Raw genomic sequence first — 887500 nt, 5'->3', positions numbered from 1 at the left:
TCTCTCTCCCTACCATGCACACACACACACACTCTCTCTTTCTATCTCTCTCGCGCACACACTCTCTCTCACACACACACTCTCATACTCTCTCATACTCTCCCTCACTAACACACAAACACAGACAGTCTCTCTCTCTCACAGACGCTCCCTCTGTATCTCTCTGACACACACACTCTCTCTCTCTCTCACACACATACTCTCTCTCTCTCCCTCTCTCACACACACTCTCTCACACACTCACACTCTCTCTCACTCTCTCTCTCACACTCTCTCTCACACTCTCTCTCACACTCTCTCTCTCTCACACACTCCCTCTCTCACACACACTATCTCTCCCTCTCTATCTCTCACACACACTCTCCCTCTATCTCTCACACACTCTCTCTCTCACTCTCCTCCCACACACATACACTCTCACTCTCTCTCTCACACACTCTGACTCTCTCTCCCTCTCTATCTCACACACACGCTCTATCTCTCTCACATGTTCTCTCTCTCTATCTTTCACACACTCTCACTCTCTATCTCTCTCACACACTCTCCCTCTATCTCACACACACACTCTCTATATCTCACGCACACACACACTATCTCTCACACACTCCCTCACTCTCCCTCACTCTCTCACACTCTCTCTCTCACACTCTCTCTCTCACACACTCTCTCACACACTCTCTCACACACTCTCTCTCACACTCTCTCACACACTCTCTCACACTCTCTCTCTCTCACACATTCTCTCTCACACACTCTTTCTAACACACTCTCTTTCTCACACACTCTCTCTCACACACTCTCTCTCTCACGCTCTCTCTCACGCTCTCTCTCACGCTCTCTCTCACACTCTCTCTCACACTCTCTCACACACTCTCTCACACACTCTCCCACACTCTCTCTCTCACACACTCTCTCACACTCTCTCACACACTCTCTTTCTCACACACTCTCTTTCTCACACACTCTCTTTCTCACACACTCTCTCTCATACTCTCTCTCACACACTCTCTCTCACACTCACACACACACTCTCTCTCTCACACATTCACTCTCTCTCTGTCTCACACACACTCTCTCTCTCACACACACTCTCTCCCTACCGTGCACACACACACTATCTCTCTCGCACACACACACTCACTCTCTCACACTCTCTCACATACACTCTCTCTCACATACACACTCTCTCTCACATACACATGCTCTCTCACGCTCTCGCTCACACACACTCTCTCACACACGTTCATACTATCTCTCTCTCACACACACTTACATATACACACACACTCTCTCTCATACTCTCTCTTTCATACTCTCTCTCATATTTTCTCTCTCTCATACTCTCTCTCATACTCTCCCTCACACACACACAGACACAAACTCTCACACTCTCTCACTCACTCACACACAGACTCTCCCTCCGTATCTCTCTGACACACACACTCTCTCATACACACTCACTCTCTCTCCCTACCTTGCACACTCTCTTTCTATCTATCTCACGTGCGTGCGCACACACGCTCTCTCTCTATCTCTCACACACACTCACTCTCACACTCTCTCTCATACTCTCCCTCACTAACACACAAACACAGACACTATCTCTCACATACACACACGCTCCCTCTGTATCTCTCTGAGACACACACTTTCTCTCTCTCTCACACACTCACTCTCTCCCTCTCTCACACACACACACACACACTCTCTGACTCTCTCCCTCTCTATCTCATGCACACACTCTCTATATCTCACGCACACACTCTCTCTCTATCTCTCACACACACTCTCGATCTCTCTCTCACACACTCTCTATCTCTCTCACACGCTCTCTCTAGCACCCACACTCTCTCTCTCTCTCTCACACGCTCTCTAGCACACACACCCTCTATCTCTTACACACTCTCACTCACTCTCACTCTCCTCTCACACACATACACTCTCACTCTCTCTCTCACACACTCTCTGACTCTCTCCCTCTCTATCTCACACACACATGCTCTATCTCTCACACGTTCTCTCTCTCTATCTTGCACTCACTCTCACTCTCTATCTCTCACACAGACACAATCTCTGAGTCTCTCTCCCTCTCTATCTCACGCACACACTCTCTATATCTCATGCACACACACACACTCTCTCTACCACTCACACACTCTCTCACTCTATCCCTCACTCTCCCTCACTCTCCCTCACTCTCCCTCACTCTCTCTCACTCTCCCTCACTCTCTCGCTCTCACTCTCTCACACTCTCTCTCTCACACACTCTCTCTCTCACACACTCTCTCACACACTCTCTCTCTCACACGCACACTCCCTCTCACACACACTCTCTCCCTACCGTGCACACACACACTCTCTATCTCTCTTGCGCACACACACACTCACTCTCTCACACTCCTCCTCACTCTCTCATATACACACGCTCTCTCGCTCACACACACTCTCTCACACACGCTCATACTATCTCTCTCTCACACACACTCTCTCCCTCTCTCTCTCACACACACACACTCTCTCTCATACTCTCTCTATCTCACGTGCGCGCGCGCACACACTCTCTCTCACACACACACTCTCATACTCTCTCATACTCTCCCTCACTAACACACAAACACAGACAGTCTCTCTCTCTCACAGACGCTCCCTCTGTATCTCTCTGACACACACACTCTCTCTCTCTCTCTCTCTCACACACACTCTCTCACACACTCACACTCTCTCTCACACTCTCTCTCACACTCTCTCTCACACTCTCTCTCACACTCTCTCACACTCTCTCTCACACTCTCTCACTCACTCACTCACTGTCTCACACACACTCTCAGACACACACTCACTCTCTCGCTCTTTCTCTCTCACTCTCTCTCGCTTTCTTACTCTCTAACATTCCTTCTCTCTCACACACTCTCTCTCTCCCTACCATGCACACACACACACACTCTCTCTTTCTATCTCTCTCGCGTACACACTCTCTCACACTCTCATGCTCTTTCTCTCACACTCTCTCTCACATACACACTCTCTCTCGCTGTCTCACACTCTCTCGCTCACACACTCTCTCTCTCACACTCACTCTCTCTCTCTCACACTCACTCTCTCTCTCTCTCACACACACTCTCTCTCTCACACGCACACTCCCTCTCACACACACTCTCTCCCTACCGTGCACACACACACTCTCTATCTCTCTTGCGCACACACACACTCACTCTCTCACACTCCTTCTCACTCTCTCATATACACACGCTCTCCCGCTCACACACACTCTCTCACACACGCTCATACTATCTCTCTCTCTCACACACACTCTCTCCCTCTCTCTCTCACACACACACACACTCTCTCTCATACTCTCTCTATCTCACGTGCGCGCGCGCACACACTCTCTCTCTCACACACACACTCTCATACTCTCTCATACTCTCCCTCACTAACACACAAACACAGACAGTCTCTCTCTCTCACAGACGCTCCCTCTGTATCTCTCTGACACACACACTCTCTCTCTCTCTCACACACACACTCTCTCTCTCTCCCTCTCTCACACACACTCTCTCACACACTCACACTCTCTCTCACACTCTCTCTCACACTCTCTCTCACACTCTCTCTCACACTCTCTCACACTCTCTCTCACACTCTCTCTCACTCTCTCTCTTACTCACTCACTGTCTCACACACACTCTCAGACACACACTCACACACTCACTCTCTCGCTCTTTCTCTCTCACTCTCTCTCGCTTTCTTACTCTCTAACATTCCTTCTCTCTCACACACTCTCTCTCTCCCTACCATGCACACACACACACACTCTCTCTTTCTATCTCTCTCGCGTACACACTCTCTCACACTCTCACGCTCTTTCTCTCACACTCTCTCTCACATACACACTCTCTCTCGCTGTCTCACACTCTCGCTCATTCACACACTCATTCTCACACATACACTCTCTCACACACACACTATCTCACACACACACGCTCTCTATGTCTCTCTCACACATACACACATACTGTCTCACACACGCACACATACTCTGTCTCACACATGCACACATACTCTTGTCTCACACACGCACACATACGCTGTCTCACACACGCACACACACTTTGTCTCACACACACGCACACACTTTGTCTCACACACACGCACACCCTCTGTCTCACACACGCGCACACCCTCTGTCTCACACACGTGCACACCCTCTGTCTCACACACGCGCACACCCTCTGTCTCACACACGCGCACACCCTCTGTCTCACACACGCGCACACCCTCTGTCTCACACACGCGCACACCCTCTGTCTCACACACGCGCACACCCTCTGTCTCACACACGCGCACACCCTCTGTCTCACACACGCGCACACCCTCTGTCTCACACACGCGCACACCCTCTGTCTCTCACACGCGCACACCCTCTGTCTCACACACGCGCACACCCTCTGTCTCACACACGCGCACACCCTCTGTCTCACACACGCACCCACCCTCTATCTCACACACGCACCCACCCTCTATCTCACACACGCACCCACCCTCTGTCTCACACACGCACACACCCTCTGTCTCACACACGCACACACCCTCTGTCTCACACACGCACACACCCTCTGTCTCACACACGCACACACCCTCTGTCTCACACACGCACACACCCTCTGTCTCACACACGCACACACCCTCTGTCTCACACACGCACACACCCTCTGTCTCACACACGCACACACCCTCTGTCTCACACACGCACACACCCTCTGTCTCACACACGCACACACCCTCTGTCTCTCACACGCACACACCCTCTGTCTCACACACGCACACACCCTCTGTCTCACACACGCACACACCCTCTGTCTCACACACGCACACACCCTCTGTCTCACACACGCACACACCCTCTGTCTCTCACACGCACACACCCTCTGTCTCTCACACGCACACACACACTCTATCTCTGTCTCACACACACACTATCTTTCTTGCACACACACACTCTCACTCTCACACATGCGTTCTCTCTCTCACACACACTCTATCTCTCTCCCTATCTCTCACACACTCTCCCTCTCTCATTATCTCTCACTCTCTCTCTCACACACAGTCTCTCTCACTCTCTCCTCTCACACACACTCTCACACTCTCACACACACACTCTCACTCTCACACACACACACTCTGACTCTCCCTTTCTCTATCACGCACACTCTGTATCTCTCACACACATGCTCTCTCACACACGCTCTATCTCTCTAACGCACACACTCTATCTCTCACACACGCACTCTCTCTCTCTATCTTGCACACACTCACTCTCTATTTCTCTCTCTCTCACACACTCTCACACACACACACACACACACTCTCTCTATCTCTCATACACACTCACTCTCTCTCACACTCTATCTCTCACACACACACTCGCTCTCTATCACACACACATATTCTCCATCTCTCTCTCTCACACACACATACATGCGCTCTCTCTCTCGCTCACACACATACTCTCACACACAAACACACATACACATTCTCTCACACTCTGTCTCTCTCACTCTCACTCACACACACACACACACACTCTCTCTCTCATAGAATCACACAGTGCAGGAGGCCCTTCGGCCCATCGAGTCTGCACCGACATGTGAGAAACACCTGACCTACCTACCTTATCCCATTTACCAGCACTTGGCCCATAGCCTTGAATGTTATGATGTGCCAAGTGCTCATCCAGGTACTTTTTAAAGGATGTGAGGCAACCCGTGTCCACCACCCCCCCAGGCAGTGCATTCCAGACCGTCATCACCCTCTGGGTAAAAATGTTTTCCTCACATCCCTCCTAAACCTCCTGCCCCTCACTTTGAACTTCTGTCCCCTCGTGACTGACCCTTCAACTAAGGGGAACAGCTCTCCCTATCCACCCCGTCCATGCCCCTCATAATCTTGTACACCTCGATCAGGTTGCCCCTCAGTCTTCTCTGCACCAACAAAAACAACCCAAGTCTATCCAACCTCTCTTCATAACTTATACACACTCTCTATCTATCTCTCTCGTACGCAGACGCTTTCTCTCTCTCTCACACACGCGCTCTCTATTGCTCTCTCTCTCGCACGTGTGCCCACTCTCTATCTCTCTCTCTCGTACGCGCCCGCTCTCTCTCTCCCGCGCGCGCACCCGCTCTCTCGCGCCCACTGTCTCTCTTGCGCCCACTCTCTCTCTCTCTCTCCTGCCCGCTCTCTCTCTCTCCCGCCCGCGCTCTCTCTCTCTCTCCCACCCGCCCACTCTCTCTCTCTCCCGCCCGCTCTCTCTCTCTCTCTCTCCCGCCCGCTCTCTCTCTCTCTCTGCCGCCCGCCCGCTCTCTCTCTCTCTCTCTGCCGCCCGCCCGCTCTCTCTCCCTGCCGCCCGCCCGCTCTCTCTCTCTCTCTCTCTCTGCCGCCCACCCGCTCTCTCTCTCTCTCTGCCGCCCACCCGCTCTCTCTCTCTCTCTCTCTGCCGCCCGCCCGCTCTCTCTCTCTCACGCGCCCGCTCTCTCTCTCTCTCGCGCGCCCGCTCTCTATCTCTCTCGCGCGCCCGCTCTCTCTCTCTCTCTCTGCCGCCCGCCCGCTCTCTCTCTCTCTCTCTGCCGCCCGCCCGCTCTCTCTCTCTCTCTGCCGCCCGCCCGCTCTCTCTCTCTCTCTGCCGCCCGCCCGCTCTCTCTATCTCGCGCGCCCGCTCTCTCTATCTCGCGCGCCCGCTCTCTCTCTCTCGCGCGCCCGCTCTCTCTCTCTCGCGCGCCCGCTCTCTCTCTCTCTCGCGCGCCCGCTCTCTCTCTCTCTCGCGCGCCCGCTCTCTCTCTCGCGCGCCCGCTCTCTCTCTCTCTCGCGCGCCCGCTCCCTCTCTCGCGCGCCCGCTCTCTCTCTCTCTCGCGCTCCCGCTCTCTCTCTCTCTCGCGCGCCCGCTCTCTCTCTCGTGCGCCCGCTCTCTCTCTCTCTGCCGCCCGCCCGCTCTCTCTCTCTCGCGCGCCCGCTCTCTCTCTCTCTCGCGCGCCCGCTCTCTCTCTCTCTCTCGCGCGCCCGCTCTCTCTCTCTCTCGCGCGCCCGCTCTCTCTCTCTCTCGCGCGCCCGCTCTCTCTCTCTCTCGCGCGCCCGCTCTCTCTCTCGCGCGCCCGCTCTCTCTCTCTCTTTCGCGCGCCCGCTCTCTCTCTCTCTCTCTTTCGCGCGCCCGCTCTCTCTCTCTCTCTTTCGCGCGCCCGCTCTCTCTCTCTCTCTTTCGCGCGCCCGCTCTCTCTCTCTCTCTTTCGCGCGCCCGCTCTCTCTCTCTCGCGCGCCCGCTCTCTCTCTCTCGCGCGCCCGCTCTCTCTCTCTCGCGCGCCCGCTGTCTCTCTCGCGCGCGCCCGCTGTCTCTCTCGCGCGCGCCCGCTGTCTCTCTCGCGCGCGCCCGCTGTCTCTCTCGCGCGCGCCCGCTGTCTCTCTCGCGCCCGCTCTCTCTCTCTCTCTCTCGCGCGCCCGCTCTCTCTCTCTCTCTCGCGCGCCCGCTCTCTCTCTCACTCTCTCGCGCGCCCGCTCTCTCTCTCTCTCTCTCTCTCGCGCGCCCGCTCTCTCTCTCTCTCTCTCTCTCGCGCGCCCGCTCTCTCTCTCTCTCTCGCGCGCCCGCTCTCTCTCTCTCTCTCGCGCGCCCGCTCTCTCTCTCTCTCTCGCGCGCCCGCTCTCTCTCTCTCTCACGCGCCCTCTCGCACGAGCGCCCTCTCTCACGAGCGCCCGCTCTTGCTCTCCCTCTCTCTCTCGCGTGCGCGCGCCCGCTCTTTCTCACGTGTGCGTGCCCATGCTCTCTCTGCCGCTGGCGCGACCGCGCTCTCTATCTCTCGCACGCGACCACTCTCTCTATCTCGCTCTCTCGCGTGCACCCAGGCTCTATCTCGCTCGTGCCTGATCTCTTTCTCGCGCACCCGCGCTCAATCTCTCTCCCTCTCTCGCGCGCACCCACACTCTATCTCTCTCTCGCACGCACCCACGCTCTATCTCTCTCTCGCGCGCACCCACGCTCTATCTCTCACGCGCCCGATCTCCCTCTCTCGCGCCCACGCTCTCTCTCTCTGGTTCTCTCTCTCACGCGCGCGCGCTCTCTGTCTCTCGCATGCTTTCTCTCACATGCACCCACGCTCTATGTCTCTCTCTCGCGCACACCCACACTCTATATCTCTTGCGCCCGATCTCTCTCTCTTGCACCCGCGCGCTCTCTCTCTCTCGCGCTCTCTCTCTCTCTCGTGCTCTCTCTCTCTCACGCGCTCTCTCTCGTGTGCACGCACTCCCTCTCTCATGCACAGAGGCTCATGAGTTTACACAGGGATATAGGCAGGTTATGTGAATGGGCAAAAAACTTGGTAGAAGGAATATAACGTGGGAAAATGTGAGGTTATGCACTCTGACAGGAAGAATAGAGGAGCTGAATATTATTTAAATGGAGAAAGACTGGACAAAGCTGCAGCACAGAGGGATTTGAGGGTCCTCATGCATGAATCTCAAAAAGCTAGCATACAAGTTCAGCAGGTAATAGGGAATGCAAATGGAATGTTGGCCTTTATTTCAAAGGGAATGGAGTATAAAAATAGGGAAGTCTTGCTAAAACTATACAAGGCACTATAACTATACAAGTTAGACCACACCTAGAATAATGTGAATAGCTTTGGTCCTCTTATCTAAGGAAAGATACACTGTCATTGGAGGCAGTCCAGAGAAGGTCCACGAGGTTGATCACGGGTATGGAGGGATTTTCTTATGAGGAGAGGTTGAGTAGGTTGGGCCTGTACGCATTGGAGTTTAGAAGAATGAGAGGTAACCTTATTGAAACATAAAATATTCTTAGGGGGGCTTGACAGGGTAGATGCTGGGAGGCTGTTTCCCCTTGTGGGAGAGTCTAGGACCAGAGGGCTTAATCTCAGTATAAGGGGTCACCCATTTAGGCAGAAATGAGGAGGAATTTCTTCTCAGAGGATTGTGAATCTGTGAAATTATTTACCCCAGAGGGCTGTAGAGGCTGGGTCATTAAGCATATTCAAAGCTGAGATAGACAGTAAGGGAATCAAGGGTTATGGGGAAAAGGCAGGAAAGTGGAGTTGAGGATTATCAGATCAGCCATGGCAGAGCAGACTCGATGGGCCAAATGGCCTACTTCTGTTCCTAGGTCTATGGTCAAACACAGGAGACAATCAGTCTCTGATTGGAGGAAGAGATCCTTGCAGATCTTTCATTCAACTTGCCTGTAATTTGCAGAGTGAGTCCACGGGCCAGACACAGAGGCTTCAGGGGCTGGGGGTTGGGCAAGCCTGTTCTAACATATCATCCCTCCTCACAGCTGTAATTTTTCCTTTTACCAAAATTGCCACCCCTCCTTTTTAATCCCCCTCTCTATCTCATCTGAAAACCCTGTAACCAGGAATGTTCAGCTGTCCCTCTTTAAGCCATGTTTCTGTAATAGCTATGATATCATACTCCCACATTTCTATCTGTGCCTTCAGCTCACCTGCTTTATTTGCTATACTCCTTGCATTGAAGTATATACCCTCAAGCACCGCCAAACTCTTTGTTTTTATTTTCTAACCCTTGTTTCCTCTGTCTTCCAGACTTATCCATTAAATTTCTGCCTTCCATTTTCATTTCTGATTTTGTGGCAACTACCCTGAGGTCCCGCCCCCTCTGCCAAACTAGTTTAAACTCTCCCCAACAGCACTGTCAAAACATCCCACAAGGAATGTAGTCTCTTAACAGATCAATGCTCTCTACAAAAACTATATGACTGCATCTGAAATGCTTTATAAAACATTTTGCTTTTTAAAAATCCTATCAGTTATCCTCGTATGTTAAAGAAAGATCCAATTCACTACTGGCTGAAAGCATTGTCTTCTTGTAAGATGAAACGTAATTCAAGTGTGACAGCTTAATGCATGGGTTCTTTAAAAAATGGATTTATCCACAATGAAGTATAATCACCTCCAAAGAGTTATTCAAAATGTGATAGTGATAGTTAAGTTAATAAAAATATATGAATAATAACTGACAGGTAATGACCATACAACCTTTCCCACACAATTGCAATATTTTGTGTATCACCACCCAGAAAATGTGAAGATTTCAATGATCAGTTTTAATCATCATTTCCAATTGCAATACCTTGAAATAATTAAATATAATAAATGGGTATGTAGAATAACAATTACTAGTGGACAGAACAGTTACTCTGTTCTATTAGCACCAAAATACAACAATTTGCAGTTCTACAATACACCCTAGAACATACCTCAAAATGCTTTACACTGAAGCAGGAGGGGGAAATTTAAAAATAAAGATTAGATTGGGAAATGAAAGACAACAGAAGAGAAGTGTTTTAGGGTGCTTTTTTAAAAGCAGAGGAAGAGAAATGTATAGAGAGGGTAGGATTGTAGCTGCTAAACAAGGGACCATTAATAATGAAGTGGAAAAAGGGTCAGAAGCTTGGTGTTCGAGCATGTGAGGAATCTTGCAAGAATTTGAAAATTAGGTCAAAAATTTAAATCAACTCCGTAACACTTGTGTCTGAGCCAAGACGAAGGGAGAAAGGCAGTGCTAGCACTCTAACACCCAGCTCATCTCTCCGCCCTTTCCTCCATGGGATACTTAACTCTTCAAAAAAAGAGCCAGCCACAGCCTCGGCCTTGCAGAGCCGCTCCTCGTGAGACTCCACAGCTCTTGCAAAATTGAGTGAGGCTGGATTTGGCTGAAAAATCTGACTCTAACGATCAATTTGCAAGAGTCAGCATATCTGAGCTATGCAAAGTAACTGATGACCAGGCAGAGCTGCAACTTTAACTCTAATGACATAGATTGCAAGCCTATTTAAATACATGAAAGTCGGGAAGTCTCCCAGCTTTTTAAGCTGGCCTTGGTCAATTGAAAATGTCAAATCAGAGATTGACTAATAGATAAAAGCAAAATACTGCGGATGCTGGAAATCTGAAACAAAAACAAAAATAGCTGGAAAAACTCAGCAGGTCTGACAGCATCTGCGGAGAGGAACACAGTTAACGTTTCGAGTCCGAATGACTCTTCATCAGAACTAAGAAATATAGAAATGAGATGAAATATAAGCTGGTTGAGGGGGTGGGAACAGGTAGAGCTGGATAGAGGACCAGTGATAGGCGGAGGCAAAGAAGAGATTGCCAAAGATGTCATAGACAAACGGACAAAGAGGTGTTGACGGTGGTGATATTAGCTGAGGAATTGATTAATAGATTTTTTTTTGTTAGCTAATGGTTTTAAGGTTTACAAAATGAAAATGAAGTTAAGATACAGATAAAAGCAAAATACTGCGGATGCAGGAAATCTGAAACAAAAACAGACCTGCTGAGTTTTTCGAGCATTTTCTTTTTTTCTTAAGAAAAAGATCAGCCATGACCTAATTGAATGGCAAACAAGCTCAAGGAGCTAAATGCCCTACTCTTGTTCCGATATCCCTGTAAGCAGTTCTATATGTTTAAATGGGCGTGCAGGATGGAACTCTGAAATAAAACTGGAAATGCACAGCAGCTGGATTATTCTCTCCAGTGTAAATCTGAGTGTGGCATGCTTCAAATGGTTCACATTTTAAACAAGGCCAGGGACTGTCATTCCACAAACAGACGCTTGGTGGATCTGCTAACAATTGTCCTGAATTCGCCTGATTTGCCTGAAGAGTGGGACCAGCAAAATTCGGGGCGAGGACTTTCTTCCAGTGCGCCAATATATATTTGTCCACATGAAAATCAATTTTAGAGAGATGAGTATTACATATAAAAAAGGGCATAATTAAGATCTGGTGGATCTATTTGCAATTTCAGCGACGAGTTAACTTGTTATAAAATTGTTGTGCCAATAACCACACTAGAAAGCTCAGCAAATTGACGAAACGAATTGTCCAAAGTGGTACAGAACTGCATTTTAAAAATCCAATACACTCAACAGTAAGTAAAAATGTGCAGTCTCAATTGGTGTTCAAAATAGATTTAAAATGAAATTGCTGGGCCATTCAAAATTGCAACCAGATTCTGAACATTTAAGAGGACTTGCTAAGAGTTTGCTGATGACACACAGTTGTTGAAAAGTTATACTTTTTACCCCTAAGGAAGTTATAGGCCCAGCACGAAATCCGCCCGCGGGGCTGCTGTGGCTTGTGGAAATGCAATAACCACAGAAATGGAACGGGTTGAAGCTCGTTAAAATTACTGACCCATGGGAGGAACTGAAAAGCGAGTCTCTGATTCCATTGCCCACTCTGTCTCGCTCCAGCCCCTCATTTGACTTGATAATAATCGGTAATGTCGGCTTTTTCCCTGCAAATTCCTTCATCAGACCCGTTACAAACGGATCCACGGATCTGGTCTGGTCTGTCCACAGAACTGTTCTGTGTTTCCAGCGGGTTTTTTTAGGATATTTTGTTCCCAGCATCTGTTTTAATCATCATTACTTGAACCTGTTTGCAAAACATTTATAGTTTCTTGCAGAGAGGCAGAGTTAGTTGTGCCATGGTTTTGTTTTGAAAGGGGAGTGTGAAAGTTTAAGATGACATGCCAACACATATGGCATTTCCCATCCCGATCGCCAGCGAGGGAGAGAAAGAGAAACTACAATCTGGGTTCGTGAAGTTAAACGGCGCTTGAAAGAAAGCTGAGTCAGAAAGATAATGTTCATTCGCGTTCTTCTAGTAACTGAATAGTTCCGTTTAGGATGGAGCATTAAGCTCCGTAGCTCTGTCGAACAAGGTAAGTAATACAACCAGGAGGAAGGACATTCTTACCGGAGATAGCTATTGCTGCTGGGGTATTGATGATATTGTTCGGGTTGCGAGTGCCAGAAAAGCATCTTGTGGTGTGATCCGGAGAGTTCAGACGAGTGGTCACTGAAACAAGAGAAGAAAGCTCTTGAGATTCCCGATGAGTTAACCTGTACCTGGCGCTCTCCCTGGGACCCGCTGGCGACTTTATCATCTTTACCTGACGCCAGTTAGAGCAGGCAAACCCAATAGGGCTGGGGAAGAAAAACTGCCCAATCACAAAAGCACTGAGGCGTGTGCTGTAAAGACATAGGCACAAATACCTATATTTAGATATGTTCATACCTATACTATTTTACTTTTTGAAATTTAAACTCCATATCCCTTAGATTCGTCAGTTTTCACTGCTCATCAAAATCGTGCGTTGTAGCTTTCAAACGATACAGCAACTGCGATGCAAAGCAGCTCCGAGCAAACCTGCGATTTGTGATGTACATTTCTCTCTTGGGATCGCCCTTTAGAATCATGGAAGGACACCGTGCAGAAAGAGGCCAATTGGCCAATAGTGCCCGTGGGTGGAGCTCGCCAGTTAATACCAAACCACTGCCCTTTCCCCATTGCCCTGTAAAATGTCCTCCCTTAAATATTTAGACAATTCTCCTTTTGATGTTAATATTGAATCTACTTCCATCACCCTCCCATACATTCCAGATCAATACAACTCACTATTAAAAGGGTTTCCTCGTGTAGCCTCTGGTTCTTTTGCTATTCACAGTAAACCTCTGTTCTCTGACCCCTTTCTGTCACTGAAAACAGTTTCTCCTTATGTACTCCATCAGAACCATTCCTGATATTGAAAACCTTAAAAAAAAAATCTCTTAACCATCGGTCTAACAGCATAGATGCTGTTGGACCTGCTGAGTTTTTCCAACATTTTCTGTTTTTGTTTCAGATTTCCAGCATCCACAGTATTTTGCTTTTATCCTTTTAACCACCTCTGTCCCAAGGAGAACTATCCCAGCTTTTCTACATAACTGAAGTCCCTAATCCCTGGTACCATTCTAGTAAATCTATTTGCAGCCTCTCCAGAGCTTTAACTTCCTTTCCACAGTGTGGTGTCCAGAATTGAACACCTTACTCCAGCTGCGGCCTAGCCAGTATTTTATAAAGGTTTAGCAAAACATCCTTGTTTTTGTACTCTATGCCTCTATTAGAGAAGCAAATGATCCTATATAATTTATAATCCTATATAACCTTCTCAACTAGTCCTGTCACCTTCAAAAATGTGTATATTTACATGTGTGACATTACAGGAAAACAGATGTGATTTGTTGGTTAATATTTTGCTAGTTTACCTTCAAAACTCATGTAATTTATCAGTAAGTGTAAGGTTTTATTAGTTGTAGTAAGGTTTACTAGCAGTAGTAAAGGTTATTGGGAGTAGTAGTGTTTATTAATTATAAATTAATTAAGAAAAATAAATTAATTAACAGTTAATAATGATGGCAGGGCAGATGGTGTGTTGCATCTGCAAAATGTAGGCGCTCCTGGACACTGGCGCAATCCAGGGCAAGCACATCTGCAGTAAGTGTCTGCAGCTTAAGGAGCTTTAGCTCAGAGTCATTGAGCTTGAGGCTGAGCTGCAGACACTGTGATGCATCAGGGAGGGGGATCATTACCTGGACACTACCAGGGGGCAGTCACAACCCTTACACTCTTCTGATTTGGTCAGGGACAGGAGAGTGTGACTTCAACTGGGGCAGGAATGGAGACTCAGAAGGTAGAAGTGGAGGAGCCTCAGTCTTTGCAATTGTCCAACAGGTTCAAGGTTCTTACAGCCTGTATGGGTGAAAGGTGGATGTGCAAACTGACTATGGCATCATGGTACAGGAAGCCATTCAAGTGGGGGGAGTTAATAGGAATGTAGTGGTAGTATGGGACAGTATAGCCAGTGGGATACACACAGTTCTCTGCATCCGAGAGTGGGACTCCAGACAGTTGTGTTACCTGCCCAGTGCCAGGGTTCAGGACATCTGCTCTGGGTTGGAAAGGAACTTGCAATGGGAAGGGGAGGATCCAGTGGCTGTGTTCCATGTAGGCACTAACGACATAGGTAGAGCTAGGAAAGAGGGAGTATGAGCAGCTCGAGGCTAAATTAAAAAACAGAGCCTCAAGGTAATAATCTCTGGATTACTGCCTGAGCCACAAGCAAATTGGCCTAGGGTAAATCAGATTAGAGGGTTAAATGTGTGGTTCAAAGATTGGTGTGGGAGAAATGGTTTTCGATTCATGGGGCACTGGCAGCTGTACTGAGAAAAGTGGCAGCTGTACTGTTGAGATGGCCTTCACATGAACCATGCTGGGACCAGTGTCCTGGCGGGTCACATAACTAGGGCAGGAGGAAGGGCTTTAAACTAAGTAGTGGGGGCAAGGGATCAAGTTTGGGAAGATGTGATAAATTAAAAAGAGAAGACAAGGCAAGAGAGCAAAGTAGGAATAAGGGAAATGATGATCAGAGCGTAGCAGGAAGGGACAAAGTGTACAAACCTAAAAGTGCACCAGCAGATAAGGCTGGAGGTTACAAAAATAGTAAAAAGTCAGAACTAAAGGCTCTGTATCTGAATGCACATAGCATTGGTAACAAAACAGATGAGTTGACAGCACAAATAGAAATAAATATATAAGATCTGATAGCAATTACAGAGACATGGCTGCAGGATGACAAAGACTGTGGCCTGAATGTTAAAGGGTAAGTGACATTTAGGAAGGATAACAAGCTAGGAAAAGGTGGAGGGGTAGCTCTTTTAATTAAGGAAGACATTGGTACCATAGAGAGAGATGACATTAGTTCTGGAGATCAAGATGTAGAATCAGTTTGGATAAAGATGAGAAAGAGTAAAGGTAAGAAGTCACTTGTAGGAGTGGTTTATAGATCCCTTAACAGTAACCACATTGTAGGACAGGGTATACAGAAAGAAATAGTGAGGATTGATGAGAAGGGTAATAATCATGGGTAATTTTAATCTACATATATTGGATGAATCAGATTGGAAAAGGTAGCCTGTATGATGAGTTCATAGAGTGTTTTCGGGACAGTTTCTTAGAGCAGCATGTTCTAGCATCAACCAGAGAGCAGGCTATACTAGATCTGGTAACGTGCAATGAGACAGGATTAATTAATGTGAAGGCGCCCCAAGGTAGCAGTGATCATAATATGATTGAATTTCACATTCAGTTTGAGGGAGAGAGAAGTGGATCTGAGACTAGTGTTTTAAAATTAAATAAGGGCAATTATGATGGCATGAAGACAGAGCTGGCTAAAGTGTACTGGGAAATTAGGTTAAGGGATAGGTCAGTAGAGATGCAGTGGCACACATTTAAGGAGATATTTAAGAATACATAGAAAAGACACTTTCCAGTGAGAAAGAAAGACTCTAAGGGAAGGACACACCATTCAAGGCTAACTAAGAAGTTAAATATAGTATCAAATTGAAAAGAAAAGCGTATAATTCTGCAAAGATGAGTGGCAGATCAGAAGATTGGACCGAATATAAAGAACAGCAAAGAATAACTAAAAGATTAATGAGAGGGAAATTAGAGCATGAGGAAAAATTAGCTAGAAATATAAAAACAGAAAGAAAGAGTTTCTACAGGTATTTAAAAAGGAAAAGAGTAAGTAAAGTGAGCATTGGTCCTCTAGAGAGTGAGTATGGGGAATTAATAATGGAAAGTAAGGAAATGGAGCTTAATTGAATAAGTTTTTTGTGCTTGTCTTCATTGTAGAGAATACAAACAACATCCCAGAAATAATAGTTAACCAGAAGGTGATAGGGAATGAAGAACTTAAAACAATTAAAATCACCAGGGAAAGAGTACTGAGAAATGTATTAAAACTAAAAGCTGACAAGTCCCCAGGTCCTGATTGACTTCATCCTAGAGTCTTAAAGAAGTGGCTGCTGAGATAGCAGATGTATTGGTTTTAATTATCCAAAATTCCCTAGATTCTGGAAAAGTCCCATCAGATTGGAAAATAGCAAATGTGACTCCTCTACTCAAGAAAAGAGGGAGATGGAAAGCTGGAAACTATAGGCCAGTTAGCTTAACATCTGTCATAGGGAAATTGCTGGAATCTATTATTAAGGAGCTTATAGTGGGGCACTTAGAAAATCTCAATGCAATCAGGCAGAGTCAACATGGTTTTGTGAAAGGAAAATCATGTTTGACTAATTTATTGGAGTTTTTGAGGAAGTAACAAGCAATGTAGATAAAGGGGATGTGCTGTATGTAGATTTCTAAAAGGCATTTGACAAAGTACCATATCAAAGGTTACTATGCAAAATAACAGCTCATGGTGTAGGGGGTAACATATTATCACAAATAGAGGATTGGTTAGCTAACAGGAAGCACGGAGTAAGGATAAATGGGTCATTTTTGGGTTGGCAAAATGTGATGAGTAGAGTGTCACAGGGATCAGTGCCAGGGCCTCAATTATTTGCATTTTATATCAATGATTTGGATGAAGGAACTGATTGTATGATTGCTAAACTTGCTCATGACACAACGATAGGAAAGTAAGTTGTGAAAAAGACATAAGGAATGTGAAAAGGGACATTAATAGGTTATGTGAGTGGGCAAAAATCTGGCAGATGGAGTACAATGTGGGAAAATGTGAACTTGTCCACTTTGGCAGGAAGAATAGAAAAGCGGCATATTATTTAGATGGAGAGAGATTGCAGAACTCTGAGGTACAGAGGGATCAGGATGTCCTGGTACATGAATCACCAAAAAGTTAGTATATAGGTACAGCAAGTGGTTAGGAAGGCAAATGGAATGTTGTCATTTATTGCAAGGGGAATTGAATATAAAAGTGGGGATATTTCGCTACAGTTGTGCAAGGTGTTGGTGAGATTACGTCTGGAGTGCTGTGTACAGTTTTGGTCTCTTTATTTAAGAAAGGATATAAGTGCTTTAGAAGCAGTTCAGAGAAGGTTCACTTGACTGATACCTGATTGGGTGTTATGTTATGAGGAAAAGTTGGGCTGGCTGGGCCTGTATCCACTGGAGTTTAGAAGAACAAGAAGTGATCTTGAGGGGACTTGACAGGGTGGATGCTTAAAGGATGTTTCCCCTTGTGGGAGAGACTAGAAGTAGGGGACACAGTTTAAAAATAAGGGGTCTCCCATTTAAGGCAGAGATGAGCAGAAATCTTTTCTCTCAGAGGGTTGTGAGTCTTTGGAACTCTCTTCCCCAGAGAGCAGTGGAGACAGGATATTCTTGTTGGATATTCTTAAGGCAGAGGTGGGTAGTTTCTTGACTTAACAAGGGAGTCAAAGGTTATCAGGGGTAGGCGGGAATGTGGAGTTGAGGTCACAATCAGACCAGCCATGATCTTATTAAATAGCGAAGCAGGCTCAAGGGGCTGAATGGCCTACTGCTGCCCCTAATTCATATGTTTGTACACCCTCGGGTCTTTCTGTTCCTACACCCACTTTAAATTGTATCTTTAAGATTATATTGCTGCTTCTGAATCTTCCAACCAAAGTGTATCACTTCACATTTCTTTGCATTAAATTTAATCTACAATGTGTCTGTCCATTTTACCAGTCCATGTATGATCTCTTGAAGCCTGTTACTATCCTTCTCATTGTTTACTACATTTCCAAGTTTTGTTTCATACGAACGTAGGAACATATCATCTGTAAGCTTTGAAATTAAGCCCTCTATACCCAAGTCTATATTGCCCTCCAATCTGAACAACAACTGTATACACCACTCTCTGCTTTCTATCACTTAGTTAATTCCATATCTACACTGCCACTGTCCCTTTGATTCCGCTAACAATTTAATTTTGCTAACAAGTCTATTATATGATACTTCAGCTAAACTTTTGAATTGTCCCTATTTGCACTGAATGTGGTAGCAGGCGGGTAAAATGACGTTTTACCCTCCGGCCGTGATGGCTGGTTTTCATATCGTATCATCCCAAACCCACCACATTAGTTATGCATTCCCAGGAAACATGCCGTTTCGATGGCAGGCGGGTTCTAATTCGCCCACCCGCCTTCACCTCGCTGCTTCATCACACCGGGCGCCATATTTAAAGTCCAGCCGCGCACACACATCCCAGTGCTTCCAGTCCACGACTGCTGTAGGGAAGATGTCCATGAAAGGCAAGAAGACTGCAGACCCCAGGTTTAGCAATGCGTCACTGGAATGCCTTGTGGATGCCGTGCAGGCCTGCCATGATGTCCTCTACCCCAGCTCTGGCTGCAGGATGGGCAACGACATGACCAACAAGGCTTGGGAGACGGGGCGGGGGGGTGGTGGTCAGTGCCAACACCCTTCAAAAGAGGACAGCCCCCAAGTGCCAAAAGAGGGTGAATGATCTCCTTCGTGCCACCAGGTTAAGTCACTCTTCTCATCACTCTCAACTCACACACTCACAAACCCATCACACGTCCACAGGGCCCTCACTCACTGTCAGTTCAGGGGACATCACCATTCAGTTTCTCACACACACTTTCATTGTCCTCATCCTGTTCATGGGACCACTCACCGCCCACACATGCCAGAAACACTTATTATCTGGCCCGGCAGGCATCCTGCTTACACTCTGTCCATTTCTATTCATGCAGGATAAGCTGGCACACAACAACAGGGAGAAGTCACAGACTGGTGGAGGAATGCTTGAAATCAAGGTTCTCACGGACTTTGAAAACAGAGTCATCCAGCAGGCTGGTGAGGATATGGACCGTTCCTGTGCTGACAGTGAGGTCAGTGGTGCTCTACCAAGTGAGGATCCAGCATTGCAACATCCATCTGACAACCGTGCTGTGAGTGATGTGTCCTGTTTCACAGGCCCCTGCCATGCACTAATTATCTCTCCTTGCTTTTGCAGGCACATCTGGGAAACAGCTAAAGCAGCCCATGACCCAGGACCACCAATCAAGCCCCGAAGAAACCTCTGAAGAGGAATCTGGAGGCACCCTCACTGAAGTCCCATCACAGCTTCACCCACACCCTCCACCAGCAGAGTGACACACACCTCGGTGGGACCTAGCTTTACAGGGATCACAATCTGGTGAGCACATCGTCAAATCTGTCTGATCCACAGCAGGCAGAGGCAGGGACTTCCCTGGTTTCCGGCTCTCAGAGGACTACTGGAGGCCAGAAATTTGCTGAGTCCAAGTCAGATGACGAGCCTCTGGACTCAGTCATGTCACAGTTGCTGGAGCTGCAAAGGCAAGCTCGGGAACATCAGGAAGGGATGTCCACTGCACTCCTCAGATTGCAAGGCACGATGGAGGAGTCTGTCCACCTTCAGTCTGAGCTGATAATGTCAGCATGTCAACACACCGAGGTCAAAACTGGTAGGATGACAGCTGCCATGGAGACCTTGGTCCAGGATGTCGCTCCTGCACTGCTGTGCGGGTTCAACTCCATTGCTGATGCCATAGTTGGCCTCCAACAGTGTCTACACAAGAGGGGTGCTGTGCAGCTTGACCTCATTCAAGCTACCCCTTCTCCTCAAGGAGTCAGCCAGGAGCCCTCGGGCACCCATAGGGAGGAGAATCAGCAGCTGCACACTCCAGGACCATCCATCCAGGTGACTCCAGGAGTGCCGGCCCATCCAACTCCCCTCTCCCTGTGACCTCAGCAGCTCCAGCTCCACAGGCCGAGGAGGGTGCCACTGCCACACAGCAGGACCCTGAAAGCAGGACAGGGCACTTCAGGTCTCGGCCCACCAGAGGACCCCCGCCAAGGTCATCACAGACAGGGCATCACAGTCAACAGGCTGCCTGCACCTCCGCTGTGCATGTCTGGGGAGCACCAAGACGTAGCGGCAGGGTTAGGAAAGTTAAGAAGAATTAGTTGCACAGCCTGGGCACAGGCGTTAATCATTTGTACATAATGTCACTATTGTAAATAAACTCCCAAGAATGTCTCCCCGCCTATGGCTCCTTGTTCTGATGAGCAGCGTCCTTGTCACTCAGATGTGAAACCTTTCTGCAAAAGATACAGGCAGGTGTCTCAGTCCAGGGCCTCTTCCTTGTGCTTTGTGCAGCCTTCAGACCAGTGACAGTCTGGCCTTATACTCCCTGAACACATTGGTGATGCCTGCACCTCGATGGTGCTGGTCATTGCTGCCAGAGTGCTGTGGGCAGGTGTCACAGAGTTCCGTCATTCTCTCTGTGTGCTCCCAACACCTTTAAGGTGGGGCTGGCCCCCATCTCTTCAGCATCTGTGACCAGCGACATTGTGCTCCTGAAGGGCTCAGGTGCTGAAGGTGGACAAAGGATCAGATGTTTCTAAAATTTCATGGCTGTGTCTCTATGATGTGACCCTGGCCAAAGAATGCAAGCGATCTGCCCTCGGCCAGACAGGAGTCAGACATTCTCAGAGGCTATGTGAAGATGTTATGGACGACTGCATGTTGTCATCATCCTCCTGGAATTGAGCGACTATTAGGGTCTCCACTGTGTCTTCATGGCATGAGCATTATTACAAAGGGTATGAGTGCTGCCATAAGCCAGACTGGAGTCAAATGTTCACAGATGCTATGTGAGGATCAATGCGGTCTCCTCACTGCATGTCGTCGTCATCCTGCACAAATCTAGCAGCTATGAGGGCCTTTAGAGTACACCTGCCTCGTCTAGCCACTGTGAAGGCCTCATCTCCATCATAAATGCCTTTGAGGTCCTCCTTACCCTCATCCCCATCAGCGTCTTCCTCATCGGAAGAGACCTCCAACTCCTCCCTCTCCTCCTCAGCCAGCTCCTCTCCCCCTTGTAGCACCAGGTTGTAAAGGGCGCAGCAGATGACAACAATGTGTGACACCCTCTGCAGACTGTATTGCAGGGCTCCACCAGACTGGTCCAGGCACCGGAACCTCATTTTCAGCGTCCCGATGGTTTGCTCCACCAAGATGCTGGTTGCAGCAGGAGCCTCGTTATACCTTTACTCTGCTGCAGTCTGAGGCTGCCGCATGGGTGTCAACAGCCACTGTCTCTGTGGGTAGCCCTTGACCCCAAGCAGCCATCCCTGCAGCTTCTGTGGACCCTGGAAGACTTCAGGGATTTGTGACCGACTGAAGATGTAGGAGTCGTGGACACTCCCTGGAAACCATGCGCAGACCTGCAGGATGCGTTTCTGGTGGTCGCACACCAGCTGCACATTCAGCGAATGGAAGCCCTTGTGGTTGATGTAGTCCATCGTGTGTTACGACGGAGATCTGAGCGCCACGTGAGTGCAGTCAATGGCACCCTGCACCTGTGGGAAACCTGAGATCTGGGCAAATCCAGTCTTGTATCCTGGCTGTCCTGGTCCCAGACGAAATGCACAAAGTTATGTGCCCTCGCAAAGATGGTATATGTGACCTCATGGATGCATTTGTGAGTGGAGGCTTGTGAGATCCCACAGAGGCCATCTGTGGAGCCCTGAAAGGAGCCACTGGCATAGAAATTGAGTGCTGCTGTCACTTTCACGGCCACTGGCCCTCCATGTCCCTGTGGTGCCAAATCCTGCAGCAGCTGGCAGATGTGACAGACCAGTTCCCTAGACATGTGCAGCCTTTAGCGACACTGGTTCTCAGTCAACTTCAGGAATGAAACGCAGAGACCTGTGTCTAGCTAGGCACCAACCAATGTTGGCTCATTGTGGCTCTTCGGCGGCGTGTGCAGGAACCCCAGCTGCCCCTTCTTCCACAGGTTGCTGCTCCTCCCTCTGCGCAGCCAGGAGCCTCAGTCGCTCTCTCCTCCATCGTCTTTGCTTTCTGCAGGCATTCAGGCATACAGCTAGTTCACCAGGCTCCATGCTCCTGATGTACTCCTCCTAAAGGATAAAAGAGAGACACCACTTGGTTGGGCAGAGATTAGTGCACTGCATGGCTGCCTGAGACCCCACCCACCTCCACCCCACTCCAGCCAACCAATTTGTGGCAGCTTTGCCCACTGGACTGCATGCTGCGCTCTCAGCTCGGGCACAGGCATTCTCCTAACTCACAGGGGAGACTGGTCCAAACCAGGATGCTGACATTTCAAGGGGCTGTGAGCACCTCCACTAGTGACTGCTCCATGGCCAGCTTTAATAAGAAGATTGTACAAAGTGTGCAGTCGTACAACTGTTCTGCAGTCCACTAAAATGCTCATGACGTTGCAGACTGTGCCGGAGTGGGGTGAAAGGCTTTGGAGCATTTGGTGGTACTTTGATGCCTCTTCGTTGCTTGAGTGGGCAGATAAGCTGGAAGCCTGACTCTTACCATATCAATTTGGCTGCACTTGAACTGTCTCAGTTGCAGAGGAATGGTCACTTTATATAAAGTGTCCCTAATGCGTGGCTCCTTCCCTTACCCACCCCGAATGCTTGTGCGCTGTATTCAACTGCAAGACAGCCCTTGCACCCCCCACCAACATGCCTCAAGCTTGAACTCCAACAGGTGACCCTGGTGAGTGTTGCACAACGTTACTGTGCACTCACCTCCGAGTTCCCCTCAAAGTGCAGCCTGCCAAGTGCACGCCTTTTATATGCTGTTGTGAAACACGATGGCAGCATGCTTTCCCACCGACATGGATGGAAGATCCAGCCAGGATGAGTGGGGGGATGGGGGGGTGAAGGGGTGAATGATTCTGGCAGGCTGGCCCAATAATAATATTGCAATGAGGTTCCCGATGTCCAATGGTGGGAAACGCGGCCCACCATTGATGGGCTGAGCGGACGATCGCAAACTGGCTTCACGCCTTCATGAAACTGGTCGTGCCATATTGTCCACTCATGCCACCGAACACGCCTGATGCCGGTGGGCATGGAAAATCTGGGCCAAATTATTCATTTAGTACCTCAGCTATGCCCTCTGCCTTTACAAGAATATTTCCTTTTTGGGCCCTAATCACCCACCCTCCTTTTGACAATTGTTTTACTATTTAAGTGTTTATGGAAGACTTTTCAGTCCCCTTTTATGTTAGTCACTAATCTATTTCCATATTCTTTCTTTGTCCCCGTTATTCACTATTTTAGGTCACTTTGTACTTCCCATATTCATCCTTTCTACCATATTGTGAAACTTTTTATTGCCAAATTTTAACATCGAGAACATTAATCATCCAGAGAACTCTAGCTTTGGACGAACTTCCTTTTCCCCTCATAAGAATGCGTCAATTCTGTAGCCAAACCATTTTCTTTTTGAAGGCTTCCCATTGTTCCATTACTGTTTTGCCTAATAATTTTTGATTCCAACCCACTTGGGCCAGATCTATTTTCAAATCACTGAAGTTAATCCTCCTCTAGTTAAGTATTTTTATGTTTGATTGCACCTTGTCCTTTTCCATAACTAATCTCACATATTCCACATGCCCAAATTCATTTCCCAGAACTAGGTCCAGTGCAGCTTCCTTCCTCATTGGGCTGGAAACACACTGATCAAAAAAGTTCTCTTGTATACATTTCAGGAATTCCTCCTGCTTTTTGTCCTTTACACTGTTTCTGTCATAGGTTATATTAGGATCAATAAATTCTGTTATTACAACTATTCTGTAGTTCTTGTGCCTTTCAATGATTTACCTGCAAATTTGTTTCTCTGTCTCTTTCTCACTATTTGATGGCCAAGAATATACACCCAGTATTATAATTGCTTCTCAATTGTTCCTTAGTTCTGATCAAATGGAATCTGTCCTCGATCCCTCAACTACATCATCCTTCATATGTAATATACGGTGTGTCAGCCATGGCTCTGTGGTAGCCCTGTCATCTCTGAGTCAGAAATTTTTGGTTCAACTCCAGGACTTGAGTCTAACAATCAAGGCTGACATTCCAGTGGAGTGCTGAGAGGGTGCTGCACTGTTGGAGGTGCTGTATTTTGGATGAGATGCTGAACTAAGGCCCCATCTGACCTCTCAAGTGTATGTGAAAGATCCCAAATTATTTCAAAGAAGAGCAGGGGAGTTATCTCTGCTGTCCTGCCTAATATTATACCTCAATCAACATCACACAAAAAATAGATTATCTGTCATTGCTATTTGTGTGATCTTGTTGTGTACAAACTAGCTCCTGACTTTCCAACACTTCAACAGTAACTGCACTTCAAAGGTACTTCACTGGCTGTAAAGCATTTTGAGACCAAAGTGTCCACTGGGCATGAGAAGCACGATGCAAACGCCAGTTTCTTTTTGTAACAGTTTCTTTGATCAATATTATCACTCTTTCCTGAATATCTTGTAGTCAGTCCCCAGTCCTCCCTTCTTTGAATCAGGTCTCTATCAGTGTTCTGGATTGATCTCGTCTTACAATTGTTGGAATGCTGCTGCGACAGGGCTGCATGTTTCCTGCTGAATGGACAGCAGGGGGCGGTGTCTGTGCAAGTGGCAAAGAACACTGACCCGAATGGAGCATGAGTCATCAGCACAGTGCTGCCGCCAAATGGTCAATTTCGGCAGTTCTTCTAGTTGGAATTATTTGCTTTTTGCAATGAATTGCGAGGAACCTGACGGTCTTTTCTTTTTGGGCAATTTATAAGAACATTATTCTCTGTGGGAGAAGAAAAACTCTTTTCCTCCACGGACACGAAGTAATGGCAAAATTGCATTGAAAAATATCTGCCTTCAAATGAGCAATGCTGCTATTCCTCCACCATAAATACATTCCCGCACTGAGATGGCGCTCATGTAAAATGTCCCCTAATATACACAACTTGGTTAATTTTCATCCTACTATAAAATTAGTTAATTTAAAAGAAACAGCTTTTCAGCACTGTTGCTCCAGACATTGTAAAATGCAAACATACTGACAAGACTTCCAGGGTCCTATATCTTAAATGTAGAAAACTTTGTTTAGTTGTTATAATATCAGTAAGCCAAACAGAGAAATTCAGAAATCTATTGATAGTCAGAAAGCCGCCCTCTCCCAAAGTCAGAGGGCAAGCAATAGATGCTGCACCCATTCTGCAATAGAACAGAACTCAGTCTGCTTCCTGTTGGGTTTGTCAGAAGGGAGATGTAAGGATATAAAATGTTAACTGGAATACTTTGCCACATTTTATAATAATGTCTTACTGCTGAATTGCATATATCAACATATGTTTAGTGTGCAATATTTAGTTTGCAGTTCAATATTAAATAAAATTTTACTTATAAAAGTGAAATTATACGACCTCAGGGATGCCCATTGCATCCCCTTTAGATTCCCTAAGGTGCAGGGGTTCTAGTTTTGAAAATCTGTGATATGGTGGTATGAGCAACTCTAGGATTTGTTAGTGTTATCAAATGAGAGTAATATATAATGTTTAGACAACTTCAATTTTTTTTCAAAAATATAGTTTATTCATAAAACTTAGAAAAGAGATAAAAGTTCAGATATGATATTACATAAAGTTCATTTATATCAATTCATTATGTGGCACTCTGAGGTAGCTCACTATACATATTACAGATTGTATTTACAGTAAATATTTCAAGTCAAACATAGAGCCTAAGGGATCTTACACAGGTTCTGGCCCCTCAGTATACTATGATGGGAGGGTCTTAGACTCTGGCCTTTCTCCTTTGAGCCTCAGCCCCAAGCTCACAGCATGTAGTCCTGAACCTTGGAATGTGCCAGTGTGCAACACTCAGGGAGGACAGCTTTTTTGCACAGGAGGACCAAAGGGCATCTTTGATGGTCCTCCAGCAACAATTCATGTTTGTCTTAGTGGGCATCAGTAGGAGCAACCCATAGCGCACAGCGTTCTTTGTTATGGAGCTGCTTGTGATAAATTTCGGCAAAAACCACTACATCTCTTTCCAGACCTTCTTTGCAAGGGCACATTCCAGAAGGAAGTGGATGACAGTCTCAACCCTAATGCAGCCACCTTGACGACAATGTGGGGTGGCACTGAAACTCCTAGGGCTTGATTTTCATTTCTGGATCTTCATTTCTGGATCAGGAATCTTGTGCAGCATTTCTGGGTCCCAACTCTGCATCAGCATCACTAACACAATACAATTTTCAAATGTGGATGAGGGCATTCTGAAGGGGGAGGGGGAACAGCCAGAGGTCGTAGTCCATGTTGGGACCAATGACATAGGAAGAAAGAGAAATGAGGTCCTGAAAGCAGACTTTAGGGAGTTAGGTAGGAAATTGAAAAGCAGGACTTCAAAGGTAGTAATCTCCGGATTATTCCTGGTGCCATGCAGTAGTGAGTATAGGAACAGAAGGATGGAGCGAATGAATGTGTGGCTGGAGAGATGGTGCAGGAGGGAGGGCTTTAGATTCCTGGGGCATTGGTACTGTTTCTGGTGGAGGTGGGACCTGTACAAGTTGGACGGGTTACATCTGAACAGGAACAGAACCAACATCCTCGCGGGGAGGTTTACTAATGCTGTTGGGGAGGGTTTACACTAAATTGGCAGGGGGTTAGGATTCTGAAAAACAGTTCAGAGGGGAGAAAAGCTGAGATGGAATTAGAAGTTAAAATGCCAGTAAGTGAGTCTAGAAGGCAGAAGAAACATAGGCTAGATAAGAAAGTCGTGAGTTTAGCAAAGCTAAATGGAATATATTTTAATGCAAAGAGCTTGAGGAATAAGACAGACGAGCTGAGAGCACAAACAGGCACGTGGGATATCATAGCTCTGACAGAGACTTGGCTAAAAGGGCAGGATTGGCAGCTCAACATTCCTGATTATGGGGTATTCAGACGAGATAGAGAGGGGGGTAGAAGAGGAGGCTGGCTCACAATATTGATCAAGGAATCAATTATAGTAGTGAGGATGGATGATATCCTGGAAGGATCATCAAATAAGGCCATATGGGTGGAAGTAAAAAACACAAAAGGGACAAACAAGCTGTTAGGCCCCCAAACAGTCAGGGAGAGATAGAGGATCAAATATGTAATCAAATTTCAGAGACGGGTAGGAATAATAAAGCAGTAATAGTCAGGGATTTTAACTACCCAAATATTAACTGGGATGGTTTTAGTGTGCAAGGTAGGGAGGAAGCAAAATTCTTAAGTTGCATCCAGGAGAACTTTTTTAGCCAGTGCGTAGAAAGCCCAACAAGGGAGGGGGCAGTTCTGGACCTAATATTCGGGAATGAGCCCAGACGAAGGCGTATCAGTAGGGGAGCATTTTAGAGATGTGACCATAACTAAGTTAGATTTAGGATAGTTACGGAAAAGGATAAGGTTGGGCTGGGAATAAAAGTTCTAAACTGGGGAAAGGCTAATTTTACTAAGATGAGATACGATTTGGCCCAAGTGAACTGGGAGCAGCTACTTGCAGATAAAACGGTGTCAGAAAAGTGGGAGGCAGTCAAGGAGGAAATAATGAGAGTACAGGGCAAATATGTTCCCATAAAGACAAAGGGTTGGGGGGGGAAACCAAGTCTGGAGAACCCTGGATGTCAAGGGACATAAAGGTTAGGATTAAGAGAAAAAGAAAAGATTATGGCAGATACTAAGGGCTAAATATGGCAGAGTCCTTAGAGGAGTATAAAAAAGTGCAGAGGGGAACTTAAAAAGGACATTAAGAAAGCTAAGAGAGTGCATGAGAAAGCATTGGTGGGTAGAATAAAGGAAAACCCAAAGGGTTTTTAAATATATAAAGAGCAAGAGAATAACTAGGGAAAGAGTAAGACCAATTATGAACCATAGAGGTAATGTGTGTGTGGACCCGGAAGATGTGGGTACAGTCCACGGTCTTCACAATGGAAAAGGATGACGCAGATTTAGCCATCAGGGTGGAGGACTGTGAAATATTAGAGGCAATCAACATAGAGAGAGAGGAGGTACTAGCGGGTTTAGCGGCCTTAAAAGTGAATAAATCCGCAGGCCCAGTTGAGATGTATCCCAGGCTGTTGAGGGAGGCAAGGGAAGCAATATCAGGGGCCCAAGCAGTAATTTTCAAATCCTCTCTGACCACAGGTGAGGTGCCAGAGGACTGAAGGACTGCTAACGTTGTCCCATTATTAAAAAAGGGAGGAAGGGACAGACCAGGAAATTACAAGCCAGTCAGTCCAACCTTGGTGGTGGGGAAGTTACTAGAAAGAATTCTGAGGGACAGATATATCTGCACCTGGAAAGACACGGATTAATCGGGGATAGTCAGCATGGATTTGTTAAGGGAAGGTTGTGTTTGACAAATTTGATCAATTTTTTGAGAAGGTAACCACGAGTGTTGATGAGGTAAATGCATTTGATGTTGTCTACATGGACTATAGCAAGGCTTTTGATAAGGTCCCTCATGGTAGACTAGTCAAGAAAGTAAGAGCCCATGGAATCCAAGGCAAAGTGGCACGTTGGATCCAAAATTGGCTGAGAGGTAGGAAGCAGAGGGTGATGGTAGAGGGATGTTTGTGTGACTGGAAGTCTGTTTTCAGTGGGGTTCCACAGGGCTCGGTGCTGGTGATGTTTGAGGTGTACATAAATGATTTGAACTTAAAGGTAGGGGGTATGATCAAGAAGTTCGCGGATGACACAAAAATTGGTAGGGTGGTAAATAGTGAGGAGGATAGCCATAAACTGCAGAAGGATATCAATGGACTAGTCAGGTGGGCAGAGCAGTGGCAAATGAAATTCAACCCGGAAAAGTGTGAGGTAATGCACTTGGGGAGGATTAACAGGCAAGGGATTACCCTATGAATGGTAGGACCCTGGAAAGTACTGAAGATCAGAGGGACCTTGGTGTTCATGTCCACAGATCCTTGAGAATAGCAGGGCAGGTAGATAAGGTGGTTAAGAAGGCATATGGGATACTTGCCTTTATTAGCTGAGGCATAGAATACAAGAGCAAGGAGGTTATGCTGGAACTGCATAAAACGCTGGGTAAGGCCACAACTGCACTACTGCGTGCAGTTCTGGTCACCACATTATAGGAAGGATGCGATTGCACTGGAGGTGGTGCAGAGGAGATTTACCAGGATGTTGCCTGGGCTGGAGGGTCTGATCTATGAGGAAAGATTGGATAGGCTGGGGTTGTTTTCCTTGGAGCAGTGAAGGTTGAGAGGGGACCTGATATGGGTGCATATGATTATGAGGAGCAGAGATAGGGTGGATAGGAAGGCACTTTTTCCTTTAGTGGAGGGGTCAATAACCAGGGGGCATAGATTTAAGGTGAGAGGTTGAAAGATAAGAGGGGAGTTGAAGAGAACTTTTTTCACCCAGAGGGTGGCGGGAGTCTGAAACTCACTGCCTGAAAGGGTGGCTGAGTCAGAAACTCTCGTAACATTTAAGAAGTAATTAGATATTCACTTGCGTTGCCAAAACCTCCAGGATTATGGGCCAAGCGCTGGGAAATGGGATTAGTGTCATCAGATCTTTGTTGACCGGCGTGGACATGATGGGCCGAATGGCCTCTTTCCGTGCTGTAGACATCTATGAGTCTATGAGTTGATTGTCCCAGGGGGTAGGTTCAGTGCCAATTGGCAGTGCCTGGAGCAGCCTGAAGGCAGGGCATAATAATGGAGGGACCTTTGAAAAGTCGAAAGGCAGCTTGTTACTCACTGTGGAAATGTCTGCACATGGAGCCAATCAGGATCAGGCCATTCTTGAAGGCATGGGTGGCCTCAAGATTTCTGAATGTCCCTGGAAGTTCTCACTGAGGAAGTGACCTAGCAGAGGGATATCATTTTCCCAGCCTCTGGCCAAAACTCCTCCTCCAGGTGCTGGAGGTGGCTGCCTGCTGGCAGAGGAGATCAGTAATCATGCTGTGACCAAGAGGATGTTGGTCCAGTGTGGCAAGCGCTTCAGTTACTTCATAAGATCTGGGAAGGTGATGGCGAGCAGCACCAGGTAACCAGTCTCTCGCTCTGTACACAGCAGCATGTAAACAAGCTCAGCAGACTGTGTGCCCATAGTGCTCCCTAACATTGTCAGAGCAAGTGCCTAGTTACATCCTGGAACTCCCTAACAGCACTGTGGCTGTACCTCCACCACATGGACTACAACGGTTCAAGAAGGCGGTTCATTACCCACCTTCTCAAGAGCAATTAGGGATGGGCGATAAATGCTGGCCTAGCCAGAGATGCCCACATCCCATGAACAAATAAATTTAAAAAACATCACTGATATATCAGCCATTCTGATATCTGAGACACAACAACTCATGCCAATGCCATACTTTGAGAGCTGCAGGAGAAGAGAGCTCACAATACCCGGGAGATGGCATGGATAGGAGGCAGAATGCCAGACCTGCACCAATTCTCAGACATAGAGGAGGGAGTGCTGGAGAATACCATCATGTCATCATGGCAGGCCGTTGGCAAATGGCAAGGCTGGAAGTTGAGAAGAGTGCATTATTTGATAGCTCTATCCTCAGGTGAAGAGCATGGGGGAAATTCCTGCCAATTGGTCCATGCCAATGCACATTGAGGTGATCAACTGCTGTAATCTATGAGGCTGGTTTTGCTGACGTACTTGCTGAATTGCCCGAGTTCTCATCAACATGTCTCCAGCGAGCCATAGAATGCAACAGCACAAATATTTCCAGCCCCCTCAGTGGGAGCATCACTCCACAAAGCCTGCACTGTCACATCCTACCTCTGCACCAAACATCAGCAGAAACATACTCACCTCAGTGGGGCCATCATCCATCTTAGAACAAAGAGCACAGGATGAGCAGCACATTATGAGTGAGCAGGAGGAGGAGGGTGAGACAGAGTCAAATGTGAGCAGTCCTCATTGGAGGACAGACACAGTGTGCTCCACAGGGTGAAGATGCTGGGCCTCGGGTCTGACAGACAAGGAGGATCTTTCTGGAGCATCAGACACAGATGAGATCCCTATTGTCAGAGATCGCTGCGGCATTGCCGAGCATAGGAAGTCAATGGAGAAATCCATGCGGCACATATGCTCCGTCATGGCTCAGAGATTTGAGCGCATGGGCCCTTCCATTGAGAGAATGGGCCCTTCCATTGAGAGAATACCACTCTCATGGACAGCCATATGCAGCACCACTCAATAAGTGTAGGAGCAGCGTGTGGACATGCACAGAAAGAATGTTACTCATTGTAGCATTGACGCTCAATGCTTCTGGTGGTACAGAGATGTGAGGAGTGGATGCCAGCTTCGTCCCGGCTGGTGGCCTTGTTCAGGATTGAAGAGCACCATGAATGGGTTAAGGCAGTTAAAGAGGCTGATGAGAGGGCCACCCCTCAGGGGGCACTGGTGTCATTCCATGTGTTCTTGACCTCTCTGGCATCCTTGCGTTAATGCCCTGTAATAAAGACTGCCCCTGCAAGAGTGTAGGCACAGCACCCTGCAGAGGAACCCCTTTGGGCAGGTCCAAGACAAGTACAGAACCACAGGTATCTCATCTGAATGCAGGTACAATGGAGCAGGCCATTGTCATTGTCAACCACAGGGAGGAGCACCTTGTAGGAGTGGGTATGAGTGCAAGGTGATATGCACTTGATGGGTCACCTGGGTGAAGTTATCTTTGTTTCTTTTCTCATTAGATTTATTTTCTAATAATAATATTGTTTGATGATGTTGATTAGTCTACTGTGTGTTAATAGAGGTGACGACTGAGGGGGAAGGCAGGGGGCTGGGGCGTTGGCATGACTTTGTTGTGGGTGCCTGTTCTGTGGTATGGGGCGATCGTGGTGGTGAAGAACCCATGCTTAATGTCTTTAGGTGGCAATGGGATTATCCAGATGTGTGTACTGTCTGGATAATTTCTCGATCTGATGGAAGTTTGCGTTTCAGATTATTCACTTTGGCAGAAAGAATAGAAAACAGAAGATTTATAAATGGAGAGACACTGCAGAATGCTTCAGTACAGAAGGATCTGAGTGCCCTTGTACATGAATCACAAAAAGTTAAAGCATGCAGGTACAGCAGGTAATTAGGAAGGCAAATGGAAAGTTGGGCTTTATTGCAAGGGGGATGGAATATAAAAATAGGGAGATCTTGTTACAATATTCAAGACGATAGTGAGGCCACACCTAGAGTACTGTGTACAGTTTTGGTCATCTTACTTGCATTGGAAGCAGTTCAGAGATGGTTCACTAGGCTGATCCCTGGGATGAAGAGTTTGTCTTATGAGGAAAGATTGAGCAGGTTGGGCGGACACACATTGGAGTATGGAAGAATGAAAGGTGATCTTATTGAAAAATACAAAATTCTGAGGGGGATTGACTGGGTAGGTGCTGAAAGGATTTCCCCCCTTGTGGGGAAATCTGGAACTAGTTTAAAAATAAGGGATATCCCATTTAAGACAAAGATGAGGAAGAATTTCTTCCCCTAGAGGGTTGTCAGTCTTTGGAATTCTCTTCCCCAGAAAGCTATGGAGGCTGAGTCACTGAAATATATTCAAGACTGAATTAGATAGGTTTTTGATCTACAAGTGTGATGATATGTGTATATTTTTATATTTCTTTGTTTATGTGTTTACTCTGTGTAGTTAAGGGTAAGCTGTGTGTGTGTTGTTGTGTGTCCAGGGTTAATCAAAGGTGAGGTTGTTGGAGTCAGATTTTCTGTAGAATCTAGGGGACGAAAGATTAAAGATGTTATTATCTTCTTGCATTTTGTGGCCTTATGATGGGTCTTAACTTACAAGGAAACAGAGTAGATCTGAAATTAGTATTTGGGGATAGGTTTTGAAATTGATTTGTATCGGTTGTATTTCAAAGGAGTCTCAAAGGAACTAAAGAGCATTTGCATTTTACAGGAGAATTGTGAGTAAACAGGGGCAGATGTTTTAAATTTTATTGACCTGAAATAGAGGTACAATAGAAACATGAAAGGTTTTGATTTTTGGGAACTGAGTTTTCAAAAAGATATTTAAAGATAATAAGGAATTAAGATGAGAGGGATGAAAAGGTGTTTATGAAAGTGGGGTTTCAGCTGTAGTAGTTGTTGTGGGGGGAGTCCCACTGAAGGCCAACTCCGGTGCTTTGGAGTGTGCTGAAAAGCTGTGAAAGTATTTTAGTTGAAGAAAGCGGCTCAGTTTTGGGCCAAGAGAATACTTGTCCTGAGAAACTGTTTGTTTTAAATCTGCCTTTGGAAAACCCACATCAGCGTGGATTTGTTCTGGGGAGTCATGGATTGTACTTTTGTTTAAAGTGAAAGCAATTTTTTGGTTTGGGTAATATTTCCTGGATTTTATGGTTAAGCATCTATAAGGACTGTTGCCAAAAATATAGTTTTATTGTGTACCTTTGGTGAAGCATTTTGGTGAGTTATTTTTGTAAGATTTTTTTCTGTGTATCTTTTATTTTGTGTGTAGAAGTTTGTTTTCCTTTTCTTTTAATAAACATTTTAATTATTCAAAGCTAAAGCTTTACAAGTTATCACTGGTATCCTGTGCTTTTCTGTTCAGTAGCTATCCCTCCTCATTTCGACAACACAGGAAAAAAAAATTATGATCAGCCAAGATGGATTTCAATCTGAGATCTGGCTTGCTCAGCACTAACATTAGCTGCAGTCATAACACAAGGGAATCAAAGGTTTTGGGTGACAGCCAAGAATGTGCAGTTAGTGCCACAATCACATCAGCAATGACCATATTGAATGATGGAGCAGGTTTGAAGGGCCAAATGGCCTACTCCTGCTCCTATTTTCTATGATCCTATGCCTCTTGACAAAGAGCTCAGCGCACGCATTGGAAAGGCAGCCACCACCTTTGTCCAACTAACGAAACAGGCATGGCAAAAACAAACAAACTGACCCACAGGACCAAGATGCTTATCAACAAGGCCTGTGTTCAGCACATTGCTGTATGACAGCGAAACTGGAACAACTTACTTAAAACTATCTCTAGTTCTTAACAGGTGTAAGTTATATTTGTATTTGTGGGTGTTAGGAATGAAGTTTAATATGTATTTCTGTATTTGTAGGTTATAAGGATGAAACCTGAGTTTTAGTTTCACTTTGGAAGATGCCTGCATTTTAATGAGATTTTATGACTCTTGAAGGGAAGGTAAAACAAACACAAGGTAGAAAGAAAACTGTGCTGTTGCCTAGCAACAGAAGGCCTTCCCGAGACAGAACAGTAGTTTCAGTTCAGTTTGAATGAGGTTGGTCAGTTTGCTCCAAGGTTGAAAGGAGTTGCCAGCAGAAGCAGCATAAGAGAGGGATAATTAGCAAGTCTCAAAGTAAAGTTGGAAGCAGTGGCCAGCAGAGGCAGGACAGGAGAGGGAACTGTAAGGAGCAGGTTCCAAAAACCAAAGAAGTCCCCAAAACTGGGGAGTGGAACAGGAAAGGTCCCAAGAGGACAGCTGTCAAAGGGCAAGGACAGGAACCTGCAAAAGGTCCTGTTAAGTGAAGGTATAAGATAGTTTTTGCAGCTTATGTTATTCTTAGACTAATGTATATATCTGTAAAGGTATAGTTGTGGGTGAAGATGCATTTTAATATAGTTAATCTTTTCTTGTCTAATAAATGTTTTGTACTTTTGTTAAAAATTCATCAGCTGACTCCTTTGTTCAGTAACCACTCTCCATGTATCTAAACAAAACATGAAAGTTAGGATCTACCCTGAGATATATCCTGAGATCAGGCTTGTCCAGTAGTAACATCAGCTGGGATCATAAAACACCTACCAAGAAGAGAAAATCAATGACTTGCATCTCTGGTATCTATGACACATCCTCGGCAACACATGGAAATTTATTGGACAGAATCTTCTGGAGGCAACAGGGGTCTCGGCTGCCAGCTGAAGAGCTAGGGAGACCCCCGCGTCACCTCTTTTTCAGAACACCCACTGAATCTTGTGCTACTCAGGTATTTAGCAGGTCAGCTCCAAAGCTGACTCCAAAGCCTTTAACTAGGATCAAGGACGCCAGAGGTTGAAAGTCCTTGCTGCCAACACCCGCCAGCTAAGCAGAGGCCAGCAGCTCTTCTGCAGTCAACAGCCCCACTGGGAATGCGGTGGCTGCTGCTGGTTCCACATCCACCCAAGACTTTGCAACGGGAAGGGACCCAGGCACAGAGTTGGGGGTGGTGCTATGGGGTGGGGGTCCCAAAGGGGGTGCGGAGGATCGGCAGCAAGGGCAGGGGGGTGGCTTTCAGTAGGTGCACTCCTGCCTAAGGCTGGATCCCTCAAGGGGTGCCCCGGACCTCCCCTAGGAGCCCGCAAGCAAACCCACCTTGCTTGTCATGCTCCCACATGGTCAGCCCCCCCAGCCCCCCATCACTAGGTTAATACCAGCAGCAGTGGGATGAAGCCCTTAACTGGACATTAATTGTCCATTTATGAGCCTCAGTTGGTGGTGGGGCAGAAAGGCCATCCTAGGCCTTCCCACCATGGACTTAATCAGGGTAGAGGCATTGGCAAGGTTCCCACTCGCCACCATCCTGCCGGATTAAACACACCTCCACCACCAAACTTACCATGGGGAAGGGCACAAAATTCTGCCCAAAGTCAGCAATCTTGCAATCCTTTCTAGGGCAAACATGCCATGCATGCTCAGCAAAGGAGGCTTTGCTGGCTTGGGTGTGTGCACAAAATGGAAGATGGCTGCATCCCCAAAGATATGGGAAATGGCAAGGTAGCCCATGGCAAGAGACCAGCAAGATGTCCAAAGCTTGGATTCAAGGATGCTATCAAAGAGACATGAAAGCCCTCAACATCAATCGTGACAAGTGGGAAACTAGCTGACAATCAATGCAAATGGTGACACCAGCTATGGACCGGAATTTGCCACCACAATGACATGTGGTTTCAGAAGCTCCAAAGCAGACACCAGCCCTGCAAACAAGGTGTCAGCAGAGATCACCCTGCACCACCAGCAAGGGACAACTTCATGTGTGACAACGGTGCAAACTTTGTTTTTGCAGACTCAGCTTGTTCAGCAATCAAAAGAAGTGCAGCAGATGATCTCATCTGACCTCACTAAAGTTCTGAAGCTACATTCCCATCATCTCTCGCAGATCAAAGGATGCCAGCCAATCACTGCTTCATGGACTTGTGGTCAAAGCTGTTTTTCTGCACAACCTTCAACCAGGGACAAGTGGTACGGCATGCTCCAACTGAGTGGAGCATTGCATGATAAGGAGGCCAGGCCCATCCTTTGCAACCCCAGATCAGGGGAGACCGGAGGCTGGATGGGAAAGTGAAATTGCTCACTTTGACAATTGGATGCATTGGGATCATTAGGTAGCTCGTTAAGTGTTCACCTTCTGACATTGCGAGATTTTCATGGCAGGCGGCCTTTAGGACTCTCTGAAGCTGACCAGCTGCGACCTAGCAGGAACAGGGGTGGTAGCGCTGAAACAGGCTTATTTAATGCAAAAAAGCGAAAGTTTGGACAAACTACTGAATAGTAATCAAAATTTTACAAACCAACTTTTCCCCACCCTATCCCAGGACCCAGCTCTCCATTTGTCTTGGCCACATTGAAGATGAAGATCCTTTCATTTCTTTAAGACCACACACAGACAACAGCCACAGCAATGACTGCCAATTTGGGCAGAACATGGCCCACTTCCCTGCTGTCGTTCCTCTTTTTTCCCCTCCCTCCCACCCCCAGCTACTAATTGGGTGGGAGACCCATCTCTAGGGTCATTAAGAGCCTGTCCCTGTGAAAATTGCGCTTTATGGCATGATGGAGGCAGGGTCATGACCCAAAATCGAACCCGCCTCTCGATTCCTGCCTCCAACAGGAAGATCCAGCCCTTGGTGTTTGAGTACTGAGGGTCTACGCGCTGCTTGTACAGCTGCACACAAAGGTGGCAATCAGGATGACGGGAACATTGTTTTTTTGCCCCCTTTCTCCAGAGATTTGTACTTGGTGTCCCTGTGGACGTGGTCCATTTTCAATCTCCAGATAAAGTTGAAAGTGGTTTGGGTGACTACTGTGGTGTGGGAGTAGGGTTGGATCAGACCTGTAACATATACAGCCACACCTGAGGGCATCTTGCACCTGATGACCCGGTTCTTACACAAAATCGAGAGCAAGTGTTGTTCCCTCACGCCCAGTTTCTGTTATATGCTCCTCCCAGATTGTGGAACACACTCAGCCCCTTCAAACTCTATCCCCAGCACTCTCAGATAGTCTGACCTGACCATGAAAGGGACAAAGGATCTGTTGGCCTGATTCCCAAAGAACGTGGCCTTGCCATTTAGACAACTTCAATTAATGTTTCTAGAGAATTACATTGATCTATTTTCTGACTTTATCAAAAATTAAAGAAACTGAAGCATTTGCATTTCATTAATCCATTTTTTAAATTGTGCATTTTAAAATAAAGCTATTGAGTGAATAAGACACTTCTCCCAAATGCTTTATTTCATTTAGTTTTTAAAAAAAAAATCAAGTCTGGTGTACTGAGCCATAAAATTAAGCTTTGCAGTTTTCAAAACAATAGGGATTTAAATAACACACTAATTTTATATTATGGTTTTGGTTATAGTCGGGAGGGAGTGCTCCACATTCTGCCAAAGGTTTAACCTCAGGCAACAAATAGACGTAAATTGTTGCATTTTTTTCTCCTTGATACATTAGGGCCAAAATTTTCCGTTTGGTGGGCAGGCAGAGCAGGTGCTGATGTGGGCCGCACTGCCATTTTGGGCAGGCGGGCCAATTAAGGCCCGCCCAGCGCATTTCTGACTCCTGTGGAGAGCGGGAGTCTGAAGTTTGCAGTGGGCGTGTACAGACCACCGGGTCCAATGGCCACCCAGCAGCCTGTTTAAAAAAAGGCCTGGCAGCCTCCTTTAGGCTGTTCACTATGGCCAGCTGCAGGTCGTTCTGCAGGGAGTCTGTGCAGCAGGTAACGTTGAGGGAAGGCCAGAGGAGGAGGGCAGGCTGCAGGGTGTGGCCCAGGAGTAGGGCAGCCAGCAGGGGGCCAATGTGCCCCTTGCTTTTCTGATGATTGCCTTGCTGCCCTTGTCGAGGCGGTGGCAACGCAGCGGGAGGTGCTGTTTCCACAGGATGGGAGGAGGAGGCCCCCCCCACATGACGAAATGTGCCTGGGAGGAGGTGGCGGAGGTGGTGAGTTCCCGCGACGTGGTGCAGCGCACCTGAATCCAGTACCGTAAGCGCTTCAACGATTTGTTGCGCCCTGGAAGGGTGAGTACCATGTTGGTGTTGGGCATTTAACCCAGCAGGTAGCCTTAGCCTTTGAGGCCCCCACTCCCCCTCTCACCCCCCTCTCCCCCCACTCTCCCTCCCCTCCCCCTCCCAAGTCTTACTGTCGTAACTGCATTGACTCATGTTGGGCATTTGTCGTATGCTGGGTGGGCAAGCAGATAGTGACCATGCTTACATCAGCCTCAATGGTTCATGAGAAGATGGGTTCTCCCCGCACCATGTGTTGGTCTTAGTTGTACACAACTTGTCTGGGGCCAACCTGCAGGAGATGCAGCTAGGCGCATACTCAGAACTCCAGCACATGTCCTATTGATGATGATGAGATTGTGGAAGGGGATCCTCTTGGGCTCATGGCCAAGAAGCCATCTGGTGCCCTGGGCGCCACACTTAGTTGCGCCTCCTTGCCATGGGAGCTAAGACCATGTGTTTCTGAAAGTGATGGATGCAGAATGTGTCCAAGGTGGCCTTTGGGGGGAGGGGGGGAGCAGTCGTACTATATTTTTGTGACCGATCAGCAGTAGCGTGGGGAGGAGGCACTGGAGGCCTGAGATGGGCCACTGTGGTTGGGGTGCAGCGTGTGCGTGCTGAGTACATGTGCGATTATCCCCAATGAATGGTCTTCTCTGTTTTGCAGGAGAAGAATGCGCACAAGGCCTCCGAGCGTTTGCGCACTGGAGGCAGCCAGACCCAGCTGGTGATATTGAGCCATTTTGAGTAGGAGAACCTGGAGCTTGAAAGGCGCCATGCGCCCAGGTCCACAGGTGTCAGTGAGGCTGGGGTGGAGCGGCCAGGTATTTGAGGTCCACAGTCACATCCGCTCTGTCTCCCACCATCCAAAGCACTGATGGTTGTTGGAATCATTAATGTAGCAACACTGCTCATTCACAGAGTGATAGAATCAGACGTGTGGGTCATAGGCAAAGGTCCCTCGGCCCTTCGAAGATGCGCGTGTCCAGCACCTTCCAAAGTCGCCTTATCCCATTTCTGACCACTATCCCCATAGCCTTGTATGCCATGGCATCGCAGCTGCACATCCAAATACTTGTTACATCTGAGGAGGGTTTCTGCCTCCATCACCCTTTCAGGCAGTGCGTCCCACATTACTGTGTGCAAAAGTTCCTCATAACCTCACCTGTCAACCTCATGCCCATTACCTTAAACAAATGGCACCAGGTTATTCATCCCTCCGCCAAGGGGAAAAGTTGCTTTCTGTCCACCTTATAATGTTATCAAACTTAATAATGTCACCCCTCAATCTCCTGTGCTCCACGGCAAATATCTCCAGTCTATGCTATGTGTCCTCATAACTCCAACTCTCCAGCCCAGCATGCATCCTGGTCAGCGACCTCTGCACTCTTTCTACTCTAATCACATCCCTTCCATGAAGCGCTAATCACAACTTCATGCAGAAGTATAGCTGTGGCCTTGGCAGTGTTTTCTGCACTTGCTATATGACCTCCCTGTTCCTACATTCTATTCCTCGGCTAATAAAGGCAAGTATGGCATTTATCTTCTTAAACACCTTATGTACCTGTCCCGCTACCTTAACGGGCCTGTCGACATACCCAGCAAGGTCCCTCTGATCGTCCTTACTTTCCATGCTCCTACCATTCCTCGTGTATTCCCGTACCTTGTTTGTCCTGCCCAAGTGCATCACCTCACACTTATCCACATAACATTCCATTTGGCATTCCTTAGGCCATCTGACCAGCCCGTCTGTATCTGCCTGTAATGTTTGGGCCTCCTCCTGACTATTTGCCACCCCATCAATGTTCGTCTCCTTAGGCTCTGGAAGGGTGAGCGCATTATGAGCCGGGGGGTAAAGGGATGAATTGTGTCACTGTGTGCACGCTAACTGATCCACTGTCCTTGCTGTTATTTCCAGCATCATCAGAGGCTGGCGACCAGGCTTAATTACAGATGCCCCCTCTCATACCAGAGGACCCTGAACTGTCACCTGCATCACACCATTTCTGCGAGGCAGGCACAAGCGCAGATAGTAGCACATCAGTGGGAATTATAACATCGGCTAGTGTCCCGGGGCACAGTGGAGAGGGCACTTCACAATCGCTGGAGGAGCTGGCATAGACAGAGAGTGCCGGTGGTGCCAGCAGCCGGAGGACTGCAGGGTACCAGGCATATGCTGAGTCAGGCCGTGATGATGTGCCCCTGGAGTTGTCCGCTATGCAGTAGCTGCAGGAAATGTGGCCGGGTGTGCGAGAGAATCTGGGAGTGTTGCATGAGACGATGCTTCGCTTGGTGTCTGTGGTGGAGGAGTCCACGCGGAGCATGAGTGATGCCATGAGCCTCATGTCAGAGTGTCATGCTTCCTCCATGGAGAGAGTGGCGACTCTCCTGGAGAGGGACTTCCAGGAGAACAAGCAGCTTCTCCTGGGGATAAGCTTGGACTTGCAGGTCCACAGCTGGTCATTGGCAATGTGTGAGATGGTCTAGGCACCAAGTGTCCCAGCTCGGTGCCCATTCATCTACGGTGAGTAGGGAGGTCCGAAGCGACCTCATGTCAGCGCAGCAGCTGCCTGTCGTCTCTGTGGGCACCTCTCAGGGCGCTCTGGATGAAGGTAGCAGCTCCTCCGCCCCTCTGCCTGTGACCGTTGCATCCATTGAGGCTGCGACGACTGGGGAGATGCCAGCTGTGGAACAGGCCACTCCCTCCCAGGCAGGACCAGCACAGGCTCCACGGACCAGAGGGCGTCCGCCAAGGTCATCGAGGCCAACAGGACAGCAGAGTCAGCAGACTGTCTCAGAAGCCACTCCGAGCGATGGGGCAGCACCAAGATGTAGCACCCGTAAATGTAAACATAAGGCACTTTAGGCACACCACGGGTTTCTCACTGGTGCTTTTATGTTGACCCGAGATTAGGGAATTATTATTTTTTGCTGTTGTAAAAACGTGTTGGTTTCATTTTGTTGAACCATATGATGGATCAAAATAAAATCCAGATTGTTACCATGGCTGAGGGTGGCTCCTTTGTGCTGCATTTGTATGTTTTACAAACATGTCATGAGTGTTTGAGTGGACATTGAGGTTTATGTCCAAAGCTCTTAGTTGCAGCTGATGAAGTGGCAGATGTAGCACTTTAGTGCTGTGTATGGAAGCGCCAGGCAACGCTGGTCCTCCAGACCCACTTGTGTGGAGCTAGCTGAAGGTTCATTGGATTAAAGTCTCCCGGGTGTCCCTGCCTCCTTGGTATAGTGCCAGGTCAGCGTTCAGCCCCTCATCATTGCCCTGTGCTTCCTCATCCTCCGAATCAGTGCTGGAGTCATCGTGTGCAGCCGCTTCCACTGCATCAACGTCTTCATCGTCCACTGCGTGCCCTCCTTTTCAGCGCCAGATTGTGGAGAGCGGAGCATGCTACCACTATCACCGAGACACGATCTGGGGGGTACTAGAGTGCGCCCCCTGAGCGGTCCAGGCATCAGAAGCACATCTTGAGAAGACCAATGGCTCTCTCCACCACAGCCCTTGTGGAGGTGTGGCTCCTGTTGTAGCGCTACTCAGCTTCTGTTCTTGGATATCAGAGAGGTGTCATGAGCCACCTTCTGAGGGGATGGCCCTCGTCACCCAGCAGCCATCCATCCAGCCGGGCTGGAGCACTGAAGATCCCTGGCACCTGGGCGTGTCTGAGGATGTAGATGGCGCGGGAGCTGCCTGGGAACCTTGCACCTTGTAGAATCAGCATCCTGTGATCACACACTATCTGCACGTTCATGGAGTGGAAGCCCTTCCTGTTGACAAAGGCACCGGGCTCACCTGCTGGCGCCTTGATGGCCACGTGTGCAGTCTATTGCACCCTGGATGTGGGGGAAGCCAGCAATGGCCGCGAAGCCTCTGGCTCGCTGTGCCTGACTTGCCTGGTCGCAGCGAAAGTGGATGAAGGTCAATGCACGCCTGAACAGAGCGTCTGTAACCAGCTTGACACAAGTGTGGAAAACTGATTGGGAGACACTGCAAAGATCACCCACTGAGCCCTGGAAGGAGCCACAGGCATAGAAGTGGAGGGAAACTGTGAGCTTCAGAGCCGCTGGCATTGGGTGTCCACCCATACAGTTAGGGGAGATCCCAGGGCCAATCATCTGGCAGATATAGTTGACTGTCTCCCTTGACAGTCAGAGCCTCCTTCGGCACTGCACCTCAGTCATATTGAGGTAGCTGCTTCGCCGCCTGTATACCCTGGAAGCAGGATAGTGGCGTCTTCTGCGGCCCCTTCCACCTTGGACTACTTCTTGACCCAGCGCCCCTTGTGCTTATGCTTGTACACCCAAAGGTGGCTCTCCTGGAGGCTGATTGTCCACTCCTGGCCTCCTCCTTATTCTAGCCCTCCCACCCTCCTCAGAGGAGCTGCCTCCAATGGAGATGTCAGAACCCATACCCAGGCTAAAGGGAGGCCTCCGGAAAGCTGCAGGCCCGATAAAGATTCCTGACTGAAGAGTGCTGACCTGAAGGTTCAAAGTACACAGAAAGCTGCTGGAGTTCGTTTTGAACTGTTACAGATCACACAGGCAAGTTTAAAAAATTTTCTGCAATAAATACTTCACAGACCAAATGACAACCCCACTGAGCCCTCATCCTGCCTGTGGATGAGTTTTGTTAAGTCGCTTACCCACCTGCCCATTGCGTTCATGCGCTGAGCCGAAGATTGCACGGGCGCCTGAAAATTGGCATTCATTGCCGATTTAAGGGCCTTAATTAAGGGCGTCATTTTACGCACTGACGTGCAGGGCCCAACCCCCGAACGTCACCCAGGAAATTCTGCTCTAGGAAAAGTAAATCAAAGAACCAGTCTGATTCAACAATAAACTACAAGCAAACTAATAGCAACTCAGTATCATCCAAAATCCTGCTGTTGCTACTTGTAGCTGCTTTTACCAGGAGATCTACTGTCATGTCATGCTCGTCTGTCTTTTTTTTCATTTGTTAATGGGATGTGGGCGTCACTGGCTGGGCCAGCATTTTTTGCCTATCTATCTCTCACTGCCCTTGACAAATGGCTTGCTGGGCCATTTCAGGGGATATTTAAGAGTCAACCACATTGCTGTAGGTTTGGAGTCACATGTAGGCCAGACCAGGTAAGGATGGCAGATTTCCTTCCCTGAAGGACATTAGTGAACCAGAAGGGCTTTTATGACAATGGACAACGGTTTCATGGTCATCATTAGATTTTTAATTCCAGGTTTTTTATTGAATTCAAATTTCACCATTTGCCATGGTGGGATTCAATCACGGGTCCCCAGAGCATTACCCCAGGTATCTGGAATACTAGTCCAGTGACAGTACCACTACGCTACTACCTCCCTGTCTTGTGCTATCCTCATGCATCCCAAATTTGGGATGCAAGCCATCTAGACCAGGTGACTTATCCAGTCTAAGCATAGCCAGCCTTTCTAATACATCCTACCTATTAATTTTCACCCCATCCCTGCTTCTACTGACATTTTGTCAGCATCCTCTCCCTTAGTAAACACAGACATTTGTTACTCATTAAATATCCTAGCCTTGCCCTCAGCCTCCAAGCATATATCACCTTTTCTGTCCTGAATAGGCCCCAGCCCATTTCTTACTATCTGTTTACTATTTATATGCCTGTAGATGATTTTGGGGTTCTCTTTTAAGTCAATTGCCATTCTATTCCCACACTTGTCAGTCTTATTTTCTTCTTTCCTTCCCCTCTTGATTATTGTTTTTTCTCTAGTTCTCACCTAAGATTTAACCTAATATGTATCTCTCATCTCCCTTATCATTTGAGGAGGTTGGTTCTCCTACCTTTCCCTCTTGTTGGAATGTACCTAGCCTGTACCTGAAACATGTCTTCCCTAAAGATCATCATTGTTCCACTAGTTTTTCCTGTGAGTCTTTGGTTCCATTTTGTCCGAACAAGATCTCCTCTTATCCCATTGATACTAGCCCCGCTTCCAAGAAGTTTTACTTTAGATTGTTCCTTGCTCTTCTCCAGGATATGGACTGAATGAATCATAATAATCATACTTCATAAAATTTAGGTTATTTACGGAAAAGGACAAGGAACAATCTACAGTAAAAATATTTAATTGGAGGTGGTCTAATTTCAGGGTAATGAGATGAAATTGTTCAGGGTAAATTGGAATTGAAGATTGACAGGTAAAATGGGAAAAGAACAAGTTTTTCCAAAATAAACCCTTTAAAGATGGTTCTGGGGCATTTGAGCTACATTCCCACATAGGGAAAGGTAGCACAAAGAAAGCCAGAGCTCCCTGAATGACAAAAGATAGAGAGTAAGAGGAAATAGAAAAAGGTTACCTATGACAGATGTCAGATTGATAATACAGGCAGGACCAGGCTGAATATAGAAAGTTCAGAGGGAAATGAAAATGAAAATAAGAGGCAAAGAGAGGGAGTATGAGAAGAGACTGGCAGCTAAAACAAAAGAGAACCCAAAAGTCTTCTATTGGCATATAAATAGTAAAAGGAAGGTAAAAGGAGAAGTGGGGTTGATTAAGGACCAAATAGAAGATCCATGCATGAAGGCAGAGGGCATGGCAGAAGCATTAAAGAGTACATTACATCAGTCTTTACCAATGAAGAGGATGCTGCCAAAGTCATAGTGAAGGAAGGGGTCATGGAGATACTAGATGGGCTAAAAAATTATGAGCTGGAAAATCTGGCTGTAGTCATCAGGGCTGGATGGGATGCATCGGAGGATGCTGAGGGAAGTAAGAGTGGAAATAGCGTAAGTACTGGCCATAATCTTCCAATTCTTCTTAGATTCAGGGGTGATGCCAGAGAACTGGAGAATTCCAAATGTTACACCTTTGTTCAAAAACAATTGTGAGAATAAACACAGAAACTGCAGGCCAGTCAATTTAACTCAGTGATGGGAAAGCTTTTTGAAACAATAAGCTGGGGCAAGAGTCATTTGGACAAGGATGGATTAAGAAAAGCCAGCATGGAGTTGTTAAAAACAAATCATGCTTAACCAACTTGATTGAGTTTTGATGAGGTAACAGAAAAAGTTGATAAGGGTAATGAGATTAATGTGGTGTACATGGACTTTCAAAAGGTGTTTTCTAAAATGTCACAGAATAGGCTTGTCAGCAGATTTAGAGCCCATGAAATAAAAGGGACAATGGAGGCATGATATGAAGTTAGCTGAGTGGGGAGGAAACAGAGATTAGTGGTAAATAGTTGTTTTTCAGACTAGAGATAGGTGAACAACAGTATTCCCCAGGGGTTTGTTCTAGGATCACTGCTTTTCTTGATATATATTGATCTCTTAGACTTAGTTGTACAAGGAACAATTTCAAAACTTGGCAAGGACAAAAATCTTGGAAATATTGTGAACTGTGAGGAGGATTGTGATAGACTTCAAGACGACATAGACAGGCTGGTGGAATGGGGGCAAGTGGCAGATGAAATTTAATGCAGAGCAATGTGAAATGATACATTTTTTGTAGGAAAATTGAGAAAAGGCAGCATAAAGGAAAGAGAACAATTCTACAGGGAGTGCAGGAACACAGAGACCTAGGAGTATAAGTGAACAAATTGTTGAAGGTGGCAGAGCAGTTCCGGTAAGCGGTTAAAAGGTGAGATGGGATCCTGGCTTTATAAATTGAGGCGTTAAGTGCAAAAGTAAGGAAGTTACAATTAACTTTTATAAAACATTGATTCAGCCTCAAATGGAGTACATGGTCCAATTTTGGGCAGCACACCTTAGGAAGGATGTGAAGTCTTTAGAGAGGGTGCAGAAAAGAAGTACAAGAGTGGATATGGAACTCCATCTATGAGGATAGATTGGAGTAGCTGAGGGTGTTCTCAAAGAGAAGGTTGAGAGGAAGTTTAATGAACCTGTTCAAAATCATGAGAAATCTAAATAGAGAAGAAAGAGAGAAACTGTATCCTTTGGCGGAAGGGTTGAGAACCTAAGGATACAGATTTAAGGTGGCTGGCAAAAGAACCAAAGACAACAGGAGAAAAATAGAAAGTGGTTAGGATCTGGATGCACTTCCTGAGATGGTGGTAGAGGCAGATTTAATTGTGACTTTCAAAAAGGAATTGGATATGCACCTGAAGATTAAAATTTTGCAGAATTACATGGAAAGGGAAGGAGAGTGGGACTAATTGAATTGCTTTTGCAGAGAGCTGGTACAGACTCAATCAGGCAGCAGGCCTCTTTCTGTGCTGTAACCATTCTATAGTTCTATGCTTCTATGGTTCTATAAACCTTTTGATATGATGATTACTATTACCAAGTGTTCCCTCATAGACACTTGGGGCGGAATTTTCCGGCCCTGCCCACTGCTGGGATCACCTGGTCCCACCCAAAGTCAATGGACTTTGGCTGGGCTGCTGAATCTCCTGCGCTGGGTCCCAACATGAGGGGGCTGGAAAATCCCAGCCTTGGTCCACTTGGCCCACCTTATTGCCCAATGCCAGATTCAGCAATGCTAATTGGATGGAGAACTGGTGAGGGAAGCTCTCCAAAACACATATCAGAAATTCCTCCCCTTCCTTTTGCTTTACTCTAACATCATTCCAATTGATATTTGGGTAATGAAAGTACCCCAGTATCCCCACTCTGTGGTTCTTGCACATATCTGTGATCCTCCTGCAGGTTTGCTCCTCTCTTTCTCACTATATTTGGAGGCCTATAGAATATCCGAGTAGTGTGATCATAACTTTCTTGTTTTTCAACTTTAATCAAATGGATCCTGTCCTTGTATCCTCAAGGACATCCGCTCTTTCCAAAATAAAAACAAAAAAACCTGGAAAAACTCAGCAGGTCTGACAGCATCTGCGGAGAGGAACACAGTTAACGTTTCAAGTCCGTATGACTCTTCAACAGAACTAAGGAAAAATAGAAAAGAGGTGAAATATAAGCTGGTTTAAGGGGTGGGGGGGTGGGACAGGTAGAGCTGGATAGAGGGCCAGTGATAGGTGGAGATAACCAAAAGATGTTTATGACAAAAGGACAAAGAGGTGTTGAAGCTAGTGGTATTATCTAAGGAATGTGATAATAAAGGTACAGATAGCCCTAGTGGGGGTGGGGTGGGGGGAAGGGATCAAAATAGGCTAAACGACAGAGATAAAACAATGGATGGAAATACATTTTAAAATAATGGAAATAGGTGGGAAAAGAAAAATCTATATAAATTATTGGAAAAAAGAGGGATCGGAAAGGGGGTGGGGATGGAGGAGAGAGTTCACGATCTAAAATTGTTGAACTGAATATTCAGTCCGGAAGGCTGTAAAGTGCCTAGTCGGAAGATGAGATGCTGCTCCTCCAGCTTGCGTTGAGCTTCACTGGAACAATGCAGCAGGCCAAGGACAGACATGTGGGCATGAGAGCAGGGTGGAGTGTTGAAATGGCAAGCGACAGGGAGGTCTGGGTCATGCTTGCAGACAGATCGAAGGTGTTCCGCAAAGCGGTCACCCAGTCTGCGTTTGGTCTCTCCAATATAGAGGAAACCTCATTGGGAGCAACGAATGCAGTAGACTAAATTGAGGGAAGTGCAAGTGAAATGCTGCTTCACTTGAAAGGAGTGTTTGGGCCCTTGGATGGTGAGGAGAGGGGAAGTAAAGGGGCAGGTGTTGCACCTTCTGCGGTTGCATGGGAAGGTGCTGTGGGAGGGGGTTGAGGTGTAGGGGGTGATGGGGGAGTGGACCAGGGTGTCCCGGAGGAAACGATTCCTGCGGAAAGCCGCCAGGGGGGGGGTGAAGGGAAGATGTGTTTGGTGGTGGCATCATGCTGGAGTTGGTGGAAATGGCGGAGGATGATCCTTTGAATGTGGAGGCTGGTGGGGTGATAAGTGAGGACAAGGGGGACCCTTGAGGGCGGATGCGCGGGAGATGGGCCAGACACGATTGAGGGCCAATGCTATAATGTCTTCTCTAATTAGTACTGCCACCCCACCTCACTTTTTCCTTCACTACCATTTCTGAACATTTTGTATTCTTGAATACAGCATTAAGCACCCAGCTCTCACCATTTGTAAGCCATGCTTCCATTATTACTGCTAGATCATAGTCCCACATGGCTATTTGTGCTTGTAACCCACCAATCTTATTCACCACATTTTGTGCATTTACAAACATGCATTCTAAACACTTGCAATCCTCATAGTCCTTCTTAATCTGCTACTTTCTAATTTGGTACTTTCTTTAGTATTATCCAACACCCTTACTCCTTTATGCACTGTGTTCATCTTTTCTACTTATATATGTTGGTGCCCACCCCCTGCCAATTTAATTTAAACCCTCACCAATCACACTAGCAAACCTCTCCATGAGGACATTGGTCCTAGTCCTGTTGAGGTGCAACCCATCCTTTTCAATAGGTGCCTCCTGAACTGGTCCCCATTTTTCAAAAATCTGAAGCCCTCCCTACTGCACGATACCTCAAGCCATGCATTGATCCATGTGTTTAATTGTAAATCCGCCCCTGTACGTGGCACAGATTACTATCATTGCGGTCTACTCTTTAACTTCCTCCCTAGCTCCTGAAAGTCTGACCATAGTACCTTAATACTTGCTCTATGTAATTGGTAACAATAGCCAGGATTTTTAGGATGGCTAAGTTTCTCATCCAGCCATCCGAAGAGTTGATAGCCAACGCATCGCCGCCAATACTGGTTATCCCCCAGCCATTTAATACACCTTGCAGTGTTAATTAGCTGGAGGCAGGACTTCTGCCCCTCAGTTGGGAGGAAGTCCTGTCTCAGTCTGATTGGCTGTCAGCTCTCTAGTTCCAGCAACACCAGAAATTGCAGTGGACAGGACTGGGACTACAAGCAGTCCCCAGAGTCTAAGTTCTGGGAGTCCAGGACCAGAAGTGTGGGGGTCTCAGGGTGGGGAGGGGTGGTGAAGCCCAAGGGGGAGGACAGATGGGGGCAGGAGTGTTTGTGAAGAGGGAGCACTTGTAGGGACTAGACCTTGTGGTGGTGCGGCAGGGTTGGGGGTCCCACCATTTCAGATGGTCATCTATCTATTATCTTGAACTCTTACTGTCAGTGGGATTGCCACCTCCTGGAAGGTACAATCCAAGAAATTCCCAGCCTCCTTGGTGCTTTGCAATGACTCAATCTGCCCCTCAAGCTTAGAAACTCTTGAGCTTGAGGTCAGCAACTGGACACATTTCCTACACATGTGGTCCCCCAAGATACATGAAGTGCCGCAGAAACTGCAAGCAACAGGTCTCAGCTGCCCATCCATGATTAAAAAATACTCTATTCTCCCTTTTAGAATCTAGTTAGTACCTTGTTCATCTATGAATTTTAATTGATGTTAACACTGAGATGCAGATGCAAATTTATGGTTAAATTCTGATTATTGAGCTTATTTATTCAGCTAGTTCACAGAATCATTGAATCATAGACTGGTTACCACACAGAAGGAGGTCATTCAGTCTGTCATGTCTGTGCCAACTCTCTGCAAGAGCAATGCACCTAGTTCCACACCCCAGTTTTTCCCCATGACCCTGCAAATCTTTCATCTTCAGACAATGATCCAAGTCTATACTGAATGTCATGATTGAATCTGCCTCCACCACACTCTCAGAAAGTGCATTCTAGATCCTAAGTGTAAAGATTTTCCCTCATGTCACAGTAGCTTAATTTGCCAATCACCTTAAATTGGTATAATAATGGCAAAACACTACGTATGCTGGAAATCTGAAATAAAAACAGAAAATGCTGGAAAAACACAGCAGGTCTGGCAGCATCTGTGAAGAGAGAAACAGCGTTAATGTTTTATGTCAAATATGACTCTTATTCGAAACTGACGGGAGATAGAAATGTAATGGGATTATTCTGTAGAAAGGGGCGAAGGGGGAGTTACAACATAAATGAAGATCTGGGATAGATTAGAGGGTGGGACAGATTAAATAACAAAGATGTCATAGAACAAAAGGCAAAGGGAGTGGTAATGGTTCTAGTAAAGAAACAAAGCATTGGTCCAGAGTGAGGGTTAATGGCAGAATAAAAACATGCAAACAAGATATAGACTGGCACATGGCAAAAAAAAAAAAGAATCAATATGGAGGACAGAGTTCATGGTCTGAAATTGTTGAACTGTTCCTCCAGCTTATGTTGAGCTTCACTGGAACATTCCGGGAAGGAATGCCACAGAGTAAGAGGTGATATTGCATAAAATATCACTGACCAGTGATGACCAAACATGGCCAGAGTAATGATAATTCATGCATTCCCCATTAGAAGGATCTGCAAAACTGTAATTAATTGTTTTTTCTGTGTCTTTGTCAACACATTAAGGGACTTCTTTGTAAATGTGTAAGGAAAGAGAGATAGAGATATGACTGTGTTAATGAACTGGCCTTCTCCAGTATTGTGGAGTAGTGCCTATAAGTAGTGCCTTATAATGCCTATAAGGATCCAAGGCCTCACAAGAGCTCCTGCTGCTTTAGAATGGAACCTTCCTTTGAGCATTAATTCCTAATTCTTAACACTAATTCAATGAGGATTCAGAAGAGGACATGCCCCATCCTTGTCAATCAGAGGAGGACATGCTCCCATCCCTGTCAATCAGAGGAGGACACACCCCTATCCCTGTCAATCAGAGGAGTGCATACCCCGGTCCCTGACAGAGGACATGCCCCATCCCTGTCAATCAGAGCAGGACACACTCCCAAAGTGGACAGGGGGGTGGGGGGTGGGGGTTGCTGGTGGTGTGGTGTGGTGGGAATAAGGGGTCCAAAACAAGAGAAGCACCAGGGCCTATGATTTATTTCCTTGGCCCTGCATTGAAGTGTGCAGCCAGACCAATTCTGCAGCACCACGGGTGACTCAGCCATACAATGGAGAATAGGAGAAACTTTGGAAAGGAGATTCTACATTAAGAGGAATAGACAGATCATTCTGTGGATGCAGAGGTGGTTTCAGAATTGTATGTTACCTTGTGCCAGGATCAAGGATGTTACTAAGTGGCTGAGAAGGAAGGATGAACAGCCAGAAGTCATGGTCCACATTGGAACCAACAATAAAGGTAAAAAGAGAGATGAGGCTCTGTAGGCAGATATTAGAGAGCGAGGAAGAAAGCTAAGCAGGACTTCAAAAGGTAGTAATCTTCAGATTACTCCCTTGCAACACTTAGTGAGTATAGAAATAGGAGGGTAGAGCAGATTAATCCATGGCTGGAAAGATGATGCACGAGGGGGCTTTAGATTCTTGCAACATTGGGACCATGTGTGGGAAAGATGGGTCTTTTACAGGCTCAACAGAGCTGATACCAATGTCCTCATGGGGGAGTTTGTTAGTTTAAATGCTTCCCAACAGCACTAACTTGGCAGGGGAATGGGAACAGGATGTAGCACTAGGAAGGAGAAATAAGGCCTATGAAGGATTTGGAGAAACAGTTAACATTAGAGTAAGAAATAGCAAGGTGGGGTCAGAGTGAGATGGAATGCAATAGGGTTTAAGTTAGGTTTATTATGAAATGCATGTAAATGCACAAAGCATGGCAAATGAGGTCAGTGAGCTGCAGACACAGATAACCACATGGAAGAATGATGTTATGGCGATAACAGAGACCTGGGTCAAAAAAAGGCAGGGCTGGGTACTAAATAATCCTGATATATGGTGTTCAGGAAATTTAGGTAAGGGAAGAAAGGAAGAGAGGTGGTAATATATGATTAAGGAGATTATTGTAGTACTGGAGAGAGAGAGAATGTCCTACAGGACAAGACAGAAAATAACAAAATCTATTTGGTAGCACAGAATTTGAGTATTGCTAAAAAAGAGACATGCTGATGAAACTTTCGCCTTGCACTCATCAGGACAGAATTGCAAGAGCACCCAATCTCAAATGGAAAAACAATTTATACAGCATGAAAAAGGGGTGCTGATTGGTTGGCAAGTGCCATGGAGAATGCACCAGGGAACAGTTAACTGCCAATCTTTTGTTTAAATTCATACAGGCAAGTCGACACTGATTGGTCAAGGCATTTCCATGGGGCATGAACCAGGGAATGACTGTTCCCCAAGTTTTTGTTTAGTTGAAAAAACTTGTTGGACTCGTGTAAGAGTAATGGCTTACCTGATGGGTCACTGCGTCTATGTATGTATTGGCTGTCCAAGACACACAAAAGTGATGTCTCTTTACCTATGACTGTGTCTGCACAACATAATTGACTAAATGGTTGAGTGACTGAGCAAGTTTTCCACATACATGATGAAGGATTCCTTCACCTTTGCGAAGACCATACAGGACTTGCATATCAATAGCAATGCTGTGTCCATGTGCTCATTCAACATTGCCAGCCTATTCACCAATGTATCATTCAAGGAAGCCATAGACATTTGTACCACTCGCTATTTCATGGCAATTTAGATGCACTGCCGTTGTCTGAATCTGTATTTATTGAACATATGAACTCAACAACTCGTGCAGTTGAGTTCAGTTTTAACAACACCATATGTGCCCAGACAGATGGTGTTTCCATGGGACCCACTTTAGGCTGAGGTCTTGCTAACATCTTTGTCAGTTTCCACGAGAAACGCGTCTTCGATGGAATGACCCCTAACCTCCTACCCCTTGCATATTTCTGAAATGCAGAAGATACGTTTGCTATATTTGAATCTGCAGCTGCATGTAAGAATTTCCTTATGCACCTTATCAGGCTCCATCCTGCGCTCAAATACACCTTTGAAATATAGCAGTCAAATGAGAAATCTGCCAATAGGTTCTTGATGACTGTCTACCACAAGCTCACCTTCACTGGTCTATATACATGTTGGGATTGCTACATTTATTATAAGATTGGCCTTGTCGGCAATCTCGTAAACAAGATCCAAGCCAATTGCTCACTGTGCATCAAAGCTATCCTGCAGGATACTGGCTACCCTGATCAGATCATTGCTCACTCTATATTGTGCAAATTCATGCCAGTTTTGATCCTGCAAAGTGCCCAGTCTACCTCAGATTATCCGGGAAGGGTAGGTATCTCAAAAATGTGAGCAACAGGTGAAGCTAGCCATTTCAGGCTGCTACTGTACAGTAGCAACACAAGTGGTATTCTCTACGAACAGGATGCTACCATCAAGCCAAAAAGAAGTTCTGCCTACCACACAAATGAGCAATGTGATATATGAATTTCAATGCCATTGTGATGCCAGGTATGTAGGCCATACATTCCAATGGCTGGTGGATCACAGCAAACAACATGTCCGTTTGGCTGTTTGCAACAGGCAAAGTACTGATCGTACTCAACCAGCCCATGTTTGCAAAACTCAGAACATGGTGTCCATCACTAGATGTGATTCCACGATTGGACAACACTTACTAAACAGTCCCAATTGTGCAAAAAATTACACCAAAAAACAATTTAAGATTATCAGTTGCGCTTGCTGTATGGCTCACTTACATGTGCTAGAAGCTACATATATTCACACAGAGGGCCTGTCCTTTGCAAACAGAAAGAACATGTCCATGAATCTTTTTCAACTAAATAAAAGCTTAAGGACAGCCATTCCCCCATGGGAATGCCTTGACCAATCAGAGTTGACTTTGTTGGTTTGAATTTAAACAAAAGTTTGGTAATTAATTTTTCCCTGGTGCATTCTCATGGTAATGCCTCTATCAGAGTCCAACCAATCAGCACCCTCTTCTCATGAAGTATAAATTGTTGTTCCCTTTGAGATTTGGTATTCTTGTGATTCTGTCTTGATGAGTACAAGACGAAAAGTTTCAACAGCATTTCTCTTTTTTCAGCAATAATTAAGAATCTACTTGGTACATTAGAGGTACCAGAACACTTCTGGGTGTATTCCGCAGGCCACCAACTGGTGGGAAAGATGTAGAGGAGAAACTTTGCAGGGAAAGCACAGGGCAGCAGGTGCAAAACTATGGAGAGACAATAGTGGACCTAAATTATCCTAATATAAACTGGGCTAGTAATACTGTAAAGGGCAGAGAGGTGGACGAGTTCTTGAAGCGCGTTCAAAAGAATTTTCTTGATGATATGTTTCCACCCCAATGAGGAAAGTGGCATTGTTGAGTCAGTTTCTGGGAATTAGGTGGATCGAGTGGATTAAGCGTCAGAAGGGGAATGTTTAGGAAACAGTGATCATTGTAATTTAAGGTTTAGGTGAGCTGTGGAAAAGGACAAGGAATAATCTAGAATAAAATCAGTTAATTGGAGGAGGGCCAATTCCAGTGGGGTGAGAACAAATCTCGTTCAGGTAAATAAATTGGAATCAGATATTGATAGGCAATGGGAACAAATGCTGCCTTTACAGAGGAGATGGCTTGGCTTCAATCCAGGTACATTCCCACAGGGTTGAAAGGTGGGGTAAGCAAAGCCAGAGCATTCTAGATGACAAAAGGGATTGAGGGTAAAACAAAGCAGAAGAAGTAGGCTATGATAGATGTCAGGGTGATAATACAAGTGAGAACCAGGCTGAATATAGAAAGTTCAGAGTGGAAGTAACAAAGAAATTAGGGCCAAAAAAAAAGAGTTTGAGAAGAGACTGGCAGCCAACATAAAAGGGAATAACAAACATTTTTTACAGGCATATAAATAGTAAAAGAACAAAACGAGGAGGGGTGGGGCTGATTATGGACCCAAAAAAGGGGATCTACAGGTGGAGGCAGAGGGCATGGCTGAGGTACTAAATGAATACTTTGCATCTGTATTTACCAAGGAAGAAGTGGCAATGAAAGGGGAGGTAGTTGAGACACTGGATGGGCTAAAATTGATAAAGAGGAGATTTTAGAGAAGTTGGTTGCACTAGAAGTTGATAAGTCACCAGTTGATGAAATGCATCTGAGGATACTGAGGGAAATAAAGGAGGAAATTGCAGAGGCACTGGCCATAATCTTCCAATTCTCCTTAGTTATGCATATGGGGCCAGAGGACTGGAGAGTTGTAATGTTATACCTTTGTTCAAAAAAGGGTGTAAAGATAAACATAGTAACCACAGGCTGGTTAGTTTAACATTGGTGGTGGAAAAACTTTTAGAAACGATAACCTGCGACAAAATTAACAGTCACTTGGACAAGTGTGGATTTATTAAGGAAAGTCAGCATGCATTTGTTGAAGACAAATTGTATTTAAGTAATTTAATTGAGTTTTTTGATGAGGTAACTTACAAAAACACAGAAAAATATCCAAAAATATAGATTCCCTCACAACATGGCAAAAGAAATTTAATCTAGACAAGTGTGAAGTGATATATTTTGGTAGGAAGAATGAGGAGAGGCAATATAAACTAAAGGATACAGTTCTAAAGGTGATGAAAGGGCAGAGGGACTTGGAGGCAAATAAGCACAAATTATTGAGGGTGCGGAGGAGAATAAGAAAGCAGTTAATAAAGCATACGGATCTTGGGCTTTATAAATGGGGGAAATAGAGTACAAAAGCAAGGAAGTTGTGATGAACCTTTATAATATAAACAGTGTGTCAGCCTCAACTGGAGTATTATGTCCAATTCTGGGCACCATACATTTGGAAGGATTTGAAGGCTTTTTAGAGGGTGCAAAAATGATTTCTAAGAATAGTTCCAGGGATGAGGAACTTCAGTTATATGAATATATTGAGAAGCTGGGGCTGTTCTTCTTAGAGAAGTGAAGGTTGAGAGGGGAATTGTTGGAGGTGTTCAAAATCATGAGAGGTCTGAGTAGATAGGGAGAAACAGTTCCCATTGCGGAAAGGTCAAGAACCAGCAGACACCAATTTAAGGTGAATGACAGAAGAACCAACAGCAATATGAGGAAAAACCTTTTTACACAGCAAGTTGTTAGGATCTAGACTGCCTGGGAATGTGATAGACGCAGATTCAAGTGTGGCTTTCCAATAATTCTGATAACCATCCAAGGAAAAAAAAAAGCGTGGCAATGAAAGTCCCAGCTCAAATACAACAGGCCAAATGGCCTCCTTTTTTGCTCTAACCATTGTATGGTTCTATGATTCTAAGTGGCAAGTAATTTATATTAGACAACAGCCCAAGCTTGAACATGGTCCAGATCTTGCTGTATTTAGGCATGGACTACTCCATTATCTGAGTTACAAACGGAACTGAATGCTGTGCAATCATCAGTGAACATCCCACTTATGAGAGAGGAAAGTTCATTGATGAAGCTGCTGAAAATGGTTGGGCCTAGGACATCCTTCAGAAACACCTTCAGCAATATCCTGCAGCTGAGACTATTGGCCTTCGACAACCATAGCCATCTTCTTTTGTGCTAGGTATTACTCAAGCAAATGGACAGCTTTCCCCGATACTCATTGACTTCAATTTTACTAGGGCTCCTTGATGTCACACTCCGTCAAATGCTGCTTTGATGTCAAGGGCAGACACCCCCTTACCTCCGAATTCAGCTCGAGTCCATGTTTGGAGGAAGGATAAAACAAGGTCTCGAGCCAAATTGTCCTGATGGAGTTCAAACCGGACATTGGTTAGCAGATTATTGATAGCCACTTGATAGCACAGTCATCAGTTCTTTCCATCATTTTGCTGATGATTGAGAGTAGACTGATTGGGCAGTAACTGGCTAGATTGGATTCGTCCTGCTTTTTGTGAACAAGACATATCTGGAAAATTTTCCACTTTGTTGGGTGGATGCCAGTGTTGCAGGTGTATAAAACAGTTTGGTTAGAGGTATAGTTAGTTCCGGAACACAAATCTTGAGTCTCTACAGCTGGAATGTTGGCAGGGCCCACAGCCTTTGATGTATCCAATGCCTTTAGCTGTTTCTTGATATCTGACAGAGTGAATTGAATTGCCTGAAGACTAGCTTCTGTGATGGTGGGGACCTCAGGAGGAGGCTGAAATGGATCAATTCCTCAGAACTTTCAGCTGATGATAGTTGCAAATGCTTCAGCTTTGGACACAAAACTGCATCTGAAGCCCAATCAGTGTTTTATAAGGTTGAACATAACTCCCTTTTTAACTCTATTCCTCTTCTATAAAGCCAAGGAGCCTTATGCCTTTTTACCAGCTTCTCAACTTATCTTGCCATCTTTACAGCTTTGGGTATGCAAATCCCCGAGTCCCTCTGTTCCAGCATCCCCTTTAAAGTTGTATATTTAGTATTGCACCTCCTCATACTTCCTTCCAAAATGTATCACTTCACACTTCTCTGCGTTAAATTTCATTTGCCATATGTCTGCACACTTCTGCAGTCTAAGTCCTCCTGAAGTCTGCTACTGTTCTCTCTTCACTTCATTTGAGCTTTTACTCATCTGTAAACTTTGAAATTATGCCCTTTATACTCAAGTCTGCATCATTAAAAATATATAAAAAGCAGTCTGCGCTCTCTTCTTCTTCACTTCTCTATCCAAAGGCAGGTTGGACCCACAGCGCTGTGATCTCCACCACGGGTAGGACAAGGAGGCAGGTCCCAATCCACTCCAGCTGGAACGGGGATCAAACTCCATGCGGTTGGCACCAATTTGATCCACACCAGGTGTCCAGTCAACTGAGCCAATCGACTCCCTGAGGAGTCTAAGGTGCTGTGGCAACTTACACTTTTACATGCATATTGTAGCTGGAACTATGAACAGTGAGGCTAGAAGCTCCAGTTTCTTTCCATCACATGGCTGACCAGGAATCTCTCTAACTCAATGGCCTGCCATTGGTATTTGGTGGAAGGATTTACAAGTTGATACTCAATCAGTTAGGCCGTTTTATAAAAAGTACCTTTCTTGGCCATCAAATCCTGGAATATGATTTGAACCCAAGAGCTTCTGGTTCAGAGGCAAGGACGCTACCACTGCCCCACAAGACCTCCAAGTCCGCACTGTACATCAATTCTAATATAACTGGACTGTGGAAATTCAGTGCCTATTATGCTGTGCTTTAAATCAGCTGCTCTTTGGGAAGCCACAGTTAATGTTAAATGTTTTGGATTGCACTGTGTATGTAACAACAGATACACCTGCCTCGGCGTATTTTTGTGAGGTACGTGTTATGTACAATACGTTTGAATTGGTTCAACTATAAATATTTCTTCAAAAACAAAGGGGCTGATTTCTAAATTGCAGGCAGGTGACAGTTCCTTGTACCCCTTGAACTGAAATGAAAACCAACACACTCAAATATAATCCAAAATGGAGTAACAATCAATTTAAAACTGATATAGAGGAGGAATAACCTCCACAAATCCTACAAAAAGGGGGAAAGGGGAAGGCATTCACTGGCAGAAATATGAGAAAAGGCAGAAATGAGGGTTTGAGTGAGACCCAGTGGTGGTGGTGGTGGTGGTGGGGGTGAGGGCGGGCAGGGGGGGGGTCGTCAATATTGTAACAATAAGAGGGCAGTCAGAAGAAAAGTGAAACTATAAAAGATGCAAACAAATCCAAAACTGAGGCTGAGCATAAGATGGTTAATATTCTGAATGGTAACACTTTTAAAGTATTCACAAAGAAAATCATGAACGACATGTCCTTCTCAAACAAGGAGAGCCAAAGTAATGCAAATGGAGAGGAAATTCCTTAAGGTCTATCTTCAGGTCTGAAATGAATGCCACAGACTTTAAGCTGGAAGCCCAAGTCTAACCTCAAATTGGGCCTTGTGCCTTGTTAACATTATTTGGGCAAACTGCCTGTTGCACATCCGCAAGTGGCTCATTTGTTTTATAAAGATGAATGTCAGCCCAAAGATAAATCAAAGGAGATGGGATAGAGTGGCAGTGATGGGGTTGATTGTAGGTACTGTGGAGTGTGGGGGCAGGCGGCGAGGAGCACTCCACAGTAACGTTATTTAAAATCATTCTTTAAAAAAGTGATTTTATTTGGCAGCTACTAAAGCATAGAAATATTTATGGTAGAGAAAGAGGCCATTCAGCCCATTGTGTTGTTATGATCCCGTAGAGATTGATAACTTTCAATAAAAGAAATTAAAACTTCCAGTTGAAAGTTAAAAGGATGACATGACAAGATTTCACACTTTAAGATTTTTACTGTAACAGACTAAAGCACTATTGACTAAACAGTTGTTGTAGGCAACTTATATTTTAAATTACAGAACAGAACTTTGCTCTTTTACTTTTGACACAACTGAAAACCCATTTCACAAGTATGCTTTCACTGTCCCTCAAGAAGTCATTGATTTTCCTGTACCAAGTCCAAAGTGATTCTTGGCTCCCGAGGGTTTACTTCCATTCCTTTCCTTTCCCAACCTGGTAACTTGTAACCACATAAGTGTCATTCACAGTGAAGGTTTTTCCTGGCAATTCTTCCTCTAGCGCAAGCTAGGCAACTCTGCCAGCCTCATTGGGAATTCTCAAGAATTTGGTCTTTTCAATCCGAGCGTGATCTCCCACTCACATTCCTGCAGGGTGAACCATAGAGGCTGTTGGGCTCCAGCTGCTTCCTCTCTCCTGGATCCTGGTACACTCTGGTCTATGGGCAGAGTTTTCCAGAGCCTGCAGGTGGTGGGCGTGATAGGTGGCGTACGCGGAAGGCAGGTCATGATCTTCCGCTCAGCCCGCTGACAGCAGGCTGCATTTCCCACCATCGGTCGGCGGGAGGGCTAATTGTAATATATTAGCATATAATTAACACGCCAACGTGTTTCACAGCAGCGTGCAGGCGATGTGCACTTGGCGGCCTTCACTTTGGGGGAACTGAGGTGAGTGAGCAGCAGCGCTCTCCACAGCTTGCCTGTTGTTTACAGGCCTCAGGAGCACCGGGGGACTGGGGCAACTGATGCCTGGCTCCGCAGGCGACTGCTGAGGGGGATGGGTGTCTGGGGGCATGTGCTGGCCAGCGTCGGAGGTGACTGCTGAGGGGGGTGGGGTCAAGTGCTGCCCTGGCGCTGCATTGGGCACACAGGTGGGGGGGGTCAGTGTAAGTGAGGGAAGTGGCCATGCATTAGGGACACCTGTATAAACTGACCATGCCTCAGCAACTGAGGCAGATAATACACAGCCACAGTGATATGATTGGGGTCAGGCTCCTAGCCTGCCCGCCCATGCAAGCAACAGGGAGGCACCAAAGGGCCACCAAGCGCTCCACACCTTATACTCCCCCCACCCCCCTCACCGCCAAACCGCCCCGGCACACACTTCGAGTCCGCCACCACTTTATTGGACTGCAGAGCAGTTGGACTGCATACGTTGTACAATCTCCTCGCCAATGCTGGCCATGTAGCAGTCACTGCTGGAGGCGCTCATAGCCCCTTGCAATCTCAGCATCCTGGTTTGGACCAGTGTCCCCCATGTGCAGGTTGACAGAGCAGCCAAGCAGTGCACTCATCTCTGGCCATCTGAGGGGTGACCAGAACTCTCTGGGAAGCATTAAGGGGCGGTCACACAAGGCCAGGAAAGGTGATAAGTACATCCATGATAACCATGTCTCTTTTTCATGCTGCAGGAGGACCATGTCAGGGTCATGGATCCTGGTGATGTAGCTGTATGCCAGTTGGTCTACAGAGACCATAGAAGACGGAGGAGAGAGCGACTGAGGTACCTGGCTGTGCAAAGGCAGTAGCAGCAACCTCATGAAGGGGCAGCAGGGGGTCCTGCACACGCTGCCCAGGAGCGACAACGAGCCGTGGCTGGTCGGCGCCTAGTGACACCCAGAGTCTATAGACACCGCCTGCCATTCCTGCAGATGACTGAGAACTCGTGTCGCTGATGACTGCGCATGTCTAGGGACTTGGTAGCTCACATCTGCCACTGCAGGACTTGGCACCAAAGGGACATGGAGGGCATCCACTGCCAGTGGTTGTGAAAGTGACTGCGGTGCTCAATTTCTATGCCATTGGCTCCTTTCAGGGCTCCACAGGACCTCTGTGGGATTTCACAATCTGCCACCCACAAATGCATCCACAAAGTCACGGATGCCATCTTCTCCATGGCACACAACTTTGTGCATTTTGCCTGGCACTAGGACAACCAGGATGCAAGGGCCATTGGATTCACCCTGATCTCGGGATTCCCACAGGCGCAGGGTGCGATTAACTGCACTCATGTGGCGCTCAGGTCTCCATTGCCAGACTCAGTGAACTTCATCAAGCGCAAGGGCGTCCACTCACTGAAGGTGCAGCTGGTATGCGACCACCAGAAACGCATCCTGCAGGTATGTGCACGGTTTCCAGGGACTGTGCATGATGCCTACATCCTGAGTCACTCGCAGATCCCTGCAGTCTTCCAGGGTCCACAGAGGCTGCAGGGTTGGCTCCTCGGGGACAAGGGCTACTTGCAGAGGCCGTGGCTGATGACACCCATGCAGCGGTCTCAGACTGCAGCAGAGTGACGCTATAATGAAGTTCACGCAGCAGCTCGCAGCTTGGTGGAACAGACCATCGGGATGCTGAAGATACGGCTCTGGTGCCTGGACCAATCTGGTGGAGCCCTGCACTACAGTCCGCAGAGGGTGTCATGCATCGTCGTCGTCTGCTGTGCCCTTTATAACCTGGCGCTGCAATGGGGTAAGGAGCTGGCTGAGGAGGAGATGGAGGAGCTGCATGTCTCCTCTGATGAGGAGGATGCCGATGGGGATGAGGGGGTCCTCGGTGGTGACGACGACGATGGGTATGAGGCTCTCGCATTGGCTAGACGAGGCACGCGCACTCGGGAGGCCCTCATAGCTGCCAGATTTGTGAAGGATGTTGACAACATGCAGTGAGGTGTCCCCATAGATCTTCACATTGCAGTTGTGAACGTTTGACTCCAGTCTGGCTTATCTCAGCGCCAATACCCTCTGTGAGAATGCTCCTGTCACAGAGATGCAGTGGAGGCCCTAATAGTCGCTTGATCGCAGGAGGATGATGACAACATGCAGTGAGGTCACTCCATAGATCTTTACATCACCTCTGAGAATGTCTGACTCCTGTCTGGCCAAGGGCAGCTTGCTTGCACTCCATGATCAGGGCCATCTCAAAGACACAGCCATGAAACTTTAGACACATCTGATGCTGTGTCCGCCTTCAGCACCTCAGCCGTTCAGGAGCTGGTACACAGCATCACTGGTCGCAGATGCTGGTGTGATGGGGGCCAGCCCCACCTTAAAGGTGCTGAGAGCACACAGAGAGTATGAGAGAACTGCCCACTACATTCTAGCAGCAATGACCAGCACTGCCGAGGTGCAGGCATCAGTAATATTTCCAGAGAGTGTCAGGCTGGACCATCACTGTGGTCTGAAGGCCGCACAGAGCACAGGGAAGAGGCCCTGGACTGAGACACCTGCCTTTTATCTTGTGCAGAAAGGTTTCACATCTGAGTGACAAGAACACTGCTCATCAGAACAAGGAGCCATAGACAGGGAGACATTCTTGGGAATTTATTGACAATAGTGAACATTATGTACAAGTGATTAACACCGGTGCCCAGGCTGTGCAACTAAGTCTCCTCAACTTTCCTAACCCTGTCTTGGTTCTCCCCGGACATCCACAGCGAAGGTGGAGGCAGCCCTGCTGGCTGTGACGCCCTGTCTGTGATGACCTTGGTGGGCGTCCTCTGGTGGGCCCCAGCCTGCTTTCGGGGTCCTGTTGTGTGGCAGTGGCACCCACCCCGGCCTGTGAAGCTGGATCTGCGGAGGTCATAGGAAAAGGGGAGCCAGATGGGCCGGTCACTCCCAGAGTCACCTGGGTGGATGGCCCCAGAGTGCGCACCTGCCGATCCTCCTCCCTATGGGTGCCCGAGGGCCCTTGGCTGACTCAGTGAGCGGAAGGGGTAGCTGGAGTGAGATCGAGCTGCCCAGCACCCCAATCGCGTACACATGTTGGAGGCCAACTAGGGCATCAATGATGGAGTTAAGCCCGTGCAACAGTGCAGGAGTGACGTCCTGGACCAAGGTCCCCAAGGCGGCCGCCATCCTGCCAACGTTGACCTTGGTGCGTTGCAATGCCAGCACTATCACCTCAGCCTGAAGATGGACAGACTCCTCCATCGTGCCTTGCAATCTGAGGAGTGCAGCGGACATCCCTTCCTGATGTTCCCGAGCTTGCCTTTGTAGCTCCCGCAACTGTGACATGACCGAGTCCAGAGGCTCATCATCTGACTCAGACTCAGCAATGTTCTGGCCTCGAGCAGTCCTCCGAGTGCTGGGGCCCTGGGAAGTCCCTACCCCCGCCTGCTGTGGATCAGAAATTACAATGTGCTCATCAGATTGTGATCCCGAGGCTACTCTAAAGCTAGGTCCCACTGAGGTGTGTGTCTCTGCACTGGTGGGGTGTGTGGCTGAGCGCTGTGACGGGACTTCGGAGAAGTTGCCTTCAGATTCCTCTTCAGAGGTTTCTTCGGAGCTTGCTTGGAGGCTCTGGGTCATGGACTCCATTGGCTGCTTCCCAGATGTGCCTGCGAAAGCAAAGAGACAGGACACATCACTCACGGCATGGTTGTCTGATGGATGTTGCACTGCTGGATCCTCACTTGGTAAAGCAGCGCCAACCTCACCGTCAGCACAGGACCAGCCTTGGTCATCGCTGGCCAGCTGGATGGCTCTGTTTTCGAATTCTGTCAGAACATTGAATTCCGGCATCCCTCCACCTGTCTGTGACCTTTCCCTCCTGTTGTGAGCCAGTTTGTCCTGCATGGATGGAGATGGGGAGAGTGTATCAGGATGCCTGCCGGGCCAATGGCCCTTGCATCCTGGATGTCCCGGTCTTGGGCGAAACGCACAAAGTTGTGTGCCGTTGGGAAAATTGCATTTGTAACCTCATGATGCATTTGTGGGTGGCGGATTTGTGAAATCCCACAGAGGGCACCTGTGGAGCCCTGAAAGGAACCACTGGCATAGAAATTGAGCCCCGCAGTGACTTTCACAGCCACTGGCAGTGGATGCCCTCCATGTCCTCTTGGCACCAAGTCCTGCAGTAAGTGGCAGATGTGAACCACCAGGTCCCTAGACATGCGCAGTCATCTGCAACACTGGTTCTCAGTCATCTGCAGGAATGCTAGGCGCTGACCAGCTACAGCTCGCTGTCACTCCTTGGCAGCGTGTGAGGGAGACCCTGCTGCCCCTTCTTCATGAGGTTGCTGCTACTGCCTTTGCGCGGCCAGGTGCCTCAGTCGCTCTCTCCTCCGTCTTCTACGGTCTCTGTAGGCCATCAGGTTAACCAAGATTCATGATCCTGATGTGGTCCTCCTGCAGCATGAAAGAGAGAGAGACGTGGTTATCATGGCTGTACTTAGCACCTTTCCCGGCCCTGTGTGACTGCCCCTTAATGCTTCCCTGAGAGTGCTGGTCACCGCTCAGATGGCCAGAGATGAGCGCGCTGCATGGCTGCCCTGTCAACCTGTGACATGGGGGGCACTGGTCCAAACCAGGATGCTGAGATTGCAAGGGGCTGTGAGCGCCTCCAGCAATGACTGCTACATGGCCAGTGTTGGCGAGGAGATTGTACAACGTGTGCAGCCCAACTGCTCCACAGTCCAATAAAGTGGTGGCAGACTCGCAGTCTGTGCCGGTGTGGAGGTGGGGGGGATGTAAGGTATGGAGCACTTGGTGGCCCTTTGGTGCCTCTGCATTGCTTGCATGGGTGGGCAGGCTAGGAGCCTGACCCCAATCATATCACTGTGGCTGCGCCTGATCTGTCCCAGTTGCAGAGGCATGGTCAGTTTATACAGGTGTCCCTAATGCGTGGGCACTTTCCTTGCTTACCCTGCCCCCTACCTGTGCGCGGGATGCAGCGCCAGGCAGCACTTGACCCCCCCCTCAGCTCCCCTCAGGAGTCGCCTCCGAGGCTGGCTAGCACATGCCCCCAGACACCCATCCCCCTCAGCAGTCGCCTGCGGAGCCAGGCATCAGTTGCCCGCGTCCCCCGGTGCCCGAGGCTTGTAAACAACAGGCGAGCTGTGGAGAACGCTGCTGCTCACTCACCTCAGTTCCCCCAAAGAGAAGGCCACCAAGTGCACATCGCCTGCGTGCTGTTGTGTAACATGTCGGTGTGCTTTCCCGCCAACATGGATGGATGATACAGCGGGTTTCAAGAGCCTGGCGGGTTGGCATTTTAATTATATGCTAATGTATTGCAATTAGCTCCCCACCGACCAATGGTGGGAAACGCAGCCCGCTGTCGGCAGGCTGAGCGGAAGATCGCAACCTGCCTTCACACCGTCGTGAAGTGTGTCCCGCCATCATATTTTCCCCGCATGCCACTTATCACGCCCCTGCCAGCGGGCTCAGAAAATTCTGCCCCTTATCCTCTTTTCATTTCAGATGTCCAAGAACTGGAACCTGCCCAATCAGTGAATGAAGAAAGAAGTGACTTGATCTGTCACAAGCATATTTTAGAAGATAGGATAGAGATAGAATGTGCACATGGTGAGACATTGGGCACAAGTGTGCAGAAACCATGGCCAGGGAAAGGACAGCATAGGTACAGATTGCTGGCGGGCAAGGTCACATTTGAATTCTGTTGCAGAGAACTCAAATGAGAACTTCGATGGGCTAGGTTACAGAAGAAAGCTGATGTGTGTACACACCAAATGCCTGATGCACTGGAAAGCTTGCATTATATATCAAAGAGCATGGAAGAGTTTATCACCAACTTGGCATATAGCTTGTGCAAAGCTTGGGGCCCATACTTTCCAGTATATAACGGGTGGTCACCCCCCATCAGCACACCTATGGAACCCATCATGGTGCAGCGTCTAATGGCCAATGTCGCAAATTTCATAGAAGGTCAGAGTGCTGTAGTGGAAGTTCAGACTGCGGCCCTCATAGATCTGGACACTACTGTTCAAAGGGGCTTTCAAGGTTTCACAGCTGATCATCAATCTGTTCTCCAACAGATCGGTAAGATTGCTGAGGCATTGCCCCAGGATAGTGACATGCAGCATCAACCTGCTGCCCTCTCGGGATAACAGCATTCCTCATCCCCACTATGTCAATTCACCAGCACCCTTGCTGTTGTTCATCATCCTGCCGGTCCACACTGCTGCAGCCCAGGCCAAGCTAGTGCAGTCTGAAGTGGGGCCTTTTGGGCCCAGAGCTGCTCGAGGTGAGCCTCGAAGGCTATTCACAGTCTCCCCAGTTGAAGGTCAACAGCCTTCCACCGCCTCTGCTGTTGCCTATGGGGAAGCACATCATGGGAGTACTAGGATAGCAAAGGCACACAGAGGACAGACACTAAGTGAATGCACAAAGGTGATTAGGTTATTTTTGTTTGTATTTTGCAATGGCTGATTTGATAAATCTGGATTGGAATGTGCATTTTCTGGTGGGTTTTGTGATAAACAGAACAATGTGATGGGCAGTAATAGAAGAAAAGTAAGGAGCTGGTGAATAGGGAGATGTAGTTGAGGTTACTGATCTCACCAATTATTTAATCATGTACAACCTGGGCAGAAAAGAGCTGTCCACATTGTAGCCTCCCTTCTTCCTGTTCTACTTCCTCATTCCCCTGTTCCTCAAACTCCTGGTCCTCAGCTTCTTGCCTGACAGGTGGTGGCGTGGGTTACTCCTTTATAATGGCCACTCTATTTGCATGGTCTATAATGCTCCTTGTCTTCTGCTGTGCACATGCGAGAGAGTTACGGACCAGAATCATGAGCCTTGCCATGAGCATATAATCCTTGTCACCCAGTGACAGCCTTTGATTTGCCATGGTGTTTCATATACATGTGATCCAGAGGACTGCTGCAAAAATAAAGGAATCCTGACTATTTGCAGGATAACAGGTACTGCCTGTGATCACACACCAGCAACACATTGATTGAGTGGAATCACTTTTGGTTCAGGTATGGCAAAGTTTGCGAAGCACACACAAAGCAATTTGCATGCATCTATGGCACCTTACACTATTGGGTAGCCTGCAATCTATGCAGACCCTTGTGCTCACTTTACCTATTTGTCTCTAGCAAGGGACGACGAGATAAAGTTCTCCCGGTCCATAGGGAGCCTTGGTTGACCTCCCTTATGTTACAGTGTATACTGCAAACTACAAGATGTTGTTTACACCTCCAGCAACATCCTGACAGCCACAGGCAATGTGTTCTTTGCCTGCTTTGAGTTTGCAATTCTGCTGCAGCAATTGGCAGTTCTCACACAATCTCTCTAGCGAAGCAAAGACATCTCAAGCATTGGTTATTACTGAAGTTAAAGTAAGAGAATTACTCCTTTGAGGACCTCTGCAGATATGGCCTCCTTGCTCTTCTTGCAGGTTGTCTTACTCTGTGACCTCTTCATTCTCCCAGTCTTGCATAATTACAAGAAGGTGGTCTACCAGGTCACCCATATTTGGAAGGAGCTTAATAAGCTTTTAATTGAACAACTTAATAGCACCAGCCAGGTGACACCCTGTAGATTATTGAGGTATAGACCAGCCATGAATTATCCGAATGGCGGCACATGTGGATGAAAGCAGAGAGGATGAGCAAACTGGCCACAGCACCATGGTACAGGGGCCATTCAAATTGATGGAGTAAAAAGGAATGTGGTATTAGTAGCAGACAGTATAATTAGGGGGATAGATATCGTTCTCTGCCTAGCACGAGCCCTGAAGGCTGTGTTGCCTGCCCAGTGTCAGGGTTAAGGACATGCCCTTGGGCTTGGAGAGGAATATGGAATTGGAGGGAAAAGATCCAATTGTTGTGGTCCACGAGGGTATCAACAACATAGGTAGGACTAAGAAAGAGTCTGCGGGAGTATGAGCATCTATGGGTGAAATTAAAAAGCAGAACAAGGTTATAATGGACATAATTTTCCACTCTCGCCAGCGGTGGGAATTGTGGCAGGCTTGGGTACAAAATTTGGCATGATGGCAAAAGTCAGTTTCCCGCTGGCCGGAAATTAGTTTTGAATTTTGTTCTCCTGATATTGATAGCAGTTTAAAGGTGGCTCGAGTTTCCCGCTGATCTATGCCGGGAACCACATTTGCATCTCATGAATACTGGGAAGCTGGAAATTAAGAAAGGTTGATCTCGGGCGGGAAGTGGGGGGGGGGGCGTCTAGCAGAAGCCCCCTTCGACTGGGGGGGCACCCTGCCCTTAAGGCACGGTGACCTCCAGACTTCCTTCCCCTCCCCACCAAGGCCTATCCACCCAGACCCAAATCGCCCACCTCACGAGCCCCCAGACCTTCCCTACCTCCTCAACCTGGGACCCCTGACACTTACCTGGGCCCCTGGTTCCTGGAACCTAGGCTCTGGCAGCTCCGTGCAGTGCCTCTTTTGGCACTGCAGCACTGTTGCTGGAGGGACTTGAGAGAGCTGCCAGCCAATTTGATTGCCTGGCAGCTCTCCAAGGTGGGACTTCTTCTGACTGAGAGGCGGAAGCCCCGCCTTACGCTAATCAATGCTTGTTAGAGTGTAAAATGGCAGCAGGGCTCTTGTCCCCGCCATCCTAAAAATTCAGCCCTAAGTCACTGATTGTACAATCATGTACTGAATTCCAGATTGATTGGCATTCTGCAACTTCACTGAGGGATTCCATTAAGCACCACTAGGTAGCTATTCAGGAGCAAAGTAACATCTTCACAGGTAGTTGGACGGTTTAATCAGGATAAGGACACATCTCTGAAATCATACTCATTACTGTCTAGCAAGCATTTCAAATGTCACCGAGTGGAACCAACTTCCATTGCTCAGTGTCATGCATGGGGAGAGTAGGGACTAATAAAGGAATAATGTTCAGCCATAAAAGCAGAGATGAAATAACGTGGCAGGGACGCTTGAAAGGCTATAGTGCTTGACAATGAATAATGATTTTAGCAAAACCTCACAGTCATAAAATAAACGACATTGCAAAGCGCACTTGGGTGAAAAGACTCCAACGTGAATCACTATAAACACTTAATAAAAATGTGTGCCTCAGAATCAAGGGTTACATGTGTATTGTTCAGCCATCATTCTCATATAGGAAGTGCCTTTGTTCATGTCGCTGATGTGGAACTAAAGGCGATTGACTGTGATGCGATTGAGTGAGACTTCATGGAACTGAGGGATAAGATGGCAGATAAATTCAGAGGGGTGCGGGGGTGTCATTTGGTACCTTTGAATGAACGCGGGACCTTGCATCATATCGATTAGCCATTCAGTACCTGAGACTTGGAGAGGGATAAAAGTGAAATATATTTACAATAGTGCAGATTATATACAGTGAACGAACACCCATGCCACCATTGTGCATTCAAAACTTAATTTTTCTTACCCTACCGCTACATCTAGGTGCACCTCCTACATCCACAGCAGAGGTGGAGGCAGCATGCTGACTGCTTTGCCCTGTTGTCCGATATGACTTTGGCAGGCACCCTCTGAAGGCCCGAGGCCTGGAGGGCGCCGGCCTGCTAATAGTCTCCTGCTGCAGGGCAGGTGCACCCTCCTTGGCCTGACTGCTGGAGTTGATAAGGTCATAGGCAGAGGGGATTTGGAGCAGTAGGAGACTCCTGGGTGGATGTCCCTGGGGTGTCTGTCTGTCCTCCTCCCTTTGGGTGCCGAAGGGTTCTTCCCTGGCTCCTTGAGGAGAAAATGCACCTGGAGGGAGGTCAAGGTGCCCCAGCCCTCACTCGCTCAGCCGCTGCTGGAGCACATCTGTGGCTAGTGCGATGGTGAGCAGGTCCAAGCGCAAATCTGGCAGAAACTGTGCATTCTGCTGCACCTGGGTCTTCAAGGCAGCCACCACCTTTCCCATGGAGATTTCAATATGTTTGCATGCCGGAGCCACAACGTCAGACGGAACATGGATGGACTCCTCCACCCTTTGTTCGTCTCTCTGACAACCCTGCCTAATGTTCCCCTGTCTGTCTCTACATATCCAACATTTCTCTCAGGGCCGAATGCAGAGGCTTATTACTGGACTCAGACTCTGCAGGGGCCTGGTCGCCAGCAAGCGTCAGAGACCTAGGCTTTCACTGTCTCCGCCTGCTGTGGACATGTGACCATGAGGTGATCACCAGATTGTGAACCTGAGCCTAGTCTAGAACTAGGACCTACCGAGGTACATGTATCTGCACTGGTGGAGGGTGCAGGTGAATGCAGCGACAGGTCTTCATCAGATGGGGCTTCAGCATCCTCATCTGAGGTGGGCTGGGGCTGAGGGGCTTGTTGGAGGTCTTCCTCTGCTTTTTCTTGCTGGTGGCTAGAATAGAGAAAAGAGATTATTAGTGATTGATTAGGCAGGCTCCTGCACTATAGGTCACTACAGGTCATTGTCCGTAAGTTGCCGGAGAATACTAGATGGAACCTCACAGGCTTTTTTGAGGAGTCCGATCTTGCCTTCCGTGCAGGAAAGATCTCAGTCCTCACCAGCCAGCTGTGCAGCCTGCTCCTCATGGGCCATGAGTGCCCTCAACTCTGGGGTACACCCTCTGGTCTTGGCCCTCTCAAACCGATTATGGGCGAGCTTGTCCTGCATAAAGACAGATAGATTGACAGTGAGCACTACGGGTGAAAGTGCAGTTCAGAAGCATGCATGCCTGCTGTGTGCTGATCCCATCGCAGTAAAGGATAAAGATGCCGTTTGTACTGAATCTAACATGAGATGGGGATCTTAGAATGGCTGGCAGGCATGCACTGCTAACGTCCCATTCGCTGGTCGTGTATGACATCTCTGTGGACTCTAATCCTTAGACTACCTGGTGCCCTTACGAGAATGAGAGTTTTGAGTGAGGAGAAGGTTCACTTACCCTGGCGGAGTGCATCAGATCATACATCCTTTGCCTGTATTGCAGGGCCGAATGTTTTTGCTGGCCTTGGGCACTGACCTCCCTGGCAACCTCCTCCCAGGTCACGTTTGTGGACTTCCTGCTGTTGTCATTTGGGAAGAGGACCTCCTGTTTTTCCTGTATGGCCTGGAGGAAAATCCCCAGAGAGACCTGGCTAAATGGTGGTGCAGAGGATTTGTTTCTTTTCGGGGCCATTGGTTAATTTGCCACAACAATGCCTGGCCTGCAGAGAGTGAATGTGTATGTGGGTGCCGTTTAGTTATGGCACCAGGGCCTTTGACCCCATGAGGTAACAGTAGGGCAGACAAATCACTGCCCACCCTGCCATGAGATTCGGTGACCTCTTTGCTGATGTATAATTAATGAGCTGAAAAGTGGAAGATCTGGCACAAAAACCAGCCGAACGGGAATCATGCCGACTTTTCCACCCATCACCGCACTTTGTATCCAGAACAGAAAGTTCTGTCCAAAGTCTGCATTACTATCTGAGCCACAAGCAAATTGGCATCGGGTAAATAAGATAAAAGAACTGAATGTGTGGCTCAGAGATTAGTGTGGGGTTCATGGGGTACTAGCACTTGTGCTGGGGAAAAAGGGAGCTGTACTATTGGGATGCCTTCACATGAACCTTACTAGAATCAGTGTCATAATGAACTGAATAAATAGGGCTGCATAGAAGGCTTTAAGCTAAATAGTTGGGGGGATGGTTCACATCAGGTGAAAGAAGGTAAACAAGAAAGGACAAGGCAATAGTTTATGGTAGTGATTGACAACCAGAGTGTGACAGGAAGGGCCAGAGTATACAAACATAAGAGTGCACCAGCAAATAGGGTCAGAGAAGGGAAAAATGGTAAAAAGACAGAATTAAAGGCTCTATATTTAAATGCACGAGCATTCGGAACAAGGTAGATAAATTGAAATAGATGGGTAAGGTAGCCACCACAGAGATGTGTTTGCAAGGTGATCAAGGATGGGAACCGAATATTCGAAGGTATTTGACATTTTGATAAGATAGGAAGAAAGGAAATGAAGGTGTTGTAGCTTTGTTAATAAACAATGAGATCAATACTGTAGCAAGAAATGATCTTGGCTTGCAAGATCAAGATGTAGAATCAATTTGGGTGGAAATAAATAGCAAGGGAAAGAAGTCACTGATGGGAGTAGTTTATAGCCCCCTAACAGTAGTTGCACTGTAGGACAGGGTATAAATCAAGAAATAATGGGGGCTTGTAAGAAAGGTACTGCAATAATTATGGGTGATTTTAATCTTCCTATAGATTCAATAAATCAAATTGGCAAAGGTAACCTTGAGAATAAATTCATAGAGTGTATTTGGGACAGCTTATTAGAATAATACCTTCTTGAACCAACCAGGGAACAGGCTATTTTAGACTTGGTAATGTGTAATGAGACAGGATTAATTAATGATCTCATAATAAAGGTCCCTCTCGGCAAGAGTGATCATAACATGATAGAATTTTGCATTCAGTTTAAGGGTGAGAAACATGGGTCTGAAACTAGTGTCTTAAACTTAAATAAAGGGAATTAAAAAGGAATGAAGACAGTGTTAATACAGTGGACTCGGAAAATAGCTTAAAAGATAAGATGGTAGAGTAACAGTGGCAGACATTTAAGGAGTTATTTCATAACCTCAACAAAGATATATTCCATTGAGAAAGAAAGACTCTGAGAAGGATGCGCCATGTGTGGCTAACCAAGGAAGTTATGCCAGTAGGATGAGAGAGTAAACTGGCAAGAAATATAAAAACAGACAGCAAGAGCTTCTTCTAAATAAAAAGGAAGAGAGCAGCTAAAGTGAGCATTGTTCCCTTAAAGGATGAGAATTAACAAGGAAATGGCAGTGACTTTGAACAAGTGTTTTGTATCCGTCTTCCTGGTAGAAGACACAAAAAGCATCCCAATAATAATGAGAAAATCAAGGGGCAAAAGGGAGGGAGGAACGTGAAACGATCACTATCACTGGAGGAAAAAGTACTGGGAAAATTAATGTGACTTAAGGCTGACAAGTCACCTCAGCTTGCGTCCTAGAGTCTTACAAGAAGTGGGTGCAGAGATAATGGATACATTGGTTGTAATCTTCTAAAATTCCCTAGATTCTGGAAAGGTTCCAAAGGATTGGAAAACAGCAAGTATAACATCATTATTCAAGAAAGGCAAGAGTAAGAAAGCAGGAAAATATAGGCTGACATCTGTCATTGGGAAAATGCTGCAATTCATCATTAAGGTAGTAGTAGTGGGGGAGGTGGGTGGGTGAGGGAGGGAGGGGGTGGCAGTTCCCTCAGCTGGCTAGCATGTGATTGAGAACAATACTAATAGCATTGGGTTTGATCCCCATTCTGGTTGAGTCAGACTTGGGGTCTGCCTGCTCGCCCTGTCCAACAGTAAAATCATGGCAAAAAGCTGATATTTGGTGACTCTCGAATAATCAAACATGTTACCTGGAGTAGTAATCGTAGCAGGACATTTAGAAAATCATTACACACTCAAGCAGAGTCAATGTGGTTTTATGAAAGGGAAATTGTGTTTGACAAATTTATGAGTTTTTTGAGAATGTAACAAGCAGGGTGGATAAAGGGGAACCAGTAAGTGTATTGTATTTTTATTTCCAAAGGGCATTCGTTCGATAAGGTACCATATAGAAAGACATGGCATTGGGGGTAATATATGAGCATGCATAGAGGATTGGCCAACAAACAGAAAACATAGACCCAGGATAAAGAGATCATTTTCAGTTTGGCTAACTTTAACTAGTGGAGTGCCGTAGGGATCAGTGCTGGAAGGTCAACTATTTAGAATCTACATTAATGACTTGGATGAAGGGACCGAGTGTATTGGAGCCAAATTTGCTGACAATAGAGATAAGTAGGAAAGCAAGTTGTGAGGAGGATACAAAGAGTCTGTAAAAGGATATAGATGGGTTAAGTGAGTGGGCAACAATTTGGCAGATGGAGTATCATGTGGGAAAATGTGAGGATGCCCACTTTGCTGGGAGGTAAACAAACAGAATATTATTTAAATGGAGACTGGAGAATGCTTTGGTACAGAATGGTCTTTGTATGTTAATCACAAAATGTTAGCATGCAGGTACAGCAATAATTAGAAGGACAAATGGAATGTTAGTCTTTATTGCAAGGGGGATGGAGTATAAAAATACAGAAGTCTTGTTACAACTGTGCAGGGCATTAGTGAGACCACATATGAGTACTGCTTGGTTTTGGTCTCCTTACTTAAGGAGGGATAACTTGCATGGGAAGCAGTTCAGGGAAGGTTCACTAGGTTGATTCCTAGGATGAAGGGGTTGTTTTATGAGGAAAGGTTGAGCAGATTGGGTCTATAATCATTGGAGTCTAGAAGAATGAGAGGTGATCTTATTGAAACATAAGACCCTCTGAGGGGGCTTGACAGGGTGGATGCTGAGAGAATGTTTCCTCTTGTGGTGGGTGGGGAGAAATTGAGAACTGGGGGAACAGTTTCAAAATAAGATGGGGATGAGGAGGAATTTCTTCTCACAGAGGGCTGTTATTCTTTGGAATCCTCTACCCCAGACAGTAGTGGAGGCTGAGTTATTGAATATATTCAAGGTTGACTTAAGACAGATTTTTGATCTACAAGGTAGTAAAGGGATATAATGGGCAGGCAAGAAAGTGGAGTTGAGGTCACAATCAGATCAGACATGTTCTTAATGGGTGGCAGGGTGGGCTCAAGGTGCCAAATGGCCTACTCCTGCTCCTATTTTTTATGTTCTTATGGTGGAGTAGGTTTGAGGATATGAATGGCATAGTCCTGTTCCTATTTTTAAGGTCAGGTACTGTGCTGAGTAGAAACTACATCAAAATTCTTAAGTCTCTTGGTCCCTTCTCCCCACAACCCCCATAACTATACATGCACCCAAAAACATAGTGCTCACTTTATCAAAAACAGAAATAAAATTGGTCCCAACTGACTGACCTACATGTTCTATTATTCGACATAAGACTGCCGTAAGTTTTTCAAAACAGTTTTTTTGTCCACTGTGAATTCTACTTATCCAGAGGTTACACAAAACATATTGATGAACCTTACTGGTTAAATCCCAGCAGGGTCTTGAACAATTAATATTAAGATAATTTTCAACATTTTTCTGCTCAATTCTACAGATTAGACAAGAATGGTGTCATACCCGATTTTTTTCCCAAGAAGCTAGTCTTAAAAAGCAGATGTTCACAAATAACCTAAAAATGAGACTCAAGTATGTATAACTGTTGCTGAAAGGAGAGAGACATGTTGTCAAAGCTTTTTGTCTTGCACTCATCAGGACAAATGCAAGACTGCCAAATTTCAAACAATCACAACAATTTATACTACAGTAGAAAAGAGTGCTGATTGATTGGCAAGTCGACTCTGTTGGGTGAGGCGATGACATGGAGAAGGCAACAGGGTCCCAATGCCTCTAGGTAATTCAAAAAAGTTGCAAAGCTTGAACGTATTCCTTTTGTTTGCAGAGAATAGGTCCCTGTGTATGAATGTATGCCATTTCTAGCAAGTGTAAATGAGCCATAAGTTTTTAAAAATTCATTCATGGGGTGTGATATTGCTGGCTAGGCCAGCGTTTATTGCCCATCCCTAATTGCATTCGAGAAGGTGGTGGTGAACTGCCTTCCTGAACCGCTGCAGTCCACATGGTGTAGGTACATCCACAGTGCTGTTAGGGAGGGAGTTTCAGGATTTTGATCCAGTGACAGTAGCCAAGTCAGGACGATGAATGGCTTGGAAGGGAACTTCCAGGTGGTGGTGTTCTCATGTATCTGCTGCCCTTGTCCTTCTAGATGGTAGCAGTCGTGGGTTTGGAAGGTGCTGTCTAAGGAGCCTTCGTGAGTTGCTGCAGTGCATATTGTAGACGGTACACACTGCTGCCACTGTGCATCGGTGATGGAGGGAGTAAATGTTTGTGGACGGGGTGCCAATCGAGCGAGTTGCTTTGTCCTGGATGGCGTCGAGCTTGAGTGTTGTTGGAGCTGTACTCATCCATGTAAGTGGAGAGTATTCCATCACATTCCTGACTTGTGCCTTGTAGAGGGTGGACAAGCTTTGGGGAGTCAGGTGGTGACACAGGATTTCCAGCCTCTGACCTGCTCTTGTAGCTGGAGTATTTATATGGCTAGTCTAGTTCAATTTCTGGTTAATGGTAACCCCCTAGGATGTTGATAGTGGGGGATTCTGCAATGCTAATGCCATTGAATTTCAAGGGGGATGGTTAGATTCTCTCTTGTTGGAGATTGCCTGGCACTTGTGTGGTGCAAATGTTACTTGCTACTTGTCAGCCCAAGCCTGGATATTGTCCAGGTCTTGCTGCATTTGGACATGGACTGTTTTTGTATCTGAGGAGTTGCGAATGGTGCTGAACGTTGTGTGATCATCAGCAAACATCCCCACTTTATGACCTTATGATGGAAGGAAGGTCAATGATGAAGCAGCTGGAGACGGTTGGGCCTAGGACACTACCCTGAAGAACTCCTGCAAAGATGTCTTGGGAACTGAGATGATTGACCTCCAACAAACACAAAACATCTTCCTTTGTGCTAAGAATGAATCCAACCAGCAGAATGTTTTCCTCCTGATTCCCAGTTTTGCTAGGGTTCCTGGTGCCACACTCAATCAAGTCTGCCATGATATCATGGGCGGTCACTCTTACCTCACCTCAGCTTGACTGATTATCTTAAATTCACTTATCTATTCGCACACTCCGGATTGTTCAGCAAGTGCTGCACAATCGTGAATCACATCTAAGAGTATGGGCAGAATCTTCTGTTTGGCGAGTGGGGGATGGGGCCTGCTCGCCGACGCGTTAAATGATGCAGGGTGACGTTGGGCATGCGTGAAAATTTAGATTTTCCGTTCTGCCGAACAGTCAAAGGCCTATTAAGGCTATTAATAAAGTAATTAACATGATTAATTGACCTGCCTGCCCAACCTTAAAGTTTGCGGGCAGGCTGGGAGCCCAGGCGGGCTTTTGAAAAAACATGAAACCTCATCCAAGGGCGGGATGAGGTTTCATGAGGGTATTAAAATTTTTATAAAATGTTTAGAATAAAAGAAATTGACATGTCTCAGCTCATATGACAGTGGCACATGAGTGGACATGTCAGTAATGTTTTTCCCCTTCTTTATTGAAATTTTCAAACCAGAGCTGATCTCCCTGAGGCAGCACTTTGCACCATTCCTGGCTCAGGGAATCCCCCCCCCGCCTGCGCAGGGAGTGCATAGAGGTTCCTGGCCGACTTCTCGCTGGGTGGGCCTTAATTGGCCCACCCACGTAAAATGGCGGCGTGTCCCCAATTGGGGGCGCCAATCAGAAACCCACCCGCTCGGGCCCGCTCCTGCACATCCCCCCGACGGGAGGAAAATGTTCCCCTAGATGTTTTATTTTGGGTTTTGCAAGTGCTGGCTGGTTGAGTGTGGTCTGTACTCTGCCTATTACAAACAGCCAGAGGAGGAACATGTTTGATTCAATCAATTGTGTTTTAGGTAAAACAGGTTAAGAAGCCATTTCACACTACTACTATGCTGTGGTGAAGCAAGTGGTATTTTCCACTAATTGGATACTGCTGTCAGTCCAAAAAGCCATTCTGCCTACCACAGAATTGAGAACGTGGTGTATGAATTTAGGTTCCAGCGCGATGCCAAGTACGTAGGCCATACGTCCCAATGGCTGGCTGAGCCAAACAACATGTTCCTTTGGTTATTAACGAAAGATTTACTGTTAGATGCGATTCCACGATTGAGCAGCATTTGCTGACAATCCTGAGCATGCTAACAGCTACACTAACAACTAATTTAAGATAATCAGCTGAGCTCATAATATGGCTCATTTACACTTGCTAGAACCAACATTCATACGCAGGGGTCTGTCCTCTGCAAGCAAAATGAATATATTCAAACTCCTTACTACCAAACGACTGTATGTATAAATGATTCAGACTTGCACCAAAGTAAAAGTACAGTCAACTGAACCAAAGAACCAGCTGAAGACGTTAAAAGGACATCAAGTAGAAGAACTGAACAATGATAGTATACCACAAACTGCAAGTGTTCCATCATGTTAACAGAACCTTATTGGCATCACCTTTCACTAGGCCACTTAGGATTTCTCTGTTTAACTTTGGTTGTAGTCTTTTTCAAAACTTCACAAAAATGATGACAAAAGAATCAACTTCAGTGACTCAAGAACAAGTTAATAATGTTATATACAGTTTATTGCCAGTGTATGCACATTTGTAAGCACATAATTATAAATACATCAAATAATACAGTGTAAACCAAATAAACATTCACGTGACACTATATCCTTGATGCAGGTGCTAAAAAAGCCAGTAACAGATAGAAGGCTCGCTTAAAATCTTTAAATACATTTCTACAAATTTCTCATTAAACAAAAAAGGGGGACTCCCTAAAAGCAGCAAAACAACAGTCTGATCATGTTTTGCTTTCCCAGTGAGATTCAATTTTACCAGATGCATTCACTTTAGTTTTGGACTTCACATATCCAGCCCCATGAGCATCACCATCACAGAACAACTGGCAACAAAACTATTTCCAGTATCGATTTAGGACATGTCATTAAATGTTAGTCATTATGCAACCAGGTAAAAGTAGTAGACTTTTAAAAAAAAGTGTAAGTTATGTCAGTAGGTTGTAAGAATACCTGTCTGTAAAAGAGGTAGAGAGAACACTAATGCAACGTGCTGACATCTCCATAGTGATCCATCTTATTTGCTTTCCCAAATGGACACTGTCAATATCTTATGACCTTCACATTGTACTGTGCACAAATAGTAGCTATTGATGTTAAGCTTCCTGGAACATTTAAACAAAGCCATCACAGACAAATAGGTCAGTCGCATCATCACCACAATTGTTGTCTACTTATTTAAGGTTACTGCTGAGTCAAAACTTGCCACAAAGGCTTTTCTACCTGATGAACGTATGCATTTTACTAGAAGTTTAGAAACATATACTAAATATAAACAAGTTACATACTGAGTGTGCTTGTGAAGAGCACTCCACTCCGATGCACCCTGCTTGAAGAAGGGGTGATGGCACGTGTCCATTTGGTTATGATACAAGTCTCATGCAACCTGTTCCCATCCACTTAAACCTACTACTAAGAAATAGGACACAGAGATGACTCGCTGCTGCTCAAAAATGTTCAGCTCTTCTAGCTTTCTTCCGTTTAGTTTGCTTTACTTTTATTGAGGGAAGAACAGATTAAATTGGTGAATAGACAAGTGACACTGGCAAAACCAGACAATTCCAGCCGCAGGCCTTGCACAACATTAAGTTACAATCCCTAAAGTTTTGTTATGGCAGCATGCACCCAAAACAAGGCAGTTTGCTACTGCTTCAATCTGGTTCTAGTCTGACTTACTGGAGGCTTATCCTTTACCAATGATTTGTGAAATCTAACCAGAAGTAAATTATGAAATAAAAGGAAATTGTAATACCGCTGGATAGAAGCAAAAAACTTTTCTGAAGCTTAAAGCATTCCTTTTTAATCATAATTAGCATTTTATTTATATAACTGTAACACTGGTAAACATTAATTAGAAGAAACACAGAGGAGTCTGAGTAAGAACTGATTTGAGTTTTATCTGGATTGACTAATACTGTTTCCTCTGATCTGGAATAAATTCTGGTGCAACAGTCACATGCAGGCTGAGGGAAGCCATTTGTTGTATACAGCTGTGATGAATCAAGTTCCAAAGAAGAGTCTAATCTTGAAAAACTGGTTGTTGTCCTGTTCTCAGAAGACCCATTTTAAAATAGCTGCTATCTCTAGCTTTGACCAGTGAGGTCTGACGCTGAGCCACTTGTGCTGGAGCCAGTTTGTGCACGTTTAATGTACAAGTTTAACAATTTCATCTGAAACACAAAACAAATTAAGGAATGTGTTACTTTTTCAATATACTGGATTTAAACAGGGCTGCAAACACTGTACACAACCTAACAGCAAAAATCATGAATTCAGGGAAAAGAACATGAGGCCATAACTGCAAACACAAACAATTTGATGAATAGGTCCTAGTATCACAATCAACAGCAGGAATATGGAGATTGAGGCTTTTAAGTGTGCATAAATATTTCATATTATGCAATTTTTGTTCCAAATGTTGTTAGATAGGGAATAAATATAAGAAAAGAAATTCACAAAAGAAGGATAGAGACTGTTCAGAACAAGAACATTCAAATTATTTCAGCAGGGCACTCCTGTTTCAACAGATATTAAACATTTCATCTAATACACAAATTACAAATACTTCTGATGGCACAGTATTAATAGTTATCTTGTTTGAGTGACACGCAAGGCTATAAATTAACTGGTCAAAGTATTACAATGTTAACATTATACTAATTTCTAACAAAGATTGCATTCTAATCTGCATAACTGGCATCAAATGTGGCCTGTTAATTACCATATCCTGTATGCTCTTGTGAGACATGAGATTATCAAGTGGATTTAAAGTACTATAAGGTCAACAAAAAGGTAAATTATTATGAAGACACAGTAGTCCCTGCTGTATATTACACAAGAATAGTGTTGGTAGACACCAATAGCAACACTATTTAACAAAGACAGACAAAAGATACAGGCTTCAATTTTTATCATAGAGAAAACATACCTCTATTGAACTGTCAACTATCCACTGATAATAAGTGCACTGTGATTCACAGGCTTCATCATACACCTGATGTTATTTAAAGGGTTTTTGGGTCATTTTGAAATTCTAAAATATCAATTTTAACCTACTTTAAAATCAATAGACTAATTTTCTAATTTTTTTGTGGGTAATGTTGGCAAGGCTGGTTGATTCCTAGGATGAAGGGCTTGTCTTACAAGGAAAGATTGCACAGTTAGGCCTATACTCATTGGAGTTTAGAAGAATGAGAGGTGATTGACAGAATAGATGCTGAGAGGATGTTTCCCAGTAAGTGCTGGTAGTGTGCCTGCTGCTGCAAGAAAGCAAGAATAGCCACCAGCCTAGCAGTGAAATTGGATGTTTTAAAATGTCTAGAGGCTGGTGAGAGTTATCTAATTTGAATTCATACAGGATTTATTTTATATTTAGCGATGTATTTTATTTTGCAAGTTATTTCAGCTGGGAATGCACAGTGCTGCACATGTATGGTACAGTGTTTCAACTTGTATATGATTTTTTTCCGGATGGAAGCCTAATTCCAGCTTTAGCATCGATTCCTATGGGAACTCATGATTCAAATGAATGATCTGTCTCTCTCTGAACTTACTGCACTCCGTTCTCTCAGGTCCAACCCCAACATTGTCATCAAACCCGCTGACAAGGGTGGTGCTGTTGTTGTCTGGCGCACTGACCTCTACCTCGCGGAGGCTGAGCGTCAACTCGCAGACTCTTCCTCCTACCTCTCCCTGGACCATGACCCCACCACGGAACATCAAGCCATTGTTTCCAGGACTGTCACTGACCTCATCTCCTCTGGAGATCCTCCTCCCACAGCTTCCAACCTGATAGTTGCCCGACCTCGGACGGCCCGCTTCTACCTCCTACCCAAACTCCACAAACGGAACTGTCCTGGCAGATCAATCGTGTCAGCCTGTTCCTGCCCCACGGAACTCATTTCTCGTTATCTTGACTCCCTTCTCTCTCCCCTTGTCCAGTCCCTTCCCACCTACATCCGTGATTCCTCTGACACCTTACGTCACATCAACAATTTCCAGTTCCCTGGCCCCAACCGCTTCCTCTTCACCATGGATGTCCAATCCCTCTACAACTCCATCCCCCACCAGGATGGTCTGAGGGCCCTTAGCTTCTTCCTTGAACAGAGGCCCCAACAATCCCCATCCACCACTACTCTCCTCCGTCTGGCTGAACTTGTTCTCACACTGAACAATTTCTCCTTTAACTCCTCTCACTTCCTCCAAATAAAAGGTGTGGCTATGGGTACCCGCATGGGCCCCAGCTATGCCTGTCTCTTTATGGGGTATGTGGAACATTCCTTGTTCCAGTCCTACTCCGGCCCCCTCCCACAACTCTTTCTCCAGTACATCGATGATTACTTCGGTGCTGCTTCATGCTCTCGTCGGGACCTGGAAAAATTTATTAATTTTGCTTCCAATCTCCACCCCTCCATCATTTTCACATGGTCCGTCTCTGACACTTCTCTTCCCTTCCTTGACCTCTCTGTCTCAATTTCTGATGATAGACTGTCCACCAATATCCATTACAAGCCTACCGACTCCCACAGCTACCTCGACTACAGCTCCTCACACCCCGCTTCCTGTAAGGACTCCATCCCATTCTCTCAGTTCCTTCGCCTCCGTCGCATCTGTTCTGATGACGCTACCTTCAAAAACAGTTCCTCTGACATGTCCTCCTTCTTCCTTAACCGAGGTTTTCCACCCACGGTCGTTGACAGGGCCCTCAACCGTGTCCGGCCCATCTCCCGCGCATCCACCCTCACGACTTCTCTTCCCTCCCAGAAACATGATAGGGTCCCCCTTGTCCTCACTTATCACCCCACCAGCCTCCACATTCAAAGGATCATCCTCCGCCATTTCCGCCAACTCCAGCATGATGCCACCACCAAACACATCTTCCCTTCACCCCCCCTGGCGGCATTCCATAGGGATCGTTCCCTCCGGGACATCCTGGTCCACTCCTCCATCACCCCCTACTCCTCAACCCCCACCTATGGCACCTCCCCATGCCCACGCAGAAGATGCAACACCTGCCCCTTCACTTCCTCTCTCCTCACCGTCCAAGGGCCCAAACACTCCTTTCAAGTGAAGCTTGCATTTCCCCTAACTTAATCTACTGCATTCGTTGCTCCCAATGCGGTCTCCTCTACATTGGAGAGACCAAACGTAAGCTGGGCGTCCGCTTTGCAGAACACCTGCAGTCTGTCCGCAAGAAAGACCCAAACCTCCCTGTCGCTTGCCATTTTAACACTCCACCCTGCTCTCTTGCCCACATGTCTGTCCTTGGCTTGCTGCATTGTTCCAGTGAAGCCCAACGCAAACTGAAGGAACAGCACCTCATCTTCCGACTAGGCACTTTACAGCATTCCGGGCTGAATATTGAATTCAACAACTTTAGATCTTAAACTCCCCCTCCCCCCATCCCCAGCCCGTTTCCTCCCCCTCCCTTTTGTTTTTTTTCCAATAATTTATATAGATTTTTCTTTTCCCACCTATTTCCATTATTTTTAAATCTACAACTAATGCCTTGTCAATCTTTCCACCCCACCCCCACTAGAGCTGTACCTTGAGTGTCCTGCCATCCATTCTTAATTAGCATTTTTCTTAGATAATATCACCATCTTCAACACCTCTTTGATCCTTCTGTCTGTTACATCTTTTGATTATCTGCTCCTATCACTGCTTGCTTGTCCCTACAACCACCCCACCCTCAACTTCTCTCCCCCCGACCCCCACCTTAAACCGGCTTATATTTCACCCCTCTCCTAACTATACTTCAGTTCTGTTGAAGGGTTGTGCGGACCCGAAACGTCAACTCTTTTCTTCTCCACCGATGCTGCCAGACCTGCTGAGTTTTTCCAGGTAATTCTGTTTTTGTTTTGGATTTCCAGCATCCGCAGTAGTTTTTTGTTTTTATTCAAATGAAGTTGCTTCACTTCAAGTCCAGGAATGCAAACACAACCTAAAATGAGGACTTACTGTACCAGAAACAGGGATTCAGCACTGAGTCCAATGGAACTGCACTAAAAATAGGCTTCCAGTGACAAAAACACTCCTTGCTTCCTGCTTCTGAGCCAATTTTGGATCCAACTTGCTACATTGCCTTGAATCTCATGGGTTTTTGTTTTTGTGACCAGTTTGTCATGTGAGACCTTATCAAATGCCTTGCTAAAATCCATATAGACTACATCAAATGTAGGACTCTCGTAGACCTCTGTATCACCTCAAATATTTCTATCATGTTAATCAGACACAACCTTCCCTTACCAACTCTGTGCTGTCATTGATTAATTGGCCCAGAAACTTCCGATCTTCAGGGAGTCCTATCCTGGAGGTGCCCCAGAACATGCACTGGGGAACTCCCCCAAAGTCTACACACAAGGGCTGCATACGAATTGTCTGGGAATTTTAAACCTCCGATGGCAGTTTACCTGTACTGGGAACCATCTGATACTCTGATTTAAATTGGAGACTTTGGATGATTCCGCCTCTCTTAGTGGAATAGTTACCCAGGAAAAATTTGAAGAATTAAAGCCGCTTCTAACTCATGGGTAACTATAGTACTGACACCCCCCTCGATCCCCACTGTACCCTCTGACTACCGTCCTGACCACCCCCCACCCCCACCACCCCTGACTAACCCCCCCAACCACCCAACAACCCCCACTAGCCTCCCACCCCAACTACCCACCCACACCCCGATGACCCTCCCGACAACCCATCCTCCCACCCTTCTGGACTAGCCCCCAAGCCCAACTACCCTCCCAACTTACGATTACCCTCCCAGCCCCAACTACCCTCCCAGCCCCCCATGACTGCAGCTACAAACCCCCGACTACCCTCTTGACCGCCCCAACAACCACACTAGCTCCAACGCCATACCATCCCTGCCCCCAACACCATACTATCCCTGCGAGCCCCCCTCATCATCCCCCTGCCCACCCCCATACTCCTCACACACCCCGACTACCCCCCTGACTGACCACCCAACCTCCCTCCAACCCACCCCAACCATCCTACGCACTTAACTTATACACTTACCATCTCCCTGGCTTCTCAAAGTGCATTTAAAAAAAGGGACCTTTAAACTTGCCTGGTTTACAGCAGCTATTGCCGTACAAAGCGGGCGTGGCTTCACTTCCCCAATGCTGCTGCCCTGCACTGGAAATGCCTTGGGAACCAGCTACGCTGCACATTTCTCACCAGGCCTGGGATGGAAGAGCGGGCGAGAAATATGCAGCTCCCGACCTGGGTAAGTAAAAAGGAACAGAGTGGCAATCTGACCATGATTGCCACTCCCGGGAAGTTATGGCCTATTCTTCTTTAATGAAGATTTTTCCTGTCCCTCAGAATTTCTTCCAAAAAATTTCCTGCTACTGAGGTTAGGTTGAATGGCCCGTAATGACTTGGTCTGCTGCTTTCCTCATTTTTAAATAATGATACAGCATTGACTGTCCTCCAGTCCTCTGGCACCATGCCTGTAGCCAGAGAGGACTGGAGAATAATAAGCAGAACCTCTGCTATTTCTTCTCTTTCTTTCCTTAGCAGCCCAGGATACATTTCATCTGGGCCTGGGGATTTATCCACTTTCAAGGATATTAAACCCCTTAATACTCCCTCTCTCACTATGTCAATTTCATCTAAAATTTCACACGCCTCCTCTGATTGCAATGTCTTTACTGTCCCTCTCTTGTGTGAAACAGACACAAATTTTCTGCTAAGAACCAAACCTACTCTCTGCCTCCACACACGGGTTACCCTTATGATCCTTAATAGGCCCTTCTCGTCCTTGAGTTATCCTCTTTCTCTTTATGTATTTATGAAGAAATCTTGTTTTACTTGATCTTACTTGCCATATTTTTTCAACACTGAAGCTTCGAAAGTTAGAATTAACTGACGCTACAGTGAAAAAATTGAAGACCTTTGCTACTGGGAGAGCAAATTCAAGACACTGTTTTTGGGAAGAAGAAAAAGGGCCTTATGTGAGACAGTCACATAACTCTTGGAGATATTCAGAATGTGTAGAATGCTTGTGAGGATTCTGCTCAAGTAATTTTACCCAGTTGATGACAGCTCTGTCACAATTAGAAATAGGCTCTTAAACACAGCAAGCATGTAAGAAAAGTTCCATTCACCTACTCTGCCTGACCGTATCCCTTCTCGATTCAAAAATGAGTCTAATTATTTCTTGATCTTATCAATATCAGCTGCTTCAACAGCTGCCCCATAAAATTTGCTTCACAATTCTAAGATTGTTGTGGTTAAACAAATTTGAATTTTGAGACCTCTCCTTTAAAACATAATTATTAGTCTGAAAGGCTACCACATAATTTTAAAGAAAATTATATAAACTATAGTGAGCTTCTTGGCTGGATTTGCTGATGCATGTGCAGCTATATCATTGAGTACAAAAAATTGAAAACTATAGTAACAACAAGTCAAACCCATAAATACTAGACACAAAGTACATTTAAAAAAATACATTTAATTTACCTTACTGCCAGTGAGTTGACCAAGATGGGGTTTAAGATCTTCACCAATAACAGAATAGATGGCTACAAGGCAAAATACACTTGCTTTGCGAACACTGCTCTCTGTATTGTCATAACCCTGAAAAAAATTATGGTTGAGTTAAGCAGATTGTTGTATTCTACTGCAACTGTGAAACGTTACATTAACCTTCTTGGATGATTTGTAATCTCTAGGGAAATATCAGCATTATATCTTTTGTATGTCTGCAGATAATCAGGGTATATGTGTTTTAGAAATAAAAATGGCCTACCAAAGGTCGAAATGCAGATGTTTCTAAACTGAGAGCTTTCCCAACACCATTATCTGTTCATAAGTATCATGCGATGAAGTCAGCAGAGAGGCAAAAGGGCAATGTTGGCTCTGAACAAGCATCAGTTGTGTACATTTAAAAAATGGTGACAATCACACCCAGGACTGGCTGAAACACATCCACGAAATACAGTGAAGGGCGATTCTTGTTGCTGTTTTCAAAGAACAGGAGGAGGCCATTCGGTTTCTCGAGCCTGTTCTGTCATTCAATTATATCATGGCTAATCTCTACCTCAACTTAATTTACTCGCCTTTGTTTCATATCCCTTGATGCCTTCATCCAACAAAAACTCACCCAATATAAAACTATCAATCTCACTCTCGGAATTTTCAGTTGACCCAGTATCTACTGCCTTTTGGGGGAGAAAGTGTCAAATTTCCACTACCCTTTGAGAAAAAAAAACACCTTTTCACTCCTTCATAATCTCTAATGTTAACATTATGCCTTTTGGTTCTGGATTACCCCATCAAAAGGTATAGTTTTTCAGTATCTCCTCTAGCAAATCCCTTTATCATTTTAAATTCCTCGATTAGGTCAAGCCCTCAACTTCCTACATGCAAGGGAATACAAAACAAGCTTATGCAACTTGCCAGGATAATTTAACCTTTTTTAGGTGATCCGATACCACACATTTTAACCCCTATCAAAGTCGAAAGTTTCTCTAGTCTTTATTAGAAAGACCGGGGCTTACATGGTACATGAAGCTAGCAAAGGGGCCAGCTAAAAAAATGTCAGAACCCCTGTTAAAAGGGATAGTACAGCCTAGTTGTCTGGAAGCCCAGGAAAGGTATTATGGTTTGTAGATTAGCCAGAAAACTGAAGTTTGGTTCTAATTCATACTGAAATGAATTTTCCTTTGGAGCACGTTAATTGTGACTGATGAATCTACAATGATTTGTAGATTCATGCCCATCAGTCCCAAAATGGATTCAACTGTTGGTAACAGTCAAAGTTCCTCAGCTTACAAATGAAATTTGTTAACAATATTGGCTGAACCAAAAATGCAACTGTTTTCAGTGGAGTTATGATGGGCACTGTTTCAAAGCAGATGTGGTCTGACAACGAGGGAAAAGATGCAGCAAATTCCATATGGCTTCCTGTAAATTATACCTCTGTTAAGTAGCAACTGTAAGTACTGCTACTGCATCACAGCACATATATGGGTGTGTGTTTCAGTTCAGAGGAGACTTGATCAAGCTTCTGGAGACTGTTTTCTATTTAAACAGGCGACACAGAAAGAGACATGACCAGCCCATATGACCCTGCTGGCTCTGAAAGAGTTACCCAATTAGTCCCATTAACCTTCTCTTTCCACAGAGCCCAGAAAATCTTTCCTTTTCAGTATGTATCCAATTCCCTTTTAAAGTTACTATTAAATCAATTCCACCACCCTTTCCAGATTATCCTAACTTGCTTCATTTATAAAGCTCAGGACCCCATACATATTCTTTAAACAGCCTTCTTAACTTGTTCTGAACCCCAGGTCTCTCGAAAATTAAAACAAAATACTGCGGATGCTGGAGATCTGAAATAAAAACAAGAATCTAGCAGGTTTCAAAGAAGAGTCATATTGGACTCTAAACGGTAACTCTGATTCTCTCTCTCTCCACACAGTTGCTTTTAGGCCTGCTGAGTTTTTTCAATGCTTTCTGGTTTTTGCCCCAGGTCTCTTTGTTCCTGCAGCCGCTTTAAAATTCAATCATGTTGCTTCTTCAGCCTCTCATTCTTCTGACCAAAATATATGACTTCTCACTTCCCTACATTAAATTTCATTTGGCATAAGTCCATTTTAGCAGTTTGTCTGTTGTCCTGAGGTCAGATCACTGTTTACCATATTTCAGTGTTTTATGTTAACTGAGAACTTTGAAATTACACCTGTTATACTTAAGTCCAGGTCATAGTTATATGTTAAAAGAACAATAAGACCATGAGACATAGGAGCAGAAATTAGGCCATTCGGCCCATCGAGCTTGCTCCGCCATTCAATCACGGCTGATAAGTTTCTCAACCCCATTCTCCCGCCTTCTCCCTGTAACCTTTGATCCCCTTACCAATCAAGAACCTATCTATCTCGGTCTTAAATACACTCAATGATCTGGCCTCCACAGCCTTCTGTGGCAATGAATTCCATAGATTCACCACTCTCTGGCTAAAGAAGTTTCTCCTCATCTCTGTTCTAAAAGGTCTTCCCTTTACTCTGAGGCTGTGCCCTCAGGTCCTAGTCTCTCCTACTAATGGAAACATCTTTCCCACGTCCACTCTATCCAGGCCTTTCATTATTCTGTAAGTTTCAATCAGATCCCCCCTCATCCTTCTAAACTCCATCGACTATAGACCCAGAGTCCTCAAACGTTCCTCATATGTTAAGTCTTTCATTCCTGGGATCGTTCTCGTGAACCTCCTCTGGACCATCGCCAGGGCCAGAACATCCTTCCTGAGATACGGGGCCCAAAATTGCTCAAAATATTCTAAATGTGGTCTGACCAGAGCCTTATAAAGCCTCAGCAGCACATCCCTGCTTTTATATTCTAGTCCTCTTGAAATAAATGCCAACATTGCATTTGCCTTCCTAACTACCGACTCAACCTGCAAGTTAACCTTAAGAGAATCCTGGACTAGGACTCCCAAGTCCCTTTGCACTCCAGATTTCTGAATTCTCTCCCCATTTAGAAAATAGTCTATGCCTCTATTCTTCCTACCAAAGTGCATGACCTCACACTTCCCCACGTTGTATTCCAACTGCCACGTCTTTGCCCATTCTCCTAACCTATTCAAATCCTTCTGCAGCCTCCCTGCCTCCTCAATACTACCTGTCCCTCCACCTATCTTTGTATCATCTGCAAACTTAGCCAGGATGCCCTCAGTTCCTTCATCTAGATCATGAATGTATAAAGTGAAAAGTTGTGGTCTCAACACTGACCCTTGCGGAACTCCACTAGTCACCGGCCGCCATCCTGAGAAGGACCCCCTTATCCCCACTCTCTGCCTCCTGCCAGACAGCCAATCTTCTATCCGTGCTAATACCTTGCCTCTAACACCATGGGCTCTTATCTTACTGAGCAGCCTCCTGTGCGGCACCTTGTCAAAGGCCTTCTGGAAGTCCAAGTAGATAACATCCATTGGCTCTCCTTTGTCTAACCTACTCGTTACCTCCTCAAAGAATTCTAACAGATTTGTCAGGCATGACCTCCTCTTGATGAAACCATGCTGACTTTGCCCTATTTTATCATGCACTTCAAAGTATTCTGAAATCTCATCCTTAATAGTGGACTCTAAAATCTTACCAATGATCGCGGTCCTAATACCGACTCTGGCAGGGTGGGGGGCAACACCACTGTATACTTCCCTCCACTGAAAAACAACAGTTCACCACTGCTACTAAAGGGAAAATACTCCGATGCTGGACATTTGAAATATAAACAGAAAACTCTGGAAATACTCAGCAGGTCAGGCAGCATCTGTGGCGTGAGAAACAGAATTAATAGGCAGGATTTTCCCATGAGGCCTCAGGACCCGAACTTTGGCACCAAATGGGGGTAAAGAGCCTGCACTTGCCAGGAGCCAGACCTGGAGAGCTACTTTCCCAGGGGTGAACTCCTAGCTAGTTGCTTCTGTTCTCATTGGGAGAGGCGGGCACTACTGAGGCAGATAGGCGACCTCAAGGCTGCCTCAAAATGGAGATAACTTTGAAGATATAAAATTTAAACAATAAATTCAGGGAGTCAAGCAGGCAGGCCCCTCAGAGTGGAAGGAAGCCCCTCTGGTGGCAGCATTTGGACCGCAAGTTTTGCTTCTGGCGGCCCCCTCCAGGCTGCTGCCATGAAGCTGTCTCCATGGAGCATTTTTCCGGTGGGCCCCTCTACATTGCTCCTAATTAGGGCCTTAATTATTTAAATTGGCTGCCCACCTCCATTCAGTAAGTAGTCTATCTATATTCTGGTCTGCCTTTGGGAAACCTTCCCGATGGCAAGAATGCATGGCGAGCAGTCCTGACACAGCTCCCTGCTATTTTCCCCGCGGCCAACTGGCTGAAATGTGGGTCAGAAACCAGCACTATGCAGGAAGCAGTCACTCATTGTGACTTTCCATTGGGTGGTTAATTAATGGCCAAAGGATGGACATACTGTTCAATTTAGGATGGTGGAGAGCTCTTAAAGCTAGAAGGGCCAGAAGCCTTCCGGTTTGAAAGGAGCAACACGCTGTAATGTAAGGAAGAGAGAGAGCGCCCCAACATGGAGGTGGCCTCCATCCAACTTTTTTAAAGTTTAAATTGAAATTGGTCGGGGAGGGTGTGTGCGTGTGCATGTGCGAATATATAGTATGTATGTATGTCTGCGCACATTAAGGGCTGGGGGAGGGGTGGGAGACAGAGAACCTCTCTACAGGGTGGCCTGTGGCTGCTGCAGCACAGGGAAGGCCTCTATGCCTGCCTGGAGTGTTGGTCCCAGGTCTGCCACTGGGAGGGAGCCTCCAGGCATCTAAACTGGCCCAGGCTGTCTGTGAATCCCTGTCAGCCGCCTTCTGGTGTTAAGTGGCTCCTAACCAGCCGTGTTGGCTACCTGCTGGGTGCAGGTGGGCAGCCATGCCTCTCCCCGTCACCCACTACCTTTTTGCCTCCATGAAAATGGCCCGGGATGGAGCTGGGGGACTAGCATGCCAGCTGGCGGGGCTATTTTTACCTCCCACCTCCGAACCATGTCTCAGCAGGGATTAAAAATCAAGTCCACGTAATGAGCAAGTGTTGCCTGGCCTGCTGACAATTTCCAGTATTTTCAGTTTATATTCATCTCTTGCTTTGATTCTTGTAGTCATAGAAAAGGAAACACTTGGAGGGAAGGGAAATCATATGTTTAGAGGAAGCTTTTCAAATCAAAATAGTAACTTGCTTTGAGCAGTTAAACACCCACCTATGGTAAGATTGTTGTCAATGCTGATTTGGTCAATAGCTATTTGTATTGGATGTGATCTGTGAACTGATTGCCTGGTAACGGCAAACATACTCAATCTTTGACCACACAAAAAACAGACCACTTGGCATGTTCTAGAATGTTACTGGAGTTACACTTTGTTTCTGGTTTGTCTGGTCTGTCTGATCACTATCTCAATCAGTGAAATGATCCTCAAATTGTTAGTCTGAGTAATTACCAGTTTTCTTAAAAACATTATTAAAATACTCTTTACATGCAGCATTTTCATATTATGAGCATTATAATAGTATTATAATTTAGATTGGGAGGCCATGATTACTCAGTTATTTGAAAAGGAGTTCCTCAACCAAAACTGTTTGAGAACCATTACCCTATAGCATTGCACAAGTAGTCAAAACCAAGTGCTGTCTTCAATTCAGGCTGGTTTAGAGGGTGGGAGTATATTGAGACCAAGGTGCAGGAAGTGGAAAAAGGTGTTGGAGAGGGGGAAAAGGGAGAGGAGAAGGGAACAGGGGAAAGATGGCAGGTGGGTAAGAGGAAAGGAGAGGAAGAGGGGAAAAGAAGAGGGGAGGATGATAGAAGAGGATGAAGAGGGAGTTAGCAAAGTGTTTCAGAAAATTAAATCAGCAATCAATTTTAATATATAATGGAGACAATACTGATGGATTAAATTGCACCATATATGCAACAGTTTTCTCAAATTATCCAAATCCCAGTTTACATTCACTCAGTTAAATAGTCATCTAAATGTTCTGATTACATCACTAACAATCTGAAGTCAGTTTTTTTATCCACTACTCAGCTTAACAACTATGACTGATTGACTTTATGCTGATTTAAGTTAAACTGTATAAACTATTTATATTTGCAGCTCAATGGTAGCTACATACCATTAACAGACCAGGAATAATTTCAGGCAACAACTGGTTCAGAGTCTCTTTATGGACTCTTTCTATGATCTTGGTTTGCATTTTGATGGCTGCTAGGTTGATGGGGCATTCTGCAGTCTGGATAATAGGACAAAGCACTTTAATACACTGCTCAGGGTTGATGGACGTAGCCAGGGCTGTAGCAGCTTCTTCGGCAGCTCTTACCACCTAATGAACAATACATAGATGTTAGAATTCCATGATTCTTTTCAGCAAGCACGATATTGCTTTTACCTGCACAGAAAAGGGGGAGGAAATCAGTAATCATTGTGTACAAAGTCTTAAGAATGTTGAGTGTTATTAAAGTATCAGTGACCCTGATTCACAGTAGCACCCACCTGTTCATTTACTATTACTGTTAATGGACAGGATGCTGCCTCCTTGCTTGTACAGATTTTTCCTGTGCCAGGCACTGTTCTCTTGATGAATGAGCAGTTTGCATTATTCCACTGTTAAACTGACAGCCTCTTGCTGTGATAACTGTTTATTTTGCCTCTAGATTCTCCTTTCTCCACTCTGCCTCCATTTGATTCCTCTTTAGATAATTTAACTGAGATTACAGTAATTATGTTAAAGTCTCATACTACCATTCCATTGCTTAGTTTAAGTGGACAGATTCACTGCTCCTTAAAAGAATTATCTTATTTTGTATTTAGATGTGTCCCAATTACACAAAGACCAGAGTAGCATGCCCAGCTGGGTTGATGGACTCCGATAAACTACTCTACAATAGTAAGAAGATTCATAGAGGCCAAATCTTAGTTAGTGTATAATTTTATATTAAATAAGTGAAGAAACATCATATCACATTTCATAATATATTGTTTCTTCAAACTATGTTCCTTGTATCAATATACTGTTGCGACGACCTTTGACCCAGAAGCAGTACATGAAGGAAAATCTGTAATTTATTTAAAATGTCTGTGATATCTGTAATTAGTTCTAAGAATGTTTGAAAAGGACTTTTAAGAGCTTGCATCAATTGTAAAGGGATCATCTGTAATTTTCTTGCATAAGAGGATATTGGTCCATGTGACCTGGTGGCCCTTGACCTGGAAGCAGTACCAACAGGAAGGAAGTTGACATAGGAAAGCCACGTGGCTGGCTGACACATAGGAAGAACAAAGGTGGCCCATTTACTGTGTGTGTAATACAGTTAAAAAGGGCAGAAAACTGAAGACAGGGTTAGAGCAGAGATTGTGAATTGGACAATTCGATGACTATGCTTCAGTTTTGCCAAAGCCAATCAGACCACTTAACCAGGTTTTATTAAGAGAGTCAGATCAAGACTGTCGTGAACTTAGCCAAGGAGGATCTGCAGGAGTGTGTCCTTTATGTGAAGACTGTCTGTGGGGGATTCAGATGGAGTGGAACATTGGATTTAGGAACAGGAATAGGCCATTCAGCCCTTTGAGCCTGTTTGGATTTTGGAATGCAACAGTACTACATGTCCCATCTGGCTTGCCATAATCATGAGACCTCTATCATGAGGCAATCTCTCTGAAAGCTGCCATTTTAGATCAGTTCAATAAAGACTCACACTGAGAAAGACACTAAGAAGTACTGCTGTCTTTGAACATGGTATCAGGAGTGGATTTAAAATAGAGTTTTAAAACCCTGGAACTGCTGCAGAGAAGCCAAAGCCCAGAAATGCATACATAAAGGTTCAAATCTGCTAAAAGGGGCTGAAAAAGGTAAAGCAAACATATAAATGGAAGGCTGCAAGTAAAATACTTGGTGAGTTAACATGGCTGTAAGCTTTCCCCTCCCAGCTCCTTTCGAAAGGAAAGGTAGTATGTGGCAGAACTGGCAGCTTTTCCACTTACAATGGCAAAATTATGAGATTACAACAGATTTAATTAACAAGCCAGAGCTGATAAGTACAGCCACACTTTTAACACTGCTGGGAAGTGACTGCTACAAATTGTATTTCACTCTCAATCTATCTGACAAAGGAAACAGACAACAGAGATTTTGAATACCTGAACCTACATTTTGAACTCCGAGTGAACGTTTCTTATGAATGCTATGTATTCAACACGAAAACTCAAGGTGCAAACGAGCCCACTGAACAGTATGTGACTGCAGTAACACAGCTTGCAGAATCAAGTGAATTTGCGCAGCTAAAAGATGATCCGATAAAAGGTAGAATTCTCTTAGGCTTACGAGACTCCTTAATGAGAGCAAATTTACTGCAAGAGGAGAAACTTATGCTCAAAAAAGCAATAGGTGTGTCTAGAAACGAGGAAGTTGTAAAATGTCAGCTAGAGCACATGTATGTCAGAACATACCAGGAGATACATTGTGCTGAAACACATTCTAGGTCAAAAGAGCAGAACAATTGCAGACAAAGGACAGGATGCAAATACTGCGGACAACATCATACAAAAGAAAAGAAGGATTGCCCAGCATGGGGAAAGCAGTGTTTTCACTGGAAGAAGCTGAATCATTTCACACACAAGTATTTGGCTACAAAGAAGCAAAACAAGCCTATACAGATAGCCACTGGACAGATATCAGCAGAAGAATCTGGTGAAGCACTATACATGATGCAACAGGTTGGTTGCATCAAGTCGATAGGTGATTAATGGTTTGTGATTGTTACAATGATGACCACAGGAGGGTATCAAGCAAATAAGAAGTGTCAGAGATACACTGGTGCGTTATGCAACATCATGACCTTCACAGACCTGTGAGAAGTGGCTCAACATGGAGATCCGAAAATGAAGTCCTCGAAAGTAAGGTTGAGGCTATATGATGGCACGATACTCATACCGAGGGGGCAAATTATTCCGAAATCCCAATGCAATAACAAGAAGGAAGATCTAGAATTACAGATCCTAGATGGAATGTAACAGCCACTCATCTCAGCTGAAGTAAGTCTAAAGCTTGGACTGGTAACCCTGAACGTGCCAACAGAGATTTACAATGTGTCGCAGCACACAAAACCATTGGCTGCCGAACAGATCCTGGAGCGGTACAAAGATGTGTTTACAAAATACAGGGTTGGGATGTCTACCCAGAGAATATAATCCAGAAGTAGATGAGAGTGTAAGACCAATTCAGCATCTACCAAGAAGAGTTCCAGGTGCCTAAAAGACAAGATAGAACATCTAGGAAAGAAGGGAATTATTAAGAAAGTGACAACTCGTACAGACTGGATTAGCAGCATAGTGGCAGTGAAACAACCTGGAAAGCTGACATTATGCTTAGACCCAAAGAATTAAATAAAGCCTGAAGAGATCTCGCTACCCCATGCCAACCATTGAAGGAATTTTGCCACAACTTGCCAAGGCAAAGATCTTTACTATCCTAGATGCAAAGGATGGTTACTGGCAGGTGAAGGTGGATGAAAGCAGTAGCTTTCTAATGACATTCTGGATTCCATTCAGGAGATACAGATGGCATGAACGCAAACAGAATGATGCCACGCTCAGATTGAGAAAGAGTGCCTGGCTATTGTTTTTGCTTGTGAGCATTTTCATCAATACCTGCTTGGGAGAGACAAAGTAACAGTGGAGTCCGACCACAAGCCACTTCAAAGCATTTTTCTCAAACTGCTACTATCTGCTCCAAAGCATCTGCAAAGAATGTTACTTCGTTTACAGAGATATTATCTGGATGTGACATACACGCAAGGGAAACAGATGTACATCGCAGGCATGCTGTCGAGAGCAGTGCTCCCCATGAAGAAAGTTGAGGATGCTACAACAGAATGTGAAATCTTCCAGGTTCAACATGAAGCAGCAGCTCAACATGATCTGGAAGTCATCAATCCAACAGAGACAGTGTATCTGACAGACAAGTGCCTTATTCAAATCAAGAGAACTACCCAACAAGATGCAACTCTCCAAGTGCTACCTGTAGTAGTGATGAATGGATAGCCTGAGAGCATCAAGGACATACCTGTGGTCACAACAGCACATTGGGCATACTGAGATGAATTGACAGTCCAAGATGACATCTTGTACAAAGGAAATAAAATCATCCCTAAGGAGATGAGAGGAAAGATGCTGAAGCACATCCATGTAAGCCATCAAGGAATTGATCTGAGTCTGAGAAAGGGAAGGGAAATGCTTTACTGGCCGAAAATGAACAATGAAATTAAAAACTATATAGGCCAGTGCAGCGCTTGTAATGAGAATCAAGCTAAACCAAGCTAGAGAGCAGTTGATGACTCATGACATCCCAGATAGACCATGGATGAAGCTGGGAGTAGACTTCTTCACTATAGCAGGAACTGACCATTTTGTCACTGTAGACGACTATTCTGACAACTGGGAGTTAGACCAGCTGACTTCAACGATGACAGGAAAAGTAGTAGAATGCCTGAAAGCACACTTCAGTTGTTATGGCATTTCAGACACTGTGATAAGTGACAAAGGCCCTCAGTTCATGATTGAAGGGCTCTTCTGCTTCACAAAGGATTGGGAAATTCAACACCATAATAATCTCTGCACTATCCCCAGTCGAATAGAAAGGCTGAGGCAGCAGTAAAAATCGCCCAAGGAATCATCAAGAAAATGAACAAATCTAGCACAGATATATACAAGGCAATCCGTGTGTGGAGAGACACAGCAACTGAAGGCATGGAATATAGTTTAGTCCAAAGACTAATGTCACGTTGCATCCAAACTACTTTTCCAATAGCAAAAAAGCTACTGAAATCAGAAGTAGTAAAAGGTGTGAGTGAAAAATATCAAGGTGAAATGGCAGAAAGCCAAATTTCATTTTGGCAAGACTGCCAAACTGCTGCCAGGGCTGCGCATTGGAAAGCTAGTCAGGGGGTACAAACCGTCAACACTCGCAGCTGGAGTCAGCCCACGTGGCAACTTGGGACATGTGTACAGAAGTTGTCACCTCGATTGTACATGGTGGAAGTGAATGACGTACCAGCGCAACCGGCGGCATAAATGTACAACTAGTGAAGCTGTTCCTTCACAGGGATGGTCAGGAAGATGGGATCTTACCAGCTGCACAGAGTACAGAACGACCACCACTTTCAGAGGTCCACATGTCCCCAACAATGGAAAAGGAACAACAACAGGTACCACGACAACAATTGCCACAGAAAGGACACTCACTGGACAAGGAACATCACCCAGATGAACAGCCAATGACAACGCGAACATGAAACATTAAAAGACCTGCACGATTTAAAGGCTATGCATGCAATGCAAGCGTAGAGACTGGCGAATAGAACAAACAGTTGTTAATGCGTGAGAACAGTGGGTAACTCTCAGTTACACAGGATTGTGCATGCAATTGTCTTTTCTGTTCGTTAGGAAAAGGGGGATGTTTGGATCTTTCATTTGTTATGAAAAGGGGGGGGGGTGCTTGGCTTTGAAATGCAATAGTGCTACATGTCCTATTTGGCTTGCCCTAGTCATGTGACCTCTGCCATGCGGCACTCTCTCTCTGTAAGCTGCTATTTTAATAAGTTCAATAAAGACTCATGCTGAGAAAGACACTCAAGAAGCACTGCTGTCTTTGAACATTAAACAGAGCCTGCTCCACCATTCAATAAGATTACGGCTGATCTGGTTGTGGTCGCAACTCCACTTCGCTGTCTTCTCCCCATAACCTTCGACTCCCTTGTCTATCAAAACTCCAACTCTGCTTTGAATTAATTGAGTGAGCCAGCCTCCACTGCTTTTTGGAGAAGAGAATTCCACATACTAACGACCCTTTTTGAGATGAAAATTTTTTCCTCCTCTCCTTCTTAGATTGTAGACCTCTTATTCTTAAACGGTGTCTCCTGGTTCTAGTCTCTCCCATAAGTGGTAATATCGTCCCGGTATCTGCCTTATTAAATCCCCTCAGGATCTCATATGCTTCAGTAAGATCATCTCTCGTTTTTCTAAATGCCAATGGGAAAGGTCGAACCTGTTCAACCTTTCCCATTGGCAGGGGCTACCAATGCAGATGGACTAGAGGATTGTATATTTTTGCCTCATAATTTAAACCCTTGGAGTCCTTGGGTGGAATCTTGTATCTTCCCCTGTGGCGAGTTTGGTGGTATCGGGGCATTTAACCAGGAGGGAGGGATATGGGTGGAGACCCCACCTCCTTCCCACCTCCACCCTCATTAAGTCTGTGGTGGGAAGGCTCGTAGACAGCCTATTCGCCCCACTGTCAATTAGTGCCCTCATCCCCCCCAGTTGCTGGTATTCGCCATGTGAGGAACATGACCAGCAAACCCCAATGTTGCTTGCGGGCTCCCACAGGGGCCTCATTCGAGGCACTCAGTGCCTGATCGAGAGACCAGGCATCGGAAAAGGGGGAGGCCTTCAGAAAGCAACATCTCTGCCCTTGCTGCTGCCAGCTCTTCACCATGGCCCTATCCATGACCCCCGCTCCTGCCATCACTCATCTCTAGCCTGGGATCCATGACGGTGTCGGTAAGAGTGACCACTGCATAGTTGTTGTGGAGACTTCACTTTGAGGATACCCTCCATTGTATTGTACGGCACAATGCTAAATGGCATAGATTTCAAACAGATCTAGCTGCTCAAGACTGGGCATCCATGAGGCGCTGTGGGCCATCAGCAGGATTCTACTCAAACACAATCTGTAACTTCATGGCCCGGCATATCCTCCACTCTACCATTACCATCAAGCCAGGGGATCAACCCTAGTTCAACGAAGAGTGCAGAAGGGCATGCCAGGAGCATCACCAGGCATACCTAAAAATGAGGTGTCAACCTGGTGAACACAAGATTAATTGCATGCCAAACAGCATAAGCAGCAAGTGATAGACAGAGCTAAGCAATCCCACAACCAAATGATCAGATCCAAGCTCTGCAGGCCAGCCATATCCAGTCGTGAATGGTGGTGGACAATTAAACAACTCACTGGAGTAGGAGGGTCCACAAATATCCCCATCCTCAGTGATGGGGGAGCCCAGCACATCAGTGCAAAAGATACGGCTGAAGCATTTGCTACAATCTTCAGCCAGAAGTGCCGAGTGGATGATCCGTCTCAGCCTCCTTCGGAGGTCCCAGCATCACAGGTGCCAGTTTTCAGCTAATTCAATTCACTCCAGGTGATATCAAGAAATGGATGAAAGCACTGGATACTGCAAAGGCAATGGGCCTTGATGATATTCCGGCAATTGTACTGAAGACTTCTGCTCCAGAACTTGCCGTACACCTAGCCAAGCTGTTCCAGCACAGCTACAACACTGGCATCTAGCCGGCTATGTGGAAAATTGCCCAGGTATGTCCTGTACACAAAAAGCAGGACAAATCCAACCTGGCAAATTACCGCCCCATCAGTCTACTCTTGATCATCAGGAAAGTAATGGAAGGGGTCATCAACACTGCTATCAAGTGACACTTGCTTAGCAATAACCTACTCACTGACGCCCAGTTTGGGTTCCGCCAAGGCCACTCAGCTCCTAATCTCATTACAGCCTTGGTTCAAACATGGACAAAAGAGCTGAACTCCTGAGATGAGGTGAGAGTGGCTACCCCTGACATCAAGGCCACATTTGACCGAGTGTGGCACCAAGGAGCTCCAGCAAAACTGGAGTCAATGGGAATCAGGGGGAAAACTCTCCATTGGTTGGAGTCATACCTAACACAAAGGAAGATGGTTGTCGGAGGTCAGTCATCTCAGTTCCAAATCACTGCAGGAGTTCCTCAGGGTAGTGTCCTAGGTCGAACCATCTTCAGCTGCTTCAATGATCTTCCTTCCATCATAAGGTCAGAAGTGGGGATTTCACTGATGATTGCACAATGTTCAGCACCATTTGCAACTCCTCAGATACTGAAGCAGTCCATGTCCAAATGCAGCAAGGCCTGGACAATATCCACGCTTGAGCTGACAAGTGGCAAGTTACATTTATGTCAGGCAATGACCATCTCCAACAAGAGAGAACCTAACCATCACCCCACTTGACGTTCAATGGCATTACCATCACTGAATGCCCCACTAACAACATCCTGGGGAGGGTTACCATTGACCAGAAATTGAATTGGACTAGCCATATAAATACTGTGGCTGCAAGAGCAGGTCAGAGGCTAGGAATCCTGCAGCGAGTAACTCACCTCCTGACTCCCCAAAGCCTGTCCACCGTCTACATGGTACAAGTCAGGCGTGTGATGGAATACTCCCCACTTGCCTGGATGAGTGCAGCTCCCACAACTCTCAAGCTTGACACCGTCCAGGACAAAGCAGCCTGCTTGATTGGCACCACATCCACAAACATTCACTTTCTCCACCACCAATGCACAATAGCAACAGTGTGTACCATCTACAAGATGCACTGCAGGAATTCACCAAGGCTCCTTAGACAGCACCTTCCAAACCCTTGATCACTACCATCTAGAAGGACAAGGGCAGCAGATAGATGGGAACACCGCCACCTGGAAGTTCCCCTCCAAGTCACTCACCATCCTGACTTGGAAATATATTGCCTTTCCTTCACTGTCACTGGGGCAAAATCCTGGAACTCCCTTCTGAACAGCACTGTGGGTGTACCTACACCACATGAGTACACTGGTTCAAGAAAGCAACTCACCACCAACTTCTCAAAGGCAACAAATGCTGGCCCAGCCAGCAAAGCCCACATCCCGTGATTGCATAAAAAAAAAGTCATATCTTCAAAAAAAAAAATCACATGAGGATGTGGGTTTTGCTCATCCCTAATTGCCTGAGAAGCTGGTGATCAGCCACCTCCTTATATCAATGCAGTCCATGTGGCACAGGTACAACCCCAGCGCTGTTCGGGAGTACTAAGATTTTGACCCAGCGACAGTAAAGGGACAACGATATAGTTCCAAGTCAGGATGGTGAGTGGCTTGGAGGGGAACTTGCAGGTGGTGGTGTTCCCATGCATCTGCTGTCCTTGTTCTTCAAGGTGGTAGGGATTGCAGGTTTGCAAGGTTCTGTCGAAGGAGCCTTGATGAATTGCTGCATTGCACCTTGTACATGGTACACACTGCTGCCCCTATGCATCAGTGGTGGAGGGAGTGAATGTTTAAGGTGGATGGGGTGCCAATAAAGCAGGTTGCTTTGCTGAAGCTGCACTCATCCAGAGAAGTGCCAAGTATTCCATCACATTCCTGACTCGTGACTTGTAGGTGGTCGTCAGGAGGTGAGTTGCTCGCTGCAGAATTCCCAGCCTCTGACTTGCTCATGTTGTCACAGTATTTGTATGGCTAGTCCAGTTCAGTTTCTGATCAATGTTAACCTCCGGGATGTTGATAGTGGGGAATTCATCGATGGCAATGCCATTGAATGTCAAGGGGAGATGGTTAGGTTCTTGCCTGTTGAAGATGGTAATTGGCTGCCACTCGTGTGGCGCGAATGTTACTTGCCACTTATTAGCCCAAGCCTCAATTTTGCCTAGGTTGTGCCGCATATAGACACAGACTGCTTCAGTATCTGAGGAGTTGTGAATGGTGCTGGATATTGTGCAATCATCAATGAACATCCTGAATGGGCCGTGGCTTGTTCTGGAGCACAAGTCTTCAGTACTACTGCTGGAATGTTGTCAGGTACCAGAGACTTTGCAGTAACCAGATTCTTCAGCTGTTTCTTGATGTGGAGTGAATAACATTGGCTGAAGACTGGTATCCATGATACAGGGGACCTCAGGAGAAGGCAGAGATAGATCATCCATTTGGCATATCTGGCTGAAGATGGTGAAAAATGCTTCAGCCTTGTTGTGCTGGGTTCCCCCATCACTAGGGATGGGGATATTTGTGGATCCTCCTCCCCAGGTTAGTTGTCTAATTGTCCATCACCATTCAGGACTGGATGTGGCAGGACTGCAGAGCTTTGATCTGATTGTTGGTTGTGGAATTGCTTATCGCATACTGCTTCTACCACAAGTAGTCCTGTGTTGTATACTTTTTGGAATGCCTGGTGTTGCTCCTGGCATGCTCTCCTAGACTCTACATTGCAGCAGGGCTGAACTTCCAGCTTGATGGTAATGGTAGAGTTGAGGATAGGCCAGGCCATGAGGTTACATATTGTGGTTTAATACAATTCTGCTGCTGCTGATAGTCCACAGTACCTCATGGATGCCTTGTTTTGAGTTGCCAGATTTGTTCCAAGTCTATACCATTTAGCATGTGGTGCCACACATCATGATGGAGGGTATTCTGAATGTGAAGAAGAGTTTTATGTCTTCACAAGGACCACGTGGTGGTCTCTTTTACCAATGCTGTCATGGAAAGATGCATGTGCGACAAGTCAGTTGGTGGAGGACGAGTAGGTTTCTCCCTCTGTTGGTTCCCTTACTATCTGCTGCAGGCCTTGTCTAGCAGATATGTTCTGTAGGACTCAGCCAACTCAGTCAGTAGTGGTACTACTGAGGCATTCTTTGTGGGGGACATTGATGCCCCCACCCAGAGTACATTCTGTACCATTGTCACCCTCATGTTGAACACTAAATGGAAGGAGTACTGATCCATCAGCTGAGCAGAGTTGGGTTGGGGGTGGCGGGGGTGGGCAGGTAGGTGGTAATGAGCAGATTTCCTTGCCCATGTTTGACCTAATACCACGAGAATTCATGGGGTCTGGAATCAATGTTGAGGATTCCCAGGATAACTCCCTCTCGATTGTATACCATTGTGCCACAACCCCTGGTGGTTCTGTCTTGCTGGTGGGACAGGAAATACCCAGGGATGGTGGTGGTGGTGTTGGGACATTGTCTGTAAGATATGATTCAGAGAGTGTAACTATGTCAGGCTGTTGCTTCATTAGTCTGTGGGACAGCTCTCCCAATTTTGGCACAAACCCTAGATGTTAGTAAGGAGGACTTTGCAGGGTCGACAGGGCTGGCCTGTGCACTGTTGTTTCTGGTGCTTAGGTCGATGTTGGGTGGTTTCATTCCTTTTTGACTTTGTAGCTGTTTGGTCCAACTGAATGGCTTGCTGGGACATTTCAGAGGGTGTTTAAGTGTCAACCACGTTGGTGTGGTCGGGAGTTACATTAGACAGATTTTTGATAGGGAGTTGAGGGTTATGGGAGACAGGCAGCAAAGCAGAGTTAAGGCCATAATCATATCAGCTATGATCTTACTGAATGGCAGTGCAGGGTCAATGGGCTGCATGGCCTTCTGCTACTTCTTATGATCTTAGCATTAATTACAAAGGCATTACTTACACTGTTTTGCGTGCGCTATTTTGAGCAGATATAGCAGTTGTACACACTTGCACACTTCAGCTCTTCAACAGCACAGGTGAAATTGACCAGAATACTATCTCCCTCCCATTTAGATTAGGTTGTGTTTATTTGTGCCACAACATGAGGGAGAGGACTTCCTGCATATACACAGATGCAGTGTCAGTGTCAGGTTGTTTAAAGTGAGAAATGTATATAAGTGTAGCTCTGCTCTTGCTGAGTTTTGCATTTTTTTGCAAGCTAGAGTCTTATAACTCTCTCCTTGACAACAAAATCAGTCAATGGAAAAAAATTGCAACTATTCAGACATCAACCATTTTAACAGTCGGCTTCCTGTAATGGCAAAAATGCTTGCTGAGGGAGGAAACATCTCAGTAGTTTGGGTGAGGGTCAGTCTTGGAAACCAAAACTGCACGCTTTTAACTGGAGTTTCTCCACTGGTAAAAATCAATAAAAAGTATTTTGAATAAAATACTTAAGAAAAAAAAAATCATGACTCAGTGTGGGGCTCTAGACAATGACCCTGGGATGAAGAGTCCCATTACCTCTGAGATGAGCTAACCAGGCTGTGTAGGCACTCCCTGCACCAAGCTTTTCCAACTTGGGTGACAGCTCCACAAGTGACCCCTCTTAAGGAGGCAACACGCATAATTTAGACATACATATATTTTTAAAATATTTCTAAATGTTAGACTCTACACAGATTGGCTTTAATACAAAACTTTTAAAACTTTTGTCCCCCCAACCTCATGTCTCAGTAATTATGATTCTACCAGGTATTAACACTGACACTTCGGAGGGTTTTTAAACTCCACTGATGCTACTGCTGCTGACTGGAAAGGCGTTGGGAACAACTGCGCATGTGCCGGCTGCTGCAGTGCGGGCCGAACTCACACATGTAACCATTCCTGACGCCTTGCTGGTCAGTGGCAGGAGTTACATGGTTTAGGTTACTAGGACGTTTAGAGCAGGATTTTCTGTTTGGGGTTGGGACCCTGACGCCGAGATCAATTATGGATGCCCAACTCTGCACAGTGTTGGGAATAGTCACCCGACAATGATTTTTGCAGGATCGGCCAATAAAGATGGCGTGCGGGTTCCTGAGGCAGAGTTGTGAATAGGAAGCTCTCTAGCAAAGATAAGTCGGCAGGCCCACTGGCCAAGGTATGAGCTGCTGATTATTACAAAAAGAGAGATGGGGCTGCAAGATGCAAGTGCCAGTTGAAGACCAGGCAACAAAGCTTAAGTTAAAGATGTCCACAGCTGCCTGACTGTGATCATGGAGGGGCCATTTCATCCTGGATCCAGCCTTCTCGAAACTGGCAAGGAGACGGGATAGTGCCAGCAAACTGGTATGCTGGCAGGAAATTCCCAGCCCACTTGCCTCCAGTCCCACCCTCATTGGGCCTCAAAAATCCTTCCCTTCAGAGTGAGAAGTGCAGAGATGGGGGATGAAAAGTCCCTCCCCGCTTCTTAAAAATTCCTTGTTTATGCCAGGCACTGCAATAGTTGACACCCAAGCAATTGCTATAAATGGTGGGAACTGTATAAGTGGAAAAATCTTAGTTATCAAACTGAAAGAAGTTCTACATTTTAGTGAAAATTAATTCCCATTCTTTCTTAATGTCCTTCAAAAACATACATTTCCTTTTAGCTTCTCAAATAAGATGGGGATTAGCTTCTGCCGCAAGGGAATTGGTTGGCATCAGAGAACAAGCAGCTGATAGAGCCAATATGATGCTTTATCCACTTCTGGTTATGATGAAAGGTAGCAGTGGTGCCAGTACCTCAAATATCAGTACTAAAACAATGAAATAGGGTGATTAAAGCCCATCTTAAAAAATGCAAATATTCACAATGGCTGAAGATGCAATGCTCAAGATATCCTTTGAAAAACATGAAAGATAGACTAATAGTCAACAACTTATTCTGGCATATGCGTATTGTTAAAATGGTCTGTCAACCAAAAGCAATTACTGGTCTTCTACAATGCATCAGTAATTTCAAATCTGTGCTGAGCTGAGTTAGATGGAACTGGGTACAACAAATAGTTGAATCAAAAGTTTCAATTATTGTTTATAATCTGGATGAAGACACTGTTTATCAATCTATCAGATGATATTGGAGCAACTGAAGAACCCCAAGATGAAATTGGATTGTGAATAATGCTGGAGGAGATTGAGAACCTTAGAGGAATCCAACACCTTTTGTCTGGCCACTCAAGTCAGTGTGCTGGCAAATCTTTCCTAGAATGCTACTGAGAGGCAACACTATATCTGAACCAGTTTCATTTTCTGTCTAGAAGCTAGAGTTCTCTAGAACCTTCAGCCTCTGAGTTTGGAAGACTGAATTTTGTGCTTCTTGTCTATATAGTAAACTTTTAGAAGGCAAAATGGCTACATTGACTTTGAAGTGATTATTGCATTTCTTGACCCTGCATCATATCAAAAGACATTGCATGGAGGTATTGTGGTTACTAACTAGTGGGAAGAGTCCATAACATGTGATATCCCAAGTTGAAACCAGAAATGGAAATGCAAGTTCATCTAACAAGAATTGACGCAATTGTTGAACTAACGCCGAGATACAAAACATAGAAGTGTGTACAGTATTGACAAATTGACAATTTTACATTGGCTAATCTTAAATTTTACTTAGCTTTCATCTAAAATATTTTAGACTTCAAAAAATTTTAATAGGAATAAGTAGTGAAGTACAATTTGCAGAACTGCACTACTTTACCATGTAGAAAATAAATGGAAGTGGGGAAAGAAAACCTTAATTCCCTTTCATATGCATAGGTAACAGATCTGACTGTTGTCAACAATGTAGATTTAAAAAAAACACTAATGATGCAGTCCAGAAAAATGCTTTACTTACAAAGTATGAGGCAACCCAAATAGCAATAGATGTACAAGAGGAAATTACCTAGCTCTTCTGAGACGAGTCATCTCTCGTGTACCCCACAACAAAGAATGGTTGCAAGTCTTAATTGTGTGAGGAGGTGGAAACAACAACAACTTATATTTATTCAGCACCTTTAACATCATAAAACACCCCAAGGTCCATAGGAGCATTATAAAGCACAATTTGACACTGTGCCACAGTCATATTCAGGCAAATGATCAAAAGCTTGGTTAAAAAGGTAGCTTTTAAGGAGCATCTTAAAGGAGGAAAGAGAGGTCGAAAGATGGAGAGGTTTAGAGAATGAATTCCAGTGCTTAGGGTCTTGAAAGCATAGCCATCAATGGTGGAGCAATTAAAATTAGGGATGCTAAAAGGCTAGAATAAGAAAAGCATAGATATCTCAGAGGTTGTGAGGCTGGAAGAGATTAGAGATAAGGAGGAGTGAAGCCACAGAGGAATTTTAAAAACAAGGATGAGAAATTTCGAAATATTAACTCTGTTTCTCTCTCCACAGATGCTGTCAGGCCTGCTGAGTTTTTCCAGCATTTTCTGTTCTTAATTTTATATGAGAAATTTAAAATCTAGGCATCACTTAACTGGGAGACAATGTACGTTAGCAAACACAGGGAATGGGTGAACAAGATTTGGTGCAAATAAGGGCATGGGCTGCAGTTTGGAACAAATAGAAATCACAGTAATTAAACATTTAAACAGAATAAAGGGAGTGAGAATGAATGAACATGAATGGGTTTAGTTGACTCATCTTTTAGCTTCAGTTTCTGATTGTAATATCTCACTAAGAGACATGGTTCCCATTGATTGCTATCCAAGATACTTCCATAAATGGCCTTTTGATTCTGTGATATTGTCAGTGCTTCAAATTAACAGTAATTTTGTTCGCTACGAGGAGAGAAGAAAAGAAAAATGTGGAACAACAGTACCGTGTAGGGGAAGGGGAGCAGGAGGAAAAAAATCAGCACAGTCATACATTTTGGGGGGAAGAGCAAACTGGACAGGTTGTAAAAATCACAGGATAGAGAATTAGGCAGAAAAACTATAATAATAATAGAGCAGAGAAATGCAGAAGCCTCGATAAGAATCAAGATCAACATTTGTTTCCAGTGACTTGGGCAGCTCAATGGATAATAAGGTACAGTTTTCTGCATGTCCTACTGCTATACCATTATTTTCTGTAAATGCAAAACTTTCAGCTATTTTTAAATGTGCAAAGACCAATGAGTCCTCTTAGTGCTAAGTTCTTTCAGGCTGAACTGATAAAACTCCAGAATGGATGTTATAGAAAGTTTCTTCTGTAAACAATGTTTTCATTTTCTGTGCATTCAAAATTGCTGTCAGCTGCAAGGTTTCCACATTTACAGACCTGTACTGAAGGACAGCTTTTTGTTTGGATTAATAAAGAAAACATCGTTCAACCACCTTTACCATAATTTGGTCTGCTGTGCCAAAGAATATCATAAAAAGATAGCAGATAATCAATAGAGTTGTAAACAATTTTTTTGCTTGATGATCAGTTAAAGAGAAATACTTGCACAAAAACAGTAAAACAAATGAAATTTGCTATTCCTTCATTTTCAACACAAAAAAATCAGCGAACAACCAACCTCTTTTTGGGGGTCCTTGTGGGCTTCCAAAGTCCTTATGATAGTGAGTTCTGCATAATTTTTGAATCTTTCTGGCTGGTGTTTTAAAATCTCTTTTAAAACTCGCAGTGCCAATGCTCTGATTGTATGCTGTAATGCCAAGAAAAAGAAAGTCAAAGCTAACAAATTTCTCATTATATAAACTTTGAAGACAATTGCACAAAGGTGAACAGGAAGAAAGTTTTCAGAATGTGAAGTCCCGTCCAACGGCAAAAACTTACCCCCACCCGACTTCCCGCCTCAACCCCCCCTCCCCGACCCATTATGGTTATTTGAAGGACAGGATATGTTCTAGGTATATGCCATTCTCCTAAGAGGGTTAGGATGAATCAAAAGAGGAAAAAATCCAAAATATCTCAACATATGTTCACATCAGGCTCAATCAGCTGATATGTGTTCTCAAGGCAATGCACACAGTGATAACATGCATGTGATTGATACATTTTAAAAAAAAGTCAGCACCAAGACAAGGAGGTTTAATCCATGAAATTCTAGTAACTTACTTATGGCAGTTCAACTGCTTCTTGAATAACCTCAAAGTTTCTGCTTATTATCATGGTTGGTAGATTATTCCAAACATTTATCACTATGAATAACATTTGTCCTAATACTGAGCTAAAGTTGCTTTCTACAAATTTCCATTCTGTTTTCTGGTCCTATTTTCTCAGCACTTAGTAATACTAGGATTGGTCTTTTTGGGTTTGTTTTAACTATGCCATTTAATATGTTGTATATTTCTATGAGGCCACTCTGAACCATCTTTTGATTTGAGTGCAAAATCTAATCTTTTGTAACATATGTTTTCAAGAAGAAGTTTCTATTTTCAAGAAGGAGTTAGATATAGCTCTTGGAGCGAAAGGGATCAAAGGGTATGGGGAGAAAGCAGGAGCAGGCTATTGAGTTGGATGGTCAGCCATGATCATAATGAATGGTGGAGCAGGCTCAAAGGGCCGAATGGCCTACTCCTGCTCCTATTTTCTATGTTTCATAGGTCTTCCATGTTAAATTTGGCAACAGATTGCTATCTTTTCTGTACACACCCCACTTCTATTCCCCTGATGTGACTAAAACTGAACACTGTGGCTCTGATTTTGTGGTCATTAACTTAACAAATGCAGACTTGCATTCTATTGTGCTAACCTTCTGCTGGCTCTTTTAAAAAAAATCCTTCACCACACTTTCTGGATAGTGCAACGGCTATTAGTTCGGATCAGTGGTAGTACTCACACCTCTGAGTCAGAAAGTCATGAGCTCAAGGACTGAAGCACACAACATAAACTCACATTTAAATCCTGTAATTGGGGAGTGAGACATGAAACCGAAGCCCCCTACACCTATTCAGGTGGACATAAAAGATCCTATGGAAATATTCAAAGAAAGAGGAGTTCTCCCAGTTCTGTTTAACATTTATTGTCCTTAGAATCATATAGCACAGAAGGCAGTCATTCAGCCCAGTGTGCCTATTCTGGCTCTTTTTAAGAACTACCTAGCTAGTCCCAGTTCCATGTTCTTTCCCTATTGCCATACAAATTGTTCCTTTCCAAGAGTATAAGCAATTCCCTTCTGAAAGGTGCTATTGAATCTGCTTCCACCACCCTTTCAAACAGTGCATTCCAGATCATAACAACTTGCAGTATTAAAAAAAGTCACTTCCCTTCTGGCTCTTTTGCTAGTTACCTTAAATTAGTGTCTTCTGGTTACCAATCCTCCTGCCAGTCGAAACTGTTTGTTCATATTTATTTGATTAAAGCCCCTCTTAACTTTGAAAACTTCCATTTAAGTTCCATCCAACCATCTCTGCTCTAAAGAGAATGAGCTAGATTTAATGGCCATGGCAGTGAGCCCATCCACCACTGGAGAGCCAGTGGCAACCCCACCACAGCCATTCCCAAGTACCCTGATGCGACATAAAGCTAATCAGGCGGCTTCCTGGTTTTCACTGGAGTTCCCAGGGCCTAAGTGATGAATGTTTCACCTCAGAGCTGCTGGTTAATCAGAGGATGGCAGCTTTTCAGTATTAGCAGCGCCATCGGAAATTGTGGCCACTGCTAGTATTGCAGGGGGCCCAGGAAGAGCAGCATTGTTGGAGGCACTGTAACACAGGTAAGCGAGTGGACCACTGGGCCCAATCAGCTAGGCTCCAGTGAGGGAGGGGAGGCTTGTCATTTTGGGTGGAGGGGGGTGGGGTGGTATCTTCCCATGGGGGTGGCCCATGTTGCCAGTAGCTCCCTCCACTGGGCACAGGGTGCTCACACAGGAGGGACATTCTCACCTTCCGGGCCGCAAGCAGGCCTATTAGGGTATATGGTGGCCTGCCCAAATGGCGTGGTCCCCACTCTCCTGGAATAATATGGCAGCAGGCTGAGGACCTTAAGTGTCCCTTAATTAGTAGTGTCACAGGGATCAATGCTGGGGCCTCAATCTGTATCAGTGACTTGGATGAAGGGATCGAATGTATGGTAGCTAAATTTGCTGATGACACCAAGATAGGTAGGAAAGTAAGTTGTCAAGGGGAGGTGAAAAGGCTACAGGGGGATATAGATAGGTTAAGCGGATGGGCAAAAAATCGGCAGATGGGCTATAAAGTGGGGAAATATGAACTTGTCCGCTTTGGCAGTAAGACTGGAAAAGCAGTATACTATTTAAATGGTGAGAGATTGCAGAACTCAGTGGTACAGAAAGATCTGGGTGTCCTGGTACATGAATTTCAAAAGGTTAGTATGCAGGTACAGCAAGTGAATAGGAAGGCAAATGGAACACTGGCGTTTATTGCAAGGGGAATGGAATACCAAAGTAGAGAAGTTTTACTGCAGCTGCCTTGGTGAGACCATGCCTGGAGTACTGAGAACAGTTTTGGTCTCTTTATTTGAAAAAGGATAAAGTTGGATTAGAAGCAGTTCGGAGAAGGTTCACTTGATTCATTCCTGGAGTGAAGAGCTTATCTTATCAATAAAGGTTGAACAGGTGAAGCATTTATCCGCTGGAGTTCAGAAAACACATTAGATTGTGAGGGTACTTGTTAGGATGGGTACTGGGAAGCTGTTTCCTCTTGTGGGAAAGACTCAAACTAGGGGCAGAGTTCAAAAATAAAAGGTTTCCCTTTTAAGGCAGAGGAGAAATTCTCTCTCTGAGGGCCATCAGTTTGTGGAATTCTCTTCCCCAGAAAGCAGCAGAAGCTGGGTCATTGAATTTATTCAAAGCTGAGTTAAATAGATTTCTGATAGACAAAGGAGTCAAGGGTTATAGGGGGCAGACAGGAAAGGGCAGTTGATATCGCAATCGGATCAGCCACAATCTTATCAAATAGCGAGCAGGCTTGAAGGGCCGAAGGGCCACTCCTGCTCCTAAGTAACTTTGTTCCTATTAATTGGCCACTTAAGGGCTTCAATTGGCCTAGGGGAAGACTTTACAGGGGAAGAGTTGGAAAGGGAACAGGTTCTCCATCCAGCGACTAGGAGGTGTCAGCTGTGGCTCAGTTCATAGTACCCTCGCCTTTGAATCAGAGAGTTGTGGGTTCATGTCCCACTCCCAGAAACCAAGAACTGTGATTGTACTCGAAAAGAGTTGCAATCTGTGACTGTTAATAACTCGAAAGAGTATCCAGCGACTAGGCGTCCAATTAAATGGCCCTTTGCCTCCCAGCCTGCTCCCGGGGTGCATTAAATTCTGCCCAATAGTTCTAGCTTCTCCAGTCTGTACACAAAAATGAAGTCCCTCGATCTGGTACCATTTTAGTAAATTTCCTCCACACTCTTCCCCAAGGTCTTGATACCCTTCATAAAATGTAGTGCGCAGAACTGAACACAACACTCCAGCTGAGGACTAACCTTGTGATTTGTAAAGATTTAGCATAAATCCTTGCTTTCGTATTCTATGCCTCTATTTATAAAACTATTTTCACTGAATATCAAGCAATTTGATATAGATAGGTTAAGTGGATCCTGAGGATATAAAAGGTGCTGGATAAATGCAAGCTCTTTCTTTTCTTCCAATGACTTCTACTGACTCACATAGCACATAAATGAAGACATTGGCATCTTATATGGTGAAATTACTTAAGCACTTGTATGGCTAATAATATGTCACTTAAATTAACCCAGTACTAACTGGTTGACTGCCCAAATGGAAATGTGATGACAGAATTTTAATACGCAAAAATTACATTTAAAAGCAAACTTTTAAAATATTCTTTATGCTGAAGTAAGGTAGTGAAATCAAAAAACCCAAGGGGAGCTCAAGATGCATTTGGCTCCTTAACAAGGGTTAAATGTTGAAGGGTCCAGCTTTTTTATGAATGCCCATTTTTCCTTTTTTTTTCTTATGATTGAATGGAATCCGTCTATCATTAATCTCTGGTCCCTCTCAAAGTATTCCTGTGGTAATTCAATTACTTTCATTATGTCATGCACAATGTGCTGGCAAAGTTCTACTTTGCCTTGGTAGCATTGAATTTGAAGGAGTGAAACAGATTCCTGGCTATGTCTCTGCCAGAAAGCAATTGGGGTTGGAGGGCAGACTGTGTGGGGAGCAATCTGGTCATTCGGGGTGGAATTGTTCTGCATTTCAATTTGAAAATTTTGGCTTGGATCTGAAGACAGGAAACAAAGTTTAGTAGTGGCATATAACATGCTACATTAAATCTGAGAAGGGAAGACTTAAAAGTTAAATGCATTTCCCTCCATTCTCTATTTAAACCCATCAAAGTCCCAGCACAGCAAGTTCACATTCCTCAAACTCAGACTGCTTGTGTAGTGGTTCCTATTTATTGACTGAAAGCTTGGTCAATAATGTGTGACTTGAGAAATTTTTCAAAGGATAAATTTCAGTTTCATCGGTTTAGAGAAAGAATTCTAGTGAGTAGGCCTGAGGCAGCTGAAAGCTCTGCCAATGAAGGTGGCAGTGGAGTGGGCTGGTGTGAGGGGGCATGTACTGTGGTTGGGACGCACAGAAGGCCAGAATCAGAGAACTAATAAGTGTGGGTGGGGGTATTGGGTTAGGAGACATTACTTCCATAGGAAATAAACATATCCGAGAATAGTGGCTTGACTCCTCGCTCCCTCCTGCTTCCCAAGATTGATTTTTATGGCTTTTCTCACTCTGTATTCACTTTTTGTTCTTTTCCCCTTTTTAACTGCTGTTCAAACAATCACCTATTGAGGTCTGATCTCTATAAAGCCAAGGGAGGAAGCATGAGCACCATAATTTGGTGAGAACATAATTTGCAGTAGATATCAGTTCAATAGATTGTGATGCCCAAGCTTGGCATACATATGATAATAGGAGAGGGAAGGCAAACGTATTCTTAACATAATTAAGCTAAATGGTAAAAGCCATTTAAATGAAAAATCTGTGTACAAAAAGAGAGAGTAATTAAATGGGGAAATAAACAAATGTATTTTGGAGCAGGTTGCTGCAGCAAACTGGGAGTAAAGCTGCACCATTCCACACAGAAGGTTTTGGATTTAGGCACATGGTTCCCTATAAGGTGAGCTTCTGATCTTAACTAGAAGCTAGGTGCTTTCCTCAGAGAGGGAAAATAGATGGACAGCATAAACAAGGCTATTCTGCACACCTCAGTGACCAAGTCCAAAATGACAGGATAATGGGACTTGCTGTTTATCTTCTAGGCCAGCAGTATAATCTGAGCAAATGGGAGAACTATACACAGAGTACATAAATAAATATAGACACAGCACACAGAGAAACACACTGAAGTGGTTAATTTGAATAATAAACTTAACTAACCTCTCTGTCTCCAAGTGTCTCGAGGAGCAGCAGCAAAACAGTTTTGAAGTGTTCATCCCATACCCCCAAAGACTCTTCTTGAATTGATTTAAGGAGTTCATACATTGCTGCTTTACGTTCTTCTATTCTCTCATTGTGATTGGAAAGTTCCTTTAGCAGCTCTGCAACCAAATCAGACTGGTCCAAAGGATCTGTTTACAAAAGTTAAAAAACTATTAATGCCTAAAATAATTCTTCAACAAAATTGGTATTTTGAGAACAGAGAAGCTTCAAACAATTTGTTAAAACACAAAATTTTAAAAATGGCCAAACATTTCCCAAAGAATACTCTAAGTTTCTGAATTTATAAAAAAATCAAACGAGAACAAAAACTCTTATTTCAAAACTTTACATTCTAGTGCAATTGAATGTAAAAATCACCCCAACATTACAGCTGCCCAATTTCAGCCAGTTCAAATGTCAGTTGTGAAAAATGTTTCACCATCAGATTTCTGAATTCCAAACATCATAGTGCCGCTAACATGTTAAGGAAATTTATCAACAAACAGGAACAGGCTCATCAGGTGGATTGGAATATAATGTTGACAAATATAAAGTGATGAGATGAGGGTGGGAGACACAACCTAAACAGTGCTTATCCGCAGAATGCAGCATAGGAAAGGGATTTGGAATTTTGAGGACAGTGGGTGGCAGCAGTAAATAAAGCAAGTGGTTCTTAGGCTGGTCAATTCCCGAAGAGGAACACAAATCACTGGATGTTATTTATACACATGGCGTTGGTTCATCCCCATCTGGAGAACTGTGCATGGTTCTGGTTAGCATGTTACAGGAAGGACTTCATGGTAATAGAAAAAGGCCAAATGAGGGCAACTTATCTGATACATGGCATCAGATCTCTAAACTAGAAACTACAGAAGCTGAATTTATTTGCAACAGGGCAGAAAAGACTGTGGTGGTTTTTTAAAACTCATTCATGGAATATAGGCATTGGTGGCTAGGCCAGCATTTATTGCCCATCCCTAATTGTTCTTCAGAAGGTGGTGGCGAACTGCCTTCTTGAACCACTGCAGTCCTTGTGGTGTAGGTACACCCACAGTGCTGTTAGGGAGAGATTTCAAGGATCTTGACACAGTGATAGTGAAGGAATGGTGATATATTTCCAAGTTGGGATGGTGAATGGCTTGGAGGGGAACTTGCAGGTGTTCCCATGTATCTGTTGCCCTTGTCCTTCTGGATGGTAGTGGTCATGGGTTTGGAAGGTGCTGTCTAAGGAGCCTTGATGAGTTCCTGCAGTGCATCTTGTAGATGGTACACTCTGCTGCCACTGTGTGTCGGTGGTGGAGGGAGTGAATGTTTGTGCAAGGGGGTGCCAATAAAGCAGGCTGCTTTGTCCTGGATGGTCTCAAACTTCTTGAATGTTGTTGGAGCTGCACTCATGCAGGCAAGTGGAGAGTATTCTATCACACTCCTGACTTGTGCCTTGTAGATGGTGGACAGGCTTTGGGTGTCAGGAGGTGAGTTACTCGCTGCAGGATTTTTAGCCTCTGACCTACTCTTGTAGCCAGAGTATTTATATGGCAGTCCAATTCAGTTTCAGGTCAATGTTAACCCCCAGGATGTTGGTAGTGGGGGATTTAGCGATGGTAATGCCATTGAGCATCAAGGGGCAAGATGATTGACCTCCAACAACCACAACCATCTTCCTTTGTGCTAGGTATGACTCCAACCCGCGGAGAGTTTTCCCCGATTCTCATTGACTTCAGATTTTCTAAGTCTCCTTGGTGCCACACTCGGTCAAATGCTGATTTGATGTCATGGGCAGTCATTCTCATCTCACCTCAGGAGTTCAGCACTTTTGTCCATGTTTCAACCAAGGCTGTAATGAAGTCAGGAGCTGAGTGGCCCTGGCAGAACCCAAACTGGGCGTCAGTGAGGAGGTTATTGCTAAGCAACTGCCACCTGCCAGCACTGCTGATGACCCCTTCCATCACTTTACTGATGATTGAGAGTAGACTGATGGGGAGGTAATTAGTCGAGTTGGATTTGTCCTGCTTTTTGTGTACAGGACATATCTGGGCAATTTTCTGCATAGCTGGGTAGACGCCAGTGTTGTAGCTATACTGGAATAGTTGGACTTGGGGTGTGGCAAGTTCTGGAGCATAAGTCTTCAGTGCTATTGCCGGAATAGTGTCAGGGCCCAAAGCCTTTGCAGTATCCAGTGCCTCCAGCCATTTCTTGATATCACGTGGAGTGAACTGAATTGGCTGAAGATTGGCATCTGTGATGCTGTGGACCTCCAGAGGAGGCAGAGGTGGAACATCCACTCGGTACTTCTAGCTGAAGATTGTGGCAAATGCTTCAGCCTTATCTTTTGCACTGATGTGCTGGGCTCCCCCAACATTGAGGGTGGGGATATTTGTGGAGCCGCCTCCTCCTCCAGTGAGTTGTTTAATTGTCCACCACCATTCACAACTGGATGTGGCAGGTGGCACTGTAGGCAGTGTGCTTCCATCTGAACTTACAATGCTCTTTGTGCCAATGGCAAATTTAGTTATGTGACTTTCTATCACATCATTAATAAATATGGTGAATAGTTGAGGTCTCAGCCCAGACCCTTGCAGGGCATGACTTGTCATATGTTGCCAATTGGAGGACCTGCCCATTATCCCAACTCTGAGGCCCGAATTTTTGTGGAATCAGGAAGATTCTGCCAGCCTCCAAAAATGGCAGTCGAGACCCAGCTGCTGAAATCCTGCCCCTACTTCCAACAAATCCAATTTTGCTAGTAGGGGAAAGGGTGCAGGGCATGATTCACAAAGGAGGGAACCCAAGCTCAGCAGGGCTACTTGAACTCAGTGATATGTTCAAATGGACCCCATTTTGGCTGTTTTTCAGCACCTTAACCTACAGTGTGGGAATTTATGGAGTAAACATAAACACTTTTGAAGGGCAGGTAAGTTATTTTTAACTGTCATGTTCTCAAGCTATTTAAATCCTCAGCCCTGTCAAAATAAAAAAAACAGGCTGCAGGTATCAGTCAGAGTTAAAAAAACCCCCTCTGATTTCCAAAAACTACAATTGCCTCAGTAAAGTGGGGGGCGGGTCCTGAGTTCACAGCTAAAGGACTTATTAAAGGATTAGCTGTCTCTGATGTGGGGCATGAATATAACTTAGTTATAAGAGATTAAGCACTTGAGATTTTAAAAAGAGCTTTGAATTGGCTTTCCTGAATGTGAGTTTTTTTTAAACTATCAAATCTGTATAATGAAATCTGTATCAGATTTTAGAGCTTCATTTTATCTCAACATAGCTCCTGAGGTCTGTCCTCAGTTCATTTACTGCTGAATCCCTCGTGTGTACCTTTATTACCTCTAGACTGGGCTATTCCAACACACTCCTGGTGGCATCCCATGTTCTACCCTCCGTAAACTTGAGGTCATCTAAAACTTCTTTGCCTGTGTCCCTAATCGCAGTTCATCAACACCTCGACTTTAAAATTTGCATCCTTGTTTTCAAATCCCTCCATGGCCTTGCACCTCCCTTTCTCTGTAATCTTTTCCAACCCCACAATTTTCAGAGATATCAGTGCTCCTCTAATTCTGGCCTTCTGAGCACCCTCATTTTAAATGCCCCACCACTGGTGGCCATGCCTTGAGCTCCCAAAAGCCTATGCTCTGGAATTCCCACCCGAAACCTCTCTGCCTCTTTCCTCCTTTAAGATGCCTACCTTTTTGACCAACTTTTGGTTATCTGCACTCATATCTCCTGACAGAAACACAGAAAGTTTATGGCACAGAAGCAGGCCATTTAGCCCCACTGAGTCTGTTGTGCCAGCTGAAAAGAGCTATCTGGCCTAATCAGACTTTCCAGCTCTTGGCGACTTCAAGTGCAAATTCATGTATTTTTTAAATGTGATAAGGGTTTCTACCTTTACCCCATTTTCAGTCAGCGAGTTCCAGACCCTTCACCACCCTCTGGGTGTAAAATTCTCTCAACTCCTCTCTAATCCTGCTACCAATTATTTTAAAACTATGATCCCTGGTTAGTGACCTCTCTGTGAAGGGAAATAGGTCCTTCTCATTACTCTATCTTCATAATTATATATACTTATGTGGTTCCTTGTCAAATTTTGCTTTATAAATGCCCTTTGAAGTATCTTGGGACATTTTACTATGTTAAAGGCACTGTATAATTATTAGTTTTTGAGAGAGCTCCAACTGATTCATGAAAATACCATACACAAATGGTATGTTGGCACTGGACTAAATGAAAAAGCCATTTCCCAGCCCAGTATTGATGTCTGAGTGAAAGAAAGCAACATGTTCTCTTCTTTTTGAACTAGAAGATCACAAACAACAGCTATTAGCAAGATAGCTGAGCTTTTTAAGTCTGTTAGGAAATGCCATCCTGAACCAGTGTTTATTATGTTGGAAAAAATTTGCAATTATAATGGAACTTGGAGTAGCCACTTCTGATGTGAAAGTTGAGATTGAAACCAGGGTCACATCAGCTCATCAGTTCAGTGCAACTCAGGTTTAGACATAAGTGGAATAGCTGAATCTGCATCCTTTCACTTTGTGGCACTGATCATTAGTGCTCCACAACACCAGCTGAACACCAACACAATGAGAAAGGGCAATTAGTTTAATCAGTGTTTTATAAATGGAAAAATAATGTGAAAAGCACACATTAGCCATGCAAACTGCTCTTTCCTGCAATCAATCTTGACTATGAAAATCTTTTAAATAGATTAAGCTTCTAATTATATAGGAAAAACAAACAGTTCAATGAAACTAATATTATTTCAAATTTTTGGGAATTCTTTTGCTCCAACCATATAGTTATTTTGCAGGTGATGACTTATAGAGGTGTCTAAAGGCGAAAATGCAGTTGATGGTAATAAGAAAACAATAACATTAAAAAATGTCAAAATAAATTAAAAACATGTTAACTTTATGTAATCTTTGCATTCTAGGCACAAAGGACTCCAGAAAGAAAATCACTGAGGCATGATCACAGCTTTCCAGAATGGAGAAAGTTCAAATATTTGCCCCTAACATTTTCCAGAAATGTACAATCATACAACAATCCTTTTTAGGAGCTCCACTGAACGCCAAGTACACTGAAAGTTGTATTAATTCATGCTGTTGTCACATTTTAAAAAGTGCATCCGCTAGATAAAATGTTTTGTCAACCAAGTATTACCTGATTCAATGTTTGTGGTGCTAACATGTCAACATAACAGATATCAAATACAGGTATAGCACTTTTACATGCTGACATAATTTTAATTCTTATGACCTTGGGATGAACCTGGTTAGAACTAGATTTCTGTAGACGTACAACACACCAAGTGCCCTGCTTTGCATTCATGAAGGCAAACCAATTAAATGTTAATTTACTATTCCAAATATTTATTCTCAATGTGTCCCAGGCAGATGTCAATCTACTGAAGCAGTAGAAAAATCTGTCAGTCACCTTGGCACAAAGGTATCACACACTACAAGCAATCTTCCAAGTACAGAACATCAAGATAACCAATTTATCAATTTTCTCTCAATTTGTTCTAACAGCTCTTCCACATTCATAGATATTAATAGTCATTGTCAGTAGCATATTCCAATGACAAGGCATTGATCAGCAAGTCCAAAATCTGTGTCATCATCTTTCACAAGGGAAATGCAATACATCTTTCAGAAACATCACTTTGGGGAAAAAGAAAATCAAAAGAAAATACTTTTGAAAGTAAAGGGTTGAAAGGCCTTTTTGTTGGTCATTTTAAACACTCAACGATTCAAACACAAATCAATGGCCCAGAACATCCAATCTCAGGGGGATTGTACTCCGGAGGTACCAGATGATGCGCTGGGGGACCCCCGGCAGGTCCACATGCAAGGACTGCATGGCAATTAACTGAAAAGTTTAAATGGGCAATTCTCCTGCATTGGGTACCATCCGATACTCCAGTTTAAAGTGGAGTCTTCAGATGGTTCCAACTCTCTTAGCCAAATAATTACCCAGGAAAGGTTAGAAGGATTAAAACCACATCTAATTCCTGAGTAACTGTACTACTGATCCCCCTGACCCCCACTGGATCCCTGAAACCCTGTACATTCGCTGCTGTTAGCATCGGAAAGTCCGGCCCAATTAGATTTAGTGTTTAATAATATGCCACAGCTGGGTATGGGCAAACACTTGGCAAATGTAAAATGTGGAGTTATTGTGAAATTTAGAGATAATAGTATGCTGGTATAGCATTTTAAAAAGGGTCAATTTGCAGAAATGGACAGAGGCTTAGTCGCAGTTAAGTAAGAGAGAACATTCCTTTGTCTACCCCTACAAGCCACTAAACATATCTTTGGGGTGGGTCGGGGGGGGGGGGGACTTGGTGCAGATTTGAGTGGTGGTGAAAGACTCATTGTGCTAGAGAAGTCGAAGTGGAAAGTCGAAGTCGAAAAAGAGCACATGCAAGAGATTACATTAACTGCAAGGGAATGAACTCAGCAAGGCATTTGTTGGGAGAGGGAGATGAGGCAGTTGGAGTTGTTGCAGTGGGAGCTGTCAATGGGTGCTGTGGACAGCATACTTGAACAAGTTAGTTTTTTTATTTCTACTTCTAACTAGGAAATTTGAGCAGGGTCATGAGGAGTACATGTAGAAATCTGAAATAAAAGGAGTGGTCAAGAATCCACCCCCATGTCAAAGTTGAGGTCAGTGTGGTGTTCAGAACCAGGGCATATGTTGCATGGAGAGGGCAAGTGGCATCATATTTTTCCTTTCTACTCTTTATTTTTCCATTGTCTTAATCTTTTCTTAGACATCGCATTCTTGTGAAGAGATTATAATCCACAAGCATCAACAGAACAGTACAAAAAGCACAGAAGTTATTATTCTAGTGACATAGTGTGCACATCAAGTTAATCACCAGTGAAATAAAAATGGAATATTTTTTGCAGTTAAAACTAACATCAAACTTGCCTTGCTCAGATATAGATGCATTTTGATACAATGGTTAATTCTACAATGCTCTGCTCCCAGCAGGAATATGCAGTTCAAAAATACAGCAACAAGATTTTAACCCTGATTCTCTGACCTGTGTTCACTGCAAGCATAGCTCCCTCACTGGCAGTATAAAATTCAACCTATAGGAGAATGTTTTAACTGCTCTGATATTTCGCTTAACCTAGAGGCATGCTCAAATATTTTCCAACAAGCTCAGCTTCCAGGACACATGCTAGTTGAAATTCTGGGCATGACTCTTGGGCAAAAAAAGCTTGCCTTTTCAGCAACATTATCACTTCTTTATTTTGCTCTATTCTTTACTGTCTTCCATTCAGTCTCCATTCCTATGTTTCTTAATTATTTTTGCTTGTTGCTTCTTAACCTGTTTTATTCCATTTTTAGCCCTCTACTTTGCACAAGTCTCTCCGGGTATTCTCAAGTCTGCAGGTCTCATTCTCTCTATCTGCCTCTTTCAAACACATGGTTTACCTGTCAGTATGTTTCTGTATTTTTGCAGCCTGTTTGCCTCAGATATCTTACATTCTTCTCCATCTCTTTTTTTGTTGCATGACTCACATCTCTCCACCTGAGTATTCAAAATTCTGAGAGTAGAAAAACTTAGGGAATTTTGTGGAAACAATGGGGGTCTTGGATGTGGAACGGAGAAATCTGCTGCATCTTGTGCTAATCAGGCACTTGACAGGCCACTAACAGGCCTTCCTCCTAGGGTCAAGAACTCCAGGGGTAAAATCTTGCCACCGAGAGTTGCTGGCCAATCAAAGGCTGGCAGCTCTTCTGTACTCATTGGCACCACTGGGGAGGTGGCGGCTGCTGGTACTACACCCACCTGAGGCCTCAGATCAAGGAGGGACTCAGGCACAGGTGAATGATGATAGGAAGGGGTCGCGAGGCGGTGGGGGGGGGGGGGGTTTGGTTGGCAGCAAGAGCAAGGAAGTAGCTATCCGTGGGCACCCACCTTCCCGATGCCGGGTCTCTGCATCAGGCACTGAGTGCCTTTGAATGAGGGAGCACCCCCGAGAAGCCTGCAAGCAAACATGGAAAAGTTTGCTTGACATGCTCCCTTTACAGTGAACCCCCGCGCACGCTGCTGGGTTAATGGCAGTGGGATGAGGCCTTAAGTGGGCATTAATTGCCACCTTAAGGGCCTCCATTGGCAGTGGGGCAGGAAGGCCATCCATGGGTCTTCCTGTCATGGATTTAATTGGATGGAGGTGGTAAAGGGGTGGGGTCCCCACCTGCCACCCTTCTGCCCAATTAAATGCTACCCGTCACCAAACTCACCTTGGAGGGGGGCACAAAATTTCACCTTTCATCTTTTATTGTGAGCTGAGGAGAAGCATTCCTGACATTCAATTTGGCTAAGGCAGAGGAGGATGGGACAAAAATTTCAAAAGGGCTACTGTGCCAAGTGCAATTGATTGCAGGGTGACATTAACTGACCTCCAACAATTAAGGTAAAGATAAGCAAAGTGTGACAGGAAATGGCAGAGCATACAAACATAAGAGTGCACCAGCAAGTAAGGTCAGAATAGGGAAAAAGGGTGAAAAAAAAGTCAGAATTGATGGCTCTTTATCTGAAAGTATGCAGTATTTGTAACACGATGAATGAATTGACAGCATACATAGAAATAAGTAAGCATAATCCGATAGCCATTACAGAGGCATTGTTGCAAAGAAATCATGGTTGAGACCTGAATATTAAAGGGTATTTGACATTTTGGAAGGACAGGGAGAAAGGAAAAGGAGGTGGGGTAGCTCTGTTAATAAAGGATGAGATCAGTACAGTAGCGAAAAATGATCTTTGTTCAGAGGATCAGGATGTAGAATCAGTTTGGGTGGAGATAAGAAATACCAAGGGAAAGAAGTCACTGGGGAGTAATTTATAGGCCTCCTGACAGTAGCTATGTTGTAGGACAAAGTATAAGTCAAGAAATACTGGGGGCTTGTAAGAAGGTACCGCAATAATTGAAGGGGAGTTTAATCTTCCTATAGCTTGGACGGATCAAATTAACCAGGTAGCCTAGAGGATGAGTTTATAGAATGCATTCAAGACAATTTCTAAGAAGAATATATTCTGGAACCAACCAGTGAACAGGGAATTTTAGACCTTTTCTTTATTTGTTCATGGGATGTGGGCGTCGCTGGCTAGGTCAGCATTTATTGCCGTCCCTAACTGGTCGAGGTGGTGGTGGTGAGCTGTCTTCTTGAACTGCTGCAGGCCATGTGGTGTCGGTACACCCACAGGAGGGAGTTCCAGGATTTTGACCCAGCCACAGTGAAGGAATGGCGGTATAGTTCCAAGTCAGGATGGTGAATGACTCTGAGGGGAACTTGCAGGTGGTGCTGTTCCCATCCATCAGATGCCCTTGACCTTCTAGGCTAGTGTTCTTCATTGCACGGCCTGCAAACCAATGGTGGCTCCCATGGACATGAAGCATGGCTCCCTGACCAGTGGTGCAGTGCTGCTGGAGCAGGGCTTCGGAACCTCCAACCAGGGCCCAGAGAGCAGAGTGCCAGGGTCCCAGGTAGGAGAGGTGGGCTGCAACGTCTGGGCCCCAGGTCGTGGGGAGGGATGGCCGCAGAGAGAGAGCGAGCAAGAGCGAGAGAGAGACAGACACAGAGAGAGAGACAGAGACAGTGACAGTGAGTGAGTGGTAAGAGATCTGTTTGTATCCAGGAAACAGACCCCTCCTTCAGGAGTGAGCTGATCCTGACAGTGGCCTCCACCCAGGCAGGTGCCACCTGGCATTTCGATGCAGTGGGCTACTGGGAGTGTTCAAGGGGCAGCCGCCATCACAGTAGAATCTGGCGTACAGGAGTGCCTCACCACCTCCCAGGGAAAGAGAAGCACATTCTGCAGGTAAATCCCTCACCTTAGCACTGAGGATCCTTTCTTCCTTTGTGTTATCGCAAGCAGGAGCGAATCAGGCAATGGCCTCTTATTATAGTAGTCAAAGTGGCTCTCACATTGCAGGTCTTTGCTAAAGTGGCCCTTGCTTGAAAAATAGTGAAGATCACTGTTCTAGGTGGTAGAGCTTGCAGGTTTGAAGGTGCTCTCAAAGGAGTGTGGGTGAATTGCTGCAATGTATCATGTAGATGGTACACACTGCTGCCACTGTGCGTCGGTGGTGGAGGAAGTGAATGTGGTGGGTGGGGTGCCAATCAAGTGGGTTGCTTTGTTCTGGATGGTGTCGAGCTTCTTGAGTGTTGTTGGAGCTGCACTCATCCGGACAAGTGGAGAGTATTCCATCACACTCGTGATGCCTTCTAGATGGTGGACAGGCTTTGGGGAGTCAGGTGGTGAGTTTCTGACCTGCTGTCGTAATGGTAATGCCATTGAATGTCAAAGGGAGATGAGATGGTTAGATTCTCTCTTGTTGGAGATGGTCATTGTCTGGCACTTGTGTGGCGCAATGTTACTTGGCACTTATTAGCCCAAGCCTGAACTGTTCTAGGTTTTCCTGCATATGGATACGGACTACTTCAGTATCCAAGGAGTTGTGAATAGTGCTGAACACCATAAACATCCCCACTTCTGATCTTATGATGGAGGGAAGGTCATTGTTGAAACAGCAGAAGATGGTTGGGCCTAGGACACTACCCTTAGGAATTCCTGCAGCAATGTCCTAGGACTGAGATGACTGACCTCCAATAACCATAGCCATCCTTCTTTGTGCTAGGTATGATTCCAACCTGGCAATGTGTAATGAGGCAGGATTGATTAATGACCTCATAGTAAAGAATCCTTTTGGACTCGGTTTTCAGTTGCACTTTAACCTCAGAAGAGAAAACTGGACTCTAGGCTAGCAGCCTGCCTCTGTCTGCCATCTTCCATCAACAGAACCAGTGCTTTGTCCGGGTTTAAATTGCCTGGCTCTCATCTACGCTTTTTACTGAAATATCTGAAATCTGTACCAGTGCCTACCACAAGATGAATTCATCGTGGAAGTCAGTGCTACTGGAAAAGTGGATTACCCTGCATCAGCTTCAGCCTGCTAACCTCTGAAGGAATATACCATTGGACTTTTGATTCAGGACTCACGTGAAACAATAACTCCCATTTTTCTGTGGTCTTTGCCCTGTACCTCTTTGTTCCCTTCTCCATCTTTTATTGAGAGACTGTATCAGGGTTACGTAGCGACACCCCCTCCCTGCGTTTTGAGTGCGTGTAAAATAAACTAACCCTCTGATTTTACTCTTTCTTGAGTTTGCTGTGAGGTTATTAATAGAGGATTTGGTCACTCCAAAACTGAGGGGTTGGGAAAAATACACCATCCCTTGTAAAAAGGTGAAATCAAAAAAATCAAAGGCACATTTCTGTTTATGGACAGGTGGTCAGGGGAGAAATCAGGGCTGTTTTGATTAACCCCCTCACGTCTGTAACACAAGAGTAATCATATCATGAAAGAATTTCACATTTGGTTTGCGAGTGAGAAATGTAGGTCTGAAACAAGAGTCTTAAATTTAAATAAAGGCAATTACAAAGGTATGAAGATAGAGTTGGCTAAAGTAAAATGGAAAAATAGGTTAAAAGGTAGGATAGTAGAGAAGCAGTGTCAGACATTTAAGGCGATATTTCGTAACTCTCAACAAAGATATATTCCACTGAGAAAGAAGGACTCTATCAGAAGGATGCAACATTTTGTGTCTAACTAAGGAAGTTAAGGATAGTAAATTGAAAAACAAGACTATAGACCAGAAGATTGGGAAAATTTTAAAAACGAGCAAAGGATGACTAAAAACAAAAAATAAAGAGGGAGAAATTGGAGTATGAGAGAAAACTAGCAAGAATTATAAAATCAGACAATAAAATATTCTACAAGTATATAAAAAGGAAAAAAGTAGCTAAAATGAGGATTGGTTCCTTAGAGGGTGAAACTGGGAAATTAATAATGGGAAACAAGGAACTGGCAGAGATTTTGAACAAGTATTTTGTACCTGTCTTCACAGTAGAAGACACAAAAAGCACGCTAAAAATAATGGAAAATCAGGAGACAAATGGGAGGGAGGAACTTATTCACGATCACTAGCTTCCAACACTTGGAAAACTAATGAGACTAAGGGCTGACAAGTTTCCAGAACCTGATGGCCTCCATCCTAGGGTCTTAAAAGACATGGCCACAGAGATAGTAGATGCATTGGCTGCAATCTTCCAAAATTCCCTAGATTCTGGAAAGGTCCCAGCAAAGGAGGAGACAGAAAGCAGGAAACTATAGGCCAGTTAGCCCAACATTTGTCATTGGGAAAACGCTAGAACCCATTATTAAGGAGGCAGTAGCAGGACATTTAGAAAATCATAATACAATCCAGAGTCAATATGCTTTTGTTAAAGGGAAATCATGTTTGACAAATTTATTAGCATTCTTTGAGGATGTAACAAGCAGGGTGGATAAAGGGGTCCCAGTAGATGTAGCGTATTTGGATTTCCGAAAGGCATTCGGTAAGATGCCACATAAAAGGTGTATAAGATAAGAGCTCATCGTGTTTGGGGTGATATATTAACATGGATAGAGGGTTGACAAACGGAAGCAGAGTCAGGTTAATTGGGCCATTTTCAGTTTGGCAAACTGTATTTAGTGGAGTGCCACAGGGATCAGTGCTGGAACCTCAACTATTTATGATCTACATTAATGACTTGGATGAAGCGACCAACTGTATAGAAGCCAAATTTGTTGACGATATTAAAGATAGGTAGGAAAGCAAGTTTTGAAGATGACACAAAGAGTCTATAAAGGAAAATAGATAGGTTAAGCGAGTAGGCAAAAGTGTGACAGGTGGAGTATAATGTGCGAAAACGTGAGGTTGTTCACTTTGGCAGGATGAATAGAAAAGCAGACTATTATTTAAATGGAGGGACACTGCATGAGGGATCTGGGTGGCCTTAGACATGAACTACAAAAAGTTAGCATGCATGTACAGCAAGTAATCAGGAAGGGAAATTGAACTTTGGCCTTTATTGCAAGAGAGGTGGTGTATAAAAGTAGAGAAGTCTTGCTACAACCGTACCTGGCATTGGTGAGAACACATCTCGTGTACTGTGTACAGTTTTGTCTCCTTCCTTAAGGAGGGACATATTTGCATTGGGAGTAGTTCAGGGAAGATTCACTACGCTGATTCCTGGGATCAAGAGGTTGCCTTATGAGCAAAGGTTGGCAGGTTGGACCTATACTCATTGGAGTTTAGAAGAATGAGAGGTGATTTTATTGAAACATATAAAATTGTGAAGGGGCTTGACAGGGTAGATGCTGAATGCTTCTCCTCGTGGGGGAATCTAGAACTGGGGGCACAGTTTAAAAATAAGGGGTCTCCCATTTAAGACACAGATGTGGAAAAATGTCTTCTTTCAGAGGGTCATTACTCTTTGGAATTCTCTTCCGCAGACAGCAGTGGAGGCTGGGTCATTCAATATACTCCAGGCTGAGTTAGACATATTTTTGATATACAAGGGAATCAAAGGATTTAAGGGACAGGCAGGAAAGTGGAATTAAGGCTACAATCATATCAGCTATGATCTTATTGAATGGCAGAACAGGTTCGATGGGCCGACTGACCTATTCTTGCTCCTATTTCTAACGACTTTAAGAAGTGATTTTTAATCCCATTCATGGAGGATACCCAAACCTGCTCCACAAGGCAGTAAATGAATGCAATTGTACTTAAACACACAACTACAATTCCAACCCATCAAAACAGCATCAACAACCTAAAACATACCCACAGTCAGGATACAATGGGAAAGCACAGTAGTTGCCTTTAACTAGATAAAAAGGAGGCAAAGTTTGGATATTTGCTTGTGTCAGCACTTGGGCTTCTACTACTGCAATATCAACTTCAGTTGATAAATATATAGTCGGAGAGCTGGCATCAAGACATTATTCAGTGTTATAGACATCCTGGTTCATACTCAATATGTTTTACAGGAGCATTGCCATGACACAGATTTGCAATATGTGCTTGTTTAGAACCCACCCCATCACTAGTAGAATTCAGAGTAGGTGAGCAGCTTTCTAGCCCATCGTGGCTACAATGGTACATTTCTAGCTGTAGATCTTTATGAATAATGAGGAAGATCCCTACAGACCTCTTGTACAGAAATGGAGTATGTTTAAGTGAGAGCTCAGTCTGCCTGGACTGACCAATGCTTCCACCAGCAGCCAGTTATAGGGACTGAATCCACTTGTGTTCCCCAACTTGCTCAGGGCCCCATGCGATTCCATGGCCTAATGATGCCCTTGCTGTGAGGGCATCTTCAGAATTAAAAAATTGTTTTATAATGACTTGGCATCTGGTCTAACAGGCTTTAGTAATTGTCCATCTACATGGAGGCTACTAAAGGCTTTGGAATATACGGCATAGACAGAAGGCCTTAATGAATCTGAGAGAAAGTGGACCCCATTTTGTTTCTTCTAACAGTAAAACTACAGTCATAAATTCATGTTAATTTTCTATAAATTGTTCTGCGAGAAAAGAACAGTAATATTCTTGAAAGGTCAGTGACATAACCATAATTTATTGCAGTGTGTCTGCGTGGAGAGAATAAAATACAAAAGGTCTGTCTGAGGACTGGATGTTATAGAAATGTGGCATAAGGCTGGAGATGGCCACAAAAGTAAGGGGGAAGGTCTATTAAGCAGTGGAGTGATTTGTAGGCAAGGACCCATGTTTATCAGCTTAAGGTGTTCCAGCTAACTTGATATTCTAGATATCCAAGTCCAAAGTATCAAGTTTACTCATCCCAAAAAGTTAAACTGGGTCACCATGTAGAGCTTTGGCAAAAAGATGTGATACTAATGTGTAATTCTGATTTATTTTACAGGCGAGAGAGTTGTTATTTGTGCCCAGGTGAACACTGTTTGCTTTGAAGGTTATAGCATTTATAATAAACACTTTTCCATTATACTCAAAATAAGTTGTCAATAGTTAAATGATCATTCAGAAATTTAAAAAGGCAATACAGACAGTACTATGTAACAGTAAACCAACAAATAAAGAGCTTCTGAGAACATCTGTACTACCCCCCAATTAAGGTACTTAACCCTATCGTACGTTTGCTGCTTACCATCAGGAAACTGTTCAGCATCATCATCAAACATGGCTTCCTTTAAGGCAGACTTACTGACAGAAGTATTATCAGAATAATTGTATGGACTATAATCACGTGATCGTGAACTACTGCGTTGGGGTACAGTGCTCAGCAGTGAAGTCTTATTATCCAGAGCAGTTCGTCCTAAGTCAGTGGCATCACCGCCTCCTCGGGTATCGGTAATTCCACCAGTGGCCTAATGAACAGAAGTGGAAAAATAAGTATCATTAGTACAACCACGGTTTCAGGAATTGCAGAAGAAATATTTCTCCCCCTTATCCCCACACTATTTTCTCTCTTTATGTCCTACAAGGAATTGACTTGTTTTGAATAGACATCTGTCCAGCTTGTTGGGGCCTCGTCCAAGTGCCCATTCTAAGGGTGGAATTTTCCATTCTGGAGACTAAGTGTGGTGCCAGGCGGGAAAGTCGGTGTGATTCCCACTGGGTGGCAGGTCAGATTTATTTGCCTAATTTTATGCTTTTCAGCTCATTAATTATGCATCAGCGAGGAGCTAGACGAATCTCGTGGTAGGGCGGGCAGGGATTTGTCTGCCCCCCCCCACCCCCCACCCACCCACCTCGTGGGGTCGAAGGTCCTGTCGCCATATTTAAATGGCTCCCACATAGACATTCACTCACTGCAGGCAAGGTGTGGTGTAGCTTCTGCTTCACCATGACGCCCAAACAGACAAAATCCTCCACTCCACGGTTCAGCGAGGCCTCCAGGGGGATGGGAGCAGTAGGTCCTCCCACCTGACCATGCTGCCTAGGAGGTTGCCAGTGAGGTCAGTGCCCGTGGCCAACAAAAAAGGTCTGCCCTGCAGTGCAGGGCAAAGAATGAATGGTCTGATGAGCTCTGCCAGGGTAAGTGAAACTTTTACTCACTGCAAACTCTCTCTCATTAGGGGATCAGGCAGTCTAAGGGTCAGAGTCCACAGGGATGTCACACATGACCAGCAGATGGGATGTGAGCACTGAATGTCTGCCAGCCACTTTAAGCTCACTATCTCATTTAAGATCCTAGACAAATGGTGACTTAATCCCTTACTGGAGAGGGTTCAGCAGACATAATAGGCATGCACGCTTCTGAAATGTTCTTTCATCCATAGTGTTCAGAGTAAATCCATCTGTCTTTATGCAGGACAAGATCTTCCACAACAGATGGAGAGAGTAAAGACTGGTGGTGGGACCCCTGAGCTGAGGACATTCCCTACCCCAGGAGAAACAGGTGGAAGAGCTAGCTGGAGAGGACAGAGATCGCTTCTGTGGGGACCTGAGATCGACTTCCCCCAAAAAACCTGAGAGGATCCATCCAGTATATATCGACAACATAGGCATAATGACTGTGAGTGACCTATAATGTTGCAGCCTACCTAGTCGATCACTAATTATCTCTTCTCTCTATTCGAACTACCAGCAAGAATAAGCGGAAGACGGCCACCAGCAAGCGCCTCAGCCCCAGGGTGCCTCAGATGAGGAGGTAGGGGAACCATCTGAAGAAGACATGTCACTGTGTTCACCTGTGCCCTCCACCAACACAGATACACCTCGGTGGGTCCTACTTCTTCAGTTGGCTTGGGTTCACAATCTGGTGATCACCTCACCGACACGTGTCCACAGCAGACTGAGGCAGTGGCAGCCAAGGTCTCTGACACTTGGAGGACTGCCGGAGACCAGGCCCCTGCAGAGTTTGAGTCCAGTGATGAGCCTCTGTAAATTGGCCCTAACAGCAATGTTGGAGATGCAAAGACAGGCAGGGGAACATCAGGCAGAGTTGTAAGAGGTTGTCACCAGACTGGAACGAAGGATGGAGGAGTCCATCCACATTCTGTCTGATGTGGCTCTGGCATGCAAGTGCATTAAAGTCTCCATGGGAAGGGTGGCGACTGCCTTGGGGAGACCCAGGTCCAGCAGAATGCAGTTTCTACCGGATTTGTGCTTGGACTTGCTGACCATCGCTCTAGCCACAGGTGTGTTCTAGCAGTGGCAGGGCAAGAGGGGGATGGGGCACCTTGGCCTCCTTCCAGGTGCCCTTTCTCCTCAAGGAGTCTGAGGGGTCATCACGCACCCAAAGGGAGGAGGAATGTCAGCCAGACACACTGGGGAGATCCACCCTGGACACTACAAGGGTGCCTTGCTGCTCCAAATCCCCTCTGCCTGCGACCCCCACCAACTCCAGCAGATCAGACCAAGGAGGGTACACCTGCACCAGAGCAGGAGACCTATAGCAGGCCGGGGCTTTCCAGGCCTTGGGCTACCAGAGGATGCTTGCCAAAGTAATCTCAGACAACGGAATAGCAGCCAATAGGCTGCGTTTGCCTCTGCTGTGGTTCCAGGGCTGCACCTAGATGCAGTGGTTGGGTTAGAAAAATTTAATGCACAATGGTGGCATTGGTGTTCATTCACTGCATATAATCTGCACTATTATAAACATATTTTGCATTTATCCCTCTCCAAGTCTCAGGTATTGAATGACTAATCGATGTCATGCAAGTTCCTGTGTTCATTCAAGGGTACCAAATGACACCCCCCACCTCCCCCCAAATTATTCCCCATCTGGTCCCTCAGTTCCATTAAGTCTCAATCTCATCGCAGTGAATCACCTTGAGCTCCCCATCTGTGACATGAACAAAGGTACTTTGCATGTGAAAATGATGGGTGGACGGTACACCTGTCACCCTTACACCTCAGGCAGACATTATTTGACCTCATGAGAACTGGTCATCATGGTTAGTGATTATCTTGATGCTGTCACACTTAAGCCTGTAGATTGTGGATGTTATAAGTATTGCGATCAATGTTGGGAGTCTTTTCTCTCAAGTGTACTTTGCAATGCTATTTATTTTATAACCGAGCTTTTTAGGGAAAACGAGTACTCCTCGTTGAGCACCATAGCCTTTCATGCCTCCCAGCAGCAGGTTTTCGTCTCCGCGTTTAAGGCTAAACGTTATTTCTTTCTTAGTTTCCACTCTCCCTATGCCATGCATGATGCTGAACAATGGAAGTGGATTCCACTGAATGACAGTGGAAATGTCAGGTAGAGGGGAATGAGTGTACTCATCCTGATGAAATCATCTACTTACCTGTGAGAACTTTGCTCCTGAATGGCTGCCTAGCAGTGCTTTACAGAATCCTTCTGTAAAGTCTCAGTACTCAAATCTTTATGGAATTCATTGTGAGACAACGCACTTTGTTATGATCCTTGACCAGACTCCTTGGGAGAAGACTCCCAACATTGATTGCAACAAATACTTGTAACATCCACAAACTACAGACTTAAGTGCGGCAGCACCAGGATTATCACTAACCATGATGACCAGTTCTCACGAGGTCAAATAATGTCCGCCTGAGGTGCGAGGGTGACAGGTGTACTGTCCAGCCATCATTTTCACATACGAAGTTCATGTCACTCTTATGATCCTTGACCAGACCCCCAATTTTTTGGTAAAATTCATTTAGGGACCAATAACATTTTGTTTAAAGTAGACAAAGTTTGAGATCTAAAGACACCTGCTCAGTAAATAAAGCCACCAGATTCCACAGATTTTGAACAACCAAATGTAAACTTTACAATACAAAGTCAGAAAGATAAAAAAAATTACAATATCTACCTTATACTCTAATATTCAGGGTTAATATGAGGTACAAGTGAATTAACATTGAGGTCCAACAAACCACACTACACATTAAGTGACAAATGACAGATGCGACCAAAACAGAGTCCATGGATTTCTCAACAACGCACCCAGACATCAGTAACAGAGTCAACCAAGCTCTCAAACTCTGTCTCTCTCATGAGGGACTCTAGTCTTCACCTTCGAAAATCTAACCTTGGAATTCACTCAAAGTCACTCCAACTCAGGCGGGCATCAACAAAGAGCCCACCTCTCAAGGTTTCAACCTCATCTCCTGAGACTCTGTTCCCCTGGATTCACAAGTCTGCAGTCAGGCACCAACTTGCAAGCACAATTTCAGCTCTTCGGCTGCTCTGAGTACAATACTATTGCTCCAAAGGGGTGCCTTTGTCCCAGTGGCCCGTAGCACTGAGTCATCAAACTTCGGTTGCCTTCTTAGATCTTCAGGGTTCTTTCTGAGCCCTCTGCAATTACCAGGGCTTCCCTTGAGTCCTCTTCACTTAAGTCTGCTACCTGCAGTCCTTTTCCTATTTGGAGGCTTTTTTCTCTGCTCTTCTCTTTTTAACTGAACTGGGACCTTTGCGTATCTCCTCTCCCTGTCCCCTGCCTGGGACACTAGTCTTCGGTGGTGCTCCACTCCCAGTCACATAACACAGGTTTTTGTGCCGTTTTTCTTAAATGTACAGGGGCACTGGGCCCAAAGAATGTAAAAATGCTAACCTGCACATGTGCAGCCCGCTCCTGGTCTACACACACGCAAAAGCTCCAACGTCTGTTGCAAGTTGAAGTTCCCAACCTCTATTCTCAACACCAAAGAAGTCTAGTTCTCAGAACAACTCACTCATTGATTAGGTAGAAAAGATTGGCCTTTGTGAAATGGACAATGTTGAGGACTGTAATGCTATGAAAGTGATGCTCTGGTACATCTCCTGAATGCTCAGCAGGATCTATGAAAGAAGTAGTTATCATTGACTACTGTATCAAGACTGACTGGGCCATATCTCTTCCAAATCCCAAGTAATTGCAGGACGGAGACTTGGCAGGCTTTCTACGAATGCAGGATAATGCGTGTTTGTCAATCCTGCTGAACCATTCTGTGAGGATAGTGCTAACATAACTCGCAGCTTTGGGTGCATGCTGTAAAGTAACAGATCACTGCGTCCTGATGTCTGATGGCATCTTGGCAAGTTGAGGCCTCTGCATTATCCTTCCATGAGAGCTGGCATCTGGAGATATGGTACTGTCCGGATATAGTTTCTTCTTGCGACGGTCAAGCGCTAACCACTGACAAATGTTCTTCCTGTTAGCACCGCCTTGCTAAACTGTGGTCATACTGGCATGAGTGCATCCATGTGTGCAATGGCGTTTCAGCCTCTTGAAGGATACCATGGCCGCTGGCTTGTTGATGCCATGGTTGAATGGACTGCACTGTGTAGCTGCTTAAGGAGGTGTGCACGTGGACTACTAAGCACGTTATGCAGCAGCCACATGTTCCCTAGGCTACTGCACCTTGCAAGGATGACTCCATCATTGGGGTTGGAGGTTACTTATGCTTCCTCCATGATCATTGAGAGATTGATGACCTTTGGCGATATGTTGAAGCTGACAATAAGGGTTTTGTTGTGTCGCCTGCATCGAAGCCTGATGAGAACTTTGATCGTGAGAATTCATTTTCACCTTATTCCTTCTGAAATCTCGTAGCTATGAAGTTGTCATGGAAGATCTGCCTCATCGTGCCTGTGCAATTGCATTCTCATGTGGCTTGCCTGATTCCTTGTCCTCTTCCGATTCATCCCCTTCCAAGTTCTCATCTGAGGAGACGTCTAGGTCTTCATTGTCTCCCTGTTCATCCCCATTTTGCAGCGCAGAGTTGTGCAGGGTGTAGCAAACAACGATGATGCAGGACACCCTCTATGATGAGTACTGCAGAACCCTGCATGAACAGTCCAAACATCGGAATCGCATCTTTAGGAGGCCAATAGTCTGTTTTATTAAGGACCTTGTGACTGAATGTGCAGCATTGTATCTCTCCTCAGTTGCAATCTGTGGCTGATGAACAGGCATCATTAGCCATGTCTTCTGGGGGGTACTTCTTATCAATGAGCAGCCAACCTCTAAGCGCGAGCTCTCTCAAAAAGCTCTGGCATCTGGCAGTAACTCAAAATTTTTAAGTCATATAAGCTCCCTGGGTACCGAGCACAAACATGCTGGATCTGCTTTCTGTGATCACAAATTAGCTGAACATTCAGAGAATGGAATTCTTTTCTATTAAAGAATCTCAAAGGCTGCTGCCAGGGAGCTCTCAAGGCCACATGTGTGCAGTTGATGGCACCTTGTACTTGCTGGAAGTCAGATCACAGCAAATCCCACAGTCTGGCATGTTTCATACATGCAGAACTGCACATAATGGTGAGCATGACTGAAAAAGAAATCGGACACCTCCCTTATGCATTTATGTGTCGCCGATTGTGAGATTCCGCAAAGGTCCCCAGTTCAGCCCTGGAAGGATCTGCAGGCAAAAGTAGTTCAGTACGATGTTAATTTTCAAAGCAACCAGCATTGGATATCCTCCAAGTCTGTGTGGTGTGAGCTCCTCATGGAGATTGTGGCAAATATGAGCTACCACATCCCAAGACAAGCGAAGGTGACTGCGACACTGCCTTTCGCTCATCTCTATGTTTGGGCTGTGTCTCCTGTAGATCCTTGATGTGCCAAATGTCTTCATGGATTTGGCCCCTCATCAGTATCTGGACTCCCTGGGGTCTTGCTGACTCTTATTCCTCAGGGTGATGGTCTTGTCTGAGCTGTGCCAATTGGCAATGGGCCCCTCTCCTTATTCTGATCAAAGCAATCAAGACTGCGTTGCCTGCAGGCTGCATTCTCCACCACTCCTTCCATCTGTGAATGGATACAATTGAGCAATCAAGGGTAGACACCATTAATTTGTCTTCCTCCATATACAAGGCAGCATTCTCTAAACATTGACTTTCCCTTCATCTGCATATGGCATACCAAGGCCAATCCTTGCAGAATGACAGGAGGGTGACAGGTGGCTGAGTTTTCCCGAGGTCCTTGGTCCCACGTCCTAAGATCCACAGTCAGCTTTGTGTTGGTTGCCCTCCAGTGGCCTTGATAACTACTGATGACCAATCCTTGCACTTATGTCTTGATAACATTGAAGTGCGAGTGCAGGTGGCCTCGAGAAGGGAAGGGATCAGGTTGACAAAGGGCATGGGGACATCAACATTAAAGGGTTGAATATCCACATGGACAATGATGGGGTCATGGGTAATGGGGGAGGCTGGACAGTGATGTAATGGAGGGTAATTAGGAGGCGATGAGTGTGGAGGAGGATGGCAGGAACTTGGTGGGTGATAGGGGGAGGTTGGAAGCTGGTCTCCTGTATGAAGGTCAGCAGCACCATTTTCAATCTAACAATGACACAGTTCGAGAAACGAGCTGGAAAAAAATAGATCAGGTAGGGGTCTCCAAGCATGTGGGAGGATTTTAGCACAGCAGATCTTGGCTGGTGAAGGGCATCCCATAACTAACTTACTCAAACTATGGAGAGCATGGCTCAGCTGATTGCTGGACTCAAGGGTCGAATGCACAACAATTGAGCTTGGTTCCTTGCCTAAGGGTGCGTATTCAGTGAGAATCCATTAAGCTTCAATATTGTGGTACATATGGTTTTATTTGCTTTCTGATCCTTACAGAGGCATGTCAGAATGGGAGGAGGGCCAAAAGGTCAAGGGCCACTTCTGCTGCGCAGAGGTAGCATGGGCCCTATAAGCCCCCATGTTCCCAGTGCACTGGTCATAGCATTCAAGGCACCCACTCCCTGATTGTATTTTTTCTAGCTTGTTTTGTGAACTGTGTCATTGTTAATTGAAATTGGTGCTGCTGACCTTCATACAGGAGACCAGCTTCCAGCCTCCCTCCATCACCCACCAAATTCCTGCCATCCTCCTCCATATTCACCGCCTATTTCTCCGCCATTACATCGCTGTCCAGCCTGCCCTTTACCCATGACCCCATCATTGTCCATGTGAATATTCTTGTTTTGCCCCCTGAACCCTTGAATGTTGATGTCCCCATGCCCTTTGTCAACCTGATCCCTTCCCTTCTCGAGGCCACCTGCATCCTTACTTTTCAGGACCGCCCCCCCGATCACCCATTAGACCATCCAATATCCCCCATGGCTTTTCAGCCATCGACTTATAGGATCCAGATGCCTCTCCTGAATGTTACTATGCCCTCAGCCTCACAATGCCATGAGTGAGGCCCCCAGGACCAAATTCCTTAGGTTACTCACTAGGCCCAGCACGCCATACTATGCACGACTGTCACTGCCCAGAGAGGCCCCCCCCACCCAAGACCTGGACCAAGACACGCGTGCCATGCAGAGCCCTCTGGTCCGTTCAGCCCCAGGGCAGTATCATCATTATGCCCCTGACAGCGTGGCCTCAGCCACAGGACAGTCTGACTCTTTCTTGGACAGTCTTGCCCCAGGATAGTCTTTCACCACTCCACTCCGTTGCTTGATCCTCCCAGTGCTGCACCCCTCCACAACTCTTATTCCGCCCCCCTCCCCACTGGTCTTGCCTCCCATGCCCAGCCTTGGTGTAGCTTGTGAAACAGGCACCCAATATCTCGCAGCAACACTCTTAAAGTTAAGTGAAAACAGCAATTATTGACCTCCAACTTGTTGACGAAGCAAAGATTGTCAATTGTGCGCCACTTATATAGAGTCAGGAAACAGGCTGTTCCAATTATCCACTGGAGGGGCACTTAATTTACAGGGGGAATGCAATTCTGGCAAACGAGCCTTTTAATGAGTATTCATGAGATGCAAAGGAATGCAAATGTGGTTCCCGGTAAAGGCCAGCGGGAAAACTTGACCTGCCTTTAACTCACCAAAGTTGGGAAAACAAAATTCCAAACTAATTTTTTTACATCTTTGATGTTTATCCTTTTCAAATACTTATTCCATTCCTCTCTTAAATGATGATTTTGTCTCTGCCTGAATACTCACTTATGTGGAAACTTTCTATGACTTAATAGCCCTCAGTTCAAAAACCTCCCATCTCCCTGACCCCTGGGTTTTTCCTGTGAGAATCATCTGTCGCCATGCCCTTGTTCCTCATTTGCCCAAAAGTCTTTCAAACTGTTCAATCTTTCACTGTTTACCCCAGTGAAGTTTACAGGTTTCACTCATCAGTTTACTATCTGCACCAGCCCTACTCACCACATTGCTGCTGCTCCTGGTTCTGCAATAAGTGATGGGCTCCATCCTCCGACTCTTATTCTCCAGCATCCTTTTGCTCCTGATTCCCCCATCCCATTTTTCTTGCCTGACTTCCAGTCCACTATCACCCGATTTCCCACTGGCTTCCATATGCCTCAATTAGGGAGAGGAACAAAAATCAGCAAGAATTCCCACTACTGATCCCTCTTTGTTCAGTATTCCTTGTGGTAAATGTGGGTGTTGGGTGAGCACAAGGACTTGAGTGTGATGCCAACCATGTAGAAATTGAGCAAGTCCAGTATTCACCGAGTCTTGTTTTACCACTCTTAAATTAGCCATTAGGTGGTAAGTAAGAGTTATCCACGATTAACACACATTAGGAACATAGGGACAGGAGCAGCCAATTAAGTTTGTTGCTCCACTATTCAATACGATCATGGCTGATCATCCACTTCAATGCCTTTTTCCCCACACTACCCCATATCCCTTTATGTCACTGGTATTTAGAAATCTGTCAATTGATGCTTTAAACATACTCAATTACTGAGCTTCCACAGCCCTCTAGGGTAGAAAATTCTAAAGATTCACAAGCTTTTGAGTTAAAACATTTCTCCTCATCTCAATCCTAAGTGGATTCCCACTTATTGTGAAATTGTCTCCCCTGATTCTAGACTCCCCAACCAGGGGAAACATCTTACCTGCATCTATCCTATCTATCCCTTTAAGTATTTTGAAGATTTCAATGAGATCACATCTCATTCTTCAAAACTCTATAGAATACAGGCCCAGTTTCTCCAATCTCTCTGCATAGGACAGTCCCACCATCCCGGGAACAAGTCTGGTGAACCTTTGTTGTACTCTCTCTATGGCAATAACATCCTTCCTAAGGGCCAAAATTGCACACAGTACTTCAAGTCTAACCAAGGTTCTATACAATCGAAGCAAGACTTCACTACTCCTGTAGTCAAATCCTCGTGATAAAGGTTAACATACCATTAGCCTTCCGAATTGCTTGCTGTACCTGCATGTTAGCTTTCAGTGACTTATTGATGAGGACACCCAGGTCTCTTTGTACATCTATATTTTCTAACCTCTTAACATTTAAGAAATACTCTGCTCAGCTGTTCCTCCTACCAATGTGGATACCCTCACAGGCCAGGGGAAGGTAAGTGTCTAAGGTAAGTAAATAGGATTTGGGGTGTCTGAGGTGGATAGGGATCGGAGTCGGGGATGTGGTCCGGTAGCTGATGATCCGGGGGTTGAGAGGAGTGGTCCGGTCCGATGTCCAGGGGGGGCGGGGGGCGGAGTTCCATGGGGCCTTTACAATAGTTACTTAGAAGTTCGAAGAGGTTTTAATTCTTTTAACTTTTTCTGCGTAACTATTGGTAGAACCCCGCAGAACCATCTGAAGCTTACGATTTAAACCGCATTTTCGGATGGTTCCCAGTGCAGCGCAATTGTCCAGAGGAAGTGTGCACTTCTGGGCAATTGCCGTGCAAACACTTACCTCGGAACTTGCCACAGGGATTCCCCAGTGCATATTTCAGGTACCCCCCAAATCCGACACTGGGGAGAGTGGAAGATACGGGCCATGTGTCCACCAACTTCCCTTTATCAATTCTATCAGTAACATCGTCAAAAAACTCCAAAAGGTTCGTCAAACATGATTTCCTATTCATAAATCCAAGTTGGCTATGCCCATTATTATCCAAGTGTCCATTTATCACATCCTTTAGAACAGATTGTAACATATTGCCTCCTACTGATGGAAGGCGAACAGGTCTGTAGTTCCCTGTTTTCTCTTCTCCCTCCCTTCTTAAACAGTGGGGTGACATTTGTTATCTTCCAATCAGCAGGAACCACTCCAGAATCTGTAGCATTTTGGAAGATGATCACTAATGTTGGGGAAGGAGACAGTCTACTCACAAGGAGTTCAACTGGTAATTATCAGTTAACCAGCTAAATACCCATTTGAATGTGTAAAAGAGAAAACAGGTGAGACAACTGCTCCTTAGAGTTTTATGGACCAAAAATAAAACCCTGTTGGAAGAAGGCAGTCTTAGTCTTTACCTTTATTTCAAGCAGGTATTGTGACTTTATCAGTGGTAGCAGAGGATGATTCCTGCTTATAAATAAAATATTGGAAACTAAGCTTTCTTCAGACAAAAGATTCTATTTGGATTAACTTTGAGAAGAGTCATCTGGATTAACTTTGGAGATTGACTAAATCAAAGTGTTGAGTTTCAGGGGTATGATTACCTACCGACGTTTTCTGAGAGTGAACCCCATGCGCAGTGGAAGAATGAAGTAACGATGTGGACATGGGTCACCGCCCTTGCCGAAGAGAAAAAACAGGGAATGGCCTTGGCACTTTTGTTACCATGCAAAAGCAAAATAAGATGCAAAGTATTTTCGGAGTTGGAGCCTGAGCATTTGAACACGGATGAAGATTTGGAAACTTTTATTAGATTTTATGGATAAAATCTATCAGAAGGATGAATTATTAAGTGCTTACAAAGCATGGTCAGATTTTGACAAATTTAGAAAGTTGGAGGATAGTTCCATAGAAGATTACATAATGGAATTCAGTAGACTATATGCAAGATTGCAAAAGTTCCGTCTAGAAATTCCGCAGTCAGTGCAGGCATTTAAGTTACTAGACTATGCCAAGGTATCGAATATGGAGAAAGTTCTAGTTTTGACAGGAGTTCAATTTACAGAAAGACACACACTGCTAGAACAGATGTCAGAAGCTGAAACAAATTCCTTGGAAAACATTCCTTTCCGGCAGTGTTCATGGCACAAGCGGGTCATTTGGTGGTAAGACAGAAAATGGAGGATACAATGTTAACAGGATGGCGAGATCATCTAGAAACAGGACACAGGCATCAGTACGAAAGGAGATTTGTAACTTGAAACAATGGGGACAGAAAGACCTTTGACAGTTATGGCAGGAGAAAAGAATTGGGGAATTACAACAAAAGGATGAACCCTGGAAATGCCCAGGGTGTGGTCAGTGTTTTAGATGTGATTCAAAATACCTTTATGCAATGAACTGTCCTAAACTACATAAGATGTTCAAAATTAAACACGAGACAGAAGACTCAGAAGATGAAGATGGAGATATTGACTAAAGCGAGGGCATTGTATTAGTTACAAGAAGTTTCAGCCCAGTGATGAATGTCTTGGTTGCAGAGTCCTTCAACTGTGCGGTGCTAGGTAGTGGATGCACATCTACAGTCTGTGGAATCGACTGGTTAAAATGCTACCTGGACTCGTTAAATGACAGGGACTGGAATAAGGTTAAGGAATTTGAGAGTTCTACCAGCTTTAGATTTGGAAATGATAATACCCTAAAATCTTTAAAAAGGGTAGTGATTCCCTGCAAGATAGCTGGAGTAAATCATTTCATCAGTACGGACGTAGCATCTAGCAAAATATCATTCCTGTTGAGCAGGCCATCGATGAAGAATGCGCAAATGAAGCTGGGCAGAGAGAACAACAAGGTTACTGTATTTGGAATGCAAATATGGTTTGCAATTTACACAATCTGGGCACTATTGTATTCCTTTAATGAAACCTAACTTTTCTACTAAGGAGATTAAAGAAGTGTTATTAGCGTCAGAGGATAGGAATTTAGAAGACAAAAAGCTAATTGTGTTAAAATTGCATCGGCAGTTTGCCCACCCTTCTTCGCAAAGATTAAAAGTTTTGCTAGGGGATGCAGGAATAAGGTATGGAAATAACACTAAACTTAGAGGAGATAAGCGGTAGTTGTGATTTACTTAAGAAGTACAGATGGACACCGTCATGGCCCATAATGAGTCTACCCTTAGTGAGGGGTTTCATTGAAGTTGTGGCGATGGATTTAAAGGTGTGGGATAAAGAAAAGAAGATTTTGCATTTTGTGATTTGGCAACAAGGTTTAGCCAGTCGACAATCATACACAGTAAAGAAAAGAAAATAATTGTGGATCAGGTAATGGAGAAGTGGATAGGGTCTGGATTGGGACCACCAGCAAAATTCCTCATTAATAAGGGGGGCTAAATTTGCTAACAATGAGTTTCGGGATATGTGCGAAAACATGAATATAATAGTTATGAATACAGCAGCAGAAAGCCCTTTTAGTAATAGTGTGTGAGAAAGGAATCAAGTGGTGATAGATGAGATGCTTTGTAAAATATTGGCAGATAGACCAAACTGTAAATTATCAGCTCTAGCATGGGCTGTCCATGCCAAGAATTCACTGCAGATGGTTGGGGGATACAGTCCATATCAGTTGGCTTTCCGTAGAAACCCAAAAATTCCATTCCGAGTGATCACCCCCAGCTTGGAAGGGAATTACGATTAGCTCTACCTTTTCTGAGCATTTAAATGCACCACATGCGGGTAGAAGAGCTTTCCTTAAAGCCGAAGTTTCAGAGAGATTCAGCAATCTCTAAGGCACCATGTACGACCATGCAAAACTATTTTTAGTCAGGCAGATACGGTGCACTATAAAAGAGGACTTAATGAGTGTAAAGGCCTGGGAAAGGTCATAGGTAAAGATGGTAAAACAGTCATTTTGCAGCATGGGAACCAGACCAATCAGGTACACTCGAAGTTAGTTGGCGCGGATTACAAATTTGTGGATCTGGAAAAGGTTGCAGGAAGGGATGAGGAACCATGTACTTCTCATACCCATATGTTGCATGATTGACAGGACCAGGTTGTTGAGGTTGACAGGGTATCTGAAGATGTATACAGTAATTCAGACGAACGAGAGGAGGCGATTTGTCCCAGAAGACAACTGCCAAATGCTGGCACTGAAGTTACATACTTGCCAGAAGGGGCTAGCCAACAGAGGGAAGCAACAATTGTAGGTAGAGCAGGGAAGGCCACGGGAAAATTTAAAAACTGGTTAAATGTACAAGATAAAGGGCAGGAGGTTAGGCCTATGGATTGGGAACATGAAGTGCAAAAATAGAAGGCACAGAAACATAGTGTCAGTTTGGAGTGGATCTGGGAGTGAACATGCCTCTAGGAAGAGATCACGAACAGTTGAAAGAACATCCATAAATAGGAAAGAGAGATCAGGCAGCAACAGTCTGGAGAGTGATAGACGGCAGGATAGAGGATGTTGCTTAATAAGGTCAAGGAATATGGCACAGACTAGTAATGCTACAAGGAGCAAAGCCCAAGTGATCGAGAAGTCTTAATAGCTTCAAAATTAGATGATAAATTAATAAAGAATGCCAAATAGCAAGAACTACATAGTTGGAAAGAATTTGGGGTATACACAAAAATGCCAGATAGAGGACAACCATCTCTATCTCAGATGGATATGCACAGAAAAGGTGCTTCCTGATAGGACTTATAAAGCTAAAGCCAGGCTGGTGGTACGAGGGTTTGAAGAAAAATTGGGAGACCAGGATATAAGAGTAGATTGACACATGGCAGGAAAAGCTATTCTGAAGATCTTCTTGGCTCTGTTAGTTACAGATGCTTAGGGAATGCAAGCCAATTGATATTAAAGCTGCCTTCTTGCAGGGACACCAACTTCAAAGGCTAGTTTTTCTCCCCCCACCGAAAGGTGTGCCAAATGCAGAAGGGACACTCTGGAAGCCAAGTAAATGATTACATGGTTTAAATGGCACATCCAGAGTTTGGTATTTCTCAGTGAGGTCAGTTTTGTTAAAGTTGGGCTGTCTTTAGTTGGAAGCAGACCCAGCAATGTTTTATTGGCACCATGGAGGGAAACTTGCAGGCTTCTTTATGATGCATGTAGGCCATTTTTTGTGGGGTGGAAGTAGTGAATTTGAAATGGTTGTCATTAATGGGCTCAGAACGGAGCTTAAAACTGGACATCAGGATTCTGGTGTGTTTAAATACACTGGGTTGGAAATAAGGCAGAGTGGATCACATGTCATTTTACATCAGCAATCCTACTTAGGGAGAACGTCAATCCCATTGCAATTAGTTGTGGTAGGGCCTCCCAGAAAGATACAGCGGCTTCTGAAACAGAAGAGTAACTCAGAAGTTTAATTGGGGAACTCAATTGGCTAGGCAAACAAACAAGGCCGAATGTCAGTTTTGACGTTTTGGAATTGAGCACTAAAATGAATGATCCCAAGGTTGAAGAAATCATTTGAGAAAAGAAAACATTGACAAAATTAAAAATGGAGCTGTGTGTTTTGAAATTCCCATCTTTGGGTGATCTTAGAAAAATAAAACTATTGTGTTTAGTGATGTGTCTTATGCAAATCTATGTGATGGATTTTCATGTGCGGGAGGATTTACAATATTTCTCATGGTGGGGGGGAAAGGTAATGTTGCTCTTTGGCATGGGAAGCAAAAAAAAAATGAAGATTTGTAAAAAGTACGTTGGCAGCAGGGACTCTCATTCTTGTTGAGGTGGTCGATTTGGCATTCTTTAAATCAAAGATGCTGGCAAAAATGTTAAATGATAAGAATATTCACAGACGGTACCTATCGAATGTCTTATAGACAATAAGTCACTTTTGGAAAATGTTCACTCTATGAAGTGCATTAACAAAAAGGGATTGCGAATTGACAAGTTTAAAACAGATGTTAGGGAATTTGATCAAATTTGACTGACAGCAGCTACCAATTGTCCAACTGTTTCACAAAAAGAGGAACAAAACGTTACTGGAGATCCTCAAAGAGGGATGTCTTTTTCTTTAAGGCGACAAAAAGGAATGCTCCTTTTGTGTGGACATTTTTAAACATTTTTTTTTAAAAGGGGGAATAAGGTGGATTTATTGAATGGAAAAATATATTGATGATTGTGTTATGGAAAAGAAGATCCATCTTATTATCTTTTTGATTATAGAAACTAAAGGGTTACTTACCTCTTAAGAAGAGGAAAATCTGTTGGTGAAGGAAAGAGTTAACTCACAAGGAGTTCAATTGGTAATTATCAGTTAACTAGATAAGTACCTATTTGTCAGCTGTGGCTCAGTTCATAGCACCCTCGCCTTTGAATCAGAGGGTTGTGGGTTCATGTCCCACTCCTGGAAAACCAAGAACTGTGATTATACTCGAAAGAGTTGCAATCTGTGACTGTTGATAACTCGAAAGAGTTTGAATGTATAAAAGAAGAAACAGGTGAAACAAGCTCTCTGTAGAGTTTTATGGACCAAAAATAAATATCATGTTAGAAGAAGGCAGTCTTAGTCCTTATTTCAAGCAGGTATTGTGACTATCAACCAATGCATCCAACATCTCCACAGCTACTTCTTTCAACACTCTGGGATGTAGAATATCAGGTCCTGGGGACTTAACCTTGAGACCCGTTAATTTCTCCAATACAACCTTCTTACTAGTATTAATTTCCTTCAATTCCTCATTCTCCCTGGTCCCTTGGATCTCTGGGACATTTCATGTACCTTCCACAATAAGACAGACACAAAGTAATCATTTAGCTTCTCTGTCATTTCTCTGTACCCCATTCCAAATTCTCCTAACTCTGCCTGTGATGGACCCACATTTGTCTTAGCCAATCATTCCCTTTATACGTACCTATAGAAGCTTTTACAGTCCATTTGAATGTTTTTGCTAGTTTACATTCATATTTTAATCTCCCTTTATCAGTTTGTTGGTCCTCCTTTGTTGTATTCTAAAATCCTCCCAATCCTCATGTTTACTGCTATTTTTGGCAACTATACAGGTCTTTTCTTATAATCTTATACAATCCTTAACTTCCTTTGCTAGCCATGGTCGAATGACTTTTCTTTTTGGGTTCGTGTGCCTTGAAGGAATGTATTATTCCTGTAAACTATGTAATAAGTCTTTAAAGACTATCCATTGCCTAAGTATCATACCTCTGAATGTATTTTCCCAATCCACCTCAGCCAAGTTGCCCCATATACCTTCATAATTTTCTTTGTTCAAATTTAACACCGTGACTTCAGATTAAACTGCCTCACTTTCAAACATAATGGAAAATTCTATCATATAATGGTCACTCATCCCTAAAGGTTCTTTTACAACAAGATTATTAATTAGCCCCTTTTCATTACATAATACTAGCTCTAAAATAGCCTGTTCTCTAGTCGAAATAAAAGCAAAATACTGCGGATGCTGGAAATCTGAAACAAAAACAAAGATACCTGGAAAAACTCAGCAGGTCTGACAGCATCTGCAGAGAGGAAGACGGTTGACGTTTCGAGTCTGTATGACTCTTCATCAGAACTAAGGAAATAGAGAAATGAGGTGAAATATAAGCTGGTAGAAGGTAGAGGCAAAGAAGAGATTGCCAAAGATGTCATAGACAAAAGGACAAAGGGGTGTTGACGGTGGTGATATATCTAAGGAATGTGCTAATGGGGACATTAAGGGGGTAGCAAGCAGGACAAGCTAGTGGCAGATGGCCCTAGTGGGGGTGGGGTGGAGGGAAGGGGTCGAAATGAGCCAAAAGGTGGAGATAAAACAATAGATCAAAATAAATTTAAAAATGGGTGGGAAAAGAAAAATATATAATTTTTTTTAAAAATGATAAACTATTGGAAAAAGGGGGATAAGAAAGGGGGTGGGGATAGAGGAGAGTTCATGATCTGAAATTGTCGAACTCAATATTAAGTCCGGAAGACTGTAAAGTGCCTAGTCGGAAGATGAGGTGCTGTTCCTTCAGTTTGCATTGAGCTTCACTGGAACATTGCAGCAGGCCAAGGACGGACATGTGGGCATGAGAGCAGGGTGATGTGTTGAAATGGCAAGCGACAGGGAGGTCTGGGACATGCTTGCGGACAGATCGAAGGTGTTCCTCAAAGTGGTCACCCAGTCTGCGTTTGGTCTTTCCAATGTAGAGGAGACTGCATTGGGAGCAGCGAATGCAGTAGACTAAATTGAGGGAAGTGCAAGTGAAGTGCTGCTTCACTTGAAAGGAGTGTTTGGGCCCTTGGACGGTGAGGAGAGGGGAAGTAAAGGGGCAGGTGTTGCACCTTCTGCGGTTGCATGGGAAGGTGCTGTGGGAGGGGGTTGAGGTGTAGGGGGTGATGGGGGAGTGGACCAGGGTGTCCCGGAGGGAATGATCCCTGCGGAATGCCGCCGGGGGGGGGGGGGGGGGGGTGAAGGAAGAAGTGTTTGATGGTGGCGTCATGCTGGAGTTGGTGGAGGATGATCCTTTGAACGTGGAGGCTGGTGGGGTGATAAGTGAGGACAAAGGGGACCCCATCATGGTCTGGGAGGAAGAGGAAGGTGGGAGGCAGATGCGCGGGAGATGGGCCGGACACGGTTGAAGGCCCTGTCAACCACCGTGGGTGGAAAAACTCGGTTAAGGAAGAAGGAAGACATGTCAGAGGAACTGTTTTGGAAAGTGGCATCATCAGAACAGATGCGATGGAGGCGAAGGAACTGAGAGAATGGGATGGAGTCCTTACAGGAAGCGGGGTGTGAGGAGCTGTAGTCGAGGTAGCTGTGGGAGTCGGTAGGCTTGTAATGAATATTGGTGGACAGTCTATCACCAGAAATTGAGACTGAGTGGCCAAAGAAGGGAAGGGAAGTGTCAGAGATGGTCCACGTGAAAATGATGGAGGGGTGGAAATTGGAAGCAAAATTAATAAATTTTTCCAGATCCAGACGAGAGCATGCAGCGGCACCGAAGCAATCATCGATGTACCGGAGAAAGAGTTGTAGGAGAGGGCCTGAGTAGGACTGGAACAAGGAATGTTCCACAAACCCCATAAAGAGACATTCCCTCTAGTTGGTTCCTCAACATACTGCTCTAGAAAATCACTCCGAAAACACTGCGGAAACTCGTCTTCCATAGCATTAGTGCTCATTAGTTTTACCCAGTCTATATGCAGACTGAAGTCACCCATGATTACTGTGTTACCCATGCTACATGCATCTCTAATCTCTTGATTAATACCATGCCCCACACTACGACTGCTGTTTGATGGCCTATAAACTCTTAGCAATGTTTGCTGCTCCTTGCTGTTTCTTAGTTCCACCCAGATTCCACATTTTGTTCTTCTGATCTGAGATCCTCCTTTACTAATGCATTGATCCCATATTATCAGCGCAGCACCACCTCCTTTTCCTTTTTGCCTGTCCTTCCTAAATGTCTAATATCCTTGAATGTTCAGATCCCAGTCTTGGTCACCCTGCAGCCATGTTTCCGGCATGGCAATTAGATCATACCCATTTACCTCTATTTGTGTCTTTAAATCAAATGCCTTGTTGTGAATGTTGTGTGCATTTAGGTAGAATGGTCTTAACTTATGTCTTTGACATAATTCCAGATTCCAAGCTTAGTTGATGCTCATCTTTATTTCGCCTGCCTTCTAATTTTACTTGCTACTTTTCTACTTCCTGTTACCAGCATTAATTCCTTCCAATTTGAGCTACCCCTCAGGTTCCCATCTCCCTGACAAGTTTAAACCCTCCCCAACGGCACTAGCAAGTCTCCTTGTGAGGATATTAGTCCAGGTCCTGTTAAGATGTAACTCACCCATCTTGTACAGGTCCCACCTGCCCCAGAACCGGTCTCAATGCCTCAGAAATTTGATGTCCTCCCTTATACACCAATTCTCCAGTCACCTGTTCAACTGATCAATCCTCCTATTCCTATGCTCACTAGCACTTGGCACTGGGAGTAATCCTGAGATTGCTACTCTTGAGGTCCTGCTTTTTAATTTCCTTCCTAGCTCCCTAAAATCTGCTTTGAAGACCTCATCCCTCTTCCTACCTATGTCGTTGGTACCAATGTGAACCAAGACCACTAGCTGTTCACCCTCCCTCAGAAGAATGTCCTGCAGCCACTCAGTGACATCCTTGACCTGACAGCGGAGAGACAACACACCATCCTGGAGTCACATTTACTGCCGCAGAAACACCTGACTGATCCCCTATTGAATCCCTTATCACTATTGCTCTTCCACTCTTCTTCCTTCCCTCCTGTGCAGCTGGGCCACCTGTAGTGCCACAGACTTGGCTCTGGCTGCACTCCCCTGAGGAACTATCACCCTCAGCAGTATCCAAAATGGAAAATCGATTAGCAAGATAGATTCAGGGCACTCCTGCACACCTGCCTGGTTGTCTTAGATTACCTGGTGGTCACCCATTCCCTCTCTGCCTGTATGCTCCTAACCTGTGGTGTGACCACCTCCCTAAACATGCTATCCATGTAGTTCTCTGCCTCATGGATGTACAACAGTGACCCCAGGTGCCACTTGAGTTCCCGGAGGCACAAGCTTCTGCAGCCAGTGACACTTCCTGCAGATGTGGTTGTCTAGGACACATGGTGCATCCATGACTTCCCACATACCGCAGGATGTACATTCCACTCGGCTGAGTTGACCTCCCATCCCATAAGTTTAAAAACTATTTATTACAATTAGAATAACTTACCAGTTACTCACCAAACAGTTCCTTCCCCTGTACTGAAATAAGAGACAACTACTGGAGGTTAAAGAAGGTAGAAAAAGAAAGAAGCAACTCACTCATCCAACCAACCAACCAAACTCCTAGCTGGACACTGGCCAAGGCAGCACTGAGGAAGGCCTGTTTTAAAGCTTCCTGAAAAACAACTGATTCAAGCTTCTGAAAACCAGTTTAAGCTAGCTATCTAATTAACAAGCTGCAGCTGCTCTGAGAGAGCTTGCATACCCCTGGTTAAGGCTGGAATAAAACTTAACTTGTCTTAACTTAGAGTCATTTTTAGTTAATTGCTAAATTGGAGAAAAAATGAGACTTTAGACAGAAATTAACCCTTAAAACTCTCTCATTCACGAGCTCTCAGTGCATTCACCAGCTTTAAAAACTGATCCCATTTGTTTTCAGAGTCTCACCCTGACATCAGAATTAAGGCCAAGAACTTATTATATTCCTGATACTGCATGCTACAATATTAATTGCAATGTTCTGTGATTGGGCCATGAATCTCCCAGGGATTACTGCTAACAGCTCTGTACTTAAAAATCCAGGCCACAATAGCAGACATCTTGCTTTGTGATGTCACTGGTTGGTACTGCAAAGCTTCTGGTTCAGTGAGGTCAGCCACCTGCAGAAAGCTGGCCCCGCTTAAGAGTGATTGGAAATGGGTCTGGCTGGCTGCCAGGTGTTGAGAGGTGGGGGAGGGAATGAGACAGAGCAGGGAGAGGTGCAAGGCTAGGTAAACAGGGATAAGGGGGCAGGAATTGGGCACTTAGGGCTCAAGGTTGGAGTTGGATTAACAAAGTGACAGTGAACTTAAGGATGAGGGAGCAAAAGAAGACTGGAGAAGAAAGGTCAGAGGATGGGGACCACTATTTCCCACTGAACCAAGAGCAACAACAGCACAGTGAGTGGGACCGATAGAGAAAGGAACAGCTAGTAAACTGACAATGAAAGCTAGGAACAAAATAAACAATAGAAGGTTGTTTCCATTGGTGAGGAACAAAGCATGGAGATTGAGGATACTCTCTGGAAGACTGATGGGAAGGGTGAATAGAGGGTTTTGAATTGAGGTTTATTAAACCATGGGATGCTTCACCACAGTTCGTTATTGAGCTAGAGACTAGGCCATCATTTAAAAAGGGGTGGGATAAATACCTGAAAAGAACAAACATAAAAGGATCAAGGGGAATGGGGATATGGGAGACAGCATCAGCAATGACACAGGCTGAATGGCCTCTGTCTGCACTTTAATTTCATCCTGTGAAATCTCTCTATTGATCTGAGCTCAGGGATTGGTTTAGAAATGTTGGTACAAAGCTGAGGTACCTGTGCTACATGGGAAGTACCCCAAACACCAAACCTACTGCCCTTTGTATGATTTCTTGGTTTCATTCAGGTGTGGCAGCGAGTTTTAACCTCTGAAGTCCAAATAAATCAGCTCTGACTGCACCTCCCATTTTAGATTTGGTACCTTCCTATAGAACCAGAGTCAAAGGAGATTGGGAGAGAGATTGGGTCTGTCAAAAGTGGCATCAATTGGGGAGCCTGATCACACCTTGTGCATTGGGATTCTAGATGTAGTAACAAGGTGAATACCAAAGGGTTATAGGATTATTACGAGTTACAGGTAGATATTGCAACATTACATCTACAACATATAGACTATCAGTGCGTTACTGTATTGCTGTTGGTTATGAGAAAAATTGCATTGTTAGCAGTATTAGCTTTCAGTGCAATTTCAGTGAGATATTATTAGTTACTGGTGAAATCAAAGATCCTTCCACCTCTGGTTTCCCTGCCGCAAATCCATCTCCCACATTAATTTCCACTCTTCCCTGCCCTTGATTTCAATTCTTCACTTGCTAGTGGGAAGTAACCCGAATCTCAAAACTAAAACACAATTAGTTGTTGGCATGAAAGGAGCAGAGATACTCAATTGCAGGGGACCCAACTGTTATAATGTACATGCTGTGACATTTGGAGGTGTCACATGATCAGACATCACAAGATCAAATTGCAAGGACTACTTCCAGCCAGAATTGGCAACCCTAATGCAAAGCCTGAGCAAACATGATGTGGAAAAGTGGGGTGGTTCATTATTTTCCCTTGTTACGTAAAGACACGTAAATCTGATTGAACTAACTGAACCTGATCAGGACTATTGCTCTGTATGTTCACTCACTGTGAAATGAAGCACCGTATCAATTTGTATCTGGCCTTATCTCCTAAGTATTTTCTCGTTCCAGTTCTGGAGATTGAAGTAGCACATTTGCAAAAAAGTGAATATCTAATTCAGATCTTAACCTGAGTTATGCCATCAGATGGTCAAATACTGAGTGGTATCATCACCCCCAGCTAACCCATAAATATGAAATGCTTGGACCACATATGGGAGTAACTAGTTCTGCTATATTGAAGAAAATATCTTATACCAAGACATTTAACATGTAACAGTGGAAAGCCCGACAAAAACAAATCGGATTTTAATTTGCTAAGGTTAGTCTTCTGAAAATATGCAGAATAATGTTGATCCGTTTAGTTCAAAGTAAACTTCATCAACATTGAGAACGTATTTCGAATAGCTTTCATTGTTACAAATGGAAGGTCTTGCTATTAAAGGTATTTTCGTCGATATAGCAGAACGAGTAACTCCCATAAGTGGTCTGAGTGTCTTAAATATTTAGGAGGTGGATGGGGATGACAATACAGCTCAGTATTTGATCATATGATGGCATAACTCAGGTTATAGCTTAAGATCTGAATCAGACACACTTCTTTGCACATGCGCTACTTGAATCTCCAGAAGTGAGATGAGAAAATACTTAGGGGATAAGGCCAGACACAAATTGATAAGATGCTTCATTTCGCAGTGAGTGAGCATACAGTGGTTCAAATAATGAACCTCCCCACTTTTCCACATCATGTTTGGCTTTAACAAAGTAACTTTTACTCATTCTGCATTCTAACCTTCTTGTAGCCTTTCCTGGACTCAACTGCCTTTGCAGTTTCCTGTTCTTTTTTTAAAAATATGAATACAGATGTTCTTTATTTACAATTTCAGAACAAAAAAAGTGACACTATATTTTTCAGAATAGAAAATTAATACTCTATGATTCTTTACAATACAAACTGCATCTGCTTTCAAAGAACATAAGAAATAGGGGTAGAAGGTCATTTGGCTTCTTGAGCCTGCTCTGCCATTCAATACGATCATGCCTTTGGTCTCAACCCCACTTTCCCACCTGCTTCCCATATCCCTCAATTCTCTGAGACACCAAAAATCTCAGCCTTAAATCTATTCAAGGATGGAGCATCCACAACCCTCTAGGATAGCAAACTCCGAAGATTCACAATCTTCTGAGTGGAAACATTTATCCCCATCTCAGTCCTGAAGTATCGTCTCCTTAACCCAAGGCTCTCCCCCCATGTTCTAGATTCCTCGGCCAGGGGGCAATAACCTCTCAGTGTTTACCATGTCAGGCCCCTTCAGACTTGTGTATATTTCAATGCAATCACCTCTCATTCTTCTAAATTCCAGAGAGTATAACAACAATGATTTCTATTTATATACTCGCTTCACCGTAATATAAAGTTCCAAGGCACTTCACAGAAGCATTATAAAACAAAATATGACACAATATGACATAAGGAGGTCCATGAGGTAGGTTTTAAGGAGTGTAAAAAAGGAGGATAGAGAGATCAAAAGATGGAGGAGTTTAGGTAGGGAATTTTAGAGCTTAGGGCCTAGGCAGCTGTTTGCCTGGTCACAAATGGTGAAGTGATTAACACTGGGGATACTCAAGAGACCAGAATTAGAAGAGTGCAGATATCTCAGTGGGTTGTAGATTGCAAAGACCAGTGGCCACGCCATAGAAAGGAACCTGAAAACAAGGATGAGAATTTTAAAATCAAGTGTTGTTTAACTCGAGCCAGTATAGGTCAATGAGCACAGGTGTGATTGGTGAACAGCATTTAGTGTGAATTAGGACACAGTAGCAGAGTTTTGATGACCTCAAGTCTATGAAGGTTGGAATGGCGACTATGCCAGAGTGAGACGGAAACTGAATGAGTAGCAAATTAGGCTTACATGGGAATTTGGTGCACAGAGGAAAGAGGTGTGGCATACATAAGAATTATTCTAAGTTGGGAACAGGAGCAGCTGAGCAGAAACGGACCTCGGTGTGAGCCTCACCTTTGGAGCAGAATTTGAAAAAAAAATCGAACCGTGACATCACAGGAAAACAGTAAGTTCATTGGTTGGTAAGGAATTGTGGTTAGGGAGTGTCTTTAAATAGCTGTAAATTAGAAAAGCTTATTATTTTTAAAGAAGTAGTTACTTGGATATGGGTATGAAGCACTAGGAATAAAGGGAAGTCAGTGCCAGTAATGCAGGTAATATAAGCAAATAAAAGTAAAATAAAGTTAACCTAAGGGAAGTAAAGTTAAGACATGGCAGAGCAGCTCAGTCATGTGGAATGCATGTTCTGTAATATATGGGAAGTTGTGGACACTACTAGTGACCTAGATAAACACATGTGCGAGAAGTGCTGCTAGCTGCAGAAATATGAGCTCTGGGTTTTGGAGCTCGAGCAGCAGCTGGAGTCACTGTGGCGCATCTGCGGAGTTGACAGCTATGTGGCTAGCACATTCAGAGAGGTGGTTAAACAGCAGGTTAGGAGCATAGAGGCAGAAAGGGCATGGGTGAGCACCAGGCAGCCCAAAAGAACTGGGCAGGTAGTGCAGGAGTCCCCTGGGGTCCTGCTCACTGATTGATTTTTCATTTTGGATACTAGTGAGGGCATTGGTTCCTCAGAGGAGTGCAGTCAGAGCCAAGTTTGTGGCACCACAAGTGGCTCAGCTGTACAGGAGGGGAGGAAGAAGAAACGAAGAGCAATAGTGATAGGGGATTCGTTAGTTAGGGAACAGGCAGGCGTTTATATGGCCGTAGGTGTGACTCTAGGGTGGTATATTGCCTCCCTGGTGCCAGGGTCATGGGTGTCACTGAGCAGCTGCAGGATATTCTTCTGGGGGAGGGTGAACAGCCAGAGATTGCGGTCCACGCTGGTACCAATGACTTAGGCAGGAAGGTGGATGTGGTCCTGCAGACAGATTTTAGGGAGCTCGGTAGAAAATTAGCAAGCAGGAGCTCAAAAGTAGTAATCTCCAGATTACTCCCACTTCCACATGCAAGTGAGTATAGAAATAGGAGGACAAGGCAGATGAATGCGTGGCTGGAAAAATGATGCAGGAGGGAGGGCTTTAGATTCCTGGGACACGGGGACTGGGTTGGGTGAGATGGCATCTGTACAAGCCAGGGCTGAGTTCCTTGTGGGCCATTTTGCTTGAGCTATTTAGGGGGCTTTGAACCAACTTGGCAGGGGTGTGGGAACCAGGAGAGGATAGTAGAGAGTTAAACCAAGCTGCACAATATACTGGGAGAGACAGATAGCACTAGAATAGAGAATAGTAAGTTAATAGGCAGAGTCGGAGTAAGGGAGAAACTAATGAAGTCTAAATCAGGGTTATGCTGCAAGTATGTGAATGCATGGAGTATTGTAAATAAAATTGGGGAGTTACAGGTGCAGATTGTCGTGTGGAATTGTGATATTGTGGTAAAAATAGAGACCTGGCTCAAGGAAGGGCAGGACTGGGCATTAAACATTCCTGGGTGCAAGGTGTTCAGGAAAGATAGGGCAGAAAGAAAAGGAGGAGGGGTGGCTGTATTGGTTAAGGAAAGCATTGCAGTGTTGGAGAAAGAGGATGTCCCAGAGGGTTCAAGGGCAGAATCAATTTGGCTACAGCTAAGGTACAAAGAGGGTGCAATTACATAGCTTGGTAGGATGTAGAGGAACAAATCTGCAGGGAAATTACAGAGAGGCGCAAACATTATAGAGTAGTTATAATGGGAGACTTTAATTACCCAAATATAGACTGGATAGAGGTAGTGTAAAGGGCAGAGAGGAGCAAGAATTCCTAGTGTGCGTTCAGGAGAATTTTTCTGCAGCAGTATGTGTCCAGTCCAACAAGAAAGGAGGCACTGCTGGACTTGGTTCTCGGAAATGAGGTTTGCCAAATAGATCAAGTGTCAGTGGGAGAACATTTAGGAGACAGTGATCATCCTATCATAAGGTTTAGGATGATGGTGGTCTTCTTATCGTGTCCATGGACAGTCTATACATGGCTCAGCCAGAACTGGACACATTTTTGCGCCTTGTTGTTGAATTAGGCAAGATCTGCAACAGTGCAGGGTTCCTCTAGCGATAGACATTGCAGGAGATGTTGCATAGTCTGTGGCTCAGTTCCACATTCACAAGTTGTCGGGCTGGTTGTATATTCCCATTTGCTTAGTCACACCTTTGAACGATCTACACCAGTCCTAAGTCTGTTAAGGCACTTCCAGGTTGCCCAGTTGCAATTAGCTCCTGGGGGAAGGCCTTCATCCAGTAGAATTTCCATTGCTGGGGGTTGTTCGAGACTGGCGAGCCGGTCTTTCCACAAGGCGATGCGGGCTTCAGATGGGGTTGATTGTAATGGAACAACATTGTTCATGAAGCTCCTCCTTGACTTTAGGCGGCTGGGTGTAGGTGTATGACCATGTAGAGGGTGCCTCTTATCTGATGTTTGGCGGAGTCGCTCTTTCTTGCTGGCTACCGTTCTTCTTATATCAGGGGGAGCATTACCCACCAAGATATATAGGCTGTTGGTGTTTGTCGGTTTTAAACAACCTGTGATAAGTCGGCAGCTTGCATTCAGAACGGCATCCATCTTCTTAGCATAAGTAGATCTTTCCCATGCAGGGCAGGTGTATTCGGCAGTGGATGATGATAGAAAAGGACAATGGGTAATCCAGAGTAAGGATAATTAAATTGGGGACTACTGACTTTGATGGGGCAAGAACGGAGCTGGGCCGGATAAACTGGAACCCAAGGTATGTGGGAAAATCTGTAGCTGAACAATGGGTTATCCTCAAAGAAGAAATGGTTCAGGTGTTTTCCTGAAAAGGGAAAGGTAGGGCAAACAAATCCAGAGCTCCTTGGATGAAAAAGAGATAAAAATTAAGATAAAGAAGAAAAAGTATGCTCATGACGTGTCAGGTAGAGAATACAATTGAGAACCAAGCTGAATACAGAAGGTTCAGAAGAGGGGTGAGGAAGCAAATAAGAGAAGTGAAGAGGGATTATGAGAGAAGACTGGCAGCCAACATAAAGAGGAATCCCAAAGTCTTCTTTAGGTACATAAATAGTTAAAAAGGTGGTAAAAGGAGGAGTAGGGCTGATTCAGGATCATAAAAGGGATTTACACATGGAAGCAGGGTGCATGGCTGAGGTGTTAAATGAATACTTTGCATCTGTCTTTAATCAAGGAAGCAGGTGCTACCCAGGCCATGGTGACAGAGGAGGAAACTCTGTCACTAGAAGGGTTCAACATTGATAAGGTGGTATTGGATAACTGTTGGTACTTAAAAGTTGACAAGGCACCGGGACCGGATGAGATGCATCCAAGGATAGTGAAGGAAGTGAGAGTGGAAATTGCAGGGGCATTGGCCATAAACTTTCAGTCTCCCCTCAACTCAGGGGAGGTGCCAGAGGACTGGAGAATTGCAAACATTATGCCCTTGTTCAAAAAAGGTTGTAGGATAAGCCCAGCAATTACAGACCAGTCAGTTTAACTTCGGTGGTGGGAGGATTCTAGAAACAATTATTCGGGATAGGATTAATAGTCACATGGAAAAATGAGTGTTGACTAGGAAGAGCCAGCATGGGTTTCTAAAGGGGAAATCGTGTTTAACTAACTTGCTGGAGTTTTTTTTGAAGAAGTAGCAGAGAGGATTGATGAGGGTAATGCAGTTGATGTGATGCATGGACTTCCAAAAGGCCGCACAACAGACTTATGAGGAAAATTATAGCTCATGGAATAAAAGGGAAGGTAGCAACGTGAATACAAAATTTGTTGAGTGATAGGAAACAGTGAGTAATGGTTAATGGATATTTTTCGGCCTGGAAGGAAGTTTGTAGCGGAGTTCCCCGGGGGTTGATATTGGGATCCTTGTTTTTCCTGATATACATTAATGATCTAGATCTTGGTGTGCAGGGAATAATTTCAATGTTTGTGGATGATACAAAACTTGGAAGCATTATAAACTGTGAGGAGGACAGTGCAGAACTTTAAAAGGACATAGACAAGTTGGTGGAGTGGACAGAAAGGTGGCAGGTGAAGTTCAATGCAGGAAAGTGTGAGGTGATTCATTTTGGTAGGAAGAACATGGAGAGACAACATAAAATAAAGGGTACAACTTTAAAGGGTGTGCAAGAGCAGAAAGACCTGCATGTATTTCTGCACAAGTCATTAAAGGTTGCAGGACAAGTAGAGAGAGCAGTTAATAAAGCATATAGTATCCTAGGCTTTATTAATAGGGCCATACAGTACAAGAGCAAGGAGGTTATGCTAAGCTTGTATAGGACACTAGTTAGACCTCAGTTGGAGTATTATGTACAGTTCTGGGCGTCACACTTTCGGAAAGATGTGAAGACATTGGAGAGAGTGCAGAAGAGGTTTACAAAAATGGTTCCAGTGTTGAGAAACTTCAGTTATGAAGATTGATTGGAGAAGTTGGGACTGTTCTTCTTGGAGAGGAGGAGGCTAAGGGGAGATTTGATAGAGGCATTCAAGATCATGAGAGGGCTGGACAGACTAGATAGGGAGAAACTGTTTCCACTTGTAAAAGGATCAAGAATGAGAGGGCACAGATTTAAAGTGATTTGCAAAAGGAGCAAATGCGATGTGAGAAAAAAACCTTCTCACACAGTGAGTTGTTTGGGTCTGGAATGCACTGCCTGAAAGTGTGGTGAAGGAAGGTTCAATCGATGGCATTAGATGATTATATAAATAGAAACAATGTGCAGAGTTACAATGAAAAGGCAGGAGAGCGGCACTGAGTCATAATGTTCATTTGGACAGCCAGTGCAGACACGATGGGCCAAATGGCCTTCTTTTGCACCATAACAATTCTGTGATTCTGAAGGGGAGGCATGTATTCGAAAAATCAGGTCTCGAGGTAACAAAGCCAAGGAACAGGGTTTCAGCAGCTGAGCTGAGGCAGGGGCAGAGTTGGGCAATGTTAAAGAGGTGAAAATAAGCAGTCTTCATGATGGCACAGATGGAAGAGGGATGAAATTGGTGGCAAAGGTGTAGATTTTGTGGTGGGCTTCAGATTTCCAAATATTTAAATGGAGGACATTTTTGCTCGTCCAGTACTGGATGTTGGATAAGCAGTCTGACAATTTAGAGACAATGGAGGGTTGAGAGAAGTGGTGGTGTGGTGGAACTGGGTATCATCAAGATCCAGGTGAAAACTGATGATGTGTTTTCTAGTTATATCACTGAGGGGCATCTTATAAATGAGAAATTGGAAGGATTCAAGGATTGATCTTTGGAGGACACCAGAGGTAACTCGATAGGAATGGGAAGAGAAGCCATTGAGGCCATTTTCTGGTTACAATTACATCGTTAAGCAAGGACCAACATGAGTGCAATAAAGGCTCAAATTGGTCAGCCTTTCATCATAGGACAACACTCTCATCCCAGGAATCCATCTAATGAACCTTTGCTGTTCAGCCTCCAAGCCAAATTTACCCTTCCTTAGATAAGGGGGAGAATTTTCTCCCCGTCGTGCGGGCTGGGCAGGAGCGGGTGGGCATGCAGCTGATCGCTGCCCACAATTGGCTGCACGTTGCCATTTTACATGGGCGGGCCAATTAAAGCTCAGCGCTCCCTGTGGGGGCATGGTAGGAGGGAAAGTAAAACTCCCTGAGGCATGGAGCTGCTTCAGGGAGATCATTTTCATTATGAGAGCTTGAAAAAAAGAAAACATTTTTCAGACATGGCCCCTCATGTGACAGTGTAACATGAGCTGGGGCATGTCAATGAATTTTAATGAAAAACTTTATTTGATTTATAAATCCTTCACGAAGCCTCATCCTGCCCGTGGATGAGGTTTCATGAGAAATACAAAGGCCGCCTAGACTCTTCGCCAACCTGCCAACCTTAATGTTAGAAAGGCAGCCTAGACAAAGTTTAATTAGTTGTTAAATGGCCTTAAACGGCTTTGACAGTTTGGCGGGCTCGCAGCTGACTCTGGTGTGTGCCCGCCAAACTGATGATCGGAATGACGCGTGGTGACGTTGGGATGCATGCCTGACATCACTACGTGTCATTTTACACGCGGCGAGTGGGGCCTGCCCCCGCATACCTACCAGAAGATTCAGGCCATGGAGACTAAAACTGCATACAGTACTCCAGGTGAGATCTCACCAAAGCCCAACCTCCTTATTCTTGTATTCCTATCCCATTGCAATAAAGCCCAACATGCAATTTGCCTTCTGAATTGCTTGATGTTTCTGCATTCTAACTTCTTGTGTGCTTTGCACGAGCACAGCCCAAGTCTCCCTCGACAGCAAGATTTACAAGTTTCATGCCTTTTGAAAAATATACTTCTGTATCCTTACAACCAAAGTGAATAATCACACACTTCCCCACATTATACTTCATCTGCCACCTTGTTGCCACTCAACCTGTTGAACCTCTATGTCCTTCTCAGTTTCCATTACCACCTAGTTTTATACTACCAGCAAACCTGGGTACATTACTCCCAGTTTCTTGGTCTAAGTCATGAATATAGATTGTAAATAGTTGAGGCCCCAACACCGATTCTTGCTTCACTCACTTGTCACAGCCTGCCAACTTGAAAATGCCGTTTATCCTGATTCTTGCTTCCTGTCTGTTAACCGATCCTCAATCTGTGCTAATAAATGACCCTCAACCCCATGGGCCCTTATCTGTGTATTAATCTTTTGTGTGGCGCCTTATCAAATCCCTTTTGGAACGCCAGGCCTACATCTCCTTTATCTATCCAAATAGTTACATCCTCAATAAATCTTAATAATTTTGTCAAAAATGATTTCCATTTCATAAAACCATGTTGACTCTGTCTGATCACAATATAATTTCTAAGTGCATTGTTGAGTCTTCCTTAATTACAGATTACATCATTTTCCCGATGACAAATGTCAGGTTAACTGGCTTGTATTTCCCAGTTTTCTCTCTCTCGCTTCTTTCTTGAAAGTGGTGTTATATTTGCTAACTTCCAACCAGTTGGGAACTTTGGAACTTGAACCATGGAATTTTAGAAACATCCACTCTCACTGCATCTACCTCTTTTAGAATCCTAGGATGGAAGCCATCAGTTCCTGGGGATTTGTTGGTTTTTAGTCTCTTAAATTTCTCTTAATCCCTTTCCTCTGCTGATATTAATTGCTTTAATTTCCTGATTTTCAACAACCCCTTGGTTACCCTCTATTTCTGGTATGTAATTTGTGTCTTCTACTGTGAAGACGACAAAAATATTTGTTCCATGCTTCTGCCATTTTCTCATTCCCCGTGATAAGTTCTCCTAGCCCTACTCCAAGGGACCAATGTTTACTTTAGCTACTCTCCTTTTTTATATTTTAAAAAAACTCTTAGAATCTTATTATATTCCTGGCTAGTTTACTTACATGTTCTGTTTTTCCCTTTTCATCAACTTTTTGGTCGCCCTTTTCTGGTTTCTAAAACTCTCCCATCCTCAAGCTTACTACTATTCTTTGCAACATAATAAGCCTCTTGTTTTAATTTTATACTGTGCTTAACTTCCCTAGTAGGCCATGGATGGACCTTTCTTGCTTTTTTAATGGAATATAATTTTGTTGAAAATTTTGAATCATTTCTTGAAATGTGCCATACCTTTCAATATATTTACCCAATCAACTTTAGTCAATGCTGTCCTCATCTCTATGTAATTGGCTTTGTTTAAGTTTAAGATTCTTGTTTTGGATATGAATATGTTGTTCTCAACCTAATATGGAATTCACTTGTATTATGCTCACTCTTTACCCAGGGGATTTTTTTTACTATGAAATTACTAATTAACACTGCATCATTACAAAATACCAGATCTAAAATAGTTTTGTCCCTAGTTGGTTCTACAACATATTGTTCTAGGTGCTCCTAGTTGGTTCCACAACATATTGTTGTTATATTTAATTTGGCAGGTTAGAGGTATAGTTAAATGCATCTGTATTTAGGTAACTTTCAATGTTATTGGGATTCAGTGATTTATTTCCAAGTGCATGCATCTTCTGCGGGTGAGAATTAATATAACAGGGAACATAAGCTTATCAATGTACTCGTGCCATAATTCAGTGTTTGGAAACAGAATTTGTTGCATAGTTTGAGAAGATGGCAACTTCATTTTCTGGGTTTTAGCTTACTTCTGATCATCCAACATGATTTATGCACTTGTGTAATTGAACACAAGGTAGCAATATAACAGCTGTACAAACTACAAAGAGTTGGGATTCATGCACTTGAATCATCCATTAAGTCTCAAGAACGAGAACAAGAAGTGAACATAATGAAGTATTCAGTTTTCAGCGACAGGAGGAGGTCATTCAACACCTCAAGCCCATTCATTCATATCGTTTCTGATCTATACTTCAGCTATATTTAACTAGTCTGTGCTCAAGATCCTAATACCCTAAACAAATAAAAATCTGTTGATTTCAGTCTTGAAAATTTCAAATGACCTAGCATCCATGGCCTTTTGGGGTGGGGGATGGTGGGAGAGTGTTCCAGATGTCCGTTATGCTTAGCTTGAAAAAGTGCTATTAGATTTCACTCTTAAATGGTCTAGCTCTAATTTTAACATTATGCCCCCTTGTGTTGGATTCCCCCATTAGAGCAAACAGCTTCTCTGAATCTATTCCATTGAATCCTTTTATCAGTCTTCAAACCGGAGATCTGCTCTGTCGAAATCTCGTTATTTGATAACCATACGGAAACTATTTGAAATAATGAAATATGTACAGAATATGTAAAATAATCAGAGGGAGAGAAGAACATATTGATTATCATTCCTTATTAACTCCAGGAAAACAAAAAACAAAACATACCAACATGCATTTATATGGTTTATGTACGGATTATTGGATTACATAAAAGTCTTTAATAGTGCTTGGCACTATGCACTTTTAAATGTTAGCAACATATCGTCTCCACCAAGATGATGCTCATGGTCATCTAGATATAGTACTTCAGATTTAGTTTGGAGATTGTCAAACCCCCAGCATGTGGGCTAAATCTGGCTTGCTTTGCAGTTGTAAATGGGCTTACAAACAGCTCCTAATTGAAGAAAATTTGTTTTGAACACCTTGCCAGCAGAAACAGCTGACCTACAATTCACATTATTCATAAGTGATATTCACCAAAGATAGCAAGCCATTGTCTTAGTAGGCCACTTAACCACACATACAATATAATTCGAATTCAAAGTATATAAGTAAAATAATTCTTGCATAAGCCAAATTCTAGACTTAAAATTAAAAGTCAAGTTTAAGTAGTTCAAAAATATTCTCCCAACTCCAAGCTAATTTGCAAACTAATTTTTTGAATTTACTGTTCCATTTCAGGAATGTAGCGCAAGATCAAAATTCACTTAGTTTCTCAGATGGATAATGAGGTTGTAGGCCCTGCCATGCTCACAGACCACAGTTTAAGTAGCTTTGAAACAGAATGTAAACTTCAGTGATTATTCAATTTGCTAATGGTTGCCACATTGGCTACATAAATATTATAAAGGAAGATTAACAGCGTGAATTAAGATCAAAAGGGTGAATTAATGGCTAAATTCTCTGTAATACGTCTTAATGTAGATAAGTTGAAAAGCAATTTAAGTATCTATCAACAAAGGTGGGAAATAGAATTTTGGAAGGATTCGGGGTTATTCACCATCATTATATTGTAAATGTTATTTCCAGCAGAACGATACAAGTACTGGAAAACAACTCCGAAACATTTACATTGTGTATGTATTTGGGATCTCTAGGGTAAAAAAGATACCAATGCATTGAAAATTGAAGCAAGGCTATTTCATTGTGAAATTATTATAGCAAAGCCTGATGATATCCTCATCTTAAGTCCACAGATTCACATTTGTCACTGGTCAGATTTCAGGAGTGAGAACCTGGATGATTTTCATGTTCTTAGCAGCAGTGTTGATGCCAACAGTAGCACCTTAGATACTGACTCAGCTCAACTAGCTTAAGACACAGGCTGGAAATTGACCTCATACCCCAATTATTCAATACATTTACAGCCATTTTAAAGGGTAAGGGAAGAGTAAAAGAAGGGCGTTCTACATAATTGTTACATGGTCGAACAAATATCTTCCCCAATTGACATCAACTAAGCTGAAATATCTTTCATAGAAATGCTTAAAATACTCACCAGTTCCCCATCATCATCTTTTTTAGCATCTCGTCGTAAAGGTTCATTCATTTCTTCTTGACTAAGGAGACTAAAGTTCTGGATTGCTTCAGTCATTCCTCGAAGAGAGCAGTATATTTCTTCTGAATTCATGTTCTCTGTGTCATAGTTAAATGCACTGTTCACAGAACAAAAAGTGTGAACTGTCAAAGTTTTATTGCAGAGGTTTTGGTTGATTAAATACTGGTTTGGCCACAACTGGAAGACTGTATCCAATTCTGGACAATGCACTTTAGGAAGGTATCCTCTCTAAGGGTCTCTTGGAGAAGATGCAGAAGAGAGTTACTAGAATAGTTTCAGGAATAAGAAACCTTAGTTACATGGATAGATTGGAGGAGCTGGGCTGTTCTCCTTAAAAGAAGGTTGAGAGGAGATTTGATGGAGATAATCAAAATTATGTGGGATTTGGACAGAGGTAGAAACTGTTCCCATGGGCAAAAGGCCAGGGGACATAGGTTTAAGTTGATTGGCAAAAAACCTAAACGCAATATGAGGAAAAACTTTTATGCAGTATATGGTTATTGATCTGAGGCGAACTGCATGAAAGGATGGTGGAAGCAGATTCAATGGTGGTTTTCAAAACAGAATTGTATAAGTACATGAAGGGAAAAAAATTACAAGGCCATGGTGAAAGGGCGGGAGGGTAGGAAAAGAGATATTCAAACAGGAGGGTCCTAAAAGGGGAACCTAAGATATAGGAGCAGCAACAGACCACGCAGCCCTGTAAGCCTGCTCTGTCATTTAATACAATCATGGTTGATCTTTGGCCTTAACTCCACTTTCCTGCCCACTCCCCACATACCTCAATTCCCTGAGACCCCTAATATCTGTCTGTCTTAGTGTTAGACATATTCAATGATGGAACATCCGTAACCCTCTGTGGTAGAGAATTCCAAAGATTCACAACTCTGAGTGAATTACTGGAAAAGGAAAAATGTGCAGCGTTATGGGGAAAAGGCAGGAGCGTGGCATTAGATGAATTTCTCCTGTAGAGAACTGGCACAAACACAATGAGTCAAATGGCCCCCTTCTGTGCTGTAACGATTCTACAAAGCTCAGTCCTAAACGATTGGCCCCTTATTCTGAGGCTTTGCCCCCATGTTCAAGATTCCCCAGCTGGGGAAACAACCTTGCAGTGTCTACCTTGTCAAGCCCTTCAGAATCTTCTATGTTTCAATGAAATGACCTCTCATACTGCCAAAGTCCATAGAGTAAAGGCTCAATTTTCTCAGTCTCTCATAAGACAACCCTCTCATCTCAAGAACCAATCTAGTGAACCTTTGCTGTACAGCCATCAAGCCTCCTTGTATACGGAGATCAAAACTGTGCACAATTCTCCAGGTATGGTTTTCATCAAAGCCCTGTTCAATCCTTATTCTTGTACTGCTGTGCCTTTGCAATAAAGACCAACATGCAATTTGCCTTCCTAAATGCGTGCTGTATCTGCATGTGCCTTTCAGCCCATCATGTCTGCACCGGCCAAAAAGAAGCTAGCCGCTCATTTTAATCCCACTCTCCAGTACCTGGTCCGTAGCCTTGAAAGTTACAGCACTTCAGACGCAGATCCAGGTACCTTTTAAATGAGTTGAGCGTTTCAGCCTCAACCATCAACTTAGGCAGTGAATTCTAGACACCCACCACCCTCTGGATGAAAAAGTTTTTCCTCATGTCTCCTCTAATCCTTCTACCAATCACCTTAATTCTATGCCCCCTGGTAATTGACCCCTCAGGTGGGGGAAGCAGGTCTTTCCTGTCTACTCTATCTAGGCCCCTCAATTTTGTACACCTCAATTGGGTCACCCCTCAGCCTCCTCTGTTCTAAGGAAAACAACTCTAGCCTATCCAATCTCTCATCATATCTGCAATTTTCAAGCCCTGGCAACATTCTTGTGAATCTCTTCTGCATTCTCTCCACAGCAATTATGTCCTTCCAACTTTGTGTGCCTTGTACGAGTGCACCCAAGTTGCTCTAAACATCAACATTTACAAGTTTCATGCTTTTAAAACATATTCTGTTTTTCTAGTCTTATGACCAAAATGAATAATCTCTCACTTCCCCACATCATACTTCATCTCCCACCTTATTGCCCGCTCAGTTAACCTATCTACATTCCTCGGCAGTCTCTGTCCTCCTCACAACTTGCTTTCCCACCTAGCTTTGGATCATCAGAAAATCTGGCTACAATACACTCTGTCCCTTCATTCAATGCATTTATAGAGATTGTAAATAACAACAGGCCTTTTGTAAACAAAAATAGGCCCCAGCACTGACCCTTGCAACACTTTACTGGTCACAGCCTGCCAACTTGAAAACGGCTCATATATTCCTAACTCTCCAATTTTGGTCTGTTAAGCAATCCTCTATCCATGCTAATATATATCCCCCAACTCCATGGGCCCTTACCTTGTGTGTTAACCATTTGTGTGGCACCTTCCGTCATGTGTGCTGTGCCCAAAGGCAAGGCCTTGGCTCATTACCTGTTGATGCATCATACTGAGCCATTTTCTTGGCAGTTTTTGTCAGAGGTGGTTTGCCATTGCCTTGCACTCTCAGGGGCAGGGCAAAGAGGCAGGTCCCAATCTACCCCAGCCGAAATGAGAATTGAACCCATGCTAATGGTGTTAAACTGAACTGCGTGCTAGCCATCTCGTCAACTCAGCTAACGGGCTCTAATCTAGCACCTTACTGAATGCCTTTTGAAAATCCAAGTATACTACATCTATTGGTTCTGCTTTATCTACCCTACTAGTTAGGTCCTCAAAAAATGCTAACAAATTTGTCAAACAATTTCCCTCACGTAAAACCATGTTGACTTTATCTGATTATACTATGATTTTTGAAGTGCAGAGAGGGAGTGCAGAGAGGCAGAGAGGTTGAAAGGAATGATGTGTTGAATGGGAAAAGGACATTGTTAAAATTACTAATGCACGAAGTTCCTTCAACAGATGGGTAGCAGTAGAACAAAATATGGAGAACAAAATGTATAAACAACGTGATTTTGGTTTTCCTTAAATTTGATTTCAGATGTTAACGATCATTAGTAGACACTGACGTCAATGACTAGAGTGTAATTCCAACAGTGGCTAATAGCCCACCATACCTTCTGCAGGAAGCCATTTTTCATGGCATTCGCTAGAAGGTGTAGCCAGGATGATAAACCCATGAAGGAGAGAAGTGAAGGCAGCACAGTCAAGGATAATCCTATCTGCTAACATTATCCACGTACAATGTAGCAAGTAGATAAACAAGCTGAAGCTGGAACCCTGTCTGATGTTTTCTTCTTTTAATATAGATACACTGGCTATTCTTAGTTCTTCGAGCTGCTGCCTCGTTCAAATCAGCTCACTCAAAAAAAAGAGGGATCAGTTTTTGTAACCTTAAATATATGTAGCCTCCTGTTTCAAAAAAAATCAAATTCTCTGTTCTAAGTACCTGAGCCAAAGAAAAGCAAACATATCGTGGATAATATAAGCTGATTTATGCCAAAATATACTACTTTCTCAAGCATGGCTGTTCACAGATGTGTTGGAAGTGGTAGGACCGATGAACTCACAACCTTCTGGTTTAGAGGCAAGTCCCACTCCAGAAGCTTGAGCACAAAATCTAGGCTAATGCCCAGGTGCATAATTGGGAAATGTTGCACTGTCAAAGGTGCCATCTTTCATATGAAATGTTAGGCTAAGGCCTCATCTGCCCTCTCAGGTGGACATAAAAGATCACACATGACACTATTTCGAAGAAAAGCAGGGACGTTTTTCTCAGTGTCCTGGCCGATATTTATCCCTCAACCAGCATCACTGAAACAGATCATCTGGTCAATCTCACATCACTATTTGTGGAAGCTTATCGTATGCAAGTTGGCTGCTGTGTTTCCTGCATTATAAAATTGACTACACTTTAAAAGTACTTCATTGGCTGTAAAATACTTTGGGATATCCTGAGGTCATGAAAGGCATTATATAAATGCAAGTTCTTTTTCATTGTTTTCTAATCTAAAGAAAGTATTTCACTTACCTCCTCATAAGAAAAATACCTTTGTTCAACAAAAGAGTTGGTGGTTGAGCAATTTTAAAAAAAAAGAGTATGGTAGCTTAGTGGTTATGATATTGGACCAACAATCCAGAGGCCTGAACAAATAATCAGAGCAAAAATAAAAGCAAAGAACTGCGGATGCTGGAAATCCAAAACAAAAACAAAAACAAAAGTACCTGGAAAAACTCAGCAGGTCTGGCAGCATCGGTGGAGAAGAGCACAGTTGACGTCTCGAGTCCTCATGACCCTTCAACAGTTCTGTTGAAGGGTCATGAGGACTCAAAACGTCAACTGTGCTCTTCTCCACCGATGCTGCCAGACCTGCTGAGTTTTTCCAAATAATCAGAGCACGTGAGTTCAAATCCCATCACATCAGTTTGAGAATTTGAATTCAGTTAAAAACATGGAAATAAAAAGCTATATCAGTAAAAGTGACTATAAAGCTGTCAGACTGTTATGAAAAACTCAACTGGTTTATTAATATCCTTTAAAAAAGAAAACCTGCCACCCTCCCAAGGTCTACCTATATATGACCCTAGTTCCACATCAACATGGTTGACCTTCAACTACCCTCTGATGTGGTGTAGAAACCCACCCAGTTCTACCACAAATCATTACATCGTAACAATTACAACACTGCAAAGCACTTTGAGACGTCTGGTGATCATGAAAAGCACTATGTAAGTGCAAATCTTTCTTATTCTTCTTTGATTTTCTCCAAGGGCATCTAGTGATCAGTAATAAATGCTGGCCCTGCCAGTGACGCCCACATCCAGAGAATGGATAAAAAGACAGCTTGACAGTTGGATGACAGAGCTTTATACAAATGATCAATCACAGGTTTTTCCTGTTTGCAAATTTCAGCCTTTTTCTTTCCCTGTTTACAGAAAAGAAGCATTTTCTGAAAGTGAGGCACTTCAGTAGGACAGTAAATAATGGGGGTTCCAACTACCATAGTATTAACTGGGATAGAATTAATGTGAAAGGCACAGAGGGAGCAGAATTCTTAAAATGCATTCATGAGAACTTTCTAAGCCAGTACGTAGCAAGCTCAACAAGAGAGGGAGCGGTTCTGGGTGTGGTTTTAAGGAATGAAGCTGGGCGGGTGGAAGGGATTATCACGTGGCAAGTACTTAGTTGGAAGTGATTATAATTCAGTTAGATTTATGGAAAAGGACAAAGATAGATCAGAACCAAGGTTCTCTACTGGGGTTAAAGCTGAGATGTGGTTTGGTTAAAGTGGACTGGAAACAGCTAGTTAAAGGTAAATCAGTGCCAGGTCAGTGGGAAGCATTCAAGGAAGAAATAGTAAAAGATCAGAACAACTATGTTCCCTTAAGGAAAAGGGGCTAACATATACTGACCCCCTAGATGTCAAAGGGCTTAAAGGAGAGGGTAAAGAAAAAATGGAAAGCTTATGACAGATAGCGAGGGCTCAATACTTTAGGAAACCAAGAGAAGTATAAAAATGTTAGGGATGAAATGGGCTAAAAAGGAAATTAGGAAAGCAAAAGGGGGCATGAACAAATATTGGCAAGTAAAATCAAGGAAAACCCAAAGATGTTTTTAATAAATACATAAGGCCAGAGGATAACTGAAGGAAAAGTAGGGTCTACAGGTTGCAAACATTGATTTAAAAACTAACATTTATCACCTTTGAGACAGAAGAATGTGATGCATATTCCACATGGCCATAGATGTGCTAATGTTTATTTTTGTGGCATATACACTCACACCAGGGCTGCATGTGCAGTTGCAGATTCAAAAGTCTTATGTTATCTAGATTTTATAAGATGACCATGTTTTGGAGCTCTCTCTTTAATTCAAGGTAAAATGGAGGAATGAAGAGGGACGGTCATGTGATCTGCTTCAAATTCTACCTGACAACAAGCCTGGGTGACTTACCATGGGGACAGGGGGGCCCAGGTTGAAACTTACTGGGAGCAAGTTGCAAAATGTTCACACCTGAAAACAAAGGAAGGAGCAGCTGGGCTGACTGGACTGACTTTCGGTCTGAGTTACTGTGCACAGAAAGAGAGAGAGGTTTCTCAGAGACAAAACACTGCAGCTGGTGTGGTCAGCAGAGAGGAGGCAGCTATGACTCCTCAGCGAGCTACCAGGCAGAATGCGGGAGTGAGAATAGTGCCTGGTCAAAGGCATGCATCCTGTGGCAATCTAAAGACTCTCAAAGATTTGCCCTGGAGATGCCAGGAGGGGAAAAAAAAAAAATCACCAGAGCAGACCTTACTGCTGGCAGTCAGTTTGGTAATTCTCCAAAGATGAAGGGTCACCATAAGCAAGGACTCAGCAAAGCAGGGAGATGTAAAGCCATTGGAATCTGGGAATGGCTGTTGATTGTTACCTACAAAGATTGTAATCCTATGGAGAGTGTGTTGTAATCTACACGCATGCCATATGGGGTGGGGTTATTGGTCATGTTAAAGTACTAATACGGGTTATCTTTTCTGTACTTTAGAATATTAGTTGCCTGCTAAGTGATGTTTAGTTGTTGTTGCTTTTAGCCTCTTTGTTTCAGTAGAAGTTTTTAAACTTGAAATATTGTCATGTGATTATTTGAGTTTGTCACTGGGAATTCAATTATCTTTTTAAAAGTTATCGGTTTTCATGGGATTGTGGGACATAATCTGCTATAGAAATTGCTTTTTGATTGTGAATATCAGTTACAAGTGTTGGGAGAGATCCCAAATTCTAACAGTAAGCTTGGGGAAAAAAGACTTAAAATTCCAATTATTGTAATCTACTCTCTAACCAGATATACTCACTATATTGATCAAAGGCAATGCAATGCTTACAAGTCTGTTGTACTGTTTTCAGTAAAGCCAAAGGTGGCTTTGCTTTTCTGCACTGCTTTTTCACATGTTGCTTCACTGAGGTATTTAGGTTATTCCTAAATTGCACAAATTCTAGTGGACTACTAATGTGAGTTTTCAATGCATTTTTTATGTGATTATATTAACTCATGCTTCTAATTAAATCTACCTACATCAACATCTAAATACTTTATGAGAATTTATTTCTGAAGCTGCAAAAATTCTTTGAAATGATGCATAAATTCCAGTTTGCGAGTTTATTTATCAATAACTAACAGTGTCTTGCCTCTCACATTCACATTACCTTGGTGGTAGAGTATTCTGAGTTGTGTTGGTTGGCGAAGTGAGGGGACTGGTCCAACCTGCAGGTGAACGTGGTGTGCTTCGTGTTATAGAACTGTTGCCAGATCCCTGCTTTGTTAAAGGAAAAGTTAAATGCAATTAACATTTAGTAAAGCGATTTCCCAATTCTATCTAAAGCAAAAACCAATAAAATAAGTTAACATCTTGGAAAATGTATTTTTTTAAACAATTCTTTCATTCATGATCTTACAGTTTAGCAGTCTATGTGGCCAATAGATCATCATTTAGTAATGTCCAACATTATTATATCATATACCACGATACATGTATCTCACCTCCCCACAAAATGCCACTGTACTTTAGCCAAAAACACTATATTCAAGGTTATAACTAAAATTAACTGACAATAGCTCGTGTTTGTAATGAGGATGTGTGGTTCCTCCTGTAAAACTTTTCAGTAGAGAGGCCTTTCAACCCATCACGTTTCTTGTTTTTAACTGGGTAAACTAGTCTGATCTAATTCTCTTGCTCCTTCTCCAATATTCCTCTTCTTGCATCTTTCTAATTCCTATTTGAAAATACTTAAGGCTTCATAAACTCCTGTGTGAAGGCATTTTTTGCCAATCTCACTTTTTGTGATTTATCTTACATGTTGCCCCCAACTCATCAATCAGTGGAAACAGTCAAATCCTTACTAATACTGAAGATCTCTACCAGGTTACCCATCAACATTCTCAGCTTCAGTGAAACTATCAAGCCTTTCTTCTGTAACTGTAACCTCTCACCCAACAACAGTCTCAAGATGATGTAGCAGGGAGGATTTCAGTTTGGAGGGACCTGTACAAGTTGGATGCGTTGCGCATCAAGAGGTCCGGAGCAATGTTGTCGTGGGGAGTTCAAATAGTGCTGTTTGGGAGGGCTTCAACTAATTTGGCAGGGAGAGGGGTACCAGGATGAAACATTAGAGAGAAGATGCAAGGTGCACAAAAGACTGTGAGAAACATAGAGTATTAGAATAAGGAGCAGTTCAGAAACAGGAGGGATCAAACAGGGTAAACATAAAGCGCACTAAGATGGGTTTGGAGTGCACATGTGTAAATGCATGGAGTGTAGTGATTAAGGATGGCGAGCTGCAGGCACAAATAGCCACATGGGATTATGATGCAGCAGCAATAACAAAGGCCTGGTTCAAACAAGGGAAGGAATGGGCACCTAATATTCTCGGCTCTTATTTTATTCATTCATAGGTATGGGCATCACTAGCAAGGCCAACATTTGTTGTCTAATCCTAACTGCCCTTTAGAAGGTGGTGACGGTGGCTTTTGAATCGCTGCAGACCATGTGGTGAAGAAAATTCACAGTGCTGTTAGTGAGGGGGTTCACAGTGATGATGAAGGAACAGTGGTATATTTCCAAGTCAGCATTGTATGTAACTTGAAAGGGAACTTGGAAGTGATGGTGTTCCCATACATCTGCTACCCTGTCCTTCCAAGTGGAAGAGATTGCAAGTTTTGGAGGTGCTGCTGAAGAAATTTTGCTAAGTTGTAGTGGATCTTGTGGATGGTATACACTGCAGTCACGGTGCAATAATGGTGAAGCGAGTAAATGCTTAAGTTGGTGGATGGGCCACTGATCAATCAGGTTGCTTTGCGCTGGATGGTGTTGAGCTTCAGGTGTTGTTTGTGGTGCACTCATCCAGGCAAGTTGAGAGTATTTCATCACACTCTTGACTTGTGCCTTGTAGATGGTGGAAAGACTTTGAGGAGTCAGGTGGTGAGTCACTGCAGAATACCAAGCCTCTGGCCTGCTTTTGTAGCCATAGTATTTATGCCACTAGCCCAGTTAAACCTCTGGTCAAAAGTGACCTCATAATACTGACAATGGGAGATTCAATGGTGGTAATGCCAGTGATCATCAAGGGGAGGTAGTTAGACCCTCTCGTGTTGGAGATGGTCATATCCTGGCACTTGCGTGTCGTGAATGCCACTTGCTACTTAATCAGCCCAAGCCTAAATGTTGTTCAGGATGATTGGGCCTAGCACATTATCCTGAGGAAATCAAAGATGGCCTGGGGCTGAGACGATTGGCCTCCAGCAATCACAACCATCATCCTTTGTGCTAGGTATGACTATAGCCAGTGGAGAGTCTTCTCGATTCCCATTAACTTCAATTTTGCTAGGGCTCCTTGCACTGAGTGGCCCTGGTGGAATCCAAAACATGCACCTGTGGAAAGTTATTTGTAAGTGCTGCTTCATTGCACTGTCAAAGACTCCTTCCATCACTTTTCTGATGATTGAGACTAGACAGATGAGGCAATAATTAGCAGGATTGGGTTTGGCTTGCTTTACGCTTTGCAAATTGCTTTGTCAATTTTCCACTTTGTCGAGTAGATGCTAGTGTTATAGCCATATTAAAATAGTTTGGCTAGAGGCACTCTAGTTCTGGAGAACATCTTTTCAGTACGACAGCTAGGATGCTGTTGGGCCCATAGCCTTTTCCATGTCCAGTGCACTAAGCCATTTCTTTGGTATCACGTGGAGTGAACTGACTTGCCTGAAGACTGGGCTCTGTGATGGTTAGGACCTCAGGAGAAGGTTGAGATGCATCATCACTTGGTACATCTGACTGAAGATGGTTGCAAATGCTTCAATCTTGTCTTTTGCACCCAACACTCCCACAACACTCAAGAAGCTTGACACCATCCAAGACAAAGCAGCCAGCTTGATTGGCATCACATCCACAAACATTCACTTCCTCCACCACCGACACACAGTAGCAATAGTGTGTACCATCTACAAGATGCACTGCAGGAATTCACCAAGGCTCCTTAGACAGCCAAGACTACTACCATTTAGAAGGACAAAGGCAGCAGATAGATGGGAATACCACCACCTGGAAGTTCCCCTTCAAGTCACTCACCATCCTGATTTGGAAATATATCGCCGTTCCTTCACTGTCGCTGGGTCAAAATCCTGGAATTCCCTTCCTAACAGCACTGTGGGTGTACCTACACCACATGGACTGTAGTGGTTTAAGAAGGCAGCTCACCACCACCTTCTCAAGGGCAACTAGGGATGGGCAATAAATGCTGGCCCAGCCAGTGAAGCCCACATCCCATGAATGAATTAAAAAAAAAACGTGCTGAGCACCACCATCATTGAGGATAATGTTGTTCATGGACCCTCCTTCTTCCATTAGTTGGTTAACTGTCCACCACCATGCAGGACTGGATGTGACGGGGCATGCAGAGCACTGATCTGACCATTTGGTTGTGGAATCCATTTGGCTCGGAGTACAGCGTGCCATGCCTGCTGCGTAGCATACTTGTAAGTCCAGTCTTGTAGATTCACCAATTTGGCATTTCATTTTAGGCACATCTGGTGCTGTTCCTGGTATGTTCTCATACCTCATTAAGCCAGGGTTGGTTCCCTCGCTTGATGGTAATGGTGGAATGAGGGATATTCTGGGTCATGAGGTGACAGATTACAGGGGAATACAATTATATTACTGCTGAGGGCTCGTAGTGTCTCATGGATGCACAGCTTTGAAGATCTGTTCTGAATCAATCCTATTTAGCATGGTGGTAGGGGCACACAACACAGTGGCGCATTTTCTTTGTGAAAAAGGGATTTTGTCTCTACCAGGACTATGAGTTGGTCACTTCTACCAATCCAGTATTGGATAGATGCATCTGTGACAACTTGAACAATTTACCTGTGGCCTTTGTCTCATGTTGGCTCCCTCAAAACCTGTTACAAGCTATGTCCATCAGGACTTGGCCAGCTTGGCTAGTACCTACTGTGCCATTGCTGCCCTCAGTGCTCCTTCCAAACGGTGATTCACTAGCTGAGGGAAGGCAGTAGCTGGTAATTAGCAGGAGGTTTCCTTGCATATGCTTGATGTGATGCCATGAGACTTTATGACGTCCGGAATCAATGTTGACTCCCAGGGCTGCTCCCTCCCAACTGTATACCCCAGTGCTGCCACCTCTGGTGAGTCTGTTCTGCTGGTGGAACAGGACATCCCTGAGATGGTGACGGAGGAGTTTGGGAAGTTGGATGAAAGGTCTGATTCTGTGAGTATGACTACGGCAGGCTGTTAGTATACTAGTTTGTGAGGCAGCTCTTCCAATTTTGGCACAAGTCCTCAGATGTTAGCAAAGAGGGCTTTGAAAGATCAACTGGCCTAGATGTGTCTTTGTTGTGTCCAGTGCCTAGTTCGTTGCTGTGTGGTCTGTCTGGTTTAATTCTTATTCTGCTTTGTCTTGGCAATTTGGTACTTGGGCTTGCTAGGCCATTACAGAGGACAGGTAAGAGTCGAGCACATTGCTGTGGGTCCAGAGTTACATATTGGCCAGGCAAGGTGAGGATGGCAGATTTTCTTCTCTAAAGGATGTGAGTGAATGAGATGGGTTTTTCTGACAATCTGGTAGTTACATGGTCACCATTATTGATACATTCTACAATGTTTACTGGAAATGGGGTGACAAAGAGGAGGGGGTGGCATCATTGATCAAAGGTAATGTTACAACACTAGAGTTGGTTCATTTAGCTGAGGGCTCAAAGATAGAATCTATTTGATCACAATTGAGGAACAATAGAGGTGTTATTATGCTGCTTGGTTTACTTTATAGACTACCAAATGTTGGGAAGGAGACAAAGGATCAAATTTGCAAGAAAATTTCAGAAAGGTTCAAAAACTTTAGCATAGCAATAATGAGGACATCGATTATCCTAAATTAGACAAAATATGCGAATGTTAAGAGCAAACAATTTTTGCTCATCAGGGAAGGAAGCTGTGCTGGATCTAGTTCGGAGGAATGAAGTGGGGTAAGTGAAGCATATTTCAGTGTAAGTGCACTTGGGGAACAGTGATCAAAATATTAGGTTTATTGCGGTTATGGAAAAAGTCAAGCAAAAATTAAAAGTGAAAATACTCAACTGGAGGAGAGATAATTTCAGTGAGTTGAAAAGGGTTTCACTCTGACAGACCAGAATCAAAGATTGACAGGCAAAATGGCAATTGAACAATGGGAGGCCTTCAAAGAAAAGATAGTTTTGGTACAAACAAGACAGATTCCAAAGAAGGTGAAAGGAAGGAGCCAAAATGAGAGCACCCTGATGACTGAAGATAGAGACTAAACTGAAATAGAAAAGCAGGTTTATGATAAATGCCAGATAGATAATTCAGGAGTGAACCAAGTTGAATACAAATAGTATAGAGGAGAACTGAAAAGGGAAATAATAGGGAAACAAGAATGTATAAGAATAAATTAGAACAGGGGACAACTTCAAAATTTGCAGATGATAGTAAACTTGGAAGTATTGTGATCTGCAAGGAGGATAGTGATAAACTTCAAGAGGACATTGACAAACTGGTGGAACAGGTAGACAAGTGGCAGATGAAATTTAATGCAGAAATGTTAAGTGATTGGTAGGAAGAATGAGGATAGGCAACATGAAATAAAGGGTCCAATTCTAAAGGGGATGCAGGAGCATAGGAGCACTAATCATTGAAGGTGACAGGGCAGGTAGAGAGAGCAGTTAATAAAACATAAAGGTTCCTGGGCTTTATAAAGTAGGGGTATGGAGCACAAAAGCAAGGAAGTTATGATAAACCTGTATAGAAGTGGGGTTCGGCCACAGCTGGAGTATTGTGTCCAGTGTGGCCGAGCTGCCAGTTCCACTCAGCTCCTGACCTCATTACATCCTTATTCCAAACATGAATAAAAGAGCTGAACTCAAGAGGTGAGGTGAGAGTGGCTTCCCTTGACATCAAGGCAGCATTTGGAGCGTGGGATCAAGGAACACTAGCAAAACTGGAGTCAATGGGAATCAGGAGGAAAACGGTCCACTGGTTGAAGTCATGCCCAGCACAAAGGAAGATGGTTATGGTTGTTGGAGGTCAATCATCTCAGTCTCAGGACATCACTGCACGAGTTCCTCAAAATAGTGTCCTAGGCCCAACCACCTCCAGCTGCTACATTATTGACCTTCCTTCCATCATAAGGTCAGAAGTGGGGATGTTCGCTGAAGATTGCACAATGTTTAGCACCATTTGCGACTCCTCAGATGCTGAAGCAGTCCATGCCCATACGCAGCAAGACCAGGACAACATTCAGGCCTGGGCTGAGAAGTGGCAAGTAACATTGCACCACACAAGTGCCAGGCGATGACTATCTCCAACAAGAGAGAACTCACCCAACACCCTTGACATTAAAAGGCTTTACCATCACTGAATCCGCAACTGTCAACATCCTAGAGGTTACCATTGACCAGAAACTGAACCCATACGAAAAGAGTGGCTACAAGAGCAGGTCAGAGGCTGGGAATTTTGCGTAGAGTAACTTATCTCCTGACTCCCAAAAGCCTGTCCACCATCTTCAAGGCACAACTCAGGAGTGTGATGGATGCCTGGATGAATGCAGCTCCAGCAACACTCAAGAAGCTCGACACCATGCAGGACAACGCCCACTTGACTCCTTCGACAGCACCTTCCAAACCCGCAATCTCTACCACCTAGAAGGGCAAGGATAGCATGTGCATGGAAACACCACCACCTGCAAGTTCCCCTCCAAGCTACACACCATCCTGACTTGGAACTATACCACCATTCCTTCATTGTTGCTGCGTCAAAATCCTAGAACTCCCTCCCTAATAGCACTGTGGGTGTACCTACACCACATGGACTGCAGCGCTTCAAGAAGGCAGCTCACCACTACCTCTCAAGGACAATTAGGAATGGGCTATAAAAATGCTGGCCTAGCCAGCGACGCCCACGTCCCGTGAATGAATTAAGAAAAAAAGTTCTGGGCACCACAAGGATGTGAATATATTAGAGAGGGTGCAGAAAAGATTTGCAAGAATGGTTCCAGGGATGAGGAATTTTAATTATGTGGATATTTTGGAGATCTGGGGTTGTTCTCCTTGGAAAAGAGAAGATCAAAGGGATAGATATGTTCAAACTCATGAGGGGTCTGAACAGAGTAGATAGGAAGAAACTGTTCCAGTTTGTAGAAGGATTGAGAACCAGGGGAGACTGTTTTAAGGTGATTGGCAAAAGAAGCAAAGGCAATGAGGAAAAACATTTTTTTTACACAGCAAGTGGTCACAATTTGGAATGCACTACCTGAAAGTGTGGTGGTGGCAGGTTCAGGCAGCTTTCAGAAGAGAATTGGACAGTTATCTGAAGAGAAAAAAAATTACATGTCTACATGGGACATAAGAAATAGGAGCAGGAGTAGCCCATTTGACACCTTGAGCCTGCTTCACCATTCAATAAGATTGTGGCCTCAACTGCACTTCCTTGCTTGGAAAATGCAGGGAGTGGGACAAGGAAAGTTGCTGTTGCAGAGAGCCAGCACAGATACTCCTTCTGTGCTGTAACCATTCTGCAATTCCATAAATCCAGAAATCTTATATAAACAGTAAAAGGAAGTCGAAGGAAGGGTATGGCTGATTAGGGACCAAGAAAATAAGCTCTTCTTGTGGAGATCAATGACATAGCTGAGCAACTAAACAATCACTTTGCATTTGTGATCACTAAAACGATGTTGCCAACATCACAGTAAGAGAAGTAATAGAGATAAATAGGGAAATTGGATTTGGTAAAAATAGATGAAGTGGAGGTACCCCAAAGGTTGGCAGTGCTCAAAGTAGAAAAGTCACCTGGTCCAGATGGGATGCATCCTAGGTTGCTAAGGGAATGAAGAGTGGAAATTAGGAAAACTCTGGCCACAATCTTTCAGTCCTCCTTAGATATGGAAATGGTACCACCCATATTATACCCTTGTTCAAAAAAAAAGGGAGGGATAAACCTGAAAATCAGACGCTAGTAGCCCTTATTTTATTCGTTCATGGGATATGAGCATTGCTGCCAAGGCCTGGCCACAATCTTTCAGTCCTCCTTAGATATGGAAGTGGTGCCACCCGTATTATACCCTTGTTCAAAAAAATAAACCTGAAAATCAGACGCTAGTAGCCCTTTTTTTATTCATTCATGGGATGTGAGCATCGCTGCCAAGGCCAACATTTGTTGCGCATGCCAAATTGCCCTTGAGAAGGTGTGGTGAGTCACCTTCCTGAGCCACTGCAATTCATATAATGTAGGTACACATAAAGTGCTGTTAGGGAGTTACAGGTTTTTGATCCAGCAACAATAAAGGAATGGTGATATTATTCCAAATCAGGATGACGTGTGGCTTGAGGGGAACTTGTAGGTGGTGGTGTTGCTATGTGTATGCTGCTCTTTCATTCTAGGTGGTAGAGATTTTGAAGATGCTAGCACGTTGCTGTGGTGTATCTTGTAGATGGTACACACTGCTGCCACTATGCACTGGTGTTGGAGGGAGTGAATGTTTAAGATGGTGGATGGGGTGCCAATCAAGCAGACTGCTTTGTGCTGGATAATGCTCAGCTTCACGAGAGTTGTTGGAGCTACACCCATCCAGGGAAGTGCAAGTGTTCCATCACACCCCTGACTGGTGCCTTGTAGGTGATGTACAGGCCTTGGGTAGTCAGGAGATGGGCTACTCACCACAGAATTTCCAGCCTGATCTGCTCTTGTAGCTACAGTATTTATATGGCTGATCCAGTTGTTTCTGGTGGGGGATTCAGCAATAGCAAAACCACGGAATATCAAAGGAAGACGGTTAGATTCTCTCTCGCTCAAAATAGCCATTGCCTGACACTTGTGGCACGAATGTTACTTGCCACTTATCAGCCCAAGCCTGAATATTGCCCTAGTGGACATAGACTGCTTCAGTATCGGAGGAGTCGCAATAGTACTGAACACCCTGCAATCATCAGTGAATATCCCCGCTTCTGACCTTATCATGGTGGAAATATCATTGATGAAGCAACTAAAGATAGCTGGGCTGAGGACACTACGCTGAGGAGCTCCTGCAACGATATCCTGGGCCTCAGATTTTGGCCTCCAAAAATCACAACTATCTTCGTTTGTGCTGGGTATGAGTGCGACCATTGAAATTATTTTCCCCTGATTCCTATAAGTTCAATTTTCCTAGGGCTCCTAGACGCCAAACTCAGTCAAATGCTGCCTTGATGTCAAGGGCGGTCACTCACACTTCACCTCTGGAATTCAGTTCTTTTGTCTAGGTTTTGACCAAGGCAGTCATGAGGCCTGGAGCCAAGTGCCTCTGGCAAAATTCAAATGAGCATTAGTGAGGAGGTTGTTGCTGACAAAGTGTTGCTTGACAGCACTGTGAATGACACCCTCCATCAATTTGCTGATGATTGATTGTAGGTTGATGGGGTGGTAATTGGCTGGATTGAATTTGTCTTGCTTTTTATGGACAGGAAATACCTGAACAATTTTCCACGTTGGGCAGATGCCAGTGCTGTTGCTGTACCAGAACAGCTTGGCTAGAGGCGCGACTAGTTCTGGAGGCCTGGACTAGTTCTGGTAGTTCAACATTACGACTGGCATGTTGTCAGGGGCTATAGGCTTTGCCATGTCTATGCCTTTAGCAGTTGCTTGGTATCATTTAACGTGACTCTGATGGGCTGAAGACTGGCATCTCCTTTTTCATCCAGGAAGCTCTGGACTTATTTGCCCTACCCTTTCCCTTTCGATGGAATATACCTTGACTGTGACTGAACCAATTCTTTTTTGAAAGTAGCCCATTGTTCAGCTACAGTTTTTCCCGCCAATCTTTTGTTCCAGTCTATCTGGCCCATCTCCTTTCTTGCCTCATTGAGGTTGACTCTCGTCCAGTTAATTGTAGTGGCTCTTTGGAAAATCAATCATTCTATTGCTCTCTCCCCATAGCCCTGCAGATTTTTCCCCTTCCAACTATTTGCCCAATTCCCTTTGCAAAATTTATTACTGAATCTGCTTCCACCACTCTTTCAGGTAGTGCCTTCCAGATATTAACAACTTACAATATAATATTTTTCTTCCCTCATGATGCCTCTGGTTTTTTTTCCAATTACCTTAAATCTGTATCTTCTGGCAGCCAAACCATATTCCACTGGAATAAGTTTCTCCTTATTTTCTCTATCAAAGTCCTTCATGATCTCGAACACTTCGATCAAATCCCCCCTAAACTTAATCCATCTAAGGAGAACAATCCCAGTTTTTCTAGTCTCACCACCTAACTGAAGTCTTTCATCCCTGGTACTATTCTGGTACATTTCTTCTGCATCCTCCCTAAAGCCTTTACATCTTTTCTAAACTGTAGTGCCCAGAATTAGTCACAATATTCCAGCCATTGTTTTATAAAGGTTCAACATAACTTCTTTGCTTTTGTACTTTATTCCTCTACTTATAAAGTTAAGGGTTTCATTATTTCGAGAACAGCCTTTTCGTCATGTCACCTCTAAAGAGTTATGTCCACTTCCAAGGTCTCTTGGTTCCTGCATTCCTTTTAAAATTGTACCATTCAATTTATATTGCATTTCCTCATTCTTCCTATAAAAATGAATCACTTCACACTTCTATTTTAAATTTCATCTGCCATGTGTCTGCCTCATCAGTCTATGTTCATGTCCTCCTGGAGTCTATTACTATTCTCCTCACTGTTTACAACATTTATGAGTTTTGAAACAACAAGATGGATTTCCATCAGAGCTTGCTGAAAGTTTTGTAATATTCGAAGTATGTAATGAAACAATACCTATATAACGAATAACTGAGTCTGTACGTCTTCTAAAATTTTCCTCAGTCAGAAACAAATGGATTATGAAATATAGTAATATGGTCATTATGTTTGTGCAGCTACTGGTCTCCCCATCAAAGTGTAACTAGAAATATACTGCAAGAAATTGGCCTCAAGAAGTGATTATCTTAATTTTGCAAGATGGGTGTGCTGAGCTCAATAGTTTACAGGAAGAAAAATGAAAACCAATTCAATAAAGCAAAGTTAAAGATGTTCTGCTGGCTACTGGAATATCTCAATGTATAATCAAAGGCCACAAGTCAGCTTTTGTTACAAAATACTAGAGGGTAAAGATATAATATTTCCTGGAACAGTTAAGTGCTTTACATGTGCTGATGCCAAAAATAAGTCACTTGGCAAGTCTACCTCAAATGAGATGACTGAACTACATTAACAACCTGCTTTAATTAAAACAAAGTTTAACAAATAGTCTGGTATATACACAAGGCAGTTGGAAAGAAGTGTGCTTAAATTTGCAGGTAGGAAAATAGCATGAGCTAGATTCTTCAAGTTTTGTTCTTGTAGTTCATGACTGTCCTGGTGCTCCAGTGTTCAATGCTCAGTAACTGACTGAATTATCAATTATTGTAATTATTACCATATAAATTACCTGGGTGGTGCTGGCTAAGCTACGAAGATGGGTTTGAAGAAGTTTGGTGGCTCCATCCTGGAATGTTTTGGGTAGAGCTCCAAGCAGCATGCTGAACTCTGGAGTGTTGAGTTGGAATAGGCATATCAAAACCGCTTGAGCTGCCTAAAACAAGAAAAGCAAATGAGAAGAAAAATTAGTTCCACCCATCATCATACCTAAAACTTCCATAAAATAATCTGTGCAGCGTTTCTCCAGTTTCACATAAATCTATCACTATCAATTATTTAAATATCTTTTTACTTAAAGGAGTAGTCCTTAACTGACATAAGTCATCAAACTTTCGGTACAATGGCATCAACATTTTTCACATTTTAGTCAATTAATCAAATTTTTACCAATTTCAACTGGAATAACACTCTTGATTTGCCATTTGCAGCAGCGTCTCTGTAAACTACTGATGCATATTATTGCTCACTAAGTTGGAAATGTTAAAATTTCACCTAAATGTAGACATTAGAATGATGGGCTAAGGACATTTATAAAGTTTTCTAGATCCTCAATATTTTCTAAAATATCTGTTCTATTGGCTGACACAATGCAACGCAGCATTAAAGTACGACTGCACTATCACTGTCTTCTGAATGAGAGAGTGAACTGAAGCCCTATCAAGGAACTATTTCAAAGTGCAAACGAAATTCTCTCAGTAGCCTATACAATGCTTATAGTTTATTTTGGAGATGATTGAACGATCTCCTGATTTAAAATAAAAACAGAAAATACTGATACACTCAGCAGTTCTGGCTGCGTCTGTGGAAAGAGAAATAGAGTTAAAGACCGGGATTTTCTGGGCATGTCATGGGTGGGACCCTCCGCGGGCGAGGCGGGGCCCCAGCCATAAGTCCATTGACTTGCGGCGGGACCGGAAGATCCCGGCAGCGGGTAGGTGTGGAAAATCCCGCCCAAGTTTCAGGGCAATGACCCTTTGTCAGAACTGGGAGTGCTTACAGATGCAACAGTTTCTAAGCCAAGCAGGGAAAGATGGGAGTGGGAGAAATGTCAGATTGGGTGTAGAGCGAGAATTAAAATGACAGGTGATCATGCTGAACAGTGATTTATTTGTGTTTTCAACTTAGTATTCTGCATTCGCTGCTCATGATGTGGTCTCCTCCAAATTGGGGTGACCAAGAGCAGAGTGGGTGCTTGCTCTGCAGAACACCTTTGTTCAGTCCATAAGTGTGACACTGAGCTTTCGGTTGCCAGGAGATCTCTCGTTGTTCTGGCTAACATTTATCCCTCAATCATCATTACTAAACAAAGATTATCTGGTCCTTTAGTCCACTGCTGGTCGTGGATCCTTTGTGTGTGCAAATTGGCTGCCGTGTTGCCTATATTACAACAGTAACTCCACTTCAAATGCACTATGTAGACCATAATACGCCTTGGAAGCTTGTGAGGTCATGAAAGACATTATATAATTCCGAGGGAATGGCAACGTAGTGGTAATGTTACTGGACTTATAATCCTCAGCTCTGGAGTAACGCTTTGGAAACTTGAGTTTAAATTCCACCACAAGAGCTGAGGAATATAAACCCCATTAACTAAATTGGGAACAAAAAAACTAGTTTCAGTAATGGTGATCATGAAACTACCAGGTTGTTGTTAAAAAACCCATCTGGCTCACTAATGTCCTTTATGAAAGGAAATTTGCTCTTATTACCTGGTCTGACCCACATGCGACTCCAGACCCACAACAATGTGGTTGACCCTTATTGATCTAGCAAGCCACTCAGTTGTATTAAAATATAAAACAGAGCATTAGCCTAGGCATCAAATATGGCAAAGGCACAGAAAGTCCAATCGATTCTGGTAAGTCCACCTCGCAAAATCTGGGGGCTTGCGACAAAATTGGAAGAGCTGTCTCAGAGATGAGGGAAGCAACAACCTGATATACTCATCCTTACCAAATCATACTTCACAGCAAATGCCCCAGCCACCCTTACCACCATCCCTGGGTATATCCTACCCTACCAGCAAGAGAGAGAGAGACTCAGACTCACCAGAGGTGGTGGCATAGTAGTATACAGTCAGGAGGGTGTGTCCCTGGGAGTTCTCAACATTGATTCTGGACTCCATGTGGAGAAGTGCCGTCTTCACATTGAGGACACCCGCCACTTTGTTGTGTGGCACTACCACAGTGCTAAATGTGATAAATTCAGAACAGAACAAGGAGTTCAAAACTGGGCATGCCTGAGATGCCATCAGGAGCAGCAGAATTGTACTCCACACAAATTACAACCTCATGGCCTGGCATATCTCTCACGCTACTATCACGCTAAGGTTCAATGAGTAGTGAAGGAGAGCACACCGGGAGCAGCACTGAACACACCTATAAAATGAGGTACAATGGTGAAGCTACAATACAGGACTACAAACACACTGAACAGTAGGAGCAGCATGCTATCCAATCCTAAAACAAACTGATCAGATAAAAGCTCTGGAGTCTTGTCACATCAAGTCATGAATGGTGGTGGACAATTAAACAACTAACAGGAGGTGGCAGATCCATGAACATCCCCACCCTCAATGATGGTGCAGCTCAGCATTTCAGTGCAAAAGACGGGGCTGAAGCATTTGCCACCATCTTTAGCTAGAAGTGCCAAGAGGAGGATCCATTTCAGCCTCATCCTGCAGTCCCCAAGCATTACAGACACCAGTCTTCAGCCAATTTGCTTCACTCCATGTGGACACACCAATGACAATGGGTCTAGACAGCATCCCGGCTGTAATGCTGAAGGTTTGTGCTCCAGAACAAGCCACCCACCCTAGCCAAGTAGTTCAAGTACAGATATAACACTGGTATCTACCTGGTAATGTGGAAACTTGCCCAGTTATGTCCTGTCCATAAAGAGTAGGATAAATCCAATCCGGTCAATTACTATCCCATCAAGTTACTCTCAATCATAAGTGAAGTGGTGACAGTTGTTTTCAGTAGAACTATCAAACAGCTCTTATTCAGCAAAAACCTGTTCGCTGATGCTCAGTTTGGGTTCTGTCAAGACTACTTGGCTGCAGGCCTCATTACATCTTTAGTGCAAACATGGACAAAAGAGTGGGATTCCAGAAGTGAGGCGAGAGAGACTGCCCTTGACATCAAGGCAGCATTTAACCGGGTGTGGCATCAAGGCGCCATAGCAAAATTGAAGTCAATGGGAATCGGGGGGACCCCTCCAATGGTTGGAGTCATAGCTAGCACAAAGGAAGATAGTAGCTGTTGGAGACCAATCATCTCAGCCCCAGGACACTGCTGCAGGAGTTCTTCAAAGCAGTGTCTTCAGCCCAAACATCTTCAGCTGCTTCATCAACCACCTTCCCTCCATCGCAATGTCAGAAGTGTGGACGCTCGTTGATCATTACGCAGTGTTTCAAATCCATTTGTAACTCCTCAAATAATGCCTGTGTGCAGCAAGACCTGGACAACTTTCAGGCATGGACTAATAAGTGGCAAGTACCATTAGTGCCATAAGTGCCAGGCAATGACCAGCTAAACAAGACAGAATCTAACCATCTCCCTTCTGACATCTGACAGTGTTAGCATTGTTGAATCCCCCTGCATCAACAATCTTAAGGTTCCCATTGACCAGAAACTTCATTCGATCAGCTGCATAAATACCGTGGCTAAAAGAGGTCAGCGATTGGGAATCTTGTGGTGAGATTCTCCCAACTCCACAGTCTATCCACCACCAAAAAGCACACGTCAGACTGTGATGAAATGCTCCCCACTTATCCAGATGAATGCAGCTTCCACAACACCCAAGAAGTTCAATACCATCCAGGAAAAAGCAGCCTGCTTGATCAGCACACTATACACGACCTTAAACATTCACTTCTTCCACACTGGCACATAGTAGCAGCATCTGTTGCTGTTGGTGCCATCTGCAACATGCACTGCAGCAACTCACCAAGATTCCTTTAACAGAATCTCCAAAATCCGTGGTCTCTACTACCTATAAAGAACAAGGGTAGCAGGCACATGGGAATGCGCCAATTGCAGTTCCCCTCCAAGTCGCTCACCATCCTGACTTGCAATTATATCGCCTTTCCTTCACCATTGCTGAGTCAAAATCCTGGAACTTCTTCTCTAGCAGCACTGTGGGTGTACTACACCTCAAAGAATATAACAGCTTAAGAAGGCAGCTCACCACCACCATCTCAAGCACAATTTGGAATGAGCATTAAATGCTGGCCTTTCCAGTGATGCCCACATCCCATGATCGAATAAAAAATCTTTATTTCAACAATGAACAGTTTAAAAAAAAGTTTTAGGCTAATGCAGCTCTGTAGTGGATTTAGACAAATCACCTCAAATTTCTGTGGGATTTCTACTGATCTGCTGAAATTTAAGTGGAAAAGTGGGATCCCCAAAAGTGATTATTGTTAATTAAAGGACGATTGGTTTTCACAAATCTTATGCCGAAGTCACGTTAGTAGATTGGGAGAATTTACATGGAAACTGTCCCTCAATATGTTTGAATAAGCCAAAGAGCTGTAAGATTGTCAGGTGCTCCTGGGCCTAATTTGCAGAATGGAGACATTGAATCTTCCCTCAAGTGCATAAGTACCAAATGATGAATAAAGGTTTAAAGAAAATATTCCCTGACATAAATTTTGGATAACTCTGAGATCTAGTTAAACTCATACAAAATATATGCCCATCCATGTAATCCTGCCATTTTCTGCATTTCTTGGAGGTGGAGGTGTGAAAATCTTTATTTAATATGCTGGATAAAAGCTGCAGCCAACATCTAAATTCCTGCCAATAGCTACCACATGAACCTTAAATAAAAGGTGATAGGCTTAATTGAACAAACAATGAAACTGTCTATTCGAGAAAACAGCTGAGATTTTATACACCATAGATATGTACTCACACTGGTGCTAACGTACAAACCATTTGTTTTATTGCTGGAAGGTGTGTATGTGCTAATACAGTGTAAATGACCGATGGGAAAAAAACACTGTATACCTGGTTGGTTCTCTCAAGAGCAACATCTATCAAGTGGAAAGCCTGCGGGCTACCTTGCTATATATCTAGACAACCATATGAACAGGGAGATCTCACCGCTATAGGATCTGAAACAATTGATCAATTTCAAAGGCTCTGTGAGCTGAACGTTGTTAATTGAATGTAGGGTCAACAATATTGATACCTTGTAAATCCCTAACTTGAGAGTCCTGGATATGAGAAGAAACAAGGATGTGCACATAGAAAAGGTACCTACCCAAGAGATTGAAGAAAAGCTCAAATGTAACATTTGTCTTTTGCAACATAACCACTTTTGACCAAAGGTGGCATCAAGGAGCCCTAGAAAAACTGGAATCGGGGGGAAACTCTCCGCTGTTGGAATCATACCTAACACAAAGGGAGATGGTTGTGATTTTTGGAGGTCAGTCAGCTCCAGGACATCATTGCAGGAGTTCCTCAGGGTAGCGTCCTATACCCAACCATCTTCAGCTGCTTCATCAATGACCTTCCTTCCATCATAAAGTCAGAAGTGGGGATGTTCGCTGATGATTGCACAATGTTCAGCACCATTCACGACTCCTCAGATACTGAAGCGGTCCATGTCCAAATGCAGCAACACCTGGACAATATCCTGGTTTGAGCTGATGAGTAGCAACTAACATTTGTGCTACACAAGTGTCAAACAATGACCATCTCCAACAAGAGAGAATCCATGCATTGCCCCTTGATGTTCAATGGCATTGCCATCACTGAATCCCCCACCATCAACATTCTGGGGATTACCATTGACCATATAAATACTGTGGCTACAAGTGCACGTCAGAGGCTAGGAGTCGTGTGATGAGTAACTCACCTCCTAAATCCCCAAAGCCTGTCCACCATATACAAGGTACAAGTCAGGAGTATGATGGAATACTCCCCACTTACCTGGATGAGCGCAGCTCCAACAACACTCAAGAAACTTGACACTGTCCAGGACAAAGCAGCCCGCTTGATTGGCACCACATCCACAAACATTCACTCCCTCCACCATTGGTGCACAGTAGCAGCAATGTGTACCTTCGACAAGATGCACTGCAGAAATTCACCAAGGCTCCTTTGACAGCACCTTCTAAACCCACGACCACTACCATCTAGAAGGACAAGGGCAGCAGATAGATGGGAACACCAGCACCTGAAAGTTCCCCTCCAAGTCACTCACCATCCAGACTTGGAAATATATCGCCGTTCCTTCACTGTTGCTGGGTCAAAATCTTGGGACTCTGTTCCTAACAGCAATGTGTGTGTACCGAAGCCACAATTACTGCAGTGGTTCAAGAAGGCAGCTCACCACCACCTTCTCAAGGGCAATTAGGGATGGGCAATAAATGCTGGCCCAGCCAGCGAAGCCCACATCCCATGAAATGAATCTAAAAAAAAGCAGAGAGTGGACTTTTTGAGAACTGTTAGACCCATCATAGAAACAAGAGTAGGCCATTCAGTCTCTGGACATGTTCTGCCATCCTATCTTATCTTATGGCTGATCTGCATCTCAACTCCAGTTACCCATCATTGATCCATTTCCCTAAATACCCTTAATTAACAAAATTCTGTCAACCTAGATCTTGAGCATTTTAATTGACCCAGCATGGAGGCTACAGTAGCAAAGTGATTATGTTACTGGACTAGTAATCCAGAGGCTTGGACTAATAAACCAGGAGTTCAAATCACACCACGGCAGCTGGGGAATTTAAATTTAGTTAGTTCAATTAAATTAAAATCTGGAATAAACTGAATTTTTATCAGGAATGATGACTATGAAACTACAGGATTGTTCTAAAAATCATTTGGTTCACTAATGTCCTGTCGGGAAGAAAATCTGCCATACTTATCCGGCCTGGCCTAAATGTGACTCCAGGCCCAAAGTAATGTGGCTGACTCTTAACTGCCCTCTGAAATTGTCTACCAAACACAAGAACACTTTACGGTGGACAATAAATTCTGGCCACGTCATTCAGGCCCACAGCCAGTGAATTAATTTGAAAATAAAATCGCCATTTGGGGGGAAGAGTTTTCTGCAATCCATTGAGCAGAAAGTGTGTCTCCTTCTTTCATCCCCCAATGGCTTAGCTCTGATTTTATGACTGTGCCCCATGCACTGGATTCTCCCACAACAGGCCATAGTTCCTCTGTATCTATCCTATCGAGTCCTTTCATCATTTTCCACACCTTAATTAGATCACCCTGAACCGTATATTAACAACATAAGACAAACTAAGTTTTGTAACCTCACCATATAATTTAACCCATCAAACCCCAGTATTGTTCTGGTGAATCTGCAATATATGCTTCTGCAGGTGCTGTATCCAATGTGTAATTCAGATGGGGTATGACCAAGGATCTATTCAAACTGAAGCATAATTTGTTCCCCTTCATAGTCCAGTTCTCTTGAGATAAAAGCTAACATTCTATTAGCCTTTCTGATTACTTTTGTACCTGTTTAATAGCTTGTAATGATCCACAAACAGAACTGTCCTGGCAGACCGATCGTGTCAGCCTGTTCCTGCCCCACGGAACTCATTTCTCGTTATCTTGACTCCCTTCTCTCTCCCCTTGTCCAGTCCCTTCCCACCTACATCCGTGATTCCTCTGACACCTTACGTCACATCAACAATTTCCAGTTCCCTGGCCCCAACCGCTTCCTCTTCACCATGGATGTCCAATCCCTCTACAACTCCATCCCCCACCAGGATGGTCTGAGGGCCCTTAGCTTCTTCCTTGAACAGAGGCCCCAACAATCCCCATCCACCACTACTCTCCTCCGTCTGGCTGAACTTGTTCTCACACTGAACAATTTCTCCTTTAACTCCTCTCACTTCCTCCAAATAAAAGGTGTGGCTATGGGTACCCGCATGGGCCCCAGCTATGCCTGTCTCTTTATGGGGTATGTGGAACATTCCTTGTTCCAGTCCTACTCCGGCCCCCTCCCACAACTCTTTCTCCGGTACATCGATGATTACTTCGGTGCTGCTTCATGCTCTCGTCGGGACCTGGAAAAATTTATTAATTTTGCTTCCAATCTCCACCCCTCCATCATTTTCACATGGTCCATCTCTGACACTTCTCTTCCCTTACTTGACCTCTCTGTCTCAATTTCTGATGATAGACTGTCCACCAATATCCATTACAAGCCTACCGACTCCCACAGCTACCTCGACTACAGCTCCTCACGCTCCGCTTCCTGTAAGGACTCCATCCCATTCTCTCAGTTCCTTCACCTCCGTCGCATCTGTTCTGATGACGCTACCTTCAAAAACAGCTCCTCTGACATGTCCTCCTTCTTCCTTAATCGAGGTTTTCCACCCACGGTCGTTGACAGGGCCCTCAACCGTGTCCGGCCCATATCCCGCGCATCTGCCCTCACGCCTTCTCCTCCTTCCCAGAAACATGATAGGGTCCCCCTTGTCTTCACTTATCACCCCACCAGCCTCCGCATTCAAAGGGTCATCCTCCGTCATTTCCGCCAACTCCAGCATGATGCCACCACCAAACACATCTTCCCTTCACCCCCCCGGCGGCATTCCGTAGGGATCGTTCCCTCTGGGACATCCTGGTGCACTCCTCCATCACCCCCTACTCCTCAACCCCCACCTATGGCACCTCCCCATGCCCACGCAGAAGATGCAACACCTGCCCCTTCACTTCCTCTCTCCTCACCGTCCAAGGGCCGAAACACTCCTTTCAAGTGAAGCAGCATTTCACTTGCATTTCCCCTAACTTAGTCTACTGCATTCGTTGCTCCCAATGCGGTCTCCTCTACATTGGAGAGACCAAACGCAAACTGGGCGACCGCTTTGCAGAACACCTGCGGTCTGTCCGCAAGAAAGACCCAAACCTCCCTGTCGCTTGCCATTTTAACACTCCACCCTGTTCTCTTGCCCACATGTCTGTCCTTGGCTTGCTGCATTGTTCCAGTGAAGCCCAACGCAAACTGGAGGAACAGCACCTCATCTTCCGACTAGGCACTTTACAGCCTTCCGGGCTGAATATTGAATTCAACAACTTTAGATCTTAAACTCCCCCTCCCCCCATCCCCACCCCGTTTCTCCCCCTCCCCCTTTTTTCCCTCTTTTTTTTTCTTTCAATAATTTATATAGGTTCTTCTTTTCCCACCTATTTCCATTATTTTTAAATCTAAAACTAAAACTTTGTTAGTCTTTCCACCCCACCCCCACTAGAGCTGTACCTTGAGTATCCTGCCTTCCATTCTTAATTAGCACTTCTCTTAAATAATATCACCACCTTCAATACTTCTTTGATCCTTATGTCTGTGACATCTTTTGATTATCTGCTCCTATCACTGCTTGCTTATCCCCACAATCACCCCACCCTCAACTTCTCTCTCCCCCCGCCCCCCACCTTAGACCAGCTTATATTTCACCTCTCTCCTAACTATACTCAGTTCTGCCAAAGGGTCGTGAGGACTCGAAACGTTAACTGATTTCTTCTCCACCGATGCTGCCAGACCTGCTGAGTTTTTCCAGGTAATACTGATTGATTTTTGTTAGCCAAAGTTAATAAGGGATATGAAGCAAAAGTGGAAATGTGGAGTTAGGTCACAGATTAGCCATGAATTGTCTGAATGGCCGAACAGGCATGAGGGGCGAAATGGCCTACTATTGTCCCTGTGTTCCTACGATCTCAGTAACTTCCCCACATCTGACATTAGACCAGTATGTCTATAGTTGCCTGGTTTCCCTTTCCCTCCCTTAAATTCATCAAATTCAAATTGAAAATTCGGCAGAGTAAGAAATATATCACAAATAGAAACAGTTTCACTGTGTCTTTGTAGGATCAAAAGAGAGGTATTGAAACCACCCTAATTATAGTGGTTAGAGTGAGACACCCAGCTTTACAATCATCAACATACCATCTAATTTTTTTTGCAGTGCAAGGGCAATTTGTTTCAAATGCATGGGTCCTTTAAAGTTTTAAGTTAACATGTGTGCGTAACTGTACAAAAAGAACCAACTTACATCTTATAGGAAACATTGCACAGGCATTAGTATTTCTTTAAACCTGTAATACAGTCTGCTTCCGAAACAATAGTCGGCATTTCCAGGAATTTACTCCACTGAATCTTCCTATCTATCCTTTTAGCTCAAGTTAGCTTTTATTATTCGTCTGTGATTTTTATATTAAACCTATGAAAGTGTGAAGTCACCCAAGAAAAATAGATCAGAATAATTTTTTGATGCTGGGAAGTTATGAACTGTCGAGGATCAGAGATTTAGGCACCCCTGTACAAAAATCACTAAAAGCTTGTGGACAAGTACAAATAAATAATTTTAAAAAATGTGATGTTGGCTTTTATCTCAAGGGGGCTTGAATAGAAATTGGAGAAGTTATGTTACAGTTATATAAAGCTCTAGTTATACCCCTTCTGGAATACAGTGTTAAGCTCTGGGCACTGTACCCAAGAAAGGATATACTAGCCTTGAAGGGATGCAGCACAGATTCCACAAATGATATTACGGAGTGAAAGAGGTTTTTTTTCAAGCCACTCTTGCTGACGGATATTGAAGTCCCGAACCTACATCCTGTGTGCTTGTTAAAATAAAAGCAAAATACTGCAGATGCTGGAAATCTGAAATAAAAACAGAAAGTGCTGGAAATACTCAAGGGGTCTGGCAGCACTTGTGGAGAGAGAAACAGAGTTAATGTTTTGAGTTGAATATGACTCTTATTCAAAACTGAAGGAAGGTAGAAATGTGATGGTTTTTATGTCATTGAAAGTGGGAAGAAGGAAGGAAGTACAAAGGGAAGGTCTGGGATAGGGTAGAGGGCAGGAGAGATTAAATGACAAAGATGTCATGGTACAAAAGACAAAGGGAGTGGTAATGATTGTAGTAAAGAAACAAAGCATCCGCAATGACGTGGACAGGGAGTAGCAGACAGATTTGATGATGGGTCAGATTTAACTCCTGGCTTTTATTTGGCAAGGGATATTGACCTAATGCCTAAATTCAGTGAGGAAATAGCTGAAATGAATTTTGTCACGTTTTAAATCATTTCTACAAGTTACATTGGTCAAGAGAAATTTGAACAATTCTGTTATGAGGTGTTTTAGTAGGGAAAGCATTGGTGGTTTATTCAACCCTCTCAGATAAACGGTCTGCAGATTATGATACGGTTAAGACTGCTGTGTTTAGTTCCAAAAACTTGTAGGCAAAAGTTTAGAAACCTGAGGAAGAGACGTAATTAGACATTTGTGGAATTTGCTGGAGAAAAAGAATTGGGGTAGAATCTTGCCCTTGTCGGGCGGGCTCGGCGGGGGCGGGCGGGAAGCCGACCACTGCCCGTGATAGGGGCCAGAAGGTAATTTCATGCTGGCGAGCCAACTAAGGCCCCCCCAGCGTGAAACGCAAGCGATGGCGCTCAGCGCTCCCTGTGCAAACGGTGGGAGGAGGGCGAGGGCAAAATTCGTGCATGTGCGCTCTTGATAATCTCCCTGATAATCGCCCAGCTGCCTCAGGGAGATGAAGTGTTATATAAAAAAATAAGGAAATTAAAAATGTAATAAAACATGTCCCCTCATGTGACTCGGTCACGTGAGCAGGGACATGTTTTAAAATTTTTATTTTATTTTTATTTGCTTTCGGAAACCTCATCTCGCCCGTAAGGTTGGATGAGCAGTGAAAAATTTAACTTAATTGATCATTTAATGGCCTTAACAGACGTCAACGTGCATCATTTCATTCTCGAGTGGATCGGGCACGCGCCCGCCAGCCGAGCTAAAAATTTTGCCCCTGGTGTTTGACAAATGGTTTGTGAAAACTTTAGGGAGATACTGTTAATGGAAGACTTTAAAGGCGACATTCCTTTAGGAATCAGGTCCCACCCAGAAGGCTGTAAGGTTTTTAATTTAAAGAAGGCAGATCCACCAGAACGTTGCCTGGGGTGAAACATTTAAGTAATGAAGAGAGGTTGGATAGACTTAGGTTGTTTTCGTTGGAGCAGAGAAGACTGAGGGGGCGACCTGATCGAGGTGTACAAGATTATGAGGGGCATGGACAGGGTGGATAGGGAGCAGCTGTTCCCCTTAGTTGAAGGGTCAGTCACATGGGGACATAAGTTCAAGGTGAGGGGCAGGAGGTTTAGGGGGGGGATGTGAGGAAAAACTTTTTAACCCAGAGGGTGATGACGGTCTGGAATGCACTGCTTGGGAGGATGGTGGAGGTGGGTTGCCTCACATCCTTTAAAAAGTACCTGGGTGAGCACTTGGAACGTCATAACATTCAAGGCTATGGGCCAAGTGCTGGTAAATGGGATTAGGTAGGTAGGTCAGGTGTTTCTCACGTGTCGGTGCAGACTCGATGGGCCGAAGGGCTTCTTCTGCACTGTGAGATTCTGTAATTATTGTTGATAGTTATGAATTAACCCACAAGAACATAGATGGCAACAAACCTTTGCTTGCAAACCCACAGAAAACCTGGAGAGATAATAGAAGTGGATAGTGAACAGAACACTAATTACCATGAGGGGAAATGAAAAGACAGATGCTTCTTAAGACTAGTAAAAAGGACAATAGGGAGGATAAGTATGATTCGAAGAGACCAACGTGTACTATTGCCATAAAACGGGGCAACAGACTGCTGGAAGTTAAGTTAAGCCTGTAGCTTTTGTGGGCATATTTAGTGTTTCTCCAGAAACTGCTGCACCAATAAGTGAAGCTTGTGACAAACTGATACCACTTAATGTATTTACAGTGGGTGTAAATCAGAATATACAAGATTATGGTGGTGTTATTTTTCAGGATGAAGAAACTCCATTTTTGTCTGATAAAGGCGCCAAAAAGATAGTCATTTTTAGGGATACGGGGTCAGCTCAAATCCTGATGTTAGCAAAAGACGTGAATTTCTCTGCAGAGAGTTCGCTAAATACAAGTATATTGATACAGGGCATTGATGAAAATTCTTTACCTCTTCCATTGTGTTGAGTGAATTTAAACTGTGCTTGAGTCAATGGGTCTTGTTGGAGCGATGTCCAAATTGCCTATTAGCGATGTCAATTTCATACGAAAAAATGACCTCGTTGAAGATTAAGTGCTGCTATTTCCCAGGATGACAGGCAAGTTCATTGAAACTGACAGTGTACCCAAGCAAACAGGGACAATTGTAAAAACAAAAAGCTAAAAGCTACTGCGGATGCTGGAAATCCAAAACAAAAACAGAATTACCTGGAAAAACTCAGCAGGTCTGGCAGCATCGGAGGAGAAGAAATCAGTTAACGTTTCGAGTCTTCATGACCCTTCGGCAGAACTGAAAGATTGTAATCCTGTTGTAGAAAGTACTGCTGCTGTGGCTCAGTTCATAGCACCCTTGCCTTTGAATCAGAGGGTTGTGGGTTCATGTCCCACTCCCAGAAACCAAGAACTGTGATTGTACTCGAAAAGAGTTGCAATCTGTGACTGTTGATAACTCGAAAGAGTTTCAACTAAAGATGTTTCCAAAGAGTCAAAAGCTTCTGAGATTAAAGAGTTTAAACCTCAGACTGACAACAAAGAGTTAAAGGCAACTGGAAATAAATTGACACTGTCTGAATTAAACTTGCCTGCAGAACCTTTGCCACAGGTGTCAAAGTAAAATACAGCAGTAGCATTCCAGGCTAATGACAAACAAAGGGAGACAGTGCTTTCAAACAAAATAACTTGGCTGGAGCAAGAACTGATACTGTGGAATTACGAGGATGTTATTAAAGTTTGGAGTGTAAATTAAAACTTCAGAAAGATGAAGCCATTGCTCTTGCGAGAGAGGAGTTGAACAAAATTTGTGCTAATTGGGGAAAGGAACTTAAAGCAAACTGAACTGGCGAAAAAAAAAGTTTCAGGATTATTTGACTGATCATCGATGTGACCTGATGCGGTTATTAAAGCAGCAAAAGAGAATTGTAATCTTGCAATTCAACAGGAACAAGATGATTCGACTGGCTGAGATTTTTTTCCTTGACCTGGATAATAAAAACAACTTAAAGACCAAAAGGAAATGGAGATTAAGTGTTAGAACCTGGACCAAGTGATTCACAGATCGATTCTAAAGAAAAACAATATGACAAATTGAAGCCACGTGTAGGGGAGTTATGACATAGGATTTTGTTTTGATTTACAGCTTGTGCCAAATGGAATTCAAAAATCACAGGGATTACCTGCAATTAGCAGATTTGACAAAATTCCCTAGGCTGAATTGATTGGGAAAATTTTTAACCTCAGACATGGAAACACTGAAATTCATGCAACAGGACAAAGGAGATTCATTATGACACATACTAGCACTAAAACAAATTCCCATCTAAATGAGAAAGGACTTGAAACATACACAAAAAGTGGACTTGAACTCTTAACTGTTACATGTGTTTACTTGATACAGGTTAAACTGTGCGATGCTCCCAAGGTGGACTGTTTAATGGCAAAATATGACAGCATGGGGAAGAACATTGCCTGCACCGTATAAAGTAAGTTCATTGTTAAAATGTGTAGAATGTTATAAGTTGTTATATTGCGGATAGAGTTTTTGAAAATTCACCACTTCAGTAATGATTTTTCACCTCTCACAGGAGAGGTGTCATAAATATGAGGTTTATGACATTGTTATATCTTGGAAACTGTCTTTAATTTAGAGTAAAATGAAAGGAGTCATATGGCCTGTTCTGAAGTCCCCCTGATAAGATGCCTGGGTGACGTAGCTGTTAAAAATTAAAGAGAGGACTGGGTTGTTTAGCTGGGAAGGTAGTCGATGGTATTCACACTTGGAGACAATGGCAGCAGCATCTATGCTTACAGTAGTTAGACTGGAAGCCCCAGGAAGGTGTTGAAAACGTAAGGTTGTAAACATTCATGCTTTAAACTGTCCACTTACTTCTGAGATAAAAGAGAGTTGGAGACTCAGTGATAGCAAATTAGCATTTCAATCTGGATACAAAGCCCATGTGATTCATGTTGCAGTGGAGGCAGGTTTTGAGAGGGCAAGGGTTTCCTAAAGATATTCCGGAAACTCTCATACAAGTCACTCTGCCAGGATCAGGGAGAGAGGGAATAACTAGAGGCCGAAAGTCTTTATGGTTCACCACACAGGAATGCGGGTGGGAGCTTGTGCTCCAACTGAAAAGATAAGGATTTCGAGTGAGGCTAGAAGATACACCTAGTTTACGCTAGAAGGAGAATTGCAAGGAAAAACCCTCACTGTAAAGATAGTTCTGTGCTTAAAAGTTACCAGGCTGGGAAAGTAATGGAAGTAAACCCTTGAGGGCTTAGAATCACTTTGGACTGGGTCCTGGAAAATCAAATGATTACTTAAGAGACAGTATAAAGTATACTGTGAAGTGGGTTTAGGGGTTGTGTTAAAAGTAAAACTGGAAAATTCTGCTCTGCAGTTTAAAGTACAAGTTGCCTACAAAAATAGTGTTTAGTCATTAGTGCTTTTAGTCTGTTTATTACACTGAAATCGTAAAATGTGAAATCTTTCAGCGATCAACTGGAAGTTAAGATTTCTTTTTTGAAAGTTATTGATCTCTATGGGGATCACAGCATCCTAAGGAAGGATGTCCTTGCTTGAGAGGTGCTGCAAGCAAGGTTCACTAGATTGATTCCTGGGATGAGGATCGTCTATGAGGATAAGTTGAATCAAATGGGTGTATGCTCTTTGGAGCTTAGAAGAATGAAAGGTGATTGCATTGAAATACATAAGATTCTGAGACAGCTTGACAGGGTTGATGCTGAGATGCAGCTTTCCGTGCTGGAGTCTAAAGTTGGAGTTCCTAGTCTCAGGATAAGGGCATGGCTAGTTAGGACTGACATGAGGAAAGATTTGTTCACCCATGGGGGTTGTGAACCTTTAGAATTCTTTACCCACAGGGCTGTGGATATTCAGTTGTTGAGTATATTCAAATCTGAGACAGATTTTTGGACGCTTAAGGAATCAAATGATATGGGGATTGGGTGGAAAGTGGAGTTGAGGTCAAAGATCAGCTACGATGTTATTGAAATGCAGAGCAGGCTTGAGGGGCCACATAGTCTACTTCTGCTTCTAATTTTTATATTATGTTAGTATCCCTTTAGCAGGTTATTAGTCTTACAGCACTTGATTTGCTGTTACCTTATTACCACATTCTTTGGCACTTAAAGATTATGCAAAGTAAAACATTTTGTCTTGGTTCGATTTCCCCAACTATTTTAAAGAGTTAGAAGTCTCAATCGTTCGATCATCATTTTGTCATCTGATATTCCAGTTCACGAATAAACTAACTGATTTCTCATACGCCATTTTTATCTGCTTTGACAATCGTGGCAGGATAACAAATAATGGAATACAGTTTCTTTCAATTATTCAATCTACTGGGTAGTACAAAGCCAAATCACATATGAAAAACCAGCCAAAATAGGTACCTTTCTCACATCAGAGCTTTTTGGCTCAGTTGTCCAGGTAATGATCCGTGATACTGCCAGACGTGTTTCACTAGAATTTACAAAATCTGCAGGGTCCATCTGTAGAGTCAACGTTTCAATGTACTTCAAAATAGCAACTTTCACCTATAGTTCAGACATAAACAGATGGCATTGTGTAAATTATGGCTTCATGTCCAAGAGGAAAGCAAAATTAAAACCAAGAACATGTTACTGTACTATTACTAATAAACATGAATTCAGGAACTATGAAGGGGAGCTCAAAGTTAGTTATAAGAGCAAAACCAAGATGTCCTGACACTTTATTTATCATTGTTAGTTCTCCCTTTCTACTTTATCCACTTTAGACTTAGACTCATGTGTTTACAGCACAGAAGGAGGCCAATCGGCCCATCGTGTCTGCGCTGGTCAAAAAAAGAAAAAGCTCATCCCATTTTACAGTGCTTGGCCCATAGCCCTGGAGGCTATGGAAACACAAGTGAATATCTAAATACTTCTTAAATGTTACAAGAGTTTCTGACTCAACCATCCTTTCAGGCAGAGAGTTTCAGACTCCCACCACCCCCGGGTGAAAAAATTTCTCCCCAACTCCCCTCTTAGCCTTCTACCTCTTACCCTAAAACTATGCCCCCTGGTTATTGATCCCTCTACTAATGGAAAAAGTGCCTTCCCATCCACCCTATCTATGCCCCTCATAATCTTATACACCTCTATTAGGTCCCCTCTCAACCTTCGCTGCTCCAAGGAAAACAACTCCAGCCTATCCAATCTTTCCTCATAGCTCAGACCCTCCAACCTAGGCAGCATGCTGGTAAATCTCCTCTGCACCCTCTCCAGTGTAATCACATCCTTCCTATGTGACCAGAACTGCACACAGTACTCCAGTTGTGGCCTTACCCAGTGTTTTATGCAGTTCCAGCATAACATCCCTGCTCTTGTATTCTATGCATCGGCAATAAAGGCAAGTATCCCATATGCCTTCTTAACCATCTTATCTACCTCCCCTGCTACCTTCAGAGATCCGTGGATATGCACATCAAGGTCCCTCTGACCTTCAGTACTTTACAGTGTCCTACCATTCATAGTGTAATCCCTTGTCTTGTTAGCCCTCCCAAAGTGCATTACCTCACACTTTTCCGATCGAATTCCATTTGCCAATGCTACGCCCACCTGACCAGTCCATCGATATCCTTCTGCAGTTTACGGCTATCCTCCTCACTATTTACCACCCTACCAATTTTGATGTCATCCACGAACTTCTTGAACATCCCCCCTACATTTAAGTCCAAATCATTTATGTACACCACAAACAGCAAGGGCCCAGCACCGTGCCCTGCAGAACCCCATTGGAAACAGACATCCAGTCACAGAAACATTCCTCTACCATCACTCTCTGCTTTCATAAAACCTCTGCTCTCATGAGGCAGTGATGAATCTGCCTTCACTTATTCATGTCTGTACCCTTGCAAAAGCAAATTTTGTTGAGTAATAGTTACAATAAATTTCCAGTTTCATGCACAGAAATAGGAATAGGCTATTCAGCCCCCTGAGCCTGATCCACCATTCAACAAGATCATGGCTAATCCATATGTCAAATCCATTACCTGCTATTAATCTTTTTAGTTTGATAGCCATATGCAATAAAAATCTGTTGATTGTCAACAGATTCAGTTGTTGAAATTAAAACCTCTAATTGTGGTTATAATCTGGCCTATTCAGCTAGTTTGAATGTTGAATGTGTAACAATAGCATCCCTCTTCAAAAGATTCATTGAGGCAGAAGAATTCATTATTTTGCTGGGGAGTGAGGGAGAGTAAGAAAGGAAGAAAAATTTCCAGTGACTTGGTTCTTCAACTTGAGGGGTGCAGCATTTCAAGGAAAACAAACAGGAAGTGGTTTGCCAGCACCATCGAGGTAGTCAATTAAACAGCGTAAACTGACCACAGGCCCAATCTAGCAGCTATGTCCTTCAGGACTCAGCCAGCTTGGTCAGTAGTGGTACTCCTGGGCCATCTTGGTGATAGTTATTGAAGTCATTCTCCTCAAAGTACATTCGGTGCTCTTGCCATCCTTAGTGCTTTTTCCAATTGGTGTTCAACAGAGGAGTACTGATTTATCAGCTGAATGGAGGTGGTAGGTGATAATCAGCAGGAGGTTTCCTTGCCCATGATGCCATCAAACTTCATGGGGTCTGAAGTCAATGGAGTCTGGAGGGCAATTCCCTCTTGGCTGTTCACCACTGTGCAGCCACCTCTGGTGGTTCTGTCTGGTGGGACAGGATGATGGTGGTGGTGTCTGGGACATTGTAAAGTTTGATTTGGTGAGTAATATGTCAGGCTGTTGCTTGACTAGTCTGTGGGACAACTCTCCCAATTTTGGCAAAAACCCCCAGATATTAGTAAGGAGGACTTTACAAGGTTGGGTGTGTGGTTGTCCCTCCCAGTGCCTAGGTCGATGCTGGGTGGTCTGTCCTGTTTCATTCCTTTTTGAATTTGTAGTGATTTGGTACAACTGAATAGCTTGCTAGGCCATTTCAGGGGGCATTTAAGAGTCAACCACATTGTTGTGGGTCTGGATTCCTATGTAGGTCAGACTAGGTAAGGACAAGGGTTTTGATGACTATCATTAATTTTCAATTCCAGATTTATTGAATTTAAATTCCACCAGCTGCTCTGGATTACTAGTCCAGTGACATTGCCAATATGCCACCGCTTCCTCCTGATTACCTTGTTTATCCTTCCAAATGTTGCACCCTCATTCCGATTCCCTGTCCAGGATGAAGCAATTCTTAATTAAGAGTACTTTTTCAAAAATCGCAGGTTCCAGATACATTATTATTTTGTGTCAGAACTAGTGTAACATACTTCATGGTGACACAATTAATAAGTGGATATAGAAACAGATCCATATTTTCAGGAGTGAAAAGGATCAAAATAGGGAGTCTTCTGTTTTTCAATTTAGCTTTGTCAAGATCTGTAAGAGATCAGAAATTGACAGTAAAAGAAAACAAACTGAACACTAAGAGTGGCATTTCCTTTACTGGTGGGTGGGGTGAGAAAGTTCATTCAAATGAAAGGCAGAAAGAACTTGGAAAATTAAAAAAAAATTCCACAAAGTTATCAAAGCATATCCTAAGATTACAGTTGCTAAATATATTGGTTCTGTACGTATACACAACTAACCTTCAAGTTTGGAGTCTGCGTTTGATCAACAGTGAATCTCATTAAAATACTGAACTGCAGGTCATTAGGGAAAGACTCTCTGCAAATTAATTTTTAAAAACATTGTTAGCTCATTGACATTTATCCAACTTTAGTGCTTGTCCATACTGAAACACTTTCCCTAAAATTATCTTGTGTTTTCTGGGGAGGTTGTTGACGACATATTAGGTGATAGCTCCTGTGGCTGCAGTGTAAGCATTTGGCTACAATAGCTCAATTGCATTATATTTTGCCATCTAAAGGCTGGATTTTAACATTTCTATGGAATTCCCAATCTTTTCACTATGGAAATGTACCATTGTGCTGCCAGTCAAGCAGTCTCAAGCTGATAATCATTCCACATTGTAAGAAGCATAGTGTTGGTAACAAGCTGCCATTTGAAATCAATGCAAAAGGAAACTGATAACTTGAATATTGCAGAAAAGAAATACATGTTGCCAAAGCTTTTCATCTTGCACTCATCAGGACAAACGGTAGAATGCCAAATTTCAAGCGATCACAATTTATACCACAGGAGAAAAGTGGTGCTGATTGGTTGGCTGAGGCATTGCCAACGGAGAAAGAAACAGGGAGCTATGGGCTCCCTATTCTTTTGAATAATCTTAAAAAGGTGCAAGGCTTGAACATATTCCTTTTGATGGAGTACGGGTCCTTGTTAATGGCTGTATACCGCTTCCAGCAAGTGCAAATGAACCATGTTACAGATTTGACATTGTCTTAAATTGGTTATTTGTGCAGCTATTAGCGCACTCAGGATTATTCAGCAAGTGCTGCCCAATTGCAATATCACATCTAACAGCAGATATTTTGTTTTGAGTTTTGCAAGCGTAGGCTGGTTGAATAAAGTCTACATTTATACACAGGGACCCGTACTCTGCAAATAAAAGTTATATGTTCAAGCCTTGTACCTTTATTTAAATTACCTGGAAGCATGGGAGCCTCCAGTTCCCAATTGGTTTCCCCCTGGTAATACCTTGGCCAATCAGTCGACTTGCCAACAAATCAGCACCCCTTTTCTCCTGTGGTATAAATTGCTAAGCATTTGAAATTTGGCATGCTTGCATTTGTCCTAATGAGTGCAAGATGAAAAGCTTTAGCAACATGTCTCTCTTTCAGCAATATTCAAGTTCTGTACTACTAAGTAACAAATTGATAACTCTTCACCTTCAAAAATGCAGGGGACTTATCTGTTCAATATGAAACTTCTAGGCAAGATCAGATATATTGCTGATGAGGAATGTTGAAATCTTGGCAACAAGCACAGCTGATATAGAACCATAGAAAAGTTACGGCACAGAAAGAGACCATTCACCCCATTCTGTTGGTGCCGACCAAAAAAGAGAAAATTTCATTTTAATTTAGTTCATTTTAATCCCACTTTCCAGCACCTGGTCCATAGCCTTGCACGTTAAAGCACTTCAGGTGCAGATCAGGTACCTTTTAAATGAGTTGAGCCTTTCAGCCTCAACCACCAATTTGGACAGTGAATTCCAGAAACCCACCACCTTCTGGGTGAAAAAGTTTTCCTCATGTCCCCTCTAATCCTTCTACCAATTACCTTAAATCTATGCCCCTGACAATTGACCCCTCAGCGTGGGGAAACATGTCTTTCCTGTCTATCCTACCTAGGCCCCTCATAATTTTGTACACCTCAATTAGGTTACCCCTCAGCCTCCTCTGTTCGAAGGAAAACAATCCTTTTTTTATCTTTTCCATTGTGATTTAACTCCAGCACCAAAGTGACATTTTGAATTGTCAAACCAGCTACCCACATGTACCAAGTGAAAAATACCAATTTTTGAAGATTTCAGACTAATTTTGAACTAGAAGTCTGTGTTAGGTATAAACTGAGTTGAGAGTGCTCGAGTCAATTTTACTGAGCTGTCAGAGACAAAAGGCCAGAGGTTGTGCATTCATCAACTTGTAATTTTTTCAATGTTTATTTTAATGGATAGGAAAACCAGAGAATGATGAGCACAAAAGAAGAAAACTCCAGCCAAAGACTTAGGCGGAGTCTAAACACAGGCCCTAGAAATGAAAAGACTATGCCACTGTTCTTTGCAGTCCCTAACCAGGAACCACCAGCTTCAAAATTTGAACTTGTCTAATTTTGAGTGTTTGGGTACCTGTGCCTGAATGCTGAGACAGAGTAGTACATACTGTTAGCCCTTGGGCCTCGAGCCCATTGAGCTGTGCAGAGCTGCTGGTGAAGCTTAACTTAAAATTGGGCTGCTGCACCATTTGCAGTGAGAAAGTGGGCTGATTGTGTTGAGAAGAATGAGCGATTGGATTTGGAGTTATCAGATCTGCTAGCATCACATTTAGCTAAATCTATTTTTAAAATTACCTTTAGGTATAGCTGTTTTTCCTGCGTGCAGACCATGCTGGCTGGCTCAGGGCAAATCATTCTTGCAGTGGGGCTCTCAGGCAGCTATCAGAACCTTCAGTCTGTTTCAGGCATGTTGATTATTTGGCCTTTACCAAAATGGCAGCATACTCTGGCTTGTGAAACTCATGAATTTCCTACCTGCCAAATTGGAGGCAATTTCACATCCAAATAAAGAGGTGCCATATGTCTGAATTTCTAAGCCATTGCTGGATATCCTATTCTAGGCAATGTGTTATTTAAATGTTGTTCAAACACAACCAACAAATTGTCATTCTGAATAAATAATTTTGTTCAATGGTGGCAAACTCCTAACGGCACTACCCCTTTTATTAAGGGCCATCAGATGGAGTGATCAAGTGGTGTTGTCCACTCAATTGTATGTAAGGCATGTCATGGACTAGAAGGCAAATGAGTCCAGTAGATATCATTGGAATGAGTCAGTACACACTAGAACTGACAAGTAAATGCAAACATACACACTAATAATTAGAATTGTGAACAGCACACGGTCAGGAAGAGAATTAAAATGTAAGCTGAGAAGAATCTCAAAGTAGCTCAAAAATAAGGAAGTCCAGGCAAACAGGAAATGTTATTTTCCTCATTTGGTGTCACTCTGGAATTTCAATGTGCCACACTGGGAACCTCTTAAACTACTTCTGAATATACTTGCACAATTCTCTGTGGATCTCCAAATGGATGGTCACCCCTTCCTCAATCAGAACTTTCCCATTGATTCACCAGTTCACAGCTAGCTCATCTTCCACCAACTCCATAATCTTCTTTAAAAACTTTAAGCAGCTTGGGCTCATCAAAATATAGCCCCTGAAAATTCACTGCCAGCAATTGGTTAAATGCTCTACAAATTCAAGGTTTATGTCTCACTGCTTTTTCAACAGCATTTGCTGTCCTCACTAAATTCCTGTATTTACACTCAAATAGACTAATAGCCAGAGCCACAACTATTTTTTGCTTAACTTCCAATGACTATGGTGTATACCATTTGATCCAAGTGCCCAATAAACATTTAATTCTTTGCATTGCTTCATGCCAAATCCCTAATTTCTGGCAGCCAATTAGGTCACCTAAATTTGAAACATGAATATAAAGCTGCACAAAGTAGAGAACGAAGTGTATAAAAGACGTTTTCTACTTTACAGAATTGAATAGAAAATAAAGACAAACTCCTAAAACACATATTTACTTTAAATAAGTCCAATTTTATTTAGAAACAAATTATGTGGAGAATAAAACTTGTGACATTTGCCACGAAATGCTGACCTTGCAATATCAAGTGCTTTCTGTACCTTTGCCTGTACAGAACCAAGCAAATCAGCACCCATTTTCTTCAATAGTTGAGTCAATAAAACAAACAACCAGTCTTGAAGGTCTTCTTTATGGACATGAATGAAGTCAACCAGTGTTTCCAAAAACATACTGAAAACCTGAAAATACGGACATAACAATGGTCATGATTTTGCAGCAAGTCTTACACTTAAATAATAATTTCAATGAATTCAGCAGATGCCAATTTTTGAAGACAAGCAGAAAACTAGGAAAATTTGCATGTGTATGAAATAATATATACTTTTTCTTAGATTCTTGCAGATTATTAGACTCAAATTTTCATGCAACTGCAATATTTAGAAGGCTTTATAATTTTAACTGATGCTAAGAACATTGTTTCCCAATTTAAGTCAGTTTAAATTTGAAATTTTCTCTCTCATTTGTGTTGTTAAACAGCCACAATGCAAAGTGATTTTGGGTGAGCAGTGTCATCAGAGTCACAGTCCTTACTTTAGCATGAAAGCCATGCAGATCTGAGGCCACTTCCGAAAGATAGTTGCACGTGTGGGTTGTGTGTTTGTGCATTATAAATACAGCATGGTGCAAAACCAAGTTTAAAAAATATCCAGTCAGCTTATTGCACTTGCAAGGAACTTGTTTTCTATCTTCTAAAAATAAAATCAATTTTCTTCCCTCTCCTCTAAAGACATTGACACCATATTGGAGCACTGTCCCACAGGTACAGGTTCTGATAACTCTCTTTGAAGTAGTCACAATTTAAGTGTGTGCCTTTGACAGTAGGCTATTTGACAGGATGAGGCATCGTGTTTTTTTTCCCACATCCTAGTACCCCTACACATGCATTTTCAGCAGATGTCAACAAGTAATATCCAGGAGCAGGTCTTTGCACTCCTTATCCTGGCATTGCTGAAGTTCTATCAATCTGGACCAGATCACCTAACTCAGCTTAGGCCAGGGAGTGAGTTTAGGATTTTAATTGTCTGTATATCTCACTGACTAAGCCAGAGCACCTGGGAACTTTTTAAACTTAGTTTAGACAAGTTAAACTTAGTATGGCATCTTGTTAAAATTATGAGGGAAGCAAAGCTCACAATTGCTGCAGAGTAACATAGAAAATTAGCCGCCTGGGAAGCATACTTATTCCTAATGTTGGATTATATACCCAAGTATTATCCACTTGGGTCTGTGGAGTGCACATCACGCTACACATTTAATAAATTTTAACAACACTCCAATGGAAGATCTGGCTATATGTTCTTGCAAGGAAAAATCTGAAAGTACGGCCTTCTATGTGGTTGCGTAATACTTCACTACAGCCAATGAATTAAAATTATACAAAAACATTCATAACAGTTGTTACACCAGAATCATGTTGTGACATTTGTAGTGAAATACAATTCCCCCCCCCCACATCTGCTCAGTCATAGTAGATTTTTGCATTTAATCATTAATTTTATTGCATAGGAATAAATTTGAACTGTGTTTATAAATAACGTACATTTTAATACCAAGGTGGAAATGAGATCACACTGCTGACTAGGTGCATTTATTTTATAAATTTGAGAAGGCCCACAGCTGATGGAATAACTGCATGAATGTCTTAAGGTATCATTACTAGCAGAATAATAGCAGTAACACAGAACCAATACAGAATTCTGTCACTGATGATCCAAATACTTAGGTTGTGCTTAAAATAATTTCAGTTATTCACCAACAGGGAGAGCATGTGATAGAGCTTTAAAAATACACAAATGAAAATGAATCTGAAAAGAAAAGTAAATCTAACAGAAAATGGAGGGATAGTGTAAGATATAAAGCAGTGCATGCCATAAACCATTAAAATGAATTGTAAAGAAACAACAGTAACAGCATTGCATGGTTTGTCTTAGAATGCATAAGTCATTGCATTAAGTTCATAGCATAAAACTTCAGGATTTTCAACAGTTCCTACAGGCCAAAAAAAATTCCAACCCCTCATCTTAATAATCCTCAATTTTTCATCATCCTTTCTAAGCAAACCACCAATACATACATGCCCCTGAATGCATAGTTAATACTAAATGTTTACTGAGACTCTAAATGTTTGCCACTGACCCAACACTCAGTAAACACAGAACATTGCAAAGCCAATGTACGCAACTGCTGTGGAATTCAGTACCTCAATTTTACTTACTTACATAAACTCAGTCTATCAAAAAAAAGGGTCCGGATAAAGTCTGAAGAAACTTGAACCCCAGCTCTGTCAAACAGATCTGGCAAAGTGCTCATGCAATAACGTTACATGCCCAACTATTATCCACTTTATATTTTAAAAAGGTGAGCTTTTCATTTTCAGCCATTCTCCAAGAAACCTAATTAGTATTTCCAAAGTGATAATAAATCATTTTTCAAATCTGTTTAAAAAAAACCTAATCAGAGTGTGGTTAAAATTCATGCACTGATTTTCTTTGACAGGAGAGGTAGAGGGTGCAAAGCCGCAAAATTGCTTAGCTGATAAAGTGAATTCTTCCTTAAAAAACAGAACTTTCCACATACTCAGTGAACTGGTAAGGAAAGAGAACATTATCCTTGTCATAAAAGGTTTTTGTGACACTCAATACGATAATATGCCATGAAATCTCTTCCAACTCAACACAAGCTTAGGCAGCCTAAATGTTAACAAAACAGGGAAGGGGAGCATGAGAAAGAGTTCAAGAAGGGGCAACATTGATGATAAGGGAATAAACAGAGAGTTATCGAACAAGTGTCTAATGAGATGGTTAAACATAAAACAAAAGGGAATCCTATTAAAAATGAGTTAAAATGTCTGTACATCAATGCACACAGTGTCTGTAATGAATCTGAGAAGCTGGAGGCAATAATGGTTGGGGGAACCAGACAAAGTAGGAATTACTGAGACACGGCTGCAGAAAAATCAGGACCGGAAATTAAACAGAGCAACTGAAAATATATTTTTAAAAGATGGAGGGGGAAAAGGAGGAGCAGGGGTGGGGGGGGGTAGCTGGACTTATTAGGAATAACATAATGACATCAGAAAAAAGGGACACAGTTATCAGCAAAACAAAAGCAGAAACCACATGGTTGAGATAAAAGAAAATAAAGGATCAATCACATCAACAGGTGTAGTCTACAGACCATCTAATAATGGAAGGGAATGGAGGAAGGAAGTCACATACAAATGAGGGAATTTAGTTAAAAAACCCAGAATAATCGAAAGGGGATCTCAAACCACGCCGATACTGCTTTAGAGGAAGGTGAAGGGGATAAGGGAATGGAGTTCTTGGAATGCATAAAGGATTCCTTCCTAATCCAATATGTAAGAAACCCAACAAGTGAAGATTTGCTGTTTATTAATATGGAATGAACCAGAGCAGATAAGTAGTAAAAGTTAGGGAACATCTAGGAAATAGCAACCATAATATAATTTGCTTTAATATGATAATAGAGAAGGTCCTAAGTATGATGAAAACCAGGTTAATAGATTGGACAAAGCTGATTTTGAGAATCTGAGAATAGAACTTGGCAAAAATAAAATGGACAACAATATTGGCGAACATGGATGTAGAACAACAACGGGAAATAGTTAAAACTGTGTTCAACAGAGTACAGGGTAAATATATTCCGCGAAGAGGAAAAAACAAACTAAACACTAGAGAGACTCCATGGATGAACTAAGACATAGGACAATTGAGGGTTAGGAAAAAGCATACATTTGATACACAGACAACAGTGAATGGCTTGTTTCAGTTCTGTATACCCCATCTAACACTGATCATCACAGGAGGCCGCGTGCAAAAATTTTGGACTACAAATATGAATACAACCACCAAACTATATACTCACGGTCCATAACTGAACACACAAAGACTTACTGGGAGATACACAAATTACAGGAGATGTTTCCATTAGAATAATTAAGACATTCTCTACCAAGCAGATAATTGATCTTCTTCCATTATTTCTATTAGCATACCATAAGGAAACACATCAAGGAAATATTTCTAACTGGGATGAAATTCTTGCTGCAAGGTGTAGACAATAATGGTTGATAGAAGTGAGTCAAGTAGCAGGCTTCCAGACATCAAAAATAATCTTTTACAGATTGGCACAAGGTGTAGGCAATGAATTTGGTAGAAAAATTCCTTCCTTGATGATGTAACAGTTCAAAATGTTTTCAACATCCATTTTTCTCATCTTTAATTGGAAATAGCACATGTTCCAAAAGACACAAATTGTCAGGTCACATACATTTAGTCCATAAATGAAAAGAGAGAATATTTAATGTTTATCTGATATAAATTCCAACTAAGACTAATGCAAAGGTACATAGAAAGGTGTAGTAATTTCCCGTCGCAAATGAAATTGTGTACAACTTGGGGATAAAATTAACACTTCAGGACCACATACATATCATGTAATACCAAGGGGAGGATTTTTCAAATAGCAGGGTTTCCTGCTCCGCCACCTGAGGAATCGACGGGGAACGCATTCCCGCTCATCACAGTAGCCCCTCAGCTAATTAGGAGTGTTAATTTGCTACAAATGGACCTTACACCCCTCACTCAGGTGGAAGACCTGCCTCAGAGCGCTGGCGGTCAATCTAATTCTATATCCCCAGATTCTAAGCCTGAGTCCAGGGCCAGGTAAGTATGGGGGATCTGGTGGCAGGGTGGGGAGCTGGGGATTTGGCAGTGGGACAGGGAGGCGGGGGGTGTTGGGGCACACACACAGGGTGGGGGTCACACCAGGGAACGGGCGTTTTGGTGGAGACACCAGGGGTGAGGGTGCACCAGTGGGAGTTGGGGGTTTGGGGAGGATATTCAATGTGGAAAGGGGAAAGGCGTCCCCCTTCCTGCTCAAGGCCTAAGCAGGGTGACTTGCTGGGCTGCCCCAAACTCAGCTGCCACCAGCCTCAAAGTTGAGGCTGAAGGGAAGCAACCCTTAGGTGGCCAGCTTAGGACCTCAATCTGGTGAGGGAATAGACCTCAAGTACCCCATGTAAAATTGCAGACAGGTTGAAGGCAGGTGGTGGGAAGCCCATTCTGGGAATTTTACAGCCCGACGCGCCCACCCCTGCCCATCTGTAAGAGACCATAAAATTCTGCCCAAATATACGAGCCACACTGACTTGGAAATATATCACCGTTGCTTCACTGTCGCCGGGTCCAAATCCTGGAACTCCCTCCCTAACAGCACTGTGGGTGTACCTACACCACATGGACTGCAGCACTTGAAGAAGGCAGCTCACCACCATCTTTTCAAGGGTCATTAGAGATGGGCAATAAATGCTGGCCTAGCCAGCGACACCCACATTCCATGAATGAACAACAACAAAAAGCTGGTTGACCAGCAAAGGCAGGAATGCAGTTTTTCATATCAAAATCTCCAAATGACAGTCAAATGAAGGATGATGAATTTAGCACAAGTATATTCTTCCACAAAATAAATGGGAAGATGGGAGGCAGTAGCGTAGTGATAATGTCACTGGGCCAGTAATCCAGAGGCCCAGGCTAATGTGATTCAAATTCCACCATGGCAGCTGGTGGAATTCAAATTTAATTAATAAATCTGGGAATTAAAAGCCAGTCTAATGGAGACCATGAAACCATTGTCGATTGTCGTAAAAACCCATTTGGTTCACTAATATCCTTTAGGAAAGGAAATGTGCCATCCTACATGTGACTCCAGACCGACAGCAATGTGGTTGACTCTTAAATGCCCTCTGAAATGGCCTAGCAAGTCATCCAATTCTTTCAAACTGTTACAAAGCCTAAAAGGAATAATGAAACTAGTCAGGCCACATGGCGTCGACCATGGCACGCCAAGCCATGTCGACCCTGCAAAGTCCTCCATACTAATCCGCTGGCCGTGATGGCGGGTTTTCACACCGTATTGTCCCAAGCCTGCCTTATTAGTTATGCATTCCCGGGAAACGCGCCGTTTCCGTGGCAGGCGGGCTCTCATTCGCCCTCCCACCATCACCCTGCCGTTGCATCACACCGGCCACCATGTTTAAAAGGCAGCTGCCAGCTCATCACTATCAGCTCACCACCACTGCTCGGGAGACATGGCCAGCAAAGGGAAAAAGATTGCAGCCGCCCCCCCAGTTTAATGACGGGTCCCTCAAGCAACTGCTGGATGCTGTGGAGGCATGCCAGGATGTCCAGTACCCCTGCTCTGGCCGCAGGGTGGGCAGCAACATGACAATCCAGCTTGGGAGGCGGCGGCAGTGGTGGTCAGCGCCAACACCCTTCAGAAGAGGACAGCCACCCAGTGCTGATAGAGGATGAATGATCTCCTCCGTTGCGCCAAGGTAAGTCACTCTTTTCATCACTCTCAACTCTCACACTCACAAACTCAGCACATATCCACAGGGCCCTCACTCACTGCCAGTTCAAGGGACACCACCATTCACTCTCTCACCCACATCATCATTGTCCTCAGCTTATCCATGGGACCACTCTCCACTGGCACAGGCCAGGCACACCTATCATCTGGCCCCGCAGGCGTCCTTCTTATACTTTCTCCATCTCTATCCATGCAAGACAAGCTGGCACACAACAGGAGAGAGAGGTCGCAGATGGGTGGCAGAATGCCCGAAATCAAGGGCCTCACGGACTTTGAAAACACAGCCATCCAAATGGCTGGCCACGATCTGGACCGTTCCTGTGCTGATGGTGAGGTCGGCGCTGCTCTACCAAGTGAGGACCCAGCAGTGCAACATCAATCAGGCAACCATGCCATGACTGATGTGTCCTCTTACACAGGCCACTGCCATGCACTAATTATCTCTCCTTGCTTTTGCAGGCACATCTGCCAAACAGCTGACAGAGTCCATGAACCAGGGCCTCCAATCAAGCCCCGAAGAAACCTCTGAAGGGGAATCTGAAGGCACCCTCCTCGAAGTCCCGTCACAGCGCTCACCTACACCCTCCACCAGTGCAGAGAGACACAACTCAGTGGGACCTAGCTCTAGAAAAGGCACGGGATCACATACTGGTGAGAACAGTGCACAGTCTGATCCACAGCAGGCAGCGGCAGGGACTTCCTAGGTCCCTGGCATTCGGAGGGCTGCTAGAGGTCAGTAACCTGTTGAAGCCGAGTCAGATGACGAGTCTCTGGACTCAGTCATGTCACAGTTGCTGGAGCTGCAAAGGTAAGCTAGGGAACATCAGGAAGGGATGTCCGCTGCACTCCTCAGATTGTAAGGTACGATGGAGGAGTCCGTCCATCTTCAGGCTGAGGTGATAGCGCCGGCATTGCAATACACCGAGGCCAACACTGGCAAGATGGCAGCTGCCACAGAGACCTTGATCCAGGATCTCGCTCCTGCACTGCTGCGCGGGCTTAACTCCTTCGCTGATGCCATAGATGGCCTCCAACAGTGTGAACACGAGAGGGGTGCCGGGCAGCTCGATCTCGCTCCAGCTACCTCTTCCCCTCATGGAGTCAGCCAGGGGTCCTTGCGCACCCAGAGGGAAGAGGATTAGCATATGTATACCCAGAGTCATCCACCCAGGTGACTTGGGGAGTGTCCGGCCCATCCGAATCCCCTCTTCCTGTCACCTCCGCAGCTCCAGCTTCACAGGCTGAGGAGAGTGCCACTGCCACACAGCAGTATCCCAAAAGCAGGCCGGGGCCCTCCAAGTCTTGATGCTCCAGAGACTACTCACCAAAGTCATCACAGACAGGGTGTCGCAGTCAGCAGGCTGCCTCCACCTTCGCTGTGGATGTCTGGGGAGCACCAGTATGTAGCAGCAGGGTTAGGGCAGCTAAGGAAAAGTGGTTGCACAGCCTGGGCATGGGTGTTGGTCACTTGTACATACTGTTCACTATTGTCAATAAACTCCTAACAATGTCTCCCTGCCTGTGGCTCCTTGTTCTGATGAGCAGTGTTCTTGTCACTCGGATGTGAAACCTTTCTGCACAAGATAAAAGCCAGGTGTCTCAGTCCAGGGCCTCTTTCCTGTGCTCTGTGCTGCCTTCAGACCACAGTGATGGCCCGGCCTCACACTCCCTGGAAACATTACTGATGCCTGCTCCTCTGCGGTGCTGGTCATTGCTGCTAGAAGTGGTGGGCAGGTGCCACTTAGTTCTCGAATTCTCTCTGTGTGCTCTCAGGACTTTTAAGGTGGGGCTGGTCCCCATCGCACCAGCATCTGCAACCACTGATGCTGTGCACCAGCTCCTGAAGAGCTCAGGTGGTGAAGGCGGACACAGCATCAGATGTGTCTGAAGTTTCAAGGCTGCGTCTCTATGAGATGGCTCTGATCATGGAGCGCAGGCAAGCTTCCTTGGCCAGACAGGAGTCAGACATTCACAGAGGTTATGTAAAGATTCGTGGAGTGTCCTCACTGCATGTTGTCATCATCCTCCTGACTATTAGGGCCTCCACTGCGTCTCCATCAGAGGAGCATTCTCAGGGTCTTTTGGTGCTGCCAGAACCCAGACTGGAGTCAAGCATTTGCAACTGCGATGTGAGGATCTATGGGAACACCTCACTGCAGGTCGTCATCATCCTCCACAAATCTAGCAGCAATGGGAGCTTCCCGAGCACGCCTGCCTTGTCTAGCCAGTGCGAGAGCCTCATCCCAGTTATGATCACCACCAAGGACCTCCTCACCCTCATCCCCGCTGCCGTCCTCCTCATTTGAGGAGACCTCCAGCTCCTCCATCACTTCCTCAACCAGCTCGTCTCCCCGTTGGAGTGCCAGGTTGTAAAGGGCACACCAGACATTAATGATGCGTGGCACCCTCTGTGGACTATGTTGCAGGGCACTGCCAGTCTAGGCACTGGAACCACATCTTCAGCATCCCGATGGTCTGCTCCACCAAGGTGCGAGCTGCAGCATGAGCTTCATTACACCGTTGCTCTGCTGCAGTCTGAGGCCGCTGCTTGGGTGTCATCAGCCATGGCATCTGCGGGTAGCCCTTGTCCCAGAGGAGCCAACCCTGCAGCCTCTGTGGGCCCTGGAAGATGTCAGGGATCTGTGACCGACTGAGGATATCGGCATCGTGCACTCCCTAGAAACCGTGCACACACCTACAGGATGTGCCTCTGGTGGTTACATACCAGCTGCAGGTTCAGTGAGTGGCTGATGTAGTCCACCGTGTGTAGCGACAGAGACCTGAGCGCCACATGGGTGCAGTCGATCGCAGCCTGCACCAGTGGGAATCTAGAGATCTGGGTGAATCCAATGGCCTTTGCATCTTGGCTGTCCTGATCCCAGGTGAAGTGCACAAAGAGTGGGCAAAAACTTGGCAGATGGAGTTTAATGTAGGAAAGTGAGAGGTCATGGACTTTGGTAGGAAGAATCAAAAGGCAGGCTATTATTTAAATGAAGAGAGAGACTCCAAAAAAGTGCAGCACAGAGGGATCTGGGTGATCTTGTGCATAAAACACACAAGGAACAACCATCTCCAACAAAGGAGAATCTAACCATTGCCCCTTGACATTCAATGACATTACCATCACCGAATCCCTCACTATCAACATCTTGGGGGTTACCATTGACCAGAACCTGTGACCTCATGGATGCATTTGTGGGTGGCAATTTGTGAGATCCCACAGATGTCACCTGTGGAGCCCTGACAGAAGCCACTAGCATAGAAATTGAGTGCCACAGTCACTTTTACAGCAACTGGCAGTGGATGCCCTCCATGTCCCCTTAGCGCCAAGGCCTGCAGTAAGTGGCAGATATGAACGATCAGGTCCCTAGACATGCGCAGTCTTCGGAGACACTTGTTCTCGGTCATCTGCAAGAATGACAGGCAGTGTCTATAGACCCTAGATGTCACTAGGTGCCGACCAGCTACAGCTCGCTGTTGCTCCTGGGCAGCGTGTGCGGGAGCCAAAACAGCCCCTTCTTCCTGAGGTTGCTGCTCCTGCCTTTGCACGGCCAGGAGCCTCAGTTGCTCTCTCCTCCATCTTCTTCGCTCTCTGTAGGGCATCAGGCATACAGCTAGATCATCCATGATCCTGACATGGTCCTCCTGCAGCATGAAAGAGAGAGATGCGGTTAGCATGGGTGTACTTAGTATCCTTTCCTGGCCCTGTGTGACTGCCCCTAGTGCTTCCCGGGAAATGCTGGCCACCCCTCGGATGGCCATAGATGAGTGTGCTGCATGGCTATCCTGTCAACCTGCGACATGGGGAAAACTGGTCTAATTTGGGATGCTGAGATTGCAAGGGGGTGTGAGCACCTCCAACAGTGACTGCTAGATGTCCAGCATTTCCAAGGAGATTGTACAACTTGTGCAGTCCAACTGCTGAGTGGTCCAGTAAAGTGGTCACAGACTCGCGGTCTGTGCTGGGGCGGTGGGGGGGGTGGTGTAAAGTCTGGGGAGCTTGGTGGCACATTGGTGCCTCCGCATTGCTTACGTGGGCGGGCAGGCTAGGAGTCTGATCCCAATCATATCACTGTGGTTATGCCTGAACTGTCTCAGTTGCAAAGGGATGGTCAGTTTATACAGGTGTCCCTACTGTGTGGCCACTTCCCTCACTTACCCTGCCCCCCACCTCCATTGCTTGTGCGCAGGATCCAACGCCAGGGCAGCAGTTGCCCCTGAACACCCCCAAACCGAGTACAGTCACCTTCAGGGCCAGGCAGCAGTTGCCCCGCACACGACCCCCTGAAAACAGTCACCTCCGAGGCAGGGCGGCACCACCCATCCCAACCCCCGGCGCCCCTGAAGCCTGAAAAGCAACAGGCAATCCTGGCGAGCTGTGGAAAACAATGCTGTTCACTCACCTCAGTTCCCCCAAAGTGAAGGCCGCCAAGTGCACGTTGCCTATGTGCTGTTGTGAAGCACGTTGACATGCTTTCCCGCTGACGTGGACGGACAATCCAGCGGCAGTCCAGAGCCTGGCGGGATGGCCTTTTAATGAGATGCTGATGTGTTACAATGAGCTCCCCGCCAACAGTTGGCAGGAAACACGGCTCGCCGTTGGCGTGCTGAGCAGATGATCGTGACTAGCTTTCTTGGCGTCATTAACCAGATCGCGCCATATTATCCCCACCCGCCACCTATCACACCCGCTGCCAGCGGGCATGGAATGTGTGTGTCTCTGTCTGTGTCTGCGCGCGTGTGCATGTGTTGGAGGAATTTGTCTTAGAAATAGATAAATAGTTATACTTCCAGATTATAATTGTGTGTTAACAAGAATTTGCAACTTGTTAAAAAAAGTAGTTTTGTTTTATAATGAACAATCGTTCTGAGTTTACTGAAGGTGCCTGGATAAAGTCTTTTACTCTGAGTACCAATAGAGCAGGTAAACAATTGGCCATTTTGGTGAGTAAATTAAATTCTTAAATCAATGGTACAGCCTGCAGAGTAATGGGGCTAGATAATACCTACACTCCTCCCATCCCGGTCGTAACACCATCAAGGCGGAAATCAACAACAGTTCCATGAAGAGTGCAGGAGGGCATGCCAGGAGCAGCACCTAAAAATGAGGTGTCAACCTGATGAAGCTACATCATAGGACTACTTGCACGTTAAACAGCAGAAGCAGCAACTGATAGGCAGAGCTAAGTGATCCCACAACCAACGGATCAGATCTAAGTTATGCAATCCTGCCACATCCAATCGTGAATAGTGGTGGACAATTAAACAACTCACTGGAAGAGGGATCTTCACAAATATCCCCATCCTCAATGGCGGGGGAGCCCAATGCATTAGTGCAAAAGACAAAGCTGCAGCACGGGCAGCCATCTTCAGCCATAAGCGCTGAATGGATGTTCCATCTCGGCCTTTTCGAGGTCCCCAGCGTTACAGATGCCAGTCTTCAGCCAAAGTGATTCACTCCATGTTATATCAAAAAACAGCTGAAGGCACTGGATGCAGCAAAGGCTATATGGGCCCAGACAACGGTACTGATGACTTGTGCTCCAGAACTAGCTGTGCCCCTAGCCAAGCTGTTCCATTACAACACTTGCATCTATCTGGCAATGTGGAATATTGCCCAAGTATGCCCTGTCCACAAAAAGGACAAATTCAACCCAGCCAATTCCCACCCCATCAATCTATTTTGGGTTATCAGCAAATCTGTGGAAAGTGTCATCGAATGTGCTATCAAGCAGCGCTCAGTCAGAGATAACCTGCTCACTGAGAGATAACCTGCTCACTGATGCTCAGTTTGGGTTCTGCCAGGGCCGCTCAGCTCCTGAGCTCATTACAGCCTTGGTTCAAACATGGACAAAAGAGCTGAACTCAAGAAGTGAGCTAACAGTGATTGCCCTTGGTATCAAGGAGCCCGAGCAAAACTGAAGTCAGTGGGAATCAGGGTGAAAACTCTCCACTGGTTGGAGTCATACCTCGCACAAAGGAAGGTGGTTGTGGTTGCTGGAGGTCAATCATCTCAGTTCTGGGATATGGCAGCAGGAGTTCCTCAGGCTAGTGTCCTAGGTCCAACCGTCTTCAGCTCTTTCATCAATAACCTTCACTCCATTATAAGGTCAAAAGTGGGGATGTTCATAGATAATTGCACAATGTTCAGCCCATTTGCGGCAACTCAGAAACTGAAGCACTCCATATGCAGCAAGACCTAGACAATGTCCAGGCTTGGACTGACAAGTGGCAAGTAACATTCACGCCACACAAGTGCCAGGCAATGACCACCACTAACAAGAGAGAATCTAACCATCTCTCCTTGACATTCAATGGTATTACCATCGCTGAATTCCCCACTATCAACATCCTCAGGGTTACCATTGACCAGAAACCGACCTGAACCAGCCATATAAATGCTGTGGCTACAAGTGCAGGTCAGGGGCTGGGAATTCTGCAGCAAGTAACTCACGTCCCGACTCCCCAAATCCTGCCCACAAGGCACAAGTCAGGAGTGTGATGGAATACTTTCCACTTGCCTGGATGAGTGCAGCTCCAACAACACTCAAGGGGCTCGACACCATCTAGGATAAAGCAACCAGCTTGATCGGCATCCCACCCACCACCCTAAACATTCACTCCCTCCACCACTGATGCACAATGCCAGCAGTGTGTACCATCTACAAGATGCACTGTAATTCACCAAGGCCCCCTCCACAGAACCTTCTAAACCCGCGACCTCTATCACTTAAAAGTACAAGGACAGCAGATGCATAGGAACACAACAACCTGCAAGTTCCCCTCCAAGTCACACACCATCCTGACTTGGAACTATATTGCCGTTCCTTCACTATCACTGGTTCAAAATCCTGGAACTTCTTTCTTAACAGCACTGTGGGTGTACCTAAACCACATGGACCGCAACGGTTCAAGGCAGCAGCACACCGCCATCTTCTCAACGTCAATTAGGGATGGGCAATAAATGCTGGCCTCACCAGCGACATCCCACGTTCCTTGAATGAATAAAAAATGAAATTCCTGAGCAATTTTCTGAGAGAAACAAGACAAGCAACAAGCAGCAACGAGCACACCCTGAGATAAAAATAATTGTGAAGACTGGAAATCGGACATAAAAATAAAACTTGGAAATGCAATGCAGCTAAATTGGCATCTGCAGGTGCATTGGTATCTTTCATCAGAATAAATGGCTGAGCTGTATTTTAAAATGTCTGTGCACTGAGCTTGAAGATTATGAATGACTTTTCAAGTGAATAGTTTGTTAAATACATTGGAAGACTGTCATAATGTGAAACACACTAAATAAAGGCAAGCCTGCTTTCTTTCTTTGGTGTCCCTTAACTTATTTCAACAATTGAGCCAACTACACTGAATCCTCATAGAGCACTGAAAAAAAACTTCAAAAAAAGATGCTTAATGAAAGGCTTCAAAGCATATCTTAAGTTCAAAGGAACTCATTCAAAATGACTTTTGATTTTTGGAATGCATGTTTAAGGTTGATTCAAGTAGAATTGAGTAACCTGCAATCAAAGAAGTAATCATCAGCAAAATTACAGAATTTTGTTTTAGCCTTAAACAACTTAAATTTGGTCAAATCAAAAGCAGGAATAACATTTTCTTTCTACACAGCCAGGGACTGAAGGAATGGATATATAGTCATTAATTGCAATTAATCTACTCATCAGTGTGGAAGACAGCAAAGTAAGCTCCACTACCAACAAAAGAAATGCAAACTTGCTCCAGAAACACCATTAAAAGCAGGATCAGAAGACCTAATCAAATTCTTAACACATTACTTTCTAAAAAGGAAAGCGTTTCAAGCTAATGTCTCTCACTCTTGAAATAGGGGATGAATAGTGACACCTACGAGCAGCTACTTACAGTTTTGTGGAAATTTAGACCCTGTCATTTCCTTCTACAAAGTTCCAACTTGCAGGAGCTCAGTGCCTTGCTGCTGCTTTTAAAAAAATATATAATACTTAAGATCTTTGCTTTTCTTTGCAAAGATCTGTCACAAAAAAACCAAAAATGGTCGCTTTTGGTGTGTCTGCTTGCACTTCACTGTGGTACAATAGATTCCCAACCAACGACTTCAGTTATATAAGACCATAACTGCCGAGCTCCAGGGCATCGTAGTGGGGGGCTGTCCCAAAAATGCCGGGGGGGGGGGGGGCCTACCCCAAAGATGCGCTAGGGGTTAACCCTTCGGAAGTTCCCAGGTAAGGTTTTTTGCAAAGTTCTAAGCATTTGCTAGACAAAAAGCACCAAATAATGGCTTCACATGAAATATACTGAATTCAACATGCAGCATGTGGCATTAGCATGACATAATATACTTGTGCTGCCTTGTGCAGCAAGGAAAAGTGTAAAGCCAGGTAGAGCACAGTGCCATCTCACGTCACTACTAGGATCCTATGAACAACTGAGAATAATGCGCCTAAAGTAGTGCTCTTGAAAGATAAACTACAAATTGCAAATATGCAACTTACCATAAGCAGCTATTTTAATGTTAGTAACAGATCCTTACCAAGATAAGCATGGACAGCACAGCTCCTACATTTAACAGCATAAATTAATTTCAAGTAACACCTTCAGCAGCAAAGCACAGGAGATCCTGGGAGGTTGAACTTAAGGATGAGAAAGTGATCTCTTCAGAGCATCTCATCTGCTTGAGTTATCTGTGGTCCAAAAATTGGAAGTCGCTGCACGGTGTTGCTAATCACTCCACATAATGTTAAAAGCGCCTCTCTCTTCTATCAAACTGCTCGTTACGACCGGTCCCCAGGCAAGATCCCCCAATTTGTTAATTTCCCGAACGGGACCCCAATTTTGTTATGTTCCCGGGTGAGGAGGAACAAGCTGGCGCCTCTTCTTTATTCAATCCCCTCGGTTGGTCGCAACAAGGTTAATTTAAAAGGGATCCCTTCCCTCCGTGGATACCTTTTCCCAGTCCAAATGTATTTATGTTTTAGAAGGAGCCACTTTAACTAGGCTTTCTTGAGTCAGAGAAAGAGTAAGTTTATTGGTTACTAAAAACCCAAGAAAAATAAAAAATAAAAATGCAACACACATACACACAGGTCAGAAATGAGAAGTTGAGTCCAAATAAAAGTAAAAAAATATGAATTAATCTTTGGCTTGTCCGTGAGGCAGAGGGGAAAGAGAGAGAGGAGAGTTTTTGTTTGTATGTCATTTATAAAAAAAAATAACCACATCTTCCTTAAAAAGTTCAACATGCCTAAAAGTAATTCGGGGCTGTAATCCACTGTCGTGACATGGTACTCAATTAATCACTGCTACTCTTGTATGCCTGTCCTCCATTTGCTGGTCAGACCTCAGCAAGCACTGGCAGTCATCTGTTATCAATGCGCAGAATAAACAGGGCTTGAGCTGTGTATGGGAGGTGTTCCTGCTCATTGGGGGAGGGGGGATCGGAGATTCACGGGGATGGCAGGTTTAAAATTTCTGCTAAGAATACATGTTCCAAATCAAAGATGAGCAGAAGCATACTACTTTGAAGAGAAGCAGAGAACCACATATGAGCTCACAGTGCCCTGCATGAGCTTGCAGATACAAAGGAGGTCAATCACTTTATTGGCCTGGCATAGGTGAACTGTGACAACTGTTGCTTGATGACACTATGTAGAACTTATTTTTAATACTTAGCCATGATACAGTTTTGTCTAGGGCAGACCTCACTTCCAGAAAGGCTGCACTGTTTACAGGAACAGGATCCAGTAAGAAGGAGAATTAAAAACACAAAAGTTGTAGCCACACATGAACACTGATCAAAGAAATTTCTTGGCAGAGTTTCAGGCCAGAAGGTAAAAACTCCTTGGTACTCAGCAAGTTATGTCCCCGGTAAAGTGAATGAGTAGGTGTATGGGTAGAGGTATCATCACAAACATCCAGTCATGGTGTTGGACAATTACACAACTAATAGGAAGCTCCACAAGCATCTTTATCTTCAATGACGGGGGTGTCCAGCACGGCAATGCAAAAGGCAAGGCTGAAACATATGCAATCATCTTCAACCAGAAGTGCTGAATAGATGATCCACCTCGGCCTCTTCCTGGGGTCCCCAGCATCACAAATGCCAGTCTTCAGTCAAGTTGATTCACTCCATGTGATAAGGAAATGGCTGACTGTACCAGATACAGCAAAGGCCGCGGACACTGACAACATCCTGACTGTAGTACTAAAGACTTCTACTCCAGAACTAGCTGGCTCCCTAGCCAAGCAGTTCAGTACAGCTATACTGACCGCATTACCCAAAATGTGGAACATTGCCCCGATATGTCTTGTCCATAAAAGGCAGGACAAATCCAATTTGGCCAAGTCCCACTTCATCTGTCTACTCTTCATCATCAGCCAAGTGCTGGTGATCAAGATGTCATTGCTATCAAGCAGCATTAACTCAGCAATGACCTGCTCAATAATTCTAAGTTTGGATTCCACCAGAGCCACTCAGCTCCAGACGTCCTTACAGCTTTGCTCCAATATGGAAAAAGGAGCTGAACTCAAGAGGTGAGGTGAAGATGGCTGCTCTTGACATCAATGCAGCATTTGACAGAACATGGCATCAAGGAACCCCAGAAAAATCGAACTCAATGAGAAATAGAGGGAAAACTCTCCACTGGTTGGAATCATACCTAACTTAAAGGAAAGTGGTTGTCAGAGGGCAATCTTCTCAGCCTCAGGACATCGCTACAGAGCTCCTCAGAGTGGTGTCCTAGGCCCAACCATCTGCACCTGCTTCATCAAATCTCTCCCCATCATAAGGTCAGAAGTGGGGATGCTTGATGATCAATGCACAGTGTTCAGCATCATTCGCGACACCGTAGATACTGAAGCAGTTTGTGCTCATATGCAGCAAGACCTAAACAGGACATTTGGGTTTGGGTGGATAAGTGGCAAGCAATATTTGCGCCTCACAGGTTCTAGGCAGTGACCATCTCCAACAAGAGAGAGTCTAGCCATCTCCCTTGATGTTCAACGGTATTACTGCCACTGAATCCCCAACCACCGGATTACCATTGATCAGAAACTAAACTGGGCCAGCCATATAAGTACTGTTGTTGTGTCACGAAGCTAGTAATATATATAATATTTCGGAAAATATTTTTCTTTTAAAATAGAGGTTTAGTTTGCGGGTATGTCTTAATTGGGTTAAAGCCAGCTTTAATGTACTAGTTTGAGAAGTAAACAGAGAGATAGTGCGCATTTGCATTTTTTGAATAGAGCATTCAAGAAGTGGGGTGAAAACTTGACGTCTATCTAGCAGATACCAATCCATATGTTTGTATTACTAATAAAATTGGTACAATGAAAGGGATTTCATTGTTAAAAGGTGAAGTTCAAAGAGGCTGTTGATACAATGAGAATTAACATTCAATGGGGCTGGTAGGCATAACTTCAGTAGTTTTTGGGTGTGCAGAGCAGAGGCAATGTAAGATCAAATGGCAGCTGCAAGCCTCCAACTGGCTCCACAGTGGAAAGAACCTCAGTTTGAATTAGCATGGTGAAATTGCTTTGCCTGATGTATGGTTAAGTCTATAGGTTGTTGTTGCCTTAATGGAGATTAGTTTGGGAATTTAAAAGTTATGATAGTAGCAATTTGTAGCCATGTGTACATATATTTTAACCAGTGTAAATTTATAAAATGTTTCATTCAGTTTAATGTAAAACCTCGAGAACTCGTGGTCTGATTCCTGAGTCGCATCTCAAACATGACACTTAAAATTATTGGTTATGACAGCTGTTTAAAGTTTCCCTCTGGGATTTTTAAAAATAACTCCGCTTTAACAACTGCATTGGTCATAACAGGTTGCAAGAGTAGGTTAGAGGCTGGGAATCTTTGGACAGTAACTCATCTCCTGACTCCCCAAAGCCTGTTGACCATCTATAAGGTATAAATCAGGAGTGTAATGGAATACACTCCACTTGCCTGCATAAATGCAGATTAATCAAAACTCAAGTTGTTTGATATCATTCAGAACAAAGCAGCCCGCTTTGATAGGGATCCCATCTATCACCTTAAATATTCACTTTCTCCACCATTGAGGCACAGGAGCAGCAGTGTGTACCATCCTCAAGATGCACTGCAACAACTTACAAAGCTCCTTCAATAGCACCTTCCAAAGCACCACCACTTTGGAGGACAAGGGCAGCAGGCGCATGTGAACACCCACCACCTACAAACTTCCCTCCAAATCATGCATCATTCTGACTTGGAACTATATTGCTATTCCTTCACAGTCGTTGGGTAAAAATCCTGGAACTCCCTCTCTAACAGCATCGTGGGTGTTGCTACACCACGTGGACTACAGCAGATCAGGAAGGTGGCTTATAAATGATGCGTGTTTACTCAAACAACAGCTCAGCCATACCCAATGAGGGATGTGGTGTTACTGACAGAGCAACAGTAAGCAGGGGTGGGCAACTTTGAGGCTGTCCCTCCCCATAGGTGACATAAGCAATAGGCTTCAGCTGCAGATTTCAAGACCAAGGTCTAGATCTCAGAGACCCACGCTGTTAAGGATGGATGATTGAGGATCATTGACATGCAGGTAGTGGATACCGTGGCCCAAACCTTCTGGTATGGGGAGCAGCGAGTTAAACAGTTTAAGTCGCTGGGGTGCCCGAGGAAGTCCTGATGCGCACACATGCACAGTAGGTATGCAGGAAGTTTAAACTTCTAATTGCTGTTCTTACCCAGCACTGATTGCTGTATGATTCACTGCGAAAATGGAATGAGATAGCCAGAACCATGGAGACCATGATTGTATATGCTTATGTTGGTTTTTACACTGATTTACTTAGAACTTTTTTAAACAGGTGCAAAGTTTGCTGAGGAGCATAACTTTAAGCTAATCAGCATTCTCGGGGATGGAGGAAGAGGGCAAGCATCGTTGGGGGAGGTGAGGGAGGGGGTGAGCAGTCATTGAGAGAAGGCTGCTGAGTGTTTGGGGGGGCAAATCCATTTAAAACAGTGTAGGTTGATGAACTGAAGACAAACTGAAGGGGTATGGCTGCACTGCAATTATACTAGCCACTTGGCCTCCTAACTCTGTTCATCACTGAATCCCTGCTGGAGCTGGCATCGGTAGGTACTACAGCGTAAAATGCTAAGTGGGCAGATTAAATCACAGTCAGTGGCAGGCGCACCCTCTCCACTGAACAGGAAATCTGAGGCAATGTCTTTTCTTATGATGCTGACAATGGAAACATTGAACAATTCAATTTCCATATATGCACTGCAACAATAGGGCTGTCGTGGCAACAACTGTGCACAGTTTTGACTGATGCACCGAGCTCCATTTCACCTGCCACTCCACCTACGCCCCATCCAGAAATTGATAGTTTTTGTATGGAAAGTCCGGATCTTTGCATCAGAAGTAGTTTAGATCAAAGTGAACATTCTGCTCCTCAGGCCATATTTCGAGTCCTCTGCGTAATTGTCTGAACTTGGGAGTGTAAGAGTTGCGCTTTGTATGAACACGGGAGTGTTAGAGAGCTCAGCAACATAACGAGCTTCACTGCAGCACAGCTTGACTGTATTAAGTACATATTTCAAGCAGTGTTGGATGAGTTGTGTCCAATTGCACCTTCCGCTTCCCTGCATTATCAATACAGTTCTTCATTTAGCAAAATACTGTGGTCAGCAAACACAACTCTTAAAAAAGGTGACATTTATACATTAGTTGAAATGTAATGAATGTCTAAGAGTGGATAACTTCTCCATAATTTCAACCTGAAATATTCAAAATACATTCATCCACAGATGGATGTATAGATGGAAAATTTACTTTGTACTTTTCAATTCTACCAAATTTCATTTACTTCATGAAAAAACAAAATCTGTAAGAATTCTGATGTTAGTTTGGATGTGATGAGCTGAAAATAAAAATTGTTTCCACTTAGTTCTTTGATGGAATGGAGAAAAGCCAACTGAGAAAGTGGGGCAACACCAGGGATGCCTGCATTCTTTGTAAGGAAGTTCCTTGTTCCAGAAGAGCTAATAGGCTTACCCAGGCCTCCAGGAGCTCAGTGCATAGTCAGTAACGTCTATTCATTCAAACTGAGGCTTGATTGACAGCTTTATAACTACTTTTAGCAGTATCTCAACCTGTCCAAAAGGCAACTCTAGAATAAAAGCAAAATACTGTGCATGCTGGAAATCTGAAAGTAAAACAAAAATTACTGGAAAAACTTAGCAGGTCTGACAGCATCTGTGGAGAAAAAGACAGAGTTAACGTTTCGTGTCTGTATGACTCTTCCTCAGAACTAAAGAGAAGTAAAAATGTGGTGAAATATATACTGTTTAAGGGGGATGGGGCAGGTGAAGCTGGATAGAAGGCCAGTGATAGATGGAGGCAAAGGGGAGATTGCAAAAGATGGCATAAACAAAAGGTTGAAGGGGTGTTGATGGTGGTGATACTAGCTAAAGGAGGTGCTAATGGTGACATTAAGAGTAGAAAGCAGAATGAGCAAGTGACAGATGGCCCTAGTGGGGTTGGAGTGGGGGGAGGGGATGGTGTGCGAGAAAAGATCAAAATAGGCTAAAGGGTTGGGATAAAACAATGGATGGAAATACATTTTAAAAATAATAATAATGGAAATAGGTGTGAAAAATATATTTTAAAATTTTTAAATATTTGGAAAAAGGGGATCAAAAAGGGGTGAGAATCGAGGAGCGAGTTCATGATCTGAAGTTGTTGAACTCAATATTAAGTCCAGAATGCTGTAAAGTGCCGAATTGGAAGATGAGGTGCTGTTCCTCCGGTTTGCGTTGAGCTTCACAGGAAAAACATTGCACCAGGCCAAGGACGGACATGTGGGCATGAGAGCAGGGTGGTGTGTTGAAATAGCAAGCAAGAGGAAGGTCTGGGTCATGCTTGCGGACAGACCGAAGGCATTCCGCAAAGCTGTCGCCCAGTCTGCATTTGGTCTCTCTAATGTAGAGGAGGTCGCATTGGGAGCAGCGAATGCAGTAGGCCAAATTGAGGGAAGTGCAAGTGAAGCGCCGCTTCACTTGAAAGGAGTGTTTGGGCCCTTGGACGGTGAGGAGGGGGGAAGTAAAGGGGTAGGTGTTGCACCTTCTGTGATTGCATGGGAAGGTGCCGTGGGAGGGGGTTGAGGTGTTGGGGGTAATGGAGGAGTGGACCAGGGTGTCCCGGATGGAACGGTCCCTACGGAATACCAACAGGGGGAGTGAAAGGAAGATGCGTTTGGTGGTGGCATCATGCTGGAGTTGGTGGAAATGGCAGAGGATGATCCTTTGAATGTGGGGACTGGTGGGATGAAAAGTGAGGATAAGGGGGATCCTATTGTGGTTCTGGGAGAGAGAGGAAAGTGTGAGGGCAGAGGTGAGGGAGATGGGTCCTGTCAACCCCTGGGTGGGAAACCTCACTTAAGGAAGAAGGAAGACATGCCAGAAGTGCTGTTTTGGAAAGTGGCACCATTGGAACAGAAGTTTGGTCTGGGTTTGGCTAGGAGAGTAGTGATATATACCTAATCATGCTGCTAAATGACAGTATGATGTAAATAAAATGACTGTAAGAAGCAGACCACAGCCCTTGGTCCGGGATGCATCCTCTGCAACACAAGGCTCTCCACCATAAGGAGGCAGATTCCCTTGTCTGGACAATCCTGATAATAGAAGATGTGTAATATTATTTGGTGAGAGAAATCTTTCCAGTGACCATACAGAATCCTGTGAATTACTCTTCAGCCCTTTGTTTGTCAAGCCAACAATTTATTTATCATACTTCTATTGCACTCAGTATGTTCAAGTGGCTACTGGTACAGGGGTGCCGACATCAGCAAGTTCCTTTGATCCTGGAATAAGTACGAAACAAATAGATGTAGCAATGGGAGGAGTGGATGGCTGAAATAGGATCAGCTAAATGGTCTTCCTCTAAGTGTCTCAATGATGCTTGACTGACCACATGCAAGCAATTCAATTTAAATTGTTCAGTTGCATCCTGCCACGCTTCCCTTGTGACGATTTAATACGAGAATGTTAGAAATATCAACATGGATGCCTTTGACAGCTCAAGAACTTAACATGGCATTCAGGCTGTCAGGTCTACTTATAAAAGGAACAAATGCCTTGGCAGAAAGGTTCAGTCTGACTGTCTCAAGTTGCAGCTCAACATTACTTGCATGTTTCCAAACAGCATTTCTGACTTGCAGCATTCAGATATAATGAGGGGCTTGGGCGCAAAGTTTCAAGAGAAACAAAGTCAAAATGTAGGACACAATAAACTGAGCCAAAGTCCTGGGAATTGTCAACAACCAGCCTCATATCAGAAAAGGGTGATCAATACTTCAGCTGAGATGACATGGAAATTTTTGAAATCTGGACCAATCCCCAAGACTGGGGAAGGCAATGCTCGAGTTCACTGGAGCAAAGATGACTGAATCTTATACCAACTAAAAGCTGATGTTGAAGGCTCTTCTGTTAATCAGCAATACTCCATAGCACATTTATAAGGATTTGAGAAACTTTCCATTTTTACATTTAAAAATCTTGACCTGGACAAAACTAAGAATGCTGAAGGCAACGACATGTGATATAGGAAAATGCTGACAAAGCAGCGGCATCAATCCTGAGAAATCTAAAGTTACTCCAGCAGTGCAAAACTTATCAGTTGACACCAAAGAAGTGCTACATATAAAATGCACCATGGTAATATCTTGACAGGCACAATTCCTCAATTGGCCTGAACTTCTGATGAACTGATTTATGTAACATTGTGTTGCACATTACAAAGGGTGAAGCAATATGAAAAGCAGTAGAAACAATTAACATGAATGTTAGAATATTTTCAAGTGGTTTAAATGGTCAAGACAAATGAGGAGAAAAGTTATGAACAGTAACCGATGGTTGTGACCGATTTACAAATGGTAGCTAACCTCATCAAAAGAAATAAGAATGGCACGTGCACTACAGAATGTGTGTTCTACAATCAACGTATTAGTTGAAAAATTATTAGGGTCGTGCACCCTTGACTAAACAGAGAACATAAAGTTCGTTCACACACTACCCAAAGAGAAGCATTTAAAATAGGAAAATGAGAAAACTGTAGTTTGTCCCTGGCAAGAAAAGCAAATTATAAAACTAAAAGAATTAGAAGCAGATAAGTGTTTGCATCGGAAGTTTGATAACCCAAATAGACCAAAACAGGTAAACTGAGAGCGACTGCATCAAAAAATATAAAAATGGGATTAGATTTAAAAAACCAATGAAATTACAACCTTAGTCATATCAGCAGGTCATCTTCAAGTCAAAGGTGGAAGGAAATACACAAAACCAGGAGCATGTAAAGCAAAGGAGAAAGAGCAGGAGGGTTCAAATAAAATGTGAAACAAAAGGTGGAGTTCACTAGTCCCTTAGCGGGGCCCTCAAAACAAATATAGGGGTGGAAGGAACATTTAAAGCAAAAGAAAAAGATGTTGCATGTTGTAACCGTCAACCTCATTTGTTCACAAGATAGTGGACACTGTTCACAAGTGTGAATGCAACTGATAGAGGAAGTAGGAGGACCAGAGTCCGGAACCAGGACTTCCTGAAATTAAAAAAAAACTTGCAGATGGTGATGAGACTTGTACCAGTTGTAAAAAAGGATGTGGCAGACACGGATGTAGGATTCTCTAACTTTCCCTTGGTGTATTTGCAGTGAAAGTGTAAGGGAATGTGTAAAAGTTTGCTGACCTAGAAATGTTTAACAGAGCTACAAGCTGTATGTTTCCAAACACATGTACCTTTCTTTTGAGATGCTTGGAGTTATACTTTTAGTTTTGAACTGATCTTATACTGTAAATCAAACTTTTGGACTTGCAATCTGCGAATATCACGTAAAACTTTTGCGCTTTTTGAGTTCATACATATTACTGGGAGCAATACTTTTACACTGTTGCAAGTGTAAATCTGGTTGTTGAGGATGTACATATTAATTTAAGATTGTGCACCCAGAAGTGGGGAAAAGTTTGTGATTTACACTTTAAGTTAAAGTCAATTGTTTAACGATGAAAAGTAGATGCATTTTCTATAGGTAAAAAGATAAAATTCGCCTTTAAGAATTGCAAGTTACAGTTGCGACACTCAGGTAGTAGATCAATGAGAACTTTTCAGAGGACTTTGTTTTAATTGAATTACAGCTAAAAATTATGATTGCTTTATGCAGTTTAAATTAAAGACATGGGATCTTATTTTATGTCAACCAGAATGTTTGCAAAGTACTGTTTTCTTAATTTGGTTACTGCATATCTGAGATCTGCTTCTAAAAGTGAATACAGTGACATAAGCAGATTGATATTCTATACCACGGTTGAAAGATTACATTGACAAAGTAGGGCAATCAAAATTTATCACAAAGATCGACTTGCTAAAAGGATGTTGGCAAGTACCGTTGTCGGAGAGAGCAAAGGAGATATCAGCTTTTGTAACGCCAAGTGGACTATATCAGTTTAAAATCATGCCATTTGTTATGAAGAATGCACCTGTGACATTTCAAAGACTGACAAAGTAATTGTGGGTCTAAGCAATTGTGCTGTTTATATTGATGATCTAATCGTTTTAAATCAGGCGTGGGAGGAGCATTTACAGCATCTGGAAGAATTATTTACTCGACTACAAGAAGCTAATTTCGTGATGAACTTGGCTAATAGTGCATTTGGAAAAGCGCAAGTTACGTATCTTAAGGCCATACCATTGGACATGGTAAAGTGGCTCCGAGAGATGTGAAAGTCAAGGCTATTGTGGATTTCCAAGGGCCTATAACAAAACGAGAAGTTTTGAGATTTCTGGGCATGAGTGGGTTTTACTGGAAATTTGTACCAAATTTTAGCTGAGTGGTTTCTCCACGAACAGAACTATTAAAAAAGAACAAGAAGTTTCAATGGACACAGGAGTTTTTTTTTTAAAACATTTGTTCATGGGATGTGGGTGTCATTGGCTAGGCCAGCATTTACTGCCCTTGTTCGGAGGGCATTATTTTTTTTAAAGAGTCAACCACATTGCTTTGGGTCTGCAGTCACACGTAGGCCAGACCAGGTAAGGACAGCAAATTTCCTTCTCTAAAGGACATCTGTGAACCAGATGGGTTTTTACGACAATCGACAATGGTTTTGAGGTCATTATTAGACTTTTAATTCCAGATACTTATTGAATTCAAATTCTACTATTTGCTTTGGTAGAATTTGAACCCGGGTCCCCAGAATATTACCATGGGTCTCTGGACTACCAGTTTAGTGACAATGCCACAATGCATTGTAGTCATTCGATAGTTTGAAAACTGTACTAACTACGACACCAGTTTTGGCAATACCCAATTATGCCAAGCAATTTAAGCTGGCTGTTGAAGCAAGCAATATAGGCATTGGGGCTACACTGTTACAAGAAGGTTACACTGGAGTTGAAAAAAACGATAGGGTATTTTTCACAGAAGCTGAATGTACGACAGAGAAGATATTCAATGATCGAAAAAGAGACTTTGGGTTTGGTGTTAGCATTGCAGCATTTTGAAATTTTTGTTGCAAACAATTCATCAGTTTATTACAACCATTTAATATAAGGATTATACATATTGCTGGAAGAGAAAATCTGTTTATATATATTAATCTATACATCTGGTAATATAATAGTGTAATTATATAGGAGATAGTGTGAGATAGGTAATTACAAAATGAAGCTGTCTTTTAGAATTATGATGGTTCATTTTTCGATAGGAAGGGGGATGGCATGAAGCTATTAATGTATATAATGTTATTGGAAATTATTTTTTTAAATAGAGGTTTAGTCTGTGTGTGTGTGTTTTAATTGGATTAAAGCCAGCCAGTCTGGGTGCTTTGATGTATAGTAGTTTTGAGATGTAAACATAGGGGTAGAGGACATTTGCATTTTGTTGACTAGAGCATTCAAAGACTCGGGGTGAAATCTTGCACCTTGCAGCTAGGAGACACCAATCAATGTTTATATCACTAATAAAATTGGTACTATGAAAGGGGTTTTATTGTTAGAAGATGTGGAGTTCAAAGGGCCTGATGATACAATGAGAATTTACATTTAAAGAGAAATGCTGGATACAACAGAAAGCAGTTTTGTGTGTGCAGAGCAGAGGCATGTAACATCAAAGCAGCTGTAAGCCTATCACTGTGTTTGCAAAGGAACCAAAGTGAAAGGAACGTCATTTTGATTTGTAAGGTGAAAATGCTTTGCCTGGTGTCTGCTCAAAGTCTATGGGTTGTTGTTGCCTTAGTGGAGATTAGTTTGGGAATTTGTTAAAAAGTTATGATAGTAGTAATTTGTAGCCATGTGTATATGTTTAACTTGTGTAAATTAATAAATGTCTCATGTGGTTTGATATAAAAACTTCTTGAGAACTAGTGGCCTTATTCCTGAATTTAGAGCTGCATCTCAAACATACCATTTGAAAATATAGGTTATGACAATTGTTTAAAGTTTCCCCCTGGGATTTTAAATAACAGCCTTTACCAAATGCCGTGTCATAACAACAATATGGTACTCTGTACTAGATATGGGGTCATCTGACCTTGGGGTTGTAGATCAGATAGCACATGTTGGAGATGGTCTTGATTGACTTCAGTTACTGCAGAGATGTGTGTTTATGTTAGGAAAATCTGTTATCAATAAAGTTAGCTCAGCTACAATGTCAATAGGCTGTGTGCATCATTGAAATTAAAAACAAGACATGCTGTCAGAAGTAAACTAAATGCAACAATGAGGTTCTGAAACCACCGGCAGAGCTCAGTTTGGAGGGAAATCTCGCCGAAAACCGGAGCAGGTTCCGGCAGCAATTCGAGCTGTACCTCACAGTGACGGGCAGTGATAAAAAAGACCTTCAGGTACAGTCTTCCATCTTTCTTCACGTAGCAGGGGAGGAAGCCCTATAAGTCTATCACACATTCACGTTTGAAAGTGATGAGAAACAAAATGACTTGAAAGAAATAACAGAAAAATTTGAAGCCTGCTGCAGCCCTAAGAAAAACATCACGTATGAAAGATCCCGATTTTTTACGTGCACACAAGGCAGTGACAACATTGATCAATATGTAACTGAGTTGATAAAACGAGCTAAGTTGTGTGAATTTGGAGAGCTTGAAGAATCACTTATCCGAGATAGAATAATTTGTGGGATCGCAAATGACACTCTTGAGAGAACGGCTTTTGAGAGAAGTTGATCTCATGCTGGAGAAAGTAATAAATATCTGCAGAGTAGCAGAGGCAACAAAATGCCAGATTAAATAGATGACAGAAGATGAAAAGCTGCACACAGTCAAGCAGTTAGAAGCAGTTAAACAGAAACAGCCACGGGAAAGAACAAATAGACAGTCTGAACTTAAAAAGAACAAAACTGCTTTTAAAACATTTAAGTGCAGCCAATGTGGAATGGAGCATTTTCCACGTAGTTGTCCAGTTTACGGAAAGCAGTGTAAGAACTGTGATAAACTAAATCACTTTGCTAAGATGTGTAAATCGAAGAAAGTGCACACGATTGACACAGGCACTGAAACTGAACTTTTGTGTTGGTGCAGTAACAACAAATTCCAAAGAAGATGAATGGAAGGTTGATTTAAAAATTGCCAACATGATGGTGAATTTCAAGCTTGACACAGGTGCACAAGCAAATGTCATTCCCATAAGCCTGTATCGTAAGATAAGCAAAGAAAAACAGCTAACTAAAACAAAAGTGAAGCTGTCTACTTATACAAGTGAAAAAATTGTAGTAGAAAGCAAATTTATAGTGAACTACAAAAAAAGTCTCAAGCACTTCAATTCATAGTGGAATCAAAGCTTGTGAAAATCTGAAGCACATCAAGAGAATAATCACTGTCACCATTTTTGACATCCTGAGTGAGTATGAAGTTGTGTTCCAGGGGACTGGTTGCATAAAAGGAGAATGCACCATCAAGATTGACGAAACTGTGACACTCAAAATACACCCACCCGGGAAAATACCAGTAATGCGGAGAGATTGACTGAAAGCAGAGTTGGACAGAATTAAGAGGCTTCACATCACTAAAAAATTGAACAACCAACAAATTGGGCTAATCCAACTGTAACCGTAGAAAAATCAGATGGGAATCTGCGAGTCTGTCTAGATCCCAGAGACCGAAACCAGGCAGAACAAAGAGAGCATTACCAGCTGCCCGCAGTAGAAGAGATCACATGTAAGCTAGCTGATGTTAAATACTATTCAGTCTTGAATGTGAGTTCAGGCTTCTGGCAGGATAAGGTGGGTGAACACAGCTCATATCTCTGTACCTTCAATACACCATACAGGCGGTACAGGTTTTTACGCTTACCTTTGGTATAATTCAGCTCCGGAGGTGTTCCACAGAACAGTGAAGCAGCTGTTTGAAGGATTAGAGGGTGTGGAAACCTATATCAACGATGTAATAGTCTGGGGAGCCTCACAAGAAGAACACGACCACAGACTGAGGCAGGTGCTGCTCACAGCTAGAGAAAGGAACCTCAAGCTAAAGAAGGAAAAGTGCAAAATAGGTTTTCATGAAATCAAGTACTTGGGACATGCTCACAAGTGAGGGACTGAAGCCAGACCTGAGTAAAATTGAAACAGTCGTGAACATGCCACCCCCAGAATGTAAGAAAGGCTTGGAGAGGTTTTTGGGAATGGTGACCTATCTTGGGAAATTCATTCCGAACATGTCAGACCTGAGACAGCGCCTCTCAGAGAACTTCTACAAAATGCTGTGGAATGGCACTGGGAACAATGTCACCAGGAAGCTTTGACCAGTCTGAAGAGTACACTGGCCCAGGCACAAGTGTTAAAGTATTATGATGTCAGTCAGCCAGTCAAGATCTCAATAGACGCTTCAAACACTGGCCTGGGAGCTGTCCTCTTGCAAAATGAGGCACCAGTGGCATATGCTTCAAAGGTAATGATTGAAATACAGCAGTGGTATGCCCAAATAGAGAAAGAAATGCTAGCAATTGTGTTTGGCCTAGAACGCTTCCACCAGTTTGTCTATGGTAAGGATGTGGAAGTACAGTCTGATCATAAGCCTTTGGAAGCTATGCTTAAAAGGTCACTGAACTGTGCACCACCAAGAATCCAAAGATTACTAATGCGTCTGCAGAAGTACTAGCTCAGAGTTAAATACAAACTGGGCAAGGAAATGTAAATCGCAGACACTCTGTCACGGGGATTCCCACCATCATGGAGGAAGAGGATAAAGAAACGGAAGCACAGATTCACATGCTGACAAAGAACTTACCCGTGGCTGTAACCAAGCTGGATGAGATCAGGGAAGTGACCAAGAACGACACTACCCTGAGAAAACTGCAGCAGATTGTACAAACTGGCTGGTCCACACATCGGAGTGGAGCCCCTTCTGCTGTACAAGAGTACTGGAACTTTCGTGAGGAACTTCATGTAGCAGAAGGAATACTTTTCAAGGGAGAAAAGATCATAATTCCTACAGCACTGAGAAAAGAAATGCTGCAGCGCATACATGAAAGTCACCTTGGCGCAGAAACATGCAGGAGAAGAGCTCGAGATGCCTGGGAGTACAAATTGGTGAAATGGTGAATGCTTGTGCAATGTGCCAGAAGTATAGCAAGTCACAACAAAAAGAACCACTTCAACCACACAGTGTTCCAGAGAGGCCCTAGCAGAAAATTGGAGTGCATTTGTTCACATTTGACAACATGGAGTACCTACTAGCAGTAGGCTACTACTCAAAGTTTTTTGAGTCTGTGCTGGTGAGAAATGTTAGTAAGAGCATCATTGTAATAAAGAATTTAAAATCAATTTTTGCTCGCCATGGTATACCTGAAGTGCTCATCTCAGCTAACGGTTCACAATTCTCAGGCAGAGTTTCGCAAATTTGCACAGGACTGGGAGTTTTGCCACACTACGTCAAGTCCCAAATATCTACAATCCAATGGAATGGTGGAACGAACCGTGCAGACTTTAAAAAACCTGTGAAAGGCAGCAACGGAAGATGGAAGAGACCCCTACCTGGCTCACTGGATTTCAGGAATGCTCCACTGGAGGGCATTGGATCATCTCCAGCACAGTTCTGATGGGGAGAAGACTAAGAACTAAGCATCCAACTGTGCTCAACTGTCGTTTCCACAGACAGTGAGCTACAGCATGCAGGGCTTGCTCAAACTGAGACAGCAGGAGCAGCAACAGTATTTTGATCGAGGCGCCTGACCTTTGCTTGACCTGAACATGGGAGAGACACTGAGGATTCAGCATGAAGGGATCTGGAATCCTGCTGTTGTCACAGGAATCACAAGGGAACCAAGGTCTTACATAGTGTAGACTCCAAACAGAAATTCTGAAGAAAAACAAATGAAACGCAACCCTGCTCTGAAGCAGAGAGTGTAGCTGAAAATTAAAACCCAGAATGCACCAGTGAAGCAACAGATAACCAGACAAAGCCTGAGAGTCCTGAGAATTGTCCAAGGGGTGATAGTGACACAGAGCTGGAGAAGGCCCCTTGTCCTTCAAAATCACCTCTGTCACCATTCAGAATATCCAGTGGAAGAATTGTGAAAAAAAACCACAGAGATACAGAGATGAGTAATAGACGAAACAGACTGATCAAAACAGAGAAAGAATGGATGAGACTTTTGTGTACTTGAGTTGTATAAAAGTTATCTTTTTAAAAAAGGGGGAAATGTCATGATAATAGTTGATTGTGGTAGTGGACTCCAGTGTTAGATATTATATGTTAGTCTGTACCAGATATGGGCTCACTTGACCTGGGGGTTGTAAGTCAGATAGCACATGTTGGAGCCTGACTTGATAGAATTCAGTTACTGCAGATATGTGTTTACGTTAGGAAAATCTATTATCAGTAAAGTTAGCTCAGCTACTATGTCGACAGCCTGTGTGCATCATTGAAACAAAAAACAATACAGGCATCAAAAGGGTGTGTCTGAAACAAAGCCTCATGCAGATGTGGCGGCCTTGTATGCAACAGACTACGGGATGCTATAATTTATAACTGCCTCACATTTGCCCAGTATGATCCTGGCTTGGAGTTAAAATGTCCTCTAGTTATGTCAAAGCATCTATGGCCCATGGAGAAAGTAATAGATTGATTGCAGTGACCCATCTCAACCAGTGCTACTTGGCCACAATTGACTGTTCTTCAAAATGGGGCTAAATAGCAATCAGGAATTGTAAATTAATTTGAGAGAAAAAATGCTAAATATGACAGAGTAGAGAAGGAGAAAGGAAAATATTGCATCCCTTTTCCACCATCTCAATTCGCAGGAGTTCTTTTTCAGCATACTGTCTACTTAAAAATCCTGCGTCACTGCTGTCGTTATGAATTCTTTTAAATTTTGTAAGAATGCTACAAAGATTTATTTTGAACACTGATTTTTCATTCAGTTATATTGAGTATTTTTACAGACACTTTCTAAGGGGCTGAAAAACATTGACATAATTTACTGGGTTTATAAGCACACATTCTTTTAATTTTTAAAAATTCATTCATGGGATGTGGGCATCGCTGGCTAGGCAAGCATTTATTGCCCATCCCGAATTGCATTTAAGAGTCAACCACATTGCTGTGGGTCTGGAGTCACATGTAAGCAAGACCAGGTAAGGACAGCAGATTTCCCTCCCAAAAGGATTTTAGTGAACCAGATGGGTTTTTAGAACAATTGGCAATGGTTTCATGGTCATTATTAGGCTTTTAATTCCAGATTTTTACTGAACTCAAATTCCACCATCTGACTTGGCGGGATTCGAACCCACGTCCCCAGAGCATTACCCTGGGTCTCTGGATTACTAGTCTAGCAACAATACCACGATACCATTGCCTCCCCTAAAATAAAATTATCAGTTCTGTTTTGTTAAGAAAATATTGGCTTGAATTAAAGAATTGAAAATATTGGAATTATTGAGCCTTACCTAACTCATTAGATTGTGAAAACCTGATTTATTGTGGCCTCAGTGAAAGTCTGGTTATTGTAAATTATGTGGAGATCTCTTATTCTGGACATGAGACTATTATATATAAGAATTGATAGTTTTTAATTTCTGTAACATTTAATGATTTGATGTGGAAATTACCATCTCTATTACAACAATCTGGAGATATTTTGTAATTGGACTCTACTAACTAACCAAATAACTAATTCCTCAGTAGCTTTGAAGTTACAAAGGCTTTACAATAAAATAAAATGGAGTTTGGTTCTTTTTCCATGGGTAAAGTTTTTTAAAAAATTACATAAAATGGCACATGAAACTGCTGATACCTGTTTTTAATTCACCACAAAACAACTTCTGTATTGCTGAAAATAAATATATCACATTAAATGTTAAGAGTCTTAATTTGAATGATTATTCACCTGCACAGTGACAGTAGGAAATTATGGAGATGAGGAAGAATTTCTTGTCTCCGAATTTGTTCATCATTAAGTTCTCCATCCCAGAGATCAGTGGAGGCTGGGTCATTGAATGTATTCAGGGCTGAGTTGGACAGATTTTTGATCTACAAGTGAGTCAAGGGTTATGGGGGAGCAGGCAGGAAAGTAGAGTTGAGACCATGATCAGGTCAGCTATGATCCTATTGAATGGCTGAGCAGGCTTGAAGGGCTAAATAGCCGACTCCTGCTCTTATTTCTTATGTCCTTATGAACTGACAAATTAACTCCTTAGGCTCTTAATAAGAGCCACAGTGAAATCTCTGTTTCTCTTCTCTTTTAAATAGGGGCTGATGGTTCTTGGACCATATAGATGTTGATAGTGCATCAAGAGATCTAGTAGTTTTAAGAATGTGACACCTTAGCTATGGTATTGGCATCAAAGGTCACAACGTGATAGCAGCTGAATTTAACATTCTGCCTTACAAAGGCTTCGCCTTAACCCATTTAGGGCCATTGCTACCTTTTGAGACAATGCCCAAGTGTAGGGAGATATGAATGTTATATCCCAAAAAGTAATTGCTATTACTTTTGACTTTAAATGTAAACCCACCAAGCCTGGGCATCATTTATCTCTAAAATTGGAATTACTAAGACAAATTGACATTAATTGTTGTTTTTAAATACTTGAGAAGGGAAAATGTATCTGAAGTTTGAGGGAATAATCATACTTTCACTTAAAAGAGAAAAGAGTGCAGTCTATGTAGTTCCTGCCAAACACTGTGCAACAAAGTAGGAAGTTTGGGGAAATAAAGTTAAACACCATCAAATCTTGTGAGTTCAGCAATACTCTTAGGATTTGGGATAATTTTAAATTGTTAAAATGGACTCGGGTCCTCTAAAATAAACAAACAAAATATGTTAACAACTTTGACCAGGTGTGGACATTGAGTCTATGTTTTTTTTACCTATAATATTGTATTGGACAGTAAAGTTCCTTCAGGATTCATGAATAAGAAGAAATGTTAATTATGTTTTAATACTGACCAAAACTAAGTGATTGAGGATATAAGATAGAAACACCATAACCAGGGGGAATCTGCTAACAGTGCATATCCGAGCTGCTAAATCTGAGAGTGAATATCATGCAATGTTTGATTCCAGTTGATTTTTTTTTCAGATGCTTATCACCTCATGCTCATCATGCTTTCCTTAATTATCTGGACAAGAAACAATTGACCACATAACTTTATATGAGAATTTTTCCAATCAAGTAAAACTGGGAGAAGACTGTCATGAATGAATTGAAAATAAATTGTACAGCAGCTGATAGAGGCCTCGCCTGGGCACGGTTCATAGACAAGGCTGTCGTTAGTCCAATGCATAAAAGGCCCACTGCTGATGGCTTTTTAATTCCATAGAAAGGAAATATCACATGAATCTCACCCCAACGTCTCAAACATCAGAAACATCTTCAAAAGAACTCTGCCATCATAATTTTCCCTGTTGAGAACCTGGTCTGATGTTGCACTATCTGGAGGATGCTTGACTCAGAAAATTCTTTAATTAGAAATTGAAGATCATGGCAATAGAATAATCGGAAGCTGTTAAACGCTCAAGCGGTTATTAAAATAACTAAATTATGTATCCATGAGAAAATTAAGTCTTGCTTTATTTTCACTTTGAAGAGGGAAATTACAGTGCATTGAACTGAAATACTACATCTCAGTCTGTAATGAAAAATGAAAAGTTAAAATGCTCACAGTTTAAGGAAATGAGGGGGCATAAGTGCTTTCAATGGAAAATATTTATTATTGAATTTTGTAAAGTAGTTGTAGGTTTGTTTAATGTAAGACAAGTTCTGCTTCTGAAACATGGTGGGTCTTGAAAACGAGTGGGGTTGCGCTTACACAAGTGAAGGTATACTAACTTAATTCAGCACTTTTGATCTGTCAATAGCATAAATTTAAAAAAAATCTTCATTTGTAAGTTCCTTTCTGCTTTTAAAGAAAAAATATACATTGATGTTACTTCTTACTATATGGCTATTCTGAATATAATGGTTGAATAAATTCTAATATTATGAATTAATTTCTTAGTTAGGCAGTTTCTATTGATGCATATGTGACAAGTTTCTTTCCTACAACAAGGCAGTGAAATAATCAATTATTGCTGAACAAATGAGTTTGGTCCCATTTGCTGTACTCGTTTTATAATGATTGAAATTTAACACGTGGCAAACACAACCTGTAAATGTATAATAATTCAAATAAACCAGGTTAAATGTACAATTGTGTGGATTCACTGTAAAAAGTCTGAAGTTTTAAAGAACCTGCTTAAAAGGTATAACTTACAATTTGTCTCAACAGGTATGACAAAGATTAAAAATGCTTTAGGAGGGTGGGACAGAGATTGATCCTTTTTAGACCTCAAGATTCTTGTGCAATTTTATACAATTCAAGCATATATTAATATCCAGTCAAAAAGGAAGTGCTCTAGTCCTGTGCCAAGCATCATAATACAAAGACAATGTAGGTAAAGCACCTGACAAGCAATGTCAGTTCATTAGTAGATCACAGTGCACACTATTTCAGAATTAAATTTACTGCTTCACATTTATGTAACAAATGTTGAATAAACTACGCAAGCTCTCACAACAAAATTTGTGATCAGTAGGGTGCAAAAGGTTAATTTCTGTCATGCAAAGGTTAGGCTTCCAACAAATACTGAACACACTTACTCTCTATTGAGAGTTCCAACACAAGGGTTTGCATGCAAAAGAAAGATAAACAGACTAATTAGTTGCCATCAATAAGAATACCTATGGGGAAGAAAGCATATTTAATATTTTTCTTACCATATCAAAATCTGCAAGTTTGATGCAGGGCTATTCAATTTATACTGTACTGCACTCATATAAAACTTCCTCTTTGCTGATGTTGAAATCCCTTAAATGGCCTCACATCTCCCCAGTGGTGACCTCCATTAGTACTGCAACCACCCCAAACAACACAGCATTTCCTCTGACCATTGCCTCTTGTGTATTCCCTCCTCTTCAGCCACCGAAATCTCCACACTCTGGAAATCCCTGCAAGAATCCCTCTGACTAACAGCCTCTTCCCCCCTCTTTAAAGCCTATTTCTTCGAACAAGCTTTTGGTCACTCATCCTGATAAATCTTTCTTTGGATCTTCACCCTTTTATTCCATACATGTGGAGCATCTTTGAACAATTTCCGATGTTAAAGGCGTTATGTTATTGCAAGTTATTTTATTTTCTTCCTTTCTTGGTCCCACCTTCACCTCACTTCAGTAAATCTACCCCACCAATGGAGTAAATCTACCCCACCAACGTCGACGTCTAAATCTATACTTAAAAACGAAACAGAGATTTAAGTGGTGTAGCGCATTACAGCAACAGTATGCTGTCATCTACGCATCTATACAAACTCCCAATTTTCGTCAAGATATTATTAGGAAGGCCCAAGTAATGGTAGAATGATTACTCCAACACTGATTGCTCAACTGTATTGGAGGCTCTTGGCTTTGATCACACCACTGGATGTAACACCAAGTGGAAGCAAAGCTTCTCTTCACACCTTTTCCTCAAAAATGGGGAAGGAACTAATAGTGATTACCCAAATGCAGAGCTGCATTGATGAATGATATGGGGAATGTTACACCCTAAACAGTCTGAGCTGAAGTGGGCCAATGTTATGGGAACAGCGTATGGCTCTAGCAAGTTGGGTTTTAAAAATACTGAATTTGTTCAATCGAACGTCATTGTTAAACTGTTGTGTGCTATTGTTGACATTCAAGTCTATGGTAAAACAAGTCCACAGAGTGAACTATTTCACATAGCAATTTTTTTAATACTGTAATTCTTTAGCTTAGCTAATATTAACTTATTTGCTGTTTAGCATCATTATGAAGAGATATGCTTCAGATATTGCAATTTTTACAGCTGCACCAATGCAGCCACATGGTAAGAAAGATGATTGAGTGAAGTAACAAGGGGGGCATTGTCAGTAAGACATCAGGGAATTCATGTCACATGGCCCTCCCTTTCCATTAGGTAAAAGGTGCATCAGCTGCAAAGTTCTTGTCCTCCACCACACACCCCAGCCCCACCAAAGAGACAAACAATAACACATACATAATCAATGAATGAAACTAGAGGCATAATTTTATTATTTCTATTCAAAGAAAGGATACACTATCCAACTTGCTTCTTTATTCCAGTACACTCTATATACTGCATGACACTGACTCAGTAATTAATACCTCGAGAGAGGGAATTTTCGTCTAAAACAAACATCTGTAACATCTAACTGAACTGAAATGAGAAAAGTAATGATGCTGGAAAGAGCTATGGGTTTTGCCAAGCTCTAAGACATCATATGAAAAAACTTTCCATTTTAACAAGAGCACATCTGGTTGTGCAGTGACTAAGTAGCTCAGCACACATTGTGGCCCACAACTAAGCCATATATTCCAGGAAGGTTAAAAGTGCTTCAGCCATTTGGACAAGTTAATAAATCTGAGCCAGAATAACAATGGTCCATTATAATGTCCTCAATGCCCTGTACTAGGAAGAGGGAGAAAACAAAAATATCAACATGATTTCCCACCAAATCACTTTCCAGTGATCCCTACCAGAAAAGGCATGTGAATGTTGGATAACATTCCCAGATGATGGCTAGCAGATCTCTCTTCTCCAATAGGTAATTGCGAATTAACGGAAGATTGTTAGAAAATTATAGTGAGCATGAGTCCACTCTAAGAAAATTGTGGGGTGGGATGTGTGTGAAGAAAGAGGAATAAATAACAAACAGTTTACTATGGGTCCTGTTGGGACACTCCTTAACATTTTTCTCACCCGAGTAGCAGAAAACCCACGAGCAACGTAGAGTATATTCAAAAAATCCAATTTAACATGACATAACACATTGGTGGAAGTTGTGAGGTAAAAAAGTAATTTGCTTTTTGACTTAGAGCCAAAGCAAAGATGTTTGTCTTGCTGGTTTCATGTACTTAAAACTTCAGGCTGGTCCATTTTCTTGCTTCATTTAGTAGCAGTGCTTGTTTGTTTCAATTCCAATGTATTCACAATTGGTAGATCATCATCATTGTAATTGTGACTTCAAAAAAAAACTGAAAATGTGTAAAGGTACCATTAAGTCTGTCCAATATCCAAGCAGTCAGAAAGTCTGACATTACCAAACTGCATCCAAAAAGCTGCTGCCTAAAACAAGATAGCTCAGAAATAGAATCTGAGTGCAAGCAAAAGTTCAAACAAGAGCAGTCAAGAAGAGATGGAATTTGGTGTTGAAGGCAGATATTTGGTCATTGAAGTAATTATTCTTAAACTCAATCTCAAGTGGTTGTAATAAATGCTAAGTGACCCATTATAGATAAATATAAATATAACTTGTATAATTAATCAATTTTGTATTTTACATTTATAGTTAAGATAATTGGTTTACTTCATAAAGCAATTTACACAATAATTTATTGTTCTCAACTGGAGTCGTGTTCAATTCTGGGCACCACACTTCAGAAAGGATGTGAAGACATTAGAGAGGGTGCAGAAAAGATTTAGGAGAATGGTTCCAGGGACGTGGGGCTTCAATTACATGGCTATATTGGAGAAGCAAGGGTTTTTCTCCTCAAAGGAGGCTGAGAGGAGATTCCACAGAAGTGTTCAAAGTCATGAGGGGTCTGGATGGAGTAGATAGGGAGAGACCGCTCCAGTTGGTAGATGAGTTGAGAACCAGAGGATACTAATTTAAGGTGACTGGCACAAGAACCGGAGGTAACATGAGGATTTTTTTTAACGCAGTTTGGGGCTAGGATTTGGAATGCACTGCCTAAGAGTGTGGTTGAAGCAGATTCAATCGTGGGCTTTCAAAAGGAAATTGGATAATTATCTGAAGAGAAAAAATTGCAGGGCTACAGCAAAAGGGCAGGGGAGTGACATAGCTGAGTTACTGATGCAGAGAGCCAGCATGGGCACAACAGGCAGAATGGCTTCCTTTTGTGCAGTAACTATTCTATGATTTATTTCATAATAGTCACCATTTCGAAGAAACCTTGGTTATGTAGTGCAAAACTACAATAAATCCAGCTAATGGATTACTTCAGGTGAAGTAGCTGTTGCTTCCCTAGTCTATGTAGCTCTGCAAGAATGGAGTTTAGGAAAGGTACAATCTCTGGCTTGAAAGGGTGAAGGTTCACTTGTAGAAACTGCTGTTAAACAGTTGGGATAGGGCAATCAAAATTGTCAGAATAAATCTATCCTTACTGACAATAGGTAATGTTTTGGAGAAGATATTCTCCTGCAAAATAATTCATGGTCTTGCATCTGATACTACAGAAAGATGCCATTATTTAAAAAAAAAATCAATATAACATACCAAACTATTAACCAGGAACCAACTCACAAAGTTTATGAAACTGGTATGAAACAAGTAATGTCCTTCCCTACTTCCGATCTCGAATTCAAAACTCTGCAAACTCCTGATAGGTTGCTTACCAAGCAGATTTAACAATGTGTTTTGATGAGGCATGTATGCACTGCCCCTTGTGTACATGGGGAAGAGGAAACTGGAAATGGAAACCAGAGAGCAGTATTGAATTTGTATGGGGTAAAGATGTGGAAGATCTTGAAAGCTAGGATCAAGATCTTTGTGAACCAACTTTCCAAGGCACAGGAAGCAGGTGAAATAAGCTGGGATGGGAAAATTGCATGTGCTGTGTCATTTGGAGGAAAGAGGACTTGGGTTGTTGATTGTGAAAGTTTGGGCATGCTAAGATTGAAGAAAGTATTTGGAAAAACAAATCTCAAGGTGGCGAAAGCATGGATGGGGATTTTAGCAAGGAAAGGGGTCAATTCGTAACAATCAAAAAGTTCTAAAAATAGGATATAAAGTCTAGCACAGGTTCAAATCAAGGTGAAGCTACCTACTGCCTGGCACAGCCATAGGACAACTTAGGAGCTTTGAAGGAATTGGAATCGCAGGCACCTAAGCTATGAAGACCCGACCGATTTTATTGATATTGATTTGACGTACATCACAACTCACTCATATCAAACAAGCCATTGGAGAGCAACAGTACAAACATCAGTGATGGCAGACAGAGTTGGGTGGCATTCATATATTTATGTACAATGATTTCACTCAAAGGTAAGAATAATGAAAGAAAAATGTTAAGAACTGTACTCTGCAGAACATCAGAAATGGTTATCTGGGCTTAAGAGAAGAAACAAATGGCAAAAAATATCAGGATTTCACTGGATCAAGTAGTGTGACAAAGGTAGATTATGGAGGAGTGATGGAGAAGGATGGAATTGTCAATGTAGTTGACAGTGCTGTGGATCTACGATTAGCAAATCATAGTTGCAGTCACACAGGATGTCATAGATGACTTGAAGCTGTGGAAACCGTATGTTATAAGCTGGGTGAAAGATAAATTGAACAGCCCTGAACAGGATGTCAGGGAGAGGTTGGCACATATTTAAGTGGCAATGTATTCAAGTATCCAAGAGAACAGGGAAATCAGAAAAAGAAAGTGTTCAGGTACTGGGTTGGAAGGAGGTCGAGGGAGCATGTGGTGAACTTCGGAGGAGAAATGAGATCTGATGAGGGCTGCAGAATGTTAAGGTCCTAACAGCAGAGCAAACAGCCTCAGTTTTGGAAGAAAGTCCGAGAACTCCTCACATAAGGGATCTGTGTGACAGAAATCAAAGGAAAAAGTGGTGTCGAAAAGGAGTTTGGGGTTTCCTTGCGCACCTTGGATGACACTGGATTAATAGGAACATTTTCGACAGAAAGGAAATAATAGGAACATGGTAGTAGTTCCAGCCAGCAGACCACATTGGGTTCATCTAGCCCACCTATCCATGCAATTCTTTTGATGCATTTCTAACAACACAGAATCTCACTTGTTCACAGGTCCTTGTCCATGCCAGCAATCAGTTTCAAATACTTGACATATTTTTCATGAAAAATAATCCTACATTTCCTATTTTCTTTTACTGTCCTTTTTATTTGTAACTACGATTCCTTGTGCTCAAGTATAAACAAGGAAGAAAATTTATTTGGATCCAAGTTGTTCAAACCTTTCATAATTTCTACCTTCTTATGGTCTCTTTTTAAGAGAAAAGTAGCAAAAGGCAATTTTTCCTCATATGCCATTTCCTTAAACTCTGGGGTCAACCATGTAGCCCTTCTTTGTACTCCAATAAGTGAGAATCCTTTTTGAAATGGAGTGATCAAAATTGTACACAACACTTAAATGTGGTGTTGCCATAGTCAAATACCATTTTAAAATGATCGATCTGGATTTTATACCACTTGGTATGGATCCCAATATACCATTCTTAAAAATATAGCCTTAGAATATGATGCTAGCTTAATTTTCTCTGCTCTCTCTCCTCATGCCCTCTCCAAGCCCATCTTGGCGATGAGACGCAACTCCTCTTCTCTTGGCTGCATTCCTAAACTACTGACTACCCAACTTCCCTTCCTGGCTGCCTTGTTAGTTGACATTGTTAATGGTTCTCTCTCCTCAGCTTGTGCCCCTCTCTTCCACATCTGCCATCATCACCCTCTCCTCAAAAAAAAAAATCCTTGACCCTTCCATATGTGCATACGTGCCCATTGTCTACCTCCCTTTCCTCTCGAAATCCTTTAATGTGCTATCACCTCCCAAGTTTGAGTCCATCTTTACCAGAACTCCATCTTTGAATCCCTCCAATCAAGTTCTGCTCTGCTACAGTATTAAAATGGCAGTTATCAGAGTCACAAATGACGTTCTATGTGCCTGTGACAAAAGCACACCATCCCTCCTTGACCTGCCTACAAACTTTGACACAGCTGATCATACAATTTTCCTTCAATACCTATCCACTATTGTCCAGTTGGGTGGGACAGTACTTGCACATCCACCTAACCGTAGCCATCAATGGCTTCTCTTTCCATTCCCACAAAGTTACCTTTGGTGGCGCCACAACACCATCCTGCACACCCCCCAAAAGGATCTATTCCTGACCCCTTCTTATTTCTCATCTGCCCCTCGATGACTTCATCTGAAAGTACGTTAGTTTCCACATGTATACTGAGGGCACCCTGCTCACCACCATCTAGCTCGACCTCTCTAATTTGTCAGGCTCCTTAGCCAACATTCAGTTCTGAATGAGCACAAATTGCCTCCAGTTAAATATTAGGAAGACTGAAGCCATTGTCTTCGGTCTCTTCCACAAACTCAACTCCCTTACCACTGATTCCATCTCTTCTCCCAGCAACTGTTTTAGGCCAAACCAAACTGTTTGCAACTCCTCCCATATTTGACCTGATATGGGCTTTCAACCACATATCTGTGCTGCTACTAAGACAACCTACCTCCACCTCCATAACATCGCCCATCTCCACCCTTTCTTCAGCTCTTCTGATGCTGAAACCCTCATCCAGTCTTTAACTATTCCAACATGCTCCTGGCAGGCCCCGCACATTCTACCCTCCTTTTCCCTTCCTAACATTACTGTGAGTGTTCCAACAACTCATTGACTGCAGCAGTTTAAGAAGGTAGCTCACCACCACATTCTCAAGGGCAATTAGGGATGAGCAATAAATGCTGGCCCAGCCAGCATCGCCCACATCCTATGAACCAATAAAAAAGGAACTTGGTCATCCAAACTCTGCTGTCTGCGTCCTAACTCACATCAAATGCTGTTCACCTATCACACCTTTGCTCATTGGCTCCTGGTTAAACAATGCCTTGATTTTAAAATTCTCATCCTGGTTCTCAAATCCCTCTGAACGTGGCCCCTCCCTGTCACTGTAATCTCCTCCAGCCCTACAACCCTCTGAGAAAATATGCACTCCTCTCATTCCGGCCTCTTTAGGAGCCCTGATTCTAATTGCCCCACCATTGGTGGCTGTGCCTTCAGCTGTCTAAGCCCCAAGCTCTGGATTCACTCCCTAAACTTCTCTGCCTCTCTATCTCGCTTTCCTCCTTTAAAGAACACCTTTAAAATCTACCTCTTTGATCAAGTTCATGTTCATCTGCACAAATATCTCCTTATGTGGCTCAGTATCATGTTGTGATTTATAATGCCTCTGTGAAACGTCTTGAAACATTTTATCACATTAAAGGCACATATAAATACAAGTCCCTTTTCTCAATTTGTCCACGAAAATCAGGAAGTTGCTTTCTTGCGTCAAGTACATTTTTATTAAGCACATAATCCAAAGCAACCTTCTATTTCCCTGCATTAAACTGCATCTGTCATTCCTTTGCCTACTGATTGTGCTTGTCAAGATTCTGTCAACTTTGAGCAGAGTGATATTCTTCATTTATTACTGTGTCCAATTTGGTATTATCTGCAAATCTGAACTCCTTGACACAATTTCTCCCTCTAAATCATTTACAAAAATTATACATGGTCACCTCAGCACTGAATCTTGTGGCATTCCACTGGTAACTGACTGCCAATTGATCACTGCCTATAGGCTAGGTTGTGTCCACCAACCATTTGCCAATACAATTCATACATTTTCAACTATCTCATGGTCTTGGACCTTTATCTCATAGCCCTTTATGTAGAACGCTATTCCGTGAGACAGTGTCAAATGCCTTCTTGAAATTCAGATCAATAACATCCGATCTTTCCCATAATTGCTAGGTCGGTTTTTTCCTCAAAGAAATCCAATAAAACTCGTTGAGCATTATCTGCCACTCCCAAAACAACTCAGACTGCCTTGGGTTAGCTGGTGCCTCTTCACTTTGCTCCTTGATCTTTGATAATACTTGAAAACAGAAACGAAATCAAGGCTTGCAGGGCAATAATTTTTTGGTTTATCACTCCATCGCTTTCTTTAAAGATGGAGTCACATTTGGTACTTTTCCACTCATCCAGGATTTGGCCATTCTTGAGAAGAGGGTGGTACTGACAAGGCTACATTTATTGCCCAACCCATTGCTCTTTATCTTGAGCCACTCTAGCTAGTGTGGTTTATAGCAGCTCAATATAACCGAGTGTCTTGCTAAGCCACTTCAAAGGGCAGTTAAAAGTCTATCAAATTGGTGCAGCACTGACATCACAAATAGGCCAGACCAGGTTTGCAAATTTCCTCCCCTAAAGGATATTATTAATCACCTGAGCCAATTTGTTCCGAACGGGGATGAAAGCTGCCAGAGCGAGGAATTGGTTTTACTCTTTTATTTAGGCCCTAACCAATTTGCAGGGATAAATTTATTACCAGTCTTTAATATTACCTTTTATAAACAATTGCACTTTCCTTCAAGTGTCTCTTCTCATTTTACCATTCCGATTCATTTCACTTGCCCTTAATATCATATTAATTAAAGTTTAGCATTTTTTTTTCACGGGATGTGGGCGGCGTTGGCTAAGCCAGCATTATTGCCCATACCTAATTGCCCTCGAGAATGTGGTGGTGAGTTGCCTTCTTTAACTGCTGCAGTCCATGTGGTGTAGGTACGCCCACAGTGCTGTTAGGGAGGAAGTTCAGGATTTTGACCTAGTGGCAGTGAAGGAATGACGATATAGTTCCAAGTCAGGATGGTGTGTGGCTTGAAGGGGAACTTCCAGGTAGTGGTGTTCCCATGCATCCGCTGCTCTTGTCCTTCTAGGGTAGAGGTCGCATGTTTGGAAGGTGCTGTCGAAGGAGCCTTGGTGAGATGCTGCAGTGCATTTTGTACATGGTACAAGTTGCTGCCACTGTGCGTCAGCAGTGGAGAGAGCGGATGTTGAAGGTGGTGGATGGGGTGTCAAAAAAGCAGGTTGCTTTGTCCTGGATGGTTTCAAGCTTCAAGTGTTGTTGGAACTGCACTCATCCAGTCAAGAGGAGAGTATTCCATCACACTCTTGACTTGTGCCTTGTAGATGGTGCACAGGCTTTGGGGAGTCAGGAGATGAATTACTCTCTGCGGAATTCCCAGTGTCTGGCCTGCTCTTGTAGTCACAGCATTTATATGTCTGGTCCACTTCAGTTTCTGGTAACCCTCAGGATGTTGATAGTGGGGCTTCAGCAATGGTAACGTCGTTGAATGTCAAGGGGAGATTGTTAGATTCTCTCTTGTTGGATATGGTCATTGCCTGGCACTTGTGTGGCACAAATGTAACTTGCCATTTATCAGCCCAAACAAGCCTGGATATTGTTCAGGTCTTGCTGCATATGGACATGGTCTGCTTCAGTATCTGAGGAGTCGTGAATGGTTCTGAACATTGCACAATCATCAGCGAACATCCCCACTTCTGGCCTTATAATGGAAGGTCATTGATGAAGCAGCTGAAGATGATTCAATGAAAAGTGCAGGAAGCCAGGAGTAACACCAGGCATACCTAAAAATGAGGTGTCAACCTGGTGAAGCGACAACACAGGATTACTTGCATCCAAAAGCTAAAGCAGCATGCGATAGGCAGAGCTAAGCGATCCCACAACCAGGGTTGATCCCCCAGCTTGATGGTGATGGTAGTGTGGGGGATAAGCCGGGCCATGAGGTTACAGGTTATGGCTGTATACAATTCTGCTGCTGATGGCTCACAGTACCTCATAGATGCCCAGTTTACTGTTGCTAAATCTGTGCAAAATCTATCCCATTTAGCATGATGGTAGTGCCACACAACACGATGGAGGATATCCTCAATGGGGTGGGGGTGTAGGTGGTAATCAGCAGAAGGTTTCCTTGCCCATGTTTGACCTGATGTCAAAAACAGTAAGTGCTGGAAAAACTCAGCAGGTCTGACAGCATCCGTGGAGACAAAGACAGAGTCAACGTTTTGAGTCCGTATGACTCAAAACGTTGTCTCTGTCTTAATCTCCACAGATGCTGTTAGACCTGCTGAGTTTTTCCAGCACTTTTTGTTTTTGTTTCAGGTTTCCAGCATCGGTAGTATTTTGCCTTTATTTGACCTGATGTCATTTGACTTCATAGGGTTCAAAGTAGATTTTGAGAATTTCCAGGGCAACTCCCTCCCGACTGTATACCATTGTGCAGCCACCTCTGGTGGGTCTGTCCTGTGGTGGGACAAGACATACCCAGGGATGGTGGTATCTTGGACATGGTCTGTAAGGTATGATTCCCTGAGCATGGCTATGTCTGACTGTTGCTTGACTAGTCTGTGGGACAGCTCTCCCAATTTTGGCACAAACCCTCAAATATTAGTCAGGTGGATAGTGCAGGGTCGACAGGACTGGGTTTGCCATTGTCATTTCCAGTGCCTAGGTCAATGCTGGGTGATTTGTTTAGTTTAATTTCTTTTTGTAGACTTTGCAGAGGTTTTGACATGACTGAGTGGCTTGCTTGGCCATTTCAGACCGGATTTAAGGGTCAACCACAATGTTATGTGTCTGGAGTCACATGTAGGCCAGACCAGATAAGGACGGCTGGTTTCCTTCCCTACAGGGCATGAGTGAACCAAATGGGCTTTTACAACAATCAACAATGGTTTCACCAGTTTTCTCTTGTTTAACTGGACTTAAGTTCCACCCATGCTCCCAGAGCACAGACCTCTGGATTGCTAGTCCGGTGGCATTACCATTATGCCACTGCCTCGCCCTTAATCGGCATTCCTTTTGTTCTTTCACCCGTGGGTACCCTTAATTACAGAATTATTACAGTGCAGGAGACCATTCAGCACATCATGTCTGCAATGGCTCTCCAATAAGCAGTTCACCTTGTGCCATTCTCCCATATTCTTCCTGTAACCCTGCAATTTCTTCCCTTTCAGATAACAGTCTAATTCCCTTTAGAATGCCTTAATTGAACCTGGCTTAACCACACTTTCAGGCAGTGCATTCCAGACCTTAACCACTTGCTGTGTGAAAAACCTTTTCCTCAAGTCATTTTTGCTTCTTTTGCCAATTACTTTAAATCTGTGCCCTATAGTTCTTGATCTGTTCATGAGCAGGAACAATTGTTCCCTGTCTGCTCATGATTTTGAATGCCTCTATCAAATCTCCTCTCAGTCTTTTCTTTTCCAAGGAAAACAGACCCAACTTCTCCAATCTATCTTCATAACTGAAACTCCTTATCCCCAGAACCATTTGTGTGAATCTTTTCTGCACTTTCTCCAAAGCCTTTAAACTTTCCTGAAGTGCAGTGTCCAGAAATAGATGCAATACTCCAGCTGAGGCTGAACTAGTGTCTTATATAAGATCAACATAACCTCCTTGCTCTTGTACTCTATTCCCCTATTAATAAATGCTAGAAAACTTATGGGGAGATGGTGATGTAGTGGTAATTTCACTGCACCAGTAATCCAGAGGCCGAGGGATGTGGGTTCAAGTCCCTCTACGGCAGCTGGTAGAATTTAGATTAAATAAATAAATCTGGAATATGAAGCTAGTCTCAGTAATGGTGTCCATTAAACTATCATCGATTGTTGTAAAAGCAAAAGGGCAGGAAATCTGCTGTCCTTACCCAGTCTGGTCCACAAGTAGTTGACTCTGAATTGCCCTCTGAAATGGTCTAGCAAGCCACTCATTTCAAGGGCAATTAGGGATGGCAACAAATGCTTGCCCTGCCAGGGACACCCACATCCCACGAAGGAATAAAAAAATTGTGTGCCTGAATGCCAGAACATTATGGCTACTTGATCTCCAATGTTTTCTCAATTGTGTCCTCTTACTTTGTTTAAATTACAATCATCAATTACCCCTTGCGAGTTCCATAACAATGTTTCAGAAACAAGTTCCTCAGAATTTTAATAAACTCCTGCCCTTTGTGCACTCCAGTCAATAGGAGGAAGATTGAAAGCTCCCAGGATTACCCCAAAAATCATCTTATTGTCGCCAACAAAACTGCATTAGCCTCTCTTAATTACTGGTATGTATTATATTTCCAATTTTTTTTCCTTTTACTATACTTCAATTCTATCCAACAGTCAGTACCAGCATCTAACTCCATTGTAACAAGTCCCTCTGTAACAATGTCATCCCACCTTTTGCGTTAATTTGTGGTACTTCCTAAAATACAAAAATCTACAAGTTACTTTCTGATCATTATTTATTTCAGTTAGGTTTCAGTCACTCTTACAATGTCTAGTTCCTCCTGATGAACAAGTTCTTCAATTTTATTCCTCAAATAATCATCAAAACATTTATGATTAACTTGCTACTTTTAATACAACAGTATTTCTTTAAATAAAGGATTTCTAATTCTTCTTTCACCAAAGGCTTTAATAGAATTAAAACTTCTCACTCTGGAAAAATCTACATAAAGCTGTCCATGAATGAAAACAGGCCCAGGAATACAAAAACAAATTTTGTCAAAAGTCTGGCCTTGGTGACTTGTTTATAGTCATGGAACATGAAAGTCTAATTTGGAACTAAAATCTCTTGAATTGAAAAGGCAAGTTTACATCTGGTGGTCTCAATAATGTTCAAGGAATAGATAGTCGATTTCCTTCAAATCTGCCTGCTATAATTTCAGCATCTATCATAGAAGAAAATACCTCGTTAAATACCAATCAAGTTCCATGATAAAATCCTTGTCTAGGATTCAAGTTTCGTAGCAATGTTATAACCACTTCTTCCTTGAGTTTAAGTTTGCATGGTGGCATGCCCATTGGATTTAGACTGTGTAGAAATTCTGGAAGGTGGAGACTGTTATCATCTTCGTCTATAGAATCAATGCTGATCTTCATTTTTAGCACAAAGAATAGCTTTTGAATAATAATCTGCATTAAATAGTTGTCTCCTTTATTTTGCCACTCTAAACCAATTCCAATATATCATACAATTCTTTTGTTTCTGCTTTACTTGTGTTGGCACAACAGACTAATATCCATATTCCGCCAACATTTACACAGGTAGCACTAGTTAAAATGCCTGCTAAAATGGTGGTCCTGATAATGAAAACTTTTAAATCGAAATAATCTCAAAGTGGGTCTTGAAGATTTCAAGTTATGGGGTTGTGACTATTCCCTTTGGCAGCTTGTTTCATTGTGGAATTGTCCTTGGGAAGAAAGATTGTTGATGCACTGTCTTGGAAACAAATGGTCTTTGTAGCTTGTGTGGATGGCTACCTCGTGTTTCGTCATTGCCGGAGAGCACCAGGTACTTGTTTCTTTCAATTCTCACCATTCCTTTCCATATTTTATGGAACATGGTCTGTCTATTTTTTCCCTTCCTTTGCTGTAGCGATTCCCATTCCAAATCTTTGATCAAGGATGTGACACTGTTGCATTTCTCATACTGATTCATGCAAAATCATGCAGCCATGTCTTTGGATCACTTCAATGTTATTTGTGTATCTCACCATATAAGGATTTCTTGCATCCATACAAGCATAATTGAAGTTATCCATGAATATCTTTACTCCCTCTTCTCTAATTATTCATAAACTACATTTATTCTGCTTTTCCCTCTGCACTGTTATCCCAATTTAAATCCACCCCACCTCTGCTTATCCTTTCAACAATCCTCACTCCTGCATCACCTCTCAAGGCACGCATTAATGGGTTTTAATAACTTTGTCCAACCTGCCCAATGCGTGGCACAGGAAATAGTCCTTTGATAACGCCCCATGAGATCTTGCTCTTCAGCCTTGATCCTAACTTATAATATTGTCGCCAAAGGATCTCCATATTATTATTTTCTGTATCATTGATTCTTACACAGACCAGAACCTCTGACCGCTTTCGCTCCCTTTCCAAAAGTTTTTCCACCTACTCCGTTATTCCCTTTAACCCAACCTTGCTAATAGAATTCAAGCCAGCGAGTGAAACCCAAACCAAGGTACAGAGATTTTCTTTATTGAGAGCTTACTAACTTGTTTGGTCTCTTAGCTCTCCTCCCACAGAACCCAGCATCCCAGCTATCCCCTATTTATATGTGCTCAAAGACAATTACTACCCATCACCTGTTTCTCTTAACCTTGATGAAATTGTCATGATAGTAACAAACCTTAACAATGTAACTGATAAGAGATTAACAACCTCAAGGAGGGGCAATATGGATTTTGGGGCTTAGCCCTGGTTAGAAGGACATGTGTATCCCTCTAAGTGATCAATTTCTGACCACTTCCACTTGCCTGTTCTTGTCTTTCCTTTTCTGGATAACCACTATATTGCCATGGCATTAATTATGCTTATTTTCTGTATCTCAGATGTTATCCTCATCCGTTATGAGTGGATACAGAGAGAATGTTTTCACTTGTAGGGCAAAGCATAGCTAGAAGCTAGACTCTTAAGATAGTCACCTAGGCCAGAAATTTCCCCGTCGGCGATTTGAGGGCGGGGCCCGCTCACCGACAGGAAAATGACGCGGGATGACGTCGGGAGGAACCCCCAACGTCATCCGGTCCATTTCAATTTTTAGGAAGGTGGGCGGACAGCGAAATCAGCTGTTCGCCAGCCGACCTGTCAATGGCCAATTGAGGCCATTGACAGGATCATTAAGCTCATTCAAAGACCTGCCCGTCCAACCTTAAGGCTGGCAGGCAGGCTAGGAGCCCCAGCGGGCTTCTGAAAAAAGATAAAACCTCATCCACTGGCAGGATGAGGTTTCATCTCAGTTTTTAAAAAGTTTATTAAAGTTTCACTCATATTTATTAACATGTCCCATCTCGTGTGACAGTGTCACATGAGGGGGACACGTTAATAATGTTTTTCTTTCTCTATTTTTAAAGTTTTTTAAACATTCAGCACTCTCCTTGAGACAGCACTTAGTCTCAGGGAGCAGTGTGCTCTTTCGTGCGCATGTGCGAAAGAGCGCACTTTGACAGATGGGGAATCTCTCCACCCCCCCACACAGGAAGCGCATGGCGCTTCCCATTGGGTAGACCACTGGGCGGGCCTTAATTGGCCCGCCCACTTAAAATGGCGGCGGGGCCCGCTTCGGCGGCAAAGTTCGGCTGCCCGCCCGCCCATCAAGGTCAAAATTCTGGCCCAAGAAATCCAATTGAGAATTCAGAAGAAACTTCTTTACCGACGGAGTGGTGAGAATGTGGAACTCACTACCATAGGGTGTGGTTGAAGAAAATAGTACAGATGCCTTTCAAGGGAAGCTAGACAAGCATATGAGGGAGAAGGGAACAGAAGGTGTGATAGATTTAGATAAGGAAAGATGGGAGGGGGTTTGAGTGGAGCATAAATACTGGCATGGGCTATTTGAACTGAATGGTCTGTTTCTGTGTCGTACATTCGACATCATCCTATGTAATATCTAACAGTAAACAGCAGTTGGATAGTTTCAGGTTAATAGAGAAACTTACATTTAACAAACTTTTCTTCCTTCCATCTGGTGCATAATGTGGTCAGGCTCATGTTCAACTCAGCATTTTTCTGCTTGAGCAACACAACTTTTAAACAAATTCATCTGTTCATATTGCTCCTAGTATGAAACTGGGAAGTCTCACAAATAATTGGCTTTACAATTGCATTTGCTACTTTTCTGAATATAACATTTCTAACTTAGTTTCTAAAAGTAGAGAAGCTTTTGGTGAGTGGAAAATCAGTTCGCTAAGAAAATAATGCAGTAATATACTGTTGGACTTTTACAACTAAATGGTGATTGATCCAGCTACTAGTGGTGACTTCTAACTCATGATCACATGGAAAAATCCCACCATTTATCCATTTAGAAATTTGATCAGGTTAGATCTGATGGTTGACATTCAAGCCGTATGCTACATGTTGTTATACAAGGAGTTACTGTAGATATAGAAGACCTCCTAGGATATAATGGGAATGCATACAGTAAAGATGGAAGCAAACTACAGTAGTTATTGGGTCCAGTGATGATGCAGAAAAGTAGGTTGAGGAGTATTGGTGTGGAGGTTTCTGAATTTTTTTTTGGGGGCAGAAGTTGGAAGGGGAAGGTTTATTTAGTAAATTGAAAATAAAAAGGCATTTTTGGAGATTATGACCCTGGAGCCTTGTGTGAAAGCAAATTTAAGGGGGTGATTACATAGGTGGTTGGCAGTATTTAACTCCTGGATTGTCAGGTCGTAGGGTTAAAGCAAGGTAAAGAATTTGGAACTGAATAAGGAAGAATTAAGAAAATGAGGGGTTGCTTAATGCAGAGACAGAGAGATGACAGTAGGTAGGAAGCTCTGTCAAATAAGGTTTTGCTTGGGTAATGAAAATTTTGAAGTAAAGGTGAGAGTTCTGTCAGGAAAATGACAGAAGGCTAACTGGTATTACGAACTCAGAAAATAGACAGGCATTTTGTGAACATTGTAGAGGCAACAATAAGATTGCAAAGGAAGAAACTTGCACTGATAGCTCTTTCCCTGTGACAAATCCTCAACATTTCTGACATTGTAGGTGACCAAGTAATATACACCCTTTACTGATGACATCCAGCCAATCTCTCAAGCAGATTGGCTGGATGAATTGAAAAGAGGGACCAGTTTGAATTTCTTCAGCTTAAGCAACTTAAGCTGTTGCATGAGAAGAGAATAGAATTTATTATTTCTGGGTGACCATTTCCTTCCTGTTCTGTAATTGACATGCAGTATATTGCTGATTTCAGTTTCCAGGTAGACAGTTACCGTAGTGATCTTAGTGGACATGCCTGACGAAATTAGACAATTGAAATTCAAAACCTACGAGTTGGATACTCTTGACTGTTTTCCCAACCCAAAAATCTGCACTGATGCCCTTCCATTATGGCCTGTAAATCTTTAAGTATCCCAATCTCACTTCAGCATTTAATGGGTTTGCAGCTGTGATATCAGTATTGAGTGGTTGAGGCAGAACCACCAAAAGGCTTAGGCTTGGACTGAGTACCTCAAGGACCTGCAAAAGGAAATTTAGAAGGATTTCTGATGCCATCTCTGCTTAGGCTTGTAGACTGGGTAACCCTGCTTTCCAAGAATTAGGGTTTCTCTTGGATGCAATCCTTGCGATGGCCTTCAGGTACCGCCAGGACCGCAACCAGCCTTTTGCCAACAAATAACAATTTTGTGAATGCCATATATCTGTAACCAAGGACACCAATAAAAAAGGTACACTGAAGGTTCACACCAGATGTCACCTGCTTAGCTACCAAAACTGAAATAGGACCTTGAAATCCTATTGACATAAGAATTCTGCTCAGCTGACATACTGGGCTATACACCTTTAAAGCACTCACATTCAATAATTATCTTCCTCATGGGTGCAATTGTTTGGAATTTGTGAAGGGGGAAAAGAACAGGGTTCATTCCTGTACTTGTTTATTGACAATAGTCACAGATCTTGGAGGCAGGAACAAATGTTCTGCAGGTAGAAATTGGGCTATATAAAGCTGGTCCTCCTTAGCTGTTCCAAATAACCATTCACCAATAATCTGCCAGATCACTGCCACAGCTATTTCCCATTCCAAGTATAATGCTCAATCTTCCAGACATAAAATACTTGTAATGATGACATTAGTGAAGATTGTCCTGGATTCATTCAGAGTCAAATAGAGTATACTTCAACTCCAAAAGGGATGGAGTTGGTTTATTCTGGTCTGATACTCAAAGATAGACAAGCAGGTTCCTCGAAAACTGAACTTCACACACCCCATTGAGCTTTGGAATGAGGACAATGTCCACATAAATCTTAAGCTAAGCAAACTTCTAGATACAGAACTATCCTCGCTTTGAGTACAAGTGGTTGTAAATGGGATTGTCACTAACCTCAGCAAACAGGGTGTGAATATTTTCATAGCAAGTAGATGTTTACAATCTGACCATCAGTGAAAGTGGCTGAAAGATAATCTCCCGCATTAGCCACTACTGAAGGAGCTGTCAGATTTCATTCTGCTGGGAGTGGGGAATGCAAATGTTAATAGTATCGAGAAGTGTACAACTTCAATTGGTAACAAAGGGTGAAAGCTCTCAATAAGTTAAGACCAGAGTAGCTGCAATGTTTTCTGAAAGAATGGGCTAAGATTCATCAGCAGCAATATCTGTTCTTCTGCATCCAGTGGTTAGTGCCACAGATTTCTGAGGAATGGCTCAGTTGGTGCTAAAAGGTTTAGACAAGGACTTCATCACAAGCCTATGATGTTTCTCAGATAGAATTACAAATTACTTCATCCAGCCAGTACTTTTAGTCAATGACCCTGTTCACATCAGGGACAAATTAGCCCCACTGGAAAGATCCAGTGTTTCCTCACCCATCAACCTATCCCTCTCAACTCACTTTTACAGCACATATTTTCCTGGAGGATGACTGTCCAATGCTGGGGTTGAGACAACACTACCTCAATGAGGGACGATTATCAAATTAACACACATATTTCTAGGTCACACTTAAAATGATTTGAGAGACAGTCAATATATGAATTTCACAAAGGTGGAGGCCAGGAAAAACACATAGTATGGTACTGAAACCTGAGTGCCTTGGGCATCTGGTTACATCTGATTTTGACCGAAAGACCACATAGAATAAAACAGATGAATATCAACTTAGACAAATAAAGAAGAATGACTTTCTACAGTTGAAGACAGCAGCAGCTAGTGTCCACGTGCCAAAAGGAAAAAAATTGAAGGAAAGTGTATCGAGTCTTTCATGACCTCGGGGTGTCCCAAAGCACTTGAAAGCCAATTAAGGAAACACGACAGCCAAATTCCACATAGCAATGTTCCAGAAACAGCAACAAGATAATGACTGTTATTCTTAATTTTAGAGAAGTAGGTTGAGAGATAAACATTGGCCAGGGACCAGGGAGAACTCCCCTGCTCTTCAAATTGTTCATGGGATTGTTTACATCAATCTAAGGCGACAGATGGATGGCATGTTGGTTTAATGCATCTTCCAAAAGATGACACCACCAACAGTACAGTGCATCTTCAACACTGCACTGTGTCAGCCTGGATTATGTGTGGATCAGCCCAGAGTGGGACTTGAACCCACAAGCTTCTGACTCAGAGGTGAGGTTACTATCACAGAGGCAAGGCTGACAACTAAGAAGCAACATAGCAACTCAGATAAAAAAATACAGAATGGAAAGATTATGTGGGTAAATTCCCAATGTCAGTCGGGTCAAATCTTTTAAATGACCTACACATTTTGTCATTTTCCTTGTCAATTTGGTTTGTTCCTGCAATACATAGAGGGTACTGGAATGCAACAATGACATGAAGTGATAGTTCTATTGGGGAATATAATATTTGACCTTTATGACTATATTAGCTCATATTGGAGTGTCATTCTGATGTAAGGAAGTTGCTGGTTAAAAATATAGATCTGTTCATCTTATTTTCAATTATGATGATTATGTTGGTGTTCTGCACACAATGCTTTGTAAGGTCAATAAGATTTAAAAATGTAATTAATTTTCCTTCCTTAAACATCTATACGATAGAAAGAAGAATATCATTTATTTTGTTAAGTGATATTACTTAGAATCTGTAGTCGATTAAAATCCAGGAAAACCAATTAAACCAGGAAAACCATTACATTTGGATAAGTGCAAGAAAGAAAATTATTGGTATCCCAAATAATTATATCAAAACATTCTAGTTTTGTGTTTGATTATAATTTTACATGCTAAATTATCAGAATTTTCTAAAAATTGATATTACATGGTACTTATAAATCAGCCTTGATGTTGATGAAAATTAAAATTGTGGATTCCATCAACATTTAAACTCATCATCCTTAAAATCATCTTTTTAAATCTATATGGAGAAGTCAAAGGGTTACATTTTGCATGTTCAGTGCTTAAGTCCTGTGATTTCAGAAGTACTTTTTACGTGTGATATGAGAAATTTAAACATAGGGAGCTATGTTTAAATTTTTAATACAAATTGCTAGAGTTAAGAAAACTCACTAATTTTAGGCATTGATCGGATTGTGGGATATTGGCTGGAATTTTCCTGTAAATGGGGGTATGTGGTCGAGTGGAAGGTGAAACAATGGTATCTAAAAGCCAAGACACACAATGCAGTTGAAGGATGATTATGTCCACAATGGAGGGGTAAACAACTATCAAAATTACTTCAGGTATGTTAAATGATAATTGACAAGTTGATATCTTTAAAATCACATTTGTAAGAGTCACACTCTCCTTTACAAATAATAGAATTGGCAAAAACTACTACAGTGTGAAATTCCAAAGTATTCCATCGATATTGATGAGCTAACTGTTAAAACATTTTAATCCAAAATACCCTAGCATACCTTGCTATGAGGATCCGCAAACATCCTTGTGAAGATTTCACACAATCTTTTCAATTCAACACGACTGTTGAAAAGAGAATAATTATGGATTAGCTGACAAAACTACACAACTTGAAAACATAATGTAAACTTATTAATCCCCCTACCTTAATGTCCGTTGGTTTTTCAGTAAGCTCTGTAAGCCCAGCAGACCCTCCTTCCTTTCTGAAAAATTGGTGCTTGCACAGCGGTTAAGGACCTCAGCTACATCTTCAGTTTGTCGCATATATGTGGGGATGCTGCCATTTCGAGAACTGTAGGAACGCTCAGAGCAGACACTGGATGCATCACTGTTGGCATCATCGTCGGAATATATGCCATATGATTCATATCTTCTCCTTGCTGGCTTTTTCTGTAATGCAACAGGACTTATTATACACCTTCACTATTTTTATATCAGTTTTTAAACAAAGAAATAAATGATTGAGAATTAATTTCAACCTTCCTTTTATAATAAGATGACATTAAAAGCAATGATTTAGTTCCTTGTTGTTTACATTTGCTTTATTTTTGTGACAATTATTTCACTTGAGTATTCAGTAAAATAGATGCCCATAAATTGGTCTCATTTTATCAAAAGATATAACACCGAAATGATTAAGTTATTTTTTTACTCAAAATAACCTGAGGCTCTTTGTCTGAATGTTCGAAGCATTTGCAATAACATAGATGAACAAATAGCACAAGTAGAGATAAATAATTTTGATCTAATCGTCATGATAGACAAATGGTTACCAGATGACCAAGGCTGGGAAATACATGTTCCAGGGTATTTCAAAAAATACAGTATTTAAAAAAAGACAGGCAGAATAGAAAAGGAGGATGAGTAGTCCTAGGAGTAAAGGATGACATAAACACAGCAGTGAGAAAGGATCTTGGCTCAGATGATCACAAAATAGGATCAGTATGGGTGGAAATTAGGAATAACAAGGGCCAGAAAACACTGGTGGGAGTAGTTTATAGGTCCCCTAACGGTAGTTATACCATTAGACAGAACATAAAACAAAAATAATTGGATCTTGTAACAAAGGCTAAGTAATAATAATGGGGAACTTTAGTCTTCATATAGACTGGACCAATCAAATAAGCAAATGTGCTATGGAAAATGTGTTTGTAAAATGCTTTTGTGACATTCTGCTGGAGCAAATTATTATGGAACGAACTAGGGTTGAAGCTATTTATTTTTATTTGTTCATGGGATGTGGGTGTTGCTGGCTAGGCCATCCTTTATTGCCCATCCCTAACTGGCCTTGTTCAGAGGGCATTTTTTTTAATATAAAAGAGTCAACCACATTGCTGTGTGTCTGGAGTCACATGTAGGCCAGACCAGGTGAGGATGGCAGGTTTCCTTCCCTAAAGGACATTAGTGAACCAAATGGATTTTTACAGCAATTGACAATGGTTTCATGGTCATCATTAGACTTTTAACTCCAGATATTTACCATCTGCCATGGTGGGACTCGAACCCGTGTCCCCAGAGCATTACTCTGGGTCTCTGGAACACTAGTCCAGTGACAATACCACTACGCTACCGCCTCCCCCAAAGCTATTTTATATCTAGTATTGTGCAGAGTTACTTAGCAATCTCATAATAAAAATTCTTTGGGAAAAATGATCATAATATAATTGAATTCCATATTAGCTTTGAAAATGACATACTCCAATCCCAAAGATAAACCTTAAAGCCAATTACAAAGCAATGACGGGAGAGCTGGCTAAATTTGATTGGGTAAATAAACTAAAAGGTATGGTAATAAATAAAGTGGGAAACATTTAAAGAAACAATCCAAATGTTCAACAAAAATCCATTCCATTGAAAAACAAAAACTCAGCAAGAAAGATCCATCTGTGGTGCAAATCATATTAGATTTTTAAAAAGCCTTTATGTGTCAAAGATTGGGAGCATTTTAGAAACCAGCAAAGGGCCACCAAAAAGTTGATAAAAAGGGGAAAAATAGAATACTGGTAGAGTAAACTAGCCAGGTATATGAGAACAGATTCTAAGAGCTTTCACAAATATTTAAAATGTAGAGTAGCAAAACACCTGTTTCTCCCTTAGAGGCTGAGACATGGGAAACTATCATGGGGAATGAGGAAATGTCAGAACAAATATTTTCTGCCTGTCTTCACAACAGATGGGACAAATTACATACCAGGAATTAGCGGGCAACCAAGGGAGTAAGAAGAATGAGGAACTTAAGGTAACTAATATCAGCAGAGATATAAGATTGGAGAAACTTAAGGGACCAAAATCCAACAAATCCCCAGGACATTATGGTCTACATCCCAAGGTTCTAAAAGAGGTTGCTTCAGGGATAGTGGATGTGCTGGTTATGATTTTCCAAAATTCCCTAGATTCTAGAACGGTCTCAGCAGATTGGGAGTTACCAAAATGTAACACCACTATTCAAGAAAGGGAGAGAGCAGAGAACTATGGGCCTGTTAGCCTGATAACAGTCATTGGGAAAAGTGCTGGAATCTCTTGTTAAGAATGCCTTAATAATGCACTTAACAAAATCATAGTCTGATCAGACAAAGTCAACGTGGTTTTTCAAAAGGGAAATCATGTTTGATAAAGTCAAGAGACTTGTTTGAGGATTTAACTAGCAGGGTAGATAAAGGGGAATCAGTAGATGTAATATACTTGGATTTCCAAAAGGCATTTGATAAGGTGCTCATGGAGTTGAGGGTAATAAATTAGCACAGATAGAGGACGAGAAGCTTAATGGACAAGGAGTAGTAGGAATAAGCAGGCAGTCTCAAATTGGCAAATTGTGACTTGTGGCCTGCCACATGGATCAGGGTTAGGGCGTCAGCTATTTACAATCGATATTAATGACTTAGATGCATTACTCTTTCTCTTTGTCTAAATTTGATGACGATACAAAGCTAGATGGAAATCTAAGTTGGGAGGACACAAAGGGGCTGCGAAGAAATATAGACAGATTAAGTGAATGGGTAACAAAGTGGCAGATTGAGTATAATGTTGGGAAATATGAGGTTATTCACTTTGGTGGTAAGAAAAGCAAAACCGTTTTCAAAAAGGCGTGAAATTTGTAAATGCTAATGTTCAGAGAGACTTGGGTGTACTCGTACAAGGAACATAAAAAGATAACATGCAGGTAGAAGCAGCAATTAGGGACGCATATGGTATGTTGGCCTTTATTTCAAGGGGATTGGAGTACAAGTCTAAGGAAGGCTTTCCACAATTGCACAGGACTTTGGTGAGACCCCATATGGCGCAGGATGTGCAGTTTTGGTCTCCATATTTAAGTATGGATATACTTGCATTCGACATGGCGCAGCGAATGTTCAACTCAATTGGTTCCTGGGACAAGAGGGTTGTCCTATGATGAGAGACTGAGTAAATTAAGTCTATGTCCTCTTAAGTCTAGAAGAATGAAAGATGGTCTCAATGAAGCATACATTCTGAAGGGGCTTGAAAGAGTAGATGCTGAAAGCTTGTTTTCCCTGGCTGGGGAATCTAGAACACAGGGTGGGGGTGGGTGGAAAGAGTCTCAGGATAAGGGGCCGATCATTTACGACAGATGAGGAGAAATTACTTGATTCAAAGGGCTCTGAATCTTTGGAACTTTCCAACCCAGAGGATTGTCGATGCTCCATTATTGAATGTACTTTAGGCTGAAATAGACAGGCTTTTCTCTCAGGGAATCAAGGGATTATGGGGAGTGGGTGGGAAAGTGGAATTAAGGCTAATGATCAGCTATGATCATATTGAATGGCAGAGCAGACTGGAAGGGCCGTATTGTTTACCCTACTCCTATTTCTTAAGTTCTTATGATACTTAGCCACCGTAGCTCCATGAGTTCATTTGATCTTCAACTTCAGTGAATTATTTCAGAAATCAGACAAGTCAGTTTGACTTTGTAGAACTTGAAAATACTTTGAAAATTTAGGACAAGACTTTTTTCTGAAAAAAATACTTTCTGTAAATGGAATTCTGTACTACTGCGTTTCACAAATAAATTCAATCCTGCAACAATGGTTATATTCTACCTACAGTGGCGATTTTCATATTCTGGATAATGTTTCTGCCTGGTACTGTTTCACAACAACAGGAATTTATACCACATAACACCCACTGTATTATTCAGTAATTAAGGTGGGGTTCGTTTAACTAGCTTTACTCTTTAAGGTCACAAAGTCTAACTGCTACAAATACATATATCCTGAGATCAATTAAAGGCTAATTGACATTCCCAAAAGAACTCTGCAGATTAATTGCTCCTCATAAAACTTGGGTTCTAAATCAGAAGAAAGCAGCAGGGTATTCTCTTGGTTCATTGTTAAGTTACCTATATGGCAAATTCTAATTTATTGTTGTTTCATCAATATAACCCAATCAGATGCAAGTGTGACACTTTCATGTGATGCAAAATAGAAGCATTTCCAAATTATTATCAATTTATTAGTTAAAAAATGTTAATTACTTCCACAACACAACTTTGCAGAAAGTCATTGTACAGACACAATGATTTGAAAATATGTCAACTTCAGCATTGCAGAAAATGTCCTTGAATATACATGTAGTAAATACCATATATGTTCCAAGTACAAGAGCTGCTTTGGGCAACTGAACCTGACAGACCAGGAAATATTGATCTCTTTTACACACTGGAACAGTATAGCCCATTGGCAGGGTGCAGGATAGACTCCAGCACTTGCATGGCTGAAAATGGCAAGTCAGCATTCTAAGTGAGAAAATATAGATCGTTTTAGGTTCACGCCCAGTTTCAACTCACATTGATAGTGGCAATGAGCAAGATTTACATGAACAATACCTCTTTGCATTTTGTTTTTTTGCTATTTAATTGTGAAAGGATTCTTCTGGTCAGGTTCTGTGTTAAATTTAAGATAAAAGTTTGAAATCCATATAGGAACTAATTATGTGATCTCAAATATGTTACACATATTCATAAAGCTATTAGGTAATGTTGTTGAATTCAATTCTAGGGAAATACAGCTTGGTGCTTATAGCACAACACACAACCCTTCATGGAAAAACAGTCTTGGAAAGAAGAATATCTCTACCTTACTCCGTATGTCTCCTAGGAGCTGATAGCAATTTTTGGAAAGAAAAATTGAGAACAGTCAGACCATATTATGCTAGTATTTATTATTTCAGTTACTGTTATGCAGCATGATAATGAAACCACAAGCAGAAAACAAAATTGAGTGATTGCGCATGGCAATTATCTTTCCACCCGTGGGGAAATGATGCATCTCATGTCCTGCCTAACTCATTGTCAAGATTGCAACATGAATAGCTGCTCAAAGAAGTACAGGCGGGTAATCTGCCACCAGAACTGTACTTCAACAAGGAGTCAGTCCTTCAATAAAGACAGGAAAAGGAGAAAATTGGACAGAACTTTAAAAAATGCTCCATTTAAGATTCTGGTGTACACCACAAATCATAATCCAAGGAATCAAGTACTGGTATCTCACACGTTATCACTTAGTCAGAAACACCTCGTAATCTTTCAGATACTACTTTCAAGTGCAGTGTCTGCTATTATGCGTTCAAACTATGTGCAAAGCAATGGCCACATAAGACCCCACCAAACAGCAACCATTAATTAAATGAATAACTGCTCATAAGGTGGAGGGAAATGTGTTTGTGGGAATTTTAAGATGGCTCCTGAGGGAGCTGCCCTCTTTGGCCATCCACTGTCCCTTCTCTCCCCATCTCCTCTTTTCCACTGTTTCGTTCTCCTGACTGGAACAGCGAGTACACATCTTAACCCAAGTTAATTGCTAGTTTATATTGCTTCTGCCTGATAGTTTAAATCCCCATCCCATGGCCATGCCTGTTCTTTGAAAGCTCTGGATCTTCCCTGAAATTTGGTTTCCAAATTTCTGAACTTCTCTGGATGCCAAGGCTATGCTTCTGCATTGGTCTACACTTTAAGACTCAGCTACAGTCTCTGATCTGCTGCGTATATTTTTTAAACTAACTTAACAGCTATTCCCCACCTCTGATCTAACTGTGGAACTTCAATTTCCTGCTCAGCCTGTGACTGGACTCCAGATTCTGCTGCCTTTTCAGCTTTAGTACAGTCAGTTCCTGGCCAGAGATTCACTCAGCTGGATTGAAGTCCGTTTCTCTGCTGTTCTGGATTTTACAATGACTTTCACCTTTTTTTTTTCAAGCCATCATCTTTCTGCTGTCCAACTAAACCTGTAGAGCTCTTTGATCTTCATTTCCATGGAAATACCTCCATCAGCATGTCCTCTGATAATCTACCCTCAAATTAGTTTCTGGACTTGAATTATCTGCAACACCTACTGCTGAATTTGGACAACAGTTCATTGGTGCTATACCAACTCCACCCCATCTCCATCAACTTTATCCCACTATTGGACCTCTGATTTTAGCTCTGGATTTGCATTTATTGTCTGGAAATGCTCAACAGGTCAGGCAGCAACATTGGAAAGAGAAACAAAGTTAATTGTCAGGTCAATGACCCGATGACAGCTCTGATGAAAGGTCACCGACCTTAAATTTTAACTCTGTTTCTCTCTTGACAAATTTTGTTTGATCTGAGTATTTCTGACATTTTCTGTTATTATTTCACCCAATTTCCCTAACCCTGTCCCCTTCCTCTTTCGCAATTTCATGCTGCCCCTTGGTAACGTCATCCAAAAACAGTGTCAATTTTCACATGTACACCAATGACACCTCACCGCCACCTCTTTCAACTCCTCCACTTGTCTCTAAATTTCCATGCTGCTTATCTGACATCCAATATTGGATGAGCAGAAATTTCCTCCAATTAAATATTGAGATAAAGGCGTTGTCTCCATTCCCTGTCACAGACTACATTCCCTGGTAATTGCCTCAGGCAAAACCAGTCCATTCACAACTTCAGTAATATTTGACGACGAGTTGAACTTCCGACCACATATTTGCATTAGCACAATTTCCATCTCAGTAACAGTGCATGACTCCGCTCCAGCTTCAACTCATTTGCTGCTGAAAGCTACATCCATGTCTTTGTTACCTCTAGACTTGATTATACCAATGCACTCCAGGCTGGACTCGCACATTATACCCTCTGTAAACTTAAGATCACCCAAAACTCTGCTGCACATGTTCTTACTCGTACCAAGTCTCATTCACCCATCACCCCATTACCCCATGTTTGCTGGCCTACATTGGCTCTTTGTTAAGCAATGCATTGCTTTTAAATCATCTTGGTTTTCAAATCTCTCCAAGGCCTCGCCCCTCCCTGTTGCTATTGTCTTCTCCAGCTTCACAACCTGCCCAAACATCTGCACTCCTCTAATTCTTGCCTCAACCATTCCAATTTTAATTACTCCACAATTAATGACTGTGTATTTAGCTGCCTTGGCTCTAAGCTCTGCCCTAACAGCTATTAAAAGTTGTACTTTTAAAAGAAGTACTTCATATAAACAGCCTTGCAGGAACAAAGTTGGAAGTCAACAGCCACACAAAAAAATACACAGGACTCCAAACAGGAAACAGGTCATGTTTTCCAGTTTGAAGTTATGGCCAGAATCTACCCAGCAGCAGAAATGATGAACGGATTGCCACTGCGCTCGAAGATTCCCCCGATTAGGCACTGCTGCACATATCTTCATTGGGGGGGCAGAGGGGCGGTAGTCGGGTCAGGTGGTCAGCAGGTCAGGGAGTTCAGGGTGGTGTGATTGGTGGGTCATTTGTGCCCAGGTGTTAGACTCGGTTTTAAATTTCCTGGATAACTATTCAGGTAAGTAGTATGGAACTCTCTGTAGTCTCCGACTCTAGTTCAAAGTCAGAGGCTTTCGCAGAGGGTCCCAGGGAGCAGGGCAATAGCCCTACGGAAATGGAAACTTTCTGGGCAATTCCAATGTAGGTTCGTGTGGAGTTCCACAGGGACTGGAAGATTCGGCCAATAACAAGCATCTGGTCACAGCACTGCAGAAGAGGAGCAAGGCGAATAATCACTCATGGAGTGAAGCTTGATGTATCAAGTTCTGCATATGGAAGTAAAAAAAACCAAGCGGGCAGTCACAGATTGAGGCCAATGCACAGCAAAGGCTGGATTGGGTAATGCACAAGACTGATGTTAGAAGCTCAGTAAAGAATACTGTTTCTGTTATTTTCCCAATTGAACTGTCTGTAGTATGTGCAGGTTAATTAATGTGTGACGGACTCCATGGTTTGGGGAGTCTGGCAGGGTTCAGCGACTGGCATCAACTGGAAGGGTGCCCACGAACCCGAGGAAAGATGAACAGTTCTACAGAGCAGGAGCGCTGGTCTGCAGTGACGTGGAGGGGGTCGGAGCAGCTCTGCCAATCCCAGCAACAAAATATTAATCCACCTCCCCACCAAAGAAACGCCAGGCAGAGGAGGAGGAAGGATGGAAAGCCATGCACCCATGCGACCAGGGTTGCAGCAAAAAGGGGCCCATGTGGCCTGGTGTGCTGGAGAAGAGGTTGTGACACAGGTGAAAAAGAGTAAACACGAAGGCAGGATCTGGGAGCAAGCAAGGTTACTGTCGTTGCTTCAGGTGTTTTAAAGGACTTGATTGACTAGCACCTGCCATATTGTGCACAGGGTTGTTACTCAAGGTTCAGATAAAGGAGGTTTCTGGTGAATCCATGCCATCAAGACTATGGTGCGCAGACTGAAGTAGGTTCGAAAAAGTTCGCCATTTAGGTGAAGACCATGCCTGTGGAACCCGGGTTGGTTGGGAGCTGTTGTCAGATGAGGATTGGTGGCTAGATCCTCGAAGAAAAGGAGTTGGAATTCTACCTGAGGGAATTCAGAGTTCTGAAGGACTTTGAGGCTGAAATTGGTGCCATACGTGCTGAATGGGCTGCTTAGTAAATAGTAAATTGGTGAGAGCTATCTTTCTTGTAACTGCTATTTAATGTGTAATTCATTGATTGTTAACGTAAAAGTTGTCCATTGGCTTTCTCATTGGGATTGTTCAGTACATTTGGTTCTTTTGGTTTGTTGGTCTCCATGGGTATCACAACAAATGACAGAACATTTTGCATCATAACAATAAACTTTTAAAAGAAAAACTAACGGAATTCAGGTGATTAATGGCAAATCAACAATCATATAACTTAGCTGTATGTACCAAAGCATCTGCAACAGCTTCCTCTACATCAGATCCTGTGTTGAGAACTCGCATGGCACTCACTGATGCAGACAATCTACTGGACTGATTAAATCCATAGCGATCAGACCCTGCTATTTAATCAGCAAGAAACAGAAGTTTAAGCATTTAGCAATAAAATATCACATTTCTAATTAATTTTTAAGGGTTAAAAACGTCAAATGGAGTACCAGTTAGGATCACTGAAAAAAAAGTTCAAACAGAACAAAATGTCACATGCATAATGTCTGTGATGTAAATAAATGCTGTAAGTCAAGGTATCAAACGGAAAAAAACTCATAAGGTTTCTGCCTATCCTATCAGTTTACACAGCACAGTGTTATCCTAAATGATATTTATGCTGCAGAGTTTTGCTTGGAAAAAATCTGTGCAGGGAGATACAGAAAAATATGCTATGACTTTGTTCATTAAATCTACTAATTCACTGATGCAAACAAGAAGAGTTAAAAGCAAAGTTCCATCTGTAACTTCCGCAAAAATTAGTTTTACCTTTTTTTTTCATTCCAATTATTCTAAGTGGGGTGACTTCAATCTCTGCTCAATATGTACATTCTATTGGAGGAACAGAAAGCTGGGTGTACAGATACATAGATCTTGACAGGTAGGACTGCACATAGAAAAGGCCATTAAAAAGACAATGGCCCAAATCTTGCAGTCGCCGGATCATCAGAGACCGGATGTATGACTGGAAACGCATGTCAGGATCCTATGGAAGTCCTGACGGTCTGAGCTATGTGGGAATTGCTCGGGATATTTCAACTTCCGATGGGCAATTTCCCTGCTCCCCTGGGCCCTCCGCAATTGTCTCTTACTTTGAGTTGGCGTCAAAGACTTTGGACACTTCTAATGTACTCACCTGAATAGTTACTTAGGAAATGTCTGACAGTAAAAACCTAGTCTAATTCCTGAGTAATTCCAGGGCTGACAGCCCCATCACCCTCACTGACCCTCCCAACCCTCCAATTACCACCCTGACCCATCATCTACCCTGATATCCGGCTAGTCCCCGACCTCCTGGCTAGCACACCAACCCAATTAGCACTCTGACCACCCAACTGTCACCTCACCCACCCTGCCCATCTACCCACTTATCTCACCCACCCTACCCATTCGCTCATTCATCCATTCACCTGTTCACTAACATTCACTGTGGACTTTCAAACTTATCTTACAGCAGCTAGTGCCTTAAAAAGAGGGTGAGTCCTGTCTTCTCCTCGACCCTGCTGTGCTTAAACAAGGTTCCCCGATGGATGCTGCGCTCAATGTGTCGGGCTCAGAAGACCCGGCATGAAATGCAGAGCCACATGGAGTCGGGGAAAAGTTGGAGCAGAGTGACAATCCATTGATGTTGCTGCTCCTTGGAAGATGCAAGTCAATCGGTTTTATGCACACAGGGAAATGATTATTAGAACAAGAGAGTGATATTGAATTTATACAAGACTTTGTTTTGAGAGGGTAAATAATGAAAGGTTATTTCCATTCGATGGATTCATAAGGGGCATAAACTGAAAATTATTAAAAGAATAAAGGTGAAAGTTAGATGTTTCATATAGTTGGTTATAAGAATGGTGCATTTTATAACACTTGGCAATTGAGGCAGAAACTACAAGGCCATTTAAAAAAGAATTGGATAAAAATTAGAAAAGAGAATACACAACAATATGATCAGAAGGATGAAAATTACAAGTGATATTTTTCATTGATATACGTGATGGCCAGAATATTCTCCTTCTGTGCTGTAATTTCTATGATCCTAAGTGCAAGGTTGTGTAAAGATCCTACTATCTGAGATGATAAGAGAGAAAAACAGATCAAAAACATGAGTATGGGTTGGTGATTCTGTCCAAAAATTAATCAATCTCTTTCTTCAGCATCATCAAAGACTGAGCAACCCCATTCACTGGAGCAGTGAATTCTTCAGATTCACAACTCTTTGATTGAAGAAATTTATCCTCAACTCAGTCCTAAATGGCTGACTCCTTCTTCTGAGATTGTGATCCCTAATTCTAGCCAGGGAAAACATCCCACTGAACAAGGGAAAGAATGAATGACGGAGCAAGATGGGAATCGAGGTGAGGTATATTGAGGGGTGCTTTCATGAGGAAGCACACACAAGGAGAGATAACTGAGGCAGGGGCAAATGACAGTGTGAAATACAAAGCTCATACTGGAAAGAAAGTTATTTTTGTTAAATATTTGACTTTTTTCAACATAAGAGTACAAGCATCTCTGCAGCATTACTCCCATTTAAATAACACTGTAACCAAAATGAGATCTTCAAAAATATAATTATCATTTTGATAAGGAAATAAAGATGACAAAAATCGCTCTTTATGGTTACAGATTTAGGAACATGCCAACCAAAAAGATGCCAAGTTGGAAAGTTTGCACAAACAATGTTGGCATGCTGTTACCCGATTTTTCACCTGTAGCTGAATATGTGTCTGAGGTGTAGAGGGCACCAGTTGATCTGGAGTGATGTCTGGAGGCTGTAAGTATAGGATGACACAGACCCTGTCTATTACCATGGCAGGCCTTCGATTATGTGCAAAATGTTAACTTGAACTTAAAGATTTGTCTCTTAGATAAAAAGAGCACAAATCAACAGAAGTAAGAAAATCAAAATGTTGGCAACACTTACTCTAAAAATAAAGAGATTACACGTAATTCTAAAGACTTGCAATCCTTTTGCTAAAATTTATCCTCATCTTAGTCCTAAATGGCTACCCCCTTACTCTGAGACTGTGATCCTGACTTCTAGAGCTCCCCCAGCTAGGTGGAACAGCCTTCCAGATCTATCCTGTCAAGCTCCTTAAGAATTTCATGTTTCAATGAGATTATCCATTATTCATCTAAACTCCAAGGATATATAGGCTTAGTCAACTCAATGTCTCCCCATAGAACAAGCCCTCAGCCTAGAAATCAGTCTCACAAATTGGCTGAACTCCCCCTCTAAGGTAAATATATCCTTCCGTTGGTAATGAGGCTAAAACTGTACATAGGACTCCAGGTGTCGGTTCACCAAGGTGTTTTATAATTGCACTAAGATTTTTTTACTCTTATACTCCAATTCCTTTGTAATAAAGATTAACCTACCATTTTTTTTTCTTTATATTTCTGTACCTGTTAACTTTCCATCATTCATGTACAATGACACCCAGATCCCTTGGAATACCAACACTTTCCAGTCTGTTACTTTTTCAAAAATATACTGCTTTTCATTCTTTCGATCAAAGTGGTTAATCTTACATCACTCCACAAGATATTCCATTTGCCATGTTCTTGCCCACTCACTTAAACAGTACCGATTGTTTTGCAGCCTCTATGCTTCCTCCTCAGAGCTTACATTTCCACCTACCTTTGCATCGTCAGTAAACTTGGATACATGACACTCAGTCACACCTCATCTAAGTCATTGATATGGACTGTAAAAAGTTGATCCTTGTGGTACCCCACCAGTTACACTCTGCAGCCCAAAAATGACCTGTTTATTCCTACTTTGCTTTCTGTTCATTTACCAATCCTCCATCTATGCTGAATAGACTCCCAATCTGATGAACCCTAGTTTGTGTAATAACCTCTTGTGTGGCACCTTATCAAACGGTTTCTGAAAATCTAATCACACTACATCCATTGGTTCCCCCTTATCTATCTAGCTAGTTATCACAGAATCACATATAACCTCAAAATTATAACCTCAAAAAACTCAGAATTATAAAACACCATTTCCCTTTCATAAAATTTGTGTTGACTCTGTCCAATCATATGGTTTTCTAAGTGCCCTGTTATCACATGCCTAATACACTGTCATCTCTCCAGTCTGGAATGCCTCGGACCAAGTTATTCCTGGATTTCTGCATTTTCTGAATTCTGGAATAATGTTAGAATGCCTAACCACAAGTGTATGAATCGGATATAAATATGTGCCTGAGACTTAAAACAGTGACAAAACTTTATAAAGCAATAATAAAAATTGTTTTATTTATCTAATTACTGTATTTTCCATGTTTTCTAAGTATTGCGCTCTTTAAAATTAGAAAACACATTTATCAGGGGCTGATTACTGTGTATGAAACATTTCTCTGCCCATCTTCAAACTCATCCTTGAAACACCTCTTGGACTGCATTCTCTTCTATCTCCACTCCTCGTCCTGCTTGGATATGTAAGAGGCACTTGTACTTGACAAAGGCTATTAATAGTAGTGCCTGGAAAAGCTCCACAGATTTACCATTAACAACTATTAGGGCCATCCTATGATTCTATAATGTTGGGCAGAATTATCCATTCTGGAGACAATGTCCAGTAGCGGGTGGGATAGTCGGAGCGATTCCTGCTGGGTGGCAGGTTGGCTGAACACGTGCAATCCTATGCTTTTGAGCTTCAAATTATGCATCAGCGGGAGCTCAATGAATCTTGTAGCGGAGCAGGCAAGAATTCGGCCACCCCGCTGTTCCCTCATGGGACGTAGGTCCTGCATTATTTAAATGGCACCCGTATAGAAATCCACTCACTGCAGGACAGGAATTGTTGTGGAAAGGAAAGCAATGACCGCGAAAAGAAACAAATCCTCTGCATCACGATTCAGCGAAGCCTCCCTGGGGATTCTCCTCCAGGCTGTGCAAGGAAGGGAGGTCCTCCTTCTGAGGGATGGGAGTAGGGAGTCCTCCCACTTGAACATGCTGGCCTGAGAGGAGATCACCAGGGATGTTCGCGCCCATGGCACTCAGAAAAAAGCTGCCCTGCAGTGCCGCAAACACATGAATGACCTTCTTCGTTCTGTCAGGCTAAGTGAAACTTCTACTCACTGCAAGCTCACATTCTCATAAGGGCTAAAAACAAAAAACTACTGCGGATGCTGGAAATCCAAAACAAAAACAGAATTACCTGGAAAAACTCAGCAGGTCTGGCAGCATCGGCGGAGAAGAAAAGAGTTGACATTTCGAGTCCTCATGACCCTTCAGCAGAACTGAGTAAAGTTAGGAGAGGGGTGAAATATAAGCTGGTTTATGGTTGGGGGGGGGGTGGTTGTAGGGACAAGCAAGCAATGATAGGAGCAGATAATCAAAAGATGTCACAGACAAAAGGAACAAAGAGGTATTGAAGGTGGTGATATTATCTAAGAAAATGTGCTAATTAGGAATGGATGGCAGGACACTCAAGGTACAGCTCTAGTGGGGGTGGGGTGGAAAGACTGACAGGGTATTACAGTTATAGATTTAAAAATAATGGAAATAGGTGGGAAAAGAAAAATCTATATAAATTATTGGAAAAAACAAAAGGGAGGGGGAAGAAACGGAAAGGGGATGGGGATGGGGGAGGGAGTTTAAGATCTAAAGTTGTTGAATTCAATATTCAGTCCGGAAGGCTGTAAAGTGCCTAGTCGGAAGATGAGGTGCTGTTCCTCCAGTTTGCGTTGGGCTTCACTGGAACAATGCAGCAAGCCAAGGACAGACATGTGGGCAAGAGAGCAGGGTGGAGTGTTAAAATGGCAAGCGACAGGGAGGTTTGGGTCTTTCTTGCGGACAGACCGCAGGTGTTCTGCAAAGCGGTCGCCCAGTTTGCTTTCCGTCTCTCCAATGTAGAGGAGACCGCATGCATGCATGCTTCTGAACTGCTCTTTCATCCATTGTATTCACACAGTTAATCCATCTGTCTTTATGCAGGACAAGGTCTCACATAACAAAAGGGAGAGAGCCCTGGAGTTGCGGACCCTCTCAAGGTTCAAAGAGCTGGTTGACGAGCTGGCTGATATTCCTGCACGGAAAGAGAGATCAGCCTCCCCCAAAAAGCCAGTGAGGGTATATCCAGTGTACATCAACAACATACGGAAAATTACGAAGTGATCTTTAATGTATGACCCTGCTTTGTCAATCACTAATTCTCTCTTCTCTCTATTCCAGGAACCAGTAAGAAAAGGGGGAGGACTTCCTTAATAAGAAAACAGAACCCCAGACCCCTATGAGGAGGAAGCAGACGTATGCTCAGATGAAGAACCATCACTGCATTCATCTGCACCCTCCACAAGCGCAGATACATGCACATCGGTGGGACCTAGTTCTACAGCAGACTAGGGTTCACAATCTGGTGACCATCTCATAGACATGGGTCCACAGCAGGTGGAAGCAGCTACAGCCAAGGCCTCCGACATTCGGAAGGCTACTGGAGACCAGGCGCCTGCTGAGACAGAGTCTGATGATGAGCCTCTGCAATTGGCCCTAAGAGACATGTTGGAGATGCGAACACAGGCAGGGGAACGTCAGGTAGAGTAGGCAAAGGCCATCAGCAGACTGGAACGAAGAATAGGAGAGTCTGTCCACATTCCATCTGATGTCGAGGCTCCAGCAGCGAGCATATCGAAGTTTCCACTAGAAGAGTTCCAGGTCCAGCAACTTCTGTCGAATTTGCGCTTGGGCTTGCACACCATCACTCTAGCCATGGGTGTGTTTCAGCAGTGGCTAGGTGAGAGTGGGATGGGCACCTCAAGCTTCCTGCAGGTGCCTCTTCTCCTCAAGGAATCAGGGAGGGCAGGAGGGAGGAGAAGCGCCAACCAGGCACCCCAGGGGCATCCACCCAGGTCACTCCAAGGGTGCCCTGCCACTCTAACTCCCCTCTGCCAGTGACCCCATCAACTCCAGCAGGTCAGGTCAAGGAGGATGCATCTGCATCAGAACAGGGAACACTTAGCAGGCTGGGGCCCTAAAGGCCTTAGACCACCAGAGGATGCCCGCTGAAGTCATCTCAGACAACAGAGCCTAGCAGTCAGCAGGCTGTCTCCACTCAGCTGCGGGTGTTGGAGCTGCACCTAGGTGTAGTGGTAGGTTAAGAAAAATGAAGAAGTTTTCAATGCACACTGGTGGCATGGGTGATCACTCATTGTTTTGACTTTTCACTTCTGTAAATGTATGTTGGCTTAATCTTCTCCAACTCTCATGAATTTAATTGATATTCAATGCAGTTAAATGTCCCGCATTCATTTAAGGGTCCAAAATGTACCCCCTAAAGAACTCCCATCGTGATATTCAGTTGCCTTAACTCTAACACAACTGCACCACAGTGAGTAGCCTTGATTTCCACATCTGCAACATCAGGAAAGGCAGATCATTTGTGAGACTGATGGCTGGCCAATATACCTGTCAGCCTTAAATATCAGGCAGACATTATCTGGGCTCTGGAGAAGTGCTCATCAAGGTTCGTGATTAACCTGCTGCTGTTGCACTGACGTCTATTGTTTATGGGTGGCACAAGTAGTCGTTGCAACTAACGTTACAATCATTTCTCCAATGTGTAATTAGCGATGGTGCTTAATTTATGAAAGTGGGTTAATGAAAAAAGTAGTGTCAAACTTCAAACCCCATAGGCTTTCATGCCTCTCTGCAGGAAGATTGCGTCTCCACACTTAAGGCTGAACATCATTCCATGCTTAGTTCCCACTCTCCCCATGCATGATGCTGAGCTAGGGAAGTAAGGGTCAATCGGGAACATGACAAGTGTCTGCAAGAGGGGTATCAGTGTGTGATGTCAGAGGTGTGTGCTCATCTTGATGAAGCTGTCTCCTGACCCTGTGATGATCTTACGTTGCTCCTAGATGGTTGCTTACCAGTGAGTTACGTGATGCTTTTGTGAAGGCACATCCTACAACTCGATATGGAATTCATCACATGACAGTGCACTCACTGACTTGGGGTATATGGAAAGGATTGGTCTATGTGAGCTGGATTACGTTGAGGACTGCCATGCCTGAAAGTGATGCATTTGCAAGTCCTAAGCAAGGTCCATGAAGGGAAGATGTTGTCATTGTTTGCTGTGGCAATGCTGACTGGGCCACCTTTCTCCCTAGTGCCAAGGTCATCCAGGACAGAAACCTGGCATGTTTCCGATGATTGCAGGACCCTGAATGTTTGTAACTAATCAAACCACTGTCCTATTGAGGCAGTCTGTGAGGACATTTCAAACATACCTCGCAGATGTAGAGTTAAAGATCACTGCATCCTGATGTGTGAAGGGCAATTGGGGGTCAGTAGCAAGATGATGCCTCTGCATTATAAATTCATGACAGCTGGTAATGGGAGAAATGGAGCTCCCCGGATGCTGTTCTCTCTGGAGATATTTAAGCATAAGCCACCGAAAAATGTTGTGTGCATGCGGGCTGTCTTACTAAGCTGGTGTCACACTGATATGAGTGCATCCATGTGTGAATTGGATTTTCAGCTGCTTGAAAGCTGCCATTCCCACTGATTTGGTGGTGCCACGATTGAAAGGATTGCAGTGTGTGGTGTTGCTTAAGGACGTGCGCTAAGGGAGTGCTAATCACATTCTACAGAAGCCACATGTTGCCAAGGCTACTATGTCTTCAAAGGATGACCTCATTATGAGGACATAAGGCGAGTAATGCTGCTTACATGATCATTGAGAGATTTTTGACCTTTCCTGAGATGTTCAAGCTGAAAATAAAGGTGTTGGTGCATCTTATGCATCAAAGGCTGAAGGAAACTTTTATTGTGAAAATTTGTCATCACCTTATTCCTCCTGGAATCTTGCAGCTATGAGGTTGTCATGGCCATGTCTGCTGCGTCATGCCCATGCAATGGCCTCATGTGGCTTGTCTGAATCGTCGTCCATCCCCTTCAATGTCCTCCTCGTCAGAGGAGACATTTAGCTTCTCAATGACTCCCTCCGGCAATATATCCCCTTGTGCGAGGCACAGCGAACAATGATGACGGGGGACACTCTTTGTGGCGGACACTGGAGAGTTGCACCTGACTGGTCCAAACTTGGGAAATGCATCTTTAGGAGGCCAATAGTTTGCTCTATTAATGACATTGTGAAGGAATGGGAGGCATTGCATCTCTCCTCAGTTGCACCCTATGGCCAACCCACAGGCGTCATTAGCCATGTCTTCTGGGGGTATCCTTTGTCACCAAGGGGCCAACCTTCTAAGCGCCAAGGGCCCTCAAAGGTCCATGGGACCTGTGAGTGGCTCAATAAGTTGTGAGTACTCCCTGGGTACTTAGCACAAACATGTGGGATCTGCATTCTGTGGTCACAAATTCTGGATGTTCAGAGAGTGAAATCCTTTTCTATTTATGAATCTCCCAGTTTGCTTCCAAGGAGCTCTCAAGGCCACGTATGCATTTGAAGGCGCCCTGACACATACGAAACTTGAGATTGCAGCAAAGCCCACAGCTCTTGAAGCCTGGCTTGTGTCATCCATGCAGAACTGCATGTAACAGTGAGCTGTATTGAAATGGGCATGTGTCACCTCCCTTATGCATGTGTGTCGCCTATTGTGAGATTCCACAAAGGTTCCCAGTACAGCCCTGGAAGGATCTGTTGGCAAAAAAGTTCAGTGCCGCGGTCACCTTCAAAGCAACTGGTGTGGAAAGCCCTCCAAGTCCTTGCAGCATTAGTTCCTCATGGAAAAGGTGGAAAATATGAGCTATAACATCCATTGACAAGCGAAGACATCTGTGGAATGTCTTCTGCTCATCTCCATGTTATGAGCAGCATATTCTATTGGCCCTTGATCATGCCAAACGTCTTTGTGGATTTTGCCCCCACCCATCCCTCCTCTTCAGCATCTGGGATTTCCTAGGGCCCTTCTAGCTCTTGCTCCTCAGGCTGATGAGTCTTCTTTGAGCTATGCCAAATCAGCGATATGCCCTTCTTCTCCTCACTCTAATCAAAGCTATCAACAAGGCAGCATTGCCTGCAGCCTGCATTCTCCACTCCTCCTTGTATCTATGAATGGATACAATCATTGATACTTCCCCTTGAATGGTCTCCTGCCATCTTCAAGCCAGGAATCCAGTCTCAAGCCTTTGACCTGCCCTCAGTCTTGACATTGACATCCCCAGGACACCCCTTCCAAGCTAATAACATCCTGGAGGTCCACAGGAGGCTGAGCATGCTCCTCAGATGTGACTGTGTATTCACAACGAGGGTCTTGATTAGGCTCAACAGACCCATGTGCTGTAACTCTCAGGCAGGCTATTACATATGAACATAGGAAATAGGGGCAGAAGTCGTGATTCAACCCCTCAAGCTTGCTCCATTCAAGATCATGGCTGACCTGTTTCTGTTTCGAATTCCACATTCCCATCTACCCTTGATAAGCGTTGATTCCCTTGCCTAACAACAATCTATCTATCTATCTACCTCCGCCTTAAAAATATTCAATGACTCCCCTCCACCGCTTCTGAGGCAGAGTGTTCCAGAGTTGCACAACCCTCAGAAACAAAATCTCATCTCAGTCCTAAAAGGGCGACCCCTAATTTTAAAACAGTGCCTCCCCAGTTCTGAGCTCACCAACAAGAGGAAACATCCTTTCCACGTCCACCTTGTCAAGGTTGTTTAGGATCTGAGATACTTCAATCGAGTCACCCTCCTTCTTCTAAATTCCAGCAGAAACAAGCCCAGTCTGTCTAACCTTTCTTCATAAGACAATCCGCTCATTCCAGGTATCAATCTAGTAAGCCTCCTCTGAATCGCCCTCCTATTCATTTACATCCTTCCTTAAATAAGGAGACCAAAATTGCAGTATTCCAGATGTGGTCTCACCAGTGCCCTGTACAACTGAAGCATAACATCGTTGCTTTTATGTTCAATTCCTCTCATAATAAGACATAGCATTAAATTAGCCTTCTTCATTACATGCTGTACCTGCATATTAACTTTTTGTGACTCATGCACTGGAACACCTAGATCCCTCTGCACCTTAGAATTCTGCAGTCATTCTCCATTTAAGTAGTACTCTGCTTTTTTATTCTTCCTGCCAAAGTGAATAACTTCACATTTTCCCACATTATACTCCATCTGCCAGATTTTTGCCCACTCATTCCACCTATCTTTATCCACCTAACTTCCTTATGCCCTCTCCACAACATACTTTCCTACCTATCTTTCCGTCATCTGCAAATTTAGGTACCATGCCTTCGCTCCCCTCGTCTAAGTCATTGGTATAAATAAATTGTAATTCCAATCATCTATCCATGCTAATATGTTACGCCCTACACCATGAGCTTTTGTTTTCCACAATAATCTTTCATGTGGTACCTAATCAAATGCCTTCTAGAAATCCAAGTACAATACGTCTACAAGCTCCCCTTTATCCACAGCGCATGTTACTCCTTCAAAGAACTCCAATAAACTGGTTAAGCATGATCTTCCTTTCATAAAACCATGCTGACTCTTCCTGATTGGCTTGAGTTTTTCCTAAGTGCCCAGCTACAACCTCCTTAATGATTGATTCTAATACCTTCCCAATGACAGATGTCAAGCTAATTGGCCTTTCATTTCCTGTTTTCTGCCACCCTCCCTTCTTGAAGAGAGGGGTTAGATTTGCTACTTCTAGTCTGATGGAACTTTTCCAGAATCTAGTGATTTTTGGAAAATGAACACCATTGCATCTGCAACCTCATTAGCTAAGACAGATGTTAAGCTAAATGGCTTGTAGCTTCCTTTCTGCCTCCATCCTTTTTGGATAAAGAACTTACATTTGCTATTTTCCAATCTCACGGAGCCTTCCCAGAATCTAGGAAATTTTGGAAAATTAAAACCATTGCATCAACTATTTCACTAGCCACTTCTTTTAAGGCCCTAGGATGAAGTCCAACAGGACCTGGAGATGGACTGCTGCTTCCCTTGTGATTGTAATTTCATCAAGTTCCTTTCTCCATTCCACCTCCTGATTTACAGCTATTACCGGAATGTGTTTTTTAATCTTCTATAGTGAAGACAGAAGCAAAATATTTGTTCATTTCATCCGCCATTTCATTATCTACTATTAAATCCCCATCGTCATTCCATGGAGGATCAACACTCACTTTACTTACTCTTTTCCTTTTTAAATACCTGTAGAAATTCTTGCTATCTATTTTTGCATTTATAGCTAGCTTACTCTCATATTCTAATTTCTTTCTTCTGATTAACCTTTCAGTCATTCTCTGCTGTTCTTTATACTCTGACCAATCATCTGACCTGCGACTCATCTTTGTGCAGTTACATGCTTTTTCCTCAAGTTTTGTGCTTTCCTTAACTTCTTTAGTCAACCATGGATGGTGGGTCCATCCCTTAGAATTTTTCTTGATAGTATGAATATATTTATTCTGAGTAATATGAAATACTATGGGAACATTGAGGCTTGTAGCGTCCATTTAGCTTCTGTGCAGTAGCCATAGCCCTTGATAGTCCCTTTTCACATGCCCGTGATGGTTGTGGTTTGTGGAGGTCAATCATCACTGTAGGAGTTCCTCAGGGTAGTGCCCTAGGCCCGACCATCTTCAGCTGCTTCAATGACCCTCCTTCCTTCATAAGGTGAGGAGTGGGGATGTTCGCTGAAGATTGCACCACTGTTGAGCACCGTTCACAACTCCTCAAATACTGAAACAGTCCATGTCCAAATGCAGCAAGACCTGGACAATAACCAGGCTTGTAACAAGTAACATCCACGCTACACAAGGGTCGAGCAATGACCATCTCCAAGAGAGAATCTAACCATCGTCCCTTGACACTTGATGGCACTGCCATCGCTGAATCTCCCACTATCAACATCCTGGAAGTTACCACTGACCAGAAAGTGAACTGGACTAGCATCTACAAGGCACAAGTCATACTCTCCACTTGCCAGCATGAGTGCAGCTCCAACTACACTCGATAAGCTTGACACCATCCAGAACAAGGCAGCCCACTTAATTGATACCCCAACTACAAACATCCACTCCCTCCACCACTGACGCACAGTGGCAGCAGTGTATACCATCTACAGGATGCAGTACAGGAACTCACGAACGCTCCTCAGATAGCACCTTCCAAATCTTTAACCACTACCATCTAGAAGGACAAGGGCAGCAGGCACATGGCAACATCACCACCTGGAAATTCCCCTCCAAGCCACTCACCATCCTGACTTGGAAATATGTCGCCGTTCCTTCACTTTCGCTGAGTCAAAATCCTGGAACTCACTCCCTAACAGCAGGTTCACTTATGCCCACATGGATTGCAGCGGTTCAAGAAGGCAGCTCACCACCACCTTCTCAAGGGCAACAAATGCTGGCTTGGTCAGCAACACCCACATCCCATGAACAAATAAAAAAACAAACCCCATCCTTGTTGATTGTAATTTTCTTGAGTTCCTCCCTTCCTTCCATTTCCTGATTTACAGCTATATCTGGGATGTTAGTTGCATCCCCTACAGTGAAGACTGATGCAAAATACCTGTTCAATTCAACTGTCATCTCCTTATTTTCCATTATTAATTCCCTAGACTCACTTTCTATAGAACACTCACTTTGTTAACTCTTCTTTTTTTTATCTATAGAAACTGTTGCTATCCTGTTTTTATATCTCTAGCTAGCTTTCTCTTGTACTCTAATTTTTCCCTCCTTATTAATCTTTTAGTCACTCTGCTTTTTTTTATATTCCGTCCAATCTTTTGACCTGCCACCTGTCCTTGCACAATTATATGCTTTTTCTTTAAGTTTGATACTATCTTTAACTTTTTAAGTTAACCATGGTTGATCGGTCCTCCCCTTGGAATTTTTCTCTCGCTGGAATGTATCTATTCTGTGTATTCTGAAATATCCCTTTACATGTTTGCCACTGCATCTCTATTGACGTAACCCATAACTAATTTGCCAGCCCACTTTAGCTAGTTCTGCTTTCATGTCCTCATAATTGCCCTTACTTAAATTTAAAATACTAGTTTTGGACTCACTCTTCTCTCCCGCAAACTGAACATAAAATTCAATCATATTATGATCGCTGCTATCTGCTTTTACACCACTAGCTAGCTTTCTCTCAAACTTTTCTTTCTCCCTCTTTTTTAAAAAATCATTCTTTGCTGGTTCTTAAAAATTTGACCAATCTTCTGACCTACCACTAATTTTTACAGATTTGTAGTGTTTCTTCCAATTTGATACCATCCTTAACTTCCTCGTTCAGCCATGGATGATGCATCGTTCTCAAAGAGTCTTTCTTTCTCAATGTAATAAACCTTTGCTGAGAGTTAATAAATATCTTCTTAAAACTCTGCCAGTGCATCTCTATTGTCCTACCTTTTAATCTAGTTTCCCAATTCACTTTAGCAAGATTTGCTTTCATACCCTTATAATTACCTTTATTTAGGTTTAAAACACTAGTCTTAGACCCACACTTCTCCACTCCAACTTGAACATGAAATTCGATCATGTTATGAAAGCTGTTGCCTTGAGGTTCCTTTACTATGAGGTTGATTAATCCGGTCTATTGCTCATTACCAATCCAGAATAGCCTGCTCCAGGCTGTAGAACGTACTGCACGAAGAAATTGTCTTGAATACACTCTATGAACTCATTTTCCAGGCTACCTTTGCCAATTTACATGTATATTAAAGTCACCCATGATTATTGTGGTACCTTTCTTACACACCCCATTTATTTCTTCCTGCATACTCTTGTCCTGCCATGTAACTACTACAAGTGACCTCTTTTACTATTTCTTATCTCCATTGAAACTAATTGTACATCTTGCTCTTTTGAGCCAAGGTCATCTCTAACTACTGTACTAATGACGACCTTAATTAAAAGAGCTACCCCACCATCTTTTCCTAGCTTCCTATTGTTTTGAAATATCAAATGCCCTTCAAGATTGAGGTGCCACACATTCAGGCACAGACAAGTCACTTTTCTCAGCTGGCTGTCAATGCGGTGCCGGGGCAATGGCTGCCCTGTGGTCAAGGTGAATGGGCGGCGGTTGATGGTAGCGCACAAACATGTGCGGGGAGGGTAGTAGCCACGCATTAGGGAAACCTTGTATTAAGCGGTCATTCCTCCGCAGCTGAGTTCAGGCACAGCTGCATTGATATGCTTGGAGTTGGGCCTCCAGCTTAGCTGCCCACTCAAGCAACACAGAGGCCTGAAAGTACCACCAAATGCTCCAGAGCTCTTCACCCCCTCGGGCAAAGACTGCAAACTAATAGGTGTTTTAGTGGGCTGCAGAACAATTGGACGACCGCACACGTTGTACAATCTCCTTGTGAAAGCTGGCCATGGAGAAATCACTGGTGGAGGTGATCACTGCCCCTTGCAATGTCATCATTCAGGTTTGGACTGGTCTCCCCAATGGTTCAAGCTAACAGCACAGCACTGCAGTGCGGATTAGGAGAATGCCTACGCCTGAGCTGAGCACAGACTGCATTCCAGTCAGTGAGTCTGCCGCCAATCAGTCAGGTGGAGTGGGGTGGAGGTGGATGGGGTTTCACAGTATTCGTTACAGTGCAAAAGGCGGCCATTTGGCCCATTGAGTCTGCACTGGCTCTCTGAAAGAGCATTCTGCATCGTCTCACTCCCCTGCCTTATCCCCATAACTTTGCACATTCTCTCTTTTCAGGTAGCAATCCAATTCCCTTTTGAATACCTCGATCGAACCTACCGAAATTGCCTCCACCACCCTTTCAGGAAGTTTGTTCCAGACTTCAACCACACTTTGGGTGAAAATTTTTTTCCTCACATCACATTTACTCCTTTTGCCAATTATTTTGAGTCTGTGCCCTCGGGTTCTTGATGTTCTCGAGTGGGAACAGTTTCTCGCTATTTACCCTGTCCATACCCCTCAGAGTTTTGAATACCTCTACCAAGTCTCCTCTCAGCCTTTTCTCCAAGGAAAAAAGTCCCAACCTTTCAATCTATTTCATAGCTACAGTTCTTTAGCCCTGGAATCATTCTTGTGAATCTCTTCTGTACTCTCTTCAATGCCTTCACATCCTTCCTCACGTATAGCACCCAGAACTGGAGGCAGTACTCCAGATGAGGCCTAACTAGTGTCTTATACAAGTCCAATATGACCTCCTCACTCTTGTACTCAGTGCCCCTATTAATAAAGTCTAAGATACTATATACTTTATTAACTGCTCTCTCAACATGCCCTGCCATCTTCTGCTATGTATTACCTATGTATGCATACACTGAGGCCCCTCTGTTCCCGCACCTTCTTTAGAGGCTCTCCCTTTATTTTATACTGTCTCACCATATTTTTCCTGCAAAATCAATTACCTCACACTTCTCTGCATTTGACTTCATTAGCCACTTGTCTGCCCAATCCACCAACATGTCTAATGCCCTTTTGAAGTTCAAGACTGTCCCCATCACAGTTGACAACATTTCCAATCTTCATGTCATCTGCAAATTTTGAAATCATGCCTGGCACACCACAGTCTAGGTCATTAATATATATAAATTCCTTCACTGTCGCTGGGTCAAACTCCTGGAACTCCCTCCCTAACAGCACTGTGGGTGTGCCTACACCACTGCGATTGCAGCAGTTCAAGGCAGCAGCAGCTCAGCACCACCTTCTCAAGGACGAAATAAATGCTGGCCCAGCCAGCGAAGCCCACATCCTGTGAATGAATTGAAAAGCAAAATCAGGAAGAGCAAGGGTCCCAACACTGACCCTTGGGGAACTCCACTACAAACCTTCCTCCAATCTGAAAAACAACCATTTATCACTACTCTCTATTTCCTATCACTCGGCCAATTTCTTATCCAAGTGCCTACTTCCTCTTTTATTGCATGACCTAGAATTTTTCACACAAGTCTGTTGTGTGGCATTGTATCAAATGCCTTTTGAAAATCGATATGGACCACAACAACAGTGTTTCCCTCATCAACCTTCTCTGTTACTGCCTCAAAAAGTTCCAGAAAGTTAGTTAAACATGATTTTCCCTTAAAGAATCCATGCTGGCTTTCCTTAATTATCCTGCACTTGTCTAAGTGACTATTAATTTTGTCCCACACTATAGTTCCAGGAGTTTCCCTATCACTGAGGTCAAACTGACTGGTCTGTAGTTGCAGCCATGCAGCGCACTGAACTCTGATAATCCAAGTGGTTGCCAGCACTCTCTACGATGCGTTAAGGGGCCTTCAGGCTAAACCAAGAAGGGTTCTTAGAACGCCCAAGCTAACCCCACACGTCTCTCTCTCTTTCATCCTGCAGGAGTACAACATCAGGAGCATGGAGCCTGGTGAGCTAGCTGTATGCCTCATGGCTTACATACAGCAGAGACAAAGGAGAAGAGAGTGACTGAGGCACCTGGCTGGGCAAAGGGAGGAGCAGCACTCTCAGGAAGGTGGAATGGCTGGGGCTCCCACTCACGCCGCTGAAGAGCCACAGCAAGCAGTTGCTGGTCGGCACCTAGCTAGACTGAGGGTCTATAGATGCCGTCTTTCTTTCCCGCAGATGACCGAGGATCAGTGTCACCAAAGACTGAGCATGTCTGGGGAACTGGTCAGTCACATCTGCCAACTGCTGCAGGATTTCTCTCCTGGGGACATGGAGGGCATTCACTGCCAGTGGCCGTGAGTGACTGTAGTGCTCAGTTTTTATGCCAGTGGCTCCTCTTCATGGCTCCACAGGTAACCTCTGTTGGATATCGGAAGCCTCCACCCACAAATGCATCCATGAGGTCATGGACATCATCGTCGCAAAGGCACACAACTTTGTGCATTGTGTCTGGGAACAGGAAATCTAGGGTGCAACAGTGCTGGGATTTGCTCAGATCTCAGGTTTCCCACAGGTGTAGGGTGCCATCGACTGCACTCATATGGCACTCAGATCTCCATGGCAACATGCGGTCAACTATGTCAACCACAAGGGCTTCCACTCGCTGAATATTCAGCTGGTGTGTGACCCTGCACATAGTTCCCAGCGAGTGTCCACGACTCCTACATCTGTGGCAGGTCTCAGATCCCTGACATCTTCCAGGGTCCACAGAGGCTACATGGCTGGCTCCTCAGGGACAAGGGCTATCCACAGAGGACATGGTTGATGACACCCGTGCTGCAGTCTCAGAGTGCAGCGGAGAAGGTACAGTGAGGCTCATGCTGCAACTTGCACCTTGGTGGAGCAAATCATCAGGATGTTGAAAATGAGGTTCCGGTGCCTGGACCTGTCTGGTGAAGCCCTGCAGTACAGTCCACAGAGGGTGTCATGTATCAGTGCTGCCTGCTGCACCCTTTACAACCCGGTACTGCAACAGGGAGAGGAGCTGGCTGGGGAAGAGATGGAGGAGCTGGGCGTCTCCTCTGAGGAGGGTGAGGAGGCCATCGCATTGGCCAGACAAAGCAGGCATGCTTGGGAGGCCCTCACAGCTGCTAGATTTGTGGAGGATCATGATGACATGCAGTCAGGAGACACTACAGATCCTCACATTGCATCTGTGAGCGTTTGATTCTAGTCTGGCTGAGGGCAGCTCGCTTGCGCTCTGTGATCAGGGTCATATCATGGAAAAGCAGCCGTCAAACTTTAAATGCACCTAATACTTTGTCAGCCTTCAGCACCTAACCCCTTCAGGAGCACCGGTCACAGGTAGTGAAGAGACGGGGGCGGCTAGTCCCACCTCAAAGGTGCTGAGAGAACACAGAGAGAATGAAGAAACTCTGACACCTGCCCATGACACTCTGGCAGCAATGACAAGCACCAATGAGGTGCAGGCATCACTAATGTGTCCAATGAGTGTGAAATTGGGCCATCACTTTGGTCTGAAGGTTACACACCGAAGAGGCCCTGGACTGAGGCACCTGCCTTTATCTTGTACACAAACCACGGTTTCAGTGACATGAACGCTGCTCATCAGAACAAGGAGCCATAGGTAAGGAGACGTTCTTGGGAGTTTATTTACAATAGTGAACATTATGTACATGTGATTAACACCCGTGCCCAGGCTGTGTAACTATGTCTTCTTAACCTTCCTAACCCTGTCACTACGTCTTGGTGCTCCCCGGACATCCACAGCAGAGGTGGGGGCAGCCTGCTGGCTGCTCAGACTCGGCGTCCTCTGGCGGTCCGAAACCTGGAGGACCCAAGCCTGCTTTTGGGGACCTGCTGAGTGGCAGTGGCACCCTCCTCCAGCAGTACTAAGAGTGCCTAAAACCTAGGAAGTCCCTGCCGCTGCCTGCTGTGGATCAGGCATGCAATGTGCTCACCAGACTGTGACCCCGAGGCTACTCTGGAACTCAGCCTCAACGCAGTGTGTGTCTCTGTGCTGGAGGAGGATGTTGGTGAGCACTGTGATGGGTCTTCAATTGGGGTTCTAGCAGATTCCTCTTCCGAGGTATCTTCAGGGCTTGAGTGGAGGACCTGGGTTGCTGGCTCCCTCAGCTGTTTCCCAGATGTGTCTGTGAAAGCAAGGAGAGATAATTAGTGCAAGGCAGAGGCCTGTAAAATAGGACACATCACTCACAGTATGGTTGTCTGATAGATGTTGCACTGCTGATCCTCAATTGGTAGAGCACCACCGACCTCACCGTCAGCACAGGAACAGACCAGATCTTTGCTGGTCAGCTGGATGCCTGGATTTTCAAAGTCTGTCAGAACCTTGATGTCGGGCATTCCTCCACCAGTATGCAACCTCACCCTCTTGTTGTGTGTCAGCTTGTTCTGCATGAACACAGATAGAGTGCATGCAGGACACCTGCCAGGCCAGATGATAAGGATACCTAGCATGCATGTGTGGTGAGTGGTGTCATGGACAGGATGAGGACAATGAAGGTGTGTGAGATAGCCTGAATGGTGATGTCCCTTGAACAGGCAGAGTGAGATCCCTATGGATGTGTGATGGGTTTGAGTGTGTGCGAGTTGAGAGTGATGAGAAGAGTGGCTTACACTGGTGGAACAAAGATCATTCATCCTCTTTTGGCACTGGGAGACTGTCCTCTTTGGCAGGGTGTTGGCACTGTCCACCGCCTCCCAAGCCAGATTGGTGATGTTGCTGCCCCTCCTGTGGCCCAAACGGGGTAGAGGACATCACAGCAGGCCTCCACTGTGTCCAAAAGGCATTCCAGGGATGCCTCACGGAATCAGGGGGCTGCAGTCTTCTTGATTTTTGGAGCTATGTCTTCTGTGCAGCTGTCCTGGGCTAGAAACACAGGCGTGTGCGTGCAGGTGCACTTAAAATATGGCACCCGGTGTGAGGAAGCGGCGAGGTGACAGCGTGGCAGGCGAATGACACCATCTAAACTGTGTGTTTGCTGGGAATGCATGATTAACGAGGTGGGATTTGGACATATGGTGTGAAAAGCCACCAATGCAGCCGGCAGGTAAGACGTACTTTTTCCCACCATCTACTGCACTTAGTGTAAATCTGGGATGATTCTGCCCTCTGTCTTTTTACTGTTTTTGCAATCACTGGCCTTAGATGCTGATGCACTTAAGTTTGTACTCTCTGCCCCTTCCTGTCACACTCTTACCATTGCCCAAATCGCTACCCTGCTCTATTACTTCACTGCTTCCCTTTCATTTAATACATCTCCTCTTGAATGATCCCTTCCCCCATTATTTGCTACCTTCCAATCCACAGGTATCATTCCTGAATCTGGGGAGTTCTAGAGCACCAAAATCAATGGATCCACTATCTCTGAAACAATCTCTTTTAAAACAGTAGGAGTAGGTTGTCATCCAGGAGATTCGTTGCTTTTAGTTTCATGAATTTTGAGAGTACTATTTTTCCCCTAATACAAGAAGGGTAGTAGGGATAAACCAGATAATTACAAGCCAGTGAGTCTAACATCAGTGGTAGGGAAACGATTGGAAAATATTCTGAGGGACAGGATTAATCTCCACTTGGAGAGGCAGGGATTAATCAGGGGAAGTCGGCATGGCTTTTGCCAGAGGGAGATCACATCTAACAATTTGATTGAATTTTTCGAGGAAGTGACTAGCTGTGTAGATGAGGGTAGTGCAGTTGATGTAGTCTACATGGACTTTAATAAGGCTTTGACAAGGTCCCGCATGGGAGAATGGTCAAGAAGATAAGAGCCCATGGGATCCTGGGCAATTTAGCAAATTGGATCCAACATTGGCTTCGTGGCAGGTGGTGATGGTCGAAGGTTGTTTTTGCGATTGGAAGCCTGTGACAAGTGCTGTACCACAGGGATCAGTGCTGGGACTCTTGCTGTTTGTAGTGTACATTAATGATTTAGATGTGAATATAGGAGGTATGATCAGTAAGTTCACAGATGACACAAAAATTGGTGGTGTCGTAAATAGTGAGGAGGAAAGCCTTAGATTACAGGACGATATAGATGGGCAGATCAGTGGCAAATGGAATTTAATCCGGCACAGACATGATGGGCCAAAGGGCCTATTTCTGTGCTGTATAACTCTTTGACTAACAATTCTTAAATTCAGCATTTTCACGAGACCCTTGGTTCCCCACTACTTCTGGAACATTTTTTTGTGTCTTCCACTATGAAGATGGATACAAAGTATTTGCTTCAAGAAGCTGCCAGTTCCTTATTCCCCAATATAATTTCTCCTGCTTTGGTGCCAAAAACCCAGATTTACTCTTGCTAATCTCTTCTTTTTTACATACCTATTAAAGTTTTTACGATCTGTGTTAACTAGTTTACTCTCATCCTATTCTCTCTTTCTTCATCAATTTGTTAGTAATCCTTTGCTGATTTTCAAAAATCTCCCAATCCCCAGGCTTGCTGATCTTTTTGGCAACATTATAAGCCAACTGAAATCAAATAGTTAATACCCAACTAAGGTCAACCATGTTTATTCCACTCAAAAGATAATACATCTTAATGCATATTATGAATATCTGTCTTATGCGCACTACTGAAGACTCCTTGACATTTGTTTGTAACAATTTTTGTTCTTGCTGTTTGGAGAAGGTTTTCTTTTTTCTTCTGTATTAAAAGTCATTGCCAACCAATTACCAGGGTAAGTTCAGGCTGTCAATGGGGACAATCTTGGAAGCAATGTTCCTCTAAATTTCTCAAGTTCATAGGGCTGCCCTGAGTTATCAGTCAGAGATTAAGCCAGCTGCATTCTGTAAAAGACAGACCCTCCTGTACAGTGTTGGTTCTTTCATAAGGATCAAAGAAATACGTTCCAAAGTGATCAAGTATGATAAGAACAATTTTCAAGGAATAAAAATTAATTCTCTATAGATATGGTGATTTGGTAGTGCACAGAGGGATGTTTTTAGTCTGAAGAATGAAGCCAATTTCATGAGGCTACTACCTTATTCACACTAGGAAAACAAATGATAAGATAATTTAGGTACTGTAAGACTATATGCACAGTGATTAAAATAGGGCAGAAAACAAAAATAGTTTGCCTTCCTTGTTGTTACTAAGGAATTTTTCTGAACTGCTTTTGGTTCCCATGCTTCATTTCTGACTAATTTTCTTCAGAGTGTCATATCTCAATGCTTAACATTGAAACTGCTTAACAGATGCAAAGCTAAAACATATATGCAACATAAAAAAATCATAACTCAAAAATCATTTGTGCTAAGGCAGAGGACAAGCCAATCCTTAAGTAACAAGCCCTTGGTGTTCCACTTTTCAATGAATCAAAGCTGATTGGCAACTAATTTGGTTAATGCTTCATGGGCATTATAAAATGGACATCCAGGTAAAAATGAATCTGATTTGTTAAGAATTGCTACAGGTACAGTCTGAACAGTAAAACATAATCTTATAATTGAAAACAATCAGCATTTTCAAATGTTAAATAAAAACGTTGTCTGTAAAACTTTGTCCTGTTTTGTGCAAGGCACCAGCTTGTTTGATTGTTGCAGCTTCTGTAATCTCCACAGACATGACCCCAGAAACGGAGTTTGATTTTCAGTGCCACTGAACCTGCTACAGGCCATCTAATCTTAAGGTAGCCCAGCTACTGTAACAGAGCTGCTCTGTGTTGCTTATATTCTTTGAATTATGAAGTGCCGGAGTGTAACATTTCTCAAAATGTTATCAATAAAACATCAGTTACACGAGACATGCTATGATGCAATGAAACTGGTTAAGTCCCTTCCAGCCCAAAACATCCAATACTAAAAAAAGTCACACTAAAATTTTAAATGATAAGGAAATAGTACTGGAAGGATGGAACTTTAAAAGAATGATTGCCAAGGTATAACAGATTGACCTAGAATTGATTGTGGAAAATAAAAATCAATGAGGTCAACAGTGTTCATCACTACTTATGCAACAATCCAGAAGTTCATGTTCAAGATGCACTACCCCTCTATAAAAGTCGTAAAATTGGCATCATGCCGTCTCACTCACCATTCAAATACATTAAACAATGTGAAGTTTCTTACTGATGTGGTAGTTATGGATTAAGCTCACCACAAAAAGTTAGGACTTTCCATCCATTATGAATTAATACCAAACAATCTCCATGGCACTGAAATTCAACTTTTACAAGTATGCAATCACATTCCTTCAGCTTTTAATTCTCGAAGATTAAAAATAATCACAATATATTTTAACTTTTACTTGGTCTCTTTTTTCTCTCTCCCAATCCTATGTTTCTTTCCTTCTCTTTATTTAACTTTTTGTACCTGATTTGACATTGAATTCATTATTCTAACTTGCACTTCCTGGTTCACTTGCTTATAACTATCCTTCAGTCTGATTAGTTAAGGAGATACACAATGTTGCTTGCCCTGTTCACACAGGTTCTAGATCTCCTGTAGAGCGTACCACGCCATTTCAGTCTGTAACTACCAGCATAAAAGCTCAGGCAAAGTACATGAGCAAGTCTAACAAATGACACGACCGTGCATTTGAAGTTCACAGTAAATTCTGGCCCACAGAGTAGCTATTTTGATGCACTTTACCATGCTAAACAAAATGTGCCCATTTACAAAAAGCAGTAAGCCATTTTGTTTCAGTTTAACTCAATTATCTTATTCAAACAGATTTATGAATTTCTAAATATTAACAGCTGGTTTGTAAATTAGGAATTGATTCTGACAACTCAAAAACAATGACATGAAACAAATGTCAGTACGAAATGCCAGCAATAATTATCGATTTAGGGTTGCTTGTATTAGCTGACCATAATTAGCACTTATAAAAACTTTCCAAAGCACAATAACTTAACATTCAATTAAAAGGAAAGGAATGGCAGTGTTTTTGCTCAACAATTTCAAGAGACTAAAAGTTACTTGGAAATACACGATCTTTCCAATTTTTGGAGCCTATGAAAGCCAGTCCCATTCAGCATTGATAACTTGCATGCTACATTTTTAAAATTGGAAAGATTTTCAGTCCCGTGACTGCTAAACCAATAAGGCTGTCAGTTGTCTGACAAAAGTATCATGCAAAAGTAATGGAGAAATTTTTGGCTGGAAGACATTTAACTTGCATCTCAACAAGCAGATACTAAATTCACCAAAGCATACAGCAAATGCAATCTTGGAACATAGCCATAAAGTAGTTATGATGCTCAATGTTGCAGGTTAAATGACTAGAAGTGAATAAAAAGAGGGTGCTCTAATATGGATACTAAATGGAATAGGACAGTGCAGCAAAAAGAATCACTAAGTGGATGGCAATGGAAGAGGAAATGGGTAGCCATGCATTAAATAATGACTCCTACTTACCAAGTGGAGTAAAGGATCGAACAGGACTGGTGTCCCTGCTGCTTTCACGGCTGGCGTCCCTGCTGCAGCCCTGACTCACACTAGGTCGAGGGATACGGCTGCCTCGAACTAGCAGGGATCAGGATGGGTATAGAGCAGCACAATTATTTAAAAATAGAGATGCTGAAATATTCTTCCCGTAATCATTAAATATCCACTGTCAAAACTGTAGCCCCAAGATTTAAAAACTTAAAGACATGAATGTAAAGTGATGTCACCTTGGTTCATTTTAAAATACTTATGGTCTGCACTTTTATGCAAGTGCAATAATGTTTCCACCAACAGTTAACTCACCAACTCATTATACTGACTTCTTACTAACTGATAGCCATGAACAGATTAAAACACAGAATTTGATTAGCTGATGTTCGGGTTAGAAAAAGGCCAATGCCTTTGGTAAAGTGATAAAACATGCAAAGTGGTGGTGAGATCAGGCTCCAAAAAACAAAAACTACAATTGCACCCTTCTTCTTACCAAAAAAAGACCCCATTTCAGAACATGGTTGGAATATTGCCCAGTCTGGACAGGACTCTAGGCATATCTAAGAAAGAAAAGTTAGTTTCTTCAAATTAGTGTATAGCTTTGGCCACTTTCTAGTTGGTCTTGTCTCCTGGCATTCAACAAATAAAAACAAAACATGGGTTCGAATTACAATTGGTTGCTCCATTTACCTTTATCAGTCCTGCCATGATTCTTACCAAGAGTAATAGCAATCAGAAAATCATTTGGGTAAGTTGTTGCTGCTGTCAAATTAATTACTTTGAAACCTCAAGCAGTAAATTTACAGCCCACAGGAAAGCCTGTGGACAAAATGACTTATTACAATAAGCTTGTTTCAACTTCCAGAAATCTTTGTATACATTTTCAATGGTAATGTAAGTAAAGAGCTAATCAGACTGCCCTGAAGTTTGCTAATGATATACTGCCATTGATTTCTGTTTATATTGTAGTGAGATTAACCTTCAGCCTTTGCCTATTAAATGAGGAAGTATTTAAGTCAACTTCCTGTTCAACTAAACTTGATTTTAATGCAAGAGTCAGTTTAGTTATGACTGTAAACTGAATTAGAAGACATTTCAATGCATATGGACGCATATATTTCAGATAATTTCAGGAAAAACAGTTAGGAAAACATCTCCATATATACATCATTCTTATTAGAAACATGGGATTGGTATAAAATTATGCTGAATCAGAAGCAGATCGCCATTAAAATTTTCACTTGCTGCATATAACTGCTATGCCACCAAGAGTGAAGCTATTGATTAGCTTACAAAGGTAGGACAGGGGTTTGTACCAGTCTATAGAAGAACAACTTGTTTAAATTAAAATTATTACTAAAAGGCAAAGGGAGAGCTTCATTAAAATTCACATTATATGGGAGTTGCAGTTTAACTTTTGTATAATCGTCTGATACAGGAACATGTGGATTGTCCTGTAGAGGGGAGTAAGAAAGAGGTCCAAAAAAAATGTGGGTGTGTGAACAGACACACAGGTTGCAATAAGGCTTGATCACCCTGTATACCAAGCTTGGAACTGTGATGCACTTGAGCTCCTCAACCAAAGCCTCAAGGTTTTATTGTATGTAATATCTTTTAAGTGTATTAACCATGAATTGTATACTTAACAAATCTGCGATACGTGACATTCAATGTTTAAGAGTCCTATTGATTTGAGGAACAGCATAAATAAGAACACATCCTCGAGAGCAGTAATTAAAACCAAGTTAGTTTTATCAAAAGTTAACTGTAAAGCAATCCCACTAGTAATTTACATGAAATATTCAGGTCAGAAAAGACGAAAGCCAAAATAGGTCAGCAGAAATCCAGTAAGCAAGTGATTGCTGAACCTTAAAAATGTGTGAAGTTTCAACAGCCCTTCCAAACAACGAACCTGAAAACCATTTGGGTAGCCTCTCAAGCTGAATTTTCAACAAATAAAGAATTCCAGTCACCATCAGTTGTATCCCAGACCAACAGCTCCAACCCGTGCATAAGTGACAAAACTCAACTTTAGCAAGTGGTTTCACCCAAGTCAAAGTGCATAGCTAAAATAGAGTGCCACCAAGAAATAAAAGATACAGTATGAAGGAATACAGCAAGAATAAAGGGAAAAATTGTCTGTAGGATAAATTAGTTATGATTACTGTCAATGGTCCTGTATTGACGACTAGTCTTTTTAAAAAAAGATAGGGAAATGATTGTGACAATTTGACTGTTTCTGCCATCTCGAATCCAAATTATATATTAGAACGGCAATAAAGTTTTGGCATTCCCAATTTTATTTCAGATCTCAATGATTTGGCATTAGCAAATCATCCTTGAATGCAGATCCATGAACATCTTAGAACAGTCCTAGAGCCTACTCAGCTGATGTTAATCATGCTTGTCCTTTGGAGCCAAACATACGCAAAGCTTTAAAGCTTTTGCCATACAGTAAACAAAAAGCTTGACTATTAGTTACAACTATTACAATTCTACTCATGTGCTCTTCATGCATACTGAGCGATCATTTAAGACATTCTGGTTTTACAAATCTCAATATCTAACCTAAATCTAATTCGATTCTGATTTGTTATATATGGTTCTATAGTTATACTTACATAGGATACTTAATTAAATGTGCTGCAGATGAGTTCAACATCAAAAGTATAAAACTATTCCTACATCTATTCATCAGGATTTACATATTACATAAAAATAGATTGCTCAGCAAATTTCAAAACATAAACTGAGCACAAAAACGTGGTATTGCCTTGGGAACTGGTTTCATCACCAGATCAGTGCAACTACTCTCCTTCCCACTACCCCCTTTTATTTTCACTTGTAATTTGACTGAAGGAATATGTGAAAAGCCAGTGTTAGACAAAAAATGAGACTTGAATTCAAGGACGACTTGCTAAGGTTGAACTCAAGTAGTTCTTAATTTTTGAGGATGGCAAAGTGGCCTTTCTGGAATTAATAGTAAAAGGACAAAAAAGCCAACTGCCATCAGCATACATAGCAAAACTTTTAAGTGTCACTGAGGAGCAGCATGTAAGTAAGAAATAAAAGGAGATGACAAAAAATTAGAGTATGGTGGAAGTGACTGAACAGACAAGAAATAAAATTGCTTACCTAAAGTCAATCGAGATGGGCTTGCTTCTCTGCTGCATCCTTGGCTACGTGGTATTTTACTGCGTTTCTGTCCTGGAGCCCCTGTGGGCATGACCCGCTGAGTTCCAATGCTCACAGTTGAAAGTGCAGTGCTACTCAATACTCTTCCAGGAGAACCAGAGCGACTGGCAGCTGAAACAAAAACATGCAGAAAACAGTCAGCAGCTGGTACTGCTTTGATGGCAAAAGGACAAGTAATTAAAACGAAAGCAGAAAAAGCCAGAAATACTCAAAGTCTGGCTGGCAGTATCTGGGGAGAGAGAAAGTGTGTTAATGTTTCAGGTCATGACCTTCAATTAGTTCTGAAACATTATGACCTGAGGCATAGGCTCTGTTTCTTTCTCCAGCGACACTGCCAAACCTGCTGAGTATTTGCATCTTTTTTCTTTTCATTTCAGATTTCCTGCGTCAGCAGTGTTTGGCATGTGGAGTAACTAGAACCATGTTTGTTCATGTAGTTGATGCATCCAAATGCTCATACTTTACTACAAGAGTTTTTAACTGCTACCATGTACAGAAAAGGTGGCTGAAGCTATAAGCAAAACAAATGAAAATGTGCAGTTTAAGGAAAGCTAACTTGGCTGTGCAACTATCATTCATGTGTAATCATAGTACTGCTAGTTAAGCAAAAACTGTCAAGACTGGTTACTTGAGTCATTTACTCAACTTTTTCTCTAACTGCATACAAGAATCTCCAATTATTCACTGCATCTGGCTTTGCTTCATTAAAGCCACAAAGGTAAAGTTTGCTAATTTTAGAATGTTGCAAATAAAAACTTCACGTCACTTTCAGAATTAGCAACCCTTAACATTTAAGTAATCAAAAAAAATAAGATGCATAACTCACCAAGTAAATGAACACAATGCACTTTAAATGTCTAGCTTAACATTAGGGGTCAAATTTAATGAACTAGATGGTCTTGAAGCAATGGATTAACTAAAATTCAGATCAATACACCTGAAGCAAGTTACATCAACCAAGTTTACTGGAACAGTCAACAATTTCCCAAGGGATTTCTATGCTATTTCATTTCTAAACTGAAACAAAGATGCAGAGGAGTAAGGTAAAATCAATGGTCTTAATTATATAAAGGTGTGCAAAACTTCTAATTGTGTAACATTATTGGCAATATTCACTTCAGATTTCATTTTTACTTATAATCTGCTATAGTACTCTCCCTTTACTCAGTCCTATAAAGGAATTTGGTTATCTTCCAGCTTAGCAAAGGGCCTAAAATCTGAAAAGCACATTTTAGACTTTGCTCCCCCCACACAACCCAAAAGATGCTGATGGACCGACTGCTCATTTCATGCACAGTGTTTTCACATTAGGTTTGCAGTATATATATATATATATCATATATATGATATAGAAACACATATATAATTGATATATATGTAATATACATACATATATAATATATACATAATATAAAACAAAACAAAAACAGAATTACCTGGAAAAACTCAGCAAGTCTGGCAGCATCGGCGGAGAAGAAATCAGTCAACGTTTCGAGCCTCCATGGCCCTTCGGCAGAACTGCAGCATAGTTTCAACAAGGGAGAAATATAAATTGGTTTAAGGTGGGTGGGGGAGAAGAGACACATTGAGGGTGTGGTGTGAGCAGATAATAATCAAAAGATGTCACAGACAAAAGGGTCAAAGAGGTGTTGAAGGTGGTGGTCTTTGTCTGAGAAAAGTGCTAATTAAGAATGGAAAACAGGATATTCAAAGTACAGCTCTAGTGGGGGTGGGGTGGAAAGACTAAAGGTTTTAGTTTTAGATTTAAAAATAATGGAAATAGGTGGGGAAAGAAAAATCTATATAAATTATTGAAAAAAAAGCGGGTGGGGGGGGGTGGAGGGGGAGTTTAAGATCTAAAGTTGTTGAATTCAATATTCAGCCCAGAGGGCTGTAAAGTGCCTAGTCGGAAGATGAGGTGCTGTTCCTCCAGTTTGCGTTGGGCTTCACTGGAACAATGCAGCAAGCCAAGGACAGACATGTTGGCAAGAGAACAGGGTGGAGTGTTAAAATGGCAAGCGACAGGGAGGTTTGGGTCTTTCTTGTGGACAGACCGCAGGTGTGGTCCACACCTGCGGTCTGTCCGCAAGAAAGACCCAAACCTCCCTGTCGCTTGCCATTTTAACACTCCACCCTGTTCTCTTGCCAACATGTCTGTCCTTGGCTTGCTGCATTGTTCCAGTGAAGCCCAACGCAAACTGGAGGAACAGCACCTCATCTTCCGACTAGGCACTTTACAGCCCTCTGGGCTGAATATTGAATTCAACAACTTTAGATCTTAAACTCCCCCTCCCCACCCCCCACCTGCTTTTTTTTCAATAATTTATATAGATTCTTCTTTCCCCACCTATTTCCATTATTTTTAAATCTAAAACTAAAACCTTTAGTCTTTCCACCCCACCCCCACTAGAGCTGTACTTTGAATATCCTGTTTTCCATTCTTAATTAGCACTTTTCTCAGACAAAGACCACCACCTTCAACACCTCTTTGACCCTGAGTTTTTCCAGGTAATTCTGTTTTTGTTTTGTTTTGGATTTCCAGCATCCGCAGTAGCTTTTAGCTTTTTGTTTTTACCTCTTTGACCCTTTTGTCTGTGACATCTTTTGATTATTATCTGCTCACACCACACCCTCAATGTGTCTCTTCCCCCCCCCCCCACCACCCCCGCCCCACCCACCTTAAACCAATTTATATTTCTCCCTTGTTGAAACTATGCTGCAGTTCTGCCGAAGGGCCATGGAGGCTCGAAACGTTGACTGATTTCTTCTCCGCCGATGCTGCCAGACTTGCTGAGTTTTTCCAGGTAATTCTGTTTTTGTTTTGTTTTGGATTTCCAGCATCCGCAGTAGCTTTTAGCTTTTTGTTTTTATACATAATATAGATATAATATAAAAACTATGCATATACACACACACACTTCTAGTTGCAGAAATACATGAAAATGACAAGCATAACACAAGACACCACAACTAAACTCCAGAGAATCTTACCACCATTTGGGTTGGCTGACTGCGATCCTGAACAAGTGTAAAGGCATGATTAGGGTTTTAAAAAATATTTGCTTTGTATTTTGTTGTTCGGAAATCAGTGACAAGCAAAGGAACAAAGTATATTTATAGGAAAGGCAAACTGAGGAAACAAAGCTTTGGTCAGTTTACTACAGAAGTTGTGCCAAAGCAGCATGAAGAACTCTCAAAATCTGACTTATACATAATGCAGATAAAATTAAGAGGCACCAGCAGGTGACACTTGAAGTTAAGTATCACTGCACATTATTCTACTGTAATTAAGAAGATAATAGATGAACGAGAGCGTTTCTCCTATTTCCAGTCAAGGTGCATAGAAACTTGCTGATAGCCATTTATGGATGAACACAGTAAAATAAATTCTTAAAAAAAGCTCAAGACAAGCTGAGAAATAAAAGCTTAAAAAGCAGTAAACAGTAAGCAGCGAGAACTTGTAGAATGAGAATTTTAGTAAGTCTGGACCACTGGTATAAAACTAACAAGCATTGATAAATGGGCTGGCAACTCAAACAACAGTTCAAACATCCAATTCACAATCCTGGCCTCAGGACTTCTTCATGCTTAGATGTATGAAACACACTTGGAATGAGTTTTGTCAGTTCTTGCAGATTCAGGCTATTTTATTGTAACGGACTCTGTTCCCAAAAAGAAGCTGACAGAGTATTGACCACAGTGTGCATTTGCAGTCACTGAGAAGAAAATAGCACTAGCACTACCAGTGCAAAGTAAATTAAAGGATTGTTCTCCAGTTACTCCATGAAAAGAGTCATTGAAAAAAAAGGCATGGAACAAAATTTAAGCACACAATAACTGAATACCAAAATACTAAAATTCATAACACATCAACTGCTGTGGTTTTTGTGATTATGCAAAATGCATGTTTTGAACTGGCACATAAAGCAAATATGAAACAGTCCAAGTCCTATGAGAAGTCGGGTTTTTACACTTCAGGGGTGGATTTTACAGGAGCACTGTATGCCTGAGGTCATAATACCTGGTAAAGTTGTCTTTAACTATACCGATTGAACAATGCAAATAAAATCCCACTCAGATTTCATGCACGTCAAAGAAAATTAAATGTGATGCAGTTCTTCAAATGTGTTCTGAGTACGAAGTGATCAATGGAATGCAAGCTTTATTGCTTAGAACCAAAATCAGTGTGTTAATGTTGTAACACTTCCCCCCCTCCCCACCATTGCAACTGATAAAACTTTGTTTTCCAAGGTGCTTTCCACACAAACTAAAGGTTGCAGCACTCACAAAAGCAAATTCCAAAAAAAAATGTTTTAAAATTATTCAGAAATTAAAGTTATAAGTAGTAGTCAGCGGCTCAAGTAGCAAGCAAATAATTCAGGTATTTACTCATGATTTAAGAAATATACAGTGTTGAGTAATGGAGATGGTAGCTAGCCAAACAATTTGCATCCCTAATACAGTAATAATTAGAAAACATATTCAATATGTTTTTAATCTCAAATTATGCAATTTGCAACTCAAGGTTGTGAAATTGTGTCAATTTTTGCCTGGTTCGAATGGATCTTTGCAGCAAAAATTGAATGATTACAAATTTGAACAGAATTCTATTGAGTCATAAATTTGAACAACTTTCCAAAGTGTTGGGTATTTGTCACAACATGGCTTTCCAACATTTGTGCTCATGGATTATAAATTTAATCTAGTGTGACAGCTATAACACATGTGACAGTTTTCATATGAAGGTGATCACGAACAGACAGGACCCTAATGCTACATACCAGGATGTTGCCAGGAATAGAGAATTTTAGCTATTTGGAAAGATGGATAGGTTGGTGTTATTTTCTTTGAAACAGAAGAGGCAAAGGAGGGGCATAAAATTATGAGGGTCCTGGAAAAAGTGGATAGGAAGGACCTATTTCCATTAACAGATAGGTCAATAACCAGGGGCCAAAGATTTAAAGTAATTGGCAGAAGGATTAGAGGGGATAAAAACAAAAAGCTAAAAGCTACTGCGGATGCTGGAAATCCAAAACAAAATAAAAACAGAATTACCTGGAAAAACTCAGCAAGTCTGGCAGCATCGGCGGAGAAGAAATCAGTCAACGTTTCGAGCCCTCATGGCTCTTCGGCAGAACTGAAGCATAGTTTCAACAAGGGAGAAATATAAATTGGTTTAAGGTGGGTGGGGGGGAAGAGACACATTGAGGGTGTGGTGTGAGCAGATAATCAAAAGATGTCAGAGACAAAAGGGTCAAAGAGGTGTTGAAGGTGGTGGTCTTTGTCTGAGAAAAGTGCTAATTAAGAATGGAAAACAGGATATTCAAAGTACAGCTCTAGTGGGGGTGGGGTGGAAAGACTAAAGGTTTTAGTTTTAGATTTAAAAATAATGCAAATAGGTGGGGAAAGAAGAATCTATATAAATTATTAAAAAAAAAGGCGGGTGGGGGGGGGAAAAGAAACGGGGTGGGGATGGGGGGAGGGGGAGTTTAAGATCTAAAGTTGTTGAATTCAATATTCAGCCCAGAAGGCTGTAAAGTGCCTAGTCGGAAGATGAGGTGGTGTTCCTCCAGTTTGCGTTGGGCTTCACTGGAACAATGCAGCAAGCCAAGGACAGACATGTGGGCAAGAGAACAGGGTGGAGTGTTAAAATGGCAAGCGACAGGGAGGTTTGGGTCTTTCTTGCGGACAGACCGCAGGTGTTCCGCAAAACGGTCGCCCAGTTTGCGTTTGGTCTCTCCAATGTAGAGGAGACCGCATTGGGAGCAATGAATGCAGTAGACTAAGTCGTTAGAGGGGAGTTGAGGAGAAATTTCTTTACCTAGAGGATGGTGAGGGTCTGGAACTCACTGCATGAGCGAGTGGTGGAGGAAAAAGCCCTCATTGTTTTTTTAAAAAAAAACAATTGGATAGGGTTATGAAGAAGAGCTGGAAAGTGGTATCAGGCTGGACAGGGGAAGAGAGAATGTAAAGGAAAAATGCCTTAAGCAAGAAATTAAACATGAAATTTGTGTCTATTTTGAGCTCTTATCATAAGTGTGAAATTTGAACAAATGGAGGGCAATATTTTGAGGGAAGTGGCACAATTCAAAGTTTACATGCAGTTAAGTCAAAATATTAAATTTTATTCAAGAGCTGTAAAATTACATAAAAATGGTGTTCTGAAGGGTCCCATTCATCTAATTCCCTGCTTCTTTCCCCTTCTGATTCTCCACTCACCCTGGTTAGTATACTTTGTTTTCTAAATTCAATTTTCTAACTCAATTCCAATTACAATGGTCATATTCGCTACTTGCTGTGGTATTGTGCCAATACTGACAAGCAAACACTCTGGTTCAATCTCTGGTTTGTGCTGACTAAACCGACCTTGACCAGGGTACAGGTTGTGGAATCAGCATCAGTTTCAGTGCCTCAGGCTAAGGAAGTAGGGTAAAATAGCTCTTCAGAATTGCATCCATAGCTATCAAATTGCCCCATCTTTAAATCAGATATAAGGTAATCAAATAGTTGCATTTGTATGGTTCCTTATCAGAATGAAAGAGAACTTCACGTAACAAATCCAAAAATTGCTGGAAAAACTCAGCAGGTCTGACAGCATCTGTGGAGAGAAAGACAGAGTTAACGTTTCAAGTCTGTATGACTCTTCTCTCCACAGATGCTGTCAGACCTGCTAAGTTTTTCCAGCAATTTTTTTTTTGTTTCAGATTTCCAGCATCTGCAGTATTTTGCTTTTATTCACGTAACAAATGACTACTTGGAGTGCAGTGACCTATGCAGCCACCTTGTACCAGCAACATCGGATAGGCAGTGATGAGATAATTATTGGATTTTTCAGTTGTACTGGTTGAAAGTATATTGATGCTTCAAGAGAACACCCAGTTCAATTGTGACTATTGCCAAGAGATTTTTAACATTGGCCTAAACAGGCAAATGGGGCCTTAATTTAATCTTTCATGTAAACTATGCTTAGGCGTAAATTACAAACTCCATCAATAATCCCATGGATGACAGCAGCCCAGATTATGCAGCCAAAGACAGCACAGAATAAAGAATGGAAGTGACTTACCAACATTTATTCATCACTCAAACCTCACCCATGTTTGACTATTCTAACACACTCCTCACTGGCCTCCCACATTCTACCCTCCACGACTGTGAGGTTATCCAAAACTAAAGGCCTGTGCCCTATTTGCACAAAGTGTCGTTCATCCATCACCCCCGTGTTCACTGGCCTACATTGGCTTCTGGTCAAGCAATGCCTTGAATTTTAAAATTCTCATCCTTGTTTTCAACTCCCTTATAGTTTTGCTCCTCCGTTTCTCTGTAATTTGCTTCAGCCCACAACACTCCGAGATAGTTGCATTCATCTAATTCTAGCCTCTTGAGCATCCCTGATTTTAATTGCTCCACCATTGGTGGCCGTGCCTTCAGCTGCCTAAGCCATAAGTTCTGGAATCCCCTCCCTAAACCTCATTGCTTTTCTATCTCTTGATCCTCATTTAAGACACTACTTAAAACCTACCTCTTTAGCCAAGCTTTTGGCCATCTGCCTTAATATTGCTTTATGTGGATTGCTGTCAAATTTTGCTTAATAACCATCTTAAGTGCCTTGGGATGTTTTATTATATTAATTATGTAAATACACAGTTGATTTGACATTTTGTTTTCTCTTTCTATTGGGAAGCAGCTTGCCTCCATATGGCACTTCTCTCTTAGCAAAACATAGAAACTAAGTTAGCATGAAGTGATATACACGTAGCACATCAGAGAATCATACTACATAATCTATGGAAAAGAATTTTAATATGGCAGACAAACCTCTTGAGCTTAAACACCCAATATTACAAGCATTATTGTAGCTTTTATACCTGTATGAGTACATTTTAAAATTATAATACAAACATAATAACTAATTGTAAAATGCCATTTTTAGTCCACTCTTAAAAGAGACCTTCGTAATTGACTTAAGGCTTAGTTGTCACATGGCCTTCCCTGATTGGTATGTCATATTTGCAGAATTAACCTCGGAGCATCCATGAATAATTCAAAGATTTGTACGTTAAAATGTTTCCAAGATATAAGAAACATAGTTCATAAATAGGCACTTCCCCCTATTGCTGTCTTAAGATAACCATAAAATGTAAAACAATACAATAAGACAAAGATGAAATGTCCAAAGGACAGAAATGGAAGACCATCTTCTTATGGTGGAATCTGTATAAAAGGAGTCAAATACTTCTTTCCTTTTCATACATTTGCAAAGTTCATGGCAAATCTTTAAAAAAAAAATTAATAGTAATATATTTAAATCACATTTGCTGCTCATGGCTGTCTACTACTTTAAGGAAGGAATTTGACAAACTTAATACAACACTTAATTTCACATAAAATCATCAGGACATGCAAAAAAGAAAAACAAACAAAAACAACAACAAGATACCTTTGTTATCTTCAGATGATGTTAAACCTGAGGCATAGAACAGTTGTTCAAAACTTAGAAGATCATTCAACATTTAAAATGGCAAGTACAACACTAATGCATCCTCTCTGCATATAAACCCAACAACAGTATTTGCTATACCCCGACTTAGCAAACGGGATGTGTCCCATCACACTGTTTGGCAACACGTCAGATACATACGTTGGGATTGAGACACCACTTTTGTACGACTTCGTCCTCTAGAATCAGCAGCATCGCCAGCACCAGTGGCAGTTCCCGAGAGTAGTTGCCTATTACGGATACGACCTAGAAAGAGAATAAATAAATTAGAAAAGGAAAGCTATTGACACAAATGATATGTTGCTCCATGCATAAATCAACTTTTATTTTCAATATTTTTTTTGAAGACTATTCACATGAAAAAGGAAAAGTGCAAAAAATAAAAGATCTGGTCAAACACAAAATATTTGCAATAACATACGAATCTTTAAAGGGATGGGTACCTGAACCAAAATTGTATTGGATAATCTAAGCTCCATTGGTCATGATATAGTAGAGGTAAAAATCAGATTTACAATGGATTAGAGTGTGGGAATAACAGGCATTCAAACTTTAGAAAGGTGGATTTGAGAGAACAGCGAAGTACAAATGGATGCTAACTTGATAATGCAGCAAAAACATTGGAGCTTTTGAAAAGACCAAGAATGAAGGAATGCAGTGAATGTAATACTGCATTTTGGTGAAGTTTTTCACAGATACTAGCTCTTAATATTGGAAAGCATGGAATGAAGGCTGAGAGAACTAATTAATAAAGTGGGTTAGAAATTGATTGAACAGGGACACAAAATAAAGTGAAGTTCAGTGAGGGAGAGTAGAAGGGTGAGATTGCATCCTTCTGGAGACAACAAGCAAATGCAAGCAAGATTTGGACAGAATGAAGATTAGACTGATAGGAGAAAAATTTGATTTGTGAAAGGTGGCAAGGCTGAGGAAAAGAAAAGCAGTGCAAAGACAAGAGCAAATGACATTATTCTAAATGACAACACAGAAGAATTGTGAGTATAGGTTGATGGATGACCACGGTGTCTACATAGTGTGCACACAAGAGACTAACAAGATCTTGTGGTAATTAGTTGGAGCGACAAAGAAAAAGTCTGAGTAACTGACAGTATTGCTACAGGGCACTGGTTCAGCCAGCTACCACCCACAGCAACCGGCCCTTTGCCCACCAACCACACACCTACCACCTCCAAACAGCCGGTGTCCACGTACAACTCTGCCGACTGTACTTCAGTAGCAACTTGAAAACAACAAGAGAAGGGAACATATCTAATAACTATGAATGTGAAAACAGAAAGAGGATGAAAATCTAAAGAGAAATCTAATCTAGAGAGTAAAATTAATTAGTAAAGAAAACATATATTTGATTAGGGCTAAGATAGAAAACAGAAATAGAAACCATAAGAGAGGGAAAAGGTGTGAAACAGCTGTATGTTGGGCCACAGAACTCTCCATAAAGCAGACTTAAGTAGAGCACATCATAACCTATCTAAACATAGCCTCATGACCGGTTAGGAAATTATCTGAGAACAAAGCAGTTAAATTGTGCTTTCCGCTGATCCACTAGCAGAATAATTCAAAACAAGATTAAACTTTTGAAAGTTGCTTTCTCAGCAAAGTTGATTTTCAAAATCTCCAGTTCAGTTAGGTTAGTCAGCTGGGCCACAATAACTCAATATGGAATTAGTGATAAAATTGAGAGATGATATGTTAAAAATGCAGAATCCACCTTAAAACTAAGGATGCCCCTCCCCTCCTCTCTCTCCACCTCCAAAAGGAAAAGGTCACATTTTGTTGGAACTGCTAGTTACAACTGAGTAACTTGTTTGATTACACTGGTGTGCGACTGGAGTCACATGCAGGCGGGGCCAGGCAATGGCAGCAAGTTTCCTTTCCAAAAGGATATTAGTGAACTATTTTTCAAAAAATATAACAATTCAACAAATTCATGGTCAGTTTCCCAAGTTTAAAAAAAAAATGAACTCAATTTCTCAGCGCTTACCATCTTCAGATGCAATTCCTAACAAGGAAAAATGTTCCAAAGTGACAGCGTACATAATCTTCATACAAGTTAATATTATGATTATAGTTTTTGACAGTAAAATTACTCGGTGAATTGATGAACGCACCTTTGTTTTCCTTCAGGGATTATTGGTGTACTTGGAAACATTTATGGAAAACAATGATTGAAAAAAAAGTATGATATAACTTGGGACATACAAGATTGCTGGGAAAATGCAGGTAGCTAATTTTGAATTGCATAGATAGGACAAATGTATTAGACACTAGGGATGGCAATAAATGCTGGCCTAGCCAGCGACGTCCACATTCCATAAATGAATAAAAAAAATTATAGCAACTGTTCGTACTGTCTCTTAACTGGGCAATTTTCTAGAAAGCAACCTGCCCCTGCGTTCCACATTTTAGCAAGCTGAAATAAATGACTATACTTCAGGCTTCCAATTAAGAGACATTGCAATTTGTAACGATGAATCTAGCATTTAAACCTATAAGCACATGAAAACACATAAGTTACAGATCTATAACAGGATTATAAAGAAAGACAGGTAGGCAATTTTCTTACCATCTGCCTTGTCAGATGCATCATCTTTGTAACAGTGCAAGCAAAGAACAGGAAAGAGTGATGATGTTAGAATTCACGCACAATAAATAATTAAAACACTAGGCGGAATTTTACAGCCCCTCCCGTCAGCAGTCCCGCCCAAGACAATGGAGTTTTGAACGGCTCGTCACATTTTCCGGCCCCACCCCGCTGCGACAGGGCCGTAAAATTCCGCCCATTAACTTAAGGCATTTGGAAACAGGATAACTAACAATATATATAAATATTTATCTTCATATAAATATATTTAAGAAAGCCAACGTGGATTGGTTAAGGGCAAATCATGTTTAACTTGCTTGAGTTTTTTGGTGAGGTAACAGAGAGGGTTGACGAGGATTTACTGTTGATACAGTGTACATGCACTTAAAAAAAACATTTCATATATTGTTGCAAAACAGACTTGTGAGCAAAGTTAGTGGTCATGGGGTAAAAGGGACAGTAGCAACAAGAATACAAAATTAGCTGAGTGACAGGAAACAAAGAACAGTGGTAAACTGGAGGAGGGTTTATAGTGGAGATCCCCAGGGATTGGTGTTAGGACCTCTGCTCTTCCTGGCATATATTAATGATCTAGACACTGGTCAGCGCACAATTTCAAAATTTGCGGACAATACGAAACTTGGAAGCATTGTGAAACATGAGGAGGATAGCACAACTTCAAAGGGACATAGACAGGTTGGTGGAATGGATGGGCAAGTGGCAGATGAAATTTAATTCAGAGAAGTATGAAGTCATTCATTTTGGTAAGGAGAATCCAAAGAGACAATATAAAATAAAGGGTGCATTTCTAAAGGGGGTGCAGGAACAGAGGGACCTGGGTATAAATGTGCATAAATCACTGAAGGCGGCAGGATAGGTTGAGAGTGCAGTTAACAAAATGTACGGCATCCTGGGCTTTATCAAAAGAGCCATAGAGTGCAAAAATAAGGAAGTTATGTTAAACCTGTAAGAAACAAAGACTTGGCCTCAACTAGAGTATTCTAGCCTGTTCTGGGCACCACGCTTTAGGAAGCATATAAAGGCATTAGAGAGGATGCAGAAGGGATTCACGAGAATGGTTTCCGGGATGAGGAATATCAGTTACATAGAAAGTTTGGAGAAGTTGGGACTGTTCTCCTTGGAGGAAAGAAATTTGAGAGGAGATTCGATAGAGGTATTCAAAATTATGAGGAGTCTGGACAGAATAGGTAGGGAGAAACTGTTCCCTATGGTGGAAGGATTGAGAACCAGAAGGCACAGATTTAAGTTATTTGGCAAAAGAAGCAAAAGCGACACGGGGAAAAGCTTTTTCACCCAGTGGGTGGTTAGAGAGTGCAGTGGAGGCAGGGTCAATTGAGGCTTTGAAAAGAGAATTGGATCATAATCTGAAAAGGAAAAATTTGCAGGACTATGGGGAAAAGGCAGGGGGGTGTAGCACTAAGTGAATTGTTCGTTCAGAGGGCCAGCACAGACATGATGGGCTGAATGACCTCCTTTTGTGCTGTAACCATTTTATGAAAGCAAGGATATGAAATAATACGAAAGTTATTAATTAAGAGACCATATGTGTTGTTCAAAGCACGTATATTACCTGCCACATAATGAAACAAAGCTTGAAACATAATAAATCTTCTCAATCGCTTGTATCATACTACCGAAGTAGTAGTGATGTACTGCTAGGTGTCACCAGTGGAAGAGTACACCAGTTGGAAACAGCAGTGAACAAACTCACCACCATTAAGGGTGAACAGTCCATCAGCTGTACCAATACTTCGGCAGCTCAGCACTCATCCATTTGACGAAGTAAATGGATGACAACAGTGGATTTCAATGAGAGACTTGTAGCTTTCCCTGCCTATCAGCTACTGTTTTTATGTCTGATGATGAATAATAACTCAAAGACATCAGAAAGTCCATCATGGAACACTTTCACACAGTCATGCATCAGGTGATGTTTCACAAAATTAACGTACTACTTATCAAAACATGTATAATGTTGTTGTTTTCTTGAATGCTCTTAATTGCATGACATCCATCGTTAGGTGCTATAAATTAACTTTTTCACCCTCTTGGCAAAAGTTTCAACAAAATAAAAAAGACAATATGTCATCGTGCACTGAAGCCCCAAAACTTGAAAAGTGATGTGATCTGTGATTGTCCATGTACCATATCATTGGTCTCATCTGTGCCAAAAGGGTGAAGTGCTGTTGTAACATAGAAAGCAAAGGGGGAAAATTGTGAAGAGAGCAATCCAGGCTGCTCTCTTATGCCTAGCAGGTAGCACTGGAGGCTGCACCAGGATAAGATAAGCTTTTTTGCTGGCACTCTATGTTGGGGGAAGTTGAGTAACTCTTGGGTAGGAAAAGGGAGAAAATAAAAAATAAGTAAAAAATAGGGATTTAAAAAACATTTGTGCATAGAAACAGGTGTAGGCCATTCAGCCCTTCAAGTCTGTTCCACTATTCAATGAGATCAGCTGATCTGTAGTTTAACTCCCTCCACATGCATTGGTTCCTTATCCTTTTACACCTTTGTCTAGCAAAAACCTGTTGGTCTCAGATGTATTAATTGGGTTGTCATTTAGTGCTTTTTGTGGGATAGTGCTCCACACTTCTACCACCTATTGCATGAATAAACATTGCCAAATTTCTCTCCTGAATGGACCAGCTATGGTTTTAAGATTAAGATCTTCCTCTCGATTCCCCACCTGCAAAAAGATGTTTCTCTACCTACCCTATCAATTCCTTTCAAAATCCTAAAAACCTCAATCAAATCACCCTTTCCCTTCTAAATTCCAGGGAATACAAGCCGCATTTATGTAACCTCGCCTCATAATTTCATTTTTGGAGCCCTGGTAACATTCTGGTGAATCTTCTTCCAATGTCAATATAGCTTTAACAATTGTACATAGTACTCTAGGCATGGTCAGTCCACAGTTTTGTATTGCTGCAGTGTGCTTCCGATCCTCTATATTCTATCTCTCCAGTTATAGAGGCTAACATTCCATCACCCTTTTTGACTCCTATGGAGTTTTTCCATGGGTAGCCTGGGTCTGGAGTGCAGTTTCTGGTGTTCCTCCAGATTCTGCTGCAGGCTAAGTACAACATTGCTATAATACAGCACATTTATTCAAGCAATACTTCACAACTGACTTGAGAGAAAATATAAAATCTTAATAACACAAACACATTGAGTTATATATATGATAGAGAAAGAGAGATTTGAATAGCTAATTCTGCTACATGCATTATATAATAACATTAAAAAATGGATAAAGAAGTTAATTACTCCTGATATTTCTAACCTTGCTAATCTGGATTTTTCTCAAAGGTAAAAACAGCTAAAAATCTACAGAAACTTCCATTAAAAATTAACCCCTGGATCACTTACCCAGAAGGAATGTTGGAGCAGTGACTTTGAAAAAGCAAGGCAGGACAAACACTTCTGTCTCAGCAGCTAAGCATCAAAACTGTACTCCAGATGTCAGAATACCTCTGAGCAATGTCACAGGAGACCCATTTATATTAGCAATACTGTTCATCTCACTTCCAAAATTGGGCAGGCAGGTAGGTTTGTTGTTTCTTCCCTCATCAAAACAAGAGCATTATTTGTGTTACAAAATAGGCTTTTTGCTTTAGCTCTTCAGGTGGATTTTTGATTAAGATATAAATACTTCACTCTTTCCTTATCCCCACAAAACTTTTTCCTTTTATAACCAGTGAAATCACTGAGAAAAGTACATTTTTTCTTTTCCAGGAGAATTTGTATTTCTTTCCCAAGGATCTAGTGTTCCACCAAAGAGATTCCTCCTGCACTGTAAATTCTACATTGGTCAGTACCCTTAATAGGTAATTCTTTCATCCTGACTACATACTCTGGCTGCAATGCAAAGCATCTGGAACATGTCCCTTCAGTTGTGTTTCAAATTCAATGCCTCTCAGTGATGCAGGAAAAAGCCCATCCCAAACAAAAATTAGTGATTTTTTTTTTAAGTTAATGTTTCAGATGTTGTAAAAAGAAAGTTATTTTTCATTGCTTGGGCTTCAAAGTCAGCGGTTAGAAATTTTTGATCTGGTAAATTTTGACTTCAAAGCAGATGAATAAAAATTAGAATTCTATACTGGAATGGAATGGATAGAATTCCATACTGAAAGGTTCAACAGGATGATAGAATTCCACAAAAAGGTTCAACAGTACCCAATGGCCAAGTGAAATTTCTAACCCTGGCAAAACTCATGTTTAATTCACAGAGAGAAAGAGTATCAGACAGACAGGTCTGTGCAGGCAATATCTCGTTCCTAATTGTTGACTTTAGAAAAATTGCAAGGTGGCAGTAGGGGGAGGGGGCTGCGGGGTGGTGGTGGTGGTGAAGTTGTATGGTGATTCTTCTGCAGCATTTACTTTTTTTTTGGAGTTTCTCTAGCTGTTCCAAAGTTAGGGCAGACGATGGAGAAAATCCATAGAAATTTACCCTCAAGTCTTTTGATTAGATGGGGTCTTGTGTTGGCAATAGTTAATTTTACACTGTTATATTAATATAATTTATATGAACGATGTGCTCAAACTTATCAACATTTGATCCAAATCTCATCTTACTTAGTAGCTGAACATTGAAAGTATGTCCCCTTCCTAACCAATACCCCAACTGTTAAAATGTCAGCAATATACAGAAACAGGAACTTTACCGGCTCTCAAGTGGTGGGCTGGGAGGTGGTGGGCTGGCGCACTGATGCGGTCCTTCCTCCAGTGAATTTTCCCAGTGGCGGGCTGCAAGGCAGATTGGCTGCCCACTACAAGGAGGTGGGCAACAGATTTGCAAATTTAAAGGCCCAATTAAGGGCCATTTTATGGAGCTGTCAGTATTTTGCCACCAGCTGAATAGAGGTAGTCTCCCTTCAGCAGCCATCAGACCTGGAGGGTCCATAGCCCAAAGAGGGTGCCGCAGGCAGAGAAGGAAGCCCCCACTGCCCTAAAACTCTTCCCTGAGGATTTTCCCCTCGGACCCTCAGCACACTGAATTTTTAATTTTAATGTACTTACCTGGAGGCGCCACGCAGTTGCCTGCCTTCCTCAGCAGCACCCAACTCTCCCGGGGGCTGTGCTTAGAGCTGCTGGACCTCTGATTGGGCTAATTGCATCAGCAGCTTACCCACTGTCCTTATTTGGATGACAGGTTCACAGGGTGCTGATTAGGAGTCCGTCTGCAATCATCAAGCAACTGAGAGCCTTGGACATGCTTTTTGCACCCAGTGTCAGGAAGTCTCAAAGTCCATGGTAAAGTTCGGCCCTTAGAGCCATTATGGTACAGAAGGAGGCCATTTAGTCCATAAAGTCCATGCTGGCTCTCTGTAGAGAAAGAGACAGCAAGCCCCATTCCCCCACTCTATCCCATAGCCCTGCAAGTTTATTTTCCACAAGTACACATCCTTTTGAAGTCATTGTCTCTGCTTTCAATCCCTCATAAGTATTAAGCTCCATGTCATCACTACCCGCAGCATAAAAAGTCCTTCCTTACATGCCCCCTGTATCATTTACCCAAAACCTTCAATTCCAGTCCCCTGGTCCTCATATGATCAGATAATGGGAACAGCTTTTCTTTGTCGATAATATCTAAACCGGTCATAATCTTGTACACTTCTATCAAATCTCCCCTCAATCGCCTTTGCTCCAATGAGAACTGTAGTAAAAGGGTCTGGTACATAAAGGGCTAATGTGGGACTGAGTACAGTACCGCTCACATAGTGATGCAAGGTGACACCTGACCCACAGCCAGGGTCAGTCTGGAGATGGACACAGTTGGGTTAAAACCTAGAATGGGGTCAGCTCCATACCTGTACCTTCTACTGTAAATATGTACATAGTTGTGAGTTTCTAATGAAGATTTCCTTTTAACATACTCCAGACTCGAAACAGAATCCTTCAAGAATAACCCCAGTGCAGAGTAAAGGGTTATCAGAAGCACATGACGCTGATGTAATGATGATATAACATAACATGATTGAGTAACAAGAGAACTGGAGGGAGAATTTCCAACCTCGTGCAGGGTCCTAATGTGTATATAGTAGCCGAAAATAAAGTGTAATGGTTAGAACAGATTACACAGTCTCAAGCAGCTTTCTTTGGGAGAATAGACAAGCCCCAAAGAACCACGTCTAGACCCCAAACACATGATGGAACATGGTGGCAGCGGACAGTGAGTAAAATACCCAGAAAAATTTAAGAAGCAGGTACAGACCTGATAAGTCAAGAGATCTTTGAAAGGACGGAAGGAACAGATTCAAGACACCCCAAAAAGTTGGGGCACAGTGGGTGCAGCAGATGTAAGCTGAGACACAGAGCCGGAGTCCAGACAACAGTGAGCACAGAACCAAAGCAACAAGCAGCACTAGTGAAGCAGCAACAATTCCAGGGTTCAGTAGATGCATGGAATCCACACTACCAGTTCCAGAATCATTTCGGACTGCTGATGGCTCACACAGGTCCAGAACTGGGACTACTGGAGAGAAAAAGGTTTGCAAGATAGAGAACTGCTTCTGGCTTGCACAAAGAAGATCAACATGATCAAGTCAGTACATTTACTTTATGCAGTTAGATCTATTGCTGTGATAGCAAGGCAGGGAGTTGGTGAGGCTTCAACTTCTTACAAGGACGTCCTACAAGCATTTGATTCAGATTTAAGCATTCACAGAAATTTAACTGTAGAAAGGGCAAAACTTAACAGGAGGAAACAAAGACTAGGTGAAAGAATGGATTCGTTCATCAACAATCTACACATGCTGGCAGGGAACTGTGATAATGGAATCTTAAGAGAGGAACTGATTCATGGTCAAATTGTTGGGGTCTTCGACGAAGCATTATCAGGTCTCTTATTGGCAAGAGAGGGTTTAACATTATCAAAAACCATACAAATCGCAAGGCAAACTGAGCTTAGAAAACAAAATCGGTAGTTTGTTTGCAGAGAAGGTGAGGTCCTGTGGACAAGATCAAGTGAGACTCGCGTGCAGGCCATAAGAAAGAAATTGCAGCAAAGCCTCAGCCTGCCAAAACGGGCAAAAGCACGCCAACCAAAAACCCATCTGGTTCACTAATATCCTTTAGGGAAGGAAATCTGCTGTCCTCTCCTGGTCTGGCCTACATGTGACTCCAGACTCACAGCAATGTGGTTGACTCTTAAAAATGCCCTCTGAACAAGGGCAATTAGGGATGGGCAATAAATGCTGGCCTAGCCAGTGACACCCACATCCCACGAACAAATTAAAAAACCCCGCATCCTGAAATGTCATCGATGTGGCGGGAATAAGCTACACAAGCAAGACAAACATCCAGCAAGGACAGCAGAGTGCCACAACTGTGGAAAAGTAGGCCAGTAGGCCACTTCAAAATTGCTGACAACCTGTAAGAAGAGGGAGAAAATCTTAAACTGGAGCCACATACGAGAAGTGGAAGGACTACAAATAAAGGAAGTAACCCTCCTAGAAGAGGTAAGTGATACTGCAAATAAATTTTGGAATGTTAAACTCGAAGCGGGTGGACACCCCAGAGAGTTTAAATTAGACACAGCAGCAGGGATTTCTGTTTCATCAGACGAAGTACAATGGCTCAAGCAGATTACATTGCAACTCTCATCTATCAAATTTCCAAGTCCTAAAGGGGCCACATTGAAAGTCAAAGGCCAACCCATGGCCAAGTTGAAGTACAAAGATAGGGAAATCTTCAAACCTCCCTATGTCATACAAAATCAAGCATGCTCGCTACTAAACAGAAAGGCATGCTTAAAGTTGAAGCTAATCTATGAATTCAATGAAGTTGCTGATAAGCATCGCAGCACTACATTCACAAATTAATTTCCAAAATTATTTACAGGCCTAGGGAAACTAAAGACTGAGTACCATATCACCCGACAAGCTGACGCTAAACCAATCTGCCTCTTCACACTGAGGAAAGTCCCTCACCCACTGTTGGACAAGGTCAAGGGTGAAATTGAGAACAGGTTACAGCAAGGACTTATCTCACCAGTCACCATACAACAAAATGGTGTTCAGGAATGGTCACGGTCCCAAAGCCAAATGGCTCTAAAAGAACCTACATAGATTTAACTCAATTTAACGAATCAGCGGAACATAAGATCCACCTGATGGTCTCAGTGGATCAGAATCTTGCCAAACTTGCCAAGACTACTTTATTCACCAAGTCAGATGTGATTTTGGCAGGTGCCTCTGGACAAAGAATCCAGATTGCTGACCACATTTATGATGCCATTTGGTCATTATTGTTTCAATAGATTACCATTTGGAATTGTGTCCACTTCTGAAATTTTCCAGAGAACTATGTCTCAAACCCCAGAAGGCATGGAAGAAATAATATGCCATCTGGACAACATACTTGTACATGGCTCCACAAGAAAGAGCATAGCCGCAATTAGAGCGGTCCTAAGAGTCTTATCGGATGCAGGTCTAACATTCAATGAAAAAAGTGAGTTTGCCAAGCCTATAAACAAATTTCTAGGTCACATAAGCCACTGGAATCACAGTTGATCCACAAATAGCAAAAGTAATCAGAGAATTCCCACAGCCCAGGAATGTTACTGAGCTTCGAAGATTCCTCAGGATGGTTAACCAAGTGGGCAAGTTCCTACCAAATTTGGCAGAGGTCAATGAGCCTTTGAGATAGCTGTTGAGACAGGGTCAACAGTGGTGCTGGAATGTCGACCAACAAAATGCTTTTGAAAAGATTAAACAACTTTAACCTCCTCTAAAACTTGGCACATTATGATCCAGAGTTACTGCCCATAGTAGCAGCAGATGCATCGTCAACAGGTCTGGGGGCTGCATTATTTCAAGTGCAGAGAGAGGGCAAACATAAACCAGTTTACTATGCCTCAAGATAATTATCAGAAACAGAACAAAGGTATGCCACAATCAAAAAAGCACTGGCAGCAACAGGGGCGTGCAAAAAATTCTCAGAGTACGTTATGGAATCATGGTCCAAAATTGAAAGGGTCCATAAGTCACTGGTCATTCTTCTGAACATGACAGAAATTGTGAAGATGCCGCCCAGAATCCAGTGGTTCAGATTGAGAGTAATGACCAAGACTCCATAACAGAGTATGTTCAAGGATAGTATCAAATGACAGCAGACACACTGTCGTGGATGCCATCAGAAGGAAACAAGCAAGAGGATTTACATTTCATCGAGGAGATGGAAGCATATACATCCCTAATTACTCGACGAAAAGTTGCAGGAAATAAAACAAGCTCAGCTGCAAGATAACGAGTGACTCCAGATAAGAAGGATGGCCAGACTATATCCTCAGTAATCCAGTACTACACCAATACTTTGAACAGCGCAAACGCCTCACAGACATCGATGATTTACTAGTCTTCAATGAGAGAATTGTCATTCCGAGGGCACTTCTGCTTGATATTCTTCAAGGATTTCACCAAGGTCACCAGGATAGCAAAATATCATGTGAGATCCCAGCAATCAATCTGGTGGCCAGGCATTATTTGTTCCATATAAGAAATTATTTATAATTGTCTTACATGTGCAATACATAGCCAAGAGCAAAAAGAGCCATTATTATCTTCTTTTCCATCAAAGACATCGTAGCGCCTAAGAATGGGTTTATCTGATTTTAAGGTGAAAACATTTCTTATTGCCATTGATTACTACTCAAGGTGGATTTAATTAAACAGATTGCACAGCATCATGGCAGAAGCAGTCATTTAATCACCGAAAAGAATTTATGCAACACATGGCATTCTGGACATTATAGTGTCAGGCAATGGTCCGCAATTTGCTAATTATTCCAAAATTTTACAAAGAACCATGGATTTGTTCACATTACCAGTTCATCACGTTATCGTCAAACTAATGGAGAAGCTGAGAGAGGTGTATGAGCCAAAGATTTGCTAAAGAACAAAGAAAACAGACTACAGCTTCCTATAAGGACCGCCTGTAAGGACCTCAGTTCCTTCACCTCCATCGCATCTGTTCCAATGATGCCACTTTTCTGACATGTCTTCCTTCTTCCTTAACCGGGGTCTTCCCCCCACTGTGGTTGACAGGGCCCTCAGCCGTGTCCGACCTATCTCCCGTGCCTCTGCCCTCACACCTTCCCCTCCATCCCAGAACCATGATAGGGTCCCCTTTGTCCTCACTTTTCACCCCACAAGCCTCCGCATTCAAAAGATCATCCTCTGCTATTTCCACCAACTCGAGCATGATGCCACCGCCAAACATATCGTCCCCTCATCCTCCTTGTCAGCATTCCATTAGGACCATTCCCTCCGGGACACCCTGGCAGTGATTGGTCTGATTCGATTTTTCCTTTTTGTGGACAGGACATACCATTGTCAGGCAGGTGCCTGTGTCGTGTAACAGGTTGAATAAAGGCACAGCTAGTTCTGGAGCACAAATCTTCAGTGCCACAGCCAGGATGCAGTCTGGGCCTACAGCCATTGCTGCTTACAGTGCCTTCAGTCATTTCTTAATATCATGTGGAGCTAAACGACTTGTGCGAAGATTGACATGAAGGATAGTGGGGACTCTGGAGATGTTGCAGCCACTTGGCACTTCTAGCTGAAGATGGTTGCAAATGCTTCAGCCTTATCTTTTGCACTGATGTAGTGGGTTCTGCCATCAATCAGTATGGGGATGTTTGTGGAGCCTCCTTCTCTGCTTAGTTGTTACTTGTCCACCGCCATTCATGAAGGACTGCAGAGCTTTGATCTGATCCATTGGTTGTAGGATCAATTAGCATGCCTATAGCATGCTGATTTTGCTCTTTAGTATGCACGTAGTCCTGTTTTGTAGCTTCATTACACTGGCACCTCATTTTTAAGTATCCCAGCATGCTCTCCTACACTCCGCATTGATTCAGGGTCGGTCTCCTGGCTTGATGGTAATGGTAGAGTGAGGGATATGCCAAGCCATGATGTTACAGATCGAGGTTGAATACAATTCTGCTGCTGTTGATGGCCTGGAGCGCCTCATGGATGCCCAGTTTTGAGTTGCTAGATCTGTTTTAAATCTATCCCATTTGGCACAGTAGTGCCACACAAAATGAGGGAGGGTCTCGTCAGAGTGAATAAGGGACTTCATCTCCACAAGGACTGTGTGATGGTCACTCATACCAATACTGTCATGGACATCTGCATCTGTGACAAGAAGGGTGAGGTCAAGTAGGTTCTCTCACCACCTGCCGCGGGATCTGTCTGCCAGGTATGTTCTTCAGACTCAGTCAGCTTAGTCAGTAATGGTGCTACTGAGCCACTCTTGGTGATGGACACTTAAGTCCGCCACCTAGAGTATATTCTGTGTGCCTTTGCTTCTTTCAAGTGGTGTTCAACATGGAGGAGCATTGATTTATCAGCTGAAGGACAGGGGTAGGTGGTAATCAGCAGGAGGTTTCCTTGCCTATGCTTGGCCTGATACCTGGAGACTGCATAGGGATCTAGGGTCAATGCTGAGAACCATTCCCTCCCAACTGTACTTCACTGCCACTGTATTATCACCTCTGGTGGCTCTGTCCTACCAGTGGGACAGGGCAGAAATGGTGATGAAGTCTGGGGCATTGGCTGTAAGGTATGATTTGGTATGCCAGGCTGCTACTGGATTAGTCTGTGGGACAGCTGTCCCAATTTTGGCCAAGTCCCCAGATGTGAGTGAAAACGACTTTGCAGGATCAACAGGGTTGGATGTGCCATTCCTAACAGTACTGAGGGTGTTTTTACAACACATAGACTGCAGCAGTTTGAGAAGGCAGCACACCAGCACCTTCTCAAGGGCAATTAGGGATTGGCAATAAATGCTGGCCTAGCCAGCGACGCCCACATCCCATGAATATACTAAAACAAATTTTAAAAAAAAATTTGTCTGGTGTTGTTGGCTAATGTTCGCATTTCAAATTTCCAAAAATAAAATGAACCCTGAAGTATTCTCAGTGATAACATTATACTGTATTAGAATGAAGTTCTATGTCACAATTCAAAGGCAAACTATAAATAATCAACTAGCTAAACTGCATACGAGATACTATTATGTAATATTTTACCAGCTGTCCATAAGTCCACTGTTAGTAGAAGGATGTAAAAACAAATCCAATATTTGTCAAAGGTAACAATACACAATTTCAAGCACCTTCAGCCTCATGGCAATGATTCGTCTAATAAACAGAGGCATCGCAGGGCACCTCAGTCCTGTGGAATGCACACCCTGTGCTATGTGAGAACTCCAGGATGCTTCCTGTGTCTTGGTCAACTACAGGCACAGGAACTGTCATCAACTGGAGGAACTTGAGCTTCATGTTTATCAAGGGTAAAAGTTTTAAGTTGGGGAAAGGCCAATTTTATTAAGCTGAATTGTGATTTGACAAAGTTAACTGGAAACAGCTACCTTTAAGTAAATCACTGTTAAAACAGTGGGAGACATTCAAGGAGAAGCCAAAGACAGTTCAGAACAAATATGTCCCCACAAAGAAAAAAGGGTGGGACTCTCAAATCGAGAGCCTCCTTGTTCACCCTACCCCTGGATGTCAAAAAGCATATAGAGTAGGATAGGTGAAAAAAGAAAACTTATGGCAGATGCCAAGAGCTCGATGTGCACAAACGCTTAGGAGAACATAGAAAGCGCAGGGTGAAACTAAAAAGGAGATTACAAAAGCAAAGGGAGGGCATGAAAAAATATTGGTAAATAAAATCAAGGAAAACCCAAAGATGTTTTATTCGTGCATAAATAGCAAAAGGATAACTAAGGAAAGAATAGGGCAAGTTGGAGACCAAAACATGAACATTTTGCGTCTGCTTTCATAGACGGTAAGGACGAAGCAGACACTGTTGTTAAGGAGGAAGAGTATGAAATATTGGATGGGATAAGCATAGTGAGGAAGGAAGTACTAAAAGTGGTAAATCACAAGGCTTGAATGAAATGTATCCCAGACTGCTAAAAGGAGCAAGGAAAGAAACAGCGATGGCTCTGACCATCACTTTCCAATTCTCTCTAGCATGGTGCTGGAAGACAGGAGAACTGCTCAAAGTGAGTAAAGAATAACCAAGAATATTAGAGGCTTTCCCTCGATTGTGGGCAAATTATTGGACAAAAATTCAAAGCAGCAGTATAAATTGTCATTCAGAGAGGCGCTGATCAAGGGCAGTCAGCATGGATTTGTTAAGAGAAGGTTGTGTCTGTCTGACGTGATTGAAGTTTCTGAAGTAGTATCAAGGAGGGTTGATGAGGATAGCACGTTTGTCTAGTCTACATGGACTCGAGCAAGGTTTTGCCAAGGTCCCACAGGTCAGAAAATTACAAGTTCATGGGATCCAAGCAAAAGTGGCAAGTTGGCTCCAAAATGGGCTCATTTGCAGGAAACAAAGGATTATAGCCTTTGGGTGTTTTTGTGACTGGAAGGCTGCTTCCAGTGAGGCTCTACAGGTCTCAGTACTGGAGTTCTTGCTGTTTGTGGTACAACTCAATGATTTAGACTTACATGTAGGGGGCACAAATAAGGAGTTTGCAGATGATATGAAAATTGGCTGTGTGGTTGGAGTGAGGAAGATTGCAAGGAGATATCAATGGACTGGTCAGGTAGGTAGAAAAGTGGCAAATGGAATTCAATTCAGAGAAGTGTGAGGACACATTTGGGGAGGACACATAAGGCAAGGGAATACAAAATAAATGTTAGTATGCTTAGAAGTTTGGAGGAACAGAAGTATCTTGGGGACCCATCAACAATGGCCCTTGGTCTATAGATCCCTGAAGGATGTTAAGGTGTCCAAGAAACGACACAGGATACTTATCTTTATTTGCCAAGGCACAGAATAGTAGAACAGTGAACTTATGATAAAACTGTATAAACACCAGTTAGACAGCAACTAGAGTACCGTGTTCAATTCTGGTCACTGCATTACAGGAAGGGTGTGATCACGTTGTACAGAACAAGATTTACGAGGATGTCGTGGTGTGTAAAATTATGAGGGGCCATGATAGAGGGGATGAGAAGGATCTATTTTGTTAGTGGAGAGGTCAATACCCAGGGGGCACAGATTTCAACTAATTTGATAGAAGGATTAGAGGGGAGTTGAGAAGTAATGGATTCACCCAGAGGGTGGTTGGGGTCTGGAACTCACTGCCTGAAAGGATGGTAGAGACAGAAACCCTCATTGTATTTGAAAAAACTTGGATATACACTTGAGGTGCCATAACCTACAGGACTACAGACAAAAACTAAGATGGGATTAGATTAGATAGCTCCTTCTTGGCTGGCTTGGACAGAATGCACTCAATGGCTTCCTGTGCCATAAATCTTTTGGTGTTCTATATTTCTATCAGTGAGAAAAGGAGATCAAAAGCTTTGGAGAAAAATTTGTATTAATCAATCTTACCGAGTGAAGCATAGGCTCCTGCAGGGATATTAGATGCAGTTAAACGGCTTGCTGCTGTGTGTCCCGTGGTATGCCGTGATTTTGCAGATGCAGCAGCATTCACATCTATGTCACTTCTAGAACGCTGCAAACCACCAGGGGTAGCCACAGACTTAGCACTTGGGCCTGAAACAAACAAGGGAAAGATTCGGAAATTTAGGTGTTATTTGAAAAATGTTCAAATGTAATATTAGACTGAAGCTCTTTAAAAAAAAAGTCAACATCATAAAGTTGACCAAACAAAATTATCAAGGATAGACAGCGAATAAAAATAAAATAATAGGAATGGAATGATCTCAACTATGATTAAATAGCTGTATCACAAAGGAATATCTATCTGCCCATTTCAAAAACAGAATTAACAATCCATATTGTATAACAGAGTGGAAAGGAGAACTAAAATAAAGGGAAAATACTGTGGATGCTGGAAATCAAACAAAAACAAAAAATGCTGGAAAAACTCAGCAGGTCTGACAGCATCTGTGGAGAGAGAGAGACGGAGATAATGTTTCGAGTCCGTATGACTCTTCTTCAGACTTTGTGGCTTGTTGGCTAAGAAATTAAAGGGCTCTTAAAAGAAATCCTGCTTTTCAGAGATACTGCTGTTGAAGGAGACTCATATGGACTCGAAACATTATCTCTGAAACATTATCTCCACAGATGCTGTCAGATCTGCTGAGTTTTTCCAGCATTTTTTGTTTCCATTTCGGAAAGATGAATTACGCTGAAGATTCCAAAGTCTTATTTTCTTACTGTGCTGAGTCAAATAGTTTCAGCCAAGGCAGTGGTTCGGGTGCTACAAAAGAATATAAGCAGCAATGTCATTGGAAGTCCACAACCTTCATGTTCCTCTCCAAGTCACTTACCATCCTGACTTACACAAACATAACTTGCATTATTGTCAATGGATCAAAAACCTGGACTTCCCTACCTAACCACCATTTTAAGCTTTGCAGCTATTCAGGAAGAAGATCCTCTCACCATTATGTCCTTTCAGGGCAACTTGGAATGGACAATGAATGCAGCCTCGCCAGCAACACTCTTAACTGGAGAACAAATACATAAAGGGCCGAGACAAAACTGGGCTTTGTGGCCTGTTGGCTAAGAAATGAAACGGCTCTTAAAAGAAATTCTGCTTTTCAGAGATACTGCTGTTGAAGTACATTTGTTCAACTTATATTACTTTAAAGATTACAGTTCCATTTTCCCCTAAAAATACTTTTACTATCAAAGGATATTTGAACAGCTGATGTAGCCTAAATGCAACCCTAAACGCAATCAAAGCAATCTGTGGAGCAATATATTCATCGGTAATGGATCTTGCTCTCAAATCCATATAAACAGTTGCTTAAGTAAGGCGAGAGAGAGAGAAACCAGGAAATTATAGACCTGCTAGTCTACATCTGTTGTGGAAAAGTTATTGGAATCTATAATTAAGGCCATGGAATAGTGCACTTAAGAGGATTTGAGCTTTTCAGAAAAAGCCAACAAGGATTTGTAAAGAATTGGTCATGTCTAACAAACTTAATTCAATGTTTTGAGGCAGTAACCAAAGTAGCAGATGGCGAATGTCTATAGATGTAGTTCATGTGGGCATCCAGAAGGCATTATATAAGGTTCCACAAAAGAGACTGTTAGCTGAAATTAAAGCTCATGGAATTGAAAACCAGGTTAGGAAATTAGTTAGGTAGTAGAAAACAGAGGGTAGGGATAATGGGTGTGCACTTGAATTGATAGGAAGTGACTAGTGATGTCCTGCAAGGATCTGAGCTGGGACCTTAACTATTCAGTATATTTGTTAGAAATTTAGATAACACAAGAGAGCCATATATTCAAGTATGACAACACAAAAACTGGTGGCATAGCACGTAGTAGAGGTAGGAACTAAAAATTATAAAAGCAACATTGATAGATTGAGTGAGTAAACTTATGGCAGATGGATTTCAACGAAGCTTAGGATGAGATCATCCATTTTGGAGCAAAAAAGGATAATTGGAATGCTTTTCAAATTTTGAAAAGCTAGGGGTCCGTGTACACAGATCTTTAAAATAGAATCTGGTACAAAAAAAAAATAAAAATAATAATGGAATGTTAGCCTTTATAACTAGAGGGCGAGAATATAAAGGGTAAGAAGTTTTGCTACAGCTTTACAAAGCCTTTGTTAAACCCCATCTAGAATATTGTGTACAATTTCTAGGCACCAAACCCTTGGAAGGATATGCATTGGAGGTTCACCAGAATGTTGCCACGGTTCCAAGAATTAGATTATGAGGAGAGATTACATAAAGTAGGTCTGTGTTTCCCTGAATATAGAAGGCTAAGGGGAGCTTTGATTGAAGTTTTCAGGATTTTTAAAAGGGTAGATGGAAGCATTTTCTGCTTGTGTGGGATTCTAGAACAAGAGAACCTAATCTTAAAATCTGAGCCAGGCCATTCAGGAAATAAGTTAGGAAAATGCTTCACGCAAAGGGTGTCAGAGGTGTGAAGCTCAATTAATAATTTTAAATTGGAGATCAACTGACTTTTATTGAAAAGGGTATAATGAATATGAAGCCAAAATAGGTGGATGGAGTTAAGTTACAGGTTAGCCATGATTTCACTGAATGCCAAAACAGGGTGGAGGCCTCAGTGGCCAACAGCTATTCCTATGTTTGTTCCAGTAGAGTATTGTAGGCCTATAATTTACTTTTGGACTGGAGAAGACTTTGTAAAATGGCCAGTTAAATGTGCTGAGAGTGTTACATGTGCTTGATAGCATGCCTTTCAACCAATGTTATATTTGCTGGAAAATTCATTGACCAAGAATATATTTGTCAATGACTCTCATTGTACAGGCTCATGGTTCATTTCTTGAACAGTAGATTTCCCAGTGGAGGAGATGAACTGACAGTCTACACAAGATTTTACAAAGACCCTGTACACCAATTTCAGCATTACATTTTGCCAACTTGTTTTTGTTGATCTAGAAATTTGCAACCATGGTCCATCAGGATGTGGTCATGCCAAATGCATTTGTCTGACAGGGTGTTCTGGACAATGCCCATTCCAAGTTTTGGGACCCCAGGAATAATAATATTAAGACTTCGGGGCAATACTCACATTAAACTTGTGTATTTGGAGCTTTGATCCGACAGCTTTCCCTTGAGCAATATAACAAGTGTTTCTCCTTTGCGGGAAACTTATTTCAAATTATGATGTAGAAGACATCTAAGTTTCAGGTTCATTATTATTTAAATAAATTAGTATTAAGGGCAATAAAGACAATCAGTACTGCTGGTGTTTTGATACCAAGATGCTGGTGAATCCCAGCATCAACTGAAGTCTTGAAGAGATCAGCATCAATATTTTCTTGGCAGCAAGTGATGCCAGCATGAGTTCAGCACCCGGTGACTGGGTATGGCTGAAACTTTGTAGGCTAAGTATGCTGGTGCTTTTCTGGAGAAAGCTTGATCTGAACAACCTGAAAAATGCAAGACAGCTGTCCCTTTAGTGTACCCAAACCAAACTTGATATCGCAGAATCACTTTTTTAAAAATGAGTATTTTAGGTAAAAGTCATAAGGTTCAATAACTGTGAAGCTATCTTGCATAAAATGCACATCATCAAAACCAGAGCACTTCGACAGTTTTTAGGTTTCAGGACACGTGTTAAAACCTGCTACTATCATGACAGTAAATTATGCAACCTATAAATGGTCAATGCTGTGTAATGGATGACAAGACAAGTAACTGGGTCACCTCCAGTAGAGTTAGTGGGCAGAATTGTCGCAGATTTGCACAAAGTGCAGTAGTGGGAGGGAAAAGTGATCATTTACCCACTGGCCGCAATGTCTTCTCACACTGTATCAACCCAATCCCACTGCATTAATTATGCATTCACAGGAAACACGTCGTTTTGATGTTGGGCGGGCTCTCATTCGCCCACCATGCCATAACCTCACCACTTCCTCACGCTGGGCACCATATTTAAAATGCAGTCATACGCATATCTCTCAGTGCTTTCAGCCCAGGACTGCTGCACAGAAGACATGGCCCCGAAAGGCAAGATGACTGCAGCCAGCAGGTTTAATGACGCGTCCCTCAAGCATCTTTTGGATGCAGTGGAAGCCCGCTGTGATGTCCTCTATCCCTGCTCTGGCCACAGGATGGTCAGCAACATCACCAATCCAGCTTGGCAGGCAGTGGCTAGCGTCAACGTCCTACAAAGGAGGACAGCCGCCCAGTGCCGATAAAGGATGAATGGTCATCTCCATTCCGCTAGGGTAAGACACTTTTCTCAGCACTCAACTCACACACTCACAAACACATCACACATCCACAGGGATCTCACACCTCCAGGGACAATACCACTAACTCTCACACACACCCTCACTTCTTCATCAGGTTCATATCCTCTGGAACTCGCATGCTTATCCCAGCCATGGCTCCGCTCACCACACAAACATTTCATGCTGTGCCAAGAGTCCTGCTCACACTCTCTCCATCTGTTTTCATGCAGGAGAAGCTGGCTCACAACAGCAGTGAGAGCTCCTAGACCGGGCTGGAGTGGATAACATTAAACCCCTCACTTAATTTGAGGAGCATGCCAACGCACTGACTGTTGAGGACTGCCTGCAGCGATGGTGAGGTCAGCGGCGAACACCCACCTGAGGATCCAGCACCATATCATCCCTCCCTCGATGCAAATGTGAGTGCTCTCTCTCCTGCTTTTGACTCTGCTGTCATGAACCAATTACCTCTACTTAGGTTCACAGGGAGCTCTGCCAAACAACTGACACCTTCAGCCAGCAAGTCCCTCAGCTCCATCCAGGTCCGCACCTCCAGCCAAGAGGACTCCTCTTCCACTAATGAGCTGGAAGACCTGTCCTACACTTATCTACACCATCCACCAGTGCAGAGAGACACACCTCTGTGGCACCGAGACCTAGAACAGACTCAGGTTCACAATCTGCTGGTCACCGCAAGGACACGTATTAGCAGGAGGAGGAGGCAGGTTCAGCCAAGCTCCCTGGCACTCGAAGGACTGTTGGGGAAGAGGCACCCGTGAGGTCCGAGTCAGATGACAAGCCTCTGGATTTGGCCTTCCAACTCATCCTGGAGAGTCAACAGAAGGCGGGGGAACATCACGCAGAGCTGTTGGAAGCCTTCAACAGAGTGGCACATGAGTCAGAGGAGTGTGTGCGCCTGGTCTCTAATGAACTGGTGCTCACTTTCTCATCCTCTGTCACCACTGAGGGAGCAGCTGGCCCACAGGAGGACAGCAATAGGAAGCTGGGGCCCCCAAAGCTGGTGACCCAAGCCGAAGTCATCAGAGACAACAGGGCCAACCATTGCACAGACTGTCCCCCCGATGCGATGTCAGGGCAACATCTAGAAGGTCTAAGGTGTTCAAAAGTTCAGAAATTCTGATCACAATTGGTTGCACGGGAGAACACATTTTGTCACTTTACAATCTGAAACTATATTCACTTGCACTAAATAATGTGTAATGTTGTCTTTCAGCTTCATTGACAGACTTCATGAGTCCTGTCCCTGCATCCACCCGCCCCACCACGAGCAGTTCAGCTGCACGCAACCAGCACATGGTGATTCTGGAGGGAGAAGTGTGTGGGGCAGGGGCTTTCAAAGCCTCGTGCAAGCACTCTCTCACGCACTTGGATCATTCCCACATCACATTCACCTCAATGTCCTGCGCATTTTCAATGCTGCTTGCTGGGGTTTGCTTTCAGTTGTCCATCTGAGCTGATCTGCATCTCCGCTTACACACTGATCACACTCCAATGCAGCACCTGTTCCTGCCCACGACTCTCGTTTCACTTTCGATTAGCTAGCATGGCGTGGCTAACATTTTTTGTGCGGTCCCCTGCCCTTTCCCATCCCCCAGCCACCCATTTCCTCTCCCTCATCACTGTTGACCCTCCCTGGCATCACCTTCCACTAGCACCTACCAGCCACAACCCTTTTCTTTCGAGAATGTTCAGGTGAAAGTGCACATTCCGTCCTTCCTGAATTTCCCACCCCCATCCACAATAACCTTCTTGACCTCCTCCCTCCCACCCCCAGGGTCCGTGTCTGCCTCCGAGTCCCCGCCAACCACCCTAGCCGTCCCTTCTACTGATACCATCGCACCCTCACCCTCCCACCCTACTGCCTCACTCTGCCCTCAGTCATTCTCACCATTCCCTCCTAGCACGCCCACCTTCAGTTTGCTCCCCAGAAAGCAGTCATGGACTCAACAGACCACTCCCCTGCACGTTCACCTGGACATCAGCCTGCCCCATCTGGACCCCTTCCCTTCTTGGAATCCTTCGCAGCCCACCACCCCCCCCTCACTCTTGGAACTCCTTCCCCAACCCCTCCAGACTCCTCCCTCTGTCCTTACTCCTTCTTTGTTACTGACTCATTGCTTCACCCTTAATTCTTCCTCCCAGTGGACTCCTTCCTCCCCCGGAAGTCCTTCCCTCCTCTGAACTCCTTCCCCGCCTCTGAATTTCCCTTATGCCTTCCTCCCCGCTTACACCTACCTCCCCAGTTGCCATATTCTCCCCCTTCCTCCCCCATACACCTTCTCTACCCTCCCAACCTCACCGCCTCCGACACCTTAGTTCCTCCCTCTCAACCTCACCCTCCCCGACACCTTCGTTTCCCCCCTCCCAACCTCACCCCTCCAAGACACCTTCATTTCCCCCACCCGACACCTTCGCTCCCCCCCTCATCTCACCCCCCACCCCACCCTCGAACACGCCTTTCTCTCCCAGTCGAACCTAGACCTTCCACCCCCACCCCCCGGTACATCTTCCTCTCCCAAACACAGCTGGACCTTCCTCTCCGTCTCCTCGATGATCATCCATTGTGAGCAGACCCTCAACTGTGATTTTCTGTGAGCTGCTTCGCAGCAGAGCCATGTCCATCAGAATCTAACCAGCATGCGATGTACATTCCTCCAGTGTCCTGTTGCTGTCAGGCTCCAGCATATTCTGCTCCTCGAATGCCCGTGATGTGATGGTTAGTCCTGAATTCTGCACGTCACACTTATCAAGATGTGTTCTGCACCAGCATGTTTTCCCACTGTGGGCGGACAATCCAGCGTGGGGGGGTGTGGGGGGGATGATTCCAGCGGGCTGGGCTTATAACGCTATGCAGATGTATTAGAATGAGGTTCCCAATGTACAGCAGTAGAAAACGCTGCCCACCATTGATGGGCAGGGCGGACGATCGCAAACTGGTTTAACAATGTTGTGAAACTGATTTTTGGCCTTCTTACCATATTGTCTGCTCACGCCACCAAACATGCCTGACACCAGCAGGCATGGAAAATTCTGCCCAATGGATTTGGGTGAACGAGCCCCTGGAGAATGGTCATATGACCTTACAGAGAAAATGCCATTAAAAAGTTTGTAAGCTAATCCTTGAATCAGCTAATGGCATCCTGAGTCATGGCGCAGCTGCAACACACAATAAGTCAATGGAAGGGCAACCACAGGCAGCTTGAAGCACTACACCAAGATTCAAGACTTTGCCTTATAAAGTGATGTGGAGGACTCACAGGAGCTCTGATGAAAGCACACCGCTGATAATGAGCAACAGTGTTGGAAGACTTTGTCAGAAATTTGAGCCAACAGTGGTTCAAACATGGAGGCAGGCAGTTAATTTTGATGCAGGTAATTGACTAATACTGAAGGGGGTATTGCATGTTCTCAGTCAAGCTGCGAAATACACTGTTCTGAGGCCATAGCCCTTTGCATGTTACTGGGCTCAATTTTCTGTGCCTGCTGGCATCAAGTATCATGGTGGGCGAGTAGACAATATGGCGGGAAGGCCAAAAATCAGCTTCACAATGCCGTGAAACCAGTTTGCATCATCCGCTCCGCCCGTCAACGGCAGGCTGCGCTTCCCATGGCGTACGTCAGGAATTTCATTGTAATACGTCTGCATATCATTTTAAGCTCGGAGGGCGGGTGGGGGGAGAGAAGAAGCTAAGGGGGCAGGGAAGGATGGCCAGGTGAATGTGCAAGGGAGGGATCTGTGGAGTCGATGACTGCCTCCTGGGGAGTGAAATGGTAGGAGGCAATGGTGCAGACAGGGGGCAGACTGAGCCGGTAGGGTGAGGGTGCAACTGCATTGGTAGAAGGGCTGGCGAGGGTAGTTGGTGGGGACTCAGAGGCAGACATGTAACCCTGGGGGTGGAAATGAGGAAGTTGGAGGCGTCAATGTGGTTGGGGGAGGGATTTTCAGGAAGGTAGGGAACTTGCACGTTCACCTGGACATCCCCAAAAGTAAATGGTTCTGGCTGGTAGGTGACAGTGGGGAGGTGAAAGGTGATGCCAGGGGGCAGTCAATAGTGATGGGGGAAAGGACATGCTGACTGGGGGAGGGGAAAGGATGTGGGGGGTGGAGCTAAAGACAAATGTGACAAGCACCATGCTTCTAAAACCAAAAGTGAAGGGACACTCGTGTTGGGGCAGGAACAGGTGCTGCATGGGAGTGTGATCAGTGGGTGGGTGGAAATGCAGGTCAGGTCAGATGGACAACTGAAAGAGAACCCCAGCAGGCAGCATTGAAAATACTCAGGACATTGAAATGAGTGTGATGGAGGAATGATCTGCGTGCGAGGGAATGCTTGCATGAAACTCCGAAATGTCCTGCCATACACAGACTTCTTCCTCCAGAATCACTCGTGGGCCAGCTGCGTGCAGCTGAACTGGTGGGGGAGGGGTGCAGTGGAAGGACTTGCGAAGCCTGTCAAGGAAGCTGAAAGACACCATTACACATTATTCAGTGAAAGTGAATATATGTTCAGATTATAAAGTGACGAAACGTCTTCACCCATGCAACCAACGGTGCTCAGAATTTCTTAACTTTCTAGGCCTACCACTTCTAGGTGCTGCCCTGACATCTGCAGCAGGGGTGGAGACAGCCTGTGCGATGGTTGGCCCTGTTGCCTTTGGCATGGGTCCTCTGGACAGCTGAGGCCTTGGGGGCCCCGGCTTGCTTTGGCTGTCCTTCTGTGGGCCAGTTGCTCCCTCTGCGGTGACAGAGGACAAGGTTGAGGGGGTCACAGGCAAAGGGGACTCAGAACAAGAGGAGAGCCTCTGAAATTCCTGAGTGGATGACCCAGGAGTGTCCAGCTGTTGCTCCTTCTCCCTTTGTGTGCCCGAATGGCCCTGGCCTTACTCCCTGAGGGGAGGAAGCACCTGCAGGGACGTCGAGGTGCCCCATTTCACTCTGGTGTTGCCACTGCAGGAAGTCACACATGGTTGCCGTGATGGAGTGCAGGTCTGCGCGCATCTCTGCATTCTGCTGGATCACGGTCTCCATGGCGCCTAGCATCCTTCCCACGGAGCCCACATATGGGCAGAGAGCAGGCAGACGCACTCCTCTGTTGAGGGCTTCCAACAGCTCTACATGATGTTCCCCTGCCTTCTGCTGACTCTCCAGAATGTGTCGGAAGGCCGAATGCAGAGGCTTCTCATCTGATTCGGATCTCACAGATACCTCTTCCACAGCAGTCCTCCAAGAGCCAGGGAGCTTGGCTGAACCTGCCTCCCCTGGCTACAGATACATATCCTTGCGGTGACAACCAGATTGTGAATCCAAGCATGCTCTAGATCTAGGTCCAACTGAGCTGTGGGTCTCTGTGCTGGTGCAGGGTATTGGTAAGCACTGTGACAGATCTTCCAGGCTGCTTATTTCCAGCTCAATGGAGGTGGTGTTCTCTTGGCTGGAGGTGAAGACCTGGATGAAGCTGAGGGGCAGGCTGGCTGAAGGTGTCGGTCGCTTGGCAGAGCTCCATGTGAACCAAAGTAGAGATAATTAGCGCACAGCAGCAGAGTCAAAAGCAGGAGAAAGCGCACTCTCAGTTGCTTTGAGAGGGATGACGTGGTGCAGGGTCCTCACAAGGGTGTTTGCCGCCAACCTTACTGTCGTCACAGGCATGGTCCACATCCTCACCAGTCAGCACGTTGGCATGTTTCTCCAAATGAGTGAGGGGTCTAATGTGGGCCACTCCACCTCCAGTCTGGGAATTCTCCCTGGTATTGTCAGCCACCTTCTCCTGCATGAAAACAGATGGAGAGAGTGTGAGCAGGATGCATGGCACTCCGTGGAATGTGTGTGTGGTGGGTGGAGCCGTGGATGGGATGAGGACGTGAGTTCCAGAGGATATGAGCCTGATGGAAATGTGAAGGTGCGAGAGGCTGTTAGTGGTGTTGTCCCTTGAGGTATGAAACCCCTGTGGATGTGTGATGAGTTTGTGTGTGAGAGGGTTGAAAGTGATGAGAAGAGTGACTTACCCTGGCAGAACGGATAAGACCATTCATTCTCTTTCGGCACTGGGTGGCTGTCCTCTTTTACGTTGGCTCTGACCACCGCCTTTTATGCTGGGTTTGTCACCTTGCATCGCCCAGAGCAGGGGTAGAGGACATCATGGCAGGCCTCCACAGATTCTGAAAGGAATTCCAGTTATGTGTCACTGAATCGGGGGGACTGCAGTTTTCTTGCCTTTCAGGTCTTCTGTGCAGCAGTCCTAGTGCACTTTAATATGGCACCTCGCACGAGGAGATGGTGTGGCAGGCGAATCGGAGGCTGCCCGCCAGCAAAATGGAGTGTTTCCCGGGAATGCATGATTAATGAGGCAGATTGGGGTGATACGGCATGAAAAGCCGCCATTGCGGCCAGTGGGTAAAACATTCTTTTTCCTGCCTGCTACTGCACTTAGTGCAAATTTGGGATGATTCCGCCCCTGTTTTAAGGAAGAAGAATATTGTATATAAACGCATATTTATGAATTAAGATATTCCAAAGTACTCCATGGTATATAAATTAATTTTAAGTTTATTTATTGTTGTTTTGTAGGCAAATGCAGCATACAATTTCTGCAAGGTCCGAAAAATAGCAATAAATTGAACACCGGTTAATCAGTTTTTGGTGCTGTTGATTGAGAGATGAATGTTTGTCAGGAAGCCAGAAGAATTTCCCATAACTTCTTGAAATAGGGCATGGGATGCTCTATGTTATCTGAGGAGATGCACAGAATCTTGGTTTCATGTCTCATCCAAATGGTAACACCTCCAACAATGCAGCACAACCTCAGTACTGCAAAGCGTCAGCCTAGGTTATGCAATTGGCTCCTGAAGTGCAGCTTGAAACTATCGTCTTCAAACTCAGGCATCTAGGAGTCTTGGTTTTTGCCTGTTTTATTTTCTCTCCCTATGGCCATTCATGGTGACCCTATTGCTGGCCTACAACATAAAAAGCAAAGGTGGCTTTTCTTTCTTTTATATGCTTGTAATGAAAAGAACTACCTAGCATGTTTTGAAAATCTGGGCATGGCAGACTTGCTAAATATTTAATTTGTATCGGTCTTCACAATAGAGAATGAGGAAACAAGAGAAACTTACCAGATACACATCAGTAAAAAACGGTAATGGAAAAAGAAATGAAAATGAAGATGGATTTATTTTTAATCCTGTGGTTCTCCCCCCCACCCGCCCCAAGAATATTAAAAGTAGTAGGTGGGGGAATTATACATGTTCTTGTCATGATCTTACAAAACTCTTGATTCAGGAATGGTCCCCTTGGATTGGAAATTTGCTAATGCTACTTCATTTTTAAGGAGGAAACGAGATAAATTATGAAATTATAGGCCTATTCTAACATCTGTTGCAAGGAAGTTACTAGAGTTTGTCATTAAGAAGAGTGACTGAGCACTTGGTCAAATAAGAACTGATCAGGAAGTATCAATGGATTTGTAACAGGCACGTCATGTGGAACAAACCTAGCTGAATTTTTTGAGGATGTAACCAACAGGGTGGATAAGTGATGATGAACAAAAATGACATACATGGAATTGGAGACATCCTGTTGGTATGGGTAGGATTTTGATGAAGAGATAAGAAACAGTGAGCAGCGATATGCACTCAACTTGTTAGGATATGACGACTGGTGTCCTCCAAGGATCTGTACTGGGGCCTTAGCTTTTCACCATATTTAGAAGTGACTTGGTTAAAGGAATAGAGAACCCTAAATCTAAGTTTGCTGAAGATACTAAATTAAATTGCACAGTAAATAGGATGGTGAGAGCAGAAAGTTGCTGAGGAGCATTGAGAGGTTAAATGACTGGGCCAAATATGGCGAATGGAGTTCAACACAGGAACATGTGAGGTCATCCACTTTGAACCTTAGAAGGACAGATCAGGATATTTTTGAAAATGCGAACTGTGAAGCAACACAGAGATTTAGCAATTAAGTGCAATAATAACTAAAAGCTTGTGGACAAATCCAAAAATGAAAAAGGCGAATGGAATGTGTTTTTTTTTAATCTCAAGAGGGTTGGAATACAAGGATTGGAAGTTAGACTACATTCGTGTAAAGCACTGGTTGGAACCCATTTAGAATACCGTGCTCAGTATTGGGCAGTGCATCTCAGGAAAGATATACTGACCCTCGATGCGGCGCATCGCAGATTCACAAGGGCTAAGAGAATTAAACGGTAATAACAGATTGCATAGGCTTAACTTGTATTCCTTTTTGGTATGGGAAATTAAAAGGAGATTTCATTGCAGTGTTGAAGATGATTAAAGGATTTGACGGGCTAGAGAGAGAAACTATTTCCTTTGGTGGGGGAGCATAGAATAAAATTTGAGCTAGATTGTTCAGAGGTGACATCAGGAAGCACTTCTTCATGCAAAAGACAGTGGAAATATGGAACTCTCTGTCCTAAAAATCTCTTGAGCTTAGCTCAATTTAAAATTTCATAATTGAGACAGTACCTTTGCCTAACAAAATCTAAGGATTATGAAACTAAGGCAGTTAGATGGAATTAGGGTACACATCAGCCATTATCCAATTAGATAACTGACTAGGCTTGAGGGGATGAATGGCCTACTATTGTTCATATGTTGTGGGAGCTGAAGCTGTTGACAATGTCAGCACCTAAGACTCCTGGAAAAGTTTAATAAATATACCTGGACAGTCAGTATCAAATAACTGCTCATCTAATCTAGCCACACCTGCAGAGAAACTGGAAACTTTTACTCAATGCTTAGCAACACAGGACATTGAATAATAAAGAAATTGTCATTTTTATACATATCTGATACAATGTTATTTCTGACTCAAATATTCAGAGAACCTGGGAAAAAGTAATGGAAGTGATGCAGAGGATGCCAGGTCCACTGCTCACCTGTTATAAGGAACAAAGCAGAGCAATGTCAAACTGGGCTACAGAGAAATAATCTTGACCTTTACATCACGTTTTCAGCACAAATATCAATTTCAAAATGATGCTGGTCCTAATCAGGTTAAACTTAAATTAAGCAAGGAACTTAACTATTTGTTGTGATCATACATAAAACTGTCCTGCTGGTCCTTGTTAACATTTTAATTTAAGTTAACTTAATATTTTTAAAATTTCATTCATGGGATGTGGGCTTCGCTGGCTGGACCAGCATTTATGGCCCTTCCCTAGTTCCCCTTGAGAAGGTGGTGGTGAGCAGCCATCTTGAACCGCTGCAGTCTGGTGCCGGTACACCCACAGTGCTGTTAGGGAGGAAGTTCCAGGATTTTGACCAAGCGACAGTGAAGGAACGGCGATATATTCCCAAGTCAGGATGGTGAGTAACTTGGAGGGGAACTTCCAGGAGGTGGTGTTCCCATCTGTCTGCTGCCCTTGTCCTTCTAAATGGTAGTGGCTGTGGGTTTGGAAGGTGCTGTCTAAGAAGCCTTGGCAAATTCCTGCAGTGCATCTTATAAATAGTTCACACTCCTGCGACTGTGCTTCGGTGGTAGAGGGAGTGAATGTTTGTGGATGTGGTGCCAATCAAGTGGGCTGCTGTGTCCTGGATGGTGTCAAGCTTCTTGAGTGTTGTGGGAGCTGCACTCATCCAGGCAAGTAGGGAGTATTCCAGCACATTCCTGACTTGTGCCTTGTAGATGGTGGACAGGCTTTGGGGAGTCAGAAGGTAAGTTACTCATCGCAGGATTCCTAGCCTCTGAACTGCTCTTGTAGCCACAATATTTATATGGCTAGTCCAGTTCAGTTTCTGGTCAATGGTAACCCCCAGGATGTTGATAGTGGGGGATTCAGTGATGGTAATGCCATTCAATATCAAGGGGCGATGGTTAGATTCTCTCTTGTTGGAGATGGTCATTGCCTTGCACTTGCGTGGCGTGAATGCTACTCGCCACTTGTCAGCCCAAGCAATATGCAAGTTATCAACTTATTCCCACCTAAATATGAACAGATTTTGATAGCATTTTGAAGTTTGCAATGATTTTAGTGATTAGAGAACAAAGTTAATTTATTCCACAACAGACTGGCTACAGACTGAAAATAAGGAACAGAGCATCCAGTCCAAAACCATTTTAAATAGAAAAGTTGAGGTGAGCAGCATAACAAGGACAGCAACAGGAAAATGCACAGCAGAACAGGACAAAGGAAAAGGAAGAAGAAAAATAGAAAAACAGCGAGAGAAAAATAAGTCAGACAAATAAAGGATGGTAAATGAGATTAAAGGATAAAACAAAAGCAGTACTGAGGACAAATGAGTAAGTAAAGGACTTGAAAACAAGTAGAGGATAAATTATTTTTTGTGGGCCACTGGTAGTCCAGTTTATTTCCCCAAGTGCAAATTTGTGGAAGATAGCACATGAAGTACAGTATTGTGGATCAGTAAAGCAAATGTAGTAAATGTTTAACTTATGCTAATAAGAATGTCCCCTTTTTTACTTTTTAAATTAATTTATGGGACGTGGCCAACATTTATTGTCCTTTCCTAATTGTCCTTGAAAAGATGGTGGTGAGCTGCCTTCTTGAACTGCTGCAGTCCATGTGGTGTAGGTACACCCACTGTGCTGTTCGGGAGGGAGCTCCAGGATGTTGACCCAGCAACAGTGAAGGAACGGCGATACATTTCCAAGTCAGGATGGTGAGTGACTTGGAGGGGAGCTTCCAGGTGGTGGTGTTCCCATGTGCCTGCTGCCCTTATCCTTCTAGATGATTGCGGTTGTGGGTTTGGAAGGTACTGCTGAAGGAACTTTGGTGAGTTCCTGCAGTGCATCTTGCAGATGGTACACTCTGCTGCCGATATTCGTCGGCGGTGGAGGGAGTCAATGTTTGTGGATGAGGTACCAATCAAGTGGCCTGCTTTGTCCTGGACAGTGTCAAGCTTCTTGAGTGTTGTTGGGGCTGCACTCATCCAGGCAAGTGGGGAGTATTCCATCGCACTCCCGATTGTGCCTTGTACATGGTGGACAGACTTTGAGGAGTCAGGAGGTGAGTTACTCGCCACAGGATTCCTAGCCTCTGACTTGCTCTTGTAGCCACAGTATTTATATGGCTGGTCCAGTTCAATTTCTGGGCAATGGTAACCCCCAGGGTGTTTGTAGTGGGGTATTCAGTAATGGCGATGTCTTTGAATATCAAGGGGTGATGGTTAGATTCTCTCTTGCTGGAGACAGTCATTGCCTAGAACTTGTGTGTCGCAAATTTTACTTGCCACTTGTCAGCCACAGCCTGAATATTGTTCAGGTCTTGCTGCATTTGGACATGGACTGCTTCAGTATCTGAGGAGTTGCGAATGGTGCTGAAGATTGTTGGGCCCAGGACACTATCCTGAGGAATTCCTCCAGTGATGTCCTGGAACTGAGATGATTGACCTCCAACAACCACAACCATCTTTCTTTGTGCTAGGTATGATTCCAACCAGTGGAGAGTTGTCCCCCTGATTCCCATTGACTCCAGTTTTGCTAGGGCTCCTTGATGCCACACTTGATCAAATGCGGCCTTGATGTCAAGGGCAGTCACTCTCACCTCACCTCTGGAGTTCAGCCCTTTTGTTCATGTTTGAACCAATGCTGTAATGAGGTCAGAAGCTGAGTGACCCTGTCCCCAACCTGGGATCTAAGAGATCAAATTGCACAATATTCATGAATAAAAATGACAAGGGTGGGGGGTTAAACACCGTTCAGAGTCTATATTTCACAGTTTTATTTCTGATATTTTATACACAAAACTAACCTCTTGATGCACCTCCACTTGCGACTGACCATTTAGCAGGAAAGGCACGGCTGAAAAGAAACAAAAATAGCTTACATCAACCTGGACAGGGAACACAAATGAACACAGTGTTTGGCACATGGCCCCTTCACCTCATAATACATATTCTATTAAATGCTTTTATAAAGTAAACCCAAAATAACTCCCATTAGTTAAGCAATATCTTATGGCCTCCATCTTTGACATATTATCAGTGCATGATTTTTCATCATTGACTCTTGGCTTCCAGCACCCTCTGCTAACCACTACTTTAATTGATTTGTGATGGTTGCTAGATTGTCATAAAGCTGGATAGGTTGAATTCTATTTTTATTGCATGAGATTTCAGAATTCCAACTTTTAGGGATTGAATTCTGTGACACTGTTCATTTCTCCATGAACATCACAAATTGGTGTTCCTCAACATTCTGTCATTTGGGTGTCCTGAAGTTCAGGAAGACTAAGGAGGTGGGACAGTGTCTGGTCGTGATGATTATGGGGGATGGACAAAGGAGGAGGAGGGACAGGGAGAGAGTAGGCCATCAAGAACAAAACTGCTGTTGGTCTCTTTTGCATGAAAAGGTCGCATTATTGCCTCCCCATCAGCCTCCAATGTGACCCATCCATAGCTTCTTTAACAACTGCAATACTCCCTGTGCCTAACCTCAGCTAGTTAGGGTCGAGGTAACATTTTCATCTGTTATATTGTTTCTAGACAAACAGCCTATCTCAAAAACTAATGGACAGGTTTCAATGAAACTTGGTATACAGATAGGGTATGGCCCAAGGAAGAACTGATTCGTTTTTGGCAAAGGTGTAGATGTGGATCCTGGAATATTTTAAAGGATGCATTAACATTGGGAGATGAGGAAAACTGGCTCTTTTTTAAAGAATGTTGTGGGTTGTTTTATTTAGAATGTTGCTGATTGCTTTAGAATCTTGCGGATCACCTCAGGTGCTTTGGTGGAATTTGTCACAGCCGTCAAAATGTGAGCAGTTTTCAGAGAAAGTTGTTGAATGTGGACTGGCCTGAAACCTCCTCAATTTTGGAAGCTGTTAAAAATATTTCTCTTTTCTGCTTTGTAGTTACAGAGCATCAACCAGGCAGGGAAAAGCCCCAAGTGACTGTAATAATATTGAGCTAACACAGCTTGGAGGAGCTATGTGCTCTACTGAGTGCCCTCTTCACTTGTTCTTATCTGCATTTTATTGCTTTAAGGCATTTAACCATAAAGTTTCTGTTTATTTTTAAATTAATGGAAATAAATCACTTGTTGGAGCTGTGCAGTTTACTCACATGCATAAGGAGAAAAGAAGCCAAAGATTTAGCACACTATAAGCTAATTTACCAACATACACTGTTTTAACAAACAAATTTCAAGAAGCAAACCAAAATCAACGCAGGAGATACCCAATTATTATTCAGTTTTCAAGTTTTTATAAACAAACATTTCTTTAAACCTCAAAACCGTTCAGGAAATATTACTTTTAAAACAGGGTTTAAAAAGCAATAAACACTGATTCAATTTCCATAAATCCTTTAAATGTGTTTTCTTCTCTAGCCATCAACAATGAAGCCAGTGCAGTTTACCAATGAAACTTAAACAAATGCCAGATAATAAATGAGTGATTGTGCAATTTCACTCAAGACTTTTCAGGAAAAACAAGTGCCCTCAAATCCTCACATAAGGAGACAAACCCTTCTACATTTCCAGGTCCTACTGATCCACAGAGTGCATGCTGGAAAATTCTGCTAACGCATGCCCAAACTGCAAGATTCTAAGTAAGAGCTCTCTCCGTTTATTGTGACATAAAATGTCTCATCAAATGCCAGGCTTTTGAAAGAAATAGAAACAGTAGTCCAGTCAGCCCCTCAAGCATTCTTCTCATTCATTCAGAATATGGCTGATCTGCATCCCACCTCCATTTATCTGTCTTCTTTCCATATAACTTGATACCCTTAACTAATAAAAATCTGTTGCTCTCAGTCTTGAAAACAGCTATTAATTCAGCATCCATAGCCTTTTGGGATCCAAGTTCCAGGTGCCCACTACATTTAACCTGAAAAGGTGTCTCTCGATTTCACTCCTGAATGGCATAACGCTAATTTCAAGCTTATGCTCTCCTCTTCTAGATTCCCCCATCAATGGACATAGTTTGTGTGTATCGACTCCATTGAATTCCAACATCATTTTATACCCCTTGATCGGATCAGCCCTCAACCTTCTAAGCTCAAGCAAACAGAAGCAGAATTTCTTCAATACGTCCAAAACAGTCGAGGCTGCGTTTGTCAACGACAATGTTAGATTAATAAACAAATGCAGTGGCACTGCCAAGTAGTGGAAGGTATATTTTGCGAGCACTCTGCATAGAATGTATAACCTGATCCAGTCATTGGTAGGCAGGCTGCAGAGTGGAGTGGCTTTGCTGTACATTATCTGAGCTCATAAACATTACTGCTATGCCTTGTCTGAAGTCAACAACACAGAGTTTGATAGCACACAATGCGAACACTTTGAGTACAGACAAGGCAAAACATCAACACTCCAGAGTTCGAATAACACACAACGGTAACATTCACCAAGTGATATTACAGAAGGTGGCAACATGCAGTGCTTACAGTAGAGTGGGTAAACTACTCTAGTGTTCATGGGTTAACACATAGCACAGCACTGGCATTCTCGAGTTCAGACAAGGCACAGCATTCAAACTCCTGAGCTCAAATAATGCACAGCACTAATATTCACCAAGTGCTAATACTGAAGGTGGCAATTATGAATTACTAGCAGTATAGCAGCCAAACTGCTCTAATGGCAACGTACAAGTGACCAGCAAAAACATGCATCCAAAGCTGTTGACTGGAACAGGGTGGCATGGTTTCCTATTTCTCTCTTTTATGAGGAAGGAGTTCAGTGAGGTTATGTTGGAATGTGCTAAATTTGGCACTTCAGACAATCACCAGATTGGGCACACTTTTGCACTAAAGCAGAATTTGTTCTAAGGCAGACATAACATTAGATGAAAGGGTTCTGATGAAAGGTCACAGACCTGATACATTAACTGTTTCTTCTCTCCACAGACCTGCGAAATATTTCCAGCATTTTCTGTCTTTATTTCAGATTTCCAGAATCCACAATATTTTGCTTTGGTGCATAACCTGAGTGTTTTTTTTTATTTGTTCACAAGTTGTGGGCATCGCCGGCTAGGTCAGCATTTATTGCCTTTCCCTAATTGCTGTTGAGAAGGTGATGGTGGGCCACCTTCTTGAACTGCTACAGTCCATGTGATGTTGGCAAACCCACAGTGCTGTTAGGCAGGGAGTTCCAGGATTTTGACCCAGTGACAGTGAAGGAATGGCGACATAGTTTCAAGTCAGGGCGGTGAGTGGCTGGGAGAGGAACTCCCAGGTGGTGGTGCAAACATGCCCATTCCTGACCTTATGATGGAGGGATGATCATTGATGAAGCAGCTGAAGATGGTTGGTCTTAGGACAGTACCCTGAGGAACCCCTACAGCAATGTCTTGGGACTGAGATGATTGACCTACAACAACCACAACCATCTTCTATTTCATTTCAGAGACATGGTTGCAAGGTGACCAATGCTGGGAGATAAATATTGAAGGGTAATGGACATTTCGGAAGGACAGGAAGCTGGTGGGGCAATTCTGCTAATTAAGGATGACATTGGTACAGTCGTGAGAGGTGACCTTAATTTAGAAGATCAAGATGTAGGATCAATAGGCACCATTGTGAAGATGGATTTTTTTTTTTTTTAGATATTTTTGGGAATATGGTGGTATTCTGTCAAGAAAGCTGTGTGTGTCCATGATTAATTAAAGCGGGGGAAGGTTAAAAAAGACAGCTTGTCTGTGCGAACTGAGGGACGAAAGGTAAAGATGCTAGATACATGCATTTGTAATGAGAAGCTATGGTGAAGTTGATTATACGAGTAAATAGGTTGGGTTTTAAAATTTGCATTAGCTGAGAGGTAAGGACTTGACTTTTCAGGAGTTAAATTTCAAAGGTTAGTTTAGAGATGACAAGGGATTTTTACAACTTACAAAGGTTTCATAAGTAAACAAGGGAAGGTGATAAAAGTTTTATTTGACCCAAAAGTGGAGGCAATAGGAAGGCATGAAAGATTTTTATATTTTGGAAAAGTTGAGTTCAAAGAGGTGCGGAGGACAATGGAGTCTAAGATGAAAGGAAAAAAAGATATTTAAGGAAGGATGTTTAGTTGAGTTGTGGTTGGCTGTGTGAGGGAGATGTCCTAAGACCAGCTCTGTGTTGAGAAAAGTAATGAATTTGAAACAGCCATCCAATTTCAAGCCAGAAAAGTCTTTGTCTTCAGAAAGCAGCCTGTTTCTGAACTTTCTTTTGGGTTTCCACAGCAGAGTGGAAAAGAGTGAGAAGTCACATGGTATACTTTATTATAGTAACAGCAGTTTTTGCCTTGGGTAATATTACTGGATTTTTATGCTTAAAAATCTATAAGGGAGCTGTTGCTAAGTACTTTACTTGCGTGTTCTGACCAAGTGGGTTTTTTGGGGGGGGGGGGGAATGTTCTGTAGGACATTTTTAACTGTGTAATTTTAATCTTGAGAGCTTAAGATTTTTTTCTTCTTGTTAATAAATCTTTTAATTTTAAAATCCTAAAAGTGTTACTGGGATTCTATGCTCCTGGGATCAGTAATTTTCCCCTCATTTTCAAAATACAAAAAAATAGCTTATGATCAGTAAGACAAGCTTCCCTCCGGGGTTTGGCTTGCTTAGCAAATAACACCAGCTGCAGTTGTAACAACCATCCACGGCTAACTAAGGAAGTTAAACATAGTATCAAATTGAAAGAAAAAAAGTACAATACTGCAAAGATTTGTGGTAGGTTTGAAGATTGGACAGATTTTAGAAACTAACAAAGAATGACTAAAAAATAACGAGGGAGAAATTAGCATGAAAGGAAGTGAGCTAGAAATATAAAAACAGATTGTAAGAGTTTCTACAAGGATGGAAAAAGGAAAAGAGTAACTAAGGTGAATGTTGGTCCCTTAGGTGGTGAGACTAGGGAATTAACAATAGGAAACAAGGAAATGGCCTAAGTGTTGAACAGGTATTTTGTGCCTGTTTTCACTGTAGGAGGCACAAAAAAAATTCCAAGAATTCTTGAAAATCAAGAGGTAAAAGGGAGGGAGGTAGCTAAAACAATCACAATCACTAGGGAAAGGATACTGGGAAAACTATTGGAACTGAAGGCTGACAAGTCCTCTGTACCCTGATGGCCTGCACTCAAGGCTTTAAAAGAAGTGGCTGAAGAGGTGGCAGATGCATTGGTTCTGATCTTCCAAAATTTCCCAGGTTCTGGAAAGGTCCCTGCAGATTGGAAAATTGCAAACGTAACACCTCTATTCAAGAAAGGAGGGAGACAGAAAGCAAGGTGAATAAAGGGGAACTTACAGACCTGGTGTACATAGATTTCCAAAAGGCATTTGTTAAGGTGCTGCATCAAAGATTACCACACAAAATAAGAGCTCATTGTGTAGTGGGTAATATGGATAAGAGGACTGGTTAGTGAACAAGAATGCAGAGAGTAGAGATAAATACGTCATTTCAGGTTGGCACACTGCAACTCGTAGATTGTCACAAGGATCAGTGCTGGGGTTTTAACTATTTACAACCTATATCAATGACTTGGATGAAGGGTCCAAATGTAAGGTAGCTAAATTTGTTGGTGACACCAAGATAGGGAGGAAAATAATTTTCAAGAGGACATGAAGGCTCTATATAAGCATTTGGATAGGTTAAGTGAGCAGGAAAGAAATGGCAGATGCAGTATAATGTGGCAAAATATGAACTTGTCAACTTTGGCAGTCAGAGTAAAAAAAACAGTATATTATTTAAATGGAGAGGGGCTGCAGAACTCTAAAGTACAGAGGAAGCTGGGTGTCCTGGTCCATGAATCACAAAAAGTTAGTATGCAGGTACAGCAAGTGATTAGGAAGGCTTATTGTCAGGGGAATAGAGTGCAAAAGTAGGGAAGTACAGCTACAGCTGTACAGGGCCTTGGGTGAGACTGCATCTGGAGTACTCTGTACAGTTTTTATCTCCTTACTTAAAAAGGATACAATTGCATTCGAAGCAGTTCAGAGAAGGCTCACTCGACAGATTCCTGGGATGAAGGGATTATGGGATGTGACTGTGTTGCTGGCAAGACCAGCATTTGTTGTCCATTCCCTCACTGCCCTTCAGAAGGTAGTGACGAGCTGCCTTCTTGAACTGCTGCAGCCCATTTGATGTAGGCACACCCAGTGCTGTTCCGAAGGGAGTTCCAGGTTTTGACCCAGTGACAGTGAAGGAATGGCAATGTAGGTTCAAGTCAGGATTGTGTGTGGCTTGGGTATTTGCTAAAAGAAATCTGGGACTTGGATGAATGTGAATTATCCAAACCTCTTAATTCTTGTAAAAATAGAGTCTCCTCAGTCATAATTACCCTTACACCACCCACCGACCTACCACTTTGGCATTTTATCTAACTTGCCCATACCTGTTCTTCTTCTAGCAAGTATTTCACAACCGTTTATCCTTCTTGTACTACTTTCCCAACCACCACTATACCACTGGGCAACATTTATTTACCCAGATATGCACCTTGGCTATCCTCCCCCAAATGCAGTACTTATCCTAATTCCACCCACCAGATCACCATTTCCCTTCATACAAAAGCAAAACACTGTGGATGCTGGAAATCTGAAATAAAAACAAAAAAATTCTGGAAAAATTCAAGCACTGTTATGATGAAAGTTCGCTCGACTTGAAAAGTTAGCTCTGTTCTTCTCCACAGATGCTGCTTGACCCATTGAGATTTTTCACTATCTTTTGTTTTTATTCCACCATCTCCCTCCAGTACTAAAATAATTTAATGTCATCTCTTCTTCACTCCCTTTAACCTCCTTGACCATCCCCACCCTATACCCCTCTAATCTTTTACTCCAATTATCTATGCCTAAAGCATTGTTTGGCTTGAAGATAGGGCTTGGTCTTCAGTATTCAGTGTAACTTTAGACAAAAAAAATACATTTTAACAATTTTGCCTGCTCATCTTTTGCCCATCCTGCTCCCCGCACCCGAAACTGTGGTCATTTTGCACCTGATTTTACTTTATATTTGCAATGTTCTCCCCAATAGAAACTATCCCATCATTTTCCTCTTGGATGTTTGCTCTCTGCTCCATTCAGAAATCTTTTACTTTTCCTTTACCGCTTTCATGGAGGTGTAAACATGTTGCAAGGCTGTATTTTCAGCCTATGAAACATCCAGGTTAAGAAGATTAGGGGATAAATCTTGGACATACTTCTATACATCAACTGAAAAAATGCAATAAAGGGCAACGCAAGTGCACATACTGCCAGCCTGCAGAACCACAAAATTCCTGAATGAGCAAATTTATCTGTGGTCAAAAGGTTAATATGCAGTCTGATAAAAGAAATATTTAAGTGTAAAATTTAGAACCTGGAGGGAGGGATTCATAACCACAATCATAATAGAAATAGAAGATAATTATCCAGCAGCATGCATTCTTCAAGTATGAAAGACCTATCATTTTTAAGTGTTAAAAATAAGGAGCTAGAATGGGTAGAATATTCCTACATTACATCAGTTTACTGCTTCCACCGAACAATCTCAGTTTAGTGAGTCTTTAAAGCAGCTGAGCGTCAAAGACAAATTTTTGTTTTGATCAAAGTCACAATCTTTACCCACTACTGGAATTCCTTATAAAATGCAGCTTGAGCAAGTAGGTGTCAAAGTTCCACTGACCACACTTTGCAAGCAATGCAAAACACAGTGGCAGACTCACAACATGCTCCATTTCTGACCTTTATTAGTAATTTTTAGACAACTTAATCTGTTGTCAGAAACCGTTGCGTCTTATATAACTAAAAGGCTATGCAGTAATTTACTTTCAGGAAAAGTGTTTTAAAAATAATCCTTTCATACTTAAGGCTCTCTTGTGAGCTGGAAGAGGACCGATCTGAATGAGGGAGAGATGCAGCGCTAGTGGAACTCTTCAGGTGAGCCTGGAAACCTTTTTGATAGGAAGGCTCCAGGGAGTTGTATAATGCATCAGCTTCTGCAGGAAAATGGTTTCGAAGACTCCAATAAGTTCTGTGCAGAAAAAAATAAACATCACAAGTTTTAATATTTCAAAGGGACATTAGGTACTCATCTGAAAACATGTTATAGATAGCCTCTACCTAACTAATTTCTGGGGAAAAAATTCAATATGAAAAAGCTATATAGCAACAGAAAAGGTGGTTAGATTCAAATCCCTTATTATTTATTGCTCCTATTGATTCCTATAGTTGAGTAAATAAGAAATATGTACAATTTTTAATTGTAATGGCAATTAAAAACTGGAACTCACTGAAAATCATGCAGAAAAACCAATACATCCCCTTCCTCCATTCCTAATGTTCTCAAGATGCAAACTACGTTTAAGTATGATTACACAGGCACTAAAAGCTCTGTAGTACTTCAGTGACATTGCTATTCTAATCCACAAGTCAAAGCAACTGCTGACAAGCTATTTGTTTATGGTGAGAAAACTTGGCTGAGCTAAACATTGTTCTCAGAGAAGCAAACATTAGCACCTTTAAGCAGGAGACACTGGATAATGGAAAACAAAAATAAAAATACCTGGAAAAACTCAGCAGGTCTGACAGCATCTGCGGAGAGGAACACAGTTAACGTTTCGAGTCCGTATGACTCTACGAAAGACTATATGGACTCGAAACGTTAACTGTGTTCCTCTCCGCAGATGCTCAGACCTACTGAGTTTTTCCAGGTGTTTTTATTTTTGTTTTGGATTTCCAGCATCTGCAGTTTTTTGCTTTTATCTTACTGGATAATGGAATCCTGGCTGAATTTTCTTCCCTTAAACTGAGGGGCTGAGGTTAAGAGCCCTAACTACTGCCAGAATGAAATGAATTACCTCAGCACAGACCAGTAACAAAGTTGAGGTCTTCTGTTTTGTGTGATTTAGGACTATGTTATTGTACTTTTTTTTACCACTAAGAGAGCTAAACAGAATTGTCTAAAGTCATATGGGGTTAATAGTTTTGCAGTGGCTTGTGACATAACATTTACTGTGTTCAACGGGCAGAATTCCGATTTATTAAATAGGCTCAGATTTCATTTTAGAAAGTGTGTAATTGAAGATCAATGTAGATTACAGTTCCTTATATCTTGCATTACATATCTACAAGCCGTTACTTTTTAATTCAATACAAGGTTAATGCTAATCTGGAACAGAGTTAATGTATTTTAAAAATTTGAAAAGCTCTGCATTCATTCCATACTTTCTAGCTTCCTGCCTGGCTTCTGCATCCGCATCCGAAATGCCCTTCTTGATGGTCTCCACCAGAACAGTCACATGTCTAAGCAAAATACAGAAAATAATGATACATCTGTTAATATCTTAAACCGCTACATTGTGTATTAAGACACAGGCATTTAAATGGTCTCAGAGTAAAATCTATCTTTTCTGATTGCAGTGACCAACTGGTTTACCAACGCAGTGTACTTCCAAATTATAGCAATTGTTTCTTTTTTTCACTCCCTGACCATATTATCCACCATGCTGTCAAAGTAGGAGTCAAGCAGCAACAGAAGAGGGGTGCGGGGGAAACAACCAGGCAATATGTGACCATGAGCACCCATATTTTCTAGTACCTCATCATAGAGCTGTACTAACCAAGACGTGGAAGTAGATTGCCTTTGACGAGAGGGTATGCAGAATATGATATGAGGAGCTCAAGTGAAGGCCTGGCAAAAAAATCCACATTATTTTTTGTCTCAAAAACAATCTTTTGAGACAGGTGGTTTTCTATCATAGGCTGCATCTGAATATAGTTCAGGGTCAGAAGGTTCACAGTACATGTTTAATCCAGATTAGCTGATTTCTTCAGAAAGATTTATGTCTTAAAAAATTTCACAATCTAAGTACAAATAGATGTTCTCTTACTAAAATACAAAAAGGAAATATTTACAATGTTCAACTTCCATCTTACAATTTTAAGAGGTATATTTTTTTCTTTTGTGCTTCAACCAATGGGGTTGGAAGCTGTGGTAGAACCTAAGACAAGTTTCACACATCAGCTAATCATCTTATTATGTCACTCAGTAAATTAGTGCAGAACAAAGTGAGTGTTTTGCAGCAGAAAAGTGAGATTTGGAAATTTTGTTTGTAACAGATTGCAAAATAGGTCACTAGGGAATTTACTTTTAAGTTAAACTTTATATGCAATTACAAAGTATACAAGTACAATCTATGCTTAGTCTTATGTACGAAATACAACTGGGTTACATAAAATTGCTACAGCCTTGACTTTTGTTTAATTGTGTTTGCAAATGCCAGTTCACCACTAACAGGGCACAGAATGAACTCTAAGTGGAGAACTTCAATATCCACCACCAAGCAAGACAAGGGGAAAGCCGACATGATCTCTCCTTCAACAATCTGTCGCAGATGCAGCTGCCCATCACAGTACTGGAAGGAGTGATGATTGCACAATTCTGGCGAAGATGAAGACCTGTTCTCGCACAAAGAATATCTTCCATCATGTTGTGCGGCACTACTACCTCGCTAAATGGTAAGATTCAGATCAAATCTAGCAGCTCAAAACTGGACATTCATGAGGCACCCCAGCAGGCCATTAGCAGCAGAATTATACTCTATCGCAATCTGTAACTTCATGATCTGGTATATCCCTCACTTGTTCAATGAGGAGTGTAGGGGCAGCATCAGGCATACTCATACAAATGAGGTGCCAAACTGGCAAAGCTACAACACAGGACTACAGGCATGCTAAACAGTAGAAACAGCATGCTAGAGGCAGAGCCAAGTGATCCCATAACCCACATCAGATCAAAGCTCTACAGTTTTGCCACTTCCTGACCTGAATGGTGGTGGACAATTAAACAACTAACGGGAGGAAAAGGATCCACAAACATTCTTATCCTCAATGACGGTGGAGCTCAGTATGACAGTGCAAAAAAAACAACGTTGAAGTGTTTGCAACCATCTTCAGCCAGATGCGCCAAGGTGATCTATCTTGGCCCCCTCCTGTGGACCCCATCACCACAGAAGCCTGTCTTCTACCAATCTGATTCACTCCACATAATATCAAGAAATGGCTGAGTGCACTGGATACAGCAAAGGCTATGGGCTCTTACAACATCCAGTCTATAGTGAAGGTTTGGTACCCCAGAACTAGCTGCGCTCCGAGCCAAGCTACTCCTGTGTGGCTACAACATCGGCATCTACCTGGCAAAAGTAGAAAATTTCCTAGGCAGGCCTGTCCACAGAAAACGAGACAAATACAATCCATTCACAATTGACACTCCCTCAGCTTATCATCCAAGTAACTGAAGGGGTCATTGACAGTGCCATCAAGCGGATTTTCACACCAAATCACTTCTTGACAGGGTGGTAGAGGCACAAATCCTCATGGCACTTGAAAATACTTGGATATCCACTTGAAGAGCCATTACCTACAGGGTTATGGACCAAGAGCTGGAATTAGGCTTGATGGCTCTTTTTTGACAGGACATTCTAGGTGATCCAAATGGCCTCGTCCTGTGCTGCAAATTTCTCACTTTTCAATGTTTCTAATAACCTGCTCACCGGTGCTGTTTGGATTTTGCCAGGATCACTTCCAGGATCCAGACTTTGGTACAAACTTGGGCAAAAGAGCTAGATTTTAGAAGTGAGGTGAGATTGACCGCCCTCAACATAAAGCAGCCCAAATAAAATTGAAGTCAATGGAATCAGGGGAAAGCTCTCCCCTGCTTGGTGTCATACCTAGCACAAAGGAAGATGACTGTGGTTGTTGAAGACCAATCATCTCAGTCCCAGGCCATCACTTCAGAAGTTCCTATGGACAGTGTGCAAAGGCCCAAACATCTTCACCTTCCCTCCATTATAATGTCAGAAATTTAGGATGTTTGCTGATTATTGCAGTGTTCAGTTCTATTCGCAACTTCTCATATAATGAAACAGTTCAAGCCCGCATGCAGGAGGACTGAACAGGATTCAGGTTTGGGCTAATAAGTAACATTCATGTCACATGAGTATCAGGTAATGTTCTTCACCAACAAGAGTGAGTTGAACCACCTCCCTTTTATATTCAATGGCATTACCATTGTCGAATTCCCTGCCATCAACATCCTGGGAGTCCCACTGCCCAGAAGCTCAACTAGACCAGCCATCTAGATAATATAGTTACAAAAGCAGGTCAGAAGCTGGGTATTCACCTCCCCACTACTGAAAGTCTTTCCGCTACCTACAGAGTACATGTCAGGAGTGTGATGGAATATTCTCTGCTTGCCTGGATGAGTGCAGCTCCAACACTGCTCAAGTTCAACACTGTCCAGGACAAAGTAGCCTGGTTGATTGGTCCCCATCAATTTACTCCCACCATCTTGGCTGTAGAGTCTACCTTCTACAAGACACTTTGCAAAAGGCTTCTTCTACAGCACCTCCTAAACTCGCAACCTCCACCAGTTAGAAGGACAAAGGCTGCAGGGAATACACTGTCTCCAGGTTACACAATGTCTTGATGTGCAAGTATATTGCTGTTCCTTCATTATCATTTTGTCAAAATCCTGGAACCCTCTCCCTAACAGAACTGTGGGTGCACATTCGCAACACAGGCTTCAGCCATTCAAGATGCTGGCTCACCACCATCTTTTCAAGGACATTTAGGGATGCATAATAAATGCTGACCTTGCTGGTGAGGTTTACATCCAGCGAAAACATTTTTTAAAAATGAGCACTACAAAGCCCATATGTAGCTTTACCCTCAATTTGCAGGTGTGAAAATAAGCAACTTAAAATTTTCTTCAAATATTTAGCACACCTGTAGTCTCTGTGATTTAACAGTTCTGTAATGCTTTATAATAATCATGACAGGTTTGTAAATAAAAGATACAATGAGCTTTGAAAAAATAATCTACTCAAATGGGGTTAAAAGTATCATTAGATTATTGATCACTTTCATCCATACCTGACTTCTCATTCCTCCCCTAAATCTTTTGAATAAACAGATTTCACTTGTTTTGAATTTCTTCTTTATGAACTTACCTTTCCAAAGAATGTGTTTGCCATTCCTGCAGCAACAAATCTAAAAATTCGTAACAGCGTCTACAAATAATAATATGGAAAAGTCAGTCTAGTACAAATGAAATCAATACTTTACAAGCTGAGCTCAAACTCTTGGTTAACATTGGGAATTTTAAGCTAACAAGACATATTTCTGTGAACAGATTCAGATAATGTAAATAACTTATTCTTGGCTGCTTGGATTATCATGTATTAGATAAACATACACATGGTCAACTGCAAAATATTTCAGGGTTTCTTTACTCAAACTGGGGCAGCAAACAAAAACCCTAAATTAGCTTATTTCTTGGAGATTAGTCTATTTTGTCATTGATCGAGTCTCACAAGTTGGGTTTTTCCAACATCTTTTTCTCATACGAACAGCCCACCTACAGACTATGTCAGTGGCCTTAGAAGCTCAAACCTGTCTCTTGACCTTTTTGCCTTACTGAAACAATGTAGACCTGGCCTAACGAATAAATCTAACAGATAACCCATTGTACTGTTCCGAGTAATGTGGGGAAAAAGAGAAATTGTTGATGTCATTACTATGCACTGCAGCTCAACAGCATTTTGCTTTAATAAAGAAAGATTATTGAAGGCATAGGTCGGATACAAACAAGGTTAAAAAGAAATAAAACCTTCCAGGGCCTTATTAAATTAGTCACACGACTAATTCACCATTTTACTTAAAATGCAAATAAATTTGTTCTTTCCTGGCCAAATACTTCTTGATAGTTGTGAGTTAGTTCACAATCTTGATGAGCTTTTTTTTTCATATTTCCTATTGTTTATCCTAAAGCCGTTACATTTCCCTGCCTTCCCTATTTGTGTAATTTAAGCTTTTCTTTGTTGAGACTAATTTCCTTGCTTCCTCTTCTCTCCGGAATACAAGTCATTTTTCTTTCTAATTTTCCCTTTCCCTGAAACACAAGGCTTTCCTGCTCTTTGGCTCTTTGAAATTGTCTTTCTTTTTCTTCACTTTGGAATTCTACTTTAAATTTTTGCATTTCTCTTTCAAATTCAAGTTTTCTCGCTTCCCTCTCTCCAAGTTTCTGCCTTTTCTGCCTCCAATTCCAGTTGTTTAATGTGCAACTGAATGCTAGCTAACTTATCCTGCCTGCTATCTGGATTACTTTTCTCTTTGTCAAGGTTCAGATGTTGAGCCGACGCCTCAATTTCTGCCCTTTTAGTGCCTACTTTTATATCTATTTCTAATTTTTCTGCCACCATCTTTAAATTAACCTTTGTTAACTGTTGTACGGCATTCACGGACCAGTCCTTTCTTTTGAGAAATGCTTCAACAATAGACAAAGCCATGATAGTTTTTAATAAATAGAGCAAAAGCAACTGTGAAGTCTTATTCGTTTAAAGTCTGGCAAATTCCAGTGTACTCATCTCCAGCTTCTGAATTAGCATCCCACAAGAGCTCCAGATTTGTTATGATCCCTGTAAAGACTGATAACTTTTTAAAAGGTATTTGAATTCCCAGTGACTGTCAAGTTATTTAAATGGCCAGCCCTTTAAAAAATTGAAAGAATTCCCTACCCATGTCTGAGAGTTGAAAAAAGTCTGTTCTAGCAGTTTTAATAGCTCTTTGTTGACATAAGCCTAAGTGCTATCATTATAGCATTATTGATGCATGGCTGCTTTCCACAACCTATCATTATTAAATTGGGGGGATGTTGTAAATTTACGGTTTGATTGACAGCTCAAAGAGATTAAAGGATTAGCTGTATTTGATGTGGGGTTATGAATGCAAGTCTGCTTGTTTTAATTAAGGATTAAGTACTTGAGGGGATTTAAATGTTTTGAATGGGCTTTCATGAATGGGACTGTCTTTTATATAGTGAATACTGTGGTAGATATTTAGGACTTTATTTATATTTCAGCTCAGCATGGCTCCTGCCCATGGTGGATACTGGGAGAGCTGGCATGGAGGGTATGAGGGCAAGGGTGGTGCTGAGGTCATGAGTTGGTACGAGGCTATAAGGGGCCATAGGGGTGGGGGGGGGGGGGGGGCCATGGGTTCGCATGTATGGGCATGGGAAGTGGCTGGGGGGTTGAGTGGCGAGGGCTAGATGGCTTAATGTTAAAAAGAACTGGGACAAAGTCTCAGAGAACCGAGCTTAGCACTCGCCAGCCCCTGTGGCAGGCTCTGATCTGCGTCCGGGGATGGTGAGCCTGACTCCATCTCATACTCTCCACTAAAGAAACCTGACTAGCTTCCTGAATAAAAGACCAAATTCAGTAAATGAACAACTGTATTGTACACTTGGAAAAGTGATACTGTTACAATTTTCTGTTCTTTGTTAGACTCTCAGGTACTGTGTTCTCAGTTACTTCTTTAAGATATCTGGCATGCTTTATAATCTGGGGAATACATTTACCATAATAATAACATCCAGTTACATTATATTTTCATATATGGGTGGCAGACCAATGACCTCCCCAGTGTGAACTGGATATTATGATTTTGCACATGCTTTTCTCGTGTTTCAGAGGGTGAACTGAAGATTATGCTAGTGAAACATGGCTAAATGTAAAGCAACAAATTCTTATTTTACATGAAAATCTTACTTTGACTAAAATACAGTTGTCATGTAAGGTTTTATTCATTTCCTATTGTCCCTCCATATGAAAAATTAACCAAACTCTGTCCTTGATATTATTTATTGCTGATTGTCACTAGCTTAGAAAATGAGACATCTCTGCCTTAAATTCGGTTCTAGCATCAGAATTCTGTGACGAGGATTGATTCAATACAAACAACCATGAAGACGACCATAAACAAAAACTGAAAATGCTTAAAAAACACAGCAGGTCAAGTTGCAACTCTGGAGAGAGAAATAGAGTGAAGGATTCAGGTCACTGACCTTCCATCAGTTCTGAAAGGTCACCATTGAAACATTAGACGGAATCTTGTGCTCTTGCTGGTGGCGAGGTTGGAGGCGTGAAGGGCATGTAATTAGGCAGGATGGTGGTGTACTGGAACACAGCTGCCTTCCCGCCTCGAAGTTTTGGGCGGAACATTTCCACCCCACCGCCTAGCGAGGCCCTTAGATGGCCAATTAATGACCACATAAGGGCCTCATCCTACCACCACTGGCATTAACCCAGTGGCGGGTAAGCCTGTCGCCATGCAGAGTGCACAGCAGGTAAACTGCAGCCAGCTGGTCGCCGCCAGGGAGAGGGGGAGCGGGTCGCTTGATCAAAAGCACTCAAGGCCTGGCCATTGCTGCCAGCCCACTGCACCACCTCCCACCCTTCAAGATACACACTCCACCCCACCACATTACTTACCTGTGGCTTGGGTCGCTCTGGGATCCTGGGTTTCCGTTAAGCGATTTTTCCTCAGCAGCCACTGCCTTCCCTCTGGCGCTGCTGAGCACAAGATGTGCCAGCCTGATTGCGGGCAGCTCTCAGTAGGCAAGCTGTCCACCCCCCAGGGTTTTAATTCCAGAAGAAGGCCCACTGCTGCCTGATTAGTTTGTGCTTTGGCAGGCCTTCCCGAAGAGGAAAGACCCCTGATGCCTCAACAAGATTCAGCCCGTTAACTCTGTTCCTCTCTCCAAAGACACTGCCTGACTTGCTGAATATTTCCAGTATTTTCTATCTTTATTTCAGATTTCTAGCATCTTCACTGTTTTGCTTTAGTTTTAAAGAAAATGGCCATCTTGAATAAGGAACCTTTTTCTTATTGGTGTGGGAGACATGGCATAAATTTTGTCTGTTTAGCTAAGATCTCTGCTGTGTTCAATGAATGCAAGCCATTCTATTACTATGGATGTGAATATCTTGGGGGAGGCAAAGAAATTTCACCTTACAAACTAAGCTGCAAGGCAAATGAGTGCAGCTTTGCAACTGAGTGCATATCTGGGAGTTTGGTGAGTGGGGGAGTTTAAAATGATAATCTTCTCCTTGAAAAATCAATTCTAGTTTGTAATTAGCAATAACTGGAAAGTACTGCGTAACTAGACTAAGTTTCTTTCTTTCTTTCTTTCAGCCTTAGGCAGGGTAAACACACTCTGCTGATAGAGTTGAGTAGTTAATTAGCTAACTGGTTGAATCTGGTTTCTCTAGCTCCAGTTCAGTTTACTAAAAATTCAGGGTTCTTCAGTGCAGCTAAAGCAAATGAGCGCAGCTTTGGAACTGAGTGCAGGCCTGAAAGTTTGGTGAGTGGGGGAGTTTGGTGAGGTGGGAAAGGTGGCACTGAAGAACGCTGAAAGGTGGTGTTGCTTTCCTTTTGCTTTTTCTACCTTGTTCACTCTATAGGAATTGGTTCTTACTCTACTACAGGGAAATGAGCTAGCTGTTTGGTGAGTATCTGCTAAGTGGTTAAGGTCGATTCCAGTCCTAAGATTTGAAGTAGTATCCGAACTGATGGTAAAGTTACTAAAATATATAACAACGGAAAACAAACAAGTGAATAATAGATTAAGTAATTAACTAAAAGACATTAAGGATGGCAGGACAGGTGATGTGCTGCAGCATGAGAGCGCTCCTGGATGCCAGTGAGATCCAGGGCAAACATGTCTGCAGTAACTGTTTGCAACTCGAGAAGCTTCAGCTCAGAATCATTGAGTTGGAGGCTGAGCTGCAGACACTGCGACACATCAGGGAGGGAGAAAGTTACCTGGATGTTTTGCACCAGAAGGCAGTCACTCCACTTCGGGTAAGGTCTTCTGATTTGATCAGTGATCAGGGACCAGAGGGTGTGACTGTGAATGAGGCAGGTAAGGTGACTCAGAGGGCAGGACCCTCAGCCTTTGCAGTTGTCCAATAGGTTTCTCAGCTTGTTTGGATGAGAATGGGGGCTGCAGGGTCAATGAGCAAACAGACCAGGGCACCGTGGTACAAGAAGTTATTCAAATGAGGGGAACAAAAAGGAATGTAGTGGTATGAGGGGACAGTATAGTGAGGGTGTTTGACACTGTTCTCTGTAGTAAAGAGCAAGTCCAAAGGCTGTGTTGCCTGCCCGGGTTCGGGACATCTGCTCAGGGCTGAAGAGGAGCTTGCAATGGGAGGGGGAGGATCCAGTTGTCGTGGTCCATGTAGGTACCAATGACATAAGTAGAACTAGCAAAATTAACAAGCAGAACTTCAAAGGTAATAATGGATTATTACCTGAGCCATGTGCAAATCGGCATAGGGTACATAAAATTAGAGAGATAAATGCGTGGCTCATAGACTAGTGTGGGAGAAGCAGGTTCCAGTTCGTGGGGCACTGGCACCAATACTGGGGAAAGTGGGGGCTGTGCAGTTGGGACGGTCTACACCTGCACAGTGCTGGGACCATTGTTCTAGCTAGCTGCATAACTAGGGAAGTATAGAGGGTTTTAAACTAAACAGTGGGGGCAAGGGATCAAATTTGGGAAGATGTTGTAAATCATAGAGTAGAGAAAAGGCAAGAGAGGAAGTATTAATGTGGGAAATGATCAGCAGACCATGACAGGAAGGGACAGAGAATACAAACCTAAGAGTAAATGAGCATTCAAGGCCAGAGGTTACAAAAATAATAAAAAGGACAAAACCTAACGGCTCTGTATCTGAATACACATAGTGTTTGAAACAAAACAGATGAACTGAGAGCGCAAATAGAAATAAATAAGTACAATCTAATAGCCATGACAGAGACATGGCTGCAGGATGACATGTATTGGAGCCTGAATATCAAAGGGTACATGACATTTAGGAAGGACAGGAAGTTTGGAAAAGTGGGGGGGTAGCTCTGTTAATTACTGATGCTATTAGCACAATAGAGAGGGATGACCCAAGTTCAGGAAACCAGAATGTAGAAATGGTTTGGGTAAATATGAGAAATAAAGGCAATCAGTCACTTGGGAGAGTGGTGTACAGTCACCCTAATAGTGACCATATGGTAGGACAGGATTTAAAGACAGGAATAATGGGAGCTCGTCAGAAAGGTACAGCGATAATCATGGGGATTTTAACCTGCATATAGACTGGTAAAATCAAATGGGAAAAGGTAGCCTAGATGAGAAATTCATAGAATGTTTTTGGGATAGTTTCTTAGAACAGCATGTTCTGGCACCAACTTGAGAGCAGGCTATAATAGACCTGGTATTGTGCAATGAGATAGGATTAATTAATGACCTCATAGTGAAGGTGCCACGAGGTAGCAGCAGTCATAATGCAATTGAATTTTACATTCATTTGAGGGAGTGAAGAGTGGGTCCAAGACTAGTATTTTAAACTTAAGGGCAATTATGAGGGCATGAAAGCACAGCTAGCTAAAGTGAACTGGCAAATTAGGTTAAAGGATAGGTCAGCAGAGATGCAGTGGCGGACATTCAAGGGGATATTTCAGAATACAGAGAATAGAGACATTCCAATGAGAGAAAAACTCCAAGGGGAGGACCCACCACCAGTGGTTAATGAGAAAAATTAAAGATAGTATCAAACTTAAAGAAAAAGCATAATTGTGCAAAGATGGGTGGCAGGCCAGAAGGTTGCACAGAATATAGAAAAAAACAAAGAATGAGCAAAAGATTAATACGGAAGGAAAAATTAGAATACGAGGGGAAGCTAGCTAGAAATATCAAAAGACAGATAGTAAGAGTTTAAAAAAGAAAAGAGTTAACAAAGTGATTGTTGGTCCTATAGAAAGTGAGTCTGGGGAATTAATATTGGAAAATGAGGAGATGGCAGATGAATTGAGCCACTATTTTAAATCAGTCTTCACTACAGAGTATACAAGTTACATCCCAGCAACATCTGTTAATCAGGAAATGGAAGGGAGGGAGGAATTTGGGAAAGTTATAATCCAGGGAAGTGACACAGAGCAAGTTGTTGGAGCTGTGGGCTGACAAGTCCCAGGATCCTGATGGACTTCACCCCAAGGTCTTAAAAGATGTGGCTAGCAAGATAGTTGATGCTTGGTTTTAATTTTCCAAAATGCCCTAGATTCGGAGAAGGTTCCATTAGATTGGAAAACAACGGATGTAACTCCTTTTCCAAAAAGGGAGGAGACAGAAAGCAGAAAACTATGGGCCAGTTAGCTTAATATCCATCATAGGGAAAATGTTAGAAGTTATTATTAAAGTTGCTATAGCAGGGCTCTCGGAATATTTCTGGCTAAACAGGTGGAGTCAACATGGTTTTGTGAAAGCGAAATCATGTTTAACCAAATTATTGGACTTATTTGAAGAGGTAACAAATGCCATGGAAACTGGTGGATGCACTGTATATAGATTTCCAGAGGGCATTTGATAATGTACCACATCAAGGTTTATTGCAAATAAATAAAAGCTCATGGTGTAGAGGGTAACATGTTGGCATGGATAGAAGATTGGCTAGTTAACAGGAAACAGAGAGGTAAGCATAAATGGGTTAGCAAGATGTAATGAGCGGTGTGCCATAAGTATCAGTCCTGGGGCCTCAACGTTTTATAGTTTATATCAACGACTTGGATGAAGAGACCGAAGATATGGTTGCTAAATTTGCCGACGATACAGAAGATAGCTGGGATACTAAGATGTGAAGAGGACATAAGGAGGTTACAAAGGGATATAGATAGGTTAAGTGAGTGGGGAAAGACCTGGCAAATGGAGTATAATGAGGGAAAGTGTGGAATTGTCCATTTTGGCAGGGAAAATAAAAAAAGCATATTATCTAAATGGTGAGAGATTGCAGAGCTCCGAGATGCAGAGGGATCCAGATGTCCTAATGCATGAATCGCAAAAGGCTAGTATGCGGGTACAGCAAGTAATTAGGAAAGCTAATAGAATGTTATCATTTATTGTGAGGGACATTGAAAACAAAAGTAAGGAGGTTATACTTCAGTTATACAGGACATTGGTGAGGCCGCATCTGGAGTACTGTGTACAGAATTGGTTTCCTTATTGAAGGAAGGGTGTAAATGGGTTGGAAGCAGTTCACAGGAGGTTTATTAAACCAATAGCTGGATTGGGCAGTTGTCTTATGAGGAAAGGTTGTACAGGCTAGGCTTGTATCCTCTAGAGTTTAGAAGAGTAAGAGGTGACTTGATTAAATATAAGTTCCTGAAGGGTTTTGACAGGGTCCATGTGGAGAGGATGTTTCCTCTTGTGGGAAAATCTAGTACTCAGGGCTACTGTTTAAAAACAAAGGGTCGCCCATTTCGTGCTTCATGAAGGGGAAATCATGCGTGACAAATTTATTAGAATTCTTTGAGGAGGTAACTAGCAGGATAGATAAAGGGGAACCAGTATATTTGGATTTCCAAAAGGCATTCAATAAGGTATCACATGTAAGGCCACTTAAGATAAGAGCCCACAGTGTTCGAGGTCGTATATAAGCATGGATAGCAGATTGGCTAACAAATAGAAGACAGAGAGTTGGGATAAGGGGGGCATTTTCAGGATGGCATTTTCAGGATGGCAACCTGTAACTAGTGGAGTGCCACAGGGATCATTGCTGGGGCCTCAATTATTTACAAAATATATTAAGGACTTAAATGAGGGAAGTGAATGTACTGTTGCCAAATTTGCAGATGATACAAAATAGTTGGGAAGGCAAGTGGTGAGGATGACACAAGGAGTCTACAGAGGGATATAGATAGGTTAACTGAGTAGGCAAAAAAGCAGCAGATGGAATGCAATGTGGGAAAATGTGTGGTTATGCACTTTGGCAGGAAGAAAACAGGAGCTGAATATTATTTAACTGAAGAATGACTGCAGAAGGCTGCAGCATAGAGGGATTTGGAAGTCCTTGTGCATGAATCCCAAAAAGCTAACATATAAGTTCAACAGATAATAGGGAAGGCAAATGGAATGTTGGCCTTTATTTCAAAGGGGATGAAGTATAAAAATAGGGAAGTCCTGCTAAAACTATACAAGGCACTAGTTAGACCACACCTAGAATACCATGGACAATTTTGGTCCCCTTATCTAAGGAAAGATATACTGGCATTGGAGGCTGTCCAGAGAAGGTTCACTCAGTTGATTCTGGGTATGGAGGGATTTTCTTATGAGGAGAGGCTGAGTAGGTTGGGCCTGTACTCACTGGAGTTTAGAGGAATGAGAGGCGGCCTTATTGAAACATCTAAGATTCTTAGAGGGCTTGACGGGGTAGATGTTGAGATATTTTTTCCCTAGTGGGAGAGTCTGGGTCCAGAGGGCATAATCTCAGAATAAGAGGTTGCCCATTTAAGAGACAAGGAGGAATTTCTTCTCTCAAAGGGCAGTTAATCTGTGGAATTCTTTACTGCAAAGGGCTGTAGAAGCTGGATCATTAAGTGTATTCAAGGCAGAGATAGACAGATTTTTAATCAGTAAAGGAATCAAGGGTTATGGGGAAAAGGCAGGAAAGTGGAGTTGAGGATTATCAGATCAGCCACGATTTCATTGAATGGCGGAGCAGACTCGATGGGCCGAATGGCCTACTTCTGCTCCTATGTCTTATGGACAGAGATGAGGAGACATCTTTTCTCCAAGGGTTGCGAATCTTTGGGACTCTCTTCTTCAAAAGGCGGTGGAGGCAGAGTCTTTGAATATTTTTAAGGCAGAGGTAGATAGATTCTTGATAAGCAAGGGGATGAAAGGTTAGTGGGAGTAGGCAGGAATGTGGAGTTGAGGTTACAAATCAGATCAGCCATGATCTTATTGAATGGTGGAGCAGGCTTGAAGAGCCAAGTGGCCTACTCCTGCTCCTAATTCATATATCTGTATGTACTGTATATATCTGTATGTTCGTATAGGCAATGTGGAGATAGCTGATATTTCAAATAATAATCCTAAAATATCATTCTAGATAATGGGTGCATTTCTGAGAGTTAACACCTTACAAAGTGACTTTAAGTTACTCGTAACATCATGATATAAATTTATCTGAAAAGCTCCTCTTGGCCAAAATAGTAAATCTCATGATACAAGCATTAACGCATTGTGCTTCCACACAGCCTGATGGCAATCTCTTAAATTAGGTAAACCACTCAAAATTCATTTACAAGAACATGTTCTGATATATAATCTGATCAGGCTGCAGCTACAATTTATACACTTACAAACAGGACTGAAAGCTGTTCTCTTGAACTAGAAAAGCATTTAAAATAAAAACATGTCAATCCAATAAGAAAAGGAATCCCCGCATTGAAGGCTACTGATGCCACTGAGAGATGAGCAGCTTAGGTTGGAATTCTAAATATCCATTCGTCTTTACTCAGCCTCCATCCAAGCAAGCAAAATGTGCAATCAAGTTTTGGCACAATAAGAGCAAGAAAAAGGGTAATGGCAGCACACAGGGCTTTAAATGCAATTTTCCAGGGGCTTCAGGAGTTGCATCTTGTTTCCCACATTTACTGCACCCCACAAGAACTGTGTGTAGAAATGAAGAACCACTTATTCCTGATACCAGAAAACTTTTCCATTATTTGCAACCATGGACAAGGCACACTGAGTGCAGTGAATTGCTCGGTATCGTCTCTTCATGCAGCTTCCACCAATGCATCTAATTTAGCCCCAAATAAGGCCTCATTGCCGCACTTCCTGCAGAAGTATCTCTTATCAGTATTGCTACAATCAGATGGGAAGAGGTAGAATGGCTTCCCTTTCTGCCCCCTCCTCATTTGACATCAACAGACTTTTTTTTTCAAAAAAGAAAAGAATATACTTCCAAGTCAGTGAGTGTTTAACAGTTTATGTGCTATGACTGTAAAAGACACACAGAGACAGGTTTTTTCTCTAAGTTTTTAAAGAAAATAGTTTTTATTGTACTTAGCTCACGATCTAAAAAAAATACAAACACACACACTATGTTCAAGGGCTCACACACGCACAAAAGAGGAGGATAGATTAAGTAGTTTTTTTTTAAAAGAAGTCCAATCAAAGTCAATATTATACGGATCTTGTAGATTGATTACTTGGATGGTATCAGGCTGGGCTCAATGGTCCTTCTGGATTCTGCACCAAGGTGATTTCAAAGATGCTGAAGGACGATTTTCTTCTGGAAGCAACAGCTGCTGGATTGGTTCTTAAAACACTGCCTGCGACATGTGGAGCTGGAGCTAGAACTTGCAGGGTGGATGGAGAAATAGAAAGGGTGCGGGGGAGGGGAGAGAGAGCGAGTACCCACTCAGGGTCCCGCTTCCTCTGCATCTGTTGTTCTTCTGTTCTCTGGCCTGAAGAAAAGCAGTTTCTTAAAAGCACAGAGAGGGTTAAGTTGGTTTATCCCTTTCATGATGATCCGTTACCCAAATGTGGTCATAGCGAGTTAGTTCCAGGACCATGTTTTAGATATTATTAGATTATGGCTAGACAAGTTCCCTTCTCAGTCAGAGTCCATTATCCAAAGTGATTATGTCTAATGGCTTGTCCCATACCCAGCTGAATACACAGGTTGTCTGTTTTGTGGATAGGTCAGGAGATGGCCATTTACATTCCTCTCAGGTGACTGGCACTGATAGACTCTTCTATATAGTCTGGCTCCGTTACAATGGCTTTGTAATTTGCAGGGTACAGCTCTGTTAAGTTCGGCCATTTTAGCAGCTGTTGTTTTAAGTAACTCAACCAGTGGTTTCAGCCAAATAAATAAATAGTCATTTTCGATATAAAGCATGGCTTTACAACAGGATGTGGAATCTTTCATGGACGGTGGAGCAGTCCATCCAAGCTTTGAGTTCTGCCATGACTCTAGCATGGTTTCTTCCATGGAGAGGTTGGTGACCACCATGGAGAGCCAGGTCTATCATATAACCCATATGCACAAGAACCTGCATTCCGTCAATCTGGACATGGGCTCAGTACAGCAGTGGCTAGGTGAGAGGGTAACAAGGCATCTGGACCTCCCTCCAAGTGACCCATCTCCTCAAGAATACAGGAGGTACCCACTGTCCACTGAGGAAGGAGCACCAGCGAACTGTTCGGTAGGGGGTCCATATCAAAGCACTCCCAGTGTGAGCTGGTGCTCCTCATCCCCATCCTCATCCGTGTGCTGCATTGTAATGCTCCTCCATGGGGCTGTGGGTCTGATGCACTGGTGTCATGAGCCACGTCTTCAGGTCACCCTAGTCACCAGGATCCAATCCTCTCATGGGTAGTGCCTCCAACAGCTGAGAGAGCTGGGAGTTCCGTAAAACATACGAGCCATGAGAGGTCCATGGGGAATGAGCGCACACGTGCATTATTCTCTTCAGGCTTTTCAGTCACAGGCTACTTGAATATTCGGGGAGAGAGAGAGACACCTTTCCGACTGACAAATGCAGCCGGCTGTTTTCAGGGGGCTCTGCTCTTGTAACCTGGCTATCAGCAACTGTTGTAAATTGAATGAATTTGTTGGGCCTTCTGAACAGGGCACTGGTCACCTCCCTAGGCATCTAAGTGTTGTGGCCTGAAAAATGCCACACGTGTCCCCCATGGAGTCCTCGAATGAGTCGCTGGCATAGAAATTTGGGGACACAGTCATCTTGAGGGTAACCGGCATGGGTTTCCCTCCAAAGCCATGGGGCTGCAGGTCTCATTGAAGGAGTGTGCACAGTCAGTGACCACTTCCCAGGAAAGCCTTACCAGTCTCTGGCGTTGCCCGTCAGACATCTGAAGGTAGTTGGTGCACCTTCTGAACACACTCTGATGCGCCAATTGTTCTTTGATAATGGTGGCCCTGATTGAGTTCCTCTTGACCTCCCTCGCTTCATTTCCAGTTGATGATCTCATGGCCTCTGTTGTGCAACCACAGCCCTTCTATGGTGAATACTCTCCTCCTCTGCCCAAGGTTGCTAAACTATTGGGTGTATAAAACCCACAAAAACCACAAAGTAAACGCTGTGAGCTGGGTGATGGAAGGGTCAAGAGAGATGGTTGAAAACTCAAGGATGAGGAAGGTGGACGTGGACAAGCTGGAGCTGCATGGTCAGTGTGTGTATGCCCATCGAAATGGCCTTCATTCCCAGAGCGGCTGCACTTGACCAATGGCCCTCCCATGTATTTGCATACCATGAATACTCATTAAATGGGAACGTCACCAAATTAAGTCCTACCTTCACAATTAAATCAGCAGCACATGGGAAACCCATGCCTCTTGACCCACTTGACCATAACCCTCCCATGGTCCACACCCAGGACTCCTCCCATCCCACAGTGGCCTCCTCCCACAACCCCCTGATCTGTGAGCTCAAACTTTCTTAGCAGCCATGTCGATGGACACACACACACAGTGACCCTGCAGCTGCACCCTTGAGCTTCCTCCTGTCTCCCTTAATTCTCCCATCAGCCTGCTGCTTTCCGCAATCATCCTAGAGCCACCAACCATCATCCTTGACCAAGGGTCAGTGACCCTCAACCATCACCCTTGGCCTTCCTGCCGCCATCCTAGAGCCTTGATCATTCTTGATCTGCCCGAGGTACCTTTCAACCATCTCTCGCAGGCCATTGAGCCACCCTCCCTCCAGCTGGACCTGTCCTGCTTCAAGCTTGATATCCCTTCCCTGATTGCTAAATTGCCATGTGTGGTACTGCTGCCTCCCTTGGGGACACAGGACCAGAACTCTGCATGGACAGAACCCTCCCTACAGGATGAAAACTGTCTTCCTTCGGAAACCTCCACCCACACTGTCCCACACATGCTTGAGGGCTTGATCACCCCCAGCCTTTTGCCAGACCAACCATTTGAGGACCAAATCACCACCACCCTCTACTGCCACTCCCTCTTCCTTGCTGCTACTGGACTGAGTAGCTTCTCCTGCTCCCCTCCCCTGTCCACTGAGTTAGACAAAGAAAAAACCTAACCAAGATCTGAAGATTGAACAACCTCGCTGAGAAACAGGAGGCATGGGTTTCCCATGTGCTGCTGACTTAATTGTGAAGGTAGGACTTAATTTGGTGACGTTCCCATTTAATGATTATTCATGGCATGCAAATACATGGTAAATAGGTTCCCACCACTATCAGAATGATGCCCACCTCACCAGTGACACGCAGAGTGACTGAATTTCTCTCACTCAATCTAAAGGTGGAAAACAGATTCCGGTTCCCGCCTAACCAAGTCCCTTCACCCGCCTTATTTTCTGTTCTTACAAGCCCCATTAAATGCCACACCATTTTTGACATTTGAAGGCTTACTAAAAACAGATATTAAAAATGTGGCCACTCTCAGTTTTATCTTGGCTTTGATCAGTTACACAATCCTTTAAGAAATGCAATCCTCACTGGGGAAATAAGATTTAAAGCACTTATTTCAATGTCTTACCTCCTTACAGCCACTGACTTTGAAGTACAATTGCTAGTTATTAAGGGGATCAACCTTGGAACATGAGTGTGCTGCATGAAAAAAAATAATATGTTAGTTTCTTTTCCAAACAAACTAACTCATGCTACCAAGATCTATATATATTTAACATGCAATGAAGATTTTTTTACTGAATGAGAAAGGCTGAAGTAGTACTATGCACAGATCACCATTGGCCTGAAAAACAACTTACTAAACATTTATGCTCTCGTGACCTTATTCTTCAAGATAATTTGACACCTTCTAAGGAAAGTTCTTAATATCATTGGAGTAAAAGAAAACATGGATTATTAAGAAGTAAAAATTAAATTAAAAATTTGGTCAATCATGCCAGGTCCTGCCACGGATATTAAAGACTCTAGCCATCCCATCGTGTCCTGAAGAAATTATCTGCCTACCGTATACTATCTTCAAATGGGTTACTGCTAGTCATGTTGCACAATGCTGAAGTTGATTTATAGCTGCATAATATTTTACACTCCCCGGGCCCAAGCTGACTCCAGACAACATCCTACCTTGCAACAGAGGCAATGGTGAAGGAATGGGACCGGTGCCACAACCAAGGTGCGGCTGCTCTGTGATCAAATCCAAAAGATGTCCAAATTATTTCTTAGGACAATGGATGACATGCAAAGCTAGTGACATGCAAGATTGTCCACTCGTACCATTTAAATGAATAGCTTAACAAAAGGCCGAATAAAAAGCCTTCTGCCATGGGCTTATGGCATTGGGGATAATGTCATAGTATGGATTTAAGATTGGTTAATGGACAGAAAATAGAGTGTAGGAATAAATAAGTTATTTTCAGGTTGGCAGATTGTAACTCGTGGAGTGTCGCAAGGATCAGTGCTGGAGCTCAGCTATTTACAATCTGTATTAACTCAGGCGAAGTGGCCTAGAGTAATGAATCTAAGTTTGCTGATTTTTCAAAGCTAGTTGGGAAAGTAAGCTGTGAGGAGGACTCAAAGAAGCCACAATGGGATATAGAAAATTTAAATAAGTGGGCAAAAAGGTTCAGATGGAGTGTAATGTGAGGAAAAGTGAAGTTATCGACTTTAGTAGGCTGAATAGAAAAACATGTAGGTGGTGAGTAAATGTTGGTATTCAGAAAGATATGGCTGAACTTGCACATGCATCATAGGAAGTGAGCATGCAAATAGATCTTGTGGCTCAGTAGGCTGCATCCCTGTCTCTAAATCAGAAGCTCCATGTTGAAGATGCACTCCAGGACTTGTTGGCCACAGAAGGACCATTCATGACTTGGTTCAACTGGTAGATAGTCAGCCTGCTAATCCTTCTAACACTTAGATTTTTCCCTTTGGGGGATATTGGGTATGTGTGAAGTTGCAAAACAAACAAGTAGATACAAGGCATCATGTGTACTAGATTTTAATGCAAAGGGGTTGGAATGCATAAATAAGTAAGTCTAGCAGCAATTATATAGGGCATTGGTGAGACCACACATGGAGTACAATGTATAGTTTTGGTCTCCTCACCGAAGATACAGAGTACATAACAAAGATTAACTAGATTGATTTCTGAGATGATAGTCTTGTCCTATGAGGAAAGATTGTGTAGAATGGGTCTATATTTTCTGGAATTTAGAAGAATGAGAGGTGACCTTGTTTAAACGTCTAAAATTCTTCGATGGCTTGACAAGGTTGAGGCTGAAGAATCATTTGATCCAGAAAGAGTCCAGAATTAGGGGATCAGTGTCTCAGAATAAGGAGTTGGCCCCATATGATTGAGAAGAGGGTAAGTTCCTTCAGTCAGAAGGCTGTGAATCTTAGGAATTTTCTAAGCAGAAGGCTGCTGAGCATATTCAAGGCTGAGATCAATAGATTTTGGATACGAAGAGAGTTAGGGTCATGATGATACGAGGGAAAATTGCAGCTCAGGTGAAAGGTCATTGAATGGCCCAGCAGGTTTGAGGCGTTTTATGGCTTACACCTGCTCCTGTGCCTGATGATCTTATGCCACAAGGCCTATAGATAAAGGTACTGATTGACTGACCTCCACTTGCACTTTTGAACATTATTTTTGGTCACAAACCTATTTTATGGAAGCAAGGTCTTGCATTGGGCACAATTGGAATTTTTCTCAATTGAACATGAATTCCACGCATTCCAGCAGCATTTCCATTTGGTCAAATGCTGGGTCTGCAAATCACCCAGATGTGTACTCTTTGCTACCTAAAAAAAGGCTGTTCATACCTATTGCACTTGATTAAAAACCCTGGCAGTGAAGGTCGATTTAACAACATGTATTGTACTGATGGCAAATTCTGCCAATACGGAATCTCAATTACTTCTTGCAGATAAGTGAAGCCAAAGTGTGGAAGTAAGACTCCTTTCGGTCAGTATTGCTCACCAAAAGTGCAAAAGACCGCAGTAATTCCTCCTTGACTGTCGAGGATGAACGAATAAGAATAAAAAAAAGACTAAATAATCACTAGGACAAGATCAAAGGTAATAAACTTCCAAGATTCCCAGCATTGGATTGAGGGGCTACCTCAAAGAGGTGCTTGGGAATCCCCACCGGAGGTTCCCAGCTAAGGTTTGCACAGCAATTGCCCAGGAGTGCAAACTTCCCCGGGGCATTGGGAACCATACAGAAATGCAATTTAACCCAACTGGGTTACGCCAATAGTTACCCAGAAAAACCTAGGAGGATTAAAACCACTTCTAACTTCTGGGTAACTATTGTACAGACCCAGACCGACCCCACACAGGACTCCCCCACACACCTGAACCCTGTCCACCCCTCCCACCCCGGACAAAGGGTACTCCCACACACTTGCCCCCCACCACCCCAGGGGACTCCCCCCGACTACCACCCCACACCCGATGAGAATCCCACCACGACTACCGCCCCCACACATGACTCCTTCCTCCCCCGAAGGCCCTGACTTTCTCCCCAACTTGCCCAACCCACACCCCCTACCCCAGCAGACCCGACTCTTTCATCTCTCTCCCCGCCACCCCGAGGCCTGCCTCCGACCTCCCACACTCCACGACCTCCAATCACCTCCCCCTGAGCTCCAAATCCTCTCCACTTGCCTTTGACACTTAACTTTAAGGACCTTTTAAATTTCAATGGACTTTTAAACTTAACTTGTTTATGGCAGCTAGTGGCATAAAAAAGGGGGCATGGCCTCCTTCACTTCGATTCTCCTGCACTTCGGTGCTAGGCTCCGTGGACGTGCTGCACTACCTGGATCTCACCTGGCCTGAGTCGGAAGGTCGGGCAAGACAGGCTGGGGAAGAAATCAGATAAGAAACTAGGCATGGGGTGGCAATCTGACGACGTTGATTGCCACTCCGAGGAAGTTCAGGCCCAATATATATAACATAATGTACTCACACGGATGATGCACCTAATCGCTGCGACTCCAGATGTTGCCATCACTTTTGCACAGTTTGGGACGAGGTTAAATAATGTAGGCACAATGGCTTCAGCACTATGATCAAACTTGTTGCCTAGATGTGTTGACAGGTGCCTGTATAACAAAATTCCAACAAATGAACCTTGACCAACACAAAGACAACATATTTTCCAGTTGGATTTAGCTATAGCAAAGGAATAATGATTGGACTTATGCAGTTTGAATGCACAAAAGTAACCCAATTTCTGACTGTCCTGCAAAACTGATTCTTTTTTTACCTAAAAGGAGTTCCCATTTTGGGAAATATGCATTTTAGCCACAATCTTTCTTAATAGCCAATTACAGACAAGACGAGATTTTAAATCATACAGACTCAAATAACCCGCACTTCATTTATCCAATGAAATAACAATGCCAATTCCATGAAGTAAAAATGTTCTTTTGTATGTGTATAGAAAAGCAAATTATTTAAATTTTCATTTTAAAAAATGCTATTTTGGCAATATTTTATAAAATAAAACTGGGCAATGGACAATTCCCTCTATCATGAAATTAAAGTAACCTGCTAAATTCTCAAGCAAAGGGATGCCATGATTTCAATGTTAATTGAGCAAAACTCAATTCATCCATCTTCACCACTGTAAGCTGCTGATGCCCACTAACATCACACAATAGTGGGGTGCGTGGTATATGTGTAGACAGTTTGGTTGATGTATTGGCTGCCTGCCCAAAATAGTAGATTTATCTACCCTAACATCTATTTGTCAATCCTTAACCGGTCTGGACATTTTTTAATGCTACTTGTCTCCCTTATATTTCCAACAAGGTCTTGTACCTTAGTGCAATCAGTAAACTTTATAATGCAACTACTCAAAGTTATTTCTACAGTAACTGAAGGAGTCCCCTCTGTGACATGTCTATTTTCCATGTTTCACATCTCTCTAGCGGCAGAACCATTTTAAAATGAAAGTAGCTAATTCCTTAAGCGTTATCCTACTTTAAAGATCACATCTTTACAGCGGACCCTAAAGGACATTAGTGAACCAGGTGGTTATTTACAACAATCAGCAATGTTTTCATGGTCATCGTTAAGACTTTGATTTCCAGATTTTTATTGAATTCAAATCCTGTGGTGGGATTCGAGCCCGGGTACCCAGAGAAATACCCTGGGTCTCTGGGTTACTGGTCCAGACGACAATACCATTATGCCATCGCCTCCCCTAATGGCATCTACCATTAGTTAGACATGTTCTTCCAGCCTTCAGCTCAAAACAAATTGCCCACAGAGTTGCTGACAGGGTAAGCCGATACTGGTGCAGTGAGGTAAACAGGGCATCTGCGGCCTGAGTGAACAAAGCAACCAACAGGGTCTCTCCTTAACCAATGACATTGCAGAACTGGGAAATAAACAAGGAGGAGAGAAAAAGACAAATTAAAGGGGGACTTAAGGTCAAATTAGGTAAAGAAAGTGAAAAAAAGAGTTTAAGAAAGATGAATTAAGATAGAGAGGTGATAGAGAGGAACACAAGGTGTTCAGGAAAGATATGAAAGGAAGAAAAGGGGGAGGGGTGGTGGTATTGATAAAGGAGAGCATTATAGTGCTAGAGAATAAGGATGCCAGAGAGAGATTAAGGACAGAATCTATTAGGCTAGAACTCAGGAACAAAAATTACATTGCTCGTTGTAGTCTTTAGGCTGCCAACTTGTGGGAAGGATGGAGAGGAATAAATTTGCAAAATTACAGAAAAGTGCAAATAATTTAGAGTATTTATAATGGGGAACTTCAATTATCCAAATATAAACTGCGACAGTGCAAAGGGCGGAGAGGGGCAGGAGGTCTAGGAGTGCTTTCAGGAAAATTTTCTTCAGCAGTATGTTTCCAGTCCAACGAGAAAGGAGGCATTGCTAGACCTGGTTCTTGGAAATGAGGTGGGCCAAGTAGATCAAGTGCTCGTAGAAGAACTGTTTGGGACAGTGATCAGTGTATCATATGTTTTAGGCTGACTATAGAAAAGGACAAAGAACAGTCCGGAGTACGAAAAATTAACTGGGGGAAATCCAACTTCAATGGGGTAGGAACAGATCTGGGTTGAATAAATTGGACTCAAAGGTAAGCAGGCAAAACAGAAGCTGATCAATGGGCTACCTTCAAAAGAACAGATGATTCAGGCATAGTCAAGTCTCTTGAAAGGGAAAGCAAGGGAAAACAAATCCAAAACTGGATGACAAAGGGGATAGAAATTAAGATAAAGACGAAAAAGTGTGCTTATGACAGGTGTCAGATAGAAAATACCATTGAAAATCATGATGAATACAGAAGGTTCAGGGAAGAGGTGAAGAAGTAAATAAGAGAAGCAAAGAGAGAGTATGAAAAGAGACTGGCAGCTGGCATAAAAGAGAATCCCAAAGTCTTCCGTAAGCATATAAATAGGAAATGGACGACGAGGGCCTATTAGGGACAAAAGAGGGGATATACACATGGAGGTGGAGGGCATAGCTGAGGTACTAAATACATACTTTGCATCTGCCTTTACCTAGGCCATGGTAGATGAGGTAATTCAGACACCAGATGTGTTTAAAATTGAAAGGAGGTGGTATTGAATAGGTTATCTGAACTTAAAGTTGATAAGGCACTGGGACTGGATGAGATGCATCCAAAGATACTAAAGGAAGTGAGAGTGGAAATTGCAGAGGCACTGGGCATAATTTTTTAGTCTTCCTTAGACTCAGGGGTGGTGCCAGAGGACTGGAGAATTACAAACGTTACACCTTTATTCAACAAACGGTGCAAAGATAAGCCCAGCAACTACTGGCCAGTCAGATTAACTTCGGTGATGGGGATACTTCTACAGTCAATAATTCAGGACAAAATTAATTGTCACATGGACAAATGAGGGTTAATTAAGGAAAGCCAGCATGGATTTCTTAATTGAAAATTGTATTTGAATAACTTGGAGTTTTTTGAGAATGTAACAGAAAGAGTTGATGAGGGTAATGCTGTTGATGTGGTGTCCATGGACTTTCAAAAGGCGTTTGATACAGAGCCACACAACAGATTTGTGAGCAAAGTTATAGCTCATGGAATAAAAGGGGCAGTGGAAACATGGAGAAACATTTTCTCCCCCGTTGAGGGGGGAAGTGCGGGAGCGGGCGCGCCTCCGATCAGCGCCCCTGATTGGGGGCGCGCCGCCATTTTAAGTAGGCAGGCCAATTAAGGCCCAGTGTGACGTCCGCCAGGAAGCACTATGCGCTCCCTGTGCAGGCAGGGGATTCCCTCAGCTGGGAGTGCGCTCTTTCGTGCGCTCCCTGAGGCTAAGTGCTGCCTCAGGGAGATCAGCTCCGATTTAAAACTTGTAACAAACATGTTTAAAAATTTTCCCTGCCATGTTCCCTTATGTGACACCGTCACATGAGTTGAGACATGTCCATAAGTTTTATTGAAACCTTTCTTAAAAATTTAAATGCCCTCATGAAACCTTATCCCGCCTGTGGATGAGGTTTCATGCTTTTTCCGAAGCCCGCCAGAGCTCCTGGTCTGCCCGCCAACCTTAAGGTTGGATGGGCAGGTCCATTAACGGCCTTAATTAGTTTTTCAATGGCCTCAATAGGCTGTTGACAGGTCGGCGGGCACGCAGCTGACTCGGCTGTGCCCCCACCAACCTGAAAATGGAAATGATGCAGGGTGACGTCGGGAGTTCCACACGATGTCATCGTGTGTTATTTTACGCATCGGTGAGCAAGCCCCACCCCCGCTCACCAACCGGAAGATCCTGCCCATGGATACTAAATTAACTAAACAACAGGGAACATGGTAGTGGTTAATGGATGTTTTTCCTGTGCAAGAAAGTTTGTAGTGGAGTGCCCCAGGGGTCCTGCTTTTCCTGATATATATTAATGACCTAGACCTTCAAGTATAGGGCACTATTTCAAAGCTTGCAGATGATACAAAACTTACAAGTATTGTGAACTGTGAGGAGGATAGTGTAGGACTTCAAAGGCGCGTAGGCAAGTTAATGGAATGAGCAGACAGGTGACAGATGAAATTCAATGCAGAGAAATGTGGGGTGATGCATTTTGGTAGGAAGAACGTAGAGAGGAAATATAAAATCAATGGTACGACTATGAAGGGGCTGGAGGAGCAGAGGGACTGAACTGTATAGGAGCATAAATCATTGAAGGTGGCAGAACAGGTTGAGAGAGCAGTTAATAAAGCATACAGTATCCTGGGCTTTATTAATAGAGGCATAGAGTACAAAAGCAAGGAGGTTATGTTGAATTTGTCTAAATTGCTAGTTTGGCCTCAGAAGGAGTATTGTGTCCAGTTCTGGGTACCACACTTTAGGAAGGATATGAAGGCATTAGAGAGAGTTGAGAAAAGATTCACAAGGATGGTTCTAGGGATGAGGAACTTCAGTGTTGTAGATTGGAGAAGTTTTTTTGAGAAGTAATTGTCAAAACCTCTCTGGCCACAGGTGAGGTGCCAGAGGATGGAGGGCTGCTAATGTTGTCCCATTATTATAAAAGTGGGGAAGGGATAGACCAGGAAATGACAGGCCAGTCAGTCTAACCTCAGTGGTGGGGAAGTTACTAGAAAGAATTCTGAGGGACAGAATATATCTGCACCTGGAGAGACACAGGGATAGTCAGCATGGATTTGTTAAGGGAAGGTCGTGTTTGATTAAGGATGATCAAATTTTTTGAGGTGGTAACCAGGAGTGTTGATGAGGGTAATGCATTTGATGTGGTCAACATGGACTTTAGCAAGGCTCTCATTAAGGTCCCTCATGGGAGAATGGTCAAGAAAGTAAGAGCCCATGGGATCCAAGGCAAAGTGGCACATTGGATCCAAAATTGGCTGAGAGGCAGGAAGCAGAGGGTGATGGTAGAGGGACGATTGTGTGTCTGGAAGTCTGGTTCCAGTGGAGTTCCGCAGGGCTCGGTGCTGGGGCCCTTGCTGTTTGTGGTGTACATAAATGATTTGGGCTTAAATGTAGGGGGTATGATCAAGAAGTTCGCAGATGACACGAAAATTGGTAGAGTGGTAAATAGTGAAGAGGATATCAATGGACTGGTCAGCTGGGCAGAGCAGTGGCAAATGGAATTTAACCCAGAAAAGTGTGAGGTAATGTACTTGGGGACGGCTAACAAGGCAAGGGATTACACTATGAAGGATAGGACCCTGGAAAGTACTGAAGATCAGGGGGAGCTTGGTGTACATATCCACAGATCCCTGAGGATAGCAGGGCAGGTCGGCGGGGTGGTTAAGAAGGCATACGGGAATCTTGCCTCTATTAGCCGAGGCACAGAATACAAGAGCAGGGAGGTTCTGCTGGAACTGTATAAAAAGCTGGTTAGGCCACACCTAGATCACTGTGTGCAGTTCTGGTTAAATTATAGGGAGGATGTGATTGCACTGGAGAGGGTGCAGAGGAGATTTATCAGGATGCTGCATGGGCTGGAGGGTCTGAGCTATGAGGAAAGATTGGATAGGCTGGCGTTGTTTTCCTTGGAGCAGTGAAGGTTGAGAGGGGACCTGATAGAGGTGTATAAGATTGAGAGGCATAGATAGGATGGATAGGAAGGCACTTTTTCCATTAGTAGAGGGGTCAATAACCAGGAGCATAGATTTAAGGTAAGAGGTAGAAGGCTAAAAGGGGAGTTGAGGAGACATTTTTTCACCCAGAGGGTGGTGGAAGTCCGGAACTCACTGCCTGAAAGGGAGCTTGAGTCAGAAACTCTCGTAATATTTAAGGACAACTTAGATATTCACTTGCGCTCCATAGCCACCAGGGGTATTGGCCAAGCGCTGGAAAATGGAATAAGTGTTGTCAGATCTTTGTTGACTGGCAAGGACATGATGGGCTGAATGGCCTCCTTCTGTGTTGTGAAAGTCTATGAGTCTATAAGTTCGGACCATTTTCCTTTAAGAAAAGGAGGTTGAAGGAGATTTGATGGAAGTATTCAAAATCACGAGAGGTCTGGACAGAATAGAATAGGAGAAACTTCCTACTCATGAAAGGATCAAGAATAAGCAGTCACAGATTTAAAGTAATTAGTACAAGAAGAAAAGTGGTATAAGGAGAAACTTTTTTATCAGTGAGTGTTTAGGGTTTGGAATGCACTGCCTAAGCCGGTGGTGGAGGCAAGTTCAATTGAAGCATTCAAAAGGGAATGATGCGATTATCTGAAAAGGAAGAATGTGCAGGGTTACGGGGAATAAGAGGGGAAATGGTACTAGGTGAGTTGCTCATTCGTAGAATCAGTACAGGCATTATGGGACAAATAGCCTCCTTCTGCACAATAACAATTCTGTGGTTCTGTGAGATTAAAAGAGGTCAAAATATACTTCCAACAATACTTACGCTACAGTAATGCAAGCTTCCCTGACAACCTGTGAGCGGAGATCTTTAGCCGACAATTTAAAAGCTCCTTCCAATAATCTTAAATGCTGGAAAAAACAGTCATATTCTGTAGCTCCAGCAATCAGTAGTGATCGAATCTTCTTCAGCTAGGAGAAAAAAAAGAAAAGTCTGCAAATATTTGTGCACTTAGTCTCCTGATGGTTCTGTGTGTTTAACAGTAACTAGCTGATTTGAATAGATCAGGAAGATAATAGATTTAATACTTGGTCTGGCTGAATCAACTGATTATAACTTGTAATGAGCTAAGGGGTGCTACAATTAGTCTTTGATTTGTTGCATAAGGATGCGGATTAAAAACAAATATGGGTTCCCATTTCTGATCAATATCCAGCAAACTTGGTGTACATGCACGAGTATTTCCATTAAGTGAGGCTATCACTACATGCAACTGCGATGGCCACAACAACTAAACAGCCCGTCAATTGCTTTCAGATTCGTAAAAGAATAGTTCACCTTTGGCAATATAAGTAGGTAATTGGCACATTAGCACTTATTGAACAATACTCCCAGCAAAAGCAGCAACACTTGAAGAGAGAAACAAAATTAGTAGTAGAAAACTGGGTGAGGTAGGAACCTATACATTCATGGAGTTAAATTTTCAGCAGTTTCCAATAAAACCAAAACATTTTCCAAGTGAAGGAGAGGGGGACAGAAGGAAACACAAAAGGAAGGAAGAAGTTGAGGGCAGGGAGCATGATACTTGCATCCCGTCATTGTGGGTTAGATTCAAAAGAGGCTAGAGAGGCAAAAGGACGAAGATGTCATTGTACCACTTAATTCTGACATCAATCCTCATTTTTAAAAATAGATATTATATCTTAGCGAACTCGAATTCACAGGCAAAATATGCTTGACAAATGACCAATTCTAAGCAATCTCAAGATCACTAAGATGAATAGTACTGCAAAATAAAATCACACTGATTTCAGGAGATTATGATATCCAGAAGCTGAGTTTAACACAATCGAGAAATTCATCTTGGCCTTTCAACACTGTGTGGCAGGAAAAATAATATTTCCGCAAGTCAGCACAAAAATCATCCTACATATAAATTGACACAACTTACAGCATTGGCACGCTGGTCCCAGTCATGCTTATCATCAGACAGTATTTCTCTTATTTTGTTCAGCGTTTCTTCAAGTTCTCTATTGGAAAAAATCTGAAAGACAAGAGTTGTAACTAAGGAGACCATTTCAGCAAGTACACCATCTTTACTGAGATATTTGTCTTACAAAAAGTCCATTATTTTGCACCAAAACAATTGCTAACAATCACACGGCTTACCACGTCAAAACCACTTACTTAAATTTTTTAAGGGATCACTCAACATTCTGGCTCAGGGAAACCCACTTACATTTCTTGGACCAATTTTCCAAAGGTTTTTTGAATGGAGTCCTCCCCTCAAAGTTGGAAGCTATGAGAGTAGATGGTTAGAACTCAGATTGTTTGGCTCAGAGTGGTGGGGGAAGCAGTTCTGATGGGTCAGAGGCACAGTACTCAGGAAAGAGGGAGTTCTTCCTCTGGGATGGGCTCCACTCAGCAGAATGGGATCAGTGCCCTGGCGAATTGTATACCGAGGGCCTTGGACAGGTTTTAAACTAATGGGGCTGGGGGAGGGTGGGTGGTGTTTAGGTGAAGGGAGATTCTGAGATCTGAAGAGAAAAGTTGAAACAGTAGAACAGGATAGCGATGAGGGTAGAGGGGCAAGTGCAGTGGGACAGGAATGGACATCAGTGAATAAGGTCCATGCAAAGAATAATGGCAAAAAAATTAAGGCTTTTGACCTGAATGTGTCAAATATCCACAATATTTGAAACAGAGAAAATAGGAGCAGGAGTAGGTCAGTCGGCCCTTCAAGCCTGCTCTGCCATTCACTATGACCATGGCTGATCCTCAACACTATACTCCCGCATTCTCCCCGAACCCCTTGACGCCTTTAGAGTCCAGAAATCTACTTTCTTCTTAAATATATTCAGGGACTTGGCCTCCACAGTCTTCTGTGGTAGAGAATTCCAAAGGTTCACCACCCTCATCCTCCTCATCTCGGTCCTAAATTGTCTACCCCGTATCCTGAGACTGTGACCCTTTGTTCCAGATGCCCCAGCCAGAGGAAATATCCTCCCTGCATCCAGTCTGTCCATCCATCAGAATTTTATATGTTTCAATGAGACCTCCTCTCATCCTTCTAAACTCCAGTGAATACAGGCCTAGTGGGCCCAATCGCTCCTCATACGACAATCCTGCCATCCCAGAAATCAGTCTGGTGAACCTTCGCTACACTCCCTCTATGGCAATTATATCCTTTCATAGGTAAGCGGCCAATACTCCAGGTGTGGTCTCACCAAGGCCCTATACAGCTATAGTATGACATCCTTGCTCCTATACTCAAGTCTTCTCGCAATTAAGGCCAACATATTGTTTGGCTTCTTAACTGCTTGCTGCACCTGTATGCTTGCTTTCAGTGACTGGTGTACAAGGACACCCAGATCCCCTTGTATTCAACATTTCCCAATCTATCACCATTTAAATAATACTCTGCCATTCTGTTTTTCCTACCAAAGTGGATAACTTCATACTTATCCACGTTATACTGCATCTGCCATGTATTTGCCCACTCACTCAACCTGTCTAAATCGTCTTGAAGCCTCTTGACACCCTCCTCATCACTCACATTCCCAAGCTTCGTGTCATCAACAAAATTGGAAAAATCACATTTGGTTCCCTCATCCAAATCATTGATATATATTGTGGATGAAACAGACAGATGAAGTAATGACACATATAGAGATAAATGGTTTAAATCCAATTGCCCTTTCAGAGACATTGTTATAAGGGGACCGAGGTTGGGAAATAAATATTCCAAGAAACACAACATTACAAGAATACAAACAGAATGAAAAAGGATGAGTAGCTCTGATAGTTAAAGGTGGTATAAGAACGCTAGAGAGAAAGGATCTTGACTCAGAATATCACCAAGTAGAATCAGTGTGGGTGGAGATTAGACGTAGCACTGGTGAAAATAATTTATTAGGCCCACAAACAGAAGCTAAACAGTTGGACAAGGCGATAAACAAGAAACAAGCAATTATGGCAATGTAATAATTGTGGGTGAATTTAATCTTCATATAGATTAGACAAATCTAATTGGCAAAGGTGGTCTGGAAGATGAGTTTGTAAAAAGCTTTTATGACAATTCTTGGAGAAATGCATCGTAGAACTGATTCAGACAAAAGCTATTTTAGATCCATTATATGCAATGAGGCAGGGTTAATCTCATGGTAAAAGGTCACTGGGAAAAGTGATCATAATAGAATTGAATTCCATATAAAGTTTGAAAGCAACCTACCCCAATTACAAACAGGAATCTTAAAGACATTTAAGACACATCTAAGACAGAGATGAGGAGGATTTTTTTCTCTGAGGATCATGAGTATTTGGAACTCTCTTTCTTAAAAGGCAGTGGAAGCAGAGACTTTAAATATTTTTAAGACAAAGGTAGATAGATTCTTGATAAGGAGATGAATGGTCATCAGGGGTAGGTGGGAATGTGGAGTTCAGGTTACAACCAGATCATCCATGATCCGAATGAATGGTAGAGCAGGCTCGAGGGACCGAGTGGCCAACTCCTGCTCCTAATTCGTATGTTCTTTTGGAAACTTAAGCTCAAAGCCAATTACATAGGAATGGAGGGGAGAACTGGCTAAGGTTGGTGGGCTAAATAGATGAAAAGGTATGGCTGTAAATAAATAAAGGAAGCATTTAAAAGAACAATTCAAAATGTTCAACAAAAATATATTCCATTGTAAAACAAAAACTCAGCAAGAAAGATCCATCAGTGGCATACTAGGGAAGATAAGGATTTTAAATTAAAAAAACGAGGCTTATAACATTGCAAAGAAGTCTGAGGACCGCGAATGCTTTTAGAAATCAGCAATGGGCCACCAAAAACCAGTCAGGAATATAAAAACAGATTTTAAGTGCTTTTATAAGTACGTAAATAGGAGGAGAGTAGCTGAAGTAAACATTGGTCCCTTAAAGGCAGCGACTAGAGAAATTATCATGAGGAATAAGGAAAGACAGCGACATTGAACAAACATTCAGTTTCTTTCTTCACTGTAGAAGATCCAAGTTACATAGCAAAAATGGAGGGTAACCTTGGGGCTAATAAGATTGAGGAAATTAAGGCAATTAATATCAACAGAGTAGTAGTACTGGAGAAACGCAAGGGACTAAAGTTCAATGCATTCCCAGTACTTAATGGCCTACATCCTAGGGTTCTAAAAGAGATAGATGCAGCAACAATGAACGTGCTGGTTATGATTTTCCAAAAGTCATTAGCGAAGAGACAGGCAACTATGCTAGAGTGAGATGGAGACTGAGTGAGTAGCGAATTAGATTCACTTGGGAATTCGGTGCATGGGGAAAGAGGTATGGTATACATAGGAATTATTCTAAGACCATTAAATGAATAATTAAATTAACTAAACTAACATAAGTAACAATGGCAGGACAGGTGTTATGTTGCAGCTGTGGAATGTGGGAACTTTTAGACACCAAGGTGATCCAGGAAAAACACGTTTGCAGAAAGTCTAAGGCAGCGAGAGGAATTCCGCATGAGGATTATTGATCTGGAAGCTGAACTACAGATGCCATGCAACATAAGGGAGGTGGAAAAATACCTTGACACTAGATTCCACAAGATGACCACACCTCTGAGTAGGGTTGACTATTTTGGTCAGCAGTGAGCGACAGGAGAATGTGACCATGAATGAGACAGGTAATGGGACTGAGCAGACAGTAGTGGTGGAGCCTCAGACTTTGCAATTGTCAAACAGGTTTGAGATGCTCACAACCTGTGTGGACGAAAGCGAGGTCTGCAAGGTGGGTGAGCAGGCTGGCCATGGTACAGGAAGCCATGTGGGGGGCGGGGGGGTGGTGGTGGTGGTGGTGTGTAGCAAACAGGAATGCACTGGTAGCAGGAGATAGCATAGTGACGGGGATTTACGCTGTTCTCTGCAGCTAAGAGCAAGAGTCTAGAAGGCTGTGTTGCCCGCCCAGTGCCAGGATCTGGGACATCTTCTCAGGGCTGGAGAGGAACTCACAATGGGAGGGGGATGATCCAGAGCTCATAGTCCATGTATGTACCAACGACATAGGCAGGACAAGGAAAGAGGTTCTGCATCGTCAGTATGAGAAGCTAGGCACCAAATTAAGAATCAGAACCTCAAAGGTAATAACCTCTGGATTATCAATGATCCCCTTAGAGGGGTGAGACTTGGGAATTAATAATGGGAAACAAGGAAATGACGGAAGCATTGTGTCTGTGTCTGTCTTCACCGTGGAAGACACAAAAAACATCCAAAAATACTAGAAAATCAGAAGGTAAAAGGGAGAAGTTAAAACAACATGATCACTAGAAAAATGGTACTGGTAAGACTATTAGAACTGTAGGCTGACAAGCTCCCTGGACATAACGGCCTGCGTCCTAGCTTCTTAAAAGAAGTGGCTGCAGAGAAAGCAGATGCATTGGTTGAGATCTTCCAGAATTCCTTAGATTCTGGAAAAGTCCCCACGGATTGGAAAATCACAGATGTAACACCTCTATTCAAGAAGAGAGGGAGACAGAAAGCAGGAGACTATAGGCCAGTTAGGCTAACATTTGTCATAAGGGAAAATACTAGAATCTATTATTAAGGAGGCAATAGCAGGACGTTTAGAAATCACAAGGCAATCAAGCAGAGTCAACATAGTTTTGTAAATGGGAAATAATGTTTGGCTAATTTAGTAGTACTTTGAAGAAATAATAAGCATGGTGGATAACAGGGAACATGTGGCTGTGGTGTACTTGAATTTCCAAAATGCACCTGATAACGCGCCACATCAAAGGTTACTCAACAAAATAAGAGCTCATTGTGTAGGAGGTAATATATTAGCATGAACAGAGGATTGGTTAGCTAACAGGAAGCAGACAGTAGGGATAAATGGGTCATTTTTGGTTGGCAAGCTGTAACTAGTGGAGTGCCACAAGGATCAGTGGGACCTCAACTATTTATAATCTACAACTTAGATGAAGGGACTGAATGTGTGGTAGCTAAATTTGTTGATGACACCAAGATAAGTAGGAAAGTAAGTTATCAAGAGAACGAAAAGAATGTACAAAGGAATTTAGATAGGTTAAGTGAGCGGGCAAAAATTTAGCAGATGGATATAATGTGGGAAAATATGAACTTGTCCACTTTGGCAGGAAGGATAAAAAACAGGATATTATTTAAGTGGAGAGAGACGGCATAACTCTACAATGCAGAGGGATCTGGGTGTCCTTGTACATGAATCACAAAAAGTTGCAGGTACAGCAAGTGATTCGGAGAGCAAATGGAATGTTGGTCTTTATTGCAAGGGGAATTGAGTATAAAAGTAAGCAAGCGTTGCTGCAGCTGTACAGAGCCTTAGTGAAACTGTATCTGGAGTATCGCGTACAGTTTTAGTCTCCTTACTTAAGAAAGGATATAATTACATTTTTAAGAGAAAGTTCACTCAACTGATTCCTGGGAGGAAGGGGTCACCTTATGAGGAAAGGTCGAGCAGGTTGAGACTCATTGGAATTCAGAAGAATGAGAGGTGATCTTATTGAAACATACAAGATCCTAAGAGGACTTGACAGAGTGGATTCCCTTGTGGGGGAATCTTGAGCTAGGGAACAGAGTTTAAAAATTAGCGGTCTCCCATTGAAGACTGCGATGAAAAGAACATTTTCTTTCAGAAGGTCATTAGTCTGTGGAATTCTCTTCCCCAGAGAGCAGTGGAGGCAGGGTCATTAAATATATTCAAAACTGAATTAGATGGCTTTTTGAACGACAAGGGCATCAAGGGTTATGGGAGGCAGACAGGAAAATGGAGTTGAAGCTACAATCAGAAAAGCCATTACCTATTGAATGGCGGGGCAGACTTGAGGTGCCGAGTGGCCTACTCCTGCTCCTAATTCTTGTGTTCTTGTAAAACATTCAATATTCAGAATATACCTTGAGAGATTGTTTCCACTGGTTGGGGAATATGGAACACAGGGTCACACACTCAGGTAAGGGGCCAAACATTTAGGACTGAGATGGAGAGAAATTTCTTCAAAGGGTTGTAAGTCTTTGGAACTCTCTACCCCAGGAGGTTGTAGATGCTCCATCGTTGAATACATTTAAGGCTGAGATAGACAGGTTTTTGGTCTCTTGGGGAATCAAGGGATGTAGGGAGCGGGCAGGAAAGTGAAGTTGAAACCGAAGATCAGCCATGATAATACTAAATGGTGGAGCAAGCGACAGGTCATGTGGTCTACTCCTGCTCCCAATTTTTTTATTCTTATATGTTCTTAAGGTTGTTACCTGTATAATTTTATACAGATTTACATCATAATTACAACATGACAGCTGTTTCAACCGGTTGTAGTGATGTTCAACTTCTACAAGAGTATTCTCCTTTTTTTTTGTCATCACACAACAAACCCTCAGAATATAGTTATTCCTTTTATTTTTCCAACCAAAATGCATCATTTTATATTTATGGAAATTGAATTCTAACTGGCACCTTTTTAACCCTTTGGCCATTTTCCCATTTCCCCTGGTCCTCAAAATGATTTCCTCTATCTATTATATCATTTGGAGACCACTTCTTCTCGCATCCAACCAAACTACTGATTTACGCAACCAACGGAAGCAGACCCAGGATAGAACTCCATAGGACACCCTTATCCATTTCCAACTACTCTGAGAAGCTGCCTTTAACTCCTAGTCTGGTTCTAACATATTTTTAATCCAATGTGCTGTATAGTACTCTTCTTAGTCTATAACCTTTAATTTCTTCCAATAGTCTCCCGAGTGGTACTTTGTCAAATGCCATCTGAAATTCATTCTATTTGGGGTTTTCATGAGTATGCTGGATACCATTCTAAGGGATAGCCGCAGTATCTTAGGGTCATTTCTGAAAAGAATTCTGCAGATGACACAGCATTGCTGTCGGACACACCAGAGTAATCTTTCTGCAGCAGCTTAGATAACGAGCTAGCCAGCTGGATGGCCGAAAATGTTGTATTGTGACTTTGCACAGCTGAAAAGGGGACCTTTCAAAGTATTGACTGAGGGATATAAGAACTATCAGCAAAAATTGTTGATTCATTTTGGTACTTGGGATGCTGGATTAAACTAATTCAGCCTGATCACGATTCTTTGGGACTATGGCAAGAAGGCATTTGTTCACATTTTTACTCCTTGAGGACCAAGCTCCAATACATATTAAAATGGTGGTTTATAAGATACTTGTCAAGCAAATTGCCCCCACATTTCAAAACTCTGAAATGCAACAGAAAGACTTTCCAAAATAACGTAATTCTGTGGATTTGGTCAACCAGTGGAAATAGTGGCAAAGAAAGAAGGATTTGCCCTCCACCAAGCTGTCACTGAACACTTGAGACACAATGTCAACATATCTTCACTGAAGATCAGTTTCATCTTTTTGACAATGCCCCTCACATAGGATTTGAATTAATCTGTTAGGACAGGTATATTTGGTACATAGCGCTGCAATTGGACATCTAGAACATAACAGGGTTGCTGTGACCCATCAAATCTGCCTTATTTGTTATTGTAGAAATTCACACAATGAGGTAATTTTTTTATATTATAAAACAACCATTGAACAATTGAGAGCATCTGGGTCACTTCAATAGGCTCATGGAAAACAATCCACCTATAATCCAAGCTAGAACATTGCCCTAGTGACATAATGAAAGGAGAGGACTGCCCTTCTCATGGTCAACTAGGGATGGGCAATAAGTGCTGACCCAGCCAGTGAAGTCCACATCCCGTGAATGAATAAAAAAAACAACTCAAATTCAAATCTTCCCATAGATTTTGTGGAGAAAGGGTGCTTGCTCTATTTTGAAATTAGCTAATTCTGGCAAAGGCATTTGAAATCAGGTTCAAGTAGATGGGAATATTCATTCATTAGAATTTCAGAATAAAGCCTTGTGGCATTTGTTTGACTAGGTCTTTACCACGGAATGAAATTCCAAACCAACTGTGAGGGAATGGATTGACTGATAGCTCCATGCTGAGTTAGTGGCATATCTTTTCAGCAACCATCTCCCAACTCATCAGTTCCTTTAAGTTTTCCAAATTAAAGAAACAATTTTAGAGATTGATTAGCCCAGGCTCCATATTCTAAAACTTAACATTGTGTCTTCTGTTTCTGTTACATTCCAAGGTTTAGAAATGAGAAACTCTGTCATCAAGTGAAATGCATTTTAGCTTTACAATGTTGTACAATCTCTAATCTTATACCTTAGTCATACATCCAACAGAGTGACTACATTTCTGTCATCTCAGGATGAGGAGAAGGAGTCACTTCCATTGCAGAAGGCTGTATTACAAAGGATTTCTGCACAACTGCTGGGAAATTCTCACATTGCAAGATATTGTACATACAGTCATACTCCAGCCCTTAGTTAGAATTTGCTTGCAGGCATTGTTTTTTGTGCTGCACATGAAGGAAAATCTGAGTTAAGTCTAAAAATTTAACAACTGGTCTGTTACCAGCTATCCCACATTGATCCTTCCACTACATTGAAGGCTTTTATCCATAGTATTAGCTGATGAGGAAACTCAGATTTGACTAAAGCTGCTGGAACACATTACCTCAAGGTCAGGTTTGTCAGCATGCTCTCATATCCTAGGGCTCAATACTACCATGATTAGATTATAGACAAGCAAATAGATGTTGAAACAATAAACTTTCAATTTCCATTTAATAGGGTAACACAATGACCATGTTTTGATCAGAAGGATGGTGGTGGCAATCACTGAAACTTGATGATGAGTTGTTCTGCTCATCATGATGCCTGTGAGAACTTCATTGGTATTTGCTTTCTGCCACTGAACTGAATTCTGTGCGAGTCAGTTGCCTAATCATTATTAGTGACTGTTTCCCTTGTAGAAGTGAAATATGTAAACTGATCAATGGAGGCAGGAGTTCTTCCCACTCATCTCCAGATAACCTTGAAAGCTAATATCCAAAGTAGGCAGGGTGATCCCTGGCTATACAAACAGTGGGAAGCTTACCATTTTTTTGTGCTATTTACTTATGCTGGTAATATTCCAGCACTAGCCTTTGCACATTTGGAGATCCCCAAGGGTCAGCACTGCTACGCTACATCTAACGTGTTTGTATTTAAATGTTATGCCACACTGGGAAAACGGTAATGTCTGAGCTGTATCGATTTCTCACAAGCTTGCTTTGACAATTCCAAACTGATAAGAACCAGACAACAATTTTTCCAAAACTAAAATTGACTATTTTTTTTTACATTTGTCTCCTTTACAACCCTCGACGTACACATTGGACTAAAAGATTCTGACCTGAAAAAAAATATTATTTGAATGTTTACATGCAGGCTATGCAAAATGTGCTTATCAACAGGCTTCCAGAAACAGACTTGTGACCATTTCCTGATAGTTTCTGTAATGGCATAACAGTGGCTGAACTACTCAAAATAGTCAACAGTACAAGTATACCAGCTGTTAAACAAAAACAGAATCAAAACTAAATGAAGACACCAAACAGAAAGAACAACATCTGTACAAAAATCTCCAGTGCCAATGCTCCTGGAAAAATCAGTTTTATGATGAAGCATTTATATCAAGAAATGCAAAAATACTATTACATTAACAAGGGATGCATTGTGATGCAATACCCCACAACCGAGCACGTAGATTGATCTGTGCCAACTTCTTCACTCACCTCTGCATCAATTTTACCAGCAACAATTTTGAGCGCCCCCCTCAATCCTTGAAAGTAAAGGAAGTGTCTGGCAAATGTAACAACTGCACCTCTGGGTGGAATATCCTCTAACTATCAACAGTGCAATTCAGCTCTTAATTTTAAATGGAGAAGGTGAGTGCTGGCTGACTTTATCATCAACTTTTGAGCAACTTCCTTTAGTGTTCAACAGGTTGAAAGAAGCAAGCATTTTAAAAGATGTTAATGATGAAAAATGAAGTACTAATGAAAGAAATAGCTACCTGGAAAAATGTTTACCACAATCACTTGAAGTATGAGTCAGTGCTCTGCAATTTACATCAATTTCTGCTACACTATTATGGCTAATCTCCTTTGGCTTTCATCATGGATAAAAATTTAAAACAAAATTGTGTCTTATACAATTCCCAGATTAACTCCCTCTAATTTTTGTCCATCTTCATCCTCCTCATTCTCTCCCTCGACACCTCTAAATAATGTCCAGTTTTGCATATGACTATCTCGCTTATTGTAAATCACTCCTTAATTTGATTGTGTTCGCCACTATACAACTCATATGCATTCTCTCGCTCTCTCCATCTGCATGTCGTTTTTTTGATAATGTCTAGTACTCGTCATATATCAAATAGATTATTGCTTTCTCTGTGTATCTTGTGTCCACATACTCACTGTTATGCCCATTCTCTCAAAAAGCTAATTGCCAACTCTCTCAAATTGCAATACTTGCATGTGCATGAGTACACACATACATTCTCCCAGTAAAATGCACTCATTACTCATGCTTGGCCACACATACTTATCTCTTTCACACATATTAATTAAAATAAATGAGTCCTGGAAAAATCATTTTTCTGTCAAAATTTATCTTAAAGCTCTGAGTTCACATTTACCTTGCTTTGATACCTTCAGGAAAAATGGATTGTCATAATAACTTAGCCTTCCTGCCTGCAGATATAAGTAAACAATCTATTCTGGACATCTGCACCAAAGAACTCAATCAGATTGGGATTTATTAATGGAGTAATTGCTCAGTCCTTCCAACTCTAACAATCTCTCAGTGTCCACCATATCAAGCCCCTTCAAATCTTGTATGTTTCAATGAGATAGCCTTTCATTCTTCTAAACTCCAGTGAATATAGGCCCAATTTATTCAGCCTCTCATCACAGGAGGCACCTCATCTCAAAGACCAATTTAGTGTACTTTTGCTGGACCATCTTCAATGCAAGTATATCCTTTCTTAAATGTGAAGTTCAAAACTACACACAGTACTCCAGATGTGGTCTCACCAAAACCCTGTACAATTGTAGCAGCTCATCTTTATTTCTGTACTCCAATCCCCTTGTAATAAAGGCCAACATGCCATTTGCCTTCCTAATTGCTTGCTGTACTTGCATACTAACTTTCTGCGTTCCTTGTACAAGCATACCCAAGTCTCTTTGAACATCAGCATTCAAAAGTTTCTCACCTTTTAAAACGTATTCTGCTTTGTTATTCTTATGACCAGACTTCCCTACATTATAATTAATCTGCCATCTTGTTGCCCACTCACTTAACCTGTCTATATTTCTTCTCAGCCTGTGTCCTCCCTTCAGCTTACCTTTCCACCTAGCTTTGTACCATCAGCAAACTTATTCTGTCTCTTCATCTAAGTCATAGCTGAGACCCCAACACTAATCTTTGCGGCACTCCACCATTCACTGCCTACCAACTTGAAAATGCTTCGTTTATGCTCACTCTCTGCTTCCTGTCCATTAACCAAACCTCTATCCATGCTGATATATTACCCCAACTCCATCTTGCCAATTAACCTTTTGTGTGGCACCTTTCCTTTTGGAAGTCCAGGTGTGCAACATCTACTGGTTCCCCTTTATCTACCCTACTAGTTACATCCTCAAAGAACTCTAATAAATTTGTCAAACAGAATTTCCCTTTCGGAAAATCATGTTGACTAATTCTAATCATACTGTGCTTTTCTAAGTGCATTGATAAGACTTGCTTAATAACAAATTCCAGTATTTTCCTAATAACTGATGTCAGGCGAACTGGCCTGTAGCTCCCCGTTTTCTCTCTCCCTCCTTTCTTGAAAAGCATTGTAACATTTACCAATTTCCAATCTCATGGGATCGTTTCCGAATCCAAGAAATTTTGGAAAATCATAGCTAGCACATCCATCTCTTTTAGAACTTGAGGGTGTAGGTTATCAGATCCCAGGGATCAGTTGGAATTTAGTCCCTTAAGTTTGTCCAATACTTTTTCCTCTGCTGATATTAATTTTCTTAATTTCCTCACTCTTTGTAGCCCCTAGGTTATTGTCAATTTCTGTATGAAACTTGTATCTTCTACTGTGATGACAGACAAAATATTTGTTCAACGTCTCTTGTCATTTCCCCATTCCCCATGATAATTTCTCCTGCCTCTGCTCCTCAGAGATCAATATTTATTTTAGCTACTCTTTCTTTTTATATATAAAAGTTCTTACAATCTGTTTTCATATTTCTGGCTAGTTTACTCTCATATTCTAATTTTTCCCCTATTCATCAACTTTCTGGTGGCCCTTGGCTGGTTTGTAAAATACTCCCAATCCTCACACTTAGTACTTTGTGTTTTGCTAGATTGTAAGCCTCTTCTTTCAATCTAATACTATCCTTAACTTCCGAGTATGCATGAATGGATCTTTCTTGCTGAGTTTTTGCTTTTCAATGGAGTGTATTATGTTGAACATTTTTGAATTGTTTTGTCAAATGTCTCCCACTGTTCATTTGCCTCCAAATCTTTTAGTCTATTTGCCCAATTACCTGAGGAAGTTCTTCCCAAATATTTACCTAATTGGCTTTGTTTAAGATTCTTGTTTGTGATTAGAGTATGTCACTTTCAAACATAAAACAGAATTCAATGGTATTATGATCACTATTTCCCAGTGGATTTTTCACTATAACATTACTAATTAACCCTGCTTCTTTACACAATACCATATCTAGGTCCAGGAAAACTTAATCACTGTCTTGTAACATTTGTAATGTTTTGACTATTAAAATTATGTTACAAAGCTTATTTCCTATGCTAAGTTGCTCAGCTAGTCAGTTCAGGACAGTGGGGAGAAGATTTTTCCAAAAAATCTCTGAGCAACCTCATTTGTCCCTGTCTCTTACTTTTAGAACTTTTGCACAATTAGTTGATTTTTTACATGTCCTTAATAGTACCTCACTGGTGATCTGATCAGCTGTTTTCCTTCTTACCTCCAGCTCTTACCTGTTGCCACTTAATGAAACTGAAATTTGAACCAATAAGTTGAAGAGAGTGTCTGTGTGGGTATGCCTGCAGATTGTGGTCAGTGGCAAATGGATGGTGCTCGCTACTCATTTCATGTACAGTTACAAACACAGACTTGCTGTGGCCTTTTGAATGGCAACTTCTGAAGCAGTGTGCCACCCACCACTGGGGATCTGAGACATATGTGAAAAGGGCAAATAGCAGCATATTTCTTCAACCAACCAGAGTGACTCATGCAAGCCTGATTTTTACCTGGGAGTTAAGTTCCACCTGGAGAGGATAGTACAGTAATGAGGAGGGGAACCTGGAAAAACAGTTTCCTGTATGTCTCCAGCTTCTAAATGCAGGGCTCTTTTAAATGTTTTTCTTTTTGTTTCTCATCCACAAACAACCTGATTGACAGGTAGGAGACCTTGCAAGTGAGGAAGCCTGCTTTACATGGCTGCAGCTGAGGAGATAAAGTAAGTTTAGTAGTGGGAGGCCATTTGTGGAAATGGATGCCTTGGTCAGATGGTGGTTGGGGTGTGACTGCGTCCAATGAATATTGCGGGGGTGGTGGGGTGGTGGAGCAGATAGAGCATGTGGGTGGAGGGTTGGGGTGTTTACTGGGCAGTTGGGCCGTTTACTGGGCAGTTGGGCCTGGAGGAAACAATTCTGCTTCTCCTGGCCCTCAAACAGTGCTGTGAAGACACGTATCTCATGGATTTAGCCATTTTCATATTCTTTCAGCTTCCGTGTTTCCGGAGGCCTGGGATTTTCAGTGGACATGAGTTAAAAATAAAATAACTATGAAAATGTATAACATGAGTATAATATTTAAATGACTAAATGGATTTATGCGACTGGATTGGTTATCTTCCCCTGACCATGACTACGGTAAAACTGAAAATGCATTTTCATTTTTTCCACATTTAACTGCACTTGTGCTGATACCCGAAGTTGCAATCTGACTTACTCTTAAATGAGCGAGTGCTGTTAGCCTTATTGTTATTTCTAACACAAAATCTGTGCCATTTATTTAACAGCCAGTGAATTTAACTGACAAAATTTAACACAAATAAATACTCATAGAATAACAAAATGTTTACAACATAGAAAGAGGCCATTTGGCTCGTCATGTCCCTGCTGTCTCTTTGCAAGAGCGAGTGACCTAGAGCAACCGTACCTCCTTTTCCCATAGCCCTGCAAATGTTTTCTTTTCAGATAATGATCCAATTCCCTTTTGAATGCCATGATTCAATCTGCCTTCATCAGACTCTCAGACAGTGCATTCCAGATCCTAACCAGTCGCTGTACAAAGGCGTTCTTCAGGCCATCATTGCTTCTTTTGCAATTACCTTAAATCCATGTCCTCTCGTTCTCAATATTCCCACCAAGGGAACAATTTCTCCCTATCTACTCTGTCCAGTCTCTCATGATTTTGAATACCTTCAAGTAATCTCCTCTCAACCTCATCTTCTCCAAGGAGCACAGCCCCAACTCCTCCCATCTTTCTATGTAACTGAAGTTCCACATTCCTGGAACTATTCGCAAGAATCCTTACTGCACCCTCTCTAATGCCTTCACATCTTTCCTACAGCATAATGCCCAGAACTGGCCACAATACACCAGTTGAGGCCAAACAAGTGTGGAATACAGGTTAATAATAACTTCCTTGCTTTTGTACTCGATACCCCTTTTTATAAAAGTCCAACATCCCATATGCTTTATTATTTACACTCTCAGCTGTCCAGACACCGTCAATGATTTGTGCACTTGTACCCTTGGTCCCTCTGCTCCTGCACCCCTTTTACAATCGCACCCTTTATTTTATGTTGTCTCTCCATGTTCTTCCTATTAAAATGAATCACTTGCATTAAATTTCATCTGTCACTTGTCTGCCCATTTCACCAATCTATGTTCTTTTGAAGTTTAACATTATCCGTCTCACACTTCAGAATATTTCCAAGTTTCATGAATCGCTTTCTTGTCTATGCTGTTGTTTTCCCAATGCCTATGAATATCCACACAGACAGACAGACAAACATACACATTCTTTAATTTGGTCCCCTTCCACTCATTTCTTTGTTGCTACTGGTCTATTTTTGCTGTCTCTTTTTTTTCCCCCCAATTTGGTCAGCAGATTGCCAATGAAGGGATTAATTTGATCAAGAGTTTCAGACTCTGTCTCAAGTTGCAAGGAGGTATCCAGCAAAGGCTGCAGGCTGGGATCATGGAGGGAAAGTGATGCCGGAAGTGAGAATGATACAAGAGTCAGTTTTAATGATGCATGATAATTTAGCATCCCTCGAACCATTGCTCTTGCTGTTTCATTCAACACATGGATTGCTGCCACATGGATGCTCTCGACCTTTCTCTACAGCAGCATGACTCATTCTCTGAGTTCCACAGTTCCATTTCATCTTTCACCTTACCTGGCACTTTAACAAAAAACTTTATTATGACCATAGCCTGTGTTAATTGCCACGCAAACCAAATTCCAGAGGGAAACTTGGGTTACAGGCCATACCCTTCCAGGCAACACTCCCTTATAGATGTCTACGATGAAACCCAGTAATATTACACAAGCCAAACGGCTGTAACTTTAATAATGGTGTACCACATGACCTTTACCCTCTTCCACTCTACGGCAGAAACAATTTCAGAATAAAACTGCTTGCTACAGCCCAAGACTTTTCTGGCTTGACTCGATGGGTGATTCAAACTGCATCATCTCCCAACCCAGAGCTCCAGCAATCTCAACAGCTCAAACAGCTCCAGCTATCAGCAGCCACTTCTAGCTCAACAGTTATATCCAGCTATCCACTGTAACTCTAATATATCTTTTTTCCCCTTTCATCTCAGTTCCATTGTTTTCACACATCTTTGAAACTCAAACCCTTCCGTCTTTCATGTTTCCATCTTGTCTTTGCTTTTGGGTCAATAAAATATAAAATCCCACTGCTGTTTACCTGTGGAACTCCTGCAAAATGCAAACATTTTTCTTTGCACCTCTGACTCCTCCTTGATATTCAAACAAACTCTCAACCTATCTAAAAATGCAGATATTAGATCTAAGCTATTTACTTGTACCTCAAACTTAACACCTCTATCCCTTTTCATGTTTCAAAAACCCCCAAAAAACCCGACTCCTATCAAACTCTTGCCCAGCTTAATTAAAACACACACACATTTCATCATAGAATAACACAATATTCCACAAAACATTTTTAAAAACATCCATTCTCACAACTTTTCTTTCTTTCAATAATGCCAACAACCTTATAGATCCCTCTCCCCCTTTACTTTCCTTTTACCCCTAAACCCTCACTCCTTCCAATTGCACCCTTTGCTGTGATTTCTTGATCCTCTCTGACCTTCCCCCTCTCTGATGCTGAATGATCAATCCTCAGGAAAGGCCTTAGCTTCATCCCCTCACATCCCACCTCAAGAAATTTTGAGCTCAGTACAATGCTACGTTCTTATTCTGTCAATTTTGTGCCTGCACCCACTTCTTTGGCCAGGAACCACCTCTCCCCACCCCCTCACTAAACCCTTTCTTCCATTTCTAGAATTCTCATTCTACCTGGGCCCCTCCCTCAGTACTCTTACTCTTTCTAGGTCTTTTTATTGAGAGCCGTCAGTGTAATATTGACCGTCTCAATGTTTCTGCTTCCCTCCTCACTCTTACCTACTTCCCTATGAATTTGCAACACAGATGTACAATCCTGAAGTTTGCCATTAAATCTGCTGACAAGGGCAGTGCTCCTTGCAGAGACTGAAAGCCAGTTCTGGCTCCTCCTCCTACCACCCCTTGGACAGTGATCCCACCACCAAATATCAACTCAGATTCTTGTACCGCACTGACCTCATCTCCTCTTGTTATCTTCCCCCATGCCCTTAAACTTCCAAGTCCACCCCCAAGCTTACACAGTCCTCTTTCCTAAGACCCTCTAATAGGGCTGCTCTGGTAGATCTAGTCAGTTCTTCCTGTCTGGCGTTATAAACTGAGAAGACAGGTTAATAGAGTTAGTGTTAGAGAGCGAGCAAGAGAAAAGCAATTTCTGAAGACACATCACATGATTTCCTCTCACCAACTGACCAGTTACCGAAACATGGTCATAGCATGTTGTTTCCAGGTCCATGGCTTAAACCTGATTAGATTATGGCTGGATTAGTTCCTTTCTCAACCAGGTGCCATTGTCCAAAGTGATTCCATCTAATAGCTTGCTCTACACCCAGTTGAATGCACAGGCACTGTCTGGATGTTGTGTGAATGGGTCAGAAAATGGGGTCATTCACATTCCTCTAAGACAATTATCTTTGATGGGTTCTTTTAGATAGCCTGGTTCCATTTTTTATGGCTTTGTAAGCTACAGTTGTGCAAATGTTCAGCCATCTTGGGAGTAGGTCTGACAACATCTGCAGAGAGGATGATAGTTAACGTTTTGAGTCCATATGACTCTTCATCAGAACTAAGGAAAAATAGAAATGAAGTGAAATATAAGCTGGTTGAGGGGGGTGGGACAGGTAGAGGTGGATAGAGGGCCAGTGATAGGTGGAGGCAAAGAAGAGATTGCCAAAGACAAAAGGACAAAGGGGTGTTGACGGTGGTGATATTAGCTAAAGGATGTGCTAATGGTGACATTAAGGGTAGAAAGAAGGACGAGCAAGTGACAGATAGCCCTAGTGGGGGTGGGGTGGGGGGAAGGGATTGAAATAGGCTAAAAGGTGGAGATAAAACAATGGATGGAAATAAATTCAAAAATAATAGAAATAGGTGGGAAAAGAAAAATATGTTAAAAAAATATATTTTAAAAATTAGAAATTATTGGAAGAAGGAGGATCGGAAAGGGAGTGGGGATAGAGGAGAGAGTTCATGATCTGAAGTTCTTGAACTCAATGTTAAGTCCGGAAGGCTGTAAGGTGCCTAATCGGAAGATGAGGTGCTGTTCCTCCAGTTTGCATTAAGCTTCACTGGAACATTGCAGCAGGCCAAGGATGGACATGTGGGCATGAGAGCAGGGTGGTGTGTTTAAATGGCAAGCGACAGGGAGGTCTGGGTCATGCTTGCGGACAGACTGAAGGTGTTCCTCAAAGTGGTCACCCAGTCAGCGTTGGGTCTCTCCAGTGTAGAGGAGACTGCATTGGCAGCGGCGAGTGCAGTAGACTAAATTGAAGCAGCACTTCAGTTGCAAGGAGTGTTTGGGCCCTTGGACGGTGAGGAGGGGGGAAGTAAAGGGGCAGGTGTTACACCTTCTGCGGTTGCATGGGAAGGTGCTGTGGGAGTGGGTTGGGGTGTAGGGGGTGATGGAGGAGTGGACCAGGGTGTCCCAGAAGGAATGATCCCTACGGAATGCCGACGGGGTGGGGGTGGGGGGGGCGGTGAAGGGAAGATATGTTTGGTGGTGGCATCATGCTGGAGTTGGCGGAGGATGATCCTTTGAATGTGGAGGCTGGTGGGGTGATAAGTGAGGACAAGGGGGACCCTATCATAGTTCTGGGAGGGAGAGGAAGGTGTGAGGGCGGATGCGCAGGAAATGGACCGGATACGGTTGAGGGCCCTGTCAACCACCGTGAATGGAAAACCTCAGTTAAGGAAGAAGGAGGACATGTCAGAGGAACTGTTTTGGAAAGTGGCATCATCAGAACAGATGCAACGGAGGCGAAGGAACTGAGAGAATGGGATGGAGTCCTTACAGTAAGCGGGGTGTGAGGAGCTGTAGTCGATGTAGCTGTGGGAGTCGGTAGGCTTGTAATGAATATTGGTGGACAGTCTATCACCAGAAATTGAGACAGAGAGGTCAAGGAAAGGAAGGGAAGTGTCAGTGATGAACCATGTGAAAATGATAGTGGGGTGGAAACTGGAAGCAAAATTAATAAATTTTTCCAGGTCCAGACGAGAGCATGAAGCGGCACTGAAGCAGTCATCGATGTACCGGAGAAAGAATTGTGGGAGGGGGCCGGAGTAGGACTGGAACAAGGAATGTTCCACATACCTCATAAAGAGACAGGCATAACTGGGGCCCATGCGGATACTCATAGCCACACCTTTAATTTGGAGGAAGTGAGACGAGTTTAAGGAGAAATTGTTCAGTGAGAGAACAAGTTCAGCCAGACAGAGAGTGGCGGTGGATGAGGATTGTTCGGGCCTCTGTTCGAGGAAGAAGCTGAGAGCCCTCAAACCATCCCGGTGGGGGATGGAGGTGTAGAGGGGGATTGGATGTCCATGGTGAAGAAGAGGCAGTTGGGGCCAGGGAACTGGAAATTGTTGATATGATGTAGGGCGTCAGAGGAATCGCGGATGTAGGTGGGAAGAGACTGGACAAGGGGAGAGAGAATGGAGTCAAGAGAGCAAGAAATGAGTTCCATGGGGCAGGAACAGGCTGGCACGATCGGTGTGCCAGGACAGTCCTGTTTGTGGATTTTGTGTAGGAGGTAGAAACGGGCCTTCCGAGGTTGGGAGACCATGAGGTTGGAAGCTGTGGAAGGAGGATCTCCAGAGGAGATGAGGTCAGTGACAATCCTGGAAACAATGGCTTGATGTTCAGTGGTGGTGTCGGGTTCCAGGGGGACGTAGGAGCAAGTGTCTGTGAGTTGATGCTCAGCCTCCACGAGGTAGAGGTCAGTGCGCCAGACAACAACAGCACCACCCTTGTCAGTAGGTTTGATGACAACGTCAGGGTTGGACCCGAGAGAACGGAGTACGGCAAGTTCAGAAAGAGACAGGTTAGAGTGGGTGAACGGACTCAAAACGTTAACTGTATTCCTCTCTGCAGATACCGTCAGACCTGCTGAGTTTTTCCAGCTATTTTTGTTTTTGTTTCAGATTTCCAGCATCCGCAGTATTTTGCTTTTATCTTGGAAGTGGTTGTTTTAAGTCACTGAGATGCTTTAAAACTCAATCAGTGGCTTCAGCTCAATAAATAAAGTCATTTTCAATATAAAGCATGGCTACATAACAATAACATAGGAAAAAAGCAAAAAATTGCAGATGCTGGAAATCCAAAACAAAAACAAAAATAAAAATACCTGGAAAAACTCAGCAGGTCTGACAGCATCTGCGGAGAGGAACACAGTTAACATTTTGAGTCCGTATGACTCTTCAACAGAACATAGGAAGCAGTGAGCGTGGTATTATCACATACGTCTGCTGTGATGTAGTTTGTCCACTTTTCACCAACCATCACAATACATGCCTTAAGAACAAGTTGAAATCCTTTATGAATGGCTGACCCACTGTACTTTCGAGTTTGCTGCAGGCCAAATTTCTAGTTCAGTTGTTTAAGTTGCAAGAAGTACTCAAATTATGGGAGAGATTCCTTCAGAAAATCCAGCATACCCACATTCTAAACTTGAAACTTAGGTAATTCTGTGCCATGGGCCAGCTGAAGCACATTATTGCCATTCCCTCAAAATTGGGGCTTTACAATAAAGAAGGAAAATGTCTAACTATTAAAGACTGGACACTTGGAAATTTTACAAAGTGGGCAAAGACTCTACCAAGCTTCTTGCTAGGAGTTTACAGCTGAAATGAGAACCTGATTAAAACAGATGAAAAGCATTAAGCACCAAATCTGCACTTACACAAATCTCCCTACCCTCAGCAAAAAAAAAAGCAAACATCATCCACCACCTGGAGCTCTCAACATCCAAAGTCCATATGTTTTAAACTTTGGGCCGAAGTGCATCTGAAGCTCAGGTCCCGGGAGTGGGGCCATTTTTCTCATCAGTATTTTGTAAGTATTATTTCCTCTTGTTAAACATTAGGACAATGTTCTTCAGCTTCTATGGAAAAAGATCAGTACTCTTGCCACCTTTCCCAGGCCTGTCTCAGGCTAAACCAGGCTATTAGCAACTTCAGCATACTTTTAGATTCTGATGGCATACCCTCTCTTTCACAAAGACTGCATATTTCGACCTCAGCAACATGCCTGTCACCACCTTTCTCAGCCCATCTGCTGCAGAAGCCCTTGCTCTGGCCTTTGTGACTTCTAGAAACCTGTGCTCTTGCCTTTAACACTTCCAGATCCAGATATTCAATGAATTAGTGCTGGGGCATCAACTTTTTACAATTTATCTACATTGAAGGGACCGAAGGTATGGTTGTTAAATTTGCTGATGGCACAAAGATAGGTAAAAAAGTAAGATGTGAAGAGGACGGAAGGAGGTTACAAAGGGCTATCGATAGGTTAAGTGAGTGATCAAAGATATAGCAAATGGGTTATAATGTGGAAAAATGTGAAATTGTTCATTTTTGCAGGAAAAATAAAAAGTACATTACCTAAATGGTGAGAGACTGCAGCACTGAGATGCAGCAGTGCATAAATCGCAAAAGGTTAGTATGCAGGTACAGCAAGTAATTAGGAAAGCTGATAGAACATTATCATTTATTGCGAGGGGAATTTGAAATACAAAAGTGGGAGGTTATGCTTCAGTTATATAGGACATTGGTGAGGCGACATCTGGAGTGCTGTGTACAGTATCGGTCTCCCTATTTAAGGAAGGATGTAAATGCTTTGGAAGCAGTATAGAGAAGGTTTACTAGGCTAACACCTGGAATGAGCTGGTTGTCTTATGAGGAAAGTAGACAAGCTAGGTTTGTATCCACTGGAGTTTAGAAGAGTAAGAAGTGACCTTGATTGAAACATACAAGGTCCTGCAGGGTCTTAGCAGGGTGCATGTGGAATGGCTGTTTCCTCTTGCGGGAGAATCTAGAATGAGGTGTCACTGTTTAAAAATAAGGGGTCGTCCATTTAAGACAGGGATGAGGAGGGGTCAAGAGTCTTCGGAACTCTCTTCCTCAAAAGGCGGTGGAAGCATAATCTTTGAATATTTTTAAGGCAGAGGTAGATAAATTCTTGATAAGCAAACGGATGAAAGGCTATCGGGGGTAAGTGGGAATGTGGAATTCAGTTTACAATCAGATCAACCATAACTTATTAAATGGAGGAGTAGTCTTGAGAGGCCGAGTGGCCTGCTCCTGCTCTTAATTCATACGTTCGTATTCTAAAAGTCGTCTAGTAGGCTTCAACCTAACAAACTTCATAAGCTGCACCTCACCTAAAACTCGGCTGACCATTACCCATGTTCAGCCACCATGGCTCCATGCTCTGGAGTTCTGTCCCCAAACTTCACTGACTCATCACCTCTGTCTCCTCCTTTAAGATCCTCCTTAATATCCATTCTCTGGTTAGGTGTTCACTTTACAGTATTTCCATTCCACCTCAGAAAAGTGTCCCATGGCGCTTCAATGTTAAGGTTCTAAAATAAATGCAAGTTGATGCTACAGTATCCTTTCAGAAAGGCAGCAGTGGCTCATTGTGCTCTTGGACTCAGCAGTTCAGTTGTGCCAAGAACAAATTTGCAGGCAAATATAGATAAACAAATTCAAACAGGAAATAATAAACACACAACAGGTCCACCAGCAGCTTTAAAAGGAAAAAGAGTTCAATATTTTATGTGCAGAAAATTTCTATTGAAGGTATTCCACTGGAACTATTACCCTTTTAGAGATGTATGGTTGCTGATAGAGCTGTTATATATTGCTAGCATTTGTGTCAGATTTTCATCATTTGCAGTTTTTTTTTCAAAAGAATAAAAATACAATTAATTGAAGGGCCAAAATATTGTTCTAAAACATTCCAGGCATTTTAACCACCGCTCTGAATAGTTTTATTTCAGCTCACTGCGGAAATTATGTGAGACCTTCTGGAGCATGCTAGGATCCTGAAAGGAGCATATAAAGATTCCATTTTAATGGAGGGCCCAATGTGGGCAAAAACACAAATGACCCATTAATTTTGTGACCCAGATCATGCAATAGCTCATCCTGCAAAACTGATGTTGAGCTACTAGTTAATGGGATTATAGCAGGAGCAGCACAAGAGCTGTTAATACTCAAGTTGGATCCTGAAGCACAGAAGACACTCAACACATTTTACCAAATCAATAAAGTCAACAATGACACCAATATCGAAGCTTCCCACACAACTTGCATATATTAAACACTTCCAATCACTAACATTATCTGAACCTCTGTTCATTCCATGTACAAGTTTTAATGCTGAATTTAGAATCATTATACCAAGGAGAAATGTATTGCCTTTTTCAAGCCTTCAGAATTTCTCCAAGGGCTGGATTTTCGCTGAGTGGGGAAGGCTAGCGGACATTCAAAAATGACAGGCAGGACCCGGATGCGGAAATCCTGTCCCAATTTCTGACAGATCCAATTCTTGCCAGTAGGGAAAAGGAGCTGGGCATGATTCACACAAGAGCGAAGCCCGAACTCAACAGGGCCACTTGAACTCAGTGCTGACCCTATTTTGGCTGTTGCAAGGGCCTTAACTGCAGCATGGGAGCAACAAATTGATAAAGTAGACGTAAAGGCCCTTGAAGGGCACATAAGGTCTGTATAACTGTCATGATATGAAGTTTATTAAGTCCCCTGCTCTTGAAACTTATGAAACTTAAAAAAACACAGGCTCCTGCCGACACTGAATGCTTATAAAATAAAACCCTTCTGGAATGCTTTGACAGACAGGTCATCTGCTGCAGGTTAGAAAAAAGCAGGAGCATCTGGTCCTGTTGTTTCAATAGAGTTCTTTGTTGACACTTCCCCAAGGGCTATTACAATGTCATTACAAATATTTGGCTGAGTTTCAGAAGTACAATTATCTCAGCAGGGGGTTCTGAGTTCAAAGTATGATTGATAGTTTAATGAGTCCACTGAAGGATTAGCTTTGATGTGGTGTACAAATAGAAGGTTGTTTGTTTTTATAAGAAATTAACCACTTGAGATTTAAAAGCTTTAAATGAATTATATGAATGTGAGTTTTTTTTAATATTCTGTATATGAGTGAGATAAAAGCAGAAAATGTTGGAAAAACTCAGCAGGTCTGACAGCATCCATGGAGAGAGAAACAGAGTTCATGTTTTGAGTCCATATGGCTCTTCTTCAGAGCTAAAGAGTAGAAATGTGATGAAATTTATATTGTTTAAGTGGGGGTGGAGTAGGTGAAGCTGGATAGAAGGCTAGTGATAGGTGGAGGCTAAGGATAGATTCACAAAAATGTCATGGACAAAAAGACAAAGGGAGTCTTAATGGTAGTGTTAAGGGCTAAAGAAGGTGCTGATAGTGGCATAAAGGTAGGAAAGCAGAATGTGTTAACAGCAGAACTCTGAGTGAGAGCTGGATTAGATTGTTAAAACTTCATTTTTTTCATCTCCACATGGCTTCAGAGGTCTGCCACGGTGGATACTGGGTGAATGGCTATGGAGATGGCATGGAGGTATGAGAGGCCATGCAGAGAGGTTGGGGGGCAGGAGTTGGCAAGGAGGGTATGGGGCCATGGTGGTGGGAGCATGAGTTAGCATGGAAGGTATAAGGGACCATACGGGAGTGGGGGGGGGTGGGGTGGTGTGAGGCATGAGGACTGGGGGGCCCAACAGCTTTTGAAACAACTGGGACAAAGTCCCAGAGAACTGGGAAGAGCCTTTGAACCAGCCCACCTCGGCACTCGCCCCAACCCCGTAGCCACCTGAACTCTGCTTCTGGGGTCAGCAGGAGTATTTCCTTCCTGCACCCCTACCTGAATGAAAATCACGCAATTTGGGGTGCTTTTCACTGAGGCAAGTCGGAAAATTACCCAACTCAAGATATTTGCCTCAGTAGCAAAAATCTGGCCCTGAGTCTTCCTTCAGCAGAAACTAACTGGATCAAGTAAAGGGATGTATGTTTAATTCAAGGAATTGTCAACGATATTGACAAAATTAGTAACAAATATGAGAGTCTTCTTTACCATTTGCCCCCTTGAATAGTCTGCTAAGTGATGGTTAACCATACTGGAATTCAATATCCATGAAAGTTCAATATAGAATAAACTTCATGGTACTACAGGTAAATTTCAGAGAAAGTGAAAGTATGGATCAGAATCTTGAAAAATCCAACTTAATTCTAACATTTGGAGAACTATTAGTGGAACGTATTTGAGGACATCTCTAACACAACATTTAGGCTTTGTTAAAAAAAACACTTCTACAAAACAAATAGAAAATTTGCAACTACTGGTCATTTAAACATCTGCAGTTGGTCCCAAAGAACATTACATCTGCAATTCAATGCTGTATTCAATAGCACTGAGCAAAACAAAAAAAAACACAAGCTTTATTGAAGATGGTCTTTCCTAGAACTAACAGTACCTAACAACTCAATCCAAGTAGTGTAAAGAAATACGTTGAACTTCTTTCCTCCCAGTGCTTCTTGGAAGGAAGTTCAAGTAGAATGCTCTGACAACCAGGGAAACAAGGGAACATGGCAGTTCTTTCTTATTGCAACATCTCCCGTGGCATCGCACAGATGCCTTCAAACATGCAACATGCCTAAAGCAACGTATGACACCACAAAAACATTCACACATAGCATAAACACATCATGTTAACAATTATACATGACTGGACTTTGATCTTTTACCACAGAAATCTGAAGAATATTTTGTATAAATGTTCCCCCTTCACTTTGCTATAAGCTTCATTTTTTTTAGGCACAAATGACAACCATGCAACATTACCTTCCAACAATAATTAGAATCCAACAATTTTAAGTTCATTGAGCACTCAAGAAAAAAACTCAAAAACTTGAGATGAAATTTCATTTTGATAAATCATTAATATCATTACAAAAAATGGTCATTACAAAAAACCTATGCACAGAAATATAATTTAGGATAATACACCACATGTAATGAATGCAAAGCAGTGCGTGGCATCCATGACTGCCTTCTGCTGTATTAAAAACAAAGGACTCCCTGGAGAGTTTCAAGTGTGTACATTCAATATTTGACAGCATAATATGACCAAGTTCTGTCATTATGTTTATCAATTTACATCAGTCACAACTAAAAATGGCTTTGATAATCAGAATTTTCTACAAGCACGCTGCCTTCAATAAGCAACCAAGTGCAGCATTTTCTTGCCACCCATGTGTTTATGGGAAAATGGTAAATATTGAAAGACAGTCTTAAAATTAAATCCCACTTTCAGTACTGGATCCTCCTTAATAAGAACATAACTGTGCTCAGCAAAATAAAAAACTGGTCAGTTACTTGCTGAACAGAGATCAGATTATCAAATGCTACAGTATTTAAGACTTAACTTGGCTTCTCAACTCGATTGTCCAAAGCTATAAAATGTCATTTAGAGCAAGCAATTACTGTAATCAAGCTCTAGTGGGATAACAGAAGAGATTCCAATCCTCTCTTGGTCATCAAACACAGCACATACACCTTTACAATGGAAAAAAAAAATGCATGAATCCAATTCTAGCCAATTTTGACCTCAAAATATGACAACTCTATGCATGTCTTCTACACTTAGATATAGAACCTAAACTTTACAAACACAAATTCAGGTCCTTAATCTGGTTACTTGGAATGATTAAGATTTTATATTAGACATCCAATAATAACAATTCAGATACCTGTACAGTAGGCACATCATTAAATGCCCTTGTGAAATCATCTTCATCCAGTGCTCCATCTTTTGATGCCCCTGAATCAGTAAAAAAAAAATTTCTTTCACTATTTCATAACAATCAACTTCAAAGATCTAACATTTTTGACCCAAAGTAAAATCATTTCATGTCAATAAAGCCATCTGCAAAGTACATTGAATTCAGACAGTTTATCATAGCTTTTTAAATAAAAATGCTTTTTATAATGTGACAAATAATAGTGTTATATGCAATCCTCGTGCAAACGTATTAGTTTTGAACTAAATCTTCATTGCAAAATCAATTCTGAAAAAGTGAAAGCATGAGATGTAACTGAATCTGCAATAACATACCTAGTTCAAATGAACATGTTAATTTTTACAATATTGCAACCTCACAAGTCCATTACTTTGTACAAGTACAACAAATCTTGTCAAAGGTAAGTTACACAGATTGGTTTTGAACCTCATTTTTACCACTATATAGAGCAAGTGTGCATCAGCAAATCCAAATTAGCTCCTTCCTTTCACTATTTCTGCTTCCTGGTCCATTTGTAAAATGGATTTAGTTCAGGATAGTAAACACAATTGATGCAGGCAACATTTGTAACCTAATTAGGATGCAGTATATGTTGTGATGGCCTTCGGCCCGGAAGCACTAAGAGTCATGAAAGTTTGTAATTACTTAAAAATGTTTGGGGAATCTGTAAAATGTTTGAATAGGACTTTGAAGAGTTTACATCACTTGTAAAGGGACTAATTATAATTTTTGCTTTGTAAGAAATATTGGTCATGTGACCTGGCAACCCTTGACCTGGAAGCAATACCAACAGAAAGTCTGGCACACAAGACACAAGAACCAAGGAGCGGAGCTGAAAAGGTTCTTTGAAGAAGTCATGGTGGTCTTGTCACTGTGTGGAAGATTGCACAGGTAGAATCTTGTTTACACCGACGCTGCTGCCTCTGGAGGATCAGCCAAGTCCTTGAAGGAAAGGGCCTGGGATTGCGCTTTCAAAAATTGTGTGCTAAAATTGTGGATTGCCTACTACCTCCACGAGATAATCTCTGTTTTGTCTGCTATTCAACGTGTTATTCAGAGTTCATACCGACTTTGATTTGAATGTTAATTTGTGTTGATTCTGATGCATATTACAAAAAGTGAAATTTTGTCAGGTTATTACTTCATTCAGAAGTAGTTTGGTAAATTTGGTTATTTCAGTTTATGGATCCCCAAGGGAATTGTGACAATGTTACATTATTATGAATCCTGTACTGTTAATGTTGCAAATGCTGTGACAATTGAGTGCATGCTATAGTTGTGATTCAGAGCAGTTGATATTAATTGGGAAAAGATAAAAACAAAAAACTACTGCGGATGCTGGAAATCCAAAACAAAACAGAATTACCTGGAAAAACTCAGCAGGTCTGGCAGCATCGGCGGAGAAGAAAAGAGTTGACATTTTGAGTCCTCATGACCCTTCAGCAGAACCCTGCAGTTCTGCTGAAGGGTCATGAGGACTCGAAACATCAACTCTTTTCTTCTCCGCCGATGCTGCCAGACCTGCTGAGTTTTTCCAGTTAATTCTGTTTTTGTTTTTAATTGGGAAAAGGTTGGGCACATATTTAAGAACCAGTTTCTTCCTGTGTTGGTGGGGTAACTACGTGTAAGGGAAAAGTAGTCTGTATTTATGTTATAAGGATAAGCCTATGTTGAAGATAGACTGGCACCAGCTTCTTCCTTTGCTAGATGGATGTTCACTGTAGTAACACCATCAATATCCTGGTGGTTACCATTGATCAGAAACTTAACTGGACTAGCCATATAAATACTGTAGCTACAAGGGCAGGTCAGAGGGATGAATCCTGTGGTGAGTAGCTCACCTCCTGACTCCCCAAGCCTGTGCACCATCTACAAGGCACAATCAGGAGTGTGATAGAATACTTTCCACTTGCCTGAATGAGTACAGCTCCAACACTGCTCTGGAAGCTTGACACTATCCAGGACAAAGCAGTCCACCTGATTGGCACCCTATCCAACCGTCACTTCCTCCAACACCAACGCACAGTGGCTGCAGCGTGTACCATCTACATGATGCACTGCAGCAACTCACCAAGGCTCCTTCCACAGCAACTTCCAAGCCTGCGGGTTCTACCAACTGGAAGGAAAGGACAAGAACAGCAGTTGCATAGGAACACCACCACCTGCAAGTTCCCCTCCAAGCCACACACCATCTTGACTTCAAACTATATCGCTGTTCCTTCATTGTCACTGGGTCAAAATGCTGGAACTTGCTTCTTAACAGCATTGTGGGTGTATATAGACCACGTGGATGGCAGCAGTTCAAGAAGGCGACTCACCACCACCTTCTCAAGGGCAATGAGGGATGGGGAATAAATGCTGGCCCATTCAGTGATGCCCATATACCGTGAACAAAGATATTTTAAAAATGTCTCTCACCTATGTTACAGCTGCTCTATACTCTACCCTACTCTATGAATCTGTAGGTAAAATGCTTATTTCCATGATTTCTTAAAATACACAAGCTCCCTTTATGTTACTCAAATGACATCAATGTCAAGTAGACCATAATGATATGCAATTGTAGTTGAGTGTTGCTAACTAGTAAGCATTTAGGAGGCAGCATATGGAGACAAACATCATTGGGAGGAAAAAGCAGAAGCAGTTGGTCTGAGATAAGAACTTGATTACATTCGCATTAACTTAAAAACCTTTACATAGGATCTATGGCACAGAACCAGGCCATTCAGCCCAATCAGTCCCCAGGATACAGTATACAAAAAAAACAAAACACTATCAGTGCTGGAAATCAGAAATTGAAACAGAAAATGCTGGCAACACTTAATCGGGAAGCATTTGTGCTGATTTCATAAATAGGCCATCACCCTGAAACATTAATCCTTTGTTTCCTGTCCCACCAATGCTGTTGAACCTGCTAGAGGACACAGTACCTGTTTGACTCGAGTCTCATAACCTAGGCTGGGGCAGCATTACAATAATATGAAACTAATAATGTATTTTGTTGCCAGTTTCCTTACCTTCCATCAAAATATTTTTTTAGCATATGCACTTCATTCAGCACATTAAATATTTTCTTTGTAAACAAAATGAGGTTTTACATATTTGCAATTATGATCAACTGTAGCATAATAAAAGAGATGGTGATGTGAACAAACATGGGCCATATTTAAGGACTTTGTCTGTGCTGAAGTTACTTTGTGGTTTTGAAATGTGTATTGCACTCCAGATGTGAAAAACATGTCATCCATAGTAGCTCATATTGTCAACATTTAACTGCCTGAAATAAATGGTCACAAACAGAATCTCCTATCCAATACTGTATGAGTGCAAAAGGTACAAAAAAACTAAGAACAATCGGATTATTCTTCAGTTTTGTACCCAGGGGCAGGTCTAGCCCACAATACTTTGACCTCCACTATGGGTAGGGCAAGGAGCAGGTCCCAAATCCACTCTGCGCTATTGGCACCAATTTGATCCACACTAGCCATCTGAGCCAACTGAGTCAAGCACCAACAACCCCCTCCCCGCCGGGAGGAGTCAGAGTTGCTGTGGCCCACTCTTACTGCCTATTAGTGTATGTCGGAAAGATTTACAAGTTGATACTCAACCTGTTTGCCTGCTTTAAGAACATATCTTCCTTGGCCATCAGGTCCTCGAGTGGGACTTGAACCTGGAGTTTCTGTCTCAGAGGCAGAGATGCTACCCATTGCGCCACAAGACCTCCCTATGATTATTTCCGTTACATATATGAACAAACATTTATACAGCACTTTTAACACAATAAAACAATATTATAAAACAACACTCCCCACAACTTTAAAGGGAAAAATTTCCACTTTTATGGTGCCTTTCTTGATCAGAGGATATCCCAAAGTGCTTTACACCTCACGAAGTCAATTTGTATTTACTGTTGTAATGTGGAGAAACGTGGCAGCAAGTTGCACAGAGCAAGGTTTCACAAATTACAATGAGATACATGACCAGAAATTACGTTTGTTATGTTGGTTGAGGAATAAATAATGACTGCGATACCAGCAGAACTTCCTAGCTCCTCCCCAAATACACCATCTCATCTTGGAAGGTAGTTAGGGTCTCAATTTGATGTCTCTTCAAAACAACAGTTCCTGTGATCCAGCAGCACTCCTTCAGCACTACACTCAAGTGTGAGCCTGGATTATGAGCTCAAGTCTCTGGGATGGAAATTTTGACGCAGAAAATTCTAACAAAGTTGACGGTACTAACAATTTTGACACCTTGGAGGGTATTTTATTTGTAACAAATTACTATGTTGCCAGAAAATAAAGAATTGATGCTGTATTTGAGTTGGAGTTTGTTCATTAACAAAGAACAAAAGTTAACCTCATTAAACTGCTGAGAACCAACTGATACAAAAACAAAATAGTGCCAATGCTAGAAATCTGAAATAAAAACAGAAATGGTTGGAAACACTCAGCAAGTGAGGCATCATTTGCAGAGAGAGAAACCAAAGTTGAATGCTTCAAGTAAATGACCTTACATCAGAACTGAAAATAGATAAAGGTGGGTCAGATTAGTAGTATCTAGCTGGAAAGGGATGGCAGGAATGGAAAGAACAAAAGGGAGGGTCTTTGATAGGTTGCAAGGCAGGAGAGATTAAATGACAAAAAGGGATGCTGCTTCATGGCACTTGGCCAGTTTAATGAAAGGTCATTAACTTGAAATATTAGCATCCCCAGGGGTGCTGCCAGATTTGCCGGGCATTTCGAGCATTTTCTGCCTATTATAAACAGAGATGATAATGGAACACTTCAGATATTGCAAATAGGAATAAGAGCATCTTTACCAACAACTGCCACCTGAAAGAATGGGGGCAGAGGTTATGATCTGAAAGCACGGAGCTCAACGTAAAGTTTGCAAGGTTGTGAAGTGCCTAATTAAAAGGTGAGGTGTTGTGCCTCTTACATTGAACTTTGTGCTACATTGTTCAAACAAGGGTTCCCAAACAGTTGGGGGGGGCGGGGGGGGGGACACAATCATTTGGGGTCACAATCTCCAAGGTAGTAATGGCGGCCGTCGAGCAGTGGGTCTGGTGGGCCAGTCCTAGGATCGACCCTGTGGCTCCATTACGTGCACGAACAGGGTTCTTGGCTTTGAGGCCCCAGAGGCCTCAAAATGAATGCTGATTAAAAAAAACCACTGCCCCCCACTCAATAGCTCTGGCCCTACCTCTCACAATCCGGTTGCACCAGAGGGGAAAATGTTTGGGAAGCACTGGTGTAGGAGGCTAACACTGAGTTAGACAGAGAAATCAGAGTGGGAGTGTGGCAGAGAATTAAAATGACAGGTGACTGGAAGCTTATGGACTTAGTGAATGAAGGTGTTCTGCAAATCAGTTACCCAATCAACATTTGGTATTCCCAATGTAGAGGTTGCATCGTGAGCAGCGAATATAATATACTAAATTGAAAGTACAACAAGTAAATCACTTCTTCACTTGGAAGGAGTGTTTGGGCCCAACTGGTGCTCCATATTTTCAGATGGCAGCTGTTGATGACTCCATTCCCATTTACACCTCCTCCGGATAGTTCTTGTTTCTTTACTTGTCCTGTTACCATCTCCACCTGCCTTGCACTATCATCCCTTTCATCATTTAACCTTCCCTGCCTTTCACTCTATCACAGATAATTCCCTTTTATTCTCCCCCATCCCACCTCCACCTTTCTGCTGCCTCTGTACTTGCTCCAAACCTATTGCAGCTCTGTTTCTAGTTCTGATGAAAGGTCATCGAACTCAAAAGTTAATTGTTCCTCGCCACACAAAAGCTGCCTCATTTGCTGAGTATTTCCAGCATTTTGTTTTAATTTCAGGAAATATTAATGTTGTCCATTCTTTAGGTGTAGCATAATAAAAGTGTCTTATGTACTAACACATGCATATCAGTTCAACTGGTAATACACAGATATGATCATCAGTCAGAGGCCTGTATGATTACAAAATCTTCTATGATTATGAATCTGCATGGTTATTTGCATTTTAGAATAATATTTGCTGTGTAAAACTATCATTACTCTCAACTTGGGCCGTGATGATGAGAAACTATGTTTCATGGGTATAGTTATGTTCAAAGAATCATATTTGACTTCAAATCAGACTGCTAGTTTAAGGTCTCTTGATGTGAAAAAACAAAAAACAAATTTAAACGAAGGACAGATTCTGACAATAATAATTTGGATAGTTTGATATTCATGAATGTCAGTAAAGACCAGAGGTTTGTATTTCATATACTTTTAAGAAAAGGAAAATGCTACAGCAACAATTTTATACATACTTTTACAATCCAGTTTGAAGAGAAAGCCAAACATCTAATTTTAACCAATAGAATAACACCACAAGATTTCACTTTTTTTGAAAACACAGACTTTATGTTAAATAAAAGACCAAAACAAACAAGCACTATTAACTTAACAATATGGTTTATAACTACATGTTATGCATTCAGGTTTACTTCTTGCTTTGCTCTCTTCATTACTTCTGTCGGGACCACCAAAAAGTATGCCATAGTCCTCTGGAGTCTATTTTAATCGTCAGCTTCAGCTATTCTCAGAAGGTAGAACTTTAATTTACCATCTCTTCACTGTGGATGCCTCAGTCCCTTTGTACTGGTTACTTTTCCAATACGTGCAAGCTAATCTGCTGGTTGTTTCTTTTGCCATAAGACACTGTGGGGACTACTGTAGATTCTTCCACAAGTTTCTAACAAGGCAATTTCTAACTAGGCAATCTTCCAATTTCTACTCCCTCACAAAATTCAAACTAAGATTAAGCTCGACCCATATTCCACATGGTGAATGATGAAGTTAGTTTATTTTTAAACTCTGCTTACACTGCAGGTCTATCTAACTGTCATTTACTTTTGTTATCTTCTCTCAGTGAGCTGCAAACTGCACACACCAGTTCCAAGTTGCAACTACCACTTGGATGGCTCTATATCCCTTGATGTAGCCTCAACTAGTTTCTATCTGCCCAAAAATGTTGGTTGTCAAATTTCAGATACAGTTTTTGTTTCCTTACCAACAGGGAGGGTCAGTTTCGTTTCCATTTCCATTTTCAGTTTCTGTATTCAGTTAAGTCATGTGTTGGTTAGGTTTCTCCACCTGCTGCTTTATAGCTCTGTCTTCTATTCTGACTGTATTAATGTAAAAACCTCCCAGCTTATGTTGCATTCACCATTTTCTACAGTGAAAGCTTTATTTCTTAAAACTACGAGTTAAATCCTAAAGCTAAAAAGTATATTCTAAAACACATAAGCTATGAACTAGATATTCGCGACAGTACATATAAAAGGTATGGTTAAGAGCGGGAAACTGTAAAAACAGCATTGAAAGATCATAGGGGAATGGTTTCAACCTAACATGTTAGAAAATAAAAGTTGGGGGAAGCTAAATAAATTTTGAGCCAACTAATCTTTTGAAAGAGCTAAGATACTTTTACTGATTGTGGTTGTTAATGAATTAAATATATTTGTAGATAATAAGCTATCTTAGAAATAAGCGCGAATTTTTATCAAAGTACTTGCATTTTGATACTTACGATGGAATTAAAAAAATGTGCTTCATCTTTTTCCATTAACAATGCAAAAATATTTCAAGACATTGCTTGCTAAGTCTGGTATCTTAAACATTCAGGTCCACAATATAGCACAGATGGACATTATTATTGTGCCTCTTGCCTTCCCCTTCTCGCATCAACAAATTCTGTAAGACCACATCCTTACTTCAATTCATTGTAATCTGTGGTGTGAAAGGAATTCATTTTACCATTATAATTCTCAAACTGTTTGCATAAGTTTAGCTCTCAGCCAATCAGTTCTGAAACCACAGAATTGGACCTAGAGATACAGCTTAGAAAGAAAGAGCTAACAGATCATATTTAAAAGGGAGATGGGTTGGGATCAGGAAACTGTACACCAATTCCCTTAGCATCATTGGTAGGAAAGAAAATGGAATCCTTAAAAGATGTAGTAATAAAGCATCTAGGAACTGAAAGTACAGATTCCAAACAAACTTTGGCAAACCTAATTCAAATCTTTAAAGTGACAGAAAGGGTAGATAAACATTGTACAGTAGATGTAATACATTTGGATTTCCAAAAAGCTTTTGATAAGGTACCATCTATAGGCCCATGATTAAGGTCATGTTGAATCAGGGGACAACTATGGACTGCAAGCTGGCTACAAAACAGAAAACAGATGTAGGGGTTAAAGGTAGTTACTCAGACAGGAAAATGATAGGAAGTGGTGCTCCACAAGTATTAGTATTCAGACTGCTGTTGTTCACGATTTATATAAATTGACTGGACTCTGGAATCACAAGTAAAACTTCAAAATTTGTGAAAAGCGCAAATTGGGGTTCTAGCTAAAAGAAAGGAGGACTGTGGCAAAATACAGAAACTAATTAATAAACTTGTAGTCCATGTGGGTAATTGGCAAATTAACTTTAATATCAATAGGTATAAGAAAATACATTTTGGTGGAAGAGTTATGTGCCCACATACCCCTCGAACAAGTGTCTAGATGAGGTAGTAAAAAGAGGGATGTGGGGGCGGGCAGGTGGGAGAAACAGATTCAAAAATACTAAATGTAGCAAGACTAGTTAAATAAGGTCACAAAAAAGGCATCAGAGCACTGGGGTCAATTTCCAGAGGACTAGAACTGAAATGCTGAGAAATAACATTACCTTATATAGAACCTTGATTAGACTACACTTAGAATACTGCGCACAGTTCTGGTCTTCAGCTTAGAAATTGAATTAGGAGCCATGAGAGAAGGCACAGAAAAGATTTAAGAGAATAATACCAGATTTTAGAGGTTATAGCTATCAAGAAAGATTGACCAGGCTGGGCTCTTTACTCTAGAAAAAGAGAAAACAGAGGGGTAACCCGATAGAGGTCTTCAAGATTATTAAAAGTTTGCTCGGGTAGACATAGAGAAGGCATTTCCAGTTGCGAGGAACATCATAACAATGGGCCATAAATATAAAATGGATACTAGTAAATCCAGTAGGGAATTCAGGAGAAACTTCTTTACCCAGATGGTAATTAGAATGTGGAACTTGCTACCAAAGGGACTAGTTGAGTCAAATAGCAGAAGTGTGTTGAAACTAAATAAGAATATGGAGGAGAAAGGAATAGAAGGATATATTGAGGGGGCTAAATGAAGTGGGGTCAGCAGAGGTTCATGTGGAACTTAAACACAATCATGAACTTGTTGAGATGGGTTGCCTATTTCTATGCTAATATTCTATTCTAATACTAGCAACACTGTGATTTTCCTGAAGGACAGGAGCAGCAAAGGATTTGGTTAGTTAGTGGGATTACACCCTTGTATTATTTTGTTGACTTAAAAAGGATTGTTATAAGTGACTCTGTTTAATATGTAATAAAAAGAAACGATGCTTGCAACACTCAGGTCTGGCAGCATCTGTGGAGACAAAAAATAGGTTCACTTTTCAGGTCTGTGAACTGAGGAAAGTTAGAAATGTGATAGGTTTTGAACAAATGAAAGGGGGAGATGGGAGTGAAGAGGGGGGATGGGGGTGAAGTACAAAAGGAAAGGTCTATGATAGGGTGAAGGCAGGGAGTATTATATGACAAGAAGTTTCATGGTACAAAAAGTCAAATGGAGTGATAATGGGATAAATGAAGAAACAAAAGACCTGTCCATTTGAGCTGTGAATGTCTGCATAGCAGCCATCCAAATACAAAATAAAGGAATGAAGAAGGAAGCAAGAGAAAAAAACAAAATGCAGGCAGAGGTTATGATCTATATTTGTTGAATCCAGAAGTCTCTTGGGGGTCCAGTCGAAAGATGAGGTGCTTTTCCTTGAGCTTCACTGGAACACGGTAGCAGGACAAGGACAGAAAGATCAAAGTGGAGGCAAAATGAAGAATGGAAATAAAAAGTGACAACAGGCTCCGCAAGGCAGTCACCCAGCCTGTGTTTGGTCTCCCCAGTGCAGAGGGGGCCACAACATAAGCTGCAAATACAGTATATAAAGTTGAAAGTAATGCAAGTAAATCACTGTTTCACTTGGAAGGAGTGGTTTGGGCCTTGGATGGCAAAAAGGGAGGAGGTAGAAGGGCAGGTGTTGCATCTCCTGAACTTGCACGGAAAGGTGCCACAGAAAAGAGAGAACATGTTGGGAATGACTGAGGAGTGGACCAGGGTGTCACAGAGAGAACTATCCATTCTGAATACTGAAAGAGGAGGGAGGGGAAGATATATTTGGGTTGGCAGTGGCATCACACTGGAGGTGGCAGAAATGGCAGAGGATAATCTGTTGAAAACGGAAACTGGTGGGTTGGAAGATAAGGACAAGGGGAACCCAATCATGGTCCTGGGAAGGATGGGAAGGGGCTACAGCAGAAATGAGCTAAATAGATCAGACATGGCAGAGGGTCCTGTCAGTCATAGGGGAGTGGGCAGGGGGAGAATTTTTGGCTGAGGAAAATGAAACACATATGGGAATAACTTGGAAGGTTGAAAGAGAAGAAGAAACTGGGAGATTGGAATCAAGTCCTTACAGCAAGTGGAATATGAGGAAGTGTATCCAAGGTAGCTGTGGGAGCCTGTGGGCTTGTAGTGAATAGATAACCTTTCTGCAGAAATGGAGACAGAAGTCAAGGAAGGACTTCTCTAATACTCCCATTGTTTCAGCCTGTTCTTGCTTCACTGAACTGATTTCTTTCTATCTCAACTGTATTTTTTCTCCCATTGCCCAGTCTCTTCCCAACAGTATTTTATGTGGCATCTGGTCAAATGCTTTCTGAAAATCCAAATAGATTACATCCACTGATTCCCCTTTCAACATTCTTCTAGTTATACCCTTATAACAACTCAGATTTGTTGTCTTCAGTCCTATTAATATCACTAAAGATAAAGTCTTGAGAAATTGGGAGGCCAGTCAGCTCAGTTGACTAGATGGCTAGTGTGTGGTTCAGAATAATGGCAACAGCCTGGGGCTTGATCCCCGTTCTGGCAGAGATAGATTTGGGGTCTGCCTCCTCCCCTACCTGAAAATAAAATCATGGCATAAGCCAAGGTTTGGCGACCCTTGAATAATTCAGAACGTTACCTGAAGAAGTAGAGAAATTAATTATATCAAGCTACCCACTTTCAATAGGCCCTTGGTTTCTCACACTTTGGACAGAATCTGTTTGGTTAGAATTAAGAAACAATAGAGGTGTCATTACACTACCAGATGCATTCTACAGGCCAATAAAAACCGGGAAGGATATAGAAAAGCAAATTCGCAGGGAAAATACAGAAAGATACAAGCATTATGGACCAGTGATAATCAGGGACTTGAAATAAAATATCTACTGAGATAATAACAGTTTAAAGAGCAGCAAGTGGGAAAGAGTTTCTCAAGTGCATTCAAGAGAAATTTCATCTTCAGTACGTTCCTGGAGCTAAGTGAAGAGGCATTGCTGGATCTGGTTCTGAGAATTGAGACGTATCAAGTGGCAAAAGGAGAACAGTGATCATGGTATCATAGGTGTAGATTAGCTATAGAAAAGGACAAGGGCAATCTAGAATAAATACTTGGAGGAGGGCCAATTTCAGTGATTGATGACATCTACCCTGGATAAATTGGAATCAAAGGTTTGCAGGTAAAACTATTACGGAAGATAGGTTGCCTTTAAAGATCATATGGTTTGGGTACAGTCAGGGTACAATCCCATGAGGAGAAAAGATAGGGCAACCAAAAGTCAGAGCTCCCTGGATGATGAAAGATATGGCAAGTTAAAGAAGAAAAAGCAAGCCTATGACAGGTGTCAGGTTGATAATACAAGTGAGAACAGGCTGAATATTTAAAGTTCAGAGGGGAACTGAAAAATGAAAGAGAAAGAGTGTGAGGGGAGGAGAGCGGGAGATAGAGAAAAAGAGAGGGAGAAAGAGAAAGAGGACAAAGAGAGAGAGAGACTTGATGGGCCTAATGGCCTACTTCTGCTCCTATGTCTTATGGTCTTATGGGAAGTTCTCCTCGGTAGGTGACCTTGCACACAGCCTCTAGATGGGGAGGGTCGAAGTCCACATGGGGCATGGGCACGTCAGTGGTGATAGGCTCAGGGGAAGGGTAAGAATGATGACAACAACAGTTATAGGATTCAATATTACTGGGGAAGGCTGGAGAATAACAGGAGGGAGCTCTACCTTCATACTGTTAGGTTCCAAGTTGATTTCTGGCATGAGGACAGTGAGAGAGGGAGCATCGAAACTGGTCTCAAAATAACAGAACCACCATCTTATACTATCCAAGTTATGGCACAGTTATAAATCAAAAGTAGAAGAAATTCTGAATGTGAGGCTTCCAAAGCAGTGTGGGAGGAGTGCACTGATGCACTAAGCTCTAGAGATAGAGGTAGTTTTACAATCAATAATTTTAGTGTGACTTGACCATTTTGTAATCTGATTCAATATGTTATTTAACGTAGTAAACTAATCTGGTGAAGAAGCCTTTTTGAACCAATCCAGGAGACATTTTAAAAATTGACCAGATACTGCATGATTAGAGACCAGCCAGAAATGATTGAACAAAGTAGTGAGCCTCAATTGTGTGACAGTTGAAGGATAAGTAATTACTCAATAGTTGTATTGATAAAGGCTGGACATATAACCTGTAACAGAAAGTCTGTAATGTTTTATAATAACATAATTTTAATTTTAAATATACTACTTATACATTATGAGACTGTACAACGTAAAATGATGCTTCTCAAGCCAGTCTAGAAAGATAACGTGTGCTAAGTCAAAGCCTTCATGACCTTGGGGAGTCACAGCAAGATGGGTAAAGAATAAGGTATTACTCAAGTATTATACAAAAATCAGATATTGAAACACTGAGTAGCCCCATTGTATTACTGTATGAGGAGATATTCACATATGTTAGAAACCAATCATAAATAAGCAGACAGTTAAGTTAACCAATTATTGTTTGACAGTTAGGCTAATTTGAGGAAACAAAGTACGAGTTGAGGGAATAAAATGAAGTTCCAAGGAAGCAGACTGGAGGAAGCATCTTTGTTCACATGCCATCCACATATTGCGTGTCCCGGATGGAATTTTGAAAGATCGATTGTTCACAACCAACCAGAGGGTTATCACTTCACACCCTTGGCTTGGTCAACCAAGGAAGCTGTGAGAAGTCTGTTCAGTTAAGTTAAGCTTTTTCCTTTTAGTGTTAATTGAAATTTTGTCTTCTATCTTTTTTAACTTCATCCCTTTCTACCTTTTAATTGTTAAAAAATCTTTTGAATTTACCATCTGAAGTGTTTATCTTGCCTGATGATTGAGTCTAGTGTGAATGGTTTATCTGATAATTCGCAAGTGGGGATTTATTGTACAGTTGAAACATTGGGTCAAACAAGTTGTACCCCATAAATTATCATAACAGCCCTCTAACTTGTTGGTGTCTCAAGAGTAAACTGGAGTCTGATCAGAGAGAAAGGAGGCATATCTCCTTGAGAAGAAAGCCGTTGGAAGTCAAGCCTTTTTCAATGCTCTAACAGGGATATTCAGGAGTCAATAGCTTAATATCACAGTCGCTGCATCTCTATTAACACGCAGGAATGTGAAGTTTGGGAATGCAAGCAACCATTAAGGAGCCACAGATGCAGCATATATGGCATCCCATCAATGGAGGACTCTCATGTGCTTTCCAGAATTGGCATTCATAATGGGCCAAAGGACATCCAATCATTAATCCTGAGCAACTTTTTGTTAATTCATATGCCAGATCTGAGATTGGAGCACTGAGCCAGGTCAGGTTGCACATGTCATTGAAACCTTCTCCAACCACGAAGGGATTAAGATATTAAGTCTCAGGGATGGCATCTTGGTCACCTTGATGCTTCTGTTAGTGCCTCAGATACAAGACTGCATCAACAACAAGCTAGTGGGGCAGAAACCACTGGGCCATTACAGTTGCTATTGGTAACAGGTTGTGAGCTTCACGATGTTGATCCGTTAATCATTAATCTGCTCAATCTTTCATTTCAGAGCGAAGGATAAAGCTATTATGGATCCAGGGCTCAATGCTGCCTTTTTGAGAGTTCTACTTCAATGGAGGAGGAGGAGGAGGAGGGGGGAGAGGCAACACCGAGCACAGCTCTAGAAGGAGGCCCCATCTGAGGTCCAGGGTCAAGGGAAGCCACAGCAAAAACATGAGGATTAGGAGGAGACCCCTAGACAACGAACGTGACTTGACAGAACTAGGGTATACGGAAGAAGACTCTCCTATTTACAAATGAGTGGAAGACAATGCCGCACGTGTCTGTGCTTGTCCCGAGTTCTAGTAGGTCACATCTGCCACATTCTTTGTGAAAACCCAACGGCCCATGGAGTGGGACGCTATCCCCTGCCAGTGGCTTTAAAGATGACTGCCACACTCAATTTCTTTGCTTGAGGGTCATTCCAGGGATCCACAGGGACCTGTGTGCTATCTCACAGTCCACAACACATAGATGCATCAAGGAGGTTACAGATGCGCTCTACAACAAACCACATCACTATGTGAGGTTTGCTCGCAACGAAGATAGACAGGCTGAGAGATTCAATGGCTTTGCAGCTATTTCAGGTTTCCCAAGAGTGCAGGGTGCAATCTACTGTACCCATGTGGCTTTAAGGGCTCCATGGCCGCAGCCCCTAATGTTTATCGATCACAAAGGTTATCATTCCATCAATGTTCAACTGGTGAGAGATCATCGGAAGCGTACAATGCATATTTGTGCCAGGTGTCCTGGGAGTTGCCATGACTCATGCATCCTGAGTCACTCCCAGGTGCCTCAGATTTTCAAAGGTCCTGAACGTCTGCAGGGATAACTGCCAGGGGATAAGTCCACTGAAACACTGGCTGATGACACCGGTGCATCGGGCCGAGAGAAGTTTGGAGGAGAGGTATAACGCAGCTCACAGCTCCATACAGTCCATAATCAAGCAGAGCATTGGCATTCTCAAGGTGCGCTTCAGATGTTTGGACTGCTTAGGTGGCACACCACAGTACACTCTTGATAGGGGTTCCTGCATCATCGCTGTGTGTTGTGCCCTTCACAACCTGGCACTGCATGGAGATGATCCCTTGCCAGAAGGTGAAACAGAACAGGATGAGAGCTCCTTCGGGGATGAAGATCAGGTGGCCCAGAAACCTCAAGAGGGCGATGAGGGTCAGTTTGAATGTGACGATGTTGTAGAGGAAGCAAGACATGGGAGATGTGCCTGTACCACTTCAATTACTACCAGATACCAGGAGGAGTAAAGTGAAGGCAAAGGGAGATGGGCCATATTTCTTCTGGTCCTGAATGCCATTCCATTTCGCTGAAAGGGATGTCCAACCTGTCACATCGAGAACTAGTTCAGCAATCACACTTGCACCTTTATTGGAAGAAGTATTTGGATGTGCACTTGCGATGCCATAGCATGGGCCTAGTGCTGGAAAATGGGATCAGAATAGTTAGATACTTGTTTGACCGGCACAGACTTGATGGGCTGAAGGTCCTTTTTCTGTGCTGTAGATCTCTATGACTCTATGACCTTCTAGCCTCATGAATCACCAGGCTATGATCTCTAAGAAGGACAGCGGTGCCCTCTGTATGTGCTCGCTCTGGGAAGTGAGAGTCCACTCAACAGCAAGAATGCTGCGAAAACTCACTTGAAGCAGTTGCCGCCAGATTAATGAGAAACTACAGCAGCCAGTGAGGTGAGCACATGGTTGGGAATTTCCTCCTCCCGTCCAGGCCTTGTCCTTTGGCACTATCTCTGAGGAGACACAACTGCCACTAATCCTTCAAGGCTGCTGAGCTGCCCTCACATGATGGTGTTTCGTCAGGAAGAAGAGTTACAAGTGCTTTCATCACAAACTTCCAATAAAGATTTAACCAGATCTCCATAACATCATACAAGGATGCGAAAACAATCTTCAGTGAGGTTCACATCACCTGAATGTGAATCTCACAGGGGTACATTATCGCTGAGTGAGAGGATTGCTAAATCTTGAAATAAGAGGATTCAAATGCACATAATCACAGTTGGCCAAGCCATTCACATAGACATCTAATGTATATACAAAAGGGCAATATATTTACACTGGTAGCACACCCATGACCCAAAAGTGATTTCATTATCTCTTAATTTTCCTAACTCTTCCACTGCGCCTGGGTCCAGACCGGACATCCGCAGCAGAGGTGGAGATAACCTGTTGACTGCTACATCCTGATGTCTGTGATGACCTTGGTAAATGTCCTCTGCTGGTCCAAGGCCTGGAGGACCCAGGCCTGATAAGGGTCTCCAGCTCAGGGGCAGATACACCCTCCTCGGCCTGAAACAGCTGGAGTGGATGAGCTCACAGGCAGAGGCTGTGTGGCTAGACACACTTGGAGTGTCCTGAGTGGAGGCCCCAGGGTGTCCGGCTGATGCACATCCTCCCTGTGGGTGCCCGAGGGCCCCGCCCTGACTCCTTGAGAAGGTGCACCTGGAGGGAGGTCAAGGTGCACCGTCCCCCTCTCTCCTATACATTGATGGTGCCCACCAGGTGTGTGGCCATGGAGTCCAGAGCCTAGCACGAATCTGGCAAAACCTGCTGGACCAAGGCGTCCATGCTGGTCGCCAAGCTTCCCACGGTGACCTCGAGGAGCTCGCAGGTCGGAACCACAACATCAGGCAGAACGCGGGTGGACTCCTTCATCCTTTTCTCTCATCTGCTGAGTGACTGCAGAATCTCTGCCTCATGTTCCAACACTTGTTGTTGCATCTCCAGCTTCGAGTTGGGGGCCACTCACAGAGGCTCAACATCTGACTCAGGCTGAGCGGGTGATTGGTCTCCCTCATCGCCACCAACAACGCCCTCAACCCGAGTGCCAGAGACCTGGGCTGTCCCTGCCTTCGACTGCTGCAGAACAAAGCAGTGAGGTGTTCTCCAGTAGATGAGCCCAAGCCTAATCGAGAACTATGCCCCACCAAGGTATGTTTCTCTGCGTTGGTGGAGGGTACTGGTGAGTGCAGTGACAGTTCTTCCTCAGCAGACAGGATCTGGCGGCTCAGACTTATGTTGGCCAGGCTCATGGGCCTCTATTTGCTGGTGCCAGTGAAAGAGGGAAGAGAGTTTTAGTTAATGGGCATGCAGATTACAAGACTGAATGTCACTCACTGAGATTTGTCAGGATGCGATGAACTGATACAGCTGTGATCCATACTAGGTTGCTAAGGCAATCCATCTCCCCTTCCCCACAAGAGGGATCACTGTCCTCCCCAGCAATTTTAGCGGCATCCTCCTCAACTTCTGAGAAGTACCATGTCAGCCGTCCCTCCCTCGGCCTGCGACTTTTCCCACCTGTTGTGGGCAAGCTTGCCCTGGATGAAGACAGAAGAAAGGCATGTGATGAGAGAGGATGGAGCATGGGTTGGGAAAGATGCATGTCCCCTGTGTGTCGTGAGCCCTTCCAAGAAGGGGCTGAGGATGGAGTGTCAACAGTATGATAGATGGATGGTGGTGATGCGAAAGTTTCCGTGAAATAATCAGTGGCGGTCTATGTCCCAGGCTAATGGCTATGTGAGATCAATGAAGAGAGTAGCCCTTTAATTACATGATGCCATGATGAGAGCTTGATATTGGAGGGAATTGAAGGATCACTTACCCTGGAGGAGCAGATGAGATCATTCATCCTCTTGCAACATTTCCAACATTTTGGGTACAGTGGTCGGCTGCACTGACATCCTCTGTGATGGCCTCCCAGGCTGGAGAGGTGAAGCTGGTATGCTTTCAGGAGCTGTCCCTGGGATAGGGCACATCCCTATGCGCCCGTACTCCTCTTATCAAGTCCTGGAGTGCATCGTAGCTGAAGCGGGGTGCTGCCTTCTTTTGGCTTGCAGACATCTTTAATGGTCTGCTGCAGATAGGTGGGCTGGAGAGAGAGGTGTGTGTGCTTGGCTGGTGTTTAAAATATGGCGCCCAGACCTTCAACCCTGCCAGGTAATGGCAGGGCAGACAAATCCGACCCGCCTTGCAATTCAGGGATTACTCGCCTTAGCATAATTAATGAGCTTCCAAACGTGGAATCGGGCACGATTTCCCGCCATTCCGAGCAGCAGGATACGCACCGCGGAACCCACCCGCCACCGCACTTAGTTTCAAAGATGGAAAATTCTGTCCTTTGTCTTTGCCAAGGAAGATGCCGCCAGGCTCACGGTGAAAGCAGAGGTTGTTGAGATGCTGGATGGCTAAAAATTGATAAAAGAGCAGTACTAGAAAGACTGCTACCAGGAACAGATGCTGAGAGAAGTAAAGGGTGGAAATTGTGGAGGTACTGGCCACAATCTTTCAATCCTCCTGAGAAATGGGGGTACAGCCAGAGGCCTGGAGAATTGTAAATGTTACAATCTTTTTTTCAACAAGGGTGAAAGGAAAATCCAGCAACTTTAGGCCAGTTACCGTAACTTCGGTGGTGCAAAGGCATTTAAAAATGAAAATTTGAAACTAAATTAACAGTCACTTGCAGAAGGGATGATTAATTAAGGAAAGATTTTTTGATGAGGTAGCCAAGAGGGTTGATGAGGATAATGCAGTCAATATGGTCTACATGGACATCCAACAGACATTTGATAATGTGCCTCATAATAGGTTTGCCAGCCAGCCCATGGAATAAAAGGGACAGTAGCAGAATGGATACAAAATTGGTTGAGTAACAAAAAACAGTGGCAAATGGCTGTTTTTCAGACTTGAGGGAGATATACAGTGGGGTTCCCCAAGCATTGGTACTAGAACCATTCTTTTTCCTAACATATATTCATGACTTGGACTTGGGTATAGAGGCACCATTTCAAAATTTACAGATGACAGAAAACGTGGAGTCGTTGTAAATTGTGAGGAGGTTAGAGATATATTTCTAAAGGACATAGACAGGTGGAATGGATAGATACGTGGCAGATGAAATTTAATGCCAGGGACTGTGAAGTGACACATTTTAGTAGTGTCATGAACGCTGAACTTTACAAAACAATCATGTTTTAAAATGTTCTCTTGAACTTCAAGTGAAACAGAATAATCTGAAAAAGGGATGACGAATTCTTGATAAAAACTTCAGTTTCAGGAAGAGTCCATATGACTTCAGGTTGCCATAGGGAGAGAAACTCAAATAGAAATTCATGAAAGTGTTGGGCGCCAGTTTTAGCACTTTTCACAGTATCACAGAATAAAGAACAGCTGCTGCTGAGATGCAGGCAGGAGAAGAATTGGAACACTCCGAGGATCAGTTCTTTGCTGTACTATAAGATATAATGGGGAGCAGAAGTAAAGTTCTCAATGGGGAACACAGTTTTACCAAAGCTGACTAAACATTTTAAAGGGGCTGGACACAGGAATCTCTGGAATTTCAGGAGAGGGGAATTTGTGAGCATTGCTATTGATAATCATGTGACAAGATGTATCTTGTTTATGATAATAGTTTCGGGTAAACTTGGACGGAGTGGAACGATTGTCGAAGGACATTGGGAGTTTCGACCTGTCGTGGCGGGGATAGGTGAACATCTGCTGGAGACCTGGGAGTGACTTTGTGTTCCTTAAATGCTACATATCTGCCAGAAGCATGGCATGAAGTAAAAGCTTTTCATAAGACATATTTCACTTGTGTTAGTTAGTTAATAGAAAACTTATCTTCTGCTTTAGGTTGAATATCAATTGCCTGTTAATTAATATTTGATCTAGGCTTACTTTAGTTGTTTTGTTACAGTAAAAGTCTTAAAAAGTGAAATCATGTCCATTGATTTATTTCCATTGGTCATTTAGGAAATTCAAAAATTTAAAAAGTTATCGGTCTCTACGGGGATCATAACAGGAGGAATAACAAGGAGAGGCTATACAAACTAAAGGGTACAATTCTAAATGGGATATAAGAGCAGAGACCTGGGGGTATATATGCATTAAGCACTGAAGGTAGCTGGGCAAGCTGAAAAAGTGGTTAAAAAGGATTATTGGATCCTGGGCTTTATAAAAACAGGCAGAGAGTGTAAATACAAATAAGTTATGAGGAACCTTTATAAAACTCTGGCTCACCCTCAACTGAGTATAGCCTCCAATGCTGGGCAATGCACTTTAGGAGGATGTGAAGGCTTTTAAGAGGGTGCAGAAAATATTTACGAGACTGGTTCCTGGGATGAGGGACTTCAGTTATGTGGATAGGTTGGAGAACCTGGGGTTCTTGGAGAAGGTTGAAAGAAGATTTGGTAGATAAGTTCAAAACCATGAGGGGTCTAAATAGAGAGAAATCATACCCATTAACAGAAAGATCAGGAACCAGAGGGTACAAATTTAAGGTAACTGGGAAAAGAATCAAAGGCGCCTTGAGGAAAAACATTTCTTTTTAAATGCAGGGAGTGGTTATGACATGGAATGCACTGTCTGAAAGCAGGGTGGAGGCAAATTCAATTGCAGCTTTCAAAAAGAAACTAGATGACACTCGAAAGGAAAAAATGTACAGGGCTACGGAGAAATGGTGGGTTGGGGCACTAACTAAACGGCTCTTGCAGAAAGCCAGCATGGGCTCAAATGGCTGAATGGCCTCCTCCTGTGCTATAATCATCCTATTATTCCATGATTCTAATTTCCAGTATCTTCTTTGTATTTTCTACTGTGTAGATAGAAGTAAAATACTTGTTTAATGTCTCTGCCATTTCCTTACTCCCCATCATCATTTCTCCTGCCTTTGCATCCATGGGACCCACAATTAATTTCTCAAATCTCTTCTCTTTTACATACATTTAAAAGCTCTTAGAACATTTTTTATATTCTTGCTAATTTACTCTCGTTTTATTTTCACCCTCTTTAGCAATTCTTGATCACCTTTTGTTTATATTTAAAACCCACCCAATCTTCAGTCTTATTATTGTTTTTGGTAGCATTGTAAGTATGATAACCCTTGTGCTTTGGGGAGAAGCCTGCATTTTCTTTTGGGAATGTCCCTTTAATTCCAAAGTGAAACTGGGGAGCATTCTGAAAGGGGTGCAATTGGACTTCCGAGAAAGCACTTTAGTTCCAAGAAATGTCCATGTGGCCTGAGGTTGCTTTGGGAATGAAAGTCAAAAAAGCAAAGGATGAATTGATAGCTATTTGTGCGATAGAATTACACCTGCTCTCAGAAACTGAGTTCAGAACACAGAACTTGTGAGGGGAAAGCAAGCCAAGCTCTTTAAGAATAGGTCAGTTTTCTGTTTGGCAGTGAAAAGTAATACAACTTCAGGCTCTCAATAAAACAGCGTGCTGAAAGGGGCTGACTCCAGCAAGAGGCGTGAGCAGCTCATGAATGCTAATAATCCGAGTGTATGTATCACAGGACTAGGCTATGAAGCAGGTGTGTTGGTTGGTCAGTTGAAAGGAAACTATGGTAATTAGGAACATAGGACTCAGGAACAGGTGTGGGCCATTCAGCCCTTCGAGCCTGTTCAGCCATTTGATAAGGTCATGGCTGATCTGATTGTGGTCTCAACTCCACCTTCCTGTTGGCCCCCATAATCTTCGAGTGCCTTGTCATTCAAAAATCTAACTCAGCCTTGAACAAATTTGACGACCCAGCCTCCACTGCTATCTGGGGAGAGAATTCCATAGACTAACGACACTCAAAAATCTTTCCCTCATATCCATCTTAAAAGGAGACCTCTTATTTTTAAACTGGATCCCCTAGTTCTCATCTCTCCCACAAAAGGAAACATCTACCCGGTATCCATTCTATCAAGACCCCTCAGCATCTTGTATGTTTCAATAAAATCACCTCTCATTCTTCTAAATTCCAATGAAATAGACCCAATCTGCTCAACCTTTCCTCATAAAATAGGACCTTCATCCCACGAATGAGTAGGGTGAGCCTTCTCTGAACTGCTTCTAACACAGTTATATCCTTTTTCAAATAAGGCGACCAAAACTGTACACAGTGCTCTAGATGTGGTCTCAACAAGGCTCTAGTAGATGGCTCAAGCTGCACAAAAACTTCTGTACTTTTATATTCCATTCCATTTGGAATAAACGCCAGCATTCAATTTGCCATGTTAATCACATGCTGTAGCTACATACGAATTTTTTGTGATCCATGTACCAGGACAAGCAGATCCCTCGGTACTGCCCTCTGAAGTGCCTTCTGTACGTGCAGCTCTGCAGACTCTCTCTATTTAAATAGTATATTGATTTTCTATTCCTCCTGCCAAAGTGAACAAGTTCACATTTTCCTACATTATAGTCCATTTGCTAAATTTGTGCCCACTCATTTAACCTATCTATATCTCTTTGGACTCTATACCTCCTTTTGACAAATTACTCTCTGACCTATCTTGCGTCATCAGTAAATTTAGCTAGCATACATTCCAAGTCATTGATATAGGTTATAAATAGTTGAAACCCCAGCACTGATTCTTGTGGCATTCAACTAGCTACAACTTCCAACCAGAAAAAAACCCATTTATCCGTACTCTTTGCATGACTAGGAGAATCCAGCATATTATGGTGCTGTGTTGGGACTTGTCAGCCTTTAGATCAATAGTTTTCCCAATACCTTCTCCTTGATGGTGATTGTTTTAAATCCCTCCCTCCCTATCACTTGACTTTCAAATATCTTTGAGAAGTTTACTAAGGGGAGAATTTTCCCCATGTCGGATGGGCTGTGCGGTAGCAGGCGCCGGCCCGGTTGCTGCCCGCACCGCCATTTTACGCGGGCGGGCCAATTAAGGCCCGCCCAGCGTAGTTCACAACTCCCATAGATAGCGGGAGTGGGCGGGCGGCGGCGGGCGTGCATAGACTGCCGGGTCCAATGGCAACCTGGCGGCCTGTTTAAATGAAGGTCTGGCAGCTTTTGCAAGGCTGTTCACAATGGCTGGGAGAAGGGCACATCAGAGTGGCAATGTGCCTGACGCAAGTCTGGAGGGCAGGCCATCGGGGCAGTGTGCCCCTTGTTTTTCGGACGAGTGCCTAGCTGCCCTCCTGGAGGAGGTGGTAGCATGGCGGGAGGTCCTTCTTCCGAGGGACGGAAGGTGGAGACCTCCCCATCTGACCAAACGTGCGAGGGAGGAGATGGCCGAGAGCATTAGCCCCCACAATGTGGCGCGACACACATGGGGCCAGTGCCGCAAAAGATTCAACAATCTCCTGCGCTCGGGAAGGGTGAGTACCATGTTGTCTCAAGTTACTTAATGCAGCCGTCGCCCTTTCGCCCCAGCCACACCCCCCCCCCCCCCACCCGACAACTCTGAGTACAGTAACGGCATTGAATCCTTCATGGCATGTATTCCTGGCTGGGTGCACTAGTAGATGTTGCCCATGCCCAGTTCACCCTGATAGGGTTGAGCTAGGATGTGTTCTGCATCTGCATCATGTGTGGCACTGACACCCAGAGTTTAGAATGGGGTTGAAAGTCAAGGGTCTGCACCTAGGCAGAGTGCTGGAACTGGGAAGCATGTCAAAGTCAGGGTGCTAACATGCTGGGAGGGGAGCTTCCAGTTGGCTGGGCACCAATCCATCTGCTGGTCTTAGCACTTCATGTGCTTGCGCCTTCTTGCTTAGCAAAATGACACCTTGTAGTGCCACATGTGAAGGAGGCAGCAGTTGGGCAATGGTGGGGGGGTTGGTGTCAGCCCTGGCTTGTTTGAGTGAGTGTGCGGCAGCTGCGGGGTGACGAAGAACTGGAGTCCTGTAATGTCCCACTCTGGCTGGGGTGGCAGGGATGCGATGGGAATTCAGGTGCAGGCTGGACTAATCAATGCCTTTCTCTCCTTTTCAGGAGGAGACTGCGCACAATTCCAGAGCGGATGTGGACTGGCAGAGGCCAGGCCCAGTTGGTCATCCTAACAGCTCATGAGCAGCAGGCCATGGATCTGGAGAGGTGTCATGCCTCCAAGTCCACCGGTGGCAGTGAGGCTGGGATGCCACGGGGACATATGTTTGTCGAGCACTCAGGTCATCATGTGTTTCCCAGAAGCCATGACATTGCTGAATGCTCAGTGATTGAAGTTAGCAACATGGGTTGACCATTGATTATGGAAGGATGAGCGCATAATGATCTGGGGGAGCAGCATGCGAGTTGACATTGTCTGCACTGTAACTAATCAAATGTCCTTTTTCTTCCTTTCAGCGTCACCAGAGCAGGGCCGGGAGGAGGTGGCAGAGGGCCCATCTCTCATTTCTGAAGCCCCAAAGCAAATCCACTCACCAGCGTCACACCATCTCAGCCAGGCAGGCACCAGCGCAGATACTAGCACCTCGGTGGGAATTAGATATTTGGCTGACGTCCCGGGGCATGGCAGTGAGGGCACTTCACACTCGCTTGAGGTGCGGGCAGAGACAGAGTGCCCAGGGTGCCGGTAGTCAGAGGACTGCTGGGGACCAGGTACATGCTCGGTCGGTGGCTGATGATGTGCCTCTGGAATCATCCGTGAAAGAAGCGAACGCTGGAAATGCAGCAGGGTATGCGGGACGATCTGGCGGAGATCGATGAGGCTATGTGTGGCATGGTACCTGTGCTTGAGGAGTCCACACGGAGCATCACTGATGCAATGAGCATTGGCTGAGTGCCATGCTTCCTCCATGGAGAGAGTGGCAACTCTCGTGGAGAGGCTCCGCCAGGAGACCAATCAGGGCTTCCTAGGGTTGCGCTCAAACCTGCAAGCCCTCACAGCGGTATTGGCCTCAGCTGGTCAGTGCCAGTGTGGGAGATGGTTTGGGCACCAACTATCCCAGCTCGGAGCCCATCCATCTACGGTGAGCAGGGAGGTCCGAAGCGACCTCATGTCGGCGCAGCAGCTGCCTGTCATCTCTGTGGGCTCGTCTCAGGGCGCTCCGGATGAGGTCAGCAGCTCCTCCATCCCTCTGCCAGTGACCGTGGCATCTGATGCAGCTGCAGTGACTGGGGAGAAGCCAGCTGTGGAACTGGCCACTCCCTCCCAGGTGGGACCATCAAATGCTCCACAGGCCAGAGGACATCTGGCAAGGTCATCAAGGCCAACAGAACAGCACAGTGAGCAGGCTGTCTTAGATGCCAGTGCAAGCAAGAGGACAGCACCTAGACGTAGCACCTGTATGCATAAATTTAAAGGCACCTTAGGCACCCCATGGGTTTCTCACTGGTGCTTTTATGTTGGCCCATAGTAGTTTCTGGGAGACTTGGTGTGATGTCCAACACTTTTATTTTGCTTTAAGTTACATTTGTTCCCTCAATAAATTTTGCCATGTTGCCATGCCTCAGGGTGATACCTTATTTCTGCAAGTGGACGGGAAGCCATGATGTCATGAGTGAGTTGTTTGACATTGAGCTTTACTGACAGGGGCCTTAGTTAATTTTAGTATCCAGGCTGATTTAGCACTCAGGTATCGGGTATGGAGCCTGCAGCCCTGGCGTGTGAAGAAGATCCATCTATGGTGGGCTAGCTGAAGGTTCTTTGGATTAAAGCCTCCCGGGTGTTCCTGTCTCCCTGGAGTATGCTCAGGTCAGTGTCTACCCCCTCAGCGTTCTCCTGTGCATGCTCATCCTCGGACTCACTGCGTGCATCCGGAGCAATTGCGTCTACGTCTTCCTGGTCCACTGCGTCGCCTCTTTCCAGTGCCAGATTGTGGAGAGTGCAGCATGCAACCACTATCAGTGACACACGATCTGAGGGGTATTGGAGTGCGCCTCCTGAGTGGTCCAGGCATCGGAAGCGCATCTTGAGAAGACCGATGGTTCTCTCCACCTTGTGGAGGCGTGGCTCCTATTGTACTGCTGCTCAGCTTCTATTCTTGGATGGCAGAGGGGCGTCATGAGCCACCTTCTGAGGGGATGGCCCTCGTCACCCAGCAGCCATCCATCAAGCCGGGCTGGAGCACTGAAGTGCCCAGTCACCTGCGAATGTCTGAGTATCTAAGCGTTGTGGGAGCTACCTGGGTACTTAGCACAGATTTGCAGAATCTGCAGCTTGTGATCACACACTATCTGCACGTTCATGGAGTGGAATCCCTTCCTGTTGAAGAAGGCACCAGGCTCACCTGCTGGTGCCTTGATAGCCACATGTGTGCAGTCTATTGCACCCTGGATGCAGGGGAAGCCAACAAACGCTGCAAAGCCTCTGGCTCTCTCTGTCTGGCAGGACTTGTCCCAGCGGTAGTGGATGAAAGTCAATGCACGCCTGAATAGAGCATCTGTCACCTGCTTCACACAAGTGTGGACAGATGATTGGGAGACACCGCAAAGATCACCCACCGACCCCCGGAAAGAGCCAGAAGCATAGAATTTGGGGGCAGCTGTGATCTTTAGGGACACACTGACAGGAACACAGAGAGAGACAGTAAGATAAACACAGAGAATCACTGACAGAAACATAGAGAGACAGTGACAGAAGCACAGTGAGAGAGGCTGACAGAAACACAGAAGAGAAACTGACAGAAATACAGTGGGATGCACTAGCAGAAACACAGAGAGAGACATTGACAAAAACAGAGGGAGACAGTGTGTCCATCCACACAGTTTGCGGAGATCTCAGGGCCTATCATTCGACAGATGGAGGTGACTGTCTCCCTTGAGAGACGGAGCCTCCTTCAGCACTGGACCTCAGACATATTGAGGTAGCTGCTTCGCCGCCTGTATATCCTGGCAGCAGGATGTTGGCGTCTTCTGCGGCCCCTTCCGCCTTGGACATCCTGTTGGCCCTGTGCCCCTTGTGCCTGCGCTTCTCCTCCCAAAGGTGGCTCCCCTGGAGGCTCCTCCCCCAGGGCCTCCTCCCCCTTCTGGCCCTCCCTTCCTCCTCAGAGCAGGTGCCTCCAGTGGAGAGCACTACTCCCATTCCCAGGCTAAGGGAAGACTTCCTGAAACCTGCAGGCCCCAAAAATGATCTTTACTGTAGAGTCCTGACCAAGGCTTTTATTCCTGTCCAAGCAGCTGGTATGAGTTTTGAAGTATTCCTGCTCAGACAGGCAAGTATAAGTAATTTTGACACTTAAATACATGAAAGATCACATTCGCGACCTCACTCACCCCTCTTATCCCACCCGTTGATGAGGTTTATACAAATGTCTCCTACCCGCCTGCCCATTGCGCCCATGCGACATCCTGAAGATCGCACAGGCTGCGAAAAATCATATTCAATTGCTGCCTCAAGGGCCTTAACTGGCCCATTAAATGATGGCGGGCACGCATCTGAATTTATAGTGCGCCCGCCTTCCCAAATATCGCGACGGCACGCGGTGACATCGGGACGCACGCCTGATGTCATTGCGCGTCATTTTACACGATGCGTACCAACACACACCAACGGAAAAATTCTGCCCTCAGTCTGCTACAGTGAAGACAGACACAAAATACCTATTTTCACCCCTCTCCTAACTATACTTCAGTTCTGATGAAGGGTCACGTGGACCCGAAACGTCAACTCTTTTCTTCTCCGCCGATGCTGCCAGACCTGCTGAGTTTTTCCAGGTAATTCTGTTTTTGTTTTACAAAATACCTATTGAATGCTTACTTCCACCATTTCTAGTTTTCTATTATTAATTCTCCAATCTCACCCTCTTAAGTGACCAACACTCACTTTAGTTACTCTTATGACATTTAAATAGTTGTAGAACCTCTTACAATCTGTTTTGTTATTTCTAGCTAGCTTTCTCTCATAATCCAGTTTCTCCCTATTTGTCTTTTTTTTGTAATTCAGCAGATTTTAAGAACCAGCAAAGAATCTTCTGACCTACCACTAATCTTTGCAGATTTGCAGTGTGCCTTTCAACTTGATGCTATCCTTAACTTCCCTATTTGATGATGAATCCTTCTCCTGGAGTCTTTCTTTCTCAGTGGGATAAATCTTTGCCAAGTTACTAAATGTCTCCTCACAAGTCTGCTATGCATCACCCCTGCCCTACCTTTTAACCTAGTTTCACAATCCATTTCAGCTAACTCCGCCTTCATCCACTTATGACCTATGTTTAGGTTTAAAATACTAGTCTTAAATTACACTTCTCGCCTTCAAACTGATCAATGTTGTTACGATCACTGTTGCCTAGAGGCTCCTTTACTATGAGGTTATTGATTAATCCTGTCTCATTGCACATTACTAGGTCTAGAATAGCCTGCTCCCTGGTTGGCGCTCGAAAATACTGCTTTAAGAAATTGTCCAGAATACACTCTATAAACTCACTTTCCAGGCTACCTTTGCCAATCAGCTTCGCCCAATCTACATGTAGTAGATTAAAGTCATCCAGGATAATTACAGTATCTTTCTGAGATACCCCATTTATTTATTTCTGAGATACCCCATTTATTTCTTCCTATGTACCCTGTACTACAGTGTAACTACTGTTAGGGGGTCTATAAGCTCCTCCTGCAAGTGTCCCCATCTTTCCCATTTCTTATCTCTACTCAACTGATTCTACATATTGCTCTTTCAAGCTATGATCATCTGTCACTACAATATTAATGTTATCCTTAATTAAGAGCTATGCCATCGCTTTTTACTAGCTTCCTGTCTTTCCAAAAATGTCAACTACTCTTTAATATTCATGTCCCAGTATTTATCACCCTGCAAATTCTGAGTTCTTTTTTACATAGAATTTCAATTATCAATGATTAATAGCATATCTCTTAACAACTTTGAGTAGAGTTGGCAGCCTAAATAACTACATGAACTTCAAAAGTAATCTACAGATTACAAAGAGCTTTGAGACATTCTGCAGTCATGACAAGATGTTATATAAATGTGAGTATTTTATTGGCATAGAACATGGAGTAGAGATCCTACTAAGTATACTTAGCTGCTCTGAATTATCTACTTCACTTGTCTTCGACTTATGATTTAGATTTCAGCACCTGCATGACTAGCAGAACCTAGCATATTACGATGTTGTGTATGGGTATATGAAGACGACGTCGAATTTCCCTGTTTTGATTGCCGTGAGAGTAATGTTGGCCTGATATGAGACATAGAACTATGGTTGCCAACAGTAACAAAGCCTTTCCTATCTAGCAATTACCCCAGTAGTTTTGTGTCAGTGTTTGGTGACAGATTACACAGAGTGCTGGCTGGCCAGTCTGCATGAGTCGCAGCACAATTTTCTGCAGTTTCTTTCTGGACATGTGCACAATTACGTGCTGGAGATTGCGCACATGTACAGTCGTTGAATCCTGTGTTATCATAGCATTAGTTAGGCACCTAGCAGCAAATAAGAATCGTTTTGAGATTCAAAAGATTTCAGCAGTGCCAACAAATGGTTGGATGTGGAGATAAAGAGGAGGAACAAGTGGAAAAATTTTACGGTGAATATAATATGGGCCAGGGGAGGTGTCACTACACTGCTTAATACAAAGAAAAAGATTAATCACACTGGGAAGGGAACTTTGGGACAGAAACGAATGCTGAGGTAATCTCAAATATCAAGTCTGTGTACAATCTACGTGGACTTAAAAAAATACTGGAACCCCAATATTATGATTGGGAGTTGTAAAAATATTTTGAATGTCAGTTTTATGGTTTTGCTCTAAGGATGGAGTGACTGTATCAAAAAGTTCCCTTGTAACCTATTGAAAAATGACGTTCTGGACATAAATATTTAATTTTAGTTGTTTATTTCTATTTATTTTGTTTCTATTTCTCAATTAACTTGTTTGTCAATCTTATTTCTGAGAATGCACCAATTCTCAAATTGTGACCTCAATAAGCCATGAATTATCCACAGTCACTTTGGGATTTTTTTTCTTTAAGCACTTTCTGGGCTGTCAGTTTATGTTTGAACTTTCACCAACTTTTCATTAGTTGGCATGTACAATCCAGTCAGAAATAAGCATTCGCAATCAACAGCAAGAATTGAAAAGTCCACAGCAACCACTCGAGCTAAGTTCTTCATGAATTTCTACATCACCCAAAAATACCACACAGCATTGTGATTATTCCAGTCAATTTCCTCATTCATTCCTATATTTATGTTTATTTTGCATTATTCCTTCCCCTCTTACAAAACCATGGTTACTTTCTATTTCCTTATCAGTTATGCTCCTCTTGGATTTTTTTTGCTGACTCCTGTGCTCTGCTTACAGTATGTATCAGAAATATACAGTTATTATAATGTTGATACTTTCTTTCTGCTGTTCATATTCAAGGCTCAATCGGGAACCGGACAGCATTTGATGGGGAGAAAAAGCAAAAAGAGAACACAAAACTGCACATGTCCTAAATACATACATCACCATCAACATCTAAAACAGAAAAAAAGACTGACACTTCATCAATGCACTGTATCAGAATTGGGCAGTGGAAGCTGTTCTGAAAGCCAGACCTAGCTCGTCAGAGAGCCAGGGTGAGGTGGGTGAGGTGGGGGGCGGCGACTCCAAGTCCTGGCAGTCCTTCGGAGTTGGCTGGGAGCGGGCTGCGCATGCACAATTCAGCATTCTAAGTTCCTCGGGCCATGGATGGGCCGAGCGCACCAGCACAAAATGAAAATGGCATGAAAAATCAGGTCATGTGATCCAGAAGTGAGACACTGTATCAGAGGAGCATCCCAAAGAGGGTTCAGGGAGAGGAGACATGTAGGGGAGAGGGAGAGGTCCCAGTGAATTAGAAAGAGGACCAGAGAAAGAGATTCCAAGCAGAAACAGGGCTGTAGTTGGCAGACTTTAAGTGGTGAGGGCTCAGGAGTTAAAGGCAGCAGCAGGGTGTTGGTGACTCCTTGCTGTGAGCTGCTGGGGCAAAGATACCCCTTTGGAGCAGCAGTATTCTGCTTGGGACTGCCAAAGAGCTCAAGTTCTGCTTGTGAGCTGGTGCTTGACTGCATACTTGGGAATCCAAGGAGATGGAATCTCAGGAGATGAAACTGAAACCCTGCAAAGTGGGCCATGGTTGACACCATCTGAGCTGGAGCAACCTTTGGTGAATTCCAAGGTTAGGTCTTTGAAGGTGAAGGCTGGAATCCCTCATGAGAGACAGAGTTTCAACGAGATTGGTTGACATAGTGTTTACTAACATCTGGGCGGGTTGTTGAGAAATCCATGGTATCTGTCTTGGTTGCAATTGCCATTTATTGTGCAGTGTGATGTGTTCAACCAGTTTGCCTGCTGAGTTTTTCCAAATATTTTTGTTTTTGTTCTAGATTTCCAGCATCTGCAGTATTTTGCTTTTATCTGCCTGTTAATTGACATGTACCTCATACTAATCCTGAATGTTAAGAGTGTAAGATAGCTATTGTAAACTGTTTTATCTTTCTGACCTTGTAAAGCTTATTTCTGTTTGCTCAAAACCCATGGAACCTGGTGGCTTTATTCTCTTAGCAAGTATCATTAGTTTAATAACTTTGTCCACTCTAAACAAAACATTATTGGTCCTTTGCTGGACCCATTAATCAGTGCATGTTTTTTTTAATTCATTCATGAGTAGTGGGTGTCGCTGACTGTGCCAGCAGTTATTACCCATCCCTAATTGCTCTCGAGGTGGTGGCACTTACTGCTGAGAGCAGTGTGTCGTCTTCTCAGTTTCAAAATACAAAGAAAATGTTATGGCCCATAACCCAAGTTTCTCTCTGGGATTTGGTTTGCACTGCAATCACCATCAGCTGTGGTCATAACAGTCACCATTACTGATACTGGCTTTTCCATTCCAGATTTATTTGAATAATTGACTTTAAATCCCCAGCTAAAATGGTGGGATTTGAGCCCATGTCTCTGCATCATCAGTTCACGTTTCTGGATTACTCGCCCAGTAACATAGCTATTATGCTACTGTATCTCCACATTTGTGAAGTTATTTTTTTTTAAAAAAGGACAGGCTGACTGCTTCATGGTCATTTGCACTGGTATCAGTTTTATTTCCAAGCTGTGTGTTTTCCTACTTTATTCAAATTTGCCAGCTGGCATCATGGGATATGTACCCAGGTTTTCTAAATTAATCAAGCCCTCTGGGTCACTTGTCCAGCAGCCTTAACCACTAAGCTACCATATCTCAAAAATGTATATAAATGAGACAAAGGAAAAGAGAGTTAAAAGAGAGAAGAACAATTTGAGGAAGGAAAGAGAGGAAAAGAGAAAGAGCATTGGAATAGGTTTTCTTTCTAGACCTACTTGCAACAAACGTCTAGCTAGAGTGATGCAAGAGGCTGGTGGGTCCAGCCTTAAAAAAATTCAGAATCACGGAATCAAAAAACTTTGTTCAGACTTATTGTGAAGGATGACAATTGGTTTAGGTGAACTTGGAACAAAGGTGTGTGGGAAAGGAATGTACATGAGCAAAGTTTGATATCAGTGCTATCAACTTGCCAGTGGCTGGGACCTACTACTGAAAGTGGCGCTGACTCATTAGTATCTTGAAGGTACATGTAGTTATCCTGTTGCCTGACTGTGTGTTCTTAACATCTGTTCACAGATTCAGGCTTGATGAATGAGATGTTACATTAAACTAAAGCAGGGAGACCATTCTTGTCCATTTCTGCATTCTAAACCACACATTTTAAAATATTCACATCATCATCTGGCTATTTTGGCCCAAATACCATCCCGCTTGGGCAGTAAAAACTTGGCTAACATAGTGTTAATAAAACCATGGAGGGGTGGCAGACAGGTAGATGCACCAAAAGCCCAACAGGTGTGGTCTCCATATAGAGTTTGGAAAGCAGGGAATTGTGACAGTGGGAGAGAAGAATGAATTAAGAAGAAAAAAATGTTGCAAGTCATGGCATCTTGAAATCAATTTGATCTCAAACACCTTGTCTCACCTTTCAGTACTCTCTACAGTTAAAGGGACCTCCTGATGAACTCAATAGTTCTTGCATTAGATAAAAATACAAAGCCAAAGTACAGAGACAGGCCATGTTGACTTAAGAGGTTAACAGCTAGACAAAAAAGATCATAAAATGGCAGGTAGGCTTACTTAGCTACTTAGAACTTGAGACATGATGTTTGCAGTTGTTCCAGTAAAAAAAAGTCATTTATGTGGTTTCCCAGAATTAAGGAAAGTTTTGGAATTAAAAGGTAGTTAATCTGCATTTCTACGTGGGAACAGGCCATGTGAGTCACATTAAGCTCTACCCATCTCCATGGTGGTGATATTCTTTGTTTTACATTTGAGTTCAGTTAGGACATAGCCAGCAGGCGACAGGGTGAGGAATAGAAAGTAGAACTGAGTTTATAGCATAAGTCCCTATAAGCTATAGTTTTAAGTTAATAGTGTTTACTTTGTTCAATTTCTCTTTATATATACATTCATGTTTGCTTTTGTTAAACAATATGAAACCTTGTGACATAGTTCTGTCGATTAATTGCTGGGTGATCAGATTTTTTCTTCAAATGTTAACGGTCCCTAACAAGATCACAACATACAAGTTGGCATTGAGTGCATCTGGTACTGCTGTTGTTGTTTTGCCAAAGTGAACTCTACCTTGCAGAGGCTAAATACCAACTCTGCGACATATTCTCCAATCTCCCCCTCGGCCATGACCCCATTGCCAAACATCAAGCCGCTGTTTTCTCAGTCATTGACTTCATCTGCTCTGCAGATCTTTCCACCAAGGCTTCCAGCTTCACAATCCCAAGTACTTGTGCAGCCCACTTCCACCTACACCCCAAGATCAACAAACAAGACTGTCCTGTTCAGCCTGTTCTTGTCTCAGGATTTTATTCTAATCTTTACTTTGTTCTTTCGCCCCTTGTCCAGTTTCTTCTGACCTACCTTCACAATGCTTCCGGCATCCTCCGCCACTTAACTGCTTTCAGTTGTCAACTTTTTGTCATAAATGTCCTAACCATCCCCAATTAAGATGGCCTGTAGACCCTCTGCTTTTTCCTTGAATGGCAGGCCCACCAATCTTAGCCACCACTTGCCTCCTCCGCATGGTTGAGTTTGTTCCTACATTCTCCTTTGAACTCTACCCACATCCTCCAATTAAAGTATGTCGCCAGAGGAACTTGCATGGATCATCGCTATGCCTGCCTTTTCGTATGATTGCGCAATACATGGGAGATTCTTTCTAGCACTACTTACATTCTTTCTCTCACCACTTTCTCTGATGCTTTGATGATTGAATCAGTTCTGTTTCCTGCTTATCCTGAAAAGGGAAAAAGTCAACAACAATGCTTCAAATTTCTACCCCTCCCTTGCAATCACTAAGTCCATCTTCAGCTCTTCCTTTCCCTATCTCTATTTCTGGGGATAGCTGTCCACCAATGTCTACCCTGTAAGAAATCACTGTATAATTATTTTGTAATATTCAGTAAATTTCTCAGGGTTTTATAAGAATAGTTTTCCCTCTCTCTCCCTCAAAGAAAGCTTCCAGAGCAACTTTCTGGGCTGACAAACGTGATAACGAAGGCTGTTATCTCTATCAAGCACATGTCTCTAGTACAAACAGACAGAAACAAGATATTGCTAATCCTGATTTTTTTGTTTTTGGTGGGGTGCTGGTAGGCAGGGCGAGGTGGGTGTTCATTTCATGAGATATATGACCAGCTGTCTGAAGGAAAAACAGGATGTTCTAGAAACCAAAGAGTCACAAGATTACTTCATGCGCTTCTGATAGAAATAGGAGGGATTTACCTTGAATATCTTTCTCTTGCTAAAAGACAATTGAATAAATGATTGCCATAAGCCTCCCAGAAATAAGGTATACTTATTACACAGGCTACTGAGAGGGAAAAAGAATATTTCAGATGGAAGGCAGCTTTTTGTCGTGGACCAATACTGGCTTCAGTCTAACATCTTGGTTAGCTGATGAAGACTTTAGACAGAGGACAGCATTTCAAAGTTGACCATGCTGGCTTTGGCCGAACACTTTGATGAGCTCAAGAAGAATTAAGGAAACAGAAGGATCTGTCACTTCCAGCTCTCGCCGAGGAGAAGACGAAGAGCTTCCTAATAGCTCAGCTGACTCGAGGAGACAAAGAACAAAGAAAGAAGGCAGCTATTAGCAAACAGAAAAGAGGTCATCATGTCCAGTCATGGAGATCAGCTTCATCTGTCTGTTTGTCTGATCCAGGACCAGTAAAGCGTTCTGAGGAGGCTGCAACCATCAGCCATGGAGTTCATCTATCCCCTGCTTCCCCAATTATTCCAATTCAGGACTAGTAAGCTCTTCTCACACCTGAGGGCCCTGAAGTCTCAGACTCACCGGCATCACACCATCTCTGCCGGGCAGGCACCAACGCAGATACTAGCACCTCAGTGGGAATTAGATCATTGGCTAGTGTCCCGGGGTACAGCGGTGAGGGCACTTCACAGTCACTGGAGGAGCTGGTAGAGACAAAGAATGCCCACGGCACCAGCTGTCGGAGGACTGCAGGGGACCAGGCACATGCTCAGTCGGTGGCTGATGATGTGCCTCTGGAGTTGTCCGTGACGCAGCAAACACAGGAAATGTGGCAGGGTGTGCGGGAGCATCTGGCGGAGATACACGAGGCTATGCTTGGCTTGGCGTCCATGGTGGAGGAGTCTACGCAGACCACCGCCAATGCAATGAGCCTGATGGCCAAGCGCCATGCGTCTTCCATGGAGAGTGTGGCCACTCTCATGGAGAGGCTCCTCCAAGAGACCAATCAGGGCTTCCTGGGGATGCGCTCAGACCAGCAAGCCCTCACATCGGCATTGACCTCAGCTGGTCAGTGCCAGTGTGGGAGATGGTCTGGGCACCAAGTTTCCCAGCTCGGTGCCCATCCATCCATGGTGAGCAGGGAGGTCCGAACCGACCTCACGTCGGCGCAGCAGTTGCCTGTTGTCTCTGTGGGCTCCGCTCAAGGCGCTCCCGATGAGGGTGGCAGCTCCTTCGCCCCTCTGCCAGTGACCACTGCATCCGATGAGGCTGCGACAACTGGGGAGATGCCAGCTGTGGAACTGGCAGCTCCCTCCCAGGCACAGGCTCCACAGGCCAGAGGACAGCCGCCAAGGACATTTGAGGGCAACAGGACAGCAGAGTGAGCAGGCTATCTCAAATGCCAGTCCCTGTGAGAGGACATCACCAAGACGTTGCACCCGAAAGCGTAAACATAAGGCATCTTAGGCACACCATGGGTTTATCACTGGTGTTTTTGTGTTGGCCCGCAAGGTGGTCTTTATGAGTCGGTGTGATGTTTAACACCTTTGTCATTTTGTTTCTTAAGTTCCTTTTGTTGTGCCATTAAATTCAGACATGTCACCATGGCTGACGGTGACTCTTTTCTTATGCAGGCGGATGGTCACCAAAAATGTTATGAGTGATTTGTGTGACATTCAGCTTTATTAACAAGGCCCTTAGTTAATGTTCCTATCCAGGCAGATTTAGCACTCAGGAATCAAGTATGGAGCCTGCAGCCCATGCTTGTGCTGGAGGTCCATATGTGGTGTGCTAGCTAAAGGTTCGTTGGATTAAAGCCTCCCGGGTGTCCCTGCCTCCCTGGAGTATGCCCGTGTCAGTGACTACCCCCTCAGCATTTCCCTGTGCATGCTCATCCTTGGACTCACTGCTGGACTCATCGTGTGCAGCCGCAGCCAATGCGTCTACATCTTCTTCGTCCACAGCATCGCCCCTTCCCAACGCAAGATTGTGGAGAGCGCAGCATGCAACCACTATCAGCAACACACGATCTGGGGGGTATTGGAATGCGCCCCCTGAATGGTCCAGACATCGGAAGCACATTTTGAGAAGACCAATGGCTCTCTCCACCACAGCCCTTGTGGAGGCGTGGCTCCTATTGTACCACTGCTCAGCTCCTGTTCTTGGATGGCGGAGAGGCATCATGAGCCACCTTCTGAGGGGATGGCCCTTGTCACCCAGCAGCCATCCATCAAGCCAGGCTGGAGCACTGAAGAGCCCTGGCACCTCAGAGTATCTGAGGATGTAGGCGTCGTGGAGGCTGCCTGGGTACCTTGCACAGGCTTGTAAAATCAGCATCTTGTGATCCCACACCATCTGCACACTTAAGGAGTGGATACCTTCCTGTTGATGAAGGCACCGGGCTCACCTGCTGGTGCCTTGATGGCCACATGTGTGCAGTCGATTGCACCCTGGACGCAGGGGAAGCCAGCAATCGCCGCGAAGCCTCTGGCTCGCTGTGTCTGGCTTGTCTGGTCCCAATGGTCGTGGATGAAGGTCAATGCACACCTGAACAGAGCGTCTGTAACCTGTTTGACATGAGTATGGACAGCTGATTGGAAGACACCGCAAAGATCACCCACCGACCCCTGGAAGGAGCCAGTGGCGTAGAAGTTGAGGGCAGCTGTGACCTTTAGAGCCACTGGCATGGGGTGTCCACCCACACAGTTAGCGGAGGTCTCAGGCCCAATCATCTGACAGATATAGTTGACCGTCTCCCTTGAGAGACGGAGCCTCCTTCGGCACTGCGCCTCAGATATATTGAGCTAGGTGCCTGTATACCCTGGCAGCAGGATATTGGCGTCTTCTGTAGCCCCTTCTGCCTTGGACTGTCTCTTGGCCCTGCAACCCTTGTGTCTGCGCCTCTCCTCCCAAAGGTGGCTCCCCTGGAGGCTGAATGTGCACTGCTGGCCTCCTCCCCCTTCTAGCCCTCCCTTCCTCCTCAGAGGAGGTGCCTCCAGTGGAGAGTTCAACTTCCATTCCCAGGCTAAGGGAAGGCTTCCTGAAACCTGCAGGCCCCAAAACGATTCTTCACGGCAGAGTGCTGACCTGAAGGCTGAGAGTCCAGTCCAAGCAGCTGGTATGCGTTTTGAAGTATTTCAGCTCACACAGGCAAGTATCAGTTACTTTCCAAATCAAATATTTGACAGACCACGCTCGCGACCCCACTGAACCCTCTTATCCCGGCCGTGGATGAGGTTTATACAAATATGTCCTACCTGCCTGCCCGTTGCGGCCGTGCGACGGCCCGAAGATCACACGGGCCCCGTAAAATTGCCATCGATTGGTGCCTCAAGTGGCCCATTAATTAATGGCGGGCTCACATCAGAGATCATTGTGTGCCCGCCCACCAAAATATCACGATGGCGCGCGGTGAAGTCGGGACACTTGCCTGACATCAACACAAGTTGGCGTGCGGGTCCTGCCCAACGGGAAAATTCTGCCGAAAGTTCCGTGCAACATCTTTACTCTGATCCTCCAATCCCCATGCAACAAAGGCCAACATGCCATTTGCCTTCTTAATTGCTTGCTGTACCTGGGTACTAACATTTTGCGTCCTTACAAAAGTACACCCAAGTATCTCTGAACATCAACACTTGCAAATTTCATACCTTTGAAAATGTTGCAGAGTGAAGACCTTACACTATATTTTTATGGAATACATAGATACACCAACATGGCTACTTTCTAAAATTTTAAAAAACTGGACAAAGACTTTTAAAAGGGTGTAGCTATGTCTGCCAGTAACCCTGAACAAAAGGAACTTTCTGGCTGTGACCTTCGAACAATAGGAGCTAAACTAGCAATATCAAAGAAATTTGCACCTTGTTATCTCTGAGGAGACACTAACGACTCTGTGGACTGCAGGGAACAAATTCAAAGAGGATTATGCAAAGGCCATCTACATTTCATATGCCAGACCTGGCCAACGAAGATTACCAGTCTGCGAGGACAAAGGACGCTGCACCTTCCCTTTCCAATTCTTAATGGTTGAAACATCAACAATCTCAAGAATCCAGACGAGGAATATACATCCTTTGTCAAAGCCAAAGTGGGGACCCCCTAGCTAGAAGAACCTGTAACACTGTCTTGCTGCACTGCCAATCAGTCTGCCATTTTCCATCTAGCAAGCAGCAGCTCAGAACAAGAGCTCAGTCCAGGTCGATGACTGTCTCCACCCCCTTCGCCCCCCCAACACTGTTTGTACTGGAACCTCTGAGCTTCTGCACCAGTGCATACAAGGCTAATTCATCCCTATGTGCCTATCCCAATGTAGGAGTAATTTTTGCTGGAAAAGTGAATTATCCAGCATCAGTCTGCAGCCTGCTGACCTCTGTGAAGGAATACACTATTGGATTTTAATTCTGGACTCTGGACTCATGTGAAACAATAATTTTTTGCTCTGTGTTCTTTGCCCTGTAAATCTGTCTTTTCCTATCCCTCTTTTATTGTATGAATCGATCGGGCGTGGTGATGGTTGGGGGGGGGGGGGGGAGGTGTGTGTTGGGTACGTATCGACACCCACCTCCCACGTTTTGAGTGCATACGAATAAACTAACCCTCTGAGGTTACCCTATCTTGAGTCTACTGTGGGGTTATTGGATCACACCAAAACTGAGGGGTTGGGAAATACACCACCGCTTATAAAAGGGAAAATCAAAATGAAAAAAAAAACACCTATTTACGGACAGGAGGTGAGAGAAGAAATCAGGGCCGTTTAAATTAAACCCCCTCCAGTACATAACAAAAAATTTCTGCTTTTCTATTTTTAATGACCAAAGTCAATAACCTCTCATTTCCCCACATTATAATTCAGCTGCCACTTTGTTATCCACTCACTTAACCTGTCTATATCTCTTTGCAGCCTCTTGGGTATCCTCCTCACAGCTTGCATTCCCACCTTGCTTTCTATTGGTAGCATACTACATACATTAAACTCAGTCTCTTCATCTGAGTCATTAATATAGATTGTAAATGGCTGAAGCCCCAGGGCTGGTCCTTGCGTCACTCCACTAGTCACCATCTGCCAGCATGAAAATTTCACATTTGTCTCTACTCTCTGCTTCCTGCTCATTAACTAATCCTCTATCCATGCTATTACCCTAAATTCCATGAGCCCTTATCTTGTGTATTGACCTTTTGTGAGCACTTTATCGGATGCCTTTTGGAAATCTAGTTATACTACATATACTGGTTGCCCTTTGTCTACCCTACCAGGTGCAACCTCAAATATTTGTCAAACATGATTTTTCTTTCATAAAACCATGTTGACCTGTTCTGTTCATACTATTCTTTTCTATGTGTATTGTTAAGACTTCCTTAATATTAGATTCCATGATGACTGGTGTCAGGTGAATTGGCAGCAGTTCCTTTTTTTCTCTCTCCTCCTTTCTTGAACAGCAGTGTTACATTTGCTAACCTCCAATCTGCTGAGACCGTTCCAGAATCAAGGGAATTTTAGAAAATCATGGCCAGCGCATCCATCATCTCTGCAGCTCTCTTGTTTAGAACCAGAATATGTCGGCCATCAGATCATGGGGATTTGTCAGATTTTAGTCCAAGTTTATCCCGTACTTCTTCTCTGCTAATATTAATTATCTTAATATCTTCACTCTTATTAGCCCCAAGTTTATCCTCTATTTCTGCTATGTAACTTGTGTCTTCCTAGTGTGAAGACAGGCAAATTATTTGTTCAATGTCTTTGCCATTTCCTCATTCCTCATGATAATTTATTCTGGTTCTCCTTCAAGGGACCAACATTTACTTTGGCTCCTCTCTCGCTTTTTATGTACTTGTAAAAGCTCTTACACCAAGTTTTAATGTTCCTGGATAGCTTACTTTCACATTCTACCTTTTCCCTTTTATCAGCTTTTTGGTGTTTCTTTGCTGGATTCTAAAACGCTCTCAGTCCTCAGACTTGCCACTAGCCTTTGCAACATGATAAGGCTTTATTATTCTAATGCTGTACTTAACTTCCTTAGTAAGCCATGAATGGATCTTTCTCACTGTGTTTTAGCTTTATAAAGGGATGTATTTTTGTTGAACATTTTGTGTTGTTTCTTTAAATGTTTCCTACTGTTTATTTACCACCATATATTTTATTCGGTTTATGCAATCAACCTAGCCAGCTCTTCCCTCATATCTATGTAATTGGTTTTGTGTAAGTTTAAGATTCTTCTTTGTGATTGGTGTATGTCATTTTCAAACTTCACATGGAATTCAATGGTATTGTGATCACTATTTCCAAGTAGATCTTTTACTATGACATTACTAATTAACCTTCCCTCATTGCATAATACATTTTAATCTTTCATGGGATGTGGGTATAGCTGGCAAGGCCAGCATCTTTTGCCCGTCCCTAATTGCCCTCAAGAAAGTGGTGGAGAGTCACTTTCTTGAAATGCTGCAGTGCATCTGGTGCAGGTGCTTGCACTGTGGTACTGGGAAAGGGAGCTCCAGGATTTTCCACGTCCCAGTCCCACAACATTGAAGGAATGGCAATCTTGTTCCAAGTTAGGATGGTGTGTAGCTTGAAGGGGAACCTGCGGGAGGTGGTGTTCCCATTCACCTGCTGCCTTCGTCCTTCCAGGTAGTCGAGGTTGCGGGTATGGAAGGTGTTGTCGAAAGAGCCTTGGTGAGTTGCTGCAACGTACCTTGTATGTGGTACACACTGCTGTCACTGCATCGGAGGTGGAGGAGTGAACATTTAAGGTGGTGGATTGGGTGCTGATCAAGAGGGTCATTTTGACCTAATGTGGCAAGCTTCTTGAGTGTTGCTGCAGTTATATTCATCCAGGGGGGTGGAGAGTTTTCCAGCACACCCCTGGCTTGTGCCTTGTGCATGGTGGCCAGGCTTTGGGGAATTAGGTGAGTCATAACCTTTCGTATTCCCAGCCTCTGACCTGCTCTTGTAGCCGCAGTATTTATATGGCTGGTCCAGTTCAGTTTCTGGTCAAAGTAAACCCCAGGATGTTGATAGTGAGGATTCAGCAATGGCATTACCATTGAATATCAAGGTGAGATGGTTAGCTATTCTCATGTTGGAGATGGTCCTGACACTTGTGTGACAGGAATGTTACCTGCTACTTAGTATCCCAAGCCTGAATATTGTCCAAGTCTTTGTGCATATTGCCATTGACTGCTTCAGTATCTGAGGAATTATGAATGGTACTGAATATTGTGAATCACTTCTGACCTTATGATGGAAGAAACGTCATTGATAAAGCAGTTGATAATGGTTGGGCCTAGGACACTATCCTGAGGAGCTCCTGCAGCAATGTCCTGTGACTGAGACGATTGGTCTCCAACAACAGGAGGAGCAAGAGTGAGCAAAACCAGTGATACGTAAAACATTGCAAAGAGGAGTGAGTGTGTTAGTGGAGTAAAAGAGATTTAAAACAGTACGAGGAAGAGCAAGAGTGAGTGTTGCCAGCTAGAGCAAGAGTGAGTGTTGCCAGCTGGAGCTCACACTGTGGACCAGCTGCCTTCTGAGAAAAATTCAAAGTGTGGTGTCACAGGGAAACAGGTAAATGATTGGTTGTTGAGTATTTTCTCATTTATCTTTCAAAACTCAGGTAATTTATGAGTAATTGTAAGATTTTATTAGTATTACTAAGATTTACAAGCAGTAGTAAAGCTTATTAGCAGTAGGGTCTAGCTAGGTCTCCAGTTTATAATAAATAGTCTGTAAAGTAAAGTTAAAGCATGACAAGGGAGGTCAGCCGTGTGGAATACCCATCCCGTACCATGTGGAAAGCCATGGATACTTCCTGTGGCCTAGATGACCACATGTACATTCATTGCCACCAGCTGCAGAAACTTGAGCTCCAGGTTTCGGAACTCGAGCGATGGCTAGAGTCACCGTGGTGCATTTGCAAGGCTGACAACTATGTGGAGAGCATGTTTAGGGAGGTGATCACACCACAGTTTGAGAGAGAACAGGCAGAAAGACTAGGAGGACTAGGCAGGTAATGCAGGAGTCTTGAGTGCATCTCATTCATAAACTGGATTTCCGTTTTGGATACTGGTGAGGGTGATGGTTCCTCAGAGGAGAGCAGCCAGAGGCAAGTCCATGGCACCATGGGTGGCTCTGCTGCACAGATGACGAGGACGAAAGGCCGAAGAGCAATAGTGGCTGGGGATTCAATAGTTATGGGAACAAGCAGGCATTTCTGCAGCCAGAGCTTGACTCCAGGGTGGTGTGTTGCCTCCTGGTGCCAGGGTCAAGGATGTTACTGAGCAGCTGCAGGACATTTTTATGGGGAGGGTGAACAGCTAGACGTCGTGACATAGGTAAAAAGGGACGAGGTCCTGAAAACAGATCTGGGAAAGTGAGTAAAGAGATTAGAAAGATGGATTTTAAAGGCAGTAATCTCAGGATTACTCCCAGTGCCATGAGCTAGTGAGTATAGAAATAGGAAGGTAGAGCAAATGAAGGGGTGGAGAAGGGATACGGGGGGGGTGGGTGCTTTAGATTTCTGAGGCGCTGTGACTGGTTCTGGGGCAGTTGGGACATGAACAAGGCGGAGGAGTCACACCTTAGCAGGACTGAGACCAATAACTTCACTGGGAGGTTTTCTCGTGCTGTTGGGGATGATTTAAACTAGCTTGGCAGAGGGATGGGAACCAGAGAGGGAATTCAGATAGGAAAGAAATAAAGCTGGTAATGGTAAGAAGAATAGTAAGTGAAATTGGAAGGAAGCAAAAACAAAGGCCAGTATCAAATAGGGTCAAAACATAGACAAATGTTAAAAAGGCACTCTATCTGGATGCATGCAGCATTCGCAATAAGGTAGATGAATTGACGGCACAAATAGAAGAAAGCGGTATGATCTATTACCATTAGAGACGTGGCTGCAGGATGATCATGCCTGGGAACTGAATATTCCACTGTGTTGTACATTTAGGATGGGTAGGCAAAAAGGGAAAGGAGGTGGGGTCATGCAGCTAACAATGGATGAGATCAGTACATTAGTGGGAGAGGATCATAGATTGCAAGATCAAGATGTAGAATCAGTTGGGGTGGAGCTAAGAAACACAAGGGTCAGCAAACATTGGTGGGAGTTACTCATAGGCCACCAAACAGTAGTGGTAATGTAGGGCATGATATACATCATAAAATTAGAGGTGCATGCAACAACGGAAATACAGTAATCATGGGGCACTTCAATCTACATATAGACTGGGTAAACCAGATTAGCACGAGTGCTGAGGAGGACAAAATACTGGAATGGAAAGAACATGGTTTTCCACAACAATTTGTTGAGGAACCGAGGGATGGGCTATTTTAGATCTAGCATTATGCAATGAGAAAGTGCTAATTAATAATCTCATTGTAAAGGAGCCTTTAGAAAGGAGTGATCATAATATACGCTAGAATTTTACATTAAGTTTGCAAGTGATGTATTCAACGCGAAACTAGGGACTTAAATCTAAACAAAGGAAACTAGGAAGGTATGAGGAGCAAATTGGCTGTGGTAGATTGGGGAGCTACATTAAAAAGTTTGGCAGTAAACAGGCAATGGCTAGCATTTAAAGAATTAAGGAATGTTTTACAACAAATATACATTCCTTTGAGGCATAAAAACCCATAAGGAAAAGTGATCCAACAGTGACTAACAAAAGAAATGAAAGATTGTATTGGACCAAAGAAAGAGGCTTATAAAGTTGCCAGAAAAGTAGTAAGCCTGAGGATTGGGAGCTTTTTAGAATTTAGCAAAGGAGGACCAAGAAACCGATAAAGAAATAGAATATGCACGCTAGCAGGAAATATAAAAATGGACTGTAAAAGCTTCTATAGGTTTGTAGAAAGGAAAAGATTAGCAAAGACAAACGTGGGCCCATTACAGGCAAAGACTGGAGAATTTATAATGGGGAATAAGGAAATGGCACAAAACTGGTTGGGAATGAGTGTTGTGAGGAGGATGCAAAGAGGTTTCAAGGGGATTTAGATAGGCTAAGTGACTGGGCAAGAACATGGCAGGTGGGGTATAATGTGGAAAAATGTGAACCAATCACTTTGTTAGGAAAAGCAGAAATGCAGTTTTTTTTAAATGGAAAGAGGTTGGGAAGTGTTGATATCCAAGGGACCTGGATATTCTTGTTCACGAGTCCACTGAAAGCTAGCATGCAGGTGCAGTCAGCAATTAGGAAGGCTAAATGTTGCAAGAGGATTTGAGTGCTGGAGTAATGATGTCTAGTTGTAATTGTAAAGACCCTTGGAATATTGCATCTAGTTTTGGTCTCCTTACCCAAGGAAGGATATACTTGCCATTGAAGAAGTACAATGAAGGTTCACCAGACTGATTCCTGGGATGGTGGGATTGTCCTGTGAGGAGGGATTAAGGAGTCTGTGTCTCTATTCTCTAGAGTTTAGAAGATTAAGAGGTGATCTTATTGAAAAATACAAAATTTTTTCCAGGGCTTGACAAGGTAGATGTACAAAAGGATGTTCCCCCTGGCTTGGGGATCTAGAACCAGGGGACACACTCTCAGAATAAGAGGTAGGCCATTTAAGACTGAGATGAGGAGAAATTTCTTCACTCAGAGGTAATCTTTGAAATTCTCTATCCCAGAGGGCTGTGGAAGTTCAGTCATTGAGTATGTCCAAGACAGTGATCGACAGGTTTCTAGGTTGTAAAGACACTGAGGGTATGGCGATAGTGCAGGAAAAAGGCATTAATATAGATGATCAGCCATTATCTAATTCAATGGAGAGTAGGCTCGAGGAACCAAATAGCCAACTTCTGCTCCTGTTTCCTAAGTTCCAAACAACAACTATCTTCCTTTGTGCTAGGTAAAACTCCAACTAGTGGAAAGTTTTCCCCATTCCCTTGCCACCCTCAGTGCTTCCTCCAAGTCATGTTCATCATGGAGGAGTACTGATTCATCAGCTGAGGGAGGATGATAGGTGGTAACTGATTGGAGATTTCCTTATCCATGTTTGACCTGATGCCATAAGACTTCATGGAGCCCAAAGTCAATGCTGAGGACTCTCAGAGCAACTCCCTCCCACCACCTCTGTTGGGTCTGTCCTGCTGATGGGACAAGAAATACCCAGGGATGGTGCTGGTGCTGTCTGGGTCATTGCTGTAAGACAGAAGTGAGTATGACTAAGTCTGGCTATTGCTTGACTGATCTGCAGTACAGCTGACCCAATTGTGGCACAAATCCCCACACGTTACCAAGGAGGACTTTGCAGGGTCAGGTGTGCTGCTGTCATTTCCCAATGCCCAAGTCTAAGCCAGGTGGTCCATCCGGTTTTATTCCTTTTTGACATTTCTGTAATGGTTAGGTACAACTGAGTGGTTTGCGAGGCCGTTTCAGAGAACAGTTCAAAGTCAACCACATTGCTGTGGATCTGGAGTCACGTGCATGCAAAGACAACAGATTTCCTTTCCTGAAGGTACCAATGCTGAGGCTAGCTTTCAATTTCAGTTTGTTAAATAAATAAATTGAATTGATTAATTGAATTTAAATGCCACCAGGTACCATGGTGGGATTTGAAACCATGTTAGAAACTTCTGGATTATCTGTTCAGTGACGTTACCACTGCACCACCATCTCCCTGAAAGATCTAAAATAGCTTTATCTTTAGTTGGTTCCGGATAACAGGAAAAATGAAGGCCATGTAGTCTTAAACATTAAACATGTTTAAATAAATATTTCAAAAGATCTGGGAGAAAAAGAGAATTGGCGGATTTGAGTCCCAGGCGTGCGGGTCCCCCCCAACTGTTGGAGAACCATTGGGAGCCCTAGCACTATTTAAGTGTACTCAGGCACTTATCTTCTTATTTCTCACACAATTAAGGCCCCCTTGGTGGCAAAAATCTCTTCCCCGAGAGCTGCCAGCTAACCAGAGACCAGTAGCTCTGCATTACGGCAGGATCAGGTGGTGTGGTGGCTGCTGCCCATAATGCTCTGAGGGCAACCTCAAGGATTGATGCTGGATCCCTCGAGACACTTGAGTGGGGCAAGATGGGAACTAGGGGAGTGGGTCATCAGTTTAGAAGAGGGGCAAGGGAGTTGGATGCAAGGGCAGGTGGGACACGTTCCCAACGCCAGGTCCCTCAATCATACATGAAGTGCTACTCAGCAAGGTCCTCACTTAGGAGGCCGGAGGCAGATCCAGCAAGGTTTGCTGGACAGCCCTTGGGAGCCAATGGAGACCCATGCAAGTCCTGTTAAATCCCTGAGCCGCTATGAAATCCTGATGAACTCAGGGACAATTGGTTTTAAGTGGCTCATTTATGAGCTGCCTCGCAGTTGAGAACAGCACACAAACATTTGGGGTGGGGTGGGCGAGGGAAGTGGCCACGCATTAGGGACACATTGCATATAGTGACCATTCGTCTGCAACTCAGGCAGTTCAAAAGCAGCCATTGACATGATTGGAGTCAAGCTTCTAGCTCATCTGCCCACCCAAGCAACGCAGAACCATCAAAGTCCCACCAAGTGTTCCAGATCTTTTCACCCCTCGAGAACAGACTGCAAGACCATGAGCATTTTAGTGGACTGCAGAACAGTTGTACAACTGCACATGTTGTACAATCTCCTTGCTGAAGCTGGCCATGGAGCAGTCACTGGTGGAAGCACTCATAGCCCCTTGCAATGTCAGCATCCCGGTTTGGAGCAGTCTCCCCACTGATTCAAGCTAACAATGCTGCCTAACAGCGTGGGTTAGGTGAGTGCCTGCACCCAAGCTGACACCACAGCATGCAATCCAATGGGTAAAGCTACAGCCAATCGGTCGGGTGGAGTGGGGCGGAGATGGGTGGGGTCATGGGCAACCATCAGTGCACTAATCTTTGACCATCCAAGTGGTGGCCACCATTCTCCAGGAAGCGTTAATGGGCCTTCAGACTTACCCAGGACAGGTTCTTAGTACACCCATATAAACCCACATGTTCTCTCTTTCATTCTGCAGGGGGAGTACATCAGGAGCATGGAGCCTGGTGAATTAGCTGTAGGCAGTCAGTGAAAACGACAGAGAGTGACTGAGTCTCCTGGCTGCGCAGAGGGAGGAGCTGAACCTTCTGGAAAAAGGGGCAGCTGGGGCTCCTGCACATGCTGCTGAAGAGCCACAGCGAGCCGTTGCTGGTCGGTGCCTAGCGATACCCAGGGTCTCTTGGCACCGCCTTTCATTCCTGCAGATGACCGAGAACCAGTGTTGCCGAAGACTGCGCATGTCTAGGGAAGTGGTCGATCACATCTGCTACCTGCTGCAGGATTTGGCGCCACGGGGACACGGAGGGCATCCACTGCCAGTGGCAATGAAAGTGACAGCGGCGCTCAATTTCTGCGCCAGTGGCTCCTTTCAGGGCTACACAAATGGCCTCTGTGGTATCTCATAAGCCTCCACCCACAAATGCATCCATGAGGTCACGGATGCCATCTTTGCAAGGGCACACAACTTGGTGCATTTCGCCCGGGGCCAGGACAGCCAGGATATGAACATAAGAATGAGGAGCAGGAGTAGGCCACTCGGCCCCCCGAGCATGCTCCGCCATTCAATAGATCATGGCTGACCTGAATGTAATCTCAAACTCTCATTCCTGCCTACCCCAGATAAACTTTCAATCTCTTGTTAATCAAGGATCTGTGTGCCCTGAGGATGCAAGAGCGATTGGGTTCGCCCAGATCTTGGGTTTCCCACAGGTGCAGGGTGTGATCGACTGCACCCACGTGGCGCTCAGGTCTTTGTTGCAACGTGTGGTCAACTACATCAACCGCAAGGGATTCCATTTGCTGAAAGTACAGCTGGTGTGCAAGCACCAGAAATGCATCCTGCACGTGAACACATGGTTTCCAGGGAGCGTGCATGACTCCTACATCCTCAGTCGGTCACAGATCCCTGAAGTCTTCCAGAGTCCACAGAAGCTCCAGGGATGGCTCCTCAGGGACAAGGGCTGCCCACATAGGCCATGGCTGATGATACTGATGTGCAGCAGCCTCAGACTGCAGCAGAGCGAAGGTATAACGAGGCTTATGCTGCAACTCGCAACTTGGAGGAGCAGACCATCGGGATGCTTAAAATGAGGTTCCGGTGCCTGGGCCGGTCTGATGGAACCCCCCAACATAGTCCGCAGAGCGTGTCACACATCATCATTGTCTGCTGCGCCCTTTATGACTTGGTGCTGCAACGGGGAGAGGAGCAGGCTGAGGAGGAGGTCTCCTCCGATGAGGCCCTCACACTGGTTAGGCGAGGCAGGCGCACTCGGGAGGCTCACATAGCTGTTAGGTTTGTGCGGAACGATGATGACATGCAATGAGGGGACCCCATAGACCCTCACATTGCCTCTGTGAACGTTTGACTCCAGTCTGGCTATTGCAGCGCGTATACCCTCTATGATAATGCTACTGTTATGGGGACGCAGTGGAGGCCCTAATAGTCGCTCGATTGCAGAAGGATGATGACAACATGCAGTTAGGACACTTCATAGATCTTCACATAGCCTCTGAGAATGTCTGACTCCTGTCTGGCCGAGGGCAACTCGCTTGGGCTCTGTGATTAGGGTCATATCATAGAGACACAGCCGTGAAACTTTAGAAGCATCTGATGCTTTGCCCATCTTCAGCATCTGACCCCTTCAGGAGAACAGCGTCACTGGTCACAGATGCTGAAGAAATGGGGGCCAACCCCACCTTAAGAACACACAGAGAGGGTGACAGAACTCTGATGCCTGCCCACGACATCCTGGCAGAAATGACAAGCACCGTTGAGGTGTAGGCATCACTAATGCGTCCAGGGAGTGAGAGGCCTGACCATCACTTCATTCCGAAGGCTGCACAAAGCATAGGGAAGAGACCCTGGAATGAGACACCTACCTTTATCTTGTGCAGAAAGGTTTCACATCTGAATGACATGAAAATTCATCAGAACAAGGAGCCATAGGCAGGGAGACATTCTTGGGAGTTTATTGACAATAGTGAACAGTATGTACAAGTGATTAACACCTGTACCCAGGCTGTGCAACTGAGGGAGCAGCGGTGTCAGCCGGCACTGTCAAGGCCTTCCTGCTAATTCTGCCACTACGTCTTGGTGCTCCCCGGATATCCACACCGGAGGTGGAGGCAGCCTGATGACCTTGGCGAGCATCCTCTGGAGGGCCGAGAATTGGAGGGCCCCAGCCTGCTTTCAGAGTCCTGCTTTGTGGCAGTGGCACCCTCCTCGGCCTGTGGAGCTGGAGCTGCTGATGTCACAGGAAGAGGGATTTGGATGGGTCTGACACTCCCGGAGTCACCTGGGTGGATGGCCCTGGGGTGTGCACCTGCTGATCCTCCTCCCTATAGGTACTCGAGGGCGCCAGGCTGACTCCTTGAGAAGGGGTAGCTGGAGTGAGGTCAAGCTGCACAGCACCCCTCTCGTGTACACACTGTCGGAAGCCAACTACGGCATCAGCAATTGAGTTGGGCCTGCGAAGCAGTGACATCCTGGACCAAGGTCTCCATGGCTGCTGCAATCCTGCCAATGCTGACCTTGGTGCATTGGCATGCCGGCGCTATCACCTCAGAGTGAAGGCGGATGGGCTCCTCCATCATGCCTTGCAATCTGAGGCATGCAGCGGACATCCCTTCCTGATGTTCCTGAGCTTGCCTTTGCAGCTCCAGCAATCGTGACCAAGTCCAGAGGCTCGTCATCCGGCTCTGATCCAGCAAATTTTTAGCCTCCAGCAGTCCTACCGGACGCCTGAGAAGTCCCTGCCGCCGCCTGCTGTAGATCAGACAGTATGATGTGCTCACCAGATTGTGATCCTGAGACTATTCTAAAGCTAGCTCCCACTAAGGTGTGTGTCTCTGCACTGATGGAGGATGTGGGTGAGCGTTATGATGGGACTTCAAGGAGGGTGCTTTCGGATTCCTCTTCAGAGGTTTCTTTGGGGCTTGATTGGACGCCCTGGATCATGGGCTCCTCTGGCTGTTTTCCAGGTGTGCCTGCGGAAACAAGGGGAGATAATTAGTGCACGGCAGTGGCCTGTGAAACAGGACACATCACTCTCAGAATGGCTGTCTGATAGATGCTGCACTGCTGGACCCTCACTTGGCAGAGCACTGCTGACCTCACTGTCAGCGCAGGACCTGTCCAGATTGTCACTGGCCAGATGGATGGCTCTGTTTTCAAAGTCCATGATTTCAGGCATTACTCCAACAGTCTGCGACCTCTCCCTCTTGGTGTGTGCCAACCTGTCCTGCATGAATCGAGCTGGAGAGAGTGTAAGCAGGACGCCTGCCAGGCTGGATGATAAGTATGCCTGGCATGTGAGAGTGGTGAGTGGTCCCATGGACGGGATGAGGACAATGAAGACGTGTGTGTGAGAGTGAATGGTGATGTGCCTTGAACAGGCAGTGAGTGAGATCCCTGTGGATGTGTGATGGTTTGAGTGTGTGAGAGTTGAGAGTGATGAGAAGAGTGACTTATCCTGGTGGAATGGAGATGGTCATTCATCATCTTGCAGCACTGGGTGGATGTCCTCTTTTGAATGGCGTTGGTGCTGACTACCGCTGCCACCGCCTCCCAAGCCTGGGTGGCCACACCACTGCCCCTCTTGCTGCCAGAGCAGATGTAGAGGACATCCCGGCAGGCCTCCAGGGCATCCAAAAGGCATTCCAGTGACACATTGCTAAACCTGGGGACTGGAGTCTTTTTGCCTTTCTTGGACCTCTTCCCCGCAGCAGACGTGGGCTAGCAGCACTGAGATGTGGCGCGCACGGCTGGACATGAAAGATGGCGGCGATGAAGTGGGGAGGTGATGGCGGGTGTGCGAATGAGTGCCCCCCCCCCCCACCCCAATCGAAACGATGTGTTTCCCAGGAATGCATAAATAATGTGGTGGGCTTGGGACAATATGACGTGAAAACCAGCCATCGCGGCCGGCAGGTAAAACATCACTTTACTCACCTGCTACCACAGTTAGAGCAAATCTTGGGCGATTCCACCCTTAGATTTCCAGAAGGCATTTAACAAGTACCACACCAAAGGCTACTGTGCAAAATAAGAGCTCCTGCTGTCGGGGGTAACATATTAGCATGGATAGAGGATTCATTAGCTAACAGGAGGCAGAGATTTGGCATAAATGGGTCAGTTTTCGGTTGACAAGATGAGTGTCCCAGGAATCTACAGCCCTCCCTCCTGCATCATATTTCCAGTCACGCATTCATCTGCCTTATCCTACTATTTCTGTACTCACTTGCACATGACACTGGGAGTAATCCAGAAATTACTACATTTGAGGCCCTGCTTGCTAATTTTCAACCCAGCTCCCTAATTCTGATTGCAGGACCACATCCGCCTTCCATGTCACTGACTGATTACCCTCCCTCAGAAGAATGTCCTGCAGCCACTCAGTGACATCCTTGACCCTGGCACCAGGAAGGCAACATACCATCCTGGAGTTACATCTACGGCTGCCGAAACGCTTGTCTGTTCCCCTAAGTAATCTCCTATTGCTACTCCTCTTCCTTTCTTCTTCCTCCCATCCTGTACAGCCAAGCCGCTTGTGGCCACAAACTTAGCTTTGACTACACTCCTCTGAGGAACCAATGGCCTCACCAGTATCCAAAATGAAAAACCAATTAGCGAGCAGGACCCCAGGGGACTCCCGCACTACCTGCCTGGTTCTCTTGGACCTGCCTGCAGGCTCCTAGCCTGTGGTGTGACCACCTCTCTTAATGTAGCTGTCAGCCTCACAGATGCGCCACAGTGACTCCAACCACTGTTCGAGCTTCGACATCCAGATCTCAAGTTTCTGCAGCTGGTGACACTTCCTGCACACGTGGTTGTCTAGGTCACTAGTAGTGTCCGATATTAGAGGATATGCATTCCATATGACCGAGCTGCCCCGCCATGTCTTAACTTTATTTTCCTTACATTAACTTTAACTTACTTTGGTTTACTTATATTACCTTACATTACTGGCCCCGACTTAAATTTATCCCCTCCTATCCCTAGTGTTTCTTACTTAAATTTCTTTTTTCTCTTTAAAAATAATACGCTTTTCTAATTTACAGTTATTTAAAGGCACTCCATAACAGCAGTTATGATGGTTTTCCTGTGATGTCACTTGATTTCTTTTCTTCAAACCTGGCATTCTAGAGCTGAAGCATCCGTCCCCTGTGCATTCTCCAACCAGTTTCGCTCTCTCCCTCTCTCATCTTCCCTTTAAATGTATGCCACTGCTTTTCTATTAATCTATCCCCTTGCCTAGTATCCCAGTTCACTTCAGCTAGCTCAGATTTCATGCCCACATAGTTGCCTTTATTTAAGTTTAAAATTCTAGTCTCAGACCCACTCTTCTCCCCTTCAAACTGGATGTAAAATTCAATCATATTGTCGTCCCTGCTACCTAGTGGTGCCTTTTCTTGGAGGTCATTAATTAATCCTGTCATAATGCACAATACCAAGTCCAATATAACCTGCTCTCTGGTTGGTTCCAAAAATGTGCTGCTCTAATAAAAAACTCTCAAAATCATTCTATGAACTCCTCAACCAGGCTACCACTGCCAGTCTAATTTTTCCAGTTCATATGTAGATTAAAATCACCCATGATTATTGTCATCCCTTTATCACAAGCACCCAATATTTCTTCTTGTTTTCTTTGTTCTACATTGTGGTTACTGTTGGGTGGCCTGTAGGCCATTCCCACTATTCCTCATTGCCTCCAAAACCGATTCTACATTCTGATCTCCTAAACCAAGGTCATCTCTAACTATTGCATCAATGCCATCTGTGATCAACAGTGATACACTTCCACCTTCACCGAGATTCCTATTCTTCTTGAATGTCATATAGCCCTCAACATTCAGGACCCAATCCTGGTCATCCTGCAGCCACGTCTCTGTAATGGCTATCAGATCATATTTGTTTACTTCAATGTCCACTATCAGTTCATTTACTTTGTTATGAATGCTACGCGCATTCAGATACAGAGTATTTAGTTGACTTTTTGTTATCTTTCTAACATCTAGACCTGACTATTGGTGTATTCTTGGGTTTTATCTCTCCACCCCATCCTTCTACTCTATGACCCTCATTTCCCATATGACCCTCATTTCCCATATTAATGTTATGGTCTCCTGCCTTGAATCTCTCTCTTGATTTGCCACATCGACCCAAGCTTGATCCCTCATGCCACTTGTTTAGGTTAAAGCCCTCTCTAATTCCCTAGTTATGCAATTCGCAAGAACACCTCCCAGCATGATTCAGGTAGACTGTCCCAACAGTACAGCCCCCACTTTCTCCAGTACTGGCGTCAGTGCCTCACGAACCGGAACCCACTTCTCCCACACCAGTCTTTGAGCCACACGTTCTCTCTAATCTTATTTGCCCTATGCCAATTTGCACATGGCTCAGGCAATAAACCAGAGATTATTTGAGGTTCTGCTTCTTAACTTGGTACTTAGTTTCTCATACTGGCTATGGAGAACCTCTTTCCTTGTCCTGCCTATATCATTGGTACCTACATGGACCACGATGACTGGATCCTCTCCCTCTCACTGCAAGTTCCTCTCCAGCCCTGCACAGATGTCCCGAACCCTGGCACTGGGCAAGCAACACGGCCTTCTCCACTCTTGCTCCTTGCTGCAAAGAACAGAGTCAATCCCCTTCACAATACTGTCCCCTACTACCACTATATTGCTGTTTGCTCCCCCCCCACTTTGAATGTCTTCCTGTACCATGATGCCATGTCCAGCCTACTCATCCACCTTGCCGACCTTGCTTTCGTCCACACAGGTTGTGAACACCTCAAACCTGTTTGACAATTGCCAAGTCTGAGGCTCCACCACTACTGTCTGCTCGATCCCCTTACCTGCCTGACTCACGGTTACATCCCCCTGTCTCTCACTGCTGACCAAAACAGATAACCCTATTCTAACTGACCATCTTCTGGAATGAAGTGTCCAGGTATTTCTTCCCCTCCGTTATATTGCACAGTGTCTGCAGTTTGGCTTCCAGATCAATAATCCTGATCCAGAATTCCTCCAGCTACTTACACTTGCTGCAGACGCATTTGTAATGGATCGCCTTGGTGTCCAAACGCTCCCATATTCCACAGCTGCAAACTAACACCTGTCCTGCCATTGTTACTTATGTTATTAAGCTGACTCAACTGAATTACTCAATTAACTGAGAATAATTCCTGTGTATGCCACACCTCTTTCCCCAAGCACCAAATTCCCATGTGAACCTAATTCAATATGCACTCCATCTCTGTCTCACTCCGGCGCAGTCGCCCATCTCCTCGCATGCCCCTGTTTACATATATGATTTATATCAATGATTTGGATGAAGAGAACCAATGTGTACGGTTGCTAAATTTGCTGCAGCCACTAAGGTAGGTAGGAAAGTAGCTTGCGAAGGCAAATGGAATGCTGTCATTTATTGTAAAGGGAATGGAATATATAAAAGTAGGGATATTTTGCTACAGTTGAAAAGAGCGTTGGTGAGACCACATCTAGGGTGCAGTTAACAGTTTTGGCCTCCTGATTTAAGAAAGGATATAAATGTGTCAGAAGCATATCAGAGAAGGTTCACTGAACTGATACCTGGGATGGAGATGCGGTGTGAGCGGGTTATCTTATCTTATGGGGGAAGGTTGAACAGGTTCGGCCTGTATCCATTGGAGTTTATTAGAATGAGAGGTGGTCTTATTGAAGTATAAGATCCTGAGGGGACTTGACAGGGTGGATGCTGAAAAAATGTTTCCCGTTGTGGGAGAGACTAGAACTAGGGGACACAGTTTAAAAATAAGGGGCCTTCCATTTAAGATGGTGATTAGTACAAATGTTTTCCTCTGAGGATTGAGTGTCTTTGTAAGTCTCTTCCTTGGAGAATGGTGGCGTGGAGGCAGGGTCAATGATTTTTTTTTAAGGCGGAGGTAGATAGATTCTTGACTAACAAGGGAGTCAATGGTTAACAGGGGTAGGCAGAATCTGGAGTTGATGCCACAATGAGTTCGGCCATGATCTTATTAAATAACAGAGCAGGCTCGAGGGACCGAATGGCTATTCCAGCTCCTAATTTGTATGTTCGTATCTATGAGTGCTGCGCAGTTGGATAAGATGTTAAGCCATAGTCCCATCTGCCCCCTCAGGTGGGGGTAAAAGATCCCACGGCACTATTTTGAAAAAGAACAGAGGAGCTACTCCCATTTCCTGGCCAATATTTATCCTTCAATCAACATCACAAACCAGATTATTTGGACATTATCATATCGGTGTTTGTGGGAGATTGCTGTGCGCAAATTTGCTTGCTTTGTTTTCTACATTACAAGAGAGTTTATACTTCAAAATAGTACTCGATTGGCTGCAAAGTGCTTTGAGATAGTTTGTGATTGGCTAACTAACAGGAAACAGAGAGTATATAGGAGATTTACAAGAATGCTGCCAGGGCTGGAAAATTGCAGGTATGAAGAAAGAATGAATAGGCTAGGGTTTTTTCTCCTTATAATAATAAAGTGAACAATTGAGGTGCACAAAATAATGAGGAACTAGACAGGGGAGACAGCAAAGTCTTGTCTCCTCTAGTTGAGCAGTCAAGTACCAGGGGGCAGAGATTTAAGATGATTGTCAGAAGGATTCAAGGGGACATAAGGTAACAATGTTTCACTCAAGGGTGTGTGGAATTCACTGCCTAAATTGGTAATTGAGGATAAAACACTCAATTCATTTAAAATCTGCACCTGAAGTGCTGTAACCTGCAAGGCTACAGGCCAGGTGCTGGCAAATGGGATTAAAAATGAGCGGCTAGTTTCTTTTTTTCTAGCTGGTGCAGACATGACAGGCTGAATGGCCTCTTTCTGCACCGTAACTTTTCTATGGTTCAAGTTGGTCATTTTCAGACTGGCAAACTAACTACTGGAGTGCCACAGGGATCAGTGCTGGGACCCCAATCATTTACAATATGTTTATGACTTGTTTGAAGGGACTAAGTGCATGGCAGTCAAATTTGCTAACAATATAATGGTAGGTAGGAAAGCTACTTGTGAGGAGGACAAAGAGTCTGCAAAAGGATATGGGTAGGTTAAACAAGTGTGCAAAAACTGGCTGATGGGAGTATAATGTGGCAAAATATGAAGTTGTCCACTTTGGTGGGAAGAATAGCAAAGTAAAATATTAATTGAATGAAGGGAGACTACAGAATTCTGTGGTACAAAATGATCTTGGTATGCTCATACACTACTCACAAGAAGTGAGCATGCAGGTACAGCAGGTGATTAGGAAGACAAATGGAATGTTGACCTTCACTGGAAGGAGAATGGAATATAAAAATAGGGAGGTCTTGCTACAACTGTAAAGGACATTGGTGAAACCACACCTGGAGTCTGAGAACAGGTTAGGTTTCCTTACTTGAGGATGAATATACCTGCATTGGAAGCAGTTCAGAGAGGGTTCACTAGGCTGATTCCTGGGATGAAGGGGTTGTCATTTGAAGAAAGATTGAGCAGGTTGGGCCTACACCCATTGGAGTTTACAAGAATGAGAGGTGGATCTTATGGAAACATCTAATATTCTGAGAGAGCTTGACATGGCAGATGCTGCGAGAATGTTGCCCTCTGTGGGGGCATTAGAAGTACGGGTCATAGTTTCAAAATAAGGGGTCTACCATTTAAGGGAGGTTTTGAGGAAGAATTCCTTCTCTCAGAGGGTCATTCATCTTTGGCATTCTCTACCCCAGAGAGCAGTGGAGGCTGGGTCATTGAACATACTCAAAGCTGATTCCAACAGATTTTTGATACAAGGGGGAACAAAGGTTATGGGGGAAAGGCAGGAAAGTGGACTTATGGCCACAGTCAGATCAGCCATGATCTTATTGAATGACAGAGCAGGCTCAAGGAGCCAAATGGCCTACTCTGTGAAAGGCACCGTGTGAATCCAAGTCTTTCCTGTTTCTGCAGGCAACTAAGACTCAATTTAAAATCTGAGCAGAACGTGCACCACATCCAACCAATACAGTCAACTCCTGTCGTTTGCAAGGATCCTGTTCCCATGAAATCTTGAAGGATGAAATCGCGAAAGGTGAACGCAGAGATGGCACATGCACATTGCGCACTTTTTACATGGGAAGGACGAGGAAAAGGAGAGAGTTTAACATTGCAAATTGCGGATGAGCGAAGTTTTGAGGCCAGGAACCACAATTTGGTATACATACACATTCGAGAAAGTAAATGAATTCACGATAGAGAGAGTCGTGAATGATGGGAATTGACTGTATACATTAAACAGGGTGATCCTAAAGTGATCACGGCCATCCAAGCTTGTGATCAAATGTTGCCTCCACTGTACTTGCACTTTTTACAAAACCTGGGAAGAAGAGGTACTACCTCCCAACTTCCATAATGCCATAATTATTCAAGTTCTCAAGAAGGGTGATAAAACATTTGTGGGAAATATAGAGGCACATTCTTTCTGTCGACTGTGGGGAAGATTCTCACACAAATCCTCCTGAACTGCCTCTTACCTGTTAGCTAAGACATAGCTCCAAAGACCCAGTGTGGCTTCCAAGTATCCCAGGGAATCACACACATGTTTGCAGTCACTCAACAAGTCCAAGATAAGGGTCTGCAATAATGCAAGAGCTCTACGTGACTTCAATTGATCTGTCAGAGGCCTGTGACTCCATCTTTGGAAAGGCCTCCAGAGGCCTGGTTATCAGCTAAAATTTTTAACTATCCTGTGACTCCTGCATGATGGTATGACAGCAATCGTCCTTTGCAATGGATTAGAAACCAAGCCCTTTCGTATCCAGACAGGCATCAAGCAAGGCTGTGTGATAGTGGTGAGAGTTGGCGCAATCCACTGCAGGCTGCTCACAGAACTCATTGGGTGACCAACTTTCACAAAGCATCAAGATTAGAATGCAACTCGACAGGAAGATTTTCAGCCTCAACAGGTAGAGCCAATATGAAGAGGATCCTCCAGCATATTCACAACTTACCATATGCTGACGATTGCGCGATTATGGCCCATGCTGCAAGCAACATTCAGAAACATTCAACCCCTGCAACACTGCATTCAAAATGGTTGGTCTCAAATTCAGCAAGACCAAAATCCTCCACCAGCCCTCCGCCGGACAGATACCCACATCTCCAGCTATTTTTACTGATGGGGAGACTTGGGAAGTTGTTAAATGCTTCCCATATCTCAGCAGCTACCTTTCTTAAAAGGTCACCATTGAAGGGGAGATCCAGCAGAGAATCAGATGTGCAATTGCAGCCTTCCAAAAATTGCACAGCCAGGTCTTCGACAACAGATTCTATAAAAGGACAAAGGCTTTCATCTACAACACTGTTGTCACAACTCTTCTACATGGCAGCGAGACTTGAGTCATCAAGCAAAGGCATCCCCTGGGGCTGGGGAATTTCCACCAGCAGTGTCTCTGCAGGATACTCAAAGTCAAATGGGAAGAGAGGCGAACAAACTCAAACATCCTCACCAAAACCAGTTCCTCCAGCATTGCAATCATGATCACGCAAAATCAGTTCTACTGGTCTGGACACTGTATCCGCATGCCAAGTAATCAGCTTCTGAAGCAAATCCTCTTTTTACAACTTAAGGATCGCGCCCAGTCGCAAGGTGGACAGGAAAAGGGTTTCAAGGATACTCTGAAGGCCTCTTTAATAAGGGGAAAAATTGAAAACCGTGTCATAGAATGTTTTCAGACTAATTTCTTTGAACAGCACTCTCTGGAGCCAACCAGAGAGCAGGCTATACTAGGCCTGACATTGTGCAACGAGATAGGATTAATTAAGGACTTCATAGTGAAGGCGCCCCAAAGTAGCACTGATAATAATATGACTCAATTTTAAATTCAGTTTGAGGGAGTCCAAGATTAGTATTTTTAATTTAAACAAGGGCAATTATAAGGGCATGAAAGCAGAGCTAGCCAAAATGTACTGGCAAATTAGGTTTAAGGATAGGTCAACAGAAGTGCAGTGACAGACATTTAAAGGAATATTTCAGAATACACAGGATAGATAAATTCCAACAAGAAAGAAAAATTCTGAGGAGAGGACCCACTGCCTGTGGTTAACTAAACAAGTTAAAGATAGTATCAAAGTTGAAGAAAAAGCAAGGATGGGTGGCAGGCCAGAAGATTCAATAGAATATAAAAAAACTGCAGAGAATGACTAAAAGATTACTGAGGAGGGAAAATTTAGAGTACGAGAGAAAGCTAGCTGGCAATATAAAAAGATAGTAAGACTTTTGATAGATATTTTAAAAAGTCAAAGTGACCGTCGGTCTTATAGAAAGAGAATATGGCGAATTAATACAGGAAAAAGAGATGGCAGGTGAACTGAACAGGTATTTTACATCAGTCTTCACAATAGAGGATACAAGTAACATGCCAGAAATAGGTGTAAATCAGGAATTGGAAGGAGGGAGGGAGGGACTCGGCAAAATTACAAACAACAGGCAAGTGGTACTGAGCAAATGGAGTTTCGGGCTGACAAGTCCCAGGGTCCTGATGGGCTTCACCTTCTGGTCTTGAAAGAAGGGCCTAGTGACATAGTAGATGCATTGGTTTTAATTTTCCAAAATTCCCTAGATTTGGGCAAGGTTCCATTAGATTAGAAAATAGCAAATATTCAAAAAGGGGAGACAGAAAGCAGGAAACTCCAGGCCAGTTAGCCTAACATCTGTCAAAGGGAAAACCGTTAGAAGCTATTATTAAAGACGTTATAGCAGAGAACTTAGATAAATTCAAGGTAATCAGGCCGAGTCAACATATTTTTGTCAAAGGGAAATCACGTTCAACCAATTTATTGGAGTTCTTAGAAGTAACAACATGTGCTGTGGATAAGGGGGAACTGATGGATGTACTGTACTTAGATTTCGTGAAGGCATTTGATAAGGTACCACATCAAAGGTTACTGCGGAAAATAAAAGCTCACGGTATGGGGGTAACATGTTGCCATGAATAGAAGATTGGCTAGCTAACAGGAAACAGTAGGCACAAATGGGCCTTTTTCTGTTTGGCAGGATGTAACAAGTGATGTGCCACAGGGATCAGTGCTGGGGCCTCAACATTTTACAACTTATGTAAATAATATGGATGGAGGACCAAAGGTATGGTTGCTAAATTTGCAGATGATATAAAGATAGGTAGGAAACTAAGTTGTGAAGAGGGCATAAGGAGGCTACAAACAGATATAGATAGGTTAAGTGAGTGTACAAGGATCCAGCAAATGGAGTATCATGTGGGAAAATGTGAAATTGTCCATTTTGGCAGGAAAAATAAAAAAGCATATTATCTAAATGGTGAGGGATTGCAGAGCTCGGAGATGCAGAGGGATCTGGATGTCCTCGTGCATGAATTGCAAAAGGTTAGTATGCAGGTACAGCAAATAATTAGGAAATCTAACAGAATGTTATTTTTTATTGCGAAGGCAATTGAGTACAAAAGTAGAGGGATTATGCTTCAGTTATTCAGGGCATTGGTGAGACTACATCTGGAGTACTGTGTATTGGTCTCCTTATTTAGGGAAGGGTGTAAATTCGTTGGAAGCAGTTCAGAGAAGGTTTACTAGACTAACACCTGGAATGGGCAGTTGTCTTATGAGGAAAGGTTGGACCGGCCAGGCTTGTATCCACTGGAGTTTAGAAGAGTAAGAGGCGGCTTGATTGAAACATAAGATCCTGAGGGGTCTTGACAGGGTGGATGTGGAAAGAATATTTCCAATTGTGGGTGAGTCTGGAAAGAGGAGTCATGATTTAAAAACAAGGGGTCGCGCATTTAAGACAGAGATGAGGAGAATTTTTTTCTCTGAGGGCAGTGAGTCTTTGGAACTCCATTTCCACCGTCTTTTGAGGATGAGTGTCTTTGAATGTTTTTAAGCCAGAGGTCATTGGGAGTAGGTGGGAATGAGGACTTGAGGTTACAATCAGATCAGCCATGATCTTATTGAATGGCAAAGCAGGTTCGAGGGGCTGAGTGGCCTACTCCTGATCCTAATTCATAGGTTGGTATGTATATTCGTATGCATGGGAGGATCTTGATGCAAACTGTGCCAGGTGGTGACACCTCATCCAACAATCCACAACACAGTTGGAAACTGATCGCATGAACTCTGCTGTGAAGAAACAAGAAAAGCAAAAGGAGAGAGCGCAGAACCCTTGCTCAAGAATCCCCTTTCCTCAGATCAAATCTTTCCTCTCTGCCCAAAGACCTGTGACTCCAGGGTTGGCCTGCTGAGTCATCTGAAGACACACAAATCATGAAGCCTGGCAGATGTCATCCTTATTTTGAGGGACTAACGACAATGGCATTCAATTAATTCTGAACTTATAGTAATAAGATCACGTCATATAGCACAGGCATTACACACCAAGCAATTTGCATCCATTTTGAATACTAACATCCTCATTCCACAATGCAATTCCAGGACAGATTTTGAGCAATGTGGGAAATTGCTTATTTCATAAAAAAGAAAGGAACTGAATCGAAGGGGAAAGGTGGAGTCATTAGATGAGGTAGGGTAGGATGAATGCAAACTTGTTTTTTTTACTATTTTGATTCCATTTAATGTGCTGACCCATGTACTGGGAAAAGCCCGTATTTTCTTTTGTGCGATATCTCTATGAACAAAACATGGTGAGCAATATTTTTAAAGAAGGGTAATTGGTTTCCCGATTATGACATCATTTGGTTTCAAGAAATGCCCATATGATCTGAGGTTTCTCTGAAAAGAGAAAACGAGCAATGCTCTCTCCAGATGGGGTAGTTTTCTGTTTGACAATCTTCAAACAGACCACACCGTTGAGGCAGGTCTCAAAAATACAGCAGAATTTGTGTTACTGTGTGTTATACAGTTGGAAAGGACAGAACACTAAAGACACGAAGCGTGAGGGATTGTGGATCAGACAATATCCTTTGCTGCTGTTGAAATAGTCCCACGGCCCACCAAACCATTTAAAAGGAATGGAGAAGCAAGTCTCTGGGGAGTCTGTGCCATAAGGACTGTCATGATGCAAGTGAAAAGATGGTTCGTAGTCATGTGCCTTGTTGATGGTAACCATGTCCAGGATCTTCAGGTGAAATACACTTGCTGCTAAATGCGACTCAAGACCCAAAGCGACTGGATGGGAAGTGAAAGATTCCACAAAACGAAGGCCCAGTTGGAAAGACTGCAAGATTACACATGATATTACAATTGTGCATGAAGTAATATGAGTGCAGTTGTAACTATGTGAGGTTAATCTATGTTGTATCGACTATTTAAAGTGAAATTTACCTTTTCACCTGTGAATTACTGTTTGAGTTATGTTGATTTTAGCTGGTTTGTTCCAATAAAGCTCTTAGAAGTGAAATCTTACCCTGTGGTTTGCTTTCCATTGTGCCATGGGGACTCCTTTCTTTTTAAAGAGTTATCGGTCTCTACGGGGTTTGTATCATTAGATTTGGAGGTAGAGATATATTGACTTAGCTGTGGCCCAGTTAGTAGGACTCTCACCTCTGAGTCACAAGGTTGTTGGTTCAAATCCCATTCTCACACTTGAGCGCAACGGTCTGGCAGAAACTTCAAATACAGTACTTCAGTGGACGTAAAAGATCCAGTGGCTTTATTTCAAAGAAAAGCAGTAGAGCTATCCCCAGTGTCCCTGCCAATATACAGCCCTCAATAAACATCACAAGAACAGGTTGTGTGGTCATTATGACATTGTTATTTCCTACAGTGACTACACTTCAAAAGTACTTTATTGGCTGAAAGGTGCTTTGGGATGTCCAGTGGTTCTAAAAGGCGTGATATAAATGCAAGTCTTTTTCTTTCTTTCTTTTCACCGTCACTGTACATGAGGTACTAGATTTTAAAATAAAACATCACCAAAAATATACAAAACATCCCATGGTGTTTCAGAGAAATAACAGCTATATGCCAAAAGGGCAGAGTTATGAGATAAATTAAAACACATTTAAAGCGATAGGTTTAATGAGCAATTTTTTAAAATGGGAGCGAAGTGTTATCAAATCGGATGGTTCAGTTGGCATCATGCTCTGTCACAAGAGTAGAGTGGAAGAATAGGGTGCATCGGAGGACAGTCAGTGGAAGCAAAGAATATGGGTTGATGGGTACGGCTGGAGGTGGTTGCAGCAGTACAGCATTGAATGCACCTGTAAATGAGGGCGAAGATTTTTAATTTGATCTGTTGGGAGATTTGGAGCAGATATAAAGGCGAAAAGGACAGGGGTGATAGGTGAGTGGGATTTAATGCATGGCAGGTTATGTGGAATGAAGTTCTGGACAAGTTGAAGATGTGTCAACTACAAAAATATGAATTCGATCTTCATGGAACATGTCACAGTTGGTGTGAAATTTCGTTGGATACACATACACACACACTATATATATATATATATATATATATATATATATATATATATACACACACATATATATATCTCTGCAAATGTCATAGTTTCTCCGACATATTACACAAATTATGCTCATGCATTCACTTCCTGCCATCTATTCACATCCTATCCAGGCCAGACAACTCAATAGAAAAATGAACTTAAGGGGGCAGAAAGAGGAGACAACTTTTTTGCTTCAGATTTTTTTCCATTCTTTCAGTTCTTTCCTTTATTTTCTCTCATCCCCTCACCTTTTCTCTCATGTTTTTTATTTACCTTCTCTCCTCTTTCTTTCATCTTTTGCTCGCTCTCACTTCTTTACTCATTTCAAAGATTAGGTTTCTTCTCCCAGACCTCGATGATGATCTTGTCCTCTCTGCCTTAGTTCAGTTTTGCCTGTGTGAACCTGCTCAGCTCCACTTTAAAAAAAATTATATATCTTATGCCAATTTAGAAACACAAAATTTACAGCTCAGGAGGTCATTCAGCCCATTGTGTGCATATTCAATGAAAAGAGCTGTCCACTAGCATCCCATTTTCCAGCTCATTAGTCCGTAGCCCTACCATTGCACATCCAAGTATTTCTTTTTTTTTTAAAATGTGATGAGGGTATCTGTCTTTAACACTGGTTTAGACACTGAGCTCCAGATCCCCACCACATTCTGGGTGAAAATATTTTCTCTCAACTTCCCTCTAATCCTTCCATCAATTGTTAAAATTGTTAAATTGTTCCTCCTTGTTAAAATGTTCTAATCCTGCCAACATCCTCATAAATCTCCTCTGTACCCTCTCTGTAGTATCCTTCCAGTAATATGCTGACCAGGGCTGTATGCAATATTCTAGCTGTAGTCTAACTGGTATTTTATACAGGTCAAGCATAAACTCCCTGCTCTTATACTTTTTGCCTCAGTCAATAAAGGAAGGTATCCTGATGCCTTCTTCACTACCTTATCTACTTGTCCCACTACTTTCAGAGATCTGTGGACATACAATGCAACATTCCTCTATCGCTCTACACTTCTCAGAACCCAACCATTGATTGCACATTTTCTTGCCTTGTTTGCTCTCACCAAATGCATTACCTCACACTTCTCCAGGTTGAATTCCATTTGCCACTTTTCTGCCCACCTGACTCATCGATGGATATCTTCCTGCAGTCTATAGTTATCTTCCTCACCAAAACTACACAAAATTTTCATTTCATCTGGAAACTTCTTAATCATGTGCTCACATCTAATTTTAAATCATTAATATTTCTCATTAAAAGCAAGGGGCCCAGTAGGGGCCTATGCAGAAGCTAACTGGAAACAGCCTTCCAGTCCCAAAACACCTATCGACCCATTGCTCCCTGCCAGTGAGTTAATTTTGCATCCAACTTGCTACTTTCCTTTAGGTTCCATTAACTTTTACTTTTTGATCAGTCTACCATACTACCATACTGAATTTCATGCAGGCTACAACATCAAATGTGCTACCCTCATCCATCCTCTTTGCTACCTCAAAAAATTCAATCAAGTTCATCAGACATGACCTTCCCTTAACAAATCCAGGTTGAATGTCCTTGATTAATCTGTGCTTTTCTAAATAATGATTTATATAGTCCCAAATAACAGCACTCAGGACCTGAAGATGGTGGCAGTTTGAAAGACCCCGTGCAAACAGGGAGATGGAGCCCCTTGGTCAGTCATGGAGCGGCATGGTTTGGCTTGGCTGCATCAATCGCAACTCCGGGGTGCTGAATGCATTGTATACCCCCCTAATAACCCTTTTCCCAGATCGGTTTGTTGGCTAGCATCAGACCTGCAAGTGCACGGCTTAGGAGATACGAATTGTTGCATCGGAGCTGTTGCCACTCAGCAGGCTTTTGGGCCGCAATAACTCTGTACAGGAGCGGCTTGGGCCAGAAAAAGGAGGTAACCTTCTTGGCCTGAAGCTTTTTGGCAGTGGAAGGATAACAGGATATTAAGGATAAACCAGTGTTTGCCAACCCACTGGGTCTATCTGGGATCAGAGTGCTTCCTAAAACTCTATAATTGCCTCAAATCCATTCTCCTCAATATACTATCAATGCCTGGTACAGAGGATGTCTGGAAAACACAGCACATCACCAATTTAGAGGTAGTCATCAGACGTATCTGTGCTGGGGAGGGAGCATGAAGACATAAAACTCTTTTTTTCTAACTATCTTTTCTACTCTCTCTGGTTGTGATGCTGGTGCTGTGCTGTAGTGACACAGTTTGTTATATTGCTACGTAATTCTTTCTTCCTTTCTTGTTGGTTATGCAGAAGCAATTTTACCCACAGCAAATTTCCACAAGGATAATAAAGCGTATTGAATTGAAATAATATATTGAATTTTTCCAATAATTTGTCTACCACCAAGGTTAGGCTGACAAGTCTCTAATTACTTGCTCTATCCTTTTCTCATTTATGATGCCTGGGTTCCTATGCCGAGTGTGTTTCTTTTTATAAAGCAGTGAAATTAAATACAATGGTTTCAAGTTGGACTCAAAACTTAAGTCAAAGTAAAGATATGAAAGTAAATGTGCAAAGTTCATAACAGGTATGGGAGGAAGTGGAAAAAAGCAGAGAAGAACAAAACCTACAGCCCAAGTTCAGGAAGACTAAAACCAAGAATTGAGTCAAAAGTCAGACCTTCAAACTGTTGCTGCATTGGAAAATATCCAACTGGTCCGTCAGGTCAAAAGATTGACCGTAAATCAATCATATTCCACAGAGAACATAATGGATGGACCAAATTACAAAATAAAATTGCTAAGAGTGCAACACTGTGATATTACAACCAGTAGTTATACACAAAATGCCTGCTTCAAAAATAACTAAGTATACTATATGCTTTTGGGAACAGTATTCCAGCATCTTGGTTGCCATAGAAATGTCAAATCTACAGTAAAGTAGATCTGCACTGAAATCATTTGTAAAACATAGTTGGTGCATGTAATCATGTAAATCAACTGCTACAGTTTGAAAAGTTAATAAAATGGAAGCTATGGTGCACATTTTCCATCAAAAATGATCACTTTCAGCTCTGTCGTGGTCAAAAAGTATCATATTTGAACAGTGAAAGTTACAGTCACAAACAAAGCTCAGCACCTGCATTATCTATTTTATATCCACATATCTCTGAATAAATATACATTAACTACCTCCACGTGACAGCAACATAAACGGACACGGAAAATTCCTTTGCACACTTGCATCAATTTATGTGATATAACAAGTGTACAGGATTTGGGATGCTTTTTTAAGAAGAAAATTATGCTCTCAGTTGGAATTTTCCTTGTAGAACTACAGCAATTTCTCGGTCAAGGTGAAGACACGTACTGTTTCCCTACCCCTTAAAATATTCCAATTATGCTGGCTACAGACAGCATCACTGAGCAGCACTATCACAAGTAAAGGAGCTGCAACTTCATATCAACTGAAGGACACTGGATTTGGTGATCAAGGAAACCATGCACATGTGTACACCTGAAACATGCTTTACCTGGGTGGGCTGGTTTCAGAGTGGCTTCCTAGCCACTGTGAAGCCGAGGTCTGTGTGTCTTGTTATGAAACTACCAAATGCCAGCTAACTCAGGACATAAAGCAAATTTTCCAGCTTGTTTCAGAGCGGCCTGGGTTAGTAGAGTGCAGAGTGGCCCTTAGGCCAGTTTAGAGTTAAGCTTTACATTCCTTACTGTGCAATCACAAGACCCGCAAAGATGCTCTCCGGAACTGAAATCATTGATATGGTCTGGTAGGGAGGGAAACACTGCGCAAGGGTCACAAGAAACAACAGGAAAATACACGTTTAAAAAAATCCAAGAAAAGGACAGTATTTAGAACAAACTATACCCCTGCATTTCTTCTCTCTTTTGGTCAATACTGCACTAGCAATTGATTTAGTACAGGAGATACAATTTAGCAGACAACGCATTTTCTTAAGGTTCAAGAAATTTGCTACTGCTTTGTAAACTGAACAGTTTCTCAACACAACGTTTCCAGCAAGCCCAAAAATAAATATGGTCAAACATCTGCCCATGGGAAAGTCACCTCTAGTTATTTAAAGACCTCATCAAATACAGGGAAAAATTTTCAGAAAAATAAGCTGAACAGGCGATTATTTGCCTTTTCATCTTTTTTCACAAAAACGTAAACTGCCCCTTCAGTAATCACGCTAATTGAATCTGTACTTGCAAGACAAGTCACACTATTAAATGCAATTTTAAAAAAAATCAGTCTCACAGTACCTGATTTAGATCCGGGTACAGAGGCTGATCTTTTGCCGCCCATGCTTGCACTTCCCATTTTCTTCGTAGATGCCTTAAACGTAGAATTGGCTGATGGTCTGTTTCCATCCACAGACTCCTCATCATCAAAGCTTTTGTCTTTAAAAAAAAACACCAAAAATATTAAAGCTACAGTAAACCTTGAATAATCAATTATTATTTCCAGTTCTTACTAAAGAAAAACAAATACCAATCACCATGACTATGATTTTCATTCTCCATGACAATTGTGACTGCAAAGTGAATATGAAAAAATACCCACCCTGGCGAAGTAGCATTAATCTAGCCTTTGATTGTATCATGCGCTTCAACACAGAATGGTAAAAAGCTGCATATCAGTCTATTCTACTGACATTTCAAATCCTGTTTTAAATACCAAAATGCATGTGTGAAGCAAATCCTTGTTTCTGCTGCTTTTGTCTGTGCTCCAGCCTACACATCCTCCCACTTTGTGTCACTAGCTCTCTGCCTTTTCCACCCAGACTCTGCAACTTACAGGCACAGATCCTCTTGCAAATCAGCCGTCTCATTCCTTTTTTAAAAAAATGCTGTCAATTCCTCTCATGCAAGAAGCTCCCAATAGGTCACATGACAAGTTTAAGTCAATTTTCAATAACAATCAATTCAGGTCCCCATCTCAATATACTCGCCATGAATACAACAGAGGCTTATTCCGGCATCTTTACCCTTTCTCCCTTCACTAGGTGCTCAGCAGCCAATCAGCTAAAAGATTACATCATCTCAGACAGCCAGTGCCAGATAGGAGGTGAAAATTCCTCATGCATATAAATCCTGTTCTCATACACAACTGCAATTTCTTTATTGCAGATTCTACTACATTCAACCTGCTCAGTTGACTTCAGTGCTAGATCTTATTTCAAGTATAGAATCTATATCGTTTTCTACATCCTATTTCCTTTAGCCTCTTTCAGCTGCATAGCTAATGTTACTTAAATAATCAATAATAAAACATCTCTCATTCGTTGGGCACCTTTCATTTTGTACATTAAGCTGGAAACAGCTTTTCTTTTTAACCAACTAATAAATATTGCATGACACAAAGTACAATATTGCTGCCTGTGCCTTGGAAAGATTTTTTATTTGTGGGCCTACAGCACAGCTGTGCTGACTTAACTACACAAGCATGTGCTTTGGGTTTTGTGATGCTGAAGCTGAGATTTAATTAATGAATCCAAATGAACAGGGCGTGCCCCAGTGGTGGTGTTTTGCATCCGATCAGTTCTGTAAAGCTCAATACAATGGCACTAACAACTTATCCTTCTATAGCACCTTCAATGTAATAAAACATCCCAAGGCACTTTGCAGGGTTATGACAGAACAAACTATAACACCGAGCCACACCAAGAGATATTGTCAGATGACCAACAGCCTGGCCATAGAGGTAAGTTTTAAGGAGTGTCTGAAAGGAATAAAACGAGCTAGAGGGGCAGAGGGGTGTAGGGAGAGAATTCCAGAGCTTCCAGTCTTTGCAGTTGAAGGCACATCCGCCAATGATGGAGCGACTAAAATCGCTGCTCAAGAGGCCAGGATGAGATGTGTGCAGATAACTCAAGAGTTGAGAGGCTGGAGAAGATTGCAGTGTTAGGGAGGGGCAAGGTCTTGGAGGGATTTGAGACAAGGATGAGAATTTTAAAGTCAAGACGTTGCTTGACCGGGGGACAATACAAGTCATCAAGCACAGAGTGATGGGTGACTAGGATTTGCTGCGAGTTAAAGACACGGGCAGCAGAGTTTTGGATGGTCTCAAGTTTATGCAGGATAGAACACGGGAAACCAGCAAGGATTGGGAATAGTTAATTCTAGAGATAACAAACGTATAACGAGGATTTCAGCAGCAGGTAAACTGAGACATGGGCAAAGTCGGATGATGTTGACATGGTGGAATTGGAGATCTTAGTGAGGTGTGAATAGGCAGTTGGAAGCTCATCTCAGGGGTCAAACATAACAACAATATTGCAAACACAGTAGCTTAGTCTCAGACTATTGCCTGGGAGAGGGATAGAGTCAGCAGCTAGGTAATACAGAGTTTGCAGTGTGGACCGAAAACAATGGCTTCAGTCTTCCAGATATTTAATAGGAGGAAATTTCTGCTCATCCAGTACTGGATGTTGGATAAGCATTCTGATAATTTAGCAACAGTGGAGGAGTCAAGAGAGGTGGTGGTGAGGTAGGGCTGGGTGTCAGCAGCATACATGTAAAAGCTAATGCTGTGCTTTTGAATGATGTTACTAAGGGGCAGCATTTAGATAAGGGATGGCTGGGGTCGCTGCAAGCACAAATCCTTGGTGGGCACCAGAGACAATGCAACATGAGTGGGAAGGGTGGCAATGCAATCTTAATAAGTGTTGAAAGTAGAGGTTTTTAATATGCAATTCTGTATACTTATCCAGTTTCAGTGATGCAAAGGACAATACAGAATAGAAAAATAATATACTATAGTGAAATTAAGAAATACTAGATGTCTTAAGTTCATTCAAATTGTAATAAATTTAGCAATCTATCAGCAAACATTCAACTTTTGTACTTCAGTATTTAAGAATTTAATCGAATGCATAAAATCTAATGCTAATTAAGAAACTATCAAATCGCACTACTTCTCATATACCAACTTCAATACTGCTTAATATATCATTGGTGTGCAGCTGAACTACAACAGACCAGAAAAGAGGAGGCGGTGGTATAGTGGTAATGTCATTGGAGTAGTTACATGGGTTCAAATACCACCACGGCAGACAGTGGAATTTAAATTCAACTAATAAATCTGGAGTTAAAAGGTTAGTCAGTCTCAGTTCAAATGACCATGAAACCATTATTGACTGTCGTGAAAATCCATCATGGTTCACTAATGACCTTTAGTGAAGGAATTAGGTTGTCCTTACCTGGTCTGGCCTCCGTGTGACTCCAGACCCACAGCAATGTAGTTGACTCTTAAATGCCCTCTGAAATGGCCTAGCAAGCCAACGGTAATCGCCTCAAAGACTGCAAACATCTGGGAGCTAGAGCTGTCTTACCAGTCAAGCAACAGCCTAACATAGTCATCCAGGCAGCAGTGTGTTGGAATAGTTGAGACGAGAGATAATGAAGGCATGAATGAGGGTCTCAGCAACAGATGAGTTGAGACAGGGGTGAAGTCAGGTGACGCTAGGGAGTGGAAATCAGTGGGCAAAATCGGCTTCAAGAAAATCTTGGGAATCTGAGTCATCCTTGAGGCTTTCTTCAGCCCACAATTATCAGCATTATAAAATCCTGCCTGAGCTTCGACAGTATTCTCAGGAACAGAATGGAGAGAGAATACATCTATAAAATTCAGTGAGAAACTGTTGAAGCCAGCTCTAGAGTTCCATAACAGAATATTTTAAAGCACTTTCCGTTCATTTTCCTCTTCCTCCTTCAGGTACTGTGACAAGAGGGCATTGGTGACCATGGACTTCCATTAGATTGGTCCATGATTATGCTTGGCAAAGCGCTGCAATGATTTGCCATTGTCTTCTAGAATATGGCTGACCAGTAAACTCTCCCGCTCTTAATTAATTATTTTTTTTATTTGTGTGTTAAGAAGGGTGAAGTTTGGATTTTGATTTCACTTTAGAGTGGAGACAGCAAGTCTGAAGTTCTTTTTGTATACCAACATTTTCCCTTGAAGTGGAAAGCTGCATTACCAATCGGATGAGTAGTTTAGGGAAGTTAAAACAAAGTTGAAAAAACTATGATGTTGCCTAGCAACAGGAGGCCCCCAGACAGACAACAAGAGATAGAAAGCAGTTTTCGTTCAGTTGGAAGAAAGTGCCAGGAGCAGCTGAACACAGGAGGGGGAGCTGCAGGGAGTTGCTGGACAAAAAAGAAATGTCCCAAAACCAGGCAGTGGAACAGGAGACAGGTCCCAAGAAGACAGTCAAGTCAAAGGACAAGGGACAGGAATGGAATAGGTCCTGTTCAGTGGAAGTTAAAGGAAGGAGCAGAGAAAATAACTCTGAATTAAAAACAGAAACCTGTGGGGAGCACAATTAAGGCAAAGTGGGTTTGCAAGAAGCCAGAAGATCCGAGGAGACAGCCAAAGGTGGGTGAGACTCCTTACTATAGGCCTGTGAAGCAATGGTGTTCTGTTGGCATGACTCAGTATCTGAGAGAGTGCATGGAAGGCAAAGCTTGAATGCACGTGGCAATTCAGAGGAGGGGAACATTGGAAAGAGAGATCGAAACCTTGGAGGTGGATCCTTGTGGAAGACACCCGAGAGAAAGCATCGTTTGTGAGAAGATTCCAAAGTGAGTTCTTGGAAAGCACAGGTTGGAAACCATCATGTGAAAGATGGAGTTCAGTGAGACCAGTTGGCTCACAGTATAACAAGCATCTGGGGGGAGTTGATGGGAGATCCAAAGCATCTGATTTGGGTGGCATCTGCCACATGGTTTCAGAGTGTGTTATATCCAACCACAATTCATTTATTAGTTTACATGGACTGTATTGGGAACTTAAGAGTATAAGGTAGATTTTCTAACTTGTGTTATTCTTAAGGATCCGTATATATCTGTAAAGTTGTGAGAGAAGGAGTAGTCTAATATCATTCATCTTTTCTTGTTTAATACATGCTTTATTCTTTTGTTAAAAGTTCATCAGTAGACTCTGTGACTCTGTTCACCAGCTACCCTCCAAGTTTCTGAACAAAAAATAAAAGTTAAGATCCATCAGGCCAGGTTCCATCCTTGGATCTGACTTGACAAGTAGTAACATCAGCTGGGATCATAACAAGTGGGACTGTGGGACAAGTGCACTTGCAGAGAGCTGGCACGGACACAATGGACCAAATGTCTCCTTCTATGTTGAAACCATTCTATAATTCCATGTCTTTTCTCCTGATATGCCCCATAATATTGATTTAGCTCTTCAAGATTTCTAAAGAAAAGGACATGTGAAAAATCTGTTTTATCACCTTCAGACAATGGGAAAATATCAAACACATCAGAAAAGCTAGGACACACTGCAACCACAGAACAATGTTCAAAAAGGAATTTTGATAACCTGGAAATGCAATTTTGAACATCCAAAAAGGCTTATAAAACACAAAATGTAAGTACTAAAATATCTGCGCATCATGGAAGTTTTTCACTCTGCATGTATGTCAGAACTAATCTTACCTACACACACATGAACATTAAAATAAGGTAAGCTGCTTCCAGTTGTGAGACTTTTCTTTCATAAGAATTCCAGACATGGCCAAGAACATGCTAATGAAGAGACTCTCAAAAGGCCTTATAGGTGAATTCAAAATGGAGTTTTTGGCAGCTTTCCCAAAGTCCAAGGGACATAAACTAGATACTCGAATGAAATAGCTGAGTCAGTGCTTTTCTCAGACCTAAATGGCAAGCCTCAACTTGGAGATAGTGGCACAGGTTTTCCTGCAATGGCCCAATCAGGATCATGCTTTGTAAATTCTCATGTCTAGCGCATCAGTCTCACCATGGATAACTTCCTCAGGAGCCACATAATCAATGCATGATTAAAACACAATCGATGTGCAGGCCAGTGACAATTCCAAGTCCTGTTAGAATCTCTGTAATAAAGGAATTGGCTTTACAGAGCTGTCTTTGTTTCTATTGAAAAAAACTACGGATGTGTCCATAAAATGGGTCAATACAATGAAACCCAATTCTCAACCTTACTTTAGATGTTTGAGAGGTCCGGTTAAATGTGTTTTTTAATCACCTAAAACATCCACAAACTTTACATCAATGTGCAGAAAGATGCAACCTATCTCATTTCTCCATTCCTTTGTAATTATCTTTGTCATTAAATTAACAGTAAAATGTCAGTAAACATGAACATTTAATAGGTTTGTGAATTTTAGGAAGATTTGTTTGAATCTATGATTCAGATCTGTATTCCATTAACTGTTGATCAAAATATTTAAACAATTGGATGTCACAACTAGTTTCTTCCATGTCACAAAGCAACTCAAACTTCAAAGTAGGGCAGACAGGTGACTAGGATGGTATTCACGTGTCTGTCAACATTTTGTTGTCAATTCCTTGTAAGGGGTCATTCAAAGAATCAGACTTAAATTAAGTGTTTTTTTTCATGCACAGCTGACAGCTATCAATTGATTTAGACTGCACATGCTATGGGTTTTACCCTGTGTAATAGAACAGTTCTCAACGGATTAGTCAACCAGTTAAAATAAATTCTGTGCATTGCAGGGGTAATTGAAAAAATTAGCAGTGAATATTTCAAGAAGGGCTGGATACCATTAACATATACAGAATACACTTATGAAGCGCTTGTATGACTTACGGATGTACTACGGTATAAGCATGACTACTGGACAACACTATTTTAAAACAATTGAATTCTGACTAAGGCATAATTGCTTGCTAAGAAATGTTGGAATGGAATTGTGCTGTCAATGATAAGTGCCACAGCTGTAGTTTGTACAGGTGAGTCTCTTCATTCAGATTGACTTGACTTTAGCTCCTTGTTGCCCATACTCATATAGAAGCAAGAAATCATGCCACTTAGACCAGTATTTTTCAGCCCAAGTGGCAGTGGCTTGAACATAAGAAAATTGTGATCATCATGGATTTTAATGGAAGTGGGGCAATGATAACCACCCAACTTTTCATGGCAGAGCAACACAAAACAACTCAGAAAAATTTGGAGTGGCAGAATTAATGGTTTAAGTCATGTACTCGACAATTCGCAATCTCTTCTGGGCCATTCAACGTCTGCACTGACTCAAAGTGCTATTGCAATGGAGCAAGCCTCCACCCTCCTGGGAAATCTGAGCAAGAGACAAGATATGCCAAAGTTTCTTTGCTATTGAAAGCTGAGAAGTCACTGGAAGAACATAAACCACCTAACATGTCTTTGTGGCAGGGTGGGGTGTGCTTGTTTCATAGTTTATCTGGAGTCATTAAATCTTCTTGATAGTTTCCATTGCACATTTGTTTCAAAAATAAGTGTAAAAGCATCCCAAAGCTTCCTGAAAAGGATAAGAGAATAAGTGTATGAGAGCAAGTAATTAGTTTAAGGAAATTCACAAGCATCTGGCTCGCAATTGTCTAAGTGTAATACTTGGATGCACATGTTTCTCTGTGAAAAAGGAAAGCACCATTTTATCTAGCTTTTCTCCAAATGTAGCTGCCAACATGCAAGGTGGATCTACCCAGGAAACAGAAGATCCAACAAATAAGAACATCACTGCTCTGGCATCCCAAAGGATATATGGATGAGATCATACAAGCTTAATCTATGACACTAGGAGTTATAAGCAAAGCAATATAAACTGAAATTATAATTTGAATATATACTAAATAAAATCTATACTTGCTAGCTGAAGATGTTAATTTATCAACCAGGTAATGAATCGAGTCACATACTGAGACGAGGTGACATCAAGGCAGCAGTTGGCTGAATGTGGCAAAACTGGAGTCAATGGGAATCAAGGGGAAAACTCTCCGCTGGTTGGAGACATACCTAGCACAAAGAAGGTGGTTGTGGTTGTTGGACGTCAATCATCTCAGTTCCAGGACTCAGTTCCAGGACATCACTGCAGAGTTCCTTAGGGTAGTGTCCTAGGCCCAACCATCTTCAGCTGCTTCATCATTAACCTTCCTTCCATCACAAGGTCAGGAGTGGGGGTGCTCGCTGATGATTACATAATGTTCACCGCCACTTGCGACTCCTCAGGTACTGTACAGTCCATGTCCAAACACACCAAGACCTGGATAATATCCAGGCTCGGGCTAACAAGTGGCAAGAAACATTGGCCCCACACAAGTGCTAGGCAATAACCACCTCCAAGAAGTCATTCAATGGCATTACCGTCGCTGAATCCCCCACTAACATGATCCTGGGGGTTACCATTGACCAGAAATGGAACTGGACTAGTCATGTAAATAATGTAGCGACAAGAGTAGGTCACAGGCGAGGAATCCACCTCCTGGCTCCCAAAAGCCTGTTCACCATCTATAAGGCACAAGTCAGGAGTGTGGTGGAATACTCTCCACTTGCCTGGATGAGTGCAGCTCCAACAACACGCAAGAAGCTTGACACCATCCAGGTCAAAGCAGCCCGCTTGATTGGCAGCCCTTCCAATGACATTTACTCCCTCTACCAGCAACGCACATTGGAAGCAGTGTGTACCAGCTACAAGATGTACCAAAGGGGCTCACCAAGCCTCCTTAGACAGTGCCTTCCAAACCCACCGACCATGACCACTTCGAAGGAAAAGGGCAGCAGGTTCTTGGGAATGCCACAACCTGCAAATTCCCTTCCAAGCCACTCACCATCCTGACTTGCAAATATATCACTGTTCCTTCACTGTTGATGGCTCAAAATCCTGGAACTCCTTCTCTAACAGCACTGTAGGTGTACTGCAGTAATAGAAGGAGGCAACTCATCACCACCTTCTCAAGGTCAGTTAGAGATGGATAATGAATGCTGGCATAGCCATCCCATGAATGAATAAAAAAATACAAATCTCACTGACAATGACCCTGGACATGCAGCTTCATGTCAATTTTGTTAATCAGTTCAGTAATTGCATGTTTCAGTCTTTGTGCCCTCAATTATTCATTCCTTCAGTTAACATCTGCCTAAATAGTCACATAATTTGACTAACAGTTTTATAAAAATGTTAATAAAATGTTAGAGTTCATGATCTGACTTTGAGGCTTGACAAGAGTTCAGTTGATTCACTTAGTCACTTACACATATCCTAATAAGAGGTTGGTAGTGGAAACGTGAATGCAATTTGGACTTCTGATGCAAGATGGCTCCAGAAGACAAAATTTAGGTATCATGTTGATTTAATCTATCACTATTTCACGGTAATTTTTTAAATCTCCATTTACACTGATAATAATGCCATCTATCTGTGTCCTCAACAAATTTGGATACTTGGCTTTCTATTCTATCACCTAAGACATGGGTAAGTGCATTAAATGGTTGAGGCCCCAACACAGATCCTTCTGGGACATGAGCCAAATTCTGCCAATTAGAGTATATGCTCATTGTCCGATTCTCTGTCTGCTGCCACTCAGCCAATTTTCGAACCAGGTTAATAATTTGTCTTCAATTCCATGGACGTCAAACTTTAGCAAACAACCACAGGCATTCTCTGTCCACTATTTTAGTCACCTCTTCAAAAAATTCAATCTGATTGGTCAGGCATGACCTATCCTTTAAAAATCCCTGTCGGCTCTCTCGTCAACTGAAAATTTCCATGTGTTCAGTACCCTATCCTTAGTAAGGGGCCCCAGCAAAATTCCCAAGAGATGTTAGGCTAACTGGTCTGTACCCTGTTTCCGCCCTAACCTTTCTGAAATAGTAGTGTGACATGTGCAATTTCCCAATCTGAAAGGAATGATTCCCTAATCGAGAGAGCCTTTGAAGATTATGGTTAGGGCATTTGCAATATTCTCACCTACTTCCTTTAAAATCCTGGGAAGGAAACAATCTGGTAATGGAGATTTGACACCTTTTAGTGCCTTTTTTACTTCATTTTTGTCATTGTGCTGATGTTAATTTGGATGAATCCCTGTCTCAGATTCAATATGAATTTTCCTGGGATGTCTGGCATGTTGACCTCTTCCTCTATTGTAAATAATGACCAAGTAATTATTCAGCATATCTGTCATTTCCTTACTTCCATTGACAATATTATTAACAGCTTTCAAGGAGCCCACAGGGCTCCTGACCACCCTCACTTTCAAGTATTATTGCAATTTTGTGTGCGCATTTTGATATCCCTTGCTAGTTTTTTAAAAATTCTCCTTTCTTGCAGCTCTTGCTGTTTACCACCCTTTCCTGTTCCTTATATTCCTTCCTATTTGCCAGGATTGGTGCTAAATGTGCATGTTTTTTCGTTTCGTTTCATGTTGTCTCTTCTCTTGGCTCTTACGGTAATAACTTATTTTGGATCACATTAAATATTATTTTTGAATACCTCCCACTGATCTTATTTTGTTTTACTAAAAAAATTCCTCAATTTCTGCAGATATTCTCTCAAGACATTGGAAGTTAGCCCTGCCTAAATCTAGAATCTTAGTAGCTGTTTTATGTTTACATTGAACTTGATCATATTATGATTGCTATTAGATAAATGTTCAAACACATTAGGCTGATTATTAAATCTGACTCATTAATCATTGCTAAACCTAACACTGTATTTCCCCCTTTTTGATTCTAGGAAATAGTGCTGCAGAAAATTTTCCAGGACACACATAAGAAATTCACTACATTTCTGACATGTGCTAGTGCAAGAAGTTAAAGTCTGTAAGGCATTTTGATATCTCTTGTATTTCTGTTATGCTGTACGGCATTTTAAATATCTCTTGTATTTCTGTTTGTATGTAAAATGTAACCAGTCGTGGTGTGGACCAGTATGTGGAGCTCATTGGGTGGTACAAACATGGAGTGCAGAGGACATTGGGATGAACGGAGAAGGACTCTGACCGAAGACATCATCACAGGGGCTCACATTGGACTTTTTAAAAATAAAGAGAGTTTTAACTGAACAGGGAGATACATGCACACAGACATATCGGGGCATTTTATTAAGGGAGTAGCCCAGACTAATTGCACCACCACACACTGTCCACACAATTCTCATACACAATGGCCTCTCTGGATTTGTATAAATGGCTTTCTTCTTGCCTCATCAAGGTGCAGATATTACATCCATTGCTGGTACGCACCTGGAGACGCCTCCCAAACCCACCCTGCTGAGAGCAGGAGACCATATGCAGGTGGTCTTGCATAGCCATGGAGGAGTTGATAAGGCACTGAAACCCAATTGGAGGACCTGATTAGAGGTATTACCTTTTATGTCAAGGGACCAGGGTCAGAAAGGGGTAACATAGCCCACAAGGTCATTGTTGCTGCAGCCATGGAAGCATGAATTAGAAGCAGAAATTGTATCCAAGTTTGTTTTGTGTCATTGATACCTTGTACTAGGTCCGGACCCCAGAAGGAAGTGAGATCCCCTGTTTTAGAGTCTTACAAAATCCACCAATAAAATCACTCTGCCTTTAGTATATGCTTGTATAATATTTGCATTTATATAATCTATCACTTCACAGCTGCCACCAGGGCCCATACAACAGTCCCGCTTGTCTTAAATAATTTTCTATTTCTTAATTCTACCCATTAAGTTTCTACTGCCTGCTTACCTCTCCTTAAAGCCTCACTTATTATTCAAGTGATTTCATCCTTAATCACAAAGGCCATTTACTCCTTCCTCTCTACTATTTTCTCTCATTCCTGTAGCCAAAAGAAGTAGGCAGCCATTTGGACCCTAGAACCTGGTATATATTGTATCCAGTCCTGACTGTCTTGCAACCATGTCTTTGTAATGGCTACCATGTCTTTCCTTTCAAGTTGAATTTGCACCTGAAATTCATTCAGTTTGTTCCTTATAGCCCATGCGTTTATGTAAAAAATGTTCATTTGGATCGCACATTAACTTTTAAAAAAAACTCTCTCTCTTTGCCTCATGCTTTACCCTTACATTTCTTACTTCTCTGTCATTGCTGAATTACTTCACACCTTTTACTTTTCCCCTTACCTCTGGTGCCTAAAGCACAATTTCTATTACTCTCTACCCTTTTCTTTATGAACTATTCAACCATGAAAATTTCTCCAATGATCGTCACCTTGATGTGATGAAGAGGCTTGTGTGCTCCAACGATCCTTTGCGTAACGTCTTCATGAGTTCCTTGCTGCTGGTAAGGCCACTTATGATGGTAAAATTGGGGGGAGGTGCCAGTCCAAGTGTGGTCTGAAAAGTACTCAACAGAAGATAGGCAAAGGAAAACTGTGCATCTCACCGGCTGCAAAGGCAGAAGAAGGCAGCATCAAGGTCCCAGTCATCATGGCTTGACATGTCACTGAAATCTGATCACCAACCAGTCAAGATCGCGTGGATAATGACAGTGTCCTAAGGTTCCCACATCAAGCAAAGTAACACACAGGCTTCTGCCAAGTCCTGGAGCGATGCAGAACAGGTTAACAGGACAGGGCTCTGAACTCCATGGGAGTCCCTAGGCAAGAATCTGCAGAGAGGTGACAGATACATGAAGGTCATTGAACACCTGCGTTGGGACAGAGCCATCTTTGGTCAGCAGCACTGTGACTAAGCAGTCCTCTTCAGATTGCCCTCTGTCTACTCAAAATGGGGAAGCAGCTAGAAGCCCTTAAAATGGGCTGTCCACTTCTTTCCTGGCTGGTGAACCACACCAAGTGAGATCACCTTCTTTCTGGACAAAAATAAAACTCTAAATTTTGAAACTAGGAATGTTAGAGCACTCATAGATAATCTCAAGAGTTATCGTCCAGAAAGAAGAACTGTAATCTTGCAATCCCGTGAGCTATCAAGACTCCAAATTGACATTGGTGTCCTCAGCGAGATCCACCTTCCTGGGGAGGGGCAGTTGAAAGAACAAACAGGAGGATACACCTTCCACTGCAAAGGAAAGGCTGACAGCAACCCTTCTGACCACAGGTAGAAACCTAGAAAATAGGAGGAGTAGGTCATTTGGCCCTGCGATCCTTCTCCGCCTTTCAATATGATCATGGCCGATTTTGATGTGATGATTTTGCCTTCAGGAGTTGGATCTTGGATATGCTGCCAGAACTCCACAATTTTATGAATGTAACTCTTTCGAGTTATCAACAGTCACAGATTGTAACTCTTTCGAGTACATTCACAGTTCTTGGTTTCCGGGAGTGGGACATGAACCCACAACCCTCTGATTCAAAGGCGAGGGTGCTATGAACTGAGCCACAGCTGACACCTCGTCAATTGTATGAATGTAAATGCACGACACTTTATCTAAAGCACAGCTATAACCAATGTGCCACTGTGATTGGTGCTTAAGCCTGACCCTTGACTCTGATGAGATGATTAGGATAAGTTCTCTCGTGACCTTGATGAAATCCTCACTGCCAGCCCAAAAGAAGAAAAGGATCATCTTTTTGGAGGACTTAATGTCAGGGTTAACACTAAAGAGACATCAAACTCTGATGCCTGAAGTGGAAACACTGAGAAAAATGGGGTCGTGAAAAACCAATGCAAATGGCATCCTCCTGCTGACAAAGTCTGCTCATTATAACAGCGCCCTCTCCCAGCAGGAGACTACATGGAGGCATCCTAGATCAAAGTATTGGCACCTCCAGGATGATGTCATTGTCTGTGTCAAAGATCCAAGTGATGTCTGTATCACTCTATCCATGCAGGATGCCTGTTGGACAGATAGTATTCCAGCTGAGGTCTTCAAAGCTCAGACTTAAACGTTTATAGCACAGGAGACCATTTGGCCCATCGTGTCCGCGCTGGTCAACGAAGATCAGGCTACACTAATCCTATTTTCCAGCACTTAGCCCATAGCCCTGGAGGCTATGACAACACAAGTGAAGCTGGCAGACTTTTGTTCACATCAAGACTCTGTGCACTAAATCCATAGATTTGGGAGGATAAAAAATACCCCTTGGACTTCAGGAATGCAACAACTTCAACCATCTTCATGCTGTGAAAACTATCGAATTATTTCCCTTTTGTGCACAGGGGAAACCCTGATATACATTCTCCTGAATGGCCTACTTCCTGTGGCTGAGGAAATCCTCTCAGAGACAGTGTGGCTGTAGACCTTTCCAGAGGAACCTCCAGTCTTGGTTGCCAGACAAATCCAAGAGCAATGTTCAGAACAACACCAGGATCTCTTCATTGTATCTATCAACCTGACCAAAGCATTTGACTCAGGAAATCACAAAGTTCCCTGGATTGTGCTCCATAGATTTGGATATCTAAGAAAGCTCATTGCAAAGCTGCAGTTGTTTCATGATGATATGACTGCAACAGTCTTCAGTGGGATATCTGAAACAGAGCTTCAAAAACAGGACCGAGGTCAAGGAAGGCTGTGTGATAGCCTTCATGCTATTGACAATCTACCTGACAGTGGCTATTCACCTTAAAGATCAACTGCCTCTGGTGTCACTATTAAATAACCTGAGTTGCCTCTTTGCCAAAACTGAACTAACGTCCATAGATAAACATGATTCACAGTTTGCGGATGACGGCAGTGTCGTTCTCCACTCAGCACCAGATTTGCAAGCCACTCTCAATCTCTACAATTCTGCATACAAGAAACTCGGCCTGTCCTTGAATGTCGCCAAAACAAAACTCATTTATCAACCCACACCTGGTCGGTCAAATGTTCCACCTCCCATATATGTTGAAGGCGAGACCCTAGACTATGTTGAGCACTTCCCATACCTTGGCAGCTTCCTCTCTCAAAAGACCACCATCAATGGGGAGATCCAACGCAGGATCAGCTGTGTCCCCTCAGCCTTCTCCCAACTAAGAAATGAGTGCCTGACAACCAAGACCTCTGCAAGTTAACAAAAATCCTAATGTATGGAGTAGTTGTGGTCATCACACTCCTGTGCAGCAGTGAGACATGGACTTCATATCAGTGACACACAGAGCGCTAGAGAAATTCCATCAACAATGCCTCCACTGCAACCTCTGGATTCAATGGGAGGGCAACTGAACATAGGAAATAGAAGCAGAAGGGCAAACGTGAGCATTCTTCTCAAAGTCAGCTCCACAAGCACTCGGGCAAAACTTCTGAAAAATAATGTTCAATGGACTGGTCACTCTGTCCGGATGGCCAAAAAGCATCTCCCCCACTGAGTCTTGCTTTTTTCAACTCAAATGGCCAGCATTCTGGGGAAGACAAAGAAAATAATTCAAAGACACTCTAAAGCTCTCCTTGAAGCGTGGCAGCATTGACATTAATGGCTGGGAGGAGCTGCTACAGATCGATCAGAATGGTGACAACTTGCTCATCGAGCTACAACACGCTTTGAGTCACAACATCTTAACGATGAGGCAGAGCAGTGGCAGATAAAGAAAGAAAAGGAAGCAAATCCTGCACTCCAGATCCCACTACCTCACGGGACGCCCTGCCCACGCACCCAAAGATATGTGGGTCAAGAATTCGCCTGTCACATTAAAACCTATGGCAGAAACTTCGACCCTGAGTATACATCATACTCAAATCAAGGAACAGCCAACAAAAAACTACTGTTAATACTGCCTAGTCCACCTGAGCCCTTCCACCTCCTCTTTGTAGTTTTAAGTCCTTATACCCTATTTATCCTTTCTGCTCAGACCCTGTCCCAGCCCAGTTTAGATGGAGTCCATCCCAATGGTATAGTAGCTTTCAGTGCCAATATCCCATGAAATCTAGTCTTTCCCATACCAGTCCTTCAGCCACATGTTTACTTCCCTAATCTGCTTGTCCTTCTGCCAATTTGCACAAGGTATGGGTAGTAATTCAAAAATTATAACCCTTGAAGACCTGTTATTTAACTTAGCTCCTAGCACTCCCGAAACAGGTTCCCTTGCCTACTCTTCTCAATGTTGTTAGTCGTAACACGTATTACAATGACTAGATCCTCACCCTCCCTTTCCAATATCCTTGGTTAAGTTGGTTCAAAGCGTCCGAAAAAAGTACTTGAAGTCTGTAGGGTTGTTAAGAAAAAAATGCCAATACACCCACAGAATCAGCTCCAGAAAAAGCTCACCTTTTGTGCTATTCACACTGTGTACCATGGAACACATGACATGCTGGAACGAAAGAAATGCAATTTTTCACCAAGCGACAAAGAAAATAATTTTACTTTGGCTTATGGGGCTTAATCAGCAGTCAACGTTTGAGATTGGAGGCTAATTATTACCGATAAATGAAGCAAACTACATAAAACTTGTCTTTTTCCTTTAATGTTGCCAATTTGGCTCAATGGTCGCACTCTCACCTGGAGGTCAGAAGATCATGAGTTCAAGCCCCATTGCAAGATTTGGGGGCATCATCAAAGCTACTAATACTGAGGGGCTTCTGCACTGCTAGAGATGCTGACTTTAAGGTGTCACGTTAAACAAAAATCTGTCTTCCTTCTGACTTGGTAAAATATATGATGGTAATTATCTGTTGCCTAATATCCCTTCAGAAGATATCTATCTAATGTCACTGGACTAGTTAGTAGTCCAGGGGCCCAGGCTAATGCTCTGGGATCATGGGTTTATATCCCACCATGGCAACTGATGAAATTTAAATTCAATTAATAAAATCTGGAAAAGAAAGCTAGTCTCAATAATGGTGGCCATGGCAACTATTATCAAATGTTGTAAAAACCCATCTGGTTCACTGGTGTCCTTGAGGAAAGGAAATCTGCCATCCTTACCAGTCTGGCCTACATGTGACACTTATCTGCCCTCAGCAATGGTCTAACAGGCCAATTTATGGACAAATAGGAACGGGTAATAAATGCTGGTCTTGCCAGTGGTGCTCACATCTCATGAAACAGTAGAAGAATTTGACAATGTGAAATGCACAATACAAATGCAAGTTATTTGTTTTAATGAGCCATGTCATCAAGCAGAGGCTCTGGGATGAATGCAAAATTTGTCTGAGCAAAGTGCATCCTAGCTCATTATCCAATAACTGTTACTTCTGAGCTCCATTAAAACAGTTAATGCATTTGCCAGACATAATTCAGATAGAACCCCATACACATTAACTGATTTGAAATACTGTGTTCTCAATGAGAAACAGGAGCAACTATGATGGTTGACAGTCATTTGGCAGAATGACTCATTGTCAGAGCTTTCAAACAAGCACCAAGATGTAGCTTGGCTGGTGGTGAAAAGGGCACTCTCTGTCAGATCCTTCATGCACACCCAAAGTCTCTATGCCACTACATGCTTCCTTTGAGGTGGCTACAGTGGGGAAGAAACCATTGCCCACCTCCTTCTACAATGTGCCTTCGCAAAGACGGTCTGGAAAGAGATGCAGTGGCTTATGTCAAAGTTCATCCCAAGCAGTTCCGTGACACAGGACTCTGCCTGACTACGTTCTATTGGATGCACAAAAGAACAGCTGCCAGAGGACCACCAACTCATTGAAAGATGCTCTTTGATCCGCCTGAAGCTCGTTAGTCTTCCAGTACAAAGAGTTATCTACAGTTGACTGTTGAAGACTGGCACATTCTATGGTCCAGGACTACATACTGAAGGATGCAGTAAAGCTTGGGGCATCTGTGGCAAAGGCATAATAAGGAAAGGCCACTGTCTAAGGCCTTTCAGCTCCAGCACACCGAGGGTTTGGAAACATTGCAGAGCCCTTCAAGCTGTATGTTGGACAGTAAATGTATACAGTAAATATCACGTGTATTGCAACTGTATTGAGGCACCTGAGTGCAACAAGCTGCATGGAGAAAAGCTTAATTTTATTGCACTTCCTGTAATGTTCCAGTCGAAATGTTTTTGTTATGTGCTTTTACAAATTTTATGAAAAGTATATGTTTGGAAAATATCCGCTGTCAAGGACGCTAAACACCATACTATTTCCTCCCTCAATGTTTATCTCATCCAATATTTCACACTCCTCCTCCTGAACTGCAATGTCTACTTCAACCCTCTCTTTCGTGAAAATAGACGCAAATTATTCATTTCAAGAACCATACTCACATCTTGCACTTCCACATACAGAATACCTTTTTAGGCTCTGATTGGCACTACTCTTTCCTTAGTTATCCATTTGCTTTTTATGTTTTTATGAAATACCTTTGGGTTTTGCTTGATTTAACTGGCCGATATTTTTTCATGTCCTCTGTTTTCTTTCCTATTTCCTTTTGAATTTTACCCCTTCAAATTCTAGTCTTCTAGGTTTTCTGTAGTATTGAGTTCTTAGCATCTGAAGCATGCTAAACCACCAATGCTGATGAAAGCGGCAGGCAAGTTCGGTTGACCTGTGGCACGTTCAATCAAACTTCACATTGAAAGATCGCAAGCGTTCTTGCTTGCGGCTCTGGGTCTTAACTGTTATCTTCAATAATTGGGTGTCTTAGGGTTGCCAATTCTGGCTGGACATATTCCGTGAGAGTTCATGACATGATCTCCGACCTTTAACTGCCCCTTCCCCAGACTCCTACCATTGGTTGTCCAACAGATTAATTATCACAGAGCCCTGCCTTCCGAAGGCTTTTCACTGTGTCCTGGTTTTGGCTTTTGAAAAGTTGGTCACTCTAGTGGTGGTTAAGGTTTTGGAATCCTTGATCAGGGAAAAATAAAATCAACAGGCATTTGGAAAGGTTAATTCAAAAGAGCCAGCACTGATTTCAAAATAGCAGATCGTGCTCCACTAATGTAACTGAATTTTTTGATGCAGGGACAGAGAAATTTAATGAAGGTAATGTGGTGGATTTTGTCAAAATGGGTTTTAAGGAAGCATTTCACAAGGTACCACATAAAAGCCTGGTTAACAGAATTGTAGTTTATGGAATAAGGAAGGCCAGTGTGCAACTGGGGAAAACAAAATTGACTCATTGACATAAAGCAACAAGTCATGGTAGATGGGTATTTTTCAGACTGGAGGGTGGTAGACGGTGGTGTTCCCCTAGGGTCAGTGCTGGGACCACTGCTTTGTTGCTATACATGAATGACTTGGATCTTGGAACGCGAAGCAAATTTTCAAAGTTTGCAGAAAATAAAAAACTTGGACGAGTAACAGTGAGGATGGTATGAATTGCTGTAACAGGACAAGAATGGGCAGACAAGTGGCAGATGGAATTTAATATGGAGGAGAAGTGTGAGATGATGCATCTTGGCAAAAGGAATAAGGAGAGGCCCTATAGACTAGTGGCACAACTCTAAAGTGTGTGCAGAAACAGAGGGGCCTGGGGTGCTTGCTCTTCAATCTTTGAAGTTGGCAGGATATATTCAGAGGGTGGTTAGCAAAGCATATGGGGTCTTGGGCTTCATAAGTAGAGGCATTGAGTACAAAAGCAGGCAAGTTATGCTGAGCTTACATAAAGCTCTGGTTGGGCCCCGACTAGAGGACTGCATCCAGCTCTGGTCACCACACTTAAGGAAAGGTGTGAAGGTCCTCGAGAGGGTGCAGAGGAGACTTACCAAAATGGTTCCAGGAATGGGGGTGGTTTTAGTTACAAAATTATGTTTTCAAAGGCTGGGTTATTCTCCTTGGAGGAAAGGAAATTGAGAAGAGGTTTGATAGAGGCGTACAGGATAATGACTGGCTTCGATAAGGTAGACAAGGAAAATCTCTTCTCATTAGCTGATAATACAAGGACTAGAGGACATAGATTGAAGGTTTTGGGCAAGAGATGCAGGCGGAATGTGAGGAAGAACATGTTTATGCTGCAAGTGGTAACCACCTGAAACTTGCTGCCCATAAGGGTGGTGGGTGCGAAACAATCTGATTTCAAAAGGAAATTGGATGGTCACTTGAAGGAATTAAACTTGCAGAGCTACGAGGACCAAGCAGGGGAGTGGGGCTGACTGGATTCCTCCACAGGAATGGACTCGATGGTGTCATGAAAAGATATTAATGTCTACAACGTTACTGGAAATTATTTTTTAAAACAGAGTTCTAGTGGGGTCTGTGTCTATGTGCATGTCTGCGTGTGTCTTAATTGGATTAAAACCAGCTAGCCTGGGTGCTTTGATGTTTAGTAGTTTTGAGATATTAATTAGATAAACGTAAGGGGGGGTAGGAGGTACAGTGTAAATTTGCATTTGTTAGAAGAAACCATTCAAGACTGCAGGTGAAATCTTACACCTAGCTAAAAGACGCCAAGAAATGTGTTTATGTTTTTCAGTTTACTAATAAAATTGGTGGGATGAAAGGGTGTTATTGTTAGAAGAGGTGAAGTTAAAAGCCTAGTGATACAAGGGAAAATTGACATTCATAGAGAAAGATATATATAAAAGGAGAAAGAAGATTGTGTGTAAGGTAAAGGCATCTTAAGATCCAATAAGTGTGAGAAGCCTCCAGCCTGTAAGCCTCAAGTCTGTGTGCAAGGGCCTAGAGATGAAAGAAACTCATTTTGAATGCGGCTGTCCAAGGTGTGCTTTGCCAGAGGCCTGTTAAATCTATGAGTTTTACTGTTGCCTTACTGGGGGTGTAATTGAGAGTCAGATTAATTAGGGGATTTTTGTAATTATTATAGTGGTCATTTTGTAGACATATGTATCTGTTTACAATCTTTGTATTAATAAATGTTCATTTAGTTTTATAAAAAAACCTCTCAAGACTCAGTGGAATTCAAAGCCTGTATCTCGAAACATACAAATTGCAAAAATGGGTTATGACAGTTGTTTCAAGTTTCCTTCTGGGATTTGAACAACTCAGCCTTTACCATCAGCTGTGTCATAATAATGGGCAGAATGGCCTCCTTCTACACTGTAAATGACTATGACCATCAACATCCTGGGTGATCACCATTGACTAGAAACTTAATTGGACCAGCCAAATAAATGTTAAGACTACAAAAGCAAGTCTGGTGGATTGGGCATTCTGCAGTGAGCAACGTATCTCCCGCCTCCTCAAAATCTACCACCGTCTACAAGGCACAAGTCAGGAGCGTGATGGAATACTCTCCACTTAGCCAGATGAGTGCAGCTCCAACAACACTCAGGAAGTTCGACACCAACAAGGGAAAAACAAGCCTGTTAATTGGTGCCCATCTACCACCTTAAACATTCACTCCCTCTATCACAGGGTCACCATGACAGCAGTGTGTACCATCTACAATGCAATGCAACAACTCACCATGGTTGTGCATGAGAACAAAGCCACCTGCAAGTTCCCCTCCATTTCGCATGTCAGCCTGACCCGGAAATAAATCACCATTCCTTCACTGTCGCCACTTCTAAATCCTCTAACTCCCTTAATAGTAACATGGATGGACATGGACTGCAGCGGTTTAAGGAGGTGGTTCACCATCACCTTCTAGAGGGCAATTGGGGATGGGCAATAAATGCTGCCATTACTAGGGATGCACTAAGCCTTGAATGAATTTAAAAAAAACAAAGCTGTACATTTTTTCTTAAATGGTGGATGTTGTAGATTGCACTCTGCCAGGATACAAACAAGGAAGATCCGCAGGCGTATCAGGGTATTTACCTAAAAACTAGTTCATTTACACTATTCACAATATGCACATAATGAGTTAGTGGGAAGGCACAGCCCTCCCCTCAGGGCTGCCTGTCTGCTCCCTGGAGTACCTCGCACACAACTGCCTGCGTCAGTGCCACATCATCATGTGCCCCATAGATTATTATATCCATTCTGTTAACCCTTTACGCCACAGTGGATACTATGTATGCCACAGTTACCTTCTCCAATCACATTAGAGGCCCAAAATGGGTGGTCAAAGTTGAAGGTCAGACAGCTCAGCTCACTGAATCCTTATGCCATTGGAATGACCAAAATGGGACAAAAAATGGGCAACTTGGTTTGATACACAATAGCGTCTGAAAAGGCATTATCCAAGAGTTGTCTAAGGGAGGGGTCAAGTCATTTAATTCCAATACAAGCATCACAGGATGCAAAAGTTTCTCTTTACAATACTTCACCTTTAACCCTCAAGTCCCCCAGGGGTTTATCCTTGGCCCCTTCCAATTTCTCAGGTATAAGTTGCCCCTTACTGATATCAATCAAAATCACATCAGGTTTCACATGCACGCTGATGATATCCAGTTGTACCTCACCACCACCTCTCTTGACTCCTCCAATTTGTCATGCTGCTTGTCCAACCTCCAGTATTGGATGAACAGAAATTTTCTTCAATTAAATACAGTGAAGCCTTTCCAAAGAACACTTCCAAAAACACTTACGTGGTTACATAATATTTCCAAGTGATGAAACAGGCCATTCAGCTCAACATGGCCTTGCCAGTGTGTATGCTCCACAGCAGCTTCCTTTCAATCTTCTTCATCCAACCCCATCAACATATCCTTCTATTCTTTTCTGCTATGTGGATTCATCTAGCATCCCCTTAAATGAATCTATGCTAGTTGCCTCAACTACTCCTTGTGGTAATGAGTTCCACATTTTAATGCTCTGTGCAGAGATTTCTCCTGAATTCCCAAATGGATTTATTTTTCTTTAGTCTTTCATGGGATGTGGGTGTTGCTGGCAAGGCCAACATTTGTTGCTCATCCCTAATTTCCCTTGAGCTGAGTGGCTTGCTAAGCCATTTCAGAGGGCAGTTAAGAGTCAACCACATTACTATGGATCTGGAGTCACATGTAGGCAGACCAGATAAGAATGACAGATTTCCTTCCCTAAAGCACATTAGTGAACCAGATGGGTTTTTATGACAATTGATTATAGTTTCATGGTCACCATTACTGAGACTAACTTCCAATTCTAGACTTACTGATTGAATTTCAATTCCATCAGCTGCCATAATGGTATTTGAACCCACATCCCCAGAGCATTAGCCTGCGTCTCTGGATTACTAGTTCACTGTTACCACTATGCCACTGTCTCCCCAGTTTTTGGTTTTTTGCAGGCCAGTTGAGTATGGTCTGCACTCTGCCCAATATAAACAACGGTAGCAACATGCCATTTGATCCGATCAGCCAATCTTGGTGACATACAGCATATGTGGCAAAACACTAAGCAAAACGTCTACTGTTAGATGTGCTTCCACAATTTTGCGGCACTTGCTGAACAATCCTGAGGGCACCAATAACTAACAACCAATTTAAGATAATCAAATGTACTCAAAATATGGCTCGTTTACACTTGCCAAAGGTGATATATGTTCATACGTAGGGACTCGTTCTCTGCTAACAAAACAAATATGATCAGGCCTTGTGCCTTTTTCCAATTACTGGGAGCATGGGGCACCACTGTTGCTTTCTTCATGGCAATGCCTTGGCCAATCATTTGCCAACCAATCAGCGCCCTTTTCTCCTCCAATATAAATTGTTTGAAATATGGCATTCTTGCATTTTTCCTGATGAGTGCGAGACAGAAAGCTTTGGTAACATCCCTCTTTTCAGCAATATTATACTATCAAGTGACTGTTCGTTATTTTCTACCTCCTGTGGGCGACTAGCTTAGTTGGTAACTATTGTAAGTTTACAGTGTGTCTTCTATCACCTTCAAAGAATGTGAATAAAACTGCATAGAACCAGTGAGCCTAAATATAGTGACAACGGTTTTCTGCTTAGAAGGACTAACTCACAATAAGTTACAACTGACTTGGGGGGGAATAAAGACACTTGAGGTTAATGGTGAGCAAGGGATTGTCCAGAAGATGTGATCTGAGATACTGAACCAATGTACTGTATCTGGACATATGGCCATTGGCCTTGGAGCAGGCAGTATTTTCCAGTGGACTATTTATCAGTTTATAAAAACAACAAACTTAAGTGATATAACGTTGATTGCTTGCATCATCCAGTTCATTGCTTATTTTCTCATCTACTAATACTAAGTAGTCTAAGCAAACTACTGAAGAAGAATTAGCACACAATTGCTGAAGCAGCTACAGAAATTTGCAATGAGGCTTCAATGAAAACACTCAAAACATTTCTTGAATATGCATTAAAGTGTAATTTTTATTGCAACCCAAGAATAGAGTGAAGGAAGAAATAACTTGCTTTTATTTGGAGCTTTTCACAACCTTCAGACTTTCCCAAGTCCTTACAATTATGTGGTTTAAATAGAGCTGCTGATCAATGTAATGAAATATAGCTGCCAATTTGAATACAAGATCCCACAAACAAGATAAATCATCACAATGTTGTGGTGCTGGTTGAGAGATATAAATTTACCAGAACATCAGGAAAACTCGCCTGCTCTTCAAATAATGCCATAGGATCAATTAAACCAAGATCCTGTCCAGCAGTGTAACACCTCATCCAAATAACAGCTGCTCCAACAGTTCACCAATTGAAGTGTCAGCCTTTAGTTTACACACTGAAGGCTCTGCAGCAGGGACTGAACCCAGGACCTTCTGATTTAAGAGGTAGAATGCTAGCAATCCAAGGTCACCGATTAAAGATAGAGGTCTTGAACTGCCACGGAGTGTTAATCAGAGTCCAATTGCCACTCCATTCCTAACTTTATTAATCGGAAATCTTCTTGATCCTGTCTCACTCGAACTTTTGACTCAGGCCTGGTGAGAACTGTGCAGGGCAGCGTGCTGCTGAGGCCTTCAGTCGAACACTGCAGAATTGAACTGAAGGAGGTGACGCCCCTTTTTTATGGCACTGGGTGCCATAAACCAGCTAAGTATAAGGTCCAGCCACTTTCATGCCAGGGGGAAGGTAGTTTTCTCAGTTAAGTGGCTAGAATTTAGGGATTTTAAGGTGGAGGGGGTCCAGGGAGGGGGGGTCAGGCAGTTGGCAGGGGGTCAGGTCAGGCCTGGTTCATCAGGGGTTGGGGAGTAGTCAGGAGGTCAGGACTACCCGGGGGGGAGACCATAGGGGGGGTTGGTGTGGGTCTGTACAGTAGTTACCCAGAAGCTAAAAGTGGTTTTAATTCTTGTAACTTTTTCTGAGTATCCATTGATGTAACAGTTGGTACCATCCGAAGTTTGCGATACAAATCGCATTTTGGGGTGGTTCCCAGTGCATCGGAAGTTTGCACTTTCCAGGAAATTGCCATGCAATCCTTACCTGGGAACTCCTGTGGGGGGGGGGAGGGGCTCTCCAGCGCATCTTTTAGGTACCCGCCAGTTACACCGCCCTGGAGCTGGAACGTGAAAGTTACAGCCCTAAGATTCCAAATACAACAAACAAACGAAAAGACATTTCACATAAAAAATTGTCCCTCGTCTTTTGGAACTGCAAGACCAATTAGTTTTTTTTTCCCCAGTTGGGTTGACATCAATCCTTTCTCAGCGGACTAGCCTTGAGTTCTGCTCCTTTCCTGAAGCTGGTTTTACTCAGCTCAAACAAGAACTCCCCAATGGTATCAGGCCTCGAAAAATGTGACAACCAAAGGGTTCGTCTTGAAAATTTTGCTGGTTACTCTTAAAAGTTTCCCAACATGTACAGCAGTTACATATCTCTTATATGAATGCATTTCTGAAAGAAGACCATCAGTGGAAAATGAACTGAAAATTTTAGGACATTATGCTCTGATAAAGATGCAAAATAAAAATCTTATACTTCATACCCTACCCTCCTTGCAAATTATCACCCCCATCTCCAAACACCCTTTCCTCTCCAAAGTCCTTGAACATATTGTCACCTCCCAAATCAGCATCCATCTTTCCCAGAACTCCATGCTTGAATCCCTCCAATCAGGTTTCCACCCCTGCCACAGAAACAAAATGGTTCTTAAAGTCACAAATGGCATCCTATGTTACTGTGACAAAGATCAACTACTGCCCTTGATCCTTCTACACCTGTTTGCAGCTTTCGATAGCATTAGCCACACAACCTTCCTCCAATGCCTCTCAGCCATTGTCTACCTGTTGGGACTGCTTATTCTTATTTAATCACAGCCAGACAATCACCTGCAATGGCTTCCATTTCCATTCTTACACCATTACATCAAGGCTCTATCCTTGGCCCCCTCCTAGTTCTCATTTACATGCTGTGCCTTGGCCACATCAGTTGAAAAGATATTAAGTTTTCATATGAACACTGACAACATCCAGCTAAACCTCATGACTCCCTCTCTCGTCTCCTCTACTGCATCTAAATTATCAGACTGCTTTCCAACATCCAATGCAGACTGAAATTCCCTCAAATTAAACATTGTGTTTGGGCCCAGCTAGAAACTTCATTCCCCAGACAGTGACTCAATCCTTCTGTCTCGTCAAGGTCCGAGGCTGAACCAGACAGTTCAGAACGTGGGCGTCCTATATGACCACAAGATTAACTTCCAAACACATGTCTACACCTATTTCCACATCCGTACCTTAAACCAACTCCACCCCAACTTAGTTCACTCATCTGGGACGACTCAAACCCCTATCCATGCCTTTGCTCTCTGTAGATTCCAACCCGCTCCTGACCATCCTCCAACATTTTACCATTTATAAACTTTAGGTTACAGAAAACTCTGCTGTCCAGGTCCTAGCAAGTCCTGTTCACCTATCAATTCTGTACTCGCCTGAATCCTGTTTCAGCAATGTCTCAATTTTAAAATTTTCCATGTTCTTAAATCTTTCCCATGACCTCATCCCTCCCTATCTCTAATCTCCTCCAGTCTTACAACACTCAGATATGTTTTCCTCAAATTTTGTCCTCTTAACAATCTCCAATTTTAATTACTCCATCATATGTGGCCATGCCTTCAGCTGCCAAGGTACAAAACTCTGGAATTCCATCTCTACACGTCTCCAACTCTCCATCTCTCTTTCCTCTTGTAAAACACTCCTTAAAACCCACTTCTTTACGCCAAAGCTTTTGATGATATATCCTAATATTTCCTTATATGACACACTGTCAAATTGTCCTTCAGAACACCCCTGGCTCATGCCTCGGAACGCTTTATGTTTCATGTGGCATATAAATACCAGGCAATGACCATCTCCAACAAGAGAGAATCTAACCATCGCCCCTTGACATTCAATGGCATTACCATCACTGAATCCCCCACTACCAACATCCTGGGGGTTACCATTGACCAGGAACTGAACTCAACTAGCCATATGAATACTGTGGCTACAAGAGCAGGTCAGAGGCTAGGGATCCTGCGACAGGTAACTCACCTTCTGACTCCCCAAAGTTTGTCCACCATCTACAAGGCACAAGTCGCGTGTGATGGAAAACTCCCCACTTGCCTGGATGAATGCAACCCCCCACAATACTCAAGAAACTTGAGACTGTCCAGGACAAAGTAGCCCACTTGATTGGCACCACGTCCACAAACATTCACTCCCTCCACCACCAACGCACAGTAGCAGCAGTGTGTACCATCTACAAGGTATTTATGTACCATCTACAAGATGCACTGCAGGAATTCACCAAGGCTCCTTAGACACCACCTTCCAAACCCACAACCACTACCATCTAGAAGGACAAGAGCAGCAGATACATGGGAACACCATCACCTGGAAGCTCCCCTCCAAGTCACTCACCATCCTGATTTGGAAATATACCGCCGTTCCTTCACTGTTGCTGGGTCAAAATCCTGGAACTCCCTTCCTAACAGTACTGTGGGTGTGTCTACACTACATGGACTGCAGCAGTTCAAAAAGGCAGCTCACCACCAACTTCTCAAGGGCAACTAGGGATGGGCATTAAATGCTGGCCCAGTCAGTGAAGCCACATCCCTTGAATGAATAAAAATACATAAAACAAGTTGTTGTTGTAGAATTTTCAGTTACATTAATTGTTTTTCTGGATTTTTTTTTTACAAGAAATGATGTAATTGAATTCAAACAAAGCTTTTCAAGCCTTGTGATCTAAGTTATGAAAGCTCTCACTTTTTTTCTATTCATTCACAGGATGTGGGCTTCACTGGCTGGGCCAGCATTTATTGCCAATCCCTAGTTGCCCTTGAGAAGATGGTGGTGAGCTGCCTTCTTGAACCACTGCAGTCCATGTGGTGTAGGTACACCCGCAGTGCTATTAGGAAGGGAGTTCAAGGATTTTGACCCAACAACAGTGAAGGAACGGTGATATATTTCCAAGTCAGGATGGTGAGTGACTTGGAGGGGAACTTACAGGTGGTGGTGTTAGTCTGGAGTAAATGTGTTAGTCTGTCTGAAAATATAGGTAATGAGCTGCCATAATCCAGAGCAATTGTGGGACCTGAAAGCATGGAGATGGAGGCCTGCAGTCTAGCAGTACTTTGGAAGATGGCAAGGGACTGAAGAGAGAGATCCTCGACAATGGAATCTGTCCCAGAATGATCTTGGAGGCATTGAAGGAGGTTTCAGTTTTCAGGAGCACTGTGGCAGTTCTAACAGCAGGGAACATTGGGAATCTGGTCCCAGGGAATTCAGAAGAGATCTGAGAGTCTGGAATTTTGGTAAAATGTGGGTCCTGGACTGCAGCAGGAACATGGAAATGGTTTTGGGGCAAAGGGACGGAGACAGCCTGGCAGGATTGAAGTCTGCTTTCTGGGATAATGGGGCCCAGCAAAATGGCAAGCAAACGAACAGATGTAGGCCCCTTTCAGATCATCAGCCCCTAACCTCTACACTGTGTGCCCAGCAATTGGCCCCCTTTCACTGTCTTTACAAACTTTTGGACTCTCTGGTATCTACTTCACAACCTAACTTTGCTCAGCATCAGCTGGTTCAGGTCTTTACAGTTCTGGGTTCAAGCTTTTCAGCATAGCATTTCTGCTAAATATAGAATATCTATATGGAAGACAAGCACTGGTTTCATATCAGGGAACACAAGTTCTTTCTCCTCCTGACTCATGTGCAACCTCCAGGTCTCTGCACAACATACCCCTAGTGCTCACTGGAATGCCAACTCAGCAGCTGGTATTCCATTTGTTTCCCAAGGCCCCATTTCAAGTTGTACGGCTTTAGTTTCTGGATGGCACATGAGAAACTCAAAGTATTTCTGTGAATAATAAAAACATCATGCAAGATTTGGTAGTAACTTGCTTTTCCAATGTTATGACAACAGGGTTAAAAATGACAATTAAAGTCAAATATCTTGTGAAAATAAGTGGAGAAAAGTAAGGTTTTGGAATCAATGTTTGTGGTTTTCAGATGGCCAGCCGAACAAGTACAGCTGGTGAAAAAAATAATTCCACTGGACATTACGGTATTTTATTCAAGTGAACTTGCGAATTCAACGCCAACCCTATTAAGTAGCCATGAAAATTATTTTTTTTATAATTTTGTTTTTTGGAATTTGAGCTTCGCTAGCAAAGTTAGCATTTAATGCCCACCCTAATTGTCCTTGAGAAGGTGGTGGGGAGTAACCTCCTTGAACTGCTGCAGTTCATGTGGTGTAGGTTCACCTGCAATGCTATTAGGCAGGGATTCCAGGATTTTGACCCAGCAACAGCAAAGAAATGGCAAAACAATTCCAAGTCAGAATGGTACATAACACTTGGAGGGTAAATTGCAGGTGGTAGTGTTCCCACGCATCTGCTGTACTTGTCCTTCTAAGGTAGTAAAGGTCATGGGTTTGGAAGGTGCTGTTGAAGGAGGCTTGGCAGGTTGCGGCAGTGCCCCTTGTAGATGGTACACATTGCTGCCACTGCGTCCTGATGATTAGGAGCGGAAGTTTAAGATTGCAATTGGGTGCGCATTAAGTGGACTGCTTTGTCCTGGACGGTATCGAGCTTTAAGACCATTGTTGATGCTGCACTCGGACACGCAAGTGGGGAGTATTCCATCACACTCCTGACTTGTGCCTTGTAAATAATGGATAGGCTTAAGGGAGTCGGATGAGTCAATCACCACAGAACTCCCAGTTTCTGGTCTTGTAGCAATGGTTATATGACTGGGCCAGTTAAGGTTTTGGTCAGCTGTAATCCCTGGGGTTTGATGATGGGGTATTCTGGAACAGTAATATCAAGAGGAGATGGTTAGATACTCCCTTGTCGGAAATGGTCATTGCCTGGCATTTGTGTGGTGTGAATGTTCCTTGTCGTTTATCAGCCCAAGCCAGAAAGTTATCCACGTCTTGCTACATGTGAACAATAAGGACTTCAGTATCTGAGGAGTTACGAATGGTACTGAACACCGTGTAACCAATGAACATCCCCACTTCTAATCTTGCGATGGAGGGAAGGTCATTGATGAAGCAGCTTCAGGTGGCTGGGCCTAGGACACTACCCTGAGTAACTTCTGAAGTAATGTTCTGGGTCTGAGGTAATAGACCTCCAACAACCACAACCATCTTTTTGTGCTCGGTATGACTCCAGCCAGTGGAGAACAGCCCCCACCCACCCCAATTGCCATTGGCTTCAATTTTACAAGGGCTCCTTGATGCCATACATGGTCAAATGCTGCCTTGATGTCAACTCACCTCTGGATTACAGCTGCTTGGAGGAAAGCTGTAATGAGGTCGAAAGTAAAGTGGCCCTGGAGGAACCTGGAACACCAGTGAGCAAGATATTGTTGACTAAATGCCATTTCATAGCGCTGTTGGTGACACCTACTGCATTTTGCTGATGATTGAGATGGGGCGGTAATCGGTTGGATTAGATTTGTTGTGCTTTTTGTGGCCAGGGACAATAACTGGACAATTTTCCACATTGTTGGGTAGGCACCAGTGTTGCAACTGTACTGGATTTTTATTTAAAAAATGATGCTAAATACCAATAGTAAACTGGAAAAGCTATTGAAAATCACAACATATTTTCACTGATTAAAAAGCAGATTTTTTTCAATTCTGACTGGCTAACGTTTGTAGCTGTCATTGAATGCGCCACAGTAAATGTTAAAGGTCAAACAACCATAAAGAAGTTCTGATGAAGAGTCATACGGACTCGAAACGTTAACTGTATTCCTCTCCTCAGATGCTGTCAGACCTGCTGAATTTTTCCAGCTATTTTTGTTTTTGTTTCAGATTTCCAGCATCCGCAGTATTTTGCTTTTATTTTTGCTTTAACCATATAGAAATGTTGACTCAAATTCTTGCAACAAACAAAACAGTTGTATTGTGGAAGGGCAAAAACTGAATGCGCTTAACCTTGAAGCAAGAGCCTACTTAACCTTCAAAACAAGAATCTGTCTTAATAGAAGTCTTGACATTAATATTTTTTTAAAAAGGCAATTAAATTGCAAACAATAATTATCAATGTTCCTTCCTACTCTTGCATCCATTTTAGTCAGTTTTTTTAAACGCTACATTTCATGAATAAGTGTTAATGACAGCATTGAGGATTCTGCCTTAGATTGTTTGCAGAGATGAGAGAGATAAATAAACATGTGATAGTGACTCACCTTCAAGCTTATAAAGTCCTCAAAGATGACACGAACACTTGGGCTCAAACAAATTTAATTTACAGCAGCTAAGATAAACATAAGGATGCTGAACATACTTCTTTGTAACTGTTTTTAATATCAATACTCCATCCTCAGCTTACTAATTTCATTGTTGCAGTGTCAAAAGAACAACAATAAAAACTATTTATGGAAAAAAAAACTGTTTAGTATTCTGATTAGTGAAAAATCAGAAGCAGATAGACTCAAAGCCAGACATAAAATCAGCAATGATCTTGTCATTATTAAAGTGCACTTTCTGAAGTTTTTTTATTCCTTCATGGGATGTGGGCATCATTGGCTAGGCCAGCGTTTATTGCCCATCCCCAAATACCCTCGAGAAGGTAGTGGCAAGACACCTTCTTGAATCACTCCAGTCCTTGTGGTGCTCAATATACACCTGATAATAATGAAACAGAAGTCTTTCACATATAAAATTTTAATATTTAAAAAAATTAATCTAACATTTGCTCAGCTTTTCTCCCAAATAAACCCACACACCCATTTCATAATTAGCAACTCAATAAAATTGCATTTGCTAACATTCAACAAAAATCTACTTGTGTTGTTCCCACAAGTAGCAGAAAGAAAAATTATCTAAGTTATCTTTACTTAGTATTTTGTAATATGACAAGTTGTGTTAACATCTCATTCGAGTGTTTACAGAGCACGCAAACTAGAAAGTTCACATGTTTCAACTCCAGCTTGTGTGTGACATGAGCTCATTCAGCACCACAATTGGAGCAATTGGATGTGCCCAAAATGAGCAGCAAGTCCTTGTGCCAATCCATACTGGCAAGAAGCCCATAACCACTATAATGGCTCAATCCATCAAGGACAGTGGCTGAGGTCTTGAACAAGCGTAAGCTCATCATCATGGATTTGTGAAGGGGAGGTCATGTCCGACTAGTTAAGTTTTTTTGAGGAGGTCACTAACATGACGGATAGGGAAGCATCCCAGGAGGCTATCTATAAGAACTTCCAAAAGTCATGAGAAGATCCCAATAAACACAAAAAAAACACATCTGAACTGCTTACTCATACCCTTCCAAGAGATGGTGTCTTTATTGGGATGGCGTTAGAAATTAATTTCGGGTGTATACAATACTTTTTTGTGGTGGCAGCAAATTAACTCAAGACACAGGGATGCACACAACTCCAGGTAACCGAAGGGGGTGCACTTATGAAAGAATGTTATTCATCAAAAATCCCCTCTGGATTAAATTAATTTGAGAATGTGTGATTTCAAAAAAATTGAAATTCAGACAGCTGAGAAGTCAGGGTCAACATACCAGGAAAAATTGCATTGCCAATAAATCAAAGTATTGCAAACACATTTTAAGCTGATTTGCTGATGCTTTACTCCAGGAACAAATACAAAATTAACTAAACAATCCATGAATAGACCGATCAATTTCTTGCATTAAAAACAAATACCACCTCATTTGTCTCGCCCCAACTCTGCACAATGTACAAAGGTTCAGTATGTAAAAAAAATTCTTACATCTGAAATCTGAAACATAACCTACAACGCCAAAAGGTGGTGAAGCTTAGGATGTCGTGACAAAGAGTTGAAAAAAACGTTCCTTTTCAACAAATTGATCAACATGCAGGGTTGGAAACATTTAGAAACATGTAAAAAGCAACATGTTCAAACCAGATTGTTTTTGCAACCCTGGCACTCAACCTAAAATATTCTCATCTATCAATGTTGGGAAAATTCTTATTATGCTCTCGTTTGATCACTTCAACTTTTTAGCTTAATGTTTCATATAGCTCACTGCCATTTTGATTGCTTCAAAATTTTCACACAGCAAGTCAAGAGTGAATCAGCAGGAAGTGGGTCAGTTAGATGACCAAAAATAGTACTGATAACAAATCAAAGTCTCACGCACCCTCCTTAAAAATGGACATCAGCAGATAATTGATAGTTAGCATAATTTATTCTCAGGAAGTTGCAGTACTAACCCAGTCATAAGAATGAAGACACACAACATACAGTAAGAAGAATTAACCAATTTTTGGGGGCAATGTGGCTGATTTGTCAGACTGGAAACTAATGAACTATAGGAGAACCAACTTGTTGAAACACCTCATCCTCTGGCTCCCATCACCCTCAAAACAATAAATTCAAAATCCTTTGCAAATGGCTCCATGACCTCAAACCTAACCTTTCAACTGCCTCCATTTACCAGAATCTTGGGTCCCCCTGCCATTCTTCCTCACTTGATGGCAGAGGTTTTAGCAGTCTAAGTTCTGCCATTTGGATTTATTCAAAACTGCTTCATATTGATAAATCTCTCTTGACTTTTTAAAAACTTCCTCAAAGTTTATTTCTTTTAAACCTGGTATTTGGTCACCACTCTTAATCATTCAAAAAAAAAGTCACTCTCATCAATGTGAAGTGCTTGATTTGTTACATTAAAATGGACTACAAAAGTGCATATTTCTTTTAAAGTTTACACGTCATATATTCCAAATTTCACCACTATTTTCCAACAATTTGAAAAGCCATTTTGTTGTATATACATTGTCATTTCATAGTCCTTTCTAAAATCATCACCAGTTTACATGTGAGCAGAAGGAAAAACAGCAATTTTTCACAATTTGTACAGGTTGCCTCGTGCACCATCTTAACTTTTGAGATCTTTTTAAAAACTCATTCTTGAGACGTGGACATCAATAGCAAGGTCACATTTATTACACAGTGGCTTTGAAAAAATGCTGGTGAGCCGACTTGAAACACTGCACTCCCACAATGCAGTCAGACAAGGAGTTCATTGGTTTTGATCCAGCAACAATGAAGGAATGGCGATATTTACCCAAGTCAGGATGGTGTGTGACCTGGGGAGGAACTTCGACATAATGGTGTTCCCATGCAATTGCTGTCATCAGCCTTCTTGGTGGGAGAGGTTACTGGTTTGAGAGGTGAAGCCAAAGCAGTTTTGACAAATTGTTGCAATCCATCTTATGGTGTACACTGCAGCCAGTGTGCCAGTGGTGGTGGAAGTGGATGTTTGGTGTGATAGTTGTGCTTCCAATCATGCAAGTTGCTCTGCCCTGGATGGTGCCGAATCCCTTGAATGCTGTTTCATCTGCACCCATCCAGGCAAGAAGACAGTATTCCATCACGCCTCTGATTTGTACCTTGTAAATGGCATAGACCTTTGGTGAGCCATTCGCCTGCTCTTGGAGCCATTTATGTAGCTAGTCCAGTTGAGCATCTGGTCAATGGCAACTCCCAGGATGTTGACAGCAGAGGTAATGATGCCACTGAATGTTAAGGGAAGGTAATTAGATTCTCTCTGGCCCAAATGTTACTTGCCACATGAGTTCATGCCTGGATGCTGGTCCAGTCCTGCAGCTTCAGGTACAGACTGCTTCATTATCTGGGGAATTGTGATTAGAACTCAACACTGTGCTACAGAAAATTAATTTTGATCTTATGATGTACCTATGGTTGAATGATTACTAGGAACATAGTTCACGGAATGCCACAGAAAACAGCAAATCATGGCTTTCTTGTTTTGGCAACTTAGAGCAATTTACACTGCTACATTAATACAACTGAAATGTTACTGCATGCAGGATATCTCTCCCATAGAAGTTAATATAATGAAATGTTATTACCTCTCCAAAACGCCACTTACCCCAGTTAATTCATAAAAACCTTAAACAAAAATTATGGTCTTTGTACAAGTGGTTTCTGGAGTAAATAAATTTGCACTATGTAATTTGATGTGAAGGACACAGACCAAATGGATAACTGCAACATTGTGTACTTCTACTGCTCAGTGATTTTCTTCTGCAATACCATCTTCTAAACAATAAAATATATAAATTAATGCATTAAAAAAATCATGAATACAATTCCAGACCCCCAAAAATTTACTTATTTCCATGTAATCTTATTTTGCATTGCAAAGATACCACTTAAGAATAGACGGGTGAAAGCATCTAAATTTTACACCAAAAGTGTGGATAGCCACAACAGTATCATACTCTTACATCAGCCTTGACCTTTGAATTAATAATTTAATCTTTGCTTGCTTATTTTAATAGATTTGGCTAGAAAAATAGTTGTAATAAAATGTTCAACTGTGCAGACCCAAAAACAACTTTTAAAAAACAGTGCTGGCAAGAAACCAATATCAAAATCTTCTTCAGCTCAGACAAGCTACCATCTGTTTTTTATGGCTGTATACTAATATATACTTCAATTGCACACCAATGCTGCGAGTTATTCCTGGCATCATTTCAGAAAACTCCTGCACGTATCATCTCACCCTCAGAAACGTGCACCTTGTTTTCCCACTTGCATCAATGAATTATGATTTCCCACAAAGTGGAAGGGACCCACAGCCATAATTTAGAACTGCAAATGCTACAAACTCAGTTCTGGGAGAACATAAGAAACTGCAACACGCACCTAGGCTGGAGCCCTCCAGCTCTACGTGGCCTAAATTAGTTACGACAAGATACACAAGTATTGTATATTGTCCAAAGTGCTCTCAGAAATATTAGAATTAAATGGCAATTAGTACCAATTTTTAAAAAAATCAACGTTTTGAGTAACATTTCCATCATGAACTTGGAACATTTTGACCATGAAAACCTTTCTGCAAATTACATAGTCCTTAGCAGATAAATAGGCCCATTTAACCAAAATATCAATTCACTGCACAATCAAAATGATAATTGCTCTACTTATTAGGCATTTTATTTGCAAAGAAAACAAATTCCACATGAACAATTTTGATACATGTTTAAAATTTTCTATTTTATAAATTTTAACAGTCAAATCACCTCTTACTGCAATTAAGGTTACTTGGGTTTTAAATTTTATCACGAAAAATCTGTAACTTCTCCAACCGTGAATCCTTCAAATGAATAGGCAAGAAAATTTAACGCATCTCATGCAGATCAGAAGATTTCAACATGTATATAACCAACAAATAATTAGAAGTACTGCATATACATTCTGAACAGCTTCGCTGATTGTTGTATTCCAAGGGCAAATCTGAAACAATTTAATCAATAAAAATTAAATCAAATAAAGCACAAGCTTTCCTTTCTTCCTCTCATCATATCTAACCAATTTTCATGAACAAAAACTGGGATAGCATAGGCTTTGTCTCCAACATTTATCTTTAAATATTGCAACTCTATATTCTCTGGCTATATTTCTTGTTGGCACTCACCATCACCCATGGCCATGTTTCTACAAAAGCTGACACTTGCAGAATGAAATATTAAATCTGATCCTGAAGCAGCTGAGTAACTGTAGGTGCTTGTGCTGTTATCTCCAACGCACCACAAAGATAAGCAAAACACTGTGACCTAGTCAGATTGCAGCTTCACACTGTAATAGCCAACAGCTGTTGGATGAGTTCAGAATAAAAGTCTCACTGCTTACAGGGTTTTATGTAAAAGTCTCTTGTCATTTGTAAAACAAATACCTGAAATCACATTGGCTCCAGATGACCCACTTGGCACAGGCATGAAGATTTACTACTTTTCTGAAAAACAGCTTCACACAAGCACACAGAGCACCACCTATTGTGCATCAAAATTATGCTCATAATTTGGTCACAAGCTTCCAGTACAGACTCTTAAGAGAACCACAACACAAGACACATGCTCAATAATCAGAGTATCAGTAGTCCCTACAGATGCTCAATGTAATCAGACAGCAGTCATGTGGGCCAAAGAATTAGAGCTCATCTGAATATTCAATATTTTGTATATTAAACTGAAATGTGTATACGTAGATTCGCCCAAAACATGTTAATTCATGCTTCTGAATCAGGCAATGCTTGAGCCTTTGATTTTATAATTGATGTAAGCTATAAATGCAGCACATGAAAACAATACCATCAACGACTTCTGTGTAGGGAAAGCTACATAGCATTTTACGTAGAACGCCCCCATTCGAGACAGCGACACAAACTGACTGGAGACGCAGGTGCAATGAGCCTTTTGTCATGGAAAATTACAAAGCATTCAACTTGCAGGCTTTATCACTAATGACAGCTGAACAAGAACAGAGGAATCTAAGAAACTAAATTAATTCAAATCAGCACAAAACAAAGGGCTGTGTAGCTTTACTAACACAGCCAGAATTTTCTGTTTATTCCAGGCATCCCTTGTGCAAATCAAGTCTAACGTTTCCAGAATAAAAACTCTAAAATTGCCAAAGCTTTAGGTGGAAAACATCTTGCAAGAGTTGGCAATATCTTTTACAAATTAGAAATTCAAAACAGAGTTGCAAAATTGTAAACGTTTGGAAACCACAATTGGCATTACCAGAAGTTATTCTAATTATTCTAAAACCAAATGCAGTCTTTAGGTCAAGCACGATTCGACAGAAGATAATTCAATTAGGGATGTGGAAGGATTGTGATGTTGGAGGCTAGAGAAGATCAAAGGAGGGAGACATTGCTGGGTAACAAGGTGGGATAAATGAAGTGGCATTACAGGGGATGCAGAGCAGAATTAAAAACAGGGGGAATTGGGGAAGACAAAAAAATGATCAGTAGCCAGGGAAAGGGTGGTGTCCATTAAACAGCCAAAGGTTAGAGAACTGAGAAGTAGGGTGCAGGATAAGGGGTGAAAGAATCCAAGACTGCTGGATGACCCCAGGTTATGGTGAAGCTTCAAACAAATATCCACACCATTGCAATGAATGATAACACAGTACACTAAGTCTAACCAGAGAGGAGGGGAAGGAGGGGAGAGCGAGAAGAGAGGTGATCTGGGGATGGCAAGTAGCACGTGTTTGGAGAGAGGGGATTTCTTGCACATTTTATTTTTGAAACACAGGTAATTTACAATTCTAATCCATTTCAAGAATATAAATGTACACTATTTCCAGAAGATGAATTGCAAGCAATTTTATTTTATCAATTATTATCAAACAAGAATCCATTCAAATTGATTTGACAGATTCTAGTGCAAACAAATTGGTTAGTAACTGTTAGGGCAAAACAGAATTGATGGAAATAACCAACAATGATGTACTGAGTAGGAAGAGGGCAACATTGAACCCCAAGTTAAACAAAAAGGTTCAACAGGAGCAGGGCTGAACTTAAAAAGCAACAGTGCAAACGAAGTGAGCTAATTGCACCAGTCATTTTTCTCCCTCCCTGTGAGGGTTCCCACCTGCCCCTTTTATCTCCCTTTCTGGAGTAGGAGAGAGGAAAAGAAAGACTGGATTAAGAAAGAGAAAATAAAGACAGAAAGGAAAAATGAGAAAATAATTTTAAAATGCAACAATTGAATTTTTTTATTGCACCAAAAACAACTTACTACATGCAGCAATGAGAGTTAACAAAAAATAAAAACAAAGTACTGGAAATATTCAGTAGGTCTGGCAGCATCTGTGGAGAGAGAAAGAGTTAATATTTCGAGTTGAATATCTTGCAGATTTGCGCATTAATGGTGATGTATGCTGTGAACTGGCCATTATTTTTCAAGGAAGATTTGGCTCAAAGACAGCCGGCTATGAGATGGGAATAAAGCCAAAGTAAAGGTAAAAAACAGTTTTAAGCCAGTTCAGTATTAATCATCTCCGACGAAGACAAATACATGCTACAAAGATTAGGTTGAAGAAAGGGCAGCTAAGAAGATCATTTTTTTGTACAGCTTTACTCTGGGTAACTAGAGTTGGCAGTGGCCTTGAAGAGGGAAAAAGTACATTTATGTATATATATAAAAAATTAAAAATCTAAAAGCATTGAAAAGTTAATAGGAAATCTAAATAGTTAAAGTTAACTACCATATACCTTTATGATAACATTGTACATATTGTGTGAAATACCAAGCATCTGTATATCTGTGACAAGTAATATGCAACACCCTTCACATTGATAATTTCTATCAATGCCATCTCAGATATAATTAATATAGATACAATAGTGTTTTCCCACATAAACAAGCTCTACATAAAACTCAGGCCCCACATACAGGTTTAAGATTTTATACACTGGCGATGTTGCTCACAGTGAATTGAAGGGTGTAGTTTTAAACAACAGGAGCTAAACGTGGTTAGGAAAGGTATCCAAATCCTCTGCTTTTTATGCTCCATTATTGACACGTTACTTATCTCCTAAAGCAAGCCCATGCCTTAATGGTAGCATTTCCGCCTCAGCCACGAGGGACAGTGTTTGGGCCTTGCTTTACACATTGAAATTATCAATGTGAAGGGCGTTGCGTATTACTTGTCACAGATATACAGATGCCCCAATGATTGGAAACAAGGGCTCCAACTTTTAATTCTGTGTTGACAAACAGTGAGATATTCACACCCTGAGGCTGTGGGTGCCCAATTCCTCACAGTATACGCTGTGGGAGACCCTAAAACATTGCTGTGCATCGGGGCCAACCACAGGAGCATTCACATTACAGTCTTTCAGACTGTTAATCAACATAAGTTTTCTTCCGCTACTTCACGGCTGCTATGCTCCAAGGGATGAGCATGGAAATATAAAAACAACCACTTCTTCCTCTATACACTATTATTATTATACCATAACAACTGGTTCCTATCAAGCTAACCACTGTCTTGTGCTTTGCATTTCAGCCCACATCCACCTTATTACAGACCCTACATCGAACCACTCTTGTTGGCAGCAAGTTCCAGGTCATTACCAGCTGCTGCGTAAAAATTTTCTTCCTCACATGCCCCTGCATCTCTTGTCCAAAATCTTAAATCTGCATCCCCTAGTCCTTGGACTATCAGCTAATGGAAGCCGCTTTTCTTTGCCTACCTTATTTTAACCTGTCATAACTTTCCACACCTCCGTCTTATCACTCCTCAATCTCCTTTGCTCCAGCGAGAACAATCTCAGTTTCTTCAACCTAACCTTGTAGTTAAACTCCCTCATTTCTGGAACCATTCTGGTATATGTCCTCTTCTCCCTCTCAAGGAGCCTCAAACCCTTACTAAAACATGGTGACCAGAACTGCATGCAATACTCTAGTTGTGGCCAGAAGTTTATACAGGTTCAGCAATACTTCCCTGCTTTTGTACTAAATTCCTCATTTATGAAGTCCAAGATCCCATAAGCTTTGCTAACCACTCTCAATATGTTCTGCCACCTTCAAAGATCTATGCACATGGCCCCCAGGTCCCTCTGTCCCAGTACACTCTTCAGAACTGTGCCATTTATTTCCTCTCCGTTTAAGAACTTCTTCGAAAAACAGGTGAAGGAAAACTGATTTTTACCGACTGTGAAAGCAGAAAAAGGCAACAGCAGCGAGGTGATCCCAATTGTTGTGGTTTGACACGTGGCCAGTGACAGTGCCTCAAGGTCCCCATGTTAACCAATATCACATGCAGGCATTAAACAGGGTCCATCTGTCAAGATCTGTGGCAATGGGAGGATTGGTGAAGGGAATAGAGCTGTGAACCTGGGATTTCCTAGTCAAGAATCTGCATGAGTGACAGAGATGAAGATTGTTTGAAATCTATGTTGGGGCAGAGGTGCCTTTGGGAAGCTGCATCTGTGACTGAGCAGTTCTCTTCAGGATATTCTCTACTCACCAAATGGGGAGGGGGCTAGAAAGGGTGCCCTAAAAATAGGCTGTCTCACTTTCTCCTGGCTGGGGAACCACAGCCAGTGGGACAACAACTTTGTGCTCAAAGAAAGCAAACCCTAAATTTTGAAACTTGCTATGTTAGAACATTCATGGATAATCTCAAGAGCCGCGATCCAGAAAGAGAAGACTACAATTATAACATGTGAGCTATCAAGACTCCAAAGTGAAACCCAGCTTCCTGCGGGGAAAGGTGGGTGGCAACTGAAGGAAGCAGCAGGAACATAAACCTTCCACTGGAAATGGAAGGCTAACAGCAACCCTTGTGCCCACGGAGTTGTTTTTTCCACTGGGAACAGAATTTTGGATGCACTGCCAGAACTCTGCAATTTTATAAATGAAAAGACTCATGAAAATTCACCGACATCTTAATCATAACGAAATATGCCACTGTCAGCAGCGCTTATGTCTTGCCCCTCCACTCCGATGAAGATGTTAAGTAAAAGCTCTATTCTGACCTTGGGAGTCATCATTACCATTCCAAATGTTTTAAAAAATCATCCTTCTGGGAAACTTTACACATGAACACAAGAATTAAGAGCATGGGTAGACCATTCAGCTCTTCAAGCCTGCTCCACCATTCAATAAGATCATGGCTGATCTGATTGTGGCATCAACTTCACTTTCCTGTCTGCTGCCCTAACTCTTGACTCCCTTGTCTATCAAAAATCTGACTCAGCCTTAAATACGTTCAATGACCCAGTCTCTATTGCTTGCTACGAAGAGAATTCAACAGCCCTTAGGGAAAAAAACCTTTTCCTTACTTCCATCTTAAATGTGACATGCCGAATTTTCAAATGTGTCCTCTAGTCCTGGACACCCCTACAAGGGGAAACATCCTCTCAGCATCCACCCTGTCAAGTCCCCTCAGGATCTTATATGTTTCAATAAGGTCATCTCTCATTCTTCTAAATTCCAATGGATATATGCCCAACTGCCTCACCCTATCCTCATAAGGAGTCTCAGGAATCAGTCAAGTGAACCTTTTCTGAATGGCTTCGAGTGCAATTATATTCTTTCTGAAGTCAGGAGACCAAACTGTACACAATACTCCAGATGCAGTCTCATGAAGGCCCTGTACAACTGTAGCTACACTTGCCTACTTGTATACTCTATTCCCTTTGCAAGTAACAGCAACACTCCATTTGCCCTCCTAATAACCTGCTGTATCTGCATACTAACTTTGTGATTCATGTATCAGGACACCCAGATCTCGCTGTACTGTAGAGCTCTGCAGATTTTGTCCGTTGAAATAACATACTGCATTTCTATTCTCCCTGCCAATGCGGACAAGCTCACATTTTCCCACATAATACACCACCCTCCAATTTTTTGCCCACTCACAACCTATCTATATTCCTCTGTACACTCTTTGCCTTGACAACTTAATTTCCTATCTATCTTAGTGTTCAGCAAATTTAGCTACCATACATTCGGTCCCTTCATCCAAATCATTAAAGTGATTGTAAATAGTTGAGGCCCCAGCACTGATCCCTATGGCACTCGACGAGTTACAGCTTGCCAACCTGAAAATGACCTATTTATCTATACTCTCTGCTTCCTGCTAGCTAACCAACCCTCTTTCCATGGGGAGGTGATAGCATAGTGGTATTGTTCCAGAGATTCAGGGGACCTGGGCTCGAATCCTGCCATGGCAAATAGTGGAATTGAATTCAATGAAAATCTGCAATTAAAAGTCTCAATGAAACCATTGTCAAGTGTTGTAAAAACCCATCTGGTTTACTAATGCCCTTTAGGGAAGGAAATCTGTTGTTCTTACCTGGCCTGGCCTACATGTGACTCCAGACATGCCCTCTAAAACGGCAATCTCCTCAAAGACTGCAAACTCCTCCCCAGCTAGAGCTGTCTCACTAATCAAGCAACAGCCTAACATAGTCATCCTCATGGAATCATATCTTACAGAAAACATAACCACCATCGCTATCCCTGCAGACCCAGAAGAGGTGGCAGCACAGTGATATACAGCCGGGAGGGAGTTGCCCTGGGAGTGCTCAACATCGACCCCGGACCCCATGAAGTCCCACGGCATCAGGTCAAACATGGGCCAGGAAACCTGCTGATTACCACGTACCGCCCACCCTCAGCTGATGCATCAGTGCTCCTCCATGTTGACCACCACTTGGAGGAAGCGCTAAGGGTAGCAAGGCGCAGAATGTACTCTGGGTGGGGCGTTTTAATATCCATCATCAAGAGTGGCTTGGTAGCACCAATACTAACCCAGATGGCAGAGTCCCAAATGACATAGTTACTAGACTGGGTCTGCAGCAGGTGGTGAGGTAATCAAGAGGGAAAAACATACTTAACCTCATTCTCACCAACCTGCCTGCCGCAGATGCATCTGTCCATGACAGTATTGGTAGGAGTGACCACCGCACACAGTCATTATGGGGGCAAAGACCCACCTTCACATAGAGGTCACACTCTATCGTGTTGTGTGGCACTACCACTGTAAATGGGATAGATTTCAAACAGGCCTAGCAACACAAGACTAGGCATCCGTGAGGCACTGTGGGCCAAAGCAGCAGCAGAACTGTACTCGAACACAATCTGTAACCTCATGGCCCGGCATATCCCCCACTCTACCACTACCATCAAGCCAGGGGATCAACCCTGATTCGATGAAAAGTGCACAAGGGCATGCCAGGAGCAACATCAGGCATACCTAAAAATGAGGTGTCAACCTGGTAAAGCTATAAACACAGGACTACTTGAGTGCCAAACAGCATAAGCAGCAAGTGATAGAAAAGGCTAAGCGATCCTAAAACCAACAGATTAGATCTAAGCTCTGCAGTCCTGCCACACCCAATCGTGAATGGTGGTGGACAATTAAACAACTCATTGGAGGAGGAGGCTCCACAAATATCCCTATCCTCAATGATGGAGGAGCCCAGCACATCAGTGCAAAAGGTAAGTCTAAAGCATTTGCTACAATCTTCAGCCAGAATTGCCAAGTGCATGATCCATCTTGGCCTCCTCCAGAGGTCCCCAGCATCACTGGTGCCAGTCTTCAGCTAATTCGATTCATTTCATATGATGTCAAGATACTGCTGAAGACACTGGATACTGCAAACGCTATGGGCCCTGACAATATTCCGTCGATAGTGCTTGTGTTCCAGAACTTGCCGCACCCCTAGCCAAGCCGCTGGCATCTACCCAGCTATGTGGAAAATTGGCCATGTATGCCCTGTACCTAAAAAGGACAAATTCAACCCGGCCAATTATCACCCCATCAGTCTACTCTCGATCATCAGTAAAGTAATGGGAGGGGTCACCAACAGTGTTATCAAGCGGCACTTACTTAGCAATAACCTGCTCACTGGTGCCCAGTTTGAGTTCTGCCAGGGCCACTCAGCTCCTGACCTCATCGCAGCCTTGGTTGAAACATGGACATAAGAGCTTAACTCCAGAAGTGAGGCAAGAGTGACTGTCCTTGACATCAAGGTCGTATTTGACTGAATGTGGCATCAAGGAGCCCTAGCAAAATTGGAGTCAAGGGGAATCGGGGGAAAACTCTCCGCTGCTTCAAGTCATGCCTTGGAACAAAGGAAGATGGCTCTGGTTGTTGGAGGTCAGTCATCTCAGCTCCAGGACATCACTGCGGTAGTTCCTCAGGATGGTGTCCTGGGCCTAAGTAACTTCAGCTGCATCAAAAATGACCTTCCTTCCATCATAAGGTCAGAAGTGGGGATGTTCGCTGATGAGTACACAATGGTCAGCACTATTCGCGACTCCTCAGGTACTGAAGCAGTCCATGTCCAAATGCAGCAAGACCTGCACAATATCAATCTTGGGTCAACAAGTGGCAAGTAACATTCGTGCCATACGAATGCCAGGAAATGACCATTTCCAACAAGAGAGTGAGTCTAACCATCATCCCTTGACATTCAATGGCATTACCATCACTGAATCCCCCACTAACATCCTGGGGGCTACCATTGACCAGAAACTGAACTGGACCAGTCATAGAAATACTGCGGCTACAAGAGCAGGTAAGAGGTTAGGAGTCCTGCGACGAGTAATTCACGTCCTGACTCCCCAAAGCCTGTCCACCATCTACAAGGCACAAGTCAGGAGTGTGATGGAATACTCCCCACTTGCCTGGATGAGCGCAGCTCCCACAACACTGAAGAAGCTTGACACCATCCAGGACAAAGCAGTCCGCTTAATTGGCACCACGTCCACAAATATTCACTCCCTCCACCAATGCACAGTAACAGCATTGTGTACCATCTACAAGATCCACTGCAGGAATTCACCAAGGCTCCTAAGACAGCATCTTCCAAACCCACAACTACTACCATCTAGAAAGACAAGGGCAGCAGATGGATGTTAACACCACCACCTGGAAGTTACCCTCCAAGTCACTCACCATCCTGATTAGAAATATATTGCCGTTTCTTCACTGTCGCTGGGTCAAAATCCTGGAACTCCCTTCCTAACAGCACTGTGGGTGTGCCTCCACCACATGGACTGCAGCAGTTCAATAAGATAGCTCACCACCACCACCTTCACAAGGGCAACTAGAGATGGGCAATTAATGCTGGCCCAGCCAGTGAAGCCCACATCCCATGAGAGAATTAAAAAAAAAGTACTACAATGTCCTATTATCTCCTTAATAATGGATTCCAGCATTTTCCCTATGTCAGATGTTAAGCTTACTGGCCTACAGTTTAATGCTGTCTCCCTCCTTTCTTGAATTCAACATCAGGGTTGGCTGCAGCTCAGAAGTTTGGAGCAGAGCCATTGGAAAGTATAGAGCAGGAAAAGCCAATGCAAATGGCATCCTCTTTCTGACAAAGTGTGCTCTGCATGACCTTATTATGATAGTCAACCTCCTCCGTCAAAAAGGACAAATACAAAATACAGGACCATCCTAGATCAAACACTGGCCCCTCCTGGATTACATCTTTCTTCAGGTCAAAGATCTAAATGATGTCTGCATCACTTGATTGATGCGGGGGACTAATGCCTGCTGGACAGATCATTGACTTGTTTGATCAGTGAAGAACAGCAACTTAGGACCAAGAAATCACAAGGCCCCAAAGTCCAAGAGGAAGATCATCAATGTGTCAGTCCTGAAACAGCACAAAGAGAGAAACTCCAATTGCTGCTCATGACCAATCTGTATTATCTTCACAATTCCAGAATAGTGGAGTCAATGTTAGCTTTACTAGACTCCTTTTTCCAGACAATTGCATTTGAGCATCGTCAGCACCAGGAGTGGTTCGACAAAAATGATGCTCAAATCTGTGACGTGTTGAATCAAAAACAAACAGCATTGCCTGGGAGAACAATTTGAGGTCACAGCTCAATAAGCCCACATACCAATAGTTCAAGCTTGATGACCAAAGAAAAATTCTAAAGATGAAGGACAGGCGGTGGGAAGAAAAAGCTTAAGGGATCTAACAGTACACTGTTGATGACATGCAAAGCTTTTCTGAAGCCAACAGGGCCATTTGCAGAGGTAAAATGGACAAATCCCCTTCGCTCAGGGTGATAATGCCATCTGCCAACCCTGGAAAGAATGTATTAAACAACTCAACTGCGAATGAATAAAGGCAGTTAATACCCTCCAAGTTTTCCCCCAATGTCCCATGATACAATCCACAGGTGAACCACCATTGACGGGTAAGCTGCAACAAGCAAACAGATGAAAAACAACAAAGCCTGTGGCCAGTATTCCAGCTGAAGTCTTCAAAGCTGGTGGACTTGTGCTCACATGACAACTCCATGCACGTATCCTATGGATTGGAAGTAAAAACTTCGCCCCTCCAACTTCAGAAATGTGACAATTGCAAACTATCTTCAAGGAGGAAGCTAAATCATGCTGTGGAAACTATTGATGTATTTCCCTCTTGTCGACAGTAAGGAAAATCCTAACACGCATTCGCCTGAATCGTCTAATTCCTGCGACTGATGGAATCCTCCCAGAGGCACTATGTGGGCTTTCAGCCTTCCAGAGGAACCTCTGACATGGTCTTTATTGGCAGACAAAACCAACAAAACCTCCGAGAATAACACAAGAACTCTTCATTGCATTCATCAACCTGACCAATGCATTTGATTCAGTAAATCGTCAGGCTCCATGGATTGTGTCCCAAAGATTTGGACAAGTTCCAATGATTTTCCTGCAATTGCTTCATGGTGATATGACTGCAGCAGTCTTAAGTGGCCAAATTGAAACAGATGCCTTCAAAATCCAGACTGGGGTCAAGCAAGGCTGCAATATTCATAATCTGCCTGAGAGTCGTTACTCACCTCAAAAGATCAACTGCCCTCTGGTGTCAGTATTAAATACCATCTAGATGGAAAACTACCTTTGGTTGCCCAAAGCTAAACTGACCACCATAGATATACAAGATCTACAGTTTGGTGATGACTGCAATGTCGTTGTTCACTTGGCCTGTCCTTGAATATTGCCAAACAAAACTCATATCAACCAGCACCTGGGCAGCCAAATATTCCATCTCTCATATGTGTTGAAGGGGAGACTTTGGAATATGTTGAACACTTGCCATATCTTGGCAGCCCCCTCTCTCAAAGGCCACCACTGACAAGGAGATCCAACACCAGATGAGCTGTGCCAGTTAAGCCTTCTACAAACAACAGCAGTGAGTGTCTGACAACAAAGACTTCTGCAAGCCATAAACATCTTTAGTGTACCAAACATCTATTGTCACTATGCTCCTGTAGTGCAGCGAGAACCTGGAGTACGTATCAGTAACACGCAAGACTAGCAGAGAAATTCCATCAACACCAACCCCGCCGTGTCCTTCAGATTCCAAGAGAGGACCATCAAACAAACGCTAGTGTTCTTCTTGAAGCCAGGTGTACAGGCATTCAGGCAAAACTCCTGCAAAATTAACTTCAAAGGACTGGCCATTGTGTTCGCATGGCTCAAAATCGTCTCCACCCCTGACCCAAGGGTCCTTTTCTCTTAACTCGCACATGGCCAGAGGTCCAGAGGTGGACAAAAGAAAATGCTTCAAAGACATTCTGAAGCTCTCCTAAAAACACTACAGCGTTGACCTTAATGACTGGGAGGAGTTCGCTATCAATCATCCAGAATGTTAACAACTTGTCCATGAAGCTTCAGCATAATTTGAGTCCCAACGCCTTAATGATGAGGCAAAGGAACAGCAGAGAAGGAGAGAAAAGGAAGCAAATCCTGCACTCCAGATCCAACTTATGGGAAGTCCTGCCCACATACCCCAAGGTCTTCGATTTGACAATCAGCCTGCTCGGTCACGAGGGCCCACAGTAGAAACTTGTGACTGAGTTGAGGTCATTCTCAAATCGGTGGGCAGCCGATGACGATATTGCCTCTCCCTTCTGCCAGAATGCATCACCTCACATTTCTCTGCATTAAATTCCATCTGCTACTTGTCTTCTCATGCTGCTAGCCTATGTCAAGTTGCAGCAGTCAATTGTTCAGAACCCAAAATAGAGAGAAAATACCAAGGAACTAAGGAAGAACTCTTCATGTAAAAATTACTAAGGAGCCCCTGAAAATCAAAAAATAACCCTCAACAAAATTAAGCCAATCAGTTTTTTTCCTCAAAGAGCCCTCAAGAAAAAAAATATTATTCTGACCGCTCCTTTGGGCAATCCATTCCACTGAGTGTGCCACTCACCTTTCAGGCCATGCAATGTGAAAAACAAATGTTGATTCTGGAACAGTGAAGGTGACCTGGACCATTTTGCTATTTTGCAAATTCTTGCCAGTTTCAATAGAACTACACAATGATTCAGTGTCTTGAGCAGTAGACAGCTCACCTGTAATTTTGCAGGTTTCAGAGACATCTTGAATGTATTGTGGACTTGCCCACATAATAAACATTTTGAGTGGAAACCAGCTTAGTCATTATCTAGCTGCTTTTCCATTGTTAGTCCTATTATTATTTAGCATCTGCTTCTATCACCCTGGTGAATTTCAGAACTTAAGCAGCAGCTAGCATTACTGTAGTGCATCTGTGAGGCTCAGAGCTACATAGGTAGAAGGTGCTCACCCCACAGCTTAAAGTGCGCATACGCAGAGAGGGAATGGGTAGACAAGGATAACCAGGCAGTGTACGAGTCCCTGGAGTGAATTTCACTCCATAAACAATATTCCGTTCTGAATACTGGTGAGGATGATGGTTCAGCTGGGGTGCATCCATACTCTAAAACCAGTGACTAAGGCTAAGGGCAAAGGTAGACATTTGGAAGAATGACATAGTTGTTACTGAAAGGTAGAATAAAGGAGGGTAGGAATGGCCACTCAACCGTGGTTACAGGGCTTTCAATTGACATAGAGAGGGGGATTAAAAGGAGGGGGAAGTCTCAACATTGGTTCAAGAAACAATCACAGCTGTAAGGAGAGAAGAGTATTTGAATTGAAGCCATGTGGGTTGGATTGAACAACAAAAAAGGGGTAGCCATGCTGCTGGGATAATACAATATATCCCAAAATAGTCAGAGTGAAATAGAGGAGCAAAAATGCAGGCAAATTACTGAGAAGTGCAGAAACAATAGGGGAGTATTAGTAGGGAATTTCACGACCCTAAACTAATCTGGAATAAAGTACGGTTCTTAAGGAATACTTGGCATCTATCTTCATAAAAGGACAATGATGCAGTCAGTGTAGCATAGCATAGGATAAGGAAATATGGGACTAACAGTGAAACATGAAATATATTAAGGTATTCAGCATCTTTGAAAGTAGATATTTGGCCAGGCCCAAATAAAATATAGCCAGCATGGATGGACCAGTTGGGATGAATGATCGGTTTCTGTGTCATATTCCCTGTGCGATGTAAAACAAAAGCAAGAGATCAAACAGCAGAGCCTCTGGCTTCATTTTCTCTGGCTACAGGCAAGGTGCCAGAGGACTGCAGGGCTACTCAGGTTATGCCCTTGTTTAAAAAGTGATTAAGGGATAGACCGAGAAATTACAGGCCTTGATTGTGCGAAGATTATTGGAAAAACTCTTAGGGACGGCATCAATAGTGCCATGCTCAGTACAAGCATGAGGACATTGGATATTCTAGACTGCAAGATCATAATTTGTGAAAGTGGCCACAAAACCTTTAAAGATGGCTGCAACTTAACATGTGACTATGGGTAGTATTTGATTCTGCGGTCAATACTTGTAAAACAGGGACCTGAATAAAGGTACTTTGCAACCACCTGTGAAGTTTTTACAACTCATTCTTTAAGGATGAACCAGCGTTTGTGGGACATGGAATCTCCAATCCGAAGGCCTTCGAGTGCCATAATGAATGAAGGAGAATATCTGAGCTCAAATTGAGGCAGAGATAAAACTGAATGACTACTGTCAACTGCCACTGTACCATGGTGGTCTGGACCCCAGAAGTTTTAACCCTGCAGTCATGTGACTGAAACTAACTTTCAGGAACTGCAGTACAATACAACCGGAACAAAGCAAATCTGGCAGGAAAAGAAACATTTGAAACACAAAGAAACTTTCAAAACAACTGAACCATCATAGCTGAAAGTCTTCTAATGCAGCCAGAAGTATTGTTCTTGTTCCAGCTTCAAAGTCCACCTGAAAACCAGCCTCCTAGCTATTTGCCAACAAGAGGCTTCACAGCTTCATGTGAATCCTTGATTTTTAAAAGGCCTTCACTCCAACTAAAGTCAACTAAGATGACATCAAGCCTACATCGAAACTGAAATTACTTCTTCAACTTTATCTGTATCTCATCTTTGCATGTGCAATAGTGAGAGTGAGACAAGGGATTGAGACGTATTTTAAACATCCGAGGCCAGTGTGAGATAATAAATAACCTTTATTTCTAAAAATCACCAAAAAGCCTGCTGCTAGATTTTATTTTAAATCATGAAGAATCACTTCGAGGATAAGGAAATACACACAAACATCATGATACGGACTGGAAGAGCCCACAAAGTGCCCGCAACAATAGGCATTTAGAAAAGCATAGATTAATCAAGGACACTTAGCATGGATTTAAGGGCAGGTTGTAGTTGACCAACTTTACTGAATACTTGTAAGGTAACAAGGAGGGTCAATGAAGGTAGCATGTTTGATGCAGTCTACGTGGTTTTTAGCAAGGCCTTTGACAAGATTCCACACAGGATAATGGTCAGAAAAGTAAGAGCCCACAGGATCATATGGTAAGTGGTAAGATTGATCCAAAACTGTCTCAGTGGCAGAAAGCAAAGAGTAATGGTTGCCAAGTTTTGAGACTGGAAGGTTTTTCCAGTGGAGTTCCGCAGGGCTCAGTCGGTTCCTTGCTTTTCAATATTTCAAAGATTTAGACTTAGGGGGCATAATTAAGAAATTTGTGAATGATATTAAAATTGGTCCACATGATTGATAGTGAGGAAAGAAGCTGTAGACTGCATGAAGGCCAAAATGGGTTGGTCAGGTGGTCAGAAAAGTGGCAAGTGGGATTCAATCTGGATAAGTATGAGGTAATGCATTTAGGAAGTAAAAACAAGGCAAGTGAATACACAATAAATTGTAGCAGTGTTACAATCCACGTTGAGACTGCTAACTTTTTTATTTCAAATAAATATTTAAATTGTCAATTTAGCCTCACGCAGTTAAAAGCACTCACAATGCTTGCTGCACAAAAATGCAACCATGTGCAAACTCACTGACTTTCCAATTCGGCCTCCACTACTTCCCACACAATTGTTTTGGCCTTCGAGTCGCATTCACCAGCACCTGTATTCCATCCAGAGTTCCTGGAATGGTTACCGCCGACAAGACGCACATGTACAAATCCTCGCTCACTCTGGTTACGGCAATCCTGATGGCACAGAGGCTCACTTCTCCAACACTTAAATGAACAGTCTGGTGAGCTCTCACAACACAGAGAGCAGAAATGGGTCTTGTCCAATTTACAACCCCTTACCCTTCCTGTCTTCGGCTCTCTGGTCTTTCCAACTGCTCCATTCTCAGAGACCTCTTTCAACATCAGATCTGTTCGAAGACTGCCAGACAGAAAACTGTTCCATTCTGAGAACACCTTGCTTGTTTCCTCTTTACCTGAATTCTCAGTGTGTTCTGAACTGTCAAAACGGAAGACACAGGCTAACCCAATCCCACTACAATTAACCTTCTATTTACCCTTTGCTTCTTAGCTGTTCATCCCCATGATAACCTGAGATCACATGGCATTTCTTGGAACATGATGTCATAATCAGAAAACCAATTAATCCTCTTTCAGAATACTCTCCAGCCCATTTTGGTCTCAAAGGAACACTGGGCACAAAAAAATATAGGCTTTTCCAAGCACACGGACCATCAGAATACTGAGAAGTATGAAGCAACAGAGGGCCTTGGAGTGCACATCCACATAGCCCTGAAGGAAGCAGGACAGGGAAATAAGGGTGTTTAAGAAGGATAGTGGATACTTAGCTTTATCGGTCAAGGCACTGAGCATAAGAGCAGGGAGGTTATTCCAGGACGATATAAAACACTAGTTAGATCATAGCTGGAGTACGGTGTACAGTTCTGGCCTCCATATTACAGGAAGGATGTCATTAAGGGATTACAGAATTGATTTATGGGGATGTTTCAAGGAATGGAGAATTTAAGCAAGATTGGATAGGCTGGTGTTGCTTTTTTTAAAGATTTATTTGAGGCGTATAAAATTATTAGGAGCCTAGATAGAGTCATTAGGAGGGACCTATTTCCATTAACAGAATTCAAGAACGAGGAGGCAGAGATTGAAGGTAATTGGGAGAAGGGTAAGAGGGGAGTTGGAGAGTAATATTTTTTCACCGCAGGATGGTAGGGCTCTGGAACTCGGTGCCCGAAAAGGGCAGAGAAGAGAACTTCACTGTGCTTAAAATAAAAATACTTGGATGTGCACCTGATGTGCTATAGCCTACAGACCAAGAGCTGAAAGTTGGAATTAGGCTAGATAAATTTTTTCAGCATGATGGGCCAAATTGGCTTCTTCTTTGCAATAAATTGTTAGATGTTTCTCCAAGCAAACTGAGTGCACATCACATTGCCAGAAAGAACGGTGGAACTGTGCCCAATTCCATCTCATTACTGTGCATTAACCTGTTAAAGTGAGGCTTTTGCACATTTTGTGTTCAAGTGCTTGGGCTGCTCAATGGAGTACGTGCATAGTACAATGCACAGAGGTCAAGCCAAATGGATCACCTGGTCGCCAAAACCACTCGAGTGCCACTCTCATATTTCACCATCCCTTAAAGGAGTGGTCTGAGTTTGACCTTAGACCTTTTGATACTGGTTTACATGCTGGGATTCTGTATGTCATGAACATTTTAATCACAGAAAATGGTTCATCTTCAAGGACTAAGGACATTCTGGAAAAATGTGTTTTATAAAAGACACCTTCTCAGAGAGTTAATGCAGGACTCTGATTGCTATTCCTGGGGGAAACATCCTTTTTCACAAAGGTTAATTAAGCAGCTGTTAACAAACAAATTGTAAAACTCTTGAAACAAAAACACCTGGAAAAACTCAGCAGGTCTGACAGCATCTGCGGAGAGGAATACAGTTGACGTTTCGAGTCCATATGACTCTTCATCAGTAAAACTTTTGACCCTGCTGGACTGTGTACAAAAGGGGTCACATGGGTTTTATGGCTCTGAAAAAAAAACATGCCTGTAACTGTTTAAAAAAGAGTTTTGGTTTTGCTTTGGGAGGAGAAGGGCCAATTGCTTGAGAAGGGAGACAGCAGCCTTTTTGCAGTCCAGACCAACCGTACAATCCGGGCGCCATTTCATCTATCTTTGGCCTTTGAACCATTGACTTTTAACCTTGGGCCATTTCTATTTTTATTTCATTGCTTTTGTGAGATTGTGTGCCTGTCTTAGAGTATCTCAAAAGTATAATTAGTATAATTTCATATTCCATACTTTATGTTGCTAAGCTTTGCCTTTCTATTCGAAAAGACTGGTTTTCTAATGAACTAATGAATTTGCTGTTTAGTGAAAGAAGCCTGGTTAAAGGCACGTTTATTCTGGATAACACTAGTGAAAGTAAATAATTGGCCATTTTGGTGAGTGAATTGGACATTTAAATTAATATTGCAACCTGGGATATAGTGGGGCTACATCAATTGCGCACTCCTTCCATCTCAGTCGTAACACTACATTACAATAGTGACCACACTTTCAAAGTAATGCATTCACTATAAAATGCTTTGTGACTTTAAATTTCACTATAAAAGTTCAAGGTGCTCTTTTTCCTTTGTCACAAAAAGATCGAAGGATACTCAGTTAATCAAACCCACTCCATTGGTCAGGTGTTTTAGCAAACTTTGACCATCCTTTGAAAGCCCATATCGCTAGGCCACCACTTCTTTCGGGTCTCGTGCCCAATTAAAGTGAAATTTAAGCGAGTGTTACTTTTCATCAATATATTACACTTTCAAAAGCAATGTACATTTCAAAATGCTTTGAACCAAATCTTGCTTTATCTAATTTGAACAAATGCAAATAATGAAGGATTACTCAATGTACAGCGCCCTCCACCCCTGTGGGGCTGTAAAGTTTAAGGAGTTAGATGCTTAATTTACTTTCCGCAGACTTCTTGTATGTTATTCCATTCTTGGTCTTATTGGTGCACTTTACGGACTACAAATTCCCGGAACTTGGATGTACTATAACTAATATAGAACTGAAGCTTATCTGAAATAAAAACGGCAATAATGGTGCTGAACCATGTTTAAGCTCCCTAACAGTGCGTGGAGCTGCTATAAATAATGCTCAAGTCATCAATTCAGCTGTGGCATGTGCAAAATATTGCACAGCTGGAGAATTGCAGGGCACTGAACAGCCTGTTTCACTGATGCAGCCATGGACAGCATTTTTCCCCTACTGTAAAGCAATGAAAATGACTTCAATGCACAGTAAAGCAAAGCAGAGAGCCCAAGACTAGGAGTCTACATGGAGAATTGAGTAATGTTTTCACTCCAAGTGGTGGGGGGTAGAACTTACTGCCTGAAAGGGAGACAAGGGCAGAAGCCCTCATTGAATTTAAAAAATACTTGAATAGCACTTGAAGTGCCATAATGTGCAGGGCTATGGACTAAGGGCTGGAAAGGGAATTAGATTAAATAGCTTTTTTCTGGCCAACAGACATGGTGGGCCGAATGGCCTCCTCTGTGTCGTAAATTTTACATTGAACAGAGTAAGAGTTTAAGAGGTAATTCTCTGCAGACTTGAGGTCTTTATGTGGTTCAAATTTTGCAACTACTTGGCCTATTTCCACAGCCCTGGTATCTGCACCATCTCCATGCCAAAGTTGAAAATGTCAACTAATTACTTCTAAGCTCTCATCCCGAACTGTAGCAAATAAATATGATCAATTCCATCTCCTTTCCACATTTTAAGTTCTTATGATTTTTTTAGCTCCTCAATGTTGAGCCACTCAGTGCGGACTGGGCTGTCAAGTGACCAAAACTCCGACTCAATTTCTCTGATTTTGTGCTGTGCTTTGTTTTGGATAAATTGAGTGTGACTTGTTTGGGAGAGAATGCAGTGAGGTGTTTTGGCTATTCATCAGTAGCATGGAGATTGCAAGCTTTGTTGTTTTGCTATACAGGAAGGTTTTTTTGTTTCAGAACTTTCCCTCCAACAGTCATGGTGCTCCTTTCTGATTTCTCATTAGTATTTCCTCCAAGTTGAATGGTTTCTTCACCAAAGAGATATAAATCAAAGAATGCTGAAACAGCTATTTTGTTGGCTTGTTTGCTCTTAAAGCCCAAATGAATACAGTACCAAGTCAGATATAGACATGCTGTGGCCCCATTAATACATTTCATTTATTCATCAGATGCGGGCATTTATTTATTGCCTATCCGTAATTACCCTCAATAAAGTAATGATGAGCTCCTCCTTGAACTGCTGAAATCCTTGTGCTGTAGGTACATCCGCAGTGCTGTTAGGTTAGGAGTTTGAGTATTTTGACCCAGTGACGATACATTTCCACATCAGTATGGTCTATGGGCTGGAGGGGAATTTGCATGTAGTTGTGCTCCCATCTGTCTGTTACCCTTGCCCTTCAAGTTGGTAGAGGTCATGGATTTAAATGATGATATTGAAGGAGCCTTGGTGAATTGTTACACACGGGTAAACATTGCGTGCCAGAGGTGGAGACAGTGAATGTTTAGTGTGGTGGAAGGTGGGGTGCTTTATCCTGGATAGTGTCAAGCTTCGAGTGCCATTGCTGCTACACTCTTCTAGGCAAGTACAGAATATCTCATCACACTCCTGGCGTGTGCCTTGTCGATGGTTGGACAGGCTTGGGAAGTCAGGCAGGAAGTTACTTGCTGCAGAATGTCCAGCCTTGGACCTGTTCTTATAGTCACAGTATTTGAAATGGCTGGTTCAGTTCAGGAATGGATGCTGATAGAGAGGGATTCAGCCATGGTAATGCTGCTAAATGTCAAAGTAAAATGGGTAGATTCTATCTTGTTGGAGAGGGTCATTATTTGCCACTTAAGTGACATTTGTGCCACACATCAGTCGATATCTGATTGTTGTTCAGGTCTTGCTGCACGCAGGCAGGGATTGCTTCATTACCTCCGAAGTTTGGAACGGAACTGAAAACTGTGCAATACGAACATACGAGTTAGGAGCAGGAGGAAGCCACTTGACCCTAAGAGTTTGCGCCATCATTCAATAAGGTCATGGCTGATATGACTGTAACCTCATGCTTACCCCAGGTAACCCTTCACCCCCTTGTTTATCAACAATCTACCCACCTCCGTGTTGAAAACATTCAAAGATTCTGCTTCCACTGCCTTTTGAGGAAGTGAGTTCCAAAGACTCACGAACCCGAGAAAAAAATATCTTCTCACCTCTGTCTTAAATGGGTGACCCATTATTTTTAAATGGTGACCCCTAGTTCTAGATTCTTCCACATCCACCCTGTCAAGACCCCTCAGGATCTTGTATGTTTCAATCAAATCGCCTCTTACTCTTCTAAACTGCAGCGGATACAAGCCTAGCCTGTCCAATCTTTCCTCATAAGATAACTCACCCATTCCTGGTATTATTTCAATAAGCCTCTGAACTGCTTCAAATGCATTTACATCCTTCCTTAAATAAGGAGACCAATACTGTACACAGCTCTCCAAATGTGGTCTCACCAATATCCTGTACAACTGCAGCATAACCTCCCAACTTTTGTATTCAATTCCCCTCGCAATATGCAATAACATTCTATTAGCTTTCCTAATTACTTGCTGGACCTGCATATTAGCCTTTTGTGATTCCTGCACTAAGACACACAGATCCCTTGGCATCTCAGGGCTGTGTGAACTGTCACTATTTAGATAATAGGATTCATTTTTATTTTTCCTGCCAAAATGGATAATTTCACATTTGCCCACATTATACTCCATTTGCCAGATCTTTGCGCACTCGCTCAACCTTTGTCCCCTTGCAGCCTACTTATGTTCTCTTCACAACTTATTCTCCTACCTATTTTTGTATAACCAGCAAATTTAGCAACCATACCTTCGGTATCTTCATCCAAGTAATTTATATAAATTGTAAAAAGTTGAGCCCCAACACTGATCCCTACAGGGATCGTTGCATTCTACCAACCAGGAAAAAAACCATTATGGCTATCATCGGTTTCCTCTTAGCTAGCCAATCTTCTAACCATGCCAATATGTTACCCACTATACCAGGAGCTTTTATTTTCTGCAATAACCTGTGCTGTGGCACTTTAACAAATTTTTTTTGGAAATCTAAGTACAGTACATCCTATTTATCAAAGAACTCCAATAATTGGTTAAACACGATTTTCCTTTCACAAAACCATGTTGACTCTGCCTGATTGCCTTCAATTTTTCCAAGTGCCCTGCCATAACATCTTCAATGCCAACATTTTCCCTATGACATGTGTAAAGCTAACTGGCCTGTAGTTTCCTGCTTTGTCTCCCTCCCTTTTTGAATAACGGAGTTAGATTTACCGTTTTCCAATCTCATGGCATGTTTCCCGAATTGAGGGAATTTTGAAAAATTAAAACGAATGCATCAACTATCTCACTAGCCACTTCCTTTAAGGGCAAAGTCCATCAGGACCCAGGGATTTGTCAGCCCGCACCTCCAACAATTTGCTAAGTACCACTTCCCTGGTGATTGTAATTTTCCTGAGTTTCTGCCTTCCAATTCCTGATTTTCAGCTATTTCTGGGATGTTACTTGTATCCTCTAGTGAAGACCGATGCAAATTACCCATTCAATTCATCTGCCATCTCATTTTCCATTATTAATTCCCAAGACTCACTTCCTTTAGGACCAATGCTCACTTCGTTAACTCTTTTCTAAGTATCTGAACTTAAACCTATATTTAAGTATACAGTATTTGATAGAATATTCAGTATATGTTATCCATCTTTATATTTCTAGTTAGCTTTCTCTCGTACTCTAATTTTTCCCTCCTTAGTAAACATTTAGTCATTCATTGCAGTTCTTTACATTCTGTCCAATCTTTTGACCTGCCAGCCATCTTTGAGCAATTATATGCTTTTTCTTTGAGGTTTAGGCTGTTTTTAACTTTTTTTTTGAAACCATGAAAGATGAGTCCTCCCCTTTCTCATTGGAATCTATCGATTCTATGTACTCTGAAATATCCCTTTGAATGTCTGCCTCTGCATCTCTATTGACCTATTCCTTAATCTCATTTGCCAGCTCACTTTAATTAACTCTACTTTGATTCCCACATAATTGCCCTTATTTAAGCTTAAAATAGGAGTCTTGGACCCACTCTTCTCTCCCTCAAACTGATTGCAAAATTCAATCATTATGATCACTGTTACCCAGGGCACCTTTACTATGAGGTATCAGTTAATCCTGTCTTGTTGCACAATACCAGGTCTCGTATAGCCTGCTGTCTGGTTGGCTCCAGAATGTGCTGTTCTGAGAAACTCTCCCAAAAACATCCTATGAACTCATTTAGGCTACCTTTGCCCATCTGATTTTTCCAGTCTATATCTAGATTAAAATCCCCCATGATTATTGCTGTACCTTCCTGGCAAACTCCCATTACCTCTTCTTTTATACTCTGTCCTACTGTGTAGTTCCAATTAGGGGCCTTGTACACCACTCCCACAAGTGACTTGTTGTCTTTATCATTTCTCATCTCAACCCACATCGCATTTATATCCTGGATTTCTGAACCCTAATGCGCTAATACCATCAATAATTAGCAGAGCCACCCCCCAGCTTTTCCGAGCTTCCTGGTCTTCCTATAATCACGTACCCTTCAATATTCAGATCCTAATCTATGTCATCCTGCAGCCATGTCTCTGTAATGGCTACCATACTTATTTATGTCTACTTTGGTGATCAGTTCATCTGTTTTGTTTCAAATGCTACATGCATTGAAATACAGAGCCTTTAAGTTTCGTCCTTTTATTATTTTTGGAACCTTGAGCCTTGAATGCTATTTTACTCTTAGATTTGTATTCTCCATCCCTTCCTGTCACATTCTGTTCATCATTTCCCTTATTAATACCATTCGCTCTTGCCTTGTCTCTACTTTTTGGTCTACCACACCTTCCCAAATTTGATTCCTTGCCCCTGCTAATTAGTTTAAAGCCCTCTCTACTTCCCTAGTTATGCAGTGAGTACAGTTCAGGTGTAGACCGTCACAACGGTGCAGATCCTACTTTACCTAACACTGGTGCCAGTGCCCCAAGAACCAGAATCCACTTCTCCCACACCAGTCTTTGGGCCATACATTCATCTCTCTAATCTTATTTCCCCAATGCCAATTTGCACGTGGCTCAGATCACAGAAACATAGCAACATAGAAAATAGGAACAGGAGTAGGTCATTCAGCCCTTCAAGCCTGCTTTTTGATTCAATGTGATAATGGCTGATCCTCTATCTCAACACCATACTGTACTCCCGCTCTCTCCCCATATCCTTTGACGCCTTTAGAGTCCAAAAATTTATCTATTTCCCTCTTAAAAATATTCAGTGACTTGGCCTCCACAGCCTTCTTTGGTGGAGAATTCCATAGGTTCACCACCCTCTGAGTGAAGAAGTTTTTCCTCATCTCAGTCTTAAATGGCCTACTCGGTATCCTGAGACTGTGACCGCAACCCCCCCCCCCCGCCAACATTCTAGTCATCACCACCCCCCGCCACCCCCAAGAGCCAGAGGAAACATCATCCCAAGTCCAGTCTCTCCATCCCGTCAGAATTTTATACATTTCAATGAGATCCCCTTTCATTTTTCTAAACTCCAGTGAATACAGGCCTAGTCGACCCAATTGTTCCTCATAGGGCAATACTGCAATCCCAGGAATCAGTCTGGTGAACCTTCTCTGCACTCCCTCCATTGTAAGTATATCCTTTCTTAGGAAAGGAGACCAAAACTGCACACAATGCTCCAGGTGTGGTCTCACCTTTGGAGTTCTGCTTTATAATTTAATGCCTAGCTCCTCATCTTCTCTATGCAGAACTTCTTTTCTAGTCATACCAATGTCATCGGTGCCTACGTGGACCACGACAACTGGATCCTCCTCCTCCTCCCACTGCAAGTTCCTCTCCAGTCCTGAGTAGATGCTCCAAGCCCTGGCACCAGGCAGACAACACCACCTTCTGGACTCTCACTCTTTGCTGCAGAGAACAATGTCAATCCTCCTCACTACACTGTCTCCTACTACCACATTGATTTTTGTTTCCCCCCATTTGAATGGCTTCTTGTACCATGGTGCCATGGTCAGTTTGCTAATCCAACCTGCAGCCCCCACTCTCATCCAAATAAGCTGAGAACTTCAAACCTACTGGACAATTGCAAAGACTGAGGGACTTGTGCTCCTGCCCTCTGGGTCCCCTTACCTGCCTCACTCACAGTCACACCCTCCTATCCCTGACCACTGACCAAATCAGAAGACCCCTGTCCTAAGTGGTGTTACTGCCTCCAGTACAAAGAATCCAGCTAACCTTCCCCATCCCTGATGTGTCGCAGAGTTGAGCCGCGAACATTCGCTGCAGACGTCTTTGCCCTGGATCAACGTTATCCAGGAACTCCCATATCCTGCAGCCTTGACACATCACCAGTCCTGCCATTGTTAATGTGTTTTAAATAATTATTTAAATTACTTATGTTGCCTTTTCATATATTTTAATAACTTTACCACTTTAAAACTTGTATACCATTTGTATAAAATTTGTATACCATTTTAAAACTTGGGAATAGAATAGACCTTAACTACTCACCAGATACTCAAACAGCTAGCTCCTTTCTCTGTAGTAGGGCAAGGACCAATTCCTACAGGGTGAGAAAGATAGAAAAAGGAAACAAACACCTCCCTCACCATCCCCTTCAACCTCACTCCCCCTTTCACCAAACTCCAAGTATGCACTCAGCTGCACTCCGTTTACCTTAGCTGCACTAAAAAGGCCTGCATTTATAGCCAACTGAACTGGGGCTGGAGTAACCAGATTCAACCAGTTAGCTAATTAACTGATGTCCCAGACACCACCATCACTATCCCTGTGTGTTTGAGGTGTCAGCTGTGGCTCAGTTCATAGCAGCCTCGCCTTTGAATCAGAGGGTTGTGGGTTCATGTCCCACTCCCGGAAACCAAGAACTGTGATTGTACTCGAAAGAGTTGCAATCTGTGACTGTTGATAACTCGAAAGAGTATCACTATCCCTGTGTATGTTCTGTCACGTCAGCAAGGCAGACCCGCCAGAGATGGCAGCACAGTTGTATAGAGTCGTGAGGGACTTGCTCTGCAAGTTCTCAGCATCAACTCCAGCCCCCATGAAGTCTCGTGGCATCAGGTAGAACATGGGAAAAGAGATCTGCTGCTGATTACCACCTTCTGTCCCCCAGCTTAGCTGATGAGCCAGTGTTCCTCCATGTTGAACACACTGAAGAAGCATGGGGGGCAGCAAGGGCACAGAACGTACTCTGGGTGAGGGACTTCAGTGTTCTACACCAAGATTGGCTCAGTGAACTACTACTTACCAAACTCTAAAGGACTTGGCTGCTAGAATGGGTTTGCAGAAGGCGATGAGGGAACCGACAAGAGGGAAAAAGCTACTTCACCTCGCCCTCACTCATCTGTCACAGATGCATCTGTCCATGACAGTATGCGTGACCACCACACAATCCTTGTGGAGGCAAAGTCCCGTCTTCACATTGAGGATGCCCTCTATCGCATTGCGTGGCATTATCCTCGTGCAAAATGGGATAGATTTTGAACAGATCTAGCAACTCAAAACTGGGCATCCATTAGACGCTGTTGCCCATCGGCAAAAGCAGAATTGTACTCAACCACAACCTGTAACATCATGGCCCGGCATATCCCACTCCACTGTTATGATCAAGCCGGGGGAGCAACCCTGGCTCAATGAAGAGTGCAGGGGGGCATGCTAAGAGCAGCACCAGGAATACCTAAAAATGTGTCAACCTGGTGCTACAACAGAGGACTACTTGCATGCCAAACAATGGAAGCAGCACACGATGGACAAAGCAAAGCAATCTCTCAACCATATCTAAGCTCTGCAGTCCTGGGGGATTGGGGAGCCGAGCACATCAGTGCAAAAGACAAGGTTGAAGTATTTGCAACCATCTCCAGCCAGAACTGTCGAGTGGATGGTCCATATTGGCCTCCTCCTATGATCCCCATCATCACAGGTACCCTTCTTCAGCCAATTTGATTCACCCCACGTGATAAAGAAGTGGCTGAAGGCACTGGATACTGCAAAAGCTATGGACCCTGACAACAATAGTACTGAAGGCCTGTGCTCTAGAACTAGTCGCATCCCAAGCTAAGCTGATCCAGTACAGCTACAACACTGGAATCTACTCAGCAATGTGGAAAATTGCCCAGGTATGTACAAGAGCAGGTCAGAGGCTGGGAATTCTGCAGAGACTAACTCACCTCCTGATTCCCTAAAGCCTGTTCACCATCAGCCAGGCACAAGTCAGGAGTGTGATGGAATACTCTCCACTTGCCTGGATGAGTACAACTCCCACAACACTGAAGAAGGTTGACACTGTCCAGGACAAAACAGCCCGCTTGATTGGCGCCCCATCCATAAACATTCACTCCCTCCACCACTGACGCACTGTGGCAGCAGTGTGCACCATCTACAAGATGCACTACAGCATCCTAATAGCACTGTGGGTGTAGCTACCTCACAAGGACTGCAGGGGTTCAAGGCAACAACTCACCACCACCTTCTCAAGGGCAATTAGCAATGCGCAACAAAATGCTGACTTTGGCAGTAACACCTACATCCCATCAAAGAATAAATAAAAATACATTAATAAGTTGACAAAATTTAAAGCTATACTTTTTCCCTACTTCAGGAAGATAAGACATTACAAAACACGAATGCAAAAACAGTTCTATAATTAGATCGGAACAACTAAATTTGCCTTATCAAAATCAGAACGATTTACCAAGGCTTCTATTTTTCAATTACATTCTTAAAGTTTACTTGACTCTGGTTTGACTTTCTTGCTGTGTATAAGCTTTTAGCAATAAAATTTTACTTTAGTATTTAACTGGGCCCATATTATTTTATTGTAAATATATAAGCATTTGAGTACCAAAACCTGCCATTTCAAAGATTCGGATATAAAAGCACTCGACCACTTGAACTCCACAGGCCAACTCTAAATGGTGTACTTAATAGCCACTTGGGTATGTAGCTCAGTAAAAGCTTCTGAAATGATGGGGTTCCACCCACTTGCAGGAAATTTAACTTCAACCATAGGCAAAAAACCAAGATTTATCACACCCAACTTCAAAACAGCAAATCTTGCAGCATCAATCTTACTTTGCCTAATATATGTCATCTTGCAGTTTCCTTTTGTGAGATTTTCAATGTGATCATTTGCTGATGATCCGATCAAGATTTGAAACTCCTCCAAACTCTTCCCTTATAACCAGGGATTCCATCAGTATGACTGGGACAACAAGAGGCATTCTACTAGAGTCGACTTCCCAATGATAAAATATATGTTGCTCAACAAGCCAGCCTATATGCAAAGCTTGAAAAATTTCATTAAATGCCTGCTTTGCAAACATTCTGCAATGTCTATTCAAAGAATTCAAAGTGGCCTCTTTGTGCAAAATCATCAAAACACTTACAGCATAGGAGGCGGCTATTCGGCCCACTGTGTCTTTGCCTGCTCTCTGCAACAGCAACTCAGCTAGTCCCAATCCTCCACCTTTTCCCCATAGCCTTGCAATGATCTCTCTTTGGGTGTTTATTCAATTCCCTTTGAAAGCCACAAGTGAATCTGCCCCTACAATATCACCAGGTAGTGCATTCCAGATCCTAACCACTCACTGCATAAAAATGTTCTCCTTCATGAAAAAAATCATAAATGACTTCGTAGGGCAAGGAGTCACATGAAGCTTTTAATTGAATCTTAATTAAACTATAAGACTTCAATTAATTAGCATTAAAACTAAAGCCAATTTTACGCTTTATAATATAATTAAAATCAAACAATTAATTCTAAGCAACAAAATAAATAATAGTGGATACTAAGACAAAAGTCTGAATTGTTCACCAAATTAAAATCTAAGGTTTTTAAGATAATTAGAGTTAAGCAAAAACATTTCAGTTTAAACTGCCAATAAAATAAAGCGCAGGGGAAACATCTGATTGGTGAGTAGCTGCTAAGTCCTTATGTACAGAAGTCTGATATTTAATAGTCTAATAAATAAAGACATGACAAGGCAGCTCAGACCCATGGAGTGCATATCGTGTCCCATGTAGGAGCTCCAGATTGCAGGAACATATCTGCAAAAAGTGTCATCTGCTGCAGCGCTCAAAATCCAGGTTCCAGCGCTTCAGCATCAGCTGACATCATTGTGGCACATCTGCAAGGCTGAATGTTTCATGGGTAGTCCATTTATAGATGTGATCACCTCATAGCTAAAGGTGTGTAGGCAAAGGGGTAACTGCCAGGCAGGTAGTGCATTTGTCCCATGAGTAATTTCACTCTCCAATCAGTATTCTGTTCTGAATCCTGACAGTGCAATAGGGTGTGCAGCCAGAGGTCTAATCCTTGAGATCACAGTCAGCTCAGCTTTCTGGTGGAGAGGGTATAGAAGGAGGGAGCAGGAGCATGACTGGAAGGGTCAAAGTGATAGGAGATTGAATACTTTAATGCTACCTCTTGACTGTCCATTGTTAGAAAGGAAAGCCAAGGTGCACAGAGAATTGGGAGAGACAGATAGCACTAGTAGAAAATATTAAAGTATTTGGCGGAGCCAGAAAGAGAGGACATTTAATGAGGTCCAAATTAGATTCACTGTGCAATTATGGGAATGCATAAGTGTAGTAAACAAGGTTGGTGAGCCACGTGGAAATATGATGTTGTGGCAATAATGGAGACCTGGTTCAAAAAAGCGAATAACTGAAACTAAATATTCCTGGATACAAGGTGTTTGGGAAAGACTGGGAAGAAAAGGAATAAGGATAACTATCAATATTGAGTGAGGAGAGCATTACAGTGCTGAAGAGAGAGGATGCCCTTAAGGGGGAAACTATTTGATGATAGCTAAGAAACAGTAGAGGTACTATTACATTGTAGGTGTATTCTTTAGACCACCAACTAATGGTAAAGATATGAAGGAACAAATTTGCAAGAAAATTAAAGTGAGGTGAAAGAACGATAGAGTAGTTATGATGGTGAACTTTAATTACACTATGACTATCTCAGTCTATATTAGGATGTAGGGCAGAGAGGGGCAAGAGTTTCAGGAAAATATTCAACATCAGTATAACTCCAGTCCAACGAGGAAAGAGGCTTTGCTTGAGCTGGTTCTGGGGCATGAAGCAGGTCAAGAGGATCAAGCGTCAGTGGGGGAACATTTAGAGGGTAGTGATCACACTATCAGAAGGTTTAGGTTGACTATGGAAAAGAACAAGGAGCAACCCAAAGTAAAAATAATTAATTGAAGGAGAGCCTAATTCAGTGGGGTGAGAACAAATCTGGCCCAAGTATGCTGAATCAAAGATCAACAGGCAAAACTGTAATGAAACAACAGGCTGCCTTTTAAGAAGGTAGCACAAGTCCAGTCAAGGCACATTCCCGTGAAGGAAAAAAGGTAGGGCAAACAAGTCCAGAGTTCCTTGGATAAAAAAGGAGAGAAAGATTAAACCGAAAAGGGGCATATAAAGCTGATGTCAGATGGATAACACAATTGAGAACCAGGCTGGACATAGAAGGTTCAAATGGGCGTGAAAAAAGAAATTAGAGAAGCAAAGAGTATGAGAAAATAGTGGCAGGTGACATAAAAGGGGATGTAAAAGTCTTCTATAGGCACAAAAATAGTTAAAGGGTGGTCAAAGGAGGAGTGGTGTTGATTAGAGATGACAAAAAGATTTTATGCTTGGAGGCAGAGGTACTAAATAAATGCTTTGCATCTGCCTTTACCAAGTAAGGTGATGCTGCCCAATCTCAGTGAAAGAGGTAGCTAAGACAATAGATAGGATAAAGAGGTATTAGATAGGCTGGCTGTACTTCAAAGTTGATAAGTCACCAGGGCCAGATGAGATATATCCAAGGATTCGGAGGGAAATAAGGGTGTAAACTGTAAAGGCACTGGCCATAATCTTCCAGTCCTCTGTGGATAGGAGCAGTGCCAACGGACTGGAGAATTGCAAATGTTGCAGCCTCGTTCAAAAAGGGGCACAAATGTAAACCCAGCCAGTAAATTTAATCTCAGTGGTGGGAAAGCTTTGAGACACAATCATCCAAGAAACAATTGAGTCACTTGGACAAATGCGGGTTAATTCAGCAAAAGCAGTGCATATTTGTTAAGGGCAGATCCTGTTGAATGAACTTGACTGAGTTTTTTGATGAGGTAACAGAGGGTTGATAAAGATAATGCAGTTGATGTGGTGCACACAGACTTCCACAAGGTGTTTAATAAACTGCCACATAACAGGCTTGTCAGCAAAGTTAGAGCCCATGGAATACAAGGGACAGATGGAGAAGCGAGGGCACAGTTTTAATTGATTTGTGAAAGAAACCAATGTAATGTGAGACAAAAGCTTATTCACACAGCGAGTGGATGAAGTCTGAAATGCACTGCCTGGAAGTGTGCTGGAGGCAGGTCCAATTAAGACATTCGAAAGGGCATTAGATAATTATTTGAATAGAAACAACGTGCAAGAGTACAGGGGAAAGACAGGAAAATGGCACTTAGTCATAATGCTCATTTGGAGAGTCGGTGCAGACACGATTGGCCGAATGACCTCCTTCTGTGCCCTAACAATGCTGAAATTCTGTGATTAACCATGCAAAATTCAAGAAATATGAAGACAGTTACTTGAATTAAAGTTTTACCTGTACTGGAAATGGACATATACCTCATCCGTAAGAACATATGAAATAGGACTAGGAGTAAGCCCTATGGTCCCTCAAGTCTCCTCCTCCATTTCATAAAATTATCGTCAATCTCTATCTCAAATCACTTTTCTGCCCAATCTTCATGTTGCTCGATTCCCCTAGTATCTTAAAATCTATAGGTCTCAGCTTTGAATACACTCAATGATTGCACATCTGCAGCCCTCTGGGGTAGAGAATTCCCAAGAGTCACAACCTTCAGTGAAGTTATTTCTCATCTCCATCCTAAATGGCCATTGCCTTATCCTGAGACTATGCCTCCCTCGCTCTCGCCTCTCTAGATCGTGGGAATAGCTTTTCAGCATCGAACGCAATGTGTAATCTGCACAGGAATACTCTCCAATGAATCTTTGGAACCCTCCAAGTTACAGGGCATTTGCTTGGCAAGGATAAAAAATAGGAAGACAAGCAACACTTCAAGCAAAAGCCTGGCAACTGGTTGACACTAAATAGTAATAAACTACCTCTAATAAACAGCTTGTAGTCTCAGCATTAATGCTGCAGTAAATTGCTAAAGCAAAGAAAAAAGCTTCCGATTACTGAGGAGTCGATAATGCCATGTATCATTGAAATCCAAAGGGCAGTGCTTGGAGAGCAGAAGGCCAGGAGTTGAAAAAAAACGCGTGAAATGACAACAGATTGATTTAATGCCAGAAGACATAACTTTGCACTACTCTGATCAGCTATCTAACCATGACTTTGCTGTACACTTTGATGAATCCACAGATATTTCTAAGATGCCCCATCTACTCACTTATGTTCACTGCGTGTGGAATAAGGTAATAAAAACAGGATATGTTTTGCAAAGGGCTCATGACAACAAAGTCAGTTGATATTTTCAAATTGTTCGATCATTTCAGGATCTGAAGAGAAATCAGCAAGATAAATTACTTTGGGATCTGCACTGATGGGGCTGCAGTAATAACTGTAATGCCTGGAGCAAAAACTAAGGTTCTGCTGCACCTCACTTCTTTGGACACATCGCTTTTTCACCTAGAGGCAGTTCCTGCCAAAGATACTAAGCCAAGTTGTTTGATGTTCTTAAGAGTATGAACATTTCCTAATTTTCTGAAATCCAGAGCAACAAACTCCAGGTGTTTGCTGCACTTTGCCAGGAAGTAGCTGCAGAGCACAATTCTGTGCTCACGTACTCAGTTGAGATAGCTATCTCGATGCAGAATGCTTACCCGTTTGTCTTTTAAGCTGACAAGGAAGTTCAACTTGCTGTGATGTTAAATGATGGCACGTGGCTAGACAAAACTGGGGTTACCTCTCAGACCTATTCAATGAAATGAATAAGCTGAATACAACTATGCAAGGCAGGAGAACTTATTTTTTTCCCCAGCAAGAAAGATCTGATGCAATCAAAATTCTAGGAAGCGGTTGTCTTTTGTGGAGGGGGATGGTGGGGGGGGTTGGGGAAAGAAACTATGAATACGTTTGAACTCTTACATTCTTTTGTTCAAGAAATTAAATGCTAAATTTGACATTATCAAACCACAGCTAGTAGCACAACTTTCTGATGTACGCAACAAATTTAATACTTTTTTTCCAGAATACACAAAGACCTAGGCTACAATCCCTTTACTGAGAACATTGAACAAAAACCGAGACCCTCCACTTCATCAAAACTATAAGAATTCATCAACATTTCCTCCGCTCCCTCAGAAACAAATTCAGTGAAATGCTGCCAGAGACATTTTGGTGTGAATTCTGTCACGAGTGCAGCACTAAAGGTTTTGCTGCCATCTTCTTATACTAATTTGAATTTTCAGCAATGAAAGCAAATTACTGAGTCAGGATGAACATTGGCCATAGCATGCACTTGGCAACGATACCTCCAAATCTTAACACAATTGTTTCTCTGCACCATCAACAAGTTTCACATCAATAAACAGACTATAAAATTGATATACTTAATTATATAATGATACAGAAAACATACTTATGTTATCTTATGGGCATTCATAGAATTTGTATAACTTGGGCAGGGGCCTCCAAACCAAAATGGTTGAGAACCTCTGTACTAAAAATACTCTTGTTAAATGTTAAGTACCACATCCATTCATTGCTGCTTCATAGTTATGGTTGCAGACATCTGAAATTCTGTTTTGCTGTGGAAATAATGATGAACAATTGCATAAACTTTTTAAGCAGCAAACTGACTTATCTGATGAATTTCTTCACCTGTTCAATATTGGCATAATAATCTCCAATAGCAAAATCTGCATCCGCAATTAGTCACTGTTGATTTTTGGAGAACAAGACAGCAGTTTTTCATAGTCACCATCACTAAAGGGTCCCTTCATTCCAACTTTCTATGTGTACTCAGTTCCGAGATATCATTGCTGATAATATTTGTTGGATATGATAAAGTAGACACTTAGAATCCCACGGTTTGTTTTGCTTTGGAGCGCTGTAGCTATGTTGAAAAGCTAGTGTCAATTTTTGACAGATAACTCTTCTGTCAAGAGCTTTGAAATGTTTTTCCAAATTAAAGATGCTATATAAATGCAAATTATTGCTGTAGTTCTTTCAATGGAGAATTCAGTTTCAGGCAATTGTCTTAAATATCATTCGAGGTGATTTCCCCATCATTAAATTCTGGGTTTCAGCCACAATTACTTGCGTTGCACCCACAGCTTCTGGCACAGTCATTCGAATTTCTTCGTAAGTACATGCATATTCTTTACGACGCAGACAAAGAAGGCAATTTTCCCTCCAAGAATCAATGGGAAACTTGAAATTAACACCATTAGCTGATTTGCTTTCTGCACATATTCACCACTTGTGGTTTAAACCTAATTCTTCAAGTTTCTAGTTTCCTCCATGAATGTGGAATTTTCCAATCATTACTAAACAGAAGACTCCAGTTAGGTACAGTCACCTTTAAGAGATTGTCCTTCTTGTACGATTGCACTTAAAATGAAAAGAGCTTGCATTTATTTAGTGCCTTTTCATAACTTCAGAATGCACAAAGCAGTTCACAGCTCATGCAGTACAAACAATCCAGTTATTTGGATTGGAACGTGCAGGAAACCCAAGCATGAGAGTGTGAGAAATGATGTGACAGGACAAAAGCTAGCTGAACGGTTTGAGAGAATTAGTTTTATAACTTAGTTTTTCTGTCCAGCTCGATGGAGTACTGCTAGACAGAATACTTGCATAACTAGGCAAATTTAGTGAGTGAGGGTGTTTGACAGAACAAGGCGTGGTCCAAGAAAGGGATCGAAAAATAGTGAGACCTGACAGTAGAGATCTAAAGGCACTAATTAAGTCAGAAGGTAGGTGGTTGCTTGGTGATTTCTAAGGTTTCTTTTCTCAAAAACCCAGTAGTAGTTGAAACAAAATTGGGGAGATACAAACATTCTATTAAATTTAGAGCTCAACTAGTTCAACTATTTGATATAACCAAACTTGGATTCCTAATTAGTTAAATAAAAGACAATAGAGATGGCAGGGCAGGTGACATATTGCAGCTGTACCATGCTGGAGCTGGTGGACACCAGTGTGACTCACAGCAACTAAATCTGCAACTCGAGGAACTGGGCTCAGAGTTGATGAGTTGGAGTCCAAGCTTTGGACAGTGGTGCACCTGGGAGGGGAAGGTTACCTGGACACTTTGTTTCAGAAGATAGTCACACCCCTTAAGCTAGGTACTTCAGGTTTGGTCCGTGGTCAAGGATAGGAGGGAGTAACTACAACTGAGAAAGCTATGGGGATCCAGAAGGTACACTGGAGGAGCCATAGCCTTTGCACTTGTCCAATAGGTTTGAGGTTCTTCCAGCCTGTGTTGGTGAGAGCAGCAACTGCAGGGAGGACAAGCAAAATAATCACAGCACTGTCTTTATGGGGGCCATTCAAGCGGGGGTACTAAAAGGGAATGTAGCAGTAGTATGGGACAAGAGGTGGAGGGATAAAAATCGTTCTCTGCAGCCGACAGCCGGAGTCCTGAAGGCTGTGTGCCTGATGCCAGGGTTAAGGACTTGTCCTCAGAGTGGGAGAGCTACTTGCAGTGGGACGGGAAGGATCCAATTGTCATGGTCCATGTGGGAACCAATGACATAGGTAGGACTAAGAAATAGTTTCTACTAATGGAATACGGGCTAAGTTAAAAAGCAAATATCTGGATTCCTACCTGAGCGATGAGCAAATTAACAGAGTAATTATGATCAGAGGGTTGAATGAGTGGTTCAAAGATTGGTGTGGGAGAGGTGGGATTCAATTCATAAAGAAATGGCACCAGTAATGGGGAAAGGAAGAGCTGGACAGCTGGGACAGACTTCACTTAAACCATGCTGCGACCAGTATCCTGGCAAATTACATAACTAGGGCTGTAGAAAGGCTTTAAACTAACAGTGGTGGAGGGAAGGGTTCATGTGAGGGGGGATTTAGAAAGTTAAAGAGGAAGTGCGAGACAAGAGTGCAGGACACCCAGTACCAGAGGGTGACTTGCAGCAAGGGATAGAACGAACACACATAAGAGTCCACCAGCAAAGGGAGTCAGAGTTTGGAAAAATGCTAAAAAAGACAATAATCTGAATGCACTCAGCATCCGTAACAAGATGAGTGAATTGACAGCACAAATTGACATAAATCGGTATAATATGATAACCATTACAGAGATGTGGTTGCAAGGTGACCATTGCTGGGAACTAAACATTCAAGGGTATTTGACGCTTCAGAAGGGCAGGAAGAAAGGAAAAAGGAGATGGGGTAGCTCTGTTAATAAAGGATGAGTTCAGTACAATAGTGAGAAATGATCTTAGCTTGGAGGTTAGAACATAGAATCAGTTTGGATGGAAATAAAAAATGGCAAGACTAAGAAGAAATTGTGGAAAGGTCCCAGCGGACTGGAAAACCGCAAATGTTAACAGCTCCATTCAAGAAAGGAGAGACATAGCATGCAGGAAACTATAGTTCAGTTAGCCAAACTTCTATCATGAGGAATTTGCTGGCATTCAATATTAACTAAATAGTAGCAGGATATTTAGAAAAACATAATACAAGCAGGTAGAGTCAACTTGGTTCTGTGAAGTGTGTTTGACAAATTTATTGGAGTTTTTTGAGAATGTAACAAACAGGGTGGATAAAGTCCACCAGTCGATGCAATATATTTGGATTTCGAAAAGGCGGCACATAAAAAGTTACTACACCAACAAAAAACAGGGAGTCAGAATAAATGAGTCACTCTCAGGTTAGGAAATTGTAACCAGTGGAACGCCACAGGAATCAGCTTTGGGGTCACAACTATTTGCAACCTATATTAATGACTTGGATGAAGGGGCCAAGTGTATTGTTGCCAAATTTGCTGACAATACAAAGATAGGTAGGAAAGCAAGTTGCGAGGAAGACACAAAGACGCTGCGAAGGAATATGGATAGGCTAAGTGAGTGGGCAAAAATATGGCAGATGCCATATAATGTGGGAAAATGTGAGGTTGTTTACTTTGATGTGAAGAATAGAACAGCAGATGATGATTTAGATGGAAAGAAACTTCAGAATTCTTTAATAGGGTGTTATAACCAATGCAGTTGGTAAAGTGGAGTTATTTAAAAATTCCAGAGGGAAACTTTAAACAACTGTCATAATCAATAATTTTAAGTGTTATATTTGAGGTGTGACTCTAAACTCAGGAATCAGATCACTAGTTTGAGGTTTTACTTGAAACTAAATGAAACATTTTATTAATTTACACTGGTTAAAATATATGTACACATGGCTACAAATTACTACTATCATAACTTTTAACAAATTCCCATACTAATCTCCATTAAGGCAACAGCAACCCATAGACTTAACCAGGCACCAGGCAAAGCATTTTCACCTTACGAATTCAAAATGAGGTTCTTTCCACTGTGGAGTCAGTTAGAGGCTTGCAGCTGCCATTTGATCTTACATTGTCTCTGCCTGCAGACCCGAAAACTACTGAAGTTATACCTACCAGCCCCAATGAATGTTAATGCTCATTGTATCAACAACCTCTTTGAACTTCACCTTTTAACAATGAAACCCTTTTCATAATACCAATTTTATTAGTAATATAAACATATTGCTCGTCACCCCACTTAGACCATAAGACATAGGAGTAGAAATTAGGCCATTCGGCCCATCGAGTCTGCTCCGCCATTCAATCATGGCTGATAAGTTTCTCAACCCCATTCTCCCGCCTTCTCCCTGTAACCTTTGATCCCCTTACCAATCAAGAACCTATCTATCTCCGTCTTAAATACACTCAATGACCTGGCCTCCACAGCCTTCTGTGGCAATGAATTCCATTGATTCATCACTCTCTGGCTAAAGAAGTTTCTCCTCATCTCTGTTCTAAAAGGTCTTCCCTTTACTCTGAGGCTGTGCCCTCAGGTCCTAGTCTCTCCTACTAATGGAAACATCTTCCCCACGTCCACTCTATCCAGGCCTTTCAGTATTCTGTAAGTTTCAATCAGATCCCCCCTCATCCTTCTAAACTCCATCGACTATAGACCCAGAGTCCTCAAACGTTCCTCATATGTTAAGCCTTTCATTCCTGGGATCGTTCTCGTGAACCTCCTCTGGACCATCTCCAGGGCCAGAACATCCTTCCTGAGATACGGGGCCCAAAATTGCTCACAATATTCTAAATGTGGTCTGACCAGAGCCTTATAAAGCCTCAGCAGCACATTCCTGCTTTTATATTCTAGTCCTCTTGAAATAAATGCCAACATTGCATTTGCCTTCCTAACTACCGACTCAACCTGCAAGTTAACCTTAAGAGAATTCTGGACTAGGACTCCCAAGTTCCTTTGCACTCCAGATTTCTGAATTCTCTCCCCATTTAGAAAATAGTCTATGCCTCTATTCTTCCTACCAAAGTGCATGACCTCACACTTCCCCACGTTGTATTCCATCTGCCACTTTTTTGCCCATTCTCCTAACCTGTCCAAATCCTTCTGCAGCCTCCCTGCCTCCTCAATACTACCTGTCCCTCCACCTATCTTTGTGTCATCTGCAAACTTAGCCAGGATGCCCTCAGTTCCTTCATCTAGATCATTAATGTATAAAGTGAATGCTCTTCTTCTTGAATGCTCTATTCAGAAAATACAAATGCACTCTATATCTGTTTACATCCCAAACATCAAAGCACCCAGATATAAAAACAAATAACTACTGTGGATGCTGGAAATCCAAAACAAAAACAGAATTACCTGGAAAAACTCAGCAGGTCTGGCAGCATCGGCGGAGAAGAAAAGAGTTGACGTTTCGAGTCCTCATGACCCTTCAGCAGAACTGAGTATAGTTAGGAGAGGGGTGAAATATAAGCTGGTTTAAGGTGGGGGGGGGGGGGGAGAAGTGGGGGGGCGGGGGGGAGAGAAGTTGTGGGGGGGGTGGTGGTAGGGACAAGCAAGCAGTGATAGGAGCAGATAATCAAAAGATGTCACAGATAAAGGAACAAAGAGGTGTTGAAGGTGGTGATATTATCTAAGAGAATGTGCTAATTAAGAATGGATGGCAGGACACTCAAGGTACAGCTCTAGTGGGGGTGGGGTGGAAAGACTGACAGGGCATTACAGTTATAGATTTAAAAATAATGGAAATAGGTGGGAAAAGAAAAATCTATATAAATTATTGGAAAAAACAAAAGGGAGGGGAAAGAAATGGAAAGGGGGTGGGGATGGGGGAGGGAGTTCAAGATCTAAAGTTGTTGAATTCAATATTCAGTCCGGAAGGCTGTAAAGTGCCTAGTCAGAAGATGAGGTGCTGTTCCTCCAGTTTGCGTTGGGCTTCAATGGAACAATGCAGCAGGCCAAGGATGTGGGCAAGAGAGCAGGGTGGAGTGTTAAAATGGCAAGCAACAGGGAGGTTTGGGTCTTTCTTGCGGACAGACCGCAGGTGTTCTGCAAAGCGGTCGCCCAGTTTACGTTTGGTCTCTCCAATGTAGAGGAGACCGCATTGGGAGCAACGAATGCAGTAGACTAAGTTTGATTATCTGCTCCTATCACTGCTTGCTTATCCCTACAAACCCCCCCCCCTCCCCCCCGCATCTTAAACCAGCTTATATTTCACCCCTCTCCTAACTTTACTCAATTCTGCTGAAGGGTCATGAGGACTCGAAACGTCAACTCTTTTCTTCTCCGCCGATGCTGCCAGACCTGCTGAGTTTATTCAGGTAATTCTGTTTTTGTTTTTATCAAAGCACCCAGACTAGCTGGCTTTAATCCAATTAAGACATACCCACAAACTAAACCTCTATTTTAAAAGAAAAATACTTTCCAAAATATTATATACATTAATAGCTTCATGACATAGGGATTTTCATGTCCTCATACATGATTCACTAAATGTTAGGGTGCAGCTACGGGAAGTAATTTGGAAGGCTAAAGGAATGTTGACCTTTATGTCAGGGGGGATACAGTATAAAGTAGGCAAGGCTTGTTGCAGGGCACTGGTGAGGCTGCACCTCAAGTACTGTGTACAGTTTTGGTCTCCTTATTTAAGGAGATATATGCTAGCACTGGAGGCAGTTCAGTTCAGGTTGATACATGGAATGAAAGGGCTGTCTTATGTGCGAAGGATGAGCAGATTGGGCCGATACTCATTGGAGTTTAGAAGGATGAGAGAGAAATCTTATTAAAACATACAAGGTTATGAGTGAGCTTGAGAGGGTAGATGCTGAGAGAATGTTCCCCCTCTTGAGGGAATCTATAACTAGGAAGCATAGTTTCAAAATAAGGGGTAGCTCACTTAAGATTGAGATGGAAGAGGAAATTCTCTTCCGAAGGTGGTTAACTTTTGGAATGCTCTGCCCCAAAGGGCACTGGAGGCTCAGTCATTGAATACATTCAAAGTTGAGTTAATCAGGTTTTTGATCCACTAGGGAGTCAAGGCTTATGGGGGAGTTAAGGCCACAATCACATCAGCCATGATCTCATTGAATTGTGGAGAACGCTCGAGGGACCAAATGGCCTACTCCTGCTTCCAGTTATCTTAAGCCAGGAAACTAACTTGTTTATACTTTACTAAATCAATAACTCAAACCAGATAAACCAATTATTAATAAAACTAAATAATCAAATAAATTAACTAATCAAATAAATAAACTGGGTGAGTCAGGCCTGATGGGCATGTGTTGGGCCACAACTGCAACAATTGGGAGCTTGTGGAGAGGGCTTCGATCCCCGACAACCAAACGTGCTGTATTGTTCCTGCAGCTCGAATAACTTTGGCTCAAGAGATGTTAAGCTGGAGTCTGTGCAGTCAGTGCAGGACATTAGGGAGGGGATGAGTTACCTGAACATTGTTGCAGGAGGCAGTCACCCCTGGGGTTAAGGTGAACTTTTGAATCAATCAACAGTCAGGGACAGGAGAGTGGGTCTCCATCAGGCATGTGAGGATCGAGAATGTTGTGATCTTTGCATTGGGGAGACCTAATTTGGCTTGGTATTCGCTTTGCGAAACACCTCCATTCAGTCTGAAAGCATGACCCCCAAGCTTCTGGTCATGTCATTAAACTTCTCTGTTTCACTCAGACTCTCTCCTATCTACCCTCAGCTTCTTACACTGTTCCAGTGAAGTTCAACGCAAGCTTGAGAAACAGCACCTTATCTTGTAAAGCACTTTACAACATTCGGAGTTGAACAATTTCAGATCATAACCTCTGCCCCCATTTTTCCCAACAGCTGATTCTGCCATTCCTATTTACACCTCCTCTACAGCCATCTTTTGTTTCCTCAATTTGTCCCATTACCATCTCCTTTTTCATTGAGCATTATCCCTTTCGTCATTTTATCTCTCCTGCATTCCAACCTATCCCAGACCTTCCCTTTCGTTCTTTACTCCTCTCCCTCCTTTGCCTACCTTTGTATGTCCTCAAAAAAACTTCTCTGTGGATCGTCACATTGATGTGGTGGAGAGGCTTAGGCACTCCGACAGGCAAAGCCATCGGGCTCCCAGTAGGGCCACCCATGGTAGCAAGATCAGGGGAGGTACTTGACAAAGTGCAGTCCAAAAAGCCCTCAATGGCAGAACAGGTAAAGTAAGGCTGTGCTCCTCACCAGCTGCGAAGTTGGAAGAAGGCTGCAGAGCAAGGTGGTCCCTGTCATCGTGATTTGACATGGCACCGAAATCTGACCACCAACACGTCATGATTGTGTGGACAATGGCAATGTCCCAAGGTCCCCACATTAAACATAATGGCTTCTACTAGGGTAGATCTGCCAGGTTCTTGGGGATGAAGGATTGGTGATACTGAGAGGACTGTGAACCTCGGAGATGCTAATCAAGAATCTGCACACAGGTGACAGGTGCATGAGGTTGTTGGGCATGTGCAATGGGACAGAGGTGTCTTTAGTCAGCAGCATCCGTGGCTGAGCAGTCCTCTTCAGGATATCCTTGACTCACAGCGAATGAGGAGGCGGTTACAAAAGGTTCCCTAAAAATAGATGTAGTGGGTCTGGCACAAAAAGGTGTTAATGTGGGACTGGGTACAGTACCGCCCACACGCTGATGTAGAAGAACACGTGACCTGAGTCTAGCAGGCAGCTTTGTACAGGACAGAGATGTGTGCACAGGCAAGCATTGAGACAGTTCCTAGGAAAGGCAAAGCTGACAGCAACCTTTGCCTCCATAAGTTGGTTTTGCCATCAGAATAGAATCTTAGATGCTCTGCCGGAACTCCCCAGCTGCATAAATGAAAAACTCATGGCAATTAATCTACAGCTCAACTGTAACCAATATGCCAATATCAGGGCATGTGCCCCAACCCTCGACTTGGATGAAGATGTAAATGGAAAAGTTCTATTCTGACCTTAAAGAAGTCCTCGCTGCCACTCCAAAAGAAGATTTTTTTAAAAATCCTAATGGGGGAACGTGAATCCGCGACTTCGATATTTGGAGTGGAACCAGTGGGGAAATACAGGGTGATAAAAGCCAAAGCCAACATTGTCCTTCTGCTGACAAAAAAGTGTGCTCAGCATGTTCTCATTATAACAAACACCCTTTCTGCCAGAAGGACAAATACAAAACCGCATGGTGGCATCCTAGATCAAAGCACTGGCACCTCCTGGGTTAATGGCATTTGTCAAGTCAAAGTTCTCAGTGATGTCTACATCAATCAATCCATGTGAGGGAACTGGTGCCTGCTGGACAGATCATCAACTTGCTCGATCAGTGATAAACATCCATCTAGCACCAAGACATTGCTAGGCCCAGAAGTCCAAGTGGAAGAAAACCAATGTCTCAGTCCTAAAGCAGCAGTTAAAGCAGCTCAACTGAAGAGAGGAATTCCAAGTGTAGCTCACAAGTAATCTGGAAAATCTTAACACGTCCAAATCAATTCCAGAACAGTGGGATTAAATGAAGTCAGCTATACTGGACTTCTGTGCCCAAACCATTGGGTTTGAGCATCATTGTCACCAGGACTGGATTGATGGAAATGGTACTGAAACATGTGACCCCCTGGTTATTCTGGCATTTGCAGCCAGGGCCATGTCCACAGCACAAAGCGGGGCTCAGCTGTATTAGGTGGGAGGGGCGTGGTGTGGTGAGAGCAGGAACAAGTTTAACAAAGCAAAAGTGAAAGGGAATGATAATGCAACAGACAGGCATTTGTGTGGCTGCAGGTGAGATGGTATGTTGCCTCCCTAATGCCAGGATCAAGGGTGTCACTGAGTGACTACCGAATACTGAAGGGGCAAGGTGAACAGCCAGAGACAGGTCCATATCAGTGCCAACAACCAAGTTTGAAAGTGGGTGAGATCTTGCAGGCAGATTTAAATGAACTAGGAAAAAGCCTAAAGAAGCAGGACCTCAAATTAACCGCCAGATTACTCCCAGTATCAAGTGCAGAGAAAGTAAAAATGGGATACTTTTGCAGAAGAATGTGTGGCTGGAGAGATGGTGCAGGAGGGCAAGTATTACAATTCCAGGGCATCTGGGCTTCAAAGGGAAGGGAGGGCCCATGATAAGTTGCACCTCAAAAGGGCCACAACCAATACTCTCATGGGCAGTTAGCCACTGCTGTAGGAGAGGGCTTAACCTATTTTAGAAGGGATTTGGGAACCAGGATATAGCATTAGTAAGGCAAAAAAAGGTGCACAGCAGATTTGGAGGGACAGATAGCAATGAACTGGTGAGCTATTGGGATCAGACTGACAGAAAATATCCACGCATTTAAAACAGGTTTACACAGCATGTACATAAACACAAAGCATGGTAAATAAGCTGCAGGCACAAATAGGCACATGGGCAGAGGATGTCGTGCTGAAAATGGAGATTTAACTGAACAAGAGCAGGACTAGGTACCAAATATTCTTGGATAGGTGATGTCAGGAAACAAAAGGAGAATATTACAGTGCTGGGATGAGTGGATATCTTGAAGGGACAGAACCTATTCAGTTAAGAGTTAAGGAACAGTGAAGGTGTCATTCCAGTTATGGGTGTACACAATAAGTCACTAATGAGCGAGAACAATACAAATTTGCAGGGATATTACAGAAAGGTGCAAAAACTATTGAGGAGTGATAATGGGGGACTTTTCACCTTTATCCCAGTCATTAGGGAAATTAAAAAGGCAAGAAGGAGAAGAGTTTGTGTTCAAGCAAATTTTGATTATTAGCACATTTACAGCTCAACAAGGAAAGAGGCATTGTTGGATCTGGTTCTGAGGAATAAAGATGATCAAGTGAATCATGTCTCATGCTCAAATCTTTCCTGCACACTCTCTGAAGCCTTCACCTCTTTCCTAAAGTGTGCTGCCCAGAATTGGACACAATACTCTAGTTGAGGCCATACCAGCATTTAATAAAGATTCACAATAATTCCTTAGCTTTTGTATTTTATACCACTATTTATGAGGCACAAGTTCCCTCATGCCTTATGCACCGCTTTCTGAATTTGCCCTGCCACCTTCAATGGTTTGTGTACATAAACTCCCAGGTCTCTGCTCTTGCACTTGCTTTAGAATTGCATCCCATATTTTAGACCGCCTTTCCTCATTCTCCCTCCCAAAACATAACATTTTACACTTCTTTGCATTAAATTTCATCTGCCACAATGGCCTTCCATCCATTCCACCAGCCTGTTTATGTCCTCTTCAAGTCTATCACTATCCTCTTCAAAATTCACAATCTTTCAAATTTATTCAGATTTATTTAACTGGCTTTTTTGAACCAGCTGCTATTGTGGGATTTGTACTCATACCTTTTCATTACCTTTCTAAAAATTATTCTTTATTTATTTCATATTCTCTGGATCATTCACCCAGTCTCTGGATTCTACACAGTGACCCAGGAGTTCATGAGTCCAGGGGTGTCAGAAACCCCAATGAAAGTGAAAGTTGGTATAGGTTGACTGAGGTGGGATCCACCCCATGCTGACGACTGGCCCGTCTCACCTGTTACGACAGGGAAGGGGAGCGTAAGTGTGTGTGATAGGACCTGAACGATTTTGAACTAAACCTGGGCAGGGGGAAGCCAGGGAGAACTCTGGTGGAGAGCCATGCAATGTTATGCAAATCAGTCATCTGACCTGGATATAGGGACGACAGAAGAATTGGACCAATCTCAACCTGAAGAACAAAAATTTACACAGCTACAGGGAAAGGGTATGAGTGAGGCGACCTGAATTCCTTTTTCAGTGAGGTGCCACAGACTTGATGGGCTGAATGGCTTCCTTCTCTGTTGTAACCCTTCTATTATTCGAGTCCTGCAATTTAGTCCTCTTCAGTTAAGTGTTCCTGGGGAGGCGGTGGCATAGTGGTATTCCAGGGACCCGGGGTAATGCTCTGGGGACCCGGGTTCGAATCTCACCACAGCAGATGGTGAAATTTGAATTCAATAAAAATCTAGAATTCAAAGTCTAATGATGACCACAAAACTATTGCCCATTGTCATAAAAGCCCATCTAATTCACTAATGTCTTTTAGGGAAGGAAATCTGTCATCCTTGGTCTGGTCTGGCCTACAGGTGACTCTAGACCCACAGCAATGTGGTTGGCTCTTAAAATGCTCTCTGAACAAGGGCAATTAAAGATGGGTGATAAATGCTGGTCTAGTCAGTGATGCCCACCTCCCATGAATGAATTTAAAAAAGCCCAACATGCCCAGAGCCCTGACACATTCGCACCAATTCATTTGTTGATTGGCAAATCCTCACTAGCTTCCTGCTACATCAGTACCTCTGAGACAGAGAACTGCTTGTTTTCCCATTTGCTATTTAATTGAATGTTTCTGACTTTAAGATGTAGTCTTGCCTCTGGTTCCTTCATTTTGAATTGGAGAACTTTATCACTTATACAGAAGGGAAAAAACAAAACTCCAACTATGTACCTAAATCATTAATTTGGGTATGAAGTCCCAGCTGAGGACGACTATAATTACAATTGCAGGACACTAGATAATAGAGGATCTTCAGAAAGCTAATTACAGCTCCCGTGCATTCTACCATATCACCATTTTCATATGGTTTTCACCTTCCTCAGTCAAACTGTTCAATCACAGCAGCACTGAGTGCTGAAGCATGTTTGCCTGTCTGGCAATGATTGGATCAAATTACACTGCAGCTTTTTGCAACAATTATCAAAGGTGTGGAGATAATTTACGTAACAGTCAAGAAATTGTTCAATCTACGTTGCCTCCAATCCCAAGCCAAAATTGCTCCAACCTCAGTCGTTGAGCTCCAGTATACAGATGACACCTGTGCACACTCACTCAGAAACTGAGTTCCAGGTCATTGTCAACTCCTTCTCCAAAGCACATGAGAAGATGGACCGAACCGCCTGAAAACTAAGGTCTTCTTCCAACCAGCTCCCACAGCACAACATTTCCTCCCATCCATTATGATCAATGGCGAGACCCTGGAGAACTTGAGGCATCTTCCACATATGGGAAGCCTCCTCCTGATGAAAGTAGGCACAGATGACAAAATTAACCAACGTCATCAATGTGCCAACTCAGCTTTCAACCAACTGAGCAAGAGTGTTTGAGGACCAGGGTCTCAAACTGGAGACTAAGGTCATGGTTTACCAGGCAGCAGTGATCCCCGCACTCTTATATGCTTTGGAGACTTGGACAACCACAGCAGTGGAGAAGTACCACCAATGGTATCTTCGCAGGATCCTCCAAGTCTGGTAACAAGAAAGGCATTCCAATATCAGCATCCTCTCCCAAATCAACGTGCAGTATGGAGGTGCTAATCACTCAAAACCAGCTCTGCTAGGCACAACATGTCTTTCGTATGCCTGACACCAGACTCCCAAAGCAACCATTTTATTTGGAATTCGTTTGCAGCAGAAGACTCCCAGGAGGACTGCCTAAAAAGTCAAACATTCCCACCAACTCGTGGAAGTGCCTAGCCTGTGACTGACCAAAATTGCTAAGATTAATTCGGGAAGGCATCAAAAAGAGCAAGAGACTTTGTTGAGAACATGCCAAGGCGAAGTTGAGGCATTGGAGAAAGCAGACAAATTTCCAAATAACTCATCTACCTGACTCTCTAAGCACCACTTGCCCCACATGAGGCAGAGTCTGCAGATCACATGTTGGACTTATCAACCATTTCAGAACCCACCGAACCAGAATGGAAGCAAGTCATCCTCGATCCTGACGGACTGCCTCAGAAGACGACACTTCAGCAGGCAAATTACACATTCCAGATCAACTGTGGGTATATCTTGTCCTTCAAGTGGACCAATCAGAAATATGGTCCTAGCTCATGTGTTGCAAATAATTTTTTGCATATTAAATGCACAACTCCTTTTCTATAAATATTTGTGTCATGACAGAACAATATGCTTAACCCTCAATTCTCAGTTATCACTGTCACACACATAAAACAACAGAAATGAAGATAAACACTTATTTTCTACTGCCACACATTTTTGTTATTATTTTGTCTGGTACATAAAAATTTAAACAAATCTGTTTTTCTGACTAAATGTAGTCCATAAATTTCAAGTTTAACTGGCTGCTATACATATATACCTAAAATTTTATTTTGTTAATGTTTGTCTCCATAACAATCATTGCACTTCAAAAGTGATCAACAGCGCGAAGCATTTAGAAATGTTCCAAAACAAGCTATTACAAAAAACAAAACACCACTGGTATGGATAGTCTATTTATGTTGGCATATTTCATGTAGTGTATCAAGCATCATAGAACAATTAGTCATAACTCCAACACAAAGGATCAATTAACTAATTCCTGTATCATAAAGTTCATCAAAATCTTAACACTATAAAATCCCAGCATTGTTTTCATACTTGTAGATATCAAAAACACAAACATGATTCCAGAACCAAAATTGCATGGAGGTACAGAATTTCTACATAATTGCACTAAAATGGCATACTGCTTCTTTTTCCCAAATTGCACACTCAATTTTGACACAATGATACCACAATCCAAGAAAAATGAAACCTACAAAGTATCAGTGCTTGTGTATTCTACATACTTACCATGGCTGAAACTCAAAACCATGTTCCCAGACTTCTGCACTTCATCAAACTTTCCAAACAGTGCTTGTAATCTAAAAACAATTTAAATCACGTTAGTGCATGTGCAAAATAACTCCCATTATTTAATAGAACTAACACTAAAAACATTGTGAAACAAGTATGTGGTTGAAGCTGTTTTTTTAAAAAAAAAGACAATAAGCCACACCCTCATTTGTACAAGTGAGCATGTTGAGATAATGGCACTGCAATCCTTTATATATGAGAAAAATCAACACAGGAAGCAGCCACTTTCCAATAATTCTACACAGCAGTAGTTGTTACAATCTTCTTTGCCCTTTTTGCTAGTTAGGGAACAATAAAGTCACAATAAATGACTAAACACCCATGCAGTGACTAGATAAATGTTTTCCTATTTTTATTTCATATTTTCTACTGACAATTTACTGTTACCCAACAAATGCATCGGGCATGGCATCATATCGCGCAGAGGCAGTGGAAAAGCTAATTATAAGGTTTAAATCATTAAGTCACAATTACAAGGATCATGAAGTCACAAGCATTTGAGGAATGTTTTAGTTGACGGGCAATGTGATCGGCGCAGGCTTGGAGGGACAAAGGGCCTGTTCCTGTGCTGTTCTTTTCTTTGTTCTTTTTGTTTGAATCCTATGCCAATCCAATTATAAAAATATATTCAGAAGGGAATTGAACAGGAAGAGCAAAAAGATGTACAAATGAGATTTTTTTAAATTACCGAAAAGGGTTAAAATCAAAAGCATTACGTCACATTTTGTCAACTTATGCAATGCACTGCCACCAAGTGTTGTAAATCAACAACTTCACTGAAACTCAAAACAAAATAGGATAAATTTCTGACAGAAAGAAGAGGGAGGTTGGAAGTGGCTTTTGTTTTTCTTTTAGAAGAGCGCCAAGATCAGGATGTTGTTGACAAATGTTTCTTCACATATGGTGAAATTAGCAAAACACACTTATGTCAATAAATTGTTCGGCATTCACATTTCAGAAGCTTATCAAATTAACGTATGACCACCATTTTACCCAGTCCCTTACCAATCACAAATGCACCAGGTTGAAAAGTACAAGATGAAGTTTTTAAACACACCTAGAAACTGTTTGGTCTCATTCACCTTAATTGTTAAATACAGAATATTTCCAAGGCGGTTTCCCTGATTTTCCGCATGTTCCTTCAGTTTCTACTTTCTTCTTCCAATGCATTGTACGTGACTATGGAATACCATTCCAATTAGGAAAGGCCATCAGTTCAACATTATTCCACTGAGTTATATTAGGGACACATTATTGAAAAGGCTAGGGACTGGGGTTAAAACATGCAAATTTTAAGGCCTAAATGAAACTCACTTTTGATCACTGCTGAAGGTCAAGACTACAGAAGGTGACACAATGGCTTGATAGGGCATTGATGGAGAGGGAAGAGAAAAAAAAACACAGGTCTTCCCAATCGCCTAGAAATATTACCTATACCATTTGCTACAATATACAAGAATATTGAATTGTCACTTGAAAAGTATGAATCGAACCCTCCAAAGCAACCCTCTGAGTTGCAGGCCACTGATTATTTATCAGTATTTACCTGCGCCCCAATCACTAGTAATGAAAGCAATAATGAAGAAAAGACAAATTATATTTAGTGCAGGGAGCCAAGACAAATCTAACGGATGAAAAATCAAAGCGAGAAAGGAAACTCAGAATGCAAAAGAAGTGCATAGAGACAAACTGCATAACTGTTTTTGGACAAATAATCCTAGAGATGCATGGAAGTGTATACATAAAATGTCAGGTTTCACATTTAAAAAGAGAAATGATCCCTTTTTGTCCACAGACTATCCTCATGATGTCGCAAATGAATTAAATGGATTTTATAACCAGTTTTAAAATGAAGAATTTGTGGAATGCGTAATTTTGCAGCTGGCTTCACTTCATGATTTAGAAGGATCTTGCATTACTATAAACAAATGGGAGGTAGAGAAGCAATTCAAGCAAGTGAATTAACACAAAACACGTGGCCCAGTTCAGATCAGCGGAAAACTTTTCAGCAATGTGCTCATCAGTTGGCAGTTCCTTTCTCTGTGGTCTTTCAGAAATGGTTTAACATGCATACTGTTCCTTGCTATTGGAAATCAGCCATCATCATTCCGGTTGCTCAGAAGTCACAGCCTGCTGAGCTGAATGATTATTGACACAATTGCTCTTACATTAATAGTCATGACATGTTTTGAGTGCATTGTGTCAAAGCCTTTTTTAGATCCACTTATTCTGCATGCAAGTCAGTGGACAATGCTGTTCTGACCTTGGCCCATTTGATCCAACAGCAAACAGACAGGTTAGGCAACTATGCTTGCACTACTTTTGCTGACTTTTCTTCAGCTTTAATACCATGCAACCATTCAAACTGACTGAGAAAATGAAAAAACCTTGATGTCAATCCTACTCTTTTACTTTGGATTAGTGATTTCTTTCATAACAGAACCCAGAACAGGTCATTGAGTGTATTTAAGACCAAGATAGATAGGTTCTTGATTGGTATGGGGATCAAAGGTTACGGGGAGAAGGCGGGAGAATGGGGTTGAGAAACTTATCAGCCATGATTGAATGGCGGAGCAGACTCGATGGGCCGATTGTCCTAATTTCTGCTCCTATGTCTTATGGTCTAATAGCTGTCAGTCTCTAGGATTTACTCAGAGCTCACATTAACGAATAGTGGGTCGCCTCAGGGCTGTTTACTTTGACCTTTGCTTTTCATCCTCTACACAAAAGATTGCTGATCAGGGCATGACAACATAACAATCTTGAAGTATGCTAATGATACAGTACTTGTGGGTCTCATAAGGACTCAAAGTCAACTATCGGAACTCTGGAGAGGTTCGTAAAATGGTGCAATAACAATTCTCTAAAACTGAATGAAAACAAGACGAAAGGCTTCAGGAAAAAGCCAATTAATGATATTGTCCCCATGAAAATTCATGATGTGGACATTCAAATAGCTACTAACCACAGTTATGTAGGCATCAAAGTAGATGATAAGCTGAACTGGAGGGAACAGTGTACATGTGGTGGCTCAGGGACACACGATTAAGCTACCTCAGAAAATCAAAATCCTTTTGAGTACATCGCACAATCATGAAACTCTTCTATACAGCTGGAGTTTAGAGTGCTATCTATTTTGGATGTCTGGCCTGGTACTGCAGTCTTAGAAAAGTAGGTCAGACAAGGGTACAGAGATGACTGAACCAGGCAGGCAGAGGAAACTCAGGCCAGTGAATTTACTTGCACAGAAGCCTCCCTCATAAATCCAATTTTCTTGAATCCTAATTAAATTCTAGAGGATAAGTCTCCTCATTAAATCCATATTGAGGGTCTAAGTGTCAAGAAGCCACTGTGTAGGCAGACCCACTGACTCCGCAAGCAAGGCGAGCTAATCAGATGCAAATAGTATCCTTTTGGTTCCTTTTTAAAATGGACCTGGACATCCTCAGATGTGAGGTGAGTCTGTTAGCAGCTCTGCAGGCATAATGAGTTTCAGTGTGCAAGTTTCCTGGCTTTGTGATTACAAGGGGTCTGTACGGTGAGGTGTGTGGTAGCAGCTCCCAGGACAAGGACCAACCATGGTTATGTGGCTTGTAGCACCATAGTTTTTGCTTCAGCAGAAAGAGAGAAAGCGTGAGTGAAAGCTTGGCTTGATTCGCTCTCCAACTGCCAGGGTTAAAACAATAATTGTATTTTCCAATTATAACTTGATCGATTAGCTCACCTAGAGAGTTATCTTTAAAAGTCCAGTCTTTAGTCCAAGTAATTAACTTCTGAATGGTTAGCTTCTCGTTGTTGAATACTGTGGATGGCTACCATTGTGTCTTTGACAAGGCAGGAAGAGGGTTAAAAACAAAAAACTACTGCGGATGCTGGAAATCCAAAACAAAAACAGAATTACCTGGAAAAACTGGTCTGGCAGCATCGGTGGAGAAGAAAAGAGTTGACGTTTCGAGTCCTCACGACCCTTCAACAGAACTGAGTATAGTTAGGTGAGGGGTGAAATATAAGCTGGTTTAAGGTGGGCGGGGGGAGAGAGAAGTTGAGGGCGGGGGGGGTGGTTGTAGGGACAAGCAAGCAGTGATAGGAGCAGATAATCAAAAGATGTCACAGACAAAAGGATCAAAGAGGTGGAAGAGGGTTGTTTACCATCCTCAGGGGATATCATTGTAAGGGATGTTGCAGACTTCTTGTCCGTGGATGTGTGGTGCAGTAATTAGATTTAGCCAACTTGTTGTAGGTTTGAAATCACTTTAGTCTGTCTCAAAGAAAAGCTTTTAGACGCCCAATATTTGACATAAAGACATCTTCGTAACTCCTTGACATCCAGAGGTCTCCATATTTGGGAGTCCCGCCCTTTTTCTTTCTGGGAACATATTTGTTTTAAACCCTATCTCCTCCTTTAATGCCTCTACTGCTCTGACACCAATTTACCTTCAAAGTATTTGTTTCCAGACCACTTTAGCTAAATCACATCTCAGCTCAGTAAAATTGGCCTTTCACCAATTTAGGTATTTCCCTCCTGGTCTATCTCTACCTTTTTCCATACTATTCTAAATTTAACTCAATTATCACCACCACCACCAAAATACATTCCACTGATGTGCCTTCTACCTGTCCAGCTTCATTTGCTAGAACTTCCAGAACTGACTCGTTGGGTTTTCGCATACAGGCAAAACAAAGGGTCTCAGAAGCATTTCAGCACACTCCAAACTTTTTTTCATGTTTTTCCCCCTATTTACTGACCTATTGTTTCTGCACTTGTCAGCAATTTGTCTGCATATTTGTTCTTGCATCTCCCTCTGGTTGTTGAAGTGTATGATATATAGCATCAGTGCGATTGCCCATTTTTTATTCATCATTTCATCCCATATGGCCTCATCTCAATTCTTCCAGCACGCCATCCCTTCTCATCTGTCCATCAACTTGCCAACAGACCATACCTGGAGCAACAATGTGGCTTTACAGCAAGCAGATCCACAATAAGCATGATCTTCTCCATACAGCAGCTTCAAGAGAAATGCAGAGAGCAGCAAACACCACTCTACCTTGCATTTGTAGATCTCACAGAAGCACTTGACACCATGAGCAGGGCAGGCCTCCACCAGATACTAGAGAAACCTGGCTGTCCTCCCAAGCTTTGCAGCCTTCTATGTCCCTTTCATTGATGACAGGCATGGTACCATTCAGCTCAACAGCTCCACCACTGTCAGCTTTGTGATCAAGAATGGAGTCAAACAGGGTTGCATCTAAGCCCCTACTCAGTTTGGTATCCTTTTCTCTGTCCTACAGACTTAGACTTGCCCTGTCGACATGAAAGCAGTATACTTATACACATGATCAGACAGGAAACTCCTCAACCTATCAAGACTGAAAGCCAAGACTCATGTCCTGATCAGAGAACTTCAGTATGCCGATGATGCTGCATGAGTTGCACAGGCAGAAAAGCAGCTCCACAGACTCTGTCTATGGTACGACTCAATACTACACCCACTGGATGCAGTCAGCAAAGTGCGCTACCTTGGATCTCGGGTGATAAACCATCTCTTGACGAAGAGCTCAGCACACACATGGGAAAGGCAGCCATCAACTTTGGCCAGCTAACAAAATGGGTATAGGAAAAAACAACAAACCGACCCACAGGACCAAAATGCTTATCTACAAGGCCTGTGTTCTCAGAACATTGGTGGATAGCAGTGAAGTCTGGACAACTTACACCTACCAAGAACAACGGCTCAATATGTATCTACAACACAAGCTTGGTATCACATGAAAAGACATGGTCAGCAATGAAGCATTGCTTTCTAGGGCAAACATGCCAAGCATGGTAGCGTTAATCAAGCAAAGGCAGGTTTGCTGGACTTGGAGAAGCTGGCAGTTAAAGTTGATGCCAGAGTTAAACTTTTGGCTTCCCAGTCAGGACAGTTCATGCAGCAATTTTGTTCTGAAAAAACAAAAGAAAAATGCTGCAAGAAAGGCTAAGAAAAATATTTCCCATTCAGTGATGAATTTTCAACTGGCAGTAAGCAAAGCCTTTTGGGCAAGGGAATTCCAGCTTTCCACGATGCTGCGTGTGTAAAATTCCTCCCAGATTTGACTCCTGAATTGGCACAGTGCCATCTTGTTCTCAATTCCCCTACCAAAGGGAACAGTTGCTGTGTAAATGCTCATTTGAATCCTTTTAAATACCTCAAGAACCAGTCCTCAATTTAACCCTCCAAGCTCTGGTATAATATGGGGGAATCTGTGCTGTAACCCTCCAATGTGTGTATGTGTTTGAGAGTGAGAGTGAGAGTGAGCGTGAGCGTGAGCGTGAGCGTGTGAGCGCGTGAGAGAGTGAGCGTGTGAGCGCGTGAGAGAGTGAGCGCGTGAGAGAGTGAGCGCGTGAGAGAGTGAGCGCGTGAGAGAGTGAGCGCGTGAGAGAGTGAGCGCGTGAGAGAGTGAGCGCGTGAGAGAGTGAGCGCGTGAGAGAGTGAGCGCGTGAGAGAGTGAGCGCGCAAGCGTGGGCGCGCGAGCGAGGGCGCGTGAGCGTGGGCGCGCGAGCGTGGGCGCGCGAGAGAGGGAGAGAGAAACTAGTTAAATGTTTTACTTATTTGTTTCGTTAACTTAACTCTCCATAAAGTAAGGTGAGTCAACACAAGGGAGCTGCTAATTGAGGTCTATCTGTTCAGTCCAACTTAAGTCTCAAGTATATTTCAGTTAAATTACTCAGTAATTTAATAAATGAAGGGATGAGAGGACACCTTAGTCTTGTGGAATGCACATCCTCTTAACATGTGGGAACTTCAGAATACTTCTAGTGTCCAGGACAGCCACACGTAAAAGTAGTGTCGTCAGCGGGAGAAGCCTGAATGCCAGTTTTCAGAACTTGAGCAGCAGCTGGCGTCAATGCACTGCAGCCGTGAGTTTGAGCGTTTCATGGATAGCATGTTTCTGGATGTGTGAAGCTTAAAGGTATGCAGGTCAAGATGGAATGGGTGATCACCAGGTAGGCAAGGAGGACTAGGCAGGTAGTACAGGAGACCCAAATGAATTATGCTCTTCAACTGATACTGTTAAGAGTAATGGCTCTTCTGGGGAGTGCAACAGAAACCACAGCACCACAGTTGGCTCAGGTGTACAGTGAGGTAGAGGAAGATTAAGAAAGCAATAGTGATAGGGGACTGGATAGTTAGGGGGAAAAACAGGTATTTCCACAGCCTCAGGTGTGAATTGAGTTATGTTGTCACCCTGGTGCAGGGTCCATGATGTTACTGAGCAGTTGCAGAGCACTCTGAGGGGAGGGCAAACAACTAGTGGTTGTGGTCCATATGGGTACCAAAAACATCAGTAGAAAGAGGAACGAGGTCTTGCTGGCAGATTTTAGGGAGCTAGGAAAGAACTGAGCAAGAACTCAAAAGTAGTTTTTAAAATTCTGTTGTGGGATGGGGGTACTGCTGGCAGGGCCAACATTTGTTGCCCATCCATACTTGCCCTTGAACTGAGCAGACTAAGCCATTTCAAAGCACATTTGAGAGTCAACCACATTGCTGTGGGTCTGGAGTCACATGCAGGTCAGACTGGGGAAGGACTACAGATTTCACAACATGAATTGGCCAAATGGTTGGGTGAATTGTTACAACCAGTGTTAAGCAAGTTTTACACATACACGGTGAAGCTACTGTGTCCATGTGCTCATTTGACACTGCTAGCCTATTCACCAATGTTCCACTTAAGGAAGCCATAGATATTTGCGCTGCAGCACTATATCATGGCAATCTAGACTCACCACCATTGCGTGAATCAGTTTTCACTGAACTTATGAACTCAGCAACTCGCACAGTTGAAACGCGTCTTCAATGGAATGACCTCCTAACCTCCTGCCCCTCGCATGTTTCCAATATGTGGATGATACTTTTGCTATATTTATATCTGCAGCTGCATGTAATAATTTCCTTAGATGTCTTAATGGGCTCCATCCTGCGCTCAAATTCACCTTCAAAACGAAGCAGTCAAATTAGCTCCCCTTCGTTGATGTACTAGTTGAGAAATCTGCCAGGGTTCTCTGCAACAGTCTACCACAAGCCTACCTTCACTGGTCAGTATATACCTTGGGACTGTTACAGTTCCACACGCTACAAGATTGGTCTCATTGGCAACTAGTAAATAAGGCCCAATCCACTTGCTCACCATGCAAGCTTGATATTGAAATAGGGTACATCAAAGGCATCCTGCAGGATAATGACTACCTTGATCAGATCATTTTGCGCTATATATCACACAAACTCATGAATGGGCCTAAGGCCATCACTTTTGGCCTTGAACAGTGCCAAGTCTACCTCATGTTAACGTGGAAATGCAAGGTATCTCCAAGATTTTAGCAACAGGTGAAGCTAGCTGTTTCGCACTGCTCTTATGCAGAAGCAACACAAGTTGTATTCGCCACTACCAGGATGCTGCCATCAATCCCAAAAAAGACATTCTGCCTATCACACAAATGAGCAATGTGGTATATGAATTTCAGTGCCAATGTGATGCTAGGCATGTAGTCCCAAAGACTGCAAGATCGTGTCAAACAGCATGTTGAAGCCACTGTTCACAACAGACAAGGTACACAACGTAACCAGCCAGCTGTGTTTGTAAAACTCAAATTACGGTATCCAACATTAGATGTGATTCCGCGATTAGATTAGACAACATTTGCTAAATAATCCTCAGAATTATGCTGACAACCAATTTAAGATCGTCAGTCGGGCTTGCAGTGTGGTGCATTTAAGTGTACTGGAAGCTCCATGTATTAATACACAGGGCCCTGTTCTCTGCAGGCAGAAAGAAAGTATACACACACTGCGCTTGCTTCAGCTAAACAGGGCACTGCCTTGAGCAAACAGGGTCAAGCTTCCTTGTTTAAATTTAAAACAATGCTTGGCAGCTAACTGTCAGTCACCATCACTGGTGCATTCTCTAATGCAACACCTCTACCAGAGTCCACTTGCCAACCAATCAACACCCTCTTCTCTTACAAGAGAATTGTTGCTTTCCCCTTATATTGGTAGTCTTGCAGTGTCCTGATGAGTGCAAGACAAAAAGCTTCGACAGGTCTCATTTTTTTCAAGCAGATTTCCTTTTCTAAAGGAGATTAGTGAACCATATGGGTTTTTACAACAATCGGTGATAGTTTCATGGTTATGAGACTAGCTTTACGTTCCAGATTTATCAATTGAATTTAAATTCCACCAACTGCCCTGGTGGGATTTGAACCAATATCCCCAGATCTTTAGCCTGAACCTCTGGATTACTAGTCCAGACATTACCATCACCATCCCCAAATTTAATATCTGGATTACATAGTATTATGCACTAGTGAATATAGAAATAGAAAGATACAAGAGGTGAACAAGTGGCTGGAAAGATTGTGTTGGAGGGAAGGCTTCAGATTCCTAAGACACCAGTACTGGACCTGGGGGAGATGGGACCTCGGTGAGCTGGATGGTTTGTAGTTTGAGAGAGCCAGGGCCAATTTCCTTGCAGCGCAGTTTGCTAGTGCTATTACAGAGGATTTAAACCAACTTGGCAGGAAATTGGGAACCAGAAGGTAGCATTAGACAGAAAAAATGAGATGCACAAAGAATTGGGAGAGGCAGGCAGCACTGGAGGAGGAAACAAGCTATGAGGTGGGATCAAATTAAGAGGGAATGCAGCAGTGCTTTAATTAATTTTACTGTGCATTTATATTGCAGTCAATAAAGTTAGGGAGCTGCAAACAAAGATAGCCATGTGGGAATACAATGTAATAGCGATAGTTTATACAATGTTATAGCTCAAAAAATTGCACAGCCATGGGTAAAGTGCTGGGGGCACAGGGGAGGGGCGGTGGGCGTGGAGGGCAGTGGGACCAGCTTAAGTTTGCTTGCAAAAAGCCAGCACATAGACAACGGGCTGAATGGTTCTGTGCTGTGACCATTCCAATTCCATGTATTCCAATTCTTTTTGAATTGTTAATGTTTCATCCACCTTATCGATTACATTTGGACACACACACACCAAACCAATTTACTACTCTATAGCTCAATCTTTGATCATTAAGTCATGTTTTCTTGGATCCAAGATCAATGACCTCACACTTCCTCACACTGAACTCCATATGCATGCAAAATAGCCATTTACAGAAAATGATTTCATTCAAGGGACTGAAACAAGCTGGTGACCAAAATTATAAGGGACTCAAGAACCATTTACTTTTTTTCTAATGTTTAGCTATGTGTAAGGAATCAAATGCAGTAAAATTAGCTCCAATACAGAAAACAAGCTGAACTAATCTTAAACAATTTTAAGGAACTTTTAATTTTAAAGATACTTCTGTCAGCATTTATTATAGCCAATAACTATCACATAGAAACATAATTCTTTCTTTGTCAATTTTTCTGCTCCTGAAAGCATGAAGATTCTGCTCAGGTACAATTCCACATACAATGGGCATTGTTTAGTAGTACCTTGTTCAATTGACCACTTTTGTCAGAGGCTTTAGTCATGAATGACTGCCATCTGGCTATTGGATTGTGAGCATGTGGGAGTTTGTGCAGACCAGCACAATCCTGGGCAACCATATCTGCACGAAGCACCTGCATCAAGGAACATCAGGTCAGAGTTGTTGAGCTGGATCTGAGGTGCAAACATTGTGGCGCATCAGGGAGGGGTTGTGTTACCAGGAGGTAGTCACATTCCTTAGGTTAGGAAATGATTCAAGTTGGGAACAGGAGCACCTGACTGCTCATCAGGCAGTTAAGAGAATCCCAGGTGCAGTGCTGGGAGGGCCTTGGTCTTTGCCCTTATCCAAAAAGTACAAGGATTTTGCTTCCTATATGGATGATGGTCAAGTCTGCAGGGTGGATGAGCAAACTGACCATGGCACCATTCAAGTTGGGGGTGGGGCGGGGGTGGTTAGTGAAAGAACATGGGAGTGGTAGGGGACAATCTGATTTGGGGATAAATGCTATACTCTGCAGCTATGACCTAGAGTTCTGAAGGTTGTGTTGTGTGCCCAGTACTAGGGTGAAAGACATTGAGGCTGGTAAAGAACTCTGAGTCGGAGGGGAGGGTCTAATGTCGAACCATTTTGGAACCAATGAGACAAGTAGATTAAGGAATGAGGTTCTGAGGAAATTTGAGGAGCCAGGGTCCAAATTAAACAGCAGAACCTCAAAAGTTAACAATCTCTGGATAACTACCTTGCCACGGCATAGAGACAAACAAATTAGAGAGTTAAATGGTTGGTTCGAAGGGTGGTGTGGGAGGCAGGGTTTTGATTCATGGGGCACTGGCACCAGTATTGGAGAGAGCTGTTCCATTGGGGCAGACTCCAATTAAATTATGCTGGGACCAGTGTCTTAATAGCCTAAGTAGGGATGTAGACTGGGCTTTTAAACTAACAAGATTGGGGGGGGTTCAAGTGTGGGCTAATTTATAAATCTCAAGAGAAAAGTCAAGTCCACAGAGCAGTGTCATGTTTTGGGTAAAGATAAGCAGAGCACAGCATCCTCATAGGAGAAAGAATATGTTAAGTTGAGATAGGAGATTGAAATCACTGAAGGTGAGAAGTCATTCAGTGCAGAGGCTGAGGGAGGGAAGCAGTGAAGAAATCTCAGTGATAAATTTTTTTCTAGCACTTGGGAGGGCAGTACAGAATGATGGTTTTTCAATGAGAGGTGAGAGGGGTAGAACAGGAAGAGATGCTCAAAGGAGGAGAAAGTGCCAGAGGAGTAGGGGGGCAGGCCAAGGTGTGATTTAGTGATAAGCAGCACATTGTCAGTCATATGGGACGTGTGATGGAAGATGTAGCCAGGCAAGGGGGCTTCATTAAGGGCTAAGATGTCATTGCCTCTCAATTAGGTTTCCATTATGGCCATGTTGTCGATGCAATCCTCTACACCAAGTTCATGGATGGCAAGGGCCCCTGTTCATCAGTGATTGCATATTCTGGAGGGAGATGCAGAGAGGGATGCAGAGAGCAGATACACAGTCAGGGTCAGCAATGGGAGGGGTGAATTGGATGGGATGTAGATTGGCAAGGGGTACCGCCCAGCAGGCATAATGAGCAGGAAGCTCAATGAAAGAGTGGGATGGGGCCATTGGCTGTAATGAGCCAGCACCGAGTGCCTAGATGAGCCCGAAGGATGCCAAGAAAGGTACAGAGGGAAGCTGTTGGCCTATCCAACAGTGAGTCAAGCATGGAAAGGCAGGAAGAAGGTTGAAGAGTAATTGAAGGATTGGGGGGGTGGAATTGGGAGGGCAGGGCACCCATGAGTGGAGGTATGACAACTGAAGAGAGTCTAGAGGGATAAAGAGAAAAGTTAAAAACGTACAGTAAAAGGGGAAATTGACTGATGGTCTCGGGTCTGGAGAAACAGTCAAAACGCGCATACAAATGAACACAGGGAGAGCTCAAGTGACATAGCTCTAGTTACAATAAGACATGTGATAGTAAATGGGCAATAGGAAATAGATCATTATAATTGGATAGAGCCCAGTGTTAAAGTCGGAGGTCCCATGGTGGAATAATGATGACTTCGGAAGGGTGGAATCAGCATGAAGCATCAATGAGCTCTTGTCCAAGTTTGGAGACAGGTGAATTAAGTGAAGTCCAGAAGCTGTTTGAGGTTAGAATATCAGAGGACGAATTGATGTAAGTATTTTAGTAGGATTGCAAATCTAGGAGGTTGTCATGACTCACTGGGGATAGTGCGCCATGATATCAAGTCCCACTGTTCCCCAAGCCGTGACAAATGTGAGAAGTTTGACCAAACCACCAGGGTTCCCAATTCTACCTCAACAGTTTAATTTAGGTTAATAGAATACGAGCACCAGGTTTATAAACTTAGTAAGTAAATAACTGTTTATTTATAACCGGTGGCAAAACAAAGAAATATGAACTGCTAATTTCTAACCCTATAATCCCTATACACATACACAAAACACATAAGACACACAAAACATGAATTTCAAGGGTGGGATAAAACAGTTCAATAGCACCAATCCGGAGTACAAGATTCGATGGGTTGATTTTGTTCGATGTCTTCCAAATTCCTTTCAGTTCTTGTTGATGACACAAGGTGGTCTTCCAGCACTTTCAGTATTTAGTTCACTGGTTGAGAATTTGCTTTTCAATTACTCTAACAACGGTTTTCCCCCTCTTCCTTTTTACAGAGGTTTCCTCAGAGAGAGAGCTGGTTCTTGAGATATGAGGAAAAGAGATTAGATGTTTTCTCTTTGCAGGCCAGGAGCTTTCTGCTACCTTGTTCTCCATGCAAAAACTTGGTCACCTAGTCAGGAGCCAATTAAAATGCTGATGTCAGGCAGCTCTGTTGGTCCAGGACTACTTTCCAGCACCATCCTGTCTTTCATGGCACACTGTTCCAAGACTGCAACATTGTATATATGTCTCATCCTGTTCCAGTGGACATGTCTTTCAACCTGCAACCATTGTAATTCTAATCCACAGTCCAACAGAAAATAAAAAGATATGTTCGTTACAAGCTGTACAGAGTCAGTTGCAGGACAGATGGTGGCAAAGTTGGACATTACACAATAACCAAGCAGAAGTTTATTTCCGATATCCTGGCCAGCAACAGACTGAGGCTGAAAAACCAGTCGAACCAGAGGCCAGACACATGCTCAGCAAGAGACACAAGTCTCTCAATCACAGTCGTGGTGGGGGAAGGGCAGTAGACTGAGCCAAGATACCTTATGCATTACAAAAGAGCAGCAAATCAGAGACAGAAGTTGGGGCTTCTTCTTGATGTCAAGAGGAACATCTTGTCAAGAGGAGTCCAGGAATTTGAAACCGAGCTTGAAATAAGGTATAGATCTAGATTTTTCCAAATCTTATCCACACATCACAGATCAAAATCAAAAACTGATTATAGGCAGCAATGTTTAAAAAAAAAAATCCAGCAAATTCGAGGAACTTGAAGCCAGAAATGGCAAAATCCACAGCCAAATCTTTACCACAGGTCACAAGGTGAGGTCAGAACACAAGAAATAAGAGGAGTAGACCACGCAATCCATCAAGCTTGCTTTGCCATTCAATACAATAATGGCTGATCTTGGGCTTCAACTCCATTTTCCCACCCGCTCCCCATGTCCCTCAGATTTTTGATGTCTCAGGGAATTATCTAACCCAGCCATAAATGTATTCAACAATGGAGCATCCACAACACTCTGTGGTAGAGAATTCCAAAGATTTTTGAGTGAAGTCATTTCCCCTCATCTCAGTCCCAGATGATCAGTCTTCTTATCTTGAGACTGTGCCCCTGTGTCAGCGTCCACTAGCAAGCCCCTTCAGGATTTTGTAAGTTTCAATGAGATTGCCTCTCATTTTTAACTCCAGAGAAAATAAGCCCAATTTACTCAGCCTCTCATCACAGGGCAACCCCCTCATCCCAGGGTCCAATTTAGCGAACCTTTGCTTTACGCCTCTAATGCAAGTGGATCCTTACTTAAATGTGGAGGCCAAACCTGCACACAGTACTCCAGATGTGGTCTCACCAAACCCCTGTACAATTGTAGCAGGAATTCTTTATTCCTGTACTCCAAACCCCTTGCAATAAAGGGCAAACATGCCACACACCTTCCTAATTGCTACACCTGTGTGCTAACTATCTGCATTCCTTTGCACACCCAAGTCTCTTTGAACATCAACATTTAAAAGTTTATCATCTTATAAAAAATGTTCTGCATTTTCATTCTTATGACCGAAGTGAATAACTTCAGACTCCCCGACATTATACTCAATCTGCCATATCCACATGCTCAATCCACTCACTCAACCTGCCCAAATCCCTTTGCATCCTGTGTCCTCCCCACAGCCTACCTTTCCATCAGCTTGGTATCATCAGCGAACCTAGATACATTACTCTGTGGGCTCTTCATCTAAGTCTTGAATATAGATTGTAAATAGCTGAGACCCAAACACTGATCTTTGTGGCACCCCACGATTCAATGCCTGCCAACTGGAAAAAGCCTTGTTTCTGCCCACTCTGTTTTCCATCCGTTAACCAATCCTCTATCCATGCTAATATATTACCCCAACTCCATGAGCCTTTATCTTGCCTATGAACCTTTTGTGTGGCACCTTTCCTTTTGGAAATCCAGCAATACAACATCTACTGGCTCCCCTTTATCTACCCTACAAGTTACATCTCAAAGAGCTCACATAAATTTGTCAAACAGGATTTCCCTTTAGCAAAACCATGTTGACAAATTCTAATCATATTGTCCTTTTCTAAGTGCATTAAGACTTACTTAAAACAGATTCCAGAATTTTCCCAACAACTGATGTTAGGCTAACAGGCCTGTAGCTTACTGCTTTCTGTTTCCCTCCTTTCTTGAAAAGCAATTTAACATTTGCCAACTTTCAATCTAGTGCAACCATTCCTGAATCTAAGGAATTTTGGAAAATCATAGCCAGCACATCCACTTTCTCTGCATTTCTCTTTTAGAACCCTAGAGTGTAAGCCATCAGGTCCCAGGGATTCATCAGAATTTAGTCCCTTATGTTTAGTCCCTTAAATCAGGGGATGCTGTTTGAGGCATCAGACAGAGGCCGTTTAGGTTCAACTAACGGTTAACTTTAAGTTTGGGCAGAAATCCACCAATGTTAAAATCAGGGGAACTCGATCAGCAGGAGTGAGGGTTTAAATAGGAGAAAGAGCAACAGATGGCAGCAGGTGGCCACAGATAAATGAACAGAGTAGGGAGATCCATAGGAAGCTGACTACCCAGGAGCCATCTTGAAATCCAGGGCTTTGGCCAGACCACACCTTAAGTACTGTGTACAGTTTTGGTCTTCATACATAAGGAAGGATATACTTGCCTGAGGGTGCAACACAAAAAAGGTTCACTAGATTGATTCCCGAGATGCGAAGATTATCCTATAAAGGGAGAGTGAGTAGAAATGGCCTAGACTCGCTGAAATTTAGAACAATGAAAGGTGATCTCATTCAAACATACAAGATTCTGACAGAGTAGACGCTCAGGCTGATGCAGAGTCCAATTCCTTCCGGCTGGACAATCGAGAACTAGAGGGCAAATTCTTCGGATAAGAGGGGATTCATTTCAGACTGAGATGTGCAGAAATTTCCTCTGAGGGTTGTGAATCTATGGAATCCTCTGCCTTACAGGACAGAGTGCTGAGTCACTGAATAAACCTAAGGCTGGGATTAATGTATTTTTGGCTTCTCAGGGATATGGGGATCGGGTGAGAAAATGGACTCAAGGTCAAGCAGCAGCAGCGATTTTACTGTATGACAGAGCAGGCTCGTGTATGTCCATCTCCTGTTCCTATTTTTTATGTTACGTTCAATTCTCCATCAAACTCTGGTCTCTCTATTCTGTTTTCTACATGTTTCCAACAAAGTTAAAAAAAAAGCTCGAGGCAGAGGACCTGCAGCACTTTACTATTTATAACTGAAAAGAGACATGTTGCCCAAGCTTTTTGTCTTGCACTCATCGGGACAAAACTAAGAATACCACATTTCAAAATATAACAACTTATACTACCCGTGAAAAAGTTGCCGATTGGTCAAGGTGCTGCCATGGAGAAAGCAATGGGAAACTACAGGCACCCCAAGCTCCCAGGTAGTTGAAAAAAAAGACGCAAGGCTTGAGCATATTTCCTTTTGTGCGCAGAGAATGTGAACGCATATCGCTTCCAGCAAACGTAAATGAGTGACATGATGAGCTCGACTGATTCTTAAATTGGTTGTTGTTGTAGCTATTAGCACACTCAGGATTGCTTAGCAAGTGCTGTCCAATCACAATCGCATCTAACAGCAGACTTTTTGTTTTGCATTTTGCAAGCAGGAGCTGGCTCAGCATGGTTTGTACTCTGCCTTTTTCACACAACCGAAGGATCATGATGTTTGATTCTATCAATGATTTGGACGTACAGTTTACGTACTTGACATCACACTAGCATTTAAGTTTTTCTCAATGTTGCTTAATTGTGCGGTCGGCAGTACGTCTTTTTGGACTACAGGAGCATCCGATAGTGGAAAATGCCACTTGTGTAATCACTGCACAGCAGCAGTGTGAAATGGCTTGTTTGACCTATTGCTCAAATTTCTTAGGTACTTTGCCTTTCCTGGATAATCTGTGGTAGATGGAGACTTTTGAGGGGCAAAAATGATAGCCTTTGGCTATTTGCGATTTTGTGAGATACACAATAAACAAAGATCTGATCAAGATAGCTATTGTCCTGCAGGTTAGCTTTGATGCGCTCTATTTCTGTTGTGATGAAAGTATAATAATTTTCATTACATTTTTCTGGTTTATTGTGAAGTAGGTTTAGGGGGGTTACTCCTGTCGGGTCTGTCTGTGCGATTTAATTGCATTTGAGGTCAAGTAGACTGCAAGCTTTAAATCATCAAAATAAGTTAGATGCTTGATATGCTCATGAGTAAACATGGATGAAAGAAATTTGCAGAATGAAGAGATTTGTATTTCAAAAGGGATCTTAAGTCTGTTTATAGCTAGCCAGATAAGCAGAGCTAAGGAATGTGTTTATTTTTTGGGTTCATTTTTCTCCAAAAGTTACTGACAATATTGGTAACATGAAAGTTTTTATATTATGAGGAAGATACAGTTTCAAAGACATATGGAACAATAGAATTTACATACTAAAAAGAGAGAAACATACATAAAGGAGAATTAAAGGCGATGTGGGAAGAAGACCATGTGCCTCCAGCCATGTGTGCATAAGTCTGCTATATAACAAAACTGAAGTTGGGGAAAAGCCATTTGGAATGCCACTGGCAAGGGGTATTGTGTTAACTTGCTGGTTCTGTTTAAATTTAAAATCTATTTTTGGACCCTTGCCTTAAAGTGGGTATGTAACTGGAAGTCAGGTTAATTAGGAATTTTAGGAGTTATTATAGTAGTAAGTAATTGTAGTCTTATGTATGTGCTTGAAATCTTTTATATTTTGTTAATAAATATTTGAAATTTAATTTTTAAAATCTCTAAAGGTCTTGGTGGACTTATTACTTTTGAATTCCATGCACATATCTTCTCATAATAAATACAAATTGCAAAACCATTATGATCGCACGACCAAGTTTTCCTTATGGATTTGGTCCACCTGGCATACATCATCTAACATGTCATAATACTGTGTCAAGCTTGCAAGGAGAGCAAATGGCTAGGGCCTTATTTACAATGTTGCTGATAAGCCTAATCTTATAGCATTTGGCTTGTTTTTTCAAAATGACCTTGCTAACCTGTGGCATAACTTTTCATAATTGGTATTTGCACTCAGATTACCTTGTTCCTATACCCAACCTAGACTTGCACCTTCCAAGCAACAAGCCTTCCTATCAAAATATACCACCTCACATTTGTGTGTGTTGAACTTCATTTACCAATTATTTGTCCATTCTGCAAGTTTATTATCCTCCTTTAATTTGTTACAGTCCTCCTCAGTATTGACCATTTTCGCAATTTGTTGTCACCCATGAATTTAGAAATTGCGCTTTTTATTCCATAGTCCAAATGGTTAATGTAAATTGTGAACAGCAGTGGAATACCACTTCCACCTTCTGCAACTCAATTTTATTCTGTCTTGAAGCCAACTAGCAATCCATTCTGCCACTTGGCCCCTGAATCCACATTCTCTGACCTTATTCGTTTGTCTATTATGGGGCACGTTCATCTAAGTCCTTTTGCAAATCCAGATAAATTACTGACAGCATTACCACTGTCTCCTCTGTGACCTTCTTATCGAATTTTTTTGAGCATGGTCAAGCAAGGCTTGCCCAGTAAAATCCATGCATTATATTTTTCATTTCTCAATGTTGTCTTTCCTTTCCTTTGGGAAGGATTCCATAATTTGTCCTACCACCAATGTTAAGCTGACTTGTCAAAATTCCTGCACATGTTCTGTCCCCCTTCTTAAACAATCACATTAGCTATCTGCCAGTCCTCTGGCACAATGCCTTTCTCTAACAAATGATTAAATATGTTTAGCAATGCTTCTGAAATACCTTCCCAAGATTCTTTAAATATGTGTGGATGCCATCCATCCAGACCAGGCTTTGTCTTCAGTTTCTTTAGTTTATTCTACACATCCCCTATTTTAAATATGCTATTATCAAATGTCATGTCCCAGGTAAATACCAAAGCAAAATAATTATTCAACATTTCTGCCATTTCTCTATCGTTACCTGTGGTATTATCATGTCTATCTTTTCATGGTCCGATTCCATGACAGCCATTTAAAAAAAAAAATCTATGCACCCATAAAGTATTTTACTATTTTGTTTTATGTTCCTTGATAATTTAATTTCATTTATTCCTCATGGCCTACCTAATTGCTTTTTTTGACTTCTCTAATTTCTTTGCATCCTCTGTCAGCCTGTTATGTACTTAACGCACGCCTCCTTCCTAATCCTCAGCTGTTCCCTTATGTCTTCATTCATCCAATAGTGTTTAGTTTGTTATTTCCTTTCAGCAGAATATATTTTTCCTGCACTCTGTTGAACACGGTTTTAAATATTACCCACTGCTTTTCTACATCTTTGTTTACCAATGTAGTTGCCCATTCTATTTTACCTAAGTTCTATTCTCAGCCCCTCAAAATCAGCCTTTTTTCAATCTATTAACTTGGTTTCCAATATACTTATGTCCTTCTTCACTATCTTAAACATATCATACTATTGGAAGCAATGTTTCCCTACTTTGGCCTCTTATCTGCTCTGGTTCATTCCCCATTACTGGATCCAATGGCAAATTGTCTCTTGTTTGCCTATTTACATACTGGGTTAGAAAGGAGTCCTGTACACATTGTAGGAAATGCATTCCCTTTATCCCTTTACTTACCTCTTCTGTCCAATGAATAACAGGGTTGGTGAAATCACTATCATTATTATTCTGTTTTTTACTCAATTCCCTAACTGGTCTGCATATTTCTTCCACCACCTCCTTTCCACTGGTTGGTGGCCTGTAGATGTGTGATGGATGCTTGATTATCCTTATGGATTCTATTTTTGCCTTGCTGTTCCATTAGGGTCAGTACTAGGACCACTGCTTTTCTTGATTTACAGGAATGGTTTGGATTTACAGGGCAAAACTTCAAAATCTGCAGATGATGCAAAACTTGAAAGTATTATCAACGAAGGAGGATAGCGATAGACTTTAACCAAACTTAAGACAGGCTGGTGAAATGGGCAGACATGTGGCAGATGAAATTTAAAGCAGAGAAGTGTGTAGTGATGTCTGTCAAAATGTGACAGTCAATGTAAATTAGATGATACAGTTCTAAAGTGGGTGCAGGAACAGAGGCCTGGGAATATACGTGCACAAATTGTTGATGATAGCAGGTAGCTTGAGAAAATAGTTTTAAAAAAGGTAGTTACATCAAACCTTAAAAAAACATGAGTGCAGCCTCAGCTGGCGTATCATGTTCAATTCTGTGTACTACACCTTTGGAAGGAGAGTGCAGAACAATTCACTGCAGTGATTCCAGGGATGAGGGACTTCAGTTATGTGAATAGATTAGAGAATCTGGGATTGTTCTCCTTACAGAAGGTTGAGTGGCAATTTAAGAGAGGTGTTCAAAATCATGAAGTATCTAGACAGGATTGGTAGAGATTGATCCCATTGGCTGAAGGGTCAAGAACCAGAAAATACCAATCTGAAGGTGATTGGTAAAAGTAGCAAGAGTGACACGAGGCAAAATATTTTTACACCAAGTGTTTAGGATCTGAAATGCATTCTCTGCAGCTTTGGTGGAGGCAGATTCAAATGCTGTTTTCAAACGAGAATTAGCTAAGCTAATTTGCAGGGCTATGGGGAAAGTGCAAGTGAGTGGGACTAGCCGAGTTGCTTTTGCTAAGAGCCAGCAGGGACATGGCAGACCAAATGCCCACCTTCTGTGCTGTAATCATTCTATGATTCTATAAATTTCCCCAGAGATAAAGAAAGGCTCATTCAAACATGTGCAAAAAAAGGTATACAGAGGAATTTCCTAGTGTAATTTAACTAATTTGTTTATTACTTACCCTTAAGTTGGCATTATCAGGTGGTCTGCTGGACACATCACAGAATCACACCGCAAAAGGCATGTCTTATTTGTAGAGAGATAATTAGATAAATATTTGAAGGAGAAAAAAGTACTAGAATATGAGGAGGGTGGGGGAGTAAGGCGAACTGGATTATTCTTCACAAGAGTCAAATGGCCCCGTGTTATACAATTCTAACATTATAAGATTAGTTGAAATTATGGAAAAGATTTTATAATTGCTTGATTTTGTCCAATTTGTCTTACTTATTGTAACCTTCTACAGTGATCTACTTCAATGCATTATAACTTTAGGTTCTTAAGAGCTTCCCTTCAATTTTGTAACACACATAGTTACTTATTTACTACACCATAGTATCTTTCTATCCATAACTTTCCAGCTCAATTCCTGGAAGGATACCATTATACCATGGGTTTGAGCTTTACAGCATTTCATGTGGAATACTTATGCACTTACCTGAACTACCTAGAGAAACAATGTCAATGTAACACTAATAATAAAGCCTAATGTGTTTCCAACAAGTAGGCTCAAAACTTGAATTATTGCAATTTAGTCAGGTTCCTACATTTTGCATCATTTTTTAATATATGTATCAACGACTGATTAACAGATGAAACATTTAAAGGTTTCGGAGCTTTAAATTGTCACCACTTACGGAACAATGTATTACAATTTGTTTCAATAAACATCACTGAAGCTAAGGAACGAAAGTTCCCAAATCAATGGTGTTGAACCGACACAGCATACAGTCTATAAAATGGTTGATCATGATTAATTCATTAAAGTAATTTACCGTGCTTGTGGAACTCCCTTTTTGCTGAGGTCAGCTCGCACTTTCTCCCCAACATGACGATAAATTTCCACCATAGCACTCATGGCTGTATCCCTGACCTGTGGAGGTGCAGTGGAAACCCATTACTGTATATTCAATCAAGAGGAATGGTGGCAGGACAAGGTTGGGAGGTGGGTGAAGGAAGTAGGATGGATTAAAAAAGCTGTCACTGATCAGACATTAATGCAATATGACTCATTAGCTACCTCATGGCACACTTTGAACAATAAATACCTAGTGAGTTACTAGCACACTGACATGTTAAGTTATCCTATTTCAGCTGAAGTGGAATTGCAGCATGACAACCAGCTCCAGTGCTGCTTGGTTAGGGGCAAACTAAAGTCAGATCTCTTTATTTTTTTATTATTGTTATTAAGCAAACTCTGCTACAAATGCAGTGTAAACATTTGCCAGGGACAAAATAGGCTGGACAGTAATACTGGGGAAGCTGAAAAGCTAACTAATACTCAATGTCAGGACACACCTACAAATAATAGCTATAGTGAGGTAATGAGAGCCAGCTGCTACATGGAATCTGCTCAGGAGATAGTTTGCTTCTCATGGCATTGTATTCTAACAGATATTTAAAATTAATTCATGGGATGAGGGCATTGCTGGCTAGGCCAGCATTTATCGCCCATCCCTAATTACCCTTGTTCAGAGGGCAGTTAAGAGTCAATCACATTGCTGTGGGTCTGGAGTCACATTTAGGCCAGACCAGGTAAGGACAGCAGATGTCCTTCCCTAAAAGGGCATTAGTGAACCAGATGGGTTTTTATGACAATTGGCAATGGTTTCATGGTCACCATCAGACTTTTAATTCCAATTTTTTATTGAATTCGAATTTCACCATCTGCCATGGTGGGATTCAAACCCAGGTCCCCAGAGTATTACCCTGGGTCTCTAGAATACCAGTCCAGCGACGATAAAGGTGGCAAAACAAATGCAAGCAGTTTGCATTCTCAAACTATTTTACTCATATTTTACTGGTCATTTGTCACAAAGGTATTAACGAAATGAATAGAATGAAGAATATTTCTGTGATTAAGTAACAACTGTCAGAAGCACACAACAAGGCATATAAAAAAATAATGGATGAATTTTCAAATGTCAAGTTTCTGAAGGCAGTGTTTGCCATCACCTGAAACTAGCAGTGAAATTGAAACTGGCAACCTACAGATCAAACTTTCCCATTCTGATACTGCTTTAGATTATCAAATCTAGGTTTCAGAAGCTGTTGGGAATAAAACAATAAAACCATTCATTTGTGGGTGAGGTCAATAATATTAAACAATCAGAAACCTCATTGTGATTTTAAGGAGTATTCTGCAAAATACAGCAACAAAAGAAATACTTCAGCTTGACTCAGTTTCTTTCCAGCATCAGATGGTTTTGGGTTCAAGTTCCAGTCTGTGGGCTGAGGACACTACCAAGGTTGACGCTTTATTGTAGCGCAAACCAAGTGCTGGATTGTTGACGGTGTCATCTTTTATGACTGGACATTAAACAGAAATCTCATCAGTCTGTTCAAGTAGATGTAATAAACCCCAAAACACTATTTCAAACGAGAGCAGTGAGTTCTCCTGGTGTCTAGGCCAGTAGTTAGACCTCAACCAGCACTACAAAACAGTACATAACTCATTTATCACTTGTGTGGCCGATCTGCACACAAACTTGATGCATCTGTTTACAAATCTGTAACATCCTCAAGCCCTGTGACCCTCGGATCTCTGCATTCCTCCAATTCTTGCCCTTTGCATATCCTAGATCTTAGTCAATCAGAGGCAGCCAGGCCTTAAGCTGCCTAGACCCTTAGCTCTAAAATTCTTTCCATAAACATCTCTACCTCTCTCTCCTCTTTCAAGGCCCTCCTTCAAACCTATCTCTGTGACCAAGTAACCGTTCTGTTATCTCATGTGACGCAGTGTCATATGGACTTTGATAAGGCTTAAGTGTTGAGATGTTTAATCACATTTAAGGCAAGATATAGTGCATCATCAATGCCTAATGCAAGTTGCATTATGTACGGATGACGTACTAGTGCAGGTTGTGTGTCTGTCCAGGCAAATGAACTGTGTTAATTTGTTCGTTAGTATATGCACTTATGAGTCAGCTGAAATTATGGCAGAGAAATAACGCCATTAATTAGAAATTGCATCCTCAACCAATAATTAAAAAAGTGTACCAAAACCATTTGCTCAAAGATATTTTGCTAATGATCATGCTTCTTTAAATCAATTTATTTCATGAACTAAATCTGAAATAGTCTAGTTAATGTTAATGGGCATACGATTTACGAAATTTAAGCAACTTACTTTGTTGCACAAAACAGACCGCTCTTTTTAACACAACCATTGGTGTCAACATACAAGTGCAGTTTCAAGCGAATCACCTTACAGAAGACTTCAAACAATGGTGTACCAGAAATTGTTACAGAACAGTAAAACAATTTTATCATGATGCAGATTTGAGCCACCACATTCATTTTGTTTGATGCTGTGAACTGTTGAGAAATCATAAACATACCTGGCTGTTTGGATCTCCGAGTAGGTTGCATATGTGGGGTACTATTTTGCTTAATGTTAATGGTTGTGCTCCATAACTGCAGAAAAAGATTAGATTTATTTAAATGAATTGCATTGCAATTTTTTGGAAAAAAACTAAATACACACAGCACATTATCTATCTCTGCTCCAATCCATCTCAGGAGGGAAACTGCAACAGGACCATTACAATGCAAGTAGGTAAAGCTGGCATGCATTTTAACCCAAAGTATTGTAATCATATGCATATAATTTCAAGAAACTTTACTTTCAGTAATTATGAACAGTTCACTTTTGCCTATTCCTCAGAATTGTCTCAAATTAAACTAATCTACATTTAAAAAAATCTTTTAATCTTGAAATATAAAAAGGAAGAGATGAGCGGGAAGCAGCTTAAATTTTGCAATACAATAATCAACAGATTCAATATGTAAAGTGTAGGGCAAATTCACCACAGATTACTTCCTCACAGATGGGTTACTGCATTTATTAACAAAGTAAACGTGAAGTCCAACATTTATCACTTGCTTCACATGCTCAAAATCAAGGTGTCACTGAAACTGATGATTTTGGTCATACTTAGCAGTGAAAAATTTCTCCTGGAAAAAAAAGCCGCTGTGAAAGCACGCATAAATCGGGTATTCCATTTTTAATGGGTAAAGAGCTCCACCTGAAAATTATCTCTGCTTCAACATATTATTTATTAGGGAAGCAGGCCGTGAACTGTACTAACACTGTAAAACACTTGAAATAAGTCAAACATGTTCTATTAACAAGTCACATAAATGAAAAAAGTACTTCTGACTTACATATTCAGTGTAGTGATGAGGCACAGACAGACTCCTTCACGTGTCCTAAAGTTCTTGTGTTTAAACCCTGAAGTTAATCGTTCCCAAACATACTGAAAAGAAAATTCACTGTAATATTACAGAAGCCACCTCAAACATTACAGTTCTTCATGATACAATCTTCATTATATTGGGAAGATCAAACTCAGATTCAGTGATCACTTTTGCTATGATCCCCAGAGAGACGTAAAACTTTTAAAAAGAAATTTGAACTTCCAGTTAATAACTGAAAGAATAACAAGGAAAGATTTCATGTTTTCAGACATTTACTGTAACAAAACACTCAAAAATACTTCACCAAATACTTGGGAGGCAACTTATACTTACAAATACAGAAATGAAATACCCCTCTTTTTATTTTTAGCACAACCAAAAAAACACACTTCACAGATATATGTTGCACTGTCCTTTAAGATATTCAATTCTCCTGAAATCAGTCTAAAGTGATTCTTAACTCCCAAAGGTTGACTTCTGTTCTTATCCTTTTTCAGCCTGCAAGTTTAACACCAGAACTATTCCTCACAGCAAGAATATGACTGGAGATTCTCCCTCTCGTGCAAGCTAGGCAAATCTTCTAACCTCACTTTAATTCCTCACGAAATTGGCCTTTTTAAACCAAGCTCAAGCTTCCCATTCCAGTGCAGTGAACTGTACAGACTTTCAGACTCCAGCTGATATCTCTCAGCCCTGGGCCCTGGCAGGTTAACTGTCTGTGTTTTCAGGGATATCTTAGAAATCCTTCCCCTTTCAAAGGACATTTCCTTGGCAATGTGAATCACATGGGTCTTGTATCCAGATAGAAATGCTGATTAACTATCCTTGAGAGCTCAACTTTCTCTCACTTTGGAATGAAAATGGACAGTTTAAAGCAACCCAGCATTCTCAAGACTTTACTAGGAGCTTGGAGACTCACAGTCTATCCACTGTTAGTACACAGGCTGCTGCCATTATCTGGAAGCGTAAACACCTTGCACCTTATTCTCTGTAAAACAACCTGGGCCCTCTTTAATCTCAAACAATTAAACCATCCAAGCTTCAGAACAAGTCACATTTTACCTTAAAATTAAAGGCACAGCGCCAAAACACGACAATCTTACAAACATTAAATGCAACACATTGCAGAATACCTCTGTTCAGTCCACAAGCATGCCCCCAAGAATCTGGTCACTGTTATTGCAATTTTTCACTTGACTCCCACTCTGACCTTAACTGTTCTCCTGGACTATTGCAATTGTCACAAGGCTATGCCCCTTTATTTTTGTCTTTTCAACTTTCAACTGACTGGAAATTCTGCAGTTTGAAATGAGACAGGAAGAACTACTTAAAAATGCAAGGCCACCTTCCAAAGTAAAGGTGAAAAAGCAAACAAGTGTGAAGAGAGGGACATGTCCTATCCCATTGAAGCTCGTCACTGTCTAAGCAAGAGACTTAAAAGGCAAAGTGCTGGATATTGAAACAATGGATGTCACAGGCAGATCCACCCAAAACCCCTTACACTTCACCCATTGTGTATGTACAACAGGCTACTGCAAAAAGATTGCTTGTGACACGGAGTGTTAAGGCAGACTTCAGCAGAGGAAACAGGCTGAAAAGCTGCACTCTCTCCCTCTCTCTTTTGGAAAAAGAGTGCGTCACCTGGTCCAAACAGTCAGCTATCAGAGACCTACCAGCAAACCAAGATCTTGTAATCATTGCAACATCATCTACATCTGACCGCATCCAAGAAACCAGCTAACCCAAATCGGCCGCAACATTTAAAATTTATGCCTCAAGGAAAATCAAAGGGCCCTTAACTGTATATTCTTTAAAAAAAAATTTTTTAAATTGGACTCTAACCCCCGCCGTCACCTTATTTCTGGTGTGTGTGTGTGTATACGTGTGTGTGTGTGTGTGTGTGTGTGTGTATACGTGTGTGTGTATACGTGTGTGTGTGTATACGTGTGTGTGTGTGTGTGTGTGTGTGTGTGTGTGTGTGTGTGTGAGAGACACGTCACGTTTTTACCTTTTTTCCCCCCCGCTCGAGTTTAGTGGTAATAAATTTGCTTTCTTTTACTCAACAAAAAATTGTTTGATTAGCTCTGCATAAATAGTTAAACACATTCTGATTTGGAAAGGGCATATCCTCGTGAAAAAGAAACTTAAACCTTTGTTGTGACCAATCGAGGAGGTTGAATAGAGGGGAGCCAATTCACTCCTTCCCACCTGGTCATAACACAATGAACCTCAATGTAAGCTTGGGAAATAGCACCTTATCTTTCAAGTCAGAAATTAAAAGTTTTAAGGACTCAGTGGGTTCTACAATTCTTGATCATAACCCCCTACTCTATTTTCTCTTTGTAATGGTAGCAAATAGTGATAATTCTGTTTTTCACATTTATGCCTCCTCTAGACAAATGTTGTTTCTTCACTTGTCATGAGACAATATGAGATCATCTCATATTGCCTTGTACTTTCGCCCCTTCTGACATTTAATCTTTGATGCCTTATGTTCTGTTCTTTCCTCTCCTTCCTGCCTTTTCCTGGTTTGCTCAAAAACTGTTACATCTGAGTAACCTCAGTTCTGACAAAGGATCATTGACCTGAAATGTTAAAATTATGTTGTCAGACCTGAATATTTCCAGCATTTTCTGTTTTTATTTCACATTTCCTGCATCCACACTACTTGGCTCTCAAGTGTTCTGGGTTCAGCACCACCAGCCTCTCCTATAAGCATCCCATAACCATTGACAATCAGTTTATCTTTGCTACCCAACATCTGATTTTATGATAGGATGAGCTGGAATTGGGTGGGGAGATAACAATGAAATACCCTTGTTGTGACAAAAGTGAACTCGTATCTATCCTCATGTGTGTCCCTATCTTCTGATAGGTAAACTTACCAACACTTCAAAGAAATAAAGTTAATATATGCCAACAGTTTAAGGTTTAATTTCTAACACGACTCATAATAATGCTGCCATTAACTTGTTGAACACATTTCTCATTTCACACTTATGCATGTGACTTCCCAAAATTTGTCTTAAATGGAGGATGATAAATGCTTAACCTTTGACCTTCCTCATCTCTCTATCCCCAAGGAATGGCCTGTTTAGCTGCCAAACCTGCCTCAGCTCATCTGCTGCAAGGGCCCTTATACCTTTGTTACCTCTGGACACTATTCCAATGATTTCCTGACTGGCCTCCCATCTTCTACCCTACATAAACTTCAGCTTATAAGAACATAGGATTTAGGTGCAGGAGTTGGCTATTCAGCCCTTTGAGCATACTCTGCCATTCAGCCATGATCTTATTGATCAGGCTGTGGTCTCAACTCCACTTTCCTATCTGCCCCCATAACCCTCGACTCCCTTGTCAATCAAAAATCTCTAACGTTGCCCTGAATAAATTCAATGACCAGCCTCCACTGCTTTCTGGGTAGAGAATTCCAGATACTAATGACCCTCAGGAAACAAAAATTCTCTTGACTTCTATCTTAAAAGGGAGAATTCTTATTCTTAAAACTGTGACCTCAAGTTCTCGTTCCCCACACAAGTGCAAACATCCTGCTGGTATCTACCTTATCAAGTCCCCTCAGGATTTTAAATGCTTAAATAAGGTCACGTCTCGTTTTATCCAAAACTCTGCTGCTTAACTCACATCATGCTCTGCTCACCCATTGCACCTGTGGTCACTGACCAACAATGGCATCTGACAGGCAATGCCTCAATTTTAAAATTCTCACCCTTGTTTTCAAATCACTCCACAGCTTCACCTCTCCCTATCTCTAACCTCCTCCAGCCCCACAGCTGGCCAAGATCTCTGCACTGCTCCAATTCTGGCCTCTTCTGTATGCCTGATTTTAAATTGCTCCATCATGAGTGGCTGTGCCTTCAGGCACCTCAAGTCTAAGCTCTGGAATTACTCCCTCACTTGGCCTCCTCTCTGCCTCACTTTCCTCCTTTAACACTCTCCTTAAAACCTACCACTTTGACCAAGGTTTGTTGGTCTCAAATTTTGTTTGCTCACACCCATGTGAAGCACCTTTGTGCACTTCCTTACATTAAAGGTCCTGTATAAATAAATGCATGTTGTCATTGTTTAGAATCACATCCAAACATTACAACTATCAGGTGTGCCCTCAAAGATGAGAACATACTCCAAAATATAAGTATGCACACTCTCTGGCAATATACTACTCCCCATGACAAACATCTGGATTAGGCATCTATTGAGCACAGGCCAGTCAATACAAGTTATCTATGGTTGACATGTACAAAAACCCTGCAGCTGAGTTATCCTGGCTTCCTTCCAGATGACTTATATAATGATCCATGTTGAGCTAATGCAGATTGTCATATGTCTCCTTTGTCCTTAAATCCCAGTACAGGAATACCCATTTTAAGGAGTAGATACGTTGCTGGAAGCCACCACTGACATCAAAATTCCTTATATCGAAGCAAGTTTTCCCATTTAAATGTATGTAATATCTGGAGAAGCGTTCCCAACCCAAGACGCCACCGCTGCCTTGGAACAAGCAGAGCCCTCGGCACAGATACAGAAGAACATATTCTTGGTCACCGCTATGAGAAGCATGTTCCAGGGTTGGTGGGGTGGAAAAAAACTAAAATCCAAATCAAAAGCTCTAGAGAATGGAGAAACAGCCCCGTCACCAATTCACCCAGCTGGTAACAATGTAGACAGTTACTCAATAAAGAAACTGCTCTATTATGGGCTACTTGAAAACAGGGTATTTTGAGGTCTTAGCCCAAAACTTGCGATCAGAGTCCAAACCCACACCCAAATCTAATCAGGCAAAAACCTACCCACTTACCTGCAAATGTTGAAAAGGCTCAACTTCCAATGGAGGATCCTGCAGAACTCCCTCAGGGCAGGAATCATCACAGAGAGCAGCGAAGAAAATCTGCACAGAAGCCACATCCCCTTTTTACAGCACTAGCTGTACGTGTCAACCATAGGTCACTTCCAAGTGTTTAAAAGTCCTCAAGATTCTCCGTGTAGGAGTATATGAGAGATTAGGCGAGTATGTAGGTGGGTAAGCCAAGTGGATAAGTGGGTGGGTGCAGATGGTTGGTGTGTAGGAGTGTCAGTTGTATAGTTACCCAGGCGTTAGACTAGATTTTTCTGTCTAACATTTCCTGGATGGCTATCCAGGTAATAAGGCAGGGCTGTCTGAGGATTCGGAGACTTTTGCCAGAGGTTCCTGGGGTGCAGGGGAATTGCCCATCAGAAGTTAAAACTTCACAGGCGATTCCCATGGAGTCATTGCATCTGGACTTCTATAGGGTCCCGAAGTGCATTTTGAGGGGGTACATGCGGTCTCTGATGATCTGAAGACTGGACGATCTGAGCAATTATCATACATCCATTACCTCCAATACAAGTTCTAGAATTAGGAAACACATGTCTGGGCAATATTCTATTCAATCTAGTCAATGAGACAATGAAATGCAACCCATACCCCATATACAGTAAGTCCTGGACAACATCAAGGCTTGGGCTGACAAGTAACAGCTAACATTCGTGCCACACAATGACCATCTCCAACGAGAAAGAATCTAACCATCACCCCTTGACATTCAATAGCATTACCATTGCTGAATCTCCCACTATCAACGTCTTGGGGGGGGGGGTGGGGTTTACCATGGACCAGAAACTGAACTGGGCTAGCCCAACAAATACTGTGGCTACAAGAACAGGTCAGAAGTCCTGCAGTGGGCACCTCACCTCCTGACTCTCCAGAGCCTGCCCACAATCTACAAGGTACAAATCAGGAGTCTGATGGTATACTCTCCACTTGCCTGCATCAGTGCAGCTCCAACACCACCCAAGAAGCTTGATACCATCCAGGATAAAGCAGCCCACTTGATTGGCATCCCATCCACAAACATTCACACCCTCCACCACTGACATATCGTGGCAGCCATGTGTACCAGCTACAAGATGCCCTGCAGGAACTCACCAAGCCTCCTTAGGCAGCACCTTCCAAAACCACGACCACTACCATCTAGAAGGACAAGGGCAGCAGACTCATGGAAACACCACCACCTGGAAGTTCCCTGCAAGCCACTCACCATTCTGACTTGGGACTTGATCGCCACTCCCTCACTGTCGCTGGGTTAAAATCCTGGAACTCCTCCTAACAGCACTGTGGTTGTACCTACACCACATGGACTACAGCTGTTCAAGAAGGCAGCTCACCACCACCTTCTCAAGGGCAATTAGGGATGGGCAATAAATGCTGGCCCAGCCAGCAACGCCCACATGCCATGAATGAAGAAAAAAATATGCATTGCATGTAATAAGTATCAATTTTAATATTGTAACTCAAATACCAAGGATTCCTTCACAGGGTCACACACCTTGACTACTCAGACTAGCCTCAGAAAAGGGGGGGAAAATGAGCTGGCGAGCAGCAACACTAGCTGAGAAGTAGATCTCCTGGTGCTCACTAAGTATTAATTAACTGCATGGTGAAATACCTGTCCAGGTTACATTAAGCAAAACTACTTATGCAAGGTACCAAAGGACAACTAACTGTGATACGACAATGCAGAACAAGTCACATTTTTCAGGATAGAGAAAAATGGAAGGAAAATTTGTGAACATCACAGAAGAATGTTTTGTCTTGCAGGACAAGATGCCCAGAAAGATATGGTTCACGAGTAGTTCGCCAATTATCAGGACAACGATTTGGACCAATTATGGATATGTCACAAGGAAGATTTTGTTCCATTAAGACCTGTTGTAAAACTATCAGAGGCGACCTGCGTAACCTCAGAACTTCTCACTGTACAGCAACAGACTGCTTGTCGATAGAAGAAAAAGTATCTAGGAATTCTAAGAGAGACTAAAAGGCTACAATAATTCTACGCCATTATTACCTGAAAGTAAAAACATTTCAGAAACTTGAAAACACAAAGATACTACCCCAATGTTTAAGGAATAACTGATCGTAGATGACACAAGTCAGTCCAGTACAGTTGGAAATGCAAAAAACAAACATACCTGGGGTGAAACAGCCTGATCCATTATTCGGACAAGAACATTCTGTGCTTGCTCTCTGACTTGATCTTTTGTATCGCCTAAACGATCTACAAGTGCTGGTACCACTGGAGAAAATAAAGCATGCATGAGTAAACAATCTTTGCAGATGTTACTAATTGTGCATTATTTTTCTTGTTTTGGTTTGTGCTTTCACAGTTGATGTTAAGCAAAACCCAAGAATTTGAGATCTTAAATCACAATTTCAACTGACAAAACAGACAAACAAAAAAATCGTGAAAAGTTGGGACATAACTATTGCAAGTACTGATGGCTGCTGAAATGGTGCTTGGTTCTTCAAGTGTTGACTAGGGTGATGAGAGTGACACAGCTGGGTAATTTTTTTGTTTCTGAACAATAAGGATCTTTATGCCACAGTAAGGATAATATTAGGGCCATTGATTTATGGTGATTGAACAAGTCAAATTCCATTTTTATTAACCTTTCTCTGGTATTTCTATTGGTGCTTTGGACATTTAACTCAACATCTCTGTCCAGTTTCTGTCAACATTGCAAATAAATGCTCTTTTACACAAAATTCTTTTAACTTTATTTGAATACCTTGCTATTTTTAAACTGACAATAAGACAAGATGGCATGCAAGTGACACAAATTTGCAGTAAAAATCTGGTATTTGTTAAGGAAATGCAAGCAAAATACTACAGGTGCTGGAAATTGGAAATAAAAACAGAAAAAGCTAAAAATATTCAGGTCTGGCAGCATCTGTGGAGAGACAAACAGAGTTAATGTTTTGAGCCCAATATGACTCTTCTTCAGAACTGAAGAAAAGTAGAAATGTGATGGGTTTTATGCCATTGAAGGCTGGGAGAAAACAAAAGGCAAGGTCTGGGATAGGGTAGAGGGTAGGGAAGATTAAATGACAAAGATGCCATGAAAAGGCAAACGGAGTGGTAATTGTTGTTGAAAAGAAACCATTTGCCCAGACCAAGTGTGAATGGCAGAGTAATGAATAGCTCTGTTTGAAAGCAAAAACATGACAAACAAGGTTCAGACCAACACATGGCAAAAAAAAATCAAAATGGGGAACAGAGTTCATGGTCTGAAATTGTTGAATTCAATATTGAGTCAAGAAAGCTATAAAGTGCCGAATCAGGAGATAAGCTGCTGTTCCTCGAGCTTGCATTGAGCTTCACTGGAACATTGCAGCAGGCCGAAGACAGAAATATGAGCATGAGAGCAATGTGGTGAATTAAAATGGCAAGCAACCAGAAGCCAGGGGGTCGTGCTTGCAGACTGCGTGGCGGTGTTCCACAAAGCAGTCACCCAATCTGCATTTGGCCTCCCCAATGTAGAGGAGACCACATTGCGATAGCAAATACAGTATACTAACTTGAAAAAGTCCAAGTAAATCCCTGTTCTTGAACAGGGAGGAAAGAGGAGGTAGAAGTGCAGGTGTTATACCTCCTGCGGTTGCATACGAATGTGCCATGAGAAGGGGGACAAGGTTGTAAGGGTGTTTGAGGAGTGAACCAGGTTGTTACAAAGGGAATGGTCCCTTGAAATGCTGGATGGTGGGGGCGGCAGGGATGGGGGTGAGGCATTTGGTGACGGCATCATGCTGTTAATAACCAAGGGTTTTCCTTTGAATGTGGAGGCTCGTGGGATGACAAGTGAGGACAAGGGGAACCCTACCTCTATTCTGAAGGGAGGGAGGGAATGGGGTGAGGGCAGAAATGCAGGACATATGGTGCTCAACTCTGTCTGACCTGTCAACCATAGTGCAGGGGGAATGAGATTCTTAGTTGAGGAAAAAGGAAGACCTATCAGATGCACTGCTGTGGAACTGATCAGAATAGATGCAACAGGACGATGAAATGGGAGAATTGAATGGAGTCCACACAGGAGGCAGGGTGCAAGGAAGTCTGATAGTTGTAGCTGTGATGCTGTTGGGCATATAGTGAATATTAGTAGACAGAATAGAAATGGAAACAAACAAGTCAAGGAAGCGAAGGTAAGAGTCAGAGATGGACATTGTGAAGGTGAGAGAAGGGTGGAAATCGAAAACAAAGTTGAATAAGTTATCCAGTTCGCGGTTAAGAGCAGGAAACTGCACCAATACAGTCATCAATGTATAGTTGGGAAGTGCCCAGAGTAGGACTGGAACAAGGAATGCTCCACATGTCCCACAAAAATACAGACATAACCAAGGCCCACACAGGTACCCATAACACCACCTTTGACTTGGAAGAAGTAAGGCAAGTTAAATGAGAAAAAAGCAAAATACTACTGATGCTTGAAATCTAAAATAAAAACAGAAAATACTGAAAAAATTCAGCAAGTCTGACAGCATCTGTGGAGAGAGAAACAGAGTTAATGTTTCGAGTCCATATGACCCTTCTTCAGAGCCAAAGTAGATGTGATGGAATTTATACTGTTTAAGGGGAGTGGAGCAGGCAAAGCAGGTCAGCAATAGGTGAGGGCTAAGGAGAGATTGACAAAGATGTCATGGACACAAGAGAACAAGTTCAGCCAAGTAGAGGAAGGTGGTAGTTGATGTGGACTGGTTGGGCCTGTTTAAGGGAAAAGGGGAGAGCCCTCAGACTGTTCTGGTGGGCGATGGAGATGCATCGAGATTGGACATTCAGTGGAAGGGGCAGTGGTTAGGTCCAGGAAACTGGAAATTGTTGAAATGACAGTGACAAAAATCATGGATCTAGATGGGAACAGAATGGACAAGGAGAAAAAGAAATAGAGCCAAGATAATAAAAAATAAGTTCGGTGTGGTAGAAACAGGTTGAAAAGTTGGGTCTACCAGGACAGTCCCGTTTGTGGTATAAAAACAGACTCATCATGTCTAGAAGCAACTGTGGAAAGAGAAACAGAGTTAATGTTTCGAGCCCAATATGACTCTTCTTCAGGACTCAAGTGGATTTTGGGAAACAGGTAGAAGCAGGCTGTACGGGATTGGGTGGGTGGGAAGTTGCAGAGGGAAGATCTCCAGTGGAGATGAGGTCAGTGACAGCCCTGGAAACATTGGTTTGATGTTCGGTTGTGGGGTCATGGTCCCAGGAGGTGCTCAGCCTCTGAAAGATAGAAGAAGTTGGTACACCAGACAACAACAGCACCAGCCTTGTCATCAGTTTTCATAAAGGCGTCAGAGTTAGGCCTGAGAGAACAGAGTGCAACAAGTTCAAAGGGAGGTAAGTTAGAAGTGAGGGGAGCAGAGAAATTAAAACAGCCATTGCCATGCCAACAGTTCTCAATGAAGAGATCAAGACCGGCAAGAGACCAGAGGGAGAATCGTGGAGTTGAGTGAAAGTCTGCTGACAGCAGGGTATGGCGGGGTGGGGAGGATTCCTGGCAAAATAAGTGAGCACAGAGGTGAAGACAATGCAAGATAAGCTCAATGTCATGCTGAGCTTGAAATTCATCACGGTGTGGGTGTAAGGGGTCAATGCTGAGGTACTAGCTTAGGGCTTTGCAGTTATCTACATTTAAGGGTGGCTCTGTGCTTGTCTGAAGTTTCAGCATGGAGCATGACAGTTAAGCAACATACAAAAGAAGGATTACTTGAACTAGCATTGCTAAAATTTGGCACACTGGGAGGTTAAATCTGAGGTTGGGCTCACTAGTGTCTGTCAGCAGTGAGGGAACAGTGAGGAATTAGGCCTCCAAGAATTGAGGAGAATTTCAAACCTGGCTTTCTAAATGAATTCTACAAACACAGATTGGTTCCAGAATGAGTATGTGTCTGACTCTGTTTCTGTTGGCCACATGACAATGAAAATATTCTCATTACAGCAACAAAATGGTGATAAGTGTGCTTTAAATTTTTTTATACAAATTTGAAAGCAAAAGACGCAGCTCGAGATTATCAGGTGATGAGTCTACTTAGGCAGTTGACATTGACATGGGAGTCTGAACAGGAATAAGTTAACAGTAAAAATGCCACAGCAACAGGAATAAGTCAATCACCCCCTCCATGCTGTTCCATCATTCAATTGAGACATGTTTGATCTTTATGTTAACTCAATTTACTCACCTTGGTTCCATTATCCATAATTCCCTTGTCAGACAAAAATCTGTCAATCTCAGTTTTGAATTTTCAATTGACCAAGGGTCAACAGCTTTTTGGACCAGTTATCCAAATTTCCGCCAGCCTTTATGAGAGTAAGTGCTTCTCGATATCACCCCCAAACTGCGTGGCTTTAATTGTAAGTTTAATGTTCACTTGTTCTGGGCTCCCCAATCAGAGGAAATAATTTCTCTCTATCCAATGTATCAAATCCTTTAATCATCTTAAGCACCTCACTTACATCACCTCTTCACCTCTATGCATGAGATTGAGATAGGAATATCAAGTAAAGGGCACAGAAGCCGCCACTGAGGTGGTAGGAGAGGAAGTTCAACAGTCTGGTGACACTACAACAGTGTGAGCAAGGGACGAAACAATGCTCAGATCAAACTGAATTTATGCATCCTTTGACTTGACCAGTGCAATTTTGATATCAAAGTAGTGCTCTAAAATAGATTTACTGATATGCCAAGTACCATAGAGCAAGTGGCACTCTGCAAGGGAGTTCCCAACTCGTGGGGAAAAGGCACAGATCTCTCAAACAACCATTGAGACATTTGACATTGGGAATTGGGTGACCATATGAAAACAGCAACAACAACATCATATTTCAGGTATCTGGCCAGTTGTAAACAGACTAAAATCCCTTCAAAATCCAAATCTCCCTTCATCAATCTAAAAAATGCAAGTTCCCTTCACATCTTACATGTTAAGCCAACATCCATGTTTACTCAGGGCCATTTCAAGCATCTAGCTTCTTTTGACGAGTTAAAGCTTGAGTCTACTTGACCCCGAATGTAATTAAATCACACACAGACCCAATTTACTTATCCCCATAAACCTACTTCACAATAAACCAGAAAAACATTATTATACCTTCTTGACATGGACCCATGGGCCATCAACAACAGCAGAATTGCAATCACCACAATTTGCAACCTCATGGCCTGGCATGCATACCCATCACTTTACCACTATCACCGAGCTAGGAATGAACCCTGGTTCAATGAGAGAGTGTAGGAGAACATGCCAAAAGCAGCACCAGGCATACCTAAAAAGGTAGTAAGCTACAACTCAGGACCCTATGCATTTTCAACAGCAGAAGCAGCATGCTCCAGACCATTAAGTAATCCTACAACCAACAAATTAGAACAAAACTCTCGAGTCCTGGTAGACAATTAACTAACTATTGGGGAAGAGGTGGTTCCCCATGCTCATTCGCGTTAGAGCCCAGTATCTGCATGCAAAAGGCAAGCTTGAAGCATTTGCAACCTCTTCAGCCAGAGGTGCCAAGTGGATGATCCGTCTTGTCCTTTTCCTGAATTTATCACCATCACAAGCCTTCAGCCAATTTGATTCACTCCACATGATATGAAGAAATGGCTGAGTTCACTGGATAAAACAAAGGCTACAGGTTCTAAAAACATCCCGCCTCTAGCCAAGCCTGGTATCTACCTGGCCGAATGCAAAATTGTCAAGGTCTGCCCTATCCAAAAAAATCCCAGGGCAAATCCAATCTGGTCAATCCAAAAAGCCAATCCCATCAGACTACTATCTATCAAAGTATTGAGAAATGACATCAACATCACATCAGTGGCACTTGCTCAGTAATTAGCTGCTCAATGCTCAGTTTGGGTTTCCCCAGGACAACATGGCTCCAGGCCTCATTTCAGCCTTTGTCCAAACAGGGACAAGAGTGGAATTCCAGAGGCCTTGACATCAAAGAAGCAGTTGACCAAGTGAGACATCAACGAACAGTGGCAAAATTGAAGACAATGGGCATCAGGGATAAAACTCTCCAGTGGTTGGTGTCATACCTCACGCACAGTCGATGATTGTGGTTGTTGGAGGCCCATCATCTCAGCCCCAGGGGCGGTTGCGCGAGTTACTCGGGGCCGTGTGCAAAGCCCTCCATGTTCGGCTGTTGCATCAATGATCTTCCTTCCCTCAAATGGGATCTCACTGATGATTGCACACTATTCAGTTCCATTCACAACTCCTCAGATAACGAAGAGGTCATGCCCAAATACTACAAGACCTGGACAACATTTAGACTTGGGCTTTTAAGTAGCAAGTAACATTCATATCAACAACTATCGCCAACAAGTCGGAGCATATCCCCCTCCACATTTAATGGCATCAACATTGTCATTCACCACCATCAAAATGCTGGGGGTCACCATTGGCCAGGGAACATTGGTGGACCAGCCATATAAATACTGTGGTTACAGGAATAGATCAGAGGTTGGATGTTCTGCAGTGAGTGACTCACTTCCTGATCTTCCAAAGACTTTCAGCCATCTACAATGCACAAATCAATAGTGCAATGGAATACAATCCACAAGCCTGGATAAATACAGCTGCAATGACATTCAACAAGCTCGACAACATTCAAGATCAAGCAGCTGCTTGACTGACATCCTAGCCATCGCTGCAGCAACTCACCAAGACCTCTTCAATAGCACCTCCTAAACCCATAGTTTACGCCACCTCGAAGGGCATGGACACCAGGCGCATGGGAACTTCACCACCTCCAGGGTCTCCTCCAAGTTACACACCACCCTGACTTTGAAATATATCGTCATTCCTTCATTTGTCTTGGCCAAAATCCTGGATCCCTTCCTAATTGTACTATGAGATGACCTACACCATACAGAATATAGCAGGTTAGGGTGGCTCACCAGCACCTTCTCAAAAGTAATGAGGGATGGGCAATAAATGCTGGTCTTACCAGCAACTCCCACATCTCACGAACAAATAAACATAATATGAACTTGCAGAGATATTTGCTAAGGTATCACATAAGAGAGTGCAAGGAAAAATGGGAGGTGCATGGATTTGGAGGCAATCTTTTGACATGGGTAAGGAATTGGCTAAAAGGCATGAGACAGAGGCCAAGATAATGGGTACTTATTCCAATTGACAGGGTATGACCTTGGTGTCCCACAAGGATCTGTACTACAGATTCAGCTTTCAACTATATTATGCATGCCATAAGACGAAGAAACAGAGAGCCGTATCTTCAAGTTCACTGATGACAAAGTTAAATGGCATAATAAATAAGGTAGATGGAAGAAGAAAACTGCAATGGTACAGTGATAGATGAAATGAGTGGGCAGATCGAATTCAACATGGTGAAGTGCAAGGGCTCAGAAAGATAGATGACAAGTAGTTACTAAATGGGGATAAGCTAGAAACCATGGAGGAGGACTTAGGGACATCCCCTTGTACACAACAAAACCAAAATGAATGGACAGGTAGAAAAAATAATTTAAAGGGCTAATGAAATATTGGCCTTCATCTCAAGAGTACTGTGCTTCAGTTCTATAAAATCCTGTACCAGATCCCTACATCAGACCCCCAACTAGAGTTCAACCAACTCCCGTCATTCGTAAACCCCTCTCCTGCGAATTTGTTTACTGGCATGCATGTATATGTACCCCACCAAACTGCGGTTCGCGGCCCTAAAAGTTCACTCATCCGCTATTTAGAATATTAAACTCTCACCTTTCCCACATAGAAAGTGTGCACTGCGCATGCACAAGTTCACAATTTCACCTTTCATGGGATTTTGCAGGAATGGAACCCCTGCTAATGACAGGAGTTGACTATACTATATTTTGGGCACTGCGTCACAGGAAACGTTTGCTTGCTTTGGAAGGAGCGCAGTTTAGCTTTACCAGAACCATTTCAGTGCTACAAGTTGAGGACCCAGCCTGCATGGACTTAGCTTGTATTCCCTTGAGTATTGAAGTTTAAAAGATAATCTGACTGAGTTACTTAAATTTCGAATGCTCTCAACATTTTATCTCTGAACATTTCTGTCTGGTGGAGGCAGGGGGGAAAAATCAAGAACATCTTAAAATTCAAGCAGCTTCAGCAACAACCTTTATGTAGCGATTTCAACATGGTATAGCCTTTCAAGGAGCTTCACAGGAGTATTAATCAAACAAAGATTTCACACTGAGTCAGACAACATATTAAGACAGTTGACGAAAAGCTAGGTCAAAGAGGCAAACTTCAAGGAGAATGTTGAAGAGGGGGAGTGTGAAGCGGAGAGGCACGTAGGTTTATGGAGGGAATTCCTTCGAACTACACGTAGTGCCATGTCTGCAGCAAGTGATGCAGGTACTTGCAGTTCTTTAAGGCCTATGTTCATTGTGTGGACTGAAGTGTAATTTAACTTTTTACTTGAATTATCATTTGCCGATTGATTCGTCTTTAATTTATCTTGGTTCTGATTCACGTTAAAGCATAAATTACAAAAAGTGAAATCTTGTTGGTAATGCCTTCATTTTAAGGGTTATTCAGTACATTTGGTCATTTTGGTTTATGGTTCCCACACAGGGATCGCAACAGAATCCTTTACACTGTACTTATTCGATCACATCATATACTATATTCAATTATGATGATGGCTGATGAATTCTCACACCGCTTCGGTAGATGAGTGTTAAGCAAGAAGACCAGCTGTTCATCATCTGGATTGGTATTGTCTCCTATGTGATGTTACGCCAAATCTTAGTTTGCAGGTCCAATTGCAAACATAACATATTAAGTCACTGTTGCAAGGCTGATGGAGGCACTGGCTTATCCTGTAGGGTCCTGATTCCGTTCTCAACTGCTGAGTTTGGTTTATGACAGACTTCTGATGGATCCATCCAGGGTTAATTTTTTTTCCATGAGCAGGGTCCAAATTATTGGTTCCGAGTTTGGTTTTCAGAATGCTTTTGTATCCAAGTTTGGGAGGTCCCAAGGTGTGGGTTTCACGCTCAGCTGGCTGTAGAATACTGCCTTAGGTATGTGGAATCTGCCATGCAAACCACATCCCCCAGTAAAGCTGAGCCCTGATAAGCATGCTCTTGATACCAAGTACGTGACACCTTGCAAGAAGCACCATTCTGCATCACACTGGCCATCATGCATTCATGAAGTGAGCAGATGATCCTGATCATTTTTTCAGGGCAGCAATATTTGTACAGCATCATGACAACAGATCTCCTGGTAGGAGTAGTTGCAAGCAGCAGCAGCATATCTGTACAGCACTGCACACGTGCCTTCACAGTTTACTGTGCCAAAGGCCCTGGTCACAGGTCAACAAACACAATGTAGGGGGCTCTTGTCCTATTCACAGGGCTTTTCTTAAATTTGATGCACCGCAAAGATCACATTGACCGTTGATACAAACAGCATGAAAGCCACACTGATCCTGGGTACACCAACCCTGTGGAGAATAACAGTTCAAAGAATTTCTCTCACGTTGGCAAGAAATGAAACACAGCGATTATTGATACAGGTGGGCTTGGTTGCCTTCCATTTGTACAGTTGAGTAATGGTAGCATCCTTTTCATTGTGGGGCATGGTACTCTGGTTCCAGATTAAGGACAAAGGGTTCGTGATTTTCCTAACCACGTGAGCTCCTCCGTATGTGAAAACATCAGGTAGAATGCCATCGGCTCCCAGGAGCTTACTCACAGACAGTTACTTTCTGGCCTTGGTGACGTGGGCTTGAGATGGACTGAGGGCCAGAACACCATGCTATACAACTGATTCATTAGAGTCATCGCACTCAGTGGATTCTTGGCTCAGGAGATTGTTAAAGTGCTCTGCCCAAAGAGAGAGAAACTCATACCCATTCATTAGAAGTGGATGCTGTCTGCTGAGAGGACGGATGTCGTTCTGTTGACTTTGGGACCACCTGAAGTTGTGCAGTCTCCCCACCTCCAACTCCACTCCACCCATGCTGAGATTGTCATAGAATGCTTTTTTGACCTAATCTGTGTGACAATGAGGTGTGTAGGCACAGAGGAGTGTTGCATACTGGTTTCTAGCAATAATTATTCAAAGTACCATGACTCAAGTTCCTGGTACCCTTGGAAAGTGAGTCAAACTTGCCTGCCAAATCAGATTGAATGACAAATCCTACACTTATGCAACCTAAGCCAACTGAAAGGATATATGAGGAAATGTTAAGCTTTATAAGTTTAGCAAGAAATGTGGGCGCACGCAAGAGCGTGAGCATAAATAAAAATAAATAAAAGTTAACCCAGATTGCAGTGCAAAAATATCAAGAAAATAAGACAACCAGCTACATCTATACCAGCTATACCTGCAGTGCGGATAAGAATAAAGCAGATGTCGAATACCTGCAACTCTTGGCCCTTCAACTCCCTTCAAAATTTAAAAATGGACAAAGGCCTAACAAGGCTGGACCCATATCTAAAAGAAAAAAGCAAAATACTGCGGATGCTGAACAAAAACAAAAATAGCTGGAAAAACTCAGCAGGTCTGACAGCATCTGTGGAGAGGGACACAGTTGACATTTCGAGTCTGGATGATGAAGGGTCATCCAGACTCGAAATGTCAACTGTGTCCCTCTCCACAGATGCTGTCAGACCTGCTGAGTTTTTCCAGCTATTTTTGTTTTTGGACCTATGTCCGTCTGTGACCCTTGAACAGAAGGAGCTAACTAGCAGTATCGAAGAAACTCACACCTCATTATCTCTGAAAAGCCACTAACAACACATTGTGGGCTACACAGACCAAATTCAAAGAGAGCTATACAAAGGCCATCTGCATTTCATAACCCAGGCTGGACAACGGGAGTTGACTCATCTGCTAAGAAAGGATCCCGGACCTCCAACTTGTGGAACCATAATATCACCTTGGTGTATTGCAAAGTCAGTCTGCCACTTTACCATCCAACTAGAAGGATCACAGTCAAGGAGCTCTGGCCCAGGTTGGACACTTGGCCCCATCTACACTGCTTCTACTGGAAAGTCTGTACCATCGCCTACAAGACTGAATCATCACTGCATGCCTATCTCATCGTGGGAAGTCAATACCACAGGTAAAGTCAATGAACCAACATCAGTTTTCAGCTCTCAGACCTCCATGAAGGAGTATCCATCAGACTTGAATTCTGGACTTTGGAACCCATGTGAAATATTATTTTGTTTCCCTGTAGTCTCTGCGCTCTAAATCTTTGATCTCTCTATCCATCTTTTAGTCTATGAATGCATGGGAGTCAATGTTGCGAGCCTCCACTCACATTTTGACTAAATCTTTGAATTCACCTCATCTCAAGTTTGCTGTGGCATTACTAATAGAAATTAGATCATGACAAAACCAAGGGGTTGAGAAATATGCCACTGCTTATAAGGGGGGAGCAAATCAAAACACATTTCTGTCTATGGGCAGGTGGTGAGGGGAGAAATTAGTGCTGTTTACATGAACCCCACTCCTGTCTGTTACACAGCAAAGTTAGAGCCTATGGAATAAAAAGGACAATGGCAGCATGAATATGAAATTGGCTGAGTGACAGGGAAGAGTCGTGGAGAATGGTTGTTTTTTTGGACTGGAGCAGCTTACAGCAGAGTTCCCCAGGGGTCTGTTGAAGTATTGTGAACTGCGAGGGGAACAGTGACAAATCTAGAAGGGCAGAGATAGACTGGTGGTAAGAGCAGCCAGATGGCAGATGACATTTAATGCAGAGAATTGTGAAGTGGTTCATTTGGTGAGAAGAATGACAGGCAACATAAAATAAATTACAATTATAAAGGGGGACATAGGGGCATATATACGCCAATCATTAAAGAAGCAAGGAAGGTTGGCAAAGTGGTTCATCAAGCGTGCACGAGTTTTATAATTAGGGGCATAGAATCCAAAAATGAAGATGTTGTAATGAACCTGTATAAAACACTGGTTAAGCCTCAACTAGAGTAACATGTCCAATTCTGGGCACCACACTTTAGCAAGGATGTTAAGGCATTACAGAGGGCAGAAACATTTCATGAGGTTGGCCGCAGGCATTAGGGATTTCAGATAAGTGGATAAGTTGGAGAATTTGGACTGCTCTCTTTTGAGAAGAGTTATTTGAGAAGTGGTTTGAGAAAGGTGTTCAAAATCATGGTGGGTCCAGACAGAGTAAATAAGGAGAAACTGTTCCCTATGGCAGAAAGATCAAGATCTCAGGATAATGGGCAAAATAAACAACAGCGACATAAAGAAAAACAGTTTTTTTTTTTAAATAGCAAGTAGACAGGATCTGGAATGCACAGTTTGAGAGTGAATCTGCTTCCACCACAATCTATTGGAAAGATAATTGGGTGACTAATTTGAGATAAAAAAATTTGCAAGGCCAAGGAGAAAAGGTAGGGGGGTAGGAATAGCCAAGCTGCTCTTGCAAAGAGCCAGTGCAGACATGATGGGACAAATGACCTCCTTTTGTGCTGTAACCATGCTATGATTCTCTTTGTCCCCAAGTTTACTACCTCAGTGCCTTCCAGCACTGTGGCCTCTACCACTGAGAAAATCAAGAAGTAACAATATGTGAACATTCACCTTTAAATTTCTCTTCTTGGGCATATCGCACAATTTAATCAAAAATCTTGAATTTCCAACCAAACATCATTCTAAGGGCATCATCATCACAAAAATTGCAACAATTTAAAGACAAGGCCAGCAATACCTTTTCAGGGTAATTCAGAATGACTCATTAGAATTGCCTAACCAATACTGATCAACTCCCGAAAACAAAATTTAGGAAACAAACAAAAAAAACCATTTGGTGCAAATGGAAAAATAACAGCAATAGCCTTTAATAACATTCTCAATGGCTGACTTCTTGGCATGACCAGCTCTTTTGGGATATTTCAGAAAAAAAACAAATTGGGAAGTAAACTCACCTGTTCCAAGAAGGGGCTTAAAACGATCTTTAATACGATCCACAAGTGCTCCTATAACATCTAGTGCAAGTAACGTAACCTGTAATTATAAAAAAAAAATTAAGGGACCAAGGTTCTACAAATATTTTTTCTTCTTTTGTAAACAAGCACTAAAAAATTTACCATTACATTGCACCTTACATTTGACATGATCAAGTGAATTGATGCAAACACGTGAGATTTTATCACTAAGGTGGCTTCAGGCCAGTCAATATAAAGATACTGTGAAATGCAGTTTACAACTCTAATTTCACCAAGAAAAGCTTGGGTGTTTCATTTCATTTGTCCTGTTATGGCACCAACAATGAAAGACCATATTATGCTGAAATTATTATTTCACAAAGGCCCAATACAACATCAGTGGTACAAGTTCTCTCTCACCCTCATTTGTTTGGTGTTGTACATCATTCACTAATTAGGAACGCCAGACAGCATGTTTGGATAGCAAGATAAGGGAAGGGAAGGGAACATGTGGCTGAAGGAGTGATGTGGGACAAAGTGGTTCGATTTCATGGACCACTGGCACCAGTGCTGGGGCTGGAATGAACTATACCATTGGGATGGGCTCCACCGCTAGGCTGAAACCAGGGTTTTAGCAAAGAGGATACAGAGGACGATTATAATAAGTGTTGGGGGAGGTGTGTGTGTGTGTGTGTGTGTGTGTGTGTGGAGGCGCTGTTTGAAAAAGGTAATGTTATAGTTCAAAAGCAATGAAGTGAACAGAGTAGAGTTGCAGTCAGAAATTGTGCCTTATGCACTACAGGTAGAGGGAAAACAAAGATAGGAAGTGATTAAAACAGGAGAGAGAGAGAGAGAGAGAGAAATAAGAAAAGCAACAAATTAAAACACTGAAGCTGAAGGGCAGGTTAGTGTTCTGCGCTTCTTGTAGCTACTCCAACTAGGATATCTGCTATCGTGGTATCTCTTGCACCATCCTCACACATCCACTGTAGCTCATCTGCAACCATTCTGTAATGTTAGTCACCCAACTACACCTAGTCTCTCCCTCTTTCCCCTCTAGGAGAAATCTCTGAAGCTTTTCAGCTCTGATCAAATGGCCAAAATACTAATATTTTCTTTTCTGGATGTCACCTTTTAGAATTCTTCTTGTTCTTGCATTTTCAAGCACCCATTAATTTATCTTACGGTTTGTTTATGGAATTTTAAGCATATGCCTTAGGATCCACCTTTCAGGTTAGGGTGCATGGCCCAAACTCCACCGAGTATAATGGGACAAATTGAATGAATTGCAGCCACAAATTCAACTTCAAGGGTATAATATGGTAGCCATTGAGATTACAGATACAAGGCTTTGAGGACTGGGGACTAAAATAGCAACTTATAAAGGTCTACAGGAAAGATACAGAAAATCATAAAAGGGGAGGAATAGCCTTAGTGATTAACTTCACTTTAACAATAAGAAATGATAGAGCATGAGGTATGCAGGCAGTGGAGATTTTATGGGCAGAACTAAGAAATAGAAAAAAAAATTAAGACTGTAATCGGAGTTATGTATAAATCCCCTAACTGCAGTGTGATAGATTGCCTTAATGCAGAAATTAAACAAGCATGTAGCAAAGGCAGATTTTAACTTTCATTTAGATGGGGAGAAACAGACTATATCAGAAACTTGGTGAGCTTTGAGCGCATCTGAATAATTTTTGTAACATGTCCTTCAACCAATAAGGGAGTTCATCAAAAGATGAGGTGCTGTTCCTCACACTTTGGTTGGGCTTCATTGCAACAGTGCAGGAGGCAAAGACAGAAAGGTCAGTGGAAGCAAGATGGAGAATTAAAATGACAGGTGACCTAAAGTTCGAGGTCATGTTTGCTGACTGAATGGAGGCTTATTGCAGACTCATCTGTATTGGTCTCACCAATGTACAGGAGACAACACCTTGAGCAGTGAATACAGTATAAGTTGGGATTTATTGACGAATGAGTCAGATTTAGTTAATAGCCTAACAATGCATAAAACTCATCTAACAAGAGTTCAACGGTGTTTGACAGAAGTAAATGCAAAAGATTCTAAATTTAGGGAAGGGTGACTTAAAACGTGATGAGACAGAAACTGTCCACAGTAATCTGGACAAGACTGTTAAGTGGGCAAAACAACTGAGCAGTGAGGGGTGTTCAAAGAAGAATTTGCGATGTAGAACAAGTTTATACATACAAGGGGCAAGAGCTCTAAATTGAGTTAAAAATGGACGATTAATTAAGTATTGCTGAAAAAAAGGAGTCATGCTCTCAAATCTTTTAGTCTTGCACTCAACAGGACAATTTGCAAGAATACAAATTGTAAAGGGAACAACAATTTGTACTGCACGAGAAAAGAGTGCTGACTGGTTGGCAAGTGGACTGATTGGTAGAGGCGTTGCCATGGAGAATGCACCAGGGAATGGCAATCCCCCAATTTTTATTTAGTTGAAAAAGGCGCAATTAATGAAGTAGGAGACAATTTAAAGAAAAAGCATACAAAAATGCAGCATCAGCACAGATTCTGACAAAGCAGAAAAATACAAAGAGCAGCAAAAGGGTGACCAACTTCGTATAAGCTACAGAAGGAAATACGAAAAGAAACTTGCAAGGGATATCAACATAAAGAATTTTTACAATTACATTTGGGAAAAAAGCGGGGTGATTGAGAACAAAGTGGACCTCTTGAAATCTGATAATGGTGAAGAACAAAAGATTAATGGTCATAAAAGGAACAACTTTTTATTAAAAGCAACACAGCAAGTGGTAAGGATCTGGAAGGCACTGCCCAAGAGCATGGTAGAGGCAATTTCAATTGTGGCTTTCAAAAGGGAATTAGATAAACACCCTAAGAGTAAAAAATTGCAGGGTTACAGGGAAGTGACAGGGGTGTGGAATAGCTGAATTTCTCTTGCAGAGTGCTGGCATGGACATGATGGGTCAAATGGCCTCCTTCTGTGCTGTAATCAGGATATGGTGGGCATGTCGACTAATTACTTTGCATCACTATTTACAGTGGACAAAGGACAGCATGCTAGAAATACCAAGCAAACTAATACTGAATCAGAGAAAAGGACTCAAAGTTAACAAAAGCAAAATAATGGCACAAAAGAGTGAGCAAATCCCCAGGAATAAGCGGCCCATCCCTGATTTTAAAAGAAGTCGTTGAGCGCATTGCAGATGGTCTAAGTATAATCTTCCAAAGTTGAAAATTTTCAGCTAATCAGTGAGCGCCAGTAATGATTTGCAAGGGTAGGGCATGCATGGTGAATCCAACCGAATTTTTTGAAGAGGTCACTAGTGCACTAGTGGGATTCCAAAAGGCATTTGTTAAAGTCCCTCACAAGAGAGAGTATCAGCTAAAGTTGAAGCCCATGGAAATGAAAACAAACTAGATGAGCGCTAAGAGATAAAGTAACTATCCCTACTCTAATTGGCAAGATGAGACTAATAGTGTTCCATAAGGATCTGTGTTGGGGTCTCAGACTCTCTCCGTTCATGACTTAGATGATGGCACAAAGATAGACACCATTGTCTGCAATGTAAATGGAAGTACAAAGTTACAAATATTGATAGATTAAGTGAATAGGCAAAACTGTGGCAAATGGATTTCTATGTCAGCAAATGAGAGGCCATCCATTTTGGACCTAGAAAGATAGAACAGGATACTTAATAAATACCGAGAAGCTAGGAACAATGGAAGTCCAAAGAGGCTTGGGTTGTCCAGCTGTCAAGATAATTAAATCTCATTAACATTTGCAAAAAAAGCCCATCAGAAAGGCTATTGGACTAGAATACAAAACGGTGGGGTGGGGGGTTACGGGGGAAGAAGTCATGCTTCAGCTGTACAAAGCTCTGGGAAGACCACAGCTGGAGAACAGTGAGCAGTTCTGGACACATCTTCAGAAGGGTATATTGGCCTTGGAGGTAGTGCAGCATAGATTTACCATAATGATACCTGGATTCCAAAACTCAAATTAGGAGGAGAAATTACACAAACTAGGGTTGTATTGTCTGGAATTTAGCAAGGTTAAGGGACAATTTGGTTTTCAATATACTGAGGGGAACATGGAGGGTAAATGGAAACTATTTCTGCTGACTGAGTCGTCCAGGACTAGGGATCACAATCAAAAATTAGAAATAGACTTTTCAGGAGTGAAATTACAAAACACTTCTACACGCAAGGAATGGAAGAAGCTTGGAACCTCTTCAATAAATGACGATTGATGCTACATCACCTGCAAATTTTATGTGAGGTTGCCAGATTTTCTTTTAATCAAATCTATAGAGGGATACTAGGCAAAGTCAGGTATATGGAGTTCGGTCGCGGGTCAACCAAGAACTCATTGAATGGTGAAACAAGCTCAACGGACTAAATGTCCTACTCCTGGTTCTATGTTCACATAAACTAAATTTACAAAAGATGGCAGGTAACTTGGGGAAGGTTGATTAAGTGGTACTGCTAGACAAACATCCAACAGTATCAAAAAGAATTTAAAACATACTTACACAGAAGGAAGCCAGAACATAAAAATTAGCAGGAGACCAAATGGCCTCTCAAGTCCAGTCTGCAAAATAATAAGACCATGGCTCAACTTCTCCTCAACTCCACTTCACTGCCCTATCCCACAACACTCAGTTCCCCTGCTATCCAAAGATCTGTCAATCTCAGCTTTGAATATGTTCAACAACTGAGCATCCTCAACTCTCTGGAATAAGAAATTCCAAAGATTCAAACCTCGAACGAATAAATTTCTCCTCATCTTAGTTCTCAGATGGCCAACGCTTATCCCAATACCATATACCCCCACTAGTTCTAGACACTCTGGCCAGGGAAACAGACTCAGCATCTACTTGCACACCAAACATATGAATTAGGGGGAATAGGCCACTCAACCCTTCTTGCCTGCACTCCCATTCAATACAATCTAATTTTAACCTCAACTCTACATTCCCAACTACCCTCGAACACACTTCATCCCTTTGCTGATCAAAAATCTATCCACCTCTGCCTTAAAAATATTCAAAGACTGCCTCAACCACCTTTTCAGGAAGAGAATTCCAAAGACTCAATCCTCAAAAGAGGAAAAAAATTCCTCATCTCTGTCTTATATGGACGACCCATTATTTTTAAACAATGACCCCTCATTCTAGATTCTCCCACAAGAGAAAACATCCTCTCTACATCCACCCTGTCAAGTCCCCTCAGGATCTTATATGTTTCAATTAAGTTGCCTCTTAGTCCTCTAAATACCAACAAAGAGAAGCCTAGCCTGTCCAGCCTTTCCATTAATTTAATAAACCTGCTCTGAACTGCTTCCAACACATTCATATCTTTCCTGAAATAAGGAAACCAATTCGGTACACAGTACTCCAGATGTGGCCTCACCAATGTCCTGTACAACTGAAGTATAACTTCTTTTCTCTTGGATACAATTCCCCATGCAATAAACAATAGCCTTGTATTGGCTTTGCTAATTACTTGATGAACCTACATACGAGCCTCTTGTGATTCATGCACGAGGACACCCAGGTCCCTCTGAATTTCAGAGCTCTGCAATCTCTCACCACTTAAATGAGTTTCTTTTTTATTCTTCCTGCCAAAATGGACAAACTCATATTTTCCCACATTATACTCCATTTGCCAAATTTTTGCCCGCTCACCTAACCTTTTGTAGCCTCATGCCCTCTTCACAACATACACAGATCGGTAGGAAAGTGTCATCAGCAAATTTAGTAACCACACCAATCGGTCCCGTCATCCAAATCATTTATATAAATTCTGAAGAGTTCAGGTGACAGCAGTGATTCCTGTGGCACACCACATCCTGCCAACGAGAAAATGTCTAATTTATGCCTACTGTTTCCTGTTCACTATCCTATCCATGCCAATGTTACTCCCCTGCACCATGAGCTTTTATTTTCCACAATAACCTTTGATGTGGCACATTATCAAATGCCTTCTGAAAATTTAAGTGCAGTATGCACTTTACCCTTTATGCACAGTACATTACTTTTTCAAAGAAATCCAATAAATTGGTTGAATATGATTTTCCTCTCACAAAACTATGTTGACTCTGCCTGATCATCTCAAATTATCTAAGTGCCCTGCTATAAACATCTTTAATAATAGCTTCTAATGTTTTCCCTATGACAGGTGTTAGGCTAACTGGCCTGTAATATCCTGCCTTCTGTCTCCCTTCCTTTTTGCATAAAGGAGTTACATGAGCTATTTTCCAATCTCATGGAACCTTTCCCGATTCTAGTGAGTTTTGGAAAATTAAGACCAAAACATCAACTATCTCATTAACCCCCTTTAAGACCCTAGAATGAAATCCATCAGAACCCAGGTGCTTGTCAACCCACAGTTCCAACAACATGCTCAGTGCAGCCTCCCTAGTGATTTAATTTTGAGTTCCTCGCTTCCTACGGTTGGTCACACAGTAAAATAAAAACAAATTGGTTAACTGATCATATCAGCATAGAAATTGAAGTAAAACAATTTTTCCCCCCCAGTTTTAAGGTTAGTAATCTCAGGGGACTAAGGACAGATATCCAACTCAACTTAAGGAAAGGAAGGCTGCTATGAAAGCAGAAAAATTGACAATACGTGTGGCGGTCATAACAATGTCCTTTTCAACTATACTCGACAAGTGAGTGGGCCATTAATAATGGTATAGGACCACTGAAAGGCTCTGGAGGACAAAATCAGGTTAGGTCCCAGAATAATTATCATGGTTGTAAATGGTAACTTTATATTCGCCTTCATTATTGAAAATACTGCTGGGTTGCCAATATTACAAAGAATTGGTGCTATCGTGCAAACACGTTTAAGCCAATCTGGATGTTGTTCTTGCTAGAAGTAGAGCTCTTAAGGTGGTTGGCCATAATTTATTCATCTCGGTGTTCAAAGAATGGGACCTGTTATTCAAGGTATTTATTCATATTCAGACTAGAGAGAGAGAGTCAGTGGTGTCTACATTTAAAAACGTCTTTCAGTCGGAAACAAGAAACTTACTTTAACTCGAATTATCATGGTGCTAGAAGGGAAGTTAGGCACAGTACAACTAGCTTGAAAGAAAAGCTATTTTAAGAGAATCTCAGCATGATTCTGTAAAACATTCATCAACTTGGTAATTTCCTCAAAAATTCAGCCAAGTTGATGGATTGTGGAAATCCAGTTGACATTGCGTGGCTAGATTTTCTTTTAAACAAGCCTGTGCTGATGCACCAGAAGTTGAGTCTTGCAGGATCTCTGATCAATGGCAGAGGCTTCGCATGGGGGTTGGTCACGAGTAGTATTCTGCAGTGACTACTCTGCATCTTTATCAACAATCTGCACAAAGACATCTGCAGTTTTATAGATGATACAAAGATATGCACAAACACAAAGATTTTATCTGGTGAAAAAAAGAGGCAGAGGCAATAGGGTCATAGTTTATGCCTCGCAGGTATCACGTGGTGGGACCTGCAGAACCGTGACTCCGGTATTACATTGTGTATTGCTCCATGTTCAATCGGGGCAACAGTTAAACCACAGGACCATGTAGGAAGTGTATTTGTAGAGGAGGTCAGACATGTGCTTTCTATCAGCAGCTGATAAACAGGCTTGGAATGCCAGAACTAAAATGGCCCTAAGCTTGTAGAATGTGCCTGGATCTAAGGTTTTGGCCAGAAAGCTACTTTGAACTATTTGGACTCACTAGCTTGAGGATTATCAGGCTTGGAATCTATCTTTTCCTTCATTCTGGAAACCAAAATAATTTATAAGTCAAGTCTATCCACATCAGCACGATACAAAGCACACAGCAAAACGCCCAATACATTAAAGCAGAAAGCCTGCCTGGATGTCGTACAAAATTCCCAAGTAGATATTTTGAAAAGCAAAACTGTCAATAGGGAAGATGATGTGATAGTATTTTAATACTAACACCTGTAACTGAACATATTTTATGCTATTTTCTAAAATACTACTGAATAGTAGCAACCATGAGGCGGAGAAACACTACTCAGCTTCACACCATTTGTTTAAGATAATACAATTTCTGTAACTTTTCATCTCAAACCATGTTCAAAAGCTTCAAGATAGGTATCTCTGCATACATTATAATGGTTATGTTAATGGAGGCCTGGACTAATACTCCTAATACTTCAAATTCTGCCTTGACATTTTCTGAATTTAAATTCCATTTATTAATTATCATTAATGCTGACCATGCATCTATCAGATTGTCGCAAAAAACCCAACAGTTTCACTAATGTCATTTCATGAAGAAAATCTGCTGCCTCTACTCAGTCTGGCCTATATGTGACTCCAGATCCACAGCCATGTGGTTGACACTTAACTGCCTTCTGATATGGCCTAGTAAACCACTCAGTTTTATCAACCCACGACAGAAAAGTATAAGAATAAATTCAGACTGACCATGCAGCATCAACCTAAGCAACAGGTTAGGTCACAGCAGTGGCACACCCAACCCAGTCAACCCTTGCTAACTTTTGGGCCAAAATTAGGATAACTTCCCCAGAGACAAGTCAAACAACAGCCCAAAATAGGTACGATTCTGTGCCTAAGACGGTCAGCCAATGTCCCAGGCTCGTTCATCACCATAGCTGGTTATGATCTGTCTTAGCAAAACAACAGACCTACCAGAGGTGGCAGCAGAATAGTATGCAGTAGTGACAGGGTGACCCCAGGAGTCCTCAGCACTAACATTGGAAACTACCTGGCAAAGTGGAAAATTATCCAGTTATATTATGTCCACAAACAGCAGGAAAGACCCCAATCATGATAATTAAAAGAATCATAAAATAGTGAAGCACACAAAGGGATCCTTCGAGTCTGAACTGTTTCTTTCTTGGAGCAATTCAGTTACGTTCACTCCTTTCCCCATAGCCATGCAATTTTTTGGCTTTCAAATATTTATGCAATTCCATTTTGATGCCTGCTATTGAATCTGTACCTAACACTATTATCAGGCAGCGCATTTTAAATCCTAACCACTTGTTGTTTAGAGAAGCTTTTCCTCATATCACCCCTAGTCCTTTTGCTAATCACCTTAAATCTGTGCCCTCTGGTCATCAGCCCTCAAATCATTGAAATTATTTCACTTCATTTATTCCATCTCAACACTTTACAATTTTAAACACCTCTTTATGCTCTTAAGAAGTGTCTTCTTGCACCTCCTTTAAAATTGCACCATTTAGTACATGTTGTCTCTCCACATTCTTCCAACAAAAATGTATCATTTCACACTGCTGTGCTGAATTTCATCTGCCAGATTTCCATCCATCCCACTAAATAGTTCAAAGTCCAACTCTTAACCCAGGGAATTTGGTGAATGGGGAAAGAGGTGCTGTTCTGGTCTAATACAGAACAAGGAGTGGTCCAAGAGGGGGAGCAGGAAATGGCAAGACCTGAGAGATGAAATCCAGCGGGATTAATTAGCTAATTGGTTTGAGAGTTTTCCAGTTTCCATTTTGTCTAAGCTCGGGCAGTCGTTTGAACCAGGACACTAAGTACAGTATTAAATCTATAGCTTAACTAGTTAAACTACTTAATATAATCAGTAATAAGCATTGAAAAAAGACTTTAACTAATTAAATAAAATAACTAAGATATGGCAGTGTGTGTCTGGACTGCAGAACTTGGAAGTTTGCGGATGGCGACACTGTCCCAAGAGATGTTGCCATTTTGAATCTCTCCTGTTCAGTCATTGAGCTGGAATGAGAGTTAAAGAGACTGTGACACACAGGAGGGGGGTAGGAATTTCTGGACAGTTTTAGCCAGAATACAGTCACATCCCTGAGAAAAATAAAGGTTCAGGAAAGGGAGGGTGTGACTGATAGGGAGCCAGGTAGCAGGGTATAGGAGAAGTTGAGGAGGTGGTCCCACAGATACTGTCTGTTGGACAAGAGCAATGTGCTCTCCAACTGCAAGGTCAAGGATAAAGGGAGAACAGCCATAATGCAAACCAAAGCACCATGGCTTAGAAGGCTGAATGAGTGGTGGGGGGGTGGGGTGTAGGTGGTGGTGGTGGTGACGACAAAGTGGAAAGCAGGCAGAGATAGTAGAAATGCGGGGGCTAACTAACGTCCTATGCAGCTAAGAACAAAAGTCTGAAGGGTCTGTTGCCTACCCAGTGCCAGGGCAAGGGTTATCTCACAGCAGCTGGAGATTAACTTGGAAAGGCAAAGGGGTAAATCCAGTTGTGATTCATGTTGGGACAAAACCACATGGAGGTAGGAACAGGGAGGAGATCCTCCTGAAAAGTATCAGGAGTTTAACTCTAAATTAAAAAGCAGGATCTTGAGGGTTATTATGCAAACCATGTGCAAATTGGCACGGGAGCACACTGATCAAGAGAATTAACATGTGGATTAAGGACTGGTCTGGAAAAGAAGGGTTCTTTTACATAGGACGCTGGCACCTCTTCTGGGATAGGAAGGAGTTATACCGACTAGATAGGCTCCACCTGAACCAGGATAGGGCCTGTGTCCAAGCAGTAAGGGTAAATAGTGAGGTTGTAAAGGCTTTAAACTCGGAAGGAGGGCGAGAGCATCTACAAGAAACGTAAGCCATCTAAATGTAAACCAAACAGGGCAGGAGAGCATCAGGTGGAACAAAGGGAGAGCAGTGATGGCATGGTAATAAATAGATTTATAGAATGGGAGTCTAAAACAATGGTTAAACCTAAAAAGAGAGGAAAACCTGTTAAAAAAAAATTTAAAAGGTCTGGATAACAATGCACAGTACCTGTAATAAAACAGAGAAGCTGGAGGCAATGATCTGTTGGGAGGAACCAGACATAGCAGGAAGTGGTTAGACATAGCTGAAGAAAAATCAAGGCTGCGAATAGAACATTGCAGAGTTGAACATATTGAGAAAAGATAATGAGGGAAAATAGGGAGCTGGAGTAGCTGTACCTCAAGAACATAAACGGAGACGGAAAAAAAGAGGACAGCTTCCAGCAAAACAAAAACGGAGTCCTTATGAGTAGGGATACAAGATAATAAAGAATCAATCACACTAACAAGAGTCATTTACAAACCAGCTAATAGTGGAAAGGAAGCAGAGGAAGAAATAGTCAAACAATTTAGGGATTTGGGTAAAAAGCATGAGTAATACTCATCAGGATTTCAACTACCCAAAACTTATTGGGCAGATGAGGGAGGGAAAAGGATTCAGGAAAAAGACTTCCTGCAACATGTGCAGGACTCCTTTCTAACCCAACATGTAAAAAGCCCAACAAGGAAAGGTTCACCATTGGATCGAGTAAAGGCAAATTAACCAGAGCAGGTAAGTACAAGTAAGGGAACAACTGGGCAATAGTGGCCATAACATAATACGCTTTAAGGTGATGACAGAGAAGGACATAAGACAGACAAAAATACAGTTATTAGAGAAAAGTTGATTTTGAGGGGCTAAGAACAGAACTTAGGCAGATAAAATGGGCAACTGTATTGGCAAAACAATGGTGTATAAAAACAACGTTGAACACTGTTTTAAATGAATCCCAGAGTACTGGAAAAACATATTCCAGTAAAATAAAAGACCAACCTAAACACTAATGGGGCTCCATGGATGAATAAAGACATGAGAGAACAATTGAGGGTGAAGAAAGAGGCATATATGTTAATCTCAGAGAGCAGAGGAGTGCATCATAAAGACTGAATGCGAGACATTTAGGAGAGAAGGCAATAAAACAATAATGAATGCAAAGACCAAATAGGAAATTAAATTATCATGGAAGGTAAAATGAAATTGTTAAATATTTTACAGACACATCAATTAAACAAGGATGGCTGTGATGGGAAAGGATCATGAAGGGATAGGAAGGATAATACCTCAGGTAATGATCAAGAGAGAGCAGGTGTATTAAATTATTCCACTTTGGTGTTTACCAGGGCAATGGACAAGGTTAATGACTTTGAAGTTCAACACAGAAAAATTTGAGTTCGTACATTTTGGTCTAAAGAACGTGGAGAGCGCTTATTACTTGGAAGGCACAACTCTAGGTTAGGCAGAAGAACGAGGAATCTCAGAGTACAAAAACACTGTCATGAACATTGACATCACTAAAAGTTGTGCCAAAGGTTAGCAAGGCCATTAAAAAAGAAGCACTATTTCTGGAGCTAGGATTGAAAAGTAGGGAAGTTACATTAAACTTGTGTCGAACCTTGGTTAGAATACGCCACTGCATGCAGTTCTGGCAGCCGCATTGTAAAGAGGGCAGAGAAGCACTGGAGAGGGTGCAGAGATGATTTACAAGAATGATACCAGAAATGTGTGGGTATACATCATCAGGAGAGGATCGAAGGCTGTGTCTCTTTTGAAAAAGGGGCTGAGGAGTGACCCCGCAGAGGTCTTCAAAATTTTTGAAAGTTTTGATGGAGTGGATACAGAGAGGACATTTTCTCCTGTGGAGAAGAACATAACTAGAGACCATCAATATAAGATAGTCACAAAGAAATCTAATAGGGAATTCAGAAGAAAATTCTTCACTCAGAGGAGAGAATGTGGAATTCACTATCACAAGGAGTGGTTGAAGTGAACAGGATAGATGCATTCATGGGCAATCTAGATAAACATATATGAGGGAGAATGGTACAGATGGCTACAATGGTGGATTTAGATATGGAAAACTGAGCAGCAGACTAGAGTGGAGCATAAACACCAACATGGACTGGTTGGGGCAAATGGCCCGTTTCTGTCTTTCCGATGTGTTCCAACTTGTCTTATGCCCCCTTGTAGTGGACAGTGAGGGAGATGGTAATGGATTTCACTTCCAAGATTCGTGCCATCTGCAAATTTCCAAATTATGTCCAGAACTTCTAACTCCAAGCTATTAATGTGCACAAAAATAGCCATGGTCCTAGTACTTAGCCTCGAGGAACGCCACAGTATATCCCCCTTCTGTCTGAGAAATAGCTATTCGCCACAACTCTCTATTTTCTATCCCTTAGCCAATTTTGTATCCATGTTGTTACTCCTTCTTTTATCCTAAAGGGTTCAATTTTACTAACAAGACGACTATGTGCAACGAAAGCAAATGTGTGGAAGTCTATACATGCATCATTTGCAAAGTCCTCATCCACTCACTCTGTTACCTCATCAAAACAATTCAAATTAGTCAAAAACAACGTATTGGAATATTTGAATGGAAGGAGGTCATTTAGCCCCTTATGCATGTTCCACCATTCAATGTTATCATGGCTGATCTGCCACTTGCTTTTGGCCCATGTCCCTTGATACCTTTGACTAACAACAACAAATCTCAATTTGAGAATTAACAAATGATCTAGAACCAACTGCTGTATGCAGAAGTGAGTTCTAAAAATCTGCCATCCTTGTGTGAAATAGTTTTTTTTAAAATTTCCTTTCTGGCTCTAATTTTTAGTCTGTGCCCCCAGTCCTACACTCCCCAACAAATGAAATAGGGTACACATTAGGACAAACTGTACCCCCTAATATCTTTAATATTTAAATCAAATTACTCCTTTACCTTCTGGATTCTAGGGAATACTTTCTGGTTTACTTCATCTCTCCTCACAGCTTAACCCTTTGAGTCCAAGAATCACCTTGGCAAAGCTATGCTGCCTTCTCTCCAAACCAGTCTACCATGCCAAAGCTGCAGTGTCTAGAATTGCTCACAGTACTCCAACTGTGTTCGTATTTGGGCTGAAGCATGACTTCTATCCCCTCATCTTCAAGGTATGAGCCCAGCATTCCATTAGTCTTTTCGACCACTTTCTGTACCTTTTGACATTTAAATAGATGTGTGTTAATTGGACCTCCACATTGTTGTTAGCTTTTCAACAACTTAAAACACCTTTAACATAAAAATTATCCCAAGACGCTTCACAGGAGAGTTATAAAGCAATTTAGATACTGAACCATTTTAAAGCAATATCGGGCAGATAGTAAAAAGCTTGATCAAAGAGGTAGGTTTTAAGGAACGGCTTAAAGGAAAAAAAAAGGTAGAGAGAGGAAGAGGTGTAGGGAGGGAATTCCAGAGCTTCAGTCTTAAACAGCTGAAGGTTGAGAGTTTTAAAATCGAGGCATTGCTTGACTGCAAACCAGTGTAGGTCAACAGGGCTGACCAGTAAATGGGATCAGGCGTGATTAAGGACACAGGCAGAGTTTTGTTGGACCTCAAGTTTACGAAGGGTGCCAGGAGTGCATTGGAAGAGTCAAGTCTCGAGAGAACAATGGCACAGATGAGGGTTTCAGCAACAGATATGCTAAGGCAGGGGCAGAGTCAGGTAATGTTAGAGGTGGAAATTGGCCACTTTTGCGATAGCACTCATATGTAGTTGGAAGTTCATCTCTGAATCAAACATGACCCCAAGTTACAAATACAATAGTCTGGTTCAGCCTCAGGCAGTTGCCAGGGAGAGGAATGGAGTTAGTAGCTAGGGAACATAGCTTATGTCGGTTCAGAAGATATTGGCTTCAGTCTTCACAATATTTAATCGAAAGAAGTTTGTTCATTCAGTCCTGGATGTCAGACAAGCAGTCTGCTAATTTAGCAATAGTGCAAGCGTTAAAGAGCAAGGAATGGGCCTCAGCACCTCAGCCCTCGTATACTTATTGTTTTTTTTAATGACAATTAAGTATCGTTCCTGGATAACTTCGTTTTAACCTTAAATTATTGGTGCTCTTTTCACCATCAATTCACTACCTCCATTTATCCATCTCATATCCCCACGGTCCTACAAGTTAGCTTGAAAAACAAAATCTTTCCAAAACACTAAACTAGAACCAAAAGTCCCATGTCAAATAACTTCCCCATGGTCCAGAATTTGTTGTAATGCTTGGCTTTTTGAAAAAGTAATCACCTTTGCACCATTTGATAACTCTAGCATTGATCCAAGAGCTTAAACAAAATATGACTCACTGGCCCATAATTTGCCGAAAAAGTAATGATGGGCATCTTGCCCTCAGCCTCCCTGTGTTAGTGTTCAAGCTGCTTCATTTTGCACATGAATTGCTTATAAAACTGACCACAAAGTTAAGTCTCATAATTTCAAATTCAACAGCCTTTTCAAAAGGTGATAATTGTAAATGGCTACCAATCAACCTCTCCTAGCCAGAAAGTAAGCCATTAACAACATGAATCTTATTCCTTCAGGTTCATTGTTGGAGATATTAAAAATTCTTACTTGTCTTTTGTCTCTTTTCTCTCTCTTTTAATCCAATCTTTCTTTCCCTCTCTATTTCTCTTTTTGTACTAGATTTCACTAAATTTATCCAATTTCTTACACCTTTGTTTCTTTCCCAACCCTTAAACCTCATAGCAGAAATAGACTGCGAATTCCCTTGATCACCAAGATTCCAGATGCCCCATTGTCAGTCCACATTCCCAGCAACTAGCAGGGGAAAAATGTTTTTGAGTTGAAGGGCAAGGGAAAAAGACTAAATGAACAGGACACACTTCAGCAAAATCAGGGCCACGTTAGTGAACATGCCAGCCTTGGTCAGTCCTTGCACTCTCATCTCAGAGTCGAAAGATTGTGGATTCAAAATCCACTTCAGAGATTTGAGCACATAATCTGGCTGAAACTTCAGAGCAATAGTGAGGGATTGCAGGTCCTTCGGAACTGCTGTCTTTGGACGAGACATTAAACTGAGGCCTTGTCTGTCCTCTCCAGTGAATGCAATAAATCCCACGGTACCCATGGCAAGAGCAGAGTTTTTCCCCAGTGCCTTGGTCAATATTCATTTCCTAACCAATGAACATAACTAAAAACATTATCTAACATTAGCACATTGCTGTCTGGTGATACCTGGCTGCTGTGTGTAAATTAGCTACTACATCTGCAACATTTACAACAGTTACTACACATCCATGGATGCAAAGTGCTTTGGGACGGACTGGTGTTGTGAAAAGTTCATAAATCTAAGTCTTACTCCTTTTGTCTATTAAGGTAATGCTACACTATTACAGAATTGCTAAGGAAGGTAACAGTTTATCAAGGTAGTAATAGATGCATTAAATATGCATGCCAACATCACCTCCAAGTGCTAATGACATGTTCATTTTAATAAAAATATTATTTGCCTAATCGACAAGTATTTTCCCAAAAACATTTAACAAGGTGAGTAAAGTTATGATAAACATGTCAAGCACATATCTAACAGGAAATTTACAAAATATTAACATTTCAAAAGAAAAGAGTAAGTCACAAAGCCATAATGCAAGATTAAGTGTGCCAATTTACAAGAAAGCAGGTGCACTCAACCCCCCACCCACCCCAGAACCCCTATTTGCTCAAGATGTATGCACGATTGAAATGTGAAAAATCACCCAACAGTAGAGCTAAATTTTCTACTTTATCTTTAAAAACTTGGGTTGTGTCTGGACAGTGTTTGTGTTATGTGACCCTATGGTAACTGAGTTTATCACTCTAAGTTTCTTGCCTGAAGCGCGATTCTTTTCTTCATACCAATCCAACAAAAATGCTTAAACAGACAAACGATGCACTTCTAATCTGCACTGTACTATTATTACAATACTTGGAACAAATTTCAACCATTTTAACCATAAGTTAGAAACTCAAAAGTCAATTGCAAGAATTAGTTTGACCTTCCACAGCTGAGCCTGCATTATTTGTCCCATCAAATCATTTCTATCAAATGCACAGTGAAATCTGTAAATGATCAAAACCTGGGGCTAGCATCAGCTATCTTGTTTTTTGCAGGTGCTCATTTTCACAACGGTCATTATATACACAGCAAAAATTTTATGTAGAATTGGGAACTTTCTATCCAACATCCATAACAGCAGAGAAAACACTATCTATGGGATACAGCAGAGAGCACTCAATCCCTGAGAGGAGTGGATCCTCTGCTGTGCATTTTTAAAAATGTATTCATTCATGGGATGTGAGCGTCACTGGCTAGGCCAGCATTTATTGCCCATGCCTAATTACCCTTGAGAAGGTGCTGGTGAACTGCCTTCTTGAACCACCTAGTCTATGTGATTCAAGTACACCCACAGCACTGTTAGGGTGGGAGTTCCAAGATTTTGACCCAGCAACAGCGAAGGAATGGCGATATATTTCCAAGTCAGGATGGTGAGTGGCGGTGGTGTCTGCTCTCACCCTTCGAAATGGTAACAATCGGAGTTTAGAAGGTGCTATCTGCAGTGCATCTTGTAGAAGAGTTAGGTACTTGTTTGACTGGCGCAGACTCGATGGGCCGAAGGGCCTTTTTCTGTGCTGTAGATCTCTATGACTCTAGATGGTGCACACTGCTGCCACTGTGCATCAGTGGTGGAGGGGGTGAATATTTGTGGGTGGGGTGGCAATCAAGTGGGCTGCTTTGTCCTGGATGGTGTCAAGCTTCTTGTCAGGATGAGTGCAGCTCATCAACACTCAAGTCCATCACGCTCTTGACTTGTGCCTTGTAGATGGTGGACAGGATTTGCGGAGTTAGGGAGAGAGTTACTTACCACAAGATTCCTAGCTTCTGACCCGCTCTTGTAGCTACAGTTCAGTTTCTGGTCAATGGTAACCCCCAGGGCATTGTTACAGGGGGATCCAGCAATGCTAATGCCATTGAATGTCAAGTGGTGATGGTTAGATTCTCTCTTGTCATTGCCTGACACTTGTGTGGCGCGAATGTTACTTGCCACTTGTCAGCCCAAGCCTGGATATTGTCCAGGTTTTGTTGCATTTGCACATGGACTGCTTCAGTATGAGGAGTCACGAATGGGTGAACATCAGCGAATGTCCCCACTTCTGACCGAATGATGGAAGGAAGGTCGTTGATGAAGCAGTTAAAGATGGTTGTGCCGAGGGCACTACCCTGAGGAGCTCCTGCAGTGATGTCCTGGTGCTGAGATGATTGACCTCCAGAACTCCCCATTCAACGCAAGCCATTTCTTTCACAAAACCCGCTGCTACCTTACGCTAATTCACATGTATTTGTCTCACGAGAATTTGCAAACACCAACTAAACCATCTTCCTGGGAAGTTCCAGTGATTCCAATGAAAATTCCAGATACAAAATGGAACACAAACTGGTAAAACTGATTAAGTTGTAAAAAGGACTTGGGGTGCACTTAAGGTAGTTCATATTTGCAAGTGTCCATGGTTTCAGAATGCCTCTTAAATAACTGGGTTAAAATGTGAGTCGCGCAATAATCAGCTACTGTTTTTTAGGTTTCACCATAATTTGCTTCTCCTACATGGAGGATGACATGCTGGAACAGAACTTCACAACAAGTAGCCACTTTTTGGTGCTTCTCCAAGTGATCGTCATTCTCCACGTGAGAAACTGAGCACTCAGTTCACAATGGGGGTCATCGGAGCTTAGCCTGGTTTTCTTCGTGTCAACCATCCACACTTTCAGCAGGGACAACAGAACAAATGATTATTGGATATGTGTTAATCAATTTTTCATTCTACAGCCCATGTAACACCCCCACTGGTAGAGTGTCCAAAATCAGGTAACTCATGAGAAACCACAAAACTATATTTGACGGCCTTTCTGACTCTCTTCTGGATTCACATCCTAGAAAAACAAATGCTTTGCTTTCAGGAGTATAAGTTTTCACATAAAACACCAGAGGGTCTTATATTTCGAGAGTGAGGAAAATCAGAAACATGGCTCAGATTTTTCAAATTATGCAGTTGTGATGACAGCAAAACCGTCAGCATTCACCATTTTCACAACCAACAGCAGCTTCTGGCATTCATACATGCACAGTTAAATGCAGAATTCCAAAATTTGTATCACTGATGCCTGCTCTTCCAAAGGTTGTGCTGTTGAAGTCCCTGCAGATGGAGGGAGAAGCAGGTTGTGCTGGGTTAGAGGATAATGAGATTAGAACTCTTGGAGCAAAGACCTCCAGAGGAGAGGAGGTCAGTGACAGTCATGGAAACAATGGCTTTTGATGTTGAGTGGTGGGATCATGGTCTAGAGAAAGGTGTCAGAGAGTTGCCATTCTACCTCTATGTCAAACAACAACAGCATCACCCTTGTCAGAAGATCTGATGACAAAGTTAGGGTTGGACCTGAGAGAATGGAGTACTGCAAGTTCAAAAGAAGACTGAACAAAAACAGCAGAAAAATTAAGGAGGCCAATGTTACACTGACGGCTTTCTCTATAAGATTCAAAGAGAAGAGGTCAACCAGAAGGCGAGTCCAGATGGTTTGAGAATTCTCAAATCAAGAAACAAAAAAAGGTTTGCTCTGCAAAGGGAAGGTTTCTGGCCAAAGTGGGCATGTGGCAAGAGACGGTGATACAAGAAGAACTCACATGTCACGTCTGGCTTGAAATTACTTGAGCGTGCACACAGGGATTCAATCTGAGCCCTTGGCTAAGGACTGATCACTCAGCGTCGGAGGGGGGAAGACAGAACGTCAGATGTGGAGTGGAGTGAGATTGGATGGGATCAGAGGAATGCGAAGAAAGAGGATGATCTATAGGGGCATTAATGTCCACGGGTAGAAGCTTGCTGTCCATGATGCCTGAAAAAAAGGAAGAAAAATAGTTTATTGAGGTGAAGGATGAAAAAGGAACTACAGGCCAAGGCAGCTTAGAGACAGAATGAGTTAGTGCTGCTAATGAAGAAGGCCAACAGCGTGTATATAGTGGTGCAAAGCATTAAGCATGGGTCTCAGGTTATGGCAAGAAAAGTGGTTTGAGAACTGTTGAATGTTTGGAGCTATCTGGATTTGTGGGTGGAACTGAAATATGAGGGGAGGATTTCAGTTGGAATCCACATGGAATCATCTGAGCTGGAGACAATTGCTGAGGAAAGAAGAAATGTGGCTTAAATATCTGATTAAACATCAGTGAAACAGAAAACAATGAAGATGAGCAAGTTAAAAGGGACAAATGGAAAACACAGAGAGAGGAGCTGAACTTCATGGTGGTGATGCCTGGAAGGCAAGTGGCAATCCAGTGAGTAATAATTATTCATGTTTAATTTCAGGACTTTGTCCTTTGTAGAGGGCTGAGCACTTCTATTTTGCCATTTTGGGACACAAGTGAGAGAAAAGTCATGCTGCAGTAAAATCTAAGATTTTAAGAAAATCGATAAAATATAAGCTTAAGCTTGCCTCACTCTCAAATGAATACAGTAGCCTGCCTTAGACTCAAATTTATATTTCAGATTGAAACTGAAACTATAGAGCGCTTCATTCTTCATACACTAATCCCAGCACCTTGAAACAGAGACAAGCCAGGGAATTACAGGCCAGTGAGTCTCACGTCAGTGATAGGGAAACTATTGGAGAAAATTCTGAAGAATCTATCTCCACTTGGAGGGGCAAGGTTTGATCAGGGATAGTCAGCATGGCTTTGTCAGAGGGAGGTCATGCCTAACAAATTTGATTGAATCTTTTGAGGAGGTGACCAGGTGTGTAGATGAGGGTAGTGCAGTTGATGTAGTCTATATAGATTTCAGCAAAGCCTTTGACAAGGTCCCACATGGGAGACTTGTAAAGAAGGCAAATGCACATGGGATACAGGGTAATTTGATGAGGTGGATTCAAAATTGGCTTAGTTGTAGGAGACAGAGAGTGGTGACAGAAGGATGCTTTAGTGACTGGAAACCAGTGTCCAGTGGCATACCACAGGGATCTGTGCTGGGTCCCCTATCGTTCGTCATTTATATAAACGACATGGATGACTATGTGGGGGGAAAGATTAGTAAGTTTGTGGATGACACAAAGATTGGCCAGGTGGTTAACAGTGAGGTTGAGTGTCTTGGGCTACAGGAAGATATAGATGGGATGGTCAAATGGGCAGATAAGTGGCAGATGTAATTTAACCCTGAAAGCTATGAGGTGATACACTTTGAAAGGAGTAATTTGACAAGGAAGTATTCAATGAACAGCATAACACTAGGAAGTTCTGAGGAACAAAGGGACCTTGGCGTGTGTGTCCACAGATCTCTGAAGGCGGAGGGGCATGTTAGTGGGGTGGTGAAAAAGGCAGATGGGACACTTGCCTTTATCAATCGAGGCATAGATTACAAAAGTAGGGAGGTCATGTTGGAGTTGTATAGAACCTTGGTGAGGCTGCAGCTGGAGTACTATGTGCAGTTCTGGTCGCCACATTATAGGAAGGATGTGATTGCAATGGAGGGGGTGCAAAGGAGATTCACCAGGATGTTGCCTGGAATTAAACATTTAAGTTATGAAGAGAGGTTGGGTAGACTTAGGTTGTTTTCGTTGAAGCAGAGAAGACTGAAGGGTGACCTGATCGAGGTGTACAAGATTATATGGGGCATGGACAGGGTGGATAGGGAGCAGCTGTTCCCCTTAGTTGGAGGGTCAGTCACGAGGGGACATAAGTTCAAGGTGAGGGGCAGGAGGTTTAGGAGGGATGTGAGGAAAAACTTTTTTACCCAGAGGGTGATGACTGTCTGGAATGCACTGCCGGGGAGGATGGTGGAGGTGGGTTGCCTCACATCCTTTAAAAAGTACCTGGATGAGCACTTGGCACGTCATAACATTCAAGGCTATGGGCCAAGTGGTGGTAAATGGGATTAGGTAGGTAGGTCAAGTGCTTCTCACGTGTCGGTGCAGACTCGATGGGCCGAAAGGCCTCTTCTGCACTGTGTGATTCTGTGATTCAATGAACTAGCCATTTCCATCTTCTGGATCCTAAACTGGCAAACCAACTATCAAACTACTCCTTCCCAAGTGTATCACCTCTCAGTTTTCAAGGGTAAATTCCATCTGCCACTTATCTGCCCATTTGACCATCCCGTCTATATCTTCCTGTAGCCCAAGGCACTGAACCTCACTGTTAACCACCCAGCCAATCTTTGTGTCATCCGCAAACTTACTAATCCTCCCCCGCACATAGTCATCTATGTCGTTTCTGTTTCCTTGACAGAATATGGTTTACAAACAGAAATGCAACTGCGCCTGGTTATGAATAATGACAATAGAGGCTGACAGAACCAGCCATTTGACACTGCACAGTGCTCAAGAAGCAAACGTTACACTATATATTCCTACATGTTGCTGAAAACAGAGAGCAGGTTACAAACAAGGGTTCTTTGTTCATATTCTGAAATACAAGCCAACTTTAAAAAAAAAACGAGAATGCTTATAACAAGCACTCCATTTCAACAATCCAAATGGCAAGGCCCATTTTTTTTACAAGTGAAAATCAATCCAATCAACTTAATCAGACTGCTCCAGACCAACCCAGATACAAATGATGGAATTCAAGTTTAGGCTATTTGAAAGATGATGATGCATTTTTCATTGCCTAATAAGACAAATGAAACAAGGCAACAGGTGTGGCAAGTTAATTGGAATGAGTTAACAGGCACAGACATGAAAATGGCAAGGAAGAGATCTTTGTTTCCGAAGGCAAAACTTCAAATTATCCATGACTTGCACAGTAAAAGGAACAATACATGCGACAATCTGCAAAGTAATGAGCTTAAAAGGAGCTCAGTTGCAACCGTGTGGGCTAACAGAGCAGAATCAGGTCTATTATTGCCAAAGATTTAGTGAATTAAAAAATTTAAACAAAACGAATCCAGACAGCAACTCCAGAAGACATTCATTGCTAGTTTGAAGAAAAAGCAAAATTGCAGTGTTGGAGCATGTGTTGCACAAAGCTTGAAACATCTGCCTGTTCTTTTGGCAACAAAAGCTTCAAATGGATGATTGGATTTAAGCAGCAATGTAACTTCAAATATAAGGCAGTCATCAGTGTGGGGTCATAACATGAGTAACACATAGCTGATAGCTCTCTGGTTTAGCATTGAGTTCAAGAAAAAAGTTCAGTTTTGTCAATGTTGATGAGTTATTTCGGGCCAACGCTGGTGATACCTGCGCTTGCATTAAATAAAGCAAACAAGTCATCCTTCGATAAGGTGAAACATGGACATAGCATGCAGCAAGTGCAGTAGTTACAAAGAAACACCATTAGTTCCAAGATGCCCTTCAAGTAACTCATCACCCTGACCTGGACAGACATCAGCATTAGTACATAGTCTCTTGGTCAAAATCCTGGAAGACCCTAACTGTACTAAGCAAGTATCTTGACTGCATGCTGAAGGATCATGGCAGTGGCTCACCACCACCCTCCCAAAGCAGCCTCGAGACTGGTTGAAGACAAAAAGGTTTAAAAACTTGGGTGACAAAGAACTATGTAATTATAGCACTTCTTACGATCTACAGCGAATGCTTCTCGGCCACTTCAAATGGATGGAAGTATTAGACTTCAAGTGATAGAAACATCAGTTTTCCCCATCATTAACATCAAGACTGTGGACCAATGCATTTGCATAAAGTCACAGAAGTGATCTCTGCATTTTAGCATTCAATGCAGTTAGTGCGTTAATACAGGATGAAGTTCATACTAACAACAGAACAGGACCTTGATAAATTATGTACATGTGAAGCGAAGCAAAGAACAACAGCAGTGCTTCTCAAACTATTTTCCGAGATGACCCCTCTTAACTCACTGCCTCAGGGGCAATTAGGAATAGGCAACAAATACTTGCCCCAACGACACCCACATCCCATGAACAAATATATAAACAAGTGAAGAGGGCAGTCATTAAAGTGCATACCTCTGCCATGCTATATTGTTATTACAATTACGCAGCTCTTCATTGAGGCTTTTCCCTGCTGAATTGATGCTTTGCAATTATAAAGCTGTAAAAAGAAAGCTTTTTCCGAAGAGCTTCCAATCACTGACGTTTTATGCCAATACACGTCCAACAACCTGCTCTGAAAACTGCTCACATTTTGACAGCAGTAACAAACCCCACCACTGCAACAGAGACAATCCACAACATTCTAAAGCAAACAGCAACATTCTAAATAAAACAAGCCACAAAACTCTAACACAAAAGTCAATTTACCCCATCTCCCAACGTGAGCAGATCTGGATCTGCACCTTCGCCAAGAGCTTATCAGTTCTTCCTCGGACCATACTCTGCGTACCAAGTTTAGTTGAAATCTGTCCGTTAGCTTTTAAAATATCTTGTGTACAAACTGACTAACCAGGGCAAAAACAAAACCTTGAATGGTGGAGGTAAAAAGAACTTGAAAATTAACGTGACCCCAGACGCCAGCAATAAAGCAGCACAGGTAACATTCAGTATATTATTGAGGTCCACACATTATAAATCAACATACAAGATCATATAAAAGGTGGAAATCGTGCTTTTGAAATACTTTGTAAAAATGTTACTTTATGTACTACAAGTAGGTTTCAACCAAATTCTCCATATGCCCTAATGACACGACTCAGTGAATTCCCTCACCAACCACTTAGTCAACCCCTCTCCCCCCACTCAACCACTCAGCAGCCCCTCTTCTCAAACCCCACCCCACCAATCATCTCCCTCCTCCCCACTCATTTGCCTCATTCAACTGCCTCGTCTTTCCAACATCCTTACAACAATCTGAGCCATACTGGGGCCCCACAGGCCCCTTAATGGCCAGGCCACCCAGACTGAAAACCAGTACCAATTCACTACAACCAGCAAGACTCAGGCTCCCTCCACACACCCCAGGTTCCCAAACTCAGCTCCACCAAATGGCCAACAGCAGACCACATCCCTCCATGGGGGTGTTGGCATGAGGCTGAGTGGCAGCAGTTGGGATTTCGATCCGGGCCTGAACTGCAATAGGGCTCCCCACTCTGGATTTCATTGATTGTAGCCTAGCAGCCAGACTACAGGGATTGGGTGGAAGTACAAGGACTCACACACCAATAGCTAGAGAGGGACGGGCACCAGAAAATCATTTCCGAAGGCGGAATGCGACACTTGAAAAGTTGGAATTCCGCCAAATGGCAAAAATTTATCATCCTTACAAAGGCAACTAGAAATGGGCAGAACTCAGTGCCCAGGCCAGAAACATCACTTTTTTAAAAATTCATTCACGGGATGTGGGCTTTGCTGGCTGGGCCCTAGTTGCCCTTGAGAAGGTGGCGGTGAGCTGCCTTCTTGAACTGCTGTAGTCCATGTGGTGTAGGTACACCTACAGTACTGTTAGGAATGGAGTTCCAGGATTTTGACACAGCGACAGTGAAGGAACGGCGATATATTTCCAAGTCAGGATGGTGAGTGACTTGGAGGGGAACTTCCAGGTGGTGGTGTTCCTATGCATCTGCTGCCTTGTCCTTCTAGATGGTAGTGGTCACAGGTTTGGAAGGTGCTGTCGAAGGAGCAATTATGGCCATTATCGCCAGTTTCCCTTCGTTATAAAGATGGCCATTTATTGTGTGCATCAAGTCACCAGCTGTGTGTTCTCACGTGGCTGTAGAGTCTGATTGCAGACTGACGTAGCTTTCCACAGTGCAGGCAAGAATGATTTGTCTGACTGCCCAGTCTTTCTAGCTTGCCTTCTGTCTGTAGCAGGCAGTATTCTTCGCTGTTCGAGGGAAGTAACACAACTATTGAGATAGCTTCCCAGGTAGTTCTTTCTTGTGCATTTTTCTCCCAGTCCATGGCGGACTTGCCAAATTTCCTGAGGTTCTCCTTCAAGGAGTCCTTGAGCATTAAATTTCCGCTACCTCTGCAGCATCAGACTTGCTAGCAAAGTCGACACCTGCCCTTCTCTTTAACTTGCCTATCCACAGAATGGGTAAACTACTGACAGGTCTCTTAGCTGGCCCTACTCCACTAGGTTGGTTTTGTTTCAAGCAGCAATATCAATATTGTACCATGATAGCTCCCTGCCCACCAGATGAGTTCTGCGGTGGGGTCAGGAGTTGTTGTCATTATCAAGTAGAGTTCCTCTTCTTTTTGCCTCACCTGCAATATACTGTGCTCTGTGGACAAATACTAAGGGAGTGCATTTTGGGATATGGATGTGTGTGAGGGAATTGGTAAGGAGTGCACACAAGAAACATCTTGTAAATTTGTTCTGTGATTTTAGATTATTACTTCATTTATCACATCTTCTAAAGGAAATCAAAATTGAAAGTCTACTTCTCAGAACTTAAGAAAAAACCATTCAAAAATTGACTTAGTTGATAAAAAAGATTTCTCGTCACTCAATCCAAAATGTTGCATGGTATGTTGTTGATAGGAGTAGGATATAATCTTAGTTTTGCACATTTGTTCCCAGTGGCTTGACAAGCCAAGACAACTGGAGATGTGGTGGACTGCAGTGGATGATCTGCAGCACCTTCTGCGCCCATACTGAGCTGTCCTACAACACTTTTTGTACCAGTAAGGGATTACTATTTCTTCTACCACATCCATCAAGGCAACTTTTCTTGCCCCCCACTGCAAACAGATGTGCAAGGCCAAGAAACATCTGTGTGTGAGTTGATTACCATGGAAATGGATTCAGCTTGACCAGACTCACTCTTAGTCTTGCTTTTAAGTCCAGAACATTCCAGATGGATATTTCAGATAGGAGTAATCAAACAAGTGTATGCTAAGTCAACATGAAAGATAACAGGAGTTGTGACCAAAAGCTTGATCAACAAATTGAGGTCAAAGGAAGGTCTTAAAAGCATCAGTGTATGGACAGGCAAAGGAGCTGAGTAAATTCCAGAACGTAGAGCTTAAGCAGGTGAACGACTGACTGTACCTTGTTAAAACAAAATGAGTTAGGGGAGGAGGTTGTGGGAAGAAGGTACACAGGAGGCCAAGAGACAGAGGCACCAAGACTTCTGAGGTACTGCAGGGTAAATCATGTAAATAGAGAAAAGCAAAGCAATCAAGCGATTGAAACACACGGATGAAAATTTTAATTTTGATGCATTGAGAGATTAGGACCCAACATTGGTCAGCAAGGATCAAAGAATGGGTGAGTGGCACTCAGTGTTTGGTAGGATATACACAGCTGAGTTTTGGATGGCCTGAAGGTTGAGGGTGGAGAATGGGAGGCTGGTCAGGAAAGCACTAAAATGGTCAAGCCTGGGAGGTGGCAAAGGCATGGAGGAAGGTTTCAGCAGCAGAGCTTGTGCCAGGAGTTGATGATCAAAGCTTCAGTTTTCCGAGTGGAAGGAGTTGCAGCACATCCAAGATCAGATGTCAGACAACCATCCAATATCGCAGTTGATGGAGTTGAAAGAGGTGGCAAATGTACAGATGGGCATGGTTAAAATACAAGCAAAAGCTGACCCCAAATTTGGAGACAATGGGCTGCAATTTGACAAAAGGAATAATAGTGTGACAAAGACATGCACCATTATTGATGTGCAAATCAGCCAGTTTGAAGAGGAAGGCATATGCCACAAGTTGCTGGATGATTTACAACATGTCAATAGCTTTGTGAAAACACTATCTTAACACTGCATCACCTAGTGAATTTCATGAAGTTGTATATTAATTGCGTTGTGTTTAGTAAACATGTCACAAAAAGTTAAGTCTGATAATTAACAGCGTAGCACCCTTTCAACGATGTGATAATTATTAATGACACATTCTTTCTGGTAGCAAATTGTGGGAGACTTTAAAGGAAAAAAGTTTTTATTTTTCTCTTTCAGAATCAATCTTTCTTTCCACCTCCATTCCTCATTCGGTGGCTGATCTGACATTGATTTACAAACTAATTCACTTGCTTCTTGTCCTTGGATTTATTTGTCAATCCTTGAATCTCATTGATTCTGTTGCTCACCAGCCACAAAGCGTCCGTCTACACTTCCAGCATTATTGCGGGCAAACATTTTCTGAGCTGATAGGTGCATGAACAAGTCTAATACGGGGCATACCAAGAGAAGCCCCAATATGGACCCAGAATTTGCTGAAAAACTGCTTGAAGAGAGGCTGAGGGAAAGCTTCTGGGGGGAACTACAGGGGGAATTGGGTGGGTGGTGGTGGGGCAGCGGGGGGAAGAGAAGCTATTGCTCGTGATGCTTTGCCTGGAATCAGGTAGCTAAAAATGGAGCCAGGTGAGGTAGTCACACTGAGCTGGACAATGGAGAAGGTGCACTGGAGGTCAGTGATAGAATTTGTTGGTGGTTAGAGCCATTTTGGTGCTGCAGCAGGAATGGAAGGCTGACTGAAGAAATTCAAACAGCAAGTATGATGAATGTGGCGTGCATTCATTTGGAGCTTTGAAAACACTAGAGATGTCTGATGGTGACATAATCAGTACTTCAAATGGCAAAATAGCTTTGCCAGCTAAAACAAAAAAAAAATGATTCTCAACTTCTCATGTCCATTCCCTCCAAGGTCTTGTCCATCACTATCACAGTACCTTCTGCCAGCCTTACAAACACTCCGAGAAGCCAGGACTCCTCCAACACTATTCTTTTGTGCTTCCAACTTTCGTCACCTCAAAATTGGTGGCCGTGTTGTTTTGTCTGTCAAGGCCCTCAGTTATGGAATTCCTTCCCGTTCTTTTAAATCCTCCTTACAATCCACTTCTTGGACCAAGCTTTCAGTCACCCATCCTAATAGATCAGATTTTGCCGTCAAAATAACGATGAAGCTAATTGCACTCATCATTATTCATGTGCAAATGGCACAGCAACAGCCATGCAGTAAGTGCATGGTTAAACTTAAAAATTCATAAACTGCTGTCCAAATGAGGCCGTTCACAAAAACAGCATCTTGCTACCTGGCTCGCCATTGAAATGCTCCAAATGGTGTTATGTCTCTGTACTTGCATGGTCAATACGAACTAAACTCACCAGAGAGTGAGGTCAACTAATTTCAAATCCAAGATAGCTAAGTTAATTACCAGTCAACTTCAAGTCTGGCATTACAAATGTTGGAGATTTTTTAAATTCACTAAGCAATTATTCCTTTCGGTTGCCTTTAACAGAAACTTTCTTTTCTCTTTTTATATCTGATTGGACATGAAATTCACCCACTCTGATTTACACTTGCTTCACAGTCTTTCAGAATCCTTCAGTCAGATTGGTTCTAGAGACACACAGTTGCTTGTCCTATTCACTCAGGTCCCAGATGCCCTGCTTTCTTGCTGCACCATTATCAACAGGCACTTGCAGTAACTTGCCACAGAAAAAATTGAAAGCCAAAACATGCAAGGATCTACCTATCAGCCAACACTGTCGGATATCCTGCTACAGCAAATTATGGCCCTGTATCTCCTTTGGCTGTGTGTCAATTTGTCTGTTTATATTCCTGTAAACTGCTTCAAGTCTGAACTAAAACAAAGGCACACTTATGTCTCATACTTAAACACATTTTCGGTCAACAACAGGTTCTACATTCAACAACATAAACTAATTTACAACTTAACACAAAGTGCTAGAAAAACTCAGCAGATCTGGCAGCATCTGCAGAAAGAAACAGAGTTCATGTTGAGTCCAAAATGACTCTTCTTCAGAGCTCCTGTATGACATTTAGTTTCTTAAAACCTAAATTAAGCTGTTTCACGAGGAAAGGAAACAGCCTCCCTTTGAAAGGTAGAGAAATAATCCTGATTATTGTTAAAACTATTAGCCTTTATTCAGTTCAATCTTCTCTAACAGTGTATCTCAAACATTTTGGTTCTGCCAAGATATTAAAACCAGACAGTGGCTATCCCCTCAAATGCAGTGAAAGACATGATGGCATTACTTGAAAAAATAGCATGCGAGTTCTCCAGATGTCCAAGCCAATTATCCTCAATTGACATTGCTTATAAAAATTGATCAGCTTGTGGGCATGACTGTGCGCAAATGGGTTGCCACGTTGCCCCACATTACCGAAGTATTACACTTTACAAAAAGCAAGTCATTGGTTGTAAAACACTTCAGGGCCTGAGGTCATGAAATGCATTTACAAAGACAGTTAAGATTTTTTGACCATACTCATGTCTACTGTAGTTCACAGATGTACAATTGTATTCAAGATTAATAACAAAGTACAGTTTTGCACAGACTAACTTCCCTTAGATTTGGGTGAATGACAACCAGGAAGTTCTGCTTGCAGAACAAAAGGGGTCTTCTTCCAACCCAGGTGGAAGTTATGAAGCCAACTGTTGGAATCTTGGAGTATTTCATGTTAAAAGACATTAACCAAAGAACTTACACCAAAGTTAGTTTTATTACATAAGATCAAAAGAGATAAGACAGCAACATAGTCAATCATACAATCTTAGCTAGTTCTAATATTCAACCCCAACAGCCACACATGAAGCCTTTCAGGCTCTACCTAGATTATTCAGATTACTATCCAAGTGTGCTTTCAGTGAGAACATGAATTTTAATTGAATTGCATATTTTCAGACAGTTTACCTAAAGCATCCCTTATTGCCAGAAACAAGAGTTCAGATTTCATGATGATTCCATTCTGATCCCTTTTTGAGTGGAAAACAACTAAAAACTGTGTTCCTTCAAATACTTTTTCTCAACTCTTTTTCACTCAAACTAGAATTCCAATTGTTCTTGTAAATCACTTTACAACAAGTCATACAGTACCTTTCATGTAACAAAATGACTCAAGGCGCTTTCCAAGGCAAGTGGTCGACTAGTGAAATTTAATAAAGATACAGATATGATCATGGCTTTATATCTGAAACATTAACTCGCTTCTTCTCTCCACAGATGCTGACAGACCTGCTCAATGTTTCCAGTGTTTTCAGCGCAATTGGATACAAAGTTCTACATTCATTGGGGCTTGTGTAGAAATCTAACAGAATGAACTTCGTCTGCAATCATAGTGACAAGATGCAATCGGTGACTTAACAAGATATTGTCAGTGCTGTAAATGGAACTAAAAACCCAAATGGGAGGTACCTGCATACATAAAACAATGGAAAAAGGTGGAGAGAAAGATCTGGTGGTACTTACTAGTCATGTACCCAACCAGGAGGCAGGTTTCATATTTTAACTCCTTTAATGCCACAGGTGTACAAATTATAATACACATATACTACTTCAACAATGGCTTAATAGTTTTACTCACCTTTAATGTGATAGATGAAGTTGTCTGTTTGAGCAGAAGTACATAATATTTGAAGTGACAGGTGATAGTTTGAGCCATAAGTTGCTCAGTACGTTAGTCATTTAAGTGTAACAACAGTTTTTTGTGAACTTACACATTTGGATGACCATGGCCTTTGTTCACCCTCTGCAGCTGTGCCTACCCCAGACTACTGTCCTCCTCTAATTGCTTTCAGTCATGGTTATGCAAATTTTTGCCAAAGGTCTGACTATGGGAATACACTCTCAGTGCCTGCCATCACTTCATACTATGCTGTGGGGTCAGATAAAGATCAAAGTGCAGCCACAAGCTCTGCTCTCTTAGAATCATTGAATCTTACAGCACAAGAGGCCATACCCAAGTCCAGGTCATTTAAATAAAACAGGAAAGACAATGATCACAATGCCAAGACCTGGTGGATCCCACTACATCCTTCTCCAAACACTAATTTCTGTGCCCTCACTTCGACTAAAACAAACTGTGTGGCATTCTATATCACACTGAGCTGAGTTTCAAACCCCATATCCTGACCATGATCATCAACATCTATTTCCACCTCAAAGATTGCCACTCCACTGTCACTGAAACCCATATCCATTCTTTGTCACCTCTATCAATTATTTCAATGTCCTCCTATCCTCCACAAAGCCCCACTTGTCAAAATACAGCAACCTGTAACTTGTTCTGCGCTAAGTCCCATTCACCAATCGTTGACCTACATTGGCCCCAGCCCCATAACATGTTACACTTGAACAACTTATCAAATTCATTCACAGCTTTATTGCACTCATAAACATAAGAAATAGGAACAGGAGTAGACCATTTGGCCACTCGAGCCTGCTCCACCATTCAATAAGACCATGGCCGATCTTGTGTTTCGATTTCCACTCCATCTCTGCAACACCCTCCCCCAGTCTGAGATTAGCTTCCAAGGCATCCTTCAGTCCTGATTCTTCTTTTATTTATGCAACTCCTTCCCTTTGGTGGCATTGGCTCCACTCTCACCCCAACCATCTTTGCATATCCACCACTCTCAAAAACAATCCTTTTCAGTCTACTTTTGGCCATTCCCTGCAGATCTTTCCTCTTTCCCTCCAGAATTCACATCCATTTCCCTGCCAACTTCCACTTGTGAAGCCATGGGAACATTTTTCTTTATGTTATGGTGCAACCTTTTGTTTCATATTGTGTTGTACCTGCACACAAATCAACTGAACTTCTTTCATCAAGACAACATTCCTTTAACATTTTATATAAGTGTTCAGGATGGTACCAGCATTTAATAATACATTGCATAAGTGGAGTGGAATGATGCGTAGATTTTACGACGCTGTGATACTAAGAGTCAGATTAGAAAATATAATTATTAACACTAAATTTATTCCTAAATTGGTGAAGTTCACAGCTGAGTCTTTCGCCCACCCACCTGCCTCACCCAGTCCTCCTGGCTGCTTTGCACCAATCATCAGCTGTGGGATCCTAAAAGAACCAGGCTCCTCTTAGGGTGCAAGAGGCACCAGTAGTTTGGATAAGCATGATGCCTTCATGGAGACCTCTGATCTGTGCTGGGAAATTCCCAGTCTGGGCTGATGAGTCACTGGCAACCAAATGGTAGAGAGGCCTGTTCCTCCACCCCACTCAGGACTAATCTACATCCATTCCCCTGTATGCTCTTGATTTTGGGAAAAATACAAACAGTGGATAGTTTTTTTTAAACACAAAATGATTTTTTAAATCATGAGGGAAAAATAGTCCAAATGTTTGCAATAGATCCTAAATCCATCCACCATTGGACAATTTCTCCCACATATCCCCCATAAGTGTCCTGTTACCTCCAAAAGCACATATATCACAATATGGGAACCGATGATAAATGAGAGTTGGAGGAGTGGTTGGAGAGGGCAGAGGATTTGTGGCTAAGTCATGGACGAAGCTCAGAAAGGGATTTTGACCATGTCACTGAGTATTAAAATCAAAAAGTGGTATTGAACGCGTCAGGTGGGAATCAAAGGAGCACAAACCAGCAGCTCAGAAAAATGGAGTTATTATGAATGCAATGGGGGTGGGGGAGGGAAAAGAAAATGGAACATTTTGCAAATTTTGATGACAAAATAATCCAGGAATGTATTGAATCAGATTGTACAGAACTTATGTACAGAAGCAGACCATTTGGCCCACCTTGGGTATGCCAGTGTTGATGCTTAATGTCTTAAGATCATCATCTAATCTCCAAGAGACCCACAATACATGACCAGATACAAACTAATCACCAACCCTTCTCTCCGACAATATCCAAATTTTGAAGATCATAATGACCTCAAAAGTACAATTGCCCCAGTGTCACAGATTTGTTCCCCACTTCAGCTCTCATACTCAAGCTCAAAAAGACAAGACAAGATTAAAACATTTCAACCATCTTCAATCAGAAGTGCCATCTGGATGATTCATCTCTGCCTCCTCCCGAGGTCCCCAGTATCACAGGTGCCAGTCTTCAGCCAATTCGATTCAACTCGCGTGATGATGTCAAGAGATAGCTGAAAGTACTGGATGCCGCAAAAACAATGGGTCCTGACAATATTGTGACAACAGTACTGGAGACTTGGTGCTCCAGAACAAGCCACACCCTTAGCCCAGCTCTTCAATACAGCTGCAACACTGGCATCTATCCAGCAATGTGGAAAGCTGCCCAGGTATGTCCTGTCCACAAAAAGCAGGACAAATCCAAACCGGCCAATTGCTGCCCCATTGGTCCGTTCTCAATCATCAGCAAAGTGACGGAAGGTGTTATTGACAGTGCTATCAAGTGGCAGCTGCACAACAACAACCTGCTGCCTGATGCTCAGTTTGGGTTCCGCCAGGGCCACTCGGCTCCTGACCTGTCCATGTTTGAACACAGACAGAAGAGCTGAACTACAGAGGTGAGGTGTGAGTGACTGCCCTTGGCATCAAGACAGCATTTGCCCAAGTGTGGCATCAAGGAGCTCCAGCAAAATTGAAGTGCTGGTTGGTGTTATACCTAGCACAAAGGAAGATTGTCATGGTTGTTGCAGGTCAATCATCTCAGCTCCAGGACATCAGTGCAGGAGTGACCCAGGGTAGTGTCCTAGGCCCAAGCATCTTCAGCTGCTTCATCAATGACCTTCCTTCCATCATAAGGTCAGAAGTGGGGATGTTCGCTGATGATTGCACAACATTCAGCACCATTCGTGACTCCTCAGATACTGAAGCAGTTCACCATCTACAAGGCACAAGTCAGGAGGATTTTGATGGATTACTCTCTACTTGCCTGGATGAATGCAGCTCCAACAACACAAGAAGCCTTGACACCATCCAGGAGAAATCAGTCGGTTTGATTGGCATCCCATCCACCACCTTAAACATTCACTCCCTGCACCACTTACAGACAGTGGCAGCAGTGTCTACCATCTACAAGATGCAGCAATTCACCAATACTCCTTCAATCTCTACCATCGACAAGGACAAAGGCAGCAGGCACATGAGAACACCACAACCTACAAAGTCCCCTCCAAATGACACACTATTCTGACTTGGAACTATATCTCCATTCCTTCACCGTCACTGGCTCAAATTCCTCAAACTCCCTTCCTAACAGCACCATGGGTGTATCTATACACCACAAGGACTGTAGCAGTTCATGCAAGTGGCTCATCACCACCTTCTCAAGGGAAATTAGGGATGGTCAACAAATGCTGGCGAAGCCAGTGACACCCACATCCTGTGAAAATTAAAAAAACTCTGACTTGGTCAAAAATTCTCTGCTATCTTAAATTTGTAACCCACACCTTTTCTACTTCATTTCTGAATAGGCTATGCCACTATTTTATCCCTCTGTATGAAAAAAATTAACCCTTAATCGTATTTTGCCCATTGTGTTCATCATGGGTTCCACTTCTGTTTGCTTTTGGAAGATTTTAAATATCTCTATCACTTCTGAGTCTCTTTTCTTGCAACGTAGATATTTATAGTACATTTAATCTTTTCTTGTAGATCTACAGCTAATTCCACACATTACATATGATTAGATGAAATAAGAAAATACTGGAAATACTCAGGTCAAGCATCATCAGTGGAGAAAAGAACAAAGGCTGATGACCTTTTGTTAGAACTGGCAAAAGTTAGAGATTAAAAGGTTTTAACTAAGTGCAGAGGCCGGGAAAGGTCATTTGGTCATTTAAATCTCTCCTGCCTTGGAACGTATCACAGAGCTTGCCTTTTGTTTGCCTCCCTTCAGTACTGGCTTGAACAAATTTCATACATCTCTAACCTTTGCCAGTTCTAATGAAAAGTCACCAACATTAAATAATAACTTTCTCTCTGCCTGACCTGCTGAGTTTTCCCAACATTTTCTGTTTATATTTCAGATTTCCAGCCTCGACAAAATCTTACACACCCAAAACAAAAGCAAAATTAAGTTGGTTTTCCTTGTATTCCTTTAAAATCAAGGAAATTGGCCGCTAATCCAGTGGTATACTGCCCAGGATTCAAAACCAAACTGAAAGTAGGTTCAAAAAAGTATTTTTCACAAACAAACTTAAGAAATGTGCTTCATGCCTTGGGCTATACAAATTACTATGAGCAAAATGTTATGAACAACAATCCTTCTTGCACAGCATGGAAAGATTTCTGGCTGTGTTACAACACAATTTAATGCACATTTTGCATTCATGGCATGTGCTGCTTTGTTACATCGGTACCAAAATTTCCTGCCTGGCAATGTTAATTTTCTCTCCCCTGGCAATCAACTGGAACAAGTTGTCTTGCGCTATTTCTGTTCCGCAAGTAAAAGTACCCTGGGAAAGCACACATGACAAGTATTAAATGAAAAAGAAGTCTTGCATTTACAATCTCCAGGTCGCTTACTTACCCCCACCATCACAGCCCAAGGCAGATGGAGCACCACTATTGTACAACACCCTGCCAGGAAAGCAAGGGAGTTAATCACAAGCAAGAGCCTTCTAAATTAGCTGGCAAGCAAGTTTAAATGATTTCCTGTACATAGTACAAAAATAGTCACAAAGGACCACTGGCCCAATGTGCACATATTTGTGTTCTATTCTATAGTAAAAAAAATCTGCAGTACAGACCTAGGAAGAAAGTTTGTTCAATCCAGATTCAAGGAAATGCTGTCAGAATAGCAACACCAATTGTTACTTCATTCAATGCCCAAAGTTCCTTCTTATGAAATGATAAAGCATAGGGTTAATTTCAACGCAAGTTCTGTGTAGGCTTACAACACCCAATTCTATCTCTTCCCACCACCACCACTGACTAGAGGGCTACTGTTGTATTTTTGAACTGCCAACTCATCATTAATTTCTGGATGACACTTGACCTATGGTATAACTCGCTGTGTCAGTGGCCGCTTGTAGGTTGAAATTCAACTTCAGGTACTTTGAGCACAAAAGCCAAGATGAACACTTCAGTGCACTTTGGGAGATGCCATCTTTCAAATGAGACCTTAAGCCAATGACCCTCCTGTCCTTTCAGATGGGCATAAAAGTCCCTTGGCAATGATAAGGGGAGTTCTTCTGGTGTCCTCCAATACTTAACACTCAACTAACATCAATAAAACAGATAACTTAGTCATTAACACATTGCGACTTGTGTGATCTTGCTACCTTACAAACTGGCTGCCGCATTTCTAAGATTTCAACAGTGACCACATTTCCCAAGTACTTACTTGGTCGCAAGGTGCTTTGGGATGGCCCAAAAAATGCTCCATAAACACAAATTCTCTTTGCCCCACACCCCCCAAATTACTTGCGGCTTTTAGCTCGGGTCTCACCAAGATCCTCGGTCAAACTCCTAGGATATATTCCACTGTGAACGATGAAAGTGCAACTTGTACCTGCTGTTAACTTCATACATTTCAATGTCATTAAACGGGAGAAATTTCTGTTCGATGTTTAACAGTGTCATGTTTCTTTTATCCTTTCCATCTCCGAATGTTCACCCAAACTGAACCAGATGGCATGCAACCTCAGCTTTTGTCGGACCTTAGAAGAAATATGGAGTAGTTCGCCCATACAATCTTCTAACAGTAAAGGCCTTCTTCCACTTGCAAAAGATGGCCCACTTATGCCCATACCCATTAACTCCACTAGTAAAACCATAATCGAGACTTTCATCATCCAAAGCAGGGGTGTTTTTGTTGAATGACCCCTTTTCAAATGGATTAGTAATCATGGTGCACCCCCATCTAAAATTATGATATAATAGAATACATGAATTTCTTTCATTTTGAGTAAAGAATGTTTGAATTTTTTTTAAGGTATCCAAGTAAATACCTGCTATCAGTGAAATGGGTGTGGCTGCTTCTCAGTTGTTACGAACACTGGGCTTACAAGACGGTTATGAATTAAAATGACTCCTTTAATCCTTTAATTGAGAACTCTAGAAGGGGGGAGGGCAGCTGCTTTTTGAGAGAGAAAAAGAGACACACACACACACAGACAGATACAAATAAGATACTGCTGTGTGGAGAAACAAGGCAGCTACTACTGTGGAGAAGCAGAATGCATGAAAGTTTGTTTTCTCTTTGAAAGGAAGGGGACAGATCCAATGGAACCAAAGAGATTTGAAGGAACAGAGGGTCACTGAGGTGGTCCTTGCTGATGAAAATTGCATCTGGAAAGCTCAAGCTAAATGGAAAGCAAAAAACTGCGGATGCTGGAAATCCAAAACAAAAATAAAAATACCTGGAAAAACTCAGCAGGTCTGGCAGCATCTGCGGAGAGGAACATAGTTAACGTTTCGAGTCCATATGACTCTTCAACAGAACTAAGTAAAAATAGAAGAGAGGTGAAATATAAGCTGGTTTAAGTGGAGGGGGGAGGTAGAGCTGGATAGAGGGCCAATGATACGTGGAGATTCCCAAAAGATGTCATAGACAGAAGGACAAAGAGGTGTTGAAGGTGGTGATATTATCTAAGGAATGTGCTAATTAAGGGTAGAAAGCAGGACAAGCAAGGTACAGATAGCCCTAGTGGGGGTGGGGTGGGGTGAAGGGAAAGGATCGAAAGAGGCTAAAAGGTAGAAATAAAACAATGGATGGAAATACATTTAAAAATAATGGAAATAGGTGGGGAAAGAAAAATCTATATAAATTATTGGGGGGAAAAAATGGGGGGGTTCAGAAAGGGAGTGTGGATGGAGGAGAGAGTTCATGATCTAAAATTGTTGAACTCAATATTCAGTCCAGAAGGCTGTAAAGTGCCTAGTCGGAAGATGAGGTGCTGTTCCTCCAGTTTGCGTTGAGCTTCACTGGAACAATGCAGCAGGCCAAGGACAGACATGTGGGCATGAGAGCAGGGTGGAGTGTTGAAATGGCAAGCGACAGGGAGGTCTGGGTCATGCTTGCGGACAGACCGAAGGTGTTCTGCAAAGCGGTCATCCAGTCTGCGTTTGGTCTCTCCAATGCAGAGGAAACCGCATTGGGAGCAACGAATGCAGTAGACTAAATTGAGGAAAGTGCAAGTGAAATGCTGCTTCACTTGAAAGGAGTGTTTGGCCCTTGGATGGTGAGGAGAGGGGAAGTAAAAGGGCAGGTGTTGCACCTTCTGCAGTTGCATGGGAAGGTGCCGTGGGAGGGGTGGAAGTGTAGGGGGTGATGGAGGAATGGACCAGGGTGTCCCGGAGGGAACAATCCCTGCGGAATGCCCCCAGGTGGGGTGTAGGGAAGATGTGTTTGGTGGTGGCATCATGCCGGAGTTGGCGGAAATGGCGGAGGATGATCCCTTGAATGTGGAGGCTGGTGGGGTGATAAGTGAAGACAAGGGGGACCCTATCATGGTTCTGGGAGGGAGAGGAAGGTGTGAGGGCGGATGCGTGGGAGATGGGCCGGACACGGTTGAGGGCCCTGTCAACCACTGTGGGTGGAAAACCTCGGTTAAGGAAGAAGGAAGACATGTCAGAGGAACTGTTTTTGAAAGTGGCATCATCAGAACAGATGCGACGGAGGCAGAGGAACTGAGAGAATGGGATGGAGTCCTTACAGGAAGCGGGATGTGAGGAGCTGTAGTCGAGGTAGCTGTGGGAGTCGGTAGGCTTGTAGTGAATATTGGTGGACAGTCTTATCACCAGAAATTGAGACAGAGAGGTCAAGGAAGGGAAGGGAAGAGTCAGAGATGGACCACGTGAAAATGATGGAGGGGTGGAAATTGGAAGCAAAATTAATACATTTTTCCAGGTCCAGACGAGAGCATGAAGCAGCACCGAAGCAATCATTGATGTACCGGAGAAAGAGTTGTGGGAGGGGGCCAGAGTAGGACTAGAACAAGGAATGTTCCACATCCTGGCGGCATTCTGCAGGGATTGTTCCCTCCGGGACACCCTGGTCCACTCCTCCATCACCCCCTACACCTCCACCCCCTCCCACGGCACCTTCCCATGCAACCGCAGAAGGTGCAACACCTGCCCCTTTACTTCCCCTCTCCTCACCATCCAAGGGCCCAAACGCTCCTTTCAAGTGAAGCAGCATTTTACTTGCTCTTCCCTCAATTTAGTCTACTGCATTCATTGCTCCCAATGCGGTTTCCTCTACCTTGGAGAGACCAAACGCAGACTGGACACCTTCGGTCTGTCCGCAAGCATGACCCAGACCTTCCTGTCGCTTGCCATTTCAACACTCCACCCTGCTCTCATGCCCACATGTCCGTCCTTGGCCTGCTGCATTGTTCCAGTGAAACTCAACGCAAACTGGAGGAACAGCACCTCATCTTCTGACTAGGCACTTTACAGCCTTCCAGACTGAATATTGAGTACAACAATTTTAGATCACGAACTCTCTCCTCCATCCCCACCCCCTTTCCGATCCCCCCCCCCCCCTTTTCTCCCCCAATAATTTATACAGATTTTTCTTTTCCCACCTATTTCCATTATTTTTAAATGTATTTCCACCCATTGTTTTATCTCTACCTTTGAGCCTATTTCGATCCCTTCCCTTCACCCCACCCCACCCCCACAAGGGCTATCTGTACCTTGCTCATCCTGCTTTCTACCCTTAATTAGCACATTCTTTAGATAATATCACCACCTTCAACACCTCTTTGTCCTTTTGTCTATGACATCTTTTGGTTATCTCCACCTATCACTGGCCCTCTATCCAGCTCTACCCCCTCTTAAACCAGCTTATATTTCACCTCTTTTCTATTTTTACTTAGTTCTGTTGAAGAGTCATACGGACTCGAAATGTTAACTATGTTCCTCTCCGCAGATGCTGCCAGACCTGCTAAGTTTTTCCAGGTATTTTTATTTTTGTTTCAAGCTAAGTGGAACAACTTTTGAAGGATACCTGAAGCTTTGACCTGGCATGGCAGGGAGAAGTGAGCCTGCTGGAGAGCTGGGAGTAACTTTCAATTTGCTCCTGTAATGCTACCTATCTGCCAGAAGTATGGTGCACAACCCAAGGTGGCAAGACACGTGTCAATCATGTTAAATTAATGTGCAAGCGCCTTTTTAGTTTGGTGTATTAGTTGCCTGTTAATGAATGTTTGATCTATGTTGATTTTAGCTCATCTGTTATAGTAAAAGTCCTAAAATGCAAAAAAGTTGTCTTTCAGTTATTTCCATTGGTCGTTTGGGGAAGTCAACTATTTTCCCCAAGTTTTCAATCTCTACGCAGATGATAGCACACTGCAGGGTCTGTGTATTCCTAGGTGCACCCCTGCTCAGGGCAGTTAGCCCATTCCACATTGCGCAAGTGGCAGCTGCATTCTACACTTGCCTCCAAGCTTACATTTCATCTTATTTCACAGACTCCCTGAGGTCTTCAAACCCAATTTTGATAACCATTGACAGGGAGAATGAATTTCTCAAACGTACATATTGCCAGTCTCAAGCAACACCTCTCAAATCAGATAACGCAGAACACCACAGTCCAAGTCCTCTCCTAAACTAAGTCCAACACACCTACTAAAGCCCATCCTCATCCAGCTCCATTGACTTCCTGTGTCCCAACCAATAAAGTTCAAGGTTCTCATTTCCAAATCAATTTAGAGTGTATCTTTAGCTTCTTTAGATAATATTGCCCAGCCGACACCCCCACCCCACCCCCCCGCCCCCCTACCACCCCCCACCACCCCCCCCCCCCCCCCCCCCCCCCCCACCCTGAAAGAACATTTTTCGCATCATTCCATGATGTTCCCTAAATAAAGAGGCAAACAATACCCAAGGAAAGAATGGGGCCTAGAGATCAAAAAGAAAACCTGGGTGTGGTGGCGGAAGACATGAGCATTAGTCTTAATGCAACAGGCTTTGCGTCTATCTTTGCAGCACAGGATGGTACAGACAGGGCAGTTGTAGAGGAGACTGAAATACTGGTTGGGATAAAGATAGTGAGGAAATAACAAGGGGTTTATGATCTTTGAAAGTAGGTACATCACCAGGCCTGGGTGAAATGCATCCAAGGATAACAGAAGCAAGGGAGAAAACCAGCGGAAGCTCTGACCATCATTTTCCAATCCTCTATGGCTACAAGTGGATGCCAGAAGACGGTTGCGGGGGCTGCTAACACTACAATTAAAAGGGGAGAAAGGGACAAATCAAGTAATAAGTCGGTCAACCTAACCTTGGTGGTGGGCAGGATTATTGAAAAAGAGGGACAGTATTAAGGTGTTAATGTTTGGAATTCTACCCCCCCCCCCCAGCGAGCAGTGGAGGCTGGTTCATTGAATCTAGTCAACGCTGAGTTGGGCAGATTTTTGATTAACAGAGAAGCAGAGACAACGACGGTTATGGGGCACAGGCAGGAAAATGGAGTAAGGCCACATCAGGTCTGCCATGATCTTACTGACACGCAGAGCAAGCTTGAGGGGCCAAATGGCCTATACTCTTGCTTCTATTTCTTATGCTCTTAATCGTCATATAGAAAAACATGGATAGCATGTCTGATGTGTCTGCATGGATTTTAGCAAGGTGTTTGCCAAGATCTCATATGGCAGAGGTCAAAGAACAAAAAACCATGGGATCCAAGGAAGTGGCAAGTTTGATTCTAAATTGACACAATGGCAGGAAACAAAGGGCAATAATCAACTGGCAATTTTGTTACTGGAAGACTGTTTCCTGTTGGATCCCACAGGGCTGAGCATGAGGTCCCTGGTTTTTCATGCCATTTATCAATGATTTGGACTTTAAAGTCAGGCGTATGATTAAGAAGTTTACAGAAGATGTAAAAATCACTGATGTGGTTGATACTAAGAAATAAAGCTATAAACTGTAGGAAGGTATCAACATACTAGTGAAGTAGGCAGAAAAGTGGCAAACATAATTCACCCTGGGGAAAAAAAAGTGAGCACTAAAGCACTTGAGGAAAGCATGCAAAGCAAAGGAATATACAATAAATGATAGGATACTGAGAAGTGTAGGGGAATAGAAGGGCCTTGAATGGCATGTCCACAAGTGCTTGAAGGTAGTGAAACAGATCAATAAGGTGGTTTAACAAGGCATACAGTCTACTTTCCTTTATTAAACAAGGCATAGAATATAAGAGCATGAAGGTTATGCTGAAATGGTAGCAAACACCTAAATTAGACCACAGTTCAAGTATTGCATACAGTCCTTGCATACAAGAAGAATATGATAGCACTAGAGAAGGTGCAAAGGAGATTTACAAGGATGCTGCCAGGGCTGGTAAAATTTGCAAGCTAGCAAAAAAGATTGAATAGGCTGGGGTTGTTTTCTTTGGAACAGCGGAAGTTGAGGGCAGGTTCATTTAAGGTGTTTAAAATGCAGTTGTGTAAATAAAAAAGGCCCATTTCCCTGAGCAGAGAGAACAATAACTGGAGCACAGATTCAAATAATGGACAAGAAGTTTTAGAGGGGAGTTGAAGAAAAGCACTTTCGGCCAAAGGATGGTGAGAGTCTGAGAATCACTGGCTCTAAGGTTGGCAACGGCAGAAATCCTTGCTGCTTTGAAAAAACACTTGAAGTGCCATAAACTACAAGGCTACGGACCAAGAGCAGGAAAGTGGGATGAGGCGGAATAGCTGTTGTTTTTGGGGCTGATAGAGTCAATGGGCCAACCTCTGCAAGTGCACTTCTTTGCTCCTATGATCGAAAAATACATGCAAATTTTTTTACTACCTTTCTCTGTTTTCAGAGTCTCCGTAAAGCCCATCACTTCAACTTTGCCTTCAATCTCCCCTTCCCCAACAACTTCCTTAATGACTGATTTTTGTGATAAAAGTCTCGAAGGTTTTCTATTTCACAAGCAGTGTTTTCAGCTTCCCTCCACAATTCAGTCTGGCATGTACAGAAAAGTGACAGTAACACAAAACTGGCTGCAAAAACAACACAACTACTCTTACTGGATTCCTTAGGCAATTTTACTTTTTATACAACCAATGGAACTCTATGCTGCACCATACACTGAAGAAAGAAATATACTGTTTATCAGCAATGTGGAAAATTGCCCTGTACACAAAAAACAGGACAGATCCAACCCGGCCAATTACCGCCCCATCAGTCTACTCTCGATCATCAGTAAAGTAATGGAAGGGGTCATCAACAGTGCTATCAAGCAGCATTTGCTTAGCAATAACCTGCTCACAGACGCCCAGTTTGGGTTCCGCCAGGGCCACTCAGGTGCTGACCTTATTACAGCCTTGGCTCAAACATGGACACAAGAGCTGAACTCCAGAGGTGAGGTGACAGTAACTGCCCTTGACATCAAGGCAGCATTTGACCGAGTGTGGGGTCAAGGAGCCACTGGAGTCAATGGAAATCAGGGTGTAAACTCTCCACTGCTTAGAGTCATACCTAGAACAAAGGAAGATGGTTGTGCTTGTTCGAGGTAAGTCATCCAGGTAAAGCTCCAGGACATCGCTGCAGGATAGTGTCCGCGGCTCAACCATCTTCAGCTGCTTCATCAATGACCTTCCTTCCATCATAAGGTCAGAAGTGGGGATGTTTGCTGATGATTGCACAATGTTCAGCACCATTCATGACTCCTCAGACACTGAAGCAGTCCATATCCAAATGCAGCAAGACCTGAACAATATTCAGGCTTGAGCTGACAAGTGGCAAGTAACATTCGTGCCACACAAGTGCCAGGCAATGACCATCTCTAACAAGAGAGAATCTAACCATCGCCCCTTGACATTCAATAGCATTACCATCGCTGAATCCACCACTATCAACATCTTGGGGGTTGCCATTAACCAGAAGCTGAATTGGACTAGCCATATAAATACTGTGGCTACAAGAGCAAGTCAGAGGCTAGGAATCCTGTGGCGAGTAACTCACCTCCTGACTCCCCAAAGCCTGTCCACAATCTACAACACTCAAATCACGAGTGTGATGGAATACTCTCCCCACTTGCCTGGATGAGTACAACTCCAACAACACAAGAAGCTTGACACCATCCAACACAAAGCAGCCCACTTGATTGGCACCCCTTGCACAAAAATTCCCTCCCTCCAGCACCAACGCACAGTAGCAGCAGTGTGTACCAGCTACAAGATGCACTTCAGAAACTCACCAAGGTTCCTTCGACAGTACCTTCCAAACCCATGACTGCTACTATCTAGGAGGACAAGATCAGCAGACACATGGGAACACCACCGTCTGGAAGTTCCCCTCCAAGCCACTCACCATCCTGACTTGGAAGTATATTGCCATTCCTTCACTGTTGCTGGGTCAAAATCCTGGAACTCTCTTCCTAACATCACTGTGGGTGTACATACACCACATGGATTGCAACGATTCAAGAAGGCAGCTCACCACCACCTTCTCAAGCGGCATTTAGGAATGGGCAATAAATGCTGGCCTAGCCAGCAAAGCCCACATCCCTTGAATAAATGAATAAGGACAAAAAAGCAGGACACAATAACCCAGATCTTTTGGTCTCCACATCGGAGGCCGGACATAACCCCCCACCCAAAAGGGCTACAGAGTACCTTGAAAGTCTCAATGCACTGAATCAGTGGGAATTGCCCGGGAAGGAAGAACAGGGCATTTCCTCTGGTCCCTAGAACCACCCCCCCACCGCCCCCAAAAAGTCTCCAACTCTTGAGTTAGTGTCTGAGACTTTGAACAGTTGTAGGTTACTTACCTGGATAGTTACCCAGGAAGTGGTCAACAGAAAAATTCTCATCTAACTCCAAGGTAATAACATGATTGACCCACCCACCTCCGACCCTGCCAATATCCCACCTGAATAGTACCATCTCCCCTGACCTGACCTCAGCATCCTACCCAGCTACCACCTACTTCCTTACCCACTCACCTCACCCACCCTACCCTCTTACACACCTATGCATTCACCCATTCATTTACTCAGCAACTAACACACTGCAAAGCTTTGGGACATTCAAACTCTTAGAATATGGCTGTTCCCTCCAAGGTTTCCTGCTCTGTCCAAGTTCTGTAAGCTTCTCTATCATGCGATATGCCAGAAAAAAAACTGAAGTAAGGTAGGTGGGTAGTTTTTTTTAAAAAAAATCTGATCAGATTCAAAAACAGGGGTTCCAATCCTTGATCAGAAGATTTGGACCTTGATTTCTTAAGCAATACTTAAGAATAAACACTGTAGCATAGGTTGATAGTTAGCCTTGATCACAGTTATGTAGTTTCATCAGAACAGTGAGCAGATTTATCAGAAGCATGTGATCCCGAAATACTGGTAAAAATTCTACAATCAAAATATAAGAAAATTTAATTTGATTCAGTAATAAAAATCAGTGGCCTTGGTCATCATTTCTCATCTTCATTTAAGCAAATGAACCATTACTCAATTTTATGTAGCTGTTCAGCTAAATTTTTCTTTCAGCTAAATGTTTCTTTCCATTCCCTCAAATATTTGCTCCTTCTGTAATGTCTCTTGCCCTCCACCAATCCAAAACTTCCTTGTTCACTTGGGAAAGCTAACAAGTTCTGCTAATGCAACTCATCAGTCACATGAAGTCACAGTGGATCACTTTTGGTCATCATAATTTTTATCCTCTATAGGGAATCTTGCCATTCTCTCGTAGTTTCCCCTGATGTCATGGCACAAATTAAATTATGTCACAAATTGTAGACAGTTGTGCATTATACTACCCTACAGCACAGCGCACTGGAGCATGAGGTGCACTACAGTGTCAAATGATTTGAAGAAACAAAAGCAAACTCGTGTGCAGATCTTCACAATAGCATGACAAATTTAGCCAGTTTCACTTTAATTGCAAAATGTGATAAATGTTGTGCAAAACTGGCAAAACAGACTCGATGTGAATTGTGCAAATGTTAAGATTTTCTAAATAAACTAAGGTAATCACTTCAAAATCAGAAAAGTGTCATCTGTTACACTGACACGTTCAAAAATGATTTTTATTAACACATTGACGTATGTTACTTAAAATGGCAAATTGGCAAGTGGAAATATGCACTATCAAATATTAAGATATTTCTTTGAGCATATCGAGAGAAATTTGCAAAACCAGTGTTTAATGAAAACATGTTTGCTTCTACGGTGAATATTAAAAAAAAACGATGTTTTCAAAAAGTCAATTTGGTCGTCAAACACAGCCCCTTGTTTTGACCTGGTGGTTAACAATAAACATGAAATTTCAAGGAAAGCTAAATCTTAGACTTCGAACGCTGAGCTCGATTCTGTAACTACAGTTTAGCTGCTCGCTTGGCTCTAAATTTGGACCCCAGATGTATCATTTTCAATCGACACGCCCAGACGTGTCACCATTACGTCAATTACCCTGCAAAAAAGTTCCCGAGCAGTCAACAGTCTCTTATTTGTAATGACCGTTCACTGAACCTGCCAATACTGTTTTAGCTGCATGCACCAGAATAAGCAGAAATGCAAACTCACCATTCTTAACATTTGTCTTAACATTCATTAATTAATATCTTAACATTTCTCAACTATGGAAATAAAGTCGCCTCATTGTAGCTAAATAAAATTAGATTTTTGAGTATTGAGGCCACAACGATGATACAAATACTGGTAAATTCCACGATTCAAAACAGTGCAACACTTTGCTGGTCACAAGATACTGCAACAACTAGGGATGCAAACATGTGCAGATTCTGCCATCCCAAAAATGCCCAACATTTTGTCCGTTACTGGACACTACTGCACCGCAGGGATATCCACACCAGGAACTCGAAGACGTCGCAACTCGCCAACTCAAATATAGCAGTTAATCAACAAAAATATTACACCACCCCCAACCCCCACTTCAGCGTCTCAAATGGATATGTGATGCCTATAGGCCCTGGTGAATTTCAGAGCCGTGCAGACCTGCGGACCAGCTTCCGGAAATCTCTGCCTACTATTCGCACATTTAACGTGTTCCCGAAATGTACCCTTGCCAGCAATGAATCCGACAATCACAACAGCTCCGAAAAAAAGGCCCCACCTACTGCCGCTAGCAAGCCCAGCCCCGAACAGCTGAGTAAACCCAAAAAGGATGTGGGGTCAACCAGCTCAACATGAAGATGATGGAGAGGAGGGTGGGGGTGTGAAGGGATGATGGATCGGACTCGCCGGGGTGCAGGGGGAATCGCTTCAGCAGCCTCACTGGGCTCCGCCTTCTCTTACCTTGAAGTTGCTGGAGTTCACCCATCCCGTTAGCTCGTCCACGATACCGTCCAGAGCCCGTTTTGGGTCATGATCCACGTCCAGGGACCTCTTGGGGTCGCCCAAGTAATCGATCAGCTCCTGGCCGACCTGTAGTCGTCGGCTAACATCCTTTTGCGCCACTTGCTCCAAGAAGTAGTCCAAGCTGCTTTCAGGCTCCATCTGTGCCAGGGCCGGGAGGTTCTCTCAAAGTTACCCTCGGCAAGCTTCCTCTCCACCACCTGCCTGAACTTCAGGTGACACTTCACACCTCCTGCAGCCTCAAAAAGAACAGGTTGCGCGGGGTGCCCTCTGTTTTTATCCGCCTGCCCTCTTGCAGTTCTCGGTGAAGTAGCGAGCCCTTCGCCCTGGTCCAGGCCCTTTCACTCCTCACTCCTCCCAGACTCTTCACTCCCACTCCCCTTGAAGCAAATCCAGCCGTAACAGCGCCTCCTGACACGAAATACGTCCAATCCCTCTTCCTCTGTGCCCCCGTGAACTCCCTAAAGACGGATTATAAATAAACCAGGGCACGCACAGCAGCAGCGAGTGACGAGCCCCTGCGTCCCCCCCCCCTATAGCAACAGGCCCGTCCCCGGCCGCCCTCTTAACCCGTGTGCGCACGCGCGCTGGCGGGGCCGGTCTGACGCAACGATGGTCTGCCGGCGCTCGCGTGCTCGAGCTCGCGGCCTTTCACCCGTTAAAACTCGGGGGTGTCTTGAGCATTGCAGAGCTGTCCGATAGAATGCCTGGGAAACCGCGCTCAGCAACAGCAGGAAAGAAAAAAAAACACTAACGATTGCAGTTATTTCATTTACTCGACAATAAAAGGATGGGCAAGTGCGGGTTAATTAAGGAAAGCCAGCTTTTCTTCAGGGAAAATTTTGCTTAACTAACTCGCCGGAGGTTTTTTGAAGAAGTAACAGAGGGTTGGTGAGGATGATGCTGCTGATGGGGTGTACATGGACTTCCAAAGGCATTCGATATAGTGCTGCACAACAGACTTGTGAGCAAAGTTATAGCTAAAGGAATAAAAGGGACAGAGCAACATGAATATAAAATTGGCTGAATGACAGGAACCAGAGAATTAGTCGTCTCAATTTCTCTGCTCCTCTCACCCACTCTAACCTGCTTCTCTCTGAACTTGCTGCACTCTGTTCGTTCAGGTCCAACCCTGACATTGTCATCAAACCTGCTGACAAGGGTGGTGCTGTTGTTGTCTGGTGCACTGGCCTCTACCTCGCAGAGGCTGAGCGTCAACTCGCAGACACTTCCTCCTACCTCCCCCTGGACCATGACCCCACAACTGAACATCAAGCCATTGTTTCCAGGACTGTTACTGACCTCATCTCCTCTGGAGATCTTCCTTCCATAGCTTCCAACCTCATAGTCTCCCAACCTCGGACAGCCCGCTTCTACCTCCTACCCAAAATCCACAAACAGGACTGTCCCGGCAGACCGATCGTGTCAGCCTGTTCCTGCCCCACGGAACTCATTTCTTGCTATCTTGACTCCATTCTCTCTCCCCTTGTCCAGTCCCTTCCCACCTACATCCGTGATTCCTCTGACACCCTACATCATATCAACAATTTGCAGTTCCCTGGCCCCAAACGCCTCCTCTTCACCATAGACGTCCAATCCCTCTACACCTCCATCCCCCACCAGGATGGTCTGATGGCTCTCCGCTTCTTCCTCGAACAGAGGCCCGAACAATCCCCATCCACCACTACTCTCCTCCGTCTGGCTGAACTTGTTCTCACACTGAACAATTTCTCCTTAAACTCCTCTCACTTCCTCCAAATAAAAGGTAATGGCTATGGGTACTCGCACTGGCCCCAGTTGTACCTGTCTCTTTATGGGGTATGTGGAACATTCCTTGTTCCAGTCCTACTCCGGCCCACTCCCACAACTCTTTCTCCGGTACGTTGATGATTGCTTCGGTGCTGCTTCATGCTCTCGTCTGGACCAGAAAAAATTTATTAATTTTGCTTCCAATTTCCACCCCTCCATCATTTTCACATGGTCCATCTCTGACTCTTCCATTCCCTTCCTTGACCTCTCTGTCTCAATTTCTGGTGATAGACTGTCCACCAATATTCATTACAAGCCTACCAATTCCCACAGCTACCTCGACTGCAGCTCCTCACACCCCACTTCCTGTAAGGACTCCATCCCATTCTCTCAGTTCCTTTGCCTCCGTCGCATCTGTTCTGATGATGCCACTTTCAAAAACAGTTCCTCTGACATGTCTTCCTTCTTCCTTAAACGAGGTTTTCCACCCATGGTGGTTGACAGGGCCCTCAACCATGTCCAGCCCATCTCCCATGCATCCGCCCTCACATCTTCCTCTCCCAGAACCATGATAGGGTCCCCCTTGTCCTCACTTATCACCCCACCAGCCGCTGCATTCAAAGGATCATCCTCCGCCATTTCTGCCAACTCCAGCATGATGCCACCACCAAACACATCTTCCCTTTACCCCACCTGGGGGCATTCCGCAAGGATCGTCCCTCCGGGACACCCTGGTCCATTCCTCCATCACCCCCTACACCTCAACCCCCTCCCAGGGCACCTTCCCATGCAACCACAGAAGGTGCAACACCTGCGCTTTTACTTCCCCTCTCCTCACCGTCCAAGGGCCCAAACACTCCTTTCAAGTGAAGCAGCATTTCACTTGCACTTCCCTCAATTTAGTCTACTGCATTCGTTGCTCCCAATGCGGTTTCCTCTACATTGGAGAGACCAAACACAGACTGGGTGACCGCTTTGCAGAACACCTTCGGTCTGTCCGCAAGCATGAACCAGACCTCCCTGTCGCTTGCCATTTCAACACTCCACCCTGCTCTCATGCCCACATGTCCGTCGTTGGCCTGCTGCATTGTTCCATTGAAGCTCAACGCAAACTGGAGGAACAGCACCTCATCTTCCGACTAGGCACTTTACAGCCTTCCGGACTGAATATTGAGTTCAACAATTTTAGATCATGAACTCTCTCCTCTATCCCCACCCCCTGTCCGATCCCCCCCTTTTTTTCCCAATAATTTATATAGATTTTTCTTTTCCCACCTATTTCCATTATTTTTAAATGTATTTCCATCCATTGTTTTATCTCTACCTTTTTGCCTATTTCGATCCCTCCCCTTCACCCCACCCCCACTAGGGCTATCTGTACCTTGCTTGTCCTGCTTTCTACCCTTAATTAGCACATTCCTTAGATAATATCACCATCTCTTTGTCCTTTTGTCTATGACATCTTTTGGCTAACTCCACCTATCACTGGCCCTCTATCCAGCTCTACCTGTTCCACTGCCCCCTCCCCCAACCCTTAAACCAGCTTATATTTCACCTCTTTTCTATTTTTACTTAGTTCTGTTGAAGAGTCATATGGACTCGAAACGTTAACTGTGTTCCTCTCCGCAGATGCTGCCAGACCTGCTGAGTTTTTCCGGGTATTTTTATTTTTGTTTTGGATTTCCAGCATCTGCAGTTTTTTGCTTTTAATCAGTCGATGTTGTTTGAGCTGGAGGAACGTTTTGAATGGAGTTCCCTAGGTGTCATTGTTGGGGCCCTTGCCCTTTCTGATATGTATTAATGACCCTGACCTTGGTGTACAAGGCACAATTTCAAAATTTGCAGATAGTACAACATTTGGAACCAATGCAAACTGTGAGGAGGATAGTGTATAATTTCAAAAGGACATATAAAAGTTGGTAGAATGGGTGAACAGATGACAGATGAAGTTCAATGCAGAGAAATCTGAATGTATTCATTGTAATAGGAAGAACATGTAGAGACAATATACAACCATGGAACCAGAGAAAAGTTACGGCACAGAAAAAGGCCATTCAGCTCATCATGTCTGCGCTGGCCAAAAAAAAATAACAGACTACCTGCCCATTCTCATCCCACCTTCCAGCACCCGGTATGTAACTTTGCAGGTTACAGCACTTTAGGTGCAGGTCCAGATACCTTTTAAATGAGTTGAGAGCTTCTGTCTCCACTACCAGGCAGTGAATTCCGAACATCTACCACCCTCTGGGTGAAGACGTTTTTCCTTATGTCCCTTCTAATCCTTCTACCAATCCCCTTAAACCTATGCCCCTTGGTAATTGACCTCTCTGCAAGGCGGAACAAGTCTTTCCTGTTTACTCTATCTAGGCCCCTCATAATCCTGACCCCTCAATCACGTCACCCCTCAGCCTCCTCAGTTCCGAGGAAAACAAGCCCAGTCTCTCCAATATAAAAGCAAAATATTGCGGATGCTGGAAATCTAGAACAAAAATACCTGGAAAAACTCAGCAGGTCTGACAGCATCTGCGGAGAGGAATACAGTTGATGTTTCGAGTCCGTATGACCCTTCATCAGAACTAAGAAAATAGAGAAATGAGGTGAAATATAAGCTGGTAGAGAGGGGTCGGACAGGTAGAGCTCGATAAGGTGCCAGTGTCTTTGGCAACCTCTTCTTTGCCTTCACCTATCACTGGCCCCCTATCTAGCTCTACCTGTCCCACCCCCATCTACCAGCTTATATTTTCACCTCATTTCTCTATTTTCTGATGAAGGGTCATATGGACTTGAAAAGTCAACTGTATTCCTCTCTGCAGATGCTGTCAGACCTGCTGAGTTTTTCCAGGTATTTTTGTTTTTGGCCCAGTCTCTCCAATCTTTCCTCACAGCTGCAGCTTTCAAGCACTGGCAATATTCCTGCACATCTCTGTACTCTCTCCAGAGCAATTATGTCCTTCCTGTAATGTAGCGACCAGAACTATACACAAAATTCCAGCTGTGGCCTAACCAATGTTTTATACAGTTCCATCATTACATCCCTGCTTTTGTATTCTACACCTTGTCCGATAAAGGAAAGCATTCCATGTCCTGCCACCTTCAGAGACCTGTGGACATGCACTCCAAGGTCTCTCACTTCCTCTACTCCTCCCAATATCCTTGCATATATTGTGTAATCCCTAGCTTTGTTTGCCCTCCCCAGATGCATTACCTCACACTTCTCTGGATCGAATTCCATCAGCCACTTTTCTGCCCACTCAACCAAACCATTGATATAATTCTGGAGACAACAGCTGTCCTTTTCACTCTCAATAACACGGCCAATTTGTGTGTCATCTGCAAATTTCCCTATCATGCCACCCACATTTAAGTCCATATCATAATATATACAACAAACAGCAAGGGACCGCACATCGAGCCCTGTGGAACGCCATTGAAAACCATTTTCCATTCACAAAAACATTCATCAACCATCATTTGTTGTTTCCTAAGCAAAAACAGAATTACCTGGAAAAACTCAGCAGGTCTGGCAGCATCGGCGGAGAAGAAAAGAGTTGACGTTTCGAGTCCTCATGACCCTTCAACAGAACTGTTGTGTTCTGTTGAAGGGTCATGAGGACTCGAAATGTCAACTCTTTTCTTCTTCGCCGATGCTGCCAGACTTGCTGAGTTTTTCCAGGTAATTCTGTTTTTGTTTTGGATTTCCAGCATTTTTGTTTTTATTCATTGTTTCCTGTCAGTTTTTCTTTGATTTTACCTGCCAATATTTTTTCATTTTATTCCTTTTTTTACTTCATCCCTGTGCTTTCCATACTCATCTAGGCTTTCTTCAGTATTAAGTTTTTTGTGACTGTCGTAACTTTCTTTTTCTGCTTTGCCGTACCTTGTATGCTTCTACATAACCAGGGGGCTCTAGATTTGGCAGTACCACCCTTTTCCTTTGTGGGGACAGGTCTACACTGTGCCTGTAGAATCTCGCTTTTGAATACCTCCCACTAGTCTGTCACTGATTTCCCTTCAAGGAGCTGTAACCAGTACACTTTCGCCAGATCACCTCTCAGCTTCGTAAAATTTGTCTTTCCCCAATTCCCCAACTCCTGTTCTAACTTTATCCTTTTCCATAATTGTGCTAAGCCTAACTGCATTGTGGTCACTATCTCCAAAATGGTCACCCACTGCAACTTCATCTACTTGCCCAGCTTAATTTCCTAAAACTAAATCTAGAATTGCATTCACTCACTGGACTTGTTACATGCTGGCTGAAAAGATTCTCTTGAATGCAGTTCAAGAATTTTGTGCCCTCTGTGCCTATTACACTGTTTGTATCCCAGTTGATATTAGGATAGCTGAAGTCCCCAACTATTATTGCCCTATTGTTTTTGCACTCAGAAATTTGTCTATATATTTGCTCTTCTATCTCCTTCTCACTATTTGGGGTCTACAGTGCCCTCCTAGACGTGTAGCTGCCCCTTTTTTATTTCTGAGCTCAACCCATATAGATTCATTTGATGGTTCATTTAGTACATCATCCCTCCTCACAGCTGTAATTGATTCTTTATCCAACAATGCTACACCTCCACCATTTTTAGCTCCCTCTCTGTCCTGCCTGAAAACCCTATATCCAGGGATGTTGAGCTGCCATTTTTACCCCTCTTTAAGCCAAGTTTCCATTATAGCAATTATACTATGCTGCCATGTGTCTATCTGTGCCCTCAGCTAATTGGCTTTGTTTGCTATACTCTTTGCATTTAAATAAATACCTTATCACATTGCCAAATTCCTGTGCTGTAAACCTTTAAACCTTTGCTTCTTCTGTCTTTCAAAGTCACAACTAATTTTCTGTCTCCTGCTCCCTGCCCTGAATTTATCTTATCAGAATCTCCCCTCAGGTTCCCATCCCCTGTCAATCCAGTTTAAACCCTTCCCAACAACACGAGCAAATTTCCCTGCAAGGACATTTGTCCTGGTGTAGACCGTCCGGCTTGTACAGATCCCACCTTCCCCAGAAAGAGTCCCAATGCTTCAGAAATCTGAAGCCCCCCCACTCCTGCACCATCTCTCCAGTCACGCATTCATCTGATGTATTCTCCTATTTCCATACTCACTGGCATGTGGTCTTGAAAGTAATCTGGCCGTTACTACCTTTGAGGTCCTGTTTGTTGATCTCTTTCCAACTCCCTGAACACAGCCTGCAAGATCTCATCCCTTTTTCTACCTATATTGTTGGTAACAATGTGAACCATGACCTCTGGAAAGCACCCTCACCCTCAAGAATGCTCCAAAGCTACTCCGTGATATCCATGACCCTTGCACTGGGAAGGCAACATTCCACCCTGGAACCATGTCTGCAACCGCAGAAGCGCCTGTCTGTTCCCCTAACTTTAGAATCCCCTATCACTATTGCTCTCCTGTCTTTTTCCCTCCCTCCCTGGACAGCTGAGCCATCCATGGTTCTCTGGTCATGACTCTCACTACTCTCTGCAGAGAGACCCTCTCCCCCATTGGTACTCAGAGCCGAGTACCTGTTAGAGAGGGGGATGTCCTCAGGGGTCTGCTGTACTACCTGCCTTTTTTTTCTAGTCAGTCTAACAGCCACCCAGTCCCTCTCTGCCTGCTCTTTCTTAAGCTGCGGGTTCTGAAAAGTGCTATCCACGTAGCTCTCATCCTCGCGAATGGTCCTCAGTGACATCAGCTGCTTCTTGAGTTCGAAGATATGGCACTTGAGTTTTCCCATTTGGTGGCACTTATTGCACGTGTAGTTGTCCAGGGCATGAGTAGCGTCCTGCAGCCCCCACATGGTACAGGATATGCACTTGACGGGTATGAGCAGCCCTGCCATGCCTCAAATTATTTATTTAATGCACCAAAATTGGAATTTAAGTAAACACAATAAAATGTTAATTAACTCTCGCTCTGTGCTAGCACCAGTTATTTTTTAAATCCCCGACTCTCGCTGGAACTCTTGCCCTGTCCTCGTGCTGATTATTTTTTGAAATTCCCAACTCTTGCTCTGTCTTTGACCAGTTTTTATCAAAGCCCTGATTCTCGCTGGAACTTTCGGTCTGCCTTCGCGCTGGTTTATTTCAAATCCCCGACAGCAAATTCTAATTCACTGTCCATAACCGTTTTTTTCTTCTTTCTTGTATAAAATAAAGGGTATAACTCTAATGGATGAGAGTCAGAGATTTAAATGTAGGAGCAGGAAGACCTGGGTTTATATGTGCATAAGTCATTGGAGATACATGGGGAGGCTTTGACGGAATGGTAATGTCACTGGATGAGTAATCCAGAGGCCCAGGCTAATGCTCTGGTGACACAGATTTGAATCCCACCATAGCAACTGATGGAATTTAGATTCAATTTATAAATCTGGAATTAAAAGCTAGTCTAATGATGGCCATGAAACCATTGTCAATTGTTGTTAAAAATCTATCTAGTCCACTCATATCTTCTGGGAAGGAAATCTGCCATCCTTACCTGGTCTGGCCTACATGTGACTCCAGACCTACAGCAATGTGGTTGACTCTTAACTGCCCTCTGAAATATCCTTGCAAGTCACTTGGTTGTATCAAACTGCTAAAAAGTCTAAAAGGAATGAAACCAGAAGCACCACCCAGCATCGACCTAGGCACCAGAAACGACAACAGAACACCCAATCCTGTTGACCCTGCAAAGTCCTCCTCACTGATATCTGGGGGCTTGTGCCAAAATTGGGAGAGCTGTCCCACAGTTCTCTGTGGGACAGATCAGTCAAGCAGCAGCCTGACATAATCATACTCATGGAATCATACCTTACAGATAATGTTGCCGACACCACCATTACCACCCTTGGGTATGTCCTGCCTCACCAACAGGACAGACCCACCAGAGATGGCAGCACAGTGGTATATCATCAGGTGGGAGTTGCTCTGGGAGCCCTCAACATCAACTCTGGACCCCATGAAGTCTCAGGGCATAAGGTCAAACATAGGCAAGGAAACCTCCTACTGGTTACCACCTACCACTCCCCCCTCAACCGATGAATCAGTGCTCCTCCATGTTGAACACCACTTGGAGGAGGCACTAAGGGTGGCAAGGGCACAGAATATACTCTGGGTGGGAGAATTCAATGTATTTCACTAAGAGTGGTTCGGTCGCACCACTACTAACTGAACTGGTCGAGTCCTAAAGGACATGACTTCAAACTGGGTCTTTGGCAGGTGGTGATGAATCAACAAGAGGGAAAAACCTGCTTAACGTGTCCTCACTAATCTACCTGTCAGAGATGCATCTGTCCATGACAGTATTGGTAGGAGTGACCTCCATATAGTCCTTGTGTAGCCAAGGTCTTGTCTTCACATTGAGGATGCCCTCCATCATGTTGTGTGGCACTACCACCGTGCTAAATGGGATAGATTTTAGATTTCAGCTTCTGACCTCATTATAGCCTTGGTTCAAACATGGACAAAAGAGGCGAACTCAAGAGTTGTGAGTGTCAAGAGGTGAGAGTGATTGCCCTTGACATCGAGGCAGCGTTTGACTGAGTGTGGCATCAAGAAGCCCTAGCAAAATTGAAGTCAACTGGAAACGGGGGAAAACTCTCTACTGGTTGGAGTCATGTCTAGTACAAAGGAAGATGGTTGTGGTTGTGGGAGGTCAATCACCTAGGCCCAGCCATCTTCAGCTGTTTCATCAATGACTTTCCTTCTGTCATAAAGGTCAGAAGTGGGGATGTTTGCGGATGGTTGCACGATGTTCAGCATCATCTACAACTCCTCAGATACTGAAGCAGTCTAGTCCATATGCAGGGTTAATATTCAGGCTTAGGCTGATAAGTGGCAAGTAACATTCGTGCCACACAAGTGCCATGCAATGACCATCTCCAACAAGAGAGAATCTAACCATCGCCCCTTGACATTCAATGGCATTATCATTGCTGAATCCCCCACTATAAACATCCAAGGGGTTACCGTTGACCAGAAACTGAACTGGACCAGCCATATAAATACTGTGGCTAAGAGCAGGTCAGAGTCTGGGAATTCTGTGGCGAGTGACTCACCCCTTGACTCCCCAAAGCCTGTCCACCATCTCCAAGGCACAAGTTAGGAGTGTGATGGAATACTCTCCATCTACCTGGATGAGTGCAGCTCCAATAACACTCAAGAAGCTCAACACTATCCAGGACAAAGTAGCCCACTTGATTGGCATCCCATCCGCCACAATAGACATTCATTCCCTCCACCACTCATGCGTAGTGGCAGTAGTGTGGTAACATCTGCAAGATGCACTGCAGCAACTCACCAAGGCTCCTTCAACAGCACCTTCCAAACACGCAACCTCTACCACCTAGAAGGACAAAGGCAGCAGATGCATGGAAACACCACCATCTAAAAATTCCCCTCCAAGTCACACACCATTCTATATTGCCATTCTTTCACTGTCGCTGGGTCAAAATCCTGGAACTCCCTTCCAGCACTGTGAGTGTTCCTAACAACACTTGGACTGCAGTGGTTCAAGAAGACAGCTCACCACCACCTTGACAAAGGCAATTAGGAATGGGCAATAACTGCTGGCCTAGCCAGGGGCACCCACATCCCATGAAAGAATATTTTTAAAAATCAGGACAGGTTAACAGAGTGGTTAATAAAGTATACAGTATCCTAGGCTTTATTAATAGGGGCATCAAGTACAAGAGCAAAGTGGTTATGTAGAACTTGTGTAAGACATTATTTCAGCCTCAGTTGGAGTATTGTGTCTCGTTCTGGGTGCCGCACTTTAGAAAGGATGTGAAGGCATTGGAGAGAGTACAGAAAAGATTCATGAGAATCATTTCAGGGATGAAGAACTTAATTTAGGAAGATAGATTGGAGAAGTTAGAAAAGAAGGCTGAGAGGAGATTTAATAGAGCTATTCAAAATCTTGAGGGGTCTGGGCAAAGTAGATAGGGAGAAACTGTTCCCACTTTTGAAAGGATTGAGAATGATGGGGTACAGATTTTTTTTAATTGGCAAAAGAAGCAAAAGCAATACATTAAAACCTTTTACATGCAGCGAGCTGTTAAGGTCTGGAATTCACTGCCTGAGAGTGTGGTTGGAAGCAAGTGCAATCAAAACATTCAAAAAAGAATTACACTATTATTTGATGAGGAAGAATGTGTAGGGTTATGGGGAGAAGGCAGAAGAATGGCACGAAGTGAATTGTTCATTCGGAAAATTGGTGCAGACACATGGCAAATTGGCAGTAGTAGCCTGGATGAGGAGTTCTTAAAATGCTTTCAAGATAGCTTCTTTGAACAGCATGTTCTAGAATCAACCACAGGGCAGGTTATAATAGACTTGGTATCGTGTAATGTGACAGGATTAATTAATGACCTCAGAGTAAAGGCACCCCTAGATAGAAGCGAACACAATATGATTGAATTTTACATCCAGTTTGAAAGGGACAAGAGCAGGCCTAAGACTAGTATTTTAAACTTAAGTAACGGCAACTGTGTGGCATGAAAGCTGAGCTAGTTGAAGTGAACTGTGATACTAGGCTAGAGGATAGATCAATAGAGAAGCAGTGGCAGGCATTTAAGAGGATATTTCAGATTATTCAGAATAAGCATATTCCTACTATAAAGAAAAATTCTAAGGGTTGAACCCACGATCCATGGTTAACTAAAGAAGTTAAGGAAAGCATCAAACATAAGTAAAAAGTATATGCACAAAGATGAGTGGCAGGACAGGTGATTGGTCAGAATATAAAGAACGTCAGTGAATGATTAAAAGGTTAATCAGGAAGAATAAATTAGAGTATGAGAGGAAGCTAGCTGGAAATGTAAAAACCGTTTGCAAGAGTTTCTACAGGTATTTAAAAAGGAAAAGAGTAGGTAAAGTGAATGTTGGTCCTCTCGAGAGTGACAATGGGGAGTTAATAGTAAACAATAAAGAAATGGCAGATGAAATGAACAAATAATTTTGTTTCTGTCTCCACTTTAGAGAATTACAAAAAACACTGCAGTAATAGCTGTAAATCTGGAGGTGGAAGGGAGAGAGGGACTTGGTGAAATTGCAATCACAAGGGAAGTGGAACTGAGTTAATTGATGGAGCTGCAGGCTGACAAGTCTCCAGGTCATCATGGACTTCTTCAAAGAGGTGGGTAATGAGGTAATAGATGTGCTAGTGTTAATTTTCCAAACTTTGCCTAGATTCTGGAAAGGTTTCATCAGACTGGAAAGTAGCAAATATAGCCCCTCTATTCAAGAAGGGAGGGAGGCAGAAAACAGGAAACCATAGGCCAATTAACTTGACATCTGTCATGGTGAAAGTGTTAGAGTCGATCATTAAGGAGATTGTAGCTAGGCACTTAGAAAAACTCAAGGTAATCGGGAAGAGTCAGCGTGGTTTTTTAAAGGAAAATCATGTTTAACCAATTTATTGGTATTAGAGTTTTTTGAAGGAGTAACATCTGCTATGGATAAAGAGGAGCCTATAGACATACTGTACTTGGATTTCCAGAAGGCATTTGAAAAGGTGCCACATGAAAGGTTATTGCAGAAAATAAAAGCTCATGGTGTAGGGGGTAACATATTAGCCTGAATAGAAGATTGGCTGGCTAGCTGGCAGAAAACAGAGAGTATGCATAAATGGGTCTTTTTCTGATTGGCAGGATGTGACTTGTAGAGTCCTGCAGGGATCTGTGCTGGGGCCTCAGTGTTTTACAATTTACATCAATGACTTAGATGAGGGGAGCGATGGCGTGGTAGCTAAATTTGCAGATGACACAAAGATAGGTAGGAAAGTATGTTGTGAAGAGGACATAAGGAGTTTGCAGATGGATGTAGATAGGCTGAGTGAGTGGGCAAAAATATGGCATATGGAGTATAATGTGGGAAAATGTGAATTTGTTCATTAAAAGTAAGGATGTTATGCTTCAGTTATACAGGGCGTTGGTGAGACCACATCTTGAATACTCTGTACAGTTTTGGTCTCCTTATTAGAGGAATGATGTAAATGTGTTGGAGGCGGTTCAGAGGAGGTTTACTAGATTGATACCGGGAACGAGCAGGTTATCTTATGAGGAAAGGTTGGACAGACCGGGCTTGTTTACACTGGAGTTCAGATGAGTGAAGGGTGATTTGATTGAAGTATACAAGATCCTGAACGGCCTTGACAAGGTGGACGTCGAAAGGATGTTTTCTCTTGTGGGTGAGTCCAGAACTAGGGGGCACTGTTTTAAAATTAGGGGTTGCTCATTTAGGACAGAGATGAGGTGAACTTTTTTCTCTCAGAGCAACTTTGGAACTCTCTGCCTCAGAAGGTGGTGGAGTCGGGTCATAAAATACTTTTAAGGTGGAGGTAGATAGATTCTTGTTTGGCAAGGGAATCAAAAGTTATCGGAGGTAGATAGGAATGTGGAGTTCAAAAAACAAGCAGACCAGTCATGAACTTATTGAATTGTGGAGCAGGCTTGAGGGGCCAAATTATCTACTTCTGCTCCTAGTTCTTATGTTCTTATGATAGGCCAAGTGGCCTCCTTCTGTGCTGTGACAATTCTGTGATTCTGTGGTTATTCACATTATTAGACTGGGAAAAACTGAAGAAAGTAATTTTCAAATGGCAGGCACTATCTGAACACTGACAAGTAGGAGTGTTATGTGTTGTGGTTCCCAGAAGTTTGAAAAATGACACTTTTAAACTCAAATGCTGGAGCTCCATCTAATGTATTTCTCAGATCACACCATGTGCTGCAGACTAACACATTGTTAGTTCAATACAGAGATTGGAGTGCAGTAGTGAGTGGTGTGACACTCTGGATACATACCCATGAACATCCTCCTTCTTCAAGTACCATGCCCTAAGAGGGCGTTGGCGACCATGGACTTTCATTGAATTGGTTCATGATTATGCTTGGCAAAGTCCTTCAGTGGTTTGCCATTGCCTTCTGGAGTACGGCTGACCAGGAGACACTCCCGCTCTTATCACCTGCCATCAAATATATTGAAAAGATTTAGAGGCTGATAATCAACCTGCTTGGCTATGTTATGAATGCATCTTCTGTGGCCACCAAGTCCTGAAGTGGGCCTTTACCTGGAGCTGTGGTACCACAAGATCTCCCATCCATGAACATATAGTTCCTAAATCACACTGAGATTAAATAACAATATAACAACCCTCTTTCCTTAAAAACAAATCCTCTTTATATCAATCTAACTGTTCCAATCATTATATATTTTTATATTCTGTCTAAATTAAAGAAAATTAACAATCAAGTTTACAATTTTTCATGAATGCTGAATTTTACAAGATAGTTATGTTTTGAAATGTATCTTTAACTCAAAGTAAAACAGAGAATTCCCGTTAAACATCTCAGCTCAGAGACATGCCCATGTAATCCAGTTGCCACGGGGAGAGAAACTCAAACAGAAACCCATTGAACTGGGGTGGCAGTTTTAATACCTTTTCACAGTATCTCACAGAAAAAGGACAGCTGTTTTTTGAGACCCAGAAAAACTGGTTACTGCTGCGAAAGAGCAAAAGCAACAACCAAGCAGGATGTTCTTAAGAGTTTGGTTTCTGTTCAAAAGAAAGATAATAGAACGGACAGGGCTGTTGAAGATTTAAGGAATGGAGATTCGCTAAGTTGTGCCTTGATGGTGGTAATTGTATCCAGGAAAATGTGGGTAGAGTAGAACATTTGTTGAAGGACACTCGAAGTTTTGACTTAGCACAGTGGGAAGTGAAGCTCTGTTGGTGAGCCGGGAGTTACTTTGGGACTGTTCCTGTCATGCTACATATTGACCAGAAGCGTGGCATTGAGTAAAAGTGTTTAATAAGACATATTTTGGTTGTGTTCGTTAATGAACGTGAAACTTACCTTTTTCTTTAGTTTGGTGCAGTAGTTGCCTGTTAATTAACATTTGATCCATGTTGATTTTAGTTTGTTACAGTAAAAGTGTTAAAAAATTAACTCTTGTCCACTGGTTAATTTTCATTGCTCATTTGGGAAGTTTATCTCTTTTTAAAAGTTACTGGTCTCTATAAGGATCATAACAAATTAAACTGAAACCTTTAGTTTTCTTTCCTCAAAAACATTATTCAGGGTATTGCTTAGGTTGCAAAATATTGCAAAGCAGTTGGCCACACGCAATCACTCTCTGCATAAAGAAATGTTTCCTCATCTCCCACCCTCTGGTTCTTTTGCATTTATCTTAAACCTGTGTCCTCTGGTTACTGATGCTTCTGCCAGTGGAAACAGTTTTTTTTCCTTTTTACTCTAACTAAATAATTCATGATTTTTAACACTTCTATTAAATCTCCTCTTAACTTTCCCTACTCCATAGAAAAAGATCCCAACATCTCATGTCTTGCCACATAACTGAAATCTCTTATCCCTGGTACTATTCTAGTAATTATCTGTGCACCCTCTCCAAATCTTTGACATATTGTCTAAAATATGCTGCCCAGAATTGAAAACAGTTATCCAGCTGCAATGATTTATAAAGGTTTAGCATAATTTCCTTGCCACTGTACTCTCTGCCTCAATACGTAATATAGATATGCAAAGGCGATGGCCCGGCCAATCATGCAGCAGAGATGGGAAGAAAGTCACCAGCCTTGTCCTTACCTCATGGGTCAAAGATCTGGGCACCCAGACAGACATCCACTCCCTACCATCCAGCAGAATCAGTGTTGCTGCTTGTGAGTAGATGGTGATTTTGGAAACTGCTGCGACCATTCTCCCCAACCCCCCCACCTTCTAATCTGTCACCTCCCACTGCATTTTTAGAAGTGCTACGACCCTGCCACTAGTTGATACCCATCACCTGACATATCCAGGTACAGACAACATGTGGTCTAAGCAATATCTGCCTGCAGGTCTCCTCCAGGCTGTCCGGGAATGCGGGAGGTCCTGTTTCTTGGTGATAGCAGCAGAAGATCCTCCCATCTGACCAAGGTGGCCTGGACAGAAATGGCAGCAGAGTTAGCAGCCTTGGGGTCCGAAAGCGTGACTGGGTCCAATTCCGCAAAAGGGTGAATTCCTGCGCTCCACAAGGGTAGGTGGCACCATGTAGTCATTGCAAAGTGAGATTCATAAGGGCATTAAGCAATGTATGTGTGCGAGTGGAGGAGGACGCCAGACAAGAGTTTGGGTTGCAGGCCTTGCATCTGTTAAAACATGTGGAGTGAATGTTGGGAGCCAGTTCATCCTGTGAAAGTTGTACCAGTTGCATGACAGTGTATGTGTGAAACACTTACTAAGGAGGGCACAGGAGCTGTCATAGGCATGCATGCTCATAAAGGGACCCACTGGAATGACACTCAACCTTTCTGTCTGCCTTAAGGACAAACACATAATGCAATGGAGCACTGCAAGACTGACGGCAGGGTGCCGGACATCCCCATTCTGACCCCTGCTGAAGACGAGGCAGCCGAATTAGCTGGCAAGCAAGCTGGGCTCTTGTGCAGGTGCAGAGGCCGGAATATCAAGGCATCTGAGTAAGGATGTCTCCAGTCTGGTTTTGACAACTGGGCAAAAAAGGAGATACATGTGATACTTTGAAGGGAAAAAGAACTGTGCATAACCCATGAGCTAATTCATTGTGTTCTCCACTGCAGGCCCTTGTAGCAGGGTGAAATGCAGAGCCAGCCTGCACTTAGCTCGACCTTCATCCCTGAGGATGATGACACTAAACATTCAGAGAATACACCATAACACCATTTCCTCACACCCTCCACCAGCGCAATCACTTCAGTGGGTGTGCATTTACAATTAGGATTGGGGTCACAATTTGGTGAGCACATCACAGACACACCCCTGCAGCTGAGGAATGATGAGACAGCTGAGGTCCCTGACATTCAGAGGACTGCTGGAGACCAGGCCCATGTTAATCCCCATGCTAATGATGTGCCTCTGGAAACGGCCATAAGAAACCTGGTGGAGATGCAGAGACAGGCAGGGGAACATCTGGCAGAGAAGCCCGAGGCTGTGTGCATTCTTGAGCAAAAGGTGGAGGAGTCTGTCCAAGTTCTGAGTGCTGCCATGGCTCCAACATGCAAGCGCTTGGTTTCCGCAATGGAAAAGTTGATGACAGTCACAGAGAACCAGGCCCAGCAGAACAATCAGTGGCTGCTGGATATGCACTCAGACCTGCATTCCATCACTCTGGCCATGGCCCTATACAGCAGTGGCGAGACAAGAGGCTCCTCGAAAATCCTTCTCCTCCTGGATTCAAGGAAGTGTCATCATGCACTGACAGGGAGGAAGAGCACCAGCAAGCTGAAATAGGGGTGTCATCTTAGGGCTGCTCCTCCTCCCCTCTACCAGTGACCCCAGTGCCTCCAGCAGGTGAGAGCTAAGAGGGTGCACCTGCGCATGTGCAGGAGACGCTCAACAGGTCAGGCCACCAGAGAACGGTTGCCAAGATCATCTCATGCAACGGGGCATAGCATTCAGCAGGATGCCTTAATCTCAGCTGCAGTTGTTGGGGTATTGCCAAGGTGTAGTGGATCCATAAACTTAAAAAACTATAATAGCACAAAAGTGGCATGAATGTCCAATCATTTCAAGGATTTGCTCAGTTATATTTAAATGTATAGTTTGAAGCATTTTATTTATGTGTTGAATGTTCATGATTTTTGGAGATTGTTAATTGATGGGGACCTTTAAAGGGTTGGTACCTCACTGACTATCAATAATGGGTGATCTGGGTTTATGGAAATACATTTATTGTGGGGCATCAGAAGTAGTGGCATCTCGGAGTCTCTTGACAAATGCAATTTTCTACATTTGTCACTCTTTGTTGGTTTGGCTGTTTGAAACCTAACTGGCAAGCTAGACTGCGGTGCTCACCCCTTATCATGCATCACAGACCATTGCCTCATCACCATCTGCAGCGAAAACATTCTACGTATTGCAGGTGCACGCATAGAGTTCTTAGTAAGGCCTTGTCAGCATTTGGAGCATGTGTCATTGAGTCATGGGTGACCTCTTGCAATTCAAATGTGTGTGTGTAGATTTGGCAGAACCTGCATTTGGGCTTTCTCATGCCAAGGGTCTACACCATTTTTCCTTTTGTAGCAGAAGCTGCGGGCCTGTATGTTGGTCTTGAGGCAATGTGCCAGTTCCGCTGGCACTTACACAGTGATATTTTGTGAGGAGATTAAGAGATCTTGTGGGGCCTCATTCTGGTTGGAATCGGGATGCAATGAGGGTGTCACAGGCCTGTCTGGCACATCGCTCCATCACCCTGACACCTGCAACTGGAGCCACACCATTCACATCCTCATGAACATCAGCTTCTCCCCAGCTTCCTCCTTGAGTGAGGAGACTCCCTGTCTGCAAATTCATCACCTCTTTGCTGCATGAGGCTGTGTAGGGCACCCCAGACCACAATGATCCTGGAGACTCTGTGGCATGTGACCTGAGTGGTCCAGGCAGCGAGCGGAACCTCATCTTCAGCAGTCTGATGGTCTGTTCTATTGTTAGCCTTGTTGAGGCACGAGTGGCATCGTACCTCTCCTCTGCTGGCTTTGTGGGTTCTACATTAATCAGGTCTTGTGACAATATCCCCTGTCACCCAGGAGCCACCCTTGCAGTTGCTGAGGAGGAACAAACAGTTGTGGCACCTGAGAGTGACTGAGGATGTAAGAGTCATGAGAGGTCCATGAGAAGTGAGCACACACCTGCAGGACTTGTTTGCGATGGTCATGCGCCAGCTGCACATTGAGAGAGTAAAAACCCTTTTGGTTTATGAAGGCTGCTGGATGATCTCAAGGAGCTCTTCGCACCAAGTGTACAAGCAATTGCCCCTTGTACCTGTGGAAATCCAGTGATGGCACCGAGTCCCACAGCTCTGGCTGCCTGGCTCTCTGTGGTGAATTGCAAAAAATCATTGGCTCTTCTGAACAGTGCATTGGTGACCTTCCTGATGCATTTGTGAGTGGCTGATTGTGAAATCCACAGATCCCTGGAAAGACCCGCAGGCATTGACATTCAATGCCGCATTGACTTTTAAAGCTACTGGCATTGGATTGCCTACCAATCCACAAGAAAGTAGGTCTTCCTGAAGGAGCAGACATTGGTGAGTGACAGAAGCCCGTGACATCCTCAACCATCTCTGACATTGCCTCTCCAACATATGCAGGTAGTTATACAGCCTGCAGTATATTCTTTTATGTGCCAATGCATCTCACTGGACCCTTGTTACCAGCATCCTGAGCTGCCTGACCCTCTGCTGGCACCCCTTGTTGGTGTTCTGCTCATAGTTACACCTGGCCCTGAGTCACCCTCTGCCAGTTCCTTTCCAGCTGCCCCAGAGCCAGCAGAAGCACTGGGTGCACTTAGCTCATCTTGTCTTCCTGAGGTGAGCTGCGAACAAAAGCAAGGCAAACATCTGCTCAGTACTGTCTTAAAGGTCCTCCCTTCTGTTTAAGGATTTTTACCTACAGGGAGTCCCATTCTTTGCATCGGTTCTCATCTTTACCACCCCACGATGGACAAGTCCATCCTTGAGCTTGAGTCCAGATAAATCTTTGCATTGTCGCAGCCATTTCCATGGACACTCATGAAGTCACCCTGAAACTGGAAACCACCAACTGCACCCTCCCTCAGTCATCTTTGACATTCCCTCCATCACCCTCAACCTGCCTTTGGTGTCCCACGATACACGCCCATTACCCTTGACTAAGAATATTCAGCTGAAAGCTTCCCTTGTCACCATTGCTCAGCCCCCCAGCACACTGGAACAGTCCCCATTACCCTCAAGCTGCCAACCATCATCTTGGACCCTCCCTCTAACGACTTTGATCTGCCCTCTGTTACCCTCAACTCTCAGGACCTGCAACCTCCCCAGAAACATGCTTGACCTACCATCTGCAGACATTGACCTTCCCTGTATAGTGCAGCTTCCTCCCTCTGTCCCCCACGAGCCTTCATACAGCTGCCACCTCCCTTCCTCAGTCAGACATGCCTCTTTCCCCTTTCATAACCACCACCCTCACTCCCTCGGTCAGCCATGCCCCATTCCCCTTTCACAGCCGCCATCCGATCTCAAAGCATCAATGCCTCCTCTCCCCTGGTTCAACAAAGCTCCCTCTACAAGGAAAACAGCTCCTACTCAGTTCAATTCCACCAGGAAGACTAGCTCACCTGCTGCACGCCACCTTTGACCAGTCATGAATTTGAATGCACGTTTCTCGTTTGCTGTGTACTTAATTCAAAAGATACAATTTAAATCTGGCAAAGTTGTGTTTTAAAGAGCATGCATGACATGGCAATGTATTAAAAAAAGGTTCCCGCCACTTACCATCAGGAAACATGATCCACCTTCAATCCAACTTTAAATTTAAATTTAAAATCAAACTTTATTCCCATCCTGCCATCAGGGAGCTATATTTTGCCTCCCGCTGAATTAAGTTCCCTCTCCTGCCTCATTTCCCATTTCACAAGTTTCTGCCCCATAGGTATAATGTTGATCTTAACCTGTTGTTCTCCTTCATCCACCACCACCTCCCCCATTGCCCATTTCAGCCAGCCCAATTATTATGCTTTCCTATGCCAACTCTAATGAAGTATGTGCACCTGAAATGCTGCCCTTTTTTTCAAAATGCTTATGGTCTAGTTATGTACTTCCAGCATTTTCTATTTCTACTTCAGATTTCCAGCATTTACTACTTCTCTTGAACAAGTCAAAGAATTCAATTCTAAAAGCTAATAACACTGAATAGAAAAATGTTTGCACGCTGGGGTTAGCATTATGAAAACCAGCTATTAGACTGTGGCAAACTGGCTTTTGTCACTTAGTTACAACTATTAATGACTCACAATCTAGTATCAGCTCACCGGAAGTACATGCAATGGCTATTATACCCCATCACTCACTTATGCCACTCCCAGGATATCAGATGGCTGCCAGTGGGTGCTGGATGTTGTAAAATTATGATGCTTAGGGCATCAGATCTGTATGGGACTGGCTGAATAAACCTGCCATTCTTCTGCTGTTCAACATGAGTTATTATAGCACAGAAGGAGACCATTTTGCCCATCAAATCCATGCTCTCTGTTGAGCGACCCAGTCAGTCCCATTCCCCCATGCTATCTCTGCAGCCCTGCAAGTTTATTTCCTTTTGAAATCAACAATTCTCTCCGCTTCCACCACCCACATGGATAGCAAATTCAGGTCATTACCATTCACTGTGTAAATAACTTTTTCCTTCCATCCGCCCTCTTTCTCTTGCCCAAAGCCTTAAATCTGTGTTCCCTAGTTATTGTGTTAGCAACTAATGGGAACAACTTTTCTTTGTCTACCTTATCTAAACCTGTCATAATCTTGTACACCTCAATCAGATCACTATTTTTCCTTATGCACCTGTACAGCACCTTGGGGGATTATTTTCTCCATTAAAAATACCATAATAGCAAGTTGCTTTTGTTGTTTATTCCACAATTTCTCAAAATCATGTGCCATTTCAAAATGTTTTTGCAATGATAGTAAATGAAATCATAGTCTCCTCTGAATGGATGAAATGTAAACAAGATATGTTATTATTCAACTTTTAGCAAAGCTATAATTAGATTTACTTGGTGGAGCAAAAACTATTGGGACTACTTTCTGCAGCTGCCAATACAGAGTCAAGAAAGCACAAAGGGGAATACAAAACAGAGGAAGTTATGTTTCAAGTGTACAGAGCCTTGATCAAACCCTATTTGGAGTACTCTATGCAGAATGGAGATATATAAAGCTCTGATTAGGCCACAACTAGAGTATTGTGTCCAATTCTGGTATCTACTCTTTAGGAAGAATGTGAGGATCCTTGAGAGAATGAAGAGGAGATGTACCAGAATTGTTCCAGGGATGAGAGATTTTAGCTAGATGGTTAGGTTGCAGAAGCTGGCGTTCTTGTCCTTTGAGCAAAGGAGGTTGAGGGAAGATCTGTTAGGTTTTTGATAGGTTTAGATAAGGTAGACAAAGAAAATGAGCTGACACAAAGGACCAGAGGACACAAGTTTAAGATTTTGGATAAGAGATACAGGGAGAATGTAAGGAAGAACATTTTATGCAACAAGTGGCAATGACTGGAACTCATGGAGACAATGAATGATTCCAAAAAGATTGGATGGGCACTTGAGAGAAATAAACTTGCAGGATTGCAGGAATAGAGAGAGGGATTAGGACTAACTGGATTGTTCTACAGAGAGAAGGCCTGGACTCAGCGAACAAAATGTCCTCCTTCTGTGCCGGAATGACACTCTGACTCAATAACTTTAATTTTAATGAGTTATTTTTCTATAGATTGGTCCAATGCCTCTACTTTGTTATCTTATGATAGTTTTACTCTTATAATTGCCATTAGACTAAGTGAAACGTTTAGCAATAAGTCTGCTTTTGATTCAGTACTATTTCAGAACCAGTCAACCCAGATGTTACCTTTTGCAGAATTGGTTGTTTTCCCTGCACTTGTTATGAACGAATTAAAGTTGCCTGAAATATCTCAATCAGTATGCACTGACATGTCTTTTAATTAGGTTTACTGAAATTAATTGATTTAAGATCTAGCTCCATCACCCAGTGATACTGTAAATTGACATAACCTTCCCTGCTTAACAGGCAAAGGCTGAAGGTTACAATTACTAAAATATAGAGAGAAATCAATTGCAGTATGGCATTAGCAGACTTCAAGACAATCTGATCAACCTGTTCATTGTATCCACCCCTTTAAAAGATTTGTTCGGAATTAAAAGGAATTACAACCTCACTTTGGTTGAATACCCAGGTTATCTACTGTCTAGCATTGGTAATACATCTTAAATTGCTCTTTGGTAGCACAGAACTTGAGTATAGCAAAAAAAAGACATGCTGTTGAAGCTTTACATCTTGCGTTCATCAGAGCAGTTCACAAGAATTCCAGTTATGAAGGGTACATCAATTTATACTGCATGAAAAGAAAGTGCTTATTGATTGGCAAGTGGACTTTGATTGGTAGAGGCATTGCCATGGAGAATGCACAAGGGAACAGTTAGCTGCCAAGCTTTTGTTCAAATTCAAATCAGGCAGGTCAACTTTGATTGGTCAAGGCATTGCCACAGGGATTGAACCATGGAATGGCTGTCCCCCGAGCTTTTGTTTAGTTGAAAAAGGCACAATGTGTGAACATGCTCCTTCTGTCTGCAAAGGACAAGGCCCTGTGTGTGAATATATCTAACTTTAAGCACCAGAAAGTGAGCCACACTATTAGCCCAAGGTCGTGGTTAGTGCTTTTTTTTAGCACTAACCACTACCATTAACACTCCCTTTTTCCTTTAGTTTATGACATCTTTGTTAATCCCTCCTTTGTCCCCACCTATCGCTGGCCTTCAATCTAGCTCCACCCGTCCTACCCCCTTAAACAGTATAAATTTCATCACATTTCCACTTCTCTTCAGCTCTGAAGAAGAGCCGTACGGATCTGAAACGTTGATTGTGTTTCTCTCTCCACAGATGCTGCTTGACTTGCTGAGTTTTTCCAGTATTTTCTGTTTTGGTTCAGATTCCCAGCATCCTCAGTATTTTGCTTTTATCGCACTACGAGCCCGACTGATAATATTAAATTGGTTGTCAGTGTAAATCTTAGCATAATCAGGATTGTTTACCAAGTGTTGTCCAATCGCAGAATCACATCTAATGTTGGGCACTTTAATCACATCTAATGTTGGGCACTGAGTTTTTCAAGCACTGGCTGGTTGGGTACAGTCAGTACTTTGCCTGTTGTAAACAGCCAAAGGGACGTGCTATTTGATAGAATCCACCAGTCATTAGAATACGTACATACGTGGGATCACACTGGCACTGAAATTCATGAATAACGTGGTATATGAATTTCAGTGCTGGTGGAGGGAATCAGTATAGTGAACACTTGTTGTACTTCCTCCAAGGCAAGTATATCTTTCCTTTGGTAAGGTTACCAAAACTGAACGCAATGTTCCATGGTGTGATCTTACCGAGGCCCTGTGCAATCACAATCGGACCTTTTGGAGTGAAATTGGTCTACGCCAGCAAAGCAAAATGGCTTGTCGTGAATCAGCAGCCAATTTTTCACTCCGCCCAATTTTCTTTCCAATGAATTTCACAGAACAATAGTTCAAACTCTTTCTGGATTCAGGAAAGGTTCCATTAGATTGGAAAATAGCAAATATAACTCCTTTATTCAAAAAGGGAGGGAGACAGAAAGCAGGAAACTACTGGCCAGTTAACTTAACATCTGTCATAGGGAAAATGTTCAAAGCTATTATTAAAGATGTTATAGCAGGGCACTTAGAAAAGTTTAAGGCAATCAGGCAGAGTCAACATGGTTTTATGAAAGGGAAGTCATGTGTAATCAATTTATTGGAGTTCTTTGCAGGAGTCACATGTGCTGGTGGGTGTACTGTACTTAGATTTCCAGAAGACATTTGATAAGGTGCCACATCAAAGATTATTGCAGAAAATAAAAGCCCAAGGTGTAGGAGGTAACATATTGGCATGGCTAGCTAACAGGAAACAGAGGGTAGCCATAATGGGTCTTTTTCTGGTTGGTGGGATGTAATGAGTGGTGTGCCCTCAATTTTTTATAATATATCTAAATGACTTGGATGAAGGGACAGATAGTATGGTTACTAAATTTTCTGATGTCACGAAGATAGGCAGGAAAGTAAGTTGTGAAGAGGATGTAAGGAGGCTACAAAGTGACATAGATAGCTTAAGTTAGTGGGCAAAGATCTGGCAAATGGAGTATGATGTGGGCAAATGTGAAATTCTTCATTTTGGCAGGAAGAATAAAAAGAAGAATATTATCTAAATGGTGAGAGATTGCGGGACCCTGAGATTCAGAAGGATCTAGGTGTCCTAGTGCATGAATCATAAAAGGCGAGTATGTAGGTACAGCAAGTAATTAGGAAAGCTAATAGAATGTTATCGTTTATTCTGAGGGGAATTGAATACAAAAGTAGGGAGGTTAGTTATGCTTCACTTGTACAGGGTAGTGGTGAGACCACATGTGGAGTACTGTGTACAGTATAGATTTACTTATTTAAAGAAAGATGTAAATGCACTAGAAGCAGTTCAGTGATGGTTTACTAGGCTAATTCCAGGAACGGGCAGGTTTTCTTATGAGGAAAGGTTGCACAGGTTAGGCTTGTGTCCACTGGTGTTTAGAAGAGTAAGAGGTGACTTTATTGAAACCTTTAATATCCTGGGGGTCTTGACAGAGTGGATGTGGAGAGGATGTTTCCTCTTGTGGGAGAATCTAGAACTAGGGGTCACTATTTAAAAATAGGGGGTTGCTCATTTAAGACAGAGATGAGGAGAATTTTTTCTCTCAGAGGGTCGAGAGTCTTTGGAACTCCCTTCCTCAAAAGGCAGTGGAAGCAGGGTCTTTGAATATTTTTAAGGCAGAGTTAGATAGATTCTTGGTTAACAAAGGATGAAAGGTTATTGGGGGGTGGGGGATAGGCAGGAAGTTACAATCAGATCAGCCATGATCTTACTGAATGGCAAAACAGGCTTGAAGGGCTGAGTGGCCTACTCCTGCTCTTAGTTCATATGTTCGTACGTATGCAGACTAGGGGCAGAGTATTGCATTTGTCGGGCAGGTGTAAAATGATGCACGATGACGTCGGGCGAGTGTCCCAATGTCATTGCGCACTCGTGTGATATTTTGGTAGGCAGGCACAAGCGGGAGTCAGCAGCGCACCCGCCGACAATTAAATGGCCAATTAAGGTCCTTAATGAACTAACTGATTGGAATTTTTTGCTGCCGTCCAGCCGTTTGGTTGGTGGGTGGGCGAATAGGCCAAGTGGCCTTTGCATTTTTGGTGAAACTTCATCCATGGACGGGATGAGGTTCCGTCCAGTGATTTAAAAAAAAAAAATTTTTGTACTCATCTCTAACACGTCCCTGCTCATGTGCCAGAGTCACATGAGGGGACATGTTTTTTAACATTTTAAAATTCTTGCTTGTTTATTTGGAAAACCTTCAGCTCCCAGAGGCAGCTCTGTGCCTCAGGGAGCTTTTACTGCCCACTTCCGCACCCGCACTCCTCCCACCCCCACACAGGGAGCGCTGAGCACTGCAGCGCGTGTTTCACGCTGGCTGGCCGTTAATTGGCCAGCCAGTGTAAAGTCACAGTTGGGGCCCGATCACCAGTGGTGGGGGTTTGTTTCGCGACCGCTCCCGTTCGCCCCCACCAAGCCTACCTGATGACTGGAAAATCCTAGCCTTGATTCCTAGTCTCACTGTTGTTTTCATTTTGGTTTTAAATTAAGAATCTTGGCAATATTTCTCAAACAAATAGAAAATAAAAACTGGCGCAGTGAAAACTTTGGCTGCCAATTCACTATGAACCCATTTGACAATGCTGATCGATTCCAACCCCCTTCACTTTTAATCTCCAGTCCCTTTGCAATAAAGGCTAATATACAATTTGCTTTCCTAATTGCTTGCTGTTCCTGCATGTTAACTTTCTATGAGTTATGTACAAGGACACCCAGATCACAACCAATGTTCTCTTGAATGTTTTTTGGAGCGTGTAGGTGATTTAATTAAGCATGTGGCCCCTTTAAATTGAAAGCAAAATACTGAGGATGCTGGAAATCTGAAATAAAAACAAAACTGGAAAAACTCAGTAGTTCTGGCTGCATCTGTGGAGAGAGAAACTTCAAACTTCAGAGCTGAAGAGGAGTAATACGGAGTCAAAACGTGAACTCTGTTTTTCTCTCTCTGCAGATGCTGCCAGAGCTGCTGAGTTTTTCCAGCATTTTTTGTTTTTATTATAGCTCCTTTAAATGTTTTTTCATGTACGGGAACTTTCACACTGCTATGCAGCTTGTAGGGAACATTGGCCACAACCCCAATTCACAATCAAAAATCGTCCCACATCTTATGTTATGGACCACCATAATGCTGAATAAAAACCACTACAAATCAAACCCTCCAAACTAACTTGATCAAACAAACCATGCAATATTCTATGCAAAAGTCCACTAATCATCCTTTTGTGTTTCCGAACTGGCTGTCTTCTATGTGCCAGTGCCTGTCTTGTGCTCCTATGTAATACTACCCCAGTGGCTGCAGCTGGTTGGCAGAAGGTTTTCAGTGGGGGAAACTGCACGTGGCCTTGCAGTAAGAACTCGGGCAGCTCTGGCCTTGAAGTTTCGGCTGCAGATTACAGCAGCTCAACATGGGTACCATCAGTCTGGGCTGGCTGCAGTAGGCTGCAGTAGAGTAATCAGACAAAAAGCGACACCGAGTCAGAGAGAAGATTTTAGGACATGGAGCTGAAAGCTTGGTCAAAGAGATAGAAGAGAGAGGTGAAGAGGTTTAAAGAAGGAATTTCAGAGCTTAGGGCCTAGGTAGTTGAAGGCAGGCTACTAATGGTGGAGTGAAAGAATTCAATGATGCATGAGAGACACGTATTGGAGGCGGTTTGTAGGCTGATGGAGATTTTGGGGATAAGGAGGGGAAGACCATTGAGGACTTTGAGCATGAGGATGAGAATTTTAAATTGGTGGGAATGGTGACTTGGGATCCAATGTAGGTCAGTAAGCACAAAGGTGAATTGGTGCAAGTTAGGATCTGGGTAGTCAAGTTTATAGAGAACTGAAGATAAAAAAAGCAGGCAAGAGCAGGCAAGGAGGCATTGAATACTTTAGTCTGTCATAATAAATGCATGGATGCAGCTTTCAGTAGCAGACAGGTTGAGGCAGTCGTGCAGAAGGATTATATTAAGGGAGCGGAAGTGGGCAGTCTAGGTTATGGAGAGGTTATGTCTTTGGTAACTCAGCTGAGGATCAACTAGGATGGCATGGCTGTGAACAGCTGCATCAGCCCGAGACGCTGGTCGGGAGGGGGAATGAATTTTGTGGAGGGGGCTGAATACAATTATTTTGGTCTTCCCAATGTTTAATTGGTGGAAATCTCTGCACACCTAATTCTGGATGTTGGACAGGCAACCTGGCAATACCGAGACAGTGAAGAGATTAAGAGGGGTGGTGGTGAGGTCATCAGTTACACATGGAACCTAATGTTATGTTTTTGGACAATGTTGTTCAGGTGCAGCATGTAGATGAGGGCCAAGGATAAATCCAAGGGCATGCCAAAGATAATAGTGTGAAAGTGGGAAGAGAAACCACTGGTTACAACTGATTAGATAAGAATAGAATCAGTGGGGAGAGTCCTTCCTTGTTGAATGATGAAGGAGAGACATTGGAGGAAGAGGATCTGGTCAACCATGCCAAAGGCTGCAGACAGGTTGAGAAGGATAAGGAAGGATAAGAGACCACAGTCAGAGAGGATGCCTTGATGACTTTTATTAGGGCTGTTTCATTGCTATGGCAAGGGAGGAAATTCAATTGGGGAGGTTCAACAATTGAATTGCAGGAAAGATGAGCATGAATTTGGAAAACGCATTCGGGTGCTTTGGAGAGGAAAGAGATGTAGCAGATGAGATGATAGTTTATCAGAACCTGAAACCATGCAAAATAGATGTCAGTAAGTGGAACAACATGTCCAAGATAAAACAGCATGGCGAAAAACTATCCATGAAGGCATTTCTTACTATGAGGATCGTTGCATTGTTGATGGTAATGTCAATATCAGCTGAGGATATATTACCTTAAAAATCAATATCCCCAACCTGGCACATTCATAACTCATTGTTCATTCTGCAGATGCTCATTCCAAGCAGAGATTAACCTCATCAGTTATCAAAGAACTCACTGCAGAAAATTAGGTGATATTCTTTGATGTCAAAGGATGAACAAGCAAAATATGAATGCAAGTTTTTTTCTTCCTTTCTCTTTGTATATGTGGCTAAAACTATTCCATTGAACATGATCAGAGAAGATAGGTGATGGCCACCTGAAATTACATCTTGTCATACACCTAATTCTTGAATTTGAAGAGGATTCCTTTTTCCATTTAAGTGAAGACTCTGTTGTCAAAATAGAAAGTAGACAGTCAAGTTATTATAAAAAGAATTGGTACTATCCTCCAAGCATCAGAAAACTCATATTCTCCAGATGGGAGACTGGATTTTAGGTGGAAATCTGTTTCTACAACTCCAATTTCAACGCAGTGGTAAAAAAAAACCCTCATTGTCACCTGTTCTGAGAAGTGGACCTAATCAGCTTTCAACTTGTTGCATTTGTCCATATAGGCTGCAAATATCCACCTGCAGTGTGATTTAGGCCACTTTTAACCAAGTGCAAAAGTCATCCAGTTTGTGAGATAGAAAAGAGGAACTATTTTCTTCAAAATTAAACATTGCATTAAGGATATTGTGCACTTCACTTTTCTTTTACTTTATAAATAAGCACTCTTGTATGCCTGACTGAGTGCTAAAGCTTTCTCATGGAGATCTTGCCATTACAATTATACCATTGCAATTTTGGGATGGACATCCTAGTAAAAATATGCTTGTAAAACTTCATGGATCTATAAATTCTGCCAATTCTTGAAATGATCTAACCCACCACTGCCTGACTTGCAGCAGCACCGTTACAGATTCAAGATCTTGGGGTAGCGATTGATTAGAGGCTTAACTGGACCTGGCTATCAACACCATGGTTACAGGAGCAGAGCAGAGAGTACAGAGTTAGAATGAGTACTTTGTGATGAGTGGATCATCTCCTGACTTTTTTAATCATTCATGGGATGTGAGCGTCGCTGGCAAGGTCAGCTTTTGTTGCCCATCCCCAGTTGGCCTTGAAAGGCATCTTTAACCACTGCAGACAACGTGGTGTAGATACACCCCCAGTGGTGTCAGCAAGGAAGTTCCAGGATTTTGACCCAGCGACAGAGAAAGAGTGGTGATATAGTTCCAAGTCAGGATGGTGTGTGACTTGGGGGGGACTTGCAGGTGGTGGCGTTTTCATGTGCCTCCTGTTCTTGTCGAGGTCACAGGTTTGGAAGGTGCTATCAAAGGAGTTACTGCAGTGCATTTTGTAGATGGTATACACTGTTGTCACCGTGCACCAGTGGTGGAGGGAGTGAATGTTTAAGATGGTGGATGGGATATCAATCAAGTGGGCTGCTTTGCCCTGGATGGTTTTGAGCTTCAAGTGTTTTTGGAACTGCAATCATCCAGGCAAGTGGAGAGTAGTGCGGCTCACTCCTGACTTGAGCGTTGTTGAGTGGACAAAGTTTGGGGAGAAAGGAAGTGAGTGTCTTGTTGCAGAATCCCCAGTCTCTGACCTGCTATTATAGCCATAGTATTTATGTGGCTGCCCAGGATGTTGATGATGGGGGATCCAGCAACAGTAATGCTGTTGAATGTCAGGGAGAGATGGTTGGAATCTCACTTAATGGAGAGGGTTCTTTCCTGACACTTGTGTGACATGAATGTTGCTTGCCACTTATCAGTCCAAGCCTCAATGTTGGCCAGGTCTTGCTGCTGATGGGCATGGACTGCTTTTGTATTGGAGGAGTCATGAACGGTGCTGAAAATTGTGCAATCATCAGCGGACATCTCCACTTCTGAACTTACGATGGAGAGGAGATCATTGATGAAGTAGCTGACGATGATTGCGCCTAGGACACTCTCCTGAGGAACTCCTGCAGTGATGTCCTGTAGTTGAGATGATTGGCCTCCAAAAGCCACAACCATCTTCTTTCATGCTAGGTATGACTTCAACCAGTGGAGAACTTTCCCCCAATGCCCATTGGCTTAAATTTTGCACATGAAAACACCACCACCTACAAGTCCCCTCCAAGTCACACACCATCCTGACTTGGAACTATATCACCACTCTTTCACTGTCACTGGGTCAAAATCCTGGAACTTCCTTGCTAACACACTTGGTCAAATGCTGCCTCTGGAATTCAGCTCTTTTATCCAGGTTTGAACCAAGATTGTAATGACGTTGGGAGCCAAGTGATCCTGGGGGAAGCCAAACTGAGTGCTAGTGAGCAGGTTATTGTTGACTGAGTGCCACTTGATGCAATTTCGACGACACTTTCCATCACTTTGCTGATGAATGAAAGTGGACCGATGAAGTGGTGAGTGGCCGGGTTGGATTTGTCCTGTTTTTTCTAGATAGGATGTACCTGGGCAATTTTCCACATTGTTGGTTAGATGCCGGTTTACCAAATGTACCAAATAATACCAAATATAATATTTCCAAGTTTGCTGATGACATAAAACTTGGTTGGAATGTGAGTTATGAGAAGGATGGAAAAAGGCTTGAAGGGGATTTAAACAGGCAAAGTGAGTGGGCAAGAAGATGGCAGATGTAATATAATGTGGAAAATGTGAAGTTATTCACTTTGGCAGGAAAAACAGAAGTGTGGAGTATTTCTTAAATGGTGAGAGATCGGGAAGTGTTGATGTCCAAAGGGACTTGGGTGTTCTTGTTCATAACTCACTGAAAGTGAACATGCAGGTGCAAAAAGCAATTAGGAAGGCAAATGGTATGTTGACCTTTATTGCAAGGGGATTTGAGTACAGGAGTAACTAAGTCTTGCTGCAGTTGTATAGAGCCTTGCTAAGACCACACCTGCAGAATTGTGTGCAGTTTTGGTCTCCTTACCTAAGTAAGGATAGACTGGCCACAGAGGGAGTGCAATGAAAGTTCACCAGACTAATCCCTGGGATAGTGGGATTGTCTTGCAAGGAGAGATTGAGGAGACTGGGTCTGTATTCTCTAGAGTTTATAAGAATGAGAGCTGACCACATTAAAGTGTACAAAATTCTTACAGGGTTGACAGTGTAGATGCAGGAAGGAGAGTTCCCTTATTTGGTGGGGTCTAGAACCAGGGGATACAATCTCAGAATAAGAGGTAGGCCATTTAGGACCGAGATAAGGAGGAATTTCTTCAGAGGGTGATGAATGTTTGGAATTTTCTACCCCAGAGGGCTGTGGAGGTTCAGTCATTGAGTATATTCAAAGCAGAGGTTGATAGGTTTCTAGGTACCAATGATATCATGGGATACAGGGATAATGCAGGAAGATGGCGTTGAGGTTGAAGATCAGCCATGATCTAGTTAAATGGCAAAGCAGGCTGATGGGGTCAAATGGCCTACTCCTGCTCCTATGTTCCTATTGTAGCTATACTGGAACAGCTTGGCTAGGGGTGCGGCTAGTTCTGGAACACAAGTCTTTCATACTACTTCAGGATGTTGTCAGGACCCATGGCCTTTGCTGCATCCAGTGATTTCAGTCATTTTGTGACATGTGAAGAATTGTATTGGCTGCAGCCTGGCATCTATGATGCTGGGGACCTCAGGAGGAGGCCAAGGTGGATCATCCACTTTGCGCTTTTAGCTGAAGATGTCTGCAAATGTTTCAGCCTTGTCTTTTGTACTGACCTGCTGGTCTCACCCACCATTGAGGGTAGGGAAGATTGCAAAGCCTCCTCCTCCCATTAGTTGTTTAATTATCCACCATCATTCACAATTGGATGGAGCAGGATTGCAGAGCTTTGATTTGATCTGTTGATTATGAGATTTCCGTCTATAGCATGCAGTTTTTGCTATTTAGAATCCATGTAGTCCTGCATTGCAGCTTCACAAGGTTGGGACCACATTTTTAGGTATGCCTGGTGCTGCTCCTGGCACGTTCTCCTACACTCCTCATCGAGCCAGAATTGGTCCCCACACTTGATGGTAATGCTAGATTGAGGGATATGCTGGGCCACACTTGTTACAATAACAAGTGGTTAAATATAATTCTGCTGCTGCTGATAGCCCACAGCACTTCATGGATGCCCAGTTTTGAGTTACTAGATCTGTTCTGAATTTAATTTAGCACAGTGTTAGTGCCACACAACACAATGGAGCATGTCTTCAGTGTGAAGACAGGACAGTGTAATGAACTTGATGTACTGGACAGGTTTCTACTTGAAGCAGATAACTTTATTACAGTGACCTTTTAGAAGCTACATGCTTGAACCAGGTCCATGACTGAAAGCTCCGCCCTCTGGATTACTTGCATTTAGGGCTCATTTGTCACTAAAAATCACATTACCCCAATAGGCAGTAGGGAAGGTTATACCTTCAATCACTACATTTAATCCCCCTTTAGTTTTTTTACATTTCCAATTTACAGAGAATATTTTAATCCATAACATATACATATATACACAGGTCATGTGATTAAAGATTAAGTCTCTGAGGTGGTTTTCTAATTTGGTTAGAACAGCGTAACTCTGCCGCTTGAGGTTCTCCCACTGGATTGACATGATCAGGAACTGCAACATTGGGTACATCATTACAAAGTGGCAGTTCAGGGTTAGGCAATTCAACTGAGACATGAGGTCTGTCTATTCTAGGCTGAACTGTCACCTCAGGGATTAAAGATTTAATTACAGGCAGAATAACTAGTTGTTGGAATGTCTCTCTACTCCTTAGATGATCCACATGTTTTCAAACAATCTGGCCTTTCACTTGGAATGACATGGGTCCAATTTCCACGTCAATTTTACCAGGAACCCACAAGGTCCATTCCCAAAATTCCAGACGAAAACTGTATCTCCACCAGTAAATCTTTGAGCTTTGCTATGAATATTGTAATTCAATTTCTGACCAGTCTGGTTCTTCTCTACCTTCCCCTCTTAAGTTTGGAAACACCAGACTTAACCTTATACGAAGGCAGCATATCATCAGTAATTCAGAAAGTGTTGAACCCATAGTTGCATGAGTCGTCGTACGATAATGAGAAGAAAACGGAAAAGTCAAGTTTCTAGAATACCTTCGGATAATCTCTTCATTCCTGATTTGAAAGTTTGCACTGCTCTTTCAGCTAACCCATTTGATGATATGGTACTGTTTTAATAAGTTTAATTCCATTTGAACTCAAGAATCTCTGGAATTCTGTACTAGTGAAGACTGTACTGTTATCTGAAACAATGATTTCCAGTAGGCCATGTATACCAAAACATTGACGCAGCTTTTCAATAGTCGCACTCGATGTTGGTAATCTAACTTCATACACATCCATCCACTTAGAATGCGCATTGACAATCAATAAAAACATGGTACCTAAAAAAGGACCCACATAATCAATATGTAGTCTAACCCAGGGTCGACCAGGCCACTCCCACACAGGCACTGGAGCTGAAACGGGCAACTGCTGTTGTTGCTGACAGTGGAGACAGTGCTTGACTATGCTTTCAAAGTCATTGACTACGCCTGGCCACCAGACATAGCTTTGCGCAAGCACCTTCATCTTTGATATGCCTGGACGTGCACCATGAAACTTTGTCAAGGGTGGTTCTCTTCCTTGCGAAGGGACGACGACTCTTGATCCCCACAACAATATTCGATCTTGACAACTTAACTCTGTTTTATTGACATGGAATGGTCTTATCTTTTCAGACACTGGTGAATTCGACCACCCTTGCAATACAAGGTCCCGGACTTCTAAAGAAATTGAATCTCTGTTTGTCCAATTCCTTATTTGCTTTGCACACAGAGGCGAGAGTCCAGGAAATTCAGCAAAAGTACAACTTCTTGTGGCACTGCAGTATGTACAATGCTATCTGGTAAAGGGAGATAACGGAGTGCATCTGCATTTGCAATATGCACGCCAGGACGGTGCATAAAGGTGTACTCATGCGCAGATAATATCAAAGCCCAACTTTGAATTCTTGCTGAGGCTATTAGCAGAATAGCTTTATCCTCACTGAATTAATGGTTTATGGTCTGACACAACGGTGAAATGTTGTCCATGCAAGTACTGGTGGAGTTTCTTCATTCCAAATATGGCTGATAAACCTTCCCTTTCTAGTTGTGAATAACCCTTCTCGGCTGCAGAGGGGGTTCTGGAGACATAGCCGATTGGCCTTTCAGAACCATCTTCGATTCTGTGTGATGACACAGCTCCCACGCCGTAAGGAGATGTATCACAGATTATTAATTCTTTTGATGGGTCATAAAATGTACCAGTAGACATTATGAATGTAATAGCTTTTTAACTTTCACAAAGGCTTCTTTTTGTTACGAATTCCATGACCAATGATGATTCTTTTTCAATAGTAAGTGTAAAGGTGCTAACACTATTGACAAGTTTAGCAAGAAGAGTCTATGATAGTTAATCATGCCCAAAAAAGAGAGGTCAGTGACACTGGAAGGAGAAGGCGCCTCTTTGATTGCCCAACTTTATCCTCTACTGGATGCAACCCGTGGCATCCATTCAGTGACCCAGGTAAATGACTTCTGGCACTTGGAATGTACGTTTCTCTTTCTTTAATCATACACTTGCTTCCAAAAACCTTCTTAAAACCTCTTCTAGGTTGGCCAAACGTTCAGCTTCCATTGACCCTGTGACCAGGACATCATCTAAGTATGCTAATACTCGGGGAAGTCCTTGTAAAACACTTTCCATGGTCCTTTAGAAGATTGCACATGCAGATGATACACAAAGGGTAGGCGTGTATAGTGATGCAGGCCCTTGTGCGTGTTGATGGTTACATACCCTCTAGACTTGCTATCCAGCTCTAGCTGTTGGTATGCATTGCTCATGTCCAGTTTGGTTTAGCATTTGCCTCCAGCTAGCTTTGCGTACAAGTTGTCTACCCTCAGGATAGGATATTTATTTAATTTAGTTGCCTTGTTCACAGTCAATTTGTAGTCCCCACAAATGCGAATAATTTGATCAGGTTTTATCACAGGCACTATGGGTGCTACCCATTGGAAAATTGGACCAGCTGGATGATGCCTAGCTTTCCTAAGTGGCAGGATTTTGCATCCAACTTCTCCTTTAGGGCATAAGGCATAGGTCTGGCCTTAAAGAAACGGGGTGTCGCCTCCGAATCTACATATATTTTTGCTTGTAAGCCTTTTAGCTTTCCCGATTTGTCACGAAATACACTGTTGTATTTCCTTAACAGCTCAAGAATTCCTCCTTCTCTCACTTGAAACATTTCTGACCAGTTGAGCTTAATTTTTTGTAACCAGTTGCAGCTCAGAAGACTAGGTCCTTTACCTGTCACTATGATCACTGAAGTTAGGTTGTCTGTTGCCTATAGGACACAAGTACTGTGGCGATGCCCTTTACCTGTATGTCTTCAATGGAGCTCCAGAATCGGTGGCTGGGTACCTTCATTTAGGTATTTAAAAGTATGTTCTCCCACCACTGTGGTTGAGGCTCCCATATCTAAATCCATGATTAGAGGCTTCCCATTCACTTGAACGGTGATGGTTATTGGTTCAGCTTTTACTGCTTTGACACTGTACAGGGAATAAATATCAATATCAGTAGCTTCAGGTTCCGTTATATTATTCACTTCATTCATCTTGGTCTCCTGTCTTATGGGCAGTCTCAATTTCACCCTGCATTGCTTCATTACGTGTCTTTTTTTGTGGCAGTAATGGCATTCTGTCTCCTTGAATCTGCAGGTGTCCAGTACATGGTTACCCCCACATCTCTAACAAATTAACTTTGGAATCGCTGTTGAAATGCTTTCACTAGGCCTTTTTGTTTTTTGAGCAGCACCGATTGTCTCTCTGGTTTTCACGCCGTGCCCAGCGGTAGGTTCCCTCCCCAACTGAAGAACGGTGTCATGTTGCACATTCTGTAAAGCCTGCGAGTCCCTCACAGTACTTTCTATGGTTAGCACTGTTTCCATGGCGCGCTTCAAATTGTTGTTAACTTCTGCAAGTAAACAGCACTGAATGGCGTTGTTGTTGGCCCCGCAAAATGTCATTGAGTGTGTGTGTGTCTCTGAAGTCGCAGTGCTCACTCTACTCCTTCAACTTCGCTATATAAGTTGCGATAGACTCTCCCGGGGCCCTTGCTCCAGAGTTAAACTTAAACCTCTGCATTATTACTGATGGCTTCAGCTGAAAATGCGTCTTCATGAGGCCTATCAATTTGATAAAAGATTTAGAATGGGGCGCGTTTGGGGCCGTCAGATCATGGATGAGGTTATATGTCTTGCTCCAACAGACACTCAAAGAATTGCTTTCTGCTTCTGCTCCACGGTTATTTCATTTGCCACAAAATAAAAACCTAGCCGCTCTACATATTGGCTGCAGTCTTCCATGGACGCATCATAAGGGTCGATTCTGAAGAGTGGCATGGCTGGTGAGCATACTTTACTGTTTTACCTCAGAACTGATGTACTCATATTCACAAGGCAAGGTGCAACGTCGGAGCCATTTTACCCTCGTCGCCAAATGTAATGAACTCGATGTACTGGACAGGTTTCTGCTTGAAACAGAACTTTATTACAGCGCTTTTTTAGAAGCTACATACTTGAACCAGATCCATAACTAGAGAGCTCCGCCCCCTTGATTAAATGACCCCTAATAGGCAGGAGGGAAGGTTATACCTACAATCACTACAGATTGCATTTCCACAAGAACTGCATGTGGTCACTGCTAACAATACTGTCATGGACAGATGCATCTGTGATACGTAGATTGGTAAGGATGAGGTCAGGTAGATTTTTCCCTTGTGTTGATTCTTTCATCACCTAATGTGGCAGATATGTCCTTCAGACTTAGCTAGCTCAGTCAGTCCTGGTACTACCAAGTCAATCTTGGTGATAGATATTGAAGTTTCCCACCCAGAGTACATTCTGTGCCCTTGCTACCCTCAGTGCTTCTTCTAAATGCTGTTCAACATGAAAGCTCATTTTCATCAGTTGAGGGAGGGTGGTAACTGGTAATAAGCAGGAGGTTTTCTTGCGCATTTTTGACCCGATGCCATGAGTCTTTAAGGGGTCCAGAGCTAATGTTGAGGACTCCCTCCTGACTGCATATCACTGTGCTGCCACTTCTGGTGGGTCTGTCCTGGTGGTGGGAAAGGACATATTAAGGGAGGGTGCTGGAGGATTTTTAAAAACTCTTAATTAACTTTTCAGTTGTAGATTGATACAACTGAGTGGCTTGCTAGGCCATTTCAGAGGGTATTTAAGTATGGATCACATTGGAGTCACATGTAAACCATACCAGATAAATCTGACAGATTGCCTTTCCTGAAGGACATTACTAAACCAGATGATGCCACCATCTTCCCCTCCCCTCTTCTGTCAGCATTCCAAAGGGACCATTCCCTGTGCAAGACCCTGGTCCACTCCTCTGTCACACCCAACACCGTGTCCTTTTCCCACAGCACCTGCCCATGCAATCCCAGGAGGTATAACACCTGCTCTTTTACTTCCTCTCTCCTCACTGTCCCTAAAATATTCCTTCCAGGTGAAACAGTGATTTACTTGTACTTCTTTAAATTTAGTCTACTGTATTCGCTGCTCACAATGTGGTCTCCTCTACATTGGGGAGATCAAATGCAGACTTGGTGACCGCTTTGTGGAACACATTCCCTCAGTCTGCAAGCACGATCCTGACTTTCCGATTGCTTGCTATCTTAATTCACCACCTTGCTCTCGTTCACATTTCTGTCCTCAGCCTGCTGCAATATTCCTCTATTTTGACATTTTTTTTTTTAACCAAAGGCCAGTCTGTATCTTGTCTGCACGTTTTTGCTTTCAGACAGAGCTGTCCATTATTTGGCCATAAACACCTATGCTAGACCAATGCTTCTTTCTTTACAACAACCATAACCACTGCTTTTCCTTGTGGTTCCGTGACATCCTTGTTATTTCATCTCTTCTGCCCTTTAACCTATACCAAACCTTTGCTTTTGTTCCACCTCCTCCTTTCAACAGTACAAAATCAATCACATTTCTCCCTCCCTTCAGTTCCAAAGAAGAGTCATATTCAACTCAAAACCTGAACTTTGTTTCTCTCTCTAGATTACTGAGTTTTTCCAATACATTCTGTTTTTATTTCAGATTTCCAGCATCTGCAGGATTTTGCTTTTATTTTAGTGAACCAAATGGACTTTTATGACAATCTAGTAGTTTCATCATCATCAGAGACTAGCCTTTGATTCCAGATTTATTAATTAACTAAATTTAAATTTCTCCAGCTGTTATGGTGGGGTTTGAACTCATGTCTCTGGAGAACTAGTGCAGACTCGTCCACTAACTTTAGCTACCATTCCCGTCAAGACCACAGAACATAATAACACAAGAATGATCGGGGTGGAGAAAAAGCCATTCAGCCAACTGAAGCTCACTCCTTAGGTAGTTTAGCTCTTTTGTCATTATGACTACACCCAGGTGGATTGAAGTCAAACATTGGTAGGCAAAACAGGGAGACTTTCAAAGAGGAGACGATTTGGGTACAGAGTTTATATATTTCCATGAGGGGAAAAGAAGGCTATCCAAAAGCTACAGCTCCCTGGATTATTCAAGATATGGCTGTTAAAATGAGACAGAAATAGACTTAGGATAATTGTGAGGTTCATAATACAGTTGAGAACCAAGCTGAATGTAGAGGAGATCGAAATAAGAGAATTAGCAACAAAGACAGAAGGCGGAATTTTCCTTTCTGGAGACAAGTGCAGTGGGGGGTGGGAAAGTCGGCGTGATTCCCACTGGGTGTCGGGGTGGATTTTCGTGCAATATCTTATGCTTTTCAGCTCATTAATTATGTGAGGAGCTCATTGAATCTCCTGGCGTGGCAGGCAGTGATTCGTCCACCCTACTGTTACCTCATAGTGTCAAAGGTCCTGGAACCATATTTAAATGGCACTTACACACACATTCACTCACTGCAGGCCAGGAGTGGGCTGAACGTCTACATGAGCATGGTGCCCAAAAGAATCAAACCCTCCGCTCCACAGTTCAGTGAGGCCTCCCTGGAGAATCTTTTCCAGGCCGTCCAGGAAAGGTGGGAAGTCCTCTTTCCTTGGCCTGGGAGGAGGTCGCCAGGGAGGTGAGCACCTGTGGGCAACAGAAAAGGACTGCCCTGGAGTGCCAAAAAGGGATGAATGATCTGATCCGCTCCACCATAGTAAGTGAACCTTCTTCTCACTCCAAACTCAACACTCTCATAAGGGCACCAGACAGTTTAAGGGTTAGAGTCCACAGGGATGTCACACACTACCAGCAGATGGGACAACAGCACTGAATGTCTGTCAGCCACTTTAAGTCCCCATCTCATGTAAGGTCCTGCACCAACGGTGTCTTCACCACTTAATGGGGAGAGCTCAGCACATACAGCAGGCACGCATGCTTCTGAACTGCTTTTTCATCCGTAGTGCTCACAGTCAATCCATCTGTCTTTATGCAGGATAAGATTGCCCAGGACAAAAAAGGGAGAGATCGAAGACCGCAGGGGAAACTGAGTTGAGGACACTCTCACAGTACGAGGAGCAGACCGCAGAGCTGGCTGGAGAGGATCAGGATCATTCCTGTGTGGAAGGCGAGATGGTCCTCCCCCAGCAAGCCAGTGAGGGTCCATCTAGTATACATTGGCCACACGCAGACAATGACTGTGAGTGACCTATAGTTTAGGAGCTATCTAGTCAATCACTAATTATCTCTTTCATCACTTCCAGCCACCAGCAAAAAACAAAGCGAAGGATGTCCTCCTCCAGACGACTTAGCCCCAGCCTCCAGGCCACCTCAGATGAGGAACAGATGAAGGAATAATGTTCAGCCTTAAAAACATCTGATGAAGACCCGTCACTGCACCCTCCACCAGCACAGATACACACACCTCGGTAGGTCTTAGTTCTAGAGCAAGCTCGAGTTCATAATCTGATGATCACCTCACAGATACAGGGTCCACAGCAGGTGGAGGCAGTGGCAGCCAAGGTCCCTGACACTCAGAGGACTGCTGGAGACCAGGCCCCTGCAGAGTCCGAGTTCAATGATGAGCCTCTGCAATTAACCCAAAGAGAAATGTTGGAGATGCAAATACAGGCAGAGGAACATCAGGCAAAGTTGTCACAGACCATCAACAGACTGAAAAGAAGGATGACTCAGTTCACATTCTGTCTGATGCCATGGTTCTAGCCTACGAGTGCATTGAAATCTCCATGGGTAGGATGGCAGCCATCTTGGCGACCCAGTGGTTTCTGCTGGATTTGCACTCAGACCTTCTCACCATCGGTCTAGTCATGGGTGTGTTCCAGCAGTGGCTAGGAAAGGTGGGGGGAGGTAAATGGGGCACCTCGAGCATCCTCTAGGTGCCCTGTCTCCTCAAGGAGTCAGGGAGGGGCCTTCAGGCACCAAAAGGGAGGAGGGGCATCAGCCAGACACCCCAGGCCCATCCGCCCAGGAGTCTCCAAGGGTGTCCTGCTGCTCCAGACCCCCTCTGCCTGTGACCCCATCTACTCCAGCTGGTCAGGCTGAGGAGGGTGCACATGCACCAGAGCAGGAGACCTTTAGCAGCCAGGCCCTTCCAGGTCTCGGACCTCCGGAGGACGCCGACCAAAGTCATCTCAGATAACAGGGCATAGCAGTCAGCAGGCTGCCTCCACCTCTGCTGATGTCGATGCTGCACCTAGACGTAGTGATAGAGTAAGGAAAATTAATAAGTTGTGAATACACAACGGTGGCACGGGTGTTCATTCACTGTAGATACATTTTCCTTTTTGTAAATATATTTTGCTTTTATCCCTCTCCAAGCCTCAGGTATTGAATGGCTCATCGATGTGATTCAATGTCCTGCGTTCATTCAAGGGTACCAAATGACAACCCCCGCACACCCCCTGCCACCCGACCCGAGTTATCTCCGACCTTGTCTGTCAGTTCCATGAAGTCTCACTCAATGTCATCATAATCAATCGCCTTTAGTTCCACATCAGTGACATGAACAAAGGCACTTCCTATGTGAAAATAGTGGATGGACAATACACATGTGCAGACACAATGTGCCAAATGGCCTCCTTCTGCGCATTAAGATTCTGTGATTCTATGATGTACCCCTTGCATCTGAGGCATTGTCTGTTCAGAACTGTTCATGGAACGTTAATGATTATCCTGATGCTGCTGCACTGAAATCTACTCTTTGTGGATGTTAGAAGTATTTATCATGACTCACATTGGAGTCTTTCCACCCAAGTACACTTTACAATGGCCTTTATTTTATGACTGCGAGGTTTTGGTAAAAGCATTATTCGTCATTGAGTGCCACAGCCTTTCAAGTCTCCCTGCAGTGTTATTTTGTCTCTGTTTTTAAGGCTGAACATTATTCCTTCATCAGTCCCCACTACCCCCATGCATGACAATGGGCGATGGAAGTTGGTTCCACTCGGTGACATTTGATATGTCTGCTAGACAGGGATGTGTGTGTGACGTCAGAAGTGTGTGCTCATCCTGATGAAGCTGTCCAATTACCTGTGAGGATGTTACTTTGCTCCTGAACGGCTGCCTAGCTTTTCTTGACGGAATCCCTCTGCGAGGTCACAGAACGCCAATCTTTACGGAATTCATTACATGACTGCAAACAGTGTATTAGGGTTCATACCAAATATCAACCTATGGTGAGATGGACAGTCTCAAGGACTGTAATGGTATGAAAGCGATGCTCTGGCACCTCTAAGTGCTCCTCAGTGTTCGTTAAGGGACTAAGTAATCATTGACTGTTGTGTCAAAACTGACTGTGCCACATCTCTCGCAGATGCCAAGGCAATGCAAGATGGAAACTGGGCAGGCTTCTGACAAATGCAAACTAACGAGTGTTTGTCAATAATCACACGATGGTCCTTCTGAACCACTCAGAGTACAATGCTAACAAAACTCCAACGTGAGTTGCGATAAATACTTACAACATCCACAAAGAGCAGATTTCAGTGTAGCAGCATCAGGATAATCACTAACATTCCATGAACAATTCTGATGAGGGCACATAACGGGTGCCTCAGATGCGAGGGTTACATGTGTATTGTCCAGCCATCATTTTCACACAGCGGTCACGTGCTCCCTAGGCTACTGCATCTTCCAAGGCTGTTCCCATCATTAGGGTTGATGGTGACTTATGCTTCCTCCAGTATAATTTTGAGATTGTCACCTTCAACATCTCACGAAAATTCATCACTGAAGGTCTTATTGTTTCCCCTTCATTGAAGCGTGAGGAGAACTGCACTCACATCAATTTGCCTTCCTCTAATTCCTCCTGGAATGTTGTAGCTATGAGGTTATCTGGGTACATCTTCCACATCATGCCTTGAGGTGTCAGCTGTGGCTCAGTCCATAGCACCCTCGCCTTTGAATCAGAGGGTTGTGGGTTCACGTCCCACTCCTGGAAAACCAAGAACTGTGATTGTACTCGAAAGAAGTTGCAATCTGTGACTGTTGGTAACTCGAAAGAGTTTCCACATCATGCCTGTGCAATGGCATCCTCATGTGGCTCGTCTGAATCCTCGCCCTCTCTAAATTTATCCCCTTCAACATCCTCCTCATCTGAGGAGATGTGTAGAGCTCCTCCATATTTCCCTGTGGCAAAACATCTCGCTTTGCAATGCTAGGTTATGCAGGACACAGCAAACAATGATGATACTGGACACCCTATGTGGTGAGTATTGGAGACTCCTACCTGATCGGTCCTAACATCTGAAACACATCTTTAAGAGGCCAATAGTCTGCTCTATTAAGCAATTTGTGGCTGATTGCACAGGACATCGGACCAAGAGTAGGCCATTCAGCCCGTCGAGCCTGCCACACCATTCAATTAGATCATGGCTGATCATTTACCTCCACACCACTTTCCCGCGCTGGACACAGGACATCGGACCAGGAGTAGGCCATTCAGCCCGTCGAGCGTGCCACACCATTCAATTAGATCACGGCTGATCATTTACCTCCACACCACTTTCCCGTGCTATTTCCATAATCCCATGATGTCATTAGTCTCCAGAAATCTATCGATTTCTGTTTTGAACATGCTCAATGATTGATCTTCCATGGACCTCCGAGGTAGAGAATTCCAAAGATTCACCACCCTCAGTGAATAAATTCCTCCTCATTTCAGACTTAATCTCCGAATAAGAGGTAGGCCATTTATGTCTCCTGGTTTTAGACTCACTAGCCAAGGGAAACATCTTATTTACATCTACCCTGTCACACCCTGTATGAATTTTGTAAGTTTCAATGAGGTCACATCACATTCTTTGAAACTCTAGGGAATACAGACCCAGTCTCCCCAATCTCTCCTCATAAGACATTCCTACCATCCCAGGGATTAATCGTTTGAACATCCAATGCACTCCCACTCTGGCAAGTATTTTTTGATTCATTCAAGGGATGTGGGTGACACTGGCTAGGCCAGCATTTATTGCCAATCCCTAATTGCCCTTGAGAAGGTGGTGGTGAGTTGCCTTCTTGAACCACCACAGTCCATGTGGCGTAGGTACACCCACAGTGATGTTAGGGAGGGAGTTCCAGGATTTTGACCCAGCAACATTGAAGGAATGGCAATATATTTCCAAGTCAGGATTGAGAGTGGCTTGGAGGGGAACATCCAGGTGGTAGCGTTCCCATGTGTCTGCTGCCCCTGTCCTTCTAGATGGTAGTGGTCATGGGTTTGGAAGTTGATGTCCAAGCAGGCTTGATGAGTTCCTGCAGTGCATCTTGTAGATGATACACACTGCTGCCACTGTGTGTCACTGGTGGAGGGAGTGGACATTTGTGGATGGGGTGCCAATCAAGCGGGCTGTTTTGTCCTGGATGGTGTCAAGCTTCTTGTGTTGTTGGAGCTGCTCCAGGAAAGTGGAGAGATTTCCATCACACTCTTGACTTGTGCCTTATAGATGGCAGACAGGCTTTGCGGAGTGAGGAGTTGAGTTACTTGCCACAGGATTCTGAGCGTCCGACCTGCTCTTGTAGCCACAGAATTTATACGGCTAATCCAGTTCAGTTTCTGGTCAATTGTCACCCCCCAGGTTGTTGATAGTGGGGGTTTCAGTGATGGTTATGCCATTGAATGTCAAGGGGCGATGGTTGGATTCGGTCTTGTTGGAGATGGTCATTGCCTGACACTTGTGTGGTGCGAATGTTACTTGCCACTTGTCAGCCCAAGCCTGGATATTGTGCAGGTCTTGCTGCATTTGGACATGGACTGCTGCAGTATTTGAGGAGTCAAAATGATGCTAAGCATAGTGCAGTCATTTCCCTCCTTAGATCAGGGGACCAAAACTGCACACAATATTCCAGGTAAGATCTCACCAAGGCACTATACAATTGCAGCAAGACATTTTTACTCCTCCACTCAAATCCCCTTGCAATGAATGCCAACATACCATTTGCCTTCCTAATTGCTTGCTGCACCTGCCTGCTAACTTTTAGTGACTCATGAACAAGGACATCCAGGTTCCTTTGGACACCCACAATTCCCAACCTCTCACCATTTAAGATATATTCTGCCTTCCTGTTTTTTCTACCAAAGTGAATAACTTCAGTTATTGTCATATTTCATCTGCCATGTCCTAGCCCATTCACTTAGCCTGTCCAAGTCCTCTTGAGGCCTCCTTGCATAGTCCTCACAACTTACATTCCCACCCAGTTTGGTGTCATCAGCAAATTTGAGAATGTTATAATTGGTCCCTTGTTTCGGGTCTGAAGAATGGGTCGGAGCAGGAGCCACTCCCCGTGGAGAGAGTGCTGTTGCTCGAGGGCAACATCCAGGGAGAGGGAGCAAGCTAGGCGGCGTGAGTGCTCCAGGTCATGAGAGCGAGACCGGGAATGTAGGCGGAGTAGCTCGAGGTCACCTCACAGAAGACAGTCAAGGTCCCCACGATGACATAAGTCGAATTCAACATCACCTTCAAGGCAAAAAGATCAGAATTCAAAAGAGCATGAGATCTCGGAGGCCGACATGGAGGGAAAAACTGAAGAAGAGATTGAACTGCTGAAGGTGATGGGATTTGAAGCTTTTGACAGTACGAAGGGCAAGAAAATGGATGGCTCTGTTAATGCTTACACTGTTAATATGCAACAGAAAAGGAAATATCGGCAGTACATGGACAGAAAGGGTGGATTTAACAGACCTCTGGATTTTATTGCATAACTCCTTTTTGACTTGTAATGGCATGATGATAGCATGATGTTCTTTACACTGTGGCCGGCCAGGGCGACAGCAGCCATTCCTCATCTGACACAACTTCCAGGCAGACTCCTGCATTGTTTCTTTGCACCCCAGAGTAAGACACTGGTGGTAGGATGGTCTTCAAGTCTGACAGAGAAGGTTTGACTGCATTTGTGATGTTTATTCTGTATATTGTTTTCAAATTACTGTACTATTAGCAATGAATAAAAATGCAAGATGACAAAAAAAAATCCAAATCATTTATATAGATTGTGGACAGCTGTGGACCTGGCACTGATCCTTGTGATACCCCATTAGTAACAGCCTGCCATCCTGAGAATGATGCATTTATTCCTACTCTCTGCTTTCTGTCTGTTAACCAATTCTCATTCCATACTAGTAGATTTCCCCTGGTCCCATGCACTCTAAATTTATTTACTAACCTCCTGTGTGGAACCTTATAAAAAGTCTTCTGAAAACCCAAATAAATCACATCCACTTGTTCTCCTTTATCAATGCTCAAAGTGGCAGGAGTGAGATAGTGGGTGAAAACAGTGATGAGAGAGAGTGAATAAAGAGCTGGGGAGAGAAAGAGAGAGACTCCACTATTAGTGGCATAAACAACGGCGGCCCTGGGTGAAAAACAGTGTGAAGAGTGAGTGAATAAAGAGTGGGGGAGAGAGGCACAGGCCCCAAACAATGATTCAAACCAACACTGAAAAAGCAAAGTGACATCACAGAGAGCAGGCAGGTGATTGGCTGGCAAGTATTTCAGCTTTTAGCTTTGTTTTAGATTTAAATTAGCAGCTGAGTAACTATCACTTGTTGATTATTATTAACTTAGTAACTTAAGGATAGGGGGAAATTAAATAAATAATAAAGGTCAAACCATAAAAAAGAGAGCAGAGTGGCTGTATAAAGAGCAACAGTTTATCTATGAGGAAACGGAGCAGGAATGAGAATGGCTGTATAAAGAGCAGGAGTTTACCTGTGAGGGAGTGGAGCGGCTGTATAAAGAGCAGAGCAGGGTTTACCTGTGAGGGAACCAGTTCTCACCCAGACACTTGGTGGCCTTGGAATTCGAAAGGAATGACGTCAGGACAAGGGAGAGAGCTGATTGGTAGGTAATGGGTAAGTTGTCTTTTTTCCACTTTAAAGCGACATTACACAAGGTAAGAGTCTCAGCATTTTTTTTTAAGAAAAACTAAATAATTTTCTACTCGGCTTAAATTTAAGGAAATAGTCTTTTAATTAAAAACAAACAAAAAGTATGACAAGGGAGCTCAGTCCCATGTGTTGTACGGCCTGCAGCATGTGGGAATTCTTAGACACTCCTTGCAGTCTGGATGACCACATGTGCAGGAAGTGCCACTGGCTTGACCAGCTTAAGCAACGGGTTTTGGAGCTTGAGCGTTAGCTGGAGACACAGCAGTGCATCCGCGAGGCTGAGGGTTACGTGGATACACGTTTTAAATGTGGTCACTCTATAACTTAAGGAAGTGCAGTCAGAGAAAAGGGGTGATCAGCAGTCAGAAGAAGGGAGGCAGGTAGGTAGTCAGGAAAGCCCCAGAGTGCATCTCACTCAAGAGCTGTTTTTCTGTGTTGGGAAACGGTGAGGATGAAGGTTCCTCTGGAGAGTGCAGCCAGAGCCAAGTTCATGACACTGTGGGTGACTCAGCTACTCAAGGGGGTAGGAGTAAGGGTGCAAGAGCAATAGTGGTGAGACTCAATAGTGAGGGGTGCAGACAGGCACTTCTGCGGCCGTAGACTTGACTCCAGGGTGGCATGTTGCCTTCCTGGGGCCAGGGTCAAGGACGTCACAGAACGGTTGCAGGGTGTTCTGAAGGGGGAGGGCAAACAGTCAGAGGTCGTGGTTCACATTGGTACCAACGACATAGGTAGAAGAGGGAGGAGGTCCTGCAACAAGAATTTAGGGAGCTATGTAGCAGATTGAAAAGCAGGTCCTCAAAAGGTTGTAATCTCTGGATTAGTCACAGTGCCACGTGCTAATGAGTATAGGAATAGGAGGCTGGAGAGGATGAATGTCTGGCTGAAGAGATGGTGCAGGAGGGAGGGCTTTAGTTTTCTGGATCACTGGGTTTGATTCTGGTGAAGGTGGTGCCTATAAAAGTCAGTCGGGTTGCACCTGAACTGGAATGGGACCAACATCCTTGCAGGGAGGTTTGCTAGTGCTGTTGCGGCGGGGAGAGTTTAAACTAATTTGGCAGGGGGGATGGGATATAGGAGTGGAGATACAGTAGCGGGTGATGCACAGCCAAATATAAAAGAGAAACTAAGTCAGTCTGGAAGGCAGTGCAAATATAGACCTGTTAAGGCACAAGGTAATAATGCAAGGCTGATTTGCATCTATTTTAACGCAAGGAGTCTTACAAGGCAGATTAATTGAGAGCGTTGATTAACGCATGGGAATATGGCATTGTTGCTTATCACAGAGACATGGTTGTGGGAAGGGCAGGACTGGCAGCTCAATATTCCAGGGTATAGAATCTTCAGGTGTGACGGTGTGGTGGGGGTGGGGGAGTGGCGTGGGGTGCAAAAGAGGAGGTGGCATTGCACTATTGAACAAGGAGTCAATTACTGCAGTAAGGAGGGATGGCATCTTAGGAGGTTCCTCAAATGAGGCCATAGGGGACAATCACTTTGCTGGGAGTGTACTATAAGCCTCCAAACAGTCAGGGGGAGATAGAGGAGCAGATATGTAGGCAAATCTCAGAAGTGTAAAAATATTAGGGTAGGGGATTTCAACCTCCCCCATATTAACTGGGATAGTCTTAGTGTGAAAGGCTTAAAGGGATGGAATTCTTGAAGTGCATCCAGGAGAGCTTTTTGACCCAGCACTGTTGAAAGTCCTAGACGAGAAGGGGCGGTATTGGACCTAATCTTAGGGAATGAAGCTTGGCATGTGGTAGAAGTGTCAGTTGGGGAACATTTTGGGGATAGTGACCATAAATCAGTAAGATTTAAGGTAGTTATGGAAAAAGACAAAGATGGACTGGAAATAAAGGTCCTGAATTGGGGGAAGGCCTATTTCAATATGATAAGGCAGGATCTGGCCAAAGTGGCCTGGGAGCAGCTACTTATAGGAAAAATTTACATCAGAGCAATGGGAATCATTCAAAAAGGAAATAGAGAGAGTTCAGGGCCAACATGTTCCCCTAAAGGTGAAGGGTAGGACCAACAAGTCCAGGGAATCCTGGATGTCAAGGGATATAGAGGATTGGATAAGAAAAAAAGGGAGGTTTATGGCACATACAGAGGGCTGAAAACAGCAGAAGCCCTAGAGAAGTGTAGGTGGGTATTTAATAAAGTAATTAAGAGAGCAAAGAGGCAGCATGAAAAAACACTGGCGGGCAAGATAAAAGAAAATCCCAAGGCATTTTATAAATATATTTTGGGCAAGAGGATAACCAGGGAAAGAGTAGGGCCCATTAGGGACCAAAGTGGCAGTCTGTGCGTGGAGCCGGAGGACGTAGGTGAGATTTTAAATGATTACTTTTCATCTGTATTCCCTATGGAGAAGGACGATGTTGGTGTAGAAATCAGGGAGGGCAATTGTGATATACTTGAACAAATTAGCATTCAAAGAGGAGGTATTAGCAGTTTTAGCGGGTTTATAAGTGGATAAATCCCCAGACCCAGGTAAGATGCATCCCAGGCTGCTATCTGAGGCAAGGGAGGAGATTGCAGGGGCTCTGACACGGAATTTTCAAATCCTCTCTGGCCACAGGAGAGGTGCCAGAGGACTGGAGGACAGTGAATGTGGTACCATTTTTCAAGGAGGGTAGTAGGGATAAACCAGGTAATTACAGGTCAATGAGTCTGTGGTAGGGAAACTGTTGGAAAAAATTCTGAGGGACAGGATTAATCTCCACTTGGAGAGGCAGGGGTTAATCAGGGATAGTCAGCATGGCTTTGTCGGGTAGATCATGTCTAACAAATTTTATTGAATTTTGAGAGGAGACGACTAGTTGTGTAGATGAGGGGAGTACAGTTGATGTAGTCTACATGGGCTTCAGTAAGACTTTTGACAAGGTCCGTCTTGGGAGAATGGTTAATAAGGTAAGAGCCCATGGAATCCAGGGCAATTTGGCAAATCGGATCCAAAATTGGCTTAGTGGCAGGAGGCAGAGGGTGAGGTTGTTTTTGCAATTGGAAGCCTGTGATGAGTGGTGTACCACAGGGATCAGCGCTGGGACCCTTACTGTTGTGAGGAACCCTCACAACATTTAAGAAGTATTTAGATGAGCACTTGAAATGCCATAGCATACAGGGATATGGGCCAACTGCTGAAAGTGGGATTAGAATAGATAGGTGCTTGATGGCCGGCATTGACACGATGGGCCAAAGGGCCTGTTTCTGTGCTGTATAACTCTATGACTCTAAGTTATATCCTCAAAAAACTCCAAGTTTGTCAAATATGATTTCCCTTTCACAAATCCATGTTGACTCTGCCCAATGTTACCATTCTTTTCTAAATGTCCAGTTAGCACATCCTTTATAATAGATTCTAACATTTTCCCTGCCACTGATGTCAAACAAACAGCACTGTAGTTCTCCATTCTTTCTCTTCCTCCCTTCTTAAATAGTGGGAATACATTTGCTATTTTCCATTCCTCAGGAACCTTTCCAGAATCTATAGAATTTTGAAAGAAAACCATCAATGCATCCACTATCTCTCTAGCAACCTCCTTCAAAACTCTGGGGTGAAACCATCTGGTCCAGGGGATTTCAATCCAGTTAACTTTTCAAGTACTACCTCTGCTAATATTAATTGCTTTTCGGTCCTCAGTTTCATAAGTCCATTGGTTGCCTAGTATTTCTGGGAGATTTTCTGTATCTTCTTCCATAAAGACAGATGCAAAGTAACTGTTTACTTCTCCGCCATTTCCCTGTTCTCCACTATAAATTCTTCTATCCCCACCTGTAATGGGCCCACATTTATCCTAGCTAATCTTTTTCACATACCTAATGCAGTATTGTATCTATCCTCAAATGCACTCGATGGACATCAAACGGGCATCATTAGCCATGTCTTTAGGGGGTACCTCATATCACTGAGGAGCCAACCCTCTAAGCGCAGAGTGCCCTCAAAGATCTGTAGCACATGCGAATGACTCAAGATGTAAGAGTTGAGAGAGCTGGGTACATGGCACAAACATACATGACCTGCCTTCTGTGATCACAAATTAGCTGAATGTTCAGAGAGTGAAATCCTTTTCAATTGATGAGTCTCATTGGCTGCTGCCAGGGAGCTGTCAATGCCACAAATGTACAGCCCTGCACTTGTGGGAAACCAGAGATCGCCATGAAATCACAGCTCTGCTAGCCTGGCTTGCATTGAACATGCGGAACTGGAGATAATAGTGAGCATCATTGAAAAGCACATCGGTCACCTCCCTTAAGCATTTGTGTGTTGTCAATTGCGATATTCTGCAAAGGTCCCCAGTGCAGCCCTGGAAAGACCTGCTGGCAAAAAAATTCAGTGTGGCAGTCACCTTCAAAGCCACCGGAATGAGATGCCCTCCAAGTCCTTGCAGCATTAGTTCTTCATGGAGAAGATGAAGAATGTGAGCTGCTACATCCCTAAACAAGCGAAGGCGATTGTCGCATTGTCTTTTGCTCATCTGTGTATGAGCTGCGTCTATGTACCCTTGGTTGTGTCACACATATTCATCGATTTTGCCCCTGTTTGGGAGCATCTGGGACTCCCTGGGACCCCACTCCCTCTAGCTGTTCAGGGTGATTTTCCTGATGAGCTGTGCCAATCGGTAATAGGCCCTCCTTCGGATTACAGCTAGCAACAAGGCAGCATTGCCCGCAGCCTGCATTCTCCACTCCTTGTATCTGTGGTTGAATAGATTTGAGACATCACTGCATCACCTTCCCCTAGAATGCTCTCCCTCCATTTGCAAGCCAGGAAGCCAATGTGAAGCCCTTGGCCTGCTCTCAGTCTAGATATGGCATTCCCATGAGGTGAAGCACATCCTGGAGGTCCAAAGGTGGCTGAGCATCCCCCTCAGGCATGACTGCACATTCACAAAGAAGGTCTTGATCAGGGTGAATACACCCATGTGCTATAACCTTCAGTCAGGTTATTGTCAGTTTGCCTCCATTAGCCTAGATACTATTGATAGCCTGGTTTTGTACTAATGTCATTTGACTCTGTTAGGGACAGGGCAGGGAGGCAAAACTGAACTTATTAATTTTTTTTTTGCTGTCTGTCCATAAGCTTTTTTTAATATAGACTGTGGCGTGTTTCCCCAAACCCTCTGTTTGAGAGGTCAATATTTACATGACTCTGAACAAACTCTCTTTAGGGTTAAATCACACATTCAAACCCAGGGAATGGTTGCAACTTCATACACTCCTATCTTTTTATTGTGTTCTTCTGTGTAAGAGGAGTTTTTACAACTATGAATAACTTGAAGAAAAAGCACCACAGATGTGGATATCCGTTCACATGATTGCCAGAGTCCAGAAAGTCAGAGCCCAGTGAGGGTTCTTTCACAGAGGAGCTACAGTTCAGCTAGTTGAAGCAGGAGTTTGCAGAATTCCTTGTTAGTGTTGATGGTGATGCAGCAGGATGGTATACAGAGACTTTGTCTACTTGGCAGATGATTCCAAGGACCTTCCAGAGAAACAGGGTTTGAGGAGGCTTAGACTTGATGCAGACTGTTGATCAGCCTGCAGTCCTGCTTTGATGTTTGCAGGTTGGAGTTTAAACAGCAGACTAAGTTGGAGTCTCGAAATGTATTATTAAAATTTTCCTCAGGCCAGAAGCTTAGGTCATGTGGTATTGCCCATAATGAGTCAGTTGCAGGCTAACAAGCTGTTTCTATGCCTCTGGTCAAAATCCATTGTTCACCACAGGAGATAAATGGTGGCTTTTGGTGCCTTTGCAGGCATAACAAGTTTCAATGGCTTCCCCTTTGTTATAGTTCAGGCTGGGGAGATGAATTGTCAGCTGGTCCCTCATTTTGTTGATTGTAACGTGCCCTCACAGGACGAGTGTTGAGCTTTTGTCCTGTAACTGCTGTTGGAAATTCACAGAAACTGTAGTCAACTTGTGAATCATGTGAATTGTAGCAGCCATTGTTTGGTTCAGCAAAGTTCACTTTTTGAAAGAAGCAAAAAGGCAAGGTTTAATTTAACAGTTCATGATCCCTTTCATGTCTCAGGGGCATGACAACTATAAGCATTGTGCCCTATAAGCTATGACTATTAAAATAAGAATATTGAGACTTATATTGTGCATGGAGCTTCTGTCCAGCAGCCTTCTGGCCTCCGTCAGGAATAGATGGCCAATCAGACTAACTCAAATGCAGCCCCAAAACTTAATATATTCTCACACGAATGTGCACCATTAGTAAAGGAGCAATGCTCTTTCAATGGGCATTTGATCCTCAAAACCAGTACTCAGCTGAGCCTTGTTCTCCATGGCTTGAGCAAATAATTAATAGGGCCTCTTTAATCGGCCCAAAATAGTAGTTCTCAACTCCTCCCACACACCTTGAGACCCCTTCCATATAATTTTTTTCCAAGCTTGTTTTTCCAACTGTGTCATTACTTAGTAGAGGTGAAGATGGTGCTCCTAACCTTAGTGAATGCGACCAGCATCTTCTAAACTTCCCCATCACCCACCAATTTCCTTCCATCTTCCTCCAGTCAACACCTCCTCATTCCTGTCCTTCCTTTTACTCTCCAGCCACCCGTTACCCTTCACCCCATCATTGTCCATGTGGATATTCCTGTTCTCCCACCATTCCCTTCAATGTTGATGTCCCCATGTCCTTTGTTGATCTGACCGCTCCCCTTCTAAAGGCACCTGCACCCCTACTTTCTGAGACCCATCCCATGAGACAATCCAATACCCTCCCATGACTTTACAATTGCCGACTTACTGAATCCTGATGTCTCCCCTGAATGTAACTATGCCTTCTGCTACCCAATACTGTGACTCCAACCCCAGGACCAAATGCCTTGTTTGAGTGACATGCCCTACACATCATTATGTGCATGACTGTCACTGCCCAGATGCCTTTCCCCGCCCAGGACTGGGACCAAGACATGCGTGCCATGCACTGCCCTTTAAAATAGCCTGCACAGCCACAGGACAGTCTGCTCAATATGCCCCCGACAGCATGGCCTCAGCCCCAGGACAGTCTCTGACTCCACTCTGTTCCTTGACACCACCTTAACATTCAATGGCATTACCATCGCTGAATCCCCCACTAGCAACATCCTGGGCATTGCCATTGACCAGAAACTGAACTGGACTAGCCATATAAATACTGTGGCTACAAGAGCAGGTCAGAGGCTAGGAATCCTGCAGCAAGTAACTCACCTCCTGACTCCCCAAAGCCTGTCCACCATCTACAAGGCACAAGTCAGGAGTGGCTGGATGAGTGCAGCTCCAACAACACTCAAGAAGCTTGACACCGTCTAGGACAAAGCAGCCCACCTGATTGGCATCTCTTCCACATTCACACCCTTCACCACCAGCAAACAGTGGCAGCAGTGTGTGCCATCTACAAGATGCACTTCAGAAACACATCAAGGTTCCTTCGGCAGCACCTTCCAAACCCACATCCGCTGCCATCTAGAAGGACAAGAGCAGCAGATAGATGGGAACACCACCACCTGGAAGTTCCCCTCCAAACCACTTATCATCCTGACTTGGAAATATATTGCCATACCTTCACTGTTGCTGGGTCAAAATCCTGGAACTCCATCCCTAACAGCACTGTGGGTATACCTACACCACAGGAACTGCAGCAGTTCAAGAGAGCAGCTCACCACCACTTTCTCAAGGGCAATTAGAGATGGACAATAAATGCGGGCCTAGCCAGCGACACTTACATCCTGTAAATGAATTTTAAAAACCCCACAGTCCTGCCTCCATCTTCCCCTCCCTCCCTCCCACCCATGTTCCACCACCCCCACCCCGCAGTCTTGCTCCGTCTTCTTCCTCCCTGCTGGTATTGACTCCCATGCCCAACTTCGGCACGTTTTGTGATACAGGCACATGAAAACTCACAGCAACGCTGTTAAAAGGTAGACAAAAGCAGCATTTACATAATTCGAAGTCGATGATGAAATGAATCTCGCCAGATGCATGCCACTCATATACAATCAGGAAACAGACCATTCTAATTATCCACTGGCTGGGCACTTAATTTGGAGAGGGAACATCATTTCAGTGAGTTGGCCTTTTAATGAGCATTCATGAGATGCAAATGAATGTAAATGTGGTTCTCGACATAGATCAGCAGGAAAATCGAACCGCTTTTAACCCACCATTGGGAGAACAAAATTCCAAACTAATTTCCCGCTGGTGAGAAACTAACTTTTACCACCACCCCAAGCTTAGTGCTCCATCTGCCCTGATTTCCATCGCTGACGGGAGCAGAAAATTCTGTCCAGAGTATGAGTATCGTTTAGTTTCTAACATAAAAGCATTTTATAAACATAAAAATATTTAAAGGGTAATCAAAGGAAGGACAAGGCCAATTAAGGACCAAAAAAGATATCTTCTTGTGGAGGCAGAGGGCATGGCTGAGGTACTGAGAGTATTTTGTAACAAAAGAAGAGAATCCTGCCAATATAGCAGTAAAGGAGGAAGCAGGAACAATATTGTACAGGACAAAAATGAAGAGGATGTACTTAAAAAGGTTGGCAGCCCTAAAAGTAGTGAAGTTACCCTTCTAAAGATACTGAGGGGTTTAAGGATGGAAATTGGTGAGATTTTCACTTATTCAAATATTCCTTATTATTAAAATTATTTAAATTTTCCTCCCTTCATGGGGGTGGTCCCAAAGGATTGGAGAATTGCAAATGTTACCCCAATGTTTAAAAGAGAGTGGGATAAACCTGGCAACTCCAGGCCAGCTTAATGTTGGCAATGATGAACTTTTAGGGACAATAATCCAGAACGGAATTGACTGGCATTTGGAAAATATGGGGTAATGAATGCGAGTTAGCATGGATTTTTTTTTAAAAAGGCAAATCATGTTTGGCTATATTTGAATGTTATATGACGAATTAAATGGTCAACCTATTCCAGCATCCTTTCACTTAGGTTTATTTTGTTATAGCAATAGTGAAGTGAAGGGAAAATCTTTAACTTGTTTCTCTGTATGAATAACAGACAGTTTTAGAAATGCAAGGGTACAGATTAATAAACACCCAGGATGACAAAAAGGTTCATACTGTTCAAAATGCCAGTCAGATGGGTAAGTGAAGTTGAAGGTTCTGCAAGGGGCTGCTCCTCTAATCACAGGTCATTAATCTCCTTCGTTTGCTGTTGATTGAGCTCAGTGAGCCTTTCAGCAGTAAATATGGAAGAGAAACAATCTCTGATTGGATGAGCAGCAATCACTGATGGCAGTAAGTGTGCTGTGGGGCCCGGTGGCAGGGGGGGGGGGGGGGGGGGGGGGGGGGGTGCGGCAGGGGCGGGGAGTGGGGGGAGGGAGTGTGAGGGAGAACGCGAGAGGGGGGCTGTGGGGGAAAGGGGGTGGGAGGGAGACAATGTATGTTGCCTGGCTCACTCCCAGTCTCCCACCAACACATACTCTCACCTACCCTCAGTGGGCGAGGGTGAGTGAGTAAACACACTCTCACCCTCACACTCTAATGGTCATTTTTATTAATTACTCTTAAAATTTATCAATTTATTGCTTTGACATTACTTTATTTTTGCTCAGCAAGTTGTTTATTTTCTTCATACTCAACTCTTTATTGAAATTCATGTATCTTTCCGAAATCTGCTCATCTGCCCCTTGAGTGAGAAAAAAATGGAAATGTGCCCCCCCCCGCCATGCAAAAAGGTTGGACAAGCCTGCTCTATATATTACTGTATTATGTAATGGGGCTAAGAAAACTGGACAATGACATTTTAAGGTGACTGAAGCTATGTCTGGCAGTGACCGTAAACAAAAAGGCTATCAGAGCAGTATCATAGAGGCTTGTGGCTCATTATCTCTGAAGTGACACTAACAGTCCCTGTGCACTGCAGAGACCAAATTCAAAGGGAATTATACAAAGGCCATCTCCATTTCATAAGCCAAGCCTAGCCAAACTGAGATGATTCGTCAGCTAGGACAAAGGACCCTGCAACCTTACTTTCAAATTCTTAATGGGTGGAACATTAACAATCTCAGGAACCTAGACAAAGGAATTTACACCCTTTGTCAAAGCCAGGGTGGAGAGGTGGGACTCATGTGACATGACCCCTCCCCACAGAGAACCAGTGATACTGTCTTGCTGCACTACAAATCAGTCTGCCATCTTCCTTCGACAACACAGCAGAACAGAAAAGGGGTTTGCTTGCCTGACCCCCATCCACATTGTTTCTACTGGAGCTTCCTTACCATTGCCTACAAAACTAATGCATCTCTGCATGCCCATTGTGGAAGTCATCTCTACTGGATAAAAGTGAATTATCCAGCATCAGTTTTCAGTCTGCCAACCGCCGTGAAGGAATACACCTTTGGATTTTGATTCTGGACTCATATGCATCAACAATTCTTTATTCTGTGATCTTTGTCCTGTAAATCTTTCTTTCTCTATCCCTCTTTCATTCTATGAATGCACAGGGGGCTATGTAGTGAATCCACGTTTTGTGTCTGTGCAAATAAACTAACTCTGAGTTCATCATATCATGAGTTTGCTGTGGGGTTATTACTAGAAATTGGATCACACCAAAACAGAGGGGTTGGGAAATATGCCACCACGCATAAAGGGGGAAATCAAAATACCTGTTTACAAATGGGTAGAGAGAGGAGAAATCAGGGCTGTTTAAATTAAACCATCTTCTGTTCATAACAAGTATTTAAAAAAAATTTGAAGAACAAGCAAAGACTTTAAAAAGTATAAGCAGGGTAAAAATGCAGCCTTATTTAAATATGTAATGTGCATAATATGTAGGAACAAGCCAAGGTTGTATTACAATATAAGAATAGAACCTGTTTCCCCTTTAAACAGAGCATTCTCAGGAGGCTCAGGAGCCATGCAGCTGGTTGCTCCAGATCATGGAAACAGGATGTTTTGTTCTTTGGGGTCAGGTCATACTCTTGAGGTCGTCACAGCCTAGAAACATGATTTTATTATTTGGATCTCATCTTGTCATTTAGTATAATGGCAAGCCAGTCATGTATTAAAGCTGGTTAGATAAAAACCACGAGGGAATCACAAGTGGAGTTATTGTTGCTGGACGAACAACCTTCTGATGTGATGGTAACCACGGAGGAAAATCTTCAACAATTGAGTTCCTTGATGCAGTGGAAAAGGTTGATGAGGGTAGTGTGATTGATGTTATGTATATAGGCTTTCAAAAGGCATTTGACAAAGACCAGAGGCTTGAACAATGATATCAGGAAACTTTTTGTTTTGCACAGCGTGCTGTAATCTAAAATGCACTGTCTGAAAGAATGGTGAAGCAAATTTCATTGTAATATTCAAAAAAGATTTGGCTAAAAACTTAAAGCGAAAAGTTTACAGGGCCTTGGGGAAAGAGGAGAGTAGAATTAATTGGATAGCTATATCAAATAGCTGGCACAGTCACAATGGGCCAAATAGCCTCTTCCGTGCTGTATGAATCTATGAATACTGATGTTAACTTAGCTCCTTGAAGTATCTTCCCTATTACCTGCAAGGCTCAAGGTAGAAGTGTAATGGAGTATTTACTTTTCACCCGGTTGGAGGCAGCCACAACAAAACAGAAGAACAAAGCAGGGCACCTGATTGGAAATATGGTTGCCAAATTTCCAATCTACAGGTTGCAGGACAGCAAATACCCAAGCTTAGTTCAATGGAACCTCCATGTCCTGCAATTTCTACCACCAGGGAGGACAATAGCAACAACATCATGGAAACACCTTCACGTCCAAGCTCACCTCCAAGTCATACACTATCCTGATGTGCACTTGTGTCATCATTCATTTAATGTTTCTGAGTAACAGTCTTGGAAAATTCTCTACCTAACATCAGAAGTGCAGTGGTTGAAGAACTCGGCTCATTCTCACTTTCTCTAGCTCTCCCTGCTCCTTCTGACATACTCTTGATATGGCACAGTTCCATTAGAAATAAATCACTGGTTTGATTAAAGAAGAACTCTAATGCGCTGCAGAAAGTGACATCACTGTTCCTGGCCAGAATGGGGATGATAATGGTAATTCCCAAGTCAATCACACCAAAGCCCTCACTACTGAAAGCGACAGGGGTTGATTTTATGCAGGCAATTTGTATGTAACTATCCTCTGCTCAATGCAATTTGCTTGAGAAATAATCAGTTTCTAAAATGTAACTATCACCATGCTTTGATCAGGAGCAACTGGTGCAGTTTTGGTCATGAGTTCGGTTTGCTGCACTGTATTTTGTAGATATGCTTTTTAAATAGTGTCTGTAAACTTTTTCCGTCGTGCTCCATTCAAACAGACTTTGCTGAGTAAATAGATCTCACTTGATTCCTGCCATAATTATTGTCCTGCCTCCAACTTATTGGCCGACACAGTGGTGTCAATAGATACTCTGCTTGCTTTAGCTGCATATTATAGGAAAGGAGGTAAATATTGGTGGGCAAATTATCGTGGACCTACACATGTGCTTTGTGCAGAGTATACCTTGCAAGTTGCTTTAATCCAGCCCTCAATTTCTTTGTTATTTCAGCTGGGTGACTTTCAGCTTTTGACACTTCATGGGTTGGAGGATGAGAAAAAAAACTGCTCCTGGAAGATTTAGATGAATGAGGGTTCAGATCCTTGGCTTCAAACAGGAATTTGCAAGATGTCTAGACCAGGTAGATTTAAGCAGAAAGACATAACTTGCATTTATATTCAGTCTTTCAAAATTTCAGGGTGCCAAAAATGCTTTCCCATACACATAAAATGAATGATTAGATAATCCGTTTTTGGTGGTGTTGAGTGAGTTGGAGCACAAGAGTAAAATAAATCAAGTTGGAGTAAGCCATTTGGCCCTTCAAGCCTGCCCCATCATTCAACAAGATCATGGCTGATCGTTTACCTCAACTCCACCTTCCTTCATGATTCCCATATCCCTTTGTTCCCTTAGTATCCAAAAATCTATTAACCTCATCTTAAATACACTCAATGGCTGAACATCCACATCTCCCTGGTGTAGACAATTCCAAAGATACACATTCAGTTGTCAGACTATGACCCAGTGTTCGAGATTCCCCAGCCAGAGGAAACTTTTTCTCAAGCATCCACCTTGCCAAGCCAGTTTCAATTAGATCACCACATTCTTCTAAGCACGAGTTGGAATGTGCACCAGAACTCCCTACTCTTCTTTAAGTAGTACTGTGGGATCTTTTATGCTCACTTAAATACATGTTACTTTTTAATGTCTCATCTAAAAGACTAAATCAGGCTAGATCATGTGCTTAAGTCCATAATAGGTCTTGAAGCTACAAGCGTACTAACATCTCACCCAAGCTGACACAGTCAGAAGCTCTCAAATTTTCACATCTTGGGCCATGACAGTGGAGGAAAAGGAAGCAGAGGAGATCACAACAGGGAACCAGCCAGAGTGGATGACAGTAGATGGTCGTGATCATGCCAAGCTAGATGGAAAAAAATGACAGCCACTGGCAGTAAAGTACATTACATCAGGAAATAAAATGAAAAAGTTAACAGAGGAACATGATGCCAGTCAATATTTGTGCATGCTGAGAAGGGAGGAGCTTGAATGCTTTTCTATATCATTGCTTAACTATTTTGTAGATCTCTGTTTTGCATTTGCCATGTGGATCAGTCAGTGGCAAGAACATATGCACCCTGCCCCCTATTCTGAAAGATTGGATAATCATGTTTAAACATCAGCATTGTCAGATTCCTAATGTGCAGCAGGTCATTTGCCTGACTTCTTGGCCAGAGAATAATGCGGAAGCAATTTCAATGGGCAGGGTAGACTATTATAATATTTTATTTCCCAGTATTTGCTTTGCATGCGTCGTTAATATGAAAACACCCTAATCCAGGGGCGTGTTGACATGAAATACCCAAATAGCCCAGAAGGTGACACAACGTAGATAGGAGCAACCTGATCCCATATTTGAGGGGTCAAAAATGTGCGGCCAATGCAAGAGATTTAAAACAAAATAAAAACTTCTTTAGACTTGTGAAACTCACTTCCAGGTTTAGTGACTAAGACAAAAACTATGTAAACATTCATGTTTAGGTTGGAAATAATGCTGAATGAGTGAAGAGGGGTTGAAAGTATATGTGTACAGGGTAGGTAAATATGATTAGAACGATTTACTCATTTGAAAACTAAACACCAACATGAACTGGTTCGGTCGTACGGCCTATTTCCATGTCATAACTGACAGATATTAAGCTTTGCTAGCGTTTTTCTCCGCCTACTCTAACCACACTCGTCCTGTTTCCTCAACCACCCTTCAATATTAGCCTTCTTCAAGCTTTAGTTTGTGGTTGAAAGCTCAACATTCTAATTTTGTGTGCAAGCAAATGTTAGTATTTCACGTTTTAATTTGCGGAAACGACCACAAAAAGGAAAACCCTTCCAAACCACTCTTACATACTGCACTGCACAAAACTACACTCCTCACCTGTTGCTCCACAGGAGCTGCTTTATGCAACGTAGAGGAAGGAGACGTGGTGACATCATTCCGGAAGTGACTGGCAGGGGGACGTCGGGAGTTTGTCTCGAGCTCCTCTGTGACTGTTTTCAGCTTCCTCGGGCTTCGAGTGCGGGAGACCATGGCGACCACTTTTGTGTCGGTGCCATTGAAGAAATCGTCCGAGGTGGACCTGGCGAAGCCTCTTTCCAAGTTCATCCACGCCACTTACCCGAGCGGGGACGCACAGGCCGAGTACGTCAGGGCGGCTGAAGAGCTGAACAACCTGCGGAAGAACGCTGTCGGAAGGCCTCTCGATAAGCACGATAGTTCCTTGGAAATTTTGCTGAGGTAAGTTTGGCTCGGGACTGTGAACTGGACCTAAGCCTGCGGAAAGGCTCCGGAGAGGTTTCGGGGAGGGAGGGAGGGAAGGGAGGGGGGCTAGAGCTATCTAGAGGTAGAGTGGCCACGGATGGACTCAGGCTGGCGGGACGCACGCAGCCCCAACACCAATTCAGTATTGAGGAGGCCGCCTTCTGGATTGACCCTGATTTTATTACCAATTTTAAAAAAGGAAAGTTTCGAACTTAATTGCCTATCCAGGAAAATGGATCGCGCAGCTTACTGTGAACCATTGGGAATTGCGCGCATGATTTTTAATTTGTGTGGTAATCAGTTTGGCTGGACGCACAGTTTATATTGTTATCTTAGTCACCGGCGTGGATTGGTTGGGCGAAATGGCCTGTTTCTATGGCACATAGCCTGCATGTAATCCTCGTCGGTTGGGCATTGAAAGTTCTTAAATTTTAAAGCAAACTTAAGAATCATTACAGAAAAAAAAACGCCCGAGCTGCCTTCCAAATACAAATTTATTTTATTGATTCTACGAGTCAAAGTTCACAAAGAATAAAAGTTTGAGATTCTCGAGAAGTTTATACGTATGACTGCCAGGGATATACAAAGTAGTCGGGAAATAACATGTGTTTGTGTCAAGTCTGTCAAGTAACAGAGCACGGAATGATTACACTTCAAAAAGTTAGGTAGGCAAACATGACAGCTAATCTTAAGGGTACCTGCTTTTCATTTGACGCCACAGCATTTTACCAGGTAGATGTTTTACAGCCCATGTGAAAGACCAGACTTCAAATAGCCTATTGCCTCCTCATTAAAATGCTACTATAGATTATGTACTTGTGCTTAAGTGGGGCTCGAACCCCCGTTCTTCTGATTTAGATGAGCCCTACCATCGAACCAAGCTGACACTAATTCAATTTGTTTGATATTCTTGTGTACATTTACTTCTGGGTGAATCATTTGTTCAGTCATGTAGAAGACAGTTTTGGAGATGTCAAATTGCAATTTGAGTTCAGCATATCTTAACTTCACATCTTTCTCCTGAGCACTCAGCAGTCTTTTGGTCTTAAAATTGACCTTAATAACGGCAAGCTACACTCCTTATTCTCTGAAGAACAGTGGATGCTTGTGATGTGGGAGACTCTGTGACTGGGGAGGATGAGGATGTGTGTTGACATTTAAATTTGAAGAGCTATGGTGAGAGCAGAATGTTGATGGATGTTTGAGCCCATGATATGGACCCATTCCTTTCCTCTTGAGATAGGTATATTCACTTTTGTTTGTTTTTTTTTTGTTTGTATATTTACTGATTTTATATTTGCTCTGCTTGAATTCTTCCTCTTTATTATGCTTTTATTTAACAGCATCTCTCTTGGGTATTTTGCATGTCCAATTATTATTATCTTGCTGTTTCAGAATCTAGAAGGTTCTGGTTCAAGCCCCACTTCAGGCCTTAAGCAAAAAATCTGGACTGACACTCCAGTGTCATACTGAGTGAATGCTACACTGTTGGAGATGCCTTTTGGATGAGATGTCTTGTCTGCCCCCTCCGTTGGGTGTGAGAATCCCATGATACTATTTCAACGGAGAATAGGGGAGTTGTCCCTGGTATCCTGGTGAATACTTATTCCTTAATCAACCTCATAAAAAGTAGATTATCCATAACTGATTATGGGAACTTGCTTTGCTAAATTGACTGCTGCGTTTCCTATAGTGCAAAAAGTGACAGCAGATTTTAAAAAAAAATACTTAATTGGCTGTAACGTGCTTTGGGACATCAGATGGTTGTGAAAAGCGCTATATGAATATAGTCACCTGTTTTCTATGTTTATAATGCTAATCCTCTTTCTTTAATTAGTTTAATTGTTGATTTGTTGCCCTCTGCTCTCAATTTCACCAAAATACTGATTATCTAGTTTTTATTCTGACCTGAAGCAACACCATGACTTGTCCTTTCTCTTCTCAGAAGCTGACTGATCTGAGTATTTTCAGCATTCTTTGTTTTTATTTCAGATTTGTAGCATTTGCAGTTGATTTCTTTCTTTATTACCCAAATAACTTATTGTTGGTTGGTCTTCTGCCAGATGGTGTTTAAATTTGTATGAATTGTGTGCTTCTCAGTTGTCCCTTGATAATTTAGTGATTATCCTCATGGAAAGGGGTTGAGCAGTGGGGCTTTGGGCTGAGTTGGCTCCAAGGCTATGTTTGTTCATGTGAGATTGAAACAACATCAGTCTCCTGTAGATCAGTAATCCAGCAGGTTTGTAGTTCTGCAGCATGTTTGACCAGTCAGCCTGGTTTCTTGATGGCATCAGGAGGTGTTGCCCTATCACTGATGGGTGGGATTTTTCCCATAGGGCACCTCAAGTTTATGTCCTAATCTGTAGTGTGATGCTAGTTGGAGAAACAGTAGGAAGTTTACCGTTGGTCCATTGCTGTTGAGCTGTTTGAGTTTACCTGTACTATGTCAAATCGCAGTAATGCTTATGTATCTTGGAGCATCTACAGCCTGGATGCATACCAACTGCTTACATTCTCTGGGTTTAGGTAGTGGGATCTGCCTCTAATAAGGGCGAGGATACATGACATGTCAGATAAAAGGCCATTTTCTTTTTGGGAAGTAAGCTTACTGACTCTATATTTAAAATTTGTTCACACCATTCTTTTGGACATCTGTATAAATATTATAGGTTTCATGTTACTGTTTGTAAACATATGCTCATGAAAATGGCATCCATTAGTTTGAGAACCAAATTGGTCATAAGCATAGACTGGTTTAATGTACGTTTTTATCTGATGGAAACCATGTCAATACTGACTCAAGGTAATCACTGGTTCAAAGTAGGTGAATGCATTTCTCTCAGCTAAATAGAAACAGCAATCTAAAATGGGAAAATGCAAAAAAAAATCAAACCTGAAATGAGGTTGCATTATGATGCGAGTGCAGTCTCTTTTAGGAGAGCAGTGTACTTAAAATGAGTAGTCATAATGCAAAACAATATCAATGGTTCCATGAAAAGTTGGTAAAATTGTGGAGTGTGATCTCAAAGCACCAGTAGAAAGCATGACTTTCTCGGTAACTAAAATGGAACCTGCATTATTGATCACAATTTGACTATAAATTGGCACAGTTATAGAATATGTCTGCCAAAACTCTGGTTTAAGATACCTGAACCCCATGTAACAAACTTAATGTGACTAATTGGTTAATGTTAATTAATGGCCTAATTATATTCCTAGGTTTACATCAGAGGTTATGGGCAGAGCTAAAATCTATGTGGTAAAGGAATGTGAGCCACCTTCATTCTTTACATTATTTTTGCCATGCTAATCTCTTTGTGTAATTTTGCTTGAGTTTTTATCCTGCTGTTCTTGGTCACCTCTCAATCATTGGACCACTTGCCCCATATGTTCATTTAATTTGGATTGGTAAGCTTTCTTCATCTCCTTTGTGTTCGGATCAGTTAAAATAAGACCCTGTCTGCATGATCAAGTGGATGTTAAGTATCTGCTGCAGCACTATTTGAAGAAGAGCAGCAAGTTTTCTTGGTGCCTTGAGCAGTTTTGTTCCCTTGGCTAACAACACCAAACTTAAATTAACTGGTCATTCATCTTATTTGTAGGACCTTGTGTTTTTTATTCTTTCAATGGATGTTGGCATCACTGGCAAGGCCAGCAATTGTTGCCCATCCCTAATTGCCCTTAAATTGAGTGGCTTGCTAGGCCATTGCAGAGGGCAGTTAAGAGTCAACCACATTGGTCAGGATCTGGAGTCACGTGTAGGCCAGACCAGGTGGCAGATTTCCTTCCCTAAAGGACATTAGTGAGCCAGATGGACTTTTAGGACAATCCATGATAGTTTCACAGTCACTATAACTGAAACTAGCTTTATGTTCCAGATTTTATTAACTGCATTTGAATTCCACCAGCTGCCGATGTGGGATTTGAACCTGTGTCTGCAGAGCATCAGCCTGGGCCTCTGGATTACTAGTTTTGTTACCATTATGCCACCATCTCCCCATGTGCTAAATAGATGCTGCATAGCAATTATGACTGCAGTAATTTAATGTAAACGATTAGGGATATGCTGAGAGAAATTGAAAGGTATTAACATAAATTTAAGTTCTTACCACCTTTTCATATTCTTTTAGTTGTCAGCACAGTTTTTTCAGATGTTTTCTAAGCTTTGTTTTAATAAGATGAAACTTTGGACCTCATTATTCATTTGTAATGTACCTGCTGTGGCTAAAAGGTTGGATAAGCGACTGCAGTGCTTTCAGTTGAAACAAACTGAACTGAAAATCATTGGTAAGGCCATATTTATAATGTTTTGTTAATTTTGGTGGGTATTGTTGCCCAGATGACTCTTGAACTTGTGGCTCCAAGTTATAAAGAGAACCTTGGCATCAAATTTGTTTTAATCTAAAACAAAGATTGAAGGATGATCTAATCCAGGTCCTTTTTAAGATTCTAAAAGGCACCAATGACAAAAGCAGATACTTAGCTTGCATTGTGATCAGTGAATGCAGTTCGACAGTGAACAAAGTTGGAGCAAGATTGGAATTTCTACTCCCCTTTCCTTTTGATCAAGGGATATTGTTACGTATGCAAGGCTTTTTATAAGATGCTTTAAACTCCTTAATTCAAGGTGAAATGGAGTAATGGAAAGGGGCATGTGATTTACAAGTTCTGTCTGTCTCAGTAAAATGGAGAAGCAAGCCTATTTGAAGCTGAGAGTAACTTTGGGCTGGTTCCTGTAAAGACTACAATTCTTTGGAAAGTGCAGCATAACATATAAATGCATTGTGGGGTTTTTGGTTATGTTAGGAAGTTAAGAGGGGTATCTTTTCTGTAGTTGTGTGTACTGGTTGGCCACTCCCTAACAGCTGGTTGATCATTTTGGTTAATTTGTTACAGTAAACATCTTAAAGCATGAAGTCATTTCGGGTGATTGTTTGAGTAGGTCAATGGAAATTCAAATCCCTTTTCAAAAGTTATTGGTCTCTACGGGGGTTGTAACAATATGTGTAATGAGGTGCCAGCAAAAACATTGTGTTATATCAATGGACTCCTTTCAATAACACTTGCACTGAAGGTTCAGAAATGGATTCAAAGTAAGAAATGCTGCATGCCAATGGAATGCAACTAATCAGGGCTAAAAAAAATTGTTAGGACTGTATGCTAGCATTTGACTTGAGATTTTGTTGCAACTTGAGTTGAATCACTTGACATTTTTAGCCCCTTTTGCTTGAGGTTAAATAAGTTGAGCAGCCTGAAAAGGGGCAAATTGTATGGGTTTTACTTGATGTGTCATGTATACTTGTTAATTTATTTTACTCTTAATATCTTCTTACTGGTATGACATTAGTTGCTGAAATGTTGCAAGACTTTCCCAGAAAAGGGGGCCAATGGGTGGGCAGAGAAACCAAGTTACTGTGATAATGCACAATCAAGATTGGGAACTGTGTGTGTGACTATCTCAACCCACCCTTTGTCTCAGTGCTCCTAGTATACCATTTTGGTGTTAAATTGATTGTGACTGTCACTTTCTGTTAAATATTATAATATATTTTTTGAGTTCATTTGGTATTTATGTTTTTTGGCTGGGTGGAGGAGGAGAAATGTTTTTAATTGCAGAATATCAGTCTTTGTAACAAAAGGTGGTTCCAGTGATCATTTCTTCACTGTCACATGATAATGATTTTGAAAGAACAATCATTATCAACTTGTCTTAACTGAGAAATTTCCTACTGACTCTGGCATTAATTGCAAGGAATTCTGTATTTCAAAAAGCTAACCCGTTTGTGAGTGAAGTCATTGTTTACTCATTACATGTTTTTTCTTCCACTTGAAGATTTTTGCTGTCTAAAATCAGCAAAAATCTGGTGCTCTATGCGGGCACTGCCAGAACAATTGTGTTTTTAAACAAACTGAACACTTATTTTGTTATTTTCAAATAATTTGACTTTTAATCTTTCCCCAAATATTGCAAGTATTACTGCTTTGAAAGCCCAATTCCAAGCACCTAATTATTTCGTCATATATATATCAGCACTCGTTATGTTGTGAAATGCTACATTTGAGACCTTCAGCAATTCCTTCATTTTAAACGACATTTGGCCACTTTTATATAGTTGTCCATTGTGAATGTTTTGTTTCTCAGGTGAAAGTACTCTGCTGCCTTATTTTATGCTATCATTATGTTCATTATTACCTCTTGTGCTGTATTCCATAACTTTTGCTGATTGCACCTTCCCTCCCCAACTACCTGACAATGAGTCCTTTTTGTACTGCAGCTTCTGTCAGTGTGGTTAGTGGTCTTGTAACTTTACACTTTTTTGATTCCTGACACTGATTGTGCTGTTGAGTCTGTTATGTTGCGCATTTCCTGTTAGCTATTGACTGGCACCTGATCTGTGCAGTCACCTTGATCTGACACTTGACAAGGTCCAAATTGTGGAATGGTGGGAACTGATGACCAAAATTTTAAATTATTGATCAAGTTGGGATGAATTCGAGTTTCTTGCACAGTTTTTTGCTTAATTGTTACATGATACTTTGTACAGTTGTATTTCCTTGTGATTTTTATACCCTTTTTAAAACCTCCTCCTAGTTCGTCTGCATAGATTGATTTTGTGCTTTATCCCATATTTGTGTTGAACCTGGCAAATCAATTTGTCTTTCTTATTTGTTTGTGGGATGTGGATATTGCTGTCAAGGCTAGCATTTATTGTCCATCCTTAATTTTCCTTAAGGTGGTGAGCCGCCTTCCTGTAATGTTTTCATTCCATGTCGTGCATATCCACAGAGCAGTTAAGCTGAGAGTTCCAGGACTTCAACCCGATGCCAATCAAGGGATAGTGATAAATTTCCAAGTCAGCATGGCGTATGACTTGGAGGGCAACTTTTAGGTGGCGATGTTCCCACCTGCTTGTTTTTTCAGACGGTAGAGATTGCGAGTTTAGAAGATGATGTTGAAGAAGCCATCGAGTTGCTGCATTGAATCTTGTAGCTGAGCCACACTGCAGCCATGGTGCGTTGTTGGTGGAAGGGATGAATTTTACCATTAAGAATGGGGTGCTGATTGTGGGTTATTCTGGGCTCAATGTTGCAAAGCTTCTGCATGTGCCACGTAGATGGTAGAAAGGCTTTGGGGAGTCAGGATGTGAGCCACTTGCAGAATATTGAGCCTCTGACCTTCTCTTCTAGCTGCAGTATTTGCGACTGTTCCAGTTCCGTTTCTGACTCCCAAGATGTGGTGATAGGGGCTTCAGCTTTGGTTAAGTGTTGACTGTCAAGGGGCGATGGTTAGACTATCTTATTGGAAATTATAATAGCCTGGCACTTGTGTGGTGCAACTGTTACTTGCCATACCAGCCCAAGCCTGAATGTTAATTCGTTATCTGAGGAGTTGTTCAGGATCATTCACACTGTGCAATCATCATATGGAGGGCTATTAATGAAGCAGCTGAAGATGGTTGGGCCCAGGACCTTGTCCTGAGGAACTCCTGCAGCGATGTCATGTGGCTGACATGATTAACCTCCAACAGGCACAACCATCTTTCTTGGTGCTGTGTATTGCTTCATCGAGTTGAGTGGTTTCCCTGCTTCTTGTTGACTTCAGTTTTGCTTGGCTTCCTTGATTGCACGTTTGGTCAAATATTGGCTTGCTGTCTTAAGTAGTCACTCACCTCACTTCTGGAATTCTGTCCTTTAGTCCATGTTTAGGCTAAGGCTGTCTTGAGGTCTGGAGTTGATTGATCCTAGCACAACCTGAACTAAACATCATTGTACAGGTTATTGGTGAGTAAGTGCCAATGGATTGCACTGTTGACAAAACCTTCCATTGTTGATGGGATGGTAATTGGCCAGAAAGGATTTAGAACAGAGAAACAGAAAATTTATAGCACAAGGAAGTTATTTGCCACATTGTTTGTGCCAAATGAAAAATAGCTATCAGCCTGATCCAATTTTCTAGCCCTTGGTCTGAAGCCCTATAACTTGGAGCACTTGTATATCCAAGCGTTTTTAAATGTGATGAGGGTTTCTGCCTCTCCAACCTTTTCAGGCAGTGAATTGCAGGCCCCCACTGCGCTCTGGGTGAAAGTGTTTCTCCTTAACATCCCTGTAATCTTCCTTATACTTCAAGTCTATGCCCCCAGTCATTGACCTTTATACTAAAATACATCCTTCTATCCACTCAGTCCAGACAATTCATAATTTCATACAGCTCCCCTTGGCCCCCTTTTTTTTTTTGAAAGAAAACAACCATATCCCTTCCAATCTTTCCTCATAGCTAGAGGTAGCTATTCCTGGCAACAGCCCTGTAAATCATCTTAGTACCCTCTCTAGTGTGATCATATCCTTCCTGTAATGTGTTGACCAGGACTATGCATTGTATTCTAGCTGTGGCCTGACTAATGTTTTAGACAGTTACAGCATAATTTATCTGTTCTTATATTCTATGCCTCAGTTAATAGAGGAAAGTATTCTGTATGCCTTTTTAAAACCATCTTATCTACCTCTCCTGCTACCTTCAGGAATTTGTGGACATGTACTTCAAGGTGTGTCAATTCCTCTGCATTTCGCAGTATCCTACCATTCCTTTCCATTTCCTTGCCTTATTTTTCCTCCCCAAGTGCATTACCTCACAATTCTTGATTGAATTCCATTTGCCACCTTTTTGCCCACCTGACCAGGCCACTGATATCTCCCTGCAGTCTACAGCTTTCTTCACTGCCAGCCACATGGCTACTTTTTGTATGATCTACATCTAAGTCTAAATCATTGATACATATCATGACAAGTAAAGGACCCTATACCTAGACCTGTGGAAACCCACTGGAAGCAGCCTTTATGTCACAAAAACATCCATTGGCGAAGTCAAGAAAATGAGGCAGAATATAAAAAGAACAGAGGAGAAATGAAAAAGGAAACGAAAAGAGCAAATTGACAGTATAAAAGTGAATTTTGTGGCTAACGTAGAAGGAAATGCAAGTTAACGTAGAAGTTTTCTATGGGCTATTAACAGTAAAAGGATTGTCAGGAGATATGGAGCCAATTAAGGACCAAAATAGTTGGTGGAGGCAAAAAGCATGGCTGAGGTATGAAATTAATTTATATGAAATCAATTACTTTAAATGGCAGAAACAGCTGCAGCAATCTTGGATTTGTCTATTGCCAGCCCTTGGGTCCAGTCTTTAGCCTGCTTGCACTCTATCGCTCTTTTTTATCTGGTTTCAACCAGCTTCAGTTTTACCAGAAACCCGAAGTTTCAGCTTCCCTCAATCTGAAGGTTCAATTTCCTTTTCAGTTAGAGTCTGACTGAAAAAAAAAGCTTTGATGGATTTCCTGGTTTTAGTGTAATTGACAATAATCAGTTAATAAATGAACATAGCAAATATTGAAGAAACAATTTGTAGCAAAAATTATGTGGAGTATGACAGAAACAAATTATTGCATTTAACCCTGGGTGGCTGCGATCAAACACAAAAGTAATGTGACCAGAGCAAAATTGCCTATGTGAATTGCTTGAACAATTATACATAGTGAGCAACATAGTTTCCCCCCTGGTAATATCAGTTCATTGTTTCAATGTTTTGAGATCTGAAAGCATTTTGCTACTTCCTGAAGCTTTCTGAAGTCCTTGTGCACAAGATTGTGGTTCAGCAATCTTGGGCTTCAAATTTAAAGTCATTCTCCATCTGTAGTGAGAGTTTTGCTTATCCATTATGTAGATAAGCACATAATTTGATTGACATTTTGAATACTCTTCGGTTAAAGCACGAAACTGAGGCCTCATCTGCTCTGCACATGGGCATATAAGATAACGTTATTCTGTTCAAAGAAGAGCTGGGGGGCAGGGGGTGCGGGTGGGGGGTTCTCTGTGTTGTATGATTAAATCTCAAAACAGGTGAATAAACAGATATACTTCATGTTTTCAGTATTTAGTTATAACTGATTTGCTTCTCTTTCAGGTATTATGATCAACTGTGCGCCATTGAGCCCAAGTTTCCATTCTCAGAAAATCAGGTATTCAAAGTCTGTATGTTTACCACTTTTAGTAGATGTTTTGCATTGATGTGAAGACCTTTCATCCCTGTACATAGTCAGTAAATTCTGCATGAAAGTAGTCTTGTATATTGCCCATCTGTTGTAATGAACTGTGGTCGTCCTCTTCACGTGGGCATAAAAGATTCCATTGCACAATTGAAAGAGGAGCAGTAAAGCTTCCCTAGTTTCCTGGCCAACAGTTATGTTGACGCTGCTTGCAGCCTGAAAAAGCTAGGAGCGAGTCATTGAAATGAACCAGCATAATTGAGATGCAATGTCTGATCATTCACCTCCTTTCTGATTGTGGGTCCTTGTTATTTGCAAATTGACTGCTATATTGGCCTACAGCGCAACAGTGAATGAATTTCAAAAGTCATTCATTGGCTGTGAAGCGCTTTAGAGTTTTTTTTTCTTTATTCTTTCAAGGGAAGTGGACATCACTGGCAAGGCCAGTATTTGTTGCCCATTCCTAATTGCCCTTGAACTGAATGTCTTGCTGGGCCATTGGAGAGGGCAGTTAAGAGTCAACCATATTGTTTTGGGTCTGGAATCATATGTGGGTCAGACTTGGTATGGATGGCAGATCTGCTTCCATAAATGACACTAGTGAACCAGATGGGTTTTTACCACAATTGTTGATAGGCTCATGATCACCATTACTGAGACTAGCTTTATATTCCAGATTTATTAATTGAATTTAAATTCCACCAGCTGCCATGTTGGGATTTGAACCCATTAGAGCATTAGCCTGGGCCTCTGCCATCATCTCCCCTAGTGTTTCATGGTCATGAAAGGCCCTATTTCTGGCTGCTGAAAAGAGTCATTACCTGCTTCATGCTGATTCTGTTTTAAGGATTCATCTAGGTGTCTGGTGCCTGTCAAAGGCATTTGCTGTCTCCCATCTTGAGAATTTATTTTTCGTGTTCCTGTTGCTCTGGTTATTAAAATTTTGCTTGGGTATTAAAATTTGATACTGAATGGTCATTTATCTTTGCCTGTATTGATATCAAATGGAAATAAACATTTTAAAAAGAAAAGGTGTCAGATAAAGATTCCAGCACATAAATTTATATGTTTCTTCCTGCGGTGCTAAAGCTTGAAAATTATAGGTTTGGAGAAATAGCCAGTTGTCCAGTCTATTGAACTTTTTCTTAATAGTTACGTGCAACAAAGTAAGCTGAAGTTTTACTTGCATTCCCAAATCTGGGGCAGAATCGTCCATGCCTGCTGGCATCGGGCAAGTCCGGCGGCGTGAGCCGGCAATATGGCTAAAAGGCCAAAAATTGGCTTTGCAACATTGTGAAACCAATTTGTGATCGTCTTTTCAGCTTGTTGATGGCGGGCCGCGTTTCCTGCCATTGGACTTCGGGGACCTCATTGTAATACATCTGCATGTCATTATAAGGCTCGCCTGCTGAACTCATCCCCCTGAGCTGGATCGTCCGCCCACGGCGGCGTGATTACAGCCAGAGCGGGGTTTGAGGACATCATGGCAGGCCTCCATCATGGCGGATCCAAAAGGCGCTCGAGGGACGCATCACTTAACCTGGGTGCTGCAGCCTTTCGGGGCTATATCTTATTTGCAGATGTCCCGGGCTGGAAGCACTGAGAGGTGTGCGCACGGCTGCACTTTAAATATGGTGCCCGGCGTGATGAAGCAGTGAGGTGACAGCGTGGCGGGCAAATTGCAGCCCGTCTGCTATGGAAACTGCGTTCTTCTCAGGAATGCATAATGAATGCGGTGGGTTTGGGACGATATAGCATGAGAAGCCATCATTGCGGCTGTTACTGCACTTGGTGCAAATCTGGGACGATTCCGCCCTTGGTGTTGAGAGCATTTTATGGATCCTGGCTTTGTGTTGGTGCATCCTCTATTAATTCCATGGGAATCGAGGGATTGGCTGGGAAGGTAGACTTGAAGTAGAAGATCAGGCATTGCCTCATTGAGTGGCATGAGGGCACCTGTGGCCTATTTCTGCTCCTATTTCTTATGTTCTTTACTGGCACTCTGTTGCACACCTCCAGGAGTATGAAATTTATACCAGATGGGCCCACAAGTAAGACAAGCAGACTTAAGCCATTCGGCCCATTGAGTCTGCTCCACCATTCAATGAGATCATGGCTGATCTGATAATCCTCCAAATCCACTTTCCTGTCTTTTCCCCATAACCTTGTTGATTAAAAATCTGTCCATCTTGGCCTTGAATATACTTAACGACCCCGACAGCCCTCTGAGGTAAAGAATTCCACAGATTGACTACCCTCTGAGAGAAGAAATTTCTTCTCATCTCTGTTTTAAATGGGCGTCCCCTTACTCTGAGATTATGGCCTCTGGTCCCAGACTCTCCCACAAGAGGAAACAACCTCTCAGCATCTATCCTGTCAAGCCCCCGAAGAATCTTATGTTTCAATAAGGTCGCCTCTCATTCTTCTAAACTCTAATGAGTACAGGCCCAACCTACTCAACCTCTCCTCATAAGAAAATCCCTCCATACCCACGATCAACCGAGTGAACCTTCTCTGGACTGCCTCCAATGCTAGTACATCCCTCCTTAGATAAGGGGACCAAAACTGTTCACAGTATTCTAGGTGTGGTCTAACTAGTACCTTGTATAGTTTTAGCAAGACTACCCTATTTGTATACTTCATTCCCTTCGAAATAAAGGCCAACATTCCATTTGCCTTACCTATTACCTGCTGAACTTGTATGCTAGCTTTTTGGGATTCATGCACGAGGACCCCCAAATCCCTCTGTGCTGCAGCTTTCTGCAGTCTTTCTCCATTTAAATATTATTCAGTTCTATTATTCTTCCCGCCAAAGTGCATAACTTCACGTTTTCCCACATTATATTCCATCTGTTAAGATTTTGCCCATTCACTTAACCGTCTATATCCCCCTGTAGATTGTCATCCTCACCGCTTGCCTCGCCACCTATTTTTGTCATCTGCAAACTTGGCGATTGTATGTTCACTTTCCTCAACCAAATCATTATTATATATTGTAAATAATTGTGGCTACAGCACTGATCCCTGTGGCACTCCACTAGTTACAGGTTGCCTGTAAAAGCCCCCCTTATCCCAACTCTGTCTTCTATTAGCCAGTCCTCTGTACATGCTAATACACTACCCCCAACATTATGGGCTGTTAGCTTATTAAGTAGCCTTATGTGTGGTACCTTATCGAATGCCTTTTAGAACCCCAAATAGATTACATCTACTGGTTCCCCTTTATCTATCCTGCTTGTTAGCTCCTCAAAGAATTCTAATAAATTTGTCAGGCATGATTTCATGAAGCCAAAATAAAAGCAAAAAACTGCGGATGCTGGAAATCCAAAACAAAAACAAAAATACTGGAAAAACTCAGCAGGTCTTGCAGCATCTGCGGAGAGGAACACAGTTAACGTTTCAAGTCCGTATGACTCTTCAACAGAACTAAGGAAAAATAGAAAAGAGGTGAAATATAAGCTGGTATTAAGGGGGGTGGGACAAGTAGAGCTGGATAGAGGGCCAGTGATAGGTGGAGATAACCAAAAGATGTCATAGACAAAAGGACAAAGAGGTGTTGAAGGTGGTGATATTATCTAAGGAATGTGATAATAAAGGTACAGATAGCCCTAGTGGGGGCGGGGTGGGGGGAAGGGATCGAAATAGGCTAAAAGGCAGAGATAAAACAATGGATGGAAATACATTTAAAAATAATGGAAATAGGTGGGAAAAGAAAAATCTGTGTAAATTATTGGAAGAAAGGGGGTGGGGATGGAGGAGAGAGTTCACGATCTAAAATTGTTGAACTCAATATTCAGTCCAGAAGGCTGTAAAGTGCCTAGTCGGAAGATGAGGTGCTGTTCCTCCAGTTTGCGTTGAGCTTCACTGGAACAATGCAGCGGGCCAATGACGGACATGTGGGCATGAGAGCAGGGTGGAGTGTTGAAATGGCAAGCGACAGGGAGGTCTGGGTCATGCTTGCGGACAGACCGAAGGTGTTCTGCAAAGCAGTCACTCAGCCTGCGTTTGGTCTCTCCAATGTAGAGGAAACTGCATTGGGAGCAGCGAATGCAGTAGTCTAAATTGAGGGAAGTGCAAATGAAATGCTGCTTTACTTGAAAGGAGTGTTTGGGCCCTTGGATGGTGAGGAGAGGGGAAGTAAAGGGGCAGGTGATGCACCTTCTGCGGTTGCATGGGAAGGTGCCGTGGGAGGGGGTTGAGGTGTAGGGGTTGATGGAGGAGTGGACCAGGATGTCCCAGAGGGAGCGATCCCTGCGGCATGCCGCTGGGGGGGTAAAGGGAAGATGTGTTTGGTGGTGGCATCATGCTGGAGTTGGTGGAAATGGCGAAGGATGATCCTTTGAATGTGGAGGCTGGTGGGGTGATAAGTGAGGACAAGGAGGACCCTATCATGTTTCTGGGAGGGAGAGGAAGGTGTGAGGGCGGATGCGTGGGAGATGGGCTGGACGCGGTTGAGGGCCCTGTCAACCACCGTGGGTGGAAAACCTCGGTTAAGGAAGAAGGAAGACATGTCGGAGGAACTGTTTTTGAAAGTGGCATCATCAGAACAGATGGGACGGAGGCGAAGGAACTGAGAGAATGGGATGGAGTCCTTACAGGAAGTGGGGTGTGAGGAGCTGCAGTCGAGGTAGCTGTAGGAGTCGGTAGGCTTGTAATGAATATTGGTGGACAGTCTATCACCAGAAATTGAGACAGAGAGGTCAAGGAAGGGAAGGGAAGTGTCAGAGATGGACCATGTGAAATGAAGGAGGGGTGGAAATGTGAAGCAAAATTAATAAATTTTTCGAGGTCCAGACGAGAGCATGAAGCAGCACCGAAGCAATCATCAATGTACCGGAGAAAGAGTTGTGGGAGGATGCCGGAGTAGGACTGGAACAAGGAATGTTCCACATACCCCATAAAGAGACAGGCATAGCTGGAGCCCATGCGGGTACCCATAGCCACACCTTTTATTTGAAGGAAGTGAGAGGAGTTTAAGGAGAAATTGTTCAGTGTGAGAACAAGTTCAGCCAGACAGAGGAGAGTAGTGGTGGATGGGGATTGTTTGGGCCTCCGTTCGAGGAAGAAGCGGAGAGCCATCAGACCATCCCGGTGGGGGATGGAGGTGTAGAGAGATTGGATGTCCATGGTAAAGAGGAGGCGGTTAGGGCCAGGGAACTGGAAATTGTTGATATGATGTAGGGTGTCAGAGGAATCACGGATGTGGGTGGGAAGGGACTGGACAAGGGGAGAGAGAATTGAGTCAAGATATCAAGAAATGAGTTCTGTGGGGCAGGAACAGGCTGACACGATCGGTCTGCCAGGACAGTCCTCTTTGTGGATTTTGGGTAGGAGGCAGAAGCAGGCCGTCAGAGGCTGGGAGACTATGAGGTTGGAAGCTGTGTAAGGAAGATCTCCAGAGGAGATGAGGTCAGTAACAGTCCTGGAAACACTGGCTTGATGTTCAGTGGCGGGGTCATGGTCCAGGGGGAGGTAGGAGGAAGTGTCTGCGAGTTGACGCTCAGCCTCTGCGAGGTAGAGGTCAGTGCGCCAGACAACAACAGCACCACCCTTGTCAGCAGGTTTGATGACAATGTCAGGGTTGGACCTGAGAGAATGGAGTACAGCAAGTTCATAGAAAGGCAGGTTAGAGTGGGTGAGAGGAGCATTTCATGAAGCCATGCTGACTTTGCTTGATTATATTATGTATTTCTAAATGCTCTGCAATTAAATCCTTCATAATAGCCTCCAACATTTCCGTAATGACAGATGTTAAGCTAACTGGCCTGTAGTTACCTGTTTTTTTCTCTCCCTCCCTTTTTGAATAAGGGTGTTACATGGACAGTTTTCCAATCCTCTGGGACTTTCCCAGAATCTAAGGATTCTTGGAAGATTACTAACAGTGCATCCACTATCTCTTTAGCTACTTCCTTTAATATCCTAGGATGCAACCTATTAGGTCCAGGGGACTTATCGATCTTTAGCCCCATTAGTTTCACTAGTACTTTTTCTCTAGTGATAGTTATTGTTTTATTTCCTCTCCCTTTTGCTCCTTGATTATATAGTATTTTTGCAATCCTTTTAGTGTCTTCTACCGTGAAGACTGATGCAAAGTATTTATTCAACTGCTTTGCCATTTCCTGGTTCCGCATTATTATTTCCCCAGCCTCATTCTCCAAGGAGCCTGTGTTCACTTTGGCCTCCCTCTTCCTTTTTATATATTTAATGAAGCTCTTACTGTCCATTTTTATATTACTTGCCAGTTTACCCTCAAAAGTTTATTTTCTCCCTCTTTTTTTGGGTCATCTTTTGTTGGTTTTTAAAACTTTCCCAGTCCTCTGGTTTACCACTAATCTTTTCCACATTGTTATGTTTTTTTCTTTCAATTTGATTCTATTCTTAACTTCCTTGTTTAACCATGGTTGGTTTATCCCCTTCCTAGAACCCTTCTTCCTCACTGGGATATATCTTTATTGTGAGTCATCAACTATTTTCTTAAACGTCTGCCGTTGTTCATCAACCGTCTGTTCTGCTAAACTCCTTTCCCAGTCCACTCCAGCCAACTCTGCCTTCATTCCTTTGTAATTACCCTTATCTAAGTTCAGCACAATTGCTTCTGACCCAAGTTTCTCACACTCAAACTGAGTGCTAAATTCTACCATGTTATGGTCACTGTTTTCTAGGGGATCTTTTACTCTGAGATCATTTATTAAACCTGACCATTACACATTACCAGATCCAAAATAGCCTGATCCTTGGTTGGATCCACAACATGTTGTTCTAGGAAACTGTCCCAAATACATTTGCCTGTGGCTATCTCTGCCAATTTAATTTTCACAATCTACATGAAGATTAAAGTCACCCATGATTAATATACTGCCTTTTTTACATGCCCTCATTATCTCCTGATTTGTTCTGTCCTACAGTATAGCTACTGTTAAGAGGGCATGTAGACTACTCCCACCAGTGACATCTTCCCCTTGTTATTTCTTAGCTCCACCCATATGGATGCCACATCTTCCGATCCAAGATCATTTCTTGCTATCGTACTTATTTCATCTCGTACTAACAAAGCTACCCCACCACCCTTTCCTTCCTGCCTGTCCTTTCGAAAAGTCACATACCCCTGAATATTTACTTACCAGCTTTGATCTCCTTGTAACCATGTCTCCGTAATGGCAATAAGATCATACCCATTAACCTCTATTTGTGCCGTTAGTTCATTTATTTTGTTCCGAATGCTACGTGCATTTCAGTAAAGAACCATTAATTTTGCTTTTTTAGCATTTTTTTCCCCTCTTTGACCCTATTTACTGCTTTTATGCTTGCGCACTCTGTCCCTTCCTGCCACATTTGGCTGCCCTGCAATGTTGCCATATCCTTTAGCTTTGTCAGTCTACGTATCCCCTTTCCAGAACCCACCTCCCCCTCTGTTTAGTTTAAAGCCCTCTCTACAGCCCTAATTATTCAAATTGCCAGGACACTGCTCCCAGCACAGTTCAAGTGAAGCCCGGCCCACCGTAACAGGTCCCTTCTACCCCAGTATTGGTGGCAGTGCCCCATGAACTGAAACCCATTCCTCCCAAACCAATCTTTGAGGCATGCACTTAACTCCTTTACTTTATTTACCCTATGCCAGTTTGCCGTGGCTCAGGTAGTAATCCCAAGATTATTACCTTGGAGGTTCTGTTTTTTAATTTAGCTCCTAACTGTTCAAATTCTTTCAGCAGAACCTCCTTTCTAGTCCTATCAATGTCGTAGGTACCATCATGGACGATGACAACAGGATCCCTCTCCTCCCACTTCAATTTCCCCTCTAGCCCTGAGATGTCCTTAACCCTGGCACCAGGCATGCAACACAGCTTTCATGACTCAAGCTCATGGCTGCAGAGAACAGTATCTATCCTCCTAATTGCACTGCCCCCTATCACTACTACGTTCCTATTTTCTGCCCCCACTTGAATGGCTCTGAGTACCACAGTGCCATGGTCAATTTGCTCATCCTCCTTGCAGTCCCTGCTCTCGCCCACACAACTTTTAAGAGCCTTGTAACTTGGATAATTGCAGAGGCTGAGCCTCCTTGAATGGTACCCCCTGGGTCCCCATACCTGCATCACCTGCAGTCACACCCTCCTGTCTCTGATCACATTTGCCTAATCTGAGGGGGTGTGACCACCTCCTGCAGCAAAGTGTCCAGGTACCATTACCCCGCCCTGATGTGGCGTAAGTCTGCAACTCGGACTCCAGCTCCTCAACTCGGATCCGAAGTTCCTCGAGTGGCAAACACTTGCTACAGATGTGTTTGCTCTGGATCACCTTGAACTTGAGTTGCTTGCATTTGGTGGACTGAGTTGCTTAATCTTGAGGGCAGCATATGTCATAGTTCAGAAACCCCCTTTTCTAGAGATGCCTCGTCAGTCCTGGAGTATTCACATTAGGTAAACTCAAAATGATCATACTTTGTACACCTTTTCTCCAGCAAAATCTATTCTGTTCTGGAATATGGTTACTCAGTTGAACCCAGCCAAATTATGCCAAGGGAAGAAATAATCAGGTTAACAACTCCCCTGATAGTGTCCTTTGATAATGATGATTATACTGCTTAAGCTGCAGTGGCTGGTTCAGAAAATAGAGTGGTATTCCACCAATTCAGGGTAAATGCGTGGAATTGAGGGCAGATACGTTTAAGGTGCTTTCACAATTTGTGAACTTCCCAGAAACACAAGTGCATTTTATATGTAGAAAGCTGTCCTTTTTGCTACATGAAGTTACATGGTCTCTAGTAATGCAAGAACTTGGCCAGCGCAGGTAGTTGCACAGGTATGGGTTTGCACCTTGCAGTTCAACACACACACACACACACACACACACACACCCCCCCCCCCCCCCCCCCCCCCCCCCCAAGCAGTTCCCAAAAAGAGAGTCATTCTCTACACACAGTGCTGCAGAATTGTGCAATTTAGGAGTGGCATTTGTAATCGATGTTTACGGAATTGCTTCGAGAGGCTGAGGGAAGGACTTGTTGAGTGACTGAAGAAAAGTAACACTGACATGTCAGATGAAGCTACAACTGAAAGTTGTCACTTAAGACTTGAGTGCCCATTAAAAAGAGTGACCTCTGCATTAAAAAAATTACTCTTTATCTAGCAAAGTCTTGATTTCATTCTCACAATCTTGGTACTTGGTAAGGTTCCCCTCCATCATCTTCCACTTGGGAATTTTCACAGGAGGTGCACAATGAGTACAATCAATGATTGCATTAATTTAAACTTATAGATTTTCCTTAAATGAGTCCTTAAAGGGTGTGGAGGTTAAGTTTAGTGGGAGATTGTTCTTGTCTTCAACTGCTCTTGGAACTTAGAAACTACTAATAGTACAGCTGTGGTGGAAGATAGGAACAGGAGTAGACAAGCAACCTCTCAAACCTGTTCAGGCATTCGATTAGAATGCAAATGCAGTTGAGCAGGAAAAAAAACTGGTCATACAAAGGCATCGGTTCTTAAACGCTCTCAGCGTAGAGAACATTTAATCAACCAGAGTTAATTGCAATTCATTCATCCATAACTGTTGGATTTTTTTTAACATAGCTAGAATTGAATGTCATAGCATTTTACTGCATAGAAACAGGCTTTCAGCATAGCAGGGGTTATGCTGGTGTTCATGCACCACATGAGTCTCCTCCCATTTTAGTTAACAAAGTGACCTTATCAACTCTTCCTTACTCCGTTATGTATTCAGGTAGCTAACTTTTCCTTGTTAGCATCTGTGCTAGTGGCCTCAACTGATCCAAATGGATGCAAGTTCCACAGATCCATCACTTAATTTTCTTCTTCATTCCTTTTTGGATTCATTGGTAACTATCTTGTACTAATGGTCCAAGTCTTGGACTGCCCCACAGGTGGAAACATTTTCATTACCTCTACCCTACCAAACCCCTTCACTAATTTGTATAATCAGGACACTTGAGTATTGCTTAAAAAAAAGACATGCTGTCGAAGCTTTTTGCCTTGCACTCACCAGGACAATTCACAAGAATACCAAATGTAAAAGGAACAACAATTTATACTGCATGAGAAGATTGGTTGGTAAGTGGACTCGGGTAGAGGTGTTCCGATGGAGAATGTACCAGTTCGGTGCAATGAGGACACTTCTCAATCTTTTATCTTTTGAGAGAAAAGCGCACCAGCTTGTTCGCTCTTCTGTTCTCCAGAGTACTAATTCCGCTGATTCTTTTGCATCTGATAAATGAACGATCTTGGGGAAGCTAATGTCCCTTTTAAAACTAAATACTATTGCCCCTGGTGTCTCCTCTTTTGTCATTCACTTTCTAGCACAGATTGCAACTTTACTAAACGAAATGGTCAGCCAAGATCATTGAGTAGTGCCTTTGGAGAGGAAAGAAATACATTTATTCTTCTCTACTCCAGCAAATGTCACTGGGGTAAAATTTCCACTTTGGGCACAATTGGGATACTGGGCCCAAATTGCATTGATTTTCAGAATTGAGGTTCCAGTTCAATTTCTGCAAAAACACCTGACATGAATTGTACACCTTTTTTGTTTTTGGTTTCATCATATTCTTGTATCTCCTTGGTCATCCAAGGAGCCCTGGCTTTTGTTCCCTGTCTTTTGCTTCTTGTTGGAATGCACCTCAAAGATCTCAAAGGCCTGTACCTCAAAGATCACGCATTGTTACATTACGATCCTTCCTGTCAAGCTTTGGTTCTATTTTAGACTGGATGGATCTCCTCTCCCCTTATTGAAGTTTGCCCTCTTCCAATTTGCAAGTTCAACTTAAGATTGTTCATTGCTCTTCTCCATTACTAAGCTAAACTTTGTGTTCCCCAACAGACACTTGGTCTAATTGGCCCACCTCATTCCCCAGTGTCAGATTCAGCATTCCCTCCTTCCTGGTTGGACTGAAAACATACTGATCAAGGAAGTTCTCCAGAAAACATTTCAGAAATTTTCCCCCCCCTCCTTTCCCTTTACCCGAACATTACCGAAATTTAAATTGGGATCAAGTCCCACAATATCACTACTCTGTAGATCATGTATGTCTGTTATTTCCTTGCAGATTTGCTCCTCTGACTATCACGCACTAGTTGGAGGCATATATAGGCCAGTAGCATGATGATACACTCTTTGCTTTACAACTCTAAACCAGAGAGATTCTGGCTTTGACCCCTCGAGGACATCCTCTCTTTCCAACACTAGAATGTGTTCCATAATCAGCACTGCCACCCTATCTTCCTTTTTTTTCTCTTCCCTATCTCTTTTGAATAATTTTTAGTCTTGAATATTAAGCACCTGGTCCTCAACATTTCTGGGCCACATTTCCATAATTGCCACAACGTCATTTTCCCACTTCAATTTCCACTTGTACCTTATTCACCATGCTTTGTGCGTTTATATACATGTATTCTAAACCTTTATTTTAAATTCATTCATGGGATGTTTATTTATTGCCTATCCCTAACTACCCTTGAGAAGGTGGTGGTGAGCTGCCTTCTTGAACTGTTGCAGCCCACATGGTACAGGTATACCCACAGTGCTGTTAGAGAGGGAGTTCGAGGAATTTGACCCAGCAACAGCGAAGGAACGGTGATATATTTCTAAGTTGTGATGGTGAGTGGCTTGGAGGGGAACAGGCAGGTGGTGGTATTCCCATGTATCTGTTGTCCTTGTCCGTCTAGATAGTAGTGGTCGTGGGTTTGGAAGGTGCTGTCTAACGAGGCTTAGTGAGTTCCTGCAGTGCACCTTGTGGATGGCACATACTCTCTGTGCATTGGTGGAGGATAACGTGAATGTTTGTGGATGGGGTGCCAATCAAGCAGGCTGCTTTGCCCTGGATGGTGTCAAGCTTCTTGTGTTGTTGGAGCTGCACTCATCCAGGCAAGCGGACAGTATTCCATCTGCTGCTGATGGCCCACAGCACAGCGCCTCATGGATTCCCAATCTTGAGTTGCGAAATCTGTTCAAAATCTATCCCATTTAGCAGGGTGATAGTGCCACACAACACTATGGAGGGTATCCTCAATGTGAAGGCAGGACTTCATCTCCACAGGGACTGTGTGGTGGTCGATAATGTCATGGACAGATGCATCTGCGGCAGGCAGGTTGGTGAGAATGAGGTGAAGTATGTTTTTCCAACTTGTTGGTTCCCTCACGACCTGCCACAGACTCAGTCTAGCAGCTATGCCCTTTAATACTTGGCCAGCTCAGTCTGTGATGGTGCTTCTGAGCCACTCTTGCTGATGGACATTGAAGTCCCCCACCCAGAGCACTATCTGTACCCATGTGGTGTTCAACATTGGACTACTGATTCACCAGCTGGTAGTGGAGGGGTGGTACATGGTAATCAGCAAGCGGTTTCCTTGCCCATGCTTGGCATGATGCCATGAGACTTCATGGGGTCCGAAGTATATGCTGAGGACTCCCAGGGCAATTCCTTCATGTCTTAATATTCCATGTAGCCCTTTTTACTTTGCTCTTAGCTATGTAGCACTACTTCCTTCTCTAGTACTATCCAACACTGACTCCTTTATGCACTTGATTCCTTTTCCCCCACATGCATAGAGCTGGTGCCCTCCCAACCCCACAAGCTGATCTGCTTTCAACCATACCAGTGAATGTCCCCATGAGGAATTTGGTTCCAGTCCTGTTCAGCTTTTGAATGGGTGCCTCCTGCCCCTGAATTGTTCCCAAAGAATCCGAAACCCTTCTTCCTCCATATTCAAACCACAGATTGATCCTCTCTATTTTCCTTTTCTACTCTCATTTTGTCTTGGTGGACGATATCGGAGTATACGATGGAACATTGGTAGGTTCCAAGTTAAACACTTCCCCACTAATTTGCCCCCCCTGGCAGCTCCAAAAAGCTTAGTGTCTTCCAATTTAATAGAAGGAACTGCATTGATTTCTGAAATCATTGCGAATGGATCTGGCGATTCAAGATTCATTGTCCCACTTCTCCCACACAAATTGTAAAATGGTGCAAGAGAAAAGCTGAATTGCTTTTGAACAAAGTAAAGATTTTCCATGTAGTTGAGCTGCTGTCTGTCTGCTCTCCTCACTACATTTAAGTCTTTTGTAGAATTGTTGATCAGAGAACAAGTTTCTCTAGGGATTGAGAAAGTTAGGCACTATGGGTGCTAATTTTTGCCTGTCCCAGGAGCTGAATCAAGATTAATAGAAGCAGAAGCTTGATCGGCATAATATTTACACCCCGAGGGCTGACCAGTGATATATTTATCTGTTTACCTTGCTGTTTATCATAACTTTGCTTTCCAGCCAACCACTTTGGAATCTTGAGCAGTTTCGCATTGCCTTTTATTAATAACATATATCTGTGGATCCATGGTTATCTTAGTACCATCACATCACTATCAATGTTTTGCTAGATAAAGAATAAGCTTGTGTGCAAATCATTTGAAGCTTTTTTTTGGGACAAGATAATTGTTTTATTGGAGTCAAATGCTTGCTTACCTATATCACTCTTAATTTAACTGCTACTGACCTAGTTATCATCTCTGTGTCAGATGTCCTTCACTAGACTGTCCAAAGTTGCATTTGTTAGAATTCTAGCTATTACTAGAGTTTCTCCTGCTTGGCCGTCATAAATTATATTGAAGCTACAGCAGTTTGCCTCGTGTAATGTTACTGGATTTCCTTTATAGTTAAACATCTATAAGGGAGTGTTGCAAGGGAAGGTGTTTACTTTCAGGTTTGACCAAGTAGAGTGTTTTAGGGGGATGTTTGTAAAACTTAAGTTTAACCATGTAACTGTGATTTTGTGCGCTTAAGTTTCCTTTTATTCTTGTTAATAAAACTTTTTAATTTTTAAAATCCCTGAAGTGTTACTGGACCTCTTACTGCTGAGATTGGTACGTTGTCGTCTTGTTTTCAGAATACAAAAAAGGGCATGGTCTGTTAGCCAAATTTCCCTCTGGGATTTGGTTTGTGCAGCAGTTAACACCAACGATGGTCATAGTGAGTACTGGATGAGTGGAAGTTCCTCCAATTAAATATTGGGAAGACTGATGACATTGACTTCATTCCCTGGTTCCAAACTCCATTCCCTAATGACTGACCCCATCCCACTTGCTGGCAACTGTCTAAGATTAAACCACACTCTTTGCAATTTTGGTGTCATATTTGACCTCGAGATGAACTTCCAACCACATCCACTCCATCATTGGGCTGCCTACTTCCAATTCTGTAACATCACCTGACTTAGTCCCTGTCTCTTCTCATTTCTGCTGAAACTCTTATTCATGCCTTTGTTATCTCTAAACTTGACCACTCAAATATACTGCTGACTGGCCTTCCTCACTCTTTCCTCTGTAAACTTGAGGTCATCCAAAACTCTGCTACCCATATCATTACTCACACCAAGTCCTATGTGCCTATTTCCTCTGCTATCAGTGACTTACATTGCCAGCTGGTCAAGTAATGCCTTGACTTAAAATTCCCATCATTGTTTTGAAACCCCTTCATGTAGATCCCTCCACACTTATTTAATTCCCTTTACCCTCAAATCTCTGAGATATCTGTACTGCTCTAATTCTGGCTGAGTGTTGCCAATTTTAATTGCTCCAACATTGGTGGCCATGCCTTCAGTTGTCTACACCTTTAAACTTTGGAATTTCCTCCCTACACCTCTCCATTTCTCTACCTCTCTAAGTTCCTTTAAGACACACTTTAAAATCTATCTCTTTGACCAAGTTTTTGGCCATTGACCCTGATATTTCTTTATGTGGCTGTGTCCAAGCTTCATAGAAACGTAGAATGGTTACAGCACAGAAGGAAGCCATTTGGCCCATCATGTCTGTGCAGGCTCCCTGGAAGAGCCATTCAACTGGGATACTCTGTCACTCTTTCCCCATAGCCTTGCAATTCATTTTCTCTTCAGATAATTATCCAATTCCCTTTTGAAAGTCATGATTGAATCTGCTGCACCACACTCTTTGGGCAGTGCATTCCAGACCCTAACCAGTCATTGCATAAAAAAACTGGTTCTTTTGTCAATTATCTTAAATTCGTGTCCTCTGGTTCTCCGCATATGGGAACAGTTTCCCTCTATCTACTCTGTCAAGACCCCTCATGATTTTGAACACCTCTTAAACCTCCTCTCAACCTTTGCTGAAGAGAAAAACTCAAGAGTCTCCAATCCATCCACATTGGTTCCAGCGATGAGGGATATTCTCATAAATCTTAAAACTTTATAATCCCCCTGTGAAACACCTTGGGAGGTTTTTATTATGTTAAGCATGCTATATAAATGCAACTTGTTGAGCATCTTGCCTTGTTCCACCCCTTGTCAGCTCTTGTTTAAAATGCACGTTCTCTCCTGCCTGCTCTAGGACTAAACCAAGATCCTCTCTCTCAGATATATTCATTGCCTTCCTACCTCAACCTTTTGCAATCTTTCACCCATCTCAATTCATGGTTCTCTTTCCCCGCTCTCCCAAGTTCAATGCCCTGTTATATTTTCTTAATCTCACCTTCCATAGAAACTTCCCAAACCCTATTCATAGCCAAAACCTTGCCTTGCTACTTTCTGTAGCCTTGCTGCCCCATTGTCAGTCACTGATCATTTTGTTTTAGCACGTTTCACCCAGGTCCCCATTTCCTTCCCCTCTAAACCCTACTTCCTTCTGTGCCTACTAATGGGGAGAAAACTCTCTTCCATTGCACTTCAAACTGCACTTTCAAAATCCCACCTGTCCAGCCTTTGGCCTTGGTTCACCACAACATTTCTGCAGCTACTCGCCATTTTCATGCCTTAGCCCCCATAAAAACCATTGCTGTGGTACTGCCTGCATCTCTGCTCCCAAGGGGTCCTTCTCTTCTCTGTAGTAAATGGTTGTCCTACATCTCTCTCCCCTGTTTTCTCCATCCTCACCTTCAGGAACAAGCCTGAAGTGCTTATGGACTTCTTTATCACTAAGATTGAGACTATCCTATTAGCTGCCTCTGCTACCTTCCTTCCTTCCCCTTGCCCACTGGGCTAAACTTTGCTTAAGGTGCCCCCCTGAAACAAAGGTAAACTGCTTCTCATTATTTTCAATCTGATTGCATCCTTTGACAAAGGTAACCAAACCATTCTCCCCCATCATCCAGACTGCACTTAACCTGATTCCAATCTGAAAGTCAAAACTGTAGCTAGAAATTTGCCTATAATGGTTTCTCTTCCTCCTCCCCAGTGTCCATCAAGGATCTATTGTTGGTCTGCTCTGGTTTTTCATTTTCATGCTTGCCCTCGATGACATAATCTGAATATACTGCACCAATTTCCACATGCACACTTAAACACCCAGCTCTGCCTCACTACCAGCTCCATTGTTTCTAAATTGTCAAACTGCTTATCTGACATACAGTACTAGGTGAGCAGAAATTTCCTCCAGTTGAATTTTGGAAAGACTGAAGCCATTGTCTTTGGCCCTGTCACAAACTCTTGCTCCCTAGCCACAAATTCCACCCCTCCTCTTGTCATCTGTCTGAGGCTGAACCAGACTAGTTGCAATCATACTATTGTGTTTGACCCTGAAATGAGCTTCCAACCAGATTTCCACGTGATCACAAAGACTGTTTTCACCTCCATCACATCGCCTGACTCTGCCCCTGCTTGAGCTCATCTGCTGCTGAAATCGTCTTCAAGTCCTTTGTTACCTCTAGACTTCTGACTATTCCAACTTGCCCCTGGCCAGCCTCCTGTATTCCACCCTCTAAACTTGAAGTATTCAAAACTTTGCTGCCTGTCTCTTAACTCTCACCAAGTCCTTTTGACCCATCACACCTGTGTTCGCTGATCCACATTGGCTCCTGGTTAGGTAATTCCTCAATTTTAAAATCCTCATCCTTGTTTTCAAATCCTTTGTCATTCTACCTCTCTAATGTTCTCCAGCTTTAAAACCTTCAGATATCTGCACTTGTCTATTTCTGGCCTCTTCGGTTTCTTAAAAAGAAGCCTTGCATGACCGTTGTAGAAATGTTGGCTTAAATGCTGGCTTAGATCTCTTCCTGTGGCCCCAGAACAAAATCCATTCCTTATTGCATTCCCTGTGCACCTGGAGGTGCAGGAGTGCTGCCCACAGACCTTGCATGGAAGACTACCTTCCCCAGCTTCAATGTCGTGGCTGACCCCTTCCCCTCTTCCCTCCCCCTCCAGTCAACTTCTACCAGGGGCCATCTGCATAGGTCCTTGACTCCAGTCTCTTGAAGCTTGTTTGTGCTCCTGGCTGCCAACCATGCTGCCCATTTGGCTGGCCGTCGGGCTGGAGTCTGCAGAAGGTGATGGCCCTGAGATTGAGATCCCTTGGGTTTCCACACTATTGTGGTCCCTGTCACCCAGAGTAATTAATGCCTGGAAGGGTTCAACGGAGAGAACAGGGAAGAAGTTCATATTAATATAGTTAGGTGCTGTGAATGGAGATAGTTTTCTTTTTAGTTTTATGCAATATCGAGCTAGCTGTGTTGGGTAGCCTATATCACTTGTAGTTAACTTATCCCAAATTTAAGGAGGGGTTCTGCAGGGCTTAGTACTAGGTTCCCTGCTTTTTGTGGGATGTAGTAATGATTTGGACATAAATGTAGGGGGCATGATCAATTAGTTTGCAAAGAACACAAAAATCGGCACGTGGTTGATATTGAGGGAGGGTAGCTGTCAACTGCAGGAAGATATCAATGGACTGGTCAGGTGGGCAGAAAAGTGGCAAATGGAATTCAACCCGGAGAAGTGTGAGGTGATGCATTTGGGGAGGTCAGACAAGGCAAAGGAATACACAATAGGAGAATACTGAGAGGTGCAGAGGAAGTGAGGGACTTTGGAGTGAATGCCCACAAATAGCTGAAGGTAGCAGGGCAGGTCAATAAGATTTAAGAAGGCATATGGAATCCTGTCCTTTAACCGAGGTATAGAATACAAGAGCAGGGAGGTTATGCTAGAACTGTATAAATAATTAGTTAGGCCATAACTTGAGTACTTTGTGCTGCTCTGGTCACCTCATTACAGAAAGAATGCAGTTGCACTGGATAGTGTACAGAGGAGATTTAGCAAGATGTTGCCAGGACTGGAAAAATGCAGCAATGAAGAAAGATTGGATAGGCTGGGGTTGTCCTCCTTGGAACAGAGGAGGCTGAGGGGAGATTTGATTGAGATGTACAAAATTGTGAGGGACCTGGATAGAGTAGATGGAAAGGGCCTATTTACCTTGACAGAGAGGTCAGTAACTTGGGGGTATAAACTTAGGTTTAAAGTGATTGGTAGAAAGATTGGAGGGGAGATGAGGAAAATATTATTTCACTCACAGGGTGATAGGGGTCTGGAACTCACTGCCTGAAAGGTTAGTAGAGGCAGAAACCCTCAACTCATTTAAAAGGTGTCTGGATATGCACCTCGAGTGCCATAACCCGCAAGGCTGCAGACCAAATGCTGGAGTGTGGGATTAGACTGTGGCTTGTTTTTCGGCCAGCGCAGACACAGTGGGCCATGTGGCCCCTTTCTCTGCTGTAACCGTTCTATGATCCTTTGGTTTTATGATTACAAAAAGATTTGTTGTTTGTTAACCTAAGAATCAAAGGCCGTTGGTAAAATTCAATATGGTTCTTTAAGCAGCCTGCTAGAAAATAATGGCTGACCACAATCACAGTACTATCACAGTATCTTTACAGTGCAGAAGGAGGCCATTTGGCCCATCAAGTTTGTATTGGCTCCCTAAAAGAGCATTCCACCTAGTCCTACTTCCCTGCCTTATCCCAGTAACAAAGAAGCAGAAAATAGGAGCAGGAGTAGGTCATTTGGCTTGTCGAGCCTACTCCGCCATTCAATATGAATATGGCTGACCCTTTATATCAACACTGTGCTGTTACACTCTCCTCATACCCCTTGACATCTTTAGAGTCCAGAAATCTATCCATTTCTTTCTTAAATATATTCAGTGACTTGGCCTCCACACCCTTCTGTGGTAAAGAGTTCCATAAGTTCACCACCCTCTGAACAAAGAAGTTTCTCCTTATCTCAGCTCTAAATGGTCTACCCTGTACCCTGAGACTGTCACCCCTTGCTGTAGACTCCCCAGCCAGAGCAAATATCATCCCTGCATCCAGTCTGTTCATCCCTGTCAGAATTTCATATGTTTCAATGAGAACCTTGCACATTCTCTCTTTTCAGTTAGCAATTCACAGAATTACAATATCACAGTGCAGAAGAGGCCCTCTGGCCCATCGAGTCTGCACCGACACGTGAGAAACACCTGACCTACCTCCCGAATCCCATTTACCAGCACTTGGCCCATAGCCTTGAATGTTATGACGTGCCAAGTGCTCATCCAGGTACTTTTTAAAGGATGTGAGGCAACCCACCTCCACCATCCTCCCAAGCAGTGCATTCCAGACCGTCATCACCCTCTGAGTTAAAAAGTTTTTCCTCACATCCCCCCCTAAACCTCCTGCTCCTCACCTTGAACTTATGTCCCCATGTGACTGGCCCTTCAACTAAGAGGGACAATTCAATTTCCTTTTGAATACTTCGATTGAACCTGCCTCCACCACCCTTTCAGGAAGTTTTTTCCAGACTACAGCCGTCTTCTGGGTGAATAATTTTTTCCTCACATCACATTTACTCCTTTTGCCTGCTAGTTCTTGATGTTCCTTTGAGTGGGAACAGTTTCCCACTACTTACCCTGTCCATACCGCTCAGGATCTTGAATACCTCAATCAAGTCTCCTCTCAGCCATCTTTTCTCAGAGGAAAAGAGTCCCAACCCCTCCAATCTATCCTCATAGCTACAGCCCTTTACCCCTGGAATAATTCTCGTGGACCTCCTCTGTACTTTTTCCAAAGCCTTCACATCCTTCCTCCAGTATGGTGCCCAGAACTTGATGCAGTACTCCAGATGAGGTCTAATTAGTGTCTTCTACAAGTTCTTGTACTCAATGCCCCTATTAATAAAGCCTAAGGTACTTTATGATTTATTAACTGCTCCCTCAACATGTCTCAACTGCCATCTCCAATGTACATATACACTGAGTGTTCCTGCACCTCCTTTAGAGGCTGTCCCTTTATTTTATACTGTCTCACCATATCTTTCCTGCCAAATCGAATCACCTCACACTTCTCTGCATTGAACTTCATCTGGCACTTGTCTGCCCAATCCACCAACATGTCTATGACCTTTTGAAGTTCAAGACTATTCCCATCACAGTTGACAATCTTCATATCGTCTGCAAATTTTGAAATCATGCCCTGCACACCACAGTCTAGGTCATTAATATATATCAGTAAGAGCAAGGGTCCCAACACTGACCCCTGGGGAACTCTACTACAAATCTTCCTCCAATGTGAAAAGCAGCCATTTATCAGTACTCTGTTTCCTATCATTCAACTAATTTATTATCCAAGTGCCTACTTTTCCTTTTATTCATGACCTAGAATTTTGAGCTCAAAATTCTTGACTTGTCCATGTGTGCGCAAATAGAAAACGTGAGTTCTGCCAGAACAGTATGTCATGGTGAATTGATAGGTAGTTGCAATGGTGAGATTGGGTCATCTCTTGTCATGGACAAGATGGTTGCAATTGGCTTTTGAAGCATTGCTTGCATTTATAAAGCAACTTTAATGTAGTGAAATATTGCAAGTTGTTTGACAGAAGTGTAATCAGATGATAATTGTCACCACACCAGATATTAAGAGGGATGACAAAAGCTGGCTTGAAGGGTTAGGTTTTAAGGAGAATCTTCAGTGAAGGGAAAAAGGTATAGAAGTTCAGCAAGGAAATTCCAGATATTTGGGCCGAGATGATTGAAGTCATGACCATCTATAGTGGGGTGAGGGGAGTAGGGGATGTGCCAAAGGGCTAAAGTTGGTGGGCTTTCGGTCTTCAAGAGATTATATAGATACAAGAGTTTGACCAAAGATTTGAGCACAAGGAAGAGTATTTTGAATTTCAACATTGGTGACCCCCAGTTTTTTAAAAACCCAGAAGTCATCCAGACTTGGTGAGGGTTAGGGCAGCAGAGTTTGAGCACATCATGAGTACTTTTGGTCTACACTTAGTTTCATTTGTAGGCACTTAGATCACAGGCTTTCACGGATCAAAGGATTATGCATCCTTTTGAGAGCATCATTCTCAACAAATGAATACCAAGCCGTATTTCCACAGAATAAATAAAAATTCATGATATTGGGCATATGATTTTTAAAATTTGAAATGTTATTTGATCTCCGTGCCCAAAAAGGGCTTTACAAGGTGAAAAAGGTTTAATATATTCTTGAGGCAAATTTATATCCTTTGGGAATGGGATATCCAGCCTTGAGCTGGCTTTTTTTTGCACAGTCGCTCCCCACCCATCATTTAATTGAGAGCGTGGTCAGGTGCTAAATTATGCAATTAAATATTTAAAAAGCACATCCAGCTTTGAACATATCAAGTAAATGAGACAATCTCACTGGGAACTCGGTCACAAATTGTGCCCGTTAATTGGTGGTGCAAGCGATGAAACTTTTAATTCTTAGTGTTGATGTTACAAGAAACCTAACAATTTGAGACTTAATGTTTTTTTTTTCCCCCCTTTAAAGCTTTGTTTAACTTTCACCTGGAAAGATGCATTTGATAAGGGATCCCTGTTTGGAGGATCTGTTAAGCTTGGTAAGTACTTGTTTATATCATGGTATTTCCCAGGGACAAAATAAAAAAAAAGCTTTGCTGTCTTAATTTTTCTTCTTCCGCTTCAATTATTTCACTACTGTTCTATTCTATCTAGCACTCCCTTTTCACTTTTCTCCTCTCAATTTCTCTTTATCTAAAACTCTCCTCATCTGGTATCTTTTCCTTTGTACCATCCCACCTCTTTTGCTATTTCCTGGTGGTAGACTTTTGGCTCCATAGCTCCAAATAGCCCCAGAAATTATCTCCTTTCTTATTTTTGTTCCCATTTTGTCTCCGAAGAAATGCACTTGACTTGCACTTGATCGACACATATTATATTCGCTGCTTACAATGTGGTCTTAGCTAGATTGGGGAGAGCAAACGCAGAATGGGTGATCACATTGCTCAGTCTGCAAGTGTGACCCCCCGCTTCAGGCCACCTCTCTTGAATTCTCCACCAACTCTGACGTTTCTTTGACTGGCTTCCTACACTGTTCCTATGAAGCTCAACTTAAGCTTGAGGAACAGCACCTCATCTTTCGATTAAGCACTTTACTGCCTTCCATACTCAACATTGAGTTCAAGAATTTCAGATCATAACCTTGGTCCCATTTTTTGTTTTGGAAGACAGCTGCTGATAATTCTGCTGTTGTTATTTATATTTCCTGAGGCCATTTTTTGTTTATTTACTTGTCCTCTTACTATCTCCTTTTCACTTGCACTATCATCCCTTTTGTCATTTACACCTTCCACCCTATCACAGACCTTCCTTTTGTTCTTCCACCTCTCCTTCCTTTCCATGCTTCTGTACTTGCTTAAAAGCTGTCATTACATCTTTAGCCTTTTGCTGTTCTGAAACATTGACAGCATTTCTCTTTCCTTAAATGGTGCCTGATGTGCATATTTCCAGCATTTTCTGTTTTGATTTTAGATTTCCAGTGTCTATAGTATTTTGCTTTTGTGTAAGTAAATCTTTAACTGTCTTACAGACTGCCAGTCAACCTCGGTAGCACTGAAAATGAGCTTTTTTTAAGTGTGGAGTCCATTCCTTCAGATTCTAATTATATTGAGAGAATTTAAAAGATAAAAAGTTGAAAAATTGTTTTCTTTTACTTGTCTTTTATTACTCTCTCTTATTGCCATCTTTCTCTTACTCTCTATTTCATTTTCTATACCGGATTTGACCTGGAATATTTTGAATATTTAATTCAAAGTACAGTAACTTGCACGTAGTACTGTCAATGCATTGAAACATCCGATGGTTTTTCATGGTGGTGGAGAATGAAGGGGAGAGATGGACAGCCATCCATCAAGTAACTACATCACAGGACTTTGAGAAAGAGAATTCAAGACTTGCAGGGACATGATGAGTGGATGCAAACCATTGTTGGGAGATGTAGTCTGCAATGTAGGGCTAGGGAATGCTTTTAATTCGTTCATGGGATGTGAACATTACTGGCAAGGCCAGCATTTTTTGCTCATTCCTAATTGCCCTTGTGAAGATGCTTTCTTGAACCACTGCAGCCCGTGTGGCGTTGTACACCCACAGTGCTAGTAGGAAGGGAGTTCCAGGTTTTTGATCCAGTGGCATTGAAGGTCTAGGAATACAGTTCCAAGTCAGGATGGTGTGTGACTTGGAGGGAATTTGTAGGCGATATTGTTCCCATGTGCGTCTTGTCCTTGTTCTTTTGGATGGTCGAGGTAAGAGTTTGGAAGGTGCTGTTGAAGGAAGCTTGGTGAGTTGCTGCAATGCATCTGGTAAATGGTACGCATTGTGTGCTGGTGATGGAGGGAGTAAATGTTTTAAGGTGGTACATGGAGTGCTGATCAAGCAGGCTTCTTTGTCTGGATGGTGCTGAGCTTCTTGAGTGTTGGAGCTGCACTCCACCAGGCAGGTAGAGAATATTCCATCACACTGAGGAGCTACATATGAACATATGATTAGGAACAGGAGTGGGCCATTCTGTTCCTTGAGCCTGCTTTGCAATTCAATAATAGCATAGCTAATCTGATTGTGGTCTCAGCGCCGCTTTCCTGCCAACCCCCTATAGCCTTTGACTCCATTGCTGGTCAAACGCTAGACCCATTAATTTTAAACGGTGGTCCCTCGTTCTGGTCTCTCCCACAATGGGACACTTTCTCCCAGCATCCACCCTGTCAAGTCCCCTCAGGATCTTGTAAAACTCCTATGGATACAGTCCCAACCTGTCCAACCGTTCCTCATAAGATAACCCCCACATTCCAGCAATAAGTTGAATGAAATTGCTCTGAACTGCTTACAATGCATTTATGTCCTTGTTTAACTAAAGAGGCCAAAACTGTACAGAGTACTCTTGATGTGGCCTCACCAACCCCCTGTACAGCTGTAGCAAAACATGCCTACGTATTACATTCATTCTCCTTGCAATAAATGACATAATTCCATTTGCCTTCTTAATCACTTGTTGTTCCTGCATACTAACTTTTTGTGATCTGTTTATCACGACACCCAGATCGCCCTTTACCAGAGTTCTGCAATATGTCTCCATTTAAATAATATGCTGCTTTTCTATTCTTCCTGCCAAAGTGGACAAGCTCACATTTTCCCACATTGTACTCATTTTGCCCACTCACTTAGCCTATCTATTTACCTTTACAGACTCCTTATGTCTGCTTCGCAACTTACTTTTCTATTCCTCTTTGTGTCATCAGCAAATTTAGTGACCGTACATTTGGTCCCTTCACCCAAATCATTGATATAACTTGTAAATAGTTGAGGTCTAGTAAGAACATGAGAAGTAGGAACAGGAGTAGACCATTCAGCCCATCGAGCCTGCTCCGCTATTCAATAGGATCATGGCTGATCATCTTGTGTTTCGATTTCCACATTCCCATTTAACCCCGATAACCTTTGATTCCCTTGCCTAACAAAAATCTATCTACCTCTGCTTAAAAATATTCAGTGACCCCGCCTCCACCACCTTCTGAGGCAGAGAATTCCAAAGTTGCACAACCATCTGAGAGAAAAATATGTCTCCTCACCTCTTGTTCTAAAAGGGAGACCCCTGATTTTAATACAGTGTCACCTAGATCTGGACTCACCCACAAGAGGAAACATCCTTTCGACATCCACCTTGTCAAGGCTATTCAGGATCTTGTATACTTCAATCAAATCACCCCTCACTGTTCTAAACTCCAGTGGAAACAAGCCCACTCTGTCCAACCTTTCCTCATAAGACAACCCACTCATTCCAGGCATCAATCTAGTAAACATCCTTTGAACCATCTCCAATATATTTACATCCTTTCCTTAAATAAGGAGACCAATACTGCACACAGTATTTGAGGTGTGGTCTCACCAATGCCCTGTATAACTGAAGCATAACATCCTTAGTTTTATGTTCAGTCCCTCTCGTAATAAAGGATAGCATTTCATTAGCCGCCTTAATTGCTTGCAGTACCTGCATACTAACTTTTTGTGACTCATACTAGAACACCTAGATCCCTCAGCACCTCAGAATTATGCAACCATTCTCCATTTAAGTAAAAGCAAGAAGAATCATATGGACTTGAAATGTTAACTCTGTATTTCTCTCCGTAGATGCTGTTAGACCTGAGCTTTTCCAGCATTTTCTGTTCTTGTTCCATTTGAGTAATACTCTGCTTTTTTGTTCTTCCTACCAAAGTGAACAATTTCACATTTTCCTACATTAAACATCATTTTCCAGATCTTTCCCCACCCACTCAACCTATCTATATCCATCTGCAAACTCCTCATGTCCTCTTCACAACATACTTTCCTACCTATCTTTTTGTCATCTGAAAATTTAGCTACCATGGCTTCACTCCCGTCATCTAAGTTATTGATGTAAATCGTAAAAAGTTGAGGCCCCAGTACAGACCCCTGTGGGACTCCACTTGTCACATCCTGCCAATCAGAAAAAGACACATTTATGCATACTCTTCACTTCATGTTACCCACTACACCATGAGCTTTTATTTTCAGTAATAATCCTTGATGTGGCACCTTATCAAATGCCTTCTGGCAATCTAAGTACAGTATGTCTGCAGGCTCCCCTTTATCCATTGCGCATGTTACTTATTCAAAAAAGCTGCAATAAATTGGATAAACATGATTTTCTTTTCACAAAACCATGCTGACTCTTCCCAGCTATACATCCTTAATGATCAACTGTAATAACTTACCCGCAACAGATGTCAAGCTAACTGGTCTATAGTTTCCTGTTTTCTGCCTCCCTCCCTCCTTGAATTAGAGGGGTTATATTTGCTACTTTCCAATCTGATGGAACCTTTCCAGAATCTAGCGAATTTTGGAAAATTAACACCAACACATCTACTACCTCATTAGCCAACTCTTTTAAGACCCTAGGATGTAGTCCATTGGGACTCATAGACTTGCTAGCCTGCAGCTCCATTAATTTGCTCAGTACTGCTTCCGTAGTGATTTCAATTTCACCAAGCTCCTTTCTCCCGTTCACCTCCTGATTTGCAGCTATTACTAGAATGTTTTTTGTATCCTCTATAGTGAACACAAGCAACATATTTGTTCATTTCTCCTGCCATTTCCTTATTATCTACTATTAACTCTCCACTGTCACACTCTAGAGGACCAACATTCACTTTACTTACTCTTTTCCTTTTTAAATACCTGTAGAAATGCTTGCTATCTGTTTTTTGCATTTCTAGCTAGCTTCATCTCAGAGCTCTAATTTCTTTCTCCTGATTAACCTTTTAGTCATTCTCTGCAGTTCTTTATATTCTGTCCAATCTGTCCTGCCACTCATCTTTGTGGACTTGTATGCTTTTTCCTTAAGTTTGATGCTTTCCTTAACAACCTTAGTTAACCACGAATGGCGGGTCCTCCCTTGAGAATTTTTCTTTATAGTAGGAATGTGCTTATTCTGAATACTCTGAAATATCCCTTTAAATGTCTGCCACTGCTTCTCAATTGATCTATCCTCTAGCCTAGTTTCCCAGTTCATTTAAGCTAGCTCAGCTTTCGTGCCCATATAAACTTGAATAAGGACAATTAAGATACTAGTCTTAGACTCGCTCTTCTCCCTTTCAAACTGAATGTAAAATTCAATCATGTTGTGGTCACTGCTACCGAGGAGTGCCTTTACTCTGAGGTCATTAATTAATCCTGTCACGTTACACAATACCCAAGTCTAACATAACCTGCTCTCTGGTTGGTTCCAGAACATGCGGCTTTAAGAAACTATCTCAAAAGCATTCTAAGAACTCCTCATCCAGGCTACTACTGCCAATCTGATTTTTCCAGTTAATATGCAGATTAAAACCACTCATGATTATTGCCGTCCCTTTATCATAAGCACACAATATTTTCTCTTGAATACTTTGACCCACACTGTAGCTACTATTAGGGAGCCTATCGACTACTCCCACTAATGATTTTTCTCCCCTACTATTCCTCATCTCCATCCAAACTGATTCTGCATCCTGACCTCCTGAACTAGGTTCATCTCTAACTATTGCACCAATGCCCTCTTTGATTAACAGTGCTACCCCTCCACCTTTACCTAGCTTCCTATTCTTCTTGAATGTCATGTGCCCTTCAATATTAAGGACCCAATCTTTGTCGTCCTGTGCCATGTCTCCGTAATTGCTGGCGGATCATATTTATTTACTTCGATGTGGGCCATCAATTCATTTACTTTGTTATGAATGCTACGTGCATTTAGATGGAGAGCCTTCAGTTTTGCCTTTTTGTTACCTTTGTAACATCTAGTCTTGACCATTGATGTATTCTTAGATTTTTTTCTCTCTGCCCCTACCTGCCATTCTCTGACCCTCATATTACTATTTTGCTCTCCTGTCTTGACTCTACACCTTGAATTGCTACCTTTATTCAAGCTTGATCCCTCACCCCCTCTAAATTAAAGCCTTCTCTACTTCCCTAGTTATGCGATTTGCAAGGACACTCGTCCCAGCACGGCTCAGGTGTAAACCGTCCCAATGATACAGCCCCCACTTTCCCCAGTACTGATGCCAGTGCCCCACAAACCGGAACCCATTTCTCCCACACCAGTCTTTGAGCCACACATTTGCCTCTACTCTTATTTGCCCCAATGCCAGTTGGCATGTGGCTCAGGTAATAGTCCAGAAATTATTACCTTTGAGGCTCTGCTTCTTAATTTGGTACCTAGCTCCTCATACTGACTTGGCAGAACCTCTTCCCTAGGTCTACCTACGTTATTGGTACCAGCATTAATCCCTGTGACATTCCACTCATCACACCCTGCCTACCTGAAAATAACGCATTTATGCCTACTCTCTGCTTCCTGTTAGCTAACCAATCCTCTATCCATGCTAATATGTTACTTCCTACACAATGAACTCTTAATTGTGCAGTAAACATTGATATAGCACCTTGTCAAATGCCTTCTGGAAATCTAAGTGCATAACATCCACAGGTTCCCCTTTATCCATGTTGCTGGGCACTTCCTCAGAGAACACCAATAAAATTGTCAAATACTATTTCCATTCCACAAAACCATGTTGACTCTGCCTGATTGTATTAAGCTTTTCCAAGTGCTCCACTATAACCTCCTTAATAATAGGTTCCAGCATCTTCCCTATGCCAGATGTTAAGCTAACTAGCCTGTAGTTTCCTGCTTTCTGTCTCCCTCCTTTTCTGAATAGAAGAGTTACATTCACTATTTTCCAATCATGGATCTTTACAGAATCAATGGAATTTTGGAAAATTAAAACCAATGTATCTAATTTCTCAGCAGCCACTTCTTTTAAGACTCTAGGATGAAGTCTAGCAGGACCTGGGAACTTGTCAGCTTTTAGTTCTAATAATTTTCTCAGTACCCTTTCCCTGGTGGCTAATTGTTTTAAGTTCCTCCCTCCCTTTCACCTCCTTGATTCACAATTATTTCTGGGTTATTTGCATCCTCTGTGGTTAAGTGGGCCTTGTATATTGAGGACAGGCTTTGGGGAGTCATGAGGTGATCACAGAATTCCCAGCCTCTGATCTGCTGTAGTTACAGTATTCATGTGGCTGGTCAAATTGTTTTTTGTTAACCTCCCAGATGTTGATAGTGGGGGATTCAGCGATGGTAATGCCATTGAGGAGAGATGGTTAGATTCTCTCTTGTTGGAGATGGTAATTGATGGCGCATGTGGCATGAATGTGACTTGCCACTTATTAGCCCAGGCCTGAACGTTGTGCAGGTCTTGCTGCATGCAAGTACGGACAGCTTCAGTGTCTGAGGAGTTGCAAAAGGTACTGAACAAACATCAGTGAACATTCTACTTCAGAACTTATGATGGAGGAAAGGTGATTTATGAAGCAGCTGGAGATGGTTCGGCTGAGGACATTACCCTGAGGAACCCTTGCAGCAATAACCTGGGCCTGAGGTGGTTGATTTCCCAGAAGCACAATCACCCTCCTTTGTGTTAGATATGACTCCCTCCTGATTACCTCTGAATCAATTTTACTTTGGTTCCTTGATGCCACATTGTATCAAATGCTGCCTTCATGTTAAGTCCAGTTACACTCAGCTCACCGCATGCTGTGATGATGGCGGTGGTGGAGAAGGGCCAAGATTAAATTTCCAAATCAATGCATTATGGGAATATGGTGCCAGTGTAATTTGGTGAGGATGTGAATAATAGATGCTGGGACCTAATATGGAATGCTAAGTGAAACAGAACATAAAGGTACTGTATATAACCTGCAACATTAAGAATTCGGAAAAAAAATACTCCGCATTCAAATTTATAACTAAGTAAATGTTGAGGCACTGTTTAGCTGTGCTATTAACCTATCTACAGCTTATGAGAGTGACCTCTGGAAAGAAATACAGTGGTTAAATTAACCTAAAATGATCAAAATTAATTTTTTTTTCACTGAAAAAACCTGCATTTATTTTTGTGCTTCTTATGAAGGAGCTAAGCTGTTGTGTTGCTGGGGTGCACTGAGAATTTGTTTGTTCACTGACTTTGAGGGCAGCCAGTTACGATAGTGTCTCTAAGGCAGTGAAATGTTACAGGTATAGGGCAGGACTCTCTGCATAAGGCTAGTTGCTCTAGCGGTTCCAAGGCAGAGGATGGCAATTACCGAAGCAATCCCAAACTAGTTTGCCTGTATTTAGAACAATGTTCAAAAAGTCAAGGGAAATGAAAATTCACCATCACTGTTTTTTTGCTGGTGATTGAAGTTAAAATTATTCCCGATATGTTTAGTATGTACATTTTGTGCATTACTGACATAGTTGTGACACATTGGGTTTGTTCATACTTGTTACTGAATCTTAACATAGCGCTGAAAATGTACTACTTCTGTTAAGTGCAGAAAAGATTTGACAATAGCAACACAGGTTAGCTTTTTATAAAATTTATAATTGGAAACTATAATACCCAAACTATGAGATCATAGTTTAGAGAATTTTAACTACTGTACTGTGTTTTTATAATTTCTTGCATTTGATTGCAGCCCTTGCGAGTTTGGGATATGAAAAGAGCTGTGTATCGTTCAACATTGGAGCTCTTGCCAGCCAGATTGCAGCAGAGCAGAACCTGGAGAATGATGAAGGGTTGAAAGCAGCAGCTAAGTATTACCAGGTATGCAGACTTCCCTTTTATAAAATCTGTTGTCATATTTTTCATTCGTATTTTTTTTTGTTGGTAGTCTCACTCTCTTGCTACGAAGCTTCATACCAAGTTTCTTCCTGACATATTTTTGCTCCTTTTCCTCATCAGCCTCTCCATTGGTGGACTTCTCACTTTTGATAAATTTCAGCTGGAGCTACTTGGTCATCTTCGCCTTTATGCCCTTGTATCTTTTACTCTCACCCATCTTGTTATCCCCTCTGCTGGATCCCCATCTTCAGTTCCTCGAGTCCAAGTGGTGCAATCTTAGAATCAAGGAGTTTTTCGGGACAGAAGGAGGTGATTTGGGCCATCATGCCTGTGCAGGCTCTTTGAAAGAGTTATCCAGTGTGTCTCACTTGCCTGATCTTTTCACTTAACCCTGCAGTTTCCTCTTATTGTACTATTTATTCCATTCCTTTTTAAAAGCTGCTATTAAATCTATTTTCTTTGCGCACTCATGCAGTGTGTCCACATCATAATGATTTGCTACCTTAAAAAAAATCACCATTTCACCTCCTGGTTCTTTCGTCAATTACCTTAAATCTGTGACCTTTTAACCTAATAGTGTGATCACTATTTTTCAAAAGCTCCCCCAGACTTAGATCCAACACTGCTTCCTTAAAAAAATAAAATGCTCCCTTAAAAAAATAAAATGCTGCAGATGCTGGGTATCTGAAATATAAACAGAAAATGCTAGAAATATTCAACAAGCCAGGTAGCAGCTGTGCAGAGAAAAACTGAGTTAGCAGTTCAGTTTGATGACCTTGCTTGTTGGAATGGAAACATGCTGATCAAGAATGTTCTTATGTACACAGTTCAGGAATTCTTCCCCCTCTTTGCCCTTTGCATTGTTTTTTTCCTACTCTCTTCCTATTGTCCTTGCATCTCTTTGAAGTCCACTTGCAAATTTGCTCATTTACATCCTTCCCATTGTTTGGTGGCCTGTAGCTTACGCCAACTAATAGTTCCCCTTTTCTTGAAGTCTACCCAAATCACTTCAGTCTTTGAACCCTCAAGCACATCATCCTTTCCAGGGATGTAACCACAGCTTTGATCAATACTGCCATTCCCACTCCTTCCTTTTCTTCCCTTCTCTACTCTTTCATGAATACGTTGTAGCCAGGGATACTATGTTTGCATTTCTTGCCTGGTTTGAACCAGATCTTTCTTATTGCCAAGATCTCATAATGCCATGTGGCATCTTGAACCTGCAGCCCTCCAACCATACTGGCAGTGCTCTGTGCACTTATGCATGACAAAGTTACCTGAATCTGCCTTTTATTTCTCCCCAAGGTAAAAGCCAAGTACTGTGGATGCTGGAAACCTGAAATAAATACAGCAGTGGTGGAAATACTCAGCAGGTATGCCAGCATCTTTGAAGAGAGAAATTGAGTTGATGTTTCGAATATGACTGAAGAAGAGTCACTTTTGACTCTCAACGTTTACTCTGTTTCTCTCTCCACAGATGCTGCCGGACCCAAGTATTTCCAGCAGTTCTGTTTTTGTTTTTATTTTTCTCTGCTGTTTGATATTTCATTTCTGAACTGATTATTGCATTGCTCTTGTCTTTCAGGACCCCTGTTCACCTTGTTTCCCCTCTTTGCTTCACCCTTGTTCAACTCCCCAACCAATTTATTGTAAACTCGAAAAAATCAGACACATCATTCGTTTAGTCATCCATCACCAAATCTAGCTGCACCAATGAAGTAGTTACCTACTGTTACTTGATGTTTGAGGATCATCCTGGAATGTGAAAATAACCTCGGCCAATCCTCCTTTGAAGCTGCGCAGCCCTTTGGCCAAAAGTCCCCACACAAGTCAACCCCTTTAAATTCCCGGGTGTGTGGCTGTGCAAAAGAATCTAAATTGCTTGAGTGCTCAAAAAATACGAAGGAGTGTTGCCCTTGGCTCCTTTTTGCCACTCAGCCATCTAGTTGAACTGCTCTCCTGTGCACCCTCCATCATGACCTCAGACAATAATTCTGAGGAGCTTATGAACTTCTTGTCAATAAGAATGAGGTTAGTTGCCGATGTCAAATCCTCCCCTTCCCCCATCTGTAACTTGCATCTTTTTCAAGTTTCTCCCCTCATCAGTGTCAGAGAATCATAGAATGGTTCCAATACAGAGGAAGCCATTTAGCCCATCTCTGAGAGCAGCTCAGATCCTATTCCCCTGCCTTTTCCTTGTAGCCCTGCAAATTTTTTCTCTTAACATAATTATCCAATTCCTTTTTAAAAGCCATGATTGAATCTGTCTGTACCACAATCTCTGGCAGTGCATTCAAGACCATGACCACTTGCTGCATAAATGCTTATTTTTCATCTTGTTTTTGGTTCTTTTGCCATTCACCTCAAATTAATCCCCTCTTGTTCTCGACCCTTCTGCCACTGGGACCAGTTTCTCATGATCTACTGTGTTGAAGACCCCTCATGATTTTGAACTCCTTTACCAAATCTTCTCTCAAACTTCTCTCAGGACAACAGCCCCAGCTTCTCCAATCTATTCACATAACTGGAATCATTCTCGTGAATCTTTTCTGCACCCTCTCTAATTCTTTCACATCTTTTCTGAAGTGAAGTGCCCAGAATTGAACATACTGGTCCAGTTGGGTGGAACCAGTGTCTCATAAAGGTTCACTATTACTTATTTGCTTTTGTACACTCTGCTTCTGTTTATAATGGCAGAATTCCATATGCTTTTTCAACCAGTTTCTCAAACTGCCCTATCACTTCAATGATTTGTGTACATATACTCCCACACCCTTCTGCTCCTTGCACCCTCTGTAGAATTCTATGCTATATTGCTTCCCCTCATTCTTCCTACCAAAATGTATTATTGATGCATCCTTGCATTAAATTTAACTTGCCGCATGTCTGCCTATTCCAGCATCCTGCCTGTCCTCTTTAAATCCATCACTATCCTCCTTGTAGTTTGCAATACTTCCAAGTTTTCTTATTTGCAAATTTTGAAGTTGTGCCCTGTACACCCAAGTCCAGATCATCAATAAAGATCAAGAAAAGCAGCGGTCCTAATACTGACCCCTGTGGAACCCCATTGTCTGCCTTCCTCCAGTCTGACAAGTAACCATTTGCCACTATTGTTTACTGTCACACAGCCAACTTCATATCCATGTTTACTGCCCTTTTTTTTTCATGGGCTTGTTATGGCACAGCCGATGGTAAATGCTGAGTTGTTCAAATCCCAAAGGGAAACTTAAAATAACTGCCACAAATTGTTTTGCAATTTTTATAAATTTCGACATTCGTGCCTTTAATTTAGTAGTAATAAGATCACGAAGTCTTATAGGTTTTTGCAAAACTAGATTAAACATTTATTAATAAGAGAAATTTTAAGCATATACACATGTCTAGAAATTACTGGTATAATAACTTCTAAATCTCCTAATTAATCTAACTCCCAGTTGCACTTTCGTTAAGGCAACAGTCGGACCCATAGATTTTAAAAGACCCAGGCAAAGAAACATGATACCCTGACAATCCAATTCAAAGTGAGTTTTCTTAACTTTGGTTCTTTGCAGACAGCAACTTGAGATGTAGATGCTGAAGGCTTTTCACACTTGTTAGGTTTTAAAATGCCTACCCTTACACAGCCTTTGCTCCTTTATACATATTTTCCCCTTTGAATACAAATTCCCATTATTTCACTGTCTTTTGACGTTACCGTTTTGGTGGTAATAAAAATCTCTTAGTACTAACTTTACCAGTAATCTTTGGGAAAAATAAACACACTGTTTCTGAACTTCACCTGGCTAAGGTCACGCTTTTCACCCCTCCTTTGAAAACAATCTAATCTGCTTTATTTAAAAATGCAAATGTCCTTTTACACCTTACATTCTAAGCTTCCCCCATGTTTACATCAAAGCTTTCAGACCAGCTGCCTTTAATCCAATTAAATGCCTGTCGCACACATACAAACACACCACTGTTTTACAATAAATTCCAATAACCTTATATCTTCCTGACAGGCTTCAGCTTTACTGACAAGCCTGTTACGTGGCACTTCAGTTGCTGGCGTTCCTTGATTAACCCACATTTTTCCAAGTGACTGTTGATTTTGTCTCAGATTATTGTTCCTGAAAGCTTTCCCATACCAAAGTTTAAAATTACTAGACTGTAGTTGCTGGCCTTATGCTTATACCCGATTTTGAGCAAGGATGTAACATTTGCAAATCTCCATTACTTTGACACCACCACTGTATCTAAGGAGGATTGAAAGATTATGGCTATTGCCTCTGCAATTTTCACCTTCATTTCCCTTATTATCCTTGGGATGCATCTCACCTAGTCGTGGTGACTTAACTTTAAGTATAGCGAGCCTTTCTAATACCCCGTCTTTATCAACTTTTAGCCCACTCAATGCCTCAGTTACTTCCTCTTTCACTGAGTTCCGCAACATCTTCCTTGGTAAAGACAGATGCCAAATACTCATTTTGTACCTCAGTCATGCTCCTTGTCTCCATGCGTAAGTCCCATTTTTTGGTCCCTAATTGCCCCCAGCCCTCCTTTTGCAACCCATTTACTTTTATACGCCAAGAGAAGAATTTTGGGTTCCTTTTTTTGGCGACTGCCAGTCTCTTCTCAGACACTCTTTGCTTCTCATTTCTTTTTTCACTTCCCCTTTGACCATACATTATTCAGCCAGTTCTCACTTGCCTTATCAACTTGACATCTGTCATCGGCATGCTTTTTGGCTCATCTTTCTCTCGCGCTCGCGCGCTCCCCCTCCCTCTTTTATCTTCCTGGGTGCTGTGTTTTCCCCTTGTTGGAATATACCTCGATTGTCCCTGAATCATCTCCTCTTTAAAGGCAGCCAATTGTTCCATTGTATTTTTACTTGCCAATCGTGGCTTTTAATTTATTGGAGCCAGATCCATGTAATTGAAATTGGCCCTCCTCCAATTATTTATTTTTATTCTGGAATGCTCCTTGTCCTTTTCCATAGCTAACCTAAAGTTTACGATACAGTGATCACTGTCCCTATTCACAGGTGCACTCAGTATCTCTCAGTTTGCCATTTCTCAAACCTTGTGGTCAGGCACAGCATACTAGAGCCTTGCAATATCTTGTGCTGGGACCTGTCCATTTCATTTGTGATTAATACAGTGCTAGTATTATTGTTGATTCAAATTCTTCATCACTGTTATTTAGATTTTTGTCTTAAAGCTAGTTCATGTTTGAGAATGCTAATCACCATCAGTTCAGGCAGCCACAACACATAGTGAGGATTATTTGTACCAATGTGTTCTGTAGTTCTGAGATTATGAGCATTGCAAGATTCTCAAGAAGTTGAGCTAATTGTCTTTGAAGTTTGATTCCTCGTATTATTTCCCAGTGGAGTATAAGAACCCACCTATACAGAACAAGGTTTCCACCATTCTCCATTGAGGGACCTGAAAGCTGGATCATGTAGTGTAAGATTCTAAATGAGGAGCATTCTGCAGATATAAATCGCGAGTGGTTGAAATGAAATTTGTACACTGAATAGATATTTGTCACTGTTTAGATTATTGTGGTCCAGGGAACCAATCTGCTATAGCAACCACCAGTTGGGTAACAGGCTCATAGAATAGTTACAGCATTGAAGGAGGCCATTATGTCTCTGTTGGCTCTCAGCAACAGCAACTGAGCTAGCTCCATTCCCCTGCCTTTTCCATGTAGCTCTGCAAACCTTTTCAGAGAATTTCCCAGTTGCCAATTGGAAGCCACGATTGAACCTGCCTTCACCCCACACTGGAGCAGTGCATTTCAGGACCCTAACCCGGGGTTACAGAACTGTGGGTTGTGACCCCTGTTGAGGTCACAGGATGATCATTTGGAGTGGTGTGCTCTGAGGCAGTAGTGGAGACCGTCTAGTGGAGACTCTCCTCAGATTGACACTGAGGGTTTGTTGCATGTGCGTGCATGCATGATGCTTAGGTCTGGGGCGTTGGGGGCTAAGACATCACTCTGTATTTTTATAAAATATTTCTATAAAAAATCCTGGCTAATCTGTAAGATTATTTTTTACAACTGGACGAAGGCTTTAACTAACTGAAGCCGTGACTCACTATGACTTGCACAAAAGGAATTTTTGGCCTTCAGAACAACAGCAATGTGTTATCTCTAAAGAAATGCTAATGCCCCAGGTGACTACTGAGATCAAAGCCCCAGGACTTGTATAAAGGCTCTTTAAATTTCCAAGGCCAGGCCCCTGGCCAATGGAGGCCGTCTGTGAGGACGAGGGGACCCGGAATCCTCTGAATTTATGAAAGGTTGATATGGTAACCATCTCAAGAACCCGGACCAGGAATATACATCCTTTGCCCAAACCAAAGTGGCGAAGTGGGAGTCATGCCACGTGACACCCTCCCCCAAAGCAAACTGCTAGAACATGCAATATTGCCTTGTGGAGCTAAAAAAAAAAGGCAGACTTACATTTTCCATCTAGCAGGCAGCAGCAGAACAAGGGCTCTGTCCAGGCTTTTGAATACCTAACTCCCCGCCCACAATGTTTTGTACTGGAACCTTCGACCTTGCTGTACCGGCGCTTACAAGACTAATTCACCCCGACGGGCCGATCTCATCGTTTGTTATCTCCACTGGAAAAGTGGATTATTTAGCATCTGTCTTCAGCCTGTTGAATCTGAAAGAATACACCATTTGACTTTGATTGTGCCCTCTGGACTCATGAAACAATAATTCTTATTTGTCTGTGGTCTTTGCCCTGTACCTCTTTTATTGGGGCTATGTGACACTATCACACTTCCATGTTTTCAGTGTGTGTAAAAATAAAGTAATCCTTGTAGTTAATTTTTTAAATTCATTCATGGGATGTGGACATCACTGGCTAGGCCAGCATTTATTGCCCATCCCTAATTGCCCTTGTTCAGAGGGCATTTAAGAGTCAACCACATTGCTGTGGGCCTGGAGACGCATGTAAAAGGCATCAGTGAACCAGTGGGTTTTTACAACAATCGACAACGGTTTCATGGTCATCATTAGACTTTTAATTCCAGATTTTTATTGAATTCAAATTCCACCATTTGCCGTGGTGGGATTCAAACCCAGGTCCCCAGAGCATTACTAATCCAGTGACAACACTACTACGCCATTGCCCCCCGCACCCCATTTATACCACAGGGCAGATTTTGAACGATGCAATGCATGCATGTTTTTCAAGTGGTAAACAGATTTGCAACTATGTCAGCCTGAACATAGGAAAAGGTCAATACTGGGCAGCAATGCTGAAGGCTCATTACTGGCCTGTGCACATCAGCCAACATCTCAGTCCAGCCACAGCACAAGCTCAAAATGATATCTAATAGCGGTTACTTTATTCAGCTGTTGAGCTTTGACCTGTGGTACCAGTCACTCTTGGGAGTTCCATCTTGCTTGCAAAGTGAATTGCCAAAAAAAGGAATTTGTACCTCAATTAACTTAGTCGCATGCACTGTTCAATGCACTTATCTCGAGTTTGCTATGGACTTATTCAGAGAGAATTGAATCACACCAAAACTGAGAGGTATGGAAAATACACTACCACATGTAAAAGGGGAAATCAAAAATGAAAAACATCTTTCTGTTCATGGAAGGGCGGTGAAAGGAGAAATCAGGGCTGTTTAAATTAAAACCCCCTCCTGTCTGTAACTGGTCCCATCAGAGTCTTCAAACCAGTTGTATAGTAAACCACTGGACCCCACCGAACAACTCGTCCAGCCCTCCTCAACAACTATTTCCAGCTCCCCCAAACCTCTGATCTCACTCTGGGGTTGCACCAATGTTCAAGAATTGAAAAGGGACCACAATAGGGAAAAGTTTTGGAAGCACTGTCCTGCCCACTCACTGTGAAGAAAACATTTTCCTCATGTCATCTCTGGTTCTTTTTCCAATCACTTGAAATTGGTGTCCACTGGTTCTCAACCCTTCCACCAATGGGAACCAGAACCATGGGCCTGAAACTTTCAGTCAGCAGGGGCGGTTGCAGAACTGATCGCCACCCGCGATTGGCTCTGCGCCGCCATTTTACACAGCCGGGCCAATTAAGGCCCGCCCAGCATAAGATGTGAGCTGTAGCACTCAGCGCTACCTGTGCGGGCTGCCTCGGAGATTGAAGTGGTTTTCAAATAAATAAATGGATTGAAAACTTACTTAAATGTCCCCTCATGTGACTGGGACATAATTTTATATCTCATAAAATTTTAAAATTTATTTAATAAAAGCTTTAGGAAACCTCACCCCGCTCATGGATGAGGTTTCCTAAAAAAACTTGAAGGCCTCCTGGCATTTTCGCCTGCTCACCAACCTTAAGGTTGGACAGGCAGAATTAATAATTACATTAATTACTTCCTTAATGGCCTTAATAGGCTGTTTAAATATCAGCGGGCATGCAGCTGACTCTGGTGCACGCCCCAAGTCATTTTGCACGCTGGCGTGTCAGGCCCGCCCCCACACGCAGACTGAAAAATCCTGCCCATGGTCTTTGACCAGGCCAGTTTTTTCCATAAATAGTCCTTTGGGTTTTTCTCTGCCAGATACTCATGTGGTGCTTGCCAGATATATATTTAGTGAACTGCTGGTTGGCACCAGACAGCTTTAAGAAGCACTCGGAAAGTTTTTCAGTAGTCGTCTCAGACATGATGCAGAACTCATGTCTCCAACCAAGAATTATTTCTCGAGAAACTAAAGGTTGGAATGAGCAGCCTGGTGATAGGACGCAGATCTCTGCCCAGGCTCCTCCTCGGTCACCAAACATTGACTTGGCACGAACCTCCCTAAAACCGGTAGAAACTCCAGTGGAGGACTGCATCTACAAGGGGGAATCCATGGCTAGGGCATTGGGAACAAAGATGGACATGGTTGTAAATGTATTGGATTTCTTCTAATAATGAGTGTTCATCTCCGGATACTGTGGAGAATAGAGATCTTTTTGTTTGACATTACTTGTTTTAGCTACAGGAAGAGGAAAATTCATAATCTTACTTTTGTTACTTCATATTTCAAAAAAGAACTAGAAATTTTGACTAAGTTTGAATTTTGGGGTCTTAACTTGATCATTCCAAAAGAGAATGGGAAGAGTGCCCTGCAGTCAGCATCGCGGTGAAGCAGTCTGGGAAGCGTGCCCTGCAGTCAGCATTGCGATGAAGCAGTCTGGGAAGAGTGTCCTGCGGTCAGCATCGCGGTGAAGCAGTCTGGGAAGAGTGTCCTGCAGTCAGCATCGCTGTGAAGCAGTCTGGGGAGAGTGTCCTGCAGTCAGTTCTTGTTGAAAATAACAAGAGTGACATCACAAGACAGCGTGAGAGGGCAGTGGAGAGATCAGAACCAGTGCGGGGAAGCTTCAAAAAGTGATATCAGCACAAAGGTGAGTGCTGATTGGTGAGTAGTGGGTAAGTGTTTTTCTCCAGTTTAAAATAGATTAAACTAATGAAAGATAAGGGTTCTAGTTTTTATTTGAAGTACATAAATAAGTAAACTGTTCTAACTCAATTTAACTGTATTTAAGGGTTTTTGTTTTACAGCTAGAGGCATGGCAGGGCAGCTCAGTCCTGTGTTATGTACCGCCTGCAACGTGTGGGAAGTCCTAGACGCTCCTTGCGCTCTGACCGACCATGTGTGCAGGAAGTGCCACCAGCTGCTTGAGCTCCGAGTTTTGGAGCTTGAGCGGCAGCTGGAGGCACTGAGGTGCATCCGTGAGGCTGAGTGTTTCGTGGATAGTACGTTTTTAGATGTGGTCACCCCACAGCTTATGGAAGTGCAGACAGAGGGGGAATGGGTGACTATCAGTCAGAAGAAAGGTGTCAGGCAGGTAGTTAGGAAATCCCCAGGGTGCATCTTGCTCGAGGACCGTTTCCCTGTGTTGGAAAACGGTGAGAGTGACGGTTCCTCTGGGGAGTGCAGCCACGCTCATGGCACTGTGAGTGGCTCAGCTGCACAGGGGGAGAGGAAAAAGAGGGGAAGAGCAAAAGTGGTAGGAGACTCGATAGTAAGGGGAACAGACCGGCGTGTCTGCGGCCATAGACGTGACTCCAGGATGGTATGTTGCATAGTGCCAGGGTCAAGGATGTCACTGAACAGCTGCAGGGCATTCTAAAGGGGGAGGGCAAACAGAAAGAGATTGTGGCACATATTGGTACCAACGACATAGGTAGAAAGAGGTCCTGCAAGCAGAATTTAGTGAGCTAGGAAACAGATTAAAAAACAGGACCTTAAAGGTAGTAATCTCTGGATTACCTCCGGTGCCACGCGCTAGTGAGTATAGAAATAGGAGGTTAGTCCAGATGAATGTGTGGCTGGAGAGATGGTGCAGGAGGGAAGGCTTTAGATTTCTGGGACATTGGGACCGTTTCTGGGGGCGGTGGAACCTGTACAAGGCGGACAGGTTGCACCTGAACCAGAATGGGACCAACACCCTTGCGGGGAGGTTTGCTAGTGCTCTTGGGGAGAGTTTAAACTAACTTGGCAGGGGGATGGGATCCTGAGAGGAGGTTCAGCAGGGGGAGATACACAGCCAAAATAGAAGAGAGAGCAAGTGAGCCTGGAAGACATAGAAATTATAGGCCAATTAAGGCAAAAGGTAGTTTGGCAAGGTTGGATGGCATTTATTTCAAAAGGAGCCTGATGAATAAGGCAGATGAGTTGAGGGCACAAATTAACACACGGAATTATGATGTCATTGCTATCACAGGGGCATTGTTGAGAGAGGGGCAGGATTGGCAGTTCAATATTCCAGGATGTAGGGTCTTCAGGTGAGACAAGGAAGGAGGTAAAAGAGGAGGGGGTATCGCAATATTGATTAAGGAATCAATTACAGCAGTAAGGAGGGATGACACCTTAGAAGGCTCCTCAACTGAAGCCATATGGGTAGAAAACAAAAACAAAAAAGAAGCAATCACATTGCTGGGAGTGTACTATAGGCCCCCAAACAGTCAGAGAGAAATAGAAGAGCAGATATGAAGGCAAATTTCAAAGAAGTGTAAAAATAATAGGGTAGTAATAGTGGCGGATTTCAACTTCCCCAACATAAACTGGGTTAGTCATAGTGTGATAGGTTTAGAGGGAGCGGAATTCTTAAAATGCATCCAGGAGAGCTTTTTAAGCCAGTACGTTGAAGGTCCTACAATAGAAGGGGGGCGGTCTTGGACTTAATTTTAGGGAATGAAGCCGGGCAAGTGGCAGAGGTATCAGTGGGGGAGCATTTTGCAGATAGTGATCGTAACTCCGCTAGATTCAAGGTTGTTATGGAAAAGGACAAGGATGGGCCAGAAATCGGAATTCTAAATTGGGGGAAGGCCGATTTTAATAAGATCAGATACGATTTGGCCAGAGTGGACTGGGAGCAGCTGCTTTTAGGTAAATCTGCATCAGAGCAGTGGAATTAATTCAAGATGGAAATAGGGAGAGTACAGGGCTAACATATTCCAGGAAAGACAAAGGGTGGGACCAACAAATCCAGGGAACCCTGGATGTCGAGGGATATACGGGATTCGATAAAGAGAAAAAAGGAGGCAGGTAAAGTAAAGGAAAATCCAAAGCTATTTTACAAGTGCATTAAGAGTAAAAGGATAAATAGGAAAAGAGTAAGGACCATAGTGGTAATTTGTGTGTGGAGCCGGAAGACGTAGATAGGGTTCTAAATGTATACTTTGCGTCGGTGTTCACAAGTGAGAGGGATGACGTGGGTATGGAAATCAGGCAGAAGGACTGTGATATAATTAAATAAATTAGTATAGAAAGGGAGGAGGTTCTAAGTGGCCTGACAGGCTAAAAAGTAGATAAATCTCCAGGCCTGGATGAAATGTATCCCAGGCTGTTGAGTGAGGCAAGGGAGGAGATAGCAGGGGTGCTGGCAATAATTTTCAATACCTCTCTGGCCACAGGAGAGGTGCCAGAGGACTGGAGGACAGCCAATGTGGTATCGTTATTCAAGAAGGGAGGAAGGGATAAACCAGGAAACTGCAGGCCTGTCAGTCTAACCTCAGTGGTGGGGAAACTATTGGAAGCAATTCTGAGGGACAGAATTAATCTACACTTGGAGAGGCAGGGATTAATCAAGGACAGTCAGCATGGTTTTGTTAAGGGGAGGTCATGTCTGATCAATTTGATTGAATTTTTCGAAGAGGTGACCAGATATGTAGATGAGGGCAATGCATTTGATGTAGTCTACTTGGACTTCAGCAAAGCTTTTGATAAGGTCCCACATGGGATACCTGATAACAAAGGTAAGAGCCCATGGGATCCAAGGCAATTTGGCGAATTGGATCCAGAATTGGCTGAGTGGCAGGAAGCAGAGGGTGATGGTCGAGGGGTGTTTTTGTGACTGGATGCCTGTGTCCAGTAGGGTTCCACAGGGATCAGTGTTGGGTCCCTTGCTGTTTATGGTATATATAAACGATTTAGACTTGAATGTAGGAGGGTTGATCGGTAAGTTCGCGGATGACATGAAAATTGGTGGGGTGGTAAATAGTGAGGAGGATAGCCTTAGATTACAGGAGGATATAGACGGGCTGGGTCAAATGGGCTGATCAGTGGCAAATGGAATTTAATCCGGACAAGTATGAGGTGATGCACTTAGGGTGGGCAGGACAAACAAGGAACGGGAATACATCATGAATGGTAGGACCCTGGGAAGTACTGAGGATCAGAGGGACCTTGGTGTGCATGTCCATGGTCCCTGAAGATAGCAGGGCAGGTAGATAAGGTGGTTAAGAAGGCATATGGGAAACTTGCCTTTATTAGCTGAGGCATAGAATATCAGAACAGGGAGGTTATACTGGAACTGTAAAAAATGTTGGTTGAGTCACAGCTAGAGTACTGCGTGCAGTTCTGGAATCCGCATTATAGGAAGGATGTGATTGCACTAGAGAGAGTGCAGAGGAGATTTCTCATGATGTAGCCGGGGCTGGAGAGTTTTAGTTATGTGGAGAGATTGGATAGACTGGGGTTATTTTCCCTGGAGCAGAGGAGATTGAGGGGCGATATGTTTGAGGTGTATAAAATTATGAGGGGCATAGATAGGGTAGACAGGAAGGAACTTTTCCCCATGGTGGAGGGATCAATAACCAGGGGGTGTAGATTTAAGGTAAGGGGCAGGAGGTTTAGAGGGGATGTGAGGAAGAATTTTTTCACCCAGAGGGTGGTGGGAATCTGGAACTCACTGCCTGAAAGGGTGGTAGAGACAGAAACCCTCATAACATTTAAGAAGTGTTTGGATCTGTACTTGCAATGCCATGGCATAGAAGGCTATGTGCTTAGTGCTGGAAAATGGGATTATAATAGGTACTTGTTTGACGGGTGCAGACACGATGGGCCGAAGGGCCTTTATCTGTGCTGTAGACCCCTATGACTCTGAGGTTCAAAATTTTAAGTAGGCGATCTGACTAACAAATTTGATTATAGCAGTCGATTTCAAAGACCTGCATTCGAAGATCTGGTTTATAAAAAAACCATTGACTATTGAAAGACTCTACTGCTAGCGCTATTTCTTTTGATGTTAACGTCGAGAGTAGTTGAATTCAGTTTCACATTTCCTCTCTGCTGGATGATTGAGCTTCCTTCCACATCTCTTCCAAAATGCTGTTCTGATAAGTTCTTTAGCTCTAAAATGTCTGCAATGTGAGGTGAATTTTGAGAATTTCCACCAACAACCAGCTCAAGCGCTGTATTTGATAGAGGGCTTCTTTCAGCCCTGGCTCAAAGATTTATATTCATCCAATTCTGTTATCTAGGATTCTGATGCCAAGTTCTTAGGCTACTAATGGCCAAATTTGTGCTACCCTGAGAGAAAATTTGGACTGAATTCTTTCCAGCAGTGAATATTGACTGACAATACTCGGTCGACCAGGGAACTTCTGATGCCAAAAATGAGTAAATATTTACATGTCTTGTGGAGAGAGGCAGCAGTATCAGCCTCATATCTTGTACTCGTGACTAACATCCTACTGCTAAGGATAGTGAGCTGTACTAGTTTGGGTGGGGATGAGGTCTTCTAACCTTGAAAATATGATTTCTCATGTAGCTTTTGACATGTCAAATCTAGTTTTGTGCCTCAAGGAGGAGGTCCTTGAGGTTTGTGGTGAGGAATTGGCCATATGATGGTTATCAGCTACATCTGGAGAGCCTGAGTCATTCTTGTCTCTTGATTTTGTGCAGATTTGAATTTTTTTTAACAGGTTCTGCTTTTTCCGCTAAGCACCTCGAAGATGCATAGGCTAGTCGCTAGGGTAACATACTGCTTTCGGAATAGACTCTGAATACAGTTGGTTTGATGCCTCTTCCAAAAATGCCACTCGTGACAACATACCAAATTAAGCAGTTACTTTGGAGAACTTGCTTGTCCCTTAATTTCATTCATAGCTTGAACCTGTAATTGAATAAGGGAAAAGAATCATGTTACCCCCATTTAAGGTGGTTAATAGCTTTTGTGTAAAGCATTTCTAAGTACTAATACCTTCCAAAGGACGCAATGACTTGGATTTACAGTATCAGTATGTTTAACAGTACAAACTTTGCCTTTTTAGGGTGGCTTCCTGTACATTTCGTTAGTTTAGCAGTAGCCATACAGGAGCCATAGTTAATTCAACATTAGGTTTATTTCAGCTCTTCCTACGTTTTACTTAATCCATGCAAATGATGCATTTTTGTGTGAGCATGTTACATACCGACTTTGCACGCATTGCAGATCCAATCTGTTGATCCTTTTGCCTTGGGTTTTTTGTTCCACTTTTTGAAAGGCATGGACTTAAGTTTATGAAGTCCTCTTCAATCAGGCATGCCAAAATAAGTTAAGAGCAAAATACTGCGGGTGCTGGAAATCTGAAATAAAAACACAAAATGCTGGAAAAACTTAGCAGGCCTGGCAGCATCTGTGGAGAGAGAAACAGAGTTATCGTTTCAAATCCAATATGACTCATCTTTGGAACTGTCCTGAAGTTTTCCGAAGAAGAGTCACATTGGACTCGAAATGCTAACTCCGTTTCTCTCTCCACAGATGCTGTCAGACTTGCTGAGTTTTTTTCTGTTTCGATGCCAAAATAAGAAATGTGCAAAACTGACCAACACTTTCATAAAAACTTTGAAAATTAGGGCTATTACACAGCAATAAATAGTAGCTGACTTGCACTTTAACTATAATGCAATAATATTGAAAAGGGGAAAATTACAAGTTCTGAAAATCTGAAAAAAGATACAACATGCTAGAAATGCACGATAGTTTGGTCAGTATTTGTGAAGAAAAAAGTTGCAGGTCGTAGTAAGATCCTAAGATGAGAAATAGGAGCGTAGTAAGATCCTAAGATGAGAAATAGGAGCAGGAGTAGGCCATTTGGCTCATCAAGCATGCTCTGCTATTCAATAAGATCATGGCTGATCTGACTGTGGCTTTAACTCCACCTACCTGCCTGACTCCATAACCTTTGACTCCCTCGTCGATCAAAAATCTGTCTCATGCGGCTAAGAATACATTCAATGACCCAGCCTTCACTGCTCTCTGTGGAAGAGAATTCCAAAGACTAATGACCCTCTGAGATAAGTTCCTCTTCATCTCCACCTTAAATGGGAGACGTCTATCTTAAACTGTGCCCCCTTGTTCTAGATTTCCCTACAAGAAGGAACATCCGCTCAAATGTCCCCTCAGAGTCTTACGTTTTACTAAGATCACCTCTCATTCTTCTGAACTCCAATGAGTTTAGGTGCAACCTGCTCAGCCTTTCCTCATAAGACAACCCCTTCACCCCAGGAATCAGCTGAGTGAACCTTCTCTGAACTGAGATATTAAATTTGCATTGTTCGTGAAAACTTGCTGCAAGCACAACACAAGATGCTGAATGGCCTTAACAATGGGGTCACTTAAGTATTACAGAACCTAAATTGGTTTAGGGGCACAGAATATAGCATCCTTTTTAAAGCTCTGGTGCAGTAAGTTACACCTTGGCATCATGTAAAGTTCTCTACTTTGGCTGTAATATTGAGAAAATCCTTAAATTACACAAGCAATCATGGGCCAAAGTTTCTAATTTCTGCCCAGATTTTTAATTTTCATTCATCAGTTGTGAATTGCAAATCTGTCTTGGAGAGAACCTAAACATGTTCATAAAAGGATCAATAAAAAGGGAACATTCTGGAAAAAAAACAGCTGATTGACATCTGTGAAGATCAACATGCTTCCAAATAGCCAGAAAAGTGGAATTTGATCAAAACACAATTTTAAATCCTGGAATCTAAATAAGGAATATTCAGTTACCACCAAACGGTAATCCTGATCGTCTGCTTGAAATCGGCTTTGTCCTCAGTCCTTGCTGGAAAGAACATTGGATTTGGGTTTGTGTCCTCATTTTCTTTCTCCTAGATCAAGTTCGGCATACCACTGTTAAGGCGAGTGCCCTTCACATGGACAATGTCATACACTTTTTTAACAAACATTTCAAAGGATCGTTGCCCCTTAGTGTTTACGAAGTCCCAATTCTGCCAACCCCAATTATGTGGGATTTGAGGACAATGAATCTTTTATTTCTCTAGCGGTCGTTAATGATTCCTTGGGGAAATGCATCTCCTGGTGTTATCCTGACCCATGCATCAGTTTGATTCTTGGGGCTGTGATGAGCAATTGACCTTGGCCAAGTTGATAAATTGACATCAGTGGCCCTCAGCTGTGAAGGTGGAAGCAACTTTCTTGGGTTCCTGCTACTGCTTTCTATTCATTCATCTCTGCTGGAAACGCTATCACATGGGTTCATGCATGAGGGAAAGCTATTTAATTGAGGTGCCAGGGTACATCATATCCCAATATTAGTCAGTGCCTTCAGATGAGAATGTTGTGGTAAAAGATTCTCCACTTGTGAAAAATCTCTGCAAACCATTTCCTGGTCAAGAGGGTAGCTACGCCTCATGATGAGGATTACAAACGGAGGCATTTGGTTTCAAATTTGCTTTTTCTCTTAAACTTTACCCATCTGTGGAGAGAAAGTAGTACTGTGAAATTTTATTTCGATGCCAAAGCTGAAATCGGGAGCTAGCTATGTAGGTTCTCTGCTCCAGTTCCACTTTATGCCACTCCTTGGTGTAATTCCTTTGTGCTTTTGTCATCCTAACACAGGGCTTCTCTAGATTTTAATTGGTGTTTTAAAAATTACGTTTGTAATATTTACTGCCAAGTAATTTGAGAATAGTTGTTGTTTCCTATGACCAAAGTCACAAGGTTAAAATGATAGTGCCCTCTAGTGTTTCAAGTGTAAATTACTTTGGAAAAATCATTGTCATTGCTGACAAGAGTTTAAATGTAAGATTTTAAAGTAATTATTCCTGCTCGTGTTGCTCAAGAACATGGAACATTCTTTCTGAAACTGTCATTACTTTTTTACCATGATGTAACTAGTTGTCCCCATCTGTTTTGCTGTTTGTCTTCTACTCTAGCTCTACATCTCTTCCTCTCAAATTTTATTTTCTCACAGGTGATTTTCTGTAAGTCATCAGTCCTTCCTTTTTATCTATCTGCTTCGCACTTCTGTTTTTGATTCTCTTTCCCTTGTTTATGTCTCGCACCTGTGACCCTTCATTATGTTACTCAATTTCTCTCTTCAGTGAGAGAGGCAGCAAGATGATCATAAGCTGGAAAATTCCTAGATTGTCAACTATCCCATATCATTTGCAAGCAGATTAATAGTTTCAAGCACTACTGATATGTAAAATACCTGAAACACTCTGGAGCTGTTTGTTTCTTTATGGTAGATTGGTGCATTTGTAGTGCATTGAATTGGCCTGAGCTTGAGCACTGAAGTGCTAACCTTGGAAATGGGAGTGGCCATTCAACTCATTGAGTCTGCCCTACCATTTAGTCAAATTATGAATGATCTTCAATTATCCACCAAGATAATAGCAAAATACTACGGATGCTGGACATCTGAAACAAAAACAGAAAATGCTAGAAAAACTCAGCAGGCCTGACAGCATCTGTGGAGAGATAAAAAACAAAGTTAACGTTTTGAATCCTTATGACCCAACGTTAACTTTGTTTTTTCCCTCTCCACAGATGCTGTCAGACCTGCTGAGTTTTTCCAGCATTTTCTGTTTTTGTTTCATTTATCCATCGTTGCTGTAGATCCCTTGATACCCTTGATAATCTATTAATCTCAGTATTGAAAGCTCCAATTGTTCAAGCCTTGCAGCTTTTTGGGGGAGACAAGTTCCAGATTTCTGCTGCCCTTTGTGTGGAAAAAGCCAGCTTCCTGATTTCCCTCCCTCACCTGTAATTTAAAGATTACTCTGACCGAAAGCAACGCTCAAAACAAATGAGTCAGGAACTTGTCACTTTACAAAATTCCTAACTGAAGTTTAATCCTGTGGACAGATGTTGGAAGAAGTAATCCATGTGTTTTTTTTGCCTTCACTTTAATAGCTTGCCAGTGGAGTTTTCCAGCACATTAAGGATACCGTGCTGTCAGCACTGAACCGAGAGCCCACTATGGACATCTCTCCAGATACAGTTGGAACCCTCAGTCTGATTATGTTGGCTCAAGCACAGGAGGTATTTTTCCTTAAAGCAGCAGCTGGTAAATATGAATCTTTATTTAAATGTTCTTTTTTCACACCCGTCCATTCTGAGGCTTGTACTGATGTTAGGATGTTAAGGAATTTCATCAATGTTAAATATATTTTCGACTAAGTTAATATTTTGGAATAATTTCAAAAGCAAAAAACCAGAAGCTGAAATTTAAATTTTAGTCTGTGTTCTTAAAGTTAAATGCTGTCGTGTGCAAATCAGTTTTATTTCACCTGGTGACATTCACTTGCTTTCAGTGTTTGACTTGACTTTTTGGCTGCGCAAATAAAAATGGTGCACCTTCCAAACACACAAGAAACGCTACCATGGACTCTTGTCTCAATGGCCTTGCTTTGTACTCAGTCCAGAATCATATGTTGCTAACATGCTTCCTGACCTAACTCACTTCTGCTTTTATTGCTCAGCTTTGCTACACCCAGGATCATGCATTCTATTATTTGAGAGTTCTCACTATTGTTTTTCCCTTTCTTTGTGGAACCAATTTCCTTTATGCTGGTGCATTTGTTTCAGTGCAACAGCTGACCCAATAAGCAGACATTTTTCTGCCACCACTCAGTGCTTAAACTTGCCAGCCCCTGCGTTCTGCAGATTGAGAACCAGGATATTGTAGTGTTAATGTATTCTATAGCCATTGCATGCAAAACTGGCATAGCATTGCATTTCATTAGCCTTGCTGGTCCAAAGAGAAATCTGATATTAAAATCTAAATATTTTCAAAATAATGGTGACGTTTTTGTATTAAGGAATTGAATTAATTAAATCTTAATACATTTTTCAACTTCAAATTTTAGCTTGTCCCTGTTCTTTATTGCAAAAAAGCCTTTCAACCAGTTAAAATGGTATCTTTCATGTCACAATAGTGTTTTTAACAAAATATGTGTCAAGGAGAGCAGTGGGGAGGATGAGAGAAGGTAGAGTCTTTAAGAGATACAGTTTAAGGCCTTTGGAGATGGTGGAAGAGTTAGCAAGGTGCATTTTAGGGAGAGAGTTGCAGAGTACCAGAGCACTGTCAATTAAGCTCTATCACTGACAGGGGAATTGGGGAAAGGAATGAAGGATTTGCAGCTAGTCAGGTTTAGAAGAGTGAAGTGACATCCTAGGGCTTGGAGCTTCAGAGAGTTGCTGAAGTGGGATGCATTAACCTCATGGAGGAACTTGATGCATTTATGAATTTTGAAGTGGACATGCTTGTGAACCAGTGGATCTCATTAAGGAGAGGATGCTAGGATGCAGTTTGTGGGGTTTTTGTAGGAGACAGCAAGGGAAGCCAGTGATTAGAGTTTGCAAAGTTGGATAGCAGAGTGCTTTTTTTTTAGAAAGTAGGCTTATAGAGAAAGCACTGTTTCATTAAGGAATTAGTTGCTGACCATTCTTATGGTTTCAGGAAAGGAAGTAAATTACTTTCACCTAGCTTTCTATTATCAGTCTTTTAAAAACAAGTGCTTAAAAGAGGCTGCCTGACCTGCTCAGTGTTTCTAGCATTTTCTGTTTTTATTTCAGATTTCCAGTATTTGCTGTATTCAGCTTTTCTTTTACTTAAAAGTTACTTTTTTAAAGAAGTGCGTTTGGGCTGGAATTTGCAGACCCCAGCATGTTTCCAGCAGGGGCACACATAAAACATGTCAGGTGGCTAACCCACCACCTTTCCACGCACCCCCCGAACTGACTCCCATAATGTCCTTGGTGTGTGGGTGTCAAAACTGGCAGCTTGCTCGCCATATTTGAATGAATAATTAAAGGTCAATTCGGCTCGTGAGCAAGCCTGTTGACTGGAAAATTTGCCCACGCCATAATAGAGTTGACATGGGCAGGTGGCTTGGAGTGGGAAGGCCATTTATTTGTGGCCTAGATGAGAAACCGCAGTGAAGCGGCGGTTGGGGGCGGGGGTGGGGGGCACCCTACCAAGATGTCACCACCCGTCTCCTTCCTTGGCCCAGAAATTCGCTTTCTGCAGCAGCTGTCACTCTCCTTTGTGATCTTTGCTGCATTCCTGACAGTACCTACTTTGGCACTACTGGGACTGCCAATTAGATTGGCTTGCAGCTCTTGAGGGCTGGACTTCCTCCCACTAAGGGGCAGAAATCCCACCCTTAGCTAGTTTAGCCCACCCCACGGTGTTATGGCTGTGGGCTCCTTTCCGGTGTGTCGGCTGCCGTCTGACCTTCCTTCAAATGCGGTCCTTTTTTTCATAGTATTCTATACATTAGTTGCTCCCTCTGTGTCTGGTTATACTATATGCAGTTACTTGCTTAAGCAGTGAATTAAATGAGGCAAAGCATTGGAAATTGTTTTTTTTTGTTCTGAGTCTGACTGTGGAGGCATTTTTTTATTTGAGAGTAAAGTTGAAAGACCAAAGCCCATAATGCTGGAACCACCAATGTTGAATCGAAAAAAAAGATGAAATGTGGCAATGATTAAGTTGCCAAGTTTGAAGATGATGAGAGATCCAAGTTTTGAGATCCTGAATTGAAATCGGAGGCTTAGTAAAAATCTTTATTTCAATACTCAGTGTTAAAAAGGTGGAAAAATATGCAGGGCAACATATTTGGGGCTTATAAGGAACAATGTAAAGGACCAAAGGTCTTGAAAATAGAGACAAGAAGGATTCTAACAGAGGAGTAAGTTGGAACCTGGCGGTGAAAGAGGAATTGCCCAGTGGATGTGTTTTCATGAATCCTGTTCAGGTTCCAAGATGCATTTGAATAACCCATATATATGGGAACAACGTTCTCCCCCTGCATTGGGTTTGTGTTGAATGCTAGGGAGGGACCTTGGGGCTGCTGGATAGAGAGAGTTTATGATACTCTGGGTAAAAGATGATCTGTTTTGGACTGTACCGGCAGACCGATCGTGTCAGCCTGTTCCTGCCCCACGGAACTCATTTCTTGCTATCTTGACTCCATTCTCTCTCCCCTTGTCCAGTCCCTTCCCACCCACATCCGTGATTCCTCTGACACCCTACATCATATCAACAATTTCCAGTTCCCTGGCCCCAAACGCCTCCTCTTCACCATGGACGTCCAATCCCTCTACACCTCCATCCCCCACCGGGATGGTCGGATGGCTCTCCGCTTCTTCCTCAAACAGAGGCCCGAACAATCCCCATCCACCACTACTCTCCTCCGTCTGGCTGAACTTGTTCTCACACTGAACAATTTCTCCTTAAACTCCTCTCACTTCCTCCAAATAAAAGGTGTGGCTATGGGTACCCGCATGGGCCCCAGCTATGCCTGTCTCTTTATGGGGTATGTGGAACATTCCTTGTTCCAGTCCTACTCCGGCCCCCTCCCACAACTCTTTCTCTGGTACATCGATGATTACTTCGGTGCTGCTTCATGCTCTCGTCTGGATCTGGAAAAATTTATTAATTTTGCTTCCAATTTCCACCCCTCCATCATTTTCACATGGTTCATCTCTGACATTTCCCTTCCCTTCCTTGACCTCTCTGTCTCAATTTCTGGTGATAGACTGTCCACCAATATCCATTACAAGCCTACCAACTCCCACAGCTACCTCGACTACAGCTCCTTACACCCCGCTTCCTGTAAGGACTCCATCCCATTCTCTCAGTTCCTTTGCCTCCGTCGCATCTGTTCTGATGATGCCACTTTCAAAAACAGTTCCTCCGACATGTCTTCCTTCTTCCTTAACCGAGGTTTTCCACCCACGGTGGTTGACAGGGCCCTCAACCGTGTCCGGCCCATCTCCCGCTCATCCGCCCTCACACCTTCCTCTCCCTCCCAGAAACATGATAGGGTCCCCCTTGTCCTCACTTATCACCCCACAAGCCTCCACATTCAAAGGATCATCCTCTGCCATTTCCGCCAACTCCAGCATGATGCCACCACCAAACACATCTTCCCTTCACCCCCCCCCGGCGGCATTCCACAGGAATCGTTCCCTCCGGGACACCCTGGTCCACTCCTCCATCACCCCCTACACCTCAACCCCCTTCCACGGCACCTTCCCATGCAACCACAGAAGGTGCAACACCTGCCTCTTTACTTTCCCTCTCCTCACCGTCCAAGGGCCCAAACACTCCTTTCAAGTGAAGCAGCATTTCACTTGCACTTCCCTCAATTTAGTCTACTGCATTCGTTGCTCCCAATGCGGTTTCCTCTACATTGGAGAGACCAAACGCAGACTGGGTGACCGCTTTGCAGAACACCTTCGGTCTGTCTGCAAGCATGACCCAGACCTCCCTGTCTCTTGCCATTTCAACACTCCACCCTGCTCTCATGCCCACATGTCTGTCCTTGGCTTGCTGCATTGTTCCAGTGAAGCTCAACGCAAACTGGAGGAACAGCACTTCATCTTCCGACTAGGCACTTTACAGCCTTCCGGACTGAATATTGAGTTCAACAATTTTAGATCATGAACTCTCTCCTCCATCCCCACCCACTTTCCAATTCCTCCCCTACCCACCCCCCCCCCCCGCCTTTTTTCCCCCAATAATTTATATAGATTTTTCTTTTTCCACCTACTTCCATTATTTTTAAATGTATTTCCATCCATTGTTTTATCTCTACCTTTTAGCCTTTTTTGATTCCTTCACCCCACCCCACCCCCACTAGGGCTATCTGTACCTTGCTTGTCCTGCTTTCTACCCTTAATTAGCACATTCCTTAGATAATATCACCACCTTCAACACCTCTTTGTTCTTTTGTCTGTGACATCTTTTGGTTATCTGCACCTATCACTGGCCCTCTATCCAGCTCTACTTGTCCCACCCCCCCTTAAACCAGCTTATATTTCACCTCTCTTCTATCTTTACTTAGTTCTGTTGAAGGGCCATTCGGACTCGAAACGTTAACTGTGCTCCTCTCCGCACATGCTGCCAGACCTGCTGAGTTTTTCCAGGTATTTTTGTTTTTGTTTTGGATTTCCAGCATCCGCAGTTTTTTGCTTTTATCTTTATGATCTGTTTTGTACTGCTTGCACCCTAACTAAGGTTTTATGAGCTTGAGTTCTAAGCTGCTTTCCAAATTATCTATGCATTTGATTACTAATGAACTGCTTAATTGATGAGAACTGTAACTTGACAACACACTGTGCATCCTTCCAACAGAATGTTATTTGAAGGCTGGAAGCAGGATTAAAGCAAGCAGCTAACAGAGTGAAAGAAACCAAATTGTGGAATTAATTTATTATTTTATTCGGAGAAGAGGACTGATGGCATTTTCCATTAGTTTGTGGCCACTAAAACGATATTGTTTATATGTACCGGCAAAATTCTAAATAATTTAGAAACTCTTGGGGAAAGATCTCCAGCAGTATAAGTTGTTTTCAGTTTATTGTTGTGCCTAGTTGGACGAACATTAGTTAGCAGCTTGCCATCCTGAATGTCAGCTTAGTTTTGAAATTAATTTCTAGGTATCTGGACTATGTTTATGGGTGACCTCTTTTTTTTTGAAGCCCATGTTGATAGGATGAAAAAGAAATTCTGATAATATTTAGAATCATTAAGTGATGCTGTGATTCTAGTTTGAAAGCCTGCTCTTGTTTGTTGCTTGGTTATTATTTCATTGTGCATTTTCTTCAGTGGGCTGATCAAATGAAAGGTTTAACCATTCTGTAACTCGCTGAGCAAATGCGATCTGTAATTTGTGCATTGTATACAACTGGATACATCTTAGAAAAAAACCAGGGTGACAGACCTCTGTCTCATGGGCTGCACGATGTCGGGCTTTGGGGACACGAGTATAAAGTTTATTCCCATGTTACCATGAATTTGTATATATCTGAACTTCCAGGTGATTGAGGTTGTAGCCACCTATTAAGCAAGAGTTTAATAATCCTTTACAAGCATAATAAGTAACACAAAGATGCACAATGCTAATGTGTCTGGACTTGAAGAGGCCAGTTTGTCAAGATTTGGATACTTCATGCAGCCCTAGGGCCACAAGTTGGCCAACGCTGTGTTGTGTCTTGAGAATCATCATCTTCTCGAATTCTCTGCCTGAAGGCAGGTCTGACCCAACAACGCCACAACCTCTGCACGGTTACATGCATGTTGTAGCCTGGAGTTATGGATTGTTTTGGTGGAGGCTCCAATTTCTTTCTATCACCTGGCTGACCAGGAATCTCTCCTCATTATGTGTGCGATTGGTGAGATTCCTGGTCAGCCAGGTGATGGAAAGAAATTGCAGCCTCTACCAAGACAAGCCGTAGCTCCAGGCTACAGCATGCATGTAAAAATTTATGCTGCCACAGCAACTCTGAGTTCTTGGGGGTCTGGCTGATTGAGTTGGCTGGACAGCTGTTGCGGATCAGATAGGTGCGAACACATGGTGTCCAATCCCTGTTCTGGCTGGGACAGATTCGGGACTTGGCTCCTTACCCTAAATGTGTTAGAAGGATTTACAAGTTGTTCCTCAACCTATTTGGCCACATTATGCACTTTCTCTGGCCTTCAAGTCCTGGAATGGACTTGAACCCAGACCTTCTGACTTAGACAGGAACGCTACCCACTGGGCCATAAGACCACCTCGTCTTGAGAAAGGTTGGCTTTATTTAATTATATCCTTCAATTACTTTTAGTAAATCATTTTATCTAGTATGTAATGGAACAACTTTTTAGTTTTAATTTTGTGTTTGAAATATGATTCCATCTGAAATATGATTCCATCAGCATTTTCTGTGACTAATAGACTTGACAGTTTAAACTGCTTTTAGCAGTATTCATTTAGATTATATTGGGATGGATCAAGGGAGAAAATTGAGATGGGCATTTGAAGCAGTTGGTTCATGCTCATATCGCTATTGACAACTCTGTCTTACAGATAAAATGAAAGATGCAATAATAGCTAAACTTGCCAATCAAGCTGCAGATTACTATGGAGATGCCTTCAAACAGTGCCAGTATAAGGAAAATTTACCGAAGGTAAGTTCAAAGTATATGCAGTGATGCTTGGTGTTTGATTTTTGAACAAAATAATAACAGTACAGTTCAAAATAGTGGGCTCAGTTAACAAGGAGTTGTATGCAGAATTAAACTGAGATAAACCTGGTCCCAAGAGTTTATACCATAAACTTAAATCTTTCCTAGTTCCATAGGCTTTTGCTAGTTGAGGTTAAATAATCTCATTTTAATTGAAATTAACTATTAAATTGCTTGAAAAAAAAATTTAAATAGCTTTTTATGACCTTTATGGAATTTTATTTTTACGATAAATTTTCTGAGGTCTAAACCCTTTTTAAAAAAAAAAATTCAGATTGCTAAAATTTGCTTCTTCATTTCTGGTTTTCTTTTTGAATATTGAGGATGATGTTACTGGTTTCATTGAAAAGAATTGTCATGGAAAAAGTTGTGTAAATCCAATACAACGTACATAGTCAGCAACAATCTCTAAAATTGGATGTCATGAATGCAAACCATTTACCTCAAACACTTTTGTCCCACTGCAAGTGATTTACTGAGAGAATTAACTTAACACCTTAACAAATTTCTAAGCATAGTTCTTTATTTTGATCAGTGAATAAAATTAAATGTTTACTTTTCTGCACCACACTGGCTATTGCTGTATGTTCACCTGATGTTATACCAGCTACTCTTGCAGGCAAGCTGCCAGGCAAAAGCTTTGGTTTTTCATGCATTTCTTTGCATAATAATTCTGTGGCAGCCTCTGCTACTTGCCTCCCTTCCCCCAGCCCACTGGGCCCAACATCTGAGGCATCCTCCTGCCCTAGCCCTGAACCTGTATCTTTCTCTAGCTTCTCTGCCTTTTCCCCTCAAGCCCAATTGTGCTCATCATGTCCAGCAGTCGGACTTCTGCTCTTTGACCCTATTCCCACTAAACTACCGACTGCCCAACTTCCCTTTCAGGCTCCCATGTTAACTGAAAATGCAGCTAAGTGGCAGTTCCAAAGCTATTAGGCAAGATTTTGCTGGCAATGACAAAGTCCTGACTTCAGGAAGCAAAGCGAGTGGCATGGCCATGAGGGCAGCGGCTGGAAATGAAACAGAACGTTGTCAGGGCTGTCCAATTAACAGCCAGCAGGTGTGGCAGCCTGCCAGTCCTGGATCATGTCAGGCAGGTGCAATATTTAAAAGGCAGCCAACAATCGGTTGAATGGCAGGAGCACTGCAGGGCAATGAGAGGGAGGCCTGAGAATTGGTTTATTTAAGAGATGGCAATAGGAAGGGTGGCAAACTAGTTTCCTGAATCTTCCTTGGAGGTGTCCTCAAGGTGGCAAGGGCATGGAGGGAAATCCTTTTCCCTCGAGACAAGTGGAGGAGGCTGGCTAGGTAACACTTTCTGGTTGCCAACAAATAAATTAAGTTAACAAAATCAGGGTCAAAGTAAAAGGCAGCTCCTTAAATAGGAAATTGTTAAAACAAAAGACAAAATCCAAAAGAAACTTGGAAACATTAAATCAGAATGTGATTAAGGGGGTCAATAAAGCACCCCAATCCCCGCGGTGCCCACTGAGCACAGAAGCCTTTGACAGTGCCGGTGGACACCGCGTGCTCCATCTCCAGGGACACCTGACCACGAATGTAGCGGAAGAGGGGCAGGCAATCGGGTCGGACGACCCCCTCGATCGCCTGCTGCCTGGACCTGTTGAGGCTGGCTAGGGAGAAGCAAAGGGCATCACTGGAGATCACAGAGTGGTAGCTGATTGGTGGCCCCATGTATGTGGCTGCAGTGTGGGAAGAGGATCAATGACCTGATGCAGTCTGGCAAGGCGAGTGCAGCGCATAACATTGAGCTCGCAGACTTAAATGTCACAAGAACACAAGAAATAGGAGCAGGATCAGACAATCTGGCCTGTCCAGCCTGCTCCGCCTTCATGGCTGATCTTGGGCTTCAACTCCACTTTCCAGCCCACTCCCCATATCCCTTGATTCCCTAAGACACCAAAAATCTGTCTATCCAGCCTGAAATGTATTCAGTGATGGAGCATCCACAACCCTCGGGCAGAGAATTCCAAAGATTCACAACCATTTTAGCGAAGTAATTTCCCCTCATCTTGGTCCTAAATGATTGACCCCTTATCCTGAGACAGCGCTCCCATGCTTCATATTCCCCAACCAGCAGAAGTAATCTCTGTGTCTACCCCATCAAGCCCCTTCAGAATCTTGTGCGTTTCAATGACATCGCCTCTCATTCATCTAAACTCCAAAGAAAATAGACCCAGTTTGCTTGGTGTCTCATCATAGGATAGCCCCTCATCCTAGGAACCAATTTAGTGAACCTTCGCTGTACTGCCTCCAGTGCAAGTATATCCTTTCTTAAATGTGGAGACCAAAACTGCACACACTACTCCAGATGCAACCTCACCAAAACCCTGTACAACTCTAGCAAGACTTCTATTCTCCTGTGCTCCAATCCCCTTGCAATAAAAGCCAACATGCCCTTTGCCTCCCTAAATGCTTACTGTACCTCTGTTAACTTTGTGTTACTTGTAAGAGTGCACCCAGGTCTCTCTGAACATCAAAACTTAAAAGTTTCTCACCTTGTAAAAAGTATTCAGCTCTTTTATTCTTTTGACCAAAGTGAGTAACTTCCCTACATTAAACTGTAGCTGCCCGCTCACTTAAACTGTCTATATCTCTTTGCGGCGCCTCTGACCTTGTCATAACTGATCTTTCCACCTAGCTTTGGATCATCTGCAAACTTGCTCTGCCTCTTCATTTAAGTCATTAATATAGATTGTAAATAGCTCAGGCCCCAGCATTGACCCTTGCGGCACTCCACTATTCACTACCTGACCACTCTCTGATTCCTATCTGTTAACCAATCCTCCATCCATGTTAATATTAGCTCCAATTCCATGTGTACTTATCTAGCCTGTTAATCTTTTGTGTGGCACCTTATTGAAAACCATTTGGGAATCCATGTACACTACATCTGCTTGTTACTCTCTCAAAAAGCTCCAATAAATTTGTTCAACAGGATTTCCCTTTGTTAAAACCATGTTGACTTGTTCTCATCATACTGTGCTTTTCTAAGCGCATTGTTAACACTTACTTAATAACAGATGTCAGCATTTTCCCAATAATTGATGTTAGGCTAACTGTTCCCTGCTTTCTCTCTCCCTGCTTTCTTGAAAAGTGGAGTAACATTTGCCGACTTCCAAACTAGTGGTACTGTCCCTGAATCCAATGAATTCTGAAAAATCACAGCCAGTGCCACAGCAGTTACTCCTTTAGAACCTTAGGTGTAGGCCATCAGGGCCAAGGGATTTGTTGCATTTTACTCCATCAAGTTTCTCCAACACTTTTTGCCTGTTGATATTAATTTCCCTAATTTCTTCACTATTTTGCCTTTAGTTTACCATCTATTTCTGGAATGAAACTTGTGTTCTCTATTGTGAAGACAGATACAACATGTTTATTCAATGCCTCTGCCATTTCCTCGTTCCCCATGATAATTTCTCCTATCTCTGAGGGACGAATGTTTACTTTAGCTACTCTCTTCCTTTTTATATACTTATAAATGTTATTACAATCTTTTTTTTATAATACTCGTTCATTTACTGTCATTCTATTTTTTTCCTTTTTTATCAACTTTTTTGTTGCCCGTTGGTTTCTAAAAGACTCCCAACTCTTAGACTTGTTACTGATTTTTGCAACATTGTAAGCCTCTTCTTTTAATCTGATATCCCTTACTCCTTGAATGAGCCACGGATGGCTCTTTCTTGCTGAGCTTGTTGTTCCATGGAATGTACTTTTAGATGTTTTGATTTGTTTCTTTAAATATTTCCCACTGTTTATTTACAGCCCTATCTTTTAGTCTGTTTGCCCAATTTACCTTGGCCCATTCGCCCCTCATACCTATGTCACACAAAATGTGTATGAAATTGGAGAAGGGGGTGCCCGCCCAGTCAATGATTATGCCCCAGGCAGCAGCATTGGCTGTTAGATGTATATTTGCTTCCGTGTGGAGGATGCTGGTCAGAGTTGACTTATGCGCTGCCAGCACTGAATGGCCACATGCAGCAAGCACCCTTATCTCACCAGGGTGGGCAATGAGGCTGCCACCAACATTGGCAGGATGTATGCCTGTTATAGGCAAGTGACAATGTTATATTGTGTTTGCAGGAGAAGAGAGCTCACAAAGCATGAGAAAGGAGGACTGAAGGCGATGTGCCTTATCTTGTGGTCGTGACGCCAGTGGAAAAGGAGGCCATGGAGCTAGGAGGCCTTTAGGCAGGGCAGCCTATCACCGATGGAGAGACAGGTGTGGAGCAGCTAGTCAATGAGTGCCTTAATGGATTAGGACAGTACACCATCTGGCGAGCAATAAGCATAGCACTCATTTGGCCACCAGTCATAAAATGGAGCTCCAGCGGATGAGCGGTCAGAAGGATGTGTTAGAATGCGCAGTGCCCTCTCATTACTCCTCTCTTGCAGGTCAAGTAAACGAAGAGACAACTGTCAAACCTGTAGGACAGTTTTCAGCTCCTTTGGTGGAGTCCTCCTCAGAGGTTGCAGAGCCATGTTGTTTTTCCGCATCCTCCTCCAGCTCAGATACTGCCCACGTTAGTGACAGTTGCAGCCACTTGCACTCTTATGTCTGTTGGAGGGCTCAGTGCTGCTCAGCTTCAGGCTAATGACATGCCTTTGCAGTCACCAACAAGGATGGCAGAAGCTGGAGCTGCAGAATGAGGTGTGGGAACATTTGGTGCAACTTCCATATGCTTTGTGCATCGGTGCATGATGATGGAGTCCATCGAGGTCATGAGTAGAGCCATGTCTCTGGCATCGGTGTGCATGACATCCTTCGTTTAGAGAGTGGTGACCTTCATGGAGAGCCACACCCAGCATACCATACAGTGGAAGCTGGAGATGTGTGGAACCTGCATGCTATTGCCTCCTCTGTGAGCTCTGGAGCAATGGCTGTTGAGAGGGATATGAGATGTCTGAAGTCATCAGCAGGTGCTAATGGTCCCCTGGTGAGCAGGGAGGAGTAAGTGTGCCCTAAAAGGTTAAAGGAGGAGCTGCTGCCTGAAGCACATGGGGGCTCCTCTCAAGGTGCTTCTGGCATGGGCAGTGAGTTCTCATCCCCTCTGACAGTGCATCAACACCTCATCTAGCTGTAAATAGGTTGCCCTTGCCCAGGTGAAGGAGGACCTATATGCTTGGGCCTTCTAGGCCTCAAGTAACCGGAGATGGCTGCTACAGCCATCAAAAGCCATGGAATAGAAAAGTAAGCAGGCTGCCTCCACCTCAGCTGAGAGTGCATCACATTGGAGCACCCACAAATATGTGAGGAAGTCCATCTTGCTTTCCTTGGATTTTATTGGGCAATAGTGTAGTTCAATGTCACCTTGTTATTTAATTTTGAGTTAATGAATCTGATGTGTCACATCACAAAATGAATCTTTTCCTCATTTTCGGCATTTCTGGGCCATTAATAGTTTGATTGCTCTTGCAAAGAGTGTGATGGTAAGGTCCACACCGCGTTAAGTCAGAGTGTTATCCATGATGTGACCTGATGTCATGACTGGTCCTGTGAGATGGTAAGGGCATTGAAGGAAAGGGCAGCAGGTCTATAAAAGGTAGTAGATTTATTAGTTTTCATGGGCATTTAAGGAAGACTCATGAAAAACATATATTTGTACTAGTGACTCATGAGCCTCCCTTGCCCATGTTTCATTGCGCCTTGCCTGTGGTGTGCCTGGTCAGCAAACCTCTTCAAAGAGACATCGTGCATCGAGTTGTGGTCCTAATGATAGAGTTGATCCGCAGACACTTATTGGGTGGAAACATGAAGTTTATTTACAATATACTCAGCAGCAACTGCACGTATGCTTTCAACTCCAATTCCATCTCTATACTAACTGCTGAGGTAGCCTCTGCTGCTACTCCTATTGGTTACACTCCTATTGGTTACTACAGATCATGTGATCTTCCTTAATCTGTATTATTCTTAAGGGTATATCACACATTAAATAAAGCTGAAATTACTACAGATGTCCTCATAGTCCAAAGCTGCTCCCTTCTGTAATGCCAGGTGATGCAGTACACAGCACATGGGACATAGTGAAGAGCTCCCCAACATTTTGACAAGCCCCAGCTCAGGCATCTGGGACTGCCTTAGCATGAAGATGTTGTGCTAGCTTCCTGGGGACCTTGAACAAACCTGAAGGAAGAATCTGTGATGGTCGCAAACATTTGCAAGTTCAGCGAATGGTAATCCTTCTTGTAGATTAAGGCTTCTGTCTGATTCTTGGAAGCCTTGAAGGTCACATGTGTGCAGTCAGTAGCACTCAGCACCTGGGGTAGTCCAGCGATGGCCCCAAATCTTACAACCACCTCAGCCTGACTGTCCAATTGGTGCAAAATTGCACCTCTTGGCTGGTCCTTTTGAACATGGCACTTGTGACCATCTTGATGAGCTGCAGACTTGGAAATCTCATACATATTTCCAGAAGATCCCTGGAATGATCCTGAAGCTAGAAATTCATCTGGCTTGTGACCTTCACCTCCACAGGCAATAGTGCACCCATTTCTCATTGGGCTCAGACCCTGCTCCATCATGGCGTGGAGCGCAATGACTGCCTCCCTGGAGAGGCAGAGTCTTAGGCAACAGTGCTGCTCTGACATGCGCGGGAAGCACAGGTTCTTGCTGTAAACACTCTGGTTGGTAGCAGCTTTTGTGTATGAGAGACATGCTGCTCTGTGCCCACCTCGACCGTGCCCCCTTCCAGTCTCATGATCCTTGTGCCCCTCTGCTTTCACTTAAATAAAGCTGAAATTACAACAGATGTCCTCATTGTCCAAAGCTGCTCCCTTTTGTAATGCCAGGTGATGCAGTGCACAGCACTTGGGACATAGTGAAGAGCTCCCTGACATTTTAACAAGCCCCAGCTTGGGCATCTGGGACTGCCTTAGCATGAAGATGTGCTAGCTTACTGGGGACCTTGCACAAACCTGAAGAAAGAGTCTGTGATGTGCTGCAGCCCCCTCCATCTTCGCTTCTCACTGGAGGTCTCAAAACACAAGTGAATGAGCCTCATTGTAAACTGCACTCATTTCTCTTATTCCTTTCTGTATTTACATAAGTTGCAAGTCAAGGCTCACCAAGTTTGACCAGCCTTCAGATTTTTTTTTAATTCATTCATGAGATGTGGGTGTCGCTCACTGGGCCAGCATTTAATGCCCGTCCCTAATTACCTCTTGAACTGAGTGGCCATTTTAGAGGGCATTTTAAGAGTCAACCACATTGCTGTGGGTCTGGAGTCACATGTAGGCCAGACCAGGTAATTATGGCAGATTTTCTTCCATAAAGGACATCAGTGAACCAAATGGGTTTTTACGACAATCCTGGTCATCATTCAACTTTTAATTCACGATTTCTTTACTGAATTCAAATTTCACCACCTGCCATGGTGGGATTCGAACCAGGTCCCCAGAGCTTTACCCTGGGTATCTGGAGTACCAGTCCAGTGATAATACCACTACACCATCACATCCAAGACCTCAGATTGCCAATACTGCATTTGACACACTCTTGCTTTATACTGCCATGCTACTTCTCGCAATGACAGCCAGCTGCAGCCAAAACTGGCCTTCAGCTGAGCTTCCACCACCTCCCAGGTGAGGCTCTGAAGTTCTGTTCTTATGCACCCTTCACAAAATTGAATTCCTTGTGAAATTGCTGTTAACTGCCTTTTAACATGCTTAATTGCCTGCCCACTGCCTTAAAGCTGGGTTTCCAGTCACCAGCTGGCCTCTTCCAGGAATATCCCACAGTGGCTTAAAGATGTTGTGCTTCCATCCTTATGCTATCCACTGGCATTATGCTGCTCCATCCGCCTCCCAGCTTGTCACCACTACTTTGACAAAATTCCACCCATTGACTTAGCCCCACCACAGATTGTGTATGCTTTCACTTACTCCAGCCCCCTCCCAGCCACCATCTCAAACTGAATCAGATTGTTGCAATTTTGGCCTTGAGCTGAGCATCTGACCCCACAATTGCAAAGACTGTCTAAACCTATCTCTGTAATATTGCTGCCTCTGTCATTCCATCTGCAGAAATGCTCATTGGTGCCTTTGGCACCTTCAAAATTTGATCACTCCAACTCTCTCTTTGTAGCCTCCATCCTCCACAAATGTTGTATCATTCAAAACTCTGCTACCTGTATCTTCTACAAGAAGTCCCTGTCCTCCCATAAAACTCAGGCCCTTGACCAACCCTGCGCCTCCTAATACCTACTGTTTTGACTCACCGTCTATTTTTTTTAACTTTATGCCTGTGAAACGCTTTGGAACGTTTTTCTCCTTGGCAGACATCACCTAAGCTAAAGTTATTGTAAATAGTTTAAAACATTGGGTAAACTGATGCATACTTTTTCTCATTAATATAAGTTTGCCTGAGAGATTTTTCTGTTTGTGACTCTGTAAATTGTTTAATTTTAAACAGTTGGCCTCTTGAAATGAAGCTTTTGGAAGAAACACAAAAAGTAACACATAATTTTATTCATTGATGCAAAATAAAGACCACCTCGGCTTTGAAATTCAGTTAAAATAATTCGATTATATCTGTTTTATTTGGTGTGTGCGTGTGCTTTGAAGGCTGCAGAAGCCATCTAGTTCCTGGTGTACAGGTCATGGTCATCTAATGGCAATTCCATTGTAATGGATTTACTGAAACTTGCTGATGAGAAAAATGAATAAAGGTTTGGGAATTGGTAGTGCAAGCACCCCATGAGACCAATGTTGGAGTAACTTAAATCTTTAATATATCGTACTAAAGCTTAGCAGTGCTTCATTTGTTCTCTCCCCACCCTCCATAATATTGATGGAAGTGACTTGAAAAATTATGAATATATGTTTTGGATTTTGTTACATCAATCTTATGTTAATTTAGTAATTCACAAATATTAACAAGCTTTTACTTTATTTGATGTAACTTTTTAGCTCCTTGGTTCATGTTAATGCTAGCTGAACATCTCAATATTTACTCTGAAACAGTAATTTTCTATCTAGTTAAAACAAATTAATCAGTTTATTAGACTTCCATAAAATGGATATTGCTTCATTGTTGTATATTTTCACCAGACTAGTTGCAATTCATTTGAAAAGTGATTTGCTTTCAATTAAATATTTTTTTTTTGCTAAACATTTAATTGAAGTTATGTGCCATGAAATAGCTTACTTTGTACTCAGTGGCTCACATGTAAACAATTGGATAAATTTAGCAGTTCTGGTGCAAAGCTTCTTATGAGTGGACTGTATATAGGATGCCCAAGAGTCAGTCTCCTCAATTTTTCATCTATTAATAGATGAAAAATTGAGGTGGCAGGAAGTATGAAGCTCTGTGCCAGGAGTGCTAAATAGTAACATTTACCCAATAATGTTTAAGTTTAAATTGTGCCAGTTTAAAGGTGAAGTTAGCATTAAAGGGCTGTACATTGAGTCATGTGCTTGAAGGTCCATTAATGAATAATACTATGATTTCAACAAGGCAACTAAATTGTAATTGACTTTTGCTTCTCTCAGCCCCTTTGCCCAGCAAAGCCTTGAGCATAGTTTTACTCATTTGAATATGTTAGAATGTAGAAGGCAGCATTCCCTAATGTATGTTTTGCATAAAGAATGTTTACTTGATTTGTAAATGAATTGTTTGATATTTAATCTTCCTTTCTTTGGAAGCAGTTGGAATTTTTTTGCTGTTTCATGTCACTGTACTTATCACAGCTGGATTGCTTTAAGGAATTTGCCAAATTTGCATGGATTATATCTGTACCCATTGCTCATCTTTTTTTAAGAGGTTGAAACATCATAATGCATTTTTAGGAAGTATATTTTTCAACCTCAGGGTGAATTTTGTAAGTGTTGAATGTATTTTTTGCTTGCTTTAAGCAATAACTATTTATTCCTTGTTATTTTGTTACACCATCAACTGATAAATTGATAATGGTTTACAAACATAAAAGCTGAAAATAATGTTCCAGTAACCATGCTTGTTCAGCCAATAGCTGCTCATTTTCAATTATTTACAGTCACTGTAAAGCATGGAAGCTTTGTTACCTGTACAATAACCAAAAGTAACTAAAACGAAATGTGAAATCAGAACTACCAAATTCCAGTTAATCTAGTAACTTGCAGATGTTTGTTACTTCATCAGTGAATGTGGTGAGAAATGAAATGGTGAGAAGTGAAACTTGAATCTTAAGATTTAATAATTTGTATTTGCCATAATGAATGAAGCCAGCTGGGTTTTTCAGTTGGCTAATGTGTACAATTACAAGCTGTTGCGTTCTTCCATGTTCTTTTAAGATGAAAGAAAAATGAAAACTGGATATTTCTGATTTCTGCTACTTCTTCTGGTCTGTTAACTTTCGCACTATTTGTCTTACAGACTAACCAACTCATTGTCCAGTATGATTCAAATGACCCTTTGGTTCAGGTGTTGTCCTCTGTCCTCTCCCTGCCTTTCTCTCCAATGTAGTGTGGACACTGCAGTCTATTGTAGTATCTACAACAGAACAACTCCACATGTTCACAGTTATTACAGAATGCTGTTCAATGCTGTCTGGGCTATAATTCATTCTTTTATGAACTTGAGTACACCAACGCCAGATTCTGACTGCACTTGAGCAATTGAGTTGCCATTTTCAAGAAAACTTATCATATATATGAAGAGTAACATGAAATAGAAATTTATATCTCTGTAAATAGGCAGTTAGATATTTAAAACAAAAACAAAATTACCTGGAAAAACTCAGCAGGTCTGGCAGCATCGGCGGAGAAGAAAAGAGTTGACGTTTCAAGTCCTCATGACCCTTCAGCAGAACTGTGAAGTTAAGAGAGGGGTGAAATATAAGCTGGTTTAAGGTGGGCGGGGGGGAGAGAAGTTGGGGGGGTGCGGGTTGTAGGGACAAGCAAGCAGTGATACAGATGATCAAAAGATGTTACAGACAAAGGAACAGGGAGGTGTTAAAGGTGGTGATATTATCTAAGAGAATGTGCTAATTAAGGATGGATGGCAGGACAGTCAAAGTACAGCTCTAGTGGGGGTGGGGTGGAAAGACTGACAGGGTATTATAGTTATAGATTTAAAAATAATGGAAATAGGTGGGAAAAGAAAAATCTATATAAATTATTGGAAAAAACAAAAGGGAGGGGGAGGAAACGGAAGTGGGGGTGGGGATGGGGGAGGGAGTTTAAGATCTAAAGTTGTTGAATTCAATATTCAGCCCGGAAGGCTGTAAAGTGCCTAGTCGGAAGATGAGGTGCTGTTCCTCCAGTTTGTGTTGGGCTTCACTGGAACAATGCAGCAAGCCAAGGACAGACATGTGGGCAAGAGAGCAGGGTGGAGTGTTAAAATGGCAAGCGACAGGGAGGTTTGGGTCTTTCTTGCGGACAGACCGCAGGTGTTCTGCAAAGCGGTCGCCCAGTTTGCGTTTGGTCTCTCCAATGTAGAGGAGACCACATTGGGAGCAACGAATGCAGTAGACTAAGTTAGAAGAAATGCAAGTGAAATGTTAGTTAGATATTTAATATGTTGGAGCACTAGTTCAGAACAGATCAAGAAATAATTGTTTGATTACTTTAAACCCAGTTTCTAATGGGCATAGAACCATAGCACAGAATTACTCTTAATTTGTTGCAAGTAGGAATGTGGAGTTAGAACCACTATCAGGTCAACCATGGTATTATTGAATGTCAGAGCAGGCTCAAGGAGCCAAATCGCATACTCCTGCTTTTATTTCTGATGTTCTTCAAGCCACCATTTGTCCTTTTTCTGTTACTGTACAGATAATGGTACAGGCTGTGATATTAGAAACAAACTTGTGTACAATATTGAAAAAGGTGTAGCAACTACTCTGTGTATCTTGAATAAATTTGTTAAAATTGCCTGTGTAGACTCAAGTTGGTGGTGTTGTAGTTCAGAAATTATGGTGAATTGGTAATCTGATGACATGTCTATTGCCCAAATGACTGGCAGCAGAATACTGTAACCTTAACTGAGGAACTTGTTTGATTTGAAAAAAATATCCACTACTAGTGGCATGTACTGGCTTGGATTGAGTATGGGGGTATCTAGATGGGGGTTAATTGTGGTGCTTGTAAGTTGCATGCAAGCAAATTTAACTTCAGTTCTGAAAGCAAATGGGTCAGTTGTAAAAGTGAAGATAAAATGTTCAAAATATTGGCAACATATGATTGGGCTGTTGAGCTTTCAACATCCAATTCCAGAGGTCCTTTCACTCAGCTCCTGTATTAGCTATTCCTCTGGACCCCTTTATATGTCTTGCTGATTTTCAGCTGAGAAGAAGATAACTTGCTCCCAATTCACATCCTATTACATACTTAGATTTTCTGGGGCCAAATTCTTGTGCTGCTGGTAATCTAGTCTAGTAAATGATTGGACAATTTAGATAGAGAATAGTAATTACGCTTTTTAAATTACATTTAATATATGTGGGGGTTGGATTGTATTCTGATTTTTTTTTTGTAAGTGACCCATTTGTTGCCAGAATATTAACAAATGTGCTTTTAGTGTAGAGTTTATTTTTAAAGGATACAACTGCTTTTCTCTTTCAAAATTCAAGCCATTCATAGTCACCTGATTGCCCAACTTGCATTTCAAATGATTTAACCTATCTGACTTTCTATAAACCATTGATGTGATTCTAATTTCCTCTCTTTTCCCCATCTCTTTCCTGATTCCCTTGTTGTCTGTGGTTGTTTGTGGTTGGACTTTCCCCTGGTCAGTATTTTTATTTCCAGGAAGTGCTGCCTGTTTTAGCTGCAAAACATTGCATGATGCAGGCCAACGCAGAGTATCATCAATCAGTTCTGGCTAAACAACAGAAGAAGTTTGGTGAAGAGATTGCCAGATTGCAGGTAAGCCTTCTATAAACACCTTAAATGCATTGTTCGGCCTTGTTCGGATAGCAGTTAGTGTCCCGAAGGCTGTGTTGCCTACCTGGTGCCAAGGTTAATCTCTTATGGGGTGGAGAGGAGCTTGGGAGTGGGAGGGGGAGGATCCAGTTGTTGTGGTCCACATAGGTACCAACGACTTAGGAAGGACTAGGAAAGAGGTTCTGCTGAGGGTCTACAAGCAGCTTGGGGCTAAATTAAAAAAACAGAACCACAAAGGTAATAACCTCTGGATTACTACCTGAGCCACTTGCAAATTGGTGTAGGGTAAATAAGATTAGAGAGGTAATCACAGATTGGTGAGGGAGAAATGGGTTCCAATTCATGGGGCACTGGCACCAGTACTGGGGAAGGAGAGAGCTGTTCTGTTGGGACAGGCTTCATTTGAACCATGCTGGGACCAGTGTCCTGGCAAATTGTATAACTAGGGTTGTAGATAGGACTTTAAACTAATTAGTTGGGGGGAGGGTTCAATTGAAGGGAAGTTTAAAAAATCAATAAGAAGTGAGAGCGCAGAGGTGCAGGGTAGTGAAGAGGTGAACGATAATCAAAGTGTGACAGGAAGGGGCAGAAAATATAAGCAGAAGAGTGCAGCAGAAATTAGAACCAGAATGAGTAATAATGGTAAAAAGCCGAAGCTTAAGGCTCTTTATCTGAATGCACGCAGCATTTGTAACAAGATAGATGAGTTGACGGCACAAATAGAAATATATGGATATGAATTGATAGCTTTTACAGAGATGTGCTTGCAGGGTGACCAAGACTGGGAACTCAATATTCAAGGGTATTCTACTTTCTGGAAAAATAGGCAAAAGGGAAAAGGAGGTGGGGTAGCTTTGTTAATAAAAGAAGGTATCAATGCGGTGGTGAGTAGTGATATAGGTGGTATAGATCGTGATGTGGAATCAGTTTGGGTCGAAATAAGGAATAGCAAGTAGAAGTCACGGGTGGGAGTCACCCATAGGCACCCAAGGAGTTGCCTCACTGTAGGCAAAGCATAAATCGGGAAATAATGGAGGCGTGTAAGAATTGTCATGGGTGATTTTAACCTGCATATTGACTAGACAAATCCGATTGGCAGAGGTAACATGGAAGATGAATTTATGGAGTGCATCAGGGATTGTTTCTTACTGCAATATGTTGCAGAACCTACCCGGGAACAGGCTATTTTCGATCTAGTAATGTGTAATGAGGTGAGATTAATAAGAGATCTCATAGCTAAGGATCCTCTAGGGGGTAGCAATCACAACATGGTAGAATTTCAAATTCAGTTTGAAGGTGAGCAACTTGGGACTCAAACCAGTGTCCACAACTTGAATAAGGGCAATTACAGAGGTATGAAGAAAGAGTTGTCTAAAGTGGGCTGGGAAAATAGACTAAGGGAAAGGTCAGTGGATGAGCAATGACAGACATTTAAGCAGATGTTTCATAACACTCAGCAAAAATTCATCCTAGTCAAAAAGAAGAACTTGATGAGAAGGATGAACCACCCGTGGTTAACAAAGGCGGTCAAGGAGAGTGTCCAATCAAAAACTAAGGCATACCAAGCAGCGAAAACAAGTGGTAGCCCAGAGGATTGGGAATTTTTTCGGAACCAGCAGCGGATGACTAAAAAGCTAATAAAGAGGGAGAAAATTGATTATGAAAGTAAATTGTCAAGAAAAATAAAAACAAACAGCAAGAGCTTCTACGAATATATAAAAAGAAAGAGAGTGACTAAAGTGAGCGTGGGACCCTTGGAGGATGCGACGGGAGAATTGATAACGGGGAACAGGGAAATGGCAGATTATTTAAACCAATATTTTGCATCAGTTCTTCACAGTGGAGGACGCTATAAACGCCCCAAAGATATCAGATAAGCAAGGAGCTAATGAGAGGAAAGACCTTGTAACAGTATCTATCACGAGGGACAAAGTATTTGACAAACTAATGGGACTAAAAGTAGACAAGTTGCCAGGACTTGATGGCCTGTATCCAAGGGTTTTCAAGGAAGTGGCTGCAGAGACAGTGGAGGCATTGGTTGAAGTATTCCAGAACTCGCTGGATTCCGGGAGGGTCCCAGTGGATTGGAAAACCGCTAATGTGACGCCCCTATTCAAGAAGGGATGGAGACAAAAAGGAAATTATAGGCCTGTCAGCCTAACATCTGTCGTTGGGAAAATGCTAGAGCTCGTTATTAAGGAAGAAATAGCAGGACATTTAGAAAAGCTTAACACAATCAAACAGTCAACATGGTTTTGTGAAAGAGAAATCATGTTTGACAAATTTGCTAGAGTTCTTTGAGGATATAACAAGCAGAGTTAATAAAGGGGAACCGGTAGATGTAATGTATTTGGATTTCCAGAAGGCATTTGATAAGGTGCCACATAAAAGGTTATTGCATAAGATAAGAGCTCACGGTATTGGGAGTAATGCATTATGGGTCTTTTTCAGGATGGAAAGACATAACTAGTGGAGTGCCACAAGGATCAGTCCTAGGGCCTCAACTATTTACTATCAATATTAATGACTTGGAGGAGGGGGCAGAGAGTAATGTATCCAAATTTGCTGAAGATACAAAAATATGTGGGAGGGCATGTTGTAATGAGGATATAAGAAATATGCAAGGGGATACAGACAGGTTGAGTGAGTGAGCAAAAACTTGGCAGATGGAGTTTAATGTAGGAAAGTGTGAGGTTGTGCACTTTGGTAGGAAGAATCAAAAGGCAGACTATATTATTCAAATGGAAAGAGCCACCAAGTGCGGCACAGAGGGATCTGGGTGTTCTTGTGCATGAAGCATAAAAAGTTAACATGCAGGTGCAGCAGGTAATTAAGAAGGCAAAAGGAATTTTGGCCTGTATTGCTAGGAGGTTGGAGTTTAAAAATAGGGAAGTCTTGTTACAACTGTACAGGGTGTTGGTGAGGCCGCATCTGGAGTACTGTGTACAGTTTTGGTCCCCATATTTAAGAAAGGACATACTGGCATTGGGAGTAGTTCAAAAGGGATTCACTAGGCTGATTCCTTGGATGAAGGGGTTGACTTATCAAGAATGGCTTAACAGATTAGGCCTTCATTCATTAGAGTTTAGAAGAATGAGGGGTGATCTTATTGAAACATACAAGATTCTGAGGGGGCTTGATAGGGTTGATGTTGAGATGATGTTTCCACCAGTGGGGGAATCTCAAACTAGGGGACATAGTTACAGAATAAGGGGGCATTCATTTAAAACTGAGATGCAAAGGAATTTCTTCTTGCAGAGGGTAGTGAATGCCTGGAATTCTGTATCCCAGAGAGTTGTGGAGGCTAGATCGCTGAAAGTATTTAAAGAGGAGGTAGATAGATTTTTGAAATAACAGGGAGCTGAGGGCGATGAGGAGATGGCACGAAAGAGTAGTTGAGGCCTGAGGCAGATCAGCCATGATCTTATTGAATGGCGGGACAGGCTTGAGAGGCTGAATGGCCTACTCCTGCTCCTATTTCTCACGTTCTTATGTTTTCTTTTTTAAAAAAAAGTTCTAGTACCCCTCCCGAGCAGCATTATAATATTTGAGGGGATATTGTTTATCATTATACCATGGGCCCAATTATGAAATGCGTTTGGGCTGTGCAGGTCAGGTTGAATTTGTAGTTGCAAAGATTTTGACTGAGAATGTTTATATGCCCAATAACAGTTGTCTAATAGAAGTGCTGTTCTTTTGAAATTAACTGCTCCCTGCAATGAGAAACCTCCTCCTAAAATTCTTTTAACCCTGTTATAACATGTTTACAGTTCAGTTTTGATGTATCTCATCAATTGAAGGATGCAATTCCAAGTTTATGGAACAGTGAGAATTACATTTTTCATTTACCATTAAATAAAAGCTCCCAATCCAATATTAATGGCCACCCCCTTAGCTATGCTTTCTCATGTTACCTCTCCATTTCTATTGTCTCAATCACAGAAAAAAAATCTATGATAATTTCTTGGAGGCTTTGCTCACTTCCTTCTGTGTCTGACTCAGAAAGAAACATCTCTAATCAATAAGTTTTCAAATATTGTTCTAACTGTGTAGCCTCTGTCGTCCTCCTTGATATTTCTGTACCTGTCAGCCTGCTGAATCACACTCTTCTTTAGATGCCCTTGTCCTCATTTAAAACACTTAATCTCCCTGATCCTGGTCATTCTATTTGGTATGGTCCCATCTTCAGTTTAAGTCCAAGGGTGAAGACTTTAAACTAGTTCGCACCCAACTGATTTAGTCATTCACCTCCAGATTTGGTTGGAGCACATCAGACAAGATCAAGCACAACCGCTGTTCGCTAAAACTGCTCACTACTCCGGGATCATCTGGGAATCCAAGGCTAGCTCCAGGGTTCTTTTCTCCGTTACCAACTACCTTATGCCCTTCAACAAATGCAAAGAACTCATAGACTTGGTTGTCAGTAAAATTGAGCCCATCCTTTCAGCAGTATCTCTCCCTTCCCACTACCCATGCCAAGGTTCTCCTCTGTCCTAACCCTGAGCCCACAACTTACTCTGGTTTCTCTCCTATCCTCCCTTATGCCCTCTCTGAACTTGTATTGCCCATTTTAAGTTTAAATAGTTTCCCTATTGGCCAGGAGAGGCAGAAATGATCTTCTGGACCCCACAAGAAACCTTGGACCTCCTTTTGCACCTCAAAATAGTACCATTGATATTATGTTGGCTCTCCAAAAGTGCAACACTTCACAATTATCTGCATTAAATTGCACCTTCCATTTGATTGCTGACATTTGCAAATATTCTCCTTGTTATTTACTGTATTGCAAAGTTTTATACCATCCGCAAACTCTGAAGTGGCACTCCATATATCCAATGCAAAGATCATTTTATAAACAATAAAAGCGGTGATACTAATACCAACCCTTGGGGGAGCCCACTGCATATTTCTTTAGTCAGAAAAACATGATTAACAACTCGTCTTTGCCTCCTTTCTCTGAGCCAATTATATACCCAAGTTACCATGGTCCCTTTAATCTCATGCACACTTATTTTACAAATAAGTATGTTAGGTGGCACTTTATCAATTCCTTTTAAAAGTTGGGGTGATAAGAGTAGAATTGGGAGACAATCGTGGTCAGTGCTGGGGTAGGAGGGGTATTCCTTGGGCAAGTTAAGGTGGCTTACAAAATATAAAGGTTAATTTACTTTGTAAATAGGAACATTGAATGCAAAAGCAAGGAAGTTGATGCCAAATCTTTACCAATTATTGGTTAAGCCTCAGGTAGAGTATTGTGCAGAACTTGGAATTTAGGGAAGACGTTAAAGCTTTGGAGAGGGTTTTGGGAAGTACTAGGATGATATGGATGAGGGAGTTCAGTTATGTGGAGGGATTGAAGACGATGTGATGGTTCTCCTTGGAGCAACAAAGGTTAAAGGGAGATACAGTAAAGGTATTCAGAATTATCAGGGTTTTTAATGGAGCAAGTAAGATGAAATGTTTTCTTCTGACAAGTGTGTTGGTAACCAGAGTTCATAGATTTAAAATGATAAGCAAAGGAACGAAATGGGAAATTAGATTTTTTTCCACATGCAGAGTTGTTCAGATCTGGAACACAACCTGTAAGGGTGGTGGAATCTGATTCAATCGGAACTTCCATAAGGTGATTGAACATGTTATTGAAGAGGACTAATTTGCAGGGCTATGAAGAAAAAGCTGGAGAATGGAGCTATATTGGACCCCTCTTTCTAAGAACTGGAACAGACGTGAAGGGCCGAGTGGTCTCTTTCTGTCATGTAATATCCTGTGATAAGACCCACCTCCTACAACACTGCTGACCATATAACTTCCTTTCCTGGCCCCCTTGCTAGCTATTATTGTAAATGGTTCCTTCCCATTCAAATATGTTATAATCATCATCCTCCTTGGGGGAAAAAAAACCTGGTTCTTGAGCGTGTTGATGCCTTCCACACCCATCTTCTCGACAACACCATCCTAGAACCCCTCCAAGTTTCCACTTTCCACAGTATTGAAATTGGCTTGATGAAAGTCACAAATTCCCTGTGACTGTCGTGCGTTATCCCTGCTCAAACACTCTCCAGCATTCAACATGGCTGACTACTCCCAGCCAAATCTTGCATCACTAGTGTAAACTTAGATGCTGCATACACTTGGTTGTGTACACATCTTGGGTAAGTATCTTGTTTATGGGGTCTCCACAATGTATCTTGGGTTCAGTGTGAATAAATTACAGAAGAATACAGAATAATTAAACCTGTGGTTTTCAGTTCCACACAAGAAAGCTTTCACAAAGCTACTATACCAGAGTTTTAAAATTGGATTTGATGAACCTGAATAATAACTTTTCAGATTGCCATGGCCTCATTTCTTACCTTTAATTGACAGAGAAAGAAAATTTAAAAGACCTAGAACAATAATTTAAAAATCAAAACAAATATTTTTAGCTACTCGTGAACTGATGAATTTATGGTTTTCTATTTTTATAACTCAGCATGCATCTGACTTGGTGAAGACAGTTGCCTCTCGGTATGATGAGTATATCAACATTAAGGATCTGTCAGACAAAATCACTCGTTCATTAACTGCTGCGAAAAAGGATAATGACTTCATTTACCATGACCGTGTACCTGATCTGAAAGATTTGGAGCCTGTAGGAAAAGCCACCTTGGTGAAGCCTACTCCTGTCAGTGTCCCCATGAGTCAGAAATTCACTGGTAAGCTCACACTAAGAGAAGCCACACTTGGCTTTTGTGGCAGGAATTTATTCTTTGGAAGAAAAATGTAATTAGCTTTCTGTCCTTCAGGGGTGTGCATTCTGAAACCAACCTATGATTTTTTTTGTATTCGGTGACAGTTGAACTTTAGATGCTTTGAACTAAAGGGTCTCTGTTTCATTTGTAAAAAGAGAGCTCCACAACCAACAGATCAGATCAAAGTGTTGCGGTCCTGCCACATCTAGTTATTTGTGGTGGTAGACAGTTAAACAATTAACAGGAGAAGAAAACTCCATGAGCATCTTCTGCTATGATGGTGGAGCCCATCATCTGAGTGCAGAAGACAAAGCTGAAGTATTTGCATCCATCTTCAGCCGGAAGGTGGTGTTGATCCTCCTAAGATTCCCACAATCACCAGTCTTCAGCCAGTTTGATTCACTCCACATGATATCAAGAAACACCTGAATGTATTAGATACAGCAAAGGCTTTGAGCCTCAAGAATATCCTAGCTGTGGTGCTGAAGACTTGTGCAATACCCATGCTCCTAGCCAAGCTCTTCCAGTATAGCTATAATACTGGTATTTACCCGACAATGTGGAAAGTTACCCAGATATGTACTACCCACAAAGCAGGACAAATCTCTCGCGGCCAATTATTGTCCAGTCAGTTTACTCTTAGTCATAGACAAAGTGATGGAAGAAATTGTCGACACTTCTGTGAAGTGGCACCCACTCACCAAATAAGCTCTTCACAGTTTCTCAGTTTGGCCTCCACCTGGATTAGTTGGCTCCAGACCTCATTACAGCCTTTGTTAAAATGTGAACAAAAGAGCTGAATTCCAGAGTTGAGGTGAGAGTGACTGCCCTTGACATCATGGCTGCATTTAACCGGTTGACATGAAGGAACCTGAGCAAATTTGAAATCAATGGGAATTGAGGGATTGGGGAGTTGGAACTCAGGATTGGCTGAAGTCATACATAAAAGGAAGATTTTATGTGGCTGTTTAAGGCCATTCTTCTCAGCCCCAGGACGTAGCTGCAGGAGTTCCTCAATAGTGTCCTGAGCACAACCATCTTCAGCAGCTTTAACAATAACTTTCCTTTTTATTCATTCATGGGATGTGGATGTTGCTGGCTGGGCCAGTGTTTGTTGCCCACCCCTAATCGCCCTTGAAAAGGTGGTGGTGAGCTGCCTTCATGAATCGCTGCAGTCCATGTTGTATAGGTACACCCACCGTGCTTTTAGGGAAGGAGTTCCAGGATTTTGACGCAATGACAGTGAAGGAGTGGAGATATGTTTCCAAGTCAGAATAGTGAATGGCATGGAGGGAATCTTCCAGGTGGTGGTGTTCCATTATGTTGGCTGCCCTTGTCCTTCTAGATCGTAGCAATTGTAGGTTTAAAGTCTGTGCAGCCTTGGTGTGTTCCTGGAGTGCATTTTGTTGATGGTACACGCTGCTGCCAATGTGTTTTGGTGTTGGAGGATGTGAATGTTTGTGCATGGGGTGCCAACAAGCAGCTGCTTTACCTTGCATGGTGTCGAGGGTCCTGAGTCTTGTTGGAGCTGCATCACCCAGGCAAGTGGAGAATATTCCATCACACTCATGACTTGTACCTTGTAGATGGTGGACAGGCAGAAATAAGATTAGTTAGTGTTCAGTTCCATTTGTAACTCCTCAGCTATGCAGCAGTTCGTGCCCGCATTCGGAAAGACCTGGACAACATTCAGGCTTGGGCTGATAAGTGGCAAGTAACACACATTCACACCATACAAGTGCTAAGAGATGGCCATCTCCAGCAAGTGAGAATCTAACCATCTCTCTTTGACGTTCAACGGTATTACTACCACTGAATCCCGCAGCATTAACATCCTGGGGTGCACCACTGATCAGAAATTTAACTGTCCAAGCCTCATAAGTGATTACAAGAGCAGTTGAGAGGCTACGAATTCTGCAGAGTCGATTCCTGACTCCTGAAAGCTTGTCCACCACCTACAAGGCACAAGCCAGGAGTGTGATGGAATACACTCCACTTGCTTGGATGCGTGCAGCTCCAACAACACTCAAGAAGGTCGACACCATCCAGGACAAAGCAGCCTGCTTGATCCGCGTCCCCATTCTTAAACATTTCTTAAGAACTCACTCCATCGTTGGTACACCATGATTACCGATGCATCTTTGACAGCTCTTTCCAAATGAACCCATGATATCTGCTGCCTAGAAAAACAGGATCACGTGCATACGGAAGCACCACCACTGTCAAGCTCCCCTCCAAGTCTCATTCTCTTGTTTTGAAAATATATTGCTGTTCCTTTATACTCTCCGAATCAACGTCCTGGAACTCCTCCCTACAGCACTGTGGATGTATCTATATTACGCAGTGTGCAGTTGTTTGCAGAGGCAGCTCACCATCACCATGGGCAATTAGGGATGGGCAGTGAATGCTGGCATTGTCAATGACACCCATATCCCATGAATGATTAAAACAAAAGGCCTCATTTGTGCTAATTCTGGGATAGTCCTGACTCTTGTTTTCAATGAAAAGGAGGTGAAAGAATTGGATTAATTGGTAGTACCAACAAGTCTCATTTCCAGGTGAGTTGTGTAAGACAAAAATGAAGAAAAAAGCATTAAGGAACCCTTGGAATATTTTGGCAACCTATTGAGGCAGCAGCACAAAGCAGCTGCATGATGAAAGCTAAAAGCAGGCAGGGTTAAACAGACCGACAACGAATGATGTGAGCAGAATTCTGCAGCACTAATATATTTAGTTGAGAATGGTAGAACACAGCCAGAAAAAGAAAGAGCTTGCAGTTGGTTCACACTTTTCACAACCTTATGGCATCCCAAAGTGCTTCACAGCTGTGAACTGTTTTGAAGTGTAGTCACAGTTATGATGTAGGGAAACATGGCAGCCAAATTGTGCACAGTATGGTCCCACAAACAGCAATGAGACCATGAATAGGTAATCTGTTTTGGTGATGTTGGTTGAGGAATAAACATTGACAAGGACACAAGGAGAACTCCCCTACATTTCTTAAAATATTGCTGTGGGATCCCATATTCACATGATAGGGCCTTGCTTTAACATGACTTCTGACAGTGCAGAATCTCTCAGTACTGCACTAAAATGCGAACTTGGATTATGTTCTCAAGTGTCTGGAGTTGCTACCAATTAGCCAAATCTGACACCATCCAGTCAAACACTATGGGTGGATTGGAGGGGAAGGAAGAGGAGGACCAATATCTTAATAAATAACGGAGCACAGAATGTGAATGCAAGAGTAAAGGTTGGAGTCCTTGAAAGCAATTCAGCACCTTGGGATGATGGACTTCAGTTATGTGGAAAGACTGGAGGAGCTGGGAATTTTCTCCTTGGCAGAGAAACCTAAGAGGAGATTTAATAGAGGTGTTAAAATTTATCAGAGTAAATAAGGAAGAACTATTTCTGGTGGATGGGTTGGTAAGCAGCGCATGCAGATTTAAGATAACTGTTAAACCAGAGGGGAGATGAGAACTTTTTTTATGCAACAACTTGTGATATAGAATTCATTGCCTGAAAGTGTTATAATGTAGATGCAATGACTTTTAAAAATGAGTTATGTTTTTACGTGAAAGGGAAAAGTTTGCAAGGCTAGGGGAAAGAGCGGTGGTATGGATCTAATTGGATAGCTTTCATGGAGGTGGCACAGGCATGAGAGGCTGGATGGCCACCTCCTATGCTTTAAAATTATTTAAAAAGTAACGTATTTGATCCTAGTCCGTCACCTCCCAAGGCCCTGCAGTTGTTGTCACTGTCCAGCCAATTTGGTTCACTTCATGTGTTATGGAAAAGCAACTGAGTACATTGGACACAGTAAAGGTAATGGGTGTGACTGTTGCATCAGAGTTGGCCACCCCATGCAAGTATGACCTTGCATCTAACTGACAATGTAAAAAGAATTGCTCATGTATGTCCTGTCTACAGCCTAACTTGGCCAATTCTGTCATATTGATCTGTTCCCAAACATCAGTGAAGTGATGGAAGGAGTCATCAGCAGTGCTAACAAGCTCACCAATAACTTCAGTTTGGCTTCTGCCAAAAGTGCCTGACACGCAAAGCTTTATCATCATAACCTCACAATATCACAGGAGTCCTTCAGGGCAGCATCTGCAAGCCAACCATTTGCACCACTTCTTCAATGATGTATTTTTTTTTTAGATTGGGAATATGAGTGTCTGTTGTATATTCTAGTGCTCAACATCATTCACAACTTGTCTGGTAACCAAGCAATGCCAGCCTGCCACAAATCGTATGGATCAAGACTTTGGTTCATAAGCGGCATATAGCAATTGTGTCACAAGTACCAGGTAATGACCATCCCTGGTAGAAAAAAGCACAACCACTTCCCCTGATTTTTAAAGACATTGGCATTGCCTAGACCCCATCAACTTCTTAAGGGTGGACATTAATCAGAACTTAAATACGCCAGTCATAATACTGTACTGACAAGATCAGCACAGTGGCTTGGTACTTGGAAATAAGTGACTTGTACCCTGATCCCTTGAAGCCTTTTCACTATTTATGATACTCGAATCGGAAACGTGATGAGGTACTCACCATTTGCCTCGATGGGTGTGGCTGCATCAATATTCAGGAAACTCAATACCACCCAAGATAATGTGAATAAGTTGATTAGTACCTCTGACATTGAACTGAATATGACCACTGGCAGTAGTATGTACAGAATTCAGGACAGCAACTCGCCAAGCTTGCATTGATTGGACCTTTTGAGCTCTGCAGCCTGTAGCTACCTGGGCAGCACTCATGTGAACACCCTTACTGCCAAATTCTCCTCTAAATTATCCACCAATTTGAGCTTCAATAAAGGAGAAGAAGTCAGTGTCATTGCGACAAAATTCTGAAATTCCCCATCCATTGCCGTGGTGGGGAGAGTCATCACAAGGACTGCAGCAATTGAGAGAAGTAGACCACCACCACCTTGAGGCAACTCACGTTGGGCAGTACTTGTAGCCTTGTAGCATTGTGCATATCTGAAGAACAAATGAAAACAAAACAGTTAATGAAGTGATGTTCACTGGTCTTCTGTCAATTTGGTTTTTAATGATATGTTTCTGTTCAGTTATTAAAATATGAAATACATGTAGTAAGTTAGCAGGCGTGTTTGGTTTTAACTTCAATCTTAGCTTTTTTGAAGATTTGCACTAGCGGCTTTTAAACTACATTGGCAACTTAGCTTTACAGTAGTGAAATTAATTCCAGGTATCTAAATGATCACTTGACCTTTATCTGTAATTTTAGCAATCGTTTGGGGTGCGTTGTACCTGAGAAATAAATTTTCAGCCCCCCAAAAATATTAATGCAATGTTTTCAATTGGGGATCAAATAGAAGTGTTGTTGAATATTTTTGCACTTGTTGTTGTTCTGGACAAATTTCTAAGAGCATTTTTTTAAACTAACTTACATATATAGATGTCTTTGTGAAGATGGTTCCTTTGGCAGTGCAGCAAGCTCTGAGTGCGTACGGCCAGAGAAGGGCCGACCTGGTGAACAGACTGATAGCACAAATGAGAGAATCCACTAATCTAGCCAATGGGTAAGTAAGAGACCTCTAATTAAGCTATTAATAAGAACTAGGAGCAGGAGTAGGTAATTCAGCCCCTCGAGCCTGCCCCGCCATTCATTACGATCATGGCTGATCTAATTTCGGCCTCAACTCGAATTTCCCACCCTCTCCCCATAACCTTTCAACCCATTACTAATTAAAAATTTGTCTATCTCCTCCTTAAATTTATTCAGCGTCCCGGCATCCACTGCACTCTGAGGTAGTGAATTCCACAGATTCATGACCCTTTGAGAAAAGTAATTCCTCCTCATCTCTGATTTAAATCTACCACCCGTGGCCTAAAACTATAGCCTCTCGTTCTAGAAGGGTAAACATCCGCTCCACATTACTTTGTCTATCCCCTTTAGCATCTTATATACCTCAATTAGATCTCCTCTCACCCTTCTAAACTCTAGCGAGTATAGGCCTAAACTGCTCAATCTCTGCTCATAAGACAAGCCCCGCATCTCTGGAATCAATCTAGTGAACCACCTCCAGTGCAACTACATCCTTCCTCAATTAAGGGGACCAAAACTGTGCACAGTACACCAGGTGCGGCCTCACCAATGCCTTGTACAGTTGCAACAACACTTCCCTATTTTTATACTCTATTCCTTTAGCAATAAATGCCAAAATTCCATTTGCCTTCCTTATTACCTGCTGTACCTGCATATTAGCTTTTAGCGATTCATGCACGATGACACCCAGATCCCTCTGCACTGAAGCATTCTGAAGTTTCTCTCTATTTAAATAATAAGTCGCCTTTTTATTCTTCCGACCAAAATGGATAACCTCACACTTATCCATGTTAAACTCCATCTGCCAAATTTTGGCCCAAATTACATTGTTTACACATTGTTTTCTGACACACCTTCCCTGGAATCTCATCAGGGTATAGCTGAGTTTTTCCATCTTCCCTTACAAACAAACACTTCTTGGTGAGATATACTTAATGGGGCCAGGGAGAACATTTTTGTGCAGAGGTGAGAAAACTGACCAACTGGCATTACTGCTCTCCAGTTGATTCAGCAAAGACAGATAAGAATACTACTGGATTAAAATTTCTCAAAGTTCAGTTGTTGCAGATAAAATATGTTGCAATTGCAAATTGAGGATTTTGAAATTAATTGATTAATATAAGGGAATAGAAAAACTAGTTTTAAACCTATGTTAAACTCTAGTGTAGAAATTATAGTGCATTCACTGATTTGATATTTAAATTGAGGCTGTTGATTCATTCAAAAAGTATTTATGTGAACAGCAATATCAGCTTGGAATATTAAGCAGAAATATTTTGAGATTCTCATTTAGATACAATATTGTTGAACTTGGCTAGAGGAAAAAAACTACAATGTATTCGAAATCAACAATGCCATCATCATACATAACCATCTTGTTTGTGAATAGCTTGTGCCCTTATCTGCCTAACTTAAAGGAAACCACAAACATATCAGTATATAGTCCAAAGAGGATTGTGTAAACAATGTAATTTGGGCCAAAATTTGGCAGATGGAGTTTAACGTGGATAAGTGTGAGGTTATCCATTTTGGTCAGAAGAATAAAAAGGCGACTTATTATTTAAATGGAGAGAAACTTCAGAATGCTTCAGTGCAGAGGAATCTGGGTGTCATCGTGCATGAATCACTGAAAGCTAGTATGCAGGTACAGCAGGTAATAAGGAAGGCAAATGGAATTTTGGCATTTATTGCTAAAGGAATGGATATGTGTATACATAGTCATTATATTTTAATTTCATCTTTTAGTGTGCTGGCCTCCTTGAATCTGCCAGCTGCCATAGAGGATGTTTCTGGCGACAGCATTCCTCAGTCTATTTTGGATAAGTCCAAAGCTGTCATTCAGCAGGGTGGGCTGCAGACAATAGATCAACTTATGAGGGATCTTCCAGAACTCCTGCAAAGAAACAGAGAAATTCTGGATGAGGTAACTTATTTCTTTTCCAATCTATTTTTCTCTGCTTCATGTTTTGAGCTTTTTTTGAAATGTTAAACTCGAGTAACAAGAGGGGCACTTTGTAAATGCAGACATCTTTTAACTGGCTTGAATAATCATTTTTTTTTAACATTCCGTGAGATAAATGGGTTTGTGTTGCAAGACAGCTTCTTATTAGATATTCCAATTACACTTTTTGTAACTGTAGATTTAATATAATTCAAATAGGTTAATTCCCCCCATTGTAATAGCTGAAAAGGAACCCTGTTTTCTTTCTGAAAACAAGTTGTAGCCTTTTGTGCTTAATGGAAAAGCACTTGATGCAGTACTAAATTTTTATGTGGAAACCTATCTTATTTTTAGGCACTGAAAATACTTGATCAAGAGGAAGTCACTGATAATGATCTGAAAGCAAAATTTAAAGAACGCTGGAAAAGGACGCCTTCAAGTGAACTGTACAAACCCCTAAGAACAGGTAAAAACAAAACAGCTCAAGTTTCATTTTCAAATTTTAAATCTGCACCAGTGTGCCAGTAACCATGAACAAAATTTACTGTTGGAGTTTCTGCCCTTTAGAATTTAGCTGCTGAAAGTGGGTAACATTATCTTCATTCCTGAAATCTGCTATTTTTGAGCTCCTACAGTGCCTACATGGTCACTGATAATATAAAACTGATTCCTGGTAAAATTAGGGCGCTGTACACACCTTACTCTGCCAATGTTATAATAGACCTAAGAGAAATGGCACGACTGAAGACTTTGGATAAATTTGGCTTGTGTCTTAAGCATGGAAATGTTGAAAGTCACTACATTTGTATCAGTTGTAAGTTACCATGGTTATCGCTGCATTGTTCTACATATTTGAATGAAAATAAAACTGTCTCGCTTCCCTGTTTACACATGAAGCCTGATGATGAGCAGACTTAAAACTAACTTTATTTTGGCCAGAATTCAGATTTTATGGTTGACCACAATGCTGTTTTGGGTCAAGGGTGGCCATAAAGTTGAAGTTTAACCCCATAACCAAACTGAAGAATTTAAAATAATAACTACACATTAGATGGGCCAGTTACAACATTATAAAAACTGTTAGCTCATTTGTATTGGTACATCATTTTGCAAAGTTTGTGCTTGTTTTTCGTTAGAACATTATCTGATTAGGAATGGCAGTGCCTTATTTTGGAACTTGGTATACTGTTAGGTTCCTAAGAGTAAAGCAGAAGAATATGCTTTTAGTTGGTGGGAACATTTGGGAGTGTATAGAATAAGCTATGCGATCACAAACTACACATTTCAGTTGTACGTGCCTTGCTGTTTTAAAATACTTTAGTTTATGGCTTTTTAAAAAAACTATAATCAAACTTCATATGGATTTCAATTGTTGATGGTTGGGAGAGATAATGTTTGATAGTGCATTAATCCATACAGCTATTTTAAAACAAAATGTTCCGAAGATATGCAGTGGATATATAATGAGCTTGTCTATATTAGTCTATTCTGATTCCCATTCGAAGATACCAGCCTGGATTTATCAATAGAAATCACAATGAGGTTATTGCAGAGAAAATTGGACAGCAACATTCAGCACCTGTACACATGATTTCAAATATGGAAGTCCAGAAGTTAGTGTCAGATACCCTACTATTCCACAGGGTGCGCACTAACAGTCCTTGCCAATGGACTTTGCATTGAAAGACATGCAATGGCATAAAGTTGGGGTACTTGTCCACCAGTTCCACATAAATACAGTATAAACAGTTAAGACCTATGCTTTCAAGAGTAAGATTTTCAACAGTGTAATAAATAATTACTGTCAAAACTGGTTGAGTCTTAAAGGACATAGCTGCGATTGGGTCTGCAGCAGGTGGTGAGGGAGCCAACAAAAGGAGAAAACTTATTTGCCCTTGTCCTTACCAATCTGTCGCAGATGTATCTGTCTGTAACAGTATTAGTAGGAGCAGTCACCGCACAGTCCTTCTGGAGACAAAGTCCTGTTCTTCACTTGGCGTATCCCCTCCATCATGCTGCGTGGCACTATCACTGTGCTAAATGGGATAGATTTCAAACAGATCTAGCAACTCAAGCTGGGCTGCTGTGGGCCATTAGAAGAAACAAGATTTTTTACAGCCACAATCTCAAACCTCATGGCCTGGCATATCTCTCACTCTGTCATGACCAACAAGTGGGACCAACCCTGGTTCAATGAAGAGTGCAGGAGCGCATGCCAGGAACAGCACCAGACAACCTGGTGAAGCTACTATACAGGACTAGCATGCTAAGCAGTGAAAGCAGCATGCAATAGACAGAGCTAAGTGATCCCACAACCAACAGATCAGACCTAAGCTCTGCAGTCCAGTTTGAATAGTGGTGGACAATTAAACAGCTAGCCGCAGGAGGAGACTCCACAACTATCCCCACCCTCAAGGTTGGGGGAGCCCAGGAAATAAGTGCAAAAGACAAGGCTGAAACATTTGTAGCCATCTTCAGCAAGAATTGCTGAGTGGAAGATCCATCTCAGCCTCTTCCTGAGGCCCCCATCATCACAGATGCTGCCCTTCAGCCAATTTGATTCACTCCACGTGATGTCAAGAAACAGCTGAAGACACTGAGTACTGTAAAGGTTATGGGCCTTGACAGCATTCCAACAATGCTGGAGCATTCCAACAGATCTGGAGCACAAGATCTGGTTGTGCCCTTCACCAAGCTATTCCAGTACAACTACAACACAGGCATGTACCTGGCAATGTGGAAAGTTGCCCAGGTATGTCCTGTACACAAAAAGCAGGACAAGTCCAACTTGGCCAATTACTGTTCCATCAGTCTACTCTCGATTGGAGTGATGGAATGTTTCACCGATAGTGCTATCAAGTAGCGCTTTGTCAGCAATAACCTATTTACTCATGCTCAGTTTGGGTTCTGCCAGGGCCACTCTGCTTGTGACCAAGGCTGTAATGAGGTCAGAAGGGCTGAACTATGAGGTGAGGTTAGAGTGATTACCCTTGACATCAAGGTAGCATTTGACCAAGTGTGGCATCAAGGAGCCCGATCAAAACTGGAGTCAATGAGAGTGAGGGGTAAACTCCACTGGTTGGAGTCATACCTCGCACAAAGGAAGATGGTTGTAGTTGTTGAAGGTCAGTAATTTCAGTCCCAGAACATCACTGTAGAAGTTCTTCAGGGTAGTGTCCTAAGTCCAGCCATTTTCAAATGCTTCATAATGACCTTCACTCCATCATACGGTCAGAATTGGGGATGTTTGCTAATGTTTGCACAATGTTCAGCACTATTAAAATTATTCAGGTAATGAAGCAAACTGTGCCCATACGCCAAAACCTGGTTTGACATTCTGGCTTGGGCTGATAGGTGGCAAATAACATTGATGCCACTGAAGTGCCAGGCAATGACCATCTTCAAAAAGAGAGAGTTTTCCAGAAACTGAACTGGACCAACATATTAATACTGTGGTTACAAGAGCAGGTCAGAGATTGGGAATTCTGCAGCAAGTAACTCACCAAATCATGTCCACCACCTACAAGGCACAAGTCAGGAGTGTGATGGAATACTCTCTCTACCTGATGAGTGCAGCTCCAATAATATTAAAGAAGCTTGACACCATCCAGGACAAAGTGATTGATGGGCTTCCACCACCTTAAATATTCACTCCCACCTCCACTGATGTACAGTGGCAGCAGTATGTACTATCTACGAGATGCATTGCAGCAACTCACCAAGCTCCTTCGAAAGCACCTTCCAAACTTTTGATCTCTACCACCTGCAAGCTCCTCTCGAAGTCACATGCCATCCTGACTTGGAATTATATCGCTGTTCCTTCGTTGCCAGGTCAAAATTCTGGAACTCCCTCCTGAACAGCACTGTGGGTGTACCTACACCACGCAGACTGCTGCTGTTCCAGAAGGTTGCTTACCACCACTACCTCAAGGGCATTTAGGGATGGGAATAAATACTGACCTAAGTAGCAACGTCTGCATCTTGTGATCAAATATAAAAAAATACTGGCTTTTGAAATTTATTTAAAAATGTGGGGTATCATACTTTCAGAAGTTAGTGTTGGAGATTTTTTTTTAAATTTGTTTTTTTTTCCGTTATTCTACCTGTTTCTCTTATCTCTCTGTGCTATTCATCTTTCACAGTTTTTATTCTGCTTTCTGCATATGATTTAAATCTATGATTTATACTTCCTGAGTTAGACTCTGCATATCTGAGAGGATTCTTCAGCCTGGTTGAAGAGCATCACAATTTTATTGTCCTGCATTGATGTCACAGATGCCCTGTAGAGGGCACCTTATTGGATCAGATGCCAAATTTTAAGCAAGTCTGCACTCAAAAACCCACAAAAACTTTGTGGGCAGCTGACAGTATAGTTGCCGATGAGGGCTGTTCCTTCACCGCTGACTGCAAAATTTGGATCATCTGATTTTTTTTCAGTAAGGTCTGTCAGACAATCTCGTGTCAAAAGCTCTGACCCGAAGGCTTTCCTTTATATTTCTGAATTCCCCTGTCTTATGTCATATCACTCATTACAGCCTTGGTTCAAACGTGGACAAAAGAACTGAACTTGAGGTGAGAGTGACTGCCCTTAACAACAAGGCAGCATTTGATTGAGTGTGGCATCAAGGAGCCCTAGCAAAACTAGGGAATCGGGGAAAACTCCATGCTGGTTGGAGTCGTATCTGGCACAAAGGAAGAAGGTTGTGGTTGTTGGAGATCAATCATCTCCGTTTCAGGACATCACTGTAGGAGTTCCTCAGGGTAGTGTCCTAGACCCAACCATCTTCAGCTGCTTCATCATTGACCTTCCTTCCATCATAAGGTCAGAAATGGGGATGTTCGCTGATGATTGCACAATGTTCACCATTCACTGTTAAGCTCCAGTAGTTGTTTGGAAATGAAGACTGAAACCAAGACAGTCCCCTTGAGATAGTTTTATTACTGGTCATAAAACTCTTCACAGACAAAAACTTGTCTCACCTGTTATCCCTTTTATACAACCAAATGGATACTTAGGTTGTTAATTAATAATTAGCAATTGAACTCCTTTAACTGTTTCTTTCCCTGACATTCGCGACTCCTCAGATGCTGAAGCAGTCTATGTCCAAATGCAGCAAGACTTGGACAATATCCAGGCTGACATGTAGCAAGTAACATTCACGCCACACAAGTGCTAGGCAATGACCATCTCCAACAAGAGAGAATCTAACCATTGCCCCATGACATTTAATGACATTACCATCGCTGAATCCCCCCTATCAGTTTCCTGGTGGTTACCATTGACTAGAAACAGAACTGTACTAGCCACATAAATACTGTGGCTACAAGAGCAGGTCAGAGGCTAGGAATCCTGCGGCGAGTAATTGATCTCCTGACTCCCCAAAGCCGGTCCATCATCTACAACGCACAAGTCAGGAGTGTGATGGAATACTGTCCGCTTGCCTGGATGAGTGCAGCTCATTGAGAATATTCAAAGCTTGATACCATCCAGGACAAAGCAGCCTGCTTGATTGGCACCCCATCCACAAACATTCATTCCCTCCACCACTGATGCACAGTGGCAGCAGTGTGTGCTGTCTACAAGATGCACTTCAGAAACTCACCAAGGCTCCTTAAACAGCACCTTCCAAAACCCATGACTGCTACCACCAAGAAGTACAAGGGCAGCAGACACATGGGAACACCACCTGGAAGTTCCCCTCCAAGACACTCACCATCCCAATTTGGAAATATATCACCGTTCCTTCATTGTCTCAGGGTCAAAACCTTGGAACTCCCTCCTTAACACCGTGGGTGTACCGATACCACAAGAACTGTAGCAGTTAAAGGAGACAGCTCACCACCGCCTTCTCGAGGGCAATTATGGATGGGCAAATGTTGGCCAAGCCAGTGATGCCCACATCCCATGAATGAATTAAAAAAATATATACCTTTTACCACTTGCGAAATTGCAAGGAGCCTGTGTTGATCCCAGAGAAGTCATACTGCTTACTCTTCTAACTTTGTCTTTGCTTTCTAAAATCATAGATGTCGCTTTTAACTGAAATTATCCTTAACCTAATTGGTGTGATTTGTACAATAGCCATTCTGCTAATAATCTTAAAACAGAAGGAAAATACTGTGGTTGCTGGCAATCTGAAATAAGAACAGAAAATGTTTGAAATACTTAGCAGGTCAGGCAGCATTTGTAGAAAAAAGAGTGTTAACATTTCAGGTCGATGACCTTTCATCAGAATTGATAAAAGTTAGAAGTGTAATAGGCTTTAAGCTGGTGAAATCGGGGAGAGTGGGAAAAGAACCAAATGGAAAGCCCGCATTGGAGCAGAAGATGGGAGATGTTAAATGGCAAAAGCCTGTAGAGCCAAAGGGCGTGGTAATGGAAGAAGGAAATAAACAAAAGATGTATCCATGTGAAGTGTAATTGGAATAAGAACAGCTGCCATCTGAAAGCCAGAACGGGGAAAGACAAGATTAAGACAAAATGTGCAAGGAAAAAGAAACAAAATGATGGCAGAAATTAATGGTCCGGAATTGTTGAACTCAATGTTGAGTCCAGAAGGCTGCTAAGTGCCTAATCCAAAGATGGGGTGGTGTTCCTCAGGCTGTATTAAGCTTCATTGTAATACTGTTCCAGGTTGAGAATACAGAGGGCAGCGTGAGAGTCAGGTGGAGAATTAAAATAGTCGGCTACCGGGTGCATGGAGGTCATGCTTGCAGACTGAAGAAAGGTGTTCCACAAAGTGTCACCCAGTCTGTGTTTGATCACCAAACATAGTGCAGACCGCAGCTTGAGCAGTGAATACAGTCCATTGTTCTCACTTAAAAAATTTGTGAAAATCATGACTTTGTGAAACACAGGCTCCCAAAGTAATCAATGTTAAAACTGGAGTTAGGTTCTGTTGGAGCTTCCTTATCAGAGAAAAAAAAAAAATCATTATACCCTGCAAGTTGAAATGTTTTACGTTACTAAATGAAATAGCTTTCAAAATGAAATTTAATGATATAAAAGAAAAAATGTAATTTTCTACTTGCAGTACCTCCTGCTCACTGTCAGTCTTGCTTTTTGAAAATCCTGCTCCCTGACCCTCTTGGTTGTTGTAGATCCTTCCCCTCTCTGACTTGCAACCTCTCCCTTCCCTGACCCTCCGACTAGCGGACCCCCCCCCCGCGCCAACTCTCCAATTTGCAGCGCCTCCCCATGCCCAACCTGTGACTTGTGGCCTCTCCCCATTCCCAACCTAACCTCTGCTCTGTGACTCATCCTCTTAGCACTTTCCTCTCCTGAAGTTGCATTCCTATTCAGAAATGCTGAGCTGGGGTATTATCATCCATATTTGTGTTTTGAAATGCTCACACTTGCTGCTTCCCTCTTCTGAACTCTCGCTGTGAGTGAGGGCCCTGGAGTTGAGCAGTGAGGCAGGAGCAGTCATTTCCAAAAAAGATGGATTATGACAGCTCCAGCTTAGCATCCCTGCACCATTTGGACTTGCACTTTCACAACCCCAGAGCTCCTGTGTCGGGACGGATCTGGATCTTGAACAGGGGCACAAGTTCAGGAGAAGGAAGTGATCAAGGAGCGGGTGGTTCAGTGAGAGGGTGGGTCAGGCAAGGGGAGAGGCCGCAAGCTGGAGGGTCGGACATGGGGAAATGCCGCTCAAACATGGTGTCAATTGGATCATGTGGGAAACGATGTAAAAGTGAATCTCTCAACGCTCAGCGAGATTACAGGCCCCATTAACTTATCGATGTTAAAGCAAAAGAATGTTAAACGGGACTTGCTGTATACAAAATTTTAAAAATACACATAAATCACTGCTTCAACTGGAAGGAGTGTTTCCACCTTGGATGGTGAGGAGAGAGGGTATAAAAGGGTAGGCGTTACACCTCCTGTGCTTGCATGGGGAGGTGTCATGGGAAAGTACAGGAAACAGTCCAAACACAGCTTTCCCTCCCCTCTGCTTTCAGAATTCCAAAGGGACTGTCCTCTCTGTGATACCCTGGTCCACTCTTCAGTTGCCCTCATACCCCTTGTGCACAGATGCTGCCTTAGCTGCTTAGTATTCCAGCATTTTCTCTTCATACTCCTTTTAAAGTAGTGCCTACAAGCAACTTCAAAACAGTAATTAGGCAGTGATTGATTAGTTACTTTAAAGACATCGTGGATATTATTAATTTGACAAAGAAAAATTGAAATTTACATTTATATAACATAAAGCCAGCTAAACCAGCAGATTCTAGCTGGGATTTTCCATTCCTGCCAGCGTTGGGTGTGCTGCTGGATCGTCCGATGTGTTTCACAACAGCATATGTAAGGAGTACACTTGGTGGGCTGCACTTCACTCAGCGCCAGGCTTCACAGACAGCACCACATCACTTAGTGGGGGCTCACTGGTAAAATCAGCCATACGTGGGTGGCTTTTCAACGGCTGCAGGGCAAGGCCTTGCTCGGGCAGGGGGAAGAGGCTGCAGGACGAGAGCTGTACTGGGGAAGGAGGGTATCCCAGGGTGTGTGTGGGGGCACATATTGATCTGTACAAGTGGCCTCAAGATGGTGAGGGCTGAGGAGGCAGTCTCAAAAGGAGGTGAGGCCAGATGGACACGTGAGGGTATGTTTGAGAGAATGGCTGGTGAGATGTCCCTTGAGCTGGGAGTGAGTGAGATGCCAGTGAATGTGATGAGCTTGAGTGTGAAAGTTTAGAGTGAGATGGTTGCCATACCCTGACTGCAAGGAAGAGATCATTCAACTTCTTCTTTGCAGTATTGGCACTGATCGCCATGACCTTAAATGGCCCAAAAGGTTTTTTCATTTTATGATTGCTGCTTCATTTTCCTTACTGGTCAAACTAATAGCTACTTTTGATGGTTCTTTCCTTTTGTCTTTCATAATCCACAAATGTCCTTGCCTTCATTATCTTATTTGTCTTCAGCTGGAATGTTATCTGTATGTTCGAGATACCTACTGTAAACTTGATTGCTTTCAGGATGAAAAAAATGCCTGCTTTGCCTTCAATTGCTCATACACTGTAAAATTCAAGTCCATCAAAACCTTGAATACTTCTCAAATGTTAGGAAAGCCTCTTCAGGCATCTGTCACTGCCTGAAGTATCAGATACGATAAGATTGTTCTTTCCACTGTGTTGAAATCGGGAGTTGACGTATTGGTGCTGACTCTGACTCATTGATTCCTAAGTCCTCAAAACTATGGAACTCCTTAACGTGCTCAGTATTCTTTTCTTTCACCCATAATCTACAAGCTTTAAAAACCCATGTTCGACTCACCTAATCATTAATTCTTGATACTCTTGGATTTTGAAATTTTTTTTGGCTACCTGCGCTATGGGCCACCTTCACCTTAGTTTCTCAGTTGGTAAAAGAAATCTACTAAGCTGTTTTGGGGTGACCCAAAGAACAGAATTTTAGTACACAGGAAGAAATAATGATAAATTTGAAGTAATGATTTTGTGTTTTTTTTCCCCCTTTTCAAAGAGGGAGCTAATTTCAGAAGTGCTCTGGACCGAGCCACCCACGCGGATAAAGTGGTCAGAGAACGTTATGCTACTCACAGTGAAGTAATTGCACTGCTCTGTAAACCTGAAGCAGAGCTGAACTCTGCCATACCATCTGGCAATCCAACCAAATCTCTTCAAGGCAGTGAGGTAAAATAAAATGACGTGGAAGTGAGACTGTAGAGTTGTGTAACCTGTTGACAGATTTTCCCCCTTCCAATTCCTTGCATAGGTAAAGTTTCACAGGTATTTTAACCCAAGTTAAATAGCTGCTATTCCTGTGATCACTGACAGCTTCAGGAGGCTATTTAATTCTTGGATAATCACGTCACTTGATGCTCACACATGATGTTCACACTGGAATATTGACACTAATTTTTGAACCTCATTTTCTCATGGGTTGATCTGGGCCAACTTACCATAGAACCCTAATTAAGCTTGGGGTCTTTACTGGCTGTGCATTTGAGTACCACAGAGTTAGCAGTATTTTAGCCTTGTCTTTGAACTGTAAAGCTATGGAATGAGATTAAAATGTGCTTTTAATTTATTAATTGAGTTTTTGACACTACCAAGTGAGCATTTGTTTCCCAACCTGTGGTTGCTCTGAGAACAGTAAGAGGTACCTTCAGAATGTGAGAGTGGAATCACATCTAGACCAAAATTGGGAGGGCTGACAGGCCCTTATCCTTGTGAACCTACATATTGCCACATTCCTGACTTGATTTTCACAACTTGTATGATGAGATTTGAACTCTTAACCCCTTGGTTGCTAATCGAGTGGTGTAATTCTAAGTTTACTATGCCCATTATTGCAGAATTTGCTTTACAGGGAAAAATTTTAACTCATTCAAAACCCACCCACTTGCACAGACCTAAAATCGGGCTGTAAGTATCTCATTGGATTGTCATACCATGGGTGATTGCATTATAGCTGAACCCAACACTTTACCTGGTTTAATTTTGAAGACTAAAATTTAGTTGCTAGGCAGATATGGTTTATTTACAAACTTTAAAAACAAAATGTTATGCTGTATTTGTGGTTTGGCTGACTTTGAAACTATGGTCTGTCATTCTCCTTGTCCTCTGCAAGTTGAATGTCTGAAAATCAGGATACTTAGGATTTTTCCCTGAACATGAAACTATTGCGATGAAGCAATGTTGCTTTGTTTTTAATAGCTTAAAAATGTTGAATTAGTTGAACTACTTTTGACAACGACTTCCTTGATGCTCTTTAGGTTGTTATGCTTCTGAAGACACTTCTTGCTGCTTTGAATGAAGTCAAGAAAGAGAGAGAAACTTTTGAGAATGATATCAAGTCAGTACAGTTTGACATGTCAAGCAAGTTTCTGACAGCATTGGCTCAGGATGGTGCCATAAATGAGGAGGCTATCTCGGTGACTGAACTTGATCGATATTATGGAGGTTATACTGAGAGAGTGCAGCAAAATCTGAAAAAGCAGGAGGAGTTGCTTGCTAAAATTCAGGTAATTAATATTGTGCATGCTATAGAATGGTTACAGCAGTCACGGAAGTCATTTGGCCTGTAATGCCTGTACCATTCTCTGCAAGAGCAATTTAGTTAATCCCACTCCCCCATTTTCCTGCAACCATGCAATTTTTTTTTCTCCAGGTACTTATCCATTTCCCTTTTGGAAGCCACAATTGCTTCCACCACCCTTCCAGGCAGCATTCTACAAAGTGTTAAAGCTGCTACAAAAATAATTAAATAATGGAGTGTTGGCCTTTACTTCAAGATGCTTGGATTAACAAGTGGTGGAAGCTATAACTAAATAGGACAATGGTTAGACCCCACCTGTCGCACTGCATTCAGTTCTGTGTACCATAACTTGGGAAAGATACTTTGGTTTTGGAGGGGTTCAGTGCAGATTCACCTTAATTGAATCTGGTTCTTTGTAGGTTATGAAACCAAGGTAGGTAAATGGAATTAAGATACAGTTCAGCCATGATTTAATTCAATGGTGGAACAGGTTTGAGAAGATGAATGGCCTACCTCTGTTCCTATCTAGATCAAACCTTGGCAAGCTGAGTGAAGAACGTCAATATAATCCTCCAAAGTAAAATTATATGTGGAATAACTTCAACATATGCAAATTGAATGGGGTAATTGATTTAAATAGTTTTGTAGTATATTGCTGAAAAAGAGGCATTCCATCTAAGCTTTTTGTCTTGCACTCATTAGGATAGCTTGAAGGAAATTAGCAAAATGTCACTGAAGAACAACAGTTTATATTGCATGAGAAGAGTGTGCTGATTGGTTGGCATGTGGACCCTGGTGGAGACATTGTCATGGAAAATGCAGTAATGAGCAGTTAGCTGCCCAGTTTTGTTGAAATTCATTTGTGTAGGTTGACTGTGTCTGGTCAAGGCTTTGCCCTGGGTGAATCAGGAAATTACTGTTCTCTAAGCTTTTCTTTAAATGATAAGGATGCAGAGGGTGCACATGTTCCTGCTGTCTGATAAGGACAGGATCCTGTGCGTGAATGTATATGGCTTCTAGCATGTGTAAGTGAGCCATTCTGCAAGCTTGTTTTCAGTGTAATTAGCACAATCAGATTGTTCCTCTGGTTCCGAAGAAGAGTCATATTGGACTTGAAACGTTACCTCTGTTTCTCTCCACAGATGCTGCCAGACTGGCTGAGTTTTTCCAGCACTTTGTTTTTATCTCTGTAACTTTAAACCTGCTTAAGAATGAGCCTTGCACAGAGGAAAACATTGCTGGTTATTGCACACCTTGCCACCTTTTTACCCTGTTCATGGAAAAACTGGGGTCTGACTTGTGCAATATACTGCAGAATAAAGAGCAAACCTGGAGCAAAAAGCATAATTTTTTACATCTGTGCTTAAATTATTCACTAAATTTGTTTTTGAACTTGGAAATAGTAATGGTCAGTAGCATATTGGTATTTGTCACTTGGGACATGATAAAAATGATGGTGGGCAACGTAGTTAGGTACATGGCAGATTTGATTTTTCTTCTTGTTGACTTGCCGTTTCAAACATTGAGAGGGAGATGCCAAACGGAGGCTATGTAGTTGTCCATGATGAGGTAAGGGAACTTGGGAATATTACCTGGGAAGCTCTTAATCTTGGTGCCAATAGTGCAAAGAAGTGTCAGCAGATGATGGAAGGATCTAGCTGTTGTTGTACATCACCTAGGTATGTGCTGGGAGAAATAATAGTTAACTCTGAAATGAAAAATCTATTTATTGGCTTCTTAGCTAGTCTCTTAACCATTTGCATCTTAGTTTTCATTCAAGTGTAATATTGAATTAAATAATCTGAAGCTGCTAAGTTATATTTGTATTAGACATTTTAACTCTAGTAGCCTTGTTAATCTTTGGAATTCTCTAACCCAGAGAGCAATAGAGGCTGAATTATTGAATATTTTCAAGGCTGGGTTGGACAGATTTTTGATCTAGAAGGGAATCCAAGGTTACGGGGGAGTGGAGGAATGGGCGTAAGAAGGCAGGAAAGTCGAGTTAAGAGCAAAATCAGACCAGCCACCATTTTACTAAATGACGAAGCAGGCTTGAGGGGCTGAATGGCCCACTCTTGCTCCTCATAGGTTGGTATATGTGTGATTATTTTAAGAAGAGGGTTTCCCTCAGTGTCCCTGATTTCCTTTAAGACACAAAAGGCAGGCAATATGGGCTAACATAAACATCTTTCTTGTCTTAGCTATTTTTGTTTAAAGAATAAATGTGCCTTTTGGTGCTATGCTTGCCTCAGTCAGAAGGCCATGGCCTGAATTTTATGTTCCAAGGTCGGGAGTGTGTCCAACTTGAAAGCACATGAAATTGCGCGAGATGATGTCTGGTGTGCATCCCGACACCTTCACGCATGCGATCAATATTGAGGTTAGCGAGCCCGTGCAGGAGTTGGAGCTACTCCTGCCCGTCAATTAAAGGGCCAATTAAGGCCATTAAAAAGCCAATTGGATTCTATTTTACGTTGCCCATGCGATTTGGTGCTTGTCGCATTGTCATCGAATTGTCATCCATGGGCGGGATAAAATGGGCCTGGAGCATTGCCATTGTGAGTAGTGAGGAGTTTAGAAGATAGTTTGCTGCTGCTTGCTTATTGAAACTTGACAGCTTTATCTCTGTTTTGAGCTTCAGTCTTTGCATTACTAACCTTCATTTCAGGACTCATTGGTGCCTCCAAGGTCTCTGGAGGATTTATACTGTGTGGAACCTTCTAGTCACCAGCTTTCTGCTTCTCTGGTAATGGGGATTGTATACTCCACTGGTGGCACCTCCTCTGAGGAGGAAGAGAGGGGCAGAAGTGAGAGGAGGCCAGGTGCCCATAAGGCAGTGTCCATGGGAGCAACCTTTGGGAGGAGAGTTGTAGGCATAGGGCCAGCATGGAGTCCAAGGCGGAAGGGGCTGTAGAAGACCACATTATCCTGCTGCCAGGGTTTACAGGTAGTGATGCAGCTACGTCAACCTGTCAGAGGTGCAATGCTGAAGGAGGCTCTGCCTCTCCAGGGAGACTGTGACCTCCATTTGACATATGATTGGGCCTGAGATCACCTCTAGCTGTGCAGGTGGCCACCCCATGCCAGTGGCTCTGAAGATCGCAGTGGCCCTCAACTTATATGCCCCTGGCTCTTTTCAGGGGTCAGTGGGAGACGTGTGGAGTGTCCCAATCGGCTGTCCACAGTTGCGTAAAGCTGTTGACTTGATGCTCTGTTTGGGTGGGTCATGACGTTTATTCATTTATGGATGGACGAGGTCAGTCAGGCTCAGTGAGCCAGAGGCTTTGCTGTGATTGCTGGATTCCCCCGCATCCTGGGTGACATTGACTGCACAAATGTAGCTGTCAAGGTTCCAGTGGGTAGATCGGGTGCCTTTGTCAAAAGAATGTCCAGATAGTTTATGACCACAGAAGCAGATTCTGCAAGTCTGCGCAAGGTACCCTGGCAGCTCCCATGATGCATACATCCTCAGACACTCTTAGGTGCGAAGGCTGTTCATGGCTCCAGCTCGACTGGATGGATGGCTGCTGGGTGACCAGGGCTATCCATTGGAAAGGTGGCTTATGAAATCTCTCCAGCACCCAAGAACAGAAGCAGAGCAGCGTTATAATAGGACTCATGCCTCCACAAGGTCGGTGATAGAGAGGACCATAGGTCTTACGATGAGAATCAAATGCCTGGACCGTTCACGGGGAGCACTACAATACACGCCAGAGCGTGTGTCTCGGATAGTGGTTGCATACTGTGCTTTCTACAATCTGGCTCTGGCAAGGAGGGACACACTGGAGAAAGAGGATCTTGAGACAGCTCCACAGGCCACAGATGATGACTCCAGTGGTGGATCAGAAGAGGAGCCTGGGGAAGAGCATAGTGAGGACATGGAGGCAGACCTTTGGAACCTTTAGGGAGGCAGAGACATTTTAATTCAATGCTCCATTAGCTAGGCTGCCAAGGCACTGCTTCTATCTCATGCCATTGGTGCCGCCTCCTTACTGGATGTTTGAAATGACCCATTCCAATGATCCCAAAGTCCAATCAGTACCTGTGCAATAAGGTTCAGAGCCACTCAAGTCCAGCATGAGACACTGGTGTGCCGTGCAACTACAAAACAAGTGAAGCATTCTCAGGCCAATAACACAAAAGCAAAATTTATATCACATCGGCACTCTCATCGAATGAACATAACAGTATAAGGTGTAAATGGTCACAACAGTAAACAAATTAACAAAACCGAGAATCACCCATGAAAAGTCCCCCTTGTGCTCACGGTGCCTTAAGCTCACGCTGAGTGCTGCATCCTGGTTCACCCCCCCCCTCCCCAACCTCCATCTGTCCTTGTCCCCTCGATGTTGTTACTGCTTCTTTTCTCCTGAAAGGACAGAGGAGCATTGGTTAGTCCACTCTCTACCTGCAGTGCCATTGCAGCCTGGCCAACCCCGCCTGAGGAACACCTTGCAGGGCACGTCCGAGTTGTGGCCCTCAACCTGCAAAGCAATCAGGCCAAGCAGCCAGAGCTTACTACCTTGGCTGGCACCCATGTCATTTACAGTTGGTACTCAGACTCTGACATCCCTGAGCACCACAGGGGGACGGCCAGCCGTTAACACCACTCGGCACAGATGCATGCCAACTCGGTACTCATCCTTGCTGAGCGCAACAGATTGTTGAACCTTTTGTGGCACCGCTCCCATGTGCGCCGCACAGCATCATGTTGACCTGGGCTGCCACCCCTTGCCATGCTTTTTTGGTTAGGTGCCTTGGTCTCCTCTTGCTATCCCCAGGAATGAGAATGTCCTGCCTGGCACTGACCTCCTGCTCTAGGATTCCCAGGCACTCGCCCAAGAACTGAGGGGGGCGCGGGGGGAATGCTGGGTGCCCACCAGACTTTCCCTCCAATCTGGCGTGCCCAGCAGTTGCAGATGCCATTGCTGGCCGAAATATACGTTCCCTCGAACAACTCCCAAGGCTGCATAGTATTCCCTGGCAGCCTTCAGGAAGTTACCTTTGCTGCCTTTAAATCCCCCGTTGGGTCACCTTTGGACCAGGCGCCCGACAGGCTCCCATCCCTGTCCAACCATTGAAAAGACACGTTTCACGCTGGGCGGCCCCTTAATTGACCACCCAGCGTGAAATCACGTTGGAAATGCGATCTCGCCCCAGAGCGGATTCTGTATCCACTTCTGGACCCACCGACTTGCCGTGAAATTCAGGCCCATGTCTTAGCGTCCCACTCTAGGCATTTTGCATATAATCTAGAGTGACACTTGAGTGCACAATTGATGAAATGCTATATTGAGATTTTCTAGATTTTGGATGATCTGGTAAATGGATACACCCACAACTTGTTCTGGTGGGTGTAAAAGACCTTGTGGCATGATTCAAAGAAGAGTTGGGAAATCTTCCAGAACACTGACGAACATTTATTTCTTAAACAGTATTCTCAGAAAGCAGATTAACTAGTTCTTCATCTCATTGCTATCGGTGGAATCTTTCTTGCTTACATTACAACAGTGCCTGTATCTCTGAAGTAGTTCCCTGTTTGTGAAGTATAGCTTTGAATTCTATAAATAAAAACTTTCTCAAACACTGATGAAATCAAGGAAATTGGTTTGTAGAAGCAATTGCATTATAAAGGAACAGAACCTCTGTCAATAAATATTGTAACTTTGATTTTCTACTGTCTTTCTGTTAGTTTTAGCATTGTTATGACTCAGACTTCTGCAATCTAATTTTACCATACTGTCAATGGCCTAAAGCAAGAACTTTAAAATTGTAAAGGGCTTACAAAAATGTTTTGCAGTGATTATAGTCCTTGTTCCTGCTTTAGTTTGAAAACCTTCGACAATGCATTTTAAAATTATAGATGCTGTATGCTGTGACTTTTTATTGAATTAAGTATAAACTGGGCTAAGTGGATCAAATGTCAGTAGGGGAACATTTAGGGGACAGTTATCATTGTATCATAATGTTTAGATTGGCTGTGGAAAAGGACAAGGAGCATTCCAGAGTAAGAATAATTAATTGGGGAGGCAAACTTCAATGTGGTGAGAATGGATCTGGCACAGATAAATTGGAATCCAGGATTGTTCCATTACAATTTTGCCTGAGAGTGGGTTGCCTTCAAAAAGTAGGTAGATCGGGTACAGTCAAGATATACTTCTGTGAGTGGGAAGATAAGGCAAACAAATCCAGAACTCCCTGGATGATGCAATAGATGAGTAAAATAAAGCAGAAAAAGGGTACATATGACATGTCAGGTGGATAATCTTAATGAGAATCAGGCCCAAAAGAAGGTTCAGAGGGGTATCGAATAAAAAAATCAGACAAAGTAGAGAGAGAGTATGAGAAGAGACTAGCAGCTAACATAAAAAAGAAATCCAAATGTCTTTGATAGGCATATAACCACTAAAGGGTTTGTCAGAGGGGCTGGTTCTGACCTAAAAAGGGATTTACTCAAGGAGGCAGGGGGCATGGCAAAGGCACTAAATGGTACTCTGCATTTGTCTTTACCAAGGAAGAAGGTACTGCCCAAGTCATGGTGGAAGAGGATTTCATTGGCACACTTGATGGGTCTAAATTTGATAGAGGAGGTATTAAATAGATTGTACTTAAAGTTAAGTCACTAGGAACCAGATGAGATGCAACCAAGAATGCTAGGGGAAGTAAGGGCGGAAGTTGAGGAGGCACTGACCATGACTTTTCAATCCTCCTTGGATGCAGAGGTGGTGCCAGAGGACTGGAGAACTGTAAATGTTATACCTGTACCCTTGTTGAAGAGGGGGTCTAAGGATGAACCCGGCAACTGCAGAGCAGTCAGTGTGGAAGCTTTTAAAGAAGATAATTTGGGACCGTATTAATAGTCACTTGGGCAGATGTAGATGAATTAAGGAAAGCAAGCACAGATTTGTTATGGGAAATTGTGTTTTGCCAGCTTGCTCGAGTTTTTTGAGGTGGCAGAGAGGATGGATGAGGATAGTGTGTTTGATCTCATGTGCATGGACTTCAAAAACATTTGATAAAATGCTGCACAACAGACTTGTTAGCTAAGTTAGAGCTCATGAAATGAAGGGGACAGTGGCGATATGGAGGCGGGATTGGCTGAGTGACAGGAAATGGCGAGTGGTGGTAAACTGTTGCTTTTCAGACTGGAGGAAGGTTTATGGGGGGGGTGGTTTCCCTGCTGTGAGTGATATGTATTTATGGCCGAGACTTTGGTGTACAGGGCAAAGTTTTGGAATTTGGGGATGATGCAAGATGTGGAGGTACTGTGAACTGAGTGTGCTGAACTTCAGAGGGGTATGGCCAGGTTGGTGGAATGGGCGGGCAAGTGGTGGATAGGGTTTGGTGCAGGGAGGTGTGAAGTGATTCATTTTCATAGGAGGAATGGCAGAGGCAATATAAAGGAAAAGGGTGCAATTCTGAAGGGGGTGCAGGAGCAGAGGGACCTGGGGGTATATGCTCACAAGCCATTGAAGCTGGCAGGGTCAGGTTGAAATCGTGGTTAAAAGAGCACATGGGATCTTGGGCTATGTGGTTGGGGACACAGAATGCAGGAACAGTTAAGTTACGATAACCTTTGGTTCAGCCTTGACTGGAATGCTGCATGCACTTCTGGGAGGGATGTGGATGCATTGGAGAAAGCACTGAGAAGATTCATGAGAATGATTCCAGCGATGAGGAATTTGTTGCAGTTGGAGAAGTTGAGGTTCTTCCTTGCAGAGGAGGTGGTTTAATGGAGGTGTTCAAAGTTGAGGGGATGGAGTGGATGAGGAGGAACTGTTCCTCTTGGTGGAGTGATTGCCAACTGGATGACACTGATTTTTAAGGTGATTACCATTGCTTCTTTTGCCAGTGTGAGGATTTTTCTTAATGCAGCGAGTGATCAGAGTCAGGAGTGTACTGCCTGAGAGTGTGTGGTGAAGGCAGATTCCATTGTGGCTTTCAAAAGAGAATTGGACCATTATCTGAAGAGAAATGATTTTTGGGGCTACAGGGAACAGGCAGCAAAGTGGCACTAGGTGAATTGTTCTTGCAGACAGCCAGCACAGATGCGACTGGATGAATGGTACCCTTCTGTACTGTAATCATTCTATGATTCTATTAAGGTCTGAAATAAAAATGAGTGTACAGCCTGTCAGCATCTAAAAGACAGAAACAAGTTAAAATTTTGGAGGGATGCAACATGTATGGGGTTCGACTAATATTGAAATGGAAATGCTTGAGAGAGTGAGGACAGTAGTGTCAGTACAGGTACAATACCTCAAATCCGGCTGTCCAAAAAGTGCCGATGTTTGAAAACCAGCCATTTTTTTTTAAGCTGCTATCACTTAATTTTCCCTCCTCACCGACATTTTTGGTCTAACTGTATGGCTGGGAAATTGCTTGCAGCTGCTCCCACTCCACCACCAACACTTCATTGAATTCCAGCAGGAACCCAATTTACATGCATAAGCAGCTTCTACCATACTTTTGGCAACTAATCACTGACAGATCTGAAGCAACTCCAATGAATTTCCTTGGCTTATCTTGCAGCAATGTTGCTTTCTTTCAAAACTGCCTATTGCAACCTATGAAAAAATACCCCCAGCACTCAGCATGCCTGGCCCGAACCACCTAACCCAAAAACGGGCAAAATCGGTGCTGAGATTGCTAGTTTCGAGACACTGTACCTGTACATTATACTGTATACATTGGAATTAACTGTAGGTTGGCTTGAAGTGCCAGGGTTTTTCAGCCTGGTTTGACATGCAAGAGTTGCATTGCATGTGGTGTCAGATCCAAGTTAATCCCCTCCAAGGAGCCTTGCTTAAGTTCCTCTGGGAGTCATATTGGACCCAGTCTCCGTTTTGCATTGCACATGAGCAGTTCCATAGCTATGCTAAAGCAGCTGTCTAAATTTGCCTTAATCTCCAATCACTATTGCAACTTCAGTTTGAAGGTTGGCCTCCTAAAGACTTTCAATGAATTGGTTGATATAGAATGTGGTGTTTGATTGTTAATAACAAATGTGTGAAATCATAAGTAGCATGGGATCAGCTTCGCTTATTTCCCAGAGCTTCACACTATTATCAATAGGTTTATTTTATGCACTTGTCACAGAAATAAGCCAGGTATTAGCACATATCGGTTACATTACTCTTGATTTATGAATTACCTGTTAATTGAAGAAAAATCAGTTCCATGAGTCAAATTACTGTTTAAAAATATGTATTCTACCATTATTTAGCTAATGCATTGCTTGTTGGTTGTGTCTTTTTTTTTCACTCCACGTTTTAGATAGATGCTGGTTGACATACTCTTACCAACATAAATTTGGAACAAATAATTAAAATCTTGCATCTGTTCTGCCTAGGCTGCTCATGAAGAATTTTCGAAGTCAACACAGTCAAACACAGATGCTAATCAGAGGGAAGAAATGCTTAAGAAGTTAGCAGCAGGACATGATCAGTTTGTTGAACTTGTTAGTAACTTGAAAGAAGGAACAAAAGTGAGTTTTTCCATAGTTTATTCTCCGAAAAAAAAATAATTTGTGTTTTCATCCTTGCACCATATAATAATTAAAGGCTTCACATAGTGGACTGTCTGTAATTTTAAAATTTAGATACGTTTTGAATTTGCACAATATTTTAAAGCTTTCAGTTCACATATTTTCAAGTGGTGATTTAACACAATCTTAACTGGAAAATTTCACTGTTACACTACATTTCTTGTGTTTTTAACTTGCTGCTGTGAAAGGCAAGATTCACATTTAGAATATTGTGAGCAATTTTGGGCCCCGTATCTCAGGAAGGGTGTTCTGGCCCTGGAGAGGGTCCAGTGGAGGTTCACGAGCACAATCCCAGGAATGAAAGGCTTAACATATGAGGAACGTTTGAGGACTCTGGGTCTATACTTGATGGAGTTTAGAAGGATGAGGGGGGATCTGATTGAAACTTACAGAATACTGAAAGGCCTGGATAGAGTGGACGTGGGGAAGGTGTTTCCATTAGTAGGAGAGACTAGGATCCGAGGGCACAGCCTCAGAGTAAAGGGAAGACCTTTTAGAACAGAGATGAGGAGAAACTTCTTTAGCCAGAGAGTGGTGAATCAATGGAATTCATTGCCACAGAAGGCTGTGGAGGCCAGGTCATCGAGTGTATTTAAGACGGAGATAGATAGGTTCTTAATTGGTAAGGGGATCAAAGGTTACAGGGAGAAGGCGGGAGAATGGGGTTGAGAAACTTATCAGCCATGATTGAATGATGGAGCAGACTCGATGGGCTGAATGGCCTAATTTCTACTCCTATGTCTTATGGTCTTATGGCTTGTACAACACATTATCAACCTGCAAAAAATACAGCAGTATAAAAGCTATTTACGGTTTGATGGTTCCAGCCTTCAAAAAGCAAGGCTAGTCCAAAAAGATATGGAAGTACAAACATGAGCAGAACTTGTGTAGCTGCAAATTTGCCCTTTCAAGGGTGCAGAGGACACCAGTTAGTAATCGGAAAGCAGAGGAGCCTCAGAACAGCTGGAGATTTTCAAACCATCACTTGGTCAGCTGAGCTCTCCAAGCACTGCACTATCTTTTTAAAAAAACAATGAACAGAAAATGTGGAATACTCATCAGATAAGGAGCATCTGATCAGACACATCAAATGGTCAAAGTAACATTTGATCAGAACTTATATGCCTATAGGCAGGGATCTTCACTGATTGTGCCATAGCAGAAAGCATCCATGAAGGGTACAACCTTCACTTTAACTGGTTTCCAAAGCAGGATTTCAAATATGGAACATTGGTGAGGAGACACCCCTAACCCCATTTCGAAAGCAATCATATCATTACAGACTTAACTCTGTCAATTCTCTTTGTATTTTTCTGCTTTTATGTTTGCAGCAGGGGGTAACTGCCAGTGAATTCATACTGGCAGATAGATATGTCAAGATTAGGGCAGCTGTCAATCTATTATCATAATTTTTGTATAAATATCTCTCCTTTGTAGTTCTACAATGGATTCACTGAAATTCTCCTGAAATTTCAAACAAAATGTTCTGACATTGTGTTTGCTCGCAAGACTGAAAGGGATGAACTTTTGAAGTAAGTGATTTTTTTTAATGCTTTCCTACAGCAGCCTTGACCATTTTGGGTGACATTTGTTTTTCACAAATATTCTCCTGGTACTGTTGTTAAGTAATTATTTAGTGGTGTGTTATAATCTGGTTTCATGTTGCCTTGCGAACAGATTATCTGTTTGCCAATCCAGGGAGAGAAATTGATTAGGTAGTGTTGCTTCGAGCAGTATTATGCAGGATTAAACCAGTGCCCTAGCCCACTACCTGCATGGCACATGGTGCAGTCTTCAGTGTTATCAATGAAGCATGCTGCGTGGATTGCACAGGTAGCACATTGCGTTGCCTGTCCCTGAAAGTCTGCATAGCTGTGGTACACAAATGGATTTCTCTCTTCCAGTGTTCCAACTTTAACTTTCAAGTGCTTCAATCCTATTTATGACTCAAGTTCAAGAATAACATTTCCGTATTGTATGTATAGTTAATAAGAGATGGTTTTTCAACCAGAAAATTAATTGAGGATATGTGATTAAATATGTTGGTTAGAAATATATTAGAAGAAAATGGGTAATCGAGGGTAATGTGGACCCTTTAAAAATAGATGGGGGTGTAATATTGGAAATGAAAATAGGAAATGGTAAATGTTGAATAATTGCTTTGAGTCAGTCTCATAGCAGAAGATGAAAATACTATACCTGATATTTCAGAGAAATTCCTTATGAATCAAGGACTGGAACTCACTGATGTTAACATAAAAAGGAAAATGATATTAGGAAAAATAATGGCACTGAAGACTGACATTCCAGGATTTGATGGTTTTCACTCCAAGGTTTTAAAGGAAGTAGATGAGGAATTTGCAGTTTCTTTAGCCATAATCTCCCATACCTGTCTCGATTCAGGAATTGCTCCTTTAGATTGGAAAATAAAAAAAATTACTCCATTATTTAAGAAGGATGAGAGCGAGAAACCTGTAGCCTTGTTATTCGAACTTTTGATCTGGGGAAATTATTGCAATCTATAGTTAAGAGCATTTAGGGAAATCCAAGCAGATTTGAGAGAACCAACAGGGATTGTAGTGAGTAGTTCATATCTAACAAACCTAGTTGAATTTTTTGCGCAACTAACTAAAGTAGTAGACAGAGCAATGTCTATGGATATAGGACAAAAAACAGTTGACGTTAGCTCAATTAATAATTCTAAATCTAGCTTGATTTTTTTTTTCTACACAAGGAAATGGAGCCCTAGCAGGTGGATGGAGTTAACTTACAGGCCAGCCAAGATCCCTGAATGGTGGGACAGGCTGAAGGAGCTGAATGGTCTACTCCTATACCTGTGTTCCAGTGGTGCTATTGGGTTGGCAGCATCTCTCATTCTGTTGTCAAATAGTCGCATAAAGGATGAAGCCCTTTAGAATATTTTGTGACATCATGATGTTCAAGACATCACAGACAGCTACCTCCACTCCCATTTTTTCACTTTGTCTGAATCTGTGGTTTTATTTGATTGTAAACTTAACAGAACTGTGAACGAAAAGGAAAGCTTAGATATTAAGGTTTGTAATTTTTTCGTCCTTTTTGTTAGGGATTTACAACAAAGCATAGCTAGAGAACCCAGTGCACCTGATATTCCTGCAGTACCTGCATACCAGACTGCTGCTTCTGTTGGAGGAACCATACCTGCTGTTCCAACTCCTGCACCCAGAAGTCTATTTGTAAGTAGACTGATCAAAATCTTTATGATCATTATCATTTGAGACCTTAAAACACCTGGAAGTATATAAACTATTAAATGGAGCTAAGGTAAATATCAGGGAAGAACATTTTGGCTCAGTTATGCTGTTTCTTTTTTTCTGTGCAATCTGTCTGAAGTCGGTGTTAACCCAAGCAAGATTGTGGAACTTTAAGGCCAAATTACATTCAGTTCAAATTGAGTTTATGGGATCTTTTGTGCCAGTATAAAAAAAATTGCTCTGGAAGCCAGCCCTGACCACAAAACTCGTCATCACTCAAAGTAAACCACCATAATTAGGAGTTTCTGTTGATTGTGGTGATTTACAGGCTATAAAATTTAAGCTGCTGCTTTTGGACACAAAGACACTAATAAGCACATTTTGAAAGATTTTTGAATTGTTTTTTCAAATTTACTAAGAAACAGACAACTGTGCCCAAAATAACTAAAAAATGGTTCTGCCTAATTTTAAGCTATTCTTGGTCATTTAAAATTAGGTTACTCACAAGTGGGCTTTGATACTGATTAAAAACACTTAATATTTTTGTGATAAACTAATTTTTCAGCTGTATTAATCAAACCACTGAATTACCACTCTTGAATATATGAAGGGGCATTTTTCAAGCAAATTTTATTTCAGAAGTTTAATTTTAAAAAGCTGCATGATTGCACTCGCTCATGACACATATTTTTGACTACAAATGACGAATGGGAAGCCAAGGGGAAAATGTCTTCTAAACACAGTCGCAGAAACTTTCCATCCTGTAATCTGTATCAATTGGTAAAACTTGACCGAATTGGTGGACAGTGCTTAACTACACGTTAGAGTAATATATTGGTTTATGTTACTGGTCTAGAAATGTCGAGAATGTGATTTCAAATGATACCATGATGGCTTGAGAATTTAAATTCATTTTGAGAAATGTCTGGGAATATAAAGCTGACAAGTGGCCACAAAGCTATCTGATTGCGTGAAAAATCTAACTGGTTTGCAAATGTCCTTTATGGAACAAAAGCTGTCATTGTGCAGTTTGATTAAATGTGACTCCAGTCCCACAGCAAAGTGGTTGAATCTTTGCTGCCCTCTGAAGTAACTCAGCAAGCACTCCATTGGTATTTACGGGTGGGCAATAAATGTTGGCTGTACCAGTGCTGGCCACAACTTGAGTGTTCATACAAAAAAAGTGGTGGGTTTACTGTAAATGAACAAATAATTTTGAGATTTGGACCAATTAACCAAAAGATTCTATCATTATATTTCAAAGATGAGTCTAGTTCCATTAAGTGTTTCATTCTGTCAATTACTTTACAATACACATGCAGATTTCTTAAGCAGATGTTTAGAGAGACACTTATTATTTTGCCGGATTTTACTTAATTTTGCCCTCATTCTTTTTGGGCAGTATAGTATATGCAAAAATCAGTTTTGTTCCCTAGTTTTTCATCAGGTTACTTAAGACTAGTAGAAATAGGGGAATAAACCATATAGCCCTTCGAGCCTGCTTTGCCATTCAGTAAGATCTTAGCTGATGGCCGATCTGATCTTGGCCTCAACTTCACTTCCTTGCCTGTTCCCCATAACCCTTAACTCCCTTAAAGTTCAAAAATCTAACTTGACCTTGAATGTATTCAATGGCTCAGCCTCGACAGATCACAAGTGTAGAGAAATCCGAAGATTCGCAACCCTCAGAGAAGAAATTCTTCCTCATCTCTGTCTTAAATTGGTGATCCCTTATTTTGAAACTGTGCCCCCCGGTTCTATGAGGGGAAGCACCTCTCAGCACCTATCCTGTCAAGGCACCTCAAAATTTTATGATTCAATAAGATCACTTCTCATTTGTCTAAACTCTAATGAATTTTTCTTTATTCTTTCTTTCATGGTATGTGGGGATTGACAAGGCCAGTGTTTGATGCCTGTTCCTAATTACTCTTGAACTGATTAGCTTGCTAGGGCATTTCAGATCGCAGTTAAGAGTCAACCACGCTGCTGTGGGTCTGGAGTTACATGGAGGCCAGACCCTACAGGGGTCTAAGGATGGCAGATTTCCTTCCCTAAAGGACACGAGTGAACCAGAGGTTTTTACAATAATTGATCGTTTCATGATGATGGTCATCATTATTGAGACTAGCTTTAGATTCCACATTTATTAATTGAATTTAAATTCCACCAACTGCCATGTGGGATTTGAACCCTTGCCCCATTGCACTAGCCTGGGCCTCTGGATTAGTGACAGTGACAATACCACCATGCCGCCACCATCATCCCCTACTGTCTCAACCTCTTGTTCAACTTTCCCTCATGAGGCACCCTCTTCATCCCAGGAATCAGCCTAATGAGCCTTCTCATTACTGCCTCCTGTGCAAGTATATCCCTCCTTAAATAAAGAGGTTTTTCATCCAAGTTATTAATATAAATTGTAAATAGTTGAGCTTTCAGCACTCATTACAGTTTGCCAACCTAAAAATGACCTCCTTATTTGTTAATTAGCCAATTCTCAATCCATACTAATGTATTAGCCTAAAACTAAGCTCCAAATTCACTACATCTAATGGTTCCTCTTTACACACCCTACTCATTACATCCCCAAAGAACTCAATTTCCTTTCAAAAACTATGTTGATCCTGCTTGATTGTTTGACGGTTTTCTAAATGCCTTGCTACTACTTTCTTTTAATTGGTTCCAACATTGTCTCAATGATAGATGATGGGCTAACTGGCCTTTTTCCTGCTCTGTCTCCTTTCTTGAATAGGAATGTTACATTTGTGGTTTTCCAATCTGCTGAGACCTTTCCAGAATCTAGGAAATTCTGGAAGATTACAATCAATGCATGCACTAACTCTACAGCTGTTTCTTTTAGGACCTTTGGATATAAACCAGATTGAAATATGGGCAGATTGTTAATAAAAAGTGTTATGACATGGCACATGATATATGCCAGGCGGATCAAATCCACGAGGGAAATTTGATCTCGCTATCACAACGGTTTTGCAATTTGTATTTATTTCAAGATGAGTGCACTGAATTCAGAAATAATAAGACTGCCAAGACTTTGAGATTTAAAAATAACTAAATTAAAATGTTTATTAACAAAAGAGAAGATTTCAAGCACATACATAGAACTACAAATTACTACTATATTACCTCCTAAAATCCCTAATTAATCTGACTCCCAGTTACACCCCCTTTAAGGCAATGGCCCAAAAATAGATTTTTAGATTTTAAACAGGTCCAGCAAATTAACACAACACAGCAAATTAATGCCACATGGTCAACCTTATGTAGAATAAGATAGGATTTAAAAAAGCGATGAAGCAAAAATAGATTTCCAGAAGAATACTCGAAGGGCAACCAAAAGCTAGATAGTGGTACTACAGTCATGCTTAATTACTTAAAAAAAAATCTCTTTGCAACATTGAGATTGCAGTCAGAAAACAAAATAGAGTTTTACTCATGGGAGTATCACATCCTGTGCTCAACCTGCCCACCCTAATCTATTATCTGTATTTTGGAGGCACTGAGACCAAATATAGTGTTCTAACTGCTGCTTTTCCTTCTCATCTCTGCAACTTGCTCTCTCCCTGAAAAGCCCTGTCAAGAGGCAAAGGGGAAAATCACTGTTAGAGACATTGAAAGGCAAGTGCTCAACCAGTGAACTAAAGACTGAAAGTGTTGGAAGACCACCTTACTTAACACAGCTAGGATTGAATTTGACTCTCACCTGTTCGAGTTACTAATGTACTTCATTTATCTGCTCCCTAATGGGGAAAGTCTGGCCTTAATTTTCTTGCATGCATTTTTATTTATATGATTATTAAAATGTGGTTTACATTAATATATCTGGAGCTGAAGTAACAAATTTAGTGAATAATTTCATTACTTTGCATGGAATTTGCTGGACCAACTAATTATTGCAAGCCACTCTAAAATTGCCATTTGTTCCCTTGGTGACTTTTCATGGATTAATTTGCAGCTACTATTTTGGGATATATTAACTCATCCTTTTGTGAAACTAAATATTTCTCCTATAAATAAATCTCTACCTTGCTTTCAGACTGCAATCCCACTGTTTCCAAGACTTTTAAAAATAATTTCTGACATGACTGTATATCACTATCTAGCTTTTAGTTGTGTTGAGTTCCCAAATTCTATTTTCAATCCATCACTTAATATCTCTTTCCTTCCAGATTATTATTCTACATAAAGCTGACCATGTGGCATTCATTTGTTTTTCTATTAAGTGTTTGTCTATTTTGACCAACACCATCAACTTCGATTCTATATATTCATTGTACAATATAATTTATTATTTTGACTGCATGTATTTTTTGTATGTGGGTAGACACTTGTGGTCATGTCCAACAACACTTTGTACTGACAACAGAACCTCATGAAATTTTTGCTTAGCTGTTAGTGTCTTGTTAATGTGTAATTGCTAGTGTAATGTTCTCTTTAGTCCCATTCAAAGTTATTCTTTTTTCCAGCCGTCCAAACCTCAACTTCCTGAATATGCTGCTTCTTCATCCAGTGGTGGTTGTGAAAAAGTAGTGTTTTTTATTCTGTAGTTTATTTTTAATACTTCAATTACATTTTGTTGTGCATTCATTGTACAAGAGTTCATGCTGAATCATGATCCACACAGTGTAAAAATGGGTTTGAAAGAGGTGGTAAAATGTTCTTTTAATATTTCTGAATTTAAAAACTTGTCATGATTTCTACAAAAAAAATTGAAATATTTCATTTTTTGGAGAATGCACCAGACAGCTTTTATTTGTTGTTCAGCAATAATGTATTCTGTTAGATGAACAGTTTTTCATTAATAAAAATGAGAAGTTGGAAATACAAACAGGTGAATCAGCATCTGAAAGGGAAAGCTAGGTTGTGTAACATTTCAGAACTAATATGGTGAGATCAGAGAAGTCTTTTTCTTGGTTGGCAAAACAAAGGAGGGGATAAGGGCTAAAAAGCCAAGACTACAATGTGTTAACTGCTTCAAATGAACTAGTTAGATTATAATTCTACTGATGGATATTAAAATACTGAAATGTGTAAAGTGCTGTATACAAAAGTCACCTTGGACAAGTATTTGACAGAAAAAAGTGCAAATATTTTATGTTAATACTCTCTCTTGACATATGGATCTAGAGCAATTGCCATTAGTACTTGAGGTAAGCTCGTCAGGCTTGGATGTTCCAGTCTTTACTTGTTGTTTGACAGCACTGGTACAATATCAATGGTTTCAAAGTGACAGAGAAAAGGAGCAGAATGCAAATTGACATCTACTGTGAGAATCTAGCAGGCATATTGGGGAGGCAGCTAAGGTGTGAAGTTTTTGAAGTTAGTGTTTCAACCACAGAATTGAGACCCCGTGAGGAAGAAATCAAATTTTCTGAAGCTTTTTGAAAGGGTAGAATATGAAAGGATATATGAAAAGTATAGGGAAATGGCAATAGTGTAGGGAGCTTCAATTGAAGAACTATTGCCAAATGGTCTTTTAGATGTACTTTTTTTCTTACTTTTCCTCAGTCCATTACTTTCTATTGCTTTATTTTTCTCTCGTGAGCCCTTCTGTTATGTCTCCTCCCCTTCCTGCCAACCAACCTTTCATTTTTTCCCCTCATGGGTACTTTGTCCACTATCTTGCCCCATCACTGGAAGTCCTTACCATTGTTGCTACTCTGCTTTTCTACTTTGCCTCAGTTTTCAGGCTTAATCCCACTTAGATAAGCTACTTTTTCTGTCTCTCTTGGTATTCTCCAAAGGCCAAATCAGGTCAGCTGTTGCCAAATGTTTACGAGCAACAACTCCCTTTCTTACCCAATTGCCATCCAGCAAGCCAACTGACAGTTATCCTGACTAGCTTCCTTCCCTGCCTTCACGTCACCAGTCATTGCCATCTTGGGACTCTGCCAGCAGGTCAACAATCCCTTCTGCAATTCCTCCAGAATGTGTGTTCACTTGTGAACAAGGCCTTTGCCATACCCTGCTTCTTAGGCAGTCCCTCGGGGTCGAGAATGACTTGCTTCCACACTAAAAATGAGCTCTCAAGTGACTGAGGAGCCTAATACGTGACTGATGGTCTCTGTCACAGGTGGGCAGATGGTGGTAGGGGGAATGGGTGGGTGAGGTGCCCGGGTTGCCATGCTCCTATCGCTATTGCCACTTGGCTTCAGCTAGCCCTTGGCGATGAGACTTGGTGTTCATATCCTTCCTGGATGCTTTCTCCCTACTTCAGGTGATCTTAGGCCAGAGATTCCCAGATGTTGGTGGGGATGCTACATTTTTTTCAAGGAGGCTTTGAGGGTGTCCTTGAAGCATTTCCTCTGCCCTCTTGGGGCTCGCTTGCCGTGTCGAAGCTCCAAGTAGACTACTTGTTTCTGGAGTCTTGCGTCAGGCATGCGAATGATGTGGCTTGCCCAGCGGAGCTGATCGCACATGGTCAGTGCTTTGATGATGGCCTGAGCGAGATCACTGACGTTGGTGCATCTGTCCTGCCAATGGATTTGCAGGATCTTGCAGAGGCAGTGCTGGTAGTATTTCTCCAGAGTTTTGAGGTGCCTACTGTACATAATCCATGTCTCTGAGCCATATAGGAGGGCAGGTATCACCATTGCTTTATAGACCATGAGCTTGGTGCCGGGTTTGAGGCCCTGGTCTTCAAACACACATTTCCTCAGGCTGCCAAAGATTACGCTGGCATACTGATGGTGGTGTTGAACCTTGCCGTCGATGTCTGCCCTTGTTGACAATAGGCTCCCATGGTACAGAAGATGTTCCACGTTGTCCAAGGCCTTGTCGTGGATTTTTATAATGGGGTGGGTGTTGGGGGGAATGTGCGGCGTGGTGGGGGGCGGGAATGTGGGGGGGGGTGGGGGGGGGAATGATATGCAGTGCGGAGGGGTCAGGTTGGTAGAGGACCTTTGTCTTGGATGTTTAGTGTAAGGCCCATGCTCTATGTACGTCTTGTTGAAGGTGTTGGCGATGGCTTGGAGCTCGGCCTCCAAGTGTGTGCAGACACGAGCATAGTTTGCATACTGTAGTTTAATGACAGAGAGGATGGGACAACCTTGGATCTAACCTGCAGGCAGCGGAGGTTGAAAAGGTTCCCATTTGTTCTGTTGTTTATAGCTGCACTCCAGTGGGGAGCTTGCTGAGGGTGAGATGGAGAATTGCGGCAAGGAAGATAAAAGAAAGTCGGTGCGATGACACAGCCTTGCTTGACCCCGGTCCAAACGTGCATTGGGTCTGTGGTGGATTTGTTGACTAGGTTCACGGCTTGCAAGTCATCGTGGAGCAGGCGGAGGATGGTGACAAACTTTTGGGGGCAGCCGAAACACGCAGTTGACAGTGTCAAAGGCTTTTGTGAGGTCAAAGAAGACCATGTACAAGGGTTAGTACTGTTCCCTGCATTTGTCTTGCAGTTGCTACGTGGTGAAGTTCATGCCCGTTGTGCCCCTTAGTGGATGGAATCTGCATTGTGACTCTGGGAGGAGCTCTTCAGCGACCGGGAGATAGCGATTGAAGAGGATTCTTGCGATGACCTTCCCTGTGGCCGAGAGCAGGGAGATTCCTCTATAGTTACTGCAGTCAGATTTGTCACCTTATTGAAGATAGTCACGATTGCGGCATCTGAGATCTCTTGGCATGCTCTCCTCCTTCCAGATGAGGCCATGTATTCGCGTCATTAGTACTTCTCTCCCACGCTTTAGTGTTTCAGGGATTCCATCTACTCCTGATGCCTTGTTGCTCTTTAGCTGTCGAATGGCCTTATATATCTCGTGCTGGGTTGGGGTTGTGCTGAGATGGTGGCAGATAGCATGTTATGGGATGGAGTCGAGGACACTTGCATTGAAGACAGAGTCCCTGTTAAGATCTTTGAAGTGCTCCTTCCAGCGGGTGCTGACTGCCTCTCTGTCCTTGATGAGCACCTTTCTGTTTTTGGCTAGCAGTGGAATGGGGCCTTGGGTGCTTGAGCCGTAGGTGGTCTTGACTGTGTGAAAGAAACCTCGCATGTCATGGTTGTCGGCTAACTGTTGGATCTCCTGCGCTTTCTCCACCCACCATTTGTTCTTTAGGCCATGGGTTTTTTTTTGCTGGACCTCAGCCTTCAGCTGACTGTAGACCTGATTTCTTGCACTTGACTTGGGTTTGCCTATGCCATACACAACCTTGTGTGGCTCATTGACATGCTGGCTTTGACTGCAGCTTGTTGGCTTACCCATCCTGCTTGATCACCTTCATTGCTGAAACTGCCACAATGCTGATCACCAAAGAACAATGGTTTCCCACACCTTAACACCTCTCCCCACTCCCAACATTCCCAATCCTACATCTTCAAGCATCTCCCCTCATTTCAGCCCCCTCATCTTTAAAATGCCTCCTGACTACTTTCCCTAAATCACTCTTTTTGTAAATCTTGATTGCCTCACTTTTGGACCTCTATTCACCACAATACTTCAGCAATTGTCAAAATGTTTAACTACACCCTCATGTTCAGCTTTGCTCTTGTCCCCAGCAAAGCCTTTGCTCCCCCATCCTGGTCGATCCCACTCTGGTCTAAGAGGTGCAGACTTGAATCTATCTGATCTATTTGTCATGTAACTTGCTGACCCATCCATCACCAGGTCTGGCTACACTGCCGCCAAAAAAAAACATAATTGAGCAGCACCGTGCATTACAAAAAAACACCTACCGGGTTACCCTGAAGAACAAAGTCAGCACTCAGCTTCATTTTCTCACTATTAATTGTTTCAAGCTAGTTTCCGTGGCTCTTCAAAATAAAAGGAATGGGGAGCTTGTGGAGAGCTTTGTCACTCTGAGACCACCATTCATTTGCCTTTATTATGCTCCTGCTTGATCTTGCCCCAAACTTGTTTCTGTCTTCGGTTTCTCTCCTGTGACACCTTATGCCTTCTCCAAGCTTATTTTGATGATGAGACCCACCTCCTGTTTATTTGACTTCAGTTACCATTAATCTGTTGACTACAAAAATTTCTTCTCAGCCCCCAGGCTCATTGAGGTTGTAAGTGATTTGCTTCTGTAGGAACTTTCTAACTTGCCTTCAGAATTGCCATCATTATTATCCTCAAGAAAATCATCTCTGCCTGTGAAGACTATGAGAAAAAGATAACTTCCTGTTCTATTTCCAAAATTCCTGAATGTGGTGTTAGCACTGAAATCATATTGAGAATACTAGCATAATTGTTAGGTTACTGGACTAAGTAACCCAGTAGTGCTGAACCAATGATCTGGAGATAAGAGTTCAAATCCCATCATAACAGCTGGGGAATTTAAGCTCAATTAATTAAATAAACCTGGAATAAAAAGCTGACATCAGTCATGTGACCTTGATCACTACCAGATCGTTGTAAAAGCCTATCTGGTTCAGGGAAAGAAATCTGCCATCCTTACTCCTTACATGGAGCCCCTAAATGTGACTCCAGACCTATAGTGATACAGTTGTTTCCTATTTGCCCTTTGAAATAGAAAATAATTTATTTTTTTACGAAATGAAACCGGGAAGTCTAATAACAATAAAACCAGATGGACCACCTGACAACAACCTGAGAGCCAGGCACCACAAAGGCACATCAAGCCCAGTTCACCCTGCAAGATGGTACTCGCTAACATCTGGCGACTTGATTCAAAATTGGGAGATCAGTTCAACAGACTAGCCAAGTCATAGCCTGCCATAGTCACAGTTATACTTTCACTAACATACCTTAGAACCAATGTCTCAAACTCCTGCATCCATCATCCCAGGTTATGTCCTGTCCCACTGGCAGAACAGACCCACCATAGGTGGAGGAGCAATAATATATAGTCAGGAAGGAGTGTCCCTGGGAGTTCTCAACATTGACTCCAGATTCATTGAAGTCTCATGGCATCGGGTCAGACATTGGTAAGGAAACTCCCTACTGATTACCACCGCCTATCGTCCCTCAACTGATGAATCAGGAGTCCTCCATGGTAACAAGAGCACAGAATCTGAGTTTGGGATTCAGTGTCTATGACCAAGAGTGGCTCAGTAGCAGCTGGTCAAGTCCTAAAGGACACAGCTGCCAGACTGGCTTTGCGACAGATGGTGAGCAAACCAACATGAGGGAAAAATCTATGTGAATTTGTCTTCACTGATCATACTTTTCACAAATCTATCTACCTGTGACAGTATTGATAGGATTGACCACCTCTCAACCCTTGTGAAGATTAAATTCTGTCTTCACTTTGGAGGCACCCTCCATTGGCTTGCCTGGCACTGGCACTGCCACTGTGCTAAATGGGATAAATTCAGAATAAGTTTAGCAGCTTAAAAGTTGGTGTCCATTATGTGCAGTGGGCTATCAACAGCGGCAAAATTGTATTCCACCACAATCTGTAACCTGATGCCCGTAATATCCCATACTCTACCATTACCATCAAGCCAAGGGGACAATCCTGGTTGAACCTATTCCTATGTACATAAGAAGAATCTAGGGGAACATGACAGGAGGAGCACCAGACATATCTAAAAATGAGTACCAACTTGGTGAAACTACAACACAAGACTATATGTGTTTTAAACAGTGGAAGTACCACTCATACTGAAGCACCCCAGAGCCAACAGATCCGATCAGAGCTTTGCTGTTCTGTCGTATCCAGGCATGAATGGTGGACAATTAAATAACTAATGGGAGGAGGAGTCTCCACAAGCATCCCATCCTCAATGGTGGCAGAGTCAGCAAACCGTTCCAGTACAGTTCCAACATTGGCATCTACCTGACAATGTGGAGAATTGCTCAGGATGTCTTGTCCTCATAAAGCAGGACAAATCCAATTTGGCCAAATACTGGTCCATCAATTCTCAAGCATCAGCAAAGTGGAAAGTGTTGCTGACAGTGCTATCAAGTGGCACTTGCGCATCAATAACTTGCGCACTAATGCTCAGTTTGGGTTCTACCAGAGCAACTCGGCTCCAGACCTTATTACAGTCTGGGTCCAAACGTGGACAAAAGAGATGAATTCCAGAGGTAAGGTGTGAAAATCTGCCATTGACATCAAGGCAGCATTTGACCAAGTGTGGCGTCATGGTGCCCTAGTAAAATTGAAATAGCGATTCATCTCGCAACTGTCTCTGTACCTTTGTTCTCCATTTGCCCAATAGTGGAAACAATCTTCCATTTGGATAAGTGGAAGTAACATTCGTGCAACACAGGTGCAGGCAATGACTGACTCCAACAAGGGAGAATCTAACCATCTCCCTTGACATTCAATGCCTTTACCATTGCTGAATCCCCTACCCTCAACATCCTGGCGTTACCATTGAGCAGAATCTTAATTGGACCAGCCACATAAATACTGCTACCACGAGCACAGTTCAGAGGCTGGGAATTTTATAGCAAGTAACCCACTTCCTGACTCCCTAAAGGATGTCCACCTCTATAAGGCACAAGTCAGGAGAATGATGTAATGTTCTCCACTTGCCTTGAGTGTAGTTTAACAACGTTCTGGAAGCTCAACACCATCCAGGACAATGCAGCCCATTTGATCAGCACCCCATTCACCATTGTTGTTCAGTGACAGCGGTGTGTACCATATACAATACAAGAACAAAAAATGCTGGAAAAACTCAGCAGATCTAACAGCATCTGTGGAGAGAAAGACAGAGTTAACGTTTCGAGTCTGTATGACTCTTTAGAGATAAAAAGTAAAAATGTGGTGAAATTTATACTGTTTAAGGGAGGTGGAGCAGGTGAAGGCCAGCGGTAGATGGAGGCAAAGGAGAGATTGCCAAAGTTGCCATAAACAAAAGGTCAAAGGGGTGTTAATGGTGGAGGTACTGACTAAAGGAGATGCTGATGGTGGTGTTAAGGATAGAATGCAGGATGTGATAATAGCCGGACAGGGGTAAGCACTCTGCAAAGAACAACATGAACAAGTGACAGATGGCCCTAATGGGGGTGGTGGGGGAGGGGTCAGTGTTGGGAAAAAAGATCGAAAATAGGACAAAAAGTGGGGATAAAACAATGAATAAAAATGAAAATGAATAAAAATAAATGGATAAAAAATAAAAATGAGTATTGAAAAAAGGGGATAAAAGGTGAGGATGGAGGAGAGAGTTCATGGTCTGAAGTTGTTGAACTCTATGTTAAGTCCGGAAGGCTGTAAAGTGTCTAATTGGAAGATGAGGTGCTGTTCCTCCAGTTTGCGTTGGGCATCACTGGAACATTGCAGCAGGCCAAGGACGGACATGTGGGCATGAGAGCAGGATGGTGAGTTGAAATGGCAAGCGACAGGAAGGTCTGGGCCATGCTTGCGGACAGACAGTCCGGACTTAACATGGAGTTCAACAACTTCAGACCATGAACTCTCTCCTCCACCCTCATTCCTTTCTTATCCCCTTTTTTCAATGCTCATTTTTATTTATATTTATTTTCATTTTTATTCATTGCTTTATCTCTATTTTTGTCTTTTTTCCCACCACAGTCCCCTCTCCCTACCCCACCCCCACTAAGGCCATCTGTCACTTATGATGTTCTTTTCAGAGTGTTTACCCTTGTCTGGCTATTATCACATTCTGCTTTCTATCCTTAATGCCACCATCAGCACCTCCTTTTGCCAGTACCACCACCATTAACGCCCCTTTGACCTTTTAGTTTACGACATTTTGGCAATCTCTCCTTGCCGCTACGTATCGCTGGCCTTCTATCCAGCTTCACCTGTTCCACCCCCCTTAAACAGTATAAATTTCATCACGTTTTTACTTCTCTTTAGCTCTGAAGAAGAGTCATACAGACTCGAAACATTAACTATCTTTCTCTCCACAGATGCTGTTATACCTGAGTTTTTCCAGCATTTTTTGTTTTTGTTTCAGATTTCCAGCATCCGCAGTATTTTGCCTTTATGTACCATATAGAAGATGCGCTGCAGAAACTCGCCAGGGCTCCTTTGACAGCACTTTGCAAACCTGTGCCTTGTACCATTTAGAAGGGCAAGGATAGCAGATGCATGGGAACAGCACCCACCTGCAAGATCCCTCCAAGCTGTACACCATCCTGACTTGGAACTATATTGCTATTCCTCCACTGTCAATGGGTCAAAATCCTGGAACACTCTCTCTTAATAGCACTGTGCGTCTCCCCACTCTAGATGAACTGCAGCAGTTCAAGAAGGCAGCTCACCATCACCTTCTGAAGGGCAATTAGAGATGGGCAACAATGCTTGCCTTGCCAGTGATGCCCACATACCATGAAGGAATAAAAATTACTTACCACAATCAATGCCTCAGATTTCATGCATTTATTTAAGGGCTACTCCTCACTTGGTACCATTCCCACACATGACATTCTTGCTGCTTTTGGCTTGACGTGAAATGCTGGGCCCCAAACCAGCACATACCCTACCTAATTCTTAGCGTCCCCTCATTTCCTCTCCTGATTCTAGACCCCCCTCTCTCTCCAGCCCCTATCCACAATCTTTATTTCCAGTCTTTCTTTCTCCCTGACGCCTGGCACCATCTCTCCCTCACTATCCAAGGCCCCAATCCTCCAGCACCCCTCCTATCCCAATATCCTGTCCTGTAATCGGTTCACTCTTTTCCAGTCCATCCTAAGCCCACACTTTTCCTCTTTGTGCTTCTCTTTCCTTTGTCATCTGGTTTAGTTTACTGTTCATTTTGGGATGATATCATGAAGTGGGGAGGGGCGTTGCTGTAATGTGGAATGTAAAAGTCCAAGTTCTCCCAGGCTCTTAAGTACGCATGAGATTCATGTCCATTTTTGAAACCGCACAAGTCGATTGAGACTATTCCATGGGCTCTATATATAATACTCTTGCTATCTAACTACTCCACACACACACACAACAAAAGTACCCAATAATTAACAAATAAAAGAAGCTGCCATTATCTTGTACAAGGATGCAACCATTTTCCATTGTGCTTGGTGTAAACAGGTTTGATTTTTTGGTAGCCCACACAGGATATCTTTGAAATGGTTATGTAATAGAATGCATACTAGTGTCCAACTTTGCTGCTTTATGGTCATCACTTTTATACCAAAAGTCCTCAATATTGTAGCAATTTGATTTGCATTTATCAATACAATGTAAATTTCTTAAGTTATTTCCAAACGGAATGATGACAAATACTTGATGGCTAACAATGAATTGTGACTGCCTAATCTCTCCAAATTACACCAGATACCTGTGAATTAAAAAAAATATATCCTGAAATAATTTATTGCAACAAAGTTGAACCACGCTGCTTGTACTAGCTTTAATATGGTTGGCGGTGTTAATATGTTTAGAGAAAATAATCTTGGTTGGACAATGTTAGAATGCTGGTTTACTGGTAATATTCCAGCTAAAATACTTGTAACCTAACAGAAAATGTATTCAACAGATGAATGATAAAATAGCTTTATTTTTAATGTTCTCTTCAATCTCATTCTAAGTCCTCTTTTTTTATGTAGCAACCTAAACCTCAGCCTCCTGCACGGCCCCCACCTCCATCTGTTGGATCCACCTTTCCAGCTGCTCCATTAGCTGCAGCTCCTGCAACCACAAGTGCTCCTGCTCCAATTGCTTCTATGCCTGCTCCCGTTGGAGGCACTGGTGTGCTGTCACAAGCACAGGGCCCTCCATATCCCTCGTATCAAGGATATCATGGGTAAGTCGTGACTGAGTTTGCATTGTCAACCTGGCTAAATGTCAACCTGGCTAAATGTTAACCATTTGATTTTTAAAAGGAAAAAAAATACAGTGAAACAGGAAATCTTAAAAGCCTTTGTTTAAGTTTTATTTTTTTTTGTGTTGAAATGTTGTACCTAATTCTGAGCAGAAATAATAGGGAAGGGGGCCTGCACCTGGCGTTTTGGCAATTCCCCATTACAGCATTGGGCTCTGTATTCTGTACTGTTTGAAAATGCTGGGTTTGGATTTAGAAGAATCTTTCCGGTTAAAAATCATTACTGCCAAATGTGTTTAATGGTTAAGAACAGGTTGCAAAGCTTAATGAATAAGTACCCCCTAATTTACATGTGTTAAGAGTTTTTGGGTTTCCTGAATCACTTGATGTATGTTCTGGACATGCTGACACAAAAAAATGGATAGGAGAATTTTAATTTTCAACCTTAAACTGGCTCATCAGTGAGGTTTAATATTTTATTGAACTAAGTGCAGCCTGTTCATTTGAAATTTAGAAACCATAGAAAATTTACAACACAGCAAGAGGCCATTCAGCCCATCATGTCTGTACTGGCCAAAAAAGAAAATAATCTAGCTGCCCATTTTAATCCCACCTTCCAGCACCTGGTCCATAGCCTTGCAGGTTACAGCACTCTAGATGAAGATCTAGGTGCCTTTTAAATGAGTTGAGAGTTTCTGCCTCCAACACCAAACCAGGCAGTGAATTCCAAACACCCAGCATCCTCAGGGTGAAGAGGTTTTTCCTCATGTCCGCTCTAATCCTTCTACCAATCACCTTAAATCTATGCCCCCTGGTAATTGAACTCTCTGCTCGGGGCACCTCTATCTAGGCCCCTCATAATCTTGTATACCTCAATCAGGTCACCTCTCAGCCTCCTCAGTTCCAAGGAAAGCAAGCCCAGCCTATCCAATCTTTCTTTATAGCTGCAATTTTCAAGCCTTGGCAAATGGAGTGCAGCTGAGCTAACTGAGTGAAAACTTGGAGTTTGGTGAGAGGGGAATTTGGTGAAGTGGAGGAAAGGACGTGTTCGTTTCCTTTTTCTATCTTTCTCACCCCATAGAAATTGGTTCTTGCTCTACTACAGGGAAAGGAGCTAGTTTAGGAGCTAGGAGATACTGTTTGGTGAGTATCTGGTAAGTGGTTAAGTTCTATTCTATCTCTAAGTTTTAAAATAGTACACAAATTGGTGGTAAAGTTAATAAAATATACAAGAAAGGAACATAAATAAGTGATTAATATAATTAAGTAATTGTTTAAAACACGTTAAGGATGGCAGGACAGGTGATGTGTCAAGGCTGCAGCATTTGGGAGCTCCTGGATGAGACACTGATCCAGGGCAAACACGTCTGCAGTAAGTGTTTGTGGCTTGAGGAACTTTGGCTCAGAGTCATTGAGCTAGAAGCTGAAGCTGCAGATTTTGCAACACATCAGGGAAGGGGAAAGTTACCTGGATGCTTTATACCAGGAGGTGGTCACACCACTTAGGATAGGGTCTTCTGATTTGGGCAGGGAGAGGAAGGTGTGACTGGGAGTGAGGCAGGTAAGGGGACCCAGTGGGCAGGAGTTTGCACTTCTGCAATTGTCTAAAATGTTTGAGGATCTCAACTTGTTTGAATGAGAGCAGGGGCTGCAGGGTGGATGAGCAAACTGACCATGGCACTTGATTACAGGAAGCTATCCAAGTGACAAAAAGGCAAGTAGTGGTATTAGGGGACAGTATAGTGAGGGCAATTGACACTGTTCTCTGTACCAAAGAGCAAGAGTCCAGATGGCTACATTGCCTGCCAGGTGCCAATGTTCGGGACATCTGCTCAGAGCTGCAGATGAACTTGCAATGGGAGGGTGATGATTCAGTGGCTGTGGTCCATGTAGGTACCAACGACATAGGCAGGATGAGGAAGGAGGCTCTGCAGAGTCAGTATGACGAGCTAGGCACCAAATTAAATAGCAGAACCTCAAAGATAATTTCTGGTTTATTCCCTGAGCCATGTGCAAATTGGCATAGGACAAATAAGATTAGAGAAATAAATGTGTGGCTGAAAGACTGGTGTGGGAGAAATGGGTTCCGGTTCATGGAGCACTGGCACCAGTATTGGGGTAAGTGGGATCTGTACTGTTGGGATGGTCTACACCTGAACCATGCTGACCCTGGTACTCACAAGCCGCATAACTAGAGAAGTAGAGAGAGTTTTAAACTGAATAGCGGGGGCAAGGGATCAAATTTGGGAAGATGTGGTAAACCAAAGAGTAGACTCGAGGCAAGACAGAAAGGTATTAATATGGGAAATGATAAACAGACTCTGACAGGAGGGGACAAAGAGTATCCATCTAAGAGTAAATCAGCTAAGGCTAGATGCTACAAAAACAACAAAGGGACAAAACTAAAGGCTCTATATTTAAACGTAGCATCCAAAACAAAACAGATGAACTGATAGCGCAAATAGAAATAAATAAGTATGATCTAATAGCCATTATAGAGACATGGCTACAGGATGACATAGATTGGGACCTGAACGTTGAAGGGTACGTGACATTTAGGAAAGACAGGAAGTAAGGAAAAGGTGGAGGGGTGATTCTTAATTAATGATGGCATTAGCACGTTAGAGAGGGATGACCTAAATTCAGGAAACTAGGATGTAGATGTAGGAAACTAGCAGTTTGGGTTGAGATGAGGAATGATAAAGGGAAGAAGTCACTTGTGGGACTGGTGTACAAGCCCCCTAATTGGAACTTCACGGGAGGACAGAGTATAAAAGAAGAGATAATGGGAGCTTGCCAGAAAGCTACAGCAATAATCATGGGGGATTTTAATCTACATATAGCCTGGAAAAATCAGATGGGCAAAGGTAGTGAAGAAGAGGAAGTCATAGAATGTTTTTCAGATAGTTTCTTAGAACAGTATGTTCTGGAGCCAACCAGAGAGCAGGCTATACTAGACCTGGTATTGAGCAACAAGATAGGATTAACTGATAACCTCCTAGTGAAGGCACTCCTAGTAGCAGCGATTTATAATATTGAATTTTGCATTCATTTTGAGGGAGAAATGAGTTCATCTAAAACTGGTATTTTGAACTTAAATAAGAGCAATTATATGGGCATGAAAGCGGAGCTAGCTAAAGGAACTGGCAAATGAGGTTAAGGGATAGATCAACAGAGGTTCAGTAGCAGACATTTAAAGGGATATTTCATAATACACAGAATAGATACATTCCAACGAGTAAGAAAAAGCCCAAGGCGGGAGGCACCATCCGTGGTTAACTAAAAAAGTTAAAGATAGTATCAAACTTAAAGCATATAATTACACACTGACGGGTGGCAGGTCAGAAGATTGGAAAGAATATAAAAAACAGCAAAAAATGACAAAACAATTAATAATGTGTGAGAAATTAGAATATGAGAGAAAGCCAGCTAGTAATATAAAGACGGGTGGTAAGAGTTTCTATTGATATTTAAATAAGAAAATTTAACAAAGTGAGCATTGGTCCCATAGTGCAGCTGGAGAATTGATAATAAAAAGTAGGAAGATGGTGGATGAATTAAACAGGTATTTTGCTTTGGTATTCACATCCTGGAAATAGCTGTAAATCAGGAAATGGAAGAAGGGGGGGGGGGTGGAAACACATGGAAAATGACAATCACCAGGGTGGTGGTATTAAGCAAATTGTTGGGGCTGCGAGCTGACGAATCCCCAGGTCCAGATGGACTTTACCCTAAGATATTGAAAGACGTGGCTAATGAGATAATTGGTTTTCATTTCCCAAAGTTCCCTAGATTCGGGGAAGGTTCTATTAGATTGAAAAATAGCAAATATAACTTCTTTATTCAAAAAGGGAGGGAGACAGAAAGCTTGAAACTACTGGCCCGTTAGCCTAACATCTGTCATAGGGAAAATGTTAGAAGCTATTATTAAATATGTTATAGCAGGGCACTTAGGAAAATTCAAGGCAATCAGGCAGAGTCAGCATGGTTTTGTAAAAAGGAAATCATGTTTAACCAATTTATTGGAGTTCTTTTGAAGGAATCGCATGTGATGTGGATAAAGGGGAACTGGTGGATGTACTATACTTGGATTTCCAGAAGGCATTGGATAAAGTGTCACATCAAAGGTTATTGCAAAAAATAAAAGCTCATGGTGTAGGGGGTAACATATTGGCATGGATAGAAGATTGGCTAGATAACAGGAAGCAGAATTGGCATAAATGGGTCTTTCTGGTTGGCAGGATGTGACAAGTGGTGTGCCACAGGGATCGGTGCTAGGGCCTCAACTTTTCTCAATTTATATAAATGACTTGGATGAAGGGACCGAAGGAATGGTTGCTAAATTTGCTTACGACACATAGGTAGGAAAGTAAATTATCAAGAGGACGTAAGGAGGCTACAAAGTGACAAAGATAGGTTAAGTGAGTGGGCAAAGATCTGGCAAATGGAATATAATGTTGGCAAATGTGAAATTGTTCATTTTGGCAGGAAGGATGAAAAAGAAACTTATTATCTAAAATGGTGAGAGATTGCAGGGCTCTGAGATTCAGAGGGACCTGGGTGTCCTAGTGCATGAATCACAAAAGGTTAGTATGCAGGTACGGCAAGTAGTTAGGAAAGCTAATAGAATGTTGTCATTTATTGTGAGGGGAATTATTTACAAAAGTAGGGAAGTTATGCTTCAGTTGTACAGGGCATTGGTGAGACCACACCTGGAATATTGTGTACAGTACTGGTCTCCTTATTTAAAGAAATATGTAAATGTGTTAGAAGCAGTTCAGGGAAGGTTTACTAGACTAATACCAGAAATGGGCAGGTCGTCTTATGAAGAAAGGCTGCACAGATTAGGCTTGTATCCACTGGAACTTAGAAGAGTAAGAGGTGACTTAATTGAAACCTTTAAGATCCTGAGGGGCCTTAAAGGGTGGATGTGGAGAGGATGTTTCCTCTTGTGGGAGAATCTAGAACCAGGGGTCGCTGTTTGAAAATAAAGGGTCGCTCATTTAAGACAGGGATGGGAGAAATTTTTTCTGACGGTAGTGAGTTTTTGGAACTCTCCCTCAAAGCAGAGTCTTTGAATATTTTTAAGGCAGAGCTAGATAGATTCTTGATTGACAAGGGGGTGAAAGGCATTGGTGGTAGGCAGGAATGTGGGGTTGAGGTTACAATCAGAACAGCCATGATCTTATTGAATGGTGGAGCAGGCTCAAGTGGACAAGTGGCCTTCTCCTGCTTCCAATTCGTATGTTCATACGTACGTTCTTTACTCTCAAGAGCAGTTATGTCCTTCCTGTAATGTGGCGACCAGAACTGTACAAAATTTCAGCTGTGGCCTAACTGGCGTTTTATACAGTTCCATCATTACACCTCTGCTTTTGCATTCAAAACCTTGTCCAATAAAGGAGAGCATTCCATATGCTTTCATTACCATCTTATCCACCTGTCCTGCCACCTACAGGGACCTCTGGATATGCACTCCGAGATCTCTCACTTCCTCTACCCTTCCCAATATCCTCCCATTTATTGTGTATTCCCTAGCTTTGTTTGCCCTCCCCAAGTGCATTACCTCTCACTTCAGGATTGAATTCCATCTGCCACTTTTCTGCCCATTCAACCAAGCCATTGATATCATTCTGGAGACAACAACTATCCTTTTCACTATCAACTACACAGCTAGATTTTGTGTCATCTACAAATTTTCCTTTGCTATCCACATTTAAGTCAAAATCATTAATATATATATAACAAACAGCAAGGGACCTCACACTGAGCCCTGTGGAATGCCACTGGAAACCGTTTTCCATTCGCAAAAACATCCATCAACCATTGCCCTTTGTTTCCTGCCACTGAGCCAATTTTGAGTCCGACCTGCCACATTCCCCTGTATGCCATGGGCTTTTGCTTTTCTGACCATTCTGCCATGTGGGACCTTGTCAAATGCCTTACAAAACCTATGTAGACAACATCTACTACGCTACCCTCATCAATCTTCCTTGTTACTTCCTCACAAAATTCGATTAAATTAGTAAGACATGACCTGCTCCTAACAAACACGCTGATTATCCCTGATTAATCTGTTCCTTTATGTGACAGTTTATCCTGTCCCTCAGGATTGATTCCAATACTTAAGGTAGATGGATTGTTCAGCATGCCCTGTGGAGAGTTTGGTCCTACAACATCTTAACATCTTGCCAATTGCCAACATGATGTTTGAGTCAATTATAAGTAAAGGGAGGAGTTCATTTAAGCCCCCCCGCCCAAGTCTGAAAGTGACTCCAGGTTCACCAGTGTATTCTATTATACAAAGATCTTGCAGTTACGTCATGCCCTATAATTTTCTCAGGACGTCCCAAAGCACTTTACACCCAGTAGATCAGTTTTAGTGTGTAGTCATTGTTATGGAGGCAAAGAAATGTACTCTGTCGAAACAAAGACCCAAGAGGCACTAATTAAATCTCCTGTAAGGTACAAGATAGCCAGCATGATTTGCAGCAGATAAAAAATAGCCATTTAATAAGATTACCAGCTATCTCAGTGAAGTACTTCCTTGTGGTATTAGGAAAGACCATTGAGTTCACCAATCAGTGGTTCAGTCACTTATTGGCACACTACCTTCAGAAGGGCACTGACCAGTGTTATGACATAATGCTTAAAGAGCTACTAGTGTGATGCTATGGGCTAGCTTTGCAAGACTTATCTACTGGTCTGTGTCATGTAGTTTTCTGTACTTAGCCCTCCTTTGGATTGAGCACATTTATTTTTCTGAGGCATAGAGGTATGGCAAGTTTGATGTACTGTGTTTGCAATACCCAAGTTCAAACAAAAGGAGACAATTAAAGCCAGACATGGCATAGCTTTAGTGATAAAGGATGCGCTAATTACAACATAAATTGATATCATTTGAGAATTCCTGTTGAGTCTTTTTCTATGCAATAATGCTGAATTGGATGTTGCATTGGAAGTTTACAGTTGAAATTTTGCTAAATTAACAAATGAAGTAAATCTGAAATCTTCTCATGCTTTCATGGGATGTGGGTGTCACTGGCAAGGCCAACATTTGTTGCCCATCGATTGCCCTTGAACTGAGTGGCTTGCTTGGGCATTGTAGAGGGCAGTTAAGAGTCAGCCACGTTGCTGTGGATCTGGAGTTATGTCTAGACCGGACGAGGTAAGGACGGTAGACTTTCTTCCCTAAAGGACAGATGGGTTTTAGTGAACCAGATGGGTTTTTGCAACAAGCACTGAAAGTTGTCATGGTCCCCGTGGCTGAGACTAGCTTTATATTCCAGATTTATTAACTGAATTTAAATACCACCTTCTGCTGTGGTGGGATTTGAACCCATGGCCCTAGAGCATTTCCTGGACCCCTGGAGTACTTGTCCAGCAACATTACCACTACGCCACCATCTCCCCCCAAAATTGCAGTAGCTAATGAAATTTTCTTTATTCCTGATTGCAAAACGTTTGTACTTTCCACATGATCTGCCAAAGCACAGTAAACTATCTTGAATCTTGTTCCTTCTGTTGTCATGTCTTTTTCTCTTTCCTCATCTCTCATCAAAATATATTTGGCCTATGTTTTGGAATGTAGGCCATTTAAGCGCGTGGTTTATGATGTAAAACAATGCTCACGGATTTTAATGTGTCTATTGCAACAGAAACCAGTAAAGATATACATGAAGGAAGAAGCAAAGGTTTAAATAAAAGTAAACTTTTGATTATGCACAAAGTTTTCTGTTGTAACCTGACAAAATTAAGTCATGACATTTTGAGGGCATTTATTGTAACAAGTTCTGGATCTTGTATAGATCAGTAGTTAGGCCACATTTTGGCGTGCTTCCTTCAGAAGGATGCTTTGCGGGGAGTTCAGTGCAGTGATGGAAGTGACTGCTGCTGTGCCTTTCTTTTTACATAAGAGAAAAGAAGAGCGAGCATGATGTGACTTAGTTGATTGACCTGTTCTTGTTCTTATGTTTCATGTTTTATTTTTTCAGGTTCTACCCAATGCCTATGCCAATGGCATATAACCAATATGCCTATGGCCAGTACAACATGCCATACATGTACCCGCCTCCTGGACAGCCACCGTTACAAAGTGCTCAGCAACCTCAGCAGCCAGGATACCCTTACCCTCAGCAGCAATTCTACCAGCAATAAGAGGCACTGTGTGTTTAAGATTCCATGTTGTGGTTAATTTTTAAATTACCTCAATACTTTGTCCACTGCATTCTCTTAAATTTTAGTCTGAGGTCAATGCTAATTAAATTTGTACTGTTAAAATCTAATATTGCACTAAATGTAACTATTTTCAGAATGGCAAACACTAGGAATAATTTAGCAAATTTGAAATCTCAACTTTTTTTGCAAAAATGCATATGGTACAAACTGCTCATTAGATATATCTTTTGTTAAGAGTTTTTTCCTAATTCAGTTTTGGGGAATAGGCCTGAAATGCTGCACAAATATAAAGCAGATTGTGTTTGTAGGGTTGTCTTTGAGTGCTACTTTTACATATTTGCTTATACTGTATCTGGTTTATGTTATTTCCTATATACTATTTTGTCTAATCAGGGCCTTGTAAATCATATGGTAAATTAAGCTATAATTGCATTAAAAATCAAGATTGAAACTTGGTAGTGTTAGCTTTTATGGGTAAATAAAGTTACAGTATATAGTCTTTAAAACAATTCAAGACAGTTTAGAAGGTAACAAACCCTCATTTCCAAAAGTCTGACAATCTCAGACTTGATATTTCTTAAAGGAAAGTAACTGCAGGAGGAACATTTCCTAGCCAAAATTCTTGTGTCTCAGCTCTCCCAGTCTATTTGGATTGTATGTATCTGTCACTTCCCTTACAATTCAACAGCTTGCTATCATTCATGAATTGAGTGTACTGCTCAAAGCATATCCAACCCTCTGAAGGTGAGGAAGATCTTGCATTCATTCATAATTTCTGCTCCATAGCTGTTTCTGACCAGTTTGAAAGCATAACTGAAGAAGTTGTTACATAGCAACACATTCCTTTTGAGTGTTTAGTAAAAGATGCATGATCTTTTAAAGAAAACTTTTAACTTCTTTTGGAACCATTCATTAACAAATAGGTATTGCTGTTTTTGAGGATTAGATTGAGATATTTTGTATTGTCTCTAACCTTTAGTACATGGAGAGCATTTGAAAGTTATTTCTCAACTGTATAGACTCTAAATGAGATGGACTATTGCAAACTCAGTCCACTTCCTTGTGACATGATTCTAAGGCAGAAAACAGTCTTTAATTAGTGCACAAGAGGCATGGAAATGAAATGATTACACTACTGAAATATGGGATATCTTCATAGGATGGAATTGCGCACATTGGGACAGATAAGGTTTTCATCTGGACCATTCCCTGATGTTGCTATCCTACCATTATCTGACACTGACAGTGAATGCTATCAAATATGCTGTGAGTAGCATGCTTCTGAGTATATACCACGAGTAGCACAAAATTTGTTGGAGAAGTAAAATTTTTGAAGACAATTTTAGAATGGTGTCCTTGAATCTTGAGTGCAACTCTGAATCTAGCTATAAAGACTGTGTAAGCTATTCTGCCTGTGCCAATATCTATTTTGATTTACTTTGAATAATCTTGTCAAACTTTGAGCCGAAAATTGTGTCTGGATAACTGTATAATCTGTAACTTTGTAAAGACCAAAGCTTTTGCAGACTGGAAACTTAAACACGCCTCAAGAGAAAAGCAGCAGTCCTACAGACATCTGAAGGCAACGGTACAGCATAAAACCTGCAACATAAGCAAATGGTGGTTAGAAAGAACATGGGAGATCCAACAACTCGTGGACACCAACGGCTTGCATGGTTTCTTCAGCGCAGTCAAGACGATCTATGGCCCAAGTACTCAAGGACCCACCCAGCTGAGAGCGAAGGGGAGCTCAGCAAGGACAGGGAGGCAGTCATTGTTCGCTGGTGAGAACATTTTGAAGATCTCCTCAACTGAGACTCTGTCTTCGACTTGATCGTCCTCAACTCCGTTCCTCAGTGCCTCATTTGGCTTAGCCTTGGTGCCATACTGGTCCAGAGCGAAGTTGAAAAAGCCATTCAACAGCTGAAAAAGAATAAAACTCTAGAGCAGATGGAATCCCTGCTGAAATTCTGAAACACAGTGCACGTGCACTCCTGGCATGGCTGCACAATCACATATCCCTCATCTGGAAGAGGAGCACAAGCTGGGGGATCTTGGGGACTATATTTAAGAAGGGAGATGAGTTTAATTGTGATAACTACAGAGGAGTCTCCCTGCTGTCTGCCACAGGGAACATCAAGCCCCTCCGAGTGACCAAAGAGCTCCTTCCAGAGTCACAGTGCAGTTTTTACCCATCAAGAGACATCACCGACAAGATCTTCACAGCGTGGCAAATGTATGGAAAAATGTAAGGGACAGCACTGTAAATGACCTCTTTTGACTTTATGAAGGCCTTTGAGCTCTGTCAATCATGAAGGCTTATGGGTATCCTCCTTGCTGACATCTAATTTATCCTCTGTCTACTCCACGATGACAAACAAGCTGTGATCCTCACCAACCGAACCATCAGAGACCCTTTGTGAAGGCAGGAGGAAAAGCAGGCCTGTGTCATTGCACCAAACACCTTCTCTATCTTCCTAGCTGCAATGTTACACCTCATCTCCAACAAATTACCTACAGGTGAGATAATTGCAGAACAGGTAGGAAAATGAAGCGGTGGCATTGGGGAACTGGGAAGCCAGTGGCATAATAGTATTGTCCCTGGACTAGTATTCCAGACACCCAGGGTAATGCTCTGGGGCCCTGGATTTGATGGTGAAATTTGCATTCAATAAAAATCTGGAATCAAAAGTCTGATGACCATGAAACCATTGTCAATTGTTGAAAAAACCCATCTGGTTCACTAATGTCCTTCAGGGAAGAAAATCTGCTGTCCTTACCTGGTCTAGCCTATATGCAGTTGACTCTTAAATGCCCCTTAAACAATGGCAATTCGGTATGGGCAATAAATACTGGCCTAGCCAGCGACGCTCACATCCCATGAACAAATAAAGAAAAATGCAAAACCCAAATCACTCCTAATTCAGTCATTTGAGCTCCAGTATGTAGATGACGCTTGTGTGTGCGCTCACTCAGAAACTCAGCTGCAGATCATTGTTGACTTTTTCTCCGGGCCTTTTGTTAAACACCCAAAAGCTAAGGTGGTCCTCCAACCAGCTCACAACATGACCTCACCCCCACCACCCTGATAAATGTGGACCATTTTCTGTATCCTGTCTGCCTTTGTCAAGAGGCGGTTCTCATAGATGATGAAATTCTTCATCCCCATTGTGCCAGCTCAGCCTTCGGCCAACTGAGGAAAAGAGTATTTGCGGATAAGGATCTCAAACCTGAGACGAGGCTCTTGGTTTTCCAGGCAGCAGTGATCCCTGCTTTGGAGACTTGGACAACCTACAGGCACCTCAACACTGGAGAAGTACCACCAGTGGTGCCTTCAAGATGTTCCAAATCCAGGGGCAAGAAAGGCGGTCCAACTTCAGCCTCTTCCCAAGTCAACATGCGTAGCACGAAGGAGCTGATCACTCAAAACCAGCTCCGCCAGACAGGACGTGTCATTTGTATGCCTCAGACCAGACTCCTGATGCGACTGCTCTACTTGGAACTTGGTTGTGGCAGGCAACTCCCAGGAACACGGCGGAAATGCTTTAGAGATGTCCTCAAAGCATCCCTGAAGGGGTCAGATATACCTTCTGACTCATTGGAGCCCTTGTCATGTGACTGAGCAGAATGGAAAAGGTTCATTCGAGAAGGCTTGGAACTCAACGAGAGACTTCGGGAACACACAGAGTTAAAGTTGAGGCATTAGAGAGAGTGCACAAAAACTCCAAACAACTTACCCATCTGACCCTTCAAGCAGCACCTGCTCTGCATGGGCAGAGTCTGCAGGTCGCACATTGGACGTCTTGCAGAACCCATTGAATTGGTGTGGAAGCAAATCATCCTCTATCCCAAGGGACTGTGAAAGGAAGAACTTTGCAAAGTTGTGATTAGACTGGCTCAGTTATATCTTGTTACTTTTCAGATCAAATGCTTTTCTCCTGAATCATTTTTTACTAGTTTCATTTTCCTGGTGCTAGTAATAATTGAACGCAACTTAGCACCTAGTACTTTTTGCAGTGTCTTTGACACCTGTGCTCTTGCCTGTTTAATTTTAGTAAGGATATACAAGAAAGATTTTAAAAAAGCATGCTAGCAAATCTGAAGTTTTCAATGGTAGGACATTGCAGAATACACCAAGTAATATATTTATAATTTTTTTGCCAAGAAAACTGACTATTCAAGCCTGATGTTGGAGGTATTTTTAGTAGCTTTATTTCTGATACTGTCTGTTTTTAATGGATAAAAGCGCTTTACCATGCCAATATTCCCAGTAAAATTGGATAACTACTGCAGAAGACATGTTGTCATGTACCCATTAGACTTTTTCTTGCACCTTTAAATCAATTTTTTTGGCCCCTTAACTTGCCAGAAGTGCAAGCTGATGAGTCTTTTTTGTTGTCTTTCTTTCTTTCTCTCTCTCTCTCTCTGTTGTTTTCTTTTATCTCTCTTTCTGTACCTGTTTAGATAGTGAATTCCATTGCTCCCCCCCACCCCCCGCCACTTTAATTCACTCTTTTATCCTTCCCGTGTTTATTTCCCAATCCTTAAATCTGGTTGAGGAGATGCCCTGTTCACTCAGGTCCCTGATACCCTTTTTCTCTCTCAATGCTGTTACCAGCTTTCAATGCCAGCAAAGTTGAAGTCCATAGAAGAAAAGAGAAGTTCGCAGCATAGCTATGAAGTTGGCTGGGTACTGACCCCTCGGAACACCATACATAAGTCCTCCAGCCCAAAAAAAATTCACTACTATTCTTTTTTCTTGTCACTTAGCCAATTTCATTTTCATGCAGCCTCTGTCACTTTTATTCCATCGGCTTTAACTTTGTTGACAAGCCAATTATGTGGTAATTTATCAAGTGCCTTTTGCAAGTCCATATATACCATGCCAACCGCACTGTCCCCATCAACTCTGTTTCCTTGTCAAGAAACTTAAATTGATGAAACAAGATTTGCGTTTAACAAATGTGTTGGCTTTCCTCAATTAATCCACACTTGTTCACATGACTTATTAATTTTGTCCGGGATTATTGTTCCTAAAAGCGTACCCAATGGTGAAGTTAAATTGACTGACCTACCTTCCTGGTTTCTTCTTCTCACCCATTTTTGAACGTAGGTGTAACATATGCAATTCTCTGGTATCACTCCTGTATAAAAGGAGGATTGGAAGATGATGGACCATTCCTCTGAAATTTCCACCTTTACTTTGCTCAGGAACCTAGGGATGGACCTGATGACTTATCTATTTTATGTAGTCAACCCTTCCAGTACCACCTCTACCAATTTTTAGCTCATCCAATATTTCAACCAACTCATCACTTACTATGACTTTGGCAGCATCATCTTCATTGGTAAAGACAGATGCAAAGTATTAGTTTAGTATCTGAACTATGCCCTCTGCTTCCATGCATAGGTCTCCTTTTTGGACCCTAATTGGCCCCACCGTCCCCCTTACCACTCATGCACTGTAAATGTCTATGAAAGAATTTTGTAATCATTTGTGGGCATTCAGCCTCTTCTTATACTCATTATCTGCCTCTTATTTCCCTTTTCATTTCTCCTCTGAATTTTCTATGTTCAGCCTAGTTTTCATCAACATGACATCTGGATGTGACACCTGTTATGTGCCTTTTTTCTGCTTCATTTCACTCTTCCTATCTCTTGTCATCCAGGGCATTCTGATTTTGGTTGCTTACCTTTCCCCCTTTTGGGAAAGTACCTTGATTATACCCAAACCACCACCTCTTTGAAGGTCATCTAATGCTAGATTACATTTTCCCTACCAAGCTTTGATTCCAATTTACCTGGCCAGATCCATTCTTAACCCCCTGAAATTGACTCTCCTCCAATTAAGTATTTTACTCTAGGTTGCTCCTGTTGTTTGCCATAGCTAATCTAAATTTTATGCTACTTTGATTGCTGTTCCTTAAATTTTTCCTTTCTGGCACTTACTCCACTTGACCCATGACATTCACCATTTATTTTGCAATTTTTCAATCACTTGGATTTTCTGTGTTGTGTTGGGTTGATTAAGTAGGTTGGTTTAAATTATGTGGGGTTGGATGGCAGAGCTGAATTATTGGTTTATTCAATATCGGACAAAGTACAAGTGTGTCTGTAAACCCTAAGTAGGATACCCGTCAGGGCCTTGAGACAACTTGAATCCAAGTTCAACCTCAGTATCGAATACCACAGGAACTGTTGAAATTGGTTCATGTTTATACCTATCAAGGGGCAGTTCCTAAGTAAAAATGAGATGACTTGCTGACTTGGTCTGAACCTATCAAACCTACCCGGTTATTTTCACATGATCATTATTTGTCACGGGGTTAGTGGGTGGCAATGTTGCGCCACACATGCATTATTCTGGCTTGAATGTTGGTGACTATCTATTATCAGTAGAAGATGAGATAACTTTGGGGTTGTAAAAATTCTCAAATTTTCCTGGATATCAGTAACAACCTAGACATAATGAAAAGCTTTGAGGATGTCCTCAAAGCATCCTTGAAGAGGTCAAACATCCCCACCGACTCATGGCATGCGACTGAGCAAAATGGAGAAGGATCATTTGGGACCGCATCAAACACATTGAGAGGCTTCAGGAACACTCAGCGGTGAAGTAGATAAAAGCTGCTTTCTTCTTAAATTGCCTTAAACTTGCAACTCATCCTACCATGCTTTGGGTTGTAAAATCCTGTCCTAATCTAAACCAAACATTAGCCTGCACCTCTCAGATATCTGTACTGACCTTTGTATTGTTCAGCAATGTTTCAGTATTTCTCATCAGATGTTTTGAGCCTTCTGCGGAATCGCATAGAATTTTCATGTGTGACTTCTACAGTACCAGTTTTACTGAAGCCCTCTATTCTAACTCCCATGCTGCCCCCATAATACCTTTTACTTATATTAAGCTGCTAACCTCTTAAATACTATCCTACAAGTGGAAGACTTAGTCTTGGAAATAAGGGATTGTATTATACATTTGCTTATTTGACAAGCAAAAATTGAACTAACCTAGCACTTTCTGTTTGAAATGTCTCTTTTCCATTCACAATTTGTGCCCAAATATGGAGAATCAATAGGAATATTTATGATTATAGCCCATCCATGGAGCATGCTTGCTGTTTGTAAGCCCTGTCCTTCTTCCAATGAAAAATTATGTAAATGATTTTTTGGAACAATAATGTGCATTTATATATCTTTAATGTAGAAAAATGTCCCATGGTGCGCCAGAGGCATAATCAGAAAATGAGGTACATTAAGGTGGCCAAAAGCTTGGTCAAAGAATTTAGTTTTAAGGAGGTCCTTAAAGGAGGAGATGAAGGGATTTAGGCAAGGAGTTTCAGAAAATCCACACACAACTGAAAGCACGTCCACCAAAGATGGAGCAAAAGGAGTGGGAGTACACAAAAGGCCAGAATAAGTAAGTGGATGCTGAGGTTGTAATGCTGAAGTCAGTTACAGAGATGAGGCAAGGCGATGTGTGGATTTAAACACTGACTTTTAAATTATTGGCAGTAGGTTGCCAATGTAGGTTAGTAAGAACCAGGGCAATGGGTGAGCAAGACCTACTGCAGAATAGGATATGGGCAGCAGAGTTTTTCGTCAGCTGAACTTCATGGAGGATGGGAAACCAGCCAATGGAATTGTTAGGTTTGAAAGTAACAGAATCCAGGACGAGGCTTTCAGTGGAGTTGATGGCAGTGATATGGAGTTTATGGTGGGGGCTGTAGATAATGGCTTTGATTTTTTTCCACTTTTTGGTGAATTATGGTTCATCCATGATTAGATATTTCACAGCAATCTGACAGAGGTAGTGGAGGGGATAGAAAGGGGTGGTAGAGAAATAGAATTGTGTATTATCAGCATACGTGTGTATAAGATGTAATCAAGGTAGTATGTGAAAGAGGAGGGAGCCAAAGTTATATCCTTAGGAATAAAGTCAGGTAAGATGCTACAGATTGTCTCACCTTGATCAGATAGGTAAAAATCAAGCCAAGGGAGAGTGATTCCACTGAACTGGGCAATAGAGAAAAGGGCCCAGGATCTTCTGTTTAGCAGCAATACTGGGCGCGTTGAGTTTTTTCCGACCAACGATGCTGCCCGTTTCTTATGGGATCTTTTGATCCCGGCTGAAGCAAAATGGGGCAACGTGGATGTCAGGTTGGAGGAGCAGTCATCTAGCCTGGTCAGTGGGAGGTTGGGTTGGGGAGTGGAAAGGTGGTCGCAGGGGATGCTTAGTTTGGGGGCCAGGTGTTTTGTTGGGGAGGGGGTTAGCTGGTTGGTCAGGGGGATGATTGGTGTGGTTGGTTGTGGTGCTTAGTTGAGTTACACAGCTGCTGGACCAGGATTCAACTGTGTAACACTTTCTGGGTAAGGATCCAGGCAAGTCCCACGTATCTGACCCAAGACTCCATCCTGAGCTCAGGATCGGAGACATTAGAGGAGGGTGCCAGGCAGCAGGGAATCAGCCCATCGGAAGTTTAAACTTTCTGGGCAATTTCTATGTATGCGTGTCAGCACTTCCATGGGGTCTTCAGCTATATCTCGCAATGTACGTCTCACCTCTGCAGATCAGGAGAGGGGAAGATTTGGCCAAGGTGTTGGAGAAGAATGATGGTGTAGATGGCCATAGTCACAGTGGATGTCATTCGTGACTTTGATTATGTCTGTTTTAGGGTTTTGGCAAGGACAGAAACCTATTTGGAGAGATTTGAACTTGAAGCTGATGGATTTGAGAGCAAACAGTACTGGAAAGGTTGGCGATTGGTAGTTTGCAAAAGTTCAAGGGTAGCTTTTTTTGAGGAAAGGGTGGTAATGGTTTTGCAAGTGAAATGTACAGTACATGAGAGCAAATCATTTACATTACTAGCATGCTATCATGGTGGCAAGAAGGGAAGTTGGGTGGTTAACAATTTAGCAGCAATAGAATCCAGGGAGTAGGAGGTTGAATAAATGGACAAGATTAGCCGGGGAGATGAGAGAGAGTGAGGAAATGCATGGCTGGTTAGGGGCAGGGTTAAGTGTGTTTTGCTTGGTGAGCAAGGGGAAGTAAGGAAAGCCCAAGAGCCAGCTGAAAAATAATCCCAATCTTGGTGATACAGAAATCCACGCGACCTTCACATTTGTTGTTGGAGGTCAGTGTAGAGAAAACAAGAGCGCAGCTTAAGGAGATCATTAATGGAGAAAAGTAGTGGTTATCAGGACCATTCTAGGGAACAAGGTTTGATTTTGGCAGGATGCATGAAGTTGTACAACCAGATCTGGTAATGGATAGCTAAACAAGTTTTGTATTGGGTAGGCTAAAGTTTGCCCCTGGAACGAAAGGTAGCATAGATGGGTGTATTGCTGGGTGGGAGGTGGCGTTCAACCATAATGGCAAAGAGTCAAGGTTTTGCTGGGGACAAAGCGTCAAAGGTGGGTGTGGGGAGTGGTTCAGTAGATTGATGCCTACAGAAGTATGATGGTGAATGGAGGAAAGAGGAGGATTAAAATTGGTTGTGTTTTTCCAGCGATGGAACTTGGACTCAAAAGGGCTAGAGAGATGGGGATGGTGTATATAAGGAATTGGTTTGAAACAGCTTTTGCTGTAATACATTTTTCCCTACGTTATAACAATGACTGCAGTTAAAAAGTAGTTAATTGGCTGTGGTGTGTTTTGGGACATCCTGAGGTTATGAAAGGCACTATATAAATGCAAGTTTTTCTCATCGGAATATCGCAGGAGTATGCCATACAGCCCATCGAGCCATTCATTTGGACCATGGCTAATCATTTACCTCAAAGCCACTTTCCCAAGCTATTTCCATATCCCTTAATGTCATTAGTATCCAGAAATCTATTGATTTTCTGTCTTGAAAATGCTCAATGATTGTGTTTCCACGACCCTCTGGGTAGAGAATTCCAAAGATTTACCATCCTAAGTGGAAGAAATTCCTCCTCATCTCACACGTGAATGGCCAACCCCTTATCCTGAGATTATGTGCCCTGGTTTTAGACTCACCAGCCAGGGGAAATATCCTATCTACGCCGACTCTATCAGAATCTCAGAATTGTTATGGTGTAGAAGGAGGCCATTCAACTCATCATGCCTCTACTGGCTTTCTGAGCATTTTAATTAACTTTGTGCCAATCTCCTGCATTTTCCCCGTAACCCTGCACATTGTTTCTATTTAAATAATCATCCGATGCCCTCTTGAATGCCTCAATTAAACCTGCCTCCACCACAGTTCCAGGCAGTGCATTCCAAACCCTAACTACTCACTGTGTGTGAAAAATGTTTCTCTCCTCGCATTTGCTTCTTTTGCAAAACACTTTAAAACTGAGCTCTTGATCAATTTACGATAGGGGACAGTTTCTCCCTATCTACACTGCCCAGATCCCTCATGATTTGGAAAACTTATATCAAGTCTCCTCTTAGCCTTCTCTTCTCCAAGGAAAACAGTCTCAACTTTTCCAATCTTTCTTCATAACTGAAGTGTTTCATCCCTAGAATCATTCTCATAAACCTCTTCTGCACTCTCCAATATGTACACATCCTTCCTATAGTGTGGCGACCAGAACTGTATACACAGGTCCGCAAGCATGACCCAGACCTCCCTGTCGCTTGCCATTTCAACACTCCACCCTGCTCTCATGCCCACATGTCTGTCCTTGGTCTGCTGCATTGTTCCAGTGAAGCTCAACGCAAACTAGAGGAATAGCACCTCATCTTCCGACTAGGCACTTTACAGCCTTCCGGACTGAATATTGAGTTCAACAATTTTTGATCATGAACTCTCTCCTCCATCCCCACCCCCTTTCCGATCTCCCTTTTTTCCAATAATTTATATAGATTTTTCTTTTCCCACCTATTTCCATTATTTTTAAATGTATTTCCATCCATTGTTTTATCTCTGCCTTTTAGCCTATTTCGATCCTTCCCCCTACCCCACCCCCACTAGGGCTATCTGTACCTTTATTATCACATTCCTTAGATATTATCACCAGCTTCAACACCTCTTTGTCCTTTTGTCTATGACATCTTTTGGTTATCTCCACCTATCACTGGCCCTCTATCCAGCTCTACCTGTCTCTCCCCCCCCCCCCCCCCCACCCCCCGCCACCTTAAACCATCTTATATTTCACCTCTTTTCTATTTTTCCTTAGTTCTGTTGGAGAGCCATACGGACTCGAAACATTAACTGTGTTCCTCTCCACAGATGCTGTCAGACCTGCTGAGTTTTTCCAGGTATTTTTGTTTTTGTTTTATATACACTACACCAGCTGAGGTCTAACCAGTGTCTTATATAAGTTCATCATAACCTCCCTGCTCTTGTGTTCTGTTGAGCCTGCAAGAAATTTGTGCACTTCAATGAGATCACCTTTCATTCTTTGAATCTCTAGAGAGTACAGGCCCAGTTTCCTCAATCTCTCCTCTTAAGACAATCCCACCATCCCAGGGATTAGTCTGGTGAATCTCTGTTGCACTCCCTCTATATCAGGTATATCCTTCCTTAGATATGAAGACCAAAACTGTACACAATATTGCAGGTGTGGTCCCACCAAGGTTCTCTACAATTGCAGCAAGACATTTTTACTCCTGTACTCGAAACCCCTTGCAATGAAGGCCAATATATAATTTGCCTTCCTAATTATGTACTGCAACTGCATGCTTCTTAATGACTCGTGAACAAGGACATCCAGTTCCCTTTGGACATCAACACTTCCCAACCTCACCGTTTAAGAAATACTCTGCCTTTCTGTTTTTTCTACCAAAGTGGGTAACTTCACATTTCTCCACATTGTATTCTATCTGCCATGATCTTGCCCATTAACTTGGTTTGTCCAAGTCCTCTTGTATCCTCCTTGCATCCTTCTCACAACTTACATTCCCACCTAGCTTTGCGACATCAGCAAATTTGGGAATATTATATTTGGTTTCCACACCCTTACCCCACTATTAACAGCCTGAGAATGACCCATTTATTCCAACTCTCTTTTGTCTGTTAACTGGTTCTCAATCCAAAGCAATAAATTACCCCCAAACCCATATGATCTAATTTTGTTTACTAGTCTGTGTGGGACCTTTTCAAAAGTCTTCTGAAAATCCGAATACACCACATCCACAAGTTCTCCTTTATCTATGCTACAAGTAATATCCTCAAAAAAAAACTCCCAACAGGTTTGTCAAACATGATTTCCCTTTCATAAATCCGTGTTGACTCTGTCCAATCATATATCATTTTCCAAGTGTCTAGTTATCGCATCCTTTATAATAAATTCTAACATTTTCCCTACTACTATCGTCAAACTAAAAGGTCTGTAGTTCTCTCTTTTCCTCTCTCCCTCCCTTCTTAAATAATGATGTGATATTTGCTACTTCCCAGAATCTATAGGATTTTGAAAGATGATCACCAATGCATCCACCATTCAATAGCCACCTCCTTTAATGGAGCTCATCTGGTCCGGGTATTTATCAACCTTGAATTAATTTTTTGAGTACCACCTTTTTATAAATAGATTCTTTCATTTCCTCATTTTCACAAGCCCCTTGGTTCCTTAGTATTTCTGGGAGATTTTCTGTATTTTCCTCTGTGAAGACAGACTTACAATAATTGTTTAGCTTCCCCGCCATTTCCCTATTCTCTGTTGTAAATTCTCCTGTGTCCACCTGTAACAGACCCACATTTGACCTTGCTAATGTTTTCCTTTTCAGATACCTAAAGCTTTTATAGCCTGCCTTTGTTTCTCACTAACTTGCATTCATATTCTCTTTTCCCTTTCTTTATTAGTTTCTTGGTCCTTCTTTACTGGATTCTAAATTGCTCCCAATCCTTGGTCTTACCACTTTTTCTGGCAACCTTAAAAGCCACTTCCTTTGACCTAACGCAATCTTTAACTACTTTTGTTAGCCATGTTGATTCACCTTTTGTGCTGGGTTTTTGTGTCTTGGAGGAATGTATATTTGTTGTAGATTATGTAATACTACTTTAAATGTTAGTCATTACCTGTCTATCATAAAATTTTTTAGTGTATTTTCCCAATTCACCATTGTCAACTTGCTCCTCATTCCTTCGTAGTTTCCTTTGTTCAGATTGAAGACTCTAGTTTCAGAATGAACTATATCACTTCCAAACTTAATTCTATAATGTTATGGCCACTATCTCCTAAAGGCTCCTTTACAGCAAGGTTATTAATTGGCCCGCTCTCATTACATAATAAACCTAAAATAGCCCGATCCCTAGTTGGTTGTTCAACGTTTTGCTCCAGAAACCCATCTCGTGTACAAGAGAAATTCATCCTCCGCAGCATTCGTGGTAATTAGTTTTATCCAGTTTATACGTACATTGAAATCGCCAATTACTGCTGTATTACCCATGTTATATGCAGCTCTAATTTCCTGATTTATACTTTGCCCAACTTTACCACTACAATTTGGTGGCCTAGAAACAACTCCAACCAAATGTTTGTTGCCCTTTGTTTCTTAACTCCATCCAAACTAATCCTACCTCTTGATCCTTGGATCTCAGATCGTCTCTCACTAATGTACTGATTTCGTCCCTTATTAACAGCAGTACCCGACCTCCTTTTCCTTTAATCTCATCCATCCTAAATGATGAATATCCTTGAATATTCAGTTCCTGGTTCTGTAACCCTGAAACATCTCCGTAATGGCAATTAAATCATACCCATTTACCTCTTTTTGGGCCTTCAAATGATCTAACTTGTTGCAAATGCTGCATGCGTTCAGGTAGAGTGTCCTTACCCTTGTCTTTTTAACATTATTCCACATTCTGATACTATTTGATGCTTGTCTTTGCTTCATCAGACTTCTAATTTCACTTGCGACTTTTCTATTTACTGTTACCAGTTTTGCTTCCCTCTAATCTGAGCTCCCTCGCTGGTTCCCATCCCTCTGCCAGCCTAGTTTAATCTCTCCCCAATGGCATTAGCAAATCTCCCTGCAAGGATGTTAGTCCCAGCCCTGCTAAAATGCAACAACCATCTTGTACAGGTCCCACCTGTCCCAGAACCAATCCCAATGCCTCAAATCTGATGCGCTCCCATCTACACCTATTCTCCTACATGTTCAATCGCTCAATCTTCCTTTCCAATGCTCACTAGCATGTGGCACTGGAAGTAATCCTGAGATTATTGCTTCTGAGGTCCTACTTTTTAATTTCCTTTTAACTCCCTAAAATCTGCTTTCAGGACTTCATCTCTCTCCCTACCAATGCCATTGATATCTATGGGGACCATGACTTCTGGCTGTTCACCATCCCCCAGAAGAATGTTGTGCAGCCACTCTGGCATCCTTGACCCTGGCACCAGGGAGGCAACTTAGCATGTGGGAGTCACTTCTATGGCCACAGAAATGCCTGTCTGTTTCTCTGACTAACGAATCCACTATCATTATTCTCTTTAGCTCTGAAGAAGAGTCATACGGACTCAATGTTAACTCATCTTTCTCTTCCACAGATGCTGTCAGACCTGCTGAGCTTTTCCAGCATTTTTTGTTTTGGTTCCACTATCATTATTGCTCTTTCACTTTCTTCTTTCTCCCCTCCTGTGCAGTAGAACCACCCAATTTCCCAAATGGAAAACCAGTTAGTGAGAGAGATCGCCTTAAGGGACTCCTGCACCATCTGCCTGGTTCTCGTAGACTGCCTGGTAGCCATCCATTCCCCCTCTGCCTGCATTCTCCTAACTGCAGCAAGACAACTTCCCTAAACATGCTATCCATCTCTGCCTTGCGGATGCACTACAGTGACTCCAGCTGCCGCTCGAGTTCCAAAATCCAGAGCACAAGCTTTAGTAGCCAGTCACACCACTGCAGATGTTTGTCTAGAGATCTTGCGAGGAGAGATGCGATGGAAGATGGCAAGGTTGAGTGACCAAATTTTTATGTGTAAAATGCAAATTTACAAACTCCTCAACTTTTTCTAAGATAACTTTGAAAGTAAAAGAGCAATTGGCAGTTGACTTTCTGTTTGAAGAATTTGGCACGTGCAGTAAGAGTTAAACACAGGCAGTGACTGAGAAGATTGGTGAGTGAGGAAGGATTGGATGAAATCGGGTCAGAATGATTTATATTTTCTGAAGTTTTCTAAATGGCAATGCCAACCTTATTGCTTTATCCTTGTATTCAAAAACAGTTGTTCGTATCAACAACCAGTTTTGGGCAGGAATACTACTGTTCAACTTCATTAGGAGTTTCTGAATAAAATTGCTGAGTTTAAATGTTTATTTAAGGAGAATGCTTTGGTGGTAATAAGCACCCTTCGATATATCGGCTAAAGAAGAAAATGTTAATTGGTTTAATCTTTTTTCACTTTGACTATTAACCCATAATCAAAATAAATGGAGAGTGAGGATTAAGAGATGCTCATTTTTTTTTTCTATACATACATTTATATGCTTTTAGTTTGGACTGTGAAGAGCATGTACATAAAACTCACAAATCTGTGCCCTTTTTGTGTAAGATGTGCATTTCTGGGAGACTGGGTGCAGGCACTGTTTTTGCATCAGTACTGGACAGCAGAATCATTTAAATACTGAAATGTCATTGGAATTGTCCTGCACTTAATTCCTGAACTATGAGAGTGTCAGGTACTCAGTGTAAATCTTTATCTTACTGTCCAAGGGTGCTTGTGACTGTAAGTTCAGTTACTGGGCACATTAAGCAAGTGTTTTTGGGCCATGTCTGGACAGTTTTGGTCACCGATATTTGTTCTTGCTGGTTCTCAAGCCTTTATGCCATTTGTTCAGTGGATTTTTTTTTCACCCATGAGCACCGTTATTGCTATAAACAAGATTCCCTCATAACAAAAACAGAATTACCTGGAAAAACTCAGCAGGTCTGGCAGCATCGGTGGAGAAGAAAAGAGTTGACGTTTCGAGTCCTCGTGACCCTTCAACAGAACTGAGTAAAATTAGGAGAGGGGTGAAATATAAGCTGGTTTAAGGTTGTTTGGGGTGGGGGGGGGGGGGGGTGGGGGGGGTGGGGGTGGTGGTTGTAGGGACAAGCAAGCAGTGATAGGAGCAGACAATCAAAAGATGTCACAGACAAAGGAACGAAGAGGTGTTAAAGGTGGTGATATTATCTAAGAGAATGTGCTAATTAAGAATGGATGGCAGGACATATGATTCCCTCATATCAGCTTTTGGAGGAAGGTGACGACCAATGGTCAAAAAATGGTATCAGAAGAGTGGTCAATCATGGATACCTATATATCTATATTTTTAAACGGAGGAACACATTTGGCATCCGTGTATGTGAATGCTTCAATTTCCAGGCATCCTTTGTGATCCTGATTAAATGATTGTGCTGGGTGGCTCTACAGAAACATAAGTCATAAACATAAGAAACATAGACAACAGTATCTATCCTTTGTATTACTTTGTCAAAGAAAGCAAGCCAGTGTGGTGATTCAGCAGCATAATTAGATTGATTACACCTGTCTAGATGCTACCTACCACATTTATAGCTATTTTTGGATCTACTGGTCAACTGCGGGGGAACTGTCTTTACTGGATCTAGGAATATAGTGAGAGGCAAGAAAGGCATCTGCTGTCAATATGCACTGTAGAGCTGTGTTGGTCAGTACCAACCAATTGTTTTCTTAAGACTGCATCCCACAGGCTCGTCCTTGTAACTGCTTGCAGCACCAACTCCACTTCATACGATCATGTGAATTAGGAACAGGAGTAGGCCACTTGGCCCCTCGAGTCTGCTTCGCCATTCAATAAGTTCATGGCTGATCTGAATCTAACCTCAACCCCACATTCGTGCCTACCCCTGATAACCCTTCAAACCATTGTTAATCAAGAATCTATCTAGCTCTACCTTAAAAATATTCAAAGACTCTGCTTCCACCGCCTTTCGAAGAAGAGTTCCAAAAACACTTTACCCTCTGAGAGAAAAAATTTCTCCTATCTGTCTTAAATGAGCGACACCTTATTTTTAAATAGTGACCCCTAGTTCTAGATTCTCCCACAAGAGGAAACATCCTCTCCACATCCACCCTTCAAGACCCCTCAGGATCTTAAACGGTTCAATTAAGTCGCTTCTCACTCTTCTAAATTCCAGTGGATACAAGTCTAACCTGTGCAGCCTTTGCTCATAAGACAACCTGCCCATTCCTGGTATTAGTCTAGTAAACCTTCCCTGAACTGCTTCTAACACATTTATATCTTTCTTTAAATAAGGAGACCAGTACTGTACACAACTCCAGGTGTGGTCTCACCAATGCCCTGTACAACTGAAGCATAACCTCCCTACTTTTGTAATCAATTCCCCACACAATAAATGATAACATTCTATTAGCTGCTGTACCTGCATACTAACCTTCTGTGATTCATGCACTAGGACATGCAGATCCCTCTGAACCTTAGAGCCCTGTAGGCTCTGACCATCTAGATATTAAGCTTCCTTTTTATTCTTCCTACCAAAATGAATGATTTTGCATTTGCCCACATTATACTCCATTTGCCAGATCTTTGCCCACTCACATAACCTAGCTCTGTCATTTTGTAGCCTCCTTACATTCCCTTCATAATTTACTTTCCTACCTACCTTTGTGTCATAAGCAAATTTAGCAACCATTCCTTCGGTCCCTTCATCCAAGTCATTTATATAAATTGAGAAAAGTTGAGGCCCTGGCACCGATCCCTGTGGCACACCACTCGTCACACCTTGCCAACCAGAAAAAGACCCATTTATGTCAACTCTCTGCTTCCTGTTAGTTAGCCAATCTTCTATCCATGAGCTTTTATTTTCTGCAACAACCTTTGGCATCTTATCAAATGCATTCTGGAAGTCTAAGTATAGTACATCCACCGGTTCCCCTTTATCCACAGCACATGTGACTCCTTCAAAGAACTCCAAAAAATTGGTTAATCATGATTTCCCTTTTACAAAACCATGTTGACTCTGCCTGATTACTTTGAATTTTTCTAAGTGCCCTGCCATAACATTTTTAAAAATAGCTTCTAACATTTTCCCTATGACAGATGTTAGGCTAACTGGCCTATAGTTTCCTGCTTTCTGTCTCCCTCCCTTTTTGAATAAAGGAGTTATATTTGCTATTTTCCAACTTAATGGAACCTTCCCCGAATCTAGGGAATTTTGGAAAATTAAAATTAATGCATCAACAATCTCACTAGCCATTTCTTTCAATACCTTAGGTTGAAGTCCATCTGGACTTGGATTTGTGAGCCTGCAGCCCCAACAATTTGCTCAATACCATTTTGCTGGTGATTGCAATTTTCCTGAGTTCCTCCCTCCCTTCTATTTCCTCATTTACAGCTATTTCCGGGATGTTACTTGTGTCCTCTATAGTGAAGACTGAAGCAAAATAGCTGTTTAATCCATCTGCCAGCTCCCTATTTTCCATGATCAATTCCCCAGGACCAACGCTCACTTTGTTAACTCCTTATTTAATTTATCACAACTCACTGTGGATAGTGCACTGCAATATCAAGCCCCACTGTTCCCCAAGCCGTGACAAATGTGAAAATGTTTGATCAACCCACTTAATAGCTTAATTTAGGTTAATAGAAAATGAGCACCAGGTTTGTAAACTTAATAAGTAACTAACTGTTTAATGAACAAATTGTCTTTAACCAGTGGCAAAAGAAAGAAATATGAACTGCTAATTTCTAACTCTATAACCTAAACCTTACCCCTTAAATCCCTATATGCACACATACAAGACACACAAAAACCTGGATTTTAAGGGTGGGATAAAACAGTTCAATAGCACCAATTCTGAAATACAGGATTCAGTGGATTGATTTTGTTCACTGTCTTCCAAATTCCTTCAGTTCTTTGTTAATGACACAAGGTGGTCTTCCAGCACTTTCAGTCTTCAGTTAACTGGTTGAGCACTTGTCTTTCAGCGCCTCTAACAGTGATTTTTCTCCTTTGTCTCTTGACAGGGGTTTTCAGATAGAGAGCAGGTTATAGAGATGAGAAAAAGCCAGCTAGCTATTGTAGTAGAATTACTGGAATCTTACACACACATGAGAGAGAGGTTTAAGGTCATTTTCCTTTCAGGCTAGGAGCTATTCTACTGCAGTGCTTTCACACAAACTCTGGTCACTTGATCAGGAGCCAATTAAAATGTTCTTACCAGTTCCCCATTCGACCAGACTCCTCAGCACCATCCTGTCTTTCGTGGCACACTGTGTTCCAGGAGAACAGCATTGTATATATGCCCCTCACACTGTTTCAGTAGGCATGTCCTTCAAACTGCAGCCATTGTAATTTTAATCCACAGTGAACAGAAATAAAAAGATATGTTCTTTACGTGCCTCCATCCTTAAAAGAGATGAAACGCCATCTCAAAAATGTGTTTTGTCACGAGGTCTGTGACACATGGACAACCAAACATGAGACTTACTCCCATTTATCCTTCCACCCCTTATACAATCTTTTACAATCTTCAGCATTTCTTACCCCTTTAACTTATTTTAGTATTTTACACCTGGGACAATGCATCCGTGATCACATTATCTTTGCCGGCAATGTGAACAATCTTTACATTGAATGGTTGAAACGGAAGTGTTTCAGTCTGCATTTGGTCTCCCCGATGTAGAGGAGACCATATTGGGAGCAGTGAATGCACTAGACCAAATTAAAGGAGGTGCAAGTGAAGCGCTGCTTCACCTGAGACGAGTGTTTGGGCTCTTGGATAGTGAGGAGGGAGGAAGTAAAGGGGCAGGTATTGCACCTTCTGTGACTGCATGGGAAAGAGCCGTGGGAAGGGAATGAGGTGCTGGGGGTGATGGAGAAGTGGACCAGGGTTTTTCGCAGGGAACGGTCCCTATAGAATGCTGATATGGCGGGGGAGGTGAGGGGAAGATTTGTTTGGTGGTGGCATCATGCTGGAATTGTTGGAAATGGCAGAGGATGATCCTATGAATGCAAAGGCTGGTGGGATGAAAAATGAGGACAAGGGGGACCCTATCATGGATCTGGGAGGGAGGGGAAGGTGTGAGGGCAGAGGCGTGGGAGATGGGTCGTGCACAGCTGAGGGCCCTGTTAACCTCATTTGGGGGGAATCCTCGGCTAAGGAAGAAGAAAGACATGCCAGAAGTGCCGTTTTGGAAAGTGGCATCACTGGGACGGAGGCGAAGGAACTGAGAGAATGGGATGGAGTCCTTACAGGAAGCAGGGTATGAGGAACTGTAGTTGAGGTAGCTGTGGGAGTTGGTGGGCTTATAAGAATATTGGTGGACAGTCTATCATCAGAAATGGAGACGAAGAGCTCAAGGAAGGGAAGGTAAGTGTCAGGGATGGACCATGTGAAGGTGATCGAGGGGTGAAAATTGGAAGCAAAATTAATAAATCTTGCCAGGTCCAGATGAGGGCATGAAGCGGCACCGAAACAGTCATCGATGTACTGAAAAAAGAGTTGTGAGAGGGGACCTGAGTAGGACTGATACAAGGAATGTTCCACATACCCCATAAAGAGACCGGCATAACTGGTATGGTACAATGCGGGTACCCGTAGCCACACCTTTTATTTGGAGGAAGTGAGACAAATTTAAGAAGAAATTGCTCAGTGAGAGAACAAGTTTAGTCAGGTGTAGGAGAGTGGTGGTGGATGGGGATTGTTCGGGCTTCTGTTCAAGGAAGAAGCGGAGAGCCCTCAGGCCATCCTGCTGGGTGATGGAAGTGTAGAGGGATTGGACGTCCATGGTGAAGAGGAGGTGGTTAGGGCCAGGGAACTGGAAATTGTTGATATGATGTAGGGCATTAGAGGAATCATGGCTGTAGGTGGGAAGAGACTGGACGAGGAGAGAGAGAATGGAGCACGGTAGGAAGAAATGAGTTTCGTGAGGCAGAAACAGGTTGACATGATCGGTCTGCCGGGACAGTCCTGTTTGTGGATTTTGGGAAGGCGGTAGAAGCAGGCTGACTGGCATTGGGAGACTGAGGCTGGAAGCTATGGAGGGAAGATCTCCAGAGGAGATGAGGTTAGTGACAGTCCTGGAAACAATGGTTTGATGTTCGGTGGTGGGGTCATGGTCCAGGGGGAGGTAGGAAGAAGTATCTGAGAGTTGGCGCTCAGCCTCTGCGAGGTAGAGGTCAGTACACCAGACAACAACAGCACCACCCTTGTCGGCAGGTTTGATAACAAAGTCAGCGATGGACCTAAGAGAACGGAGTGCAGCAAGTTCAGAAAGAGACAGGTTAGAGTGGGTGAGGGGGCAGAGAAATTGAGATAGCCGATGTCACACCGACTGTTCTCAATGATAAGATTGAGAGCAGGTAAGAGGCTAGTGCGAGGGGTCCAGGTGGAAGGAGAATACTGGAGGTGGGCGAAAGGTTCCGTGGAACGGGGTAGGGGAACGACTCCTGCCAAAAGAAGTGAGCACAGAGATGGAGGCGGCGGAAGAAGAGTTCAGCATCGTGCCAAGCCCGAAATTCATTGAGATGAGGGCGTAAGGGTTTGAAACTGAGTCCTTTGCTGAGTACAGAACATTCAACATCAGAGAGGGGAAGGTCAGAGGGTATGGTGAATACACGGCAAGGGCTGGAATCAGAAGACAGGATGGGAAGGGGTGGAGGGTCCTGGATGGGCATTGATACCATGCCACTTTCCAAAATGGCACTTCTGGCATGTCTTCCTTCTTCCTTAACCGAGGTTCTCTTCCCCTCCCACTGTGGTTGACAGGGCCCTCAGCCATGTCCGACTCATCTCCCGTATCTCTGCCCTCACGCCTTCCCCTCCCTCCCAGACCCATGATAGGGTTCCCCTTGTCCTCACTTTCCACCCCACCAGCCACCGCATTCAAAGGGTCATCCTCCGCCATTTCCGCCAACTCCAGCATGATGCCACCACCAAACACATCTTCCCTTCATACCCATGTCAGCATTCCGTAGGGACTGTTCCCTTCGGGACACCCTGGCCCACTCCTCCGCCACCCCCAACACCACATCCCCTTCCCACGGCACCTTCCCATGCAGTCACAGAAGGTGCAACACCTGCCCCTTTACCTCATCCCTCCTCCTTGTCCAAGGGCCCAAACACTCCTTTCAGGTGAAGCAGCGCTTCACTTGCACCTCCTTCAATTTGGTCTACTGCATTCGTTGCTCCCAATGTAGTCTCCTCTACATTGGAGAGACCAAACGCAGACTGGGTGACCACTTAGTGGAACACCTCCGGTCTGTCCGCAAGCAAGACCCAGACCTTCCGGTCGCTTGCCATTTCACACACCGTCCTGTTTCCATGCTCACATGTCTGTCCTTGGCCTGCTGCAATATTCTAGTGAAGCCCAATGCAAACTGGAGTAACAGCACCTCATCTTCCGATTAGGCACCTTACAGCCTTCAGGACTTAGCATTGAGTTCAACAACTTCAGACCATGAACTCTGTCCTCCAAGCTCACCCCTTTTTAATCCCCTTTTTTCTACATTCATTATTTTTTTTTTATCCACTTATTTTATTTTTATTCATGTATCCATCGTTCTATCCCTTTTTTATCCCATTTTCTATCCCCATCCCCCCCCCATCCCCATTCTGCTTTCTTCCTTTATGTCACTACTAGCACCTATTTTAGCACTAACCATCACCACTCCCTTTGTCCTTCAGTTCATGACATCTTTGTCAATCCTTCCTTTGTCACCACCTAACATGGGCCTTCTATCCAGTTCCACCTGCCCCCCACTTAAACAGTGTAAATTTCATCACATTTCCACTTCCCTTCAGTTCTGACGAAGGGTCATATGGAGTCGAAACGTTAACTCTGTTTCTTTCTCCACAGAATCTGCTAGACCTGCTGAGTTTTTCCAGCATTTTCTGTTTGTTTCAAATTTCCAGCATCCACAATATTTTGCTCTTATTATAGCAGGGAACTATAGGCCAGTTAGCCTAACCTCAGTAGTAGGGAAAATGCACAGATGTGTTAGGGATGTGTTAATAGGTCCCAAACTTAATTTGACGAGTGGAAGATGCCGATATGTGATCTTTTTTTAATATAGGGTGATCGTTGCACGTCGACGACAACACGGTCTCAGCAGAGTGGGGCCTCAATCCCATGTAAGAGCATTGCAAGACCATTGAAGGCGGGATTCTGCTGTGAGCAGGAATGAGAAATTTCTGCTGTTTAGTGGATTTCCAACATTGGCAATTCAGAAATCCACCATTTTCAATATACATTCTGACCTTCAGATCTGCCCTGGGGCTTAAGAAGAAATCACAACTCTGCTGTCAGGCAGAGAGAGAGCAGGACATGATTGCAGAGCTGTGATTGGAGGAGCAGCAAGTGTGGACGAGACAAAATCTGTATGGATCTGCACCTCCAATCACAGATTCTGTCTCTTCCCCCACTGGCTGCACCAGTTCCTCCAATCACAGGTTCCCTCTCTCTTGCTGCTAACATCAATAATTGGAGGATCAGCGAGGGAGGGAGGGAACCTGTGATTGGAGGAATTTGAGAAGCGTTCGGGTGACGGTGCGGCTGCGAGGCGGGAGGCGGGAGGCTCTCAGTTGCGTCACCGCCTAGGAGGCCGAGGCGAAGAGTCAGAAAATAAAGGAGGATTGAGTTTCCGCCACTGACGAGCAGACATGGGGGGGAGCTGTCTCGCAGCTTTGCGCCAGGCCGGACCTGGCGGCTGTCCGAACCCAGAACTCCTGCCACTGCTGGGGAACTGAAGGGCAGTAATTTGGTCCCCTTCGCTTCTAGTGAGACTATATTAAGCCACCAGTCGCGTTATCTTGAGTGAGATGGGCGCCGTGTGAGTGCCTGGGGCAATCAGAGCTTATTATAGGATCAGCTATGCAGACTCCAGAGGATGAGGCGGGCACGATTGGTGATGTGAGGATGGGAGGGAGGTGTTTGTTCACAGCTCTGGTCCGCAAACTATTCCGTCTTGGACAAGTGAAAAGTAACTAATCTCAGTGCTTCTCCAAAGTAAACCAAACCAGGGCAGCCTAACTGCCTTCCTGAAACACATCATGATTTAATTTGACCATGGAATGGATTACTAGCAGGTGCAGAGTAGATAATAGCCACGATAATAACTGAGATGGGGTGTGAGATTTAGTTTCCCGGAAACACGAGTTTCCTGGAGGCTCTATAGAAATTAACGGCAGGGCCTGATCTAAATTTTCTATATTGGTTTTCTAGCAGTAGCAAGGTAGAGTGAGTGGCTGGGGAATGAAGTGGAAGTGAGTGGATGCTACTGCTTCCAGCCCCCACTTTAGTGTAAATTCCACCGAGGCCACCTCGGAGTGTGCACCACCAGAGGCGAATGCAATGTCAGTTAAACCCAACTCCTTAGCTCAGACCCAGTCCCTACCCCCTTGGTGATCAGAACTTGGAGCCTAGTCTATCTCCAGCTCTGCTCCTTAAAGCGAAAAGGCAAAAAGTTATATTGGTTAGCTCTGTTACTTGGCATTCTTCAATGGTCATTCTTATTAGTTGCTTTCATAAAAAATTGATCACTTTATTGCTTTGACATTGATTTAAAAAAAATCATATTTAATGTTATGCCAAATCTTTCTGAAATTTGCTCATTGGCCCCTTGAATAAGAAAAAAATTGAAATGTGGCTCCTCATGCAAAATGATTGGGACCTCTGGTGTATACGCTATAATCCAAAGCACAAAGAGGGTTAAAATGCACCCACAGCTAGAATCAGGGCAATTTAATCGGCAAAAGCGAGGATTGAGAGGGGAGAAAGAACAACAGATGGCAGCAGATGGCCACAGATAGATGGGCATGGTGAGAAGCTCTCTAGGAAGCTGACTGCACAGAAGCTATCTTGTGCAGTACTTCAAGAAATTATAAATGAAGGGCATTCTACAGACTTGAAAAAAAAAGTTGATAGAATGTGAACATTGCTGGCAAGGCCAACATTTGTCATTCATCCCTAATTATTCTTGAGAAGATGGTTGGATTCTTGAGTTTTCTTCTTGAACCGCTGCAATCTGTGGTGTTGGTACACCCAAAAAGTGCTTTTACGAAGGGAATTCCAGGATTTTTGAGCCATTGACAGTGAAGGAATGACGATATGCTTACAAGTCAGCAAAGTGTCTGGCTTGGAGGGAAACTTGCAGGTAATGGTGTCCCTATGTGCTTGCTGCCCTTTTTTTTTATTTGTTCATGGGTTGTGAGTGTCGCTGGCTAGGCCAGCATTTATTGCCCATTCCTAATTGCCCTGTTCAGAGGGCATTTAAGAATCAACCACATTGCTGTGGGTCTGGAGTCACATGTAGGCCAGACCAGGTAAGGGTAGCAGATCTCCTTCCCGATAGGACATTAGTGAACCAGATGGGTTTTTACAACAATTGGCAATGGTTTCATGGTCATCATCAGACTTTTAATTCCAGATTTTTATTGAAGTCAAATTTCACCATCTGCCATGGTGGTAGAGGTTGCAGGTATGGAAGGTTGTTGTCGAAGGAGGTTTGGTGTGTTGCTACAGTGCACTTTGTTGATGGCACACTGGAGGGCGTGAATGTATAAGGTGGCAGATGGGGCCTCTGTTAAGCAGTGTTACGACCAGTCTCTGGGTGAGGTTCCCCCAATTTGTTATAATCCCGGATGAGGTACCCCAAATTGATATGCTCCTGGGTGAGGATGTATGAACTTGTTCCCTTTATTCAGGTAGGTCGCAACAAGGTTAATTTAAGAAAGACCCCTTCCCTCGTGGATACCTTTTTCCCAGTCTAAATGTGTTTTATGTTTTAAAAGCCAATTTAACCAGGCTTTTTTGAGTCAAATAAAGAGTACATTTATTAGCTACTAAAACGTGAGAAAAAATAGTCAAAACACAATACAGATACACATAGATTAGAAAGGAGAAGTGAGTCCAGAAATAAAGGTTTTAAAAAAAAAGGTATACAAATCAGTGTTTTGGCTTGTCCGTGAGGAGTAGATGGCGAAACATTGTGGCTGCGAAGTTGGGTGATCCCGATAGAATTGACTTTCGCAGTTGAGCAGTGGGTTTGGAGATTCTTGGTTCTGCAGGTTGGCTAAAAGGAGTTGCCCTGTTTCCTTTATGACTGTGGCTTTTCTGACTTGTGACTTGCCCCCAGGAATCAGAGAGAGGGAACTTTTTTACCTTCCAGCTCAAGGATGTTTAGTTGTTGTTCTTCAGCTGTGACCTTCATAGCACATACACACACCTGGCTTGGAACACCAAAACTAGCATGCAGAGACCAGGGTTGCAGATGGATTTTAACCCCTTTTCTTATGTATTCCTGGAGGGGGTAAAAATAAACACGTCTTTCACCAAGAAACTGCTTTCTTTCAACTCAGTTCATGTCCACAGTCTGGGATATAATTCAACAGGAGGTGATTTCAGTTGAGATGGTAATCAGCTTTTTTTGCATTGCATCTCTTCCTTTGAAATGTGTCTGTCTGAAGGAGGCCTTGACACCTTTTTTAGGCGCAACATTCCGTTTTCTCTGGGCTCTGGGAATTTTCCAGCAAGTCGTTACTTTAGACTCTCAGCCAGCTTTTGCTTGTATGTCCTTTTTAAAAAAACACATGTCATTCTTAAACATTTCAACATGACCATAAGTAATTTAGGGCTATGATCCACTGTCATGGCAGCAGTTACTTAATCCTGGATGGTGTGGAGCTTCTTGAGTGTTGTTGGAGCTGCATTCATCTAGGTAAATGGAGAGTAGTCCATCACACTCCTGACTTGTGCCTTGTGGATGATAGACAGGCTTTGAGAGTCAGAAGGTATGCTACTTACCACCGAATTCCCAACCTCTCCCTGCTCTTGTAGCCACAGTATTTAAATGGCTGGTCCAGTTCAGTTTCTGGTCAATGTAACCCCAAGGATGTTGATAGAGGGGGATTCAGTGATGTTAATGCTGTTGAAGATGGTCATTACAAACATATGAATTAGGAGCGAGAATAGGTCATTTGGCCCCTTGAACCTGCTCCGCCATTCAATAAGATCATGGCTGATCTGATTGTGGCCTTAACATAATTTACCTTGTAGGGGGTGATAAACCATTTTCTTGAACTGCTGCTGCCGTTATGCTGTAGGTACTGCCACACTGCTGTTAGGGAGGAAGTTTGTAATGTTTATTCAGGGTCCAATGAAGGAACAGTGAGATACTTCAAAGTCAGGATGATGTGCGACTTGGAAAGGAATTTCATTATTAAGATGTTCCACCATGCCTGCTGTCCTTGTCCTGCTAAGTAATAAGAGGTCACAGGTTTAAGAGGTATTGTCAAAGAAGCCTGGGCAAATTGCTGTAGTGCACCTTGTGGATGCTACACAATGAAGCCATATTGCATTGGTGGCAAAGGGAGTGGAAATGTTGAATAACTACTTTGCATCAATGTTAATCGTACAGGAAGAGGGCAGCAAACCAAAAATCCCAAGGAAAATAATACTGAATCAGGGACAGGGACTCGCCAAAATTAATGTAAACAAAATAATAGTTATGAATAAATGGCACTGAAGAGTGGCAAATCCTCAGGACCAAATGGTTTCCATCGCAGGATTTTAAAAGAAGTAGGTGAGAATATTGTAGATGCCCTAACCACAATCTTCCAAAGTTATCTGGACTCAGGAACTGTTGCTTTAGATTGGAAAAATTGTGCATGCTGCCACATTTATTTAAGGAAGGTGATGGAGGGAAGCCAGGGAATTATAGGTGAGGTAGCTGGATGGTGTCAAGTTTCTTGAGTGTTGTTGAAGCTTTACTCATCCAGGCATCTGGACAGCATTGCATCACACATTGTAGGTAGTGGACAGGCTATGGGGAGTCAGAAGATGAGTCAGTCACCACAGAATACCCAGCCTCTGACCTGCTATTGTAGCCACAATATTAATATGGCTAGTCCAGTTCAGTTTCTGATCAATGGTGATCTCCAGGTTCTTGATGTGGGGGCTGCCGTGATAGTAATGCAGTTGAATATCAAGGGTTGGTTGTTAGACACACTCTCTTGTTGGAGATCGTCATTGTCTGGCGCTTGTTTGGCACAATGTTGCTTGCCACTTATTAGTCCATTAACTCCATGCTGGTGCTGACTGCTTCATTATCTGAGGAATTGTGAATAGAACTGAACGCTTGTCCAATTAATCAGCAAATATCCCCACTTCTGATCTTATGATGGAGGGATGTCATTAATGTAGCAGCTGAACATGGTTGGGTCTAGGAGACTGTCCTGTGGAACTCGTGCAGCAATGTTTTGGGGCTGATCTCGAGCCAATCTTCTTACCTTTACATACTATCAGTTATTCATATTTTCCTTATCTCCATAATGCTGCCCACTCCCTCCAGACCTCTCTTTCCTCACTGCTAAATACTTAACCTATGTCTTTATCACCTTGACAATTGATTTTTGTATGCAGAACTCTGCATCTCATTGTGTCAGGGAAGCTTGACAACGACCATGTCAAGGTATTTGATTAATTTTTTTAATTGATTGGTGACATTCTACACTTGTGTTGCAGACTGCCCCTTCAGCTTATCTGACATCAGATTATTTTTCATCACCTTTCTCAGCAGTTACTAATGGGGTAATGCAAAGATCGGTGTTGGCATCCTAGCTAATTAAAATCTATATGAATGATTTAGAGGAATGAACCCCAGGTTTACTGATTAGATAAGGAAAATAAGCTGTGAGGAGGATTCAGTGTGTGCAAAGGGATATGGATAGATAAACTGCGTGAGCTAGAAGATGGCTAAAGAAATATGACGTGGAAAATTGAGGTTATTCACATTGGTGGAAGGATAGAAGAACTGAATATTTCTTAAATGGTGAGATACTATTAAATGAGATATTAAATTAAATTAAATATAACTTGTTCAAAGATAGGTGGCTGTCCTTGTATAAGAAACACAGCAAGTTAACATGGAGGCACAGCAAGAAATCGGGAAAACCAGTGACCTTTATAGCAATGGGGTTGGAGTACAAGAGTAAAGAAATCTTGTTGAAATTGTACAGGGCTTTGGCGAGACCACACCTGGAGTACTGTGTACAGTTTTTGTTTCCATATCAAAGGAAGGATAATAATTGACTTGGAGAGAGCCCAATGAAGATTCATTAGATTGATTCCAGGAATGAGAGTGTTGTCCTATGAGGGATTGTGTAGAATGGGCCTTTATTTTCTGGAGTTTAGAAGAATGAGAGGTGAACTTACTGAAACATATGAGATTCTGAGAGGATTTGACAGGGTAGATACTGAGAGACTGTTTCCTCTAGTTGGAGAGTGTAGAATAAAGGAGTATAGTTTCAGGAATAAGGAGAAGACCATTTTGGACTGAGATGAGGAGAAATTTCTTTGCTCAAAGGGTTGTGAATCTTTTGGAATTTTGTACCCCAGAGGGCTGTGGGTGATTAGTCATCGAGTACATTCAAAGCTGCCATCAACACATTTTTGGTCTGTAAGGGAATCAAGAGATATAGGGATCAGGCAGGAAAGTGGAATTGAGGTGGAGGGTTAAGCACGATCTGAATAAAAGATGGAACAGGTTGGAGGGACTGTATGGCCTACTTCTGCTATTGTTTATGTTCTTATGACACTCCAGTGTGTAGTACTAAAGAAGTGCTGCATTTTCAGAGGTACCGTCTTTCAGATGAGTTGTTAAACCGAGGTTAATGTATAAGATCCCACAACACTATTTTCATGAAGGGCAAAGGGTGTTTTCACTGATGTCCTGGTCGTGATCTAAACTGACTCCAATCTGCAGTGTTGCAGATGGCAGGATGAATTTTCAATGTCTCTGCCTGACACACCACCCACTTGATTTTTGTTCCCTTCATTTTCAAGTAACTTAGGTGCCAAAGTTGAAAACTGCACTATCTTTTTGGTACCTACATATTTGGATTATTACATCTAACACTGAGCTCTGTGTCCTTTTGAAGTGTCAAAGTCAATCCTGAAGTTTGCTGCCCTTATTCTTGTACATTCATTAAATCACCTACAGCTATATCAAAAGCTAAAATTCATACAAGGCACTATTGGGGGACCCTGTCACAGGATTGGTGGAGCATATGCGAATATGAATTTTCTTCCATTCCTGGCACTGCGCTTCAGAAAGGAGGCCAAGGCCTTGGAGAGGATGCAGAGATCTACTGGAATGGTAACAAAGATAAGTGAAGACATGAAAGTAGCTGGATTGTTTTCGTCAGTGTGGAGTAGGTTAGGGAAAGATTTAAGAGGTGTTCACAATTATCAAGGGTTTTAATAGAGTAGACAAGGAGAAACTAACCACTGCCTGGAGGGTCACAGATTTAAGATAATTTACAAAAGAACCAGGGAGAGATGAGAATTATTTTATGCAGTGAGTTATGATCTTGAATTTAGTTGCGGAAGGATAGTGGAAACATTTCAATAGTAACCTCCAAAAGAGAATTGGAGATGCACTAAATTACAGACACCTGAGGTACTGATTGACATTTTATAGAGGTAGTCATTTATATTTCCCATGGCTTGGAGCAAGATCACAGTTATGTGATAGCTTGTGCAAATTACTGTTCTGAACCCAGTTTGAGTTTTATAAACATTCCTAGTCAGTGTATCAGTATGCTGGTTGGTAAAAAAACAACTTGGGAGGAAGACCAGGAAAGACAATTTATTACGTGGGATTAACCACTATAAGGAAAGTGTGTGTTTTGAAGAAAGATTAAACATACAGCAAAACTAAACTATAGACACCTTTGCGACTGGCATTAGCTGACCTTCTTTAACAAGTGTTCTTATTTTCAAAACGGCCATTGTATGTATTGTGAAAGTTTTCCCAACAATTTTGAAGAATCAGCAAAGATTAGGATCATCCAATCAACTACAGTAATGCTAAAAATTCCCCTCTCACATTCGGATCTGTTTACTACCAATTTTGCAGTTTAAATTCTCATTTAATTTCAAATTTGAAACAGTCAGCATTAGGACAGGCATAGGACAAATAAAGGGGAAATGTGATTACTTTTTTTTCTATTTGTTATGGGCAAGGCCAGTATTTGTTTCAATCCTAATTGCCCTGGAGAAATTATGGTGAGTTGCCTTCTTGAACTGCTACAGTCCTGTTGGGGAGAGTTTTCCAGGATTTTGATCCAGTGCTGATGATGGAACTAAGTCAGCGTGGCGTGTGACTTGGAGTTGTGCTGTTCCCACATTTATTTAAGGCTGGGAAAGACAGATTTTTGGTTTGAGGGATATGGGGAGTGGGTAGAAAAGTGAGGGTGTAACTAGCCATGATCCTATTGATTGGCAGAGCAGGCTCAATGGGCCATGTGGTCGTCTACTTAGACAAGAACACAAGAAATAGGTGGTAGAGGTTGCAGGTTTGGGAGGTGATGTTGAAACATTGGCAAGTTGCTGCAGTTCAACTTGTAGATAGCGTACCATGTTTGCAGTGTGTACCATGGTGCTGGAGGGAGTGATTTTTTAAGGTGGTGAATGGGGTGCCAATCAAATAGACTGCTTTGCCCTATGGTCTAAGTTTTTTTGAGTATTGTTCGAGTTGCACTTATCCAAGTAAGCAGAGAACATTCTGTCACACTTCTGACTTAGGCCTTGTAGATGGTGGAAAGGCTTTGGGAGCCAGGAAATGAGTTGCTCACTGCAGAATACCCAGCCTCAGAGCAGCTGTTAACCACATTATTTAACTGCCATATAAAATGGGGCCTTGATATCAAGGGGTCATTCTCACCTAACCTCTGGAATTACATCTTTTGCCTGTAACTCTTTCGAGTTATCAACAGATCACATGTAACTCTTTCGAGTACATTCACAGTTCTTGGTTTCCAGGAGTGGGACATGAACCCACAACCTTCTGACTCAAAGGCGAGGGTGCTATGAACTGAGCAACAGCTGACACCTCCTTTTGCCTGTAGTTGAATTAAGGCAGTAATGAAGTCTGGAGATGGGTGGTCCTAGCAGAATCCAAACTAGCTGAGCTAGTTACTTGTAATTGCCAATTGATAGCACAGTTGATGCCACCTCTTATCACTTTGCTGATAATTGAAAGTAGACTAAGGGGCAGTAATTGGCAGGCTGGATTAGATTTGGCCTTTTTTTTCGGCCAGTAAAGGCCTGGCAATTTTCCACTTTGCTGGGTAAATGCCAATCTTGTGGCTGCACTAGAACAGCTTGGCTAGAGGTACAGTTAGTTCTGGAACACAAATCTTCAATGTAGCCAGGATGTTGTTAGGGCCCATAGCTTTTGTTGCATCCAGCACGCTCAACTGATATATAGTAGCTTCTAGAGGCAAGTTTTAGAACAGATTGAGAATATTTGAAAGGGAAAACACAATGGGTCACGTGTATGAGTAAAACCACAGTTTAATTGTTGAGCAATGAGACTGATAACTGAGACTCGTGGGCCTGTCCATCACATTGTAAAGCAGCAGAGAGACAGGGACCCAGGCCAGTCATTCATCTCACTCTGCAAAAGCTAAGATGTGGATCCACCATCAGAAGCTGAGGGAAAGAAGACAATGGTAGCTTGAAGGAGAAAGGAGCTGCCTGCAGCCATTGATAGAATGGATGGATGCAGTGCTGGAGTTGGAAAGGTCAGTTCCCCTCACTATTCATATGCACTTTATTTGGGAGGCTGGGTGATTTATGCAGCTCAGCATGAAGCAGCAGTGGATTTTCTGAAAGAATCAGATGTTTCAAATAGGGAATTCTTTATCGAGCATCCATAGTAACAGTGAAACTACTCTCTTCCTGATATTGAGCTGCACAAGGAGGTGTCCAGTTATACATGTTTTATGCATTCTTGGAAAGGATAAAATGACAGGACTATGGTAAAAAATTGGGACTAATTGGATAGTACATTTAAAAGTCTGGTACAGACACAAAGGGCTGATTGGCCTCCTCTGCTCTAAGTTTCTATGACCATGCTGGAATATAATTGGTCTTCTGTAACTGGGAATGACATCACAAATTTAAAATGTATACTTCCTCATTCTGTAGTTTTTCAAATATAAGCAATTATTCTGGCATTGATTGTGTTGTTGAAATTTTCTAATTAAATTTTAACTCTCCTCCCACCACCAAGCTGGGTAGAGCAACACTAAACACCAAAGTGGACTCAGGTGCATATGACTGGAGATGCATTATGGGTTTTTTTATACTTGCGTAGGATTATAATACAAACCCCTTTCACTTATGCACAGATGCTTTACGTGGCCAAACCCACTTCCAGTATAACTGGGTCTCTTTCCAAATGCTGTCCTGCTTTCTCAGATAACATTGTCTTTACATTTCCAGGTCCTTGGAATTTCAGGGTAAGGATGATGGAGTTCTCAATTCAAAAGAGAATTAAGTAACGGGTTTCTTCAGGTTTTTGCTCAGTAACAGCACCAGGGGTCAGCACTGCTCCATTACTTATACATGTAGCTGTTGCCCATCAAGGCAGCAGATTCTATGCTATTCAGGTAACGCATGTTTTTACACTTTTTTAAAGGAACAAACTTTTGTTTATAAACAAACACTTATGACATCATGACCTGGAGAAGTCATCATTTCTTTCAGTTCAATATTGATAACCAAAACTTTCCTCTTTTGGGTCTTGCTGGCCTTTATTTACTTCTGATCCTGACACTATCAACATTTCTGGCAGTCTGCTTAAACTAAATTGGAAGATGGTGCAACTTCTGTGTCCTCGAAACATGGGCTGAGTTTTAAATGTGACATCCAGTCTTCTATGAAGACTATATTTTCTTCAGTGACATGTTGAATCACGATGACAGGACCACCTTGCTGCTGCAGCTGCCTTCTGTCTTTGCAAGCTGGTGAGACGCAGAGTCGTCTTTTGCCTGTTCTGCCATTGAGGAGTGTTTGACCTCACTTTGTCTGGCACCTTTCCTTGACCTTGTCGCCTTGGATGGCCCTACAAGGAACAAGGGACTGCCGACGGTATTGCTCAAAGAATCGTTGGACCGTACAAGCCTTTCCACATCAAGGTGGCAATCCACAGAGGGTTCACAGCCTTGTTCCCATTACCAATTCTCCACTGCCGCAGGTCTTAGTAAATGGACCCTAGTAGAAGCCTGTGTGTGACCTTGTTTAACGTGGGGCTTTGGGGCTCTGTCAGTGTCTACACAGTCTTGATGGTTTAGTGGTCAGGAACCTGCAACTGTCTTGAGTGGGAGATCTGAAACAGACTCCTTCAAAATCGGACTGGCGTTAAACCAGGCTGCGTGATAGCCGCCATACTATTTACAACCTACTTGACAGTGGCTATTCACCTCATCAAAGATCAATGCCCTTTGGTGTAGGTATTAAATACCACCTGGATGGAAAACTCTTTAACCTCAGTTGCCTCTGTGCTGAAACTAAATGGACCTCCATAGACTTAAATGATCTACAGTTTGCAAATGACTGCAGTATCACTGCCCAGTCTGCACCAGATTTGTAAGCCACTCTCGATCTCTTGAATTCGGCAAACAACTTGAATGTTGCCAAAACAAAACTCACATTAACCCATACCTGGTCAGCCAAATATTCCACCCCCCATATATGTTGAAGGAGAGACTCTGGAATATGTTGAACACTTTCCATATCATTGGCAGCCGCTTCTCTGAAAAGGCGACCATCGATGAGAAGATCCAACACCGGATCAGCTGCACCAGCTCAGCCTTTTACAAACAACAGCAGCGACTACAAAGACCTCAGCAAGTCAACAAAAGTCCTGATGTACAGAACAGTTGTCATCACCACATTCCTGTACTGCAGCAAGACTGGACTGTGCATCAGCGACACATAAGACCACTATAGAAATTCCATCAGCAATACCTTCGCCACATCCTCTGGTTTCAGTGTCCTCCTTGAAGCCTGCTCCACAAGCATTCAGGCAAAACTCCTGCAAAATCAACTTCAATGGACTGGTCGATGGCAAAAAGCATCTTTGGCCATGCTCTATTCTATTGGAGTGATCGCTTCCAACCAAATTTCCTTGCTTGCTGACACTGGAATACCCTCATTCCCTACTCCACTTTCTTCTCTTCAGCTGTGCTTTTGGACTCCCAGCTAGATTTGTCCCCCCCCCCCCACTTATTGTTTTCTCTTCTTGTTCCACCTCTTTTTATATTAAGTATTCTACAATATTCTCTTTCTGCAAGGAACTCTGTGGAAATAAGTTAATGTGTCACAAGTTGAATTAAAAACTACATTGTCACAAAGATGCCATTTGCCTCTCTTGCCTCTTTCTGGCCCCCCCCACACCCCCAACAAAAAAAACCCTTCAAAGACATTTCAACAAGATGCAGTGATTTTAACAGGCATGTCTCTTACTAGAGCTGAGAAGCACATCCAAAGGAGATGAATTTCCAATGAGTTCTCCTGCTCACCTGCCATAATTTTAGTGGAAGAGACATGGGAATATCAGGTACTCCTGCTGGATTTGCAGTGGATGAGCTCAGTTTCTACATTCAATAAACTTAATGGTATGGATTTTTTGACGAATGACATTTAGCTGTAGACTGTGGGGCTTTGCACTGCAGCTTGAAGTAATTTGAGAGCTAAAACAGCATAGTGCCCTCTATAGGGCATTTGTGTGAACAGGGCAAGTGTCTGTGCTTTGTCTTGAATGCTGAACTTTGCAAAATGACTAGGTTTTAAAATATATCTTTAACTCAAAATAAAACAGTTCTGAAAAGGCAGGTAGCGAATTCCTGGTAAACGTGTCAGTTCAGAGAAGTGTCCATGTGACTTCAGGTTGCCATAGGGATGGGAAATGAGAGGGGAGAGAAACTCGAATGGAAACCCATTGAGATGTCCAATTGCAGTTTATAGCATCTCTTGCAGAACAGAGGAAAGGTTGATGCTGTGAAGCAGGGGTGGGGAATATGCAACTCTCCCAGGAACAGATCTCCTCTATTCTGTTGGAAATAATGGAGAGTAGAAGTAAAACTTGCCATGGGAGAAACAGTTTTACCAGAGCCAACTAAACCATATAAAGGGTTCAGATATAGAAATCTCTGAAATTCTTGGTTATCAGAACTATCATGACCTGAGGGGGTGGGGTTTCATCAAGGCATCCCATACTGCTGATAATTATATCCATTGAAAACTTGCACGGAATGGAATGATTCCTGCAGGACACTGGAAGTTTTGACTTGGCATGGTGGGGAGTGGTGAACCTCTGCTGTCAAGCTGGGAGTGACTTCAAGACTGACCCTTGTTATGATCCTAGGCCCCCTATACTTTTGGTAAGATTCGTTTAGGGACCAATAATGTTTTGTTTAAAGTATACAAAATATGAGCTTCAAGACATTTGCTCAGTAAAGAAAGCCACAGGATTCCACAGGTTTTGAACAAACAAAACAAAAAAAAACTTACTACACAAAATCAGAAAGATAAAACTATTTACAATATTTATCTTTCACCCTAACATTCAGGGTTAATATGAGGTGTATGTAAATTAACATGCAAACTGTGGTTGAATATACCACTCTGTACAATAAATGTCAAATGCAACCAAAACAGAGTCCATGGATTTCTCAACAACCTACCTTGACGTCAGTAACACTATGAGTCAACCAATAGAACATACAAACATATGAATTAGGAGCAGCAGCAGGCCACTCAACACCTCAAGCCTGCTCCACCATTCAATAAGATCATGGCTGATCTGATTGTAACCTCAACCCTACATTCCTGCTTAGTCTTGATAACCTTTCACCCCCTTGTTAATCAAGAATCTATCTAACTCTGCCTTAAAAATATTCAAAGACTCTGCTTCCATTGCCTTTTGATGGAGAGTTCCAAAGACTCACTACTCTCTGAGAGAAAAAATTTCTCCTCATCTCTGTCATAAGTGAGCAACCCCTTATTTTTAAACAGTGACCCCTAGTTCTAGATTCTCCTGCAAGAGGAAGTATCCATCCTGTCAAGACCCCTCAGGATCTTATAGGTTTCAATCAAGTCATCTCTTACTCTTCTGAATTCCAGTGGATACAAGGCTAATCTGCCCAACTTTCCTTATAAAACAACCCACCCATTCCTGGTATTAGTCTAGTAAACCTTCCCTGAACTGCTAACACATTTACATCTTTCCATAAACATAACATTTAAGAAGTATTTGGATGTGTACATGTGATGCTGTGGCATACAGGGCTATGGGCCTAGTGCTGGAAAATGGGATTAGAATAGTTAGGTACTTGTTTGACCGGCGCAGACTCGATGGGCCGAAGAGCCTTTTTCTGTGCAGGGAAGGATGGCAGAAAGAAAAGGGAGGTGGAGAGAGAAAAGGGCATGGGAGTGAGGGTGAGAGAGAAAAGGATGAGGGGGGCTGTAGGAGAGAGAAGAGAGCAGAGGAGAGAGGGAGGGGTAGAGAGGGAAAAAAGAGGGAGGGAGGGGTAGATAGAGCAAAAAGGGCAGGGGAGGGAGGGGTAGAGAGAAAAAAGGGCAAGGGAGGGAGGTGGGAGAGAGAAGGGCAGGGGAGAGAGGGAGGGGGAGAGAGACAAGGGGAGGAAGGGAAGGGGAGAGAGACAGAAGGGCAGGGGAGGGAGGGAAGGGGGGAGAGAGAGAAGGGCAGGGGAGGGAGAGAAGGGCAGGGGAGGGAGAGAAGGGCAGGGGAGGGAGAGAAGGGGAGGGAGGGAAGGGGGGGAGAGAGAAGGGGAGGGAGGGAAGGGGGGAGAGAGAAGGGGAGGGAGGGAAGGGGGGGGAGAGAGAAGGGCAGTGAGGGAGGGAAGGGGGGGGAGAGAGAGAGAAGGGGAGGGAGGGAAGGGGGGGAGAGAGAAGGGCAGTGAGGGAGGGAAGGGGGGGAGAGAGAGAGAAAGGCATGGGAGGGAGGGAAGGGGGGAGAGAGAGAAGGGCAGGGAGAGAAGGGGGAGAGAGAGAGGAGGGAGGGAAGGGGGAGAGAGAGAGGAGGGAGGGAAGGGGGAGAGAGAA

At 42.8% G+C, this 887500-nt stretch overlaps 2 protein-coding genes and 1 pseudogene across 16 annotated transcripts; 2 read left to right on the top strand and 1 right to left on the bottom strand.

Moving 5' to 3' along the window:
- Nucleotides 1-78545: 78545 nt before the first annotated feature.
- On the bottom strand, nucleotides 78546-649057 carry clasp2 (cytoplasmic linker associated protein 2). Of its 14 annotated transcripts, XM_078540120.1 has the most exons (41): nucleotides 648557-649057; nucleotides 601153-601231; nucleotides 588394-588497; nucleotides 581350-581441; nucleotides 580524-580599; nucleotides 577959-578056; nucleotides 556050-556120; nucleotides 472839-472976; nucleotides 404629-404699; nucleotides 378171-378263; nucleotides 377045-377190; nucleotides 370661-370796; nucleotides 367259-367329; nucleotides 353060-353119; nucleotides 349275-349352; nucleotides 347914-348081; nucleotides 339906-339955; nucleotides 323850-324014; nucleotides 309451-309474; nucleotides 307008-307112; nucleotides 306807-306833; nucleotides 301358-301384; nucleotides 298307-298477; nucleotides 295151-295258; nucleotides 273200-273262; nucleotides 270735-270844; nucleotides 266674-266697; nucleotides 261729-261973; nucleotides 261583-261646; nucleotides 205702-205865; nucleotides 201996-202074; nucleotides 198796-198939; nucleotides 182372-182515; nucleotides 171085-171191; nucleotides 163878-164034; nucleotides 129271-129490; nucleotides 114189-114379; nucleotides 108405-108533; nucleotides 92701-92907; nucleotides 86534-86650; nucleotides 78546-80229 (listed from the first exon to the last, which is right to left on the bottom strand). In XM_078540120.1, the coding sequence occupies exons 1-41, from the start codon at nucleotides 648755-648757 to the stop codon at nucleotides 80143-80145; spliced, it is 4611 nt and encodes a 1536-aa protein (XP_078396246.1). In that variant the 5' UTR covers nucleotides 648758-649057; the 3' UTR covers nucleotides 78546-80142. The 14 variants fall into 14 exon arrangements, with proteins under 14 accessions (XP_078396246.1, XP_078396232.1, XP_078396233.1 ...); XM_078540106.1 differs by lacking the exons at nucleotides 301358-301384; nucleotides 306807-306833 and having other exon boundaries at nucleotides 171085-171194; nucleotides 270735-270847; XM_078540107.1 differs by lacking the exons at nucleotides 266674-266697; nucleotides 301358-301384; nucleotides 306807-306833 and having other exon boundaries at nucleotides 171085-171194; nucleotides 270735-270847.
- Nucleotides 649058-693692: 44635 nt separating this feature from the next.
- LOC144679314 (U4/U6.U5 small nuclear ribonucleoprotein 27 kDa protein-like) lies at nucleotides 693693-694188 on the top strand (annotated as a pseudogene).
- A 15624-nt stretch (nucleotides 694189-709812) lies between these two features.
- Nucleotides 709813-850146, top strand: pdcd6ip (programmed cell death 6 interacting protein). Of its 2 annotated transcripts, none has more exons than XM_078540104.1 (18): nucleotides 709813-710121; nucleotides 720102-720156; nucleotides 741742-741811; nucleotides 750276-750403; nucleotides 768819-768972; nucleotides 775766-775866; nucleotides 788662-788793; nucleotides 795284-795506; nucleotides 800979-801102; nucleotides 802875-803052; nucleotides 803425-803536; nucleotides 812557-812726; nucleotides 813812-814060; nucleotides 823427-823561; nucleotides 825059-825153; nucleotides 826707-826836; nucleotides 841299-841495; nucleotides 849508-850146. In XM_078540104.1, the coding sequence occupies exons 1-18, from the start codon at nucleotides 709913-709915 to the stop codon at nucleotides 849668-849670; spliced, it is 2625 nt and encodes an 874-aa protein (XP_078396230.1). In that variant the 5' UTR covers nucleotides 709813-709912; the 3' UTR covers nucleotides 849671-850146. The 2 variants fall into 2 exon arrangements, with proteins under 2 accessions (XP_078396230.1, XP_078396231.1); XM_078540105.1 differs by having other exon boundaries at nucleotides 709819-710121; nucleotides 788677-788793.
- The last annotated feature ends 37354 nt before the right edge of the window (nucleotides 850147-887500 follow it).

Source organism: Cetorhinus maximus, chromosome 4, assembly GCF_964194155.1.
Source record: "Cetorhinus maximus chromosome 4, sCetMax3.hap1.1, whole genome shotgun sequence".
NCBI lineage: Eukaryota > Metazoa > Chordata > Chondrichthyes > Lamniformes > Cetorhinidae > Cetorhinus > Cetorhinus maximus.
This window is presented reverse-complemented; position numbering and strand designations above follow the sequence as displayed.

Excerpts from the sequence above, each read along its gene's own strand:
- pdcd6ip (XM_078540104.1), top strand. The coding sequence starts at position 709,913 with ATGGCGACCACTTTTGTGTCGGTGCCATTGAAGAAATCGTCCGAGGTG. Across the intron at positions 710,122-720,101 it reads TCCTTGGAAATTTTGCTGAG|GTATTATGATCAACTGTGCG; the intron begins GTAAGTTTGGCT and ends CTTCTCTTTCAG. Across the intron at positions 826,837-841,298 it reads CTGCACCCAGAAGTCTATTT|CAACCTAAACCTCAGCCTCC; the intron begins GTAAGTAGACTG and ends TTTTTTATGTAG.
- clasp2 (XM_078540120.1), bottom strand. The coding sequence starts at position 648,757 with ATGGAGCCTGAAAGCAGCTTGGACTACTTCTTGGAGCAAGTGGCGCAA. Across the intron at positions 581,442-588,393 it reads ATCAGGCTGTTTCACCCCAG|TATGTTTGGGAACGATTAAC; the intron begins GTATGTTTGTTT and ends TTTTCTTTTCAG. Across the intron at positions 86,651-92,700 it reads TTATTCCTGGTCTGTTAATG|GGTTATGACAATACAGAGAG; the intron begins GTATGTAGCTAC and ends AATTTTTTTCAG.